The sequence below is a fragment of the Leucoraja erinacea genome, chromosome 26 (genome assembly GCF_028641065.1).
Source record: "Leucoraja erinacea ecotype New England chromosome 26, Leri_hhj_1, whole genome shotgun sequence".
NCBI lineage: Eukaryota > Metazoa > Chordata > Chondrichthyes > Rajiformes > Rajidae > Leucoraja > Leucoraja erinaceus.
The window spans coordinates 3,084,791-4,238,223 of NC_073402.1; the positions used below are offsets into that span (position 1 = coordinate 3,084,791).

The 1,153,433-nt window shown below is 45.2% G+C and overlaps 1 protein-coding gene, 1 non-coding gene and 1 pseudogene across 2 annotated transcripts; 2 read left to right on the plus strand and 1 right to left on the minus strand.

Moving 5' to 3' along the window:
- Positions 1-312,139: 312,139 nt before the first annotated feature.
- LOC129710001 (U6atac minor spliceosomal RNA) lies at positions 312,140-312,266 on the minus strand. Its single transcript, XR_008725628.1, has one exon. It is a non-coding gene; the product is annotated as a U6atac minor spliceosomal RNA (small nuclear RNA).
- Positions 312,267-321,089: 8,823 nt separating this feature from the next.
- LOC129709602 (glutamate receptor ionotropic, kainate 3-like) lies at positions 321,090-914,577 on the plus strand. Its single transcript, XM_055656054.1, has 16 exons — positions 321,090-321,302; positions 549,315-549,482; positions 550,684-550,941; positions 552,128-552,309; positions 560,711-560,764; positions 575,252-575,425; positions 588,434-588,577; positions 593,167-593,274; positions 627,421-627,534; positions 645,588-645,791; positions 731,249-731,472; positions 768,110-768,228; positions 827,798-828,015; positions 892,755-892,980; positions 894,950-895,200; positions 898,660-914,577. Exons 1-16 carry the CDS (start codon positions 321,218-321,220, stop codon positions 898,852-898,854), a joined length of 2,724 nt encoding a protein of 907 aa, XP_055512029.1. The 5' UTR covers positions 321,090-321,217; the 3' UTR covers positions 898,855-914,577.
- LOC129709976 (U2 spliceosomal RNA) lies at positions 479,640-479,746 on the plus strand (annotated as a pseudogene).
- Positions 914,578-1,153,433: the final 238,856 nt, after the last annotated feature.

The following is a 1,153,433-nucleotide window of genomic DNA, read 5'->3' on the forward strand; positions in this document are numbered from 1 at the left end:
TGGCCTGTGGCCGGTGACAGACTGGATGCCTTGCCACAGGCTCTTGGGGTCCTTAGTGTGTGTGAAGTGTGCTTGAATTTTCTGTCCATAGACACGCTTGGCTGTTCTCACACCCCAGTTCAAGTTGGCCCTAGCAGTACTAAGGGTGTCTTTGTCCCCGGACTTGAAAGCAGCATTCCGTGCTCTCAGGAGCTCACGTACCGTCCTGCCGAACCACGGTTTGTTGTTGGCCCACGTGGTGATGTTTTTGATGACGGTCACATCTTCCATGCATTTGAATATATATCCAGTCACAGATTCAGTGTATTCCGTCAAGTTGACATGATGGTTGGTAGTGCCAGCCTCTCTAAAAACGGTCCAATCTGTGCAGTCGAAACAGTCTTTGAGAGCTGAGGTGGCTCCCTCTGGCCAAGCTCTGATCTACTTCACAGACGGCTTGTTCCTGGTCATTAGAGGTCTGCAATCTGGAATTAGCATAACAGAGAGGTGGTCTGAGTTCCCTAGGTGTGGATGGGGAACAGCTCTGAATGCCTGTCTGATGTTGGTGTAGACTTGGTCGAGTATGTTATTTCCCCTGGTTGCAAAGTTCACATGTTTGTAATAATGTGGTAGTACTGTCTTCAGTTTGGCCTGATTGAAATCGCCAGCGATTATGTAGACAGAGTCCGGGTTAGAGTTCTGCATTGAGCTGATAGACTGATACAATGAAGGCAGTGCGTCCTTTGTGTCCGCACTGGGTGGAGTGTACACAGCTGTGAAGTTGATGGCTGTGAATTCCCTTGGCATGTAGAATGGTCGGCGCTTAATTGTCAGAAATTCTATATCCTCAGAACAGTGGCTTGACACAGTTTCGGCGTTTGTACACCAGTTGTTATTGATGAAAATGCATACACCACCCCCCCGAGATTTACCGCTGAGAGCATGACTTTGTACAGCACAGGCACAGGTCTTGCTGTCCACAATGTCTGCGCTGGGCATGATGCCAAATTAAACTAATATTGTCTGCCTGTATGTTGATCCATATACCGCTACATTCCTTGCATATACATGTGGGGTATGATCATTAGTGCAATAGCTAGGGTAAATGCATTTACCTAGACTTTCACATGTAAAAGTCCTTTACCTAGAATAAGGTAATCAATAACCAGGGGATATAGATTTAAGATGTGAAGGGAAAGATTTCATATGAACCTGAGGGGCAACTTTTTCACATTGAGGATGGCAGGTATATGGAATAAGCTGCCAGAGGAGGAAGTTACTATAACCATATTTGTTCAGGTACATGGATAGGAAAGGTTTAGAGGGATATGTGTCAAACGCAGGCAGGTAGGACTAGTGTGGATGGACAAGTTGGGCCTGTTTCCGTGCTATATGACTTGAATATATTTTGCTCCTGTTCAATGTAACGGCTAACTTCCAGCCAACATTACAATGACTATACATTACAGTCTAACCTTCTTCAAAAACATACTAGGTAAATAGCAAAAAACTTCTGTGAAAACATACATTCTATATTTTGGTAAACATATTATCAATCCATTTGACTGTTTATAAAGAAGCAAATCTTCATAAGAATTCTTCTCCACAAGAAACAACACAATATTCTTTACAAATTGATACAATTTCCCAATATCCCAGAATACTGTTAAGTTCACTCCTGAAATTAAAAATAAATCATTTTGGTCTTGATTGATTGAGATGTTGAGATCAAACTCATATTGGCAGATTTGGATTGTTTTATGAAGCTAAATTCCATCTGTTCCTATACAATAACATTTACATAACGTTAGCAACTCCTTTCGGAAGTATCTGACCATGAAGCTGTGTTGATGGGAACCCGTGTGAAAACATACTCATCAGCGGTTCAATTAGACCCATGTGGTGCCAAGTCAGTAAATTCACAAATATGAGGCACTAATGTGGAAGTGTTTCTCATTTCACTTTAATTCCAAGCTAGTATAATGGTAAGTTTAACAAAAACGGTCTTCCTTGTTAGTTGAGTGATTAACAACCTGAAGGATTGTCACAGCACGATTGTAATTGTTCACTTTCTGGGACGGACTGGTCGGTTGACAGTCATTATCAATTATCTATTTATTAATGTCGGGCGACACGGTGGCGCAGAGATAGAGTTGCTGCCTCACAGCGCCAGAGACCCGGGTTCAATCCTGACTACGGGTGCTGTCTGTACGGAGTTTGCACTTTTGTATGTTATAGAAGTGATATTATTCCTCATGACTTCTTGTACAATGGTTTATGATGTATTTCAATAGCACTAGGGAATTTATCTTCATGGCTGCTGTACTCAGGAAGTGCACAGATGCCTGACTGCTGCAGACACTATTATGAATGATTATCAATGCATTCGGTGGATGCAGATAATTAGGCTAGGGAGAGAGAAGCTATTTGTATTGATTGTGGATCTAAGCAAGAGGGAAGATGGCTGAAAATGAAGGTCAGATGTTTAGGGTAGGAAACACTACCCCACGTAACATGTAATATGAAGGCACGGTGGCACAGGGGTAGAGTTGCTGCCTAACAGCACCAGAGACCCGGGTTCAATCCTGACTACAGTGCTGTCTGTATGGAGTTTGTACGTTCTCCCCGTGGCCAACGTAGATTTTCTCCAGGATCTTCGGTATCCTCGGTATCCTCTCACACTCTAAAGACATACAGGTTTGCAGGTTAATAGGCTTGGTAAAATTGTAAATCGTTCTTGGTGAGTGTATAGGATAGTGCTAGTGTGTGGGATCGCTGGTCAGTGCAGCCTCGTTGGGCTGTAGGGCCTGTTTCCACGTGGTATCTCTAAACTAATCTAAACTAAATGTATGTTTATTCTGTTAGTTGTGAGATGAATTTCCTGCATTAATTTCCTGGGTATTTAATGTGCAAAAGTAGAACCTACATAAATATCACAGGGAAGTGATTCAGTGTGAAATGTTATTTTCATGCAACTAATGACAATGTAATGGTTATCCAGCAAATGAAGGCAATTCCCAATTTGTATCCTTTGCTCGCCATATGTTTCTGATGGATTAGTTCTTCTATTATAATCATCAACATTTCCAGCCTTAGATCAGCGTGGTTTGTGCAACTGTGAAACCACTACTGAGTTGAGTTTAGTTTACTGTCATGTGTACAGTGAACATCTTTTGTTGCGTACTGACCAGTCACTATGCTGCCAGAATGGACCCACAGCTTCTCAAGATTCCTCACATTCAATTGATTGATTTGTGGGAAGGTATCGAACAAAAACAGGCCCTTCGGCACATTGAGTCCATGTCGACCACCCGTTCCCACTAGTTCCATGTTATTCCAATTTTGTATCCATTCCCTGCTCCCTCGCGGCAATTTACAGAGACCGATTAATCTACAAAACTGCACGTCTTTGGGATGTGGGAGGAAAGCCGGGCACCCAGAGGAAACCCATGCAGTCACAGGAAGAATATGCAAACTCCACACAGACAGCACCCGAGGTCAGGATCGAACCAGGGTCTCGGGCACCGTGAGGCAGTGGTTCTACCAGCTGCACCACTGTGCTGCCCAATAACAGATTATGATCAGTCCCCTACATCAACAACACTCACAATAAGTAAAATGCAAAGTGCTGGAGGACCTCAACAATCTCTGGAGGGAATGGACAGGCAACGTTTCAGGTTGAGACATTTCTTCAGACCAATTAAATTCATAAGTGATAGGAGCAGAATTAGACCATTCAGCCTATCGTCTAATCTGCCATTTATTCAAGGCTGATCTATCTCTCCCTTCCAACCCCATTCTGCTGCCTTCACCCCCTAAACCCTGACTCCCGCACTAATCAAGAATCTATCTGCGGGGAGAATGTACAAATGAGTGTGGTAGTAGCGAGAAAGCCCCCACTGTACAATCTTATTCCTTTAACTAATTTATCCAGACCTCAGCAATTCAAGACGGATCCTATCCATACTGCACTTTCAACTCTGATATTTAAGCACATTACCTCCTCTTTGTATTCATTCCACTGGGGCTGGTGCCTCTTCCTTTATTGTGACTGTCTCAGGCAGACTGATATGGAGACACCATTTAGTTATTCAATCAGGCTCTTTTCCTTCATAATAAGGCCAGGTCCCTTATCAACTACATCATTCTTTGACTATTTCTTTAAATTGAAAATGTGTTTGAAAGAAAGATTTTTGTGTTCCTTTTTCAGCTGCTTGCTAATCTATATTCTGTGGCATGTTTTATTCCTGTTTTTTCATCTTTAGTCTTTAGTTTGATTCAGGGGGAACCGGCGGTAGGGGGGGTAGGGGGGAGGACAATGGAAGAACCGGCCTGCACTGACTGCCGGAAGGGTGCGAGGGGGGAGGGGTGGGGGTAGTGTCGGGGGAGAGCAATAAAGGAGTCGGCGGGGGTTCTTTGTAACTTTGTCTGCACCGTTTATGTGGCGACTATTTGTATACCTTGGGTAACCAGCAAAGAGTTCCACTGTGACTTGTCACATCATACAATAAAGTCTTCCATTCCATTCAAAATCATGAAGAGCACACTGATATTAAACCTCCTTGTTTCTGTTTTATCCTAATCCTTTCGTTGATGCGTCAGTGGTGGGGAGAGTTAGTAGCTTAGTGGTTAGTATGAGAATAATCCCAGGAATGCTTGGGTTAACATAAGATGAGTGTTTGATGGCATTGGGCCTGTACTCGCTGGAATTTAGAAGGATGAAAGGTACACCTCATTGAAACTTTGAATCGTGAAATGCCTTGATAGACAGGATGTGGAGAGGATGTTTTCACTAGTCTAGGACCAGAGACCATAGCCTCAGAATAAAAGAAAGTACCATTAGAAAGGAGATGAGGAATTTCTTTACTCACAGGGTGGTGAATCAGTGGAACTCATTACCACAGGCGGCTGTGGAGGCCAAGTCAATGGATATTTTTAAGGCGGAAATTGACAGGCTCTTGATTGGTATGTGTGTCAGGGGTTATGGGGAGAAGGCAAGGGGACTAAGGTTGATAGAGAAAGAAAGATCAGACTTGATGGGCTGAATGGAGTAATTTTAATCCAGAATCATATGAACTTCAAATCCCTGAGCATTAACATCTCAGATGCCCTAGCCTGGTCCCAGCATGTAGATGTGATCATGAAGGCATGGCAGTGCCTCTACTTTCTATGAAGTTTAAAAACATTTGGTATGTCCTCAAATACTCCAAGGGTTGTACTGTAGAAAGTATCCTGACTGATTGAATTGTGGCCTGCAATGGCAATTCCAACACTGGAATGCAAGCTGCAGAGAGCGGTAGATTCAGTATGGTCGGGTCTTTCACGGGCGCATCCAATCCCTCCATCAGCTACATGAGGCACTGCCCAAGAAGGTGGCATTAATATTATCAAGGGTTGCCACCTTGCAGACTCTTGCAGGGCTCTTCTCAGTGCTACAAGGTGTAAAAACAGCTACTTCTCAACAAATATCAGGCTCCCAAACCAATATGTGCTTTGCTAAAGATAGACGCAAAATTGATTTTTTTTTAATTTGATTGGAGTCAATTTAATGTAATTGCACTTTTCAGTGCAACGGAATGGTTTAGCCTGCAGTCATAACATAGAATAAATAACAAACACTCAACACAGTTTAAAGTCCCAAAGTCATTGTCTCTTCCCTCCTTGCTCTCCCTCTGCGCTGAGGCAATCCAAGCCTCTGATGTTGTGACCCAGCTGGTAGGTGAATCTGTGCTCCACAAACGGGCCGGTTCAAACTCCGCAGCCCGGGGCGGTCGAAGCTGCCGTCCTCCAGTCCAGCGGACGCAGCTGTAGTTGCGGGAGCTCCGGAAAACAGAACTCGAGCTCCCGATGATGTCGTCCACTGGCCTGCGGCCGAGCATCCGAGGCTCCAAAGTCGGGTCGGAAGTTGGGTCGCACCGCAACCACAGTTGGTAAGTCCTGGCTCTGCCTCCGCAGCCTCGATGTCGGTCGTAGTTGGAGGCCACCAGCTCCGCGATAGGCCTCAGCGCAGACGGACACGGAGACGGGGGATACGGCAAGAAAGGTTGCATTCCCCCCGAAGGAAGAGTCAAGAAACATGTTACACCCACCCCCCCCACACATACACAACTAAATAAACTGAAATAAACTGTAAAAACGGGACAAGAGAAAACAAAAAACAGAAAAGACAAACGGACTGCAGGCGAGCCGCAGCTGCAAGGCAGCGCCGCAACTTCAAAATGCTGCAGTAACTCAACGGGTCTGGCAGCATCTCTGGAGAAAAGGAATAGGTGACCGTTCAGTTCGAGACCCATATCAGACTTTAGCGGGTCAGCTGCTTTTTCCCAGAGATGTTGCCTGACCCGCTGAGATACTCCAGCATTACGTGTCTATCTTCAGTGTAAACCAGCATCTGCAGCTCTTTACTACACATTGTATAACACTAATCCTAATTTGACACCAAACACTGCGGACCACTTCTTGAACTAACACAGTCTTGTTTCAATCAATCAGATTTATTCATCACATACACAATATACAATAAAGTGCAGTGAAATGAATTTGCCAGCAGCGGTACAATAAAAAAGAACACACAATAAACAATAAAAATTTAACACAACCATCCACCACAGCATTCTTCACTGTGGTGGAAGGCACAAAGTACAGTCAGTCCTCCTCCATTTTTCCCCATGGTTGGGGCCATAAATCTCTGCAGTCGCCGCTGTGGGCGGCCAGATGGCAGGCTCTCTCGTCTGGAAGGTAAGTCCTGAATCGGTTCTTTCCAACTGGAGACTGCGGCTTCAGGATGACGTAGGCCAAAGACCGGCGGTCAGAGCTCTTCTCCAGGGATTCCCGGCGAGGGATCCTGCTCCGGAAGGTAAGTAAGTAAGTCCCCGCCGCGCCCGCGGCTAGAACCTCTGCTGTGTGCGGCTTCAAGATGTTGTACGCTGCAGGCCGATGGATCGGAGCTCTTCTTCTTCGGAGGTCCCCAACGAGGGATCCCAGGATCCGGACAATGCGCCCGCAGCTAGAAGCTCTGCAGTCTGCGGCTTCAAGGTGTTGTAGGCTGTGTGGCGGCGGTTGAACCTTCTAGCCGCGGGCTCCAATAGTTTTTTGCACTCATGTCTTATTTTTGCAGTCTTTTTCTTTTCAATGATTTGTAAAATTTATGTGTAAATTGGATAATTTATAAATATTGCCTCAAATGAGGTGAACATCCAGTGGCGCTGTTACTAGCTGCCTCCGACCACAGTCTGATTGTCATTTTTTATTTTTTGTTACGTTTAGAGTATGTTTTTTAAGGTTTTGTCTATTTTATTGTGGGGGAAGCGGGTAGGGTAAGCGGGAAACCGTACTTCAGTCGGTTCCTGGCGAGGATGCGGCTATTATCCGAGTCGCGTCTTCGCCCCCCCTTCCCTCGCAGCATATCAACTGGATTGGCGTGGCCTTTCCTGCCGGGACCGGATCAGAGCTTCAGCAGCTGTGGCGCTGTGATTGATACATCATGGAGCGGGCGAGGCCTTACCATAGGATCACTGCTTGGATTTCCGGAGTGTTGGGTCGCTGCTCCAACATCACGGAGCTATGGATGCTGAGCTCCCAATGCGGGCGGTGCTGACCTCAACATGGCAAAGTCCTGGGACCCTTTGCCGGGTGTCGCCAGCGCGAATCTCCACCCTGCGCGGCCTGTGGACATCTGGAGCCGGGGACCCCGGTGGAGGGTGGCCAATTCAGAGGTGCAGGCCGCTGAGGATGTTCTCCCGTTCGATGTCGGAGTTCCATCATTCCCGGCGAGAGGGCTTGAACATCGGGCTGCCCGTAGCGGCGACTACTGGATGCTCAGGAGGCCCCGACTACGGGTGAACATTGGGGAACATCAGTGACTAGGTTGACTGGACTTTGGTTCATTCCCTCACATTAGGGAACTTTGGTGCCGCTGTGGGGATGTTTGTGTTGTGGACTACTGTGTTCTGTGTTTTTTTTTAATTTTATTTTTTGTATGACTGTAAGGGAGAGAGAGTTGTCTCTTATTTGAAGACAATGACAATAAATTAAATCAAATCAATTCAAAATCAAATCAAATACGTGTTTGTGATGCTGGGATTTGAATAGATCTACTACCGCATTGTACATGCGCATATGAAAATAAACTAAACAAAAAATGCTGGAGTAACTCAGCAGGACAGGCAGCATCTCTGGTGAGAAGGAATGGGTGACGTTTCGAATCGAGACCCTTCTTCAAACTCAAATTGGCTTGATCAATATTATTTTAGTTATGCAGTTGCATAACTTTAAGTTTTGATGCCCTCCTTCATCCCTTATATGATTGCATGTCAACTCTTATGAAAACTATCTACTCTTTGGCCTCCACCTAAATTTCACAGTCAGAATTCAAAGAATAACTCGTACATTTCCAAAGTCACAGTCATCTCTTGGGTGTTCCAAGCATAAAATCATCCAACATTTCTCTCTGACTTGCTCGTTTAATGAAGCAGGTAGCTCTCCTTTCCTTTGGGATGTTCTTAGTTCCATTTGAGGCATGCCATCTTCAACAGTCATGGTATTTGTGTATTCAGTTAACATCCCATTCTTGTGTGACAAATATTAAAGTGCTTTATTTTCTCTTATGTTATGCCAGATTATTTTCTCTCTCCTGATTCATTGCATTATTTATCAAAATACATTTTGAATGTCTGCCTTCATCCAAAAGTCATGACATTCCAAATTAGTCACATTGTGACAGAGTAAAGTCCTGAAAGCTTTAGCAAGGTCGCACAGTGCATCACATAAACACAAGACATGAAGAAGGGTCTCGACCTGAAACATTGCCCATTCCTTCTACCCAGATATGTTGCCTCACCTGCTGAGTTAATGTCCTGTCCCACTTGGCTGTCTTTCTCGTGCCATTTACGCGACCTGCTAGCGTGTGGGTAGCATGTGGGTATCGTGGGAAGGGCGAACGAGTGGTGTGGAGGAGTGTGGAGTGGTGTGGGTTTCATCCTGCACGAAATCTTCGCGCGCCACCAGTCTGTTGCGTAACTGATGGCCAAAGTGGAACAGGCCCAAGACTGTGGCGCGGTGCAAAGTCTCACTTCCAACAGCAGCAGAAGCAGGCAAACGATCGTCGAGCTCGGCCTGGGGATCACGGCCGTTGCGGATCCGGATCCGCCCCCACTACTAGTGCCAGAGCGGGGCCAAGATGATTGGAGATAGACATAAAATACTCGAGTAACTCAGCGGGATCGGCAGCATCTCTGGAGAGAAACAATGGGTGTCGTATCGGGTCAAGACCCTTCTTTCAGGCTGAAAAGGAGTCTCAACCCGAAACGTCACCCATTCCTTCTCTTCAGAGATGCTGCCGGTCCCGCTGAGTTACTCCAACATTTTGTGTCTATCTTCAAATGACGTCACGTGCTCCAGGCGGCTGTGCGGATGCATGATGACGCGCGCGACTCTCGCGGGACCGTCGCGCCTCAACGCGACGACGAGGTCGAGTAATTAGCGTGCCAAGGACACGTAAGTGGGACAGGGGCTTTACTACAGCATTTTGTGTCTAACACAAGACATTCTTTCATTTGGCTCCTAATTACTTCTTGCTTCAGAAACACCAAACTACTTGATCTGTTCCCTTAATTTCAGCACAATGTCCTGAGCCTTCGAACTACTTCTAAGCTTTCCTGAGTTCTTGCATATTGTTTTCTGGACTCCATTAAATTTTAACTTTCTTTAGAAAAGTTTATATTTTTAAAAATGTCATATACTTTCTGAACCTCCTATATTTTCTAAAGATATGCGCTAATTTACAAATTTCAATCGAGTTTAAGCAACCAGAGCAGCCAAATTAGTGACATGCATCTCTTTTAAGGATATTACTCAACTAAACTCAACTTGGACAGCATGGTGGCATACCAGTCGATTTGCTGCCTCACAGCGCCAGAGACCGAGGTTCAAGCCTGACTATGGGTGCTTGTCTGTATGGTGTTAGTACATTCTACCCGTGACCTGCATGAATTTTCTCCGAAATCTTTGATTTCCTCCCACACTCCAAAGATGTGCATGTTTGTAGTTTAATTGGCTTGGTATAAAATGTAAATGATCTCTAGTATGTGTATGATAGTGTTAATCTGTGGAAATCGCTGATCAGTGTGGACTCGGTGGGCCATAAGGCCTGTTTCCGTGCTGCATTTGTAAACTAAACTATACTGCCATTTTTATCAAAGTATAGTTCACAAATCATTGGCAGCCCCGAGGATTTTTCCAATCGATGAAAAATAAAAAAGTTACGAGTGTTTAAAAAATCTTGAGATCAGCTGAATGGTCCTCTCGCCTGTCCATCACTATGATGAAGATAACGCCACTTCGGGGGGGGGGGGCAGGACTATAAAAACCCCGATTTCTGGACGTGAGTCAGTCACTCTGAAAGATCGCGAGGGAGAGGCCACAACTGTGATTCTAAGCCGTGAATCAACTGAACTGTGAGTCTGCAATGTACTTGCAATAAATGATTTGTTAGCCCTTAATGAAAAGGAAATTAATTGTTTAGACTGCCCTGTGCTTGAAACTGCAATGGAAATGGAAATGAAATGAAAATGCAATGAGCTGTTTGTCCTGCCCAGTGCTTGAAACTGCAATGGAAATGGAAATTTCCATCAAAGGGGGCAATGAGGAGGAGTATAGAGATACAATAAACAACTTTGTGGAGTGGAGTGCACACAATAACCTCCATCTCAACACCACAAAAATGAAGGAGATAGTTGTGGATTTCAGGAGGGGGAGGAGGAGGACTCAACCAACACCAATCACCATCAGGGGCACTGAGGTGGAGGTGGTCGCCAACCACAGGTACCTTGGTGTGCAGCTTGACAGTGAGCTGGACTGGAAAAGTCATATGGAGGCGGTGTACAGGAAGGGACAAAGTTGACTGTATTTCTTAAGGAGGCTAATCTGCGAACCCCTACTGTGCAGTGTCTATCATTCAGTGGTGGCCAGTGCTCTGTTTTTTGCTGTGGCCTGTTGGGGAGAAGGCGCTCGCATAGCGGACAAAAACAGACTGGACAAGCTGATCAGGAAGGCCGGCTCAGTGGTCAGGGCTGAGCAACTAACGGTCCAGCAGGTGGCAGAGGCCAGAACTCTGAACAAACTGGGTTCAATAATGACCAACCCCACTCACCCACTCCACGCCCTGAAGGTGATCAATTTCCTGTAAAGGATTATTAAAGGATCTAATCAATCAAAAATGAAAATGCAATGAGCTGCTTGGCCTGCCCTGTGCTTGAAATTGCAATGAACATCGAAATGAAATGAAAATGCAATGAGCTGTTTGGCCTGCCCTGTGCTTGAAACTGCAATGGAGATGGAAATGATATGAAACACCCATATTAGCGTTTCAGAAAGCCCGTACCCCTCACAGGCCACCAATATTGGAATTGGTGGAGAGGTGGAATATTGCGTTGGGGGACCAGCCCTCCCGTGTGAACATGGAGCCCATCGGGTCCCACTTAGTCTAGTCTCTGCCTTAAAAATATCCACTGACGGCCTCCACAGCCCTCTGTGGCAATGAGTTCCACAGATTAACTACCTTCTGACTAAAGAAGTTCTTACTCACCTTCTTTCCAAATTAGCGCCCTTTAATTCTCAGGCTGGGACCTCTGGTCCTAGACTCTCCCAGCAGTGGAAACATCCTTTCCACATCCACTCTATCTATGCCTTTCATTATTCTGTAAGTTTCATTGAGGTCTCCACTCAACCTTCTAAACACCAGCGAGTTGAGGCCCAGTACTGTCAAACCTAAGCCACTCATTCCTGTCTTAGCAATCTTAGCAAATCACCATATTGATACATCAATCACTTCTGTGACTTCCATTTTGAGTTGAGGCATTGGAATACTCAATTAGAAACACATAAGATCCCCGTATAAATCTTGTAAGAAGTAACTCTCTTAAAATAAAAGCAGATCTAACAATGTAACAAATCACCATTATTTTAAACCTTAAAAGATCAAAGTGTGATTCTTGATTCAGGTGTAAGGACATAGATAAATGAGCAGAATGGGAAGATGAGTGGCAGATAAAATTTGGCACAAATTATGATGAAAGAAGACAGATCTGAGGAGTGAGTGGGAACAGAAGAACCTGCATATAAATCTTTAAGTGGCAGAACATGTTAAGAGAGTTGTTAGAAAGGCAGATGGGATTCCAGACTCAATAGATAGAAGCAGAGAGTACAGTACTGTGTTACTGGTTCAAGGGATATGGAACTCAATGCCAAGCCCAGTACTTTAGTTTAGTTTTGAGATACAGTACAGAAACAGGCCCTTCGGCCCACTGAGTCCGCACTGACCATCGATCACCCATTCACACTAGTTCAAGTTCAAGTTTGCATTTATTATCACGTCCACCATTTAAGGTACAGTGATATTTGAGTTACCATGCAGCCATCCAATTAAAAGAACACAATACACGATAAAACTTAATATAAACATCTACCACAGTGATCACTGTGATGGGAGGCAATAAAGTTCTGTCGGTCTTCCTTTTGTTCACCCGTATTTGAGGCCTGGACACTTCGCAGTCGCCGCTACGGACGGCCCGATGTACAGGCCCTCTCGTTGGGATGATCAAAGCTCCGACGTTGGGACGGATGGAACACACTCCGCAGCTTGAAATGCCCGAATCGGCCACTTTCTTATCGGAGACCGCGGCTTCTCGATGTTATAGGCCGCAGGCCGGCCAGCGGTCGGAGCTTTTCTGTGGTGATCCACTGCATGGGATCCCTGGCTCCGGGATGGTAAAGTCCACTCCACGCCCGTGGCTAGAAGCTCCGCAGACCCTGGCTTCATGATTTTAAAGTCAGCGGGCCGGCGGTCGGAGCCTTTCTTCTGGCTCCGCGATGGAAGTCCGCACCGCGCCTGCGGCTGAAGCTCTGGGCCGTCTCCGGGAAAGGCTGCACCAATCCAAGTTGTTAGGCCGTGGGGGAGGCGACAATGCGACTAGGAGAAAAGCCGCATATCCGTCGAGGTAAGTGACTGGGAACGGTTTCCACCTATTCCTCCGTCTCCACCCCCCACATAAAAACATACCGAGAAACATTAGCACATGCATTTAGACATACTAAAAAAAGAAAAAAATGTCAAATGACTGACATGTTCTATGTTATTCCACTTTCTCATCCACTCCCTACACACTAGGGGCAGTTTACAGATCTTACATAGAAGTGATATGATCAAGCATTCTCCTACTGCCTGACATCATTGTAGGAGCACCACTCTTCATAGCTGTACTGCCAGGGAATTTTTTAAGCATCTTCCACACTCCGCCAGCAAATAGGACCGGCGTGGTTGGGCATCTTGGTCAGCAGGGGCAAGTTGGGCCATAGGGTCTGCTTCTGTGCTGTTTAATGACCACATTTGTCGCTTTCTGCTTGACATAGCTTTGTTCCAGTTGCAGGGCATGCTTTCATCTTTTAACATTCATGGTCATATAATTCATCCCCCAATCCCCCAATCACATCTTCTTTCTACTTAAGATAAGCATCTTATGGTCATGCATGCTATGTTAAACTGTGTAATGTCCCCTCATCCCTACACCATTAGGAATACAGTTTTGTAATGTCTTGCTGTATTTTAACCCTGGAGTCCAGGTATTATGATTAACATTGCACCACCTCACAGAGCAATTTTTAAGTTAAATGTGTGGTGCTTCACATTGCTCACAGTGTAGGAGATATGGTCCAATACCCTTTGATGGAGGCACACACACTTTTCCACCTCTCAGAGTTTCTGAATGTGTCTGAAAAACTCAGTGAACAAACAGATCTGATTGGGCCGAATGGTCTAATTCTGCTCTGGTTACTTATGGCCTTAATGATTGAATCTTGCATATTGATTAATTTGCAAGATACAGCATGGAAACAGGCCCTTCGGCTCAGTGTGTTGATACCGACCATTGATCACCCCTTCAAACATTACCTTATACCATTTTTGTATTCACTCCCTACACACCCAAGGCAATTTACAGAGGCCATTTAACCTACAAACGTGCATATCTTTGAAATGTGGGAGTATTTGAAAACCTTATGTGTTACAATAACCCTCAAATAGACAAAACAATTTAGAGTAACTCAGCGGGACAGGCATCATCTCTGGAGAGAAGGAATGGATGACGTTTCAGGTCGAGACCCTTCATCATCCCCGAACACCACACAAAGCTGTCAGGTCCAACCTTATCTGATCACAGCTTTCAGCTCAACCATCGAGGAGTTCTGTCTCCACAACAGAAAATATCCAGGAAGCCACGTGCTTAGGGCAGGAGATTAGTAGAAGCATTAGGTTATCGCATTCAGGTAATGATTGGTGTTAGCATCCACCATTCTCACTCTGCAAAGAAATTATCAAGTCAAGAGTATGTACCGACAACATATGTATCAACAACAGAACCATGAAATTCTTACTTGCAGCAGCTTAACAGGCCCTTAAATGTAATACATGTACTGTGTAAGTTATTGGGGCAAATCCTCCAAAATTATTGAAGAACTCGGGGATGATGACCATGGACATTTTTAAAACAGACTTGCTGGCTGCAAAGGAAAAAAACCCCAATCCACAAAGGAAGAAACAGTTTCAAACCTGTCTGTGGGTCTGGGCATTACATGACTGTGCGAATGGTGTGAACAGGAAAGGCTGAGACGGAGATAACGAGATTATCTTGGAAACACAAAGGAAGGAACCAAGCCTCAGCAGACGGGCGTAAACAGCCCAACAGCAAGACAATCACCATCATGGATGACCCATCCATCGGGACAATGGGAGCCCATCTAGACGATGGGATAACGATCAGGCTGAGGTATCATGACATCAGCAAACCCATTATCATCAGAAGCCTATTGTTCATGCCAGATCGAAACTGGGAATCATCGAAAGACCCTTTTGTCCAGAGGACCACCTGGGGGGTTTCAAGGGAGAAACTTGGGTATAAAAAGCAGGAGTCAAGCCAGAACTCGTTCTCTCTTTCTGCTCTGCTAGACAGCTCCGGACTCTGCATCAATCTAGCTGTAAGTACCCCAGTGACCTGGTGAAGTTCCCGAAATAGGATAGAGGTTGGGTGAGGAAGGGGAAAGGGGGTGTCTACTTGTAAGTAAAATTGTGTAAAGTAAGTTTTACGACATGCCCGATAATTTTCCTTCCATAGGCTTAGTTTAAAGCATAAGTTTAACCACGTATTATGTAGTGTTGGTGAGATTCGATTTCTCATTTTTTAATAAAGCCTGTAAATTTTAGACTTGCTTTCAGTCCGTTTTGGTTTTTGTTTTCTCTCATCAACACGCCCTGGTCGTCAACCTTTTATCACATCCCACCATAATTCCGAGGTCGAGAACCCAGGGGAACCCTTTTTATTGTATTCTCTCTCTTGGGAACCGCTCGAGTGGAGTGGTGGCTGTTTGACCCACCGACAAGGGAGAGAATCACTCGGGCAGTGGGGCCTGACGTGGAGTAAAGGGAAACTAAACCCCTACAATAGTATGCAATAAATCAGGGGCGGAGTCGGGGAAGGGGGTGCCGGGGTGAGTACTTGCAAGTAAAGACATTGTGTAAAGTAAGTTTTACTATGTGCCCGATAATATTCCTTCCATAGGCTTAGCGAGGTGTTGGTCGGAGGCTGTGTAGGGTTGGGTGAGATTCGATTTCTCATTGGAGGAATAAAGCCTGTAAATTTTAGACTTGTTTTGAGCCGTCTGAATTGCTGTTTTTTCTCATCACAAGCAAAAAACCCTCTCGTCAGCCCTGGACACAGGCCTGCAATCATCCGCAGCCAGGATCGAATTCTGAGGTCGAGAACCCAATCGTTGCCGAACAGTATTCTCTCTCTCCTTGGGAACCCGCTCGAGTGGAGTGGTGGCTGTTTGACCCACCGACAAGGGAGAGAATCACTCGGGCAGTGGGGCCTGACGTGGAGTAAAGGGAAACTAAACCCCTACAACTGTATGCAATAAATCAGGGGCAAAATGTCGGGGAGGCCAGGGGACCCCACAGCCCCCCCCTCCCCCGTTTTGAGAGGTGGCCAGGGAACCCATGATCCCCCCCCGCCCGCCCCCCCCCCCCCCATTTTTTGTAAACCGGATTTTAAAAACAGGCGGTGAAATCTCCAATTTCTGAGAGACAGTGGCGGGTGGGACTGATGATCGAGGGTGCCGATTGGATGAGAAAGACATCGGTCAGTGGGCAATGGTGGGTGGACCATGATAATTCAGCACGATGATTGGAGGAGCGAGGTGTTGGTCAGAGGCAGAAGTAGGGGTTGTGACTGAGGATAGAGCACTATGATTGGAGGAGGAAGACGTGCGTGGAGCAAAGATCATAAAGCAGAGCTTCTGAATTGCATGCCCAGGTCATAGGTCAGAAGCAAAAAAAAAACTTCTCGTCAGAGGGACACAGGCCTGCAACTCATCACGCAAAGTCTGGATCGAACCCGGGTCTCTGGCGCCACATTCGCTGCAGAACCGCCACTGGTTGATCCTCGAAGGTCCCGACCCGAAAAGCTCCCCGCCCCCTCCGTAAGATTCCATGACACTGGTGGCCAGAAACATTGGGAGAAACAGAATGGTATGCATATAGCGGTGCAACTTTATAAAAGCTGTACACAGCCAGCGCAGACAAAAGCAGCGCTAAATCCAGCTCAACTCTGCCTGTCCCGCCAGGTTAACCTACAGCCCTGCCTGGACTTATGGGAACGATGGCCCAGGTTTACTGCCAGCACAGAGAAGCAGCGCTAGCTCCACGGCTCTGGACTGGTGTCCCATCAATCCAGGCAGGGCTGTACTTTAACCCTGCGAGACAGGCAGAGTTGAGCTGGATTTAGCGCTGCTTCTCTGAGTTGGCTGTGGGCCTGGGGCCACCGCTCCCATCTGACGTTTGGATTATTTAAAACTATAAACATTAAGATAGACACAAAGTGCTGCAGTAACTCAGATGGTCAGGCAACCTCTCTGGAGTTAAAGGATGGGTGATGTTTCGGGTCGAGACCCTTGTTCGAACAGGAGGAAACTTAAATGATCAGAGGGAGAATGGGCAAACACAACACAGATGGCACCCAAAGTCTGGATTGAACCCCGGTCTCTGGCGCTGTGAGGCAGCAGCTCTAGTGGTTGAAGTCTGAAGAGGGTCCCGACCAGAAAAGTCACCCATGATATTTCTCCGTATGATTCCACGACACTGGTGGCAAACTAACTTTACAGAAACAGAATGGTATGCATATAATAATGTACAATTCAACTTTATAAAAGCTGTTCTCGATTGTTGGTAATCGCATTCAATTTTACAGGTAATTTCTTTCAGCGATCCACAAGACAACAACACACCTGTTCACAACTAAACCAAACAGGTGATGAGTGCTACTGAAAATTATACCAACTATGATGGTTTCTTCATTGGTTTGTTAGCTTTCTTTTATATGTGCCATTTATAATACTTGCCATTACATTTTAACTCTTGAAATGAAATAGCCACCTGGAGTCAATCACGATCAATACAATTTGCTACATTTCAGAAGGAAATCCACCTTAAGAAAAAGCTTCAATGCTTTTATCACAAAGCACCTACATCTTGACTAGTGGGAGCTGAAGACACGATGGGAAATTAAAGGGCCTGTCCCACTTACGCGATTTTTTTCGGCGATTGCCGACTGAAGCCTCTGAAGCCTCACGTGTATGTGTGTGTGAGTGTGCACATGCGCGCGTGGCCGCCAATAAATTGTGTCCTCCCGGTCCCCCCCATGTTTTGATAGCGATTTCCATGCCTGGAATAAATTAATAACCATAATACTTATACAAAAAACCACAAAGACAATCCATAGAAGTTCATGTTTTATGAGGTTAGTGTTGTGAAGTGTTCACTAGCCTTACAGCTGTTGGGAAGAAACTTGAACAAGTTGGACCTGGAGGTCATGGTGTTCAGGCTTATGTACCTTCTTTCCCATGATGGGAATGAATGGTGTGAGTCATTGACAATATTAGCTGCTGTTTTGAGGCAAAGCTTCCTCTACATCCCTTGGATGGTGGCATGGGCAATGTCTACCACTCTGCAATCTCCTTTGTATCTGGATGTTTGAGTTTCCATGATGCAACCATTCAGTGGGGTTTTTATCCTAGACCCATAGAAGTTCAATAGACTATTCATCAACATGAAAAAACCTTCTCCATATTTTAAGGAAGTAGAGGTATTAATGGGTGTGATTGTATCAAAGTGCCATGCCCAGGACATATCTTCAGAGATATGCACACTCAGGAATTGAAGCTGTTACTCTTACAGCATCTGCAGCTATATAACCAAATATTTCAACTTCCTTAGGACACACAAAGTGAAGCAAAGAAAACTTTCTAATGTCACGTGACAAACTTCTTTCTTAGCTACCAGCTAAACTGAAAACAGTAGAGAAATAGAAAAGGGGAATAATAGATTGGATAGTTTAATTTAGAGTTCAGTTTAGAGACAGAGCGTGGAAACAGGCCCTTCGGCCCACCGAGTCCGCACCGACCAGCAATCACCCACACACCAACACTATCGTACACACTAGGGAAAATTTACAAATTTACAGAAGCTAATTGACCTACAAACCTACACATCTTTGGAGTGTGTGAGGAAACTAGAGCACCTGGAGAAAACCCATGTGGTCACGGGGAGAACGTACAAACTCTGTACGGACAGCACCCGTACATGGATCGAGTCCGAGTCCCTGGTGCTGTAAGGTAGCAACTCTAGGGCTGCGCTACTGTGCCGCCCTTTTATAAAGTTGATGTGGATCCCCAGCATAGCTTTATTTATGTGCGCATTTTGAAAATGCATGGGTGAAGAATTGTTCGATGACTAAATTGAGACAACCTTAGACATCACGGTTCTGGAATTGTGTGACCAGATGGATCAGAAAACACATATACCGCAGACAATGGGAATGTGAAGTAAAAAGAGATATTGCTGAAAATACTCAGCAATGTCAGCACCAAGCAAGACAAAGCTTGGAGGCCAGCACACCTACCACCTTAAACACTCAATCCTATCAGCAGAGGCCCTGAGTGGTTGCAGACTGTATCCTGTACAAATGCACAGCAGTTACTTGCCCAGGTTACCCCGACAACACGTTCCAAACCCAGGACTACAAGGAAAGGTAAGTACAGCGGTTGGGAGGAAACGCCATCAGGTGCTGGTTCCATTCCCAGAGTCATGCCAGATTGATTTATTCCTGATCCAGATCCTGGAACTCTTCAGAATGTGAGAAAACCTTCATGGGGAGGACTCTGGCAGTCCAGGGAAGTATTTGGCCTGCAGCTTCTCAAGGGCAACAGGGGATGGGCAATTAATGCTGGCCAGCAAAGAAAACATTGGGGAGAGAAACAGAGTTAAGATTTCCAGCTGTCGATCATGCATCGATTCCTGCATTTTCCTAAGGTTATAAGTTCTGGGAGCAGAAATAAGCTATCCCGTCCATCAAGTCAACTCCGCCATTCATTCATGGCTGATCCATCTTTCCCTCTCAACCCCATTATCCTGCCTTCTCCCCATAACCCCTGACATCCTTACTAATCAAAACCTAAGAACTTCAAAATTTAAGATCTCTGGTTGGTTGGATTAAATTGTAGAGTTGCTGCCTTACAGCGCCGGAGACCTGGGTTCGTTCCAGACTACGGGTGCTGGGGGACTACATACTACGGGTGCTGACTGTGCAGAGTTTACACATCCTCCCTGTGACATGCAAGGGTTTTCTCCAGGTACTCCGGTTTCCTCCCGCACTCCAAAAAAGTACAGGCTTGTAGGTTATTTGGCTTGGTATAATTGTAAAATTATTCCTAGTGTGTAGTATAGTGTGCTGGGATCGCTGGTTGGCATAGAAACGGAGGGCCGAAGGGCATGTTTCTGCGCTGTGTTTTAAAACCAAAAACTAAATTCTATACATTGCTGCGTGTGATTAACAGACTATAACATATTAACATGTACTTCATCACAGAATTACAGTTAGGTTATGTGATAGGAGTAAAAACCTATCACATTCATGGAAGTTCTTCCATATTCCTTGCTGTACATATCCCCCATGCTGTGATGATTGGTTGTCATGGTAAACTGGATCACAAGTTATCCATTCATACCTGAACCTTGCAGACCATATGAATAAAGAAAGAGAATTTCCATGGAGACGCAGATAATAGCATCACAACTTAGGGAGCAGTGAATGGAAGCTCTATTTATACGTGTGACAAATCTTTCATTGTACTTCTAAAGAAGTTATGGCAGTGATACGAGGTCAAAGCAAAAAAAAACCTAACCAAATCCATGTAAACTAATTTTCCATTGTGATATATCAAAACACTTGTGTTGCGGGAAATGCACAGATTTATATTTCCCAGAGTAGGGCAGATTACGGCATCTGTTTATAAAGCCACAGAGATGGAAGGAGGCCATCTGATGACCGAGTGCTACCGAACAGTGCAATTCCTCTCTCTCTCTCCCTCCCTGCCTTGTGCTCTTCTGGTTTATGGGGTTTTTCTATTCGCACAAAAAAGGCACCCCTTACTCACCATTCTCCTGTGCTGCAAGTGCACCAAGTTTCCATCCGATCGATGGTATACGGCAAAACTTATCGAGGTTTATAAACTGCGCATGTGCAGATTGCTAATCGTTGCCAACACACAGATTGGTGTCCTCTCCTGTCACTCATGAAAGGGGGTCGCGGGCCGAGCCCGGAGATAAAGTCGGGGCCTGGACTGGAGCCCAGGCAGCGACCGGGCTGCGGGCTGGAGTCGTGCCCAATCCCGGGACTGGTCAAGGTGTACCAGTGCCTCGGGGTCCGCCTGTGCCGCCACCATCCTCCTGCAGCACAGCCTCAAGTATACCCTTTATATATTGCAGTATTTTGTTTTTGAAACATGCACAAGCACTTGCCACCTAACGTTCAAGCAAATGATTGATTGCTGACATGATTTATTTGGGTATCTCTAAGTTTTCCATAAAATATTGTGCCCTCTACAATATCAGGAGGGCCCAAAGTGCTTTACAGTCGATACTCTTTGTACTCTCATTACTTTGGGCGGCACAGTGATGCAGCAGTAGAGTTGCTTCCTTACCTCGCTTGCAGCGCCAGAGACTCGGGTTCGATCCCGACTACGGGTGCTGTCTTTACAAAGTTCGTACATTCTCCCCGTGACCTGTATGGGGTTTCTCCAAGATCTTCGGTTTCCTCCCACATTCCAAAGAAGTACAGGCATGTATGTTAATTGGCTTGGTATACGTGGAAATTGTCCCTAGTATGTGTAGCGTAGTGTTAATGTGTGGGGTCGTTGGTCGGTGTGGACTCATTGTGCCAAAGGGCCTGTTTCCACACTGTATCTCTCAAGTAAACTAAACCTACAACATCAGAGCCATGGCAGTCAATATGCCAGGCTTCCACAAGCAACATTGTCACCATTTAAGTGGGGATGTTAATTGCAGTAAAAGCACAGCCTAGACAAAACTTTCCATCTCATTGTTCAAAATAGTGGCATGCATTCTTTAACAAATACTTGGCCTCAGGTGAGTTTATGTATTCCTAGAATCATCATCCAATCGAAAGCACGGCCAACAAAATTGCAGCACCTCACTACATATTGAGATGTTAGCCATTTTTGTGCTCAAGATACTTGAGTTAAAGATGTAGGAATGTTACAAAAGTTTGAAATTTTAAAAATCAAGCCTGTAATTTATCCCATCAGATAAAGCATAGACATAACTTTAATTTGATACCTAATTCACTCTCATATCTTCAGTATTAAAAAACTTATGGTCATTTTCATGCTCGGAAATTAGCATCTTGTTCCCTATTGCCTTTCCATTGACTTAACACAAAAGCTGTGATCGAGGACAGTCAATTGGCATAAAAACGCTTCTTTCTTAATGATTAAGAGAACTGAATGAAAATTTCAGTTATTATAGATTGAAGCATTCTGAAACAAATATGATACATCTTACTTGGATGACCTGAAATTAAAGTATATAATTAGTTAATTACCTAAGTAAGTAGCTAATCACAAAATTAACCGCTGTGACGGAAATAGTAATAAACACCCAGACTGCCTTGACAATTAAAAAATGTGATATTCTCAAGATCAGAACTTTAATTATATTGCATTTGTATGCTGTAAATCCGTAACAGATTGGTAAATAATTTACAATTTCTAGCAAAAGACCAAGTCTTCATGGAGAAGATCAGCTGCTATTTGGTACATTGGCATATCATAATCAGTAGCATCATCATAATCTTCAGACTGCAACCAATAAGTAGGTATGTTACAAAACCTACCTGAATCGTCATTGGGAATCTGCCCTCAGCCATGTCGGCGAATTTGGCGCTGTTTGGAGGGGGCGGGTTTAAAACGCGATTTTTACTAGGCTGTACTAATCGCACATGTTCAGCCTAGTAAATCATTAACAAAAAATCGCTGCAAGACCCGGTCGCAAAAGGTATTATTAGTTTTATAGGCCTCGATAATATAGTTATAATAGTTTTAAAATTACTCTCTGATTTCGCAACCTCTCACAGCCCCAGGGTTTTATAAAGCAAACAATTAAAGGTATGTACCTTATTTTTACATTAAATGGGGCATATATATAACCCTATATATCAAGTTATCTATAACGAATAGTTCATTTTGGGCTTTTTATATCCCGCAGTATTTTTCTCGGCATTTGAGGGCACTAATCCAGCGCTATGTCAACGTTCTAAACCAGCGCGTTCCACATGAACCCACTAGAAAGCCGATTTAAATGGGCATTTATTTACAGCAATTGAACACTAAATTCCTTCCATTTGGCCTATAAATTAATGTAAATTAGATATAAAAATCATGTTATATTGTGAATTATTTGTGAATAATCTTTGGACACTTAGGCTATTTAAAAATGTTAATCTTTCCTTAAGAAATGGGCGTTTTGACTATCCAAGATCACAGCTTTTTTGTAATGTCCATTGAAAATCAATAGGGAACAAGATGCTAATTTCCGAGTATGAAAATTGTCATAACTTTTTTAATACTTGAGATATGAAAGTGAATTTGGTGTCAAATTAAACTTATTGTTATGCTTTATCTGATGGGATAAATTGCAGACTTGATTTTTTAAATCTCAAAATTTTGTAACATTGCTACAATAAGCAACTCTGTACACCTTATTTATCCGCAGCTTTACAATTTTGGCAATGTAAACTACAAGTTTTTGCTCTTCAATCCATGCATGACATGCCTTTCTGCCCACTACTTTCCTATTCAGACCGATTTTTTCCAAACGAGGTATACAAGTACAAGATGTGTCCATTTTTAAGATCCCTCTTAGACTTGGGCATGACAGAGAAATTCACTTCAAGGTGAGCTCTAGCTATGCCAGGCTGGACATTTGGATTGACAACTTTGTATTTCTTCTTCAAAGAGATCTGTTTAAAATGTAAAGAAAAAAAAACTGAACAGCATTAAGTAGAAACAAGTTGTTATTTGCAGTTTTATCAAAAAAAAAGTAGAAATGATTTTGTTCAACAAAATGCCGAACACAAGTTAAACGTTAAAACAAATTGGGGATTGAGGATGATCAGCCATGACTCGAAGGGCCAAATGGCCTACTCCTGCTGTCTATTGTCTATTGTCTATTGTCAAATAGTAAATACCCAGCAAAAAAATAATATTCATCAGTGTCATTAAATTCATCTAAATTCAATTACTAGATCTAAACATCTATCCCATTCTTAAGAAAAGGCTAAAAATACATTTTAGTAGCCAAAGTATCCAAATAACAAACTGATCCCATTCACACAAGAATTCACAAATTAACATGATTTTTAAATCTCACTTTGTAATGGATTTCTATGCCAAATGGAAGGAATTAAACGTTTAATTCCCATAAATTTTACTTTGTTGGTTTATAACACTGCAGCAGGCAATAGCCATTTTACACAGACGTGTGTTCAAAATCCACAAACATCCACTCTCCAGATAATCAAAATCATTATTTCTTGTACAATCATAAGAACATGTAAATTATCTATATTTTATGTTGTCTATCTATGAACAATAATTTCATACTAAACATCTGACTAAAAACTATGTACTGTGGAAGTTTTTAGTTAGATATTTAGTATGAAAATATTGATCATGAATGGACAATAACACAAAATATAGATAATTTAGATATTCTTATGACATGATTGTTCGAAAAATGAATTTGATTATCTTGAGAGTGGATGTTTTTGGATTATGATACAGAGATCGGATTGAGGCCGCCGCCATAATTTTGCGCACACTCACAGACGGCAGGCACGACACGGCCGATAACGGGTCCTAAATATCATATTTTGCATCATCAGATTCAAATGAAATTACACCAAAAACTAGATAAGATGTTAAATAAACGTCCAACAGTACATACCTTTTGTTTTGTGCTGAACCTGCGATCCGTGATTTTGAAGGCATTGACATCGGGTCTAACTCTCATCCAGCGATTCAATAGACCAGCAACTTTTTTTTTAAATTGTGAACGGGATCACAGAACAAAATTTATTCATGAGCTTGTCGTACGAGCAAATCCCTCTCCGACAACCAATAAAAACCTGAATTTTAATCACCACAGCCTCTCGAGTCGCAAGCACAGGCTGTGGGCAGATCTGGAGCACCACTGATGGCAGGAATTTGTAACAATGCCACAAGATGGGAGTAACTCAGTGGGTCAGGCAGCATCTCGGGAGAAAATGGATAGGTAATGTTTCGGGTCGGGACCCTTCTTCGGACATATTTAGGGGGGAGGGGGTGGTGAACTGGAAGCAAGAAAAGACCGGGTCTAATCAGGGCCAGCAATATATGACCTCGGGCTGGGAGGTTCCCTGATAGACCGATCGTTTGCTAGGGACGGTATGATCCCGAGAAGGAATTCAATGATGTCGGCTCTGATCTACCCTGTTTCGTTCTTGTCTATTTACACCCCCCCCCCTCCCCCCCCCCGACCTACAACCAGCATCTGCAGTTCCTTTTTTACGACATTCTTAAGTTGAACTTGCACTGGCAACTGCATAGCTTAGAGGCAAGTATGCTGCCCAGGAAGCCACAAGGTCATTAAATCTGAGGCCCAATCCGACTTTCAAGACAATGAGTAATGTTGCTTCAAGGATCAGAGAGAAGTCTAATTTAGTTTAGAGATAGTGAGCAGAAACATGCCCATTAGCCCACTGAGTCCATGCTAACCAGAGATCCCCGCACACCAACACTATCCTACATATGAGAGGAATTAATCTATTTTTTACATACAAACCTATATGTGTTTGGAGTGTGGGAGGAATCTGGAGCAGCTGGAGAAAACCCATGCAGGTCACGGGAAGGACGTACAAAATACGTACAGACCGCACCCAAGGTCAGGATTGAACCCGGGTTTCTGGCGCAGTAAGGCAGCAACTCTACCTCTGCGCAATCTTGCTGGTGTCACGGTGCTTTTGGTGAGTACCCAATTCATCATCTGATATTCTTCTGCCATCTCTAGGTGAGAAGACCCGCAGCTTGGGATAGTTCTCTTTCCAACTCTTGCTCTCGTATCATCCTTCAGCCTTTATGTGCAAGAAAGAACCAGATGCTGTTTTAAACCGAAAATCGACACAAAATGCTGGAGCAACTCAGCGGGACAGGCAGCATCTCTGGCGATGCCTTCTCCATGGAGATGCAGCCTGTCCCGCTGAGTTGCGCCAGCATTTTGTGTCTGTCTTCAGCCTTTATCCCAGGAACTCATGTGTATAATCTTCACTGAAGTTGAGAAAGAATGCAGCACTGCTGGAGCTGACATTTGCCTGGCTGATTAAATGACAAAAAGTCCTAACAAAATTAGCAAATTAGCAAGTATTTTCATGGTAGAATTAAAAAAAAAGAGCAAGAACAATTGGTGGTAATGTCACCATGTATTAAGGACATGATTCATCTTCTCCAGCATCTCACTGGCTGGGATATATTTCAGACCTGAGGCTGATAAACACTGTCATTTTAGTCAAAACACAAAATACTGGAGGGCTTTTCTTGGTTAGTATGGGGAGGTTATGGGGAGATGGCAGGAAAATGACGTCAGGAATGAGAGATAGATCAGCCATGATTGAATGGCGGAGTAAACAATGGGCCGAATGGCCCACTTCTACTATTCCTTATGACCTTATGAATTTAGTTTAGTTTAGTTTAGTGTAGTTTAAAGATATAGTGCGGAAACAGGCCCTTCGGCCCACCGAGACCACACTGTACACCTGAACACCTGTACGTTTTTGGAGTGTGGCTGATGACTGGCGCTCCTGGATAAAACCCACGCGGTCACTGGGAGAACATACAAACTCTGTACAGACAGCACCTGTAGTCATGATCAAGCCCGGGTTTCAGGCCAAGTGAGGCAGCAACTCTACCGCTGCTCCACCGAGCCACCCATTCAGTCAGGCAGCATCTGTGGAGGGAATGGATAAGTGACATTTTGGGCCTGAACCTATCCATTCCCTGTCCATGTCCTCCACAGATGTTGCCTGAGCCGCTGAGTTCCTCCAGCATTTTGTGATTTGCTCAAGATTCTAGAATCTGTAGTTCTTTGTGTCTCTATATCATTTTAGCATCAAAGAAAGACACAGAGTGCTGGAGTAACTCAACGGGTCAGATGGCATCAGGAGAAAAGGAATAGGTGACGTTTTAGGTCGGAATCTTTCTTCAGATTGAAAGTAGAGGGGGAAGTGAACTGTAGGTACGAAAAGGCCAGAATAAATCAGGGCTAGCTAGCAACAGATAACCAAGGAAGGATCGGGCCTATAATGGCCCATTATTTAGCTTGGGGAGCTTACAACCCAGCTGTATGAACTTTGATTGTTCTAATTTCAGGTAACCCCTGCATCCCCCTCCCCACACTAGTTCTGCTGTTCCACTGTTCACATTCCTGTATCTCTTTGTTATCCCTTTTCCCCAGCCACACCCCTCCCCTCCTGCACTCAGTCTGAAGAAGGGTTCTAACCTGAAACGTCACCCATCCTTTATCTACAGAGATGCTGCCTGACCCACTGAGTTACTCTTTGTGATAGCTCTTTGTGATAGCACTTTGTGTCTATCCTTGGTATAAACCAGCATCTGCAGTTCCTTCCTAAACATTTTAGTGCAGCTCACCAATACCATATGAACTGGCCATGCAGAAATGAAAATAGATCACATCTGGAAATTCCTCACAGCAGGATGAGAGATGAAAGGGAAAAAATGGGAATGCCTTTTTTGTGTACTTAATCTTAACACATGGACTTTGTTATTTCTGTCTACATTTTAGATTGCATTAGTAAATATGAGGACATGAGTGTTGTTTAACCTGCTTCAATTCTTCAATAACACTGGGATAGATCTCTCTCTTTTCTGCATATCACCTGCAGTTGGTGTTTTCTCACACTTGCATTCACACATGTAGTTTTGCTGTAACTTCCAAATATTCAGAGAAAAAATGGGAGCCCTAATATTTCTCCAGCTGTTACCTCACTGCACACTGGTCTGATAAAGCTATGCTTAAACCGGCCTGATCTGTAAACTGTGAGGAAGCACGGGCAATGTGTGTGTAAATACAGGTACTGCCATCCTACCTGATCCAATTTCTTCAGCTCCATGCAAAATTAAATAGTTCACAGTCTGTAAAACTTCCTAAATATTCACACCTTAATATACTAGCAGCAGAGTCCTGCTGCAAAGTGTTGTGCTGGTGAAATGTTGAGCTGCCTAAAAATATGTGCGATAATGTAGCAATTTGTGAAAAATAGCAAACGTTTTATAGAGTGCAAAATCTCACAGGTTTACATCCTGTTTGAGCTGTGTTTATCTTCCTGGTATGTAAATCAGCTTGGTATTAAGTTTGTTAGCAATGCAACTTCTTCACTAAGGCTGTTTGGAGGAAGTAATAGGACAGGTGTTGCATCTCCTGCGTTTGCAGGTGAAAGTACCTGGGTCGGGGTAGTTTGGGTGGGAAATGACGAGTTAACCAGGGAGTTGCGGAGGGAACACTCAGCGGAAAGGGATGGAGATGTGGCTAGTGGTGGAATCCCGTTGTCAGAGGATTATGTGCTGAATGCGATGGCTAATTGTGTGAAAAGTGAGCATAAGGGGGACTCTGTCTCAGTTGCGACTAGGGGGAAGAGGAGGGGGAGTAAGGGCAGAGCTGTGGGGTACCGAGGAGGCACGAGTGAGAGCCTCATCTGTAATGGTAGAGGGAAACCCTCATTCCATAAAGAATGAGGCCATCTCAGATGACCTGGTATGGAAGACCTTGTCTTGGGTGCACATGCAGTGTAGACAGAGGAATTGGGAGTAGGGGATACAGTCTTTGCAGGAGGCAGGATGGGAGGATGTAATCTGGATAGCTGTGGGAGTCAGTAGGTTTATAATAGATGTCAGTCGATAGTTTATCTCGTGTGATGGAGATGGTGAGACCAAGAAATGGTAGGGAGGTGTCGGAGATGGTCCAAGTGAATTTGGGAGCAAGATGGAAACTAGTTGTGAAGTTAATGAAATCCGTGCATTCTGCATGGGTGCAGGAGGTAGCCCTGTCAATCCTGGATAACTTCTGTTGAAAGGATTGTGAACTAAAACAAACACACTGCCTCTTAATCCATCCACCCTTTTACCATAATCCCTGATCTATTTCTCATAAAATATATTTAATTGTGTTCTGAACCCACTTACATTTTTTGCTTTCTTTATTTCCCCAGGCAGATTGTACCACCATCTAATTTCCTTTGCATCCAAAAAGTTTCTGGCCTAGCTAACATTTTCTCATCTTCAATCTTAAATCTTAGATTTTGGCAAGATAGAAAATTGTTAATAGATTCCTGGCAAACTCATCTGAAATAAGAAAATAGCTTATCCATGGATTGCCAAAAAAACATGTGAATTTACTGAGCAACAACCTATGTAATAATCATGAAAACTGAGATTGCTTAATTTTGTGCGTTTGTGAAATTCATTTTGTTCTTCTGGAAAAAATGTTCCTTATATTACCGAGGGGGATCACACTCAGGATTGAACCATATTTCCATACGACAATGAGGGAGGACGTTTGCTTCATTGAGTCTATGGTAGTTTATAGAACAAACCTGTTTCCCTGAAGTCAAGTTCAACATGTTTTGCTGAAGTCAATTCTCCCCCACATTCCCATTTAGGGCAGCATGGTGGTGCAGCAGTGGAGTTGCTGCATTACAGCATCAGAAACCCGGTTCGATCCTGACTACAGGTGCTGTCTGTACGGAGTTTGTACGTTCTCCCCGTGACCACGCGGGTTTTCCCCTGGATCTCCCATTTTTTTTCCACGACTATCAACCAGTGGCACTAACATCGGTGGTGATGAAGTGCTTCGAGAGGTTGATCATGGCACAAATCAACTCCTACCTCGACAAAAAACCTGGACCCACTGCAGTTCGCTTACCGCCACAACAGATCAACGGTGGATGCGATCACGCTGGCCCTCCACTCTGCTCTGGACCACTTGGACAACAAAAACTCATATGTCAGGCTGTTATTCATTGACTACAGCTCGGCATTTAATACAATCATCCCCTCCAAGCTGCTTATCAAACTCTTAGAACTGGGTCTCTGCGCATCACTCTGCAATTGGATCCTCAACTTCCTCATTCACAGACCACAGGCTGTTCAAATTGGTGGAAAAGTGTCAGCCTCGATAACAATCAGCACGGGACCACCTCAAGGCTGCGTGCTCAGCCCCCTGCTGTACTCACTCTATACTCATGACTGCGTAGCCAGCCATAGTGTAAACTCCATCAACTAGTTCGCTGACGACACCACTGTTGTGGGACGTATCACTGATGGGGACGAGTCAGAGTATAGAAGTGAGATCAACGGACTGACCAAATGGTGCCAGCACAATAACCTGGCTCTCAACACCAGCAAAACCAAGGAACTGATTGTGGACTTTGGAAGGGGTAGGATGGGGACCCACAGTCCCGTTTATATCAACGGGTCGATGGTGGAAAGGGTCATGTGCTTCAAATTCCTGGGCGTACACATCTCTGACGATCTCTCCTGGTCCAAGAACACTGATGCTATTATAAAGAAAGCACATCAGCGCCTCTACTTCCTGAGAAGATTACAGAGAGTCAGTATGTCGAGGAAGACTCTCTTTAACTTCTACTGATGTACAGTAGAGTGCATGCTGATCGGTTGCATCGTGGCTTGGTTCGGCAACTTGAATGCCCAGGAGTGAAAAAGACTACAAAATGTAGCAAACACTGCCCAGTCCATCATCGGCTCTGACTTCCCTACCATCGAGGGGATCTATCGCAGTCGCTGCCTCAAAAAGGCTGGCTGCATCATCAAGGACCCACATCATCCTGGCCACACACTTATCTGTTTATTTGCACTTTATCTGTTTTATTTATTCATGTGTATATATTTATACAATGGTATATGGACACACTGATCTGTTCTGTATTGATGCCTAATATATTCTGTTATGCTGAAGCAAAGCAAGAATTTCATTGTCCTATCTGGGACACATGACAATAAACTCTCTTGAATCTTACCATTCCGAAGACGTGCAGGTTTGTAGTTTAATAGGCTTTTGTGAATTGTCCATAGAGTGTAGGATAGAACTAGTGTATGGGTGATCGCTGGTCGGTGTGGACTTGGTGGGCCGAAGGGTCAGTTTCCATACTGCATCTCTAAACTAAACTAAACTCAACTAAAGCTTTCTGCTGGACTCTGCCACCTACCTTATTAGAGGCATCTAACTGTGGACCATTAAACTACTAACTCATGTCCTGGATGTGGGAAGGAGCTGGAGAATCCAGGGGAAGAAAACACACACTCACAGTCCCAGGGAGCACAGCGCTGGGGTCAGAACTGAGCCATGGCCGCTGGAGCTATGAGACATCAACTATATCAGCTAAACATAACATGCTGGAGCAACTCAGTAGGTCAGGTAAAGGAAATGGACAGGTGACATTTCAGGTTGGGACCCTTCTTCAGACTGATTGTGGTAGGGGGGGAGAAAGCTGGAAAATGGGGTTGGGGCAGGACAAAGCCTGACAAGTGATAGGTGGATACAAGTGCGGGGCTGCTTAATTGGCAGCTGGGTGGCATAGGTGACAAAGGCTAGAGGAGAAAATGAGAGAAAAGGGCATGAGATAAAGGTAGGAGTGAAATATAAATATAAAGCCAGAGGGATGGATGTAGGTGGAAGAGGGTGGGGGTGCGGGGTAAAGGAGTATGGCGAGAATCCTACCTCCATGAACTGCACCACAGTGCTGCCCGAAATTGAAAAGCAACTGCAATAAATACCTGCCAGTGAAGACAAACAGAATCCAGAGAGCACATTTATGCCTGCTGTGAGGCATACAGAGATGTTAATGTGTAGGAAGGAACTACAGATGCTGGTTTAAACCAAAGATAGATACAAAAAGCTGGAGTAACACAGCAGGACAGGCAGTATCTCTAGAGGGAAGGAATGGGTGTCCAAAAACATCACTCATTCTCTCCAGGGATGCTGCCTGTCCGGCTGAGTTACTCTGGCTTTTTGTGTCTATTTACAGAGGGATTAAGATGGGAAGGTCGGTGAGGGTGTTGTTGGTGAATTTGCATGGTACTAACCCTGTTCCTCACCTTTTCTAGTCCTTCTGAAGTAGGCGGTGGTCTGAAAGGACTGTTGGAACTTTTTACCTTTCAGTAGAAACTGGCCTGGGCAAAAGCATTGTGTTTATGACCATCTCCACTCAGTACATGAAGTTCATAATAGGAGCAGAATTAGGCCGTTTGTTCTACTCCGCCATTCAATTGTGGCTGATCTATCATTCCCTCTCAACCCCATTCTTCTGCCTTCTCCCCATAACACCTGACACCCGTACTAGTCAAGAATCAATATTCTATCAATGTCTGTCTCTGGATCAAGTTCTCTGGATGGCAGATGGTGATATATTGCAGGATGGCTCCATGAGCAATAGAGAGGGGGCACTGGCAGTGATGACAGCAAATGTCCACCAGGGGTGGAACATCTTGCGGACACCTCATTCTCCTTGCATTGCTGCTGTTTCAGGGACAGTTTCTTCCCAGCTGTTTTCAGACAACTGAACCATCCTATCACCAGCTAGAGAACGGTCCTGACCTGCAACCCATTCCATTGGAAACACTCAGACTATATTTAATTTGACTTTAGACACACAATGCTGGAGTAACTCAGTGGGACAGGCAGCATCTCTGGAGGGAAATGATAAATGTGATGTGGCACTTTGGTGGCAAAAACAAGGGGACAGATTATTATCACAATGGGGTTTGGTTAGGTAAGGTGGAGGTACAGCGAGACCTGGGTGTCCTTGTACACCAGTCACTGAAAGTTGGCGTGCAGGTACAACAGACAGTGAAGAAAGCTAGTGGAATGTTGGCCTTGATAACAAGAGGATTTCAGTATATGAGTAAAGAGGTTCTTCTGCAGTTGTATAGGGTTCTGGTGCGACCACATTTGGAGTATTGTATACAGTTTTGGTCTCCTAATTTGGGGAAGGACATCCTTGTGATTGGGGCAGTGCAGTGTAGGTTCACGAGATTGATCCCTGGGATGGCAGGAGTGTCATATGAGGAAAGATTGAAAAGACTAAGCTTGTATTCACTGGAGTTTAGAAGGATGAGGGGGATCTTATAGAAACATATAGAATTATAAAATTAGAATAATTTTTAAAATTATAATGTCTTAGAATAAATGGGAGGCCATTTAAGACTGAGGTGAGAAAAACCTTTTTCTCCCAGAGAGTTGTGAATTTATGGAATTCCCTGCCACAGAGGGCAGTGGAGGCTAAATCACTGGATGGATTTAAGAGAAAGTTAGATAGAGCTCTAGGAGCTAGTGGAATCAAGGGATATAGGGAGAAGGCAGGCACGGATTATTGATTGGGGACGATTAGCCATGATCACAACTAATGGCGGTGCTAGCTCAAAGGGCTGAATGGCCTCTTCCTGCACCTATTTTCTATGTTTCTATGTTTCTATGAGAAGGTTGCGGTAGCGTTTCTGGTCGAGACCCTTCTTCAGACTGATCAGTCTGAAGAAGCGTGTCGACCAGGAACTTTGCCCATTCCTTCACTCCAGAGATGCTGCCAGTCCCGCTGAATTACTCCAACATTTTGTGTCTATCTTCGATTTAAATCAGCATCTGGAGTTACTTCCTACACATTTAATCAGTCTTTACTGGACTTTATTTTGCACCAAATGTTATTTCCTTTATCCTGTATCTGTACACTGTGGACGGCATGATTGTAATCATGTATAGTCTTTCAGTTTAAACCATCATCTGCAGTTCCTTCTTACACATGTTTGGTCTTTCTGCTGACTGGATAGCATGCCACAAAAAAGCTTTTCACAGTACACCAGACAATAAACTAAACTACTAAACTAAACTAAACTTTCACCCACTACTTTGCCCGGAATCATGTCTTCCTATCAATGCTTGATCTGACTGAAGGAAAGAAGTGGAGGTGGTGTCTCCCATCAAGATGCTCGTGTCCATGTACATCCTCACAGAAGATGATGGGTCTCTGGAACTCTCTACCCTGGAAGGCTGTGCGGACTGAATCACTAAAAACATTCAAGGAGATAGTATATAATTTTTTTTTAAATTATGGGCTTGTAGGATGTGTGGAACTGGCACAGAAGATGCAGCCTCGGACCTCGATCTACAATTTTCATGTTGAATGGGGGGGGGGGGGGGGGGGGCAAAGCTCGAGGGTCTGATTGTCTACTCCAGCTCCTCTTTTGTTCTATTCGGAGGCAAGCTTTTAGCTATGGACTCGTATAAGGTTGTATAAAAACTAAGTTAAACTGAACATCATCAACAACCAACCCTCCACAGTCTATGAATGTGACAATTGGGTTCAGTTCCCATTTCCTTCATGAAATTATAAAGCACTTATGGATAATCATTCTGGCTACTCTGACCTCTGCATTTTTCTGTCTCCACACAGTTTGATGTGCAAATTTCCAGCAGTCAGTCCGTTCTCACAGTCAGCTATGCCTTTGAGATGTAGCTGCTATCTTGGCAGTGGTGCCTGTAGAAGTAGCTTTAATACTTGTACATATAGAAAGGGATATAATAATACCAAGAAGTGACAACATCAAAATGTCATGGATAAGGCCTGGTGCACCAAATCAAATTACTTTTATTGGACTTTTTAATTCGGGGAACAGAGATGAAAATGAACTGAAGGCTACATTTTTAAGGGTGCTTCTGGAAATACAGATTCTCTGTAATATTACAAGCAACAACAGTGTGAAATGTAAAAAATTAATTAAAATGACATGAACATTTCCAGACATATTTCTAGCTTTAATAACTGTAAAGTTGTGATACTCCAGACAGCTTAATGTGACACTGCAAGTCCAGAACTTCACTTGCGCACAGCATGTGGGTGAGATTGGTCGGCACTCACTTATTGCCTCTGTTTCCATGTCCCGGAAAATGTAGCAGTGAGCTTTGTGGTAATTGACAGCTGGGTTGCTTGCAACACCGGCTCAGCAGGCATTAAGAGATATGAATGTAGTGTGAGTTGAGTCAGACAGAGTGAGGATGGCAGCTTTCCTAATTTAGACAATGAGACATTTGGGCTTCGATGACAATCTGGCAGCATTCATGCTCAAATCTCCCTGTCAGTTGCGACAGATAAACTGCACTGAGTTCAATTGCGCAACTTTCAATACTGGGATGTAAATGTGCAACCTTTGCTCTGATAAGCCAATCCACTGCTGCTTCCACCAAACGACAATGTTTCTGCTGGGTGGCAGGTTGTTGCAACGGTACAGTTGCTGCCTTACAGCGCCAGAGACCCGGGTTCCATCCTGACTCCTGTCTGTACGTTCTCCCCGTGACCGCGTGGGTTTTTTCCGAGTTCTTTGGTTTCTTCCCATAATACAAAGACGTACAGGTTTGCAGGTTGATTGGCTTGGTATAAATGTAAATTGTCCCTAAGGTGTAGGACAGTACTAACATATGGGGATCGTTGGTCGGCACGGACTCGGTGGGCCGAAGGGCCTGTTTCCACGCTGTTTCTCTAAACTAAACAAAACTACTCTGTATCCATATACAGTACTGGGAGAAAAAGGAAACATTTTAATGACAGCTTGACATTGACATCAGGCTGAAGCATTTGAAGATTTGCAGGTTGTGGAACAAATGACAGGTCCCAATCATTAATGCGCGATGGTTACCTTACAAATAAGATCAAATATAGCGTCAGTGAAATTAAGCCAGAAAGTTGTCAAAATGTTTTCATTAGACATGGAATTGGGAGTAGGAAGACACTTAGTATGAAGCAAAGAGACAGATAATCCACTGCCAAGGGCAACATATGTTGGTACATTTAAGCTTTTTCATCATTGACAAAATCGATATCTCAGATTTGTAAGGGGACTGGGCAGCTAGAGGGGTGGTGGTGAGATGATTAGTGGTAAAGACAGATGTGTGAGGAAGGGTGTGGCTGTGCAGAGGGGAACACACACAAGAGGATGAGGTAGAGTGCAGAAGAAAGAATATATGTTGGATAGAGATTAAATGCCAGAGGGGTGAGGAGCTATTTGGGATAAGGTAACCAAGAGAAGATTGAAGCAGGCTGGAGGGAAGGTCGGAGAGGGTACGGTGTAGAGAACGAGGGTTGGCACGGTGGTGCAGTGGTAGAGTTGCTGCTTTACTACGCCAGGGACCCGTGTTCGATCCCGACTACGATGCTGTCTGCACGGAATTTGTACGTTCTCCCTGTGACCTGCGTGGGTTTTCTCCTTGTGCTCTGGTTTCTTCCCACACTCCAAAGACATGCAGGTTTGTTGGTTAATTGGCTTTGGTAAAATTGTAAATTGCCCTCAGTGTGTAGGATAGTGCTTGCGTATGGGGATCACTGGTCGGCATAGACTCGGTGGGCCGAAGGGCCTGTTTCCACGATGTATCTCTAAACTAAACTAAACTGCACTAGAGCAAGAATGCCGAGGAAATTACTGAAGATATTAAGGAGCAGAATAGTGCTGGAACATGATTGGGAAAGGAATGGAAAACAAGTGGCCGATGGAAAGGATTGAGAGAAAATCAAAAGAATGCAAGAGTCAGAGAAAGTCAAGAACATTAGAAAGTAGATTATTATTTTTTTAAATTTTTTTTTTTATTACAACAAAATTTATTCAATTATTAAAAATAATATTTACACTACAATAAAACAAGCCAGAACCCACCACCATAATACAATACAAACATGTATCCATAATAAACTACTATACAACTATGATACAATCCTTATTGAGGATACATTCAACACCCTGCAGAGCCCAGCGGTCCCGAAACTCCCTCAAGGTGCCCACAGACAGGGCATATTCCCTTTCTAATCCCACCCGGGCATGGACGTAACTCCGGAAAAGGGGCAGGCAGCTGGCTTGGGTAGAGTCCTCCGCCGTCTGGCGCCTTGACTCGCGGATGGCCAGCTTGGCCATAGAAAGTAGATTATTGGAAGGGTAGAGAAGGATCCACTACTCATAACAGGCATCGCAATGAGTGGCATCAGTAGGGAGATGAATAGGTTAAATGACAACCAATTTTACGGATGATTGATGCCTTGGACTTCCTGGCAGTGTAATGACAGATACTTGAATGGAAGAGGCCGCTGTGGTCCATTTAAAGTCTGCTCCAATGTAGGAACAAAGAACTGCAGATGCTGGTTTATACCAAAGATAGACACAAAATGCTGGAGTAACTCAGTGGGTCAGGCAGCAACTCTGGAGAAAAAGGACAGGTGATGTTTCAGGTCAGGGCTCTTCTTCAGAAAAAGAAGGGTCTCGACCCAAAACGTCACCTGTCCTTTTTCACCAGAGATGCTGCCTGACTTGCTGAGTTATTCCAGCACTTTGTATCCACCAAAGTCTGTTCCAATGTTTGGGTCCTTTGCAAACGTGGTGGTTTACTTACTGTTGCTTTCAATGATTGGTGGAGATTTATAGAACTTACGTCGACCAGTACATCAGAGCAGCGGGCTCTTCAGCCCACAATGTCCATGCCATACACAATGCCAACTTACACTAAACTCTGCTGCCTGCACATGATCCATATCCCTCCAATCCCTGCATGTCCACATGCCTATTTAAAAGACACATTTACACCCCAATTGTATCTGCCCCATTTTCTTTCATTTTAGAGCCAAATATTCACAGTGATACAGTGGGCAGGTGATATAGACCTGCATGGGAAGGTAGACGCTCCCGCACCCACGAGTCTCGGGCAGATGGGGCTTGTCAGCCTGGGAAGGCAGTCCATCTAGGAGAGGGAAATCACCCATGGTCAGTCATGACCGGGGGGATCTACTAAAGGGATACAGTATGGAAACAGGCCCTTCGGCCCAACTTGCCCACACTGGCCAACAATATCCCAGCTACACTAGTCCCACCAGCCCGCATCTGGTCCATATCCCTTCAAACCCATTTTAACCATGTACCTACCTAATTGTTTCTTATGTTGCTTCAACTATCTCCTCTGGCAGCTTGTTCCATACACCCACCACCCTTTGTCTGAAAAATTACCCTCCAAATTCCTATTAAATCTTTTCCCCTCACCTTAAACCTATGTCCTCTGTTCTTCGATTCACTTACTCTGGGCATGAGACGCTGTGCATCCACCCGATCTATTCCTCTCATGATTTTATACACTTTTATAAGATCACTCCTCATCTTCCTGTGCTTCAAGGAATAGAGTCGCAGCCTTCTCAACCTCTAGTCCATTAGTCCTGGCAACATCCTCGTAAATCTTACATCTTGACAACATGGCTATAAGACGTGTTTCCTATAACACGTGGGCCCTCTTTGTCCCTATCCATAACTATATAAAACCTAATCGAACATTGGCTACTGGTCCCAAATGACTCCTCCACGGACACTTCATTCATTTGCCTTTCCAAATATCCCGATATCAAATACAGCATTGCCCTCTCATGTATGGGGCCTCTACATATTGCTGAAGAAAACTCTCCTGAACACCTTTGAGAAATTGCACCCCATCTAAACCTTTCACACTGATTTTTCCAGTCAATAATGGGAAAGTTAAAATCCCCGACAACAACAACCTTATTTGACCTGCAGCTGTCTGCAATCTCTCGGCACATTTGTTCTTCTAATTCCCGTTGATGGTGATCATTCCTTTCTTGTTTCTCAGCTCCATCCATAAAGCCTCACTAGCCTCACCATCCGAAATGTCACCTCTGACAAATGCTGTGACATCCTCCTTAACCAATACTGCAACCCCCCACTCTTTTACCATCACCCCTGTCTCTCCTGAAGCAATTGCACCTCGGAACATTGAGCTGCCAGTCCTGCCCCTCTCTTAATGTTGTCCCCATTATCTTGTTTTAATTAGCTCACTCTCAATTTTTGTACCTGATGTTAATCTGCATTCAAAATTCAAACTTCAATGTCCTTACTATTATAGTTTTACATGGAGTTTAACTTCTGTGAGCAGAATGATATTGCGGAAGGCATTGGATGTCCATGCACACAAGGTGTATGTAAGGAACTCATTCCCTTCTGCAGTTAGCCTCAGCATATGAAACTGTATGTAAGTAAAACTCTGGAGAGTTTTATATATTGAATGGCAGGATAAAAACCTAAGAAACAGGAGAAGGAATAAGCCAATTGGCCTCTTGAGCCTCTTCTGTCATCTAATAAGATCATAGCTGATTCAATCTTGAACTCAATATTTTGCTCTCATTCTCTCGCTTTTTCCCTTGACTCCCCTGTAGGTTAAACATCTGTTCATCATCCTCGTAATTAAGTCAATAACTCCATTTCTACGACTCCCTGCAGCAGAGAATTCCAAAGAGAGACTATCCTCTGTGAGGAAATTGCTGTTTATCTCTTATTATGAACCCATGCCTCTCTAGTTTAATTTAGTTTAGCTTAGCTTAGAGATACAGTGCAGACACAGGGCCTTTGCCCACCCTGAGTCTGCGACGACCAGTGATCCCTGCACATTAACACTGTCCCACACACACTAGGGACAATTTACACATGCACCAAGCCAATTAACTTACATACCCAGAGGGTATACATCTTTGGAGTTTGGGAGGAAACCAAAGATCTCGGACAAAACACACGCAGTCACGGGGAGAACGTAAAACTCCGTACAGACAGCACCCGTAGTCAGGATTGAACCTGGGCCGCCGGCGCTGCAAGCGCTGTAAGGCAGCAACTCTACCGCTGTGCCACCGTGCCGCGCTCACCAGTTTTCAATATCCTCACCAGGTGAAATATCCTCTCAGCATCCAGCCTAGCACCCTTCAGGGTTTGAAGAAGGGTCTCGACCCAAAACGTCACCCATTCCTTCTCTCCAGAGATGCTGCATGTCCCGCTGAGTTATGACAGCTTTTTGTGTCTCCCTTCAGAATTTGATGTTTTATGAAATTCACCTCTTCTTTTTTTGAATTCTAATATGTTCAGCTTGAGTTCATATATCAAATCCTTCATCTCAATAATCGACCTTGTAAACCTCGTAAACCTTTTCTGCACTGCCTTAAATGCAGATATATCCTTCCTTAAAATGGAGGCCAAAGTTCAAGTACATAGAAACATAGAAAATAGATGCACGACATTCATCGTCCCCAATCAATAACCTGTGCCTGCATTCTCCCCATATCCCTTGATTCCACCAGCCCCTAGAGCTCTATCTAACTCTCTCTTAAATCCATCCAGTGATTTGGCCTCCACTGCCCTTTGTGGCAGAGAATTCCACAAATTCACAACTCTCTGGGTGAAAAAGTTTTTTCTCACCTCAGTCCTAAATGGCCTTCGCTTCATTCTAAGACTGTGGCCCCTGGTTCTGGACTCACCCAACGTTGGGAACATTATTCCTGCATCTAGCCTGTCCAGTCCTTTTATAATGTTATATGTTTCTATAAGATCCCTTCTCGTACTCATTATGAATCTTCACCATGTCCCTCTAAAGTTAGATCAAAACTTCTCTATGTTTATACCCCAAGGAATCGAGGCCTATATTCCATTAACCTTCTTAAATACTGGTTGCAGCTGCAAACACACGTATTTAGTTTAGTTTAGTTTAGAGAAACAGCGCAGAAACAGGCCCTTCTACCCAGCGAATCCGTGCCCACCAGCTAACGCTATCCTACACACTAGGGACAATTTACCTTTACCAAAACCAATTAACTTGCAAACCTGTACATCTTTGGAATGTGAGAGGAAACTGGCGTACCCGTGGTAAACCCATGCCGTCATGGGGAGAACGTAAAATTCCATATAAACAGTCAGGATGTTCATCTACCCAATCTATTCCTCTCATGATATTGTTTACATCGATAAGATCTCCCCTCATCCTCCTACCCTCCATGGAAAGGTTGGGATCTTTCTTCAAACTGATTGTGATGGGGGTGGGGAGAAAGCTGGAAGAGAGGAGGGGAGGACAAAGCCTGGTGAGCCTAGCCCGACAGGTGAATACAGGTGAGGGTGGTTTTGATAGGGAGATGGCTATACAAATGCCAGAGATGGAAAGATAATAGATGTGAGATTAGGATACAAGAGGCATGAATTGTGAAGCCTGAGGAATGAATATGAATGGAATGGGGAGAAGGTTGAGCCAAATACAAAAGTTAAAGAGAGGAAATTTAGAGGACAGGAGAAATCAGCATCTGCAGTACTTTTTATTATATAATATGCCATCCATCTCTGCCACCACTATTTCTTTAAGACACATAAGTGCAGGTCATTATGTTCAGGGACCGTGTCAGCTCGCAGTCCCATTACTTTAGCAGGTACTTTATCATAGTGCAGGATGTTATTTTAATGTCCTCCATTCCTTTAGTTCCTTGATTATTTATTATTGTTGGGATGCTTTTAGTTTCTTCTCCCATAAAGACTGACATAAATAACTATTTAGAATCAAGGTCAATGTCATTATTAATTCCCCAATCACATACTCTAAGGGAACTAACATTAATTTTAGCTACTCTTTATATACTCTTTTCTTTTTATATGCTGTTAAGAGCTCTTATTTTCTGTTGTTACATTACTGCTTTACTCTCTTACTGTTTTATCATTGTATTAATGTTTTAGTCATCCGTTGCTCGTTTCCAAAAAAATCCTAATTCTTTAACTCGCTGCAAAATCTTGACTGTACTTTTTACTTCAATTTGATGCCAACGTCCTTGGTTAGCCACAAATTGTCAATCTTTTTTGTAGGTGTGTAGGTGATACAACACTCACATCTTTCCAAAGACCTAAACAGGCTTTCCAGGTAAGACAGAGATTCACCTGCACCTCCTCCATCCTCGTACATTGCATTTGGTGCTCTTGATGTGGCCTCTACATCAGTGACATCTAACACAGAGTAGGTGACCGCTTTGCAGAGTATCTGCGCTCTGTACATTGTGAGCATCTAGTTCTTCCAGTTGCCAGTGATTTGATTCCCATCCCCACTCCCACATCTATCTGTACTATTGCTTGCCAGGAACCACCTATAATTTGCGAGCTCCTGGTCCCATCTCCTTATATCAACTACTTCCCCGCTATCTATCAGTTCAGATGAAGGGTCCTGACGCGAAACGTTGACTGTCCATTTCCCACCACAGAAGTTGCCTGACCCATTGAGTTGCTCCAGGTGTTCTCTCAGAGGAGGGGAAATGGTCACTTTGGAAGCCATAGAGAATTATTGAGCAAATGTACCAACAATGCCTCTTTCAACATCTCAATGACATCCCAATTACTTTACTGATCGGGGTTATGCTGGGAAATGGCTCAGAAATGGCTGAAGGCACGGTGGCAAAGTGGTAGATCTGCTGCATTGCAGTACCAGAGACCCAGGTTCCATCCTGACAATGGGTGCTGTCTGTATGTAGTTTGTACATTCTCCCACAGACCACGTGGGTCTCCTCTGGGTGTTCCGGTTTCCTTCCACACTCCAATGATTTATAGGTGTGTAGGTTAATTGGCTTTGGTAAAATTTGTAAATTGTCCCTAGTCTGGGTAGGTTAGTGCTAGTGTTTGGGGATCGCTGGTCGGCGTGGATTACGTAGGTCGAAGGGTCTTTTTCTGCACTGTATCTCTAAACTAAACTAAACTAAACTAAACTAAACTAGTTAAACTAAACTAAACTTGCAGGAAACTTTGTAAAAGTTGGAAGTATGGTTAAAACCACCACAGTTCTGGTACCACACTGAATGTGGCCAATTGCGGGGACATTAACCACATTATCTAGTTCACTGCCTACCTGTGACACATCTCACACAGGGAAGGATTATGTTAAATGTACGCCAATGTGTGAATGATGGTGACACGTTCCATCTGAAATACCTGAGTCGTTTGGGAAAGACGGAATGAGATGCAAAGTCATAAGAATCAGCAGGTCACACCCAGCACACGGTCAGAAGAGGAGCTCCCTCAACATTCAGAAGACTCCGATATTCATACAGTTGTCTGCATTCCACTGCTGCCTTCTAAAATACATTACCTTGATCTTGTGTCCCCCTTTGTCATCATTGTGTGGGAATAGAGAAAGAAGCTTGGGGGTGAAAGGGAATGGGGAACAGATGGATTGTCCCTACGCCTCCCCCTTCCACTCTCCCTCCCCATTATTTTCCCTCTCTCCCCCCACCCTTCTCCCCGTCCCTCCATACTCTTACTCCTCCCCGCCCCTACCCAATTTCTCCCCCCCCACACACCTCTCTCCCGCCCCCCCCCCTTCCCTCTCTCCCCCCTCCCCATCCCTCTCTCCCCCCTCTCCATCTCCCTCTCCATCTCCCTCTCCTCAACCCTCTCCCTCTCCTCCCTTCCTCCCACCCCCCCATCCTCTCTCTCGCCCAACCCCCTTCTTTCACCCCTCCCTTCCCTCCCACTCCCTTTCTTCTCTCCCCCACCCCTGCCCCCAACCCCTTTCCCTCCCCACACCCCTTTCCCTCTCTTCCTCAACCCCTTCCCCCACCCCTCTCCCCCTCCTTCCAACACACTCTTACCCCTCACTCTCCTCCCTCACCTACCGCATCTCGCTCCTCGCCTCCCCCCTCCCCCACACCTCTCACCCTCTACCCTCTCCTCCCCTTCCCATCCCTCTCTCCTCCCCCTCTCCATCTCCCTTCATCTCCCTTTCTTTTTCACACCTCTCCCTCACCTCCCCCACCCTCTTCCTACCACCCCCATCCCTCTCTCCCCCACACCCCCCTTCCCGCTATAAACCACCCCCCTCCCCACTCCTCCCCTTTCCCCCTTCTATTACCCCCTACACCCCTGTTCCTCTTCCACCACTCCCCTACCCCTGCCTCCCCACTCTTCTCCTCTTCCTCCCCCAACCCTTTTCTTCTCCCCCCCTTCCTTCCCTCTCTCCCCCACCTCTTTCGCTACCCTCTGTCCTTCTTGCACCACTCCCCCTGTCCCTCTTCAACCACATCCTCTACCCCCCTCTAAACCCCTCCCTCCCATCCTCCCCACACTTCCACTTCTCTCCAACCCCAACCCCCTCCCCCTCCCCCTCTCCCCCTCCCCACTCTTTCCCCCTCTCTCGCTCCCACCCCACCTCTTCCCCCGACCCTTACCAATCTCCCCCCCCCTCCACATTATTCCCCCCTCTCAATTCCTCCTTCCCTTCCTTACACCCACCCCCCTCCCCCTCCCTCCTCCCTCTCTCCCCCTTCCTCCACCCCTCTCCCCCGCTACCCCCTCTCCCACCCGCCTATCGCTCTTCCCCCCTTCCAGCCCTCTCCCCACTCTCCTCCCACTCCCTACTCTCCTCCACCTTCCCATCCCTCTCTCACTCTCCCTACCCCGCTCTGTTCTCCCTCCCAAATCTCTCCCGTTTCCTCCTGCCCTCTCCCCTCCCTTCCCTCTTCTCACCCTCCCCTCTCCCCACCCCCCGTCTCCCCCTCCCCCCTCCCCCCCTCCGCCCACCTGTGTGTTTGGGGGGTGGTTAGTGTGAGTGTGATGCCGCAGCTCCTCCCTCCCCCAACGGGTCTGCACTTGGTCTAGTTATTATATAACACTCTGTGCCTGCCGGCCGCCTGCCAGCCACCTGGCTGCCAGCCTTTGATTCGTTGCCACGCCAACGTCAGACGCAGAAACGCCCAGATTTTTTCCATTTAGGTAGAGATTTCACTTTTCATTCCAAGTATCCACTCCTGAATAAATTTTGTCGTGTTTATGAACACATTTTTAATAAAATCTTTCTCCCCCACCCCCCCAAATTTCAAAATAAAACAGCTTCTCACCCATAAAATGTCGGTGAACGTTCCATCGTGTGATGTCACAATGCAACGTTCCATCGTGTGCTGTCGCAATGCCCAATGCTCACGGATGTCCAATCGGAATGGATCCATTTACATATGCCTTTGCATCAGACCCAGCCACAGCCCCAGCCCCTCCCCCCCAACCCCCATCCCCCCCACCCACAGCTTGTGTCGAAGCGCATCATCACGTGTGTGGGGAATAGAGAAAGATGATTGGGGGGTGATAGGGACGGGGGAACAGATGGGACTGTCCCTACCCCTCCCTCCCCCAAACCCCTCCCCCCACCTCCCTCCCCCTACCCCATCTCCCTCCTCACCCCCCCACCCCCACACCTCTCTCCCCCTCCCCATCACTCTCTCCTGCCCTTCTCCACCTCCCTCTCCTCACCCCTCTCCCTCTCCTCCCCCTCCTCCCTCCCATCCCCATCCCACCTCTCTCTCCCACCTCCTTCCCTCTCTCTCCCCTCCCCTCCCACACCCCCTTCCTCTCTCTCCCCACCCCACTACCCCCACCCCCCTTCGCTTCCCCACTCCTTTCCCTCTCTCACCCACCCCTTTCCCCCCTCTACACTCTTCCCCACCCCCTTCCGCCCCCCCATCCCCTTCTCTTTCTCCCCACCCCCTTCCCCCTCCCCACCTTTCCCCCTCCATCCACACTCTTCCCACTCTACGCCCACCCCATCTCTCCTCCTCGCCTCCCTCCCCTCTCCCCCCACCTCTCTCCCCATCCCTCTCTCCTCCCCTCCGCTTACCACTCTCCTCCACCCACCCTCCTACTCTCCATCTCCCTCTCCTCCCCCTCCTCCTCCCTCCCCCCATCCCTCTCTCCACCACACCCCCCTTCCCTCTCCCCCCATCCCTCCCCCTCACCCCCTTCCTTCTCTCCCCCCTCACCCCTCCCCCTCCCCCATCCCCTTCCCCTCCTGCTACCCTGCTCTCCTCTCCCTCCCAAATCTCTCACATTTCCTCCTCCCCCTCTCCCCCCTCCCTCCCCTCTTTTCTTTCAACCCTCCTCTCCCCCTACCCCGTCCCCTCCCGCCCCTCCCCCCCACCTGTGTGTTTGGGGGGGTGGTTAGTGTGAGTGTGATGCCACAGCTCCAGCCCCCCCCCCCACCCACAAACGCGCGTTGGGGAAACAGACCCAATGGGTCTGCAATTGGTCTAGTATATATATATATATATTGTGTGTGTGTGCGGGTGTGTGTGTGTGTGTGTGTGGGTATATATATGTGTGTGCGTGTGTGTATATATGGGTGTGTATATTTGTGTGTATGTGTGTGTGTATATGCGTGTATGTATGTGTGTGTGTATCTGTAAGTGTGTGTGTGTGTGTGTATCTATGCGTATGTGAGTAATAATATGTACACACTGAACTTCTTTTCCCCCGTTTATTATATTGTTCACAGTGTACTAAGTTTACATATTCTGTTGTGCTGCTGCTTTCATTATTCTATCTGGGACATATGACAATAAGCAACACTCGACTAGTGATATTCATATTCTGTATACCATTCTATTACCCCTCCACCCACCAATCACCTAACCTAGCCGCTCAGAATGTTAAAATTATTTTAGTTTTACCCTGTTTATCATTTAAAGAATCCTCTGTCTGTTTCTGTTTTGTGTTGTTACAAACTTTAATTTCCGAGCGTTGAACATTGCAGTAGATTCCCAAACACCACAATGTGCCATAAAAGTTTGATGTATAAGCTGTAGGCCACTGATTTGCTGCAGTGTATAGAATCCAGTTAGGCAGCAGGGCTGTGAATAATATATGTTACTAGTCTCCGCATCACACGGGAGGGCTGTTCACCAATGCAATATTCCACCTCCCCACCAATTCCAATATTACTCGCCAATGGGGGGGGGGGGGGGGGGGGGGGGAGGTTCCTGTTGCGCTAGTATGGGTGTTGCGAACCGAAGGTACTGGTTTCCGGAGGGTTAGTATAGACATTGAGGGCCGAATTGATTCTTGGGCTGGCAGCCAACTGTTGCAATGTTTTTAAAAGCCAAGCCAAGGCAAACAATTGGGCTGCAGCCACCCGACAACCTAAATTCATTTTGTGAACACAAACTTTTTAAAAAGGCGAGGCAACCAATTGGGCAGCAGCCACTTTACAGCTGCATCGAGGGGACTCACCGTGTAGACGTGCGTTTGGTGTTATTCGGAGCTCAGAGAGCCCTGACCCTCTCACTTCCTAGGTCTGGCAGAGACTGAGTGAGGGACTACACTTCCGGATTTTATAGTCCCTCCCCCCTGCCGCCAGCAGGGGCAGCAGAAAGAATGGCAAAATGTTTTAAAAATATTAAAATCTCTCTGATTTTTAATCGATGTGAAAAATCCTCCAGTCCCGGAAAACGAAGAGCCGACTCTGAGCGAGGTGGCCAAAAATGACAGCCGTAGGTGGCGGCGTTTTCTCAGAAATCGCAGTACAGTGGGCCAAAAGCAGTCAAGATCAGACTTTTAGTAATACTATACTATGCATCTGTTCTCCCCAATGCGCATTTGCTGGGGGGGGGGGGGGGGGGGGGGAGGGAGCTGTGGCATCACACTCACACTAACCATCCCCAAACACACAGGTGGGGGAAGGGGGGGAGGGGGGAGACGGGGTGGGGAGAGAGGAGGGTGAGAAAGAGAGGGGTGGGAGGAGAGAGGGGGAGAGAACGGGAACGGGAGAGATTTGGGAGGGAGAGGAGAGCGGGGATGGGAGGAAGTGGGGGAGAGTGGGGGGAGAGTGGGTGGGGGGGGGGGGGGAGGAGGGGGGTGGGGATGGAGAGGGGGTGGGCTAAGGGGAAGGGGAGAGAAGTGGAAGAGTGGTGCGGGAGGGGTATGGAGAGTGGTGGAAGAGGGACAAACGGGTAGGGGGAACGGGCGGGGGGAAAGATGAAAGGGGAGGGGTAGCGAGGGAAGGGGTGGGGGAGAGAGAGGCATGGGTGGGAGGAGTAGGGGGAGGAGAGGGAGAGGAGTGAGCAGAGGGAAACATAGAAACATAGAAATTAGGTGCAGGAGTAGGCCATTCGGCCCTTCGAGCCTGCACCGTCATTCAATATGATCAATCAATCAATCAACCTTTATTGTCATCTTGCAAGTAACAGTTGTACAGTGCAAAATGAAAAGACGTTTCCCAGGGAATACCGGTGCATCGCACATGAAATTTAAACCATTTCACAAATAATAACACTAAAAACAATCCAGACCCTGATGGAACAGTATAAATAGTTAAAAGCAGGAAAAACAACAACGTTAAAATACAGTAAAACCAATCATAAAAATGTCCGGGGCAGCTGATTTGTGTGGCCAGTGCAAGTTATTAAAGTGTCCGTGCCAAGCCGCAGAATCGGGTCACTGTGAGTACAGAGTGACTGTTTAGCAGCCTCACAGCCTGTGGCAGGAAGCTGTTTAGCAGTCTTGTAGACTGGGCTTTGATGCTGCGATATCTCTTGCCTGATGGCAGGAGATCCAGGTGTATGTGGAGGGGGTGCAGTTTGTCCTCAGCAATTCTCTGAGCTTTTTTCAGACAGCGGCTCTGGAACAGTTCTTGTACCGAGGGTAGGGAGACGCCAATGATCCTCTCTGCTCCCCTCACTACCCTCTGCAGAGCCTTCCTGTCCGAGCAGTTGCAGGTGGAGTACCACGTATTTATGCAGTACGTGAGTACAGACTCCACGGTGCCCCTGTAGAAAGTCCTGAGGATGTTGGTGGGGAGTGAGAACTGATCATGTTATGATCATGATCACAATATGATCATGGCTGATCATCCAACTCAGTATCCTGTACATGCCTTCTCTCCATACCCCCTGATCTCTTTAGCCACAAGGGCCGCATCTAACTCCCCCTTAAATATAGCCAATGAACTGGCCTCAACTACCTTCTGTGGCAGAGAGTTCCAGAGACTCACCACTATCTGTGTGAAAAATGTTTTCCTCATCTCAGTACTAAAGGATTTCCCCTTTATCCTTAAACTGTGTCCCACTTGTCCTGGACTTCCCCAACATCGGGAACAATCTTCCTGCATCAGAAAAATGCAATTCAGGACTTTTCTCTTCACAAGCAAAGTCAGAATGACGGTTAGTGAAGAATTTGAATAATCGCTGAGCATTCTCTATGGCAACAATGTATTTGAGCATAGGGCATTGTGACATCACATGATGGAACGTTCACCAGGGGCTGGGCTCCTACAAAGGCATATGTAAATGAATCCATTCCGATTGGACATCTGTGAGCATCAGGCATTGTGACATCACACGATGGAACATTCACCAGGGGCTGGGGCTGGTGCTGCTTCTATGTGTGAGAAGCCAGTTTATTTTTGAAATATTGAGGCGGGGGTGAAGGATTTGATTAAAAACGTGTACTTAAACACGACAAAATGTAATGAGGAGTGGATACTTTGAAAGAAAAGCGAAATCTCTACCGAAATGGAAAAGATGTCGGCGATTCTGCGTCCAGTTTCGGAGTTGCAGGGAATCAAAGGAAGAAACGCGGCCGGAAGCCGTACATGCAAATGGATCAATTCCGATTGGACTTCTGTGAGCATCGGGCATCGCGATTGGACGTCCGCGAGCATCGGGCATTGTGACATAGCACATCGGGAACGAATCGAAAGGCAGGAAGAGCTCCGGACGGCAGGCGGTCGGATGGGGTGAGAGTTTTATATATATGTACTAGACCAAGTGCAGACCCGTTGGGTCTGTTTCCCCAACGGCGTTTGCGAGGGGGGGGGGGGGCTGCGGCATCACACTCACATTAGCCACCCCCCAAACACACAGGTGGGGGGAGGGAGGTGAGAAGAGGGGAGGAGGAGGAGGAAACGGGGCAGATTTGGGAGGGAAAGGAGAGTGGGGTAGTGGGTGAGAGAGGGGGATGGGGAGAGAGATGTGGGGGAGGGGGGGATGGGGGGAGGGAGGGGGGAGAGGAGGGGGAGGGGGAGAGAGGGTGGGGGGAGAGAGGGGAAAGAGTGGGGAGGGAGAGTGGAGGGGGAAAAGGGGGAGAGAAGTGGACGAGTGAAGAGGGAGGAGGAGAGGGGTAGAGGGAGTGATGGAAGAGGGGCAGAGGGGTAGGGGGGAAGGGGGCAGAGGAGAGAGGGAAGGGGGTGCGGTAGAGAGGGAAGGGGGTGGGGGAGAGAGGGAGAGGGGTGAGGAGAGGGAAACATAGAAACATAAAAATTAAGTGCAGGAGTAGGCCATTTGTCCATTCGAGCCTACACCACCATTCAATATGATCATGGCTGATCATCCAACTCAGTATCATGTACCTGCCATCTCTCCATACCCCCTGATCCCTTTAGCCACAGGGGCCACATCTAACTCCCTCTTAAATACAGCCAATGAACAGGCCTCAGCTACCTTCTGTGCCAGAGAATTCCCGAGATTCACCACTCTCTGTGTTAAAAATGTTTTTCTCATCTCGGTCCTAAAAGATTTACCCCTTATCCTTAAACTGTGACCCCTTGTTCTGGACTTCTCCAACAACTACGGCGGCAGGCGCGGGCACACCGCGACGCCCTGTGTCTCCCTTTCAAGGGAGATGCTAAAAATGCATTTTGTTGTCTCTGTACTGTACACTGACAATGACAATAAATTGAATCATTTCATTTCATTTCATTTCAACTTGAATAATTTTCCTGCATCTAGCCTGCCCAACCCCTTAAGAATTTTATAAGTTTCTATAAGATACCCCCTCAATCTTCTAAAATCTAGCAAGTGCAAGCCGAGTCTGGGGCTGATTCTATGGGTGAGATGCCGTTTTTTTTTGGATGAGGGAGGGGGGGGGGGGTGTTGGGGGTGAGGGAGGGGGGGGGGGGGGGGGGGGGGGGAGGATTTGATTAAAAATGTGTACATAAACACGACAAAATTTAATCAGGAGTTTCTATAAGAACCCTCCCCCCCCCCCCCAATCTTCTAAAATCTAGCGAGTACAAGCCGAGTGTATCCAATCTTTATTCATATGAAAGTCCTGACATCCTGGGAATCAGTCTGGTGAACCTTCTATGGCAACAATGTATTTGAGCATTGGGCATTGTGACATCACACGATGGAACGTTCACCAAGTGCTTGTGCTCCTACAAAGGCATATGTAAATGAATCCATTCCGTTTGGACATATGTGAGCATCAGGCATTGTGACATCACACGATGGAACGTTCACCAGGGGCTTGGGCTGGTGCTGCTTCTATGGGTGAGAAGCCAGTTTATTTTTGAATATTGGGGGGCGGGGGGGAGAAGGATTTGATTAAATACATGTACTTAAACATGACGAAATGTAATGAGGAGCAGATACTTAGAAAGAAAAGTGAAATCTCGATTTTCCAGCAGCTGTAGTTCCTTCTTAAAGACAGAGACTGTGCACGGTAAGGGTATGAGGAGGGAGAGGGGTAGAGTGTGGAGGGAGGGGGGGAGAGGGAGGGGGAGAGGGGGTAGCAGGAGTGGTGGAAGAGGGACGGGGGAGTGGTGGAAGAGAGAGGGGTAGGGGAAGGGGTAGGGGAGAGAGGGGAAGGGAGGGGGAGACAGGGGTGGAGGAGGGAGAGGGGTGGGGTAAGGGGAGAGAAGTGGGAGAGGGAGAGGTAGGGGGAGTGGTGGAAGAGGGACACAGGGGTAGGGGAAGGGGATGGTGGTAGAGAGGGAAGGGGGTGGGGGAGAGAGAGATGGGTGGCAGAGGGAGAGGGGTGAGGAGAGGGACACATAGAAACAAAGAAATTAAGTGCAGGAGTAGGCCATTCGGCCCTTCGAGCCTGCACCGCTATTCAATATGATCATGGCTGATCATCCAACTCAGTATCCTTTACCTGCCTTCTCTCCATACCCCCGATCCCTTTAGCTACAAGGGCCACATCTAACTCCCTCTTAAATATAGCCAATGAACTGGCCTCAACTACCTTCTGTGGCAGAGAGTTCCAGGGACTCACCACTCTCTGTGTGAAAAATGTTTTCCTCATCTCAGTACTAAAGGATTTCCCCTTTATCCTTAAACTGTGTCCCGCTTGTCCTGGACTTCCCCAACATCGGGAACAATCTTCCTGCATCAGACAAATGCAATTCAGGACTTTTCTCTTCACAAGCAAATTCAGAATGACGGTTAGCGAAGAATTTGAATAATCACTGAGCGTTCTCTATGGCAACAATGTATTTTTGCCATGTAATATTGAGGCGGGGGTGAAGGATTTGATTAAAAACGTGTACTTAAACACGACAAAATGTAATGAGGAGTGGATACTTTGAAAGAAAAGCGAAATCTCTACCGAAATGGAAAAGATGTCGGCGATTCTGCGTCCAGTTTCGGAGTTGCAGGGAATCAAAGGAAGAAACGCGGCCGGAAGCCGTACATGCAAATGGATCAATTCCGATTGGACTTCTGTGAGCATCGGGCATCGCGATTGGACGTCCGCGAGCATCGGGCATTGTGACATAGCACATCGGGAACGAATCGAAAGGCAGGAAGAGCTCCGGACGGCAGGCGGTCGGATGGGGTGAGAGTTTTATATATATGTACTAGACCAAGTGCAGACCCGTTGGGTCTGTTTCCCCCCCAACGGCGTTTGCGAGGGGGGGGGGGGCTGCGGCATCACACTCACATTAGCCACCCCCCAAACACACAGGTGGGGGGAGGGAGGTGAGGAGAGGGGAGGGAGGGGAGAGGAGGGGGTGGAAAGGGGACAGATTTGGGAGGGAAAGGAGAGCGGGGTAGGGAGTGAGAGAGGGGGATGGGGAGAGAGATGTGGGGGAGGGGGGGATGGGGAGGAGAGGGGAAGGAGGGAGGGAGGGGGAGAGGGGTGGGGGGGAGAGAGGGAAAGAGTGGGGAGGGAGAGTGGAGGGGGAAAGGGGGAGAGAAGTGGACGAGTGAAGAGGGAGGAGAGGAGAGGGGTAGAGGGAGTGATGGAAGAGGGGCAGAGGGGTAGGGGGAAGGGGGCAGAGGAGAGAGGGAAGGGGGTGCGGTTTAGAGAGGGAAGGGGGTGGGGGAGAGAGGGAGAGGGGTGAGGAGAGGGAAACGTAGAAATTAAGTGCAGGAGTAGGCCATTTGTCCATTCGAGCCTACACCACCATTCAATATGATCATGGCTGATCATCCAACTCAGTATCATGTACCTGCCATCTCTCCATACCCCCTGATCCCTTTAGCCACAGGGGCCACATCTAACTCCCTCTTAAATACAGCCAATGAACTGGCCTCAACTACCTTCTGTGGCAGAGAATTCCAGAGATTCACCACTCTCTGTGTTAAACAATATTTTCTAATTTCGGTCATAAAAGACTTCCCTCTTATCCTTAGACTATGACCCCTTGTTCTGGACTTCTCCAACAACTTACGGCGGCAGGGTGCGGGCACACCGCGACGCCCTGTGTCTCCCTTTCAAGGGAGATGCTAAAAATGCATTTCGTTGTCTCTGTACTGTACACTGACAATGACAATAAATTGAATCATTTCATTTCATTTTCATTTCATTTTCATTTCACTTCTATGGCAACGGGTATGTATTTGAGCATTGGGCATTGGACATCACACGATGGAAACGTTCACCAAGTGCTTGTGCTCCTACAAAGGCATAGGTAAATGAATCCATTCCCGTTTGGACATATGTGAGATCAGGCATTGTGACATCACACGAGTGGAATGTTCACGCAGGGGCTTGGGCTGGTGCTGGCTTTCTATTGGGTGAGAGGCCAGTTTATTTTTGAATATTTGGGGGCGGGGGGGAGAAGGATTTGGATAAATACAGTACTTAAAACATGACGAAAATGTAATGAGGAGCAGATACTTAGAAGAAAAGTGAAATCTCGATTTTCCAGCAGCTGTAGTTCCTTCTTAAAGACAGAGACTGTGCACGGTAAGGGTATGGGGGGGAGAGGGAGGGTGGTAGGGTAGAGTGTGGGAGGGGAGGGGGAGAGGGAGGGGGGAGAGGGGTAGCAGGAGTGGTGGAAGAGGGACGGGGGAGTGGTGGAAGAGAGAGGGGTAGGGGAAGGGGTAGGGGAGAGAGAGGGGAAGGGAGGGGGAGACAGGGGTGGAGGAGGGAGAGGGGGTGGGGTAAGGGGAGCAGAAGAAGTGGGAGAGGGAGAGGTAGGGGGAGTGGGTGGAAGAGGGACACAGGGTAGGGGGGAAGGGGATGGTGGTAGAGAGGGAAGGGGGTGGGGGAGAGAGAGATGGGTGGCAGATGGAGAGGGGTGAGGAGAGGGAAACAGAGAAACATAGAAATTAAGTGCAGGAGTAGGCCATTTGGCCCTTCGAGCCTGCACCGCTATTCAATATGATCATGGCTGATCATCCAACTCAGTATCCTTACCTGCCTTCTCTCCATACCCCCGATCCCTTTAGCTACAAGGGCCACATCTAACTCCCTCTTAATTATAGCCAATGAACTGTGGCCTCAACTACCTTCTGTGGCAGAGAGTTCCAGGGACTCACCACTCTCTGTGTGTGAAAAATGTTTTCCTCATCTCAGTACTAAAAGGATTTTCCCCTCATCCTTAAACTGTGTGGGTGGCCCCTTGTCTGGGACTTCCCCAACATCGGGAACAATCTTCCGCTGCAGCAGACAAATGCAAATTTTGTACTTTTCTCTTCACAAGCAAATTCAAATGACGGTTTAGCGAAGAATTTAGAATAATCACTGAGTGTTCTCTAGGGCAACCATGTATTTTTTCATTGGGCATTGGGACATCACACGAGGGAACGTTCACCAAGTGGCTTGTGCTTCTGCAAAGGCTATGTAAATGTTATCCATTCCGATTGGACATATGTGAAACATCAGGCATTGTGACATCACACGATGGAACATTCACCAAGGGGCTGGGGCTGGGGCTGGGGCTGGGGCTGGGGCTGTTTCTATGGGAGAGAGCCTGTTATTTTTGAAATATCGAGGTGGGGGGGTGAGGAGGAAGGGATTTGATTAAAACATGTACTTAAACACGATGAAATGTAATGAGGAGGGCTATACTTAGAAAGAAAAGCAAAATTTCTACCGAAATGGAAAAGATGTCCGTTAACGGCGATTCTCCAGTCCGGTTTCGGAGGTTTTGCAGGGAATCAAAGGAAGAAAGGCAGTCGACAGCCGTCCATGTAAATTGATCCATTCCGATTGGACGTCTGCGAGCGTCGGGCATCGTGATTGGGGGTTCGCGAGCATCGGGCATTGTGACATCACACGGCGGGAATGAATCGAAAGGCAGGAAGGGCGCCGTACGGCAGGCGGTTCGGCCTGGGGCGAGAGTTTTATATATATATGCTAGACCAAGTGCAGACCCTTGGGGTCTGTTTCCCCAACAGCGTTTGCGTGGGGGGGGGGGGGCGTGGGGGGGGAGTGAGGTGGGAAAGAAGGACTTGAGGGAGGAGGAGGAAAGACGGGATAGATTTGGGAGGGAAAGGAGAGCGCGGTAGGAGGTGAGAGAATGGGGGGAGAGATGTGGGGGAGGGGGGAGGGGAATGGGGAGGAGGGAGGGATGGGGAGAGTTGTTAGGGGGAAAGAGGGGAAAGAGTCGGGAGGGAGAGTGGAGGGGAAGGGGAGAGAGAAGTGGAAGAGTGGGGAGGGAGGTGGAGAGGGGGGTAGCGGGAGTGATGGAAGAGGGACAGAGGAGGGGGGGGGGAAGGGGGGGGGGGAGGAGGGGAAGGGGGTGGGGTAGACAGGGAGGGGGGTGGGGGGAGAGGGGGATGGGAGAGGGGTGAGGACAGGGGGGAGGAGGAGGAATGTGGGAGAGAAAGGGAAAGAGTGGAGAGAAGTGAAAGAGTGGGGAGGGAGGGAGAGGGGAGGGAGGGGGTTAGGGGAGGGGTTGGTAGAAGAGGGACGGGGAGAGTGGTGGAAGAGGGACAGAGGGGTAGGGGATGGGGTGGGGAAGAGAGGGGGGGAGGGGGAGATAGGGGGGGGGGAGAGGGAGAGGGGGGGTAAGGGGATAGAAGTGGAAGAGTGGGGAGGGAGGGGTAGGGGGAGTGGGTGAAAGAGGGACAGAGGGGTAGGGGGGGGGGGGGCCCGGGGCGGAGCGAGGGAAGGGGGGTGGGGGAGAGAGAGATGGGTGGGAGAGGGAGAGGGGTGGGGAGAGGGAAACATAGAAATTAAGTGCAGGAGTAGGCCATTCGGACCTTTGAGCCTGCACCACCATTCAATATGATCATGGCTGATCATCCAACTCAGTATCCTGTACCTGCCTTCTCTCCATACCCCCTGATCCCTTTAGCCACACGGGCCACATGTAAATATAGCCAATGAACTGGCCTCAACTACCTTCTGTGGTAGAGAGTTCCATGAGACTCACCACTATCTGTGTGAAAAATGTTTTCCTCATCTCAGTACTAAAGGATTTCACCTTTATCCTTAAACTGTGTCCCGCTTGTCCTGGACTTCCCCAACATCGGGAACAATCTTCCTGCATCAGACAAATGCAATTCAGGTCTTTTCTCTTCACAAGCAAAGTCAGAATGACGGTTAGTGAAGAATTCGAACAATCGCTGAACGTTCAGATGCTGCGCGCGCCTCCTGCACCAAAGGGGGGGAGAGCGTGTGTCGTCACGCACAAAGATCTTGTAGCGGTGAGCTCCGCTATAAGATCTTTGGTCACACACTAAGCTCGCGCCTCCACAAACAGATGAGCGTCTTCTTGAATGGAGAGCACGTGGCTGCCTCCACAAACAGTCACACGCTCTGTGGACCCGCCCCCACAAAAAATATTGTGTGAGGAAGGGGAGGGAGGAGGGTGGAGAGGGGGACGGGGAGGGGGGGGGAAGAGGGGGAGGTGGAGGGGAGAGGATGGGGAGAGAGAGGGGGGGGGGGGGGTTGGAGCGGGTGGTGTGCGAGAGTCGAGAGAAGAGGGCAGAGGGCAGAGAGAGAGAGAGAGGGCTGGAACATCAACAAAAAAGCTGGATAAACTCAGCGGGTGGCAGCGGCATCTATGGACCGAAGGAAAAGGGCAACGTTTTTGGCCGAAACCCGGAAGAAGGGTTTCTGCAAAAAACGTTGACCATTCAATTCGCTCCATAGATGCTGCCGCACCCGCTGTGTTTATCCAGCTTTTTTTATGTCGACCATCGATTTTCCAGCATATGTAGTTCCTTCTTAAAGGCAGAGACTGTGCACGGTAAGGGAATGAGGAGGGAGAAAGAGTGTGGAGGGAGGGGGAGGGTGGGATGGTTGGGTGAGAGGGGGAAAGAGTGGGGGGGGGGGGAGAGAGGGGGAAGAGTGTGGGGGGGGGGGGGGGGGGGGGAGAGAAGTGGAAGAGTGGGGAGGAGGGGAGAGGGAGAGGGAGGGGGAGAAGGTTGGCAGGGAAGGGGGTGGAAGAGGGGGACAGGAGGGGGGAGACAGTGGTGCAAGGAGGGACAGAGGGATAGGAGAAGGGGGGGGGGGAGGAGAGGGGGAGGGAGGGGGAGACAGGGGTGGAGGAGGGAGAGGGGTAGGGTAGAGAGGGAAGGGGTGGGGGAGAGGGAGGGATGGGGAGAGGGAGAGGGGAGGGAGAGAAGGAGGAGAGAAGTGGAAGAGTGGGCAGGGAGGGAGAGGGTAGCGGGATTGGTGGAAGGGAGGGATGGGGAGGGACAGGGGTAGGGGAAGGGGTGTGACAGGGAGGGGTAGAAAGAGGGGGAGGAGGGAGGGTGATGGGTGGGGTAAGGGGAGAGAAGTGGGAGAGTGGGGAGGGAGGGGTAGAGGGACCGGTGGAAAGAGGGACAGAGTGGTAGGGGAAGGGGGCGGGGGGCGAGAGGGAAGGGGGTGTGGGGGAGAGAGGGAAGAGGGGTGGGGAGAGAGAGAGAGAGAAACAGAGAAACATGGAAATTAAGAGCAGTAGTAGGCCATTCGGCCCTTCTCGCCTGCAACACCATTCAATATGATCATGGCTGATCATCCAGCTCAGTATCCTGTACCTGCCTTCTCTCCATACCCCCTTATCCCTTTAGCCACAAGGGCCACATCTAACTCCCTCTTAAATATAGCCAATGAACTGGCCTCAACTACCTTCTGTGGCAGAGAATTCCAGAGACTCACCACTATCTGCGTGAAAAATGTTTTCCTCATCTCGGAATGACAGTTAGTGAAGAATTTGAATAATCGCTGAGCATTCTCTATGACAACAATGTATTTGAGCATTGGGCATTGTGACATCACACGATGGAACGTTCACCAGGTTCTGTGGCTCCTGCAAAGGCATATGTAAATGAATCCATTCCGATTGGACATCTGTGAGCATCGGGCATTGTGACATCACACGATGGAACGTTCACCAGGGGGCTGGGGCTGGGGCTGGGGCTGGTGCTGCTTCTATGGGTTAGAAGCCCGTTTCTTTTTGAAATATTGAGGTGGTGGGGGGGGGGTGAAGGATTTGATTAAAAAAGTGTACTTAAACACGACGAAATGTAATGAGGAGCGGATACTTAGAAAGAAAAGCGAAATCTCTACCGAAATGGAAAATACGTCGGCGATTCTGCGTGCGGTTTCGGAGTTGCGGAGAATCAAAGGAAGAAATGCGGCCGGAAGCCGTACATGCAAATGGATCCATTCCGATTGGACGTCCGCGAGCGTCGAGCGTCGCAATTGGACGTCCGCGAGCATCGGGCATTGTGACATCGCACTGCGGGAACGATTCGAAAGGCAGGAAGGGATCCGTACTGCAGGCGGTCGGATGGGGCCAGAGTTTTAAAAGTAGATAGATAGATAGATAGATAGATAGATAGATAGATAGATAGATAGATAGATAGATAGATAGATAGATAGATAGATAGATAGATAGATAGATAGATAGATAGATACCCTTAGAGTCAGAGGTTTGGTGTCGGGAGTTAACCTTGACTTCCAGTCCTGTCTTTTTGGAATTTGCATGTACTTCCTGCAACTGTGCAGGGTTTTCCTGGGTACACTCATTTTATTCCACATCCTAAAGGGGGCGGCATGGTGGCGCAGTGGTAGAGTTCCTGCTTTGCATCGCCAGAGACTCCTACACAATCCTGACTCTGGCTGCTGTCTGTGTGGAGTTTGTATGTTCTCCCCGTTACTGGGTGGCTTTTCAGTTTCTTTCCACACTCTAAAGACGTACAGGGTTGTAGGTTAATTTGGCTTTGGCATAATTGCAAATTGTCCCTAGTGTGTAGGATAATGTTAGTGCACAGGGCTTGTTGGTTGGCACAGTCTCGGTGGGCTGAAGGGTATGTTTCAACGCTGTATCTCTAGACTAAACTAAACATGCTGGATGGTTGATTGGCTAATGTGAATTGTCCCTGGTGTATTGTGAATCTGGGAGAATGGGGTATGGTTGGGTGTCGGATGGGTGTTGAATTGAAATCCAAAAGAATTAAATGCTGGTGGTATGGGATTGGTACAGGGCTTTTGATGGTCAGTAAGGGCTGGATGGGCTGTGGGCCTGTTTCCATGTTGTACTGTACTATGACTCCAGTTCAGTTTAGTTTATGTACCGAGGCACAGTGAAAAGTGTTCTATCCATTCAGCAGAAAGACTAGACATGAATACAATCAAGCCGTCCGCAGTGTACAGATCCAGATAAAGGGAATAATGTTTAATGAACATCGTTAGAGTACAAGATGCTGCTGTTGGAGTAGAGGTTTAGAAGAGTGGAGTTATTGTAATGAGTGATTGTGGATCCGCATTTGGGTCCAGCGTGCTGAGAGTCACCTGGCGTGGGTGCCATCTTTAGGGACTATCTATAACCAACAGTCTAGTTTAGTTTAGTTTAGTTTAGAGATACAGCTCTTCAGTCCATCGAGTCTGCACCGACCAGCGATCCCCGAACATTAACGCTGTCCTATACGCAATAATTCACCTCTGAACCTGTGCATCTTTGGAGTGTGGGAGGAAACCGAAGATCTTGGAGAAAAACCACACTGGTCACGGGAAGAACATACACACTCCATACAGACTGCACCTGTTGACAGGTTCGAACCCGCGTCTCTGGTGCTGTGAGGGAGTAGCTCTACTGCTACGCCACCGTGCCGCCCTTAATACTTGTACCACAGCTTTCCAAAGGGCGACTGAGAGAGCATTTTGCACGTGCTCCCAATCCTCACTACCACTGCAGTAAAATTTGTTAAGGAGGTGATCATAACTTTATAAATGAATGTTTGTTGCATTTTATGTTAATGGATTTTCAAAGGGGATTAGTTGGTGCTCCATAGGAGACTTGTTGGTGAGGTTGTGGTATCGAATAGATTGAAGAAGCATGTGTGCCTGAGGGTGATTAAAGAACAAAATGCAGGCAACAGTGGCTAATCGCTTTTCATCAGCATGAAGATCAATGCTCTTCTCAATGTTTATAGATCACCTAGACTGTGTACAGAGCGGAAAATATCAAAATGTGCAGACAACACAAAAAATTGGAAATATGATTAACCATGAAAAGGATGAAAAGTGAGCAGGGCGAGTGGCTAGTTGATAGGGCAGATCGATTTAAGGTGAAACTAAATGCAAGGTGAAGTGCCTACTACATTTTTGTAGCACGAATAAGGAGAAGAAATATAAATCAAATTACAAAGTTTTAAAAATAATAGAAGATTGTAAGTGCCAATCTTTAAAACTGGATACACCAATTGACAAATCAGTCACAAATATGTTTCCGACTCAGTTTAATAAATTTTAATACAGCGTAGAAAAGGAGAAAGAAATACAAAACAGCATCTAGCTTGCGGTGAAATTGCAGTATTCAGTTTTTGACTTTATAACTGAGAAAGGTATCAAAACCTTCGATATGATACAAAAGAGATTTATAAGGCTGGATCTTGGAGGGAATTTTGTAGATGGTACATGTTGGTCGGTGTGGGCAAGTTTGGCTGAAGGTCCTGTTTCCACGTTGTATGACTATGATTCCAGGGAGGTACAGTGGCATAGCAGTAGAGTTACTGCCTTCACACTACAAAGACATACAGGTTTCGTATAACAGTAAAATAAATTGCCCCTAGTGTGTGTAGGGTAGTGTTAATTTGCGGGGATTGCTGGTCAGCACACAATCGGTGGGCCAAAGGGCCTGTTTCCACACTGTATCTCTAAACTAGACTCCAAGAAGTGTTTGTACCAGCACAAAATAACTAGTGTCTGAACTACGGTACCAAATTGTAGGTGGAGTGGATTAAAAGTGAAGATGTGATGGGTTGTCAGAGGTTAGATTGGAGACTGTTGGTGGAGCTTCTCAGTTGGGGCTGGTGATAAAAGAGGTTGCAGATTGTGGCCTGGAAAATGGATGATGATGGTAGGTCCTGCTGCGGCTCATGTACCTACGGGTGGAGATCAAGGCAGTGTATGGAGGTGATTCTCCTGACAAATTAGGCGTCACTGGTGGACAAGGGCCTGGTCTGTTAAACAATGCTGTGCAAATTCCTTCTCTCCATGGATGCTGCCTCACCCACTGAGATTCTCCATTTTTTGTGACTACCTTTGATTTTACCAACATCTGCAGTTCTTTCTTAAACATGAATATTGATTACTCTAACTTCAAGTAACATTTAGTTCAGTTTAGTTTAGGTTCGATATACAACATGGAAACAGGCCCTTCGGCCCACCGATCCACGCTAACCATCGGTCACCTGTTCACACTAGTTCTCTGTTGTCTCCCCTTCGCATTCACTCCTTACACACAAGGGCCAATTTACAGAGGAAAATTAACCTGCAATCCCGCACATCCTTGGGGCATGGGTGGAAATTAGAAGAAACCCACACAGCCAGAGGGAGAACCCCATAGCAGAATGTCCACGTCGCGAGGCTGGAAACTGGAAGTATGCTGAGCTAATTCTGCTACCATCATGGCCTCCACTGATTGTTGCTGGAAGCTTGCGTCCTTTTCAGAACGGAGGATGAGAGCGAGGCAAGTATTTGTAACAAGATGGACATGAAAAGAAGAAGCCAGGTGGGAGAACATGCAAACTCCACACAGACCATGCCCGACATCAAGATCAAACCTGGGTGTGGGGCGCTGTGAGGCAGCAGCTAGCTCTACCAACTACACCACTATGCCACCAAGAATATAATGACCCTTCTTAAATCTTTGAATCTAGAGGCGTCAGATAAGGAATTGACATCTTTCCCTGTGTGTCCAGCAAAATAATCATTTTATTAATGTAAACAAAATTCAATACCGTAAATATTTATTTCATTTTGACCTGGAAGTGATTGCATTTATCATCCACACTAAATGCCCCATTCAACGTGCACCGGTAAAATAAAGAACACTTTGCAACTGCAACTCCAAAGATGTAGCCTAATTGGCTTGGCATGATGGTAAATTGTCTGTAATATGTGTAGGATAGTGGCCAGCGACCTCCCCACCAGGAGCACGGATGCTGAGCGGGCGGGGTGGACGGCAAACGGTCAGCGGGTGGGCGGCAACAAAAGGACTGCGAGGGGGGTTGGGTGACTCACTCACTGTGCGTGGAACATAGCACAACAGGCCGTGTGGAACAAAGCCATTGTGATATCATCAGCGATACCACATTTGTGAACATTTTCATAAATAACTCGAGAAATAACGCATGAAATTTTCAAGGTGATTTTTGACTAGAGAGGGAGAGGGAGAGAGGGCAGGGGCAGAGAGAGGGCAGGGGCAGAGAGAAGCCAGGGGCTGGGGTAGAGAGTGGCTGGGGCAGGTAGAGAGCAGGGGCAGGAACAGAGAGAGGGCTCCAGCTCTGGGCTACAGCTGCAGGCTCCAGATGCCGGAGCGAGGCCGGGGAAGAGAGTCTTCAGCTATGATCTTTGGTCTTCAGTCCACGGCCAGACTTGCTCGTTCTTTGTTCGTCTCTTTTGACTAACGGGGGAGGAGGGAGAGGTGAGTGGGTGGGAATGTCACTCGCTGCGCGTGGAAGACAGCACAGCTGGTTGCGCAGAGCAGGGCCATTGTGACGTCATCAATGAGACCATCTCGTTTATTTTCAAAGTTATTTCACATTTGTGAACATTTTCATAAATATCTCGAGAAAAAAAATGCATGACATTTTCAGATAAGGTGATTTTTGACTATCAAAATCTCTATCAAAATATGTAAAAATGTCATCATCAGCACGTCGTTTTTTCGAGAAGATGTGAATCGCACACGAACATCAGATACACAAATAAATGCACATCCAAGATCAGAAATTTAATAGTTACTAGACCAAGTGGGACCCATAGGGGTGCGGGGGGGGGGGGGGGGGGGGGGGGGGGGGGGTGCGGCATCTCACACACATTAAGCACCCATCCACCCACACACACATTGGGGGAGAGGGTGCGAGAGGGGGAGCGAGAGGGGAGGGGGGAGATGGAAGAGAGGGGGAAGTGGCGGGGAGGAGAGGGGGGATGGAGGGGTAGGGGGGGGGGGAAGTAAGGGGGCGCGAGAGCAGGTGAGAGGGGGAGGGGCGAGGTGGCTGTGGGGGAGGGTGGGATGAATGGGGGGAGGGAGGGAGAGAGAGGAGGGGGAGAGGGAGGGGAAGGGGGAGGGTGTTTGGGAGAGGGAGAGAAGTGCAGGGGAAGGGGGGTGGGGAGAGGGGGATGGAAGAGGGGGGGGGAGAGAGCAGAGGAGGGAGAGAGGGGGTAGAGGGGGAGAGGGAGGGAGAGGGGGGATGGAGGGGGGAGAGAGATTAGAGGGGAGAGAAAAGGGGGAGAGGAAGGGGTAGAGAGGAGAGGGAAGAGGGGGAGAGGGAGGGAGTTGTAGGGTGAGGTGGACGGGGGGAGGAGGGGAGAGGGGGAAGGGGGGGGGAGGAGAGGAGGGAGAGAGAGGAGGAGGGAGAGAGGAGGGGGAGAGAGGAGAGAGAGGAGAGAGGAGAGAAGGGAGAGGGAGAGAGGGGGGAGGGGAGAGGGGGAGTGGCAGGTGGGATGGAGGAGAGTGAGTAGAGGGAAGAGAGGAGGGTGAGAGTTGAGGGGGTGGGGAGGAAGGGAGGAGGGGAAGAAAGGGAGCGAGGTGGAGGAGAGAGAGGGAGGCGGGGGGGGGGGGGGTGGAGGAGGGGTATGGGGGTGGAGGGGGTAGTGGGGAGGGGTGCAGATTGGGGGAGGGGGAGGGAAAGCAGGAGGGAGAGAAGGGGTAGAAGCCCACCGAGTCCATGCCGATCAGCGATCCCCGTACACTGCACACACACATATATATGCATATGTATATATATCCATCACAAGGCATCTGTGGTTTGCACGGCACCAATTCAGTAGGGTTTCTTTTACATTTCTTGCACGAACAATCGCCTGGGAGGAGGGGAAAGTGGGGGTCTCGGACCAGCTCCAGTTTACCACTGTCCCACCTATTTCCCAACTCATGAAGCTGGAAGTTTATCACCAATCTTCCATCAGTTCTGTAATTCCCTACCTGCCAGCATCATGGGACTGCTTCAAACCTTCAATGAGAAAGCAACGTACCACACACAGCCTGCAAGGTCAATTGAGAATGAATATTAAATGCTGATCTGGCCAGTGGCAATTGGTCATTTCTATGACCAAATTAAGTTCAAGTTCAAGTGAGTTTATTGTCATGTGTCCCTGTATAGCACAATGAAATTCTTGCTTTGCTTAAGCACACAGAAAATGTAGGCATTTACTACAAAACAGATGTATAGATATAAATGATATATCCACACATTATTTTGAAAGAATCGGAGGTTATTGTCAAAGTTTAACAATTAAAGATAACCTGGCTGTGCTCTTTTTTTTAAATCATTATTCACAATACTCTCAACCCCACGCGGGCGGTGACCAGCGCCCACGGAATACCTCCAAAGTCCCCGTGAGCACCGCATGTTCCCTCTCCAGGGACACACGTGCACGGACGTAGGCCCGACAGAGGGGCAAGCAGCCGACTCTTGCCTGACCATCCATCGCCTGCTGCCTGGACCCGCGTATGGCCATCTTGGCCAGGCCCAGGAGTAGACCGACAGGTAGGTCCCACCCTCCCACTTGGCTCTCCCCACACCCTGCCTTGTGTCCAAACACAAGAATCGTAGGACTAAAATGTAACCAGAACTTTAGGAACAACCCCTTCAGATATTGATACAGGGGCAGTAGCCTCTCACACTCCATATAAATGTGGAACACGGTCTCTTCCTCGCCACAAAAAATACAGGCAGCGGACGAGTCCGTGAACCGACTCAAAAGTTTGTTACACGCCACCGCTCTGTGCAGCACTCTCCACCCCAGGTCCCCCACGTATAGGGGGACAACTCCCTTGTAGAGGGACCCCCACTGGGGACCTTCCCCTCCTTCAGGTGGTAACACCGTCCGCCATGGTGTGTCGGGACGGGAGACGAAGGCAAGGAGGTGCAGAATGTGCAGGAACATTCTATACAGTGAGCGTCTCTTCGCGTCACGAAACGGCACGCTAATCATCTCCGAAAGGCGGCTCAGGTTGTGTGGAACCGGTGCCCGAGATATATCCCGGAACCGAGGCCCAATGAGCAGATCTGACGGAGCGGGTAAGGGCTCATTTAAAACCACTCTGGGCGCACGCCTCTCCTCGACACCCCCGCCATGATTTGTTGAGGACCGGCCACTCCCGCAGCCGCAACATCCCCCTCCCCTCGTGGAGCAACACGCTGGCTGAAAACAACCAGATTCCTCACTCTTAACACATCCCGGTAGAAAACAGGCAAGCCCCTTAGGGCGGGTCGACTGATGCCCGCCACCGGGAGCCGCGAGACCCCCCTTAGACAACGACCCCGTCGGAAAAAATACGTGGCCAAAACGTGCCATCTGGGGGGGTTCTCTATATACATATACCTCCTCAGAGTCCTGAGGCGGAGAGCCGCCACCTGGGTACGCACGCATACCAAGGACTGGCCGCCCTCCTCTAACGGGAGGCTCAGGACAGCTGCGGAAACCCAGTGCTTCCTATTTCCCCAAAAGAAGTCCACCAGCTTCTTCTGTAAAGCATTTACAAAAGTGGGAGGTGGGACAAGAGTAGCCAGCCGGTACCATAACATGGAGGCCACCAGCTGGTTTATGACCAACACCCTCCCCTGAAAAGAAAGAACTCCAAGCAGGCCTGACCAGCGCCCCAGCCTGGCAACCACTTTCGTCTCCAACTCCTGCCAATTTGCCGGCCAAGCATCCTCAGTGGGACTCAGGTACACCCCCAGATAGAGGAGGTGCGTGGTGCTCCACGCAAACATTGCCATCTCCTCTGGCAGGGAGTCCACCTGCCACTGACCCACTAAAAGTCCAGAGCACTTGCTCCAATTAATCCTGGCAGAAGATGCATCCGAGAAAATCTTCTGGCAATCACGCATCCTCCGCAGGTCACCAGGATCGGTGAACATAAGGAGTACATCATCGGCATAGGCCGAAAGAACCAACTCCACCCCTGGGCCCGGTAGGGCCAGGCCTGTCAACCTCCTCCGAAGAAGACACAGGAATGGCTCCACACAGACCGAGTACAACTGACCTGACATGGGGCACCCCTGACGGACCCCCCTCCCAAAATGAAAGGGAACCAACAACGCACCATTAACCTTCACAAGGCACTCCGCTGCAGCATACAAGAGGCGGACCCGGGCCACAAAATGCGGTCCAAATCCAAACGCTTGCAACGTTCCGAACAGGTATTCATGCTCTACCCTATCAAAAGCCTTCTCCTGATCAAGAGACAGAAACGCAGCTGACTGACCAGTTCCCTGTGCTAGATGAATCAGGTCCCTAACCAGGTGGATGTTATCCTGAATGGACCGACCAGGGACTGTGTAAGACTGGTCATGGTGAATCAGCTGAGACAGCACAGAGCCCAGGCGATTTGCCATCGCCCGTGCAAATACTTTATACTCTGTGCATAGGAGAGAGACCGGGCGCCAGTTTTTCAGCAGGCGGAGTTCCCCCTTCTTGGGCAGCAGGACAACCACTGCTCGACGCCACGAGAGGGGCATCTCCCCTGTCGCCAGGCTCTCCCCCAGAACCAACATGTAATCACCCCCCAGGATACCCCAGAAGGCTCTTACAAACTCTACCGTCAGCCCATCCAGCCCGGGGGACTTACCCCTCCTGAGCTGATGCAGTGCACGAGTCAACAGCCCGGGGGACTTACCCCTCCTGAGCTGATGCAGTGCACGAGTCAACTCCTCCAAAGATAAAGGGCCATCAAGAAGATCGGCCACCTCCCTATCTATAACCGGTAGACTCTCCCACAGGTCCTGCTGAGCTTCCCCGCTGACTCCACCTGCGGAGAACAGGGAACCATAAAAGGACCTGACCAAGGCACTAATCCTCTCTGGATCTGTGACAGAGGAGCCATCATCTGCGAGCAGCTCCACGAGCTGCTTGCGGGCTCCCCGCCCTTTCTCCAGAGAGAAAAAGAAAGGCGAAGCTCGATCCAGATCGTGCAGCATCTGGACCCGCGCCCTCACGTAAGCGCCTCGGGACCGCTCAAGTTGCAGGTTCCTCAAGGCTTCCTTCTTCTCATGAAACACACCCCATTCGCAAGAGTCACCTCCAACCTGACCCAGGCGAGACTCTGCGTCCATCAGCTCCCTCTCAAGCTTCTCAACCGCTGAGTCCCGCCGCCCGGTCGACCCCCACGTGTATTCCTTACAAAAAATACGGATGTGAGCTTTTCCCACATCCCACCACTGCCTTAGGGAAGAGAAGCATCTCTGCCTCTCTCTCCACCGCACCCAAAACCGAGTGAATGACTCCCGGAAACACCGATCCTCCAGCAGCCGGTTATTAAAGTGCCAGTACGCAGACCCAGCCCGAACGCGCGCTGGATTAAAATCCACACGCACCAGACAGTGGTCCGAGCATGGCACCAGCTGCATTGAGGCCGCTGAGACACGGGAAACAAACGCTCGGGAGATATATATTCGATCAATGCGGGAACCACCGCCCTCAGACCTCCGCGAAAAAGCAGTGGAGTCTGGGTTGAGGTCCCGCCACGCATCAACCAACTCAAAAGAATCAATCAACCCTCTCAGCTTCTTTGCTACAGCAGGAGCACACTGAGTACCAGAACGATCTCGCACCTCAAGTGTGCAGTTAAAGTCCCCCCCCCAAGGAAGACACACTATCTCCCCGATCAATAGTGCTCAACAGAGCATTCACTTCCTGAATTAGGCCGGCCTGCATCGTGCCGGAGCTGGGGGCATACACGTTAATGAAATGCAACGGCATGCCATCCAGGCTCACGGCCAGATGGAGCAAACGTCCTGGCACAACTTCTTGCACTTTTATAATATTGGGCAGGAAATTCTGAGCCAACAGAATGGCCACCCCACTCGAATTTGAGCTAAGATGACTCATATAGACCTCTCCTTCCCACTCCAACCTCCAAGTGGGTTCATCATTGACAACAGTATGCGTCTCCTGCAGAAAACACACTGCAAATTTCCCCTCCCTAAGGACCGATAAAAGCTGGAACCTGCGAAAACTCGCTCTACTCCCGTTTAAGTTTAGGGTAGCTAACGTGAATGCACTGGTACATTAAATTGAAATCCTCACACTTCTCCTCCTGGGCTCTGTAGCCCTCTCTCTTTTTAGGAACTCCAAAAAGTCCCTAAACTGGCACTGCTCAGAGCCAGGAAGATCACTATCCTTGGTAGCAAGGATAGCCTCGAGAGTTTTAACTAAGGCCGACACATCAGCCCACCGTCTCTTAGCAGCGTCAATCTTTTTCTTGTAGCTACGGCTTATCTTTAGAAACTCCCTCACCTCACAGATAACAATTTCATGAGACTCGTCCTTGGTTCCTGGGCTATCGTCCAAGTTACTCGCACCTGACACAACACGCTCAGCATCACCAAGGCCAATTTCAGAAGTCGAAAGACCAGAGCTCTCTGGAATTTCGCCAACCCCTCCACACAAATCGGCCCCATCACTCTCCCTCTCCTCCGGCATGACACCACCCCCAGGATCAATGCCGGGGAAGGGTCCCGAAGCCCCTCTCCGCATCACGCAGCCCACTGACTGGCTGGGCTCCTGCGCTCTGTCCTCACCCTCTATACCTGGGCCTGGGGAAGAGAAAACAAGAGGCACCCCCAGGTCTGTGGTAAACTGGCACCCCCAGAATCTGAAAGAAGGTCGCTGCCTGAAGTAACTCCGACCTCCACAGCACCGAAAGCACCCCCTCCACTGGCAACACCCAGAGGCTCTCCACTAGTATTTTCCTCTGCCCGGCCAATTCAGCCGGCAATACAATACACACCTCAGAACCACCATTGGCTCTAAAATTGAGCACTGATTGGAACACCACTCCCCCCGACCCCCCCCCCCCCTCGGGCTGACTCTGCTCATCCCCCGTCTCAGGGTCCGCACTACCAGGGGAGCTTACCCCACCCTCCTGCGTGCTAACACCCTCAGTAGGCCTCTGAAACGAGGGGACCTCCTCCGACCCAGAAGACACACCCCCAGGGGAGCCAAGATCAACACACGACGAGATCCCCCCCTCGGAGGGCCCCTGAGACAAAAGGACATCCCCCCGCCCAGAGGACACAACTCCAGAGGGGTCTACCCCCTCACCTGACCCTGTGGTACCCTCGAGAGATCCCTGAGGTGGATGCTCAACCTCCAACCCAGACGACGTCATTTCCTGACCTCCAACCACATCGGTGGTGGAAGATCTGGAAAAATCCACCCCCCTAACTTTGGACTCACGTCCCTGCTCTTCCTCACCAGGCCCAATCCTCCTTTTTGTCCCACTAGCATGCGGCGGTGTGGTAACCTCCATAAGGAGAGGGTCTTCCTCCTCCACACTACCCCCCGCCTCCTTACCACCCGCGCGTTTTACCTTCCCTACCCCCTTCAGAGCCACCTCAGCTCCTTGCTGGGCCACGGCAGTTTCACTCTGGACCCCCCTGGAGCTGACAGGCGCCCCTTGGGTGATCTCCGCACTCGGCAGTAGCACACCCGCCTGCTTTTGACTCGCTTGGGTGATCTTTATCTGCTTATTCTTCTTCTTCTTCTTCAGCTCCCATTTCTCTCCCCCCTCACCCTGTGCCTCACCTTCAGCCACCCCCTCAGGTTCAGGATGTAGGGGGCGGGGGGCCCTTGCTGCCCTGGGTCCCCAAGGCTGAAACTGCAGACCCAGAAGGGCTATCCCCGCTGCCCCGGATCACCGAGGCAGAGCCGGCAGCCCCTGCCAGGTCAGCGATTCCACCCCGCCCCTCCGAGACATGACGAGCAACCCCTGATGGGCCAGCAGTGCATTCCTGGGCCGCTGCGCGAGAAGTTCTAGCAGCGACCCCTTGATTAGGACATTCCCTTCGGAGATGTCCATAACCACCGCACGCATGACACCGTGCCTTTCCCCAACTCCAACGCACGGTTCTGGGGAGACCCCTACACTCCACCTCGAAACTCCCCTCATCACCTTCCCCCTCCCCCACCTTCACGAACACCCTCCTTTTGAAACTAAGAATCCCTTTTTCCTCCGGGTCCCCCCCAGGGTGCATGAGCCTAAAGCACTTAGACCGCACCTCCCCAATCTGAGACAGGTGTGGAATGAGTGTCGCATCCGGAATACATGTGGGGCAACTCCGCAGGAGAACCGGTCTCACCCTGGACACCCATGGGTCCACCTGTATATGGACCCCCCCCCACTGAAATCCCCCTCTCCACCACTGTGGCCACATCCTCCCGGTTCTTCAATATCATCTCAACCTTTCCCCTCTCGAGCTCGGAAGAGACAATAGCCCCCCTACCAAGAAGGGCATTCATAGCCTTCGTAATTGTTCCCCTGGACATCTGGGGCCCAGTTTGAACCGAGATACCAAAACTGTCCCAGTCCAAGTCAACATGAGGCTCATGTTCAGATGTCCTCGCTTCCGCTGCTGATGTCACTACTGCGTAGCTCCTCGCCTTCTGCCGCGCCCCCGCCATCGCCATCCGGGCAGAGGCACAAACCAGCTCCCGGCACTCCAGCAGCTCAGCAAATCAATTCCCAGGGACAGTCACAGTCCAAAGCAATCCTCAAAAAGCAAAGTCCTCCAGCTGAAGAAGGAAAGTCTCCAAGATCATCCACCGCCGAGAACACCTTGCCTTGTCCTGCCGAACGCAAAAGCACCTTCTTCACATTAAGCCAGGCAGCCGCACTGTGCAAAATGACTTTAGGGCAGAGAATCAGTGCCAAAACACAGCAAAGGCACCGAAAAAATTCAAACCATCGATATCCAGGCACTCTTGGCAGTCCGCCAATGGCAGCCTCACCCTGCTCCCTCGACAATGTAGAAAATTCGCAGGGGCTTTTCACGCTAAATGGTGACGTTTTTAAAGCATTAGAAAGTTTCAACAGTCCAACAATAAGTCAGACTATGAAGCCCCTCTGCTTCTGTTCCTTTCCCAATGACAGAATCCTTCAAAGGCTGCTTAAAACTTCTCAGCCACTGGAGCTGAGAAAGACACAGCCTCTCTCTCTCTTTTTTTTTCAAAGACTTTATTCAACACATCAAATAATACAACAGATCAAGTCATACACAAAACGAACTTACATTATATCGTGTCATTATAGTACAATGATTACAATCATTATTCACAATACTCTCAACCCCACGCGGTGACCAGCGCCCACGGAATACCTCCAAAGTCCCCGTGAGCACCGCATGTTCCCTCTCCAGGGACACACGTGCACGGACGTAGGCCCGAAAGAGGGGCAAGCAGCCGACTCTTGCCTGACCATCCATCGCCTGCTGCCTGGACCCGCGTATGGCCATCTTGGCCAGGCCCAGGAGTAGACCGACAGGTAGGTCCCACCCTCCCACTTGGCTCTCCCCACACCCTGCCTTGTGTCCAAACACAAGAATCGTAGGACTAAAATGTAACCAGAACTTTAGGAACAACCCCTTCAGATATTGATACAGGGGCAGTAGCCTCTCACACTCCATATAAATGTGGAACACGGTCTCTTCCTCGCCACAAAAAATACAGGCAGCGGACGAGTCCGTGAACCGACTCAAAAGTTTGTTACACGCCACCGCTCTGTGCAGCACTCTCCACCCCAGGTCCCCCACGTATAGGGGGACAACTCCCTTGTAGAGGGACCCCCACTGGGGACCTTCCCCTCCTTCAGGTGGTAACACCGTCCGCCATGGTGTGTCGGGACGGGAGACGAAGGCAAGGAGGTGCAGAATGTGCAGGAACATTCTATACAGTGAGCGTCTCTTCGCGTCACGAAACGGCATGCTGGTCATCTCCGAAAGGCGGCTCAGGTTGTGTGGAACCGGTGCCCGAGATATATCCCGGAACCGAGGCCCAATGAGCAGATCTGACGGAGCGGGTAAGGGCTCATTTAAAACCACTCTGGGCGCACGCCTCTCCTCGACACCCGCCATGATTTGTTGAGGACCGGCCACTCCCGCAGCCGCAACATCCCCCTCCCCTCGTGGAGCAACACGCTGGCTGAAAACAACCAGATTCCTCACTCTTAACACATCCCGGTAGAAAACAGGCAAGCCCCTTAGGGCAGGTCGACTGATGCCCGCCACCGGGAGCCGCGAGACCCCCCTTAGACAACGACCCCGTCGGAAAAAATACGTGGCCAAAACGTGCCATCTGGGGGGGTTCTCTATATACATATACCTCCTCAGAGTCCTGAGGCGGAGAGCCGCCACCTGGGTACGCACGCATACCAAGGACTGGCCGCCCTCCTCTAACGGGAGGCTCAGGACAGCTGCGGAAACCCAGTGCTTCCTATTTCCCCAAAAGAAGTCCACCAGCTTCATCTGTAAAGCATTTACAAAAATGGAAGGTGGGACAAGAGTAGCCAGCCGGTACCATAACATGGAGGCCACCAGCTGGTTTATGACCAACACCCTCCCCTGAAAAGAAAGAACTCCAAGCAGGCCTGACCAGCGCCCCAGCCTGGCAACCACTTTCTTCTCCAACTCCTGCCAATTTGCCGGCCAAGCATCCTCAGTGGGACTCAGGTACACCCCCAGATAGAGGAGGTGCGTGGTGCTCCACGCAAACATTGCCATCTCCTCTGGCAGGGAGTCCACCTGCCACTGACCCACTAAAAGTCCAGAGCACTTGCTCCAATTAATCCTGGCAGAAGATGCATCCGAGAAAATCTTCTGGCAATCACGCATCCTCCGCAGGTCACCAGGATCGGTGAACATAAGTAGTACATCATCGGCATAGGCCGAAAGAACCAACTCCACCCCTGGGCCCGGTAGGGCCAGGCCTGTCAACCTCCTCCGAAGAAGACACAGGAATGGCTCCACACAGACCGAGTACAACTGACCTGACATGGGGCACCCCTGACGGACCCCCCTCCCAAAATGAAAGGGAACCAACAACGCACCATTAACCTTCACAAGGCACTCCGCTGCAGCATACAAGAGGCGGACCCGGGCCACAAAATGCGGTCCAAATCCAAACGCTTGCAACGTTCCGAACAGGTATTCATGCTCTACCCTATCAAAAGCCTTCTCCTGATCAAGAGACAGAAACGCAGCTGACTGACCAGTTCCCTGTGCTAGATGAATCAGGTCCCTAACCAGGTGGATGTTATCCTGAATGGACCGACCAGGGACTGTGTAAGACTGGTCATGGTGAATCAGCTGAGACAGCACAGAGCCCAGGCGATTTGCCATCGCCCGTGCAAATACTTTATACTCTGTGCATAGGAGAGAGACCGGGCGCCAGTTTTTCAGCAGGCGGAGTTCCCCCTTCTTGGGCAGCAGGACAACCACTGCTCGACGCCACGAAAGGGGCATCTCCCCTGTCGCCAGGCTCTCCCCCAGAACCAACATGTAATCACCCCCCAGGATACCCCAGAAGGCTCTAACAAACTCTACCGTCAGCCCATCCAGCCCGGGGGACTTACCCCTCCTGAGCTGATGCAGTGCACAAGTCAACTCCTCCAAAGATAAAGGGCCATCAAGAAGATCGGCCACCTCCCTATCTATAACCGGTAGACTCTCCCACAGGTCCTGCTGAGCTTCCCCGCTGACTCCACCTGCGGAGAACAGGGAACCATAAAAGGACCTGACCAAGGCACTAATCCTCTCCGGATCTGTGACAGAGGAGCCATCATCTGCGAGCAGCTCCACGAGCTGCTTGCGGGCTCCCCGCCCTTTCTCCAGAGAGAAAAAGAAAGGCGAAGCTCGATCCAGATCGTGCAGCATCTGGACCCGCGCCCTCACGTAAGCGCCTCGGGACCGCTCAAGTTGCAGGTTCCTCAAGGCTTCCTTCTTCTCATGAAACACACCCCATTCGCAAGAGTCACCTCCAACCTGACCCAGGCGAGACTCTGCGTCCATCAGCTCCCTCTCAAGCTTCTCAACCGCTGAGTCCCGCCGCCCGGTCGACCCCCACGTGTATTCCTTACAAAAAATACGGATGTGAGCTTTCCCCACATCCCACCACTGCCTTAGGGAAGAGAAGCATCTCTGCCTCTCTCTCCACCGCACCCAAAACCGAGTGAATGACTCCCGGAAACACCGATCCTCCAGCAGCCGGTTATTAAAGTGCCAGTACGCAGACCCAGCCCGAACGCGTGCTGGATTAAAATCCACACGCACCAGACAGTGGTCCGAGCATGGCACCAGCTGCATTGAGGCCGCTGAGACACGGGAAACAAACGCTCGGGAGATATATATTCGATCAATGCGGGAACCACCGCCCTCAGACCTCCGCGAAAAAGCAGTGGAGTCTGGGTTGAGGTCCCGCCACGCATCAACCAACTCAAAAGAATCAATCAACCCTCTCAGCTTCTTTGCTACAGCAGGGGCACACTGAGTACCAGAACGATCTCGCACCTCAAGTGTGCAGTTAAAGTCCCCCCCCAAGGAAGACACACTCTCCCCGATCAATAGTGCTCAACAGAGCATTCACTTCCTGAATTAGGCCGGCCTGCATCGTGCCAGAGCTGGGGGCATACACGTTAATGAAATGCAACGGCATGCCATCCAGGCTCACGGCCAGATGGAGCAAACGTCCTGGCACAACTTCTTGCACTTTTATAATATTAGGCAAGAAATTCTGAGCCAACAGAATGGCCACCCCACTCGAATTTGAGCTAAGATGACTCATATAGACCTCTCCTTCCCACTCCAACCTCCAAGTGGGTTCATCCTTGACAACAGTATGCGTCTCCTGCAGAAAACACACTGCAAATTTCCCCTCCCTAAGGACCGATAAAAGCTGGAACCTGCGAAAACTCGCTCTACTCCCGTTTAAGTTTAGGGTAGCTAGCGTGAATGCACTGATACATTAAATTGAAATCCTCATACTTCTCCTCCTGGGCTCTGTAGCCCCCTCTCTTTTTAGGAACTCCAAAAAGTCCCTAAACTGACACTGCTCAGAGCCAAGAAGATCACTATCTTTGGTCGCAAGGATAGCCTCGAGAGTTTTAACTAAGGACGACAGATCAGCCCACCGTCTCTTAGCGGCCTCTAACCTTGTTCTGTTAGTGCGGCTTGTTTTTAAAAATTCCCTCACTTCGCAGATTACACTACCATGAGAACCAAAAAAAGATTCTGGGCCGTCGTCCAAGTTACTCGCACCTGACACAACATGCTCAGCATCCCCAAGGTCATTTTCAGAAATCGAAAAACCAGAGCTCTCTGGAATTTCGCCAACCCCTCCACACAAAACGGCCCCACCACTCTCCCTCTCCTCCGGCATGATACCACCCCCAGGATCAATGCCGGGGAAGGGTCCCGAAGCCCCTCTCCACGTCACGCAGCCCACTGACTGGCTGGGCTCCTGCGCTCTGTCCTCACCCTCTATATCTGGGCCTGGGGAAGAGAAAATAAGAGGCACCCCCACGGTCTGTGGTAAACTGGCACCCCCAGAAACTGAAAGAAGGTCGCTGCCTGAAGTAACTCCGACCTCCACAGCACCGAAAGCACCCCCTCCACTGGCAACACCCAGAGGCTCTCCACTAGATTTTCCCCCCTCCCCTGCTAAATCAGCCGGCAATACAATACACACCTCAGAACCACCATTGGCTCTCAAATTGAGCACTGATTGGAACACCACTCCCCCCGACCCCCCCGCCTTGGTCTGACTCTGCTCATCCCCCGTCTCAGGGTCCGCACTACCAGGGGAGCTTACCCCACCCTCCTGCGTGCTAACACCCTCAGTAGGCCTCTGAAACGAGGGGACCTCCTCCGACCCAGAAGACACACCCCCAGGGGAACCAAGATCAACACACGACAAGATCCCCCCCTCGGAGGGCCCCTGAGACAAAAGGACATCCCCCCGCCCAGAGGACACAACTCCAGAGGGGTCTACCCCATCACCTGACCCTGTGGTACCCTCGAGAGATCCCTGAGGTGGAGGCTCAACCTCCAACCCAGACGACGTCATTTCCTGACCTCCAACCACATTAGTGGTGGAAGATCTGGAAAACTCCACCCCACTAACTTTGGACTCACGTCCCTGCTCTTCCTCACCAGGCCCAATCCTCCTTTTTGTCCCACTAGCATGCGGCGGTGTGGTAACCTCCATAAGGAGAGGGTCTTCCTCCTCCACACTACCCCCAGCCTCTTTACCACTCACGCGTTTTGTCTTCCCTACCCCCTTCAGAGCCACCTCCGCTCCTTGCTGGGCCACGGCAGTTGCACTCTGGACCCCCCCGGAGCTGACAGGCGCCCCTTGGGTGATCTCCGCACTCGGCAGTAGCACACCCTCCTGCTTTTGACTCGCTTGGGTGGTCTTTATCTGCCTATTCCTCTTCTTCTTCTTCTGCTGCTCCCACTTCCCTCCCCCTCACCCTGTGTCTCACCTTCAGCCACCCCCTCAGGTTCAGGATGTAGGGGGCGGGGGCCCTTGCTGCCCTGGGTCCCCAAGGCTGAAACTGCAGACCCAGAAGGGCTATCCCCGCTGCCCCGGATCACCGAGGCAGAGCCGGCAGCCCCTGCCAGGTCAGCGATTCCACCCCGCCCCTCCGAGACATGACGAGCACCCCCTGATGGGCCAGCAGTGCATTCCTGGGCCGCTGCGCGAGAAGTTCTAGCAGCGACCCCTTGATTAGGACAGTCCTTTCGGAGATGTCCATAACCATCGCACGCATGACACCGTGCCTTTCCCCAACTCCAACGCACGGTTCTGGGGAGACCCCTACACTCCACCTCGAAACTCCCCTCATCACCTTCCCCCTCCCCCACCTTCACGAACACCCTCCTTTTGAAACTATAAATCCCTTTTTCCTCCGGGTCCCCCCCAGGGTGCATGATCCTAAAGCACTTAGACCGCACCTCCCCAATCTGAGACAGGTGTGGAATGAGTGTCGCATCCGGAATACATGTGGGGCAACTCCGCAGGAGAACCGGTCTCACCCTGGACACCCATGGGTCCACCTGCATATGGACCCCCCCCACTGAAATCCCCCTCTCCAACACTTTGGCCACATCCTCCCGGGTCTTCAATATCATCTCAACCTTTCCCCTCTCGAGCTCGGAAGAGACAATAGCCCCCCTACCAAGAAGGGCATTCATAGCCTTCGTAATTACTCCCCTGGACATCTGGGGCCCAGTTTGAACCGAGATACCAAAACTGTCCCAGTCCAAGTCAACATGATGCTCATGTTCAGATGGCCTCGCTTCCGCTGCTGATGTCGCTACTGCGTAGCTCTTCGCCTTCGGCCGAGCCCCCGCCATCGCCATCCGGTATAGAGGCACAAACCAGCTCCCGGCACTCCAGCAGCTCAGCAATTCAAATCCCAGGGACAGTCACAGTCCAAAGCAATCCTCAAAAAGCAAAGTCCTCCAGCCGAACGTAGAAACTCCTCCAAATTCACTCCACTGCCGATAAAAAATCCTCGCCTTTTCTTGCTGACACCAAAAGCACCTTTCGCATTTAGCCAGGCATCCGCACTATGCAAAATGACTTTAGGGCAGAGAATCAGTGCCAAAACCACGACAAAGACACCAAAAAAATCTCCATACCCTCGCTCTCCAGGCACTCTTGGCAGTCCGCCAAAGGCAGCCGCTCCCTCGACAATGTAGAGAAATCTCCAAACCCCAGTATTACCATCAGCACTTATTCCTGGTGACGTTTTTAAGAAAATATCATCAGGGTACTGGAATATTAATCATATTTACTGGAAATTAATTTTCATGATTTAAGATCATTTCATTTAATCACCAGTGTTCATCATTGCCTAGAAACATTCATCAAAATGCTTGTGCTAAATTAACAGTCTGCAACGGTATGCTGGAGGATGTAGAACTGTTATATCAACTTCAGCTACATGTTGTGGAATGCAGGCCCACCACCGAGTTTCCAACAACTGATAGTCCGGCATTTCATTTAATCTGGACAAGATTAAGAGAGTGCACTTGAAATCTCCCCTCAGAAGTGCCCCCCCCCATGCGGCGTAACGCGGCGTGAAGCGGCGTGATGATGTATTGACGTGTCACAACATTTTTTTTGTCACCACTGGATTTTGAAATGTTCAAAATTTTTGGCGACTCCGATATGATGTCGGCAGTGGCCAAATATATCGGCAAGTGGGACAAGCCCTTTAAGTACCACATTGAAACAAACACTTCAGTCATCAAGAGAAACTTCTTTGCAAAGAGTCATATTGGCATCAGGTTCCCAGGAAGAGCTACAACTGGAGAGTTGAAACAATGAACTGCAGATGCTAGGTGATACCAAATTGATATCATATTATCCCAGAAGTGTCCTGACCCAAAATGTCACCTGTTCTTTTTCTGCAGAGGTATTGCCTGACCCACGGAGTTACTTCAGTACTTTGTGTCTATCTCTAGAACTAAAACTAGTACAGGTTCATGTTAAAGATTCCTGACCCGAAATTTAGTCTGTTCATTCCCTTCCCAGCAGCTATCTGACCTAGTGAATTCCTCCAGTACTTTGTGTTGTGCGCTGATTAAAGGAAGGTGCCATTACGCCAAGGACTAGGTTCTTCACCTTATGACTCACCTTCTCTCAAATACATTAGTCAGATGGATAAGCCATTTAGAACTCATTAATGAAATGTGTGAATATGAGAAGCCGACTTGGACCTTCATAACTAAGCCAACAGACACTAAATAATTCATGGTTCAATTTAATCATGAAACAATTTTTAAAATAGGACATTATATAAACCACAAGCAGTTTTATTGAAAACTAAATGTTAATGTATAAATTAATTTCCGCTTTATATTGAAGTAGGATTGAAGTGATTCAGAAGCTGAATTGGGTCTGCTTGGAGATCCCTACACCTACTGTATGTCCCCACATGCGTTATAGTGTTGCTCTCAAACCTGACTATCTCTGTGTCTAGGGAGTTAAATTTGTCTGTCTGTTTAACCGTAGTCAGCTATCCCACAACCAACAGTGGCCTACAGTGTGCCCACATTTCCTTGCTTTTTGGACATTTTGTATATCTTCCATTCATTTCTCGTACGTTCCGTTGATATCTCTCGTTCCCCTGACTCTAAGTCTGCAGAAGGGTCTCGACCTGAAATGTCACCTATTATTTTTCTCCAGAGATGCTGCCTGACCCACTGAGTTAAGTAAGTATGTAAGTTTATTGGCCAAGTATTCACATAAAAGGAATTTGCCTTGGTGCTCCGCCCACAAGTAATAACATGACATACATATGTGTAGTATTAAAATAAAGCTTTTCACTGTTCCTGTATGGTACATGATCATAATAAACCTTAACATCTCCAGAAAATAAAACTCCAGCATTTTGTACCTGTGTTGTTGTGCAGAGGAACCAATGCAGGAATTGTCACTGGCAAGCTTCAATCAGCACCAAGAATAGACACAAAATGCTGGAGTAACTCAGCAGAACAGGCAGTATTTCTGGATGGAAGGAATGGGTGATGTTTTGGGTCGAGACCTGTCTTCAGCACCATGGTATTGGCTGCTTGTGCTTAAAATAATTGCCCACTATAGCTCTGTTGTTTGCAGGGAATGGAGATTTCCTCTGTTACACTACAATGCTGAGAACTAGATTATGCACTCTGTATCATTCTCTTCGCTCTACCTGTTGTACGAATTTGGCTTGACAGCATTCATGTGTAGTATTATCTGCTTTCACTGTAGAGCAGGAAAATAAAAGCTTTCCACTGTTCCTATACTTTACATGACCATAATAAACCTTAACATCTCCAGAAAATAAAACTTCACATCAACAGTGACCAGCTAACTCTGGTGGATGTAATCTATTAACTGCTATATGCATCAAATCTATAACAGGGCAGCATGATGGCACAGAGGTAGAGTTGCTGCCTCACAGCGCCAGTGATCTTGATTCGATCCTGAATACGGGAGCTGTCTGTATGGAGTTTGTACGTTCTCCGGGTGACCATGTGGGTTTTCTCCGTTGCTCCGGTTTCCTCCCACACGCCAAATACATGCAGGTTTGTAGGTTAATCGGCGTTGGTAAAAATCGTACATTGTCTCTATGTGTAGGATAGAAATAGTGCATGGGGATCACTGTGTGGGCTCGGTGGGCCATAGGGCTTGCTTCTGCGCTGTATCTCTAAACTAAATTGGCATACTTGAAAGGATTTCTATGTTGTAAATTAATTCATTCTGGAGAACAACATGTAAAACTTGAAGGATCAAACCATAGTTCACACACAATAGACAAACGTAACCACTGAGAATCAGCGCACAAGGAGAATGCATATCCCCACATGATTTGGAGTGTTGATCTCCAACATGTGTGTCTAATCTGACCATGTGCAGATGAACACATGTGGCAATTGGCAATACCGCTGTGCTGTGTTGAGAACCAGCAGCAGAGGGCAAAGCTCAGTGTTTAACTATGGAGCTTCTCATTGTTAAATAGAACATAATCGCTGGAGGCAATTTGTGGACATGCTGCATTATATCTACATTCATACTCTGGAGCGTCTGGTCTGATTATTGACGTGCGTGTTAATAACTGATTTGTCCTACTGCAACCAAGCAAATGAAGAGTTCAAATGCTGTTGCTTAACTTTGATATCATTATAGACACAAAATGCTGGAGTAACTCAATGGGACAGGTAGCATCTCTGGAGAGAAGGATTAGGTGACGTTTCGGGTCGAGACCCTTCATCAGAATTTAATATCAATACATCCATCTGAGTAAATCAACCAGAAGCAGTTGTAAAAATAATAGGCCTTTCTCATCTTAATTATCTTGATCAGTATCGCTGTCAAGGGTTATGGGGACAAGGCAGGAGAATGGGGTTAAGAGGGAAAGATAGATCGGCCATGATTGAATGGCGGAGTAGACATGATGGGTAAAATGGCCTAATTCTGCACCTATCACATGAACTTATACACTAATCACACTTTAATGAAAAGGGAATTGTCACAATTATTCTTCTCTGAGCTGTGAGAAAAAATAGTTATCTCCATTTGGAACTTCAATAGTTCTACCGCATAGAAGGTGTGTAACATCAACTGAAACATTTATTCAGGAGTAAAATAATTCTAGTAGAATTAAATTTAGTACTAAAGTGTTTTATCCATTTTTTCTTTCTGGTCTAAAATATTCATGCTTGTTTACAGATGTTTTGCGGAATCCCTGCCAAACTTTATCATGATACGTATTTATGAATAGTCATGGATTTTTGTATGTATGAACAGTTATAGATGTGGCTTTTGTTTTAACTTCATAAAATTCTTTGGCTCAAAAATTGATAGCGAATGTGAACTATTTTCCCCAAATTTGACTGACTGCTGAAATTAATTTCCATCCTAAGTCTGTCTTATGATGACATGAATATCAGATTCAGGGATGGTTCCTTCTCAGCTGTTATCAGGCAAATGAACCATCCTATCACCAACTAGAGGGCAGTCCTGAACTACCATCCAGCATATTTGAGACATTCAGACTAGCTTTGCTGGATTTTATCTTTCACTAAACATTATTCCCTTTATCCTGTATCTGTACTCTGTGGACAGCTTGATTGTAATCATGTACAGTCTTTCTGCTGACTGGATAGCTGCAAAAAAAAATATTTTCACTGCACCTCGGTACAATAACCTGAACTAACTAAGCAAGTTTTCTCCGGGTGCTCCGGTTTTCTCCCACATTCCAAAGACGTACAGGTTTGTCAGTTAATTGACTTTGATAGATTGTCTCTAGTGTGTAGGGTAGAACTGGTGTATGGATGAGCATGGTCTGCACGGACTTGGTGGGACAAAGGGCCTGTTTCCATGCTGTATTTCTAAACTAAACTAAACTAAACAAATAGAAGGAGCAGCTGTATGTGAAAGGCAAAAGAAGTATTCTGCCCTGCCTCGCATATCCATGCAAAATTACTTTGAATGCAAATGGTGGCACATCAATCACCATGTCTATTCATGGAAACTCCAATACTATACCTTAATCATTGACCATCACACCTTCCATCTATCCACAATGTGGAAATAAAGAGCAAAACATTCCAAAATAATTGTATACAAGAAACTCCAAAATGCATAAAACACAAACTAATCAACCTCGAACCTCATCTTTGATCATAAGTTCACGTTCATATGTTATAGGAGCAGGATTAGGCTATTCGGCCCATTGAGTCTACTCCTCTATTCAATCATGGCTGATCTATCTCTCCCTCCTATCCCCATCTTCCTATCGTCTCCCCATAACCCCTGACACGTGTACCAATGATGAATCTGTCAATGTCCACTTTAAAAGTATCCATTGGTTTGGCCTCCACAGCCATCTGGTTTTCTACCTGCTTTTCTCTGAGCTCAATACTGTTATTAGTTTTGCAAGTGTAAGGCCACTGATGCACAGCGGAAGAGCATTGGATTGGATCCAAGAAGTAGAGCTAATAGGACTTGATGTTTCAATCCCTGTAATGTCGGCACTCTTGCTATTTGCAGTGGGATTGGAGTGGTGAAAGGTAGGGTAGGTACGTCATCGGAGTCATCAGGTGGGCACCCTCCTTCTTTGACGTTTCATTGATAAGCCCACAACATCTCCAGAGGGCTCAACGGTGATACCTGGCGTCCCAGTTTCACCCCCTTAAATTCCATACCCTCCTGTCTTCATCGTGCAGCCCAAATGTTGTCTCTCCTTTAGATCCAAATCCAATTGCTGCTTTTTTCTGCAGAATTTAATAATGACTTGATTGCTTGTTGGAGGGAGCGACACCTCACCCCCATTTTCTTTAATAGACTGGTCATCGAAGTAGCAACATCCTTGCATCCCACTTCGACAGGGAAAATCTTGGTTTCCAGCCATTCTGGGAAGCTTCAGTTGCCCGTTCAGATAACTTGGTCTTTTTCCTCTCATAAGCTTCTTCAACACCATCTTCCCATGAAACTGTCAATTCCACAACGTATGCCAACTTGGCTGTTGTGGACCACAGGACCATGTCTGGCTGGAGTATTGTAGCCACAATGTCTGGGGGAAACACAAGCTTGTTTTCCAAGTCCACTTCCATTTTCCAATCCTGGGCAGGCTGCAGAATGCTTGCATCCTTTGATGTTATCTGGTGCTCTGAAGGTTGGCCTGCTGGTACAAATGTTGTGAAGTGGACATTTCTTGCTGGTTTTTGTGGGGAAGTATTTGTGATCTTATGCCTCTATTCCAGGATTTATTCCAGCTGTTTGAGAACTTGGTTATGCTGCCAAGTGTAACACCCTTGGCTGAGGCTCATAATGCATCCTGTTAAAATGTGCCTTAGTGATGCAGGTGCTTGGCAAAGGGAGCAAGCTGGGTCTTCTCCAAACCACTGCTTCAGGTTCTGGGGTGATGGTAGAATGTCATAAGTGGCTCTGATGACAAAACTTAGCCGAGTTCCTTCCATTTGCCAGATGTCACGCCAGCTGAGTTTCATCTTTTCCAGGCTCTCCCAGTCAGTCCATTGGCCCTGCTTGGCCATTGAGACAGCCTTGGTGTGTCGCTCTGCCTCCTCCCGTCTTCTCACCTCCTCTGCACTGATGTTGCCTTGTGCCATGGTGGAGCTTTTACGACAAGCCCGAGCTTGGCTCTCCCATGTTGAACTTGGCCAACCACATCCCGGAAATGTAGAGCAGACTTAGCACTCTGAACGGCTTGAGATGGGGTCCACTTCCTCCCGTTGCCACACTGGGGGCCGCTGTTCGAACACTTCAGATTCAGTGAGGGCCATGACCAACCTTGCTTTAGTGCATTTGAACTCTTCCACAAATCCTGCAATGGGTAATTCCAATTTGCCACTCCCATACAGTCCGACAGCACTTAAGCATCGTGGAGGTCCAAGCCACTGTTTTACATGTGTGCTGATCATTCTTTCCAGCTTCATCAATATGAAGTAAAACTCTTCACCATAATCTTGTGTTAATAGAGGGAGGGAAAGGTGGCCTGAATATCATAGGAGTGGACAAACGTTGAGGTGATAAGGGTATGGGTGGTTTCTGTAATCCAATAGCAAGAGACAAAGGAAATATAATGGTCAATGGTCAACAGTGCTTTGATTGTTACATGTGTGAAGTGTTAACACAGTGAAATTATTTTTCACACAAACAGTCCAGTAGAGTATTGCCATACCCCTGATCCTCAGTGAGCGAGTGTACAGAAATAATCTACTGAGGCTGCATGCAAGAGGTGCCATTTTTGAGCCATTTTCAAAGTTGACGCTTTAGTTCTTATGAGCAGTGCCTGTTCCAAGTGAGTCTCAGGTTGTTGTGGGCGTCTAGTCATCTCCTCCCTTGGACACCGATCAAGTATATTTAGAAGCTAAGGTTCTGTGTGAGTGTAACTGCATGGTGATTATACCTAATCTCCTATCTTCTGCTGGAATATTGTAGAAAATTGTGCAACATCGCAGCATTTCAAACATACTTTTCGTCAAGGGCAAGTCCCAATTATGACTTATTCATACCTTCAACAGTCCTGAAGGAGTAGCCACTGCTACTCACATGAAATGCTCTTTGTACTGAAAGAAACAGCAAAATAACTAGTAACACAGTCACGCACAGTTCTAACTCTTCAATGAAAGATTATTACAGAAATCAGAAACTGAGTTAACTCTTGCAATGCACTTTTATATATTTTTCAAATGCAGTCCTTATAGATTTCACAACTAAAATGTTTGTGTTTCTCTGCAAGATTTTGCAATTTAAGCGTCCATTTCAATTTTATTCCCTTCCCTTTTTCTCTTCTGAATAGATTCATCTCATCCTAAGAAGACTCATAGAGACACACAGAGTCTCTTGCTCAGAAGAAGGAGAATCGAGAAACAAAGCACACAGGTTTAAGGTGAGGGGGGTAAGATATAATAGGAACCTGAGGAGCTACCTTTTTACACAAAGGGTGGTAGGTATGCGGAAAGAGATGCTGGGGAAGGTTGTTGAGGCAGGTACTATCGCAATGTTTAGGAAACATTTGGACAGGTACATGGATAGGACAGGTTTAGAAGGATATGGGTCAAACGCAGGTAGGTGGGACTAGTGTAGATGGGGCAAATTTGTCGGTGTGGGCAAGTTGGGCCAAAGGTGTATAGAATCATGAGAGGAATAGATCAGGTAGATGCACAGAGTCTCTTGCCCAGAGTAGGTGAATCGAGGACCAGAGGATATGGGTTTTAAGGTGAAGAGGGGAAAAAATGAATAGGAATCTGAGGAGTAACTTTTTCACACAAATGGCTCTATGGAACAAGCTGCCAGAGGAGGTAGTTGAGGCAGGGACTATCCCAACATTTAAGAAACTGTTAGACAGGTACATGGATAGGACAGGTTTGGAGGGATAGGGACCAAACGCAGGCAGGTGGGACTAGTGTAACTATGACACATTGGCCGGTGTGAGCAAGTTGGGCCAGAGGGCCTGTTTCCATAGAAACATAGAAACATAGAAATTAGGTGCAGGAGTAGGCCATTCGGCCCTTCGAGCCTGCACCGCCATTTAATATGATCATGGCTGATCATCCAACTCAGTATCCCATACCTGCCTTTTCTCCATACCCTCTGATCCCCTTGGCCACAAGGGCCACATCTAACTCCCTCTTAAATATAGCCAACGAACTGGCCTCAACTACCCTCTGTGGCAGAGAGTTCCAGAGATTCACCACTCTCTGTGTGAAAAAAGTTCTCCTCATCTCGGTTTTAAAGGATCTCCCCCTTATCCTTAAGCTGTGACCCCTTGTCCTGGACTCCCCCAACATCGGAAACAATCTTCCTGCATCTAGCCTGTCCAACCCCCTAAGAATTTTGTAAGTTTCTATAAGATCCCCTCTCAATCTCCTAAACTCTAGAGAGTATAAACCAAGTCTATCCAGTCTTTCTTCATAAGACAGTCCTGACATCCCAGGAATCAGTCTGGTGAACCTTCTCTGCACTCCCTCTATGGCAATAATGTCCTTCCTCAGATTTGGAGACCAAAACTGCACGCAATACTCCAGGTGTGGTCTCACCAAGACCCTATACAACTGCAGTAGAACCTCCCTGCTCCTATACTCAAATCCTCTTGCTATGAAAGCCAACATGCCATTCGCTTTCTTTACTGCCTGCTGCACCTGCATGCCTACCTTCAATGACTGGTGTACCATGACACCCAGGTCTCGCTGCATCTCCCCCCCTTTCCCAATCGGCCACCGTTTAGATAATAATCTGCTTTCCCGTTTTTGCCACCAAAATGGATAACCTCACATTTATCCACATTAAACTGCATCTGCCAAACATTTGCCCACTCACCCAGCCTATCCAAGTCACCTTGCAGTCTCCTAGTATCCTCCTCACACCTAACACTGCCCCCCAGCTTAGTGTCATCCGCAAACTTGGAGATATTGCCTTCAATTCCCTCATCCAGATCATTAATATATATTGTAAATAGCTGGGGTCCCAGTACTGAGCCTTGCGGTACCCCACTAGTCACTGCCTGCCATTGTGAAAAGGACCCGTTTACTCCTACTCTTTGCTTCCTGTTTGCCAGCCAGTTCTCTATCCACATCAATACTGAACCCCCAATGCCATGTGCTTTAAGTTTGTATACTAATCTCTTATGTGGGACCTTGTCGAAAGCCTTCTGGAAGTCCAGATACACCACATCCACTGGTTCTCCCCTATCCACGCTACTAGTTACATCCTCGAAAAATTCTATAAGATTCGTCAGACATGATTTACCTTTCGTAAATCCATGCTGACTTTGTCCAATGATTTCACCACTTTCTAAATGTGCTGCTATCCCATCTTTAATAACTGACTCTAGCAGTTTCCCCACTACCGATGTTAGGCTAACTGGTCTGTAATTCCCCGTTTTCTCTCTCCATCCCTTCTTAAAAAGTGGGGTTACGTTTGCTACCCGCCAATCCTCTGGAACTACTCCAGAATCTAAGGAGTTTTGAAAGATTATTGCTAATGCATCCACTATTTCTGGAGCTACTTCCTTAAGTACTCTGGGATGCAGCCTATCTGGCCCTGGGGATTTATCGGCCTTTAATCCATTCAATTTACCCAACACCACTTCCCGACTAACCTGGATTTCACTCAATTCCTCGCGGGCCCCTGCTATTTCCGGCAGATCATTTATGTCTTCCTTAGTGAAGACGGAACCAAAGTAGTTATTCAATTGGTCCGCCATATCCTGGTTCCCCATGATCAACTCACCTGTTTCTGACTGCAAGGGACCTACATTTGTTTTTACTAATCTCTTTCTTTTCACATATCTATAAAAACTTTTGCAGTCAGATTTTATGTTCACTGCCAGTTTTCTTTCATAATCCATTTTTCCTTTTCTAATTAAGCCCTTCGTCCTCCTCTGCTGGTCTCTGAATTTCTCCCAGTCCTCCGGTATGCTGCTTTTTCTGGCTAGTTTGTACGCATCATCCTTTGCTTTGATACTATCCCTGATTTCCCTTGTTATCCATGGATGCACTACCTTCCCTGATTTATTCTTTTGCCAAACTGGGATGAACAATTTTTGTAGTTCATCCATGCAGTCTTTAAATGCCTTCCATTGCATATCCACTGTCAACCCTTTTAGAATTAATTGCCAGTCAATCTTGGCCAATTCACGTCTCATACCCTCAAAGTTACCTTTCTTTAAGTTCAAAACCATTGTTTCTGAATTAACAATGTCACTCTCCATCCTAATGAAGAACTCAACCATATTATGGTCACTCTTGCCCAAGGGGCCACGCACAACAAGACTACTAACTAACCCTTCCTCATTACTCAATACCCAGTCTAAAATAGCCAGCTCTCTCGTTGGTTCCTCTACATGTTGGTTTAGATAACTATCCCGTATACATTCCAAGAAATCCTCTTCCTCAGCACCCCTGCCAGTTTGATTCACCCAATCTATATGTAGATTGAAGTCACCCATTATAACTGCTTTGCCTTTGTCGCAAGCATTTCTAATTTCCTGTTTGATGCCATCCCCAACTTCACTACTACTGTTAGGTGGCCTGTACACAACACCCACCAGCGTTTTCTGCCCCTTATTGTTTCGCAGCTCTACCCATACCAATTCCACATCCTCCAAACTAATGTCCTTCCTTTCCATTGCGTTAATCTCCTCTCTAACCAGCAACACTACCCCACCTCCTTTTTCCTTTCTCTCTATCCCTCCTGAATATTGAATATCCCGGGATGTTCAGCTCCCAGCCTTGGTCACCCTGGAGCCATGTCTCCGTGATCCCAACTATATCATAATCATTAATGGCTATCTGCACGTTCAACTCATCCACCTTATTACGAATACTCCTTGCATTGAGACACAAAGCCTTCAGGCTTGTTTTTACAACGCTCTTACCCCTTATACAATTATGTTGAAAAGTGGCCCTTTTTGATTTTTGCCCTGGTTTTGCCTGCCTGCCACTTTTACTTTTCACCTTGCTACCTATTGCTTCTACCTTCATTTTACACCCCCCTGCCCCTCTGCTCTTGTACCCATCCCCCTGCCACATTAGTTTAAATCCTCCCCGACAGCAGTAGCAAACACCCCCCCAAGGACATTGGTTCCATTCCATTCCAGGTGCAGACCGTCCTGTTTGTACTGGTCCCACCTCCCCCAGAACTGGTTCCAATGCCCTAAAAATTTGAATCCCTCCCCCTTGCACCATTTTTCAAGCCATGTATTCATCTGCAATATCCTCCTATTTCTGCTCTGACTGGCCCGTGGTACTGGTAGTAATCCAGAGATTATTACCTTTGAGGTCCTACTTTTAAGCTTATCTCCTAGCTCCCTAAATTCATCCTTTAGGACCTCATCCCTTTTTTTACCTATATCGTTGGTGCCAATATGCACCACGACAACTGGCTGTTCACCCTCCCCCTCCAGAATGTTCTGCAGCCGTTCAGTGACATCCCTGACCCTTGCACCAGGGAGGCAACATACCATCCTGGAGTCTCTTTTGCGGCCGCAGAAACGCCTATCTATTCCCCTGACAATTGAATCCCCTATTACTATTGCCCTTCCACTCTTTTTCCCCCCCTCATGTGCCGCAGAGCCACCCATGGTGCCACGAACTTGGCTGCTGCTGCATTCCCCTGATGAGCAATCTCCCTCAACAGTTTCCAAAATGGTATACCTGTTTAGGAGGGAGATGACCGCAGGGGACTCCTGCACTACCTGCCTACTGCTTTGCTGACTATTGGCCACCCGTTCCCCTTCCGTCCTCTTACCTTTTACCTGCGGTGTGACCAACTCACTGTACGTGCTGTCCACGACTTTCTCAGCGTCGTGGATGCTGTGTCACTCTATGATTCCATCCAGCACTTTTGGGGGCTGACGTCACAAGTGCTGACGTCACAAGAGGACTGTCACCTCAGAACGGCAACAACATGATTTCAATGCCAACTTCTGTTGCTGTCTGTGTGGAGTTAGCACATTTTCACTGGGACTGTGGACAGTTCATCCCTACCTGGTTCTGTCTTGTTTGATTGTAACACAGACCATCACAGCAGCCAGAGGTCTTTCTACGTGTCTTGGTCATGCCCATGTGGATTGGCATAGTGGTGGTATGGTCAGTTAAAAAGAGAATCTCACTTGATGATCATGTACAAATGTACATGTACATTCTTCCCGTGAGTAGGTATTTCTCATAGTAATCAACATTAGGAACCCTAACATAATTTCCCCTTCCTAATCTGGAGATAACAAAAATAGTAAGATTAAACGAGAATTTACCAGTTTGAAGTTTGATCTTGATTTTATGAGGAGTTACGATGAGCGATTACGTGATGAAGGCCGTCAAACCACTTGGCGCGTCATACTTCAAAGCAGCGGTGTGGAATCACAGAAACAAGTAGTTGACCATGAACCTAGTAAGATTTTGAGAACTGAAATTACCATATGACCTTGATAATATGTGGGTGGGTGCGGTGGGCATGTAATCGCTCATCGTAACTCCTCCTAAAATCAAGATCAAACTTCAAACTGGTAAGTTCTCGTTTAATCTTACTGTTTTTCTTCGGAGTCACGTGAGTGACTGCGTGAAGATTTCAAAGCTTTGTGATTTCACGCCAGAACCAAATCCATGCGTAACACACTGCTTGAAGTGAGCATGGATGAGTGAAAAAATGATTCCTGCATTCAGACACAACTTGGTTTGTTATGCTGATGCTTGATCATCCAATGAAAATAATAGCGACCCCTTTCTTCCAGAGGAAACTATTAACAGAGTCAAAAATGGAGTTGGCAAATACCCCCGATTTGGCATCGGGTTGTATTGAAAGTTGGTAAAGTATGTTCGTTTGACCATCCTGCAGCTGCTAGTATGTGGTCCAAAGCAAACATACATAATCCTATGAGCTGATGTGGTAGCAGCCCCGGTGGAGTTCATGTTAAAATATTAATATTGACTGCTGCATTCACAAAACTCCCATTTTACCACCTGAAGATGGTAGAACTAAACTTGTTATGAAATTTATATATATATATATTTCTTCCATAAACATTGTTTCGTTTGGATCTAAGTGATCTAGACGTATTGTTGTGAATGTGTGACCACACATTCCCAAAGGTCCAACGGGTATGCCTTGAAACTGTATGTACCTGGTTAGCTCTGGTTTATTAAATCAAAACATAATATATTATGTTATTAACATATATTAACACCCTGTCCAGTCGTAATATATTCCATGACTGTACCCGTTGCACTGAGGCCAGTGCCATGAGGATTATTACCTTTTGAGAGCTGGTTGAGATAAGGATGTAGCTGGAGCCCCCTGCCAAAGTAATGTTAACATTATGTCATGTCCCATACTCCCATGTTACTGGGCTTGGGAGAACTTGTGTTAAGATCTATATTACTAAATCTCTGATCTTGACCGCTTTTGGCCCACTGTGCTGCGATTTCTTACAGAACGCCACCACCTACGGATGTCATTTTTGGCCACCTCGCTCAGAGCCCCCCTCTGCCTTACGTGTGTGGAGGATTTTTCCCTTCGGTGGCAAGTCAAAGAGATATTAATGTTTTTAAAAAAGGCAACATTCTCTCTGCTGCCCCTGCTGGAGGGAGGGGGAGGGACTATAAAGCCAGGAAGTGGTGTGCCTCACTCAGTCTCTGCAAGACGGATGAAGCCAAGGGTCACGTCTCTCTGAGCTCTGAATAAGACTGAACAAATGTCTACACAACTGTGAATATCCTTAATGTGGTTTGAAAATGAAAATATGGTTTGTTTGAAGTAAAAAGGTTGTTTGGGTGCTTTGGCTTGAAGTTGAAAGGCACTGACTGCAAATGGTGGCTTGGGAGCTTTGGCTTGAAGTTGAAAGGCACTACTTACTGCAACTGGTGGCTTGGGAGCTTTGGCTTGAAGTTGAAAGGCACTGCTTACTGCAAATGGTGGCGGGTGATTTGTTTGAAGTTGAAAGGCACTACTTACTGTACATGGTGGCTTGGGTGCTTTGGCTTCAAGTTGAAAGGCACTACTTACTGCAAATGGTGGCGGGTGATTTGGCTTGAAGTTGAATTGCACTATTTACTGCAAATGGTGGCTTGGGTGCTTTGGCTTGAAGTTGAAAGGCACTAACTGCAAATGGTGGCTTGGGAGCTTTGGCTTGAAGTTGAAAGGCACTACTTACTGCAAATGGTGGCTTGGGTGCTTTGGTTTGAGGTTGAAAGGCACTACTTACTGCAAATGGTGGCTTGGGAGCTTTGGCTTGACGTTTAAAAAAATCACCATTCTCGCTACTGCACCTGCTGGAGGGAGGGGGAGGGACTATAAAACCAGGAAGTGGTGTGCCTCACTTAGTCTCTTCAAGCTGGATGAAGCCAAGGGTCACGTGTCTGTGAGCTCTGAATAACACGGAACAAATGTCTACACAACTGTGATTACCCTTAATGTGGTTTGAAAATGAAAATATGGTTTGTTTGAGGTAAAAAGGCACTGACTGCAAATGGTGGCTTGGGAGCTTTGGCTTGAAGTTGAAAGGCACTAACTGCAAATGATGGGTGATTTGGCTTGAAGTTGAACGGCACTTCTTACTGCAAATGGTGGCTTGGGTGCTTTGGCTTGAAGTTGAAATGCACTATTGCCTGCAAATGGTGGCTTGTGTGCTTTGGCTTGAAGTTGAAAGGCACTACTTACTGCAAATGGTGGCTTGGGTGACGAAGTTGAAAGGCACTACTAACTTCAAATGATGGCGTGGGTGCTTTGGCTTGAAGTTGAAAGGCACTTCTTACTGCAAATGGTGGCTAGGGTGCTTTGGCTTGAAGTTGAAAGGCATCACTTACTGCAAATGGTGGTATGAAGTTGAAAGGCACTACTTACTGCAAATGGTGGCATGAAGTTGAAAGGCACTACTTACTGCAAATGGTGGCTTGGGTGCTTTGGCTTGAAGTTGAAAGGCACTACTTACTGCAAATGGTGGCTTGGGTGCTTTGGCTTGAAGTTGAAAGGCACTACTTACTGCAAATGGTGGCTTGGGTGCTTTGGCTTGAAGTTGAAATGCACTACTTACTGTAAATGGTGGCTTGGGTGCTTTGGCTTGAAGTTGAAAGGCACCACTTACTGCAAATGGTAGCATGAAGTTGAAAGGCAATACTTACTGAAAATGGTGACATGAATTTGAAAGGCACTACTTACTGCAAATGGTGGCTTGGGTGCTTTGGCTTGAAGTTGAAAGGCACTACTTACTGCAAATGATGGCTTGGGTGCTTTGGCTTGAAGTTGAAAGGCACTATTTACTGCAAATGGTGGCTTGGGTGCTTTGGCTTGTTGAAAGGCACTACTGCAATTGCACTTACTTCCTGTTTGCACTCTATATTGATTTTAGATAAAACACTACCACTTGCGGCTGTGATTTTTGGCCATCTTACTCAGTTGCAGGTGCAGAGAATTCTTCCCATCAATGAAAAATAAATGTGTTATTAGTGTTTAAAAAATGTTGAGAATCTCTCTCCTGTCAATCATGCCCTGATAGCCACACCTTTTCCGGTGGAGGGGGAGGGGTTATAAAACCCGGGAAGTGTGGGTGTGGCTCAGTCACTGCATGATGGGGGAGGGAGAGGTCATGACTCTATCTGAGCTGTGAATCAACTGAACACACTGAATGTCTACTGAAATGTGAGTTTGGTGTTTTGTGTGGTTTTATGGTGGTTTCACCTTGCATGAAATGGTATGAAGCTGCATTTGAATTTGGTGGCCTTGGATCCAGCTTGAAGTGGTATGAAACTGCACTTGAATTCGGTGGGCTTGCACCCTGCTTGAAGTGGTTGGAAACTGCACTTGAATTTGGTGGCCTTGGACCCTGCTAGAAATGGCAGGAACATGGATTTGAATTTCGTGGCCTTGCACCCTGCCTGAAATGGAATTTCAAGGAATAGTCATGAGTCAACTGCCAGCCCACCAGCCGTGAGTGAGCTGCCAGCAGATCAGACTTCATGGACTGAGCTGCCACCCCAAGAATCCATACCAGCACTCCAGAAAGCCCTCCCACTGGCCACCAATATTGGAATTGGTGGAGAGGTGGAATATTGCGTTGGGGGACCAGCCCTCCCATGTGAACATGGGACCCAACGAGTCCCACTTAGTCTAGTATCCTATATAATTCTGGATATCAGAGGGTGAGGCCCGACAGTGGATTCCACTTGCTGCAGCAAATATGATGAGAAGCACGTTTGCACCGTTTAATGGCACTGTAACTGAGTATTGTCAAGGACTCATAAGAAATGAACTCTAGGACATCAGTTATTCGTGCTGTATAGCATGTAACATGTGTATTCAGTTAAAACCGTTCCCATCTGCTGAAGTGGAGATGTCCTGCCTCTTTTTGGTGCTATCCTGCATTCTGCAGTGAGCACTCCACGGATTTGTCTGACAACCCGCGGCGCAGGAAATCGTCTCGGGGTCTTCAAGTTAATGACTTGACGTATCATGGTCTCCCGAGTCACAGGCTGCACCAGCAAGTTTTATACTTTGAATAACCATATAGGTTCTGTATAATTCCCTATAATAGCAGGAACCATGGCTGCATGTGTCAGTCAGGCAGATTGAGGCCTGAAGCAGTGTCTTGCTGGATAAATTGCAAAACCCCACTGATGAGGCAGAATGGAGAAAACACACATGCAATAATTCCTCCACCAAATGGCGATAATGTATCTTTTGCCACTGTATGCCACATATTTTGCAGCTGGTAAATAAGCCTATATGTAAATATATCGATATTCGATGTTCCGAGCCAAAATGACATTAAATACTTTGTAGTCCAACATCCATCCTGTGTTTTATAGATTTCACATGAGATAGTAATTTCAAAATAAGATTAGGTCATTATCATAGGATATTTAAACTTCATAGCACCCATGTGACTAACATATGCCACCCCCATAGTGTATCAACCTGGAGTTGAGAATGCAGATTGTGCACATTCTTACAATAACCTTTAACGTATGGAATGCACCGAGTTATAGGTAGTTGAGACCAATTACTGAAAATTGGTAACTTATGCAACCCAGCTCCGCCTCCGTAACTGGAGATGGCATACCATACTTTGAGCACTAGTATCAATTGTAATACTAAGTATACCCAACCAAAAATACTGGAGCAATGCTGAATACTGCCACCATCATGATTTTGGTAGCTTCAGCTGAGAATAGCATAGGTTTATTTGTAATGACCTATCTGATATTAGAGAGGTTAATTCTTTGCATGTTTTAACTTCAGGTAATGTAAAGCCCAATTTGTACCGCTGATACACAGCTGCTATATTGTCAACTACATCTTGATCAATAAAAAGCTGCTTAATAACCAACAAGCTCCAGGGCGGAATCCCTTGTTAGTTGATAGTTAAATGTTAATCCCAATAATCAGTAGTTCTGATTGGTATCAACTTAAATTTAACTGGATGGGTAGGACCCTGATTCTTCAAATATAGTTTGGGCCTATAACAGCTATTTTTTTTAGCAAAACCCAGCATTTAACATCATTACAGATAAATGATAACTAATGTTCTTGAGCTCTGAGCAGCCCAAGCACCATTTGGAAATTTGGTGAATAAACCTGGGAACTGTAGTTAGCCTATTTTGAAACACTTTAACTGTTATTATAGCCCCATCCAGGTAAACTTCAAATATCCCTGGTGATTCCAGTGAATGGGAACTGCATAGCATGCATCTTTGAGATTGATGCTTGCCATATAGCTCCTATAAAACATTTGTTAGACCGTAACAAAATGTACTATTCTGGAAGTCTGTACTACACATATGAGTTAAACCTGGATGAAGTGACATCCTCCATCTGTCACCAGTCCTGAAAGGCAATCCTGCCCATAATACTGGGCCTGCCTCGAAGACAACTCCGTTCCCAATTCCAAGTTTGCTTGGAACCTATGTATGTTGTGCATTAAATTAATCACATGTTATTATCTGTTTTTTAAAACCAGATCTGAAACTCATGTTGTTTTTCATTGTCATTTTGAACAAAAAACAAGAGTAAAATTACCAACATGTAACTGGTCCACAATCCCTTGTTTCGGTAAACCCAGACCCACCTACCTCCATGGCTACCGGTGGTCTTGTGGTAAGCCCAAAGGCCGCTGATGCGGGTTCCTTTTTCCTCCTTGATTGGGGTAGGACTGGTAGGAAGCGTGGATTCCATGTTTCTCCTGACCGCTGCTTGGGTCTTGGTCAGAAACCTCATCATACAGGTGCACAACCTTTTATCTGAAAGCCTTGAGACCAGACACTTTTCGTAATTCAGAATTTGTCGGTCTTCGGAATGGAAATTTTTTAGCGTAGATTTTAATGGCTGGCTCAGTGGTAGAGTGTTCGGCTCATATCCGCAAGGTCGCGAGTTTGCGCCTTAATCCCGTCAGTTACTCGGTCCCGAGTTTGAGTCTTCAATGTCGTTTTTTCTTGCAGAATAAATGTTTGTATGAAATGCAGTGTAGGAGAGGTGTACTGACTGTGTGGGCAGAACTTTGGAAGTGATTGCCCACCAGTCTAAAAAACCGCTGTGTCTCCCTGTCCCTGGGATAGCAGGGGGCGATCAAACAGCACAATACCCCCCTCCCCCTCCAACTCCAGAGGAATCCGCTCCCCGATGGGCCGCTACGGCGACAAGTGGCAGTTTGCCCACAGCCCGAGCTGCGCCACCCCAAGAACGAGACGTACCTTGCACACCATCCGCTTCTGCCCCTACGTGTTCCTCTGGAGTTGGAGCGGGGCTGGGCTGGAGTTGCTGCTGGCTGTGGGTCTCTGGGATCTCCGTGCTTGCAGTGGGCCTGGGGGTCGCTGTCCCATTGGTCCTGACGTCTCCGGCCACCCCCCTGGACTGGAGCTGAGACTGGGAACTGTACCGCCCTTGCCCCCTCCCTCTGCAACTGCAAACAACCCCACTCTCCTGCAAGGGCGGTACAGTTCCCGGAGGATAGCAGGTGGCCGGAGACGTCAGGACCAACAGGAACCCGCTCCCCGATGGGCCCCTATGACGCCCCGAGCTGCGCCCCGTCATCCGCAACCCAGGTTCCTCTGTAGTTGGAGCGGGGCTGGGCTGCTGCTGGCTGTGGGTCTCTGGGATCTCCGTGCTTGCAGTGGGCCTGGTGGTCGACGTCCAATTGGTCCTGACGTCTCCGGTGACTGCACTGGCCTGCTGCCATCGCCGACGTGAAGACAGTACAAAGCCCCCGCGCCGGTGCAATGAGCGGGGAGCTGGAGAGGGGAGGGATGGGGTCACACACATGGCCGGGGAGCAGAGGGGTGTAGTTGGGGTGAAACTGAAGGGAGCGACAATCTGCTGCTGCCTGCACGCTGAGTTAAAAAGTTCCCACGCAAGACTCACGATACACTGTGTATCGTGTCTACCGTGGGAACTTTTTAACTCAGCGGGCAGGTAGCAGCATATTGTCAATTATTAACCCTCCCACGCAATATACCCTCACCTTCTCTTTTATGGATGGGGATTTAGTTCCCCTTTCTTCGAGGACCGACCGGAGGTTCCGCTGTCACCTCTGCGGGCCGCCCTCGGTGAACGTCCTGTCTCCCTGTCCCTGGAATAGTAGGGGGCGATCAAACAGCACAATACCCCCCTCCCCCTCCAACTCCAGAGGAATCCGCTCCCCGATGGGCCGCTATGCCGACAAGTGGCAGTTCGCCCACAGCCTGAGCTGCACCACCCCAAGAACAAGACGTGTGCCTTGCACACCATCAGCTTCTGCCCCTACGGGGAGCGTGTTCCTCTGGAGTTGGAACGGGGCTGGGCTGGAGTTGCTGATCTGGGATCTCTGTGCTTGCAGTGGGCCTGGGGGTCAGTGTCCCGTTGGTCCTGATGTCTCCGGTGACTGGCACTGTGCTGCTAGCATCGCGACGTGAAGACAGTACAAAGCCCCCACGCCGGTGCAATGAGCGGGGAGCTGGAGAGGGGAGGGAAGGGGTCACACACATGGCCGGGAAGCAGAGGTGTGTAGGTGGGGTGAAACTGAAGGGAGCGACAATCTACTGCTGCCTGCACGCTGAGTTAAAAAGTTCCCACACAAGACTCACGATACACTGTGTATCGTGAGTCTACCGTGGGAACATTTTAACTCAGCTGGCAGGTAGCAGCATAATGTCAATTATTAACCCTCCCGTGCAATATACCCTCACCTTCTCTTTTATGAATGGGGATTTAGTTCCCCTTTCTTCGAGGACCGACCGGAGGTTCCGCTGTCACCTCTGCGGGCCGCCCTCGGTGAACGTCTTCAAGGACCTTTCTTCAAGGACCGAAAAAATGTCGCCATTCGGAGGGTTTCGTTATTTGGATCTTCGGATAAAAAGGTTGTGCACCTGTACTGAGCCTGCCTTATAAGACAATTCTGGCTATAACTCTGAGTCTGCCTTGAAAGACGACTCTGATCATATTTCCGTGCCCAGCTTTCAAACTACCACCGGCTTCAGTGAACCGCTTACCCCCTATGGAGGTGTGGGGTGGGTTGTCACCTACTGATGAAACTTTGCTTGTCGTTGGTACCTTGATTGGTCCGACAGCTTTTGCTTCCTTCTTCTGGTCTTCCCTGAAGAGAGGATTCGGCGGCTGGTTTCTCCAATGTCACCCTGATAGCGCTGTTCCCTTGCCGGCACTTGTAGTGTGAGAACTCTGGCCTCTTCCGGTTATTCTGCCAATGGCTGGAGACCAACTCTTCTGGCAGCAAACCCTTTGTTTGCAAGTACTCTTGAGGCCAAATGCATGTGCTTCAGTATGTTCATACTTTAAATTTGAGATCAGTTATCTACTGATCACTCGCACTCCCCTCCACAGAGAGTGAGATTTGTAGGCAGCCCTAAAAACAGGTGCTGCCGCAGGCCCCTGAGGATACCCGCGCTGACATGGCCCTTCCAGCAGACCTATATCAGGTTCTTGCTTTGGGTCAGACTGAAACTGACACTGGATGCTCCTCTCCTCAGAGCAGGAGACATTTGTGCAGACCTAAAACAGGTGCCGCTCCCTTCTTCATAAGTTGGTTCTCCATAATACCCGGGCTGATAACTCCCTCCTTTGGAGTATATCATTGTGGAGCACCTCTCCACCAGGTGCTCCATGTGGGTTTGAACATTTAAACACGTTACCCATGTAGGAGGTAATCCTCTCCATCCGGGATCCTCCTGGCCCGACTTGTTTGCAGGCTTTCTCCTTGCGCTCCCTTCCTCAGAGCGATAGATCAAATAGTGGCTAACCCTCCAATTGGGTTTGCCTAGGTACTCGTGGCCCATTTTGTTTTAATGATTGGGCCTCTTCCCTGCACTCCCCTCCGCAGAGAAGGAGATACAATTTTTGTTACTAACCTCCAACGGCAGTCTTGGTGCTGTCGGCATCAGTCCGACGCTGCTGGCTCCACTGCCAGCGATTTGAGAGGCAAATTTCTACCGCCACCCGCTACTTGCACTGCCACGGTCTCTGTAGCGGGTTTCGTGGTCCATTTCTGGTATCCCCAAGGTCATGACCAGGATTCCCTCTGTTCCATGACTGGGGTTCCCGCGGTCCATAGTGCTTTACCCGTGGCCCGTCCTGAACTTCGCCCCCAATCCAGCAGGCAAACTCTGTAATGAGTTTCCTGCAAAACAAAAAACAATCCCAGAGATAAGTTTAAAAACTTACCTTGTCGGTTAAAACTTACCGCTGGACAACGCGAATGCTGCCGCCAGTCGGCTCGTTTGCGCAAAGCGAGTCAACGTAATGACGCGCCAAGTGGGATGACGGCCTTCTTCACGTAGTCACTCACGTGACTCCGAAGTACAATCTGTTATTTTGGTTGTGATGACTATGGGAGTTGGGAACCAATTAAGGATTGGTGATCTCAGCCAAAATTAATGTTTGATCACTGCGTTAGTTTAGTTTAGTTTAATTTATTGTCAGGTGTACCGAGCCATCGTCAGTGTACAGATACAGGATAAATGCAATGGTTTAGTGCAAAATAAAGTTCAGTAAAGTCTGATTAAAGATAGAATGAGAGTCTCAAATGAGGTAGATTGTAGCTCAGAATTGCTCTCTAGTTAGTGATAGGTTGGTTCAGTTGCCTGAGAACAGCTGGGAAGAAACTGTCCCTGAATCTGGAGGTTTGTATTTCCAAAGATAGACACAAAAAGCAAGAGTAACTCAGCACGGCAGGCAGCATCTCTGGAGAGAAGATATGGATGGCGTTTTGGGTTAAAACCCTTCGTCAGACAAAGAACAATGAATGAAAGGTTTGCAAAAAGTAGCAATGATCAAGGAAACATGCCATTGGTAGCTGTATGTTGGGTGAAAACTTGAAGCTGATGTGACTTGGGTGGGGAAGGGATAGAGAGAGAGGGAATGCCATGGTTACTTGAAGTGAGAGAAATCAATTATCATACTACTAGGTTGTAGGCTGCCCAAACAAAATATGAGGTGCTGTTCTTCCAGTTTGCATCTAGCCTCACTCTGACAATGGAGGAGACCTAGGACAGAAATGTCAGTGTGGGAATGGGAAGGAGAATTCAAGTGTTTAGCAACCGGGAGTTCAGGTAAGTTCAGATGAATTGAGAGATGTCCAGCGAAATGGTTGCCCAGTCTACATTGGTCTCGCCGATGTATAAGAGTCCACATCTTGAACAACAGATACAATAGATGAGGTTGGAGGAGGTGCAGGTGAATGTCTGCCTAACCTGACAGGACTGTCGGCATCCCAGGACAGAGTAGAGGGAGGAGGTATAGGGACAGGTGTTGCATCTTTTGCAGATACAGAGGAAGGTACCTGGGGAGGGGGTGGTTTGGATGGAAAGGGATGACTTAACCACGGAGATGTGGAGGGAATGTTCTCTGTGGAAGGCGGAAAGGTGTGGAGATGAGAAGATGTGGCTAGTGTTGGGATCCCGTTGGAGGTGCTGGAAATTCCGGAGGATTATGTTTTGTACGCGACAGCTGATGGGGTGAAAGGTGAGAACTAGGGGGACTCTGCCTCTGTTGCGACTTGGGGGAGGGGGAGCAAAGGCAGAGCTGTCGGGTACCGAGGAGACACAAGTGAGCACCTTATCTATGATGGGAAAGAGGAACCGCCGTTCCCTAAATAATGAGGACATCTCTGATGAATTTTTTTTTTTTGTTTTGTTTTTGTTTTTGTTTTTTTTATTATAGGGACAGTGCATGTTAATTAACATTTGCATGTAAATATGCGAGATTGTAGCCAATCAGCAGCTAATTTGAGTCTCTAGTCCCAGGCAAAGGTAGGTGAAGTGTCTTGCCCAAGGACACAACGACAGTACACACTCCAAGCAGGATTCGAACCGGCCACCTTCAGGTTGCCAGCCGAACACTTAGCCCATTGTGCCATCTGTCGTCCTAATTGGTATGGACCACCTCATCTTGGACGTAGATGGAGGAATTGGGAGTAGAGGATAGTCTTTGCAGGAAACAGGGTGGGAAGAAGTGTGGTCGAGTAAGTTGTGGGAGTCAGTGGGTTTGTAATAGATGTCAGTTGATAGTCTATTTCCTATGACCGAATGGTGCCAGTACAACGACCTGGCTCTCAACATCAGTAAGACCAAGGAACTGATTGTGGACTTTGGTAGGGAAAGGATGAGGACCCACAATCCTGTTTATGTGAACGGGACAATGGTGGAGAGTGTCAATAAATTCAAATTCCTGGGCGTTGCATATATCCAGGGAAGATCAGAAGATCTTCCCTGGACCCAGCACACTGATGCAATTGTAAAGAAGGCACATCAGTGACTCTACTTCCTGAGAAGATTACAGAGATTCGGCATGTCGAAGAGGATTCTCCTAAACTTCTACAGGTGCACGGTAGAGAGCATTTTCATAACAATTTCATTATCACGTCCGGGACATATGACAATAAAACATTCTTGACTTGACTCTTGATACAGATTGTGAAATCGAGAACGGGCAGGGAGGTGTCGGTGATGGTCCAAGTAAATTTGAGTGCAGGATGGAAATTGATGGTGAAGTTGATGATGTCCATAAGTTCTGCATGGGTGCTGCAGGTAGCACCAATGCAGTCATCAATGTAACAGAGATTGGGTTCGGGAATAGGGCCGGTGTATGCCTGGAACAGCGATTGTTCAATGTACCCTACAAAAAGGCAGGCATAATTACACCTTGGACTTGGAGGAAGTGGGAGGAGTCGAAGGAGTGTTTTGACACTTCTATATCTCTTGCCAGATGGGAGAGGGGTGAGGAAGTAGTGACCGGGGTGAGACTCATCCTTGATTATGCTGGTGGCCTTGCTGAGGCAGCGTGAGGTCTAGATTGAAGAGAGGTTGGTTTGTGTGATGTTCTGGACTGAGTCCACAATTCTGTGTAATTTCTTGTGGTCTTGGATGGAGCTATTCCCAAACCATGCTGTGATGCATCGCAGTAATATGCTTAGGAAAGTACTGCTGATGCCACATCCCCATCTATATCTCTTGTTTCCCTCTTCCCTGACTCTTAAACCCCCTTTTCACGGGGCGACTTGACGCAAGAGGTAACCAGAGTTTAACATCGTGGGAACCTCGTGCGGTAACAGTACGGCATTCGTGGACCACCGTGGCGCTAACGGCAGGTAATCGTGTACCTTGGGTACTCGGGAGAAAATTCAAACATGTTTGAATTTGTCCAAGAGTGACTTGTACACTTGTGGTTGAGCATTGCAATATTTTATGAACGTAGTGGCCAGTGCGATATCCGTAGTAACTCTTGCGGTCACCGTGGGAACTCCTGCGAACGGTGAACCCGGAAGTTGGATAGAGTGAATCCAGCCAGTTTGCTATTTACATACAAATCTAATAAAACTAGCTAACAAGCATTTCATTAATGTCAGTGTGTCTCTTTTTGTCTGAAAGCAGTTTCTAACTGGAGGAACTCCGCGGGCCAGGCAGCATCTATGGAGGGAAATTGACAGGCGAGCCTTTCCTCAGGCTGCCTTATCTCTCTACCCCCCCAACTCCCACCCACACACACAAATGCTGGAGAAACTCAGCGGGTGCAGCAGCATCTATGGAACGAAGGAAATAGGCAACGTTTCGGCCCGAAAAGTTGATTATTTCTTGTGTATGTGTCGGAAGGAACAGCAGATGCCGGTTTAAAGAGAATGAGTTCGACGGCAGGCAGCATCTTTGGGGAGACGGAATGGGTGACATTTCGGGTTGAGACCCTTCTGATATGCTGCTTGTCCCGCTGAGCTACATGTTGTGTCTATCTTCGTTTTAATCCAGCATCTGCAGTTCCTTCCTGGCCGAACCCGATTGAAAGATGAGAGGCTGGGCGATAGAAATCATTAATTGAATTAAATAACCTGTCTAATCGTATCTACGGGCTAGATGGAGGAAGAATGTTCCCAATGTTGGGGGGAGTCCAGAACCAGGGTCCCAGTTTTACAGTCTACCGTGGGAACTCTTTAATTACAGCGGGAAACCTTCAGTTTCCCAGGGGGTCGGGACGGGACTGGAGTTGGGAGGGAAAGGTGGGGGAGTCGAGGGAGAGGAGGGAGAGACAGATGGGGGTGTCTTCATTTACTGGCGGTGGGTGTCTGTCACTGAAACAGGCAGGTGAAATTTCGCGTCCACCTTGTGTGTGCCTCTCTCTCTCTCTCTCTCTCTCTTCCTCCCCCTCACACAGGCATGAATGGAGGAACTCCGCGGGCCAGGCAGCATTTACGGAGGGAAATGGACAGGCGACCCATTCTTCAGGCTGCATTATGTCTCTCTCCCCCCTCCCCCCCCCAACTCCCGCCTACACACGCGAATGCTGGAGAAACTCAGCGGGTGCAGCAGCATCTATGGAACAAAGGAAATAGACAACGTTTCGGCCCCGCTGCACCCGCTGAGTTTCTCCAGCATTCGTGTGTGTGGGTGAGAGTTGGGGTGAGGGGGGGGGTGGGGGGGGGGGGGGGGGGGGGGGGGGGGGGGGGGGGGGGGGGGTGGGTGGGGGGTCCATTTCCCTCCGTAGATGCTGCCTGGCTCGCGGAGTTCGTCCATTCATGCCTGTGTGAGAGAGAGGGAGGGAGAGAGAGAGAGAGAGAGAGAGAGAGAGAGAGAGAGAGAGAGGCAGTCCTGGTCAGTCCTTTTTGAAGATAGACCAGTTGCTTGGAGCAACTCAGCGGGACAGGCAGCATCTCTGGAGAGAAGGAACGGGTGGCGTTTCGGGTCGAGAGCCTTCTTCAGACTGAAAGTTTCACCTCTCAGTAAATCATAAAATAACACAATCATCAGGTCAATGTGAGATACAGTGTTTATTCATATTTGACAAAATAAAAAGACGACTTCTTGCACATATTGAGAGAAGGTGCATCACACCAAACAACATTTGTCTAAAAAAACACAGATTATTCTTCAGCTCATTAAAGAGCTCGGGTGAAAAAAAACAATATAGTGTGTGACAACAAAGTAACATAATTTGTGCCACGTGATTAACTACACTACAGTCCACGATGTTCATTCACGATTAACGGGAAAGATCGGGAGACGGACAAGTCACTCGCACAAATGACAGAATTGCCGAGTACCGTGGGAACTCTTTACTCTACCCCCGTTATATCATGTGATATCATGCTAGACCACGACCACTCCACTCTGGCTACATCTTGCGTCAAGTCGCCCCGTGAAAACTAGCCATCAGTCTGAAGAAGGATCTTGAGCCGAAACATCATCCATTCCTTCTCTCCAGAGCTGCTGCCTGTCCCGCTCAGTTACTTCAGCATTTTGTGTCAATCTGCGATAAAATGCATTATACGACATATCTATATAAATTGTGAGAGTTGATGGGGACATGCCGAACTTCCTAACCCTTCTTAGGAAGTAGAGGCGTTGGTGTGCTTTCTTGGCCATTGCTTCGATATTACTGGTCCAGAATAAGATGCTGGTGATATTTACTCCTCTGCACTTGAAGCTAACTTAATATGAAAAGCCTGGACCTGAGAACAACAGATAAACTGGTGCCACTATGAAGTGCATGTCTGGAAAGGGGGTTGGGATTTCTTTGACATTAGGCACAATGCTTTTCACTTGCATATGGATGAGGGATTCCCCATGTAGCTTCATTGCAAAGAACAGAGGTGATGGGCAATTTGTCAGCAAAAGTCTCCACCATCAGGATAGAAGGAGGAAAGCAAAATGTTAAACAACAGATCTCTTTCGAGATCCTTGACAGCCCCAACACACTGGCGAGATTTAGATGACTTTGCAATTTACTACGAGTCTTCCTGGATTGGAACATGAGTTATGAACATGTTGGTCAACATGAGTTATGAACATGTTGGTCAACATGAGTTATGAACATGAGTTATGAACATATATATATTGGTCAAGAGATAGTGAGAGCTTCCTTTAATGAAAACATGCTTATGCAAATAGTGGAAGATTTGGAATTACTGTGGACTACAAGGAGAGATGCAGAGACCCTTGCTAGAGAAAATGAAAGAGTGGCAGGGAGAAGGCCAGAGCAAGAGAAAAATAGCGAGTAACATAGGGATTCAAGGTCGGGCACACATCCGTGAGCGCAATAAATAAATAAACACAGAACATAAAGACAGATATATCCAGGCTGTGGAAATTTAGCATTGGAGCCAAGCATGCAGCGAATTACAAATTAAGACTTAAAAATATGCAGTTACCAAAATCAAGATGGGAATATATGGAAGTGTACGTTCACTTAAAAAACAATGCATGTAACTGCATCTATACAGACAGATAACCAAGGTATAATTAAATATTATAAAATACAACAGAATGGAAACATTTAGACTGGATAGCCTGATAATGAAAACAATCAGTATTAAATGCCATCAGGAAATTCTACTAATTTAACAGAACGTCTACTTGTTATCAGTCCGATTATTGGTCCAAACTCCGTTTATAAATTGTTTAAAAATACCATATCTTTAGGCTTCAAGCCAGAAGTCCTGAGAAAAGGAGTGGGCTGTGTGGAAGGCACATCGAAGAGAAAGTGAAGGCTGAAGTATTTGAGAGTAAGATGAATGAGATAATAATGGAGACAAAGAAACATTTCAGATGAGGCAGGAGGACTAAAGAAGACAAAGTGCCAGGACTGTTTCAGAATAGATCTTGGATCCTAAGAAATAATTTGCTGAGGTCCCAGAAATTATATTTCAAGATTTATTGATTGTGGATTTTTGCCACTATGGACAATTTATTGCCCATTTTTAAAAGGAGACAGGGCTAATTCAGGTAATTATAGGTCAATTAGATTAAGATCAGTGGTTGGAACAATTTTAGAATTTCAATTTGAGGAGGAAATTATGATGGATTGGATATAAAAGAAACAGACTAAAGTGGCTTGGTCGTTAAAAACCAAAAGTGCTTGAACATACTCGGAGGTTTTGAGATGCCAACATATGTGATAGACAAAGAAACATCAGTCATCTTCAGACATCAGTCTGAAGTAGGGTCTCGACCCGAAACGTCACCTCTTCCTTCTCTCCATAGCTGCTGCTTCACCCACTGAGTTCCTCCAGCATTTTTGTCTATCTATAGAAACATAGAAAATAGGTGCAGGTGTAGGCCATTCGGCCCTTTGTGCCAGCACCACCATTCAATATGATAATGATTGATCATCCAAAATCAGTACCCTGTTCCTGCTTTCTCCTCATATCCCTTGATTCCATTAACCCAAAGAGCTAAATCTAATACTTGAATACACCCAGTGAATTGGCCTCCACTGCCTTCTGTTGCAGAGAATTCCACTGAATCACAACTCTCCGGCTGAAAACGTTTTTCTTCATCTCAGTCCTAAATGGCCGACCCTTATTCTTAAAATGTATCTGGACTCCCCCACCATTGGGAACATTTTCCTGCATTTTCTAGCCTGGGTCAAGGAAGGTGCAGCAATTGGAATGTGTGCAGCTTCTGGGAAAACCTGTGTCAATATGCCTCATGATGATTACTGGAGACATAGGCAGTGTCCAAAAGATGCTCGCAGCTAGCAGTTTGTTCCAGAGAGGGAATATTCGCTGAAGGTGACAGAGTTTTGCCAAATTTTGCATTAAAGCTTTGAATCAAAGCTAAGTGAGTTGGTAACATTGAGAAGTGATGGCTAAAGCAATTCATGCTGTCCAAAACCTCACTACTGATAGAGATGTTGAGTGGGATGTTGGTGTCCAAGGAAATGTGACAAAAATTTCCTTGGTACTTATGCGATGTTGTATTGGTGCGTATTCTCGACCTGAAACGTCACCCAGTCCTTCTCTCCAGAGATGTTGCCTGTCCCGCTGAGTTATTCCAGCTTTTCAATAATAATAATAATACATTTTATTTTTGGGCGCCTTTCAGAAATCTCTAGGACACCTTACAGAGATTAACAAGAATAATAAAACATATAATCGGAATAAAATAAATAATAAAGACATCACAGAAACACAAATTAAAAACAGAATTCAATCCAAAGACAACAAAAATCAAAAACACAATGTGAAGAGAGAGCAGCGGCAGCAAAATAATAATAATAATAGTAATAATAATAATCTTAATTATATAGCACATTTTTAGTCAACTTGCATTGACCCCAAAGTGCTTCACATAATTACATTACATTTACACACAGGCAAAGGTGGGTGAAATGTCTTGCCCCAAGGACACAACGACAGTACGCACTCCAAGCGGGGTTCCAACCGGCTACCTTCAGGTCGCCAGCCAAACACTTAGCCCATTGCGCCATCTGTCGTCCCAAAAGCGCGCCAGCGTCCACTCTCCCTTCCGATGGCCATCTTGGACACAGACTAACATGTTTACTTACAGACAAAAAATCATCCCCCCACAATGGATACCACTGTGGGGGAAGGCACGATGCCCAGTCCTCATCCACAGATCACCCAAAGTCAGGCCTATTGAGGCCACCGCAATAGCCTCTATGGAGGCCCGATGTTCCTGGCCGTTCTCACCGGGTGGTGTTGCCCCGGCGTCGGGAGAGTCCTCTCAGCGGCTGGGCCACCTGGAACGGCCGCTTCCTAGCTGGGGACCGTGGCTTCCAAAGCCACCAAGACCGCGCCGGTTTGGAGCTCCCAGGCTCCCGATGTTAGAGTCGGCGCCGCCCGCTCCGCAGATCCGCAGCCCGGAGGTGTTGATCTTGGCAGTCACAGCTCACCGGAGCTCCAACGCGTTGATCCAGCGCGGCGACCCAGGCAAGGCATCGCCCGCTCTGCTCCGCGATAGCGCTCCAGTGCTGTGCCGCCACCGAAGCCAAGGTGCTGGGTAGTCCCCGCCAGGAAATGGCGCTCCACGCCCGCTGGTAGGCCACGAGGACGGGTCGACGGGGCAGCCCGGAGAAAAAGCTGCCTCACCGACCAGGTAGGGACCTAGAAGTATAATTACCTCCTTCCCCCCACATTAAAAAGTCCATTCTCCAACAGACAAAGGACAGGACTTACTAAAAGTCGAAAGAAAAGTGAGTTAAAACGGACGGCTGCTGGTTGGCAGCCGTTCCTCAAGATGGCTCCTTCTCCCTGAGCTTTTTGCGTTTATCTTCAAATGTATTAGAGAATTTGGTTCTCTTTATCTGCAATTCCTGAGATGAATTAACATATTCGAGACATCATCAGTAAAGTGCAGATCATGAATAGTGGAATGGGTGATGTGTCTTTCACTTTTAAATCATCTGATGATGTATCCTTGGGTTTTCCTGTAAAGTACAGCAAGATTAAACTGCTAATCCTGTATATTAATTCAACAGCAAAACACAAAGTGCTAGAAGAAATAAGTGGGTCAAGCAGTATCTGGGAGGAAATGGCCAGACAACATTTCAGGGCAGGGTCCCATTCAGACTGATGGTCAGGCCGCATTTGGAGTAATATGAGCAATTGTGGGCCCCATATCTGAGAAAGAATGTGCTGGTGCTGATGCTGGAGAGGGTGCAGAGGAGGTTTACAAGAATGATCCCAGGAATGAGTGTGTTAACATATGATGAGCATTTGATGGCACTGGGCCTCTACTCGCTGGAGTTTAGAAGGATGAGGGGAGACCTCACTGAAACTTACAGAATAGTGAAAGGCCTGGATAGTGTAGATGGGGAGAGGATGTTCCCACTAGTGAGAGAGACTAGGATCCAAGATCATAGCCTCAGAATTAAAGGATGCTCCATTAGGAAGGCTATGTGGAGGAATTTATTTTGTCAGAGGGTGGTGAATCTGTGGAATTCATTGCCACAGAAGGATGTGGAGGCCAATGGATATTTTTATGGCAGAGATAGGTATATTCTTGATTAGTACGGGTGTCAGGGTTAAAGGAAGAAGGCAGGAGAATGAGGTTGAGAGGGAAGGATAGATGAATGAATTGTGAAGTAAACTTGATGGCCCGAATGGCCTAATTCTACTCCAACCGATTATGTAGATTAACTTATGATTGGAGTAGGGGGGAGAAAGTTGGGAAAAGTTTGCAATGATTAGGTAGAATAGATAGCAATAATTTTAAGGCAATACATTCAGTCTTAAAGAAGTATACATCAGTATTTGTGAACAAATTGATTGTCTTGCATTCTAGTTATATGTATCAAATGTCTGTGACTAGAAGGTTTGTACTTTGCTCAATACAACTTGACGTCCGTAGACTTTACACAATACAATTTGTGAAGTTTACATTCAGCGATTGAGAACTTTAGATCTACAAAGTGTTGCTTTAATGTTAAATTACATCAGAACATGTCTGTTACATAGATCAAGCAGGAAACTCCAGAAAGATGCAGTGAAATACTGATTTGGTTCATTGGTGCCATCCCAAAGTTTATGAAACATTTAGGCGAATACATGGATAGGACAGCTTTAGAGGCATATGGGCCAAATGCAGGCAGATGGGACTAGTGCAGATGGGACATGTTGGCCAGTGTGGGCCAAAGGGCCTGTTTCCATGCTGTATGAGTCTATGACACTATGGCTGAAATCGCATTTCTTATTGAGGCATTTAGAGGTGAGTTCCAAGGGAACAACAGTGCATAACTGTGGTTTGATCCGCATTATTGTGCGCCGCTGCTCTTGTAAACTGGCTCACTGGTGATGCAGGAAAAATGTTCCCCATGTTGGGGAGTCCAGAACCAGGGGTCACAGTTTAAGAATAAGGGGTAGGCCATTTAGGACCGAGATGAAGAAAAACCTTTTCACCCAGAGAGTTGTGAATCTGTGGAATTATCTGCCACAGAAGACAGTGGAGGCCAATTGACTGGATGTTTTCAGGAGAGAGTAGGATACAGCTCTTGGTGCTAATGGAATCAAGGGATATAGGGATAAAGCAGGAACGGGGTTCTGATTCTGGATGATTGGCCATGATCATCTTGAATGGCGGTGCTGGCTCGAAGTCTATGTTTCTATGGTAAAAAAAAACATTGAGAAAAACAAGGTTGTTTATTCATCATGAATGCAAGTATCAATATAGAAACAAAGACGCAGATGTTACGGGTCTGAAGAAGGACCTTGACATGAAACATCGCCTATCCATATTCTCTACAGATGCTGCCTGACCTGCTGAGCTACTCCAGCACTCTGTGTCCTTTTATGCTTCAAGAAGGTAAAACTTTACATTCAGTCAACCCTAAGAAAAGCTGAGGATTCATACAGCACTTTTACTAAGTTAGGAAACCAAGAATTATCTTATACGTGTAATAAATGAATCAAATTTTGCAGTGCATTTATGGAAAAATTAGTTTAGCTTGGCATCATATTAGGCGCAGATCTTATGGGCTATTCCTGACCTGTGCTGTTCTATGTTCTAATTGTTAGAAATATTATTGGAAAAAATATAAAGATGATTTTAAAGTTTTTGGTTGAGGAATACATGCTGGAAAGATCTCTTCCACAAACACCATATTTAGGTATTAATGAATTAAAACAAAGTTTTGAATAACCTCAAAATTAAAAAAATGTTATCATACCGGATAGCGGCACAGTGGTGCAGTGGTAGGTTTGCTGCCTTCCAGCTCCAGAGACCCAGGTTCAATCCTGACTACGGGTGCTATCTGTACAGAGTTTGTACGTTCTCCACATGACCACATGAGTTCCCCCCAGATGCTCCGGTTTTCTCTCACACTCCAAAGGCATGCAGGCTTGTAGGTTAACGGCTTTGGTAAAGATTGTAAATTGTCCCTAGTGTGCAGGATAGTGTTAGTGTACAGGGTAAACATTGGTCAGCGCAGGCTCATTGGACTCAAGGGCCTGTTACCATGCTGCATCTCTAAAGTCTAATGTTTTAATCTGTGGAGATTTTTTTTATGGTCTGAGTAACACAGATATCATATAAGTTCACCATTAAATAAATTATAAATTTCCGATTGACTGCAGTTTTAAGGAGAATCTTTCAAACAATGTCAAGGGATCCGGTGGGAGAATAATAATAATAATAATAAATAATTTTATTTATAGAGCACTTTAAAAACAAACATAGCTGCAACAAAGTGCTGTACATCACTAATCATTGACAAAAAAGTTAATACACACCAAAAATAACAATCAAAAGAAATAGTAGGAAAAGACAAGTAAAATAAAGAAACATCAAAAACACCACAAACAGAAGCAAAGCCTCAGGCATGGTCAAAAGCCAGGGAGTACAAATGTGTTTTAACACTGGATTTGAAGATGGACAGTGAGGGGGCCTGTCTGATGTGCAATGGCAGGGTGTTCCAGAGTGCCGGAGCAGCAACAGAGAAGGCTCTATCCCCTCTGAGCCTCTGACTAGACCTCGGTACCTCCAGGAGCAGCTGACCAGCTGACCTGAGGGACCGGGCAGGAGCGTATTGGTGGAGCAGCTCAGAGAGGTAAGGCGGGGCGAGCCCATTCAGGGATTTAAAAACAAATAACAGTATCTTAAAATGAACTCGAAAGAATGAGTGGAGAAGCATGGTACAAGTTAAACAGACAGAATGTTTCAAAGGGCAAAACCTATTTCATTAACCCGAGGATGTTTTTTTCATGCACATGCAATTAATATTTAATTTTTATTTGAAGGCGTTTTAATTAAATGTTTTGGGGATCTTGGCCATCACTGGTCAAGACTACATTTCTTGCCCATCCACCAATAGCACTTGAGAAGAAGAAGAAAACTTCAAATAGCCCTTGCTTTCCATCCCTCTCCATCCCCTCCCCCTTCCTAGTTCTCCCACCAGTCTTATTGTCTCCCACTACATTCTATCTCAGTACCGCACACTCCCCTGTCATCAGTCTGTAGAAGGTTCTCGATCCGAAACGTCACCAGTTCCTTCTCTCCGGAGATGCTGCCTGTCCCACTGAGTTACTCCAGCATTTTGTGTCTACTTTCCCGACCACCCTTTGTCATTGTGCTGAAGGAAGTCCAGTCACACATGCAAGACTTGGATTGGAACCAACTACAGATTCTGGTTTACACCAAAGTTAGACAAAAAATGCTGGAATATCTCAGCGTCTCAGGCAGTATCTCCGGAGAATATGCATAGCTGATGTTTCGGGTCGGGACCCTTCTTCAAACTGAAGAAGGGTTCCGACCCAAAATGTCACCTATTCCTTTTCTCCACAGATGCTGCCTGACCTGCTGAGTTACTCCAGCATTTTGTGACTAACTCCAAGATTTGAACACAGTAATGATTGGAAATTGGTGATATATAATTCTCAGTTACAATTGTGCATTGCCTAAGGAGAGTCTGGTAGCCCATGTTCATTCCTATATAGCTGTTGCCCATGTTCTTTCAGGTGACAGGGGTTGTGGATTTTTGTGGCACTGATAGCTCTGGCATGTAACTGCAGTAAACTTTGTGGGTGGTACACTACATTTTTGGAGTGAATATTCAGGGTGCTGAATGGTATGGCTGTTAAACGCTGCCTTATCCTGGATGGTATCAAGATTCCTCAGTGTTTTTGGAGCTGCATTTACCAGTCTAATTGCAGGATATTCTGCACCACATGATTCTTTATTTAGAAAATAGAACAGTCCAGTACAGGAACTGGCCCTTTCACCCCTACTGCCCATGCCAAACATATCGGCAAGATATGCTAGCCTTGCATGATCAGCCTACACATGATCCATACCCCTCCATTCCCTGCATATCCATGTGCCTATCTAAAAGCATCATAAACACCTTCACCCACCAACACCCCAGGCCCCGTGCTCAAGGCTCCCACCACCCCCTGTATAAGAACTCTGCACCGCACACCTCCTTTAAATGTTGTCTCTCTCTCACCTTAAGCCATAGACATTAGACAATAGACAAAAGACAATAGGTGCAGGAGTAGGCCATTCAGCCCTTCGAGCCAGCACCGTCATTCAATGTGATCACGGCTGATCATCCCCAATCAGTACCCTGTTCCTGCCTTCTCCCCATATCCCCTGACTCCGCTATTTTTAAGAGCCCTATCTAGCTCTCTCTGGAAAGCATCCAGAGAACCTGCCTCCACCGCTCTCTGAGGCAGAGAATTCCACAGACTCACCACTCTCTGTGAGAAAATGTGTTTCCTCATGTCCGTTCTAAATGGCTTACTCCTTATTCTTCAACTTGGTTCTGGACTCCCCTATACTTTCGTGTCTTTGACATTTCCACTGTGGGAAAAGATTCTGATTGTTCATATGTTCATAGGTCATGGGAGCATAAATAGGCTATCAGAGTCTACTCTGCCATTCAATCATGGCTGATCTATCAACCCCATTCTCCTGCCATCTCCCTTTTAACCCTGACACCCGTACTAATCAAGAATCTGTTAATCTCCACCTTCAAAATACCCAATGACTGTCTCCACAGCCGTCTGTGGCAATTAATTCTATAGATTGCCCACCCCCTCACCAAGGAAATTCCTCCTCGCCTCCTTTCTAATAGTGCATACTTTTATTGTGTGGCAATGCCCTCTGGTCCTAGACTCTCCCACTATTGTAAACATTCTTTCTGCATACGATCTATCCCGACCTTTCACTATTTAGTAAGTCTTAATGAGGTTCCCCTCATCCTTCTAAACTCCAGCAAGTACAGGTCCAGTACTTCAAACGTTGATCGTCCATCTAACTTTCCAAACTACCTATGCCAAATGTTTATCCTGGATGGCATTAATCCTCTTAAACGTCCTTGGAGCTGCATTTACCAATGCAAGGGCAGGATATTCTGCTCCACATAATTCTTAGTTTGGAACGTAGAACAATGCAGGACAGGAGATGCTACTCACCTCAAGATACGCTACTTCTGCAGCCATTGTGTTGAGGTGCCTGGTCCAGCTGATGATCCCTGGCCTGATATATGGACGGCAGCAAGGTAATGCCATCCAATGTCAGAGGTGGATGGATGCAGTCTCCAATGTTGAAGATGATTCTTGTCTGGCACTTGTGTGTCTATTCCCTTCATGTGCCTGAATGTACAGATTCCTTCAAACATTTAACAATATAAATGGTGAGCAGCACAGTGGTGCAGCGGTAGAGTTGCTACCTTACAGCGCCAGAGTTTGTATGTTCTCAACATGACCTGTGTGGGTTATTTAGTTTAGTTTTTTGTTTAGAGATGCAACGCGGAAACGCCCTTCTGTCCACCAAGTCCTCGTTGACCAGTGACCCCCGCAAATTAACACTATACCACAGACACTAGGAGATGCTACTCACCTCAAGATATTTATAACAAGCCAATTAACCTACAAACCTGTACATCTTTGGAGTGTGGGAGGTAACCAAAGATCTCGGTCACGAGGAGAATGTACAGTATAAACTCCGTACAGACAGCACCGTTGTCGGGATCGAACCCAGGTCTCTGGCGCTGCATTCGCTGCAAGGCAGCAACTGTACGACTGCACCGCCATCTTTCTCCAAGATCTTCACTTTCCTCCCACACTCCAAAGAGGTACAGATTTGGACGATATCATTTGTGTATAAACATATGCAATTCACATACTGTCGCACAAATACACTCAAGGCTTTTCCTTCCCATCCAATATTTTTTGAAGTTTCTAGGCTTCATTTTCTGCCGGTTTAGTTTAATTTAGTTTAGTTTAGTTTAGTTTAGTTTAGACATTGAGCGTAGAAATATGCCCTTCAGCCCGCAGAGTCCACACCGACCATTGTTAACACTATCCTACACACACTAAGGAGGATTTACAGTTAAACCAAGCCAATTAACCTGCAAACCCAAATGTCTTTTGAGTGTGGGAGGATCTCGGAAAAAACTCACGCAAGTCACGGGGAGAACGTACAAACTCGGTGTAGACCGTACCTGTAGTCAGGATCAAACCCAGGTCTCTAGCGCTGTAAGGGCAGTAGCTCTACTGCTGCACCACCATTCCGCCCTTTGTGAATAGGTTAATATTATTAATTTGTTAATAAATGGAGTAATACAGGGAAGGAGAAGACAATTACTCAGAGGATGAACGTGCCACCTCACAACTGAGTAAAGGCCAAAGCCAGAATTTAATCCATCGTTTACCTGCTGCAGAAAATCCTTCTTTGAGCATTCTCTGACTTATAATTGTAATTGGTTTCACTATCATACATTTCTCAATTTTACTCTGATTTTCTTCTAATTCAGTTTTGAGGTCTGCATCCTACGAGTTAGCCTGATCATATGTACAGTCTATTATAAATAGAGTTTTAAAGTGATACACTTATCATCTTCAATAATTAAGATAGACACAAGGTGCTGGAGTAACTCAGTGGGTCAGGCAACATCCCTGACAAAAAAAATGAGTGACGTTTCAGGTCGAGACTATTCTTCAGGTAGAGAGTCAGGGGAAAGGGAAACAAGAGATATAGACGGTGATATAGAGAGATATAGAACAAATGAATGAAAGATATCCAAAAAAGTAATGATGATAAATGAAAAAGGCCATTAGCTGTGGGCTAGGTGAAAATGTGTTACCGACAATGAAACTCACCAGGCCGACATTGAGACTAATACCACAACTAGGGAGTGGAAGGGATGGAGAGAGAGGGAATGCAAATGTTGCTTGAAGTGATTGAAATCAATCTGTAAGATGCTCAAGTGAATTATGAGGTGCTGTTCCTCCAATTTGTATTTAGCCTCACTCTGTCAATGGAGGAGGCCCAGGACAGAAAGGTCAGTGTGGGAATGGGTAAGGGAATTAAAGTGTTTGGCAACTGGGAGATCAGGTAGGTCCAGGCAGTTGCATTAGGCCTACGTCTTTACCTATAGACAATAGGAGCAGGAATAGGCCACTGCCATTCAATGTAATCATGGCTGATTATCCACAATCAGTACCCCGTTCCTGCCTACTCCCCATATCCCCTGACTCTGCTATCTTTAAGAGCCCTATCTAGCTCTCTCTTGAACGTATCCAGAGGACCGGCCTCCACCGCCCTCTGAGACAGAAAATTCCACAGACTCACATCTCTCTGTGTGAAAACGTGTTTCCTCATCGCCGTTCTAAATGGCTTACCTCTTATTCTTAAACTGTGGCCCCTGGTTCTGAACTCCCCCAACATCAGGAATATGTTACCTGCCTCTAGCATGTCCAAACCCTTAATAATCTTATATGTTTCAATAAGATTCCCTCTTATCCTTCTAAACTCCCGAGTATACAAGCCCAGCCGCTCCATTCTCTCAGCATATGACAGTTCCGCCATCCTGGGAATTAACCTTATGATCCTACGCTGCAGTCCCTCAATTGCAAGCATGTCCTTCCTCAAATTAGGGGACCAAAACTGCACACAATACTCCCGGTGTGGTCTCACTAGGGACCTATACAACTGCAGAAGGACCTCCTTGCTCCTATACTCCACTACTCTTGTTATGAATGCCAACATGCTTTCTTCACTGCCTGCTGTACCTGCATGCTTACTTTCATTGACTGATGAACAAGGACCCCCAGATCCCATTGTACTTCCACTTTTCCCACTTGACACCATTTAGATAATAATCTGCCTTACTCTTTTTGCTACCAAAGTGGATAACCTCACATACCCACATTAAACTGCATCTGCCATGCATCTGCCCAGTCATCCAACCTGTCTAAGTCACCCTGCATTCTCATAGCATCCTCCACACAGTGCACACTGCCACCCAGCTCTGTGTCATCTGCAAATTTGCTAATGTTACTTTGAATCCCTTCAGCTAAATCATTGATGTAATCCTAGATACCGAGACTAGTGGGAATCTGTCTTGTGTGTCTGATAAAATACAATCTAATCATCAGCTGCTTACTGGAAGCAACGTTATTAAGGAAATGATATCACAGTGATTGTTCATTGATCTTCAATCACAAACTAATTCTGCAAGGTCAGTTCTCATTACTTCAACAGTGTCCTGATAGAAGCTCTTGTTAGTTTAGTTCCTGACTCCATTACCATGTTTCCATCACAGATGGTGAACTTTTCACTGAAGAGCGGGGATTGCATCCCTTGGGGCTTGAGTGTTCTATGAAATGCACATATTTATTTGCGCTCTCCAAGGGCTTCCAAAAGCCAAGCATTTATTTCCAATGTTCTGATCTTCTTTTTCTCCTATACACGATGCTATGCTGAATCAAGGGAGTTCATGGATGAAAGAGGTTGCAAGAAGAATGGGGAAAATACTTCAGAAGATAAAGTTAACTACCACTGGAGATTTAATATTGATCTCAATGTATGTGGTAGATAGTGTTACTGCAAATAAGAAAATAAGCAGGTCAGGCAACATCTGCGGAAAGAGAAAGTGTTAATTCTTCAGGTCCATAAACCTATTTTAATGCAGGTTCTTTGACTTAAAATGGCAGGACAATGGTACAATACAATACAATACAATACAATACGGGTTTATTCGTCACATTGCACATAAAGTGCAAGTGAAATGAATACAGTAGGTAGAGTTGCTGCCTCACAGCACCAGTGAGAAAGGCTTGATCATGACCTCTCTGTATGGAGTACCTTCTGTGTGGAGTTTGCAGGTTCTCCCTGTGACCGTGTGGATTTCTGCCGGGTGCTCCAGGTTCCTCCTATATCTCAAGAACGTGGGGTTTGCAGGTTAATTGACCTCTTAAATTGGCTCCGAAGTGCAGGAAGTGGATGAGGAAGTGGAATATCATAAAACTGGTGTTAACTGATGGTCAGTATTGGTTCTTGGGGCCACGTTCTCACCTGCTCCAGAGAAAAAGCCCAATGCAATGGATTATTTTGGAGAATTGGAATATTGCCCTCATTTATGGAAAGATGATTCAGAAACCTAATAACAGATGTGAAGAAGCTGTTTTTTTCTGAGTCTGTGGTGGTGCGCGCTTTCAAGCTCCTTTGCCTCCTGCCTGACAGAACATGAGAAAAAGGAATAACTCAGATGGAAAAGCTCATAGTCATAGACTCTTAGAGTGATACTGTGTGGAAACAGGACCTTCAGCCCAACTTGCCCATATCAGCCAACATGTCCCAACTACACTGGTCCCACCTGCCAGCTTTTGGTCCATATCCCTCCAAATCGATCCTATCCATGTACCTATCTAACTGCTTCTTAACTGTTGGGATAATCCCTGCCTCAATGACCTCCTCTGGCAGTTTGTTCCATACACCCACCACCCTTTGTGTGAAATAGTTACCCCTCAGATTCTTATTAAATATTTTCCCCTTCACCTATTCCGTAGAGTACTATGTCCTCAGAGTAGTTGATTCACCTACTTGGGGCAAGAGACTCTGTGCCTCTGTACAATCTATTCCTCTCATGATTTTACTTCGGAGTCACGTGAGTGATTCCGTGAAGAACCCGTTCAGCACGCATGCGCGGCATTACGTCCAGCAGAGCAACAGCGGCACAGCGGGAGTCAGGCGCTCCCGCTATGGAGGTGAAAGAACGGACCGTCAGGTAAGCTGGCGTCGGGTTTTTCTTTCACTGGGAGCCTTCTGTTGTCCGGCAGAGAAGAAAGGCTCTGCAACAGACTTGTCCCCCGCTCGGCTCCACGGAGGAGCATCCAACGGGGGGGGGGGGGCAGCAACAGAACGACCTGTCCCCCACTCGACTCCACAGAGGAGCATCCAATGGGGGGGGGGGGGGGGGGGGGGCAGCAGCAGAAAGGCGGTAGGATCGCTTACGCGGCGCTCCGCTATCCCGACACCATGCCGAGTCCAGCTCGCTAGCGCCTAAGCAGTGGGCTGGAAGTACCGCCATGGAAGAGGCGGCCGGCTGGTGGTTCCGACGTGTCGGATGGGACGTCTTTCCACCCGCACAGGGGGAAAGACAGCCGCCTGAACAGAGCTGCCCCCGCTCGCAGGGGGGGGGGGGGGGGGGGGGGGGGGGGGGGGGGGGGGGGGGGGGGGGGGGGGGGGGGATGGGTCAGGCACGCCCTCCACAGTGCCTTGTGCACTGTCCATTGCTTCCTCCTTTCCAGAGGATAGCTTTGGTGACCAGGACTGGGCTGGTCAAGAACAGGGGCAATGGCTGAAGATCTCGGGAGTATGCAAGGGGTGCAGGAACAGGAAGAGCTGCTAGGTGTGGTGGACAGCTGCGTGGAAGCCCCACGTGCAGGAGGCCGTTAAAAGCCTGACGACAGCCATAACATCGTTTTTTCCTCGTTCCATGGTCAAATACGGAGAGACCACAACCTTACACGTCATAATGACCTGCCATAAAAATCCTACATTACGGGGTTGTGCATACCCCAGCCACTGAGTCAGACCCACTGCTCTCTGGCAAAAACCTCACAAAGCATATGAAGGACATGCAAGAGGTTTACAAAACTTTCGGCTCATGAGGCAGGGTCGGCACGTGTAACCAAAAACAGAAATTCCTACGCAGCAGCACCCCATCGTATCCATCAGTCAACGTCTACCATATCGGACTGATGAAAGCTCGGGGTCCGCATTCTATCACCGAAAGTCTTCTTTAAAACCAGGGCCCAGAGCAGACCGCATGGAAAATGTGCCACCCCCCAACGTCACCGCCACATCAAACGACGTGCAACACTAGTTGGACCGGCAGGAAACAGAAAAATACCCATAACCATGGAGGTAGGTGGGTCTAGTTCCTACCAGTATATAGAGTAATACTAACACATCGGTGTCTATCGCGAATGATCAGTATATACTCAATGGCATTAATGAATACAAATACAATTCATACTAGGAAAATTGCCACCAGGTCAACTTTCATCCCTGAGGGTATTTTTTCCCCTCTCTTTTAAAGAAACAAGAGGGACAAGCTGAACTGGTGAGAATAATTACAAAGGGTATCATGGGGAAACTTGAACCCTTGAAATTCGTATCAAATATATTCACTAAAACCCAAAAAAGATGGTGGATGTCGCATCATCATTGACTTAACTTCACTAAATATGTTTGTTAAGTATATACATTTCAAAATGGAACCGGTTGTTACTACCAAACAACTAAATTCCAAAAGATACTTCATGGCAAGCATTTATCTTAAAAATGTTTACTATTTAGTACCATACACAAGGATCATCGCAGATATCTGATTTTACCTGGATGGGGCAGCTATAGCAGCTTAAAGCGTTAACCATGGGTTCTCAGCCCAAGAGTGTCACCAACACTAAAACCAGCTCTGGCAATATTCAGAAGACAAAAACATATTGTCATGGCATGTCTTGATGATATCCTAAATGGTAGACAAGACTATGAATTTGACTATGTTAGCTGTTTCAGCTACCAAACAGTTATTCGAAACCCTGGGACTGTCTTACATCCAGATAAATCTAAGTTGAAGCCATCCTCTATCATGGACTACTTGGGCTTCACAATTAATTCAGTTCATGTGACTGTAACATTGCCAAAAGACAACATAGTTGAATTGGCACAATCATGCAACAATTTAATGGTCAACAAACTACCAACTACTCGACAAGTAACAGAGTAATTGGGAAAATGGTAGCAACATTTCCGGCTACATAATTCGAACCTTTGTACCAAAAACGACATACAGGTCATTATGATCGTTTCATGAAGTTACCCACTGAAGTAATATCAGAACTACAGTGGTGGGCAAAAAACGTTTGACATAGTTTCAGCCTATTATCATCACTAACCCTATGTCAGTTATCCAAACAGATGCCAGTGCTCAACACTGGGGAGCAACTAACTCTTTATCCAGCACAAGTAGTAGATGGACTAACCCAGAATCATCATTACCACTTTCACTGGGCATTAATTATCTAGAGATGTTGGGTGACTTTTATGGTTTAAAAGCATATGCATAAATATGCATCACTTGCATGTATGGTTATAAATAGATAATACTACGGTGGTGGCCTACATTAACCATATGGGCGGCATAAAATCGGTATCATGCGACAAGTTGGTCAATACATATTTGGCTATCAGTAACTTACCTACCAGGTAAGCTAAATACAGTGGCAGACACCAGATCACGTAAATTTAATGACAGCATCGAATGGATGTTAAAACCCCAAAAATATATATTTTCACAAAAGTTATCAAGCAATATGGCACGCTAGATATCAATTTATTTGCATCAAGGCTAAATCACCAGGTACCTATGTATGTCGCTTGGGAACCAGACACTGAGGCAGCAGCGGTAGATGTGTTCGCGCTGGATTGGGGAAATTCTTATTCTATGCATTTCCTCCCTTCTGCCTCATCAGTCGGGGACTACGCACAATACAAATGGACTCTGCTTCAGGTATTTTGATAGTACCCGACTGGCCTCCACAGCCATGGTTCCCAATACCCCATGACATGGTTGAAACTACGATGGTATTCCCCAGTGAACGAGAGTTGTTAACACCCATTGTCGGGTACAAACCACCCATGCCATGAAAAAATCAAACTCCTGGGTTGCAGATGCTGCACAAACCACTTCTGGGACTGGGATTATAATAACAAACCGTCAACACCATGTCAGCATCCCTCTGAACATCCACTAAAAAACAACACTTGTCCAGCATCAATAAATGGGAGAAGTACTGCTTGGATACAGGGACCACCTACTCAACCGCTACAGTTACCAACGTACTGGAATTCCTGGCGAACCTTCACCACGATGAAGGACTCAGCTACAGAGCCACCAACACAGCTAGAATTGCTCTGTCTGCCTATTTAAAACCAGCTCCAGGACAACAGGCCATGGGGTCCCACCAGTTGGTGGTCAAACTAATGAAGGGTATTTACAACTCTAACCCCCTAGACCAAGGTACACCCATATATGGGATGTCAGTGTGGTCCTGACATACCTCAGGGGATGGCCACCAGCCAGATCCCTCAACCTGGAACCATCTCTGCTCAAAACACTAATGTTGATGGCACTTGTATCTGCACAGAGGGTCCAGTCACTACACCTATTGCGACTGGACACCATGCTCACAGCGCCAGATCAGATCTCTGTCGTTATCCAGGGAATGATCAAACAGAGCAGACCAGGAACACCTAATCCAGTCGTGGAATTCCGGCCTTACCAGCCAGAAACACGGTTATGTCCCTATTATATAAACATGACCCTATTATCCTACATAGGCACAACCAAAATATTCGAGCGAGATGAAAAGCCTTGGGGGTCATTCATAAAAAACCTTATGGTCGGGTGACGAGCGACTTTGAGATGGCTCAAGCAGGTGCTAAAAGCTTCTGGGATAAACTAACATGTACAAATTTCATCGCACCAGGGCAGCATCCACGTCGACGGCTAAAAGAATGGACGTGCCCATAAACCACATCCTGGCTACAGCAGGATGATGGGGGGAAAGACCGTTCAGAAATTTTATAATAAGCCGTTCGTAAAACCTGTTTTATTTGCAGGAAAGATTTTACAGACTGCAAATATTTAATTTAAGCCCAGGGGAGCAATTTAATTTATTTGTTGTTATTGTTTAAAAAATACCATTGTGTTTTTCTACAAACAGATTCATTGGTTGGTTACGATAACACACTTCCTCCCTCAAAGATTTCGGCAGTGATGTAGTAATAACTGTTACACAGTTTGAAATCACAGAGCTTTGAAATCTTCACGGAATCACTCACGTGACTCCGAAGTAAAATAGTAAGATTAAACGAGAACTTACCAGTTTGAAGGTTGATCTGTATTTTATGAGTAGTTACGATGAGGGATTACGTGCCCTCCACTCCCACCCTCATAATATGGGTCAAATTCATAAACTAATGTCTCCTTGTCTTTACTATGTTTACTTCAATAACTGTGTATATCTGTGATTCCACACCGCTGCTTTGAAGTGTGCCGCGCATGCGTGCTGAACGGGTTCTTCACGTAATCCCTCATCGTAACTCCTCATAAAATACAGATCAAACTTCAAACTGGTAAGATCTCATTTAATCTTACTATTTTATACACCTCTATAAGATCATCCCTCATCCTCCTGCGCTCCAAGGAATAGGGTCCCAGCCTTCTCAACCTCTCCCTAAAGCTCAGACCTCCTTGTCCTGGCAACACCCTTGTGACATCACGGTTGTTGATTGTGTTGGCTGCTTTCCTGAGATGGTGTGAAGTGTAGATGGTGTCAATGGTGGGGAGTCTGGTCTGTGTTATGCTCTGGGTTACATCCACAACTTGTGCTTTGCTGGGTTTAGCAAATAATCGTACCAGAACAAAAGGGGTGTTCAAAGTCTATCCAATCTAAGCCATGACAAAGCTTCACCAGAATATCGCCTCTTGCACAACCAACAATGGACCATTGTGCTCCACCTTTCCTTGATCATCCTTTATGTTCTTGATTTATTCCTTGCATACCTTTCACTCTGTTGTTGTAGGTCATATCTCCTGTTATACCTCATACCTCCAGTTTCCTTCTCCTTTGTCTCTCAGTCTGAATAAGGGTCTCGACCAGAAACATCACCTATTCATTTTCACCAGAGTTGCTGCCTGACCAGTTAGAATAGAATAGTAAGATTAAATGAGAACTTACCAGTTTGAAGTTTGATCTTTATTTTATGAGGAGTTACGATGAGGGATTACGTGAAGACCCCGTCCAGCACGCATGCGCGACATTCTTCAAAGCAGCGGTGTGAAGTCACAGACAACAGTAGATGAAATAAACATAGTAAGATAAGAAGAACTAGAATACCAGTTGACCTTTATGATAGAGGGCGGGAGCGGAGGGCACGTAATCCCTCATCGTAACTCCTCATAAAATAAAGATCAAACTTCAAACTGGTAAGTTCTCGTTTAATCTTATTATTTTACTTCGGAGTCATGTGAGTGACTACGTGAAGATTTTAAAGATCTGTGATTTCATGCCGTGGAACGAGTCCATGCTTCACTCACTGCCTTAGTTGACCAGGGGAGGAAGTATGTTATCATATTCAGACATGAATAATGACAATAGTAACCTCCCTTACCCGGGAGGAACTATGAACAGAACTTAACATAGAGTTTGTGATAATTTAGTACTAACCCATCTGAAAATGGGTTAGTACTAAATGTGTGAAAAATTGCTAGATTGACCACCCAGCAACAGCTAGGATGTGGTCCCGCTAACTTCCATAACCCTGCTGCTGAGGTTGTTACAGCCTTGGTGGAGTGATTTAAAATGTCAGTATTTACTCCTGTATAAGCCAGACCCATAACCACCTGAAGATGGTCTGAAGTGATACCTTCTTTTGACGCTAGATGTAACTAACAATATTGCTAGTTCAGAGTCTCTAGGCTCTAGTGATCTAACATTCTGGTGTAGATGTGTGACCATACACAATCGAAGGTTCATGGGATATGTGAACATCTAGTTTGAGATCTGGTGCCCCTGGTCTATACTGCTTGACTAAGTCATAACATAAGTGTTATTTAGTCTGCAGATATAATCATCCTATCCAGTCAATGTTTATGTAATGACTAGACCCGTAGTGCTGCATGCAGGGCTATCAGCATAACCACTTTTAAGAGAGTTAGTCCAAGGACAGGGATGTAGCTGGAGCCCTTCAGCGAAGCAACGTAGCACAACGTCAACATCCCATATCTCTGCATCCGTAGGCCTGGGAGTTTTCGAGTTGCAGATTTTCTTCATAATCTAGAGCTCAGAGGGTGACCCCCCAGAGTGGATTCTCCTCCTTTCAGCCAGTATGATGAAGCACTTAGGTATGGTAGATGGCACTTAAGACATCATGATTTGTCAAGCCCTCATATGAGCCTGAACTACAAGACGTCAGTCAGCCGTGCCGAATATGTAATATAATTGTAAAATTAATACCTCCCATCTTCTTATGAGGAAATATTGATATTTTTGGTGCTATCCCTGCGATCTGCAGTGAGCACGTTCATGGTTGGTTTAACAACCCCAGATGCAGGAACGGTCTTCTCAGTCTCTGTAAGTCAAAGAATTGATTATATCATTCCTACGTCACGGCTAGACCAATGCTTGTGTCTAGAATAACCATATATGGTTCTATCATTCCCCACATCAGTGGGAACCATGGGCTGGCTAAGCCCGGCAGGCACTATAAAAATGCCTGAGGCGGGAACTTGCTGAATTTTGCAAACCCGTCTGTTGAGGCAGAAACGGAGGAAAACATAAAAAAACATTCCTCCTTAGTGTAGCTAGAATGTAATGAACGCTACCGATATGCCACATATTTTCCACTGGTGATTGAGCCTGGTTGCAAGTTTCTTGATCTTTAATGTTCACAATGTATTTTAATATTTTGTGATCCAACACCCATGTTGTAATGAGTTTTGGGTAAACTATCACCGGATATTTTGACTTGTTTGCACCAATGTAAACAGACATTTGCCACCACTGAAGTGTATCAACTTGGACTAGAGCATGCAAATAGGCATATTTGCATAACCTTTAATCCCGAGAATGCACCCAGTGTCTATAGGTAGTTGATACCATGTAACTGAGGAATTGGTAACTCTACCAATCCACATCTGTAACTAGACGGCATGAGCAAATTCTCATCCTGAACAATAGCATCAGTATGTAATTTAATTAAAGATTTAATGATTTAGTGGAATAGCATAGAGCTGGCAACAATGACCACATGGTACTTGAGTGCTTACTTCTTTTGCATGCTGTATAGTTCTGATTGTGCAGAGGCCTAAATAGCACACCTGTAAGCCAATTATACTTGATGAACTGAAGGTTGCTTGATCAGTTTTGTTATGGGCTTCAATTAATTCCAATCTCTTACCTCAGGGCGGAGTCCAAAACGATTAAATTATTTAGTTAAAGTTAAAGGTAATCCCAATCATCAATAACTTCAGTTGGTATCAATTTAAATGTATCTGGACAGATGAGAACCCAATTTCTGAAGTGGGTTTTGTGGCTGATACAGCTAACTTAGCAAAATACAGCGTTTAATCTCATCCAGATAGTTCTTAACAATATTTTTTTAACTCTGAGCAGCCAAAGCACTAATTTTGTAATTAACCTGGGAACTGAAGTTAGCCTATTTTGCAATCTTTTAACTGTATCATTGCCCCACCCAGTTAAATTTCAGATATTTCCGGTGCCCTGTGAAAGAAGCTGACCCCATGGGAATTAATAGTCATGAAGTTTCAATGTCTATACTGCACTTGCGAGTTGGGCTTGTTGATAATAAACAGGCCTAATTTGTCATAATAGCGAGCCTGCCTAAAGAGGCAACTCCAGCCATATACCTAGCCTGTCTCGCTTGTACTGTGCAGTATAAACTATCTCTTCCAACCTTCGTGTAAATGGTCCACAACCCCACGTTTCGGAAAGAACCAGACCCACCTAGCGTCATGGCTACCAGTGGCTTTATAGTAAGCCCAAAAGGCCCCCGATGTGTGTTCGATTTCCATCCTTTTTCCGTCTTTCCAGGTGCATGGTAACTCCCAGCCAGCACCTGTTCCTCGGACATGCTTCGAATTCAGTTGCCAACTGACTCCTCACACTCACCTTTGCAGAAGGGAGTTTCGTAGGCAACCCTGAAAAAGGGTGCTGCCACGGGCTCTTGAGGAGACCTGCGCTGATATGGCCCTCCCTGGCCAATTAGGATGGGTAAAACGTCCAAGGCTGAACCCATGTCGGAGGGACCCTCCTGGCCTGACATCAGTCTAGGCCTTTCAGTCTCCTGTTTTAGCTCTTACCCTCCTCGGGCAGCCGGAGTCTGAATTTGCCGCCAGCTACCCGCTCTTCTGCGGTCCTAGCCATGTCTTCCACATGGTCCCCATAACTGGGGTGTCCCCCAAGCACAGATCTACCCGCAGCTTTTGCACGGTTCCCGTAGCTGAGGTTTCCCCCAAGCACGGTTCGGCCCTTGGTCTTCCACGGTCCCCGTAGCTGAGGTTTCCCCCAAGCATGGTTCTACCCGTGTTCTTCACAAGGTCCCTGTAGCTTGGTTATCCACAGTCTTCCCATGGCCCCCGAAACTAGGTTATCCGCAGTCCTCCCGCGGTCCCTGAAACTGAGTTATCCGCAGTCTTCCCGTGGTCCCTGGAACTAGGTTATCCGCGGTTTTCCCACAGTCCACGAGGCTGGGTTATCCCCAGTCTTCCCACGGTCCTTGAAGCTGGGTTATTTGTGGACTTCCCACAGTCCCTGAAGCTGGGTTACCCGTGGTTTCCCGTGGTCTCTGGTCGGGTTACCTGTGGTTTTCCCGTGGCCTCCAAAGTCGGGTTTCTGCGGTCTTCCCGTGGTCTCCGAAGCCGGGTACCCGCGGTCTTCCCCGCGGTTTCGGAGACCAGGTTACCCGCGGTCTTCCCCTGGTCCCCGAAGGCTTCTGTGGTTCCGTGCTCCCCGCAGCCAGCCTTCTTCCTGTGGTCGGCATTCCCCACGGCCCTTGTAGTTGGGACCTAAAATGCTGGCGAAACTCAGCGGGTGCAGCAGCATTTATGAAACCTTGTAGCGGGGATCCTTGCGGTGTCGGGAGCCGGGATTTACCCTTTGAATGCTCCCTCGGTTTGGGGCTTCCCCCGAGCTGGCGGGGCTTAGTAAACGTGGTTTCCCCGCGATTCTGTGGTCGGCGTCGGATATCCCCGCGGTCCCTGATAAAGGGCCTCCCCGTGATTCTGTGGTCGGCTTCGGATATCCCCGTGATTCGCAGCAGGGGTTCTCTGCCCCCCCCCCCCACCTCCCCTCGGAGGTCCATGTAGAAGGGAGCCGGGTGGCGCCGGGGTTCCGACCTCGGACCTCCAGCAGGCGCTCTGAACGCTTCCTGCAGTAAAAAAGAGACCTGAGAAAGTTTTTAAAAACTTACCTTCAGGTCCGAGCTGTTGGAATCAACTCTCCAACAGCCTGTCGTTTGTGCAATGGCAGAGACGATATGACACGCATGCATGCTGGACGGGGTCTTCACGTAGTCACTCACGTGACTCCGAAGTAAAATGCCTTTTATTGTCATTCAAACAGCTTGGTTTGAAAGAAATTGCATTTTCTACAGTCTTACATTACAAAAAAAACCAAGACACACACTTGACCCAATTTACCCAAACATCCATCACAGTGAATCTCCAACACCTCCTCACTGTGATGGAAGGCAAAAGTCTTATCTCTTCCCTTTGTTCTTCTCATGCAGTCCAGCAGTCCAACTGCAATATCGAGGTGACCGGGGCTCCCGATGTTAAACCCCCGGCGGGCTATCGTAAGTCCTACGGCCATTAAGCCACGGCAGACGATGTTAGGCCCCGCTCTGAGTCCTCTAAACTCCGTGATTCCAGCGGGAAAAGTTGCCGTTGCGGGAGCTCCGAAAAGCAGTCTCCCACCAGTGACCTGTGAGTACCCGATGTTCCTGTCCACAGGCCAGCGGCCGGAGCCTCCGAAGCTCCAAAGTCAAGTCGCAGCTGCGTGCCACCACAGCTCTTCCCATTCCGAAGACGGCCAGCTCCACGATGGCAGGTCTATAGGAGTTAATAGGTAGGTCCCGGCCGGAGGCTGCCGCCGGCTGCACGACGCTATGCCGGGTCCCCGTACAGGAAGAGTTTAAACGGTTTCCCCCACCCCCCCCCCCCCCCCCGAATCCCCCACATATACACAGCTAAAAAACTAATAAAAACTAGAGTCAAGACATATATTTAACGAGACAAATATTTTTTTAAAGACATACGGACTGTAGTCGAGCCGCTGCCATTAGGCACCGCCAGTTACTCTAGCATTTTGTATCTACTTGTATACAATATTGAGCAGGGAAGTAGAATTGTTTCGCTGAACATCTCCAATCAGTGCATCTTAACCTACCTGATCTCCCGGTGGCTCAGCACTTCAACTCCCCCTCCCATTCCCAATCTGACCTTTCTATCCTGGGTCTCCTCCATTGTCAGAGTGAGGCCTAGCGCAAATTGGAGGAACAGCAACTCATATTTTGCTTGGGTAGTGTACACCCCAGCGGTATGAACATTGACTTCTCTAACTTCAGATAGCTCTTGCTTTCTCTCTCCCTCTCCTTCCCCTTCCCAGTTCCCCAACCAGTGTTACTGTCTCCACCTCCATTCTATCTTTGCCCCACCCCCTCCCCTGACATCAGTCTGAAACATAAAAACATAGAAACGTAGAAAATAGGTGCAGGAGTAGGCCATTCGGCCCTTCGAGCCTGCACCGCCATTCAATATGATCATGGCTGATCATCCAACTCAGTATCCTGTACCTGCCTTCTCTCCATACCTCCTGATCCCTTTAGCCACAAGGGCCACATCTAATTCCCTCTTAAATATAGCCAATTAACTGGCTTCAACTACCTTCTGTGGCAGAGAATTCCAGAGATTCACCACTCTCTGTGTGAAAAATGCTTTCCTCATCTCGGTCCTAAAATATTTCCCCCTTATCCTTAAACTGTGACCCCTTGTTCTGGACTTCCACAACATCGGGAACAATCTTCCTGCATCTAGCCTGTCCAACCCCTTAAGAATTTTGTAAGTTTCTATATGATCCCCCCTCAATCTTCTAAATTGTAGTGAATACAAGCCGAGTCTATCCAGTCTTTCTTCTTATGAAAGTCCTGACATCCCAGAAATCAGTCTGGTGAACCTTATCTGGGAAGGGGAAGGGGAGGGAGAGAGGAAGCAAGAGCTATCTGAAGTTAGAGAAGTCAATGTTCATACCGCTGGGGTGTAAACTACCCAAGCAAAATATGGCAAGAATGTCTTTCCTCAGATTAGGAGGCCAAAACATTATCGCTCCAAATATGTTTCTTTACCTGATAAATATGTGTAATATGTTCTACTTATGTTAAAATAAGTGTTTGGATTCGAAAAGGTTTCTGCATTTTCACAAGGTTTAATTGTGTAAATGCACAATTAAAAAACATTTGGAAAGAGTTTGAATAATTATTACTATACACACAGAAGCTGTAATCTTGAGCAAAACACAAAGTGCTGGAGGAACTCAATAGGTAAAGCAGCATCTGTGGAGAGAATGGATGGTGATGTTTTGGGTTGGGACCCTTTTTTAGTCTGCTGATGCACAACTATAGTACTTGCCTGTCACTTGTCTCTACAGGTGCTTCCAGACCCACTGAGTTCCTCCAGCACTTTGTGGTTTGCTCAATAAATATTGCTATTGGAAATTCAGAAAATTATAGGGAAGATGAATAGTTAGTAATATGTTTAACCCAAGATTTTACATACCGGGGAAGCATGATGTGAAAAAGGCCAACATCATGAAGAGAACTCAAGGATTTTAGGAGAGGCAATAAATAGATTTATCATGGTATTTGGATTCCACAACATAGCTAAGTTGAAATAAACATTAGGGGTTGTAAACTAAACTGAGAGCAACAAAACTGATCATTTCACCCATTTGTTTGACAAATGGAAGTGTGTTTTTTTTTTAAATAACAGGGGACAGAAGGTTATAGATAACTCTGGGGAAAGTCAAACATGAATGACTGCATAGATTGATCAATGATGAATTATTTAAAAGATGTAAATACCTATTGTAACCATTGAGTCATAAGAAAATAAAAAATGCTGTCGGTGTAGTGAAACTTTGAAACACTTTGGGTTCTCTCAGAGTGTTTAACAGTGCGTACATTTCAGGCCTCGGATAAACCGACTTGTTCAAAAAACTTACTACTGTTCTTCGAGATGTTCTTTGTGTCTGTTCCTGTCTGAGGCATATTTAAGGGGGCTACTGGGCCCCACGTCAAAGCAAGATTCAGGGTACACGTTAAAAGCGTACTTCATTCCAACACTATTTTATTCAGGTGATGAAACACAATATGACTTTTTGCAGTGGATAATGGCAGAATGACAAGGCCTCTGCAAAAACAACTCAGCATATGCTTTGGTGAACTTTACAATTCAATTTCAAACAAACTGCAGGTAAATTAAAAGAAGTTATGCAGCTCATCAAGATGTCACCTTGCATAATGTTTCTGTTCAGTAATTGTAACGAGTTAAAAACCGGCAACACTGTATTATTACATTTTTTCATGTTTAATATCTCATTCAATATATCATTATATTCTGCCTCACACAATAACAATGACTGGAGTTGACATTTCATTAGGTAACTCTGATGAGGTCCTGCCTGTTTTGTTCTAGACACTCATTCCATTTCGTTTAAAGTGGAAAATCTTTTGAGTGTAACTGCTTTCCTAAATGAGCATTTTGCAGAGAATGAGAAGGGTTCCACGTACAGAGAGCATCAACTTCACAGAAGCATTCAATTATGAACTGCATGCTTGAATTCCACAGATAGAGTACTATCAAGCAATCTAAAGTACCATTATGTCTGGGAGTTAAGCATTAATTGTATTAGATGTTAAAAAGTTAAAAACATTTAGTTAAGTGAAACAACATTTGAAATAAAATGTTATGCTTCGAACATAATCAGAGATATGCAATTTTACAATTATTGTATTAAAAGTAAACAGCTGCTCTCCAAAGACACTGATGATAAATGCACCAGACAGTGTTACTCTGCTGTACGCCAGGAAGATCCTATCTTCATTCACAGTGGACACAATACATCTAACTCTCAGTCTGAGGAAGGGTCTCGACATGAAATGTCACCTATTCTTTTTCTCCAGAGATGCTACCTGGCCCGCTGAGTTACTCTAGCATTTTGTGTCCATCATCGCTATAAACCAGCATCTGCAGTTTCTTCCTACCCGCCTTATCCACCAATCACTTGCCAGGATAGACACAAACAGTTGGAGTAACTCAGCGGGACAGGTAGCATCTCTGGAGAGAAGGAATGGGTGACATTTCGGGTCGAGACCCTTCTTCAGGCTATCACTTTCCAGGCTATGTCCCGGCCAACCTTCTCTCCCCTACTATAATCTGTCTGAAGGAGGGTCCCGACCTGAAACATCACCTATTCCTTTCCTCTAGAAATGCTGCCTGACTCGCTGAGTTACTCCAGCATATTATGTCCATCTTCATTGTAAACCAGTATCTGCAGTTCCTTCCTACACATACGATATATTATACAATACAATGATACTTTATTAGCCAAGAGTGTTGTAACATATGATGAATTTTATTTGCCAAGTCAGTTATACAAATAAAAAGCACCAGAACACACAAAATACATTTTAACATAAACATCCACCACAGTGACTCCCTCACATTCTTAACTGTGAGGGAGGGCGGAAAAAATGTAAATCTCTTCCCTTCTTTGTCCTCCTGCGGTCGGGGGCCTTGAGCCTTCCATTGATGGGACGATCTTACTCCCGTAGCCGTCAGGAATCGGGCCCGCGTCGGGTTGCTCACACCTGTATCGGGGGGGGGGGGGGGGATCTCACCTCCCCCGCGCCGAGTGATCGGTCCCCGAGTCAGGGCTTGTCGAACCTTCTGCGTCGTTGGAGCTCCCGACATCCATGGTCTCTCCCGAGACTGCGAGCTCTCGATGGTAACGTCCACAGGCCGCGGTTGGAGCATCGATCCCAGGCAAGGGATCGGCTCCGGTGGTAAGTCCACGTTCCGCGGGGGGCTCAAAGTTAGTCCAGAGCGAGGCCTCTAGCTCCAAGATGTTAGGCCGCAGAGCGACCGGAGATACGACCTGGAAAATAATTGCATCTCCGGCAGGTAGACAAAAAGTCTGGAGAAACTCAACGGGTGAGGCAGCATCTATGGTGAGAAGGAATAGGCAACATTTTGGGTCGAGACCCTTCTTCAGACTTACCTCTGGCAGGGTCAGAGATTGAAAAAAAAAGTTTCCCTGACCCCCTCTCCCTCCCCCACATAAAACAAATCAGTGAACATCAAAATAAACTTTCAAAACATACAAAAAATAACAAACAAAGACGAAAAAACAGCCAGATTGTTGGTGAGGCTGCCTATTTTATGGCGCCCCTAGTGGTATATTGTGAACTCTCCACATCTTACAATTAGGTTTAAGTGATGTTTGGACCAATAGTAGGGCTTCTAACCCTTCATTCCTCATTCACAAGGAGCAGAGATAATCTTCTACCTCAGCTCATGCTTCCTGCACCATCTCGAAATGCTTCGAATCTCTTCATAGCTGTATTGAGTTCACTTGATGACCAATTTTCCTTAATCCTCTGGGGTAAAGAATTCTAAAGACTGGCAAGAGAGTTCTCCTTTTCCCTCTCTTACCCCTGGTTCCAGATTCCTCAGGCATGGAATATATAGAATTCATAATATCCAACTTTCTGAATTCCATTAAAAAATGTTGTACTTAATGAGATTGTCAGCTACTTCTCAAATGTTGAGAAAATACAGGTCTACTAATCGACTTACCCTCTCCCCCACACAACAAACCTGGTATCCAAGGAACAAGTCTGGCAAATCTTTCCTTCATAACTTTGTCCTTTATCTAGATTGGATCAGAATTGTGTGGAATACTCCAGGTGTGATCTCACCAAGGAGAACAACAAAATTAATCCAAGAGTTTTATATCCAAAATCCTCATGTAATAAAGTTCCACAGATAAAGGTCTATTGCAACTGCAAATGAATGTTCCGTGACTTGTCTACAAGAACAACTTTGTGCATCCATGTTTTCCAATATGTTAACAGTTGGAATAATTTTACAACGGACGTGAGTGACTTTCAAACTGTAGCTACTTTATTAGCAATAACTTGTCGGACAAGGAGAACAGTCAAGCAAAAGACTGGCCTAAAGGAAATATAAAGCATGCGTTATTTGTATATCATTTTGATAGCATAGTTAGTCATGTATACTTGTTTACAGGGTTAACCATTGTGATCCAGCACTCAGTAACTTCCAACAGGGAAACAGGCTTCCTTACCTATGTGGGAAGATTAGGGATTCTCAGTGTGTTGATTGAACTTTTGACTCCTATGCCATACAGGCAAGGATGAGGTTGCCCATTCTCGATTCCCACAGAGTGAAATGCCGCCCATGTTGAAAGACAAAATGGAAGAAAAGCTCAGTTCTGTACAGTTTGGGTCTCTTAATTTGAGGAAGGACATCCTTGTGATTGAGGCCTTGCAGCGTAGGTTCATAAGATTGATCCCTGGGATGGCTTGACTGAATGAGGAAAGATTGAAAAGACTAGGCTTGTATTCACTGGAGTTTAGAAGGATGAGGAGGGGATCTTATAGAAACATATAAAATAGTAAGATTAAACGAGAACTTACCAGTTTGAAGTTTGATCTTTATTTTATGAGGAGGAACGTTGAGGGAATACGTGAAGAACCCCGCTACGGCGCATGCGTGTCATCCTTCAGAGCAGCGGTGTGAGGTCACAGATACACTATAATGACCTAAGATAGTAAGATTATTAAAGAGATACCAGTTTCAGATATGACCATATGAGGGAGGGAGCGGAGGGCACGTATTCCCTCAACGTTCTTCCTCATAAAATACAGATCAAACTTCAAACTGGTAAGTTCTCGTTTAATCTTACTATTTTACTTCGGAGTCACGTGAGTGACTTCGTGAAGATTTCAAAGCTCTGTGACCTCATGCCGTGGAGCGAGTCCATGCTTCACAACTGCCTTGGTAGTTAGGGAGAAATTGTTAATTATATTCAAAACATTCATACCAATTATTTAATGGAAATGATAAATAATATCTAATTAATTCAAATCATAACCCTGTATTCTTCAGGGATAAATTATCATACAGAACTTAAAATGTTCCCCGAAAACGTTCCCATACTGCTAATTGGTTTGTTATAACATTTCTGAAACGTTTTCTCCGACAACCATCCTGCAATCCTGAGGATTTGGTCCATGGATACATCAAGGCGTCTTGCTGCGGATGTAGCTGCAGCCCTGGTGGAGTGATATTTAAATATGATATTGTCCACTCCCGCCTATCTTAACCCATATTTCAGCCACCCCGAAATGGTCTGAGTTACACTCTACAGTACAGTTTCTTATAGCTGATTAAACGCCATACCTTGCCTCTGATAGCCTTTGTACTTTCACTGTATAACAAAACGTGCTTCACTATACAGAGGCGTTTGTCCTCCGGGTAGTCCATCAATTCTATGACCTGCCCCGCTGATCCTGGCCTATTTTGTTTAATAATACGGTCCTGGATCACAAACCGCAAACTTCCTGCCGCCCTAGTGAAGCCATCCAGTCTTACTTTTAGCAATAACTGGAGCTTATGCGCTGTGACTAGCGCCATCAGCATTACCATTTCTAGTTAGTTATCCAGATTTAATGCTGTAGCCGGCGACAAATTCCTTAGCAAGGTCAAGGCCACACTTACATCCCAGATATAGTAGTATCTTATTTTTGGTGGCTTGGTGTTAACATTTCCTCTTAAAATTTTAACTACCAGAGGATGTGATCCCACAGACTGTCTTACTGTTCCTTGCCACCAATAACTTGACAATGCACTTCTGGCACTATTCACAGTGCTGTAACTCAGTCCTCCATAGTGCAGGCTGGTGAGAAACTCTCGCACCGCCGGAACATCCTTATTTCTGTGGTCCAGAAAGTTATTATGGCAGTAATTAGTCCATTTTTAAAATGACCTAAATACTGTTTTTGTGTAGACCTTCTTTGTGCTGCTGTGATCATGTCCACAGTTCTTTTTGATAGCCCCATGTCCCGTAGCGGTGTTTTAGAGTCTACAACCTACTAAATCAATATTTTCTATGACATGGATAGCTATCCTCAGTTACTGGATGCACCAGCAACTTAGGACTATGTCTTACCATTATACATGGTTCCAGCACCATGTCCTGTACCCCGGAAAACCATAGTTGGGTAAGCCAATCAGGTACTAAGACATCCCCGATGCCGATTCCTGTTGAATTTCCCTTAGTACCCAAATTTATAAAGTAGAAAAAAGGAGGAAATACATAAATGAAATCCCCCCCCCCCCCCCCCCCCTAGTGCAGTGAAACAGCATCTGTAGCTTCTGCCTCAGGATCTGGTACCAATGATACATACCTCGGTAACTGGTGATTTAACCCTGGATGCAATTCTAATATCCGGCCTTACATACTTTACTGATTTCAGCAAATACCGTTCTATCCAACATCCATTCAGTACTTTCAATAAATTTTCGTGACCTGGTGTCTGCCACTGAATTAGTATCCCTGGCAGATACGTAGCCAATAACCAAATATTCCTTTGGACACACCATTGCCAAATTGAATTTGCCAATTCATCACAAGATGTTGATATCTTTCCATCCATATGACTTATATATGCCACCACCGAGGTATTATCTATCTACCATCTAACATGCTGCAGTTTCATTCCTGAGCAATAAGATTTTAGCCCATGAAATGCACTTAACATTTCTAACCCTTAGTGTTATGTAGGTTAGCTTCTTATATATTCCATCTCCCCCATAGCTCGAGATGGTATCAGTTGTACCGTAACCAATTGCACTGGCATCTGTTTGTAATAGCACAGACGGGTTGTGAATAACTATTGGGTTTGGAGCAATACTTAACATTGTGTTCCCAACATTGTAATTCTTTTATAGCTTCTATCATTAGCTCCATTGGCCAAAATAAATGGCCTCTATAATTATGAGCCCATTGAACTCTGTGGCTTTCCATATTAGTAAAGTCATTAACATATTAAATGTGTTAATGGTGTCAATTTTGACTTAAGTGGATGGACAATGAATCCCAGCTGTTCAAACAATTGTTTAGTGGCAACCACTGCCTAACATGCCGATTCATAAGTTATTCCCACAATAAGGATATCATCCAACTATGCCATTACTCTATGATTTTGGTGTTGCAGCAGTCCCAACGCTGGTTTAAAATTTTTTCCCCCTGTTGGATATTGAATAGCAAGGATCTTAAAGATTAATACTTGCCATACAGTAGCCTGCTGAAAACTAACTCTTTAGCACTGCTAAAAGTATCCATTTTTAAAATGAATATATTGCACAACATTGTGAAGCATTGATAATCCATAATAATACGGCAACCCCCATCTTTCTTATTTCTAATAAAGATGTTTGAGACAAATCCTGTTGTTCAGGTTTGGTTTATTCCATTACCAGCATGTATATCTGTCCGGTTTATGTTGTACTGGAGGGTTTTGTTTGTGTAGAAACTCTATCAGATATCCCTTAAAACTGCTAAGGATATATCTGTCCATAGATATATTACACCAAGCTTCAACATGAAATTGCAATGTCCCTCCAACTTCCGTGCTCCCTATTAATGCTGGAGCCCCAAATTCACCTACCTCCATGGTTATCGGTGGTAACCAAGTTATTTTCTTGGTTTCATATGCGGTTGTGGAGGGCCTAAAGGTTAATGTTAGGGTAGATGCTGACGTAGAGACTTTTGCATCTTCCACCATGGTCGTCCCGGGCCAAACCCTAAACAGGACGCTGCTGCTGGGTACCTCTGCCCAATTCTTTGTAGTATAATTACAAACACTACCTCTCTTAGGATGCACATAAGGTTAATGTCTTCCCCAGATATCCTTTGGATGCTCTAATCAGCCCCAAAGTCGAGCCTCCTCGTCCAATTCTTTTACCTGTTTAGACAGGTCTCCCCCCAAATAACGGGGTCTATAGCCCTTTGCTTACATAGTATAGCGAACTTAGGGTCTAGAGCTGGCTGAATGGCCCTCTTTCTAATTTATTTAGTTCAAACTGCACATTGCAAAAAATAGTGCTAATGGCATCCTTGTGGTCACTAATTTTGTCCACCTTTTCTAACGCGGGCCAAAGCTGTTATGCCTGCCATGAGACCTTTCAGAGTATTACGGATTTTAATATCCCGACTCCTAACGGCCTTCCCAACATGTCTGCAAGTGCACCTGTAACAATGGCTACATTAAGAGCACCACAATATCCCGGGGTATAAAAGCCTTGCCAACACTTCAGCAAAAATATTAGCTTGAAGTTGATGGGTGGACTCACAGCCATTCAATACTCACAGCCATCCTTCTCGAGATCATTCTCAGTGTGTTTCTGCTGGCAGTACTGGCTCATCATGTTCAGCAGGTTGTTTTATCCCACCCTTCAATAGGGGAAGGTGGCTCCATCACCTGCTCAGATTTTACCCCGTCAGACCTTCCATACTCCTCAGAGGCGTCTGACATTTCATGCAGCCCTTATGGGAAACTGCTGTGGGACTTATATTTATTTGCCCACTGTGGCTATCCTCCAATCCCAGAGCCTGCCACTGTGGAGAAATTTCCTCCAGCCACCGCTCCAGCCGACTTACATGCTCTCGGGCACTAGTCGTCGCGGGTGCTTTAATATATGGGACCGCTCCTGCCGACCTTGGTGCTCTCTGGCACTAGTCGCACGCGGTATTTCCCGCAGCTGGTCCCCATGCCTACGGGCACTGGTCGCTCCCCATGGTCCCGGTACTCACGGGCACCTCTACCCATTTAGGGTGAAGTTTGGCACTCGCTCCCTTATGGGAGATGCTGGTGCCGACATTCATTGCTGCCTGCTGCTGGTCATTAAGCAGCAGCAATTCTGTGTGGCAGCACTTCAGCTCTATACTGACATCAGTAGCTGGCTGCCTGCTGTTCAGAACACAGCAGTAACGTCTGTGGCTCTGCCCTGACGTCCTTAGCTGGCTGCCTGCTGCTCTTCAGAATACGGCAGCAAGGTCTGGAAAAGAACCAAAGGTAAGGGAAATTTGTTCTTACCTGTACTGGTTTTCAGCCTGCCGTTTGGGAGGAACGTCCTTCCTCCCGCAGCCCCACGGACCCCGTAGCGTAGGTCCTTGGGCTGCTGTCCCAGATGTCGGCTGACGGCTACGGAGTAGTCCTGCTCTCTTCCGGGTCCTGCAGCCGCTTCAATCGGCTCCGGAGCCGTTAGCGACTGCATCCAACATAGACTCGCCTGAGTCTGGAAACCCCCGGGACGTGTTGCTTCGCTTCCCGCCCGGCAGCAGTGAATGTTGCCGGTGCGGGGAGCGACGTTGGGCACAGCTGTTTCCTCTCCGGAGGATTCGCGTGCCATCGGCTGCTGCTGGCTGCTGGCTGCCCGCTGTTTCCGCGGTTCTCCCCTCCAGCTTCCTGCAGCTTCTTGCATTTCCTACCTGCAAGGTAAGTGGGAAAAATTTTGCAGTCTCTTACCTGCTTCTTTGCATTTCCCTCTAGGGAGACGTCCTCTCCCATGTCTGACTCGCACCATGCGTCTAGCGATATGATACGCATGCGCCGTAGCGGGGTTCTTCACGAAGTCACTCACGTGACTCCGAAGTAAAATTATAAAAGGACTGGACAAGCTAGATGCAAGAAAAATGGTCCCAATGTTGGGCGAGTCCACAATCTTAGAATGAAGGGGAGGTCATTCAAGACTGAAGAGCCTGTCCCACTATAAGAGTTTACACAAGAGCTCTCCCGAGTTTAAAAAAAATCAAAATCGTAAGTACATAGAATGTACGTAGTGGGTGCGTCAGAGCTCGGGACACGTCTTAACGGCTCGTAACGCTAACGGCATGTACTCAGGAAACGCGGTAAACTCATGAAGTTTTTTCAACATGTTGAAAAATGTCCACGAGAGCCCCGAGTACCTACGAGCGGCTATTACTGTAATTCTCCGAGTTCGAATCCGGGGAAACTCGGGAGAAATCTTGAATTACCTCGCATGGTGGGACAGGCCCTTCAGGTGAGAAAAAACGTTTTCACCCCAGAGTGTTGTGAATTTTTGGAATTCCCTGCCACAGAGGGTAGTGGAGGCCCTCACTGGATGGATTTAAGAGATAATTAGATAGAGCTCTAGGGGCTGGTGGAATCAAGGGATATGGGGAGAAGGCAGGCACGGGTTATTGATTGTAGATGATCACAATGAATGGCAATGCTGGCTCGAAGGGCCAAATGGCCTCCTGCACCTATTTTCTATGTTTCTATGTTTCCCACAATTTCCACAATCCCCCCTATTGTCATAACAGGGCAATCAAAAATGTCAGTATTATCAGTATCATCATAGAGGGAGATATTCATGAGTTGCATGATAGTGTGATCAGGATCATATTGAAGCATAATGTGCTGCGGTTCAGCACTGAGATGGGAGTGGTGACAAGCAGGGAGCTTGAATGAGGCAGAGTGATTGATGGAACAATATATATATGGTGACAACAGTGGCTAAAATAATAATAGCATATTTAAAATGGTCTTAAAGAGCCTTTCAGCCCAGTTTCCCTGGTCGGGAAGCCATCCCCACCAGTCAAAGGCTTTAATTTCAGAGATCTTATGCAAGGTGTAGATATGGCCGTGAAAAATCCTTACATTAGTTACAATTCATTTGTCTTGATTAGAGAAGAAACAACAGGATTTGTTGAGGGTTGCGCACCCTCCCCCCTTGGGCCAATAGTAGGAAGTCCAGAGCCTTCCAATTTTGAATAACCATCTTGAACAGTGACTCGACATCGGAGTGAAAGGCCAAAGTTGCGTCTACCGTCCTGTTCTCTATTTGTTCCATGGTGACTGAAATGTTGATGATTGCCTTCTCCAGCTCATTTACTCCCAGGCCAGGTAGCAGAGTGCGGAGGAATCTGTGGAACCCTGCATTGCGAACACCAAGTGGCTTTTCAACCTCTCTCCTGCGTCTAGCCTTCCCTGGGGATGGCTGATCAAGTGATGGTTTTAACTCCCCAAGCATTAGTGGCTACGTATCCCATAGTACAAGGTCCCAATCCTATTCGTAGATTAGATTTATAAGCATTGACACCACATATCCAGAATAGCCCACGCTGAACAACCGTAGGGTGGCACTCAGTTCAGTTCCAGCAAATTAAGTTCCAGAGAACAGCCTGTGGGCATGTATGTATGTATGCGTACCATGGTATACTGCATGTGCGCACCAACCTACAGTAAGTGGACTAAAAACTGAAGGTATCCCAATTGCATCTTTCATGATATTTTGCTGCTTAGCAAAAGTATCAGCCGTCCACCAATACATAAGTGATGTTACAAGATCTCTGGCAGTAGCAAGTGGAATTAACACCTAGATGTTTAAAATCATTATCGATGGTAGTGTTTATGCAAGTTTCTAGAGTCCCTCGCTACCATTCCCATGAACTCTGAGGGTTTTCAGAAAAGGGGCTAGTAAACCGAAGCGGGGATGTTTAGCGTCATATTCTACCAGATACTGACATTGTTTTAGATTGACCCTGCCCATCTGGGTGCCTCCTTTTGGATAGTTCTTTCAGACACACATGTGCTCTCTCTCTCTCTCATGAGAATCTGTGTGGGTTGTTGCCTGTATTTACTGAGTTATTGGCCTAAGCTGTTGTGCGTTTTGATTACAATAGTTACCAATATTAGATACAGTCCAGTCGTTAGTCTGGGCCAGTGCAGGCTTGCAATAGGAGGCGTGGATCCATGTTGCTTTTCCTTGTGCTTTCACAGTGCTGTGAGTCGCCATCAGTACATGGAACAGTCCTTCCCAACGTGGTCAAAGGCAATATTTTTGCTTGAAAGTCTTTACGCGCACATAGTTCCTGGTCCGGTACACAAGGCAGCTGTCACTGGTTGTGTCTTCTGTGGTTCAGTCACTTGTGAATGGAAACTTTGCAGAGATTTAGTTAGTGCAATACAATGATTCAGTGTGTTCTCATCCATGCTATGAATGTTCCTTTCCTTTGTTGGCAGTGGAGCATTTACAGGAAATTTCATTGACCTCCGCATTACTATCTCATATGGAGATAACACTGTGCACTGATTAGGGTGAGATCGCATTATGATTGTGGTTATTGGCAAGACTTCAGGCCACTTTAAACCTGTCTCATTACATAATTTCGCCAATTTATTCTTGAGTATCCCGTTTTGTCTTACAACTGTCCCTGATGATTGTGGGTGATATGGGCAGGATAAATGTTGTTTGCACTGAAGTCCCTTCTTTAGTTCCTCTACAACTAAACCAGTAAAGTGGGATTCATTGTCACTTGACTTAACCTCTACAATGACAAATCTCAGTACTACTTCTTTCAGTAGCACCTTGGCTAATGTTGTGGCATCACTTCGGTGAGTGGGAAAGGCTTATACATATCTGGAAAACAAGTCTACGATTACCAACACTTACTTATAACTCATACCTTCAGGCATTTGTATAAAGTCCATTTGCATTTAAACAAAAGGTCTCCATGGTTGGGCTTGTCATACTGTACACTTAGCAGTAACTCTGTCAGCAAAAGCAGCAAAACCCGGTGCATACCTGGTTGCTTGAATAATACCATTCATCCCTCGTTTGGCAGCATGTGTGAAGTGATGCCACACATGCGCCGACAAGGGTAGAAGTTGCTTAGGGGCAACTGTGCGGCCGTTACAGGAGAACTAAAGATCCACAATTGCCACTCAGAAACATCGGCAGTAGCTGCATTTCTTTTATTTCATTAATAGAGGGGCCTAGAGAATCACAATTTTCCAGACATTGGGGGATAACTGTTGTAATTTTGAGGGTGGCTGCTGCTCGGGCTGCAACATCAGCTCGGGCATTGCCTGAAGAGATGTCATCCTGACCCTTAGTGTGTGTGGAACATTTCATTACTGCAACAGCTGCGGGCAATAAATAGCTTTCTAAAGGTTACGGATCATTATCTCGTGTCTTATAGGGGTGCCGGAAGATGCTAAATTCCCATAATTTCCCAAAATCATGAACAACTCCAAAGGCATAGCGGGAATCTGTGTAAATGTTAACGGTGTTAGATTTGGCTAGAATACATGCATGGGTGAGGGCAAGTTGAGCAGAGCAGTCAGAAGGTATTGCTGCTGATTCAAGTGTGAAACTGGAGGTAGATACCACATAGCCCGTTTGAAGGGAGCCAGCAATTAGGAGTCTGGTAGAGGATCTGTCAACGAAAAATTCATGTTCTGGATTTGTGAGTGGATAGTCTACAAGGTCCACTGGAGACTAGTAACAAGATTGCAATCATGTGGTTCACCATCTTGCTCAGCGGGAAGTAGAGTTGAGGGGTTCAGTGTGGCACAGCACACAATGTTGAGTGCTGGGTCTGTAAGGAGGGCTGTCTCATAATGTGATGCTCTGGCTGCTGTGAGATGCTGGGTTGCAGCTCGGATGAGTAATGAAGCCACTGAGTGTGGTACATGAAATACTGGATGTCCAAGTGTTAATGCTTGGGATGTAACAACAGGGTGATATGTGGCGGCAACAGGCTTCAGGCATTGTGGGAGGCCGCACGCCACAGGATCAAGTTGGATGCTGTAATAGGCGGATAGGTCGAAATCTGTTACCATGGTGTTGAGTTAGGACTGATTGCTACTGGTTCTCAGTAACGAAGAGGTGGAATGGCTTTGTGTAATCCAGCAAGCAGAGTGTAGGAGCAGATGCTAACGTGGACTTTAGTGTGTAAAAGGTTGCGTTTGTGCTGTCGGTCCATACAAGGTACTCTGGTGTTTCTGCCAAAACTAAGCTCTGAAGGGGCGGGTAAGTTCTGCATAGCTGGCAATCCACCGCCTACAGTATCCCACCATCCGCAAGAAGTGCACTTCCTTCTTCAATATGGGTTTAGGAATTTTAAGAATGGCTGTGACCCTCTGATGTGAAGATGATCTTGATCCCTCTGAGAGTACATGGCCAAGATATGTTACAGTAGTCTGGCAAACCTCAGAAACTTTGTGACCCTTAGTGGCTAAAAGGGTAAGGCTGTCAGTCTCACATGCTCAGTGACCTTAAACGGTTTGGCTGATGTTTGTCGCCAACTGGGTGGGCTGGTACTTCAACTGTCATATCTTCCCGTCACATCTGTGGAGTCTTTTAAGTTCTTGGGAACCATCATCTCCAAGGACTTGAAATGGGAGGCCACCAGCGACTCCACAGTCAAATAGGCCCAATAGAGGATGTACTTCATACGGCAGCTGAGGAAACACAATCTGTCACAGGCAATGATGGTCCAATTCTATACGGCCATCGTAGTCTGTCCTCACCTTCTCCATCATGGTCTGATTTGGCTTAGCCACCAAGCACGACATCCAGAGGCTGCAGCGAATCATCCAATCAGTTGAGAAGGTTGTTGGCTGCAACCTTCCCTCCATTGACGAATTGTACACTGCAAGGGCCAGGAAGCGAGTGGGTAAGATCATCTCTGATCCCTCTCACCCTGGCCACAAACTCTTTGAATCATTTCCCTCTGGAAGGCGACTCCGGACTGTCAAAGCTGCCGCAGCCAGACATAAAGACTGTTTTTTTCCACGAGTAGATGTTCTACTTAACAGCCAAAAATCTGTAGCCTCCTTTTTCTCTGGTATTTTATTTCATTCACATGTTTAAACTATAATGATTTATTATGAATGTATAATGTTTTATGTGTCATTCTTAATTGTTACTGTATGTCATGTTGTTACTTGCAAGCGGAGCACTAAGGCAAATTCCTTGTATGAGTACATACTTGGCCAATAAACTTATTCATTCATTCATTCATGCATTCAAACATTCATCCTTTCATTCATTCATTCAATGTAATTTGAAGTGAATGTTTTGTTAGAGACTGTGCTCAAACACAGATTCACAATCAATGGATCGAATATTTAATTGGAAAGCGTTTATGTCCAGAGCAGCGAGCATTTCCCCCATTACTTCAGACTCCTTTATAAACAAATTCTTGGAAAGTCGCAACACCATAGGTCCCAAACCTTTGATCTCATATCCTTTGTTAACATAAAGGGTTTAATGGGGTGCAATGTTTCCATTTCCTTTATATAACCACTTTTGATCCAAACGTCATTCTATTGCTGCTGCTACAGCTTCTGTCCCACAGTATATAGAAGTAATTTTAAGCAGTTCACAGTTGCCAAGGCAAGTAGTTGCATTTATGGCACAAATGTCATCTTGTTCCGTAGGTTCGTAATAGGCTGTGCAATGTAAGTTGGTGTGCCAGTATTGTATATCTGAAACTAGAGAGCCCTTCAACCTTATGGAGCAGGTGGCATGAAAGATTACCAGTCAATATTTTCCAACACCAGACTTGGGCTCCTTGCTCTCTTTCTGATTCTAAAAGAGCCATAATGTGACTGTACTGTGATACAGGAATTTGAAGAGTCATTCCAGTAGGAAAACATATAATGGTGCATCCTAGCTTACAATGTAGGTCTCGTCCCAAAAGATTAACTGGTGCATCTTCTGCAATGAGGAACTGGTGGTCACCCTTTCTGCCTTGGATGTCATTTGAGACTTTTTCTGATAGTGGCATGGAGAGACTGTCCGGTGAGGCTGGCAACGTTTAACATTGAATTCGATTTTTGCGATTTCTGTTCATACATATGTTTATAGCTGTTAAAAGGGTGCGGTCTGACATGACAATGTAAGCATTAGAATGTTTAGTGTAGTCCCTGGTTGGTGTAGGAAGTGTCGCAGTACAGACAGAATGGTTTCTCATTCATTCCCTGCTGCCGTTGTTCATTCTGGCGCTGACGATGTTGTAAAATAGACAGAATATCGTGCATTTATTTCCTTTCCCATTCTACGCAAGTTACACAGAACATTTGTTTTAGACGAGGTTGCAACCCTTGAACAATAGTGCTGATGAAAGCAGAACTGCCTGCTTCTGATTGTAATCCAGAATATTTTACAAAGGCAGTATGGACATAATCAATATAATTCCACAAATCCTCATCTGGCTTCTGAACAATATGATAAATCTTTCCCCAGTCTATTACAACTGGATAATATTCAGCTAACACAGATTTCAAAAGTAATAAAACCTGCAATATCTTCCCAATTATATTTTGTTTGAATAGTTTTCCATTTAGTTGAATCAAGCATTGTATCAAGAGCTACATCAACATCACTTTTTGTTGGTTTATACCATTTGTCCAATATATCTAATTGACAAATGAATTCCTCAATATCATCTTTGGGTTTAGGCATGCCTTGAATTAGGGCGTTCAGCTTAAGGGGTGTCCAGGGTCTGTAAACTGTAACCGGATCTCCTTGGGGACTTGGAAAGGCTTGCATGGATGCCTGTGTATCGGGTCGAGCTTGGGCTACCTTACTACTCATAATCTTTTTACTATGTGTAGTTGGCCCCAGTGAGGAGGTGGAGGAATCTGATACTGCAGCTTGTTGTGTGTTCTCTACTACCTCTTGTTCCAATTGAGGAGCAGATGGAGGAGCAACGTCAGGTGGTGGTGGGTATTTGGGAGCCCAATCATCACAGTCACTGTCCTCATCACATGTTTTAGTTTCATTTTTAAAAATTATCACCCGTTCTGTTGATGGAGGAGAATAAGGGGATGGAATGTGACCATGGCCATGATTTGTGATTTTCCTTGAGATTCTGATTTCCGCGATTTCTGTATATACACATGTTTATAGCAGTTAACCTGGGGCCCCTCTATTTCACATAGCTTACACAATGTATTATTACAATTTTCTGCTTCTCATTGGTCCATTATGACCATTTCTCTATATTTTTTACCATATAAACCATATAAACCATATAACAATTACAGCACGGAAACAGGCCATCTCGACCCTTCTGGTCCGTGCCGAACACATAATCTCCCCTAGTCCCATATACCTGCGCTCAGACCATAACCCTACATTCCCTTCCCATCCATATAACTATCCAATTTATTTTAAATGATAAAAACGAACCTGCCTCCACCACCTTCACTGGAAGCTCATTCCACACAGCTACCACTCTCTGAGTAAAGAAGTTCCCCCTCATGTTACCCCTAAACTTCAGTCCCTTAATTCTCATGTCATGTCCCCTTGTTTGAATCTTCCCTACTCTCAGTGGGAAAAGCTTTTCCACGTCAACTCTGTCTATCCCTCTCATCATTTTAAAAACCTCTATCAAGTCTCCCCTTAACCTTCTGCGCTCCAAAGAATAAAGCCCTAACTTGTTCAACCTTATAGAAAAGGAAAGGGATTTCCTTACATTGAGTCTTCTCTGACACTCGTACCTGTTTGAATCCAGGTGAGCAAAGAGCACAGCCAAAGCTGGAATAAACATGAGTAACATTGTGTAAGTTACGTACCTGCCTGTGGGGATTTGTATCTCACACCAGGATTTATTATTTTGCATTGTGTATGTTACATGCCTACCGGCATGGGTTTGATCACCACTAGGATTTGTTGTTCTGCATTGTGCATAATTCAGTCTAAGAGTAACTATGGAACTGAGAGTGTAAAAGTTACAGAGAAAGGTTGTAACGGCCTGTCTGTCTTTTCATCTTTTTTGTTATTTTTAGTGTGTTTTCAAAGTTTGTGTTAATGTTTTCTGGTGTGGTGCGTAGGCCTCAAAACGAAAGAGATGAGTCAGGTATTTCGAGAGGCACCTTTATTTGTGTTCCTCCCAGTTGTAGGGAAGTCCACAGGAAAGAAAGATGGCACCCAAACCCCTGCCTTTAAACCCTCTGGTTAAGGGCCGCCTCCGGACTAAACCACTCCCGTGCTGAGGGGTTCGATAGTTAGGATGGCCCGACCCTTGGGAACCGCCACAGGAACCCCCCCACCCCAGAACCCGAGGCACGAAACGCACCGGCGGGCGCACAACCCGGCCGGCCCGCGTGCCGAAGTCAGCCGATCGTGGGGCTGGCAGAGGCATAGGTGGAAGGACAGGTCGAGGGACCGGCAGGAGGATTGTCGTGCTGCAGCACCCCAGCGCTGATGGTAGTAGCACCAGTGCCTCCTGTTGGTGGTACTTGGAGCTTGCTGGCTCCTGTTGGTGGCACTTGCAGCTTGCTGGTGCTGGACTGCAGGTGCAGTACCCGACACAGCCGCGGGGAGGGCGATCTTACGGGCCATCGGGCTGGAGCTGTAACTCCTTCCTCAACTCCCCCGCCCCACCGGAGGAAATCGGGAGCTGCCAGGGTGACGTCATCAGTGCGCCTGCCGATGGCCAGCGCGTTGACGTCATCAGGGCGCGCCGTCCGCAGCGCGTCCCCGTGTCTGCTGACGGCCAGCGCGTTGACGTCAGCAGGGCGTGCCATCCACAGCGCGTCGGCGTGCCTACCGAGGGCCCTGATGTCGGCGAAGGAGGCATCCGTGAGCTGAAGATGGATGTAGGCCGGCAGCAGATGGAGGAGAGTATACTAAAATAATAGGCACGGCGTGTGCCCATACAGGAGAGCAACCATCCCCTTTAGGAGGCTTGATGGCCGTCGGTCGCCTAGGCCCTCCATATGAAGGAGCGTAGCAGCACGCTCCATCCTGCTGAGTCCATAAATCTGGAGCAGGGGCTCCTTAAGGCTGAGGTATTTATTGGTGTCCGTGGGGTCTGCGAGGAAGTCCGTGACTTCTTCAACCGTGTCCTGGTCGAGGGCCCCCACCAGGTAATAGAAGCGGGTGGCATCGACTGTGATGCCCCGCAGGTTGAATTGGGCCTCCGCCTGCTGGAACCAGATGTGCGGCCGGGTGGTCCTGAAGGTGGGCAATTTTACAGAGACCGCGTCCAGAGACAGGGCTGTGTCAGCCTGTGAGGTGGTAGGGCTTTCTGCTTTCTCCATCATGACAACAATGGAGCGTTTGGGTCACCAATGTGGTGCGTAAGTCTCGAAATGAAAGAGAGGAGTCAGGTATTTCGAGAGGCACCTTTATTTGTATTCTTCCCGGTTGTAGGGAAGTCCACACAAGAGAAAGATGGCACCCAAATCCCTGCCTTTAAACCCTCTGGTTTAGGGCCGCCTCCGGACTAAATCACTCCCGTGCCGAGGGGTTCGACAGTTAGGATGGCCTGACCCTTGGGAGCCGCCACACTGGTTTGTTTTATGTGGGGGGTGGGGGGAGTGGGAAACTTTTCCCAATCTCTTTCCGTGCCGGAGATGCATTTGTTTGCCGGATCATATCTGTGGCCTAACATCATGGAGCTGGCAGCCTTGCTCGAGACTGACTTTGAGCCCCACTGCAGGGCCGTGGACTTACCATTGGAGCCTGCGATCCCTTGTCTGCGATCAAAGCTCCAACCGTGGCCTGCGGATTCCAACATCAAGGAGCTCGCAGTCTCAGGTAGAGACTGAAGTTGGGAAGCTCCAAAGTCGCAGGAAGTTCGACCAGCCCCGACCCGGAGTCAAATCGCCTGGTGCGGGGGAAGCTGAGATCCCCCTGATACGGGAGCTTGATCGCCCCGACGCAGAGGGCCTGACTGCCGGCTACAGTAGCCAAGATTGGCCCGTCAATGGAAGGCTCAAGGCCCCCGACCACAATTGTCAATTGTCAATGGAAGGCTCAAGGCCCCCGACCACAGGAGAACAAAGAAGGGAAGAGATTGAACTTTTTTTTTGCCATCCATCACCATGAGGAATGTGGAGGAGTCACTGTGGTGGATGTTTATGTTAATAGTATTTTGTGTGTCTTGGTGCTTTTTATTGGTATGACTGTATGGCAAATGAAATCCCTTGTATTTTGCAAAACTTACTTGGCTAATAAAGTATAATTATAATTATGATTTTACTTCAGTCACGTGAGTGACTACGTGAAGAACCCGCTCAGCGCGCATGCGCGGCATTACGCCAGCAGTGCAACAAATGGCGGAAGCTGGAGCTAGGCTCTCCAGCTGCAGTTTAAAAAATGGACCATTAGGTAAGTACACTGAGGTGTGGAAAGGAGTCTAATGGAGAAGGAGAGTTGTGTGTGTGTTTTCTGTTAAAGAAATGAGTGCACTCAAGAAAAAGCTCTAGAAGAGAACTGCCCCCTGCTCAACTCCACCAGAGGAGCGTTCAATCTCAGGGGAGCAGCATCTGGCGGCAGGACCGCTCATAAAGCGCTCCACCATCCCCAACACCGAGCCAAGCCCGAATGCCTGAACAGCGGACTGGGAAAAAATCCACCAGCAAAACCAACCGGCCGGTGGTTTCCGATTCGTCGGACGGGAACATGTCTCCACCTAAACGGAGGAGAGACAGCTGCCTGAGCCACATATAAGGGCTCTTGGAGCAGACGCCAGAAAGAGCGCTCTCGCGGAGGGAGATCAGGCACCCCCCTCCACAGTGTCTTGTGCACTGCCCTCTGCTCCCTCATCATTGGAGGCTAGCATTGGTGACCAGGGCTGGGCTGGTCTGGAACAGGGGCTGGCGGACAAGATCGGGAGTATGCAAGGGGTGTAGGAGCAGGAAGAGCTGCTGGGTGTGGTGGACCGCTATGTAGCAACCCCACGTGCTGGAAGACCACTGGAACCGAAATTGGCGGCCAGCATAAATCATCTTTCCAATAGGTTCTTGCTGAGGCGCTAGATCTTTACACAGCACCAGAGAACTGTGAGGCCCTCAGAGTGCTGACTGTGAACAGCCAAATCTGGGGGCACATGGGGTCACACATTCGTAACCATGAACTCAAGCTACAGTGGATCCTAAGGCTCCTGACGTCGGCCATCACAGCCTTTGCTCGTTCTGTGGACAGCACGGAGATGGATACCTCCCAGCAGGATGTACTGGCATTAATGTGCAACACGCAGTTTGAAATTAACAACTTCTGACGGGAAATCATAAGACCTGCCCTCAATCCCAAATTTGCTGGGTTGTGCAAAGCCCCAGCTGCAGAGACGGACGCTCTGTTATTCGGGAAGGACCTCACCAAGAAAGTGAGGGACATGGAAGAAGCATCAAAAACTTTCAGCCTCATGAGGGCAGGCCCCGGGACGAGCAAACCAAACCTACAATACCCAAGCCGCAGCACCCCACGGCATCCACCAGTCGACGTCCTCAATATGGGACTGGTGAAAGCTCGGGGACCGCATTTCATCCCCAAAGATCTTTTTTAGATCAGGGCCCAGAGCGGACCCCATGGAAAATGTGCCACCCCCCAACGTCGCCAGCATGTCAGCCAAGCAAAGCCTTCAAGAACATGAGAAAACAGAAGAGACGCCAATAACCATGGAAGTAGGTGGGTCTGGTTCCTGCCAGCATATAGAGAGTAAGGGTTCTTTACTAACAGGGGGAGATTACCCTTGTTCAAAGAAGCATGGGATTCTGTCACGAGTGACAAGTATATACTCAACAGCATTAGTGGATATAAAATACAATTCATGTCAGAAAAATCGCCGCCAGTTCAACATTGGCCCCAAAGAGTATTTTCTCCCTCCGTCAAAGAGAAACATGAGGGACAAGCTGAACTGGTGAAACTTATCACAAAGGGGGTCATCGAAAAGACCAAACATGAACCTTTGGAATTTGTATCGAATATATTCACTAAGACCAAAAAAGATGGTGGATGTCGCATCATCATTGACTTAACATCACTAAATAAGTTTGTTAAGTATATACATTTCAAAATGGAGACATTTGTTACTGCCAAACAACTGATTTCCAAAGAATACTTCATGGCAAGCATTGATCTTAAAGATGCTTACTATCTAGTACCCATACACAAGGATCATCGCAGATACCAACAAATTATCTGGATGGGGCAGCATTGGCAGTACAAAGCATTGCCCAATGAGCTAACTTCAGACCCAAGATTATTCACCAAAATATTGAAACCAGCCATGGCAATACTAAGAAAACAAAAACATATTGTCATGGCATATCTGGATGATATTCTCATAGTAGGAAAAACGATGAAATTGGCTGTGGCAGCAGTATCAGCTACAAAACCGCTCCTCGAAACTCTGGGGTTCGTCCTACATCCAGATAAATCTAAGTTGAAGCCATCCACTATCATGGACTGCCTGGACTTCACAATTAACTCAGTCCAGATGACTGCTACCTTACCAAAGGCAAAAATCGTTGAATTGGCACAATCATGCAACAATTTAATGGTCAACGAGCGACCAACTATTCGACAAGTAGCAAGAGTAATTGGGAAAATGGTAGCAGCATTTCCGGTTACACAATTCGGACCTTTGCACTATCAAAATTTACAAAGAGCAAAGGTACAGGCACTAAAACGACATACAGGTCACTATGATCATGTCATGAAATTACCCACTGAAGCAATATCAGAGCTACAGTGGTGGGCAGAAAACGTTTGGCATAGTTTCAGCCCTATCATCATCACTAACCCTACTTTAGTTATTCAAACAGATGCCAGTGCTCAAGGCTGGGGAGCGACTAACTCCATATCCAGCACAGGTGGTAGATGGACTAACCTAGAGTCATCATTACTACTGGGCATTAACTATCTAGAGATGTTGGGTGCCTTTTACGGTTTAAAAGCATATGTGTCTAATATGTAGCACTTGCATGTTAGGTTACAAATTGATAATACTATGGTGGTGGCTTATATTAACCATATGGGCGGCATTAAATCATTATCATACAACAAATTAGTCAACATAATTTGGCAATGGTGTGTCGAAAGACATATTTGGCTATCAGCTACTTACCCACCAGGTAAGCTAAACTCAGTGGCAGACACCAGGCCACGCAAATTCAATGACAACATTGAATGGATGTTGTCAAGTCAAGTCAAGTCAAGTCAAGTTTATTTGTCACATACACATACGAGATGTGCAGTGAAATGAAAGTGGCAATGCTCGCGGAACAACAAAACAACCAAACAAATTATAAACACAATCATAACACACATATTATTTTACATAATAAATAATAGAAGGAAAAACATTCTGTACAGTTAGTCCCTGGTGAGAAAGGCGTTTACAGTCCGAATTGCCTCTGGGAAGAAACTCCTTCTCAACCTCTCCGTTCTCACTGCATGGCAACGGAGGCGTTTGCCTGACCGTAGCGGCTGGAACAGTCTGTTGCAGGGGTGGAAGTGGTCTCTCATGATTTTGTTTGCTCTGGAGTTGCACTTCCTGTTGTATAGTTCCTGCAGGGGGGTGAGTGAAGTTCCCATAGTGCGTTCGGCCGAACGCACTACTCTCTGCAGAGCCTTCTTGTCCTTGGCAGAGCAATTCCCGAACCAGATGGTAATGTTCCCGGTCAAGATGCTTTCCACCGCCGCTGCGTAGAAGCACTGGAGGATCCTCGGAGACACTCTGAATTTCCTCAATTGCCTGAGGTGGTAAAGGCGCTGCCTTGCCTTACTCACCAGTGCTGAGGCGTATGATGACCATGTCATATCCTCAGAGATGTGGACTCGCAGATATTTAAAACAGTTCACCCTATCCACAGGATCCCCATTTATACTCAATGGAGTGTACGTCCTCGGATGATGTGCCCTCCTAAAGTCCATGATCAGCTCCTTCGTTTTTTTGATGTTCAAGAGGAGGCTGTTCTCCTGGCACCAGAGTGCTAGATCAGCCACCTCCTCCCGGTAGGCCCTCTCATCATTGTCTGAGATCAGGCCCACCACCACAGTGTCATCAGCAAACTTAATTATTGAATTGGAGCTGAACCTAGCCACACCGTCATGTGTGTACAGGGAGTACAATAGGGGGCTGAGGACGCAACCCTGGGGCGATCCTGTGCTCAGGGGGAGGGACTTCGATGTATTCCCTCCCACCTTGACTACCTGGGGCCTGGCGGTGAGAAAGTCCAGGACCCAGGCACACAGGGAGGTGTTGAGCCCCAATTCCAGTAGCTTCCTGGCCAGTCTGGTGGGGACTATCGTGTTGAAGGCTGAACTGTAGTCTATGCACAGCATCCTCATGTAGCCCCCCTTCTGGCTGTCCAGATGGGAGAGAGCGGTGTGCAAGACCTGGGAGACCGCATCGTCCGTGGACCTGTTCGGACGGTATGCAAACTGCAACGGGTCCATGTTCCGAGGGAGGAAGGCGCAGATGTGATTCTTCACCAGCCTCTCAAAGCATTTCATGACTACCGAGGTAAGGGCCACCGGACGGTAGTCATTCAGGCAGGCTGGGGAGGCATTTTTTGGTACCGGTACAATGATGGATTTTTTGAAGCAGGCAGGGACCACGGACTTGTCCAGGGAGAGGTTGAATAATGTAGTGAGCACTGGAGCTAGCTGCGTAGCACAGGACTTGAGTACTCGCCCCGAGATGCCATCGGGGCCTGCAGCTTTTCTTGTGTTCACCCGTGTCAGTGCCCTCCTCACGTCGTGCTCGGACAGCGAGAATGTGTGCATATTCCTCCCTTCAGCTTCGGTAGCCAGCCCGCTGTCGGTATTGTCGATAGTCGGCAGACCTGGAGTGGTGTTGCCCCTCTCGAAACGAGCGTAGAAGGAGTTCAGGTCGTCAGCTAGGGAGGTGCCGGCACATGCGGATGAGGGAGCGGTGCTTCGGTAGTTGGTTACAATCCGTAGCCCCTGCCACAGGCTTCTGGTGTCCTGCTGCTCCATCTGTAACTCCATCTTGTCCCTGTACCTTCTCTTTGCGTCCTTCACCGCCCTTCGCATTCGGTAGGACTCTGCCTTGTAGACGTGCATGTTTCCTGATGCCAAGCCCGAGTTGTAGGCAGCGGTACGAGCATTCAAGGCCACACAAACAGATCTGTCTACCCAGGGTTTTTGGTTCGGAAAGGTGCTTACCCTTACCATGGGGACGATGTTGTCGGTTATTGTTGCGATGAAGTCCATGACTGCTTCCGCGAACTCACTGACGTCACTGGAACTTGCTTCGTAACCCTAAAGTATTTGCTAAAGTTATTAAGCAATATGGAATGCCAGATATCGATTTATTTGCATCAAGGCTAAATCACCAGGTACCTATGTATGTCGCTTGGGAACCAGACCCAGAGGCAGCAGCGGTAGATGCCTTCACGCTGGATTGGGGAAATTTCTTCTTCTATGCTTTCCCTCCCTTCTGCCTCATCAGTCGGGTACTTCGCAAAATACAGATGGACTCTGCTTCTGGTATTTTGATTGTGCCCGACTGGCCTACACAGCCATGGTTCCCAGTTCTGCATGACATGGTGGTAGAATCACCAATGGTATTTCCCAGTGATCCAGGATTATTAACTCACCCAGTATCAGGCATAAGCCACCCATGCCATGAAGACATTAAACTCCTGGGTGGCAGGTTTTGAACAGACCTTACCTGGAACTGGGATTGCCCGAACAAACCCTCACCACCATGTCGGCATCCCTTCGAACATTAACCAAGAGGCAGTACTTAACCAGCATCAAAAAATGGGAGACGTACTGCCAGAAAACAGGGACAACGTACGCAACAGCCACAGCCAGCAACGTACTGGATTTCCTGGCCTATCTACACCACAATGTAGGGATCAGCTACAGTGCCATCAACACAGCGCAGAGTGCTCTTTCTGCTTATCTCAAACCAGCGCCAGGACAACAGGCGATGGAATCCCATCCACTGGATAAAACTGATGAAGGGCATTTATAATATCAAGCCCCCTTAGCCCAGGTATGCCCATATGTGGGATATCAGTGTGGTCCTAACATGCCTCAGGGAATGGCCACCAGCCAGATCCCTTGGCCTCGAGCAAGCTACACTAAAGACGCTCATGTTGATGGCACTTGTATCCACTCAGAGGGTCCAGTCACTACACAAGTTGAGGCTGGACAACATGGTGACCACCCCAGATCAGATCACATTCATCATACAGGGTCTGGAGAAACAAAGCAGGCCAGGAACAGCTAATCCAGTAGTGGTATTCCGGGCCTACCCACCAGAGCCACGGTTGTGTGTCGTGACCCATCTACAACATTACATAGACACAACCCACAATATCAGAGGGAGTGAAAAAGCCTTATGGGTCAGCCACAAGAAACCTCATGTCCGGGTAACGAGCCAAACCATTTCAAGATGGTTCAAACAGGTACTGAAGGCTGCCGGAGTAGATACTAATACATTTAAATCTCATTCCACTAGGGCAGCATCTACATCAACGGCCGAGAGAATGGACGTACCGGTTGACCATATTCTGAATACAGCAGGATGGTCGAGGGAAATGACATTCAGAACTTTTTATAACAAGCCGTTGATGAAACCTGATTTATTTGCAGAGAAAATATTACAAGCTGCAAATATTTAATTTAAGCCCGGGGTAGCAATTTATTTTGTTATTGTTAATAAATACTTTTTTTGTTCCTCGAAAAACAGATTCATTGGTTGATTACGATAACACTTCCTCCCTCAAGAACTTCGGCAATGAGTGAAATAAAACTGTTACACGGTTTGAAATCACAGAGCTTTGAAGTCTTCACGTAGTCACTCAAGTGACTCCGAAGTAAAATAGTAAGATTAAACGAGAACTTACCAGTTTGAAGTTTGATCTGTATTTTGTGAGGAGTTATGATGAGGGATTACGTGCCCTCCGCTCCCACCCTCATGATGTAGGTCAAACTGATAACTGATGTCTCCTTTTCTTTACTATGTTTATTTCAATAAGTGTCTATCTGTGATTCCACACCGCTGCTTGGAAGTATGCCGCGCATGCGCGCTGAGCGGGTTCTTCACGTAATCCCTCATCGTAACTCCTCATAAAATACAGATCAAACTTCAAACTGGTAAGTTCTCATTTAATCTTACTAATATTATGATTATGATCACAGCATGGTTCGTGAACAGCTCCATTCAAGACTGCAAGACATTGCAGAGAATGGTGTATAACACTCAGTCCATAACACAAACCAACCTCCTTTCCATAGACTCCATTTCACTTCTCGCTGCCAAGGCAAGGCCATCAAGAATGAGTCTCACCCCAGTCACTCCATCTTCTCCCTTCTTCCATTCCAAGAGGTACAGATGTGTGAAAATGCTCACCTCCAGATCCACTGACAGTTTTTTTCCCAACTATCATCACGCAACTGAACAATCCTACCAACACAATATTGTAAATACGGCCTCACCAACGTCTCATACAACTGTAACATGACCTCCCAACTTCTATACTCAATACTGTGGCTGATGAAGGCCAATGAAAGCCATTTTGACCACCCAATCAATCTGCGACTCCACCTTCCTGAAAGTATGCACCTGCAGTCCTAGATCCTGCTGCTCTACAACACTACCCAAAGCCCTACAATTCACTGTGTAAGACCTGCCCATGTTAGTTCCATCGGAAGGGAATTGAACTACAGGGGTGGCATGGTGGCACAGCGGTAGAATTCCTGCTTTACAGTGGTTCAGTTTACAGAGACCTGGGTTGAATCTTGACTATGGGTGCTGTCTGTACGGAATTTCTATGTTCTCCGTGGCCTGCTTTGGTTTTCTCTGGGTGCTCCTGTTTCCTCCTACACTTCAAAAACTTAGAGGTTTGTAGGTTAATTGGCTTTGGTAAAAATTGTAAATTGTCCGAGTGTGTAGGATTGTGTTAATGTACGGGGATCGCTGATCGGTGCAGGCTCGGTGGGCTGAAGGGCCTGTTTCTGCACTGTATCTCTAAAGTCTGAACTCTGAACTAAACTACATGATAAGTTTGCCTACCGCAAGAACAGGAGTACGGAGGATGCCATCTCAACGGCACTTCACTCCGCCCTCTCCCACCTCGACAACAGAGACACTTACGTAAGAATGCTGTTCATCGATTACAGCTCAGCATTCAACACCATTATACCATCAAAAGTGATCACCAAACTCGGTAACCTGGGCATCGACCCCTCCCTCTGCAACTGGATACTGGACTTTCTAACCAACAGACCTCAGTCTGTGAGGTTAGACAAGCACACCATTTCAACCCTCACCCTGAACACCGGCGTTCCACAGGGCTGTGTGCTGAGCCCCCTCCTCTACTCCCTCTTCACCTATGACTGCACACCTGTACATGGTACTAACACCATCATCAAGTATGCAGATGATACAACGGTGATTGGCCTCATCAGCAACAACGATGAGCTGGCCTACAGGGAGGAGGTCCAGCACTTAGCAGCACGGTGCGCTGACAACAATCTGGCCCTTAACTCCAAGAAGAACAAGGAGCTCATTGTAGACTTCAGGAAGTCCAGAAGCGGCACGCACACCCCCATCCACATTAACGGGACGGAGATGGAACGTGTTTCTAGCTTCAGGTTCCTGGGAGTCAACATCTCCGATGACCTCTCTTGGACCCACAATACCTCTACTCTGATCAAGAAGGCTCATCAGCGTCTCTTCTTCCTGAGGAGACTGAAGAAGGTCCATCTGTCTCCTCAGATCCTGGTGAACTTCTACCGCTGCACCATCGAGAGCATCCTTACCAACTGCATCACAGTATGGTATGGCAACTGCTCTGTCTCCGACCGGAAGGCATTGCAGATGGTGGTGAAAATTGCCCAACGCATCACCGGTTCCTCGCGCTCCCCTCCATTGAGTCTGTCCAAAGCAAGCGCTGTCTGCGGAGGGCGCTCAGCATCGCCAAGGACTGCTCTCACCCCAACCATGGACTGTTTACCCTCCTACCATCCGGGAGGCGCTACAGGTCTCTCCGTTGCCGAACCAGCAGGTCGAGGAACAGCTTCTTTCCGGCGGCTGTCACTCTACTCAACAACGTACCTCGGTGACTGCCAATCACCACCCCCCCCCCCCCCCGCCCCCCCCTGACACTTATTATTATTTATTTAAATCGTTTGCTATGTCGCTCTTCCAAGGAGATGCTAAATGCATTTCATTGTCTCTGTACTGTACACTGACAATGACAATTAAAATTGAATCTGAATCTGAATCTGAATCTGAATCTGAATCTGAATCATAACTGATGTCATCAAATCGTGACGGACATCGTTAAATTGTGGGTGATGTCATCAAATTGTGACGGACATTATCACATCATAACTGGGGAGTTAGCAATTGACTGCGATCATTAATTCTTTGACTGGGAAGATTTGAATAGTTCAGAAAATTATCAGGATGTTCTTCTGTCTTTCAAAGTAAAGGGGCTGTCTCACTGCAGCGACCTAATCTGCGAATTGACTCATTGGAGTTTTCAGGACCAAGGAAAACCTACCGGTAGTTTAAATGCCTGCTAAACTTTATTAAAAGTTGTCTAGCTTTTAAAAGTGTCTCCACTCCTTCTCCCCCCCCACCCCTTCTCTCCCCCTTCTCACCTCTTCTCTCCTCTTCCCTCTCCTTCACTCCTCTTCTCTCCCCCTCTCTCTCCCCTTCAAATTAACAAATTAAACCATCTGTGTAAAATTTTAATTCTGTTTTCCTCTCATTATAAAAATGGAGCTCAACAGATATTATTCATAGTTATTTTGTTACTGAAAATGTGAAACTACAATTTGTTTCACTCAACAGAAGGTAATGGAAAAACAATTTAACATCTGTTACAATAGGTTTAATTGGCTACTAAAATAAAGTGGTTTGCTGAAAGGACTGTCATTTATTTTCCTGGAGAATTTTAAATGAAGGTATGTTTGTGGAGAATGAGCTGCACCACCAGGCATTTACATGCTGAGACAAATCTTTAATTATGTCCTTCCACATTTTACATTGCGTTTTTTCTTTGCATTCATCTGCATCCCATCGAATTTGCCGTGTCTGCAGGAAAAAAGACGTGTTTTATCCTCCTTTAAGCTGAGGTAAAATGGAATGAGTCGCTGTGTCTGATGTCAGGCTCCTTGAAGTTTCAAGCTCCAGTCTAAACGAAAAGATTGCATCAATGCCGAGCCCTCTGTGACTTTGAGATGAATATATACTCGACTGAGCTGTGGCAGGATCAATAAAAAATAATAATTTATTTAACATTAAACTTCAAAAGAGAATCAAAATTCAGTACCAATTCTATATTTTCATATATGTCAAACACAAATATCACGAGAACACTGATGGTCACAGAATCAAACAGGACATAAAAAAGGCCATTCAGCCCATCACATCCATGCCAACTTTCTGCGCATCTACACTAAACCTACAGAGAGTGTCACTCTATTCCATGCATATTAAGTGTCTAAAAGTCTCTTAAATGGCGGCACAGTTGCACAGCAGTAGAAACATAGAAACATAGAAAATAGGTGCAGGAGTAGGCCATTCGGCCCTTCGAGCCTGCACCGCCATTCGATATGATCATGGCTGATCATCCAACTCAGTATCCCATCCCTGCCTTCTCTCCATACCCCCTGATCCCTTTAGCCACAAGGGCCACATCTAACTCCCCCTTAAATATAGCCAATGAACTGGCCTCAACTACCTTCTGTGGCAGAGAATTCCATAGAGATTCACCACTCTCTGTGTAAAAAATGATTTTCTCATCTCGGTCCTAAAATACTTCCCTCTTATCCTTAAACTGTGATCCCTAGTTCTGGACTTCCCCAACATCGGGAATAATCTTCCTGCATCTAGCCTGTCCAACCCCTTAAGAATTCTGTAAGTTTCTATAAGATCCCCCCTCAATCTTCTGAATTCCAGCGTGTACAAGCCGAGTCTATCCAGTCTTTCATCATATGAAAGTCCTGCCATCCCTGGAATCAGTCTGGTGAACCTTCTCTGTACTCCCTCTATGGCAAGAATGTCTTTCCTCAGATTAGGAGACCAAAACTGTACGCAATACTCCAGGTGTGGTCTCACAAAGACCCTGTACAACTGCAGTAGAACCTCCCTGCTCTTATACCCAAATCCTTTTGCAACGAATGCTAACATACCATTTGCTTTCTTCACTGCCTGCTGCACCTGCATTCCTACTTTCAATGACTGGTGTACCATGACACCCAGGTCTCGTTGCATCTCCCCTTTTCCTAATCGGCCAACATTCAGATAATAGTCTACTTTCCTGTTTTTGCCACCAAAGTGGATTTATCCACATTATACTGCATCTGCCATGCATTTGCCCACTCACCCAACCTATCCAAGTCACCTTGCAGCCTCCTGGCATCCTCCTCACGGCTAACACTGCCCCCCAACTTCGTGTCATCTGCAAACTTGGAGATGTTGCATTCAATTCCCTCATCCAGATCATTAATATATATTGTAAATAGCTTGGGTCCCAGCACTGAGCCTTGCGGTACCCCACTAGTCACTGCCTGCCATTGTGAAAAGGACCCGTTTACTCCTACTCTTTTCTTCCTGTTTGCCAGCCAGTTCTCTATCCACATCAATACTAGGAGGGAGATGACCGCAGGGGACTCCTGCACTACCTTCTTACTGCTTTGGCCTAGTATTGATCCCTATTGGCCACCCGTTCCCTTTCTGTCCTCTTTCCTTTTACCTGCGGTGTGACCAACTCGCTGTACGTGCTATTCACGACTTTCTCAGCATCGTGGATGCTCCAGTATGGACCCAACCGCAGCTCGAACCGTTCAATGCGGTCTGCCAGGAGGTGCAGCTGGACACACTTCCTGCAAACGTAGTCACCAGGGACACCGACCATATCCCTGATCTCCCACATGTTGCAGGCTGAGTAAACCACAGGGCCAATCTCCACTGACATAGCTTACTCCCAAATTAACTCAACTCCCTCACACTATAAAAATCTTTATCCTTTAAACTGTACCTTTACTAATAAATACTGTACCCTTAACTCACAGATCCCTTAACTCACTGATCCCTTAACTCACAGATTCCTTAACTCACTGATCCCTTAACTCACAGATCCCTTAACTCACAGATCCCTTAACTCACAGATCCCTTAACTCACAGATCCCTTAACTCACAGATCCCTTAACTCACAGATCCCTTAACTCACAGATCCCATAACTCACTGATCCCATAACTCACAGATCCCATAACTCACTGATCCCTTAACTCACAGATCCCTTAACTCACTGATCTCTTAACTCACTGATCCCTTAACTCACATATCCCTTAACTCACAGATCCCTTAACTCACAGATCCCATCTCACTGATCCCATAACTCACAGATCCCATAACTCACTGATCCCTTAACTCACAGATCCCTTAACTCACTGATCCCTTAACTCACAGATCCCTTAACTCACTGATCCCTTAACTCACTGATCCCATAACTCACTGATCCCTTAACTCACAGATCCCTTAACTCACTGATCCCTTAACTCACTGATCCCTTAACTCACTGATCCCTTAACTCACTGATCCCTTAACTCACTGATCCCTTAACTCACTGATCCCTTAACTCACTGATCCCTTAACCTGAAAGCAGAAATGTAATCCTGGGTTACACAGAAAAGCTGGAGAAACTCAGCGGGTGCAGCAGCATCTATGGAGCGAAGGAAAAGTTTCTCCAGCTTTTCTGTGTAACCTTCGATTCTCCAGCATCTGCAGTTCCCTCTTAAACAATGTAATCCTGGGGTTGCACCCAATCAGCTGCTTCCTCTGGTCCTCTTCCACCAATCAGAGGCTTCCACCAGACTCCTTCTCTGGAAGTGAGATGGAACGCTGCAGATTTTGGTAACTCCTCCTCTCACCAACGGCTCCCCGGGCCTCTGTGAAGGTAAGCCCCGCGCTGGATTTTTAAACTCACCGCCCAGGTAACTCCTCCTCTCACCAACAGCTCCCCAGGCCTCTGAGCTGCTACCTTACAACGCCAGAGTCCTGTGTTCAATTCTAACTACATGTGGTAGTTGTACGGAGTTTGTACGTTCTCGCTGAGACCCCGTGGGTTTTCTCTGTGTGCTCTGGTTTCCTCACACACTCCAAAGACGTACAGGTTTGTAGGTAATTGCATTTGGTAAAAAAAGTGTAAATTGTTCCTAGTGTGTAGGATAGTACAAGTGCACAGGGTGATTGCTGGTTAGTGCCGACTTAGTGGGATGAAGGCTCAGTTTCAGTGCTGTATCTCTGAAATCAAAAGTCTAAATGTAGTAACCGTATTTGATTCCACCACCTGGAAATTGTCTTATCAGATTGTGGTACATATGATATTGATTGCAAAGTTTTGTTTTATTATGGCTGTTAGTTCTTTAAGGATAGTGTCATGGGACTGTCTTTCATCTCAGCTGCAACAATATAATTGGAAAACAAGAGAAAACATTCTGAGAGGAACCTTGAGTAAAGAGGACACACCTGTCAGAGCGAGCCCAAATGCAAATTGAAGGAACAGCACCTCATATTTTGCTTGGGCAGCTTACAACCCAGCAGTGTGAATGTTGATTTATTTAACCAAGTAACCCTTGCATTCCCTCTCACTCCATCCCTCCCCCGTCCTAGTTGTCCTGCAAGTTTCACTGCCGTCCTGCTCAGCTTCACTGTGTCACTCATTAGTTTCATTCTGTATCACCTTGTCCACACCACACATCAGACCATTGTGGGCTCCACCTTTTCTTGATCATCATTGCTGGCTTGGATTTGTCCTTTTGCATACTCTTCATTCATTTGTTCTTTGCACCTCTTAATATCCCTAGTTTCCCTTTCCCCCGACTCTCAGTCTGAAGAAGGGTCTCGACCCAAAACATCACCTATTCCTTTTATCCAGAGATGTTGCCTGACCCGCTGAGTTTCACCAGCATTTTGTGTCCACCTTGTTTTAAGTTCCTGGTGTTTCATGTGTATTTGTATGCAGAGTGTGGAAAAGGATTGTGTTGGATTTTTGGAAATCGCCACAGGAAACGACATGCCTGACTGTTAATACCAATTCAAGTCATAATACTGAGATTCCTTCTTCAATATTTCAGAGCATATCCAACTCCTGACTGAAATAGCGTATCAAATAAAGCAGAAATTTCAAACACTCCTTGCCAGTATAGTTTCCAACTCTCCCAAAGGCAATGACCAAACTGGTTTCTCTTCATTAGTGAGCTGATGGATATCATCAAATACGATGTTATTTATTTTTAAAAGGAGAGGCTTCCTGCAGAGTGTATAACTACTGATCTAAGAGATGAATGGAAAGTAAATCATTGCAAGCAGTCACAAACAGAGCCGAGCAGTGGGCAATCAGCGGATATCTTATCTACAAAACAGTGAAGGGCAAATCTATAAATCTATTGAAAAGACTGACAGTGATTCTGTTCCTCTATCTCTCATCTCTAGAACTGGTATCAAGATCTGTTCAGTTACAGTGACACAGTGGCACAGCAGTAGAGTTGCAGCCTTACAGCGCCAGAGATCCAGGTCTCATACTGACTCCAATAGACAATAAACAACAGGTGCAGGAGTAGGCCATTTAGCCCTTCGAGCCATCACCGCCATTCAATGCGATCATGGCTGATCATCCCCAATCAGTACCCCGTTCCTGCCTTCTCCCCATATCCCCTGACTCCGCTATTTTCAAGAGCCCTACCTAGCTCTCTCTTGACAGCATCCAGAGAACCTGCCTCCGCTGCCTTCTGAGGCAGAGAATTCCACACTCACCACTCTCTGTGGGTGTTGTTTGCATGGAATTTACACCTTCTCCCTGTGACAATGTGGGTTTTCTCCAGGTGCACCAGTTTCATCCCACATTCCAAAGATGTGCAGGTTTGTAGGTTAATTGGCTTCTGTAAATTGTCCCTGGGGCGTAGGATAGGCAGGGGAAATTCCTGATCGGTGTGAAGGGCCTGTTTCCACATGGTCTACCTGAACGTTAATATATAAATAAATATAATAATCTATTTGTAATATCATTTATAAACTCGAAATAAAATTCAAACTTCAAAGAGTATAACTGATTTGAGAGAAAATACAAAAATTCTTCAACAATGGCTAATATGAAATATCTCCAAGTACTTACTGCTAGAATGTTTTTTGTAGGTTGGTGGTTTTTAGTTTAGTTTAGATATGCAGTGCAAAAGCAGGCCCTTCGTCCCATTGAGTCCGTGCCAACCAGCGATCCCCGCACATTAATACTATCCGACACACCAGGGACAATTTATAATTTTACCAAGCCAATTCCACCTACAAACCTGCACGTCTTTGTAGTGCAGAAGGAAACCAGAGATCCCGGGGAAACCCACGCAGATCACAGGGAGAACGTACAAACTCTGTACAGACAGCATCCGTAATTAGGATCGAACCCGGGTCTCTGGCACTGTAATGCAACAACTGTACCCCTGCACCACCGTGCCGCCTATTGGTTAACAGGTTATGATAAATGATTTCTTCTGTATTGGGATGATAATAATGTAATTATTGCTCCTAAAGCTTGATCTAGTTCAGTAAAACTGAGTCAAGCACTGGACCACTTAACGGTGCAGGGATTATTTGCACCCACTGCACCGGTCGGATCAAAAGAAGAATTAGGCATTTCCTTGATGGGGAACTGCCTTCAGGTTACTTGTTTTGTGTTTATACTTTCTGCCATATCGAGATCTAGCTTGGTTTCTTCAATTATTGTCTCCCTACCAGATATATCTTCCTCTTCCCTCGGGGGTTCACCTTCTAAATGACCCCCTTTCTTCTCTCTCTCCTCGTCCAACTCGCAAGAATACTCTGGTTTCTGTACCCTTCCTCGACCTCCTTTGTCCCAAACTACTTGAGTTTTCTTTCTCGTTTGGCTTCTGGTACCGTGAACTCTCGGACTATCTATTATTAATGGTGCGGTCGGGGTTAAGGAAGCCTGTGCTGCAGAATCTGATTGTCTATTCCGTTCACAAGCTATACAATGTGTATCTGTAGTGCGGGGAATGCAAGAGGAATAAGGTGATGGCCTCGGGTTTTTAGTTTTAACATTTTCCCAAATTTCTAAGTACTCATCATCGTCCCCCTCAAAACTAACGCCAACCGTCAGGTCCTCAAGTTCGTGACCTACTGATGCCAGTTTCCCTTCGGAAGATTTCTGCTTCCCTGCTCTTTCATACATCCATGCTCCTCTCTCAGGATGCCTGGAGGTCGGTACGCTTCAGTATCCTCCAATTCTATTCCACGCTTCAGAGTTGCTTCCTTCTAACTTGCCAATCGTGCAGACTGTCTACGCCCTCCATTCCTCATAATAATGTTTCCACATTCCAATTAATTGCCTCCTCACTATTGCTACATTGCCAGATAATTTGCTCAATGTACTTCACTCCCTTCAATGTCCCAACGCCTCCATCGGGCCATAATTCATCCCCTAGTTCTTTATTTAATGCCCCAGAAAAGTTTCTCAATCGTTCAACTCTTTGTGGAAATTTGCTGCATATTAATTGCAATGGACTCGGAATCGACAATCAGATCTCATTCCATGTGATTCCCCTTGTTTCTAGAAATGGAACCAACTCCTAAGCCACTCACACCTTCTTAACAAGTCACACCTCCCTCACAATCTCCGAGGCTATCAAGCTCGCTCCCGAACAATGGCGAAAAGTTCCAGAGTGCGTCAGCAGTTTCGCACTTCTCGCACACAATCGCACTATCAATCCTTTCAATCTAGTATCCAAATTCTTCTATCATATCCCACAAATCCACACAATTTCAACTCCTATAATTTTAACAATCCTCAATCATCCAAAGGTTGAGGTGCTCCCGGGAACGATTAAACACAGTCAAACACAATCAGACACATTCCTGCAGCCCGTTTCCTATACCCAGAGCAACCTTAATTCAATCACATGTAAACCAGCTCCAAACACGTGAGCGAAATCGTGCACAGACAAGAAATTATTCCACTTATTATTATCATACAAAACCACACTCCTATATAAACTACAAGCATTCATTTAATATCGCATTCATTACAGTTCCAAAAGCAAATCACAGTATATTTTACTTCGGAGTCCCGTGAGTGACTACGTGAAGACCCAGCCAGCACACATGCGCGACATATCGTCTCACGCAGTGCACCAGCGATGGGCGTGGGAAGAGCTCTCCTGCGGCAAAATTGAAAAAAATGGACAGGTAAGAATTCTTATTCTAAGGTCGTATTTCTTGCCCTTGTTGTGCTTTGTGCTGTAGCACTATGGACAAGGGGAAGAAAAATGGGTCGCATCTCATATGGCTGCAGGGGACCGTGAATGGTTCGACAGCCGGGGGCGACCAGCGGCACCTGGACTGCAGTCTCTGCGGTCCACAGTCACCAACGTCAACCCTTCACAGCTGAGAGAAACAGCGCAGCGGGCTGGAGGCAAAGCCCTGCAGAAGTCGGTCTGGCCGATAGACTTGGACGAGTTCAGACAGGAGGACGCGCTGCCCAAAAGCAGTGGCGGTGCCGCCTCTCCCTCATGGAGCGGTTGATGGAGCAAATGCTCCAACGTGAATTGCTCCGGGAGATGGAGCAAGTTCAGTATGGGAGTCTTCGCACTACAATAACAGTACCTTATCCAGGGCTGTCCAATGCATCTTCCTCGACAGAGGGGAGCATTGCGGGCCAGGGCTGGGCTGGTCCTGAAGAAGGGGACATGGCTGAAGAAAACGGCAGTGTGCTGGGGGTGCAGTATCCTAAGGAGCTACTGGGAGTGGTCACCAAATTTGCGGACCACCGCAATCATTGCAGACCAAGCTGGCGAACAGCATCGACTACCTGTCCTTTCATCCTCTGCAGGAACAGGTAGTTAACAAAACCACGGAGAAGCATATGCCTCCTGCAAACTTTATTTCGTTAAATGTGCGTGCAGTAAACAGTGCGATCTGGGGGTACATTGGGACTGGCATAAGAACCCAGGAAGTCAAACTACAGAAGATTCTAAAACTTCTGATACCGGGCATAACATCGTTTGCTCATTCAGTCGATGGTACTGAGATGACAGACACTCAGCAGGCCACAATGGCATTGCTCCGTAATACCCAGTATGATAAAACCTGCACTAAACCCCAAATTTGCAGGGTTGTGCGAAACAACTGCAACACAACCGCAGATACTGCTGTTTGCGGAGGGAAACTTGTTCAAACAAGTAAAAGAGCTCGATGAAGAGTCTAAAGCTGTTGTGCTCATGAGGGCGTCATCAGCAACGGGCAAGACCACACACCTCAGACGGCAGCACCCCTATGCATCCACCAGCAGGCATCAACACCAGGACGCTGGTGAAAGAATGAGGGCCACGCAGCAACCACAAAGGTCCTTTTTAGGCCAAGGCCCAGAGCGACCCTCATGGAAAATGTGCCAACCCCGCACTCCGGCGCAGAAGAGGCAGAAGCTGAAGAAGTGAACATATCACCGGCAACCATGGAGGTAGGTGGGCCTGGTTCTTTCCAGAACATAAAAGGTGTAGGACCTGTACTAACCTTTTATGGGGAAGGTTACACTTGTTTTGGGGAAGCATGGAGGTTTATTACCACTGATAAATAGATACTACAGAGTATTCAGGGATACAAAATTAAGTTCATCCAAAAGATATGCCACCAGTTCAACATTTGCCTAACTGAAAGTTGTATTCTCACAACAGGAGCAATTGGAAGGACAGGCAGAACTGGAAGGGTTATATACCAAAGGTATATTAGAAAGGTCGGCACATGACTCTCTAGAATTTCTATCCAATATATTTACAAAAACCAAAAGAGATGGTGGATGACCCATCATCATTGACTTAACAAAACTGAATACTTATGTAAAGTATACTCATTTCAAAATAGAAACATTTGTTACTGCCAAACAATTAGTTTCAAAGGGAAACTTCATGGCATGCAATGATCTAAAAAATGCATGCTATTCAGTACCCATACATAGGGATCATTGTCGATTCCTAAATTTTAACTGGATGGGTCAACTATGGCAGTATATAGCGTTGCCTAATGAGTTAACTTCAACCCCAAGACTGTTCACCAAGATATTAAAACCGGCCTTGGTAATACTTAGGAAATATTACTTAGGAAATGGCATATCTTGATACAAGATACAAGATACAAGATAGTTTTAATTGTCACGTGTGCCTAATGGCACAGTGAAATGAATTTCCATACAGCCATACATTAAAAATCAACAGGACACAACACACTATAGAGTTGACATAAAACATCCCCACACAGCAGAATCAAAGTTCCCCACTGTGTGGGAAGGCACCAAAGTCAGTCTCTTCCTCCTCTGTTCCCCGTGGTCAGGGTCTCCCCAAGCCCTCCGCAGTTGCCGCTACGGGCGGCCCGATGTTCAGGACCGCACGCCGGGGTATTAAAAGTCCGACGTCGGGGCTGCGGGACGTCCTCAGCGGCGTGGACACAGGGTCGGCCCCCTCCTACCGGAGTCTGCTGCTTCCGATGTCCGTAGGCCGCGCCGGGTGGAGACTGCTGCTGGAGGCCCTCTACAAGGCGCCCCAGGGCTCCACGATGCCGTTCAGCGCCGCCCGCATTGGAAGCTCTCCGCACCAGAGCTCCACGATGTTGGAGCAACGGCCCAACGCTCCGGAGCTCCAAACAGCGACCCAGGTAGACATCGCCCGCTCCCTGTTGACACCAGCGCTGCGCCGCCGCTGTAGCAGCCCTGGTCCGGTTCCCGGTCCCCGGCAGGAAAGGCCGCTCCGGTCCAGCTGGTAGGCCGCGAGGTGGGGGGCGAGGACGCGACTCGGAGAAATAGTCGCGTCCCCGCCAGGAAGAGACTGGGAGACGGTTTCCCCCTTACCCTGCCCCCCCTCCCCCACATAGAAAAGTTAAAGTTCCCGCTAACACAAAACTTTAGTCTAACTAAAAATAATAAAAAAGACAGAAAAAACAGACAGGCTGTAGGCAGAGGCTGCTGCCAGCGCAGCGCCCCTAGTGGTGATGATATATTAATTGTGGGGAAAACCCTGGAACTAGCTAAATCAGCAGTTTTAGCTACCAAACATGTGTTTGAAACACTGGGGTTTAAGATCCATCCAGATAAATCTCAGTTGACGCCATCCACAACTATGGACTATCTGGGATTCACAATGAACACTAACCACATGTCTGTAACATTGCCAAAGAGTAAAACAGCAGACTTGGTGGAAGCCTGTAACAAATTGATTGTTACAAATAAACCATCTATTTGACAGGTGGCAAGAGTGATTGAAAAACTAGTAGCAGCATTTCCAGCTACTCAGTTTGGACCTTTGCATTATCAAAGTTTAAAAAGGGCAAAGGTGCACGCGCTAAAACACCATGCAGGTCATTTTGATCGACCTATGCAGTTACCAACCAAAGCAATTTCATAGTTACAATGGTGGAAGGGAAATATTTAGCATAGTTCCAGCCCCATCATTATTAGTAACCCATCATTCACATTACAAACGGAGGTCAGCGCTCATAGCTGAGGAACTACTAACACTATATCCAGTACTGGTGGTAGATGGATCAGGAATCATCATTACTAAAAACACTGGGCATAAATTACTTAGAGATATTGGGTGCGTTTCATGGGCTAAAAGCCTACTGTTCACGATGCACCATCTGCATGTCCGCCTACAAATTGATAATACCACAGTGTTAGCATATATTACTCATATGGGTGGAATGAAATCGATATCATGTGTCAATCTGGCTAATACAATCTGGCAATGGTGTGCTAACATACATATTTGGCTATCAGCAGCTTACCTACCAGCTCAATACAGTGGCAGACACCAGGTAACGAACATTTATTGACAGCACCGAATGGATGTTGGACCACAAAATATTTGGTGATATTACTATATGATATGGTACACCAGATATCGATCTATTTGCATCTAGACTCAATCACCAGTTACCAACATATGTCGCTTGGGAACCAGACCTGGGGCAGCAGCGATGGACGCTTTCTCGCTGAATTGGGGAAAATTGTTTTCTAGGCTTTTTCCCCCTCCTGCCTCATCAGTCGGGTCCTACGGAAAATACATATGGACTCAGCATCAGGTATCTTGGTAGTACCCGATGGTACTTGACATGGTCTCTGAACCATATATGTCCATTATGCTGGATCTGGGCTGATGGACAGGACCATGAACATGATCACGGCAGCCTATCGAGAGTCAACAAAAAAGCAGTACCTCTCCAGCATAAGAAAATGGGAGTCGTATTGCTCATGGGATTGTGTAGCGTATAATACAATTACAGTCACCAATGTCCTGGAATTCCTGTCCAGCCTTCATTTTGATGAAGGACTGAGCTGCAGCCCTATCAATTGCGCTAGAAGTGGCCTGTCAGCTTACTGGTGGCAGGCAGCTCTCCATGGGATCCTACCTTCTAGTTGCCAAACTTATGAGGGTTATTTACAACACTAACCCTCCTAGAGTGAGGTACTCCCACATCTGGGACGTCAGTGTTGTACTAACATTGCTAAAGGGTTGGTCACCAACAATGTCCCTGACCCTGGAAAAGCTCACATTAAAAACAGTATGCTAATGGCACTAGTCTCAGCTCAAAGGGCCCAGTCTCCACATAAACTGAGACTGGACAATATGATGGTATCAACAGACATGATAAACATTTGCATCTTGGAGCTGGTTAAACAAAATAGACCAGGAACATCAGGACAGAATTGGAATTCCAGGCATACCCATCTGACACCCGATTGTGTGTAATGACACACCTTCTACTATACCTTAACACTACTAAAACCTTAAGAGGTAGTGAGTGAATTGGCACTATGGGTCAGCTATAACCAGCCTCATGGGCGGGTATCAGCACAGACCATCTCCAAATGGCTCAGACAAGTTTTGGGAGCTGCTGGGGTGGATACTGACATTTTTAAATCTCATTCCACAAGGGCAGCAGCAACATCGGCAGCTAGAGACATGGAAGTGCCTATGGACCATATCCTGGCAACAGCATGATGGTCTAGAGAGAAGACCTTCCAACTCTTTTATAATAAGCCAATAAACCAAACCTGCAGTGCTGCAGAATCAATTTTGAATTCTGTAATATATTTAGCCCAAGGGAGCATTATTTTATGAGGAGTTATGTCAAGGGATTATGTGCCCTCCACGCCCACCCTCTATTATAAAGGTCAATTGGTATCTTAGTTCTTATTATCTTACTATGTTTATTTCACTTACTGTTGTCTGTAATTTTACACCGCTGCTTTGAAGAATGGCGCGCATGCGTGCTGGCGGGGTCTTCACTTAATCCCTCGACGTAACAGCTTCAAACCTGCTTGGCACAGGGTGTCGGCGCTTAATCTCTTCACGCTGACAGTCGATGCAGATTTTTAGAGCGCCTTTCCAATCGGCACCCCCAGCAACAACGCAGTACTTTGCCTCTTAGTACTGTTTAAACCCAATATCCAGCCAATCGGATATCCAACTCTGGGCAGGGCCTCAAACCACTAAGTTATTCTCGATGTCAGGCCAACTCAATGGTACCTAATGATTGGTCTTAACAGCAGCTGTTGACTAAGTTTCAGTTTTACAGGCCTCAAACACAAATCTGAGAAAGGGGGCCTCGAACCCCTAAAGGCAAGGATGCCCAAAGTGCTTGCTAGACGACCTGTTCTCAGATCTCGTTGGGACCACCACCCAAGTTCGCGATTGATCGATCCGCTCCGACTAGCAAAGTGGGGGAAACCGATGTGAAAACCGTACCATGGCGCCGATTTCTCCCCTTGCGATCTGGAACAGCTCAACACGCTCGATTGCAAACTTGTGTCGCAAGGTCCGTTGAGATCCCGGATGAGCCCCCAATGTAATTATGCTCCTAAAACATACCCCCCTTAGTCTAGTTCAATAAAAACAAAACACTGAGTAAAGCACTGGACCACTAAATTTTATTTTTTGAACGAACAACGAATCCCCTATACGATACCTAAACCACCTGGTGCCCTTCCAGAAGATCAACAATGGACCTCGTGGGGGCTACCTTTCATAGGTCTTCAAACCCTGCAGGGTCGAACAACATAGGAGTGGCACCCCTTACAAGCTAATAAAGCATTAATGACAGTTCCCCAACCCAATTACAAAGTCCCAATACAATATTTCTACAGAAGCTTCTGGAAGGAAGTCAATTAATCAAATAACGCAACATTCTCCCGTGTAAATGAAACAATTCAAACAAGGCTTCACACTTCAGCCAACAGCAGTAAATACACTTTGCAACATTATTGACAGTATTTACAATTCCTTTGCAGCTGTTCAATCAAAACAATACTTTCAGTACTATCAGACCTTGGAGTTCTCTGCAGAGTCCTCAAACATTTTAACAATAGCAGAGCTCATCTAGATCTTTCCCCATCATGCATATCAATCTAGGACTAGCTGGCGCCATTCACAGCCTGTAATTTTCCACAGACGAAAGTTAAGCAAGTCTTAGTTATGCAGGGATACTCCATTTTATAGTGTCTTTAATTTGATCAACATTAACAAGAATATTAGTATGGTATTAATGAGTAAGTGAGAATAGTTCACAGAAAAATAAGTTTGTGAAAAGGTTTGATGGAAGTGTTTGGACTCAAGGTCCAAATGGCCTCCTTTTCCGGCAAAGGAAATATAATTTAAAGAGATATCTTTCACTATAAAACTCACCTTGATCTTGATCCAAAATAGATGCAGGTCCCTCTACCTGATGTGAATAGCCGAACATAAGCTGAGAGTTCTCGTAGCCAAAATTATTTGTGGATGCTGCCCAGATCATGACGCAAGGCGACCTCCCTTCCATTGACTCCATCTACACTTCACAGTCCCTCGGCAAGGCCAGCAGCATAATCAAGGACCAGTCTTCTCCCCAGACACTCCCTCTTCTCCCCACCTCTGGACAAGAGGTACAAAAGTGTGAAATCGCACACCTCCAGATTCAGGGACAGTTTCTTCCAAGCTGTTATCAGGAAACTGTACCATCCTATCACCAACTGGAGAGCAATCCTGATCTACCATCTACCTCAATGGAGAACCACGGACTATTTTTAATTGGACCACTACACTTTATCTAGCACTAAATGTTATTCCCTTTACCATGTACACTGTGGACAGCTTGACTGATCTTGTATGGTCTTTCCACTGACTAGACAGCGCACAACAAAAAAGCACTGCACCATAATAAACAAAACTGGAAAAATTGATTATGAGCAAACTTGTTTATATAGATGATAGGAATTTAAAGATCTTTGTCTCAATTGATCTCATTTAAAATATCTGTCTTTTTAGTGGTTTGGGTGGAAACGTTGGTTCATTAATAAACGGGGATCAATTGTTTCAATTAATAGTTTTACATCATCTGTTTGCTCAATTTCTACTTTGCGTTCCTATGTTTTTTTGAATATCAGGATGAACCTATCTTCCATTAATTGGTAATATATATCTATATCACTGCTTCACATATTTCCTGATTACTCTCTGCATGCATTTTTTGAGGTCTTCTATGCTTCTACATGGAAGAATTTATTTTGTAATTCCAGAGATTAATGAGTTAGGTTCATCATCTCATCTTCACATTTTATATGACGATATGCCATCTTGCCCACTGTTCGTTACAATGGAATTGATCAAACAATGCAAGGCTCAGCACTCTTCTCCCATCTTATCTCACAAACTAGCAAATTAATTATCTGAAGAAAGGTCTCGACCCGAAACGTCGCTAATTCCTTGACTCCATAGATGCTGCGTCACCTGCTTAGTTTCTCCAGCTTTTTGTGTCTAAAAATGTTGGTAGCAAAATCAGGAAGGCACATTATTATCTAAATTATGTCAAGTTGTGAAAAGGGCAAGTACAACGGGATCTGATTGTCCTTGTGTTCATCAGTCAATGAAAGTAAGCATGCAGGTACAGCAGGCAGTGAAGGAAAGCAAATGGATGTTGGCCTTCAAAACATGAGAAGTTGAGTATCGGAGCAAAGGGGTCCTTCTGCAGTTGTACAGGACTCCAGTGAGACCACATCTGGAGTATTGTGTGCAGTTTTGGTCTCCAAATTTGAGGAAAAACATTCTTGCTTTTGAGGGAGTGCAGCATAGGTTCACAAGGTTAATTCCCGGGATGGCGGGACTGTCACATGCTGAGAGAATAGAGAGGCTGGGCTTGTATACTCTGGAATTTAGAAGGATGAGAGGAGATCTTATTGAAACATGTAAGATTGTTAAGGGTTTGGACACACTAGAGTCCAGAACCAGTGGCCACAGTTTAAGAATAAGTGATTTAGAACGGGGAAGAGGAAACACTTTTTCACACAGTGAGTTGTGTGTCTGTGGATTCCCTGCCTCAGAGGGCGGTGGAGGCCAGTTCTCTGGATACTTTCAAGAGAGAGCTAGATAGGGCTCTTAAAGATAGCGGAGTCAGGGGATATGGGGAGAAGGCAGGAACGGATCACTGAGTGTGAATGATCATCCATGATCTCATTGAATGGCGGTGCTCGCTCGGGGCCGAATGGCCTACATTTGCTCCTATTGTCTATTGTCTATTGTCTATTGTCCAGCTGGAAGCTCCCACCTTTCTTCAAGAATGTTTAATCTATTTGTCCGTTCATCTATTAATTATGTTTCTGATGTAAATTCAGTCTCAGATTTTTCCATTTAGGCCTGGTGCCAAATAGCTGCTTGTTGGTTTCTAGAGCCGCTGCCAGAGGGAGAGACGAAAAAATATGTCAGGCAAACTGATTCAGTGTGATGCTTGCAGTATGTGGGAGGTCAAGGACACTGCTGGTGCCTCTGGCTGCTACAAATGTGAGAAGTGCCTCCAGGTACAGCTCCTGAAAAACCGTGTTGGGGAACTGGAGAAGCAAGTGGATGACCTCAGGTTCGTCCGAGAAAATGATTCATTCCTCGACAAGTCCTACAGTAAGATTGTTCCACCTAAGGTACTGGAAGAGAGAAGGTGGGAGACAGTGAGAAAGGGAGGGAAGCATGGAATGCCAATGTCCCCGGGTGTTGTACCTCTTGTGAACAGGTTCACCCACTTAGAAGCTGTCGGGACAGAAGACGTTTTAACACTGAGCGGCGGACTGGCTTGCGATGCAAATAGGGCTGTTGAGCCAAAACCAAAAAGGCCAAAGTCAGGCAATGCCATTGTAGTGGGAGACTCCATTGTGAGAGGTACGGACAGGGGTTTCTGCGTCAACAGACGGGATTCGAGGATGGTGTGCTGCCTTCCTGGTGCCAGGATCCAGGATGTCATGGACAGAGTGCAGAAAATCCTCAAGGGCGAAGGTGAACAGCCGGAAGTGGTTGTGCATGTCGGCACAAACGATGTCGGAAAGAAGTTGATGAATATTCTGCAGCGTGACTTTAGAGAGATCGGAAAAATGCTGAAAAGCAGGACCTCCAGGGTTGTTATCTCCGGTTTGCTTCCAGTTCCTCGTGCTGGCGAGAGCAGGAACAGGGAGATACGGGACCTGAATGTGTGGCTGAGGAACTGGTGCACGGGGCAGGGATTTAGATTCTTAGATCACTGGGATCTGTTTTGGAGTAAGGGGGAACTGTACAAAAGGGACGGATTGCATCTTAACAGGTGGGGGACCAGCATTCTGCAGGCAGGTTTGCCACTGCTACACGGGTGGTTTTAAACTGAATAAGAGGGGTGGGGTGTTAAATGGGATAGTTGAGGATGGAGTTAAAGGGAAAGGGTCTCTTAAATATGTGAGCAGAGAGACGGAGGGGTGTAAAATGAGAGTAGAAGCAATAGGTAGCAAGGTGAAAAGTAAAAGTGGCAGGCAGAAAAATCCAGGGCAAAAATCAAAAAGGGCCACTTTTCAACATAATTGTATAAGGGGTAAGAGTGTTGTAAAAACAAGCCTAAAGGCTTTGTGTCTCAATGCAAGGAGCATTTGTAATAAGGTGGATGAGTTGAATGTGCAGATAGCTATTAATGACTTTGATATAGTTGGGATCACGGAGACATGGCTCCAGGGTGACCAAGGCTGGGAGCTGAACATCCAGGGATATTTAATATTCAGGAGGGATAGACAGAAAGGGAAAGGAGGTGGGGTAGCGTTGCTGGTTAGAGAGCAGATTAACGCAATAGAAAGGAAGGACATTAGCTTGGAGGATGTGGAATCGATATGGGTAGAGCTGCGAAACACTAAGAGGCGGAAAACGCAAGTGGGAGTTGTGTACAGGCCACCTAACAGTGGTAGTGGAGTTGGGGATGGCATCAAACAGGAAATTAGAAATGCGTGCAACAAAGGTAAAACAGTTATAATGGGTGACTTCAATCTGTGTATAAATTGGGTGAATCAAATTGGCAAGGGTGCTGAGGAAGAAGATTTCTTGGAATGTATGCGGGATAGTTTTCTAAACCAACATGTAGAGGAACCAACAAGAGAGCAGGCTATTCTAGATTGGGTATTGAGTAAAGAGGAAGGGTTAGTTAGCAGTCTTGTGGTGCGTGGCCCCTTGGGCAAGAATGACCATAATATGGTTGAGTTCTTCATTAGGATGGAGAGTGACATTGTTCATTCAGAAACAAGGGTCCTGTACTTAAAGAAAGGTAACTTTGAGGGTTATGTGACGTGAATTGGCCAAGATAGACTGGCAATTGATTCTTAATGGTTGATGGTGGATATGTAATGGAAGGCATTTAAAGACTGCATGTGTAAACTACAACAATTGTTCATCCCAGTTTGGCAAAAAAATAAATCAGGGAAGGTAATGCATCTGTGGATAACAAGTGAAATCAGGGATAGTATCAAAACAAAAGATGAAGCGTACAAATTAGCCAGAAAAAGCAGCCTACCAGAGGACTGGGAGAAATTCAGATTCCAGCAGAGGAGGACAAAGGGCTTAATTAGGAAAGGGAAAATAGATTATGAAAGAAAACTGGCCAGGAACATAAAAAACAGACTGCAAAAGCTTTTATAGATATGTGAAGAGATAAAGATTAGTTAAAACAAATGTAGGTCCCTTGTAGTCAGAAACAGGTGACTTGATCATGGGGGAAAAAGGACATGGCAGACCAATTGAATAACTACTTTGGTTCTGTCTTCACTAAGGAAAACATAAATAATCTGCTGGAAATAGCAAGGGACCGGGGGTCAAATGAGATGGAGGAACTGAGTGAAATCCAGGTTAGCCGGGAAGTGGTGTTAGTTAAATTGAATGGATTAAAGGCCGATAAATCCCCAGGGCCAGATAGGCTGCATCCCCGAGTACTTAGGAAGTAATCCCAGAAATAGTGGATGTATTAGTGATAATTTTTTTAAACTCTTTAGATTCTGGAGTAGTTCCTGAGAATTGGAGGGTAGCTAATGTAATCCCACTTTTTAATAGCGACGGAGAGAGAACACGAGGAATTACAGCCCAGTTAGTCTAACGTCGGTAGTGGGGAAACTGCTAGAATCAGTTATTAAAGATGGGATAGCAGCACATTTGGAAAGTGATGAAATCATTGAACAGAGTCAGCATGGATTTATGAAAGGTAAATCATGTCTGACGAATCTTATAGAATTTTTCGAGGATGTAACTAGTAGAGTGGATAAGGGAGAATCAGTGGATGTGTTATATCTGGACTTTCAGAAAGCTTTCGACAAGGTCCCTCATAAGAGATTAGTATATAAACTTAAAGCACACGGTATTGGGGGTTCAGTATTGATGTGGATAGAGAACTCGCAGGCAGCCAGGAAGCAAAGAGTAGGAGTAAACGGGTCCTTTTCAGAATGGCAGGCAGTGACTAGTGGGGTACCGCAAGGCTCAGTGCTGGGACCCCCAGCTATTTACGATATATATTAATGATTTGGACGAGGGAATTGAATGCAACATCTCCAAGTTTGCGGATGACACGAAGCTGGGGGGCAGTGTTAGCTGTGAGGAGGATGCTCGGAGGCTGCAAGGTGACTTGGATAGGCTGGGTGAGTGGGAAAATGCATGGCAGATGCAGTATAATGTGGATAAATGTGAGGTTATTCACTTTGGTGGGAACAGGAAAGTAGACTATTATCTGAATGGTGGACGATTAGGAAAAGGGGAGATGCAACGAGACCTGGGTGTCATGGTACACCAGTCATTAAAAGTAGGCATGCAGGTGCAGCAGGCAGTGAAGAAGGCAAATGGTATGTTAGCATTCATAGCAAAAGGATTTGAGTATAGGAGCAGGGAGGTTCTACTGCAGTTGTGCAGGGTCTTGGTGAGACCACACCTGGAGTATTGGAGTACAGTTTTGGTCTCCTAATCTGAGGAAAACATTCTTGCCATAGAGGGAGTACAGGTTCACCAGATTGATTCCTGGGATGTCAGGACTATCATATGAAGAAAGATTGGATAGACTCGGCTTGTACTCGCTAGAATTTAGAAGATTGAGGGGGGATCTTATAGAAACTTACAAAATTCTTAAGGGGTTGGACAGGCTAGATGCAGGGAGATTGTTCCCGATGTTGGGGAAGTCGAGAACAAGGGGTTACAGTTTAAGGATAAGGGGGAAATCTTTTAGGACCGAGATGAGGAAAACATTTTTCACCCAGAGAGTGGTGAATCTCTGGAATTCTCTGCCACAGAAGGTAGTTGAGGCCAGTTCATTGGCTATATTTAAGAAGGAGTTAGATGTGGCCCTTGTGGCTAAAGGGATCATCGGGTATGGAGAGAAGGCAGACACAGGATACTGAGTTGGATGATCAGCCATGATCATATTGAATGGCGGTGCAGGCTGGAAGGGCCGAATGGCCTTCTCCTGCACCTATTTTCTATGTTTCTATGAGTGGTTCAGCGCTCAGCCTCAAGAGTGAAAGCATCAATCAGTGGGCAAATTAAAATGGCATTTCGACTGAGCTGCAGCACGCTAACGATTCTTGGGAACCCTCAACATGGCTTTCCCTCATTATGCTTTCAAACTCATTCTGTTGTACGCAGGTGTTCATTTTACCATGACACAGTCAGCTTCTTCTATCCAGTCATCATCTGCATCAACTATCCTGCTGCTTAGTTTAGTTTAGAGATGCTGCATGGAAACAGGCCCTTCGGCCCACTGGGTCCATGCTGACCAGCGATCCCCGTACATTAACAGTATCTTATACGAACTAGGGACAATTTTTACACTTATACCAAGCCAAGTAACCTACAAATTTGTAATGTCTTTGGAGTGTGGGAGAAAATGAAGATCTCGGAGAAAGCCCACGTGGTCACGGGGAGAACGTACAAACTCCATACAGACAGCACCCATAGTCAGGATTGAACTCGGGTCTCTGGCGCTGCAAGCGCTGTAAGGCAGCAATTCTACCGCTGCACCACCGCGCTGCCCTCACTTTTGAAATGGTTCAAAAGGAGTCGCTTGTGAAGTATCCATTCACATTGATTCAATCTGATTCAGTTACTTTGAAGACATGAGAGGGAAAATTAAATAAGATAGAATGATTGGATTTGTCTGCATGGACTTTAGTTAAGTTTTTTGATGAAGTCCAATATGGCAGATTCATGAGAGCAAAACAATCTATGCAATCTAATGTAAAACAGCAATTTACATTCAAGTTTAGTTAGGTGAGGGAATGTAAAGGACATTCGTAAAAGAGGGTTTGAGTTATTGAAGAACTATATGCAGTGGAGTCCTTACTACACTAAGTTTTATTTTTGCTTTTAGCAATAAATTGAATCTAAATGAAATGCCCATGCCCATAAAAATTAAGTCTTCCAATTATACCAAAACTAACTGGGCAATTAATGATGAGGAAGAACATTGCAGGCTGCAAGAAGGGATTGATGGATGGGTTTGGGTCAGGTGGGCCAAAGAAACGAGCAAATGAAACTCAGTCCAGAATGGTGAGTAGCAGAAATAGCAAAATAAACAAGGAAAAGCATGTATACGCAGCAGGACAGGCAGCATCTCTGGAGAAAAAGAATGGATGGAGACCTGAAGAAAGGTCTTGACCTGAAACGTCACCCATTCCTTCCCTCCAGTGATGCTGCCTCACCCGCTGAGTTACTCCAGCATCATGGTGCAGAGAGAGAGAGAGAGGGGGGAGCAGGGGAGAGAGAGAGGGGGGGTTAGAGGGGGGGGAGGGGGGGGGGAGAGAGGGGGGAAAGATGGGGGAAAGGGGGTAAAAAAGGGGGGAAGAAGGGGGAAAAGAGGGGGGCAAGAGGGCAGAAAGAGGGGGTGGGAATAGGGGTAGAAGGAAGAAGAGTGGGAATAGGAGGGGGAGGAGCAGGGAAGGAGGGGGAGAAAGAGAGGGGGAAAGAGTCGGGGGAAAGAGGGGGGGGAAGAAAGAAGGGAGGTGAGGTCAATAGCAGCACGTGGAACACAGCGAAAAAACCGGGGTGGGGGGTAGAGGGGTCGGAGGGTGACATCACTCGCAGCGCATGGAACACAGCGCAAGCAGAGCCATTGTGTTGTGCCCATCTCATTTATCTTCAAATATTTGTGAACATTTTCATAAATAACTCAAAATTATCAGGTAAGCCAATGTTTTACTTCACTGGATACATCTCTACAGGAATATGTAAAATATTTACCATCAGGGTGTTGTTTTTTCGAGCATACACACACCCACAAACATCCAATATCAGAGTTTTATGTATACTAGACTAAGTGGGACCCGTTGGGTTGCAGCTTTACATGGGGGAGCTGGTCCCCCAACGCAATATTCCACCTCTCCACAAATTCCAATATTCCTGGCCAGTGAGGGGGCGGCTTTCTGGTGCACTAGTATGGGTGTTGTGGGTCGAAGGGACTGTTTTCCAGAGGGCTAGTATGTACATCGTGGGCCAAATGGATTCTTGGACTGGCAGCTCAGTCACTCAGGCTTGGCAGCTCAGTCACTGAGGCCAGGCAACTCAATCACTCAGGCCAGGCTGCTCAGTCACTGAGAATTTAGAATAAAATTTAGAACCGCTGCGAAAGGGCAGCTGACAACCAGGGAAAGTCCTAGTGAAGACCTGGAGAGACTGCTGACTGGAGGAAATAGACCCCACCAGGGATGGCATGGGCTAGCTCCTCATGCCAGCAGGATCCAACTCTAATCAGTGTTTTCGATCCACCCTTACATTGCTACGGAAGGAATTGACTATGAATAAGACTACTAGCACAGCAATTGACAGAGCAGCAGCACCGGCAGGACATAAAGTTACGAAGCTACATCTGTAGCTGGGAAAAGATAACTTCAAAGAAGGGTCTCAAGATCCACCAGGGCAGGAAAAAGTGCCTGAGAGAGCTTGGTGTGGGGCCTCGCATTGACCATTGCTCATAGGGCAAATCATTCAAGTGAAGCCCAGTGGCGGGTTAACCACCACAGTCCACAGGGTATCAGCACCCCTGGCAAAGCTCAACCAAGTACTGTCCCACCAACGGACACGAGTCCAGAGCCCAACCAGCCACAGTCAGCAGTAGAGAGGAAGATGGACGGAAAAAAGCCGAATGGAGCAGTCACTGGCTGTGGCTGAAGAGAAAAGATGCTGTCTGGGCTGCCACGTGACCATCTAGAGGCTAACCATAAGACACACACCCAGGGCTGATCACTGTGCGGCGGACCTGCCTTGTCTGAGGGTTTCTCGTGATAAAATGCCGAAACACCCAGTGACGTTGAGGTAAACAACTGAAATGTGTCTGATTGATAGCAAAATCACCTAGTGGTCATCCCCAAGAATACCAAATGGCAAGTGTAGTGAAAAACCTAGATTGTAACATCCAACCTCAAGTCAAGTTTATTCGTCACATACACATACGAGATGTGCAGTGAAATGAAAAGTGGCAATGCTCGCGGACTTTGTGCAAAAGGACAAACAAACAAACAACCAAACAAACTATAAACACAATCATAAACACACATATTCATTTACATAATTAATATTGGAAGGAAAAACGTTCAGTATCGTTAGTCCCTGGTGAAGAAGGCATTTGCAGTCCGAATGGCCTCTGGGAAGAAACTCCTTCTCAACCTCTCCATTCTCACAACATGGCAATGGAGGCGTTTGCCTGACCCACTAATCAACCTGCATATATATATATATATATATATATATATATATATATATATATATATATTTTATAATATAATTTACATTTTATAATGTGTAATATAAAATATTATGTTCTGAAGTGCAATATTTATCAATTGTGAAGGAGGAAACATTTGAAAAGATACCTGAATAAGAACTTGAAGAATATTTATAGATCAAAAGCTATGCATGTGGAACTAAGTAGGTCCATTTTGGAATGGCATGGACACAAAGTACCAAATCACCTTCTTCTGACTCAACAACTCACCTTACCCTCAGCTCCAACACACTTCTCACCCAGTTGTCTGATGCTTCAATCATTCAATGTTGTCAAGTGTCCAAAATTTAACCTGGATCATGGACCATTTCTCCTCTCCCCCCCACACTTTCATTAACCTCCTGGTTCAGTCTGGAGTTTAATGTATTACTGTGCTGCTACGTGCTTCTCAATGCCAGCAGCTCATGTAAATGGATAAATCTTCCAAGATATCTGTAATGTCATTTTGTCATTATTTGTATTAATTTGTCAGATGGAGGGGAAAAATTGCATTATTGAAGCTCAGCATGACTTATAAAGGTTCCGTGATGAAAGGTCATTGACCTGAAACATTAACTCCATTTCTCTCTCCGCAGATATTGCCGACCATGCTGTGGGTTCCATCACTTGCTGTTTCTAGTACGGGCTATGAAAGAAGACTCAAAGCTGAGACCAATGCATTTTTTGACACTGGGGGAATCGAGCATTATGTGCAGTGGTAAGGAAAACAAAGCTGTTATCCTTTGGAATGGCAGAGCAGATTTGAAGAACTGCTCACCCTATTCCTCCTCCTAATTCGGATGCTAGTCGCAAAATGTTGGAGTAACTCAGGCAGCATTTCTGGACAAAAGGAGTAGGTGACGTTTTAGACAATAGACAATAGACAATAACCATATAACCATATAACAATTACAGCACAGAAACAGGCCATCTCGGCCCTACAAGTCTGTGCCGAACAACTTTTTTTCCCCTTAGTCCCACCTGCCTGCACTCATGCCATAACCCTCCATTCCCTTCTCATCCATATGCCTATCCAATGTATTTTTAAATGATACCAATAAACCTGCCTCCACCACTTCCACTGGAAGCTCATTCCACACCGCTACCACTCTCTGAGTAAAGAAGTTCCCCCTCATATTACCCCTAAACTTCTGTCCCTTAATTCTGAAGGCATGTCCTCTTGTTTGAATAGGTGCACAATAGGTGGAGAAATAGGCCATTTGGCCCTTCGAGCCAGCACTGCAATCCAATGTGATCATGGCTGATCATCCCCAATCAGTACCCCATTCCTGCCTTCTCCACATATCCCCTGGCTCCGCTATTTTTGAGAGCCCTATCTATCTTTCTCTTGAAAGCATCCAGAGAACCTGCTCCACTGCCCTCTGAGGCAGAGAATTCCACAGATTTTTTCACTCTCTGTGAGAAAAAGTGTTTCCTCGTCTCCGTTCTAAATGGCTTACTCCTTATTCTTAAACTGTGGCCCCTGGTTCTGGACTCCCCCAACATCGGGAACATGTTTCCTGCCTCTGGTGTGTCCAACCCCTTAACAATCTTATATGTTTCTATGAGATACCCTCTCATCCTTCTAAACTCCAGAGTGTACAAGCCCAGCTGCTCCATTCACTCAGCATATGACAGTCCCGCCATCCCAGGAATTAACCTTTCAGGTGACAGCTGGTGACTGTCAAGTTATGGAGGCAGGGGACAGGGCAAGCGGGGGAGCGCTGTCTGAGTGAAATTCACACCGTGCAAAGCCAAGACAATTCTGACACACACCACGATGAACAGGAAGGTTGGCGCTATAATTAAGATGGTGAAAGCACAGTGTACCGGAAGGGTCACGTGAGTCCTTTAAAAGAAAGGGGGGGAGAAGGTGGGAGAACGGGAGAGAGGGAGGGAGAAGGCGTGGAGACAACTTTTAAGAATCCAGAGATACACGGCTGTGAAGCTCGGCGGCCATTAACATTACCGGTTGGTTATCCTTGGTTCTGAAAACTACTGCTTACGTGTTTTGTTCCCAATGAGCTGATGAAATTCACTGGTCAGCACCGACTACAACCAACGAGAACCTACGACAACCTTCTACCTTCAGTAGAATTCTTGCTACTCTCAAAAGGCAGCTTCATTTTGGTCGCCACTAATTTGTCAACATGTTGAAAAATTTGCGGTGACCATAATGAGGCTGCGACCAGTTCCCAGAATGCGGGAACTCCTCACGACCATGAAGGCAACGCCCCGGCAACCACCAGCGAACATGTGGCGACCATGTGGTGACCGCATAGTATCTTGCAGTCGCCTAAAAAGTCACCTAAGTGGGATAAGCCCACTATGTCTAAAGTCCTAATACCTGCCAGATGCTGCTGAATATTGGACCAATGGGACAGCATGGTGACACAGCGGTAGGGTTGCTGCCTTACAGTGTTTACAGCGCCAGAGACCCGAGATCGATCCCAACTATGGGTGCTGCTTGTATGGAGTTTGTACGTTCTCCACATGATTGCGTGAGTTCTCTCCGAAATGTTCGTTTTCCTCCCACGCTACACCGGTTTGTAGGTTAATTGGCTTGGTATAAATGTAAATTGTTCCTAGTATGTGTAAGATAGTGTTAATGTGCGGGGATCGCTGGTCAGTGTGCACTTGGTGGGCCGAAGGGCCTGTATCTGTAAACTGAAGTAAAGTAAGCAATGAGTTTGATGGGAATCATGAGCCTTCACAGGTTAATGGGAGCCAACTCCGTATCTGCAAGGTGTTGAGTCGCACATGGTGGGAAAAATCAGAATCAAAACAAGTTCTAAGCTTTTCACCCCTGTCCATTTTCTCTGCACTTTTGAGAATATCTTAATTCTCACCTTTTCCAGTTTAGTTTAGGCCCACTCAGGATCGAACCTGGGTCTCTGGCGCTGTATTCCACCGCCCACTGACTCCACACCCATCAACTATCACCCCATACACCAGCACTATCCTACACTCCAAGGACAATTTACTATTTCTACTGAAGTCAATTAGCCTACAAACCTATACATCTTTGGTTTGGGGAATCCACTTTGGTTACAATGAAACCTCAATGAGTATTTGAGTATAGAAGTTGGGATGTAACGTTAAAATTGTACAAGGCATTGGTGAGGCCAATTCTGGAGTATGGTGTACAATTTTGGTCGCCTAATTATAGGAAGGATGTCAACAAAATAGAGAGAGTACATAGGAGATTTACTAGATTGTTGCCTGGGTTTCAGCAACTAAGTTACAGAGAAAGGTTGAACAAGTTAGGGCTTTATTCTTTGGAGCGCAGAAGGTTAAGGGGGGACTTGATATAGGTTTTTAAAATGATGAGAGGGATAGACAGAGTTGACGTGGATAAGCTTTTCCCACTGAGAGAAGGGAAGATTCAAAAAAGGGAACATGACTTGCGAATTAAGGGACTGAAGTTTAGGGGTAACATGAGGGGGAACTTCTTTACTCAGAGAGTGGTGGCTGTGTGGAATGAGCTTCCAGTGAAGGTGGTGGAGGCAGGTTCGTTTTTATCATTTAAAAATAAATTGGATAGTTATATGGACGAGAAGGGACTGGAAGGTTATGGTCTGAGCGCAGGTAGATGGGACTAGGGGAGAATATGTGTTCGGCACGGACTAGAAGGGTCGAGATGGCCTGTTTCCGTGCTGTAAATTGTTACATGGTTATATGGTTAATGCATGTTAAATCTAAGCCCTGGAGGAACTCAGCAGATCAGGCAGCGTCTGTGGAGGGAATGGACTGACGACCTTCGAGTAACTCAGCGGGACAGGCAGCATACCTCACTCTGAAGAAGGGTCTCGACTCGAACCGTCACCCATTCCTTCACTTCAGAGATGCTGCCTGTCCCGCTGAGTTACACCAGCATTTTGTGTCGATCTTTGGTTTAAACCAGCATCTGCAGTTCCTTCCTATACTTTTAATCTGGGATCTTTCTTCAGACTGATCCATTCATTCTGAAAGGTGCAGAACCAAAACGTTATCTGTCCTTCCCTTCCACAGATGCTGCCTGACCCTTTGAGATCATTTGAATTTATTTTCAGCTTAAAAAAAGAATACTTCTTTAGTTTTTTTTAATTATTTACAGCAAATTTTATAATTGCATTATAATTAAATGTCTGAATATCACAATATCACAGATATTATTTATGGCATTTTTTTAGTTTTAGTGATACAGGCATTTTGGCCCACAGAGTCCGCGCTGACAAGCGATCCCCACACACTAACGCGATTCTACACACCCAAGGGACAATTTACAATTATACCAAGCCAATGATCCTACAAACCTGTACGACTTTGGATTGTGGGAGGAAACCGGAGATCCCGGGGAAAACCCACGCAGGACACGGGGAGAACGTACACACTTCATACAAACAGCACCCGTAGTCAGGATCGAACCTGGGTCTCTGGCACTGTATTCTGCCACCATGACACCGTTATAGTTTTTAAGATGTCTGAATATCATAGATAATTTAAAACTGCTGCAAAACATATCCACGCTATGCCAGGAGACGGCTCTCACCACCAGCATCGCTTCCTCTCAAAAGTGTGGTTGGGAATTGATTTTCTGCAGAATGCTGCCTGGGACTTACACACAGCTAAGGCTTCATTAAACCTCTGTGGACACCTGCTCAGATGCAGTGGATTAGATCCCTTGTTCCCACCCCCTGTCTGGTGTAACTCAGCGCATGCAGCGGGTTAACGTCAGGTCAATATCATCCCTGGTCTACCACCAGCACATTTGGAACATAATTGCCTCTCTTTCTTGTATCGTACAACCTTGTGTCAAGGTACTGCCAATTATCAGTTGTAAGACCACAGTTAATGTTGGCGAGGACTGACTGCAGTTCACACCAATTATCTATTGTGTGTTAGAATTTAGCAAATAATTTGGTGACCTCCTGAATATGATTAGATATTATTTCTGTAATCAGGAAAGCGCTGCCTGAGAGCTTATTGGAAACAGATTCAACTGCAACTTTCAAAGGGAAATGAGACATAGACTTGCATTGGAAAAATATAATTCAGAGATATGGGAAAGGATTTCAAAGGGTTGGAAAAAATAGAAACATCGAAACATAGAAAATAGGTGCAGGATTAGGCCATTCAGCCCTTCAAGCCAACATGGCAGATCATATGGCTGTCCTTGTCTCAATCTGTGTGGCACACTGGCACAGTGGTAGAGTTGCTGCCTTACAGCGCCAGGTACCCGGTTTGATCCTGACTATGGATGCTTGCCTGCAAAGAGTTTGTACGTTCTCCCATGACCGCGTGGGTTTTATCCCAAGATCTTTGGTTTCCTCCCACACTCGAAAGACCGTTATAGGTTTGTAGGTTAATTGGCTTGGTATATTTGTAAAATGTGTCCCTAGTGTGTGTAGAGTGTTAATATGCGGGGATCGCTGGTCGGTGTGGACTTGGTGGGCTGAAAGTCCTGTTTCTGCACTGTGTCTCAAAAACTGAAACCATACAGAGGCTCTTGCCCAGAGTGGAGGAATCGAGAACCAGAGGACATAGGTTTGAGGTGAAGGGGGAAAGATTTTATGGGAATCTGTGGGGTAACCTTTTCTCCCAATGATTTATCGGTGTATGGAGCGAGCTGCCAGATGAGGTAGTTGAGGCAGGAACTATCAGGACATTTAAGAAGCAATTAGACATGTATATGCATAGAACAGGTTTAGAGTGATATGGGCCAATGCAGGCAAGTGGGCTAGTGTAGATGGGACATGTTTGTCGGTGTGGGCAAGTTGGGACGAAGCGCCTGTTTCCACACCGTATCACTCTATGACTCTGACCCTAAAGTACCCAATTACACTGACCCAACCCTGACCCTTCATAGTCTCCTCACATTCTCATGGACACCCCACCCCACTCCAGAATTTAGTTCTCATCGACATACTAGAGGCAATTTACATTTTTGGGGAGCCAGAGCACTTGGAGGAAATCCCTAAGGTCACATAGAGTATGTCCAAACCCCATTGAGACAGCACCTGAAGGTCAAGATCGCATTTTAGGTCACTCAGTGGCTCAAGGGCTGCACCTCTGTCAAATATTGCCTACTCTTAGGAAATAGAGCAGGACAATTGACTGAGGTGGAAGTGCGTGAGCATTTGGGATCAGCGACCACAGTTCTATTAGTTTTTTTTAAATTCTAGAAAAGCACAGGGCTAGTCCATAATTAAAATTCTAAATTGGATAGCATTGGACAGAAGTTTGGAAAAGTTGATTGGTGTAGCTTGTTTGTGTGTAAAAGGACATCTGGGAAGTGGGATGCTTTGAAGATATGAGATAGGGAGAGTTCAAGTGAGTGTTCATGGTATGCATGTCCCTGTTAGAGTGAAGGGAATGAATGGGTGATGTTTCGGGTCAAGACCCTTCTTTGCTCATCCCTTCCCTCCAGAGATGCTGCCTGCCCCGCTGAGTTACTCCTGCATCTTGTGTCTATCTTCGCTGTAAACCAGCATCTGCAGTTCCTTCCTACACAGAGTGAAGGGGAAGGCAGGTAGGACTCGGGAACTTTAAAAAATGAGAAGAATTAAGTTTCTGGTCAGCAAAAAGGAAAAGGCATAGGTTAGGTATAGGTAGTTCCAAGAGTTTAGTGGACTGAAGAGGAAACTCATGAGGGCAAAAAAGGGCATGAAATAGCTCTGGGAAATGATTAATGAAATTCTGAAGAGACTTTATAAGCATCTTTAAAGAAAGAGTTGGATCCCTTGCCACCAAAGTGGAGAACCTCACATTTATCCACATTATACTACATCTGCCATGCCTCTGCCCACTCACCCAACCTATCCAAGTCACCCTTCAGCCTCATAGCATCCTCCTCGCAGCTCGCACTGATACCCAGCTTTATGTCATCCGCAAACCTGGAGATGTTACATTTAATTCCTTCGTCTAAATCATTAACATATATATTGTAAATAACAGGGGTCCCAGCATTGAACCTTGCAGCACCTCACTGGTCACTGCCTGTCACTCTGAAAAGGACTTGTTAATTCCTACTCATTTCTTCCTGTCTGCCAACCAGTTCTCTATCAATGTCAATGCTCTGCGCTCTAAGTTTGTGCACTAATCTCTTGTCTGGGACCTAGTCAAAGGCTTTTTGAAAGTCCAGATACACCACATCAACTGGATCTCCTTTATCCATTCTACTTGTTACGTCCTCAAAATATTCCAGAAGATTAGTCAAGCATGATTTTTCCATTCATAAATCCATAATGACTTTGACCGATCCTGTCACTGCTTTCTAAATGCGCTGCTATTACATCTTTAATAATTGACTCAAGTATGTCCGGCCGACTGGTCTATAATTCCCTGTTTTCTCTTTCCCTCTCTTCTTAAAAAGTGTGGTTACATTGGGTACCCTTCAGTTCACAGGAACTGATCCAGAGACGAGGGAAAACTGGAAAATGATCACCAATGCATCCACGATTTCTAGGGACACCTCCTTGAGTACTCTGGGATGTGGGGCTGAGACTCTCCCGTGAGGGGCTGGGGTGCTCCCGTCAGAGCGGCCCAGCTTGAGGGTGGAACGGCGCTCCCATCGGAGCGGCCCAGCTCAAGGGTGGTATGGCACTCCTGTCGGAGCGGCCCAGCTCGAGGGAGGTACCGCGCTCCCGTCGGAGTAGCCCAGCTCGAGGGAGGAACGGCACTCACGTGAGGGCGATCCGGCAAGGGGCTGGAACGGTGCTCCGGTGGCTGGGACAGCGTTCTTGTGCCGGTGACCTGAGTCCGGGGTTCAGCCACGGGCTAGCGGCTGCATCCGCTGGACTGGAGGGCGGCAGCTTCAACCACCCCGGGCCGCGTTGTTTGAGCCGGCCCGTTTGCGGGGTTCGGTGAGCCGCGGGACTGGTTGTACCATCGCCCGGTGGGGTATCTTCTCAGCGCAGAGGGAGATGAGGAGGGAAGAGACTGCAGCCCTAAGATTTTTGCCTCCACCACAGTGAGGAGGTGTTTGGAGGACTCACTGTGGTGGATGTTAATTGTTTGTTGTTTGTTGTTGTTTATTATTGTATTATTGTATGTATGACTGCAGGCACAAAATTTCGTTCAGACCTTAAGGTCTGAATGACAATAAAGGTAATTCTGTGCAGACTACCAGGCCCTAGGGATTTATATGCCTTTAGTCCCAACAGTTTACCGAACACCATTTCCTGACTAAAGTGGATTCCCTTCAGTTCCTCCCTCTCACTAGATCCTCGGTCCCTTAGTATTTCTGGGAAATTGTTTGTGCCTGCCTTAGTGAAGACAGAACCAAAGTACTTGTTTAACTGGTCAACCATTTCCTTGTTTCACATTATAAATCCACCTGTTTTCAACTGTAGGGGACCTACATTCGTCTTCACTAATCTTTTCCACCACATATCTATAGAAGCTTTTCCAGTCACTTTTTATTTTCCCTGCAATCTTTCTATCATGCTCTATTTCCCCCTTCTTAATAAACCCCTTTGTTCTCCTATGTTGAATTCAAAATTTCTCCAAGTCCTCTGGTTTGCTGCTTCCTCTGGCCAATTTACAGAATATGCTTCTTCCTTGGATTTAACTCAATTGGTAATTTCTCTCGTTCACCACGGTACAATTGAATTGAATTGAATTGAAATTGAATACATTTTATTTGCCAAATATGAATGCATACAAGGAATTTGTCTTGGTGCTTTGCTTGCAAGTGACAACACGATATACAGTAGACAAGTAAAAATAAACCATTACAATTTAAACATGTGAAGAATTAAATAAAATTAAATAAAATATGAGGAAGAAGACCAAAAGGAGGCTACAGACTTTTGGCTGTTGAGTAGAGTTACTGCTGTACACCAGACAGGGATGAACAATTGTTGTAATTCATCCATCCAATCTTTAAATCTTTGCCATTGCAGTCGGGGAGCGGCCTTGTTGAGGGAAGTGCCTTGTGAGAACAGTGTGAGTCTTTGGCTCCAGAGTCTTCGGCGAGGAGACTGAGGAGAGTAGATTATGCCAAGTTGGAGAGGATGGGACGTGGTGAAGACATGATGGGTAAGCTGATTCAGTGTGAGGCGTGCAGGATGTGGGAGGCCAGGGACGCTGATGGTGCCTCTGGCTGCTACAACTGTGGTAAGTGCGTCAAGGTTCAGCTCCTGAAGGACCATGTTGGGGCATTGGAGAAGCAGCTGGATGACCTCAGGGCCATCCGGGATAACGAGAGTTTTGTGGATAAGACTGACAGTGAGGTTGTCACGCCAAGGCTACAGGAAGAGCAAAGGTGGGTGACTGCGAGAATGAGGAGTAGGCATGGAGTGCAGGAGGCCCCGGTGGCTGTACCTAATAAAAACCGGTACACACTTTTGGAAGCTGTCAGGTCAGACAACGCTTCCAGTCCGAAAAGGGGACAGGTCGGTGGCTCCAACCCAAGCGATGAGACTCGACTGGTGAAACCGACGTCAGGCAGAGCTATAGTGGTGGGTGACTCCATTGTCTGAGGTACGAACTGGAGATTCTGTGGTGGCAGGCGAGACGCAAGGATGGTCTGTTGCCTCCTTGGTGCCAGGGTATCACAGACCAACTTCAGAACATCCTCGAGAGGGAAGGTGAACAGCTAGCAGTAGTTGTGCACGTAGGCACAAACAACGTTGGGAAGAAGAGAAAGGAGGTTCTGCAACGCGTTTAGAGAGTTAGGAAGAAGACCGAAAAGCAGGACTTCTACGCTAGTTATCTCTGGATTGCTTCCAGTACCTTGTGCTAGTGTGGGCAGGAACAGGGAGATAGGGGATCTGAATATGTGGCTGAGGGGCTGGTGCTGGGAGCAAGGGCTACACGTGTGGGTTTAAACTAAATAGTGGAGGGGAGGGATTGACAAATTGGGAGTTAAAGGGGAAGTGAGTCCAGGAAAAGTTACAAAAGACTCCCGAAATAATGGGAAGGAGAGCTCGAGAAGGGATAACAGAGTAAGGTCTGGGGCAATAGTGAACGGATTGAGAGGGGAGGTGAATACCGGTCAAAGTGTTGTTTATGAATGTGCAAAGTATAAGAAATAAAGTGGACGAGCTTGAGGCTCAGTTAGATATTGGCAAGTTTGATGTCGTGGGAATTACAGAGTCATGGCTGCAAGAAGACAAGGGCTGGGAACTGAATATTCAAGGGTATACATTCTATCGCAAAGACAGGCAGGTAGGCAGAGACGGTGGGGTAGCTCTGTTGGTGAGGAATGAAATTCAGTCCCTTGAGAGGGGTGACATAGAATCAGGAAATACAGAGTCTATATGGATAGAACTGAGGAATTGTAAGGGTAAAAAGGATTGGGTAACGTTTAAAGAGCAACAGAAGATAACAAAAAAGGGAATACATGGAGAAAAGATGAGGAACGAAGGTAAGCTAGCCAAGAATATAAAGGAGGATAGCAAAAGCTTCTTTAAGTATGTGAAGAGGAAAAAATAGTTAAGACCAAAATTGGACCCTTGAAGACTGAATTTATTTATTATGGGGATCAAGGAAATGGCAGGTGAGTTCAACATGTACTCAGGGATCTGTTGAGTACAGAATCTTTATGTCCCTGTTCGGTTGAAAGGAAATCGTAAAAATTGTAAAGAGCCATGGTTTTCAAGGGAAATTGGACAGTTGGTTCGGAAAAAAGAGGGAGATCTACAATAATTATAGGCAGCATGGAGTAAATGAGGTGCTTGAGGAGTATAAAGAATGTAAAAAGAATCTTAAGAAAGAAATTAGAAAAGCTAAAAGAAGATATGAGGTTGCTTTGGCAAGTAAGGTAAAAGTAAATCCGAAGGGTTTCTACCGCTATATTAATAGCAAAAGGATAACGAGGGATAAAATTGGTCCATTAGAGAGTCAGAGTGGACAACTATCTGCAGAGCCAAAAGAGATGGGGGAGATATTGAACAGTTTATTTTCTTCGGTATTCACCAAGGAGAAGGATATTGAATTATGTGAGGTAAGGGAAACAAGTAGAGTAGCTATGGAAACTATGAGGATCAAAGAAGAGGAAGTACTGACACTTTTGAGAAATATAAAAGTGGATAAGTCTCCAGGTCCGGACAGGATATTCCCTAGGACATTGAGGGAAGTTAGTGTAGAAATAGCAGGGGCTATGGCAGAAATATTTCAAATGTCATTAGAAACGGGAATAGTGCCGGAGGATTGGCGTACTGCGCATGTTGTTCCATTGTTTAAAAAGGGGTCTAAGAGTAAACCTAGCAATTATAGACCTGTTAGTTTGACGTCAGTGGTGGGCAAATTAATGGAAAGAATACTTAGAGATAATATATATAAGCATCTGGATAAACAGGGTCTGATTAGGAACAGTCAACATGGATTTGTGCCTGGAAGGTCTTGTTTAACTAATCTTCTTGAATTTTTTGAAGTTGTTACACGGGAAATTGATGAGGGTAACGCAGTGGATGTTGTGTATATGGACTTCAGTAAGGCCTTTGACAAGGTTCCTCATGGAAGGTTGGTTAAGAAGGTTCAATGGTTGGGTATTAATGGTGGAGTAGCAAGATGGATTCAACAGTGGCTGAATGGGAGATGCCAGAGAGTAATGGTGGATGGTTGTTTGTCAGGTTGGAGGCCAGTGACGAGTGGGGTGCCACAGGGATCTGTGTTGGGTCCACTGTTGTTTGTCATGTACATCAATGATCTGGATGATGGTGTGGTAAATTGGATTAGTAAGTATGCAGATGATACTAAGATAGGTGGGGTTGCGGGTAATGAAGTAGAGTTTCAAAGTCTACAGAGAGATTTATGCCAGTTGGAAGAATGGGCTGAAAGATGGCAGATAGAGTTTAATGCTGATAAGTGTGAGGTGCTACATCTTGGCAGGACAAATCAAAATAGGACGTACATGGTAAATGGTAGGGAATTGATGAATGTAGGTGAACAGAGGGATCTGGGAATAACTGTGCACAGTTCCCTGAAAGTGGAATCTCATGTAGATAGGGTGGTAAAGAAAGCTTTTGGTGTGCTGGCCTTTATAAATCAGAGCATTGAGTATAGAAGTTGGGATGTAATGTTAAAATTGTACAAGGCATTGATGAGGCCAATTCTGGAGTATGGTGTACAATTTTGGTCGCCTAATTATAGGAAGGATGTCAACAAAATAGAGAGAGTACAGAGGAGATTTACTAGAATGTTGCCTGGGTTTCAGCAACTAAGTTACAGAGAAAGGTTGAACAAGTAGGGCTTTATTCTTTGGAGCGCAGAAGGTTAAGGGGGGACTTGATAGAGGTTTTTAAAATGATGAGAGGGATAGACAGAGTTGACGTGGAAAAGCTTTTCCCACTGAGAGTAGGGAAGATTCAAACAAGGGGACATGACATGAGAATTAAGGGACTGAAGTTTAGGGGTAACATGAGGGGGAACTTCTTTACTTAGAGAGTGGTAGCTGTGTGGAATGAGCTTCCAGAGAAGGTGGTGGAGGCAGGTTCGTTTTTATCATTTAAAAATAAATTGGATAGTTATATAGATGGGAAGGGAATGGAGGGTTATGGTCTGAGCGCAGGTATATGGGACTAGGGGAGATTATGTGTTCGGCACGGACTAGAAGGGTCGAGATGGCCTGTTTCCGTGCTGTAAGTGTGTTATATTATATGGTTATATGGTACTTTGGATCCATCTTCACTAAGGAGGACACAAACAATCTTCCTGATATAGTAGTGGCCAGAGGATCTGGGGTGATGGAGGAACTGTAGGCAAGAAATGATGTTGGGTGGACTGGTGGGACTGAAGGCTGATAAATCCCCAGGGCCTGATGGTCTCCATCCCAGGGTACTTAGGGAAGTGACTCTAGAAATTGTGGACACATTGGTGATCATTTTCCAATGTTCTATTGATTCAGGATCGGTTCCTGTGGATTGGAGGGTAGCTAATGTTATCCCACTTTTTAAGAAAGGCTGGAGAGAGAAAACAGGTGATTGATACAAATACATCGATAGATGCTCCTGAACACATCATCAGTGATGTAACCTGGGGTCATTGGGTGTTTCGGTTCTTTCAACATCAGACACCCTCACCCAGGCAACCCAGCCGTGGTTGATCAGACCACGACTTGTGTTCAGGTGGCATTTGCTCCTCCCCATGGACCTCCTCTACTGATCCAGAGCCATCTCGAGGCCTTCTCCGCTGCCTCTGTGGTGTTCTTGATGGCCTTTCTCTTCGCCACTCCGTTAATGCCCAGTGCACTCAAGGCTTTGTAGAGCGATTGCCTTACAAAACCTCTGCAGCCAACCTCGATGGGCATACACCTTGCCTTCCAGCCCTGCTTGCAGCAGTCTATGACCAGTTCTTCATATCTGGCCATCTTCGTCTCGTGGGCCTCCTCCAGACGGTCCTCCCACGGCACTGTCAGTTCCAACAAGACGATGTTTTTGGTCCCCTCTGAGACCAGGAGGATATCTTGCCTCAGGGTGGTCGTGGCAATGTGCTGTGGGAACTTCAGCTGTTTCACCAGGTCTACGGAAAGCTGCGCAGTCCTGCGCAGTCGCCAAGATTCCTGACGGATTCCTGGCCGCTGTGGTTTTTGGCAGCTGCACTCCGGCCTTCACGAAGGTGATCATCTGGGTGGTGGGGCGTTCTCGTCTACAGCTGCAGATTCCCATGCTGATGGCTTCTGCAATGGGTTTAGGAACCTGGTCGTGACGCCATGTGTAGCGGCCCTGCCTAAGAGCCTTTGGGCAACAGCTCAGGATGTGCTCCAACGTCCCCTTCATTGCGGGCAATCTGGAGATTCCGCTTTGCCCCAGATGATTAGGTTTGATGGGCTGGGCAGGACATCATACACTGCCTGGACCAGGAACTTGATGCGCTGTGGTTCAGCCTGCCAGAGCTCAGCCCATGTGACTTTTCGGTCCATGGCCTGCTCCCATCTTGTCCAGGCTCCCTGCTGCCTCAATCCAACTCCTCTGGTACACCTCTCCTCCTCCACCACTGCCCTCACTTCCTCCTGGACCAGCCTGCGCCTCTCCTTCCCCTTGGACTTGTCAAACTGGGGAGATGGGAAGATTCCCAGGCCTGCTCTTCCCCGAGTCACTGCTCCCACCAGGACTCTGTGGCGTATCCGAGACTCTGCTTGCAGCACGGCTTCGCCGGCTCTCCACTTCCTCACAGTTTTCACCTCCACCCCTGCCTGAGCCACCTTGCTGGAGGGTACATCATCACCTCTCTGGCCCGAGTCACCTTAAACTCCTCCTCCAGGGACTACAGAGGCAGCTGGAACTTGGTGTTTTTCCTTAAAGGGCGATGCTGCTAAGGCTCCTGGGCAGTCCCAGCCACCTTCTGAGAAAGCTGCTGACTTTCCTCTCCAATCTCTCTACGATGGATATTGGGACTTCATAGACAAGCAGTGGCCAGAGTATCCTTGGCAGGATACCATGCTAGTAAATTCATGCCTTGAACTTGCCCTGACCGGTCCACTGCTCTCAACCAACTCTCCAGCTCCTGACAGGTTGCCTGGACAGATGCTGTATCCTTCAGGCTGCTATTAAACACCTTGACAAGACTCTTCACTGGCCTTTCGGAGACAGTTGGGATTGGTGTCCCTTCGATGTTGAAGCGGAACTTGTCCATGACTTTGCTCTTCTTCAGCACCAGTCACCTTGATTTTCCTGGCTTAAACCTCATCCTTGCCCATCCAATCAGTTTCTCCAACCCCTGCAGGATCGACCTGCTTCCTGGCACTGACACAGTGGTGACAGTCAGGTCGTCCATGAAGGCTCTGATTGGTGTTTGGCGCATTCCTGACTTGGTCCGAGGGCCCCGGCACTCTGGCTCAGCAGACTTGACGATCATGTTCATCGCCAAGGCAACAAGGATCACAGAGATGGTACAGCCTGTGATGATTCCAACCTCCAGTCTGTGCCACTGATGTTACTGACCCTGATGAGACTCTCATGCTGAACTGGTTGTAATAGTCCAGGATGATATCTGCCACTTGGCCCGGCACATGATGCTTGGCCATGACCGTCTGGATCAGCTTGTGCGGGATGGAGCCGTCGGAGTTAGCCAGGTCAAGCCAGAGCACTGTCAGGTTTCCCTTGTTCTCCCTGGCTTCTCTGATGAGCTGGGTCACCACTCCCGTGTGCTCTAGACACCCCGGCACTCCAGATAAGCCTCCCTTTTGCACTGAGCTGTCGATGTAGCCGTTGCTGGAGACGAAGTTGGTCAGCTGCCTCGCCACTATGCTGAAGAAAATCTTGCCTTCAACGCTTAGCAAGGAGATGATCCTGAACTGATCGATCTTCTTGGAATCTTCCTCCTTTGGGATCTAGACTCCTTCAGCGAATCGCCACTGCTGTGCCACTTTTCCTCTCCTCCAGATGACTTTCAGGATCTTCCACAGCCGTTTCATTAACAAGGGGCAGTTCTTGTAGACCCTGTAGGGGACTCCGCTCGGGCCAGGGGCTGAGCCAGCTCTTGCTCTCTTCACAACGTCCTGGACCTCTTTCAGGAGTGACTCTCTACTATCAAACTCCGTGATGGGTGGAGGTGGTTTTATCAGGATGTTGCACTGGCCCAGCTCCTGCTGCCTGACGGGGTCACTGTAGGTCATCTGGATGTGCCGGTCGATCTCCTCCTTAGAGCAAGCCGAACTCCCACTGCGCTTCTGCCCAAGTAGTTATTTGGTGAAGCCGAAGGGGTTGGCTATGAAGGATGCTCCTCGCTTCCTGGCTCTTTCCTTCTGGCGTCTTCGGTGCCACTCAGCTCTACTGAGGGTCATCAGCTTCTTCCTCAGGATGGTTCGCAGCTCAGCCAAGGGGGGACGTTGCTCTTCCCTGGCCTCTTTATACTGCTTCTTGAGGGACTTCAGCTCCCGCTGGATCTTGTGGATCTTTGTTGCTCGTTGGTTCATGGTGAAAGGTGTTCTGGCCGGCTTCTTCTCCACTGCTCCAAACCTTTCCACAGCTAGGCTGATGATGTCGTCATCATCCGCAGCCTTCGGTCCACGTCTCCCTTCGCAGAATTATAGACTAGTTAGCCTGACATCAGTGATGGGGAAGATGCTGGAGTCAATCATAAAACATGAAATAGCCACACATTCAGATAGTAGTAACAGGATAGGTCTGAGTCAGTATGGATTTACGAGGAGGAAATCATGCTTGACTAATCTTCTCAAATTTTTTGAGGATGTAACTAGGAAAATGGACAAGGTAGAGCCAGTGGATGTAGTGTACATGGACTTTCAGAAAGCACTTGATAAGGCGATTAGTGCGCAAAATTAGGGCACATGGTATGGGGGTAGAGTGCTGACATGGATAGAAAATTGGTTGGCAGACATGAAAACAAAGAATAGGGATTAACGGGTCCCTTTCAGAATGGCAGGCAGTGACTAGTGGGGTACTGCAAGGCTCGATGCTGGGACCACAGCCATTTACAATATATAATAATGATTTAGATGAAGGGATTACAAGTAACATTAGCAAATTTGCAGATGACACAAAACTGGGTGGCAGTGTGAACTGTGAGGAGAATGCTATGAGAATGCAGGGTGACTTGGACAGGTTGGGTGAGTGGGCAGATGCATGGCAAATGCAGTTTAATGTGGATAAATGTGAGGTTATCCACTTGGGTAGCAAATACAGGAAGGCAGATTATTATCTAAATGGTGTCAAGTTGGGAAAAGGGGAAGTACAACGGGATCTGGGGGTCCTTGTTCATCAGTCAATTAAAGTAAGCATGCATGTACAGCAAGCAGTGAAGAAAGTGAATGGCAGGCATGTTGGCCTTCATAACAAGAGGCGTTGTGTACAGGAGCAAAAAAGTCCTTCTGCAGCTCTACAGGGCCCTAGTGAGACCACACCTGGAGTATTGTATGCAGTTTTGGTCTCCAAATTTGAGGAAAATCATTCTTGCTGTTGAGGGAGTGCAGCGTACGTTCACAGGGTCAATTCCCGAGATGGAGGGACTGTCATATGCTGAGAGAATGGAGCGGCTGGGCTTGTATACTCTGGAATTTAGAAGGATGAGAGGCTATCTTATTGAAATCATAAGATTATTAAGTGTTTGGACATGCTAGAGGAAGGAAACATGTTCCCGATGTTGGGGGTGTCCAGAACCAGGGGCCACAGTTTAAGAATAAGGGGTAAGTCATTTAGAACTGAGATGAGGAAACACATTTTCACTCAGAGAGTGGTAAGTCTGTGGCATTTTCTGGAGGCCGGTTCACTGAATACTTTCAAGAGCAAAGTAGATAGGGCTCTTAAAGATAGCAGAGTCCAGGGATATGGGGAGAAGGCAGGAACGGGGTACTGATTGTGGATGATCAGCATTGACCACATTGAATGGCGCTGCTGGCTCGAAGGGCCGAATGGCCTACTCCTGCACCTATTGTCTATTGTCTATTGTCTATCCACCGTTAAACCTTTAAGTATAATTTGCCGGTCGATCCTGGCCAATTCCCGTCTCATGCCATCAAAGTAATCTTTCTTGTCTCTGAATTAACTGTGTCACTCTCCATCTTAATGCAGAAGTCTACAATATTATGGTACTGTTGCCCAAGGGGCCTTGCACAACAGGATTGCTGACTCATCTTTCCTCATTGCACAATACCCAGTCTAGGATGGCCTGCCGTCTAGTTGGTTCCTCTACATATTGGATTAAAAAACTGTATACACTCCAGGAAATTCTCCTGCTCAGTGTTGTTACCAATTTCTTTGGCCCAATCTATATGTAGATTAAAGTCTCCCATGATCCCTAATTTCCTGCTTGATGCTATCCTCAACCTACCTGCTGCTGTTTAGTGGTCTGTATGCAACTCCTACACGTGTTTTGCTGCCCATGGCTATTTCGCAGTTCTACCCATACAGATTCTACAGCATGCAAGCTAATGTCTCTCCTTACCATTGCATTAGTCTCCTCTTTAACAAGCAATGCCACTCCACCTCATCCTTTCTCTCTACCCTTCCTGAATATTGATTACCCCTGCATATTGAGCTCCCAGCCTTGGTCACCCTGGAGCCATGTGACAACATGACATAATGATACATAAAACATTAAACATTAATAATAAAACATTATCAATTAAACATCTGAATTAAATAAAATACCAGAGCAAAATGAGGCTACAGAGTTTTGGTTATTGAGTAGAGCTACTGCTCAAGGAAAAAAGCTTTTTTTATGTCAGGCTGTGGCAGCTTTGACAGTCCGGAGTCGCCTTCCAGAGGGAAGTGATTCAAAGGTTTTACAGCCAGGGTGAGAGAGGTCAGAGATAACCTTACCCGCTTGCTTCCTGGCTATAGAATCCCAACTATATCATATCCATTAACAACTTACGGCAGATTCAATTAATCCATCTCTTTACAAATGCTCATTGCATTGTCACACAAAGCTTTCAGGTTTCTTTTAACATTTTACATCTTCCACTTTTACTATTCTCCCTTCTACCTTTTCTTCTGCCCTCATTTTATGGCCCTCTGTCTTCCGGCATTGGTTTCCATCCCCCTGGCATATTAGTTGAAACTCCTCCCAACAGCACTAGCAAACACTTCCCCAAGGACATCGGTTCCAGTCCATCCCAGGTGAAGGCCGTCCGGTTCATTCTAGTCGCACCTCTCCCAGAACCGGTTCCAATGCCTCAGGAATATGATTCTCTTCCACTTGCACCATCTCTCAAGCCACATATTCATCCAAAATATCCTGTCATTTCTACTCTTACTAGTACGTGGCACTGGTAGTAATCCAGAGATTATTACCTTTGAAAATGTACTTTTTAATTTACCTCCTAACTCCCTTGAATTTCTTTTCTAATATATAGAGGGCTTCCATGCTGGTCAGCCTCAGGCAATGAATACTCTCTTGAAAATCTACAGGTATATGGTAGAGAGCACATGCCCACCTGGTTCACAACTTAAATGCCCAGGAATGAAGGAGATTACAAAAGGTGGCAGACACTGCCTGATCCAACACTGACACTGACCTCCCAACATGATGTACTGTCTCAGAAAGGCAGCCAGCATCATCAGAACCCACACCACACTGGCCACTCTCTCATTTCATTCCTGCCATCAGGAAGAAGATACTGGAGCCTGAAAACTGTAATGGGCAGGTTCAGGAACAGTTTCTTCGCAACACCCATCAGGCTATTGAAAACTAAAAACTCCAATTAAACCAGACGATGAACTGCCTGATTTGCACTCAGGATTTTGGGCTTTGTTTTTCTTTGCACTATATTGGATGTTTCATTTATTATACTTGTTTTGTTTGTTCATTAAATCATCTATTGAGTACTGTGTTTACAAACCTGTTGTGCTGCTGCAAGTAAGAATGTTATTGTTCTCTTTTGGGACATCTATCGGTATACTATTAAAACTCTGTGTGTGTGTGTGTGTGTGTGTGTGTGTGTGTGTGTGTGTGTGTGTGTGTGTGTGTGTGTGTGTGTGTGTGTGTGTGTGTGTGTGTGTGTGTGTGTGTGTGTGTGTGTGTGTGTGTGTGTGTGTGTGTGTGTGTGTGTGCGCGCGTGTGTGTGTGTGCGTGTGCGTGCGTGTGTGTGTGTGTGTGCGCGTGTGTGTGTGTGTGTGTGTGTGTGTGTGTGTGTGCGTGCACGTGTGTGTGTGTGTGTGTGTGTGTGTTCATTAGTGGGTGTCAGATTCGGCCTTGGAATCCTTGGTCCACCAAAACCACACGCTGAAACTGCGTGATTTTTTTCCATTTCGCTAGCTAATTCACTTTTACATTCAATCATGCACTCCTCAAAGCATTTTTTTTTAATAAAACGTTTTTTAATAAAATCCTACCCCCCCCCACTCACTCATTTTGTCGCTGCCTGCTGGCCAGCCACCATAACTCAGTACTCGGGGTCTGAACCATTTTGTCGCCTCCTGCTGGCCAGCGACCATAACGGCTGCTGACGCCAGGCGCTGCTCGAAAAACGGCGACATTTTTCCCAACCGCTGGTGCCCGGCCCGGCTCTGTCACGCTGCTTCAAGCCAAACATCGGAGTCTGCACTTGGTCTAGTATGACAGTAAAACTCTCATGACTCTTGGAAATTAGTTTTGTGTTGGAAGGTTATTTCACAGTTGTCCAAGACATTGATGAGGCCACATTTCGAGTACTGTGTTCAGTTTTGGTTACCCTGTTAGGAAGTAGTTGAAGCTGGTACAATAACAACATTTGAAAGTCATTGGTAGCGTTGCATGGATAGGAAAGGTTCACAGAGATATGGGCCAAACATGAGCCATGGGGCATTTTGATTGGCATGAACAAATTGGGCCAAAGGGTCTCCTGTTTCCATGCTGTAAATTTGTGACTCAACATTTTGCAAAATAAAATCGATGCAGAAATTGCTGTTTTGTATGGATTATGTACTTTCTTCATTTTCAGATCCTCAGGTAAAAATATATTTATCCAGGTGCCTCATACCTAAATTCACAGAATGATGCAAAGCACAAAGTGGACTTGTAATGTTGGGAGAATATATATATTAAAATGGCCACAAAGCCTGAATTATAATAATGGTTTCAGGACATGAGCACCAACATTTGAATGGCTACATGATGTGTTTCAATGGACAAAACATTTTCAAAATATCAGTTGTTCTAAATTAGTTCCCTCTTAAGTTGAGTTATTACTTAAGCTCCCATTAATTTATAAAAGAGCTGAATTATAAAATAAAATTATTTATTAGGCATGGACAGAAATAAAGGCAGCAAAGAGATTGCCTTTATGCAGTGCACTAGGTAGTGTGTCAACAAATATATAATTGATATTATTTATAGACCCAAAGTGCATTGGAGTCAATATCTGAGCTATCCAATTATTCCCAATCCTGTTTTTGCTTCCGTTTCAAGTATATACCTATTTCCCTTTTGAAAGTTATTTTCGAGTCTATCACCATGCTTCTTTCAATTAGTACATTCCAGGTCATTACAAGTAATACCAGTTTTTACTTATTATTTTGCCATGCATCTTTTACAGCTGTGCCCTGTCATTACTGCCTCTTCAGCCAATGCAAACCTTTTGGTCTCACCTGAATCTTTAAAAACTCCTCAAAATTGTGAATTGTATCTTCCTTTTAGCTTTAACTAGGCAATTACTAAATGTTTAAGAAAGAACTGCAGATGCTGGAAAAATTGAAGGGTAGACAAAAATGCTGGAGAAACTCAACGGGTGAAGCAGCATCTATGGAGCAAAGGAATAGGTGACATTTCAGGTCGAGACCCTTCTTCAGACTGATGTCAGGGTGGGGGAGGGCGGGAAGAAGAAAGGAAGAAGCAGAGACAGCAGGCTGTGGGAGAGCTTGGAAGGGGAGGGGAAGGAGGGAGAAAGCAAGGACTACTTAAAATTGGAGAAGTCTATGTGTAAACTACCCAAGCGAAATATGAGGTGCTGCTCCTCCAATTTGCGGTGAGACTCACTCGGACCATGAGTAGGTCCAGGATGAAAGGTCGGATTCCAAATGGGAAGGGGAGTTGAAGTGCTGAGCCTCCAGGAGATCAGGTTGGTTAATGCGAACTGAGCGGAGGTAATTTCAATTGTAAATAATTGTAAATTGTCCCTGGTGTGTGAAGGGAAGGGTAGTGTTAATGTGCAGTGATCGCTGGTCGGAGCGGACGTGGTGGGCTGAAGGTCCTGTTTCCATGCTGTATCTTTAAAACTAAAATGAACTAAAGCAGAACTGGTGAGTCACATGAAAAATGATTAGTTTCACCCTGTCTTTCTTGCAAGTCGTATAACACATTTGGTTATAGCCGTGCCTAACACTCATGGAAAACAATGTGGATGAAGTGAAACAATGAGCAGACTGAAGGACAGGAAATCCAGAGAGTAATTCGGATGCAGAGAATGTCTGTCATGATGGGCATCACATAACCCTTAAATAATAACCTATGATTCAGCCATTATAATATTACAATTTACCTTGCATCATGAAAATAAAATGTAGTATTTTTAGTCTAAATTCTACAGTTTAACCCCATGGGCAGAGAGGTAATTACAGCCAGTTGCTTTGTTCAAAAGAATATGTTTTTTTCTCTTTAACGGAGAAAAGAAAATCAATTTGAAATGTTTAAGCTATTAATTTGCCTTCAGTTCAATTCTTTTGGTGCAATTTTGCTGACAATTTCAGGTGATTGTTCATCTGCAATGCATATCTTATGGCTTTCATTATGACACAGGCACAAACATGTGAGTGTTCTGAAAAGAGGCATTTTTTTCAGACGTTGTCTTCATCGTCACTCGATAGTGATTATTCTGAAATTGCAGGCATTTGCTAAAGGCAATCAATTGAGATAACAGAATGCAGCAGCTATTAATACCTGCTGCTTCAGAGACCTGCAAAAAAGATGCTGAAATATTCTGATTGATTTGCCTTGGATACAAAGCCGGAATTATAATCTGGTGCATCAGCTACCTAACTATCTTAGATGACGAGACCAGTTCACAAAGGCCACAGGTGATAAACAGCCAACAATGGTCAACTCATGGGTGGCACAGTGGTGCAGCAGTTGAGTTGCCGCCTTACAGTGCCGGAGACCCGGGTTTGATCCTGTCTGAACGGAGTTTGTATGTTCTCCCCATGACCGGGTTGTAGGTTTGGCTTGGTACATATGTTAAAAAAAATGGTCCCTAGTGCAGGATAATGTTAAAGTGCGGGGATTGCTGATCAGTGCAGACTCGATGGGCCGAAAGGCCAGTTTCCGTGCTGTAACTCTAAACTAAACTAAACTAAACTAAAAAGTGAAAATAATAACTTAGTTTAACTTGAGAGAGCAGTTTACAAGTAAACATAAACAAAATTAATTATTTGTCAAAGTTTTATAAATAACAATGCATCTTGTAATTTAATAAACTCATTACATTGCCTCCTCAGAAGATTGTTCTTCTAATAACTTGTTCTTCTAATAATTAGATATATTTCATTTAAAGTCTGACTGGTTAAAGCTTCAATGTGATATCTTGCACTAGGTGTTGTCTGCTCTACCTTCTATGTGTACACTGCAGTGGCCGCAGCTTCAAGACAGTCATCAAGGCCACAACTACAACACAACTGAGACAACTACACGGCCACAACTGCAAGACAGTCATTCAAGAAATCCAACAGAAAAATTTAAAATACCCAAAGGAAATGTTGGATTCTCAATTTAGAAGAGTGCTAGTGGTTAATAGTGGGATTATTGGACGAGCATTTGAATGGGAAAACACAGGATTATGTGGATGAGGAAAGATGTGAGGAAGCTTCAGAAGATCGCAAACACGAGCATAGACTGGATAGACTGAATTGCCTGTTTTTCTGCATTCTCCAATGCAACCTCCTGTTGGTTAGCATCTCATTCAGTGCACAAGTTTAATTTTCACCAAGTGTTAGAGCTTCAATATCTTGGGTGACCTGTTCTACACATGGATGCAAACACTAGGAAGGATTGTCAGCCCCTCTATTTTCTTAGACGTTTAAAGAGATTTAGCGTGCTACCTTATACACTAACAAACTGCTGCGGATGCACTGAGGACAAGTATCCATACAGGTTGCATCATGGCCTGCTACAGCTATTCAAACATACCTGTATGCGAGAGGCTGTAGAGAGTGATGGACTCAGCCTGGTCCATCAACAGCACAGTCTTCCCCTCCATTGAAAGCATCTACAGCAGGCGCTGCCTCAAAAAGGGGCCAAACTCTCTTCCTGCTGCTACCATCGGGCAGGAAGTACAGAAACCTGAAGTCCAACACCGTCAAGTTGCAGAACAACTACTTTCCTTCAACCCAAGTCTGGTTAGTTTAATTTACTTTAGAGATACAGCGTGGAAACATGCCCTTCGGCCCATTGGGTCCATGCCAACCAGCAAACCCCGTGCATTAGTTTTATCCTACACATTAGGGACAATTTACACAAGCTAATTAACCTACAGACCTGCATGTCTTTAGAATGTGGGAAGAAACCAAAGCGCCTGGAGAAAAACAACACAGTCACAGGGAGAACATACAAACTCCTTACAGACAAGCACCCATAGTCAGGATTGAACCTGCGTCGCTGGCTTTGTAAGGCAGCAGCTCTACCACTGCGCTACTGTGCCATCGTGAAACAATCTCCACAACCCTATTCCTATCTTAACCACAGAATACCACAGATTATCTCCCGCACAACCATGGACCTTTTTAAATTGTGCTTTCACACCACACTACTTTACCGCAAGTTTGTCAATTAGTGTGCAGAATCTCTGACACTTACAAGGAGGAACAATGACAAACTCAACTTTTTCTACCGATGAAGAAAAAGCGTGCTTAAATTTTAATCGTGAAAATTTTTTATTTAAAGTGAAAATGATTGAAACATACCCTTGGTTCAACCAGGGAATTGAGAAGCACAACAGAAATACTGCAGCATCTCATAATAAGACCAAAGGCAGTAGAACAGTAAAATCACTCGTACTGAAGACTTTCAGATGGATGGTGGCAGCAACAGGAGAACATGATAAGTTGTTTTGCTGTTTAGTTTATCAAAGCCACAAAGTAGCTTGTCGTTTCTCCTCTTGACATGAGACAAGCTTTGAACATAGTTTTAATCAACTGAGGTTTGAAGGCAAAGACAAATCATGCTCGAAGTTCCTCAGTACTGGCTGTGCTCCGTTGCCACAAAAGTAGTCTGTGAGTAACCAGCACTGTTTCACTTTATTTCTAGCGCACAGAAGTGGTTAAAGCCCAGTCCTGACTGAAGCTAATTCTGGCGCACAGATCTTCAGAAAGCAAAACACATTGAGCGATGAGGAAGGTGAGTCAGAGTGTTATGAGAAGCCCCGACAGGACACATGGAGAGTAATGTTCTGTGCAGCAAAGATCATCGACCCAAATAAAACTCACTTTGTCTCAACACCCAATTTAACAAACACGGCAGAATGAACTGTAAGCATGGCAACCGCACTGAAGGCAGAACATCTAGCATTAACCTACAATAGAAGTTTCTGAAAATTAATTTGTACTGGCTGGTGTGCTGGGAGAGAACAGAAGCTACCGATGTACAATAGATTGGCAATTGTAGGTTGCTCAATATCCAGCTGGAGTAATATAGGAAGACTCACAATTGTGTGTGCCCTTTTCAGATTCGAGTGTGTCTTTTCAGACTCAAGTGTATCATTTCTCAGGGTCCCCGTTGCAGACATTAGATTGACTTTCCTGAAGATGAACCCATGGAAAGCAATTGGCCCAGATGGAGTCCCTGGTTGTGTCCTTAGTAACTGCATGGACCAACTAGCAGGTGTGTTCATGGACATCTTCAATCTCTCCCTCCCCTGTTCTGAGTCACACATGCTTCAAGACATTATCACCCCGATGCCAAAGAAAAGTAAGAAACTTTTTCCAATCTCTTACCTTGCTGGAGATGCGATTGATTTCCCGGATCGTATCACTGGTCTCTCTGCGGCCTAACACCATGGAGCTGGAGGCCTTGCTCGGGACTGACTTTGAGCCCCACCGCACTTGCCTGGGATTGACGCTCCAATTGCAGCCTGCAAATTTCACCATCGAGGAGCTTGCCGTCTTGGGTAGAGACTGAAGTCGAGAAGCTCCAAAGTCGCAGAAGGTTTCGACCAGCCCCGACCCGGGATCAGATCACCCGGCACGGTGGAGCTGAGATTCTCCCCCGATGCAGGAGCTTGATCGCCACGATGCGGAGGGCACGACTACCGACTGCGGGCGCCATGATCGCCCCATCAACAGACGGCTCAAGGTCCCCTGACAGCGGGAGAACAAAGAAGGGAAGAGATTGAACTTTATTTTGCCTTCCACCACAGTGAGGAATATGGAGGAGTCACTGTGGTGGATCTTTATGTCAAAATGTATTTTGTGTGTTTTGTTGCTTTTTATTGCTTTGACTGTATGGCAAATGAAATTCCTCGTATATGTTGCAAAACATACTTGGCTAATAAAGTATGATTATGATTATAACCATATAACCATATAACAATTACAGCACGGAAACAGGCCATCTCGGCCCTACAAGTCCGTGCCGAACAACTTTTTTCCCTTTGTCCCATCTGCCTGCACTCATACCATAACCCTCCATTCCCTTCTCATCATATAACCATATAACCATATAACCATATAACAATTACAGCATGGAAACAGGCCATCTCGACCCTTCTAGTCCCCGTGCCGAACACATATTCTCCCCTAGTCCCATATACCTGCGCTCAGACCATAACCTTCCATTCCCTTCCGTCCATATAACTATCCAATTTATTTTTAAATGATAAAAACGAACCTGCCACCACCACCTTCGCTGGAAGCTCATTCCACACAGCCACCACTCTCTCAGTAAAGAAGTTCCCCCTCATGTTACCCCTAAACTTCAGTCCCTTCATTCTCAAGTCATGTCCCCTTGTTTGAATCTTCCCTACTCTCAGTGGGAAAAGCTTTTCCACGTCAACTCTGCCTATCCCTCTCATCATTTTAAAAACCTCTATCAAGTCCCCCCTTAACCTTCTGCGCTCCAAAGAATAAAGCCCTAACTTGTTCAACCTTTCTCTGTAACTTAGTTGCTGAAACCCAGGCAACATTCTAGTAAATCTCCTCTGTACTCTCTCTATTTTGTTGACATCCTTCCTATAATTAGGCGAATAAAATTGTACACCATACTCCAGAATTGGTCTCACCAATGCCTTGTACAATTTTAACATTACATCCCAACTTCTATACTCAATGCTCTGATTTATAAAGGCCAGCACACCAAAAGCTTTCTTTACCACCCTATCTATATGAGATTCCACCTTCAAAGAAATATGCACGATTATACCCAGATCCCTCTGTTCAACTGTATTCTTCAATTCCCTACCATTTACCATGTACGTCCTATTTTGATTTGTCCTGTCAAGATGTAGCACCTCACACTTATCAGCATTAAACTCCATCTGCCATCTTTCAGCCCACTCTTCCAACTGGCATAAATCTCTCTGTAGACTTTGAAACTCTACTTCATTACCCGCAACCCCACCTATCTTAGTATCATCTGCATACTTACTGATCCAATTTACCACACCATCATCCAGATCATTGATGTACATGACAAACAACAGTGGACCCAACACAGATCCCTGTGGCACCCCACTCATCACTGGCCTCCAACCTGACAAACAACCATCCACCATTACTCTCTGGCATCTCCCATTCAGCCACTGTTGAATCCATCTTGCTACTCCACCATTAATACCCAACCATTGAACCTTCTTAACCAACCTTCCATGAGGAACCTTGTCAAAGGCCTTACTGAAGTCCATATACACATCATCCACTGCTTTACCCTCATCAATTTCCCGAGTAACATCTTCAAAAAATTCAAGAAGATTAGTCAAACATGACCTTCCAGGCACAAATCCATGTTGACTGTTCCTAATCAAACCCTGTTTATCCAGATGCTTATATATATTATCTCTAAGTATTCTTTCCATTAATTTGCCCACCACTGACGTCAAACTAACAGGTCTATAATTGCTAGGTTTACTCTTAGACCCCTTTTTAAACAATGGAACAACATGCGCAGTACGCCAATCCCCCGGCACTATTTCCGTTTCTAATGACACTTGAAATATTTCTGCCATAACCCCTGCTATTTCTACACTAACTTCCCTCAATGTCCTAGGGAATATCCTGTCCGGACCTGGACACTTATCCACTTTTATATTTCTCAAAAGTGTCAGTACTTCCTCTTCTTTGAATCTCATAGTTTCCATAGCTACTCTACTTGTTTCCCTTACCTCACATAATTCAATATCCTTCTCCTTGGTGAATACCGAAGAAAAGAAACTGTTCAATATCTCCCCCATCTCTTTTGGCTCTGCAGATAGTTGTCCACTCTGACTCTCTAATGGACCAATTTTATCCCTCGTTATCCTTTTGCTATTAATATAGCGGTAGAAACCCTTCGGATTTACTTTTACCTTACTTGCCAAAGCAACCTCATATCTTCTTTTAGCTTTTCTAATTTCTTTCTTAAGATTCTTTTTACATTGTTTATACTCCTCAAGCACCTCATTTACTCCATTCTGCCTATAATTATTGTAATCTCCCTCTTTTTCCAAACCAAGTGTCCAATTTCCCTTGCAAACCATGGCTTTTTACAATTTTTACGATTTCCTTTCAACCGAACAGGGACATAAAGATTCTATACTCTAAAATTTCACCTTTAAATGTACTCCATTTCTCTTCCACATCTTTCCCATAAAACAAACTGTTCCAATTTAGTCCTTTTAAATCCTTTCGCATCTCCTCAAAGTTAGCCTTTCTCCAATCAAAAATCTCAACCCTAGGTCCAGTTCTAACCCTCTCCATAATTATATTGAAACTAATGGTATTGTGATCACTGGACCCAAACTGTTCCCCAACACATACCTCTGCCACCTGACCCATCTCATTTCCTAACAGGAAACATTTCTAATTTCCATCTCATTCATATGCCTATCCAATTTATTTTCAAATGATACCAATGAACCTACCGACACCACTTCCACTTGAAGCTCATTCCACACCGCTACCACTCTCTGAGTAAAGAAGTTCCCCCTCATGTTACCCCTAAACTTCTGTCCCTTAATTCTGAAGTCATGTCCTCTTGTTTGAATCTTCCCTATTCTCAAAGTTAAAAGCTTGTCCACATCAACTCTGTCTATCCCTCTCATCATTTTAAAGACCTCTATCAAGTCCCCCCTTAACCTTCTGCGCTCCAGAGAATAAAGACCTAACTTATTCAACCTATCTCTGTAACTTAGTTGTTGAAACCCAGGCAATTATGATTATGATGGTGCATTAAGAGGCTGGTTATGGAACACATTAAATCCAGCCTACCAAGCAAACTTGACCCACTGCAGTTTGACTGCCGTTACAACAGGTTCATGGCTGATGCTATCTCCCTGGTCCTACACACATCCCTGGAACAACAATAAGAAGGACACCTACATCAGACTCCTATTCATAGGCTTCAGGTCTGCTTTCCGTACCATTATCCCATCCAAGCAATACTCTACTGGACTGCTTGTAAGGAAAAGTATTTCACAGTGTTAGTACTTCATGAGGCAGTCAAATCACTATTGAACCATTGAAAGCTACGAGTATCGAAAAGGAAATATCACCAGCAACTTGTCCTGCACCAGCCGCAAAAAAAGCAATGGCCAAGAAGCACACCAATGCCTCTACTTTGTTAGAAGGCTTAAGGAGTTCTACATCACCTCACCACCTTCTAAAGATGTGCCATAGTAAGGATTTTATTGGGATGCACCACATCTCCATCCAAGGCTGCAAGAAATTGCAGGGAATTGTAGCTGCAATCCGGACCATCATGCAAACCATCTCTCTCCCATGGACTCCATTTACGCTTCTAACTGCCTTGGTAAGGCCACCAGCATAATCAAGGACCAGTCTCTTCCCTCCCCCATCAGCCAAGAGGTACGGAAGTTTGAAAACACTTACCACCAAATTCAGGGATAGTTTCTTCCCAATTGTTATCAGGCAACTGAAACATCTTCTCACCAGGATAAGTGTGGTTCTGGCCTCCCATCTACCACAACAGAGGCCTTTGAACTATCTTTAATCAGACTTTATCTTGCACTAAACATTATTCCCTGTATCCTGTATCCATACTGGAATGCATCCCGGTAGTTCTGACCAGCCCCACAGGCTTCCCAGGGGACAGCGGTGAAGCCGGGAGGTGAGGCTTGTCTGGGCCAAAGGAGTCTCAGTGGTTACGGTGATGGGAGCCTCGGTGCCAGCGGGAGCTTCGGTGGCGGCAGTGTGACCATCGGCAGCAACATGGGCCTCGGCAGCATGTGTGAGCCTTGGAGGAAATGGGAGCCTCTGTGGCACGTGTGAGCCTCGGTGGTGGTGGGGCCTCGCATTCGATGAGCGTGAGGGGGGAGGGGAAGACAATGGGGACCCAGCGTGGGGCGACTGCCATGAAGGACAGTGAGAGAACAAAGGGGGACCCAGTGTTGGGGAGCGGGGGGGGTACTCCTGTTTAGAATCATCTGCGCAGAGGATAAGTATGTGTTTGTGTGTTCGCTTGTTCGTGTGAAGGCACTGTGCACTCGGCAACCAGACAACAGTCGTATGTTTTTTTCTTTTGTTTTTCACTTTTAATTTCAAGTTTTCGTGTACCTTGTTGTGTGTTGTGACTGTCGGCAGAACAATTTCCCTCCGGGAATGAATAAAGTTTTATCTTATCCTATCGTATTGTATCGTACATTGTGGAAGGCTTGATGGTAATCACGTGTAGACTTCTCATTGACTGGTCACCTCGGTACACATGACAAGAAACAAATCAAACAACAAAGCCGAGCCCCATGAATGAGTTTAGTCCACATCTGGTCTAATGGCTAGCTTGATGTGTAGTGGTGTGCTATTAGAAGTCATTTCCTCTCTTATCTACCCAGTGCTTGGAGCTAAATCTGAAAATTGTCTTATTGACTTCAATGGCCTAATTTCTTCCATTTTACTTTCAGTTAAGTTTAGATTTAGATTAGAGAGTTTTACTTTAGCTCGGAAACAGACCCTTCAGCCCACCAAGTCCACGCCGACCAGCAAAGCCCGCACACTAACACCATCCTGCACAGACTAAGGACAAATTTTGCAATTTTACCAAGCCGATTAACCTCCACACTAGAGCTCCTGGAGAAATCCCATGCAGGTCATGGGGAAAACGTACAAACTCCATACAGACAGCATCCATAGTCAGGATCAAATCCGGGTCTCTGGCGCTGTAAGGAAGCAACTCTACCGCTGCGCCACCGTTCCGCCTAAATCATTGACCTATTCAGCCGATCAGTGAACATTTGAAGCTCGAGTTTGGATTCAGTGGCTGGGAAGTGCTTCAAATACATGTGTTTGAAATATATAGACAATCCACTTTCGCCTGCTTGCGATTGCAATGCATAAAGCCTCATAAAGAGTAAAGTGTCAGACTATATCAGAAATTGACTGCGTTTAAGCAAACACCCTTCATCCAACAATGCTCCTGTGGGAATTTACTCTGCCACACTAGTTCAGTTCAGTTTATAGTCATGTGTACCGGGGTCCAGTGAAAGGCTTTTGTTGCGTGCTATCAAGTCACCAGAAAGACAATATATGATTACAATCGAGCCATTTACAGTGCATAGGTACATGATAAGGGAATAAAGTTTAGTTCTGGAGGAATAAAGATTTAAGAATATGGAGCGATTATAATATGTATTATAGATCTGGATCTGTGGCTAGCAAGCAACTAGTCGCCTGGGTCGGGCACCATCTTGGAAGGAAGCAGTCACACATTCTTCCCCAATTTAAAAAACAATTAGACTAAAAATGAAGATATATTTCAAGGATATACACAGCAACAAATGGAAGGATTGAATAACAAGCACCTGAGGTACTGGCTAATTTTACTTCGGAGTCACGTGAGTGACTACGTGAAAGAAGCCCGCTAGCGGCATCGGAGCCGATTGAAGCGGCTGGAGGACCGGGACGAGAGCAGGAGTACTCCGTAGCCGTCAGCCGACATCTCGGACAGCAGCCCAAGGACCTACACTACGGGGTCCGTGGGGCTGCGGGAGGAAGGACGTTCCTCCCAAACGGCAGGCTGAGAACCAGCACAGGTAAGAACAATTTTTCCTTACCTTTGTTTCTTTACAGACGTTGCTGCCGTATTCTGAAGAGCAGCAGGCAGCCAGCTAAGGACGTCAGGGCAGAGCCACAGACGTTGCTGCTGTGTTCTGAACAGCAGGCAGCCAGCTACGGACGTCAGTACAGAACTGAAGTCGCCGCCACACAGAATCGCTGCTGTTTAATGACCAGCAGCAGGCAGCAATGAATGTCGGCACCAGCATCTCCCATAAGGGAGCAAGTGCCAAACTTCACCCTAAATGGGTAGAGGTGCCCGTGAGTACCGGGACCATGAGGAGCGGCATGAGTATATCGGGAGGCCGGGAGCGACCAGTGCCCGTAGGCATGGGGACCGGCTGCGGGAAAAACCGCGTGCGACTAGTGCCCGAGAGCACCAAGGTCGGCAGGAGCGGTCCGATATATTAAAGCACCCACGACGACTAGTGCCCGAGAGCATGTAAGTCGGCTGGAGCGGTTGCTGGAGTAAATTTCTCCGCAGTGGCAGGCTCCGGGATTGGAGGATAGCCACAGTGGGCAAAAATATAAGTCCCACAGCAGTTTCCCATAAGGGCTGCATGAAATATCAGACGCCTCTGAGGAGGGTATGGAAGGTCTGACGGGGTAAAATCTGAGCAGGTGATGGAGCCATTTTCCCCTATTGAAGGGTGGGATAAAACAACCTGCTGAACATGATGAGCAGTACTGCCAGAAGAAACTCACTGAGAATGATCTCGAGAAGGATGGCTGTGAGTATTGAATATATGTCCACCCATCAAATTCAAGCTAATACTTTTGCTGAAGTGTTGGCAAGGCATTTATACCCCGGGATATTGTGGTGCTCTTAATGTAGCCAGTGTTACAGGTGCACTTGCAGACATGTTGGGAAGGCTGTTAGGAGTCGGGATATTAAAATCCAAAATACTCTGAAAGGTGTAATATATCTATGGACAGATATATCCTTAGCAGTTGGAAGATGCAAAAGCCTCTACGTCAGCATCTACCCTAACCTAAACCTTTAGGCCCTCCACAACCACGAATGAAACCAAGAAAATAACTTGGTTACCACCGATAACCATGGAGGTAGGTGAATTTGGGGCTCCAGCATTAATAGGGAGCACGGAAGTTGGAGGGACATTGCAACTTCATGTGGAAGCATGGTGTAATATATCTATGGACAGATATATCCTTAGCAGTTTTAAGGGATACCTGATAGAGTTGCTACACAAACAAAACCCTCCAGTACAACATAAACTGGACAGATATACATGCTTACTAAAAGGGTAATGGAATAAACCAAACCTGAAAAACAGGATTTTGTCTCAAACATATTTATTAGAAATAAGAAAGATGGGGGTTGCCGTATTATTATGGATTATCAACGCTTCACAATGTTGTGCAATATATTCAGTTTAAAAATGGATACTTTTAGCAGTGCTAAAGAGTTAGTTTTCAGCAGGCTACTTTATGGCAAGTATTAATCTTTAAGATGCTTACTATTCAATATCCAACAGGAGAAACATTTTAAACCAGCTTTGGGATTGCTGCAACACCAAAATCATAGAGTAATGGCATAGTTGGATGATATACTTATTGTGGGAATAACTTATGAATTGGCATGTTAGGCAGTGGTTGCCACTAAACAATTGTTTGAACAGCTGGGATTCATTGTCCATCCACTTAAGTCAAAATTGACACCATTAACACATTTAATATGTTAATGACTTTACTAATAGGGAAAGACAGAGTTCAATGGGCTCAAAATTATAGAGGCCATTTATTTTGGCCAATGGAGCTAACAATAGAAGCTATAAAAGAATTACAATGTTGGGAACACAATGTTAAGTATTGCTCCAACCCAATAGTTATTCACAACCCGTCTGTGCTATTACAAACAGATGCCAGTGCAATTGGTTACGGTACAACTGATACCATCTTGAGCTATGGGGGAGATGGAATATACAAGAAGCTAACCTACTTAACACTAAGGGTATAAGTACTTAGAAATGTTAAGTGCATTTCATGGGCTAAAATCTTATTGCTCAGGAATGAAACTGCAGCATGTTAGATGGTAGATAGATAATACCTCGGTGGTGGCATATATAAGTCATATGGGTGGAAATATATCAACATCTTGTGATGAATTGGCAAATTCAATTTGGCAATGGTGCGTCCAAAGGAATATTTGGTTATCGGCTACGTATCTACCAGGGATACTAATTCAGTGGCAGACACCAGGTCACGAAAATTTATTGAAAGTACTGAATGGATGTTGGATAAAACGGTATTGGCTGAAATCACAGTAAAGTATGTAAGGCCGGATATTAGAATTGCATCCAGGTTTAAATCACTAGTTACCGAGGTATGTATCATTGGTACCAGATCCTGAGGCAGAAGCTACAGATGCTGTTTCACTGCACTAGGGGGGGGTCAAGTTAATCTGTCAAGTTAATGAAAGATTTCATTTATGTATTTCCTCCTTTTCTACTTTATCAATTGGGTACTAAGGGAAATTCAACAGGAATCGGCATCTGGGATGTCTTAGTACCTGATTGGCTTACCCAACTATGGTTGTACCGGGGTACAGGACATGGTGCTGGAACCATGTATAACGGTAGACATAGTCCTAAGTTGCTGGTGCATCCAGTAACTCAGGATAGCTATCCATGCCATAGAAAATATTGATTTAGTAGGTTGTAGACTCTAAAAGACCGCTACGGGACATGGGGCTATCAAAAAGAACTGTGGACATGATCACAGCAGCACAAAGAAGGTCTACACAAATACAGTATTTAGGTCATATTAAAAATGGACCAATTACTGCCATAATAACCTTCTGGACCACAGAATTAAGGATGTTCCGGCAGTGCTAGAGTTTCTCACCAGCCTGCACTATGGAGGACTGAGTTACAGCACTGTGAATAGTGCCAGAAGTGCATTGTCAAGTTATTGGTGGCAAGGAACAGTAAGACAGTCTGTGGGATCACATCCTCTGGTAGTTAAACTTTTAAGAGGCAATGTTAACACCAAGCCACCAAAAATAAGATACAACTATATCTGGGATGTAAGTGTGGTCTTGACCTTGCTAAGGAATTGGTCGCCGGCTACAGCATTAAATCTGCATAAACTAACTAAGAAATGGTAATGCTGATGGCGCTAGTCACAGCGCATAAGGTCCAGTTATTGCAAAAAGTAAGACTGGATGGCTTCACTATGGCGGCAGGAAGTTTGGGGTTTGTGATCCAGGACCGTATTATTAAACAAAATAGGCCAGGATCAGCGGGGCAGGTCATAGAATTGATGGCCTACCCAGAGGACAAACGCCTCTGTATAGTGAAGCACGTTTTGTTATACAGTGAAAGTACAAAGGCTATCAGAGGCAAGGAAATGGCGTTTAATCAGCTATAAGAAACTGTACCGTAGAGTGTAACTCAGACCATTTCGCGGTGGCTGAAATATGGTTTAAGATAGGCAGGAGTGGACAATAACATATTTAAATATCACTCCACCAGGGCTGCAGCTACATCCGCAGCAAAACGCCTTGATGTATCCATGGACCAAATGCTCAGGATTGCAGGATGGTTGTCGGAGAAAACGTTTCAGAAATGTTATAACAAACCAGTTAGCAGCATGGGAACGTTTTCGGGGAACATTTTAAGTTCTGTATGATAATTTATCCCTGAAGAATACAGGGTTATGATTTGAATTAATTAGATATTATTTATCATTTCCATTAAATAATTTGTATGAATGTTTTGAATATAATTAACAATTTCTCCCTAACTACCAAGGCAGTTGTGAAGCATGGACTCGTTTCCACGGCATGAGGTCACAGAGCTTTGAAATCTTTCACGTAGTCACTCACGTGACTCCGAAGTAAAATAGTAAGATTAAACGAGAACTTACCAGTTTGAAGTTTGATCTTTATTTTATGAGGAGGAACGTTGAGGGAATACGTGCCCTCCGCTCCCACCCTCGAATGGTCATATCTTAAACTGGTATCTCTTTAATAATCTTATTATTTTAGGTCATTATAGTGTATCTGTGACCTCACACCGCTGCTTTGAAGGATGACACGCATGCGTCGTAGCGGGCTTCTTTCACGTATTCCCTCAACGTTCCTCCTCATAAAATAAAGATCAAACTTCAAACTGGTAAGTTCTCGTTTAATCTTACTATTCTAATGAAAGGTTACCAATCTGTAATGTCCAACTATTTTTTCTGTCCATACATTTGTTGTCTGACATGTTGGATGTTTCCAACATAAACTTTCATTTTCAATATCTACCACCCCAGGTTTTTACATGCCCCAGTTCCAATAATTGTCTTTGTTTTTCTCTCTGTCCCAGAACATAGAGTGGTACAGCGCAGGAACAGGCCCTATCAGCCCACAATGTTCATGCTGAACATGATGTCAAAATTAAACTAATCTCCTCTGCCTGCACGTGATCCATATCCCTCCATGCCCTGCATATACATGTGCCCATCCAAAAGGCTTTCAAATGCCATTCTCATATCAGTCGAGACAACGCCCACTCAGTGTAAAAAAGCTTGTCCCACATATTTAGTTAAGTTTAGTTTGCTTTAGAAACAGGTCCTTCGGCCCACCGAGTCCGCACCGAACAGTGGGGGTGGGGGCTGTGTTCAGGGGAGTGCGAGTGGAGAGCGTGGACTGGGTTCGCGAGCGAGCGGGGGCTGTGTTCGTGGGCGAGCGGGGGCTGTGTTCCACGGGTGGGGGTGCGGTGGCGACCACCACGATGAGCCAGAAGCCGCTGAGTGAGTCCGGAACCGGGTCCTGGCGCCGATGAGTGCAGTTGGAGCTGGGAGCCGCTGAACCCACACACCCCCATGCCCCCTCCACTACACACACCCCTCCCACATACACCCCCTTCCCTACCCCCACAAACATCCCTCCCCCACACATACCCTGCCCAAAACTCCCCCTCCCCCACATGCCTCCCGCCCACATACACACATACCCTCCCACACACCACCACCTCCCCCACACACCCCCTCCCTCACACACACCCCCACCCCCACAACTCCATCCCCCTCCGCCACAACGCCCCTCCCAACACGCAGACCCCCCCTCCCCACACCCACCCTCCCCTCACACCCCACACTCCCCCCACACTCCCCTGCCCCCACACTACCCCCACCTACACACCTTCAACCCCCACAACCCTCCCACCCCCACGCCTACTTGCCACAATCCTTCCACCCCACACTGCCCCCCGCCACACACGCACCCCACCACACCACACAGCGGTAGGTCACTCAAGGGGCATCAGCAGGGGTAGGCCATATTATTAAGTTATTTACATTTTAAGCTTTAATAAATCCCTTTTCCACTTGCCGTGCCCATCAGCTGCACCTGCGCAGTAATACCTGCGTGTTCTACGTTACAATGGGAACCCAATGGGAGGGAACGGCTGTGTCGCCGGCGCGCTGCTAAGAGTGGATTGAGGGGGATTGAAGTGAAATGGAGTTAGTGCGTGTGGGGGGGGGGGAAGGGCAAGGAGCAGCATGGGGGGGGGGGGGGGGGGGGGGTGAGGGGAGATCAGGATTATCACAATGCAAACCCATCGGATTCGCCTGCACAGTTAGGGGCTATGCGTGAGTGGTGGAATATTGCATTGGGGGACCAGGCCTCCCCTGTGAGAATGTGACCCAACGGGTCCAACTTAGTCTAGTCTCCTTTAAACTTTGCCCCTCGCACATACACCATAGAACAGTACAGCACAAGAACAGGCCCTTTGTCCAACAATGTCTGTGCCAAACATGATGCCAAGACCATCTCCTATCGACTTCGGATAATCCATATCCCTCCATTCCCTACATATAGTATTATCTAATTTGATTAGATAGCATGCAAAACAAAGCTTCTCACGTTACTTCAGTAATAAATTCAAAGTGCCTTCAAAGGGCAACACGCTCACTTCGAGAATTAATTTAATTTTTTTTTAATTGCCAGTCCTCATGGTTTACATGGACCATTATCTTTTGTTCATGATACAGCGTGGAAACAGGCCGGGAAGTGGTGTTGGGTAAATTGAATGGATTAAAGGCCGATAAATCCCCAGGGCCAGATAGGCTGCATCCCAGAGTACTTAAGGAAGTAGCTCCAGAAATAGTGGATGCATTAGTAATAATCTTTCAAAACTCCTTAGATTCTGGAGTAGTTCCTGAAGATTGGCGGGTAGCAAACGTAACCCCACTTTTTAAAAAGGGAGGGAGAGAGAAAATGGGGAATTACAGACCAGTTAGTCTAACATCGGTAGTGGGGAAACTGCTAGAGTCAGTTATTAAAGATGGGATAGCAGCACATTTGGAAAGTGGTGAAATCATTGGACAAAGTCAGCATGGATTTACGAAAGGTAAATCATGTCTGACGAATCTTATAGAATTATTCGAGGATGTAACTAGTAGCGTGGATAGGGGAGAACCAGTGGATGTGGTGTATCTGGACTTCCAGAAGGCTTTCGACAAGGCCCCACATAAGAGATTAGTATACAAACTTAAAGCACAAGGCATTGGGGGTTCAGTATTGATGTGGATAGAGAACTGGCTGGCAAACAGGAAGCAAAGAGTAGGAGTAAACGGGTCCTTTTCACAATGGCAGGCAGTGACTAATGGGGTACCCAAGGCTCAGTACTGGGACCCCAGCTATTTACAATATATATTAATGATCTGGATGAGGGAATTGAAGGCAATATCTCCAAGTTTGCGGATGACACTAAGCTGGGGGGCAGTGTTAACTGTGAGGAGGATGCTAGGAGACTGCAGGGTGACTTGGATAGGCTGGGTGAGTGGGCAAATGTTTGGCAGATGCAGTATAATGTGGATAAATGTGAGGTTATCCATTTTGGTGGCAAAAACAGGAAAGCAGACTATTATCTAAATGGTGGCCGATTGGGAAAGGGGGAGATGCAGCGAGACCTGGGTGTCATGGTACACCAGTCATTGAAGGTAGGCATGCAGGTGCAGCAGGCAGTAAAGAAAGCGAATGGTATGTTAGCTTTCATTGCAAAAGGATTTGAGTATAGGAGCAGAGAGGTTCTACTGCAGTTGTACAGGGTCTTGGTGAGACCCACACCTGGAGTATTGCGTACAGTTTTGGTCTCCAAATCTGAGGAAGGACATTATTGCCATAGAGGGAGTGCAGAGACGGTTCACCAGACTGATTCCTGGGATGTCAGGACTGTCTTATGAAGAAAGACTGGATAGACTTGGTTTATACTCTCTAGAATTTAGAAGATTGAGAGGGGATCTTATAGAAACTTACAAAATTCTTAAGGGGTTGGACAGGCTAGATGCAGGAAGATTGTTCCCGATGTTAGGGAAGTCCAGGACAAGGGGTCACAGCTTAAGGATAAAGGGGAAATCCTTTAAAACCGAGATGAGGAGAACTTTTTTCACACAGCGAGTGGTGAATCTCTGGAACTCTCTGCCACAGAGGGTAGTTGAGGCCAGTTCATTGGCTATATTTAAGAGGGAGTTAGATGTGGCCCTTGTGGCTAAGGGGATCAGGGGGTATGGAGAGAAGGCAGGTACGGGATACTGAGTTGGATGATCAGCCATGATCATATTGAATGGCGGTGCAGGCTCGAAGGGCCGAATGGCCTACTCCTGCACCTAATTTCTATGTTTCTATGTTTCTATGAAACCGGAGCACCCAGGCAAAACCCACGCAGGTCATGGGGAGAACGTACAAACGTACAGACAGCACCCGTAGTCAGGATTAAACCAAGGTCACTGGCGCTGTAAGGCAGTAACTCTACCGCTGCGCCACCATGCCGCCCTATCACATGGACGTCCTGTCGGTGAAACTTTCTGAACTGGATTTCAGAGTCTTCTTATTTCCTTTCCCCCAGCTGGATGTGTCAGCCGACATTTCTCAATCTCAGCAACCTTGGTTACATCAGCAAAGGCTAACCGATTGTGGATTCTGCAACTGAAGTAACTGAAGCAGCAGGTCCCAAACCAATTGCAAATGATTGATCTTGCCTTCAGAGGTCATTGGTCATTTAAACACTATGAATGTGGCACCCGGGAGGACAGATAAAAAAAGCTGGCAATATAGCATTCGGGAATGAAAAGAAAATCTCTTCCAAAGGAGGAAGTTAAATTTCCATCTTCGGTGATTTTGTCACCTATAACTAAACTGGGTGCTTCAAATCTCTGGCGTATCCTTGTCAGGGACCTTGCAGCCAGTATGAGTACATCGATCGGAGGTCCTCAGATTAGAGTTTTGCAATGTCAAGTCAATGGTGTTTAAATGTGTAGGGAGGAACTGCACATGCTGGTTTACACCGAAGATCGACACAAAATGCTGGAGTAACTCAACGGGACAGGCAGCATCTCTACAGAGAAGAAATGGGTGACGTTTCATGTCTGAGGTGGGCCTCGGCCCCAAACATCACCCATTCCTTCTCTCTAGAGATGCCGCCTGTCCCGTTGAGTTACTCCAGCACTTTGTGTCCATCAATGGAGTTTAAATATCATTAGTCCGAAAGTGGAACAATTATATTTTTACTAGCAGCAGCATAACAGATCTGTAAACACAGTACTCATAGCCAATATAATCAACAAAACAAAGTTCAATGAATTAAATTAAAACAATATTGGTGTCAATAAAAGCCCAAAGTCCTTAAAGCAACCAAGGGTTAAAGCAACCAAGAGTAGTGTAACCTATGATGAGCGCTTGTCGGCACTGGGCCTGTACTCGCTGGAGTTTAGAAGAAAGAGGGGGGACCTCATTGAAACATACAGACTAGTGAAATACTTGGATAGAGTGAATGTAGAAAGGATGTTTCCACTAGTGGGAGTGACACAAGGGCTAGAGGTCATAGCCTCAGATTAAAGGACATTATTTTAGGAAGATGAGGAGGAATTTCTTTAGTCAGAAGGTGGTGAATCTGTGGAATTAATTGCCACAAAAGGCTGTGGCGGCTGTCAATGGATATTATTAAGGCAAAGATAGATAGATTTTTGTGATTACAGGTGTAGGAGGTTATAGGGAGAAGGCAAGAAAATGGGGTTAGGAGGGAGAGATAGATCAGCCGTGATTGAATTGTGGAGTAGACTTGGTGGGCCAAATGGCCTAATTCTACTCTACTATCACTTATGACCTTATGACCTTATGATCAAGACTGTTCATAGTTCCTGGTTTAGTTGTTGTTTGTCGTGTTCAAGAGCCTGATGGTTGTTGGGAAGAAACTGGAGATCAATGTTTTCACACTACTATTCCTTCGTCCCCTACCGCGGGTCCGGCATGGACGTACCATCACCCCTGGAGGGGAGCTTCTACCGCCGGCCCTGCGGTCTGCGGTGCTTCTGGCTGCGGCGGAGACTTTAAATCTCGACCGATCGGCCTACACCACCTTAAAGCCGCGGTCTCCGGTGAGGAAGAGCCGATCCTGGACTGACTTTGGACTCTGGTCCTGTCCACGGGGGGGAAATGGAGGAGGACTGGCCAAATGTTGTGCCTTCCACCACAGTGATGAATGCTGTGGTGGATGTTTGTGTTACAGTTTTATTGTGGTTGTGTGTTCTTTATTATTGTACTGCTGCTGACAACCCAAATTTCCTCCGACCCTGGTTGTGTGGCAATAAATGATATCTATCTATCTATCTGATAACATGAGTGAAATGAGATAATGGTCAGGGCGGTGTTGGTCTCTGATGATGCTGGCTGCCTTTTTGAGGCAGCTTCCTTCGTTACTTACTTACTGCCTATTATGCCTCCTGGCATGTAGGGCAACAACGAAGGTTTCAACTCCTGCCTGTTCTGGGCTAGCTTCTGGACACTACCCCAGGTCAGGTCCATTCTTGGCTGAAAGTCCATCACGCCCAGTAGTGTTGATTCCTTCAGTTGCTGTTTCTGTAACATATTTGTTTTACAAGGCAGGGTTGTTAGCCCTGTGCCCAACCTCCAACCTGGAGGACCAGAGGATCGCTCTTCTTCTCGCCTCTACCCTTCGACCTGTCCAGCATGGGAGACCCTAACAGGAGAGGAATCCCCCGCTGGCATAGCTCTAGAGGTCACTGAGACACACAAGCTCCCCGACCACGACAAGGTTGCAATCAAACGGGGAGTTTGTGCCAGCACCTCCTATAGATCTCTTTGATGGCGGGGAGGTCAGTACCTGTGACAGACCAGGCCGTGTCCACCAGTTTCTGGAATCTTCTTCATTCATGGTTGAGGGCACCTGCAGCCTGAAACATTGAGCTAAGAAGGGTGGTAACTTCACTACACATTTCTACTTTGACCTAACTGATTTATATGTGAGCTTTGTTATCAGTTACATCCACCATTCTTCAGCTGTCATTATGCACTCATTAGTATGTCAGTTTGAATCATCCTTTTTTCAACCTGAGCCTCATTAAAAATAGTTATTGCAGGGATTTACTGGCTGTTTGCTGCACCCATGTCATCACAACTGATATAATTTACAGTATATCAACCTTCAGAAAACATTTCTCAGAGCAGTGTACTATCTCACTGTTATTTCTCAGAGGTGCACTATCTCACAGTTATTTATTTCCAAATTAAACACAGTAAATAACTTGCAATTAAATATGTTTCCATTTAGCCACTATGTTTCTACCAATAAAATCCACAAAGGCTTTTAGTGTTCATTTTCTACCCCGATCTCAAGGAATCATAATGGAGGTAACATATTTCCCACCAGTAATTACTTTGGACACTTGCTTTGTCCTTGTTTGGTGTAAGGGCAATAAAACAATGAAGATGATGGTGCCAAACTTATTGCCTAGTTCCTGTTGTTAATATGTCCCTGTTTTTGTGGCTGGCATCCAGAATTGGGAGGTTTCCCTGGATAAGTGCAGTTTCAACAACACTCGGGGGTGGCACAGTAGAGTTGCTGCTTACAGCACCAGAGACAGGGGTTCAATCCTGACCACGGGTGTTGTCTGAACTGAGTTTGTACGTTCTCCCTGTGACTGCGTGGGTTTCCTCCAGGTGCTCCTGTTTCCCCCAACAAGGACGTGCACGTTTGTAGGATAGTGTTGGTGTACGTGAGTGATCGCTGGTGAGCGTGGGCTTGGTGGGCCTGGGGCCTTGTTTTCACACTATATCTCTAAAGGAATAAGTAGCTGGTTGCAATAGAAAACAGTTATTGGCTTGATAGGCGTGCCATCCACAAACATTCACCATTGCCATCACCATTGCACAATAGTATTTGTGCTATCTACAGGATGCACCACAGCAACCGACCAAGATACTTTAGACAGCACCTTCCAATTCCAAAACGTCTACCAGCTACAAGTTCAAGGGCAGCAGAAGGATGGGAACAGAATAGGAACACAATCTTCTGTAAGTTGCCCTCCGATCCTCACACCAAAGCAGAGGTTTCTTAAGCTGCAGCATGACGTCTTAATCATTTACTCGATGCCCTGACCAATGAAGCATGTCTACTTGTATCACCACTTTCTGGGAGCTGCGGGCGTCCTTTTGCAGATCTATGCTGTCAATTACTTGGGAACATATAACTGTTCCTTCACTATTTCTGGGTCAAAATCCTAGAAACCGCTGTCTAACAGCATTGCGGGTGTAATGACACCTTGAGGAGCACAGCAGCCTCATGAAAGCACCTTCTCATTAAATGATGGCTCGGGCTGCAAAACCCACAACTCTTAAATGAATGTGTTTTATTCCACATACCCTATCCTTGCACATACCCTTTCTGTGCCTGTCATCATTTTATCTACTTCTATCTGGTCTCCACTCAACCACTGACATTCCAGAGAAAACAATAAAGTTTGTCCAATCTCTTCCTAAAGCTTGTACCCTCTGATCCAGGCAGCATTCTCGTACACCTCTTGTACATCCTATTCAAAGCCTTCACAATCTTCCTGTAATGGGGCAAAACAGAACTGCACAAATTGCTCGAAATACGGTCTAACTAAAGTCCTATATGGCTGCAACGTGACTTCCTGATCTTATACTCAACGCCCCAACCAATGATGCTTAGCATATGCCTTCATGACCACCTCATCTACTTGTGTTGCCACTTTCAGGGAACTATGGAGCTAGACCCCAAGATCCCTTTGCAGATCAATGCTGGGAAGGGTTTTGCCATGAACTTATATTTTCCCCTGGCATTTGGCCTCCCAAAGTGCAGCACCTCACACTTGTTTAGAGTAAACCACCTTCTATTTCACAGCTCATTTATGTAGCTGATCTAAATCCCACTGTGTCCTTTCACAGCCGTCATCACTATCCACAACTCCATCAATCATGGTGACAATAAAAGGCTATCTATCTATCTATCTATCTATCTATCTATCTATCTATCTATCTATCTATCTATCTATCTATCTATCTATCTATCTATCTATCTATCTATCTATCTATCTATCTATCTATCTGCAAACTTGTTAACAAACTCATCTACATAAATGTCCAAAATGTGGAAACAAAGAACTGCAGATGCTGGTTTATACACAAGATAGTCACAAAGTGCGGGAGTAACTCAACGGGTCAGGTAGTTTCTTTGGAGATAATGGATGGGTGACGTTTTGGGTCAGGATCCTTTTTCAGACTGAAGAAGGGTCCCGACCAAAAACATCACGCATCGTTTTTCAGTTAAATAATTGTAATGCTATCCCTTTATATTTAATGGTCGTTCCTGTTTCTTTGGCAAACCTCAGTTGAGTGTGGAGTGTGGACATAAATTTAATGTAAACTAAATGTTGCCTTCACCCTTTTCTTTTAAATGTTTATATTAAAATGTTGCGCAATTTATAGGCTAATTGGCTTGGTATAAATGTAAAATTGTCCTTAGTATGTGTAAGATAGTGTTAATGTGCGGGGATCGCAGGTCGGCACAGACTCAGTGGGCCGAAGGGCCTGTTTCTCTAAACTGTAAGCTAAGCTAGGCTCCAATCTATCCTTCTAACACATGTACACCACTGGACAAATTGAGCTCATAATCTTCGTTCATATTGCATTATGTTTTACATGATCGTACGTGAATTGTTGCTTGTTACTTTGCAATTATTTTGTGGGTGAGCGTGAATGATGTATAGCCTTGCTGAATGGGACTGAAAAAGTTGTGTGGAATACATTAATCATATGTTTGTTCAGATGCCGACCATTTTTCAAGGCCTGGGATGTTACCATCATTTAATATTGCTTGTGCAACTCTTGCTGTCTATCTACAACACGCAGGAAGCATATATGTTCACATGCGAATAACTATATAATTGATTGATTGAAGCTCCGTAGAAAGCATTTTACTGGGATGCATCACAGCATGGTTTAGGAACAGCTCCATCCGAGACCGCAATGTAATTGCAGAGAATTATGGACGCAGCCCTGCCCATCACACAAACAGACCAACATTCCATTGACTCCATTTATACCTCACGCTACCTCGGTAAAGCCAGCAGCATAATCAATGGGCATCCCCGTCACTCCCTGTTCTCCCCTCTCCCATCCGGCTAAAAGTATAGAACTGTGAAAACGCACACCTCCAGAATAGTTTATTCCCAGCTATTATCAGACAATGGAACCATCCTACCCAGCTAGAGAGCTAAGCTACTAGCTACCTCATTGGACACCCTTGGACTATCTTTGATTGGACTATCTTGCACTAAAGTTTATGCATGTTATTCCCTTTCCTATGTATCTATACACTGTAAATGGTTCGATTGTAATCATGTATTGTCTCTCTGCTGACTGGTTAGCATGCAATAAAAGCTTTTAATCGGTAAATGAGACAATACACTAAACTCATGTCTGAAAGATACAGCATGAAAACAATCCGTTCACCCCGACAAGTTGATGCGGACCATCGATCATCCGCTCATATTATTTCTAGGTTATACCAAATTTGCATCCAGTCCCTACGCACTTGGGGTATTGTACAGAACATTTTACCCTCAAAATTGTATATCTTGAATGTGGGAGGAAACGCACCCAGAGGAAACCCACGCTGTCACAGGAAGAACGTGCAAACTCCACACAGACAGCACCCGGGGAGTCAGGATGGAATGGAGGTTTCTTGCACTGTGAGGCAGCAGAGCCATAATGTACTTCCAAAATCACTGCAATGCTGCCACGAGCAGTAGATATATTTTTCAGTCATTGTTGTCCCAGGGTGATGGTTTCTGTATCAGAGAACTGCTAAGTTATACACTCAATCAATTATACAAGACAGTAGGATCATCTCACACTTACATCATTCCCACAGAATCCCAAAAGGCTCTTGTCTCTCAGAGAGGAGCGGCCACCTGCTTAATATGTTCATCTGCTCAATAGAACATTGAGGGGAAAAATCTCAATCCCCTGACAGTCAATTCTTCAGGAGTGTCATTGTCAGAAATTGTGTCATTTTGAACAACCCTTATGCCAGTAGTTTGTTTCGAATTAAACTTCCTAAGTACAAAATAAGTACAAGTGGAAAGGCACTCTCGATGAGCCTACTCAACTCACTAATGAATGGATTTCCCCAATTTCCTTTGAAGCTGCTAAGTGGCTGATGGTTTTCGCTCTGGTAACTCTAGTAGCACTGATCATAGTCTATTTTGTAATCAATGTGTAAATGTGCCATGTGAATTAACCTCTCTCTTGGAATACATTACAAATTTAGTGGCGTTTTTTGTTGTGCCCCATTTTGCATGAATTTCTTTCCGCCCCTTTCATTAGACTTGAATTATAAACATTGAATGGAGAATTATTCACTTAACAATAGAACTCTTCTTCCAAAATCACAACATAATAATAATAATAATAACTTTATTTGTTAAGCACCTTAAAAACAACCAAAGCTGACCAAAGTGCTGTACAGAAAAAAGAAAACAAGCAAGACATCATAAAACAGGCAGAACAACAGAACATACAACTAACACGAGGCGCATAAATTACATACAAAAATCCAAACAATAAATTAAAAAACATAAAACACAAGTACAAACAACGCAGCAAAACCAAGCAAATAAAGTTAATAAACAATTCGACACCTCACTGGTCTACAAAGGCCATGGAGAATAGATATGTCTTCAGGAGTGATTTAAAAACAGCTAGAGAAGGGGCCTGTTTAACGTGCAGAGGCAATTCATTCCACAATCTCGGAGCCGACACAGCAAAGGCACGGTCCCCTCTGAGCTTCCGCTTAGTCTTTGGCTCAATCAGGAGCAGCTGATCATCTGACCTGAGAGAGCGGGAGGGCGAATAAGGGTGAAGAAGCTCAGATAGGTAGGACGGGGCAAGACCACTTAGGGATTTAAAAGTAAATAAAATAATTTTAAAACGAATCCTATACTGAATAGGCAGCCAGTGGAGAGAGGCCAAAAGGTGAGAAACATGATCATGCTTTCGTGTGCCTGTCAAGAGACGAACAGCTGCATTCTGTACCATCTGGAGACGGGCGATGGAGGACCGACTAACCCCCAGATACAGTGCATTGCAGTAATCCAGCCGGGTGGTAACAAAGGCATGGATTACCGTCTCAAAGTGCTTCCTTGACAAAATCGGCTTTATTTTTGCCAGCTGCCTCAGATGGAAAAAACCAGATTTAACAACAGCCCTTACCTGACAGTCAAATCTAAGCTCAGGGTCCACTTTAATCCCCAGGTTCGTGATGTTAGGTTTGAGATATGCAGACAAAGAGCCTAGATCAACAGGGGGGGCCCCAGAGGTGCCACCAAAGATCATTACCTCTGTCTTGTCATCATTAAATTTTAAAAAGTTCAGTGACATCCAGGCCTTTATGTCACTGAGACACTCAAGCAAGAGGCCGACAGAGTGTACACCCCCCTTTCCCAGAGGCACATAAAGCTGACTGTCATCAGCATAAAAGTGGAATGAAATCCCGTGCTTCCTAAGGATGGAACCGAGTGGGAGCAAATAGAGTGAAAAGAGGAGAGGGCCAAGAACTGAGCCCTGTGGGACCCCACACGAGAGAGGAGCAGAGGAGGATACAGAGTCCCCAAGGCTGACACAGAAAGTTCGATCAGCCAGGTACGACCTGAACCACTCCAGTGCTATGCCCCTGATACCCACCCACTGCTCCAAACGGGAGATCAAAATTTCATGATCCACTGTGTCAAAGGCAGCTGACAAATCTAAAAGCACGAGGACAACACAGTAACCTTGATCAGTAGCCAAATAAATATCATTAAAAACCCTCAAAAGGGCCGATTCTGTGCTGTGCCGGGACTTAAAACCGGACTGGAAAATTTCCAAAACGTCATGTTCCTCCAAAAAGGCCATCAATTGCCTGTGCACGATCCTCTCTAGGACTTTTGATAAAAAAGGCAGTTTGGAGATAGGCCTGAAATTCCCAAGAACTGCAGGGTCAAGAGCAGGTTTCTTAATCAGGGGTTGTACTACTGCATGTTTAAAAAGTGCAGGAACAACACCCGAGGACAAACTGCTATTAACGACAGCGATAACAGATGGTCCTACAGTGGGCAACACCTCCTTAAACAGCCGAGGAGGAACAGCATCATTCGGAGAACCTGAGGGCTTTGAACGACCAACAATCTCATGCAAAAAGGAGAGAGACACCGGCTTAAAATGATCAAATACAGCCGTGCATGGAACAGATACCGAGGGGTCATAAGCAGATGGTGGGATTAGAGCTCTAAGCATAGCGACCTTATCAACAAAAAAGCGGAGGAAGTTCTCACACACAGCAGGGGACGCCTCCATACAGACTGCCTGCGGGGCATTAAGAACTGTGTTAATGGTGTTAAACAAAACACGAGGGCTGCGGCAGTCAGAGAGGATAATACCTGAGAAATGTTTCCTCTTAGCAGCTTTCACAACTTTCTGATAACGACACCAACTGTCCCTCAACATTTGAAATGACACCTGCAGTTTGTGTTTCTTCCACTTCCGCTCAGCTCTACGACACTCGCGCCTGACAGCACGAGTCATGTCATTCATCCAGGGCTCAAATTTAGTTTTAGGCTGCCTGAACTTCAATGGAGCCACAGTGTCCAAAACAGTCTGGCAGGTGGAGTGAAGCCATGAGCTAAGCTCCTCTGTATCACACACAGACTCAGGAACGATGGAGTTCAGAGCAAAAGCAGCCGAGAACTGAACAGCAGTGGAAGGGCTAACAACACGACAGTGCCGAGCAGGGGCGCGAGGTCGAACTGCTGTAGGTGCAATAATAACCTCAAATAACACAGGCATATGGTCGGAAAACACGGCATCACAAATCACTAGATTAGAAACGGGCAAACCATATGATAGGACAAGATCAAGCGTGTGACCATGCTCTTGTGTGGGTCCTGACACAGATTGTACAAGACTATATGAATCAATGAGGTTCAAAAAGTCCTTTGCCATAGGCTTTTCAGGACAACACACGTGAACATTAAAATCCCCTACAATAAGTACACGGTCATATCTAGGCATGATTTCAGCCAGGAAAATAGAAAAGTCATTTAAAAAGTCCTTATTATACTTTGGAGGCCGATAGACCAGAGCACACAACACTGTGTTAGAGCCAACCAGCTCAAACAAACTTAATTCAAAACTTGCTAAAGAGGATGAAAGCAATAGCTGTTTACATTTAAAATGACTCCTAAAGACAGTAGCTAGTCCTCCACCTCTGCCCGACATACCACTAGGGCAGTGTGGGTCAGAGTCTTGAAAGCATAGTCTTAGAGTCGTTAAGTCATACATCCATTTGGCCCAACTTGCCCACCCCAACCAATATGGTGGGACGACAGATGGCACAATGGGCTAAGTGTTCGGCTGGCGACCGGAAGGTAGCCGGTTCGAATCCCGCTTGGAGTGCATACTGTCGTTGTGTCCTTGGGGCAAGACACTTCACCCACCTTTGCCTGTGTGTAAATGTAATGTAATTATGTGAAGCACTTTGGGGTCAATGCAAGTTGACTAAAAATGTGCTATATAAATAAGTTAAAAAAATATATATATATATATCCCATCTGCACCAGTCCTACCTGCCTGCATTTGGCCTTAAACCACCTTTAAACCTATCCTATCCATGTACCTGTCTAACTGTTTCTTAAATGTTGCGATAGTCCCTGCCACAGCATCCTTCTCCGGCAACTTGTTCCATACACCCACAATCCTCTGTGTGAAAAAGTTACCTCTCAGGTTCCCATTTAATCTTACCCTCTCCTCACCTTGAACCTATGTCCTCTGGTTCTCGATTTCCCTTCTCTGGACACGAGACCAATTGTGTTTACCCATTCTATTCCTCTCATAATTTTGTAAACCTCTATAAGATCACCCTTCAACCTCCTGTGCTCCAAGGAATAGATTTCTAGCCTGCTCAATCTCTGCCTGTAGCTCAGGCCCTCAAATCCATCCCATATCCTCTTAAATCTTCTTTGCACCCTTCCCAGCTCGACAATATATTTCCTGTAACAAGGTGGTCAAAACTGAAGACAATACTCTTAATGTGGCCTTAGCAACGTCTTATCCAACCACAACACGATCTCACAACTTCTATACTCAATACATTGACTTATGAAGGCCAAAGTGCCAAAAGCCTTTATGACCACCCTATCTACCTGTGACGCCACTTTCAAGGAATTTTGTGCCTGCACTACTGGATCCTTCAGCTCTACAACACTCCCTAGAGCCCTACAACCATTCACTGGCCATGTTAGACTAAAAGATTGGGTCGCTGAGATTATTTAAGCTTGGCATTGTGTTCAACAGTGCATGACCACATGTTAAGGGACAGACAGAGGCTTGGTGCAGCCAACACGAAAGGCCAATAGGAGAGGACCACACACTAGGATCCTTCCGCTGCCCAACATTGAGGGGCAGTCCAGTAGCGACACACCTCAAACAAGGGAAAGGATATCACCTGGGGGTGGGGTCATGAGTGGCAAGGGTATTTTCTTGAAAGATATGTGCAAACACTACTGAGTGTGCCACTATTGAATGTACAGACACTGATAATGTATGAAGGGGGTCGGCACAGTCTTTGTTTTGTATATTTTTAAAAATTCTGAATAATGTTTATTGCTGAAGTAAAAAACACATTTTGGGCCATATGACCTGTTCCTGTGATATGTTGTATGAATGCATAGGTTTGGAGTGTAAGGAAAGGATGCTTTCTAACTATTACAAATTGTAATCCTTTGTATATATTATTTTTTTTGTTCTCTTTATGAGATAAATCCTCTTTTCCCCATTAGCTTTCCCCAATTATCCGAATATAAACCACCTGTAGCCGTGTCCCCTTTCTACCACATTCCCCCTCAATTATCCAAAGATAAACTATTTTTAGCCAAGTGTTCATTTTTTAAAGGTGGTTTATTTGTCACATGTGCAATTGTGTAGTGAGATTCTTTTTACATATTTACACATGCGATGTTTTGGCACCATTTCCACTTTCTGCGCCATTTCCACCATTTCTGCACTCAGTCAAGTGGAGCGCTTCCCGATCCAAGTAAGCCCCAGGTTCCTGCAGGGCTTTCCTCTGTCACGTTCGACTGGATCGGCCTGCGAACTGACGTCCCTCTCCTCGCCCGCCCATCTTTGTGGCCCGGGGCCCCTCCTTAGATTAGATTAGATTAGATGCATTTATTGTCATTCAGACCTTTTGGTCTGAACGAAATTTAGTTTCCCTGCAGTCATACATATAAAATAAAAATGACAAAAACACACAATCAACACAAATTTAACATCCACCACAGTGAGTTCACCACACACCTCCTCACTGTGGTGGAAGGAAAAATCTTAAAGTCTCTGTCTCTTCCCTCTTTGTTCTCCCTCTGTGCCGAGGCGACGGTTCAAACTCCACGGGTGGTCGCTGCCGCGGCCACAGCTCCGAGGCCGAGCCGGGTCTCCGCTGCCACTGCCATGGTTCCGGGGCCAAGTCGAGGACTCCGTTGCCGCTGCTGCTGCCGCCGCCGCCACAGGGTCTCCGCTGCCATTGCCTCCGCCACAGTTTCGGGGCCAAGTCGGGTCTCCGCTGCCGTTGCCTCCGCCACAGCTTCGGGGCTGAGTCGGGTCTCCGCTGCCGCTAATGCCGCCGCCACAGCTCCGGGGCCGAGTCGGGTCTCCGCTGCCGCAGCTGCTGCCGCCGCCACAGCTTCGGGGCCAAGTCGGGTCTCCACTGCCGTTACAGTTTCAGGGCCGAGTAGGGTCTCCGCTGCCCCTGCTGCCGCCGCTGCAGATCCGGGGCCGAGTTGGGTCTCCGCTGCCGCTGCTGCCGCTGCTGCTGCCGCTGCCCCCGCCACAGATTTGGGTCCAAGTCGGGTCTCTGCTGCTGCTGCCGCTGCCGCTGCCACAGCACCAAGGCCGCCAGCTCCGCCATTAGGCCTCAGTGCAGACGGAGACGGGGAATACGACAGAAAAGAAAGTCGCATCCCCCGAAGGAAGAGACCAAAACATGTTTCTCCCACCCCACCCACACACATACACAACTTAATAAAACAAAATTAACTAAAACATGACAAGGAACAAAAAGAAAGAAAAAAACAGACGGACTGCAGGTGGGCCACAGCTGTTAAGCCAGCGCCACCATCTTGGTGTAGCCGACTTTGCAGGAGCTGGACGTATTACCCCAGTTCACCCTCCTAGCCGCCCTTGCTACACGCATCCGATGTCTCCAGCGGCTTCCTCCTGATACAGAGGTCTGCTGAGACATCAGGTCCCCATTCCCAGAACATCCCCCCGCAATTATCCAAAGATAACACACACAAACCAACCTCTCTTCCATTGGCTCCATTTATACCTTGGCAAGGTCAGCAGCATAATCAAGGACGAGTCTCACCCTGGCCATTCCCTCCTCTCCCCATTCCCATCAGGCAAAAGGTACAGAAGTGTCTAAACACCCAACTCCAGATTCAGAGATAGTTTCTTCCCAGCTGTTATCAGGCAACTGAACCATCCTACCACAACGTGAGCAGTCCTGAGCTACTATCTCCTTCATCGAGCACCCTTGGACTATCTTTGATTGGACTTCACTGGCTTTATCTTGCACTAAAGGTTATTCACGTTATTCTCTTATCATGTATCTGTACACTGTGAATGGATCAATTGTAATCATGTATTGTCTTTCCGCTGACTGGTTAGCATGCGACTGTGCACGTGACAATACACTACACTGTATGAACTGAAGATAAACTATCTATAGCCAAGTAACCAGCTGGTAAAGATATTTCCAGTAGTGACTTGCATTTACTAAGACTGAGAGTCAAGGAGGTTCTGAGAAAGAGGTTCTCCATAGTCCAAAAAAAATGGCATCATTAGCACCAGTATTGATGTCTAAAGTGGCATTAAAAGTGCATTTACATATCTCAGGGTGAATCACATTGCTGGCCGTCCTGTTCAATTTTGTATGTAGTACAGACAAATCATGAGATTCTTCATTCCAATTAATGCTCTTATCAGTTTGCTTGTTAAGAATCCCTCGACCATGCCATTTAAACACAACATCAACTAATTATAGGTAAGTTTCTGATTAATTTTACTGGGCTTTTTCGAGCAGTAAACATTATACCCCTGATCCTGTATCTGTACACTGTGGATAGCTTCATTGTTATCATGTGTAAAGTTTTTGCTGACTGGTTAGCACGCAAGAGAGCTAATAGTCAACAATCAATAGTACATATTTCACACATGCGCCATCCACTGAGCCTTCAGGCGAGGTCCCACTGACTGCGAGCATTGAGGTGAGGTTCAGCCGACAGCGAGTCTTCGGGCGGGTTCCCGATCCTGCCAGAGATCGCGGTGGGTTGCCGGGCCTGCCTGCCATGAGCATCCCGGCTACAGAGGGATCTCCGAGGTCACATCAGAGAGTGGATGAGTTAGTCAAAAGGTGGTGAATCTGTGCAATACATTGCCACAGAAGGCCGTTGAGGCCAAGTCAATGGATATTTTTAAAGCACAGATAGATAGATTCTTGATTCGTACGGGTGTCAGGGGATATGGGGAGAAGGCAGGAGAATGGGGTGAGAGAAAGAAAGATCTGCCATGATTGAATAGCGGAGTAGACTTGATGGGCCGAATGGCCTAATTTTGCTCCAGTCACTTATGAACTTATGAACTTATGAAGTACATAGTTCCTCGAAAGTGGAGTCACAGGTAGATAGATTGATCAAGAAGGCTTTCGGCGCATTGGCCTTCATCAGTCTGAGTACTGAGTATAGAAATTGGGCGGTTATGTCACGGTTGTACAAGACATCGGTGAGACCACATTCACAGTATTGTGTTCAGTTCTGGTCACCGTGTTCCAGGAAAGATATTCTCAAGCTTGACAAGGTGCAGAAAAGATGTATGAGAATGTTGCCATGACTCGCGGGCCAGAGCTTGCGGGAGAGGTTGAGCATGCTAGGACTTTATACCTTGCAAAACAGGAGAATGTGAGATTACCTTATAAAGGTATACAAAATCATGAGAGGAATAGATCGGATAAACGCACCGTCTTTTGCCCAGAGTTGGGGAATTGAGAACCAGTGGATTTAGGTTTAAGGGGGGGGAGGATTTTCTAGGAACCTGAGGGGTACCTGTGAGGTACACATGATGGGTATATGGAATGAGCTGCCAGTGGATTTAGACAGGTACTTGGATAGCATAGGTTTAAAGGGATACGAGACTAAGTGGGAGGCGTTGGGTCCCAGTCACACGGGAGGCCTGGTGCCCAATACAATATTCCACCATGGTGGGGGAGAGGAGTGATGTGGGGATTGGTGGTGTGGGGGGGGGGGGTTGGTGTGGGGGGGGGGAGGTGGTGTGGGGGGAGGGGGTTGTGGGGGAGGGGTTGATGTGGGGGTAGGAGGAGTTGTAGCGTTTGTGGGGGGTGGGGTGGTGTGGGGTGGTTGGTGGTGGGTGGGTTGGGGGTGTGGGAGGTGGGATGGTGTGGGACGTTAGGTGGTGTGTGAGGTGGGGTGGTGGTATGGGGGTGGCAGATGGGGGGGGATGGAGGAGGGGTAAAGGAGGGGGTGTGGGTTTGTGGGGAGAGGGGGTGTGAGGGGAAGTGGGGGTGGGGCAGAAGGGGGAAAGGGGGAGGGGAAGAGGGGGTGAGTGGGAAGGAGAGGAGGGGGGGGCAGTGGGGAAGGGTGAAGGGAATGGGGGGGGTGTGGGGTTGTGATGGGAGGGGGGGGGGGCTGTGGGGGGGGGGGGGGGGGGGGGGACTCCACTCAGCAGCCACCAGCTGCTGTACCACTTAGCATCTCCCGACTCCACATAACGGCCTTCCCGAATTCACTCTTGCGGACTCAATCAGCACTTGTGGACTCAGCACCGCCTCTGGCACTTTATTCTCCAGCGGGTGCAGGAAGGGGCATTACCTTAATGTTGACTGACAGGCTGTGGTCGGGTGGAGGGGAGATGTGGGACAATGTTCATCCCTCCACAGTGATGGACACGGGGGTCTGGACTAATCACTGACGAGTCCCACCTCCCAGCAATGTCATGTCCGTTATTTGACTTTTCTGTTGAGTGGCATTCGGTTCGTTGGCTTGTAGGCGATGCCGCATTTCGAGTAGGTGGCGTTTTGGCAGAGTGACCATTCGGTGACTTTGCTTTTAGACAGTGCAGCCTTTCGGTTAGTTTGCATTTAGGCGTCCCGCCCTTTCGGTTAGTTGGCGTTTCGGCTTCGTTTCCATTCGGTTATTTGGCTTCCACTTTGTTTCGGCTTCTCGTCCGTCGGCACCACGTCTCAGCACACTGAAGTTAACATTGTCAGATTAGATATGGTGGTGTATTGTACTGTACCTTTGCAATGAGATTAACTTTGAACAAAAAAATAGACATCATAAAGGTATAAATGAAAAGAATATTTACCTCAGAAAAAAGTGTGAATGGGTCTGTGACATCTCAGAGAAAATGTTTCTTTTGGACACCCAATTATATCTGACGTGTGCCTCAGTGACTTCAATGGGCAAACCTGCCTCACAAAGTGACACACATTAAATGCATTTGAAAGATTCAGAGGGGGAAGCATTTTACTGTGACTAAATGATTATCACTCCATGTAACAGCAGTGTTTAAAATCAAGTTTCTCTATTTTCAAATTGAAATCGATAAAGAGGGATGTATGTATGATGTAGTGACTAGCACATCACAACCTAGATCAAAGAGATCTTAGCAGCAAAAATAGCTATTGAAACTGTCAGAACAATTATATTTCCTTTTAAACAGCAAGAAAACAGATTATTCATAAACGCTGCATAGATTCAATACTGTCTTTGATTACATCTTTGAGCAAGTCTTATTACAATATCCCAAACCATCGCATGTCAGTTTTTGTATTTAATTAAGGGTTTTATGTGTTGGCTTTTATTTCATTTCCCCGTGCTGGATTTTCAACATAATTGCCATTTTAATGTCACATTCAGCTAACAAGACGTTAACAAGTATATGCAGATATCCACAGCAGAGCAAGGACATCTGAGGATGCCATGATTTTAGGGATTGGGTTATGTGGTTGTTATGATCCTCTGCTATGTTTAATGTCAATGAAGTAATAAGATAAACATCAAAAGCGTGATGTGAAACATAAACACAGAGCATCACTTCAAAACATAGTTGGAACATTAAAAAAAAGATTTAGACATTCTTGCGAGAGCACTTTGCTTTAGTGCTGCTCGTGTGAAAATAGGCTTCGTTTAGAGTGGCATATGATTACAACCCTTTCTCAGTCATACTGTCAGTCATCAGGTGGCTCGGTGGCAGAGCGGAAGAGTTGTTGCCTTACAGCGCCAGAGACCTGGGTTCGATCCTGCCAACAGGTGCTGCCTACACGGAGATTTACGTTCTCCCCGTGACCGCATGGGTTTTCTTTGAAATCTTCCGTTTCCTCCCACCCTCCATAAACATATAGGTTTGTAGGTTAATTGGCTCGGTATAAATGTAAATTGTCCCTGGTGTGTGTAGGATAGTGTTAATGTACGGGGATCGCTGGTGGGCGCAGACTCGGTGGGCCGAAGGACCTATTACCGCGATGTATCTCAAAGCTAAACCTCTTACAGTGATCAATGGCAGGACTTCTTTAAAGGGATCACTGAGGTTGTTCAATAAACACTTTTTTTTTTAAAAAGCTTGGGAAAGGCAGGAAATGCTGCTGGTCATTTCTGGGAAGGAGTTCCCCAACCTTCTCAAACAATGAGCTCCATTTTGTTTCTCTGGCATCTCATTGCATCCATTACATAAGATACAGAGTTCAATGGTCTTGGTTTTCACAATCCCAATAATAGATGAGAAGAGAGCCTGCTTCACTCTTTACAATCAACCATTTTGTGGCGTAGATTAAAATTTGCTCTGGTCTTTTAGATTGTGATATACCCACACCACCAAGATGCTTTAATGTGCAGAATAATAAATTGGAAATTGAATAGTATAAAATATTCTAACAAAAATATATCATAAAGGAAGCATATTGTGACAAATCATACTGTGAATTTGTTGAAATAAGTTGCAATGTAATGCAGTAATTTGTAATGTAATTTATACAACCAATGTTAAGCGGTGAAATAAGCTCAGTGCAATTAATTAAAATGTGCACAGTACATTAAATAACAGCGCAGTTCATGAATATACTAAATAATTAATCAGAGAGTCATGCATATTCCACTCAAATCTACATGTTCTATTTTCCCCTATTCCTTTCCAGCATTTCCTTTGCTCTTTTTCATTACATAACCCCAGTCTATCTCACTCCAGTTAAACTAATCAGTTGACTTCCAGTCCTCAACTTTTCTCCCATGAACTTGGCCTGGATATAGTGGGTGTGGAGAGGATGTTTCTACTTGTGGAAGAGTCTAGGACCAGAGGTCATAGTCTCAGAACAAAAGGAAGTTCCTTTAAGAAGGAGATGAGGAGGAATTTCTTTGGTCAGAGGGTTTAGAATCTGTGGAATTCATTGCCACAGAAGGCTGTGGAGACCAAGTCAGTGGATATTTTTAAGGCAGAGATTGATAGATTATTGAGTAGTATGGGTGTCAGGGGTTATGGGGAGAAAGCAGATGGGAGGTTAGGAGGGGGAGATAGATCAGCCCAGCTCTGAATGGAGGAGTAGACTTAATGGACCGAATGGCCTAATTCTGCTACTATCACATGAACTTATGAACCTGAGGACAACTCCATCCTCTATCAACACATGGCAGCAGAAAAGATGGGACACATGCAAAGGTAATATTTGGAGCAGTAGGAATAAGTGTGGACACATCAAATGGTCGGAGTTGGGGAGAACAGAGAAGAAGGCAGAACAATTGAAGCGAGACATAGAAGCAGTGATAGACAAATAAAGGGATTGGAAGAGATATAACGGGAGGCAGACATTGTTGATGCATATGAAAATAATACATAATGTTGCAAGGAAGAGCAGTCAACATTTTATGACCCCAAGCAACATTGTGGGAATTTAAATATATTTTTCAAATATATTTATAAACAATTTAAATCAAATTGATCAGAGAATGTCGGTTAAAAATGTTAATTTGTTTTGTTCGAGTGGAACATTAATGTGTTTGTATTTCACACCAAGGACAGTGGGCAATACCTCTTTCATCAACAGTGTGTTTTTTTTAAGGGAAATTCAACGATAAAGCTTGCATTCATTTTCTTTGTAATGGCATTCTCCCTTGAGAGTAAGTACCGCTTTAGTAAGTGCTGGAATTATAATGCAATTGACTTTCAACAAGTCATAGCTGTATGACAAACACATATCAGATTTCACTTCATACGGAATCCAGATTGGAGAATACTAGGCAGCACGGTGGTGCAGTGGTACAGTGCTAGATACCTGGGTTCGATCATGACTCTGGGAGCTATCTGTATGGAGTTTGTGCATTTTCCCCATGACCTGCGTGGGTTTTCTCCAGGATCTCCAGTTTCCTCCCATACTGCAAAGATGTACAGATTTGTAAGTTAATTGGCTTGGTAAAATTGTAAATTGTCCTGAGTGTGTGTAGGATAGTGTTAGTGCGCGGGGATCGCTGGCCGGCACAGACTCAGTTGTCCGAAGGGCCTGTTTCCGTGCTGTATCTCTAAAAATCTCTAAATAAAGTGGAGAAGTTTTGTAATGGACAAGTTCGTTCGGTTATCCAGACTAAATCTATGCTCTTATTCCTCCCTCTCTTGGCAGTCTGATTATTGCTGAAATGTTGCTTCAATTGAAATGATGTACTTTATATTTTTTCTTTTTATACTTAAAGGAGAAGTTTGTATTTTTATTGCTGCAGGAAAGATGTCACTAAGGGAGCTGAAAAATATTGTGAGCTTGTTGCCAGGACTTGAGGGCCTGAACTATATGGATAGATTGGACAGGCTAGGATTTTATTCCTTGGAGCACAGGCGGCTGAGGTGTGATCTTGTTGTGATGTATAAAAATGTGAGGGGAATAGATAGGGTGAAAGCACAGTCTTTTACCCAGAGTTGGGGAATTAAACTCCAGAAGGACATTGGTTCAAGCTGAGAGGGAAAAGCTTTTTAAGTGTAATTTAATGATACAGCACAGAAACAGGCCCAGTCCATGCCGACCAGCGATCCCCACATATTAACACTATCCTACGTACACTAGGGACAATTTACTCTTATACCAAGCCAATTAACTTACAAACCTGTATGTCTTTGTAGTATGGGAGGAAACCAAAACCTATTAGGCTGATTACGGAGCATCAAAAATGTGTCTAGAAATCAATTTTCGCGACCCACGTCTCAGAACCACATGAAATTTTGCACAGATCTATATATAGATACTAGACCAAGTGCAGACCCGTTGGGTCTGCTCCCCCAAGTATTTGTGTATATATATATATATATATATATATATATATATATATATATATACACCTCTATATATATACCTCTATGTATATATATCTATCTATATATATATATATATATAGTGTGGGGAGAGAGAGAGAGAGAGAGAGATATAGAGAGAGAGAGAGAGAGAGAGAGAGATAGAGAGAGAGAGAGAGAGAGAGAGAGAGAGAGAGAGAGAGAGAGAGAGAGAGAGGGGAGAGAGAGAGAGAGAGAGAGAGAGAGAGATCCTCCCTCCCGATATGACTGTAATCATATTATATAGCAATAATACATTGAATATAATTGTGAGTGTGTTTTTTTTAATGAGACTGCTGTAGAGTTCCTTTGCAAATGAGGGCTATTACCTATAGCCTAAAAGAACCCCAAAAGTGTTGCATTGTTTGAGTATCTGTAGTTTGTGTGTGTGTGTCAGTGTATACCTGTAATACGTGTATCTGTAGATGTGTGAATGTAAGTGTGTATATATGTGTGGATGTATGTATGTGTGAATGGATGGATGTGTGTATGTTTGTGTGGATGTGTGTGTGGATGTATGTGTGTGTGTGGATGTGTGTGTGTGGATGTGTGTATGTATGTGTGGATGCGTGTGTGTGTGGATGTATGTGTGTGTACGGATGGATGTAAGTGTGTGCGGATGTATGTATGTGTGCGGATATGTGATGGATGTGTGGATGTGTGTGTGTGTGTTGTGTGTGTGTGTATGTATGTATGTGTGGATGGGTGGACTGTCGCATTGTCATTCACCAACACGCCATTATCATAAGTAATTCACTCATTGTTTAAATAAGTTGACCAAATAAACAGTGAAACGATCGACATTAAAATAAAACTTTATATAAAAATTTATTTCACCAATTTATTTGTTTACATTACATCTAATCTTCATCTGAATATTCTTCAACTGAATATTCTTCATCTGAATATTCTTCATCAGATTCCAAGTCTTTTGCTGTAATAGAGTTTCTGCAGTCAACACACTTACATAAATCTGTACATGGCTCACCATGCATATGCTATGAGCATCTTCCTTTCCCTGTACTTGACTTCTCACAGCTTGTTTTCTTGCATGAAAAGTATGTTAGTTCTAGCAAGGTGCTTGGGGCTGGAGGCAGATCACCCCAGTCAATGTCCAATTCACCACCTACAATTTTCCACCCATGTCCCTTTGGACTGGGAATTTGTGGAAACTGTTCCAGACATTTTGAATGTACAGCAGCCTGGTAATTTGCTCTCATGACATGCTTTCTGAGAGAGTCTGCTGTTGGTGGACGACGTGCCTCTGATTTTGTTAACATAAGGGACAGGCTGTATCTAGCTTCCTCTACTGTAGTCAGGGTGCTCGACAGGTGCTGTTTGTTGACCAAGAGAAGCAGTCTCTTTGGGGCCGGCTCATCTGCTTCACCACCAGGAACTGCCTCTTGAGGTGATTCACCTGCTTCAGGCTTTTCAGCTTCTTGAAATCAATTGAAAGAGGAAAAACAAAACAGAAAAGGAATGAAAAGTAAAATAAATCAATATCCTCAAATATATCTTTTCATTGTTCAAAGTAACATCTTATGACCGTAAATACAAAAAATTGTTGTTTGAGTCCTATCATTACTGTTCTTCCTTCTAGACCTTGTTAAAGCTCGATTTATTGTTATGTTGCAGAAGTGATGATAGCACTTGGCATGATAACCCGGGATATACTGCTGCCTCCTAATAACAGAAGATAATATGTCAGGGAGTATTTTACATCTTTTCATGTTTTATATTATGTAAGACAATATCAACATATCAATGGAGAAATTATACATGTACGCATGTCCAGGTAGATGGGATGGCAAGTCAGCAAATGATCAAATTAGTGTTCATTATGGCACAGTGCCTACAGTGCATGTCCACACAAAACACTTTTGTGTGTGAGTTTGCATGGGGCTCTGAAGACTGGAGTGGCAGAGGCTACAGGAACAAAAAAAATTTCATAGTCATTAGGTCTACACGGACTTCAATTCATGAAATGTCAACCTCTTCTTAATGTAATGAGGCTAACACTAAGTTACTACCATAGATAAATTAGTTCAAGTTCAAGTTCACATACACCAATTGATTTCAACATAAACATCAACCATTTCTGACCATTTCTTACTTTGATGGAAGCCTATAAGGTGCAGTCCATATTCCTCCGTTGTTCTCCCGTGGTCGGGGCCAGAAAACGGCCACTATGGATGGCATTATGTAAGCCTCCCGCCCGCGGAGATGATCCAAACACACTCCGCGGCTCCGCATTCGCGAATCGTCCGCTTCTTAACGGAGACCGCGGCTTCACTGTTTTAAGTACATAGGTCCCGCGGTCGGAGCACTTTTTCCCGGTAAAGTCCCTGTCTCACGGTGCGAGTCCACTCACGAGTGATCCCGAGTGAAAGAAAAAATCAAACTCATGGCTGTCTACGAGATTCCAAGTTTATGTTCACAAGTTTAAACGAGTTCCCACGTGTATGTCTAAGTTTGCCGTTTACTTCTCATTTCTGCGATGTACCAAGTTCCTCTCCTGAGTTACTCTTCAGCCAACAACGACTACCGACATGTGGAAAAATCATCACATGGATAAAAATGTCATGCAGTTTTTTTTTACTATAAAAAGCCTACCATGACCATGGACAGAACTGCCCCGATGATCAGCTTCTCCGTGTCTCTTATGTAGCTGCATGCTTCTCTTGTCATGTAATTAACCGCTTTTATCAAATCGTTGCTTATCATTGCTACAATGACATACATGGCATTTAAAGTATTTGGCTGTCAAAAAAAGCGCAAAACGTAAAGGTGTTTAAGAAACGGACAGCAGAGAGAATTTCAAAGCTTTTGTAAATTGATTAAATTCAGGTAGAAGTTGAACTCAAGATTTAAATCCCCTGAAAGTTAGGTTTCTTAACACAGGATAGATGTTCTGCCAGAACAGAGTTGTTGAATAAAATCGTCTCCCGTTTTCCTCCGTTTCTTGCATGACCGCGGCTTGCCAGCTTTATTTCACAATCCGTGATCTATGTGATGTATATAAATGTAAAATAATAAACTGTCTAGTGTTCTCCCCTGTTAGTTTAGTTTAGAGATACAGAAAGGAAACAGGCCCTTCGGAACAGCGATCCCCGCACACCAACACCATCCTACACCCACTATGGACATTTGTACATTCACCAAGCCAATTATCCTACAAACCTGTACGTTTTTGGAGTGTGGGGGGATCTCGGAGAAAACCCACGCAGGTCACGGGGAGAACTTACAAACTCAGTACAGACAGCACCCGTAGTCGGGATCGAACCCGCGTCTCCGACGCTGCATTCATTGTCAGGCAGCTGCACCACCATGAATGAAGGCATGTTTTAAGTATCAAATAGAGGAGCAAGAAGGTGATCAGGGTAGAGAAAGTGTAGAGGCTAATGCCCAGGTAGTCCAACTCGCAGGAGTGCAGGTCTACCATGACGACGCCGTGGCCACGGTGGGCTCTGGAGGAGGTGCAGGTGACATCGGTGACCAGGCGAGGGATGTAGACCGTGGTCTGATTGATCCACCACACAAACCACCTGGGGTCGCAGGTGCAGAGGAAGTGGTTGCCGCTTAGCCGCAGCTCCCGAAGGTGTTTGATGGCGCTGTCCGGGAAACTGGAGGCCTGTATTGTCTTCAGGTTGTTGTAGCTGAGATCCAGGTACTGCTGGGAGGTCACGTCCTGCAGGAAGTCCGTGGTCAGCTTGGAGATCTGGTTGCGGGTGAGGTTGAAAACGCGCAGGGTCTGGGTGCAGTTGGACAGAATGCGAGGCACCGTGGTCAACAGGTTGCTACCGAGGTCCAGCAGCTCCAACCAGCCTAGCAGGTAAAGCCTGTCTCAGTTGAAGCTCCACAGCTGGTTACCGCTCAGCACAAGCACCTTGAGTGGGGGGGCAGGTGGTCAAACACATTGTGCGGCATGAACGCGAGTTTCTTCCCCTAATTAACCGCTGCTGTCTGTTCGAGAGCGAAAACTTGCAAAGGGCACGCACACAATACACAACACAATACACAGTACAATTTATTTGTCACTTGAACCTCATAGAGGCTCAAATGAAATGTTGTTTCGGCAGTCATACACACATGAAAAAAAAGACCCAAGACACAACACAATTTACACAGACATCCATCACAGCGCATCTCCTCCTCGCTGTGATGGAAGGCAAGAAAACTTATCTCTCCCCTGCACTCTCCATTCCCCTTCCGATGTCAGAGTCAAAGCCCCCGGCGGGCGATGGCAATTGTCCCGCGGCCATTAAAGCCATGCCGGGCGATGCAAGGCCACGCTCTGGGTCTTGTTGTTGGAGCCCCCGGCGGGCGCTAGCAAAGTCCCGCAGCCGTTGAAGCCACGCCGGGTGGTGATGTAAGGCCCCGCTCCAGGTACTCAGGCGGGAGAAGTCGCCGTTGCAGAAGCCTCGTAAAGCAGTCTCCCACCAGGGACCCGCGGGCTCCCGATATTACTGTCTGCCAGACCCGCGGTTGGAGCCTCCGAATCTCCGGGGGTCGGGTCGCAGCAGCGCACCACCACCGCTCCACCCACTCCGAACTCGGCCAGCTCCACGATGGTGAGTAGCTCCGCAGCTCCGTGACTGGAGCCCCAGGACGTTCCTGCTGGAGGCCGCTCCACGTTGCAGCCCCAACGACAACGGAGACCCAACAAGGAAAAGGTCGGGTTCTCCGTGCAGGGGAAAGACTTAAAAAGTCCCCCCCCCCCCTCACCCCCCCCCACACACACACAAACCACATCAAAAAAATAATAAAAACTACATTAAAACGGGACAAAAATAACAAAAAGACAAACGGACTGCAGAGGCCGCTGCGACGTGAGTCGCGCTGCCTACAGGTCGCACGGTTCCTCACCAGCGAAGATGGACACAGAATGCTGGAGTAACTCAGCGGGACAGGCAGCATCTCTGGAGAGAAGGAATGAGTGATGTTTCGGGTCGAGACCCATTACTTCCCTCCAGAGATACGGCAACAGCACAGCACAAAACCAGTCTGAAGAAGGGTCTCGACCCGAAACGTCACCAATTCCTTATCTCCAGAGATGCTGTCTGCACTGCTGAGTTACTCCAACATTTTGTGTCTCTCTCCCATGGCTTATAATGTCACCTCACAATGTAAAATCATTATCGGAAAAAATGTCTCCTCGCTGGCTCAAACATAATCTATGTAGAGCTCACATTTCTCTCTGCATCATATACGTGGGAATTCTCTCAGTATGGTCACTTTTCACGTGTCCCGCCCGGTGTTAACCCTTCCCATCAATGCTTGAGCCCGCATCTTCTGTCTGTACCTTCAGCTTCATCGGCGGCTCTCTCCCATCGAAAGTATCCAAGTTTTTCGACCCCTATCCATCCATCCATTCATTCATTTTCCATTAAGATCTGACTAATCTTCAACATTTCACTTCTGGCACTCAGGCCAAACCCACGGTAGACTCAAGAGTCACTACGGTAAACTCACGGGCCACTACGTTCTTACAACGAGTTTAAATGTTTCAAATTTTAACTTCAAGAGTAAATTTGACACGTGGAAATCATTAAACATGTTTAAAAATTTTCAAGAGTTAACAAGGTTTCCGGGTACCTGCCATTAACGCCACGAGTCGCTAAGTTGCGTCCACGAGTTCCGACGTTCCCGCTACGTTAATTGTACGTGATTACCACAAGTTTAATTTGTTTTAAACTCGGGGTCATTTGTGGGTCGACTCGCACCGTGAGACAGGGATTTAAGCGATCGTAGGCAGCTCCGAGATTAGATGTTAAAGATGTTAGACTTCACCAAGCTGGTATTAGTGACATTTTTAATTTACTTTGTTATGGATACACTTAGTTTAGGCCCTCAACTTCATGTATGAATGAATGAATGAAATGAATAATGAATGAATGTATAGCCTCCAAATCTCATTTTTTTCAAATTATAAAAGGGTGCAATTAATTTAATTAAAGTCCATACAGATTAATTTTCATAAATTCAGACTTTAGATCTTACCTTTCAGTTCCAGTTAATTCACAATGTTTCAATCAGTAGAAATACTCTCAGCCATGATGTGTGCTCCCTGCCTAGCTGGCCTGAAACAAAGCATGTGATTGGCCAATTGGCCTCTGACTCAATGTTAAACATGCTTTGATTGGACAAAAGCTACTCGAAAAATTTCAGGTTTTTCTCAAATTTATTAAAAATGTGTAGATTTTGTTCTTGATGAGTTTCAGGGATGATTTATATAATATTTTTATGCAATATGTTAAAATTTCATGTAGTTGCGCGAGTTGGGTCACAAACTTGCAGAAAAAAGCTCCTTGGCCCACAGCCTATATGCGGTCAAGAGGAGACCGTACAAACTCCGTGCAGACAGCACCCACAGTCGGGATCAAACCTGGGTCTCATGCGCTGCAAGCGCTGTAAGGTAGCAAGTCTACTGCTGCACAACCAGGCTGCCCAAAGATTTAATAGGAACCTGAGGGGGTTTCACTCAGAGGGTAGTGGGTATATGGAACAAGTTACCAGAGAAAGTAGTTGAGGCAGGTACTATCACAGCATTGAAAAGACACTATAACATTTGGACAGGTACATGAATAAAAATGTTTAGGGGATGTGGGCCAAACGCAGGGAAATGACACAAGCTTAAATGGAATATCTTGGTCACATGGACGAGTTGGGCCGAAGGGCCTGTTTCCATGCTGTATGACTCTATGACTGTCAATGACACTCTTTGTTTAACAAAAGCAACATGAAGAAAATTTGCACTAAATTATTATGCATAATTGGTCCATGATCATGCATCATCGTATTACTGCATGTGAGAGATGCTGGCTGGAAGGCTGTTGACAGCTATACCATGCTTTGGGATGTTCTTGGTTGTAAAAGGTATTTTATAAATGCAAACTTGAGACACAAAAGACACAAACTCACCGCATCTGTGGATGAAAATAGACAGTTGATGTTTCACGTGGAGATCCTTCCCCTGCACTGAAATAGTGGAGGGAAGATAGCCAGCATGAAGCAGAGTGCTATCTCTCCTCCAGTGTTATAGTCCAGTGGAAGGGTCCAGACCTGATATGTCGACTGTTCATTTCCCTTCACAAGTGCTGCCTGACCCACAGCTCCTCTGGCAAAGATAGATACAAAATATTGGTGTAACTCAACAGGTCGGGCAGCATCTCTGGAGAAAAGGAATAGGTGACGTTTTGGGTGGAGGCCCTTCTTCATACTGAGAGTCAAGGGAGAGGGAAACGAGGGATTATGAAAAGGTACATAGAACAAATTGCTGGCTGTGATTTGTTCTCTTGCATATCTTTCATTCATTGGTTCTGTACCTTGACATACCTCTCATTTCCCTCTCCCCTGACTCGCAGTCTAAAGAAGGGTCTTGACCTGAAACTTCGCCTATTCTTTTTCTCCCGAGGTGCTGCCTAACCCGCTGAGTTACTCCAGCTTTTTGTGTCTACCTTTGGCCTCAACCAGCATCTGCAGTTCCTTCCCACACATAGTTCCTACACCAATTAGTTTATTGTTTTTAAAAGTCCAATAAATTTTCTATTCCACAAATAACATGTGCATTTGCTTCTGCAGTACAATGTAATATCCATATTTTTCAGAAATGCTACTGACAGAAACCAGTTTTACTTTCTCCACTCTCCTTTGGAGCTTGGTTTTAGTGCTATCAGCCTCACAACTTCTCCCAAAATATATTTATTCCATCTTGGCTACTGCAAAACATTATCCCATCTGTTCATGAGTCATCTCTTCTCACTATACCCTCGCTTATTTCATTCTCTAGTTTACCTTTCTAGAAATAAGATGAATGATTGTCCGCACTTTTTCAATAGCTATTGACATAGCTCAGAATAGTTTGCAGCTGGGCGAGTCAGCTTATTAGGTCATCTCATCAAGGGATCAAGAATAGAATGATTAAATGAGAACTTACCAGTTTGAAGTTTGATCTTTATTTTATGAGAAGTTGCGATGAGGGATTACGTGAAGAAGCCCACCAGCCTGCATGCACATCAACCTTTAAAGCAGTGGTGTGAAATTTCAGAAACAATTGCTGAACAGATTATAGGAAGATTCAAGAACTAGAACTACCACATGATCTTTATGAGAAGAGGGTTGGGAGTGGAGGGCACGTAATCCCTCATCGCAACTTCTCAATAAATAAAGATCAAACTTCAAACTGGTAAGTTCTTATTTAATCTTTCTACTTTACTTCGAAGTCACGTGAGTGACTATGTGAAGATTTTAAAGCTCTGTGATTTCATACCGCGAAATCGAGTCTACGCAACACACTGCATTAGTTGACCAGAAATGATTGAAAAGATAATGCATTCAGACATGACATAGATTTAAAACATGCTGATGCTTTTAATAAACAGATGATAATAATAATAGTGATCCCTTACATCCGGGAAAGCAAATTATTGAACAGAATTTAAAATTGAGTTGGCAAACGAACCCGGCCTGGCAATCGGTTTATTATAAAAGGTTTGGAAAGTCCGCTCATTCGACCATCCTGCTGTCGCTAGGATGCGGTCCAACGGAACCTCCATGAACCTCGCTGCTGATGTTGTTGCAGCCTTGGTGGAGTGAGATTTAAAAACATCAGTGTTCACTCCTGCACAAGCCAATACATATCTTAACCATCTGGGGATGGTCTGCACTGAAACTCTCTTGTGTGATTTTTTGTGGCTAACGAACATTGCCAGCTCAGTGCCTCTAAGTTTCTTTGTAGCCTTAAAATATTGATGAATATGTGTGACAACACACAATCTATGATCCATATGATATGCCAGAAATTCCAGTTTTAGACCTAACACCGCCGGTCAGCTTTGTTTAATTAGCTCATTTACATAGAACGTTATTTTGTTGGTAGATATAACCATTCTGGCCAGCCGCAGCTTATGCAACGACTGGACGCATTACGCTGAAACTAGCGCCATGAGCATAACTGCCTTATATGGGGCGCTGCACTGGCGGCAGCCTCTGCCTACAGCCTATTATTCCTGTCTTTTTTTATTATTTTTAGTTAGTCCAAAATTTTGTGTTGGGGGAAACTTTAACTTTTCTATGTGTGGGAGAGGGGCAGGGTAAGGGGGAAACCATTTCTCAGTCTCTTCCTGGCGGGGACGCGACAATTTCTCCGAGTCGCGTCCTCGCCCCCCACCTCGCGGCCTACCAACTGGAGCGGAGCGGTCTTTCCCGCCGGGGACCGGGAACCGGACCAGGGCTACTACAGCGGCGGCGTAGCGCTGGAGTCACCGCGGAGCGGGCGATACCTACCTGGGTCGCCGTTGGAGCTCCGGAGCGTTGGGCCGTTGCTCCAACATCGTGGAGCTCAGGTGCGGAGAGCTTCCAACGCGGGCGGCGCTGAACGGCATCGTGGAGTCCTGGGACACCTTGCAGAGGGTCTCCAGCAGCAGTCTCCACCCGGCGCGGCCTGCGGCCTTTGGGAGCTGCAGACTCCGGTAGGAGGGGGCCGACTCTGCGTACACGCCGCTGAGGACGTCCCACAGCCCCGACGTCGGACTTACAACACCTCGGCGAGCGGTCCTGAACATCGGGCCGCCCGTAGCGGCAACTGCGGAGGGCTTGGGGAGGGCCCTGACCACGGGGAATAGTGGAGGAAGAAGACTGACTTTGGTGCCTTCCCACACAGTGGAGAACTTTGATTCTGCTGTGTGGGGATGTTTTATGTCAAACCCTATAGTGTGTTGTGTCCTGTTGATTTTTATTGTATGGCTGTATGGAAATTCATTTCATTGTGCCATCAGGCACACGTGACAATTAAATCTATCTTGAATCTTGAATCTTATATGTGAGCTGGGCCAAAGATAAGGATGTAGCTGGAGCCCACCGGCGAAGTAGTGTTAACACAATGTTAACATCCCATACTTCCGTGTACCTGGGCCTGGGAGGATTTGTGTTAAAGATACCCTTCATAAATCTGGATGTGAGAGGGTGAGACCCGACAGAGTGGTGTCCCGAACCCAGCAGCAAATAGGATGACAAGGCACTTTTGGCACAATTAATAGCACTATAACTTAATTTTTCGTCAAAGAACAATTTTGAAAGAAACTCCAAGACGTCAGTTATCCGAACCGTATTATATATTATATTAGAATTTAAACAAAACACTTCCCATCTCCTGATGTAGGAAATGTACTGCTTCTTGGTGGTATCCCTCCAAGCTGCAGTGATCACTTCCACGGTTCAGTCTGACAAACCAAACCCCAGGAAAGGTCATCTTAGAGTCTGCAAGTCAATAATTGGATTCTATCATGCAGAGGGTGGGCTTCCCCAGTCACGGGATGAACCAGTAAATTTTTGTGTTGAGAAATAACCATATATGGTTCTATTATCATTCCAAACATCAGCGGGAACTATGGCTGCATAGGCCAGTCAGACACTATCAAAATGCCTGAAGCGAAATCTTGCTGGATTTTTTGCTGGCGAGAGCAGGAACAGGGAGATACGGGACCTGAACGTGTGGCTGAGGAACGGGTGCACGGGGCAGGGATTTAGATTCTTAGATCACTGGGATCTGTTTTGGGGTAAGGGGGAACTGTAGAAAAGGGACGGATTGCATCTTAACAGGTGTGTGACCAGCATTCTGGCAGGCAGGTTTGCCACTGCTACACGGGTGGCTTTAAACTGAATAAGGGGGGTGGGGTGTCGAATGGGATAGTGGAGGATGGAGTTAAAGGGAAAGGGTTTCTTAAATGTGTGAGCGTAGAGACCGAGGGGTGGAAAATGAGGGTAGAAGCAATAGGTAGCAAGGTGAAAAGTAAAAGTGGCAGGCAGACAAAACCAGGGCAAAAATCAAAAAGGGCCACTTTTCAACATAATTGTATAAGGGGTAAGAGTGTTGTAAAAACAAGCCTGAAGGCTTTGTGTCTCAATGCAAGGAGCATTCGTAATAAGGTGGATGAGTTGAATGTGCAGATGGCTATTAATGACTATGATATAGTTGGGATCACGGAGACATGGCTCCAGGGTGACCAAGGCTGGGAGCTGAACATCCAGGGATATTCAATATTCAGGAGGGATAGAGAGAAAGGAAAAGGAGGTGGGGTAGCGTTACTGATTAGAGAGGAGATTAATGCAATGGAAAGGAAGGACATTAGTTTGGAGGATGTGGAATCGGTATGGGTAGAGCTGCGAAACACTAAGGGGCAGAAAACGCTGGTGGGTGTTGTGTACAGGCCACCTAACAGTAGTAGTGAAGTTGGTGATGGTATCAAACAGGAAATTAGAAATGCGTGCGACAAAGGCAAAACAGTTATAATGGGTGACTTCAATCTACATATAGATTGGGTGAATCAAATTGGCAGGGGTGCTGAGGAAGATGATTTCTTGGAATGTATGCGGGATAGTTATCTAAATCAACATGTAGAGGAACCAACAAGAGAGCAGGCTATTTTAGACTGGGTATTGAGTAATGAGGAAGGGTTAGTTAGCAGTCTTGTTGTGCGTGCCCCCTTGGGCAAGAGTGACCATAATATGGTTGAGTTCTTCATTAGGATGGAGAGTGACATTGTTAATTCAGAAACAATGGTTCTGAACTTAAAGAAAGGTAACTTTGAGGGTATGATACGTGAATTGGCCAAGATTGACTGGCAATTAATTCTAAAAGGGTTGACGGTGGATATGCAATGGAAGACATTTAAAGACGGCATGGATGAACTACAAAAATTGTTCATCCCAGTTTGGCAAAAGAATAAATCAGGGAAGGTAGTACATCCGTGGATAAAAAGGGAAATCAGGGATAGTATCAAAGCGAAGGATGATGCATACAAATTAGCCAGAAAAAGCAGCATACCGGAGGACTGGGAGCAATTCAGAGACAAGCAGAGGAGGACAAAGGGCTTAATTAGGAAAGGAAAAATAGATTATGAAAGAAAACTGGCAGGGTACATAAAAACTGACTGCAAAAGTTTTTATAGATATGTGAAAAGAAAGAGATTAGTTAAAACAAATGTAGGTCCCTTGCAGTCAGAAACAGGTGAGTTGATCATGGGGAACAAGGATTTGGCGGACCAATTGAATAGCTACTTTGGTTCCGTCTTCACTAAGGAAGACATAAATAATTTGCCGGAAATAGCAGGGGACCGTGGGTCAAAGGAGTTGGAGGAGTTGAGTGTAATCCAGGTTAGCCGGGAAGTGGTGTTGGGTAAATTGAATGGATTAAAGGCCGATAAATCCCCAGGGCCAGATAGGCTGCATCCCAGAGTACTTAAGGAAGTAGCTCCAGAAATAGTGGATGCATTAGTAATAATCTTTCAAAACTCTTTAGATTCTGGAGTAGTTCCTGAAGATTGGCGGGTAGCAAACGTAACCCCACTTTTTAAGAAGGGAGGGAGGGTGAAAACGGGGAATTACAGACCAGTTAGTCTAACATCGGTAGTGGGGAAACTGCTAGAGTCAGTTATTAAAGATGGGATAGCAGCACATTTGGAAAGTGGTGAAATCATTGGACAAAGACAGCATGGATTTACAAAGGGTAAATCATGTCTGACGAATCTTATAGAATTTTTCGAGGATGTAACTAGTAGTGTGGATAGAGGAGAACCAGTGGATGTGGTGTATCTGGACTTCCAGACGGCTTTCGACAAGGTCCCACATAAGAGATTAGTATACAAACTTAAAGCACACGACATTGGGGGTTCAGTATTGATGTGGATAGAAAACTGGCTGGCAAACAGGAAGCAAGGAGTAGGAGTAAACGGGTCCTTTTCACAATGGCAGGCAGTGACTAGTGGGGTACCGCAAGGCTCAGTGCTAGGACCTCAGCTATTTACAATATACATTAATGATCGGGATGAGTGAATTGAAGGCAATATCTCCAAGTTTGCGGATGACACGAAGCTGGGGGGCAGTGTTAGCTGTGAGGAGGATGCTAGGAGACTGCAAGATGACTTGGATAGGCTGGGTGAGTGGGCAAATGTTTGGCAGATGCAGTATAATGTGGATAAGTGTGAGGTTATGCATTTTGGTGGCAAAAACAGGAAAGCAGACTATTATCTAAATGGTGGCCGACTAGGAAAAGGGGAGATGCAGCGAGACCTGGGTGTCATGGTACACCAGTCATTGAAAGTAGGCATGCAGGTGCAACAGGCAGTGAAGAAAGCGAATGGAATGTTAGCTTTCATAGCAAAAGGATTTGAGTATAGGAACAGGGAGGTTCTACTGCAGTTGTACAGTGTCTTGGTGAGACCACACCTGGAGTATTGCGTACAGTTTTGGTCTCCAAATCTGAGGAAGGACATTCTTGCCATAGAGGGAGTGCAGAGAAGGTTCACCAGACTGATTCCTGGGATGTCAGGACTGACTTATGAAGAAAGACTGGATAGACTTGGTTTATACTCTCTAGAATTTAGGAGACTGAGAGGGGATCTTATAGAAACTTACAAAATTCTTAAGGGGTTGGACAGGCTAGATGCAGGAAGATTGCTCCCGATGTTGTGGAAGTCCAGGACAAGGGGTCACAGCTTAAGGATAAGGGGGAAATCCTTTAAAACTGAGATGAGAAGAACTTTTTTCACACAGAGAGTGGTGAATCTCTGGAACTCTCTGCCACAGAGGGTAGTCGAGGCCAGTTTATTGGCTATATTTAAGAGGGAGTTAGATGTGGCCCTTGTGGCTAAGGGGATCAGAGGGTATGGAGAGAAGGCAGGTACGGGATACTGAGTTGGATGATCAGCCGTGATCATATTGAATGGCGGTGCAGGCTCGAAGGGTCGAATGGCCTACTCCTGCACCTAATTTCTATGTTTCTATGTTTCTATTATGCATATTACCACAATAAGCCTTTAACCCATAGAATTCCCCCAGCAACTCCAGGTACTTTTTACCATATAACTGAAGAATTGACAACTCATGCACATCCCATGTGCCACCGCAACTAGAGATGGTATTAGTAGCTTGGTATTAATAGATGGTATTAGTAACCCATCCTTGAGCACTAGCATCAGTTTGTAATATAACTGAAGGTTTACTGACCAAAATGTTACTGGAACAATGCTGAATATTGGTCGTCCACCATTGTAATTCTGATATGGCTTCAGGTCTGTTAGCATAGGTCTGTTAAAATGACCTAAATGGCACTTGAGTCCTTGTTCCTTGGCACATTGTAAATTCTGATAATGCTAAGGTCTAAATTGTGCAGCTGGAAAAACAGCCACTATTTTGCCAAGTACACTAGCCACCTGTGAATAGAAGGCTGCTCAATGACAACAAGGTTGTTACAGGCTTCTATTAATTCAAATCTCTTGCGCCAGGGCAGAGTCACAGACATATTAATAGAGTTAATGGTAAATTCCAAATAATCAATAACTCTAATTGGTATCAATTTGGATTTAACTGGATGGATGAGAAACCCCAATTACTCAAATATGAGTTTTGTGGCAGAAACAGCTAATTTTGCCAAATACAGCATTTTCCCTATAATTAGAATATCATCCAGATAGGCCATAACAATGTGTTTTTGAGCTCTGAGCAGCCCAAGCACCGGCTTTAGTAATTTGGTAAATAACCTGGGAGCTGAAGTTAGGCCATTAGGCAACGCTTTAAACTGCCATAGTTGCCCCATCCAGCTAAATTTCAAATATCTCCGGTAATCCCTGTGAACGGGAACTGAATAGTATGCATCTTTGAGATCGATGCATGCCATAAAGCATCCTTTGGAAATCAGTTGTTTGGCAGTAACAAAGTTTTCCAATTTAAAATGTCTATACTGCACATGTGAGTTAAGTTGGATTAAATCAAGGATGATCCTCCATCCTCCATCTTTCTTTTGCCTAGAGAATATATTGGAGACGAATTGATGTGTTCATGACTCGACATCTCGATTACCCCTTTTGTGTGTAATTTGTGAATTTCTGCTTGTATATCCAAACCTTCTTGTTTGGAATGAATAAATGCCCGACTTGGTGTATGTTGTATAGGTGGCAATGAGTTAGGAAGAAATTCCAATTTGGAACCCTTGTATACTGTGCAGTATAAATGGATCTGATGTTATCCACCGCCATTCGTGCAAACACAAGTGTAATCTACCACCAACTTGTAACTGGTCCACACACCCCCATGTTCCGGAAGGAATCAGACCCACCTACCTCCATGGTTACTGGTGGTCTTGTGGTGGGCCCAAAGGCCCAGAATATGGGTTCTATTTCTGTCCTCAAGGTTTGGAGGGTAGAACTGCTGGGGTGCGATGATTGCGCAGCTTCCATGAAGGCCGGCCTGGGCCTTGGTCTAAAAAAGACCTCTGCCCAGGCAACTCAACTTTCGAGCTGCCACCAGCTTCAGCGAACCGCTTATTGCTGCTGGAGGCGTAGGGGTGTTGTCGCTGAAATGGTGAAGCTTTGCTCGTCATGGGTGCTTTGATTAACCCAACAGCTTTTGCTTCCTCCTCCAAATCTTTTACTTGTTTGGGTAGGTCTTCCTCAAACAGAAGATTTGGCAGCTGGACATTGCTGGACTTACATAGGCCTGCAAATTTTGGATTTAAGGCAGGTCTGATGGCATTCTTTCGGAAGCAGTTCATTTCGAAGTGTGCATTACACATTAAAGCCAGAGCATCCTGCTGGACGTCTGATAACGGCACGCCATCCATAGATCTGGCAAATGCCGTGATACCCGAAGCCAGCAATTTTAAAATGAGTTGGAGCTTCATTTCCTGGGCTTTGATGCCCACTCCAATGTATCCCCAGATAGAGCTGTTGACTGCCGGCACTTTCAGGGACGCACAATTTACAGGCGTGTGGTATTTTGCAGCCGTTTCAACCATAACCTATTCCTGTAATTGATGTGATGTGAGGTAGTTGATGCTGGAAGCCAGCTCTTCTTGCAGCGGCTCCCCTGTTTGCGAGGGTATCGCAAATCTTGACGCCATGGCAGGCAATTCTTGTTGAGTCTCACTCACGTCATGCATTCCAGTATGTTCCATGGACAAACCTCCGAATTCGGAGTCAGTCATATACTGACCCCTGACACTCTCCTCCTCAGAGTGGGAGACATTATGCGGCTCTGGACCAGACGCTGCAGCAGGCATGAAAGGAGACCTGCGCTGATATGTCTCCGTATCACGGAGCATATTATGATGGACAATCCTCTCCATGAGGTGCTCCATCCAGGATAAACGCCCGAAGACGCTATCCATGGTTGTAGGAGGGGAATCCTCCTGGCCTGACTCATCTGAGTACACAAGCTTCTCAGACTTGCGTTTGGCTTTGCCCCCTTTCGGGGTTGCCAAAGTGCTTTGGGCAAGCACCAAGTCTGAAGTTGCTGACCGCACTGCCAGCGACTCGGACGGTTAAACCGACGGCCGCCGGCTACCCGCACTCCCGCGGTCCTCCGTTGCCGGTTTCCCCGCGGCCCGTCTGGATTTCACCCTGGATTTTTCCATCATCCGTCAGCAAACACTGCAAAGAGAAGATTTTCAACAAAAGACACGACCTGAGAATAAGTTTGAAACTTGCCTGTGAGGTTTTAAACTTACAGTTGGAGGAGCGACGCTCCTCCCAGCCAGTCGTGCGCCATGCGTTAGATGTATTGACGCGCATGCGGGCTGGCGGGCCTCTTCACATAGTCACTCACGTGACTTCGAAATAAAATTATATTGTATAACTCTTCAGTGTTCCCTTGGTGATTTAGTTTAGTTTAGTTTAGAGATACAGCGTGGAAACAGGCCTCCGCCCCACTAAATCAATGCTGACCAGCGATCCCTGCACATTAACAGTGGCCGACTCACAGATTTGGCACTTATACCAAGCCAATTAACCTACAAACCTGTACGTCTATGGAATGTGGGAGAAAATCGAAGATCTCGGACGAAAACATGCAGATCACAGGGAGAATGCACAAACTCTGTGCAGACAACACCTGTAGTCAGGATCGAACCCAGGTCTCTGCTACTGCAAGCACTTTAGGGTAGCAACTCTACCACACCGCCAACATGGCTCCCAAATGATATTTAGCCACATCAGTAGAGTCTGGAATATTTTCAGCATCCCTGTTACTTTACGCTGCAAATCCTGTACCCACTGGAGCCAAGATTGGTTCCATAAGCTGTATTCTAAACATACCTTTCTGTATTAAAGTTTAAAAAGGAAAATGAGAACAAATATGGCAGATGCTGGAAGTCTGAATTATAAAACATTGTAAATACTCAGCAGACCAGGTAGCATTGAAGAAGACAGATAAAGGGTTAACATTTCAGGATGACGACTTTTCATCAGTCAAATCAAATCAAAATTCACACAAAGCGTAGTGGGTGAACGGAACAAAATGCCAGAGGAGGAAGTTTAGGCTGGGACTATCCCATCGTTTAAGAAAGAGTCAGACAGATACATGGATAGGACAGGTTTGGAGAGAAATGGACCAAGCACAGGCACGTGGGACTAGTGTAGATGGGACTTGTTGTTCGGTGTGAGCAAGTTGGGCCAAAGGGTTGTTTCTACACTGTATCACTCTATGACTCCATGAAACTAAACATGTTTTGCATAGTAGAGCAGAGGGATGAAGGTGAAGAGAATAAAGAGACTGTCTATGATAGCATGGAGGCCAAGATAGGTTAAATGGCATGTTGTGATGGTGCTTGGTGAAAGCGAGTTGAAAAGGCTTGTGGTCTATGGTTGCATACACACTCACGTACAATAGACAGAATATAGTTCTCAGCATTGTAGCGCTACGGTACCAGAGGCAAAGCCCAATGTCAACAGTGGGTGTAGAGGTGAATCAAACAGTACACTAGCTTATGGAAGGAACATTTAGAAGCCTGATAACAGATAACTATTGGTAGACACAAAATGTTGGAGTAATTCAGCGGGACAGGCAGCATTTCTGGAGAGAAGGAATGGGTAACGTTTTTTCAGAAGATATTCCTAGTGGTGCACACTTGAAACTTCTATGTCTTTGGCCCATTACAAGCTGGGAGAAGAAAGAATGACCGGGGTGGGAAAGGTTAATTTCGAAGGTGTTTGCAGCTATTCTAGTGGCTTAATGTAATGGTTTATTTGGCAACAAAGAGTGATAAAGAATTAGTAACGTTTGTGTGGGAGATAGTAATATTGCAAGTAAGGTCAATTTGGTGAGTTCGTATTAGAGAACTTGCTTTTTCCTACAATCCATGTATAGGAACTACAAACGCTGGTTTACACCAAAGATAGACATAAAAAGCCGGAGTAACTCAACGGGTTATGCAGCATCTCTGGTGAAAAGGAATAGGTGATGTTTCAGGTTGAGAACCTTCTTCAGACTGAGAATCAAGGAGAGGGATATTGGTGATATAGACGGTGTAAAGCAACTATAATTAAGGAAAGTAGAGGCCACAATGGTCCATTGTTGGCTGTGGGGACCGTGATATTGAGTGATACAGACAGTGAAACTCAATAGGACAACAGCGAAACTAGTGCAACGACTAGGGTGCGGGATGGATGGAGAGAGAGAGAGGATGCAAGAGTTACTTGAAATAAGAAAAAACAATATTTATACAGCTGGGGTGTACACTGCCCAAGACAAATATGAGGAACTGTTCCTCCAATTTGCATTTGGCCTCACTCTGACAATGGAGGAGGCCCGGGACAGAAAGGTCCCACAATCCAGCCACTTTCTACATGCTTATTCCTATTATGAGCTTATATTTTCTGATATTTTTTCCTTAGATTGAATGTTGTAAGATGTAAACCTATATTCTCTGGATGATTACTAATCCAAAACATATTGCATTATTGTATTTTTAGCCCGTTGATTGGCATGCTGTCCTATCAAATAATGGACAATCCACTATACTTTAATAGACTGTATGACGTCTGTCACTGTTAGGCAATAGGTGATCCATCAAGTGTAACTTGCAGCTACAACTGGCCGGTGACTCCAATCAAGGAACACCAGTGATACAAGGTTGATGGATGCATGTAAACAGCATCACCCATCTTTAGTGCCACACTAATTCGCAGCAAAAGCAATGTTATTTTGCAATTGCAAAAGCAATACAAAGTTTTATTCATTCTGTAATAAGATCTCTTCGACTTACATGTCAAGAAAATGGAGCTGACATTTTAGGTATGTTTTAACTGACGTCAAAATGATCTTTTTCAGCTCCCGGTTGAGGCCCATGGGTTGTATGTTTTCAAGATTCAATATTCAAAAGAGTTTATTGTCATGTGTCCCAGATAGGACAATGACATTCTTGCTTTGCTTCAACACAGCAGAATATAGTAGGCATAAATAAATAAATACAAAACAGAACAGAACTGATCAGTGTGACCATATACCAATGCATATATATATATACACACACACATAAATAAAAAGATGAAGTGTAATGGGCTATTAATGATCAGAGTTTTGTTTGAAGGTACACAAAAATCCTAGAGAAACTCAGCGGGTGCAGCAGCATCTATGGAGCTAAGGAAATAGGCAATGTTTCGGGTCGAAACCCTTCTTCAGACTTTTCAAAACTTTTTCAGTTTTGTTTGAGTTGAGTTGAATAGCCTGATGGCTGTGGGGAAGTAGTTGTTCCTGAACCTGGATGTTGCATATTTCAGGCTCCTGTACCTTCTAGCTGAAGGCAGCGGGGAGATGAGTTAGTGGCCAGGATGGTGTGGATCCTTGATGATGCTGGCAGCCTTTTTGAGGTAGTGACTGCGATAGATCCCCTCGATGGTGGGGAGGTCAGAGCTGATGATGGACTGGGCAGTGTTTACAACTTTTTGCAGTCTTTTCCACTCCTGGGTGCTCAAGTTGCCGAACCAAGCAAGTTTTGGCGCTATATGTTAAAATTCAACTTTATATATAACAGATTAATTGACCATATTTTAATTATAGTATTTTCTTTTGATTGTCCTCAGTTAACTTATTCTTTTCCCATTCAATGACCAATGAAGTCAGGAAAAGTTCTAGTAGAAATGTAAACCTTTAGCCTTCCATTCTACAGAAGAGCCCCCCACTTCACAGCCTGTGGTGTAATACTAGTTTCAGGTCACCATGCACAATAGACAAAAGCCAATAGACAGTAGGTGCAGGAGTAGGCTATTTGGCCCTTCGAGCCAGCACCGCCATTCAATGTGATCATGGCTGTACATCCACAATCAGTACCCCGTTCCTGCCTTCTCGCCATATCCCTTGACTCCACTATCTTTAAGAGCTCTATCTAACTCTCTCTTGAAAGCATCCAGAGAACCGGCCTCTACCACCCTCTGAGGCAGAGAATTCCACAGACTCACAACTCTCTGCATGAAAAGGTGTTTCCTCATCTCCATTCTAAATGGCTCATCCCTTATTCTCATTGTTGTCTATATCAATGTAATTAAGCTGCATGTTGTTTGTGCATGTTATACCTTTAACATATCCATTACATCATGGATTAATTACTATCATTCAAATTACCAACGTGTCATCAGGAACAACACCGGGACCACACCAACATTTGCAGTAGGGTAAACTCACGTGATATATTTTATTTACAGTGGTAACAAAATACAGTTGTACACTGATTGAGTGAGAATTACTTCTTATAATGAACAGCATCAGTGGAGGGAACGGACAGACCACGTTTCAGGTTGGGACCGAAATAGGGTCCCAAACCAAAATGTCAACTGTCCATTACATTCACCGATGCTGCCTGATCCACTGTGTTCATCCAGCTCTTTATGTTTTTGTAGAAAGATATAGTGTCCTATTAAAAAGGCTATAGTTATACTTATTTAATATCTCATGCACAAATAAAAACTCAGAACCAAAGCAGGACAGACATGCAATGCATGCAATCATGTGGGTTGAATGTAAGGAGACCATTAAAGAGCAGATCAATTAGTTTAGTTAAGTGTAGTTTATTGTCACGTGAACCGAGGTACAGTGAGATGCTTTTTGTTGCAAGCTCACCAGTCAGCAGAAAGACTCTCTATGATTAAAATCGACCCATCTATAGTGTACAGATAAAGGATAAAGTGAATAGAGTATAGTGCAAAATAAAGTTTAGTAAAGATAGTCCAAGTGTCTCCAATAAGGTAAATAGGAGGTCATGACTGATCTCTAGTTATTGATATCATGATTCAGTTGCCTGATAACACCTGGGAAGAAACAGTTCCTGAATCTGGAGGTGTGTGTTTTTGTACTTCTGTACCTCTTGGCTGATGGGAGAGGGGAGAAGAGGAAGTGACCCGGGTGAGACGTGGCCTTGATTATGCTGCTGGCCTTGGAAATGGAAAGGACATTGATTGGTGTGCTGGACTCGGCTGAGTCCACAACTCTCTGCAATTACTTCCAGTCATGGAGAGAGCTGTTCCCAAACCATGCTGTGATGCATCCCAATGAAATGCTTTCTATGGAACACCTCTAGATGTTGGTGAGAGTTGTTGTGGATGTGCCAAACTTTCTGAGCCTTCTAAGGAAGTAGATGCATTGATGTGGTTGCCTGGTCAATGCTTCAATATGGTTGGTCCAGGATAAGTTGCTTGTGATATTTCCTCCTCAGGGTGTAAGGTTTTCAACCATCTTCTGCGCTGTCAATGTATACTGATGTATGTGTACCACATTGCTTCCTGAAGTCAATCACTATCAGAAGGGTTTCGGCCTGAAACGTTGCCTATTTCCTTCGCTCCATAGATGCGGCTGCATCCGCTGAGTTTCTCCAGCCTTTTTTTGTGTACCCACTATCTCCTTTGTCTTGCTGGCATTGAGAGAAATGTTGTTGTCTTGACACCAGGTTACAAGGTTCTCAATAGTCTTCCTGTACGCCCTCTAGTCCTTATTTGATATCCAGCCCACTATGGTGGCGTCATCTGCAAATTTGTAAATTGAGTTAGATCTGTACTTGCCATGGCTGTATAAGGAGTAAAGAAGGGGGATGAGAATGCAGCCTTGCAGAGCCTCCATGTTCAGGATTATCATAAAGGATGATTTGTCCCCTATCCTCACTGATTGTGGTCTGTTGGAAAGGAAGTTGGGGATCCAGTTGCAGAAATAAATACCACGAGTTACTTGGAAACATTTCCATACCACAACTACTTGAGTGGCACGGTGGCGCAGTGGTAGAGCTACTGCCAAAGGGTTTGTTCCTGACTCCAGGTGCTTGTTTATACGGAGTTTGTACGTTCTCCCTGTGTCCTGCTTAGATTTTCGATGAGATCTTCGATTTCCTCCCATACTCAAAAGATGTACAGATTTGTAGGTTAATTGGCTCGGTATAAATGTAAAAAATGTTAAATTGTCCACACCGATTGGTAGAACATCTGCAGCATCTAACTGCAGGCATTGAAGGAGAGGAGCCTTCTCAAAAAGTACAGCCGGCTCTGTCCCTTCATGTGCAGGTCCTCAGCGTTCCTGGACCAGTACAGTTTACTGGTATTTACCAAGGTATTTGTACTGCCTGGTAAACTGCGCATCCACACCATTGATGGAGACACTGGACAGGGGTGTTCCTTTCCTCCTAGTCCACCACTAATTCCTTAGTCTTGTCAGTGTTGAGCTGCAGGTGATTCAGCCCACACCACTCAACAAAGTCGTTGACTACATGTCTGTATACAGCTTCCCTCCCCTCACTTATGCAGCCCACAATTACAGTCATCTGAAAACTTCTGCAGGTGGCAGGAGACCAAGTTATATCTGAAGTCCAAGGTGCAGATGGTGAACATGAATGGAGAGAGGACCGCCCCCTGTGAGGCCCCTGTGTTGCTCACCACCATGTCCGAGACACTGTTTTGTGGCCTGTCATATTGTGGTCATCTAGTCAGGTAGTTGGAGATCCAGGCCACTAATGGAGCATCCACCCGCATCTTCATCAGTTTGCTCCCTAGCAGTGCAGGCCGGATGGTGTTAAAAGCACAGGAGAAGTAAACAAACATGAATCTCACAGTGTTTTCTGGTTATCCAGGTGAGCATCGGAACGATGGAGCAGGTGGATGGTGGCATCCTCAACCCCCATCTTTGTTTGGTAAGCAAACTGCAGGGGGTCCAGGTCGGGTTTAACCAGGTGTCGCAGGTGAGTGAGCACCAGCCTCTCCAGGGACTTCATGATGTGTGAAGTGAGCGTCACCGGTCTGTAGTCATTGGAGGAGCTGGGACGCTGGATGTTTTCCACATCACAGAAAGCCTCTAACTGACCGCACAACTGGCTGGCACACGCCTTGAGTACCCAAGGGCTGACACCATCGGGACCCGTGGCTTTGCCTGGGCAAGGTCCGCTCAGCTCTTTCCTCACCTGCTCAGCTTTCTGACAATGAAAGGGCAGAGACCCCACCATCAAATCTGTTAAAAATGCCAAGTGGGTAAAGTAGTGTCCAAAATCACATGGTTGAAATCGGTGATTACAATCGAGCCATTTACATACATGATAAGAGAATAACATTTAGTGCAAGAAAAAGAAAAGTCCAATCAATGAATCAAAAAAGGTCCAATCAATCAAGTCCAATCCAATTCATAGGCCATTCAAACCATCAAGTCTACTCCACCATTCAATCATGGCTGAACGACCTTTCCCTCTCAACCCCATTCTTCTGCCTTCTCCCCATAACCCATGACACCCTTACTAATCAATAATCTGTCAATCTCTGCCTTAATAATATCTATTCTTGGCCTCCACGACCTTCTGTGCCAATGAATGCCACGGATTCACCACCCTCTGATTAAAGAAATTCCTTCTCATCTCCTTTGTAAAGGTACATCCTTTTATTCTTAGGCTATGGCCTCTGGTCCTAGATTCTCCCACGTGGGAACATCCTCTCCACATCCATTCTATCCAGGCCTATCCTCTCTTCTCAAAGTGCCCTGCCATTTCCAAAATGTATTCTATATGATTTCTCTCCTAGTCCTCCTACCAAAATAGATCCCTTCATATTTCTTTACACTAAACGTCATCTGCCACGCATCTGCCTGTTCCACTAACTTGTCTATATTCTGCTATAATCTATCACTTTCCTCCTCATTATTTGCAACACTGCCAAGTTTTCTGTAATTTGCAAATATATAAATTGTGCCTTGCAGTCCCAAACATTGGACATTAATATCGAGCAATAAACAGTCACACTGTGGAACATCATTATTCACCTACCTCCAGTATGAAAAATGTTTACTCACTATGACCTTTTCTGGTCTGTTACTTTTCCAGCCTTGTATCCACGTTATCAATGTTTCCTTCATAGCATATAGGATTGGGCGGGATGGTGGCGCGGCAGTAGAGTTGCTGCCTTACAGCACTTTCAGCACCAGAAACACGGGTTCGATCCTGACGACGGGTGGTGGCTGTATGGAGTTTGTACATTCTCCCCGTGACTGCGTGGGTTTTCTCCGAGATCTTCGGCTTCCTCCCAAACTCCAAAGATGTACAGGTTTGTATGTTAATGGGCTTGGTATAATTATGCAAATTGTCCCTAGTGTGTGTAGAATGGTGATCGTGCGCGGGGATAGTTGGTCGGCGTGGACCCGGTGGACCAAAGGGCCTGTTTCTGCACTGTACCTCAAACTAAAATAAACTAAACATATACCTAATCTTTGCTGATAAGTCTGCAATGTGGCACGTTACCAATGCGGCAATTTACTAGAATGTAGCCTGGGTTTCAGCAACTAAGTTACAGAGAAAGGTTGAACAAGTTAGGGCTTTATTCTTTGGAGCGCTGAAGGTTAATGGGGGGACTTGATAGAGGTCCTTAAAATGATGAGAGGGATAGACAGAGTTGACGTGGATGAACTTTTCCCACTGAGAGTAGGGAAGATTCAAACAAGGGGACATGACTTGGGAATTAAGGGACTGAAGTTTAGGGGTAACATGCGGGGGAACTTCTTTACTCAGAGAGTGGTAGCTGTGTGGAATGAGCTTCCAGTGAAGGTGGTGGAGGCAGGTTCGTTTTTATCATTTAAAAATAAATTGGATAGTTATATGGATGGGAAGGGAAGGGAGGGTTATGGTCTGAGCGCAGGTATATGGGACTAGGGGAGATTATGTGTTCGGCACGGACTAGAAGGGTCAAATGGCCTGTTTCCGTGCTGTAATTGTTATATGGTTATATGGTTATATGGACGGGAAAGTGTAAAGACGAGTCAAAACGCACTATGTCTTCACTGCTGTTTTATTACTATTAACAATACACAGATACATTACTGCCCTAGCTGTCCGTGGTCTGTCACCGGAGCTAGAGAGCGATCTAGAGGTGGGGAGGTTACAATTATACTGGTGATATGGGGAGTGGTTAGTAGTGGTGAGCTCACTATGTTAAAGGAACATGCACTAGTCTACATCCTTTCCCTTGGAAACAAAGCAGGATAGCAGTGACAGGGCGACCACGACTCATACGCTACAAGCAGTTAACCGCACACACAGGCAGACAACAGTTAAACAAATTCCCTTTAACGTACGGGCGGCTTGACCAACCGCCCGGAGCGAGTGCGCAACTCGCCATCCCCCTCCTCCACAGGAACATCAGGAACAGGGGCAGGAGCAGTAGCGGGAGAACGGGCCGGAGACCGCGGTGGAGAGGAAGGGAGTTGAGCCCGGGGAGGGGAAATTGGCACAGAGGCGGGCAAATGAATAGGCGATGGCGGACTGGCAGCAGGGGAGCGGGGCACAAAGAGCTGATTGGGCAGAGTTCTGGGCATGCGAGGAGCGGAAGGCAGAGAGACATTGGGGGGGCAAAAGGAGCACAAGGGGGTGGAGTCGGCTCATTGACAAGCCGCAGGTGCTGGCGGGAGCGGCGATAGATGGTACCCTCATGGTCAATGAGGTAAGAGCGCGGCGAGCCGGCAGAGCCGATGACTACTGCCAGTCGGCAGTGTCCGGAGGGGGACTGCATCCGGACGACTTGACCAGGGAACAGGCGGAAAGGGACGGCAGGACCTGTCGTGGGAGCGTTTCTGTATATCTTGCTTTTGGGCAATGCGCTCCTGGACGGCAGCAGGGCGGAGGACAGAAGGCACCAAGGACTGCTGGGATACATGGATAGGTGGGCGCGTGGTGCGGGACAGGAGTCGCTGAGCAGGCGAGCCCAGGGCAGGGTCTCGTGAAATGTTGTGGAGGTTGAGGAGGGCCAGGTGAAAATCCCACCGGGAAAGTCTGCAGTGCTCCAGCAACTCCTTATCACTGCGGACAGCACGCTCCACAAGGCCGTTGCTCTGTGGGTACTCGGGGCTGCTGGTGAAGTGACGAAAGTTCCAGGTGGCAGCGAAATCGCGGAACTCCGCACTTGAAAACTGGCTACCGTTGTCCGACTGCAAACTAGCAGGGGAGCCAAAGGTTGCGAAGTGGCGGCGCAGCTTCCCAATGACAGCAGCAGATGTGAGGGAGGTCAGCTGGTCCACCTCGAACCAGCTGGAGTAGGAATCCACAAGGACCAGGAAGTGCTTGCCACGCCACTCGAAGATGTCAGTGGCGACTGCCATCCACGGCAGATCGGGGCCGGCTGTTGTAGAAGCGGCTGCCGTTGCTGGTGGGGAGAGAGACTATTGCAGGTGGAGCAGGCGGAGACCCTCTCCCGGATGTCCGGGGCCATGCTGGGCCAATAGAACTGGTTCTGTGCCTGGGACAGAGTGGCCTCGGCCCCGGGGTGGCCGCTGTGGGCGGTTTGAAAATAATGGTCCCGCAGCGCGGCAGGCACCCCAACCTTGTGGCCCTTCACCACCACTCCGTCATGCAGCACAAGCTCATCCCGGACCAGGAAGTAGGGCACAGCACCGGCCGGCAAGGATGAGCGACGGTCAGGCCAACCACGCCAGATGACGTCGGTAAGCTGCTGCAAGGCAGGATCTTTGGCAGTGTGCTGGACCAGGGGCCGCATCTGCTGTGAAGGCACAATATTAACGTTTAACACCATCAGGTCAGACGATTCGTACGGGTGACAGGTTGTGGATGTTAGCGGTGCGTGGGACAGTGTGTCGGCCACAAACATGTCCTTGCTCTTGCGGTACACGATTCGAAACGTGAAGCGCTGGAGCTGCAGCATCATGCGCTGCAAGCGGGATGAGGCGGCGTGGATCGGTTTGTTCAGGATCGTGACCAGCGGCTGGTGGTCGGTGTCGATAGTGACGGTGTTGCCCGGGATGTAATCGTTAAACTTCGAGCAGGCAAACACCACGGCGAGGAGCTCCTTCTCGATCTGGGCATAACGCTGCTCAGCGCGGGTCATGGTGTGAGAAGCGTAGGAGACAGGCAGCTGCAGGCCGTCGTAGACCTGCAGGCAGCTGGCACCAAGACTGAACTTCGAGGCGTCGCAGGTGAGGACGATAGGACGCTGCAAGTCGAAGAACTTGAGAGTGGGGGTACTAACCAGCCTGGACTTCAGGACATTGAAAGCCGTCTGGTGCTTCGGGGACCAAGCCCAGGCATTGTCCTTATTGATCAGCTCCCTCAGGGGCGCACTCAGCTCACTGAGGTCTGGAATGAACTTCCCCAGGTAGTTCACCATGCCCAGATAAGCGCTGCAGGCTGGGCACGTCGGCAGGTGCAGACATCCCAGAGACTGCAGCCGTCTTCTGCGGGCCAGGCATCAGCCCCTCAGCCGTGAAGACGTGGCCCACGTATGTGACCTCTGGGACGCAGAAACGGCACTTCTTAGGGTTAAGCTTAAGGTTGATCTCACGTGCCCTGTCCAGGACCTGGCGGAGGTGGAGGTCGTGCTCAGCGACGGCCTTCCCGTATACCAGGATGTCGTCGACTATGATAGCACACGGCAGACCGGCAAACAGCTGCTCCATGGTGCGCTGGAAGACCTCACTGGCAGAATTGATCCCGAATGGCATACGAAGGAAACAGAACCTGCCGAAGGGTGTGCTGAAGGTAGTCAGGTATGAGGAACGTTCATCCAGCGGTATCTGATAGAAAGAGCTCTTGGCATCGAGGACCGAGAAGACAGTGGCCGGGCCAACCTGTGCAGCGACGTCCTCCACCGTCCGCATGGGGTTGTGCGGGCGCTTGATGGCAAGGTTCAGGTCCTTGGCATTAATACAAATGCGAAGCTCACTCTTATCCTCCTTTGCAGCAACAAACATGGTGGAGACCCACCTGGTGGGATCACTCACCTCCTTGAGGATGCCCCCGGCCACCATGTGGCGCAGAGTCGACTCTACCTTGTCCTTCATAGCAAAGGAGACGCGGTGTGGCGGGCGGACCACAGGCTTGACACCTGGGTCGACAACGATCTTGTAATTGCAGGGTAGCCTGCCCAGCTCGTCGTCGAAACGATCAGGGTACTCACGCAGGGGGTCCAGGAGGGTCCGCACCAGGTGGATATCGTGGTGAAAGGAGAACAAACCGAGGTCCTGGCACGCACGGGCGCCCAACAGCGTGGTGTTCTCAGTATCCAGCAGATAAAAAGTGAGGGGCCGAGAGGCCTTCAAAACCTTGCAGATAAGGGTTGCCTTCCCGACTGGTACGAGCACACTGGTAGGCATGTAGATGGGAGTAGTTGGGAGTGACCTTCTCACCAGATCTTATCTTATTAACCGACATAACATTTGTAACCGCCCCCGTGTCAAGTTTCGCTGGGAAGGTCGACCCATTCACAGTAACACGCACCGAGGGATCCGTAATCAGCCCAGGTGCAGGCAATAATGAAAAAATGCTTGATTCATCATGGGAGGAACTGGTATCAGAATCAGGGAGTTCGGCCGAATAGTGCTGTGAACCGAGTGCGCTATCAGCCTCCGCAAGGTTGTTTAGCATTCTCCTGGGGGCAGGAGCTGGATTCCCACGGGACCGACATGCGGCTGAAAAATGGTCCAACTTTTTGCAGAAATTGCAAGTCTTCCCCAGCGCTGGGCAAACATTAAACTGATGGGATGCAAATTTGCAGTTGGGGCAATGACGCGGGCTGCCCCTCGAGGGAGCAGGGGAACCACGCTGGCGCAGCGGGCCATCGATCCGCAGGCGGCCAACAACAACGGCAACGTTAAGGTCCTGAGCTGCAGGCGAAACCACGGAGGTGACAGCCGCCGCCATGCGAGAGGCGTGCAGAGCCTCTGTCAAAGTCAGATCGGGATTCCTTAGAAGTTCAGCCCACAGTTTCTCGTCCTGGAGACTGAACACCAGGACGTCCCGGTTCATTTGATCGGGGGTCAGCGCGTCCAGGCGGCAACGCCGTGTTAGATGCCGTAGCGTGGCAATGTAGGTGTCAATGTGTTCACTGGGGTTCTAGCGCCTGGTGAAAAACTTAAAGCGCTCTAGCATGCAGTTGGTGGGAATGTCGCACAGACCGGTGAACTTAGCCAAAAGACATACCGGGTCCCGAGCATCCTCACCATCACCGTATTCAAACGACTCCGATCGTTCCAGGGCCTCCGGGCCAGCCAAGTTTAGGAGCAGGTGCGACTGCGTTGCAGGGGTGACATTAGGATGGGCAATGGCAATGTAGTGCTCAAAATCGCGTCGGAAGACAGCCCACCGATGGGCAATGTCGGAGTCGAAGACCAACATATCAGGCTTGCGACAAGAGTTGGCCATGGTAGGGGCACGGGAGAGAAACATTCGAGGGTAGGTAACTGGGCGATAAAAAGAACTAAAACCCGTTAAACAGGAGGCGCAAGGTACTACTATGACACTATGTAAAGACGAGTCAAAACGCACTATGTCTTCACTGCTGTTTTATTACTATTAACAATACTCAGATACATTACTGCCCTAGCTGTCCGTGGTCTGTCACCGGAGCTAGAGAGTGATCTAGAGGTGGGGAGGTTACAATTATACTGGTGATATGGGGAGTGGTTAGTAGTGGTGAGGTCACTATGTTAAAGGAACATGCACTAATCTACAGAAAGGAATGGAGGGTTATGGTACTAGGGGAGAACACGTGTTCGGCACGGACTAGAAGGGTCGAGATGGCCTGTTTCCGTGCTGTAATGGTTATATGGTTATCGAAAGTCTACTGGATCTCCATATATACCACAACTATTGCATTATCATTGTCAATTCTATTACTTTATTAAAAATTGGTAAACATAATTTGCTATGCTGCCTTACCTGAATTAATCCATTTTCCTCCAGGAGTTTGCTAATCCTGTCTTGGATTATTGTTTCTGAATGTTTTCCCGACAATGAGGTTGAGACAATAGTCTCTATCTGACATGTCACTCATCCATGTCCTCCAGAGATGCTGCCTGACCAACTGCGTTACTCTAGCATTTTGTGTTCTACCACTAATGAGGTTAAAATGACCAGTCTATGATTGCTGGTCCTATCATTACTCCCTTTTTTGAACAAAAGAGTAACATTAGGTAGCACAGTGGCACCGCATTTACAGCGCAACAGATGTCTGAGTTCGATCCTGACTGTGATGCTGTCTGTACAGAGTTTGTGCATTCTCCCCGTGACCTATGCGGGTTTTCTCTGGGATCTCTGGTTTCCTCCCACAATCCGAAGATGTACAGATTTGTAGGCTATTTGGCTTGGTATAATTATATATTATCCCAAGTGTGTGTAGGGTAGTTCATAAGCGATTGGAGCAGAATTAGGCCATTTGGCGCATCAAGTATACTCCACCATTCAATAATGGCTGATCTAGCTCTCCCTCCTAACCCCATTCTCCTTCCTTCTCCCCATTATCCCTGACACCCGTACTAATCAAGAATCTATCTACCTCTACCTTAAAAATAACCACTGACTTGGCCTCCACAGCCTTCTGTGAGGGTAGATTCACTGCCCTCTGACTAAAGATATTCCTCCTCACCTGCTTTCTAAAGGTACGTCCTTTTATTCTGAGGCTATGGCCGCTGATCCTAGAATCTCCCACTAGTGGAAACATCCTCTCCACATCCACTCTCTGCGGGCCTATCGAGGGTAGTGTTAGTGTGCTGGGATTACTGGTAGGCGTGGACTCGGTGGGCCGAATGGCCTGTTTCCGCGCTCTATCTCTAAATTAAAATTAAAGTAATTTGTTGCTCCAGTCCTCTGGCACAACTTCCTTTGTCCAAAGGGCATTAAAGAGAAGAATGTTTGATCTGGCTGTTGAAAATGTAGAAGTTAATAGTCATGACATACAAGAAATATTTCTTTACAACACCTTTTAATCCTCAGTTCTTATGTGCTCTTCAAATAGGATAATCAAAGGTTAGCAAAAGAAAATTGGATGCCTGTAAAACAATTTGCACAATATTAAACAATGTACATTTACCTTTGTAACTTGTAATTATTGTTGACATATAATTGCTGTTCTAATAGCAGATTTCATTGTGCTGGCATGCAGCTAATGAAATACGTAAAACGTCTATTATAATATATAATCAGTAAGATTCTGTGATTGCACATTGTACAAAACAGTTTTGCAATTTCTGTTCTTTGTAATACGATTACTTTTACAGATAGTGAAATTGCTTTCATGTTTCTGAATTTCTGCCACAAACAGTTGACCAGTTGGGGCAACTTGATCAACTCGGACATATTAGGCTATTTGGTGATGTACGACACTCTGACACTGTAACTCTGAACTGAAACTACGATACTGTTTACCCTTTATGTATGAAAACAAGAAAAACGCTTTTTAAATAAAAAACAGAAGGTTGAATGATAATAGTGTTCAACCTGCCACCTCCAAGCTTATGTTAAAATTAGCTATTCCAAATATCAACCCTATTTCTCGTCACTGATGTTAAAACAAAGTTAGGGCGATCCCAGCATTCATATTTTCATTCAAATCTATATATCACCTCAAAGAGGTGCCCTGGTTTGTTATGGGCGATGCAACGGTGGAGTTGCTGCCTTACAGTGCCAGAGATCCGTGTTCGATCCTGACTGCGGGTGCTGTCTGTACAGAGTTTGTACGTTCACCCTGTGACCTGCGTGGGTTTTTTCTGGGATTTCCGGTTTCCTCCCACACTCCAAAGACTTTCAAATTTGCAGGTTAATCGGCTTGGTATAATGCTAAATTATCGCTAGTGTGTAGGATAGTATTAGTGTAAGGGGATCGCTGATCGGAGCGGATGCGGTGGGACTATGGGCCAGTTTCCGCGCTGTATCTCTAAACTAAACTAAACTAAGATACTGATGAACACAAGCCTGCATAACCTGGCATTCCCTTCAGCTGTCTGACCAAAATACAAACCAAACAGCTGTGGTGAGTGAGGGGAAAGCAAAATAAGGTTGACAGAGCTGAAAAGGAGAAGATGGAAGATAAGATAACACAGTAATGTCATTGATCATCCTTCATAGGTGATGAAACGGATGTAACTTGAGCCTTTCCAGCATGTTTCTGCATTCTACCATGGGACAAAGACACCGAGTCTCTATATTATCCATAGCTCTTATAGTTGTATATACCTCAATCAAATCACCTTATAGTCCTCTTCACTCCAGGGGAAGCAAGTGCAACCTCTTCAATCACTTCCTACACCCACCAATCCTCACAACATCCTGGTGAATTCAATTCAATTCAATTCAATTCAATTTATTTGTCATTTGGACCCCTTGATGTCCAAACAAAATGACGTTTCTGCAGCCACATATAACAAACAAATAGACCCAAGACACAACATAATTTACATAAACATCCATCACATTGCTGATGATGGAAGGCCAACAAAACTTATCTCTCCACTGCCCCCCCCCCCCCCCCCCCGATGTCAGAGTCAAAGTCGAAGCCCCCGGCTGGCGATTTCCGCCTTTTTATTATTTTCTGTCTGTGTTTTAATGTAGTTTTTGTTATTTTTTGTTGGGGTGTGTGTGTGGGGGGGGTGGGGGGGTGGGGTGGGAGGGGGGGGGGGGGACGATTGTCCCGCGGCCATTAAAGCCACGCCGGGTGGTGCAAGGTCGCACACCGGCTTCTTGATGTTGGAGCCCCCGGCGGGCGCTCGCAGAGTCCCGCGGCCATTCCAAGCCGCGCGGGGCGGTGCTGTAAGGCCCCGCTCCAGAAGCTCTTCGACCCCGCAACTCGGGCGGGAGAAGTTGCCGTTGCGGGAGCCCTGAAAAGCGGTCTCCCTCCAGGGACCCGCAGGCTCCCGGTGCCGCCGTCCGCCAGACCCGCAGTTGCAGCCTCCGAATCTCCGGAGGTCGGGCCGCAGCAGCGCTCCACCACCGCTCCACCCGCTCCGGACTCGGCCAGCTCCGCGACGGTGAGGTGAGTCGTCGGCACCAGAGCCCCCGGTCTTCCTGTTGGAGGCCGCTCCTCGTTGCAGCCCCAACGACAATGGAGACCCGACAAAGAAAAGGTCGGGTCTCCCGTGCAGGGAGAGATTAAAAGTTACCCCCTACCTCCCACCTCTGCACTGTCTCTGCTGCCACCACATCCTTCATACACTGTGGCAAGCAGAAATATACACGCTACTCCAAATGCAGTCTAACCAGAGTTCTGCAAAGTTCCAGCATGCCATCCCAACTTTTATATTCTCTGTGTTGAAAGGAACTGCGGATGCTAGTGTAAACCGAAGTTAGACACAAAATGTCGGGGTAACTCGGCAGTTCAGGCAGCATCTCTGGAGAGAAGGAATGGCTGACAGGTTTCGGGTTGATACCCTGCTATAGACTGAGAGTGAGGGGAGAGGGAAACAGGAGGTATGAACAGGTGCAGCTAAAGAGGGTAGAACTCTGTGCGGGAGAGTCCAAGAGGAAGGGGCAGAACACTCGTTGGAGATAGGAGGAGAAATTCTTCAAAGTAGGCGTAACTTGAAGAGAATTCGAGGTGGAGCAGACAAAATGTGTAGGAAGGAACTGCAGTTGCTGGTTTACACTGAAGATAGACACAAAAAGCTGGAGTAACTCAGCGGGTCAGGTCGCATCTCTGGAGAAAGGGAATGGGGATGTATCTACTTCAGGGGGGGGGGGGGGGGGGGGGGGGGGGGGGGGGGAGGGATGTCCTGACCCTAAGCAAACATGCCATAAACCGTCCCCATAACACTCTTTGCATTTTCTACTCACTCCTATTTCTGTGATTAATGTGATCAGCCATTTTATTTGTCTTTTTACCCCTCAGTTATCACTCTGTGCCCTGCCAGATATGCTTGTTATTCTTGTAACATTATTCATCGGTTTTGCAGAAGTGTCACTCACTTTGAGAATTTGTTCATTTTGCATTATCACACTCTTACAAGAGAATCAGTCAAGGTTCAATAAGTTTAAATAGGCTTGAAACCTGTGTCGAGGCAATCAAAAACGGCACTGAAAGCTCTTTCCAAATTGCATCAACTATGTCGATCGACATGCATTGTTAACAGCTGAGAACCCGAGCAAATTAAGCGCTCACATGATTTTCACACTCATGCAACGACTTCCCCTTTTTGCAAAAATGAAGACAAAATACAATTCTTTCATATCATAGTCATATTTTTACACCAAGCACTATTGCACTCATGCGGAGCCCTCCAGTCATAGAGTAATGCAGTGTGGAAACAGGCCCTTCAACCCAACTTCTCCACACCGACCAACATGCCCCATCTACACTAGGCCCACCTGCCTGCAATTGGCCATTATTCCTCTAAACCTGTCCTATCCATGTACCTGTCTCACAGTTTCTTCCCAGCTGCTCTCAGGCAACTGAACTGCCCCTGCACCAACTAGAGAGTGATCCTGGCCTCCCATCTACCCCATTGGATGCATAGAAACATAGAAACATAGAAAATAGGTGCAGGAGTAGGCCATTCGGCCCTTCGAGCCTGCACCGTCATTCAATATGATCATGGCTGATCATCCAACTCGGTATCCAGTACCTGCCTTCTCTCCATACCCCCTGATCCCTTTAGCCACAAGGGCCACATCTAACTCCTTCTTAAATATAGCCAATGAACTGGCTTCAACTACCTTCTGTGGCAGAGAGTTCCAGAGATTCACCACTCTCTGTGTGAAAAATGTTTTTCTCATCTCGGTCCTAAAGGATTTCCCCCTTATTCTTAAACTGTGATCCTTTCTCCTGGACCTCCCCAACATCGGCAACAATCTTCCTGCGTCTAGCCTGTCCAACCCCTTAAGAATTTTGTACGTTTCTATAAGATCCCCCCTCAATCTTCTAATTTGTAGCGAGTACAAGCCAAGTCTATCCAGTCTTTCTTCATATGAAAGTCCTGACATCCCAGGAATCAGTCTGGTGAACCTTCTCTGTACTCCCTCTATGGCAAGAATGTTTTTCCTCAGATTTGGAGACCAAAATTGTACACAATACTCAAGGTGTGGTCTCACCAATACCCTGTACAACTGCAGGAGAACCTCCCTGCTCCTATACTCAAATCCTTTTGCTATGAATGCTAACATACCATTTGCTTTCTTCACTGCCTGCTGCACCTGCATGCCTACTTTCACTCTGCCTACTTTCAATGACTGGTCTTGTTGCATCTCCCCTTTTCCTAATCGGCCATCATTTAGATAATAGTAATCTTTCCTGTTTTTGCCACTAAAGTGGATAACCTCACATGTATCCACATTATACTGCATCTGCCATGCATTTTCCCACTCACCCAGCCTATCCAAGTCACCTTTCAGCCTCCTAGCATCCTCCTCACAGCTAACACTGCCCCCCAGCTCAGTGTCATCCGCAAACTACAATCCTACAAACTATCTTTAAACGGATTTTAATGGACTTTATCTTGCATTAAACGTTATACTGTAGTGGCCTGGATGAGGTCAGGAAAAGGCCAGACACCAGGCATGTCCAGAAGTCATTTAATGAATCATGGCAAACAACAAGAATGCCTGCGAGCAGGACCCGGGAAATCCCGTGGGCAAACAATCGTCCCTGTTCCTCAAGAGCCGAGGGGGATGACCCAAGGACTGGCCTATCCCCCAGGGACTGTCACAGGACCCCCCCCCCCCCAGAACCAGAGGCACAAAACAGACATAAGGGTGCACACGGGGACCAGCCCGGATACGCGCCATGCCCTGGCACAGGAACGGGCAACTGACCAACAGGTGCAGTGGACGGAGTAGCCATTGGAGGAGGTACCCTAGAGGGAGGGCGCCCTCACTTACGGGGCCACGCTACCAGCACCGGCCGATCAATGTCAATATGTGCCGGCTTCAGCCGCGCAACCGGAAACTCTCCTGCAGACCCCCCATGTCCAGGACAAAAGTGGACGAGTCATGTTCGAAGACCCGGAAAAGACCCTCGTACGGCCACTGGAGGGGTGCCCGATGCGCATCCCTACGCAGGAAGACAAACTGGCAGTCCTCCAGAGCAGAGGGAACGTGCGGATGGAAGGACCCATGACGAGACATGGGCACCGGCGCCAACTTGCCCACCATCTGCCGAAGACGTTGCAGAGCATCTGAAGGCTGCTCCACCTGCCCGTGCCAGTGGGTTGAACTCCCCGGGCACCGTCAACATCGACCCATACACCAACTCGGCGGAGGAGGAGGCCAAGTCCTCCTTGGGTACGGTGCAGGTCCCCAGCAAATCCCACGGGAGAGTGTCCACCCAGTCCGGATCATTCAGCCATGCCTTCAGGGCATCCTTGACGGTGAAACTGCTCCACAAGGCTGTTCGCATGCGGATGATGCGCTGTCGTGTGGTGTAGGCGAACCCTCAGGAGGCGTGCCATGGCCGAACACAATTCCAACATGAACTGGGGCCCCAGGTCAGATGTTATGTCCAGTGACACCCCAAACCGGGCGATCCAGTGCACCACCAAGGACCAAGCACAAGTGGCTGTTGAGTAATTTAGCCAGCAGGATTGCTTCAGGCCACCACGTGAAGCGGTCCACCATGGTGATGACGTAGGACATGCCCCGGGACGGCGGCAGCAGCCCCACGATGTCCATGTGAATGTGGTCGAACCACTGCCGAGGGATGCCGAACTCCTGCAATGGCACACGCACGTGTTGCTGCACCTTGGCGGTCCAGCACGGGATGCAAGTGCGCGCCCAATGTCCAACCTCCTTGCGCAGCCCATGCCACGTGAAGCGGGAGACTACACGAGCCATTGTCGTCCAGATGGAGGGATGAGTAAGTCCATGGAGCGCCTCAAACACCATGCAACGGGGACGATGGGTCGGGGAAATCCAGTGGAGACATCGCACAGTAGCGTTGCGCCCCCAGGACCACAGTCAATGTCCTCCAACTGCAGGCCTGAAACTGCCGTACGATAGGCGGCCATCTCCTCGTCGACCAGCTGAGCGGATGCCAGGGCGGTATAATTAATACCCTCAGCGACTTGGAGAATGGCGTGAACCGCAGGTTCTGAAACCTTGGCAAACGCGAAAGTTAGCAGCTTGTGATCCGTGAAGGCAATAAAAGGACTACCCTCCAGGAAGTAGCGAAAGTGGCGCACGGTGAGATACAGGGCAAGGAGCACACGGTTGACAGAGTTGTAACGGCGCTGAGCACCACTGAGATGCCTGCTGAAGTCGAGTGGCCGCCAGCATCTGTCAACGAGCTGCTCCAACACTGGCCCAACCTCCACCTCGGAAGCGTCTACCGTCAGGGCAGTCGGGGCATCCACTCGTGGGTGGACGAGCATCGTGGCCCCAGCCAATGCTTCCTTAGCACTCTCGAACATCGCTACTGCTTTGTGGGACCACTCAACCTCCCTGCGATGACCAGCGATCAGGTAGAAAAGCGGGCGCATGATTGCGGCCGTCGCCGGCAAGAAACGGTGATAAAACGCAACCATCCCCACAAATTCCTGGAGGCCCTTAACTGTGGTCGGATGGGGGAACCGGCGGAAAGTGTCCACCCTGGCCGGCAGAGGCACCACCCCTTGTGGAGTTACGTGGTGGCAGAGGAAGTCAATGGCCATCAACCAAAACGGCTCTTTATCGAGTTGATAGCCAACCCATAGTCACTGAGGTGCTGACACAGCTGATGGAGGTGGATGCAGTGCTCCTGCCTTGAGAGGCTGGCCAAGTAGACGAAGTGTCTGCCAAGTCCAGGCCATGGCACACACAGTCCATAAGCCGCTGGAAAGCCTGCGCGGCGTTCTTCAACTCAAACGGCATCCTCAAAAATTCAAACAGTCCAAATGAAGTAATAATTGTTGACTTAGGTATATCGTCGGGGTGGAGCGGAATATGGTTATACCCTCGCACGAGGGTCACTGTAAAGGAAACTAGACGTTGTCCATAGTCCTTTAACTAGGTCTTTATTTAAACACTAATAACACACGTTCCAGTACTAACCACAACTGGTCTACACACGTACTGGAACCCAACAGGGAGGGAACATGCAGACACTACAGTTATACTATAGAATGTGGGAGGGACGATATGCTAATGAGGTAGTTACATATATGGTTGCATGCATAACCATCTACAGTCACCTTGGAGAACACTGATGCTCCGGCCAGATGGGCATTGAAGTCTTGAATGTGTGGGACCGGGTACCTGTTGGCGACGGTCGCATCATTCAGGCGACGGTAATCCCCACACGGGCGCCAGCCCCCTCCCACTTTAGGGACCATGTGGAGCGGGGACGCCCATGGGCTATCGGAGGGGCGCACGATGCCCATCGCCTCCATCAGGCCGAACTCCTCCCGAACTAGACGGAGCTTGTATGGCGCGAGACGACGCGACTCGGCGTGCATGGGTGGGCCAGTCGTTAGAATATGGTGCTCCACCCCGTGCTTGGTGGCGGAGGAGCAGAAATGGGGTTTGAGGATGTCTGGAAAATAGCAGGTGAATTTGGCTGGGATGAACCACAGCGACCTCTGCTGGCGTCGGATGGAACTGCCGAATGGCCATGCTGGGGCGACGTGCCTGCGCTGGAATGCCCGATGGCGGCCAGATTCTGCCACAGAGGTCATCCAGGAGCAGCTGTGACCCAGTCGATAGCAGCCCCGACCTGCTCCGTGTCTCCTGACGCCGCAGGAAGGATGGCCAGCACATCCAGGTCCCGCTGATGGGAAATCCACAGCTGGTCGGTACACTCAGCCAGTGCCTGCATATCAATAACGGGATCGGTGGCAAGCATCTCCTCCAGGAGGGCGGAAGGTCAGTGGTCACCTAGGCCGTCTATTCGGAGAATCCGAGCTGCCCGCTGCGACTCGCTAAGGCTAAATTTTCTGATAAGCAGGGCCTTGAGGCCCCTATATTTGTTAGTTGCTGGGGGGGGCGCTGAGGTCAGGTTTAACCCCCTCGCAGTCACCTGGTCAGGAGCGCTGACCACGTAAAAGTACTTAGTTTCATCTACCGTCACCCCTCGCAGAGCAAACTGTGCCTCTGCCTGCTGGAACCAGATATCAGGCTCTTCAGTCCACAAAGTCGGGAGCTTCGATGCAACGGCGTTGTTTTCCATCACGATGCATGATGAATGTCGGGGTCACCACTTGCAGTGGCCTGGATGAGGTCAGGAACAGGCCAGACATCAGGCAGGTTCAGAAGTCGTTTAATGGATCATCGCAAACAACCAGAACGCCTGCGAGCAGGACCCGGGAAACCCCATGGGCAGTCCCTGTTCCTCAAGAGCTGAGGGGGATGACCCAAGGAGTGGCTTAACCCCCAAGGACCACCACAATACGCTTTATTCTGTATCAGTACACTGTGGACAGCTTGACTGTAATCAAGTACAGTCTTTTCATTAACTGGATAGCATGCAACAAAAAGCTTTTCACAGTACATCAGCACACGAGACAATACCAAACTAAATAATAAACTAAACTTAGGAGGTAAAAGTCAAACACTTAATCAGTTGCAAGAAGCTAATTATTAACTCATCAATTTTCAGAATTCCCATCTACAAACTGTAAAACATTAATGAAGCACATGGGACATTGATGGTGCTGGTCTGGCAGTTTTTCCAGACTATTGGGCATTACTCCGATAAATACAATAAAGTTTAGTTTGTCCTTTTGTAGATGAAACGCAAAAAACAATGGGTTTTTCCAGGGAACCATAAAACAAACTGCACAGGTTTTGCTTCAGATTCCAGTATCTGCAGTCCCTTGTGGTTCGGGTGAAACGATGCGATTAAAGTGAGTTTAATTTAGTTTAGTTTAGAGATACAGCACGGAAGCTGGCCTTTAGGCCCACTGAGTCCACGCTGACCAGCGATCCCCGCACACACTAACACTATCCTACACACCAGCGACAATTTACAATTATACCAAGCCAATTAACCTGCAAACCTGTACGTCTTTGGAATGTCGGAGGACGCGGAAAACCCACGCAGGTCACGGGGAGAATGTACAAACTCCATACAGACAGCACCTGTAGTCGGGATCGAACCCGGGTCTCCGGTGCTGCATTCGCTGTAAGGCAGCAACTCTACCGCTGCGCCAACGTGACCACAATGTAGAAAGGATTGGAACTCGGTGTGACCGGGTAATGAAAGGATTGGAACCCCACGGTGTGTAAATCGAGCACAGGAACTGGACCATGGTGCCTGACCATCATGATTCTAGAAAAAACATAATAGTGGATTATTGGCGTTCATCTATAATTGCAAAAGAAAAAACATATCTGAAAGTATGAGCAGTAGCTATTACACATCTTAATGGGAATGTGTGGAGAATGAAAATAGGATTGCTTTAAATGGATGCTTAATCCCAATAGTCATGTTTACATTCTCAATGACCATGACAGCTAGAATTTCAGTTGTATTGTTAAACGTTTCTGATTTTCTTTAATATGTTTCTTAATTAATTTAAAGTTTCTGATTAAAAACAAAAAAACAGAAAAATATACAGACACAAACATGCATGTGTGTGCACCACACAAACACAAACAAACATGTGTACACACACACACACAGACACGCACGCACGCACACACACATTCACACAAACACAAACACTCACTCACTCACACACAGACACGAAAACAGACACGAAAACACATTCACACACACACACACACCCACAGACACGCACACAGACACGAAAACACACTCACACACACACACACAGACACGCACACAGACACGGAAACACACACACACACACACTCACACTCACACATACTACTCACTCACATACTCACACCCAGACATGCACACACAGACATGCATACACTTACACACACTCTCACTCACACTCACACTCACACATACTCTCACACACACACACACACAAACACGCACTCACACACACACACACACACAGACTCACACTCACACACAGACACGCACACTCACACACAAGCACACTCACACACATAAGCGCACACACACACTCACATGCAGACACGCACACACACTCACACACACATAGTCACACATAGTCACACACAGCCAGACACACTCACACACTCACACACACACACGCACACACACACACACACACACAATGCACACACACACATACAATGCACACAGACCGTCTACAATACAGCTCTTGCCTTATCGGAGATCAGAGGTCGGAGATTGGTATTCTGGTAAGTTCATTGAATTGAAAAATTCAAATAAACTTTTTCAGACTTTAATTGCTTTTCTATTTTTTAGAACAGTAACAAAATAATATGTATTTTTTCAGGCAGATAAATTCTAACCTTTCAATGTGGTAGAAAGTTCCTATTCACTGGCATATATACTTATCCAAAGTATAATTTGATTTTTGACAGACAAAGTGTGATGCAGAATGCAATGGAGTTAAGATTGATTTTAGGTCCCATAATGCCACAAACCAAATATTTTTAAGACAAAAGATTCTCCAGTTAATTACAGTATTATAATTACATTCTCTCTATTACACATTCTTGCAGACTCTGTGGAATATTCAGCTTCCTGAGGCAAACAACGACTTACTCTGGACTGAAACATGACTAATTATCAAGGATACGCAATGTCCCAAGTGAACTGTAGACCTATTTAGTATTGATATGTACATTGGAATCAGTGAGAGTTATTTAGTGAATTACTTAGTAGCTCCCATTTGATTTGAAAATAATGGTGGAGTTATCACCGATCACACTTGGTTACATACATTTAGAGAGCAGTTCTGCACATTTAAGCACAAATATTTGTAAGGTGTAGCCTGCATTGCCCATCCATGTGTTGTACATGCATGGCACTTTGCCATCTGGCTCCCTGTACAAATACGTCAAATTGCATTAAGTTTTTGTATTGGCATCATAGCTATTATGGACTATATGACAACACAATGCTGGACCTGCCTATTCTTGCTCACCAAAGATAGACACAAAATGCTGGAGTATCTCAGTGCCTCTGGAGAAAAGGAATAGATGAAGTATCAGGTCATAAAGGATCTCAATCCGAAACGTCACTTGTTCCTTTTCTCCAGAGACACTGTCTGACCCGCTGAGTTGCTCCAGCATTTAGTGTCTACTAGACAAAGTGGGACCCATTGGGTCCCATTGTCACACATGAGGCCTGGTCCCCCAACTCAATATTCCACCACACTCACCCAATGAAGATACCTCCACGAAAAACGGAAGTAGGGGAATGGTGGCGAAACCGTTAGGTGCGATAGCACTTCCCGTTTGCCGCGGTGAGGAGGCACAATGGAGGAGGCAGAACACTCCTTCCGCACTGGTCCGAGGACACGTCCCCACCCATGCGGCGATCCCATGCGAAAACGCAATGAATCGTGCCGCGGCCGAAGGAGCTCCCAATTGCATTAACACAGCTGACAGGTTCCTGTTGTAATGCCCCTGATCCTCTCTCCTCCCCTCACCACCCCCAACTCTGTCGCTTGCCCTTCCCCCCCCCCCCCCCCCCCCCCCTTCGTCTCAACCCCCCACCCATCAACCCCCCACCCATCCATTCTTAGAGGCACTCCGGCGGTGCAGCCATTCCGCCTATTGGGTTCCCATTGTCAAGAGACAAGAATGTTTTATTGTCATATGTCCCAGATGGAACAATTAAATTCTTATTTGCAGCAGCACAACAGAATATATAATCATAATAAATAATATAACAAAAACTCAGGAAAAAAAGAACAAACAATAACAGGGCAATTATAATAATAATAATTATTATAATAATAGTCTATTGTATTTCAGAGCTTATGAGGTTGTTGTGTTTAATAGCCTGATGGCTGTAGGGAAGAAGCTGTTCCTGAACCTGGACATTACAGTTCTCAGGCTCCTGTACATTTTTCCCGATGGCAGTGGTGAGATGAGTATGTGTGGACAAGATGGTGTGGGTCTTTGGTGATGTTGACTGCCTTTTTGAGTCAGCAACTACGATAAATCTCTTCGATGGTAGGGAGGTCAGAGCCGGTGATGGCCTGGAATACACGCCCAGGAATTTGAAGTTTTTGACTCGTCCCATTGATGTAAACAGGATTGTGGGTCCTCAACCTTCCTCTTCCAAAGTCCACAATCAGTTCTTTTGTTTTGCTGATATAGTGAGCCAGGTTGTTGTGCTGGCAGCATATGGTCATTGTGACATAGAACACGCAGGTATTACTGCGCCGGCGCAGCTGATGGGCACGGCAGCAGACTGGAGCTCTGGCAACAACAGCTTTGTCTGCTGGACTGGAGGGTGGCAGCTTTGTCCGCCCCGGGCCGCGGAGTTTGAATCGGCCCGTTTGCGGAGCTTGGATTTGGCCGCGGGACTTACCATCACCGGGGGGGGGGCAACATCGAAAGCCTGGATCGCCTCAACGCAGAGGGAGAAAAAGCAAGAAAAGATAAGACTTTAAGACTTTTTGCCTTCCATCACAGTGAGGAGGTGCCTGGAGATTCACTGTGATGGATGTTTGTGTTAAACTGTGTTCATTGTGTGTTCTGTTACTTTATTTTCTGTATGACTGCAAGGTACCCAATTGCGTTAAAACTAAAAGTTTGAATGACAATAATGGAAACTGAAAAGGGATTTATTAAAATGTGAATACCTCTTAAAATACAACAACAATTTAAACGTTAAAGATGAGATTTATTAGGTTCAGTTCTTTCTTGTTGCGTCTCTTGTTGCATTCTGCTGCTCACTGCGTTTCGATGTCTCTTTGCTGTAGATGGAAAAAAAAGACACACAATTTTAATACATTATTGAGTTGTCAAACTTTAACGAAGAAAATCTGAGAATTGACCTCAGAAGTCATCGTTCAACCAAGCACGCGTTTATTGACAACATTCTTGGTTGATGTTCCATCCTTCAGGAAAACTGACATTTTCCTTCACCTTTCCTCGGCTAAGAGCCACATATAGTTGTCCATGCTGAAATACTGGTTTCTCGGGGTATATCAACACTTTCTCAATGGTTTGTCCTTGCGCTTTATGGATCGTCATAGCAAAACTTGACTGAATAGGGAATTGGCTCTGCTGAAGAGGAATGTCTTTGCCTTCTGTCAAATTGAGCATTATACTAGGAATGAGAACAATGTCATCTTTGAAGGCTCCCATGTTGATTCTTGCAACGATCAGATGATTGTGTAGTTCTTCCACAATCATCCTCGTTCCATTGCATACCTTTGGGGGTTCCAAGTTTCTCATTAACATGATCGGAGATCCTTTTTTCAACTCCAATTTGTGTCGTGGTAAACCAGGGAGTTCGAGTGAATCGAGGAATTCTGTTGAGAAGCATTAGTTCCCTCAGTGACAGCATTAAAAGACAAGTTCTCCTTAATGAATCCAGGGAAGCGTCTGATACGTGGAGAATTGATGCTTCTCATCGTATCGTTGTGTGCAACCAAGATACAATTGTCGGAGAATAATTCTACAGGATTGTCAAATGCGAGATAGATGAAATCAATACAATCCTCCAGTGTTTTTGCTGATAGAACCATGTCTTCTGGCATTACAATTTCATCGTCTTCATTCTTTAAAATCTCGTCTTCTCCACTTTCAACAAAAATTGAGAATAGTCGCCTTCTCCCTCTCTCAATCACATATTCGTCTGCAATTGAAACTAGGTGAAGAGTGTCTACAAGTAGGATTTCTTTATGCAGGAATTTTCAAAATCAGCATAAATTTCCCTTTTCACTACAAGAAGGAGTTGTCAAAAATCATCACAACAAATAGTAAGAATGCCGCAAAAAGGCTTAGTGTTGGTGCAGACATCTTGAAGAGTTCTGTCCATCACTTCAAAGCTCTCTCTCCTAATCAATGGATATTCATCCGAAACGACGAGTTTCACTTGCCTCATCAAACGTGCTGTGTTAGAATTCTTCGCAACGTTGCAGAATGTATCCTCGGTCACTTGGATGGGTATCTTGAATCTAGAATATGTAGTTCTTCCACCAGGCATTAATTTAGCATGCTACAGCAATAGCCACATCACCTTGAACTCTAACATTGGAGAGGATCAAATTGGTGATAAATGTTTTTCCCGTTCCTCCTGGTGAAAGAATGAAAAACATTGAAGGAAGCTTCCTTTTCAAGCAGTTGCACACCTGGTCATATACTGCTCTGTACTCAGCATTCAGCAGAGGCTCATTCTCCTGGAATTGGGGCTCAACACCTCCCTGTGTGCCTGGGTCCTGGACTTTCTCACCGCCAGGCCCCAGGTAGTCAAGATGGGAGGGAATACATCGGAGTCCCTCACCCTGAGCACAGGATCGCCCCAGGGTTGCGTCCTCAGCCCCCTATTGTACTCCCTGTACACACATGACTGTGTGGCTAGGTTCAGCTCCAATTCAATAATTACGTTTGCTGATGACACTGTGGTGGTGGGCCTGATCTCAGACAACGATGAGAAGGCCTACCGGGAGGAGGTGGCTGATCTAGCACTCTGGTGCCAGGATAACAGCCTCCTCTTGAATATCAAAAAAACAAAGGAGCTGATCATGGACTTTAGGAGGGCACATCATCCGAGGCCGTACACTCCATTGAGGATAAATGGGGATCCTGTGGATAGGGTGAACTGTTTTAAATATCTGGGAGTCCACATCTCTGAGGATATGACATGGGCATCACACGCCTCAGCACTCGTGAGTAAGGCAAGGCAGCGCCTTTACCACCTCAGGCAATTGAGGAAATTCAGAGTGTCTCCGAGGATCCTCCAGTGCTTCTACGCAGCGGCGGTGGAAAGCATCTTGTCCGGGAACATTACCATCTCGTTTGGGAATTGCTCTGCCAAGGACAAGAAGGCTCTGCAGAGAGTAGTGCGTTCGGCCGAACGCACTATTGGAACTTCACTCACCCCCCTGCAGGAACTATACAACAGGAGGTGCAACTCCAGAGCAAATAAAATCATGGGAGACCCCTTCCACCCCTGCAATGGACTGTTCCAGCTGCTACGGTCAGGCAAACACCTCCGTTATCATGCGGTGAGAACAGAGAGGTTGAGAAGGAGTTTCTTCCCAGAGGCAATTTGGACTGTAAACGCCTATCTCACCAGGGACTAACTCTACTGAACGTTTTTCCTTCCATTATTTATTATGTAAAAGAATATGTGTGTTATGATTGTGTTTATAATTTGTTTGGTTGTTTTGTTGTTTGTCTTTTGCACAAAAGTCCGCGAGCATTGCCACTTTCATTTCACTGCATATCTCGTATGTGTATGTGACAAATAAACTTGACTTGACTTGACTTGACTTGACTCAACTTGACTTGACTTGACTCAACAAATTGCTGTTGTTCGGTTCTATTGTATTGCAATACCGGTGACAATTCTGGATTGTTATCATCAAGGTGCATCCTTCCATTTCTTGGTCGTGGCAAATGAAAGCATTGCATTGTTTTGTTGTCATTCTCAAGCTAGTCTTGAATATACAACAGAGCCTGATCATGATGCTTCTCGTCGATCATGATGTTAGGATCACACATTGTTCTCTGTTCTTTGTACTTGAAGCAGGGGCTGTCGAAGGGGGGGGGAGGGGGGGGGGGGGGGGGGGGGGAGTGTTCCGAGCATCCTGCAGCTGGGGCAGGGGGACGGCTTGAGGTGGGGCCGTCGGGGGGGAGGGGGACATCCTGTAGCCAGGGGAGGAGGGCGATTGTCCTGCAGCTGGGGGATGTAAGCAGGCGGGAGCTGTCGGGGGTGGGGGTGAATGTCCTCCAGGTGGGGGAGAGGGACGGCTTCATGCGGGGGCTGTCAGTGGAGGGGGGGGGGGGGGGGGGTTGACATATACCCGGGGGAGGGGGATGGCTTCAGTTGGGGCTGTCAGGGCCAGTGGCTGTGGTGGGGGTGGGAGCGAGCACTACCATGTCCTACCACTGCTGTGGCCAAATGCTACCGCTGCCGTAGCCTGCTGCTGCCTGTGGCTGGCATGACCTACTGCTGCCATGGCCAACCGCTGTTGCCGTGGCCTGCCAATGCCGCTCCCCACCGGCATCAGGAGGGGGCTGGTGGGGAGTATCCTGCTGTTGGGGACAGGGTTGGCTTCAGGCGGGGGCTGTCGGGAGTGTCCTATAGCAGGAGGAGTGAGTTGACTTCAGGCGGGAGTCGGTGGGGTGAGCATCCTTCAGCCGTGAGTAGGGGAGGGCTTCAGGTGGGAGCCAGAGTGGGGGCTTTCTGGAAGGCTAGTACAGCTGTTGCGGGCGAAAGGGACTGGTTTCCGGAGGGCTAGTATGGACATGGTGAGCCAAATACTTAGGCTAGTCCTGCAGCTGGGGATGGGAGGGAGACTGCTTCAGGTGGGGGCCAGCGGGAGCATTCTGTAGCCAGAGAAGGGGGATGGCTTCAGGAAGGGGCTGGTGGGCGGGGGCCGGAGGGGAGGGGAATGGCCTCAGGCAGCAGCCGGTGGGGGGAGGGGGGGTGAAGTGTTGCCGTGGCCTACCACTGGGGAGATGTGTGAGGGGAGGGGTGGGGGCGTGTGGGAGGGAGGAGGTGTGTGGGTGGGGGTTGTGTGCCCTGCCAAAGCCCGACCCCGCCAGCACACGGCTCCCTCAATCCCCCCACTCACATTCCTCACTTCTCCAGGATCTCAAGGTTGCAGCAGTCGGCCTCGCAGTTGACAGGCTCCAGGCTGCTCCGCACAGCACTCCGGGCTCCCCGACTCCACACCGCATCCGGGTTCCCTTGCTCTGGGTGGCCTCAGGGCTCAATGACTCCGGGCAGCCTCGGGGCTCACTGACTCAGAGCGGCCTCGGGTGGGCGACTTCGGTACAGCTTCTGGCCGATTTTGGATGCTTTCTGGACTCACGGATTCAGACCGGCCTTCGGCACTTTATTCTCCTCGCCCCAGCAACTGACAGGAGAGAAGACCAATCTGCTGATCTTATGATTTTTAAACCATCATAACTTTTGTAATATTCCATCGACTGGAACAAAACCTGGTGCACTTGGAGCACATGAGAACGGTGAGTATGGTGGTGCACAATCGTAGTGCTATCGGGTACCGTTATTGTGCAAATGTATAAAAACTAATCAAACCGGAAGAGGACAAATGAAGTGCAGAATGTATACGTAAACTATGTATAATTTATGTTTTTGAGCATTGGCTGAATCTATGTGTCTGTGCTCCTGCTGCAAGCATAATCAAGGACCAGTCTCCAACCAGACACTCCCTCTTCTCCCCTCTCCCATCAGTCAAGACGTACAGAAATGTGAAAACACACGGTTCTAGATTTAGGGGCAGTTTCTCCTCAGCTGTTATCGGGTAACTAAACTGTCATTGGAGACCTTCAAACTATCTTTGATTGGACTTTATTTTGCACTAAATGTTATACCCTTATCCTGCATCTGTACACTGTGGACGGTGTTGATTGTAATCTATATAACTAAAAGTCTGATCTTGACCACTTCCTGTTGTTCTGTATATTGATTTTAGAAAAAAACGCTGCCACCTACGGCTGTGATTTTTTTCCATCTTAGAGTCCCCCACCGCTGTGCAGGACAAGGGGATTTGTTCCCATTGATGAAAAATAAAAGAGTTATTAGTGTTTAAAAATGTTGAGCTTCTCTCTCCTGAAGGCCACGCCCCTTCCGGAGGGACTATAAAACCCAGAGGTGGTGAGTTCCTCAGTCAGTCTCTGCAAGATGGGGGAGTGAGAGGGTCACGCCTCTCAGTCTGAGTTGTGAATAACATTGAACACATATCTACTAAACTGTGAGTGGTTTTACTGACCTGTCAGTGCCCTTAATGTGGTTTGAAAATATAGTTTGGAAATGCTAAAGCTGTGTTGTCTTTGGTTTGGAAATGCTAAAGCTGTGTTGCGTTTGGTTTGGAAATGCTAAAGCTGTGTTGTCTTTGGTTTGGAAATGCTAAAGCAGTGTTGCCTTTAGTTTGTAAATGCTAAAGCTTGTGTTGCCTTTGGTTTGGAAATGCTAAAGCTGCCTTGCCTAATTAAAGTTGCCTTGCCTAATTAAAGTTGCCTTGCCGAATTAAGGTTGCCTTGCAGAATTAAGGTTGCCTTGCCTAATTAATGTTGCCGTGCCAAATTAAAGTCGCCGTACCTAATTCAAGTTGCCTTACCTAATTAAATTTGACTTGCCTAATTAAAGTTGACTTGCCTTCTATATAATTAAAAGTCTAATCTTGACCATTTCCTGTTTGCGTTGTATATTGATTTTAGAAATAAACGCTACCAGGTACGGCTGTGATTTTTGGCCATCATACTGAGAGCCCCCCTCTGCTCATCAGGTGCCGAGGATTTTTCCCATCGATGAAAAATAAAAGAGTTATTAGTGTTTAATAAATGTTGAAATTCTCTCTCCTGTCATTCATGCCATGAAGGCCACGCCCCTTCTGGTGGGAGGGGGAGGGATTATGAAACCCAGAAGTGTAGGTGTGGCTCAGTCTCTGCAAGATGGAGCAGGAAGAGGTCACGACTCGCTGTCTTTAGTGGCCTTGCACCCTGCTTGAAATGATATGAAACTGCACTTGAATTTGGTGGCCTTGCACCCCGCTTGAAATAGAATTTCAAGGAATAGCCATGAGTCAACTGCCATCCCACCAGCCGTGAGTTGGTGAGCTGCCAGCACAACAACCTTGAGTGACTGAGCCGCCAGCCCAAGAATCCATTCTGCCCACAATGTCCATACTAGCCCTCTGGAAACCAGTCCCTTCAGCCCAAAACACCCATACTAGCGCTCCAGAAAGCCCCCCCACTGGCAACCAATATTGGAATTGGTGGAGAGGTGGAATATTGCATTGGGGAACAAGCCCTCCCGTGTGATGCTAGGACACAATGGGTCGCAATTAGTCTAGTCATATATAGTCTTTCTGCTGACTAGATAGCACAGAACAAAAAGCTTTCACTGTACGTTGGTGTGACAATAATAAACTGAACTAAATTGTTTTCATTGCACCACTACTTCACTGCACTAGTGCATAAAACAATACACTCAACTTTACTGGAATGAACAAGGTAAGTCTTAATAATTCAATGATTCAGTGATATTTTATTGCCACACGTACCTTGGTACAGTGATATTATGTGTTTGTGCATGCTATACATAAAGTACTCAAAAGAGTCGCCATGTTTCTGGTGTCGACAATGTAATAAAAGTACTCACTTGAATCATGTTGGTTTGTCTTCGTTCTTGGCATTCTATTCTCCCCCCCCCCCCTCCTCCCCCCCCCCCCCCCCACTGCCCCCCCCCCCACTGCACTTCCTCCTTGTTCATCAATGATCTGGATGATGGTATGGTAAATTGGATTAGTAAGTATGCAGATGATACTAAGATAGGTGGTGTTGTAGATAATGAAGTAGATTTTCAAAGTCTACAGAGAGATTTAGGCCAGTTGGAAAAGTGGGCTGAAAGATGGCAGATGGAGTTTAATGCTGATAATTGTGAGGTGCTACATCTTGGCAGGACAAAACAAAATAGGACGTACATGGTAAATGGTAGGGAATTGAAGAATGCAGTTCAACAGAGGGATCTAGGAATAACTGTGCACAGTTCCCTGAAGGTGGAATCTCATGTAGATAGGGTGGTAAAGAAAGCTTTTGGTGTGCTGGCCTTTATAAATCAGAGCATTGAGTATAGAAGTTGGGATGTAATGTTAAAATTGTACAAGGCATTGGTGAGGCCAATTCTGGACTATGGTGTACAATTTTGGTTGCCTTATTATAGGAAGGATGTCAACAAAATAGAGAGTACAGAGGAGATTTACTAGAATGTTGCCTGGGTTTCAGCAACTAAGTTACAGAGAAAGGTTGAACAAGTTAGGTCTTTATTCTTTGGAGCGCAGAAGGTAAGGGGGGACTTGATAAAGGTTTTTAAAATGATGAGAGGGATAGACAGAGTTGACGTGGATAAGCTTTGCCCACTGAGAGTAGGGAAGATTCAAACAGGAGAACATGACTTGAGAATGAAGGGACAGAAGTTTAGGGGTAACATGAGGGGGAACGTCTTTTTTACTCAGAGAGTGGTGTGGAGGAGTCTGAGAACTGCAGTACACTAGATTAGCTTCAAGTGCAGCAAATTGTTGCCTCACCTGAAAGACTGTTTGGGTGCCAGGAGGGTGGGAATCAGGAGTTTTCGCCACAGAAGGTTTTATTGGCTATTTAAAGGGATTAATGTGGCCCTTGTGGCTAAAGGGATCGGGGGGTATGGAGAGAAGGCAGGTACAGGATACTGATATGATCACGGGAAAGGGCCGAATGGTGGTAGGGTTATGGTTCTATGAGTGCAGGAGTGGTATGGGACTAGGGGGTGGAGGCAGGTTCGATACATTTAAAAATAAATTGTGTTATATGGACGGGAAAGGAATGGAGGGTTATGGTCTGAGTACATGTAGATGGGACTAGGGGAGAATAAGTGTTCGGCACGGACTAGAAGGGCCGAGATGGCCTGGTTCCGTGCTGTAATTGTTATATGGTTATATGGTTATATGGTTATATAGACGGGAAAGGAATGGAGGGTTATGGTTTGAGTGCAGGTAGATGGGACTAGGGGACAATACGTGTTCGGCACGGTCTAGAAGGGCCGAGATGGCCTGGTTCCGTGCTGTAATTGTTATATGGTTATATGGTTATATGGTTCGGTGTGTGTGTGTGTCCACAAGCCACCAATGTCGCATTGAGAATTAAATTTCATAAATATAGAAAGGCATTTCTCCAACGTAGTTATTATTGAAGTTTTTTCTTCAAATATCTAAGAGCAAATGATTGTTTTGTTTAGTTTAGAGATACAGCGCGGAAACAGGCCCTCCAGCGCACCGTATCCACACCGACCAGTGATCCACGCACAGTAACACTATCCTGCACGCACTAGGGATAATTTACATTTATACCAATCTAATCCACCTGTAAACCTGTACGTCTTTTGAGTATGAGAGGAAACCAGAGCACCTGGAGAAAACTCATGTAAATCGTGTGGGGAATGTACAAACACTGCACAGACAGCACCTGTAGTCAGGATCAAACCCGGATCTCTAGTGCTGCTAGGCAGCAACTCTACCACTGCGTCACCATGCCGCCCCATTTGTGCTTTTGTGTTTCTTATGTCTATTAATCCAATTGTTATTTTTTTCTGTATTTTCCTTTCTGTGCCCTAGTTAACACTAAATCCTGGATAGAATCTTTTACGCTATTTATTGGCCACTCCTAATAGCCCTTGAGAAGGTGATGATGAGCCACCTTCCTGAACGATGCAATGTCTCTGTAGACATTTATACTCCTGCCACACAGGTCCAGCAAATTAAGGTTTGATCCTTACTTTGCGTGTCCTCTGTGTAGAGATTGCAGGTTCTCCCTGTGGCCATCTTAAAGTCATAGAGTCATACGGTGTGGAAACAGGCCCTTCGGCCCAACTTGCCCACACCAATTAAATGCCCTATCTACATTAGTCCTCTCCTGCCTGCGTTGAGCCCACATCTCTCTAGTCATGGAGTCATAGAAAATAGGTGCAGGAGGAGGCCATTTGGCCCTTCAAGCCAGCACCACCATTCATTGTGATCATGGTTGATCATCCACAATCAGTAACCCGTGCCTGCTTTCTCCCCATATCCCTTGAGCTCCTAGAGCTCTATCTCTCTCTTTTAAATTCATCCAGTGAATTGGCCTCCACTGCCTTCTGTGGCAGAGAATTCTACAAATTCACAACTCTCTGGATGAAAATGTTTTTTTCTCATCTCAGTTTTAATTGAGTGTGTGAGTGTGTGTTCCCTTTTTTCTTAGACTATGGCTCCTGGTTCTGGACTCCCCCAACATTGGGGAACATTTTTCCTGCATCTAGCTTGTCCAGTTCTTTTATAATTTCATACGTTTCTATAAGATCACCTTTCATCATTCTAAATTCCAGTGAATACAAGCCCAGTCTTTCCAATCTTTCCTCATATGATAGTCCCGCCATCCCGGGGATTAACATTGTGAACCTACGCTGCACTGGCTCAATAGCAAGGATGTCCTTCCTCCTTAGGAGACGAAAACTGCACACAACATGCCAGATGTGGTCTCACCAGGGCCCTGTACAACTGCAGAAGGACCTATTTACTTCTATACTCAAATCCTCTCGTAATGAAGGCCAACTTTATTAGCTGACTTCACTGCCTGCTGCACCTGCACGTTTACTTTCAGTGACTGTTGTACAAGGACACCCAGGTCACGTTGCATGTCCCGTTTTCCTAATCTGACACCATTGAGATAATAATCTCAAATCCTGATCTATCCAGGGACCTGTCTAAAAGTTTCTTAAACGTTGCGATAACACCTGGCTCAACGACCTCCTCTGGCAGATCCTTCCATACACTTACCTGCCTTTGCATGAAAAGTTACCCGTCAGATTCCTACCAAATTTTCCCCCCTCACCTTAAACTTATGTCCTCTGGTTCTTGATTCACCTACTATGGTAAGAGACTCTGTACGTTTACCCAATCTATTCCTCTCATAATTTGACACTTGCAAGGATCTTGGTTTCCCTCGGGTGCTCACATCCCACACGCATGCCAGTGGGCTGATGGCTTTGAGAATATGTATAGTATATATACACCTGCGCAGGTGGGAAAGAAGAGAATCAATGGGAGATGACAGTCATGCAAGAGAAAATACAGAGAAGCGGGGAAGAGGGAAAACAGGACTGATGGAAATGCTCCAAAGGGCTGCTCTGTAATGGCCTTCTTCTGCATCATAAGGAAACATTAGAAATATGGAATATTCTTCTATTCAACAGCTTGTAGCAAAAAGCTGATGCAGAGATGCCAATATATTTTTTTAAAAGTATAGTCTGCATCTCACGGATGCTTGTGTGTTCCCATCTATGTATTTCCTTGTCCTTCTCGGTGGTACAGTTAACCAGCCTGGGCAAGGCCTGTCCCAGGTCACCAGTAGATGGTGCACACTGTGGTGGGCCCGATCATCAACAATGATGAGAGAGTGCGCAAGGCGCCAGGACAACTACCTCTCCCTCCATGTTAATTAGGATGAAGGAGCTCACTATCGACTTCAGGAACTGCGGTGGAACATATGCCCCAATCAGCGACAATGGTGCCGAAGTGGAAATGGTTGACCGTTCCAAGTTCATTGGTGTTAATTCAATCAATTCAAACGGTAGGCGGCGCGACTCTCGTCAGCAGCGGCCTCTGCAGCCCGTCGGCGTTTTTATTACTTTTTGGCTATGTTTTTATGTAGATTTTGTTATTTTTTGTTGGGGTGTGTGTGTGGGGGGTGGGGGGGGGGGGGGGGAGGGGGGGGTAACTTTTAAATCTCTCCCTGCATGGGAGACACGACCTTTTCTTTGTCGGGTCTCCGTTGTCGCTGGGGCTGCAACGGTGAGCGGCCTCCAACAGGAAGACCGGGGGCTCTGGTGCCGACTACTCACCTCACCATCGCGGAGCTGGGCGAGTCCGGAGCGGGTGGAGCGGTGGTGGAGCGCTGCTGGCTTGCAATAGCCGCCCGACCTCCGGAGATTCGGAGGGGGGGGGGAGTGCAGTGGAGAGATTTTTTTATGTACATTATGGATGTTTATGTCTTGGGTGTCTTGGGTTTTTGTTTGTAATGTATGGCTGCAGAAACGGCATTTCGTTTGGACCGCAAGGAGTCCAAATGAGAAATAAATTGAATCCTGAATCTTGATCTTGAATCTTGAATCTTGACTCTTAATATTAACCAACGATCTGTCATAAACCAACAACATTGAAGCGGCAGCCAGGAAGGCACACCAATGCCTCCCCTTCCTTAGGAGAATAAAGAAATTTAACGTGTATCCAATGACTCTCATAAATTCTACCGATGCGCCATAAAAAGCATACTTTTGGGTGCATCACTACTTGGCTTGGGAACAGCGCTGCCCAAGACTGCAAGAAATGAACTAAAAAATGTCTACATGGTTTGGATTTTTACATCTTTGACATCAAATTCCAGCATTGTCAAAGATTTATGAACCAGGATGCAGAAATGTATTCAGGAACAACACCCCATATTCTGCCTGCATAGTCCACAATCCAATGGCATAAACGCTAAATGTTTTACTTTCAGGTAACATTTACCTCCTGTGTTCCTCTTCCTCTATCTTCTGATCCACCTGTGGTCCTCTTTGTCTCCTCTCCCATACGAACCCTCTCCAGAACCTCATCACCTATTTTACTCCCCATCCGCCGACCATCCACATATTTCCCCTACTTTATCCCCTCCCCATCTGCCCTGCACCTCCCCTACTGGTTCCCATTACCACCTTCCTTACACATTAGATACCAACACGGACAACCTCCGTATGCCGGCTCATCGCCCTCCAGCCATTATCTCCACTTTCAACCTCCCATCCCCTCATCTGCCTCTTTATTTTCCCTCCTTCCTTAGACCCCCCCCCTGTCCCTCTCCTCACCCTGTCCACCATTGTTCCCCGGGGGTTGCCTTCTGCAGCCGACCTCGAAGGCACGGTAGACCAGACCCCGGTTCCCTCTCCACTCCTATTGTCCTTGCTCCTCACCTGTTATACAGTACTGCTTAAATACAGTACAGTTTCTTCTCTCCAGAGAAGCTGCCTATCCCGCAGAGTTACTCCAGCATTTTGTGTCTATCTTCGATGTAAACCAACATCTGCAGTTCCTTCCTACACATGCTGTACTGCGTATCTCCTCTCTCCACCCTCAATCTTGAAATGTGGACAATTCCTCCTTCCTTCCACCTCAACCCACTACCCATCTCCCCCAACAGATGCTGCTTGACCTTCCAGCAACTTGTTTTTTGCTCCAGATTCCAGCATCTGCAACTGCAGTCATTAAGTATTTACTTGACTAAAACAAGAGAAAGATCCACAGCATTTAAAATGCTTATATGTTTTGCCATATGCATATATATCAGCTGCTTGTCTTATCTGTCCGAACCACCATTATATCACTCTCACACTTCAATAATCTAGATTTATTATTATTATTGGATATATTGGATGCTGTGTTAAATCATCCAAATATTGTCAAGGATTCAATGATACTTCATTGTCACTCGTGCCTCGTGAAATGCTTTGTTTTGCATACAACCTGGTAAAAGCAAATCCCACCTTGGCAGTACCCGAATGTCACTACGTTTTTTGCCGCCGACAAAGTTATAATAAAGTTCACCAAACGGTCTTATCTATTGTCTGTTGCCGCATGTGGCAACAGACAGGTCCCTGCTGGGTCCCCCCCCACTATTCTCTCTGATGGCCCCCCTCACTCACTGACGGCCCCCCCTCATTCTCGCGATGGGGGGGTCCTATCAACGTCCACTGTGGGCGAGCCAAGCTTACCTACTAGAGGGTCCTGCTCACCTCTGTATATAAAACCAGCAAATATTTAATAGCTGCACTTATCACAAGGTTTCCTGTACAAAACTTCCTGCATCTATTTAAGGAGTGTTACTGACCACTGATGCAAAATATTACAGTGGATTTACAATGATGACTTGCTTGATCAGTGTCTCCATGTAATCACAGCAACAGCATACTAATCACACTGACCTTGAAAGAGATGATGAAATTCATCGATATCCATCCCTCTCTGCTCTTCCATTGGGACATGCTGTGGAAAACAGAAAATCATACCACAGAATCAGCTGCAGTTCTCTTGCGCATTAACAACACAAGTTTGATTCAATGCAGGATCCACCTCATTGTCAATTCAGTCAAAACTATGTTTTGAAAAGTCACTTTTAAGCTGGAAAGTTTTCTTTTTTCAAGTTGGAGTTTAGTTACAGTGTGGAAATAGGCCATTCGGCCCACCTAACAGCGATGACCCATAGACTAGTTCTACCGTACACATTAGGGACGATTTACAGTGGCCAATTAACTTACAGATCTGCACATATTTGGAGTGTGGGAGGAAACCGGAGCACCCAGAGAAAACTCACGCGGTCACAGGGAGAACGTACAAACTCCATACAGACAGCATCAGTAGTTATGATCAAACCCAGGTCTTTGTCTCTGTAAGGCAGCAACTCAACTGCTGCGCCACTGTGCCACCTGTAATTGAGGATAGTACTAGACTTTTGAAGTCACAAAGAACATTGGCTTCAATAAACAAAGCCTTCAGCATCTCTCTCCTTACATTCCTGGCCTTACAATAATTCTTCAGAAGGAAATACAATGCGTCTCATTTTCAAATAAAAACCAAAATAATCACACTGAACAATTAAAAACTCACATTAAAGTTAGTCATGGCACTATGAATGAGCGTGTGTGCAGAAGAAGTAGGTAGTTTAAGGGCAGCACGGTGGCGCAGTGGTAGAGTTGCTGCCATACAGTGCCAGGGACCCGGATTCGATCTAGACTACGCGTGCTGTCTGTACAGTTTGTACGTTCTCCCCGTGATCGCATGGGTTTCCTCTGGGTGCTCCAGTTTCCTCCTTCACCATAAAGACAGACAGGTTTGTAGGTTAATTGAATTGGTATTGTTGTAAATTGTCCCTGATCGGCGCGGACACGGTGGGCCAATGGGCTGTCTTCAAAAAAAGGTATTAACTCAAACCACACACAAAATGACTTTCCAAATCAATTTGGCCACTGTTGGTATTGTTAAGGAGCTGCAGACATATGAACAAATGAAAATGAACAATCAGGAAAATTGATCGTTGAAGCATTCATCACCTCATAATATTAAAAAAGCATAATGAGGACTGCAAAATTACTTTTTGGTCTGTATAAAAAAAGAATTAAAATGTATGTAAGATATCAGAACAGATATTTGAAGTCCTCATTCTGAATATACTTCTAAAATTGTTTGGTAATGATTTATAGATCTCAAATACTAATCAAGGCTTTTCAAGTGGTCACAGAATGGCGTTCAAAATTACTCACAAGATTGGGAATTGAAATAGGTGAAGGTGTCAACACATTCTAAAATTGATTTCAGAGGTAGAATTTAACTTTAATTCGTAGTTCACAAACAGATTATTTTAGAATATTAGTGAACAATAGCAACTGGAAAAAGCAGCATCTATGACGTGAGAGGGAAAGTGAGACTGAGGTTAGGTAGGTGATGTGTGGAATCGGATATTGGGAGTGGACGTTGTTTGAATGTAGTCAGATGAGGGAGAGGAAGGTAGAGATGGCTAGGCATAGGCTGGTTGTGTTTAGTTTAGTTTAGAGAGATACAGCAAGGAAACAGGCCACTCAGCCCACTGAGTCTGCACTGACCAGTAACTGAATAACACTATCCTACACAATAGGGACAATTACCAATTTTACCAAAGCCAATTAACCTACAAACCGTTAAGTCTTGTGGGAGTGTGGGAGGAACCAGGAGCACCCAAATAAAATCCACGCGGTCACAGGGAGAATGTGCAAACTCCGTACAAACAGCATCCGTAGTCAGGATCGAACCCAGGTCTCTGGCGCTGTAAGGCAGCAACTCTACCACTGCTCTACTGTGCCATCCCTGGGTGAAACCAAATGTATCAGGGATGATGAGCCGATGGCACCAGATGGGGGAAGAGATAGTAAAGGTGAACCAAGGGAGGAGAAATCCATGATAGACACAATATGCTGGAGTAACGCAATGGGTCAGGCAGCATCTCTGCAGAACGTATAGGTGACGTTTCAGGTCGGGACCTTCTTCAGACTGATTGTAGTGGAGAAGGGGGCGAGGGAACTGGGAGCAAGAAAATTAGATAATTCAATGTTCATACCGCTGGGTTTTTAAGCTACCCAAACAAAACATGAGGTGCTGTTTCTCCAATTTGCACGTGGCCTTACACTGGCAATGGAGGTGGCCCAGGACAGAGGCCCCTTCCCCATCTGGTGCATCTGCTCATACTCCCACATTTAAACGGGAGCCGGGAAATCCAGTGGGCCTTAGCGGATCGAACGTAGGTATTGAGGGAAACGATCGGCGAGTCTATGCTTTGTCTTCCTGTTGGATAGGTATGTAAATGATAACCAGATGGAACCAGGTGGGCAATGGTTATGCATCTATGTAACAAAGAGGAAGGATCCACAAACCTTGGGTGAACTGGTGGGAGTGGGAAGGGGTCATAGGGGGCATGGATTGAATAAAATTGAAAGAATTACTGTCTTACTATTGGGTTGTAGAGGTCTGATGCGGAATATAATTGTTCACCCTCTCCCCAGACTGAAGAAAGTGTTTGGGTTCGAACTGGCTGCTCCTCCGTGGAGTCTGCCGTGGGTCTATATTGACGGTAGGTGAACTGCAGTGGACAAAGGCCAATCTAGAAGGCTGGAGTTAATGTGGGCCATAATAAGCCTCACAAAGCACTTTATGAAGGTGGATGTTAGGGCCACTGGACTGTAGTCATTAGGGCACATTACCTTGCTTTTCGTTGGCACCAGAAAGAGGACAGATACATCACCATGGAAGAGGAAAGGAGGATGAAAATGACTTGCAACAGGAATGCATGAATGGCCATGAAGTCCATTCCAGGTGGACTTGATCGCTGCAAGTCCAAGCCTGCAGCGATCAAGTCAAATGATTCCAAGTGTATAATAATAATAATAATAATTTTATTTATAGAGCACTATAAAAACAATCATAGCTGCAACAAAGTGCTGTACATCACTAATCATTGACAAAAAAGTTAATACACACCAAAAATAACAATCAAAAGAAATAGTAGGAAAAGACATGTAAAATAAAGAAACATCAAAAACACCACAAACAGAAGCAAAGCCTCAGGCATGGTCAAAAGCCAGGGAGTCATACGTTTTAAGGAAAGATGGACAGTGAGGGGCTGTCTGATGTGCAATGGCAGGGTGTTCCAGAGTGCCGGAGCAGCAACAGAGAAGGCTCTATCCCCTCTGAGCCTCCGACTAGACCTCGGTACCTCCAGGAGCAGCTGACCAGCTGACCTGAGGGACCGGGCAGTTAAAAAAAAACATTTATTTATGACCTTCGCTAAGTCATCAAGGAATTCTGGACTAAGATAGTGTCTTGGTTTAGCCAGAAGGACATCCAACTATTGCAGCTATAACGGGCTACAAAGTGAAGGAGGACAATGTAGGTGGCAACAATCTCAATTCATTGTATGCTCACCTTGCTTAGAATCCCGTTGGAATGACGTCACCCACCCTGGGAGCCCAGGGAGCAGCTGTACGGATGGCTCTGTCGCAGACATCAGATCAGTCTTCCCGCGAGGGATCCCACGGAAAGCTGCCCCAGATGGAGTGTTCTCAGTACCTGCGTACACCACCCGATACCTTTAGGGATATTTTAAACCACTCCCTACTCAATTCTATGGTTTCCAACTGCTTTAAGAAGAGCACAATCATTCTGGTGCTAGAGAAATGCAAGGTGGCGGCCTTAAAGACTACCGTCCAGTGGCTCTCATGTCCACCATCATAAAGGACTTCGACAGGCTTGTCATGGAACATTAACTCCAGCCTAATAGATGGCCTCGATCCATGCAGTTCACCTACAGTCACAATGGACTCACGGCAGATGCCATGGAGGGGGAGCACCTCTGCCTCATCTGGATGGTCGGGTTAGGTCCCTGGATACTGGTGAAGGAGGACACGAAGGAGCAAATGTTGCACCTCCAATGGTTGCAAGTGGAAAGTATCGGGGACGGGCAAGGGATGGGAAAGGATGACCTAGAAGCCACAGAGAGAGTGGTGTGGTCCCCATGTAAAGCAGGAAGGAAAAAGGTGTGTGTGGGGAGGGGGGGGAGGGGTAGAGGGAAGGATGTGGCTGGTTGAGTGGAGTTTGAGTTTAGTTTATTATCACATGTACCCAGGTACAGTGAAACGTTTTTGTTGCGTGCTATCCAGTCAGCAGGAAGACAATAAATGATTACATCGAGCCATTCACAATGTATAGATACACGATGAAGGGGATAATGTGAATAACATTTAATGCAAGACAAGGCCAGTAAAATCCAATCAACGATAGTTCAAGGATCTCCAATGAGTTGATAGTAGTTTAGGACTGCTGTTTTGTTGTTTGTAGGATTGTCCAGTTGCCTGATAACAGCAACTGAACCATCATACCAATAGCTAGAGAGCAGTCCTGAACTATTGAGCTGTTGAGTTGGAATTGTTGGAAATGACTCACAATTATAATCTGAATGATGTGAAACGGTATAGTTATAGGAGACGGAAAATGGTAGATTCAGGGGCAGTTTCATTGCAGCTGTTATCAGACAACAATCATCCTACCACAAACAGAGAGCAGACCTGAACTACTATCTACCTCATCTACCCTTAGATTATCTTTGATCGGATATTACTGGCTTTATCTTGCACTCAACATTATTCCCTTATCATGCATCTTTGCACTGCGAATGATCGATTGTAATCGTGTATTGTCTTTCCGTTGACTGGTTAGCACGCAACAAATGCTTTCACTGTACTTTGTTACACATGACAATAAGCTGAACTGAAACTGAATGCAGAGACAGGTGGGCTGGAAGGTGAGGCCCAAGGAAACATGCAAATAACATGTGCACGAGATCGCTGCCTTAAACATAACCACTGACTTGGCCTCCACAGCCTTCTGTGGGACTGAATTCCACAGGTTCACTACCTTCTGACTAAGGAAATGCCTTCTCATTTACTTTCTAAAGGCATGTCCTTTTAAGCAATGGCCTTTGGTCCTAGACTGTCCCACTAGTGAAACATCCTCACCATATTCACTCCATCTAGATGTCTCTTTCTCTTTCAACAAATATTGTACAACCTGGCTTGAATACTGTTTACAATACTTCTAAACGTATTTGAGTATCCTGGCATCCAGAATATTTTTCTCCGATTTACTAGATTGGACGTTTCCAACAGTGAATGGACACAAAATTGCACTGTTTTATCTTGAGCAATCCAGACCCCTTTTCGTTCCGATTCCAAGCTTACTTCAGATCGAGAACTACAACCAGACACTAGCAAATCAGGTACACTGCAATCTTATGAAGTTAAATAGTTGGCAAAATGCTTTAAGTCCTATCTGATCAGTATTAGGACAGGTTAACTGGTCTGGCAGAAAGGTATAATTGTTGTTTGATTAAGGAACTTTGCAATTGAAACTGTTTTTGAATGCCAAGCTTCATTTTAATTAGTAAATTCACACAGATGCTGTGTATAGAATTGTACAGATGATATGTTTGTATACTTTTATATAATGTAGTATTACGATATAATATGATAGAACTTTATTTATCACAAAAGGGAGATTGATCTGTCAACATTCATAAAACACAAGATACATGAAACATGAAATTAAATGTGAATGGAAGGAATTGGGGATGTGTAAAGATTGGGGAGGGAGAGGGAGGGGAGTCAGTCTACCCCACGACAGAAGGGGAAGGAGTTTAATAGCCACAGGGAAAATGGATCTCCTGTGACGTTCTGTGCTGCACCTTGGTGGAACCAGTCTGTTGCTGAAGGTGCTCCTCAGGTTGACCAGTGTGTCATGGAAGGGGTGAGCTGTATTTTCCAGGATGCTCCACAGTTTGAGGAGAATCCTCCCTACCAAGCCCACCTCCCATGAATCCAACTGCGCTCCAGCACGGAGCCAGCTTTCCTGATGAACTTGTTAATTTTGTTGGCGTCCGTGGCCTTCGCCCTGCTGCCCCGGCACACGAGAGAGAAGAAGATGGTTCTGATTAGACGGAATGGTAGAACATCAGCAACATCTTACTGCAGACATTGAAAGAACAGAAACTTCTCACAAATGTACAGCCGGCTCCGTCCTTTCTTGTACAGGCTCTTATTCCTGTACCAGTCCTCGTATAGTCCAAGCTATTTGTATTCCAAGGTATTTAGGTATATATTATTTAGATTATGTAGTGCATAATATCCATGTCATATATTAATACATATACAACAGCTGTAAAAAAAAATGATATATAGATCTATGATCCTCATCAATTAAAAGGCGCACAAGAATATTAAGAAAAAATTACATTAAAATTATTTTCATGCCAGTTTGGGTCTGTGTTGATTTATTACAAAATATAATAGCATTTCAATCAATAACAGTGCAATTATCCTGTACTAGAATGATACTGGGTAAGGTCAACCTGAATTCATTTGTTCTTCTGAGTGGGAATGAGACATGGGATGAAACAACTCGCTTTTTTAAGTATGATTAAAAGGTTTTCTTTATATAATTCATAGCCTACATATCTTAAAACAGGTCTCTGTTTTATTAATAAGCTGTGTTGTATCTAAGAAGAAATTCCACATACATTCTGTTACTTTTTAAAAGATAGATAATGTTGGAAAAGTACAAGAAAGTTACCTTGAATAAAATGTCCCATAACATTATGCCCCTGTCCCACTTAGGAAACCTGAACGGAAACCTCTGGAGAATTTCAGGAGTTCCAGGAGGTTTTTGTCAGTCTCCCTACCTGCTTCCACTACCTGCAACCTCCGGCAACCACCTGCAACCTCTGGGAACCGCACGGAAACCTTGGGTGGGGCGCAAAGTCTCCAGAGGTTTCCGTTGAGATTTCCTATGTGGGACAGGGGCATTAGGATGGCACGGTAGCACAGCGGTAGAGTTGCTGTGTACAGCGACAGAGACCCGGGTCCGATCCTGGCTACAGGTGCTGTCTGTATGGAGATTATACATTCTCCCCATAACCAGCGTGAGTTTGCTCCAAGATCTTTGATTTCCTCCCTCATTCCAAAGACGGACAGGCTTGTAGGTTAATTGGCTTGGTATATAAGTAAATTGTCGCTAATGTGCAGGATAGTGTTAGCGTGCGGGGATCGCTGGTCGGCGAAGACTCGGTGGGCCGAAGGGCCTGTTTCCTCACTGAATCTCTAAACTAAACTAAACATGACAGTGTGTTTAATAAATTGGGAGATGGTGATACAAAGAGGGAATTGGATTTTTCTTTTTTTTTTTTTTTTTTTGTTTATTTATTTTATTAGAAGTTAATACATCACAAAACAGTACAGTGGCACCTAATTTTAGGTGCCAACTATGTAATAACGCAATCCATTCTATGTACAACCTCTAGTTTTATGTTATAAGAAAGAAGTAAGCAGAACAAGAAAAAGAAAGCAATAGAAAGGGGAAAAAGTGGAGAAATAGATGGTAGAGAGTAGAAAAACGTGAAGTGTGTATATAAAAAATAAAAAAAAAAGGAAGAGAGAAAGAGGAAAGTAGAAATAGAAGAGAAGGCCCCTTAAAAGAGAATTTTTCAAATCTGTATTCGGAGATGTAGCTCTATCCGCGTCATGAACTGAAATCAGCAATCCTTACGGCACCGCTGCATCACATGATTCCAAAAAGTCGATGAAAGGAGACCAACTCTTTAAGAATTGGTCATATTTATCTATTAGTCGGAGTCTCATTTCTTCAAGGCGTGCTATGTCCATCATATTCCTAATCCACATTTTAACAGTTGGTGTGGTTGTATTTTTCCAAAATTTAAGTATCAATTTCTTTCCAATTATTAACCCATAATTAAAAAAAACATTTTGATCTTTATTTAAATTGGTATCTTCTCCTATTATTCCAAATATAATCCATTCCGTTTTGGGTTCTATTCTTGACTTGAAAATCTTTGTAAATATATCAAATATATCACTCCAAAATTTATTCAACTTTGTACATCCAACAATTGAGTGTGTTATATTAGCGTTTTGAAACAAACATTTATCGCATCTGGGAGAGACGTTTGGATAAAATTTATTCAACCTCGTTTTTGAATAATATAGTCTATGTAATAATTTGAATTGAATTAAATTATGTCTTGCATTAATAGAACAATTATGTGTATTCATCAAATATTTTTCCCATCTATCCTTAGAGATCTTTGTCATTAGCTCTTGTTCCCAATCTTCCCTTAATGCTTCTGTTGAGGGTGATTCTCTATTTAATATATTATTATAAAAGTATGATATTAATTTTTGTGAATCAGCCTTGATATTCATTGCTTCTTCTAAAGGATCTAAAAATATAGTTTGAAATCTATGTGTATGTTTCTTCATAAAGTCACATACCTGTATATATTTAAAATATTGATTATCCTTCAATTTAAATTTTAATTTTAATTGTTGAAATGATAACAGTTTGCCCACTTCATACATGTCCCCTACTTTCCTAATCCCCAGTCTATCCCATTGTTGATATGTGTTGTCGATGAGAGAAGGTTTGAATGCGGGGTTGTTCAATAGTGGGGTTAATACTGATAAATTATTTAATTTCAAGGATGCTTTTATTTGTTTCCAAATTCTTATTATATTGTGAATAATTGGGTTCTTCTTATATATTATACTATTCAATTTTATCGGTGAGAGCAGAATCGTTCCTATATCGTACGGATAGCACTCCTCTTTCTCCATTCTTATCCACTCCAACTGCTGTGGAACTATCTAGCCAGTATATTATGTTCTTAGGAATTGGATTTTCTACATTCTTTTTTGGAGATTTGATTGTGAAGAAATTAATTAATTAACATGTAAATTACACTCAATTAATTAATTTAATCTTTAAAATTGTTTTATAACATGCTCACAGATATGATTTTAATTTGAAACAACTGCAAAATAACTATTGTTAGAGATATTGAGAGGGTGTTGTTTGATGACAGCTTGCATTGCTGGCAAGTTGCTTACTTCAGTTAATATATTAACTCCATGCTTATAATTCTTTATATTCCTACAGATCTCATAGATCAAAGACTCTCAATATTGGTTAAAATTAATTGGCTCAGTGGTCATTATTTTCCTAGTTATTCTGTGCTATACTACCTACAATTACTCACACTATCTTAATTACAAATGTGTCAAAGCTGCCACAGCCAGACATAAAAACAGCTTTTTTTCCCACGTATAGTACAGGTGCACAACCTTTTATCCGGAGTTCCGGAAACCAAAAAGCTCCGAAAACCGGACATTTTTTCCAGGATGTCGTCTGCACACCAAAGCTCATGTTTGGCGCCAAACTTGACCCGAAACGACCCACGGTCAACCCAGGTCTGTACTACTGTAAAGGCTGCCTCCTCCCCGAGACACTTAAACATCTGTAAATCATTGCTTAAATGTTAGTCAGTTTGTTTGGAGGGCTTTTATGTGAAAAGGGCGGGGGGTGAAGGGGGAAACTTTAATTCTTAGTCCCATACCTGGTCGGAGAGGCGGGGAGCGGGCAATGCCTTACCGGGTCGCCGTGCAGTAAGCTCCGGAGCGCTGTGGCCGCCGACTCCCAACATCGCGGAGCTGGGGCTGTGGGTGGTGCCAGTTGTAGCTCCGACCCGGCAACTCTACCCCTGGCTGCGCGGCGCTCCAAATCCAGCGCGGCCCGCGGCCGGACGCCCGCAGCCCCAGCTCCGCGATGTTGTGTGTCGGCGGCCACAGCGCTCCGGAGCTTACCGCACGGCGACCCGGTAAGGCATTGCCCGCTCCCCGCTGGTATCCCAGCGCTGCGACGCCGCCGACTCCCAACATCGCGGAGCTGGGGCTGCGGGCATCCAGCCGCGGGCGGCGCTGGATTTGGAGCACCACGCAGCCAGGGGTAGAGTTGCCGGGGTCGGAGCTCCAACCGGCGCCACCCGCAGCCGGACACCCGCAGCCCCAGCTCTGCGATGTTGGGAGTCGGCCGCCACAGAGCTCTGGAGCTTACTGCACGGCGATCCGGTAAGGCATTGCCCACTCTCCGCCTCTCCGACCAGGTAGGGGACTAAGAATTAAAGTTTCCCCCTTCACCCCCCCCCCCACCACATAAAATCCCTCCAAACTAACTGACTAACATTTAAGCAATGATTTACAATAATTCCCCGGTCTCCGGGGAGGAGGCAGCCGCTCCAGACTTTTCAAGCCGCCCGCGCTACCTACCTAATCTACGCTAAAAATCTTCCATTCGGAAATCCGAAAAATTCCGAAATCCGAGAAGTGTCTTGTCCCAAGGCTTTCGGATAAAAGGTTGTGCACCTGTATCTCTACTCAATAACCAAAAATCTGTAGCCCCCATTTGCTCTGGCATTATATTTAATTCACATGTTTAATCAATAATGAGGGTATAGTTTGTTGTGGGTTTTTGACTGTGTATGTGTGGGGGGTGTGGTGGGCGGGGGAAACTTTTAAATCTCTTCCCTGTACAGGGACCCGACCTTTTCCCTGTTGGGTCTCTGTTGTCGTTGGGGCCTGGCAACGAGGAGCAGCCTCCAGCCGGAGCGAGCTGGGGGCTCAAGTCGCGGAGCTGGCGGAGCTGCGGACCTACCATCGTGGAGCTGGCCGGCTTTGGAGCATGGAGAGCTGCGGTGGCGCGCTGCTGCGACCCGACTCCGGTGGATGGTGACACCGGGAGCTCGCGGGTCCCCGGTGGGAGACCGCTTTGCGGGGCACCGGCAACGGCAACTTCGCCCGCCCGAATTGCGGGATTAAAGGTGACCTGGAGCGGGGCCTTACATCGCCCGGCGCGGTTTAAACAGCCACGGGACTTCCTAGCGCACTCCGGGGGCTCCAGCGTTGGGATCCGGAGCAGGGCCTTGCATCGCCCGGCATGGCTTTAAGTGGCCGCGGGACTTTCTAGCGCCCACCGGAGTCTTTGATTTTGACATCAGGAGAAGAATGGAGAGCAGGGGAGAGACAAGACTTTGCCTTCCATCACAGTGAGGAGGAGATTCGCTATGATGGATGTTTGTGTGGATTGTGTTGGTGTGTGTCTTGGTTCTTTTCTTGTATGGCTGCAGAAACCAAATTTCGTTTGAACTTCATATGAGGTTCAAATGACAAATAAACGGTATTGTATTGTATTGTAATGTATTATTGTATTGTATAATAATGTTTTATTATTAATGTTTAATGTTTTATGTGTCATTCCTAACTGTCACTGTATGTCAGGTTGTCACTTGCAGGTGGAGCACCAAGGCAAATTCCTTGCCTGTGAATACTTGGCCAATAAACTTAATCATTTATTCATTCACCATCCTAATTACAATTAATACAACCCATTCACAGGTTCACAGGTTATTGGAGAAGAATAGTAAGATTTAATGAGAACTTACCAGTTTGTAGTTTAATCTTTATTTTATGAGGAGTTACAATAAGCGATTACGTGAAGAAGCCCGCCAGTCCGCAAGCGCATCAATCTTCAAAGCAGCGGTGTGAAATCACAGATAACAGTAGTTGAAGTGACATAGTAAGATTAGAGAAGACTAGAACTACCAGATGACCTTTATGATACGAGGGTGGGAGCAGAGGGCACGTAATCGCTCATCGTAACTCCTCAGAAAATAAAGATCAAAATTCAAACTGGTAAGTTCTCGTTTAATGTTACTATTTTACTTCGGAGTCACGTGAGTGATTCCATGAAGATTTCAAAGCTCTGTGATTTCATGCCGTGAGACCGAGTCCACACAACCACTGCTTCTTTGACAGATAAGGGAAACATTCATAATGAATAAGTAATAATAATAATAATAACCCCTCTCGTCCGGAGGAAACTATACAACCAAATCTAAAATAGAGTCTGGCAATGAGTTATTATAAAATATTTGGAAAGTTTGTTCATTTGACCATCCTGCAGCCGCTAGAATATGGTCCAGTGGAACGTACATAACCCTTGCTGCCGATGTTGTAGCAGCCCTGGTGGAGTGAGCTTTGAAAATATCAGAATCTACTCCTGTATAAGCCAAACCCCGTTTTAACTACCTGGAGATGGTCTGAACTGATACCTTCTTATAAAGATTTTTTTTTCTTTTGTAACTAACAAACATTGCTAGTTCAGAGCCTCTAAGGCTCTTGGTGTCCTTGACATATTGTTGTATATGCGTGAGCTCTCATAACCGAAGGCTCATGGGGTATGCCATGAAAACTAGTTTCAGACCTGACGCCCCTGGTCTGCTTAACTAAATCATAAACATAAAATATTATATTATTTGCAGATGTAACCATCCTGTCCAGTCGCAATTGTGTAGTGACTGAACCCGTTGCACTGAGACCAGCGCCATGAGGATAACTACTTTATGAGAACCGTGCCAAAGCTAAGGATGTAGCTGGAGCCCACTATGATGTAGTGTTAACACAACATCAATATCCCATACTGTCCTGTACTTGTCCTGGGAGAACTTGTGTTAAAGATATCCTTTATAAACTCGATATTAGAGAGTGAAACCTGACAGAGCGGGTCCCGTTCGCAGCAGCAAATATGATGGGAAGGCACGTTGGGCACAGTTAATGGCCCTATAACTCAATTTATTGTCAAAGACACATTTGAAAATAAACTCCAAGACGTCAGTAATATGTACCATATTAAATGTAACATTAGCATTTAAACAAAACATTTCCCATCTCCTGAAGAGGAAATGTACTGCTTTTTTGGTGTTATCCCTGCACTCTGCAGTGAGCACAAACATGGATCGGTCTGACAACCCGAGCCGTAGGAGTAGTCTACTCAGAATCTGCAAGTCAATAATTTGGTTTTATCATGCAGAGGCTGGTTTCCTGAGCCACAGGCTGAACCAGCAATGCTTTACGTTCAGAATTACCGGATACGGTTGTATTATAATTCCCGCCAAAAGCGAGAACCATGGCTGCATAGGTCAGTCAGACAGAACGAAAACCTAAAACGGGACATTGCTGACTTTATTGCAAGACCCAAAATGGAGGAAGACATAAATTCATAAAATACTTTGTGATCCAACAGCCATTCTGTGTTGTCATTGATTGTACGTGATGATACACGTGCCAAACGAGATTAGGTAAATTATTACAGGATACTTTGACTTGATTGCACCCATGTGACTAACATATGCCACTACTACTGTGAGGTTATCCATTTTGGTGGCAAAAACAGGAAAGCATACTATTATCTAAATGGTGGCCGATTGGGAAAATGGGGGAGATGCAGCGAGACCTGGGTGTCATGGTACACCAGTCATTGAAGGTAGGCATGCAGGTGCAGCAGGCAGTAAAGAAAGCGAATGGTATGTTAGCTTTCATTGCAAAAGGATTTGAGTATAGGAGCAGAGAGGTTCTACTGCAGTTGTACAGGGTCTTGGTGAGACCACACCTGGAGTATTGCGTACAGTTTTGGTCTCCAAATCTGAGGAAGGACATTATTGCCATAGAGGGAGTGCAGAGACGGTTCACCAGACTGATTCCTGGGATGTCAGGACTGTCTTATGAAGAAAGACTGGATAGACTTGGTTTATACTCTCTAGAATTTAGGAGATTGAGAGGGGATCTTATAGAAACTTACAAAATTCTTAAGGGGTTGACAGGCTAGATGCAGGAAGATTGTTCCCGATGTTAGGGAAGTCCAGGACAAGGGGTCACAGCTTAAGGATAAATGGGAAATCCTTTAAAACCGAGATAAGAATAACTTTTTTCACGCAGAGAGTGGTGAATCTCTGGAACTCTCTGCCACAGAGGGTAGTTGAGGCCAGTTCATTGGCTATATTTAAGAGGGAGTTAGATGTGGCCCTTGTGGCTAAGGGGATCAGGGGGTTTGGAGAGAAGGCAGGTACGGGATACTGAGTTGGATGATCAGCCATGATCATATTGAATGGCGGTGCAGGCTCGAAGGGCCGAATGGCCTACTCCTGCACCTAATTTCTATGTTTCTATGTTTCTATGTTACCATAGTGTATCAACTTGAAGTTGAGCATGCAGATTATGCATATTCGCTCAATAACACTTTAACCCATAGAATGCACCTAGTGTCTATAGATAGTTGATACCAATAACTGAAGAATTGGCAACTCATGCAAGTCTCCTCCACCTCCGAACTAAAGATGGCATTCATAATTTTCCACCTTAGAGCACTTAGCACCAGTTTGTAATAACTGAAATTTTACTACTGGAGCAATGCTGAATACTGTTTGTCCATCATTGTGATGTTGGTAGCTTCAGCTGATAATAGCATAGGTCTGTCATAATGACCTACATGCCACTTGAGAGGTTGCTACTTTGCACGATGTAAGTTCCCCCACTTGCACAGCTGAATCACAGCTACTATATTGCCCATTACACTTGATGCATAGAAGGCTGCTTTATAACAACAAGGTTGTTACAGGTTTCTATTAACTCCAATCTCTTGCCCCAGGGCGGAGTCACGGACTAATTAATAGTTAAAGGTAAATCCCAATGACCAACAAGTCTATTTGGTATCAACTTAAATTTAACTGGATGGATGAGGAACCCCAATTTCTCAAATATAGTTTGAGGCTGATATAGTTGATTTTTAGCAAAATACAGTGTTAGAATATCATCCAGACAAGACCTAACAAGTGTTTTTTGAACTCTGAGCAGTCCAAGCACTGATTTTAGTAATTTGGTAAATAACCTGGGAGCTGAAGTTAGCCCATTGTGCAATGCTTTAACTGTTATCATTGCCCCATCCAGATAAATTTCAAATATCTCTGGTGATCCCTGTGAATGGGAACTGAATAGAATCTATCTTAGAGGTCGATGCATGCCATAAAGATCCTATGAAAATCAGTTCTTAGTCAGTAACAAAGTTTCCTAATTAGAACAGTTTATACTGCACATGCGAGTTAAACGACATTTTCTTTCTTTCACAATGAACAGGCCATGCCTGCCATCATTCCGTGCCTGCCTCGAACGACAACTTTAGCCCGATTTACGAGCATGTCATGAAAGACAATCCAGGCCATAATGCTGTGCCTGCCTCAAAAGACAACTCTGGCCAGAATTCTGAGCTTGTCTCGAAAGACAGCTCTAACCAGAATTCTGAGCTTGCCTCAAAAGGCAATCCTGGTCAAAATACTGAGTCTGCCTCATAAGACAATTCTGGCCCCAATTCCAAGCCTGCTTGGAATCCTAGAATTGTGCAGTTTTACCTGGATAGATGCCGCTAAGTAGATGGCAATGCCTTAACAATTTGTGTGTAGTAAGGCCACTAGAGCCCCTTCCATCCTTATCAAGGGGAGTGCGAACCTTCTCTCCTTTCATACAACACATAAACTAATCACATATTATCATTATCATTTGTACAAAAACAAGTGTAAATATTACCAACTTGTAAGTGGTCCACTTACCCCATGTTTCGGAAGTGCCAGTCCCACCTACCTGTATGGTTACCTTGGTTGTAGGGTAGGACTGGTAGGGTGCGTGGGACCTCTGCTCAGCTTTCATGCTTCAGTGAACCGCTTACTGCCGATGGAGGCGTGCGGTGTATTGTCGCCGAAACGATGAAGCTTTTGCTCGTCGTTGGTACCTTAATTGGTCCGACAGCTTTTCTTCCTCATCCAGGTTTTACCTGTTGAATAGGTCTTACCTGAAGAGAAGAATCGGCGGCGGGCATCTAATATCCCCCTGATAGCGCTGTTCACTGCCGGCACTTATAGCGTGAAGGGAACTCTGGCCCCATCCGGGTATTTTGCCAACGCCTGATACTCTTCTGGCAGCAACACGTTTGTTTGTGAGGATTTCCTTGAAGCCATACGCATGTGCTCAGTATGTTCCACGGACACTTTTGAATTTAAAGTCAGTTACACACTGACCACTCGCACTTCCCTCCACAGAGAGTGAGATTCGTACGCAGCCCTGAAACATGTGGTGCCGCAGACCCCTGAGGATACCTGCGCTGATATGCTCCTCCTACGGACCTATACCAGGATGGAACATCACATTTGTGTGATAAACACCCGAGGCGCTATCCATGCTCCATGTTTTCCTTGTGGGCACTTTCGTGCCTTGTGGTATGCTCTCCGCAATACCTTCGAACTCATGAGTCAGAAATGACCCCAAATGCTGCCCTCCTCAGAGAGGGAGACATTGTTCAGCCCTACAGGTGCCACTGCCGTGGGCTCCCGAGGAGACCCGGGTTGATAGCTCCCTCCTTTGGAGCGTATCATTGTGAGCAACCTCTCCATCAGGTGCTCCATGTGGGTTTGGACGTCCAAAGACGCTACCCATTGAAGGAGGAGAACCCTCCTGGCCTGACTACCCGAGTCCATAGGCCTGACCGACTTATTGTTGGTTTTACCCCCTTTCCTGGGGCCCACAGCGATCTGGGAGCCGCTGACTGCACTGTCAGCGACTCTGGTAGTGATACCGCCTTCCTTCTGGATTTACTCCCTCCATGGGAACCACAGCGGTCTGGGAGCCGCTGACCACATTGTCAGCGACTGGGGTAACGAACCCGACGGCCGCCAGTTACCCGAATTTCCGCGGTCCGGACCGGAGTGTCCCCATAACCAGTTTCCCCGCGGCCCGTCCAGACTTCGTCCAGCAGGAAACCTCTATAAGAAGAGGTTCCTGCAATAAAAAAAAAACCTGGTAAGAAATACAAAACTTACCTGCAGGTTTAAACTTACCGCTGGCAGGAGGGACGCGCATGAGGACTGGCAGGCTTCTTCACGGAATCACTCACGTGACTCCGGAGTAAAAATAAGCCATTTGGCCCATCTAGTTCACTGCCATTCAATCATGGCTGATCTCTAACCTATTTTCCTGCAGGACGCTCCCCCACCCCCAGCTGTAGGCTTCAGGTGGGGACCAGTGGGGAGCGGTAGCGACAGGCCAGGGCAGCGACAGGCCACGGGGAGCTGTAGGCCATGATAGCAATGGACCATGTTAGACCCCAGCGGAAGCCATTCCATTCCCCCAGCCGCAGGACATTCCCCACCCCCCCCACCCCAGCGGCCTCCGACAGCCCCCGTCTGAAGCCATCCCCTTCCCCCAGCTGCGGAATGCTACAAGAGATGTAACAAGAAAGAATGGACTGAATAAATCTCATCTTTAACGTTTAAATTGTTGTTATATTTTAAGATTTATTCACATTTGAAGCTTTAATAAATCCCTCTTCAGCTGCGCCTGTGCAGTAATACCTGCGTGTTCTACATCACAATGGGAACCCAATGGGTTGGAATGGCTGCACCACCAGAGAGCCGCTAAGAGTGGATGAGGGGCGTTGAGGGGGGATGGAGTGAGTGCAGGACGCTTCCCCCCAACCGGCCCCCGTCAGCCTCTGCATGAAGCTGCTCCCATCTCCCAGCTCTAGGACACCCCCCCCCCCCCCCCCACCCCCACCACCAGTCCCCACCAGCTCCCGCCTGAAGCCGTCCCCAGCTGTAAGATGCTCCACACCGGTCCCAATCTGAAGCCGGTGGGGAGCGCCAGCGATAGGCCACTGGAGCCCCTGACTGAAGCTGTCCCCTGCCCCGGCTGCAGGATGCTCTCCACCCCTCCCCCACCGGCCCCTGACAGCCCCCTCCTGAAGGCGACCCCCTCACCCGCTGCAGGATGCTTCCACCCCATCGGTCCCCGCAAGGAAGGACATCCTTGTGATTGAGGCAGTGCTGCGTAGGTTCACGAGATTGATCCCTTGGATGGCGGGACTGTCATATGAGGAAAGATTGAAAAGACTAGAAACATAGAAACATAGAAAATAGGTGCAGGAGTAGGCCATTCGGCTCTTCGAGCCTGCACCACTATTCAATATGATCATGGCTGATCATCCAACTCAGTATCCCGTACCTGCCTTCTCTCCATACCCCCTGATCCCTTTAGCCACAAGGGCCACATCTAACTCCCTCTTAAATATAGCCAATGAACTGGCCTCAACTCCCTGCAGTAGGCAGCGGCAGCAGCAGCGATAGGCCACGGCAGTGCTCCCGCCCCCTCCCCATCAGCCCCCGATGGCCCCACTTAAAACCATCCCCACCTCCCAGCTACAGGACACATAAACCACTGAAGCTGTCGCCGTCCCCCCCCCCCCCCCCCCCCCCCACCCACCGTCCCCGCCTAAAAAGCCGTCCCCATCCCCAGCTGCAGGATGCTTCCCACCCCATCTCCCCCACGGGCCCCCGCCTGAACCGGTCCACATCCCTCGGCTACAGGACACTCCTGCCAGCCCCTGTTTGAAGCCGTCTCCATCCTCAACTGCAGGGCGCTTCCGACCCCCCCCCCCCCCCCTCCATCGGCCCCCCACCTGTAGCTGTTCCATACCCAGCTGCAGGATGCTGTCCACCAGTGAGGAACAGCAGCGGTAGACCACGGAAGTGGCAGCGGTAGGCCATGGCAGCAGAAGGCCACAGCAATGCTCCCCCCCCAAAGATAGACACAAAATGATGGAGTAACTCAACGGGGCAGGCAGCATCTCTGGAGAGAAGGAATGGGTGACGTTTGGGTGAATGGGAATAGGCACCAATTATTTCTCTCCAGAGATGCAGCCGATTTAAACCAGCATCTGCAGTTCTTTCCTACACTCATCATGTGTAAGAAGGAACTGCAGATGCTGGTTTACACAGAAGATAGACACAAAATGCTCCAGAGATGTTACCTGACCCGCTAACTAACTTCCGCATTTTTGTCTATATTTAATGATCTGACTCTCGCTGTCAAGGGCCGAAGGAGCCGAAGACAGATGTCGGTATTGAAGAAGGAACCTCCGGACTCGCCCGGGCCTTCTGCAACTACAGGGATGATGGATTGTTCTGCCGCTTTCCACATGGCGTTCGATGAAGAAAGCCATTCTCATGACTCAGGGGAAACGCAATGAATATACTCCGGGTCATATCTGGTGTCAAATGTGATTCATTTCAATCAGAGTTCGACCTGTGGAATAGGGCGGGTGATATTTAAAGTTGGATTTTACTTTATAATGTTTTATTGAGTTTTAAATGTCTTCAAGTCTGAAGAAGGCTCTTGACCTGAAACATCACCTATTCCTTTTCTCCAGAGTTACTCCAGCATTTTGTGTCCATCTTCAGTGTAAACCAGCATCTGCTGTCACTTCCTACACATTCAAGTATAATTGTTGGATTTTTAAAATTATTTCCATCCAATATATTTGTATTTTTGCAAGAAACCTTTAAGTTAAGAGGACCATCGAGATCGGCCCGGGTGTGTGTGGGCGAGCAGCGAACCACATTCGGGAAGAAATTACCCGATTTGTATTGCAGGACGAAGATAGACACAAATGCTGGAGTAACTCAGCGGGTCAGGCACCATCTCTGGAGAGAAGGAATGGGTGACATTTCGGGTCGAGACCCTGCTCAGTGAGAGTCAGAGGAAAGGGGAACGAGAGAGATATAGACGGTACTGAGGCCAAATGAATGCAAAATATGCAGAGTGACCATAATCAAGGAAATGTGGAGCCCACAATTGTCCATTGTTGGCCGTGGGCACGGTGACAATGAGTCACACAGACAGTGGAACTCAACAGGACGACAGTAAAACTAGTACGACGAGTAGGGTGGGGGAGGGATGGAGAGAGGGGGGGGGGTTGAAAGGGTTACTTGAAGTTAGAGAAATCAATATTCATGCCAATGGGCAGTAAGCTGCCTAAGCGAATCATGATAGACACAAATGCTGGAGTAACTCAGCGGGACAGGCAGCATCTCTGGGGAGAAGGAATTGGTAAGTTTCGGGTTGAGACCCTTCTTCAGTAAAATATGAGGCGCTGTTCCTCCAATTTGTGTTTGGCCTCACTCTGATAGTGGAGGAGGTCCAGGACAGAAACACCTTTCTTCACAGGTGGGGGGGGGGGGGGCTGTTGGGATGGGGTATATTTGAAAAATGGAAAACAAAATATATATATTTATTGGGGTGAGGGATTATGTGATTAAAAACCTGTGTTGAAGGTGCAAGCTGAAAAAACATGACAAACATTCAGGGTTAAACATAGAAACGTAGAGAAATAGGTGCAAGAGTAGACCATTCATCCCTTCGAGCCAGCACCGCCATTCAATGTGATCATGGCTGATCATCCGAAATCAGTACCCCGTTCCTGCTTTCTCCCCCATATTCCGTTAGTCCTACGAGCTATATCTAACCCTCTCTTGAAAACTTCAAGTGAATTGGCCTCCACTGCCTTCTGTGGCAGAGAATTCCACAGATTCACAACTCTCTGGCTGAATTATTTTTTCCTCATCTCATGCCTAAATGGTCTTCCCCTAATTCTTAAACTGTGAACGGTTCTCAACTCCACCAACATTGGGAATATTTTTCCTGCATCTAGATTGTCCAATCCTATAAGAATTTTATATGTTTCTATAAGATGCCCTCTCATCCTTCTAAATGCCAGTGAATACAAGCCCAGTCGATCCATTATTTCTTCATAAGTCAGTCCCGCCAGCCCGGGAATTAAGTTGGTGAACCTGTGCTGCACTCCCTCAATAGCAAGAATATCCTTCCTCAAATTAGACCAAATCTTTGCGTCTGAAAGTATTAATGCAAAATAATTCTTATACAACTGGGGATAGGGCGATTGCTGGAAGCCTTGTCCGCCCAGAAGGAGATAATTAGATATCTCTTGTTACTTGAGCTGCTGGTGTACTGAGCACATGATTTACCCACACTCACGCCAATCACTCACTCACTGTATTTCCTCATGTAATTGTGTTACTTTTACAGGAAGCAGTTGCCTATTAATCATCAAGACCCACATCACCCTGGACACACTCTCAGTTCACTCATGTTCATAAGTGATAGGAGCAGAATTCCAATCAAGTTTACTGCGACATTCAATCGTGGCTGATCTTATTCCCCTCTACACCATTCTCCTGCCTCTTCCCCATAACCCCTAACACCCGTACTGATACAACATCTATCCATCGTTGCCTTAAAAAAATATCCATTGACTTGGCTTCCACAGCCTTCTGTGGCAATGAATTCCACAGACTCACCACCCTCTGACTAAACACATTATTTCTCATCTCCTTCTTATAACGTCCTTTTATTCTGAGGCTATGACCTCTCGTCCTGGACTCTTCCACTGGTGGAAACACCCCTGTCATCGGGGAAGAGCCTGCGAACTGTAACCTCCAGGTTCAGGAGCAAATTCTTCCCAACAATCGTCAGGTTATTAAACACAAAATTCCGACGTAACTCAGATGGTCGGTCGGGCAGCAACTCTGGAGAAAAGGAATAGGTGACGTTTTGGGTCGAGACCCTTCTTTAGGGTCTCCACGCGAAATGTCTCCTAATGCTATCCCTCCAGAGATGCTGCCTGCCCCACTGAGTTACTCCAGCATTGTTGGTCTAGCTTCGGGGTAAACCAACACCTGCGGTTCCTACCTAGACATCAGGCCGTTAAACTCCAAACCACAAAGCCTTGGGGGCATTGTTTTGGTCGTTGCATTATTATTATTTGCATGAAGCGTTTTGTTGTTGTTCATTGTGATGTTTACAGAGCGTTGGGTTTACATATTATGCTTTGCTGCTGCAAGTTTCGGGACATATGTCGATAAAACACTCTTGTCTCTTAATTTATCATTGCCAGTTTTTAAACAGACAACGTAAATCGAAGAGCTGTAAATGCTGGTTTAGACATAAAACGCTGGAGTAACAGCGGTTCAGGCAGCATCTCTGTAGTAAAAGGATAGGTTTCGGGTCGGGTCCGAGGAAGTCTGAGGAAAGGTCTCGACCCGAAACATCGCCCATCATTTTTCTTCAGAGATGCTGCCTGACCTACTGAGTTACTCCAGCGTTTTGTGCCGATCAAAGTAACACGACGGAGTGTATTATACGATAGAATGTTTGCTGCTTCATCTTAACCCCAATAGTTTGACGGAGTGTCGACAACAAAGGCTCTAAAATAAAACGACTGACAATGTAAAAACTCTGAGTTGACTTGGGAAATCTGCAACATTGTCTGGTTATTAGGAACTCTGCGATTTTCCGGGAGTTAATTGTGTAGGAAGCAACTGCAGAGAGGCACGTGTCTTTCTATACCCCTCTACATCACCATCTATATCCCTCGTTTCCCTTTCCCCTCACCCCCAATCTGAAGAAGGGTCTCGACCCAAAACGTCACCTATTTCTTTTCTCCAGAGATGTTGTCTGACCCGCTGAGTTACTCCAGCACTTTGTGCCTATCTCTGGTGTTAATTCACGACTTTGGATTGTTCTCATGAGGTGTGATTGACCTGGTGTTGACCAAAGATCCTCCGCTATAGGATCTTTGGTGTTGACGAGGGGCGTCTGCCTCTCAGTGTGACCTGACCTTGTTTTATGCACATCGCCAGGTGCGGGCAATGACACAGTGGAGATGATTCTCACTGACTTTCACGGTAATGTTTTTCGCGTTGCTCTGCTCTGCAGTTTATTCAAAAGAGGGCGCTCTGAAACAAGAATACGTGCTATGGAGATTGACTCCTGAGCTCCCATCCATGGATCTCTGTAATATGTGCACTGGGACTTCATATTTCACACAGATTCTCTTTATATTGCGCAGTGGGTCTATAAATCTGAACACATGGCATGAATATGGAGCAGACATAAATGAAACGAATCTCTTAGTTTAGAAAATGTAGACATTGTGTTTCTTCGCCGCGTCAATAGTTGGAGAGTTATTGGGGGGGAGGGGAGAATGACTGTGGCGCTGAAGGTTATTTCAACCCAGCGCGACAGGCAGGCGGGAGCAGTGATAGTGATAAAACTATTGGTCATTGTGTACGGCGGGACAAGAAAAGGCTTGGAGTTTGGAATCAGCGGGGAACGAAAACAGAATTAAAACGGGGGGCGGGGGAATGAGGTCAGGGCGACACAGTTGCCAGATTGTGCTGCTGGTGCGAGCCCGGACCCTATCCTGTGAAGGTCGCCTGTGTCCTGCACGGCCGGCCGCCTTATCACCGCGCCTGCTTTTACCCCTATTTAACAGGCAGAGCCCAGTTCAGAAGTTGCCAATGTATAGGACGTCCGCATCCCAACACCAGACAAACAAACTTCAACAATAAAAGGCGTTTGTTTCAGTCACCGTGTTATGTAAATTCCACCGCAATGGGACCCCGCGGGTGAGTTCATTCACTTCCAGTCACCGAAGTGGACTCACGAGTATCCTGTGCGGGGATTCAAAGCATCCCGTTGTATTCTGACCCAGTCACCTCGCGTCTCATTAAACGCCCACTTCGAATCGTGTCCTTGTTGTTAGATGGGGTGAGGGCCCGTTTGGTCGAAGTGGGGGGGGGGGGGGGGGGGGGGGCAATAGACTATTACCACTTGGACTATTTCGGTATTTTTTTTTCTTTAAGGTGTGTGTGTGTGTGTGTGTCTGTGTGTGTGTGTTTCTCTGTGTGTGTGTGTGTGTGTGTGTGTGTGTGTGTGTGTGTGTGTGTCTGTGTGTGTGTGTGTGTGTGTGTCTGTGTGTGTGTGTGGGGGGGGGGGGGGGGGGGGGGTGTGCGAGCGGTCAAAACAATCCAGGTAAAACGCCACGACTTCACTGAGACGAAGGGGTTATTCCGATTGGGCTGGGGCTCGAGAGTTGGAAGTTTGGGGAAAGCTAACTGAATGAAACTCAAGGAGCTGTTGGGAGGAAGAAAGCTGCCGATGGGATTTGGAATCGCGGCATTAAATGCACAGCGAGGAGTGGAAGAAGGAATAGTCAATAATGCACATACTTAACCCACTTGTCCATCGGTCAATGTTACAGTCCCCAGTCGCGTTCCCCAGCAGATGGTTTTTATCATCGCTGCATCTCCTCACCGTTTGCTCTTTAATTTGGGATTGCGATCATTCCCACCCCCACCTCCCCGCCTGTCTGCGTGCCCGCTGTTCATTTTGAATTCGGTTGGTTGTGTGGATTGGTTTGAAGCGAGATACTTTCAGTCTGAGGCTGAGCGTTCAGCTCCCACCATCCCTTGCAGAGTTGTCGCTCTCCTCTCCTCTCCTCTCCTCTGCTCTCCGCTTTATTGGAATAAGTGGATGTGAAACGTGAAGATCATGTTCAGATTTCTGCGCTGCTCCGGGAAGCCTCCGGTCACTCCAGACACGAAAGAGTTTTAAGCCCCCCGCCCCCCCATCCCTGCCCCCCCCCCCCCCCCCCCCCCCCCCCCAACCCGACTTGCGCCGTACAGCTGGACTGTGGAGCGGCGGAACGGAAACACTGTCTGCTGGAATCTTGCATTGAATACTCTTCATCATACTTGTGACCACGAGAAATCGCCGGCTGCCTCGTTTTTGAGCATGATTTTGGAATACAGGACGGGACTTATTTTTTACTTGTGTTGGATACGATATTCTCATGGGATGCCTCATGTTATTCGAATTGGTAAGGATGTTCTGATTTTGAGATTATTCTGCTGGGGGTCTGGTGTGTGTGTGTGTGTGTGAATTCAAGAGGGGTCGTCCTGAGGGTTTTTTGTTTGTTTCGCTGCTAACATTGTAACCAGGGGGACACTGAAAGAAATAGGGTGATTGGGGAGGGGAGGAGGAGGGTGGCAATGTGATGGGGATGGGGGTTAACAAGTTAATGCTTGCGACAACTTAGCTAAATTGCCAACTATTAGCGGTGCACCGAATCTGTCCGCGTTCCTAACACATTGGTCTAGCTGCCGCACGGACTTTAAAAATACACAGAGTTAAAGGGAAATATTTGAAGATGGATTATCGTCTGTGTAATTGTGTTTAGCAAGGGCAAATGGAGCAGAAACGAGTCATTTTGCTGCGGAGAAGTTTAGTCATCGCGGAGTTACCCGACGGAGGAAGCCGGTCGCTTCTGAGCAAAACTCTGGGTCCAGTTTACAGTGGAGACGGCGAGCTCGGTTACAGTGTGTTTTATGTGCATTTAATTGTTGCTGTCAATAGAAGTGACAGGGTGATTACCGTTGTACATTATGTTTTATCGCTGAAATAATTAGATTATTGTGTGGCGCGTATATAAGAATAACGACCCATTGAACGAGAACATTTTCTTTTAAAGTCTCTAATTCAAGCAGCGTGTAAACAACATCCTCCCAGGTACAGGGCCGTCATTGTAAATTGTACACATGCAGGTTAATAGCTGGGTCCGAGACCGATTTATAAGAGAGTGGCTGATTCGACTTGCAATTCTAATGATTCAATATATTATACACACAACGGTGCCGGCATTATAAATCCGAGTTGGGAAGATAGTATAAAGATGATCAAGGTGATCGATGGACAGGGAGCAATGGAGCGGGAGAGGCAATCTGTCATGGTCTTGTGTATCTAGTTCGGACAGACACTTACAGCGAGAGCGTGGCATGGTAGTAAATATGCCAGTGTCTACTCGCCTTTTCTCTCGGCGTGTCCGCGCACAATGTAGCGCTCGGGGTGACTTGTTGGCTAGTGTTTCTTCCATGCGCGCCGCGTCCGAAAGGAAGGAAACTGGTGATGAGAGAACGGTCTTGGTGTGAGTGAGCAGAGCGCCTCGAACTTGGTCCGGCTGTAATCAGTCTACCGAGTGCAGATCAATCCGGCGGCAAACCGCATCGGACAAGTGGTTTGCCACTACCTGAACCGCAAAACACAAAGCCACTCAACATTAACCCTGGAATTGTCCAGGCGTTCAGCAATGCGAGCAGTCAGCTGCAATGCCTTCGCACTTCAGTTCAGACTTTATTCCTTTCAGAACCCACATTTAAATCATGCGTACTTTGTGACAAAATAGACAATAGGTGCAGGAGTAGGCCATTCGGCCCTTCGAACCAGCAGACACGGTATACCTGGAAGAGTATTGACCTTCTTCTGGCCAACAATGATCCATTCTATATATTCATTGAACAACATCTCTTTTTATCTCGTTTTCACACCTTACACTTCCTTATATCTGTGTCTCCCTCTCCCCCGACTCTCAGTCTGAAGAAGGGTCTCGATCCCAAACGTCACCCATTCCTTGCATCCAGAGATGCTGCCTGCCTGTCCCGCTGAATAGCTCCAGCATTTTGCGTCTCTCTTCGGTGTAAACCTTCCCGCACGCTGAGCATTTTCAGTGTTCATTCTGAGTAGTCATCTGCAATCAACCAGGCTGCGAGACCGAGATGTGAAAGGGAGCTGTTGGGGGCGAGCGGCGCAAGGAGGGGAACGGCTCGAAATACAGGAACCCTCGGAAATAAATACAAAGACTCTCAGATTATTTTTCATTCTTCCCCCTATTTCAAGATATTGGTAGTAAGATGTAGGGAATGGGGATACAGGCGCAAAATCCACCCATTCTCGAGTAAGGAAAGACTGAAGGTGCAGTTTGAAAGTTGCGAATCACCGCAAGGTTAACAGATACGCGGAAATGTCCCTCTCCTCCCAAAACAAACAATGCATTTTTAACAAATGTGATCTTTGCTACAATTTTCTATTGGCACATTTGTACACGAAAGTCGAATGTGGGTGAATTGGGGGTGTACGAGAAGCTTCAGGGTTAATGGACTTGATCCATAACCCACACTGTAAAGCAAGCCCTGTACACCGGTCAGCATACAACTATGGGGTTAAGCTGTAAATTGTATATTGAAAATAACAACTCCAATGTTTCGCGCTTCGGTGTCATTCTGCGATGTTTACTCCATTTCGACGCAAAATTTCTCCTGCGCACATCGAGGGAGGCTGGGCTACTAAATGCTGAACGTGGCGACAATAAGTTTATAGCCAGCGGCACACATGGAAGTGTAAGCCCAGGGTTACATGTTGTCACACTAGCATTAACTACTCCGTGCCTTAGTTTATTAAAGAAAGCATTTAACAGTGCAAATCACGCCGCTGTTAATAAGGCCGAGGGTACACTGAAGTAAAGATAGACACAAAATGGTGCAGTAACTCCGTGGGGCATGCAGCATCTCTGGAGAGAAGGTATGTGATGTTTTGGATCTTCCATTCGTTCTATCCAGAGATTCCGCCTGTCCCGTTGATTTGCTCCAGCATCTACAGCTCCTTCCTACACATCCTGTACACTAAAGTAATGCCTCCAGCCACCACGCCGCCCTCCCTTGCATTGCTCCCCTCCTTCCTCCTCGCGCGCCACATATAGCGTTGCCTTAGGAAGAAACTTCAGAAGCTGTTTCACAATGAAGATGGACAAAACATGCTGGGGTAACTCAGCGGGACAGGCAGCCGAGTCGAGACCCTTCTTCAGACTGAGAGTCAGTATAGAGGGAAACTGGAGGTATGAGAGAGTACAGAACAAATCACAGCCGGCACCGATGAATCAAGAAAGGTGGAGCCCAGAACAGTCCATTGTTGGGCGTGGAGGAGGAGACAATGAAGGGATACAGACAGTTAACTAGCAAGGCGACGAGGGTGAGAGAGGGACGGAGCGAGAGGGAATGCAATGGCCATTTGAATATAGTTTTGGGTGGTTGTGGGAGCGGTGGAACAATGCAGAGTGGGGAAGGAGGGGCCGCGTTGGTCAGGAGGAGATGAGCCTTGTGTAGCCAAGTCAAAATAAAACATACTACTGGTTATTTTCTATTTTGAAGTGTTTCCAATTATAACCTACTTCAGTTGACATAAGAGTGTTATATAGCAGGAAAACAGGTCTTTGGCCCACCTGGGCCCTGCGAGATGTCAGGCGCATTTCTGTACGTGTCCCATTTTCTACCCATCGGCCTCAAGTGCATTGTGTTTCAAGCGCTCATCTGTTGGTCGTATACCCGCCCTCGTCCGCCCGCAGATAGCGAGTTGCAAATTTCATCCGCTCTGAATGAACCACGTTTTTTTTTCTTAAATTCCCCTTAGTAAATGTTCTGCCTCTGGTTATGGGCGCCTTTGGAGAGGAGAAAGAATTTCCCACCGAACAGTCTACCCGCGCCCCTCATAACGTTATTTTTTTTTAAAAAGTGGTCATGTCGGGATATTGAGTTGTTGGAACAACTGCACACAAATGCGCCACATCATGCAGAAACACAACAAGTTGTCAGCTTCATATGCCCGCAGACGGAATACATTCACTATGCAACCTGCAGATACAGCTAAAGTGGCTCTATTTTTCCGGCTCACTTAAAGAGGAGGGGAATACTGCTCTATGATGCTGGACCCAAAGCATTGCGCGACGGTTCAGATGCGTAAACATTCCTAATATCTCAAAAGTAGACCATGTAGCAGATAGCTACGGGCCGAATCCTTAAAGATGGCAATATTCTGGCAATAACTGCAATCGCCTGTCTCAGTTTGACACCAGCATTCACGGGCTGGGTAGCGTCACACAAAAGACTGCAAATCGCTGGAGGAACTCAGCGGGCCAGGCAACATCTGTGGAGCGGATCCTTCTCGCTGCCGGTCCAGCTGAGTTACTCCTGATGTTTGTGTCGGTCTTCGGTTTAAACCAGCATCTACAGTTCCTTCCTACACAAAGGCGTCACTCATCTCGCCATTTCGCCGTCCGATGGCATGTTCTATCCATCACATAACACGGGCGGAGATCCCTCTCCACAGCGGGAACTTTGTCAGAACGATCTCACTTTCGCTTAAGGCCCAGCAGCAAATGCCATTATGTGAGCGTTCTTGTCCAGGCTTATAGAAGATTTACCATGTTTAACTTATTTCAATTGAGCAAATCAAGGTTGGACAATTATTTATTGAGCAATCAATCAGCGCCGCTTGCACCTGACTCTAATCGATCGGTTAGTTCAGTAATAAGCCTCTCTCTCTCTAAAAAAAAGTCACCGCTCCGCTCACTGCGCGCAGACGGGCTAAGCTTCCCAATGTCCCCATTGTCACCTTGGACAGTCGCCAAGTGCAACCCTTCAACACTTCAGAGGCAGAGTCTCAGGTGGATGAGAGGCGGTTCATATCGATTTGGTCTAAATAAAGCCATCGGCTCCGCCCCGTTCTACATAATGGACGCTCATCCACCCAATCCATCCTTACAATTTGATGTAGCGTCAAGAGTCGAAACCTCGTCTCCACTCGCTCCACGGATGTTGCCTGACCCGCTGAGTTCCTCCAGCGACATGTGCAGGAAGGAACTGCAGATGCTGGTTTGCACGGAAGATAGGCGCAACATGCCGGAGTAACTCAGCGGGACTGGCAACATCTCTGAATAGAAGGAACGTGAGAGGGTCTCGGCCCGAATCGTCACCATTCCTTCTCTCCAGAGATGCTGCCTGTCCCGCTGAGTTACTCCGGCATTTTATGTCTATCCTCCAGCGAGTTGCCGTCACCATTATCCAGCTGCTGGTGTCAAACTGAGGCAGGCGACTGAAATTATCGCCAGAACAACACCAGCGGCATCTCCTGACCCCGAACGAATAGCAGTTCGGTTCTGTCGCCGACTTTAACACCATTGATATTATACAAAAAGTCCGCTTCTCAAAATCACATCACACGTTCCTATGTATTAAACATTTTTTTTTTTTAATGTTCTAAAGGGGGGGGGGGGGGGGGGATAAACTCCGGTCCCCATTAAGGCAAATAGGTGATTCAAAATCTATGGCTACATTCCCTTTGGTTTATTTTAATCCCATTTCGAATTCTCGCGTTCCCTATGCTTGTCCGATGGTCCCTGCTCTGTTCTGTTCTTCCCCCGGCGTCTTCGGCTTGATTTATCCCTTCATATGTTTGGTCAATCTGCCACCCGTCCATTTATTACATTTCTGACCCCCCACTTTCCCACCGAGTTTACAGTTGTAAGCGGCTGTAAGCGGCAGCAACTTCCCAACCAGCGTAGGACCACAGGTCATGGAGACCTCATCTGTGGGGTGGGGTGGGCGATATAGCCGGAATCCTGTTATTGATGGTATTTAGGGTAGTCAATGTTTGGGGCAGCAGGGGAGCGGGGATGAGGATGGGAGTCCATCAGTGTCTGATAGGCCACAGAAGGGACCACAGATCGAAGTCAATGCCAAGGATGGTAAATGAATGCAGACCAGTTGGGTTGGACAGGCCGAGGCATCACATGCGCCCATTCTACGCTCATCTTTCGCCGGTGCAAAGGAAAATCGTGAACAAAACGAAAATCGTAACTTTAGAAAGGAGATGAGGATGGCTTTCTTTAGTCATAGGGCGATGAATCTGTGGAATCCATTACCACAGACGTCTGTGGAGGCCAATATATATATATATTTTAAGGCAGCAATTTGACATATTTCTGATTAGTACAGGTGTGAGGGATTATGGGGCGAAGGCAGGAGAATGGGGATGAGAGGAAATGATAGATCAGCCATGATTGAATGGCGGAATAGACTTGATGGGCCGAGTGGCCTTATTCTAAGGCTAGAACCTATGAACATTAGACGAGGTGTAACTACTCGGTCGTTCAAAATATTCATACATTGTAGTCCAACGTTTCTAAACCAAGAATGTTCAGTTTTTAATACAGGTGGTTCTTAACACGAGAGAAAAGACTTGTTTGGCTGCACCAAAGAAAGACTACAAATATTCAGTTGACCAAGAAATTAATTGGCGCCGTCCTATTTATAGCCACACTTGTTTTGGAGGAATGCAGATGAATCCTCCATCCCCAACCAGTCCATTCATACGCACTGGAAGGTGATTACCGAAGCACAGCACGTTCTAACACTCACGTTTTCAAACAAGGGATTTTGTTTTAAGGCTCCGGTGCCTCATTAAGTTGTAAGTCTCCACGCTTTTGATGGCAATTAAAACTCACGCGAGGAAACACTTGGGCCGCAATTTAATATCCCCGTTAGTGCGTCCAGTCAGTTATTAGCACCGTGTCAAGTTTCAACGTGTGCCTGGTGCTTCCCAGCCATTCTGTGCAAGATTAACCCGTGCGGATACTGGTTAATTTCGAAGGCTGAAAACCTGGCTGGAAATTGTTGAGATCGGGGTCGTTTAATAAGACTCACTGTTCAAAAACAGGCGGGGAGCGCTTCCTAGGTCGACATATAAAAAGGCCCCAGACAACTGGGCAAAAATATTGATTAAAAAAAAACAAAGAAACTGGTCCACAATTACGGAAAGCAGTGATGTTAGTGTTTTGAATCTTTATCCTTTGTTAAACATGTGCTAAATGGTTCTCTCTGCCGCCGTACCTCAAAAAAGGTCTGAAGGAGGGTATCGACCCAAGACGTCACCCATTCCTTCTCACCAGAGATGCCGTCTGGCACGCTGAGCTACTCCAGCATTTTGTGTCTACAATTGTCTTTAATAGAGACGCACAAATCTGGAGTAACTCAGCGGGTCAGGCGGCATATCTAGAGAAACAGAGTCGAGACCCTTCTTCAGACACTGAACGAGTCAGAATACCTTTTCTCCAGAGATGCTGCTTGAGTTACTCCAGTTGTTTGTGTCTATCTTCGGTATAATTTATCAGCATCTGTAGTTTCTTCCTACACCTCGCACCATGCCCTGTACACGCGTCAATTCCTCTGTTGTAGACCCAGTAAACTGCAGATTGTGGAATCTTAGGCAAGAAACAAAATGCTGGACAGGCGTCGTTTAGGGTCGTGATCCTTATTCAGACTGAAGAAGTTCTGAAGAAGGGTCCCCACCTAAAATGTGTAGGAAGGGACTGCAACAGTGGAGCAGACGAAAGGTATAGGAAGGAACTCGGAAGAAGGGTCTCGACCCGAAACGTCACCGATTATTTTCCTCCACAGCTGTTTTTTTTGTGCTCGGTTCGACCATTGTACTTGGCTGGGATTGTCCTCGTTTTAACCTCAGTTTCAGCCGTTAACCTAACAACGAGAATGGTCAGAAGCGAGTCAGAGGCGAGTCATTGAGTTGAGGACAGTTGTTGGCCCACCGTAAACTGGCAGGCGGGAAGTGGAGGGGGCGGGGAATGTGGAGGTGAAGTGGGACCACAGGGTAGGGCAGAAGGCAGGGTGATGGATGACCACCGGGGGAAGGAAGGGAGAGGGAAGGAGGGCTGGAGGATGGGGAAGAGCATTGGTTGCAGCGGGACATCTCCACGCTAAAGTTGGAGGAACCCGTAGTGAATTATTGGATACATATCGACAAGATCAGTTTAGTTTATTGTCACGTGTACAGGTGCAGTGAAAAGCTTTGTTACACGATCAATAGACAAATAGGTGCAGGAGTAGGCCATTCGGCCCTTCCAGCCAGCACCGCCATTCAATGTGATCATGGCTGATCATCCCCAATCAGTACCCCGTTCATGCCTTCTCCCCATATCCCCTGACTCCGCTATTTTTTAAGTCCTATCTAGCTCTCTCTTGAAAGCATCCAGAGAACCTGCCTCCACCGCCCTCTGAGGCAGATCATTCCACAGACTCACCACTCTCTGTGAGAAAAAGTGTTTCCTCGTCTCCGTTCTAAATGGCTTACTCCTTATTCTTAAACTGTGGCCCCTGGTTCTGGACTCCCCCAACATCGCGAACACGTTTCCTGCCTCTAATGTGTCCAAACCCTTAACAATCTTTAACAATCACAATCGAGCCATTCAATAGACAATAGGTGCAGGGGTAGGCCATTCGGCCCTTCGCGCCAGCACCTCCATTCAATGTGATCATGGTTGATCATCCCCAATCATTCACAGTGTACAGATACAAAAGATACATGACGTTCGCGTCAAATCCTTGCAATAAAGCTCACAATCTGAAATTATGCTGTTAGGTCAAGGCTGCGTTTAAACATAAAAGATAGCACCAGTGGAATGCGTTACATCCCACTATTTCTGGAACGAGCAGGATGCCTTCTTATCAATTGCCCTGCGTTACTTTAGTTTGGAGATACCGCGCGGAAACAGGCCCTTCGGCCCACCGAATCCGCGCCCACCAGCGATCCCTACACATTAACACTATCCTGCGCACACTGGGGACAATTTACAATTATATCAACCCAATTGGCATACGTCTTGTACGTCTTTGGAGTGTGGGGGGAAAACGGCGACACCGGAAAAATGGCTGATAGATAGACAAATAAATGAATGATAAATGGTTTCTCCAGCACTCTCATTGTAAACTTCCACATGGCATGTTTCCATAGAATGTTAATTTGTGTCCTTCCGTTGATTCTGTCATGGTCGGACATGTGCGACTGCTCTCGGAATCCACTGCCCCGTCGTTTCTTCCTACTGAGGGATGTGCAAATCTAAGAACATAAACTTTGCAAAACCTTTATGTGCGTTATCTCCACATCTGATTGTTGATCATCAGATTAATGAAGGGTACCTCTTAATTATCAATTGCACGTGACATTCCTACCGATTTTATTCTGGAGTCAATGTAAACATAACCACGTACCTCCAGTCGGTATCTTCCAACGTAGTTAACTTTAGACTTTTTAGATACAGCGTGGAAACAGGCCCTTCGGTCCACCGAGTCCAAGCTAACTAGTGTCCAACACTAGCACTATCCTACACGCTAGGGACATTGTACACTTTACAGAAGCCAATTATTCCACAAGCCTGCAAGTCTTTGGAGTATGCGAGCAAACCGGAGCACCCGCAGAAACCCCATACAGACAGCATCCATAGTCATGATCGAACCCGGGTCTCCTGCGCTGTGGCAGCAACTCTACCGCCGGGCCGCCCTAACCCCTTATCCTATCAGCCTCTTTACCTTTGCAGGCGTACCAAGAGCAGCTGTGCTGTCGCGCTGAGAGGAAGAGGGAGTGATATCTACTTTTCATATCTACCCCACAATTCTTCTTGTTCTGCAACTTAGTTTAGAGATACAGCGCGGAAACCGGCCTCTCGGGCCACCGAGTCCGCGCCGACCGACCACCCGGACACGAGCACCATCCTAGACAGGAGGGACAATTTTCAGAATCCAATTAATCAAGAAATCTTGGGAATGTGGGAGGAAAACCAGAGCACCCGGAGAAAACCCACGCGGTCACAGGGCGAAATTACAGACGTAGTCAGGATGGAACCGAGGTCCCTGTCGCTGTAAGACGACTGCGCCATTGTGTCACCATTTCCTGTTTCTAAATGTAATTTCCTTGATGTGTCAAGCAGATCATTTTACACGGTGGCGCCGGCCTGGTCCTCTGGATGTCCAACCCGAGTGAATGTTTCCGAGTTTTCCCGCAATATCGCTCATTCCAAAGGCTGGCGTTGTTACATTGAAACGTGCAGTCACCGCGAAGTTTATGTCGAGAGGACCCAGGGCAGAAATAAATCGTGTAGGAAGGAACTGCTCATGCAGGTTTACAATAGAGATAGACTCAATATGCTGTCTCAGCGGGTCTGGAGATGCTATCAGTTCGGAACTTATTATTTTTCTCCACAGATGCTGTCTTGATCCGCTGAGTTTCTCAAGCATTTGCTGTTTTCAAGAGAGAGTTAGATTTAGTTCTTAGGGCTAAAAATCAAGGAAATGGGGGGGGGGGGGGGGGGGGGGGGGGGGGAGGGGGGGGGGGGGGGGGGGAAGGGGGGTACTGATTTTATTGACTCGAAGGGCCGAATGGCCTATTTTCTATGTTTCTATGTGTCTACAGCTAAGAAATGGGCACGTCTCCAGAGAGGCGCAAACAATGGAATGAATTTGTGTTGCTGCAATGATCAGCTAGGAGCTGATACAAACAGTGGGCAGTGGATGCAGTGTGTTTGGCTTCAGTAAGACTACTATTCATATTGTCAGGTATAATTGTTTTAAGTACAAGAACAAGGGCAAATATGAATATTTATCCGCGAACAGTGCAGGGCACAGCAGTGATGTTAAAACAAAAATCAGAGTCTGTGCTTGAGAGTCTGAGGAAGTGTCTCGACCCGAAACGTCACCTATCCCATTTCTCCAGAGATACTGCCTGACCCGCTGAGTCAGTGTAGGGTGGAAAGGTTACGGGAGAGAATAATGGCAAGAGAGTTGTGTCACTATATGGGATATCGACAAGAAATACTGGAGTAACTGAACGGGTCAGTCAGCATTTCTAGAGAAAATGGAAAGGTGACGTTTCAGTCAGGGGCCCTTCTTCAGTCTTATCAGGCACCCGAGCCATACCATCAACAACTGGAGAGCAGTCCTGACCTACCATCTAACTCATTGGAGCCCCTCGGACTATCTTTAACTGGACTTTATCTTGCAATTCTAGTTTTTCCCTTTATCCTGCATCTGTACACAGCGAACGGCTTGATTGTAATTGATTTCCTCTGACTGTTTAGCACGCAACAAAAAGCCTTATTTCGCACTACCTCGGTACACGTGATTATAAAACAAACAAAACAAAAGAGTGGGAAACAAACTCTGAGTCTGAAGAAGGGTCCTGACCCGAAACGTTATCTGTATATTTTCTCCAGAGATGCTGCCTGACCCGTTGAGTATACTCTGGCATGTTGTGTCTATCTTTGGTTTAAACCACGTTGGTTTACACAAACTAGACATTTACCCTTTGAATGCAAGCACAAAGTCACCACCCGAAGTGCATCAATGCACACTTACCTTTGTTTTCAGTTTAGTGATGCAGCGCGGAAACAGGCACCTCGGCCCACCGAGTCCGCACCGACCATCGATCCTCGCACTATCCTACCCAGACGAGGGACAATTTACATGTTTTACCAAAGGCCAATTAACCCGCAAACATGCACGTCTTTGGAATGTGTGAAGAAACCGGAGCAACCGGCCAAAACCCTCGCAGGTCACCGGGAGAACGTACAAACTCCGTACAGACAGCACCCGAGGTCCGGATCGAACCCGGAGATCTGGCGCTGTCAACTCTACCGCTACTCCACCGTGCCACTTGAAATGGTACAGAATACTTCCTAAATGAGGAAAGGGGGAAGTGCTGAAGAGACCTTCCGTTCACATCCCACACAATGTGCAATTCAATCTGATAAAACTCCCGAGCGAGTTCTTGTTCAGCCCAGTAGGTTGAGACCGACTTACCACCTTATAAAATGTGAATAGGCGCAATTAGAAGCACCCATTACGAGTCATAGAGATATTGTGATATATATTATTCTGCCATTGACGGAGGAATCATATCATCTGCATTGGATGATCGTTTAGGTACTTCCAAAACCAGTCGACATAAATGCACGGTGGACACAAAAAGCTGGAGTAACTTAGCGGGACAGGCAGCTTCCCTGGAGAGAAGGAATGGGTGACGTTTCGGGTCGGGACCTTTCTTCACACACTGACACGATTTATCCTACACGATATAAACACATTTATGATTTCACTTGAGAAAGGTCTCGACCCGAAACGTCACCTATTCATTCTCTCCAGAGATGCTGCCTGACCCGCTGAATGTTCGTGTCTAGCTAATAATTTAATTCTCAAGATGGCCAGAGCTAAGTCATGAAGTTTACTTGTGGCTGTGACGGCTTCACGTGTTATTCAATCAGACCCACTTCACTACCCCCACCTTATGCTATTAATGGCACTTCAATTAGAAGCATCTTTTTCCCCTGGCCCATCCAATGCGTTGTAGTTGATTACAATTGGCTGCACATTGTCCCCTTATGCCTTGGCTCGTGTTTTGTTAAGGGCCTGTCCTACTTGGGCGACATTTTCTGAGACAGCCTGAAAAGAGGTTGTCGTGGAATAACACCTGGTGACGCATGTAATGACGTGCGGTGTCTCCTTGACCCCGCTGGATTTTGGAATGTTCCAAATATTTCCGCATACCTGGTAGCAATGTTACAACATTTTCAGATTTTAAAAATCAAGTCTGCAATTTATCCCATCAGATAAAGCATAAAAATAAGTTTAATTTGACACCTAATTTACTTTCATATCTCAAGTATTTAAAAAAGTTATGGCCATTTTCATACTCGGAAATTAGCATCTTGTTCCCTATTGATTTTCTATGGACATAACAAAAAAAGCTGTGATCGTGGACAGTCAAAAGCCCATAACTTTCTTAAAAATTAACAGAACTGAATGACATTTTCAGTTATCATAGATTGAAGCATTCTGAAACAAATATAAATCAATCTTACTTGGATGACCTGAAATTAAAGCATATAATTAGTTAGTTACCCAATTGGAGCTAATTTCAAACTTCAATTACTAGATCTAAACATCTATCTATTTCTTAATAAATGATTAACATTTTTAAATAGCCTAAGTGTCTAAATAATATTCACAAATAATTCACAATAAAACATGATTTTAAAATCTCATTTACATTAATTTATAGGCCAAATGGAAGGAATTTAGTGTTCAATTGCTGTAAATTAAAGTCAATTTAAATCAGCTTACTAGTGGGTTCCTGTGAACGCGCTGGTTTAGAACGTTCACATTGCGCTAGATTTGTACCCTCAAATGCCCAGAAAAATACTGCGGGATATAATGGGCCCAAAATGAGCTACTCGCAACATTAAACTTTGTATAAAGGGATCTTAAGAAGCCCTTTTTAATGTAAAAATAAACAGCCTACCTTCTGTTGTCTGCTGTATGAGACCCTGCCGGTTGCCGGTGGTCGGGGGTTTAGAGGTTAATTTTTAACCTACTATAACAATTATATAAAGCCTTTAAAACTAAAAATAGCTAAAGCGACAGAATCTTCCAGCGATTTTCCGTTAATAATTAACTAGGCTGAACATCCTCGATTTGAACAGCCTAGTGAAAAATCGCGTTTTAAACCCGCCCCCCTCTAAACGGTGCCAAAATCGCGCACAGGGGCTGGGAAAGATTTTCAGCGACGCTTCTGGTAGGCTTTGCAACATACCTACACCTGGTGCCTTATCATGTCGTGCGCCCTGTCGCAGGCTGACGTAGGCTGTCCTGCAGGTGTCGCCCGGTGATGCATGGTGACGCAAGGCCACGACCTTGGCTAATTCATTTTGCGGCAGCCTGCGTCATCATACATCATCATGTGTCATCATTGTCCTGTTGTCCTCAGATGTTGTAGTCAGTGACGCAGCCTGTCGTATCTTGCTGTATCGTGTCACGGGTGGACGTATGTTAACTGCGGCTGTTGCTGTTTGATGACTGCAGTCGCAGGATGTCGTAGGCTGTCTTATGTGTCGTATGTTGTCGCTGTTGAGGTCCTGGAAATTGTGATGTCGGCTGACGCAGACTGTCACAGTTTGACGTCAACTGTGTCGTGGCCTGTCGTAGATTGTCGTACAATTTGCTGGTTTCTGACATCCACCGTCACCAAAAAAATCGCAAAGTGGGACAGGCCCTTTAATATCCTTAACCCCGTGACCTCTTATTCCCGACGCTTCTTCAGTGGAAAACAACCTTTGATTTTGAAGAAGAGCCCTGACCCGAAACATTACCTAACCATGTTGACTTGCTGAGTTATTCCAGCGCTTTCTGTTTTTATTTTTTCCCTATTCACTCCAGAATGAAAACTTATGACCTTGAGTATTTCTGTCGAATTCCTTGACCATTGTGGGTGTTCGAATGACAACAATGCCATGCAGAGTTATGCCGCTGTCCCACTTAGGAAACCTGAACGGAAACTTCTGGAGACTTTGCGCCCCACCCAAGGTTTCCGTGCGGTTCCCGGAGGTTTTTGTCAGTCTCCCTACCTGCTTCCACTACCTGTAACCTCCGGGAACCGCACGGAAACCTTGGGTGGGGTGCAAAGTCTCCAGAGGTTTCCGTTCAGGTTTCCTAAGTGGGACAGGGGCATAAGTACAGAGTAGAGAGAGTACAGAGGAGATTTACTAGAATGTTGCCTGGGTTTCAGCAACTAAGTTACAGAGAAAGTTTGAACAAGTTAGGGCTTTATTCTTTGGAGCGCAGAAGGTTAAGGGGGGACTTGATAGAGGTTTTTTAAATGATGAGAGGGATAGACAGAGTTGACGTGGAAAAGCTTTTCCCACTGAGAGTAGGGAAGATTCAAACAAGGGGACACGACATGAGAATTAAGGGACTGAAGTTTAGGGGTAACATGAGGGGGAACTTCTTTACTCAGAGAGTGGTAGCTGTGTGGAATGAGCTTCCAGTGAAGGTGGTGGAGGCAGGTTCGTTTTTATCATTTAAAATTAAATTGGATAGTTATATGGATGGGAAGGGAATGGAGGGTTATGGTCTGAGCGCAGGTATATGGGACTAGGGGAGATTATGTGTTCGGCACGGACTAGAAGGGTCGAGATGGCCTGTTTCCATGCTGTAATTGTTATATGGTTATATGGTTATAAGTCTTTAAGCAGTTCTGCTAAAATCTTTGTAGATTGCATAAATTCTTGAATGTTTTCTGTAGATTGTAAGGTATCATTGTTTATTAAAAAAACAAAACAGATAAAGAAACAGGGAATTATGCAGTTCAATTTACATAACATTAGCAATGGAGACAAATAAAACATCAAATTATATTATTAAGAATTTGTAAGAGAAAACGTGGGAGTGTGTGGGAAGTAATGGGACTAGGCAACAGCAACATGTATGTAAGAAAAATGTGTGGGGGTGGTGGTGGTTGGGGGGGCGTGGGGTCGAGAAGCAGGTGGATGTTATGTATTAAATATTCTAAAGGCCTTCAATAAGACTTATTCTGGTTATTAAATGTAATTATATCACCTGGGATTGGGAATAATATATTGGTGTGGATGACAGATTAATAGGCAGAAATAGAGAATAGGAATAAAAGGCTAATTCTGTGGGAAGTGAAGTGGGGTTGGGAGATTTTGATTGGTGGGGTACCACAGCGGTCAGTGTTGGGGCCCTAGCGGTTCACAATCTGTAATGATAATATGATTGAGGAAATTCCATTCAAATATATTTGTTTGATCTTTTAAGCATAGTGATAGAGTGACGTGAGGAAGATCTTGAGAGAGAAAGTCAGGCAAGGCGAGCTGTGTGGATAGAAACTGCTTTATACTGAAGATAGACACATAGTCCTGGAGTACAGACTGGGTCAGGCAGCATCTCTGTAGAAATAGGATGGGCGAAATCTCGGGTTGGAACCCTGCTGAAGTCTGAAGAAATTCAGACTCTCTGAAATCTGAAGAAGGATCCCTGCCTGAAACATCACTCATCCTATTTAGGCTGGTAGAGCTGTCACTCACAGTGCCAGAGACCTGGGTTTGATAACGATCTCCGGTACTGTCTGTGTGGATGTTGTACAATCCCCCCTGTGACTGCATGGGTACTCCCGTTTCCTCCCACATCACAAAGACCTGCGGGTTTGTAGGTTAATTGGCCTCTGTAAACTTTCCTTAGTGTGGAGGGAGTGGATGTGAAAGTGGGATAACATAGACTAGAGAGATTGATGGTTGGTGTGGACTCAATAGGTCGATTGGCTGGTTTATATGCTGGATCTCTAAACAATGTGAATCACAAAGGCTTGTCGGATGGAAGATAATTTGCTTGGTAATATGTGCTGTAATATTTAGAGGATGTCACATTGAATGGTGTTGGTGCTGAGGGTGATTCAAATATCCTTGCACATGAATTACCAAAAGTCAATGTGCAAGGGCACCAAGGAAAGAGGAAGGCACATTGTGTACAAGAACCATGTGGTCTTACTACCATTGTTATTTCTCAGAGACTTGTTTGCTTCTGTTCTAGTTTGTGGGTTCTACTGGATGGGGAGCCAATTACTCTTCCACAGATGGGGCAAGTGCCTGGGTTATTTGTGCATTTGTGCACCTTCCGCTCATTGCACATAACACATGTGTTCTCCTGATGCACGGATCCATGCTTCTTGATAACATTTTAGAATGTTTTTTCTTCACTTTGAGCAGTTGTGAGCCATAAAGTCCCAGGTATCAGTGGGATTATTTTTCAAGCAGGATTTGTGAACTTTCTTGAATCTTTTCCTCTGTTCATTTGGTAATCTCTTCCTGTGACGGAGCTGAGAATGGATTATATTTGATTAGAGAGTCTGGTGCCATGCACTCAAACAATCTAGTCCTCGCAATAGACTAACGTCAACTCGGTCAAATCTAGTGTCACGAATACTGAGGTACAGTGAAAAGCTTTTGTTGCGTGCTATCCAGTCGGCAGAAAGACAATGCATGATTACAATCGAGCCATCCACAGTACATAGATACATGATAAAGGGAATAACATGAATAATGTTCAGTGCAAGATAAAGTCTGATCAAAGATAGTCCAAGTGTTTGAACCAGAACTGCAGCTCCATAGATGCTGCCTCACCTGCTGAATTACTCCAGCATTTTTGTCTACCTAAAGATAGTCCAAGGGTCACTAATGAGGAAGAAATTAGACATTGAGGGTCTTGACACTGGAGATGTGACCTGGGCGAGTACACTGATGTTGGTTTGCTTATGCATATGATGATATTGTGGAGATCACATTGATAGCATTTTTTACAGTGTCTTGAGAAGTCACTGTAAGTAACACAGATCTTGGAAGCAAACATGAAAACAGTCTGAAGAAGGGTTTCGGCCCGAAACGTCACCTATTTCCTTCGCTCCATAGATGCTGCTGCACCCGCTGAGTTTCTCCAGCTTTTTTGTGTAACCTAGCCTACAAACCTGTTTGGAGTGTGGGAAGAAACAAGAGATCGGTGAGAAAAACCATGCAGGTCACAGGGAGAACGTACAAACTAGGTTCAGAAAGAACCAATAGTCAGCTGTAAGGCAGCAACTCTACTTCTGTGCCACCAATGTATTTGATTGATGATTGATATGTTCTTTTTTCATCAATGATGATTGACTTCAAGCTTTATCCTACCCACACCCATCACCCACTGTCACATGTGCAAACATCCTAGATATGGAGCATATCATTGAGGGTGTTTTTGTTCTCTCTGTGACCGCATGAGTTTCATTCGGTTAGAGCATGCCAATTGCTGGCAATTGAAATTGCATAGACACAGTCTGTAGGCGGGTCTCGCCACGAAACATCACCCATTCCTTCTCTCCAGAGATGTTTCCTGTCCTGCTGAGTTACTCCAGCATTTTGTGTCTATCTTCGCTTTAAACCAGATTCTGCAGTTCCTTCCTACAAAACAGAAATTGTATGTTTTGCTTTCAGATTGTGAATGGAAGTGAAAAATGGATATTTGTGTGTCATATCTACCCATCTCACAGAGTTGCCAAATTCTACTCCTAACGTGATGCTGATTTCATTACGAAGTATTCTGGCAGTCCGTGAGGAATTAACTACTTTCTAATGGGTTCGCTCCGAACTTTGCCAGCATCAGGTTTTGGGATCAGGAACTCACTTCTCATTGACTCCAGCAAGAGAGATAAATCATAGTGCAAGAAACTATTTGCCCTACCATGTCCATGCTTGCTCTTCCAAATAGCAATCGTATCCATGACAATCCTTCATTATTTCCTCCACTTGCCATTAACATTCTTTTTCAATGCCCTTATGTAGTCTTTTATTATATTAGCACCAGCAAAATTATGTGGTCCATTCCAAATCTAAACCATAACTTTTCAAAACATTTTTTTCCAGATTTCCCAAATTCTTGTATTGGTCACCAAATACCTGGGCTCTACAGAGGTTCATAAATTGTAGGAGCCAAATTAGGCCAATTGGTCCATCAAGTCAACTCCACCATTCAATTATGGCTGATCTATATTTCCCTCTCTACTCCATTCTCCTGTCTTTTTCGCATAATCCCTGATACCCGTAGTAATCAAGAATCTATCTCTACCTTGAAAATATCCTTTGACTTGGCCTCCACAACCATCTGTGGCAAAGAATTCCACAGATTTGCCACCATCTGACAAAATAAATTCCTCGTCATCACCTCTCTAAAGGTATGTCCTTTTGTTCTGAGGCTATGGCCTCTGATCTTAGACTCTCCCACTAGTGGAAACATCCTCTCCACATCCACATTTAAATTTCAGTTTTTCAACCAATGGAGTTAATTAATTTGTATTTACGCTGGCATTTTCATCAAATCTCCTTCATTCTCTCCTCCTGATGTGAACAAACACACCCTTTCCATGTGCGCATTGATTTAAGCTTCTCTTCCTGTCATTGTTTGAGTAAAACTTTGGTATGAAGTCATATTTGCACAATATCTTTACAACTTTTCATCTACAGAAGGTGTCTCTTTTGTGGTAGTAATAAACTATGGGGTCCAATTTACAAGCAACAATATTTCATGTAATTCAGCCCACAACCTGAAACTACCATCGTCCTACACATCTCTTGTGATGGAGTGAACTGCAGATGCTGGTTTACACTGAAGATAGACACAAAATGCTGGAGTAACTCAGCGGGACAGGCAGCATCTCAGGATAGAAGGAATAGATGATGTTTCGGATCGAGATCATTCTTCTGAAGAAGGAAACCCGTGTGAAATTCTTTGCTTGCATACCTAAGGTATGCAAATAGTTGTATATGAAGGGCGCTGACAAAGGTCTGAAAAAGGGTCTCAATCCGAAATTCACTAATTCCTTCTATCCAGAGATGCTACCTGTTCTGAAGAGTTACTCCAGCATTTTGTGTCTATCTTCAGTGTAAACCGGCATCTGCAGTTCCTTCCTACAAATCTCTTGTGACTGAGTATGGTAGTTTCAGGTTGTGGGTTTAATTACATGAAACATTGTTGCTTGCAAGTTGGACCCCATAATCTGGTATTACCAACAACATAACTTCTAGTGTTATAGATGAGTAGTTGTTGATTCATGTCAATGGATCATGGAGTCAAGAGTCATAGTCATTCAGTGTAGAACCAGATCTTCAGCCCACCTTTCCCACACTGACCAACATGTCCCAACTGCAGGAGTCCCATTTTCCTGCATTTGGCTAATATCTGTTTAAACCTGTCCTACCCCATGTTGCCTCAACTACCTCCTGGCTTGTAATACACTTATGTTAAACCCTGTCCCCCCCCCCCCCCCCCCCCACCCCCCCCCCCCCCCCCCCCCCCCCCCCCCCCCCCCCACCCCCCCCCCCCCCCCCCCCCCCCCCCCCCCCCCCCCCCCCCCCCCCCCCCCCCCCCCCCCCCCCCCCCCCCCCCCCCCCCCCCCCCCCACCCCCCCCACCCCCCCCCCCCCCCCCCCCCCCCCCCCCCCCCCCCCCCCCCCCCCCCCCCCCCCCCCCCCCCCCCCCCACCCCCCCCCCCCCCCCCCCCCCCCCCCCCCCCCCCCCCCCCCCCCCCCCCCCCCCCCCCCCCCCCCCCCCCCCCCCCACCCCCCCCCCCCCCCCCCACCCCCCCCCAGCCCCCTTGTTCCATACACCCCCCACTTTATGTGAAAAAAGTAACCCCTCCCCTATTAAATCTTCCCCCCCCCCCCCCCCCCCCCCCTCACCTAAACCTATGTCCTCTGGTTCTTGATTTCCCCTACTCTGAGCAAGAGACATCTACCCAATCTTCTCTGCTCTCTGTGTTTAAGAAGGAACTGCAGATGCTGGAAAATCAAAGGTGCTCAAAAATGCTGGAGAAACTCAGCGGATGCAGCAGCATCTATGGAGAGAAGGAAATAGGCAACGTTTCGGCCCGAAACATTGCCTATTTCCTTTGCTCCATGGATGCAGCTGCACCTGCTGAGTTTCACCAGCATTTTTGTGTACCTTCTCTGCACCCTTCCAGTTAGACAACATAGCGTGTTTAATTGTTATCTGAGTCGACAACAGAAGAATAACATTCTTATCTGCAGTAGCACAACTGGCCTCTTAATGTGATATACTCAGAATAGATAATAAATAAAAGTAAATTAACAACAAGTGCACAAACCCAAAGTCATTAGTGCAACCAAGGACAGTCCATGGAAGTTCATTGTTGAGGTTATTGTTGAGTAGTGTTCAAAAGTCTTTAGGTTGTTGGGAAGAAGCTATCTTGAATCTGGTGGTTATGGTTTTCAGACATCTATCCATCCTTCCCAATGGTAGGATTGAAATGAGAGTGTGGCCAGGGTGGTGTGGCTATGTAATGATTATGGCTGACTATTTGAGCCAGCGCCTCCTGTAGATTTCTTCAATAGTGGGGACTACGTCAGTTCCTGTGATGGACTGGACAGCGTCTACCATGCTCTCGAACCATAGAAATGTCTCCATTGAGAGAGTAGTGAATCTTTAAACTTTTTACACAAAGGAACATTGGAGTTTAAGTTTAGTTTGAGATCCAGCGCGGAAACAGACCCGATGGGTCCGCACCGACCAATGACCCCTGCACACTATCTTGCACTAGGGACATTTTTTTACATTCATACCAAGCCAATTAATCTACAAACCTGTACAGCTTTGGAGTGTGGGAGGAAACCGAAGTTCTTTGATAAAACCCACGCGGGTCACAGGGAGATTGTACAAACTCCGTACAGACAGCACCCGTAGCCGGGATCGAACCCGGGTCTCTGACGCTGTAAGGCAGCAACTCTACCGTTGAGCCGCACATGTGAATTGAAGAAAAGATAAATAGGTTTTCAGGCATTAATATGTTTCAGGAAACAAGGAATTTAGGCATTGCGGGCAAGTGCAGGAAAGTGGTGAGATAAACAGATCAGACATTATCACATTGAACGGAAGAACAGCGGAAGGATCCAAATGGCTAACTCCTGATCCTATTTTGCATGTTCACTGGGTCTCACTGCCCACAAATGCATGGCTAATTGCAGAAACATTGCAGGTCTCTTCTCACCCCGCTGGTTGAGAGGCATGTACTCCCTCCGTCTCCGCAAGATAATTGGAAGGGTTTGAAGTGACTACATTTTTGCTTCACTGAGCAAGCTGTAGCATGGACTAAATTACACAGCAGCACAAAAACGTAAGTGTCTAATTTGCTTCTTGCACCCAACACTCTTCATCTTAGTTCCATCGTGTCAACCTGATGGAAGATCCATCAATCTTCCCAGCAAGTACTAATGGTCCCACAGCATTCTCCACATTGCAAATACAGAGAACTGCAGGAACGGAATTAAATACTTTATTGTCACATGTGGCAAGACACAGTGAAATTGTTTGCTTGCATACCTAAGGGATGCAAATAGTTGCACATAAAGGGTGCTGACAAAGGTCTGAAGAAGGGTCTCGACCCGAAACATCACCGCCTGTCCCGCTGAGTTACTCCAGCATTTTGTCTATTTACAAAGTACCCCTGATGGCTCCTCCTTTGTTCTTCCCCACCTCCCCTCATGGCGGTTGCCCCACGGCCTCATCGACCGCTGCTCCGCAGACTGTGCTTGACCCGGGAGGCCCCGTAGGCCGCTGAGGCCTCACAGCGGCCGCGATGCTCCACCGACCCAGGCAAGATCTACCGCCTGATGCCGCGGCCTCCTGGGAGTGCTGCAAATCTGAACTCAAAATAATAACAAAATGGGATGAAAACGCTCAGCAGGTCAGGCAATGTCTGTAGAAAACGGAACCTTTAATGTTTCAGGTTGATGGGGGTAAAGGTTTTCAATCTGAAACCGTAACTGTTTCCCCACCAAAGACACCGTCTGACCTGCTGAATGTTTCCAACATCTTCTGTCGCCATAGTATGCTCTTCTCCGTGTCTTATCTGACTTCCTGACCTTGGTTTGGAATAGTAAAGTATGGTTATTGTGAAACCTCCGATACTGTGGTAGCTGTTCAGAACTGGGTTGCTATGGCAACTTCTGACCTCGCTGTGTAAAAAAGTGCTTTATTTTTCTCTCAGTCGACTGAATACCTCCAAGCATGGAACAGTCTGCCAGAGGTACTTAAAACAATGAAGGCATCGGACAGGACAGATAAGCTACCCCTTTGGCTGTGTGGTCAGGGTCTGGGAGATTTGGAATGGAAGGGATTTTAGTTTTTACAGACACCAGCCCTTCGGCCCACCAAGTCCATGCCGACCAGCGTTCCCCATACACTAGAACTAACATAGAAACATAGAAACATAGAAAATAGGTGCAGGAGTAGGCCATTCGGCCCTTCGAGCCTGCACCGCCATTTAATATGATCATGGCTGATCATCCAACTCAGTATCCTGTACCTGCCTTCTCTCCATACCCCTTGATCCCTTTAGCCACAAGGGCCACATCTAACTCCCTCTTAAATATAGCCAATGAACTGGCCTCAACTACTTTATGTGGCAGAGAATTCCACAGATTCACCACTCTCTGTGTGAATTTGTTTTTTCTCATCTCGGTCCTAAAAGCCTTATCCTTAAACTGTGACCCCTTGTTCTGGACTTCCCCAACATCGGAAACAATCTTCCTGCATCTAGCCTGTCCAACCACTTAAGAATTTTGTTAATTTCTATAAGATTCCCCCCCCCCCCCCCCCCCCCCAACCTACACACGAGGGACAATTTACAGAAGCCAATTAACCCACAAACCTGTACGCCTTTGGAATGTGAATGGAAACTGGAGCACCTGGACAAAACCCATGCGGTCACGGGGTAACGTACAGACAGCACCCGTGGTCAGGATTGAGCCTGGGTCCCTGGCGCTGTGAGGCAGCAACTCTGCCGATGCACCACTGTGCCACCCCAAATTGCCATTGGCAACATGGAAAGTAAACTATGGATGCCTTACAAGTGACAAGGATCTGTAATATCTAGAGAGGCATAGATATGAAGACGGATTAAATTGCTGCAGTCAAAAGACACTGAATATATACAAAATAAGTCATTTGCATGGCCATGAGAAAGAGGAGAAGTGTTGTTCACTGAGCCACACTGACAGTATGGGCTGGATAGGCCGAATGGTTCTTGTAGCCATTCTAAGATGTTGGTCGTGCGTGATGGGAGCAGATTTAGCCCATCAAGTCTACTCCGCCATTCAATCATGGCTGATCCATCTTTCCCTCTCAACCCCATTATCCTGCCTTCTCCCCATAATACCTGACACCTGTAATAATCAAGAATCTATCCATCCAGAACCAGGGGCTCACCGTTTAAGAGTAAGGGGTGGGCCATTTAGGACTGAGATGAGGAAAAACAGTTTCACACAGAGAGTTGTGAATCTTTGGAGTTCTCTGCCACAGAAGGCAGTGGAGGCCAATTCACTGGAGGTTTTTAAAAGAGATTGTTAGATTTAGCTGTTATGGCTAAAGGAATCAAGGGATATGGGGAAAAAGCAAGAAGGGGGTACTGATTTTGGATGATCTGCCACGATCATATTGAATGGCGGTGCAAGCTCGAAGGGCCGAATGGCCTACTCCTGCACCTATTTGTCTATGTTTCTATATGTCTATCTACAGCTAAGAAATGGACAGGTCTCCAGAGATGCGCAGTCTGAAAAGATACATTGATAAATTATGGTCAATATTTATTTGTAAAGTTCTGACAAAGGCAGTGGTGTGAAGTAATTTGGGAGAGGAAGGATATTTACACTTTAGTTACAAATATCGAATGCCTTGTGCAAACTGAGGCTGACACCGCCAGCTGCAGTTTCTTTGGCAACTTTAACGGACTGTTTTAGACAGCAAGGCTATTGATAATCATTAGCATGATAATTGCTCTGTCTTTGAATCCCAGCGTTTTACTGATTGAGTTTGCACTTGGCTCCGTAAAGGTTAAAGGCAGATAAAAGCCATTTCGTTGTGGTGGTGAAAAGACGATTTCATTGAGGCGATGTGGGTGAGTTTGGAGCTTGGAAGGATTAGCATGAGAAAAGAACCACGCCGTTAGCGTTAAGGGACCAACGTTTACAAATGGAGACACGGGAGATTGCAGGGTTCTGGAATCTGGAGCAAAAAAAGTGCCAAAATTACTGGAGTAATTGAGCAGGAAGGAACTGCAGATGCTGGCTTGAACTGAAGATAGACACAAAATGCTGGAGTAACTCAATGGGCCAGGCAATATCTCTGGAGAGAAGGAATAGGTGACATTTCGGGTCGGGTCCCTACAGATATTTCTCATTTCCCTCTCAGCGACACTCATTCTGAAGAAGGGTCTCGACACAAAACGTCACCTATTCAAGAAAGCAGCTTTTTAAAAACAAAGGTTCCCCAAAACATACCGAATGTGTAGCTGAAATTGGAATAGAAATTGAGAATTTGCTCTGTAAACAGTATTTTCTTCATAAATATAAAATTTTGCTTTAAGTTGAGTACATGATGCTAACGTTATGTCTTACACTGGGTGTTTGTATATTGGCCATTGATTCATACAGTCATACAGCATGGAAATAGGCCCTTTGGCCCAACCTGCCCACACCGACCAACATGTCCCATCTACACTAGTCCCACCTGCCTTCTTTTGGCCCACATCCCTCTTAGCCAGTCCTATCCATGTATCTGCCCAAATGTTTATTAAATGTGCAATAGTCCCTGCCTCAACTACCTCCTCTGGCAGCTCGTTCCACCCACCACCCTTTGTGTGAAAAAGTTACCCTGCAGATTCCTATTAAATCTTTCCCCCATCACCTTAAATCTCTGCCCTCTGGTTCTCGATTTCCCGTAATCTATCAGCTCAAACCTCAGTGCTGCCAAAGTCTTGTTGCATCTGAAGAATGAATGTTTCATTATTGAAGGTGCTTGAAATGAAACTAAAGACTACAGTCATTCCCATACCTGACCTCACAGTGAACAAACCGCATTGATGAAGCAGTGAAAATTGAAAGGAACAAAACACAAATCTTGTGTGAAGTGTTTTTCAGGGCCCCTCTCACCCCTGCGTGGAACTCGGTGATTTTGGTCATTGTTGAACAGGTGAAATATATATTGGAGTGTTGGTGATGAACACAAAGTGCTGGAGTAACTTTACTCTAATGCTTTGTGACGTGTGCATTAGCCAGCATTTGCAGTTATTTAGTTTCTACATCGTGGTTGGACTGGTTCATGGTTTGTGGGATGAGTTAGCCATGCCTGCAAAAAGCTTTGTTGTTTAACATGCATGTAGTAGAGAACTCTAACATGTCTCTAGGATTGGAAATATGCACTTAATTTATGTGCAGCTTGTACAACATGGATAACTAATTCTGCTTGACTGGGCGTACATCTAGTCAGCAGATTGGGAAGCTGTATCATTCTACTGTGCAGGTGAACTGTGTGCTGCACCTGTGAATTGTAAAGACAGTAGTTTTTGCTTTCGAAAAGTAGTATTAAGGGCCTGTCCCACTGTACGAGGTAATTCAAGTTATCCTGAGTTTTCCCCGGATTCGAACTCGGAGAATGTCCGTAGCGGGTCCGTAGGAGTTCGTAGATGTCCCGTAGCGGCTCGTACGAGTAAAAAGTAACAATTTTTTTCATCACAAGTATTTTTTTACTTGTGGACATTTTTCACAGTGTTGAAAAAATGTCACGAGTTTACCAGATTTCCAGAGTACCTACCGTTACTCGTACGAGCCGTTACTGATCCTACGGATCCGACTGATCAATGCTAGCACTCTCATTCTAACTCTGGAACACTGTGATGATTAAGTGTATCATTGTTGCCAGATCTTCATCTCCAGCTGCCACAATGTTCTCTGTGGATCGGATCCTCAGTAGCAACAGCCTGCTCACTGAGCTGGGTTCTCAATTATAACCTTATGACCATGGAGTCAAGGTTTCAAGGTCAGTTTATTGTCACATGTACCAATTATGAGTTACCATACAGCCATACTAAGTGAAAAGCAACAAGCCACACAGCCACATAAAAGTTAAAATAAATATCCACCACAGTGGATTCCACATTCCTCACTGTGATGGAAGGCAATAAAGTTCAATCTTTTTCCTCGTTGCTGAGGTAGACCAACGGGTTGTGCAGTGGTGGAGTTGCTGCCTTACAGCGCTTACAGTGCCGGAGACCCGGGTTTGATCCTGACCTCGGGCGCTGTTTGTACAGAGTTTGTACATTCTCCCTGTGACTGGGTAGGTTTTCTCCAGGTGCTCTGGTTTCCTCCCACACGCCAAAGACGCACAGATTTGTAGGTTATTTGGCTTCAGTAAAAATGATAAATTGTCCCTATCGTGTGTAGGATAGTGTTAATGTGCGCTGATCGCTGGTCAGTGCAGTCTGATTCCATGCCGTATCACTAAACTAAACTAAAATTAGCAGTGCTCAATTAAATTAAATTCTCAATGGGTCGGCCATAAGCAGGTAGAATGTGTTGATATATGGAATTTTCATTGTTATTAGAAAAGCTGGGGATTTATTCTTTGCTGCGTTGGTAAGAAGCAGCCTAAACCATTATTGACTGTCGGTAATTGTCGAGAGTTGTGGATGTAGGCAAGCCCATTACACAGACCATCCTTCCCAATACTGACTCCAACTGCTCTTTATGCTGCCTTTATGCCCTTTGTGCTCTTTATACTCTTTATGCTGTCTTGCGAAAGCAGCCAACATAAAGACTTTTCCCACCCCGGTCATTCCTTCTTCTTCCCGCATCTATCAGGCAGAAGATATAAAAACCTTGAAAGCACGCACCATCAGACTCTGGAACAGTTCCCCACTGTGATCAGACATCTGATCAGTACTTCCATAAGCTAAGGTACTGTCTGGTACACCTCTATCTCCTTGCGCGTATTGGATGTTGTATCTGGATCTGATGGGCTGCAATGAGAACTATATTCTACCCTCTGTACCTTTCCCTTTGCTCTACCTATTGTATTTGGGTTTGGCGTGGTATTATCTAATTTGATTAAATAACAAAGCTTTTCCGCTCTACCTCGCTGCACTAAACCTTGCACTAGATTAGATTAGATTAGATTAGATTCGTTTATTGTCATTCAGACCATTCGGTCTGAACGAAATTCTGTTTCCCTGCAGTCATACAAATAATTTTAAAAAAATGACAAAACACATAGTCAACACAAATTTAACATCCACCACAGTGAGTTCACCAAACACCTCCTCACTGTGGTGGAAGGCAAAAACTTAAAGTCTCTGGCTCTTCCCTCTATGTTCTCCCTCTGCGCCGAGGCGACGGTTCGAACTCCGCGGGTGGTCGCTGCCTCGCCACAGCTCAGAGGCCGAGCCAGGTCTCCGCTGCCGCCGGCGCCGCCAAAGCCTCGGTGCTGAGCTAAAGTAATAACCAGTTTCTCACCAAAGGTAGAGTGCACTTTGTCGTTAATGTTGTTCATCTCCATGTTTTCTGCATCTGGCATCTCTTCCACACGGATGTTTAGTTGGGTCTCACTGCACAAAGTGGCCACGACGTTGGAGGATTGATTAGGTTTTAATGAAATGTAGGAAAGCCAGTGCTGAATAAATACAACGCTGTATTCCAGGAATTCTAATGAGTTGATTTTGGTATTAAGTGCAAAGAATGAAGTAAATATAGACTTGATTTTTTTTTAAAAGTATGAGATGAAGTGTCACATAATTGTTAGAAAGCAAATTTTAATTTGATTTGCTTCTGATTTGAAGAGTTTACTGCAGCAGGAATAACAAGTCTGCCTGATGTCCTTCATTGGCTATGATAGCTCTGAGATGGATGATTTAAGTGGAGGTGTTATTGTTCCCCTCTGCACTTAATGATAAATAGTAGGTGTACTCCTGGGTCTAGAAGATTTGAAGGAGGTTCCTACATATTATCTGGGGAGAGAAAATAAGTTGCTTCTGTGATCTCAAGTGGATGTGAAATAATATTTGTCACTATCCAAGAGTATATTGTAACATTGCAGCTTTAAATCTAACAATCTCCTAGCTGTCCCCTGCTGCTAATTGCAAGGACAGAAACAACTTAATTTCTCTCTCCAAAAGACTCCAGGATGTTCTCTGCACTAAGTGGCAGTGGTTGATTATTATGATCAGTCAACAACTGCATCTAATAGCATCTTGCAACTATAAAGGGCCTGTCCCACGAGCATGCGACCTGCATGCGGCAAGCGCGACCTAAAGGTCCGGTCCCACCAGCAGTCTAGCTTTGCCCCCTCTACTGCAGTTAGTCTGAAGAAACGTCTTGACCCGAAACTTTGCTTATCCATGTACTCTGGAGATGCCTGACCTGCTGAGTTAATGAATTTTGATCAATTTTCATTAAATTGCATTGGTGTAAAGAGTTATCCTGATCAACTGACCATCTTTCATTGTAGAACATCTAGACTACGTGCAGTGGCATTGAAATCATGTTGGCAGACTGGGCTCATCCCGATTGCCTGCATTATTTCAACCTGAGGATGTTCGGAGTGATTCAGAACTTCAAACATCTTCTCAAAGCCAGCTTCCTGCAAATATCAGACCTTGTACTACAAATCTGACCTGTCTGACAGTCACATTTGTCCAGCCCTTCAGTCCACAATGCTCATGCCAGCCTTTCTGCACACTTACAAATCCCATCTGGTACCATTAGCTCTTTTCCATGGTGCTTCTAAATGGTTCTTAACTGTAGTAATTGCATCTGATTCCACCACCTCTGGCAGCATGTTTCAGATGTCAACCACTTCTTGTGTGGAGAAAAGTCATCTTTGATCACCGTTAAACCTCCTTCCTATCACTTTAAGCCCATGAGCTCTTGCCCCTGATACCCCTAGTAATGGGAGAACAACTTGATTATTCCTCCCTATCTTTGCCTCAGGTACTGTTATGTTCCTCTCTCACGTCACCCTTCAACCAGGGAAAACAAACCCAGTCTATCTAATCTCTCCACACGACTGTGTGGCACAGCAGTAGAGCTGCCACCTTAAGGGCCTGTCCCACCAGCATGCGATAGCATACGTCTAGCGCGACCAAACGTGGTCGCTTTAGGCGTTCGGCCTCGTGGGGCCGGTCCCACTTTGATCGCCGGAGGTGTATGGAGTTGTGCTGGGCTGGTCCCAACATCGCACGGTGCTCCAAAAATCTTGCACTGTCCGAACATCCCGTGCGACAATGGCCCGTTGGCCCGCAGCCGCATTGAGGCTGTACGCAGCGCCTTCATGGGCGTATGCAGCATCTTGACGTCGTACGCAGCATCTTCACGGTGTACACCTAGCGCGTGGTGTTGTGCGATTATGTCACCGCCCGGCGTGCCGTTGCGTGATGACATCACCGCCCGATGCTGTGCGACGTCCAAATTCAGTCGGTCCACCTCCTGCCCAGCTGATTGGTGAGTATGATGTCGGGACCAGCCCCGCACAACTCCATACGCCTCCGCGGTTCGAATTGGGACCAGCCCCACGTGGCCGTACGCCTCAAGCGACCACATCTGGTCGCGCTAGACGCATGCAATCGCATGCTGGTGGGACAGGCCCTTTACAGCGCCAGAGACCCGGGTTCAATCCTGATTACGGGTGGTGTCTGTACGGAGTTTGTACGTTCACCCTGTGATCTGCGTGGGTTTTCTCCGGGAAGTGGCGGTTTCCTCACAGACTCCAAATACATACAGGTTTGTAGGCTAATTGGCTTGGTAAAATTGTAAATTGTCCCTAGTGTGTGTCGGATAATGTTAGTGTGCACGGATTGCTGGTCAGCGTGGACTCGATGGGCTGAAGGGCCTGTTTTTGCGCTGTATCTCTAAACTAAACGACTAATGCTCTCCAATCGTGGCAACATCTGGTGAATCTCTTCCATATTTTCACTGAACACGACATGTAGAAATTGGTGGTGACATGCACCTTGTATAAGTGATGCACAGCAGCTGGAGAGCTCACAGTGTGCTTCTGGTTCCCAAGCATGAAGTGCAGAGATTAACAAAGGTTTTGGTGTGCAAGGCAGCATGATTCATTTAATGAACATCATACATGAGAAGGCTGTGAAAACAGAGGAGTGAATGATTCTGACAGTGTGCCAAGCTATGTTAAAGTTCAACAAATACAGGATGACTGGCTTCTCACCATGAGATTGGAGGCAGTAATTGAACTTCGAGTCCAAAGATCCTCCAGATCAGTGGTAGAGTTGTTGCCTTACAGCGAATGCAGCGCCGCAGAGCCGGGTTGGATCCTGACTACAGATGCTGTACAGTACGGTGTTTGTACGTTCACCCCGTGACCTGCATGGGTTTTCTCCGAGATCTTCGGTTTCCTCCCACACTTTAAAGACGTAGGTTAATTGGCTTGGTAAATGTAAAAAATCATCCCTGGTGAGTGTAGGATGGAGTTAATGTGCGGGGATCGCTGGTCGGTCGGACTCGGTGGGCCGAAAAGTCCTGTTTACTCGCTAAACTAAAATAAACTAAAATTTAGTTATTGCCAAGTTTTTTTTATTCATTGTAAGTGAATATAATGAATGGTGATGTTTATTATTATAATTGCTTACGGCACATTATATAACATCTGTAATAATTACATACCAGCCAGCCAACTTGGGGAAAATCCCCTAAAATCCACAAGGAAGGCATTATCTAAGGCCTGAATATCAGTGAAGTTGACTAACTGTGTGAAATCCACCAAATTTTCAATGTTGTACATATATGATCAGAAATCCATGGAAATTAGTGGAAGTTAATTCGTAATATGATTTAGTTTAGAGATACAACGTGGAAACAGGCCTCTCGGCCCACCGAGTCCACACCAACCAGTGAACCCCACACATTAACAATATCCTACACACAAGGAACACTTTACACTTATACCAAGCCAATTAACCTACAAACCTGCACGCCTTTGGAATATGGGAGGAAACCGAAGATCTTGGAGAAAACCCAAACGGCCACAGGGAGAACGTACAAACTCTGTAAAGACAGCGCCCGTAGTCTGGATCGAACATGGGTCTTTTGAACTGCAAGTGCTGTAAGGCAGCAACTCTACAGTTGTGCCACTATGCCGCACTGATGATGGCCACCGGGTGGCGCCGTCAGCAATGGCAGCCTCGCCTACGGCCTGCCTGTCTTTTCGTCTTTTTTAAAATTTTTAGTGTGTTTTAAAAGTTTGTGTTAATGTTCTCTGGTTTGTTTTATGTGGGGGGTTGGTTAGGAGGTCAGGGGAATTTTTCTTTCAATCTCTTATGTTGCCGGAGATGCGATTATTTTCCTGTTCGTATCTCCACTCGCTCTGTGGCCTAACATCATGGAGCTGGAAGCCTTGCTCGGGCCTGACTATGAACCCCACCGTGGGCATGTGGACTTGCCATCGGAGCCTGCGATCCCTTGCCTGGGATCGACGCTCCAACCGCGGCCTGCGGATTTCACCATTGAGGAGTTCGCAGTCTCGGGTTGAGACCAATGTTGAGAAGCTCCAAATGATGCAGGGGGTTGACCAGCCCTGACCCGGGGGTCAGAGCACCCGACGCGGGGGAGCTGAGATTCCCCCCGCTGCAGGAGCTTAATCGCCCTGACGCGGAGGGCCCACCCACCGGCTACGGGAGCCAAGATCGTCCCGTCAACGGAAGGCTCGAGGCCCCCGACCATGGGAGAACAAAGAAGGGAAGCGATTTAACTTTTTTTTTGCCTTCCATCACAGTGAGGAATGTGGAGGAGTCACTATGGTGGATGTTTATGTTAAAATATATTTTGTGTGTTTTGTTGCTTTTTATTGGTAAGACTGTATGGCAAAACAAATTCCCCGTGTGTTGCAAAACATACTTGGCTAATAAAGTATGATTATGGTTATGTTTCTGATTATGATCTTCAAGGGACGTGGCATAAATTTGCTCTTAAAATGGCCTCACAGAACATGTCTGTTCCTGTTTCTGTACATGCCTTACTGTGTTTGGATGTCATTTCTATTCAGCATAGCAGTCATCCATGCAAGTGCTCCTTGTGAAAATACAAGTGTACAGCACTTAATGAACAATATATGACATTTGGAATGGAGTTGAAACTTCCCTCTTAATTGGATAGATTTGAAACCATAACCCTCATGGGTGAAATAAATGTGTAATGAATTGCCACAGCCTCCCATCACTCTCAATAGGATCTAAAATACTGTCATTTATCTACATTTTGCTGCCTCAATAAAATAAAACCTAACTAATGAATGTTGAAAGTACAGCCTGTTGCATTGGCTGTGGCTCGAGAGTTATTGTATTGTGGTTTTTCATAATGTTCATGGGAAATTCATTTACACATCCAAAGGAAAGTCTTTGATATTACAGAATTGTGCCATTGTACAATGCAATACTTATTACACTTATGGAACCTGTAGAAACTCAGCGGGGGAGGCAGCATCTATGGAGTGAAGGAATCGGCGACAGAATAGAAGGGTCTTGACCCGAAACGTTGCCTATTTCCTTCACTCCATAGATGCTGCCTCACCCGCTGAATTTCTCCCACATTTTTGTCTAAACTTCAATTTTTCCAGCATCTGCAGTTCCTTCTTTAACATTTATGGAACCGATGCTCTACAATGCTGAGAACTATATCCTGCATGCTTTCTTCCCCTTTGCTCTACCTATTGTACTTGATTGTATTTCTGCATAGTGTTATATTTTAGTTTACTTTTGAGATACAGTGCAGAAATAGGCCCTTCTGTCCACCGAGTCCAAGCTGACCCCACACTAGGGATAATTTACAATTATACCAAGCCAATTAACTTAGAAATCTGTACGTTTTTGGTGTATGGGAGGAAACCCGATATCCCAGAAAAACCAATGCAGGTCGGGGAGAACATTCATACTCCGTACAGAAGGGTCTGAAGAAGGGTTTCAACCAGAAACGTCACCCATTCCCTATCTCCAGAGATGCCGCCTGTCTCGCTGAGTTACTCCAGCATTCTGTGTTTATCTTCCGCACTAGATCTTTGTCTTTGCTTTACCATTGTTCTTGAGTTCGACTTGATTGTATTTGTGCCTTGTGTTATATGATTTGTGTAGCCCTTGATTTCTCTCTCCATCCCCTTCCCAGTTCTCCCACTAGTCTTGCTCTCTCCGCCTACATTCTATCGTTGTCCCGCCCCCTGACATGTCTGAAGAAGGGTCTCAACCCGAAATGTTGCCCATTCCTTCTCTCCAGAGATGTTGCCTCACCCGCTGAGTTACTCCAGCATTTTGTGTCTATCTTCATGTCATATGATTTGTTTGGATAGCATGCAAAACAAAGCTTTTCACTGTACCTCATATACCATCTATACATATGTATATTATATACCTATTATATGTATATATATATATATATATATATATATATATATATATATATATATTATACCTTATTACACACATAATAATATACCTAAACTTTTGATTTCCTTTGGAACTATTTGAGCAGCTGCATAATACCTTTTTTAATCTCGATAAGCAGATCTCCTTATCCTAAAGTTATGAATTTAATTTCAGGTTCTCTAGCAGTGAAGCAGAATTTTCAAATTTCCACAGTGAGAGTGAACATTTATTAAATCTTGGTATTGAGGGAAGTAAAAGGGCGAGTTCCATCCTGATGGTGTATAATTTGTGATTTGAGTGGCTAAAATCCGTTTACCCAGGCCAGTGATCTGGGACGGGCTAAATTAAAAGCTGTTGGCCCTCAACGCCAGCATCACTGGAGTATATAATCGATGAATAAAAAAAAAATCTGTCATTAAGATGATAGATTGAGGGAGGTGAATGGTTGGGAAGCAAAGCAAAAATGGAATATCCATGTGCATGACTGCCAGATCTCTTTTTTTCTCTTTCCCCTGACTCTCAGTCTGGAGATGGGTCTCGACCCAAAATGTCACCTATTCCTTTTCTCCAGACACTGTCCGACCCACTGAATTACACCAGCTTTTTGTGTCTATCTTTGCATTATTTAGTGTATGTATTTAGTGTTAAAAGCAAATATTGCAAAAGGTATGTTTTATATTTTTTGAAAGATGTTTAGTTTATTGTCTCATGTACAGTGAAAAGCTTTCTGTTGCATGCTAACCAATGGAAAGACAATACATGATTACAATCGAGCCATCCACAGTTTACAGATACATGATAAAGGGATAATGTTTACTGCAAGGTAAAGTTCGATTAAAGATGGTCCGAAAGTCTCAAATAAGGTAGATGATAGCTCAGGACCGCCGCTCTCTAGTTGTTGATAGGATCGTTCAGTTGCCTGTTGACAGCTGGGAAGAAACTGTTCCTGAATCTGGAGTTGTGTGTTTTCACACTACTGTACCTCTTGCCTGATGGGAGAGGGGAAAAGAGGGAGTGACTGGGGTAAGATTGGTCTTTGATTATGCTGGTGGCCTTGCATTGTTGAGGCAGAGTGAAGTGTAGATGAAGTCAATGGAAGGGAGATTGGTTAGTGTGACGGGATGCAGGTTAATAATCCAAATTCCGCAGAAAGGATTAATTCTGCCTGTAATCTTTCTCAATTTCAACATTTGCAACCTTTATTATGCACCTTTTCAAGAGGGGACAAATGGGCCACAGCAGGTTTTTTTTTATTTGCAATGGGGGTGAAGAGATCAATTGCTTGTGTGAATGGAATGGATGTAACAAAAGGGGTGACATAGAACTAGTGTGAATGGGTGATTGATTGTCATCATAGTGGGGGGAAGGGCTTGTTTCCTTGCTATATTTTTCAATCTATGAACTTTTGAACATTACCCATACTTACTTACTTACTTTATTAATTTATTAAAATGTTAAAAAATACAAGCACAAATAAACTTGTAAGCAATAAAAAAAAGAAAATAAAACACAAAGGAAAACAAACAAATAAGTAACTCAAATAATACAAATAATATCGTTCATGTTCAAAAGGGGTAAGAAGAAGTTCGAAAACGTTTCTGGTCCTACCCCCTCTTATTTTCTATACATTTTCATGGAAAAACAGAATAATGGGAACAAATGGATCCAAAATCCGTTGAACAGTCCACAAACAAGAAATAACCAAACAGAAAAGAAAGTCACTGGTCCAGCTCATAACCATTCAATCTTTTGTTTCTGAAGAGTGTTTTTAGTTTGAATAGAGTCTTACATTTTTTCAGTTCATCATGGCAGTTATTCCAGTTTGAATAGAGTCTTACATTTTTTCAGCTCATCATGGCAGTTATTCCAAAGACTAACACCCTTTGCTGTAACACAATGGAGTTTTGCATTAGTTCTTATTGCCGTTTTTTCTAATATATAGGTTCCTCTCAGGTTGTGTTTGCTTTCTCTCCGTTGGAACATACTCTTTCCTTGTTGCCACTGAGCAGAGCTAGATGCTGCAGACTTGTGACCTGAACATTGATTTGCCTCACTGGTCATCTCCTCATCTCCCATCCCATGCCAAGTCTGACTGCCAGGACAATGTGGCCCCTCATCATAAAACCTCCGGAAAACAAAATGACCTTAAAGATGTGATAAGTTGTTAGTGATGCATGCAGCAAGCACTGAGTAATAGAAGTGCTAAAGCCTCCCTGGAAAACTACTTTTGAACTGTGAAGAAGCAAGTCTTCTTATCGAGTCCACGTCACAAGATGAGAAATTGTTCAGGTAGAGCTGAACACACTTCTCGGCATCTGCATACAATGTGCTTCTTGTGTGTGGTGGTGGAAAGATTGGTGGAAACAGGGCCGCGATGTGAACGCTCTTTCCTTAACATCAAGAGGCAAGTGATAATTGACTTCGCTAACTTCAAGTAACTCCTCCTTTCCCTCTCTCTCCGTCCCAGTTCTGCGACCAGTCTGACTGTCTCCGACCACATTTTATCTTTGTTTGCTTTGTTGTTAATTTCTCTTAGCTAACAATGATCTATTCCACATTTTCCTTGATCTCCATTCTTCTTGTCCTGTTTTCACGCCTTACACTTCCTTATCTATGTACCTCCTTCTCCCCTGACATCAGTCTGAGGAAGGGTCCCCACTCAAAACATCACCCATTCCTTCTTTCCAGAGATGGTGCCTGTTACTCCAGCATAAGTTACTCCTTTCAGCTTCACATGCATTCTTCACTTTTCTCTTTTTTTGCCCTTCACTTTACCTGTTGTATAAGTGTTTGGCTTGGTAGTGTATATTTGCAGTATTATTATCTGATTAGAGTGGATATTTGGATTGAGTGAATGTGGAGTGGGTGTGCGGTGTATTTTGGAAATGGCAAGGCACATTAATAAATCAGTTAACAAGGCCTGGATATAGTGGATGTGGGGAAATTGGGCGAATCTAGGACCTGAGGTCGTAGCCTCAGGGGAAAAAATGAAGTACCTTTAGAAAGATGAGGAGGGAATTTCTTTAGTCAGAGGGTGAATCTGTGGAATTCATTGCCACAGACGGCTGTGGAGGATGTCAATGGGGTACAGAGGAAAGCAGCATGCTTTTGCATCGGGAACTTCAATAGAGGTAGCAGTGTCACCCAGATGCTGTCTGACCTGCAGTGGGAAACACTGGAAACAAGAAGGGCAGGGAACAGACTAGCCATGTTGTACAAGATTCAAAAGGGGATGGTGGGCATCACTGCAGATAGATACATAACATACTCAACAGAAAGGGGAACAAGAAAGAGAAATGATATGCAAATTGAAACCCCAGTCGCCAGGACAGATATTTATAAGAACTCATTCTTTGTAAGAACCTTAAGGGGATGGAATAAACTGGACAACAATATAGTCAAATCACCTTCAATAGACAGTTTTAAGGGGGCACTAACAGCATGTTAGTATGCACAACACATCCAAGTTGGCGATATGCAGAGTACTGACCTGCCGACTACAAATTCAGAAGGTTCAGAGGTTCAATGGATATTTTCATGGCAGAGATTGCCAGATTCTTGATTAGTATGGATGTCTGGGATTATGGGAAGATGGCAGAAGAATGGGTTTGAGATGGAAAGATAGATATCCATGATAGAGTAGATTCGATGGGCCGAATGGCCTAATTCTGCTCCTTGAACATAAACTTATGATTTGATATGATAGCACGTAAACAGAAGCCTTTAACTGTATCTTGGTACAGGTGAATAACAAATCTAAACTTAAACCAATGGGTCAATATTTCTTGGGTTACACAGAAAAGCTGGAGAAACTCAGTGGGTGCAGCAGCATCTATGGAGCGAAGGAAATAGGCAACGTTTCAGGCCGAAACCCTTCGATTCTCCAGCATCTGCAGTTCCCTCTTAAACACGGTCAATATTTCTTTATTGTCAAGTATGTACTGCACCATGAAATCCTGTTTCTTTTTGGTGGTTTCACAAAACCACCGTTTTAGCAGGTAAATCTTCCTCTTATCGAGTCCACACTCAAGATTTGAAGTTGAGAGCTGAACAACTTCTCCGCATCTGCATACAATGGCGACTGTCTTGCGCTCCTTGTGCTTCTTGTGCATGGTGGTGGAAAGATTGGTGGAAACAGGGCCGTGACGTGAACGCTCTTTCCTTGAGCCCAGTGGGTAAATACTGGATAGTGATCATTGGAATGAACATTGGTTCTGTTTTGCTCACTTGCCACAGCTAATTGATACTGCTTTGGAAAGGCATCATATCAATATCACAGAGAGGGATTGCTTGGGATGGTTTAATGGTCTTTGAGTTGTCACATATGCAATGCCACAGTGAGATTCTTTTTACAAATACTACACATGCAGACACTGTTATGGCTCCATTGTTCAAAGTTCGGTTGGCCGGCTCGTTCGATGTTCTGGAGCAGTTCCCGCAAACCGACATCCCTCTCCTCTCATTGCCTGTCCACCTTTGTGTCCCGGGGGTGCCTCCTGCAGGTGACCTTGAAGGCGCTGGAGGCATTACCACGGTTCCCCCTCCTACTGGCCCCTGCTCCTCGTTTCCGACTTCTCCAGCTCCCTCCTCAGAGTCAGAGTCAGAGTCAGAGTCAATTTAATTGTCATTTGGACCCCTGGAGGTCCAAACGAAATGCCGTTTCTGCAGCCATACATTACATACAAATAGACCCCAAACACAACAATAATTACATTTAACATAAACATCCATCACATAGCTGTGATGGAAGGCCAAATAAACTTCTCTCTCCACTGCACTCACCCCCCCCCCCCCCCCCCGATGTCAGAGTCAAAGTCATAGCCCCCGGCTGGCGATGGCGATTGTCCCGCGGCCATTAAAGCCACGCCGGGTGGTGCGAGGTCGCACACCGGGTCTTGGTGTTGGAGCCCCCGGTGTGCGCTCGCAAAGTCCGCGGCCATTCCAGCCGCGCGGGGCAGTGGTGTCAGGCCCCGCTCCAGGAGCTCTTCAACCCCGCAACTCGGGCGGGGGAAGTCGCCGCCGCAGAAGCCCCGAAAAGCGGTCTCCCCCCAGGGAGCCGTGGGCTCCCGGCGCCGTCGTCCACAGACCTGTAGAGAGCCTCCGACTCTCCGGCAGCAGCAGCAGCAGCAGCAGCAGCAGCAGCAGCAACAGCAGCGCTCCTCCACCGCTCCGGACTCGGCCAGCTCCGCGACAGCAACGGTGAGTCGGCACCTGAGTCCCCGGCTTCTTCCTGTTGGAGGCCGCTCCTCGTTGCGGCCTCAACGACGACTGAGACCCGACGAGAAAAGGTCGGGTCTCCAGTGCAGGGAGAGATTCAAAAAGTTCCCCCCCCCACCACACCCCCCCCACCCAAAAAAAACATAAAATAACAAACACAACATAAAAACACAGACAAAAATAATAAAAAACGCGGACAGGCTGCAGAGGCCGCAGCTGGCCAGAGCCGCGCCGCCTACCGGAATTGACTCTGACTCTCTCTGACTCTGACTCTGACTCTGACTCTGACTCTCTGACTCTCTGACTCTGACTCTGACTCTGACTCAATGGGAGAAAAAATAAAGTTCAGTGTGTATATATCTACACATTCAAACATACTCAATAAATAACAAATATAGTGCAATAATAATAATAGTCTGTTATACAGTAGTTCAGAGCTTATTTGCTGTTGTGTTTAATAGCCTGATGGCTGAATGAAAGAAGCTGTTCTTGAATCAGGTCATTACAGGTTTCAGACTCCTTTACCTTCTTCCCGATGGCAATAGTGAAATGAGTGTGTGACCATGATGGTGTGGGTCTTTGATGATGTTAGCTACCTTTTTGAGGCAGCGACTTCGATAGATCCCATCGATGGTGGGAAGGTCAGAGCTGGTGATGGACTGGGCAGTGATCACAACTTCACACATTATAGAAGTAGAATTAGGTCATTTGGCCCATCGAGTCCACTCCGCCATTCAATCATGGCTGATCTCTGCCTCCTAATCCCATTTTCCCACCTACTCCCCAGACCCTTGACACCCGTTCTAATGAACAATTTGTCTAACTCTGCCTTAAAAATATCCACTGACTTGGCCTCCACAGCAATGAGTTCCACAGATTAACTCCCCTCTACCCTCTCACCTCCTTTCTAAAAGAGCACCCTTTAATTCTGAGACTATGGCCTCTGGTCCTAGACTCTCCCACCTGTGGAAACATCCTTTCCACATCCACTCTACCTATGCCTTTCATTACCTTTTTAGCGGTCCCTTCGGGTGAGGTTCAGCTGTGCAGTTGGGCGGGCGTTGTGGCCGCAGCCACGGGGCATAGAATCAGATCAACACAGCAATGTTAGCACTTCCCCACCACCAATTCCTCATATCTTATTTTACATCAGAATATATTTAAACTCTTTCCCTCTTCTGCATTTGCTTAGACTTTGGCCAACTCCAATATTATTGGTAAGATCTGTCATTTTTATTTTGATGGGGCTGAGCGGTTTCACAGCATGCATGTGTGAGGAGAATGCTGGAGGCTTTCTGATAAAAGTTTTATTTTAATTATACAATTAGTTTTTAAAAGCTATTTGCAGCAAAAGACTGCCGATATTTCATTTCCAATTCAAACACAGTGCCCAATAAGTTTCAGTGATTGATCATTAATTTGTTCGAACTCCACCGTTTAGTTTATAGAGCTACCCTGTGATTAAAAAGGAAATGTTTCTAATCAACCACTAAGGAGATGAGTTAAAAAAATTAATTAATTTACCAATGTTCAATTAAGCTGATCCTGTGGAAGGAAAGAACAATAAACAACGTTTTGCAGCATCTTCAATGCTGTAAAACAGTTATTTGGCTTCAGATAGCAACATGAAACAAAAGATTGATGCCAATCAATGTGCCGGGACATCAGGAAAGCTGTACGTCGTTGGAATATCCACTGACTTGGCCTCCACAGTAATGAGTTCCACAGATTAACTACCCTCTGACTAAAGAAGTATCTTTTTAAAAATATATATTTTTATTAGTAGTGATGTACAATAATATAAGACATGAATAACATATTACATTTCATGTACAACTTCTTATTTTAAATTTAATAGTAAAGAAGAAAAGCAAGCAAGAGAGAGAAAGAGAATATTATATAGCTCGAAAAAGAAGACAAGAAGGTGATGTGAAATAAGAAAAAAAAGAATAGAGAAGAGAAAAAGAGAAAAAAAAGAGAAATTGAAAGGGATATACCTACTTTGTATCTTTACCCAGCCCTCACCTGATTCTGAAACAATTAATTTCCAAGGTTGTGTTGCACCACATGCTTGTAATAAGTCGATAAATGGAGACCAAATCTTTAAGAATTGGTCTGATTTGCCTGATAGGACGAATCTCATATCTTCAAGATGTAACATTTCTGACATGTTTGAAATCCACATTTTGAGCGTCGGTGTGGGTGCATTTTTCCAGAATTTAAGTATAAGTTCTTTTGCCGTTATTAAACTATAATTAAGTAGACATTTTTTAAATGAAGTCAGCTTACATCCGTCTTTCATTGATCTGAAGATAATCAGTTCTCTATTGGGGTTCAATTTTATTTTAAATAATTTTGTGAAAATTCCAAAAATGTCATTCCAAAATTTATGAAGTTTTATGCAAGAGACAAAAGAGTGTACTATTCCAGTTTTCTGTTCATTCCTTCATCTAATAGATCTGAGGTTAAGGTTGGATATTCTTGCGTGTGTTTTTTCAAGTAATCTCGGATTTGAAGGTATTTGAAATATCGATTACTTTTCAGGTTGTATTTAATTGTAGTTGTTGAAATGATAAAAGGTTTCCCATTTCATACATGTATCCAAGCGTTTTAATTCCTATTCTTTCCCAATGGGTCTTAATTTGAGAGTTAAATTTATTTGTTTCCAAATTCGTATTGTACTATGAATAATTGGATTCTTGTTGTAAATTGTATTATTCAGATTTATCGGGGGGAAAAGGATCGCTCCTATGTTAAAAGGAGAACAATCCTCTTTCTCCATTATTATCCAGTCTACTTGTTGAGCAGAGTTGTCCAACCAATGAATTAAATTTTTGATGTTCACTGCCCAATAGTAGTACAAAAAATTGGGGAGTGTCAGTCCGTCAAATTCTTTAGGTCTACACTGGTGTTTTCTTTGAAATCTATGTGATTTATAGTCCCATATGAAATTTATGATATCAGAGTCAAGTTTTTTAAAGAATTTTTTAGGTAAGTATATTAGTATTGATTGAAATAAATTCAAAATTTGTGGTAGAAAAATAATTTTTATAGCATTTATTCTACCTATTAAAGACATTGGAAATGTTTTCCAAAATTTAATCAACGCATTTAATTTAGTTAGTAATTTGCATTAAATAAAGATTTATATTTTCTGGTAATTTGAATACCCAAATATTTAAATTTTTCTGTTGCAATTCTAAAGGGGGAATTTTAAAAGGCTCTTGAGGTTTTATCATCATAATTTCGCTTTTATTCCAATTTATTCTATATCCTGAAAAGGAAGGCACATTCCACACTCTTTTAAGTAATCCTCATTTTTGCATGGTGCATTATTCCTTATCTTACAGATTGGATTCCTTTCAGAATCTGTCTTGTCTTTGTGAACATGTCCCTTTTTTTGGCAATTTCTGCTGGATAGTCTCGGAAAAATCTTAAATTGTCCTCTTCAAACATCAAATTCGTTCTGAATGGAATTTGTTTCATAATATCTTCCAAAGCAGAAATGTCGTGAAATTTCACTATGATCTGTCTTGGAGGGGCTCCTAGCCTTGGTTGAACATGTCGAACCCAATGAGCCACATCTATTCTCGGATTGTCAGACAGCTTAAATACTTGTTTCTGTAAGTTGGCAGCGAACTCTCGAGGGTTCTTTCTAGATTCCCTTCCCTCTCTGACTACAACTATTCTTAAATTCTGTCTTCTTGATCTTGCTTCCAAATCCAGGCATTTGTCAGATGTTTTGGCCAGTTGCCCCGAATCACATTCCAGCTCCTTCCCCAGCCTCTTGATCTCTTTTGACATATCATTCATCGCAGCTTCCATATCTTCCATAACCGTGTTATATGCTTTAGTGGTCTTGAGAACAGCATTAAGCTTCTCGTTGGAATCCTTTTCAACCCGTTTGATTTCTGTGCTTAAACCATCCTCAGTTTCTTCAAAACGTTTCATTAGAGTAGCGATTTCCTGAATGACCTCCTCGTTACCATGCTTACTTTTTTTAGACAAACTTTTCTCCAGTTCAATATTCCCATCTTGTATCATTTTAGCAAAGTCACTCATTACTGAGGCTCTTAACGATTGTTCCAATTGCTCTATCTTTTTCTCCTTTGAAGCCATTTCAGTTGCTGTTCTTTGAGATTCAGATTCCTCTTCTGAACATTCTGCTGCTGTATGCAGAGATATACCCAATACTTTCAGATGGAGTCTTGTAGCAGGTCTTGTAGATCTCTGGGGCTGATTCTGGGGCTGATTCCTATTTCTCATTTAAAACTGCCGTTATTTTCAGTTATTTCGCGGCAATTTCTGATGACGTCACTTACGCGATGTCAAGCAGCTCCAGTGAGTATTTTTAAATCGGTCCCGTCTCCAAAACTTCTTTTTCAGTGATTTAACGGGAGCGAAGCTTAATGCTGCGCCTCTCACTGCTCCATGGCGCCACCGGAAGTCAACTAAAGAAGTTTCTCCTCACCTCCTTTCTAAAAAAGCACCCTTTAATTTTGAGGAAACCGGAGATCCCAGAGAAAATCAATGCAAGTCATGTGAAGATCATACAAACTCCGTCCAGACAGCAACCATAGTCGGGATCTAAGGGTTGAGTAGGGGGGAAAAGGAATGGAGACAACTTTTAAGAAGCCAGAGATACACAGCTGTGAAGTTCGGCGGACATTTAACATTACCGGTCGGTTATCCTTGGTTCTGAAAACTACTGCTTACCCTTTTTCCCCCAATGAGCCAATGAATTTCACCGGTCAGCACCGGCTAAAACCTACGAGAACCTCCGAGAACCTTCAACCTCCTGGCAACCCACTAGGACCACCTGGCAACCAACCTATGGCTCAATAATTCTCACTGCGCTCCATGGCTTCATTCTAATCGCCGCCTCTCTTCTGCGGGCGGGGGGGGCGGGGCTTGGGCTCGACATCAACATCAGTGCGAGTGCACCCCTCCCTTCCCACCGGCTCTCTTGGGCAATGCGCCTGCGCTGCTCTCCACGCTTGGCCCTGCCCCCCCGGTTGGAGCCACTCCGCTCACGTAGCCGGGGGGAGCTATAAATAGCGGGAGCAAACTGGCAATTAGTCGAGGCGCGGATTTGGTGTGAGGTGAAGTTTAGTCGTGCGGTTTAGTTAAATTGAGGTGGGATTAAGGTGTGAGGTTTATTTGAGGGGCGAGGTGTAGTAAGGTACAGTTTAGTCAAAGCAAGCTTTAGGTGTGAGGAGAAGTTTGGTAGTGAGGTAATGTCGAGGCGAAGGGTTTAGTCGAGGTGTTGGTGTGTAGGTGAGAGGAATTGACCATAGTGAGGCGAAGTGCGTGTCTGAGCTCAGGAAGGGAGACCAAGGTGCTGCTGAAGGGCACAAGCCCACTGCCTTCTGTTGGCAGAGAATTCCACAAATTCACAACTCCAGGTGAAAAAGTTTGTTCTCATCTCAGTGCTAGGCAAAGAGACATTTATGGTAACATATTTTTTGTAAAGATTTTTTTAGATGTATGAAGCCATTTATTGAAACATATAAGATTATTAAGGGTTTGGGTACTCTAGAGGCATGAAACATGTTTACAATGCTGGGGGAGTCCAGAACCAGGGGCCACAGTTTAAGGATAAGAGGTAAGTCATTTAGAACGGAGACGAGGAAATACTTTTTCACCCAGAGAGTTGTGAATTTGTGGCATTCTCTATATATTAATAATATAGTGCAATTCAATACAAAATAATAGTTACCAGTAAACCAAATAGCTAGCCGTAAACCAAAAAAATGTTCAATTAAGGATGTTTCATTCTAAATATATTTAATATAAAATAATAATAAATAATTTAAAACACTATTAATATTTTAGACAGAAATTAAAATTTGTGGTGACCTGTCGTGGAACAACCCCATTGAAGAGCAGTTCAAGCTTTAGGGCCCCGAAAATGTAGGTCCGCCACTGGCTCTGACATGGACTCAATGTGCCAAATGGATATCCTGGTCTTAAGCAAATATAATATATTATTGTGTATGAAGTGCTGTCATATGCTGAGAGAATGGAACAGCTGGGTTTGTACACTCTTGAGTTTAGAAGGATGCGAGGGTATCTCATTGAAAAATATAAGATTGTTACGGGCTTGGACACGCTAGAGGCAGGAAACATGTTCTTGATGTTGGGGGAGTCCAGAACCAGGGGCCACAGTTTAAGAATAAGGAGTAAGCCATTTAGAACGGAGACGAGGAAACACTTTTTCTCACAGAGAGTGGTGAGTCTGTGGAATTCTCTGCCTCGGAGTGGAGGCAGGTTCTCTGAATGCTTTCAAAAGAGAGCAAGATAAGGTTCTTAAAATAGCGGAGGTAGGGGATATGGGAAGAAGGCAGGAATGGGGTACTGATTGGGGATGATCAGCCATGATCACATTGAATGGCGGTGCTGGCTTGAAGGGCCAAATGGCCTACTCCTGCACCTATTGTCTATTGTCTATTGTCTATTTGAGAATGAATTTCTAGACACGCACACTGTCTGAAATACAAGATTCATGCTTAAAGGGAAAATGGATCAAAATATCTTCTACATTATTTATTTATGATGCTAAGGTAATTTTATCTTAATGGATAATAATAAATTGTTCTTCTATAAAATAACATTTACTCCAATGTTACCTAGGGTATTGTAGTACTTGAACTTCTGATTGGAAGTAATGGTGTCCAATGCCCTTGTTCATTTTACACTTGGTTCCATCCTCAATCATTTTGAAGTCGTAAAAATAATGTTTTTTATACTGGATGATGTTCGCTCCTAGTGTGAATAGCTGGCTTTTCACTGGACATATTCTGAGAAATGTGGTGCAATATGTTTGAAAATTAAATATTTGCTTTTAAATTGTCAATGACAGTAAAAATAAAGCTGTCAGTCCCTTTTCCTACATATTGAAATTATAGTCTAATCTTGCTGTAAACACCTGGTTTGTTTTATGATAGGAATATAATCTGCCTCTTGCAATGTCCAAATATAGGTGGTGTTTATCCAAATGGACGTGTGTGCAATGACAAACTAAATACAACCTAGATATAAGAACAGTTTATTGTACGGTAGTGCTTAGTAAACCTCTTCCAACATGAGCAACACTGACCATCTTTACTCGTCCACTCCACAAATCTGCTCCAATCTCACCCCTGAAACCGAAGCATCTCGAGGAAACCCATGCGGTCTCGGAGAGAAAACGTGCAAACGCAAAACAGACAGCAACCATAGTCCGGATTGAACCAGGGTCTCCGGCGCTGTAAGGCAGCAACTCTACTGCTGTGCCATCATGCCACCCTCCAGTTACTTCAGCATTTTCTAACTCAAGCAATCTATTTACCTGAGCTGTTTGGACAGGCTGTTAGTGTTTGACAATAGACACTAGACAATAGACAATAGGTGCAGGAGAAGGCCTTTTGGCACTTCAAGTTAGCACCGCCATTTACTGTGATCATGGCTGATCATCCACAATCAGTACCCCATTCCTGCCTTCTCCCCATATCCCCTGACTCCGCTATTTTTAAGAACCCTATCTAGCTTTCTCTTGAAAGCATCCAGAGAACCTGCCTCCACCGCCTTCTGAGGCTGAGAATTCCACACTCACCACTCTCTGTGAGAAAAAGTGTTTCCTCGTCTCCGTTCTAAATGGCTTACTCCTTATTCTTAAACCGTGGCCCCTGGTTCTGACTCCCCCAACATCGGGAACATGTTTCCTGCCTCTAATGTGTCAAAGCCCTTAACAATCTTACATGTTTCAATGAGATTCCCTCTCATCCTTTTGAACTCCATAGTGTACAAGCCCAGCTGCTCCATTCTCTCAGCATATGACAGTCCCACCATCCCAGGAATTAACCTTGTAAACCTACGCTGCACTCCCTCAATAGCAAGAATGTCCTTCCTCAAATTAGGGGAGCAAAACTCCACACAATACTCCAGGTGTGGTCTCACTAGGGCTCTGTACAACTGCAGAAGGACCTTTTTGCTCCTATATTTGATTCCTCTTATAATAAAGGCCAACATGCCATTCGCTTTCTTCACTGCCTGCTGTACCTGCATGCTTACTTTCATAGACTGATGTACAAGGACCTCCAGATCCCGTTGTACTTCCTCTTTTCCCAACTTGACGCAATTTAGATAGTAATCTGCCTTCCTGTTTTTGCTACCAAATTGGATAACCTAACATTTATCCGTGTTAAACTTCATCAGCCATGCATCTGTCCACTCCCCCAACCCGTCCAAGTCACCCTGCATTCTCATAGCATCCTCCTCACAGTTCACACAGCCACCCAGCTTTATGTCATAGGCAAATTTGCTAATGTTACTTTGAATCCCTTCATCCAAATCATCAATGTATATTGTAAATAGCTGCGGCCCCAGCACCGAGCCTTGCGGTACCCCACGTGTCACTGCTTGCTATTCTGAAAGGGGCCCGTTAATCCCTACTCTTTGTTTCCAGTCTGCCAACCACTTCTCTATCCATGTCAGCACTCTACCCCCAATACCATGTGCCCTAATTTTTCCCACTAATCTCCTATGTGGGACCTTATCAAATGCTTTCTGAAAGTCCAGGTACACTACATCCACTGGCTCTCCCTTGTCCATTTTCCTAGTTACACCTTCAACAGGTTTGGCTTTACTGTTGCTGAGGCTTTGAGGAAGACCTTCCTGTGACCTGCCAGGTGTTACTCCCATGACTACTGAAACCTACTCCCCCTTAACTCAATCCCTACCAATCCCACCACGATCTTCAAATCAACATCAAGGGGCAGCATGGTGGCGCAGCGGTAGAGTTGCTGCCTTACAACGCCAAAGACCTGGATCGATCCTGGCTACACGTGCTGTCATTACAAGTTTGTACCTTCACCGAGATCTTCGGTTCCATCCCCCAAACCAAAGACGTAAAGGTTTGTAGGTTAATTGGCTTTGTATAAATGTAAAAATTGACCCTAGTGTAGGATGGTGTTAATGTGCGGGATCGCTGATCAGTGTGGACTCGGTTGGCGATGGGCCTGTTTCCGTGCTGTATCTCTAAACTAAACTAAACTAAACTATAGACAAAGGCAATGCTATTATAGTCTGGCACATTGACTTTAACTTACGAGGCTGGGTAACAACTGTTGGACACCTCCTCATGCATACTCCTTGACAACTAATTCACCACACCTCTCCCTCTTCTCCCATCAACAGATTGATTATAATCATGTATAATCTTTCTGCTGACTAGATAACACACAGCAACAACAAAACAGCTTTACACTGAACCTGGGTATATGTGACAATAAACTAAACGGCAAGCCCCCGTAGTTAGGATCGAACCTGGGTGTCTGGCACTGTAAGGCAGTCACTCTACTGCTATGCCACAGTGCCGCCCAACATACCAAGAAAGATCTCGGATCTCGATATATCAAGAGCAGAAAGTACATGGCATTGCAGAAGATAGTTATGTGTTTTTCATCAGCTTTATGGTTCCAATGGGTTGAATCTTGCAATAAGCCGTCAACAACTCAACATTTTCACTTAGAAGGAATGGGTGACATGTGAAGAAGGATCTCGACCTGAAATGTCTTCCATTCTTTCTATCACAAGATGCTGCCTGGCCCGTTGAGTTACTCCAGCGTTTTGTATCTATCTTCGGTTTAAACCAGCATGTGCAGTTCCTTCACTACACTGAACATTTCCACTCATGTGCAAATGGGCACAGGTTGGTCCTGGGCACAGTCTCCTGAGGGCTGGTCCCAGCTGGTGGGCAAGGCTTAGTGAAGCCCAAAGTAGCCAGTTCCACCCCTGCATGGCCTTGAGAGTGGGTAGGAACTGTGCAGGTACCGGTGACTGTTTGGTAAAGTGGTCCCTTGGGTCGCCGCTGGGGTACAGTGCAACTCCCAAAAGAGAAATGGAGGGAGGATAGTACAGCTCTAATCCTGACAATGAAACTTTCTCACATGCTCATGTTGACAAGAGTCTTGTGTAGGAAAGAACTGCACATGGCTGTGTCTACCTTTGACAAGAGTACTTATGGTTTCAACACAATTGAAGTTAAATTGATTGGGTAGTATGGAGGTAACTTGACCTTGGAGAGTATCCAGAGAATCATTGTGTGAGGTTCCTTTTTGGCATAAAACAATGTAAGATAAAGAAACTTCAGGGCACTTGGCACAATACACAAAACTGCTTTTGCTTTCCTTGTAGTAAAATGAAACTAATCATTGTTCTGATTTTCACTAATGCGACATAATGACTTGACTTGCTTTTCTAGTTGGATGAGCTAACTTCAACTGCAATCAGTACTGCACTTGAAATGGTTTGAGTTTGCACAACGATAGATTTGAGGCTTGTGATTAATCTGTTGCTTAGACATTAATGAGAGCTGTGACTGAGGTGAACACTCTCTAGTTCACTGTGTAGTCAACCATCTACTAAAACATAGGCAAGAGCTTCTACAGTGTGAGACTGGGCTGCACTATGGGCTCAGTGTAGAATGAGGCTCCTACCAAACTGATCGACTGGTCATTGGTAGAAAGGCAAGAAGGTGTGTTATGTTTTATGCTGCCTCGAAGTCTATCTTCAAGATAAAGAACGGAGATCGCACTGTGTCGTCGTTCTCTTTCAATATTAAAATGGCTTCTACAGACCTCATTCTGCCCACTCTATAGATCCCATAATTTTGCTACATCATGCACCTAATTTTCATGTCCCAGCCCAGTTTTAAATGTAACAATATAACAGGGTGCTGTCATCCTTTCTTTGTTTTCCAATGTAATAGGTGTCAGCAGTCATGGGAGTAACACCTGGCTGGTCACTGGAAGGTATGCCTCAATGCCTCGACAACAGAAGTACCAAACCACTCACAGCCTGTTCCTGTCCATGCAGCTCAGGTACACAGCTGCTTGAGTTAAACAGATAGTACTGAAATAATTGGAGGGCGGCTTGGTAGCGCAGCGGTAGAGTTGTTTCCTTACAGCGCCAGAGACCTGGATTCGATCCTGACTACGGGTGCTGTCTGTACGGAGTTTGACTGTTCTCCCCGTGACCTGGATGAGTTTTCTCCGGGTGCTCCTGTTTCCTGCCACACTACAATTATATCAAGGCAATTATCCTACAAACCCGTACAAGGCGACAGATAGCACAATGGGCTAAGAGTTCGGCTGGCGACCGGAAGGTAGCCGGTTCAAATCCCGCTTGGAGTGCATACTGTCGTTGTGTCCTTGGGCAAGACACTTCACCCACCTTTGCCTGTAATGGAATGTAATTACGGCGGCAGGCGCGGGCACACCGCGACGCCCTGTGTCTCCCTTTCAAGGGAGATGCTAAAAATGCATTTCGTTGTCTCTGTACTGTACACTGACAATGACAATAAATTGAATCATTTCATTTCATCATTTCATTTCATTTCATTTCATTTCATTTCATTTCATCTTTGCAAATTGGCCCCAATGCCTGTAAGATACTGTTAGTGTAGGGGGATCGCTGTTCGGCACTGACTCGGAGGGCTAAAGGGCCTGTTTCCTGGCTACATCTCTGCACTAAACTAAATTAAGCTTAGCAGATCAGGATGATATGGACAGGTGACATTTTGTGTCAGGATCATTCCCCCCGCTTAGTCGTCGTGCTGGTTCCATTGTTTGCATCCATAAATTCATCCATAATTCATTCATTATCATCTCTTCCACAGCCAACAAGGGACCATTGTTCATCCGTGCTGGCTCTGATTTGTTTTGAACCTTTCCCTCTCCCCTGACTCTGTCTGAAGAAGGGTCTCGACCCTAAACATCATCTATTCCTTTTCTCCAGAGATGCTGCCTGATCTGTTGTTACTCCTGCTTTTTGTGTATCTCAACCTTCTTCAGACTGACTACAGTAGGGGGGGGTAAAGCTGGAAGTGACGTGGAGGTGGGGCTGAGCCTGGCAAGTGATAGGTGGATATTGGGTGAGGGAGGGTTTAGATTGGAAGGGAACCAAGGTTGACATAAAAAGGAGACAGATGGGTGTCAGATAAGGAGGAAAGAGGAGTGAAATGTAAAGCAACAACAAATTGTATAGATGGAAGAGGGGGAGGAGACAGGGTGGTGGGAGAAATTGGTACACACTGGGGTGAGGGAGGGAAAGAGATTGGGGGAGGGAAAAGGAATTATTATCTAAAATTGGAGAATTCAGTGTTCATGGTTCATGATAGAATATTAACTGAATATGGGGTACTGTTCCTCTTTAAATTCATTGGCATTGCTTGGCTTCCCTCTTAGTTTAGTTTAGTTTAGAGATACAGAGCGGAAACGGGCCCTTCGGCCCACTGAGTCCACACCGACCAGCGATCCCCACACGCTAACACTATCCTACACGCACTAGGGACAATTTACAATTTTATCAAAGCAATTAACCTACAAACCTGTACGTCTTTGGAGTGTGTGAGGAAACCGGCGCACTCGTTGAAAACCCACGCAAGTCAAAGGGAGAATGTACAAACTCCGTAGTCAGGATCGAATCAGTGTCTCTGGCGCTGTAAGGCAGCAACTCTACCGCTGCGCCACTGTGCCACCTCTTTTGATGTGGAAGCCTGAAGTATCACTGAGGCAGCCACACCTCTCGTATTTGATAGTGATCATTCTGTGAATCACTTCACGGATCACAGTGTGAAATATTACAATAGGGGCCAGCACATTGTTGCAATCATAGAGAACGCTCATTAATGACCCCAGTTCCTCAGAAATGTGAAGAGATTCAACATGTCACCAAATACGCTATCAAACTTCTAAAGGTGTACAGTAAAAAGCATGCTGACTGGTTGCATCATGGTCACGATCTAGTTCGGTAAATGAAATGACTTTAGAATTTTAGAGATGCAGCCCTTCGGCCCACTGAATACATGCTGACTGACGTACACGAGCACTATCCTACACGCTAGGGATAATTTACAATTTACTGAAGCTAATTAAACTACAAACCTGTAGGTCTTTAGAACGTTGGAGGAAACTCTGCTGCTGCACCAATCTGCTGGCCCATGCCTGAAAACAAAGGAGGCTGAAGAAAGTGTTGGCAGTGGGTGGCACAGTGGCGCAGCAGTAGAGTTGCTGCCTTACAGTGCCAGAGACCCTGGTTCGATCCTGACTAGTGAGTTTGCATGTTCTCTCTGTGACCACATGGGTTTTCTCCGGATGCTCCAGTTTCCCAAAGGCTTGCAGATTTGTAGGTTTGTTGGCTGCTGCAAATTGTCCCTATTGTAGGATAGAATGAGTGGACGGGTGATCGCTGGTCGACATGGATTCGGAGGGGCCAAAGGGTCAGTTTCCACGCTGTACCTCGAAACATTGCCTGGGCCATCATAGGTAGTGACCTCCCTACTGTCGAATGGATATACAGGAAACATTGCCTGAAGAAGGCAGGTAATATCATCAAAGACTCTGCACATTCAACTTACTGCTACCATTGGGAAGAACATATAGGAGTCTGCAAACTGTTATGCCTAGGGTCAAGAATGGCTTCTTCCCATCAATCATCAGGTTCTTGAACCATGGTGCACAATACTAATCCCAACCTGGAAAAAATTATAAAATTGATAAATTATTGTATTAATTGTATATTTATGTTGCAGTATTGCAGCAATAAAACTGTAGCAATAAAGTATTTAGTTTAGATTGGAGATATAGCGTGGAAACAGGCCGTTCGACCCACCGAGTCCTTGCCGACCAGCGATCCCCGTACACACTAGAGACAATTTACAATTTTACTGCACCCAATTAACCTACAAACTTGTACGTCTTTTTTTGGTGAGTGTAAAGAAACCGGAGCACCCAGAGAAAACCCACACAGTCACGAGAAGAACGTATAAACTTCATACATGGTCAGGATCGAAGCCGTGTCTCTGGCGCTGTAAGGCAGCAACTCTACCACTGCGCCACTGTGCAGCAGTTTGCGTATGTGATATGATGTGCCGGGCCTTGTACTGCATCGCTGCTGGAACTCTGCATTAAAGAAAGCTTCTTAGGGCAGCAACTGTCCATTAAACAAAGCTTGTACTGCTTTTAAACAAATATATAAATAGCAACACATTAAAAAGATGTAACTGCAAACATTAACAAGCTTCACATTTCACAGCATTGTTCCCTTAACCACCCTGACTTTATGAAACCTATCCAGGTGCTGATGACTCACAGGCAAAGATGTCAAGTTATTATCAGAATTAAAGGAAGATGCGTTTCTAACTCCAGTGGGAATGTTTGTTTGTAGAAGTTCAAGACGGACTTGGAATGTAAAGCAGGTAACTGCACAGATAACAGCAGAAGATGTAAGCTCCATGATGAAGGCTTCCATCTTTCTTGATCCTGATTAGGAGTGAAGTGAACATCGGCCCCACAGATGGTTTTATTTAAAATGGTCTATCTAACATTAGTGAATTCTGTAAAGAGAAGTTTAGTTAAATTTCAGCTTGATCCGTCCCCCGACAAACTCTTGGTGAAAGTATGGCAACTGATTAGTCGCAACAGCCATAGGTACTATGTGTAGAAAGGAACTGAAGCTGCTGGTTTATGCCGAAGATAGACACAAAGTGCTTTAGTATCTCAGCGGGCCAGGCAGCATCTCTGCAGAAAAAGGATGGGTGGTGTTTCGTGTCGGGACCCTTCTTCAGACAGAATGTAGTGGCGAATCAAGTGGAGGTAGGAAAAGGCAAGTCGGCAACAGATGACCAAGGAAGGGTGGAGGCCATAATGGCCCATTGTTGGCTGGGGAAGAGGTGATAATGAAGGAATATAATGATGCGAACAGTGGACCTAGTAGGATGACTAGTGTGGGGAGGGAGGGAGGGAGAGAGGGGGAATGCGGGGGTCACTTAAAATGAGAGAAATCATCATTTTGTTCTCATACTACGTAGAATTCTGCAGTCAAAGAAAATGGAAAAAACCCTTTGACCCACTGAGTACAAAACAACCATCATGCACCCTTTTGCAATAATCCTACACTAATCCCAATCTGTTCCCAAGTGGCCTTAGTCCCATTGAGTCCAAGGCAACCAGTAAGGCACCCCATACACTAGCACTATCCTACACACTACGGACAATTTACAATCTTTACTGAAGCCAATTTAGCTGCAAACCTGTACGCCTTTGGAGTGTGGGAGGAAACTATAGCACCCGGGGAAATTCACGTGGTCACGGGGAAAATGTACAAACTCTGTACAGACAGCATCTATAGTCTGGATCGAACCTAAGTCTCTGGTGCTGTAAGGTGTCAACTCTACCACTGCGCCAACATATACTAGAATAAGGAGACCCTGTTCAGGGATTTATGCTTAAAGGAAATTCAGGTGCGTAAACTTTGGTAAATTCCAAAATTTTAATTCCATGAGTATTATGGCAATTAATCCAATCTCAAATGAATATTTATACTTGTTCATTTAAAACTATTTAATCATTGTTGGAAAATAAAATGAATAGAGGGGAAGTTGAAATTAAAAGTGCGTTAAGTGAAAACGCTGGCTAGATAATACTTTATGAGGAGGCAACTGCAGATTGAATTCTGCTGATGTGGGACTACACTTTTCCTTGATTAAAAGATGCTGCAATGAAACAGGCCGTTCGGCCCACCAAGTCCACCCGTTCACACTGGTTTTATGTTATCCCACTTTTACATCCACTTCCTACACACTGGGGACAATTTACACAGGCTAATTAATCTACATAACCTGCACGCCTGGGATTATGTCTGGGTGGAAAGCAGAGCACCTGGAGGAAACCCAGGCAGTCACATGAGAACGTGCAAACTTCACACAAGCGGCACCCGAGGTCAGGATCGAACCCTTGTCTCTGGTGCTGTGTGGCAACAGCTCTACCAGCTGCCCCACTGTGCTGTCCATTTCACTGATTGCAGCCTGCTTAAATAAAGCACAGCAAAGCCTTATACTTGATACACTAGATGGACTATTCAGCTTTCAGAAATTTTTTGTTTGCTCCTAAAACTGATCCCATAAAAGACTTGGATTATTTTAAATTCTTCAAGCTGGTGTCTGTGTACGTTAATTATGAATGCTGTTTTGGGGATTCTTCCATTTATTAATCACGATGCATTTGTGTTTAGATTGAACAGCAAGATGGAATTTGCGTGATTATTGATTATTTTAAAAATGTAATTGCGTCTACCTTGAATGCGTCATTAAGATTCTCTTTGCAACTTTTCCTTCCACCTCCTTCATATTTTCTCTCTTTTTATTGTGCATTTATCTTTATGCCCTTTGTTTGCGAAGTACCTGAGCTTTCCCTCCTGCATTTAAGACCTGATTTAAATGGAAGTTTATTGTAGCCGTGCGATGAGGCGATGTGAGAATGAACTGAACTATGAGTGCAGGACTGAAGATTTATCATTAAGAACACACTTTGCCAAAGCCAGAGTTCTATTGGAGAGATTGCAATGGGTCGAGTACCTGCAATTTATCAAGGCTGATTTATTTGCACTGGGGTGTAACAACCTACTGGAGACTTGGCTTTGATTAAACGAAGCAGAACTAATTATCCTACCTTTGTGCATGTACTATCTTCTTCTGAAAATGGTGTAAAGTCCTTGAAAATATCCATTGTCTTTTGAACCATTTCAATTACTTAAATAGCCCTTTTGTACATTGCACCTTTGTATGGTCTTAAGGTCATGTGAGGAGGAAATGGAAATTTGTCTTAAAAGTACAATAGAAAGCAACATTGCGGACATGGGGTTTTTTTTGTACCATCATTGTTCATCTCAGCACTATTATTGAGATACTGCGCAAAATGACAGATTTCTTCCCAACATTTTACTGTGCTGCAGCTCAAAATGCCTGGATAGAGTGGATGTTGAGAGGATGTTTCCACTCGTGAGAGAGTCCAGGGCCAGAAGCAGGGCCGTCTTAAAGCATGGGCACACTGGGCATAGGGGCCCCATGCTAATCTATGTATTGTAGAATGTTATGTAGAACATGAAAACGGAGAAGAACATCGCAAATGCATGAGTGCATATTTGATTCGGCATAAAGAAACTGGAAGTGTAGGGGCACAGTGCACTACTTTGCCCGGGGGCCTATAATGCTGGTAAGACGGCCCTGGCCAGAGGGCATAACCTCAGAGTAAAAGGATGTACATTTAAAAAAGAGATGAGGAAGAATTTCTTTAGTCAGAGGGAGGTGAATCTGGGGAAATCATTGCCACAGACGGCTGTAGAGGCAGTCAATGAAAGGGCCTGTCCCACTTGGCCGCCATTTGCGCGTAATTTACGCAACATCATTTACGAGTCACGACGCACGATGTGCGCGTTATAACACGCACGTGAGTCACGCATGGTGCGCATTAAGTGCGCATGATGCGCATTACGCGCGCATGGTGCATGGTGACATAGGCAGTGACACGCGGTCGAGCGCGGCGTCCCAGGATTTTGTGATGTATAAAATCTTTGCGCACCATCTGCGTGACACGCAAATGAAGGCCAAGTGGAATGATTTTAAGGCAGAGATTGAAAGATTCTTAATTAGTATGGGAGTCAGAGGTTATGGGGAGAAGGCAGGAGAATGGGGTTCAGAGATAGAGATAGATCAGTGATGATTGAATGGTGGGCTAGACTTGATGGGCTGAACAGCCTAATTCTGTGGGCTAGACTTGATGGGCTGAACAGCCTAATTCTGCTCCTAGAACGTATGAACATGAATCACCAATGAAGTTCCAAATTATTTTATAATTATTCTCTCAATGTATTTTCTAATATTGAGTGTGAACAATCAGTGCGATTGGACATAGGTGAAAAAAAAAAAGTTTTATAATTCAAGTCAAGTCAAGTTTATTCGTCACATACACATACAAGATGTGCAGTGAAATGAAAAGTGGCAATGCTCGCGGACTTTGTGCAAAAAGACAAACAAACAAAAAACCAAACAAACTATAAACAGAATGGAACAGAATCACATATTCTTTTACATATTGCGGGCAGAAGGAAAAAGGGGGAAAAAAGAGCATTTAAAAAAAAGCAGTAGAGTAGTACAGTAAAGTTAGTCCCTGGTCAGATAGGAGTTTACAGTCCGAATGACCTCTGGGAAGAAACTCCTTCTCAACCTCTTCGTTCTCACAGCATGGCAATGGAGGGGTTTGCCTGAACTTAGCAGCTGGAACAGTCCGTTGCAAGGGTGGAAGGGGTCTCCCATGATTTTAATGGCTCTGGAGTTGCACCTCCTGATGTATTGTTCCTACAGAGGGGCGAGTGAAGTTCCCATAGTGCGTTTGGCCGAATGCACTACTCTCTGCAGAGCCTTTTTGTCCTGGGCAGAGCAATTCCCAAACCAGATTGTAATATTTCCGGACAAGATGCTTTCCACAGCCACTGAGTAGAAGCACTGGAGGATCCTCGGAGACACTCTGAATTTCTTCAATTGCCTGAGGTGGTAAAGGCGCTGCCTTGCCTTACTCACGAGTGCTGTGGCGTGTGATGTCCATGTCATATCCTCAGATATGTGGACTCCCAGGTATTTAAAACAGTTCACCCTATCCCCAGTATCCCCATTTATCCTCAATGGAGTGTACGTCCTCGGATGATGTGCCCTCCTAAAGTCCTCGATCAGCTCCTTAGTTTTTTTGATGTTCAAGAGGAGGCTGTTGTCCTGTCACCAGAGTGCCAGATCAGCCACCTCCTCCCGGTAGGCCTTCTCATCGTTGTCTGTGATCAGGCCCACCACCACAGTGTCATCAGCAAACTTGATTGTTTAGCTGGAGCTGAACCTAGCCACATATCACGAACCCATAAATAAATCTAAACATGAATATGAAAAAAACACTTCACTATCAGATGTAGTGTTTTCCTTCATGTTATGGACTTTAAGCCTTAGGTTCTGCTTGACTGCTTTTCAGCTTGGAGAGTTGAATGGAGACATGAACCACTCGTGTACTGATATTTTAAGGTAGATACATCACTTACCAAAGCTTCTGCAGCCAGTTTAGACAAACAGCACTGAATCAGGCCATTCAGTCTACCGAGTCTGTGCCGACCAGCAATCACCCTGTACACTAACCTACATACACTTGGGACAATTCTACACCTTACGAGAGCCAATTAACTTACAAACCTGTTCGTCATTGGAGTGTCGGCGAAACCGGAGCACCGGGAGAAAACACATGCGGTCACAGGGAGAAAGTACAAACTCCTTACTAACAGCACCCGTAGTCAGGATCGAACCTGGGTTTCTGGTGTTGTAAGGCAGCAATTCTACTGCTGTACCACCCTGCCGCCCTGACTGATGTGCCTATCTGAGAGTGCAAGAATGGAGAACTGTGTGATGTAATGGGCCTGTCCCACTTAGGCAATTTTTACCGGCGACTACAGGCGACTAGGCTGTCGCCACGTGGTCGTGGGGGTGTCGCCTGTATGGTCGTGAGTCGTCTCCTCAGCCGCCCAAAGAATCGTAGCATTTATCTGGTCGCTGCTGGATTTTGAAATGTTCAAAACATTTCGGCGACAGTTGGCTTGACGTCAATGAGCATAGCATGACTTCTCCTGAAGTAGGTGCTGTCTTAGGTTGTTGCCAGGATAACGTAGGTTGTCGCTGGTGCTGACTTCGGTGAATTCCATTGGCGACTACCTACGCCAACCTACGTCAACCGGCGACAGGTACCGGCAACTGAATTGTCTTACCTTGTCGTAACTTGTAGCGGGTGGACGTAGGTTGTCGCAGATTGTCGTAGGTGTGGTCGTAGGTGGACGTCCAAATGGGTCACTGGTTGTCGGTAGCTTGCCATAGCTTGACGTCAACTAGGTGGTAGGTTGTTGTAGATATTGTCGTAGACATTGTCGTTGGGGGATCCAGTCACCGTTTTTTTGGCGACCTGCTATGACTGTGACGGTCTCCGGCAGTTGCCGAAAAATCGCCTAAGTGGGACAGGCCATAACTCTAAGACTTTGGCTAGGCTATATTTGGAGTGTTGCATTTTTGGGCATCCCATTAATGGAAGGATGTGGAGACTATTGAGAAGGTGCAGAATAGGTTTTCCGGAATGCTGCCAGGATTAGAGGATCTAAACTCCAAGAAGAGGTTGGGCAGACTTGGATTGTTTTCTCTGGCACGCCGGAGGATGCGGGGAGATGCGAAATAAGTTTACAATTATATGATAGGCTTACATAGGGGTAATTAGCTTGAACCGTTTTCCCAGGAGGGTGGAAATGTCAAAGACTTGACAACATAGCTTTAAGGTGAGAGGGGAAAAGTTTAGTTTAGGTTCGAGATACAGCATGGAAACAGTCCCTTCGGCCCATCGAGTCCACACTAAACAAAGATCCCCACATGCTAATTACTATCTTACCTACACTTGGGAAAATTTACAATTATACCAAGCCAATTAACCTACAAACCTGTACGTCTTTGGAGTGTGGGAAGAAACCAAAGATCTCAAAGAAAACCCACACAGGTCACGGGGAGAACGAACATGCACTCTGCAGACAGCACCCATAGTCAGGTTCGAACTTGGGTCTCTGATGCTGTAAGGAGATGTATGGGGACAATTTTTTACAGAGGGCATTGGTGCCTAGAATGAGCTACCAGGAGTGGTGGTGAAACAGATACGATAATGGTGTTTAAAAGGCTTTTAGATCGACAAGTGGATATACAAAACATGGAGGGATATGGATATGTGCCGACAGATGAGATTAGTTCATCTTAGTATCATTTTTTGGCACAGACATTGTGTTCTGAAGGGCCTGTTCCTGTCCTGTATGTTCTATGTTGAATATAAATTGAATATAAATGATAAAATTATGTCTGCATTTGCATGATCAAATTGGATATATTTGTGATGGAGGTGTGTTGATTTAACTCTGGTCACAAGAGGCACTGGTTATAAATGAAAAGTCTAGGTTAAGGATCTTGTTTTTTCTCATCTTTGGGATTGAGAAAACCAGTATGAAGGAGAACCTTAAGCACAAAATATTGGCCAATACCAATCAAATCCTGATGGAATGCCACACAGTTGGAAGAGTTGTTCTTCAGATAAAGCCCTGTCCATTCTCTGAAGTTTTTGTGCAACATTTTGTGACATTACTGTCGTTGTGTCCTTGGGGCAAGACACTTCACCCACCTTTGCCTGTGTGTAAATGTAATGTAATTATGTGAAGCACTTTGGGGTCAATGCAAGTTGACTAAAAATGTGCTATATAAATAAGATTATTATATTATTATTAGCAAGGGAAGATTAGCAGCCCAGCCAATGGTCAGTCTGTTTTTTTGACATTTTGTTGTTATTTTCAGTGAATTTAAAAAGTTTGTGTAAATGTTCTCCGGTTTGTTTTATGTGGGGGATGGGGGAGGAGGGAGGGAGAAACTTTTTTTTTCAGTCTCTTACCCTGCCGGAGATGCGATTGTTTTCCGGATCGTATCTCTGGTCGCTCTGCAGCCTACCACGCTGGAGCTGGAGGCCTCTTCGGGCTGACATTGAGCCCCACCGTGGGGTGTGGACTTAACATTGGAGTCGATCCCTTGCCTGGGATCGCTCTAACTGTGGCCTGAGGACTGCGGACTTGACATTCTCGGGAGAGGCCGAGTCGGGAGCTCCAGCGGAGCAGAGGTTCGACAAGCCCCGACCCGGGGTCCGATCGCCTGACATGAGGGAGCTGACATCCCCCCGATGTGGGAGCTTAATCGCCCCGACACAGAGGGCCCAAACGCCGCCGGTTGCTACAGTCAAGTTCGTCAATGGAGGGATCGATGCCCCCGACATCGAGGACAAAGAAGAGAAGAGATTGAACTTTTTTTCATCTTCCATCATAGTGAGTAATTTGGAGGAGTCACTTTGATGGATGTTTATGTTAAAATGTATTTTGTGTGTCCTGTTGCTTTTTATTTTAATGACTGACTTGACAAATGAAATTCCTCGTATGTTGCAAAACATACTTGGCTAATGAAGTAATGAACAATTGTATTATTGTATTGTATTATCATTCCCCAGTTTCCAACTTTAAACTGGGATTTTAAACTGCCATTCCCAAAGTTCCAAGGTCTGGCCCATGCGCTCGGTCTCCTGGAGCGGTGACCAATCCAGGCGAGCCCCAGGCTGCTGCCGGGCCTCCAGTGGTTGCCTTCATCTGGACCGATCAGCGAACCCACGTCCCTTTCCTCGCCCAGCCACCTTTGTGCCTCTTTTATTTATTAATCCAAAATGCTTTCATTCAAAGAAAAACAAGAACAGAGTAGTAACAAAACTAAGACTGCCATTGGCAGTTTACTATCAAACAATTATCAAATTAAAATATTGTCAACTTTATCTACAATACTCTTGACCCCCCATGGTGACTGACATTCACGAAAGGCCTCCAGAGTCCCCATGGACAGCGTATGCTTCCTCTCCAGGAACACGCGGGCATGAACGTAAGCCCGGAAGAGGGGCACGCAGTGACCATCAACTACCTGCGGCTTGGAACTGTGAATGTTTGGTCCTCGGCCAGGCCCAGGACCAAACGGACTGGGAGATCCCTCCCCTCCTTCCCTCCCCTCCCACCTTAGTACCACCTGCAGCCGACCTTAAGGGCGCGGAAGTTATGACCTCGATTCACTTTCCTCCCTGTCCTTGGTCCTTGTGACTGTCGTTGCCTGCTCCCTCCTCTTTGGTTATCCGGTCTTTGGGGGACGAGTAGGGTCCGGGCTAAATGACAACCCTCCCCCCCCCCCCCCCCCCCCCCCCCCCGACACTGCTCCGGCCCACTGGATCTTTCTGTGTCCCCTTTCTCCTCTCCTCCCTCCTGCTCTCTTCCACCTAGAACCTATCGCTTAATGATACGCTTATATCATTTTTCACCTCTAGCCTTTGTCACCTACTCATCCATCTGCCACTCAAGCCTCTTTCATCTATATCCATTTATCAGTTGCTGAGTTTTACCCCCCCCCCCCCCCCCCCCCCCCCCCCCCCCCCACCTCTCTCCTCCCTGCCCCACCAATATGAAGATGGGTCCCGAACTGAAACATCATTTGTGCATTCCTTCCACAGATGCTGCCTGGCCCATTTGTTACTCGATAGAGCACTGATTTTGGCTCTAAAATTATGATATTTAAAAATAAAATGATGAGGATAGATTAAACCAATGTTTAAGAGTTACATTCCATAAGCCACTAAATTGGTCAGAGTTTAGGTGACTAACACAGCTGTTCTTCCATGAAGAGTCTTGGCAAACTGTAAAAAATGCACAAACTGGTGCAGAATATAGTTATCCAACAGTGCTCCCAAATACAGGTTCAGTAGCAGAGGAGGTAGGGGTTTGTTGGCATTGGCAGTCCCAGGTTGCCCATAGCTGGCTTTGAAATGCATCCTGTTTGGGAAATGAGAAGTTGTTCACTTTCAGCACTCTTTGGCACTCTTTAGTCAAACTGCATGGGACCATCAGTGCAATGTAAATAGGTGTGATGGCATTTAGTTTTAGACATACAACGTGGAACAAGGCCCTTCGGCCCACTGATTCCGCACCGACCAGCGATCACCCCGTATGCTAACACTATCCTATACACTGGCGACAATTTATAGAAGCCAGTTAACCTACAAACCTGTATGTCTTTGGAATGTGGGAGGAAACCAGAGAATCTGGAGAAACCCCACGTGGTCACAGGGAAAACGTGCAAACTCCGTATGGACAGCACCCATAGTCAGGATTGAACCCGGGTCTCTGGCTCTGTAAGGCAGCAAATCTACCGCTTCATTACTGAGTATAGAGTTTGGATTCATCGTGAACTGTAGTGCGGGCTTTGGCTGCAAAGACTGACTACATCAAACTGCAGTGGTTCAGAGCAGTCTGACGCATCCTTGCCTTAACTAACTGGTCAGCGCCGTCTGAGATATTACAGGCTGTCGGGGCATTAAATATGAAAGCAAGCCTCTCTTGTTTTCCTGCCAGTCCCACCTCCTCAATTTAAACAAGCTATGACCAGCATTTAGGTTTATTATGCTATGTGGAGATTATTCATTGGAAAGTTGGAGAAAACCAGAGCACCCAGAGGAAACCCATGCCTTTTCCCCTGTCGGCTTGCTCCTGGGCCTGGCCAAGATGGCCATTCATGGGTCCAGGCAGTGGGCAGTCATAGGTCCTGCCCGAGTCGACTGCCTGTCCCTTTTCTGGGTCTAATTCCACGCCTGCCGGTCCCTGGAGATGGAACACGCGGTGCCCACCCTCCTTGAACGGTAGTCACTGCGGGGGGTCCAATGTGTCGTGCTTATGGATCATACCATTGTAATTTGATAATTGATTGATTAATGTTTGTAAACTACTATTCAGCAGTATTGATCTTTCCAGTGCTTGTACTGTGATCCTGAAGTCAAGTGGGATAAAATCCGTATAAAAACAACAAAATGTGGAAACCCACCTGGTCACGGGGAAACTCCACACAGACAGCACCCGTAGTCAGGATGGATCCGGGGTAATTGGTGCTGTGAGGCAACAACTCTACCGCTGTGCCACTGCACCACACTAATATATTTATTTCAAATTTACCAACAAATTGTACCTTTAAGAAGTTAATAGCAATTTGGAGATGCTGAGTAATAACTTTTAAAATTATAAAGAAAGAAGTAAAAATGAATAAATCCTCAGATTATCAGCCTGATTACAGCACAGCTCCATGTTTAAGGCAAAGAATATTTTCAAAGGATTTATGGATACAAAATAGAATTCAGCTGTAAAAACATTGCACTTGGCTTTAAACCATCTTCCTCAGTGCTATGATATGTGGTTGATTAATGATGATTAAGGTCAATTCAGTTAAACCCGCTGCGCTTCCCATCATTTTCTGACTGCTTTTGCTGCCTCCACTGTGTGTGTCACTGATTCACCGAGACACAGTGCAGTTCTCAGGCAATGGCTGCATCAATCAGTGGCAAATGAGATTCACATCACACACACGCCTGCAGTGAAATGCTCCAGCAAGAGTTGAAGCACCTCCCCTTCATGTTCCACAGCATCACCCGGACAGATTTCATTCCCTGCCTCCTCACCACCCAATTGCCTCTATGCCCTTGATCTCACTGTTGACCTTTAAGACTTAACCGGGCGATACATGCAAATCTTGTTACTGCTGGAGAGAGAGAGGGAGAGAGAGAGTCAGATGAGTCAGTGCTGACCAGCGATCCCCGGGCATTAACACTATCCTACAAAACTAGGGAAAGTTTACCGAAAATTCTCAATTTTCAATTTTTACCGAAGCTAATTAATCTACAAACCTGTACGTCTTCAGAGTGTGGGAGGAAACCAGAGCACCTGGGGAAAACCCAAGTGGTCATGGGGAGAACGTACAAAATCCTTACAGGCAGCACCTGTAGTCAGGATTGAATCCGGGTCTCTGGCGTTTTAACTTAAAAGAAGCAAAGAACAGAGATTTTCAGTGGGAATGTTCAGACCTTGAAGTCCAAGTAGTTGAAGGCAAGACCATTGATGAAATGATGAAAGAAGAGATCAATGTACAAGTGGGCAACATTAGGTATATCCAGAATTCACAGGCATCAGTAGGTCTGGAGGAAATGCCAGGTTAAGTAGCACAGGAGGATGAAGGTTGATCTTATGGAGGTGTATAAAATCTTGAGAGGAATAGATCGCATAGATTCACAGAGTCTCTTGCCCAGAGTAGGGGAATCGAGATATATGCCATTTATTGTCACTATACATGTACAGTGAAACTGAAAGCTGCTCGTACTCAGTGCATACATACAATTTAACACAAAAAACAAGAAACAGAAAAAACAAAAAACAGAAGGGAGATGGGGGGGGGGGGAATAGGTGCACAAATTCTGCGGCGCTACATACATATATACAGATGGAAGTCCGTGTTGGGCGGTGTAGTCAGTGCATGTGTGAATTTGAATTTATAGTAGATATAATTCTCGGAAAGCAACTATTCCTGAGTCTGTTCGTCCTGGATTTGATGCACCTATAGCGCCTTCCAGAGGGCAGCAGGTCGAACAGTCCAAACGCAGGATGGGAGCTGTCTTTGATGATCTTCTTTGCCCTGCTAAGGCAGCGGGAGGTGTAGATGTCCATCAGGGAGGGGAGAGGGCAGCCAATGATCCTCTGCGCTGTCCTGGTTACCCTCTGAAGCCTCTCCCTGTCTGCCATGGTGCAGCTGCCATACCATGCTGTAATGCAGTATGTCAGCAGGCTCTCGATGGACGAGCGGTAGAAGGTCAGTAGCAGGTTAGAGTCCAGGTTGTGCTTCCTGAGGACCCTCAGGAAGTGCAGCCGCTGCTGAGCCTTCTTGATGACCGTTGTCGTGTTGTCCATCCAGGAGATGTCAGCAGCGATATGGACGCCGAGAAACCGGAAGGTGTTGACCCTCTCCATACACTCGCCGTTGATGTGTAGGGGGGCTAAGTTGGTGCTGTGCCTCCTGAAGTCGACAATGAGCTCTTTTGTTTTCCTGGTGTTCAGAGCCAGATTGTTTTCTGAGCACCAGGTTGTCAACTTCAGGACTTCCTCTCTGTAGGCTGCCTCGTCTCCCTTCGAAATAAGTCCGACCACAGTAGTGTCATCAGCAAATTTGACGATGCGGTTGTTGTTGTGGGCCGGACTACAGTCGTAGGTGTAGAGACAGTATAAGAGGGGGCTTAGCACACAGCCCTGTGGGGAACCGGTACTCAACCTGCGAGTGGAGGAGAGGTGGGGGCCGAGTCTCACAGTCTGGGGCCGGTTGGTGAGGAAATCCTTTATCCAGGCACATGTGACAGTGGGGAGCCCGAGAGTGACCAGTTTACCAATGAGAATGTCCGGAATGATTGTATTAAAGGCTGAACTAAAATCCACAAAGAGCATCCGGACGTAGCTCTGCCCCTGCTCCAGATGGCTCAGCACAGAGTGGAGAGCTACGGTGATGGCGTCTTCTGTGGATCTGTTTTGGCGATAGGCGAATTGGTGGGGGTCGAGGTCTGGTGGTAGATAGACCTTGATGTGCTGGAGGACCAATCTCTCGAAGCACTTCGTGATTACCGGAGTGAGGGCCACAGGACGATAGTCATTAAGGCTGGTGATGGTAGACTTCTTCGGCACAGGGACGATTGTGGCTGATTTTAGGCAGGATGGAATAACTGCCTGGGCCAGGGAGAGGTTGAAATTTCTGGTGAAGATGACAATGAGCTGGTGGGCACACGCTTTGAGCACCTTACCAGGTACTCCATCTGGGCCGGTAGCCTTCTTGGGGTTCACTGCCAGGAGCACCCGTCTGACATCGTGTTCCCTGACAGTGAGTGGAGTAGTACAGGAGCTAGGTGAGGGTGGAAACAGGGCTGTAGCAGGTGAGTGCTGCTGTTGTGATGTTTCAAAGCGGGAGAAGAAGCAATTTAGCTTTTCTGCCAGCGGCACACTCAGGTCTTCTGACTTTGTGGCACAGCCTCTGTAGTTGGTAATGTCTTGTATGCCCCGCCATACCTCCCGTGTATTATTGCTGGACAAGTGGGACTCTATGCTCCTCTTATGGTCCGCCTTGGCTTTTTTAATACCACTTTTCAGATCGGCTCGAGCAGCCCTGTACAGAGCTCTGTCACCTGACCTGAAGGCAGCATCGCGGGCTCTGAGGAGTGTGCGGACCTGGCTGGACATCCAGGGTTTCTGGTTTGGGAAAACCCGTATGTTTTTGTCTACAGTCACGTTTCCGATGCAGAACTTGATATAGTCCAGCACCGATTCTGTGAGAGTTTCCAGATCCTGGTGTTCGAATATGTCCCAGTTTGTCTGTGTAAAGCAGTCCTGTAGATTGGAGAGTGCATTTTCAGGCCAGGTTGTAACAGATCTTATGGTGGGCCTGGCACTGCGTCTGAGGGGGGTGTAGGCTGGAGAGAGCAGGAGGGAGAGATGATCTGACTGGCCGAGTTGGGGGAGGGGGATGGCTCTATACGCGTGCTTGATATTGGTGTAGACATGATCCAGCGTGTTCACCCCTCTAGTAGAACACTTGACATGTTGGTAGAATTTCGGCAGTACAGTCTTCAAGTTGGCCTTATTAAAGTCCCCTGCGATTATGTGAACACCTTCGGGGTGATCCCGCTGCTGTTCGTTAATGGTGTTCAGCAGGAGAGAGAGCGCCTTGTTTACATTGGCGTCAGGTGGAATATACACAGCCGTGACAATCACGACTGTTAGTTCTCTCGGTAGAAAAAAAGGCTGGCATCTTACAGACATGTACTCGAGGTCAGGGGAACAATGGACACAGGTTTAAGGTGAAAGGGAAATGATTTAATAGGAATCTGAGGGGTAACCTTTCCACACAAAGGATGGTGGGTGTATGGAACAAGCTGCCAGAGGAGGTAGTTGAGGAAAGGACTATCCTAACATTTAAGAAACAGTTAGAGAGGTACATGGACAGGACAAGATGGAGGGATATGGACCAAACGCAGGCAGGTGGGACTAGTGAAGTTGGGACATGTTGGCCGGTATGGGCAAATTGGGCCGAAGGATCTGGTTCCACACACTATCACTCTATGACTCTATGACAAGAACATGAAGGTGATTCTCTCGACCATGCTTACATGGTGCTGGAAAGTGGAGCGAGTCTGTCGATTTGTGCAGAAACGGCATCACCTCTTTTGAATGAGCTTTGGATTTCTATAATTTGTTATGTATTTACAGCCATTTATTTGAATGCTAGCAGTAGAATAGCTGCCTTTCAGCAAAATGCAGTGCCAGAGACCCGGGTTCGATCCCGACTACGGGTGCTGTCTCTGTATGGAGTTTGTACGTTCTCCCCTTAACCGGGTGGGTTTTCTCCGAGATCTTCGGGTTTCCTCAAACACTCCAAAGACGTACAGGTTTGTAGATTAATTGGCTTTTTTTTGCACAAAGTCCGCGAGCATTGCCAATTTTCATTTTACTGCACATCTCGTATGTGTATGTGACGAATACACTTCACTTGACTTGACTTGACAAGAGTGTGAAGCTCCCACTCATAAGTGCTGCAAACCGTATAGATCTGAGCATGAAAAACCCCCATCTAAGGTTGTGCATTCATGTTATTAAAGACATGCTGATGTATTTTCATGTGGATTGCACAGGGGGATACAATTTAACCCTGAGATGTTTGCTAAGTGATTTCTGCATGTAATGTCACAGTATCCCTTGTATGTGGAAGTGAAAGGCTTGAGTGGGATGATCACTTTGCTGTATTGAATAGTCGGCAATCAATCTTCAGATTTTAAATTTAGAGCAAGTAGTTTTTCTGAATGATTTATTTAGGTGGGAGATTACCAGGTGGAAGTCAAATGGACTTCTGGTAATGCCACTTTAGAAGAGAAGTTCCCAAAAAGTTGATTTATGCATGAATAAAACCCCTCAAATATTACACTTTGATGTGTCAAAGGTCATGCACAACAGTAAAAAGAGTCATTCTCTGCTGTATTTTCTTGCCTTGTTGGCTTTAGCCTAAGACCGAGTTCAATGGTTTTATAAGCTACTAGTCTTTGTAGTGAAGCCAAGAAGAATTTGGTTCTATCGTAACACACAAACAACAATTTGACTTGCGCTTGAAGATATAACATAGAACAGTGCAGGGCGGGACCAGGCACTTTAGCCCACAATGTCGGTACTGCTCACAATGCCCAGGCACATGCTTATCTATCTGCACATAATCCATAGCCCTTCATTCCCTGCATATCCATGTACCGATACAAAAGACTCTTAAACGCCACTATCATATCTGCCTCCACCACCATCCCAGTGGTGCATTCCAGGCACCCACCACCCTCCTTGCAAATTAAACCTACCCCACACATTTTAGATTGACCCTCTCACCCTGAAACTATGTCCTCTAGTATTTTATTTTCCATTCTAGGACAGTCTGTCCACATACTGTATCACGCCTCTGATATCTTGTATATATTTTTATTAGGCACTCTGTCAGAAGCATCAACCTCTGATGTTCCAGAGAAAACAATCCAAGTCTGTCCACCCAGTCCTTGTTGCAAATCCTCTCTAATCCAGGCATCATTCTGCTAAACCTCCTCGGCACCCTTTCAAAACCTCCACATCCTTACAGTATTGGGGCGATCAGAATGCTCACAATACACCAAATTCTGCCTATTCAAAGTCTTAGTTTACAGATACAGCGAGGAAACAGGACCTTCGGCCCATCCAGTCAGACTCGACCAGTGATCTCCGTACACTAACACTATTCTACACACTAGGGGCAATTTACAGTTTTACCAGTAATTGGCATCACAAAGCCAATTAACCTGCAAACCTGTTTGTCTTAGGAGTGTGGAATGAAACTGGAGCTCCCAGAGAAAACCCACGCGGTTACATGGAGAACGTACAAACTCCACACAGACAGCACCCGTCATCAGGATTGAACCAGGTCTCTGGCGCTGTAAGGCAGCAACTCTACCCCTGCGCCACCATGCCTCTGCTGTCACACAGTTTACTAAAATGTTAGAAAAGTCTGTGATTAAAATACAAACATGACAAATTAATCACCACATAATGTTACAATATTACCTACAATTACTGAAAGTAATAAATGTTAACAAATGCAAAATTTTATTATCTCAGTGATTCCTCTTTAAAAAATTCAGCACTGGTAACACATTTTCCAAAATGCCTTGAGGTGGAAATTGCAGTTGGTTAGTGTTTTTGTGCACCATGAGTCATATATACAAAGAAACATTGGAGACGTGACATTTTATGTGTTGCTTCTCTTAAACCAATGTTGCATGATTGCTTTTCTTTAAAGTGTAACCGTTCCAACATTAAGGAGGTCATTAGATCGTGCGCAAGATGTGCCTTATCAATCATTGCCGACACAAAGCAACTCAGAACTATGATCTTTATTGGAACCAAAGCACTGGCATAGCTGTGAGTACAAGCACATGCACAGAAGCGTGAGTGGGGATGAGGTCATAAGATCATAAGTGAGAGGAGCAGAATTAGGCCATTTGGCCCATCAAGTCTACTCTGCCATTCATTCGTAGCAGATCCATCTCTTCCTCCTAACACCCTTCTTCTGCCATTTCCCCATAACCCCTGACACCCGATTTGCACATATTAATGTAAAACCCAGAGGCCAGGCTGCCAGTGGGGTATTTTATTTTGCAACAAGGAAAGAATTGCAGGCGGTTTGTGCACAGCAAGATCTCACAAACAGCTGCGATCAGACGAAACAGTATTCTTGCAACAAATATTATCTGACAGATAATATAGTGAGCAGACGGAGCCTTGTTTAAGGGGATGGATAGCTTGCTTGTGTGCGGATGTTTTCTTGATAGCTGCGGAGATTGAAACTCGATATGTTGGGCCGATAACATTTCCTGCTTAAAGGCAAAACTCTGCGTCCTGTCACCCTGGGGGCCAGGGGTGATGTCAACTGAGTTTAAGAGTGCGATGTCTGGTACCACTGTTGACGTTGCTTGCTGGCTTATCTCTCTGCTAAACCAGCCCTCTCCCTTGAGGGTATCTATGCCCGTGGGTGAAGGGGGGGGTGCCAGTGTCGCTGAAACAATGGGGATTTCAGTCCCCACTCCTGAGTGTACGTATCACCAATATCCAATCACCGACGAACAAACTTGAAGAGCTTCGAGCAATGCTGTTGTTTCAAAGGGCCTGGCCCTATTGTAAAATAGACATGGCCAGTTAGGTCCGTTTCCTCAAGAAAGTAACACAGTGACATTGAATAGATAGGTTCACAAAAAAGCTGGAGAAACTCAGCGGGTGCAGCAGCATCTATGGAGCGAAGGAAATAGGCAACGTTTCGGGCCGAAACCCTTCTTCAGACCCGAAACGTTGCCTATTTCCTTCGCTCCATAGATGCTGCTGCACCCACTGAGTTTCTCCAGCTTGTTTGTGTACCTTCGATTCTCCAGCATCTGCAGTTCCTTCTTAAACATTGAATAGATAGGTTGTTTGACAACTGATTGATCAAAGCTCTGCACTCTGACTCTGTAAACTATGCCATGTGTTATAGTTTCTATATATAAACTTGTCCCATTGCAGGCCAGCGTACTGGGTGATTGCTCGGCACAGACTCAGTGGGCCGAAGGGCCTGTTTCTGCGCTGTATCTCTAAAGTCTAAAATGCACAACAGCAGAATTATGCAACCTTGTAGTGCCCTCTGAAATAGCACAAAAAAACTGCAGATGGTGCGGCACGGTGGCGCAGCAGTATAGCTACTGCCTCACAGCGCCAGAGAGCCGGGTTCGATCCTGACGAGGGCTGCTGTCTATATATTCTCCCTCGATTTTCCCCAAGATCTTTGGTTTCCTCCCACACTACAAGCACGGTTAATAAGTTTTGTATAAATGTAAATTATCCCTAGTGTGTGTTAGCGTGCAGGGATCGTGGGTCGGTGCGGACTCAGTGGGCCGAAGGGCCTGTTTCCATGCTGTATCTCTAAACTAAACTAAACTAAACTAAACGTGGAAGAATATACAAGACAATTTTCAAGGTAAAATGAAAGTCAGGAACAATGCAGAAGGCAAAAGTATTAAACTTTTAAAGAGAATTTTGTCAATCTCTCTTCACTTTCACTTCCCGAAACAGCATGTTCAGTAAAATTAACAACAGTGAAATGTCCTCATCCCTGGTAGCAAGGTTGTTGAACACAAATAATTACGTTCCCATCTCCTCACAATGGGGAAGAGTCAAAAGTGAATCCTGAGTGACACTGGATCACCAATTACATGGCCAACATTGTATGCTCCTATCTAATTATTCCTGTGGCATTTTGATGCTTGAATGTACATTCCCATTACAAAATAATTAAGATTTACATTTGTATTCATTCTGACTTATGAGACTTATTAAAATTAAATGAACTGTAAAAGTTATTTAACAATTTTTTCTATGTGTATAGGATACATTTGGTTTTCACATATTCTAAAATATTTTCTGAAATATATTATGCAGATCAGTTGACTGAAGTAGATTGGATGTCCTTTTATGCCAACATCCTTTAATAACCTTTCTTGCAAGTCTGTAGGGTAAAATCTAAAACATCAGTGATCAGTATTTTAATACTATTAAGTATCTATTGGAGTACAAATGGTTAGCAAAATATAGTGGAAACCCAATCATCATTATTGGTGGCCACTCAAACTCGGATATGATTGTCCTCTTGGTAACGGAGATGCCCAGGTACTTTGACCCTCCAGGTCAACCTCTGTGTGTGACATTTTGAAACATGGGGAGACTGGTGCATGGAAAACCACCACATGGTCCATGACAGAGATAGATCCGGGTCCAACAGCATGGACTGCACCTCGGTTGGGATTCTCTCCCTGCTGCAGTCTTCCTCCTCCTCCTCAGCTGATGTGGTCTCCACCCACCATCCAGACACCATCCTCCACCTGTTCCACCATTGAGGTCTTCTTCTGGGGCAGCGCTTTGTCAGAGAGTGATGAAGAGTGATGAAGAATAATCTTTTTTACTTTTTCCCCCCAAAGGGTGATGGGTGTATGAAACAGGGCTGACAGAGGAGGTAGTTGAGGCAAGGACTATCCCAACATTTAAGAAACAGTTGGACAGGTACATCTATCTATGTTTTGGAGGGATATGGACCAAACGCGGGCACGTGGGATAAATGTAGCTGGGACATGTTGGCCGGTGTGGGCAAGTTGGGCCAAAGGGCCTGTTTCAATGCTGTATCATTCTGACTCTATGTCTATGACTTTGAGACTGTCATGAGCATGTAAAAATACAAATGTATGAACTAGGTTCTGGAGTAGCCACTTGAGCACTCTAGCCTGCTCTGCCCTTCAATAAAATCATGGTTAATCTGACTGTAAATGTCTTCCTGGAGAATTGCTATAATCTTTCTACATCCTATCTACATTTACCCATGTCTGTCTTCAAAATCTTCACTCTACTTCCATTACACTTTGAGGAAGAGTTCCAAGACCTCTCCACCCTGGGAGGGAAGTAAAACAAAACCTTCATCTCTGTCTTAACCTGTTCAGTGCCACTGCCAAGTATATTCGGGTCATGGCCATTAGTGAAAAAAAAACCTGGCAGTGAACAGGTTAAATGTTCCACGTCACATTGTCTATTGTCTACACACACACACACAGCCAAACACACACACACAGACACACAGACAGACACACAGACAGACACACACACAGACACACACACACACACACACACACACACAGACACACACACAGACACACACACACACACACACAGCATACACACACACAGACAGACACACACACACACACACACACACACACACACACACACACAGGCACTCACACATACACACACACACAGACACAAATCAATGGAGGATTCTGAGGAAAGTCACACTCAGTTCTTAGTCAGCACTATTTTGATTTAGTACTGATTTAATTTATTGTTTTTTTTACATTGTGTTGTTTAGTTCAAATAGTCAAGTGAGGAATCTGTAGGATCAGACCTCGGGCATTCAAGTCAAGTGCTGTAGGATCATGTCACCAACTATGATCTCCCATTGACTGTGTCTTTAGTTGCACTACAAAGTTTTTGTTTTGGCATTATTTTGATTACATAGTATCATGGATATTAATTTATTGCTTATTATACATTGTCTGTGTGTTATTGTGTTTACGGGCCTGTTAAGCTGGAGCAAGTATGAATTTCATTGTTCCGTTGTTGGTGCGTATGATGATCCAACACTCTTGACTTGTTTACTCAGTGGCCTCTAATCCTGGGGTCTGCCACGAGTGGAAACATGCTCTCTGCATCATGGCCCCTCAGCTTGTTATTATTTAAATCGGCACGATGGTGGAGCTGCTGCCCCACAGTGTCAGAGACCCAGATTCTATCCTGACCTTGGGTGCTGTCTCTGTGGTGTTTGCACGTTCTCCTTGTGACCGCGTGGGTTTCCTCTGGATGCTCTGGCTTCTCCCCACATCCCAAAGACGTGGGGTTTGGAGGTTAATTGGCCTCTGTGAATTGCCCCTAAGATGTAGACGCGAAAGTGAGATAACATAGAACTAGTTTGAACAGGTGACACGGTTGGTGTTGGCTCAGTGAGACAAAGAGCCTATTTCCACGCAGTGTCTCTCAACTGAACTGTAACTATCTCCCTCTTCTCACAGAGTCAGAGTCATACAGTGTGGAAACAGTTCCTTTGGCCTAACTTGCCCACACCACATGTCTCAGCTACACTAGTCTCATTTGCCTGCATTTGGGCCATATCACTCTAAACGTATTCTATCCATGTGCCTGTCTTATTGAAGATAGACACAAAATCCTGGAGTAACTCAGCGGGCAACATCTCTGGAGAGAAGGAATGGGTGACGTTTTGGCTTGCTTCAGAAGAAGGGTTCTGGACCCAAAACGTCACCCATTCCCTCTATCCAGAGATAACCATATAACCATATAACAATTACTGCACGGAAACAGGCCATCTCGGCCCTACAGGTCCGTGCCGAACAATTATTTTCCCCTAGTCCCATCTACCTGCACTCAGACCATAACCTTCCATTCCTTTCCCATCCATATACCTATCCAATTTATTTTTAAATGATAAAATCGAACCTGCCTCCACCACTTCCACTGGAAGCTCATTCCACACAGCTACCACGCTTTGAGTAAAGAAGTTCCCCCTCATGTTACCCCTAAACTTCTGTCCCTTAATTCTGAAGTCATGTCCGCTTGTTTGAATCTTCCCTACTCTCAATGGGAAAAGCTCAGATGCTGCCTGTCCCACTGAGTTACTCCAGGATTTTGTGTCTATCTCCAATAGTCCCTGCCCCAACCATCTCCTCGGGCAGTCTGTTCTCCTCCTCTTCTACACTTGGAGTCTCGTCAAAGTTTCCTCCGAAGACCTTCTGCCCATACCTTGAGGAGATGGATATAGTTATAAACTAGGGAAGAATCATGGGGAACAGGTAGGCATGTGGAGGTGAGGCCAATGACCAGACCACCTACAATCTTCTCACATGGCAGGAACAACTCTAGGAACCAAAAGGCCCCCTCCTTCCTCTACATCTTGTGTTGACTGAGAAAGGAAAAACATCAGAAGGCAGCCCATTCCCAACCCTACTACGAATCTTGAAATGTGGATAATTGTGGTGATGGTGCTAGAGTCCGTTTACTGTATTGGAGTCATTATCATTCATTGCCGGGCTATAATCAATCAAATTACGTGATGGTTATGAAGAATATTCACTTAAACAGGAAATGCCGCAGGTTTTCAATTAATTCCCAGTGTTTTAAAATCGAAATTGATGGATATACCCATTGTAATCATTTTATTTCCGCCATGTTCACTTTCATAAACAACAATTAACCCATTCATAATTTATGTGTGGAATTGGAGCGTTAATCTAAAAGATGATCAAGAAGCAGATAATATATGAGAGCCTTGAAGAACATTCATCATCATCGGCGGTCACTCGAAACGAGTATGACTGTCTTCTCCTCTCCATAAAGTTGTCTACTTGTGGGTCTGCCGATGTCTGTAGAGGCCGATCCGTGATGCACACACCTTGGTACAACGTGGGCAGTGGAGACTGGTGGTGGTTGGAGTAGTTGGGTCCCCTTCATTCTCTGCTTACGGTGCTGTCACTTTGTCTCTACGACACGGCGTAGCTGTTTCATGATGTGCAGCTCCTTCCTGCACGGACTTCCCCCAGGAGCGCCTGTCCAGTAAATTTTGCTCGATGGAATTCCTTCAAACCGTTCTTGACATTGTCCTTGAAGAACATTATGTTCTTTAACTCAGAGGGACAGACAACTTCTCTGGATAGAAGGAATGGGTGACGTTTCAGGTCAAGACCCTTCTTTCAGTCTGAAGAAGGTCTCGACCGGAAACATCACCCATTCCTTCTATCCAGAGATGCTGCCTGTCTCGCTGAGTTATTCCAGCATTGTGTGTCTATCTTTGGTGTAAACCATCATCTTCAGTTCCTTCCTACACATTATGTTTCTTTCAATTAAGGTGAATTTCTAAACTCTGCAGATCCTTAAACTCATCTAAATTTGCCAACTTAACACTTCTTTCACTTTTGCCTCCAAGGATGTGGAATTTCTTCCAAATCCGCATTCTAAATGCTGCCGCCGGTTTCTATACTTCCATGAATTGCTGGGTATCACTATCAGGCACTGAATAATTACATTAATTTCTTTTAACTGCAGTCAATTTTCAAGCTCAGCTCTTGGGCAAAATGTCCAACAATAAACAGAAATCAAAATAATAGACAGAAGCTATAATCTGTAATGTAATGTGAGCTCTAATTAATTTTAGTTTAATTTAGTTTAGTTTTAGAGATACGAGGCGGAAAAGAGGCCCTTCGGCCCACCGACCTTGTACTGACCAGCGATCCCTGCACATTAACACTATCCTACACATACACACGGGACAACTTACATTTATACCATTCATACAATTGACCCACAAACCGATACGTCTTTGGAGTGTGGGAGGAAACCGAAGAATTCAGAGAAAACCCACGCAGGTCACGAGGAGAAAGCACAGCCAAGCACCTATAGTCAGGATCGAACCAGGCATTGTAAGGCAGTAGCTCTCACTATGCCACCGTGCAGCCATAAATGGTAAGTAAGCAAATTATTTTTTAAGATATTTGCTGAGAGATTTAATTACATCATGTCAGTTTTTCATTGTTCTTTGGTGGAATAACAATTTTTCCTGAGTGAAATGTGGTACCGTAGAGGTGTGAAAAATCATGTGAGGAATAGATTGGGTGGATGCTCAAAGAGTCTCTTGCCCAGAAAGATTTTATAGGTATCTGAAGAGTCATTTTTATAAGCCAAGGGTGGTGGGTATTTGGAATGAACAGCCGGAGGAGGTAGTTGAGGGGCTATTGTGATGTTTAAGAAGCAATTAGACATGTACATGGATGGGACAGGTGTAGAGGGATATTGGCTAAATGCAGGCATGGGACTAGTGTTGATGGGACATGTTGGCAGTATGGGCAAGTTGGGCTGAAGGACCTATTTCCACGCTGTATGACTATGACTATGACTCTATAGCTCTGACTCCATGACTCATTCCATGTTGTCCGGAAATCCACCTGGGTACTAACAGAGAACGTCACCAATGCTGCCCTTCATCCTTTTAGCATACTCCTTCATCTGCACGACACTGACTCACTCCCACCCGACTCCTAACTGCCCCGACCTCCCAACCAATGTGAATCCTCTAACCAATTCCAACTCCCAACTTCATTCTGCAAACACATCACCAGCACCGACTCAGCCTGAGATCCAACCGGACCCATCCCCCCAGAACTAACCCCCACTCCATCTTCCCCTTTCAACTTCCCACCACAACACGGGGCTTTAACACCCACCTCCCACTGCCACCCCCACTAAACGCTGCAGCCCTGATCAAGCTTACAGTTCATATTCCCCCCCACACCCCAAGCCTGATCTTTGACAAGACTCAATCTGAAGAAGGGTCTCATCCCGAAACGTCACCCATTCCTTCTCTCCAGTGACGTTAACTGTCCCACCGAGTTACTCCAGCATTTTGTGTCTATCTTTTTGACTGGATTATTGGTTGAAGACAATGAACAATGTTTTTTTTTTGCATGTGTCTTAGCTGATCATTGTATTCCTGTTGCAACTTCCATCCTTTTGTATGTTAGGAAATCTCCAGTCGCCCTTGAGAATCTGATCTTTATATGACCATTAATGAGGTTTATTAAAACTCCGTTCTGGCGTGCTCACGACATTGGTGGCAGTCTGACAGGTTTTCCAGACTATTGGATGTTTTTCTCTTGAGATGTAAACGGCAGTATAATAAACTTTACAGTGAACTCAGTGAGTTTAAAGGGAGCAGGAGAGAAACAGGACCCCATGAGGAGTTCCAAGAGAACACAGCAAACACGGTGTGGAAAGGAAGAACTAGATGCTGGTTTATAACAAAATTGGCTTTGCTAAAGATTGTAAATTTTCCAGAGTATATAGAATTGTGCTAGTTTGCAGGTGCTCGCTGGTCGGTGGGCCGAAGGGCATGTTTCCGCGTTGTATCTCTAAACTAAACTAAACTTTCTTCAATGCCATAATTTGAGACACGTGTACCACTACTAAACTAAACCAAACTATTTCAGGGCCATGATCCTATTGTGGTCAGGTGTACACTACCATACAGTTTACAGGATAAGTTTGTGTAAGCAGCATGCCGTCTCATACAAAGCCCAGAGACAGGATTCTCAACTCCGCAGGAAGGAGTTTGGTGAACAGAGAGCACGACTTCTCTTTCACACATACTGTATGCATCCCTTCAAACTACAGCATCTCTGGGTACTGCTGGGCTGACATTGGCTGAAAGATCAGTTCCAGTTCAAAGTGATTAAGTGTTGTTTCGACACAAAATTATGTGGCAGGAAATTGTTTTAAAGCAATTTCGGTGGGATTATAACTGGTAATCAGAAGATCCATCAGACTCATGTTCGTGCAATTGTGGTACTCTGTATTCTGTCGACTCAGCATTCATCAGTTGGAATTTAAAACAATGTTTTGTTGTGCATGGAAAGCTGGACACCTTGATTTACTCTATAGTTTAAAGATACAGCACGGAAATAGACCCTTCGGCCTACCGAGTCCGTGCCATCCAGCAATCCCTGCAAACTAATACTATCCTGCACTAGGGATATTTTAAAATTTTACTGATGCCAATTAACCTATAATGACTCGATTTCAACCATGTATTGTCTTTACGCTGACTAGTTAGCATGCAGCAAAGTATTTTCATTGTACCTCAATAGGTGACAATAAACTAGAACTAAACTAAACTACAAACCTGCACGTCTTTGGAGCGTAGGAGAAAACCCATGTGGTCACGGGGAGAACGCACAAAATCTGTACAGACAGCACCAGTAGTCAGGATCGAACCCGGATCTCTGGTGCTTAGGGCAGCAACTCTACCGTTGTGCCGCTGTGCCACCGTGCTGCCTCTTGATGTGATCTTTGATGTTAATTATCGATTTTCATTGTACAATCACATTCCTTTACATTAACGTTGTACCTGGATCTGCACACTTCTGCGATGAGCTGGGCCTGCAGTCAATAACTTGCTCCAAGGACATAAAGTACAGGAGAACCTCAGCAGGTCGGGCAACATCCGTGGAGAACATGGCTTGGTGATGTTTCAAGCTGAGAGCCTTCTTCTGAAGAAGGATCTCAACCTGAAGCATCACCTATCCATGTTCTCCATTGATGCTGCGTGACCTACTGAGTTAAAAACTGAATGGTTCTTTATTGCCACGTATACACACCACTGTGAAATTCTGATGTATGCCAATTGGAACCGGTCTGTCACTGTGTGTAATGTGGGACTATAATAGAGATGACCTTAGATCTGACATTGTACTCACTCTTTTACCATGCTGATGGATACTGTGATCTCTTCTTGGCTCCAACTGCTGTTTCAAACATAAAATGAAATTAAAAGGAACTGCAGATGCTGGTTTATACCAAAGATAGGCACAGAATGCTGGAGTAACTCAGCGAGTAAATACAGGACAAATAGGGATCGGCAACAGATGCCCTTGAGCAAGGAGGTTCTCTGATAGGCTGGTTGTTGGCTAGGGATGGTGTGAGGCCAAGAGGGAAACGCCATTGTGAATTGTGGGATGTTTAACTGAGGAGGGCTGAAGGGGGTGGAAAAAGGGAGGGGGGGGGGGGGGGGGGGGGGGGGGGGGGGGGGGGGGGGGGGGGTTTGGGTGGGGGTTGGATGTAGAAGATTCCTAAAATTGGAGAGTTCAACATTCATACCATTGGGTTGTAAGCTACCCAGCGAAACACGAGGTGCTGTTCCTCCAATTTGTGCATGGCCTCGCTCTGGCAATGAAGGAGGCTCAAGACAGTGTGGAAATGGCAAGGGGAGTTAAAGTGGTATAAGCAACCCAAGCAAAATATTTATGAGACCAAGTGTCTGCCTGCAGTTTCAAAGAGCTGTTTTCAGTCGCTGTTACAGGCACAGTGGACTTTGAAAACCGCACCTTCCACAGACTCCAGAATATATACTTGGATGGATGTGGTCCGTCTGATAAAGGTGATGATGCAAAGTGTGGTGTTTTATTGAAGTCCATATTCTTGTCAGGGAAAATGGGAAATGTTTTGCCCAGTGTTTAGTTTAGTTTAGAGATACAGCCCAGAAGCAGGTCCCCCCGAGTCTGCGCCAACCAGCGATCCCCGTACACTAACATAATTGGGACAATTTACAATTTTTACCAAAGCAAATTAAACCACAAACCTGTACGTCCTTGGAGCGTGGGGAGGAAACCAGAGCACCCGGAGTAAACCCACGTGGTCACGGACAGAACGTACAAACTCCATACAGACCGCACCCGTAGTCAGGATTGAACCTGAGTCTCTGGCGCCGTAAGGCAGCAACTCTACCGCTGCGCCACAGTGTCAGAGGAGGAAAGTGTGAACAGCTAATTCAGTGCTTCCTTTATGTACTCTTCTCCATGGCCTGATGTGTTCTGTAGAATTTACTCCTGAACTTGAACTTTTCCCTGTCTCAGACACTCTTGGCAGCTGAGTGATAATTGATATTTGAACAGACTATACTCTCCTGACTAAACACAGGGAGGTCAAGTGCTTTAAAACGATTGAGAGATGTTGCAATGTAAAGTATGGCAGGAAATCTTTAATATGATGGGAACATTTTTGAATTATTTCACAGGTCTGACATCTTCAACAGCGAGCAGAGTTGACGGCTCCTTTAGACTCTAGAGATACATGCCCTTTGGCCCATCGAGTCCGCACTGACCAGCAATCACCCCGTACACTAACATTATCCCACACACACTATGGATAATTAACAATTGTACCAAGCCAATTAACCTACAAACCTGTACGTCTTTGGAGTGTGGGAGGAAACTGGGGCAACTGGTGAAAACCCACGCGATCACGGGGAGAATGTGCAAACTCCGTGCAGACAGCACCCGTATTCAGGATCAAACCCAGATCCCTGGCGCTGTAAGGCGCCAACTCTACCACTGCACCTCTACCGTGTCTCCCTATCCTGATTGATGACCTTTGACCTGAATGGTGAGATTAACTCTGAACCTCTCCTAATAAATGTAGCCTGACCTGCTGAGAATTTCTAAATGTTTCTGGCTGATGGGGACGTTGAGGTCTTTGTCAAGGTGGAGAGAAGAGCAGTGAGTGGGGGACTGAGAGAGGAATGAATAGGGGGTTAATGAGGGGGAGTGAATGAGAGGAGTGAGAGAGGAATGAATAGGGGGTGAGTGAAGGGGGGGGTGTGAGGGAGGAGTGAGGGTGGAATGAGTAGGGGGTTAGTGAAGGGGGAATGAGGGTGGTTTGAGTGGGGAATGAATGCTGGGAGTGAGGGAGGAGTGAGTGGGAGAGTGATGGAATAATGTGGGGATGTGAGGGAGGCAGTGAGTGAAGGATGGAATAAGAGGGGTGTCAGTGAAGGAGGAATGGGAGGGGGGAGTGAATGTGGATGAGTTGGGGGAGTGAGCGGGCAGTGACGAAAATGGGGGGGGAGGGGGGGGGGACGCAGGGGGACGGCGTTCCCCTATTTTTCAGTTTCCAGTTTCTGTCCAATTTCTGTACAAGAAGGGAGTCAGAGTTGTTAACTACGGATTTAAAAAAAAAACGACCATGGATAATTGTTACAACGAGTCACGCTGCACCGGCCATGAGACGGAAACGATTTGTTAACTACCGCTGTTAGCACTTGTTAACAGCCAGTAGTTAACACATAGATATACAATGTGTCATCAATACATCGATCCACATTCCTCAGTAAATGTAATTGTGTTTTGACCATGGATTAATGACGCCAAAATTCCTTTGAATAAAATTCATTGGGGAATTTCTTAAAACTCACTGTCATTGCTTCGGACCGCTGCTTCTTAAGGTGTGCAGGTTGTCAAGTTATTTTATTATTCTCTCGCTTTCTCTCCCTCTCTCCCTCTCTCCCTGTGTCTCTCTGTCTTTCGCAGTCTCCTTCCCTCCCTCTCTACCTTACGCACTCTTTCCTGCTCCCCATCTCGTCTCTCTCGCTCTCTCATTCCCTGTTTCTCACACTCTCACCTTGGCATTCCCGGAATCATTTGCCGTTTTGTGGGGATGGCTGCATCTGCAGTTCCTTCCCGTTTTGGGGGGGAGCCCTGGCCCATGGCGGCTCCTGGTCCGTTCCCTCTGTGGGTGCCGCCTGGCCCGCTGAACTGCAAATGCTGGAACAATCATAGGTAGACCAAAATGTTAGAAAAACTGAGTGGGTGAGGCAGCATTTTACCCGTTGAGTTTCTCCAGCATTTTAGTCCACCCACGTTATTTATTAATTTGTACCCGTAATTTAGGTCTTCTGACATTGAACTGCAAGAAAGAAACGGCATCGACTTAGGGTACATTCTACACTCTCGTAAGTCATGTGCAGATGTTTCTCACCACATTTGGAACTAGATGCGAAAGACAGTGGTGGAAAATATAATTTCAAAACAATGTAAAATGTCTATTATGATTGATGAATCTACTACTATTAATGGGAAAACTGTTCTAGTAGTCTGCTTGAGAGTAGCAGTTGGTGAATCTTCCCAACCTATATCATTCTATTTTGACTTAGAACATATGAAACTTGGTGCAAATGCAAAATCTATATATGATGGGCTTCTAAGTTGCTTACAAAGAGGTGTTTTTTCAATACGGTACCTAAAAGAAAATGTGATATCACTTGTAACTGATGATGCATCAGTAATGTTAGGACACATTACAGGGGTTGATAACTATTTCTTGATGATTTCCCTAATGCAACTGTTTGGCACTGTGCCAGTCACAGGCTTGAACTCAGTGGAGGTGATGCTCAAAGTGAAGTTGCAGGTTTGAATCATTTTCAGATATTTTGTGATAAATTGTATTTCTTATATCATAGGTCTCCGAAGAATCATGATGAGTTAACTGCATGCGCTGAGGTTCTTAGAAACATAGAAACATACAAAATATGTGCAGGAGGCCATTCGGCCCTTCGAGCCAGTTCAGTGTGATCATGGCTGATTGTCCCCAATCAATAACCCGTGCCTGCCTTCTCCCCACATCTCTTGATTCCACTAGCCCCTAGAGCTCTATCTAACTCTCTCTTAAATCCATCCATTGACTTGGCCTCCACTGCCCTCTGTGGCAGGGAATTTCACAAATTCACAACTCTCTGGGTGAAAAAGTATTTTCTCACCTCAGTCTTAAATGGCTTCCCCTTTATTCTAAGACTGTGGCCCCTGGTTCTGGACTGGCCCAACGTTGGGAACATTTTTCCTGCATCTAGCTTGTCCAGTCCTTTCAGTTCCTCTACCCCCTTAGATCCTCTGTCCTCCAGTACATCTGGGACATTGTTTGTGCCTTCCTCAGTGAAGACAGATCCGAAGTACCTGTTCAACTCTTCTGCCATTTCCTTGTTACCCATAATAATTTCACCCGTGTCTGCCTTCAAGAGACTCACATTTGACTTTGCTACTCTTTTTCCTTTAACAAATCTAAAGAAGCTTTTACTGTCCTTTATATTCCTGGCCAGCTTCCCTTGTACTTCATCTTTTCAGCCCATATTGACCGTTTTGTTTCTTTCTATTGTCCTATGAAAGTTTCCCAATCCTCTGGCTTACGGCTACTCTTTGCTTTGTTATATATCTTTTCTTTTGGTTTTATTCTATCCCTAACTTCTCTTGTCAGCCACGGTTGCCACCTACTCCCCTTAGAATCTTTCTTCCTTTTTGGAATTAAATTATCCTGCGTCTTCCGGATTATGCCCAGAAATACCTGCCATTGCTGTTCCACCGTCATTCCTGCTAGGATCCCTTTCCAGTCTACCTTTACCAGCTCGACTCTCATTCCTTCAGAGTCCCCTTTGTTCAACTGCATTACGGACACTTCCGATTTAACCTTCTCCTTCTCAAATTGCAGATTAAACCTAATCCTATTATGGTCACTACCTCCAAGCGGTTCCTTTACCTCAAGTCTCTTATCAAATCTGGTTCATTGGACAACACTAAATCCAGAATTGCCTTTTTTCTGGTCGGCTCCACTCTTCATGGCCAACTGTTGAAAATTGGTCGTGTTTTCAGTGTGAGATGGGTTGCTTCGTCTCACCGAACTGTAAAGGCAATGTGGCATCTTATAAAGCTATTTGGGAGCATTTCTGAAAAGTAAGTGGTGATGCTTGAAGATCTAGTGCAGAGTGAGCAAAGTCCTAGGGGCTGGAAAAAGTATTAGAATCATCAGCTTTCATAAATAATTTGGGCTTGTTGATGGACAGTTTGCTAGAGTTGTCTGAACTGTCACTTGAACTGCAGAACCGAAATTGTAGACTTAGTAAAGCACATGAGGAAATTAAACGAACTATCAAGGTTCTTGAAAGTCAAATAGAGAAGCCAGGAAAATGTTATACTCACCTTGGAATATCATGGAGCTCAGAGCTCGGAGGTCCGTGTATCAGTGCTCTTGTGGAAATCACACAAATTTGGTGTTTCAAAACATCTTTGGGATGTTGGAGGAGGTACAGCAATACTTGTAAACATCTTGTGTATCGCTGCAACTCTGCAGAAATTTATTTGAAGATGTTTCTGCGTGTTTTTGGGCTGTGTGCGATGTTATCACCACACTGCGTAACTCCCACTACTATCGCTGGCAGCCTGCCTAAACTCTATCGACCCAAAAATTAGGAGAGAACAACGTTTCTGGACTTTACACCTGTGTCCAGAACAACCCTCCTTACTGCCTCATCATTACTGGTCTGGTTTTGTGTGGTATGGGAGGATTTCTACACTGTCTCGACTTTCTGCGGCCTTGAAAGCGCGAGCCGAGGAAGCCTCCTTTTTCTCTGCAAGAACAACGGAGATAAGGGAATTCCAGCAACACAGGTAGCAGAAATCTCTTTTGTTGCTGCAGGAACAGCTGATATCAGCTGGGGTTATCTGAGAGAATTTGCAGCTCGCCGAGGAACGCTGGAGAGTCGGGATAGCCATGCCGCCAAAAAAAAATCCCGCATTTGCTGAGGAGGTTGACGATATTAAGAGATCACTCGACATGCTGATGGAGGAGGTTTCTGTTCTTAGACAACAGCAGGAAACCATCATGAATTTGGTGTAGGAAGTTAAAGCCCTGAGGCTACAAAACTCCGAGAAGAACAAGCAGATTATGTTGCTGGAGAACCGGGTGGCTGATCTGGAGCAGTACACCAGAATGAACGATATCATTGTCATTGGTCTGGAGACAAAACCCCGCTCATATGCACGGGCGGTGACAACGCAGAACGAAGGGGAGATGTCGCTCTTCAAGGGAGATGCTAAATGCATTTCGTTGTCTCTGTACTGTACACTGACAATGACAATTAAAATTGAATCTGAATCTGAATCTGAATCTGAATCTGAGCAGGACGCTGCATCTGTGGAGCAACAGGTGATGGCGTTCCTCCACTCAAAAGGGATTGAGTTGGACAGGTACAACATCGAGGCTTGTCACCCGCTCACACGGAGAAATAAGATGGACAAACCAGCCATAATAATTCGGTTTGCTAACAGGAAGCACAAAACTGAACTGCTGAAACAGGGAAGACGGCTAAAGGGCTCGGATGTATATTTGAATGAACACCTGACAAAGAAAAATGCTGACATCGCCAGAAAAGCCCGACTCTTGAGAAAACAGAAGACAATTCAATCTACATGGACCGCAAACTGCAAAATATTCATCAAGCTGAACGGACCACCTGAACAAGCCAAAGTATTAGTCATTAGGGACCAGGATGAACAGGATAAATACCAAGGTGACAAACCTGAACAAGGTAATGGAATACACTTAGTAGCAAATAAAGAATATATAAAATAAAAACCACAACCATGATAATTCCTGACGAAAAATATATATCTCTATCAGGACTAGAAACCTTTGCCTATACAGAGCATAACACACATGACGTAGAAAATGATATTGATCCAGAAAATAATTTACTTAACACTATCAACAACAGCTGCAGTTATTACACAGATGAGCAATTCAATATAGCTTTGCAATCAGAACATAATATATCAATTATCCACTTTAATAGCAGAAGTCTATATGCCAACTTACGCACCATAAAAGAATATTTAAGACAGTTCAAGAACCCATTTAACCTTATAGCAATATCAGAGACCTGGATCAGCCCTGAGAAAGGTGTGGAATTTGACATGGATGGCTATGAACTGAATTATATAAACAGAAGGAAATAAAATGGAGGAGGTGTGGAGATCTATGTGGATAAAAGACTGAAATATAAGGTGGTGGAGAACATGACAACTGCTGTTGACGACTTGTTGGAATGTATTACAGTAGAAATTTGTATGGAAAAGACCAAAAATGTTATTGTGAGCTGTATATACAGAGCTCCTGGATCCAGTATTGAAATATTTAAAGATTGGATGGAAACCATGTTTACAAAATCATTACTAAAGATTATGTTCATCTGTGGGGATTACAATATTGACCTGTTGAATCCAAAAAAGCAAAAAATGACAGATTTTCATCAATACTATGTACAGTATGGGTTTATATCCTAGAATAACCAGACCAAGTCGAATTACTTCTCATTGTGCGACATTAATAGACAACATATTCACAAACATTATGGAAAATAATACAGTAAGCGGACTATTATACAGTGACATCAGTGACCATTTACCTGTTTTTATTGTTTATCACTGTAGTTATAGGAAACCTAGGAACTCCAGTAATTTCAAATACAAAAGGGTGAGAACCAAAGAAAACATAAATGCATTTAAGAATGAATTACTGAAACAGAATTGGAGGGTAGTATATGAGGGTGAAGATGTCGACAAAGCATACAATGGATTTCTAAATATTTTTAAATCACTTTATGACAAAAACTGTCCTGTGAAACAATATAGTGATAGACAAAAACAAACAAATAGTCCATGGATCACTAAGGATTTAAAAAATGCCTGCAAAAAGAAAAACACACTATATGGACAATTCATAAAATATCGAACTTCAGAAGCAGAAAATAAATATAAAAAGTATAAGAATAAATTAACCAATATTATGAGGATATGTAAGAAAGAATACTATAATAAAATGTTAGAGAATAATAAAAACAATATGAAAGGTTTATGGAACGTGCTAAATAGTATTATTAGAAATGGATCAAAAAATACAGGCTACCCTGAGTATTTTATTGCGAATGAAAAGACAATAAATAATATGGATGATGCGGTTAATGGTTTTAACAAATTCTTTGCAAATGTGGGACCAGATTTGGCAGAAAAAATTAATGAACCAGAAACAAAAGAAGGGGCAGATACTGATCTTTGGGATAGAAATAATAGCTCTATCTTCCTTAGAGCAGTCGAAGGAAAATAAATCATAGACACTGTAAGAAAATGTAAAAGCAAATCCTCTACTGATTGGAATGATATTGACATGATTATAATAAAAAACATTATTGAAGAAATTGCCGAACCATTAACTCATATCTGTAACTTGTCTTTTCAATACGGTAAATTTCCCGAACAAAATGAAAATAGCTAAAGTAATACCATTATATAAAACTGGGGATAGACACCATTTCACAAGTTACAGGCCTGTTTCTTTACTCTCCAAATTCTCCAAGATCCTTGAAAAACATTTTACAGAAAGACTTGACAATTTCATTGAAAAACATAAGCTTTTGGTCGACAGTCAATATGGATTCCGGACAGACAGATCAACATCTATGGCACTAATGGAACTAATTGAGGAAATCACAAATTGCATAGATAATAAAAAACTTGCAGTGGGAATATTTATAGATTAAAAAAAAGCATTTGATATCGTAAATCATGTAATTTTACTCATGAAACTGGATAAGTATGGCATCAGAGGGGTTGGACTGGATTGGGTGAGAAGCTATTTAAGAAACAGGCAACAATTTGTAGAAATAGGTGAACATAAATCAACTTACATGAACATAACTTGTGGAATACCTCAAGGGTCTCTGTTGGGTCCAAAGCTTTTCATAATGTACATTAATGACATATGTAAAGTATCAAATATACTGAAATTGATTATATTTGCCGATGATACGAATATTTTTTGTTCCGATGACAATTTGAAGCAGCTTTTGGAAGTCATCACATCAGAAATTAATAAATTAAAACAGTGGTTTGATGTCAACAAATTGTCTCTAAATTTAAGCAAAACAAAGATTATGCTATTTGGAAAACATAAATAAACCCTCAAGTACAATTGAAAATAGATAACATAAGTATAGAAAGAGTATATGAAAATACATTTCTTGGTGTGATCTTAGACCACAAAATCTGCTGGAAACCACATATAAACCATGTCAAAGCAAAACTGGCAAAGTCTATAGCAATATTGGGAAAATCAATACACATTCTGGACCACAAATCATTACATACATTGTATAATACACTCATATTGCCATATCTGAGTTACTGTGTGGAGATATGGGGTAACACCTACAAAACCAACCAACAGCCGTTATGCACATTACAAAAAAGAGCAATAAGAATTATCAATAACGTTGGATATCTTGAACATACCAATTTATTATTCTTCAAGTCACATACACTAAAGTTCATTGATCTGGTTAAATATAAGACTGTGCAAATCATGTACAAAGCAAGAAATAATTTATTTCCAAGAAATATACAAAAACTGTTTATGGAAAGACAGGGTGGGTATAATTTGAGAGGGGAACATAATTTTATAAAACTCAATGTCAGAACAACTCTTAAAAGTATGTGCATAGCAAACTGTGGTGTGAATTTGTGGAATGGTCTGAAACAGGAGATAAAACTTAGCACAAGCATAATTCATTTAAAAAAGATGTACAAAAACACTTGTTTAAAAGGATATTGGGATGAGGATAGGTGATTGTGATATTTGTTATACTGATTGTATTGGGAAGGGTGATTATAGAGTGATGGGTTGTAAATTAAGATACTGTATAGTATTTGCGGGGTTTTTCTTTTCTTTTTCTTTTTTTCTTTTTTGTATGGTTTTATAAATATTTGATTAGTGTTCAAATGTAAATAATTTGGTGTACATATAGTGGCTGGTGTACATATGGTGTACATATAGCTGCTAAATTTGTATGAGACAATTACAAGCAGTTGAATAAGGGGTGGGAATTAATAAGCTTTGGCTTCTTCCTGCTCCTTTACGGACACATATGATTTGATTTATTTATAGATATTGTTTATGACACTTTATAAATATTTGCGTTTTGCTTTTTGTATGCTGTTTCACATTTGCTTTTTATTATTTTATTCTGTCCGAAATAAATAACTAATAAATAAATAAATAAAAAGGTGGAGAAAACAACGCCAGATGATATTTAATGGAATACATTTGAGGGCTGGTGAAGTACCTACTATACATACACAACAGTTTTTGAGGAGTTTGGTCAATAATATGAAATCCAGGCTGCTTGAATCTGCAACATGATAAATGTAAAAATTAATTAACAAGTCGAAATATTTAGATATTAACAATATTGCAGAAGATTCACTTTTTACCTTTGGGGATAATAATGTAGAAGAAATGGCAGAACAATTTGGCTTAAATGGTCGGCTTTGTGTTGGATCCTTCAGAGAATTCAAGCAATCTAAAGGGAAGGTAGTTTCTGCAGATTTTCAGCAGCTGCTAACGGCAGTAAAGACAATTCCGGTATCAACAGCAGAATGTGAAAGAAGCTTCAGTGGCATGAATGTCTGCATGTCACCACAACGTGCAAGACTTCAAACTGATCATCTCTCAACTCTTCTATTTATTAAGTTGGTGGGACCTCCTCTATCAAATTTCAACCACTAAGAATATGTGAGGACATGGCTTCTTAGTGGCAGAAGGCGTGCTGAAGAAACGGCAAGCAGAAAGGAAGTGGAGGTGACGGAAAAAAATGGAGATTATATACCATTATGGAACATTTTGCAATGTAAACAGAGAGAGAGAGATGTAAGAAAGCAGCTATGACATATAATACACAATAAACTGTATTATTAATACACAATAAACAAGTTATGCATTCTTGTACTCTAAAAGCCCTGTCCCACGGTACAAGTTCATTCCAAGAGTGCTCCCGAGTTTGCCCTGAGTCAAACTTGGAGATTTACGGTAATGGCCACTCGTCGGTACTCAGGGCTCTCATGGACATTTTTCAACATGTTGAAAAATCTTCACGAGTCTTCCCGTGCTTACCTGCCATTAGCGATTCTTCCCAAGTACCTGCCGTTAGCGTTACGAGCCGCTAAGAGATGTACCCGAGCTCTGACGTACTCGCTACGTACATTTTCCGTGCTTACCACGAGTTTGATTTTTTTAAACTCGGGAGAGCTCTTGGAATGAACTAGTACCATGGGACAGGTCTATAACATGGGTATGACCGCACATCAAAAAATCCCCCCCCCCTTCCTTCCCAACCTCAGCCTCATGGACCTTGGTGTACCCCTAGTTCCCAAAACCCATTTCCATCTCTGTGAGTGGGGGTAGGGTAGTGAGGGGAGTGAGTGGGAGGAGTATGGGAGGAATGAGTGCAGATAGTAATGGAGGGATGAGTGGGGTGAGGGGACAGCGAGTGGGAGTGGTAGTAGTGAGGGAGAAATGAATGACAGAATGAGGTCCAAGTGATGAACAATGATTGGAGGGGAGCACTGAGATGGGAGTGGGGGAGAAGTGAGTGGACAGTGAATCGCGAGTGAGGGCTAAGCAAGAGGGCGGTGAGTGGGGATTGAGGGGCAGTAGTTGGGGCAGTGATTCACTGAGAAATCTGCAGAGCAGTCCCCTGAACTTCTTTGGATTGTGAATCTGACCTTTGCTGTAAAAAAGTTACGTGCCGCATAATTAATTTAATATTCCTTTCAACTGTTATTCAGTAACCATCTAATTTTTAGCATACGGTTTGGAGATTGAATGGCATTAGGTGTTTAACTGGGGCATAATTATAATAATGTACCACTTTTGTTTTGCTTGCTTCTGTGCATTTTGTATAGAAAGGTATATTAAAGTGAGTGGATTTTCTTGTAATTAATATAATTACCCAAATTATAGAATTTTTGCCATTCACTTTCTTCCAAGAGAATGAAGATTAAATATACCCTACTGAGACTTGCAAAGCAAATGCTTGATGTTAGAATTGCAGAAGAAAGCCTTTTCTGTAATTGATATAATTTATGTTAAAATGTTTTGCACATTTAACAGACTGCATTCAATATTTTAGCAAAGTTGTGTGCATTAATGTGCAAATAAAGTCAAATAATTATTGCAATGTAAGCTGAACAATTACTTGGCTGGTTCACTCCGGTTTAGATTTGTTTTAGAGATACAGCACGGAAACAGGCCCTTCGGCACATCAACACTATTCTACACACACTAGGGACAATTTTACATTTATACCAAGCCAATTAACCTGCAGACCTGTACGCCTTTTGGAATGTGGGAGGAAACCGGAGATCTCAGAGAAAACCCACGCAGGTCACCGGGGAGAACGTGCCAACTCCGTACAGACAGCACCAGTGGTCAGGATCGAACCCAGTGTAAGGCAGTAGCTCTACCGCTGCGCCACCGTGTCGCCCTATTAGACTGCCCTATGCCCTACTCCTCCCTAACCTGACAGGTCTCTGGCAAGTGAAAAACATTTAAAAGCCACACAAGAGATCTAATAATCTGAAAAGGTGTTTCTTTAAAGGTTTGCTGTAAAGCAGTAGTTAGTGCTGTAGTTCCAGGAACCTGGGTTCAGTCTTAACCTTCACTGTGATCTGTGTGGATTTTCTACGAATCATTTGACTGTGTATTTTTCCTCCCACATTCAAAGCTCTGCTGCTAGATTACTTTCCTGCTGTAAACTATGCTCCAGCACACAGTGGTGATACGCTGGTGCAGCGGCAGAGATACAGTACGGTAGAAAATAAACTTTGTCATCCTGAGTGTATCCAAGACAGTTTGTAGTACAGAGTTTGGTTGGAGTCTGTAGTGTTCAATAGCCTGATAGTTGTTGGGAAGAGCCTTTACCTAAACCTAGAAATCATAGCTTTCAGGCTCCTATACCGTCATCCTGATGGCAGGAATGAAATGAAAGTGTGGCCATGCTGGTGTGGCCCCTTGGCGATGCTGGCTGCCTTTCTGAGAAGACTCTTCTTATCTTGAAGTTGTTGAATACCCGTTGCTGAGCAGGGGGCTTTGAGGAACCCCTGTGTTGATGTTATTGCGGAGGAAGTGTATCGATTGTGTTCTGTTGATGCGCAGTCACCCGCAGCCACAGATTTGTGAACAGTAGCGGAATCAAGGGGATTTGTTGGTCAGTGTGGAAAAGTGATACAAGGTCCATATTGTCTGGCAGAGTAACATGAGGCACTGAATGCTTTACTCCTGCTTCTATTTCTGATATTCAACCAGATTGCATGTTACCCGAAGAAGCACTTGGACCTGATGGTGTACCTGGTCATGTACTAAAAACCTGTGTAGACCAACTGGCTGGAGTTTCTGTGAATATCTTCAAATTCTCAGCGCCAAGGTCGAGACTCCCACCTGTTTTAAAAGGCCAGCAATAATACCAGCACAGTGGCGCAGTGGTAGAGTTGATGCCTTACACAGTCAGAGACCGGGGTTCAACCCTGACAATGGGTGCATGTCTATGCGTAGTTTGTACGTTCTCACTGTGAACGTGTGGCTTCCCACAGTTCAATGGAGCAATTGTTTTTTTACTAGCATGCGTACCAGGGTACAGTAAAGTACTTGTTTTGCATACAGATCAGCAAGAGTATCACCATACATATCTGAGCACAATCCCCCGATCAATACAGAATGCACAGAACAGCCCACCTAGTCTATATGCAAATTGTGCCATTCTGGCACCATTTTATAGTGCGAGCTGCAGCTGGCCACATCTCCACACTGGTCGCCCTGTGGTCCGATGCCCCTCTCCTTGCACAATCCCCATTCAGCTCTGAGACCGCCTCCCGCAGCCGACTTTGAGTGCACAGTTTTTCTCACTTTGTCCAGTGTCCGCCACCGTCTTCCTCCTTCCTCCTCTCCATGACTTCTCTCTCCGGGCAGGTTGTGGGTTCCATGGTGGGCAAGCCGGGCCGTCATTGGAACATGGCCATGGCTCGGTGGACTAATAAAAAGATTTTAAAAGAAAGAAAGATGTTAAGTTCGCCGGCCTATAGTTCCCTGCATTTTCCATGCAGCCCATGTTGAAAAGAGTCACAACATTTGCCACCCTCCAGTCTTTCGGCACCTCTCCTGTTTTTAAGGATGACTCATAAATGTCCTCTCTAGTTTCCCACAAGGCCCTCGGATATATCTGATCAGGCCCTGGAGATGTGTCTACCATCATACTCAACAATACCTTCAGTACTTCTTCGACAGTAACACTGACTGCTCTCAAGACACTTCCATTGACTCCCCCAAGTTCCTCCATCCTACTGTCTTTCTCCTCGTTAAATACAGAACAGAAATACTCATTGTGGACCTTGCCCATCTCCTGTGGCTCCACACAGAGGTGACTGTTTTGATTCCTGAGAGGTCCCTCTAGTTACTCTTTTCCCCCTAATGTATTTATAAAATCTTTTGGAATTGTCTTTAATGCTACCCACCAGAGCTGTCTCATGGCCCCTTTTTGCCCTTCCAATTTCCTTTTTCAGTTTACTCCTTAATTCCCGAAACTCCTCCTGGGATGCACTTGATCCCAGCTGCCTATACCTGTCCCATGCAACCTTCTTGTTTTTGATCAACGCCTCAATTTCCCTCGTCAGCCAAGCTTCCTTACGTTTGCCTGCTTTGCCCTTCACTCTAACGGGAATGTACACATCTTGAGCTTTCGTCAGCACACTTAAAAACATCCCACTTGGCCGATGTTCCTTTCCCCTCAAATAACCTGCTCCAGTCATCTTGAGCGAGACCTTCTCTCATGCCCTTAAAGTTGGCCTTACCCCAGTTGAACATTTTAACACGTGGACCCTCTCCGTCCCTATCCATAACTATCTTAAACCTAATCGAACTGTGGTCACTGATCCAAAAAGGCTCCTCCGCAAACACTTCATTAACTTGCCTTTCCCAATTTCCCAATATTAGACCAGGTGTTGCCCTCTCACATGTGGGGGCCTCCACATACTGTTTAAGAAAACTCTCCTGAACATTTTTGAGGAATTGCACCCCATCTAAACCCTTCAAACTGTGATTTTCCCAGTCGATATTGAGAAAGTTGAAATTCCCTACTACAACAACCTTATTTGACCTGCAGCTGTCTGCAATCTCCTGGTGTATTTGTTCTGCTAATTCCCGTTGACTATTTGGGGGTCTATAGTACACCCCCAACAAGGTGATCATCCCTTTCTTGTTCCTCAGCTCCACCCATATAGCCTCACTAGAAGAACTGTCTGTGATGTCACCTCTGAACACAGCCATGACATCCTCCTTAACCAACAATGCAACTCCCCCTCCTCTTTTCCTTCACCCCTGTCTCTCCTGAAGCTCCTGTACCCCGGAACATTGAGCTGCCAGTCCCGCCCCTCCCTTAACCAGGTTTCAGTCATGGCTGTAACGTCCCCGTCGCTCGTACCTATCCATGCCCTAAGCTCATCTGCCTTACACGTCAAGCCCCTTGCATTAAAATACGTGCAGTTTAAACCAACCTCCTTCCTCGCTGTCCGCCTTTCACTGGCCTATTCTGTCCACTAACCTTTTCCACACCACCCTCCATACCAACTTCTAGTATCTCATGTGCCTCTATCCTGTACGAGATCCCGCCCCCCTGCCAATCTAGTTTAAACCCTCCCGTGTAGCATTTGCAAACCTGCCCACTAGGATGTTGGTCTCATCCAGTTTAGGTGCAACCTGTCCCTCTTATCTCCTAGCATTCAACTTCATTCCACCTGCTGGGGTCTATCAGCCTTGTAGCCATCTATTCATTCTCCAGAACCAGCTTATAAATGAAAAATCATTGACCTGAAGTGTTGATGCTGTTTCCAACTTCACTGGTGTCACCTAAGCTGCTGAGAATTTAGAGTGTTTTCTGTTTTATTCAGATTTACAGCACAATGATGGTGTTTCACTTATCAGGGTAATTTTACTCTGTCCTTTGCTCCGAATATCAGTCATTTGTAAATTCATTTATAGGGGGCCATTGACAACGCCCAGAGGATTGTCGGCTGCCCACTCCTTACCTTGGAGGACTTACACAGTTCCCGCTGCATTAAAAAATCCCAGAGTATCATAAAGGACATTTCCCACCCCGGACACTCCCTGTTTGAACTGTTGCCGTCAGGCAGATGGTACAGATCTACAAGGACAAGGACAAACAGACTAAAAAACAGTTTTTACCCCACTGCTATAAAAGCACTAAATGTAGCCGCCAAGGAACGCAGGGGCAATACAGACTAAGGGACTGTGGTACACTGTGAAATCGACAGAAGGATGGAGGGTTGGGTGTTTATGCGTGCTATTTTCATGATATTTATTTTAGTTGTTTATCTTTTAATATTTTATCTTGTATGTATCGTTAGCTTTTAGAAATGTTTGAATGGTGCACTGACAGGCTGACATTTTTAAATTTTGTTGTACATGGTTCATGTTACAATGACAATAAAGAAACTATTCTATTCTAGATGCATTGTTCGTACCATACCTGATTCTGTTCGCTCGTTAGTTAAGCATAACTTGCATCCCTTTTTAATCTTTAGTACCCTTTACCATCTGCTTTCTGACGGAGTTTGTACTTTGCAGTTAGGTAAGATAAGAGACTTTCGTTTACTTTAGTTTATGGTATAGCGCGGAAACAGGCCCTTCGGCCCATCGAGTCTGCACCGACCAGCAATTCCCACACACCACACAATCCTACACACTTTGGTAACAATTTACAATTTTACCAGGCCAATTAACCAACAAACCTGTAAGTCTTTGGAGTGTGTGAGAAACAGGCTATCCTGGATAAAAGGGTGGCACAGTGGCGCAGTGGTGGAGTTACTGCCTTACAGCACTAGAGACTCGGGTTCGATCCTGAATGCTTGTGTTGTTTGCATGGAGTTTGTACGTTCTCCCCATGACCACGTGGGTTTACTCTGAGATCTTTGGTTTCCACCCACACTCCAAGGACGTACAGGTTTGTAGGTTATTTAGCTTGATGTAAATTGTCGCTAGTGTGTTTAGGATAGTATTAATGTGCGGGTATCATTGGTCAGTGTGGACTCGGTGGCCCAAAGACCCTGTTTCTGCGCTGTATCACTAAACAAAACTGAACTAAAACCCAAGCAGGTCACGGGGAGAACGTACAAACTCTGTACAGACATGCACCCATAGTCATGATCGAACCCGGGTCTCTGGCGCTGTAAGGACAGCAACTCTACCGCTGCGCCACCGTGCCACCATTGAAATGCACCATACTATGTGAATCTGTTGCTAAATTATATTACTGTTACACATGAACTAACTCCTTTCTGGGAACATATTAGCGAAAACTCTATTTATGTATAGAAAAAGATAGTGAGATAGGTTAATCAAATCGCAAATAGCTTGTTCAATGTAGCAATAAGCTCTCATTTCATTCAAATCCATTTGTTATCTGCAGTCTCTAGGTGCCTCGTCTGTTCACTGTGATATCATAAACTTCAAGTGCCCTACTCTTTATGAGCATTTTCATTCAGCATATATTTTCACCAATCAGAGCACTGACCTACTTTGACACAAGACCATGGCCATCTCCATCTTTTGTTTTAGTTTAGAGATGCAGCGTAGAAGCAGGCCCTATGGTCCACCAAGTCTGCAACCACCAGCGATCCCCGCACATTAACACTATCCTACACTCACTATAGACAATTTACATTTACATCAAGCCAATTAACCTACAAGCCTGCACATCTTTGGGTCGTGAGAGGAAACCAAAGATCTCGGAGTCAAACTCCATACAGATAACATCCGTAGTCAGGATCGAACCTGGGTCTCAGGCACTGTAAGTGCTGTAAGGCAGCAACTCTACCACTGCACCACCGTGCCACCCACCATCTGACCATTGTTAACTTGATTTTCCTACTCTTGATCACTCCAATCACTGGTGAATTATTAATCGAGCTAATTTTGCTTTTATTACTCCAATGCCGCTGGTACTTCAAGGTTTTAAGATCAGTTTATTGTCACATGTACTAATTAAGGTACAGTGAAAATCGAATTACCATTCAGCCATACTAAAAAAAAACAGCAAGACACACAACTACATAAAAGTTAACATAAACATCCACCACAGCGGATTCCTCACATTCCTCCCTGTGATGGAAGGCAATAAAGTCCAATCTTCTTCCTCTTTTTATTCTCCCGCGGTCGGGGCAGTCGAACCATACGCAGTCAGGGCGATCGAAGCTCCCGCAGCCGGCGGTTGAATCCTCCGCTTAGGGGGCGATCCAAACTCCTGTGTTGGGGCGATCCAAGCTCCCACGTCTGGGTGATCAAAGCTTCTGCGACTTGGAGATCCCAAAGTCATCTCTCTGTCCAGAGACCGTGAGCTCCTTGATGGTAAGTCTGCAGGCTCCCGCGGTGGAGCTCTCAAAGTCGGTCTCCAGCAAAGAGTTAGAGTGTGTTGGAGGCTGCTAGAGGGTGTTGGAGGATGTTGTAGGGCGTTAGATTGTTTTGGAGGGGGTTCGATGGCGTTGGAGGGCGTTGTAGGATGCTAGTGGGCGTGTTAGGGCATTGGTGGCCATTGGATGGCCATTGGATGGCGTTGGAGGGAATTGTACTTCGAGGGTGTTGGAGGCCAACTCCAACTCCCCGATATTAGGCTGCAGTGCGGACGGAGATACGATACGGTAAAAAATCGCATCTCCGTCGAGGTAAGAGATTAGAAATTTTTTCCCCCAACCCCCAACATAAAACAAACTAAAGAACACTAAAAACATACATTTAACACATCCAAACAAACAACAAAAGAAGGAAGGGAGAGACAGACTGTGGGCCATTGCTGTCGCCACCCATTTTATGACACTGACTGGCAGCATTTTTTCACCAATTTTTTACCCAGAGTATCAAGGAGCTATTGGTTATTCTTTTTAAATTGTGGTTTCCTGGTTATTAATTACCCAAGTGGTAATTACTTTCCTGAGCATTCCGCTCTGTATGCACCTTAATAGTGCTTCAAAAACACTTCACAGAAGCATCAAACCTTTAGTTCATCATTTAAAATTCCACAAAGACAATTCAATAGGTGCAGGAGTAGGCCATTCGGCACTTCGAGCCAGCACTGCCATTCACTGTGATCATGGCTGATCATCCACAATCAGTACCCCGTTCCTGCCTTCCCCCCATATTCCCAGACTCCGCTATCTTTAAGAAGTCTATCTAACTCTCTCTTCAAGAGAGAGTTCTGCTGAAAGAAATTCACAAGTTCACGGTGAAGGAACCATTGTGCACTATTAAGTCCCCTCCTCTCTTGACCCTTGCTTCACCATTACAATCTTTAAACTACATCCAGCTTCATGCATTCTCTCAACATATTCCTAATCCTTAATGACATGCTAACACTCGGTGGCACGGTGACGTAGCAGTAGAGCTACTGCCTCATAGCGCCTGAGACTTGGGTTTGATCCTGACTACAGGTGCTGTCTGTACGGAGTTTGTATGTTCTCCCCGTGAGATTGTATGTTCTCCCCGTCGGTTTTCTCTGAGATTTTTGGTTTCCTCCAACACTCCAAAGACGTACAGGTTTGTAGGTTAATTGGCTTGGCATGAATGTAAATTGCCCAGAGTGTGTGTGGCTTAGTGTTCGTGTGTGGGGCTCGCTGGTCGGTGCGGTGGACCGAAGGGCCAGTTTCTGCGCTGTATCTCACCCCTAACCCCACTTTTTAAAAAGAGAGGGAGAGAGAAAACAGGGAATTACAGACCAGTTAGTCTAACATCGGTAGTGGGGAAACTGCTAGAGTCAGTTATTAACGATGGGATAGCAGCACATTTGGAAAGTGGTGAAATCATTGGACAAAGTCAGCATGGATTTATGAAAGGTAGATCATGTCTGACGAATCTCATAGAATTTTTCGAGGATGTAACTAGTGGAGTGGATAAGGGAGAACCAGTGGATGTGTTATATCTGGACTTTCAGAAGGCTTTCGACAAGGTCCCACATAAGAGATTAGTATACAAACTTAAAGCACACGGTATTAGGGGTTCAGTATTGATGTGGAAAGAGAACTGGCTGGCAGACAGGAAGCAGAGAGTAGGAGTAAACGGGTCCTTTTCACAATGGCAGGCAGTGACTAGTGGGGTACCGCAAGGGTCAGTACTGGGACCCCAGCTATTTACAATATATATTAATGATTTGGACGAGGGAATTGAAGGCAATATCTCCAAGTTTGCAGATGACACGAAGCTGGGGGGCAGTGTTAGCTGTGAGGATGATGCTAGGAGGCTGCAAGGTGACTTGGATAGGCTGGGTGAGTGGGAAAATGCATGGCAGATGCAGTATAATGTGGATAAATGTGAAGTTATCCACTTTGGTGGCAAAAACAGGAAAGTAGACTATTATCTAAATGGTGGCCGATTAGGAAAAGGGGAGATGCAACGAGACCTGGTTGTCATGGTACACCAGTCATTGAAGGTAGGCATGCAGGTGCAGCAGGCAGTGAAGAAAGCGAATAGTATGTTAGCATTCATAGCAAAAGGATTTGAGTATAGGAGCAGGGAGGTTCTACTGCAGTTGTACAGGATCTTGGTGAGACCACACCTGGAGTATTGCGTACAGTTTTGGTCTCCTAATCTGAGGAAAGACATTCTTGCCATAGAGGGAGTACAGAGGAGGTTCACCAGACTGATTCCTCGGATGTCAGCACTTTCATATGAAGAAAGACTGGATAGACTCGGCTTGTACTCACTAAAATTTAGAAGATTGAGGGGGGATCTTATAGAAACGTTCTTAAGGGGTTGGACAGGCTAAATGCAGGAAGATTGGTCCCGATGTTATGCAAGTCCAGATCAAGGGCTCACAGTTTAAGGATAAGGGGGAAATCTTTTAGGACTGAGATGAGAAAAATATTTTTCACACAGAGATTGGTGAATCTCTGGAATTCTCTGCCACAGAAGGTAGTTGAGGCCAGTTCATTGGCTATATTTAAGAGGGAGTTAGATGTGATCCTTCTGGCTAAAGGGATCAGGGGGTATGGAGAGAAAGTAGGTAGAGGATACTGAGTTGGATGATCAGCCATGATCATATTGAATGGCGGTGCAGGCTCGAAGGTCTGAATGGCCTACTCCTGCAGCTATTTTCTATGTTTCTATGTTTCTATGTAAACTGAACACTCACCCCAACCCATGCACTTCCCCCTCCCTATGTATCCCGCTGCCTTCCCATTCACGCTCCAGTCGACAACCCACCATTCATCCTCTCCCTCTCCCCACCTCCTTGTAGCCACCACCCACACTCCAACCCCACCCATTCTCAAATCCCAACCTACATTTCACATCCCTCTTCTCATCCACTCGCAATCCCCATCTAGGCGCAAATTCCACCCAAAACCTCCCCATACAATCCCACTCCCCTTCCTCTTGTGACCCCCATCCACATGCGAAACATCACCTGCACCCCACTCCCCATCAAACACCACACAATGCAGGCCTGGGTAGAGTGGATGTGGAGAGGATATTTCCACCAGTGGAAGAGTCTAGGATCATAGGTAGATAGCCTCAGAATTAAAGGACATTCCTTTAGGAAGGAGATGTGGTGGGATTTATTAAGTCAGAGTGTGGGTAATCTGCGGAATTCATTGCCACGGAGGCTGTGGAGGCCAAGTCAGTGGATATATTGTTATAAGGCAGAGATGGATAGATTCATGATTAGTATGGGTGTCAGGGGTTATGGGGAGAAGGCAGGAGAATGGGGTTGAGAGGAAGAGATAGATCAGCCATGATTGAATAGTGTAGACTTGATGGGCCAAATGGCCTAATTTTGCTCCTAGCATTGATGGACATGAACTTATCTCCATTTAACCTGCCTCTACTCCTCTCCAAAAAACGGAGCATAAGTTCCCTAAAATAGGAGAATCCAATGTTGATACTCTAGTGTTGTAAGCTGTCCAAGCAGACTATAAGGTGAGCTTTCTTCAGTTTGAGCGTGACCTGGCAATGGAGGAGGCCTATAGAGATCAGTATGGGAACGGGAAGAGGAGTTAAAATAGCCAGTGATCCAGCAGGCTCAGGCAGACTGAGCGCAAGTTGTGGGTGAAATGGATGTTTAAAGTTTTCTGTGATTTTGAAATTCGTTATTTTCAATCATTTACTGAACATCTTTGGAGTTTTGGAGGAAACCGGAGATCCCGGAGAAAACCCATGCATGTCAAGGGGAGAAGGTCCAAACTCCGTACAGACAGCACCTGGTATCAAACCCGGGTCTCTAGCGTGCAAGGCAGCAACTCTGCCGCTGCGCCACCGTGTTGCTCTGTGGAGGGAAGTCTGTGCAGAGAAATGGGCCAACCTTGAGATTGGAGTAGAGGAGAGATGGTTTCCCATCTGATACTTTCAGTCTGAAGTAGGGTAACAACCTGAAACGTCACCCATCCTTTTTCTCCAGAGATCCTGCCTGACCCGTTGAGTTACTCCAGCACTGTGTGTCTATCTTTGATTTGTATCCCAGTTGTGTCAAACAATGTCACAATTTCTGTGCATTGGGAAGAGTTTGGTGGTACTGGCTTCCTCCAGCATGTGCTCGATGCAAATTCAATACTTCTGTAATATATTTAATAGGGTAATGTGTTAAAATGTAATGAAGGCTGTCAATTTATATACAACTGGCTCTGCATTGAGCAGGGGGAAAGGTTTATCTGTTAAAAGTTACTTCAGTTGAAGAATAAACATCTGCCACATTAGGCACATTACTCTCTTTCTCATTTTATTAATGTAGGAAAAATCTTCACTTTAGACATTTAGAATTTAGAGATACAGCGCGGAAACAGGCCCTTCGGCCCACTGAGTCTCTGCAGACCAGCGATCACCCTGTATACTATCCTACACACACTAGGGACAATTTATAGTTTTACTGAGGACAGTTAACTTACAAACCTATACTTCGTTGGAGTGTGGGAGGAAAGCAGAGCACCTGGAGAAAACCTATGCGGTCATAGGGAGAACGTCATGGCTGGCTGGCACAGTGGGAGAGCTACTGCCTTACAGCGCCAGAGACCCGGGCTCCATCCTGACTATGGGTGCTGTCTGTACGGAGTTTGTGCGTTCTCCCCACGACCTACATGGGTTTTCTCCAAGATCTGCGGTTTTATCGCACACTACAAAGACTTCCAGGTTTGGTGATTAATTGGCATGGTATAAATGTAAAATAAATTGTCCCTTAGGTGGCATTACTGTGTGGGGGTCGCTGGTCGGAGCGGACTCGATGGGCTAAAGGGTCTGTTTCAGCGCTGTATTTCTAAACTAAACTAAACTGTACAGGCAGGACCCACATTCAGGATCGAATCGGGCTGTCTGGCGCTGTCAGGCAGCAGCTCGACCGCTTGAGCAGTTGTACTTTCAGAAAGTGAAAACACTTCACCTTCTCCCTTGACCTGAAACCATTCTCCCGGTGGTGCACTGAAGCGTCAAAGTAGCTTACATTCATGGCTTGAAACCACAACCTTTCCCCTTGAGGCAAAGCTGTTAATACTTCAACTACCCTACAACACCATGCATTTCCACAACCCACAGCTCACTAGTCACACGCTAACATACACCCTTTCTATGTACCTCACACCCCATCCACACCACCCCCACCCACACTTTAATCTACAAACCACCCTCCATTTTTCTTATGAATTGGTAAATAGTTTCATGGGCAAAAAGTAACTAGTATAGAGTAGAAATAATGAGCTGCAGATGCTGGTTTACAGGAAAGACACAAAATGCTGGAGTAACTCAGTGGATCAGGTAGCATCCCTGGAGAATATGGAAAGGAATGGATTCTTCAGATGGAGTGTGAAGAAGGGTCCTGACCCGAATCGTCACCTCTCCATGCCCTCCAGAGATGTTGTCTGACCCGCTGAGTTACTCCAGCATTTTGTGTCTTAACATGTACACAGATGTTTTTATGAGAGAAAACTGTAGACTGCATAGGTAACCAATATTGTTTTGTGGAAGGCTCTTAATATTATTGTACAGGTGTCTTGTTTAGTTACAAGATACAATATACAAGATATAATATACAATTTATTTGTCATTTGGACCCCTTGAGGTCCAAACGAAATGACGTTTCTGCAGCCATGCATTACAAACAAATAGACCCAAGACACAACATAATTTACATAAACATCCATCACATCGCTGTGATGGAAGGCCAAAAAACTTATCTCTCCACTGCACTCCCCCCCCCCCCCCCCCCCCCCCCCCCCCCCCCCCCCCCCCCCCCCCCCCCCCCCCCCCCCCCCCCCCCCCCCCCCCCCCCCCCCCCCCCCCCCCCCCCCCCCCCCCCCCCCCCCCCCCCCCCCCCCCCCCCCCCCCCCCCTCCCCCCCGATGTCAGTCATCTCTGACATTGTAAGAGATGCAATGTGCAAACAGGCCCTTTGGCCCACCAAGTCCATGCTGACCAAGGATTACCCATACACTAGTTCTATCCTACACACCGGGGACAATTTACAGAAGTCAATTAACCTACAAACCTGTACATCTTTGCAATGTGGGAAGAAACCTGAGCACCTGGAGAAAACCCACATGTTCACGGAGAGAATATGCAAACTCTGAACAGACCGCACCTGTAGTCAGAACCAAATCCATTTCACTGGCACTATAAGGCCCCAACTCTGCTGCTGTGCCAATGTGGCATCCAAAGCCATTACAGTTGTAAACCATACATTTCAACCTGTGGTCCAGGTTTATGCTGCTAATGGTGACCTTCTCCAAATGGTGACCTTCCACAAACAGTGACCTCCAAATGACCTTTCCAAATAGTGAGCTTGCCCAAATGGAGACCTTCCTCAAATGATGACCTTCCACAAATGATATGGAATTCAACCTTAAAATAAAATCAAGATTATTTGAAGAATAATTGAAAATCCAAAAAGATATGTATTGAAACATTTGGATTCAATAACTCGTCAAAACTTCTGTCTGAAAACTGAATCTATCCTAAAGGCAGATGAGGAAAGTCCATTTATTTTATCTTTGCACTTTGTATATAACAAGTTCTCATTCAGTTCTCAGAGGCTAAAACCCTTGGCATTTCCTAATTTTTAAATACAAGTGGTAAGTGACTTTAATGTGCTCATATATGAGAGACAATAGTGAACAGGATGCTCTTCGGTTTCATACCAATGGAAGTAAACATGGGTAGGAAGTAACTGCAGATGCTGGTTGAAACCAAAGACAGACAAAAAAGGGTGGAGTGTCGCAGTGGGTCTGACCTCACCTCGGAGAAAAAGAATAGGTGACGATCTGCGTCGAGAACCTTCTTCAGACTAACTCAGAGAAAGGAAAGATATCTTTAATTCATTTGTTCTATATATCTCTATATCACTCTATATCATGGTCTATACATATCTCTCGTTTCCCTCTCCACTTCTTCTTCTTCATGCATATTGCGTGCACAGCCTAAAGTTGTAGGACAACTGTTTCTATTTGGTCTTACTTGATTGTGCACACCAGGTTGATTGCATTCGTCGAAACAGGGTGGACCACATGAAGGTTGCAATCTCCCACCCCTCCCACTCCTCTGACTCTCAGTCTGAAGAAGGGTCTCGACCTCTTCCTCTCCCTTTTCTCCAGACATGCTGTGTTATTCCAGCAATTTGTGTCTATCTTCAAAGTGAACCAGGGGGTTGTTGAAGCGCAGAATGTGTCTAGATTTACCCCGAAGTATAAAGTCATGGAAGCAAACGCATTTCCTACATATTTGGATCTTGCTCCTCATCGGCATCAAATGTTGCCTGTCACAGTTTTGAAATATTCACTTCCTGAGAGTTTGGTTTGGTTACCAAGCGCAAGAAAAAGGAGCCAACTTGCAATCCATCTGTTATAATAATCATTCTAAAGCAGCTAATGAGCCAGCTAACCAGTATACGTGTTGAAAAATGTGCTCATCTCTTCTGCTGTGGATTTATGAATCAAATGGCTCAATATAAGATTGGGAATCCTAATTTAATGCTGGACTATCAAGGTCGACGACAAACTAATCTGATGGTTCACAGTTCCCTCTCCGTGAACAATGGATTCCATCTAATTCCAAATGCATGAGTGATGTCTTCATAGTGCAAAATATATTGATGTAGAACGGGCTGATATTATTTTGGCAATAGAAAAAGGTTTTATCATGCTATTATGGTGCATTCAAAAAAAAAGTGTCAGTGAATGTATACTCCTTTACTTCCATTTGCTCAAGAACGCAGATGAAGCTCATTCAATCTCTACACAGAAACAAGGTGACATTGAAGTATGTCATTTAGTGCAATGTTTTTGTCCACTGCAAGGTCAAAGTTCAATGAAAAATGTCGGTAAAGAAAATTGCCAACTTACCGACGTGGGGCGGCACAGTGGCTCATCTGGTCGAGCTGTTGCTTCACAGCACTGTGAATCCAGAGAGCCAGGTTCGATTCTGACCCCGGGTGCTGTCAGCGCAGAGCAGGCATGTTCTACCTGTGACAGCGTAAGTTTCCTTTGGGTGGACAGAAGACAGACACAAAACGCTGGAGTAACTCAGTGGATCAAGCAGCATCTCTGGGGAAAAGGACATAGTTGGTTAGTTTACTTTAGTGTAGAGATATGGCCCACTGAGTCCACACCAACCAGCGAACCCTGCTCACTAACACTATCCTACACACACTAGGTACAACTGACTATTTTACCGAAGCCAATCAACTGTTCGTCTTTGTGGGAGCGTGCAAGGAAACCGGAAAACCCGGAGAAAACCCACGCGGGTCATGGGGAGAACTTTAAAAACTCCATACCCAAATAGCACCTGTAGTCAAGATCGAACCTGGTGGATCTCTGGCGCTGTAAGGCAGCAATTCTACCACTGTGCCACCATATCACTCTTGTGATGTTTTGGGACGAGACCTTTTGGACATTTTTTGGGTCGTCTGCATTCTCCAAAAACGTGGCGGTTGGAGGTTACTTGGCCTATGCAACTAGCCCCGATTGAGTGGATGTAGAAGTGGAATAGCATAGAACTTCTGTGAGCAGGTAGACACAAAGAGCCGGAGTAACTCAGTGGGGCAGGCGTCATCTCTGGAGAGAAGGAATGGGTGACGTTTTGGGTCGAGGCCCTACTTCAGAATGGTAGCAGGTGATTGATGGTCGTTGTGGACTTGGTTGACCGAATCTTGGTGTGTGGCTAGTAATCAAATCTGTAAGAATGGCTGAGGGCTTTGGTTTGTTTCCATGCTGTATCTTTCAATCAATCCGATATATAGATTGTAAAGTTCATGAATGGCCCTTCGGGACCTCTGTGAATCTGACAAGCAACCCATGGAGATGTCCCTAGAGTGCCATTCAATACACTGCAACTTATTCTTGTCCACAAACTCTGTTCAGTACATGTGAGGTCAGCTTTTGGCTCTACTTAAAAGTCCCATGCCACTGAGTGTGCTGATGGGTACACTCTTTATATCGGTGGCAATAAATGGTGAAAACTGCCCAGTCCATCACGGGTTCTGACCTTCTCCACCATCAGAGGGTTTTTATTGGAGTTGCAGCCTCAAAAAGGCAGCCAGCATCATCAGAGACCGAAACCACCCTGGCCACACACTCATTTCACCCCTGCCATTGGGAAGAAGGTACAGGAGCCTGAAAGCTGTAATGTCCAGGTAGGAGCAGCCACTTCCCTGGAGCCATCAAGCTATTTTACTTCGGAGTCACATGAGTGACTACGTGAAGAAGGCCGTCAGCACGCATGCACGTCATTATGTCTGACGCATTGCACAACGGCTGGCTGGCAGGCGCGTTGCTCCTCCAGTGGTAAGTTTAAACCTGCAAGTAAGTTTTGAACTTATTTCCAGTTTCTGTTTTTTCTTGCAGGAATCTCTTCTTGTAGAGTTTTCCTGCTGGATGATTTTGGGGCGAATTCCGGACGGGCTGCGGGGAAACCGGTTATGTAATGTGGGGAGATCCTGGTCAGGACCGCGGAAGCGCGGGTAGCCGGCGGCCATCGGGTTCGCTACCCAAATCGCTGACCCAAATCGTCAGCGGCTCCCAGACCAGGTGGTTCCCATGAAAGGGGGGTAAATCCAAGTATAAGTCGGTCAGGCCTATGGACTCGGACAGGCCAGGAGGGTTCCCCTCCTTCAATAGGTAGTGTCTTCGGAAGTCTAACCCACATGAAGCACCTGATGGAGAGGTTGCTCCACAATGATATGCTCCAAAGGAGGGAGTTATATCACCCGGGTGACCTCAGGAGCCCGCTGCAGCGGCACCTGCTTCAGGACTGCACAATGTCTTCCTCTCAGAGGAGGGGAGCATTCGGGGTCAGTTTTTCTCTGACTCAGAGTTCGGAGGTATAGCCGGAGAGCATGGACGAGGCATGAAGGGCATGAATCAGAAGTGCCCGCAATGGAAAAAATGGAGCATGGATAGCGCCCTCGGGCGTTTATCCCACAAATGTGATGCTCCATCCTGATATAGGTCCGTAGGAGGGGCCATATCAGCGCAGGTATTCTCAGGGGCCTGCGGCAGCACCTGTTTCGGGGCTGCCTACGAGCCTCCCTCTCTGTGGAGCGGAGTGCGAGTGGTCAGTGTGTAACTGACTTCAAATTCGAAAGTATGTCCGTGGAACATACTGGAGCACATGCGTTTGGCTTCAAGGGAATCCTTGCAAACAAAGGTGTTGCTGCCAGAAGAGTTGGTTTCCAGCCGTTGGCAGAAAACCCAGAAGGGGCCAGAGTTCCCCGCATGCTACAAGTGCCGGCAGTGAACAGCGCTATCAGGGGTGACATTGGAGGGGGCATGAAATCCAGGAAATGAAACCAGCCGCCGAATCTTCTCTTCAGGTAAGACCTATCCAACAGGTAAGACCTGGGTGAGGAAGCAAAAGCTGTCGGACCAATCAAGGTACCAACGACGAGCAAAGCTTCATCGTTTCGGCAACGACACACACCAGCCTCCATCGGCAGAAAGCGGTTCACTGAAGCTGGTGGAAGCTTGAAAGCTGGGCAGAGGTCTTTCAAGCCAAGGCCCAAGCCGGTCTCAGGAAAAATATGGAATTCACGCACCCTACCAGTCCTACTCTCCAACCAAGGACGGAAATAGAACCTGCATCAGGGGCCTTTGGGCTTACCATAAGACCACCGGTAACCATGGAGGTAGGTGGGTCTGGTTCTTCCGAAACATGGGGTATGTGGACCATTTACAAGTTGGTAATTTGGTAAATAACAAGCTCCCAGGTTATTAAAAAAAATGACTAAAACCGGTGCTTGGACTGCTCAGAGCTCAAACACACTTGTTATGGCTTATCTGGATGATATTCAAAATGCTGTATTTTGCTAAAATCAACTGTTTCAGCCACAAACTATATTTGAGAAATTGGGGTTCCTCATCCATCAGATTAAATTTAAGTTGATACCAGCTAGAATTATTGATTATTGGGATTTACCTTTAACTCTTAATTTGCCTGTGACTCCGCCCTCGGCAAGAGATTGGAATTAATAGAAGCCTGTAACAACCTTGCAGTTATGAAGCAGCCTTCTATTCATCAAGTGTAATTGGCAATATAGTAGCTGTGATTCAGCTGTGCAAGTTGGGCCTTTGCATTATCAGAACTTACATCGTGCAAAGTAGTAACCTCTCAAGTGCCATGTAGATCATTGTTTACAGACCTATGCTATTACCAGCTGAAGCTACCAAAGTCACAATGGTGGATGAACAGTATTCAGCAATGCTCCAGTAGTTTTTGGTCAGTAAATCTTCAGTTATATTACAAACTGATGCTAGTGCTCAAAGATGGTAAATTACGAATGCCATCTCTAGTTACGGAGGCGGATGGGATTTTCATGAGTTACCAATTCTTCAGTTATTGGTATCAACTACCTATAGACACTAGGTGCATTCTATGGGTTAAAGGGTTATTGTGGGAATATGCATAATCTGCATGCTCAATTCAAAGTTGATACACTGTGGTGGTGGCATATGTTAGTCACATGGGTGCAATCAAGTCAAAGTATCCTGTGATAATTTACCTAACCTCATTTGGCGCTGGGGTATCATCACGTAAAATCAATGACACCACAGAATGGATGTTGGATCACAAAGTATTTAATAACATTATGGCTCGATGGAACACCGAATATCGATATGTTTGTATCCAGGCTCATTCACCGATTGCAAAAATATGTGGCATAACAGTGGCGAGAGATACATTCTCGCTACACGGGGAAGGAATGTTCTTTTATGTCTTTCCTCCATTTTGCCTCATCAGTTGGGTCTTGCAATAAATCCAGCAAGATCCTGCTTCGGGTTTTCGTCTGACTGGTCTATGACTGGGGAATAATATGCAGCCATGGTTCCCGCTTATGTTGGGAATAATAATAGAACTGTATATGGTTATTCTAAACATAAAACTTTTCTGGTTCAGCCTGTGACTCAGGAAACCAGCCTCTGCATGATAAAATCAATTCATTGACTTGCAGACTCTGAGAAGACTATTACTGCGGCTCGGGTTGTCAGATGATCCATGTATGTGCTCACTGCAAAGTGCAGAGATAAAACCAAAAAAGCAGTACATTTCCTCTTCAGAAGCGTTTTGTTTAAATGCAAATGTTACATAGAATACGGCACAGATAACTGATGTCTAGGAGTTCATTTTCAAATGGGTCTTTGACAATAAATTAAGTTATAGTGCCATTAACGGTGCCAAATGTGCCTTCTTGTCATATTTGCTGCAGTGAGCGGGGCCCACTCTGTCGGGTCTCACCCTCTGATATCCAGTGTATAAAGGATATCTTTAACACAAATTCTCCCAGGCCCAGGTACACGGATGTGTGGGATATTGACATTGTGTTAACACTGCCACACCAGGGGGCTCCAGCTACATCCTTATCTTTGGCCCGGCTCTCATAAGGTAGTTATCTTCATGGCGCTGGTCGCAGCGCAACGGGTCCAGTCACTACATCAATTGCGACTGGACAGGATGGTTACATCTGCAAATAATATAATATTTTATGTTTATGATTTAGTTAAGCAGAGCAGCCCAGAGGCGTCAGGTCTCAAACTAGTTTTCATGGCAAACCCCATGGACCTTTGGTTATGTGTGGTCACACATTTACAACAATAGGTCAAGGTTACCTAGAGCCTGATACTAGCAATGTTAGTAACAAAAAGCCTCACAAGAAGGTATCAGTTCAGACCATATCCAGGTGGTTAAAACAGGGTTTTGGCTTATGCAGGAGTAGATACTAATACTATTATTGTTACTATTATTGTTATTTGTTCATTAAAAGCATCAGCATGTTTTAAATCTATGTCATGTCTATATGCATTATGAATGTTTCACTTATCTGTGGTCAACTGATGCAGTTGTGCTTGTGTGGGCTCGTTTTCACGGCATGAAATCAGAGCTTTGAAATCTTCACGTAGTCACTCATGAGACTCTGAAGTAAAATAGTAAGTTTAAACGAGAACTTACCAGTTTGAAGTTTGATCTTTATTTTATGAGGAGTTACGATGAGCGATTACGTGCCCTCCGCTCCCAACCCTCGTATCGTAAAGATCACTCGGTTGTTCTAGTTTCTCTCAAATCTTACTATATTCAGTTCAACAACTGTTATCTGCGATTTCACACCGCTGCTTTGAAAGTTGACGCGCATGCGTGCTGACAGCCTTCTTCACATAATCGCTCAAGGTAACTCCTCATAAAATAAAGATCAAACTTCAAACTGGTAAGTTCTCGTTTATTCTTACTATTAAACACTACAATCTCCAAATATACTTCCAATATATGTTTTTGGACATTAGTTTTGTCTTTTTGCCCTATTATTATTTCTTTGTTTTATGTGAATGTGTGTGATTATGTGAATATATATATTATACTATTACTAAAACTCTTATCTTGACCACATCAGGATCACTTTTTTTCTTAATTTGCGCAAAAATGGTATCCTATATCGCTAGGATTTTATCGCCACCTTAATCAGTTTTCCTCTGTTCCAAGTTTTGTTCCGAATGGTGGAGTATTACAAAAGTTATGAAGGTTTATAAAATTATGAGATCAGCAGATTGGTCTTCTCACCTGTCAGTCACCATGAAGGTAACGACCCTTCCAGGCAAGGAGAGTAAAGCCCTGGAGGCGGGGCTGAGTCCGTAAGCCATGTGTAGTCGGGGGAAGTCGCTGTGTGGAGTCAGGATGTGCTGTGTGGTGCCACGGCCAGTGGCCGCTGAGTGGAGTCCCTACCACCCCACACCCAAACACTCCACCTTCCCCCCCTCCCCCCCCCCCCCCCCCCCCCTCCTCCCACACCCCCCTCCCACCCCCACACACACCCCCACACCCCCACAACCCCACCCCCACACACCCCCACCCCCCCACCACCCCACCCCCCCCACACCACCCAACCACCACACACACCACCCTCACCCACACCATCCATCCTCCCCCTCTTCCCCATCAAACCCCTGCAATCACTCTCCCGAATATGTTCTCTATCACACTCTAACCCCCAATGTTATAGAAGGGTCTAGACCCAAAACGTCACCCACTCATCCTCTCCAGAGATGATGCCTGTCCAGCTGAGTTACTCTCCCAACCCAATCTCAAGCACAATCGTTCCCAGCCAAAGGTGTTCTGTCCACTGGTTGCTTCGAATCTACTCGGGAAGGCAGTGAATTAACATAATTCTTATGTATGTACATAGTCTCATTGTAAAATTCCTTTAAACAATTATGTTTTGTCGTAGCATGTTGAGTGTGTTTTTAGTACCATAGCAGACTCTTAGCAGTGAGTGTTATGGATCTGAACAGATACAGGAATGAAGGAGATTACAAAATATGTGACCACTGCTGGTACAGACCTCACCACCATTGAAGGGATCTATAAAATAACCTGTCTCAAAAGGCAGCCAGCATTATTGAGGTCCCACACCATCCTGGCCATGCTCTCATTTCATTCCTGAATCAGTAAGAGGTGTCCAAATCTGAAATGTCACCTATTCATGACCTCCAGAGATGCTGCCTGACCTGCTGAATTACTCCAACACTTTGTGCTCTTCACAACGTTCCAGCATCTGTACTTCCTTGTGTCTCCATCTTGGCTTCTTCGTCATTCAACCCAGACCTCACTCTTTCAAGTCAACATGGAAGCTCATGTGGAGCATCCACATCACAGGAAAAAATAATTTAGATTAGATTAGATTCCTTTATTGTCATTCAGACCTTTCAGTCTGAACGAAATTATGTTGCCTGCAGTCATACACAGAACCAATAAAAACAAAAACATACAATAAACACAAATTAAACATCCACCACAGTGAGTTCACCAAGCACATCCTCACTGTGATGGAGGCAAAGTCTTAGTCTCCGCCTCTTCCCTCCTTGTTCTCCCTCTGCGCTGAGGCGATCGATCCAGGCCGGAGATGCCGCCCTCCAGTCCAGCGGACCTCCGTGGTGATGTTGCCGCCGCCGAAAGCTGGAACGCCGTCTCTGCTCCGAGACGGCCCGCCACAGCATCAGCTCCAGGCCGCCGCCCCAGCTCCGGGTCCAGCAGTCTCCGCTCCAGGCCGCCACCCCCAGCTCCGGGCAGCCGCCCCAGCTCCGGGCAGCTGCCCCAGCTCCGGGCAGCCGCCCCAGCTCCAGGTCCCGCAGTCTCTGCTCCGGGCCGCCACCCCAACTCCGGGCAGCCGCCCCAGCTCCGAGCAGCTGCCCCAGCTCCGGGTCCCGCAGTCTCCGCTCCAGGCCGCCACCCCAGCTCCGGGCAGCCGCCCCAGCTCCGGGCAGCTGCCCCAGCTCCGGGCAGCCGCCCCAGCTCCAGGTCCCGCAGTCTCTGCTCCAGGCCGCCACCCCAACTCCGGGCAGCCGCCCCAGCTCCGAGCAGCTGCCCCAGCTCCGGGCAGCCGCCCCAGCTCCGGGTCCCGCAGTCTCCGCTCCAGGCCGCCACCCCAGCTCCGGGCAGCCGCCCCAGCTCCGGGCAGCTGCCCCAGCTCCGGGCAGCCGCCCCGGCTCCGGGTCCCGCAGTCTCCGCTCCAGGCCACCGCCGAAATCCGGAACGCAGTCTCCGCTCCGGGCCGCCGCCCCAGCTCCAGGCCACTGCCCCAGCTCCGGGTCCCGCAGTCTCAGCTCCGAGCCCCACTGCATCAGCTGCAGGCCGCCGCCGAAAGCCAGAACGCCGCACTAGCAAGTCGGGCCACCGCTGCCTTAGTCCCGAAGATAGCCAGCCTCTCATGAGTCCTGGCTGGCTCTGCCTCCGGAGCCTCGGGGTCAGTCGCAGGTTGGAGGCCGCCAGCTCCGCCATTGGGCCTCAGCGCAGACGGAGGCAGAGAAGGGGGATACAACACAAAAAAGTCGCATTTCCCCGAAGGTAGAGACAGAGAACATGTTTCACCCCCTCTAACACAACCCAACAAACTAAAACTTAACCAAAACAAGACAAAAAAATCTACAGAAAAAAGTAAGGACAGACAGACTGCAGGCGAGCCGCAGCTGTTAACAGCGCGGCCACTTCCGGAGGGGGAAGATATCTTACAGTCCTCGGACTGTCATCCTTTGATGTGAGGGAATGACTAGGAACAACTGTGTAGGTTACAATTTCCTGTGCAGTTGTTCTGACTGCCTACTCTCAGTGGCAGTCCCTCGTTAAACTAGATAGCTTCCCTCTCCATCGATAGTCTTGATGTTGGGTTTCCGTGCTGTATGCCTCTATGACTCTATGAGAACCCTTGTTGTGAGGGGCACCAGAAGAGGTCGTTTCTTTTATGCTACTACCTCTTCCAAATAGGGAATAGATTGGGTTGATGCACAGAGTCTCTTGCCAGTAGCGGAATCGAGAACCAGAGGGCATAGGTTTAAGGTGAAGGGGGAAAGATTTTATTGGAATCTGAGGACTAACTTTCTCACACAAAGGCTGGTGGGTGTATGGAACGAGCTACTGGAGGAGTTATTTGAGGCAGATACTATTGTAAAGTTTAAGAAGCAATTAGACAGGTTCATGGATCGGACGGGTTTAGAGGGATATGGATCAAAAGCAGACAAGTGGGACTAGTGCAGAAGGGGCATGTTGGTTGGTGTGGGCAAGTTGGGCCGAAGGGCCTGTTTCCACTCTGTGACTCAATGAAAGATTTTTGTGATGGTGATTTGGAAGAAAATGATCGATTGAGAATTCACATTTTAGAAGTCACAGGGCTTTCAAGAATAAACCCTTAATTAACTTCTGCCTTTATTTAAGTTTGAAAGGCATCTCTTTTCACTGGCTGCCTACTTTCTGACACTTTGTCACCTGCAAATGGACCATTATAATCATTAATGTTCTCTGTGGGAGATCCATTAGTACTTTTTTTCCTCCCAGAAAGTAGCTTGAACAGTTCATTTTGAAACTCTCCTTTTTGGCAAAACAATTACAAATACGTATTTTTTCTGCTTCATAAGTCATTATAGCAGCTGCAATTTTATCCCCATGGAGAATAAGTACAATAGGCATAATCGCTCACAGGCAGCAGAAAACGTTTTCGATGGAGGTAACTGGCAGGTTTCTGAAAGGAACGGGTCCAAGTCAACATGCATGTTATGAAGCATGCATCACTTTGCTCTTCAATCGCGGTGCATCACGGTGGCGCAGTGGTATACGGATGCTTGTCTGTATGGAGTTTGTACATTCTCCCAGTGACCTGCGTGGGTTTTCCCTGAGATGTTCGGTTTCCTCCCAAGCTCCAAAGACGTTTAGGTTTGTGGGGTTAATAGCTTCATGTAAATGAATAAATATAAAAATTGTCCCTCATGCGTGTATGGTAGTGTTAATGTGCGGGGATCACTTGTTGACGCGGACTCGGTGGGCCGAAGGGCCTGTTTACACGCTTTATCTCTAAACTAAACTAAAAACTAAACATTGGTCCATGTTCCTATGTAATCATTTCACCTGCAGAGATAAGCTCTTTTCATCTGGTCAGTCAGCCGTAACATATTGCAAGGTCACACTGAATTACAATAGGATACCTGTTTCCTGCTAATGTATCTCATGGTCTGATCCCTATCCCTAACTCTTAGGGCACAAGTTGCAAGTGTGGTCGTTTGTAAAGGGGAATTCATGGAAAAGGTGATACAAATTCTGAAAGGCCAATTTCATGAGGATCTTCATCAAGTTAAGGCATAAAGTAATGGAGTAACTCAGTGGGTCAGGCTGCATCTCCCAAGGACATGGATTGGTGATTGTTTGGGTCAAGAGTGATTGTAGTATTAGTTTAGTTTAGAAATACAGCATGGAAACAGGCCCTTCGGGCCACCGAGTCCCCGTACATTGACACTTTCCTACACACACTAGGAGCAATTTACAATTTTACCAAGCCAATTAGCCTACAAGCCTGTACATCTTTAGAATGTGGGATTTTCCTGGAGAAAACCCACGCAGGTCACGGGAAGAAGGTACAAATTCCATATACACAGCACCCGTGGTCGGGATCGAACCCAGGTCTCTGGCGCTGTAAGGCAGCAACTCTACCGCGGCGCCACCAGAAAAGGGGAGAGAGAACTGCGTGCGGCACAAAGCTAAGCAAATGATAGACACCTGTGAGAAGAGTGTGAATGGCAGATAGTTCTTCTTCAACAAATTGTTTGAAATTGACCTTTCTTGGAGAATAATATCGAGCACTGCTTTGAAAGTTTAATCAGGGATGTACCTTCTTCTCTTAGTACTCTCTTAGTAACTGTTTTAAACAACTGGAATTATTTTTATCACAACAGACGGTCATGTTGCAGTTGTACAAGACGTTGGTGAGACCTCATTTTGAACATTGTGTTCAGTTCTGGGCATCATGTTATAGGAAAGATATTGTCAAGCTTGAAAGGGTTCAGAAAAGATTTACGAGGATGTTGCCAGGATTCTATGTTTGAAGACGTGTTCTGAAGATGAGACCCAGCCTACTCAACCTCTCCCGAAAGCTCAGGGAGATATGGGAGATATAGGGAGAGTTTGAGTAGGTTAGATCTCTATTCCATGGAGTGCAGGAGGATGAGGGGTGATCTTATAGAGCTATACAAAATCATGAGAAGAATAGATCGGGTAGATGCACAGAGTCTCTTGCCCAGAGTAGCGGAGTCGAGGACCAAAGGATATAGGTTCAAGGTGAAGGGAAAAAGATTTAATAGGAATTTGAGAGGTAGCTTTTTCACACAAAGGATAGTAGGTGTATGGAACTAGCTGTCAGAGAAGGTAGTTGAGGCTGGGACTATCCCAACGTTTAAGAAACAGTCAGAAAGGTACATGGATAGGACAGATTTGGAGGGATATGGACCAACTTCAACTTCAATCAAACCAGTTGCACGTAAAATAATTTTAAATCACTGAATTACATTTTTCATTGCCATGTGTCCAAAAACAAAGTAGGTTAATTCTAAAGTCTATCACGGATGGCATTGGTAGAAACTCCGACCGATTAATTAATTAATTCATCTGGAAGAGTGTTTGGAAAATCCCATTAAATTAAATTATTATTTTAAATTGTTGATGCACCAAGAAAGCACATGGAATTAAGGTGACATTTCAGATTGTACAATTTTGTCAGAAAATAAAACTGATTATTGTAACTTTGATAACAGGTGCAATAGCTGGTCCAACTGGTCCAATATTCTCTGAATTGGCTAGATATTGTCTTGAATTTTAATAAACAATTGTTTAATTGATAGCACAAGCTGGGCAACATGGAATTGGAACAGTGTCAGAATAACCCCAAAAGCTGACTGAGCTTCTGATAACTATTTAAAGTAGTTACCAAATGCTCATCCAAATAGATATATCCTGTTCCATACAAGTTTGTGTAACTGCGAAGAGCTCAAGGGAGAAACAAACAACACATGATAAAGACAGATACAAAATGCTGGAGTAACTCAGCAGGTCATGCAGCAGCTCTGTAGAGAAGGAATAGGTGACACTTTGGGTTAGAACCCATCTTCAGACATAGAATTGGAGAGAGTCTCTCTGCATCTCTTCATATCTCATGTTCCTCTCTCTCCTGACTCTCAGTCTGAAGAAAGGTCTCACCTATTCCTTTTCCCCAGAGATGCTGCCTGACCCATTGAGTTACTTCAGCATATTGGGTCTATCTTTGGTTTAAACCAGCACCTGCAGTTCCTTCCTACAAATTTCTATGTTGATGGTTGCAACCATTGTTTAATACCAAAATTCTGTCTACCCTTTTTTACTTACTGATTTGGGAACAGATTTCAATATGTTTTGGGCCTACTCAAGCCTCTGTCAACATTCATTATTACATACATTCTCTAAAGGGTTTGGATAAAGAGAGAGCATGCTTAGCATGTGTACCTAACATTTTATGTATGCAACGTTGTGAGGTGGATGGCTGGGGGGGGGGGGGGGGGGGGGGGGGGGGGGGGGGGGGGGGGGGGGGGGAGGAGTAGACGGAGAGAAATTTTTCCCCATTGTCTAAAAAAAACTACAAGGTTTATGATGAGAGGATAAAGGAGGGGATTTAAGGGAGATTTTGTTTCATACAGAGGGTGGTGTAATCTGAAATTCACTGCTTGGGGAGGTGGTGGGGAGGGGGGGCAGGGGGGGGGGGGGGGTTGGAGGGGCGGGGGGAGACTCAGAGTATTTAAGAAGCAGCTGGACAAGGAATTGTATCCAAGGCTTAGAAGGCCTTGGTATACTATTGGATAGTATATACGATTATTAAAGGTTTGGACACGATAGACGCAGGTAACATGTTCTCGATGTTGGGAGAATCCAGAACCAGGGGCCACAGTTTACGAATAAGGGATAAGCAATTTAGAGATAAAGCATTTTCACACATAGGATTGTGAAACTGTGGAATTCTCTGCCTTAGAGGGCAGTGGAGGCCAATTCTCTGTATGTTTTCAAGAGAGAGTTATATAGAGCTCTTAAAGATAGCGCAACCAGGGAATATGGGGAATAGGCAGGAATATAGACTGATTGTGGATGACCAGTCATGATCACAATGAATTGCAGTTCTGGCTCGAAGGGCCGAATGGCCCACTCCTGCACCTATTGTCTATTGTATACCAAGATAGAAGATCAAATCCAAGCGATGAGACAAATATGGATAGGTACAATGGTCGGCCGAAGGGCCTGTTTGTGTGCCGTCATTGCATGATATATTTTGGGGTTTACCGGAAGAAAGCAAATGCTTTGATTTTGAGATATAGTTTGTGATGTCTTATCAGTCCACAGGAGGAAGGAAATTAAGAGATAAGACTTGGTAGAGCAGCATACTCTGCAGGAGAAGTATAGAACATTAGAATTTAGAGATGCAGCGTGGAAACAGGCCCTTCGGCCCATTGAGTCCATGGTGACCAGCGATCACCCCGTACACTTGCACTATCCTACATACTATGGACAATGTACAATTTTACCTAAGCCAATTTACCTACAAACATGCATGTCTTTGGAGTTTGGGTGGAAACCAGAGCTCTCAGAGAAAAACCACGCGGTCACAGAGAGAATGTACAAACTCCACACAGATGGCAATGGTAGTCAGGATCGAACCTCGGTCTCCGGCACTGCGCACTGTGCCACCCTCAGTCTCGATCTTTGCTTTTGGTTTTCTAAAACACCTCAGTATCTCTATTGTCTTAAAACATCTCAGTATCTCTTGTTATTATTCATCTATTTGGGGTTGGTGCCGTTTAGTTTGGGTGGCACATGTCTATAACTGGTTGGTTTGAGAGAGATAAGTTGTGTCTTTGCTACCCAGTGTTAACCATGCGATAATTTTAAATCAAGCTTGTAAACTTAAATAAGTTGCGACAACATTCTCCCAATGATATGGTCACAAAGATTGTCCACACTCTAACTTTGTACTTGTCTACCAATGTACTTGGTCTCTTAAGTTCAACCAATCCATGTGGGTACTTATTTTACAGGAGTAGCTAAGATAAACTCTTGGGTCTTCTTCTGTACCTGAGTTCTGTAATCTTTCCTCATATCCAAGAAATTCATAGTTATTGGCCTCAAACACGGACTATATTCAGGCATTATACAACCTCCTTGCCCCAGGATAAATGATGGAAGTTCTGTGTTAAAACCCACAGCAAAGTGAATTATTTTATAAAGAGCTTAGTGAAGGAAAAACATACTACAGGCAATGAAAGTCAACAGTAATCCATCCCAAATAACAAGCATCTGTACTGACTGGGGAAACCATATGTAAATATGTAAATCGCCTTGTTTTTTTCACTCGAATGCACAGGGGAAATAATTCACATTTCGGACATTACTTTATATTTGGAAGCACGAGGAACTGCAGATGCTGGAATCTTGAGCAAAATACAAAGTGCTGGAGGAACTCAGCGGGTCAGGCAACATATGTAAAGAATAAAAACATTAAAAAACATATGGGCAGGCGATGTTTCAGGTCGAGAAGTGTCCCAACCTGAAACGTTGTCTGTCCTTTCCCTTTACAGATATTGCCTGACCCCCCTGAGTTCCTCCAGTATTTTATATTTGACCTTTTATTTACTCATGTTTCTAAAGGGCCTGTCCCACTTACGCAACTTTTTCGGCGACTGCCGGCACCCTTCATAGGTCATGGCAGGTCGGCAAAATTTTCAACATGTTGAAAATTCAGCGGCGACCAGAAAGACACTACGACTGTTTGGGCGACTGAGGAATCTACTCACGACCATACAGGCGACACCCTGGCGACCTGTTCCGGGGTGAAACCTGTATGGTCGTGAGTAGTCGACCAAAGTGTCGTACCTTGTTCTGGTCCCCGCTGGATTTTCAACATGTTGAAAATTTTCGGCAACCTGTAACGGCCTATGACGGGTGCCGGCAGTCGCCAGAAAAGTTGCGTAAGTGGGACAGGCCCCTGAAGATATGATATGATATCTTTCTTTATGATATCTTTCTTTACTTCGAACGATTAAAAAAAAAAAAAGAAGAAAAGAAAAGATGAAAATGAATAAATAAAAGGAAAATTATATATATACATATATATATATATATACATAAATACATACACACATACATACATATACATGTACATATATACATACATACATATACACATATACACACATACACATATACATAACATATATGTACATACATAAATTAAAAAATCAAAAGCCAATTTCAACATAATACACATTAGACTCGTTCGAAAAGGGATAGGAAGCAGCCTATGCTTGTCAAGTCCTACCCCCATTCTTCACCATTAACAAATGCAAAATTCAATAAAATAAACTAAACAGACAATTCAAATAAAACTACTCCAATCAAGCTATTAAGAAAAAAAGATCAAAAAAAGAAAAGAACAAAAAGAACAAGCACCATTAACATTTGTGAGATTTACATTCTCCTTCCTAATTACTGTACTTTTCAAAGATGTATCTTTTGTACAATTTTTTAAATTGCATTATATTCATACTTTGTTTAATCATTTTGTCAAGACCATTCCACAAAACCACCCCACAAATGGAAATACACATACTTTTTAAATTGGTCCGAGCATAATGCTGTTTCAAGTTTAGTTTCCCTCTAAAGTTATAACCCCCCTCTCTGTCTTTGATAAACTTTGCAGACATAGCCAGATCCTACTGCCATTTCCAGATTGCCTTTGAGAAGGTGGTTGTGAGCACCTTATTGAAGTGCTACAGTCCTGACGATGGTTTAGTTTAGTTTAGTTTGAAGATACAGTGCCGAAACAGGCCCCCCCGGCCCACCGAGACCTCGAAGAACAACGACCCAGAACAATAACACTACCCTACACACACTAGGGACAATTTAGAATTTCACCAAACCAATTAACCTTAAAGACCTTGGAATGTGGGAGGAAACCGAAGATCTTGGAGAAAATCCTCGCAGGTCACAAGGAGAACATACAAACTCTGTATAGACAGCACCCATAGTCAGGATCGAACCTGGATCTCTGGCGCTGTAAGGCAGTATTACGGACCCGTGTCTCCCTGTACCCAACAGTGCTGGGTTCTGGAGGAAAGTCACTTGCGGCAGGTTGCCAAATGTCTGAGTCGTGAAAAACACAAACCTTAGTCACAGGACCCAGTCCATCAGCCCACAATGTCCATGGCAAACATGATGCCAAGTTAAACTTGTCTCATCTGACTGCATTTCATCCATATCCCTCCATTCTCAGCACCTCCTATGGCTTCTTGCAGTCACAATAGTTATGTGTCAGAGCCAATTGAGATTTTGGTTATTTGTGAAATACAGATAAATGATAGTGGAATATTCAACAGAGGGGTGGCGCAGTGTACAGTTGCTGCCTTACTGCGTCAGAGACCAGGGTTCGATCCTGACAACAGGTGCTGTCTGTACGGAGTTGGCATTGCACGTTCTCCCATAACCGCGTGAGTTTTCTCCGGGTGCTCCAGGTTTCCTCCCACATTCTAAAGACGTGCAGATTATTGGGCTAATTGGCTTCTGAAAATTGTGCCTAGTGTGCGGGATAGAACTAGTGTTAACGGTTGATCGTTGTTGAGTGCCCACTCGGTAGGCTGAAGTAACTGTTTCCACGCTGTATTTTAGACTTACTTTAGACTGTATAGCGTGGAGCAGGTCCTTCGGCCCACCGAGTCCGTGCCCACCAGCGCTCACCCTAGCACTATCATACACACTAGGGACAATTTACAGAGCCAATTAACATACAAATCTGCACGTCTTTGGTGTGTGGGAGGAAACCAGAGCACCCGGAGAAAACCCGCGTGGTCTTCAGGGAGAATGCACATTCTACGTATAACCATATAACCATATAACAATTACAGCACGGAAGCAGGCCATCTCGGCCCTTCTAGTCCGTGCTGAACGCTTATTCTCCCCTAGTCCCATCTACCTGCACACAGACCATAACCCTCCATTCCTTTCCCGTCCACATACCTATCCAAATTATTTTAAATTATAAAATCTAACCTGCCTCCACCACTTCCACTGGAAGCTCATTGCACACAGCTACCACTCTCTGAGTAAAGAAGTTCCCCCTCATGTTACCCCTAAACCTCTGTCCCTTAGACAGCACCGGTAGTCAGGATTGAACCTGGGTCTCTGGAGCTGTAAGGCAGCAGCTCTACCCCTGCGCCACCGTACCGCCATCAAACAAACTAAAATTAAAGTGTAATAATATTGACAGTTGACGATAGGTTCTGCTACAATCATCGCTGGGCTCTTGTGTGGCATGAATATTGTCAATTAACAACTCATACTTCTCTGTTTTCCAGGTCCAGCTATTAATAAGGTACGCTTCTTCATATGCTGATCATGTAGTTGTCAGCAAACATGCCCACTTCTGACCCTATTATGGAAGTAAGGTCATTGATGAAGCTACGGAGAAATGCTCTCCGAAAGAACTCCTGCTGGCATCTCCCATAGCTGGAGTAATTGTTCTCTAGCAATATTCTAACGTTGTGCATGGTTTGACTCCAACCATTTTCCACTTTTTCTTTTGATGCCCATTGCTCCAAAGATGTACAGGTTTGTAGGTTAATTGCATCCAGTAAATTGTAAATTGTCCATAGTGTGTAGGATAATGCTATTATATGGAGGTGGTCACTGGTACACATGGCCTCGGTGTTGAAGGACCTGTTTCCACGCTGTATCTCTAAAGTCTAAAGTCTATATTGTTCCTATACCATTTAAATGGTGAATAAAGATTCATTTTTGAATGAATAAATGAATTAATTAATAGCATTTACTCATACAAGGAATTTGCCTTGGTGCTCCGCTCGCAAATAATAATACGAAATACAGTAACAATTAAGAATAAAACATACAACTTTAAAACATTAAGAATAAAACATTATAGTTTAAACATGTGAATTAAATAAAATACCAGACCAGAGCAAAGCTACAGGCTTTTGGTTATTGAGTAGAGTTACTGCTCATGACAAAATGCTGTTTTTATGTCTGGCTGTGGCGGCTTTGACAGTCCAGAGTCGCCTTCCAGAGGGAAGTGATTCAAAGAGTTTGCGGCCAGGGTGAGAGGGGTCAGAGATGATCTTGCCCGCTCGCTTCCTGGCCCTTGCAGTGTACAGTTCGTCAATGGAGGAAAGGTTGCAGCCAACAACCTTCTTAGCTGATAGGACGATTCACTGCGGCCTCCAGATGTCGTCCTTGGTGGCTGAGCCAAACCAAGCCATGATGGAGAAGGTGAAGACAGACTCTACGATGGCCATATAGAATTGGACCATCATTGCCTGTGGCAGATTGTGTTTCCTCAGCTGCCGCAGGAAGTACATCCTCTGGTGTGCCTTTTTGACTGTGGAGTCGATGGCGGGCCCCAGTTAAGGTCCTTGGAGATGATGGTTCCCAGGAACTTAAAAGACTCCACGGATGTGACTGTTGTGTTGTTGATGGTGAGTGGGGGGGAGGGGAGGGGGAGCTCTCCTAAAGTCTACAATCAATTCCACCGTCTTAAGAGCATTGAGCTCTAGGTTGTTGCAATGACACCAGGACGCCAGCTGTGTCACTTCCTGTCTGTAGGCAGATTCCTCCCCGTCCTGGATCAGTCCAATCAGGGTTGTGTCGTCCGCAAACTTGAGAAGCTTGACAGAGGTGTCTGTGGTGGTGCAGTCATTAGTGTAGAGAGAGTAGAGGAGAGGGGAGAGTGTGCAGCCTTGTGGTGGTCCCATGCTGAGGGTCTGTGGGTCCGAGATGTGCTTTCCCAGCCTCACATGTTGCTTCCTGTCTGTCAGGAAGCTGGTGATCCACCGACAGAGCAGTTCAGGCACAGTCAACTAGGAGAGTTTGGAGTGTAGTAGCTCTGGCACAATGGTGTTGAATGCAGAGCTAAAATCAACAAACAGGATCCTCGCATAGGTCCCCTGGTGGTCTAGGTGCTGGAGGATGAAGTGCAGGCCCAGGTTGACTGCGTCATCCGTAGATCTATTGGCCCGATATACAAACTGCAGAGGGTCCAGCAGGGGGATTGTGATATTTTTCAGCTTGGCCAGCACAAGCCTTTCAAGGGCCTTCATGACTATAGAGGTCAGTGCGACAGGCCTGTAGTCAATTAAGACCAGTAATCCCTGTCTTTTTGGGTACAGGGACAATAGTGGAGACTTTGAAGCAGGCAGGGACAGTACAGATTTGCAGGGACTGGTTGAAAATGTCTGTGTAGACCGTGCCAGTTGTCCGGCACAGAGCTTGAGGGTAGAGGGGGAAACATTGTCCGGTCCTGGAGATTTCTGGCTTTTCTGTCTCATGAACAGCTTCTCCACCTCCTCAATTTCTATTGTTGGTGATGGAGAAGTGGCCAGACTGATGTTGGGCAGTAAGGAAGGGGTGAGTAGTGGACAAGGAGCCAGTCTTTGCAGACTGGAGTTAGGCTGTGAATAGGTTTTGATTGGTGGGGGGGTTCTGTCTATCGAACCTGCAGTAGAACTCGTTCATGTCGTTGGTCAGCTGACGATTGTCCAAGGAGCGGGGGTCTTGCAGCTGGTGTTTTCTTGCAAACTTTTCCAAACTGATGAAGAGTCATTAGCTGAGAACTTGCTCCTCAACTTCTCAGAGTACCTTGGCAGCTCAGATTCCTGTTTTCAGCTTGTACTTGTCCTGCCTGTACAGGTCTGCATCCCCACTTCTGTAGGCCTCATCTTTAGACTGTCGGAGCTGTCTGAGTTCTGCTGTAAACCAGGGCTTGTTGTTATTGAACCAGATCCAGGTCCTAGTGAGAAGGCAAATGCCCTCACAAAAGCTAACATATGATGTGTACTCAAAAGTGTCTGTATATTCATCGAGGCTTGCGTTCGTTTCCCTGAACACATTCCAATCAGTGCAGTCAAAGCAGGACTGTAGGTTTTCAATGCCCTCACTTGTCCACCTTTTCATTGTTCTGACCACAGGCTTAGCAGATTTTAGCTTCTAAACAAATAATTTGTTGCCCTAATACGCTCTTACAATAAACAGAACCACAATGTGCTAAATTTAATAAATACAATCGATATAGTGGCAGATTATATTGAAATCGGTTATGGAACATATAATGAGTGTGCTAATCCATGCCATTGAACAAAATTCCCTTCCAGAAACATTTTAGATAATTTTGTTGAACAAAGTATTTTTATAAAAACCTTTTGACAACAGAGGCTACTAGAACACTGCTCAATTCAAAATTACTCTCATCAGAAAGGACATTAATTAACTGAAACTTACTATTCATGATTTTAAAAAAAAATTAAATTAGTTTTATGGGAAGAAAATTGAAAATTGAATAAATAAGATTTGGTCTGTGGTGATTTAGTTATCGATGGCACAATAGCATTGGGGACACCTGTGTACTTAAAAGGACCGAGATAAAATCACTTGGATGGTGGCCATGTCTTTCCTTGCCAATCTCCATGGAGCCAGGTCAGGCAGTGAGACTGATATTGGCTGCAGAACATGTCATAAAATATTTTTGCATTGTATCGGTTCATCTGAAACCATAACTAGACAAATATACTGAACGGTTTCTGTGTGTGTGTGTGTGTGATGGTTCTGATAATGATGCTTTCTGGCATTGTAAAGGCTAAATCACCTGAGAGAGGACAACAAATAGAAAGGGCGGCGTGGTGACACAGGGGTAGAGTCGCTGCCTAACAGCGGCAGTGACCCGGGTTTGATTATGACTGTGGGTACTATCTGTACGGCGTTTGTACGTTCTCCCCTTGACCTGCGTGGGTTTTCTCTGGGATATCCGGTTTCCTCTCACACTCCAAAGATGTACAGGTTTGTACATTAATTGGCTTAGTGTAATTGTAAATTGCCCCGAGTGTGTGTAGGACAGTGTTAGTGTGCTCGTCGGCGTGGACCGAGTGAGCCGAAGGGCCTATTTCTGCGCGCTAAACCAAACTAAACTAAGCTAAATGTTGAAGAACCTTTCGTAGTTATTTTATTGTATAGTCAGCGGATAGAAACAACGGTTTACATTTTTCTGATATTAAACACAAACTCGAGGAAAACACAAAGTGCTGGAGATTCTCAGTGGAGATGCAGACAGCATCTGTAGAGGGAATAGACATATCAATGATTTAGATGACAATGTACATGAGCATGATTAGTAAGTTTGCAGATTACACTAATGTTTTGTAGATAGCAAAGATGGTTGTCAAAAATTGCAGCAGGATCGTGAATGGTTGTGCAGGTGGGCCAAGGAACAATTAATAGAGTTTATACAGAGGAAAGTGAGGTGTTGCATTTTGGGGAGTCAAACCACGGCAGGACCAACACAGTGAAAGGCCGAGCTGTTGGGAAGTATTGTAGTGCAGAAGGATCTAGGGATGCAGGTTGGAAGGAACTGCAGATGCTGGTTTACACCAGAGATAGGCAGAAAATGCTGAAGTAATCAGCATTCAGTAACTCATGAATTTGGGTACATAGTTCCTTGAAAGTGGCATCACAGGTAAGTGGGGTGGTGAAGAAGGCTTTGGGCCCAATGGCCTTCATCAGTCAGAGTAATGAGTAAAGAAGATTGGACGTCATGTTATAGTTATACAAGACATTTAGATTATCATGTTGAGATCTGGGCACCATGTTGTAGAAAAGATGTTGTTAAGCTAGAAAGGGTACGGAGAAGATTTACAAGGATGTTGCTAGGACTCGGGGGCTGATCCATGGGGAGAGGTTGAGCTGGCTAGGACTTCATTCCTTGGAGAGCAGGATGATGACAGGTGATCTTATGGAGGTGTACAAAATCTTGGCAGTGATTGATAGGGTAAATCACTGAGTCTTTTCCCCAGAGTAGAATCTAGAACCAGAGGACATCAGTTTAAGGTAGTAGGGGAAAGATTTAATGCAAACTTGAAGGGCAAATTCTTTATGCAAAGGGTGGTGGATGTATGGAACAAACTGCCAGATGAGGTAGTTGAGGCATGTACCTACACCACATTTGAGAATCTCTCAGACAGGCACATGGATGGGATAGGTTTAGCGGGGACAAATGTGGGCAGGTGGGACCAGTGTATTTGACGCATGTTGGTCGGTGTGGGGAAGTTTCAAGCTGTATCACTAGCCTATCTATGCCACTAGTTCTATCCTACTCTGAAGACACTTTACAGAAGCTAATTAACCCATAACCTGCACGTCTTTGGAATGTGGGAGGAAACCTGAGCACCCAGAAAAAACCCACGCGGTCACAGGGAGAACGTACAAACTCCATACAAACAGCTCCTGTAGTCAGGATCCAAAAGTGGCTGATTCCGGAAGTGGCGGCGCTGGGAACGGCTGCGGCTCGCCTGCAGTCCGTTTGTCTTTTACTTTTTTGTGTTGTTTTTTTCGTTTTGTGTAGTTATGTTTTTGGTTTTTAGGCTGTGTTTATGTGGGGAGGGGGGTGGGGGGTGAAACGGGGGCTGCTGTCACTCCCTTCGGGGGAATACGACCTTTTGTCGTATCCCCCTTCTTTGCCTCCGTCTACGCTGAGGCCTAGCGGAGCCGGCGACCTCGGGACTCTGGAGGCAGCTGACAGGACTCGTCCTGGGCTCGCTCCCGGCCCAGCCCGGGATGGAACAGTGCTCCCGTGAGAGCGGCATGGTGAGGGGCTGGAGTGGCCCAGCCCGAGGGAGGAACGGCACTCCCGTCGGAGTGGCCCAGCCCGAGGGAGGAACGGCACTCCACTCCCGCTGGAGTGGCCCAGCCCGAGGGAGGAACGGCACTCCCGCTGGAGTGGCCCAGCCCGAGGGTGGAACGGTACTCACGTGAGGGCGATCCGGTCCGGGGGCTGGGACGGTCCGGTGGCTGGGACGACGTTCTGGCGGCGGTGTCCAGAGTCCTGGGTTCAGCCGCGGGCCGGCGGCTGCGTGTGCTGGACTGGAGATGCGGCGGCTTCGACCACCCCGGGCCTCAGTGTTTGAACCGGCCCGTTCCCGGGGTTCGGTGAGCTGCGGGACTGTTTATACCATCGCCCGGTGGGGAATCGCCTCAGCGCAGAGGGAGCAGAGGGAGAGACTGCAACCCTAAGATTTTTGCCTCCACCACAGTGAGGAGGTGTTTGGAGGACTCACTGTGGTGGAAGTTAATTTGTGTTTATTGTTGTTATTATTGTATCATTGTATGTATGACTGCAGGCACAAAATTTCGTTCAGACCGTAAGGTCTGAATGACAATAAAGGAAATTCAATTAAAAAAAAGGGGTCTCTGGCGCTGTAAAGCAGCAACTCTACCACCGCGCCAGTCCCCATTCCCTCCACTGATGCTGCCTGACCCGCTGAGTTCCTCCAGCACCTTTTTGCTTAGTTCGTGATCGCACCATCTGCGGTTCGTTGCGCCTCCAATAAACACAAACAGTTCACACAGCATGAAGGAAATAGAGCTGTTCCATGTGCCTATTTACCTTCTCTCTTGAGCTGTCATTATCTGACAGGACTGAAATTAATGAGTGGCTGGTTGTGGGTGAGTTTGTGGAGTGATTAGGGAAGTGTGGGGGAGGGATGTGGGAGTGAAGAGAAATACTTCCCAATAAACCCAGCCTTTATTTCAAGTAGTCGGCAGAAAGTTAAGAATTACCAATAAAAAAAATACTTGCCCTGACTTCTTGAGCCCACTCAGCAAACATATTTTCATGTAGCAATTACATTCACCTAATATTCATTTAAAGAACTACTCACAAAAAATCCGAATGATTTATATTTTCTTCAGCAACATAGCTCAAAATACTTCTGGAGATTGTAATTATTGTGCTGGTTATTTCTGACGGCATGCTTCTGGATGAATTTATTGCTCCTGTAATAAATGTGAATTTGGAGCTTTAGCCTCGACTATTAATCTGTCAGCCTGGGATGTTGTGTTGCTTTGGCCATGAATTAAGATTGCAGGATAGAGCAGGAATTGCAATAAGCAGAGTGGAGCATGTTGGGCAGGATAAGGGATGGCCAGGCAGTAATGGGATCAGCTTTTGATCAATCCCTCCACACCAGGAAAGAAAGATTTAGTGGGGGAAAAAAAAACCTTTTGCAATCTTGTTAGGAAGAATAAATGAAGTAGAAAAAAGCGTAAGCCATTTAGCCCCTTGTCCCATTTCTACATTCAAATAGATTTTGGCTAATCTTTTCATAAATTCATAAGTGATAGGAGAAGAATTAGGCCATTCAGCCTATCAAGTTATCTTAAGATAATCTGCCCAAACTTGTTATTAGTCTCATAAACATTCTCTGAATGGTTTCCATCAAATTATCATCCTTAAATGTGATGAGAAGCATCCCCCTTCCCATCAAAACTGCTCCCTCCATCGACTCCTTTAAGTCAAGACTAACATCTTATCTATACTCCCAAGCCTTTCCTGATGTCCACTGAGTGAGGGTTATATGTATATATGTATATAGTTTGTCTGTTTACACTATTCTTATAACAAATGTAAAGCACTTTGGCCAACGAGCGTTGTTTTTTAAATGTGCTATATGAATAAATGTGACGACTTGACGATTTAAATGAAGAGATCCATAAGCTCCCCTTTATTTCTGATACAGTCCGATAAATTGGTCAAATATGATTTCTATTGTTCACAAAAGCATGTTGATTTTGCCTGATCACCTAGAATTCTGATTGCCCTGGTTTTTAGCTTCTGATATTTCCCTTATGATGTATAAACGGTTGCAGAGTGTTATTATGGTGAGAGTCACATTTACGACCACATTATGGAGGGTGACAGGTCACACAGGTTAACATCCGGCAGATGGTCCCATCACTCACGATGCACTGAGTGCTCTGCAAACTGAATCCTAATGCTCTGTCACCTCCTTCTGACAACCTTGTACCACTTGACATGCACTGCACAGCAGGCACCTCACCACAACTGTTTCAAGGCAGCATCAGTTTAACTGGAGGCTGGTCTCTGATCAATATCTACTGGGAGTTTCTACAATACTACAAGGTTATATATGGTGTCTATGTGGAATGAACCAACAGGGGCAACTATGTTTTTGTTCAGTTTACAGATACAGAACGGAAACAGGCCCTTCAGCCCACCGAGTCCATGCCGACCAGCGGTCCCTGTACATTAGCACTATCCTACACACTAGGACCAAAATGCTGGATTAACCAGCAGGACAGGCAGCATCTCTGGATAGAAGGAATGGGTAACATTTCGGGTCGAGACCCTTCTTCAGATTGAGAGTCAGGGGAGAGACACAGAGATATGGAAGGGTAAGGGGTGAAAAGAGAGATGAAAGGGGATGAAGTTGAAGGAAAATGTAGAATAGATCATTGTAAGCTAGGTGAAGGTGACATTTACTCAGGACATCAGTCAGACTGGTCGGAGAACCAGGATGGGGAGGGATGGAGAGAGAAGGGTTACTTGGTTAGAGAAGATTTTCCATTAATTACCTTTAGCCCAGCAAATGTCGACTCACCAGTCCCTCCTGTATGTTATAGACAATAGACAATAGGGTGCAGGAGTAGGCCGTTCGGCCCTTTGAGCCAGCACCGCCATTCAATCTGATCATGGCTGATCATCCCCAATCAGTACCCCGTTTCTGCCTTCTCCCCATATCCCCTAACTCTGCTATCTTTAAGATCCCTATCTAGCTCTCTCATGAAAGTATGCAGAGAAATGGCCTCCACCTACCTCTGAGGCAGAGAATTCCACAGACTCACACCCCTCTGTGTGAAAAAGTATTTCCTCATCACCGTTCTTAATGGCTTACCCCTTCTTCTTAAACTGTGGCCCCTGGTTCTGGACTCCCCCAACATCGGGAAAATGTTTTCTGCCTCTATCCTGTCCAAACCCTTAATAATCTTATGTTTTAATAAGAGACCCTCTCATCCTTCTAAATTAGTTATATCTGTTTTTTTTTTACCTCTCTTAAATCTCCCTTCAGCCTCCTGTTCCAGACGAACCAATCATTCCGTGAAGGTGCAATATTCTGTTCCAGGCACCATTGTTCTCAGTTTCCTCTGTACTCTCTCCACAATAAAATCCACACTGTCCCTTCAATGTGATGACTAAAACTGTACACAATATTCATGTTCTGCCCAAGCTATTACTGTGTATGGCTCGATCATAAACCCTTTGCTTCAGGTCATAAATTAAGCTGGCCCCAGTGGCTTTTTAACCTCTTTACTAACATTCCACACACCATTAAATCTCTGTTCGACCACACAAGTCAGTGTCACCCTATTCATTGTTTTATTTTCCCCTTTGCTTTGCTGCAGAGGCCCATATGCATCATTCCACGTTTCTATTGAGTAAATTCTATTTGCCGTTTCATCTGTATCTTCCTACATTTTACGTCTCAGCCACTGAATGGGTACCAGACAAGAGTGGAAGGACAATTGTGTGGAAGTGTGGGCGCTAACAATTCTTAAGATTCTCAATATCGGCACGGGTGGCACAGCGGTAGAGTTGCTGCCTTACAGCGCCAGAGACCCGGGTTCCATCTTGACTAAGTGTGCTGTCTGTGCGGAGTTTGTACCGTGACCTGCGTAGGTTTTCGCCGGGTACTCCAGTTTACTGCCGCTCTGCAAAGGCGTGCAGATTGGTAGGTCAATTGGCTTTGGTAAAATTGTAAATTGTCCCTAGCATATGTGGAATAATGTTAGTGTATGGGGATCATTGGTCAGCGCACACTCGGTGGGCTGAAGGGCCTGTTTTCATGGTGCATCTCCAAATTTAAAAAAGCAAAGCTAAAATAAGTAGGAAGATCAGGAATGCTATTATCCTGAGAGAGGATAGTGGACCCCTGTATCATTGAAATATTGCTGGTTGGGCAGGTCTTGGCCTTACCAAGCCAAATAGTCTGTTGAGGTAGAAAGAGACAGAGATAAAGAGAGATAGAGAGAGATATAGAGATAGAGATAAATATATATAGAGAGATATAGATATAGATAGATAGACAGACAGACAGACAGACAGACAGACAGACAGACAGACAGACAGATAGATAGATAGATAGATAGATAGATAGATAGATAGATAGATAGATAGATAGATAGATAGATAGATAGATAGATAGATAGATAGATAGATAATAGTCAGATAGAGTTAGAGATGTAAAGATGTACAGTGCATTCAAAAATTATTCAGACCCCTTCACTATTTCCACATGTTTGTTATGTTACAGCCTTATTTTAAAATGGATAAAAACAATTTTAATCATTAATCTACATATAATACCCCCGAATGAAGAAGCAAAAACACGTGTTTATAAATGTTTGCAAAGTAATTAAAAAGAAATAACTGAAATATCACATTTACATAAATATTCAGATCCTTTGCAATGACACTCAAAATTGAGCAAAATTGTCCGTAGACCTTCGAGACGAGATTGTATCGAGACACAGATCTGGGGCAGGGTATAAAACAATTTCTGCAGCATTGCAGGTCCCGAAGAGCACACTGGCCTCCGTCATTCTTAAATGGAAGAACTTTAGAACCACCAGGACTCTTCATAGAGCTGGCCGCCCGACCAAACTGAGCAATCGAGGGAGAAGGACCTTGGTCGGGGAGGTGACCAAAAACCGGATGGTTACTCTGACAGAGCTCCAGAGTTCCTCTGTGGAGATGGGAGAACCTTCCAGAAGGATGACTATATCTGCAGAACTCCACCAATCAGGCCTTTATGTTAGATAGGCCAGACGGAAGCCACTCCTCAGTAAAAGGCACATGACAGCCAGCTCAGTTTGCCAAAAGGCACCTAAAGGACTCTCAGTCCATGAAAAATAAGATTTTCTAGTTTGATGAAACCATGATTGAACTCTTTGACCTGAATGCCAAGTGTCACGTCTGGAGGAAACCAGGCACCGCACATCACCTGGCCAATACCATACCTACGGTGAAGCATGGTGGTGGCGGCATCATGCTGTGGGGATATTTTTCAGCGATAGGACCTGGGAGACTAGTCAGGATCGAGGGAAAGATGAACGGAGCAAAGTACAGAGAGATCCTTGATAAAAACCTGCTCCAGAGTGTTCAGGACCTCAGACTGGGGCGGAGGTTCACCTTCCAACAGGACAACTACCCTACGAACACAGCCAAGACAAAGCAGGAGTGGCTTTGTGACAAGTCTGTGAATGTCCTTGAGTGGCCCAGCCAGAGCCCAGACGAACCACATAGAACATCCCTGGAGGGACCTGAAAACAGCTATGCATCGACGCTCCCCATCCAACCTGACAGATCTTGAGAGGATCTGCAGAGAAGAATGGGAGAAATTACCCAAATACAGGTGTGCCAAGCTTGTAGCATCATACCCAAGAAGACTTGAGGCTGTAATCGCTGCCAAAGGGTCCTCAATAAAGTACTGTATAATGGGTCTGAATACTTACGTAAATGTGATATTTCAGTATTTCTATTTAATGACTTTGCAAAAATTTCTAAACACCTGATTTTGCTTTTTTATTATGGGGTATTGTGTGTAGATTGATGATACAAAAAATGAATTTAATCCATGTTCGAATAAGGCTGTAACATAACAAAATGTGGAAAAAGTGAATGGGTCTGAATACTTTCTGAATGCACTGCAGTGCAAAGATATAGAGATAATGTGAGAGCGAGGGACAGCGGTGTAGAGATCATTCATATGGCCACTGTAATCTGACATGGAAACTTAAATTGAGAAAGACATGGTATGAAAACATCCTGTTTGATGAAGAGAGATAATCTGGACAATGTGTTGCTTACATTGCACCTACTATAGAAACTCTCACATTTAGAAATACAACATGCAAACAGGCCCTTCACCCGCCGAGACTACGCAGACCAGTTCACACGAGTTCTAGATTATCCCACTTTCTCATCCACTCCCGACGCACTCTGGGCAGTTTACAGAAAGCCAACTAAACAACAAATCTGCACGTCTTTGTAACGTGGGATAAACCGGAGCACCCAGAGGAAACCCACGCGGTCACAGGGAGAGCAGGCAGGATCTGAGAACAGGATCAAACCCATGTCTCTGGTGCTGAGAGGCAGCAGATCTACCAGCTGTGCCACTGGGGTTGATTCTAGACCTCTTTATCACTGCACATTGTCTGGTCCAGCAAAGTACCAACCATTTAATTGTAAATATCTTTTGCGTTTCATTTGTAAACTGCCTCATCATAAGTTCTAGGAGAAGAATTAGGCCATTCGGCCCATCAAGTCTACTCTGCCATTCAATCATGGCTGATCTATCTCTCCCATTCAACCACATTCTGCTGCATTCTCCCCATAGCCCATGACACCCGTACTAATCAAGAATTTATCTAGCTTTGCCTTAAAAATACCCATTGGCAGCCTCCACAGCCTTCTGTGATAATAATTTCTACTGATTCACCACCTTCTGACTAAAGAAATCCCTCCTCACCTCCTTCCTAAAGGAAAGTTCCTTTTATTCTGTGACCTCTGGACCTGAACTCCCCCACTAGTGGAATCCTCCTCTCCACATCCACTCTATCCTAGCCTTTCACTTCGATGACTTCAATGGCACCCATCATGTATGGCTCTGCCAGCAGTAATCTTATCCCGACTCTAGTCCTCATCCCAACTCTGACTTTAGCCATTCCCGCCCTGTAACTCTCTTCCCACCTCAAAACCAATGTCTCAATTGCACAGTGTCCATGCCTGAGTGGGCACTGGACTGCGTTAAATCAAGTGAAGTGCAACTCACTCATGTTCTACTCATCCTTTGTTATCGGGCCTTGTATCTTTTGGCATCCTGAAAGGACACAGGAATAAGGGTATGTTGTGGTGAGCTGAAGGGAAGATACTGTATGATGATGATGTACACAGTTTCATCCTGCAACACAGAAGATATTGTGGAAGAGGGTCTTTATGATGTATGAAGGAGAAATATGTTTCAGGATGCTATAACTTTCTGTAATATTGGTGTAGGACGACACGGTGTTGCAGCGGTAGAGTTACGGTCTTTCAGTGCCCAAGGCCCAGGTTCGATCCTGACTACGGGTGCTGTGTGGAGTATGTATGTTCTCCCTGTGACTGCATGGGTTTTCTCTGGATGCTCTGGTTTCCTCCCAAATTGAAAAGATGCAGAGGTTTGTAGGTTAATTGGCTTCTGTAAATTGCCCCTTGTGTGTAGGATAGAACTAGTGTACAGTGATTGCTAGTTGGCATGGATCGGTGAGCTGAAGGCCATCTTTCCACACTGTATCTCTAAACTAAACTAAAGTAAACTAAACTAAAGCCACTTTCTTGACCATTATCATAAATGATGAACACTCTCTTCCAGGAGATAATGTGATGTTACCAATCCATCCCCCACATTTAGCTGCCATTATCCTCCATTGTTCAGCTACTGGAGGTAGATACAAAATGCTGGTGTAACTCAGCGGGTGAGGCAGCATCCCTGGAGAGAAGGAATTGGCGAATGTCACCCATTCCTTCTCTCCAGAGATGCTGCCTCACCCACTGAGTTACTCCAGCATTTTGTGTCTACCTTTGATTTAAACCAGCATCTACAGTTCCTTGTCACACATTGTTCAGCGACTCCCGCCTGCATTTACATGCCACCTTGGAAAGTATAGAAACCTTTAAGCATAGACCTGCTGTCCTCGGTCTAACTATGTGGTGGGCTGGCTCTGTAATAATGTCACAGACAGAGTGTGTGAGGAAGAGCTTCAAGTCTCAACATGGTAAAGGATAAAGTCAAATACTTAACGGAGTGCTTGTGTAATATGTATGAGTGTTGGCATTGTGCAGGGTGTGAGATGGACTTGCGAAGCAGTGATAAGTGAGTGAGAATGTGGTGGAGCGTATGAACGTCCGCTAAGACTTTGATTAATAATGATTGCTTGTTGGAAAGTAATTAGGATGCAGGGCATTGATCAGTGTCTGTGGGGTGGTGGTGTGGCTGGTGGGGCAGTAATATTTCACATGGACTTGCATTCATGAGCCCATTCCAACTGCATGAGGTCATTTATCTTCATGTGGCACCACATCCAGGTTTAGTTTAGTTTAGTTTAGAGATACAGCACGGAAACAGGTCCTTCGGCCCACCGAGTCCGCGCAGACCAGCGATCCCCGCACACTAACACTGCCCTAGGTTCTGGGGCTTGGCTCCTGGCATTCTGGCTTCACAGCCATCTCCTCCCTTCTGTATTCAGAGGGGGAATTCCTGACGCCACGTAGGTTCAATGATTCAATTCAATGATAATTTATCATCACATGTACCTAAGTACAGTGAAATTATTTTGTTTTGTTTAGAGATACAGTGCGGAAAAAGGCCCTTTGGCCCATCAGGTCCACACCGACCAGCGACCCCCACACACTAACACTACCCTGCACACACTAGGGACAATTTTACCTTTATACCAAGCCAATTGACCTACAAACTTGTATAATAATAATAATAATATGCATTTCATTTGCTTGCGCCTTTCTGGACACCCAAGGACACCTTACAGGACATAAAATCACAATACATTTATCAATATTAAAATCAAGTTGATTAAAAACAAAAAACAAAAAACAAAAACAAAAAAAATACTCAATACATTTTAAGTCATTAAAATCAGGGTGGAAATGGTTAAAGTTATGTCGGGTATGCTAATCTAAACAGGTGTGTTTTGAGTTGTGATTTGAATTGATCGATAGTGGCCAGGTGACGGATGGGAGGTGGGAGAGTGTTCCAGAGATGTGGGGCAGAGCACCTCTGGCACCCATGGTGCTGAGTCTAAATGTGGGGACAGTTAAAATTGCAGCTGAGGAGGAACGAAGTGACCGGGAAGGAGTGTATGGTAGCAGCAGGTCAGAGAGGTATTGGGCAGCAAGGTGGTGTAGGGCTTTGAAGGTCAGTAGTAAAATCTTGTAGTTAATCCGGTGGTGCACAGGGAGCCAGTGGAGCTGAGTGAGGATGGGTGTGATGTGGTCCGATGATCTGGTGCGGGTGATGATTCGGGCTGCAGAGCTCTGAATGCATTGGAGGCGATGAAGAAGTTTATTGGAGGTGCAAGTGAGGAGGGCGTTGCAGTAATCGATGCGGGATGTGACCAGAGCATGGATGAGGACTTTTGTATTGTCTTTGGAGAGGGAGGGGCGGAGTCTGGAGATGTTGCGGAGATGAAAGTATGCAGAGTGTGTGATATTGCTGATGTGGGGGCCAAAGGAAAGTGTACTGTCCAGAATGACGCCGAGACTTTTGACATGGGAGGAGGTGTATGAGTTCGGAATGTGGGAGGAAAGTGAAGAAAGCCCACGCAGGTCATGGGGAGAATGTACAAACTACATGCAGACAAGCACACACAGTCAGGATCAAACCCGGGTTTCTGTCGCTGTGAGGTAGCAGCTCTACCGCTGCTCAACCGTGCCGACCTGTTTTTGCGTACAATCTGGTAAAGTCGTACAGCAGACTTCACCAAGGCAGTACACAAAGATTCACTACATTTCTGGCACCGTAAAGTTTCAAAGGTTCTTTGTATAATCTATTCTCCTCGCAGCGGTGAACTGGGGCCACAGCCGCAGGTAGCCCCCCGGGTCCAGTAATGTTCTCAGTGGCCCCACACTTGGTCCCTCCTGGTTCTCGGTGACCCCTCACCAAGTCCCTATTAGTTCTCCCACCAAGCCCCTGCCCCCCCGCCAGGTCCCTATATGTTCTCAGCAGTACATTGTTTTTGACGGCCTGCTGGGTTATGGGCCAAGCTCCGCAGCGCATCCCGCATCCTGCTGCAGTATCATTCTAATTTCTGCAGAAGCAACACAAATCTGAGTTTATGACCATTGTTCTGACATTTTAATTTATATAAACCAGAAAAAGTCTTGCCAAATTAATTTGAAGTGGCGGGGCTGCATTTGGAGCCGTGTTCGGTTCTGATCACCCTGCTATAGGAGGGATGAAGGATAAGCTGGAAAGAATGCAGGGATGATTTTTAAGTATATCGGTCAGTCAGTCAGTCAGAGTAAAAAGTATAGACGTATTGGGAGGTCATGTATAAGACATTCGCGTGGCCACATTTAGAGTATTGTTTAAGAAGGAACTGCAGATGCTGGAAAATCGAAGGTAGACAAAAATGCTGGAGGAACTCAGCGAGTGAGGCAGCATCCAAGGAGCGAAGGAAATAGGTGACGTTTCGGGTCGAGACCCTTGTTCAGACTCAGAGAGTATTGTGTTCAGTTTTGGTCACCATGTTACAGGAAATTTGTTGTCAGGCAGGAAAGGGTGCAGGGAAGATTTATGAGGACAGTCTCTCACTCAGTACTACTTTGAGATACCCATAGCAAAAAGTTGGGGATGAGACCATTATTTGACAGCCTGAGCTATAAAGAGAGGTTGAGCAGGCTAAGACTTTATTCCTTGGATCGCAGGAGGATGAGGGGTGATCTTACAGAGGTGTGCAGAGTTATGAGAGGAAAATATCAGGTAAATGCATAGAGTGCTTTGCCCAGTTAGGGGAATCGAGAACCAAAGGACATACTGTAGGTTTAAGGTGAGGGGGGGAAAGATTTAATGGGAAGATGAGGGGTAACTTTTTTACACAAAGGGTGGTGGTTATATGGAACAAGCTGCTGGAAGAGGTAGTTGAGGCATAGCATTTAAGAGACAATTGGACAGATATTTGGATAGGACAGGTTTAGAAGGTTATGGGTCAAGCGCGGGGCAGGTGGGCCTCATGTAGATGTTAATCAGCGTGGGCAAGTTGGGCCGAAGGGGTCCTTTTCCACATTGTGTGACTATGACTCTATGACTATTTGGTATTGCCAGGACTCAGGTACATGAGCAACATAGGAAATTTGGACAGGCTTTATTCCTTGGAGTGCAGAGGGCTTTGTGGTGATCTCATAGAGGTGTTTAAAATCATGAGGGGAATAGGAATCAGAGGATCACTCAGAGGGTGCAGGCTATGTTGGTCAAGCAGCCAGAGAAGGTAGTTGAGGCAGGTATAATAACTACACAAAAAAAGCATTTGGACAGCTACATGAATAGGAAAAGTTTATAGCAATATAACTTAAATACAGACTAGCTTAGATGGGGTATTTTGGTCAGCATGGCTGTTGGGCCAAAGGGCCTGCTTGCATGTTGTATGACTCTATGACTAAACAATTCACTTTTATACAATATACCAAAGTCTTGCAGAACAGTCTCTCACTCAGTACCACTTTGAGATACCCGTGGCAAAGAGATGGGGTCAAGACCATTATTTGACAGCCAGAGGTTTTTAACATTTTTGTTAGCTACCAATACTGGTCTGGCAAGGTGGCACAGCGGTTGAGTTGCTGTCTTACGGCACCAGAGACCCACGTTCGATCCTGTCTACGGGTGCTGTCTGTACAAAGTTTGTACGATCTCCACATGACCTGCGTTGGTTTTGTCCGGGTGCTCCGGTTTCCTCCCACACTCCAAGGACGTACAGGTTTGTAGGTAAATTGACTTTGGTAAAATTATAAATTGTCTCTAGTGCATGTAGGATAGATGGTATTAATGTGCGGGGTGATTGCCTGATTCAGTGCTGTATCTCTAAACTGAAACAAAACTAAACCAAACTGAAATGAAATCTTTGCAACATCAAAGCTACTGTAAGCAGTTTATTTTGGCAATCTCGCTGTGTATCATTGTACTGGCTGAGCCACTTTGAGGCATAGATGATCATATTTTTCCACAAATGAAAGATTAATGTCAGGCAATGTCTATATTTCTATTAAACTGAGGAAATTCTCAATCCATTTAATAGTGTGTGAGAATTTATATGTGGAAAATCGAAATCCACATTCTACACGACATATACTGTAGCAGATTGTTTATTGAGTAAAGGCTATCATATGGGAATAATGGAAACACGACTGATTCTAAACTTAATACAAAGATCGAAGCTGTATTTCTTTTTGAAAGGAGCATGGTTGTATTAAGTTTTAAAAAATTGCATTAGGGAGTGTGTGCTTGTAGTTGTTTTGTGTCTTTGAGTATTAAGGGATCCCATTACAAAACATTATGCATAGAGGTGCAGCATTCTAATGTTGTAACGTGACTCGGGTGCAGAGTGACTTCATAGATTACACCTGTAATACAATGTTTATTTTCATGAAGTTTTTCACCGATTAATTTACAGAGCTAGTCTGTCATTTTTTATATATACCATGTTTTTTTTAAAGCATCAACTCAAAATCAATCAATTGCTTCAGATTCACTGGGAGCATCTCAGGTCTTTTTGTAGAAAGAAGCTGAGTTAAGCACGTTCATAGTCCAGTCTGACCAAGGGTTCCGACCTGTAACGTCACATCCTCCTTTTCTCCAGTTAGTCCAACGAATATTATCAGATGCATTTTGACACTAATGCATAGATTCCAAAACAGAAATCACAGAAAAGTATGTTAATATAATTATTGCCATATTTATCAATCATCACTTTATAAAATAGGGCAGCACAGTGGTGCAGCGGTAGAGTTGCTGCCTTACAGCACCATAGATCCAGGCTCAATTCTACGATGCTCTCTGTATGGAGTTTGTACGTTCTGCCCGTGACCTGCGTGGGTTTTCTCTGGGTGTTCCGGTTTCCTCCCGCACTCCAAAGACGTACAGGTTTGTGGCTTAATTGGCTTCAGTAAAATAGGAAATTGTCCCAAGTGTGTAGGGTATTGCTAGTGTGCGGGATGATAGCTGGTCGGCGTGGACTTGGTGGTACAAAGGGCCTGTTTCTTCACTGTATTTCTAAATGTATCACTGTATGCTCTTACCAAATGGTGAAGTTGAGATAGGCTAATCGATCTACAAATGGAACTGAAATTAATGTAGATTAAATGCTTTTGAATATCGCAAACATGTCCAATATTTCCCTGAGCTACCATCTACCTCATTGGAGACCCTCTGACTATCCTTAATCGGACCTTACTGGACTGTATCTTGCATTAAACGTTTCCCTTTATCATGTATTTGTACACTGCGGATGGCTCGATGTCATAGTAATGGAGTCATAGAATGATAGAGTGCAGAAACAGGCCTTTTGGCCCAAGTTGCCCACATCGGCCAACATGCCCTAGTTACACTAGTCCACCTGCTTGCGTTTGGCCCAACCTGTCCTATCCATGTACCTGTCCAACTGTTTATTAAATGTTGGGAAAGTCCCTGCCTCAACTATCTCCTCTGGCAGCTTGTTCTACTGTATGTCCTCTGGTCCTTGACTCCCCTACTGGGCAAGAGACTCTGTGCATCTACCCAATCTATTCCTCTCATGATTTTGTACACCTCTATAAGATCACCACTCATCCTCCTGCGCCCCAAGGAATAGAGTCCCAGCCTACTCAACCTCACCCAATAGCTCAGACTGTCTGGTCCTGGCAACATCCTCGTAAACATGGTGATGTTGGGACAGGCTAATCCATCTGCTAATGGAACTGAAATTAATGTAGATGACATGTATTGGCTTTCTCATGACTGGTTAGCACACAACAAAAGCTTTCCGCTGTGCCTCGGTACAAGGAACAATAAACTAAACTCAAACTCAGATAAACAAAACTAAAACATATATGTTTACACATTCCTTTTATTTTTCTCTTAGTGATAATCCACATACCCATCCAGGAAGGTTGTCTGCCGAGATTTGCCCTTGTGTTCACGCTACATGGGGAAGATGAGGGACTCAAAGAATGTGGGAATAGTGTAGGAAAATTGCAGTGGGCAGATGAGCAGAAATGTCTTTAGTCAGACGGAAGTGAATCTGGGAAAATCCAGACGGCTGTGGAGGCCAAGTCAATGAATATTTTTAATGCGGAGGTTGACAGATTTATGGGGAGAAGGCGGGAAAATGGCATTCGGAGGGAGAGATAGATTAGCCATGATTGAACGGTGGAGTAGACATTGGTGGGTTGAATGGCCTAATTCTGCTCTGAGAATTTATGAACTCTTTATTCCTATCTTATGAACATGAAGTTCAAAGATTAGTTATGAGGACATTATTGCCATAGAGGGAGTGCAGAGAGACGGTTCACCAGACTGATTCCTGGGATGTCAGGACTGTCTTATGAAGAAAGACTGGATAGACTTGGTTTATACTCTCTAGAATTTAGGAGATTGAGAGGGGATCTAATAGAAACGTACAAAATTCTTTAGGGGTTGGACAGGCTAGATGCAGGAAGATTGTTCCCGATGTTAGGGAAGTCCAGGACAAGGGGTCACAGCTTAAGGATAAGTGGGAAATCCTTTAAAACCGAGATGAGAAGAACTTTTTTTCACACAGAGAGTGGTGAATCTCTGGAACTCTCTGCCACAGAGGGTAGTTGAGGCCACAGTTCATTGGCTATATTTAAGAGGGAGTTAGATGTGGCCCTTGTGGCCAAGGGGATCAGGGGGTATGGAGAGAAGGCAGGTACGGGATACTGAGTTGGATGATCAGCCATGATCATATTGAATGGCGGTGCAGGCTCGAAGGGCCGAATGGCCTACTCCTGCACCTAATTTCTATGTTTCTATGTTTCTATGAATTTTCAAGATTAGTAATGATCTATTGAAAGATGGTGTAAGGCTTCCTGCTTGTATTCCTCTAGTTTATATTTTCTTATGTCTGCAGAGTGCAAACAGCAAATAAGTTTCCTGTGTTTGGTGGGGTTTTTTTTAAATTTCAACTCCTTTCATGTTGTTACTTATCACTTGAGGTTCATTGATATATCAACAGTGGAAGATTTGTGTAACTGCAAAGCTCTTGAGACCGACAGCAGAAACATGAATGGAGACTAATCTCACGGTTTTCAAAGAAGAATCAACATAGATTGGGGAAAGACCCAATCTCTGTTGGTGGTGGGAAATAACCAAATCTTTCCGAGCAAGTCAATTAGCTGCGGCTGCCAGTCATATACAAATTCCCTTCTGAGATCAGTAAATTAATTATCGTGTTCACAGCGTCAGAAAGCAGGGAGTGTGTGGAGTTGTGCTGAGGAGATAACTGGGCATTTGGCCCAGAGCAATGTAGTAACTGCTCCAGATGTTGTACAGCTGCCTGCTGTTACCCTGGGCATTTCCACCATTGTAATATGCCGGTACTTGTATGTACTAATCCTTACTCCTCAGTGTGACATCGATAATACTAATCCCGCACTAAATATAGCAGATTAACAGGTTATAGGAATAGAATTAGGCCATTCGACCCATCGAATCTGCTCTGCTATTTAATCATGCCTGATCTCTGCCACCTAATCCCATTTGATAACCCTTGACACCCATTGTAATCAAGGATTTGTTTATCTCTAGCTTAAAAATGTCCAATGACTTGGCCTCCATTGCCCTTTGTGGCAATTGGTTCCATAGATTCACTACCCTCTGACTAAAGAAGTTCCTCCTCACCTCTTTTCTAAAAGAGCGCCCTTTAATTCTGAGGCTGTGACCTCTGGTCCTTGACTCTCCCGCCAATGGAAACATCCTTTCCACATCAATTCTATCTATGCCTTAGATTATTCGGTAAGTTTCAATGAGGTTTCCCCACAACAATCGAAACTCCAACGAGTAGAGGCCCAGTGCTGTCAAGCATAGGGGTGTGAACTGAATGCATGAGAAGATAAGAGTAAGAGCCTTCATTGAGAATAAACCTTATTTTAACATCTTTAAACATTTTTGGTGGCGGACATTTCAAGTAAAGTATTCTCTGTTCTTGAAGTGAGGATTTTCCTTGCATGCATTAGACTTGCTGCAGACATCAATCCTGCACTGTGTAACTCGTGGAGCATGTGAGGCTATATCTACTGGTCGGACAGAGAGTGTTGGTGTGACCACGTACTAACAGCAAACCCAGCCCGCACAAAATACAGAGCAATTTTCATCTATTTACCACCCTGACCACGCACTCATATCATTCCTGCCATCGGGAAGAAGATAAATAGGAGCCTGAAAACTGTAACGTCCAGATACAGCCATCAGACTATTAAACACTACAACCTCCAAATGAGCTACGAACTATATAGACTTGGGGACATTGGCTTTGCCTTTTTGCACTATTAATGTTCGTTTTTATGTATATGTGTATAAATGTACACACACACTATACGTATATATACTGAGCTTTTTTTCATTTATTAGTTTGTTAACAGAGTACTATTTATACATAATCTGTTGTGCTGCTACAAGTAAGAATTTCATTGTTCTGTCTGGGACACAAGACAATGAACAACTCTTAACTTGGCTATTATAGTTCAATTTCACTTTTTTTGTATCAATACATAACATTGACAACTTGCAGCACATATTACTGGAGTAAGGCAGTGGGTCGGGCAGCATCTGTGGAGGGCATAATTCATGTTCATAAGTCATGGGAGTAGATTTAGACCATTCGGCCCATCAAGTCTACTTTGCCATTCAATCATGGCTGATCTATCTTTCCCTCTTCATCCCATTCTCCTGCCTTCTCCCCATGACGTTCCGGGTCGGGACCCTTCTTCAGGCAGATTGTAATCAGGGGCACAAAGCCGGAATATATACGGGGGTGGGACAAAGCTTGGCAAGTGACAGATAGTTCCTTTCATGAAATGTTGCCTATCCATGTGCTGCACAGAAGCTATCTGACCTACTGAGTTACTCCAGCAATTTATGTTCTACACAAGATTCAACAATATGCAGTTCCTTGTGTCTCCATTGATTACATTTAAGTCATTTTGAGTTGCATTTTCAAACTTCTGAAGAAGGGTTTTGATCCGAAAAGTCACCTATTCCCTTTCTCAGAGATGCTGCCTGACCCGCAGAGTAACTCCAGTATTTAGTGTTCACCTTACTGTGCAGCGGTTGGGGCGCTCAATGGAACCAATCTACTAATCTGCATGGACATTGAAGCCTCCATTTCAATTCCCTTTTGTGTGAGGAGGTTCAAACGTGACAGAGGCTTAAAATATTAACACTAGTTGCCTGATGTTCTCACCCCCACCATTGACTCCTAGTATGATGGGAGCAGGGCTTACGGCCTGGAGTTAAGATGTCCATCTCTCCATACTTGGAGAAATGTTTGTCCTGCTGGCTTCGAATTCTAAGTGGCCAGACGTTCATGAGTAATAGGAGCAAAATTAGGTTATTCGGCCCATAAAGTCTACTCCACCTTCAATCATGGTGGATCTATCTCTCGCTCCTAACCCCATCTTCTTCTTTCTCCCCATAACCCCTGACACCTGTACTAATCCCATACTCAGTTACGTGCAGCTTGAAATCCCCATTACTATCAAATTCTGCATGTTTAGTTTAGAGATGTAGCATGGAAATCAGCAATACAGGCAGCATCTATGGAGAGAAGGAATTGGTGACGTTCTGGGCCTGAAGAAGGGTCTCAACCTGAAATGTCACCCAATCCTTCTCTCCAGAGATGCTGACCATCCCGCTGAGTTACTCCAGCATTTTGTGTGTATCTTTGGTTTAAACCAGCATCCGCAGTTCCTTTGTACACGACACCGACCATCCATCACCCATACACACAAGTTCAATGTGATGCCACTTTCTCACCAACTCCCTACACATTATAGAAGCCAATTAACCTACAACCCATGTGGCTTTGGGATGTGGGAAGAAATCGGAGCAACCATGTAAACACCACACAGACAGCACCTAAGGTCAGGATTGAACCCGGGTCTCTGGCACCATGAAGCAGCAGGTCTACCAGGTGCGTTACTGTGTCTAATCAGTAGTCTTCGTTTAGTTTAGTTTAAAGATGTGGTCAGATGCTCAGGAGTGTAATTAGAATGTTAGAGAAGTGATGCAAAGCTTAGTTTATTTTACAGATACAACATGGAAAAAGGCCCTTTGGCTCACTGAGTCCGTGCTGACCAGTGATCACCTGTGCACTAGTTCAATCCTACATACTGGGGACAAGTTACAGAAGCCAATTAACTTACAAACCTGCCCGCCTTTGGAGTGTGGGAGGAAATCGGAACACCCGTAAAAACCCACGTGGTCACAGGGAGAACATGCAAACTCTGAACAGGCAGCACCCATAGTCAGGATTGAACCCAGAACACCAACACTGTAATTGGCCTGTCCCCACACAGGCGACTGCAGGAGACTATGCGGTCGCCACATGTTGAAAAATTAGCGGTGACCAGAATGAAGCCGCTATGGACAGTAGCGAGCATTCTCGTGGCGTAGGTGCATTGGTAGAGGGTTGCCAGGAGGTCGTCGTAGGTTCTCGTAGGTTGTTGCCATTGGTGACCGGTGAATTTCATTGGCTTATTGGGAAAAAAAACGTAAACAGTAGTTTTCAGAACCAAGGATAACTGACTGGTAATGTTAATGTCCGCCGAGCTTCACGGCCGTGTATCTTTGGCTTCTTAAAAGTTGTCTCCACTCCTTCTCCCCACCCCATCTCCCCCTTTCTACACCTTCTCCCCCCTCTTTTAAAGGACTTAAGTGACCCTTCCCGTACACTGTGCTTTCACCGTCTTAATTACATCGCCAACCTTCCTGTACATCGTGGTGTGTATCTGTAACACATTGGCTTTGCACCGTGTGAATTTCACTCAGACAGCGCTCCCTGCGCTTGCTCTGTCCCCTGCCTGCATAACTGGCTGGTGAAGGAAGTGATGTGTGTGTGTATGTTCCACTCTGACAGTCGCCGTTTCAGTCGCCGTTTTTTCAGGAACCTGCTACGACTTGACAGTTGCCGGCAGTCGCCTGAAAAATCGCCTTAGTGGAACAGGCCCATAAGGCTGCAACTCTATGGCACTATGCTGCCCGAACTGAAATTTGTTCACAACTCTTTTTATCACATTAAAATAAATCCAAAAGTTCCAGCCTGTGTTGCAACTCTTTCCTTCCCATTCCCTCCATCCTCCACAATTCCAGTTCAGAGCCATACTTTCCCACTCAAGCTAGCTGGACAAATCAATCATATGAAATATATGCAAAATCATAAGCACAAATTCGCTTTTAGTTTTATGTGGAAATAATTAATCTATTGAATTCAGCCAATTTTATTTGCACTTTTTCTTCCATTCTGTTGTGTTCTGAAAATAAATCTGCCTCGCAGGTTAATTGGACTTCAACCAAACTCCGATAAAAGAGGAAAAGCAATTGTGATAATGAAGCTTAAAAACAAAATCAATACTCTAACAAAGATTGATGTAAAATATTATGTGAACGTCTATTAGAGTACTCATGCTGATTATCTGTAAATCTCACAATGTTTGTTTATGTAATGCTGCACCAGCTTCTTGCAGTTCTGCCCAAGGACTTCTGGCATATTTTCAAGTGTGACAGAAACCATAGAAGCAACTTCTCAACAGAAGGACGCAAACATCTCCCTGATCCAAAATCCAAATGTTTATTTTAGCTTCGAGATGCAGCGCGGAAACAGGCCTTTCAGCCCACCAAGTCCGCACCAACCAACGATCCCCGCACACCAGCCCCATCCTGCAAACTCGAGACAATTTACAATCTTTACGGAAACCTATTAACCTATGAACCTGTTTAAGAAGGAACTGCAGATACGGGAAAATCGAAGGTAGACAAAAATGCTGGAGAAACTCAGCGGGTGAGGCAGAATCTATGGAGCGAAGGAACAGGTGACGTTTCGGGCCGAAACTCGGGTTTCTCCGGCATTTTTGTCAACCTATAAACCTGTACGTCTTTGGAGTGTGGGAGGAAACCGGAACACCTGGGGAAAGCCCATGCAGGTCTCGGGGAGAACGTACAAACTCCGTACAGACAAGCACTTGTAGTCAGGATTGAACCTGGTTCTCTGGCGCTGTGAGGTAGCAACTCTACCGCTGCACTACAGTACCGCCACAATATCTTGTGTTCAATTACCTGATCTTCATTATTGTTGATTGTACCTGTGGTGATGTTTGTCTCCCAAATTTAATATTTAAAGGGAATGATAGTTTGAATTTTATAAAATGGATAGTTTGGTAGTAAGTAATGTTTATTGCATTTTGCAGGTCTGGATCAATATTAATCACTCTCTAAACAAAATGATTATTCCGATATTCATCCAAGACCTGAGGCTACAGATACACAAACAATGTAGCAGAGAGTGTTCTGGTGGAGAATTCTACACATAACTTGAAGGCTGGAACCCAATGTATTTCTGGAGCCCAGGCTTTTCACTGTACCTCGGTGACATTAATAAACATAAACCATTTAGATACACACAAAAAGCTGGAGTACCTCAGCGGGACTGGCAGCATCTCTGGAGAGAGGGAATGGGTGATGTTTCGGGTCGAGACCCTTTGAAGAGGAAGAAACGTCACCCATTCCTCTCTAGGGATGATGCATGTCCCAGTGAGTTACTCCAGCTTTTTGTGTCTACCTTTGGTTTAAACCAGCATCTGCAGTTCCTACCTACACATAAACCATTAAGAAGCTGCTCATTTGCAAAGTTGCAATCCTGTACATTTCCAGCTTACTGTTTGGAATGGCTTATGGTCGCAAAGGAGTTTAAAAAAAGCTAAATAATTAGAGTAATGGATGATGCATGTATACATTAAAGAGAAGATACTGGGCTGCATATTGACAGAATATGGTGGAAGAAAAACGAGACTGATTAGTCAGGTAAAACAATGCCGTGTATGAAGGTAGACTTATCTCCAGGGCCAGATCAGATATATCCGAGGACATTGCGGGAAACTGGAGAGGAAATTGCCGGAGCCCCGGTTGAAATTTACCAGCCGTCTTTAAATACAAGAGAGGTGCCGGAAGACTGGAGGGTGGCAAATGTTGTACCTCTTTTCAAGAAGGGCTGCAGGGAAAATGCTGGGAACTATAGGCCGGTGAGTTTAACATCTGTAGTTGGTAAGTTACTGGAGAGTATTCTGAGGGATAGGTTTTACAGGCATTTGGATGGGCAAGATCTGAATAGGGATAGTAAGCATGGTTTTGTATGTGGGAGGTTGTTGTAGATCAAACAGTATTGCTGATTTGATTCGTGTCTTGTTTTGCTGCTGGTGACCTGATCCATAACCCATGTCAGGTTTTCCACACCACCACCTTGTGGCATGTGGGCAACTATGCTGTTTGGCAGTTCAACGTGATTCGGAGCCTACAGTACTCATTTTGATGGTCTCTGTATGTATTCAAATTAAAGTACTTGTTATGATGTATAATGACTCTGTATGATAAGTATGCACATGGTGTCAGAAGTGGGATTTCGGTTAGACTTTTGCTGTTATTTACAAGACTTTTCATAGTCTCAGACATGGCTGAAGCTTTCAGAAAACCTGACCCACTCGTTTTTGATAGCAGAATCAGTTAGAGGTGGGGTACTTTTGACGAACGGTACGATTTGTTCATTGCTACAATAATCCGGCAATGGTCCATGCAAGCATGCTCCTTCTCCTCGCAGGAGATGAAGCTTATGAACAAGCACAACAGCTTGTATATGCTGAGGCAATAGATCATCAACCTGCCGAAGGTGGGGCGCCGATCGCCGATCACCGGACGACCCGGAGTGTCTCAAGAAAAAGCTTTGACAGTTGTGTTGTAAATACGCTCTTCTCACGCTTACACCCCAGTCTAGCTCTGTCAAAAACCACTGCGTCAAGCATATTATTTTTGGATGGCATAACACATTACCCTATACGATACCTAAACCACCGCGGGTTCGATCCTTGCCTCTGCCTGGCCAAGCCCTTCAGCCTCTTACAAGCAGAAACACTCCAAAAGGTCACGCAGTCCCAAGTGCACTTCCAGAAGATCGACACCGATTTAAGATGGAGACACTTTTTATATGTCCATGAACCTTGAGGGGCCGAACTACATAGTGGTGGTCTCTTTACAATCCAATCAAACATATTAATTACATCAGCACATTATAGACAGCTCCCCAAACCAATAACATAGTCTCCCATACATTGTTTCAGGAGAAGATTCTGGAAGAAGCTAACTTAACTTGAACAATGTAACATTTACCCTGGAATTCAAACAAACCTGCCAGGGCTTAACACTTTAGCCAATCAACAAACAGCAGGGTAACAGTCTAGCAACATTATTTACCATATTTACAATCAACTTCATGCATTTTACACTTCTTTGGAGGTCCTCTGCAGAAATCTCATTCATTCTGTCAATTGAAGAGATACTCATACATTTCATATCTGCAACACTGATCTGGGACCTAGACTTACTGGCACCATTCAGCAGCATGTCTTATATCTGCAGAAACACAGACTTGACCAAAATGGCCTAACAATGCATGAATCCTTACCTAAATTTTGGAGTTATTTCTGCTCTGTTTTAGCCAGGATTTATATTGTGACCTTCAACTGAGAAATGGGAAAGGGGTAGCAACACTTGTAGGGGTGTATTATAGACCGCGGACAGTTATATGAGCGAGAATTGGAAGAGCAAATATGTAAGGAGATTGCAGATATTAGTAGGTAAGCACAAGGTAGTGATTGTGGGAGATTTCAATTTTCCACAAATAGACTGGGAAACACATTCTGTAAATGGGCTGGATGGGTTGGAGTTTGTAAAATGTGTGCAGGATAGTTTTTTTGCAGCAATACATAGAAGTACCTACTAGAGAAGGGGCAGTGCTGGACCTCCTGTTAGGAAATGAGATGGGTCAGGTGGCAGAGGTATGCGTTGGGGAACAGTTCGGGACCAGTGATCACAATACCATTAGTTTCAATATAATTATGGAGAGGGTCAGAACTGGACTTAGGGTTGAGTTTTTGATTGGAGAAAGGCTAACTTTGAGGAGATGCGAAAGGATTTAAAAGGAGTAAATTGGGACAGTTTGTCTTATGGGAAAGATGTGGAAGAGAAATGGAAGTCATTTAAAGGTGACATTTGAAGAGTACAGAATCTTTATGTCCCTGTTCAGTTGAAAGGAAATAGTAAAAATGGGAAAGAGCCATGGTTTTCAAGGGAAATTGGACACTTGGTTTGGAAAAAGAGAGAGATCTACAATAATTATAGGTAGCATGGAGTAAATGAGGTGCTTGAGGAGTATAAATAATGTAAAAAGAATCTTAAGAAATAAATTAGAAAAGCTAAAAGAAGATATGAGGTTGCTTTGGCAAGTAAGGTGAAAGTAAATCCAAAGGGTTTCTACAGCTATATTAATAGCAAAAGGATAACGAGGGATACAATTGGTCCATTAGAGAGTCAGAGTGGACAGCTATCTGCAGAGCCAAAAGAGATGGGGGAGATATTGAACAATTTATTTTCTTCGGTATTCACCAAGGAGAAGGATATTGAATTATGTGAGGTAAAGGAAACAAGTAGAGTAGCTATGGAAACTATGAGATTCAAAGAAGAGGAAGTACTGACACTTTTGAGAAATATAAAAGTGGATAAGTTTCCAGGTCCGGACAGGATATTCCCTAGGACATTGAGGGCAGTTAGTGTAGAAATAGCAGGGGCTATGACAGAAATATTTCAAATGTCATTAAAAACAGGAATAGTCCCGGAGGATTGGTGTACTGCGCTTGTTGTTCCATTGTTTAAAAAGGGGTCTAAGAGTAAGCCTAGCAATTGTAGACCTGTTAGTTCGACGTCAGTGGTGGGAAAATTAATGGAAAGGATACTTAGAGATAAATATATTTAAGCATCTGGATAAACAGGGTCTGATTAGGAACAGTCAACATGGATTTGTGCCTGGAAGGTCATGTTTGACTAAACTTCTTGAATTTTTTGAAGAGGTTACTCGGGAAATTGATGAGGGTAAAGCAGTGGATGTTGTATATATGGACTTCAGTAAGGCCTTTGACAAGGTTCCTCATGGAAGGTTTCTTAAGAAAGTTCAATTGTTGGGTATTAATGGTGGAGTAGCAAGATGGATTCAACAGAGGCTGAATGGGAGATGCCAGAGAGTAATGGTGGACGGTTGTTTGTCAGGTTGGAGGCCAGTGACTGGTGGGGTGCCACAGGGATCTGTGTTGGGTCCACTGTTGTTTGTCATGTATATCAATGATCTGGATGATAGTGTGATAAATTGGATTAGTAAGTATGCAGATGATACTAAGATAGGTGGGGTTGTGGATAATGAAGTAGATTTTCAAAGTCTACATAGAGATTTATGCAACTTGGAAGAGTGGGCTGAAAGATGGCAGATGGAGTTTAATGCTGATAAGTGTGAGGTGCTACATCTTGGCAGGACAAATCAAAATAGGACGTACATGGTAAATGGTAGGGAATTGAAGAATGCAGGTGAACAGGAAAGTGGAATCTCATGTAGATAGGGTGGTAAAGAAAGCTTTTGGTGTGCTGGCCTTTATAAATCAGAGCATTGAGTATAGAAGTTGTGATGTAATGTTAAAATTGTACAAGGCATTGGTGAGACCAATTCTGGAGTATGGTGTACAATTTTGGTCGCCTAATTATAGGAAGGATGTCAACAAAATAGAGAGAGTACAGTGGAGATTTACTAGAATGTTGCCTGGGTTTCAGCAACTAAGTTACAGAGAAAGGTTGAACAAGTTAGGGTTTTATTCTTCGGAGCGCAGAAGGTTAAGGGGGGACTTGATAGAGGTTTTTAAAATGATGAGAGGGATAGACAGAGTTGACGTGGATAAGCTTTTCCCACTGAGAGTAGGGAAGATTCAAACAAGGGGACATGACTTGAGAATTAAGGGACTGAAGTTTAGGGGTAACATGAGGGGGAACTTCTTTACTCAGAGAGTAGGCTGTGTGGAATGAGCTTCCAGTGAAGGTGGTGGAGGCAGGTTCATTTTTATCATTTAAAAATAAATTGGATGGTTATATGGACGGGAAAGGAATGGAGGGTTATGGTCTGAGCACAGGTATATGTGACTAGGGGAGAATACGTGTTCGGTACGGACTAGAAGGGTCGAGATGGCCTGTTTCCGTGCTATAATTGTTATATGGTTATATGGTTATATGGTTATACTTTGTAGATTAAGAGACTATAAATTGAGGAGACTATAAGTACTTTGCACAGTAATGTCTCACAAATCTGATTGATTTTTTTGAAAACATGACCAAAAAGAATTATATGGGCAGAGCTGTAGATGTTGTGTACATGGACTTCAATAAGGCGTTCGGCAAGGTTCTGCATGGTAGACTGCTCTGGAAGGTTAGAACATATGGGTACCAAGGGGAGATAGCAAATTGGCTCCATGGAAGGAAGTACAGAGTGATTGTGGAAGGTAGCTTCTCAGACTGAAGGCCTGTGACTAGTGGTGGGCCTCAGGGTTCGGTGCTGGGCCCGTTATTGTTTGACATCTAAATCAATGATTTGGTTGAGAAAATACAGGACAAGATTAGCAAGTTTGCTGATGATACAAACGTTAGTGGTTTTGCAGACAGTGAAGATGGTTGTGAAAGATTGCAGCAGGATCTGGATCGATTGGCGGAGGAATGGTTGATGGAATTTAATACAGAGAAATGTGAGGTGATGCATTTTGGAACGTCGAACAAGGGCACAACCTACACAGTGAATGGTAAACCTCTGGGTAGTGTCGTAGAGCAGAGGGATCTAGGAGTACAGGTGCATGGTTCCTTGAAAGTCAAATCACAGATAGATAACGTGGTCAAAAAGGTTTTTGGCACTTTGACCTTCATCAGTCAGAGTATTGAGTATAGAAGTTGGGATGTCATGTTGCAGTTGTATATGACGTTGGTGAGACTATGTTTAGAATATTGTGTTCAGTTCTGGGCACCATGTTATAGGAAAGATATTGTCAAACTTGCAAGGGTACAGAAAAGATTTACGAGGATGTTGCCAGGACTAGAGGGTCTGAGCTACAGGGAGAGGTTGAATAAGCAGGGTCTCTATTCCATGTAGCGCAGGAGGATGAGCAGTGATCTTATAGAGGTATACAAATAATGAGAGGAATAGATTGGGTAGATGCACAGAGTCTCTTCCCCAGAGTAGCGGAATCGTGGACCAGAGGACATAGGTTCAAGGTGAAGGGGAAAAGATTTAATAGTAACTTTTTCACACAAATGGTGGTGGGCGCATGGAACAAGCTGCCAGAGGAGGTAGTTGAGGCAGGGACTATCCCATAGTTTAAGAAAAAGGTACAGGATAGGAGGAATACATGGATAGGACTGGATTGGTGGGATAGGGACCAAACGCAGGCATCTCAGACTAGTGTTGGCTTGTGTGGGCGAGTTGGGCCGAAGGGCCTGTTTCCACACTGTATCACGGTATAACTCTATGACTCTCCAAATAAAACTATTTTTGTGGAGAGGAAATTAATGACATCGATGTTAGAAATAGAATGGTTTGATCAAATTGGACTTGCGCTCCCTTGAAAACTCCATGAATAATTATCCAGAAGCACAGATATTGGGATAGGAGGGAATTCTTGATTGTCACATGTGACTAGGCATGTTGAGATTCTTTGCTTGCATACACAATGTATACTAATAGCAGGCACCTACCCCACGCCGGGTCCTCATTGTTCTTCCCCTCCCACCTCATGGCAGTCCGCCATGATCTCATCGACTGTTGACCACGGGTTAACCAGCGAGGTATCGCTGCTGACACAAGGCTTCACCACCGCTAAGGACTCACCGCTGTCGACGCCTCACTTGACGCCTTTATGGTGCCGACCCAGGCCCCAGCCGTGGGTCCCGTCAGTGGCCTCCGTCCCACCCAGGTTTCAACTGTGAGGCCCCGGTCAGACCCCGACCTGGGCTTCTACGCAGCAATCCGGGAGGAATGGAGACAGTGGCGCCTCGATAAAGGCCTCCGCCCGCATTCCCAGCCCACAGTCGCGGCCCGTCGGGAAGCCTTCTGGCCGCGCGGCCCGTGGATCATGGGCTATCAGGAATATCAACAGCAATGGTGTCACAAGCATGGGTGCTGGTGAAGGATGGCTAAGAACAGCAAGGTGGCACAGTGTTAGAGTTGCTGCCTTCCAGCGACAGAAACCCGGCTTCAATCCTGTCTGTATGGAGTTTGTATGTTCACCCCATGACCGCGTGGGTTTACTCCGAGGTCTTCGGTTTCCTCCCACACTCCAAGGACGTGCAGGTTTGTAGGTTAATTGGCTTGGTATAAATGTGAATTGTCCCTAGTGTGGGTAGGGTAATGTTAATGTGCGGGGATTGCTGGTCGGTGTGGATCGGTGGGCCGAAGGGCCTGTTTGCGCACTGTATCTCTAAACTGGCACTGAGGTGGATGACGGTTCTGGCAAGGGTAGAGCTATGATAAACAATAAATGATTTGCAATTATTATAATATATCGTTCTGATGAAACAGAAAAAAGAGTAGTGAAAAAGATAGCAAATGATTAAATGCAGGGTAAGAAGGCAGATCCTGTGAAAAAGGAGATATAAAATTGCTCAGAGCCAGTCATAAGTTTTATTGTATCCATAGTTTAGAGATACAACATGGAAACAAGCCCTTCAGCCCTACAAGTCAATGCCGACTTTGATCACTTTCGCATCTGTTTTGCATCCACTCCTTACATACTCATGACAATTCACACAGGGCAATTAACCTACACAAACCTGCACATCTTTAGGATGTGGGAGGAAACTGGAGTACCTGGAGAAAACCTATGTGACCACAAGGAGTATGTATAAACTCCACACACGCAGTGCCAGAGGTCAGGATCAAACCCGGGTCTATGGCGCTCTGAGGCAGCAAGTCTGCCAGCTGCACCATTGTGCCATGCTAATGCAATGCACAAGACATTCTCATCATATCCTCTCTTTCAGCTTTCGCCCCCCTATAACAATCAGTCTGAAGAAGGATCTCAACCCGAAACATCACCTATCCATGTCATAGAGTATTACAGTGAATAAGTGTGGAAACAGGCCCCTTGGCCCAACTTGCCCACACCAGCCAACATGCCCCACCTGCCAGCGCTTGGTCCATATCCCTCCAAACCTGTCCTATCCATGTACCTGTCTAACTGTTTCTTAAACGTTGATATAGTCCCAGCCTCAACTACCTCCTCTGGCAGCTTGTTCCATACAACCGCCACCCTTTATGTGAAAATGTTACCCCTCGGATTCCTATTAAATCTTTTCCCTTTCACCTTGAACCTATGTCTGGTCATCAAATCACCTACTCTGGGCAAGAGACTGTGCATCTACCCGATCTATTCCTCTCATGATTTTGTACACCTCTATAAGATCCTCCATAAGATATCCCCCACAGATCCCACCTTACCTGCTCAACACTTTGTGTATTTCATTACTAGCCAACAGGATTTAGCTCAACAAAAATTTTAATTGTAAAACCTTATGGAGGACAATCTTTTTCAGGAACTAGCATTTCAAATATGACACAAACACAGATGGAGCGAGTGGCTGTTGCTCAGATGAGGAAGGATATTGAAGCATGTAGGTGGGTACAGCTAGTATCAAGCAACTGAATCATCTTCTCTTTGTTTCTGGTGATGCTATTGGGGGAAACCAAATTTACACGGCCAGCAGCATAATCAAGGACCAGTCTCACCGGTTACTCCCTCTTCTCCCCTCCCCCATCACGCAAGAGGTGGCGCAGCAGTAGAGTTGCTGCCTTACAGCGAATGCAGCGCCGAAGACCAGGGTTCGATCCCTGCGCTGGTCAAGAAGGCACAGCAACGACTGTTCGTCCTGAGAACATTAAAAAAGACTGGTCTGCCCCAACAGCTGCTGACAACCTTCCACCGCTGCACCACAGAGAGCATATGGCATCTCTGTGTGGTATCTCAGCTGCACGGAGGCGGAGAGGAGAGCTCTTCAGCGCGTCGTCCACAGAGCGCAGAAGATTATTGGGAGACTACCAGCCTTGGAGGGCATCTACCACACACGGTGCCTCAGGAAGGCCGTCAGCATACATAAAGACTCCTCACATCATGAAAATGGACTGTTCGAACTACTTCCCTCCGGCAGACGTTACAAGGCCTTCTACGCCCGCACCTCCAGACTCAGGAACAGCTTCATTCCCAGAGCTATAGTGGCTCTGAACTGGCCCTGCTGAATGCCCCCCATCCCCATGGACTGTCTCCCTCGGATGGTCACGTCGCACAGACACATCTGCATTTTAGTCTGTGTTGACTTTTTTGACTATTTTACTCTTGTAATGTTCTTTTACAACCATGTTCTCAGGGTATCTAAATCTAAATTTTATTCGTTATTTAAGTTATGACATCGGATGGAAGCTGCATACCAAATCTCGTTGCACTTATGTGCAATGACAATAAAATATATTTTTATTATTATTATTGTCCCGACTACGGGTGCTGCCGGTACGGAGTTTGTACGTTCTCCCCGTGGCATGCGTGGGTTTTCTCCGAGATCTTTGGTTTCCTCCCACACTCCAAAGACGTGCAGGTTTGTAGGTTAATTGGCTTGGTAAATGTAAGAATTGGCCATAGTGGGTGTAGGATAAATGTGCGGGGATCGCCAGTTGGCGCGGACCCGGTGGGCCGAAGGGCCTGTTTCTGCACTGTATCTCTAAAACTAAAACTAAAGAGGAATATAAGTGTGAAAACGCCCACCTCCAGATTCAGGGACAGTTTCTTCACAACTGTTTTCAGACAACTGAACCTTACTATCACCAACTAGAGAACAGTCCTGAGATACCATCTACATCATTGGAGACCCTCGGGCTCGCCTTAATATGACTTACTGTAGCTTGCACTAAATATTACACACTTTATCCAGTAACTGTACCCTGTGGACTGCTCAATTGTAATCATCTGGTCTTTCTGCTGACTGGATAGCATGTAAAAAAAAGTTTTTAATTTTACCTCAGTACGCATGACAATAATAAACTAAACTAATCTAGTTATGTGACAAGAATTAGGCCATTCGGCTCATCAAGTCTACTCTGCCATTCAATCATGGCTGATCTACCTTACCTTCTGAACCTCATTCTCCTGCCTTCTTCCCATAACCCCTAATGCCTGTACTAATCGTCAGTTTCTTCCCCTCAGCAATAAGAACACTCAATACCCTCCAATAACAGACAATACTAAGGACTTTTGATGTATACAGTGTCTTGTCTATGGTCTTTGTCTGTTCTTTTGCACTACGTATTGTTGGTGAGATTTGTGATTTGTGATGTGGTATGGATGCACTTTATTACTGTGATCTGTGTTGTTATTAGTGTTAATGTAACTAAAGCAGTGTACCATCATGTACCGAACCAAAATACCACCAACCCTGGTCGCATGGCAAATAAAGATTCTATTTTACTTCGGAGTCACGTGAGTGACTACGTGAAGAAGCCCGCTTCCACGCATGCGTGTCATATCGCTACACGCATTGCAACGAGTCACACAGGGGGAACGGCGTTCCCCAAGCGGGAGATTTGAAAGTCGGGAACAGCAGGTAAGAGACTCTGCGTTCCTTTTTACTACTTACTTTTAGGAGGCTGCGGAAAGCTGGTGGGGAGACCCGTGGAGGGCGAGCAGCCAGCAGCAGCAACAGCACGAGTTTCCCTGGAGGGGGACAACCTGAGCCCGACTTTGCTCCCGCACCGGCAAAATTCACCTCTCGGCCGGGCGGGAAGCAAAGTAAAAAAGGTCCCTATGCCAGTCTCAAACGAGACTGGCTTGGGACCAGTCGCTAGCAGCCAGCACAGAGGCTGCGGGACAGACAGCACGGACCAGCGGTACCGGGGCTCGAAACGCTCAGCGAGTGCAGCGGCACTTATGGAGTCGGAACGGGACGTTCGGGCTGAAAACCTTGTTCACAAGGTAAGCACCAGGGTCCAGGGGATCTATAGGAACAGCCGGGGTTACCGGCTGCGGAACTGCCGCGAAGGACCAGGCCCGTGAACACCGGGGTCGGTCCAAGCGGCTCGAACCCGACACAGGGAACGACGGTCACCGGCGGGAGAAGGAAAGTCGGGAACAGCAGGTAAGAGACCCTGCGTTTCCTTCAACTTACCTTTCTAGGTGCAGACATGGACCAGGTCCATGTAAGGTGCAGAAGGCCGGCGGGAGAACCGCGGAGGAGCGGCAGTAGCAGCAGCAGCGGCAGCGGCAGCAGCAGTGGCAGCCGGCAGTTGCAGTAGCACAGACAGCAGCAGTGGCAGCTGGCACTTCGTGAGGAGCTGGCAACGGCAGGAGCAGCATGGGCACATCGATTCCCGGAGGGGGAAAAACACCTGTGCCCAACTTCGCTCCAGCATGGTGAGAAAGTGCATTTCTCGGCAGCAAAGGACTTTGCAGTTGACTGGCTGCAATCTACTACAAGGGACCAGTATGTGAGTACCAGGATCGGTCCCAGCGGGGTTTTAGTTACAATAATCGCTTCTCGGCTTTTTGGCTAAGATCAAGTGTAGTATCTGTTCTTATCAGTTTAATATCTGATACACCCCTTATCTAGGGACTATATATATATATAAAAACTATAGTAGCTGTTATCATCAGTTTTAATGTCTTGTATGTCCCTTATCTAAGGACCATATAAGTAGGAGTGCCCAGAATTGAGGGCATTAGAGTGGGGTTGACCGGCTGCAACGACCATAAGGGACCAGTACCGTCAGTACGGGGGTGGGTCCCAGGGGTCTAAGATAAAGGAGCAGCCAGGAGTGCTGAGAGCGTTGAAGTCAGGTTAAAGGAATAGATGGAAGCAGCTGTGCCAGTTATCCTCCACACCGGCCATATCCACTTCACGGAAGGAAGGACAAAACTGGAGAAGGAGGACCGTGGAACAGCGGGCAGCCAGCAGCAGCCAGCGGCACTTGGATCAACCGTAGTGGGATCAGCTGTGCCCGATGTCGGCCCCGCACCGGCCAGATCCATGTGACCGAGCGGTAGGCTAGACACAAATCAAACAAGGTAGTGGACTCGGAAGGGTCCGACTTTGCATAAAACCGCCGGCAACCAGTGCCCGAGAGGGCTGGAGCGGGAAGAAGCGGTGTATGGAGCCTTGCTCCAACGTGATAAAACCACAGCAGTACCTCTTTGAGGGCTGCACAATGCTTTTACCCCATCAGAGGGGAGCACTGTGGGTCAGTTCTGGGCTGACCTGCAAGAGGGGTCCGCAGAACAAAAGACAAGTGGGCAGCAGTTTAGCCCCACATGGGTACCCCGTGCGGGACCCTAGAGATCTCTAACTCTATAAAAAAGAGTAGGCAGGACCCTGATGGGCCAGAGCCTGGTAATACAGCGTCCCATGATCCTAACACAGCAGGGACTCTGCTGGACATGGTGGCCGATTACTTTAGCCAAGTCAAACATGGGTAGACTTGGATCCAGGATGGCAATAGTATTACTATATGTCTGGCCACAAACGCCAACAAGAAAAATTTACAAACACTGGCCAGACATCTGCCACCTGGCAACGGTGAGGCATTACAGGTGCCCAGTGTAAACCAATGCATTTGGCAGCATATGGACGAACATCAGGAACCAGGACCTCAAGATCCAGAGAACCTTCAAGGGATTGACGGAAGGCATCATAGCACACACCAGCACCCTGGACTAAACGTAGGTAACCAAAGACCATCAAGACGCACTAGATCTGTTTAATAATATGCAATATAACCTGAACTACACGTGGAAGGCGGCCATTCAGCCAGCACTAGGACCCCAAAAATGCTACCATTTGCAAATAAAAACCGTGTGTGGACTAAGCCAAGACACTGGGGCTCATCAAGGCCAGCGCAAGGGCCTATTTTGGAGCATGATACCAGCCACAGGCAAGGCCATAAAAAATGTGGCTCATACCAGTAGCAGGGTCAGAAATCAATATAACCTGCAGGATCCGTTTTAGGGTATGGCCAGGGCGGCCACCCTGGAAGATGCGGAAGCCTCAACCTCCCACACAACCCCGAACAAGAAATATTAAACCAGAACCTTATTTTCAAAAAACCAAGGAAATAACAAAACCACCGGTAACCAGGGAGGTAGGTGGGTGGGGTTTTCTTCTGTTAAAATAGGGACCTACGAGGGTAGGGGAGGTTGCAACACTACAGTTATGTATGGTATATAATCACTACAGATTCATATAATCTCAGCAGTATTCAGGGTTATCTGATAGGGTTTTTCTCATCCCATTAACCACAGTACATCATACACCAGAAGGGCATTTTGTCCTTACATAAACCAAACAATCTAAAACCCACATGGTGCTACAAGAATTGTACACAATAGATGGGATTGAACATATTTATTAAATATAAGATAGAGTAGGGTTGCAGGATTATCATTGATTTTAACCCTAAACACATTTGTTTTAGATATTCATTTTAAGATGGATGCTCTTATTATTGATATAGACTTGGTGTCAGTTGTGGGTTTCTATATGGCAGGCATTGACTCAATAGAGGAACTTTGGCAATATAGAGCTTACATAAGGGGCAATCATTAGCCCCATTATTATGTACTAAAATTCGTAAACCAGCTTGGCATTGTTATGTAAATAAGCCATAGGGTGAGGTTTTCCCCCGTTCGGACCCATCATTGGGGTACTAGGGATAATTCAACCACACTCGGCATCTGGAATTTTCAGAGTACCCGACTGACCTTCTCAATCATGGTATTTCAGTCTTACAGGGGATGGTGTTAGAACCATGTTCCCTATGAACATTGCCAAAAAAATTATTGATTTATCCAGTGACTGGAGGCAGTCATCCATGCCATAACACTATGGATTTATTGATTTGTAGAGTCTAACAGACCCACTACACTGTCAGACAGGACGATGAATCTCATCTCATCTGCACTAAGACTGTCAACACGGAAGCAGTACCTTGGACACATCAAGAAATGGGGCATATACTGCTTGGACAACAATCTCGACCAAAAGGCCAAGAACATTCTGGCCGTATTGGAATTTTTACAAGCCTCCATTAGGATAATCGATGGAGCTACAGTGCCTTCAATAGTGCCACAAGTGCACTCTCCAATTACCTATCACAAGGAACGGAGCGGCACGCGGTGGAAACGCACCCCTGGTAAGAAAACCAGGTACTCCGAAATCTGGGACGTGGGTGTCGTTTCTCAACATGCTGAGGAGCCTGTAGCTCATAACAGCGTTGTCACTTCAGTAACAGTCCAGGAAGATGGTTATGCTCATGGTGTTATTTTACCGCACAACAAGTCCAGCCATTAAGCAAACTGAGCCTGGACTCCCTGATCATCTCACCGAGAAACTGGTGTTGTCATACAGGATTTAATAAAAGGAAACAGATCGGGTTCCTCGGGTCAAGTGTTTGAATTTATGGTACACCCATATGGCAAACGACTGTATAGCAAGACACATCTAACAATACATAGCATTCGAGGTCAGAGAATGGAGTTGTTTATCTCTTACAAGAAACCGCATGAAAGGGTCATGACTCAAACTATATCAAGGTGGCTCAAATAGGTCCTAAAAATGGCAGAAATAGACACTAATGTTTTAACTCTCATTCCACCAGGGCTGCAGCAACATCCGCAGCAAAAATTGTACAGGTACCCACAGACCAAATCCTCAGAATGGCAGGATGGTCATTAAAAAAGGGTTTTCCACAGGTTTTATAATAAACCAGTTATTTTTTGGAGCCATCATTGTATTAAGAAAACATTTTATGTTCAACAAAATAATTTGCCCGAAAGGTTACAGGGCTATGATTCTCAAATTTTTAAAAAATGTTATATATTTTTTCGTTATACCACACAACTCTTTGTATAATTGTGTTTAAAATTACTAATGATGCTCTCTCCCAATACCCAAGGCAGTTTGTGAAGCATGGACTCGTTCCACGGCATGAGGTCACAGAGCTTTGAAATCTTCACGTAGTCACTCACGTGACTCCGAAGTAAAATAGTAAGATTAAACGAGAACTTACCAGTTTGAAGTTTGATCTGTATTTTGTGAGGAGTTACGATGAGGGATTACGTGCCCTCCGCTCCCACCCTCTTATGATCATATCAAAAACTGGTATCTCTTTGGTAATCTTACTATGTTAGATCATTATAGGTTCCTGTGACCTCACACCGCTGCTTTGAAGTATGACACGCATGCGTGGAAGCGGGCTTCTTCACGTAATCCCTCATCGTAACTCCTCATAAAATACAGATCAAACTTCAAACTGGTAAGTTCTCGTTTAATCTTACTATTCTATTCTATTCTATTCTATGCTATTATTCTATTCTATTCTAATCCACTAAATTCACAGAGGCAGACTGGCAGAAGCTCATACAAGAACAAAGTTGTATGTTTTAAGTTAATATTTCAGGCCAATAACTTTTCTCATAAAAAAGGCCAATTGCCAGAATAAATAACTCTGTTAATCACTTCACAGATGCTGCCCCATTAGTTTACTTTAGAGATACTGCACAGAAACAGATCTTTCAGCCCACTAAGTCCACGCCGACCAGCAATCCCTGCATTCTAACACTATTCCACACACACTAGGCACAATTTACAATTATACATCAATTAGCCTACTGCTTTCTCCTGATTCTCAGTCTGAAGAAGGGACTCGACCCGAAATGTTGCCTATTCCTTTTCTCCAGAGATGCTGTCTGACCCGCTGAGTTACTCAAGCTTTTTGTGCCTATCTTTAGCCTACAGACCTGTACGTATTTTGAATGTGGGATGAAACCGGAGATCCCGGAGAAAACCCACGCAGGTCACGGGGAGAACGTAGAAACTCCATACAGACAGCACCTGTAATCAGGATCAAACGGGGGTCTATAAGGCAGCAACTCTACCTCTGAACAACTGATCTGTGCATTTTCAACATTTATAATATCTATTTTTGATTTTGTATATGGAAACCCATTCCTTCCAAGAACTAGCAATGTGGGGCGGCTTAACAAAGCTAACATGGAACAAAGCGCTGGTCGCATCCACAAGGTCATAAATGATAGGAGCAGGATTTGGCCATTTAGCCCATCAAGTCTACTCCACCATTCAATCATGGCATAGCTCTCCCTCCGGACCCCATTCTCCTATTTTCTCCCCATAATCCCCGCCACCCATACTAATCAAGAATCTATCTATCTCTGCCTTAAAAATATCCATTGACTTGTTCTCCACAGCCTTCTGTGGCAACAATTTCACAAATTCACCACCCTCTGACTAAATAAATTCCTCCTCACCTCCTTCTTCAAGGAACATCCTTTAATTCTGAGCCTATGTCCTCTAGTCCTAGACTCTCCCACAAACATCAGAATCAGAATCAGAATCAGAATTAGAATCACACTTTATTTGTCAAGTATGTTTTGCAACATACGAGGAGTTTCATTGGCCAGGTCAGTCATACAATAAAAAGCAACAAATCACTCAAAAACACATATTAACATGAACATCCACCACGGTGACTCGTACACATTCCTCACTGTGATGGAAGGTGAAATGAAGTTTGTCTCTTCTGTTCTTCCTCGGTCGTGGGCCTTGAGCCCCCGTTGACAGGACGATCTTGACTCCCGTAGTCGGTGGTGTTCAGATCCTCCGCGTCGAGGCGATCAAGCTCCCGCATCGGGGTGATGTCAGCTCCCCTGCGCCGAGGTCCCGACTCAGCCTCACCCGAGACTGCGAGCCCTTGGTGTTGATTCCGTGGTGGTTGCAGTGGGAGCGATCCCAGGCAAGGGATCCGCTCCGATGTTAAGTTTACGCCCCACGGTGGGGCTCACGACAGTCTGAGGAGGCTTCCAGCACCAGCGATGGTAGGCCGCAGAGCCTGGAGAATGTGATCCGAAATATTGATCACATTACCGGGAAAGTAAGAGCTTTCCCCCGATCCCCTCCCCCTTCCCCCCACATAAAACAAACCGAAGTACATTAAAACAAACTTTTAACGCACTAAAAAATAACAAAAATAAATAAAATACGAACAGACTGCCGACGGCACCCCTGGTGGGCTTTTTTTGGATAAACATCCTTTCCACATCCACTCGATCGAGGCATCCATTTTACCAGTGGTGTCTCCGATTTCTAAATTCAGTAATTAGCATGACATTATGTTTGTTTAATTGGAATATTCCTAATCCATGACAGCAATGAGATTTGTAATTATATCGTGGTCTCAGACAATGGTATCTTATTTTAGGGCACATTTGTAATTCAGTTTTGAAATTATTTTCATGAACCTGTGTCACAGAATGGATTATGCAAAAGAATCACTGCAGAGGCAAATAATTAAATAATACATATGTTTTGAATGTCTTGGACTGACCCGGAAATAGATTTAATAATTTTTGAATGGCTGCAAAAAATAAAAGGCAATAAAGATATTGACTGCATTAATAAAAGAATATTAAAATATCAGAAAGGGTTACCTTCTGTGAGGTATTGACTGGGTGTCAGTCACTGTCGTAGTATTGATTATTATTCTGGAAAAAGACTATTAAGGTCTTGAGAGACTGCAGTGTAACAAACAATGATCTATCACATTGTTTTAATAAAATGGCAAAAACTTGCAGTTTATTCTGCATCTGAGGCAAGCTAATGCGAGTTTTAATAGTCATGAAGGTGACTGATGTCAGCTAACCAACAAACTGTAATCAGTGATAAAGGCTTGAATTTGGAAGAATTTCAAGGAAGGTTTTGAGTGGAAACACTACGGTATATATAAGCCTCATTGACTGAATGTGGGAGGCTTATTGACCTAATATCCATCATTAGAAGGGTCTTGCGAGAAAGAGATTCAGAATTGATCAATAGCTTATGTGCAAGGATGAACTGCAGATGCTGGTTTAAACTGAAGGTAGACAAAAAGCTGGAGTAACTCAATGGGACAGGCAGCATCTCTGGAGGGAAGAAATGGGTAACGTTTCGGGTCGAGACTGAATTTACACGTCGGAAGAAGGGTTTCGACCCAAAACGTCACCCATTCCTTCCCTCCATAGATGCTGCCTGGTCCGCTGAGTTATTCCAGCGTTTTTGTCTATCTTTGTTAAATAACTTTTACTCTCATTAATCAAATCACTGAGGATTGAGTGTAATCACTCCAAAGCAGAACAAACCAGCAGTAACCAATAAATGCAGTAAGACTTGGATATATATAGTGGTGATCATAGCCCTCCCTTTGAGTGGTTGTTACTATTCAAGTGTGGGAAGGTTAGCAGTTTGGTCCAAGCAACAATGAAGGTCAATAGATTATCTGCTTGTATGATATTGACTGAAGGATAAGTAACCCTTGTTGGTGCTCCTATATCTCTGTTGGCCGTTCTCCTGGGCCAGGGCTGGCGTGTATCCATTCCTGTTCTGCATTTTTTTGGTGAGAATGTGAGCAACATGCTACAGATTTTTAGTTTCATTTAGAGATACAGCACGGAAACAAATGCTTCGGCCCACCGAGTCCACGCCAGCCAGTGATTCCTGCACACCAACACTATCTGACGCACTAGGGACAATTTACAATTAAACCTCGGCCAATTAGTCTACAAACCGGTACGTCTGCAGAGTGCGGGAGGAAACCGGAGTACCCGGAGAAAACCCACGCAGGTTACGGGGAGAACATACAAACTCCGTACAGTCAGCAGCCATAGTTAGGATCGAACCGGAAATTTCTGGCGTTGTGAGGCAGCAAGTCTGCCTCTTTGCCACCGTGCCACCCAACTGGTGCAGATAGCGCCCACGTTGGTGTAGATAAAGCCTGATGGGTGGTTGGGTAGGTTGTTAGGGATGTTGTACACCTCTCCTACTGTGTGTGGCTCTGACGGCACAGTGGTGCAGGTGATGAAGATGCTGCCTCACAGTGCCAGAGACCCTGGTTCGATACGGACCTTGGGAGCTGTCCGTGAGGAGTTTGCACATTTTACTTCGGAGTCACGTGAGTGACTACATGAAGAACCCCGCCAGGATGCATGCGTGTCATATCGCTACACGCATTGCGAAACAGTCAGGCGGGGTGGAACGATGTTCCCCCGCAGCGGCAGTTTTAAAAGCCGGAACCTGCAGGTAAGAGATACTCTGCGGTCTTTTGTGTTGTTCCCATACTGATTTACAGGTGGGGAGTCAATGGACAAGTCGAAGAAAACAACGAGGGCTGCGACAAAGCTGGTGGGGGAGGACCGCGGAGTAGCGGGCAGCCAGCAGCGGCCAGCGGCACATGAATCACCCGTAATGGGAACAGCTGTGCCCGATGTCGCCTCCGCACCGGCCAGATCCACTCCGCGGCCGGGCGGTAAGGCAAAACAAAAAACCAACAAAGTCGTGGACTCAGATGAGTCCGACTTTGAGCAGCCGCGGGCGGCCAGCGACCGTGAGCGCTGGAGCCGGATGGAGCGGTGTGTGGAGCACTTGCTCCAACGTGACAGGCTCCGGGAGATGGAGTCGAGTCACTGTGGGCTCTATGTTAAACCCACAGCAGCACCTCTTGTAGGGCTGCACAGTGCATCTCCCTCGTCAGAGGGGAGTACTGGGGGTCAGTTCTGGGCTGATCCTGAAGAGGGGTTTGCAGAAGAGAAATCAAGTGTGCAGGGGGTGCAGGAACGTGAAAATCTACTGGACATGGTGTCCAACTTCATACAGCCAGACCAGACTGGCCAAAACCTGGAACAAAAACTAGCTGCCAGTATAGATTATATGTTCTTTAACCAGCTACAGGAACAGGCTGTATTGGACACCACGGCAAGACACTTGGCACCGGGTAACTGTATATCCCTGAATGTTCCTGTTGTAAATAATTGCATACGGAAACATATCGGAGCAGGAGTTAGAGGCATGGATGCCAAACTCCAAAAGGTACTAAAGCTCCTAACAGCGGGAATAACAGCTTTCACCCGCACAGTAGATGAGAAGGACATGTCGCAGGACCAACAGGATGCACTGGCACTGCTTTGCAACACACAATATGAAATAAACAGCATCAGGAAGAGTGCCATCCGACCTGCTCTAATCCCAAAATTCGCAGGTCTGTGTAAACCTGGAAACGTAAAACCACCAATTCTACTATTGGAGGTAACCTATCAAAGCAAGTCAAGGAACTCAATGAGGGCAAAAACCCTGGGGCTCATAAAAGCGACTTCATCAAAAACCTACTACGGCCATAAACAGCACCCTTACACACCCACCAGTAGAACAAGACAAACTGGTGAAAGCTTAAATGTCCAGTACACCGAACATGAGTCTTTTTTAGGCCATGGCCCAGGCCGGCCTTTTTGGAAGATACGCAAACCCCCAACACCAACCTAACCACAAACCCAGACACCGGCGCCTCAACATCAACGAAGGATTTACAAAAAGAAGTAAACCTGCCACTGGTAACTATGGAGGTAGGTGGGTATGGAGGTACGTGGGTCTGGAAACAAAAACACATGGTCATGGCATATCTAGATGACATACTTATTGTGGGGAAAACTTTGGAATCGGCCAAACAAACTGTAACAGCCACAAAACAGTTATTTGAAAAACTGGGGTTTGTTATCCATCCAGTTAAATCTAAATTAATGCCTTCCACTACTATGGACTATTTGGGGTTCACCATTGACTCAGTTCACATGTCAGTGACTTTGCCAAAGGGAAAGGCTATAGACTTAATAGAGGCTTGCAATAACCTCATTGACATCAGTAAACCGTCCATCAGATTGGTAGCAAAAGTAATTGACAAAATGGTGGCTGCTTTTCCAGCCACACAATTCGGACCTTTACATCACCAATATTTACAGAGAGCAAAAATATGAGCACTCAAAATTAATGCTGGTCATTTTGACAGACCAATGAAGCAACCAATCAAAGCTATAATGGAACTAAAATGGTGGATAGATAACATCCGGCTTTGTTTCAATCCAATCATTATCAGCAACCCTTCTATGGTGCTGCAAACTGATGCCAGTGCACTTGGTTGGGGTGCCACCAACTGCATCTCCAGCTGTGGATGTAGATGGACAGCACAGGAGGCATCATTATTACAAACACTGGGCATAAACTACCTGGAAATGTTGGGTGCATTCCATGGCCTAAAGTCATACTGTTCTGGAATATATCACCAGCATGTTAGACTACAGATAGACAATACCACCGTGGTAACATACATCAACCACATGGGTGGAAACAAATCGACATCATGTGACAATCTGGCTAAACAATTTGGCAATGGTGTATCCAGAGACATATTTAGATATCATCTACTTACCTACCAGGTAAACTAAATTTTTTCCCCTTGGCAGGGATCAGTGGCAGACACCAGGTCACGCAAATTTAATGAAAACACCGAATGGATGTTGAATAAAAAAGTATTTGCTGATATTACAGCATGGTATGGAACACCAGATATCGATCTATTCGCATCCAGACTTAATCACCAGTTATCAAACTATGTTTCGTGGGAACCAGACCCTGGGGCAGCGGCGACAGATGCATTTTCGCTGCATTGGGGGAAATTGTTTATTTATGCATTCCCTCCTTTCTGCCTCATCAGTCGGGTATTAAGGAAAATACAGCAAGACTCTGCGTCTGGTATTTTGGTAGTACCCGATTGGCCTACTCAACCATGGTTCCCTGTGATACTCAACATGGTATTAGGAACCATGTATCACCATCCCGAATAGACCAGATTTATTGGTTCATCCCGTAACAAGGGATAGCCACCCATGCCATAACTATATGAATTTATTAATTTGTAGAGTCTAAAAATACCTCTACTACAGCTGGGACTGACGGACCGAACAGTGAACATGATTTTGGCGGTCCACCAAAAAACAGTATCTGGTCTATATCAGGAAATGGAAGATGTATTGTCACAGAATGCGGCCCATCACCTGAAATCAACTGGCCCGCAGGCAGATTTTTTTTCCGTAATTATCCGGCCCGCCGACCGCCGAGCTCTGGCTGTACCGCATCCCGCGCAAAGCCACCAGCACGGCCGCACCTTGCACCTTCTGTGAACATGTTTAAGAAAGAGCTGCAGATGCTGGAAAAATCGAAAGTAGACAAAAATGTTGGAGAAACTCAGCGGGTGTGACATGCAAGGATTGCATGAGGCTGCCTCACCCACTGAGTTTCTCCAGCATTTTTGTCTGCCGTCTGTGATGCCTGCCATCTGGGGCGGGGTGGGGACGGGATCCATGTGTGCACGTGATGGATGAGACCCACCTTCCGCTCACAGACATGCGTCCCAGCCCCTGCACAGAACAATGTTGCCGACCCCTGCTCCAGACTAAACTAAACTCTGTGCACTTCCATGGTAGATCCTCAAGGTGCTCGCTACCTTCCTGATGAACCCTCTCTATTTTGAGCAGTCATGGTACAGTGATTCCATTGAGTCAGTGAGGGTGTAACATTTTCTCAATGACACTTTGAAAATATCTTTGAAGTTGTTTCTGTTCCACTGGAAATCTGGCACCATAATAAAGCAGCATAATCAAGGACGAGTCGCACCCTGGCCACTCCCTCTTCTCCCCTCTCCCATCAGGCAAAAGGTATAGAAGTGTAAAAACACACAGCTCCAGATTCAAGGACAGTTTCTTCCCAGTTGTTATCAGGCAACTGAGTCTCTGACCAGAACCAGAGAGCAGTGTGCCGAACGACTATCTACCTCTTTCATGTTGCTTGCTTTATGTTGCACTAAACGTTATTCCCTTATCATGTATCGATACACTGTAAATGGATCGTTGGAATCATTTTTAAGAAAGAACTGCAGATGCTGGAAAAATCAAAGGTAGACAAAAATGCTGGAGAAACTCAGCGGGTGAGGCAGCATCTATGGAGAGAAGGAATAGGCAACGTTTTGGGTTGAGACCCACCCTCCAATATCAAGACTGATATCGGAGGGTGGGGGGTGGGAAAAAGAAAGGAGGAGGCAGAGACAGTAGGTTTGTGGGACAGTAACATTGGGAGCAGACCTGGTTGGTGACTGACTCCGAACTCCAGCAACAGCAGCTTCGTCCGCCCCAAATCGTGGGACTTCAATTGGCTTAAAATTGGCCAGCGGGATCTTCCATCACCCGGTGGGGGATTCAACATCGGGATCCTCAATGCAACAATTTGACCCCGGGGTGATGGAAGATCACGAGGCCAATTTTAAACCGCGCAGGGCCGGGTGATGAAAGGCCCCGCGAAGGGGCCGGTTCAAGCTCCACTCTATGATCTTTGCTCCACCAAGACGTCTTCCTCCTCCAATCACTGCACTCTATCCTCAGTCTCACCCCCCCCCCTACTTCCGCCTCTGACCAAAACCTCCTTCCTCCAATCATCGCACTGAATCATCATGTCCCCCATTGCCTGCTGACCGCTGTCTGTCTCGTCCAATCGGCGCCCTCAATTATCAATCCCACTCCCGCTGTCTCGAGAAAAGCGGAGATTTTTACTAGATTATTTTTCACCGAATTTAGAAATCCGGATAACAATATATGGGGGGGGGGGGGATTGTCCCCCACTTCTTAAAACATGAGGGGGATGTGCCCCCCTGCTCCCCCTCACTCCCCCGGAATTTCCGCCCATGTCCACAAGTAACCATTGAGTCATGAGGATATAAAAATGTTGTAGTTGCTACAGCTTTTTGAAGTAGTTTGGGCTTGCTCACAATGTTTCCCAATGTGCATTGCTAAGGCATTTATTAACCCGACATTATGATAGACACATCACTGATCCGTAAGCTGTTCTATTTTGTGTCTGTGCCTATCTGAGTAAAGTCAGATATATGGTACGGATAAAGTACACAATTCCCTCCTACAATTGGCGTAGTCAGCAGGATTTTAACCTGTGTGGGGGGTCCTCCTCCAGATAGGAAAGATTTAGAGGGATATGAGCAAAATGCAGGCAAATGGGACTAGCTTAGATGGGGCATATTGGCCAGCAGGGATGGGTAGGGACGAAGGGCCTATTTAAGTGCCATATGTCTTTGTGACTCTATGTAGAGCTTTCATCTCCACCAAACATATCTATGTGTACAAATGACAGATTGAACCAGGGAATTAATACATTGCGATAAACAAGCATTTCCTACTTTCATCTATCTTGTTTAGTTTATTATTGTCACGTGTACTGAGGTACATTGAAAAGCATTTTTTGTTGCATGCTATCCAGTCAGCGGAAAGACTATACATGATTAAAATCAAGTCATCCACAGTGAAAAGATATACGATACAGGGAATGACTTGAGATGAAACAATAACTTAACAAAATGGCCAATGATTCAAATTCCACTATATTCTCTCAAAGATGGTGGTGGCTTGTCGTCGAGGATGAAAGCATGGCTGTGCATACTTGCACAGAAACCTGTGCATGAGAGAGATGGTGGAGGAGAGGCTGGTGCACACGAGCCTTCTTCAGTCAGAGGGTGGTGAATCTGTAGAATTCTTTGCCACAGACGGCCATAGAAGGCTGTGGAGGCCAAGTCAATGGACATTTTAAAAGCAGAGATAAATAGATTCTTGTTTAAGAAGGAACTGCGGATGCTGGAAAAATTAAAGGTAGATAAAAATGCTGGAGAAACTCAGCGGGTGAGTCAGCTTCTATAGAGTGAAGGAATAGGTGACGTTTCGGGTCGAGACCCTTCTTCAGACCCTTCTTAATTAGATAGATTCTTAATTAGTAAAGGGGTTCAGGAGTTAAGGCAGGAGAATTGGGTTGGGAGGGAAAGACAGATCAGCCTTGATTGTATGGCACTGTAGACTTGATGGGCCAAATGGCCTAATTCTGCTCCTATCGCTTAATACCTTATGACCTGATGAGCAACCCACCCTCACGGCCGCAGAAGCTGGATTCCAGTGACATTGTTAGACGTTACGGCTGGAAACTCCCTTGGCTGCAGTGGATGGCCATGTCTTCTTTCGTGCTTTGACATGCCCTTAAGATTCTCAAAGATATAACCTGATGATCGGACACAGACATCATTCTGTGACTGTCCAGATCCTCATATTTCAATGGCAGTGCCTTTGTAGCTGAGACCTATTTTTAAAAAAAAGCTAGCCTAGATCAGGCATTGCCATTTGCCTCTCTAGCTTCTCTTTCTTACCATTCACTGTGACCTTCCACGCAGGCTGCATGTCTTCCTTGATGATTTCAGATTCTTCATTCTACACGGCCTTGAGTGAACAAGAATTCACCTTGAACTATGTTATCCATGTGTCCACCTCACAGTTAACTTCGTACAATTCAGTAGAACATAGGCCGACAATTAGTTTACACTTCATGTAGTGAAGACATTGGGTAAACTCCCACCATTTATCTTGCAATGCTCCCATATCCCCTCCCCTCCATTTACTATGATTGATCGCTTGTTTATTGTTTGCCCATGAATCTGTTGATGCGAGATAACCAATCCCTCGTGATAAGGAAATATTTGATGTACAACCATTATCTCCAGAAAATTATTTGATCAGAAATGTTGAGATTTAACAGGAGGTCAAAATACTGATGAATTGGTTTCACTCCGACAGCAGTCTGAGTGTTATCTTTTGCAAATGCTTTGGGGAGGGGGGGGGGGGGGGGGGGGGGGGGGGGGGGGAGACTGTGTGGAGGTGAGTCCTGACTTGCTACATTCCTGTGGATTTACTAGTATTGTGGTTGGGATTTGAAGTAAAACACAGATAATTAAACTTTAACTCCAGCCTGTTTCTGTCTCTGTGCAAGATGGTGCCAGATAAAGGTGACTCCTTGCGTTCTGGTCCCGGAGGAGGATCTACTATCTTCCAAAACAAACCTCCACTCTTCTAAATCACGTTTCTCCTTTTGCTCTACCTATTGTACTTGAGTTCAGCATGATTGTGGTATTATCTGATTTGTGTGTGGGAAGGAAATGGAGATGCTGGTTTGCATTGAAGATAGACACAAAATGCTGGAGTAACTCCACGGGTCAGGCAGCATCTCGAAACGTCACCTATTCCCTTTAGATTTAGTTTAGTTTAGTTTAGTTTAGTTTAGTTTAGTTTAGTTTAGTTTAGTTTAGAGATACAGGGCAGAAACAGGCCCTTCGGCCCACCAAGTCCGGGCCGACCAGCGATCCCCGCACACTAATGCTATCCTACACCCACTAGGGACAATTTACATTTATACCAAGTCAATGAACCTACATACCTGTACGTCTTTGGAGTGTGGGAGGAAACCGAAAATCTTGCAGAAAATCCACACGATCCATGGGCAGAACATACAAACTCCGTACAGACAGCACGCGTAGTCAGAATCAAACCCAGGTCTCCGGCGCCGCAAGCACTGTAAGGCAGCAACTCTACCGCTGCGCCTCCCTGCTGACACCATTTTCTCCAGAGATGCTGCCTGACCCGCTGAGTTACATTGTGTCATTGTGTCTATCTCTGGTATTATCTGATTTGATTGGATAGTTTGTAAAACAAAGCTTTTCACTGCATTTTGTGAATGTGTCACGTCCATCTGACAACATCCTATCAATAACTAGAGTGTGGCCCTGAGCTACTATCTACCTCATTGAAGACCTTCAGACAATTTTTATTCAAACTTTACTGGACTTTATCTTGCACTAAACATTATTCCCTTCATCATGTATCTGTACGCTGTTGACGACTTGATTGTAATCTTGTATGGTTTTTCTGCTGACTGGTTAGCGCACAACAAAAGCTTTTAACTTACATTACATTAAACTAAACTAATAAACCTAAACCTATGTGCACGGTTGTCGACATTTCCTTTGCTGCACAGCCTAAAGTTGCTTGTGAAACCCTTTGGTTAGTTCTGGCATACCGGGTTCTGAGCCCTGGTCTATTTATGTGTTATCATCACAACTGACTTTTTGGTAGAGATAACTGATGCATTTTATACTGTTTCATAGTGAGTTAACTGCAGAGTTGGTTCAGGTTTGCTACTACAAGGGGACCCATAATTGGGAAACACAAGCGAATTGTGGACGAAACCCAGACCACCACACAAACCAACCTCCCTTCCATTGAATCCATTTACACCTCGCACTACCTCGGCAAGGCCAGCAGCATAATCAAGGATGAGTCGCACCCCCTCTTCTCCCCTCTCCCATCGGGCAAACGTTATAGAAGTGTGAATTCTCACACCTCCAAATTCAGGGATAGTTTTTTCCCAGCTATTATCAGGCAACTGAATCATCCTATCACAACCAGAGAGCAGTCCTGAACTGCTATCCACCTCATTGGTGACCCTAGACTACATTTGATCAGACTTTACTGGCTTTACCTTGAACTACACGTTATCCTCTTATCATGTATCTGTACACTGTAAATAGCTTGATTGTTATCATGTATTGTCTTTACGCAGTCTGGTTAGCACACAACATAAGCTTTTCACTGTAGCTCGGTACACGTGACAATAAACTAAACTGAACTAAACTTAACAGGGACATGAAAATATGGTTGATTTCTCACTGATAGACCCGAGTAGCTGAATAATCAAGATCATGTTATTTATCCAAAAGCTGGAGTCAAAATGTAACAATTCATTGACCTTTAACTGTGTTAATTACAGTGGCGATTGATTGACGTACAATTAAAAATACCTTGTCAAGATTTGTAATGCCAGCCCAGCACCTTTCAGATTTACACGACATGACTGTGCTGGTCCATGAGGAGGATAACAAATGGATCTATGAGAAATCTATTGGGAAATAAAACATTCATAGACCAAGCAAATGAACATTCATAGACACAGGCACCAATGAACCGCAAACATCAAGGAACAGATTTAACAACAACAAACAGAAAAGTTAATTGCAGTAGTTACTTTCTAATTAATTATACACTCCTCTAGTTATCAGTGAATAAAGGGAATAAACAAGTTGCCAAATAGGACATTTTTTGGAATAATGGAAAGGAGTTTAAAAAATACACAACAACTTATGCTGTGATCTTGAGCCAAAAGCAATGTGCTATAACCATATAACCATATAACAATTACAGCACGGAAACAGGCCATCTCGGCCCTACAAGTCCGTGCCGAACAAATTTTTTTTCCCCTTAGTCCCACCTGCCTGCACTCATACCATAACCCTCCATTCCCTTCTCATCCATATGCCTATCCAATTTATTTTTAAATGATACCAATGAACCTGCCTCCACCACTTCCACTGGAAGCTCATTCCACACTGCTACCACTCTCCGAGTAAAGAAGTTCCCCCTCATATTACCCCTAAACTTCTGTCCCTTAATTCTGAAGTCATGTCCTCTTGTTTGAATCTTCCCTATTCTCAAAGGGAAAAGCTTGTCCACATCAACCCTGTCTATCCCTCTCATCATTTTAAAGACCTCTATCAGGTCTCCCCTTAACCTTCTGCGCTCCAGAGAATAAAGACCTAACTTATTCAACCTATCTCTGTAACTTAGTTGTTGAAACCCAGGCAACATTCTAGTAAATCTCCTCTGTACTCTCTCTATTTTGTTGACATCCTTCCTATAATTTGGCGACCAAAATTGTACACCATACTCCAGATTTGGTCTCACCAATGCCTTGTACAATTTTAACATTACATCCCAGCTTCTATACTCAATGCTCTGATTTATAAAGGCTAGCATACCAAAAGCTTTCTTTACCACCCTATCTATATGAGATTCCACCTTCAAGGAACTATGCACGGTTATACCCAGATCCCTCTGTTCAACTGTATTCTTCAATTCCCTACCATTTACCATGTACGTCCTATTTTGATTTGTCCAGCCAAGGTGTAGCACCTCACATTTATCAGCATTAAACTCCATCTGCCATCTTTCAGCCCATTTTTCCAAATGGCCTAAATCACTCTGTAGACTTTGGAAATCCTCTTCATTATCCACAACACCCCATATCTTGGTATCATCTGCATACTTACTAATCCAATTTACCACACCTTCATCCAGATCATTGATGTACATGACAAACAACAAAGGACCCAACACAGATCCCTGAGGCACCCCACTAGTCACCTGCCTCCAACCCGATAAACAGCCATCCACCATTACCCTCTGGCTTCTCCCATTCAGCCACCGTTGAATCCATCTTGCTATTCCTTCATTTATACCCAACAGTTGAACCTTCTTAACCAACCTTCCATGAGGAACCTTGTCAAAGGCCTTACTAAAGTCCATATAGACAACATCCACTGCTTTACCCTCGTCAATTTCCCTAGTAACCTCTTCAAAAAATTCAATAAGATTAGTCAAACATGACCTTCCAGGCACAAATCCATGTTGACTGTTCCTAATCAGACCCTGTTTATCTAGATGCTGGAGGAACTCTGTGGGTGCTGTTTTAAGAAACAGTTAGGCAGGTACATGGATAGGACAGGTTTGGAGGGATATAGGCCAAACGCAGGCAGGTGGGACCAGTGTAGCTGGGACATGTTGGCCGGTGCAGACAAGTTGGGTTGAAGGGCGTCTTTGACTCTATGACTCTATGAACTCATGGGTCAGGCAGATTGTGTGGAGCAAATGGGCTGACCATATTTCAGGCAGGGACTCTTCTTCGGACTGGAGGTGAAGTTGGAAGGGGAAGTAGGCAGAAAGAGGGTGCACGCGCACAAACCTTTAAAGGTAACAGGTTGGCTAGAAGGAGTCACAAGGAAATGCAGGTGCTGGAATCTTGTAGAGAACACAAAGTGCTGGAGTAACTCAGCATGTCAGGCAACATTTCTGGAGGACCAAATTAGAATCCGCGTGTAAATAGGCCATTCGGCCCAACTTGCCCCCACCGGCCAACATGCTCCAGCTACACTAGCCCCACCTGCCTGGACAAGGGCTATATATGTGTGTGTGTGTGTGTGTGTGTGTGTGTGTGTGTGTGTGTGTGTGTGTGTGTGTGTGTGTGTGTGTGTGTGTGTGTGTGTGTGTGTGTGTGTGTGTGTGGTGGACATATGGGATATATATATACTGTATTTATTATTGGCACAGTCTTAGGAAGGGGTCTTGTGGTCTTAAAAAGGCTGCATATATATATATACATACATATATATACACGTGTGTGTGTGTGTGACCATTGGCTTTATAAAGTAATGTAAAAGTACAGTTACAGCAAAGATACACAAAATGTTATTTATTTATTTTTAAATGATTGATTGGGTCTTTAGCGCAATAGTGTGTCTAATCATTGACACAGTCTTAGGAAGGGGTTTTGTGGTCTTAAACTGGCTGCCTGGAGAATTTACTGGAGTTATACCAGGGAACCAGTCACATGGACAGAGGAGATACAAGTAAGGAATGTTCCGAGCCGGTTAAAAGGAGAATGAATAGAGATGGTCAGGATGATGACAGATTTATATGGTTTGGAATGACAAAAAAAAGGCAGCGATAATTTAGGCTTTTATTTTTGCTGAGCTATGAACTGGAGTGCATTGCTTGGAAAAGTAATGGAAACTTGTAAAATAAATGGATTCTATGATATACATGTGAATAATATTTGTTGAGAGGTTGTAGAATACATCAATGATTGGAGAAGGGTTGTTCCCATCTTGTTTCCAGCTACTTTATTCTTGGTACAGCAACCCTGATTGATGCAGGAAATATTACCTTACCGGATGAGGGGGGGAGTCACGGGAAATACAAATAGAGTCATAGAGAGAGTCTTAAAGTCATACAGCGTGGAAACAGGTCCTTCGGCCAACTTGCCCACACCGGCTAACGTGTCCCAGCTACACTAGTCTCAACTGCTTGCATTTGGCCCGTATCTCTCCAAACCTCTTATCCTTTATTAAAGTGCACAACCGAACTTACGGGTACTATCACAATGTTTATGAAACATTTAGATAGGTACATGGATAGGACAGGTTTGGTTATGGGCCAACCACAGGCAGATGGGACTAGTGCAGATAGGCATGTTGGTCAGCATGAGCAAGTTGGGCTGAAGCACCCGTTTCTGCATTGTATGACGCTATGACTCTATGAACTTTACACCAACCCGGTTAGTCAACAGTACTTTCTCATGAGCTTTGGAGGCTCACTCTCAAGGTTATCTGTTGGAAGGGGGAAGCAGTAGGACCTGAATGACCTATCATTGCAATGGGAGGATGGCAAAGACTTAACTGCCATAAAAGTATCGCCCGGGCTCACTGCTCTTCCAGTTACAGGTCAAATGCAGGCAAATGGGATTACACTGTATCAGCATCTTGGTCGGCATGATAACGTTTGCTGAAGGGCCTGTTTCTGTTCTGTATGGCAGTATGACCATAGGGGATATTCCATGTAGGAGCAGCAAGAGTAAATAACCTCGGCTCATAGAAACAGTTAAGAATGTTGCAACTGATGAGCTTCCAAATGCTGAGTCAGTTGTTCACAATCTCAGTGCTCGGAAACCTTTATAATGTGCTCTTTTTGTGTATTATTTTGCTGACCCACTGCCTTGAATAGATGCAAGCGCTGTGGCTTCCAAGTGCGGGAAAAAAAATACATTCAATGGGAAGCGGAGAGCGGATGATGCATTCTGTTCTCCATTAGGGGAGGGGGTGGAATTTGCAGGCCAACTTCTTGCTTCAGATTCACTCCTGCGTGACCAGTCCTCCGAAGCAGACAACAAACTGTGCAATTCCCACCGGCACTAGAATTACTTCCTGCAGAGATTGCCTTTGCTGTTTTTTTTGTTTCGTTTTTGCAATACACAAAAAATGCTATTTTACGAAACACCAGGGGTTTAGACAAATGAAAAACCCACAAGGACATAATACTGCAGAGGCTGGAATCTGGAACAAAAGTCAAGCTGCTGTGGTTGTTCATCAGGAACAAGCAGCAACCCGAAGAGGCTGGTTGATGCATCCCGTCAAGGCCCTGCAGCTTCACCTCCACAGATGCTATTTGACCCTGATTCAGAGACAGTTTCTTCCCAGCTGTTATAAAGCAACTGAACCATCCTACCACAACCAGAGAGCAGTCCAGCTTTTTTATCTACCTCTGATCCCGACAGTGAAGCCCAGACACAGAAGGTGCGCGGCCATGCTGGCGGCTCTGTGCAGGATGCGGTATATCCAGAGCTTGTCACTCCTCTGCAGCTCAGCGCTCAACGGCTGCTCGGCGCTGCTTGGCCGATTGTGGCCGCCAGTGCAGGCCTCCTTGCGTCCTTGCGTCGCCGAGCCTGGGCGCCGCGGCCTTGTGCCCGGGAGGTACTGGAGATGCAGGAAATCTGCGGGTTGGATAAATACGGGAAAAAAAATACATCTGCAGGCCGGACTATTTCGGTTTACGGGTCCTAGGTTGCTAACCCCTGAATTAAAAGACAATGCTACTTTCCTCCTTCGAAACTGTCACCCCGTTGTGTTGTGTTGAACAGTGGATTCATGATGCAGGAAACTCAAGGCTAACCTCACCCTGAATAGCATCTTCTGTCACCACCCAGGTTCAGTGGCTAGTTTCTGTTCCTTAACCACCCATGGAAGATGCCCATTCTCTTGGCTTTCATTTATGAAAGCCTCTGGAATGTTCATTTGGGTGAAGGAAATATATTGTGTTCAATCAGAATGGGTTTTTATGATCCTTCCCTCAAAAGAGCAGGTCAAGATAATTGTTATCTGTGTGGTGCTCTTGTGCATCCCCTAATGGTTACATTGGACATGGGGTGGCAATGGCCTGGCAGTAAGCTCAACCTCAAGCCAAACACAAAAGTGCTGGAGGACCTCAGTGGGTCAGGCAGCAATTTTCTCAAGATTCAATCGTCTGCAGTTCCTTGTGTGTCCAGTCCATCCTCAAAATGGCATCTGGAACAGACTTAAGTTTATTAGCATGTAATCCAATGTCTGAAACATAGAAACAAAGAACTGAAGATGCTGGTTTATACCGAAGATAGACACAAAATGTTGGAGTAACTCAATGGGTCGTGGAGAAAAGGAGTAGGTGATATTTTGGAAGCCTCTCCAGGTTCAGGTTGAAGACATGTTGGAGTACTCCGCACAACTGGCTGGCACACACCTTGAATACTCTAGGACCCGTGGCTTTGCCTGGATGGAGTCTGCTCAGCTCCTTCCTCACCTGCTTGGTCTTGATGGTCAGGTGCGACAAAGAAAGGGCAGAGGAAGTGGACCAGGAGGATTGAGGGGGAGAGTCTATTGGGGAGCATGGGGGAGCATGGACAGGGGGCCCACCATCAAATCTATTAAAAAACTGGTTTAGCTTGTTGGCCCAGTCCTGATTGCTTTCCCTCCCCAGGCCACTGGTCTTCTTGTAGCCTGTAATGCTCTTCATCACGCTCCACACAACCCTCTGTTGTTCTGCTAAAATGTCAGCTCCAGCTTCTTCCTGTTGCCGACCTTGCCCTGTCTCAGTCTCACCTTCAGGTCTTTGGATTATACCTGGGTAGGAGATGAACCAGGTTGTGGTCGAATCTTCCCAGTGGCGGAAGGGCTGTGGAGCTGTACGCCTCTTTAACATTGGTGTACAGCAGGTACAATGTTTTCATATCCCTGGTGGGACAGCCAACAAACTGAGTGAAAGTGCACAGGGTAGCTTCCAGAGTCACGTGGTTGAAGTCCCCCGAGATACCGATGAAAGCACTCGGGTGTTGTGTCTGGAGCCTCGAAGGTAGACAAAAATGCTGGAGAAACTCAGCGGGTGCAGCAGCATCTATGGAGTGAAGGAAATAGGCAACATTTCGGGCTGAAACACTTCTTATGTCTGGAGTCTCGCTGTGACTATGTGGATGATATCACTCGTGCACAGAGGGTTGGCAGACAGAGGAATGTAAACAGCCATCACAATGGTGTGTGTGAATTCCCTGAGCATATAGTGTGGACGTAGACCCACAGCCATCAGTTCACTGTCAGGGCTACACACATTTATACCAAGCCAATGAACCTACAAAGCTGTACATCTTCGAAATGTGTGAGGTAAACCGAAGTTCGCAGAGAAAACCCACGCGGTCACGGGAAGAACGTACAAAATATGTACAGACAGCACCCGTAGTCGGGTTATGTCCCTGTCCCACTTAGAAAACCTGAACGGAAACGTCTGGAGACTTTGCGCCCCACCCAAGGTTTCCATGCGGTTCCCGGAGGTTTCCGGAGGTTTTTGTCAGTCTCCCTACCTGCTTCCACTACCTGCAACCTCCAGCAACCACCTGCAACCTTCGGGAATCGCACGGAAACCTTGGGTGGGGCGCAAAGTCTCCAGAGGTTTCCGTTCAGGTTTCCTAAGTGGGACAGGGGCATTAGAACCCAGGTCTCTGCCGCTGTAAGGCAGCAACTCTACCGCTGTGCCACCATGCTGCCCAAATAGTTTTCTTGAACTATTTACCTTAACTTCACTTCAAACATAATCAATACTCCAAACATGATTGAATAGCATTTGCTGGACATTACCTATCAGGTAGAAACAGCTGCTAGTGTCCATCATCTTTAACATTTACTCTTAATTGAATAGATTCAGCTGTACATTTTTAGACTCATACACTGGTTTTTGAGAGCAGCTCCTAAATGCAAATCCACCCAATATTTTACTCAAGACTTAATTATATGCTTTGACATAACAATTTAGCCCAAATCCTGTTTGATAGTATGTGATTCTCAATTTGAACACTTTGAAATAATTTAGTTCCCTAGCTAAAGGCCAGAGCCATTTTTAATAGTTCAATTAGAAATACTAATGGATTTTTTTCTTGCACACCTGTGAATATGAGATAAGATCTCATGGCAACAAGAAGGAAGTCATGAGCATATCGACACTGCACCAGGCAGCAATTGGATTAGCATTTGGATTGTCTCGTGGAACTGCACTCACCAGAATAGCCGCCTCCCTGATATCATTCGGTTAGATTAGAGCACAGGTTCTCAAACTTTTTTTTGCTGCATCACACTTCTGAGAAATTCTAAACTGAAGACAGACACAAAAAGCTGGAGTAACTCAGCGGGTCAGGCAGCATCTCTGAAGAAAAGGGATAGGTGACGTTTCAGGTCTGAAGAAGGGTCTCGACCCAAAACCCAGGGGATATGGGGAGAAGGCAGGAACGGGGTACTGATTGGGAATGGTCAGCCATGATCACATTGAATGGCGGTGCTGGCTCGAAGGGCCAAATGGCCTGCTCCTGCACCTATTGTCTATTGTCTAAAACATCACCTATTCCGGTTCCCCAGAGATGCTGCCTGACCCGCTGAATACTCTAGCATTTTGTGTCTATCATCTGAGATCTCATTATATTACTTTGTATTGGTGGTCATCTGGAGAGGAGGCAGGAATGGGATATGGGGAGAAGGGAGGAACGGGGTACTGATTGTGGATGATCAGCCATGATCACATTGAAAGGCTCGAAGGGCCAAATGGCCTACTCCTGCACCCATTGTCTATTGTCTGTTGACATCTGGTGCTTCCTGAGGTATTCGAGGAACAGCATCTCATATTTCACTTGGGCAATTTACAACCCAGCGGTTTGAACGTTGATTTCTCTAACTTCAAGTAACCCTTGCACCCCTCCCCCACCCGAGTCATTGTACTAGTTTCCCTGTCATCCTGGTGAGTTTAATTGTCTGTATGTAGACACAACTGCTGGAGGAACTCAGCGGGTGAGGCAGCATCTATGGAGAGAAGGAATAGGCGACGTTTTGGCTCGAGACCCTTCTTCAGACTTTTTCCAGTATCTGCAGTTCTTTCTTAAACATTAATTGTCTGCATAATTCGTTAACAACTAGTGCACTGCCAACTATTGTTCGATTCCTTGATCTTCGTTACATTTTTGCATATCTTTCATTCATTTGTTCTATATCTCTCTACATTCATGTCTATATCTCTCGTTTCCCTCTCCCCTGATGCTCAGTCTGAAGAACGGTCTCGACCTGAAATGTCACCTATTCCTTTTCTTCAGAGATGCTGCCTGACCCGCTGAGTTACTGCAGCTTCTTGTGTCTTACTTCTAAACATTTGCGTTTCCTTTGCCCTTATTCTCATTCGAAGCTAAATATTTTAAAATTTCAAAAATAGTCTTTATTCAGAATAAAAAATATTATTAAACACAAACTGTGCAAAAACTCATAATGCATAGAGTCTATACATTCAATATTGCTACTTTCACACTCAGGAGTATTAGCCCCTAGTTTTACAACAAGCGCCATTGCCACTCATGTAGGGTGAAATAGTCATAGAGACATACCGTGAGGAAACAGGCCCTTCGGCCCAACTTGTCCACACTGACCAACATGCCCCATCTGCACTGGTTCAACCTGCCTGCGTTTGGCTCTAAACCTGTCCTATCCAAGTACATGTCAAAATGTTTCTTAAACATTGCATTCGTACCTGTCTCAACTACCTCCACTGGCAGCTCGTTTCATACACTGACCATTCTTTGTGTGAATCAGTTCCCCTCAGGTTCCTATTAAATCTTTCCCCCCTCACCTGAAACCTATGCCCTCTGGTTCTCGATTCCCCTCCTCTGGGTAAGAGATTCTATGCATCTACCCAATCTACTCCTCTCGTGATTTTGTACACCTCTATAAGTTCATCCCTCATCCTCTTGCACTGCAAGGAATAGTGTCCTAGCCTCTCTCTATAGTTCAGGCCCTCGAGGCCTGGCAACATCCTCGTAAATCTTCTTTGCACTCTTTCCAGCTTGACAATATCTTTCCTATAACAAGAAAATTTTTCTTATAACAACAGAATCTTTCCTATAACAACATCCCTTCCCTTATTTGAGGGGAGCATCCATCTGACTCTGCCCTTCAATGTCCAGCAGCAGAAGGACCCTAAACCGTGGTCCTCCCCCACAGAGCCTTGGCGTTGGCTGCATTGAACCAAAGAAGTTGGACTAGGAGCAGGTAATACACGCCCTCCAGCTTGCTCCATCATTCAAAGCTACGGCTGAACTCTGTGGCCTCAGTTTCACCTTTCCGCTTGACCTCCCACATGATTTCCCTGCAGTCTCACAAAGTCTTTCTGACACATTACATGCATAAAATAACACAGAGTAACACAAATGCATTGAGTAAAAGTTTTATAACCGTGGCACTCTTCTAACTTTACACAATACCATTAGTACAGCTGTAGGATTGACCTTCCATTTGCATAGCCGGGGGACAACGCATTGTCTAACTTAAAGATGAATCCCAAAGGGTGGGCCACCCTGCCTTAGGTCATTTGTGTCTGGCCCTAATTGGTCCTATTCTTTTCTCGCCTCCAGCTACTTCCCCCCCACACCCTACTTTCAGTCTGAACAAGGATCCCAACCTGAAATGTCACCCATCCCATTTTCTCCAGAGATCTTTCTTCTCCCGCGTGAAATGTGAAAACATGGGATGATATTTGTATTTGTTTGGCTGAAGCTTCCCCTTGGATGCTGAAGTTGGGACAGGCGCATTCCTGAACAAGAGTAGTGACAGCTCTGGAACAGCTTTTTGCCTGCAGCCGTCAGGCTATTAATCAATACAACCTCCAAATAAGCTCTGAACTACATACTTGGGGGATTGGTTTTGTCTCTAAGCACTATAATTGTTTGCCTGGTTGTTTTCATGTGTATGTATGTGTGTCCATGTGTGTGTGTGTACATACATATATATATATATATATATACTAGACCAAGTGCAAACCCGTTGGGTCTGTTCCCCCAACGTGCGGTTGTGAGGAGGGAGGCGACATGCAGCGTCACACACACTAACTACCCCTCCCCCCCCCCCGCACTCACGCTAATTATCCCCCTTGATATTATATTAATATTATTAATTTGCTCCTTTTACCCCATAACCACCCTATCTACTGATGCATAGCCCCCTACTTGCAGTCACATCTAGAGAGGGGGGGGTGAGGGGAGGTTAGAGAGTGAGGGCAGAGAGAGAAGGGGCAGAGACACAGAGAGAGGGGCAAGAGGGAGAGGAGGGGGCGAGGAGGAGAAGAGGGACGGTGGGTGAGAGGGGAAATGTGGGGGTGGAGGGGAGGAGAGAGAGAAGGTTAGAGTGAGGGGGAGAGAGGAGAGGGGGAGAGGAGAGGGGGAGAGGAGGGGGGGAGAGGGGGGGAGAGAAAGAGGGGGGGAGGAGATGGGGGGGGGGGGGGGAGAGGAGAGGATTGGGGGAAAGGGGGGGGGGAGGAGGAGGGGGGGGGGGGGGGGGGGAGAGAGAGTGCCTTTTTATTTCAATCCAAACCACCCAAAAAACCATTTGCAGGCAGTGCTTTTTTTACTTTAACCATATTTTCATTTTCAAACCACATTAAGGGTACTTACAATTGTGTGTACATGTGTTCAGTATTATTCACAGCTCAGAGAAAAGTGACCCTCTGCCTTCCTCCAGCTTGCAGACTAATTGAGGCACACCACTTCCTTGTTTTATAGTCCATCCTCCCTGCCGCCAGCAGAGGCAGCAGAGAGAATGGGGAATTTTGTAACATCATTAATATCTCTGTCAGTTTTCATCGACTGGAAAAATCCTCAGAACACGTGCGGCGGAGGGGGGCTCTGAGCGAGGCTCTGAGCGAGGTGGCCAAAAATGACGGCGGTAGGTGGCGGCGTTCTCTCGGAAATCGCAGCACAGATGGCCAAAGCCGGTCAAGAACAGACTTTTGGTAATATAGATATATGTGGGTGCATGCATATATATTTATACACATGCACACATGCATATATAGGTAGGATGTGTAGGAAAGAACTGCAGATGCCGGTTTAACTCGAAGGAAGACACAAAATGCTGGAGCAATTTAGCGGGACAGACCACATCTCTGGAGAGAAAGAATGGGTGACGTTTCGGGTCGGAAGGGTCGGGGCTGAAGAAGGGTCTTAACTAGAAATGTTCTCTCCAGTGATGCTGTCTGCCCCGCTGAGTTAATCCAGCAATTTGTGTCCACGTATATATATACTAGACCAAGTGGGACCAATTGGGTCCCATCCCCTCAACGTGTAGTTGCAGGGGGGGGGGGGGTCGACCTGCAGCGTCACACACACACAGTAACCACCACCCCCGCACATATACACTAACTACCCCCCTTGATATTATATTAATATTATTCATTTGCTCCTTTTCCCCACATCCCCCACCCTATCCACTCATGCATAACCCCCAAACTGCCCAGGCATGGTGGGGAGAGGGAGGGAATGAGGGAGAGGGAGGGAGGGGGGAGGGGGAGGGGGAGGTGGGTAGAGATTGAGGGGTGGGGGGCTCACGGCATCACAAGGGAGGGTTGGTCCCCGAACACAATAATCCACCACTCACCCATAGGTCCAAATACTCGCCATTCCTTAGAGAGGGAGAGTGGGGTAGAGAGGGAGGGGGGTGGTAGAGAGGGAGGGCATGGCAGGGAGGAGAGGGAGGGGGCAGAGAGGGAGGGAGGAGAGAGGAAGGGGGAGGACAACTAGTTCTATTTGATCTTATTTGATTGTGCACGCCAGGTTGATTGCATTCGTCGAAGCAGGGGCGGACCACCGCTGTCCCATTGTGATGTCATATGTAAATGAGATCCATTGTGATTGGAAGTTTGTGAGATGGCACTGTGACATCATCAATGAAAACAGTTAATTTTTTGAAATAAACGATTCAAACTTTAAAACATTTCGGAAATATAGGTTGGAATGCGACGGGAAGATGTTTATCCCATTGAGGGGGAAAATGTGAGTAGCATGTGTGAAAATAGGAAGGCTGCGGCCAAGCATTTTGGAAGAAGATACAAATTAAGGAGATGAAAAGAAACCCAACACAACCCTGCAAACACACGAAAATTTAGAATGCTGAGAATAAAGGGAAGAGTTTTAGTATAATCTCTATACTTATAAAACTCTGATCTTGGATGTGTGTGTGTGTGTGTTTATTTGTTAGAGTATAATCACATGTTCGCAAAAAAACAGTAATAGTAAAAGTAATAACCGCTTATATTCCGGTAGAAATTTTCCCCATGGAGTCCAAAATTGCCTTGTCTGAAAATGTCATGCTTTATTTCTCATGTTATTAATGAAAATGTTCAGAAATCAGACAAATCTTTGAAGTAAAAATGACGGTCATTCGCTGATAATGTCACAATGCGTGCCTACTGTCTTGCTCGCCCCCCCCCACCCAACTGCGACGTTGCCCCCCACACCCCTCTCCCCCACCCCCACCCCCCCCCCCCCCCCCCCCCCCCCCCCCCCCCCCCCCCCCCCCCCCCAGGCTTTGGATTGAAGCTGCCAAAACTCACAGCCCTTTGGTTGACGCCCGCTGCCCAACCGTCCGCCCGCCCCGCTCCCCTCCTCCTCTTGCGCCTCTCTCCTCTCCCCGTCATCGTCTCCCCCCTCTTCCTTTCTCACTCTTCCTCTCCCCCCCCCCTCCTCTCCCCCCTCTCTCCCCCCCCCTCTCTCCCCCTCTCCTCCAACCCTCCCTCCCCCCCCCCCCCCCCCCCTCCCCTCCCCCCCCTCCCACCCCTCTTTGGCCCATCTTGTCCTTGCAGACAAAACAAAAATAGCCAGTGCTCATACAAATAGAAAGAAAGATTGACTTATCTAAAGCTGGAGCATTCAGTATTGAGTCCTGTGAACTGCAACTTGTCCAGACAGAAGATGAGATGATGAAGTTCACAATTTCATAAGTTATGAGAGTAGAATTAGGCCATTTGGTCCATCGAGTCTACTTCAATCATGGCTGATCTCTGACTCCTAATCCCATTTTGCTGTTTTCTCCCCATAACCCTTGATACCCGTTCTAATCAAGGACTTGTCTATCTCTGCCTTAAAAGTATCCACTGTCATGGCCTCCACAGCCTTCTGTGGCAATGAGTTCCACAGATTAACTACCCTCTGACCAAAGAAGTTCCTCCTCACCTTTTTAAAAGAGTGCACTTTATTTCTGTGGCTATGACCTCTGGTCCTAGACTCTCTCACCAGTGGAAACATCCTTTCACAAGTCACTGTACACCTTTCATTATTCTATGTTTCAAGTAGGTCCCTTCTCAAATGTCTAAACTCCAGCGAGTCGAGGCCCAGTGCTGTCAAACACTCATCATATGCTAACCCACTCATTCCTGGAATCATTCTTGCAAACCTCCTCTGGACCCTCTCCCGAGCCAGCACATCCTTCCTCAGATATAGTGCCCAAATTTGCTCACGGTACTCCAAATGTGGCCTGACCAGCACCTTATGGAGCCTCAGCATTACATCTCTGTTTTTGTATTCCAGTCCTCTTGATATATGATACGGTACAATACGATATGATACAATAGAATTTTATTCATCCTAGGAGGGAAATTAATCTGCCAACAGTCATAAAAAACACAAAATACATGGAACATGAAATTAAATTAACGAGTGGAAAAGCTTTGGGGATGTGCAAAGATTGAGGTGAGGGGAGGTTAGTCAGTCTCAGTCGACCCCACGACAGAAGGGGGAGGAGTTATAACGTTTGAGTTGTAAAGAAGAATCTCAAGATATAAATGCGAACATTGGATTTGCCTTACTTACTACAAATTTGACTTGCAATTTAACATTTTGGGGTCTTGCACCAGCACTCCCAAGACCCATTGCACCTCCGATTTCTGGATTCTCTCTCCATTTAGAAAATAATCAACACCTTTATTCTTACTTCCAAAATGCATGACTCCGCACTTTGCTACACTGAATGTCATCTGCCACTTCACTGCCCACTATACTAACCTGTCCAAGTACTTCTGCAGAGTCCTTGCTTCCTCTCCACTGCCTGCCCCTCCACCCATCTTAGCAGCATCTGCAAACTTGGCCACAAAGAGGATAATCCCCTTATCCAAATCATTAATATACAATGTGAAGAGAAGCGGCCCCAGCAGCGACCCTTGCGGAACTCCACTGGTCACTGGCAGCCACCCTGAAAAAGCGCCTTTTATTTCAACTTTTTTCCTTCTGCCAACCAGCCAAATCATTATCCATGCTAGTATCTTCCATTCCATACCATGGGCTCTCATCTTCCCCAGCAGCCCGACGTGGGGCACCTTATCGAAGGCTGTGGCATCTTATCAAATGCACTTATGAAAATTTACAAAAAAATTAATGAAGGATCTGAAAAGACCAAACTAAAGACAGAAACAATGGTTAGTTTCACTCTCTATCACTCACTAATTAGTGATAGGAGCAGAATTGTGCCATTCGACCCATCAAGTCTACTCTGCGATTCAATAATGGCTGATCTATCTCTCCCTCCTAAGCACCTTCTTCCCATAACCCCTGATATCCATATTAATCAAGAATCTATCAATCTCTGCCTTCAAAATATCCATTGACTTGGTCTCCACAGCCTCCAGTTCCTGACTGTCAGTCTGAAAAAGGGCCTTGACCCTAAACGTCAACTATTCCTTTTCTCTGGAGATGCTGCCAGACCCGCTGAGTTACTCCAGCATTTTGTGTCTATCTTCAATGTAAAGCAGCATCTGCAGTTCCTTCTCTCACAACTAAAGCCAAGGCTTGCTGTAACATTACGGGGGACACCGACAGAGATAGCGGAGTGGGATGGTGAATTTAGAATGCCAGGACATGAGATCTTTTCAACAACATTGTCCTCCAGCTCTGACAGGATCAATGTTCCCCCATTTACACTCAAAAGACATCTCAGAACCTAAAGTGCTGCAGTGGAAACAAGCCATCCTCAACCACAACACATTTCCTAGGAAGTCGTTTACTTCGCCCATGCTATTCAACGTATCAAACGTGTTTTTATATCTTTCATAGAAGTCTGACTATAGAGGTTATTCGTTTTAATGCTGCCAGACTATAAGGATAACTGTTGATGCCTACGATGTATAAACTAATGATGTTGAATTCATAGCGCAGAAGCAAATCATTTGGATTTACTAGTCTGAGCCTTTGAACTTAATATGTGTCCACGCACTCTCTATCCTTAACCTACCCAAAGAAAAGGCAGTGGATTTTCATAACCTCTGATTGCTGTTATCATTCTTATAAATAGCTTAAATAACTTCTTCAGTGTCTCAGTATCTCTTTTGTAATGGAACCCGATCTACACACTCTCCTCGATGTCCAGATGGACCAAATATATAACTAACTATAAATTACTAATCACATTGGAAGTGAGCCTGGGAATTCAAAATAATGCATTAAACATGGATTAATTCTACTTTTCAGGTGGTTTAACAAAGGTGAAATAACATTGTAATTCTTCAACTAATCTCCTCTGGTAATGTTTTCCAAATACCCACCAGCATCTGATTGAAAATATGCCCCAAATAAGTGTTTTCCCTCTCATCATTAACCTATTCCCTCTGGTTTTTGATACATCCACTCTTGGTAAAAGACTGTTCATTCACCCTATATAATCCTCTCATGATTTTCTGCACCTTTATAAGATCACCCCTCAGCCTTCAACACTCCAAGGAATAAAATCCTGTAACTCAGGCCCTCGGATCCTGACAACATCCTTGTAAACCTTCTTTGCGCTCTGTCCAACACAGTGATATACTTGCTGTAGCAAGGTGACCAACACTAAACACAATACTCTAAATGCAGTCTCACAATATTTTGCACAACTGTAACATGACTTTCCAATCTCTACACTCTGCTGATCTTAATAAGAAGCACCACGAAGTACCAAGTAAGATGTAGCCCAAACCATTGCCACATCCATGCAATGCAAAGTGCTGGAAAGAAACAAAGACATGTTAATACATTCACAACATTTATATTAATTAAAGATTTTAAGTATATTTTTGAGTGCAAGTTAAATAACTGCAAATGAGGATGTGTTGATGGAAGGTTATGTCCTCGTCATCGACAAGCTTCTCATTTGGATTCATTGACAAATTGTTTGGCTTGTTTCACTTTCATGTACCATGCATCAATCAAACAGTTTCTATTCATGTCGGGGAGAAATCACCAGAAGTGAGAATCATTGATTCTTATGTGAACTATTTCAACGTTATGTGTTTATAACTGAACATAAAGCAGTACACTGATTCAAATGAAGCAGATTACGTCTCCTGTCTCTATGTACTGGGAAGCCTTGCCAATGTGGAATGATATTAGTGGCTGAATTACAAGCATTGTTTTTATGAGATGTCTCATTTTATCTTCATTGGTATTTGTCATTCCTTGTTACTAAATCTACTTGCTTCCATATTTTGAGGGAAACCTTTTACTGCATTTGGTTTTCTACCATGTACAAATAAATGTAATGCAATACATTTATTGGGCAGTCACAGTGGTGCAGCAGTAGAGTTGCTGCCTTACAGCGAATGCAGTGCTGGAGACCTGGGTTCAATCCCGGCTACGGGTGCTGTCTGCGTGGAGTTTGTACGTTCTCCCCGTGACCTGCGTGGGATTTCTCCGAGATCTTCGGTCTCCTCCCACACTCCAAAGATGTACAAGTTTGTAGGTTAATTGGCTTGGTAAATGTATCTCCAAACTAAAATCTAAACATGTGGGCTAGTTATGGGTCCTTTGGTAGTTATGTATGCAGGTTGAAGAGATGGAGGCAAGATAAGACTAGGGCCAATCAAGGCTGGTCATCAACTACCTCAGGCAGGGCAGTGCCTGGTTGGTCCATTGCTGGCAGGGGAAGGAGTCAACACAAGAACAAAACAATGTGGTAAAACAACTAGGGTGGGGGAGGGAGGGGGGGGGGGGGGGGGAAAGGGAGGTGGGTGGAAGGGAAGAGGGTGTAAGTAGAAGTTATTTGAAATTAGAGGATTCAATGTCCATACCGCCGGGTTGTAAACTACCTAGGTTGTACAGACTGGGTACAACTTTGCACGCAAACTGTGCGCAGTGTACACAGCACACTGTGTAGGAAGGAACTGCAGATGCTATTTAATACTGAAGATGGATACAAAATGTAGGAGTAACTCGGTGCGTCTGACAGCATCTCCATAGAAAAGGAATAGAATCGGTGACGTTTCAGATCGGAATCCTTTTTCAGTGTGAAAGTAGAGGTGGAGGAGGGGCGGGGGGAGGGGGGGGGGGGGGGTGGTTAGGGGAGTGTGACTATCTGTACAAAGTCTCTGTTGACCTATCTATTAAGTAAAATCAGATAAAATTATGAGACAAGTCTATGCCACGCAGCAGTCTGGTTAACTTTTAAATGCCCGATAAATGAAGAAGGGTCTCGACCCGAAACGTCGCCTATTCCTTCTCCATAGATGCTGCCTCACCCGCTGAGTTTCTCCAGCATGTTTTAACTACCTTCGATTTTTCCAGCATCTGCAGTACTTTCTCAAACACAAAGTACTGGTGTAACTCAGTGGGTCAGGCAGCATCTGTGGAGAAAATGGGTAGGTGAACATTTGGGTTGGGAATGTTCTTCAGACTGAAATAATAGAATGTTTATGCATAACAAAAAACAATGTGTAGTTGTGTTTGTGCATGTGGACAATGGCATAAGCATTTTGTATATGTGTTGGCAAGGTGTGGGTAAGTTGTGCAGAAGCACTTGTTTCCCCACTGTATCACACTATGTAGGATTGAACTGTGGATGATGGTTTACACCGAAGATAGACAAAAAACACTGGAGTAACTCAGTGGTGGGCCAGGCAGCATCTCAGGATAGAAGGAATGGGTGACGTTTCGGGTCTCGGCCCATCTTCAGACAGGCCAAAGAAGTGTCTGAAGAAGGGTCTTGGCCCAAAACATCACCCATTCCTTCTATCCAGAGATGCTACCTGTCCAGCCACATTTTTTATGTCAGTTGGTCAATTTATGGTTAAAGCTTTCTTCCATGTCTTCAGATAAGTGTTAGAGAGGTTTTCTTTCATGGTTAAGGACAGGATGGTACAGGCCTACAAACATATAGCCATTAATAATGGATAAAATAATTAATTTAGCATGAAAAGCCTAGCCTGCTTTTATTGTAGTTGCATTAATCTATTGATTAAGACTTTGCATTCAAAAGAGGTAAAGTACATTGAAGATCATTGAATCTTACTTAATTAAAGAGAAGCCCCCTCATCATTCACCAACTTCCATCTTCCACTGAGAAACAATCACTTCATGTAAAACATAGAACACAGAAAAATACAGCACAGGAATAGGTACTCCAGCTCTCAATGTCTGTGTCGAACACGATGCCAAGATGAAGTGGGCATATGGTATGCTTGGTAGACAAAAATGCTGGAGAAAATCAGCGGGTGAGGCAGCATCTATGGAGTGAAGGAAATAGGCAATGTTTCGGGTCGAAACCCTTCTTCAGACTTTGTCTACCTTCGATTTTCTAGCATGTGCAGTTCCTTCTTAAACATATGGTATGCTTGCCTTCATTAGTCGGGGCATTGAGTACAAGGGTCAGGAAGTCACGATGCAGATTTGAAGGACTATAGTTAGGCCGCATTTCTTTTAGGCCGCATACAGTTCTGGTCGCCCCATTACAGGAAGAATGTGGACAGGGTGCAGGGGAGGTTTACGAGGTTTAAACCGAAGATAGACACAAAAAGCTGGAGTGACTCTGCGGGTCAGACAGTATCTCTGGAGAAAGGGTGACGTTTCGGGTTGAGACCAAACGATGCCAGGATTAGAGGGGATTAGCTATAAGGAGAGATTGGACAGATTTGGTTTGCTTTCTGTGGAACGCCAGAGATTGAGGAGAGATCTGACAAAAGTGTATACAATTTTAAAAGCATTGATATGGTAGACAGCCAGAACCATATTCCCAGGGCTTTTTCAAAGACTACAGGGCACGGCTTTAAAGTGAGAGAGGAGAAGTTCGAAGGAGGCATAAATGTTCATTTGATGAATATTTGATATTCAATTTATCAGTTTTATTTTCTATTCAGGACTGGTGTGAATTCTAAGCACTGATAGCAACACGGGGCATATTCCCTTTTTTGAATCTGGAGCAGAATGGAAGAAAAACAAACTGACTTCAAGCACACAAGTTTCTTTTCAACGATTCAATTCAGTGATACTTTATTGTCACATGTACCAGGGTATAGCAAAATTCTTTGTTTTTTGGAAACAAAACACAAACTACACAAAAGAGTCACCACATTTCTGGTGCCGTCAAAGGTATAAAATGTAGACATTAGAGTCACGTTTGCCCCACTTCGTTCTCGGCATTATCTATCTTTCCCTCTCAACCCCATTCTCCTGCTGTCTCCCCATAATCCCTGACACCCGTACTAATCAATCACCGATTTAAAAATATCACTTGATTTGTTGAATTCCACAGATTCACCATCCTCTGACTAAAGAAATTCCTCCTCATTCCCTTTCCAAAGATACATCCTTTTAGTCTGAGGCTCTTAGGTCAAGTCCTAAACTCTTCCACTCTAAACTCTTTACACTCTAAACTCTTTACTCAGAGAGTGGTAGCTGTGTGGAATGAGCTTCCAGTGAAGGTGGTGGAGGCAGGTTCATTTTTATCATTTAAAAATAAATTGGATAGTTATATGGATGGGAAGGGAATGGAGGGTTATGGTCTGAGCGCAGGTATATGGGACTAGGGGAGATTATGTGTTCGGCACGGACTAGAAGGGTCGAGATGGCCTGTTTCCGTGCTGTAATTGTTATATGGTTATATGGTTATTATATGGTTATAGTGGAAGCTTAAAATACTCTTGGGACAGGCACATGGATATGTAGGAAATGGAGGGTTATGGGTTATATGGAGTCACAGAGTGAAACAGTGTGGAAACAGGGCCTTCAGCCCAACTTGCCCACACAGGCCAACCATGTCCCAGCAACACTAGTCCCACTTGCCTGTGCTTGGTCCATATCCCTCTAAAACTGTCCTTTCCTGTACTTGTCTCACTGTTTCTTGAACAATGGGATAGTCCCAGCCTCAGCTACCTCCTCTGGCATCTTGTTTCATGCACCCACCATCCGCTGTGTGAAAAAGATACCCCTCGGATTCCTATTAAATCTTTTCCCCTTCACCTTGAACCTATGTCCTCTGGTCCTCGATTCCCCTACTCTGGGAAAGAAACTCAGTGCATCTACCGGATCAATTCCTCTCATGATTTTTTACAGATTATGTATGGATAGGTGTGATGGCTCGCACATACATAGTGGGCAGAATGGCCTTCTCTTGTGCTGTACTGTTCTATGTTCTATGTTTTGTGTTCTAATAACTCACTCAGGACAGTCAAACCTTTGTCTCTCTTGGCAGGAGAAGAAAAATGTTGGTGATATAAAATATTGCAGACAGTATGAGATAATATTGCAGACAGTATTATGGGGGATACCGGAAAGATGGCCTTGCACAACGGCAATGGAACAGAGGAGCAGTGTAAACAGCATGGCACTCTATCAGGAATATAGAATGAGGGATGTCACAGCTGAATAAAAGAGAATATTTTACACATCAAGGCTCCGTGTGTAAGGAGCAATTGGATGTGCGGGTGGACATGAAAGATAAAGATTGTTTTTGAACTTGTTTTAAGTATAGAGTATGGGAGACTACATACTTCACTAACATACTAAAGTCTTACCATTCCATGTCTTCCTGAGATGCTGCCTGACAGGTTACGTTACTCCTGCACCTAGTTTTGACTAATATAACAGATGTGTTTTAAGTTTGTGATGTGAACTTTGGTAATATTAACTTTGCATTAGCCTTTAGTCCATTTTGGTTTCGATCCAATCCATTTCTCTTGGTAGGAATAGACAGAGCTTAATAGCTGGCACAGGAGACATGTTAATATACTGGAATAAGTGTGAGGAAGAAAATTAATTTGTTTTTAATTACCTCATACATTTTATATTAAAATAACGATGCTCCTTGATTAAATATGGATTGAGTGCTCTCTAAATATAGATGGAGTGCTCTCTCACAGTGACATTCCACCAAATGAAAGGCTGGGGGTTTGCATGTTGTTGGCTAATTTGTAAATAATTAAAAGCCATTCCAAAAAAAATGAGGTCTAATACAAAAATAAAATGGGACTAGTACAGTAGTCTCAATATTCATCGCACTGATTCATCCCAGATTGATAATAAGCACGTTTTTCAGTCAATTGAATAGCATCATTTCACAATTGGAAACTTGTCATAACATGGGGCAGCACAGTGGCACAGCGGTAGAGTTGCTGCCTAATGCCCCTGTCCCACTTAGTAAACCTGAACGGAAACCACTGGAGACCTTACGCCCCACCCAAGGTTTACGTGTTGTTCCCGGAGGTTTTTGTCAGTCTCCCTACAAGCTTCCACTACCTGCAACCTCCGGCAACCACCTGCAACCTACAGGAACTGCACGGAAACCTTGGGTGAGGCGCAAAGTCTCCAGAGGTTTCCGTTCAGGTTTCCTAAGTGGGACAGGGGCATTACCGCGCCAGAGACCTGGGTTCGATCTCTGCCACAGAGAGCGGTGAACGCAGGTTCTCTGGATACTTTCAAGAGAGAGCTAGATGGGGCTCTTAAAAATAGCGGAGTCAGGGGATATGGGGAGAAGGCAGGAACGGGGTATTGATTGGAGATGATCAGCCATAATCACTGAATGGTGGTGCTAGCTCGAAGAGCCGAATGGCCTACTCCTGCACCTGTTGTCTATTGTCTATTGATCCTGTCTACAGGTGCTTATCTGTACGCAGCTTGTACAATCTCCCCGTGACCAGGTGGGTTTTCCCCGGGTGCTCCAGTTTCCTTCCACAATCCAAAGATCTACAGGTTACATGGAGGTTAATTAGCTTTCGGTAAAATTGTAAATTGTCCCTAGTGTGTACGATAGTGTTGGTGTTCGCGGTGATCGCTGGTTATTGTGGACTTGGTGGGTCGAGGTGCCTGTTATTGCTAAACTAAGCTAAACATAGTAATGACATAAAGTTCACTGAACATCACAGAGGAGTTATAATGCAACACATTTAGACCATACAGACCTATTGCAGTTGTTTTGTGGGGAAATAGTCACACACAGAACGAAACAGCATTTTCATGCAAATAAAGTATTTTTCACAATTCCCACACAAACTTCGAATTTCTGAAAAAGACCATGTGTTGAAGTAACTCAGCGAATCAGGCCACATCTCTGGAGTCCTTAACTCTCAGTCTGAAGAAGAGTCTCGACCTGAAACATCACGCATTCCTTCTCGTCAGAGTTGCGGCCTGTCCCGCTGAGTTACTCCAGCATTTTGCATTTATCAGTGGAGAACATGGACAGGTGATGCTTCAGGTCACGACCCTTCTTCAGACTTGCTCAGAATTTCTGAACTTGATGGATGATTTCTGCCTGCCTTTTCTGACTGTGTTCAAACACAGCTGTCCTGCAGTGGAGTGCAGCATTATTCTAATTCCCCACCTCTTATGCTGGGCTTTGTGACCACAGAATCCAAGCGATAAATGGTACTTCCAAACACGTGAATGAGGAGGAATGGATGGGAGTGAACAAGCTGTATTAGCAAATATACATTACATGAATTAATTATGCTTTGTTTGCTTTTCTGTAAGGGTTCTTAAGCGTTTCAGGTTTTGTTTATCTTAACAAATATTTAATGATTTTTATACTTTTGCATTATTTAAAAAAATAGATCATAAATGGTTTTTCTAATATCAGAGACAATTAAAACTTACATGGATTTGAGTTTAGCGGTAATTGGGAATGGGGAGAAACATAGAAAAATAGTTGCAGGAGTAGGCCATTCAGCCCTTCGAGCCAACACCACCATTCAATATGATCATGGCTGATCATCTAAAATCAGTACCCTGTTCCTGCTTTTTCCCCATATCCCTGGATTCCTTTAGCCCTAAGAGCTAAATCTAACTCTTTCATGAAAACTTGTAAATTGTCGGGTAACAGTTCTATTTCATCAACTTCCAGAGCAGGTATTATAGATCAAACTTGTACTACAAATACATACATAACAGTATTTCTGTGCATCGCCTACAACCATGGATATTAGGCGTAATATCATTTTATCAACATCAGACATAAATCAAGTCGTCAAGTCAAGTCACATTTATTTATATAGCACATTTAAAAACCAACTCTCGTTGGCCAAAGTGCTTTACATTTATTATAAGAATAGTATAAACAAACAAACTACATATATATATACATATAGCCCTCGCTCAGTGGACGTCAGGAAAGGCTTGGGAGTATAGATACGTTTTTAGTCTTGACTTAAAAGAGTCGATGGAGGGGGCAGTTCTGATGGGAAGGGGGACGCTGTTCCACAGTCCAGGAGCTGCAACCGCAAAGGCTCGGTCGCCCCTAAGCTTATGCCTAGATCGCAGGATATTCAGCAGCCCCAAGTCGGCCGATCTGAGGGACCTGGAGGTGGAGTGGTGGGTGAGAAGACTTTTAATGTAGGAGGGGGCAAGCCCATTGAGGGCTTTGCATACATAGAGGAGGGTCTTGAAATGTATACGGAACCGCACAGGGAGCCAGTGGAGAGAGGCCAGGATTGGGGTGATGTGGTCCCTTTTCCGGGTGCCCCTCAGGAGTTTCGCTGCGGCGTTTTGGACCAGTTACAGGTGGGACAGGGAATATTGGCTGATGCCAGTGTAAAGAGAGTTGCAATAATCTAGGCGGGAGGAGATAAATGTGTGGATGATCTTTTTGAGGTCATCAAAGTGGAGGAATTGTTTTATTTTAGCTATCGTCCGAAGCTGAGAGAAGCTAGCTTTTACCACGACATTGACTTGTTTGTCAAATTTCAGTGCTGAGTCAAATATCACGCCAAGGTTTTTGACGTGAGGTTTGAGTAGTGGGGTAAGGCTTCCAAGGCTGCCTGCTATCAGTTTGATTGAGTCCGAGGGGCCGAGAAGGATTGACCTCAGACTTACTCTCATTTAGTTGGAGGAAGTTCTGGGCTATCCAGCACTTTATATCCTCGAGGCAGCGGGTAAGGTTAAGCAGATTTGATTGGTTTTTGTGCTTCAGGGGGAGATAGAGTTGTGTATCGTCTGCGTAGCAATGGAAGGAAATGCCATGCCGTTCAATGACTAGGGGAGCATATACAGGGAGAAGAGAATGGGGCCAAGGATGGAACCTTGTGGTACCCCACAGCAGAGATTAGCTGGGGAGGAGAAAGAGTTGCCTATGTTAGTCGAGAAACTCCTACCCTTGAGGTAGGAGACGAACCAGCTCAGAGCAGTGCCCTAAGCTGGTTCATAGAGCATAAATGCTACTCTATGCATTCCTTCATTATTGAGTAAACAGATTATTTTTTAAAACATGGTGGATGATTCAAAGACCTAAAATGTCCTAGCAGTGGTAGGTTTGCACTCAGCTTGTGGGTCATTAATGAATTAAATAGCGGTGCAGGCTCGAAGGTCCGAATGGCCTACTCCTGCACCAATTTTCTATGTTTCTGTATGTTTCTATGAATAGTGAAAGGCTGGTATAGAGTGGATGTGGAGAGGGAGATTATGGGAGATTCTAGGACCAGAGGTGATAGCCTCAGAATTAAAGGACGTTCCTTTGGGAAGGAGATGAGGAGCATTTTCTTTAGTCAGAGACAATAGACAATAGACAATAGATAATAGGTGGAGGAGTAGGCCATACGGCCCTTCGAGCCTGCACCACCATTCAATGTGATCATGTTGAATCTGTGGAATTCATGCCACAGAAGGCTATGGAGGCCGTTAATGGCTATTTTTAAGATGAGGATTAATAGATTCTTGATTAGTACGGGTTTCAGAGGTTATGGGGGGAAGGCAGGAGAATGGAGTTAAGAGGGAAAGATAGATCAGCCATGATTGAATTGCAGAGTAGATTTGATGGGCCAAATGGCCTAATTTGTGCCCTATCATTAATGAACATGAGCAGACTGACCATGTATCAAGCAATAACAGAGAGACCACAATTTTACTTCGGAGTCACGTGAGTGACTACGTGAAGAACCCACCCAGCGCGCAGGCGCGGCATTACGTCAGCAGTGCAACAGCGGCAGCAGCTGGAGCCAGGCTCTCCAGCTGCAGCATAAAGACGAGACCTCAGGTAAGTGCCTTTTTTCTTACAGAGTCGCGCTAGAGAGAATAATGGCCTCTCGCAAGCGACCAGCCAGGAGGACTGCCTGCCCTACTCCACCCGAGGACGGGTCCATAGCGGGACGGCAGCCTCTCGCAGCGGAGGAGCTTTTTCAACGCTCCCGCTCACCCGACACCGAGCCGCCCCCAGTGCTGCAGATTTCAACGCCCCGCACAGGGAGGAAGGCGACTCATAAAACCGACCGGCCGGTGTCCTCCGATGAATCGGAGGAACGGGAACACTCTCCCCCACCGAAAAGGGGAGACGCTCGGATCAGCTGCATGAGGCAGCTCCTCGAGCGTATGATAAATGAGGAGATGCGGCATCTCCCAGGAGGACGGGCTTTGGCCTCCTCCTCTCCACACCCTTCTGTACCCTCTATGTTCGAGGGCAGTAAGGGAGGCCAGGACTGGGCTGGCCTATCCCAAGGGCAGGCGGAGGATATCGTCAGCATGCCGGGCGTGCCGGAAGAAGAGCTACTGGGTGTAGTGGGCCGATATGCGGCACCACCAACAACTGGGATGGTGTAAACAGGCTGTCCAACAACCCGCTGCAGGACAAGGCTGTCCAGCAGGCCCTTGACAACTACATCGCGCCAGAAAATTGCGAGGCGCTGAGGGTCAAGACGGTCAATGGGCAGATCTGGAACCAGCTGGGGCAGCAAATAAGGGCTCAGGAGGTCAAAATGCAGCGAGTCCTGAAGCTCCACTCAGCAGCCGTCACCGCCTTTGCTCGGTCCGTTGGGGATGAAGACCTGACCATACCCCAGCAGGATGCCCTCGCACTGATGTGCAGCACCACGTATGAGCTAAACAACCTACGGCGGGACAACATCAGGCCTGCCCTCAACCCAACATATGCCGGCCTCTGTAAAGCTCCAGCGCCCGAACGACAGGCGCTGCTATTTGGTGCGGATCTGGCCAAAAGGCTCAAGGAGTTGGAAGAGGCGGCAAAACCAGTAGGCCTCATGAGGGCAGGGCCAGGACCGAGCAGGGTGAAGACACCCAGTTGGCCGCACGCCTCGGCAGCCACCAGCAGATACCGAGCTGGTGAAAGCCTGGTGACCGCCTCCCACTACCCCCAGTGCTCTTTTTTAGAGCGGGGCCCAGGGCGGAGCCGTGGGAAGATGCGCCGCCCCACCGCAGCACCAACACGGACAACCTTGGGCCAGACCCACCGAAAACGACCCCACAAGTGAACATGGAGGTAGGTGGGTCTGGTTCCTGTCAACATACACAGACAAAGGGTGTAGTATTAACAGGGGGACGTTTGAGGTTCTTCAAGCATGTTTGGTGCTCCCTTACTAAAAATCAGTTTATACTCAACAGTATTAGTGGATACAAAATTGAGTTCAAACCAGGCGTAGAACCGCCAGTTCAGCACATGCCCCAAAGGGTGTTCCTTCCCTCGGCAGTTGAGAAGGTCGAAGGACAAGCTGAACTTGATCGGCTCGTGGCTAAAGGCATCATAGAAATGACCACACAAGCCGCAAGAATTTGTATCAAATATTTTTCTCAAAACCAAAAAAGATGGTGGATGTCGCATTATTATTGATCTGACATCACTCAATCAGTCTGTTGAGTATCAACATTTCAAAATGGAGATATTTGTCACTGCCAGACAACTGATCTCCAAGGGATACTACATGGCAAGCATAGATATCAAAGATGCTTACTATTTGGTACCCATTCATAAAGATTACTTTAAATATCTGAAATTTATCTGGAGGGGCCAGCTATGGCAGTACCGAGCTTTGCCCAATGGTTTAACGACAGCTCCCAGACTATTTACGAAAATTCTTAAAGTGGCCATGAAGAAATTGAGAGAACTAAAACATTTAGTAGTGGCCTATCTGGACGATGTTCTCATATTAGGAAGAACACGGGAACAAGCTGTCGCAGGAGTGTTAGCCACTAAACAACTCCTTGAAACTTTGGGTTTTATCCTTCACCCAGATAAATCAATATTGGAGCCTACTACTAACATGGATTACTTAGGCTTCACTATTGACACGATTCACATGACTGTCACTCTGCCCAGAAACAAAACAGTTTCACTCATTGAAGCTTGTAGCCATTTAATTGCTACACCACAACCTAGAATACGGCATGTAGCCAGAGTTATTGGCTCTATAGTAGCAGCATTTCCGGCTGCCCAACATGGGCCCTTGCATTATCAAAATCTACAAAGAGCAAGGACTCATGCATTACGCCTTCATAGGGGGCATTATGATCGCAAAATGGATTTACCCGCTGAAGCCAAATCAGAACTTCAGTGGTGGGTTGACAATATTTGGCACAGTCACAGTCCTATCGCCGTAACCAATCCTAACATAACCATTGCAACGGATGCCAGTGCTTTAGGCTGGGGAGCTACTAACTCCATAGACAGCACAGGTGGCAGATGGACTAACTCAGAGGCATCGCTACTACAATCACTGGGCATTAACTTTTTGGAAATGCTCGCCGCCTTTTATGGGCTAAAAGCATATGCATCTGATATGCGGCACGTGCATGTTAGAATTATGATCGACAACACTACGGCAGTATCTTATATCCAGCACATGGGTGGCATTAAATCAGTATCATGCGACAAATTAACTGCTATAATCTGGCAATGGTGTGTCGAGAGACATATTTGGCTATCAGCTGCCTATTTACCAGGCAAGCTAAATTTAGTGGCGGACTCCAGGTCACGAAAATTCAACGACAACATCGAATGGATGTTGGACCCAAAATTATTTGCTAAAATTGTCAAGCAATATGGTACGCCAGATATAGATTTGTTTGCGTCTAGGTTAAATCACCAACTACCCATGTATGTGGCTTGGGAACCAGACCCAGAGGCAGCAGCGGTAGATGCCTTCACGCTGGATTGGGGAAATTTCTTTTTCTATGCTTTCCCTCCCTTCTGCCTCATCAGTCGGGTACTCCAGAAAATTCAGGCAGACTCAGCCTCTGGCATTCTGGTCGTGCCCGACTGGCCTACCCAACCATGGTTCCCAATGTTCCACGACATGGTGGTAGAGACACCAATGGTCCTTCAACACCACCCCCAATTATTGACTCACCCGGTAACTGGCATTAGCCATCCATGCCACCAAAAATTGAAACTCCTGGTTTCCAGATTTTGAACAGGCCTTACCGGGGATTGGGGTTATCAGACAGAACAATCACCACCATGTCGGCATCCCTGCGAGTTTCCACCAAGAAACAGTACCTGACCTTCATCAGGAAATGGGAACAGTACTGTCTGGACGCAGGGACATCCTACAAGACGGCTTCGATCTCGGATGTGCTGGAGTTCCTGGCCCACCTGCACCATGATCTCAAGATGAGCTACAGTGCCATCAATACGGCTCGGAGCGCACTGTCCGCATACCTCATGCCGATAGAACAGCATTGGGTGGGGACCCACCCTCTAGTCCACAGCCCCCTTAAGGGGATTTTTTAATACCAAACCCCCTACACCTAGATAACCTCCCATGTGGGATGTGAGTGTAGTTCTGACACACCTTCGAGGTTGGCCTCCGGTGGGATCCCTGAGCCTGGAACAGGCCACTTACAAAACCCTCATGCTCATGGCGCTTGTCTCAGCTCAAAGGGTTCAGTCGCTCCATCAGCTAAATCTGAACTACATGGTGACCACCCCAGATACCATTACTTTCACCATGCCGGGGTTGGTAAAACAAAGTAGACCAGGTACATCAAACTCCCCGTTGATCTTCCGGGCTTACCCTCCAGAACCTAGGCTGTGTTTGGTGACCCACCTTCATCATTATCTAGACACAACCCAAACGCTTAGAGGGAGAGAGAAAGCCTTATGGGTTAGCCACAGAAAGCCTTTTGGACGGGTAACCAGCCAAACATTATCCAGATGGTTGAAACAGGTCCTCAGCATGGCAGGGATTAACACAAATGTTTTTAAATCCCATTCAACCAGGGCAGCGTCCACCTCAGCGGCGGATAGGATGCAGGTTCCCCTAGACCACATCCTCAGAGCAGCGGGATGGTCAAGGGAATCGACATTCCAACGATTTTACAAGAAACCGCTGATGGAACAGGACGTCTTTGCGGATACCATTTTAAAAAACCGCAAAGTTATGATTTAAAGCCCATGGGAGCTATTTTTTGTTATAGTTAATAAACATTTCTTTTATAACTAAACAAACTTGTTGGTCTCTAGCTACCACTTCCTCCCTCGATGATCTTTCGGCAGTGAGTGATATAACTGTTACACGGTTTGAAATCACAGACCTTTGAAGTCTTCACGTAGTCACTCACGTGACTCCGAAGTAAAATAGTAAGATTAAACGAGTACTTACCAGTACGAAGTTTGATCTGTATTTTATGAGGAGTTACGATGAGGGATTACGTGCCCTCCGCTCCCACCCTCATTATATAGATCAAATTCGGACTAATGTCTCGTTGGTCTTTACTATCTTTACTTCAACTAGTGTCTATCTGTGATTCCACACCGCTGCTTGGAAGTATGCCGCGCCTGCGCGCTGGGTGGGTTCTTCACGTAATCCCTCATCGTAACTCCTCATAAAATACAGATCAAACTTCGTACTGGTAAGTACTCGTTTAATCTTACTATTAAACATTACCAAAGAAAGAGAGACAGATGGAGAGGGGGAGGAAGGGGGTGTTTTTAAAAGAAAAATTATGGTGGCACAGTAGCTCAGAGATAGAGTTGCTCCTTACAGCGCCAGAGACCCAAGTTCGATCCTGGTTATGGGTGCTTGTCTGTACGAAGTTTGTACATTCTCCCCATGACACTCGTGGGTTTTCTCTGAGAACTTTGGTTCTCCAAAGACGTACAGGTTTGTACGTTAATTGGCTTAGCAAAAATGTAAAAGAAAAATTGCCCCTGATATGGGATAGTGTTAATGTGCGGGGATCATTGGTCGGTGAGGAGTCGGTGGGCCAAAGGGCCTGTTTCTGTGCTGTATCTCTAAACTAAACTAAACTAAACTAGAATACAGTAAACACTCACTGTAACGGACCACATAGGGGGAGATGGTATCCGTTATTATCGATTGTCCGCTATCACCGAATAGGGGGTTAATATGTACAGTGTTATTGAAAAAACAGCTAATAAACATTCACTGCACAATAAACAGCAAAGGACACAAAATGTGGGTTGGCAGAGTGTCACCGTGCAGTGTCAGAGGAAGCCAATGCTTCCACAATCTCTTTAAGATATGGAGGAAAGATAGAACCAGTACAGCAGTTGTGTGGCAGGAAAGGAATGACCCACTGCAGTAGTTCTATTCTACACATTGAATTGTCAGTGGGAGAAAACTAGTGTAAGGGTGATCACTGCTCAGCATGGACTCAGTGCTTGTACGCTACATCTCTAAACTAAATTAATGGTTCAAACACACTTCAAATGTACAGCTCCCCAAAGTATTCACAATGTTTTTATTAGTACAAAGGTAAGGACAGTAGAAGTTACAGAGCAACATCAATGTACAGTGTCTGTAGGAAGGATGCTGGCTTTAAACCAGAGATAGAGACAAAAAGTTGGTGTAACTCAGCGGGACAGGCAGCATCTCTGGAGAGAAGGAATAGGTAACGTTTCGGTTCGAGACCTCTTCAGACTGAGAGTCATGAAAAATGGAAATGAGAGATATAGATATCCATAGAACAAATGGATGAAAGATAAACAGTACCTGTACCTCTAAACTAAATGAAAGAATCGCTCTATGTACCTGGTGGTCACTCTGTGAAACAATAAACTCAGTCTTGAACAGACTTGTGAGGGTTTACTGTATTTGTAGGTATGTTACAAAACTTACCTTCAACGGCGCTACAGTTCTGTCACTGGCCGTGTGCGTGACTTTGGCGCCTTTGAGGGGGGGGCGGGGATAAAATATGGTTTTTCTCTTGCCTTGTCCTGGATATAATTTCTTGGGGTACTAGCTAATGCTGAAGAATTGTTCCGACGGCCGTTCTGTGAAATTTTTTAAAATTAATCGATGAACAATTTCAGCGCTGGAGTAAAGTAAAAATCTGCTTCTAATGACGGATTTCAGGTATGGGACAGCTAAAGGAAAGTTGTATATTTTACATATAAACGTGCTTCTTAGGATTACCTTAATCCAAATGTCACATTACGAAAAGGTGATTTAGGCCCCATACGAACCGGCAATGTTTTTCCTTTCGATATGGGGTTTAAATTCACCGCAACCACAACGTTCCAATCGATCGCCTTCCACAAAATCCGACTCGCAAGATGACTAAAATGCCCATTAATCTACCGGAATTAAACACTAAATTCCTTCCATTTGGCCTATAAATTCATGACAATGAGATTTAAAAATCATGTAATATTGTAAATTCGTGTGTGAATGTTATTTGGACACTTAGGCTATTTAAAAATGTTAATCTTTTCTTAAGAAATGGATAGATGTTTAGAACTAGTAATTGAATTTTGTAATTAGCTACAATACGTAACTAGCAAATTATATGCTTTAATTTCAGGTTATCCAAGTAAGATTGTTTCATATTTGTTTCAGAATGCTTCAATCTATGATAACTGAAAATGTATTTCATTTCTCTTAATTTTTAAGAAAGTTATGGGCTTTTGACTGTCCTTGATCACAGCCTTTGTGTTAAGTCAATGGAAAAGCAATAGGGAAGAAGATGCTAATTTCCGAGTATGAAAATAGCCATATCTTTTTTAATACTGAAGATATGAAAGTGAATTAGGTGTCTAATTAAACTTCTTTTTTATGCTTTATCTGATGGTATAAATTGCAGACTTGATTTTTTAAATCTCAAAATTTTGTAACATTGCTACAGATTCCTATTAAATCTATTCCGCTTCACCTTGAACCTATTTCCTCTGGTCCACGATTCCCCTACTCTAGGCAGGAGACTGTGCATCTACCTGATCTATTCTCCTTGTGATTTTATACAGCTCTATAAGACCCCCCTCATCCTCCTGCGTTCCTGTGGGATGCAAGCATTTCACAATACGTTTGGGTCATGTCCCTGAGCGAGAGATAAACGAGGCCTCAGTTGCACCTTCACTGGCAAAATATCAAGCTGTCAAGAATAATCAATTCACACTAATCCCTGACAGCCCTCTAGTAAATTTGCCAATTTACTATATGGCTATTAACGCTAGCATTATGTTCAAAGGAGCAACGTTGCATTCATATGTTATGATGACAGTGATATCCAGGCCTAAACTAATGACAATTGACATGCAATTCAATCATCCTCAGCCCTGCCCCACTGGGACGGTTTGTAGGAATAATGACAAGGTTTGGAATCACAGTTGACGTAACCAATAATCTTGCTCAATGGCGATGTTTGGGAAATGTTGTCATCTGCGAATGAAACTGTACATTGAACTGCAGGGCTGAATGCAGCATTGAGATATTTGTGTTCTATGGCTCTTGGCAAAAAGCCTAAGAAACAATTTATCAATATTGTAGGTGTCTGAGACAACTTGTCATAAAATGTGCCGTTTCTGATCTGATTGAGAAGTCATAACGTCAATCCTTGAAGGGTGGAAATCAAAGCAGCTTCGGGGGGGAAAGCCCTGGAACTGAATATAAAAATGTTCTATAATCTGAGACTATTTGAGCTGGCAAGATCTTGAGCTGGCAAGATCATTCTTGCTTTCAGATCAGAGAGCAGTTAGTGTGGGAAGATCAAAAGATACGGTTGTGAACCGATTCAGAGGTGTCAGTAGACACCCGGGTAGAACCACTCATCTGAAACTACTGACAGAGAACAATTGTCAGCATTGGCGAGATAAGCAGAGATGAAAGCCAAGCTATCATTGTGCTGGCAGCCTCCCACACAAGGCAGAAAGAACTGCTCAGGTGCGCTGATGCTCAGCAAATCATAGTGTCAGAACTCATCAAACCTGCAGCAATTGTTGAAACTGAAGTGAGATGAGCAACAAATCGCAGCATGTGTTGAAAATTGATTAAATGATTCAGTTCAGTTCAGTTTAGTTTATTGTCACGTGTACCGAGGTACAGGCAAAATCTCCTGCCGTGCGCTAACCAGTCAGTGTAAAGACAATACATGATTATAATTGAGCCATTCATAGTGTAGAGATACATGATAAGGGAATAATGTTTAGTGCAAGATAAAGCCAGTAAAGTCCGAACAAAGATAGTCCGAGGTCACCAATGAGGTAGATAGTAGTGCAGGACTGCTCTCTAGTTGTGAGTGGATGGTTCAGTTGCCTGAAAACAGCAGGGAAGAAACTGTCCCTGAATCTGATTGAAAATTACAGCATGGAAACAGGCCCTTCTGCCAAGGTAGTCCATGCCGACCATCGATCGCCCGTTCACACTAGTTCTACGTTATTCCACTTTCACATCAATTAACCTACAAACCCGCACATCTTTGGGATGTCGTAGGAGACCAGAGTACCCGGAGGAAACTCACTCAGTCACAGGGAAACTGCACACTGAGAGTACCTGGGGCTTGCGCCACTGAGAGCCATCCTTTGCCCTAAACTTCAGAACATTTGTAACCCTATATCAGAGTACTCTGTTTGGTACTGTTTGGTCCACCCATCGATGTTATGGATCATTTTTAACACACCATTGTTGTCCTTTTCAACTCAATACAGGAAGGCCAAGGTAGAGTGTCAGCTCCTCATAATGTATTCATCACATTCAGTGACTACCATTGTGAGAAGGTTGAGAAACAGCTCCCTTGTGGTGTAACATGAACACGGTGCAAAAAAGCAATGAAGTAAGATATTGCTGCAGCAGAATTACAGCAATACCATTGGAAAGGTGGAAACCACATTCTCTCCTGATATTATAATAAGTTCTAGGCCATTTGACCCATGAAGTCTACTCTGCCATTCAATCATGGCTGAACCCTCTCAACCCCATTCACCTGCCTTCTCCCCATAACCTCTGACACACTTACAAATGAAGAATTTGTTAAACTCCACCTTAAAAAAATTCCACAGATTCACCACCTTCTGACTAAAGGAATTCCTCCTCATCTTGTTCCTAAAGGAACATCCTTTCATTCTGAGGCTATGGCCTCTGGTCCTACATTCTCCCACTAGTGGAAACATTCTCTTCACGTTTGCATTATCCAGGCCTTTCACTATTCACTAAGTTTCAATGAGGACCCCCTCATCCTTCTAAACTCCAGTGAGTACAGGTCCAGTGCTGTCAAATGCTCATCCCCATGCAAACAAGCTAGATCTGCCCACCATTCAGAATGAATTTGCAATTGCAACTTTTGCTTTGTTTATTTAATCCCGGTTTGTGGACCTCACTGTTTAGAGATACAGCGTGGAAACAGGCCCTTCAGCCCACCGAGTCCATGCTTACCAGCCCTTTCCCCATACACTAGTCTTAAGAAGGGTCTCAACCTGAAATATCACTCATTCCTTCTCTCCTGTCCTGCTGAGTTACTCCAGCATTCTGCGTCTATCCCTATACACTATCCCTATACACTATCCCTATACACTATCCCTATACACTATCCCTATACACTATCCCTATACACTATCCCTATACATTATCCCTATACACTATCCCTATACACTATCCCTATACACTATCCCTATCTTGCACACTGGGGACAATCTACAATTTTTCATCAAAGCCACGTAATCGACAAACCCTCACGTCGTTGGAGTGTGGGAGGAAACTGGAGCATCCAGAGAAAACCCACTTAATCACAGGGAAAATGTATAAACACCATCCAGACAGCACCCGTACTCAGGATCGAACCCGGGTCTGTGGCGTTGTAAGGCAGCAACTCTATTGCTGTCGTGCCACTGGGCAATGACAACATTATAGTGTTGCAGAGGAGGTAGTTAAGAATTAATCTGAATGTTGCATCTGGAATCAAGAGTGCCGAGAGCGGAAATGATAAGTATCATGGACATCGTTCCCAGAATAAACATTTAGAACCCGGCAGCTTTTACATAAACCCAGTTGCTGCTGTCACTGTGCCTGCATCTACTTTTTAACTCCAGATACTTATTGACTTTGCTAAAGCCAGGATCAGCTGGCAAGTCGTCTTCTCAATCGATGGCCCAGAACTGTCTGTCAGTCCAGTTGCTCAGCCGTTACAATACAGTATCCCACAAGTACCCACCTCACCTCCCGTGCTGTGAAGAAATCACAAACTAATTCCCAAAACACTAACAGGTCACCGTATAGACATTGATATTGAATGCTGCTAAGTGATACTAACAACTAAATAGTCTTACAGGGAAAAGGTTGATTGATTGGGCACAAACACAAAATCAGCATGTGCCCAATCACAATGTCTATACAACATACAATTAATATAAAGATCAGGATTAGGATTATCCAAAGGTCCATGAGTTCCGGTTAATGTTCTAGATCTACATTCTGGTGAGTGTTAGACAATCAGAGAAATATGAGTCAAATATGAGCAAATCTGACGCTTAGATTGGGCATCGTGGTGATTTGGGATATGTTGGGACAAAGGACAACTAACAACTTTAATGACTCCATGACTCTATGTGTAAACTAAAATATATGCCTAGGTCCAACAGCATGATGGTAGAACAGTGTAGCACAGGAACAGGTTCTCCAGCTAACAATGCCTATGGAAACAAGGATGCCAAATAAACTAATCCCACCACCCTGCTCATGATCCATATCGCCCCATTCCCTGCATGTTAACACGCCTGTCTAATGCCTCTTAAATATGGTGATAGGATCTGCTTCAACCCGCTGCCCACCACCCACCTCTCCCACCGCGTCCCCGTCCCCCCACCATCAATCAGGTAGGTGACATTTTAGCTTCCAACTTTTATGCAACTATTTTAATTTCTGCATATTTAAAATATCGATTTAAAATTAAATGCTTAGCTCCCAGATTGGCTTCTTGTGACCTCCCACCTTGATAATACAACACCAACAATCAACTGGCAGAACCAGGCATCAGAAAAGAACAAACCCCTGACAAAGGTCGACTATAATTAGCAATGTTACAAAATTTTGAGATTTTAAAAATCAAGTCTGCAATTTATCCCATCAGATAAAGCCTAACAAGAAGTTTATTTTGACACCTAATTCACTTTCATATCTTCAGTATTAAAAAGGTTATGGCCATTTTCCTACTCAGAAATTATCATCCTGTTCCTTATTGCTTTTCCATTGACTGAACACAAAAGCTGTGATCGAGGACAATCAAAAGCCCATAACTTTCTTAAAATTTAAGAGAACTGAAATAAATGTTCAGTTATTATAGATTGAAGCATTGTGAAACAAATATGAAACAATCTTACTTGGATGACCTGAAATTAAAGCATATAATTAGTTAATTACCTAATTGTAGCTAATTACAAAATTCAATTACTAGATCTAAACATCTATCCATTTCTTAAGAAAAGATTAACATTTTTAAATAGCCTAAGTGTCCAAATAACATTCATACAAGAATTCACAATATAACATGATTTTTAAATCTCATTGTCATGAATTTATAGGCCAAATGGAAGGAATTTAGTGATTAATTCCCGTAAATTAATGGCCATTTTAATCATCTTGCGAGTGAGATTTTGTGGAACGCGATCGATTGGAACGTTGCATTTGCGGTGAATTTAAACCCCATATCGGCAGGAAAAACACTGCCGGTTCGTATGGGGCCTAAATCACCTTTTCGCAACGTAAAATGTGGATTAAGGTAATCTTAAGAAGCACGTTTATATGTAAAATATACGACTTTCCTTTAGCTGTCCTGTACGTGAAGTCCGTCCCGGTTATCGGCGTTTACGGCATTAGAAGCTGATTTTTATTTTACTCCAGCACTGAAATTGTCCCGCGGTTTAAAAAAAAAAATAATTCACAGACCGGCAGTCGGAACAATTCTTCAGCATAAGCTAGTAGCCCGAGAAAATAAAACTCCGGCAGGCAGATGAAATCCGCATTTTAACCCGGCCCCCCCCTCAAAGACGCCAAAGTCGTGCACATGGCCAGTGACAGAATTGCAGCGCCGCTGAAGGTAAGTTTTGTAACATACCTAGAATCTGAGGTGTAACATTTTCAAACAAAGGGTGGTGGATGTATGGCACGAGCTGGCAGAGGAGATCGTTGAGGCTGGGACTCTCCCAACATTTAAGAAACAGTTAGAAGTGTGCATGGATAGGACAGGTTTGAAGGGATATGGGCCAAACACAGGCAGGTGGGACTAGTGGAGCTGGGACATATTGGCTGGTGAGGGCAGTGGGGCCGAAGGTCCCGTTTCCACACTGTATCACTCTATGACTCCATGAATTTTCCCTCTTGTTACTGATGGGGTATTTGTGACTCATGAACTTCCATAATTAATCTGTTGATTTTCTGACGATGCCTCAACATGGGCACCTGGCAACATCGTATTATGCTGGCATTAATCCACTCTGGATCAGTGACAAGTTAGACTTGGCACAGGCTCAGCAGTCCCAGTTAGTCCAAAGGAGAGGAATGACTATGGGAGAGAAAAGTATAGTTAGGAGTAATCTGTATTTTATTTTGCTAATAAGTTAACTTAAATTAATTAATTGCTTGTAAGGATTTTCCACTGCTTTAAATGTCTTAAGATGAATTACTTTAAAAATCCTTTACTATATCCATAGAGTCATAGAGTCACATAGCATGGAACAAGCCCCTCGGCCCAATTTGTCAATGCTGACCAAAATGCCCCCATCTGAAGAAGGATCCCAACCCAAAATGTCACCCATCATTTTTCTCCAGACATTCTGCCTGGCCCACTGAGTTACTCCAGCACTTTGTGGCTATCTTGCCCATCTAAGCTCATATAATTTGCCCACATTTGGCTCATATCCATCTAAACCTTCCCTGTCCACCAATCTGTCCAAGTGTTTTTACATATTTTTACAGTACCTTAATTACCTCTTCTGGCATTTTATAACATGAATTTTGTATCAGTATGAATAAGGTGGATAATTATTGAATGTTGAAAATGTTGGGCGCTTTGGTGGTGCAGCGGTAGAGTTGCTGCCTCACAGAGCCAGAGGCCCGGGTTCGATCCTGACTACGGGTGCAGTCTGTATGGACTTTGTACATTCTCCCCTATACTCTGCGTGGATTTTCTCCGAGATCTTCGGTTCCCTCCAGCACTCCAAAGACGTATAGGTTTGTAGGTTAATTGGCTTGGTATAATTGTAAATTGTCCCCAGTGTGTGTAAGATAGTGTTGATGTGCAGGGATCGCTGGTCGGTGTGGACTTGGTGGGTTGAAGGGCCTGTTTCCGCACTTTATCACCAGACTAAATCGAAACTAAACATTCACAAAGAAAACTATTTGCTGGGCAATAAATGGGAAAGTGGTGCATCTGGGTGTCCAGTCAAATACCCACTGTCAAAATACTTCTGTGGGTGGTAATTACAATTTATCATGAGCTAGACTTCACAAGGTTGGAGTTAGCTTCAGAGACTAAAGTTGTCAAGAAAGTTCCAGTCTAGGTAAAAGTACATCTTGCAGGAGGAGAGCAGTGAAATTGGTGGTTTGCTCTCCCAGAATTTTCAAGCAAATATATTTAATATATTTCCAAATGTTATGCATCCGATTCAGATAGTGAAGGCTGTAAATTGATAGTCTAACCATCAGATATCAAGGCAGCTTTTCTCTGGAGAGTTGGAGGTTGCGGGGTTTGGTTCAGTTTAGTTTAGTTTAGAGATACAGCAAGGAAACAGGCCCTTCGGCCCACCGAGTCAACGTCAGTCAGCGATCCCCATACACTTGCACTATCCTACACACTAGGGACAATTTACAATTTACGGAGGCCAATTAAATTACAAATCCACATGTCTTTGGGATGTGGGGAGAAATCGGAGCACCCGGATAAAACCTACGCAGTCATGGGGAGAAGTGCAAACTCCATACAAACAGCATCCAAAGCCAGGATCGAACCAGGGTCTCTGGCGCTGTGAGGCAGCAACTCTACCTCTGCGCCACTCTGGTGATTCTGGGATCTGTTCTGATCTCTAATAGCCAGTGGTCCCAGCTGCTGACCTTCCCCTCCCTTTCTCCTGGTCTTCACTGAGCACCCCCTTCCTAAGACCTACCCTCCTCTTTCCGAGGCAATGGGCAATTACACAAAGGACATGACGGTTCAGATGCAACCCAACAAAATGCTGCTGTACCGGGACCTGAATGTGCACTCCTTCTTCACCGCCTACGTCTAAACCTCATGGAGATTGATATTACTAAAAGTCTGATCTTGACCACTTCCTGTTGTTCTGTATATTGATTTTAGAAAAAATGTTGCCACTTACGGCTGTGATTTTTAGCCATCTTATTCAGAGTCCCCCTCCGCTGTGCAGGACAAGAGGATTTTTCCCATTGATGAAAAATAAAAGAGTTATTAGTGTTTAAAAAATGTTGAGATTCTCTCTCCTCCAGGCCACGCCCCTTCCAGAGGGACTATAACACCTGGAATTGTTGAGTGCCTCAGTCAGTCTCTGCAAGATGGGGGAGCGATAGGGTCACGTCTCTCAATCTGAGCTGTGAATAACACTGAACACATGTCTACTAAACTGTGAGTGGTTTACTGACCTGTCAGTGCCCATAATGTGGTTTGAAAATATTGTTTGGAAATTCTAAAGCTGTGTTGCCTTTGGTTTGGATATGCTGAAGCTGTGTTGCATTTGGTTTGGAAATGCTAAAGCTGTGTTACCTAATTAAAGTTGCCTTGCCTAATTAAAGTTGCCTTGCCTTCCATTTAATTAAAAGTCTAATCTTGACCACTTCCTGTTTGCGCTTTATATTGATTTTAGAAAAAAAAACGCTACCACGTACAGCTGTGATTTTGGATCTTCTTACTCAGTCCCCCTCCGTTCATCGGGTGCCGAGGATTTTTCCCATTGATGAAAAATAAAAGAATTATTAGTGTTTAAAAAATGTTAAGATTCAATCTTAACTCTCCTGACAATCACGCCATTACAAGGCCACACCCCTTCTGGTGGGAGGGGGGAGGGACTATAAAACCCAGAAGTGTGGGCGTGGCTCAGTCTCTGCAAGATGGAAGAGGGAGCGGTCACGACTTGCTGTCTTTAGTGGCCTTGCACCCTGCTTGAAATGGAATTTCAAGGAATAGCCGTGAGTCAACAGCCAGCCCACCAGCCATGAGTAACTGAGCTGCCAGCACAACAGACTTGAGTGACTGAACCACCAGCCCAAGAATCCATTCGACCCACAATGTCCATACTAGCCCTCTGGAAACCAGCCCCTTCAGCCCACAGTACTCATACTAACGTTCCAGACTTATCTGAAGGAGTCTGAAGAAGAGTCTCACTCTGGGGCATTGTCTGCCGATTTCCCTCCATCGATTCTACCTAATCCACTGAATGCCGCCATCTTGTTTCATGCTCAAGATTCCAGTATCTGCAGAATCTTGTGTCTCCCACTTTTGCCATTCTTCTGCAAAGCAGAGATAGATAGATTCTTGATTAATAAGGATGCCAGCAGTTATGGGCAGAAGGCAGGGGAATGGGGTTAGGAGGGAGAGATAGATCAGCCATGATTGAATGACGGAGTAGGCTTGATGAGCTGAATGGCCTAATTCTGCTCCTATGACTTATCAACTTTTGAACTTATGAATGTATTCTATTGCACCACATCTAGGACATGCTGTTCATTCCACATGTTCCCAGATGTGGCCAAATTGAGGCAAGACAATGTCCTCAATGTTTATTATGTCACTCTCTGTGTGGATTAATCTTCAACTGACTCTGGATCGCATCAAACACCTATTACGTCACAGCAATAGACACCAGAAATATGGTGTTAGGACAAACAGCCTCTCCCTCAACATCAGCAAGATCATAAGATCATAAGATCATAATTGAAAGGAGCAAAGTTAGGTCATTCGGCCCATCAATTCTTCTCCGCCATTCAATCAGAGCTGATGTATCTCTCCCTCCTAACACCATTCTCCTGCCTTCTCCCCATAACCTCTGGCATCTGTACTAACCAAGAATCTATATTTCTCTGCCTTAAATATAGTATATCCACTGACTTGGCCTCCACCGCCTTCTGTGGCAAAGAAATCCACAGATTCACCTTCCTCTGACGAAAGAAATTCCAAATTATCTAAAATATGACACTCAAGAAAGCACATGGTCTACTGGGAAATTCATCATGTCTCCAATGACTCAAACAAACGTCTGCAGATGTGTCATGGAAAGCATGCTGTCGGGTTACATCACAGCTTGGTTTGGGAACAGCTCAACACAGGACTGCATGAAATCCCAGAGAGTTGTAGATGTAGCCCAGTCCATTACACAGACCAGACTCCCCACCATTCACTCAATCAACCCTTCACGCTGCCTCAGAAAAGCAGCCAACATATTCAAGGACCTCGGTCACTCCTTCTTCTCCCTGCCCCCGTGCGAAAGACACAGAAACTTGAATGTGTGCACCACCAGAATTTGGAACGGCTTCTTCCACTTTGTTATCCGGCTTTGAACGGTCCTTCCAATTCACCTCGACTTCATTGATAACATTTGTCTATGGAAAATTGCACTACAATGCTGAGATCTACGTGTACTCTGCTTTCTGTATCTCCCCCTTTAATCTATCTATTGTACAACATTCAACATGTTATATTTATGTGTAGTATTATCTGATTTGATGGCATAGCATGCATGCAAAACAGGGCTTTTAGTTTAGTTTAGTTATGTTTATTGTCATGTGCACTGAAGTACAGTGAAAAGCTTTTGTTGCGTGCTAACCAGTCAGCGTAAAGACAATACGTGATTAAAATTGAGACATTATAGTGTATAGTACATGTAACCTTGATACACGACAACAATAAACCAAAACCTAAACCCATTAACAAATGCCTGCAGGAGAATGATGTTTTTTTTATGATAGCATTCATAGGGTGGGGCCCGAACTGGTTGACAATTTTTTTCAGTTGTGTTATGTTAAGAGAGATTGTTGGCTGGAGTCACAGATTAGCAGCACTGTTACATTAATAATGTTCACTGACCGACGTCTTGTTCTGCCTGCGCTGCATATTTCTGGATGGTATTCTTGGCACAGGCACCATTGCATGTGCAAACAGAGTGACCATAATGGTTTACATCACAAATATTTGTCAACATATTGAATTCAGTTCAATGCCCGCAATGTTCAAGCAGGTGGCACTACAAGGTTGAAATATGCAGCCGTAATGAAACAAAGGGGTTTTGAATGATTCTAGCAGCCAACTGCTGCAGTGACTGCTGAATAGTTGAATGCCAAGAAGCCCATTGTGATGATATCTATGACAAACAGAGCAGAAGGGAATGATAATTAATGCATCTTCATCCATTGAACGTCACTCCCGTGAGATTAATTATTGCGGTTTGTAACTTTGAAGAGAGTGATGAAGTATTTAGGTTTATGACTTGATTATATTCTCAGCTAAACCTGAGGAATTTGTTAATAATAGATACTAAATATAGAGCTCCATCTGATGAAAACTAATTTAAAAATGTGTAATACCAATGTATCATACTGACTGAAATATAGCAAAAAACAAATAAGCAAGGCATTAAAAATCTAATTATCAATGCACTTATTCTTCACGTCATTTTAAGATGTTCCATTGGATTAATGGCTGGCAGTGAATTTCTTGGTTCATGGACCAAAATGGTGGCACTAGGAGAATCCCTTAAGAGCTGGTAGAGCTGCTGCCTCACAGCGCCAGAGACCCGAGTTCAAACTTAACCTCGGCTGCTGCATATGTCGAGTTTGCACGTTCTCCCTGTGACCTACATGGCTTTCCTTTGGGTGCTCCAGTATCCTCAATAATCCCAAAGATATGTGGGTTTAGAGGTTAATTGGCCTTTCTAAATTGCCCCCAATGTTTAGAGACTGGATGAATGGAGAAAGTGGGATAACACGGAACTAGTGTGGATGGGTGATCGATGGTTGGCATGGACCTGGTGGGCTGAAGGGCCTGTTTCCATAAGGTATTTCTAAATTAAACTATTGGTCCTGACTTTAAAAGGGTGTTGGGTAACATACACTTTCACCCAAATCTGGCAATTATTATACCTTGGAGGCTAGTCTAGTTTAGTTTGGTTTAGTGTAGAGATACAGTGCAGAAACAGGCCCTTCAGCCCACCAAGTCTGTTCAGACCAATGATCACCCTGTACACTAGCATTATCCTACACACTAGGGACAATTTACAATTTTACAGAAGCCAATTATCCTGCAGACCTGCACATCTTTGGAGTGTGGGAGGAAACTGGAGCACCCAGAGAAGACCCACGCAATCACAAGGAGAAGGTACAGACAGACTCGTAGTCAGGATCGCACCTGGGTCCCTGGCGCTGCAAGGCAGCAACTCTGCTGCTCTGTGTATGGGGGTCGCTGGTCGGCACGGACTCGGTGGGCTGCAGGGCCTGTTTCCACGCTGCATCTCTTAAATAAGTTAAATTAAATCTCCCCTCAAAAGGAAACAGCCCCAGCCTCCCTCATCTGTCCTTAGGTAGTCTCACATTCCAGGAACCTTTCTTGGAATAGTTTTCTGGATGGTCTCCAATACTTTCAGATCCTTTCTATAATGTGGCATTAGGATTGAACTCAATGCTCCACTTGAAGTCAGGTCTGCCCCATAAAGGTTCAGCATGACTTTCCCACTTTTGGACTCTGTACATCAGTTACTTATGTCCAGAATTACCAACAAATCTCTCAATTTCCTTTGCACTCTAAGGGGTCAAAGACATAGTCCTGGTTCATTGTCAACACAATTCCACAATAGTCCTGCGCATCCGGTGCTTACAGTCTCTACAGTTATGAACAGGTTCTAGATCGCATTACCAAGTTTACTTGGTATGAGGAAGACAGAATCTGTAAGGAAGATAAACAGTTGTGTTCTATCTTGTCCAATCATTTTCTACCCTGTTTAAAATTGTGTAAGATAGTCTTACAGATACTGTAAACATTTGTATTCCAACCTGTCTAATGTAGTTGTAAAATATTACATCAAACCCCATTTATGAGATATTTTTCCTTTAATCACCCTTAAATCTGCAATAGAATCATAAAAATTTGAGAACATTTGAGAAATACTTACAGGCCAGACTGTGCCCAAGGGGAGAAATCGAGAATGAATAATTCTCATCAATGTTCATTCGTCTGAACTGAAACATGGACTCACTATCTTCTTTTTAGTTTAGTGTAGTTTACAGCTCTGAAACAGGCCCTTCGGCCCACCGAGTCCACACTGACCAGTGATCCCTGTACATTAACATTACCCTACACACACTAGGGACAATTTTTTTACATTCATACATTTATACCAAGCCAATTAACCTGCAAACCTGTATGTCTTTGGAGTGTGGGAGGAAACCGAAGATCTCGGAGAAAACCCACGCAGGTCACAGGGAGAATGGACAAACTTCGTACAGACAAGCACCCATAGTCAGGATCTGGCGCTGTAAGGCAGTAACTCCACCATTACTCCACCATGCCACGCTAGTGAGTTAAAACATAGAAATAAAAACGGAGCAAAAAGTACAGCACAGGAACAGGCCCTTTGGCCCGCTATGTCTGTGCCAAACCTGATGCCAAGATAAACTAATCTCCACTGCCTACATGTGATCCAGTTTATTCCGGTCCCTGCATATCCATGTGCATATCTGAAAGCCTCTTCAATGTCAGTATAGTACCTGTGTTCAATATTTATAATATTTATAATATTTCATTATTTTGATCATTTATTGCCTACATTACAAATGTAACCAGAGTGCAACTTTTTTGAGTTCTTTTCCAAATATTAAAACCTCACTCTAGGAAAGTTGCACTATGGTTACTTTCATAATGTAGACAATAAATTATGAAAATAATGAAATATTATAATAATTCTATATTGTTCATGAGGACAGTTCTGCCACTGAATAGGTGTGCATCTAAATGTGTGTATTACATAGTTGCGGTCTTAATTTTACCACATCCGCTTTGCTAAAATTGCACCCATCCCTTGGGCAGTGGTAGTGTTGCTGCCTTACAGCACCAGAGACTTTGGTTCGATCCTGACTACGGGTGCTGTCTGTGCGGAGTTTGTACGTTCTCCCTGTGATCGTGTGAAATTTATCCAGGTTACTCCAGTTTCCTCCCACACTCCAAAGACGTGCAGGTTTGTGGGTTGATTGGCTTTGGTAAAATTGTAAAAATGTTCCCTCATCTGTAGGATAGTATTAGCGTCTGAGGATCACTGGTCAGCGTGGACTTGGTGGGCTGAAGGGCCTGTTTCTGCACTGTATCTTTAAAGTCTAAAGTCTAAGTAAATGAAGAACCATTGAGTCTTCACATTTATCAAGCCATTGTTATGCTCGCTCAATAACAGAGCATTCTCTTCAAGAAAAATAAACCCAATCCTTCTCTCTCAAGGTGTTGCCTGTCCCATTGATTTACTCCAGCATTTTGTGTATATCCTTGCCATTAAAACTCTGAGCACGAGTTTATTGATAAGGACTATCAAACAACCCCTCTGGTGTCAAAAGCTAACTCTTTCAAGTTGGGACTTAGATTGCTGAAGGTTTTCATATTTTGTGACGTTTTTAAAATACATAAAAATCTTGCAGTTTTTATCTTTTGGTTCTTTTTTCGCTTAACCCAGTTTTAACCTTTTACTTTTAAAAATCCTTCTGCACGTAATTTGACTCTGAAATAATTTCCTTCAATTCATTTCTTCTCATTGCATCGCTTGCTGTTTCCCACTTCCTGCAACTCAAAGTCTACAGGGATGTTGCATTAGATTCTCTGTTTGTTCAGGTCCAGAATCTCTCATTGTCAACTTCCATTTACAAGAAGGTTTGCACACAGAAGCCTGGGCAGTATGCTCTAAGTGAAATTTCTAGCTAACTGGGTATTAGTACACACAGATTGTAAGAATGGCACCTCATATTTTGCTTGGGCAGCTTACAACCCAACGGTATGAATATCGATTTCTCTAATTTCAAGTAACCCTTGCATCCTCTCTCTCTCCATCCCTCCCCCATCCTAGTCATCCTGCTAGCTTCACTGTCATCCTGCTAGCTTCAGTCTTCGTATTCCTTCGCTATCACCTCTTCCACAGCCACCAATGGGCCATTGTGGGCTCCACCTTCCCTTGGACATTGGTGCTGGCTTTAATTTGTTCTGTATCTTTTCTTACTAGTTTCCCTCTCCCATGACTTTCACTCTGAAGAAGGATCTCAACCCGAAACGTCACCTATTTCCTTTTTCCAGAGATGCTGCCTGTCCCGCTGAGTTACTCCAGCATTTTGAGTCTATCTTCGGTGTAAACCAGCATCTGCAGTTCCCTCCTACTCAGCATAGGTATCAGTATCATTAAGTACGCCAATATTTCACCCATTGTAACACATGGAACAAAACTACCATTTTTTTTGAATATTTGGATGTCAGCCATGCAAAAATATAGAAAATTGTTTGGAGGACCACTGAGAATTCCAGCATGGAGCCTAATTTAAAAGCTTGTGCATTATAGTTAGACATCTCTGCTTTCCTAAGATCCTGTACTGCTTCCCACTAATAAGCTTCAGTGAACTGATAGCTGCAATTTACGAGAAAGGCAACAAAGAACAGCTCTTTGATTATGCCTATTGAGCTATTCCCACCAGAAGATAATTATAACATCAACCATGTTAATCTACGCAGTCAAATATGTTAAAAGAAAATGATGAAAAAGAATGCTCATGAAAAATAATTGCTCAGGCACTAAAAGTAAAATACGACGTATCTAAATTACTTTTATTAGCTCTACGGTCCCACCACAGCAAAGAACCAACAATCACTGCTGAGAATTTAACTTCACCTGGCTACTCGTTTAGATCCCTTTAAAGTTTGATTTCTCCGGGTCAATTATGCTGTCAAAGAGATTGTGCTCCTTCTCCAAACAAACATAATTGGACTCCTTCTGTGTTTTTGATCAATACCAGCCTTTAACTATATTTGGCTGGCACAGTGGAGCAGCAGTAGAGTTGCTGCCTGACAGCACCAAAAACCTGGGTTGGATTGTGACTACGGGTGCTGTCTGTACGGAGTCTGTATGTTCTTCCCATGACCGTGTGGGTTTTCTCCGGGTGTTCGTTACCTCCCACACTACAAAGATTTGCAGGTTAATTGGCTTCGGTAAAAATTGTAAATTCTCCCTAGCATGTGGGATAGTGTAAGTATGCGGGGATCGCTGGTTGGCACGGACACGTTGGTCTGAAGGGCCTGTTTCTGTGGTGTATCCCTGAATTGAGCTAAAACCAACAATTACTGCTGAGAATTTACCATCACCTGGCTACTTGTTTTGATGCATTTTAAGTTTGATTTCTCTGGGTCATTTATGTTGTCAAAGAGATAGCGCTCCTTCTCCAAGCTATCCTAATGGGAGACCTTCTGTGTTTGATAATTACCAGCCTCTAATTTAATCAGTGTTCGTGAGCATGATATGGGGAGGTGGGACTTTGGGACGATAGCTGACCCATTGTAATAATTGCATTCAATTTTCTCATAGCCACTCCTGCTGTGATTAAGATCCGAACGTTGCCTTAATGCACTCCCAGAAGGATCGGAGTTTACCTCAATGCTATAGTTTGATAGCAGCATTTATATTTAATTATAGTTTCATCAGCTAAATGGTTGGTATGAATACAGCAATACGCTGCTACATCTGCAAAGCATGGCGTGCAACTTACTGACATCCCTAAATGAATTGTGCCTTATCTACAATCCCATTCCTCTATCACCTCCTCTGCTCTCACTCCACTCGCCTGAGTCGTAGAGTCGCATAACACGGAAACAGGCCCTTCAGCCCAATTGTGGATAGACACAAAATGCTGGAGTAACTCAGTGGGACAGGCAGCATCCCCGGAGAGAAGGAATGGGTGACATTTCGGGGTCGAGACCCTTCTTTCTCCAGAGATGCTGCCTGTCCCTCTGAGTTACTCCATCACTTTGTATCTATCTTCGGTTTAAACCTGCATCTGCAGTTCCTTCCTGCACCTTCAGCCCAACTGCCCATCAAAGCTAATCTTGTTTTCACAAATTTGACCCATTTCCTTCAAAACCATTTCCCAGTCCAAATGTAATTATTGTATTAAAGGAAATCCAGATGCTGCTTTATACCAAAGATAGACACAAAATTTACAGCCTGGTGGCACAACAGTAAAGTTGCTGCCTTGCAGCGCCAGAGACCCGGGTTCGACCCTGACAACAGGTGCTGTCTGTATGGAGATTGTACGTTCTCCCAGTGACTTGCGTATGTTTTCCCAGCTGCTCCGGTTTCCTCCCACACTCCACAGACGTGCAGGGTTGTAGGTTAATTGGCTTTGGTAAAGATTGTAAATTGTCCCCAGTGTGTAGGATAGTACTAGTGTACAGGGTTCACTGATCGGTGGGCCAAAGGGCCTGTTACCTTACTGTATCTCTAAACTAAATTAAACTAAACTAAACAAAATGCTGGAGTAACACAGAGGGTCGGGCAGCAGTTCTGGAGACCCTGAAGAAGGTTCCTGACCCAAAACGTTACCTGTCTGTTTTCTCCTGCCTGACCTGCTGCGTTACTCCAGCATTTTGTTTCTATCTGTCATTATTGCCTGTTCTTATTGTATCTGTACCAACCATGACCAACTCGTTCTATATACCTACCTGTGTGAAAATGTTTGCTGTTAAATCTGTCTCTTCTTACCATAAACCTATACCCTCTGTTTAGATTCACTAACCCTGAGAAATAGACAGTGCGTTCTCCCTGAGACCACTAGGGCTTCCTCTGAGTGCATCTGATTCCAACCGCATTCCAAAGACCTTGGGGTTGTTAGGTTAATTGGCCATTGTAAATTGCCCTCATATACCAGTGGCTGGAGTAATCTGGTGGGAGTGGATGAGAATGCGGTGCAAATTAAAAGTGTGATGAATGCAGGACTGGTGTAAATGGGTACATGATGGGTGACATAGTGTGAGCAAAGAGACCTGTTTTAATACTTTCTCTCTGACACCCGATGACTCTAATCTTGAGCTGATGCATATTTCATCTTAATGTAGCGTACAACCCAGCAGTATGAATATTGATTTCTCTAACTTCAGGTGACCCTCTCTCTCTGTCCCAACCCCCACCCTAGTCATCCTACATGATTCAAGGGCCTGTCCCACTTATGCAACTTTTTCGGCGACTGCCGGCACCCGTCATAGGTCGTTACAGGTCGCCGAAATTTTTCAACATGTTGAAAATCCAGCGGCGACCAGTTGAAAATCCAGTGGCGACCAGTTGAAAATCCAGCGGTCACCTATTCGTTTTCTCCAGAGATGCTGGCCGACCCGCTAAGTTACTCCAACATTTAGTGTCTACCTTAATGCATCTAGATCTCTTCTAAAAGGTTTCAACTCTTGAAGGCCAGTAATCTGCACCATCTTTAACCTTCCCTTCCTCCGCATTGGAGCAGATACTCTCGTCTACCCTCACTGCTCCATTTACAACTCCCCAGGAAAGTTGACAGAGACCCGAGCCCACAGATTGGTGCAAAACCACAATGGTCCACTTTAAAAATTGTGATCAATAAAATAGCTTAATTTCAGATTACAAAGACAAATCCAATTAAAAATGTGCTCAGTTCCCCAGGGACACAATTCTGCCTATTCTATTATTCATTGTGTTCATCTCTGCGTTTTGTGCAGTTTTCCATTCTTAATAAGAAATTGCTTGTTATGATGAGTTATGATATTTTTAATTGGTGATAGCAGTTTGATTGATTACCACACAACAATATTAAAAATATCATTTCCGTGCAGAAAGTGTAGACATTTTTAGCACGGCCAGTTCCTAAAAGGCTTTATGTAACTCCCTCAAATCCCATTGACCTCAAATCAAGTAATAATCTCTCAAAGTTTGAATGAAGTGTTTAATTGTGTTTATTTTTTAATTGTCACACTTTGTCACCCATTTCTCGATTAAACTATGGTAACATATGCAGAAAACCGTCACATCATACTATTGTCATGGAGTGGATGGGGAATCAGGTTTGGGAAAGGATAATTGGCTTTGAGCGCAAGATAGACACAAAAAATCTGGAGTAACAGCAGGTCAGACAGCATCTCTGAAGAAAAGGGATAGGTGATGTTTCGGTTCGAGACCCTTCTTCAGACTGAAGTCAGGGGAAAGGGAGATGAAAGATGTAGAGTGTGGTTTTGCACAGCTATGAGTTCAGTGCCTTCTGGCTTAACATATAAAGGCTTTGTGTTTTTTTACAAGGACAGAGATTCCTAGAAGCCTTTCTCATGCAACATATGAATGCCAAGGGAATTAATGTTATAGTGTGTAAAATTATTGGCAATAGCTTTCAAAAGAAAATTGACTACATACCTCTATATCTAAAACAGAAATATTGCATAGATCTGGAGAATGAGTGAGTCTTTGATTGATTGATTGATTAATTAATTGAAACACAGAATGGGAACAGGACATTTGAGCCACCGACTCCACGCTACCCATCGATCACCCATTTCAACTAGTTCTATGTTTTCCTACTTTCCCATCCATTCCTGCATGTAAGGGGCAATTTACAGAAACCAATTAACCCACAAACCCGCATGTCTTTGAGGTGTGGGAGGAAACTGGAGCACCATGAGGAAAACCACATGATCACAGGGAGAATGTGTAAACTCTACGCAGACAACACCTGAGGTCAGGATTGAACCTGGGTCTCTGGCGCTGTGAGACAGCAGGTGCTCTGTAATGCTATGATTTGTCCCAAAGACTGACTGTATGAATCAATGAGAGAGGAACTGATGATGAAATCCAGTTTCCCAAAGGCCAGACCGAACATAAAAGCCCTTTTCCACTGTACGAGTTCATTCAAGAGCTCTCCCAAGTTTAAAAAAATATCAAACCCATGGTAAGTACGTAGAATGTACGTAGCGGGTACGTCAGAGCTCGGGGACGTCTCTTAGCAGCTCGTAACGCTAACGGCAGGTACTAGGGAAACGGGGTCAGCTCGGGAAGACTCGTGAAGATTTTTCAACATGTTGAAAAATGTCCATGAGAGCCCCGAGTGGCTATTACCAAATTGTCTGAGGCATCTTAATTAACTGTGAATGGAAAAGGCATGTAGTAGGTTGTACCTTCTACAATGGACAACAGGAAGTGACTGTGAGAATCTCATAACGGTTGCCAATTGGCTCAAAGATCAATGCACAAAATTGGTTTTATGAATTGCATGTAAAGAACAATGTGCTAGAATAGGTACAATTAATAGTGCAAATCAACCAGAGATAGACACCAGAAAGAGTGCAGATAAAATGTGTGCAAAGGAACTGCAGATGCTGGTTTAAACCAAAGATAGAAACAAAATTGCGGAGTAACTCAACGGGACAGGCAGCATCTCTGGAGAGAAGGAATGAGTGACATTTTAGGTCGAGACCCTTCTTCAGACTGACATCAGGGGTGAGGGAAATAGATAGATAAGGAAGTGTGAAGGTGTGAAAACGGGGCAAAGGGGATGGAGATCAAGGAAAATGTAGAATAGATCATTGTTAGCTGGGAGAAAGTAACAACAAAGCAAACAGAGATAATATGTAGTCGGAGACAGTATACGACAGGTCGGAGAACTGGGATGGGGAGAGTGGAGAGAGAGAGAGAAAGCAAGTGTTACTTGAAGTTAGAAAGGTGCGGATAAGATTTACGAGGATCTTGCCAAGACTTGAGGGTCTGAGTTATGGGGGGGGAGGTTGGGCAGGCTAGGACTTAATTTGTTGCAGCACAAGAGGAATGAGGGGTGAACTTATAAAGGTGTATAATCTTGAGAGGAATGGAGAGAGTAAATGCACAGAGACATTTACCCAGAGTAGGGGATCAAGAACCAAAGAACATAGGTTTAAGGTGAGGGGGGAAAGATTTAATAGGAACCAGAGGAGCATCTTTTTTTCACAAAAAGTAGTAGGTGTATGGAACGAGCTGCTGGAGGAGGTAGTTGAGGCAAGTACTATGTCAACATTTAAGAACCATTTAGACAGGTTCATGGATTGAATAGGTTTAGGAGGTTGAGGGCCAAATGCAGACAGGTGGGACTTGCGTAGATGGGGCATGTTGGTAGGAGTGGGAAGGTTGGGCCAAAGGGCCTGTTTCCACAATGTGACTCTATACTCTGCTCCCACCCCCACCTTTTTTCCCAACTCGCATCCCCATGATTTGTGAGTGAGAAAATGATGAGATTATAACCACTGTTCAGAGATGCTTTGAGATAATGATCAGAAGAAATCCGCCTGCAGCAGGTATCGTATTCCCATAGCTTTTGATCAAGGATTATCTAACACCCTCTCTCCTCTCCACTCCGCCATCACTCATCATGTCTTTAGTTTAGGTTAGTTTAGTTTAATTTATAGATTTGTAAATAGCTCATTCTAAGCTCCCCCCAGTCTAGTTTCAGTCAATAAAACACTGAATCAAGCACTTGAGCAACTAAACTTCATTTTGGATAACACAACACAAATTCCCCTATCTGCTTGGCCAAGCCCTTCGAGCCTTGTGCAAGCAGAGATACTACAAACGGTCATGCAGTCCCAAGCGCTCTTCCAGAAGATCGACACTGGACCTCGTGGGGGCTGCCTTTTTTAGGTCCCTGAACCTTGAGGGGCCTACATGGAGGTGGTCTCTTTATAAACCAATCAATCATTTTGATAATAACGGTACACAATTGACAGCTCCCTAACCCAATAATATAATCTTATATACATTGTATTCGAAAGAAGCTTCTAGAAGAAAGCCAACACATATGAATAGTGCAACATGTGCCCTGGGATTCAAATGATTCCTCCAAGGTTCCACATTTCAACCAATCGGCAATTAACAGGATAACCATCTCGCAACATTATATATACTACATACACTCAGCTTGCATTGACCCAATCAGTTCTATGCATTTTCCAACTTATTGTAAGAACTCTGCAGATGTCCCATTCTTCCTCTGCAGCGCTTATCTAGGCCACAGACATGCTGGCACCATTCAGCAACTTGTTTCAGATCTGCAAAGGCACATTTAGCTTGACCAAAATGGCCTAGCAGTACATAAGCCCTTTTTCAATTTTAATTCCATGGCTGCGCCAATTTAGCCATGATTAACAGAAAAAGGTCCTTCAGCCCAATGAGTCCATGCAGACACTAGCACTAGCACTATCCTACACACACACACACAAGGAATAATTTATAATTTTACTGAAGAAAAATGATTCTACAATACTGTACATCTTTGGAATGTGGGAGGAAACCAGAGCACCCGGAGAAAATTCATGCGGCCACAGGGAGAATGTACAAACTCTGTACAGACAGCACCCGTAGTCAGGATCAAACCTGGGTCTCTGGTGCTGTAAGGCAGCAAATCGTCTACTACGCCACTGTGCTGTGGAACTGTTTCCTTGTGTTTAGTGACCTTCTGCCTTCCTGTTACAGGTGGAATCTTCGAACTAGTGGAAAGTGGCACTGTGGGAGCAGAAGAGTTGGCCTTCAAATTTGCCGTCAATAACATCAACAGGAACAGGACACTGCTTCCCAACACAACTCTGACCTACGACATTCAAAGAATAAACATCTACGACAGTTTTGAAGCATCCCGAAAAGGTATGTCTATGTTCAAAATGCTTTGTTATGGCAGATTTTCGATGTAAATATATTTCAATATTCTGATTCATTTCACTTTGGCTGCGTGTTTGTGTTGACATCGTTTGCTTTATCCAGTTTTGCTCCTTTTAAGAATATTTTTCAGCATAAGAATGACCTCTATGAACAATGACTTGTTTTGAAGACCTATTCCATGGGCAGTGGTCTCTTGTCATGTGTACATCTGAATATGGAACAATATTCAATTGTTGGCTTTGGCTTAGAATCATAGAAGCATACAGTGTGGAAACAGGCACTTCGGCCCAACTTGCCCCCACCGACTAACATGTCCCATCTACATGTGTCCCACTTGCCTGCATTTGGCCCATATTAACCTAAACCTGTCCTATCCAATTGTTTCATAAACATTGCAATAGTCCCAGCCTCAACTACCTCCTCTGGCAGCTTGTTCCATAAACCCACCACCCTTTGTGTGGAAAAATTACCCCTCGGATTCCTATTAAATCTTTCCCAATTCACCAAATCCTAGGAATTTGGTTTACAATGTTTTTTTTGTACGGGTAGCGGGTAATCTTGGAAGTTGCGTGCACTGTAATAATTGACCCCAGAGGACACAAAGTGCTGGAGTAACTCAACGAGTCAGACAGTATCTGTGGAGCATGCCCCGCTGTGTAACTCCAGCAATTGTGTCCTTTTGTGTAGACCAGCATCCGCAGTTCCTTGTTTCTAATAATTGACCCCATCCTTTCTGCCATTATGTCTAGGCTCCAGTCCCTGTACTGAAGTCAATGGGATAGCATGAGATGCACAGATTGGAAGAGTGGAGAGTTATCTGCACACATCCCATTTCTCCACTGGTAACTTTGACATTGGGGAGGCAGAGGAGATACTACAAACTGCAGGGAATCCTCCCAGTTCATTTACAGAGGCAGATAAACCCAGGGCCAAGCTCGCCCTCACTGTCGATATGCAGTCATAGAGAATGTTTGTTTAGGGAATGAGTCAGCGAGAGAATATTAAATTATTTTAATATACATAAACAAATGCACCTTAAATTATCTTCCCTCTCATGGTTGTGACCTCCTGCAAGGTAATTCTCTTGATGATAAAGTCAAACATGGTCTGATATAATGAGATTTCTTTGCAAATGGCAGTGTCACAATATTAACATACAGTTGACGGTTCTGATTTTTTGATTCAGCCTGTGATCAGCTGTCCTTGGGAGTGGTGGCGATATTCGGGCCGTCTCATAGCTCCTCATCCAATGCCGTTCAATCCATCTGCAATGCGCTGGAAGTTCCTCATATCCAGATCCGTTGGAAGCACCATCCCATAGACAACAGGGACTCCTTCTACACCAACTTTTATCCCGACTATTCCTCGCTGAGCTATGCCATTCTGGACCTGGTGCAGTTCCTGAAGTGGAGGACGGCAACCGTGGTCTATGATGATAGCACTGGTACGTCAAGATCTGTGCTTATGACCAAGTGGAGGGACATGTGTATGCAGCAGAGACGGGGTGTAACTCAGATAATGCAATCCTGAACCAATATTAGCACTGAGGGAGGCCTTTTGGCCTCTTAACAGCAAATTATTTCCACAGCTCTGGGTTCTCTCCACAGTTCTCTATGTCTTTCCTTTTCAGGTATTTATTACCATCAGATAGTTTACATGGAGCAGTGCAGCACAAGAACCAGCCCAGTCTGAGAAAGGGTCTCGACCCAAAACATCACCTCATCCTTTACTCCAGACAACATGGCTGGAGGCCAGGCAGCAGTCCTGACCTGTTGAGTTACTTCAGCTTCTTATATGTACCTTCATCTGTGCTGCACATAATGCTAAGACCAATTCATATCTGGCTAATACATATCCCTCCATTCCCTCCATATCCAAATATGCCAATCCAAAAGTTGTTTAAATGCCACTATCGTAGCTACGTTAGCCATCACGCCAGCAACACATTCCAGACATTCACCAGCCCTGTGTACAACATTCTTGTCCTGTACATTTCCTTTAAACTTTGCCCATCTTATCTTAATGTCATAAAGTCATGAGCGATAGTAGTAGTATTAGGCCATTCGGCCCATGAAAATGGTGCCCTGCATTCCCAAAATCATCTCAATGACACATAGTATGAAGACCAGTGGTGCCAGCATTGAACGCCAGTTCCAATTTCTGTTCACAGGGGGGGGGATAAAAATGGGGAGGTAGGGGCAGGATAAAGCCTGGCAAGCAATAGAATTAATGTGTAGGAAGGAACAGCATTCCTTGTCTCCAGTGATGCTGTCTGACCCGCTGAGTTACTCCATCTTATTGTGTCTATCTAATTGATAGAATGAATTGGGTGGAGTAAGTGACAAAGGTTAGAAAAGTAAAGAACGCAAATGGTTTTGGTTAAGAAGAGATTTAAATATAGATCAATACTTGATCGACTGCATTGAATTTAATGGGCCAAATGTCCCTTTTTCTTTGCTCTATGCAATTTAACCTGTGTTACAGTGATTTGAGATGTGTGTGAATTAGATAACTGGTACTGATCTGTGGAAAAAAAAGATGAGGAAGTGGGGAGGACTTGGCAATTTGTGAACTCAATTTGATGGGACTTACTGCACATCAGAAATAGCTTCTCTGCTTTATCATTGAAGGTCTCATACGTTTGCAAGAGTTGATAACAGCTCCCTCCAGGTACAATATCCGGCTGAAAATTCGCCAGCTTCCCATCGACTCGAGCGACACCAGGCCCCTCTTGAAGGAGATGAAGCGAGGACGGGAATTCCGCATTATATTCGACTGCAGCTTCACAATGGCGGCTCAGATCCTGAAACAAGTGAGTCCCATTCACTGTAGCTGTGGCTTTGTGGCCTTGCTTGTATTAACCCACTGATATTGAATGCTGAGGAATATGTCAACAAAGCCAGCAGCGGAATCTTGTTTTTGGGTTGTGTAGTCCTGGGTTTGCTTTGTTAATTCTGTTTACTTTCACCATGTTTTAGCTAGGATTTGTAACCTAGAATCATGTATTTGTTTGGCACTGGTAGATTATACATAGGAGCCATTTAGTGCCTATTTCAATGTGTTGGCCACCATTTCTGGCAGAAGACCTGTCCATTGACTGGGCACTTCCAGTTTAGTTTATTATTATAGTCATATTTACTGAGATAGAGTGAAAAGCTTTTTGGTTGCGTACTATCTGGTCAGTGAAAATACTATACATGATTACAATAAAGCCTCCCTCAGTATGTAGATACAGGATAAAGGAAATAACATTGATTGCAAGATAAAGTTCTGTAAAGTCCGAGTAAAGATAGTTCAAAGTCTCCAATGAGGTAGGTGGTAGATCAGGACCTCTCTCTAGTTGTTGATAGGATGGTTCAGTTGCCTGATAACAGCTCGGAAGAAACTTTCCCTGAATCTGGTGGTGTGTGTTTTCACACTTCTGTACCTCTTGGCTGATGGGAGGGGGGAGAAGAGGAAGTGGCCAAGGTGAGATTGGTCTTTGATTATGTTGGTGGCTTTTGTGAGGCCACGTGAAGTGTAGATTGGGTCAATGGAACGGAGGTTGGTTAGCGTGATGATCTGTTTCTATTCACCCTAGCAGCTTTAATTTCTCTGGCATTGTTAATGCACAAGCCATTATTAAACACCAAGTGCTGGAGTAACTCAACGGGTCAGTCAGCAACTGTGGAAGACATGGATTGGTGACGTTTCCAGTTGGAAACCTGTTTCAGACTCGGAGGGATAAAGCTGGAAAAGCTGGAAAAGAGATGGGGGGGGGTGGACAAAACCTGGCAACCAGGTGGATACAGGTGACGGGGATTTTAATTGGCAGATGGGTGGGCAAAGTCTAGAGATAAAAAGGAGGCACAAGGATGTAAGGACAGGAGAGAAGAGGAGTGAAATGTGAAGCTAGAGGAAGGAATATAGGTGGAAGGGGAAAGAGGAGGAAGGATAGTGGGAGAAATGGCTGTACACACGGGTGGGGCAGAGGGAAGAGAAGGGTTAAACCTCATTTTGTCTCCTTTTTGGCTCTATCCTACTTGATAGAAATTGGAGCAAGACTGTGTGATCTATGACCTTTGCATTTTGAGCATCAAACCACCTTTGTAAGTTGGCTGGGAATCTTGAATGAAAGGGACCCAAGTGTGCACTGGAATTAAGATTGTAGAACTGTGCGTGTGCCTGCGTTTTCAGTGCTGTATCTCTCAGCACTGGAAGATATGCAGAGCTCTTAGATACACTGTGATCTCCACAGGAATAATGGGCCTCTGTTTAGCAGAAGGTTCATGGAACTGCACTCAAATTTTGACAATATTTGCAGACTTTCATATATTGAAATGTACCTGTCACCCTCCCCTCATATTCCCCCCCCCCCCCCCCCCCCCATCCCCATGTGATACCAATAAGTCACTACACTGTGGATGCCATGGAGAGGTGTTCTTGTAGAGGTGTACAAAATCATGAGAGGAATAGATCGGGTAGATGCACCGAGTCTTTTGCCCAGAGTAGGGGAATCGAGGACCAGAGGACATAGGTTCAAGGTGAAGGGGAAAAGATTTAATAGGAATCTGAGGGGTAACATTTTCACACAAAGGGTGTTGGTTGTATGGAACAAGCTGCCAGAGGTGGTAGTTGAGGCTGGGGCTGTCCCAACGTTTAAGAAACAGACAGGTACATGGATAGGACAGGTTTGAAGGGATATGGACCAAGCGCAGGCAGGTGGGACTAGTGTAGCTGGGTCATTGTTGGTCGGTGTGGGTAAGTTGGGCCAAAGGGCCCTGTTCCACTGTATCACTCTATGACTATGACTGTATGAGAGCTTTGAAGGCTGTGAATTTGTTTCCCCAAAGCCTAGCAACAAATATGTGTTACACAGTAACCTCGGCAGGCAATTGTCATTGGAAACCACTCTCATCCTGTTTTATGCACGAAAGGTTGGTGTGAAAACCACCAAACAATGTTTTAAATGTAAATGCTACCATACATGTGAGATGTTGGGGGTTCTTATGATTAGTACTAAATGCAGCAGCTGTTTAGCCTACTAAATTAGAGAGAAATTCAGTTTTTATGCATAAGTAGTAATTGAGTGTTAAATCATTAAAAAACAAAATCATACAATCCTTCTAAAGGCTAATGAACAGAGATATCTGCAACGACTGTCTCATGCCAATTACTCAGAATCAACGGATGTACCTTCAGAAAGAAGATGAGGAGGAATTTATTTAGTCAGATGGTGGTGAATCAGTGGAATTCATTGCCACAGACGACTGTGGACGCCAAGTAATTTGGTATTTTTAAAATCAGAAATTGATAAGATTCTTGATTTATAAGGGTATCAAAGGTTACACAGATAAGGCAGGAGAATGGCATTGAGTGGCAAAGATAGATCAGCCATTATTGAATGGAGGAGTAGACTCGATGGGCCGAATAGCTTAATTCTGCTCCTATGACATGAACATGAATTTTAAATAATGAAATATATGTATTCCAACTGATTATTCAATAACTTTAATCTTTCTTGATTTAAAACTATAAAGCTCTGGGAAATCGGAGCAATACCGATATGGGTGTTTCCGTAAATAAGGGTACCAACCTATGACATGGGTGGACAAATTTGAAAGTTATTAAATCATAATGAAATATCACAGGATAAAAATGGGCCTACCTATGATCCTTTTTCAGCTAATTTGTGATCAAAATCGATAAAAATGTGACCAAAATTCCAAAATTTGAAAAAAAAGATCATTTTTAAAAATATAAAACAAATAAGACATATGGGACACTTACTGATTTTGAAGCTCCCTTGTAAAATGTCAGCATCTAACCCACACGAGGCCCTTAGTTCACACCAAAGTTCATAGAGCAGTTCAAGATAGACCACTCGACGAAAAAGCCGTAGTAGTGCATGGGTAAATTTTAGCGCCATCTTTTTTAGCGCCATCTTGGTAAGCAGATTCACAAGAATCGTCATGGAGTCTACATGTACTTCTACAAGCACAGCTCACTGTTCTGCTATAAATTACTCAAATCGCCAAAGTAAACAACCCGACCTGTCTTTCTTCAGGTTTCCCAAGAACAAAGAATGTTGAGAAAATATTATTACTTTCTGTTCAAATTATTATGTTAATAATATGTTCTCCCTTCAACAGTCATGGGGAAACTAAGTTTGTCAGTACATTAGAAAGTTACGGAAACCATTATTTTTTACCACTCCGGCAAATGTATTAGGGCATTTAAGCGAATAGTCGAATACATTTTGTGGGTCTTTTTTTTTTCTCTCAAGCACTGCTCTATGATATTTAGTTCACACCAGGGTCATTTTAATTTTTAAATGTTTGAGTTCCTTTATAAATTGCGACCAGTGCCAAAAAAATCCCATGATAGCGCGATTAATAGCATTCGCGACGTTACTCAATGGGGGGGGGGGGGGGGGAAAGAGAATGAGACACTGCTAAAATAGGTGAGCAAGCTAGATTCATGATTTTAAGTTCTACTCATTATTAGCTATTTCAATGGAAAGCTTAAAAGCAAAATATAAACAATAAAACAAGAAATATAAAAACTGTAACTCTTTTTAATTCACATATTTCCCACGTGACCAAATTGATACCACTACTCACCTGCTGCTGCAGAAACTTGGGGCATCAAAAACCCTCATTGGATGATGAATTAGAAAAAATCATAAGCATAATCAGAATTTGGTTTATATAGTTATTTAATTGCAAAATGAATGTAATCTTTCTGGTATAAATTAGCCTAAGGATTTGATGAAATCCTGCTTGAAAAATGTAAGGCAAGAAAACACAGGGACATCTCAGATTTTTTTCTTTGTATAAACCGATTTATTTATTTTGGCTGTACACCGTGAGCTATACTACTTAAAATAGGATATGAAACAATGGGAATATTACATAAAAAATTGGAAAATAACCTGGAATTTGGGAGACCTTCAGTTTCACTACTGAGTGCTGTTTTTACAGAAACATCCATGTCTCGATTAAGGCTCTGATGCTTTTCTCTCCATAGTTACTACCTGTCCGATTGAACACATCCTGATTTTATTTGCATTACTTTTATTTCAATTAATTTAATTCAATTCAAATTAAATTAGTTTCTTTATTTCTGTAAATCAATGGGATGCCAATTGTATAATTAGGACAATCACCAAAAATTCTAAATTTCTCCTGAAGTATAATTATTGGTGGATTTCTTTTCTCCTGACGATCCAAACATGAAGAGGTAAAGTGTGTAATATGAACATCATTTTCTTCTTTGCACATGACTTTGGATTATTTTGCCATTTGCCACTTAAGAGGGAATTAGAGCCAGAGTCATACTGCACGGAACCAGGCCCTTCGGCTCAACGTGTCCATGCTGACCAAGAGGTCCCACCTACACTGGTCCCACCTGCCCACATTTGGCCCATATCCTTTTAAACCTTAAAGGGAAAAGATTTAATAGGAACCTGAGGGGCAAGGGTGGTGGGTTTATGGAATGAGCTTCCAGAAGAGGTCGTGAAGGCAGGTCCAATAACGACATTTAAAAGACATTTAAAAGACACTTTAAACCTTCAAGTACAGACCACGCATTCCGATTCAGATTCAGATTCAGATTCAATTTTAATTGTCATTGTCAGTGTACAGTACAGAGACAACGAAATGCATTTAGCATCTCCTTTGAAGAGCGACATAGCAAACGATTTTGAATTAAAAAAAATAAATTCCCCCAATAAGTGGGGGGGGGGGGGGGAAACCCAGTCACCGAGGTACCATTGTTTCTAGAGTGACAGCGGCCGGAAGAAATGCTGTTCTGTTTTGCTGGTTCGGCAACGGAGAGACCTGTATATTCCCGGATGGTAGGAGGGTAAAAGCAGTCCATGGTTGGGGGAGAGCAGAATTGGCGATGCTGAGCGCCCTCCGCAGACAGCGCTTGCTTTGGACAGACTCAATGGAGGGGAGCGTGGAACCGGTGGTGCGTTGGGCAATTTTCACCACCCTCTGCAATGCCTTCCGGTCGGAGACAGAGCAGTTGCCATACCATACTGTGATGCAGTTGGTAAGGATGCTCTCGATGGTGCAGCGGTAGAAGTTCACCAGGATCTGAGGAGACAGATGGACCTTCTTCAGTCTTCTCAGGAAGAAGAGACGCTGATGAGCCTTCTTGATCAGAGTAGAGGTATTGTGGGTCCAAGAGAGGTCATCGGAGATGTTGACTCCCAGGAACCTGAAGCTAGAAACACGTTCCACCCCCGTCCCGTTAATGTGGATGGAGGTGTGCGAGCCGCCTCTGGACTTCCTGAAGTCTACAATGAGCTCCTTGGTCTCCTTGGTCCAAGTACCACGCATTTAAAACCTAGCATAGCAACGGTAGTATCAAAAACCTATTTACAGGATGGCATATTTTCGTCTTTTGCGGAGCTCTCGTCCAACTATAGCCCCCCAAACTCCCACCTTTTTCGTTTTTTCCAGATTAGGGATTTTGTGAAGAAGACATTCCCCCATTTCCCAAATCGCCCCCCTGAAACCCTGACCGATACCATCTTAGCTCTAGATTCCAACCGGAAGAAATGCATCTCTGTTTTGTATAAATTGTTAGGGTCGGTTATATTGAAACCTCGTACCTCATTAAAAGCTGCGTGGGAGGGTGAGCTGAATACGAAACTAACAGACCAGCAATGGGACTCTGCCTTGGATTTGATCCATTCTTCCTCCATATGTGCCCGTCATGGCCTAGTCCAATGCAAAGCCCTTCACAAAGTCCACTACACAAACACAAGATTATCTAGAATTTACCCCGCTGTTAGGGACACCTGCAACAGATGTAATCAATCCCCTGCCAACCATAGCCATATGTTTTGGTCTTGCCCTAAGCTAGCAGCCTTTTGGAGGAGTGCTTTCGACTTGATAAGCAGAGCCTACGGCCAGACTATTCCTCCAAACCCACTGTCAGCCATTTTCGGTACCCCTCCCATCACCAACCTCTCTGTTGCGGTGAAACGGGTCCTAGCTTTTACAACCTTGTTAGCCCGGAGACTGATGTTGCTTAACTGGAGGCTCACCTGTCCCCCGACACACACCCGCTGGATTAAGGGAGGTGCTTTACAATTTAAAGCTTGAAAAACTTAGGTTCTCTCTCAAAGGCTCTACCAAGACATTCCTAGATACATGGAACCCTTTCTTGGAACTTGTTAACTCTCTCAACTTGTCCCCGGACTCGGAAGAGAACTTAGTGCTCTCCACCATTGTTCTGCTCTACTGCAGCTGCTCTCCCCTTAACCCCCCCCCCCTCCCCACACTTATCCCACACTTATTTATTTAATTACTTATTTATTTACTGTTATTAGTGACCCCCTTTTTTTTCTTTTTTTTTTTAAATTCTTTTTTTTAGTACTTTTTGTTTTGTTTATCTTACCATATTTGTGTGGATGTGTATGTAAGTGAGTGTTGTTTGTCCCCGTTTGGTTCCGACCTGATTCGGGTGGGTTGAAGGTGGGTAAGGGTAAGAGCTTTGAGGGTCGCTTACATACTGTTGCACAATTATGCCTTGACTGTCACTGTCTGTTATCATTGTATGTATGCAAATTGCTGTGAAATTCAAATAAAAAGATTTAAATAAAAGACATTTGGACAGTTCCACAAATCGGGGAAGATTGAGAGGGATATGAGCCAAATGTGGGCAAATGGGACTAGCTTAGATGGGGCATCTTTGTTGGCATGGATGTGTTGACCTGAAGGGCCTGTTTCTGTGCCGCTTGACTAACTCTATGACCCAAAGTGACTGTTATGATCCTTAACAGAAAAGGAAATATTTGAAAGGGAAGAGAGTCAGGCAAATAGCACAGAGTGAAGAGCTGGCATGCGTCAATCAAATGGGTTGCGTTGCAATTTAAAAGGATTGACATAAAACAATGACCATTGAGTTAGTTGATTGCATCTGCGGCAGTGAGAATGCTGCGACTGTTCCTTGTGTCTTTGTGCTTGGGAGAAGTAGAGTAAAGCCCCTGTCCCATTTTCACCACCTAATTGGCGAACTCTGCCGTGTTTGCCCTTGACTCGTACTCACAGCCTGGTCGCCACGAGGTCGTAGGTAGTCGTGGATAGTCGTTGATCAGTAACTGGCCAGAGGAAAAAATGCAAACATGACATCATTTTATCATGTGATAATTTCTACTCATAGTAGGTCTTAGGTGTGGAAGTCTGAGGTTGAGGGGGGTCGTAGGAGGTCGTAGACATAGTTGTACATAGTTGTAGGAGGTCGTAGACATAGTTGTAGGAGGTCGTAGACATAGTTGTAGGAGGTCGTAGACATAGTTGTAGGAGGGCGTAGACATAGTTGTAGGAGGGCGTAGACATAGTTGTAGGAGGGTGTAGACATAGTTGTAGGAGGGTGTAGACATAGTTGTAGGAGGGCGTAGACATAGTTGTAGGAGGGTGTAGACATAGTTGTAGGAGGGCGTAGACATAGTTGTAGGAGGGCGTAGACATAGTTGTAGGAGGTCGTAGACACAGTTGTAGGAGGGTGTAGACATAGTTGTAGGAGGTCGTAGACACAGTTGTAGGAGGGCGTAGACATAGTTGTAGGAGGGCGTAGACATAGTTGTAGGAGGGTGTAGACATAGTTGTAGGAGGTTGTAGACATAGTTGTAGGAGGGCGTAGACATAGTTGTAGGAGGGTGTAGACATAGTTGTAGGAGGTTGTAGACACAGTTGTAGGAGGGCGTAGACATAGTTGTAGAGATCGTAGACATAGTCGTAGGAGGGCGTAGACATAGTCGTAGAGGGCATAGACATAGTTGTAGAAGGCGTAGACATAGTTGTAGGAGGGCGTAGACATAGTTGTAGAGGGCGTAGACATAGTTGTAGGAGGGCGTAGACATAGTTGTAGGAGGGCGTAGGAGTTATTTTACCTCGACGAGTCAACACAACATCTTTTTCAACTCGTCTAGGGTTTTCTAAACTCGTGGATTAGGTTGTCCAAGTGGGACAGGCCCTTAATCGAGACTTCAACATCCTGACCTGTGATTTGTGTGCAGATATAGCTGAATATCTTTCCACATTTCATGTCTGATTTCACACATGTCTGAGTTCAGGTAGAATTGCATGTAGAATAGAAACCGAACACGAGTGAGCAGAAGAAATTGAGAAGAATGGGGAACCTTCGGCATGGGGTGCACTGCTGCATTGAAAGAATTTCTTAAAGTGTAACACACTTTTCTTTTCTGTTTTTTTTAGGCGATGGCAATGGGTATGATGACCGAATACTACCACTACATTTTTACAACTTTGGTAATATATTTTATTGTTTTATTTGAATGGCAGTGATGGTTGAGAAGATTGTATTCCATCTTTTTCTCCATTGGGCAAATGTTTAATATTTAACACATACAGCATGTTCAATTATACCTTCCAGCTGCCTGGCACTACTGAAAGATTTTGAGCATCCAGGAGAGTTATTTGAAACGGTATGTAGATAGTTCAACCAGGAGTTGGGCCATAGTTGTGGTGGAGGCTTTGTGTTGGAGAATGAGCTTGGGCAGGTGAATGAAGATTTCGTGGGAACATATTTTGGGAACAGTGACCATTATTGCAGATGTTTTAAGATAGTTATAGATAAAGGTAAGGATTAGACTGGACCTTGAGGAAAAGTGATAAATTGAGGGAAGGCTAATTACAACAGCATTAGGTAGGAGCCAGGGATAGTGGATTGGGTGCAACAGTTGTTGGGTAAGTCTGCAACTACATGCGGAAGTGATTTAAAGACTAGCTGGTCACAGTTCAAGATGTGGAGTCTTTGGAAGTCTACAAAATAGTTTCTCTAGGAAGTGGTCTGGATTTGAGAGACAAAGGAGAGATGGGACAAACTTGGAAAACAAACAAACAAATACTATAAGGTGTCATGCAAAGGCAAAAATAATGCCCCCCATTCTATATAGTTTGGAGCTCATTTGGAGGTTGTAGTATTCAATTGTCTGATGGCTGTGGAGAAGATGCTGTTCCTGAACCTCGATGTTACAGTTTTCAGGCTCCTATACTTTCTGCCCGATGGCAGGAATGAAATGAGAGCGTGGCCAGGGTGGTCTGGGTCTCTGATGATGCCGGCTGCCTTTTTGAGGCATTAACTCATGTAGATCCCTTTGATGGTTGTGAGGTCAGTACCCGTGATGGACTAGGCAGTGCTCACCCCTTTTTGCAATCTTCTTCATTCCTGGGCATTCGAGTTGTCGAACCAGGCCGTGATGCAACCAGTCAATATGCTCTCTGCTGTACACCTGCAAAAGTTCAAGTAAGTTTAATGTTGACAAACCAAATCTCCTCAATCGTTTCAGGAAGTAGAGGCATTCCTTTGTTTATGATTGCATCAGTGTGTTGGGTCCAGGATAGATCTTCCAAGCTATGCACACCCAGGAATATGAAGCTTTAGATTTTCAGCACCACCATCCCGTCAATATAGACAGGTTTGTGGATCCTCATCCTTCTACCAAAGTCCACGATCAGTTAATTGGTCTTACTGACATTGACAGCAAGGTTGTTGTGCTGGCATCATTTGCCCACACCAGCCAAATGTCCCAGCTACACTAGTCCCACCTGCCTGTGCTTGGTCCATATCCCTCCAAACTTGTCCTATCCATGTACCTGTATAACTGTTTCCTAAACATTGGGATAGTCCCAGCCTCGACTACCTCCACTGGCAACTCGTTCCATACACCCACCACCCTTTGTGTGAAAATAATTTCATAACCAAACCAAAGCATTTGATTGCCACATACATCAGTGATAACACACAACAAGGTACACACAAACTTGAAATTAAATTTAACTTAAAATTGAAAAAATAAATAAAAAGACAAGCGACTGTTGGCTGGCTGTCACGTGAACAGCGCCTTCACCGCAAAGAATAAACAAACAAACAAACAAACAAATGCTGGCTTACCCCCTGGGCAGAGGATTCTAAAGCAACATCATTCCTACAACAGAGTGACCAAAACTGAACACAATTCTGTAAATGTGGCCACAATATCTTATTCAACTGTAACATGACCTCCCAACTTCTCGATTCATGTGGCGTGTACCCAACAACAACACTGCGGGAGCTCAGACTGTTACTTCAACCTTCATATACTAGGCCACTGTGACAATATTGGTGAAGCAGAATCACGGGCTACAATTCTTCAATCTAGACAGCTAAACACGTGCTAAATTATGTTTCCATTGGCAGAGAGTCCACTCTTTAACATCATACCTTTAGATATCATAATACAGATTGAGCGATAAACACACGGTGCTGGGGAGACTCAGCAGGTCAGGCATCATCAGTGGAGGGAATCGACAGGTGACAGTTTGTGTGGATGCATCTTACAGATGGTGCCTAATCTGCTGAGTTTCGCCATCATTTTGTGTGCTTTGCTCAACATTTAAGCCTCTGCCATCTCGTGTTTCCTTAATACTGACTGACTTTATTCATCTTTCCCATTTATTGTTCTTGCTCCAGTTTAGAGTTCTCAATTTCTTATTTTCATTTGTGTTGTCGAATATATGCAAGTGTGTGTATGTGTGTGTGTTTATGAGTGCGTGTAGGTTGCACTTGTGTGTGTATGCATGCATGTGTGTGTGTGCACATGTGTGTGAGTGTGCACATGTGCGTGAGTGTGTGCGTGTATACATGTGTGTGCGTTTGTGTGTATGCACACATGTGCATGTGTGTTGTGTGCATGTGTGCGCGTGCATGCGTGTGTGTGCACCCTGCATGATAATTCCACCTAGTTAATTTCCTTTGATAAAGTTATCACAAGTTGTTCGCATTCTACAATGCATTAAGATAAATGTACTTGGTTAAAAAAACAGTTGTAAACCACTAACAATAATCCCCTGTGAGGGATGTGAGGGAATGATGCTTTCTTCGTGGTGGAAAGATCCTCTCCTTAGCTGAATGTGCGGAATATTTTAAGTTTGTCTGAATAAGATTTGTTTGGCTGTAAGCGAATTACCTCATGTTCTGTGTCAGCTCAGCAACAATATATCTATGGTACCAAGATTGTCACTTTACATGTTTGCTGCAAGGCTGGTGAAGTTTCCCTCCTTACTTGTCTGCTTTAGTTAATGTTGCTCCACAGAACCAGACTCACGGGTCTGAATCAATTGGACTTTTATGTTAAGCTGAGCGTTTTAGAATGGTCCCACGCTGATAGTCAAAGCTTTGTGTTCAGGAGCCTGGTCGTGGCAGCTCCAGCCAGCTGGCAGCATTCAATGGTCCCCTTTCAATAGGCAGCGTGGCAGGTGGAGTTTGCATGACACATTAACCCTTCAAGCGCTTGTTCTGTCAGATGTCTGTGTGGTTGTGGAACTGCACACCATGGATTTCCATCTTTCTTATATGAACGAACAATGCAATTCCATGTATGTCTTAATTTGCAATTTTAGACGTTTGTTTAATAGGGAAGATAAAATAGTGAATGTGAAAGATAGGGAATAGTTGCTTGGTGAAGTGTAGTTTACAAAGGAGAATATTAGCACAGTGTAAAGGAAGGTTTCGACCCGAAACGTCACCCATTCCTTTTCTCCAGAGATGCTGACGGTCCCGCTGAGTTACTACTGCATTTTGTGTCTGTCTTTTAGACCAGAATATTGGATCAAGACAATGAATAATAACTTTTTTAGTTTGTGTCTATCTTTGTTATGTGTGCCCAGAATGCTACTCTGTATGTTTTAGGTAAGGAACTCAATTAGCTTGTGAATCTGTGGAATTCTCTGCCTCAGAAGGCAGGGGAGGCCAATTCTCTGGATGCTTTCAAGAGAGAGAGTTAAATACAGCTCAAAGATAGTGGAGTCAAGGGATAGGGGGAGAAAGCAGGAATGGGGTACTGATTGTGGATGATCAGCCATGATCACAGTGAATGGCGGTGCTGGCTAGAAGGTTGAAATGCCTACTCCTGCACCTAACGTCTTTTTGGCTTTCATTATTCTTCTATCTACTTTCTGTCCTTTGAATAAAACTTCCCGCGATTATGCAGAAGCTCAAACAGATATAATCTTCAACCTCATTCAACAGTGGTGGCACAGTGCCGCAGCTGTCGAGTTGCTGCCTCACAGCGCCAGAGACCCGGGTTCGATCCTGAATATGAGCGCGGAGTTTGCACGCTCCACCTGTGATTGTACCCGCTCTCTACGGCTGCTCCGGTTTCCTCCCACATTCCAAAGGTGTGCAGATTTGTATGTTAATTGTCCCCAGTTGGTGGCATAGAACTAGTATATGGGTGATCGCTGGTCCTTGTGGACTCGGTGGGCCGACAGGTTTGTTTCCATGCTGCATCTCTGGCAATCATTGATGTCAAAATTATTCAGTGTTGCCCCTTGGCCTTAAAGCTTTGCATTCTAGTATTTGATTTTTCCATCCTGGGGAAAAATGGTTCTGATGGTCGAGCCCATCTGTGCCTCTCATAATTGTATCTACTTCTATCAGGTCTTCCTGAAACCTCCAGCATTCCAGTCTGTCCAAACTCTCCCAGTAGCCAATACCCTCTAATCCAGACATCAATGTGGTAAACCTTCTTTGCACCCTTTCCATAGCCTCCACATCCTTCCTGTAATGGGCTGACCAGAACTGCACACATTACTTGGCGGGGTGCAACGGTAGAGTTGCTGCCTTACAGCACCAGAGACCCGGGTTCAATCCTGACCATGGGTGCTGTCTGTACGTTATATTCACCCCGTGTCCTTCATGGGTTTTCTCCGAGATCTTCAGTTTCATCCCACGCTCCAAAAACGCACAGGTTTATAGGTTAATTAGCCTAGTATAAATGTAAATTGTTCCTAGTGTGTGCGGACTCAGTGTGCCGAATGGCCTGTTTCCGCGCTGTATCTCTAAACTAACTTAAAATATTTAGAGGCACTTTGCAAAATGTAGGCAGCATTATTTCGTTTTCCGGCACATGACACGTGTGCTGATTAAAAGTGCGTACTGGCATATTTTTGTCTAAAAAAAAGCACTGATTATGTATGACTGTCCAGATCCCTTTCTTGCTTCAACTCATCTGAATTTTAATGCTTCATTGAGCAGCCCAAAATACTTTAATAATATTTCTGCAGAGATACCAACGTCACACGAAAGCATTTTGTACTTTCAGCAAAAACATGTGGTCCAATTGGTTGTCTTTGTGTAAAATTATCCCAGTGAACAATCCAATTGGGGATTTGTTCCGTAGCACAGCAAAAAGCCACACATCTGTTCCTATATATAACAGCTGTAAAAATGCTCCGTTGGTTGGCAATTAGACCATAAGAACATAAAAAAGGAATGCTGTACATCGTAAAAGGCAAAGGTATACTTGATTCTCTAATATTTCATTATCTATTTAGCTATTAGAATGAAGCACGCAAGTTTGTAGCGGAAAACATGGCATCCTTGCAGGGGACTTTTAGTTTAATTTAGAAATATAGCATGGAAATAGGTATTTTGGCCCAGCAGTCCACGTTGACGATTGATCACCCGTTCACACTAGTTCTACCTTATCCCTACTCTAACATACACTTGGGGCAATTTACAGCCAATTTACAGAGGGTGGATGTGGTATCTGTGGGTGGATGTGCTGGCTCTGGAGAGGATCCTGAGGAGGTTTACAAGAATGATTCCAGGAATGAGTGGGTTAGCATATGATGAGTGTTTGACTGCACTGGGCCTCTACTTGCTTGAGATTAGAAGGTTCATTGTAACTTACAAAATAATGAAAGGCATCGATAGAGTGGATGTGGAAAGGTCATAGCCGCAGAACTAAAGGGTGCTCTTATAGAAAGGAGGTGAGGAGGAACGTCTTTAGTTGGTAGTTAATCTATGGAACTCATTGCCACAGAGGGCTGTGGAGGTCAAGTCTGTGGATATTTTTCAGGCAGAGATGGACAAATTCTTAATTAGAATGGATGGCAAGAATTATGGGAAGGAGGCAGGAAAATTGGATTGGGAGACAGAGATCAGCCATGATTGAATGGTTTAGTAGGCTCGATGGGCTGAATGGCATAATTCTACTCCTATAATGTGAGCTTGTGAATTAACCTACAAGCCCACATGTGTTTGGGATGTGGGAGGAAGTGAGCAGAAGAAGAACAGGCAAGCTCCACAAAGATCAGGATTGATCCCCGGTCCCTGGTGCTGTGAGGCAGTGGTTACGCCACTGTGCCACCCTAACACACTGCTCTTTGCTTCATCAAAGCTGATTTGTTCTGGCATTTGGTGATGTTTCCTGCATCAGATGAATCGTTCGTTAAATCATTCATGTTAAATTATGAGAGGCATACATAGATGGGTAGAGAGTCAGAACCTTTTCATCAGGTGAAAATGTTAACAATTAGAGGGTATAACTGTGGGAGGGGCAAAGCTTAAAGGAGATGTGGGGGGTTAGTTTTTGCACAGCAGGGGGATGGGGGCCTGAAATACTCTACCAAGTTAGTGGTGCTGGCAGATACCACAGTAGTGTTTAAGAGGCTGTTAGATAGGCATATGGATATGCAGGGAATGGAAGGATGTGGATCACGTGCAGCTAGCTGAGACTAGCTTTTCTTGTCATCATGTTTGGCATTGATATTGTGAGCCAAAGGGCCGGAGACCATTTCCTCCCACATCCCAAATAGATAAATTGTGGATTAATTGGCCTCTGTAAACTGTCCCTCGTGTGTAGGGAGTGGATGAGAAAGTGGAATAACATAGAACTGTTGTGGATGGGTGTTCAATGGTCAGCTTGGTCTGGTGGGCCAAAGGGCCAATTTCTATGCTCTATTTCTAAATTAAACTGAAAGTGTTTGTAATTAAATCCCATCCAAGGCTGGCATGTAATGAGCTAGAAACCGGTGTTGTATGGTTCTATATTCTAAACCATGATCATATGGAATCATATGGTGAGGCTTTAAACAAGCATATTGGGTGAGCTTTGTGGTCCATACAACTCCTCCCTTTAACACAAGATGACCCATAGCACACATTCCAATGACTTGCCTGACATATCACTCAAAAGCAAGGAAGCATTAAGTTATATAAGTACAGGGAGACGGACAACAGGAGTACAAAGGCAGCACGGTGGCACAGTGTTAGAGTTACGCCTTACAGCACTTGCAGCACGAGAGACCGGGTTCGATCCCAACAACAGGTCCTGTCTGTACAGAGTTTGTACCTTCTCCCCGTGACCTGCTTGGGTTTTCTCCGAGATTTTTGGTTTCCTCACACACTCCAAAGCTGTACAGGTAAATTGTCCCTAGTAGGATAGTCTTAATATGTGGGGATCGCGAGTCAGCGTGGACCTGGTGGGCCGAAGGGGCTGTTTCCACGCTGTATCTCTAAACTAAACTAAACTAAACTAAAATAATATGTTTATTGGTGATGAGCGTAGGGGATAAAAATGAACAAAAACAATTAAATTGGTGGCAGCAGTTTCCTTTAAACTGTTTTGTATGTACAATTACACTTTGACTGTTATTGTAAGACCAGTATAATATTAAAATAGACACAAAACACTGGAGGGTAAGGCAGCATCTCTGGAGAAAAGGAGTAGGTGATGTATTGGGTCAGAACCCGTCTTCAGACATCATTTAGATGGTTTTAACAGTCTGTAGAACGGTTCCGATTCACCCATTCATTCTCTCATAAGATCCTGACTAACCCACTGAGTTACTCTAGTATTTTGTGTCTATCTTCAGTGTAAATCAGCATCTGCAGTTCCTTCCTACCCAGTTGAATATTATTTCTAGTAATAGATTGATACATAATATTACCGTTTTGTATAATTGTTGACTTAAAACAAAAAATGTAGCCCAGTGATTTACAAGTTATTCTTTACATGAAGGATCGCAGCAATCTTGCCCTTCACCGGATAAGTTTCAATTGTTCACTGAGAAGCAAGCTTGGTTTATTAATGTGGCAACTTACACACCAATGGTGGTATTACACCGTGACACATACTGTTGGTAAATAATCCATCTATCTCACAGTCGTGTATTAATGACAACAATTTAATCAGTTCATTTTCGTCCTCGAGATGGGGTTTTTTTTTCAGGGTGTGTGAGATAGAAGGAGTGAACATTGGATGAAAATGAACAACAATAAACAATGATTTTCGCAAATTTAGCAAAACGTGGTAATTTCAGTTCTGCTAATTTTCCTTCCTCTGCAAATTAACATAGGTTTTGATAAGTGAGGCAAACAAATTTAGCTTCAACAAAACTGCTCGAAATGTAAATTTAGAGCAATAAGCGAGCACACATATAATGTGGCAGCAAATGGATTTCCAGTCAAGCAGAAAGATTTATGAGGATGTTGATGTTGCCAGGATTCAAGGATCTGAGCTGTCGGGAGAGGTTGAGTAGGATGGGACTCTATTCCCTGGAGAGCAAGAGGATGAGGGGTGATCTTATAGAGGTGTATAAAATCATGAGAGGAATAGATCGGGTAGATGCACAGTCTCTTGACCAGAGTAAGTGAATCAAGGACCAGAAGACATAGGTTGAAGGTGAAGGGGAAAAGATTTCATAGGAATCTGAGGGGTCAATTTTTCACACAAAGGGTGGTGGGTGTATGGAACAAGCTGCTAGAGGAGGTAGTTGAGGCGGAAACTATACCAACATTTCAGAAACTGTTGGACAGGTACATATATAGGACAGGTTAGGAGGGATATGGGCCAAACGTGGGCAGATGGGACTAGTGTAGCTGGGACATGTTGGCCGGTGTGGGCAAGTTGGGCTGATGGGTCTGTTTCCGCGCTGTGACTATGACTTTAAGATTAAGACTCCAAGCTTGTCAGGTCTCAACCTCAGGGGTAAGTTGGCAGAAATAGTGTTGACATGCTGCGGACAGGTAGGATCTAGATTTAGTTCTACTCATTTAGTCATTGTATGTCGGCATCATTTTGTAGGTCAAGGAGACACAGGGAACTGCAGATGCTGAAGATTTGAACAAAACACAAAGTGCTGGAGTAATTCAAGGGGTCAGGCAGCATCTCTGGAGGACATGGATGGGCGATGTTTTGGGTCTGAAGAAGGGTTCCGACCTAAAATATTGCCCAATCCATGTCCTCCAGAGATTCTGCCTGACCTGTGAAGATCCCCCATTGACATCATTGATCACCTCAGAAATCCAAAAAACAAAGTGGAGTCAAGTCCTCCTTGATTCTCAGAGACTATCTGAAAAAAGGAAGAAACAGGGTTGTGACAACTCATTGTTGCATACTTAGAGTGACAAACTAGCCAGAACAATCAGATAATGACACAAAGTGCTGCAGTAACTCAGCGGCACAGGCAGCATCTCTGGACTGAAGCAATGGGTGACCTTATGGGCTGACACCCTTCTTCAGATCCGAAACATCACCCATTCCTTCTCTCCGTAGATGCCGCCTGTCCCACTCAGTTGCTCCAGCATTTGACGTCTATCTTCGGTGTAAGTCAGCATCTTCAGTTCCTTCCTACTACATAATTAGATAATGACCACAGATATCCTATTCTGCAGGAAGAAAGAGCACAGTAGCTGTGCAGATGGTGTCATGAAGAAAGGAAGAGGAGGAGCCAGAGGGCTGACGGAGAGCTGAGAAGGGGAGGAGACAGTAAGGGTTACCTGAAATTAGAGAAGTCAATGTCCATACCGCTGGGGTACAAACTGCCCAAGCGAAATAGGAGGTGCTGCTCCTCCGATTTCCGATGGTCCTCACTCTGGCCATGGAGGAGGCCCAGGACAGAAAGGTCGGATTCGGAATGGGAGGGGGAGTTGAAGTGCTGAGCGGAGGTGTTCGGTGAAGCCTACGCTTGGTCTCACCGATGTAGATCAGCTGACATCTAGAGCAGTAGAGGTTGGAGGAGGTGCAGGTGAACCTCTGTCGCACCTGGAACGACTGCTTGGATCCTTGAATGGAGTCAAGGGGGGAGGTAAAGCGACAAGTATAGCATTTCTTATTACTTGGGATTTATTATTACTTGGCTGCTGTAAATTACCTCTAGTATGGGTAGGTGAATAAGATGGTGTTAATATGCACATTTAATTTGGATTAGTTTAGAGATTCAGCGTGGAAACAGGCCCTTCAGCCCATCGAGTCTGCGCCGTTTGATGATCGCCCATATACTGGTTCTACCCTACACAATAGGGAAATTTACAGAGACCTATTAACCACCAAACCTGCAAGTCTTTTAAACATGGGAGGAAACCAGAGCACCTGGAGAAGACCCACGCAAGCAGAACGTACAAACTCTGTACAAATAGTACCCGTAGTCAGGATTGAACCCAGGTTTCTAGCGCTGTAAGGCAGTGACTCTACTGCTGGGATGCTGTACTCTATGTGGAGTATAGGCTACAGGGAAATAAGGGGACGAATAGGGTTGATAATAGTTGTTGCTGATTTGATGGGGCACATGGCATAAGACAATATTGATAGGCATTGCCTTAATTAACTGAAATTTAATTTTGTTTCACGTCCCATCATTTTTATTTAGTTGTTTATCTTTAATATTTTACCTTGTATGTATCGTTAGCTTTTAGAAATGTTTGAATGTTGCACTGACTGGCTGACATTTTAAATTTCGTTGTACATGGTTCATGTTACAATGACAATAAAGAAACTATTCTATTCTATTCTATTCTGGATTTGAACGCATGCTCTATGTAGCTTGGTCCTCATGATGAATCTGCCAGAAACATTCTATGACCACAATCCCAAATTCTATTTCATGTCTGACAACGTGGCCTTGTTCAAAAGGAACATGCATGTAATCCAAGACAGTGACATATGTTTACAAGGCTGCAACATGTCAAGCGAGCTCATATTCAGGCCAAAAACATGAAAGGAGATAAATTGGAGGGTGAAAGAAACAGAAAGATAGATACTAGAACTCTAAACAGCCCATCAGTTATAGATTTATGTTATCCAACTTTCTCAACGGTCCCAATAGTTTTCCCTTCGTTCTTTACCTTATTTTGTTTTGCATACTCATGCATTCAGAGACATTTAGCTTTAATTTCAAATTCTCAGTCTTTTAAATCCCTCAGAAATTGTCACAGACCTCCTAAAATCCCCGTTGTGGGAACTCAAACCTCAAATTGGTTAATCAGCTGAACTCTGGATTCAACTTGTGTGTTGAAACAGGAACCAGCCAAGTGACCAGTCTCTGTGGTTACAGAGAGTGTCATTTAGTTCAGTTTATTGTCATGTGCACCGAGGTACAGTGAAAAGGTTTTTTATTGTGTGCCAAGCAGGCACCGGCAAGGCCACACATGATTACAATCGTGCTGTCCACAGTGTACAGATACAGAAGGAAGGGAATTTTAGTTAGTGCAAGGCCATTAAAGTCCGATTAAAGATAGTTGATATCTCTAGTTGGTGATAGGATGGTTCAGTTGCCTGATAACAGCTGGGAAGAATCTGGAGGTGTGCGTTTTCACACTTCTGTACCTCTTGCCCAATGGGAGTGGGGAGAAGAAGGAGTGGCCAGGGGGCAATGCGTCCTTGATTATGCAGCTGGCCTTGCCGAAGCAGCAGGAAGTGTAGATGGAGTCAATGGAAGGGAGGCTGGTTTGTGTGATGGTCTTGGATGGGGCTTTTTCTTGGATGGGGCTGTTCCCAAACTATGTTGTGATGCATTCCAATAAAATGCTTTCTACGGCGCATCTGTAGAAGTTGATGAGAGTTGTCTAGTTTAGTTTAGTTTAGAGATACAGCATGGAAATAGGCCCTAGTTTAGCCTGTACAGAGTTTGTATGTTCTCCCCATGACCACGTGGGTTTTCTTTGAGATCTTCGGTTTCCTCCCACACTCCAAAGGCATATGGGTTTGTAGCTAAATTGGCTTGGTAGAAATGTAAATATATGCATATAGTGTGGGGATCTATGGTCGACGTGAATTCGGTGGGTCGAAGGGCCTGTTCCTGCACTGTATCTGTAAACTAATCTAAACTAAAGAGGGGAAAAATAACATTTTTGGCCAGCTCCTGTTGTAACAGACCAGCAGAAACCAGAGCTGCTAAGAATTTAGTTGAATAGCCAAAATTGTGGTTTCATCTTCAGGATGGGGATTTGTGGTGATTTCTGAAGGATTAGAATGGAGAGAAGCAGACAAGTGTTCATGTCAATCATGGAAGTATTTAAATGGATAAATGTTATGTAGGTAATTAGGATCTTGACTACAAAATGTAAAGAGATCTAATTGTAGGGCCCTGGTGAGACCACAATGGGAATTCTATGTATGATGGTGGTCTCACTACCTAACAGAGGATACATTTACAGTTAAGGTAGAGTACAAGGATATCTCATCAAACTGATATGAAACAGAGGATGATGGAGGCACTCAGCAGGTCCAGCGGTCTGTTTTCTGTTATCTGAATGTTGTCCGCGGAGAGATAACATTTCTATTTGAGGATAGATACAAAAAGCTGGAGTAGCTCAGCAGGTTAGATGGCATCTCTGAAGGAAAACGATAGGTAAAGCTTTGGGTCGAGACCCTTCTTCAGACTTGCTTCTTATAACCATATAATATAGCCATATAACAATTACAGCACGGAAACAGGCCATCTCGACCCTTCTAGCCCGTGCCGAACACATAATCTCCCCTAGTCCCATATACCTGCGCTCAGACCATAACCCTCCATTCCCTTGGAATATCCATATAACTATCCAATTTATTTTTTCAAATGATAAAAATTTATGGAACCTGCCTCCACCACCTTCACTGGAAGCTCATTCCACAGAGCTACCACCCTCTGAGTAAAGAAGTTCCCCCTCATGTTACCCCTAAACTTCTGTCCCTTAATTCTCATGTCATGTCCCCTTGTTTGAATCTTCCCTACTCTCAGTGGGAAAAGCTTTTCCACGTCAACTCTGTCTATCCTTCTCATCATTTTAAAAACCTCTATCAAGTCCCCCCTTAACCTTCTACGCTCCAAAGAATAAAGCCCTCACTTGTTCAACCTTTCCCTGTAACTTAGTTGCTGAAACCCAGGCAACATTCTAGTAAATCTCCTCTGTAATCTCTCTATTTTGTTGACATCCTACCTATAATTAGGTGACCAAAATTGTACACCATACTCCAGAATTGGCCTCACCAATGCCTTATACAATTTTAACATTACATCCCAACTTCTATACTCAATCTTCTTTTTCAAAGATGCTGCCTGACCAATGTAGATGAGATTGAAAAGACGAGGCTTGTATTCACTGGAGTATAGAAGGATGAGGGGGTTCTTATAGAAACATATAAAATTATAAAAGGACTGGACAAGCTAGATGCAGGAAAAATGTTCCCAATGTTGGGTGAGTCCAGAACCAGGAGCCACAGTCTTGGAATAAAGGGGAGGTCATTTAAGACTGAGGTGAGAAAAAACTTTTTTCACCCAGAGAGTTTTGAATTTATGGAATTCCCTGCCACAGAGGGCTGTGGAGGCCAAGTCACTGGATGGATTTAAGAGATAGTTAGATAGAGCTCTAGGGGCTAGTGGAATCAAGGGATACGGGGAGAAGGCAAGCACGGGTTATTGATAGGGGATGATCAGCCGTGATCACAATGAATGGCGGTGCTGGCTCGAAGGGCCGAATGGCCTCATCCTGCACCTATTTTCTATGTTTCTATGTCTTTATGACCCACTGAGCTCCTCCAGCTTTTTTGTGTCTAACATTTCCATTTTATGACCTTTCATTAGGAAGATATTAGGTCATCGAACTGACACATTTACCCTTACGTAATATAAAGCCTAGCTGTTTGAGGAAGGACAAAGCAGATTGTGATTGTGATCTGGAGTTGAGAAGAATGAGATATAATTACATTACAATTCATTGTTATGGGTATTCATTCTGCCTGAAATCTGTACGTTTTTTTAATATTACACTTTAGACTTTACAGATACAGGGCAAAAACATGCCCTTTAGCCCACCGAATCCGTGCCGACCAGTGCTCACCCCGTACACTAGCACTGTTCTACACACAAGGGACAATGTACAATTTTACTGATGCCAATTAACCCCACAAACCTGTACATCTTTGGAGTGCGGGAGAAAACCGGAGCACCCGGAGAAAACCCACGCGGTCTCACAGAGAACGTACAAACTCCGTACAGACAGCACCCGTAGTCAGGATCGAACCCAGGTCTCTGGCTCTGTAAGGCAGCAACTCTACTGCTGCGCCACCGTGCCGCCCCAATTATTTGAACAAATTAACGAACAATACAGGAAAGTGGTGCCGAATTAAAAGATTAATTATGAATTGATTCCATGACGAAGCAGTCATGAAGGGCTGAATGGCCTGCTGCTACTGTGTGTTTCTAGGCTCTTGTGTTCTGGTGGAGTTCTCAGTCAAACTCCAACCTAACTTTTTTGTGTTCAATGGAGTTCACTTCAAATGCAAAAGCAATTGAAAGAAAATTAAGCAACTTTTGAAAGAAACTTCTCAGTTCTTGGCATGGTATTTCCAGTACTTTGACTATGCAAATGTCAAGTCCTCTGTTGCCATGGCAGTTGCATTGTTCGGTACGATTGATGTTCAGAATTCTTGTAATTAATTATAATCCAATTCAAACCTATTTGTTTCCACAACTGAGATGAGACAGTGCGGAGCAGATTCTGACAGTGGTGAGGTTTGAGCTCTGGAGGGTCCTACACATCACACAATATTGATGATTGCAGCTGAAAGAACACTGAGCAGCAAAACACTTGAGCCTGCCTTTGATTGAAGACGGCTGCACTCGGAATCAAAGAGACAGTGTGGCTATTCATAATGTTCAGCGTGTGAATTGTCTCAACACGGGACTCTCTCTCTCTCTCTTTCACAGGATCTCTTTGCCCTCGACTTGGACTCCTACCGCTACTGTGGAGTGAACATGACAGGATTCCGAATTTTAAACACTGAAAACTTGCATGTCACATCAATCATTGAAAAGTGGTCCATGGAGCGGCTCCAAGCACCGCCCAGCGCAGATTCCGGACTGCTCGATGGCATAATGACGGTACGATAGACTTCCAAATCACGCAGATTTCACTTTCAGCTCCGTCTATTGTCACGTGTACCGTGGTGCAGTGAAAAGCTTTTGTGGAAGTGTTTTGAATGATTTGAAAGATGGGTGTCAGAGGTTATGGGGAGAAAGCAGTAGAATTGTGTTAGGAGGGAGAGATAGATCAGCCATGATTGATTGGCAGAGTAGACTTGATAGGCCGAATGGCCTGATTCTGCTCCTATCACATGATCTTATGATCTATTCACGGGCTGGAATACATTTTGCGGTTTCATTATTATAATAAAATCTAATTATTTATCTCCTTAATTTAGGTTTGATAATAAATGAGACGTGATGCCTGGGAACAGGCAACTTGGTCCACCAAGCACAAACCAACCATCGATCACCTATTCAAGTTATTTGTAGAAAGGAGCTGCAGATGATGGTTTACCCCAGATGATAGGAATGGGTGACATTTCAGGTTGTCCTTGAAAGGATCTCGACATGAAATGTCATCCATTCCTTCTCTCCGGAGATGCTTTCTCCTCCACTCCCTTCACTCCGAGGGTAATTTACGGAGGGCCAATTAACCTTCTTACGCACACGTCTTTGAGATGTGGGAGGGAAACTGGAGCACGCAGAGGAACCCCATGTGGTTACATCGAGAACATGCACGCTTCACACAGACAGTGCCAGAGGTTGTGACTGAACCCACATCTCTATCTCTGTGAGGCAGCGGATCTACCAGCTGCACCACTCCGATCTTGTTCCCTCTTTGTGTTCGCTGCTATATAACCACTCCTCAGAGCAAATAATTAGCATCATTGAAAATAACTAAAGCTCCATCTATGCAGTTGAAAGTCTTCCATCGGAAGTGGTGTCAATGTGCATTCAAATTATGGAGAATAGCAATCGGAGTGAAGCTAAAGAAACACCGTTAACAAATAGGTACCAACATTTGAATATTGCAAAAGAAACAAAATTACTTAAGAAATAATTGCTCCAAGTCCTTTGATCCGACATTCATTTCCATCTGTTTCCATCAAGATAAAATCCACAAATGAATGTAAATAAATTAGAATAGCTTTTCATTCCATCTCCAGCTGAACAAAGCCACCTCCTTGCTTTTGTTGGTTCGATGAGGGGAGAGTGACTGAGGGAGGCTCCTGGTTGGTTTGCTGTAGCTGTGGTTTGGCTGCAGTCACTTCCATAGCTCCCCCGAGAGGGTCCTACTTCATTATCCACAATGTCACTTGTGTGATTGCAATAATTTCCCCGTTTTAGCTTTCCCCAATGGCTCAGTGGAAGCAGGTGATGGGAAAATAATGAAGCAGAGAGAAAAAGTCACAGCAACAAATGAAACTGCAAAGAGAAGCGATGATGGACCAAGACTGTTTACTTTAGTATAGTTATAGTAGTTTAGTTTAATTTATTTTAGTTATACAGTGTAGAAACTGGCCCTTCAGCCCACTGAGTCCATGCCGACCAAGACCACCTGTACACTAGTTCTGCGCTATCCCGTTATCGCATCCTGCTCACCAGGTGCAAAGTGGTGAAGCCAATTAACCTACAAACACGCTCGTCTTTGGAATGGGGGAGGAAACCGGAGCACCTGGAGAAAACCCATGGGGCTACAGGGAGAACATACAAACTCCGTACAGACAGCACCTGTAGTCAGGACCGAACCCGGGTCTCTGGTGCTGCAAGGCAGTAGCTCTACCGCTGCGCCACTGTGTCGCCCCGGAGTGGGGTGATGGAATGATGCAGGAGTAAAATACAAAACTGTCACTGGCACAATGATACAGTTATAAGTGCAGATACCTGACTGTTCCAACAATCTGGGTTCGATCCTGACCTGTGGTGCTGTTTGCATGGAGTTTAGACATTCCCTTTGCTTGCTTTCTTTCCCAGGTTTGCCAGAATATATGGATAGGAAAAGTTTAGAGGGCTATCCCAATATACAAATTGGTCAGCATGGACAAGGTGGGCTGAAGGGCCTGTTTCTGACTGTATTCCTTCCAGATCCCATAGGCATGCTCAATCTATTGGCCACTGTAAATTGTCCCCAGGATGGGAGGCAGGATAATTGAGGGGTGGGTGGGAGTTGATGGCTATCTGCAAGAGAATAGGTTACAGGGGAATAAACGGGGATGGGATTGATCTGATAACTGCTATAAACGTGATGTGCAAAAGGCCTCCTTCTGTGTCATAAAATAAGAAGTCATAACATTGGGAGAATGTAGAAAACAAGGAACTACAGATGCTGGTTTACACAAAATGACAGTAATTCAACGGGTCAGGCAGCATCTCTGGAGAACATGGACAGGCAACATTTCAGGTCAGAACCCTTCCTCGAAAATCAACAGTGGAGCATGAAAAAGGGTCCTGATCCAAAAAGTCACCTATCCATGTTCTCCAGAGATGCTGCCTGACCTGCTGAGTTACTCCAGCACTTTGCGTCCCATTGTATGGAACTGGCTGATTTAGAATCATTTAGAGATACAGCATTAAACAGGCCACTCGGCCCTCCGCCCCAGGTGTCAACCACTCTCTTACATTAATCCAACATCCCATTTTTAATTTCTGCCCCCCACACCTATCATCTCCCTCGGATGTTATCATCCACCTACACACTGGAGGCAATTAACACTGTCCAATTAACCTGTATGTCTTTGGGATGTCAGGGGAAACCAGAGCACTCAAAGGAAACCCATGAAGTCTCAGGCAGAACATGCAAACTCCACACAGGCAGTATCCAAGATCAGGATTGAACCTGGGTCCCTGATGCTGTGAGGCAGCAGCTGTATTAATGTTGTCGCTGTCTATATACCAAATATACCAAGCTAGTCCACCCATCTCTTTGAATTCTTACTTGGTCTTTCCCTCCTCAGCCTGCTTTTATACTATTGATATTACTATTGATATTAACAAAGCATTCACACAAACTGGGACAAGTTGGGAAGAGATCGGAACCAATGATTCAATGGTCATTTATCAATGGTACAGTACTTTATTGTTACATGTACCAAGGTACAGTGATATACATTGTTTGCATACAGTTCAGTAACGTATTACATCTAGACGCATATGCACATCTTAGATACAATATTAGTATGTAGAAATAGTACACTGAAATAGTCTACAAGAGTCGCTAGGTTTGACTCCATTTGTGTAGGTGTAGAGTGACCATGAAGGCCCAAGGTCCTGGCAATGTTGCAGGGTTGGCCTGGCCAAGCACAGCCATTGGTGTCCTCCACTGCTGCTCCACCACTCCGTGCAGCTGCAGGTCGCGTCCAGTGTGTAGGATAGAACTAGTGTAGGTGGTCGATGGTCAGTGTGGACCCGTTTCCACGCTGTATCTCTAAATCTGTGCCTCTGATATTCCCCGACCAAGGCTGCAGCCATCTCCTCCACACTGCTGTTGGCCATCTGTGCTGTCCTGAGCTGCAATCTTCATCCCTTCATTCAAATTGTCAGCACCAAAACTCCTTCAGGTTTATTAAATCTGGTAGCTTAACATTTCTGAAATAGTCAGGTTTTACTTACACTCTGCATCATGTACTAATGGGGATGAATATTCTTCAGGCTAATTTTATCCTTTCGCTCTTTGTGTTGCTGTTTTATTTATGAGTTTGCGATTATTCTTCAGCCATGGAGTGAAGCTTGAAAGGCCAGCAACGTCCTAACGGGCATGTCCCACTGTACGAGGTAATTCAAGAGTTCTCCCGAGTTCTCCCCTGATTCAAGCTCGTGTAATGTACGTAGCGGGTACGTAGGGGCTCGTACGAGTTAAAAGCAACCATTTTTTTCATCATGAGTATTTTTTTACTCGTGGACATGTTTCACAGTGTTGAAAAAATGTCACGAGTTTACTGGATTTCCCGAGTACCTCCCGTTACTCGTACGAGCCGCTATGAGACATCCACAAACTCCTACGTACCCGCTACGTACATTACGCAAGTTCGAATCAGGGGAGAACTCGGGAGAACTCTTGAATTACCTCGTACAATGGGACAGGCCCTCTACTGCTTCTATTTACTAGGAACATGAATCTTCCAAGCCAGTAGATACGTTTTTGCAAACCTACCTCCACACACAGGACACTAATCCTTGCATTCATGCTGAAAGCTCAAATGATGGATACAATTGGTTATGCATTTTATGGAAGTTAACAATGCCATGGAAAATGATCCATTGATTGTTTGGATACATAAAAATTCAGGATGCTGCAATATTAACAACACATTTTACAAAGCTGCACATAGTGACTGTGTTGGAAAGAACTGCAGATACTGGTTTAAACTGAAGATAGACACTAAAAGATAGAGTAACTCAGTGGGCCAGTCAGCTTCTCTGGAGAAAAGGAATCCGTAACATTTTTGGTTGAGACCCTTCTTCAGACTGAGAGTCAGGGAAAAGGGAACCAAGTGATTTGTACGCGGCATGGTGGAACAGCAGTAAGGTTACTGCACGCAGCGCCAGAGACCCGGGCTCGATCCCGACTACGGATTCTGTCTATACGGAGTTTGTACATTCTCCCCGTGACCGCGTGTGTTTTCTCCAAGAACTTCGGTTCCCTCCTACACTCCAAAGACGTACAGGTTTGTAGGTTAATTGGCTTGGTGTATAAATTGTCCCTAGTGTGTGTAGGATAGTGTTAATGTGCGGGCATTGCTGGCCAGTGTGAACTCACGAAGGGCCTGTTTCTGCGCTGTATCTCTAAACTAAAAAAACTAAAATAAACTAAAGATATAGAAAGTAATATAGAGAGATGTAGACAGTGCAGTGGCTGGACAGGGGTACCAGCTAGACTATAAATGGCAAGCTGCCATTTACCGAAGATGCCACAACCGCATGCTGCCGCCACCCTTCACTGCCTCCCAGGATCACCAACCTTCACCGCCTCACCGATGATGACAACCCTCGCCACTCCATCGCTCACCAGCGGGCCGCAGCCGTCGCCTTACCAGAGTCCCAGCCTCAGCATCGGGCCCACAGACTCCACATTACCAGAGTCTCAGGCTCAGCACCGGGCCCACCGTCTCCACGATGCAGACTCCCACACCACGGGGCCTGACTCTGCTGGGGCCTACTGCTCCCCCCTCCTACAGGGAACCTCAGTAGGTGTTCCACTGAGTCTTCCCCTTTTAGCCAGTTGGCCCCAGCTACTCCCCTCCCATACAATAGTTCCCTTCCCCCCCCACCCCCACCCCCCCCCCCCCCCCCCCCCCCCTCTGAACACCCACCATCCCCCCCATCAGACATCGTCTTGGCCTCCATCTACTCACATGCCTTCCTCCGCCCCCTGTGTTCACCATCCCTTCTGACTTCTCCCTTTTTGATACAGAATGTTCTGTCCTCAGCAGAAGTCTCACATTTGCAGGGCTGCCAACTTTGGGTGAGAGCTGAGAGTGAGAAATTGTGTGGGAGTGTAGCGACCAAGCCCAAGGGAGTGTAGCGACCGAGGAGAGGGGAGGGGGGGGAGGGGATTGAGGGTCACCCCTCCTACGGTTGGAAGCTTTTGCATTTTTCAGCTTGAAATTGTGCAATCTGGTGCATACTGTAGCGAGTCTTTTAACTTACACTTGAATGCAACATTTATGCTTTAAATCGGATTAGGTATGAATAAGGTTTGGCTAAATTACATTCCTAATTACATTCCCCAGTAGAGCCAGGCTCTGATCAACAGGTACAGCACATGAATGACCTTAGTATATTCATGTGAGGAAATCAGATTATAATTCATGCTGTTATGCATATATAGAGAAAAAAAGAGAAACAAGGCAAGAGGAGTTGGACTTCCATCACTGTTCTGCACAAGTAAATTAATCATCCTTACCCTTTGACTATAGAAACATGGCAAAAATAATGCCACGTATTCAACCAAGTTTATGGTTCAATTAAATTAAGATATATATGTAAAACATATATATGGAAACAGGGCCTTCGGCCCACAAAGTCCACACTGACCAGCAATCTAGTTCCAGTTCCATCTTACACGTCAGGGACAATTTACAGAAGCCAATTAACCTACAAACCTGCACTTCTTTCGGATGAGGGAGAAAACGGAATAACCGGAGAAGCCCATGTGGTCATAGGGAGAATGTACAAATTCTGTACAGACAGCACCCGTAGTCAGGATCAAATCTGGGTCTGTGGTGCTCTAAGGCAGCAACTCTACCACCGTGCCACCCCATTAAACTTTTTTTTCCTGTAATATATTTATTATGGTGTCACGTCAACAAAGATGAACACATGATTCTGATTTCTGCCCTTAGTTGGATAACACACATTCTCCAGTCATTGTATTTTACATCTATATGGCTGGTTTTCAACCTCTTCAGTTGAAGGTCTCGACCCGAAACATCACCCATTCTTTCTCTCCAAAGATGCTGCCTGTCCCGCTGAGTTATTCCAGCTTTTTGTGTCTATCTTCAGTTTAAATCAGCACCTATAGTTCCTCCTACACTCCTTGTTAAGCAAAACAGGTCCTATTCTCATAATATTATTCACCTCAACTAAATCTTTTCTTCACCTCCATTGCTGCAGAGAATACAATCCCGGTTATCGGATCTTCCTTCAAAGTGAAAAAAAAATTAAAGCCCAGCCAACATCTTCATAAATGACCCCTTGATCCACTCCAGAGCAATTGCACCCTTTCTACAATGTGTCATAGTCTTCCAGCATTGAAACAGGCCCTTCATCCCAACTTGTTCATGCAGATCAAGATGCCTCATCTAAACTAGTTCCATTTATCCACATTTGGCCCATATCGCTTTAAACCTTTCCTGTCCACATACCTGTCCAAATGTCTTTTAAATACTGTGATTTTACCTGGCAGCTCGTTCCACATACCCACCATCCTCTGCTTGAAAATGTTGTCTGAGGGATTCCTATCAAATTGTTCCTCTCTCACTTTAAACCAGGGGTGTCAAACTTATTTTAGTTCACGGGCCGGATTAAGCAAAATGTGACTTCATGCGGGCCGGATCAGTTGTGCACGCACGAACGCACCCTTTCCATTAATAAACCATTTGAAATCGAACATTAGCAGCCACAAATGTCGACCTATCGAAACAAATTGTAAATGTAGGCTACACAACTGCACCTAATTTTTATTAGCCTGCTTCCAGCAATCAAACTCAGACCATGAAAACAGTTAGCCTCTAATTTTTATTGAAGTGATAGAAGTGAGGGTGTGTGTGAGTGTGTGAAAGTGTGTGTGAGAGTGTGTTAGGTTGTTAGGTTGTAAGGGTGTGTGTCAGTGAAGCAGTGACAAAACCCGGAGGAAGCGGACATTCGGAGACTTGGCGACGTCCGAGGAGCGTTTCCATTTCCCTTCCCCCCCCCCTCCCCCCCCACCAGGAATACGGGCTGGCCCAGGTGCTCTGTCCAAATCCATTGCATTTTCTGGAGTTTTCCTGGTTTTATTAGCTGGCTGTAGTCGCTGTTTCTATCCATCATTTTGAAAAGGCGAAGTTATAGAAACTGTCGCCAGCTAGCCTTCATTCTCCATACATTAGTTTAGAAGATTAACTCAGAGAAGCTGCATGAAAACAGGACCTTCAGCCACCGAGTCCACACCGACCACTGATCAGTTATTCACACTAGTTCTATGTAATCCCACGTTTACATCCGCTTCCTACGTACTGTTACAGAGGAGAATTTTACAAGAAGCCAATTAACCTACAAACCCACATGTCTTTGGGATGTGGTAGAAAACAGGACAGCACCCGGTCACAAAGGGAACGTGCAAGCTCCACACTGACAGCACCTGAATTCAGGATCAAACCTGGCGGAGTGTGGCAGCAGCCCTACCATCTACACAACTGTACTACCCAAACATATCAGGGATTTGCTGCCTTTTTATTTGCTATATATTAGTTTAGTTAAGAGATGCTGCATGAAAACAGTCCTACCCACAGGTCCACACCGACCATCGATCATTCTTTCACACTGGTTCTATGTTATCTCACTTATCAATTAACCTACAAACCCACATGCCTTTGGGATGTGGCAGAAAACCAGAGTACCCGGAGGAAACCCACATGATCACAAGGAGAACGTGTGGACTCGATGGGTCTAATGCCCTAATTCTGCTCCTACAGCCTATGAACTACCAGCTGTGCCACACTGCTGCCAATTATAGGAGGGGCCTTGTGTTTTGAGTTAGGACACTTTTTAAACTACTTGTAAACTTGGTAAAGCAATGGGCATCCTAAATGTGTGACTCAGAATGTGGAGGCATGCCATCAGCATAACATGTAGGTCAGCGCTCTCACATTCTGTTTCTCGCCAGCAACAAATGAACAAAAACATCCTTAACACACCAGAAAAGCCCATAAAGCCCAATATTTGATTAGTTCAGTTAAAATAAATCAGTGAATTATTTTGCTGTTCACAAAGTGTCCACAAGGAAAAGTAAAGCTTTGCTTGTATTGAGCTTTTCACAAACTCAATTTCAGCAAAATAATTTTACGGTACTTGACGTGTTGTCCTGTGATGATGGTTAACATCCAGTATCTATATAGATCCCACATCTGCAAGATGATAGCTGCGAGACTAGCATCTATGCGACTACCTGATGATGATGTTATGTAGGTTATGAATGAGATCCAGCATGGTTAATGGAAGCAACAGTGTAAATCATCAGAAATGTTGTGGAAATCTGTTTCGAATGGTGACGATAAAGGCTTCTTAATCTTCACCCCAGTCCCAGTGATATTTGAACGCTTCAGAAGGATTATAGCTCAGATATTGTCAATGGCAGTCAATATTTGCAGTGGGTGCGGTGTTGTGTGATGGAAGGTAAGTCTCAAACTTCTCCTTTGGGATGGAGAAGGAGCGTGGATAACAAGGGAAATCAGGGATAGTATCAAAGCGAAGGATGATGCGTACAAATTAGCCAGAAAAAGCAGCATACTGGGAGAAATTCAAAGACCAGCAGAGGAGGACAAAGGGCTTAATTAGGAAAGGGGAAATAGATTATGAAAGAAAACTGGCAGGGAACATAAAAACTGACTGCAAAAGTTTTTATAGATATGTGAAAAGAAAGAGATTAGTTAAAACAAATGTAGGTCCCTTGCAGTCAGAAACAGGTGAGTTGATCATGGGGAACAAGGATATGGCGGACCAATTGAATAACTACTGTGGTTCCGTCTTCACTAAGGAAGACATAAATAATTTGCCGGAAATAGCAGGGGACCGCGGGTCAAAGGAGTTGGAGGAATTGAGTGAAATCCAGGTTAGCCGGAGAGTGGTGTGGGGTAAATTGAATGGATTAAAGGCCGATAAATCCCCAGGGCCAGATAGGCTGCATCCCAGAGTACTTAAGGAAGTAGCTCCAGAAATAGTGGATGCATTAGTAATAATCTTTCAAAACTCTTTAGATTCTGGAGTAGTTCCTGAAGATTGGCGGGTAGCAAACGTAACCCCACTTTTTAAGAAGGGAGGGAGAGAGAAAATGGGGAATTACAGACCAGTTAGTCTAACATCGGTAGTGGGGAAACTGCTAGAGTCAGTTATTAAAGATGGGATAGCAGCACATTTGGAAAGTGGTGAAATCATTGGACAAAGTCAGCATGGATTTACGAAAGGTAAATCATGTCTGACGAATCTTATAGAATTTTTCGAGGATGTAACTAGTAGCGTGGATAGGGGAGAACCAGTGGATGTGGTGTATCTGGACTTCCAGAAGGCTTTCGACAAGGTCCCACATAAGAGATTAGTATACAAACTTAAAGCACAAGGCATTGGGGGTTCAGTATTGATGTGGATAGAGAACTGGCTGGCAAACAGGAAACAAAGAGTAGGAGTAAACGGGTCCTTTTTCACAATGGCAGGCAGTGACTAGTGGGGTACCGCAAGGCTCAGTGCTGGGACCCCAGCTATTTACAATATATATTAATGATCTGGATGAGGGAATTGAAGGCAATATCTCCAAGTTTGCGGATGACACTAAGCTGGGGGGCAGTGTTAGCTGTGAGGAGGATGCTGCTAGGAGAGACTGCAAGGTGACTTGAATAGGCTGGGTGAGTGGGCAAATGTTTGGCAGATGCAGTATAATGTGGATAAATGTGAGGTTATCCATTTTGGTGGCAAAAACGGGAAAGCAGACTATTATCTAAATGGTGGCAGATTGGGAAAGGGGGAGATGCAGCGAGACCTGGGTGTCATGGTACACCAGTCATTGAAGGTAGGCATGCAGGTGCAGCAGGCAGTAAAGAAAGCGAATGGTATGTTAGCTTTCATTGCAAAAGGATTTGAGTATAGGAGCAGGGAGGTTCTACTGCAGTTGTGCAGGGTCTTGGTGAGACCACACCTGGAGTATTGCGTACAGTTTTGGTCTCCAAATCTGAGGAAGGACATTATTGCCATAGAGGGAGTGCAGAGACGGTTCACCAGACTGATTCCTGGGATGTCAGGACTGTCTTATGAAGAAAGACTGGATAGACTTGGTTTATACTCTCTAGAATTTAGGAGATTGAGAGGGGATCTTATAGGAACTTACAAAATTCTTAAGGGGTTGGACAGGCTAGATGCAGGAAGATTGTTCCCGATGTTAGGGAAGTCCAGGACAAGGGGTCACAGCTTAAGGATAAGGGGGAAATCCTTTAAAACCGAGATGAGAAGAACCTTTTTCATACAGAGAGTGGTGAATCTCTGGAACTCTCTGCCACAGAGGGTAGTTGAGGCCAGTTCATTGGCTATATTTAAGAGGGAGTTAGATGTGGCCCTTGTGGCTAAGGGGATCAGGGGGTATGGAGAGAAGGCAGGTACGGGATACTGAGTTGGATGATCAGCCATGATCATATTGAATGGCGGTGCAGGCACAAAGGGCCGAATGGCCTACTCCTGCACTTAATTTCTATGTTTCTATGTTTCTATGACCAATGTTCTCATTTCCAATCCTTGCCAAAAACTATGTTTCTGCCGCTCTGTAAATGTCCTTTCAGGTTGAAGCAGACCATATGTAAACTCAGCATCGACTTGAGTCCAAGCTGACTCTCTCCTCCATCCTGAAACCCATCAACTTTGACCCCTGGAGTATAGCCTGCTCTCGCTACTCATTTAAATCAGTTTAAATCATTTAAAGCAGGGTCAGAGACTCGGGTTCAATCCTGACAACGGGTGCTGTCTGTACGGAGTGTGTACGTTCTCCCTGTGATCGCATGAGGTTTCTCCAGGTGCTCCGGTTTCCTCCGACACTCCAAAGACGTACAAGTTTATAGGTTAATTGGCTTCAGTAAAAATTGTAAATTGTCCCTAGCGTACAAGATAGTGTTAGTGTATGGGATAATTGCTGTACGGCATGGACTCGTTGGGCCGAAGGGCCTGTTTCTGCACGGTTTCGCTAAAGTCTAAAGTCTAAATACATTCCTCTTACAAAGTCTGCCCAGCCTCTCTAAACTCCCGGTGGATCCGTTCATTCCACCCGCCATGTCCAGAGTAAGTACATTTGGCTGAGGAACAATTATTGATGAGGAACCCAAGCAGCCCCCTGGGTGTCGAGCACAATAGTTCTTTCTCTGCCTCGGCAGACAACTTTGTTTGACATTTAAGGTTGTATGTAAATACATGGCCAATATTGACTCTGGATAGGAACCAGTTTGAAGGAGTCAGTTTGCTCTCTCTTACTTTGGAAGAGTGAGTCAATTTTAAACTGTGGTTGAGTACAGTCAGCTGACCTCTAAGAATAACAAACCTTGTTCAAATTCTAATATTTCATAAAGACGATAATCTCTATAAAATCAACGTGAAAAACAGGTCGATATTAGTCAATTGGTTTGCAATACATAATCTCAGGGAAGGTACAGTATCCCTCAAGGTATGTCCTTATGAACGGCTAAAATAGCTCTGGAGCTGGAAGTGTTGATTGTTAAATATTTCCCCAGGTACCATTATCAGAGATAGAGAAATAGCACGGAGCAGGTCCACCGAGTCCGCGCCGACCAGCAACCCCTGCACACTGTCTTTATGCTACACAATACGGATAATTTATAATCTTCACCAGAGCCAATTAACCCACAAACCTGCACGTCTTTGGAGGTACGGGAGGAAACTGGAGCACTCGGGGAAAACCAACATGGGGAAAACGTACAAACTCGAGACAGACAGCACCTGTAGTCAGGATTGAACCTGGGTCTCTGGCACTGTAAAGCGTCTGTCCCACTTTCACAACTTAATTCACAACCTAGTTTACTCGTGGACATTTTTCATCCGGCTAGAAAAACGCCCCGAACTACTTGATGCCATGAGTACCTACGACTAGCATCACGGCCTGCCACGACCTACCTATGACCTCCTACGACCTCCTATGACCTCGTGACGACCATGCTGCGAGTATGAGTCAAGGGCAAACTCGACAGAGGTCGTGAATTAGGTCGTAAAAGTGGGACAGGCCCTTAAGGCAGAAACTCTACCGCTGCGCCACCATGCTATCCTAAAGAATTTGAAATGGCGTTTCCATCTAGCACAGTGTAACTAAATAACTAAAGCAAATTTCGATTTCTAAAATTAATATAACCTCTTTTGTCCATCTCACTCCTATCTGAGGGTGCAACCAAGTTAGATGTCGGTCTTAGAACCATAATAGATCCCACCAAATACAACCATCTTACAGCCAGTATAAAAACCTAAATCTTAAGTAAGCTGTGATTGGGAAAAAAATATCAGAACAAGTCTTTTACTGTCAAGAATAGATTTACAGATTAGTAGAGTTATCTATATAACTTAGATTTAGATGACAGACAAACAATAGATGACAGCTAGCCACCTTGATTTCTGATAACCATTATGAAAGCAACCTTTATGAGATATAATATTTTGAAAGGGGCTGCTCAGAATTAATATAGCAGTGTTGACAGAATAATTTATAGTGTAAGTAATGTTACAATGCACTGTAATATCTATGCTATAAAGCTTACTTGTCAAAAGCCTGCCGGCTCAGAGCTAACGTGTGCTGTCGTAAGCAAAGACATTTTGAGAAATCAACTTAAACAGTTTTCACATTTATTTCAGACAGATGCTGCTCTGACATACGATGCAGTTCATATTGTATCAATGTCCTACCAACGAGCTCCTCAGATGACGGTTAACTCGTTGCAGTGCCATCGGCACAAACCTTGGCGATTCGGGAGCCGTTTCATGAACTTCATAAAAGAGGTAATAACCGGTTGTGAGAATACATCCGTAAGGTCAATTAGCTCATCCTTTATAGCAGCAGAAATAGGCCATTCGGCCCCATCAAGTCTGCTACACCATTTCATCATGGCTGATTTATCTTTCCCTCAATTCAATAATGATCATATTTATACCTTGTATCATACTTCTCCTTTGACCATCTTCCCCTTTGATATCTCTTTTTCACGCCTCACCGTCTGAAGAAGGGATTCGACCCAAAACGTCACCCATTCCTTCTATCTGGAGATGCTGCCTGTCCTGCTGAGTTACTCCAGCACTTTTTGTCTATTTCGGTGTAAACCTGCATCTGCAGTTCCTTCTGACTCACTTGTACCTTTAAAGCATTGCCAGTGTTTCCAGTGTTTCCGACAATGCCATTGTCATAAACCAGTCCTTGATTTAGTTTCATGTTATATGGTTTAAACGAGATGTGTGGGGCATGTTTTTACATAGAGAGTGGAATGCATTGCCAGGGTGTTGAAGATAGATACGATAGTGGTATTTAAGAGGCTTGGGGATGGGCATAAGGATATGTGGGGAATGGAGGGATGTGGATCATGTGCAGGAAGAGATTCATTCATAAGTTCTAGGAGCAGAATAAGGCCATTCGGTCCATCAATTCTACTCCTCCATTCAATCATGGCTGATTTATCTTTCCCTCTCAGCCCCATTCTCCTGCCTTCTCCCCATAACCGCTGACACCCGCACTAATCAATGTGAGTGGCTGTGTCCATTAATGTGTTGTGCTCATTTCAAGTCTATTGGCATTAAGTGGAATCAGATCTGCAAATGAGAAACAGTAGGTTGTAGATGCTGGACACGTGAGCAAACAAATAAACTGCTGGAGGAACTCAAGGGAGCAGGTAGTATCTGTAGAGAGAAATGGACAATGTTTTGGGAGTTGAAGGCAGTTTCTTCTGGCATTTTCATGATTGAATGCTGGGGTGATTATGGACAGGAAACTATAGACATACAATGCTGATAATACCTCTTTTTTCTCCTTGAATTTCCCTTTACCACATTTTTCATGGTTCTTTCAGAATTGCAATCAGTTGAACAGCAAACTAAAACCCAATTTAAGGCTATCAATTTCCTTGGAAGTAGCCCCACTAACATTTAAACTGCAACTCAGATCTAAACTGCAGAATTGATATTATTGGAGATATATTGTAATTGCATCAGGTATGGGCATTTACATGAAGAACTGTTCTTATTGGAGTGGAGGCAAATAAGAGATGACTTGAAAGGAGTGTTCAAAATCATGATGGCTTTGATGAAGTTAATAAGAAAAACACATCCCAGTGCACCAGTGACTAGATATACTTCAAAAGGTCTGTTTTTACTTGCCAGGCTTTGTTCTGACCCTCCTCCCACACACACACACACACACACACACACACACACACACACACACACACACACACACACACACACACACACACACACACACACACACACACACACACACACACACACACACACACACACACACACACACACACACACACACACACTTGATTAAAAGACTCAATTATAATTTTGAAAGTGGAATTACATAGAGGAGTAACATTTGCAGGGTGTTGATGGTTACGTTGGTGAATGACATTAATTTTTTGAAGTATAAGCATATTATTTCATTTTCATTGTTCCGTTTTTGGTACATATGACAAGTAAACACACTTGACTCTTGACAAGTATGATGGACTGAATGGCTACCTTCAGTACTCATATTCATCTTCAGGCAGCATGGAAACAGGCCCTTTGGCCCTACTCGGCCATGCTGACCAAGACTATGGCTTCATTAAGGTTCATAATCCAAGGTTTCCCAGAGCATGGTCATCTTCAATGTACATGTCTGATGCTATGTATGGTAGATCTTGTGCGGGTATAAAGATCAGATACATGGTGAGTGTGTAGCCAGGACTTGAGGGTCTGAGCTATAGGGAGAGGTTGGGCAGGCTAGGACTGTATTCCTTTGAGCTTAGAAGGATGAGAGGTGATCTTATAGAAGTGTATAAGATCATGAGGGGAATAGATAAGCTAAGTTCAGGTTCACAAGCAAGTATTTCCTTACGGCCATCAGACTATTAAATACCACAACCTCCAAATAGGCTCCAAACTACATAGACTTGGGGGCATTGTTTTTGTTGTTTGCTGACAGACATTACAATTGGACAAGAAACTGTTTGAATTGTCTTGATCAACAGCACTGACTTGGTACAATATTATAACAGAGAAACGTTCCATTAATCAACATTTCTAATATTATGGGAATAATAAAAATAATGTTCTGTGATGTTTATAGCAGGCTCTTCCTTTTACATTGCCTTCTGGAGCCCATAAAGGTTATAATGTGTAAAGTATGTTCTGTATCGTCACATAGCAACAGAGGCAGCTGCTTCTAACACTTACTCTGCAAAGAGTTTAATGGTTCAGAGACTGATGCATTTTATTGCAGTTGTGTGCTGGCCTTATTATTGCAACTGTAACACACATGGATCAGAAGTCCACCTCTAGCTCAACCTCAAGTTCCATCGGGTAGCGCTTCGATGACAGCCTCGGCTACAGTCTGTCTGTCCTTTTCGTCTTTTTTTGTTATTTTTAATGTGTTTAAAAAGTTTGAGTCAATGTTCTCTGGTTTGTTTTATGTTGGGGGTTGGGGGAAACGTTTTTTCAATCTCTTACCTTGTGGGAGATGCAATGGTTTTCCGGATCGTATCTCCGGTCACTCTGCGGCTTAACATCACTGAGCTGGAGGCCTTGCTCGGGACTGACTTTGAGCCCCACTGCGGGGCGTTGACTTACCATCGGAGCCGATTCCTTGGCTGGGATCGTCGCTTCCACATAAATTTCAACATCAACTGTGGATTTCAACATCAAGGGCTCGCAGTCTCTGGGAGAGACCGAGTCGGGAAGCTCCAAAACCGCACAACGATTTGACCAGCCCCGACCCGGGGTAGATCGGCCGGTGCGGGGGAGCTGAGAATCCCCTCCCGGTGCAGGAGCTTGATCGCCCCGATGAAGCGGGCCCGCTGCGGGCTACAGGAGTAAGATCGTCCCATCAACAGAAGGTTAGAGGCCCCCGACCGCTGGAGGACAAAGAAGGGAAGAGATTTAACTTTTTTTCACCTTCCATCACAGTGAGGAATGTGGAGGAGTCACTGTGGTGGATGATTATGTTAAAATATATTTTGTGTGTTCTGTTGCTTTTTATTAGTACTGTATGGCAAATCAAATTCATTGTATGTTGCAAAATATACTTAGCTAATAAAGTATAACGTATGATTCTGATTCTGGACAGCGACGCATGACCAGATCCCAGCCTTGATGCCTTGTTGCTCCCCCTGTGTGGTAACTCAGTTTTACTTCGTGTTGGAAGGAACTGCTGATGCTGGTTTACACCGAATATAGACACAAAATGCTGGAGTAACTCAGCGGGACAGGCCACATCTCTGGGTGACAATTCAGGTCGAGACCTGTCTTCAGGCTGAGTTTTAAGTTTATTGGCCTAATGTTATTAGATTCATAATCAAAGAGTCATGCGGTGTGGAAGCAGGCCCTTCATCCCAACTTGCCTACACCGAACAAAATGTCACATGTACACTCGTACACCTGCGTTTGGCCCATATCACTAAAACTATTGCTATCCACCTGTTCAAATATCTTTTGATAGATGTGATAGTATCTGCCTCGGCCTCAGCTACTGCCTCCGGCAGCTCATTCCATACACCCACTACCCTTTGTGGGAAATAGTTACCTCTCAGACTCCTCTTAAATCTTTCCCCCTTCACCGCAAACCTACATCCTCTGTTTCTCTTATTGTTCAATACAAACCATCCCAGGTTTTCCACAAGAGAATATCACTTCAAACATTTGTGATCACAGGCCATTTGTTACCAAGCTGCTCCCAGGCATTACAAACAAGGCGGATTGCGAAGAGCGACACTAATTCTACAGCTCGGCATCAGATTTGTTCCAGTGCAGTTCCAGGGAGGTTCTCCTGCGGATTCATTCATCATTCCCCTACAGCTCCTGTCACAAGTCAGCAGGTGCACCCACCGATACAGACCAGGGTGAACCCAAGTTTCTAATTCATTAGGTAGCAGCACATTTGCAGTCACCGTGGGTTATGAAGGTTAATGAGAGAGCTAATAAGACGTTCCACCACTTTCCAGTTAGTACTCCACTCACTCCACTCCTGACAGATACACGCACCGTTACAAAAGGCTGGGAGATAAGAAGCTTGCAATAGGAACTGGCGAGATGAAAGCAGCACCCTTTCTTCTTTCCAAATGACATCTGAGCCACTGATGAGACACATAATCTTATTAACGTCTGAAACAAGATACATGACTTTCACAATGGCTGTGCCTATAAATCAGTGCGTTGAGCCGAATGGGATTCACAGAGCGAGCTGCAGCCAGTGAATGAAGAAAGGCAATGATTAATTAACCATATTCCACAAGGAGGGGGAATTAGGATAATTTCATTGTGAGATTGTAATTAAAGTTTACTGTTGTAGTAATGATTTGTATTGCTGTGTAATCACCATGCTCTATTTTCCCTTTGAGGCTCAATGGGAAGGATTAACAGGCCGAATCATATTTAACAAAACCACTGGACTACGCACCGATTTTGATCTGGACGTCGTCAGCCTGAAGGAAGATGGACTGGAAAAGGTTTGCATGTTTTCCTACTTTTCATAATTATTTTGGCCGTTGTATGTGTAAATGTAAATGTAATATTTTGTAACAGTCCACATGGAGCATTGTCTCTCTCATAGCTGAGGCTTAAATGCACACTTACATTTAGTGAGATCTGCAGCTGAAAATACAGGCATACACAGGCACACACACAGCACACACACAGTCACACACAGGCATGGAAATTGTTATCAAAATATGGAGGGGACCGGGGGACAGGGGGGACACAATTTATTGGCGGCGGCGCACGCATGCGCACCCGCACACACACACACGATGCTTCGGAGGCTCAATCCAGCGCTAAATGCAGCTCAACTCACTTCTCCGCGCTGGCTGTAAACCTGGGCCATATTTCCCGCAGGTCCAGGCAGGGCTGTAGGTTAACCTGGCAGGAGAGGCAGAGAGGCTGGGTTTAGCGCTGCTTCTCTGCGCTGGCTGTGGGCCTGAGAGTACAGCTCCAGTCTGACACCCGACCTCTCTGGCCACACGTGTGGGGGGGGGGGGGGGCAATCGGGTGTGGGGGCACTCGGGTAGGGGGCGGCCGGCGCCGGAACCGGGATCGATCCTGGCTGCGGATGAGAAGCAGGTCTGTGCCACGTCTCCCTTCTCCAATCACCGGGCTCTATCCTCAGTCCCACCCCACTACTTCTGCCTCTGACCGACACTTCCCTCCTCCAATGATCGTGCTGAATCATCATGTCCCGCCCACATTGCCTGCAGATGTCTCTCTCGTCCAATCGGCACCCTCGATCAGCAGTCCCACCCCCACTGTCTCACGGAAAGCGGAGATTTCACCGGCTTTTAAAATCCGGATTACAAAAAATGGGGGGGGGGGGAGTACCCCCCTTCTCAAAACAGGGGGGGATGTTTCCCACTTGCCCATCCCCCCCGGGATTTCAGCCCCTGGTCACACACAAACACACACACAGTCACGCACAGGCACACACAGACACACACATGAACACACATGCACACACTCACATACAGACACACACATGCACACACAGCCACACAGTCTCACACACATAGTCACACACAGACACACAGCCACACACTCAAACACAGACACACACATGAACACACATGCACACACTCACATACAGGCACACACAGACACACAGTCTCACACACACAGTCACACACAGACACACATTCAAACACAGTCACACACATGCACATACAGACACACAGTCACACACAGACATACACATGCACACGCAGCCAAGCACATACATACATTCACACACACACAGAGACACATACATACACATACAGACAGAGACAAGCACAGATACGGACAAACACAGATACACTCAGGCAGAGACAGAGCTCTGATCCAAGAAAATAGGATCAAAATCTTATGGAAACATAGCAGATCAAGCAGTATCTGTGGAAGGAGAAACAGAGTTAATGTTTCAGGTGGAGAACTTTTCATATAATTTAATGAGTTGAATTAGATTTATAATGAGCAATTACCAGCCCATCAGCCAGTACCTGATGGTATCCTTCAGAAAAATGATTAATAACACCTTTACACTGGATGAAAAAATGAAAAACGATTTTTTACGGTTTTAACTGTTTTAAAATTATTTACTTTAAAAATTATTTACTATTTTCAGTCTATTTACATTTCTATCTACATATTATTTACTACATATTATTTTGTGCTATCAAGGGTGTACGCTACAATGAATGTAATTTACCACACACACGCTCAGAACGATGGCGTTTGCACGAGCCATCCATTACCATATTTTTGAAACCTAATTGGGGAAGCCACTGATGCTTTTATGATGTTTCTTGAATAAGTGAACAGAATGGGTGGCACGGCTGCACAGCGGCAAAGTTGCTGCCTTATAGCACCAGGGACCTGGGTTCGATCCTGACTACGGGTGCTTGTCTGTATGTAGTTTGCACGTTCTCCCCGTGACCTGCGTGGGTATTCCCCAGGATTTCCTGTTAACTCCCACACTACAAAGACATACAAGTTTGTAGGTTAATTGGCTTTGATAAAATAGTGAATTGTCCCCGGTGTGCGTAGGATAGTGCTAATGTACGGGGATCACTGGTCGGCGCGGGCTTGGTGGGCTGAAGGGCCTGTTTCCATGCTGTATCTCTAAAAACTAAACTAAATTGTGCAACAAAAAAAAATCTGGATGAGATTAAAGGGTGTCTAAGATAAATACATCAGTATGGTTCCAAGTTGATTTTGAGTCTCTGTGAGTTAACTATCTCAGTTAGGACACCACATTTTGTTAAAGTGGAAAGCGAAAGGGAATACAAATCATTTATTATTCTTTCTCCAGCTCACTTCTTTGCAGCCCTTCTAAGCAACTCACATGCATGATGATAATAACTGTGTATAACAAAAATATTCCACCAGTTAAACGGGGTGGTATGACTTGGCACATGGCATGTAAATAACGCATAAGTACAGCACAGGAGCAGGCCTTTCGGCCCTCAATGTCTGTGTCATACATTATGTCAGGTTATGGTGAGAGAATGGAGCAGCTGGGCGTGGCATGGTGGCGTAGCGGTAGAGTTGCTGCCTTACAGCGAATGCTGCAACGGAGACCAAGGTTAGATCCTGAGTGAGATTTTTCCGTGATCTTCGGTTTCTTTCCACGCTCCAAAGACGTACAGGTATGTAGGTTAATTGACTAATTGGCTTGGTAAATATAAAAATTGTCTCTTGTGGGTATACGACAGTGTTAATGTGCGGGGATCACAGGTCGGCGCAGACCCGGTGGGCTGAAAAGGCCTGTTTCTGCATTATATCTCTAAACTAAATCAAAATGACAAACAAAATGCTGCCTTACAGCGCCAGAGACCCAGGTTCGATCCTGACTATGGGTGCTGCCTGCACACAGTTTGTACATTCTCCCTGTGACCACATGGGGTTTCTCCTGGATCTTCGGTTTGTAGGCTAACTGGCTTAATGTAATTGTGAATTGTCACCAGTGTGTAGAATAATGTTAACCTCCAGGGATCTCTGGTCGGCATGGAATCGGTGGGCCGAAGGGCCTGTTTCTGCACTGTATCTCTAAACTAAAGAGGATGTTGGCATTTAGTTTTACATATGATATGATATTTTGTTACATTCAAGATAGTCATAAATGAGATGAGGAAAAACGTTTTCACCCAGAGCGTTCTGAATCTGTGGAATTCTCTGCCACAGGAGGCAGTAGAGGCCAATTCACTGGATGTTTTCAAGAGAGAGTTAGATTTAGCTCTCGGGGCTAAAGGGATCAAGGGATATGGGGAAAAAGCAGGAACGAGGTACTGATTTTAAATGATCAGCCATGGCCATATTGAATGGCAGTGCAGTCTCGAAGGGCCGAATGGCCTACTCCTGCACCTATTTTTCTATGTTTCTCTGTTCTATGTTTCTAAAAACAGGGGAGAAATGGTGGAGTAAGAACAGAGTACGTGTGGATTGACCTGATGAGTGACTGATTACTATCAGAATGACAATTGCTCGTTTCTCAGCTTCCCCCAGTCTAGTTTCAGTAAGAGCACTGAATGTAGCACTTCAGATTCAGATTCAGATTCAGATTCAGATTCAATTTTAATTGTCATTGTCAGTGTACAGTACAGAGACAACGAAATGCATTTAGCATCTCCCTTGAAGAGCGACATAGCAAACAATTTGAATAAATGATATTCACTTGAAACAACTAGATTTTATTTTACCAAAAGCGCATCACGGATCACACACTGTACCTATCCCACCGTGGGTTCGGTCCTTGTGCCTGCGTGTTCTAGCCCTCTAGGTCTCGCTCAGACAGACACTCCAGAAGGGTACGTGGTCCTGAGAGCTCTTCCAGAAGACTGACGCTGAGCCTCGTGGTCGCGGACTTTTATATGTCCCGGGACGTCGAGGGCCGAATCACATGGGGGTGGTCTCTCAATCACGCAATTACAGATATCGATTAACCTCATACATAACAGGCATTTCCCTAACCCAATGATACAGCAGCTCAATACATTATATTCGCAATGGACTTCGAGATGAAGTCAACTTGGAAACATTTACCCTGATTTACAGAAAACTCAGACAAGCCTCAACATCTCCAATCAACACTTGGCAAAGTCAAACTCTGCAACCTTATTTACAACTATTTACAAGGTGTATGTCTGGTTTGCAGCCATCCAGTCCATTCTATGCAATTTGCATCAGATTGGTAGGGTTAGCAGGGCTTCCCATTCTTTGCTTGCAAATTGTATCTAAGCTCCTGATACTCTGGCTCCTCTTTGCAGCCTGTACGAGCTGTGCTGAGAGTAATTCCAATTTGACCAAGTCTCCCAGCAACCCTGAAACTTAACCCCATTTTGAGGTCCCAGCTGCTCCAATTTAGCCAGGATTAATATTCCTTCCTTTTATCATAATGATAACCCATCATTAATGATAGCGAAAGTGGCTCAATAATCAGCTAACCAGATATACATCAGTGTGCTTTACATTTCCCATCTATCAGTAACACAAAATGATGATGTTTCTTCTCAGAAACTTGTCAAGCACCCCTAGATTTCAAGGGCATGACTTCACAAGTTCTGTCTGAGGAACTTCCCGAGTTTCCGTGGGCGCAAATTCCCTCCATCCGTGTTACTGTCCATCACCTTCCACAGTCGAATCTAAACCCTAGAAAATCCTAAGAAGCTTGGGACAAAGCGAGTTACCATCATGCACTCATACATCCCCACACATTCACTATTTATATTTCATTTGAACCTATCCTTATTCTATTATCTATTTGAACCTATTATATTGTAATCTATCCCTATTCATATCTGTTCCCTAACATACTCTTTATTATTCTAGGATCAACACTAAATATCCTTCTTCATCCACACACGTCGTTACTATGTATATCTGGTGACAGGTAATCATATAATTTTCCACTGGGTTCGGTCCAGATTCCCCTACAGGCGTGACTTTAATTTGAGGCAAACCATGATAAAAGTTCCAATTTAACCAGATTCAGTCTCAGCCTTCAATTACTATTCAAATTTCAATGCCCATTTCCTCTTCTCACTCCACTGCATTGTAGCCAATAATACAATTCCCTTCCAATTCCTATGGCATTCCCAGCTGTTCAAATTTAAACAATCAATTTTTTTTACTATTAATTTCATCCTAAGTCCAATCACAAATGCCAAATCCAGGGACAATTTCTTTCCACCTTGACAACATACGCCTTTTTACCATCAAGAGTTAAACAATTTAAGTCCATTGGGCAAATACACATCAGCTCTACTATTCCCAATACAATCCAAGTTTCCCCCTACAGTTAACCAAGTCTGTCCTCTATTTTCTCTTATTTATGTATGCACTCTTCACTATGGTAACTAATTACTATGTTAATTCCCCATGATGTTAATTCTCTACTCTATTAGCTATTACTATATTAGCTGTTTACTGTATTGGCTTCATTCTATATCTAGGGGTTTTTTCCCTTTTATTCTATTGGCTTCATTCGTTGTCTAGGGGTTCTCACTTTTACAGTTCTCAACTACTGAATAATTCCTTAATCCGGTCTCACAAAGGGAAGTCCTGTTGCTCACAGTTCCTCCTTTGACCATTCCCAATTATATTCCAATTGCAATTACCATTTTAAGTTCCAAGTTTAATTCCAATTTTAATCCCAATTTTAATTCAACTCTCATATTCCCCAAGTGATTCCATATGACCAGATCTTCCCAAGTTCCATCCTTCTTCCGAACAATCCTTTGCATCTTTTCCCGCCTTTCTGAGGATGAGATAATAGCAATGTTAGTTAATACTCAAACTCCAAAATAGTCCTGTGTCAGATTCCACAAGTCTATCCCAATTCATCACCGCACAATTTCGAGACCGAATCCACAATTTATAAATTTATTTCTAAAACCCATAATTTAGACGCAATTCAGGTATTCTACTCCAAACCGCAGAGAAATATTTTATTTGAAATCAGTCCTTTTTAGTGAGGTTTGTCCCAGAAGTCATTATAAGTCATCGGTGTTATTTCTTTCACAGATGTTTAGAGTGTCCTTTTTTCTCCTTCCTTTTATTCCTCCAGTAGCTAGGTGAAATTAAAGTTGGGCACTAGGGTAGGTCCTTTTCTTCCTCCTTTCTACTGATGGGGTCAGTTACTAGGGAGTGGAGATACAGAGGAGCATGTCGCTCTGCCTGCTGGTCTTCCCAAAGGTCTTAATGGGGCAGGACTGTATCAATTATTCTTGCTGGTCACCTTTTTCCGGGGAGCTACATTACCTTTTGCTGTCTCCTTCCCGATCTTAGGGGTCTGTGCATTATTTTACCTCACTCCCCAGATAGTGTCTTGTTGACATACTGTCCTGCAGGCACAAAACTCAGCAATACATTGGTTCAATATCTTCTTTCCCCACTCCCATTCTTCCTGCACAGTAAGCTTCTTTCTTCTCTCCCTCGTGCCATTTCCATTCCTCAGTTGTTATCTCTTCCCACGCTAGCTACTATGTTTCCTTGTCGTATTTCTTCCTTTACTGGGGTTTCTCTGAGAGTCAGATTCGGTGTATCTTCCCCTATTTGGAAGGGGTGATGTTCCTATTCAATGTACAGTAGTGTTTCTCAGGCCATGTGAGGATGTCTTTTAATTTTATCAGATGGTATTTATCAGATGGTATTTATCAGATGCAGCTAACTGGCAGGTCAGAGCTACCGAAATGGGCTGGACTGTTGGAATGTCCCTTCCCCCTGATCCCCTGCCAGTGTCCCCTTCCTCTACTTCCAGGGTCGCAGGAGCCTCGGTGCCCTCTTGGAATCCATTGGTTTCCGTGACCCCGTGGCCTCCTCCTCTGCCCCCTTCCTTCCTGATGATATTCTCTCATGGGACACGACTGAGTCCAGTGCCCTAGTCCCCCACAACTAAAACACTGATCGGGCTGGATTGCTCTACAACCTCACCAGGCAAACCTAGGAAAGGTTGGTTCTGTAAATGGTCTATCCTGGCCTTGAGGACTTCTTCCTCCTTATCCCCATTTGTTCTAATCTCTTTTATTCGGACCTCTAATCTCCGTGCTGCCATTGAACCAAGCTGCCTTTATGTCTGATTGTCCGTAGTCTGGGAAACATTTATACCTGTTGCGGACATCTCCCTTCAAACACATTGTCTACGGAGAGTTCTTACTAAATTCTCTTCTGTGGTGACTTGTTCCGACACCATAATATTATTTATGTCTGGACCAATCCATCCATATTCTCCCCTTATCTCATCCCCAAAAAGGCTATTTGTTTTATCCCAGTATTTTATTCTTTCACTACTGGAATCCCTAATTAATTTTGGCACCCATGTCGATGAAGTCTTCTTTCTAGCTCCTGGGTTTCCCTTATTAATCTCCACCAGTGGGGCAATCCCAGGAGATAGAAGATCTCTTCCCGATGTTTCTATGTCAGATTCAAATTTAGGGGGAGGAGACCAAGTTAGCGTTGACTCCTGTGTGCCTGCTCGCCAGCTGCGCACGGTTCCTCTGAATTGGGAACATGAGAGTTCTGTGAGGGACACTGTGGCTCTATATCTACTCCAAAGGACTCTGCCCAGTTTGGCATCTAATTCCCTTCAAGGTGTGCAGACCCTTTCTCATTCTTACCCAATTTACCTGATTTAATTTCCATTGGCACCTTCCCTTTAAGAGCCGTTTCAGCAGTCTCCTTTTTGATAGATGACACTCTCTCCTGTTCTTGCTCCTGCTGTTGGCGTATTAATTTTCCATGTCCCCGCTCTGAAATGTCCTGAGAAGGATCAGTTCTATTATCTTCTCCTATTCCCAATTTACAAGCCGCCATTCTGAGGGTGGATAGGAAAACACATTCCTTCTTTATTTTTCTTTTAATGAAGAATGCCTTCCACATCTGAATTAACTCGTTTGCTTCTTCACTATTCCCATAATTTCTAACGATTGTCTCTATATAGTTGATCCCGATTAAAGACTTTATTCCCCCCAATGGCCAAAGTTGATCTTTCAAAAGTGTGTTTAATTTTTCTGATAATTCCCTCAGTCTACGTGCTTCATTTGGAAGCTCCCCGCAAATTATCCTTATCGGGCTTTCCAATCTGTTTGATCAATCCTTCTCAGAGACATTCCCCAGCTCAGAACAATGGACAAAACACAAAGTGTAAAATAAAGGTTCCAGCCACTAACACCTCTTTCTCTCACAACTTCTCCCAGATGCCAAGGTCAATGGAATCTCTCCCACACAATGGTCAATGATCTTTCCGATTCGCACTTACTCCAGCAATCGCCTCCTTTCAACTATCTCCCAATCACTCCTGTTTAATTATTCAAACCACTCGCTCCTATTCAGTCTCTCCCAACTCTCTTATCAGCTAAATCACAATCGCTGCATTCAATTCAAAATTTTCAAACAAAGGGTCTAACTCCCACTCGCAGTCTCTCATGCAGCAGTCTCTCTCTCTCTTAATTAACTTTAAGTTGGCACAAACAAATAAAACAAAACCATGCCAACAAGACTATAACTAAGAATGAAAATATTCCCCCGATTATCAATAACCCAAATCACACCCCAATATAAACTATAATCATACAGTAAACCCCACTTTAATCAATCCTCCTCGTAGCACAATCAATCAGCAGGATGACTCCTCCCCCGACGCAGCGATCGAAGGATTACAACCCCTGATCAAACCACCCCGATTCAGATTCTTACAAAACAATCTTAAACAAATAGAATATCTAAGTTAAACACTACGAATATCTAACTTAAACACACTCTCGCTTCAAGTTTTAAATCTGTAAACACTCGCACAAGCAGCAACACAATGATGGTCCGCGGACTTAAAATGATCTAAATCTTAACTTTTAATTACTCTAAATATATTTACATACAGAAAATTTTCACTAAATCCTGATCCTACACCAATACAAAAAAACTATTCTTTACAATTTACAAAATGATTTAAAGCACTAGCGCACAATTCACGGACACTTGATCTCGACGTCGAGTCACGCGGGTATCACACAGTGAACCTGTCCCTCTGATACCGGAGATTTTCCCTTCCTAGTTAACTCTTTGCTGAGGGGTACTATTCCATAAATGATTACATTTCCTCCCAAATGTTACTAACCCTCTGCTAAGACTGGACTTCTGTAGGGGGACCTCTACCCCTCCTCTTTAAGTTCGACAGAATTAGGGGTACCCTTCGCTATTCGAAGTACTTTGCGTCAAGTAGGGAGGCTCCTGTCTCTCAGCTACTCTTCGCTATCGGGTACTAATCAACAATCGACAGAGGGTTACAACTCACTGTTGATCAGCCGCTATTCCGAATCAATCACGGACATGCACCAACTTCGAAGTTCTATATACAGGAATTTGAATCCCACCTTACGCAGAACATCAGTATATTTGGAAATTTTGCTGCAAATTTAGACGAACTCGAACTCCTAATTTTTAGTGCGTATCGTTTTTACTACGTGGGCTCTCGAATCAGCTAAAATTGCCCAATTAAATTCTTGAACAAACTAGAGTATTCTAGCCAATCTATACCCAGTTTATCCAAGGCTCGGTACCTTCTCGAGGCTTCTCGTCCCAAACTTCAGGGAGAGACTCAGATACCTACACACAGACACACCATCTGCTAAGTACTGAGGAAGCAGCACCTAGCCGCTTCTCGCTGTGAATTATCAATGCTGTTTTTCGAAGTGTACCTCCTCAATTCATGCTCCTGGCAGCGATTCGGTCGAAGGCGAGACCTGTCTTTTAATACCCCACCATTTGTTTACCAGGTCAAACCCTGGGCCACTCCTAGTCCGATGAAACAAGTTTGGCTCTCGTTAAAGCAGCTGCAGTCTGCCCAACTACAACCAGTTTTAGGCCTCTAACCAAGGACTGGGCCTCTAACCCAACCCCAGCAGGGCCACTAACTCTAACCTGGTTTTATGGGCCTCCAACCCAAAGGCATGCTAACCACTCTCCCATGCTTGTTGGACTGTTCTAATGATCTCGATTAGACCCTTTCCCAAGCACGCAAATGATCGATCCGCTCCGACTCACAAAGTGCCGAAATTCAATGGGAAAACTGCACAGTGGGCCAGATTTCTGCACACGCGATCGCAACAGCTCAACACCCTTGATTGCAAGGGTGTGTATGGGGGTCTTTTGAGATCCCAGATGAGCCCCCATTGATAATTGCTCATTTCTAAGCTTCCCCCCCCGTCTAGTTTCAGTAAAAACACTGAATCAAGCACTTGAAACAACAACATTTTTTAAAACCCAAAGCGCGTCACAGGTCACACACTGTACCTATCGCACCGCGGGTTCGATCCTTGCGTCTACCTGTTCAAGCCCTCTAGGCTTGGCCCAGACAGAGACACTCCAGAAGGGTATGCGGTCCTAAGCGCTCTTCCAGAAGATTGAGGCTGAGCCTCGTCGTCGCGGACTTTTATAGGTCCCCGGACCTCGAGGAGCCGAACCACATGTGGGTGGTCTCTCAATAACCCAATTACAGATATCGATTAACCCCATACATAAAAGGCATTTCCCTAGCCCAATTATACAACAGTTCAATACATTGTATTCACAACGGGCTTCGAGAGGAAACCAACTTGGAAACATTTACCCTGATTAACAGAAAACCCAGACAAGGCTCAATACCTCATCCAATCAACACTTGGCAAAGTCAGACTCTGCAACATTATTTACAACTATTTACAAGGTGTATGTCTGGTTTGCAGCGATCCAATCCATTCTATGCATTTTGCACCAGATTGACAGGGGTTGCAGATCTTCCCATTCTTTGCTTGCAAATTGTATCTCAGCTCCAGACATTCTGACGCCTCTTCACAACGTGTCCCAGCTCTGCAGAGAGTAATTCCAATTTGACCAAATATTCCAGCAACCTTGAAACTTAGCCCCATTTTGAAGTCCTAGCTGGTCCAATTTAGCCAGGATTAACAAGCATAGTGGCGTCCTTCCCGGGCATCATTATAGATTGATAACTTGCGTGACAAAGAGCTGTCCATGATGAAAAAAGAGCGAATAAAAATATATTTTATCACAATCCTTTCTTCCTGTCCTTGTGATAGAAAATACTTGCATAGGAATAAATGAGACTATTATTGCCAATGGCAAAGCAAAAGAGATCAATCAGTGAGAATGCGATACAAAATGCAAATTAACTTGAACACATGACAAATATGATAGCACTAGGAATGAGAAATATTTCACTAATAAATCTTTTATTGTTAATTAAGGAATAATTCTTATTATAATGGAAGTGTATCCATCTATCTTGGTGCTCTAAATGTGATTAGGTGTATAGCAAAGATCATTAGCAATATTGACTATTGGATAAGAAGCAGCTAATTCTTTCAGTAACATGACAACTGCGAGGTGATGTGGTAGAAATGTGTGCAGTCATGTGTAACAACACATTCAGTTCCCTACATTACTCCACGAGTCTCATTAAGCTGCAAAGATTGCAGAGAAGATTTACGAGGATGCTGTCAGAACTCGGGGGGGGGCCTAAATTAGACTTTAGACTTTAGAGATACAGCGCGGAAACACAGAGTCCGTTGTCAACAAGCGATCACACTGTACCCTAACACTACCTTCAACACTAGGGACAATTTTACAGAAGCCAATTCACCTACAAACCTGTGGGTCCTTGGAGTCTGGGAGGAAACCGGAGCACCTGGAGAAAACCCATGCAGTCACAGATAGAACATACAAACTCTGCGCAGACAGCACCTGTAGTCAGGATTGAACCCGGCTCTCTGGTCCTGTTAGGCAGCCACTCTACTGCAGCACCACTGTGCCACCCTTATAATGTAATGTTATAGTTTTACAGGACATTGCTGATGCTGCACTTATGTTCAGTTTTGAGCACGCTGCTGTAGGAAAGATGACAAGCTGGAAGGAGTGGAGAGAAGATTTACAAAGTTGATGTCAGGACCTGAGGGCCTGGTCTCCAGGGAGAAGTTGGACAGGCTGGGACATTATTCTTTGGGGCGCAGGAGGCTAAGGGATGATCTTATAGAGATGTATAAAATCAAGAGGGGAATTGATAGGGTGAATGCAGAGCCTTTTACCCAGGGTGGGGGAATCAAGAAACAGAGGACATAGTTTTAAGGCAGTATGGGAAAGATTTAATAGGAACCTGAGGGATAATATTTTCACTCAAGATGGTGGTGGTACATGGATCGAGCTGCCAAAGGAGGTAGTTGTGACAGATGATATAACAGCATTTGAAAGACACTTGGGTAGGTACATGGATAGAAAAAGTTGTGAAGGACATGGGCCAAACGTAGGTAAACGGGACTAGCTTAGATGGGGTATCTAAGGGGTAACAGAGTTGACGTGGAAAAGCTTTTCCCACTGAGAGTAGGGAAGATTCAAACAAGGGGACATGACATGAGAATTTAGGGACTGAAGTTTAGGGGTAACATGAGGGGGAACTTCTTTACTCAGAGAGTGGTAGCTGTGTGGAATGATTCCAGTGAAGTGGTGGAGGCAGGTTCGTTTTTATCCAAATTGGAGTTATATGATGGGAAGGTATGAGCGCAGGTGTATCACTAGGGGAGATACCCGGACTAGAAGGGTAATGGGTTTCCGTGCTGTAATTGTTATGATATTAGAAGTTATGGTCTCATGAGCCCCAAACCTTCATCTGTATGAATGTTCTCTACCAAATAGATGCTGCCTGCCTGAATCAAAACCTCCCATTCCTTCTCTCCAGAGATGCTGCCTGCCTGAATTATCCCACATTTCGTGTCCATCTTTCATGGGGTTCATTGAGTCTGATTTAATTGCCAAGAGGATAAACTAACACAAAGACAGGCTGTGCACGAGCACATTGTGAATGAATCAAAGAACTGAGCTTTCACAGTAAGTCCACCATTCTGCCTGATAAAGGTCGTAGGAACTTGTTACACAAATGTACAACTGGCTTCATTAGTCAAGTGTTCTTTATACTGTCAAAGCACTGCAGAAGTTGATTTACTGTCTAAAATTCATCCCAGTGTTGTTACTGTCACAAGCTTTAAAAATTCCTCGTGACTTGTGATTAGGTCTCCAGCTGTCAAGATGTTTTTTTTTACCTAGTTGCTGTTTTACATATAGTTTTAATGAATTGTCATTCTCATTTACCGCAGTAATTACTGGGCCTTTTATGGTGACTCCAATCATCATTCTGGCTAATACGGAATCTTTGCAAGTGATGTTTATGCCAAAGGAAGACTTTCTGATCATCACAACTTGCGTTTATAATCATGTTTCTCCCTTCAGTTAATGGAGCCAAAACCAATTAGTGAAGCGCCAGGCCAAGGGTGGCACAGTGGTGCAGCGGTAGAGATGCTGCCTTACAGCGCCAGAGACACGGGTCCTGGGTTCGATCCTGACTCCAGATGCTGGGCTGTACGGAGTTTGTCTGTTCTCACCATGACCTGGGTGGGCTTTCTCCTAGATCTATGGTTTCCTCCCACACTTTAAAGCCATACAGGTTTGCAGGTTAATTGACTTGGTATAAATGTAACTTGTCCCTTGTGTTCATAGAATAATGTTAGTGTGCGGGGATCGCTGGTCAGCGTGGTCTCGATCGTCCAGAAGGCCTGTTTCCACTCTGAAACTCTAAACTACACTAAAACTAAACTTAAGGTAGATGGAGGCAGTTACGCTAAATGACAATGTTCAATACTTCATATCATGTCCATCCTATGGTATTTACATATGATTTCTTAATGCATATTATCTAAATTCCACCGTGTGCCTTTTCCGATTATTTGTTTTTCCAAAGTTAATGTCGACTATTTAATGACTTAATTAAAAAAAATCTTTAGAGGAACTTATGAGCAGACCAAGCGGCTGGACATAAAATGCTGGAGTACCTCAGCAGGACAGGCAGCATCTCTGGAGAGAAGGAATGAGTGACTTTCGGGTCGAGACCCTTCTTCACAAGTCTGAAGAAGGATCTCGACGCGAACGTCACACATTCCTTCTCTCCAGATATGCTGATAGTCCCGCTGAGTTACTCCAGCATTTTGTGTCTATCTTCAGTTTAAACCAGCATCTGCAGATCCTTCCAAAGCGTTCATGCTATTTGAGTCAACAAGCAACGATATTTAACGTTGAACATCCTATTAAAATTTCCTCAAATTCACATTCATTGTTCCAATCAATGTTCTTGTTAACCACATGACAGTTTTAATAAGATGATTCCACTATTAATGACATGGTAAAGCGAGGGAAAACATTTAAAATAGTTAAACTGAGAACTAGTTAACTATTAGTTTAGTTACAGAGGTACAGCATGGATACAGGCCCTTTGGCCCACTAAGTCTGTGCCGACCAGTGATCCCCATACACTAACACTATCCCACACACTAGGAACAATTTATAATTTTACCAAATCCAGTTAACCTACAAACCTGTGTATCTTTGGAGTGTGGGAGGAAACCGGAGAAAATCCATGTGATCACGATGAGAATGTACAAGCTCCGTACAGACAGGACCCGTAGTCAGGATTGAACCCGGGTGTCTGGCGCTATAAGGCTGCAGCTCTATCGTTGTTCCATTGTGCCATCCCATGTGATGGAGAAAGCGTGAAAAGTAGGGTAACATAGGATTAGTGTGAACAGGTGATCGATGGTCAGCATGGACTCAGTGGGCTGAAGGGCCTGTTTCCATGCCGTGTCTTTCAATTCATCAATCAATTCGTGGAATCAGTCAGGCCTGAATCCTGCAATGGATAAACATTTGTAAAGATAGGAATATTGAAGGCAAGAGTGAGTAAAAAGAAAAGTAGAATTAGAGTAGACATTACAGGAAGATTAAAAGACAGTGGCTTAGCTAAATCTGTTCTTGTGTTCTAGCAGGCTTTGATTTTATGGTGCATAAAGATGTCAGTGAGGCTGCATTTAGAGTAGTGTGTTCAGTTCTGAGCACCATGTTATAGGAAAGATGTTGTCAAGCTGGAAAGGATGCAGAGAGGATTTATGAGGATGCTGCCTCGACTTGAGGGTGTGAGCTATAGGGAGAGGTGATGATCATTGCACCCTTCCCTGTTACGACAAATGAAAACCTAGTAAGCTGCTTCTTCACAACTGTTTGTTTCCCTCAATACTTTTGTTATAGTTTTCAGAAGAGTGAGTTAATTGACTGTAACAGCGAATATGGCTTTCTCAATACATCACAGAATATCAATATATGTGCTTTCACTGAAAAACATAATTCATACCCTGACAATTGCTATTGCATTTGCTATACTGCTATTTATTTGCTATATAATTTCCCTACAATACTTTGCATATTCTTTGCAATATAGTCACTATAGTTGCAATCTTTCCACAACAACATATATATTATCTCAGTATCAACGTTTAGCACAGGCCATAGAGTGATACAGTGTGGAAACAAACCCTTCTGCCTAACTTGCCCACACCAACCAACATATCCCACCTGCCTGTGTCATATCCCTTCAAACCTGTCCTATCCATGTACCTGCCTAACCGTTTCATAGATGTTGGCATCGTTCCTGCCTCAACCATCTCCTCTGGCAGCTCGTCCCATGTACCACCACCCTTTGTGTGAAAAAGTTACCCCTCAGTTTTCTATCGAATCATTTCTCCTTCACCTTAAATGTCCTCTGGTCCTCAATTCATCTACTCTGGATAAAAGACTGTGCATCTACCCGATCTATTCCTCTCATGATATTATACACCTCTATTAGATCACCCCTCATCCTCCTGTGCTTCAAGGAATAGTCCCAGCCTACTTAACCACTCCCTATAGCTTAGACCCTCTCATTCTGGCAACATCCTCGTAAATCTTCTCTTTACCCTTCCAAGCTCGGCAACATCTTTCCTATAACATGGTGTTTCGAACTGAAGCCAACTTTCTATCCATTCAGTTGTCTCTCCTTGGATCCCATGCAATTTAACCTTCCAGAGCAGCCAACTATGCGGAACCTTGTCAAATGCGTTGCTGAAGTCCATATATACAACATCTACCGCTCTGTCCTCATCAACCTTTTTGGTCACGTCAGGGATGGAGAGGAAAGGAATGCAAGGGCTACTTGAAGTTAGAGAAATTAATATTCATGCTGCTGGGTTGTAAGCTACCCAAGTGAAATATGAGATGATGTTCTTCCAATTTGCACTCGGCCTCACTCTGACAATGGAGGAGGCATGGGACAGAAAAATCAGTATGGGAGTGGGAAGGGGAGTTAAAATATTTGGCAACTGGGAGATTGTATGGGCCAAGGCAGACTGAGCAGAGGTTTTCAGTGAAATGACCCCAAGCCTGCTTTTAGTCTTGCTGATATATAGGAGCCCACTTCTAGAACAGTGAATATAGTAGATGAGGTTGGAAGAGGTACAAGTCAACTTCTGCCTCACCTGGAAGGATTATCGGGATCCCAGGACGGAGTTGAGGGAGGAGGTATAGGGACAGGTGTTGCATATAGAAATATAGAAAATAGGTGCAGGAGTAGCAGGCCATTTGGCCCTTCGAGCCAGCACCGCCATTTAATATGATCATGGCTGATCATTCCGTTCCTGCTTTTTCCCCATATTCCTTAATTCCCTAAGCCCAATGATCAAAATCTAACTGTCTTGAAAACACCCAGTGAATTGGCCTCCACTGCCTTCTGTGGCAGAGAATTCCACAGATTCACAAATATCTGGGTGAAAAAGCTTTTCCTCATCTCAATCCTAAATGGCCTACCCCTTATTCTTATACTGTGACCCCCTGGTTCTGGACTCCCCCAACATCGGGAATGTTTTTCCTGTATCTAGCCTGTCCAGTCCTGAAAGAATTATATCTTTTTCTATGATACCCTCTCAGCCTTCTAAATTCCAGTGCATACAATCCCATTCTTTCATCATATGTTAGTCCCGCCTCCTGGGAGTTAACCTGGTGAACCCACACTGCATTCCCTCAATCGCAAGAATGCCCTTCCTTATCCTATGGGTGCAGAGGACATTTCCTGGGGAGTTCAGGAGGTGGGACAGCAAAATGGATTTGAGAAAGTAAATGTTTCTCATTTTGATAAAAACAAAATGCAGTTCCTGGTCAATCCCCATCCAATCAGAATTAGACCCGGCACTTTCTGCTGTGACTCAGTGCAGTGATAACAGCACCATTTATGCTACATGCTTTATGACCTCCAGCCTTCATTATTCACTCATTTAAACAAAGGTGAATCCACCTGCAAGTCAGAAACTGGAAGTGATTTAAAGAATATCCTGCTGGGGCAACGATTTCGATGATTTTAATGTTTCAATGGTACATATTGTCACATGTACTGAGGTACAGTGGAATTTATTTCTGCCGACTGTTCAGTACAAGATTTACTATACATATACTCATCTTAGATACAGTACACATGTGCAGAAATAGTATACTCAGACAGTACACATGAAATCGCCATTTTCAAGTCCAAGTTGTTATATGTACAGAGTTCTTAACCTGACCATGAAGGCCCATTGTCCTGTCGGTGTTGCAGGGTCGGCCTGGTCAAGTGCAGCCATTGGTATCCTCCACTGCTCCGTGCAGCTGCAGGTCACGTCCGGTCTAGCCAAGCTCCGGTCTGCTGCAGGGCCACCAGCGGCCCATTCCCTCGCGGGATGCTGTCTCTCGTGGCCACTCTGCTTACAGGCCCTCCATTGTGACTCCCTCCTCTCTGGTCTACGGGGTAAGCAGGGGTTGGGCTTGGCAGCTTCCTCATCCAGGCAAGTTCCGTGGCAGGCAAGGCAGGTTTGATGTCGAGCGGCACAGCGGCACGGCGGTGCAACGATAGAGTTGCTGCCTTACAGCACCAGAGAATCGGGTTCGATTCTGACTACAGGTGCTGTCTGTATGGAGGTTTTAGGTTCTCCTCGAGACCTGTATGTTTTTACTCCAAGATCTTCGGTTTCGTCCCACACTCCAAAGACGTACAGATTTGTAGGTTAATTGGCTTGGTATAAATGTAAAATTGTCCCCAATGTGTTTAAAGTGTGTGGGATCACTGGTCAAAGGGCCTGTTTCTGTGCTGTATTTCGAAACAAAACAAAAATTATTTTTTGGTTTACTTCAGAGAAAAATGTCCCTTTAATCCAACCAAATAGTTCTTACTCTGCTGCAGCTACAACACATACAGTTATTTGATTTTACCTGACAGGATTACTACAGTCCTGTCATGAGATCAAAGTATTCACTTACCAAAGTCACAATTTGTCTTAGAACATCCTCGGAGAATTTGGTGTTTTTTTTTAATGCAATCTTACTTTCATGAAATGGTTCAAATGTCTAAAATAGATAAAGCTGCAGAGCAAATTGATTTATAAGCAGATGACTAGCATTAATGAAGGGTCACAGCAGGATATTGTATACATAAAGCATTTGGTTCCGTCACAGAGGCAACATTTCTTCCAGCGTACAGCACTTTTAATGTTGAGCTCGGAAGACCAACCCTGGGAAAACACTGTTGAAAAATCTCCAGGTCCCTGACACCATATGAAAATGCAGTTCCATGTTTCCTGAATGAGTTGAATTGAACTGAATTGTAAGATACAGCACGGACACAGGTCATCACTCCCACAAGAGACCATGCTGACCATTGATCATCCGTTCACACCAGTTCTCTGATATTCCACATTCTCATCCATGCCCTTACGCACTAGGCACAATTTACAGGGAGCCAATTAAACTACAAACCCACACGTCTTTAGAACGTGGGATGAAACCGGAGCACCCGAAGGAAACCCACGTGGTCAGAGGGAGAACGTGCAAACTCCACTTGGACAGTGGCCGAGCTCAGAATCAAAGCCGGATCTCTCCCGCTGTGAGGCAGCAGCTCTACCAGCTGTGCCACTGTGCTGCCCTCATATAGTGCAAATCACATATAGTGCAGCAAATGTCGGAGGGAGAGCTTTTGCAGTATAAATTAAGTAGTTTAACTTATGCCCTTCAAGTGAATCAAATCCCAGACCTTGGCTGCGTTCACCAACATAGATATAGCAACTGGAAGGTTGTATGGTTATTATAATGGGATGTACTGCTGCCTCACAGCTCCAGAGACCTGGCTTCAGTCTTGACCTCTTGTCCCATCTGTGTGATGTTTTACAGTACTTCCAGTGACTGCACGGGTTTGCCCCAGTGGTTTCCTCCCAAAGCTGGGCGGCACGGTGGCGCAGCGGTAGAGTTGCTTCCTTACAGCGCCAGAGATCCCGGTTCGATCCTGACTACGGGTCCTGTCTGTATGGAGTTTGTATGTTATCCCCATGACCTCATGGTGCTCCGGTTTCCTCTCACACTCCAAAGACGTGCAGGTTTATCGGTTAATTGGCTTCAGTAAAATTGTAAGTTGTGTACGGGGTGATCCCTTGTCAATGCCAGCGGTGGGCTGAAGGGACTGCTTCCGTATTTTATCTCTAAATTGTAAAATCTAAAGACATGCTGGTTGGTCGGTGAATTGGCCACTGTAGATTAATCTTTGTGTGTAAGTGGGTGGTGGGAGATAATGGGCATGGTCAGGCAGAATAGGTCATAGTGAAATAAGTGCTTCAAAAGCTTGCAGAAGATTGCTGGGCCGAATGGCTTCCTTCCATATAGAGTCATAGTCATAGAGTCATACGTCATGGAAACAGGCCCTTCGGCCGAACCTGCCCACGCCGACCAACATGCCCCATCCACACTTGTCCCACCCAAGAGCGGAGCTCGCTATCAAAACATGGAGGGGACGGGCGACACAATTTTTTGGCGGCCAGGCACGCATACACACACACACACACGCACACACACACATGCGAGAGGCTTCGGAGCCTCAATCCAGCGCTAAATGCAACTCAACTCTGCCTGTCTCACCGGGTTAACTACAGCCGTGTCTAGGCTGACGGGATACCAGTGCTGCTTCTCCGTGCTGGCCATATTTCCCGCAAGTCCAGGAAGGCTGTAGGCTCACCTGGCGGAACAGGCAGAGTTAGCTGTGCTTAGCGCTGTTTCTCTGCGCTGGCTGTGGGCCTGTGGGCAACGCTCCCGTCTGACTCCCGACCAAAGATCCTACAGCGGAGGATCTTTACTACCGACCTCTCTGGTCACACCGTGAGGGGGGGGGGGTGGTACTCGGGTGGGGACAGGACAGCGCCGGAGAGCCGGCCGGGATCGATCCTGGCTGCGGATGAAACGCAGGTCTGTGCCATGTCTCCCTCCTCCAATCACCGCACTCTATCCTCAGTCCCACCCTCCCCCAGTCCTCCCTCCTCCAATCATCATGCTGAATCATGTCCCGCCCCCATTGCCTGCTGACCGACGTCTCTCTCGTCCAATCGATGCCCTCAATCATCAGTCCCACCCCCACTGTCTCGCGGAAAGCGGAGATTTCACCGGGTTTTAAAATCCGGATTACAAAAACTTGGGGGGATGTCCCCCACCTCTCAAAACATGGAGGGGACGAATCCCCTCTGGCCCCCGCCCCTGGTCCCACCTGGGCCAGTGTTTGGCCCGTATCCCACTAAACCTATCCTATACAGGTACATGTCCAAATGTTTTTTAAACACGATGGTACATACCTCAACTACTTCCTCCGGCGGCTCGTTTTATATATCTACCACCCTTTGTGTAAAAAAGTTACCCTGCAGGTTCCTATTGAATACTTTTCCCCCTCATCTGAAAGCTATGTTCCCTGGTTCTCGATTCCCATACTCTGGGTAAAAGACTGCGCGTTTACCCGACCTATTCCTCTCATGACCTTGTACACCTCTATAAGATCACTCCTCATCGTCCTGCCCTCCAAGAAATATAGTCCTAGCCTGCTCAACCTCTCCCTGTGGCTCCGGCACTCGAGAGCTGGGTTTCATAACATGAGGGAAAAAGATAAATATTTCTTATGTTGTTCATAAGCCTTTTGATAGTTACCCTTGCTTATATAATGGATTTAGACAGGAAGTGCTGGAAACACTCAGAAGGTTAGATTGACGCTGTGGAAAAGTAGCAAATTTAATGTCCCACCCCATCAAAATATGTTCCTATAGCATAAGGAAATGATTGAACTTTTTTTCTCGAAAAGTGTTCTTTGTACCGTTCCAGACCCTTATTTTGTTGCTTGGCAACAACGCCACAACATCACTTCCTGAATCACTTTGAGACATAAATTATATGTGTAGGGATGAACTGTAGATGCTGGTTTAAACCGACGACAGACTCAAAAAGCTGGAGTAAGTCAGTGGATCAGGCAGCATCTCTGGAGAAAAGGCATAGGTGATGTTTCGGGTTGACCAGACTGTGTCAGGGGAAAGGGAAACGAGAGATATAGTCAGTGATATAGAGAGATATAGAACAAATGAATGAAAGAGTGTGTAGGAAAGAACTGCAGTTGCTGGTTTAAATCAAAGGTAGACACAAAATGCTGGAGTAACTCAGCGGGTCAAGCAGCATCTCTGGAGAAAAGGAATGGGTGAATTTTCAGTTTGAGACCCTTCTTTAGACCTGAAGAAAGATCTCGACCCGAAAAGTCACCTAGGCCTTTTCTCCAGAGATGCTGTCTGGCCCGCTGAGTTACTACTGATTTTTGTGTCTACATTCATTATAAGTGCCAGTTTAAGATTGCTTTTACACTGAGCCAAGATCCAGGAACATTTGTGTGCTAACGTTTAAAGCCCAGGAGATGGAAACACGGGCAATGTGGTGTGCGAGTAATTTAAATATAATTTGTAACAAGATAAATGTAACATCTCCAAGTTTGCAGCTGACACAAAGCTGGGTGACAGGGTGAGAGCTGTGATGAGGATACTACGAGGCTGCAGTGACTAGGATAGGTTGGGTGAGTGGGCAGATGCATGGCAGATGCAGTATAATGTGGATAAATGTGAGGTTATTCACTTTGGTGGCAAGAACAAGAAGGCAGATTATTATCTGAGTGGTCAGATTAGGAAAAGGGAAGGTGCAACGAGACCTGGGTGCCCTTGTATATCAGTCACTGAAAGTATGCAGGCAGGTACAACTGGCAGTGAAAAAGCTAGTTGGCCCTCATTGTGAGAGAATTTGAGTATTGGAGCAAGGAGGTCTTACTGCAGTTGTACACTGCCCTGGTGAGACTGCACCTGGAGTATTGTGTGCAGTTTTGGTCTCCTTATTTGAGGAAGGCCATTATTACTATTGAGGGAGTGCAGCATAGGTTCACCGGGTTAATTCCCGGGATGGCGGGACTGACATGTGAAGAAAGAATGGGTCGACTGGGCTTGTATTCGCTGGAATTTAGAAGGATGAGAAGGGATAAAATTATTAAAGGATTGGACAGGCTACTTGCAGGAAAAATGTTCCCAATGTGTTGGGGAGTCCTGAACCAGGCGTCACAGGTTAAGAATAAGGGGTAGGCCATTTAGGGCTGAGATGAGGAAAAACTTCTTCACTCAGAGAGTTGTGAATCTGTGGAATTCTCTGCCACAGAAGGCAGTGGAGACCAATTCACTGGATGTTTTTAAGAGAGAGTTAGATTTAGCTTTTAGGGCTAAAGCAATCAAGGGTTATGGGGGAAAAGCAGGAATGGGGTATTGATTTTAGATGATCATACATGATTATATTGAATGGCGGCGCTGGATCGATGGGCCGAATAGCCTACTCTTGCATCTATTTTTCTATGTTCTATGTTTCTATGTAATTACTACGTTTGTTAGATTATCTTAGGAAAGAGCATGATATGGGTTTTCATTTCAATGAAAGATTCCATTGTCTGGATTCTGGAGGTGGATTGCTATTTGATTATATGTAAGCCTGTAGTACCTCTTCAAGCGGAACTCAAGCGGGCTAGAAATTGGCCCTTGGTGGCAAGGTTTAAATGTGCCATAGAGCGGAGGATGTGAACTTTATCCTTCACTTCAACATTCAATGTCATTTAATTTGCATCCCCAAACCATCGATGCTGCACACTCAACTTGTGTGAATAAAGAAAAATGTCTCCCAGAGGATGTAGAGATACAGGGCCAACATGACAAAACAACCTGTAGGCAGAAACATGCAGATGCTTGTTTACACCGAAGATAGACACAAAATGCTGGAGTAACTCGGCGGGGCAGGCAGCATCTCTGCAGAGAAGGAATGGGTGACATTTCGCATCGAGACAGGGTTGATTAGCACAGGTGTCAGAGGTTACGGGGAGAAAGCAGGAGAATGGGGTTAGAAGGGAGAGATCGATCAGCCATGATTGAATCGCGGAGTAGACTTGATGGGCCGGATGGCCTAATGGATGATGACCTTATGTCCTTATGAGACCCTTCTTCTGACACAACCGGAAATGTCAGCCATTCCTTCTCTCCAGAGATGCTGTCTGTCCCACTGAGTTACTTCAGCATTTTGTGACAAAATAACCTGTCTATTTTTATACATCAACCTACTGAGCCATAAACATAGAAATACCCACAACAGATGGAATTAGAAGAGACTGGGAACAAGAATTAGCTATAAAAATTTCAAAAGAGAGCTGGGATAATCATTTACTACAGGTGCATAAATGTTCGATCAACGTACGACATACGCTCATCCAATTCAAAACATTACATAGATTATATTATTGAAAAACTAAACTAAATAAAATCTTCCCTAATGTTTCACCAATCTGTGATAAATGCCTGTGTCAAGAAGCTACCATAGCGCACTCTTTTGTTTTTTGTACAAAAATCCAAAAATTCTGGTATGAAATATTTGATATTTTTTCAAAATTAATCAAAATAAAACTGGTACCAAAACCAGAATGGATTATTTTTGGAATATCGGAAGGTAACCCTGAACTAAACGTGTTTCAGAAGAATTTATTTAATTACGGGCTAATAATGGGAAAAAAGCTTATACTTAATTCTGGAAAAATGCGCCCACACCAACAATAAAAATGTGGATATCAAATATGTTTGAAACATTACATCTGGAAGAGATGAGATTCCTCTTAGCAGGTAAAGCAGACCAATTCCAAAAGACGTGGTCTATGTTTCTGGACCTATTACAAGTATGAGGTGCAATAGTAATTTTAAAAATAAATAAATAAATAAATGGTATCAGGACCTGGTAACGGGATGTAAAACAACAAAAACAGACTTGGTTGGTAGTCCCCTTTCTGCGGAGTTTAATGTTATAATAGAGCGATTGTTCCTATTTTCTTTTTCTTTCTTTTCTAGGGTCTACTTTCTCACTTTACTTCCTTCTCTAACTTCTTTTCTAAGGGGCTTTCTTTTCCCAACACTCTTGCACTTCACGACTCTTGCGCACTTTCTTTACTTTCTTTACTTCTATCTTTTTCTTAAAGCTCAAAAAAAAAAAAAATGAAGCGGTACAAAAAATGTATTAAGATATATGTGTTGTGTAGTATTGTAATTTACCGTACTTCTAATAAAAATAAAATAATAAAAAAAAAACTACTGAGCCATAGAACTATAGGATTACCATAGCTCCCATCTAGTTCATCAATGACGTAGTGGGAAGGACATTTGCTCCCCATATCTGGTCAGGACTATGTGTGTGTGTGTGTGTGACTCCAGACCGGGGTCAAGGAAAGAGCGTTCACGTCGCAGTCCTGTTTCCACCAATCTTTCCACCACCTCACACAAGAAGCACAAGAAGCGCCAGACAGATACCATTGTGTGCAGATGCCGAGAAGTGTGCGCAGCTCTGGCTGAACAACTTCTAATCTTGTGTGTGGACTCGATAAGAAGAAGTCTCCAGACTCAGCAATGTGAAATGGCTTACGGAACACTAATTGAAGGGAACAGTTAAGGAAGGATGATAATTGCCTGAAGTGCCTGTTTCCACACTGTAAGTCTAAAGTAAATGAAAGTATTACTTATTACTTTCTGAGATGGGATTTTCATTAGTAAGGTATTACTAAGATAACCTAGCAAATGTAGTAATTATATTTAAATTACTAATGAACATCCCATCTCAGAAAGGAATAAATAATCCTTTAATTTACTTTAGAGTAGCATGCAAACAGGCCACGGAGTCGACGCCGACCAGCGATCGCCCCCGACACTATATTGCCCTATTGGAGACACAAGATACTGCAGATACTGGAAACCTGAGCAAAACGCAAAGTGCTGAAGGAACTCAACAGGTCAGGCAGCATCTGCTGAGGGAATGCAGAGGTGACATTTTAGGTTGGGACCCTACGTCAGACTGATTGAAGAACACTTTGAAGACTGATCAGTTTGAAGAAGAGTTCCAACCTGAAACATCGCCTGTGTATTCCCTCCACAGATGCTGGCTGACACTCTGAGTTCCACCTGCACTTTGTATTTTGTAATTGCAATCAATTACACATGCATTATTTTTTCTGAGAAAGTATTTCACCTGATTTCCCTTCTTATTCCTACTTCATAACCTCTTGGATGAAACTCCTTCACTAGAATGGGCTTTTTCTCACCACCCCACCTCCATATCAGTCTGAAGAAGTGTCTCAACCCAAAACGTCACCTATTCCTTCGCTCCATAGGTGCTGCCTCACCCGCTGAGTTTCTCCAGCATTTTTGTCTACCTCACTAGAATGGGCAATTAATTTGGATCAATGTTTTCAATTCTCTTCATACATTCCCAACAAATTTAATACAATCAAAGTAAAGTCTTTGAATTCCAGTATAATGAAAACTTCTACAATCTTTCTTCAATATTACATTCTTTTCACTCAGAATCATCCTTGAGACTTGCATTTAAAGCAATTTTTCCTTTCCTCTTATTAGATGAACTGAACTACCCATTTTTGTTTGCTGAAACATGCAACTGCAGATGCTGGTTTACACACAAGGACATAAACTGCTGGAGTAACCCAATGGGTCAGGCAGCATCTCTGAAGACCAGGGGTAGGTGACATTTCAGTCTGAGGAAGGGTCCCAACCCAAAATGTCACCTAGCCATGTTCTCCAGACATGCTGCTTGATCCATTGAGTTATCCAGCACTTTGTGTCCTCATGAGCACTTTTTCTTTTCAACACCAATGCCTTAAACTTTTGAATTGTACTTGGAAATTTTCTATTTAATTTTTTTTTTTATAAAGAAAGAAAGAAAGAAAGAAATTAAAAAAAATAGAACTATCAATAATACAACTTGAGAGTTAATACAAATTGTACTTGGAAATTGGCTGATTGCAAACAGTTCAGAACAGAAACGATGTGCTGGCATTTAATGCCTATACTTAAGTGCAACATAAAGCGCTCCTTACAGATGAGAGACCACACCTGGGCTTCTGTGTCTCAACCTATGGATGGGTAAACTTATGATAGCGGGAGTAAATGAGGAAGGATGTGCTGGCCCTGGAGAGGGTCCAGAGGAGGTTTACAAGAATGATTCCAGGAATTAGTGGGTTAACTCATGATAAGCATTGGACGGCACTGGGCCTGTACTCGCTAGAGTTTAGAAGAATGAGGGGAACCTCATTGAAACATACAGAATAATGAAAGGCTTGGATAGAGTGGATGTTGAGAGGATGTTTCCTCTAGTGGGAGAGTCTAGGGCTAGAGGTCATAGCCTCAGAATTAAAGATGGGAAGGAATTTATATAGTCAGGGGGTAGTGAATGTGGAATTCTTTGCCACAGAAGGCTGTGGAGACCAAGTCAATGGTTATTTGTAAAGCAGCGTTAGATAGATACCGCTCCCTCTGTATCTCCCTGGGAATTCGTCCCTTCCCACCCAAACTATCCCCTCTCCTGGCACTTTCCCTTGCAACCGCAGGAAATGCTACACTTGTCACTTTACCTCCCACCTTGACTCCATCCAAGGACCCAAACGGTCTTTCCAGATGCGGCAGAGGTTCACCTGCACCTCCTCCAACCTCCTCCATTGCATCCGCTGCTCGAGGTGTCAGCTGCTCTACATTGGTGAGACCAAGCATAGGCTTGGCGATCGCTTCGCCCAACATCTCTGCTCGGTTCGCAATAACCAACCTGATCTCCCAGTGGCTGAGCACTTCAACCCACTCCCATTCCAAATCCGACCTTTCTGCCCTGGGCCTCCTCCATGGCCAGAGTGAGGCCCATCGTAAATTGGAGGAGCAGCACCTCATATTTTGCTTGGGTAGTTTACACCCCAGTGGTATGAACATTGATTTCTCCAATTTCAGATAGTCTCTGCTTTCTCATTCTTTCCCCTCCACTTCCCACCTCACAGCCCACTGTCTCTGCCTCTTCCTTTCCTCCTCCCCTTCCTTTAAAGGATACATTTACTTTACTTTTTTTATCAGTCATGATTGAATGGTGGAGTAGACGATGGGCCGAATGGCCTAATTCTGCTCTTATTACGTATGACCTCATGACCTTACAATTGTGCTTGGGGAAAGGGCTTCTTCTGGTTAGGAAAGAGCAAACCAGGGCTGTATTTCTTAGTTCAGAGAGAGATGATGTCATGAAAATATAATCCTTACATGGCATGACGGTGTAAATGCAAAGATGATGCGTCCACTGATGTTTAGTTTGGTTTAGAGGTACAGCTTGGAAACAGTCCCTTCTGCCCACCGAGTCCATGTTGACAATTGATCACCCATTTACACCAAGTAGACACTGAACTCAATGATTTAATATAGCACAAATCAACTTCCTCATATTTACATTTGTTCAAATGATGGCAATGTAATAATTCCCAATCTGACCTCCCTGCCCTGACTCAACAGACTCCCAGCCCCGCTGCTGTCTCCATTGTCAGAGTGAGGCCCAGTGCAAACTGGAGGAACAGCACCTCATATTTTGCTTGGGTAGTTTACACCCCAGTGGTATGAACATTGACTTCTCCAACTTCAAGTAGCCCTTGTTTTCCCTTTCTCTCCATCCCCACCCCCTTCCCAGTTCTCCCACCAGTCTTACTGTCTCCTACTACATTCAATCTCCGTCCCACCCACTCCCCTGCCATCAGCCTGAAGAAGTCCAATTAAGTCAGCTGATGATGAAGATGCTCTCCAAAAGGATCTCGATACTATGGTTGAGTGGTCACAACAATGGGGCATGCAGTTCAACCCTTCCAAATGTTAAACTATGCGTGTCACCAGAAAGAGGAGTCCAGGCGAAACATCTTACAATATACTTGGTGCCACCCTTGAAGAATCCAAACAAACCAAGTATCTTGGCATCAAATTGCAGAATGATCTGTGTTGGAATGGTCAGACTCATCATGCAACAGTGAAAGCAACAGGTGTCCTAAACTTCCTGAGGCGCAACTTTCATCATTGTTCAACTTCTGTCAAGGAGAAGCTATATTTCACCCTCGTTAGACCTCATTTGGACTACGCAGTTGCAGCATGGGACCCATACACAAAAAAAAACATTTCTTCCATCGAACGTGTCCAAAGACAGGCAGCTCGATTTGTTACTAACACCTATGAGAGAGAAGCGAGTGTCACCAAACTTCGGAATTCTCTGGGGTGGAACCCTCTCCAAGACAGACGTGAAGCTCACCGTTTGACCTGTTTTTACAAAATGTTAAATGGTCAGCTCGACATAGGTTACAAGACCTACACCAAACCCAAACCAATTAGGAGCAGACGAGGACATTCGATCCAATTTGTGATCCCAGCTACAAAGACAGATGTATACAGCAATTCGTTCTTCCCCCGCACAATTAAAGCATGGAATAATCTCCACCCAACTATTGTTACCCAACCAGACGCAACTAAATTTAAAGTAGCTCTTTCTTCCCAATAACCCTTTCTGGCTTAAGCCCTCCCTTCACCACCTCCAGTTTAAATTCAATTTGGAATATTTTGGAGGACCAAGAACCAAGGACCAAGAACCAAGGGTCTCGACCCGAAACGTCACCCATTCCTTCTCTCCAGAGATGCTGCTGAGTTACTCCAGCATTTTGTGTCTACTATTATAGGCCAAAATGTGTCGGCATTTGTAATTCAATGTTCCATTATCACATATGTGGAGCTGTTTTGGATTTGGTTTGTTTAGTTATTACCTCTCCCGTGGGGGAAAAACAGTTTTGTTTTGAGCTGCACAAAATATCAGGAGAATATCAAACGTGTCTACTTTTCAACATCTCTTTAAATATTGACACACTCCCAGTGACCTCCTGCAAACAATAACAGACTCCCAACCCCGCTGCTGTCTTCATGGTTTAGTGACATTGACAGCCACTGAAAGGATAATAAACGTGTAGATACACAACTGATACAGCAGAGAACAGAATGATTATATTTATCATTTCTCAGTGACCAACGTGATAGAACAATTCAACACAATGGCACTGGCACAAAATCTCCACGTAACAATGCATTTGAAAGATAGACACAAAATGCTGGAGTATCTCAGTGGAGTAGGCAACATCCCTGGATAGAAGAAATGAGTGACATTTTGGGTCAAGACCTAAATGGGTCAGCTGGGCTTGTATTCACTGGAATTTAGAAGGATGAGAGACAATCTGATAGAAACATGTTAAGATTTTTAAGGGATTGGACAAGCTAGATGCAGGAAAAATGTTCCCAATGTTGGGGGAGGCCAAAACCAGGGGTCACAGAGAGTTGTGAATGTAGAATTCTCTGCCACAGAAGGTAATGGAGGCCAATTCACTGGATGTTTTCAATAGAAAATTAGATTTAGAGTTAACGGAATCAAGGGATATGGAGAAAAAGCAGGAACGGGGTAATGATTTTGAATGATCATATTGAATGGCGGTGCTGGCTCGAAGGGCCGAATGGCTTACTCCTGCACCTATTTTCTATGTTTCTATGACCCTTTTTCTGACTTGAAACATCACCCATTCCTTATATCCGGAGATGCTGCCTGTCCCGCTGAGTTACTCCAGCATTTTATGTCTATCTTTAGCGTAAACCAGCATATTCAGTTCCTTTGTACACAATACATTCTAAAGTCTTTTTAATCTTCATCAATTCACTTCCGATTTCATCTTTCTTGGTGCTAATTTTAAATCGAAAATCCCTCATCTCCAGTTTCCTACTGAAAGAGCTTTATCGGATTTCTTCATTATTTAAAATACATCTAACCTTATCATTTCAAGCTTTTGAACATTGTTGCTATCACTCTGATAAACCTCTGCTGTAAACTTTACAGACAACTATACAGGTAGACAAAACTGCTGGAGAAACTCAGCGGGTGGGGCAGCATCTATGGAGCGAAGGAAGTAGGCAAAGTTTCGGGTCAAAACCCTTCTTCTGAAAAAGGGATTTGACCCGAAACGTTGCCTATTTCCTTCGCTCCATAGATGCTGCCTCACCCGCAGAGTTTCTCCAGCATTTTTGTCCACCTTCGATTTTCCAGCATCTGCAGTTCTTTCGTAGACAACAGAGAGAGAGAGGGGGTAGGAGAGGGGGGGGGTAGGAGAGAGAGAGAGGAGGGAGGGGGGGGGGGGGGGGGGAGGGAGAGAGGGGGAGAGAGAGGAGGGAGAGAGGGGAGAGAGAGGGGGGGGAGAGAGAGGGAGAGAGAGGGGGAGAGAGAGGGAGGGAGGGAGAGAGGGAGAGAGGGGAGAGAGAGAGAGAGAGGGGGGGAGAGAGAGAGGGAGGAGAGAGGGGGGGAGAGAGAGGAGAGAGGGGAGAGAGAGAGAGAGAAGGGGAGAGAGAGAGGGGGAGAGGGGGAGAGGGAGAGGGAGAGAGAGAGAGAGAGAGAGAGGGGAGAGAGAGGGGAGAGAGAGAGAGAGAGAGAGAGAGAGAGAGAGAGAGAGAGAGAGGGGGGGAGAGAGAGAGAGAAGGGAGGGAGAGAGGGGGAGGGGGAGAGAGAGAGAGAGAGGGGGAGAGAGGGGGAGAGAGAGAGGCGGGAGAGAGAGAGAGAGAGAGAGAAGGGGAAGACAGGAGCATGGGGGTCATTTTCCCACACAAGCCATAGGTGACCGGGCAATCTGAACCCAAGCACCAAGTTGTAAGTGGCCGAAGGTGCGCATCCCTCGGGACAGCCCGCACTCTCCCACGGCCATCCTCCGCGGACTGTGGGTCGTGTGGAGCGGAGGTGTGGGACAATGTCCATCCCTCCACAGTGATGTGATGGACGCGGGGGTCTGGACCAATCGCTGACAAGTCCCGCGCCCCGGCAACGTCATGTCCGTTATTGACTTTTCTGTTGAGCGGCAGTCGGTTCGTTGGCCTGTAGGAGACACCGCCTTTTGGGTAGGTGGCATTTCAACAGAGCGGCCATTCGGTGAGTTTGCTTTTAGGCGTCCCATCCTTTCGGTTAGTTGGCGCTTCATCTTCGTACTCTTTCGGTTTTGTGGCGTTTCGGCCTCGTTTCCATTCGGTTCTTTGGCTTCGACTTCTTTGCTTCGGCTTCTTGTCCGTCGGCGCCGCACACGTATGAATCTAAGGCTGTATCACAGAACCAGGATAGTTAGCTGTTCGAGCTCATGTCTCTGATCCGATTTCCAGTCCTCCTCCAGCTCTTTCAGAATAAGCCCCAGTTCTTCTCCTCTTCTGTCAATCCGGCCATGGGGAACAACAGATGCTCGAATCTTACATCGGGCACAAAGTGCTGAAGTAACCCAATGGGTCAGGCAGCATCCCTGGAGGACATAGTCTCCAATCTGAAGCAGGGTTCCAACCTAAAACGTCATCTATCCATGCCCTCCAGAGATGCTGCCAGACCGTCTGGGTTACTCCAGCACATTGTCTGGTACATCCTCTGGGCCTTCTCCAGAGCCAGCACATCCTTCCTGAGATATGGTACCAATAGTTGCTCAAAATACCCCAAATGCAGCCTGACCAGCACCTTATAGAGCCTCAGCATTACATCCCTGTTGTGTCTTTGCTGGTCTCTTCTTGGTTCAATTTGCACCATTCGACTGGATCACTCGGTGTGGGAGCAGACTCCACAATCCCACCACACCGGGGAAATAATGTTTCTTGTAAGTTCATATGTCTTGGTGAGTACCTAATATTGATTGCTCCTTTTAGTTTGGTTTAGTTTAGTTTAGAGATTTAGTGCGGAAACAGGACCTTCGTCCCACCGATCCCCGCACACTAACACTATCCCACACACTATGCACACATCAATTTTACCAAGCCAATTAGCCTACAAACCTTTGTGTGGGAGGAAACCGGAGCTCCCGGAGAAAGCCCATGCAGGTTACGGGAATAACATACAAACTCTGTACAGACAGCACTTGTAGTCAAGATCAAACCTGGGTCTCTGGCGCTCTAAGGCAGCAACTTTACTGCTGCGCCGCTGTGATCCTATTTGCATTTTCATGACATATTCTTCCCTGTGTTTACTAGTTTCCCTGGATCTAATGTCCTTTCCGTAATAAGGTACGCATTGGTTTTACTTGGTCTGGCAGCTGGGTTAAATGTACTATTGACTCAATTTTTATTTGTTCCTCCTTGCACTTTCTTACTTGTTTTTTCTCTGTGTTTATTGATTTTTATGTATCTAATGTCCTTTCTACAATAAGGTGTACATTAGTTTAACTGTTGTCTCGGAGCAACAGATATAATGTACAAAAAACAGAGGGAATAAAATCACACAAAAGGTGGAATTCTTAATACATGTTCAGCTCAGAGCCCGAAGGAACAAATCAGGCTGTGAGACCTCTAATCAACAGATAGATGTAACTTCCTAACAAAGGATTAATTGGATTTCTGTAGACATAAGGAACTGGAGATGCTGGGATTTTGCATTGAACACAAAGTGCTAGAAAGTCAGCGGACAGGCAGCATCTCCGGAGGACATGGATAGGTGATATTTTGGGTTGGGAACCTTCTTCAAACTGATGATAGTGGTGAAAGAAAGCAAGAGGAACATGGAGATGGGACTAACACCGGGAATGATGGTCACATGAGGAGAGGTTTGCTTGGCAAGTGTGGGTGGAGCATGGTCAGGGATGGAAAGATAAAATGATGCGAGATAAAGAGATAAGGAGAGGTGTGAAATATGAAGCTAGAGGAAAGGGGAGACAGAGAAAAAGGAAAAGAGGGTGGGGGGAGGAGAGGAGGAGGGGGGGGGGGGGGGGGGGGGGGGGGGTTGTTTGTAGGTTTGTTTTGTTACCTAAAATTGGGGAATTCAATTTCCATGTCATTGGGCTGAAGCTACTCAAGCAGAAGAACTGAACTTGCAAGTTATCTGTAGAAAAATGTTTTAGTTTAGTTCAGTTTAGCTTATTGTTGTTACGTACCAGGGTATAATGAAAAGCTTTTGTTTGCATGCTATCCACTCAAGGAAACTACTATAGATGAGTACCACCAACCCATCCACAGTGCACAGGTAAAGGATAACGTGTACAACATTCAGTGCAAGCTAAAGTCTAACAAAGTCCGATTAAAGGTCTCCAATAAGGTAGATGGGAGGTTAAGAACATACTCTAGCTGGTGAGAGGACAGTTCAGTTGCCTGATAACAGCTGAGAAGAAACTGACCCTGAATCTAGAAGTATGCTTTTTCAAACATCGTGTTGGGGGAAGGGAGAAGAGGGAATGGCCAGGCTGAGACTGGTCCTTGATTATGCTGGTGGAGAACGTACAAACTCCGTACAGACAGCACCCATAGTCTGGATCGAACCTGGGTCTCTAGTGCTTTAAGGCAGCAACTCTATGACTGCACCACTGCGCCGCCCTGCTCACAGCACTCGTTCCCAGTCAGGCTGTGTCTCACACTCCCATCCTTGGAGGCAATGGCATTAACCCAATGGAAACACACCTTCATGTTGTAGACCGGACCTGCTTTGTCCCGTTGCATCTTCTGGGATGTTTTTTGCCTGATTAGGAGACAAACATGACTCCTGGACTGAAATATGGGGGTGTAGGGAAGGGAGATCTTCAGTCTGACAAAGATCTCAGTCTGAAGAAGACTTTCAGTCTGAAGAATTGTCTCAACCCGAAACGTTACCTGTTCGTTTTCACCTAATGCTGCTTAACCTGCTGAGTTACTCCAGCACATTATGTCTATCTTCGGTAATTTTCACTGGTTTTATTTAGTTTATTGTCACGTGTACTGAGGTAGGGCGAAAAGTTATTTTTTGCATGCTACCCAGTCAGCAAATAGACATTACATGTATGTACTATAGATTATACTATATACTATATATTATATATTATAGTATTTACTATAGATCACCATCAAGCCATCCACTGTGTACAGATAGATCCAGATCCAGATTTCAAATTTCAGTTTACAAATATTACTTGCCAAATTCTCTCCATTACTCCACCCGAAACCCCTTCCATAGCTCATCTCAGTAAATTCCTGTTGTGGTCTTTTCTCTTGCAGGTTGGAACCTGGGATCCAATCAATGGCTTAAATATCACCGAGATGTCCAGAAGCAGAAGATCGAACATAACCGATTCGCTGACAAATCGCTCACTGATTGTGACCACAGTCCTGGTAGGTGACCCGGCTGCATAGTTCCTCTTCTCACCTTGAAAACATGAAGCAGAATTTAATGTAGTTTACAGATAAAGCGCGGAAACAGGCCCTTCGGCCCACCGATCTCGGAAAAAAACCCAGGCAGTCACAGTGAGATTGTACATAGACTGTACGGACAGCACCCGTAGTCGGGATCGAACCCGGGTCTCTGGCGCTGCAAGCGCTGTAAGGCAGCAACTCTACCACTGCGCCACCGTGCCGCTGTGCTTTAATTCTATATTAAAGTCAAATTCATAGAATCATATAGTGTGGGAACAGGCCCTTCGGCCCAACTTTCCCACTTTAGCCAACGTGTCCCATCCACAGTAGTCCCACCTGCCTAAGCTAAACCCATATCCCGCCAAATATGTCCTATCCAAATGTCCCAATCTAAATGTTTCTTAATCGTTGCGATAATACCTGCCGCGATGATCTACTCCGGCAACTCGTTCCATATACCCACCATCCTTTGTGTAAAAAAGTTACTCCTCAGGTTCCTACTAAAACTTTACAACCACCCCCACCTCACCTTAAACCTATGTCCTCCTGATCTCGATTCCTCTACTCTGGGCAAGAGACTTGTGTGTCTATGCATCTATTCCACTCATGATTTTGTACACCACTATAAGCCTATATTCCAAGGAATTCATTTCCAATCCTAAAATTAACAAACTCTTACTAATCCAAAAGTCAAATACAAATCTTTAACCGATTTCAAGCTTTTTAATCTATAACACTTGGAGAAAGAAAATCCATATTTTCTTCAATTAACTTCAAGTTATGATCAATTTAAGTCCATTGTTCAAAGAATCTGGCCAATTTCATTGAAATTCTAAAATTATTATTCATACTATTACACAGTAAAAACATTCCCATTTTGACAAATGAATCAATATCTATCAAAATACTTTAGACTGTAGGCTTTAGACTTTAGAGAGACGGCATGGAAGCAGGCCCTTCGGCCCACACCGAGTCTGCGCTGACGAGTGATGACCCCACACACTAGCACGATCCTATGCACTATGGACAATTTACAATTTACAATTGCAGAAGCAATTAATCTGCAAACCTGTACGTCTTTAGAATGTGGAAACCGGAGCACCCGGAGAAAAACCCACGTGGTCACAGGGTGAACATAAATCTCCGTACAGATGGCACCCGTAGTCTGGTTCGAACCCGGGTCTCTGGCGCTGTGAGGCAGCGACTCTACTGCTACGCATTGTGCCGCACTACAAAGCTTTACAATGTTATTTATTACATTTCTACCTTTGGAACAAATGGAAATAGGACAAACCTGATTGGTTCCATAATACATTATTTAATTCAATGTTAATTTTGCAGACTACCAGAGAATAATTTTGCTTATTTGTAACCCTTAGTACAACAGAGGCCAGAGGGTGGGAACTTTCACCTTGCTGAAGGTGAAGGTTGAAGACAGAAAGGACAAATCACAACTGAAATGTTATGGTGTTTTGTGATCCCTTCCCTACTCAAGAATCAAAAGTATTTAATATGCACTTGAACAATGAAATTGTTGCTTACTGCAGCTTTAATAGGCATATTAACACATCAACACAACAAATAAACAATAATACAATAAATTATAAGTTATTGTAGGTCACCATGCCATAATAATGTGAGCCAAAGTCCATAGACCACACAATAGTACACTACAGGAACAGGCCCTTCAGCCCATAATGTTTGTGCCGATAATGATGCCCATTTAAATTGATCTCATCAATCTGTACATGATCTGTATTCCTCTACTCCTTGCGCTTCCATGTGCCAGCCTGAAAGCTTCCTAAATACCAGCATGTCTCCACCACCACCCCTGGCAGTGCATTCCAAGCCTCCAAAAAACTTGCTCCGCACATCTCTATTAAACTTTCCCCTTCTCAACTTATAGCTGTGTCGTCTAGTGTTGGACATTTCCGCCGTGCGGGAATGGTTCTGACTGTCTACCCTATCTATACCTATCATCATTTTATATAGTTCTATCAAGTCTCCACTCAACCTCTGGACATTCCAGAGAAAACAACCCAAGTCTATCCAACCTCTCCCTGTAGCTGAAATCATCTAATCCAGGCAACACTCTGGTAAACCTCATCTGCACCATCTCCGAAGCCTCCTGATGCAATGCAGTGCAACCACTACACAAAGTTCGTCGTGTTTGATGCTGAGGTGGTGTTGTGGTTCGTGTTGTGCTGCCTGATGGTTGATGGAAACATAGAAACATAGACCTTAGGTGCAGGAGTAGGCCATTCGGCCCTTCGAGCCTGCACTGCCATTCAATATGATCATGGCTGATCATCCAACTCAGTATCCTGTACCTGCCTTCTCTCCATGATCCCTTTAGCCACAAGGGCCACATCTAACTCCCTCGTAAATATAGCCAATGAACTGGCCTCAACTACCTTCTGTGGCAGAGAATTCCAGAGATTCACCACTCTCTGTGTGAAATTTTTTAATCTCATCTCAAGAACATATAACAATCTTAAGGGATTGGGCAGGCCCGATGTAGGAAAAATGTTCCCTATGTTGGGGGAATCCAGGACCAGGGGTCACAGTTTAAGAATAACGGGGAGGCCATTTAGGACTAGATGAGGAAAAAAAAAATCCCCAAGTGATTTTTGAATGGCTCGAAGGGCAAATGGCCTACTCCTGAACCTATTTTCTATGTTTCTATGACCCAAAACATCACCCATTCTTTTGCTCCAGAGATGCTGCCTGTCCTGCTGTTACTCCAGCATAGTGTGTCTATCATCAACTTAAAAGTAAGATGCACACATTTTTTCCAATACTCTATCTGCTGCTGCTATGGAACCCTTTCCCTCTCTTTCACTTAGTTTTGCAGAGTATATCGACGTGCGCACTTTTACATCCTTTCAAGGTCTATTTAATCTATCTACGTTGAACGACAATCTCCCAACTTGTCTGTTTTGCAGAAGCCTTTCGTAGTTCATTTTCCCCAAACATAAATATTTGGTACCGTTTCTTTACTCCAGCTCCACATCTAATAACTGCAGGCATTTTTCAATAATGAGGTTCTGTTTGAAATTCCTGTATATATAACAGGACCAATGCTGACAATGAACCTAGAACAGTACAACACAGGAGCAGGCCGCGTGGCCCACAATGTCCATGTTGAATATGATGACTAGTTAACCTGCACGTGATTCACATCCTTCAATTCCCTGCATATCTATGTGTTATTTTAAAGTCTCTTAATTATGTCTGCCTCCTCCACCATCCCTGGCAGTGCATTCCAAGCACTCATCACCGTCTGTGTAAAACAATGTGTCTAGCACATCTCCTTCATATTTCGCCCCCTCATGTAATAAGCTGTGCCCTCTCATCTTCGACGTTTGGTCGGCACAGTGGCGCAGCAGTAGAGTTGCTACTTAAAGCGACAGAGACCCAGATTCGAACCTGACTACGGGTGCTGCCCATACGGAGTTTGTACGTTCTCCCCGTGACCACGTGAGTTTTCCCAGGGTGCTCTGGTTTCTTCCCACATTCCAAAGAGATTAATTTAGTTTTTTAAATTGTCCCTAGTGTGTAGGATAGAACTAATGTATGGGTGATCGCAGGTTCAGTGGGCCAAAGGCCCCATTTTCCAGCTGTAGCTGTAAACTAAACTAAACATTTTGAAAAAGATTCTGTCTGATTACTCTTCCGACACTTGTACTGTCACCAGGCACACAATGTGTGGCAATTGTTAAGGGGCAAGGGAGGGAGGAAGTGGATTCAAGATTCCCATCTCTAAGCCCTTTGTCTGGAACAGATCAGTGGCTTTGTGTTGGAAGGAACTGTAGATGCTGGTTTAAACCAAAGATAGACACAAAAAGCTGGAGTGACTCAGCGGGTCAGGCAGCATCTCTGGGGAAAAGGAATAGATGATGTTTTGGGTTGGAACCCTTCTTCAGACTAATGTTCCATCTTTCCTATCATAGAAACATAGAAACATAAAAAATATGTGCAGGAGTAAGCCATTCAGCCCTTCAAACCAGCACCATTCAATATGATTATGGCTGATCATCCAAAATCAGTACCCCGTTCTTGCTTTTTCCCATATCCCTTGATTCTTTTAGCTCTAAGAGCTATTTCTAACTCTCTTGAAAACTCCACTGCCTTCTGTGGCAGAAATTTCCACAGATTCACAACTCTCTGGGTGAAAAGGCTTTTCCTCTTTAACAATCCATTTAGTTATATTGTCTAGGGAAGAACTGTGGATGCTGATTTAAATTGAAGATAGACACAAAATGCTGGAGTAACTCAGCGGGACAGGATAGTGGGACTATGGATAGAAGGATTGGCTGACGTTTCAGGTCGAGTCTGAAGAAGGGTCTCGACTCAAAATGTCACCCATTCCTTCTCGCCAGAGATGCTGCCTGTCCCGCTGAGTTACTCCAGGATTTTATGTCTGCCTTCTAGTTTCCAGTGAAGAGAATTTTGAACACAATATCTGCCTCAGAGAATGAAACATCCAGGGGTGTCTGCAAGAAGTGAGAATATTCATAAAGGGATGATAACTGATAATTAATATTCTGCTATATGAGTGTGGCATTTGGAAAATTACAATATGATATTCAGCAGCATAGTATAACCATCTTTAAATCAAACAACATCTTCTTCTTTACTTTTACTTTTTATCTTTTTTTACACAAAGGGTGGTGGGTGTGTATAGAATGAGCTGTCGGAGGAGGTCGTTGAGGCAGTTATAGTCACAACATTTTTACGAAATATTTTGACAGATACCTGGATATGATAGGTGTAGATGAATACGGGCCAAACACAGGAAGGTGGGACTAGTGTAGTTGGGTCATGTTGGCTGGCGTGCTCAAGTTGGGCCAAATGGCCTGTTTCTACACTGTATGACACTGTCACATCATTAGCATGCTGAAATGAATGAGGTTATAGGCTGGCTCATCTATCCACAAAGCTTCTCCATCAATTACAAAGTGCTGGTTGGTGGACTATGATGAACATCTCAACACATGCCCCCTTGAGTGCAGTGCTAACAATTCATAAGAATCTCAATACCATCCTGGATAGTAGGCAACCCCAACCTCCAATGTCCTAAACATCCTGGGGGCAGCACAGTGGTGCAGCGGTAGATTTCCTAACTTTCAGCACCAGTGACACAGGCTCGATCCTGACTGCGTATGCTGTCTGCAGGGAGTTTGTACATTCTTCCCGTGCCTGCGTGGGTTTTCTCCGTTTGCTCCAGTTTCCTGCCACACTCCAATGACGTACATGTTTGTAGGTTAATGAGCTTGGTAAAATTATGAAATGGCCCTAGTGCGTGTGGGAATGTGCGGGGATCATTAGTCGAAGTGGACTAGGTTGGCCGAAGGGCCTGTTTGCGCTCTGTATCTTGAAACTAAACTAAACTAAATCTGCACCCTCTACAACACTGGTGTATTGTTCCTTCAGTGTGCACCATCTAGCAATATATGGCCGTATCTTAGACATACCATGTGGAATCAGGCCCTTCGGCCCAACTCCCTCAGGCCAATCAAGAAGTCCCATCTAAGCCAGCCCCATTTGCCAGCATTTGGCCCAAATTATTTTAAAAGTGTCCCATCCATGCACCTAGCATTTTTTAAATGTTATGCTATCAGGCAGCTCATTCGATATACCTACCACCCTCTGAGTGAAAAAGCTAGCCCTGAGGTTCCGATCAAATCTTCCCCACTTTCATCTTAAACCTGTGTCCTCTGGGACATGATTCCCCTTCTCTGGGTGAAAGACTCTGGGAATTCACCCTATTTATTCCCCTCATGATGTTATACATGTTTATAAGATCACCCTATAGCTTCCTGTGCTCCATGGAATAAAGCCCAAGTCTTACTGATGCAATAATTAAGAATTGCAATGATTAATTAGGAAATATTTGTGAAGGTAACATATTGAATTGGTTGCTACAAGAATGTAGATAAAGACATGACTACATTTTATTTACCGTATATGTCATAAATATAAACATGTTTTGGGGGGAAAGACACTACCATCTAGGGTGGCATGGTGGCACTGCGGTAGAGTTGCGGCCTTGCAGCGCCAGAGACCAATTTAGATCCTGACCTCGGGTGCTGACTGTACGGAGTTTGTACGTTCTCCCTGTGACTACGTGGGTTTTCTCCAGGTGCTGCAGTTTCCTCCCACACTCCTCAATGTACAGCTTTGTAGGTTCATTGGCATCGGTAAAACTGCAAATTGTCCCTAGTGTGTAGGATAGTGGGCGGGGTGATCGCTGGTTGGTGTGGGCTCGGTGTACCGAAGGGCCTGTTTCCGTGCTGTATCTCTAAACTAAACTAGTGTGTGATCGGGCGATCACTGGTCGGCACGGACTCGGTGGGCCGAAGGGCTTGTTTCCGTGTATCTCTAAAGTCTAAAGACATGCTGGTATACTGAGCCAGATTTGAAGTGGCCAAATTCAACATTGTCACTTAAAAATATAATAATGGAAACTCAAACATTTGTTTTCCAGTGAAAATTGCAATGTTGGAAAGGCACTGCCTCATACACCTTGCATGCATGTGTACGCAGTAGAAAATAACTGAGATTTGTCAAGATTGTCCAAAAAAATACACTTCAGAAGATATTGTAAATGCAGTTTATTTTTCGTGAAAATAACGCTTCTAAGATGTATGATGTAGATTATTAAGCCTCTGCCAGGATGAAAATGTAGTTTTAACAGAGAGTGAGAAAAATATTTCACATTTCCCTGAAGTAATCTACACGCCATAAACCTTTGAAATTGAGAGCGCCCTCAGTGGAAAATGCTGGCCGAGAATCTATTATTGTTCTGAAGAGTTGCCTGAATGGGATGCCCTGTTTATTTTCAGTATCAATTTTTCTGTTACAATGTGAATCTGCAGTTAGCAGTTCTCATCAAATAATCCAGGTACGACTTCAGAGAAAAGTGTATTGATTGTAGTCATCATGCTGAGAATGGTAGAGGTTACGGAGAGAAACATCCATTCCAGTAATTCAGTAAAACCCAATTCTGCTGCAGAGAGCCACAATTAATCTTTGTCTTAGCGAAATGTAACACAGCAAAAGGAAGGCAGGGTAATAATAAGCAGGTTAGCAACCTCAGTAGGGTTTGACATGAATACAATTTGTGCACTAATTCATCGGATAGAATGAGAGATCTTCTCCCAGTCGGTGTTTTCCTTTATCGACAAACTTAATGCTTTCTTGCGGGGATGACTGAGTCCGGTATTGCTTTAATAAATGCTCTGAATTCAAATTTCAGCAGTGACAATCTCTTCCAGCACAGGGTAGTTTCACCAACATGATTGTTGACAGATAGGGTGGCACAGTGGCGCAGCGGTAGAGTTGCTGCCTCGAGGCACCAGAGACCTGGGTTCAATCCTGACTATGGGTGCTGTCTGTACGGAGTTTGTACGCTCTCCCCGTGACCGCGTGAGTTTCCTATAGGTGCTCCGGTTTCCTCCAACATTCCAAAGACGTGCAGATGTGTAGGTTAACTGGGTTGTGTAAATGTTCCCTAGTGCGTAGGATAGAACTAGGGGTGTACGGGGTAAACACTGGTTGTCGTGGACTGATTGGGCCGAGGGGCCCGTTTCCATGCTGTATATTTAAACAAAACCAGACTAAAATGTTAAATAACTATTACACAAGAGCAAGTCATGAAACCAAAGCACCCTCAGAACTTTGTGTGCACATAAAGTAATACATTTGCTATTAATATTTCAGTGGACACAAGTTCATTTGCAACTGTTCTGGATATAAATGAGAAACTTTCATCCAACATGCAATTTCACAGCTTCTGAGAGAAACCTTAGTTGTGATAATGCAATTGTTCACATTTGGAGTTTCTGGTCTTTTAAATTGGGCTTGATGTTAATGGTCCTGACTTTTACGTTATCTCAAATACCAGGGGCTACAATGCCGTCAAGGTCAACGCTCCTTCAAGTCCAAAGGCAGGAAGGAAGTACAGAATTAGCATTTGAAGAGTTATCCTTAGGGGACATTGTCAAGCAGCAAACATTATCAAGAGCAGCAAAAATAGACTCCAGTATGTATTGAGCAAAAAACATAGTGCTGGGGGGACTCAATGGGTCAAACGGCATCTGTGGAATTGAAATGGGCAGGCGACGTTTTGGATGAAGTCTGAAGAAAGATACCAACCCGAATCATTGTCTGCCCATTTCACTCCACGGATGCTGCCTGACCAGTTGAGTTTCTCCAGCACTTGGTTTTTAATCAGGATTTAAGCATCTACAGATTCTCTCTTGAGTCCTCAACCATGCATTGATAGCTTTTACTTCTTTCGTGCCCATCATCTATGTTTCCAACGTCCGCACAGGCTCTTGCACAGTGGACAGTCTTTTTGTTTGCCACGCTAGATCTTCCAGGCAGCATTGTTCACCAATAAGTAGGCATCTTAGTAGGTGTGGCATGGATTGTACAGATGTTCCACATTCACATTCTGTGTCTGCCACATCTGCATAGTGCTCATATTGGTCTTGCTTCGGCCCATCCCTGTATGAAGCTTATAGAGGGACTTCCAGGTCTTCCAGTCACACCCGTGACCAGGTGGGAGCTGTTCCTTGGTGGGGATTGGCATCTTTACGTGGTGGTGGTGGTTTTCACTGCGTTTCTTTTCCCACAAGGCTAGTCTGGTTGCTTGAGGTGACTGTGACAGTGGCTGGACTGTATGGAGGAAGCTCTTCCTCGACCTCAGCCGTTTCGGGGATGGGTGATGGGAGTGACGGGAATGGCGGGCTTCCCCTACTTGCCCGCTACCTTCAGTTCTACCGGCGACTGATCTGCGGATTCCTGGTGGAGCAATACCGGCCAAGACATGCAAGCTATCCCCATCCATTGGTTTTAGGCAGCCAGTGCATCTGCAGCTGTTATTAAGGGCGGCATCAACTTTCTTCGCATGAGATGATCTCTCCCAAACATGACAAGCATACTCTGCAGCAGAGTAGCACAGCGCAGGAGCAGTTGACCGCAATGTGGATGCATTGGTACACCACGATGAGTTTGCCAGCTTGCGAAGGAGGCTGTTCCTCATCCTCACTTTCCCCTTCACCCTTTCGATGTGTTGCTTGAAGGAGAGATTTCGGTCCAGAGTGACCCCAAGATAGACAAGGTACTCACAGTGTCCCAAGGGGACACCATTCCATGTTAAGGACAGCTTCCTCCCAGCTTTATGATTACAAAGGTGGAACAGGCAAACTTGGGTCTTAGCAGGGTTTGTCATCAGTTGGTTGTCCTTGTAGTATTTCTACTGCTTTCACTGAACCTTTCATCTGCTAAAGTATTTTTAAGAAAAATAACCATAAAGTCACCAAAGATATATCATAATCATAATCATACTTTATTAGCGAAGTATGTTTTGCACCATATATGAGGAATTTGATGTGCCATACAGTCATACCAATAAAAAGCAACTGAACACACAAAATACATTTTAAAATAAACATCCACCACAGTGACTCCTCCACATTCCTCATGGTGATGGAAGGCGAAAAAAAAGTGAAATTCCTTCCCTTCTTCATTCTCCCGCAGTCGGGGGCCTCGAGCCTTCCGTTAACATGACAATCTTGGCTCCCGTGGCCATCGGTCGGGCCATCCGCGTCTGGGCGATCAACCTCCCGCATCGGGGGGATCTCATCTCCCCCCGTGCTGGGCAATTGGACCCTGGGTTGGGGCTGGTTAAACCTCCTGCGACCCTTGATGTCCTCCCGACAACAGTCTCTATCCGAGACTGCGAGCTCCTCGACGTTGGAATGGCAGGCCACGGTTGGAGCATTGATCCCAGGCAAGGGATCGCAGGCTCCAATGGTAAGTCCTTGGCCCCACGGTGGGGTTCATAGTCATTCTCGAGCAAGGCCTCCAGCTCCTTGATGTTAGGCTGCAGAGCGACTGGAGATACGATCCGGAAAACAATCGCATCTCCGGTAAGGTAAGAGATTGAAAAAAGTTTTCTCCGACCCCCCCCTTCCCCCCCTTCCCCCCCCCCCACATAAAACAAACCAGAGAACATTGACACATACTTTTTAAAACACACAAAAGATAACAATAAGATGAAAAGATAGACAGACCATTGGCGAGGCTGCCATCGCTGACAGCGCCACCAGTAAGGCAAGGCAAGGCAAGTTTATTTGTATAGCACCATTCGTGCAAACAGCAATTCAATTCATTTACAGGAAAGAAAAAATAAAATAGTCAATAATTAAAAATTGCAAAATAAGCAATATGACAAATGTATGAATAATAAAACAACGTCAATTAAACAATAAAACGATTTTAAAGAGCACATAAAAGGGTTAAAATTAGACGGTTAAGATTACTTGCATGTCGGGTTATGGACAGGCTATAGTAAACAACAGTGTTTTTAGGCCTGATTTAAATGCGCTTACAGTCTGTATAGACGCCATGGGTCCCTACTCTTCGACCCATGAATCCACACAGACCATCAGCCACCCATTTACACTCATTCTGCATAAATTATTTTAAAATGGTGTCCCACCCACATTCTCACCACTCTCCCCAGATTCTATCACTCACCTCCACACCAGGGGCAATTTACAGAGGGCCAATTAACCTATAACCCCATGCGTCTTTGGACTGTGGAAGGAAACCGGAGCACCTGAAGGAAACCCACACGGTCACAGGGAGAGCATGCAAACACCACACAGGTTGCACCTGAGGTCAGGATTGAAACTGGGTCTCTTGTGCTGTGAGGTAGTGGCTTTACTAGCTGTGCCAGACATAGTTTTGTGAAAGTATATCTAGTTCTGATGAGATTGAAGATAGAATTAAGGAGTTATGCTGACTCCAGAGAAGTTATTCAAACCGTTGTATCCATGCCTAGTCTTTGAGGGGCAATCTCTTGCTCTCGAGACAACATTTTCCCAACTCTGTCAAAACAGTTGCAAATTAATTTGTGTTCACTATTATAGTCATTCCCACAATCACACTGCTGGTAGAGCTGCTGCCTCACAGTGCCAGAGACACAGATTCAATCCTTACCTAAGGTCCTGTCTACGTGGAGTCTGCAGGTTCTCCCTGCGGCCACATGGGTTTCCTCCCAATGCTCGGGTTTCCTCCCACATTCAAAGATGTGTTGGTTTTATGGGTGAATTGGTCTCTGTAAGTTGCCCCTAGTGTGTGAGATGAGAAAGTAGGAGAACATAGAACTAGTGTGAATGGGTGATAGATGGAGGGCCTGGACTTGGTGGGCTGAAAGACCTGTTTCCACACTGTATCTCTGAAATAAGAAGGATTGGGTGTGATCTTTCAAGCCCATTTGATCTACCCCATTCTCACTGTGCTTGTAAATAGGGAGTTCCAGATTACTAGCAATCACTGTAGAAGTAATCTTCCTTACAAAACCCTGCATCTTTAGGTCTTTATTTTAATTTGCGTCTCCTCGTCCTTGAAATTAATCACTAAATTTAAATTCATACAAGAGTAAGATGAAGGGTCTTGACCCGAAACGCCACCTATTCCTTTACTCCAGAGATGCTGCCCGACCCACTGAGTCTGTGGAATTCTCTGCCTCGGAGGGCGGTGGAGGCAGGTTCTCTGGATGCTTTCAAGAGAGAGCTTGATAGGGCTCTTAAGAATAGCGGAGTCAGGGGATATGGGGAGAAGGCAGGAATGGGGTACTGATTGGGGATGATCAGCCATGATCACATTGAATGGCGGTGCTGGCTCGAAGGGCCAAATGGCCTCCTTCTGCACCTATTGTCTATTGTCTATTGAGTTGCTGCAGCATTTTTGTGACTATCTTCACAGAATTCAAATGCTGCATATAAGACATGCAGCTGGATGTTTATTGGTTACTCAGTAAGATAAATTATAGACTGTAATAAAGGTAAGCTTTAATATATTTCTGAGTAATATTGAAGGATAAAGTCCATCATGTTACCCTCTTCCTGATATTTTTGAGCATGTTCATAACTGATGAGGGGGCACAGCAGTAGAGTTGCTGCCTTACAGCGCTTACAGCGTCAGAGACCCGGGTTCGATGCTAGCTATGTGTATTGTCTGTCTGGAGTTTGTACGTTCTCCCCGTGACCACATGGGTTTTTCTCCGAGAACTTTGGTTTCTCCCACATTCCAAAGACGTACAGGTTAACCATATAACCATATAACCATATAACAATTATAGCACGGAAACAGGCCATCTCGACCCTTCTAGTCCGTGCCGAACACATAATCTCCCCTAGTCCCATATACCTGCGCTCAGATCATAACCCTCCATTCCCTTCCCATCCATATAACTATCCAATTTATTTTTAAATGATAAAAACGAACCTGCCTCCACCACCTTCACTGGAAGCTCATTCCACACAGCTACCACTCTCTGAGTAAAGCAGTTCCCCCTCATGTTACCCCTAAACTTCAGTCCCTTAATTCTCATGTCATGTCCCCTTGCAGCCGGGGGGGGTGGGCGGGGGGGGGGGGGGGGGGCCCCCTCTCCCGCTCCCCAGTCCCTGCCTTGTCTCTCCTGCCAACTATCCCTTTGACCGCCGCTCCTTTGCGGGAATCGCAGGTTTGTAGGTTAATTGGCTTGAAAATTTAAACATTGTCGCTAGTGCAGGATAGTGTTAATGTGTGGGAATTGCTGGTCGTTGTGGACTCAGTGGGCTGGAGGGTCTGATGCCTGTAAACTAAATTTGCAGTAAACCTCTGTCTCTGCACTTCCTTTCCCTCTGACTATGAAGGTAATAAGATACCATTCTCACCAAACCAGAGGACAGCACACCACACCATCCTTACAGTCTCAAATGAAAGTCATTCATCAGAAAATGACAGATGGCCTGTTTGCAATTTACCACCCATTGATATTACAGGCTGGCAATTAAGAATGTGCCCTTGATTTTCCAATTGGTGGCTGAGATCCCTAAGCAAATGGTTCCTCTTCAATAAATTGTCAAATCCTGCATGAATTCTTGCTTAAAGGAACTGTCACCACTCGCCATTCTTTCTCAGAGTATCTCATCCTTCTGCCAACCATCCACTACCAGTGCCCACATAACTAACGTTCTAAGTCATTGTGTCCACAAACACCATGGCATCACTGGCTGATGATGAAGCTGCTCCTGGCATTTACAGTTCTTCTCCTTTCCAAACTAAAGTAAATAAGCAAGTTCGGTATTCCGACTGCACATGCCCAGGTCATAGGTCACTGTAGATAAACATTGGATCAAACCAGGTCTCCCGCACTGTGAGCGCTGTTGAATTGCTACTGAAGTTAGCGACACTAGTTCTCCCTTTTCCACTGGTCCATGCAGAAGGGCGGCCAGACGTGCCCATCCCTGTGGCCCTGGACTTGCAGCCGGGGCGGTGGGGGGGAGAAAGCCCCTCTCCCGCTCCCCAGTCCCTGCCTCCTCTCTCCTGCCAACTATCCCTTTGACCGCCGCTCCTTTGCGGGAATCGCAGCTCAACGATTCCCATCGCTGCACCGACTGTGGCCGGAGCTCCAGGTCCAGGGAGAATCGTACCTACCCTCCCCCGCTGCTGCTCCGGTGCCGGGGGGACCAATCGACAGCCACTGGAAAAGGCGAGAGGCAGAGCCGACAGTCACCTCCCTCACCTCCCCCCCCCCGAGGTCACTCTGTGACCTGTGACGATGCCGAGGGATTCGGGTCCCATTCACTGTGGGGGAGGGCAGGTGCCATTCTCCCCAGATCCGGAGCTCCGGCCTCAGTCGGTGCAGCGATTGGGATCGTTGAGCAGTGGTTCCCGCAAAGGAGCGGCGATCAACGGGATAGATGGCAGGAGAGAGGAGACAGGGACTGGGAAATGGGACAGGGGCTTTTATTGGGCTGGTGTCTGCAGGATAGTTCCGCTGTCCGGTCGGTCCAAGGCTGTCGGTCGGGCGGCGCTTCTCCTCTGCGCTGGCTGTGGGCCGCCGCTACTCCAGTCTCTCCCCCTGTCTCCCACTCACATCTGCCCCCACTCTCCTGCTACCTGGCACCCTCCCCCCCCCACTTCCTCAGATTAAATATATTTTTACATATGAATACATTTTACACTTATTTTTACACATAAATCATGAATAAAGATAAGAAGTTACATACAGTTTATACAGCCAGCGCTTCGTTGACTTTTTCTTTATAGCCAGTGACCTTTGACAAATCCCATGATTCCTTGTGTTTTTCGTAATACCGAATTCGCTTATTGTCAAATCTTTCATCAAATTATCATTTCTTCAAGGGCGGCACGGTGGCACAGCGGTAGAGTTGCTGCCTTACAGCAGCAACAGAGTAGTTCTAGTTTCCACCCACACTCCAAAGATGTGCCGGTTTGTTGGATAATTGGCTTTGGAAAAAATTATAAATTGTCCCCAGTGTGTGCAGGACAGTGCGAGTGTAAGGGGTGATCACTGGTCGGCACGTACTCGGTGGGCCAAAGGGTCTCTTCCCACGCTGTATCTCTAAGCTAAACTAAACTAAACCAAACCAGCTTATTACATTAATAGCTGTAAAATCTTTAGAACCTTCAAGGTAGGCACTCAAAAATACAATACTTTATTGTCTCACACAACACAAGCCATTGATTTGGTTAAGAGCGTGAAGTAATTCTTGGAATCTTGCATGAAGTTTATTTGAACTGATGGAACCTGATCAGAACAAATGCTCCAAATGTTAACTCCACTGTGGTAGACAGAAGCTTAACAATCTGCATCAAAAGCTTTGTATCTAATCACCTTTACTCATGCTATTCCCACAGTCATATAGTTCCCCAGGTCTTTCATCTGCCTACACAACATTTAGCTATCATAGTTTGATTTTAAATCGTCAAATCTCAATGTCTCATAATGTTGTGTTTAGGTTAATTTTATTTAGTTTGGAGATACTGCATAGAAACAGGCCCTTCAGCCCACTGAGTCCATGCCGGCCAGCAATCACCCCGTACACAAGCCCTATCCGACACACACGAGCGCTAATTTACAATTTTACAGAAGCTAATTAACCTACAAACCTGTACGTCTGTGGAGTGCGGGAGGAAACCAAAGCACCCGGTGAAAACCCACGCGATCTCAGAGAGAACGCACAAACTCTGCAGTACAGACAGCATCCATAATCAGGATCAAACACAGGTCTCTGGTGCTGTGAGGCAGCAACATTCGCAGGACCGTCGCACCTCAAGGCGACCACGAGGTCGCTTAATTAGCGTGCCAAGGACACGTAAGTGGGACAGGGGCTTACCACTGCACCACCGCGCCTCCCTGCACCACTGTGCTTCCCCTGAGTGAGTGAGTGTGTGTGTGTGTGTGTGTGCGTGCGTGCGTGCATAGACCTTTCTGCTCCTCTTTGCACCAAGCGTGAAATGCTACCTAATCTCCTTGATAATTGACCCCCTCAATGGAAAATAATCAACTTCTGTCCTTACCATCTCATTATGATGAAACACTTTTACCATATTGTCCATAACTAGAGTTGTTTGCATAAAAATGATGAACAGGCAGAACTTAGTGAATTAACAAAGGACGTTGTACAAGTAAATTGTTGAACTGGGATTAGAAAATGAAAAAAAATGATGAAACGCATAATTATCTGTTAACTCCAGCAGTGCTGTAGCCATTGGCGTGGGTTACAGCTGTCAGGAATAAAATAAATAGCTCGGACATAAATGGTTATGGTTTTGCTTGATAACTTTTATCAACAACTTAGTAGCAGTCTAAGTAGCTTAGATGGGACGTCTTGGATGGCCTGGACAAGTCTTGCTGTGGGACTCTATGATGAAATGCATTCTATTACATTAACGCCTGGTGAGTGTCTGACCAAATGATATGAAGACTGGATAATCCAATTTTAAGCAACTGACTCACCAACACCCAAACAATCACCACTTATGTTTCCCCCTCTTTCCAGTGACTCACTTGGATGCGCACCCATTTATACTGTGCCCCCCCCCCCCCCCGTCCCCTCCCCTTTCACCTTTATCCCTTTCTCTGGCCCCACATTTCTCACCTCTCCTCTCCTCATCTCACACCTTTTTGTCTCTTCCTCCCTGACTTTTGTCCACTGCCCCTTCACCTGCATCTACTTCGCACTGGCCTGGTTTTGTCCCACCGCTACCTCTCTTCCAGCTTTCTCCCTCCTACTTTTGTTAGTCTGAAGAAGGGTCCGGATCAGAAACGTCACAGATCCAGGTTCTCCAGAGATGTTGCCTGATCCATTGTGTTATTCCAGCGCTTTGTGCCTTGTTTTGTTACTGTCATTCCATGGTGCTCCCTCACCTTCCTCATTCATTGGTTTATTTTAAACTGCCCGGTCCATCATGGGAACTGACCTCCCCACCATCAAAGGGATCTTCAAGAGTCGCTGCCTCAAAAAGGCAGCCAGCATCATCAGAGACCCACACCACTCTGCCCACAATGACGCATTCAAGAGAGAGTTTGATAGAGGTATTCAAGAGAGTTAGATAGAGCTACTAGAATCAAGGGATATGGGGAGAAATTCAGGAACGGGGAACTGATTTTGGATGATCAGCCATGATCATATTTAATGGCGGTGCTGGCTTGAAGGGCCGAATGGCCTACGCCTGCACCTATTTTTCTATGTTTCTATGTTTCTATATTTCATTCCAGCCATCGGGAAGAAGGTAGAGGAGCCTGAAAATATTAATGTCCCGGTTCAAGGGCAGCTTCTTCCTGACAACCATCAGGCTGTTAAACACGCCAACCTCCAAATAAGCTAGTGCGCTATTAATGCTTGTTAGAAGATATAGATATATGTACAGAATATTTAGCGGGTGAGGCAGCTATGGAGCGAAGGAAATAGGCAACGTTTTGGGCCGAAACCTTTCTTCAAACTGAAGAAGGGTTTAGCCCCGAAAAGTTGCCTATTTCCTTCGCTCCATAGACACTGCCTCATCTGCTGAGTTTCTCCAGCATTTTTGTCTACCTTCAATTTCCCAGCATCTGCAGTTCCTTCTTAAACATACAGAATATTAGTTGTAGATTATTATGGTGTTCACAGAGTACTATGCTCACATATCTGCTATGCTGCCACAAGTAAGACTTCCATTGTTCGATTTCGGGACGTATGACAATAAAACTCTTGACTCTCTCTCGACTCTTGAGGAGACGATCATCCACACCATCCGCTAAAATTTTGTTTTGCAAGCATTGCCCGCCGAACAGTGCCATGCTCCAGCTACTGTGGCACTAACGTTAACAATGTCTAATTTGTTCATCCCAAAAGGTAATGAACTGATTGTTTGAATGTCTAGAAAGAGTGGTGTGCAAATTTGTTTCTCTCTTGATGCCATTGAAGGAAACCAAATTTATGTTGTAATGTCTTTCTGCTGACTGGTTAGCATGCAGCAAAGGATTTTCACTGTACCTCGATACACGTGACAATAAACTGAACTGAACTGAAAATTAATTTCAAATTGAAGGTTGCTTCTCCTTTCTTACAAATTGTACTTAAATAATGTCATTAGAAAATGGCTAAACTGTGAAAAGGCTACTGGTGTTGAGGGAATGCTTCTGTTCAGGTACAGTAGCATGTTGGAAGGAACTGCAGATGCTGGTTTAAACTGAACATAGACACCTAAAGCTGGAGTAACTCAGTGGGCCAGGCAGCATCTCTGGAGAGAGGAATGGGTGAAGCTCCCGGTCGAGACCCTTCTAAGAGTCTCCACCCAAACATCACCCATTCCTCTCTCCAGGGATGCTGCCTGTCTCGCTGAGTTACTCCAACTTTCTGTGTCTATCTTAGATACAGAAGCCTGATTCTGTCCGTGTGGCCATTTTGAAGGGCGATATCATACAGCAATATTTGAACTTCACCCGGAGAGTTTATAAATCTGAATAAATGAGGCTTGACGTGCATAATGTGTGCGAGTCACTTAAATAAGAGGAAACTACTATCTAATTGGCTTCAAGCTAATTTTAGAACTTAATAAAGCTCTCACACTCAGTCTTGGTAATACATTATTGTCACTCACATAGGTAGTCTGTATCCAGACTAAATGTTTTCAGCATTGAGAATGACCTTGACAATTAACTGTTGCTAATCTGACAGGAGGAACCATATGTCATGTTCAAGAAGTCTGACAAGCCACTCTCTGGCAACGACCGCTTTGAAGGGTACTGCATTGATCTGCTGAAGGAACTGTCCAGTATCCTGGGATTCGTTTACGAAATTCGACTGACACAAGATGGAAAATATGGAACTCCTGATGAGAGAGGCCAGTGGAACGGCATGGTGAAGGATCTCATTGACCATGTAAGTAGAACGGGGATAAGGTTACACATCTGTGGTCTCTCCTGTTGTAAATGTGGATACATTACTGAAGCTTTGTTGCACTCATTCACCCTTATGCTAACATGCTCAATGGCTCAATGGTACATCCTTGGCATAGTGACGCAGAGGTGGCATGGTGGTGCAAGTGATAGATCTGCTGCCTCACAGCGCCAGAGACCCGAGTTCGATCCTGATTACAAGTACTGTCTGTACGGAGTTTGTGTGTTCTCCCTGCGACTGTGTGGGTTTTCTCTGGGTGCTCCGGTTTCCTTCCACACGCCAAGGTTTGTAGGTTACTGCCTTTGGTAAATTGTCCCTAGTGTGTGTAGGACAGTGCTCGTGCACGGGGTAGGTGGAGGCAAGAAAATGCCAGAACAAATCAGGGCCGGCAACTTATGACCTCAGGAAGGGTTCAGCTCATAATGGCACATTGTTGGCTGGGGAAGGTGTGACAACAAGAGGGGTACAAGGATGCGAACAGTGGAACTGGTAGGATGACTAGGCTGGAGGGAGAGGAGGGGTGGGAGAGGGGGGAGAGGAGAGAGGGTGGGGATGCAGGAGCAACTTGAAATGAGATAAATTAATATTTACATCAAAATTCGTTAGACATTCTGTTACACTTGTACCAGACATGGCATTTAGAGTTGTTCAATTTAGATCACCCTGTTCTAGGAAGAACTGTAAAGAACGCAGAGACGATTTACGAGAATGTTGCCAGGACTTGAGGATGAAGCTATTGGGAAAACTGGGCAAGCTAGGATTTTAATCCTAAGAGCGCAGGAGGCTGAGGAGTGATTTTATAGAGGTGTATAAAATCACAAGGGCAACAGATAGGGTGAATGCACAGTTCGTGATGCTTCAACACTGCTCGATGGCCTTTGTCAGCAGTGTTCTGTCAGGGTGGTCCAAGTTAATCTGCCTCAGGATCAGCCACCTGGGGCCTGGTAACTTCACGCCATCTTGAGGTTGATTAAACCTGCGCTCGGGGGAAGGGTTTGTGGTGAGCATGGGCAGCAAGCCAGATCAAACACAAATCCAGATATACCCCAATAAAGAGTTGAATTAGTTCTATGTAAGTTTGTGTAAGTGCTTATTCCCTTCTAAAAAGTGTAGGAAGGAACTCCAGATGCTGGTTTAAACCGACGATAGACAAAAAATGCTGGAGTAACTCAGCGGGACAGGCAGCATCTCTGGAGAGAAGGAATGGATGATGTTTCGGGTCGAGAAACGGTCTGAAGAAATGTTCCAGAGATGCTGCCTGTCCCGCTGAGTTACTCCAGCATTATGTGTCTACCATTCTAAAAATACAGGAAGAAATTTATACAATTTACAACAAAGGTAAGATATAAGCTTAGGTATAGAACAGTAGAGCACAGAAATAGGTTCTTCAGCCCACAATGCCCATGCTGAACATTGGGCCAAGTTAAACCACTTTTTTCCAGCACATGATCCTAATCCCTCCATTCCCTACATATCCATATGTCCACCTCAAAACCTCGTCAATGCCGCTTTCATAGTGCCTTAACCACCCTGGCAGTTTGTTCCTGGCAACAGCCACTCTGTGTAAACATGTGACCCACACATCTCCTTTAAACTTTGTAACATTGAACAAAATCAAAGACTGGCTCATGAAAAAGCTGTCATCATACCTTCTTCACTGGAAACATTGGCTATGCATTAAAAATACAAGTATTCATTCATTATTGTTGAAAACATTAGCGACGCAGTGGTGCTGGTTTCCGACGGGAACGGTGACGGACGCACCACACATCTCTGTCCTCCAGTTCCTGCGGACCTCCGCCGCTGGAAGTATAGGATTTTGGTGTGTGTGTGCTTTATCATCATTCCTTACAATGCTGTGTACGACAGAGATCGCAACTTCTACTGAAGTGTGGATGGCCATTGGCTCGCTAGAAGCTCATCCGCCTTTGACAGGTCTTGTTTTTGGACCTGCTGGGGGTCCACAGCCCCCTCCTCACCTGGCAAACCAGGCGGGGGAGACGGTTTAGTTGCCAAATATCCGACCATGGAGCAGGTAGCATGGGATTACATGGTACCCGTGGCAGGGAGAGCTCCCCCCCGCCCCTCCCCCCGACCTGACAACAAGTATGATAACTATTTAAATATTGTTTACATCATCCTGAATTAAGATACTACTTTGAAGTTATTTTTGAAATTTTGGTGAATGGGTTTTCTCTGTTTTGGTTTGAATGTAATTAATTGCTTTGTCAAACAGTTTAATATATATTGCAATTAATTTAAATTAGTTTAATTTAGTTTAGGTTTGAGATACAGCGAGGAGCCAGGCCCTTCAGCCCACCGAGTCCACGCCCACCAGCTATCCCCACACATTAACACTATCCCACACACACTAGGGACAATTTACTATATTTACCAAAGCCAATTAAGCTACAAACCTTTGCATCTTTGGAGTGTGGGAGGAAACCGGAGCACCCGGAGAAAACCCACTTGGCCACAGGAAGAACATACAGAATAAAATAAAAAGAAACGGCAGATGTTGAAAATCAGAAATATGAACAGAAAATGCAGGAATCACACAACAGTTCAGGTGACAGATGTGGAAAAGGAAAGAGACTAAATGTATCAGGATAGAGACCCACCAGCAAAACAGCTCTGTATCTCTTTCCACAGATGCTGCATGGATTGTTGATTGTGTCAACATTGGACGTTTTTATTTTATTGTCACACAAGGACTAGTTATTGTTTTGCACCAGCTGTTTTGTTCATCTTTCTTTTTGGTGGAAAGTACGGTGGCAAGTGTTAATTTCCTTTGGTTATGGAGAATCAGAATAAAAGAACAACGCACAAAGACCCAGCCCGAAATGTTCCAGAGATGCTGCCTGGCCCGCTGAGTTACTCCAGCATTTTGTGTCTGTATTTGGTACAAACCAGCATCTGTAATTCTTTATGTTCATTTAGTTTAGAGATATAGCACAGAAACATACCCTTCAGCCCACCAGGGCCGCACCAACCAGCGATCCCCGCGCATTAACTCCATCCAACACACACTATGAACAATTTATATTTATACTAAACCAATTAACCTACAAACCTGTACGTCTTTGGAGTGTGGGAGGAAACCGATGCTCTCGGAGAGTTTCCACGTGGTCACGTGGAGAACATATAAATGCCATACAGACGGCACCCGTAGTCAGGATCAAACCCAGTTCGCTGGTACTGCAAGCGCTGTAAGGCAGCAACTCTACCGCTGTGCCCCTGTGGTGCCCTGTTTCTATGTCTAAATGAAATAGTACTTTTGGTTGTATGTCTAATTGCATCTCATTGCTAACATATATATTAGTTTTATTTCTTGCTAATTATTTAACTACCTTTAAATCTTCCTATGTTAAAAATCCACAATTATTTCATGAACAGTTGATAGCTCACCAAGGTCCCATCATTTGCTGTTGTTTTAGCACGTGTAATCTTTACAGCCCTCTCACAACTAAGAGGGACACATTGATAGGAAAGATCAGAGCACACTGACACCTATGGGATTCTCAGAGGTTCAAATGAAACATTAAATGGTGTTAACAATCGTACCTTGGAGGTACTTGAGGAAGAGCCAGCTGCTCTGCCAGATTGTTATCTTTTTATGAATACTACACCAGCTATCAATGCGACAAACCGTGGAGGTGATGCTACAGTGAATATTAAAGTGGACGTGTTGATTGGTCCATCATTTGACTAATTACTGCATGCAATGGCCTGGCTAGTGATGGTGGGAGGATTCAGATTCAGATTCAACTTTATTGTCATTGTGCAGTTTACAGTACAGAGACAACGAAATGCAGTTTGCATCTCCCTAGAAAACCGCCATAAATATGAGCAATAAATAAATCTATTTACGTGCATACAGTCATAGTATTTTTGTATGGTTGAAGAGGTGTGCTTGTCTAACCTAACAGACAGGGGTCTGTTGGTTAGTAAGTCCAGTATCTAGTTGCAGAGGGAGTGGTCAATGCCCAGGTCACCGAGTTTGGTGATCAGTTTAGAGGGTATGATGGTGTTGAATGCTGAGCTGTAATCGATGAACAGCATTCTTACGTAAATGTCTCTGTTGTCGAGGTGGGAGAGGGCGGAGTGAGGTGCCGTTGAGATGGCATCCTCCGTACTCCTGTTCTTGCAGTAGGCAAACTGATAGGGATCCAGTGTGGGGGGTAGGCAGCTTTTGAGGTGTGCCAGGACCAGCCTCTCGAAGCACATGGTGATGATGGGAGTAAGTGCAACTGGGCGGAAATCGTTGAGGCTTGCCGCAGTGGAGTGTTTTGGCCCCGGCACGATGGAGGTGGTTTTAAGGCAAGTGGGGACAACTGCTTGGGCAAGTGACAGGTTGAAGATGTCAGTCCAGACGTCTGTCAGCTGCGCAGCACAGGCCCTGAGGACGCGCCCAGGGATGCCGTCAGGGCCAGCAGCCTTATGTGCATTAGTCGTACTCAGTGCCACGTACACGTCGTAGGGGGTGAGTGTGAGGGGTTGGTGATCGGCAGGTAGCACAGCCTTGATGGCCATCTCTAGATTGTCCCTGTCGAAGCGGCCATAGAAGTGGTTAAGCTCCTCAAGGAAGGAGGCGTCGCTGGATGTGGGGGTGATGTTGGAGGGCCTGTAGTCCGTGATAGGTGGATGCCTTGCCACATGCGTCGGGGGTCGGAGTTGTTGTTGAAGTGCTCCTCAATCCTGAGCTTATGGCAGTGCTTGGCCTTCTTGATGACCCTCTTCAGGTTAGCCCTGGATGAACTGTAGGCTCGAGCGTCGCCTGACCTGAAAGCGGTGTCCCGTGCTTTCAGCAGTAGCCTGACCTCGCTGTTCATCCATGGCTTCTGATTCGGGTATATGGTCACCTGTTTGAGGGAGGTGACACTGTTGATGGTGGAGTTTATAAAGTCCAGAACAGAGGATGTATAGGAATCAATGTCTCTGTGGGAGTCAAGGGTGGCCTGGGCTGCAAACGCCTTCCAGTCAGTGTTTCCAAAACACTGCTGAAGTGTGGAGTCCACCTCCTCTGACCAGACTTTAATTATCCTTCCCTTGCACCTAGACCATTTCCCTACATTTTGGTTTAGTTTAGTTTAGTTTAGAGAGAGCATGGAAACAGGCCCTTCATCCCGCCGTGTCTGCTCTGACCAGCGATCCACTCACATTAACACCATCCTACACACATTAGGGACAATTTACAATTATACCAAGCCAATGAACCTACAAACCTGTACGTCTTTCGAGTGTGGGAGGAAACCGGAGCCGACCCACGCAGATCACGGGGAAAACGTACAAACTTTGTACAGGCAGCACCTGTAGCCAGAATCAAACCCGGGTCTCTGGCGCTGTGAGGCAGCTACTCTGCCGCTGCACCACCTTGCTGCCAAAACCCCCAAAATTACATGTTAATAATTTCTATTTTTAAAAAAACACAGATGCTGCAACTCTGAGATATAAACAGAAAGTGCCAGGGATTAGCAGCTCATGTAGCATCTATGGACGTAAATAAAATTCATGGATCAGGTCGCTGACCATTCATTTGAATTGGAAAAGTGAGGAATCAAAAATGTTTTAAGTTGCAGTAAAGGGGGATGAGGAATATTTGTGATAGGATAGAGAATCCACATTACGTCTTTAATGATCAGATTGTTCTATAGAACTTGACAAAAGTGTGTTAATCATGGGATCTATATGGAGATGTGCGAACAGAAGGAGATGAATAAGGTAGAAACATCAACCAGTGCAAGACATGTGAGATGCACAAGACAGCAGCTGTTGGAAACCTGAAATAAAAGGGAATGATGGAAATACGCAGCAGGTCAGGCAACATGAGTGAAGGGAGGAAACGTGTAATATTGGTGATTTTACATCAAATCGGCCAGAAAACACAGATTCACTGAAACTGTAGAACCTATCAAGTTCCAAGAGGAGACAAACGTGCTGGTGAAACTCAGCGGGTGAAGCAGCATCTATGGAGTGAAGGAAATAGACAACGTTTCGGGCGGAAGCCCTTCTTCAGACCAAGTTCCAAGGAGAGTCTAGCAGCAAACAGCCAGCAGGTAAGTTGCTGATCCTCATCACATTCCCAGTGCTTTCCTTTACTTTAACTTGCTGGTGAAAGTTCTGATGAAAGGGCATTGACCTCGGCTATTGTTGCTGGTGCTCCAGAGGGTGGTGGAGGCTGGCTCCTCTGGATGTGGGAAGAAACCGGAGCTCCCAGAGAAAACTCATGCGGTCACAGGGAGAATGTACAAACTCCGTACAGACAGCACCCCTGGTCAGGATGGAACCCGGGTCTTTGCCGCTGTAAAGCAACAACTCTACCGCCTCATTCAGATGCTGACCACTGAGAAAAAAGCTCGGCTGGATTAAAGTAATCATGTCCTGGCACTGGTACAGGTTGCCATGGAGACAAGGAGGAGGAAGGGTGGAAATGGATGGAGAGAGGGCGAGAGAGAAATTGGGGGGAAGGAGAGGTCAGGGGCAGGACTAAACCACGCCTTCAAACACAGGTGTTTAAAACTTTATCAGTGCTGCGTTTTCCGAGAATGCATATGGAATTAATTCTGAGAAAGACACAAAGTGCCGGAGTAACTCAGTGGATCAGGCAATATCGCTGGAGAACATGGAAATGGAGATGTTTCTGGACAGGAACCTTCTTTGTACTGACTGGAAGGGGGAGGGGGGGGGGGGGAATAGAGGGGGGGCAGGACTGATGCATTCTGTGGGACCTAGTGATGAAAAAAGCAATCTCTCAGCAGAAACTATATTAATCATAAAAGGTTGATGACTTGAGGCTGGTTTTGATCCATGTTCGATCCTGAGTGAAAAATGAAGATCGTGGATCTGACCTTTCAATTCCGGGGGTCGAAAATATGCCTTTTATGATTTGATTCCTTGCACTAATTAAGAAGAAGAAATTACATCCACAAAAAGGTCAAAGGTCAACAGGAAGTGGCTGATCCAAATCCTGATGGGCGGCAATTTCATTGCAACTAAAAACTAAACTAAAGTAAAAACAAAAAAGGACTGCAAAACGTAAGCAACATGTTTTCTTAATTTGAATTTCATTTATAAAGCAGGCACACATTTGTTTATGCTTCTAATAAAGTTTCTATGCTGTTGAAATGGATTTAAATATTTTTAAAAAAAAATCTGCATGTCTTTTTTCCTGCCCGCCAATATCTACCAGTTATTGGGACGGGCATCGCAGTGCTTGTGGCTATCTACTGACTTGGCAAGCAAGCTTATCTGTGTGACAGAACATAAAGTAGAATCAAGAGTGGGTCAATTGACCATCGGTGCCTGCTGTAGCATTCAGTAAGATTCCGGCTCACTGTTTACTGTTAGGTTCCATTCCTGAACTAACCCCACGATGACCTTGTTTATTTACAAGCTTGCATCTTGTTAAAGGCAGACCAGGATCGCTTCAGACTGAGATTCTTTTCTCAGACATGCGTTGAATTTTCTGGAATGCCAGGTGGTCACGGTGGCGCAGCGGTAGAGTTGCTGCCTTACAGCAAATGCAGCGCCGGATACCCGGGTTCGATCCTGACTACGGAAGCTGTCTGTACGGAGTTTGTACGTTCTCCCTGTGACCTGCGTGGGGTTTCTCCGAGATCTTCCGTTTCCTCACACATTCCAAAGACATACAGGTTTGTAGGTTAATTGGCTTGACGTAAATGTAAAATTTGTCCCTAGTGTGTATAGGATAGTGTCGGTGCGGACCCGGTGGGCCGAAATGCCTGTTTCCGTGCTGTATCTACAAACTAAACTAAATTAAGCCAGAGGTTGAGGGGAGACTTAATTGAAGTACAGGCACAGTGTTGACTTTCCAGCACGGTGGCACAGTGGTAGTGTTGCGGCCTTACAGCACCAGAGACCCGGGTTCGATCCTGACCACTGGTTACTAGTCCGTACACAGCTTGTATGTTCTCCCTCTGACCTGTATGGTGTGGGAGGTGCTTCGGTTACCTCCCACACTCCAAACATGTGCAGGTATGTAGGTTACTTGGCTTGATAACATTGTAAATTGTTCCTAGGGTCTATAGGATAATGTTAGTGTGCGGACTCAACCCACCGAGTCCGCGCCAATCAGTAATCCCCGCACATTAACACTATCCCACTCACACTAGGAACAATACACAATTTTACCAAGTCAATTAATCTAAAAATGTCTGCATCTTTGGAGCATGGAGGGAAACCAAAGATCTAGAAGAAAACCCACGCAGGTCACGGCGAGAACGTACAAACTTTGTACAGACAAGCAGCCGTAGTCTGGATTGAACCCTGGTATCTGGTGCTCTAATGCCCCTGTCTCACTTAGGAAACCTGAATGGAAACCTCTGGAGACTTTACGCCCCACCCATGGTTTCCGTGTGGTTCCCGGAGGTTTTTTGTCAGTCTCCCTACTTGCTTCCACTACCTGCAACCTCTGGCAACCACCTGCAACCTCCGGGAACCGCACGGAAACCTTGGGTGGGGCGCAAAGTCTCCAGAGGTTTCCGTTCAGGTTCCCTAAGTGAGACAGGGGCATAAGGCAGCAATTCTACTGCTGTGCCACCGTGGCACCCTGGCACTGCTGTAGGAAAGATCTAGAGGTATCTGGGCCAAACATAGGCTCTGATTGGCAAAATGTGTAGGAAGGGACTGCAAATGTTGGTTTAAAACCAAAGATAGACACAGGAAGCTGGATTAACTCAACAGGTCAGGCAGCATCTCTAGAGAAAAGTAACAGGTGACGTTTCAGGTCGAGAACTTTCTGCAGATCTAAACTCAGGTAGGCACCTTAGATGGCATGGATGAGTTGAGTTGAATGGACTGTTTCCATGCTGTATGATTCTATAACAATGACTAAGCCTAACATGTGAAGGTGAGTACAAGAGGAGACAGACTCGTACAAGTATTTATGGCGGCCTATCATCATTTTCTCCCTCATTATTGCATGTTAAGAGTTCCATTTATTTAGGGCAGAAACATCTGTGCTTGTTCACCGGTTTACACCGAACTAATGTGAACTGAATACAGCAAAATGAAAACTAACTACATAGTGGCAAATTCACCATGTAATTTTTGATATGGCTTTTATATAACTGTGCTCTTCCAACTTCCATTTAGCAGTGGGGAGTTAAATTACACACTGAGCATTGGTCGAGGGTAAAATGTCTTTACGGCTCTGTGAAGCTGGAACAACTCTGTAAAAAGTCTCAACATAATTGAGATATTGGGATAAATCTTCCACCCCACAACCAGTTTTTGAGCCAGCTTCCAGCAGCTGTTCTGTCAGTAAATCTTGTTCGCTGCTTCCAAACAGCACAGTGGCACGGCAGTAGAGTTGCTGTCTCACAGCACCAGAGGCCCAGGTTTGATCCTGACTACGGGTGCCGTCTGTTGGAAGTTTGTACATTCTCCCTGTGATCGTGTGGGTTTTCCACGGGTGCTCCGGTTTCCTCACACATTCCAAAGACATGCAGGTTTGTAGGTTGATTGTCCTCTGAAAAAAATGTTCATTGCCCCTAGTGTGTGATAGTGCTGGTGTAATCGCTGGTCAGCGTTGACTCGGTCAAAGGGCCTGTTTCCATGCTGATCTGTACACAGCTTGTATATTCTCCTTGTGACCTGCATGGTGTGGGTGATATCATGATCGACACGTGAAGTAGTGGTCGTGAGTAGTCGCCCAAAGGGTCGTACCTTTTTCTGGTCGCCGCTGGATTTTCAACATGTTGAACATTTTCGCCGACCTGCTGCGACTAGGACGGGTGCCGGCAAGTCGCCGAACAAAAATCGGGTAAGTGGGACAGGCCCTTTAATCTCCATGGAGTTTGCAGCACCTTGCGAGTGAGGGTGGCGTAAATATGTTTCAATGAAACAGGCGGCAGATGAGGCACTACCTTAAGGTTTCCAAGGTAATTGGAGACTTTGCATCTTGTTGCTAGGTGAAACTGCGGCTGACAAAATCACCTATTATTGGATCAGACTAGTTGCTGTTCGGCGTGTCTCGGTAATTGATCCGATAGCGATCTGAAATTTGAGAAAGGAAATTATTCCTTTGAAAAGGTTAGAAAACATAATGATTTTGCATGTTGTGTGAAGATTGTCTGCATGTAGCATTTTGCAGCAAGTGAGTTCGATCTGAGCCTTGTCTATATTTGCACGGACAACTCACTGAAATACCACATAAAACTGTACAGTACAGCAACAGGCCCCTTCGGCCCACAATGTCCATGCTGAGCATGATGCCAAGTTAAACTATTCTCAAGCTATGTTCTTCCCCATCGTTCCATCAATTCCCCTCAGATTCTCCATCCACCTATATCTAAGGGGCAATTAATTTACTGTGGCCAATCCACCTACCAACCTATACACCGTTAGGATATAGAATATTGAACATAGAAAGGTATAGCAACTGAGGTGGCCCTTTGGCCCACAACATTTATGCTGAACTTGATGCCGAGTTAAGTATCTGCCTGCACTTGATACATATCTCTCTATATTTACAGAGTTGACGTGGAAAAGCTTTTCTCACTGAGAGTAGGGAAGATTCAAACAAGGGGGCATACATAGAATTAAGGGACTCTTTATATGAGGGGGAACTTCTTTACTCAGAGTGGTAGCTGTGTGGAATGAGCTGCAGATGCTGGTTTTTTATCATTTAAAAATAAATTGGATAGTTAAAACGAGATAGGAATGGAGGGGTATGGTCTGAGCGCAGGTATATGGGACGGGGAGAATACGTGTACGGCACGGACTAGAAGGGTCGAGATGGCATGCTCATATGGTTATATGGGGAAGGAGCTGCAGACGCTGGTTTAAACTGAAATTAGACATAAAAAGCTGGAGTCAGCGGGACAGGCAGCATCTCTCGAGAGAAGGAATGAGTGATGTTTTGGTTCGAGATCCTGATCGAGATCGAGATTCCCTGCATATCCACATGCCTATCCAAAAGCCTCTTAAATGCCACTATCATATCTGCCTCCACCAGTATCTTTAGCAGCGTGTTCCAGGCACCCACCACTTTCTGTATTAAAAAAAACTTTCTCTTCACATCTCCTTTAAACTATGCCCCCCTTCACCTTCATATCCATCTTAGAAGAGAGATCCTGTCCCATCACACATCCCATTACACCCTGACCAAACAATCTAAGCCTCGTTCCATTACGATTCAAAAGAAGAATTTGATTTTTGAATGCACAATCTCAGTCATCCCAATTGCTTTCACCTCACTAAGCAGCTTCACAGTTACAATGCAGCCAAATTGTGTACAGCAAATTGCTAATTGTGTACAGCAAAGAGTTCCACAAATGATAATGGGATTGTCTTTTTCATTGACGTAGTTGAGGAATGAACATACTTGGGAAGCACGGTGGTGCAGTGGTAATGTCAGTTCCAGAGACCCGGGTTTGATGCTGACTATGGGTGCTGTCTGGTCAGAGTTTGTACGTTCTCCCTGTGACCGCATGGGTTTCCTGCGGTTTCCTCAGGTTTCTCCCACACGCTGGTACTCTGGTTACCTCCCACACTCCAAAGACGTACAGTTTTGCAGGTTAATTGGCTTTGGTTAAAAATTTAAATTGTTCCTAATGGTTAGGCTAGTGCTAGTGTTTGGGGTGATCACTGATCAGCTCAGACTCAGCGGGCTGAAGGGCCTGTTTCGATGCTGTATCTCTAAACTAAACAAAACTAAACTTGGGACGTGTTGCACTGACCATAAGGTGTTTCAGGATGAGAGCTGTAACTGGGTTTACCAAGGATAGTAAGTATGCATGCACGGGTCTTGATGGGGGGATGGGGGGAGGGGGATGGGAGTAACCATTTTGACCAACCACAATCCAGAGTACACTTTGAAGTCCATAGAGTCCTGATGATATATGCAAATTACAAGGTCAAATCAAAAGGCTTTCTTGTGGTGTTAATCAATAATCTCCAAACCCATCCCCTTTACGACTGGGATAGTGATTGTGAGTTACCAGAAAAAACCTGTACCTCCTCTAACCTCATTGACGGCATCTGGTGATCCACATGTGTGCTCCAGTATATCAGCTAAACGTAGACTTAGCGACCATTCCGCTGAACACTAATGCTCGGTCCATAGAACAAAATGCTGCAGACACAAGAAATCTAAAATAACACCGAAAATGATGGAAATACTCAGTGGGTAAACTGAGTATTATGGCAATACTGCAGAGGTTATAAACAAAGTTAACATTTCGGGTTTAAAGCCATAGGGATGGAACATTCCAAGAGAAGTCTTGACCCAAAGCATTATCCATGCCTCTAAAGTGATGCTGCCTGACCCGTTGAATTATACCAGCATGTTGTGACTATCTTCAGGCTGGGTCATTCACTCTATAACTCTTGCTACAGATGCTACCTGGCCTGTTGGGTGTTCCCAGCCAGTTTTGTTTTATTTCTGGCAAACACAAACATCAGACAAATTGTCAGACAGCTTTAACCTCCCTGTGTGCGGAGGTGCCTGTCCTCTGCTTATCTCCTACCCCTGGCTGTCTAGCTAAGTTTGAGTATGTGTGCTCAGCGATTGTGCAGTGTGTTTGTGGCTCATTGTGTAAAACGCTACTGAGCTGTTAGCATCTTACTACAGTAAGCTATGTATAAGCTCCGCACGTTCTCAGACTCAGAGATCTGACCCGTCATTATTCAAACTTAACCTCATGCATATTCTATCTTCTATCTTCTATATGCAAGTAATTGGATTTCGGCCATGCTCTGCATATCCCTCCTCCCCCTTATGTTGGCCATGTAGTTTAGTTTAGTTTAGAGATACACCACGGAAAGAGGTCCTTCGGCCCACCAGAGTCCGCAACAATCATCGATTGTCCATTCACACGAGTTCTATGTTATCCCACTTTTTCAGGGATATATAGAGATATATATTAGGGGCATTTTTTTTAACAGAGGCCAATTAACCTTTAAATCGTCTCTAGTTTGTAGTTTGAGCGAGTGTATGGGTGATCACTGGGCGTCGCAGACTCGGTGGGTCGAAGGATCTGTATCTCTAAAGTGAACTAAAGCTGAATCAAGTCACCCCTTTACCACAGGCGGTCACGGTGGCGCAGCGGTACAGTTGCTGCCTTACAGCGAATGCAGCGCCGGAGACCCGGTTCGATCCCGACTACGAGTGCTGTCTGTACGGAGTTTGCACGTTCTCCCCGTGACATGCGTGGATTTTCTCCGAGATCGTTGGTTTCTTCCCACACTCCAAAGACGTACAGGTTTGCAGTATAGTTGGCTTGGTAAATGTAAAGATTTTCCCTAGTGGGTGTAGGATGGTGTTAATGTGCGGGGATCACTGGTCAGGCACGAACCCTGTGGGCCGAAGGGCCTGTTTCCGTGTTGTGTCTCTTAACAATATTGCGTCCATTGCATGACTTGTCCTTGCAGTTTCCACACTTATTCTTGCTGGTATTGCAGCCCTGAACATTACCACAGTAACTGTGCTGTTCCTGCAAGGCCATTGTCTCCCTTCACAGTGCTGTTCCCAAAGCTGTAGACAGGACTGCAAATGTGATCTAAAACCATAAACAGAAAATGCTCCAGATACTTAGCGAGCACTCGAAGAGAAACAGAATGATCCTTTCAGTTTGCAGACTCTTCCTCTGAACTGGGAGAGAGAGAGAGAACACAAGACCAGTTTGCAGAGAAGGTGAAGGGGAGACTTGGAAAGGGCAGAGGGAGTATTTTTATTAGCGTGCTGCATTTGGCGTTTGCTACCTGAGCTCCTCTGCATTACAGAATCCAAACACAGACTGGGTGACCATTATGGAGCACCTGTGTTCAATCTGCAGGATCAACTCTGAGCTTCTGGCTGTCTGCCACTTTAATTCTCTATCCCACTATCACTATGAACTGCCAGTGTGTAGCCTCCTGTAGTTTAGTTTCGTTTTTTTAGTTTAGAGATACAGTGTGGAAACAAACCCTTCGCCCCACTGAGTCCGTACAGACCAGCGATCCTCACACATTAACACTCTCCTACACACACTAGGGACAATTTGCATATTCACCAAGCCAATGAACCTACAAACCTGCACGTCTTTGGAGTGTGGGAGGAAACCGAAGACCTCAGAGAAAACCCAGGGAAGAACGACAAACTCCATATAGACAGCACCTGTAGTAGGGATCGAACTCGGGTCTCCGGCGCTGCAAGCACTGTAAGGCAACAACTTTACCGCTGCGCCATGGTGACTGTAGTGTTATGATGATGCCCAAAACAAGCATGAGAGACAGCACCTCACCATTCATCTAGTCCCATAACGACCTTGTTGACTCAACCACAGAATTACTTCTGTCATTTTGGATTGTAGTTACTTTTTATAGATTAATATTAATCCTAAGAAGCAGCTACCCTAATGACATTTTTCACAAGCATGGCATATATGGAATGAAGAAATATCAGCCTGTACAGTGAAAGTTCCCATACGCAGGAACAAGGTAAACAATCTGTAACTGGGTTACAGGGGGATTGCTTCAAAGAAGAACAGAGATCTTCCTGTGGGATCATGTTTACATGTTTGTGAAAGGGCTCATGGGATTTAGATTTGATGCCTAAGCTAACATCATATATTTGCAAACTCTCCTGGCATGGTCTTGGTTTAAATGATGCCCGACCTAGAGGCAAAAAAATCACTGTGCCACAATAGATGAATGAATTACACAGCATTGTTTAACAGCATTGCATGTTGTTGCCGTGCAAACTGTACATCTCTTCATGCAGTGGCAATGCTTTTATCATTTATACTCCCAACGAGGGGCGGCACAATGACACAGCTGCTAGAGCTGCTGGACATGGTTCGTGTTCAGGGACTGTCTGTGCGGAGTTTGCACGTTTCTCCCTGTGACCACGTGTGTTTCTTCTGGCTGCTCCGGTTTCCTCCCACATTCCAAAGACGTGCAGGTCTGTAGGTCAATTAGGCCATCTGTAAATCACCGCTTGTGTGTAGGGAGTGGATGAGAAAGTGGGATACATAGAACGGGTGATCGATGGTTGGTATGGTCCAAAGGGCATTTTTCCCTGCTGTATCACACCCCATTCACCCACTCCACTCCACTCCACTCCACTCCACTCCACTCCACTCCACTTCACTCCACTCCACACCACCACTCTACACCACTCCACTCCACTCCACTCCACTCCACACCACCACTCTACACCACTCCACTCCACACACTCCACACTCTCCACACACTCCATTCCATTCCACTCAACCCACCAAGTAAAGTGAAATTCTGCTACCGAGGAAGTAGAATAAATACAGCTGGCTCATGGTTTTACTTCCTGAGCCACATGCAAATGTCTCAACCAAGGAGACTTCAATGTGTAGGAAAGAAATGCAGATACCAGTTTAAATTGAAGACAGACACAAAATGCTGGAGTAACTCAGTGGGACAGGTAGCATCTCTAGAGGGAAGGTATGGATGATGTTTCAGGCCGAGACCCTTCTTCAGACTTGCTCCAGCATTTTGTGTCTATCTTCGAAGGAGACTTCAATGTTGGATGGAAACATATTCATGCGATCTTAGTCGAATGGGAACATCAATCAGTGCAGAATAATTTTCTCTCCTGAAAATAACTTCCAGAACCCATATCAGCAACACCAGCAAACCTAGCTTCATGAATACATGCCAACTAACCTGAGAGGTTCTGTTAACTAATAATTCTAATATTGTGTCTTGTAATCTGAAAATTCATCACTGCGAAACACCATGAAAAAATATGGCCCAGGAGTTTGCTGACCATCCTAACTAAAGTGAGATGACCTTTTGTGGAACATTCTTTACATCTTAACAATAATGAATATATAGATCTCAATGGGCTAAAGAGGATATGAACTCTAATCCAGTCACTCAAGCTACTGTAATTTGTAAAATACGGCATGGTGGCACAGTGGTAGAGTTGCTGCCTTACACCTCCAGAGTCCTGGGTTCGATCCTGACTATGGGTGTTGTCTGAATGGAGTTTGTACATTCTCCCTATCATTGCATGCCTTTTCCCCAGATCCAATTTCCCCCACACACTCCAAAGACGTGAAGGTTTGTCGGTTAATTGGTTTTGGTAAAAATTGTAAAGTGTCCCTAGTGTGTAGTATGCGCTAGTGTAATGTGCATGTGCCTGTGCTGGCCGGTGCGGACTCAGTGGGCCGAAGGGCCTGTTTCCACTCTGTATCTTTAAACTAAACTGAACTTCATAGTATTGAAGCAGTAGATAGGCATGGTATTGACCCCATTACTATTGTCTTGTCCAAGAACCGCGCACCCTATTTCACCAATCCTTTATGTGACATCTTCAATATTGGTCCCAAAAACACCCAGTTCCATCGTCTCTCCTGAAGCATTGAAATGTTTGTGCCCATTAATGGTGGGTTCTATATTGACACCTGTGAACTTGGAAGAGAGCATGGAATTTGACCCATCGTTGCATGCATCTCCCCTGCAAATTAATAATAATAATAATGATAATAATAATAATACATTTTATTTAATGGTGCCTTTCAAGACACTCAAGGTCACCTTACATCATGTAATATCAGTAATAAACATACAATAAGCAACAAAGCACCAGTAATTTAAAAAATCAACAATAACACATACAAGCAGCAAAAAAGCACAGCACATCGAGTTAAGATTGATATAAATTAAGATGCAGTTGTTGTAAAAAAGTGACAAAAGTGAAAAAAGTTTTATTTACACAGAGAGTATCTGGAATCTGTAACTGAACTGCTTGTGGTAGAGGCAGATTCCATTGTGGGTTGCAAGGAGGAGTTGCATAGAATTATATGGAGCAGAAAACTGCAAGGCTATCTCCAGAGAAAGGGCAGGTGGATGGAACTAGTGAGTTATGGTGGAATGTGGCAAGGACATGATGGGCTGAATGGCCTCACATGTTGTTCTCATCTCTTCAACTAATAAGAAATCCATTATAGAATTTAGAAAGGTCTGTATAAAGAATGGTGAATATGTGGAACTCCCTACCAAAGGGAGACACAAAATACTGGATAAACTCAGCGGGTGAGGCAGCATCTATGGAGAGAAGGAATAGGCGACGTTTCGGGAAGAGACCGTTTCTTCAGACTGATGTCGTGGGGGGGGGGGGGGGGAAAAAGAAAGGAAGAGGCGGAGACAGTAGGGTTGTGGAAGAGCTGGGAAGGGGAGGGGAAGGAGGGAGAAAGCAAGGACTACCTGAAATTGGTCAATGTTCATACTGCTGGGGTGTAAACTACCCAAGTGAAATATGAGGTTCTGTTCCTCCAATTTGCACTGGGCCTCACTCTGGCAATGGCGGAGGTCCAGGAAAGAAAGGTCGGATTCGGAATGGGAGGGGGAGTTGAAGTGCTGAGCCACCGGGAGATCAGGTTGGTTATTGCGAACCGAGCGGAGGTGTTCAGCGAAACCATCACCGAGCCTGTGCTTGGTCTCACCGATGTAGAGAAGTTGACACCTGGAACAGCGGATGTAGTAGATGTGGTTGAAGTAGGTGCAGGTGAACCACTGCCTCACCTGGAAAGACTGCTTGGGTCCTTGGATGGAATCAAGGGGAGAGGTAAAGCGACAAGTGTAGCATTTCCTGCGGTGGCAGGGGAAGGTACCAGCGGAGGGGGTGGTTTGGATGGGAAGGGACGAACAGGTCAGGCAGCATCTTTGGAAAGAGGAATAGATGACGTTTTGTGTCAAGACACTTCTTCAGACTGATGAAGGGTCTCGACTCGAAATGTCACCTATTCATTTTCTCCAGAGATGCTGCCTGACCCGCTGAGTTACTCCAACAATTTGTGTCTATCTTCGGTATAAACCAGCAGTTCCTTCCTACACATTTTCCTTACCAAAGAAAGTGGTTAAAGTGAATGGTATGGATATAGTCAGGGGGAGAAAGAGTTAGAGGGTCACACTAACGATTTGGGAAAAAAAAGAGGGGAAGGGGCTCATGGAGTTTAAATGCTGGCATGAACTTGCTGAGCTCAACAGTCTGTTTTCAGCCTTATATCATTTGCAGTTTCTTGGAGGATTACTTTAAGACAGTGGGGATAAGAATGTGGGCGGCATAGTAGTGCAGCGGTAGATTTGCTGCTTTGCATCACCAGAGACCCAAGTTTGATCCTTACTACGGGTGCTGTCAGTACGGTGTTTGTACATTCGCCCCGCGACCTGCATGGGTTTTCCCCGGGTGCTCTGGTTACCTCCCAAACTGAAAAGACACACAGGTTTGTAGGTTAATTTGGCTTTGGTAATAATTGTACATTTTCCCTAATCTACGTGGACAATGCTGGTGTACAGGGTGATCGCGTGTCACGGTGGCTAAAGGGCCTGTTTCCGTGCTGTATCTCCAAACTAAACGTGTCGCAGCACATCTTAACTTTCCTTTCACAATGTTCAAAACAGCTTCAGAAATGTATTTTGCACTACATAGTGATTTGGATTAATAGTCTGTAACATGCAATTGGTGTTACACCTTTGCAATGTCTGTTTCAACTGGTCATTTAACTGCAAAATCCAGTTGCGAGATTATTACAATTTGAATAACTGTTGATTACTCCGGGACATGGAGTTTGTGAAAGATGAGATCTAGTCTTGAAAAATATTGGGAACATCAGCAGAGTTTACTGGATCATGATGCAGGGCACACCGCTGATCGTCTTTTCATTAACTGGTGAAACAGATACTAATGGGGACAGACCTCGTTCACCACAGACCACTAATAAACTGTTGGATATGCTTACTTGTATGAATCCGTCAATATTGGACATGCTGAAACAAGGAACTGCAGAGTCTGGTTAATGCACAAAAGGACACAAAGTGCTGGAGTAACTCAACAGGTCAGGCAGCATTTCTGGAGAACATGGATAGTTGAAGATTCGGGTCAAGACCCTTCTTCAGATTGATTGTGGGGGGGACAAGAAAGCATTGAATGGGGAGAGGCATGACAAAGCACAGCAGATAATTGGTGGATATACACCAAATGCCGGAGTAACTCAGCAGGACAGGCAGCATCTCTGGATAGAAGGAATGGGTGATGTTTCGGGTCGAGAGACCTCCCATTCCTTCTATCCAGAGATGTTGCCTGTCCTGCTGAGTTACTCTGGCATTTTGTGTCTATCTTCGGTGTAAACGAGCATCTGCAGTTCCTACACAAGATAATAGGCGGACATCGGTGAGGAGGCGTTTTAATAATTGGAACGAAGGCCAGAAATAAAGACAGATGGTTTGAGACAGATTTGAAGAGTTGCAGAATGTGAAGCAAGAGGGAGGAAAATAGCATGAGGGGTGGAGGGGAGAAGTAGGTGGTAGCCCTGGTGGGGCATAGGGGAGGGAAGGGGTGATGCTGAGGAAAGGGATGTGTGGGGAAAAGTGGTTGGGGGGGTTTAGTAATGGGCCTGTCCCACTTTGGCAACTTTTTAGGCAACTACAGGCGACTAGTTTGTTGCCACATGTTCGCTGGTGGTCGCCGGGTGTAGTCTCCTCGGTCGTGCAAAAAGTCGTAGTGTCTTTCTGGTTGCCGCTAAATTTTCGACATGTTGAAAATTTTTCAGCGACCATGTGTTTGATGCCAATGAGCGTAGCTTGCCTGCTCCTGAAGTAGTTGTTGTCGTAGGTTGTCGCCAGGATGACGTAGGTTGTTGCCAGTTATTCGGCGACCTGTTACGACTATGACAGTTGCCGGCAGTTGCCTAAAAAATTGGCAAGTGGATCCGGCCCATTAGTTACCTAAAGTTGGAGAATTTAATGTTCATACCGTGGGGTTGTAAACTAGCCAAGCGGAACATGAGGTGCTGTTCCTGGCAAAGGAGGAGAGATGGTCAGTGTGGAAATGGAGGGGCAATTAAAATGCCCATCAACTGGGAGATCCTGTAGGTCTTGGCACACCAAACGTAAAGGGCCTGTCCCACTTACGTGTCCTTGGCACGAAAGTGGGACAGGCCCTTAAGTGTTCAGCGGGTCTATGCTTGGTCTGACCGATATAAAGGAGGCCACATCAGATGCAGTAGATGAGGTTGGAGGATGTGCCTGTGAGCCTATGTCAAACCTGGCGGAATTGCTGGGGTCCCTGGATGGAGCTGAGGGTGGAGGTATAGGAACAGGTGTTGCATCTCCTGCGGTTGCAGGCAAAAGTACCTGGGCAGGGGCAGGTTTGGGTGGGAAGGGACGAGTGAACCAAGGAGATGTGGAAGGAGCAGTCTCCGTGGAGGGCGGAAAAGGAAGGTGTGGCGAGTGATGGGATCACATTGGAGTGATGGAAATATCGGAGGATGATGTGCTGGATGCAGAGGCTGGGGGGGGGGGTGAAAGTTGAGGATCAGTGGAACTCTACCGTTGTTCCATCTGGGGGGTGGGGGAACAAAACCAGAACTATGGGACACTGAGGAGATTCAACTGAAGGATCCATTTATGACAGCCAGGGGAAACTATATTTACTAAAGAAAGGACATCCGAGATGCCGTGAAATAGCCAATCTCATCTTGGGAGCAGAAGCGGCAGAGATGGAGGAATTGAGAATAGCGTCTTCACACAAGGCAGGGTGGGAGGAGGTATAGTTCAGATAACTGTGGGAGCTGGTATGTTTATAGTAGACGCCTGTCACTGACGATGGAGACAGAGATCAAGAAAGGGGAGAGAAGGATCAGAGATCGTCCTGGCGTTCATAAGGTCATAATTGATAGGAGCAGAATTAGGCCATTTGGCCCATCAAGTCTACTCTGCCATTCAATCATGACTGATCTATCTCTCCCTCCTAACCTCATTCTTCTGCCTTCTTCTCATTACCCCTGACACCCATACTAATCAAGAATCTATCTATCTCTGCCTTAAACATTGAACATTGACCTCCAATTTCAAGTAATCCTTGCTTTCTCCCTCCTTCCCCTTCCCTTCCCAGCCCTCCCACAGCCTACTGTCTCCGACTCTTCCTTTCTTGTTCCTGCCCCCCCCCCCCCCCACCTCCACATCAGTCTAAAGAAGGGTCCAACCCGAAACGTCACCTATTCCATCGCTCCATAGATGTTGCCTCACCCGCTGAGTTTCTCCAGCATTTTTATCCACGTTCAATTTTTCCAGCATCTGCTGTTCTTTCTTAAAGATCTCTGCCTTAAAAATATCCATTGACTTGGCCTTCCGTGGCAATGAATTCCACAGATTCACCAACCTCTGACTATTGAAATTCCTCCTCATCTCCTTCCTAAATGAACGTCCTTTGAATTTGAGGGCAAGTTAGAAGTTGGAGGTGAAGTTAATAAAATCCATGAGTTCTGCAGCGGTGTAGGAGGCAGCCTCAATGCAGACATGCAATTAGTTAGTTATGTATTGGTGAAATTTCCCTTAATGGAATTTTGAAGTTTTCATGTCTCTAGTTTAATGCTATAAAAGCATTTCTGCAGTAGATTGTCACTCAATCTTTAATGTGCTCATAAACAGATTATCGAAGAAGGAATAAGTATTAGACGTGCCATTGCCATCTGTATTAGTTTAGAGATACAGCATGGTCACGGGGAGAACGCACAAACTCCATACAGACAGCACCCATAGTCGGGATGGAATCCGGGTCTGGCGCTGTAAGTACTGTACGGCCACAACTCTACCGCTGCGCCAGCGTGCCGCACCAAGTTTTTCTCAAACTGTTCATAGTATCTTTAAGTTGGAAAGAGAGCAGAGAAGATTTATATGGATGTTGCGTTGATTTGAGGGCCTGAGCTATAGGGAGAGGTTGGGCAGGCTAGGACTTTATTCCTTGGAGTGCAGGAGGCTGAGGGGTGATCTTATAGAGTTGGATAAATTCATGAAGATAATAGATAGGAAGAAAGCACAGTTTTTTTTCCCCAGAGTTGAGGAATCAAGAAACAGAGGACATAGGTTTAAGGTGAGAGGGGAAATTTTTAATAGGAACCGGTGGGGCAACCTTTATTCACTCAGAGGATGGTGGGTATATGGAGCGAGTTGTTGGAGGAAGTAGATTGAGCAGGTACTAATACATTAACATATGATGAGCGTTTGACGGCACTGGGCCTGTTCTTGCTGGAGTTTAGAAGAATGAGGGGGGACCTCATTGAAAGGCTTGGATAGAGTGGACGTGGAGAGGATGTTTCCACTAGTGGGAGAGTCTAGGACTAGAGGACATAGCGAGAGAATTAAAGGACATTCTTTTAGCAAAGAGATGAGGAGGAATTTATTTAGTCAGAGGGTGGAGAATCTGGGGAATTCTTTGCCACAGAAGGCTGTGCAGGCAAAGTCAGTGGATATTGTTAAGGCAGAGATTGATAGATTCTTGATTAATACGGGTGTCAGGGATGATGGGAAGAAGGCATGAGAATGGGATTAGGAGGGTGAGATAGATAAACCATGATTGAATTTGAATGGCGGAGTAGACTTGATGGGCCGAATGGCCTAATTCTGCTGCTATCACTTATGAGTGTGATAATCAATGTTTCAATGGATGAATAGTACTTTATTTCACGTGTATACAGTTCAGTACAACTCCCACTATATATAAGCACCTAAATACCTCTCAGATAAGCATCTCAGCCACAGTGCACCACAAATGGTTAAGTTATAACAGAGATGGCGTCTTTGGAACAGGTGCCCCCAGAGTTTAGCATCTTCAGGGCAATGAAAGAGCAACCTAAATTGAATGTCAATGCCATATATTATGCACCGCATAGACTATCTTCACATAAAATAGGCTGAATGCACTTCATTTTTATTTTTGTCAGTCCCTTGATGCCAGCGTGATGGAGCTGCAGAGCTGGTACTCTCCAAACCCCCTCAGCACTTACAAAATCCGTGCAATCTATCCACAGCATGTAAATATATAGTCAATGCAGGCACACCTCACACACACACCATTTTGCCAATCTGAAGACGGTGTACTCCAGATCACACCTTTTAGAGACCTGCCTTGGTTTTAAAGACTCAACACTTGATTTTCAAGATGTCCGGTTTAAATTCCCCCACTACCTATAGACTCCAGCACTTTGCAACATACATATATATATGTATGTATGCTACAAAGTGCTGGAGTAACTCAGCAGGCAGGCAACATGGCAGCATCTCTGGAGAAAAAGGTTGGGTGACGTTTTAGGTCGGGTTAGGACAGGTCAGGACTTTTCAAACTGAAACATCGCCCAACTTTTTTCATCACAGCTGGTTCCTGACCCACTAATTTACCCCAGCACTTTGTGTCTATCTTTGGTATCAACTAGCATCTGCAGTTCTTTGTTTCTGAAAAAAATATATATACGTATAATAGAGAGGAAGAGAGAGAGTGAGAGAGAGAGAGAGAGAGAGAGAGAGAGAGAGAGAGAGAGAGAGAGAGAGAGAAAGAGAGAGAGAGAGAGAAATGTATCTTCTATACTATTACTAAAACTGTCATCTTGACCACTTCCCGTCTGTGTTGTTTTTAAATTAGCACAAAAATGGTACCTTATATAGCTAGGATTTTTTGCTACCTCACTCACAGTTCTCCTCTGCTCCAAGCGCACCAAGTTTTTTTCTGATTGATGGAATATTACAAAAGTTATGAAGGTTTCCAAATCATGAGATCAGCAGATTGGTCCTCTCACCTTGAGTCCACAAGCTGTGGCTGAATGAACTGTGAGTCAATAAGCCGTGGCTGAGTGAACTGTGTCCACAAGCCGTGAGTGAGTGAACTGTGAGTCCACAAGCCGTGGCTGAGTGAACTGTGTCCACAAGCCGTGGCTGAGTGAACTGTGAGTCCATCAGCCGTGAGTGAGTGAAATGTGAGACCAGAAGACTCACCAACCCCGCCCACACACCCCCATCCCCCTCCCCTCGCACACACCCCCCACCCCCAGCAGCGGGCCAAGGCGGTGGTTGGCCATGGCAGCAGTAGGCCACGTCAGTGCTTCTCCTCCCCGCCTACTGGCCCCTGCCTGAAGCCATCACCCTCCCCTGGCTACAGAATGCTCCAGCCGACCCCCACCTGAAGCCTTCCCATCCCCATCTGCAGGACTATCCCAATAATCCATTTGGCCCACAATGTACTTACTAGCTCTCTGGAAACCAGTCCCTTCAGCCACAACACACATACTAGCCCTCCAGAAAGCCCCCCACTTACTGGCCATCGCCTGAAGCCGTCCCCCTCCCCAGCAGCAGAACTCGACAAGAGACACAACAAGAAAGAATGGACTGAATTCATCTCCTCTTTAACATTTAAATTGTTGTTATATTTTAAGTTATTCACATTTTAAGCTATAATAAATCCCTTTTCCACTTGCCGTGCCCGTCAACTGCACCTGCGCAGTAATACCTGCGTGTTCTACGTCACAATGGGAACCCAATGGGAGGGAATGGCTACACCGCTGGAGAGCCGCTAAGCGTGGATGGGGGGGGGGGGGGGGGGGGGGGGGGGGGTTGAGGGGGGGATGGAGTGAGTCTGTGGCAATGGGGGGGAGGGCAAGGGACGGAGTTGGGGGGATGAGGGGAGGAGGGGGGGATCAGGGGCTTCAAGACGGAAACCCATTAGCCCCACCTGTGCAGTTGGGGGCTATGTGTGAGAGGTGGAATATTGTGTTGTGGGACCAGGCCTCCCGTGCGAGAATGGGACCCATTGGGTCCTACTCAGTCTACATTTATATAGATATACATCCAAGCAAAATGTTCATTGGGAATGTACTTTCTTGCTGTCAAACACCTTGCCTTATGAGTGGCACAGTAGTGCAGCTGGTCGATCAGCTACCACAGCACCAGAAACCTGGGTTTAATCCTCACCAAGGGTTCTGGCTGTGTAGAGTTTACACATTTTCACGGTGCCTGCGTGAGTTTCCACTGGCTGCTCCAGTTTCCACTCACATCCCAAAGACAAGTGGGTTTGTAGGTTAATTAGCATCTGTAAATTGCCCCAAGTGTTTAGGGAGTTGATACAAAAGAGTGATAACTTGAACAGTTGATCGATGGGCGGCATGGACTCTGTGGGCAGGTGGATCTGTTTCCATGCTGCATTTTACAATTAGTCAATCAATCAAAAATTTGAATTCAACTTTTTTTTGTACAGATTTCCATGCAAATACCATCCCGCAAGAACATTAGTACAAAACTTAATATTCATAGAGTCCCTTTGCACCTAAACCATCCCCTCCCCAGCTACTTTCCCCTGCAACCGCAGGAGATGCCACACGTGTCCCTTTACCTCCCCGCTCGACTCCGTAAAAGGGCTCCAAAAGTCTTTTCAGGTGAGGCAGAGGTTCACCTTCAACCTCATCTACTGTATCCGCTGTTTCAGGTGTGGGCACATGTTTATCGGCAAGATCAAGTGCTTGCTCGTCGATCGTTTCACTGAACACCTCAAATCAGTCTGCATAATCTTATCTGATCTCCTGGTTGGTCAACACTTTAACTCCCCCTCCCATTCCCACACTGTCTTTTCTGTCCTGGGCCTCCTCCATTATCAGAGTGAGTCCAAGCACAAATTGGAGGAACAGCACCCCATATTTCACTCGGCAGCTGACACCCAAGCGGTATGAACATTGACTTCTCTGACTTCAAGTAACCCTTGCTTTCCCTCTCTCTCCATCCCTCTCCCTTCCCAGTTCTCCGACCTGTCTTACTGTCTCAGACTACATTTTATCTCTGTTTGTTTTGTTGGTACCTTCTCCCAACCAACAATGATCTATTCTGCATTATCCTTGATCACCATTCCCTTTGCCATGTTTTCACACCTTACACTTCCTAATCTATTTATCTCCCTCACCCCTGGCATCAGTCTGAAGAAGGGGCTCGATTCAAAATGTCACCCATTCCTTCCCTCCAGAGATGCTGCCTGTCCCGCTGAGTTTCTCCAGCATTTAAACATATTCCAATTGTAAATGTTCACAACTAATTCATTTTATTCTAAAAGTCACCTGTTCACAACTAAGTGGTTTTATTTAGACAAAAGTGCTGGAGAAACTCCACGGGTGCAGCAGCATCTATGGAGTGAAGGAAATAGGCAATGTTTCGGGCCGAAACCCATAGGGCACCATAGAGCCTGAAATGTAGCCTATTTCCTTCGCTCCATAGATGCTGCTGCACCCGCTGAGTTTCACTAGCACTTTTGTCTACCTTCGATTTTCCAGCATCTGCAATTCCTTCTTAAACACATAAGTGGTTTTATTTATCAATTCAAACACAATTCATTGATTTCATTTGAAGAATGTATATTATAACTTTGGGCAGAACAGTAGTGTAGCTGGTAGAGCTGCTGTTTCACAGCATCAGAGACCGGGTTTGACCCTGACTTCAGTTGCTGTCTGCGTGGAACTTGTAGCTGTCTGCGTGGAGTTTGCAAGTCTCCCCTGTGGCTACGTGAGTTTTGTCCCACATCCCAAAGACGTGCGGGTTTGTATGTTAACTGGATTTGTAAAATTGTGTGGGGACTGGATGCAAAAGTGGGAAAACATAGTATTAGTGTGAATTTGTGATCAACGGTCTGAGTGAACTGGGCCTGGACTGTGTTGAAGGTCTTGTTTCCATGCAGTACTTTAAATAAAAATGTCACCCTTCCCAAAAGCTGGACGAGAAGTTAAACCCCAGTTGGAAAATGTTGTCCTCAATATGTTTGACAGCAACAAGCACAGAAGTCACTGTATCGGCATTGTGTTATCAAGCAGTGGATAACCTAGATCTCTTTTACCAGATGCACAAGGTTTATGAACAGTAAATGCCTGCAATAACAGAACATTAGTTCTGAGGCCTATCTAAGCCTGACCTAATGTCTTTGAGCTGCCTTGGGTAGCAATACCTTTCAGCGGGGGTGAATGCATCTCAGAACGTAGATACTTTGAGGATGTGATGGTTTAGGAGAGCGCTGACTCATTAAAGTGTATGCATGCTTCATGATAGGACAGAAGAGGTTTGCAGTAATGCTGCCTGAATTAGCTTTAAAACGCTTTAAGGAGAGGTAGGACAAATTTGGATTGCTTTCTCTGCGAATTTTGAGGCTGAAGGGAGTTAGCAATTAGCAGTGTATAGAATTATGAGTGGCATTGAGAAGGTAGACTGGCAGAACCTTATTACCAGGGTGAAATTGTCAAAGACGAGGGGGCATAACTTTAACATGAGAGGAGCAAAGTTGCATGGAGATGTGAAGGGGAAGTTTTTTACCCAGAGAGTGGTGGGTACTTGGATCATGCTGCCAGACGTGGTGGTGAAGGCAGCTACCATAGTGGCATTTAATAGTCATTTGGAGAGACACATGCAGAGAATGAAGGGATATGGATCACGTGCAGTCTTAGTTTAGTTTAGTTTAGTTTAGAGATACAGCGTAGAAACAGGCCCTTCTGTCTACCGAGTCCATGCCCACCAGCGATGACTCTGTAAACACGCACTACCCTACACACTAGGGACAATTTACAATTTTGAAGAAGCCAAATAACCTGCAAACCGGTACGTCTTTGGAGTGTGAGAGGAAACCAGAGAACCTGGAGAAAATCCACGCGGTCACAGGGAGAACGGACAAACTCTGTACAGACAGCACCCACAGTCAGGATCGAACCCAGGTCTCTGGTGCTGTAAGTCAGCAACTTTACCGCCCAGTCAGAGGAGATTAATTTAACCCAGCATCATGTTTGGCCTGGTATTATGAGTCACAGGGCCTGTTCTTGTGATCTCCTGTTCTATGTAGGGTCCATTTAAGGCAGTCCCACTTGAGATGGCCTGATCACTGGACATCCTGGCACAGTGTCTTCCTCTGATGGGACAACACTGGCTGTTCTTTGGAGGCACAAAAAATGGCCAGACTACTACTTCCCAAAAACAAACTGCATGACTAATTTTATTGGCTAGCGCGTTTGGGAAATACTGTACCTCTCTAAGCCATGACAGAAGATCGAGTATCAGAATTTGAGATTTGTATACTTTCTTAGAAGGCTTAGGAAGTTTGGCATGTCCCCAACAACTCTCACCAACTTCTACAGATGTGCCGTAGAAAGCATTTTATCGGGATGCATCACAGCCTAATTTAGGAACAGCTCCATTCAAGACCGCAAGAAATTGCAGAGAATTGTGGACCCAGCCCAGACCATCACACAAACCAACCTTCCTTCTATTGACTCCATTTCCACTTCACGCTGCCTCGGCAAAGCCAGCAGCGTAATCAAGGAAGAGTCGCTCCCTGGTCACTCCCTCATCTCCTCTCTCCCATCAGGTACAGAATTGTAAAAATGCACACCTCCACCTGCCTTCCCAGTTGTTTTCGAGCAACGGAACCATCCTATCTACAACTAGAGAGTGGTCAATAGACAATAGGTGCAGGAGTAGGCCATTCGGCCCTTCGAGTCAGCATCGCCATTCAATGTGATCATGGCTGATCATCCACAACCAATACCCCGTTCTTGTCTTCTACCCATATCCCCCGACTCCGCTATTTTTAAGAGCCCTATGTAGCTCTCTCTTGAAAGCATCCGGAGAACCTGCCTCCACCACTCTCTGAGGCAGAGAATTCCACAGACTCACCACTCTCTGTGAGAAAAAGTGTGTCCTCGTCTCTGTTCGAAATGGCTTGCTCCTTATTCTTAAACTGTGGCCCCTGGTTCTGGAGAGGTCCTGACCTCTTATCTACCTCAGTGGAGACCTCAGACTATATTGAATCAGACTTTACTGGACTTTACGTTGCACTAAATGTTATTCCCTTTATCACATATCTGGACACTTTGGATGGCTCAATTGTAATCATACAGGACATTCAGAAAGTATTCAGACCCCTTCACTTTTTCCACATTTTGTTACGTTGCAGCCTTATTCTAAAATGGATTAAATTATTTTTTTTTTATCATCAATCTACACACAATACCTCATAATAAAAAAGCAAAAACAGGTGTTTGGAAATTTTTGCAAAGTAATTAAAAATAAATAACTGAAATATCACATTTACATAAATATTCAGACCCTTTGCTGTAACACTCAAAATTGAGCTTAGGTTCATCCTGTTTCCATTGATTATCTTTGAGATGCTTCTACAACTTGATTGTAGTCCACCAGTGGTACATTAAATTGATTGTACATGATTTGGAAAGGCACACACCTGTCTATATAAGGTCCCACAGTTGACAGTGCATGTCAGAACAAAAACCAAGCCATGAAGACGAAGGAATTGTCCGTAGACCACTGAGACGGGATTGTGTCGAGACACAGATCTGGGGAAGGGAATAAAATAATTTCTGCAGCATTGCAGGTCCCAAAGAGCACTTCGTCACATGGCCTCCGTCATTCTTAAATGGAAGAAGTTTGAAACCACCAAGACTCATCGAGCTTACCGCCCGGCCAAACTGAGCATTCGGGGGAGAAGGGCCTTGGTCAGGGTGGTGACCAAGAGCCCAATGGTCACTCTGACAGAGCTCCAGAGTTCCTCTGTGGAGATGGGAGAACCTTTCAGAAGGACAACTATATCTGCAGCATTCTTACCAATCAGGCCTTTTTAGCAGAGTGTCCAGACGGAAGCCACTCCCCAGTAAAATGCGCATGACAGCCCGTTTGGGAGTTTGCCAAAGGGCACCTAAACAAGATTCTCCGGTCTGATGAAACCAAGATTGAACTCTTTGGCCTGAATGCCAAGTGTCACTTCTGGAGGAAACCAGGCACCGCTCATCACCTGGCCAATACCATACCTACGGTGAAGCATGCTGTGGGGATGTTTTCAGTGACAGGAACTGGGAGACTAGTTCGAGGGAAAGATGAATGGAGCAAAATACAGAGAGATCCTTGATGAAAATCTGCTCCAGAGCGTTCAAGACCTCAGACTGGGGCGGAGGTTCACCTTCCAACAGGACAACGACCCCAAGCACACAGCCAAGACAACACAGGAGTAACTTCATCACAAGTCTGTGAATGTCCTTGAGTGGCCCAGCCAGAGACCGGACTTGAGCCCGATCGAACATCTCTGGAGGGACATGAAAATAGCTGTGCATCGACGCTCCCCATCCAACCTGACAGAGCTTGAGTGGATCTGCAGAGAAAATGGGAGAAACTACCCAAATACAGGTGTAGCTTGTAGCATCATACCCAAGAAGACTTGAGGCTGTAATCGCTGCCAAAGGTACCTCAACAAAGTACTGAGTAAAGGGTCTGAATACTTTCAATGTGATATTTCAGTTTTTTTTAATTACTTTGCAAAAATTTCTAAACACTGTTTTCACTTTTTTATTATGGGGTATTGTGTGTAGATTGATGATGAAAACAATTAATGTAATCAATTTTAGAATAAGGCTGTAACATAACAAAATGTGGAAAAAGTGAAGGGGTCTGAATACTTTCTGAATGCATTGCTTTCGTCTTTCCACTGACTGGTTAGCACGCAATAAAAGCTTTTCACTGTACCTTGGTACACGTGACAATAAACTAAACTAAACTTTAAACATTTGCTTCCAATGCCTACTTCATGCATGGTTAGCACCCAAGGTTCTCAAATGTCCCAATCTACTACATGCAAAACATTTGTGCTTACAAGCATTCTTACTGTAATTGGTACAGCTCCCTGTTTAATGCCAGCTTACACATGCAAAAACATTCTACCCAATTGGTTTTATGTTTCGTTTAGTTTCGAGATACAGCGCGGAAACAGGCCCAATGGCACAACGAGTCTGCACCGACCAGCGATCCCTGGAGATTAACACTATCCTACACACACTAGGGACAATTTACATTTAGACCAAGCCAATTAACCTACAAACCGGTACGTCTTTGGAGTGTGGGAGGAAACCCGAAGATCTCAGAGAAATCCCATGTGGTCGTGGGGAGAACGTACAAACTGAACAGACAGCACCCATAGTTGGGATCAATCCTGGGTATCTGATGCTGTAAGCCGCTGTGAGGCAGAAACTCTACCGCTGCACCTCATTCTTTGTTTGTACTTTGTTTGGGTCTTTTCCTCGCTTCCTCTGAGGTGGCTCTGACTGATTGCCTTTCTACATTGACAATAATCTGATATATGAAGATGTGTCTGATTGGTAGCAAATCTCCTAGTGGTCACCCCCAAGAATACCGGGTGTCAGTTGTGGTGAAAAACCTTAGGGATTGTAACATCCAGTCCTACTAATCAATATGATATAATCTCAAAAATGAGTGCATCCGGAAAGCAGGAGCTTCCTTGAACTTGATAGCCATTTAATTTATTAATGATTAATACCATGATGTTTAATGTCTGATGCACGGTACTCAAACATTACATGACAGTGTGCCTCTCACTTTGCACTGGACTGTAATTGTTCATTAAACTTTGAGTCTGATTTCTGACAGAGTGTAATTGCGTTCTACAGTGATGGACAAACTGGGTGCTGCCTCTTTAAACAAGCCAGCAGTAGCAACAAAGCTTCTAATGGCATCATTCATAATGACAAAGTACTTTTTTCTCCTTTGTATACCATCAGACAAAGGCATAAAAATAAAGGCGGTTAATCCTACGTAAGCCTCAATTATTATCGACGCCTCTTAGTTACAGCAGAATGTGAGTGGTGCAGATATTATGTGATGTCCAGTGCAATCAGCGTTGCCTTATCCTTGATTGTACCTTCTAAGCTTTGTGAAATGTCCCTGTCGATCACAATAGTGTGCTTGTCCACTGTGAAGCAGGGCTTCTAATTAGAACCTCTCAGGAGATCAGTACTTCTGAAGAGAGATTTGTCGCATATGTTTACAACAGCTTTCTACAATCATCCATCTTCATACAGATAGAAATTCTTCGTGCTGTTATCAAGGTGCCAGGGAGAGTGCAATCAAAGACTTGCTGGATTTGATCGATATGTTCCATCATGTCACAAATGCCCAGCAGCAGTCGTTAAAAAGGTCAGACAAAAGTAAATGCTTTGATTAATAGACGATTTGTTTTGTAGATTTGTGGGAAAGGATATTTCGAGACATATTGTTCAGTGAAGTTCAATAGCTGTTTGATTCGAGCTGGTTTGTGTTTAGCTACAATAACAATTGCTCCATTCAATATCTGCTGGATATTACCATCAGAAAGCAGTAAAGGCACCTAGTCTTTTTGTGGAGACTCCATCAGTCAGTGACATACTAGTTCCAACCAGTCTCTTCTTGAAACATTCAGCAGACTGTTATTATAATTTATTAAATGTTTTACAAGGAACTTATCATTTTGGTGTAAAGAGAATGCTGACACGATACTGATATTGTCACCACATTGCTTGGAGAATCATTGTTTTTAAGTTTCAGTTTAGAGATGTAGTATGGATACAGGCCCTTCGGCACACCAAGCCCGTGCCAAGTAGCGATTTCCCCCATACAATAATTCTATCCTATAGCGTAAGGAAAATTTGCAGAGGCCAATTAACCTACAAACCTGCACTTTGGAGTGTGGGAGGAAACCGGAGCACCCGAAGAAAACCCACGCAGTCACAGGAAAAATGTACAAACTCCGTACGGCCAGTGCCCGCAGTCAGGATCAAAGCTGGGTCTCTGGCACTGTAAGGCAGCAACTCCACCGCTGCACCACTGTGTCCCTCAGTTTATCTTTGTGTTTAACTATTGATCTATTTCCCAAATATAAGATTTATATTGAGAGACTTAAGTTAATAACAATAGCTCATATTTATCATCAGAGGTTGAGGGGGGGCCTAATAGAGGTTTGTAAAATGATAACATAGATAGGGTAGACATTCAAAACCTTTATCTCAGGGTGGAAAGGAAGCATTTGAGAGGATGAAGCATTTCAAAGAGCTGTGTGGCACGGCGGCCAAAGAACTGCGTTCGGTCCTAACTACGGGAGCTGTCGGTGCAGAGTTTGTACATTCTCGCCATCACCTGCATGGGTTTTCTCCAGGGCTCCGGTTTCCTACCACACTCCAAAAAGACAAACAGTTTTGTAGGTTAATTAGCTTGGTATAATTGTAAATTGTCCCTAATGTGTGTAGGATAGTGTTAGTGTGCAGGGATTGCTGATCAGCGTGGACTCGGTGGGCCGAAGGGCCTATTTTCGCACTGCACCTCTAAAAGAAACTAAAGCTGGCTATTTAGGAATGGTCCTTGAACAAGGGACAAAGTTAGAGAATTTTTTAAAGGTTCTTCAGAAAACAGCACTGTCTTCTTGGAAACTGAGCTCAGTTATGCCAATTGGAGCTGTGTTTCACAGAAAGTCCGAATAAGCAAAATGCAAAGGTTTTCTTGCAGAGTCAACAATAGTCAAAAACACGAGTAAAAGCATACATTTTAGATTGGAGCTTTCGGTAATCAGGAGGCAATTTTGCTCAATGTTCAAAAAAATAAAGACGATATGATTCGAAATAAAAATCAGAAGAGATGGTATAGGCTGTCAAAAGTCCAGTAAAGTCCATTTAAAGATAGTCCGATGGTCTCAAATGAGGTAGATGGTAGCTCAGTGGAATTCATTGCCACAGAGCTGTGGAGGCCAAGACAAAGGATGTTTTTAAGGTGGAGATTGATAGATTCTTGATTAGTAAGGGTGTTTGGGGTTGTGGGGAGAAGGCAGGAGAATGGGGTTAGGAGGGTGAGATAGATCAGCCATGATTGAATGCAGAGAAGACGATGGGCCGAATGACCTAATTCTGTTCCTATAACTTATGAACTTAGGCCCACTCTCTAGTTGGTGATAGGATGGTTCAGTTGCCCGATAACAGCCTGGAATCTGGAGGTGTGCGTTTTCACACTTCTGTACCCCCCTTGCCTATGAATATCGCTCATATGCAGTATTTTTTATTCAGAAAGTTTAAGAAGTTCCCAAGATGTTCGAATTAGTGACAAACCTAGAGCTGGAACATGGTTGTTTGGACGTAGATCTGATTTACCCATATGTATCATTCCTAACTGTCACTGTATGTCATGTCATTACTTGCGGGTGGAGCACCAAGGCAAATTCCTTGTCTGTGAATACTTGGCCAATAAGCTGATTCATTCACTCATTCATATAGGACAGAGGGTAGTGGTGGAAGGGTGTTATTCTGGCTGGATGTCTGTGGTCAGTGGAGTTCTTCAAGGATCTGTGGTGTGAGCTCTGTGTTTGTGATATTTATAAATGACTTTGACATAAATGGAGATGGACCGGTTAATACATTTGGAGACAACAGCAAAATTGGAGGAGTTGTTCCCCGGCTGTAGGACGCTCCCCCCCCACAGGCCCCCGACAGACCCCTCGTGAAGCCGTCCCGGTCCCCCGCTGCAGGACGTTCTCTCCAAACGGTGGGGGGAGAGCAACCTGCAGAGGGGAGAGGGACAGCTTCAGGAGGGGGCTGTCGGGGGCCATGGAGGGAAGAGCGCCCCATAGTGGTAGGCCATGGCAGTGCTCCTCCCCCTCCCCACCAGCCCTCGACCAGGCCCCGCCTGAAGCCGTTCCCTCCCCCGGCTGTAGGACGCTCCCCCCTCCCCCACCGGCCTCTGACAGCCCCCGCTTGAAGCTGTCCCTCTTCCTCGTCTACAGGATGCTCCCGCCGTTCCCAGCCTGAAGCCATCCCCGTCCCCAGCTGCAGGATGATCTCCCCACCGGCCCCTGTCAGACCTGCTGCCCGAATTCCCCCCCGACCCCCGACAGCCGCCTGCCTGAATCCGTTCCCTTCCCCCGTCTGTAGGACACTTTCCCCCCGACCCCCGACAGCCGCCTCCTGAAGCCTGCGCAGTAATACCAGCGTGTTCTACGTCACAATGGGAACCCAATGGGTGGGAATGGCTGCGCCACCGGAGGGCTGTGAAGAATGGATGGGGAGTAGTTGAGGAGGGGATGGAGTGAGTACAGGACAGAGAGAGAGAGAAGGCACTGCAAAGGGTTGCTTGGGGGTTTTGGATTGAAGTGAAAAGGCACTGCAGATGGTTGTTTGTCTAAACTTGACAACTTCCTGTTTGCACTATATTGATTTTAGATAAAACGCTACCACTTACGGCTGTGATTTTTGGCCATCTTACTCAGTCCCCCTCTGCTCATCAGGTGCAGAAGGTTCTTCCCATCAATGAAAAACAAACGTGTTATTAGTGTTTAAAAAATGTTGAGAATCTCTCTCCTGTCAATCACGCCATGAAGGCCACACCTTTTATGGTGGGAGGGGGAGGGATTATAAAACCCGGAAGTGTGGGTGTGGGTCAATCTCTGCATGATGGGAAAGGGAGAGGTCACGACTCTGTCTGAGCTATGAATCAACTGAACACACTGAATGTCTACTGTACTGTGAGTGTGGTGTTTTGTGTGGTTTTATGGTAGTTTTTATGGTGGTTCCTCCCTGCTAAAAATAGTATGAAACTGCATTTGAATGTGGTATTATTGCACCCTGCATGAAATGGTATGAAACTGCATTTGAATTTACCTCCTTGAAATGGTATGAAACTGCACTTGAATTTGGTGACCTTGCACCCTGCTTGAAATGGTAGGAAAATGGATTTGAATTTGGTGGCTTTGCACTATGCTTGAAATGTCCACAATGTCCATACTAGCAATCTGGAGACCAGTAGTCCCTGCAGCCAACAACACCCATACGAGCGCTCCAGAAAGAAAGCCCCCCCCCCCCCCCCCCCCCCCCCCCCCCCCCCCCCCCCCCCCCCCCCCCCACCCCCCCCCCCCACTGCCACCAATATTGAAATTGGTGAAGAGGTGGAATATTGCATCGGGGGACCAGCCCTCCCATGTAAACATGGGACACAACGGGTCCCACTTGGTCTAGTAATCTATTATTTTGTAATTCTATTTTCTTTTATTTTTCATATCAATTATAAATTGCAGAAACTGCCAGTTTAAAGCTGCATAAACCATGTGTTGTCATATTTGAATGAAGGCCTCCCTAAAACTCAACTAAATGTTATCTCGGTGCTCCTCTGATAAAATTCTGCGTCATTAATCAGTCAACAATGCCTTAGAAATGCAAACATTGACGATAGACTCATTTTCTCTGTTTCTGGGTTTTCCTGGTCAGTGTTGACTTGGTAGGTTCTGGTCAATTTTATCAATTAGTCAATGATATGACTAAGTATTATTGTGCATGCATGTTTTTTTTTTTGTTAGTTAATTTTGAGTTATTATAGAATTTGAGTTTAGTTTATAGTCAAGTGAAAAGCTTTTCATGCCTACTAACCAGTCAGCGGAAATACAAGATTATAATCGAACCATTCACAGTGTACAGATACATGATAAAGGGAATAACGTGAATAATGTTTAGTGCAAGATAATGTTCAGTGTTGCCCGATCAAACATGGTCCGAGGGTCTCCAATGAGGTAGATAGTAGCTCAGGACTGCAATCTAGTTGTTGGAAGGATGCTTCAGTTGGCTGATAACATCAGCTGGGAAGAAACTGTCCATGAATCTGGTGGTGTGCGTTTTCATACTTCATCTCATTTTTCATTCGTATTCATTTTGCCCAAAGGAAGTGGGGAGAAAAGGGAGTCCATAATTAGACATCCCTAATTTTGCTACTGGCCTTGCAGAGGCAATGAGAGGTATAAATGGAATCAAAGGAAGGGAGGTTGGTTTGTCTGATGGTCTGGGCTACGTCCACAATTTGCTGTCTTGGGTGGAGCAGTTTGTAAAACATGCTGTGATGCATCCTGATGAGCTGCTTCCTACGACCAATCTATAGAAGTTGGTGAGAGTTATGGCAAACTTCATAAGATTTCTAAGGAAGTAAAGGTGTTGGCGTGCTATGACTATCATGTCATTTGAGATTAAGAGAAAAACAGTGCAAATCGTACCATGCATGGTTAAATTTAAACCATTCATGAGAACTGTAGGATGTGCAAAACGAGAAATGAAACAGTGTGGATTATACTCATCAGGTGCTTCTTCCACTCTGTTATCAGGCTCCTGAACGGTCCTTCCATAAGCAGGGTACCATCCAATTCACCTCTACCCCATTGTTAACATTGGACTCTGTCTATGCAACTGATACACTACATTGCTGAGAATGATTCCAAGGAGGCGCCCAAGACAGGCAACTCTGTGTGTGCCGGTCCCAGAAGCGAATCTATAATCACTTGTTACAATCTCTCCACTCATTCAAACCTTCCTCGATAAAAATAATCAAGCCCTACTTATTTTTTAAGACAGTACATTGTGGGTAGCTTGATTGTAATCATATATGGCTTTCCCACAGACTGGTTAGCATGCAACAAAAAGCTTTTCACTGTGCCTCAGTAATGTGATCATAAATTAAACTAAACTAAAGTAAACTAAATCCAGCTAAATTAAACTATTCTGCAACCTGTACCTTCCAATTTGTGCTACCTATTGTACTTGAGTTTGACATAATTATGTTTATGTATCTGATCTGATTGGATAGCATGCAGGAATAATTCCTCCAGCACTTTGTCCTGTGTTCTGTTATTAAATACAATTGCACTGAAGCACCAGCTCTGCCACGTTCAAGCTTGTTTGGTTATCTGAGACATTGCCAAACATTGTAAACAATGAAATAAAAGTAGCCCAGATCTAAACTACATCATGAAACCAAAAAATAATCAAGTCCTACTTATTTTTTAAGACAGGGAACCAAAAATATCTATCTACATTTAGGCATGCAGTGAAAAGCAAAGGCCTCTGCATTTATATTGATTCAATTTTGATCTTCAATTATCTCAAAGTGGCTGGATACAACATTACATCGAGTTGATGTTTCCCCTTATCTAAAAACAGCAAAAAAAGATAAATATTTCAGTTTACAATCTTTTGCAGCATATGATCATCTCCAAGCAAGCTCTCACCTTCAAAGTACTCTTGAAAGATCATGAGTTGAATAGATCTGGTAAATGCACATAGCCTTTTACCCAGGGTAGCGGAATCAAGAACCAGAGGACATAAGTATAAGGAGAGGTGGGTAAGATTTAATAGGAAACTGAGGGGCAACAGTTTACATAGTAGTAAATATATGGAACAAGTTGCCGGAGGAAGTAGTTGAGGAAGGTACTCTGCAACGTTTAAGAAACGTTTAGACAAGTACATGGATAGGACAGGTTTAGGGGGATATGGGCCAAATGCAGGCAGGCGGGACTAGTGTGGATGGGGCATGTTGGCCGGTATGAGAAAGTTGGATCAAAGGGCCTGTTTCCACATTGTATCTCTCAACTAATCTAAGCATATATTGTGAGTAGACCAGCATTTCAAGGTTTCAAGGTCAGTTTATTGTCACACGTACCAATTAAGGTACGGTGAAATTTGAGTTACCATACAGCCATACTAAGTGAAAAGCAACAAGAAACACCAACCACATAAAAGTTAACATAAACATCCACCACAGTGGATTCCACATTCCTCACTGTGATGGAAGACAATAAAGTTCAATCTTCTTCCTCTTTGTTCTCCCGTGGTCGGGGCCGTCAAACCATCCACAGTCGGGGCGATCAAAGCCCCCGCAGCCGAAGACCGAAGCCCCCATCGGGGTAATTGAAACTCCCGCGTTGGGGCAGTTAAAACTCTCTCCGCGGCATGGAGCTCCCGAGTCGGCCTCTTCTTACCAGACACCGCGGGCTTCATGATGTTAAAGTCCACAGGCCCCATGGTTGGAGCTTTGATCCCCGGCAAAGGGATCGTACGCTCCGCGATGTCAAAGTCCCGCAGACTCCTGCGGCTTGGAACTCCATGATGTTAGGCAGAAAACAAATCCAAGGAACACGAAAAGGTAGACAAAAATGCTGGAGAAACTCAGCGGGTGAGGCAGCATCTATGGAGCGAAGGAATAGGCAGAATAGGGCAGACAGACTGTTGGCGAGGTAGCCACTACTGATGGTACCTCCCAGCATTTATTGTCTACCCCTAATTCCCACAGAGAAAGTATTGAGGAGCTGATCTCTTGAACTGCTGCTGTCATTCCAATGTAGATATGAAGAGGTTCCAGGATTTAGATCTAATAACTCTGAATGTAAGATGTTGCCATTCCAAGTCCCAATGTTGTGTGACATGGAGGGGGATTTTGTGGTCTCCCCATGCTTGCTCTTTTGAGTTTGAGTTTTGTCTATTGTCACATGTACCAAGATACAGTGAAAAGAGTTTGTTGCGTGCTAACCATTCAGCAGAAACACTATACATGACTACGATTGAGCCTTCCAAAGTGTACAAAAACATGATAAAGGGAATAATATGTATATGTTTAGTGTAGAATAAGTAAAGTCCGATCAAAGATAGTCCGAGAGTCTCCAATGAGGTAGATAGTTGCTGAGGACCGCTCACTAGTTGTTGGTAGGATGGTTCCGTTTCTGATAACAGCTGGGACAACATCCAGTTGATCTCTGTGGAGGCACAAAATATCCAGCCACACATTTTCCAAAAACTAATCGAATGACCAGTTTTATTAACTCTTTCCATTGGGAAATATGTCTTTAAGCCACGATTGAAGATCGAGTATCAGAATTTGTGCTTTGTATTTTGAAGACTTAGGAAATTGGGCATGTCCCCAACAACTCTCACCAACTTCTACAGATGTGCCGTAGAAAGCATTTAATCGGGATGCATCACAGCCTGGTTTGGGAACAGCTCCATCCATAGTTGTTGGTGGATGGTTCAGTTACCTGATAATAGCTGGGAAATAATCTGTGTGGCGCTGATCACAGTGCTGTTGGAGTAGCCGAGCTGAGTTACTATTTGTGGAAGGCAAACGCTACAGCTATAGTGGTAGTAGAAGGAGTCATGTTTAGCATGACTGAACATAGATGTGGACTCGCATGTTTAGCATAGATGAGGACTGGAATATACAAACAGGGATGTAATGCTGAGGTTCTATAAGGCGCTGGTCAGGCAGCATTTGAAGTATTGTAAGCAGTTTTGGGCCTGATATCTAAGGAAGGATGTGCTGGCGTTCAAGAGGGCCCAGAGGAGGTTTACAAGAATTATCCCAGGAATTATTGGGTTAACATACGATGAGCGTTTGAATGCACTGGGCCTGTACTCGCTGGAGTTTAGAAGGTTGAGGGGTTTTCTCATTGAAACTTACTGAATAGTGAAAGGCCTGGATAGAGTGGATATGGCGATGGAGTGCTAATCAGGGGCCGCCTTATCTTAGCTGGTGTCTGCTCTCTTCTTGCCTGTTGCTGGAGCTGCGTTATCCGAGCAAGTGAAAAGGTATTCCATCACACCCATTACTTCCAGATGGCAGGGAGACCTTGAGCGCTCAGGAGGTCAGTTATTCAGTACAGAACGCCCAGCCCCTGACCTGTTCTTGCAGCCAGAATATTAACATGGTTCCATCATTTATATTTGCAAGCAGGTCACATTTAATCTCTAGGAAAGGTCTCTAATTTAAAAATGAAATGGCCTCAATGCCCTGTGGTTATACTCATTTTTTCTCTGGATGCTGGGTTGTTGGTTGTATATTGCCTTGTATTTCTGATGATTCACAGTAATTGTATTGCGTTAATAATGCCAATTTGTTTTTGTTTGGGATCGGCTGCTTTCATACAGAGCTGTCATCACTTTGGAACATTCTGTTTTCCTGCTTCAGTAAGATTAGTTTAGTTTGGTTTAGTTTAGTTTAGAGATGATGCATGGAAACAGGAGATTCAAATTCAGGCAAGAATCTGAGGAAGGGTCTCGACCCAAAACGTTACCCATTCCTTCTCTCTTGAGATGCTGGCTGGCGCACTGAGTTATTTTGTGTCTATCTTTCACTTAGATTTAGTTTTGATTTAGAGAAAAGTAAGCAAGTAAGTAAGTAAGTTTATTGGCCAAGTATTCACATACAAGGAATTTGCCTTGGTGCTCCACCCACAAGTAACAACATGACATACAGTGACAGTTACGAATGACTCCGAAAACACTAAACATTAATAATAATAAGACATTAATGATAAAACACCATTGATCAAGCATGTGAACCAACAAAATACAACATGGAAACAGGTTATTTGGGTCACATAGTCCACACCAACCACCGATCACCTGTCCACACTAGTCCCATATCATCCCACTTTCTCTTCCACCCCCTATACTCGTGGGCAATGCACATATTGTAGGCCAATTAACCTACTACCTTTAATCTATAGCCTGCTCATTCAGATGCAAAATAGTTTTCATTGAATCAAAATTGCAAACTACATGGACAATACTAGATCTACAATAATATTACTGAATGATAAATCTGTAATCAATGCTATTTGTTCTCAATACTTGTTTTACATTGACATCAAAAGTTCTAGGAGAAGTATAAGACCATTTGGCACTTCAAGTCTATTCCACCATTCAATCATGGCTGATCTATCTTTCCCCCTCAACCCCATTCTCCTGCTTTTGCCCCATAATCCCTGACACCTGTACTAATCAAGAATCTATCAATCTCAGATATCCATTTACTTGGCCTCCACAGCCTTGTGGCAAGGAATTCCACAGATTCTCCACCCTCTGACTAAAGAAATTCTTCCTCATCTCCGTTCTATAGGTACGTCCTTTTATTGTGAGGCTGTGACCTCTGGTCCTAGACTCTCCTACTTGTGGAAACATCTCTATCCAAGCCTTTCACTATTTGGTAGGTTTCAATGAGGTGAAGTGAGTAGTTTAGAAGGTTGAGAGGAAACCTCATTGAAACTTACCGTTAGCTTGGGCAATTACATCTAATAAAGTTCAAGCCACCTGGCTTTTGAGAGCAAATATCAACTGAAGATACTGCCTTTGCAAATTGGTAGAAATGGCGATCTTGTAAACATTGAGTAAAACCAAGATTCGGCTGGGCTTCAACATCCATAGTTAGAACATTGTTAGGACAGCACTGTGGCACAGCAGCAGACCCACACCCCCCTGGCCACTCATTTCACTCCAGCCATCGGGAAGAGGATATAGGAGTCTGAAAACTGTAACGTCCAGGTTCAGAAACAGATTTTTCCCAACAGGATGTTTCCTTTCAAATAAGCTCTGAACTATTACAGACTTGAGGCATTGGTTTTGTTATTTTGCACTATCATTGCTTCTTTTATATGGGTGTGTGTGGGTGTGTGTGTGGGTGTGTGTGTGGGTGTGTGTGTGTGTGTGTGTGGGTGTGTGGGTGTGGGTGGGTGGGTGTGGGTGTGTGTGTGTGGGTGTGGGTGCGTGTTTGTGGAGGAGGAGGGTCAGAACACACACAGGTAGAGCCATTGCCTTAGTGCCAGAGACCTGGGTTCGATCCCGATTATGGGTGCTGTCTGTACGGAGTTTGTACGTTCTACCCATGGCCTGCGTGGGTTTTCTCCGAAATCATTTTTTCTCCTATACTCCAAGAACGTACAGGTTTGTAGGGTAATTGGCTTGGTATAAATGTAAAATTGTCCCAAGTGTGTGTAGGGTGGTGTTAATGTGCGGGGTTCGCTGGTCGGTGTGGACTCGGTGGGCCCGAAGGCCTGTTTACACGCTGTATCTCAAAACTAAACTAAACTAAACACAACCATTTGATACTAGCATGCCACCATATTCTTGACATGTTATTACAGGATTAAACTGTGCCTAGCGCTGATTTCTGCACCAAATGACAAATTGGATGTTTTCACAGTTAAAGTGACTGTGAAACTGCAAAAGCAATCATTCAAAAGAAGATGGACTGCCATGATGTCACTTCCATCTACAGTATCAATTATATTTACAGTGTTTGTGGAAATGCTTTGATACCATTTTAAGCTGTGTCTTTCCTCCCACCAATGATGTGTCTAACAGTAGTTCCAACGACCTCATAGTGCCTCATGTTGATTATGCAATGAACAGAAAATGACAGGTGTAATGTAATTGCTGCGGGTTAATGGAATTCTCCCGTCCATTTGTATCATTGGGAAATAATATAAGCATTGCATATACTGTAGGTAGACACAAAATGCTGCAGTAACTCAGCGGGATAGGCAGCAGGCATCTCTGGAGAGAAGGGATGGATGACGTTTTGGGTCGAGACCCTTCTTCAGACTGATTGCACATAATGGGTTATTAAGAAGTAGTAATCTAATGAAGCGAATGAGTTTGTAATATCTATTTATACGTTGAAAATATGGAGTTCATAAACAAAAATTTTAAGGACATTGTGGATGTCCTGTGGCATTACAAAAGGCGTATTTATCTCTGGAAAGCTATTGCCTAATTGAAAGAAAGGACCGTGTTTAGACAAAAGCTGCTGTTAAAGTGGAGCTATTAAATTAAATTGGCCAATAAAACTGAGAGCAGGAGAAATGATTAATGTGAAAGTCTGTTATAATCTAGAAAATATTGTTTTCTAATGTCAGTGGTAATTTTTTTAAAGGGAATTGGTTGTATAATTGAAAAATGAAAAATGTTCAGATGAGACTGTTCTTTCACGATCCAAATGACCTTATCGTTGGTGTAGAAAGGAAATGCAGATGCTAGTTTATGCCGAAGATAGACACAAAGTGCTGGAGTGGGTGATCATTTCACTGAACACTTATGCTCAGTCTGCCTTGGCCGATGAGAATTCCCAGTTGCCAAACATTTTAACTCCCCTTCCCATTCCCACACTGACCTTTCCATCCTGAGCCATCTCCACTGTCAGAGTGAGGCCACATGCAAATTGGAGGAACAGCACCTCATATTTCGCTTGGGCAGCTTACAACATACGACCAGCTTGAATGTTGATTTACTCCATCACCTTATGTCCATAATTTGCAGTTCCTTTCTAATCATCAGTCAGGTAGTCTAACAAGACCTCCACAGCATAGATTACACTGGGGTGCACTGAGCACTAACTGGCCAAACTTCACAGTCGCTCAAACTGTAATTTTCAATGGTTATGCTGGGGAACGTGTAACGGGCCTGTCCCACCAGCATGTGTTTGCATGCGTCTAGCACGACCAAACGTGATGGCTTGGGGCATATGACCTCACGGGGCTTGTCCCACTTCCAACCGCGGAGGCGTATGGAGTTGTGCGGGGCTGGTCCCAACATCATACTCACCAATCAGCTGGGCAGGAGGCGGACAGACTGAATTTGGACGTCGCACGGCGTCGGACAGTGACGTCATCGCGCAACGCCACGCACCAGGCGAACGCCGTCAAGACGCTGTGTACGGTGTCAAGATGCTGCGTACGCCCATCCAGGCGCTGCGTACAGCCTCAATGCGGTTGCGGGCCGACAGGCCGTTGTCGCGCGGGATTTTTGGACAGTGCAAGATTTTTGGAGCCCCGCGTGATGTCGGGACCAGCACCGCACTATTCCATACACCTCCGCCGATCGAAGTGGGACCGGCCCCGCGAGGCCATACGCCTCAAGCGACCACGTCTGGTCGCGCTAGACGCATGCTATCGCATGCTGGTGGGACATGCCCTTAAAAGTTGATAAATAACACAGAACATAGAATAGTGTAGTATAGCAACAGGTTGGGGAGGGGGAGAGGGAGAGGGAATGCAGGGGTTACTAGAAATTAGAGAAATTCACTTCTGATTTGACCTTCACTTTACATATAAGTTCTTGCACTGAAACAGAGAGCAGGGTTGACTCCCAATTAGGAAAACTCTGCATTTTAAGTGCAGGATTCACAAAAAGCATAACTTAAAAATAATTGAGGATACTAACAAGGGAAAGTTAATGTACAATGTCGCCACATATTCTTATGCTGACATGAATATGAGCGATAATGGAAACAATGATCTTTCCTAGGCATTTATTGAATGGTAAAATACTATCTTTCTGTCATTGCAAATTAAGGTTGTATGGGAATGCATAAGAACATGTGAATTTTAAGTTTCAGCAGTTATTCTACATTAGAGGTTCATTATGCCATGATTTATAATTCATTGCCTCTCGATCATATTTTTAATATCTCGAATCAATAGTCCTCTTACCTTTGCTTTACACGAAGCCTATGCTGATAATTGTTTGTTAGGAAGGAACTGCAGATGCTGGTTTATACCGATGATATAGTCACGGGGCAGTCACGGTGGCACAGCATTAGAGCTGCTGCCTTACAGCAAAATACAGCGCCAGAGACCCGGGTTCGATCCCGACAACGGGTGCTGTCTGTATGGAGTTTGTACGTTCTCCCCGTGATCTGCTTGGGTTTCCTCCGAGATCTTCGGTTTCCTCCCACACTCCAAGATGTACAGGTTTGTAGGTTAATTGGCTTGATAAAAAATGTAAAATTGTCCAAGTTGGCGATATGCAGAGTACTGCCCTGCCGGCTAAAACATTCAGAAGGTTCAGAAGGATAAACACTAAGTGCTGGAGTAACTCAGCGGGGTCAGGCAGCATCTCTGGAAAAAAAGGATGAGTGACGTTTTGGATCGGAATCCTTCTTCAGAATGAAAGTAGAGGCGGTGAAAAAAGGATGTGACGTTTTGGATCGGGGGGAGGGGGGGGGGGGGGGGGGGGGGGGGGTAGGGGATGCTAGAGGTAGGAAAAGGCCAGAACAAATTAAGGCCACCAATAGATGACCAAGGAAGGGTGGGGTTGTTGGATGGGGAAGAGGTGATAACGAAAGGATACTGGCATGAACAGTGGAACTAGCAGGATGACTAGTGTGAGGGATGGATGGAAAGAGAGGGAACGCAGGGGGTTTGTTGAAGTTAGAGGAGTCAATGTTCCCAAGCAGAATATGAGGCACTGCTCCGCCATTTTGCATGTGTCCTCACTGTGATAATGGAGGAGGCCCAGGATAGAAAGGTCAGTGTGGGAATGGGAAGGATAGTTAAAATGTTTGGCAACCAGGAGGTCGTTTAGGCCTAGGCAGACTGAGCATAGCTGTGATAATTGATTTCTGCTTGTCTTAGGGTTGTAAATGGTAGAAACTAGTGTTTCTTGAATCAAGTTTTTATCTTATGATGTTGGCATGATGGCGAGAGAACTGAAACTCCAAGACACGGAGATTCTAACATGCCCCTTTGCCATTATTAACGGATTGTGTCCTTGTAATAATGTTTCTGGAGTCATTTCCAGATAGCATTGCAGATATTTTTGTTACTACACGATTAACCACGCATACATTTTTTCCATACTGTAATACTAAATTGCACTTCAATGTGATATAATTTATTATGCTATTTGAATGTTCGCTGGAACATAAGAAATGCAATGTTGGTCGACTGATTTGCAATAGTATATTGAAATTCAATTGTTCTCTTATAATGTGAGAACCAGCAAAGATTATTTTTGGCTTCCATCAGTGAGGGTTGTGATTAGATTTTTCATCACTTTGATTATAACCAGTGCCCTTTGCTGTTTCCAACGTAGGAATAAATGGAATATACTGGGAATTGAAGGCAATATTGGAGGTTTCACCTCGATTCTGAAAATGTATCTATTGTTAGAAATGGCATTTCAAAGCACTCAGTCATAAACCCACTCGCATGGGATGTTCTATCCACCTGCCTAATGTGCTGCAAACTGATTCAGAGACTTTTCCCTGGGTTTTACTCAGCCAGACGTCTTCCACTTTTCAATAGCCCAGGTGTGCCAAGAAATCTTGTACTCGCGATAATTTAGAAGATTGAGGGGGGATCTAATAGAAACTTACAAAATTCTTAAGGTGTTGGACAGGCTAGATGCAGGATGATTGGTCCCGATGTTGGGGAAGTCCAAAACAAGGGGTCACAGTTTAAGGATAAGGGAGAAGTCTTTTAGGACCGAGATCAGAAAAAAAAAATTCACACAGAGAGTGGTGAATCTGTGAAATTCTCTGCCACAGAAAGTAGTTGAGGCCAGTTCATTGGCTATATTTAAGAGGAAATTAGATGTGGCCCTTGTGGCTAAAGGGATCAGGGGGTATGGAGAGAAGACAGGTACAGGACACTGGGTTGGATGATCAGCCATGATCATATTGAATGGTGGTGCAGGCTCGAAGGGCCAAATGGACTATTCCTGCACCTATTTTCTATGTTTCTATGTTTCTTTGTAAATGATGGCTGGCCTTCCTCACCGGTAGTAGAGAGGCATGGTGGCGCAGCGGTAGAGTTGCTGCCTCACAGCGCCACAGACCCGGGATCGATCCTGATCACGGGCGCTGTCTGGACGGAATTTGTACGTTCTCCCTGTGACCGCGTGGGTTTCCTCCGGGTGCCACGGTTTCCTCCCATACTCCAAAGACGCGCAGGTTTGTACGTTAATTGGCTTCTGTAAATTGTAAAGTGTCCGTGGTGTGTAGGATGATGCTAGTGTAAGAGGTGACCACTGGTCGGCATGGAATCGGTGGGCCGATGGGCCTGTTTCCGCACTGTATCTCTAAAGTAAAAAGATAAGAAGGTGTCTTCTGACAAAGCTCCTAATGGTGGAATGAGGACCAGTAGGCACAAGCATCTGGAGTAACCTAGCGGGACAGGCAGCAACCCTGGAGAGAAGGAATGGGTGATACTTCGGGTCGAGACCCTTCCTCAGGCCCAGAATCAGAGTGGGGATCAGGTCTGATTTTCGAAAAATGTGGTCAGAAGTATTGTTTCAGATCTTACAGTGCATCACTTAATGTAGGAATGAGTATAAAATAGTAAGATTAAACGAGAACTTACCAGTTTGAAGTTTGATCTGTATTTTATGAGGAGTTACGATGAGGGATTACGTGAAGAACCCGCTCAGCACGCATGCGCGGCATACTTCAAAGCAGCGGTGTGGAATCACAGACAGACACAGTTATTGAGGTAAACATAGTAAAGACAAGGAGACATCAGTTTGTGAATTTGACCCATATTATTGAGGGTGGGAGCGGAGGGCACGTAATCCCTCATCGTAACTCCTCATAAAATACAGATCAAACTTCAAACTGGTAAGTTCTCGTTTAATCTTACTATTTTACTTCGGAGTCACGTGAGTGATTCCGTGAAGATTTCAAAGCTCTGTGATTTCAAACCGTGTAACAGTTATTACTACATCACTGCCGAAGTCTTTGAGGGAGGAAGTGTGTTATCGTAATCAACCAATGAACCTGTTTGTAGAAAAACACAATGGTCTTTTTTTAACAATAACAACAAAGAAATTAAATTGTTCCCCTGGGCTTAAATTAAATATTTGCAGTCTGTAAAATATTTCTTGCAAATAAAACAGGTTTTGCCAATGGCTTATTATAAATTTTCTGAACGGTCTTACTTCCCACCATCCTGCTGTAGCCAGAATGTGGTTTATAGGCTCGTCCATTCTTTTAGCCGTCGACGTGGATGCTGCCCTGGTGGAATGAAATTTGTACATGTTAGTGTTTATCCCAGCAGCTTTTAGCACCTGCTTGAGCCATCTCGAAATGGCTCGTCACCCGACCATAAGATATTTTATGATTGACCCACAAGGCTTTTCATCTCCCTCGAATATTTTAGTTGTGTCTATGTAGGATAATAGGGTCATGGCACATAACCGTGTTTCTGGCGGGTAAGCCCGGAATTCCACAACTGGATTAGGTGTTCCTGTACTGCTCTGTTTGATCATTCCCTGGATAATGACAGAGATCTGGTCTGGAGCTGTGAGCATGGTGTCCAGTCGCAATAGGTGTAGTGACTGGACCCTCTGTGCAGCTACAAGTGCCATCAACATGAGTGTTTTGAGCATAGATTGTTCCAGGTTGAGGGATCTGGCTGGTGGCCATCCCCTGAGGTATGTCAGGACCACACTGACATCCCATATATGGGTGTACCTTGGTCTAGGGGGTTAGAGTTGTAAATACCCTGCATTAGTTTGACCACCAGCTGGTGGGACCTCATGGCCTGTTGTCCTGGAGCTGGTTTTAAATAGACAGGCAGGGCACTTCTAGCTGTGTTGATGGCTCTGTAGCTGAAGTCCTTCGTCGTGGTGAAGGTTCGCTAGGAATTCCAGTACGTTGGTAACTGTAGCGGTTGAGTAGGTGGTCCCTGTATCCAAGCAGTACTTCTCCCATTTTTTGATGCTGGAAAAGTGTTGTTTTTTAGTGGATGTTCGGAGGGATGCTGACATGGTGTCGACGGTTTGTTATGATAATCCCAGTCCCAGAAGTGGTTTGTGCAGAATCTGCAACCCAGGAGTTTGATTTTCTCATGGCACGGGTGGCTTGTGCCCAACACTGGGTGTTAATAACTCTGGGTCACTGGGGAATACCATCGGAGTTCCAACAACCATGTCATGGAGTATTGGGAACCATGGCTGTGTAGGCCAGTCGGGTACTATCAAAATACCTGAAGCAGTGTCCATTTGTACTGTGCGTAGCCCCCGACTGATGAGGCAGAAGGGAGGAAATGAATAGAGAAAAAAAAAATCCCCAATCCAGCACGAACGCATCTACCGCTGCTGTCTCAGGGTCTGGTTCCCAAGCGACATACGTAGGTACCTGGTGATTTAGTCTAGATGCAAATAAATCGATACCTAGCGTGCCATATTGCTTGATACCTTTTGTGAAAAATATATATTTTTGGGGTTTTAACATCCATTCGATGCTGTCATTAAATTTACGTGATCTGGTGTCTGCCACTGTATTTAGCTTACCTGGTAGGTAAGTTACTGATAGCCAAATATGTCTTTGGACACACCATTGCCAAATTGTATTGACCAACTTGTCGCATGATACCGATTTTATGCCGCCCATATTGTTAATGTAGGCCACCACCGTAGTATTATCTATTTATAACTGTACATGCAAGTGATGCATATTTATGCATATGCTTTTAAACCATAAAAAGTCACCCAAACATCTCTAGATAATTAATGCCCAGTGTAAGTGGTAACGATGATTCTGGGTTAGTCCATCTAATACTTTTGCTGGATATAGAGTTAGGTGCTCCCCAGTCTTGAGCACTGGCATCTGTTTGGATAACTGACGTAGGGTTAGTGATGATAATAGGCCGAAACTATGTCAAACATTTTTTGCCCACCACTGTAGTTCTGATATTACTTCAGTGGGTAACTTCATGAAACGACCATAATGACCTGTATGTCGTTTTTGGTACAAAGGTCCGAATTATCTAGCTGGAAATACTGCTACCATTATCCCAATTACGCTGTTACTTGTCGAGTAGTTGGTAGTTTGTTGACCATTAAATTGTTGTACGATTGAGCCAATTCAACTATGTGTCTCTTGGCAATGTTACAGTCACGTAGACTGAATTAATTGTGAAGCCCAAGCAGTCCATGATAGAGGATGGCTTCAACTTAGATTTATCTGGATGTAAGACAACCCCAGGGTTTCAAATAACTGTTTGATAGCTGAACAGCTAACATTCATGGTCTTGCCTACCATTTAGGGTATCATCAAGATATGCCATGACAATATGTTTTTGTCTTCTGAATATTGCCAGAGCTGGTTTTAGTGTCTGGGGACACTCTTGGGCTGATGTGAGCCCATTGGGTAATGCTTTAAACTGCTATAGCTGCCCCATCCAGTTAAATTTCAGGTATCTGCGATGATCCTTGTGAATGGTACTAAATAGTAAACATCTTTAAGATGAATGCTTGCCATGAAGTATCCTTTGGAATTTAGTTGTTTGGCAGTAACAACTGGTTCCATTTTGAAATGTAAATACTTAACAAACATATTTAGTGAAGTTAAGCCAATGATGATGGGACATCCGCCATCTTTTTAGGGTTTAGTGAATATATTTGATACGAATTGCAAGGGTTCAGGTTTCCCCATGACACCCTTTGTAATTATTCTCACCAGTTCAGCTTGTCCCTCTTGTTTCTTTAACGGAGAGGGGAAAAATACCCTCTGGGGTGAATGTTGACCTGGTAGCAATTTTTCTGGTATGAATTGTATTCACTAATGCCATTGAGTACATACTGATCACTCGTGATGGACTCCCATGTGTTGGTATGCTCTATATACTGGTAGGAACCAGACCCGCCTACCTCCATAGTTATGGGTATTCTTCTGTTTCCTGCTGGTCCAACGAGTGTTGCACGTCGTCTGACGTGGCGGTGACGTTGGGGGGTGGCACATTTTCCATGGGGTCCGCTCTGGGCCCTGGTCTAAATAAGACTTTCGGTGATAGATGCGGACCCCGAGCTTTCATCAGTCCGATATGATAGACGTTGACTGATGGATGCGATGGGTTGCTGCTGCGTAGGAATTACTGTTTTCGGTTTCTCGTCCCGGCCCGCCCTCAGGAGCCGAAAGTTTTGTAAAACCTCTCTCCACAGCGGGAGAGCCCGACTCCTGCCTGCCGCTGTTGCTCTGCTGGACGTAATGTCGCGCATGCGTGCTGAGCGGGTTCTTCACGGAATCACTCACGTGACTCCGAAGTAAAATTGTACACAAATTGCACACAAATTGTACCCCCCCACATCTACCTACTAACCTCCTCCCCCTCCTATGTGACTCCCATTTCATTCTTTCTCTAGCTCTATTTTATTTCTTTTTCTGGATCCTCTGCTTTTTCCTTGTCTCAGTGCCCCCTCTTGCCGTAGAATGTCCACTGCCTCAACTCCCTCCCTATAGTTCCTTCCTCCGTTGCCCAGACTATCTGCACCTTCATACACATCTGTAAAGCCACTCAACAGGTCAGACCGCATCTTAGTTTAAGGTACACAAAAAAGCTGGAGAAACTCAGGGGGTGCAGCAGCATCTATGGAGCGAAGGAAATAGGCAACGTTTCGGGCCGAAACCCTTCTTCAGACTGATCGGGGGGGGGGGGGGTGGGGACAAGAAAGGAGAAAGGAGGTGGAGCCCGAAGGCTGGGGGATGGGAGGAGACAGCAGGGGGACTGAGGAAGGGGAGGAGATAGCAAGGACTATCAAACCGAGTCCGCACCGACCAGCAATCCCCGCACATTAACACTCTCCCACACACACTAGGGGCAATTTACACTTATACCAAGCGAATGAACCGTCAAACCTGCCGCCACTGTGCCGCCCAAACATCTGATGGAAGAAAAAACAGAAGGTGAGAGGGGCGAGATTTAAAGGAAATGATGTACACAGTGAGGAATGGGTGCCTGGAAAATGCTGCTGGGAGTACTGGTTGGAGCAGATACGTTAGTGGCATTTAAAGGACTTTGTATAAGCATATGGATATGCAAGGAATGGAGGGATATCAATGATATGCAGGTAGATAAGTGAAGGTTTTGGCATCATCTCTGGCACAGCCTTTGTGGACCGAAGGGCTTGTTCTTGTTCTATGTTCTAAGTTCAATGTTCAGTAGCACTGTTTCAGGTTGATAACCATTAAGCAGCTAATTTATAGTTGCTTCTTATGGACCTCGATAACTCCAAAATCCCCATTATGTTCCAAGTAGTTGTCCAGCCTTGTGGGAATATCCTTAATCTTGGCACCGGACACATACAATCTCCAGGACCAGACACAAAAAAGCTGGAGTAACTCAGCGGGACAGGCAGCATCGCTGGAGAAAAGGAATAGGTGATGTTTCAGGTCGAGACCCTTCTTCAGACTGAGAGTCAAGGGAGAGGGAAACTTGCTGCCCTTGCCTCCTCCACTCTCAGAGTGCGTTTGGCCTAACTCTCACATTGGCAGAGGCCCAGGACAGAAAGTATACTTTTCCCCGACTCAGTCCTAGTTCAGTTTGGGTCTTGACCTAAAACATTACCTATTCCTTTACTCTAAAGAGGCTGCCTGACCCGCTGAGTTACTCCAGATTTGTGTGTCTTTCTTTGGTGTAAACTAACATCTGCCGTTCCTTCCTACACAGTCTCCAGGACTCCTAGTTTTGTCTACAGAGAACAATATCTGCCCTTCCCACTGTCTTTTACCACTATCCCTGACTGCAACCACAGAGCTTTATATTCCCAATGGTATTCTGTTACACAAAGCTATGACCACATATTGCATCCACACTCCAATCTTCCTTCTCATCCATAGAAGCAGGTAACACATTGAAGTGATTGTCGAGGTTGAAAGACTCTGGTATTCATCACTTTGCATTACCTGTTGTACTTGTGAATGAATGGATTGTACTTGTACTTGTGAATGAATGGATTGTACTCGTTCATAGCAAGACCTGGCTGGATCGCATGCAAACAAAACGTTTCATTGTATCTCTGTACACACGACAACAATAAACCGAGAACACAAACAAGAACAAGGAACATATAATTGGCATAACGAATTGTGGCAACATTTTATCCAGCCATACTTAAAGTCACAGTCATAGACTGATAGAGTGTGGAAACAGGCCCGTCAGCCTAACTTACCTACACAGACCAACATGTCCCATCTACACTTGTGCCACCTGCCCACATTTGGCCAATATCCCTGCAAACCTGCCTTATTCATGTTTCTGTCTAACTGCTTCTTAAATGTTGGGATAGTCCCAGCCTCAACTACCCCTCTGGCAGTTAGAGAGTCTGAAAAAGGGTTTCGGCCCGAAACGTTGCCTATTTCCTTCGCTCCATAGATGCTGCTGCACCCGCTGAGTTTCGCCAGCATTTTTGTGCACCTACCTCCTCTGGCAGCTTGTTCCATACACCCACACCCATTGTGTGAAAAAGTTACCCCTGCGAATCCTATTAAATCTGTTCCCCTTCACCTTAAACCAATGTCCTCTGGTTCTCTTTACCCCTACTCTAGTCAAAAGACTGTGCACCTACACGAACTATTCCTCTCATGATTTTGTACACCTCTGTAAGACCACCCCTCATCCTCCTGTGCTCCAAGGAATAGAGTCCTAACCTTTCCCTATAGGTCAAACCCTTGAGTCCTGGCAACATCCTCGTAAACCTTCTCTGCACCCTTTCCAACTTGACAACATGTTTCCTATAACATGGTGCTCAGAACTGAACACAATATTCTAAATGCAGCCTCACCAACGTCTCATACAACTGCAACATGACCTCCCAACTTCTACACTCAATTTTGGATCAGTACCCTGTTGCAGGTCAGTTGGACCCCACAAACACTTTAAATGAGCCTGTAGAAACATCCCAACTGAAATATTGCCTGCCCATTCCCTTCCCAGATGCTGCCTGACCCATTGAGTATATCTATCAATTTCTATTTTGGATTAAATCAATGCCTGAATCTTCATAACTTTCCAGTGCAGAGAATTCTCCTCAGCTCAGACCCAAATGGTCTATCCTTTATTCTGTAGCTGTGACCCTTAGTTCTAAACTCACAAACACCATTCTCTCGGACTGTCCTAAAAGGATGAAGGTAAGGTCAGTGTGGAAACCAGGGTTACTGTTTTACACACAGACTTTGTACTTCACCCCAGAGAGATGCCTGTGTTGCCTCCCAGCTTTCTTCCCCTCTTTCCTTGGCTTCAATGAGCTCTTCCCCCTATGGAGAGCTCTTTTCCCTCTCTTCATTTACTTTGATCTTTCAGCAGCCTGTTCCGCGCCTCCTATTGCTTCCCATCGGGTTTTCTGCGGGTGCTCCAGTTTCCTCCTACACTCCAAAAATGTACAGGTTTGTAGGTTAATTGGCTTTAATAAAATTGTAAATGTTCCCTAGTGTGTAGGATAGAGCTAGTGTGTGGGATGAGAGCTGGCCAGCGCAGCCTCAGTTGGACAAAGTGACTGTTTCTGTAGCTATATCTCTAAAGTTTAAAGTCCAAAGTCTATCTTAACTAGTCTTTATTGCCCTGTATCCATCTGAGTTGTTTTGGCTCCTCTTATATCAATGGACCTGTGGTAAAAAGGCATCATATTGTCATAGAAACAGGCTCCTTGGCCCAATTCATCCATGCCACCCAGATGCCCCATTTAAACATCTTATTTGCCCATGTTTAGCCCATTTTCCTCCAAATGTTTCCTATCCATATATCTGTTCAATTGTCTTTTAAATACCATTATTGTCCCTACCTATAAGTACCTTATTTTTTGGCTTAATTTAGTATAGAAAGGCAGCACAGAAACAGGCCCTTCAGTCCATCGGGTCCGCCCTGACTAGTAATCCTCGTACACGGGCATTATCCTACACAAACTAGGGCCAATTTTACGATATTACCAAAGCTAATTAACTGACAAATCTGAACGTCTTCGGAATGTGGGAGGAAACGCAGTCACGAGGAGAACGTACAAACTCTATACAGACAGCACCTGTAGCCAGGATGGAACCCGGGTCTCTGGCGTTGTAAGTCATAAACTCTACCACTGTGCCACCGTGCCATCTATCTGGTGGCTTGTTCTATTAATCTACCACCTTCTGAGTCATTGTGACATTTTCCATAATGCAGGAACGTATACGAGTCGAGCATTGCATGTAAGAATAGGAAGGTCTTAGCACAAGACGTCTATGGACCTGGTGCATCAGAGGCTGAGTGGAGACCTGATAGAAGCGTATAAGATTATGAGAGGCATAAAAACGAGAGACAGTCGGAACTTTTCTCTAGGGTGGAAATTCAAAGACTAGAGGGCATAGGTTAGAGGCTGGAGCTGCCAAGATGCAAGATGGATGTGCGGGGCATGTTTATTTAGACTGAGGGTGGTGAATGCATGGAATGTGTTGCCAGGGGTGGTGATGGAATCAGAAACATTCTAGAGGCTTTTGGATAGGTACGTGCAGGCAGATAAGAGTTCATCTTGGCATCATGTTCGCAGGGTTTATCACATTTGAGATGCATTTGGATGAGTCCTTGGATTGCCACTGCATGGAAGGCTGCAGACCAAATGTCAGTAAACGGAATTAACATGGATAGGTCCTTGATGGTGAGCATAGACATGATGGGCAGAAGGGCCTGGGTTTTTGCTGTATAGATCCATGATATCAGTCAGGAACTGTGTTTAGTGTTTACTCTTTTGTCTAGAGATACAGTGTAGAAACAAGCCCTTCAGCCCAATGCTGACCAGCAGTCCCCATACACTAGCACTACCCTACACACTAGGGACAAGTTACAATCTTTATCGAAGCCAATGAATCTACAAAGTTGTACATCTTTGGTGTGGGAGGAAATCGGAGAATCCGGAGAAAATTCACGCAGGTCATGGGTAGAACGTATAAACTCATACAGACAGCACCCGTAGTCAGGATCGAACCTGGGTCTGGTGCTGTAAGGCAGCAACTCTACCGCTGCGACACCGTGCCGCCCCTTATGATTGTATTCACTGCAGTCAAGAGTTCCCTTTTTCCTCCCCTTTTGACTGAAACATTGGGAAATGACTGCAGCACCTACAGAGCAATGTCCATACAGCCAGAGGCAGCATAACTCCACGTATCATCAACTAGCACAGTCTCTGTGTTTCTGGTCTCCAGCAAGAGTGCATGATATGTGGTTGCCTTGCAGTAAGGAAGCTCAGTAAAAAATATGGATGGCAAAAGTCAGTGTTACAAATATCCACAGATGCATACAACCCATGATCATGGCCATCTTCACTGAGACTGGTGTTGTGAGGTATCACCAGCTGTGAGGCTGCATTAGCTGGAGCAGGTTCAGAAGTCAGTCCTCCTGTAGTGCAGATATTTCACGCATTGTTCCACTCTGAGATTCACCGCGTGGAAACGCTTCCCAAACAGCATGGACAAATGTGAACCCTGTGGAGAGCTCTTTGCCCTGTCTTCATTTACTTTGTTTTCTCAGCAGCCTGTTTCGCACTTCCCATCGCAAATGCAATGCTTCTAATTGACTCATGCTGCGAGCAGCTGATACGTGCAGAGCCTTGAACCCAGCGAGGAGTCCTTCAGCGCTTATCGCACCTTCTCCCCGCAGGCTTTAGTGATGCTGAGGAATTGTACAAAGCACCAAACTATTATCAAATCACAGCAAAAGATGAATAAATTAATCAACAACCACAGCTGCAGGTAGTTTAGTGTTGGTCGGCAGTTTAGCTTGTTGGTCAGCATGGGTAAGTTGGGCCGAAGGGCCTTGTTCCATGCTCTATGACTCTATGATCCATTGGCTAACATTGGTGTGTGATAACTTGTGTGAAGATAAGAGGTGTTACTTGGGAGTACCAACATTTAATACTGGCTATTCGGAGCATAGTCATTAACGTCATGATCCTACAACTTATCATAGATCCGTCAAATATTGATTTTGTTTAGTTTAGAGATACAGCACGGAAACAGACCCTTCGGCCCACCGAGTCCACACAGACCAGCGATACCTGCACACTAATACTATCCTACACACACCAGGGCCAATTTACACTTTTACCAAGCCAATTGGCCTATAAACCTGTACGTCTTTGGACGGTGGAACAACTGGAGAAAATCCACGCAGGTCATGGGGAAAAGGTACAAACTCTGTACGGACTGGACCTGTAGTCAGGATTGAACCCGGGTCTCTGGTGCCGTGAGGTAGCAACTCTACGAATGTGCCACCGATTTAGTTTGGTTTATTAGGGTCACGCGAATGAAATTATTTGTTTGAAATGAAATGACAGTGAAATGATTTGTTTCCATGGTATCTAGTCAAATCAAACTGTACATGAGTACAATCAAGCCATACTCGGGTACAACATGTAGTGCAAGTAGATCAATACCAGAATATAGTGTGACAGTAATGTAGCATTATCATTACAGAGACCATGTCCAAGACCCACAATGAGTCATGTTAGAAGATGGGGACTACACTTTAGCTCATGGAGGACCATTCAGTAATCTGACAACAACTGGGAAGGAGCTGCTCCTTAATTTAGTGGTGCATGTTTTCTAGCTCTTCAGCCTCACACTAATACCTTCATCAACTAGAAATATGTACATTATTTGCAACAAACGTTTACAAATCTGACATCTAAGAGTTGTGTTTTACAACAATAATTTTCTTCATGCTTCCCTCTGTCCACTGTCCATCTTTCTGTGGGGTTTTTAACCAACACTCTATTTCAAAAATGTTTACGACCATTTTGGCTCCATCACTGAACCCTGGTATTTAGGAGTATTTCCTCCCCTGCTTTACTTATTTTCTTGGGTTTAAAGCCCATATGAATGATTAGGCATTAGACATTAGGTCTTTGTGTGTGGAAGGGACAACATTATGTAGCGAGCATAGAGCTACCATCTCACAACCCCAGCTTCCCAGGTTTAATCTTGGCCTTCGGTGCTTGTCTGTGTGGAGTTTGCATGTTCTTCCTTCGACCACATGCGTTTTCTATAGGTGCTCCAGTTTCTTCCCACATAAAAAATGTTGTGGACACTGTATCTCACTTATAAAGTGTATGTGAGGGTTAGAATTTGTGTGGGAGTTGATATAAGTACATGGAACATAGAACATAGTACAGCAATGAGCTCTTCAGCCCACAATGTTTTGTGATGAATATGATGCCAAGTTTAGTTTAGTTTAGAGATGTAGTGCAGAAACAGGTCCCTCAGCCGACGAGTCCACTCCAACCAGTGATCCCCGCACACTAACACTATCCTACACACACTAGGGACAATTTACATTTATACCAAGCCAATTAACCTACAAACCGGTATGTCTTTGGAGTGTGGGAGGAAACTGAAGATCTCTGGAGAAAACCCACGCAGGTCACTGGGTGAATGTACAAACTCCATACAGACAGCGCCCGTAGTCAGGATAGAACACGCGCCACCGTGCCTCCATGTTAAACTGATCTCACCTGCCTATACATGATCCATGTCCATCTATTCCTTGCACTTCCACGTGCCTATCTAAAAGCCTCTATTGTATCTGCATCCCATATAACTTTGGGGAGAATGAAATGGGATCAGTGAAGCGTGAGTATAAATGGCTGCTTGGTGTTTGGTGCCATTTCGGTGTTCCACAAGGATTATTTTCATGCTGTATGTCTCGACACTCTGTGACTTATTGCCTGCCTGTACTTTCTCTGTACAGCCAACAATATAACTAGGTACCTCCCATGCCTGCTGCACTCAGAACTGCTGATGTTTTCACTGCAGTGATATCTTCACTCGACTTCAAAAGATCACAGGAAAGATTCCAGTTTCAGGTCTCGGTGTTGAGACTAGATTGAGTTAATCAGGCACAAGTCTCGGGCCAGAGTTACACGCGTTTGTTCTGCTGGAACAAATCATGAGTTTTCTGCCGTCTGACTGACACCAGTCCCCGTCACATGAAACACATCAAAGTAGTTTTTCTCCCCATATACGTTTCAAAGGATTCTTAACAGAGACACCCTGGGCATTTGATCCTGTAACAGGCTGTTCTGTACTTCTGCTCGCTCTTCCTGCCTTCAGAACTGTGGATGAGGAATCAGCATGCGGTGTAATAGAACAGGGTTTATCTGAAGTACCCATCCTGAGCAACCAACATCCCTTCATCTCAACAATAACTTCCAGCACAAGCCTTTACTGTGTATGGCTTCCAGTGTATCAGTGAATCAAACACTTATTTCTCCTGCAGCCCATTGCTGAGACTGGCTAAGTGAATTTCATGTAACTTTTGCACAAAAGAGAAAAAGATCGGGTGAGAGGAGAAGGAATCTGATAGCAGGATAGACAGAGGAGAGAGAGTCAGTGGATGTTGGATATTCAGACGGCCTTTGATAAGGTGCCGCGTGTGAGGCTGCTAAACAAGATGAGAGTTTGTGGTTTCAGAGGGAAGATATTACCTTAGTTAGAAGATAGACACAAAATACCGGAGCATCTCTGGAGAAGGGTCTTGATCCAAATGATCACCCATTCCACTCTAGAGATGCTGCCAGTCCTGCTGAGTTGCTCCAGCATTTTGTATCCATCTTCTATACCAAGCCAATTAACCTACAAACCGGTATGTCTTTGGAGTGTGGGAGGAAACTGAAGATCTCTGGAGAAAACCCACGCAGGTCTACCTTCTGTGTAAAGCATCATCTGTAGTTCCTTCCTAAACATAGAAGGTTGGCTGAATGGCAGAAGTCAAAGAGTGGGAATAAAGGGGGCTTTTTCAGGTTGGTTGCCAGTGACTAGTGGTGTTCCACGGAGGTTGGTGCTGGGGCCGCTACTCCATGATGTGTGGCAATGATTTGGATGATGTAATTGAAGGCATTGTGGCCAAACACAAGAGATGTACCACCTGTCCCTGAACCTGAATTGTGTGCAGTTTTGGTCCCCTAATTTGAGGAAAGACATTGTTGCTATTGAGGGAGTGCAGCGTAGGTTTACAAGGTTAATTCCCGGGATGGCGAGACGTTAATATGCTGAGAGAATGGAGCAGCTGGGATTGTACACTCCGGAGTGTAGAAGGATGAGAGGGAATCTTATTGAAATGTATAAGATTTTTAAGGGTTTGGACATGCTAGAGACAGGAAACATGTTCCCAATGTTGGGGGGAGTCCAGTATCAGGGGTCACAACTTAAGAATAAGGGGTAAACCATTTAGAATGGAGAAGAGGAATGTAGTCAAAGGTAGTCATAGATAGTCTTCATCATAATCGAAGGGAGGTTGAAGGGAGGTTGATGGAGATCGAAGGAGGTCGTCTTCACTCTCCACTATTCGGTGTCCAATTTTCCCGAAGTTAGTCATAGCTAGTCGAAGCTGGTCTTCAACCTAGTCGAAGGAGGTCTTCAAGATGTAATTTTTTCAAACTCTCCTAAACTCTTCTAAACTCGCCAATTAGATCACCGCAGTGGGACAGCCCGTTAAGGCCGGAGGGAAGGATTTAGCTGGAAGGGATGGGGGGAGGGGGAAGGGGGAAATGGAGCGGGATAATGGGAGAAATGGGTGCACACCAGTTGAGGAACTCAAAAGAGAGCGTGAGAAAAAAAAAAGGGGAGGGTGTGTTACCTAAAATTGGAGAAAGAATGATGTGAGAAAGGCAAGTGATGCCCTGAAGATAGATTTGGAGGCAGCAGGAGTTCCAACAAGCTCCAACACTGTGGGCCGATGCCTCATTGAAGTCAGTTGTTTAGCTAGCGGGCATTAAAACATAAAGGTTTGACATGCAAGAACCAGAGGACATACTGTAGCTTTAAGGTGAGGGGAAAAGTTTTAATTGGAACCTGAAGGGTAACTTTTTCACACAAAGTGTGGTGGGTGTATGGAACAAGCTGCCAGAGGGAGATAGATGAGGCAGGTACCATGGCAATGTTTAATAAACAATTAGGCAGGTACATGGACAGGACAGGTTTGGAGGGATATGGGCCAAATGCAGGCAAGTGGGACTAGTGTAGGTGGAACATGTTGGGCGGTGTGGGCAAATTGGAATTAACTGCCTGTTTCCGTGCTGTAAGACTCTATGACTCTATGACGAGACAGAAGCACATAGTGGCCATAATGCGTCTGTGATATCGAGATGAAAACATCATAGGAAACGGTCATAATCTGGCCGATTCCGTACCAAGTTGTGTCAAAGACTTGGTCGGCATATAATGTGCTAAAAATGTAAAGATACAGCGGTAATGAATAAAAGATAAGCCTGCAAAATGCATATGACATGTTATATCCGTGTGTATGCAAGATTCAATTAATTTGCACAATGTTGTACAATTATACCCAGATTCCAAATAGCTTTCCACCAGCTGGTTTCCGCAGGTTCTTTAATATCCTTCTCAACCTCTCCAATGTTTTGAATGACCTTAATGAACACACTGAGAGCCTTAATTAGCTGTTTCTTAATCCTTTGCAGATCCCCAGGCAGGAGCCTAATTTAATGATATATTTTTGAAAGTGTTTGCTCAAATCTTCCTTTATTCTCTCAGTTACATCCTTGGTGATATTGTTCTTAGTCAGCGTACACTGCAGTCTCAATGAGCAGTTCTGTATTCAAGGGACACATGCACCTTATTTCATTTTCCTTTAAATTCATCTACCTTGATCCCACAGTCGGCTGATCCAAGTAGCCGATGACTTGTCAGGGACCCTTCTTCAGACTGATTCAGTCTCGAACCGAAACGTCACTCATTCCTTCTCTCCCGAGGGCTTGTCGTAACTTGTCCTCTGGCAAGGTGCTATCGTAGGTTGTCGCCGGTGCTGACTTCGGTGAATTCAATTGGCGTAGTTGCCGGCAGTCGCCTGAAAAATCATCTAGTGGGACAGGCCCTTTACAGCACCAGAGACCGGGGATTCAGGCCTGAGTAAGGGTGCCGTCTGTATGGCGTTTCTACGTTCTCCCCGTGACTCATGATCATGATCAGGATCAGTTCCTGTGGATTGGAGGGTAGCTAATGTTCTCCCATTTTTTAAGAAAGGCGAGAGAGAGAAAACGGGAATTATAGACCAGGTAGCCTGACATCGGTGGTGGGGAAGATGCTGGTCAATTATAAAAGATGAAATAGTAGCACATTTGGATAGCAGCAACGGGATCTGTCCGAGTCAGCATGGATTTACGAAGGGGAAATCATGCTTGACTAATCTTCTGGAGTTTTTTGAGGATGTAACTAGGAAAATGGACAAGGGAGAGCCAGTGGATGAAGTTTACCTGGACTTTCAGAAAGCATTTGACAAGGTCCCACATAGGAGAATAGTGGGTAAAATTAGGGCACATGGTATCGGGGGCAAAATGCTGACATGGATAGAAATTGGTTGGCAGACAGGAAACAAAGATTAGGGATTAACGGGTCCCTTTCAGAATGGCAGGCAGCGACTAATGGGTACCGCAAGGCTCGGTGCTGGGACCACAGCAATTTACAATATACATCAATCATTTAGATAAAGGGATTCAAAGTAACATTAGTAAATTTGCAGATGACCCAAAGCTGGGTGGGAGTCTGAACTGTGAGGAGGATGCTATGAGAATGCAGGGTGACTTGGACAGGTTGGGTGAGCGGGCAGGTGCGTGGCAGATGCAGTTTAATGTGGATAGATGTGAGGTTATCCACTTTGGTAGCAAAAACAGAAAGACAGATTACTATCTAAATGGAGTCAAGTTGGGAAAAGGAGAAGTACAATGGGATCTGGGGGGTCCTTGTTCATCAGTCAATGAAAGTAAGTATGCAGGTACAGCAGGCAGTGAAGAAAGCGAATGGCATGTTGGCCTTCATAACAAGAGGAGTTGAGTATTGGAGCAAAGAGGTCCTTTTGCAGTTGTATAGAGCCCTAGTGAGACCACACTTGCAGTATTGTGTACAGTTTTGGTCCCCTAATTAGAGGAGGGACTTGCTATTGCGTTATGTAGGTTTAAAAGGTTAATTCCTGGGATGGCGGGACTGTCATATGCTGAGAGAATGGAGTGGCTGGGCTAAACTCCTTATGGAGTTTAGAAGGATGAGAGGGATTCTTATTGAAACATATAAGATTATTAAGGGTTTGGACATGTTCCCGATGTTGGGGGAGTCCAAAACCAGGGACCACAGTTTAAGAATAATGGGTAAGCCATTTAAAAAGGAGACGAGGAAACACTTTTTCTCACAGAGAGTTGTGAGTGTGAAATTCTCTGCCTCAGAGGGCGGTGGAGGCCGGTTCTCTGGATACTTTCAAGAGAGAGCTAGATAGGGCTCTTAAAGATACCAGAGTCAGGGGATATGGGGAAAAGGCAGGAACGGGGTTCTGATTGGGGATGATCAGCCATGATCACATTGAATGGCGGTGCTGGCTCGAAGAGCCGAATGGCCTACTTCTGCACCCATTGTCTATTGGTGATAGACAAGAGTGCTGGAGAAACTCAGGGGGTGTGGCAGTATCTATGTAGCGAAGGAAACTGGAAACGTTTCGGGCCGAACCCCTTCTTCAGACTGATGTAGTGTGGGGGGGGCATGGAGAAGAAAGGAGAAAGAAAGAGGAGAAGCCCAAGGGCTGAGGGAGAGCTGAGAAGGGGAGGAGACAGCAAGGGCTACCGGAAATTGGAGAAGTCGATGTTCATGCCACTAGGATGTAGATTGCCCAAGATGCATATGAGGTGCTGCTCCTCCAATTTCCGGTAGCCTATTGTGCTATTGTCTATTGAGATACAGTGCGGAAACAGGCCCTTCAACCCACCGGGTCCACACTGGCCAGCAATCCCCGCACACTAACACTATCCTACACACACTAGGGACAATTTACCAAACCAATGACCCTACAAAACTTGTACATCTTTGGAGTGTGGGAGGATATTGAAGATCTCGGAGAAAACCCACGCATGTCATGGGGGGTGGGGGGGGGGGGAGTACAAACTCCGTACAGACAGCGCCCGTAGTCGAGATCGCACCCGGGTCACCGGCGCTGCAGTCGCTGCAAGGCTGCAACTCTACCGCTGCGTCACCGTGTAGAAGTGGCTTCTCCACCATTTATATACATGGATCTTCTTCTCAACTCAAGATGTTTTCAGAACATAGAAACATGGAAAATAGGTGCAGGAGTATGCCAGTCGCCCCTTTGAGCCAGCACCGCCATTCAAAATGATCATGGCTGATCATCCAACTCAGTATCCTGTACCTGCCTTCTCTCCATACCCCCTGATCCCTTTAGCCACAAGGGCCACGTCTAACTCCCTCTTAAATATAGCCAATGAACTGGCCTCAACTACCTTCTGTGGCAGAGAGTTCCAGAGATTTACCACTCTCTGTGTGAAAAATGTTTTTCTCATCTCGGTCCTAAAGGATTTCTCCTTTATCCTTAAACTGTGACCCCTTGTCCTGGACTTCCCCAACATCAGGAACAATCTTCCTGCATCTAGCCTGTCCAACCCCTTAAGAATTTTGTAAGTTTCTATAAGATCCCCTCTCAATCTTCTAAATTCTAGCAAGTACAAACCGAGTCTATCCAGTCTTTTTTCATATGAAAATCCTGACATCCCAGCAATCAGTCTAGTGAACCGTCTCTGTACTCCCTCTATGGCAAGAATGTCTTTCCTCAGATTTGGAGACCAAAACTGTACACAATACTCCATGTGTGGTCTCACCAAGATCCTGTACAACTGCAGTAGAACCTCTCTGCTCCTATACTCAAATCCTTTTGCTATGAATGCTAACATACCATTCGCTTTATGTCACCTCCGGTCACCTCCGGACCGACGAACAAAAACATTGAAGTCATGGTCTTCTTCGACTACGAAGGACGAATGACATCAACACACTCGGGTACAACTATTCCACTAAGTGCCTTTTTAAATGTTGTATTTGTTCCATGCCTCTACCACTTAGTCTGGCAACTTATTCCATGTACGCCCCATCATCGGTGTGAAGTACTGACTGCAACCCAGAACAGTTCATAGTTGTTAGCTGATGTTAGTGCTGTGTCGTGTTCAAGAGCCTGGAAGAAGCTGTTCTTGAAACTGATGGTCGCAGTTTTCACAATTGAAAGCCGTAAACGATGATTACGGTTACAGTAACAGATTATTAAGCAGATCCCCGTTAAAAATTTCTCCTCTCGCCTTAACCCTTCGCCCTTTAGTTTTAGACTCCCCAATCCTGGGATAGAAACTGTGGCTAGTCGCATTACACGATATGATACGATAAAACTTAATTAATCCCCGGAGGGAAATTGGTCTGTCAACAGTCACAACACACAACAAGGTACACAAAAAATTGAAATTGAAATTGAAAATAAAAATAAAAAGACGAGCGACCGTTATCTGGCTGCCACGTGCACCAGAACAAATGAACAAACAAACACAGACTTATCCCCTGGGCAGAGGATTGTCAACTAGAGTTCCCCCTCACCCCCTCGCACACCGGGTCCCCATTGTTCTGCACGGCAGTCCCCCCACAATGGGTCCCCATTGCCTACCCCTCCCCCCCTCACGTTCATCGACCATTGATCGCAGGTTGATCACGAGCCCGCCGTCGAGATTCCCGCCGCCACTGGGGCGCCCGTTGCCATCGAGGCTCACGCTGCCACTGCTCTTTTATTATCTATGCCGCTCATGATTTTATGCATCTCCATAAGGTCACTCTTCAGACTCCAATAGCCCAGAGATAAAAGACCCAGTCTATCCAGCCTCTCCATAAAACTGAAACCCTCCAGACCCAGTAATATCTCTTAATCATTATTGCACCCTGTTGTGAGATAAATGAAACTTTCACTACTCGTAATTAACTTAACTTTATTTAAGCTTTAAGCAACTTATTTCTGCAATACACAAACTCAGAAACGTCTGGCAAACATGGCTGATTCTGCAGGCTTTTCCCGCCCGAAATACTTCGCACATGCGCACACTCCGGAAATGTCCTGCGCATGCGCACACTCTAGAAATGTCCTGCGCATGCGCACACACTAGAAGAGCTCCGCACATGCGCACATGCGCCCACTTCATTCTCCCCTCCTATTTATAAGTTGAGACGGTCAGGAGGTTTAATACGTCTTGATGACCGTCGCAGCACTGGAGCCTCAGGAGATACCGGTGTTTCAATAGCTGGGGGTAGATATATTGCTTGGTCATCAACTTCACTCGTATTGTTATTTAGATTTTCAATTTTAGAATTTCTTGTAGAAGTTTCCATAGAGGATGCTGGAAGTGTTGGAGGAAATTCCCGATTAGTGTTATCAAGAAGTGACGGAGCTGACGGAGGAAGTTCTCGATTAGTGTTATCAAGAAGTGACGGAGCTGATGGAGAAGATGGACATGGTGCAAGGTCACGAAGTGAGACAGTTGACTGACGTACATCCCGATACTTGATAGTTGCATAAGAAGGGTTGACATCAGTCAGTTCAACTTCATCAACAAAAGGTTCATTCTTATTTAATCGGACATACCGACGAAGCAACACAGGTCCAGGGCTCTTCAACCATGATGGCTGAGAAGTACCACTAGAAGAACGCCGTTTGAAGTTAAGGAACCGTTCGTGTGGAGTAGTATTGGTAGCAGTTGACAGTAGAGATCTGATGGAGTGTAATGCATCTGGTAGAACACATTCCCACTGCTGATCTGGTATATCATTCGACTTTAAAGCCAGTTTCACTGCTTTCCAAATGATTCCATTATACCTCTCAACCTGACCATTTCCAATAGGATGATATGGTGTTGTTTTACTTGTTGCAATTCCTCTCTTAGAAAGGTAGTCCTTTAAATCTTTTGACATGAATGAGGTGCCCCTATCAGAATGTATGTAACTTGGAAATCCACAGAATGAAAACAGTTGATCTAAACATTTGATAACCATAGCAGCTGAAATATTTGGACAAGGAAAGGCAAATGGAAACCTCGAATATTCGTCAACTAAGGTAAGTATACAAAAATTTTGAGAGGAGGATGGTAAAGGCCCTTTGAAGTCAATACTCAAACGTTCCATAGGTTGAGTAGCTTTGATCAATCTTCCTTCTTCAGGATGGAAGAACCTTGGTTTTAATTCAGCACAGATTCTACATGAAGCACACGTCATCTTCACATCATCTGCAGAGAAAGGTAAGTTTTTGGAACGAACATAGTGTAACAAACGAGTGACTCCAGGATGACACAACCCATTGTGAAGATCAGTGAGTGCAGAAGAATGAACAGAGGCACAAAATGCTCGAGTTAATGTGTCCGGAGCAACATTATCCTTACCAGGGCGGTACTCAATTGAATAACTATATGCGGATAATTCAATCCTCCATTCATGAATTTTACTATTTTTAATCTTCGTTCGTTTCCGATTATCCAGCATAAAAGCCACTGAACGCTGATCTGTTATCAAAGTGAAGTGCTGGCGAGCAAGGAAATGACTCAATTTCCTCACTGCTTCAATAATTGCTGTAGCTTCCTTTTCGACGGATGGGTAGTGCAATTCACTACCTTGGAGAGTACGAGACATGAAAGCCACTGGTCGTCCTCCTTGATTTAATGTAGCTGATACTGCTAAATCAGAGGCATCACATTCAACAACAAAGGGGAGATCCTCATCGATGGCGTGCAATGTCGCAGATTCCAATTGTTTCTTTAAAGAAGTAAAGGCACCAATTGCTGTGGAGTCAAGGGGGAAAGATTTCGCTCTAATCAAAGGTTGAATTTTGTCAGAAAAATTTGGTGACCATTTAGCATAATATGCAAACATCCCAAGAACCCTTCGTAGAGAGTTTAATGTTGCTGGAACAGGTATCTCTTGGAGTGGGTGGAGTCTTTCTGGAACAGGCTTGATTATATCATTTCCAACCCAATAACCAAGAATATTAATTGATGATACTGATGTTATTGACTTAGCCTCATTTAATGTTAGATTTTTAGAATGTACAACATCTAAAAACCGTTGTACATTTTCATCATGTTCAGTTTGGTCTTTTCCTGCAATAGTTATATTATCAAGATAAGGGAAAGTATCTTTAAGGTTTTCCTATTCAACAAGTTTGTCCATCTCTCTCTGAAAAACAGCCACGCCATTAGTTACCCCAAAAGGAACTCTGCAGTAGTGATATAATTTCCCATTTGCTTCAAACGCAGTGTATTTCTTCTCTGATTCCTTCAGAGGAATTTGATAGTAAGCGCTTTTTAAGTCAAGAGTAGATAATATCTTATACTTAGTTAATGTATTGATAATCTCTTCTATTCGAGGTAATGGATATGCATCAAGCTCCGTGAACTGGTTTATAGTTTGAGAGTAATCAATGCAGAGTCTGTTTCTATGTCTCTCCAAGGGGTCCTTAACCACGACAACTTGTGCCCTCCAAGGGGAAGAACTGCGTTCTATAATCCCCTCTTGTAAAAGATTAGTTACTTCTGTGTTGATAAAGTTCCTATCATCTTTGCTAAAATGTCTTGATTTTGTAGCAATTGGCTTGCACTTGGAGGATAAAATAGTGAATAATGAAGGACATTCAACAGATGCAGCAGAAAAACCACACAATACTGGTGGCTTTGACAATACAAGATCAGGCATAGTACCTTCATACATTATTTGAAGTGATCTGTGCAGTTTCTGGAAATCCTGACCTAGAATTATATCGCTACACAAATTTTTCAAAATACCAAGACATACAGATTTATAGCTAGTTTTGTTCAGAATAAAGTCTACAATACAAGATCCTATAATTTGAGTATTGAGAGTTGTCAGAGCCATCGAGATTTCTCTATTTGAAGGAATTATAGTTAGATTTAGTCGGGACACAACTTGTTCACTTATAAAACTTTCTGAACTGCCAGAATCAAGTAATACATTAAGTGTATGGCCATTAATGGATACCGTTGTAGCTGCATGAGACAAGCTCTGAGGAAATGCAGCTGTAATTGCACATAAAGAAGGTGTGTATATGGCAGCAGTCACACTTTTAGTCGTTGCTTTGGACTTGCATACTCTAGAATAATGTCCCTTCTTGCCACAACTATTACAAGTTGCCTCTCGAGCAGGACATGTCTCTCTCTTATGAATATTACCCCCGCAAAAGTAACAGTTCCTTTTTGAATAATTATATGCTGCAGCAAGGGCACCTTTATCAGTAGAAATTGTTTCCGTTTGCTCCATATTAGTACGTGGGTGAAATTCTTTTGTAGTAGTTGCAGCAGAATACACATTAGATGAGCCATAAGCATCTGAATTTTTCTGAGCCAAGTCCAAAGAGTAAGCTTGATTGTAAGCTGACTGTAAATCCAAGTTTTTGTGTTCTAATAGTCTCTGTCGTATTAAAGGCGATGCCAAACCATTGATAAAAGACTCGAATAACTTCCTGTCGATATTGATCAGCCGTAACTGCTTTGAAGGCACAGTCTTTACTAAGTCTTTGAAGTTCTTGTAAAAATTCATCAAGTGACTCACCAGGTTTTTGTTTCCGAGTAGCAAGGAGGTGTCGAGAGAATATCATGTTGGGTGTCTTAACGAAGAGCTTGCTTAGTACATCAATAGCAGAATCATAAGTTGTACATTCCTCTATGTAATCATATACATCAGAAGAGACAAAGCTTATTAATGTTTTGAGTCTGTCTGGTGCATCATTGCCACACTCATCAAAGAAGTTATTTAGTATGCGAAGCCAGTGCTTCCAATTCTTTGCAGCAGCAGGTGAGTTGGGATCCAGACCCAAGCGTTGTGGTTTCAGTACCTTCTCCATCCCAAGTCGGACTGTTTGACTTCTGAAGATAAGTTGCTTAAATTGTTGTGAGATAAATGAAACTTTCACTACTCGTAATTAACTTAACTTTATTTAAGCTTTAAGCAACTTATTTCTGCAATACGCAAACTCAGAAACGCCTGGCAAACATGGCTGATTCTGCAGGCTTTTCCCGCCCGAAATACTTCGCACATGCGCACACTCCGGAAATATCCTGTGCATGCGCACACACTAGAAGAGCTCCGCACATGCGCACATGCGCCCACTTCACACCCCTTCATGTTTAACGACATCCATCCTCCAGCAGGACGACCAGAACTCTACACAGCACACCTAATGTGGCCTTACCAATGTCAGAGAATGACGTCCCAACTTCTTAACTATACATGTAGGAAGGAACTGCAGCTGCTGGCTTACATCGAAGATAAACACAAAATGTTAGAATAACTCAGCGGATAGCAGGATTTCCAGAGATGCTCTTTTATTATCTGTGCCAGAGATGCTGTCTGGTCCACTGAGTTACTCCAGCATGTTCTGTCTATCTTCTGAACTCAATAACCTGTATGAACCATGGGAATTTTTGGATGGTTTAACAACATAGTTGTTTTCAGTAAAGCCTTGATACATATTTTAACAAGGGCCTCATCATAAAGATACATGAGTAGGAATGGACTGTGGATATCAAAGATTGAGGGATATGGGCCAAATTTGTACAAATGGGACTAGCCCAGATGGGGTATCTTGATCGACATTGATGATTTGGGCTGAAGGGCCTGTTTCAGTGCTGTATTGCTCTATTTGTTCTTCCTGAAGTTCTGCAGAAGCCTTCTGCTCTCCAAAGTGTTGCAATTAAGGGAAATTACTGGTTGCCTAACTAATTACTTGCAATGCCTGTATCATATCATCCACAATGCTGAGGCATGGACAACGTACATTGCCCTTTTGTACAGACAAGGAACAGCAGATGAATGTTTACAAAAAATGACACAAAGACACATCCCTGAGAATACGGATAGGCGGGGGTTCGGTTTAGGATCCTTCCTGAGCCAGTGATCTGTATCCTCCTGTCACTTGCAAGACTTTGTCCCGCCAATACCTCCCCTCCAGCTTTCTCCCCCCACCCCTGCCACAATCAGTCTGAAGAGGGTCCCGACCTGAAACATCACCTCTCCATGTTCTCCAGAGAAGCTGCCTGACCTGCTGAGTTACTCTCGCACTTTGGGTCTTGCATTGTCATTTACAGTTGTACAGTTGTACAGGGTCTTGGTGAGACCACACCTGGAGTATTGCGTACAGTTTTGGTCTCCAAATCTGAGGAAGGACATTATTGCCATAGAGGGAGTGCAGAGACGGTTCACCAGACTGATTCCTGGGATGTCAGGACTGTCTTATGAAGAAAGACTGGATAGACTTGGTTTATACTCTCTAGAATTTAGAAGATTGAGAGGGGATCTTATAGAAACTTACAAAATTCTTAAGGGGTTGGACAGGCTAGATGCAGGAAGATTGTTCCCGATGTTGGGGAAGTCCAGGGCAAGGGGTCACAGCTTAAGGATAAAGGGGAAATCCTTTAAAACCGAGATGAGAAGAACTTTTTTCACGCAGAGAGTGATGAATCTCTGGAACTCTCTGCCACAGAGGGTAGTTGAGGCCAGTTCATTGGCTATATTTAAGAGGGAGTTAGATGTGGCCCTTGTGGCTAAGGGGATCAGGGGGGTATGGAGAGAAGGCAGGTACGGGATACTGAGTTGGATGATCAGCCATGATCATATTGAATGGCGGTGCAGGCTCGAAGGGCCGAATGGCCTACTCCTGCACCTAATTTCTATGTTTCTATGTTTCTATTTACGATTTGTTTAATTAATTCCTTCACAGCATGTTAAAGATCATACCGCACCACCAACCTCAATCGGACTGAAGAAGGTTTGCCAGGACGAGAGGGGTTGAGCTATAGGGGGAGGTTGAGTAGGCTGGGACTATTTCTTGGAACGCAGGAGGATGAGGAGTGATCTTATAGAGGTATAAAATCATGAGAGGAATAGATCAGATTGATGCCCAGGGTCTCTTGCCCAGAGTAGGTAATTCAAGGACCAGAGGATATAGGTTTAACGTGAAGGGGAAATGATTTGATAGGAATTTGAGGGGTAACCTTTTCACAGATGGGTGTATGGACCAAGCTGCCAGAGGAGGTAGTTGAAGCAGGGAATCGCAACATTTAAGAAACAGTTAGACAGGTACTTGGTTAGGACAGGTTTGGAGGGATATGGACCAAACAAGGGTAGGTGGGACTAGTGTAGCTGGGACATGTTGGCCAGTATGGGCAAATTGTGCCGAAGAGCCTGTTTCCACACTGTATCACACTATGATTCTAAATGTCACCTATAAAGAACAACAGAAGGTAACTAAAAAGGCAATATGGGGAGAAAAGACTTAATATGAAGGTAAGCTAGCTAATAATATAAAAGAGGATAGCACAAATTTCTTCAGTTAAATAAAGAGTAAGAAAGAGGCAAGAGTGGACGTTAGACCACTGGAAAATAATGCAGGAGATGTGATAATGGGGAATAAAGAAATGGCAGAGCAGTTGAATAACTTTTTTGCATCAGTTTTCACAGTGGCAGACATCAGCAACGTTCCAGAAATTCAAGAGAGTCAGGGGGTGGAAGTTAGTGGAGGGGCTATTACTAGGGAGAAGGTGCTTGGGAAGCTGAAAGGGCTGAAGGTGGATAAGTCACCTGGACCAGATGGACTGCACCCTCGGGTTCTGAAAGCGATGGCTTTAGAGATTGTGGAAGCATTGACAGTGATATTTGAAGAATTACTGTAGTCAGGAGTGGTTCCAGATGATTGAAAAATTGCCAATATTACCCTGCTGCACAAGAAGGGAGCAAAGCAGAATAGTGGGAACTATAGGCCGGTTAGTCTGACTTCGGTGGTTGGTAAGACCTTTCTAAATGGAGAGAAAAACCAGAAATTGTAGGTGCAAAAGGACTTGAGAGTGCTAGTGCAGAATTCCCAAAAAAGCTAATCTGCGAGTCGAATCAGTAGTAAAGAAAGCAAACTCAATGCTATTGCATTTATTTCGAGAGGGCTTGTATATAAAAATATGGATGTAATGCTGAGTCTCTATAATGCGCTGGTCAGGCTGTATTTTGAGTATTGTGAGCAATTTTGGGCACCATATCTGAAGATGGATGTGCTGGCTCTGGAGAGGGTCCAGAGGAGGTTTACAAGAATGATCCCAGAAATTAGTAGGTTGACATATGATGAGCGTTTGACGACACTCAGCCTGTTCTCGGACTTTAGAAGAACGAAGGAGGACCTCATTGAAACATACAGAATTGTGAAAGGCCTGGATAGAGTGTACATGGAGAGGATGCTTATACTAGTTGGAGAGTCTAGGACCTAAGGTCACAGCCTCAGAATTAAGGGAGATTCTTTCAGGAAGAAGATGAGGAGGAATTTCTTTAGTCAGAGGGTGGTGAATCTATGGAATTCTTTGCCACAGAAGGCCGTGGAGGCCTAGTCAGTGGATATATTTAAGGCAGGGATACATAGATTCTTGGTTAGTATGGGTGTCAGAAGTTATGGGGAGAAGGTGGGATAATGGGGTTGGGAGGGTGAGATAGATCAGCCAAGATTGAATGGTGGAGTAGACTTGATGGGCCAAATGGCCTAATTCTGCTCCTATCACATGATCTTATGATCTGATCCTTTTCTCCAGAGATGCTGCCTGAACTGCTGAGTTACTCCTGAACTGTGTCTATCTATAGTAAAGATCAACTCTGCAACGAGAGCAGCTGTAGTGGAACAAATGGAGTACAGAATTCCAAATCTACAAAATGCTTTTTAAAAAATAAGTTCCATGCTATAAAACCCCCATTAAATCTGATATGGACAAATCGATGAGCAGGGATCAGCGGACAGACACATTATTTTATTCAGAATCAGCCCTCATTTCTGTGTGTGCAGCAGTTATAAGTCTAGCCAAATAAAATCAATTTTCATTTCTGGCTTGCCTTTAACTACTGCAGACACGGAATTGATAACAGATTCAAGATAACAAGAGAGGCAAGCGCAGAGACTGTTGGTGAGACCAGACTATGTAGCAGTATTGGCTGTGAATTTATCCATTCTTGGAAGATGTTAAGTAACACAGAAAGCGACTAAATGGTGGCAAATTCTGCCTCGAGGATCTTTTCACTAAATCAACCAGTGCAAACAAAAAGGGCGGCACGGTGGCACAGCAGTAGAGTTGCTGCCTTACAGCACTTTTGCAGCACCAGAGACCCGGGTTCAATCCCGACTACGGGTGCTGTCTGTACATTCTCCCTGTGACCTGCGTGGAGATCTTCAGTTTCCTTCCACACTCCAAAGATGTACAGGTTTGTTGGTTACTTGGCCACGGTATAAGTGCAAATTGTTGCTAGTGTGCGTAGGTTAGTGTTAATGTGCAGTGTAAATGTTGGTGCGGACTCGCTGGGCCGAAGGGCACGTTTGCATGCTGTATCTCTAAACTACACTAAACTAAACTGAAGAAGGGTTTCGGCCCGAAACATTGCCTATTTCCTTCGCTTCATAGATGCTGCCTCACTCGCTGAGTTTCTCCAACACTTTTGTCTACCTAAAATAACCCATTTTTTTCAGAAATACTGAATGTCAATGCATTTTCTTAATATATTATTTAGTTTAGAGATATAGCGCGGAAACAGTCCTTTCAGCCCACCGAGTCCGCTACGACCAGTGATCCCCGCACATTAACACTGTCCTACACACAGTGGAGACAAAGTGCACTCATACCAAAGCCAATTTGCCTGAAAACCTGTTTGTCTTTGGGGTGTGGGAGGAAACCGGAACACCAGAAGAAAATCCACACTGGTCATGGGGACAATGTACAAACTCCTTACAGACAGCCCCGTATTCAGGATCTAACCCAGGTCTCTGGCGCTGTAAGGCAGCAACTCCACCACTGCACCACTGTGTTGTCATAGGTACCAAGGTATACCTTTAGTGAGATTTTATGTTTTGCAGACAATTCAGTATAATCTTATTATACGTAATCGTACCTCAGTATAAGTGTGTAAGAATAGTAGATTACACTAAGGCACTAAACAATTTGCCATTTCCGGTGCCATCTTGTATCCTTCAAGTTTCAAAGTTCTTAAAAATATAGAGTCATTAAAATGAACTGCAGGTGCTGGTTAATACCAAAGATAGACGTAAAGTGCTGGAGTAACTCTGTGGGTCAGGCAGCATCTCTTGAGAAAATGGATAGGTGGCGTTTCGTATCGGGACCCTTTTTCAGACTGATTGTAGGGGGAGGAACTAGAAACAACAATAGACCAGGACTTATCATGGCTGGCAAGAGATGACCTCAGGCACGATGGTTCCCCAATAGTTCAAGTGTTTAGTGGGCACAGTGTGATCCCAAGAGAGTAAATCATTGCCAATTGTGCAACTGATTAATCAAAGATAGCCACAACATGCTGGAGTAACTCAGCGGCTCAGGCAGCATCTGTGGTGAAAATGGATTGGTGATGTTTTGGGTTTAGACCCTTCTTTAGACTAAATTTAGTGGTGGTGGGAGGGAACTAGAAGCAAAACAATATACAGTATAGTCTTATCTTCGCCTTAAAGACCTACTCTGTGCCACTACAGGCCTTGGCGGACCCAGGCGCTCGTCTGATCACAGGGAGGCCTCTAGTGGTGTCCAATCCATGTGATCCACTGGGTGCTGCAGGGCCTTCAGTAGCCCTCTCCATCGACACATCGACCCTTTCACAGGCCGCCACTCAGTCAAGGCGCCTCCCATGGCCGATCTTGGAACATCCAGTGTCCCCTCAAGTCCATGGGAATCAAGTCCGCAGCCCGCTCACCAAAGCCAATCTTCACTTCCATCTGTCACCACCACTATCAGAAGATCAGTTCAGTTTAGTTTATTTTAGAGATACAGCACGGAAATAAGAGCTTTGACCCACCGAGTCTGTGCCGACCAGCCTACCACGCACACACTTGAAACAATTTGCAATTTGTATCAAAGCCAATTAACCTACAACCCTGTACGTCTTCAGAATGTGGGAGGAAACCGAAGCACCCGGAAAAAAAAAACATGCATCAACGTGAAGAACATACAAATTCCATATAGACAGCATGCACCCATAGTCAGGATCGAACCCAGGTCTCTGGAGCTGTAAGGCAGCAGCTCTACCGCTGCGCCACCATGCCGCTGAAAACTTGGGAATTAATTTGGTGAATCATCCTTGCCCAGTGTGATCCTTGCCTCAGTGAGAATATTTTGCTGAATATAAATATCTTCTGAAAAGGTAGGATTCAAAATTATTATTTGTAGATGCTGGTTTAAACCGAAGATAAGATAGATACGAAAAGCTGGAGTAACTCAGCAGGACTGGAAGCACCTCTGGAGAAAAGGAATGGGAGACGTTTTGGGTTGAGACCCTTCTTCAGACTTCTTCCCAGTCTGAAGAAGGGCCTCGACCCAAAACTTCAACCATTCCTTCTTTTCAGAGATTACAAAATTATTATAACCTGAGTACAAATGAAGCAGAACCTGTTCAATACTCCAGCTCGTTGCATTAAGACCCACCCACAATCTGCCTTCCTTATTACTGTGATGGATCATTCGGAAATCCATAACAATATGGCATTATATCACAGTATGTAACAACCACGCAATGACATGTGACTCCCTGGCTTATACAGCAACTTACACAGGGTGAAAGCTCAAGGATGTTAATACTATTGACTACACTGAGGTACATCAGAATCCTTTATTTCCTCTTGGCCATGACACCCAAGGAACATTAGCCAGACAATTCTCGGAACAAAATAACTCCCCTTCAAATGAAACTGGAAAGGATTTCAGTCCATCCTATTTGGCATGTCTCCAATTACTTTTACAAACTTCTACTGATGCGCCGCAGAAAGCTCAAGAATGGTCTTTACCCAAAACCTCACCCATTCCTTCTCTCCAGAGATGCTGCTTGTCCCGCTGAGTTACTCCAGAAATTTGTGCCTATGTTAAGCATAATGTCGGGTTGCATCACAACTTGGTTTTGGAACAGCCATGCTCAAGACTGCAAGAGAGTGCAGAGAGTTGTGGATGTAGCTCAGTCCATAACTGATACCTAGATCCCCACCATTGACTCCATCTACACTTCATGCTCGCTCAGGAAAGCAGCCGACATAATAGTAAGATTAAATGAAAACTTACCAGTTTGAAGTTTGATCTGTATTTTATGAGGAGTTACGATGAGGGATTACGTGAAGAGCCCGCTCAGCACGCATGCGCGGCATACTTCAAAGCAGCGGTGTGGAATCACAGATAGACACAGTTATTGAAGTAAACATAGTAAAGAAAAGGAGACATCAGTTTATCAGTTTGACCCATATTATTGAGGGTGGGAGCGGAGGGCACGTAATCCCTCATCGTAACTCCTCATAAAATACAGATCAAACTTCAAACTGGTAAGTTCTCGTTTAATCTTACTATTTTACTTCAGAGTCACGTGAGTGACTACGTGAAGACTTCAAAGCTCTGTGATTTCAACCCGTGTAACAGTTATTACTTCACTCACTGCCGAAGTCCTTGAGGGAGGAAGTGTGTTATCGTAATCAACCAATGAATCTGTTTGTAGAAAACACAATGGTATTTTTTAACAATAACAACAAAGAAATTAAATTGCTCCCCTGGGCTTAAATTAAATTATTGCAGTCTGTAAAAAAAAATTCTGCAAATAAAGCAGGTTTTGCCAACGGCTTATTATAAAATTTCTGAATGATCATTCCCCCGACCATCCTGCTGTAGCCAGGGTATGGTCTATAGGCACATCCATTCTTTTAGCCGTCGACGTGGATGCTGCCCTAGTGGAATGAGATTTGTACATGTTAGTGTTTATCCCAGCAGCTTTTAGCACCAGTTTGAGCCATCTTGCAATGATTTGGCTCATCACCCGACCATAAGGGTTTTTATGACTGACCCACAAGGCTTTTCATCTCCCTCGAATATTTTTGGTTGTGTCTATGTAGGATAGTAAGTGGGTCATGGCACATAACTGTGGTTCTGGCGGGTAAGCCCGGAATTCCACGACTGGATTAGGTGTTCCTGGCCTGCTCTGTTTGATCAGTCCCTGGATAACGAAAGAGATCTGGTCTGGAGCTGTGAGCATGCTGTCCAGTCGCAATAGGTGTAGTGACTGGTCCCTCTGTGCAGATACAAGTGCCATCAACATGAGTGTTTTGGGCATAGATTGTTCCAGGTTGAGGGATCTGGCTGGTGGCCATCCCCTGAGGCATGTCAGGACCACACTGACATCCCATATATGGGTGTACCTTGGTCTAAGGGGTTAGAGTTGTAAATACCCTTCATTAGTTTGACCACCAGTGGGTGGGGCCCCATGGCCTGTTGTCCTGGAGCTGGTTTTAAATAGACAGGCAGGGAACTTCTAGCTGTGTTGGTGGCTCTGTAGCTGAGTCCTTCATCGTGGTGAAGGTTCGCCAGGAATTCCAGTACGTTGGTAACTGTAGCGGTTGAGTAGGTGGTCCCTGTATCCAAACAGTACTTCTCCCATTTTTTGATGCTGGACAAGTGCTGTTTTTTAGTGGATGTTCGGAGGGATGCTGACATGGTGTCGACGGTTTGTTCTGATAATCTCAGTCCCAGAAGTGGTTTGTGCAGAATCTGCAACCCAGGTGTTTGATTTTTTCATGGCACGGGTGGCTTGTGCCCGACACTGGGTGTTAATAACTCTGGGTCACTGGGGAATACCATCGGAGTTTCAACAACCATGTCATGGAGTATTGGGAACCATGGCTGTGTAGGCCAGTCGGATGCTATCAAAATACCTGAAGCAGAGTCAATTTGTATTGTGCGTAGTCCCCGACTGATGAGGCAGAAGGGAGGAAATGCGTAGATGAAGAATTTCCCCAATCCAGCGCGAACACATCTACCGCTGCTGCCTCAGGGTCTGGTTCCCAAGCGACATACATAGGTACCTGGTGATTTAGCCTTGATGCAAATAAATTGATATCTGGTGTGCCATATTGCTTGATAACATTTGCAAAATCTTTTGGGGTTTTAACATCCATTCGATGTTGTCATTAAATTTACGTGACCTGGTGTCTGCCACTGTATTTAGCTTACCTGGCAGGTAAGTTGCTGATAGCCAAATATGACTTTCGACACACCATTGCCAAATTGTGTTGACCAACTTGTCGCATGATACCGATTTTATGCCGCCCATTATGCCGGTTAATGTAGGCCACCACCGTAGTATTATCTATTTGTAACTGTACATGCAAGTGAAGCATATTTTGTGCATATGCTTTTAAACCATAAAAGTCACCCAACATCTCTAGATAATTAATGCCCAGTGTAAGTGGTAATGATGACTCTGGGTTAGTCCACCTACTACCTGTGCTGGATATAGAGTTAGTTGCTCCCCAGCCTTGAGCACTGGCATCTGTTTGGATAACTAACGTAGGGTTAGTGATGATAATAGGGCTGAAACTATGCCAAACGTTTTTTGCCCACCACTGTAGTTATGATATTGCTTCAGTGGGTAACTTCATGACATGATCATAATGACCTGTATGTCATTTTGGTGCCTGTACCTTTGCTCTTTGTAAGTTTTGACAGTGCAAAGGTCCAAATTATGTAGCCGGAAATGCTGCTACCATTTTTCCAATTACTCTGTTACTTGTCGAATAGTTGGTAGTTCGTTGACCATTAAATTGTTGCATGATTGTGCCAATTCAACTGTTTTGTCTCTTCGCAATGTTACAGTCACGTAGACTGAATTAATTGTGAAGCCCAAGCAGTCCATGATTGTGGATGGCTTCAACTTAGATTTATCTGGATGTAAGACAATCCCAGGGTTTTGAATAACTGTTTGGTAGCTGATACAGCTAACATAGTCAATTCCATGGTCTTGCCTACCATTTAAGATATCATCAAGATATGCCATGACAATATGTTTTTGTCTTCTGAATGTTGCCAGAGCAGGTTTTAGTATGTTGGTGAACAATCTTGGGCTGATGTGAACCCATTGAGTAACGCTTTAAACTGCTATAGCTGCCCCATCCAGGTAAATTTCAGGTATCTACGATGATCCTTGTGAATGGTACTAAATAGTAAACATCTTTAAGATCAATGCTTGCCATGAAGTATCTTTTGGAAATTAGTTGTTTGGCCGTAACAACCGTTTCCATTTTGAAATGTATATACTTAACAAACATATTTAGTGAAGTTAAGTCAATGATGATGCGACATCCACCATCTTTTTTGGGTTTAGTGAATATATTTGATACGAATTCCAATGGTTCATGTTTCCCCATGATACCCTTTGTAATTAGTCTCACCAGTTCAGCTTGTCCCTCTCGTTTCTTTAACGGAGAGGGGGAAAAATACCCTCTGGGGTGAATGTTGAACTGGTGGCAATTTTTCTAGTATGAATTGTATTTGTATCCACTAATGCCATTGAGTATATACTGATCACTCGTGATAGACTCCCATGCTTCTTTAAACAGGTGTAATCTCCCCCCTGTTAGTATTACTCTATACACTGGTAGGAACCAGACCCACCTACCTCCATGGTTATGGGTATTCTTCTGTTTCCTGCTGGTCCAACGAGTCTTGCACGTTGTCTGACGTGGCGGTGACGTTGGGGGGTGGCGCATTTTCCATGGGGTCCGCTCTGGGCCCTGGTCTAAAGAAGACTTCCGGGGATAGAATGCGGACCCCGAGCTTTCACCAGTCCCATAAGGTAGACGTCGACTGATGGACGCGATGGGGTGCTGCTGCTTGGGAATTATTGTTTTTGGTTTGCTCGTCCCGGGCCTGCCCTCATGAGACCGAATGTTTTTTAAAGCCTCTTCCATATCCTTCATATGCTTTGTGAGGTTTTGCCAAAGAGCAGTGGGTCTGGCTCAGTGGCTGGGGTTTAGCACAACCCTGCAAATTTAGGATTTTATGGCAGGTTTTATGATTTGTTTACGAAGGTTGTGGTCATCTCCGTATTCGTCCACGGAACGAGCAAAAGATGAGATGGCTGACGTCTGGCTTTTAACGGCCTCCTGCACATGGGGCTGCCACATAGCGGTCCACCACACCCAGCAGCTCTTCCTGTTCCTGCACCCCTTGCATACTCCCGAGATCTTCAGCCATCGTCCCCTGTTCTTGACCAGCCCAGTTCTGGTCACCAAAGCTACCCTCGGGTAAGGAGGAAGCAATGGACAGTGCACAAGACACTGTGGAGGGAGTGCCTGAACTCCCCCTGTGAGAGCGCCCCTCACGAAGCGCGTCTCGCTGGAGCACCTGCTCCAGGAGCCGCTCCAAGCGGCTCAAGCGGCTGTCTCTCCCCCATGCGGGTGGTGAGACGTCCCCGTCCGACAAGTCGGAAGCCACTGGCCGGACGCCTCTTCCATGGCTTTACTTCCAGCCCGCTGCTCAGGCGCTAGTGGGACTGGGCTCGGCACGGTGTCGGGATAGCGGAGCGCTGGGTAAGCGGTCCTACCGCCTTGTTGCTGCCCCTCCCCAGATGGAACGCTCCTCCGTGGAGTCGAGCGGGGGACAGGTTTGTCCAAGAGCCTTTCTTCTCTGCCTGAAAGCAGAAGGCTCCCTGTGAAAGAAAAGCCGACCTCAGAGCTTACCTGACGGTCCGTTCTTTCACCTGTAGCAGGAGTGCCTGGCTCCCGATGCGGCCAATGTTGCACAGCTGAACGTAAAATGTCGCGCATGCGTGCTGAGCAGGCTCTTCACGCGTAGTCACTCACGTGACTCCGAAGTAAATCAAGGACCGTTCTCATCTTGGCCTTTCCTTCATCATCCTGCTCCAGCAGAAGATAGAGAGACTTGAAAGTGCATACCACCAGATACAAGAACAGCTTCTTCCCGTCTGTTATCAGACTCTTCATAAGCTAGCGTATAGTCCCAATTCTCCAGCCTAATTCTTTGCGTGTATGAGTCCTATCTCTGGAACAGTAATGCTACATGCTGAGAACTATATTCTACACTCATGCTTCTTTCTTTCCACGTTATCTTTTGTACCTGTGTTGGGCTTGAGTGTACTCATGTTCCAGAGATGCTGCCTGACCCGCTGAGTTACTCCAGCTTTTAGTGAGTATCTCCAGGGTAAACCAGCATCTGCAGTTCCTTCCTACACATTTTGTCCACACCACTGTGCAATCTCCTCAAGGAGATTTTGAAGGCTTCTAATTTGAAGAAGTTCTCCTCCTCTCCAATGATAGTTCTGCAACACTCTCTCTTACTGCTCTGACCTTTTCTTGCCCCCAGTCACACCCCTACCCTCCCACACCCATCTTACTTATACTTCCAGTCTAAAGAGGGGTTCCAAGCACCAATTCCTTTTCTCTAGAGATGGTGCCTGACCCGTTGAGTTGCTCCAGCATTTTATGTCTATCTCTGGCATAAACCAGCATCCGCAGTCCCTTCCTACATATAGTATCATCTAACTTGACTGGCTAGCATGGAGACAAAAGCTTTTCACAGTACCTCGGTACACGTGACAATAATAAACCTAATCCTAAACCTTACCTTCTGAAGATATAAGTCTGTGGACTGGAACCACGCACTGTGCCACTTGATAGGGAAATCACCTCGCAATCTGTACACAGGCTAGTTCAAAGTTGGAATCATAAGTTCATAAATTCATGTGATAGGAGCAGAATTAGGCCATTCGACCCATCAAGTTTACTGTACCATTCAATCATGGCTGATCTATCTCTCCCTCTTAACCCTATTCTCCTGCCTTCTCCCCATAAACCCATAACACCCATACTAAGACCTAAGACTTTTGCCTCCATCACAGTGAGGAGATGCTGGGTGGACTCACTGTGGTGGATGTTAATGTGTGTTTATTGTTGTTTTATTGTATGGTATTATATGTATGGCTGCTGCAATTTCGTTCAGACTTCGGTCTGAATGACAATAAAAGTCGATCTATCTATCTATCTATCTATCTATCTATCTATCTAATCAAGAATCTATCCCTGCTTAAAAAATATTAATTGACGGCCTCCACAACCTTCTGTGTCAATGAATCCCACAGATTCACCACCCTCTAACGAAATAAATTCCTCCTCACCTCCTTCCAGAATCTGCTTCTGGTTACCTGTTGTGATAAGCATGTTGAAGTCTGAGTCTCTTAAGAGCTCATCAGAACTCCGATTTTATTCCAGAAAAGTGGTCCTGTCTTCAGTTGAGAAGCACAAATTAGTTTTAATTGACCTCAATTTAATATGAAACAAAAACATGCACAGGGATTAATGCTGTAATTATCTAAATGTCTTTGAAGCGAGAGATATTTTGTACATATATTGGTCAAATTCATTCATCATCAAGGAAGACACGAGACAAATTACTGTATATCTTGCCTCTTACAGTTAAATAAGTTGTCCTTCAACCAGACTGGTCAACGTGACCTACTCTAAGTGGACGGTTGAGCTGATAATGAAAGTGGTTTCTTCTCACACTGCCAGTGCGTGCCATGAGGAAAAGACTGAATACAGGTGTAATGCCTGAATATGTTATCTTGATTAGTAAGTATGTCAATGTGGTGGTGAATCTGTGGAATTCATTGCCTAAAGGCTGTGAAAGTCAAGTCAATGGATATATTTAAGGCTGCGATAGATAGATTATTGATTAGTACAGGTATCAGGGGTTATGGGGAGAAAGCAGGAGAATGGGGTTGAGGGGGAAAGATAGATCAGCCATGACTGAATGGCAGAGTAGACTTGATGGGCTGAATGGCCTAATTCTCCTCATAGAAGTTATGAACTTATGAATCAACTTATTGATCACCTTCAGTTGTAAACAGTGCGAGTAATCATCACTTGCCCAATACTGCAGAGTAGGAACATTGGGTCTAATCTTTGTTCCACCTTCCATCACAGTGAGGAATGCGGAGGAGTCACTGTGGTGGATGTTTATGTGAAAATGTATTTTATGTGTTCTGTTGCTTTTTATTGGCATGGCTGTACGGCAAATGAAATTCCTCATATGTTGCAAAACATACTTGGCTAATAAAATATGATTATGATTATGATGGTTATGAAACATGTGCCAATATGATTGACCATGCTTCAGAATCAGAATCACACTTTATTCGCTAAGTATATATAGAAGAATAGTGAAATAAAATATTCAATTTCACCAAAGGCATAAAAAAAGGCATGAGGAGGGAATACTCAGTAGTTCAGCCACAGGAAGAGACAAGCACAATTGTTGAATACTGCTATGAGAAACTGACTGATCATTTCATAATCACCGATAGTCTAACAGTTCTGAACCTGGACCAGAAGTGAAAACTAAGCACAAGGAACTGCAGACGCGGCTTTACAAAAAAGACACAGTGCTGGGAGGAATCACAGAAGGGGAGAAGAGGGAGAGAGTCTCACAGAACTCCCATTGGAGAAAGGAGGAGGACGTCTTCAAAGTAGAATTACGTTGAGGAGGTTTTGCAGCGAAATAGCAAATTGTAGACCAGGAATCACAGAGGGAAAAGGTACATGAATTGTGATAATGGGTTTAGGTGTATTCTTCTTCTTCTTGCGTATGACGTGCACAGCCTAAATGTTGTAGATCAAGGGTGGACATCCAGGCCAGGACAGCATCACTTACTGGCTTTAATGCCACCAGGGAAAAGCCTCAGTTGGCAGTCATTCACGATGTGTGGGGTCAGGATGTCCCAAGCAGGGCTGTCTGTCACCCCCCACTTATGCAGGTGACGGGTTGTTCTAGCGTGGAGGGTGTGGATTCTGTTCAAGGTTAGCCATTGCTTGTGATGGAGGTCAAAACCTGGTGGTTTCACTGTGGGGTCTATGGTGACCTCTCCGTTGTTGGTGTTGGCATCTTTCCAGGCTCTGCACCACTCAGTCTTGGAGTCAAAGACTTCCAGGGGTATAACGGACGACCAGATGGGTTTGCGGGACTTCAGGTGCATGTTGCGCAGGTTGTTCAATTCAGCATGGATGGGAAGATCAGTGATAGCTTCGATGGTGCACCAATATTTCAACATCCTCTCCCTTCTGTGTCTGCTGGGAGGGGCTATATGAGAGGGGAAAGGGACCCTCGACAAAGGTGTTGTCTTAAGCATCCATGTGATGACCCACATTGCAGAGTTAAGGACAGTGTCAACTCGTTTGGTCTGGCAGCTAATAATAATCGATAATAAAAAATAAGAATCAAGTATTCTTGATTAGTACAGGTGTCAGAGGTTATGGGAAGAAGGCAGGAGTATGGGGTTAGCAGGAGGTGATAGATCAGCCATGATTGAATGGCGGAGTAGATTTGACGGGCCGAATGGCCTAATTCTACTCCTATTCCTTATGACATGTACCAAGGTGACACAGCTTTGTATTGTGTGCTAACCAATCAAAACAGATAAAGCTACTATTCAGGTCCACCACCGCGGGGAAATTTACCAGCTTGTATCCTTAGTTCCAGAGCAAGAGTTTCTGGATTACCCAATTTTGCTGGGGACCAACAGAGGACTCATTCAGGACATCTTCCAAAGTTTAGGAATTGAAACTTCTTTACTCAGGAGTACCGGTACAAAGTACAGAAGGTATGGAAGTTGGGAGGGGACCAGATGGTGAGTGCATCTGGGGAAAAAAAAATTGTTCGGCAGGACAGGGCCGAGATGGCCTCTGATCGAATTCAAACATCCACCAGTTCCACCACCCTTTGCTGACTGCATTGTACAGGACCTTTCTGATTTATTGTGCATCTGCACATTCATCCCTGCTGTTATTCTGTTGTCCCTGTATTCTGTTGTCGGTGTTACAGGTATATATCACTGCCATCAATCTGACAAATAAAAGTGTTTAATTGCAGGAAACAGAGAGGGCTTCTGACACACATATAATATGTGTGATTTGTGCTTATTTAATGATGCTGCTCCACATTGCAATTCATCGGCGCGCTTTCAATGAAATGCAATTTAAAAATAAGATTGATAAAAGTTTTCTTTAATGAGCATCTTTCCCTCCACAGAAAGCTGACCTTGCCGTCGCTCCGCTCACCATCACCTACGCCCGGGAGAAGGTCATTGATTTCTCTAAGCCCTTCATGACGTTGGGGATCAGTATTTTGTACCGAAAATCGAATGGAACAAACGCTGGTGTCTTCTCCTTCCTCAACCCTCTCTCTCCAGATATATGGATGTACATCTTATTGGCCTACTTTGGAGTCAGTTGTGTGCTCTTTGTCATAGCCAGGTAAGATGGAGTTGACATTAAACTCATAGCTTTGGGACTATAGATCGAATTGCCATGATTGAATGACTGAGTAGACATCACGTATCACATATGTGATACGTGATGTCACTTCAGTTTTTTTAATAAATTTAGTTTAGTGCGGAAACAGACTATTTGGCCCGCTGAGTCCGCACCAAACAGCGATCCCCGCACATTAACACTGTCCTCTACACACTAGGGACAATTTACAATATTACCAAAGCCAATTAACCTACAAAACTGTACATCTTTGGAGTGTGGTAGGAAACCGGGATACCCGGAAAAAACCCCACGCACGTCACGGTGGGAATGTACAAACTCTGTACAGACAGCACCCATAGTTAGGATCAAACCCAGGTCTCTGGCTTTGTCAGGCACTAGCTCTACTGCTGCACCATTGTGCCATTCTGAAAGGTGGAGTAGACTTGTTGGACCAAATGTCCTATTTCTGCTCCTATCACTTATGAATTTATTCAGTCATCTCTCCATCTTTTATACATTTTTGCCAAAATATTTAATATGTATACTTTGCTCCTCAATTTCACCTCAAATGAAAATATTAATGAACTGGGTGTATGATTATGCAGCACTATTACAATGTCCAAGGACATACCTTTGAAAACAGGACACAACGTTTGGTTTCTCTATCAATTGCTTGGAGACCAAGATATTCCTCAGGGAGGATGGGGCATTTGGTCACTGGCATTTAATCATTTTACATGGTGGCGCAGTGGTAGAGTTGCTGCCTTACAGTGCCAGAGACCTGGGTTCGATCCTGACTATGGGTGCTGTCTGTACGGACTATGTAAGTTCTCCCGGGGACTTTCGTGGGTTTTCTCCGGGTGCTCCAGCTTCCTCCAATACTACAAATATTTACAAGTTTGTAGGCTGATTGGCTTGGTCTTGTGTGTGTAGGATAATGTTAGTGTGCGGGGATCGCTGGTTGGCGTGGACTCGGTGTGCAGAAAGGCTTGTTTCTGTGCTGCATCTCTAAACTAAACTAAACTAAAAGCAAGATTGTTTGGTTTGTATATCTATACTGGCATTTATTTTCCATCAAGGTTCCACTGAATTATGGTTTTCAATATTTGTACAGCATACCAATGGGCCAGTGGTCTGCCGGGATTGAGGAGAATCACTCACCTCTTCTCATTGCAACCTCTTGACCAGAGCTATCTGACGTTACTTGTGTCTGGCAGGGCCACTCTCTTAAAATATTGTTCATTCTTTGGTACATTCCTCGAGGAGTGAGATGGGCTATTGGAGAGTGAGATGGGCCATCGGGGAATGAGGAGGACCTTTGAGGTGCGAGGAGGGACGTTGGGAGCTCCCGGTGAAAGCTGCGGGGCTGACCAAGAGAGGAGCAAGTGGCGGGCGGCCAGCCGGCATCTCACTCATAATAATAAAGTATCATTCAGCACTGAAATTAGGAGAAACCTCATCAGTTTGAATCTGCGGAACTTTCCAATAGAAAGGGCTGTAGACAATTTTCTTGATGCGAAAGATGTCAAGAGCTGTAGGAAGAGCACTTGAACTCGGAGTAGATGATCGAGCAGGTTTGTAAAGTATAATCCAGCATCGAGATTAAATATGGAGAAAGGTTGATGATGAAGGTATCGCTTTCACACCCACTGATCTTGCAGAGGCCTGCCACCCCTGGCTTGACAACTCTGGATGCTCTGCATTGTCCCCACTGTGTAGGATAGTGTTAGTCTGCGAGGATCGCTGGTCAGTGCGGACTCGGTGGCCCGGAAGGCCTGTTTCTGCGCTGTATCTCTAAACTAAATTAAAAACACATGGCAGAGATAGATAGATTTATAATTAGTACGGGTGTCAGGGGTTACGGGAAGAGGTAGGAGAATGGGGTTAGTAGGGAGAGGTTGATCAGCCGTGATTGAATGGCGGAGAAGATGTGATGGGCCGAATGGCCTAATGCTGCTCCTATCACATGACCTTATGAAAGTTGATGCCTTTGTTCCAAACAACCATGACACCCTGAGCTTTGCAACTTGGCGGTTATGGGGGCAGGAGTAGGTGCAGTGGTAGAGTTGCTGTCTTACTGTGCCATGTTCAATCCTGACTATGGGTTTTGTCATCACTGGTCGGAGTGGACTCGATAGGCCGAAGGTCTTGCTTCCGTGCTGTATCTCTTTAAAGTCTAAAGTCTTAAGTAAAATCAGTACAGGCCAACAGGCATGCATAATATACCAGATTTCAAGTTTAGCATTGGAAAGAGACTGTTCTTACTACAAGGTTATCTGATTATCTCTTGATTTAATTGTAAATACAGTAATGTATATAAAGCCATGTAATGTTGCTTTGTGCAATCCGCTGCTTCCTCATCCACACCAGGGGATTTAGGGTCAGCACCATTTAGTCTCCATTGACTGACCCCGGATTGCAACCAAAGATAGACACAAAATGCTGGAGTAACTCAGCATGCCAGGCAGCATCTCTGGAGAGAAGGAATGGGTGACGTTTCGGGTGGAGACCCTTTCTCAGTCCCAACCTGAAACATCACCCATTCCTTCTCTCCAGAGATGCTGCCTAGTCCTGCTGAGTTACTCCAGAATTTTGTGTCTATCGTTGGTTTAAAACAGCAACTGCAGTTCCCAGATTTCAACCATCCTGCTATCAACGTTAACACAGGTATATCAGAGGCATCCGTGCAGAATGCGCAGATAGCGAGTCATTGCTCGTAAACAGTTCATCGTAAATACATCATTCCAGTTTTATGCAGATCGAAATATCAGAGTCAAAAGAAGTCTCAGGCTGGTATTTGTTGCCTTTGTGTGCTATCATCATGTACTGTCTCTGTTGTGGTATGACAGAGGCTTATCTGACTGCAATTTAATACCTAAACATCGATAGGTGTAATAAGGCAGATGACAATCCTGATGCATGGCTTTCAATGTAATTGGATTGTGGCAGTGCCTTTCCTACAATCAAAGATAAGAGCACAAAAATAAAGAGCAGATAAGAAAAATATCTAGCTTAAAATTAATTAGAAGTATAGGTTCATGTTGATAATCTGTGTTCCAACAGTCTGTTTTTGTAGATTTGGTTCAGTGGCTTTTAAGTTGAAATCTTTGATGAGGTGACAGTGTGTATTACAACCCATCAACTCTGGTAACGACCAGAATGTGTATTAGAATCCATCAACTCTAGGAACGTCTAGAAGAATGATTTTTTTCTCTCGCTGGTTGGGTTTAAGATAATAAGCTGCGAATTACATCTAGATGTTAACATTGTCTGCCGTTTGATTCTTAATCACGAGTAAAAATCAGCAAGCAGAGAGGAACTTCAGCTCGACGGACTGAAGGAAATGAGAATGTCAGAAGAACAAGCACATTTCTGAAATTGAACAAAGGCTGTGATGTAAAGGCTGCAAAGTTCAGTTGCATTGCACGCTTTGGCAGGGGGAGGATGGGGAGACATATGTCGAACTGTGCCCAATTCAGAATCCAATGCGTGGGAGATTTATAGACTTAGGCTCTCACATAATTGAGAAGGATGTAAACGGCCTGTATGTCCCACTTACGCGATATTTTCGGCGACCGCCAGCACCCGTCACAGTCGCAACAGGTCGCCGAAAATTTCCGAAATGGTGAAAATCCAGTGGCGACCAGAAAAAGGTACGACTCTTTGGGCGACGAATCACGACCATACAGGCGTCACGTGGCGACATGTCGCGGGGTGCCGCCTGTATGGCCGTGAGCAGTTGCGGCAAGTTGCGGGTGCCGGCAAGTCGCCGAAAAAAATCGTGTAAGTGGGACAGGCCCTTAAATTGCTCATTATGCCCTTGATATATTTTGCATCGAGAAGTTTGTAACGTTCTGCGAGGCATTGACAAGGTAGACCTATTTCCCTGGGTGAAAATGTCAAAAATGAATGGGCATAGCTTTAAGGTGAGAGGAGCAGTCTTTGGAGACGGGTAGGAGCCAAGCCTCGGACAAAGCTCCCACTCCAGGCAGATTCCCAGGTCCATGGCGGGTGAGCCATGCCTGTTGCCGAGCTATGGTCACTTTTAAGAGGCTTATTTTAGGTAGGCACATGGCTATGCAGGGAATGGGGCGCTATGGATCAGAGGAGTTTAGTTTGACTTGGCATCATATACGGCATGAACATTACGGGGCAAAGAGCCTGTCGCTGGGCTGGACTGTGCTATGTTCTATTATTGCTGATATCCATCAGTCTGGAGAATTACTAAGGGATACTAATGCCAAATTAAACTTCGAACAAACTTCACACCACTTGGTCACTGCCCAGGGAAGATTGGTGGCAAAAAGGATACCTAAAGGGATGACGATTTAAAGGGATCATTACTTTCTTGCAGGTTATTGATAAAAGCAAAATTGTGATTTGTACTTCCATACCTTTCTTCAAAGTACATGTGCTGCCGTATGGAGGATGCCGAGGAGTTTGCATTGTCTTCTCTCAAAAACCCAGTAATTCCAAGTCTTACCTGTCATGAAGAAGGGCCCAAATGCTAAACATTGCCTGTCCATTCCCTCCACAAGTGGTGCCTGACCCCCTGTGTTCCTCCAACACTTTGCATTTAACTCAAAATGTCAGCATGTGCAGTTCCTTGTTTAGTTTAGCTTGGCACGGTTTTAATTTATTACCACGTGTACCAAGCTACAGTGTAGTGTGTTAACCATTATGTCTCTAGAGTTTTATCAGTTTTGTTAACATAATTTGAAAAATTTACTCGGCTCACTCTATATGTCAAAGACAAGCTTTGATTTAAAGTGACTCAATCTCTGAGATTAGACAAAAGAGCTGGAGTAACTCAGCGGGACGTGCAGCATTTCTGGAGAGAAGAAATGGGTGACGTTTTGGGTCGAGACCATTCTTCAGACTACGGGTGCTGTCTGTAGGGAGTTTGCACGTTCTCCCTGTGACTGCCGGGGTTCTCTCCAGGTGCTCCAGTTTTCTCCCACATTCCAAAGAATCTCAGAAGCTTTGGCTGATCCATCTGCACAGAAAGGGAATTGGGATAGAGAAGGAAAGGCCAGCTACCACCATGTTTCTATAAGAGCTGTCGTGGCTGATGAGGGCCATTGGGGAACAGCCCATTCTTCCACAGGTGGAGTAGAGGTACTTGAAGGGGTAAGAGGTGGATATTTTCCTTTTGCTTTGACAACCAAATTCTATGGTGGTGCATTGGAAGCAATGGTGAAAATCATCATTCAAAGTCATTGCTATCTAGCTTTCAATGTACAGTGAGTAATTCACAGTCAACAGGGTCATGAAGTGGACCTTTATAGTTGAGGGGTGGTGTAATACAGCAGAGCTTGGTTGATGTGGCACCTTATTTAATGGATGCTTAGTGTAAATACCTTTCCATCAAAGTCAATGATGAGTGAGAGTGAAGGGTCTGAACAAACCAGCGGCACAGCGGTAGAGTTGCTGCCTCATGGCGCCGGTTCGATCCTGACTATGGGGTGCTGTCTGTAAGGAGTTTGCACGTTCTCCCTGTGACTGCCCGGGTTTTCTCCGGATGCTCCAGTTTTCTCCCACATTCCAAAGACATGCAGGTTTGTAGGTTAATTGGCTTCTGTAAATTGTCCCCAAAGTGTAGGATAGGACTAATACAAGTAACTATTGGTCAACGTGGACTTGATGGGCCACGCTGTATTTCTAAAGTAAAGTATGCTAAAAACTTAACACACTGGCAAGTATACAGAGATGTAGCGATACCATGAATATAAATTATACTATTTTATCTGGAAGAGTGAGACTTCTAGTGCATAATGTTGCTTCGAAAAACAGTTTTTGTCAAATACTAAATTAGAGGATTATTACCAGAGTTTGGCTTATACACCTTTGCACAAATCTATATCCATAGGCCACTTAATATGTTTTTATATTTGACATTGGTATTGGTGACATCTTAACTGATGGAGTTGATGCTGAGAAAACATCCTTCCGGTACCCATGAAGCACAAAATAATCTTCATTGGACTGTGATTGTTGCTATTTGCCTCACAATGTTTCATCTTCACCAATAGGAAAATGATTAAATTATCATTTTCTGCAGACATAATTAATCATTTTTTGTTTATGCAGTTTAGCATTCAGGGTGTCCTCAAAGTCATTGAATAACCCCCCTGCAGTGTTAAACCACTTTCTTTCACATCTTTGAAAGTAATTTTGCTTTGAATGAGATAGAGTGATACAGCGTGGAAATCACAATCAAAATCACAATAACATTTTATTAGCCAAGTATGTTTTAAAAAATATATGAGGAGTTTCATTTGCCAAGTCAGTCATACAAATAAAAAGTGATGGAACACACAAAATACATTGTACCATAAAGATCCACCACAGAGGCTCCTCCACATTCCTCACTGTGATGGATAGTGAACAAAAGTTCAATCTCCACCCTTCAGCACAACTAGCTAACACCGACCACCAATGTCCCAGCTACACTAGTCCCACCTGCCCGCGTTTGGCCCATATCCCTCCAAACCTGTCCTATCAATTACCGGTCTAACTGTTTCTTAATCCAACTGTTTCTCTTAAAATGTTTCTGGGCAAAGGTGTTGATGGGGACAATATTCAAAGTACACTTACTAAGGTATTCTGATGGGATTCCTCATTGTTTGGCCATTGGCTTGTCCCTTCACAGATATAATATTAAATGATGAACTTTGTCATCATAATAAATAGCCAGAAAACAGACAGGGTGGATGTTTAATATGTTCAAAGTAACATTAGCAAATTTGCATATGACACAAAGCTGGGTGGCAGTGTGAACTGTGAGGAGGATGCTATGAGAATGCAGAATGACTTGGACAGGTTGGGTGAGTAGTCAGATGCATGTCAGGTGCAGTTTAATGTGGATGAATGTGAGGTTATCCATTTTGGTAGCAAAAACAGGAAGGCAGATTATTATCTAAATGATGTCAAGTTGGGAAAAGGGGAAGTACAAAGGGATTTGGGGGGTCCTTGTTCATCAGACAATGATAGTAAGCATGTAGGTACAGCAAGCAGTGAAGAAAGCGAATGGCATGTTGGCCTTCATAACGACAGGAGTTGAGTACAGGAGCAAGGAAGTCCTTCTGCAGTTGTATAGGGCCCTAGTGAGACCACACCTGGAGTATTGTGTGCAGTTTTAGTCCCCTAATTTGAGGAAGGACATTCTTGCTATGGAGGGAGTGCAGTGTAGGTTTACAATGTTAATTCCCGGGATGGCGGGACTGTTATTCGTTGAGAGAATGGAACGGCTGGGCTTATACTTTCTAAAATTTAGAAAGATGAGAGGGGGTCTTATTGAAACATAATAGAATATTAAGTGTTTGGACAAGCTAGAGGCAGGAAACATGTTCCTGATTTTGGGGGAGTCCAGAACCAGGGGCCAGAGTTCAAGAATAAGGGGTAAGCCATTTAGAACGGAGATGAGGAAACACTTTTTCACACAGAGAATTGTGAGTCTGTGGAATTCTCTGCCACAGAGGGCGGTGGAGGCCAGTTCTCTGGATACTTTCAAGAGAGAGCTAGATAGGGCTCTTAAAGATAGCAGTCAGGCGATATGGGGAGAAGACAGGAGCGAGGTATTGATTGGGGATGATCAGCATGATCACATTGAATGGCAGTGCTGGCTCGAAGGGCCGTATGGCCTACTCCTGCACCCATTGTCTATTGTCTATTAATATGAGACGGTACATTTGACAGTACAGTAATCCTTTAAATGACAAGTGTGATTTCAGGAGATTGCCTTCAGAGTATCCTCTGTTCCTGACATTTTAATTACACCAGAATAACTAAAGCAGAAGGGGATTAGTAATAGGATTACATTTGAATGGAATACAGATGACATTTGTGGTACCAGGATTTATTAGGAAACTGTTAATCAATCCCTGCAGCAATTAATAGCATATTTAATATATATTAGGCTCAGCCAGACATGGCGTTTTATTTATGACTATATTACAAAGTGTATGCTCGTAGACTGTTAATACCATAGGAGTCTGGGGAAAATGGGTCTCAACCCGAAATGTCACCTACTTCTTTTCTCCAGAGATGCTTTCTGACCCGCTGAGTTTCTCCAGGTTTTTGTGTCCATCTTCGATTCAAGATAGTCTTCAGTTGGTAAGAAAGTGGGTGAGGAATGAGTACTTCAGAGTTCTTTAGAATGTAGACACTTCAGTGTCTGATTTGTTTAACACTGTAGATTTAGTTTAGTTTAGAGACACAGTGTGGAAACAGACCCTTCGGCCCACCGAGTCCGCACCGACCAGCGATACCCACACCCTAATGCTATCCTACACACACTAGGGCCAATTTATGAGCCAATTAACCTACAAACTTGTACGTCTTTGGAGTGTGTGCTCCTGGCGAAAGTCCACCAGGTCACGGGGAGAACGTACACATTCTGTACAGACAAGCACCAGTAAGTCAAGATTGATCCTGGGTCTCTGGCACAGTAAGGTAGCAACTCTACTGCTGTACCACGATGCCACCCGTTATGTAGAAATGAGGAGAAGCCCTTCGGCCAATGGAGTCCGCGCCGACCAATGATCACCCTGTACACTAACTCTATCCCATGCACTAGGGAAAATCCATATTTTTTTTACCAAAGCTAATTAACCTTCAAACCTTTGGAATGTGAGAGGAAACCAGAGCACCCGGAGAAAACCCACGTGGTCACAGGGAGAAGGTACAAACTTCATACAGACAGCACCCGTAGTCTGGATAGAATTTGGGTCTTTAAAAATTCTCCCGCTACACCACTGTGTCGCCTGCATAAACAAAAGTGTAAAATGAAGGGAATGTCTGTTCAAGGATGAGTTGAAATGGGTGAATGGTGGCAGTTATCACCACATTGTGTTTCATGATGTGTGTTATAGTTGTCAATGACACAGTGGTACGACCATGTTATCATATTGCTGTTGGCCCCAGAGACCTGGCTGAACAGGGCTGACACTCAGCTGAGGAATCCCTCTGAACTGGGCAAAACACAAAATGCTGGAGTAACTCAGCAGGTCAGGCAGCATCTAGGGAGGGAACGGACAGGTGATGTTTTGGGTCGGGACGCCTCTTTAGACTAATTGGAGTAGGAGGGAAAAAGCTGGAAAAGCCCACCACTCTTTTCCAGCTTTGTCCTCTTGGTGTCTGTGACTCTCCAGTTTACAAGTCAAGTGTCAAGTCGAGAATTTATTGTCACGTGTCCCAGATAGGACAATGAAATTCTTGCTTGCTGAAGCACAACTGAGTATTATAAACAAAAATACATAACAGTTTAGTTCAATACACACATAAATAAGCAGATAAAGTGCAACTGTTACAGTTCAGAGTCTGTTTGTTGGCAAGTTTAATAACCTGATGGATGTGGGTTAATGAAGCCAATAACATTGAGGTAATATTATCTCAAAGGAAAAATAAATAAAAATATAAGATGCAAGCTACCTGGAGTTTGATGTTTAAGAAGGAACTGCAGATGTTGGGAAATCAAATGTAGACAAAAGTGCTGGAGAAACTCAACGGGTGCGGCAGCATCTATGGAGCAATGGAAATAGGCAATGTTTCGGACCAAAACCCTTCTTCAGACTTTTGTCTACCTGGACTTTGATGTTTAGTTTAGTTTATTATCCAGAGTACCAAGGTACAGGGAAAAGCTTTTGTTGCACGCTAACCAATCAGTGGAAAGACAATACAACCGAGCCAACAACAGCGTACAGATACATGATAAAATGAATAACGTTTAGTGCTAGATATGGTCAGCTGTAATTCTCGTCTCAGGCCCAGCATCTTACATACGAGAGTCGTTTAATGTCATTTAGTGATGGGGCAGCACTGATTGCAAGCAATTGGGGCTTTCATTCAGAAATATTTGGAACAACTGTTCTAGTCGGACCCAAGTCTGATCTTTGGCTTAATATGCTCTATTTCACTAAAGTGTTAAAATTCCTTATAGAAGTTTCTTTGTGATTTTTAAAAACAAGATATATGTCAAATTTGTATCAGTAAATATTAAATTGATCCAGCTGATCCTTCAACAATATTTTTTGTTGATGACCCTCAATGGATGTCAAGTCAAACTGTAATGAAAGGTATTACCTGCCTCCAAGTTAAAGGGGGAGGAGTATTATGTATGTAATATATATGATGTTACCGGCCTCCAAGTTAAAGGGGGAGGAGTGTTAGGTATGGGATAATTAGGATAAGTAATTGGTGTCTTGTGATGTCTGGGGCAAGTACGTAGGAGCAAAAAAGACAAGGTGGCGTCCTGCAGTAAAGAAACGTGTATGAATCCTCCCGTGTCCAAGCCTTTATTCAAGACTGTTCAAAGCATCCAAATACACAACAATTGGCGACGAGGATAAAAGAACGAAGATAAGAACAAGGCCAGCAAGAAGAATCGAAACCAAAAGTTAAAAATAGAAGTAGTATTTGGAAACAAGTGGAACAGCACCAAGCCAAATGGTTTTGAATTGGCGCCAAAAAGAAAAAGGTAGGAACGGGAAGCAATAGCTCAGGGAAGAGCTAGGAAAACAAGCCGGGGCAGTAAGGGTCACCAAGCACAGTGTCAGCTTACCTGGAATGTATCCAGGGCTGTGCAGCCCACAGCCAAGCCCAAGCAGCAGCCACAGACGTCGGGTGGGGGCCTAGTACCGTGAAGGCCATGGACAGGTCCAGAAAAGCCACTGACAAGAGGCTGAGTCTTCAGCCCAACTGGGAACAGTCAACCCGGTGGGGGGAGAAAGCAGAGAAAGCCCGGTCGGGAGCAGAGTCAGCCCGACCGTGAACAGAGAAGCGGAGATAAGCCGAGTTCCGCCCGGGGCTTGAAGCGAGGAAAAAGACGGAAGTTGACTTGCGGCTAAAAACTTGAACAGTATAATCTAAGAGACTGTCCTTAAAACTGCCGCGATCGCCAGCGAAGGCATGCAGGACTGATTATCTACAGCACCCGATTGGCAGCCAGTTTTTCAGCTGCTAAAAGACTAAACTGTTAAATACCTTAAGACCTACAACATCCAAATGCCTTCAAAGTAATGGCTGAAGCAATAAATCAAGTGAAACTGTCAATTAATTGCTGAATCTGCCAAAATAAAAGGAGAAAAAAAAATGGAAAAGAAGTGGTTTGGTCATTGAGTGAAATCCAGTTCATCATTTCGGGGTGGATGAATCAGATCCCTTTCAAGCGGGGAATCTGCACAAAAACATTAGAAGACTTGACTTTTTTTCGTCGGTATTCACCAAGGAGAGGGATATTGAATTATGTGAGGTAAGGGAAACTAGTAGAGTAGCTATGGATACTATGAGGTTCAAAGTAAAAGAAGTACTGACACTTTTGAAAAATATAAAAGTGGATAAGTCTCCAGGTCCTGACAGGATATTCCCTAGGACATTGAGGGAAGTTAGTGTAGAAATAGCCGGGGCTATGACAGAAATATTTCAAATGTCATTAGAAACGGGAATAGTCCCCGAGGATTGGCGTACTGCGCATGTTGTTCCATTGTTTAAAAAAGGGATCTAAGAGTAAACATAGCAATTATAGACCTGTTAGTTTGACTTCAGTGGTGGGCAAATTAATGGAAAAGATACTTAGAGATAATATATATAAGCATCTAGATAAACAGGGTCTGATTAGGAACAGTCAACATGGATTTGTGCCTGGAAGATCATGTTTGACTAATCTTCTTGAATTTTTTGAAGAGGTTACTAGGGAAATTGACGAGGGTAAAGCAGTGGATGTTGTCTATATGGACTTTAGTAAGGCCTTTGACAAGGTTCCTCATGGAAGGTTGGTTAAGAAGGTTCAACTGTTGGGTATAAATGCAGGAATAGCAAGATGGATTCAACAGTGGCTGAATGGGAGAAGCCAGAGGGTAATGGTGGATGGCTGTTTATCGGGTTGGAGGCAGGTGACTAGTGGGGTGCCTCAGGGATCTGTGTTGGGTCCTTTGTTGTTTGTCATGTACATCAATGATCTGGATGAAGGTGCGGTAAATTGGATTAGTAAGTATGCAGATGATACCAAGATAGGGGGTGTTGTGGATAATGAAGTGGATTTCCAAAGTCTACAGAGTGATTTCGGCCATTTGGAAAAAATGGGCTGAAAGATGGCAGATGGAGTTTAATGCTGATAAATGTGAGGTGCTACACCTTGGCAGGACAAATCAAAATAGGACGTACATGGTAAATGGTAGGGAATTGAAGAATACAGTTGAACAGAGGGATCTGGGTATAACCGTGCATAGTTCCTTGAAGGTGGAATCTCATATAGATAGGGTGGTAAAGAAAGATTTTGGTATGTTAGCCTTTATAAATCAGAGCATTGAGTATAGAAGCTGGGATGTAATGTTAAAATTGTACAAGGCATTGGTGAGACCAAATCTGGAGTATGGTGTACAATTTTGGTCGCCCAATTATAGGAAGGATGTCAACAAAAAATAGAGAGAGTACAGAGGAGATTTACTAGAATGTTGCCTGGGTTTCAACAACTAAGTTACAGAGATAGGTTGAATAAGTTAGGTCGTTATTCTCTGGAGCGCAGAAGGTTAAGGGGGGACCTGATAGAGGTCTTTAAAATGATGAGAGGGATAGACAGAGTTGATTGACAGAGATTTTCCCTTTGAGAATAGGGAAGATTCAAACAAGAGGACATGACTTCAGAATTAAGGGACAGAAGTTTAGGGGTAATATGAGGGGGAACTTCTTTACTCGGAGAGTGGTAGCGGTGTGGAATGAGCTTCCAGTGGAAGTGGTGGAGGCAGGTTCATTGGTATCATTTAAAAATAAATTGGATAGGCATATGGATGAGAAGGGAATGGAGGGTTATGGTATGAGTGCAGGCAGGTGGGACTAAGGGGAAAAAAAATTTGTTCGGCACGGACTTGTAGGGCCGAGATGGCCTGTTTCCGTTCTGTAATTGTTATATGGTTATATGGTTGACAATGGAATTAAAATAATAAAATGATAGCCATTCAACTGTTCTGCCGACAGTTTCAGTTTAGTTTAGTTTAGAGATACAGTGCAGAAGCAGGCCCTTTGGCCCATCGAGTCGGCGCCGGCCAGCAATCTATGCACAATAACAGCATCCTACACACACACTAGGCACAATTTACAATTTTACCTAAGCCAATTATCTTACAAATCTGTACATCTTTGGAATCTGGGAGGAAACCAGAGCACCCGGAGAAAACCCACGCAGTCACGGGGAGAACGTACAAATTACATTCAGGCAGCAACGGTAGTCAGGATCAAACCTGGATCTTTGGCGCTCTAAGGCAGCAACTCTACCGCTGCGCCACCTTGCTGCCCTAAATTGTTTTTAAGGACCTAAATTAATCTGAACTGTTTTCTCTCTCCACACACACATACCAGTCTGCTTAGTATTTCCAACACTTGATGCTTTTATTTCAGATTTCTTGCATCCACGGTATTATACTTTGGTGCAGCAATTATGTGGTTGGAATCAGACAGACTCCAGAAATAAATGGCCAGTGATTTCCCATATAGGCGGCATTCCCCCGACACCAATAATACTTAGTCAATGCAAGGATGGAATGGTTTGTGTGTGCGAGCATTCCCTTGCCTCCTGTAATTACGGATTAAATGCTGCAATTAGGTAACGCATTAGTGCTTGATTGGAAATGCCAGCCTCCAAAATAGAACCTGCCAAAGAGTTGTTGAATGTGAGGACAACAACAACAACTTACTTCTGCAACGCATCTTAAAAAGAACAAAATGCCCAAAGGCATTTATCACATTGTTGCGTTATTGCCATTGCACCAGGGACTGGGAGGAAAAACAAAACTGTAGATGCTCAAATTCTGAGAAACTTGCTACATTTGGGAAATACTCTGCATCTACGGAGAGAAAAAGATAGCAACTAATTCAATTTAAAATACTTTCCCTCTAAAATGTACAGGCTGTGGCGCAGCGGTAGAGTTGCTGCCTCACAGCGCCAGGGACCCGGGTTCGATCCTGACTATGGGTGCTTGTCTGTACGCAGCCTGTACGTTCTCCCGTGACCCGTGTAGGTTTTCTCCGGGTGCTCCGTTTTCACCCACACTCCAAAGGATTGTAGGTTATTTGGCTTCAGTAAAACTGTAAATTGTACTCAGTGAGTGTAGGATAGTGTTAGTGTACGGGGTGGTTGCTGGTCGGCATCGGCAAGGTGGGCTGATGGGCCTGCTTCCATGTTGTATCTCTAAACTAAACTAAATCAACATCTTGGTCATACAAGATAGAACATTGTAAAGGAGGTAAAGAGCCAGTAAGTTTTAAGTTTCAAGTTTTGATCCCAGCATGGGATCTGCAACATGACCTCTGATGATGGACAGATTGAGGAATATTGAAAAGGTCAGAATAGGAACAGTGGAGTGTAAGGAGAGGAAGGATGATGGCAGGTGTGGCACAATGGTGCAACTAGTAGAGCCACTGCCTCAAAGCTCAATCTTGACGTGCAGTGCTATCTTTGTGGAGTTTGCACAATCTGCCTTTCCTTCCGTATCCCAAAGACATGCAGGTTCATAGGTCAATTGACCACTGCACCGTGTCCCCACACAGAAGGCCGGTAGAAGGTTGGTAAAGAAGATTGGCACAAAATGTTGGAGTAACTGAGCGGGTCAGGCAGCATCTCTGGAGAAATCAAAGAGGTGACGTTTTGGGTCGAGACCCTTCCTCAGACTGGTAATGCGGAAGAGTAGGAAAATGGATGGGGCAATGTGTTTGCTTTGTGATCTGTCATAGACCAATGGATGGATGAGAGAGTGATGTATCTCCAAACTAAAGGAGGGGCCAGAGAGTTTATGAACAAGCCCCTCTGCTATATATTCATTCCGAGTTAACTTCTCTATTTCTGAAGTGGAACAATGTAATGATTGCGTGGTGGTTTAACAGGAATGACCTTTAGTTCAGAAGATAATATATTTAATGGTAAGTGGAGTACTTCAATGTGTTTAAAAAAATTGATGTATTATGATCACTTCCACACCCATCCACTCGCTCTTTAGCTGGTGAATAGTGATTACATTAGCCATAAAATTGGCCTGGAGAAAATAAAACCCAGTAATGAGGTGGTTCTGAATTTAGCAACTGTTGAAATGCCTTGGTTACTGAATTGCCTTTAGGGTAATCACTGTCTACCAATGTTCATTTAGCCGTTTCACACTCCATGCTTATTATTTTCCTCTGGCTTGCTCTTCTGATTATGCTATCAGGATTTCACTACATTTAAAAGATGTACTGTAAATGGTGGACAGTAACAACCTTTTTCCTCAACATAAGCTTTTAGGATAAGCTTTTCCCACTGAGAGGAGGGAAGATGCAAACAAGGGGACATGACTTGAGAATTAAGGGACAGAAGTTTAGGGGTAACATGAGGGGGAACTTCTTTACTCAGAGAGTGGTGGCTGTGTGGAATGAGCTTCCAGTGAAGGTGGTTGAGGCAGGTTCGTTTTTATCATTTAAAAATAAATTGGATAGTTATATGGACGAGAAGGGAATGGAGGGTTATGGTCTGAGCGCAGGTATATGGGACTAGGGGAGAATACGTGTTCGGCACGGAATAGAAGGGTCGAGATGGCCTGTTTCCGTGCTGTAATGGTTATATGGTTATATGGTTATTTGGGCATTCATATCAGGATAGGTCGAACACACACAGGCCTCTACTCGCTGGTGTTTAGAAGGATGAGGGGACACCTCATTAAAACTTACCAAACAGTGAAAGGCCTGGATAGAGTGAAGGTGGAGAGGATGTTTCCACTAGTGGGAGAGTCTTGGACTAGAGGTCGTACCCTTAGAATTAAAGGGCGTTCCTTTAAGAAGGAGATGAGAATGAATTTATTTATTCAGAAGGTGGTGAATCTGTGGAATTCATTGCCACGGAAGGCTGTGGAGGCAAAATCAATGGATATTTTTAAGGTAGATTCTTGATTAAAATGGGTGTTATGGGTTATAGGGAGAAAACAGGTGAATGGGTTTAGGACGGAAAGATAGATAAGCCATGATTGAATGGCGGAGTAGACACAATACTTATGAAGATGACACAATGTTCTTGATACAAAAAGGATCCTGAACATTTACATACTCAAAAGGCTTAAAGCCCTGTCCCATGGTACGAGTTCATTCCGAGAGCTCTCCCAAGGTAAAAAAAATCAAACTCATGGTAAGCACGGAGAATGAACATAGCGGGTTCGTCGGAGCTCGGAGACGTCTCTTAGCGGCTCGTAACGCTAACGGCAGGTACTCGGGAAGGCTCGCTAATGGCAGGTATGCACGGGAGACTCGTGAAGATTTTTCAACATGTTGAAAAATGTCCACAAGAGCCCCGAGTACCGATGAGTGGCCATTACCGTAAATGTCAGTTTGAATCGGGGCAAGCTCGGGAGAGCTCTTGGAATGAACTCGTACCGTGGAACAAGGCTTTTATAGATTTGTCGGTTAATTGGCATGGTATAATTGTAAAAATAAATTGTCCCTAGTGTGTGTAGGGTACTGTTAATGTGTGGGGATCGCACTCGGTGGGTCGAAGGGCCTGAATCCATGCAATACCTCTAACCTAAACTAAAATTTATATTGACAATCCAAATTAAATAGCACAGACATGTTATATTAGAAGGTTTGTGGTAAAGACATAGCAATTCGGAGAAATTAAAGGATATTATTATTGAATGATAATTATTTGCTCCAGTTTGATTCTGCTAAACTGACTCATGAATGTTTAATAGGCTAGAATTGGAGGATAAAATAAAACCAAATGACAAGAAGAATGTTTTAAATTGATTTTTTTTTTTGTAGAGTAAAATGTTTGAATATCAATCCACAAATACCATGTATAAATAAATAATGTACTTCTCAAAACAAACTACCTTAAATCGTTATAAGGTCCTGGACTGTAATTCTGAGCCAGAGACTGATCCAAACAATGTGTGTTGGAAAATCCAGTCGATGTATTGACCTTGGGCGCAAACATTGTGCTCTGCCTGTCCTGGCAAGTCCACTGAACTGAACCTGTGAAATTTTAATCTTGCTGAGAATATATTATAAATCAGAATGCAGTAACTGATAATTGAGATACCTGGCTGAGGCACGTTGGAGGGAATGAAATGATATAATGGTGAGTCACATAAAAATAAAATTGCTTCTGGATTGCCATTGACTTTGCAACATGGAAATAAGAAGGTCATGAAATAATGGCCAGTAATTGAGAATGTATCGGACCACAAGCAATCGGCATTCACTAGTGACAAATATATACATCGGGGACTAATTATAGGCTACTGTCAGACAGGACAGTTTGTTTGCAGGGTAATTAAGATCCAGGAATGATTATAAATCTAATCAAGACTGAAGTCCTTTTGTATCATCATTAACACCCAAGAGTCGCTTTGCATTGTAATCTAATCAAGGGGATCAGGTAGGTTTTATAATATTGGATTGTCTAATTCAGTCAGCTGGAATGATAGATCATATACGATGTAACATGTACAAGTGCTCCCCATCTTGCGAACAAATCATTTATGCAATAATGGGTGTCTGGGAGACCTGCGGTATAGATTTGAAGAATCTGCTGAGATTTTTTAAAGCTTGCCATAAACCACTTTGGATTATGATCCTTCAGTTCATTTTAATTTAGTTTAGTTTAGAGATACAGTATAGAAACAGGCCCTTTGGCCCATCGAGTCCAGCGCACCGACCAGCGATCACCCATTCACGCTATTTCTGTGCCATCCATTTGGGGCAATTTACAGAGGCTATTTAAACAACAGACCGGCACATCTCTGGGATGTGGGAGAAAACTGGAGCAACCAGAGAAAACCCACATGGTTGATGTTTCTGGTCAAGTCTGTAGAAGGGTGATCAACCTAAAACGACCCCCATTCCTTCTCTCCAGAGATGCTGCCTGTCCCGCTGAGTTACCCCAGTTTTTTGTGTCTATCCCATGGTCACGGAGTGGATGTGCAAACACCGCTCAGGTAACACACAAGGTAAGGATTGGAGCTGTGAGGCAGCAGAACTACCAGCTGCGCAAATTTGCTGCCTACTATTTCACCTGGTTTGCTATTGTTTATAGGGGATTGAGGGCTGCCTGCTCTGTCTTTGCCAACGAGCATTGGAGGGAGATACATGGACGAGCAGTATAAAAATGGTGTTGTGTTCCTTTAAGCTGTCTCCAGGCATGAAAGTGAAAGGTTCAATTCATGGCTCCACTGTGGTAGTTCAAGAAATGGAATCCAGTTACAAACATTGTATTATTGAATAATTGGCATCAATGAAGGAGACCATATATTTTCTTATGGTACAAAAGAAGGCCATGTGACATATTGGGTCTATGCTGGCTCCCAGAGCAATCTACAGTATCAGTCCTATTCATAAAACAGAAAGCATAGAAAGCAACACAAAAACATACCCTTGAGCCTACAATGTCTGTGCCGAAGATGAACGTTTTAAATGAGGGATGTTTTGGGTGCAATTCACATCGATCTCTGACTACAGTCAAAGTGGACTCACAGACCCACAGTTTACAACCATTATTGAAACCTTAAGTCAATAAAGCACCCCTTAATATATTGTAATTCAAAAACAATGCAGTGCAAATGCTGGAAACCTGCTATAAATCCAGGAATAACTGTGCATCAGGAAGCATCATTGGAAGGAGAAAGAGCCATAATTTCAGGTCAAAGATCTTAATCCAGTTCCCATGAACGGTCGGTGATTTGAAATGTTAACTCTGCTCTCTACACTGGCACGGCCTAATCCGGTTAATATTTCCAGCACTTTCTGATTTTTTAAAAAAATTCATGAAATATTTTGATGACTCAGGTTTGCGTTTATTTTCTCGTTTGTATACAAATTCTGCAAATTTGTGTCAATCTGTCAAAAAATTGTGCATACGTTTAATTTCATATCTCACATTTCTTATTTGTCGGACCAGTGATTGAAACAAACAGCCCAGGACATCTCACACAGGGGAGACACAAATGTTTCATAAAATCAAGACGATTCTCTCTTCAGTGCTTTTAGAACATGTCGTTAAAATTAAAATTAAGCACCTTAATCAGCTGCAATGTTCAAAATATCCATTAACTAATTTAAATGTTTTCTTTTAAAATTAGTTTCATTAGATTTCTCATAAGTTATGTTGCTGGAGAATTAGTGCCATCTCCCTCATGATAGATAAAAGCAAATTAACTGGTAACCTATTAAATAATTAAGCTTGGAAGTTTAACAGTTTATTGGAACCATTGCACTTTGCAAACAAAAGACAACATTGCATTTATCAGTTTTAATACTTGGAGATAAAGAGATTTAGATATTTAGATATTTATTTGACTTAACTAGTATCTCCAGGTGAAAAGTCCCAATCTTTCATATTAATGCAATCTAGTACATGAAATATATTTCTCATGATTCAGTGTTTTGTTTTTAGTTTAGTTTATTTTAGAGGTACAGCACTGTAACAAGCTCTTCAGCCCACCGAGTCCACGCTGACCAGCGATCCCCATACACAAGTACTGTCCTACACACACTAGGGACAATTTACAATTTTTACCAATGCCAATTGACCTACAAACCTATACATCTGCATTCAATACGGTCATCCCCACCAAGCTCACCACCAAACTCCACCAGCTAGGCCTCAGCTCGCCGATATGCGACTGGATCCTGAACTTCCTGACGGAGCGACCGCAGGCAGTGAGACTGGGCCCGCACCTGTCCTCCACTATCACCCTGAGCACCGGCAAACCACAGGGCTGTGTACTAAGCCCCATGCTCTACTCCCTCTTCACTCACGACTGTGTTCCTGCATTCGACACCAACACTATCGTGAAGTTTGCAGACAGTGATTGGACTGATCACCAACGGTGATGAAACAAAATACAGAGCGGAGGTGCAGAACCTGGCGGACTGGTGCACACATAACAACTTGTCACTAAACACTTCCAAGACCAAGGAGCTGATTATTGACTTCAGGATGTCCCATAATGGAGAATACGCCTCAATCTCCATTTACGGGGAAAGTGTGGAGAGAGTGTCCAGCTTTAAGTATCTGGGCACTCACATTTCAGAGGACCTCACATGGTCCACCAACACCGCTGCACTGGTCAAGAGGGCACAGCAACGACTGTTCTTCCTGAGGACATTAAAAAAGACTGGTCTGCCCCAACAGCTGCTGACAACGTTCTACCACTGCACCACAGAGAGCATATTAGCGTATGGCATCTCTGTGTGGTATCTCAGCTGCACGGAGGCGGAGAGGAGAGCTCTTCAGCACGTTGTCCACAGATCATTGGGACAGAGCTACCACCCTTGGAGGGCCTCTACCACACACGGTGCCTCAGGAAGGCCGTCAGCATCCATAAAGACTCATCACACCCCTGTAACGGTCTGTTCCAACTACTTCCCTCCGGCAGACGTTACAAGGCCTTCTATGCCCGAACCTCCAGACTCAGAAACAGCTTTATTCCAAGAGCTATAGCGGCTCTGAACTGGCCCTGCTGAATGCCCCCCACCCCCCCCTGGACTGTCTCCCTCGGATGGTCATGACACACAGCTTATTTATTTATTTGACTTTTCTTTTTCATCGGTTGGAGCTGCATACTAAATCTCGTTGCACTAACGTGCAATGACAATAAAAGATATTATTTTTATTATTATTATTATTATCTTTGGAATGTGGGAGGAAACCAGAAGCTCCTGCAGAAAACCTACGCCGTCACAGGGAGAACGCACACAAACTCCAGACATGCAGTCAGGATCGGACCCGGATCTCTTGCGATGTAAGGCAGCAACTCTACCGCTGCACCATTTTTGCAATGTTGTCTGAGAATGAGGACCAATTGTCCCAACTAGGCCTAAAGAGACTGACTCATTGATGTTGAATACACCAGAGGATTGTAATATGTGCAACTAAGTTGGATTACATGCTCATTAACGGAGCACCAGAATTTTACATGTTTCTATAAGATCCCCTCTCACCCTTCTAAATTCCATTGCATAGATGCTGAGTCGATCCATTCTTTCAAAATATGTCAGTCCGGCCATCCCAGGAATTAACGTGGTGAACCTACGCTGCTGTAGCAAGAATGTCTGTCCTTCCTCAAACTAGGAGACCAAAACTGCACACAATATTCTGGGTGCGGTCTCACCAGGGCCCTTCACAACTGCAGTGGGACCTCCATACTCCTGTACTCAAATCCTCTCGCCATGAAAGCCAACATGTCATTTGCTTTCTTCACTGTCTGCTGTAGTCAATGATTTATTTTAGATTTAGAGCCCACAGGGGCAGATGTATCACATTGGCGATGACGATGAGAGGGAATCCTATAGAAACATATAAAATTCTTAAAGGATTGGACAGACTAGATGCAGGAAAAATGTTGCCAAAGTTCAGGGAGTCCAGAACCAGGGGTTTAAGAATAAGGGGCAGGCCATTTAGGAATGAGATGTGGAAAAACCTTTTCAGCCAGAGAATTGTGAATCTGTGGAATTCTCTGCCACAGAAGGCAGTGGAGGCCAATTCACTGGGTGGTTCCAAGAGAGATAGAGCTCTTAGGGTTAACAGAATCAAGGGATACGAGGGAAAAAGCAGGAACGGGGTACTGATTTTGGATGATCAGCCACGATCATATTGAATGGCGGAGCTGGCTCGAAGGGCTGAATGGCCTACTCCTGCACCTATTCAATTCAATTCAATTCAATTCAACTTTAATGTCATTGCACAGATACAAGTATGGGTACAACAAAATGCAGTTTAGCGTCAGTCCGTAGTAATAGTGCAATATAGAAATAAAAATACAGAATAATCAAACAATGTGGACGGAGAGACTGGAGAAATCTATCGGCGGGACTCCGAGTTCAGCAATGTGATGATATTATTGTAGAAGCTGTTCCTCATCCTACTAGTACGAGACCTGAGGCTCCTGTACCGCCTCCCTGATGGGAGGAGGGCAAACAGTCCATGGTTGGGGTGGGAGGGGTCTTTAATGATCTCCCCGGCCCATCTCAGACACCGTTTTCGGTGTAGGGCATCCATGGTAGGGAGCTGGGCACCGATGATGTACTTCGCGTTTTTCACCACTTGTTGTAGTGCCTTCCTGTCCGCTACAGTGCAACTGCTGTACCATACCGTGAAACTGCTGTACCATACTGTTTTCTATGTTTCTATGATTCTATGTAAATGGACTGACTCATTGAAGTTGAGTAGACCAGAGAATTATAATGTGTAACCAAGTTAGATTCCAAGCTCATGAACTGAACACCCCTTCATGAGCACTCAGTATTAACTGTATAATAGGCTGCACTATCTACTCAGATTTATTTTAGATTTGAAGCCTACAGAGGCAGATGTATCACATTCGTGATGACGATATTGATTGAAAGAATTTCAAGGAACAAAGTCATTAGATAAATCAGGTTGCCGCACACCTATGATACTGATATCTGAAAATTTGCGATCAATCGATTTGCGATACATTCAAGAGAGAGCTAGATAGGGCTCTTAAAGATAGCGGAATCAGGGGATATGGGGAGAAGGCAGGAACGGGGTACTGATTGGGGATGATCAGCCATGATCACATTGAATGGCAGTGCTGGTTCGAAGAGCCGAATGACCTACTCCTGCACCTATTGTCTAATCTCAATAACATCAACACATAAAATTGAAATGGTGCGACCCAATAGAGACTTGAGCATGAGTGAAATGGAGTGGTGTACGTGGACCATTGGATATGTAGCTGTTAAAGGGACTCCGTCCCAATTTAACTGTGCCGGGAACTGTGGTGTTTATGATAAAGCACTAGAGCCCTTCAGGAAGTGAAGTAAACTAATGGAGATCCACCTCAGATCAAAGAATAACATTCAGAAACAAAGAACTGCAGATGCCGGTTAATACCAAAGGTAGACACAAAGTGCTGGAGTAACTCAGCGGGTCAGGTAGCGTGTAGAAACAGTTAGACAGTTCACTACATTGTATCCCTCTTGAGTTCAAACCTTCCCTGGCCAACAATGAGCTTGCCAGGGCACCACCCTGCTTGAGGTCACTTGTTGCCAACCCCAGTTGGACCTGGTCTCTACTCGCCTCTTGCTCTTCACCCCCAGCCCCCTACTTTCAGTGAAGAAGGGTCCCGACCCAAAACATCACCTATCCTTTTTCTCCAGAGATGCTGCCTAACCTGTTGAAATACTCCAGTGTTTTGTGTCTACCTTTAATAGAAATTCAAGGTGTAGACATAGTTGTGCCTGCTCGAGTTGAACCACATGAGGTGATACAAAATAATTGTAGCCAATGCCAATAGGCCTGGCTACATATGCAACTTTGACAAGGCTTATTCATGACTAAAAAAGTTTAATTCTGTGAAGTGGCAGAGATTGACTTTTACCCAGAGTCTTCAGTGGTTGTACAAGCTACAAATACGGAACTAGAAATCCAAGATCAAGAGAGAACATTAATGACCACATAGCGATCCTTATTTCGCATAGTTGTATAGGAGAATCTACTTACACTGTAACTTTGGCGTCTTGAAGACTTCCTGACAAGTTCATGTGTGATTTCAATGTACCAGGTTAAGTGTTTGATCCTGTATGTCAAAATGCTGTATGGAGAAAGGCATCCAAAAGTTAAAAAAGGTTTCAGCTGGGATGTGGCATTGGTGTTAAATGCAGTGAATAGGCAAATAACAATAGCAAATAGCAAAGGAAAGAGTTCTGATAAAGGACACAAAAGTGCTGGAGTAACTCAGTGGGTCAGGCAGCATCTATGGAGAACATCGATCGGTGACATTTCGGATCGGGACCCTTCTTCAGACTCCGTTCTGATGCTCAGGTGAGCTAGTTTGGCATAGTTTGAGACTGGTGGAAAAAATCTGCTAACGAAGTAATGACAATCACCCTTCACAACTATGCTCATTTAAAGCTCAGAATTGCTAAAATATTTCCATCTAAGTAATTAAAACTGAAGCTATGTTCAGTGTCGGCACGGCAACCAACTCATCAAGATTTCATAAACGGCAAATGACCAGAAAAATAATGGGTAGGCAGCCTCATTATATGTGATTAGAGCCTCTACTGGCAAACCAGCGTAATGACAACCATCTTCACTCTCAATGTGAAGGCCACACTTAAAACAGGAAGCCATGACGTTGAATAATGTACAGAATTGTGGCTAATGAGCAGTGGGAGAATCAAAATGTAAACACCATGGATGGCACTGGTGACAATAATGTCGATATAATACGGCATCATGTAATGTCATGTAACATAATGTAAATATAACAGGGCGGCATGGTGGCACAGTGGTAGAGTTGCTGCCTGACAGTGCTACAGAGACCCGGGTTCAATCCTGACAATGGGTGCTGCCTGTATGGAGTTTGTACGTTTCCCCGTGACCTGCATGGGGTTTTTTTCTGGCAGCTCTGGTTTCCTCCCACACTCCAAAGATGTACAGGTTTGTAGGTTAATTGGCTTCAGTAAAATTGTAAAATTGCCCCTAGTGTGAGTAGGATAGTGTTAGTGTACAGGATCGCTGGTTGGCACAGGCTCGGTGGGTCGAAGGGCCTTGTTCGGCACTGTATCTCTAAACAAAACAAAACAAGTCTAAAATTAAAGTTAGTGATTAGTATTTGTTCATATTTTCTTATTACATTAGAGACCATTTCGACATCAAGTCTATGCTCTCTTACAATGTCACATCTTTCAATCCCACTCCTCCACATTCTTCCCATTCTGCCAGACATGTCTACTCCACCATTCAATCATGGCTGATCTCTGCCTCCTAATCCAATTTTCTGCCTTTTCCCCACAACCCTGACACCCATTATAATTAAGAATGTGTCTATCTGTGCCTTACAAATATCCACTGACGGCCTCCACAGCCCTCTGTGGCAATGGGTTCCACAGATTAATTACCCTCTGACTAAAGAAGTTCCTCCGCACCCCCTTTCTAAAAGAGCGCCCTTTAATTCTGAGGCTATGACCTCTGATCCTAGCTCTCCCAGCAGTGGAAACATCCTTTCCACATCCACATTATCTATGCCTTTCATTATTCTGTAAGTTACAATGAAGTTCCCTCTCAGCCTTCTAAACTCCAGAGAGTAGAGGCCCAGTGCTGTCAAACGCTCATCATATGCAAACCCACTCATTCCTGGAATGAGTTTCAAGGTCAGTTTTTTCACAGCTGTTATCGGGCAATTGAACCATCCTATCACAAACTGGAGAGCAGTCCTGAGCTACTATCTACCTCACGAGAGACTCTCAGACTAGCATTGATTGGACTTTACTGGACTTTATCATGCACTAAATGTTATCCCCTTTATCATGCATCTGTACACCGTGAACAGCTCGATTGTAACATAGTCTTTCTGCTGTCTGGTTAGTATGCAACAAAAGTTTTATTTGTACCTTGGTACATGTGTTAATAAACTAAACTGAACTAAACACTAAAATGAGTCATACCTGACTCTCGTCTGGAGATACACTTGAAGCTTAGGTCTAAAGGGATGTGTAGTTTCTCATAATGGCAGAGAGAGGAGGTCATTACTATTGAAAAAGTTTGGCCAAAAGAGTTAAGAGTGGATTTGATCAATTTCCGTCCATTATTAGTTAGGCTCCTATAGATATTTTGCAGACCTGTTCAAGCATCAAGTGGCAAAATGTTTATCGTTCATTGATTTATAATTAGATTCACAATTATGTCTTAAAATTCAAGTGAAGGCCTGATTTTATCTCTTCCACACCCGTTAATCTTTGATGTGATCTTGCGTGACTGGCAGTGCTTGGGTTTAACTTTGTTAATGTTTGGTGTGCATATGGGCTACATACTGAAAGCACATGCACACGCACACGCACACGCACACGCACATGAACATGTACACGCACATGCCCATGCACACACACACGCACACACACATATGCACACGCACACGCACACGCACATGCACACGCGCACACGCTCATGCACACGCACATGCACACACGCACACGTACAATAACTGGTCCTTTGCCATTCATGGGAATTTAATGGATTAGTTGCCAACATCAGTTTTAAGTATTTGGATGGAAATAGAGTCATCGAGTCATTCAGCATGGAAACAGGTTCTTCGGACCAACTTGCCCATGCCAACCAACGTTCCCCATCTGCACTAGACATGTCCCATCTATATTATATTTTAGATAAGCTGAAAATGCAGTTAAACATGATTCATGACTTTAAAATTTTTTTAATGTTCATTCGTTTCATTAAAAGGGCAACGATAAATATGCAAGAGAGGTTCCGTCTATTACTTCTATTCACAGCCTTCCTCCCTGAAGGCACAGCGATGCAGTGAAAATTGTTGCCAGCTCTCTGTTTCCAAGAGGCCATTTAATTTGATTCATTAAGTGGATTAAGATACAGTATTCCTGGCTACATTTAGTACCCATTGCCTTCAAAAGTTGATTGCTGGATAGGGAAGACTGAGTACCTTCCATGAAGGGCATTGGGGAAACAGGTTGGATTGCATCTACTGAAATTAGCTTTTGCTTTAGAGGCAATGTTATTAGTTTAGAGAAACAGCATGGAAACAGACTCTTTGACCCACCAAGTCCGTGCAGACCAGTGATCACCGTACACTAGCACTATCCTACACACACTAGGGACAATTTACAATCTCTACCAAAGCCAATTAACAACAAATGTGTAAATCTTTGGAATGTGGGAAGAAACCGGAGCACCCATGGAAAACCCACGCAGTCATAGGGAGAACGTACAAACTCCATACAGACAGCACCCGTAGTCAGGATCAAACCTGGGTATCTGGCGCTGTAAGGCAGCAACTCTACCGCTGCGACACCGTGCCACTCAAACTCTGCAGTGGGGTTATGAAGATTCTTCCCTGGATTACGAATTCATTTAATATACCAAATGTGTAAACTGAGGCCAGCACTGAATGAGTAGATCTTCAACCAAATCTTAACCTGAACCAGTCTTTTCCACACGAACATGCACATGAATGCATTTACTGAAATAATTTGCATTTATATATATCTTTCCTAAACTCAGGAGATACTTCACAGCCAGTTAAGTCATGTAAAAATGGTAGTGTAGGTGTTTGATTGTCATGCGTACTTGGTACAATGAAAAGCTTTTGTTGCGTGCTAACCAGACAGCGGAAAAACAATACATGATTACAATCGAGCCGTCCAAGGTATACAGGTACACGATCAAGGCAATAATGTGAATAGTGTTTAATGCAAGATAAAACCAGTAAAATTCAATCAAAGATAGTCTGAGGGTCGCCAGTGAGGTAGATAGTAGTTCAGGACTGCTCTCTAGTTGTTAATAGTATCGTTTAGTTGCCTGATAACAACTGGGGAAGAAACTGTCCCTGAAGCTGGAGGTTTGCGATTTCACACTTCTGTATCTTTTGCTCAATGGGAGAGGGGAGAAGAGGGAGTGGCTGGAGTGTGACTCATCCCAAACTTTGGCTTTCATATCCAATCACTCTCCTCTGACTAAGACGGCACGCTGAAGCCAACATACAGCTGACTTGATATTCTGAGGCAAGACGGGTTCTTTTGGTCTTGCCTATGGTGTACACTGAGAACCACTTGAAATGAGAGCTCAAAGATGAATCATTGACCACAAAATCTTCCCGTACTTTATAGTATTTGCATTACACTAGCTGCATGTGGATTCTATAGTTTCAAAATAAAGCACCACAATCCTGTCTTTCTCATTACAGTACAACATAGGAATGGGTCCTTTGGCCCATAATGTGTGTGCCAGACATGATGCCAATATAAACTAATCTCCTCTGCCTGCACGTGATCCATATCCCTCTATTCCCTGAATGTCCATGTGCCTGCCCGAAAAGATGCTTAAATGCCACTATTGTATCTGCCTCCACCACCAGTGCCGGCAGTATCAGGCACCCACCATGTGCCGGCAGTATCAGGCCTCTACCACCTACTATGTCAAAACAAAGTATCTTGCCCCAAACATGCCCTCTCACCTTCTTGCCCCCTCTCATCTACAAATTAATGCAATGTATTCTTGTTGTTTCCATTGTGATGGACTCACGGTATAACAGCAGAGACTGAACTGCTTGTTAATTATTGGTTTAATCTGGGACTTGCCTGACAGTGGTTCCTCCATTCTTCATGTAGATAACCACTCCTCATTTGCCATCTGTGTCGACAGAAAGATTTGTAGGCCTACTCTTCTGTCCTTAGTACATCTTTGCTTATCCTGTAACCTTGCTTTTTTGTGCATCATCCCACATTCTAACTCCCACACATAGCTAATGGTTCTAATTAACTTTTCCTTGCAGTTTACCCTAATTAATCTCTAATTACTCTAACACGACCTTTCAGCTACCTTGGCTTAATTGGCTTAATTTTCCATAATCCATTTCCAAAATATAAAGTGCTTAAGTTACAATCGCACAAGACATTGGTGAGGCTGCATTTGAGGTATTGTGCACAGGGCCGGATTTACGTATAAGCTTCACAAGCTTAAGTTTAGGGCCTCGAGATCTAAGGGGGCCTCAGCAGGGCCAGATTTACCTGTAGCCTTCATAGGCTGATTGGGAGGGGCCTTAAGGGGATTCTGAGGGCTCGCAAGTGGAATAGCCTAGGGCCTCTCTTCAACTAAATCCGGCCCTGATTGTGCACAGTTTTGGTCACCCTGCTCTAGGAAGCATTTCATTAAGGGGAAAGAGTACAGAGAAGATTTATGAGGATGTTGCCAGGATTCAACAATACAGAATGTTTGGTTAATCTAGGACTGGTGGGAATGAATCGGGTCAAATCTTGTAGTCAAGGTAATCAGGGTAAATGTATCAAGACCCAGAGGATGTAGGTCTAAGGTGAGAGGAGCAGGATTTAATAGAACCTGAGGAGGAAAATTTTCACCCAGAGGGTGTTGGGTTATGGAACACACTGCCAGAAAAGATAATTGAGGCTGGTACTATAAACATACTTGGACAGATACATGGATAAGAAAAGTTTGGAGGGATATGGGCCGAATGCAGGCCAATGGGCCTAGATTAGATGGAGCATCGTGGTTGGCATGGAGGAGATAGGCCGAATGATATGTTTCCATGGCTCTGTGACCATATTAAATACTTTCCCCCATTTCCTTATGATTCCTGGAGATTTCTTCTTCAGTCAGAAACTCAGTGGAGCTTGAACACATCCCAATTCCTCAAGATGATATGTTCATAGTTTGACTGAAGCAGAATTATTGGTCAGACCACAAGGGAGATATTCTTTGCTGTTCTTGTCAGCTTGACTGAGTAGGTAGCAATGTGACCTCCGATTTAAGATGCTGTAGGTTTGTTCAAGTCCAAAAACGTAATCACAAACATATAGCTGGAAAGGGGGAGAGGGAGGGAGAGAGGGAGAGGGAGAGAGAGGGAGAGGAGAGGGAGAGGGAGAAAGAGGGAGAGGAGAGAGAGAGAGGGAGAGGGAGAGAGGGGGAGGGAGAGAGAGAGAGAGAGAGGGAGAGGGAGAAGAGAGAGAGGGAGAGGGAGAGGGAGAGGGAGAGGGGGAGAGAGGGAGGTAGAGATGGAGAGGGAGAGGGGGAGAAGGTGGAAGATTTGCAACAATGCAACAACTCAGTTTCAACTAGTAAACTATGAGCCCATCCCAATAGACCCCACAGAAGGTTTCACTGTATTATTTTGAAGCATAGGTAAGTTATCCTTGGCTCCTAACCAAAACTGATTTCCCTACCAACATTTCTGAAACAAATACTTTACACACCATTCTTTGTGTGAACAGTCTCCAATATGCATCACGTATGTCCTGTTTTCTGTGCTGTAATTGTTATATGGTTATATACTTACATGGTTATAATATGATGTCTCCACTTCAGGATTAGTTTAGTGCCTACAAAGGCGTTTGGAACTTTGTAAAGAGATGCACCGGACACCATATACACGTGTTTTTCTTTCACCTTTAACTTAAAATATTACTCACAGCCTAAGATTTGGCACAGTAGTCTAGTTTAGTTTAGTTTTGAGATACAGTGTGGAAACAGGCCCTTCGACCCACCGGGTCCATGCCAACGGTTGATCTACACACACTAGGAACAATTTACAATCTTATCAAGCCAATTAACCTTCAAACCTGTCTGTCTTTGGAGTGTGGGAGGAAACGGGAGCACCCGGGGAAAACCCACACGGTCATGGGGAGAATGTACAAACTCTGCACAGCCAGCATCTGTAATCAGGATTGCACCCGGTTCCCTGAAGCTGTGAGGCAGCAACTCTACCGCTGCGCCACTATGCCGCCCCTTTCGCAAATATCAGGAGACATTTGGAAGAGTCTCGTGCTTTCAGCCCAGGATGGATCACAGCTTTAAAGTGGTGATTGAGTGAAGAAACCTTCAATAAATAGTATTATTCTTTATCCTGAAACAGCAACTTTGTAAGTGTTTGTGACAAAATAATAAAGTCGTCTCGATAGAACTTTTCAACAAAGAGCCATTCCAATTTTTCAGCAACATATTTAATGCCAAAGAAAACCCCATTTAACAAGATTGATTCGGTCCTTTCAGCGTTTGGTTGTATTGTGAAGCTGAAACTCGGTTCGACAAGTATACTGTATAAGACGTATCACATCAACGTTCATCGTACAACTGTGAATTAATGAGGCTACACTTGTTGTGTTAGAGGACATTCATTAGCCACCAAGTTCAGTCATTTTTATTTTTTCTATGAAGGTGCCACTTCTGATTTTGATGTTGACTTCAAAGTTAAAATTAGTTCAAAGTCTGGTCTCCATGAATGGAAATGGTTTAATATGTGAGGCTTGCAATCTAATCAAGTTTGCTGCTAATTACCATGATTGGACATGTTTTATTGGACTTTTGGAGATGCAGCGTGGAAACAGGCTCTTTGGCCCACTGAGTCCGCGCCGCCCATTCATCACCCGTACACTAGTTTCATCCTACACACCAGGGGCAATTTACACAAGCCGATACACCTGCAAACATGCACATTTTTGGAGAGTTAGAGGAAACTGGAACACCCGGAGAAAACCCATGTGGGTCACAGGGAGAACATACAAGCACCGTGCAGACAGCACCCGTAGCCAGGATCGAACCCGGGTCTCTGGTGCTGTAAGCCAGCAACTCTACTGCTGCACCACTGTGTCACCATGAACATGCATACTGGGATTTTATATTTGTTGGGCAATCTCCACGTTGAAACCCCAGGCAAAAATGAGCAGAATGCATCTTAGTTACTTATTCTTCTTGGTTCCAAATATAGTGATGATGAGAGTCGAGGAGATGTAACCTATGTGTAACCTTTGGTGTGTGTGACCAACTATTGTTTGTTCCTGATACTAAGTGGGCAAAAAAATCATTCCTCAGCTCTCAGCTACTCAGGTGCCCCAGATTGAGAACACAACTTCTCATTTAAGTAGTTTGGTTTGAGATGCAGCGTGGAAACAGACCCTTCGGCAATTCATTAAAATGTCTTCGAGAGCTAGGGCAAGAACAGTAAGGGAATAAATAACATTTAATAAGTGTAGAATCCTTAAGAAAACAGTTTGTATCTCACTGCGCTGATACACCTGGGAACTATAGAGCATATCCGAACATGTGGTCGGAAGTGGATTCTGAGGGATAAGAGATATGTTATTGGATGGCCAAGGGTTTATTTGTGATTTTCAGCATGGTTTGGCATAGGAGGTCATGTCTCAGGAATTTGATGGAATTTTTTGAAGGAGCAATCAAGAAGATTTGGGATGGAGGCACTTGTGACAAGGGGTAGAGCTGCTGTGTTGCAGCACCAGCGACCCGGGTTCAATCCTGATCTCCGGTGATGTCCATGCCGCGTTTTTATGTTCTCCCTGTGACCGCACAAGTTTCCTCCAGGAGCCCCAGTTTCCTGCCACTTCCCAAAGATGTGCAGGTTTATAGGTTAATTGGCTTCTGTAAATTGCCCCTACTGTATAGGATGTGAAAGTGGGATAACAAAGCACTAGTGTACTGGTAATCGATGGTCAGAGTGGACTCAGTGGGCTGGAGACCTGTTTCCACATCATATCTCTCTAAATCTAAATCTCCAAAGATGAAGGATGGCAGAGCCATAGATAAAGTAATAGATGGACATAGAACAGCACAGGAATGGGCCCTTCAGCCCACAATGTTTGTGCCGTACATGATGCTTAGCTGAATTGATCTCATCTCCCTGCACATGATCCATATCCCTCTATTCCCTGCACTCTTCAAAAGCCTCTTCAAATGCCACTATCCTATTTGCCTCCACCACCACCACTGCTAGCAATGTATTCCAAACCCCACCAATCTCTGCCCCGCCCCGTCCCATATCTTGGCGGACTTGCTGGGCCTTACTGTACATGAAGAACTGCACTGATCTGTCTGGTCTGGAAATGATCGCAATAAAAATCTAATCTGAGTTAAATCATATTCTTTTTGCTTGATTAACGCATAAAACATAACTTCTAATCAATTACATTTCCAGATAATTTGGCAGAAGTAAAGAGGCAAACAAAATAAAAATGTTGAGTTGCTGCCTTACAGTGTATGCAGCACCAGAGACCCGGGTTCGATCCCAACTACGGATGCTGTCTGTACGGAGTTTGTACATTCTCCCTGTGAACCCGTGGGTTTTCTCCGAGATCTTCGGTTTACTCCCACTTTCCAAAGATGTACCGGTTTGTAGGTTATTTGGCTCAGTATTATTGTAAATTATCCCTGGTGTGTGGTCGCTGGTCTGCACCGACTCTGTGGGTTGAAGGGCCTGTTTCCGTGCTGAATCTCTCAACTAAACTAAGACCAAACTAAGAGTTGAAGTGAATGCAACTGAAATCAAAATGTTACAATGCAGAAAAGCCAGAATGATGATTGAGCTGATGGGGTTGATGGAATCTCCAACATGTATGTGTATGTTGGTACATCTCCAACTGTACACACCTTGTCCTGACTCATTAACTGTAGCCTACATTTTACATAGAACATAGAACAGAACAGCACAGGAACAGGCCCTTCAGCCCACAATGTCTGTGCCAAACAAGATGCTTGTTTCCACGCTGTATCTCTAAACTAAACTAAACTAAACTAAACTAAACTATTATCATAGGTACACAAAAATGCTGGAGAAACTCAGAGGGTAAGGCAGCATCTATAGAGCGAAGGAATAGGTGACGTTTCAGGTCGAGATCCTTCTTCAGACTGATGTGTGGGGGGGGTGGGAAAAAGAAAGGAAGAGGCAGAGACAATAGGCTGTGGGAGAGCTGGGAAAACATGTCTCGTGGTGACGTCTGTATGGTCATGAGTGGATGCCCAAAGAGTCGTACCTTTTTCTGTTCGCCACTGGATTATCAACATGTTGAACATTTTCAGCAACCTGCTGCGACTATGACGGGTGCTGGCAAGTCGCTGAAAAAATTGCGTTAGTGGGACAGGCCCTTTAGTGCACACTGACTGTAGTGAAAGATCTTATATGGTTCCTAGGTCACTCCTCCATCATGTATTAGACACGGGAGTCAATTTATCATTTTTTTAAACTCCAAATCAGACCAAAAAAAAAGATAAATAATTCACCAATTTGATACGGTTCCAAGTTGTGCCTGCATTCAGACGCTGTCATGCAAATAACTGAGACACAAAGTTCTTTGAATGTACCAGCCGTTATTTTCCTTTACTGTTTCAGTTTAAAGTTGTGATCTACAGAAAAGATATCAGAGCTGAGCATTCATTAACCGTGAGAGTTGGTGTGAAGGTACTGTTGCAGGAACGTTAGAGGCAGCTGCATTTGGAATGCACTGGGGTGTGAAAATCGGTGTCATTGAGAGATTGTGGCAAATAAGTATTGATGGACTTAAAAGGGAAGGTCGATAAGGAGATGAGTGAGGAAAGATCAGTAGGTACACTGAAGAATATAACATCAGCACTGTGCCATGGGGTCAAGCAGCTCTCTGTGGTAAATTATGTCGAATAAATGTGGTGTACTGTACAAAATAGCTTTTTTTCTGTCTTTGCATCTTTGTGGTCTCTTGTCCTCATCTTTTCAGACCAACATTCTCTAAATTTCATGGCTGATGCAGTTTCTCCATAACCCACTGTGTTTTGCCCTGCTGAATTCACTATTTTTGATCAGTTTAGTTTAAGTTAGAGATACAGCATGGAAACGGGGTCCAAGCGATCCCCTCACAGTAACACTATCCTACACACTCTAGGGACAATTTATAATTTTACCAAAGTCAATTAACCTACTAACGTGTATGCCTTTTGAGTGTGGGAGGAAACCGGAGCACCCGGAAAAAAGCCCACCCGGGTCTGTGGCGCTGTGAGGCAGCTTTACCGCTGCGCCACCGTGAACCTTGTCAGGAATAATTTGTAGCCCTCTATATGTAAAGAAAATTCAGTTCAAATGAATAGTTTTCATTCCCTTTGATAATGTTATCCTTGTCATCGTTCATTGACTGTAAAGGGCCTGTCCCATTTGGGCGTCATTTGTGCGTCACACAAATGGCGCACGAAGATTTTGTACATCCCAAAATCCTGGGGCGCTGTGCACGACCGTGCGTCACTGCCTACGTCACCACGCACCATGCGTGCGTAATGCGCATCATGTGCGCATAATGCACACCGTGCGCGCACCACATGTACGGCATGACGCACGCCTGCATCGTGACGCGCAAATGATGTTGCGTTAATTACTCAAATGGGACAGGCCCTCTTTACTAGTTTTTTACAAGTGACATGGTCACAGTGAAATTCTTCATTCTGCCGCCTACACACAAACCATGCAAAGAGTCGCCACGTATTGGGCGACGACAAAGTCACAAAGTATAGAAATCTTTGAAGAAATCTCTACTGACCCGTGGAAAATTGTTTTGTCTACATGTTGGCTGCAAGATTATGTATCTGGGGCGTTTAAGAAAGAAACAGTAAGGATTATCACACAGCATTTTGAAGATGAAGTGCAAAATATGCTTCACATTTTCTTTCAAATAACAAGTCAAAGCCTCTTTTGGAGCTGTCAAGTGTGGTTAAAATGAAATAATTTATTTTTAATGTTGGGCACACTGTAAACCTCAGTACATCCAAACTCAACAAAGTTTCACCATCCTCCTGATTAAACTTTATTGACCCCATGCCTCGTTGTCACCCTCCCCTCAGCTAACAATGACCCATTCTAAATATTCCTTGAACTTCATCCCCTTTGACCTCTCGTTTTCACACCTTACCCCACCATATCTCTGTGTCTCCCTTTCCCCTGAAGAAGGATATCGACCTGAAACAACACCCATTCCTTCTGTCCAGAGATGCTGTCTGTCCCACTGAGTCACCGCAGCACTTTGTGTCTACCTTCGGTGTAAACCAGCATCTGCAGTTCCTTAAAAGACAAGTTTTTCTGTATCCCAAAGTAAATTCCAGACCAAATATACCCGATAATTACTTGTTGAAAACTAAAATGTTCGCAGCAATATGAACTTAGCTTGTGAAAAAACAAGGGGATGACAGGTTGTTACAATGCAATTTCATTTATTTGTTCATTGCAAAACTGAGGTTTTGATATTCATTCTGCATTACTTTGCTCTTCACATAAAGCAACGCACCGCCCACTCACAAAGGGCAAAACTATAGGGAATCTTTTAATAATACAAAGCCCAACAAGTCATGTCCTTTCTGTCACGCAAGAAAGTGATTAGAATGTACAAAATTACCACTGGAAATAAATGGTGAGTCATCAAGAAAAATCTCTCGACCACATAATAGACACGAGAGCAAGGATAGAGCGATATCCACAGGATGGAAGGAGACCTGCGTGTAGAATAAATACCAGCGTAGAATCACTAAGGTCAGCAATTATAAGGTTTTTTGAACTGGAATTTAATTTAAGACACAGACGAACATTATTGAGTTTTGGTATAATTTAGAGTTACAGCACGGAAACAGGCCCTTCAGCCCACCAGGTCCGCGCCGACCAGTGAACCCTGCCTTCACCCATTAGGGAAAATGTTTACATTTACCAAGCTAATTAACGTACAAACCTGTATGTCTTTGGAGTGTGGGAGGAAACCGACGATCTCGGAGAAAACCCACGCAGGTCACGGAGAGAGCGTACAAACGCCGTACAGACGGCACATGTAGTTGGGATCGAACCCAGGTCTCCAGTGCTGCATTCACTGTAAGGCAGCAACTCTATCACTGCACCACCGTGCTGTCCTGTGGGGACATTATATCTAAAATATCAACTAAAAGAAATTAGGCTGAATGTGCAGGAAGTTTGATGTGCAAAAATGTCAGTTTCTCTCAATGGCTCATTTGATGGTAAACAAATATTTTTTGCTGCACTCAACATTAATCTATCTTTTCTTTCACGTGGTGAATAGACCTGGATGGAACAACCAGCAATGTCTGCTGTGTAGGAAGGAACTGCAGATGCTGGTTTACTCCGATGGCAGACACAAAGTGCTGGAGTAACTCAGCAGGTCAGGCAGCATCTGTGGGGACAAGGAATAGGTGACCTGATGAAGTGTCTCGACCCAAAACATCACCAATTCCTTTTCTCTAGAGATGCTGCCTGCCCCGCTGAGTTCCTCCAGCATTTTGTGCCGATCTTCAACTATGTCTACTTTTGAAATGTTGATGCTTCAGCCTTTCCATTCAATGGTGTCTTTGTTCTCCTTCCCGTTGCAGGTTCAGTCCATATGAATGGTATGATGCTCATCCTTGCAACCCTGGGTCTGATATAGTGGAGAACAACTTCACCCTGTTGAACAGCTTCTGGTTTGGAGTTGGAGCTCTTATGCAGCAAGGTGAGATGTGTTTCATCTGGTGTTCTCCTCTCAATCTTACTCCATGTCATTGAAAGATGCAATGATTCTATGATACTGTATCGTCATATGTGCCTCGTGAAATGCTTTGTTTTGCATTCAACCTGGTAATATCATGTAGCAGACTTCACCTGGGCAGTGCACGTTTTGGTGCCGGCAACATTACAGAAGTTCACCGAGAGTATGCCTGCCACCGTACGTGGCAACAGCCACCCTCCCTGCCGGGTCTCCCCTTTATTGGGCCTTTCCCATTGTTTCTAAAGCTGCGATGTGCTCCATCAGAACCAGAATGTGCAGCAGAGCTGCCCGTGGACAAGTAGAAAATGCTGCATAATGTTGGAGTGCTCAGTGTCTGCTGTTTTTCCACTGATGGATCAAACTAACAAGCATGAAAACTGCTGCTGTTGTAAAGCAGGTATCCGGGAATGGTGCAATGGGTCCTGAATATTCACACCATCATATCTTGACATTAAAGTCAATTTCTACACCACACAAGGAAATAGGTGACTGTGGAAAAATAAATGTCCCCTGAAATTGGATTGTGTTTTTTTTTTGTTCACTACACAATCCCATTTCAATGAACAGAAATGTGATGGAAAATGAGGAACCAAATGACTGGATCCCCAAGTATATGGTTTTAGTTTAGTTTAGTTTAGAGATACAACACGGAAACAGGTCCTTCGGCACACCGAGTCCACACTGACCAGCGATCCCCACACATTAACACTATCCTACACACACTAGGGACAATTTATATAATTTTATACCAAGACAATTAACCTACAACCCTGTACGTCTTTGGAGTGTGGGAGGAAACTAGAGCACCCAGAGAATACCCGTGTGGTCACAGGGAGAATGTACAAACTCCATGGGGACGGCACCCATAGTCAGGATCGAACCCGGGCCCCTGAGCATCTCTACTGCAGCCCACCGTGCCACTGTGTCGCAAAGCGATCAAATGCCAGTGAACAGTTGCCCCATCCTCCCTTAAATGAGGAATATCCTGGTCTCCAAACAATTGACAGAGAAACCAAACTTTGTGTCTTGTTTCCAAAGGTACGTCCTTAGACGCCCATAGATTGTAATACTGCCGCATAATCTACCGCTGCACCCCCATGCCGTCCAAAAGGTGGATAGGCAGATGGTTGGATAAAGTCCAGAGATGAAAAGAGAAAAGGTGTGAGACAAAAGAATTGCAGAGTTCCGAATTGTGAAGCCAGAGGTGGAGATGTAGGTAGAAGGGGGAGGTGGAGGGGAGAAATATGTGCAAGTCCAGGTGGGGCACGGTGGGGGGGGGGGGGGGGGGGGGTGAGAAAGGGGTAGAGGAGGGGGACGGGTGGGAGGAAGGGGAAGGTGGAGGGATGATGTTACCTTAAATTGGAGAATTCACCGTTGTTGTAAACTACCCCAGCAGAATATGAGGTGCTGCTCCACTGGCAATGGAGGAAGCCCAGGACAGAAAGGTCAGTATGGGACTGGGAACAGGAGTTAAAATAGTCAGCAACTGGGAGATCCAGAAAAGAAGTTTAAAGTAGGAAAGTGTGTGGTCATGCACTTTGTTAAGAGGTCTGGCCAATATGTGTTCCAGGATTCAAGCAATGGAGTGGTTTGCTCTTCATTGTCCTCTGATGTAGCCCAGCTACATTTTAAGTTATGAAAAAGTTAGCTTTTTAGACTTTAGAGATATATCACAGAGACAGGCCCTTCGGCCATTGAGTCCACGCTGACCAGTGATTACCCCGTATACTAGCACTATTCTACCCACAAGGGACAATTTTACAACTTACTGAAGCCAATTAACCTACAAACCTGTTCGTCTTTAGAATGTGGGAGGAAACCGGAGCTCCCAGTGAAAACCCATGTGGTCACAGGGAGAACGTACAAACTCCATACAGACACCTCCCTTAGTCAGGATCGAACCTGGGTCTCTGGCACTATAAGGCGGCAGCTCTATTGCTGCGCCACTGTGTCACCCTACTTGTCAGCAAAGGTAATCACAGCAATTCAAGGGGGCAGTGTGTCACCTTGTTGTGAAGGTTAATAGTAAGATTAAATGAGAACTTACCAGTTTGAAGTTTGATCTTGCTTTTATGAGGAGTTACGATGAGCGATTACGTGAAGACGGGCCGTCCGTCTGCGTGCGCATCAATTTTCAAAGCAGCGGTGTTAAATCACAGATAAAAAGAAGACCTGAGATTAGTAAGATTGTGCAGAAACTAGATCTTCCATATGACCTTCATAGTATGAGGGTGGGAGCGGTGGGCACGTAATCGCTCATCGTAACTCTTCATAAAATCAAGATCAAACTTCAAACTGGTAAGTTCTCGTTTAATCGTACTATTTTACTTCGAAGTTACGTGAGTGACTACGTGAAGATTTTAAAGCTCTGTGATTTTACGCTGGTTACGAATCCAGGCGTCACAAACTGAATGGATTGACCATGTATGCGTGTAATCATTAAAGCATTCAGACATTACGTAGTTAAGTAAAGAAACTGCTGCTTTAAATGAAAGAAAAGGTTTTTTTTTAAAAGTTACCCTTCCCAACCTTGGGGGGGGGAAACTAAGGGACAGAACTTAAAATGGTACGTGCAAACACCCCCAGTCCTGTTATGGGTTTGTTATAAAACTGGTGGACCGTTATTTCATTCATCCATCCTGCAGCCACTAGGATGTCGTCAAGGGGCATGTCCATAGCTCTTGCTGCCGACGTAGATGCAGCCCTGGTGGAGTGAGATTTAACCATATAAATGTTTACTCCTGCTACCACCATTACCTCTTTTGACCATCTGGAGATGGTTTGGTGTGTTTTTTATGGCTGATGAAGACCGATTGTTCTGAGCCTCTGAGGTTCTCCGTAACTCTCAGATAGTGGTGTTAGTATGTTACTACCCCCACAACCGTTGGTCCTCTGGATATGCCAATAACTGGATCTCCATCCCTGGCATTCCTGGCCTGCTCTGTTTTATCAGGTTCCTGATTACGAATGTTATGTTGTTCATATTGGTGGTCATGTGGTCCAACCGTAGCTTTTGCTGTGTCTGGACTCTTTGTCAGCATACCACCTTCAGGGTTAGTTATAAGTGGTCCCCACTGTAAAAGTAGGGTTTGTACCATGCTCACATCCCATGTGTCAGTGTACCTTGGCCTTGGAGGTCTTAAATTGTAAATTCCCTTTATGAATTTTGTTGTAAAGGGCTGCGTTCCTATCAAACTGTGCCCTGCTTCCGGCATCAGATTGGAGGAGAGGGCACTATAGATGCACTATAACTTAGTTTATAGTTATAGTACAGTTGATAGGAACTCCAAGACATTCGTTATCCGAACTGTGTTGTATTTGTTCGGACAGTCCTATGCCTTGAAATGGCCACCTCAGAATCTGCAGACCAACTAGTTATACGTTCATGTAGTGGATGATTGCTCCCTGTAACTGGGTTCACTAGGAGGTCCCTGCTCTTGGGTACAGCCACTACTGGCAGGACTATAATTCCCAAACTTTTATGGGACCAGGCTTGAGTAGGCCAAACTGGCACTACCAATATGCATGTGGCTTAGTCTTGCTTGATTTTTGTCAAGCATCGGTTTGTGAGACAAATTGGCGGAAAGCATACATAAACATTCCTCCCCAATTGAGGGAGAAAGCATCCACTGCCTTGCTCCTGGATCCAGCTCGCAGGACACATATCTGGGTAACTAATGGTTAGTCTAGATGCAAACGGATCAACATCTGGTATGCCAAATCGTGTAGTTATTTTGTTAAATACTGTCTGATTCAACATCCATTCTGTGTTGTTATTAAACAATCGTGATCCAACATCTGTCACCGTGTTATATCTACCAGGTAGATTTCCCAAATATTCCTCTCGATACACCAGTGCCAAATGAGGTTTGACAATCTGTCGTAAGATACAGATTTTACACCACCCTCGTTAATGGATATATGCCACCGCAGTGGTGTTATCAATCTGAATTTGAACAAGCACCGGTTGCATATCGCTACAGAGAACCTTGAGTCCATATTGTGCCCCCAACAATTCTGGGTAATTGATTCCATGTGTTTGGGGAATTACAGACACCTGCTCATTCCATCTGCCCCCACAGCTTTAGACTGTGTTGGTGTCTCCCCATCCTTAGCCACTTGCATAGGTCTGAAGAACCCTCGATGGCTTTCGAGCAAAATTTCCCTGAGCTGTCTCCCATTCGTTATCCACCATAGTTATTCAATAATGGCCTCTGCTGGCAATCCATAGTTTGCCAATTCGGCCTGCATGTAATCTGAGTGTTCGTTCCTTTGCTCGCTGTAAGTTCTGGTAATGCAAAGGCCCGTACTGCTGGGAATGCAGCTACTATTTGCCAATTACACTCGCTGTTTGCCTGATAGATGGCTAGAATTTGACTATCAGGTCATTGCAGGCTTAATTAATATTGTCGTTTGCCCCTAGGCAAAGTCACCAACATATTTACTGTTTTTGATAGTAAATTCTAGGTAATCAATTACCCTTGTAGGTGTCAATTTTGATTTAACTGGATGGATGAGGTAACCAATTCTTTCAAACAGGGTTTTGGTTTGCTTGACTAATGCTTCTGCCAATTCTTGGCGACTTCAAAATGAAAATGTCCTCCAAATATGCCATTACTATGTGGTTTTGAGACCTTTGTAGTCCCAGAATTGGTTTCCGTAGTTTAGTTAATAGTCTAGGAACTGATGTCAACCCATTTGGCAGAGCCATGCCATCCAGTTAAACTTCAAATATCTCCTGTTCTTAATGAATAGACACCGAATAGTATGCATCTTTGAGGTCGATGCATGCCATGTGACCATTTTATAGGAAGCTCCGATAAAACAGTAGTTAGACCGTAACAAAAAATTGCTGTTTCTAAAAGTCTGTACTGCACAAATGAGTTAAACTTGGATGAAGTGACATCCTCCATCTGTCACCTGTCCTGGAAGGCTATCCTGCCCAAAATACTGGGCCTGCCTTGAAGACAATTCCGGTCAGAGTTCCAAGTCTGCTTGGAACCTATGTATGTTGTGCAGTAAAAAATAATCACATGTTGTTATCTGTTTTTATTTAAAACCAGATCTGAAATTCATGTTAATGTCATTTTGAACAAAAACACAAGAGTAAAATTACCAACATGTAACTGGTCCACAATCCCTTGTTTCAGTAAACCCAGACCCACCTACCTCCATGGCTACCGGTGGTCTTGTGGTAAGCCCAAAGGCCCCTGATGCGGGTTCCTTTTCTCTCCTTGATTGGGAGTTGGACTGGTAGGAAGTGTGGATTCCATGTTTCTCCTGACCTCTGCTTGGGTCTTGGTCTGAAAACCTTATCATACTGAGCCTGCCTTGTCGGACAATACTGGCCATAATTCTGAGTCTGCCTTGAAAGATGACTCTGATCATATTTCCGTGCCCAGCTTTCAAGCTACCACCGGCTTCAGTGAACTGCTTACCCCCTATGGAGGTGTGGGGTGCGTTGTCGCCTACTGATAAAGTTTGCTTGTCGTTGGTACCTTGATTGGTCCGACAGAATTTGCTTCCTTCTTCTGGTCTTACCTGAAGAGAGGATTCGGCGGCTGGTTTCCCCAAAGTCACCCTGATAGCGCTGTTCCCTTGCCGGCATTTGTAGCGTGCGGATATTCTGCCAACTGCTGTCTCTTGAGGCCATATGCATGTGCTTCAGTATGTTCACACTTTAATTCGAGGCCAGTTACCTACTGATCTCGAAACCAAATTTCGTTTGAACGTTAAGTGAGGTTCAAATGACAAATAAATGGTATTGTATAGTATTGTAATTCGAAATCAGTTACATACTGATCACTCACACTCCCCTCCATTGAGAGTGAGATTTGTAGGTAGCCCTGAAAACAGGTGCTGCCGCAGGCCCCTGAGGATACCTGCGCTGACATGGCCCCTCTAGCGGGCCTAAATGAGACTCTTGCTTTGGGTCAGACTGAAACTGACCGTGAATGCTCCTCTACTCAGAGCAGGAGACATTTTCTTGATCTCTATCCAGGGAAGCACCCAGTGGAACCTGGATGATTGCAGAAGTATTTCTTTTCTTTTGTGCTTATTATTTATTTTATGTAAAGCTCTTTGGTGCAAGTTAACTTAAACAGTGCTATATAAGTAAAAGTTACTTACTTCCTTCCTTTATTCTGCTTGTCCCTGAGAAGGTTTCCCCCCCCCCTGCTTTTGTACTCTGATTCAGAGTGGTTTCTTCCATATGTACTTCCCCCTCCAATGGGCAAGACGTTGGGTTGCCCAATTATGCGAGGCTCCCGGTACTGCCTGCTGCTGTAGGCTCCGGGCTAACACAGCTCTCTCCTTAGAGCAGGTCATAGTTGGAGCAACTTCTCCAAAAGGTTGCTCCTATGTGGGAGAGTCGTCCTCAGATGCTCTCTGTTGAGGGAGGGTATCCCTTTCCCTCCCTGGACTCTTCTGAGTCAACGGGTTGTTTGACTCGCGGGTGGATTTTCCCGTACTGCAGGACCAGCAACGGAGCTCTCCTCCTGCAACAAGTCTCCTGCCGGTTCAGCTGCCGGCGCTCATTGTTGGGAAATACCGTTGCCCGCTACTGGGAAAGGCTGCGGTCTTCGGCAGCCAACTTCCCCGCGGACCGTATCCTCGACATCTGGGCCCTGAAACTACAAAAAGTTTCAAGCCCGAAAGAAAACAGGCAAGTGATTCAACTTTCCTTACCTGCCCATCCTTACATAGAAACATAGAAACATAGAAAACGTAGAGCCAGGCAACATCTCTGGAGGAAAAGGGTAAGTGATGTTTCGGGTCAGGTCTGAAGAAACATAGAAACATAGAAAATAGGTGCAGGAGTAGGCCATTCGGCCCTTCGAGCTTGCACCACCATTCAAGATGATCATGGCTGATCATCCAACTCAGTATCCCGTACCTGCCTTCTCTCCATACCCTCTGATACATTTAGCCACAAGGGCCACATCTAACTCCCTCTTAAATATAACCAATGAACTGGCCTCGACTACCCTCTGTGGCAGAGAGTTCCAGAGATTCACCACTCTCTGTGAAAAAAAGTTCTTCTCATCTCTGTTTTAAAGGATTTCCCCCTTATCCTTAAGCTGTGACCCCTTGTCCTGGACTTCCCCAACATCGGGAGCAATCTTCCTGCATCTACCCTGTCCAACCCCTTAAGAATTTTGTTAGCTTCTATAAGATCCCCTCTCAATCTCCTAAATTCTAGAGAGTATAAACCAAGTCTATCCAGTCTTTCTTCATAAGACAGTCCTGACATCCCAGGAATCAGTCTAGTGAACCTTCTCTGCACTCCCTCTATGGCAATAATGTCCTTCCTCAGATTTGGAGACCAAAACTGTACGCAATACTCCAGGTGTGGTCTCACCAAGACCCTGTACAACTGCAGTAGAATCTCCCTACTCCTATAATCAAATCCCTAGAGTGCCTCTGCCAGTCCATCGCGCGTTGCGTTCAGACGTAATGACGCGCACGCAGACGGACGGCCCTTCTTCACGTAGTCACTCACGTGACTCCGAAGTAAAATTGTAATGAGTAATCAGTGTTGGATTTGCAAGTGATGCCTTCATCTTGTATGAAAAATATGCAAAGCAATATTTTCTGATCCGATACAAGAGGCTTCTAGTGTCATTTAATGTTGCCTTCTCTTGAATAATATTGGTTTATTTGGTTGGGCAAGCCTCCGGGGGTATTGGTCACTTTGGGCCCCGTAGAGAAATAGCATCAGAAGTACGTACTGTGTAGGTAGGAACTGCAGATGCTGGTTTAAACTGAGAGATAGACATAAAACGCTGAAATAACTCAGCGTCAGACAGCATCTCTGGAGAAAAGGAATGGGTGAAGTATCGAGTCGAGATCCTTTATTTCAGCCTGAAGAAGAAGTGCGACAGAATAGATGGCCTGTGGGAGAGCCAATTATTCTGGTGGCTTGTTTTCCAGATGACTACCTGTGGCTGTGCTGAAATTATCCTCTTTATTCAGGGCGGCAGTGTTTAGTTTAGAGATACAATTGTACAATTTTATAGAATTATTATCCAATTTATTTACTGTCATTTGAACATCAAGTATGAAGTTCAAACAAAATTTAGTTTCTGCTGTCATACAACAAGAAAAGAACCAAGACACACAGCCAACACAATTTACACAAACATCCATCACAGTGAATCTCCTCCTCACTGTGATGGAAGGCAAAGCCTTGTCTCTCCCTTGTGTTCCATTCTTCTCCCGATGTCACCGTCCACCGGACCTGCGGCTGGTGCCTCCGAGCTCCGGAGTCAGGTCGAAGCCGCGCACCGCCACAGCTCTCCATGCTCCGAAGCTGGCCAGCTCCACAATGGTAAATCCGCAGGCTCCGCGACTGAAGCCCCCAGGTCGTTCCGGTTGGAGGCCGCTCCATGGTGCTAGGCCCCAACGACAACGGAGACCCGACATGGAAAAGGTCGGGTCCAGCATGGAAACAGGCTCTACAGCGCACCGAGTCCACACCGAACTGTTCTCACTAGTAATTTGATACCTCACGTTCTCATCCACTCCCCATATGTTATGGGCAATTTACAGAGGCCAATTAACCTGCAAAGCGGTGTAGTGGGACATTTGGCCGACAGTGAATGGGGTGAGCTGTGTATGGGCAAGGTGGAGAAAGGGGGATGAACACATCACATAGAGAGAGGAAGGTGAACCGATGATAAACCAAACAACCACAACATCATCCTGCTGTGATACAGAGCAGCAGTCAATATGGGTTTTATAGCACAGTCACTTCACAACACAACAACATTTAGCACCACATTAAAACCTAGATTTTTTCCAGATATAAATCAGAAGTGACTAAGAAAGGTTTAAAAATTTGGAAATCATTTTTTTTGTTCTTAATGGGTAGTAGAGTTAGAATCTTTGAATATTTTTAATGGGGCAACGTATCGAGTCGAGATCCCGAGTTGCGGGGTTGAAGATTACCTTTTTTTGTGAGCGCCCGCCGGGGGCCAACACCAAGATATAAATGGCTTTAATGGCTGCGGGACATTTAAACATCGCCCGCTGTTTGACTCGGTCTTTGACTACATGAAAGGTTTAAAGGAGAAGATGCTTGAAGGATGTTTGGAAATTGTTTTTTTGTTCTTTTTCGTGGGTAGTATGACTGCAGAAACGTTTCATTTGGACCTCATCTTTGAATATATTATTATAAAGCAGAGGTTGGCAGATTCTTGTTATGCAAGGCGTGAAAGATCCTTTTTCTCCAGAGATGCTGCCTGACCCACTGAGTTACTCCAGCACTTTGTGTCTATCTTTGGTGTAAACCGGCATCTGCTGTTCCTTGTTTCTACACTATCATCAATTGTGAGTTGAGTTGAAAAGCTTGGGTTGGGATTGATTTTGTTTGGTTTTGTAAACAGAGAGAGTTTGAATGGTTTTTTAATTCAAGTCTGAAGAATTGTTAATCTGTTGTGAATGTCATTACTTCAACTTAGAAAAACACGTCTAGGCGGCACGGTGGCACAGCGGTAGAGTGGTTGTATTACAGTGCCACAGACCTGGGTTCGATCCTGACTACGGGTGCTGTCTGTTTGGAGTTTGCACGTTCTCCCCGTGACCTGCATGGATTTTCTCCTGGAATCTCTGGTTTCCTTCCTCACTCCAAAGACATACGGGTTTATAGGCTAATTGGCTTGGTATAAATGTCAATTGTCCCTGGTGTGTGTAGGATAGTGTTAATGTGCGAGGATCGCTGGTCGGTGCTGGCTCAGTGGACAAAGGGCCTGTTTCGTCACTGAATCTCTAATCTAAACTAAAACTAAACAAAGAGTTGAAATGAATGCAACTAAAAACAAAATGCTGCAATACAGAAAATCCAGAATACACCATGATGATTGAGCTGAAAGGGTTGATGGAATCTCCAACATGTATGTGTATGTTGGTGCATCTGCAACTGTACACGACACCTTGTCCTGACTCCTTAACTGCAGCCTACATTTTACATAGAACATAGAACAGCACAGCACAGGAACAGGCCCTTCAGCTCACAATGTCTTTGCCAAACTCAATGCTAAGTTAAACTAATCTCATTTGCCTCTACATAATCCATATGCTTTAATTCCCTGCATATCAACCAGTTTTTAAATGTTGCTTAAATGCTGCAATCATATATTATTAAATCTGTGGCAGGTTTGATCTCAGACACATGAGGCAGAATACCACAATAGCCCATGTTCATATCTTCACATGTTCAGAGAAATATAATCACCCTCTAAATACCCAATTATCCCATTTGACTAACCATATCACAGACATTGCCTCAATCCTATTCACCTCCGATCACCATCTCTGTAGCTTAAAACTACCTTTCTTTCCATTTCCCAATCTCTGCCCTGAAATACTGCATTTATTTCCACAGATGCTTCCTGATCTCTGATTGTTTCCAGCATTTTCTGTTTTTATTACAGATTTCAAGCATTTACAGTGTTTGTTTTGTATTTTGTTTGATTAGCTTAGTTTAGTGATACATCATGGAAACAAGTTCCTTGGCCCACTGGGTCCACGCCAACCATTGATCACCAGTTCATGTAAATTGCTCATTCTAAGTTTCGCCCCAGTCTAGTTTCAGTCCAAAAACACTGAATCAAGCACTTGAGCAACTAATCTTTATTTTAACAAAGTGAAATTACAGTTCAACTACTGTACCTATCCCACCGCGGGTTTGATCCTTGTATCTGCCTGATCAAGTCCTCTAGGCCTTGCTAAAACAGAGACACTCCAGAAGGTCACGCAGTCCCAAGCGCTATCCCAGAAGATCGACACTGGACCTCATGGCAGCAGACTTTTATATGTCCCGGGACCTCGAGGGGGCGAACCACATGGGGGTAGTCTCTCAATAATCCAATTACAGATGTCGATTAACCCCATGCATAACAGACATTTCCCTTACCCAATAATACATCAGCTCAGTATAACCATATAACCATATAACAATTACAGCACGCAAACAGGCCATCTCGACCCTTCTAGTCCGCGCCGAACACGTATTCTCCCCTAGTCCCAAATACCTGCGCTCAGACCATAACCCTCCATTCCTTTCCCATCTATATAACTATCCAATTTATTTTTAAATGATAAAAACGAACCTGCCTTCACCACCTTCACTGGAAGCTCATTCCACGCAGCCACCACTCTCCGAGTAAAGAAATTCCCCCTCATGTTACCCCTAAACTTCTGTCCCTTAATTCTCAAGTCATGTCCCCTTGTTTGAATCTTCCCTACTCTCAGTGGGAAAAGCTTATCCACGTCAACTCTGTCTATCCCTCTCATCATTTTAAAGACCTCTATCAAGCCCCCCCTTAACCTTCTGCGCTCCAAAGAATAAAGCCCTAACTTGTTCAACCTTTCTCTGTAACTTAGTTGCTGAAACCCAGGCAACATTCTAGTAAATCTCCTCTGTACTCTCTCTATTTTGTTGACATCCTTCCTATAATTAGGCGATCAAAATTGTGCACCATACTCCAGAATTGGCCTCACCAATGCCTTGTACAATTTTAACATTACATCCCAACTTCTATACTCAATGCTCTAATTTATAAAAGCCAGCACACCAAAAGCTTTCTTTACCACCCTATCTACATGAGATTCCACTTTCAGGGAACTGTGCACAGTTATTCCCAGATCCCTCTGTTCACCTGCATTCTTCAATTCCCTACCATTTACCATGTACGTCCTATTTTGATTTGTCCTGCCAAGATGTAGCACCTCACACTTATCAGCATTAAACTCCATCTGCCATATTTCAGCCCACTCTTCCAACTGGCATAAATCTCTCTGTAGACTTTGAAAATCTACTTCATCATCCACAACCCCACCTATCTTAGTATCATCTGCATACTTACTAATCCAATTTACCACACCATCATCCAGATCATTGATGTACATGACAAACAACAGTGGACCCAACACAGATCCCTGTGGCACCCCACTAGTTATTGGCCTCCAACCTGACAAACAACCATCCACCATTACTCTCTGGCATCTCCTATTCAGCCACTGTTGAATCCATCTTGCTACTCCACCATTAATACCCAACAATTGAACCTTCTTAACCAACCTTCCGTGAGGAACCTTGTCAAAGGCCTTACTGAAGTCCATATATACAACATCCACTGCTTTACCCTCATCAATTTCCCGAGTAACCTCTTCAAAAAATTCAAGAAGATTAGTCAAACATGACCTTCCAGGCACAAATCCATGTTGACTGTTCCTAATCAGACCCTGTTTATCCAGATGCTTATATATATTATCTCTAAGTATCCTTTCCATTAATTTGCCCACCACTGAAGTCAAACTAACAGGTCTATAATTGCTAGGTTTACTTTTAGACCCCTTTTTAAACAATGGAACAACATGCGCAGTACGCCAATCCTCCGGCACTATTCCCGTTTCTAATGACATTTGAAATATTTCTGTCATAGCCCCTGCTATTTCTACACTAAATTCCCTCAATGTCCTAGGGAATATCCTGTCCGGACCTGGAGACTTATCCACTTTTATATTTCTCAAAAGTGTCAGTACTTCCTCTTCTTTGAATCTCATAGTTTCCATAGCCACTCTACTTGTTTCCCTTACCTCATATCATTCAATATCCTTCTCCTTGGTGAATACCGAAGAAAATAAATTGTTCAATATCTCCCCCATCTCTTTTGGCTCTGCAGATAGCTGTCCACTCTGCCCCTCTAATGGACCAATTTTATTCCTCGCTATCCTTTTGCTATTAATATAGCTGTAGAAACCCTTTGGATTTACTTTCACTTTACTTGCCAAAGCAATCTCATATCTTCTTTTAGCTTTTCTAATTTCTTTCTTAAGATTCTTTTTTACATTCTTTATACTCCTCAAGCACCTCATTTACTCCATGCTGCCTATAATTATTGTAGATCTCGCTCTTTTTCCAAACCAAGTGTCCAATTTCCCTTGATAACCATGGCTCTTTCCAATTTTTACTATTTCCTTGCAACCGAACAGGGACATAATATTCTGTACTCTTAAAATTTCATCTTTAAATGTCTTCCATTTCTCTTCCACATCTTTCCCATAAAACAAACTGTCCCAATTTACTCCTTTTAAATCCTTTCGCATCTCCTCAATGTTAGCCTTTCTCCAATCAAAAATCTCAACCCTAGGTCCAGTTCTGACCCTCTCCATAATTATATTGAAACTAATGGTATTGTGATTACTGGTCCCAAACTGTTCCCCAACGCATACCTCTGCCACCTGACTGGTCTTATTTCCTAACAGGAGGTCCAGCACCGCCCCTTCTCTAGTAGGTACTTCTATGTATTGCTGCAAAAAACTATCCTGCACACATTTTACAAACTCAAACCCATCCAACCCATTTACAGAATGTGTTTCCCAGTCTATGTGTGGAAAATTGAAATCTCCCACAATCACTACCTTGTGCTTGCTACTAATATCTGCATTTCCTTACATATTTGCTCAATACATTGTATTCAAACCGGACTTCTTGAGGAAACATAGAAATTAGGTGCAGGAGTAGGCCATTCGGCCCTTCGAGCCTGCACCGCCATTCAATAAGCCAACTTAGAAACATTTACCCTGATCTGCAATAAACCCAGACAAGGCTCAATACCTCATCCAATCAACACTCGGCAAAGTAGAACTCTGCAACATTATTTATGATTATTTACAAGGTGTATGTCTGGTTTGCAGCCAACCAATCCATTCTATGCATTTTGCACCTAATCGACAGGGTCTGCAGATGTTCTTATTTTTTCTTGCTACTTGTATCTAGGCTCTAGACACACTGGCACCACTCCGTAGCTTGTCCCAGCTCTGAAGGGAGCAATTCCAAATTGACCAAGCCTCCCAGCAGCCCTGAAGCTTTTACCCCTTTTTAAAGTCTTAGCCTCTCCAATTTGGCCAGGATTAACATTCACACAGGCTCTATGTTAACCCACTTTCTCGTCCTTTCCCTACATGTTTGGGGCAAGTTTGTAGATGCCAATTAACCTACAAAAACACACATGTCTTTAGGATGTGAGATGAAACCAGAGCACCCAGAGGAAACCCACTCAGACATAGAGTCAGTCATACAATGGAAACAGGCCCTTCTGTCCAATATGCTCATGCCAACCAAGTGGCAGGTCCCACCTGCCCGCATTTGGTACCTATATACCTATAACCTTCCTAATCCATGTACCTGTCCAAATGCCTTTTAAATGTTGTTATAGTACCTGTCTCAACTACCTCCTCTAGAGCTCATTCCATATACCCTCTGTATTAAAGGATTGCCCCTCAGGTTCCTATTAAATCTTGCTCCTCTCACTTGAAACCTATGTCCTCTGGTTCATGATTCCCCTACTCTGGGGAAAAGGCTCTATGCATTTACCTCTCTTCTCCTTCATGATTTTATACACCTTTATAAGATCACCCCTCACCCTCCTGCGCTCCAAGATATAAAACCCTAGCTTGTTCAACCTCTCTCTATAGCTCAAGTCCTGTCAACATCCTCATAAATCTTCTCTGCAGTCTTTCCAGCTTGTCTGTATTATTTTTGACTTAAGGGAGAAAGTGAAAAACTCCACACAGACTGTACTCGAAGGTCAGGATTAAAGTGGGTTCTTGGCGCTGTGAGGGAGCAACTCTACCAGCTGTGCCATTGTGCCACCATAGTGCTTGTTGATGAACTGAAAATACGGCTCTAATGTTGACCTCCAAAATGCTCTTTTAATCAGGCTTTACTGTTCTTATGATGTATAAACATGTTTGAGGAGTAGAATTAGGTCACCAAGTCATATCCATTGATTTGGCCTCCACAGCCGTCTGTGGCAATGAATTCCACAGATTCACCATCCTCTGACGAAAGAAATTCCTCCTCATCTATCTAATGGTATGTTATTTTATACTGAGGCTATGGCCTCTGGTCCTAGACTCTCCCACTAGTGGTAACATCATCTCCCCATTCACTCAATCCAAGCTATTCGATAAGCGATCCCTCCCTCATCCTCTTAAACTCCAGCGAGTACAGGCCCAGTGCCGTCAAACGCTCATCATATGTTAACCCACTCATTAATGGGATCATTCTCGTAAACCCTCATTCCAGGGATCGTTCTCGTAAACCTCGTACACAGCATGAGTTTTGTTCGAAATATACAGCCCCAAAAGGGTTAAAAGTATTACTTTGTTTTTGAAGAGAGGGGAAAAAAACCTAATCTGGTGAAACAAAATCAATTATCATATGTTGTACACCAAGCAATAATTTTCCTGTTAACATTCAATATTTCAATTTTTCAATCTATTTTGCAAAGGTATTAAAAAATATCTCAGTGATGAAAACTGCAATAAAAATCCTGCACTTAAAATGTCATTGTACTGTTGAGATATATTGGAAGCAGCTCCAGATTGCTTCTTAGAATAGTAATTTGATGTGATGTACTTTCATGTGGTAAAAAAAAGCATTTCAAAGCAGCTGTCAATTCTTATTGATTTTTTCGCAAGGCAAATTAAAATGTTTTCACACAGACACATCCAGCTTTGTGATCAGTCAGTGTGTTTAATACACTTCCCTATTAATTCTATGAGAATAGACACTGGAGACAGACCAAAAATGCTGGAGTAACTCAGTAGGGCCGGCAGCATCTCTGGAGAGAAGATATGGATGAAATTTCAGGTTGAGACCTTTCTTCAGACCAGAGTCAGGGGAAAGGGAAATGAGAGATATTGACCTTGTAGTGAAGGGATATAGAACAAATGAATGAAAGATATACAAAAATGTAACAACAATAAAGGAAACATGCCATTGTTAGCTGTTTGCTAGGTGAGAACAAGAAGCTGGTGCTACTTGGGTGGTGGAGGGATAGAGAGAGAGGGGATGCAGGAATTACTTGAAGTTAGTGAAATCAAAATTCATACCACTGGGTTGGAAGCTGCCCAAACAAAATATGAGATGTTCCTCCAATTTGTGTTTAACCTCACTCTGACAATGGAGGAGACCTAGGACATAAAGGTCAGTGTGGGAATGGGAAGGAGAATTAAAGTGTTTAGCAGCCGGGAGATCAGGTAGGTCCAGGTGGACTGGGTGTCTGGTAGGTCCAGGTGGACTGGGTGTCTGGACCTGGGATCTCACCAAGCTTGAATTAAAGACATTTAATGGATGCAAAATGATATCCAGAGGTTAGCCATTGCTTTGTGCTAATTAGGTAGCAAGACGTTTGCAGGGCAGTCTCAAAGACTTGCCACCTTAATTCCTAATAAAGTACTAATTAGAAAATCATTTGCAAACATCAGTCTGCTTATCAGGAGCACAGGTAAATGCACCAGAGCTCATTGCTCATTCAGTGTTCCACATTGTGCAAATAGATGATGTATCATAGTCGGCTGCCCGGTATGATAAATACATCTCCACAAGTGAGGAAGCGTTGTGTGTTTAAGCTAGGAAAATAAGATCATTTTAGTCTGCATGTTACGAATTATAGTCCATATATTATAGGAAAATTAGGCCATTCGGCCCATCAAGTCTACTCCATCATTCAATGGATGGCCAAGTCAATGTTTTTTTTTTAAGGCAAAGATAGACAGACAGAGAGACAGAGAGACAGACCGTCAGACAGACAGACAGACAGACAGACACAGGCAGACAGACAGACACAGGCAGACCAACAGACAGACACAGACCGACAGACCGACAGACCGACAGACAGACAGACAGACACAGACAGACAGACAGACAGACAGACAGACAGACAGACAGACAAGACAGACAGACAGACAGACAGACAGACAGACAGACAGACAGACAGACAGACAGACAGACAGACAGGACAATGTGATTAAGTGGAGAAGATAGATCAGCCACGATGGAATGGCACAGAAGACTTGATGGGCCGAATGGCTTAATTCTGCTCCTCCAATTTATGAGCCATTCAATCATGGCTGATCTATCTTTGATAGTAGAGCCGCTGCCTCCTCGCGCCAGAGATCCGTGTTCGATCCTGACCTCGGGTGCTGTCTGCGTGAAATGTTCATGTTCTCTCTGAGACCCTGTACAATTTCTCCAAGTTCTCCGGTTTCCTCCCAAATCACAACGAAGTGCTTGTTTGTGGGTTGATTGAAGCTCTGTAAAATTGTCCCTAGTGTGTTGGGAGTGGATGCGAAAGTGGGATAAGATAGAACTAGTGTCAATGGGGAATGGGGTGTCCTGAACTCAGTGAGCTGAAGGGCCTGTTTTAATGCCGCATCTTTCAATCAATCAATCCATAAGAGTAAATGTGTCAGCTTAGATTTGCAGGGCCACACAACATGTTCCTGTGCTGTTTGACTCAATAACAATTAATTGATAAAATATAATGAAAATAAAAGAGGACACCTCAAACTTTAGAGATGCAGTGTGGAAACAGGCCCTTTGGCCCACCAAGTCCGTGCTGACCAGTGATCACCCTGTACACTAGCACTATCCTACATAGAGTCATAGAGCCATGGAGTGCTACAGTGTGGGAACAGGCCCTTAGGCCCAACTTGCCCACACCGGTCAACATGTCCCAGCTGCACAAGTCACATGCCCTCAAGACGTACAGGAGACAATTTACAGAAGCCAATTAACCTACAAATCTGTTCATCTTTGGAGTGTGAGAAGGCAGATTACTATCTAAATGGTGTCAAATTGGGAAAAGGGGAAGTACTTTGGGATCTGGAGATCCTTGATCATCAGTCAATGAAAGTAAGCATGCAGGTACAGCAGGCAAGTGAAGAAAGTGAATGGCATGTTGGCCTTCATAACAAGAGGAGTTGAGTATAGGAGCAAAGAGGTCCTTCTGCAGTTGTACAGGGCCCTAGTGAGACCACACCTGGAGTATTGTGTGCAGTTTTGGTCTCCAAATTTGAGGAAGGACATTCTTGCTGTTAAGGGAGTGCAGCGTAGGTTCACAAGGTTAATTCCAGGGATGGCGGGACTGTCATATGCTGAGAAAAAGGAGCAGCTGTACTTGTATACTCTGGAATTTAGAAGGACGAGAGGGCATCTTTTTGAAACATAAAGATTATGAAGGGTTTGGACATGCTAGAGGTAGGAAACATGTCCCCAATGTTGGGGGATTCCAGAACCAGGGGTCACAGTTTAAGAATAAGGGGTAAGCCATTTAGAACTGGGATGAAGAAACACTTTTTCACACAGTGAGTTGTGAGTCTGTGGAATTCTCTGCCTCGGAGGGCGGTGGAGGCCGGTCCTCTGGAAACTTTCAAGAGTGATCTAGATAGGGCTCTTGAAGATAGCAGAATCAGGGGATATGGGGAGCGGGGTACTGATTGTGGATGATCAGCCATGATCACATTAAATGGCTGTGCTGGCTTGAAGGGCCGTATGGCCTACTCCTGCACCTATTATCTATTGTCGATTGGTTTGTATTACCTGCTAAAATTTAACAACCAAACACATATTAGGTTGTTCCAATGATTCAGAATCTTTCCTGTTTACTTTCTGTTGCTGAACATTATCAGAACAAAGACAAAAATAACCTAGAGAGGAGTGAAAATCTGTGTGAACCTGCCCACTGCTACTTCTGAGTAGTTCTCCAGAGATGCTGCCTGACCCGCTGAGTTACTCCAGCATTTTGTGTCTATGTTTGAATTATCCGCAGTTCCCGCCTGGACACTTCTGTTTACCCTCTGTCCTGTCACACATCTGATCCCAGGAATTTTGGAATAATACGAAACCCCAGGAGATCTTGGAATTTCCTGAGGTTCTCAAGATATGGTCAGGACTCTGTCATGTTTAAGGCATCTTGAATAAATGTTGTCAAATACTTACAACCCAACAGTATGAACATTGAATTCTGAAATTTTAGGTAACTAACCAACAACAACCCCTTCCCCTTTCCCACGTCCTTCCTATATCCCTTCCTCTGACTTCACATTTCATTCCTCTTCCCCCCTCTTCTCATAGCCTTTTGGCTTCTTCCCATTTCCTGCCTTTGTCCACACATCTGCCAACCTCCCCCCCCCCCCCCCCCCCCCCCCCCCCCCTATATCCACCTATCACTTGCCAGGCATTGTCCTGGCCCCACCTCTATTACAGCCTTCTCCTCTCTGCTACAATCAGTCTGAAGAAGGGTCTTGACCCAAAACATTGCGTATCGATGTTTTACACAGATGCTGCCTGTGCAGTTGAGTTACTCCAGCGCTTCGAGTCTTCTTTGTGTAAATATTGAGTTGCTTATCTTTTCTACTACAGGAGTTATTTAATGTAAAATGTCGCTCGATTGAACTTGCCCGACACTGATATGTTTGTTGTCGGCTGGTTCGTGAGAACAATGTCCTCGTGCTTGGAATGATAAAATGTCAGACGCTATTGTACTTGCATCTGGACTTTGCAATTCAACGGCAGATGTAGTACCGATCTTCAGCAGCATTGTCCTTGTGTACAAGAGTTCAGAAAATTGCTGGGAAATTATCATCTTTGCATCAATGTATAACAATTTCAGCTCTAGTGCTCCAGTCTATCCACGGGGTGAAGACGCTGTGGTCGGGCAAGCAAGGAAGAGCTAAGGATCAGGTTCTGGTGTTGAGTTGGTGAGCAAGGTCAAAGGCTGGTTGAAGGAGAGGTTATTGAGCAGAATGATCCTAGACTAACAGAGGTTGAATGCAGACACCAAGAGCTAGAGTAACTCATTGGGTCAGGCAGCATCTCTGCAGAAAAGGAATAGGTGGCGTTTCGGGTCGATATCCTTCCTCAGACTGAAGAAGTTTCTCTTTTTGTTTCTCCAGAGATGCTGCTGACCCGTTGAGTTACTTCAGCTTTTTTGTCTATCTTCGGTGCAAACCAGCATCTGCAGTTTCTTCCTCCAGAGGATGAATGTAGCTCTGCAAGCGAGATCACTGCCAGGGTGCAGATGGGGAGATCAAAGAATGGGATGAGATTAGGTTACTGGGTAAGGGTCGTGGGGTTGTAGCTACGGTTAGGAATTGGGGAAAAGACCCAGCAGAGTTGCCGATGATGATTGGAAATGATCGAACGTTGGGTCCAGGGACACACTGCCAGAAAGCTGGGCCATCAGGGTCTTAGGGGTCAGCGGGAAGAAAATGATTGAAAATGATGGTTGGGGGAGTTGGTGCTGTGGGGCAAAAGCATTTGGTATTGGTTTATTCTTGTCACGTGCCACAGAGATGTAGTGAAATGCTTTGTTTGTGTCATAGAGTCAAAGACTGATACAGCGTGGAAACAGGCCCTTTAGCCCAACTTGCCCACACTGGCCAACATGTCCCATCTACACTAGTCCCACCTGCGTGCATTTGGTCCATACCCCTCCAAACCTGTCCTATCCATGTATTCATGCACATGTCTAATTAAATCAGATAATCTGTATTCACGTGGGTGACAGATATCCAACAGCCCCCCACTCTCACCCACCCCCCCCACTCACTCTCACCCACCCCCCACTCTCCCACACCCACCCCCCAACTATCACCTCTCCCCCACAATCACCCACCCCCCCCCCACTCTCACCCACCCCCCACTCTCACCCACCCCCCACCTATCACCCCCCCACAATCCCACCCACCCCCCCCCACTCTCACCCACCCTCCCCACTCACCTCACCCCCCCACCCACTACCCCCCCCCCCACACACCCACCCCCCCCCACTCTCCCCCCACCCCCACCACTCTCACCCACCCCCCCACTCTCACCCCCCCCCACCCACCCACCCCCCACTCTCACCCCCCCCCACACTCACCACCCACCCCCCCCCTCTCACCCCCCCCCCACTCTCTCCCACCCCCCCCTCTCCCACCCCCCCACTCTCCCACCCACCCCCCCCCCCACCTCCCCACCCCCACCCACACCCACTCTCCCCCCCCCCCCTCCCCCCCCCACTCTCCCCCCCCCCCCCCCACTCTCTCCCCCCCCCCCACTCTCCCCACCCCACCCACCCTCCCCCCCCCCCCCCCCCTCCCCCCCCCCCCCCCCCCCCCCCCACCCCCCCCCCCCCCCCACTCCCACTCTCCCCCCCACTCTCTCACCCACCCCACCCCCCACTCCCCCCCCCCCCACAATCATCCACCCCCCCCACTCTCACCCACCCCCCCACACTCACCCACACCCACACACACCCACACACCCACCCACCCCCCCACACACCCCCACACACACACACCCACCCCCTCCCACCCCCACCCACCCCCCCCCCACCCCACCCCCCCCACTCTCACCCACACCCCCCCACTCTCACCCCTCCTCACCCCCCCCCCCTCTCCCACCCCCCCCCCCCCCACTCTCACCCACCCCCCCACTCTCACCCACCCCCTCCCCACTCCCACCCACCCCCCCCCCCACCCACACACCACACACCCCCCCACTCTCACCCACCCCCCCCCCACTCCCCCCCCCCACCACCCACCCCCCCACTCTCTAACCCACCCCCACCCACACCCCCACTCTCACACACCCACCCCCTCTCACCCCACCCCCCCCCCCCCACCCTTACTGTCCCACCCTTACTCTCCCCCACCCCCCCACTCTCCCCCCCCCCCCCCTTCTCTCACCCACTCTCACCCCCCCCCCACTCTCACCCCCCCCCCCCCACACTCTCACAGGACTAGACCCCACCCACCTTCCCCCCCCTTCGACTACCCACCCACCCCCTCACTACCAAGTCAATTTTCATTGACCCCACTCTCACCCCACCCCCCACTCTCCAAAGCACTCTCACCCCCACCCCCCAGGACACAACCACTCTCACATCCACCAGCATTCATCACTATCAACACACCCCCCCCACTCTCACCCACCCCCCCCACTCTCCAGTCCAGGACTCTCCTCACCGGAGACCCCGGCTCACTATCAACCACCCCCCCCACTCTCAAAGACCCCCCCGCAGCCACTCCACCGTACTCTCACCCACCCCCCACTCTCACCCACTCTCACCCCCCGCGGTAGAAGTTATCCCCCGGCCACTCTCATCCACCTCCCCCACTCTCACCCACCCCCCACTCTCACCCACTCTCACCCACCCCCCACTCTCAGGCCCACTCTCACCCACGGACCTCCCCCTCTCACACCAGCGAGCCACCCGCTCTCACCACACCCCCCCCCCCCCCCCCGGGACTCTTAAGGGGCTGTCCCACTGTGGGCAACCTTATTGTCGAGTTTAGAAGAGTTTAGGCCAACTTGAAAAAGTGTCATGTTGAAGACCACCTTCGAATAAGTAGAAGACCAGCTTTGAGAAAATTGGACACTAAACAGTGGAGAGTGAAGACGACCTCCTTCGATCTCCTTCAACCTCCCTTCGACTATGTTGAAGACTATCTCCGACTGCCTTTGACTACCCTCGATTACCTACGAATAACATGCCGGCCTATTACGACCTACTTCGACTAAACCTACGAGTAAAAGAAATATTGATTTTTCCATGGTGACCTGTTTACAAGTGATGACTGACCTTCCAGTGATTCCAGTATTTTCTGCTTTTACTTGCAATTTCCAACATCAGCACGTTTTATTTTTGGTTTTGAATTTAGAACTTGGCTTTGATGTAAGAGAATCTCTTGAAGACACATGAGAAAATAGTCGCAAAAGTAATGGAGGATCTTTCCCTTCTCCCCATTACCGAAGCAGCTGTGGCTACGTGAGTGGCTAAAACCAACACACAAAGTGCTGGAGGAGCACAACAGGTCAGGCAGCATATGGGGATGAGATGTCTAGTGACATTTTGGGTCAAGACCCATCTTCAGATTGCCTAGAACATGTGGTGTGTGTTGCTAAATATCAGATACTTACACACATTATCTTCGTTAGACTGGGTTAGAGTGGACGGATGGAGCCTCCTGCAAATAGATCTTCCAGACTTTCCTTCACCCAACTCTTATAATAGGTTGAATATTGATTTCTCTAACTTCAAGTAACCCATGCATCCCCTTTCTCTCCGTCCCACCCCCACCCCCCACTTTCAAGGGCCTGTTCCACGGGCGTAATTTGCAACAATTTACGCTACATCATTTATGCGTCACAACGCACGATGTGCGCATCATGCCGCATACGTGATGCACGCATGGTGCGCATTATGCGCGCATGGTGCTTGGTGGCGTAGGCAGTGACGTGCGGTCATGCGAGGAGCCCCAGGATTTTGGGATGTACAAAATCTTTGCGCGCCATCTAGTTGATGTGCAAATGATGCACAAGTGGGACAGGCCCTTCAGTCTGAAGAAGGGTTTCGACCCAAAACATCACCTATTCCCCTTTTTACAGAGATGGTGGCTTTTTGTGTCTATCTTCTCTTAAATTGGCATAGGTTGTTTAAAGTGCTTTATAAATAGTTATTATTATTATTATTATTATTATTATTATTATAATTATAAAATAGGTTGTACTACTTGGGGCGGAAGCAAATTGTTGGAGGAGCTCAATGGGTCAGGCAGCATTTGTGGATGGAAATAGACAGTAGTGCCAGTGGCACAGCGGTAGAGATGTTGCTTTACAGCACCAGAGACCTGAAGTTGATCCAGACTATGGGTGCTGTCTGTACGGGGTTTGTATGTTCTCCCCGTGACCACGTGGGATTTTTCTGTATGCTGCGGTTTCCTCCTATACTCCAAAGACATACAGGTTTGTCGACTACATGGCTTTGGTTACATTTTAAAGTGTGTATGATAGCACTAGTGTATGGGGTTATCACTGGTTGTTGCAGGCTCGGTGGCCTGAAGGGCCTGTTACAGTAATATATCTCCAATCTTTCAGACTGTCCCAATTCAAATTATTGTGCATTTCCCTCAATAGATAGAGGCATAGTGGAATTTAAAAGACTTTTAGATAGGCACATGGGTATGCAGGGAAGGGAGGATTATTGGTTATATGCAGGTAGATAAGAGTTGGTGTCAGCAGCATGTTTGAGATGGACATTGTGGGCTGAAGGGCCTGTTCTTGTGCTGTTCTGTTCTCTGTGCTATGTTCCTTCATTTTGATGTTCCTGTTACCTTGGTTGTTTTGATGATTGTGAATTCTTGCTGCATGTCAGCACCAATATTGTTCGCTTATTAATCGTTGGAGACTTGGGGTTATCATGTGACCTGGTGCATTGCAGGCTTGTGAGTAATCTGCCATTAGAGACTTGCAGGCAAGTTATAAGTATCCACCTAAATGTGGTAATTGCCGGCTATTAGAAAGCGGAGGTGTCACATTAAGTGCAGAAATAGAGAGTGAATCCTGCCTGTTTGCTCTCAGGCTAGTACTGTCAGCTTTTTAGTTTAGTCTAGAGATACAGTGCAGAAACAGGCCTTACAGGGTCACTGAGCCCGCACCGACCAGCAATCCCCGCACATTAACACAAGCCTACACACACTAGGGACACTTTACACTTATACAAAGTATACAAACCCAAGCCAATTAATCTGCAAACCTGTAAAGAGCCTGTCCCACTGGGCGATTTTTTAGGCGACTGCCGGTGACAACGATAATGGAATTGACCAAAGTCAGCACCGGCGACAACCTACGTCACCTGGTGACAACCTATGCCATCCTGGCAACAACCTACGACAACCTATGTCAGGAGAAGACAAGCTACAGCAAGCCCATGGTCGCTGACTGTCGCCGAAAAGTTTTGAACATTCCAATATCCAGCGGTGACCAGAATGACTCTACAATTCTTTGGGCGACTGAGGAGACGACTCACGACCATACAACCCGGCAACCGTGTGCCGACAGCCCAGTCGCCAGCAGTCACCTAAGAAATCGCCTAAGTGAGACAGGGCTTTGGAGTGTGGGAGGAAACTGACGATCTCGGAGAAAACCCACGCGGTCATGGGGAGAACGTACAAACTCCATACAGACAGCACCCATAGTCGGGATCGAACCTGGGTCTTCGGCGCTGCAAGCACGGTAAGGCAGCAACTTTACCGCTGCGTCACCGTGCCTGGCAGGAGGAGATCTATCCTACTTATGATTTCCTGCAGAATCCTGAGCAACTTAAAAAGTGAAAATCAATTGTGCATGCAGATCCAATAAACAAACCACTGATAGCCCGGTTGGGGGAACCATTATGCAAACCTGGGGGGGGAGGGGGGGAAAACAAAGGAGGGGTATGGGGGTACTTTCTGTCAGCGCCCATTTCGTGGCGACTCTATGCATACCTTGGGTATGCAAAACAAAGAATATCACGGTGGTTAAGATGCGTATTAGCAGATGCGGGAGTGGATACTGGTATTTTCAAATCTCACTCTACCAGGGCTGCAGCTACTTCGGCAGCGAGTAATATGGAAGTTCCGCTGGATCACATTCTTGTGACAGCAGGATGGGCCGATGAGCGAACCTTTCAGACATTTTACAATAAACCAATTAACAGGCCCGGTTTATTTGCTGGTAGAATTTTAAGTTGCGTTGATTGAATCAAGTGGTTATCCCTGATGTAAAGGGACTGTTTCCATTAAAGCATGGACATGTTTGCGAATTAACATCATGTTTTAATGAAGTATGTTTCTTTCAACCATGTTTGGTCAATTGAGGCAGTGTGTCTACATCGAGACTGGTTCACTGCATGAAACCACAGAGCTTTAAAGTCTATTTCTGCTTGAATATGCAAGGTTTCCTTTTCGGAACGAATATACGCCCGACTCGGCATATCTTGTCTCGGTGAAAATGAGTTAGCCAAGAACTCAATTTTGTAACCCATTATACTATGCAGTATAAACGGGTCAGAGGTTATCTGTCACCATTCGTGCAAAAATAGGCTTAACCTGCCACCGACTTGTAATTTCTCTGCACACCCCATGTGACTGATGGATGCACATCCACCTACCTCAAAGGTCATAGGCGGTTTAACACCAGGGCCAGCAGACCTTAATTTCTGTTCGGTCTCCTTCCCTTCACCCTGAAAGCTTGACCCGCTAGGAACTGAGGCTGCTGCATCTTCCAAGACGGACGAGATGTGCCTTGGCCTAAAAAAAACCTGTGACTGCGTCGAAATTGAGCAGATCTGAAATTCCCAACTAGCTTCAGAGAACTGATTCCTGCTGGTTGTGACATAGGGGTGATATCGCCAGAATAGAGGAGTCTTACCCACATAGGATGCCTTGACCATGCCAGCAGCCTTTAATTCCTCTTGCAAGTCCTTGACTTGCTTACCCAAATCTTCTCCAAAGAGGAATGTAGGAGGCTGAACATTGCTGGCCCTGCATAAATGTGCAAATTTGGGGTTTAATTCTGGCTTAATGCCTTCTTTACGGAAGCAGTTAATCTCGAAATAAGCATTGCACAACATTGCCATCATATCCTGCTGTGCTTCCGACAGCTGAACCTCATCCACTGACCTAGCAAAGGCCATAGTACCTGCTGACAATAGACTCAGGGTCTGCTGTAATTTTATCTCTTTGGACCTTGTTCCGCTCCCGATGTTTTCCCAAATGGTACCATTGACTATGGGAACATCTAAGGTTTTGCAATTTCCCGGACTGGGATATCTTCCAGCCGTTTGCAGCACATCTTCCTTCAGCTGGTGTGATGTTAGATAGCTGATGCTGCTGGCCAACTCCTCTTGTAGTGGTTTGCCCGTCCCCGAGGGAACAGCAAATTTAGAGGCAAGAGCAGGCAGCTCTTCCTTATGCGACTCTCGCACATCATGCATTAAAGCATGGGATTCAGGCACATCCTCATATTCGGAGTCAGCTCCATACTGATCTCCGACACTCCCCTCATCCGAGTGGGAGGAATATTGCAACCCTGAACCAGGTGTTGCCACAGGCATATGACTGCCTGAGCATGCCTCCATAGCACAGAGCATATTTTGTGCCACCATCAGATGTTCCAATTGAAACAAACAGCCAATCTCATTTTTTTTTTTTCATAGAAATTAGGTGCAGGAGTAGGCCATTCGGCCCTTCGAGCCTGCACCACCATTCAATATGATCATGGCTGATCATCCAACTCAGTATCCCGTACCTGCCTTCTCTCCATACCCTCTGATCCCTTAGCCACAAGGGCAACATCTAACTGCCATAGATGTGGGGACAGACTCCTCTTGTCCCGAATCGTCCAACAGGACATGTCTTACAGACTTGGCTTTGGCTTTTCCCCAGCGCTGCCAGCGACTATGAAGCGGAAATGGATGGCCGTCGCTTTTCGTACTGCTGCGGTCCTCTGCTGCCGGTTTCACAGCAGCCCGTTTTGCTTTCGCCCTAGGCATTTCCATGATAGAAAACCTAGGTAAACGTTGGAATTAGTTCACACCAAATACTCCCTGTGGACATTTGTACTCACCTGTATGGTTTTTAAATTCGCTACTGGGGAGACCAACTTTCCCCCCAGCCAAACCTTGCACCATGCGTCGACGTATAGACGCACATGTGGGCTGGCAGGCTCTTCAAGTAGTCACTCACGTGACTTTGATATAAAATTGCATTTGAGCTGACAAAGTGTATTGTGATACCTGCTTCAAAAAGCCATAGTCATAGAGCATAAATGCAGGCTCTTCGACCCAACCTGCCCATGCTAACATATGCCCCATTTACACTCGTCCCACCTGCAAGCGTTTGGCCCATATCCCTCTAAACGTTTCCTATCCACGTACCTATCTATATGTCTTTTATATATTGTTATAGTACCTGCCTCAACTACCTCCTCTGCCTACTCATTCCACATACCCATCACCCACTGTGTGAAAAAGTTGCACCTCAGGTTCATATTAAATCTTTCCCCTTCACCTTAAACCTATGTCCTCTGGTTCTTGACTCCCACTCCATGTACCCTATCTATTCCTCTCATGACCTTATACACCTCTATAAGTTCACTCCTCATCTACGCTCCAATGAATAAAATCTTCGCCTGCCCAACCTGATTCTCTTGCAGAGGCCCTCAAGTGCTGGCACCTGTTTCATTTTATGGACTGCATATTGTGTTGCCTTGTGTTCCATCTCGGCTTCATGCAGACCAACGTTTTCTTGATTTAATCAAAGCCATAGGCACTCATACCACAAACTGGAAACACAATTAGAGCAGGTTTCTGGTGATTTTATTGAAAAGCATGAAAAAAGTAACACACAAAACATTAAGAACAAGAGTTGAAGAATTTAGTCCACAAGTAAACACAAAGCAGAAAATAAAGAAAGCTTCAAGAATATGTGCAGGCCAAGTCATTGATTCTTGACTAGTAAGGGTGTTTCTTGATTAGGAAGGTTGTCAATGGTTACGGGGAGACGGCAGGAGAATGGAGTTGAGAGGGAGAGATTGATCAGCCATGATTGAATGGCGGAGTAGGCTTGATGGGCCGAATGGCCTAATTCTGCTCTTGTTTCTTATGAACATATGAAGTTGTTTACACAGAGAGTGGTGGGTTCCTGGGACGTGGTGCCAGGGGTGATAGTGAATGTCGATAGGATGCTGGTATTTATGAGGCTTTCAGATAGGCACGCGGATATGTAGAGAATGCTGAGATTTGGATCACGTGCAGGTACAGGAGATTGTTGGATGCTGGTGATGCAGATGCAGATACTGCCTGACCCGCTGAGTTACTCTAGCTCTTTGTATCTTTTTCTTCATAGATGCATACACCAATTTATTCTGCAAAGAGATGAAATGTGCCTTGAACAAGTAGTAACATCATATGGTGCGCATCTGATACTGGAGAAAGGTCAGGTGCTCAAAAATAAATTGACTGGGCAATTTCCTAATTGGCAGTTCCACACAGAAATTATCACTGACTCAATCTAACCCAGGTTAGAGTTTTGTGATGACTGATATCCACGTTCAAAAAAGGCTGTTAATTCCTAGTCACCAATCTTTTAAGGCATTCTTTCTTCATTTCTCGTTCTGCACCTGATTCGAATTTGATGTCCAATGCTACTTTCCCCACTGTATCTAATATTGGACCATTCATTGTTCATTCAATTGGGTTGTAAACTGTCCAAGTAGAATTACAAGCTGAAGATAAGTATAACCAGGAGCTATTGCAAAGCATTAAGGGCCTGTTGTGATGCACGATGCACGCATCTTAACACGCATGTGATGTGCACATGGCGTGCATTACGCACGCATGGCGCGTGGTGAGGTGTGGTGGTGCAGTGATGCGCGGTCGTGCGCGGCACCCCAGGATTTTGGGATTCACAAAATCTTTGCGCGCCACTATGTGATGCGCAAACGACGCCCAAGTGGGACAGGCCCTTTAGAAGCCAAAAATACTGGAGAAACTCAACTGGTCAGGCTGCATCTGTGAAAAGCAAAACAGTTCAATGTTAGGACAGAGCAGGGACTGTTTTATTTCTAAACTCTCTCACGCATAAGATGCCGCTCTGAGCCATCATGCCATTCCTGATGTAAAAAGTCATACAATCACACGTTTTTACCCTTGGCTTTAGCCCGATCACTTCTTTGAATCAACTGTTTTTTCTGGTTTGTAATTGCCATGTTTGTTGCTGTTATGAATTGCTAACATTACAGAATTGCAGCTTTTAGTTCTAGATGTATTCAAGATTACAAACAGATGAAGGCCCTTCAGCCCACTGAGCCCACACTGACCAACAATCACGCCATACACTAGCACCATCCTACACACTAGGGACAATATACTATTTTTTTTACCAAAGCCGATTAACCTACAAACCTGAACATCTGTTGAGTGTGGGAGGAAACCGGAGCAGTCGGAGAAAACCCACACGGTCACAGAGAGAACGTACAAATTACTTGGAGACAGCACCCATAGTTAGGATGGAACCCGGGTCTCTGGTGCTGTAAGGCATCAATGCCGCTATGTCACTGTGCCATGCAAGTCTCTTAAAAGTTTTGACTACATCCTCAAATATCTGTACTTCATGACACTCAGAATTTGCCCACATCTCTGAGTAACTGGTCAAGCAGCATCTGTGGTAAGAGAAAGCAAGTTAATGTTTCAGGTGTCTGGCACCATTCATCAGATCTAGGTAATCAACAGATAAACAAGTTTCCAGATAGCTGAGAAGCTGAGGGAAAGGTGGGTAGAACACAGAGAATATATTGCATAGAGTGAGACCAAATGTGTTAAAATGTGGCAAATTGGAATCACTGTGTCTCCATGGTAGCCATATGCGTTACTAGTAGAAAGCTTTGGGATTTGCCGAGCAGGTCTAGCTGTGTAAATGGAGAGAGTAAAACTGAAGCAACATCACTAATTGGTGACTGGTAAAACTGGCCAGTTCCGACACAAAGAGAAAGAAAGAGCAAGTTACTAAAGATGGACAAATTGCCATTGAGCTCACAAGGATGTGGCATGCCCAGAGTGAAAATGAGATGTTGTTACTCAAGCTTGTGTTAGCCTCCAAGGAAACAATGTAGGAGGCTGTGGACGCTTAGTGAGTGAGTGAGATAGCGGATCTTAGTTTAGTTTAGAGATACAACGCAGAAACAGGCCCATCGGCCCACCGAGTCTACATTGACCAGCAATCCGAGCACTTAAACACTAAGCACACTAGGGACAATTTACACGTATACCAAGCCAATTAACCTACAAACCCGTACGTCTTTGGAGTGTGGGAGGAAACTGAAGATCTTGGAGAAAACCAACGTGGTTACGGGGAGAACGTGCAAACTCTGTGCAGACAGTACCTGTAGTCGGATTCGAACCCGGCTCTCTGGCGCTGCAAGCACTGGAAGGTAGCAACTCTACCGCTGCACCACCATGCTGCACTATGTGCCAGATCCATGTGGCATTCCACATCCTACTGTTGGTCTAACCTGCCAGAGGAAAACTGTGCACAAACAAATCCGGTAGTCAGGAATGAGCCTAGTTTACGAGCACTGTAATTTGGAGCTACAGCATGGAAACAGGACCTTTGGTTTATCAGGTCCACATCAGCCATTGATCACCTGTCCACATTAGACTTAAGACTTTAGAGATATGGTGCAAAAACAGGCCCTCTGACCAGCGATCACCCGTGCACTATTCTACACACTAGGGACTATTTACAATTTTTTTTACCAAAGCCAGTTAACCTACAAACCTGTATGTCTTTGGCGTGTGGAAGGAAACCAGAGCACCGGGAGAAAACACAAGTGGTGACAATAAGAACGTACATACTCCGTAAAGACAGCACTTGTAGTACTTGTAGGATCGAACCCGTGTCTCTGGCACTGTGAGCAGCAACTCTATCACAGTATCACAGTGTTCTATGTTATCACGCTTTCTCATCCGCTCCTTCCACATGAGGGTTAATTTACAACAAGGTAGTGAGACTATAGTTCCACTGTGGTACCCATGTGGGAAATTAAATCAACTTACAATAAAAGTAGATGTGTGGTCTATGTCTTATGAAAGCAAATATGATGCAAGTTAAAAATCATTTTTAAATATATGTGTAGGAAGGAACTGCAGATGCTGGTTTACCCCTGGTAACATTTTGGGTCAAAACCCTTCATCAGACTGAGAGTCGAGGGAGAAGGAAACTAGAGGTATGAACATGACCTGAAGAAAACATAGTCGGCACAGATGACCAAGGAAAGGTGGAGCCCACAATGGTCCATTGTTAGCTGTGGAAGAGGTGATAACAAAGGAGTATATGGATGCGAACAGTGGAACTGCCAGGAATGGTTTGAGGGAATGGCAGAATGCTGGAGTTACTTGAAATTAGAGAAATCAATGTTCATACGGCGGTGTTGTAAGCTGCCCAAGCAGAGTATGAGGTGTTATTCCTCCAAGTTGCCTGTGGTCTCTCTCTGACAATGGATGAGGCTGAGGACAGAAGGATCAGGGGGGGAATGGAAACGGGAGAAAAATGTTTGCAAACTGGGAGATCACGTGGGCCAAGGTGAACTGAGTGCTGGATAAAGCTGGATTGAAACTGTAGATGCAGTTGAAACAACGATTGGTTGGGTTCTGCATGACATTTCAGGGGTAGATACATTTAAAGGCTTGTGCAGGTAAAAGCAAAGATGCTATAGGATCTTTGGGTAAAAGGGTCATCCCGATAGATGATCCAAGATCTAGGGAAATGATCGGTGAGAAGAGGTATGTAGTTACTAGAAAGATTAAAGAGGATGCATGATACAGTGTACAATTAATGGCAAATGGATATGAGTACCTGTGAAATCAGGAATAAACACTCACAAGTTTGAGAACCCACAGACAAAATATGAATTATAAATCATGAAATTATGAAAAATATGATTGAAGTTCTGTTGCGAACTCTGATTTGTTCTGACATTTTCCAACCTCCAGTCCCATCACCGCCACTTTCAGTCGGACGAAGGGTCCCGACCCGAAACATCACCCATCCTTTTTCTCCAGAGATGTTGCCTGACCTGCTGAGATACTGCAGCATCTTGTGTCCATCTCTGGTGTAAACCAGTTCCTTCCAGCACATATGAATTAAGACATCTCATTTACTCAAAGCCTGACATAACATTGTTCAATTTTAGCATAATGCTTGAGCATATTTGAATGAAAAGCCTTTCTTAAGACTAGGAATTAAAATGTGTGCAGATGTCAAGCTTAGATACAAGGGGATTTGATACAAATGGTCATTACTATCATGTACAATCTGGTTTTTGAATTATCTGAGTTATCTTTGGATAGTATTTATCATTGAAAATTCAGGAGCTGCTGTTTCCCTTCAGAAGAAAAAGATTATCATGATTTAAAACCGCAGTAAATAATCCCTCTGGATCACAGAATGAAAGAGTATTTCAGTGTAAATACATTGGGGACTTTATTGTTCATTTTTTAAAAACACAAGTAAAGTAGTATAAAATAGATTGTTCCGACATAAATGATGTATTCACCATTTTCAAACGGCATGGCTGGTCTTGTTAGTTAAAGTAATTCACCAGGGAGAGGTGTCTTGCCTGACATGTGTTTTAAAGGTTCATGAGCTGCTCAGCAACAGTGGGTGTTAATTAATTATACAGTAAGCATTATCGATGCAGAACCTACCTTTGTTGCCACTTTGTCTCCATCCTGCTTGAGCACTTTAAATTCAGGAAATGTAACCGGGGATTAAGTTCAACACGTATTGCTTTGTGCATGAATGATGGAAATGACTGTTATGGCAACTAAATTGTTGCTTCGAGCCAGGACTGCAAGGAATGGAGGCTGCAGAGAACAATGAACAGAAAAAGTAGAAACCAAGATCGACATGGTGGCACAGCGGTAGAGTTGTTGTCTCACAGAGCCAGAGATCCGGGTTCATTTCTGACTACGGGTGCTGTCTGTATGGAGTTTGTACGTTCTCCCCATGACCGCGTGGGTTTTCTCTGGGTGCTCCAGTTTACTCCCGCTCTCCAAAGACGTACAGGTTCTTAGGTTAATTGGCTTTGGTAAAAATTGTAAATCATCCCTGGCGTGTGGGATAGTGCTGGTGTACAGGGATCACTGGTCAGCGTGGACTTGTTGAGCCGAGGGGCCTGTTTCCGCTCTGTGTCTCTAAACTAAATTAAACTAAACTGCGGATGCTGGTTTATACCAAAGTTAGACAGAAAGTGCTGGAGTCAGGCAACATCTCTGGAGGAAAAGGGTAAGTGATGTTTCGGGTCAGGTCTGAAGAAACATAGAAACATAAAAAATAGGTGCAGGAGTAGGCCATTCGGCCCTTCGAGCCTGCACCACCATTCAATATGATCATGGCTGATCATCCAACTCAGTATCCCGTACCTGCCTTCTCTCCATACCCCCTGATACATTTAGCCACAAGGGCCACATCTAACTCCCTCTTAAATATAGCCAATGAACTGGCCTCAACTATCTTCTGGGGCAGAGAGTTGCAGAGATTCACCACTCTCTGTGTGAAAAAGGTTTTTCTCATCTCGGTCCAAAAGGATTTCCCCTCTATCCTTAAGCTGTGACCCCTTGTCCTGGACTTCCCCAACATCGGGAACAATCGTCCTGCATCTAGCCTGTCCAACCCCTTAAGAATTTTATAAGTTTCTATAAGCTCCCCCCTCAATCTCCTAACTTCTAGCGAGTACAAGCCAAGTCTATCCAGTCTTTCTTCATATGAAAGTCCTGACATCCCAGGAATCAGTCTGGTGAACCTTCTCTGCACTCCCTCTATGGCAATAATGTCCTTCCTCAGATTTGGAGACCAAAACTGTACGCAATACTCCAGGTGTGGTCTCACCAAGACCCTGTACAACTGCAGTAGAACCTCCCTCCTTCTATACTCAAATCATTTTGCTATGAACGCTAACATACCATTCGATTTCTTCACTGCCTGCTGCAACTGCATGCCTACTTTCAATGACTGGTGTACCATTACACCCAGGTCTCGTTGCATCTCCCCTTTTACTAATCGGCCACCATTCAGATAATAGTCTACTTTCCTGTTTTTGCCACCAAAATCCACATTATACTGCATCTGCCATGCACTCACCCAGCCTATCCAAGTCACCGTGTAGCCTCCTAGCATCCGCCTCACAGCCAACGCTGCCCCCCAGCTTCGTGTCATCTGCAAATTTGGAGATGTTGCATTCAATTCCCTCGTCCATATCATTAATATATATTGTAAATAGCTGGGGTCCCAGCACTGAGCCTTGCGGTACCCCACTAGTCACTGCCTGCCATTGTGAGAAGGACCCGTTTACTTCTACTCCTTTACTCCTACTCTTTGCTACCTGTCAGCCAGCTAGTTCTCTATCCACATCAATACTGAACTTAGTTCTATGTTATTCTGCTTTCCCATCCATTCCCTGTGCACTTGGGGCAATTAACAGCTGGGAGAACCTTTGATTCACATCACCAGAGATTTGGGCTAAATCTTGCAGACCCATACATCTTCGGGACGTGGGATGAAACCGAAGCACTCGGAGGAAACCCACCTGGTCTCAGGGGGGAAGATGGAAACTCCACATAGACAGCACCCCAGGTCAGGATTTAGCCCAAATATCTGGTGATGTGAATCAAAGGTTCTCCCAGCTGTGCCGCTGTGCTGTTTGAAGCAGTGAGTGGGTCATAATCATACATGTGGAAACTGGTTCTTTGGCTTAACTTGCCCACTCTGACCAACAAGCCCCATCTACACTAGCCCATCTACGGTAGCACAGTGGTAGAGTTGCCGCTTTACTGTGCCAGAGACCTGGATTCGATCCTGGCTGTGGGTGCTGTCTGTACAGAGTTTGTACACTCTTTCAGTGAGCGCGTGGCTTTTTTCTCGGTGCTCTGGTTTCCACCCACACTCCAAAGACGTGCAGGTTTGTAGGTCAAATGGCTTCTGTAAATTATAAATTGTCTCTAGTGTGTATGATAGTGCTAATGTGCAGGGTGATGGTTGGTCGGCTTGGACTCGGTGGGCCGAAGATCCAGTTTCTGCGCTATATCTCTAAAGTCTAAAGTGAAGTAGTAAGATTAAACGAGAATTTACCAGTTTGAAGTTTGATCTGTATTTTATGAGGAGTTATTATGAGGGATTACGTGAAGAAGCCCGTAGGACGCATGCGTGTCATTCTTCAAAGCAGCGGTGTGAGATCACAGATAACTGTAATGACTAAACATAGTAAGATTAGAGAAGAGGTACCAGTTAAGTATATATGATCTGGGTGGGAGCGGAGGGCACGTAATCCCTCATCGTAACTCCTCATAAAATACAGATCAAACTTCAAACTGGTAAGTTCTCGTTTAATCTTAATATTTTACTCCGGAGTCACGTGAGTGACTAGGTGAAGACTTCAAAGCTCTGTGATTTCATGCCGTAGAAACGTCCATGCACACGTCTGCCTTGACTGTGGGAGGAATAGTGTTAACATAATTGCACATGATTCGTTATTGAAATCATAAAATGTATTAACACAAATATAACCCTATTTATGGGTTTTAATTAATTTACAGAATTTAAAATTCTTTCTGCAAATGTTCCAGTCTCTCTCATTGGTTTGTTATAAAATAACTGGAAAGTTCTTTCCCCTGACCATTCTGCTGCTTCGCGGACTTGGTCCATGGGCACATCCAGTCGTACTGCTGCCGATGTAGCTGCAGCCCTGGTGGAATGAGATTTAAACACGTTAGTATCCACCTCAGCCTATGTCAGTACCTGTTTCAGCCATCTCGAGATCGTCTGGACCGTCACTTTTTTGTGAGGTTTCTTATGGCTGATCAGCAGTCCCTTCTCATTGCCTCTTAGGTTTTTAGTTTTCACCATGTATAGTGATAGATGTTTAACTATACAGAGGCCGTCATCTGCAGGGTATGACCTAAATTGGATATTGTGGCCTGCTGATCCCTGTCTGTTCTGTTTTACTAGTTCGTAAATATGGAACGTAATATCGTCAGGTGAGGAGGTCATGTTGTCCAGTCTGTGCAGTGACTGAACCCTCCGTGCCGTGACCAGTGCCATTACCATGACTGTTTTTAAAACGTTAGTCTGTATAGGGACAGGGTAGATGCTGGTGACCAGTTCCTGAGTGCTTTCAGGACAATGCTTACATCCCATATATGGGAGTACCTGGTTTTTTGGGGGGTTTGTGTTAAATATTCCCCTCATGAGCTTGGTTACCAGAGGGTGAGTCCCTACCGTGTAACGCTCTGTCCCTTGCCATAGGTATGTCGACAGGGCACTTCTGGCGCTGTTGATGGCACTGTAGCTGAGCCCCTCATCATAGTGGAGGCCTGCCAGATATTCCAGAACAGATGAGATGTTGATATTTCTGTTGGTGGTTTGTTCTTATAGTAGTACGTTTCCCACTTTCTGATGTAGACCAGATATTGCTTCTTGGTTGACTCTCTTTGGGCCGCCGAGATGATGTTTGCTGTTCGGTCCGTGAGTCCCAGTTGTAGAAGTGATGTCTTTAAACTCTACAAATTAGCAGGTTCCAGCTTTATGGCTTGGATGGCTATCTCCTGTCACGGGATGTAGTAGTAGATCTGGTCTGTGTGGGATTGTAATACATGGTTCTAATACCATGTTTTGCACCACTGGGAACCATGGTTGAATAGGCCTATCGGGTACTCCCAAAATACCAGTCTTGTTGTATTTTCCTTCATACCCGACTGATGAGGCAGGAGGGAGGGAATGTGTAAATAAACCATTTCCCCCAATGCATGGAAAATGCATCTGTTGCCGTTGCCCCAGGGTCTGGTTCCCATGAAACATAGTTAGATATCTTCTGAATGCGACAAGATCGATATCCGGTTTCCCGTATTTTGCTGTGATTTCAGCAAACACTGTTTTGTTTAACGTCCATTTGGTGTTTTCATTAAATTTGCGTGACCTGGTGTCTGCCACTAAACTTAGCCTCCGTGTTAGGTCAGTGGCTGATATCCAAATATTTCTCTGGATGCACCATTGCCAAATTGAATTAGAGAGATTGTCACATGATATCGATTTGTTGCCGCCCATGTGGTTGATGTATGCTACCACAGTGGTATTGTCTATTTGTAATCTAACATGCTGGTGGTGTGTTTCTGTACAATATGACTTAAGTCCATGAAATGCACCCAACATTTCCAAGTAATTTATACCCAGTGTCAGTAAGAAGGATGCCTCCTGCACTGTCCATCTACCTCCACAGCTGGTGATGGTATTGGTGGCTCCCCACCCTAGTGCACTGGCATCCGTTTGTAGTACCATCGAAGGGTTACTGACAATGATAGGGTTGGAACAAAGCCAGATATTATCGATCCACCATTTTAGCTCCGTTTTGGCTTGAATTGGTAGTCTCATAGGTCTGTCAAAGTGACCTGCATTGATTTTTAGAGCTTGAATTTTAGTTCTCTGTAAGTTTTGGTAATGTAAAGGTCCAAATTGTGTGGCTGGGAAAGCAGCCAGCATTTTACCAATTACTTTAGCTACCAATCTGATGGATGGATTTGTGATGTCAATGAGGTTGCTACAAACCTCTATTATTTCTCTGGCCTTTCCCTTGGGTAGTGTCACCGTTGTGAACTGAATCAATGGTGAATCCCAAGCAGTCCATAGTAGTGGACGGTGTTAGTTTAGATTTAATTGGATGGATGATAAATCCCAGTTTTTCCCAAACAACTGTTTTGTGGCTGTTACAGTTAGTATGGCCAATTCCAAAGTTATGCCCACAATGAGTATGTCATCCAAATATGCCATAACCATATGTTTACGTTTGCGTAGAAACGCTGGGCCTGGTTTTTAAAATTTTTGTGAACAGCCTGGGCTGATGTTAGCCCATTTGGCAGCGCTTTATATTGCCACTCTTGTCCCATCCAGTTAAATTTTAAGTAACGTCTGTGGCCACCTCGTATGGGTACTGAATAGTATGCATCTTTTAAATCGATGCTAGCCATGAAGTACCCTTTGGAAATTAGTTGTTTAGCAGTAACAAAGGTTTCCATTTTGAAGTGAATATATTGTACAAATGTATTCAATTTGTCAGATCTATGATGATGCGACAACCACGATCTTTTTTGGTTTTAGTAAATATATTGGACACGAATTCTAATGGTTCGTGTTGTGTTGTCTGAATTACACCTTTTATGTAAAGTCGCTCCAGTTCAACTTGTGCTTCTGTTTTTTACCTATCAGAGAGCACAAATTCTCGGTTTGGTTTGTGTTGAACTGGAGGGCTGTTTTGGTGTACAAATTCTATGGCATATCCCTGGATACTGCTTAAGACGTAAGTATCGGATGTTAGCATGCTCCATGCATTTAAAAACCAATGCAGTCTTCCCCCAACCTCCATGCTTCCCATATTATTTGGGGAACCAGACCCACCTACCTCCATGTTTTTAAGAGGGAACTGCAGATGCTGGAGAATCGAAGGTTACACAAAAAAAGCTGGAGAAACTCAGCGGGTGCAGCAGCATCTATGGAGCGAAGGAAATAGGCAACGTTTCGGGCCGAAACCCTTCTTCAGACTGATCGGGGGCGGGGGGGGTGGGTGGGGACAAGAAAGGGAAAAAGCAGGAGGAGCCCGAAGGCTGGGGGATGGGAGGAGACAGCAGGGGGGTTGAGGAAGGGGAGGAGACAGCAAGGACTAACAAAATTGGGAGAATTCGATGTTCTATATCGGTGAGACCAAGCGGAGGTTGGGCGATCGTTTCGCCGAACACCTCCGCTCGGTCCGCAATAACCAAGCTGACCTCCCGGTGGCTCAGCACTTCAACTCCCCCTCCCACTCCGTCTCCGACCTCTCTGTCCTGGGTCTCCTCCATGGCCACAGCGAGCAGCACCGGAAATTGGAGGAACAGCACCTCATATTCCGTTTGGGGAGTCTGCATCCCGGGGGCATGAACATCGAATTCTCCCAATTTTGTTAGTCCTTGCTGTCTCCTCCCCTTCCTCAACCCCCCTGCTGTCTCCTCCCATCCCCCAGCCTTCGGGCTCCTCCTCCTTTTTCCTTTCTTGTCCCCGCCCACCCCCGCCCCCGATCAGTCTGAAGATGGGTTTCGGCCCGAAACGTTGCCTATTTCCTTCGCTCCATAGATGCTGCTGCACCCGCTGAGTTTCTCCAGCTTTTTTGTGTAACCACCTACCTCCATTGTTACCAGTGGCAGGACTACTTCTTCCTGAAGTTCTTCCATTGCTGTGCCGGCGGTTGGCTCTTCGGGTTGGTGGCTGGTGTTATTGGGGTTTCCCGCATCTTCCAGGAGGGTCGGCCTGGGCCATGGCCTAAAAGACTCATGTTTAGAGTGCCGAGCCCTCGAAATTTCACCAGTTCTGCCAGTGGGTGCGTAGGGGTGATGTCGTAGGCTGTGGTGGGTTTTAGCAGGGTGGGTTGATCCTTTAATTAACCCCAAAGTTCTGGCCTCTTTGTCCAGCTCCTTTACCTGCTTTGACAAGTTGCCTCCGAACAGGAGAATGGGCGGTTTTGTGGCTCCAGACTTACACAGCCCCGCGAATTTTGGATTTAGCGTTGGCTGTATGGCACTTTTTCTAATGCTATTTAATTCGTGCTGTGTGTTGCATAGCAGTGCCTGCGCGTCCTGTTGGTCTTGGGACATGGCCGTGGTGTCCACCGTACGGGCAAAAGCGGTTATTCCTGAAGTTAGTAACTTCAGGACTTTTTGAAGCTTCACATCGATGCTTCTGCCCGTGGCCCGATGTGCTTCCAGATGCAGCTGTTTACAATTGGCACATTCAGGGAAATGCAGTTTCCTGGTGTTAAATGTCTCTGTTGTATCCAGCACAGCCTGTTCCTGTAGCTGGTTCAGTGACATGTAGTCAATGCTTGCTGCAAGCTTAGGCTCCAGGTTTGCCCCTGTTTGGTCTGGCTGCATGAAGCTTGCCACCATATCCAGCAAATTTTCTTTCCCCTGCACCCCATGCACACTGGTGTTTTCTTCCGCGGTCCCCTCTTCCAAGTCAGCCCAGAACTGACTCGAGGTGCTCCCCTCTGATAAGGTGGAGACATTGTGCAGCCCTTGGAAAGGTACTACTGTGGGTTTGATATAGGGCCCACAGTGGCCTGACTCCAAATCCCGGAGCCGGTCACGCTGGAGCAGATGCTCCAAACACCATTCCATACGGGTCCAGCGCTCTCGATCGCTGGCCTCCCGTGGTGTATCAGAGTCGGACTCCTCCGAGTCCACGACTCTGTTTGTCTTGTGTTTTGCCTGCCGCCCGGCCGCGTTGATTTGGCCGGCGTGGCGGCTACACAGGGCACAGCTGATCCCACTGCGGGTGATCTAGTGCCGACAGCTGCTTTGCTGGCTGTCCGCTGTTTCGCGGTCCTCCCTGACCAGCTTCGTCGCAGCCCTCGTTTGCTTTTTGCCTTTCTCCCTGTAGTGGGCAAAAAGACGGCAGAGTAAGAAACCTTACCTGCAATAGCGGCTTTTCAAATTGCCGCCGCGGGGGAACGTCCTTCCACCGCGTCTGACGTTTCGCATTGCGTGTAGCGTAATGACACGCATGCGTCCTAGCGGGCTTCTTCACATAGTCACTCACGTGACTCTGAAGTAAAATCTAAAAGTCTACTCCCACCTGCCTGCGTTGGGCCCTTATCCCTTTAAACCTATTCTATCCATGTACCTGTCTAAATGTATCTTAAACATTACAATAGTACTTGCCTCAGCGACCTACTCTGGCAGCTCATTCCATATACCCACCACCCTTTGTGTAAAAATGTTACCCATCCTATTCCTATTAAATCTTTCCCCCCTCACCTTATACCTATGTCCTCTGGTTCTCGATTACCCCACTCTGAGCAAAATATTCTATGCACTTACCCAATCTATTCCTCTCGTGATTGTGTACACTTCTATAAAATCACTCCTCCTCCTCCTGCGCTCTAAGGAAGAAAGTCCAAGCCTGCTCAACCTCTCCCTATAGCACGGGCCCATGAGTCCTGGCAACATCCTCGTAAATCTTCTCTGCGCCCTTTCAAGCTTGACAGCATCTTTCCAACAACATGATGCCCAATATGTTAATATATTTTTCTCCCTGAAGGATATGAGTGAAATAGGTGTGTCTTTAATGCCAATTCAGTAATTCCATGACTGCCAATCTTGTTTTCCATGTACTCATCATCGTCTCCAGACATTCAATCCTAAATTTAGAATTGTTATGGTGCAACAAGATGATCTTTGGCCCATCGTCAACTCCAGCCCTTTGTAGAGTGATCACATCCACTACATTCCTGTACACTTGTCCCAGAGGCAGGGGTCATTTATCTTTCAAGTGTCTGTCCAATTCCCCTTTCAAAACACTGATTTATTCTGTTTCCAACATCATTACAGGCAGCGATTTTCAGATCAGAACTGATCTGAGTAAATGAGTATTCGGTCCTCACAGCCAGGCCCACAATCAGCAGAAGGCAGCAAGTGTGAAAAGAAAAACAAAATGAACATTTCAGGATAAGGGCCTCATTGTATCTTCTCCTCACCTTGCTTGAAGCACAAAAAACAATCCGGGTTTTAGTTTTTAGAGATTACAATGTGGAAACAGGCCCTTCGGCTCACCGAGTCCATGCCGAACACCGATTACCTGCACGCTAGTTCAATCCTACACGCTAGTTACAATTTACAGAAGCCAATTAACCTACAAACTTACATGTCTTTGGAATGTGGGAGGAAAGCAGAGCACCCGGGAAAATCCACGCAGTCATAGGGAATAAGTACGAACTCCGTATAGACATCACCCGAGGTCAGGATGAAACCCGGGTCTATGGCGCTGAAAGGCAGCAACTCTACCGCTGCACCACCGTGCCACCATCAGTTACTTTGGTCTGTCCTCGTATCCAAAATCCCTCATCGCCTCGCACCCTGGTAGCAAATCTTTTCCATGCTATCTCCATGGCAACAAAAGATTTTCACTGCATCTCGGTAAATGTTATAATAAACAAAACTCAAAGGGACTGTGGTGCACACAATGTTCCATTTACTGCCTGACCAGTACAGGTTCAACATACTTTCCTTGCTTTTGTAGTCAGTTTGTGAATGTCTGGATCCCTGATACATTACTCATTACTTTCTCTACACAACCTGGCAAGTATTCCAGTACTCTAGAAGGAGCCAGGTTCTTCTTCTTCTGCCTGCCACTCCTCTGGATTCTCTGTAATCCTTTGGGGATGGCAGTAGTTTCAACTTGAATGAAAACATTTCACTGCACCATCCAGAAGCTAGATGAAGACCCAAGAGACTGCATGGGCGGCATAGTGGCACAGCAGGAGAGTTGCTGCCTTGCAGCGCCAGAGGCCTGGGTTCGATCCTAACTTCAGGTGCTGTCTGTATAGAGTTTGTGATCCATTCGTTCTCTCCAGAGATCCAGCTTTTTATGTCTATCTAGAGTTTGTACGTTCTCCCCGTGAACATGGGGGTTTTCCCTGGGTGCTCCGATTTCCTCCCACACTCCAAAGATGTACAGGTTTATAGGATAATTGGCTTATGTATAGATTGTAAATTGTCCCTGGCGTGGAAGATAGTGTATGCAGTTCACTGGTCAGCATGGACACGGAGGGCCGAAGGGCCTGTTTCTCTAAACTTAACTAAACTACAGATGCTGGAGTCGTGAGCAAAAATCAAAGTGTTGGTTGGAGAATATCTGTTGATTAAGCAGCATCTGTGAAGGTGAATGCACTGACGACCTTTTGGGTCAGGATCATTCTTCAGTCTGAAGGAGAGTCCCAATCCGAAATGTCTGTGTATTTCCACACCCAGATGCTGCCTGATCCGTTCTTCTGACCGTGTTCTTCCAGCAGATGTTGAATAGCTTCTATTTGTGCCTTAGTGGAAGTTGAGACATCAGCCATTGTGATCTCTCTGCATTATTGGTGGGACCACAGATAAACACACAAAGTGCTGGAGTGGCTCAGTGGGTCAGGCAGCATTTGTGGGAAAAACAGGATGGGTGACGTTTCAGATCGGAACCCTTGCTCCAGTGTGTGAATGGAATGGCCCTCCGTTTGTGTGCTGGATCTCATGATATTGCAACCTGGGTTTCTGTCAGGTCTGAAAACCCATTGAATGTTTGCAATTCATATCCAGCAGCCACTGTTGAAGGTTGTGACCTGAAGCCTTTCAGCTGAGTCTCCTGCAACAAGGCTCAACATTGAGCTCAGACTTCAAAGAAGTAGAACCTGTGCCATCCTCTCCCCCTGCTCTGGTACGCGTGACAATTATCTTAGCCGTACAGATCCTACTGCTGCTGACGGCTATGTTTTACACTGAGTCTGTACCTGAGGTGGTTGATGCAGCATTAAATAGAGTGGAGGTCACCCTCCTCCCTCCCTTGGCCAGGTGAGAAGAGAAAGGCACAAAGGGAGGAGGGAAAGTAAGAGAAGCCTTACCTGGAATGGTGGTGCAGCGCTAGAGTTGCTGCCTTAGGACCCTGTCCCACTTAGGAAACCTGAACGGAAACCTCTGCTGACCTTGCGCTCCACCCAGGTTTCCATGAGTCGCCAGAGGTTTGGGTAACTCGCCTGGAAAGCCTCCGCAGAAGCGTGAGCTGCATCTACTCACCAAAGATCCTACAGGATCTTTGCTACCAACCACACACACACACACACACACACACACACACACACACACACACACACACACACACACACACACACACACACACACACACACACACACACACACACACACACACACACACACACACACACACACACACACACACACATCGCGAAGGTGGGGGCCAGGGACAGCAGAGGAGCGCTGTCTGCACGATGAAGAGGAAGGTAAACGGCTGCCACGGAGCACGGTAAGTCCTTTAGAGAGCACGGGAGGGAGGGAGAAAAGGGGAAAGAAGGACAGAGAAGGGGAGAGAGAAGGGGAACAGAAGGGGAGAGGGGGAGAGAAGGGGGGTGGGGAGGGGGGAGAGAAGGAGTGACGACAGTTTTAAGAAGTTTAATAAAGTTAGCGGGTATTTTACCTTCCGGCGGATTTTCTAGGTCCTAATAACCAAAAAACTTTGCTGAAAACTCCCAACGAGCCAATCAAAATGGCCGGTCAGCGAAGGAGATGGCCTTCGACTGCCTGTAAGTAAATAGTAACCCCAATCCACTGGCTTCGACCAAACGGCAACCTATTTTTAGTCGAGGCCGGTTTTGAATTTGTTGAAATAATCGCAGGAACATAGAAGAAGCCTCGACTACGTGGAAACCACTTTCGACCATTAGGGAGAGTGACCAAAGCCTCCAGGAACCTCACGGAAACCTTGGGTGGGGCGCAAGGTCACCAGAGTTTTCCATTCAAGTCAAGTCAAGTTTATTTGTCACATACACATACGAGATGTGCAGTGAAAAGAAAGTGGCAATGCTCGCGGACTTTTGTGCAAAAAACAAACAACAAAACAACCAAACAAATTATAAACACAATCATAACACACATATTCTTTTACATAATAAATATTAGAAGGAAAAACGTTCTGTATAGTTAGTCCCTGGTGAGAAAGGCGTTTAATAGTCCGAATTGCCTCTGGGAAGAAACTCCTTCTCAACCTCTCCGTTCTCACTGCATGGCAACGGAGGCGTTTGCCTGACCGTAGCGGCTGGAACAGTCCGTTGCAGGGGTGGAAGAGGTCTCTCATGATTTTGTTTGCTCTGGAGTTGCATCTCCTGTGGTATAGTTCCTGCAGGGGGGTGAGTGGAGTTCCCATAGTGCGTTTGGCCGAACGAACTACTCTCTGCATAGCCTTCTTGTCCTTGGCAGAGCAATTCCCGAACCAGATGGTAATGTTCCCGGACAAGATGCTTTCCACCGCCGCTGCGTAGAAGCACTGTAGGATCCTCGGAGACACTCTGAATTTCCTCAATTGCCTGAGGTGGTAAAGACGCTGCCTTGCCTTACTCACCAGTGCTGAGGCGTGTGATGACCATGTCATATCCTCAGAGATGTGGACTTCCAGATATTTAAAACAGTTCACCCTATCCACAGGATCCCCATTTATACTCAATGGAGTGTACGGTTTCCTAAGTGGGACAGGGGCTTTATCGGTGACCCCGGTTCAATTCCGCCTACAGGTTCTGTTCGTAAGGAGTTTGTACGTACTCCCTGTGACCTGCGTGGGTTTTCTCCGAGATCTTCGGCTTCCTCCCACACTCCAAATAGGTACAGGTTTGTTGGTTCATAGGCTTGATATAAGTGTAAATTGTCCCTAGAGTGTGTAGGATGGTGTTAATGTGCGGGGATCGCTGGTTGGCTCGGACTCAGTAGGCTGAAGGGCCTGTTTCCGTGCTGTATCTCCAAACTAAACTAAACTAAATTTCACTGTGTGGTTGCATATGTGACAAAAAACCCCACTATTGAACCATTGATGAGACACAAGGAACTGCAGATGCCAGAATCTTGTGTAGAATGCAAAGTGATGGAGTAATTCAGTAGAACACCCAAAGGATCACCAGATGAGCGTGTGTGTTATTAAAGGTAAGAAATTTGTTAATGGGTGGAAAAGAGTGAGTGGTGAAAAAAATGGGAGGCTGTGTTAGGAAGGGTCCCGACCTGAAACATTACCTATCCATAGGCGCCCGAGATGCTGCCTGATCCACTGAGCTACTCCAGCACTTTGTATTGAAGAGGTTTTTGTTTCCACTCTGTACAGTGTCAGAGAGTGAATCAGAAGAGGCCACGTACCAAGGGTGAGAAAGGACTTGGGACAAATGAATACAAAGATAGCAACATTCTCAAGGTTCCTGGCTCTTTGCTGACTGAGGTTTAAGGGGCTGTGCTCAGTGTGGTTCAGTACATCCATGCCCACTCTCCCCCACTAACTCCACAGAACCTAATCTGCTTTTATTCTGTTTACATAGAGTCACAGAGTCATACAACGTGGAAACAGACCACGTCCACATTGGCCAACATGTCCAATCTACACTAGTCCCACCTGCCTGTGTATGGCCCTTATCCCTATAAACCTGTCCTATCCATGTACCTGTCTAATTGCATCTTAAACATTGTGATGGTCCCTGCCTCATCTACCTCCCCAGGCAAATCTCACCTCACGGGAAAGGGAAATGAATGAAAGAGATGTGTGAAAAATGGAAATTGGCCATTGTTAGCTGTAGCGAGGTGACAACAAGAAACCGGGGCGGGGGCAGGGACGCAGGGGTTAGTTGAAGTTCGAGAAATCAATATTCATACCCCTGGGTTAGTCTTAGTTTAGTTTCTTGTCACATGTACCGAGGTACAGTGAAATGCTTTTGTTGCATGCTAACCAGACAGCAGCCAGGCTTGTAAGCTGCCCAAGCAAAATGAGAGATGCTGTTCCTCCAATTTGCGTTTAGCCTCACTCTGAAAATGGAGGAGGCCTAGGACAGAAAGGTCAGTGTGGGAATGGGGAAGAGGAATTAAAGTGTTTAACAACACAGAATAGTTTTAGTTTGTGTCATCTCTCCTCATACGACAGATTGACCATCCCAGAGGTCAACTCGGTGAATCTTTGCTACATTACCTCAATCATAAATATCCTTTATCACCTTCTTCCTCTAATATTTCAAATACTTTCATTTTTACCTGCCTTATTTTATAATTGGAATTTTCTTTCAGCTCCTCATTCATTCTAAACCTCTAGTTCTCCATTTTTTTGTCCTGGGAGGTTTCCTGTGCATTCTTCTATGAAGATAGACAACATGAGATGTGTTAAATTTCTCTGCCATTTCCTTATTCTCTCTTAAAACCATTTATTTGTCTGGATCTGTAAATAACTCTCATTAACTGAACTGAACTGAACTTTATTTATAGAGCACTTTAAAAACAACCGCTGTTGCAACAAAGTGCTGTACATGACTAATCATAAACATAAAACAAAACAATAAAAACATTAAAATACAGTAAAAACAATAAAAAACAATAATAGAAACACTAAAACAAGAGCAAAGTCTCATGCAGGGGCGAAAGCCAAGGAATAGAAAAGGGTTTTAAGACTAGTTTTGAAAATGGACAGTGAAGGGGCCTGTCTAATGTGCAAAGGTAGAGTGTTCCATAATGTCAGAGCAGCAACAGAGAAGGCTCTATCCCCTCTGAGCTTCCGCTTAGACCTCGGTACCTCCAGGAGCAGCTGATCAGCTGACCTGAGGCACCGAGCAGGAGCGTAGGGATGAAGCAGCTCAGAGAGGTAAGGTGGGGCATGACCATTTAAAGATTTAAAAACAAATAAAATAATCTTAAAATGAACTCTAAAGTACACAGGCAGCCAGTGGAGGGAGGCCAGAATAGGCGTTATGTGCTCCCTCTTACGTGTTCCAGTTAAAAGGCGAGCAGCAGCATTCTGAACCAACTGGAGACGTGCAAGGGAAGACTGGCTAACTCCAAAATAAAGTGTGTTACAGCAATCCAGCCGAGACGTAATGAAGGCAGGGATTACTGTTTCAAAATGCTGTCGCTCAAGAATGGGCTTCACCTTTGCCAGCTGCCTTAAATGAAAGAAGCTTGACTTAACTACCGCGCCTATTTGACGATCTAATTTAAAATCACTGTCTATCTTAAAACCCAAGTTTAAAACTATTGGCTTTACATATAGTGCCAAGGGACCCAAGTCAACAGGGGGATGTTCATGGGAGCCATTGGGACCAAACACTATCACTTCTGTTTTCTTTTCATTAAAATTTTATAAGTTTAGGGCCATCCAGGATTTAATGTCATCAAGACATAACAGAAGTGGTTTGACTGAGAAAGCATCTTTCTTCTTCAGCGGCACATATATCTGACTATCATCAGTATAACAATGAAAAGAGATGCCATGCTTTCTAAGAATGGAACCCAGAGGAAGTAAGTACAGTGAGAAAAGCAGGGGCCCTAAAATTGAACCCTGTGGAACCCCATATGACAGAGGAGCGGAGGAGGATTCAGAACCAGCAAGGCTTACACACATAGTTCTGTCTGCCAGATAAGATCTGAACCATTCCAGGGCACTACCACAAATGCCCACTAGGTGCTGTAACCGAGATACTAAAATATCATGATCCACTGTATCAAAGGCAGCAGATAGGTCCAGCAGGACAAGGATCATATAATCACCAGAATCATTAGCTAGGAGGATGTCATTAAAGACCCTTAGCAATGCTGACCCTGTGCTATGCATAGTTTTAAACCCAGACTGGAAAACCTCCCGAATATTATGCTCGTCCAGGAAAAGTTTTAACTGAGCATAAACAACTTTCTCCAAGATTTTAGAGATAAAAGGCAACTTGGAGATGGGTCTAAAATTGGCCAATACAGTTTGATCCAGACCAGGCTTCTTAAGCAGGGGTTGCACTACTGCATGTTTAAAACTTACAGGGACAACTCCAGAACACAGACTGCTGTTAATAATGGCAAGAACCAACTGCCCTATACTGGGGAAAACCTCTTTAAAAAGATGAGGAGGGACAGCATCACAAGGGGAACCTGATGGCTTAATATGGCTAACCACATCCTCTAAAAGCGACAATGTCACAGGCACAAACTTATCAAATACCACCAGGCATGGGACAGAATCAGAGGGGTCAGAGGCAGGAGCTGAAATGAGAGCCCTTATGGTAACAACCTTATCAATGAAAAAGTGCAGGAAGTCATTGCACATATCAGAGGATGCTTCCAAACAGACAGGCTGTGGGGCATTAAGAACAGAGTCAATGGTTTTATTAACACACGTGGGTTGTGACAATTAGACACAATAATGTTTGACAGGTATTCTCTTTTGGCCTCTTTGCCGTGTCGATGCTTGATTTAAACAGCATCTGTAGTTCCTTCCTACACCTCATTAACGTTTGCTGGATGGGATCAGGAATCATGTCCCCGATGTTGGGGGAGTCTAGAACCAGGGGCCACAGTTTAAGAATAAGGAGTAAGCCATTTAGAACGGAGATGAGGAAGAACATTTTCACACAGAGGGTTGTGAATCTGTGGAATTCTCTGCCTCAGAAGGCAGTGGAGGCCAATTCTCTGTATGCTTTCAAGAGAGAGTTAGATAGGGTTCTTAAGGATAGCGGAGTCAGGGGATATGGGGAGAAGGCAGGAACGGGGTACTGATTGTGGATGATCAGCGATGATCACAGTGAATGGCGATGCTGGCTCGAAGGGCCAAATGGCCTACTCCTGCACCTATTGTCTATTGTCTATAGTTATTCCTCTTTGCACTTCCATAGAAGCACTTCATTTAGTTCTGTTGACTGCTGAATGACTCATGTCCACCACATTTTAGTTTAGAGATACAGCCCAGAAACAGGCCCATCGGCCCACCGAGTCCACACTGACCACGATCCCTGCACACTAACACTATCCTATTCATTAGGGACAATTTTACAATTTTACCAAGCCAATTAGCCTTCAAACCTGTACGTCTTTGGAGTGTGAGAGTTAAACCGGAACTTCCAGAGAAAACCCAAGCTGGTCATGGGGAGAATGTACAAACTACGGAAAGACATCACCCGTAGTCAGGATCGAACCCGGGTCTCTAACTCTGTAAGGCAGAAACTCTACCGCTGTGCCACAGTGCCACCCATATAACCATATAACCATATAACAATTACAGCACGGAAACAGGCCATCTCGACCCTTCTAGTCCGTGCCGAACACATATTCTCCCCTAGTCCCATATACCTGCGCTCAGACCATAACCCTCCATTCCCTTCCCGTCCATATAACTATCCAATTTATTTTTAAATGATAAAAACGAACGTGCCTCCACCACCTTCACTGGAAGCTCATTCCACACAGCCACCACTCTCTGAGTAAAGAAGTTCCCCCTCATGTTACCCCTAAACTTCAGTCCCTTAATTCTCAAGTCATGTCCCCTTGTTTGAATCTTCCCTACTCTCAGTGGGAAAAGCTTTTCCACGTCAACTCTGTCTATCCCTCTCACCATTTTAAAAACCTCTATCAAGTCCCCCCTTAACCTTCTGCGCTCCAAAGAATAAAGCCCTAACTTGTTCAACCTTTCTCTGTAACCACCCACACAAACTTCCCCACTGCTTTCATTCTCCTTTGCCAAATTCTATCAATTCCCAATCCTCCGGAACCTTGTTTTAATTCGCAACTTATTCCACTCTTTCTTTAATCTCACTTTCTCTTTAATTTTTCTTGATATTTACTGTGGGATCAGATGGAGCACAGAACAGCACTGCAAGGCATCAGGCCCATCAGCCCACAAGGTCTATGCTGAATATCATGCCAAGACTAACTATTATCTGCCTGCTCACAATCAATACGCCTGCATTCCCTGCATATCCATGCACCTACCTGAAAGCTGCTGGAATGCCACCATTGCATTTGCATCCACCATCACCCTTGGCAGCACAAGCCAGACACCCATCTGTACAGAAAAACTTGCCCCTCTCACTTAAAACCTTGCCTTTTGGTTTCTGATATTTCTACCCTGGGAAAAAGGTTCTGAATGTCTACCGTATCAATGCCTCTTGTAATGTTTATATATTTCAATCTTATCTCTCCTCAAACTCCGGCGTTCCAGAGAAAAAAACACGTCTGCCCAATCTCTCTTTGTAAACTTGCAACTTGTAAACTTGCTTCCCTTGCAACCGTAAGAGATGCAACACTTGTCCCTTTACCTCCCCCCTCGACTCCGTTCAAGGACCCAAGCAATCGTTCCAGGTGCGACAGAGGTTTACCTGCATCTCTTCCAACCTCATCTATTGCGTCCGCTGCTCTAGATGTCAGCAGATCTATATCGGTGAGACCAAGCGGAGGTTGGGCGATCGTTTCGCCGAACACCTCCGCTCGGTCCGCAATAACCAAGCTGACCTCCCGGTGGCTCAGCACTTCAACTCCCCCTCCCACTCCATCTCCGACCTCTCTGTCCTGGGTCTCCTCCATGGCCACAGCGAGCAGCACCGGAAATTGGAGGAACAGCACCTCATATTCCGTTTGGGGAGTCTGCACCCCGGGGGCATGAACATCGAATTCTCCCAATTTTGTTAGTCCTTGCTGTCTCCTCCCCTTCCTCAGCCCCCCTGCTGTCTCCTCCCATCCCCCAGCCTTCGGGCTCCTCCTCCTTTTCCCTTTCTTGTCCCCACCCACCCCCGCCCCCGATCAGTCTGAAGGAGGGTTTCGGCCCGAAACGTTGCCTATTTCCTTCACTCCATAGATGCTGCTGCACCCGCTGAGTTTCTCCAGCTTTTTTGTGTAACCCTCTCTTTGTAAACATGTTCCTTTCCCAGTGAAGGAATATGTAGTTTTGTATGCCATATATACGTTTTTAAATGTTATTCTTCAATTAATCCTGTCTGGATTGGAAAGTATTAGCTTGAAGGAGAGTTTGGCAAGCGTAACTTGTTTCTCTGAAGAGGGGAGACCATATAGAAATAAATAAATTATGAGAAGCATAGATCAGGGAGAGTCGAAACCTTTCTCCTGCTGTAAAAACATGAAAGGCTTAATAATATAGGTTTAGATGAAAGGTCTAAAGGAGATGAACGGGACAACTTTTTACACAGAGGATATAGGGGGGCCTGGAATGTGTTGCCAGGGGCGAAGGTGGAGGCAGATATAATTGAGGCATTTGAGAGGCTTTTGGATATGCACATGGATGGAGGGATTTGGATCATTTGCAGGAGATTAGTTCAAACTTCCATCACATTGCACACGGACATTGTGGATTGAACGGCCTGTTCCTGTGCTGTTTGTTCCATGTGCCGGCATGAACAGCAGATGCTGGTTTATACCAAAGCTAGACACAAAATGCTAAACGGATCAGGCAGCATCTCTGGAGAAAAGGAATAGGTGACATTTCGGGGGGGGGGGGGGGGATCCCTTCTTCAGATTGAAAGATTGATGTGGAGGTGAGAAAAGGCCAGAATTAGGGCTGGCAACAGATGAGCTCAGGAAGGGTGGAGTCCATAATGGCCCATTGATGGCTGGGAAAGGTGTGATAACAAGAGGGATACAAGGATAATGTACTGATCCATGTTCTAATGCTTTAAATATATTTTATTTTAGCTTCCCTGTGTAATATAGCCAAGTGACACTTAATGCATTTGTACCTTGATTTATTCACATTTAACAACCCTGAATGTTTCAGAATGAAATAAGACACTGGCAATCTTTTATATAAAATTGTATCTTATTATCTATACTATTACTAAAATTCTCATTTTGACCACTTCTGGTCTGCATTGTTTTTAAACTTGCACAAAAACGGTACGCTATTTTACTAGGATTTTTTCGCCACCTTACTCACCGTTCTCCTCTGCTCCAAGTGCATGAAGCTTTGTTCCGATCGGTAGAATATTACAAAAGGCATGAAGGTTTAGAAAATCGTGAGATCAGCAGATTGGTCTTCACGCCTGTCAGTCACCATGAAGGTAACGCCCCTTCCGGGGGCGAGGGGAATAAAGCCCCGGAGGCCGGGCATGAGTCCACAAGTCGGGCGTGAGTCAGCAAGCCCGGAATTCCAGAAGCCGTGAGTGAAAGTCGGCGCCAGAAGCCGCGAGTGAGTGAACTGTGGGTCCAGAAGCTGTGAGTGAGTGAACTGTGAGTCCACAAGCCATGGCTGAGTGAACTGTGGCTCCCGCCAGCTCCCACCTGAAGCCTCTCCATCCCCAGTTGCAGGACTAGCCCAAGAATCCATTCGGCCCACAATGTCTATACTTGCCCTCTGGAAACCTGTCCCTTTGGTCCACAACACCCATACTAGCCCTCCTGAAAGCCCCCTCCCACTAGCCACTGCCTGAAGCCATCCCCCTCCCCCAGCTGCAGGACGCTCCACCGGCCCATGATAGCCCCGCCTGAAACCGTGCCCCTCCCCAGGCTGCAGGACACTTCCCCACCAGCCCCGACAGCCCCGACAGCCCCCACCTGAAGTCGACCACCTCCACTGGCTGCAGAACGCAACAAGAGAAGAACAAGAAAGAACAGACTGAATAAATCTCCTCTTTAACGTTTAAATTGTTGTTATATTTTAGGAGTTATTCACATTTTAAACTTTAATAAATCCCTTTTCCACTTGTCGTGCCCATCAGCTGCACCTGCGCTGTAATACATGTGTGTTCTACATCACAATGGGAACCCAATGGGAGGGAATGGCTGCACCGCCAGAGAGCGGATGGGGGGGGGGGGGGGGGGGGGGGGTGAGGGGGGGGGGGGGGGGTGCTTGGGGAGGGGGGACGGGGAGGTCAAGGGGCAGAGTGGAGGGTTGAGGGGAGGAGGGAGGATCAGGGGCATCACAACGGGAACCCATCAGCCCCGCCTGCGCAGTTGGGGGCTATGCATGAGTGGTGGAATATTGGAATTGGTGGAGAGGTAGAATATGGCGTTGGGGGACCAGGCCTCCCGTGTGAGAATGGGTCACTTAGTCTAGTGATCACTATTTCCTTCAGGCCCGCAGGCTATTTGATCATCAGTTAATGTTTTTTTCATTAGACAACAATTGATCCCTTGCAGCCTGCACCTTCATTTGATCCTTGACATACTAAATTAGAAAGCCATCTACATTGCACTCATATGGTTATAAGTGATAGGAACAGAATTAGGCCCTTCAGCCCATCAAGTCTATTCTGCCATTCAATCATGGCTGATCTATCTCCCTCCCAACCCCATTGTCCTGCTTTCTTCCCATAACCACTGACACCCGTACTAATCAAGAATAAATATATATCTGCCTTAAACATATCCACCGACTTAGCTTCCACAACTTTCTGTGGCAAAGACGTTCACAGATTCACCATCCCCTGACTAAAGAAATTCCTACTCATCTCCTTCCGAAAGGAACGTCCTTTGATTCTGAGGCTATAGTCCTAGACTCTCCCACTAGTGGAATCATGCTCTCCATATCCAATCTATCCAAGCCTTTCACTATTCGATATGTTTCAATGAGGAAATTCACTCCATGAATTTACCTTCTAAATTATAAATAATAACCTGGTTTGCCAATCTATATATATATATATTAATATCCCCATGAATATTAACTTATCCTTGTTGCATGCACCTCTAATTTTAGGATTTATGTTGTCTGCACATACTGTTTACGGGCCATTGTAGAACTCCCAGCAATGTGTTCTACTCCCTGCAATTTTTTAAATCTTCATGCAGACTAATCGTCATGAAATCAGAGTGAGATATAGCAATGAAACAGGCCCTTCTGCCCGCCATGTCCGCTCCAACCATCACACACACAGTTTTACACAAATCTCACCCTAATATTCAATCTCACTTTCCCAACAACGCCTCCTTCCACAAATTCTAACAATCAACTACAAATTAGGGAAGTTTACCATAGTCAATTAATCAACTAACCCACAGGTCTTTGGGTTATGGGAGGAAACTAGAGCACGCAGGGGAAACCCACGTGGTCACAGTTCAAAAGTTCACAAGTGATAGGAGCAGAATTAGGCCATTCGGCCCATCAAGTCGACTCCGCCATTCGATCATGGACGATCTATCTCTCCCTCCTAACCCCATTCTACTGCCTTTTCCCTATGACCTCTGACATGGGACAGGAGAACGTGCAGACTCCACACAAGGTCAGGATCAAACCCAAGTTACTGGAAGTGTGAGACAAGATTCCCACATGCTGTGGCAACCGTGCCATTCTTAGTGATGTTCAGAGTGAAGGTCTTTCCTCTTTAGCACCTTTATCCCATTCTTTTTTTTAATTTTATTTATGTATTTATTTATTTATTTATTTATCTATTTATCTATTTATTTATTTATTTATATTAGAAGTACAGTAAATTACAGTAATACACATCACATATATCTCATAACATTTGATGTACCACTTCGTTTTTTGAGCTTTAAAAAAGGTAGAAATAAAAGAAGTAAGGAAAGTGAGCAAGAGTCGTGAAGGTGCAGGAAAGTGTTGGGAAAAGAAAGCCCCTTAGGGAAGAAGTTAGAGAAGGAAGTAAAGAAAGGAAATAGACCATAGAAGGAAAAGAAAAAAAAGGAGAGACGATCGCTCTATTATAACACAAAACTCCGTAAAAAAGGATATACCAACCGTGTTTTTTTTTTACCCCCCCGTTACCAGATCCTGTTACCATTTATTTTTTAAATTACTATTGCACCTTATGCTTGTAATAGTTCCATAAATGCAGACCACGTCTTTTGGAAGGTCTTTTTTACCTTTATCCCATTCTTTAACATCAAGGACACTCTGGCCCTTTCGCCTAACTCTTCCAAAAGGTATTTTCCGTCTCTCCTCTATTTGCAGTGCATTTTACAAACAGAAAAGGTCACCTACATGAATGGTGCATTTGCCTTCAGTATCTTTCCTACATTATTTTACACACTTACGGAATACTGCAGAGAGTCTCACAGCTTGGCTTGTGAATCACTCAGTCGTCCAAATCAATTAAAATACTTGAGATGGATATGCCAGTAAGCAAAAAAAAAAACGGAAGATTGATGTGTAGGAAGAAACTGCGGATGCTGGTTTACACAACATTCTGGAGTAACTCAGCGGGACAGGCAGCATTTCTGGAGAAAAGGAATAGGTGATGTTTCGGGTCGAGACCCTTCTTCAGACTGAGATTCAGGGGAGAGGGAAATTAAAGGTGTTCAGAACAATCAGAGCAGGTAATGATGAATCAAGAAAGATGGACCCCACTATAGACCATTGTTGATAGATGCAGAAAGCTGGGGTCAGGAAGAAAAGGAATAGCTGAAGATTCATGTGGAGACCCTTCTTCGGACTGGCAGTGAGGGGAGAGGGAAACATGATATTAAAAGATGCAATGAACAAAGGAATGAAAGGTATGGATAAGGACACATCGAAGGCAGCAACAATCATTACGGACTATGGAGAGGGGGATAACGAGTGGATACAAATACTGCGGAATAGTTGATAATGAAGAGAATCAAACAGTGAAACTAGCAGAACATTTAGGGTGGGGGAGGGACGGTGAGATAGGGAAGACAATTGCTACTTGAAATTAGAGAAATCAAAATCATACTGCTGAATTGTCAGCTGCCCAAGCGAAATATGAATCTTTGTATTGTAAGGGTTAAGCTGCTGGCCCACTTTCACTACCTAATTGCCGACCTCTGCTGACTTTGCCCTTGACTCATATTCGCAGCATGGTCGCCACGAGGTCGTGGCCTCAAGTAGGACGCGGCATTTTTTCCAGCCTGATAAAAAATGTCCACGAGTAAAAAAAAGGTGGGCATGGAAAAAATTGATACTTTTTACTCGAAGGTAGGTCGTAGGTAGGTCGTAGTAGGTCATGATGATAGTCGTAGGTAGTTGTAGGTAGTCGTAGGTCGGTAACTGGCCTGAGAATAAAAAAGGACATCATTTTACCATGTGATCATTTTCCACTCGTAGGTAGTCGTAGTTGGTCTTAGGTGTGGAAGACTGAGGTCGAGGGGGTTTGTAGGAGAGGTCTTTTACTTCGGCGAGTCAACACCACCGGGACATTTTTTTCAACTCGTCTAGGGTATTCTAAACTCGTGGATTAAGTGGTCCAAGTGGGACAGCCCCTTTAAACATACAATAGTGAGCATAGCTGCCTTCGAAGCGGTTGACCCGGTGATTTATCGAAATCAACAATCATCCTAGCACTACCAGAGAGCAGAGCTGAACTGTTAGCTACTTCTTTGGTGACCTTCGGACTTTCCTTGATCAGACATTGCTGGCTTTACCTTGCACTAAACTTGTTCTGTAAATGTAATTTGATACACTGTAAATACGCTGCACACTTTATGGCTCGATTGTAATCATGCATTGTCTTTCTGCTGACCTTGGTACACGTGACAATATACAAAACTGAAACTGGACTGATCTGGAAGATAATCATCAATGATCTGGATAAAGGTGTGGTAAATTGGATTAGTAAGTATGCAGATGATACCAAGATAGGGGGTGTTGTGGATAATGAAGAGGATTTCCAAAGTCTACAGAGTGATTTAGGCCATTTGGAAAAATGGGCTGAAAGATGGCAGATGGAGTTTAATGCTGATAAATGTGAGGTGCTACACCTTGGCAGGACAAATCAAAATAGGATGTACATGGTAAATGGTAGGGAATTGAAGAATACAGTTGAACAGAGGGATCTGGGTATAACCGTGCATAGTTCCTTGAAGGTGGAATCTCATATAGATAGGGTGGTAAAGAAAGCTTTTGGTATGCTAGCCTTTATAAATCAGAGCATTGAGTATAGAAGCTGGGATGTAATGTTAAAATTGTACAAGGCATTGGTGAGACCAAATCTGGAGTATGGTGTACAATTTTGGTCGCCCAATTATAGGAAGGATGTCAACAAAATAGAGAGAGTACAGAGGAGATTTACTAGAATGTTGCCTGGGTTTCAACAACTAAGTTACAGAGATAGGTTGAATAAGTTAGGTCTTTATTCTCTGGAGTGCTGAAGGTTGAGGGGGGACTTGATAGAGGTCTTTAAAATAATGAGAGGGATAAACAGAGTTGATGTGGACAAGCTTTTCCCTTTGAGAATAGGGAGGATTCAAACAAGAGGACATGACTTCAGAATTAAGGGACAGAAGTTTAGGGGTAATATGAGGGGGAACTTCTTTACTCAGAGAGTGGTAGCGGCGTGGAATGAGCTTCCAGTGGAAGTGGTGGAGGCAGGTTCATTGGTATCATTTAAAAATAAATTGGATAGGCATATGGATGAGAAGAGAATGGAGGGTTATGGTATGAGTGCAGGCAGGTGGGACTAAGGGGGAAAAAAAATTTGTTCGGCACGGACTTGTAGGGCCGAGATGGCCTGTTTCCGTGCTGTAATTGTTATATGGTTATATGTTATATGATTATAAAAAATGCGGAGTTGTTCCTCCAGATATTGATGATATGTGCAGTGTTCCTGATTCACCCCTTCTGCTCCTGATCCTTAAAATGGAACATTCATATCACCGTATCTCACTGAACCGAACATTATTTGTAAGGATTATAATTGGAAATAGACTTTCAATAGTTTGTTTTTACTCCCTCATCTCCCCTCTCCCATCGGGCAAAAGGTATACTGTAGAAGTGTGAAAACACTCATCTCCAGTTTCAGGTCGACAAAAAATGCTGGAGAAACTAAGCAGGTGAGGCAGCATTTATGGAGAGAAGGAATAGGCGTAGTTTCGGGTCGAGATCCTTCTTCAGACTGAAACCTCCAGTTTCAGCTGTTATCAGACAACTGAACCATCCTACCACAACCAGAGTGCAGTCCTGAACTGCTATCTATCTCATTGGTGACCATTGGACTATCATTGATCGGACTTTGCTGGCTTTACCTTGCACTGAACGTTATTCACTTATCGCGTACCTGCACACTGCGAATGTCTCGATTGTAATCATGTATTCTCTTTCCACTGGCTGGTTAGCACACAGCAAAAGCTTTTCTCTGTACCTCGGTACATGTGACACTAAATTAAACTAAACTAAACTAAATTGTCTGTTCCAGGTGTGTGTATATCGGCGAGGCATACACCGCCGGCTCGACGATCATTTCACTGAACACCTCTGCTTAGTCCAACTTAACCTACCTGCTCTCCCTGTTGCTCAACACTTTAACTCCCCCTCCCATTCCCAATCTAACCTTTCTGTCCTGGGCCTTCTCCAGTGTCAGAGTGAGGCCCAACGCAAATAGGAGGAAGAACACCTTATCTTTAGTTTGGGAAGCTTACACCCCAGTGGTATTAACTTCTCTAACTTCAAGTAGCCCTTGCTTTGCCTCTCTCTCCATCTCTCCCCCTTCCCACTTCTCCCACTAGTCTTACTGTCTCAGAGTACATTTTATCTGTGTCCCACCACTCTCCTGATATCAATCTGAAGAAGGGTCTCGACCCGAAACATCACCCATTCCTTCTCTCCAGAGATGCTGCCTGTCCCGCTGAGTTACTCCAGCATTTTGAGTCTATCTTCGACTTAAACCAGCATCTGAACTTCCTTCCTGAGCCAAAGCCTCTGTCATGTTGTTGTATATTGTGGAATGAATTGCCTCTGCACGTTAAACAGGCCCCTTCTCTAGCTGTTTTTAAATCACTCCTGAAGACACATCTATTCTCCATGGCCTTTGTAGACCAGTGAGGTGTTGAATTGTTTATTAACTTTATTTGCTTGGTTTTGCTGCGTTGTTCGTACTTGTGTTTTATGTTTTTTAATTTATTGTTTGGATTTTTGTATGTAATTTATGCGTTAGTTGTATGTTCTGTTGTTCTGCCTGTTTTATGATGTCTTGCTTGTTTTCTTTTTTCTGTACAGCACTTTGGTCAGCTTTGGTTGTTTTTAAGGTGCTTAACAAATAAAGTTATTATTATTATTATTATTATATTTGTTGTTAACCAAGAGCATCATTGTTTGGCTTTTGCTGTGCTTGAACCAGGGTCGGAGCTGATGCCTAAAGCCCTTTCGACCCGGATCATCGGTGGGATCTGGTGGTTTTTCACTCTCATTATCATCTCGTCCTACACGGCAAACATGGCAGCTTTCCTCACCGTCGAGCGAATGGAATCCCCCATCGAGTCCGCTGATGACCTGGCTAAACAAACAAAAATAGAATACGGAGCAGTCAGAGATGGAGCCACCATGATCTTCTTCCAGGTAAATAAAACTCGGCCTTTATAATAGAATCACATTTGCAAACCACTTTTCCCAGTGTGCCTGATCTTCCTTTCAGCCAGTTTCAATATCATGTCGGCAAGTGCTTAAGTATGCATAATGGATTATTTAAATCTGTCATTCTTGTTTGAATTAAAATTTGGTGAGATTCATGTGGTAAATATGGATGATTTATCAGTAGTTTCAAGAGGATTATCTTTAAGTTCTTCAGTATGTTGCACTGTTAAAGCTGCAGGGTCATGCTGTTATGCTTTCAAATATTAATCTCTAAATGTCTATTACCAGAAACCACATTCTGAACAGAATTTGTTTCCCATTTTCACATCCCCATCTCCGGGAAACATTATTTATCCCTGGATCGTGCCTGCAGAACAGCAGGATCTGAGCAATATAACCCATTAGCAAGAGATTAGAAGATTGTCTCTTCACCCCCACAGAGTAGTCAAATAGATAGAGTTGACTTCCATCAATGGTTCTTGATGGATTGAAATACTAACTTTGAAATGATGACTATCTGGGTTGAAGAAAGGCGAAAGGTTAGAAGTTTGCGGAGAAATAAGTGAATGCACTTGTTGTGATCTTGTGAAGCTGAGACATGAAAATGTAAACTGTGGAATGTAAATGGTTGAGCAATGAATAATACAGATTACTTTTTATAATAACAAATACATTAAAGTCACGATCCTAGCACCAAGGACCCAGCTTCCAGTGTGTATATATACACGTATATGCTAAATCCATTAGATTGGATTATGAATTTAATTCTGCAAGGTAAAATTTGGAAAATTAGCTCCTGAAATATTACATTTAAATCTGATGATTTAAATTTAAATATGACATTTAAATCTAAGGGGATGAAACAGAAAATGTTGGAAATTCTCAGCAGGTCAGGTAGTATATGTGGAGAGAGAAGCAGAGTCAATTCTGACCTCAAATATGCAGTAGACCAAATATTTCCAGCTTTTGTTACTTCTCCGGCACTTCGTGAAAATGTGACCTTAATTAAATGGGTTATTTGAGATGCCTTGAATGCTTTACAGATTTTGGAGTAAAAATCTCCCAGACACTTAACTACAGGTTCACCACCGATTGTATGGCCCTCTTGGTTCCCGAACCTTGCCGTATTATCCGTTTTGCCAGTCAGCCAGAGGTCACGGACTTGGAGGGGCCGAGATACTGGCCTGCAAAATCGGCCTTGGAATGTGAAGTCAGCTATGGGAACGGATCTGCCGGCTCTGGCCGGGCCGGAGTTCCAGAGCCCCGGCTGCAGGGGGCAAATCCGACCCGCCGATCGGCCGCAGAAGTCCCAATGCGATCGAGGTCGGCCGCCTCACCCAGCCCAGGCGCCACATTTTTGGGTGGACTTCCTGCGGGGGATTTCAAGTGCACTCTTGTCATTTTGTCCGGATTAAAGGAGTTGCAGGACCATCAGTTGCTGGAAAATGAATGGTTGACCTGTACCTGCAGTTTCTGAAAGGAAGTTAAATGCATTGATGGAGTGAACAGAAAGAAAGTGGGCACAATGGTGAGGCACTCACTGAAGTGATAAGTAATATGGTATAAGTATTGGCAATTAGTTATTTTTGCCACCTGCATAGAGATACAGTGAAAGACTTTTGCTTGTGTGCTGTTCAATCTCATCAGACAATAGTGTACATGGATACAATGAAGCAACACCGTACAGCAGGTAAAACAAAGAGAAAAATACCAGAGTGCAGAATATAGTTTTTCAGTATCAAAGCGTTACAGTTCCAGAGAAAATGTTAAATGTCTGCAATGAGGTTGGTTAGAAGATTGGGACTAGATTGTTTCTTGCTCCAGATTCCAGCACCTGCAGTCTTTTGTGTTTCCAGTCACTGAAGGATGTTATTTAGTTTAGTTTAATTTAGTTTAGAGTGCCGAGTCCGCACTGACCAGCGATCCCCGCTCATTAACACAATCTTAGGGACAATTTACATTTATACCAAGCCAATTAATCTACAAACCTGGATGTCTTTTGAGTGTGGGAGGAAATTGAAGATCTTGGAGAAAAACCACGTGGTCACGGGGAGAACGTACAAACTCCGTACAGACAGCACCAGTAGTCGGGATCAAACCCAGATATCTGGCGCTGTAAGGCAGCAACTCTACCGCTGTGCCACCGTGCGGCCCTCCGAATGATTCACTTTGATAGTTAGTTAAGGATTAGTTAGGACAGCACAGTAGTGCAGTGGTAGAGTTGTTGCCTTATAGCGCCATAGATCCGGGTCCTATCCCAACACTGTGCTGTCTGTATGTTCTCCCTGTGACTCTGTGGGTTTTCTCCTGGTGCTCTGGTTTCCTCCCACACTCCAAAGGTTTGTAGGTTAATTGGCTTTGGTAAAAATTGTAAAGTGTTACTAGCGTGCAGGATAGTGCTAGTGTACGGGATGATCGCTGGTCGGCGTGGACTCGGTGGGCTGAAGGGCCGTTTCCACCCTGTATCTCTAAAGTCTAAAAGTCCAAAGAAAGCTCGAATGTTAATAGGAAGCAAGAGAGATGGGGATCGTTCTTGAAGATGGTGTTGAGTGGATCAGCCGTGATCTTGATAAATGCGGTCGTGGGTTTAAAGGCCAATATGGATGACTGTTGTTCCTTCTTGGTCCTTCTCGTTACATGCTCATGTTATTGGCATCCCGTGAATCCCGAGGCATACTTCATTCGCCCAACAAGGTAAAACTAACTGTTTAAGAAGGAATTGCAGACGCTGGAGAATCGAAGGTACACAAAAATGCTGGAGAAACTCAGCGGGTGCAACAGCATCTATGGAACGAAGGAGATAGGCAACGTTTTGGGCCGAAACCCTTCTTCAGACTGATAGGGTGTGGGGGGAGGCAGGGAGGCGGGGAGAAGAAAGGAAAAAGGAGGAGGAGGAGCCCGAGGGCTGAGGGAGAGGTAGAAAGAGGAGGAGACAGCAAGCGCTAACAGAATTTTGAGAAATCAATGCTCATGCCACCAAGATGCAGGCTCCCCAAGCGCAATATGAGGTGCTATACCTCCAATTTCCTGTGTTGCTCACTCTAGCCATGGAGGAGGCCCAGGACAGAGAGGTCGGGTACGGATTGGGAGGGGGAGTTCAAGTGCTGAGCCACCGGGAGGTCAGGTTGGTTAGAGCGGACCGAGCGGAGGTGTTCGGCGAAACGATCGCCAAACCTACGCTTGGTCTCACCGATGTAGATCAGCTGACATCTAGAGCAGCGGATGTAATAGATGAGGTTGGAGGCTGGTCGCATCAGCTGGTCCGGTTTAACTCTATTCTGGGTTCAGTGCATTTCTTTCTGATCCACAATATTTGTATCTCTTGCGTGGTGATCTGTATGTGGCTCGGCCAACGGACGACGTGTTTCATTCCGAGCACAATTCCAGCTCGGAATCTCCGGAGAGTGATCAGGAGCTGCTTGATATTCCCAGGTGTGTTATGGCCAATTTAGGCGCATTTAGACATATGTGCTGAGATCTAGTGAGCTCAGCATAAAGCAGTAATAAAACTCCTGGCCTTCCAGGATTGTAACACACAGCCATAAGACTCATGCATCAGCAGATCCCATTCCTCATTGTGTCTCCACACAAATACTTGATGTGGATGTAGTGAACAAATGCTGAGCACCAGCATAATTAGAAAACTCTGAAACGTCACTGGTTATTTCTGTTAGCGAGAATCGACGGGTTAAATAGGGAGTCTGCAAGGACAGCAAACTGGGATTTTGAAATCACTTCATCCTTTAAATACCCATCAGAGTTGATGTCCTGGTTATCCCTATTAAGACCTTGTTTATGGGCTCAATGTCGAGCCGTTTATTGCTCCGCTGATTTCAGGGATTTGTGCAATCACTCAGTGTATGATTTTATATAACCTCAAATCACAATGACAGAAGATTGCCAGAATTCACTTTAAAGCTGAGAGACTATAATTCACTGTCACAATTGAAGTGAAGTGGCTATTTATGATTACCGAATAATAAAAAAAGATTAGCATTTCTGCATTTTTTTTTTCCAATGCAATGTGTGCTTGCTATGAAAGGAGCCAATCTTTATTCCTTAACAAGGATAGTAAAGTGGATTGAGAGCTTGTTTTGGCAAAAGGTGTTAAATGTACAGTAATGAAGATTTAATTTTTAGTTTCTGGCCTAAATTATCAACAAATCAATGAAGTTCCCTTTTCCAGAAATCACAGGAATAAATAGACGCCCGTTAGCCCATTGTATTATCTGTGACGTACTCTCCAATTTTGGTTCAGTTTAGTTTAGTTTAGAGATACAGTGTTGAAACGGGCTCTTTGGTCCAGCGAGTCTGTGCCAATCAGTGATCACCCCGTACACTAGTTCTGTCCTATACACCAGGGGCAATTTACAATTTAACCAAAGCCTACAGAATCTACAAACCGCTACGTCTCCATACAGACAGCACCCCGGGTCAGGATTGAACCCTAGTTTCTGGCGCTGTAAGGCTGCAATTCTACCGCTGTGTTATCATGCTGCCTCACATGTTACCACTTCCAGGGTGCTAAGGACTTGGACTGCAAGATCACTTTCTCCATCAATGCTGTTAAGGGTCTTGCCAATAATTGTATAGTTTCCCCTTACATTTGACTGAAAGTGCAACACTGTACACTTGTCTGACTAAACTCCATCTTCCATTTCCCTGCATCAGTTTCTTCGGACTTCCAGTGCTGTCTGTGTGGAGTTTGCATGTTCTCCCTGTGACCACGTGGGCTTTCCCTGGTCGTCCAGTTTCCTCCCACATCCCGAAAGTCGTGCATGTTTAGAAGTTAGTGAGGGGGTGGATGCGAAGGTGTAATAATATAGAGCTGGTTTGTAAATGGGTGATTAAAGGTCAACGTGGACTCGGTGGGCCAAAGGGCCTGTTTCCATCTGATTTAAGCTGTATCTTTCCATCAATCAATCCATGGACTCAACCTTTCCATCAATCCATGGCCCCACCAATCATTCACAGATAAAGAAATAACATGCATCAATCAATCAATCAATCAATCAATCAATCAATCAATCAATCAATTCATCAGGCTATTTGAATATTTGAAAAAATATTTTAAAATTTTGAAGGAAATAGAAAACACTGGAAACCTAAAGAAACATAAGAATAAAGTCAATGATTAAAATATCAACCTACAATGACTGACATTTAATCCTTTATAAATGGTCCCCGACATTAATTTCAGTGGAAAATAGAGGAGTTTAAAACAAGAGGCGATAGGTTTAAGACAAAAGGTGATCTGAAGGGCAAGTTTTTCATGCAGAGTGTGGTGGGGGTATGGAATGAACCGCCAGAGCAGGTGAATTATAATGTTATAATGTTGAACAGATGTTTGATCAGGTACATGGATTGGAAAGGTTTTGGAGAGCTATGGACCAATTGCTGGCACATTGAATTAACATGGACAGGCATTTTGGTTGAAAATGGATGAGTTTCCAATGTGGTCACAGGTAGAACGTGCAAACTCCACACTGACAGCAACCAAGGGCAGGATCGAACCGGTGTCTCTGGCGCTGTGAGGCAGCAGCTCTACCAGCTAAAGCACTGTGGCGACAGTGAGAGAGAGAGAGAGAAGTGCTGCTGTTGTCTGTTGGGGAGAGAGTGCCATGAATGACCACCAGTGAGTAATGCGATTTCCTGCACAATCTGAGCTATTTCAGGATGAATAATCCAGTGAGGTGCGATGGATTATTTGCTGAATCGTCAACGTACAAACTACTGCTTTGCCGGAAATATTGAAATATAGTTTAGTTTAGTTTAGAGGTACAGCATGGAAACAGACCCTTCGGCCTGTTTGCTGGAAGTGTGGAATTTGCATGTTCTACCTGTGACCGCATTGGAAACTCATCCATTTCAACCAAAATACCCGTCTAAGCTAATTAAATTTGCCTGCAATTAGTCCATATCTGCAATTGGTCCATATCCTACACACACAAGGGTCAAGTTACAATTATACCAAGTTAAATAACGTACAAACCTGTACATCTTTGGAGTGTGGGAGGAAACCAGCAATGCCGGAGAAAACCCACAGGGTTGCGGGGAGAACGTACAAACCCACACAGACAGCCCCTGTAGTCAGGATCAAACCCGGGTCCCTGGCGCTGTAAAGGCAGCAGCACTACTGCTGCACCACTGTGCTGCAAAAATGTTACATCTTTGGAAGCAAAGTTTCCCATTAATTCTGTGCAATCCCTTTGATAAAGATCCCGCTATGTTGACATGTGGATACCTAGACATTGAATTGTTTCTATTCAGGTAGAGTGATGGCACGGGCAAGAGTGGCCCAATTAATGTTTTGTTCAGGGTCTTAACCATATGAAGATTCAACTCAAGCTCCTCCTTTATGTATACAAAACCCTTAACGGGCTTGCCCCCACCTACACCAAATATCTGCTAACCCACCATACCACCTCCAGGTCCTTCAGATCGGCCAACTTGGGGTTACTGACCATCCCGCGGTCTAGGCATAAGCTCAGGGGCGACCGCGCTTTTGCGGTTGCAGCACCTAGACTGACGAACAGCATCCCTCTTCCCATCGCAACTGCCCCCTCCATCAACTCTTTCAAGTCTAGACTTAAAACTTATTCTACTCACAAGCGTTTTTTGAGGTCCTCTGAGGGAGTGCTGTATGTATGTATTTATGTATGTATTGTTGATCTATGTACCACTGTATGTAGCACTTTAGTACCTGCATTAATGTAAAGCACTTTGGTCAACAAGAGTTGTTTTTAAATGTGCTATAGAAATAAAATTGTCTCGACTTGACTTGACTAACTATGCAGAAGGCACGTGAATTGCTTGTAGTTTGGAAGAGGAACGGTGATCTTGTTGAAATGTACCAAATCTTCGAGGTCTCAAAAATATTCATAAATAAGAATGTTTTTTCTGTCTAAGTGTTCTAGAAATAGGGGTTAACTGTCTCAAATTAGTGGTTAGCCCATTTAAGACTCAGATGAGAAGAAACATCTTTACAACCCAATGGTATGAACATGAATTCTCCAAATTCCCTCCTTCCACCCCCTTCCTCCTTTCCCCGCACGCCTCTCTTCCCTATGCCCTACCTGGACTTGCAACTATTTCTCCCCTCCCCTTCCCCTTCCACCTACATTCCTTCCTCTGGCTTCACAATTTGCAAGCCTTCTATCCTTATATCATAGCGTTTTTCCTGTTACCCATTCACCTCTGGCTTTTGTCCATCAATCTGCCAATACACCCCCCCCCCCCCCACCCCCCCATACTTATTTTTGCCGCACCAGTCCACCAGTTGTTCTACTTCCTCCCTGTACCTTGTTTCGTCATCTCCACTGATGAGTCCCACCACTGTAGTGTCGTCCGCGAACTTTATGATTTTATTGTCCCTGAATCTGGCAGCACAGTCATGTGTGAGCAGTGTGAACAACAGCGGGCTGAGTACACAGCCTTGAGGGGAGCCGGTGCTCAGCGTGATCGAGCCTGAAGTGTTCTTGCCAACACGGACTGACTGCGGTCTCTCTGTCAGAAAGTCCAAGATCCAGTGACACAGGGTGGTGTTGAGGCCCAGCAGGGTTAGTTTCACCACAAGTCTCTGTGGGATGATGGTATTAAACGCTGAGCTGAAGTCAATGTACAGGATTCTGGCGTATGTGTTCTTGTGTTCCAGATGCGCGATTACTGTGTGCAGCGTGGTGGAGATGGCATCCTCTGTAGAGCGGTTGGGGCTATAGGCAAACTGGAGGGGGTCTAACGATGAGGGGAGGCTGGCAGTAATGTGGGGTTTAACCAGGCGTTCAAAACACTTCATTATTATTGGGGTCAGGGCGACAGGGCGGTAGTCATTTAGGCAGGCAACCACTGGTTTCTTTGCTATGGGGATTATCGTGGAAGTTTTGAGGCATCTGGGGACAATGGCCTGACTAAGGGAGATGTTAAAGATGTCTGTTAACACATCTGCTAACTCCTCAGCACATTCCTTTAGCACACGTCCTGGGATGTTGTCGGGTCCGACTGCTTTCCACGGGTTGACCTTAGACAGGATTCTCCGTGTGTCCATTTTGTCTATGGTCAGGACTGGCTGGTCGGTTTGTAGGCAGGGGCTGGCTCTCCTCTTGGGTGTGGTGTTTGCTGCATCAAAACGTGCAAAGAAGTTGTTTAATTTATCTGGGAGAGAAGTGTCCGTGTCGGTTACCTGCTGCCTTGCCTTGTACCCCGTCAATGTTTCGATTCCCTTCCACATCCTCCTGGTGTCTCCTGTGTCGCAGAGGTGTCCCTGGATTTTCCCCGCGAAGGCACGTTTCGCTGCCCTGATTCCTTTTCCCAGTGCAGTCCTGGTGGATCGGAGAGCGGCTGTGTTACCGGCTCTGTAGGCTGCATCACGAGCCCTCAGCAGCGAGCGCACCTCTGCTGTCATCCATGGCTTTTCGTTACCACGTGCAGTGAAAGTTTTCATGATGGTGACATCCTCAGTGCACTTGGCAATGTAGCTGGTTACAGTCTCTGCTTACTCCTCGATGTTGATGAGGTCATCATAGGATGCTGCTGTCCTGAACACATCCCAGTCAGTGTGCAGGAAGCAATCCTGCAGTGCCGATGCTGCTCCCTCTGGCCAGACCCTGGTGTGTTTTCTCTCCGCTCTGACTTGTTTTTGCAGAGGTCTGTAGGCTGGTGTTAAAAACACTGTAATGTGGTCCGAGTGGCCCAGGTGAGGGCGTGGGGCTGCCTTGTAAGCCTCTGGGGTGTTGGTGTAAACCAAGTCCAAGATGTTCTCTCCCCTGGTCTCAAAATCCACATATTGCTTGAATTTTGGGAGCACAGTCTTAAGGCTGGTGTGATTAAAATCACCGGCCACCACAATGAAGCTATCAGGATGTTTGGTCTGGAACTCACTGACGGCGTCATGCAGGGCTCCCAGTGCTTCGTTGGCCTTAGAATTTACATTTGCACTTGGTGCAACATATACAGCCACAACAAAAACAACGGAGAATTCCCTCGGCAGATAGAAAGGCCGACATTTCACGATGAGGAATTCTATCAGAGGAATTGACCAAGAGCTCAATTTGTCTTTATTACCTGAGGAGATGCCTCTCCAGCCCATCCCCAGAGCTTGAACCTTCTTCCATTTTGCAACTGTGCATTAAAATGTGAGAACAGACTGACATGTAGGCAAGATACTCCAGTTGTCAGTTTTCCTTCCTGGTTAGATGTTATTAAACCACCAACATTTTTATGACAGCCCCACAATTTTCAACCATTTTATCTTGCACCAGCTCACAGCTGATTTATTAACTTGTCCTGGTTTGATCTATAACTTCAGGTTGATAGTTCAGCACAAGCAAAGCACGGAATGAAAAACAACGAAGCATTCACACCCATGCATTCACCCCCAGCAGAGGGGCAGCATGGTGGCGCAGCGGTAGAGTTGCTGCCTTACAGCGCCTACAGCACCAGAGACAAGGGTTCGATCCTGACTACGGATGCTGTCTATACGGAGTTTGTACGTTCTCCCCGTGACTGCTCACCCTCCCATTCCCACACTAACCTTTCTGTCCTGGGACTCCCCCATTGCTAGAGTGAGGCCCAGCACCAATTGGAGGAACAGCACCTGATATTTTTCTTGGGTAGCTTGCACCCCAGCAGTATGAACAGTGACTTCTCTAACTTCAAGTAGCCCTTAATTCCCTCTCTCTTCATCACCTCCACCTTTCCAGTTCTCCTACCAGTCTGACCGTCTCTGACTAGATTCTATCTCTGTACCGCCCACTCCCCTGACATCAGTCTGAAGAAGGGTTTCAACCAGAAACGGCACCCATTCCTTCTCTCCAGAGACACTGTCTGTCCCGCAGAGTTACTTCAGCAGTTTGTGTCTACCTCCACGTGACCGCTTTGGTTTTCTCTGAGAACTTCAATATCGTCCCACACTCCAAAGACGTAAAGTGTACGATAGTGTGAGGATTTGTTGGGCCAAAGAACCTGCACTGTATCTATAAACTAAACTAAATGAGCTAAACTAATTGAAAGATAGACACAAAATGCTGGAGTTTCGGGTCGAGACCTTTCTTCAGACTAGAGTCAGGGGAAAGGGAAACAAGAGATATAGACGGTAATGTAGAGAGATATAGAACAAATGAATTAAAGATATGCAAAATAGTAACTTTGATAAAGGAAACAAGCCATTGTTAGGTGTTTGCTAGGTGAGAACGAGAAGCTGGTGTGATTTGGATGGTGGAGGGGTGGAGGGAGAGGGAATGCAGAGTTATCTGAAGTTAGAGAAATCAAGAGTCATAACACTGGGTTGAAAGCTGCTCAAGCTTAATGAGAACTAAACTAAAGATCAGTTGCTCTCCTGAACCTGTGAAAAAGGTTCTGAAGAAGGGTCTCGATACAAAACGTCACCTATTCCTTTTCTCCAGAGATGCTGCCTGACCCGCTGAGTTACTCCACCATTTTGTGTCTATCTTCAGCTCAAACCAGAAGTAGCAAGTTTCGGCCATTTTCTAATGGCTCCCCCCGTCATGATTCACTGAAACAAAACCTCAAAATATGCATGCGTTATTTGTGAAAACATTGGTTTCTTTTATTGCTTAGAATGCTAAAATCTTCCTGATATCCCACCAGGACCGCCGACTGCTGCCTCAGCAGGTACTTGTGACGTTAGTTCATTCTGTCCCTGTTTTGTATATGAACAAAGTACAAATTAATCTCTCTGGATTTAGAATAATATATGTGTGAATTGCAGTGTCTGACAGTATAATTTATGTTTTCTTCCTTTTTTATTTATTTTCATAAAAAATCGGCATATAAACATTGCCTAACTAATGTGTAGTTCAGTTCTACCTCCCTTCATTTGTAGAATTGCCTTGTCCATTTATCTAGGTTTTTTTAGTTCAGTAGTTTATTGTTGTGTGTCCCACTTAGACGATTTTTCAGCAGACTACCGGCGACTGTAAAGTTGCCAGCAGTCGCCTGAAAAACCTGGAACGGGAACAGCGACTGTCAGAGTTGAACACACACAGACACAGACACAGACACAGACACAGACACACACACACAGACACAGACACACACACACACACACACACACACACACACACACACACACACACACACACACACACACACACACACACACACACACACACACACACACACACACACAGCGCTGTCTGAAATTCACAAGGTGCAAAGCCAAGGTGATATCGACACACACCATGATGAACAGGAAGGTTGGCACTGTAATTAAGACAGCTAGCACAGTCTAGAAAAGGGTACGGTAAGTCCTTAAAAAGAGCGGGACGGGGAGGGGAGATGGGTGGGGGGGGGGAGAAGGAGTGGAGACAACTTTTAAGAAGCCAGACAACTTTTAATAGGCCAGAGATACACAGCTGTGAAGTTCGGCGGACATTTAACATTACCGGTCGGTTATCCTTGGTTCTGAAAACTCCTGCTTCCGGTTTTTTCCCCCAATGAGTCAATGAAAATGACCGGTCAGCAAAGGCGATTAACTAAAACTACTTATGACTACCTCGACTACCCATAATTACATGGCGACCCCACTACAACTGCACCAACGACTACAGGATAATCGATTTTATCCATGGTGACCAATTTTTGGTCGCAGAAAAATTTTCAACATGTTGAAAAATTTGCAGCAACCAATACTGAGGTCACGACTAGTTCCCAGAATGAGGGAACTCCTCGTGTCCATGAAGGAGACTCACCAGAGACCATCAGCGAACATGTGACGAACATCTGCCAAGCACAGAGTCCCCTACACTCACCTAAAAGGTTGCCTATGTGGGACAGGCCCATTAGAAAGACAATACATGATTACAATCGAGCTATTGACAGTGTATAGATATATGATCAGGGAACAACATTTAGTGCAAGGTATAGCCAGCAAAGTCTGACCAACGATAGTCCGAGGGTCGCTAATGAGGCAGATAGTAGTTCAGGACTGCTCTCTGGTTATGGTAGGATGGTTCAGTTGCCAGAAATACAATCTGTTGATGACAATATGTTCATGAACAGCTTTATGAATTGTTCACAAGATATTACAAGTGTGTTCATCAAGGGATAAACTGCTTTCCTTTTTAAAATGATAATCTAATTATTATATTTCGTGGTGGTGCTAACTGAGGGAAGGAAACAGATTAGTTTACACATTCTATGTTTAAGGAGATTGACTGCTTTCCTTGCCTGGCTGCTTTTTTTACGCGGATTTCATATAAAATTCTTAAGCAGCAGATTTACATTACAGGGCTTTTGAAAGATACTTAGTTCGTGAATCAAATTGCTGAATAAAGCAGTTCACAATGCAGTGGGTTTATGAAGCTTGAAATGTTGTGCTGGCAAGGGTAGGAATGTTGGTGAAAACCTGTCCTGATATGGGATTGTACTCTTTGTATCTTTATAGGGTAATGCACTGTTCCTCAATTGACAAGAAAAAGGGCAGCCCACACCTTAAGTATGCTGAATGGAGTTGCCTTTATTGTTGCTTTCAGAAATGGCAATGCCATGAGGAATTCTAATGGGCGAGCTCGTTCACCACCACAGCAGGGCAGCATTGATCTCTCCCGCTGAAAAGTTCATTTGGAGTCCGATTTCTTGATTAGTATAGGCCTCGGAGGTTATGGGGAGAAGGCAGGAGAATGGGGTTAGGAGGAAGAAATAGATCAGCCATGATGGGCTGAATGGCCTAATTCGACTCCTATTCCTTTTGACCTTATGAGTTCCTATTGTCTATTTCTGTCGTTGAGAATGTGCTGCATTTGACAAAATCGGGGTCCAGGGTTTCTGGAGCAAGAGAAGCGAGGTGACGTTTGACTGAGGGGCTAATTAGGTTAATCTATGTCTGGAAACCCAGCACAAATAATGAAGATGCTGTGATGAGTTTGTGAAGGAGGATGGGAGCTTGAGAACCTGGTGGCCATCAAGTATGTGGGTGATTGAGTAGGTTTAGAGTGGTGGGGTGGGGGAGAAACAGGACCTCTATCAGGTCTTGGAGGATCGGTAGATGATTTAAGGGAGAATGGTTGATCAAACAGGAGTTGTGACCTTGGACTAGAGAATCAGCCTGGAGCTTGCGGTTGGGTTGGTTGGTGGTATTGGGACCATTGGGGAGCAGCAAGTTGTTGGGGACTTGGAATGCTAGGGCAAGGGTTGATGGAGGTTGGGGCGGGATAGAAAGATGGCGTTGCGAGGGACAGCATATGCCGGAGAGACCAGGCGGTAATAAACCAATTAGTCCTAATATGACCGTGCTCCCCATCCTATGTTGAAAATATAATATGCAGAAACAAAGAACTGCAGATGCTGTTTGTATCAAAGATAGACACAAAATGCTGGAGTAATTCAATGGGTCAGGCAGTGTCTCTGGAGAAAAAAGGAAAAGGTGATGTTTCAGGTTGAGATCCTTCTTCAGACCACTCAGACAACTCAAATGAATGAATAAATGTTATTAGTTATTAGCCAAGTATGTATACATACAAGGAATTTGCCTTGGTGCTTTGCTCGCAAGTAACAAAATATTTGTGATGGTTGCAGTCAGAACAACCTTGTCTAGTTTTACCTGCACAGTGAGTGATGGTATCCCATAAATGACTTGTAATAGGTATGTTACAATACATACCTTCAGCTGTGCTGCAATTCTGCCACTGGCCGTGTGCGCGATTTTGGCGAGTTTGATGGGGGGGGGGTTAAAACGGGTTTTTTTTCTGACCTGGTCCTGAATTATATTTTGTTGGAGTGCAAGATGTTGCTAAACAATCGTTCCGACGGCCGTTCTGTGTGTTTTTAAAAAAAATTTGCCCGACAAGTTAATCGCTGTAGTGATTTTAAAATCAGCTTCTGAAGCCGTCAATGCCGACAACAGGCCGGATTTTATGTAGGGGACAGGTAAATGAAAGTAGTTTATTTTTATGTATAAAAGTATTTCTTAAGATGTATTTAATTCACATTTTAAGTTGCGAAACGGTGATTTTTTCCCCCGAAGAACCGGCAGTGTATTTGCTGCCGATATGGGGACTAAATTCACTGCACCCTCAAAGTTCCAAATGGTCCCGTTCCAGAAAATCCCACTCGCAAGCTGATTTAAATGGCCATTAATTTACAGGTATTAAACATTAAATTCTTTCCATTTGGCCTATAAACCCATGACAATGAGATTTAAAAATTATGTTATATTCTGAATTCTTGTGTGAATGTTATTTGGACACTTAGGCTATTTAAAAATGTTAATCTATTCTTATGAAATGGATAGATGTTTAGATCTAGTAATTGCATTTTGTAATTAGCTACAATTAGGTAACTAACTAATTATATGCTTTAATTTCAAGTCATCTAAGTAAGATTGTTTCATATTTGTTTCAGAATGCTTCAATCTATAATAACTGAAAATTTATTTAATTTCTCTTAAATTTTAAGAAAGTTATCGGCTTTTAAATGTTCTCGATCACAGCTTTTGTGTTAAGTCAATGAAAAAGCAATAGGAAACAAGATGCTAATTTCCGAGTATGAAAATGGCCATAACTTTTTTAATACTGACGATATGAAAGTGAATTAGGTGTCAACTTAAACTTATTTTTATGCTTTATCTGATGGGATAAATTAAAGACTTGATTTTTTAAATCTCAAAATTTTGGAACATTGCTACTTGTATCAATATCACATCAGGTGTGCAATTGACTGACGGAGGAACTGGAGTGGTGTAAAAACGTCAGGGCATGGTTATAATTACATGTCACTTCAGATAAATTCTAACACTGCAAGAAAAACGTGTTACCCTGTTGAAATTCAGGGCAAGTGATTTAACGTTGCCAAATATACCGTTCATATTCCACGCAGGAGGAAAGCCCGGAAAGGAACAAAACCTCACCAAATCTGTTTCTCTTTGTGCAGGCTGACAAATATATCAGTTCAACTATTTATTAAAATATTCAAGTAAAATGTAACGTTTGCTTTAGCCACCAAAACATTCAAAAGGATGGGTTTTTGTTTGAACATGGTGCAAAACAGAATGTTGAATGTTGAAGACATTCAAAAATCAGTGCATTACCACTTATCACCAGGCTCTGCTTTGCTTTGCACCTTTCCATACGTCTAGTTTCCCCCTCCCTAACTCTCAGTCTGATGAAGGGTCTTGACCCAAAACGTCACCTATTCCTTTTCTCCAGAGATGTTGCCTGACTCGTTGAGTTACCCCAGCATTTTGTGTCTATCTTTGGGTTAAACCAACATTTCAGCTCCATCCCCACAAGAATGTGTAAGAGCTGGCCTGATTGGATATGGAGTGTCATGTTCTGAGATCTTTATTGGAATAGTTTCCATTGGCATGTTTGTTAGATGTCATATTTTTCACAGTAATCGGATATGGCTAACATTAGGCAGATATCTCCAATTGTAAATGCACAACATGGGCAACAATTGATATTGTTTTCTGGAGATCAGTATCGGGGAATGTGCCACAACGTGTAATATTGTGGAAGTGCCTTTTAGTTTGCTTTTCGCAAAGTTTTCAATCTCATTTGTTCTGTTAGTGATTGCATTACACAGAAAGAGATAGTTGACCGATGGAAAAAAAATAAAGAGTTAAGCCAGTCAAAGAATGAGAACGGGAGAAGGATCATGGACATTTGGATTATGTGAGGGAGTTGTAAAGGAAAGAATACCAAGAAAGTAATAAAAAATGCTTCACAAAAAATAGCTAATCGGCTTTCGGAAGGATCTTTAGTCTCGGACAAAGAGTCATCGAGTCATGCGGCACAAAAACTGGCCCTTTGGCCCTACTCGTCCATGCTGGCCAAGATGTCACGTCTAAGTTAGACCCAATTGGCCCATGTCCCTCTGAACCTTTCTTAAGCATGTATCAGTTGTTTGAATGTTGTTATTGTATTTGCTTCAACTACCGACTTGTTCCACATACCTACCAACCTCAATGTGAAAAAAATGCCACTCATGTTCTTATTCAATCTTTCTCCTCTCACCGTAAACCTATGCCTTCTAGTTCTTGATTCCCCTGCCCTGTGCAAAAGCATTCTGTGCATTCATCCTATCTATTCCCCTCATGATATTATGCACCTCTACAAGATCACCCTTCAGCCTTCCGTGTTCCAAAGAATGAAAACCTAGGCTGCCCAACTTCTCGCAACAGAACAGTCTCTTGAGGTCCTGGCCACATCTTCATAAATGTTCTCTGCACTCGTTCCAGCTTAATGGCATTGTTCCTATAGCAGGGTGAGCAAAACTGACCAAATTACTCAAAGTGTGGCCTTACCAATGTCTTGTGTAACTGTAACACAATTTCCCATCTTCAGTTCAAGAACCAAAGTGTTGGTGGAACTCAACGGGTCAGGCAGCATCTGTGGAGGGAATGCCCAGACCATCTCATCATCCCACTTTTTAAACACTGAGTGCCATTAATATTTAGCAGGTCAGGCAGCATCTGTGGAAAAAAGTCACGGGACAAGAGTGTTTCATTGTCATATGTACTGTCAACTGAATATTGAAATTCTTACTGGCTGCAGCTTTACAGGTCCTTTAATGCTGTAACACAGAAATAAATGCACACCAAATAAGAATCAAATAAATTAATAATCAGTAATACTGGTAACAGATCATAATAGAACAAAACTGGTCCATTGTGCATCCTCACGATGGCGCAACGGTAGAGTTGCTGCCTTACAGCGACAGAAACCCGAGCGTTGCTGCCTTACAGCGACAGCGAGTTAATAAACCAGTTCCAATGTAACTAGAAAAGAGAGCAGAGATATTTTTGCTTGGAAATTTGATGAAAAGTTCCCATAGGTGACACGGTGGCACAGTGGTGCAGCGGTAGAGTTGCTGCCTTACAGCGCCAGAGACCTGGATTCGATCCTGACTGTGGGTGCTGTCTGTATGGAGTTTGTACGTTCTCCCCGTGACTGCATGAGGGAACGTTTTCACAGAGATCTTTGATTTCCTCCCACACTCCAAAGACGTACAGGTTTTTAGGTTCATTAGCTTGGTATAAGTGTAAATTGTCTCTATTGTGGGAAGGATGGTGTTGTTGTTCGGGGATTACAGGGTGGTGCAGACTCGGTGGGCCAAAGCGCCTGTGTCCGCGTTGTATCTCTAAACTAAACTAAACTGAAAAGATGCTGCTGAGTATTTCCAGCACTTTCTGTTCTTGTTTTGGTTCCCAGATTCAGAGATTTTTATATTTTAATTTCCTCTCAGCCAGATTATTTCACTGGTATTGCTTCCCTTTCTAAACTAGGCCTAATGGCCCTGTCCCACGGTACGAGTACATTCCAAAAACTCTCCCGAGTTTACCTTGATTCAAACGCGGAGATTTATGGTAATGGCCACTCGTCGGTACTCGGGGCTCTCGTGGACATTTTTCAACATGTTGAAAAATCTTCACGAGTCTTCCCGAGCTTGCTTGCCGTTAGTGAGTCTTCCCGAGTACCTGCTGTTAGCGGTACGAGCCACTAAGAGACTCCAACGTACCCGCTACATTAATTCTCCGTGCTTACCACGAGTTTGATTTTTTTTAAACTGGAGAGCTCTTGGAATGAACTCATACAATGGAACAGGGACACTAGGTTTGTGGATGTAAGCAGGTCAGGCGATTTTCCCAACCTCATTTATAGGGAGGTATTTATGCTGACTGAACAGATTAAGCTTTTATTTCAATAGGAGTATTCCTAATTTCTGATCTATTTATGTCAGTGCAAGCTGAGCATTATCGCAATGCAGCAATAGACTTCACGGCCCATTTTATCTAACTGCCGGTGAATACAATTTTCCATTCTCAAAATTATTTTTTCTCTTTAACCATATAACCATATAACAATTACAGCACGGAAAAACAGGCCATCTCGACCCTTCTAGTCCGTGCCGTTCCACTGATTAATAATTGAAGTTACTTGCGGTTCAAAATTTAGCCAATTAAAATACCAATAGTGTTGGACTTTCTTTTTCTGTTTGCATCTCTATTTATTTCGGTGCAGCGAGGTGAGATTGTAAATGCTTGTGATTTCAGCGTGTGGCAAGTGTTGTAGGAATCATGCGCCTGTCCCACTTAGGCAACTTTTTAGGCGATGGCAGGAGACTGTGCAGTCGCCACATGGTCACTACATGTTCGCGGGTGGTTGCCGGGGAGTCGCCTTCGTGGTCGTGAGGAGTTCCCACATTCTGGGAACTAGTCGTGGCCTCATTATGGTTGCCGCAGATTTTTCAACATGTTGAAATATTAGCGGCAACCAGAATGAAGCCGCCATGGAGTGTAGCGAGAATTCCCGTGCCGTAAGTGGGTCGCCAGGAGGTTGAACGTTCTTGTAGGTTGTAGCCAGTGCTGACCGGTGAATTTCATTGGCCCATTGGGGAAAAAAACATGAAGCAGTAGTTTTCAGAAACAAGGGTAACCGACTGGTAATGTTAATGTCCACTGAGCTTCACAGCGGTGTATCTCTGGCTTCTTAAAAGTTGTCTGGTTTCTTAAATGTTGTCTCCTTTCTCCCCCTTTCTCTCCCCTTTTCCCCCACCCCCCCCCCCCCCCCCCCCCCCCCCCCCCCCCACCGCCCCCCTCCCGCCCCCCCCACCCTCACACTTTTAAAGGACTTACCGTACACTGTGCATTAGCCGTTTTAATTACAGCACCAACCTTCCTGTTCACCTTGGATTTGCACCGTGTGAATTTCAGATAGTGCTCCCCCCGCTTGCCCTGGCCCCCGCCTTTGCGATGTGTGTGTGTGTGTGTGTGTGTGTTCCACTCTGACAGTTGCCGTTCCAGTTGCCAGGTTTTTCATGCGATCGCCGGCAACTTGACAGTTGCCAGCAGTCCGCTGAAAACTCGCCTAAGTGGGACAGGCTCATTGTGCTCTAGTGTTAGACTTGGCAATTCAGCATCTGCAGTGACCTGGAATGTCAGAAGACACAGTGGCGCAGCAGTAAAGTTGCTGCCTTACAGCGCCAGAGACCCGGGTTCAATCAGGACTATGGGTGTTGTCTGTACGGAGGTTGGATGTTCTCCTCGTGACCCATGTGGGTTTTCTCCGAGATTTCAGTTTCCACCCACACTCCAAAGACGTACAGGTTTGTAGGTCAATTGGTTAATGCAAGTCAATTGCGTTAATGTGCGGGGATTACAGGTCAGCTTAGACTCATGGGGCCAAAGGGCCTGTTTACGCGCTGTATCTCTAAACCAAACTAAACCAATGCTGGTCATGTGTACACATTTACAGCTCTTTTGAAGATTGCAACCATTAAATGGCACTCTAAAAATCATAGTTCAAAATGCAATGACACAGAAATTAAACTGGTTCAAACTGAATGGCAGAATCAATTTAGATTTTCTTCTTGAAGCCTGCATTAGAAGTATTAGACTTTAGTATTCATGCTCTTACACTTTAGTGTTGATCCTCTCACAAGTCAGAGTGATGAAGAGGACCTAGATGTGTTGGTGTAATGCCGTAGATTTCACCCTGTGTCAGCCTACACACACAGTTATGGGACTGCTTGGGCTTGGATCAGAAGCTATTGATGCTGTTTCCTGGGCTAACTCAATGAAAAATTGTCGTGGTTTATGAAGGGAATCTATTTAATTCTGTATCCACGGGTAATATAACTGCATTTAATCTTTAATGGACCAAGCAGAAAGGTTTAGAAATAGATTGCAGTCTGCCATAAGTCATTGTACGTGGCACTCCTGCAACATTGCCACATATTTTCCCTCCATGGTATCAATTTCACTTATAATGACAACTTTTATTTATCCATTTATCGATTGACTGCAGCTGTAAATCTGATCTGCTCAATGTGGAACTGCTTGGCATGGGCGGCCAACACAGACAAGTAAACAAACCTCACAATCTCCCCTTGAGAGCAGATTAGCACTTTCCAGCGTATTACACTTTATTGAATGCGCGGCAGGGGAAGGTTCATGTAATGTAATGTGGTGACCCTTGATTGTTGCAAGTTGGCTGTTCAAACTAATTCTTCAAATTTGCAGCAGAATCTGACTGCTTCTGATCTTATCCCTGGATTGGTGCAAGGAAATGTATACTCTCGTATCCCGAAGCAAAGCTCACTGGTCTCGGAAAATGGTAAATGCATAACATTTGAGAGGCAAGAATTTTTCAATAGCGAGAAAGATAACGTGGTCCACTTACCTTGAAATGGCGTTGAAAGAGCTGGTCCAAATAGACCCGACTTTTGTTTTTTATCCATAGATCTGCAATTTAGTTATCTTCAGGTCAGACGGCATGGTGGCTTAGCAGTATAGTTGCTGCCTTGCAGCGCCAGAGACCCGGGTTCATTACTAACAACGGGTGCTGCCTGAACAGAGTTTGTACGTTCTCCCCGTGAACGCATGGGCTTTCTCCGGATGCTCCGATTTCCTCCCACATTCCAAGGACGTATAGGTTTGTTGGTTAATTGGCTTCAGTAAAAAAAAATGTAAATTGCCCCTAGTGTGTAGAATACTGTTAGTGTGGAGGGTAATCGCTGATCGGCAGGGACTCGGTGGGCCGAAGGGCCTGTTTGCGCCAGTTACTCTGAAGTCTAAAAAGGTAATATCCAATTCTTTGTTAATATCACATATTGAATCTGCCGCCCTGACCTTTCAAGGTAGGAAGACGGCCTCTTCTGCAGGATATCACTGCCTATAATTACCTTTCTGTCCTGGGCCTCCTCCATTGCCAGAGTGAGGCCACACGTTAACACTGGAGCAACAGTCCGTCGTATCCACTTGGGGATGTGTGGGAAGGAACTGCAGGTGCTGGTTTAAACCGAAGGTAGACACAAAAAGCTGGAGTAACTCAGCGGGTCAGGCAGCATCACTGGAGAGAAGGAACGGGTGACGTTTCAGTTTGAAGAAAGGTCTTGGCCCTTCTTCTCAACCGGAAACATCACCCGTGCCTTCTCCCAGAGATGCTGCCTGTCCCACTGAGTTACTCCAGCTTTTTGTGTCTATCTTGGGAATCTTACTAAACAACAGTCTGGAGGTTGTTCTCCATTTTTACGTAAAACCCCTTTCACCCCATTTCTCATTCCTGTAAACGTCCCTCCCCACTCTGACTCCTCCCCATTTATCCTACCAACCCGCCTCTCTCCCACACCCCCTGTAACTCTTCTACCTAGATTCTTCCCTCTGGCTTTACAATTCTCTCCCTATCTGACACCCTTTTGTCCCCGTTTTTTCCTCTTGCCATTGTCACTTACTCCACCCATCTGCCAGTCAACCCCCCTCACCTGTAACCACCTATCACTTGCCAGGCTTTGCCCCACCCTCACCTCTCTTTTCCAGCTTTCTCTCCCCTATTACAATCAGTCTGAAGAAGGGTCCCCACCTGAAACGTCACCTATCCATTCCCTGCATAGGTACTGCCCAACCCATTGTTAACTGCAACACATTCTGTATTGCTGAAGGACCCAGCATCTGCTGTCTCATATCCCCCACCTCCTTGTGTTCATTGAAGTCTTCTGCATTGTTTATTCTTGTTGTCCAGTGGTGTTCATGTATAGTGGTCCCTCACTCCATGTCCCCTCATCAACACCTCTTAAACAACCTGTAATGAATTGTAACTAAATATTAAAAGTAATATTAAAAGTTAGCCCCACAGTGTCAGAGACCCAGGTTCTAACCTGCCGATGGGTTCTTGTCTGTGCGGAGTTTGCACCTTCCCCCTGTGACCTGTTTTCTCCGGGATCTCCAGTTTCCTCCCACAATCCAAAGATGTACAGGTTTGTAGGCTAATTGGCTTGGTATAAATGTACATTGTCTCTAGTGTGTGTAAGATAGTGTTAGTGTGCAGGGATCGCTGGTCGGTGTGGACAGTGAGCTGAAGGGCCTGTTTCTGTACTGTATCTCTAAACTAAACTACACTAATAGAATGTTGCCCAGTGATTAGTAAGCATTGTACTTTTTATTCCATGTCAAGAATATGAATGGTGGTTATTTCTGGAGAAGAAAGCAGTGGTAATGATGTCTGGGTTGATTCATGTCCCTTGGGCAAATCACACGAGGCACTCCCTATCTGAAATCACTTTGAGTCCATGATGACAAGTCATCCCTTCATGGAATGACGTCGTGCAACAATGTACTGTGTTCCTCAAGAAATTGGACACCTTGTTATGCAATGTGCTCCAGGAACAGGAGTTCAAGAGACATTTATTATCACATGCACCAATTGGGACAGTGAGATTTGAATTACCATACAGCCATGTGGTAGTAGATCCTCCATCACCTGAGCTGGGAAACCCAGTCAATAATGTTTCCTTGCTTGTCTCCTTTCCTTTATATCACCTCCCACCTCCCAATTAACTCATCAATTACTTGCTACTCACGGCCTAACTGCCGAGCACCCAAATACTCAGTGGCCTGACATCCCCGATCACTTCCCACCCCTCCCTCTCCCCTTTTCCCTCCCTGACCTTTCCAACTCCCAACTCCCACCTCTGGTTGGAGAGCCCTCCTCACCAAACTCCTGCATCTGGAGTTACTTGATACTCTTCTGTCGTGTAGAGAAATCCTGTTTAGGAATAGGTGACGTATTGGGTCGAGACCTTTCTTCAGACAGAGTCAAGGGAAAGGGAACTGAGCCGAAGAGAGGAGAAATCACACAGTGGGTGCAGCACGATGAGTTACTCCAGCTTTTTGTGTCACCCATTCCTTTTCTCCAGAGATGCTGCCTGATCCGCTGAGTTAGATGGTGTTAGTGTGCGGGGACCGCTGGTCAGTGTGGACTCAGAGGGCCAAAGGGCCTGTTTCCACGCTGTATCTCTAAACTAAAGGAATGTGGCCTAGTGATTGACAAGCATTGCAACTTTTATTACATGTCAAAAATATGAATGGTATACATTCTTCAGGAATGGGTGATGTTTTGGGTCGAGACCCTTCTACAGACTCACTTATTTGTGTCGTCTGAACTCTGTATGTTTATTCAAGAGCATACCTGCCCAATGTCCTCTGGATGACGTGCTTGAGATAACTTTTTTGCTTTGCTCTCACATGAAGAGCGTTGCATATAAATGTCCAGATCTCCGTGTCTTTTGTAATGCCGAGGACACATGGTAAAGCCCGCTGGATATTAATCTCAGCGTAATCCCATGTGACACTGTTTGCTGGAAAAAAACCTAAATGGCAAAAAGTGGAAATTTCTATTTTTAGAAAAAAAATTGCACGATGTAACTTAAAATAAAATTCATTACTTGTCAATTTCCAGCAAGGATATAAAGAGTGGGGCAGAATAGACAATCAGATGTTAACATGCCCCACTATATAAATTATGCCTTTGGTTTTCTCTCTATTTTATCAGTAGGGCATTATGTGTTGTCCAAGATTGAATGGTTTTCACAAGTATATTTCAGGACCAGTTTATATCAGATTTTTTTTCTTAATTTGTATCTGATCAGTTTTCAGTTGATGTAGTAACAAGGAACTGCAGCTGCCTCTTTACAAATAGAAGACACAAAGTGCTGGAGTAATGCAGCAGGTCAGGAGAACATGGATAGGTGATGTGTCGGGTTGGGTCCCTACTTTAGTAGGTTCTCAACCAAAAAAGGTTATCTATCCAGAGATGCTGCCTGACCTAATGTGTTGCTCCAGCACTTTGTGTCTTTTTTCAGTTCTGGGATGATGTTAATTTTAAACAAACCAGTTAAGAATGTTAACATTGAATTCCAAAACATGAGGAAATTTATGACGTTTTTATTAAAATAAATGATTATATATTAACAAATCCCAAGACTATCAACAGTAATTTCTTGCTTGGATCATATATTGTGGAAAACCTTTAAGGTAATAGCTGTCAGGCACAAAGACGTTGATATTTTGGATTGAGTTACTGTGACTGTTACAACATCTCTGGGTTGACAGTGGAGAGAGGTTCACGTGGAAAAAGATGACATATCAGTCACATTTACTTTTCACTATCGTTTTTCGCTAAGCTTTGCTGGAAGTAAGTGGTTCATGGAAACTGGGAAACACATCACATTCAGATGGGTTTATTAGACTTACCGTTCAACTCCATTAACAGAGAGTAGTCATTTTGGGTGATGTCCCTGAAGGGCAAAGTTATTGCCCTTTAGGTTAGTTCAGAGAAAATGTTAGTTCACTCCACTCGGATAGTAGAATAACAAAACAGCATGGAAACAGGTCCTTCAACCCACCGTAGAAGCATAGAAAATAGATGCAGGAGGAGGCCATTCAGCCCTTCGAGCCAGCACCGCCATTCATTGTGATCATGGCTGATCATCCCCAATCAATAACCCAACCTGCCTTCTCCACATATCCCTTGATGCCACTAGCCCCTATTATAGAGACAATCATTGATCATTCTTTCACAGTAGTCTAAGTTATCCCACTTGGGGCGGCACAGTGACACTGCGGTAGAGTTGGTGCATTACAGTGCCAGAGACCCAGGTTCAATCTTGACTATGGGTGCTGCCTGTTTGGAGTTTGTACATTCTCCCCGTGACTTGTGGGTTTTCTCCGGGTGCTCCAGTTTCCTCCCACACTTCAAAGACGTGCAGGTTTGTAGGTTAATTGGCTGTGGTAAAAAAATGTAAATTGTCCCTAGTGTGTAGGATAGTGCTAGTGCACGGGCATCGCTGGTTGGCGGGGACTCGGTGGGCCGAAGGGCCTGTTTCCACGTTGTATCTCTAAACTCTAAACTCTTCTCCTCCTCTCCCTACACACTAGAGGGCAAATTTACAGAGGGACAATTAACCAACAAACACGCACATGTTTGCGATAAGGGCGGAAGCCGGAGCACTCGGAGGAAACCCACGTGATCACAGGGATATCGTGCAAACTCCACATAGACAGCCTCCGAGGTCAGGATTGAACCTGGGTCTCTGGTGCTGTGAGGCAGCAGCTCCACCAAATAAAATGTGACTCATGCAAATATGACAACTTTTTTGCTTTCAACACCGTATTCGTAGTTATTGGCTAAACATGTTCTGACTTTCAAGGAAGAGTTGGAAGCTCTCCCGGTCAATAGTCGACCATTAGCTGACAACAATTAAAGAAAATGCCACATGCTACCCTTTTTGTTGATGGTTGAATGGTCCATGTCCACCTTCAGCAAGGAATGCACTTCAGGATAGTCGAAAATTTAACAAATTACATCCTTTCGCCTTTTAAGACATACCAATCTGCTCACATGTTGCCAGTTTATTTGAAAGAGAGAGTTGGATATAGCTCTAAGGGCTATCAAAATTAAGGGATATTGGGAGAAAGCAGGAACAGGGTACGGATTTTAGATGATCAGCCATGATCCCATTGAATGGTGGTGCTGGCTCGAAGGGCTGAATGGCCTATTCCTGCACCTACTTTCTATGTTTCTATGAAATCCAGAAGCTTGTCCTGACTTCCTCATGTTTCCGAGTAGCTGAAGTTTCATTTTGAACTGATCAACAGCAGAAAAAGCAAGGTCCTAGTATCCAATCTGAATAGCAATAACATCATAATAACAAGCATTTACCGATATCAAACAATCCAATGAAAGGTGGGACATGTTGTCTCATTGCGGAGACATAATGTCGGGGTCTGGTCTGGGTCTGGTCTGGGTCAGGGTTGAACCCAGGTCTCTGGCGCTGTAAGGCAGCAACACAGCTGCTGTGACGCTGTGCCTGTGTAATTATACAGTCACTTGCTTAGATTTACTGAAACTGGTTGATAACCCCATACAACTGACGGACGTATACCATGCACAGGTCACTGTGCCATAAGATATACGAGTCCCACACAACAGAGGGGATAAATGGGGCCTGCACCAAGGGATATTATTACCCATCTAGTTTATCCATTCCATACATCTGGGCATTAATGCAAAACTAAACCAAAAATATCCAACCAAAAATCTGTGGCACCTTGAAGTGTTGAGCCCTGTGATTCCATAAAGCATTCTGCATCATGCATAAGTAGAACAAATCATTACATTATCATTCACTAGTCTTTTGCCCGTAAGAACCATTCCACTGTAAGAAGTGCCAAAACCCAGTATCATATAAATAATTCAATGAATATTCAATGCTATACAGGACGTTCTTGATTCATTGACTACTACCAACATTTTACAGCGACCTTCACCATGCCAAGAAGGTGCAAAAAAACAGCAATTTGTTCGATATAATTGTGATTTTTTTTTTAAGTTTCAGCTCATAAAAGGCAAACACAATGCCATAATGAAATTACAACCATGTACATTTCAACAGACATTTAATATCTCAGGACTGGGTGGTGGATCTAGGTTCTGCAGAGCATAATTATCCCCTGGTGCCGACTAATTGTCCTATTGTGCACATTAATCGTTTGAGATTGAGTATTGTGGGTGGAGGGAGCGGAAGAATGAAGATGTTATCCGTTTTTTTTCCTGTGTTAGATGAATGAAAAAGAATGAATAAGGAGTTGATGTTCAAAGATAATCACCAATGAGTCATCATTACAAGCGTTTGGAGCTCCTGTGAGCTTATTTGATGGATTGATTGAAAGTTACAGCATGGAATATCTTCATTCTTCCTCTCCCTCCACCCACAATACTCAATCTCCATGAAGATTAATGTGCACCATAGGCCAATTAGCGAGCACCCGGGAATGAGAATGTGGAAACGAGATGCACCTTCAGTCGACCGAGTCTATGCCGACTATCAATCACCCTTTTACATTAGTTCTATTTTTTTTTATATATATATATTTTTTTAGAGATACACCGCGGAAACAGGCCCTTCGGCTCCACCGAATCCACGCCGAACAGCTATCCCCACACATTAACACTACACTAGGGATAACTTACATTTATACCAAGTTAATTAACCTACAAACCTGTCATCTTGAGTGTGGGAGGAAACTGAAGATCACGGAGAAAACCACGCGGTCATGGGAAGAATGTACACACTCTGTACAGACAGCACACGTGGTCGGGATCGAAGCCAGGTCTCCAACGCTGCAAGGCAGCAACTTCACCGCTGCCCATATTTTCCCACTTTCGCCCATATGCACCAGGACCAATTTACAGAGAGCATTTACCTTACATACCCACACATCTTTCAGATGAGGGAGGAAACCAGAGCAGCTGGAGGAAACCCATGCAGTCATGCTGTGAAATAAATTAATTTAGAGGGAAATTAATGGAAAATGAAAAGCAGAGATTTCGCAGGTTTGCTTCGAGATGTTTTTGCATGATAACATGGAGAGATGGTGGCAGTAAAACTGCTCACCAGTTCTGTGACCTCACAGCAGAATTAGCTGACAGTTTTACTGTGCAGGACATTACTTTTGTTTACTTTTGTTCACTAAAAGATTCTATTAACTACATGGGTATCAATTAATTCATTAGTCATAACAGACTTTTCGCTTATGTTAATCTAATTCAACAACAGATGGTTAATACAAGTCAACACACAATACAGGGCCATTTTGACATTATTCTCTCTCACCTTTCAGGCGGCCCGCGCCACCATTCCTTCTCTGAGCCAATCATGAGCCCCCCATTTACAGTAACATTTCTACGCTACTAGCAGGAGGGGGTGCGGGTGATCTACTGTAACTTCTCACAAAGGAAAAACAAGCTTCATTATCTCCTCTACTATTTCATGTTTACATTTATTCTACTCTGCCATTCAATTATGGCTGATCTATATTTCCATCTCAATCCCTACCTTCTCCCCAAAAATATCCACTGACTTGTCCTCCCCAGCCATCTATGCCATTGAATTCCACAGATTCACCACCCTCTAACTAAACAATTTCCTCCTCATCTCCTTCCTAAAGGAACGTCCTTTAATTCTGAGGCTATGACCTCTGATCCTAGACTCTCGCACTAGTGGCAACATCCTCTCCATTATCCAATCTATCTGAGCCTTTCACTATTCGGTATGTTTCAATGCGGTCCCCCCTCATTCTTCTAAACTCCAGCGAGTGGAGGTCCAGTGCCATCCAATGCTCATCTTATGTTAACCCACTCATTCCTGGGATAAATTGTGTAAACCTCTTCTTGGACACTCTCCATCGCCAGCACAAGCTACCAGTGCAGCCTATTCACCGAAACATAGACAATCGTCCTGGATCTTAACAAGGCGTTGCCATGTGACCGCCATACTGTTTCCATCAACTCATTGGGACGTCACACAGTGACCTTTGTGTACGTTGATCATCGCACAAACTGCAACACAGCTCCACATCACAAAACTGCCTTTAAAACCTCACAGGTGGCAACCTAATGGGGAAATGGCAAGAAAGAAATATCTTGGATGAAGCCCAATTGGATGCTTTATTTTAGTTTAGACCAGAGGTTCCCAAACTTTTTCAGTCTGTTTACCCCTGGCAACTTTAATAGCACATAACAACGTTATTTCACTTATTTATGAACAACTAATGAACCAAATACAGTCAGTCAATGAGAAAAAATATGTACAAATCCAGAATCAACAAATTTACCCCCTGGGTAGGTGAAATTTACCCTCTGGAGGGGTAAATTTACCCCTGGTTGGGAACCCTTGGTTTAGAAATGCAGAGTGAAAACGGGTCCTTCAGCCCACGAGTCCACACCGACCTGTGATCCCCGCACATTAACACTATACCATACACACTAGGGACCATTTACAATTTTACCAAGCCAATTATCGTACAAACCTGTACGTCTTTGGATTGTGGGAGGAAACAGGCGAAAACCCACACAGGTCACGGGGAGTACGTACAAACTGCAATTGAACGCAGTGTACTCTTGCAGCAAACCAGCTCAGCATAAATTTAGTAACAGACAAAGATTAAAAATGAAATTAAGCAAGTTATGAAAGAAACAATACACGGGCCTTTTATCACAGATTGTATATAATTGCAAAACCAGAATTAATAGCAATTCTACACAATGCTTTCTAATATACGACTATCAGTTTTATATTAACCATCCATAATTGAAAGATAAAAAGAAAAGCAAATAATTTAGTCTTAAAACACAAAGTCTAACCTCAGTGGAATTAGTTTATTAAGGCAAATTAAAGCATCGTAACCCATTGCAGACAAACATCACAGAATAAATGGAACCTTTCAGTATTTCTTTTAACCATAACCAGTGTGAATGCTTATGGCAATAGATGTAATTTATATTTAAATATATGCTGCAGTTCTCCAGAAAAATGCTAACTTCTATGAGCGTACCAATTTGCCCCTGCAAAATTCAACTTAATATAAAGATTCCATTAAAGATCAAACTCTACAAATGGACGTTGCAAAATGTCCATAATGTAAGCTTGTTTGTTGAATATTTCAGAAAAAATCTTTGGTGAAGTATTATAAGGATTGTCAAAGCGGTTGGAAAATAATCCTAATGAGCTGGGATGTTTAGTTTAGCTTAGTTTAGGTTAGAGATACAGCGCGGAAACAAGGCCTTCAGCCCAACAAATCTGCACCGACCAGCGATCCCCGCACGTTAACACTATCCTGCACACACTGAAAACAATTTATAAATATACTAAGCCAATTAACCTACAAACCTGTACGTCTTTGAAGTGTGGGAGGAAACCGGAAATCCCGGAGAAAACCTACTCAGTCACAGGGAGAACTGAGAGACAGCACCCGTAGTCAGGAATGAACCCGGGTCTCTGGCGATGTAAGGCAGCAACTCTACCGCTGCACCACAGTGTAGTCCCCCTGTGCTAGCGGACCTGCTGAATATTTCCAGCTTTATCTGTTTTCTGAATCAAAGAGAAATCCAGCATGGGAACAGGCCCTTCAACCCACACTCCTGTGCTAACCAGCTATTACTCATCTAACATTAATGCATGTTTTTCTTTGGATTTCCATCACTAGTTAAAAAAAAAAAATGGAAAGATTTTGGTTCAAAGCAGAAAATGCAAACAGTATCCAGAGAGAGAGAACATTTCATATTCGAGCCCTTAAATAATAACACTCCAGACAAAGTATCATTAAACTGAAACATCTTTGAGTATTATTAATATCTGTTATCAAGACAGTCTATGCCCTCCCTCCACCCGAGAACAGTATCCATGCCCCATTCAAGTCCCTGACAGACCAAAGGGTTGTTTGTCCTCATGAGACCACTCGCAGTCTAAGGCCTTCAACCACTCAATGGTTTAGATGCATAGATTCTCAATCACTGGAAGGGTGACCACCAAACCTGTGGGTTTTCTTCAGGTGCTCCGGTTTCCTTCCACACTCCAAAGCTGTTCAGGTTTCCAGAGTAAGTTGTAAAATAGTTCCTAATATATGTAGGTTAGTGTACGTAATGATCGCTGGTCAGCACGGACTCAGTGGGCCGAAGGGCCTGTTTCCGCACTGTATCTCTAAAGTCTGAAGGAGCTGAAACACAGAGACCAACAATCAACAATAAAAAATTGGCTGAAATATTTAAATAAATATTTTGCAACTTTCTTCATAATTTAACGCAATGAAAGCAAGCTTTTTTTTAATAGGAGATTTGCCAAATAGACAAGTAAGACTAAAACACCCTGGACAAGATGGTTGCAACCCAGGGCACGGAAAGACATTGCTGCAGAGTTAGTGAATGCTTTAGCTGTGATCTACCAAAACTTCTGAAACACTGGGAAGACAAAACCAAAGGAAAAATGATGCTGCTCCTGAAGATAGTGAGGATAGGCACAGTGGCGCAGCGGTAGAACTGCTACCTTACAGAGACAGAATCACAGGTTCGATCCTGACTACAATAGAAACAAAGAAACATAGAATATAGACGCAGGGGTAGGCCATTTGGCCTTTCGTGCCAGCATCATCATTCAATATAATCATGGCTGATCATCTAAAATCAGTACCCCGTTCCTGCTTTCTCACCATATCCCTTGATTCCCTTTGCCCTAAGAGTTATATCTCAAGGGCCTGTCCCACTTAGGTGACTTTTTAGGCGAGTGCAGGAGACTCTGCGCCCGCCACATGGTCGCACATGTTCGTGGTCTCTGGTGAATCTCCTTCATGGTCGCGAGGAGTTCTCGCATTCTGGGAACTAGTCACGTCCTCAGTATGGTCACTGCAAAATTTTCAACACGGTCGCCATGGAGAATTATGGGTTGCCTGTAGTCATAGGTGCAGTTGTCGTAGGGTCACCATGTAGTTATGGGTAGTCGGGGTAGTCATAGGTTGTTTTGGTTAATCACGTTTGCTGACAGGTCATTTTCATTGGCTCATTGGGGGAAAAAAACGTACGCAAGAGTTTTCAGAACGAAGGATAACCGACCGGTAATGTTAAATGTCTGCCGAACTTCACAGCCGTGTATCTCTAGCATATTAAAAGTTGTCTGGCTTCTTAAAAATGTCTCCACTCCTTCTCCCTCCTTCTCTCTCCCCCCTTCTCCCCCCCCTCTCCCCTCTTCTCCCCCGTTCTCCTCTCCACCCCCACCCCCCCCCCCCCCCCCATTCATTTAAAGGACTTACACTTACACTGTGCTAGCAGTCTTAATCTTCCTGTTCATCGCGGTGTGTGTCTATATCACCTTGCATTTGCACCATGTGAATTTTAGACAGCGCTCCCCCGCTTTCCATTGCCCCCACCTTTGCGATGTGTGTGTGTGTGTGTATGTGTGTGTGTGTGTGTCTGTGTGTGTCTGTGTGTGTCTGTGTGTGTGTGTGTGTGTGTGTGTGTGTGTGTGTGTGTTTGCGTGTCTGTCTTTGTGTGAGTGTGTGTGTGTGTTTCTGTGTGTGTGTGTGTGTGTTTGTGTGCGTGTGTGTGTGTTCCCCTCTGACACTCGCCATTCCAGTTCCTGGTTTTTCAGGCGAGTGCCGCGAACTTGACAGTCGCCGGCAGTCCGCTGAAAAGTCGCCTAAGTGGGACAGGCCTTTAACTCTCTCCTGAAAACATCCAGTGAATTGGCCTCCATTGCCTTCTGTGGCAGAGAATTCCACAGATTCACAACTCTCTGGGTGGAGACATTCTCCTCATCTCAGTCCTTAATAGCCTACACCTTATTCTTAAATCATGATCCCCTGCTTCTGGACTCCCCCAACGTGGGGAACATTTTTCCTGAATCTAACCTGTCCAATCCCTTAACATTTTTAAAGTTTCTATAAGATACCCTCTCATCCTTCTAAATTCCAGTAAATATAAGCCCAGTCGATCCATTCTTTCATCATATGTCAGTCCCACCATCCCGGAAATTAACCTGATGACGCTGCACTCACTCAATAGCAAGAATGTCCTTCCTCAAATTAGGAGACCAAAACTGCACACAATATCCCAGGCGTGGTCTCACCAGGGCTTAATCAATATTACTAAATGTCAAATCTTGACCACTTCCTGTTTTTCACTTTCATGATTTTAGAAAAAACGCTGCCACTTACGGCTGTGATTTTTGACCACCTTACTCAAAGTCCCCCTCCGCTGCGCAGGACAAGAGGATTTCTCCCATTGAAGAAAAATAAAAGAGTTATTAGCATTTTTAAAAATGTTGATATTCTCTCTGCTGCCTCTGCTGGTTGGAGGGGGAGGGAATATAAAACCCGGAAGTGTTGTGCCTCATGCAGTCTCTGCAAGATGGAGGAAGCGAGAGGGTCATGTCCCTCTGAACTGTGAATAACACTGAACACTCAACTGTGAGTGCCCTTAATGTGGCTAGAAAATGAAAATGTTGTAGTGCGTGGGTCTCAAATGAGACAAGTAGTCCGCAGTTTGAGAAGCACTATACTTTATTTCCTCCCGGTTCAGGGGAAGACGAAACCAGGTCAAGATGGCACCCAAACCCTGCCCTTTATACCCTCCGGCTAAGGACCGCCTCCGGACTGCACCACTCCTGTGCCGAGGGGTTCGGCAGTATAATGGGACGACCCTTAGGAGCCGCCACAGGACCCCCCCCCAGAACCAGAGGCACAAAACGCACCGGCGGGCGCACGACCCGGCCGGCCCGCGTGCGGAAGACAGCAGATCCCGGGGCTTGCGGGGGCGTAGGTGGAGGGACAGGTCGAGGGGCCGGCGGGAGGACAGGTGGAGTGACAGGTGGAGGGAGTCGTGAGGGGGGACGCCCTCGGGGCCGAGGTTGAGCAACCAGCACCGGCTGGTCAATGTCCAGGTGCGCCGGCTTTAAACGGGCAATCGACACGGCCTCCGGCCGGCCCCCCATGTCCAGGACAAAAGTCGACTGCCCGTGTTCCAGCACCCGGAACGGGCCCTCGTACGGCCTCTGAAGTGGCGTCCGGTGGGCATCACGGCGCAGGAAGACGTATGGGCAGTCCGTGAGGGCCATTGGCACGTGTGGGCGAAATGACCCATGGCGGGATGTCGGGACGGGTGCGAGCCTGCCAACTCGCTCGCGAAGGCGTTGAAGGGTGGAGGAGGGCGTTTCCTGCTGCTCCGGCGCCGACGGCACGAACTCCCCGGGCACTGTGAGTGTCGACCCGTAAACCAGCTCCGCCGATGATGAGGCCAAGTCCTCTTTGGGAGCGGTCCGGATGCCCAGCATGACCCACGGCAACTCGTCCATCCAGTCCAGGCCGGTGAGCCGTGCCTTCAATGCCGCCTTCAGCTGCCGGTGGAACCTCTCCACCAGACCGTTAGCCTGCGGGTGGTAAGCCGTGGTGTGGTGCAGCTGCACCCCCAGCAAGCGAGCCATGGCTGACCACAGCTCGGAGGTGAACTGTGGCCCCCGGTCGGAGGAGATGTGCGCCGGCACCCCGAAGCGAGCAATCCAGTGCGCGGACAACGCACGAGCACACGTAGCCGATGAGGTGTCAGCCAACGGAATGGCCTCCGGCCACCGCGTGAAGCGGTCCACCATGGTCAAAAGGTGGGTGATGCCCCGGGACGGTGGAAGGGGCCCCACAATGTCCACGTGGAGATGGTCGAACCGCCAGTGAGGTAGACCGAACTCCTGGAGAGGTGCGCGGACATGGCGCTGGATCTTTGCTGTCTGGCACGGGATGCAGGTGCGAGCCCAATGGGCAACTTGCTTGCGCAGACCGTGCCACATGAAGCGAGCTGCCACCAGTGCCGTTGTCGCCCGGATTGATGGGTGAGCCAGTCCGTGGATGACCTCGAACACTCTCCGGCGCCAGGTGGCAGGGACGATGGGGCGCGGCTGACCGGACGACACATCGCACAGGATTGTCATACCCCCAGGACCGAGAGGGACATCCTCAAGACGGAGTCCGGAGATGGCAGTCCGGTAGGTGGGCACCTCGTCGTCCATGAGCTGTGCCGCCGCCAGAGCAGAATAGTCCAATCCGGGCGCCACCTCGAACACGGCATTTATAGCAGGGCGGGACAATGCGTCGGCCACCCGGTTCTCTTTCCCCTTGACGTAGCGGATGGCTGTGGTGTACTCGGAGATGTAAGCCAACTGCCGCTGCTGCCGTGCGGACCAGGGGTCGGAAAACTTCTGCAGGGCGAAAGTGAGCGGCTTATGGTCGGTGTAGGCGGTGAACGGGCGGCCCTCCAGGAAGTAACGAAAATGGCGCACAGCCAGGTACAGAGCCAGGAGCTCACGATCGAACGCACTGTACTTGGTCTGCGCGCGGTTGAGGTGCCGACTGAAGAAGGCCAGAGGCCGCCAAACTCCGCCCGTCAGCTGCTCCAGTACAGCACCAACTGCCGACTCCGAGGCATCCACAGTGAGAGCAGTCGGGGCATCTTCCCGCGGGTGCACCAGCAGCACGGCCCGAGCAAGGGCCTCCTTCGCGCCGTCGAAAGCTGCCTCCGCCTCGTGGGTCCACTCAACGCTCTTCTGCTGCCCACCCGCCAGAAGTTGATACAGGGGCCGCATGATGTGGGCCGCGGATGGCACGAAACGATGGTAGAATGCCACCATGCCGACAAATTCCTGCAGGCCACGCACCGTGCGTGGGCGGGGAAACCGACGGACGGCGTCAACCCTGTCAGGTAGGGGAACCGCGCCCTGCGCAGTCACGCGGTGGCCGAGAAAGTCAATTTCGTTGACCCCAAAACGGCACTTGTCCAGGTTGATGGCCAAACCATGCTCGCTGAGCCGCTGACAGAGCTGTCGAAGGTGAGCGCAGTGTTCCTGCTGCGAGCGGCTGGCCACCAGGATGTCGTCCAGGTACACGAACACGAATTCGAGGTCACGACAAACCCCGTCCATGAGGCGCTGAAAGGCCTGTGCAGCGTTCTTGAGGCCGAACGGCATCCGAGTAAACTCGTAAAGCCCGAATGGCGTGATGATAGCCGTCTTGGGTACGTCATCCGGGTGAACCGGGATCTGGTTATAACCCCGCACCAGATCCACTTTCGAAAAAAATGTGGCCCCAGCCAAATGGGCCGTGAAGTCCTGGATGTGGGGTACGGGGTATCGATCCGCTGTTGTTGCAGCGTTCAGCCGTCGGTAATCCCCACAAGGTCGCCAGCCCCCACTTGACTTAGGGACCATGTGGAGTGGGGACGCCCAAGGGCTGCTCGAAGGGCGGACGATCCCCAAGGCCTCCATCGTGCGGAATTCCCGCCGTGCCAGACGCAGTTTATCTGGTGGCAGTCGTCGTGCTCGTGCATGGAGGGGTGGGCCGGTAGTCGGGATATAATGTACAACTCCGTGGCTGGGGGTTGCCGAATGAAACTGCGGAGTGAGAATGTCCGGGAACGCGGCCAAGATTTGTGCGTATCGGGAGTCCACGGACGCCAGTGGCCGTCCCACCGGTTGACCCAAGCGCAACGTGATCGGCTCCATTGTAGTGGCGTTGACCAAACGCTGACGCCCGACGTCCACCATGAGGGAATGCGTCCGGAGAAAATCGGCCCCGAGCAATGGTTGGGAGACGTCGGCAACGGTAAAGTTCCATGAAAAATGGCAGGAGCCGAGCACGATGGGAACCATGCGCAGTCCATATGTGCGGATGGGGCTGCCGTTCGCCGCGGTGAGGACGGGCCCCCGTTTACCGGAACGAATGTCGGCCAGCGAAGGGGGCAGGACGCTGAGCTCCGCACCTGTATCCACGAGGAAGCGAGTCCCGGAGCGCCGATCCCAAGCGAAAAGGCGGTGAATTTGGCCGGCCACCGCGGGGACTATTGGCAGCCGGCCCAGGCGTTTCCCGGGAACGTGCATGGCTGGCGGCATTGTCGTGCTGCAGCACCCCAGCGCTGATGGAAATAGCACCAGCTCCTTCTGTTTGTGTTATTTGGAGCTTGCCTGCTCCTGCTGGTGGTGCCTGCAGCTTGCTGGCGCTGGACTGCAGGTGTAGTACCCCTCACTGCCGCTGGGGGTAGTCGAACGGGCCGTCGGGCTGGAGCTGTCACTCCTTCCACAGCTCCCCCGCCCCACCGGAGGAAATCGGGAGCTGCTGGGCTGACGTCATCGGGGTTCCTGCCGACGGCCAGCGCGTTGACGTCACCGGCGTGCCTGCCGACGTCCAGCGCGTTGACGTCATCCGGGCGCGTCGACCTGAGCGCGACCTCGACTCTGCTGACGCCCAGCGCGCTGACGTCATCAGGGCGCGCCAACCACATGGCGTCGGCGCGCCTCCCGAGGGCCCGAAGATCAGCAAACGAGGCGTCGGTGAGTTGCAACCGAATGTAGGCCGGCAGCAGATGCAGGTAAGTGTATTCAAACAACAGGCACGGCGTGTGCCCGTCTAATAACGCCACCATTTCCTTTAGGAGGGTAGATGGCCGCCGGTCGCCCAGGCCCCCCATATGCAGGATCCTACCTGCCCGCTCCATCCTACTTAGTCCGTAAATTTGGAGCAGGAGCTGTTTCAGGCCGAGATATTTATCATTGTCCGGGGGGGCTGCGAGGAAGTCCGATACTTCTTCCACCGCATCCTGGTCGAGGGCTCCCACCAGGTAATAGAAGCGGGTGGCATCGACCGTGATGCCCCGCAGGTTGAACTGGGCCTCCGCCTGCTGGAACCAGATGAGCGGCCGTGTGGTCCAGAAGCTGGGCAGTTTCACGGAGACCGCGTCCAGAGATAGGGTCGGGCTGGCGTGTGAGGAGGTAGGGCTTTGTTCGGTCTCCATCATGATGCCAATGGAGCGTCGGGGGTCACCAATGTAGTGCGTGGGTCTCAAATGAGACAAGTAGTCCGCAGTTTGAGAAGCACTATACTTTATTTCCTCCCGGTTCAGGGGAAGACGAAACCAGGTCAAGATGGCACCCAAACCCTGCCCTTTATACCCTCCGGCTAAGGACCGCCTCCGGACTGCACCACTCCTGTGCCGAGGGGTTCGGCAGTATAATGGGACGACCCTTAGGAGCCGCCACAATGTGGTTGTTTTAAAATGCTGCACTGCAAATGGTTGTTGTTGGTGGTGGTTGCTTTGAAATGCTGCACTGCAAATGGTTGTTGTTGGTGGTTGCTTTGAAATGCTGCACTGCAAATGGTTGTTGGTGTAAACTTGACGACTTGGCACTGTATATAGATTTTAGATAAAACGCTACCACTTACGGCTGTGATTTTTGGCCATCTTACTCAGTCCCCCTCCGCTCATCTGGTGCAGAGGATTCTTCCCATCAATGAAAAATAAAAGCGTTACTAGTGTTTACAAAAATATTGAGAAATGTTCTCCTGTCAATCACGCCATGAAGGCCACGCCCCTTCTGGTGGGAGGGGAGGGATTATAAAACCCAGAAGTGTGGGTGTGACTCAGTCTCTGCAAGATGGGGGGAGGGAGAGGTCACGACTCTATCTGAACTGTGAATCAACTGAACGTCTACTGAATTGTGAGTGTGGTGTTTATGTGGTGTTTTGTGTGATTTTATGATGGTTTTATGGTGGTTTCACCCTACTTGAAGTGGTATGAAATTGCATTTGAATGTTGTGGCCTTGCACCCTGCATGAAATGGTATGAAACTGCATTTGAATTTGGTGGCCTTGTACCCTGCATGAAACTGCACTTGAATTTGGTGGCCTTGCACCCTGCTTGAAGTGGTATGAAACTGCATTTGAATTTGGTGGCCTTGCACCCTGCTTGAAATGGAATTTCAAGGAATAACCGTGAGTCAACTGCTAGCCCACCAGCCGTGAGTGAGCTGCCAGCACATCAGGCTTAAGTGACTGAGCTGTCACCCCAAGAATCCATTGGCCCACAATGTCCATACTAGCCAGCTGGAAAATATTCCCTTCAGCCCACAATACCCATACCAACGCTCCAGAGAGCCCCCTGGCCACCAATATTGGAATAGGTGGAGAGGTGGAATATTGCATTTGGGGACCAGCCCTCCCGTGTGTACATGGGACCCAAAGGGTCCCACTTAGTCTAGTATTCATTGCAAATACCATGGGTCCTAACACTGAGTCTAGCGACACTCCACTAGTCACTGCCTGCCATTCTGAGGACCGTTAATTCCTACTCTTTGCTTCCTGTCTGACAACAAGTTCTCTATTCATGTCAATACCCTACCCCCAATACCATGTGTTCTAATTTTGCACACTAATCTCTTGTGTGGGACCTTGTCAAAGGCTTTTTGAAAGTCCACTTACACCACATCCACTGGCTCTCCCTTATCCATTCTACTTGTTACATCCTCAAAAAATTCCAGAAGATTTTTCAAGCTTGATTTCCCCTTCATAAATCCATGCTGACTTTGACCGATACTGTCACTGCTTTCCAAATGCGCTGCTATTACGGGTGTTGTGTGTACAGGGTTTGTATGTTCTGCCCATGACCTGCGTGGTTTTTCTCCGGGTGCTCCGGTTTTCTCCCACTTTCCAAAGACGTGCAGATTTGTAGGTCAATTGGCTTCAGTAAAATTGTAAATTGGCCCCAATCTGTTAGTGTATGGGGTGATTGTGTTAGTGTATGGGGTGATTACTAGTCGGTGCAGACTCGGCGGGCCAAAGGGCCTGTTTCTGCACTGCATCTGCAAAAGAAAGAAAGAATTGAACAATGGAACAGTTAACCTGAGATACAGTTTTGGTAAAATGGCAAAATCTATTACTCAGGAAGCCGTAATTGGATATTTAAAATATCATAATACATAGGATTTATTTGAAATGAGCTTTAAGACCTTTGTTAGACTTCTTTCAGGATGGGGCTAAAATGTTGGATGAAAGGCAACCCATCCATGTGACTCATTTTGATTTCCAACCCGTTTTCAATACCAAGTCACACAGAAAGGTTTATTCGCGAGAAACGGGATTGTGGTATTGAGAATAATAGACAAACACGATTTGCAGATTGGGTGAGTGACAGAAAATCAAGAGTGGATGTAAGTGGATGGTTTTAAGTGTGTCAAGCTTTATTTAGTAGGATACCTTGGAGATCAATAATGGGGCTTGGATAATTACAATTTATATTGATTAATTAGGCGAATGGACCAAGTGAGTTGCGTTCACATTTCCGGATATTAAGTGGATGAGTGAACGTACTACAAGTTTTGAGAAGAGAAAAGGAATCCGCAAAGGAATATAATCAGATGGAGTGGTAAAACAGTTGTGTAGTAAGATGCTGGTTTAAACCGAAGATACTGTAGAAAGAAAATGCTGGAGTAACTCAGCGGAACAGGCAGCATCTCTTGAAAAATGTTTAAGAAGGAACTGCAGATGCTGGTTTAAACTGAAGATAGACACAAACTGCTGGAGTAAATCAGCAGGACAGGCAGCATCTCTGGAGAGAAGGAATGGGAACGTCAAATGTCTGAAACAGGGTCTCGACCCTAAAACATCACCTATTCCTTTTCTCCGGAGATGCTGTCTGACCCACTGAGTTACTCGAGCTCTTTGTGTCTATCTTCGGGTAAAACAAAATGGCTTTTGTAATCTAACATGAGGTTAGAGAACCTGGGAGAAAGAATAGATAAGCAGAATGATATTTAAATGGCATGTGGCTAATGAATGCTGGATGCAGAATGATCTGAGGTTCCTCATAAATTTGGCATGTAGATCCAACAAATAATTTGGAAGTCAAATCAATATTTGCCTTTATCACGTGGGGTTGTATTTTAAATGGAAGAAAGCATCACACAATAAGGCTTTTTGTGACCGCATCCTTAGGGTGGCACAGTGGTGCAGTGGTAGAGTTGCTGCCTTACTGCACCAGAGTCTCGGATTCAATCCTGACTACAGGGAGCTGTCTGTATGGAGTTTGCACGTGAGGGGGAATGGGGGTGTAAGGGAGGTTGTAGGATGGGGGGGGGGGTGTAGGGGGAGGGGTTGATGTGTGGGGGGGGGGGGGTTTGGGGAGGGAGGGGTGTGGCAGAGGAGGGGTGTGGGGGGTGTAGGGGATGGAGGGTGTGGGGGTAGAGGAGGGGGTGTATGTGGGAGGGGGTGATGTGGGATCCCGTTCGCAGAACACAGAGCACAGCCCCCGCTCGCAGAACACAGCCCCCGCTCACAGTGAGGGGAGTGGGTGGGCTCGCACTCTGCTCACCCCACACCGTCAGCTTTCGGCCTCATGCAGCAGATCCCGGTCCCACTCCGGCTTCATTCAGAGGCTTCCGGTTCAACACATCAGCTTCCGGCTGGTCGAGCCCACGAGCTGCTCAACACACCTTCAGCTTTTTATTCTCCTCGCCGTGTTATTGACAGCGGGTTCCGGAAGGGGCAGTTTTTACGATTTTTAAACCTTCATAACTTTTGTATTATTTCATTGATCAGAACAAAACTTGTTTGACTTGTAGCAGAGGAGAACGGTGAGTAAGGTGATGAAAAATCGTAGCGCTATGGGGGATTGTTTTTGCGCAAATGTAACTACAACGCAGACCGGAAGTGGTCAAGATGAGAGTTTTAGTAATAGTATAGATAGATAGAAGATGGGGGGGACCGTTTTTTTACACAGAGAGTGGTGGGTACCTGGAACACTGCCAGGCATGGTAATAGAGGTAGTCATAATAGTGGCGTTTTGAGAGGGTTCGGATAGGCACGTAGATATGCAGGGAATGGAGGGTTATGGATCATGTGCAGGCAGAGGGGATTAGTTGAACTTGACATCATGTTCAGCACAGACATTGTGGGCTGAAAGGCCTGTTTTTATACTGTACTGTTCTATGTTCTAATTAACCTTTAAATATCTCCAGATAACGAATCAATGTAATGTTTTTTTTTTAATTTGGTAAGTGAACCACACGGTCTTATTACATTTTTTTTTTTAATTTACTTTTTTTTTTTCCCTATTAATTTTTTTTATTTTGATTGTCATTTTTCTTATTTTGTTTTATTTATGGTGATGGTGTTGCATTTTGTATATATCTCTGTGAAAAATCAATAAAAATGTAAGTGACAAAAAAAAATCTTTAAATCTTAATGGTTCAAATAAAATCACCTAATTTTTGTATTAAAAATTTCAGTAATTTTATTTAAACCTTTAAGTTTCTGCTGGACTTTGCAAGGTCAATACTGAAAGAATGTTCCCTTGTTGAGGAATGCTGTAACTGGATGGTATTTCATCAGAATTTAATTGGTATTTAAGATGGAATTACTGGAATTTCTTCCCTCGGATTCTCTACACCAGAACGCTGTGGATGGAAGCTATTTGGTATACATAAGACTGAGATAAACAGATTTTTTTATACTGTAGACAAACCTAGGGATATGGGGAATAGGCAGGAAAGTAACATTGAGGTTAATAGCTATCAGCCATGACTATGTTAAAAGGCAGAGCAAACTACATTTGCTCCTCTTTCTTATGCTTTTATTATGTTCATATCCATTTGAGTCTAAGTGAATTCTTAATGGAAATAAAATATTGCCAGGCAACTTCCCTGTCACTGAAAATCAACTTCCACAGGAGCACTCGTATTCTTTCAGACTTTCATGTGGAAGTCATTTTAAACAGGTACATTTAAAGTCTAACTTTTCAAACTATTTTTCATACTTCCTTTTTTCTGCTTCTTTCCCTTTATTTCAGACTCTATCCTTGATTCAATATTTTGATTTACACCTCCTGGTTTAAACTCAGAATACGTCCAAGAGGATTCTTCTGGCTGGAGGAATCTTGGCTTTACTAACTCAATGTTGTACTAGATATGAACAAGGAACTACAGATGCTGGTTTATACCAAAGATAGACACAAAATGCTGGAGTAACTCAGCGGGTCAGGCAGCATCACTGGGGGAAAAGAAGGGTGACATTTTGGGTTGGGTTCATCCTTTTTCACCAGAGATGCTGCCTGATCTGCTGAGTTACTCCAGTATTTTGTGTCTATCTTTGGTATAAACCAGCATCTGTAGTTCCTTGCTCATATCTAGTACAACATTGAGTTAGTAATGCCAAGATTCCTCCAGCCAGAAGAATCCTCTTGGACATATTCTGAGTTTAAACCAGGAGGTGTAAATCAAGTACTAGATTTCATCAAGTACTAGATTTGTTGAGGTTTCTACTCTGTAGGTGACACAGTTGTACAATTAATCAAGCTTCTACATCCATTGAAGTGAGTTCAATCCTGACCTCAGGTGCTGTCTGTGTAGAGTTTGCATGTTCTCCAAATGACCTTGTGTGTTTTTCCTGAATGCTCCATTTTCCTCTTAACATCTCAAAAACGTGCCAGTTGGCACTTCCCCTTGGAATGATAGAATCTGTGCTGGGGAAAAAAGGTCACAAAGATAATTAGTGGGGAATTCAAAAGCTCTGTGAGCTAGGATGAAGTTAATGGGCTGAAGGTTCTCCTCCTGGCTCCATCTGTCATTTTTCCACCCACTTCGAGGCTGAGCTACATCTATTGAATGAATGAATGAATATTTAGTTGTCACGTGTGACGCGTCACAGTGAGATTCCTTGTTTTTCATCCCCAAGGTATGTAAAGAGTCGCTACGTAAAGGGCACCAAAAAAGTTGTAAAGTACCCTGCACCAGGTTCTCCTTTGTTCCGTCCACCTGCCCGTCCCCCACACCAGCTCCACCATTGTTTATCCCCCCCCATGGCTGCCCCCCCATGCCGGGTCCTCCTTTGTTCCGTCCCCCTCCACCAGTGTTCCCCCCCCACCTCCCAGGTCCTCGTTTGTTCCCTGCAGCACGTCCTCAGACTCCCGCATGGCCCGTCATCGACCGCCGGCCCGCTCATGATCACTGCATTGATCTCCTCCACTATCGCCACCCCGGCCCCTCCAGATGCCTCAGCGGATAAATGTGCCACAGTGGCGCGGCAGAAGAGTTTGTGCCTTACAGTGCCAGAGACCTGGGTTCGATCCTGACTCCAGGACCTGTGTACTTTGACAGCCTTCCTCACTGCCTGCAACTCTACCAATTTTATGCATTCAAAATCTTGATGTTTGATCCAGAAAAGACTGATATTTTTGTTGAATTTTATTGAATGAAAAGATGACGAATCTATTGTGAGCATTACTGAGTTGCTACATTACATGGTTTGTGTCAGCAAAGCAAGTATTTTCAATATACGTAACATTTACAAAAATACCACAGCCAAGTGATCTATTTCAAAATGCACTCTAACTATATTGATCTGTTTAAAAAAAAAAGTAAAAGCTTTGTAGGAAACAGACAGGAAGTTGTAGAGAGGCACAAAAGACTACAAATCAGGAATGTAGGGGAAAAGGATCATTCCCAAAAATGTGGCACGGTGGCGCAGCAGAAGAGTTGCTGCCTGATAGCGCCTGAGATCCGGGTTCGATCCTGATTAGAGGTGCTGTGTCTGTACGTTCTCCCTACAACCTGCGTGGGTTTTTTCCAGTAGCTCTGGTTTCCTCCCACACTCCAAAGACGTACAGGTTTGTGCGTTAATCGGCTTGGTAAAATTGTAAATTGTAGGATAGTGTTAGTGTACAGGGTGATTGCTGGCCGGCGCAGACTCAGTGGGCCGAAGAGCCTATTTCCGCACTGTATTTCTGAACTAAACTAGACTGTCGGGTTTTGGTGATAATTGTTACAAAGGAACTGCAGAAAGTAAAGGACATTTATAATTAAAATCATTAGAAAAAGCCTAGGATGAGAAATGGCTGTTTGGGCTCTTAAAGCTTGTGCCGTAGTAATCCAACGAAGATATCTGGCATAATGCAAATCTAGTGCTGTCTAATGGAAACTAGAGGCATCTAAATAATCTTGGAAATGCCTTTGATTATGATATTCCATTTGGCTTTTATCTTTTAGTTGAGAGAGTTGCCTGACTACTTGGTTTTCAAAATTTAATGCAATTGGTTTTAAAAAACACTCAATTATTCTACATTCATAACTAATCTTTTCACTTTATTGAAAAAAACAATTATTAATGTGACTCATCTTAACTGTAGAAAATGATGCCCAATCTGAGAAAGATGGATCCTTTCCTGTCTTATTGTATTAGAAATTAAATTCCTGAGTGTGCTAATCCAATTGACTCTTCCTGCAGAAGATTTAAAAGATTTCAAGTTCAAATTCAAGTTCACATTTATTGCCACATGCACCAGTTAGGGTACAGTGGAATTTGATTTACCATGCAGCCATACAAACAAAAGAGCACAATACACAATAGAATACAACATGAACATCCGCCACAGTGGAATCAACATTCTTCACTGTGGTGGAAGGCAATTACTTTGTCAGTCCTCCTCCTTTGTTCATCCTTGGTCGGGGCCATGAACCCTCCGCAGTCGCCGCTACGGATTGCCCGATGTACAGGCCCTCTCGTCGGGATGCTCGAAACTCCAACGTCATGACGGACGGACATCCCGCGGCTTGGAGGCCCAGAATCGGACGCTTCCCACCGGAGATCAGGGCTTCACGATGTTATAGGTCTCAGGTTGGTGGTCGGAGCTCTTAAAGTCCACACCGCGCCCACGGCTAGAAGCTCCACTGACTGCGGCTGCAGGATGTCATCGTCCGTTGGTCAGCGATCGGAGCATTACTTCTAGCGACCCTCGGCAGGGGATCGCCCGGCTCCGCGATGTAAAGTCCGCGCTGCGCCCCCTGCTGATGCTCTGGACCCGACTCGGGGAAAGGCCGCACCAATCCAAATTCTTAGGCCCCGAGGGAGGACGAAATGCAACTAGAAGAAAAGTTACATTCCACCGAGGTAAGTGACTAAAAAGCAGTTTACCCCAATTCCTGCCCCACCCCCCACACTAAAACACACTTTTAGACATACTAAAAACAAAAAAAACTTTGAAAGGCCGAACAGCTGCTAGCGAGGCTGCCGCAGCAGTAGTGTTGCTGCCTCACAGCGTCAGAGACCCGGGTTCGATCCCGGCTAGAGGTGCTGTCTAGACGGAGTTAGTACGTTCTCCCCGTGACCTGCGTGGGTTTTCTCCAAGATCTTCGGTTTCCTCCCATACTCCAAAGACATGCAGATTTGTAAGTTAATTGGCTTGGTATAAGTGCAAGTCTTTTTATTTATTTATTTATTTATTTTTAAATTAGAAGTACAGTAAATTACAGTAATACACATCACACATATCTTCATTACATTTTGTTGTACCACTTCGTTTTTCGAGCTTTAAAAAAGGTAGAAATAAAAGAAGTAAGGAAAGTGAGCAAGAATTGTGAAGGTGCAGGAAAGTGTTGGGAGAAGAAAGCCCCTTGGAGAAGAAATTAGAGAAGGAAGTAAAGAAAGGAAATAAGACTCTAGAAAGAAACGAAAAAAAAAGGAAAAACAATCGCTCTATTGTAACACAAAACTCCACAAAAAAGGATATACCAACCGTGATTTTTTTAATTTATTTTATACCCCCTGTTACCAGATCCTGGTACCATTTATATTTTAAATTACTATTGCACCTTATGCTTGTAATAGTTCTGTAAATGCAGACCACGTCTTTTGGAAGTGGTCTGCTTTGCCTGCTAGGAGGAGTCTCATCTCTTCCAAGTGTAGTGTTTCGAACATGTTTGAAATCCACATTTTTATTGTTGGTATTGGAGCATTTTTCCAGAATTTGAGTATAAGCTTTTTTCCCCATTATTAGCCCGTAATTAAGTAAGTTCTTTTGAAACACATTTAATTCGGGGTTACCTTCCGATATTCCAAAAATGATCCATTCTGCTTTTGGTACAAGTTTTATTTTAAATAATTTTGTGAAGATTTCAAATATTTCATTCCAGAATTTTTTAATTTTTATACAGAAAACAAAAGAGTGCGCTAAGTTAGCTTCTTGTGACTGACATTTATCACAAATGGGTGAGACATTGGGAAAAAATGTATTTATTTTAGTTTTTGAATAATATAGTCTATGTAAGGTTTTATATTGAATTAGAGTATGTCGTACGTTGATCGAGCATTTATGCACATATAGTAAGTGTTTATCCCAGCTCTCTTTTGAAATTTTTATAGCTAGTTATATGTTTCATATAACCATATAACCATATAACAATTACAGCACGGAAAACAACCATCTCGACCCTTCTAGTCCGTTAAAACACATAATCTCCCCTAGTCCCATATACCTGCGCTCAGACCATAACCCTCCATTCCCTTCCCATCCATATAATATCCAATTTATTTTTAAATGATAAAAAATACGAACCTGCCTCCACCACCTTGTGTGGAAGCTCATTCCACACAGCTACCACTCTCTGAGTAAAGAAGTTCCCCCTCATGTTACCCCTAAACTTCTAGGATGCAAACCTAATTCTCATGTCATGTCCGCTTGTTTGCATCGTCCCTCCTCTCAGTGGGAAAAGGTGAGGAAAGTGAGATTTTTGGGATTTTAATTTAGTCCCAGTCAGGAAATGCATTGTTTTCGTTAAGCAGGATCTGTGTGTTGAGAGTAAGCGGGAATAATTGAGCAAACAGAATAGTCCATCAGATTACGCTTTTTAAATAAATTAGAGATAATGAGGGAGGAACCGTTTCACAGCAGGAATAGTAGAGATCGGAGCAAATATTTAGTCCCTAATCTTTTGCAGTAGGGCTCAATGGGACAAGGAATTTTCGGGGATGGACTTCTTCACATTTCAGGTAATGTCATCTGATATGCTAATCAGGAGGGATATGGGCAGGTGGGACTAGTGTAGATGGGACATATACAGCTGGATTAACTCAGCAGGACAGCCAGCATCTCTGGAGAGAAGAGATGGGTGACGTTTCGGGTGGAGACCCTTCTTCAGATGTTGGTCGGTGTGGGCAAGTTGGGCGGAATTCACACTGGATGAATATGACTCTTTGACTCTATGACATAGGTAAATACAGAATTAAATATATTCAAATTTCCTCTGAATCTCAGATAAGAATACAGATGTTTACCATTGTGCAAGCTAGCTATGTTGTTCATGCCAGGTCAGGCAGCATCTTTTGAGAAAAGAAAGAAGTGACATTTCAGGCCATAACCCTTCTGCAGACTAGAGAATTGTAAGTAATCCCTGGATCCCCTCTCTTTGCTCCTCCCCCACCCTAGTTTGCCTAATACTTCCATTGTTTACATCTAAATATCCTTTCGTTATCACCTCCACAGCCAATAATGGGCCATTGTGGGATCCACCTTTCCTTAGTCATTGGTTCCGGCTGATTTGTGTTCAACCTTTTCCCACCTCTAGTTTCTATCTCCCTTGAGTCTCAGTCTGAAGAAGGGTTCTGACCTAAAACATCACCTATTCCTTTTCTTCAGAGATGCTGCCTGTCCCGCTGAGTTACTCCGGCATTTTGTGTCTGTCTTCAGTGTAAGCCAGCATCTGCAGTTCCTTCCTACATATCTTGTTCATGTGATGGCTTTGCCAATTCAGTGCTAAATTATGATCAGTTTTGTACTGAGAACCAATTCCTTCAATCCCCCCCCCAGTAGTTTAAAGGCCCTGTCCCACTTTCCTGAGTTACTCGCGAACTCTCCTGAGTTTTCCCCTTGATTCGAACTCGGGGAATGTCGGGTTATGTCAGTAGCGAGTCTGTAGGAGCCCGTAGGAGTCCGTAGATGTTTTGTAGCGGCTCATAATGCCAGCCGTAGGAACTCAGGGCATCAGGAAAGTCGGGACGTTTTTTCAACATTTTGAAAAATGCCCCCGAGTACCTACGAACGGCTATTACCCCGTAATTCTCCAAGTTCGATTCAAGAGGAAAACTCGGGAGAGATCGTGAGTAACTCGGGAAAGTGGGACAAGGGCCTTTAAAATTGTCCATCATCATGCCTTGAACTACAACTTACCACAATGACTGATTATAGTTGATGAAAATGATTCACAGAATAACCATGTGGTTCATTAACTTGAAGAGGGTTGAACAGCAGAAAAAAAGTTGGCGGCATGCTTGAAAAAAACAGTTAATTAACGATTCCCTAAGTAAACAAAAGCTTGGAACGCAAATATCCCACAGCAGAATGATCTTTCATATCATCCAAAATTGCCCCGTGAGGATTAGAGTATGAATATTTTAATTATAATTAGCATTTAAAGTCAGGAATAGCTAACTTAATTCTGTTTATTTGAGTTAACCTGATTCATCATCCCTCAATCAGTATCTTGTGGCTAACATCAGAAACATAATTTAAAAAAATGAACAGACTGAACAATTACTTCAGTCAATAACAGTCTAATTAAAATTCAATTTTCCTTGGCCCTGTCCCAATTGGTAGCACCCTCCAAACATTTTCCTATTGTGGAAGTTTAGTAAAACAGATTTGATGCCAACCCATGGATGGATGTTCAGCAGTAATGATTGCTGAATTAGTTGATTTCTTTGCACCTTATTTAAGATTCACCAATCCATTTTAGGACAACCCAACTTGATGGTTCAAGTGAGTAGATGAATCATAGACAATATGATTCGATAGAACTTTTTTCATCTCAGGAAGGAAATTCATCTGCCAACAGTCATAACACACAACAATATAACCATATAACAATTACAGCACGAAAACAGGCCATCTCGGCCCTACAAGTCCGTGCCGAACAATTATTTTCCCTTAGTCCCACCTGCCTGCACTCATACCATAACCTCCCATTCCCTTCTCATCCATATGCCTATCCAATTTATTTTTAAATGATACCATCGAACCTGCCTCCACCACTTCCACTGGAAGCTCATTCCACATCGCTACCACTCTCTGAGTAAAGAAGTTTCTCCTCATGTTACCCCTAAACTTCTGTCCCTTAATTCTGAAGTCATGTCCTCTTGTTTGAATCTTCCCTATTCTCAAAGGGAAAAGCTTGTCCACATCAACTCTGTCTATCCCTCTCATCATTTTAAAGACGTCCCCCCTTAACCTTCTGCGCTCCAGAGAATAAAGACCTAACTTATTCAACCTTTCTCTGTAACTTAGTTGTTGAAACCCAGGCAACATTCTAGTAAATCTCCTCTGTACTCTCTCTATTTTGTTGGCATCCTTCCTATAATTGGGCGACCAAAATTGTACACCATACTCCAGATTTGGTCTCAGCAATGCCTTGTACAATTTTAACATTACATCCCAGCTTCTATACTCAATGCTCTGATTTATAAAGGCTAGCATACCAAAAGCTTTCTTTACCACCCTATCTATACGAGATTCCACCTTCCAGGAGCTATGCACGGTTATTCCCAGATCCCTCTGTTCAACTGGATTCTTCAATTCCCTACAATTTACCATGTAAGTCCTATTTTGATTTGTCCTGCCAAGGTGTAGCACCTCACATTTATCAGCATTAAACTCCATCTGCCATCTTTCAGCCCATTTTTCCAAATGGCCTAAATCACTCTGTAGACTTTGGAAATCCTCTTCATTATCCACAACACCCCCTATATTGGTATCATCTGCATACTTACTAATCCAATTTACACACACACACAAGGTGAAGCAATGGTACACAAAAATGCTGGAGAAACTCAGCGGGTGCAGCAGCATCTATGGAGCGAAGGAAATAGGTAACGTTTCGGCCGCACCACAGCCAGGTGAAGCAATGCGCCTGTTTCCAGCCTGTAACTCTAAACAAAGATAAAATAACTAGTCCTTCTGGTGATGGTGCTCCCACATTTCTGTCGGGGAGAGTGTTCCAGGACCACAAGTCAGTGATGATATTAGAGTCTAAATCAAGATGGTGTCAGTTGGAGAGAAACCTGTGGATCCTGGTGATCACATGCACCAGATAACTTTGTCCTCCCTGCTGGTGGGGATTATTAGCTTGGGGCACGGTGACCCAGCGGTAGAGTTGTTGCCTTACAGCTCCGGAGACCCGGGTTCAATCCTGACTAAGGGTGCTGTCTGTGCGGAGTTTGTACCTTCTCCCCGTGACCTGCATGGGTTTTCTCCAGGAGCTCTGGTATCCTCCCACAGTTCAGAGATGTACAGGTTAGGTTAATTGGCTTGGGGAAATTGTCCCTAGTGTGTGTGTGTAGGGATAGCGTGAGTGTGGATGTGGACACGGTGGGCCGAAGGGTCTGTTTCCGCGCTGTATCCCTAAACTAATAAAAGCTGAAACAGAGTAGATCAGGTAGAAACTGCAGTGTTTTGGTTAGAATGTACACACTATTTAGTTTTGTTTGGGTTCAGTCACAGGTTTCTGTGTGAATAATGCATACGCACATGAAGCAGACGGTGTGACATGAACTCTCATGCAAAGTCTAACTGACAACTCCACTGTGAGACTGACTCACTTTAATGCAGGCCACACGCATTGTGGGTCATCCATGGTGGAGGGGGGGTGGGGGGGGGGGGAGCAAGTGAGAGCTTCAGGCATCTCCATCACTGAAAAGAAAGGCAATGTGGAATAGATAAAGGTAGCTGGTAAGGCATAATAAAGAAAGGCAATCTCTGGTGGACTTCTGATTTAATGAATTCATTCATTCATTCATTGCTACTTTATTGTCACATGTGCCAAGTCACAGTGTTTTGCACAGCCCAGGTATGTAAACAGTGACCACATAAAGGGCACAGACCAAGTTACAAATTATCCCATGCCGGGTCCTCCTTTGTTCTCACCAGCCACTGTCTGGGTGCACAAACATGGCCTGCGTACAACAGCATCACTGCTCCACCAACAGCACCACTGTGCCGCCAACTGTGCTCTCCCTGTTACTGGCGGGGGTTTCCTTCAGGGGCACTGGTTTCTTCCCACATCCCAAAGATATGCGGGTTTGCAGGTTCATCGGTCTCTGTATGTCTCCCCCTAGTGTGCAGGGAGTGGATGCGAAAGTGGAATAACATGGAACTACTGGGAACCAGAGGTCAATGGTCACGTGATGGGAAAACCACCTGATCTCTGGATTTTCAACCGATAGTTACTCGCGGAAGAAGGTGATCCAAATTTCCCTGTGAACTTGTGCGGCACGGTGGTGCAGCGGTAGGGTTGCTGCCTTACAGCATCAGACACTCGGGTTGAATCCTGACCACGGGTGCTGCTGTCTGTACTGACTTTGTATTTTCTCCCTGTGACCATGAGGGTTTTCTCCAGGTGCTCCGGTTTCCAACCACACTCCAAAGACGTGCATGTTTGAAGGTTTATTGGCTCCGGTAAAAATTGTAATTTGTCCCTAGGGCGTGTAGGATAGTTTTAGTGCACGGGGTGATCGCTGGTTGGTGCAGAGTCAGTGGGCCGAAGGGCCTGTTTCCATGCTGCATCTCTAAACTAAACTGAAGGTAGAGCAAAGGTGAAGATGCAGGGTGCAAAAAAACAGTTCACAGCTTTGTAACACATCAGTTCCAAATTGCTTGCCATTATGAGAAAAATAATTAGGAAAAGCACAAAAACAATTGATGCAGATAATAGAATTGTTGTATATAGCAATTTGAAGGAGGTTCTAAACCGAAACACTGCTTATCCATGTTCTCCAGAGACTTGTTGAGTTAGTCCAGCACTTTGTGTTTTTTGCTGAAGATTCCAGTATCTAGGTCCTTGTGTGTAGAATTGTTATATTGCAGTGCAGTGTGTTTCAGCAACAATCTCAGTGTCTTTGCTTTGGATCCGATTGCAAATTGGACAGAAGATTGTTTCTTCAGTTGCAAAATGTACTGTCGCCACTGAACCCTAAAGATAAATCCTATAACTACGCAGGGCTACAAGCATCAAACTAAAACAAATAGTTGAAGCATCTTATGCTTGGTATCTGTCAGCTTGCCTCTGCATTTACAGATGAGTTTTCAACGTTTTTTTAAAAACTGATTTGTTGCAAAGTCACGAATAAAGAAACCAAACTTCACTTTGATTCGTGCAAATTCCGCTATTACCCTCATTATCCGCCTGGTCCAGGAACATGTATTCCCTAAAAATTCCTGATTAAGATATTGGGCGGCACGGTGACGCAGCGGAAGAGTTGCTTTCTTACAGCGCCAGAGACCTGAGTTCGATCCTGACTACGGTTGCTGGCTGTACGGAGTTTGTACGTTCTCCGTGTGACCTGCATAGATTTTTTTCTGGGATCTCTGGTTTCCTCCCACACACCAAAGGCGTACAGGTTTGTAGGCTAATCGGCTTCGATAAAATTGTAAATTGTTCCTAGAGTGTGGAGGATAGTGTAAGTGTGCAGGGATCGCTGGTCGGCTTGGACTCGGTGGGCCGAAAGGCTTGTTTCCACAATGTATCTCTAAACTATACTAAGCTCGGGCTAGATTAACAAGAGTTGTAAATGTTTAATTGGCATATGTACTGGCAATGGAACAATGAAATTATTGCATGCGGTCGTGTAAGCGACCTGTAATCGCAACACACATAGATAATACATAATAATATATAAATAATTCAATAAATGAACAACCACAATACTCATGCATTATTGTACTTTAAGGACAAGGAGATGAGCATTCTTACCACGGCCATCTCGGCTGTGATTCTATGTGAAGGGAATATGTAACTGAAATATGCAGCTATTTGAAGATTACGAAGAACTGATTTAAATCAAAAACATCAACCACATTGAGGTGCCAGGTTCACATTTTAAACTGAGAAAGCCCATGGTTAATTCACAGCTAGCATCAGTTTTCAGGTCAGAGCTGCTCATAACACAGTGCTAATTGGAAAGCTAGGTTATAGTCGCGATAGCAAGCCATTGACTTGATCCTGACCCACTCCCGTTTCAGTTCTTCAATGTCACCAGCTCTCCTGCCCTCAAGCCTGGCTCAGAATATATCTCCCTGCCTATTTCTCTTCTCTCTTGGCCCCAAATCTCATTTTATTCCATGAATAAATTTACTGAAAAGTTATTATCCTCGATCGTGATTCTGTAGGAAGGGTGAAGTTAAGAGAGACACCAGCAGAAATAGACATTGTGGATGTTTAACATCCAATTTGAAAAAAAACACTTTTCACATTTAGAGTCAAGAGTGTTTAATTATCATATAACAGAACAATGAAATTCTTACCGGACCGTACACACATAGATAATGTATAATAAATGGTAATTTAATAAACTAATAACACCAACACTAAATGTTCCTGGACCAGGGGAAGAAATGTGTAGGAAGGAACTGCAGATGCTGGTTTACACCGAAGATAGACACTAAATGCTGCAGTAACTCAGCGGCTCAGGCGTTGTCTCTGGAGAAAAGGAATAAGTGATGTTTTGGGACAGGACCCTCCTTTAGACTAGTGTAAAAAATACATCTCTAGTGCAACTAAAGACAGTCCATAGTTTTTAGTTGAGGTTGGTGTGGGTGTAACGTTCAAGAGCGAGATAGTCATTGGGAAGAAACTATCCTTCAACCCGATGGTCATAAATTTCAGCATTGAATCAACTACATTATAAAAGACTATTCAATCTTTCGGGTCTGTGCTGTCCTGTCCTTCTTTCCCCGAAGACACTTTTTTTTTTTCCTTTTCAAGTATTTAACCAATTTCCTTTGGGAAATTGTTATTGAACTTCCTTCCTTCCTCGTGTCCGGCCATCTTCTATATCACGTGTTTCCAGTGATTGGTGAGGATTCAAGCCTTTTTTTTTCATCGGTTGTTGCGACAATAATCGACCAGACCACTGGTTCCCAAAAACGTACGTTTTTATTGAGCAGAGTCTTTACATCAGTTCACCCGGCCGTAGACCAGGTAACCCGGCAAAGAGTCGCTACTCCTCTTCTTCAGGCATTACCTTATATACCTTTTTAAACAAAGCTTTCCTTCCCCCTTCTTATCCAATTACATTTCTTCCACATAATCCTTTACAACAGTCATCGATTAGCATGATGTCATCGGTCTTCAAATATGGGGTTGTTTTTCACCCTTTGTTTGAGGTTGGATATCAGCAAAATTGCTTAAAGTTGATCACCTCCAATTATGAAGTTGTTTGTTTTCCATTCTGTGCTAAAATCAGTTCTCTGTGGTTAGTCATTCTGCATGTCTGCAAGTTGTACAAGGGAAGTGGTTCTGCTATAGGCTTTTTGCACATGCAACCTCAAATCTTAAGGTTAGTCTTTTAATAGAATTAGTGACATTGGCTGTCTCACATTTTTCCGTAGCAGGATTTAACGCAACTCCTCATTGGCGCAGGTGAGCACAGCGGCATTTGGCTCGGCCAGGTCATCTTCGGTACATTGCGGAGTTTGGCTACATGTCATGATGTGTTCCATGGTTTGGGATTTGCCACACACACACACATGCATTGGAAGTTGTTATTTTCCAAATCTTCATGGACACCTTGCAGCGTCCTTCACCGACCCGCGGGCGGTTCAGTGTTTTCCAGACAGCCCAAGGTATATCGTGGCCGGTAGAGAGGCATTCGTCTGGGGTGATGCCTCTCTCCATCCATTGGGTTGTCTGGATGCCAAGGCTATTCCACTGGTTCTGCCATTCAGTGATCCTGGCATCAGTTGGGGAGGTCTCCAGTACTTCAGTGGTGTCCAGGAACTTGCTTCTGCTTTTATTCCAGCCTGCGCATTTCAGATCATTTCTTGTCTATCTCCATAATATTAGTCATAGATAGAGCCACAGTCATACAGTGTGGAAACTGCCCCTTCGACCCAACTAGTCAGGAGTGGTTCCTGAAGATTGGAAACATGTGAATACAAGAAGGGAGCCAAGCAGAAGGGCAGAAACTATAGGCCGGTTAGCCTGACTGGTGGCTGGTAAATTTTAGAATCAATTTTATAAAGAATGAGATTACACAGTACTTAGAAGTTCACGATAAAATAGGCTGAAGTGAGTATGGTTTTATTAAGGGAAGATCTTGCCTGCCGAATCTGCTGGATTTCTTTGAGGAAGTTAATCGCAGGCAGACAGTGGGGAGGCTGTAGATGTTGATTTTCAAAAGGCCTTCGATAACGTGCCGCACATCAGGCTGCTTGGGAGGTTGAGAGCCCATGGCATCGAAGGGAAGATACTAGTATGTATAGCAGGTTGGCTGGATCGCAGAAAGCAAAGAGTTGCACTAAAAGGTAGAAAAAAATACTGGAGAAACTCAGCGGGTGAGGCAGCATCTATGGAGCGAAGGAAATTTCATTCGCACCATAGATGCTGCCTCACCCGCTGAGTTTCTCCAGCATTTTTGTCTATCTTAGATTTTCCAGCATCTGCAGTTCCGTCTTAAACGAGTTCCAATAAAAGGCGCTTTTTTAGGTTGGCTGCCAGTGACTAGTGGAGTTCCGCAAGGATCGTTGCTGGGGCCGCTTCTCTTCACGTTGTATATCAATGATTTGGATAAGGGGATTGAAGACATTGTTGCCAAGTTTGCAGATGCTGCTATGATAGGTGGAGGGGGCAGGCAGTGTAGAGGAAGCAGAGAACCTGCAGAAGGACTTGGTCAGGTTAGGACAATGGGCAGAGAAGTGGCAGATGAATTTCAGTGTGCAAAGTGTGGAGTCATGCATTTTGGTAATAAGGATAAAGATGTAGATTATATTCTAAATGGAGAGAATCCAGAAATTGGAGGTGCAAAAGGGACTTGGGAGTGCTGGTTCAGGACTCCCAAAAAGTTAATTTCACAGTCGAATCGGTAGTAAGGAAGGCACATTCAATGCCAGCATTTATATCAAGAGGACTGGAATACAAAAACAGAGATGTAATGCTGAGGCTCTATAAGGCACTGGTCAGGCCGCATTTGGAGTACTGTGAGCAAATTTAGGTCCCATATCTAAGGAAGGATGTGCTGGCTCTGGAGAGGGTCTAGAGGAGGTTTACAAGAATGATTCCAGGAATGAGTGGGTTAGTGGAGTCCCGGCCTGCTCAACCTCTCCCTATAGCTCAAATCCTCTAGTCCAGGCAACATCCTTGTATATCTTCTCTGCACCCTTTCCTACTTAACAACATCTTTCCTATAATATTATGTGAAATGATGCAGATCAAAACAGATTATGTTGAAATTTGTCTCAGTGGAGTAAACAGATGAAAATGCTGATTTATTAAAATGTTGCTGTGCCTGGCTACCTTCCTTTCCAACACAGCCACTGAGAAATAAAAATCATGTTAGTTATTGGAGCAGACTCATCGTACAAGTCATTTTGCAATTAAATAGTTCCTGTGGGAATGATGGATTGACATGAAAAATAAATTATTGTTTGTCTCTATCCTTTAATCATGAAAGGCATAAATAGTACTCTCTGTGGGATATCCTCTGACCAATTTATTCTGCTTCAAGATGTCTGTAATTTCACTATGATTTGGTGCTCATGAATAATCAATAGTTGTTCAGCCCTTAAGTACACGTCACCACAGATTGATTATTAGTGCAACATGATCCCGTTGTTTAAAAGGCATCAACTGTTCTGGAAATAAAGAAAGAATGGTTGAAATATTTTCACCCTTCAATCGTAGTCGGATTAAACAGGAGCATGATGATGCAACATCAAAAGCAGGTAGAATGATTATGCCATCTGATTACATGTTGGAGCTTGTATTGCTAATTTACTATACATTTGCTGCTGAGTTTCTCAACTATCATTTGACAAAGGGAGAGATAGGAAGAGGGAGTACTTTTAATCCAATTATTCTTCAAAGTTGGGATAAATGGAAGCGTTCAAAAGCAAAATACTGCAGATGACTGAAATCATGGACCAATTAGCCCATAGTTACAGTCATGGAATCATAGAGCTATAGTGCAGGGAAACAGGCTCTTTGGCCCAACTTGCCCATGCAGACCAAATTGCCCAATCTGCCTCCACTCCCTCCAAACCTTTCCTTTCCATGTCACGTACACTCGGTGGATTGTTACCTTGTCGTGGTGGAGAAGCTTGTGTGGTCCTGAGTTCCTGAGAGCGATGCCGTCTGGAGCCACGCTGCTGATAGGGCCACCCTTGGCGGTAAGGTCGAGGGGGAGGTCTCAGACAAAGAGCAATGCAACCAAGTCCTCAACGGTAGAACAGGCGGAGGACGATGGCTGACCTTAGTGGAGCATCACAACAGCTGGGAAGGCGGATGAAGGCTGCAGCAGAAAAGGGTCTCCGGTCGTCTTGGACTCCATACCTCCGGATCCTGACCTAGATCTGTCAAAGACCGTGGGGTGGCTGTCTGTGCACCAGTCTCCCCACGTTAAACAAAGTCACACACAGGCATCCTCCATTTTGCACCTTGGAGGGATGAAGGAAAACACCAAACGCAAACCTCCACTGCCTTGTGGCTATTACCTTATTCAGCAAAGACGAAGACTGGATCCATCGGAATACGCGGAGGAGACCACTATTTGGCGTAGGAAGGTGGACCCAGCAAAGCGTTGCGGAGTGGAATTAGGGCACAATGTCCATGAACAACACTGGTGCCATCTACTGCATCCCGACCTATCGCCAGCCGTCTTGACTATGTCTTGCCACTGGATCCACATAGGCCGGGACGAGAGAATGAAGCTGACGATTTGCGCAACTCTCCCTCACTTTAATCCAAGTCAAGCACAAGTCATGACTTCAGCACCCATACCATCCAACTGGGTGAAGCAAGATCACCACAGGAGCGCGTGCAGCTGAGAAGAAGCGCACCACAGAAGCTCAGAGGAAACGCACGAGTAAGGTTCGAGCCACTTCGGCTTCTGCTGCTGCGCCCTCACAACCGTGTCCCATATGCGGGCGAGCCTTCCGGGCCCAGATTGGTCTCATCTGTCACATAGAAACATAGAAAATAGGTGCAGGAGTACGCCATTCGGCCCTTCGAGCCTGCACCGCCATTCAATATGATCATGGCTGATCATCCAACTCAGTATACTGTACCTGCCTTCTCTCCATACCCCCTGATCCCTATAGCCACAAGGGCCACATCTAATTCACTCTTAAATATAACCAATGAACTGGCCTCAACTACCTTCTGTGGCAAAGAGTTCCAGAGATTCACCACTCTCTGTGTGAAAAATGTTTTTCTCATCTCGGTCCTAAAGGATTTCTCCTTTATCCTTAAACTGTGACCACTTGTCCTGGACTTCCCCAACATCAGGAACAATCTTCCTGCATCTAGCCTGTCCAACCCCTTAAGAATTTTGTAAGTTTCTATAAGATCCCCCCTCAATCTTCTAAATTCTAGCGAGTACAAGCCGAGTCTATCAGTCTTTCTTCATATGAAAATCCTGACATCCCAGCAATCAGTCTAGTGAACCGTCTCTGTACTCCCTCTATGGCAAGAATGTCTTTCCTCAGATTTGGAGACCAAAACTGTACACAATACTCCAGGTGTGGTCTCACCAAGATCCTGTACAACTGCAGTAGAACCTCTCTGCTCCTATACTCAAATCCTTTTGCTATGAATGCTAACATACCATTCGCTTTATGTCACCTCCGGTCACCTCCGGACCCACGAACAAAAACATTGAAGTCATGGTCTTCTTCGACTACGAAGGACGAATGACATCAACACACTCGGGTACAACTATTCCACTAAGTGCCTTTTTAAATGTTGTATTTGTTCCATGCCTCTACCACTTAGTCTGGCAGCTTATTCCATGTACGCCCCATCATCAGTGTGAAGTACTGACTGCAACCCAGAACAGTTCATAGTTGTTAGCTGATGTTAGTGCTGTGTCGTGTTCAAGAGCCTGGAAGAAGCTGTTCTTGAAACTGATGGTTGCAGTTTTCACAATTGAAAGCCGTAAACGATGATTACGGTTACAGTAACAGATTATTAAGCAGATCCCCGTTAAAAATTTCTCCTCTCGCCTTAACCCTTTGCCCTTTAGTTTTAGACTCCCCAATCCTGGGATAGAAACTGTGGCTAGTCGCATTACACAATATGATACGATAAAACTTAATTAATCCCCAGAGGGAAATTGGTCTGTCAACAGTCACAACACACAACAAGGTACACAAAAAATTGAAATTGAAATTGAAAATAAAAATAAAAATGCGAGCGACCGTTATCTGGCTGCCACGTGCACCAGAACAAATGAACAAACAAACACAGACTTATCCCCTGGGCAGAGGATTGTCAACTAGAGTGCCCCCTCACCCCCTCGCACACCGGGTCCCCATTATTCTGCACGGCAGTCCCCACACAATGGGTCCCCATTGTCTACTCCTCCCCCCCTCACGCTCATCGACCATTGATCGCGGGTTGATCACGAGCCCGCCGTCGAGATTCCCGCCGCCACTGGGGCGCCTGTTGCCATCGAGGCTCACGTTGCCACTGCTCTTTTATTATCTATGCCGCTCATGATTTTATGCATCTCCATAAGGTCACTCTTCAGACTCCAATAGCCCAGAGATAAAAGACCCAGTCTATCCAGCCTCTCCTTAAAACTGAAACCCTCCAGACCCAGTAATATCTCTAAATCATTATTGCACCCCTTCATGTTTAACGACATCCATCCTCCAGCAGGACGACCAGAACTCTACACAGTACACCTAATGTGGCCTTACCAATGTCAGAGAATGACGTCCCAACTTCTTAACTATACATGTAGGAAGGAACTGCAGCTGCTGGCTTACACCGAAGATAAACACAAAATGTTGGAATAACTCAGCGGATAGCAGGATTACCAGAGATGCTCTTTTATTATCTATGCCAGAGATGCTGCCTGGTCCATTGAGTTACTCCAGTATTTTCTGTCTATCTTCGGAACTCAATAACCTGACTGCTGAAGGCAAGCATGCCAAACACTATCTTCCTCATAGTTCAGGCCACATCTGTGGAGAGACAGAGAGAGTTAACATTTCTTTCTTCAGCTTTCTATCTGTTTCATCAAAAAATTATGATTACAAAAATGTATTGTAATTGAAATATCACTGTGATTTTTAAAAACTATGGTTTGAGAGATCATTAATAGACACAAAATGCTGGAGTCACTCAGCAGGACAGGCTGCATCTCGGGAGAAAAGGAATGGGTGACGTTTCCTTGTCGAGGCCCTTCTTCAGACTGAGAGTCAGGGAAGAGGGAAACTAGAGATATGAAAAGGTTCAGTACATATCAGAGCCGGCTTGTCCAATATGACTCGACATATCACCCATTCCATCTATCCTGAGATACTGACTGCCCCACTGAGTTACTCCAGCATTTTGTGTCTACCTCAAAATGTGTAATATTTTTGAATCTTGATCATATCTTCATAATCTTCAAATTAGCTCCATATTTCAGCAAATGGCTCCACAACACCAATAGTCCACGGTCCCATAGACTGCACTGAAGGCTGAACAACCATCAATTATTAATCAGTGTCAAATCACAAAGGCAACAAATCCATGAACTCAATTGAAATGATTTGATTAATATTTAAGATGAAACACCAACCAAGGGAATGTCCAATTAATGAATGATCGCACGTTAAGATTTCCATAGTAACTCCTGAAAATCATACAACAAACTTCAGATGGTGGACAACTGAAACAAAAGCTGAAGATATTAGAAGCATTCAGCTGGTCAGGCAGCATCTGAAGACTCTCAGTCAATTCACTGGATGTTTTCAGGAGAGGACTAGTTTTAACTCTTAGGGCTAAAGGAATCAAGGAATATGGGGAGAAGGCAGGAATGGGGTACTGATTTTAGATGATCAGGCTCGAAGGGCTGAAAGGCCTACTCCTGCACATATAATTCTATGTTTCCGTGTTCCTAAAACAGGGCAAGAGAGAAAAAATATTAATTTTCAATCACAGAGAATCCATATCAATCAATCATTTGGATCAGAACGCACAAGGCATGATTAGAAAGTTTTCAGATGACTCTAAAGGGGCTGGCATTGTAAGTAGTGAGGATGATTATCACAAATTTCAGCAGGATCTTGATCGGTTTAGCAGGTGGACTGAGGGATTGTTGATGGAAGTTAATACAGAGAAAAGAGAGGTGTTGCATTTTGGTTTTCCTTTCAAGGGAAGGATGTACATGGCGACTGGGAATGTTGTTGAGCAGAGGGATCTAGAAGTGGCAGCACATAGTTTCTTGACAGTGGCATCACAGGTAGATAGGGTGGTCAAAAAGGCTTTTGGCACATTGGCCTTCATCAGTTTTGAGTATAGAAGTCGGGAAATCATGTTACAGTTTCATAAGACATTACTGAGGCTATATTTAGAATATTGTGTTTAGTGTTGGTCACCATGATAGCAAAGAACTAGAGTGAATGGGTGTTTGATGGTCTGCATGGTCTCTGTGGGCCTGTTCCCATGCTGTATCTTTCAGGTAAACCAGCTCAATCTTAGAACTAACAAAAAAAGTATCCTGTCAACATCTATCATTACTTAGATCACAATGCTGGGGTAACTGTGGTCAGGCAGCATCTCTGGAAGAAATGGATAGATGGAGTTTTGAGGTGGGACCCTTCAAAATATTGCCTATCCATGCCCTCCCGAGATACAGCCTGACCCACTGAGTTAATCCAGGACTTTGTGTTCTACGGAAGATTCCAACATATCTGGTTTCTTGTGTCTCTATGTTTCGTTGCTGGAAGTGTTGTCTAGCTAGAAAGGGTGCAGAGAAGATTGATGAGGATGTTGCCAGGACTCAAGGGCCTGAGCTATAGGGCGAGATTGAGCAGGCTAGGACTTACAGAGTTGTACAAAATCATGAGAGGGATAGATTGGATAAATGTATTTTGCCCTTTTGCAGATTAGGGGCATCAATAACCAGAGAACAGAAGTTTATGGTGAGGGGAGAATGATTTAATAAAGTTGATCTCTTCTACATTTTCCTTGAACTTTGTCCGCTTTAATGTCTTTTTTTTCACACTTTACCTTTCCATATCTCTGTGTCTCTCTCTCCCCTAACTCTCATTCTGAAGAAGGGTCTTGACCTGAAAAATCACCCATTCCTTCTACCCCGAGATGCTGCCTGAAACGTTGAGTTACTCCAGATTTTTGTGTCTATCTTCAACACAAAATGCTGGCATAACTCAGCGGGACAGGCAGCCTCTCTGGAGAGAAGGAATGAGTAGCTTTTCAGTTGGAAAGAAGGTTCTCAACCCGAAACGTCACTCATTCCTTCTCTCCAGAGATACTGCCTGTCCTGCTGAGTTACGCCAGCATTTTCTGTGCATCATTCAATCAATCTTGCCCCTCATCATACCTGTTACGGCAATAGTTAATGACTCGGGCTTCCACACTATCGAAGCAGGCTTTGTTCTCTGATCTGACTAATAGAGGTCACCAGATCACTGGGTGGTTAAAGATTCTGAAATGAGTTTTGTGGTTCTCCGCAGATTCTCCAGTGAATATCTATGATTTGTCTTCATAAAAATGCTCAGGTTGTTAGTTATTTAAAAAATTCTGTAAATCCATTTGCTTGCTGGCCTTGGGGGATGTGTAAGCATTGGCAGATACGTGTTGTTGGTTGCGGCTTTTTGCCACGTTACGGGTGGGAATTGAGCAAGGGGTCCTTCTGTGCTGCGCCTAATGTGATACATTCCAACTACACAGACTCATTATAAAACCTACGGAGAAAGCCATGCACACAAGTGGCAAAAGAGTTTTTATTTTCTAGGATCGTTGATTGAGTGAGTAACAAGCAATGCATTTTATATGTGTGATGTGACGGACGAGATTGTTTTCTCTGTATGGTAATTGATTGAAGTTCTCCGAAGTGGAGGCAGATCACTTACAGTCTCGGTGGTGCTTTTGACCCTGAGAGAAGCTTTCAAATTTCATCTCCGTTCTTTAAAAAAAAAGGGCGACCTACTTCCATCTCCACCGATGGCTCTGACTCTCCATCAGTGCATCTGTTGCTGGATGCTTATCAGCACCAAATCGCTTCTTCTAATCCTGGCTTATCTTGCAGAGCAGCTGCCTCACAGCGCCAGAGAACCGGGTGCGATCCTGACCACGGGTGCCAGTCCGTGTGGAGTTTGCACGTTCTCCCTTTGACCGCGTTGGTTTCCTCCGGGTGCCTCCAGTTTCCTCCCACACTCCAAAGTGGCACGGCTTTCTCGGTTAGCTGACTGGGGTAAAATTTACCCCAAATGTGGAAGGAGTGGATACGTAAATGGGATAACATAGAACAAGTGTGAACGGCTGGTCGATGGTCAGCATGGAGTATGGTGGGCCGAAGGGCCTGTTTCCACGCTGTAACTTTCAATCAAACAGTCTAATGTTATCTGATGTTACCCATAGCTTTAGACTTTATAGATGCAACGTGGAAACAGGCCCTTCGGCCGAACAGAAATCCCCCATACACTAGCACTATCCAACACACTAGGGACAATTTCCAATTTACAGAAGCCAATTAACCTACAAACCTACACATCTGTGGAATGTGGGAGGAAACCGAAGCACCCGGAGAAAGCCCACACTGCCACAGGGACAACATGCAAACTTCAGGATACATATTAGGTGCTTATCCAAATCTCTGCTTGCCTCATTTAGTTTGCCATTCATCTGTCCCATTCATCCAACACCTGGTTATTATCTGAAAACATCCCAATTTAAAAAATGTTCATTTTTAATTTTAAATCTCTCTCTACCTTTAACCACCTTGCACCACCTCAGGGCACTCTACTCTTCCATTTCTGGTATTCTGAAATTCTTGCGACTTGATAATAACACAGCGAGTGCAAAGAAGTAGAAAAGAAAGAAACAAAGTGGACGGAAATAACACCAATAAAGTGAGAAAAAGGATAGGTGACATTTCGGGTCGTGACCGTTCTTCAGACCAGTCTTGATCTGAAATGTGACCCATCCTTGTTCTCCAGAGATGCTGCCTGACTCACTGAGATACTCAAGAATTTTGCGCCTCCCTATGGTATAAACCAGCATGGGCAGTTCCTTTCTACACATCAACATACTTTGATAGTTAGATTGATTTAAATATGGAAACAGGCCCTTCGTCTCACCGAGTCTACACAGACCTTTGATCACCCATTGACACTAATTATCCCACTTCCACTTTTATTCCCTGCACATTATTGGCAATCTACCGAGGTCGATTATTTACAAACCTGCCTGTCTTTGGGATGTGGGAGGAAACCGGAGCACCCGGAGTAAACCAACAGGGCGAGTATGCAAACGCCACACACATAGCACAGGTGGAACCTGGGTCTCGAGCATTGTGAGGCAGCAGTTCTACAAGCTGCATCAGATCTGAATGACGAACAGAGCCAGGGGAATGATAGGGCCAACTTTCAGTAAATGGAGACACAAGGCACTGCAGTTGCCAGTAACCTGAGTGAAACGCAAATTGCAAGAGTAAGTCAGTAGCTCAGGCAGCATCTGCGGAAGGAATGGGCCTCATTGCCTCTACAAAAGCTGCCTGACCAGTGAAGTTCTTCCAGCACTTTGTGTTGTGCTTTAGTAATTGGAGCACAGCATCTAATCCTGAATCCTGTGGAACCATTTCCTACATTTATGTAGTACCATTCTGATGCCCAGAGCTGAACCCATGCCTGTACGTCCTGCAGAACTACAAGAACTACAAGATTTAATAATTCAGTATAAAACGCTAACAAAATTGGAGTGGCACAATGGATCAGTAGAATAACTACCTTACAGTGCCTGAAACCCTGGTTCAATCTTGACTCCGGGTGCTGTCTGTAAGGAGTTTGTACATTCTCCCCATGACCCATGTGAGTTTTCTCCAGGAGCTCCGGTTTCCTCCCACACTCCAAAGACATACAGGCTAATTACCTTGGTAAAATTGTAAATTTTCCCTAGTGTGTGTGTCGGATAGTGCTAGTGTGCGGTCAGCCCAGACTTGGTGGGCTGAAGGGCCTAGTTCTGTGCTGTATCGCTAAACCAAATCCCTATACTAAACTAAACTAATTTTGTTTTCTTTGCAACAGAGATCTAAGATTTCCACTTTCGATAAGATGTGGGCTTTCATGAGCAGTCGGCAGCAAACAACCCTCGTTAAGTCCAATGAGGAGGGAATCCAGCGAGTTCTCGCCGCCAATTATGCTTTTCTAATGGAATCCACCACCATCGAATATGTCACGCAGAGGAACTGCAACCTGACCCAGATTGGAGGGCACATTGACTCGAAAGGCTATGGTATCGGAACTCCCCTTGGTATGCAACAATCAGCTCTTCACAATATATTATTATTTCAGCAGCTTTTAGTGCAAAGTTAAGCAGAATTTATCTGTCATCCAGCTGATTTTAAAATCCATTTCATGCTATTTATTTTTATTTGTTGAAAGCTTTTTAAATTAAAGTTCAGGTAAATAATGTTTCCTGACATAATTAACAAGTTTGCCAAACAGATTGGTATGAATCAATGCATCTCCGTTTTGAGAGTTTCTTTGAGCTGCTGGTGTAAAGTGATTGTCCAAACTTGGTTCAGCAACATGCGACAAGGACATAACTTCATAAGTTACAGTATTGGAGCAGAATTAGTCCATTCAGCCCATCAAGTGTAGTGTTAGTGTGCGGGGAACGCTGGTCGACATGGACTAGGTGGGCTGAAGGACCTGTTTCCGCACTGTACCTCTAAACTAAAGTGTACTCCGCCATTCAATCATGGCTGATCTGTCTTTCCTTCTCAATCCCGCTCTCCTGTCGTCTTCCCATAACTTTCTAATGCCATTCTGTCCATTTTCACCTTAAAAATCCATTGGCGGCCTCCACAGCTGTCTGTGGCCATGAATTCTCCACCCTCTGACTAAAGAAATTCCACCTCATCTCTCCCACTTCTTTCAGTGGTATAATAACAGCTCATGTAAACCCAACTTAAATGGCTCCCAAGTGATTAGCTGTCGACAAACTGACAAACTTTATATGCAACCACTTCAGTCTGGGCTGTCAGCCAGATGTCCCATCAAATCATCATTTATTTAATGTATAAAACTGAAAGGGATAGAGAGCTGGTACAAGCCAACACTGTGCTCTGGGAGGCAACCAAGGGAGCAAATGACAGGTGAAGAGAGGAATGTAGAGGCACTGGAGACACACAACAACCTGGGCCGACCTGATCTCCCGGTTTCCAAACACTTTAACTCCCCCTCCCAGAGCAGCTTATGACCCAGCGGTATTAATATTGATTTCTCTAACACAAATAACCCTTGCATCCATCTCTCTCCGTTGATCCAACACCCTAGTCAAAGTACTAGTTTCACTGTCATCCTGTTGAGTTTCATTGTCTGTATAACTCGTTATCCCCTAGCCCACAGCCAACAATGGACCATTGTGGGCTCCATCTTTCCTTGATGATCGTTACTTTTTTTTTGCATATCATTCATACATTTGCTCTATATCTCTCTATATCACCGTCTACACCTCTCGTTTCCCTTTCCCCTGACTGTTAGTCTGAAGAAGTCTTGACACGAAACGTCACCTATTCCTTTTCTACAGAGATGTCGCCTGACCCACTGAGTCACTGCAGCTTTTTGTGTCTTTCTTCATCCTGGGACTTGTCTTGTACAGGCAACACTCTTAAGAACTACAGCATGGACTTTGAAAATTGGTGCCAAATTAGATTATCCTGAGTACACTTGCTAATCGGGGTATTGGTATTACTCTACTGGACTGTTTGTAAGGCACATAATTTCTCTGTGTTAACATTTAACATATTAGCATTAGGATGGCATGGTGGTGCAGTGGTAGAGTTGCTGCCTTACAGTGCCAGAGACCCGATACTGACTACTCCTTCTGCCTGTACAGAGTTTGTCCATTCTCCCTGTGACTGTACGGGTTTGCTCCAGTTTCCTCCCACACTCCAAATGCATACAACTTTGTAGGTTAATTGGCTTGGAATAAAAAAATGTGAATTATCCCTGGTGTGTGTAGGATAGTGTTAATGTGCAGGGATCGCTGGTTGGTGCGGACTCGGTGGGCCGAAGGGCCTGTTTCCACGCTGTATCTCTAAAACAAATATGTAACAGCGTAATGTGACATGTTGACTAGTGATGATGGTATCAATGTGAATGGTATAACCACGCTACGTTTACATAATTGAAGATCAACCACAAGGGTGTCACGTAACATTGTTTTTAATTTATCTTGTCATTATCCACGTACTTTCTCTTTCTTCCCACTGCAGGTTCGCCGTATAAAGAAAAGATAACAATCGCAGTGCTGCAGCTTCAGGAGGATGGCAAGTTGCACATGATAAAAGAGAAGTGGTGGCGAGGCAGTGGGTGCCCTGAGGAAGAGAACAAGGAGGCTAGTGCCCTGGGGATTCAGAACATCGGAGGCATCTTCATTGTGCTGGCAGCAGGCCTGGTGCTGTCTGTGTTTGTGGCGATAGGGGAGTTCATTTACAAACTACGCAAAACCGCAGAACGTGAACAGGTAAAGAAAAGTAAAAATTAATAGGCCTCACCTATTTACAGCAATGGGCGGTGGATGGATTTTTATTCTCCGTAATCGATTTACGGGCGGCACGGTGGCGCAGCGGTAGAGTTTCCACCACACAGCGCCAGGGCCCCAGGTTCGATCCCGACTACGGGTGCTGTCTGTACCGGGTTTGCACGTTCTCCTTGTGACCCGCGTGGGTTTTCCCCGGGCGCTCCGGTTTCCTCCCACACTCCAAAGGCGTACAGGTTTGGAGGTTAATTTGTGTGGTATAATTGTAAAATGTCCCTAGTGTGTGTAGAATAGTGTTAATATGCGGGGATCGCTGGTCGGCATAGACGCGGTGGGCCGAAGAGTCTGTTTCCACACTGTATCTCTAAACTAAACTAAATGGGTTTCCCTGGAAACAGGAAAGTTTTGAAGTTATGTTTTCTTTGTGCCTTATCTTCAGCTTGCCCTTGGCAACATAACTGATTTATTAGCTCCGCAGGCTGGTATCTGGAATTCTCAGCCGTAGTTAAGTTTGAAAGGAAGAGTAGTGTAGATGTAGCTGAGATCTGGCCAGACAGACACAAAATTCATAACCGTGCTTCTGTGCGGCAGCGTTCTCCATTGAGGCTTCCACGAGACTTCAGTCTGTTTGAATAATGAATGAAGGTGGACATTAGCTATAAACCAACAGCAGAAGCGTACCCCATTCAAAGATAGACACAAGATGCTGGAGTAAGTCAATGGGTCAGACAGCATCTCTGGAGAAAAGCAATAGGTGACGGTTCGGGTCGAGACGTCACCTATGCCTTTTCCCCAGAGATACTGTCTGCCCCGCTGAGTTACTCCAGGTTTTTGTGTCTTATCTTCGGTTTAAACCAGTATCTGCAGTTCCATCCTACACACAAGCGCCATATTCAATCTACGTTGATGTAGGGTGGCACGGTGGCAAGGCTGGTAGAGATGCTGCCTCAAAACACCAGTCAGCCATGTTTGATCGTGACCTCGAATGCTGTCTGTGTGGAGTTTGTACCTCCTCCCTGTGACTGTGTGGGTTTCCTCTGGGTGCCCTGGTTTCCTCCCACATCCAAAAGACCTGGCGGTTTGAAGGTCAATTGGCTTCTGCAAATTGTTCCTAATGTTCAATCCCACATTTTGAAAAGGGTGCGGAAGCTGGAAATCTGAAGACAGAAAGCCATGGAAACTCTTGGCAGGTTAGGCAGGAAGAGTGGAGCAAGAGACAGAGTTAACATTACTGTTTGGAGCTGCTTCATCACAGCAGTCTTTGACCTGAAACATTAGCTCTGCTTCTCTTCCCACATAGGGTCATCAGGTCATAAATGATAGGAGCAGAATTAGGCCATTCGGCCCATCACGTCCACTCTGCAATTCAATCATGGCTGATCTATCTCTCCCTCCTAACCCCATTCTCCTGCCTTCTCCCCATAACCCTTGACACTCTTAACACATTGCAGGTGTTCTTTGAGTGTTTGCTACATTTTTTCACCATTTTAGTACTAATGCCTCCCTCACTCAATATAGATTGCTATTTCAGTCTAAGTTGAATGTGTTGAATAAGTTGAATAAGTTGCCTTCAAATGAAAACAAACCAAATTGGTTGAGATCTCCATTCCTGATCATTATATTGTAACAAGTATCAAAATTGTACAATTTACTAGCACTTGTACTAAATAGTCTGCCCATTAAGTCTGAAGAAGGATCTCGACCTGAAATGTCACCCATTCCTTCTCTCCAGAGATGCTGCCTGTCCTGCTGAGTTACTCCAGCTTTTTGTGTCTATGTTCTGTTTAAACCAGCATCTGCAGTTAGACAATATACAATAGGTGCAGGAGTAGGTCATTCAGCCCTTTGTGGCAGCAGGAGTAGCCCATTCCGCCCTTTGAGCCAGTTCCTTCTTCCACATTTAGTCTACCCTATACTCTGGATGAAATGCCAGAACATAAAGGAAATTCGGATCTATCCTTCAAACGAAATCCAATAATTTGGCTGATTTGTTATCAAACCTTTGTAGCCAGCACGGCAGCATTCAGATAGATAATGATACTTGAATGATGTTTGGAGAAATATTGGAAAAGGCGTTCTTATAGAAACTTACCAAATTCTTAAGGGGTTGGATAGGCTAAATGAAGGAAGATTGTTCCCGATGGCGGGGAAGTCCAGAACAAGGGGTCACAGTTTAAGGATAAGGGGGAAATCTTTTAGGACCGAGATGAGAAAAACATTTTTCACATAGAGAGTGGTGAATCTCTGGAATTCTCTGCCACAGAAGGTAGTTGAGGCCAGTTCATTGGCTATATTTAAGAGGGAGTTAGATGTGGCCCGTGTGGCTAAAGGTATCGGGGGTATGGAGAGAAGGCAGGTACAGGATACTGAGTTGGATGATCAGCCATGATCATATTGAATGGCGGTGCAGGCTCGAAGGGCCGAATGGCCTACTCCTGCACCTATTTTCTATGTTTCTATGTTTCTATGTAAGGGTTGTTAAGACAGTTAGCTTCTGTAATCTGCCCCTGTGTGTGGTAGGCTGGTAGAATCCAAGAGGGGTTGCTGGAAATGTGAGAAGAGTAAAATGAGTGCTGTCTGTGTGGAGTTTGCAGGAGCACTTAGCGACCATATCAATTTCCCTCAGTTACTCCAGAAGATGCGGGGCTGAGAGTCATAGACTTGTACACTTACACAGTCCTTCAGCCCAACTGATCAATGCCAACCATGTTGTCCCATCTAAGCTCATCCCATTTACCTGTGTTGGACCCATATCCCTTTAAATATTTCCTATCTTTCCATGTAACTGTCCAACTGTCTTCTATGTGACCATTTCAATGGCGCATTTCACATTGTCCCATAGATTTTATTCAGTAATTTCTTTGTGCACTGTCTAAATGGAGAAGAATTCCAGATGAGCAAAGTACAGCAGGCATTTGTTCCGGTGAATTGTGAAATATTAGCAGAGATGTGAAGCAAGTGGTTGGGAAGGCATATGGTTTATTAGTCTTTATTGCAAAACAATTGATATTTAGAAAGAGGGGAACATTTTTAAATCAGTACACACAGGGCAGCACGGTGGCGCAGCGGTGGAGTTGCTGCCTTACTGCGCCAGAGACTCGGGTTCAATCCTGGCCACTGGTGCTGTCTGTACTTAATTTGTACGTTCTCCGTGAGACCGCGTGGGTTTTCTCCGGGTGCTCCGATTTCCTCCCACACTCCAAACATGTACTGACCGGTTTGTAGGTTGATTGCAGTTTGTAGGTTAAGTATGTAGGATAGTGATAGTGTTCAGGGATGATTGCAGGTCAGCGCGGACTCATTGGGTAAGCATGCAGATGTCTAAAAATGATCTGTGCACAGAGATCCATTTGCTCAAAATGGCTCTGCCTTATTCTGGTGGGAAAGATATTACAAGATGCGATAAAACTGGTATCACCAATGATGTGACCGTTATCTTTGCAGAGATCCTTGTGCAGCACCATGGTACAGGAGCTCCAGCTGTCTATGACGTGCCAGCGGAGGGTGAAACACAAACCTCAGGCACCAGTCATGGTAAAGACCGAAGCAGTGATCAACATGCACACATTCAACGACCGACGGCTGCCAGGCAAGGACAGTCTGGGCTGCAACACTGGGCTGTCTCCAGTGTTCCCCTAGGGAGGCGTGCATGCGAGACCTGTGTGCCGGGAGCAGTATCGGCGCGCTCTGGCACCGGATGAGGAGAACGGCTGAGGAGCTTGGTTTCAGAGACAGGGCCTGTCGGACATTGGCGGTGTGTGTTTGGAAAATGGCGCCAAAACCACAGAGCATGGACAATGCGATATGCAATGCATGGATAAACAAAAAAAACAAAAAAATAACATCACAAGGCTGCAGGTAGTGTTTCTGAAACTTGAAGCAGGGACGTAAAAATGCAAAGAGTAAACGCGTGGGGAAATTCATTGCTGACCCATCGGAAGAAATGGAACCAGGGATTGCAACAATGCAATTAAACCTTGGTGGAACCTCCAGCATGGCAATAAGAGTTTGGTGTTGGTTTTGACTCCGACAAGAGGCATCTGTGGATATTGATTTCAGATACGCTGCTCACAATCTGCTCATTCAAGGGTGCAATTGACCATTTTACACAGCATGGGAAGTTGCTGTCATGCCTTGGCAGCTGTTTCTCCCTTATCTGTTACCTCAGTGCTGTGTGTGCTTCCGTCTTTGCTGTCGAGCGAGAACTAATAGACAGAGCTGGAGGTGAACACTGCCTCCAGAGAAACTGAGAACGGGGGGAGGGAGGGGGAAACAAACATCTAAACGGAATGGACTAAACAGATATCACCACGACAAGCAGCGTATAAAAAAATGTAGTTGTTTTCATATTTTGTGTCCAGTTTTTTATCTAATTGTTTAATTTGTGCTTGATTAACAGAAAGAACACGTAGATGTCTTTTTATCAAATGAAAGGTTCGGGAGGGATTTACAGTGTGAACAAAACTTTGATTCAGTAAAAGTTACCAAAGAACTATCTGCTTACTGGAGGTAGTCCGTGGCGCATCTGTTGATTTTATTTTAAATAGCCTTCAGGTTTGTTTCTGAAATCTGTACTCTGAAGTTTCTGATCACTGAGCCACAGACTGCTTCTGGTCTTTTGCAGGCATCGATATCTGTAAGCATCCCAATAGTTGGTTGGTTGGAGATTGATCCATGCAAAGCATATGTCCTTAGGCTAGAGGTGGTAGACTTGCAACAAATGACCGATTCTCCTGCCCGATGCCACGTTGAGCAATTGCAAGGATATCTGCTGTAATTTGGTACGGGCTCTCTGAGGCCCAGATTTAGTTTAGTTTAGAAATAGTGTGGAAACAGGCCCTTCAGCCCACCGAGTCCTCGCTGACCAACGATCCCCACACACTTACACTATCCTACACACACTAGGGACAATTTACATTTATACAAAGCCAATTAACCAGCAAACCAGTACGTCTTTGGAGTGTGGGAGGAAACCGGAGCACCCGGAGAAAACCCACGCAGTCACAGGTAGAACAAGGAAAAACGCCGTTCAGACAGCACCCGGAGGCAGGATTGAACATAGGTCTCTGGCGCAGTAAGGCAGCAACTCTACTGCTGCATCACTGTGCCGCCCATAACATCCTCACGTATACATCCAGCCCACTACAGCTTCATAAGTTCATAGGTTATAGGAGCAGAATTAGGCCATTTGGCCCATCAAGTCTAGTCCATCATACAATCATGACTGATCTATCTTTCCCTCTCAATCCCATTATCCTACATTCGCCCCATAACCCCTGACATCTGTACTAATCAAGAATTTGTCAATCTCCGCCTTCCATTCACTTGGCCTCCACAGCCGTCTGTGGCAACGAACTCCGCCACCCTCTGACTAAAGAAATTCCTCCTCTTCTCCTTTATTATGAGGCTGCAGCCTCTAGTCCTGGACCCTCCCACTAGTGAAAATATTCTCCACATCCACTCTATCCAGGCCTTTCACTTTCAATGAGGTCCACCCTCTAACTAAAGCTGAGCAAATATCTATTTAAAAGATGCAGTTTTCTCTTTCTTTTTATTCCCAATTATTTATTTTCAATGTAGAAAAAAAGAACTGCAGATGCTCTTTGATACGAAAGGTAGACACAAAATGCTGGAGCAACTCAGTGGGTCAGGCAGCATCTCTGGAGAAATGGATGGGTGAAGTTTTGGATCGGGACTTCTTATTCAAACTGAAGGATTGTCAGGAAGTCTTAAAATAAAATCGTAAGACTTAAAATCTAGTTTTAAATACAATAATATTCCACAATATTTTAAAAAAAGGGAAGAATTCAGCCCGAAGAAGGGTCCAGCCTGAAATGTCACCCATCCTTTTTATCCCGAGATGTTGCCTGACCCACTGAGTTACTCCGGCACTTTGTGTCTATCTTTGGCACGAAATCTTTCATATTTATTCTTGCTCATGCTGTAACACCCCTCATGGTTGGTATTGTAAATGTGGTCATTTGTAAATCATGCCACTCTTTGAACTAAATATTTTCGTTTAGTTTAGAGATACAATGCGGAAACAGACCCTTCGGCCCACCGAGTCCATGCCGACCAGCGATCCCCGTATGCTTACACAATCCTGCACAATTTACAATTTCACCGAGACAATTAACCTACAAACCTGTACGTCTTTGGAGTGTGGGAGGAAACCGGAGCTCCTGGAGAAAACCAATACAGGTCACAGGGAGAATGTACAAACTCTGTACAGACAGCACCCATAATCAGGAACAAACCCAGGTGTCTGGTGCTGTAAGGAAGCAACTCTATCGCTGTTCCACCGTGCCAGCCATAATCCCAGATCTCACCCACCTCACATTAACATCCAGACCACAACAACTCCATAAATTCATATGCTCATAAGTTATAGGAGCAGAATTAGGCTAATCTGTTCATCAAGAATCTGAAGAATCTACTCTGCCATTCAATCTATCCCCATCAGAAACACACACACACAGAGTGCACAAACATAGCTGGTCGCTTCCTTCTTCTTTGAAGCAGTGGGAGTAAGAGTGAGGCAGACAAACTGAGGTAGAATTTTGAAATAAGACGCCTCCCTAAAAAGCTTTTGATTTGAGACGTTGAGTTAGTTGCCATGAGAGTGGATGTTATCATTAAAATTTTAATCACCTTGACCCCTGTTCTGATTCATTATTAATGACATTTATCCTTCAAAATCTAACACACTTATACAAATTGAGTCTATTTTTTAAGTTTTATTTTAATGCTTGCTGACAGTTCTTTGGCATTTGCTATCGTGTGTCACATATTGTAAAACTAATAGTATGAAGACTGAGGAATTGAGTCTGAGGAAGGGTCCCGACCCGAAACTATCCATGTTCGAAGGTAGACACAAAATGCTGGAGTAACTCCGTTGGACAGGCAGACATGTCAAGACCCTTCTTCAGTCTGAAAACCAGGAAAAACCCAAAACTTCACCCATTCCTTCTCTCCAGAGATGCTGTGTCTATCTCTGATTTAAACCAGCATCTGCAGTTCCCTCCTACATACCTATCCATGTTCTCCAGTGATGCTGTCTGACCTGCTGAGTCGCTCCAGCACAGTATCTCTTTTTTTTGGTGTAAACCAGCATCTGCAGTTCCTTGTGTCATAGAAACATAGAAAATAGGTGCAGGAGGGGGCCATTCGGCCCTCCGAGCCAGCACCGCCATTCATTGTCTGATCGTCCCCAATCAATAACCCGTGCCTGCCTTCTCCCCATATCCCTTGATTCCACTAGCCCCTAGAGCTCCATCTAACTCTCTCTTAAATCCATCCAGTGATTTGGTCTCCATAGCCCTCTGTGGAAGGGAATTCCACAAATGCACAACTCCCATTACCCTACCCAATATTATTTCTCACCTAATGAACATTTCTTTCAGTTCCTCTACCCCCTTATATCCTCTGTCCTCCAGTACTTCTGGGAGATTGTTTGTGTCTTCCTTAGTGAAAACAGATCCGAAGTACCTGTTCAACTCTTCTGCCATTTCCTTGTTACCCATAATAATTTCACCCGTGTCTGCATTCAAGGGACCCACATTTGACTTTGCTATTATTTTTTCCTTAACATATCTAAAGAAGCTTTTACTGTCCTTCTTTACATTCCAGGTCAGCTTCCCCTCGTACTTCATCTTTTCAGCCCGTATTACCCGTTTTGTTTCCTTCTGTTGTCCCATGAAAGTTTCCCAATCCGAGCAGAGATTCCCCACTGTGTATTGGAGCTGGTCCAATGTGCTTTGGTAACTGGTGAGAATTCAACAACTTATGGTATACATTAACCATGTTATGTTGCAGCCAATAATTAAACTTTATTTCAATATTACTTCGGTCACAAAACGTTAAGATGGTAAACAAAATACAAAGTGTTGTGAAAACTCAGTGAGTCAGTCAACATCTGTGGAGGGAATGGGTAACTTGTATCATTACATATGGTAACACGTCTGCTGCAATATAGGAAACCAGGCTTCACAACCTAGCCTCCAAAATAAGAACCTAAGCACTACCCCTCTCCACTCCCCTTGCTCTTTCCCTCCCCCCAATGCCCCCTTTCCTTCACTAAACGTTGGCTAGCCAATTCCACACTGTCCTAGGATCACACCATCCCTAACCAAGAATCAGCCTATCAAGGAACCTCCCTGCCTATCTGTTGCAGGCCATGGTTTGTCCTGGTCTATTCTTCCTTCCATCTCCCCCCCCTTCATCACCACTCTCTACAATCAGACTGAGAAAGGGTCCCGACCCAATACATTACCAATCCATTTTCTCCAGAGATGCTGCATGACCCGTTGAGTTACTACAACAGTTTGTGTCTATCTTTGGTATAAACCGACATCTGCAGTTCATTTTTGTTATATTATAAGAAGCTAAATGTAAGAAATGGAAGCAGAAGGAAGCCTCTCTTCTTTCTCCATCATTCAATGAAGCCATGGCTGATCGTTTAACTCAGTGCCAGTCTCCTACACCAAACTGGTGAGATTCCCTTAAAGTCTAGATATATGTTGGTCTCTGCCTTGAATGTTCATTCCTCGATGCCTCAGGAGAGCATGAAACCAGGATTCCCATGCTGGCTGGGACTTGTTACCTGTGATACATTGGACGTTTGGCCCTCTACATAAGGCCAAGGCATTTCAGTGTCCCATAACAGTTTAGTGACCATCTGTTGACGTCAGAGCATTGCAGAGTGGACAATGGAAAGTTGAGGTAGAGAGGTGGAGGTGGAGGGGGAAGGAGAGGGGCAGAAGAATAAGAACCACATCCTTTACTGCATCATTCAAATACATAATGATTGAAACCCAAAGTAACACAACAGTGCTAGGCATGTTCATTCTAGATTAGATCCTTATCTTGCCTTTAGTTTAGTTTAGTTTAGTTTAGAAATACAGCGCGGAAACAGGCCATTCGGCTCACCGAGTCAGCGTCGATCAGTGATCCCTGCACATTAACACTATCCTACACATAGTAGGGATGATTTATAATTATACCAAGCCAATTAACCGACAAATCTGCACATCTTTGGAGTGTGGGAGGATCCCGGAGGAAACCCACGCAGGTCACGGGGAGAACGTACAAACTCCATGCAGACAGCATCCATATTCAGGATCAAACCCAGGTCTCTGGCACTTAAGGCAGCTACTGCAACTTAAAATAGGAAAGCTTGTTTAGTCCTCTTTATAGGGTGTGGGAAGCAGTAGCTCTTCAGTTTTATCAGATGTTGATATACCACACAGGAATACCATGTTACTTCTCTGCAGTTGAGACAAAGTCCAAATTGAGCTGTAACGGGCATGCATGAACTATTAGATTCGATGACGAAAGGATGGGACCACTAATGTCTGGAAGTGTTTTTACTGTGGCAGGACAGTGCACATGTAGTTGATCATTAGCATTCACTTATAGCTTAAAGGTTGTTGAAGTTACAATGTAATACATCTTTTGTAAGTATCTTGAAATGGTTCGGCTGATTGATGTGCAGTTCATACATGTTCCCGCTCCATTCATCATAAATGTTCCCACTCATGAACCTACATACCACATCCACACACTCTCTAAATCATCCATTGAACTCCAATATGAAGCAATTGACACATCAGTAGATCTTTCAGCCATTCGTATCAATCAATTGTTTCTGAGTAAATGGTAAAAAACTAAATAAATCAGTTCATTTTTCTTGTTCCCATTTTCTGCAAATCATATATGAATTGTGCTCATATGGGCTATTGCATGAAGCACTTGGTCTCTTCAAGCTTCCCAGACCCTTGATCCACTAAAACATCTCCAATGACCACAATGGCAGCACAATGGTGCGGCTGGTGGAGTTGCTGCCTCACAGTGCCTGAGACGCGGGTTCGATCCTGACCTCGGGTGCAGTCTGTGTGGAGTTTGCACGTTCTCCCTCTGACCGTGTGGGTTTCGTTCAGGTTCTCCTGGTTTCCTCCCACATCCCAAAGGCATGCAGGTTTGTAGGTTATTTGGCCCTCTATAAATTGCCCTGAAATTGAAGAGAGCAGATGTGAAAGTGGGATAACATAGAACTATTGCGAAGAGTTGATTGATGGTTGGCGTGGACTCAATGGGCCGAATGTCCTGTTTCTATGCCGTATCTTTCAATCAATCAATTCATGGTATTATGGTGCTGCTTGTCCTGCCGAGTAACTTTGTGTTCAGCCCACTAATATGTTTGATTTTTGCTTGCAAGCAAAAACAATGCATGTTCATTACCAGCCTCAGGTAGTCTGAAGAAGGGTCTTGACCCAAAACATCACCTATCCATGTTCCCCAGCATGGTCCATGCTGCCTGACCTGCTGAATTACTCCAGCATTTTGTGTCCTTTTTTATAAACCAGCCTCAAGGTCTGCATGGGTTCAACCTTCACGCCTTTAGGGACAGTGCTGGCTTATAGTGGACCAGCTGCCATGAAGCCCGAGGAGCAATGCTGCTGCTGCGATCACCGAAGCTGACAGTACATGCTCGCGTTCCATCTCCTCATTATCGCACAATCTCTTCACAATGTAAACAAACACCTCAAGTCCTCTTCCCCTTACAAAGTCGCCATGCTTGTGCCTTTCTTCTTTCAAATAGCCAAGACTCCTATCTGATCATATGGCAACCAAGTACCAAGATAGTGATGAAGGGACAACAGTCACACAAACTAGCAATCCCAGTCAAAGCTCAGATGTCGGCACTGAAGGTACTGTAGAGAGAAGTTTAGAGGTGAAGTCCGCACATGCTGAGTAACAGAGGGCGGTAGCCTGTGGTTAGGGCAGGGTGGCACAGCAGTAGAGTTGCTGCCTTACAGCGTCAGGGACCCAGGTTCAATCCTGACTACTGTTGTTGTCTGCAGGGAGTTTGTATGTTTTCCCTGTGACCGAATGGGTTTTCTCCAGGTGCTCAGGTTTCCTCCCACACTTCAACGATATGCAGGTTTGTAGGTCAATTGGCTTCTGTAAATTGTAAATTGGATCTTCTGTCGAGGATAGTGCTAGTGTACGGGGTGATCGCTGGTCAGCATGGACTCGCTGGGCCGAAGGGCCTGTTTCCACATTGTATGCCTAAAGTCTAAAGTTGAAACTAAAGGTTATTGGTAGTTCAGGTGCCAGCACACCAAATGTTACATGTGATTTCTGTTCTCAAATATTCCCATGATGATTGGGTTTGTAGCCTGCTGGCAAAAGCTGCCAGGGGATGAATAGTGTATTGTTTGCTTGCCCCTTAATGCAATGTTTCATGTGGGTTTGAGATGTCAACTCATTCACATTGATTAGCACGGGTGTTAGTGGTTATGGGTAGAAAGGAAAGATAGATCAGCCATGATTGAATGGTGGAGTTGACTTGATGGGCCGAATGGCCTAATTCTACTCCTAGAACTTATATGAACTTATGAGCTCGCAGCTTGTTCTGTTCACACTAAGGAAAATGTTACAGCCCATTTGTTAACTCCAAGCTCCTGGTTGTCTGTACATCCTCTTTGGTCTGCATGCAGTATTGCAAGGGACAAGTGATCCAAACCCAACATGGGTGCACTGTGTAGGAGGAAACTACAGATACTGGTTTAAATTGCAGATAGATATCTTCCATGTCTACACTTATCTGAAGATCAATATCTCAGCTCTGTGGCAGTGCTGGCAAAAACCAGGGGCTGAACGAGAAGCTCAGATGCCCTTTATGCAAGGTCAGTCTGCAACATCTTCCACTGCAGGTTGACAACATCCAGCAGCAATGCTGCAGCCACTGAGGAAACACTGAGGCTGTCCTGAAACAGGGCAGGGCACAGAGAGAGCAGAGAGATGTTATGATTGAAAACTTTGCTGTATCGAAGCTGAGGTGATTAAACACAGGGATAATGATGAATGGCCCCGGTGAATGAATGGCACACTAATGTGGAAGTGCCTCCTGCACACGCACACTGCCGTTCTTCCACTCCTCCCTCATCCTGCTCTGAGACCCTGCTCCTCTTTCTTCTCATGTCGAATGCTGCAATGTTCAGGCCCAATACTTGAGTGGCTTGAATTTAAGTTCCACCTTAATATCCCCATGCTCCCTAATGACTTGAGACCACAGAGATGCAGCATGGAAACAGGCCCTCCAGCTCGGGTCCGCACCGACCAGCCATCATTCATACACCTGCACTATCCTACACACTCGGGGCAATGTACTAGTTTACCGAAGCCAATTAACCGACAAACCCTCTACTTCTTTGGAGTGTGGGAAGAAACCGGAGCACCCGGATAAAACCCATGTGGACACGGGGCGAATGTATAGACTCCATACTGACAGCACCCATAATCAGGATCAAAGCCAGTCTCTGGCACTGTAAGGCAGAAACTCTACCACTGTGCCGCCGTGCCACCCCAAATTTAACTCTAACCAGCAAGAAAGGCCAGCAGATGTGTCCATAATGTGCATCTCATCAATGGCCACGTTGATGGAACGGGGAGGTTCTTGTCGCTAGACACCATGTTCTCCAGGAGAGGACACATGGCTTCAGCTGGATCACTGTGTTTGGGGTTGAATCTACATTGTAAGGGAATTGCAGCAACAGCCTGTTACTCAACATGCTTCCAGTGTGTGGGATTGAGGCACACACACTACTGTGCCAATCAACGTGCCTGGTTACATGGGCCATGCTATGGATGTGCTTGCGATTCTCATGCAAGACTGGAAGCAAGGCGGCATTTGAGGGTTCAAAACAACCAATGTTATGAGAGCAATTTTGCAACTCGTATATTTGGAAGCAGGATCTGTGTGGTAAATCAACATCTATACCTGCAACTTTCTTCTGCCTTGTTTTAGACAGGTGGACAAGCAGATTTTACATTTTCTGAAGTGATTAGTCAGGGTCTCACACAGAGTGGTGAGTCTGTGGAATTCTCTGCCTCAGTGGGCGGTGGAGGCAGGTTCTCTGGATGCTTTGAAGAGAGAGCTAGATTGGGCTCTTAAAATTAGCGGAATCAGTAGATATGGGGAGAAGGCAGGAACTGGGTACTGATTGGGGATGATCAGCATGATCACATTGAATGGCAGTGCTGCCTCGAAGGGCTAAATGGCCTACTCCTGCACCTATCATCTATTGTCTATTGGTATCAATCGAGCAGTTTATTTTCCCTTCAGTAAACTGTTCAAACAACACAAATTTTGGTCATGGGTAGAAATCTCTCCTTGGCAATTCCCTGCTAGAACCTGGAGTTTAGTGCACACTGGGACAATGCCACCTGGTGTCTTGCATCACGCTCGTGATACAAGGAACTGCAGATGTCAGAATCTTGAGCAATACACAAAATGTCAGAGCAACTTATTGGGTCAGGTACCATCTGTGAAGGAATGGATTGGCGATGTATCCGATCAAGACCCTTCATCAGACAAGCGTCTCGACTCGAAACATCACCTGTTCATGTCCTCCACAGACGCTGCTTGACCAATTGAGTTCCTCCAGCACTTTATATTTTGTTGGTGCTTTGTAAAATGTGCTTGGCGTATGTACCCCAGAGCAAAACCTCATTTTAAATTCCAGAATATAACAAAATGACCATTTCTCCTCATGGAAACTGGGTGGAGGATTCTTTGGGATAGAGAGAGTCAGCTTTTTTTACACAAGTATTAAGGCATTTGGTTACAGTAGTTTCAAACCAAACCTTCCTCAGATCAAGAATGTTTGATGCTGACATCTTGAGTTCATGCCTGGTGTCAGAATGGGCTGTCAGTCGAAGGTCTCCATTTCTATTAAAAACTGATCAAAGTATGGATGATATATACTTAGAATTTTATTTTTCACTGAACACAATCATCCAAAAGTGAGAAGTTTTATGTTACAGTTGCAAGTTAAATAATCTATCAGTTCAATGTCAGTTTAGTTTATTGTCACATGTACCAAGGCACAGTGAAAAGCTTTTGTTGCATGCTAACCAGTCAGCAGAAAGAAAAAAACATGATTACAATCAACCCATTGTATAGATACGTGATAAGGGAATAACGTTTAGTGCAAGGTAAAGACAGCAAGGTCCGATCAAGGATAGTCCGAGGGTCACCAATGAGGTAGATATTAGTTCAGCACTGCTCTGGTTGTGGTAGGAAGATCTAGTTGCCTGATAACAGCTCTATCTGTGTCACCCAAATATAAAGACCTTGAATATTCCCTGAACTTGAACTCTATTTAGAATTATAATTTAATTTACAGCTTTACCAATTTCACTGAAATCAATCAAAAGACTACAGATGTGTCAAATGATAAGATTTTGTCCCTGAGCAACTGAGAGAAATTTCTTATTGTGTCTGCCTTCAGTCATTGTTCAAAGTGGTTGGATTAGACTATACTTGTACCTTGCCTACAGTGATTGTAATAGTTTTATGATAGGTATTCGTCCATTGAAATGAAGAGCTGAATACTTGATTTTTCAGTTAGTAAATGTAGCAGGTTTATTTATCTATACTAAGGAGAGAATGTGTGCATGTGTGTAATTTGGTGTTGACATGGTTAGTCTAAGCTCTAACTCGACAGTGTACTCATTCTTAGTAAAGGAACACACTTAGCTCCCTGTACATTTTTTTCATTTAACCTTTGCGCTCATCAAGGTGGTGAGGGGTGTATATGTTAACAATTGGGACATTTTTCAATACTTGGATGCTAAGAGGTCTTCCCTCAACTATGTCACAATATCTCCCCTGCCCCAAACCCAACCAGGCTTCTATGACAATACTTTCTCACAAGAACAAATTTGTTGCATCTTTGGTGGAAAGATTTAATAGGAAACTGATGGGTCAATTTTTCACGCAAAGGGTGGTGGATGTACGGAACGAGCTGCCTGAGGAGGTAGTTGAAGCAGGGGCTATCGCAATGTTTAGGAAACATTTGGACAAGTATGTGGATAGGGCATGTTTGGAGGGATATGGGCCAAACTCAGGCAGGTGGGACGAGTGTGGATGGGACATGTTTGCCATTGTGGGCAAGTTGGGCCTGTTTCCACGCTATAAGACCATGACTCTGTGACTGAAATTGTGGAAACCTTGAGCTTTTCAACTAAATTAAATTTTGATGAAGATGACCTGATTATTGCACTTGAAGCCGTCAAGAGTAAAATCAATGTGTTGCGAAACTCTGAAAATAACTCCGGCTTTTGTGATGTTTGCGGGCAGATCTCTGCGACGATTGAATAAAACACTTTCTTTGAGCGTTGTTTTGCCTGAGTAGAGCAAGCTCACTTAACACAGTATCTGGATTACAGCCGCAGCCTGGATCATATCCGCATGGATGATCTGACATCAGGCAGCGGCACTCAATAGTCAGATTGGAACGTACATGTTTTGTTTGGATCAATCTGACAAAATGAATCATAAAACAGTGGTGCAACTTCCAGGCTGGATTTTAATGTTACAGTCAGCATTGTTGAAAAATAATCATAAAGCACCCACAACACTTTGAGAAAGGATTGATTTGAAGGCAGTGGGATGTATCTGTCAGCCACGAACAATTGCAGTTTCAAGTCAGAGCAAACCAAATGTAACCAATCATTTTTCTGACATCATAAATACTTTTCAGTCTTTCCAGGTGCGACAGAGGTTCACCTGCACCTCCTCCAACCTCATCTATTGCATCGGCTGCTCTAGATGTCAGCTGCTCTACATCGGTGAGACCAAGCGTAGGCTTGGCGATCGCTTCGCCGAAAACCTCCGCTCGGTTCGCAATAACCAACCTGACCTCCCGATGGCTCAGCACTTCAACTCCCCCTCACATCCTGAATCCGACCTTTCTGTCCTGGGCATCCTCCATGGCCACAGTGAGGGCCACCGTAAATTGGAGGAGCAGCATCTCATATTTCGCTTGGGGATGTTTGCACCCCAGTGGTATGAACATTGACTTCTCTAATATCAGCCCACTGGCTCCTCCTCTTCCTTCCTTCTTCTCCCCCCCACCCTCGCATAAGTCTGAAGGAGGGTTTTGGCCTGAAACATTGCCTATTTCCTTCGCTCCATAGATGCTGCCTCACCCGCTGAGTTTCTCCAGCACTTTTGTCCACCTTCGATTTTCCAGCATCTGCAGTTCCTTCTTAAACATAAATTATTTTCTGTTTCTTTTCACCTATTTTATTCTTTCCATTTATTCTGAGGTGCATACAATACTTAAAAAAAAATCTTTGAGTGCATTAAATGCACTGAATCACCCATGGCCATATCCTAAAATTCAATGTTCGAACTGAATGCCACATATTCTACAATTGCAGTCTGCAATATAATGTGGATTAAAAATCATTATTGATACAAAGCCCTTTCCATTTACTGCAGTGTAGCAGTAAGATGTTTGTGCTAACATCAAATCTCATTTATGATCACCTTTCAAGGCCTGAGTTTAAATCTTTGTTCCCTTCAGATTAATTTCGTACCAGACCCGTAACAACAAATCATCTTTCTGCATGTACTTATTCATAAAAAGTTTAGTTTAGTTTAGAGGTACAGCGCGGAAAATGGACCTTCGACCCACCTTTCCGCAATGACCAGAGACCCCCATACACCACCAGAATCCTAACAACACGGGGGACAATTTACAATTTTACCAAGCCAATGAAGCTACAAACCTGTATGTCTGGAGTGTGGGAGGAAACTGCAGCTCCCATGGAAAACCTACTCGGGTCATGGGGAGAACGTACAAACTCCATACAGACAGCATCCATAGTCAGGATTGAACTTGGGTCTCTGGCGCTGTAAGACAGCAACTCCACCGCTGCGCCACCGTGCCGCCCGTTGTACATGATCTTCACAAATGCCATGGTGATCGGTATTGGTGCAGGAAAAGTATCCATCCCAGGCCACCTCACCAACAACCCACGCTCTCTCTATCCCAGTATTAGTATAATGTTCACCAGTTACAAGTCATGGATTATATGGCAGGGCTCAGCAAAGCTTTCATCCCACTGGTTTAATCTCACGCTCAGGGGAGATCCATATTCTCATGCTGTGGACTGACTGCATCCAGGAGTCTGCAGTACTTCTAATGAGTTAATATTACTGAAGCAAAACTCACATATGACTTTTCTCACTCTGCTAGTAATACTCAGACGGAGCTCAGCCTCCCTTTGATTCTTTTTCTGGCACCATACGTAATACGGGTGTCAGGGGTTATGGGGAGAAGGCAGGAGAATAGGGTCAGGAGGGAGAGATAGATCAGCCATGATTGAATGGCTGAGTAGACTTGACGGGCCGAATGGTCTAATTCTACTATCACTAATAATACACATCAGTACCACCATACTGCTCATCATAGCTTATCATGGATACTTTAATATGCAGCACCTATGCGGCAAACGTCCTAAATTGTTCATCATTGTCTACTTTAATTATAATCTGCCATGGGAAAATCCTATTTATCTGTTTTACACAAAGAATACAAAAAAACGGATTTAAAGAAAAGCCACATATATTGCAGAGAGAAAAACACAAAATCAAATATGAAATGCAAGAAATGGCATAGGCTTACCTTTGACTCCTTTTAATACCATGCAATGCTCTCTAAGGATCTTAATATTTAATTTTGCACGTAATGAACAGTCAAGCTCATTTATAATGAAAGGGGTCTTGTGATTGGGGATAGGGTTGAGTGAGATTTAGCAGAATCAGTGGTTTCAGCATTGAATGAACATCTGGCCAGATTACAGCCAGTGAGCTGTGCTGTATTGATATTTAACATGGGTTTCACACAAAGAGTGGAGGGTGTATGGAACAAGCTGCCAGTGGAGGTAGTTGAGACAGGTACATGATATGACAGGTTTGGAGGGATATGGGGCCAAACCTGGGCAGGTGGGACTAGTGCAGCTGGGACATGTTGGCCGGTGTGGGAGGGTTGGGCCGAAGGTCCTGTTTCCATGCAGTATCACTCTATCACTCTATGACACTGTGGGTGTCATTTTTACTCAGCAGCTTAATCCCACCGCATTCACGAAGAACCCAAAAGGATATGATTGCTTGTGTTGCCACCTGCTGCTCTATGTATAAAAATGACCTAGAGTGTAGGGAGTGGATGAGAATGTGACATGCTATAGAAGTAGTGAGAACTGGTCGGCATGGACTTGGTGGGCCGAACGACCTGTTTCCATGCCGTATCTCTGAAGAACACAGAACTTCCCTGAAGAGATCAGATGTGGTGTACATCTGTGACTCTCCTCACCGCGCTGAGTGTAACAGTTGCTATGAGGGTTAAACCCCGTAGTTACAGTGGAGGTCATGCGTCTAGAACATCAATGGTGGCAGATTGATGCCCCTCCTTAACATGTTCTGATGGTCAGTAATCAAAACAGAAATGGCAGTAGCCAGCGAGAAATCTCCAACCAGCCTCTTGAATAAAGTGCAGTGTAAAGTGTGGACAAAGGCAGGTGAGAACTGTTACAAAGCACACAATATTAAAATCATTTGCAAATGAATGTAGTGAATAAAGAAATAAAAATGTTGATGTGTAATTCTTTTGGAATGAACGAGTGAGACTCTTGTAAAAGTGACCCAAACCTGAGCAACTGAAGTCTTCGAGCGCTATTTTAAGTTAAAGCTAAGTAAAAGGACAACGCAACCTTGGAACAAGATGATAAAAAAAAAGGCAAGTTGGCAGGAAACAAATCTTCAGGCAAAATATCACGGATTTATTCAAGAGGTGGAGACTGTGAATTTGTGTTTGAATTTATGATCCTTGTTTCATTTATTGGATCTGTAGAAAGTATTTTGTTTTAATGAAAGTTCTTTCTGACAATCACAGCGTGAGGTTTTTTTTGTTGTAAAATATCCTTTTGTTTTGCATATTTGCTGACCACGTTACTCTGTGACAGTCTATGTGCCGGTCAGGTTACTTTCTGTGGGCATAGAGACAAGCTGTTGTATAAGTTTTGTACAATATTTACTCCATAGTTAACTTGGGTGCACAGTATTAGCTGCTGTTTACTACTAAAGGAGACGTGTAGGTTCCAGTGTTGAAAATCACACTTTTAGTATGTTTGCCATCGGAAGATCTAATTTTAAAAGTCTTTTTTAAAAATAAAAAAAAATCTCTTTTCTGGCAAATATTTTTGTTGTGTGCTTGTTGTGGTTAAATCAAACCCTTTTTGATGAAGTGATGGAATTCCTCCATTTGGCGTCTGTCTCAGGCAAGCCTGAGCCGACCATAATATTCAGAGTCTGTTGTGAGAGCAAATGTGGTGATCATTCTTAAAATATTTCCTCTGCTCTAAGAGATAATATGAGCCAGACTCTTATCATTGCCCTGCAGTAGCTGGCAAATGTTTAGAGTTTAGAGTTTAGGCTTTCAAGATGCAGCACAGAACCAGGCCTTGCTGCCCACCAAGTCCACGTCCATCAGCAATCACCCCATACTCTGGCACCATCCTGCACACTAGGAATCATTTACAATTTTACCAAAGCCAATTAAATTACAAACCTGCATGTCTTTGGAGTGTGGGAGGAAACCGAAGCACGCAGAAGACACACAGTCGCAGGGAGAATGTACAAACTCCGTACAGACAGCACCTGTAGTTCGGATCGAACTTGCATCTCCGGCACTGTAAGGCAGCAACTCTACTGCTGCGCCACCATCCCAACTTGAAAAGTCACCCATCCTTTTTCTCCAGAGATGCGGCCTGACCCACTGAGCTACTCCAGCACTTAGTGTCTGTCTTTATCCAAAATCAATTCCTCTGTATCCTAGGGAGTAGGAATACCATGTTAGAGGTCAAGGGCAAGTCTGAACCAGGATCAAGTCTGAAGGAGGGTCCCAACCCAAAACTTCACCTATCCATGTTTTCCAGAGATGCTGCCAAACCTGCTGAATTACTCCAACACTTTATGTCATCTTGTACATTAATCAGCATTTGCAGTTCTTTGTTTTTTTTTTTCAAATCTGCTCACTTAGATGAACATTAACACAAAGGGTGGTGCGAGTATGGAATGAGCTGACGGAGGAGGTAGTTAAGGCAGGGACCATCCCAACATTTAAAAAGTAAATAGATAGGTTTATAGATAGGACAGATTTAGAGGGATATATGGGCCAAATGCAGGCATGTGGGACTAGTGTAGATGGGACATGTTGGGCGGAGTGGGCAAGTTAGACCGAAGGGCCTGTTTCCACAATGTATGACTCTATGACTATGACTGTTAAAGTTTCCTATCCGGTCATTTCAAGAGAAGAAATATCATTATCCCCATTGTCCTAACCAGTATCTAACATCACTAAAAGACACTGATCAATGCCATTTAGCTGTTGAATTGAATTGAATTGAATTGAATATTTTACTGTCACAAGTGATAAGCCACAGTGAAATTCTTTGCTTGCATACTTGCCATGTAAAGGGCGACGACAAAGTTACAAAGTATCTCTATGCCGGGTCCTCCTTTGCTCACCCCCCCCCCCCCCCCCCCCCCCCCCCCCCTCATGGTCCCCCCACGCTGGGTCCACTTTTGTTCCCGATGGTGCAACCTCCAACCAGGCACGGGCTCCATTTTTGTCAGCTTGCTCTGTATAAGTTAACAGGCGCTAACTCCAGCGACATGACTCAAGGGTCGGCGTGGAGCTGCAATGCATGGCTGCATTATCTTGCCAATTTAATTGGAGAATCAAAGGCAGGTTTCACTGTGCCTTTAACTATCTTGGAGCACCTTTCCACTTATTGCACCAACCAGATTAAAAAAAGCTCAGTCCGCAACTGCAGTAACAACAATTCCCTTAAGATAAAAAAGTCACACGTAGCCATGTTGTACATTGAGGTTGGAGTGTAAATCATGGCAGTGCAGTATTTCATAAACCAAAATGCAAATTGCCTCTTTTGTATGCTAATCATTGCCAAAACACTAAAATGAAATGAAAAGCAATGAAGAAACCATCCCACACAAACCATTAAAACAGATACCTCCTTCCATGGTGATATAACATGATTTTCTAAAATATGTGCACATTCCTTCGCAATAAAAATAATCACTTTTTTATATTTTCATCTCAGAACTGCAGCAGATCTGATGCTTTGCAGCAAAATAATAACACAAAGTATGCTTGCCAACTAGTTTTCATTATGTTGCTGAATGGGGAAACCTTATCCTAATGTAACTTTCTCAGCCAGCGAATTGTGCGCAATTCAGAACTATCATGGCCATATTGCAGTTGTATTACATATACGTTTGATAGCCATGCATAAATGTAAAGTATAATCGAATTAGCTCAAAAATGCCCTGTCTGAAAATAGAATACATTGCCTGATACCGTTCATCTGTTGCAAAGATCTTCAGCAATGATATTATCATAAGCAACCTAGAAATCCAATATGATTATTTCCCAAGCATATGATGGGAGTTGCACAGTCTATTTTGATTTAGGTTAGAGATACGGCATGGAAATAGGCCCATCAGCCCATCGAGTCTGCACCGATTGGCGATCAAACGTTCACTAGTTCTGTCCTACACACCAGTGTCAAGTTACAGAAGCCAAGTAACCTACAAAACCTGCACATCTTTGGGATGTGGGAGGAAAGCAGAGCACCTGGAGAAAACCCACATGGTCACAGTAAGAACGTACAAACTCCTTACAGACAGCATCCTTAGTCAGGATCGAAAACCCGGGTCTCTGCCGCTGTCAGGCAGCAACTCGACAGCGGTGCCACTATGTCACCTTTCAAGAAAATTACTGTCATCTTTAATGAGAAAGGCGAATTATTGAAGTTAAATCTTATAAGAAATAGTTCGAGAGACCAAGGTTCGATCCTGACCTCAGGTGCTTTCTATGTGGAGTTTACATGTTCTCCCTCTACCCATGTGGGTTTCCTCCAGGTGCTCTAGTTTCCTCCCAAATCACAAAGATGTGTGGGTTTCTTGGTTAATTGGTCTTTCTAAAATGTCCCAAGTGTGTGGGGAGTGGATGCGAAAGTGGGATAACATAGAACGTGTGTCAATGGATGATCAATGGTCAGTGTGATTTCAGTGGGCTGACGGGTCTGTTCCATTTTGTATCTCAAAACTAAACTGAAACTAAATTTCCCTGAGAGTCTGAAGACAAACACAACAGCAATACCAAACAATAAATGCCAAGGTCAGTACTGTGTAGGATGGAACTGCAGACGCTGAAGATAGACACAAAAAGCTGGAGTAACTCAGCGGGACAGGCAGTATCTCTGGAGAGAAGGAATGGATGATGTTTCAGGTCAAGCTCCTTCTACAAACTGACTGTCAGGGGAAAGGGAAACAAAAGATATAGATGGTGATATAAAAAGATATGGAAAAAATGAATTAAAGATATGCAAAGAAGTAATGATGATAAAGGATACAGGCCATTGTTAGCTGTGAGCTAGGTGAAAATGCGTTAGAGACAATGAGACTCAACAGGATGCCTGAAGCTAGTATGCCTTGGGTGGGGGAGTGATAGAGAGAGGTTACTTGAAGTTAGAGAAATCAGTGTTCATACCACTGGGCTGTAAGCTGCCCAAGCGAAATATGAGATGCTGTTCCTCTAATTTGTGCTTGGCCTCACTCTGACAATGGAGGAGGCCCAGGGCAGAAAGGTTAGTGTGGGAATAGGAAGGAGAATTCAAGTGTTTGGCAACCAGGAGATCAGGTAGGTCCAGGTATATCACTGTCTATATCTAATTTCACTTCCCCCTGACTCTCAGTCTGGTCTTGACCCGAAACATCACAATTCAATTCAATTCAACTTTAATGTCATTGCACAGATACAAGTATGGGTACAACGGAATGCAGTTTAGCATCAGTCCGTAGTAATAGTGCAATATAGAAATAAAAATACAGAATAAGCAAACAATGTGGACGGAGAGTTTGGAGAAATCTATCGGCGGGACTCCGAGTTCAGCAATGTGATAGTGTTGTTGAAGAAGCTGTTCCTCATCCTACTAGTACGAGATCTGAGGCTCCTGCACCGTCTCCCTGATGGGAGGAGGGCAAACAGTCCATGGTTGGAGTGGGAGGGGTCTTTGATGAGCTTCCCGGCCCGTCTCAGACACCGTTTTCGGTGGAGAGCATCCATGGCAGGGAGCGGGGCACCGATAATGTGCTGCGCGGTTTTCACCACCCGTTGTAGTGCCTTACTGTCCGCTGCAGTGCAACTGCTGTACCATACCGTGAAGCAGGTGGTCAGGATGCTTTCGATGGTACAGCTATAAAAGTTGGTCAGGATCTGGGGGGACAGGTGAGCTTTCTTGAGCCTCCTCAGGAAGTAAAGGTGTTGCTGCGCCTTTTTGATCAGATTAGAGGTGTTGAGGGACCAGGACAGATCCTCCGAGATGTGTACCCCGAGGAATTTGTAGATGGAGACGCGCTCCACCTCAGTCCCGTTTATATGGATGGGGGTATGTCTGCCCCCTCTGTTCTTCCTGAAGTCAACAATAATTTCCTTCGTCTTCTTGGAGTTGAGGACGAGGTTATTGTTGGCACACCAGGTTGTCTGGTGCTGGACCTCCTCCCTGTAGGCTGACTCATCGTTGTCACTGATCAGTCCTACCACTGTGGTGTCGTCGGCAAATTTAATGATGGCGTTGGAGCCATTCTTAGGGATGCAGTCATGGGTAAAGAGGGAGTAGAGGAGAGGGCTGAGCACACAGTGCTATAGTTATATATAGTATAGTTCAGTGTTATAGTGGAGGAGGTGAGGTTGTTGACCCTAACAGACACCTATTCCTTCTCTCCAGAGATGCTGTCTGACCCGCTGAGTTACTCCAGATTTTTGGGTCTATCTAAGGTCAGTACTGACAGTCGCTTCATATTTATTGTCAACCGTTTCCCTGTTGTAACAATGCTGCCTGATCCACTCTTTCCAGCACCTTCTGTTTTTGTCTCAGATTTGCAGCATCTGCATATTTTTGATTTCCAGCAGCAATATTAATGTTGCATCACCATTAAAATATAATTCAATATTTTAACAAATTTTACATGCTGTTTATATACTCCCACTTAAACTCAAACTAATATATTTGATTGTCTGCATACAGATATTGTCTCCCTACTATTTTTTTCTCTATTTTTGCATATACTTCACTCCTGCTAATCATTAACTGGGTGAGTTTACTGCAAATCTGATATTACTGCAAATCCATCCTTCATAGAGTCAGTTTTTGTGTACCTTGCGTGTTGCAGACCAATTTCCCTTTGGGGATGAATAAAGTTTTATCGTATCGTTTCGTATTGTTTTGTATCGTATCGTAGGTTTCTGGAAACTCTGCCATAACTTCCAAGCATCTCTCTCCTCCAACCAGTTTCTGCAGAGGCACCAGATAAATCATTGAGATGCATCACAGCTTGGAATGGAGGCTGCCCTGCCCAAGATGGCAAGTAACTGCAGAGAGTCATTGACGCAGCCCAGTCCATCACTTTATCTACACTTTCTGCTGCCTCAGGAAATCAGCCAACAAGGACTGGTCATTCTCTCTTCTCCCCTCTCCCAACAGGTAGAAGGTAAAAACGAGAAAGCATGTACAACCAGATTCAAGAACACCTTTGTGCCTGCTGTCATCAGACTCTTGAATGGACCTCCCATGTGCAGGCAGGTTCCTGATCATCCAATCAACCTTGTTGCAGGCTCTGCACTTCTTTTATTTGCACATACTCTGTAGCTGTAAAACTATATTCCACTGTCTGCGTATCTTCTCTGCTGTACGTCCTGTTGTATCTGCATGGTATCATCTGGCTGGATAGCGCACAAAACACGTTCTTTCACTATATCTCGTTGACCATCGTTTTGCCTCCACCGATGCTGCCTGATCTGTTGAGTTTTTCCAGTGGTTTATTTTGCCTCTTGTGTCTCCATGCTGCTAACTCTCTCCTGTGCTATCGCTGAACCTGTCACGGCAGGTGCCTGCTGCCATGCAGTGAGATGTTCTGTCTTCCTCTTCTGATGTGCTATCATTGCAAGGAACTTTCCCCATCAATTTGAAATCCTCTGGAGGTTGCAGTGAGCTGTGTTCACTAAAATAATCCCTGTCAAACATTTGCCAGAGGAAACAAAAGCACCAGCAACAATTTGTGATGTTATACCGATGGGACAATGCCAAGTTTAAATCCCCAGCCAGACTCCTGCTCAGATTTTACTTCGGAGTCACGTGAGTGACTACGTGAAGAACCCCACCACGATGCATGCATGTCATATCGCTTTCACGCTTGCGAAACGACAGGCGGGGTGGAGCGTTCCCCCGCAGCGGTAAGTTTGAAACCGCGACCTGCAGGTAATTGATTTACTCTGCGGTAGTGTTTGTCCCCGCGCTGTTTTACACAGGGGGGGAAGCTGGACAAAATAGTGTCCACAAGTGCTGCGAGTGAAGCTGGCTGGGGAGGACCACAAAGTTGCGGGAGCCAGCAGCAGCTGAAGGCACAAGCCCCGTAAGTGGGATCAGCTGTGCCGACTTTTGGTCCCGCGCCGGCCAGAACACCACGGCCGGGCGGGAGACGATTCAGAATGGGGCCGTCGACTTTGACAAATCGAAAATGGCAGGAGGCGGGGTGGAACGACGTTCCCCCGTAGCGACAATTTAAACCAGGGCCTGCAGGTAAGAACTGCGGTCTTTTTATGTTTTCCCATGTTGATTACAGGTGGAGAAACAAAGAAGAGAAGGTCTGCGACAAAGCTGGTGAGGGAGGACCGCGGAGCAGCGGGCAGCCAGTAGCAGCCAGTGGCACTCGGATCACCGATAGTGGGATCAGCTGTGCCCGATGTCGCCTCCGCACCGGCTAGATCCACACGGCTGGGCGGTAAGGCTAGACACAAAAACAAACAAGGTCATGGACTCAGAGAAGTCCGACATTGAACAACCGCGGGCGGCCAGCGACCGAGAGCGCTAGACCCGAATAAAGCGGTGTGTGGAGCATTTGCTCCAACGTGACAGACTCCGGGAGATGGAGTCGGGTCACTGTGGGCCCTATGATAAACCCACAGCAGTACCTCCTGAAGGGCTGCACAGTGCTTCTACCTCATCAGAGGGGAGCCCTGCGGGTCAGTTCTGGGCTGACCTGGAAGAGGGGCCCACAGAAGGAAAGACAAGTGTGCAAGGGGTGCAGGAACGAGTGAACCTACTGGACTAATAAAAGGGACTCCAACAAAAACCCACTACAGCCAAAGACAGCACCCCTACGCACCCACCAGCAGAACTGGTGAAAGCTCGAAGGCCCGGTACTCAAAACATTAGTCTTTTTTTAGGCCATGGCCCAGGCCGGTCTTCTTGGAAGATGCGGGGACCTCCAACGCCAACCAAACTGAAAATCCAGACACCAGCGCAACAACAGCAGCAAAGAACTTACAAAAAGAAGTAAACCTGCCACTGGTAACTATGGAGGTAGGTGGGTCTGGTTCCCTACAAAATACAGGGAACATGGAGTTTGGGGGGAGAATACACTTTTTTCTGAATGCATGGAGCATGTTAACAACTGATACTTACATCTTAAGCAGCATCCAGGGATATACAATAGAGTTTATACACAAGTACAGCCCTCCAGTTCAACATATACCGAACCGAATGTTCGTGCTTTCTGGTAAAGAAAAATCAAAAGCGCAAGCTGAACTGGAGCGGCTTTACGTAAAAGGTGTAATTGAGAAAACTCAACATGAACCATTAGAATTCGTGTCCAATATATTTACCAAAAACAAAAAAGATGGTGGTTGTCGCATCATCATAGATCTGACAAAATTGAATACATTTGTACAATATATTCACTTCAAAATGGAAACCTTTGTTACTGCTAAACAATTAATTTACAAAGGTTACTTCATGGCCAGCATTGATTTAAAAGATGCTTACTATTCAGTGCATATACGAGGTGACCACAGATGTTACTTAATCTTCAACTGGATAGGCCAACATGGCAGTATAAAGCACTGCCAAATGGGTTATCATCAGCCCCAGGCTGTTCACAAAAATTTTGAAACCAGCCCTAGCATTTCTACGGAAATGTAAACACATGGTCATGGCATATTTAGATGACATACTCATTGTGGGCAACACTTTGGAATTGGCCAAACAAACTGTAACAGCCACAAAAGAGTAATTTGAAAAACTGGGATTTATTATCCATCCAGTTAAATCTAAACTAACGTCTTCCAGTACTATGGACTATTTGGGGTTCACCATTGACTCAGTTCACATGTCGGTGACTCTGCCTAAGGGAAACGCTAGAGATTTAATAGAGGGTTGCAATAACCTCATTGACATCAACAAACCATCCATCAGATTGGTAGCAAAGTAATTGGCAAAATGGTGGATGCCTTTCCAGCCACACAATTTGGACCTCTACATTACCAAAACCTACAGAGAGCTAAAATACAAGCAATCTAAATTAATGCAGGTCACTTTGACAGACCTATGAAACTACCAATCAAAGCTAAAATGGAACTAAAATGGTGAAAAGATAACATCTGGCTTTGATCCAATCCAATCATTGTCAGTAACCCTTCCATGGTACTACAAATTGATGCCAGTGCACGGGTGGGGAGCCACCAATACCATCACCAGCTGTGGAGGTAGATGGACTGCTCAGGAGGCATCATTATTACTCACACTGGGCATAAACTACCTAGAAATGTTGGGTGCATTCCATGGCCTAAAGTCATATTGTACTAGGTCATATCACCAGCATGTTAGACTACAGATAGACAATACCACCGTGGTAGCATAAAGCAACCACATGGGTGGAAACAAATCGACATCATGTGACAAACTGGCTAATACAATTTGGCAATGGTGTATCCAGAGAGATATTTGGATATCAGCCACTTACCTACCAGGTAAACTAAATTTAGTGGCAGACACCAGGTCACGCAAATTGAATGAAAACCCCGAATGGATGTTGAATAAAAAAGTATTTGCTGATATTACAGCAAAGTATGGAACACCAGATATCGATCTATTCACATCCAGACTTAACCACCAGTTATTAAATTATGTTTCATGGGAACCAGACCCTGGGGCAGCGGCGACAGATGCATTTTCGCTGCATTGGGGGAAATTGTTTATTTATGCATTCCCTCCTTTCTGCCTCATCAGTCGGGTATTAAGGAAAATACAGCAAGACTCTGCATCTGGTATTTTGGTAGTACCCGATTGGCCTACTCAACCATGGTTCCCAGTGGTATTAAACATGGTATTAGAACCATGTATCACCATCCCACATAGACCAGATTTATTGCTACATCCCGTAACAAGGGTTAGCCACCCATGCCATAAATATTTGAACTAATTAATTTGTAGAGTTTAAAAACATCTCTACTACAACTGGGACTGATGGACCGAACAGTGAACATGATCTCGGCGGCCCAAAGACAGTCAATCAAAAAACAGTATCTGGTCTATATCAGGAAGTGGAAGATGTACTGCCATAAAAACAACATCACCTACAGAGACATGAACATCCGGTCTGTTCTGGAATATCTGGCAGGCCTCCAATATGATGAAGGGCTCAGTTACAGTGCCATCAACTGTGCCAGAAGTACCCTATCGACTTACCTATGGCAGGGGACAGAGCGTTACTCTGTTGGGACTCACCCACTGGTAACAAAACTTATGAGGGGAATTTTTAATACTATTCCCCCAAGAACCAGGTACTCCCAAATATGGGATGTAAGTATTGTCCTGAAGATGCTCAGGAATTGGTCTCCAGCAACAGCTCTGTCCCTACACAGACTGACATTAAAAACAGTCATGCTAATGGCATTGGTCACGGCACAGAGGGTGCAGTCACTGCATAAACTAAGACTGGCCAACATGACTTCCTCAACAGAAAATATTACGTTTCATATCTATGAGTTAGTAAAGCAGAACAGACAGGGATCAGCAGGCCTCAATATACAATTTAGATCATACCCAACAGATGACCGTCTGTGTATAGTAAGACATCTGTCGTTATACATGGAGAAAATGAAAATCCTAAGAGGCAATGAGAAGGCACTTTTTGGTCAGCCACAAGCAACCACACAAAAGAGTGAAGGTCCAGACCATCTCAAGATGGCTGTAACAGGTGCTAACACAGGCTGGGGTGGATACTAATATTTAAAAATCTCATTCCACCAGGGCTGCAGCTACATCGGCAGCGATACAGTTGGATGTACCAATGGACCAAATCCTCAAGGCAGTAGGATGGTCTGGGGGAAAAAACATTCCAATTATTTTACAACAAACCAGTAATGAAACCTGGAACGTTTGCAGAAACAATTTTAAGTTCTGTAAATTAATTTAAACCCATAAAAAGGGGTTATAATTTTGTGTTAATAAATTTTATGATTTCAATGTCGAGTTCATGTCCAAATTATGTTAACACAATTCCTCCTACAGTCATCAAGGCAGACGTGATGCATGGACTCGTTTGCACGGCATGAAATCACAGAGCTTTAAAATCTTCACGTAGTCACTCACGTGACTCCGAGGTAAAATAGTAAGATTAAACGAGAACTTACCAGTTTGAAGTTTGATCTGTATTTTATGAGGAGTTACGATGAGGGATTACGTGCCCTGCGCTCCCACCCTTGATCATATACTTAACTGGTATATCTTCTCTAATCTTACTATGTTTAGTCAATACAGTTATCTGTGATTTCACACCGCTGCTTTGAAGAATGACACGCATGGTTCGTGGCGGGCTTCTTCACGTAATCCCACATCGTAACTCCTCATAAAATACAGATCAAACTTCAAACCGGTCGTTCACGTTTAATCTTACTATTCATCTCCATTTGCCATGTCGGATTTTTTGAGCCCTGGAAATCCTCTGTTGCTGGTTGTATTTGGCACCAAGTTAAAAGCATTTGTAGAAGTCCTCATTGACATCGACTTGCATTTGAGCTAGCAGGTATTTTCTCACATGCAACAATCACTTTCCTGATCATTTGCATCAGTCATAAAGTCATACAGCATGGAAACAGGCCCGTCAGTCTAACATGCCCATACTGACCAACATGCCTCATCGCCACTAGTCCCACCTGCCAGCGCATGGCCCATATTCCTCTAAACCTATTCTATCCATGTACCTGTCTAAATACTTCTTAAAAATTGCAACAGTACCTGCCTCAACTACCTCCAGCAGCTCATTCCATACACCCACCACTCATTTTGTAAAATACCCCTCAGGTTCCTATTAAATCTTTCCGCCCCCTCACCTTAAACTTATGCCCTCTAATTCTCGAGTCGGCTACTCTAGGCAAAAGATTCTGTGCATTTTCCTGGTCTATTCCTCACATGATTTTGTGCACCTCTATAAGATCACCCCGCATCCTCTTGCCTCCAAGAAATAAGAGAGCCAGCCTGCTCAACCTCTCCCTGTAGCTCAGGCTCTCTGTTTTTTTGTCTGAACTGAGACAAACATAAATCATTTTTCTACTTCAAATTCTTGCGCTATTAAAAACAACTTAATTTGCAGTTTTTCCACTTTTGAGGAAGATTTCAAATTCTAAACAAGTCTCAACTACTTGCTCTGCATTTCCATGGATCTTGCTTAATATAGACAGCCTTCCATTTTTACATCATCGTACTCAGTCAAAGCGTTAAGTTTAAATTATCTGAGTCTTTTAGATGGATCTCTGCTTGATTACATTCAAGAAAGGCTGCATACAAAGTATGACCTTCATAACAGATAGTTCCCAGCAAGAAAATCGTCTGAATGATAAAAATCATTCATCCTTTATCACCCTTTGTATTGAAATTAATTCCACTAATTGCCGTTAAATGATCCTTGTTCTGTATAAAATATAATCATTCAATGAGTTCATCGACTTGATCTTTACTGGTTTAAATATAAATGCTCTTTTCTTGATGAAAATTAAATTTGAGAGGTATAGAAAGGAACTGTAGATGCTGGTTTAAACCAAAGATAGACACAAAAAACTGGAGTAACTGAGCGGGACAGGCAGCATCTCTGGAGAGAAGGAATGGGTGATGTTTCAGGACAAGACTGAAGAAGGGTCTCGATCCAAAACATTGTGCATGATATTTGAGAGACTTGTAAATCTCACTTGATAAGCTCTGCATCTGGTTTAGGATTCAATAATATTGATTTCTTTATCAAATGCCTTATGAGAGATTTTACATTCTGAGCAGTGATCAAATATTATTTCCAGGGAGAAGTAAGGAATTGGAAATGCCGGAATCTTAAGCAAAACACAAAGTGCAAAGGTAAATCTCGGGGCGGCCCAGTGGCGCGGTGGTAGAGTTGCTACCTTACAGCGCTAGAGAATCGGGTTCGATCCTGACTACGGGTGCTGTCTGCACGGAGTTTGTACGTTCTCCCTGTGACCGCGTAGGTTTTCCCCAAGTGCTCTAGTTTCCTTTCACATTCCAAAGATATGCAGGTTTGTAGGCTAATTAACCTTGGTAAGTTGCAAATTGCCTCATGTGTGTAGGATAGTGTCAGTGTATGGGGTGATCACTGTTTGGCGCGTATTCGGTGAGTCAAAGGGCCTGTTTACACTCTGCATCTCCACAATCTGAAGTCTAAAGTAAAGCCAGATGTTAAGGTAGCATCTGTGGGAGGAATGAATAAGCAATGTTTTGGTTTGTGACCCTTATTCAGACTGATTCCGCTTGTGGCATTATTCAGACTGATCATTCTAAAGACCTCGTGATTCATATTATTGATGATTGAAGATGAGTAAATGACAGCCTCTTCCCATTTCCACACTGACCATTCTGACCAGGGCCTCCTCCATTGCCAGAGTGAGGCTGCACGTAAACTGAAGGAACAGCACCTCAAATTCTGCCTGGCCAGCCTATAACCCAATGGTATAAACATTGCACTCTCGTAATACCCTCACACCACCTCTCTCTCTGTCTGCCCACCATCCCACTCCCATCACCAAACCCAGTTGCTTTCCTCTGCTTCATACAATTATCTCCCATCACTGGGCGTCGCATTTCCCTCTTATCTCCTCCTCCCCCCTCCTTTCCCTTCCCTTTCAACTCTATCCCTCCCTATGGCTTTACACTTCACTCACCCTCTTCTCTCCTTACCTGACTGTCACCTTTTGTCTCCTTTTAATTCTTTCCTTGAAGAAGGGTCTCGACCCGTTACGTCAACTATCCATGTTCTCCGCAAATGCCGCGTGGCCCGCAGAGTTACGTCAAAACAACGTGTCCTTTTGCGTATTAACCAGCATCTGAAATTCCTCGTTTTTACCTCTAGCCTTTGTCAGTTACTTCATCCATCTGACAATCTAAACCCTCCTTACCTAGGAAAGAACTGCAGATGCCGGTTTAACTCAAAGGTAGACACAAAATGCTGGAGTCATTCACTTGGACCATCTCCGACATTTACCTACCGTTTCTAGATCTCACTGTCTCCATTACAGCAGACAGACTATCGACTGATATCTATTACAAACCCATTGACTACCACAGCTATGTAGACTACACTTCTTCCCACCCTACTTCCTGTAAGGACGCTATCCCCCTACTCCCAATTCCTCCGTCTACCCTGCATCTGCGCCCAGGATGAGGTGTTCCATACCAAGTCATCGGAGATGTCCTCATTCTTTAGGGTATGTGGATTCCTCTCTTCCATTATAGATGATGCTCACACTAGGGTCTCTTTGATGTCCCGCAGCATCGCTCTTGTTCCACGTCCCCCCATTCGTAGCAAAGACAGAGCCCCCCTTGTCCTCACCTTCCACCCCATCAGCCATCACAAACAGCACATAATCCTCTGACATTTTCGCCATCTCCAATGGGTTCCCACTACTGGCCATATCTTGCCAACAACACCCCTTTCCACATTCCGCAGACCATTCCCTCCGCAACTCCCTGGTCAACTCGTCCCTTCCCACCCAAACCACCCCCTCCCCGGATACTTTCCGCAACCGCAGGAGATGCAACACCTGGCCCTTTACCTCCCCCCTCGACTCCGTCCAAGAACCCCAACAGCCTTTTCAGGTGAGGCAGAGGTTCACTTGCACCGCCTCCAACCTCATCTACTGTATCCGCTGTTCCAGGTGTGGGCTCCTGTACATCGGCGAGACCAAGCTCAGGCTTGGCGATCGTTTCGCTGAACACCTCCGCTCAGTCTGCCTTAACCTACCTGATCTCATGGTTGCTCAGCACTTCAACTCCCCTCCCATTCCCAATCTGACCTATCTGTCCTGGGCCTCCTCCATTGTCAGAGTGAGGCCCAGCGCAAATTGGAGGAACAGCACCTCATATTTTGCTTGGGCAGCTTACACCTCAGCCGTATAAACATTGACTTCTCTAACTTCAAATAATCTTTGCTTTCCCTCTCTCTCTATCCCCTCCCCCTTCCCAGTTCACCTACCAGTCTTACTGTCTCCAGCTACATTTTACCTCTGTACTGCCCACTCCCCTGATATCAGTCTGAAAAAGGGCCTTGACTTGAAACATCACCCATTCCTTTACTCCAGAGATGCTGCCTGTCCCTCCTTATCTGTACCCACATATCACTCGCCATGCTTTGACCGGCGCCCGCCTATTTTTTCCAGCTGTCTATCTCCTATTTCCATCAGCCTGACATGCTGTATTCCTCCAGCACTCAGCATTTTACTCAGGGACCTCTGTAGGTATGCTTCACACAAATAAAGGAAAAGGGTAATGAAATATGGTCACTTTGAAATGACCATGGAGGTGTTTTTCCTGAGTGCACTGTTCAGTCTAGATTAGTTTAGTTGAGTTTAGATTTGTTTAGTTCAGAAATACAGTGCGAGAACAGGCCCTATGTCCCACCGAGCCATGCCGACCAGCAATCCCCGCACCCTAACACTATCCTATACACTTGGGACAATTTACAATTAGCCTCCTACCCTGGACCCACATAGGTCACAGGGAGATCGTACCAACTCCATGCAGACGAGTACCCATAGTCAGGATTGAACCCGGGTCTCTGCCGCTGTAAAGGGCCTGTCCCACGAGCATGTGACCTGCATGCGGCAAGCGCGACCAAACCGGAAGTGGGGGCCACGGGGAGGTTGAGTAAGTGACGTGAAGTTCGAGCGAACTCCGCGGGGTGTTCGCGCGTGATGTACGCTGTCATGACGTGCGTACGGCGTCGAGACAATGCGCACCCATGTCGAGGTGGTGCGTACGGCCTCAATGCGGCTGTGCAGGCCGTTGCCGAGCGGAACTTTTGAACACGGTCAGTTTTTCAGAGCCCCGCGCGATGTCGGGACCAGCTCCGCACAACTCCATATGGCTCCGGCATTCGAAGTGGGACCGGCCCCGCGAGGCCGTATGGCTCAAGTGACCACGTTAGTTCGCGCTTGCTGCATGGAGTCGCATGGGACAGGCCCTTAATGCAGTAACTCTACCACTGTGCCACCGAGCCACCCTATCTCCTATTCACATCAGCCTGACACGTTAAGATCATCCTGCACTCAGCTTTCTACTCCGGAACCTATGTAGCTATGTATCACACAAATAAAAGATCAGGATTTATGGATACATATATCAGCATATATGAACTATGGTCACATTGATTGATTGATTGATTGATACTTTATTATCACATATGACATATCACAGTGTTTTGCATGCCACATACGGTAAATGCAAAGAGTCGCTACATAGAGGCGCTGACAAGGTTACAAAGTGTGCATATTCACCTATGGTGCTTCTTTGTTCTCCAACCCCCCCCCACCCCACGCCGGGTCCCTCTTTGTCCTCTCAGCGGCCCCTCCCACACCAGGTTCCCCTTTGACCATAGTGGCCAATGACCCATTACGGTTTTTTTCATTCAGCGCACCATTGGACCCTTAACTTGATTCATAGACACAAAATGCTGGAGTAACTCAGCGGGTCAGACAGCATCCCTGGAGAAAAGGAATAGGTGACGTTGAAGAAGGGTCTCGCCCCGAAACGTCCCCCTGAGATACTCCAGCTACTCGTGCCTATCTTCGGTGTAAATCAGCATCTGCAGTTGCTTCCCACATCTAACTTGATTCATGTTGTCCAAACTGTGGCAAGGGATGACTGATTTAAATTGCACTACCATCTGTGTTGCGCACGTATTTATGGGACCCGTAACTGTTCAGTCAGGACACTGACGTAGGTTCTGCAGGCAAAGGGTTTTACATCAACCAGAAAATAACACCCTTGTTTGGAATCCAATTGCAAGGCGTTTAGCTTCTCATTTCTGGGTTGCTTTATATTTACAAATTCTAGTCACCATTAAAGAGAAGAGACATGTACCGTCTTTGCACTGACTACATGCATCAAAAAGGTTTTTACTGTTGCTCGGTACATAATGAATTAAACATTATTGCTCTTAAGCTGATTTCCCTATTAGTCATTCACAGGATGGTATCACTACCCTTTGCTCTTTCTGGATCAGCTCAGAGGAACTTTGGTTATTTTGTAAAAGAGACTGGGAACACCTGATGCAAGTAGCCATCGGCTCCATGTTGTCAGAAAAGGATGTCTGCCAGGTAATTTCATTATGTTTTGTTTAGTTTTTCTTTAATTTAGTATAGTTTAGTTTAGTTTTGTATAGAGATACTGTGTGGAAACAGGCTTGTTTGTCCCACCAAGTCTGTGCCAACCAGCAAACTCCACACACTTACACTACCCTACACACAATAGGGGCAATTTACAATTTTACTTCGGAGTCACGTGAGTGACTACGTGAAGAACCCGCTCAGCGTGCATGCGCGGCATTGCGTGCAGCAGTGCAACAGCAGCCGCATCGGGAGTCAGGCGCTCCCGCTACAGATTGAAAGACGGACCGTCAGGTAGGTACCCTGAGGTCGGGTTTCTTTCACAGGAGAGCCTTCTGCTTTGTTTTACAGGCAGAGAACAAAAAGGCTCTTGAACAAACCTGAGGAGAGTTCCATCTGGGGGTCACAGCAACAGGCGGTAGGACCGCTTATCGGGCGCTCTGCCATCCCCGACACCGTGCCGAGCCCAGTCCCGCTAGCGCCTGAGCAGCAGGCTGGATGTAAAGCCACCTGAAAAAGCGTCCGGCCGGTGGTTTCCGACTCGTCGGACGGGGACGTCTCTCCACACGCACGGGGGAGAGACAACCGCCTGAGCCGCATTGAGCGGCTCCTGGAGCAGGTGCTCCAGCGAGATGTGCTGCGTGAGGGGCGCTCTCGCAGGGGGAGTTCAGGCACTCCCTCCACAGTGCCTTGTGCACTGCCCATCGATTCCCCCTCATCCGAGGGCAGCTTTGGTGACCAGGACTGGGCTGGTCAGGAAGAGGGGACGCTGGCTGAAGAAGTCAGGAGTATGCAAGGGGTGCAGGACCAGGAAGAGCTGCTGGGTGTGGTGGACCGCTACGTGGCAGCCCCACGTGCAGGAAGGCCATTAGAGCCTAAACTAGCGGCCAGCATCAACCACCTCTCCAACAGGCCCCCCCTACAGGAGCAGGTGGTTAATGAGGCCTTAAAAATGTACACAGCTCCAGAAAATTGTGAGTCCCTCAAAGTGCCAGCTGTCAACAGCCAAATCTGGGGGCACGTCGGGACAAATATTCGGAACCAGGAGCTGATACTGCAGCGGATCCTCAGGCTCCTGACGTCAGCCATCACATCATTGCTCGTTCTGTGGACAATACGGAGATGACCACAAACCAACAAAACACTCTTGCACTGTTGTACAACACGCAGTTCGAGATAAATAACCTCCGTAAAGAAATTATAAGACCTGCCCTAAATCCAAAATTCGCGGGGTTGTGCAAAACCCCAGCCACTGAGCCAGACACACTGCTCTTTGGCAAAGACCTCACGAAAAAAGTAAAGAATATGGAAGAGGCCTCTAAAAAACTTTTGGTCTCATGAGGGCAGGCCCCGGGACGAGCAAACCCAAATCAACAATACCCAAGCGGCAGCACCCTATCGCATCCACCAGTCGACGTCTACCATATGGGACTGGTGAAAGCTCGGGGTCCGCATTTATCACCAGAAGTCTTTTTTAGACCAAGGCCCAGAGCAGACCCCATGGGAAATGCGCCACTCCCCAACATCACCGCCACGTCAGACAATGCGCAAGACTCGCTGGTCTGGGAAGAGACAGAAGAAATACCCATAACCATGGAGGTAGGTGGGTCTGGTTCCTACCAGCATATAGAAAGCAGGGGCTCAATACTAACAGGGAGGAGATTACACCTGTTTCAGGGAGCATGGGAGTCTATCACGAGTGACAAGTATATACTCAATAGCATTAGTGTATACAAAATACAATTTATACTAGAAAAATTGCCACCAACATTCACCCCAGAGTGTTTTTTCCCTCTCAGTTAAATAAAACGAGAGGGACAAGTTAAACTGGTGACATTAATCACAAAAGGTATCATCGAAAAAACAAAACATGAACCCTTGGAATTTGTATCAAATATATTCACAAAAACCAAAAGAGATGGTGGAAGTCACATCATCATTGACTTAACTTCACTAAATATGTTGTTAAGTATGTACATTTCAAAATGGAAATGCTTGTTACTGCCAAACAACTAATTTCCAAAGGATACTTCATGGCAAGCATTGACCTGAAAGATGCTTACTATTCAGTACCCATTCACAAGGATTATCACAGATACCTGAAATTTACCTCATGGGGCAACAATGGCAGTTTAAAGCGTTACACAATAAGTTAACATCAGCACAAGATTATTCACCAAGATACTAAAACCAGCCCTGGCAATTTTAAGAAGACAAAAACATATTGTCACGGCATATCTTGATGATATATTAATAGTAGACAAGACCATGGAATTGGCTATATCAGCTGTATCAGCTACCAAACAGTTGTTCGAAACCCTGGGGTTTGTCTTACATCCAGATAAATCTAAGTTGAAGCCATCCGCAACCATGGACTTCTTGGGTTTCACAATTAACTCAGTCCACATGTCTGTAACTTTGCCAAAAGACAAAACAACTGAATTGGCTCAATCATGCAACAATTTAATGGTCAACGAGCGACCAACTATTCGACAAGTAGCACGAGTAATTGGGGAAATGGTAGCAGCATTTCCGGCTACACAATTTGGACCTTTGCACTATCAAACTTACAAAGAGCAAAGGTACAGGCACTAAAACGACATGCAGGTCATTATGATCGTATCATGAAATTACCCACTGAAGCAATATCAGAACTACAGTGGTGGGCAGAAAACGTTCGGCATTGTTTCAGCCCTATCATCATCATTAACCCTACTTTAGTTATCCAAACAGATGCCAGTACTCAAGGCTGGGGAGCGACTAACTCCATATCCAGCACAGGTGGTAGATGGACTAACCTAGAGTAATCATCACTACTTACACAGGGCATTTTACTTCGGAGTCACGTGAATGATTCCGTGAAGACCCCAGCCCAGTGCGCGGGTGCGGCATAATCGCACAGCTGTGCAAACGCGGCCAGCGGGAGTCGGGCGCTCCCGCAACCAAGGAACGTGAGGTAAGTACTTACCTTAATCGGGCCTTGTGGTTTTTTGCTCCAGGGGGAGCAAAGCAGCAGAGGAAGCGGCCCCCGTTCGACTCCAGCGAAGGAGCCGACAGTGGAGGGGGATAGGCGCAAACGGGACCGCACACGCTGCGGACCGCTGACAGAAAGCTGCGCTGATGCCGGTCCGCTGAACAGCTGTTTGGTTAACAGCAGCGGACCGGAGGGAAATTTAAAAATCCGACCGGCAGCCCTGCAGACTCCTGACAAGGAGAATCGCCGCCCGGGAACCGCTACAATGCCGCCTGAAAAACGGCAGGCAGCCTCTAACTACAGGTAAGACAAAAACCTTACCAAAACTACAGATTTTACTTCGGAGTCACGTGAGTGACTACGTGAAAGAAGCCCGCTACGACGCATGCGTGTCATATCGCATACACGCATTGAACGAGTCAGACATGGGAGACGAACGTCTCCCTAGAGGTAAGTGGAAAGAAGCAGGTAAGAGACTGCAAAATGTTTCCCACTTACCTTGCAGGTAGGAAATGTAAGAAGCTGCGGGAAAGCTGGAGGGGAGACCCGCGGAGACAGCGGGCAGCCAGCAGCAGCCGACGGCACGCGAATCCTCCGGAGAGGAAACAGCTGTGCCCGACGTCGCTTCCCGCACCGGCAAGATTCACTGCTGCCGGGCGGGAAGCGAAGCAACACGTCCCGGGGGTTTTCCAGACTCAGGCGATTCTGGGTTGGATGCAGTCGCTAGCGGCACCGGAGCCGATTGAAGCGGCTGAAGGACAGGGATGAGCGGCCAGTACCGTGAGTACTCCGTAGCCGTCAGCCGACAGCTCGGACAGCAGCCCAAGGACCTACGCTACGGGGTCCGTGGGGCTGCGGGAGGAAGGACGTTCCTCCCAAACGGCAGGCTGAGAACCAGCACAGGTAAGAACAATTTTTCCTTACCTTTGTTTCTTTACAGACGTCGCTGCCGTATGCTGAAGAGCAGCAGGCAGCCAGCAAAGGACGTCAGGGCAGAGCCACAGACGTTGCTGCTGTGTTCTGAACAGCAGGCAGCCAGCTAGGGACGTCAGTACAGAACACAGATATCGCCGCCAACACAGATATCGCTGCTGTTTAATGACCAGCAGCAGGCAGCAATGAATGTCGGCACCAGCATCTCCCATAAGGGAGCAAGTGCCAAACTTCACCCTAAATGGGTAGAGGTGCCCGTGAGTACCGGGGCCATGAGGAGCGGCATGAGTATATCGGGAGGCCGGGAGCGACCAGTGCCCGTAGGCATGGGGACCGGCTGCGGGAAAACCGCGTGCGACTAGTGCCCGAGAGCACCAAAGTCGGCAGGAGCGGTCCGATATATTAAAGCACCCGCGACGACTAGTGCCCGAGAGCATGTAAGTCGGCTGGAGCGGTTGCTGGAGTAAATTTCTCCACAGTGGCAGGCTCCGGGATTGGAGGATAGCCACAGTGGGCAAAAAATATAAGTCCCACAGCAGTTTCCCATAAGGGCTGCATGAAATATCAGACGCCTCTGAGGAGGGTATGGAAGGTCTGACGGGGTAAAATCTGAGCAGGTGATGGAGCCACTTTCCCCTATTGAAGGGTGGGATAAAACAACCTGCTGAACATGATGAGCCAGTACTGCCAGCAGGAACACACTGAGAATGATCTCGAGAAGGATGGCTGTGAGTATTGAATATATGTCCACCCATCAACTTCAAGCTAATACTTTTGCTGAAGTGTTGGCAAGGCATTTATACCCCGGGAAATTGTGGTGCTCTTAATGTAGCCAGTGTTACAGGTGCACTTGCAGACATGTTGGGCAGGCCGTTAGGAGTCGGGATATTAAAATCCAAAATACTCTGAAAGGTCTTATGGCGGGCATAACAGCTTTGGGCTGCATGTTAGAAAAGGTGGACATAATTAGTGACCACAAGGATGCTATTGCACTATTTTTGCAATGTGCACTTTGAACTAAATATATTAGAAAGAGGGCCATTCAGCCAGCTCTAGACCCTAAGTTCGCTATACTATGTAAGCAAACGGCTATAGACCCTGTTAATTGGGGGAGAACTGTCCAAACAGGTTAAAGAATTGGATGAGGAGGCTCGACTTTGGGCCTGATTAGAGCATCCAAAGGATATCTGGGGAAGACATTAACCTTATGTGCATCCTAAGAGAGGTAGTTTTTTGTAATTATACTATAAAGAATTGGGCAGAGGTACCCAGCAGCAGCGTCCTGTTTAGGGTTTGGCCCGGGACGACCACTGTGGAAGATGCAAAGCCTCTACGTCAGCATCTACCCTAACCTAAACCTTTAGGCCTCCACAACCACGAATGAAACCAAGGAAATAACTTGGTTACCACCGATAACCATGGAGGTAGGTGAATCTGGGGCTCCAGCATTAATAGGGAGCACGGAAGTTGGAGGGACATTGCAACTTCATGTGGAAGCATGGTGTAATATATCTATGGACAGATATATCCTTAGCAGTATTAAGGGATATCTGATAGAGTTTCTACACAAACAAAACCCTCCAGTACAACATAAACCGGGCAGATATATATGCTTACTAAAAGGGTAATGGAATAAACCAAACCTGAACAACAGGATTTTGTCTCAAACATATTTATTAGAAATAAGAAAGATGGGGGTTGCCGTATTATTATGGCTTATCAACGCTTCACAATGTTGTGCAATATATTCATTTTAAAAATGGATACTTTTAGCAGTGCTAAAGAGTTAGTTTTCAGCAGGCTACTTTATGGCAAGTATTAATCTTTAAGATGCTTACTATTCAATATCTAACAGGAGAAAAATTTTAAACCAGCTTTGGGATTGCCGCAACACCAAAATCATAGAGTAATGGCATAGTTGGATGATATACTTATTGTGGGAATAACTTATGAATTGGCATGTTAGGCAGTGGTTGCCACTAAACAATTGTTTTGAACAGCTGGGATTCATTGTCCATCCACTTAAGTCAAATTGACACCATTAACACATTTAATATGTTAATGACTTTGCTAATAGGAAAAGCCACAGAGTTTAAATGGGCTCAAAATTATAGAGGCCATTTATTTTTTGGCCAATGGAGCTAACAATAGAAGCTATAAAAGAATTACAATGGTGGGAACACAATGTTAGTATTGCTCCAACCCAATAGTTATTCACAACCCGTCTGTGCTATTACAAACAGATGCCAGTGCAATTGGTTAGGGTACAACTGATACCATCTCGAGCTATGGGGGAGATGGAATATACAAGAAGCTAACCTACTTAACACTAAGGGTATAAGTACTTAGAAATGTTAAGTGCATTTCATGGGCAAAAATCTTATTGCTCAGGAATGAAACTGCAGCATGTTAGATGGTAGATAGATAATACCTCGGTGGTGGCATATATAAGTCATATGGGTGGAAATATATCAACATCTTGTGATGAATTGGCAAATTCAATTTGGCAATGGTGTGTCCAAAGGAATATTTGGTTATCGGCTACGTATCTACCAGGGATACTAATTCAGTGGCAGACACCAGGTCACAAATATTTATTGAAAGTACTGAATGGATGTTGGATAGAATGGTATTTGCTGAAATCACAGTAAAGTATGTAAGGCCAAATATTAGATTTGCATCCATCTGGGATGTCTTAGTACCTGATTGGCTTACCCAACTATGGGTTTCCGGGGTACAGGACATGGTGCTGGAACCATGTATAACTGTAAGACATAGTCCTAAGTTACTGGTGCATCCAGTAACTCAGGATAGCTATCCATGCCATAGAAAATATTGATTTAGTAGGTTGTACACTCTAAAAGACCGCTACGGGACATGGGGCTATCAAAAAGAACTGTGGACATGATCACAGCAGCACAAAGAAGGTCTACACAAATACAGTATTTAGGTCATATTAAAAATGGACTAATTACTGCCATAATAACCTTCTGGACCACAGAAATAAGGATGTTCTGGCGGTGCTAGAGTTTTCTCACCAGCCTGCACTATGGAGGACTGAGTTACAGCACTGTGAATAGTGCCAGAAGTGCATTGTCAAGTTATTGGTGGCAAGGAACAGAAAGACAGTCTGTGGGATCACATCCTCTGGTAGTTAAAATTTTAAGAGGCAATGTTAACACCAAGCCACCAAAAATAAGATAAAACTATATCTGGGATGTAGTGTGGTCTTGACCTTGCTAAGGAATTGGTCGCCGGCTACAGCATTAAATCTGGATAAACTAACTAAGAAATGGTAATGCTGATGGCGTTAGTCACAGCGCAAAGGGTCCAGTTATTGCAAAAAGTAAGACTGGATGGCTTCACTATGGCGGCAGGAAGTTGGGGGTTTGAGATCCAGGACCGTATTATTAAACAAAATAGACCAGGATCAGCGGGGCAGGTCATAGAATTGATGGCCTACCCGGAGGACAAACGCCTCTGTATAGTGAAGCACGTTTTGTTATACAGTAAAAGGACAGAGGCTATCAGAGGCAAGGAAATGGCGTTTAATCAGCTATAAGAAACTGTACCGTAGAGTGTAACTCAGACCATTTCGCGGTGGCTAAAATATGGGTTAAGATAGGCGGGAGTGGACACTAACACATTTAAATATCACTCCACCAGGGCTGCAGCTACATCCGCAGCAAAACGCCTTGATGTATCCATGGACCAAATCCTCAGGATTGCAGGATGGTTGTCGGAGAAAACGTTTCAGAAATGTTATAACAAACCAGTTAGCAGTATGGGAACGTTTTCGGGGAACATTTTAAGTTCTGTATGATAATTTATCCCTGAAGAATACAGGGTTATGATTTGAATTAATTAGATATTATTTATCATTTCCATTAAATAATTGGTATGAATGTTTTGAATATCATTAACAATTTCTCCCTAACTACCAAGGCAGTTGTGAAGCATGGACTTGTTTCCATGGCATGAGGTCACAGAGCTTTGAAATCTTTCACGTAGTCACTCACGTGACTCCGAAGTAAAATAGTAAGATTAAACGAGAACTTACCAGTTTGAAGTTTGATCTTTATTTTATGAGTAGGAACGTTGAGGGAATACGTGCCCTCCGCTCCCACCCTCGAATGCTCATATTCCGGAAGTGGCGGCGCTGTTAACAGCTGCGGCTCGCCTGCAGTCCGTCTGTCTTTACTTTTTTCTGTTGTTTTTTTTGTCTTGTTTTGGTTAAGTTTTAGTTTGTTGGGTTGTGTTAGAGGGGGTGGAACATGTTCTCTGTCTCTTCCTTCGGGGGAATGCGACTTTTTCATGTCGTATCCCCCTTCTCTGCCTCCGTCTGCGCTGAGGCCTAATGGCGGAGCTGGCGGCCTCCAGCCTGCGACCGACCCCGAGGCTCCGGAGGCAGAGCCAGCCAGGACTTACCAACGAGAGGCTGGCCGTCTTCGGGGCTGAGCAGCGGTGGCCCGACTTGCTGGTGCGGCGTTCTGGCTTTCGGCGGCGGCCTGGGGCTGATGCAGCGGGGCCCGGAGCTGGGGCAGCGGCCTGGAGCTGGGGCAGCGGCCCAGAGCGGAGACTGCAGGATCTGGAGCTGGGGCAGCGGCCCGGAGCGGAGACGGCGGGACCTGGAGCAGCGACTGCGGGACCAGAAGCTGGCGCGGCGGCCTGGAGCTGGGGCAGCGACCTGGAGCTGGGGCATCGGCCTGGAGCTGGGGCAGCGGCCCGGTGCGGAGACTGCAGGATCTGGAGCTGGGGCGGCGACCTGGAGCTGGGGCATCGACCTGGAGCTGGGGCGGCGGCCCAGAGCTGACACTGTGGCGGGCCGTCTCGGAGCGGGGATGGCGTTCCGGCTATCGGCAGCGGCGACATCACCACGGAGGTCCGCTGGACTGGAGAGCGGCATCTCCGGCCTGGATCGACCGCCTCAGCGCAGAGGGAGAACAAGGAGGGAAGAGATGGAAACTAAGACTTTGCCTCCATCACAGTGAGGATGTGCTTGGTGAACTCACTGTGGTGGATGTTTAATTGGTGTTTATTGTATGTTTTGTTATTATTGATTCTGTGTATGACTGCAGGCAACATAGTTTCGTTCAGACCGTAAGGTCTGAATGACAATAAAGGATCTATCTATCTATCATATCTTAAACTGGTATCTCTTTAATAATCTTACTATTTTCGGTCATTATAGTGTATCTGTGACCTCACACCGCTGCTTTGAAGGATGACATGCATGCGTCGTAGCGGGCTTCTTCACGTATTCCCTCAACGTTCCTCCTCATAAAATAAAGATCAAACTTCAAACTGGTAAGTTCTCGTTTAATCTTACTATTCTACAGGTATCAACTTCCTCCAACACTGGAACAGGCTGGAGACAGCAAAAATAAGTATGTCTGTCTCCCCAAGCCAGAGGAGGTCATGGAGTTCAAAACCTCCAGGGAAAACGAGGGGTCACAGGCTGAATGCCAAGGGAGCTGACACTCCTACCCCAGTGCTATTGCACTAGCCATCTCCCTTTTCGAGGGATTGATGCAACAACGGAGTTTGAGCTATGCCTCCTCCAATTTATAGCACACCCTTTTGCTCCCTCTTTTGAGGCTAGCTAAGGAGGCCAGGGCTGGGCTGGCTTAAACGCTGGGCAGGCGGACGAGAACAGCAGTATGCCAGGGGAGCAGGATCAGGAAGAGCTACTGGGTGTCGTGGGCCACTACATGGCTCCTCCACGCGACCATCTTCCCAAACAAAGCCCTGCAGGAGTAGGCCTTTCTAGAGGCAAATCCGCAGGCAGCTGGGTCAGCAGACTCGCAGACAAGAGCTAAAAGCAGCGAACTTTGAAGCTCTTAACAGAGGGTCAAGATGTCACCGCCTTTGCTCGTTTTTTCCACGGATCATACTCACCTGGCAGGCGAGACGCCATGATCACCAAGGTAGTTCTCCCAGGATGAGACTATCCCGTTGCACTACGAGTGTGCTGACGCCTAAGATGTTCCCAAATTTGGGATACTCGACTGGCATTTGTGCATATCAGACCTGCCCGCAACCCCAAATATACGGGGCTATGCAAACCGCTGCTGCGGGAAGAGAGGCAGCTAAACCTGTGCGCCTCATGAGGGCAGGCCATGGAACGAGCAGGACATTGTATCCAACACCCAGCTGGCAGCACCCCTCGGCATCCACCAGCAAATATCGAACAAGGACTGGTGAAAGCCTGGCGACCGCTTCACATTACCCCCAAAGTTCTTTTTAGACAGGGGCCCAGAGCGGACACGTGGGAAAATGCGCCGCCCCACCGACAGCACCAGCATACCAGCAAAACTAAGCCTTCATGAAAAAACAATAAACATGGAGGTAGGTAGTCTGGTTCCTCCCAGTTACACTAAATAAGGATGTTCTACTAACTGCGGGGGGGGGGGGGGGGGGGGGGGGGGGTTTTACACTTGTTGATAAAGCATGGGGTGCTGTCACAAATAACTAATATATACTCAACAGTATTAGTGGATAAAAACTTGAATTCAAATTGGGCATATTACCGCCAGTTCAGCAATGCGCCCAAAGGGCATTTTCTCCCTCTAAGAAAGAGAAGTGAGAAGGTCAAGCTGAACTAGAAAGGCTCATTACTAAACGGATCATGGGAGTAAACATGAACCATTGGAATTTGTATCGAATATATTCACTAAAACTACAAAAGATGGTGAATGTAGCATCATCATTGATCTAATATCACTAAATAAATCTGTTGAGTATATACACTTTAAGATGGAGACGGGGTTTTTGTCACTGCCAGACATCTGCTCTCCAAAGGATACCTTATGGCGAGCATTGATATGGAAGATGCAAACTATCTCATACCGATACACTAGGGTCATTGTAGATACCTAAAAAAATTTACCTGGATAATGGATATCCCGGTTAGGGCAACAATGGGAGTATAGAGCATTCCCAATGGTCTAACCTCAGCCCTAAACTATTATAAATATTAAAAATAGCCATGAAAATGTTAAGAAAACAAGCATAATCATGGCATATATTGGATGATATCCTCATATTAGGGGAAACAAAGGAATTAGCTGTGGCAGCAGTTCTAGCTACGAAACAGCTCCCTAAAGCACTGACGTTCATCCCACGCCCAGATAAACCAGAATTGAAGCCGTTAACTACCATGGATTATCTGGGCTTCAATAACAATTCCATTCATATGACTGTTACTTTGCCAAGGTACTTGGGTCACTATAATCAAATCATGAATGTACCCACTGAAGCTATATCACAATTACAGTGGTGGGCAGACATATGTTTGGCATAGTTTTCTGCCCTATTATCATCACCAATCCCAACTTGGTTATTAAAAACCAATGCCAGTATTTTAGGCTGGGAAGCAACTAAACTCCATATCCAGCACAGGTAACAGATGGACCAATTCAGAATCATCGTTACTACACACACCGGGCATCAACTACTTGGGATTGGTGATCGCCTATTGGGCTAAAAAGCATATGCATTTCAAATGCAGCACGTACATATGCGGTTACGGATTGATAATACTATGGTGGTGGCTTATATCAACCATATGGGGAGCATAAAATCATTATTGTGCAACAAATTGGTCAAACAGATCTGGCAATGGTGTGTCAAAAGACATTTTAACTATCAGCTGCCTATTTCCTAGGAAGCTAGAACACAGTGGGAGACACCACGTCACGGGTAAAAATTTATGACAACATTGAATAGATGTCAAACCCAAAATATCTGCAAAAGGTATTAAGCAGTTTGAAAGCCAGATATCAATTTGGTTGCACAAGACGGAATCACCAGTGACCTATGTATGTGACTTAGGAACCAGATCAGAGGCAGCAGCGATAGATGCCAACACGCTGGAAGGGGGAATTTCTGCTTTGCCTTCCTCCCTTCTGCCTCATCAGTCGGGCACTTCACAATACAGATGGAATCTGTCTCCGAGATATTGAATGTGCCCGACCGGCCTACACAGCCATGGTTCCCAGTTCATCACGACATGGTGGGCGAGTCACCTATGGATTTCCCTAGTGGACCATGGTTGCTGACTCAACCCAGTATCAGGCATAAGCCACCCATGCCATAAAAACATCAAACCCCTGGGTGCAGGTTTTGAATAGACCTTACCAGCGACTGGGATTATCCAAAGGAACCATTACCACCATGTCGGCATCCCTGCGAACAGTCACCAAGAGCATGGGAAAATACTGCCACGATGCAGGGACAACATACCAAACTATTCAACCACTGACGTATTGGAGTTCCTGGAACATCTACACCATGATTAAAAGGTGAGTTACAGTGCCGTAAATACAGCATGGAGCGCCTTGTCTGCTTATCTAAAAACAGCAGGACAGCAGAGCATGGGATCCCATCCACTGAAGATAAACTTATGAAGGGCAATTATAATAATAAGCCCCAAAACCCAGGTATACCCATGTATGGGATATCGGTGTGATATTGACATATCTCAGGGAATGGCACCAGCCAGATCCCTCAGTCTTGCTCAAACTATGTTAAAAACGCTCATGCTTATGGCTCTCGTCTACGCTCACAGACTCCAGTCACTCCATAAAACTAGACTGGATAACATGGTGATTACCCCAGACGCATCACGTTCATCGTTCTAGGTCTGGTAAAACCTAACTCGCAGGTATATGGGACTAGGCGAGATTATGTGTGCGGCACGGACTAGTAGGGTCGAGATGGCCTGTTTTTTCCGTGCTGTAATTGTTATATGGTTATATGGTTATATGGACCAGGAACGCCCAATTCACTGGTGGGATTCCGGGCCTACCCACCAGAGTCCAGGTTGAGTGTGGTAACCCATCTACTACAATATATAGACACAACCCACAATCTTAGAGGGAGAGGAAAGCCTATGGGTCAACCACAGAAACCCCAAGACGGGGTATGAGCCAAACCACTCCAAGGTGGCTCAAACAGGTACTGAAAGCTGCCGGAATAGATAATAATACATTTTAATCCCATTCCACTAGGGCAGCATTGATATCAGCGGCTGAACGAATGGACATCCCGGTTGACCACATTCTCAATACGGCAGAATGGTCAAGGGAACGACGTTCAGAACATTTTTATTGTAAACCGTTGATAAGCCTGATGTAATTGCAGAAAGAATATTACAAACTGCAATATTAATTTAAGCTCAGGTGAGCTCTTTATGTTGTTATTGTTAACAAATACCTTTCTGTTTCTTGTGAAAGCAGATCCATTGGTTGATTACGGTAACACTTCCTCCCTCAAAAACTTTGGCAGTGAGTGAAATAAAAACTGTTACACGGTTTGAAATCACAGACCTTTGAAGTCTTCACGGAATCACTCACGTGACTCCGAAGTAAAATAGTAAGATTAAACGAGTACTTACCAGTATGAAGTTTGATCTGTATTTTATGAGGAGTTACGATGAGGGATTACGTGCCCTCCGCTCCCACCCTCAATATATAGATCAAACTAATAAACTGATGTCTCATGATCTTTACTATCTTACTTCAAATATTGTGTCTATCCTGTGATTTCACACCGTTGCTTCGAAGTATGCCGCACCTGCGCACTGGGCTGGGGTCTTCACGTAATCCCTCATCGTAACTCCTCATAAAATACAGATCAAACTTCATACTGGTAAGTACTCGTTTAATCTTACTATTAACTATCTAGAGATGTTGGGTGCCTTTTATGGTTTAAAAGCATATGCATCCAATATGTATCACAAATAGACAATACTACGATGGTGGCCTACATTAACCATATGGGCGGCATAAAATCGATATCATGCAACAAATTGGTCAACACAATTTGGCAATGGTGTGTCGAAAGACATATTTGGCTATCAGCAACTTACCTGCTAGGTAAGCTAAATACAGTGGCAGACACCAGGTCACGCAAATTTAATGACAACACCAAATGGATGTTAAATCCCAAAGTGTTTGCAAAGATTATTAAGCAATATGGCACGCCAGATATTGACTTATTTGCATCAAGGCTAAATTACCGTGTACCTATGTATGTCGCTTGGGAACCAGATCCTGAGGCAGCAGTGGTAGATGCGTTCGCGCTGGATTGGGTAAATTTCTTCTTCTATGCATTTCCTCCCTTCTGCCTCATCAACCGTGTACTACGCAAAATACAAATAGACTCTGCTTCAGGTATTTTGATAGTAACCGACTGGCCTACACAGCCATGGTTCCCATTACTCCACGACATCCCTCCGAACATCCACAAGAAAACAGTACTTGTCCAGCATCAAAAAGTGGGAGAAGTACTGCTTGGATACAGGGACCACCTACTCAACCGCTACAGTTACCAACGTACTGGAATTCCTGGCGAACCTTCACCACGATGAAGGACTCAGCTACAGAGCCATCAACACAGCTAGAAGTGCCCTGTCTGTCTATTTAAAACAAGCTCCAGGCCAACAAGCCATGGGGTCCCACCCGCTGATGGTCAAACTAATGAAGGGTATTTACAACTCTAACTCCCCTAGACCAAGGCACACCCATATATGGGATGTCAGTGTGGTCCTGACATACCTCAGGGGATGGCCACCAGCCAGATCCCTCAACCTGGAACACTCTACGCTCAAAACACAGCACATCTGCACAGAGGGTCCAGTCACTACACCTATTGCGACTGGACAACATGATCACAGCTCCAGATCTCTTTCATTATCCAGGGATTGATCAAACAGAGCAGACCAGGAACACCTAATCCAGTCATGGAATTCCGGGCTTACCCGCCAGAACCACGGTTATGTGCCATGACCCACCTACTGTCCTACATAGACACAACCAAAAATATTCGAGGGAGTGAAAAAGCCTTATGGGTCAGTCATAAAAAACCTTATGGTCGGGTGACGAGCCAAACCATTTCGAGATGGCTCAAGCAGGTGCTAAAAGCTGCTGGGATAAACACTAACATGTACAAATCTCACTCCACCAGGGCAGCATCCACGTCGACGGCCAAAATAATGGACGTGCCTATAGACCACATCCTGCTACAGCAGGATGGTTGAGGGAAAGAATGTTCAGAACTTTTTATAACAAGCCGTTGGCAAATCCTGTTTTATTTGCGTAAAAGATTTTACAGACTGCAAATATTTAATTTAAGCCCAGGGGAGCAGTTTAATTCTTGTTGTTATTGTTAACAAATACCATTGTGTTTTTCTACAAACAGATTCATTGGTTGATTACGATAACAACCGATCACTTCCTCCCTCAAAGACTTCGGCGGTGAGTGAAGTAATAACTGTTACACGGGTTGAAATCACAGAGCTTTAAAATCTTCACGTAGTCACTCACGTGACTCCGAAGTAAAATAGTAAGATTAAACGAGAACTTACCAGTTTGTAGTTTGATCTGTATTTTATGAGGAGTTACGATGAGGGATTACGTGCCCTCCGCTCCCACCCTCAATAATATGGGTCAAACTGATAACTGATGTCTCCTTTTCTTTACTATGTTTATTTCAATAACTGTGTCTATCTGTGATTCCACACCGCTGCTTTGAAGTATGCCGCGCATGCGCGCTGAGCGGGTTCTTCACGTAATCCCTCATCGTAACTCCTCATAAATTACAGATCATACTTCAAACTGGTAAGTTCTCATTTAATCTTACTATTATACATTCAATTAACCTTCTAACCAGTAGTTTGTAGTGTGACATGTGGGAGGAAACCGGAGATCCCAGAGAAAAGCCACGCAGGTCACGGGGAGAACGTACAAACTCTGTACAGACAGCACCCGCAGTCGGTTGAACCCCGGTCTCTTGTGCTGTAAGGCAGTAACTCTACCGCTGTTCCACCGTGCCTGACCCATGTTTTTCTGTCCCAGATCCCTGCTCTTACCACTCTCTCCCATTGATTCTGTCAGTTCCCACTGCCCTGGTTCCAGCCTCCTGCCCTCACCACTGCAACATGCCTACTCCCAGTCCCCAAACCAATCCTTGCCCACCCAGCGCACCACACATTGTCTCAGCACCACACACAAGCACCTTCCCCTCTGGCATAGCATAGACCCTAACACCATCTCACCTTCCCCCAAAACATCTGGCTCGGAGACCCTTCCCCACACTACCCACTCCCCACACACCCCACCCTCACAACTAAGCGACAGGATGGCAGTGCAGCGGTAGAGTTGCTGCCTTACAGCGGCAGAGACCAGGGTTCGATCCTGTCTGTACGGAGTTTGTATGTTCTCCCTGTAACCGCCTGGGTTTTCTCCGAAATATTCAGTTTCCTCCCACACTCCAAAGACGCCCAGGTTTGTCAGTTAATTGGCTTGCTACAACTGTAAAATGTCCCTTGTGTGTGTAGGATAGTGTTAATGTGCAGGGGCTGCTGTTTGGCACGGACTCGGTGGGCTGAAAGGCCTGTTGCTGCACTGAATCTCTAAACTAAAAAAAATGGCCCACCAAGTCCACAATGACTCTCGCACCTTTCACCCTAGTTCCATGTTATCCCGTTTCCACAATTTACAGAGGGCAATTAACCAACAAATCCGCACATCTTTGGAATGTGGGAGGAAACCAGAGGAAGAGGAAGAAACCCAAGCGGTCAGAGGGAGAACATGGAAACTCCACATGGACAACACACAAGCTGTACCCAGTTCTCTGGCATTGTGAGACAGTAGCTCTACCAGCTACACTACTATGCTGCCCTATAATTGACACTTATAGTATAACACTTTAAATTCTAATAATCGTTCATGAAAATGATTTTTCCTATATCATATTTATATATCTTGTTATGCTAATCTTAAAACGATGTCCTCATTCTTCATCAGTCAAAACTGTTGATAGTCCTAAAGCTATTTAAGGCTTTATTGGTACCATTTTGTATTTGTAATGTTGCCCTTGGCAAAATCATTGCTTTGTCTCATTCATGCAATACATTGCCTTTGTAATTATTTCACTTTAAACAAAATGGCCAGGAAATGAGGCGACGCAGTGTGAATATTTAGTTTTGTTTAATTTAGAGATACAGCGCGGAAACGGGCCCTTCAGCCCACTGAGTCCACTCCAACCAGCGACCCTGCACACTAACACTATCTTACACACACCTGGGATAATTTACAATTATATCAAGCCAATTAACCTACAAACCTGTGCGTCTTTGGAGTGTGGGAGGAAACCGGAGTTGCTGGAGAAAACCCATGCAATCATGGGGTGAGCGGACAAACACGATACAGACAAAGCACAGTCAGGATCAAACCAGGGTCTCTGGTGCTGTAAGGCAGCAACTCCACCGCTGCACAACCATGCCACCCTTGCTTGGTACTTCCTGGCATACAACTTGTGCAAAGTGATGGACGGCAGATAACAAAAGCATCAAGCGTGTAAAGGTGGTCCGAAAGCGAGGCAGCTATTGCTGGCAACAACAGTAGTGCACCCTCTGATAGGATGGTCATTGTCTTCAGTAGAGCTCAGGCACGTTGTAAGGAGTGTTGTTGTGGCAGAGTGTTGTTGTTGTGTTGTTGTGGCAGCTCTGACGTTTATCCTGTTGGTTCTCTGGACTCTGGATTTCAAAGTCGATGGGTGTTCTGAAGTTGTAGGGACTCGCCAGAACCCAGACCTTCACAGGCTGCTTGGGAAGGTGATGTCCTGAACCTGTCCTATGCCTGTCCTAGAGCAGATTGAAACGCCCAACGCAACTACAGGATTAATGCCATGATACTTTATTGAGACATGAACCTAGGGACAGTGACATTCTTTGTGTCACTTACAACACACAAGTAACACAATAAGTCACCCTATTTCTGGCACCACCAAAGTTACCAAAGTACTCGTTAGAGTCATGCTGGTCCCTCTTTGTTCTCAACAGCCACCCCTGCACCAGGTCCATGCATTTCCTTGGCGTCTCCCCTCACTCTACCCTTGCAGAGTCACACTAATGCCCCTGTCCCACTTAGGAAACCTGAACGGAAACCTCTGGAGACTTTGCGCCCCACCCAAGGTTTCCGTGCGGTTCCCGGAGGTTGCAGGTGGTTGCCGGAGGTTGCAGGTAGTGGAAGCCGGTAGGGAACCTCCGGGAACTGCACGGAAACCTTGGGTGGGGCGCAAAGTCTCCAGAGCTTTCCGTTCAGGTTTCCTAAGTGGGACAGGGGCATTAGTTTTCACTGTCCCCCTCCCTCCTCCCACTGGGTCCCTCGTTGATCTCGGCAGCACGGCACCGCACGTCCACCTCAGCCGACCGCCGGGTCCGCTCTTGGAGGACACCGCTGCGCTCACTGGGAGCTTCCCGTCTACACCAGCACAGCGATCGCCAGGAGATATCTATTGGTGTAGCCAACCTCATAATATAGCGTCATACAGCAAGGAAACAGGCCCTTCAGCCCAACTTGTCCATGCCAACCAAGATGCCTCATGGAATCTAATCCCATTTGCCCCTGCTCGGTCCATATCCTTCAAAACCTTTCCTACCCATTGGGTGGCACCACCGCAGCGGCTGCTTCACCAGCAGCGCATCAGTCCTTTCACCTTTTTAGTTATTTTTAGTGCGTTTAAATGTATGTTTCAATGTTTCTCAGTATGTCTTATGTGGGGGGTGGTGGGGGGGAAAGGGGGAATCTGTTTATCAGTCACTTACCTGGACATAGATGCGTCTTTTCTCCGTGTCACTTTTTTGCGCCCATCGCGGCCTGCCAACTGGATTGGCGTGGCCTTATCTACCAGAGACCGGCCCAGAGCTTCAGCAGCAGCGCAGCGTGGAATTACCATCGCGGAGCCAATGATCGTGTCGAAGATCGCCAGTGATGGAGCTCCGTTCAGCGCGACCTGCTGACTTTAACACCGTAGAGCTGTGGTCTGCGGAGCTTCTAGTCGCAGACCTGCTGACTTTAACATCGAAGAGTCTGGGATCTTTTGCCGAGGATCGCCAGATTTGGAGCCCTGTCCAGCTCGACCTGTGAACTTCGGAAGCCGCGGTCTCCGGTAACGAGCGGCCGATTCGGAAACTCCTAGTCGCAGAGTTTGTTCCGATCCATTCAGGCTCCAGAGTTTTGATCATCCTGGCGAGATGGCTTGTACATCAGGCCGTCCGTAGCGGCGACTGCGAAGGGTTCATGGCCCCGACCACGGGTGAACAAAGAGGAAGATGACTGAACTTTATTGCCTTCCATCACAGTGGGAAACGTTGATTCCGCTGTGGTGGATGTTTATGTTAAACGCTATTGTGCATTGTGTTATTTTTATTCTTATGGTAACTTAAATTTCACTGCACCAATTGGTGCACGTGACAATAAATGTGAACTTGAACTTGAACTTATTCATGTTCCAAACCTAGGAAGCACTTCCATCCATAACCAAGGTTACAATCCATAATGACCAACAGTGATCTGGATTGGAAGTGGACCATGATATGGACTAGATCTGGTTGCAACAAAAGTCCGGTTCATATATTCCTGCTCGACGTTTATTTCCATAAGAATTATCCAGTGATCATTAATTGTGAAAGGAAGTCTTTTTTTGTTTTATAATCATATTTGGGGTGCACAGTGTCACAACAGTAGAGTTGCTGCCATACAGTGCCAGAGACCTGGGTTCAATCCTGACTAATGGTGCTGTCTGTATGGAGTTTGCACATTCTCCCTGTGATCATTTGGGTTTTTTCCTACTGCTTCAGCTTCCTCACACACTTCAAAGACCTGGTTTGTAGATAAAAAATTGTCCCTAATGTGTAGGATAATGCTAGTGTACGAGGTGATCGCTGGCTGGCACGGACTCAGTAGGTCAAAGGGCCTGTTCCCGTGCTGAATCTCAAAAAGTCTAAAGCCTAAACCGCGATGGTTTCCTGAATGATTGTCCATTTGAACGTTGCCTGTGTCTGCTTCATCTGCAGAGCCTGGAGTCCTTGTGTTGGTTTTACTTACAACACATAGCTCAGAAAGAATGTCATTAAAATCTCACTGGATGGATTTTGTAATTAATTCTGAAAGGGGAAAGTGCTTTACGTCTGACTGCTTCAAGTTTAATCCTTAACTCGATTCAGAAGATGTACTTGGCCAATTGGTGGCAATTAGGAGGGAGAGTTTTCATTACATGGGGCATTTCCGGAGAGCTGCAAAGAATGGCTGATTATAATCAAATCGGACAGCAGGACCTTCCCATACATCCCTTCACTAGTTACAGTGAAACTGGCACAATGAGACGTTCCAGAGAAACTATCGGCAAATTATGGATAGGTATCGGCGAATTATTACTTTGTACACTCTGCCCAAGAATTGCATTACACCGTTTGTTTAAATCACTCTGATAGTGTTTAAAAGAAAAAGATGCATAGTGTCAATCTTGTGAGAGATTCCCAAGTACAAAATTCCCTGTGTAACATCATGTGTAATCTGACATAGTCAAGAGAGTTATGTATAGCTCTTAAGACTAATGGAAGCAGGGGATATGGGGAAAAAGTAGGTACAGGGCACTGATTCTGGATGTAGACCCAAAATGGGGGAGTAACTCAGTGTAGCATAATGTCCTAATTTCTGAGCTCAATTTCCTGACTGACAAAGGACAATGTGCCAAAGGCCTTCTTCACCAATCTATCAACCTGAGACATGGCTGATTTTAGTGTGGAGTTCACTCTTGCAGTGTTGCAGGTAACATTGCAGGGAGAGCAGGAAAATAGTAATGTACACACAGAGGGGAGATAGGTGGCCACAAAGAACGGGAAGTAGGAACGAGCAGATGAATCATTGTGGCCACTCTCCCCAAATCAAATATACCATTTTGGAGAGTCTGAAGAAGGGTCTCGACCCGAAACGTCACCTATTCCTTGTCTGCAGAGATGCTGCCTGACCCACTGACCCAATTTGTGTCTATGCCATTTTGGATACTGGTGAGAGGAGTGACAGGGTTGAGCAGCAGCAGAGATTAGGTCTGTGGCATCAGGCCCAGCTCTGAGGCACAGCTGAAATGATGAAGGCAGGCAGAGCAATAGCAATAGGAGATGCAGTAGTTAAGGAAACAGACAGGAGTTTGTGTGGTTGCAAGTGAGATGGTGTGTTACCATACTGGTTCATAAGTGATAGCAGCAGGCCATTCGGCCCATCAAGTTTACTCTGCCATTCAATCATGGCTGATCTATCTCTCGCACCTAACCCCATTCTCCTGCCTTCTCCCTGACACCCGTACTAATCAAGAATCTATTCAATCCTTGCCTTAAAAATATCCATTGATTTTACCTCCACAGCCTTCCGTGGCAATGAATACCATCGATTCAAGACCCTCTGATCAAATAAATTCCTCCTCATCTCCTTGCTAAGGGTACAATCCTTTTAATACTAGTCTCTCCTACTAGTGGAAACACCCTCTCCACATCCACTCTATCCAGGCCTTTCACTATTCTGTAAGATTCAATGAAGTCCCCCCCCCCCCCATCCTTCTAAACTCTAGTGACTGGGCTTATATTAATTGGAATTTAGAAGGACGAGAGGGGATCTTAGAGAAACATATAAAATTCTTAAGGGATTGGACAGGCTAGATGAGGGAAAATGTTCCGGATGTTGGTGGAGTCCAGAACCAGTGGTCACAGTTTAAGAGTAAGGGGTAGGACTGAGATGAGGAAAATCTTTTTTGCCCAGAGTTGTGAATCTGTGGAATTCCGTGCCACACAAGGCAGTGGAGGACAATTCACTGGATGTTTTCAAGAGAGAGTTGGATTTAGCTTTGGGCTAATGGAATCAAGGGATATGGGGAGAAAGCAGGAACGATTTTGGATGATCAGCCACGATCATCTTGAATGGCGGTGTGGGCTCAAAGGACGGAATTACCTACTCCTGCACCTATTAGATGTTTTCTATGTTTCTATGAGTACAGGCCCAGTCAAATGCTCTCATATGTTAACACACTCACCCTGGTGCCAGGGTACAGGTTGTCTCTAGAGGGCGAGCAGTCGCATCTTGCTGTGTACATTAGCACAAACGTCATAGGTAGGAACAGGGATGAGATCCTGCACAGTCATTAAAAAGGAGTAAAGCCCCTGTCCCACTTAGGCGATTTTTTTTGGCGACTACAGGTGACTAGGCTGTCGTCACACGGTCGCGGGGTGATACCTGTATGGTCGTGAGTAGTCTCCTCAAGACGCCAAAATAGTCGTGATGTTTTTCTGGTCGCCGTTGGACTTTGAAATGTTCAAAACATTTTAGCGACTGTGGGCTTGACGTAGCTTGTCTCCTCCTGTCATAGGTGCTGTCGTAGGTTGTCGCCAGGTGATGTACAGTGGCTTGCAAAAGTATTCATACCCCTTGAACTTTTCCACATTTTGTCACGTTACAACCACAAACGGAAATGTATTTTATTGCGATTTTATGTGATAAACCGACACAAAGTGCCGCATAATTGTGAAGTGGAAGGAGAATGATACATGGTTTTCAAATTTTTTTACAAATAAAAAAACTGAAAAGTGTGGCGTGCAAAAGTATTCAGCTCCCTTTACTCTGATACCCCTAAATAAAATCCAGTGCAACCAAATGCCTTCAGAAGTCACCTAATTAGAAAATAGAGTCCACTTGTGTGTGATCTAATCTCAGTATAAATACAGCTGTTCTGTGAAGGCCTCAGAGGTTTGTTAGAGAACATTAGTGACAAACAGCATCATGAAGCCCAAGGAACACACCAGACAGGTCAGGGATAAAGTTGTGGAGAAGTTTAAAGTAGGGTTAGGTTATAAAAAAATATCCCAAGCTTTGAACATCTCACGGAGCACTGTTCAATCCATCATCCGAAAATGGAAAGAGTATGGCCCAACTGCAAACCTACCAAGACATGGCCGTCCACCTAAACTGACAGGCCGGGCAAGGAGAGCATTGATCAGAGAAGCAGCCAAGAGGCCCATGGTAACTCTGGAGGAGCTGCAGAGGTTCACAGCTCAGGTAGGGGAATCTGTCTACAGGACAACTATTAGTTGTGCACCCCACAAATTGGACCTTTATGGAATAGTGGCAAGAAGAAAGCCATTGTTGAAAAAAAGCCATAAGAAGTCACGTTTTCAGTTTGCCACAAGCCATGTGGGGGGCACGGCAAACATGTGGAGGAAGGTGCTCTGGTCAGATGAGACCAAAATTGAAGTTCTTGGCCTAAATGCAAAACGCTATGTGTGGTGGAAAACTAACACTGCACATCAACCTGAACACACCATCCCCACTGTGAAACATGGTGGTGGCAGCATCATGCTGTGGGGATGCTTTTCTTCAGCAAGGGCAGGGAAGCTGGTCAGAGTTGATGGGAAGATGGATGGAGCCAAATACAGGGCAAATACAGGGCAATCTTGGAAGAAAACCTGTTAGAGTCTGCAAAAGACTTGAGACTGGGGCGGAGGTTCACCTTCCAGCAGGACAACGACCCTAAACATACAGCCAGAGCTACAATGGAATGGTTTAGATCAAAGCATATTCGTGTGTTAAAATGGCCCAGTCAAAGTCCAGACCTAAATCCAATTGAGAATCTCTGGCAAGACTTGAAAATTGCTGTTCACAGACACTCTCCATCCAATCTGACTGAGCTTGAGCTGTTTTGCAAAGAAGAATGGGCAAAAAATTCAGTCTCTAGATGTGCAAAGCTGGTAGAGACATACCCTAAAAGACTTGCAGCTGTAATTGCAGCGAAAGGTGTTTCTACAAAGTATTGACTCAGGGGGGCTGAATACTTTTGCACGCCACACTTTTCAGGTTTTTATTTGTAAAAAAATGTGAAAACCATGTATCATTTTCCTTCCACTTCACAATTATGCTCCACTTTGTGTTGGTCTATCACATGAAATCCCAATAAAATACATTTACGTTTGTGGTTGTAACGTGACAAAATGTGGAAAAGTTCAAGAGGTATGAATACTTTTGCAAGCCACTGTAGGTTGCCACCAGGTGCTGACTTCGATGAATTCCAACCTATGTCAACCGGTGACAGGTACCGGCGACTGATTGTCTTCAGTTGTCGCCGACAGGGTCGTTGCTTGTCATAGCTTGTCGCGGGTGGACGTATGTTGACTTTGGTTGTTGTAGGTTGTCACCTGTGTGGACGTTGGTTGTTGTCGGTTTGGTCATAGGTGGATGTCCTAATGGGTCGCCGGTTGTCGGTAACTTGCCGTAGCTTGACGTCGACTAGGTGGTAGATTGTCGTAGACTTTGTTGTGGGGGGGGGGGGGGGGGGGGGGGGGGGGTCGCCGGCAGTCATCAAAAACATTGCCTATGTAGGACAGGCCCTTTAGGCACAAGGTTAAAAAGCAGGATCTTGATGGTAGTTATCTCCGGATTACTCTCACTGCCACGTGCTAGTGCGGTAGGAGCAGGAAGACAGGCCAGGTGAATGTGTGGCTCAGGAGCTGTGGATGGGGCAGGGTTTCAGACTTTTTAAACCATTGGAATTACTTCTGAGTCACAGGTGACCTGCACAAGGGGTTGGGTTGCACTGGAATTGTATTGGGGCTCTTAAAGAGCATAAATGTGGATAAATCTGTCGGGCCTGATGGGATCCATCCCATGTTAATGAGAGAGGCAGGAGAGGAGATTGCAGAGTCCTTGACAAAGACCTTTCTAACGTCTCTAGCTTTGGACGAGGTCCCGGAGGACCCAATGTTATTCCTTTGTTTAAGAAGGGAAGTAGAAATAGCCCAGGAAATTATAAGCTGGTGAGCCCCATGTCAGTGGTTGGGTAGCAATTGGAAAGGACTCTTCAACAGAGGATTTACTCTTATTTGGAAAGGTTAATTAGGGTCAGACTGCAAGGCATTCTCTGTGACATGTCGTGTTTTATGAACTTGATTGAACTCTTCGAGGAGTGACAAAGGTGAGTCATAAGGGTTTAGTTTAGTTTAGTCAAGTCTAGCCAAGTTTAGTTTGGTGTATTGTCACGTGTACAATGAAAAGGTGTTGTTGCGTGCTAACCAGTCAGCAGAAAGACTATACATGATTACAATCTAGCCGTCCACAGTGTACAGATATATGATAAAGGCAATTAACATATAGTGCATGGTAAAGTCTGATTAATGATAGTCCAAGGCTCCCCAATGAGGTAGATAGTATTTCAGAATCTCTCCCTAGTTGTTGATAGGGTGGTTCAGTTGCCTGATAACGGCAGGGAATAAATTGTTCCTGAATCTGGAGGTGTGCGTTTACACACTTCTGTGCCTCTTGCCCGACTGGAGATGGGAGAAGAGGAAGTGGTCGGGGTGAGACTCGTCCTTGATTATGCTGCTGACCTTGCTCAGACAGCGTGAGGTGTAGATGGAGACAATGGAAGGGAGGATGGTTTATGTAATGGTCTGGGTAAGGTGTGGATGTTGCCTAGCTGAATTTTGTTAAGGCATTTGTAAAGGTTCCTCAACACGGTCTGATCCAGAGATTAAGATGCATGGGATCCATTGTGACTTGGTCATTTGGATTCAGGACTAGCTTACTCATGGAAGACAGAAGGTTGTGGTACACAAGAGGGTGCTCAGGAAGAACAACATCACTCAGAGGCTGCTGCTGTCCTTCTATCGGTGCTCCATTGAGAGCATACTAACATACTGTGTATGCGTGTGGTACACCAGCTGCACAGCGGCTCAGAGGAAAGCGCTCCAGAGGGCCATTGACAACGCCCAGAGGATTGTCGGCTGCCCTCTCCTTACCTTGGAGGACCTACACAGTTCCCGCTGCACCAAAAAAACCCAGAATATAATAAAGGACATCTCCCACCCCGGACACTCCCTGTTTGAACTGTTGCCGTCAGGCAGACGGTACAGATCCACAAGGACAAGGACAAATAGACTAAAAAACAGTTTTTACCCCACTGCTATAAAAGCACTAAATGTGGCCGCCAAGGAACGCAGGGGCGATACAGACTAAGGGACTGTGGTAACGGTGAAATCGACAGAAGGATGGAGGGTTGGGTGTGTATGCGTGCTTTGTCTGTGATTTTTATTTATTTGCTTATCTTTATTATTTTACCGTGGATGTTTCGTTAGCTTTAGAAATGTTTGAATGCTGCACTGACTGGCTGACATTTTAAATTTCGTTGTACATGGCCCATGTTACAATGACAATAAAGAAACTATTCTATTCTATTCTATTCTACAAGGATGTTACTCTGGCGGGAGGTCTGGGACCAGTGGAGTTCTGCAAGAATCTGTGCAGGGACCACTGTTGTTTGTTATATATTTAAATGAAATATATTTATATATTTACATAAACGTAAACAGATGGGCTGTTAAATAAGGTCATCAGGTCATAAAGGATAGGGATAGAATTAGGCTACTCGGCCTATCAAGTCTACTCCGCCATTCAATCATGGCCGATCTATCTCTCCAACTCCATTCTCCTGTCTTCTTCCCATAACCTCTGACACCTGCTCTAATCAAGAATCTATCTATGCCTTAAAAATATCCACTGACTTTGGCCTCCACAGACGTCTGTGGCAAAGAATTCCACTAATTATGGCAGATGACGCCAAAATTGGTGGAGTTGCAGACAGTGTCGTAGGGGGCGCTGTCCTGTGCACGGCTGCCCTGCCCGCAGTTATCTGTCTTTTCACCGTTTTATTTTTATTCTTAGTTAGTTAGAAACATAGAAACATAGAAATTAGGTGCAGGAGTAGGCCATTTGGCCCTTCGAGCCTGCACCGCCATTCAATATGATCATGGCTGATCATCCAACTCAGTATCCCGTACCTGCCTTTTCTCCATACCCTCCGATCCCCTTAGCCACAAGGGCCACATCTAACTCCCTCTTAAATATAGCCAATGAACTGGCCTCAACTACCCTCTGTGGCAGAGAGTTCCAGAGATTCACCCCTCTCTGTGTGAAAAAAGTTCTTCTCATCTCGGTTTTAAAGGATTTCCCCCTTATCCTTAAGCTGTGAACCCTTGTCCTGGACTTCCCCAACATCGGGAGCAATCTTCCTGCATCTAGCCTGTCCAACCCCTTAAAGTTAAAGTGTTTTGTTTGGAGGTCTAGACTTTTTTGTGTGGGGATGGGGGGGGGGGGGGGGGGGGGGGGGGAAACTGCCTTTCAGGGTCCCTATCTGGTCGGAGAGGCAGCTTTTCTCCGGGCTGCAGCTTCGACCCGTCCTCGCGGCCTACCAGCGGGCCTGGAGCAGCGTTTCCTGTCGGGGACCGCCCAGAACCTCGGCTTCGGCGTCGGCACAGCGCTGGAGCGCTATCGTGGAGCGGGCGATGCCTTGCCTGGGTCGCCGCGCTGGAGCTCCGGTGAGCTGGACCGCCGGGTAAAACATCGCGGAGCTGCGGGACTGTGGAGCGGCCAGCTGCGGGCGGTGGCGCTGAACTTTACACCGGGAGCCAAGGGATCTCCCGACGAGATGGGCAGTTGTGGAGCTCCAACCGGCGCGGCCTTGTCGGCTTCGGAAGCCGCGGCCTCCAGTACGGAGGCGGCCGTTCCAGGGTTCCCAAGCCGCTGTGAGGAGTCTCCCGACGCCGGAGCACCACCACCCGGCAAGAACGGCCAGGAACATCGGGCCTCCGTAGAGGCAACTGTGGAGGCCTCAATAGGCCCGACTATGGGTGAACTGCGGTTGGGGACTGAACTTTGTGCCTTCCCTCATGGTGGGAGCCATTGTGGGGGGATGTTCTTTGTGCTTAAGACTCTCATTGGTGTTATGTCTGTATTCTTTCTTTACGTGCTGCAAAATGGCAAAAAGCATTTCACTTCATTACACCTCGGTGTATGTGAATGTGACCAATAGAATACCATTGATACTTTGACCTTTGATACAGTGAGGAAGGTTGTCCAAGTAAACAAATCATATGAATATGCTTCATGCAGGCAACCAAATGGTAATGAATAAAATGTGCTTCTTGTTGTCGGGGGGGGGGGGGGGGGGGGGGGAAATAAAAAAGTTTGTTGTCATGCAAACTTGTCATCGGCCCGCCAGGGAATTTGTGTGCCCCCCATGTTTTAAAAGCTATTTACTATGGCTGCCAATGCCCCGAGCCATCTGTCCCAACGGCCCAGTGTGGATGTTGGGATCCAGGGGTCAGGGGGTGAATCACCCTGGTGTGCAGGTTGGGGTCCGATGGCAGTGCATCGTAGTCAGTGACTCTGGGTGGGTGGAGGGACCAGCCTGTCCCACACTTCTGCTCCACCTGGCATTGCCGACACATAGCAGTGCGGCAGCACGGGGGAGATGAGACGGAGGGCAGCCATGGCCGTGGGAGAGTGGGGGCTGTCCCGAGGGATGCGCCCCTTCGGCCGCTTCCAACTTGGTGCTCGGGTTCAGAGTGCCCAGTCACCTATAACTTGTGTGGGAAAATGACCCCCACCCACCCGTCTCCACCGGCCAGTGATGTGATGGACACGGGGTCTGGACCAATCGCTGACAAGCCCCCCCCCCCCCCCCCACCCGCACCCACTTCATGTCTGTTATTTTTCTTTTCGGCAGAGTGGCCATTCGGTGAGTTGCCGTTTTGGCAGAGTGGCCTTTCGATAAATTTGCTTTTAGACGTCCCACCCTTTCGGTTAGTTGGCATTTTGGCTTCTTACACTTTCGGTTATTTAGCGTTTCTGCTTTGTTTCCATTCGATTATTTGGCTTCCACTTCTTTGCTTCGGCTTTTCGTCCTTTGACGCCATGTCTGCACACAAAATGGCTATGTGGGGCCTACTCAGCAGCGGCTGCAGCGGCACCGGCTCAGCGATGGAGGTGGCGGCACCGGCTCAGCAGCGGCGGCGGCATCAGCTTAGCAGCGGCGGCGGCACCGGCGGCAGCGGTACCGGCTCGGCAATGGCGGCGGCGGAGTTGCGGGTCGGAGGACGGCGGTGCAGCGCTGGAACGCCATTGCGGGGCTGGTGGTGACTTCCCTGAAACTCCGGTAACTGGAGCTGGGTCCGTTGTGGAGCTGCGGGTCTGTGGAGCGACTGCGGGCGGCGGGACTTTCCATCGGGAGCCAGGGATCTCCTGATGAGATCGCCAGTTGAGCTCCATTCGGCGCGGCCCTGTCAGCTCCGGAAGCCACGGTCTCGAGTAAGGAGGCCCGACTATGGGTGGACATGGGGATGGGACTGGACTTTGTGCCTTTCCCCACAATGGTTCCCATTGTGGGGGGATGTTTTGATGTTGAAACTATCTATTACTGTCATGTTGTATTCTTTTTTAATGTGCTGCACGGCAAAAATAATTTCACTACACCTAGGTGTATGTGACAAAATAAATTTGAAATTTGAATTTGAATTTGAGTTTATTGTCACGTGTACAATGAAAAGCTTTTGTTGCATGCTATCCGGCAGCAGAAAGACGATACATGATTACAACCAAGCCGTTTACACTGTACAGTTACATGAAAAGGGAATAACGTTTAGTGCAAGGTAAAGCCAGCAAAGTCTGATCAAGGATAGTGCGAGGGTCACCAAAGAGGTAGATCTCTGGTTGTGGTAAGATGCATTGGGAGCCAGGCATATGAGTTTCAAAAAAAAATAATAATCTCTTAAATTCAGTTTGTGTTAGCATTTCATACTCTGGACTAATAGCGGATGTAAAATGTATTTGAATTAAAATGCAAATTCGAAAGAGAAGGTATGATGCATTTTTTTCTGGAATACAGGTAATGAAGATATGCGATCTGATCGAGCTATACCTTTGAAGACCAGACTGACATTTATTTTCCTTGTGCAGTATCATTGAAAAAGACATAGTTACTAACTTGCTGTTCCAGAAGGATTCAATGTGGGTTGAGATGTTGATGTAAAACTCTATATGACATTTCTTAAAATCCCATTAAATTCAGCCCACAGCCATGTTAGAGGCAGTGAAACTGCCTTCCTTCAATAATTCATCCAGTGACTGCCATTGTGTTGATCTGCGGAGGGTACAGTGAAACACTTCGCAAATGCTCAGATTATTGAGTCAAAAAACCTATTACCTCACGTAATGCAATTTAATTCTTTTTGGTTAAGGGATTTCATCTTGAATTTCTTTTCAGGCTGTTTTGACTCATTTTATGTGCATTATCACCAGCATATTCCAATATCTGAATAAACCAATTTCAAAATAGGTTTATGTTAACAATCAGTGTTATAAATTGGATTTTGACCGATTCTAAGCTAATCCAACCTGCATTTTTCACAGAAGTAAAAATGATTTGTTTTTATTACATCAACAATAAAATTTTCCAATGTACACAAGTTTTCAATTCAAAAATCGTTTGGAGCCTCATTAAATATTTGTAGCCTCCATGTTTTAACAGATGACCCGAACAAAATGAGCTCTGATCTGTTCATTCAAAGGCCTCTTTGATTTGAAAAGATGAGAATTAATCTAAGGTTTTCTATTAAGGTTAGGTTTCAGACTCATGTTTGAATGGGCTCATTCGTTTCTGAAGTCTTATTGTAAACGTGGATTGCTTGTAAGTGTCTTTCTTTTTGTATGTACTGCATATGTTTGTAATATCTGATCCAAACTATAGTGAGTTCCTTCTTCTCTTCTTATATCCACCCATTAGTGCCACAAATCTTTCCATTGACAGTCATAATGCTGCTAGATTAGTCAATGCATGGTGGCAGCAATTTGGGAATCAGAAAGACTCCGTCAATAGAAACAAATAACATAGAAAAATAGGTGCAGGAGCAGGCCATTCGGCCCTTCCAGCCAGCACCGCCCTTCAGTTTGATCATGATTTATCATCTAAAATCAATACCCCATTCCTGCATTTTCCCCAAATCCCTTGTTTCCTTTAGCCCCTAAGAGCTATATCTAACCCTCTCTTGAAAACACCCCGTGAATTGGCCTCCACTGCTTTCCTTGGCAGATAATTCCAAAGGTTCACAACTCTTTGGGTGAAGAGGTTTTTCCTCATCTCATGCCTGCCCCTTATTCTTAAACTGTGACCTCTGATTCCCCCCCCCCCCCAACATCGGGAAGATTTTCTTGCATCTAGCCTGTCCAATCCTTTAAGAATGTAATATGGTTCCATAAGATCTCCTCTCTTTCTTCTAAATTCCAGCGAATACAAGACCAGTCGACCCATTCTTCAATCATATCTCATGAATACTCCCGTTGTGAACCAGTAACTTACTGAGAATATAATCAGTGGAATCTCTTTCGACTTTTACTTTTAGACTTTGGACTTTAGCGATGCAGTGAGGAAACAGGCCCTTCGGCCCACCAAGTTCACACCGACCAGCGATTACCCTATACCCTAACATGATCCTGCATACTGGGAACAATTTACACTTATACCAAAGCTAATTAACCTACAAATCTGTATGTCTTTGGAGTGTGGGAGAAAATCGTAGTCCCCGGAGAAAACCCACGCGGTCACGGTGAGAATGGACATACTGTACAGACAGCACCCGTATTCAGAATCAAACCCATGTAAGGCAGCAACTCGACCGCTGCCCCACCGTGCTGTCTTTTTGAACAGTGGACATGATCTTCACAGCTAGACATCTCCAGTAGAAGTGACACCAACAAAGCCGCAGATTGCTCACCACCTTTGTCGATCTCACTAAAGCCTTCGATACTCTTTGCTGTGAAGGCAATTGGAAAATCGTGCCACAGCATGGTCGGCGCAAAGTTTTCATCAAAAATGTCCTGATGATATGATGGCCAGACTACTGGATGATGGAAGGTCTTTAGTCCCAATTCCAGTCACCACTGGTGTGCTCAGCATGATGCTGTCTACAATGCTGTCTGATGGGGCAGTGGTAGAGTTGCTGACTTATGGGCCTGTCTCTCTTAGGTGAATTTTCAGCGGACTGCCGCCGACTGTCAAGTTGCCGGCATTCGCCTGAAAAAATGGGAACTGAAACACACACACACGCACACGCACACGCACACGCACGCACACGCACGCACACACACACACACATCGCAAACGTGGGGGTCAGGGCAAGCGGGGGAGCGCTGTCAGAAATTCACATGGTACAAAGCCAAGGTGATACAGACACACACCGTGATGAATAGGAAGGTTGGTGCTGTAATTAAGAGAGCTAGCACAGTGTACGGAAAGTCCTTTAGAAGGGGGATAAGGGGGGAGAGGGGGGAGAATGGGTGAGAGGTAGGGAGAAAGGGGGAGAAGGGGTGGAGACATCTTTTAAGAAGGCAAACAACTTTTAATAAGCCAGAGATACACAGCTGTGAAGTTCGGCAGACATTTAACATTACTACCATCCCCTACTCCCAACTCCTCCGTCTACGCCGCATCTGCTCCACGGATGAGGCGTTCCACACCAGGACATCTGAAATGTCCTCATTATTCAGGGAACGGGGGTTCCCCTCCTCCACCATAAATGAGGCTCGCACCAGGGTCTCTTCCATACCCCGCAACACTGCTCTCTCTCCCCATCCCCGCACTCGCAACAAGGGCCGAGTCCCCCTAGTCCTCACCTTTCACCCCACCAGCCGTCACATACAAAAAGTAATCCTCCGTCAGTTTCGCCACCTCCAACGTGACCCCACCACTCGCCACATCTTCCCATCTCCCCCCATATCTGCCTTCCGCAAAGACCGCTCCCTCCATAACTCCCTTGTCAATTCTTCCCTTCCCTCTCGGTCCCACCCCCTCCCCGGGCACTTTCCCTGCAACCCGAAGAGGTGCAACACTTGTCCCTTTACCCCCCCCCTCGACTCCGTTCAAGGACCCAAGCAATCATTCCAGGTGCGACAGAGGTTTACCTGCATCTCTTCCAACCTCATCTATTGCGTCCGCTGCTCTAGATGTCAGCAGATCTATATCGGTGAGACCAAGCGGAGGTTGGGCGATCGTTTCGTCGAACACCTCCGCTCGGTCTGCAATAACCAAGCTGACCTCCCGGCGGCTCAGCACTTCAACTCCCCCTCCCACTCCGTCTCCGACCTCTCTGTCCTGGGTCTCCTCCATGGCCACAGCGAGCAGCACCGGAAATTGGAGGAACAGCACCTCATATTCCGCTTGGGGAGTCTGCATCCTGGGGGCATGAACATCGAATTCTCCCAATTTTGTTAGTCCTTGTTGTCTCCTCCCCTTCCTCAGCCCCCCTGCTGTCTCCTTCCATCCCCCCAGCCTTCGGGCTCCTCCTCCTTTTTCCTTTCTTGTTTCCACCCACCCCCGCCCCCGATCAGTCTGAAGAAGGGTTTCGGCCCGAAACGTTGCCTATTTCCTTCGCTCCATAGATGCTGCTGCACCCGCTGAGTTTCTCCAGCTTTTTTTGTGTAACCTTGAACATTACTAGTCGGTTATCCTTGGTTCTGAAAACTCCTGCTTACGTTTTTTTCCCCCAATGAGTCAATGAAAATGACCGGTCACAGCAAAGGCGATTAATGTTCTCCCCATGACCAGTTGGGTTTTCTCCGGGTGCTTCGGTTTTCTCTCAAACTAGAAGGATATGCAGGTTTGTAGGCTTATTGGATTCTATACAGTTGCAAATTGTTCCTCGTGTGTAGGATAGTGCTGATGTACGGGGTGGTCACTGGTGGGCACGGACTAAGTGGGCCGAAGAGACTATTTCTGCACTGTGTCCCTATATAGAGTTATATGGAACTCTTAAAGATAGCAGAGTCAATGGATATGGTAAGAAGGCAGGAATGGGGTATTGTGGATGATCAGCCATGATCACATTGAATAGAAGGGCCGAATGGCCTACTCCTACACCTATTGTCTATAAAGTATAAATCAATGATTTAATGATACTTTATTGTCAATAATACCTAGATTAATTGAAATGCTTTGTTTTGCAAACCACATGGTAAAATCCTACAGCAGACCACACCTACGCAAGTGTCGCCAGGTTTCTGACATTGATAATATTACAAAAGTCACCCAACAGTCCTATCTTCTACCTGTCGCCGCATGTGGCAGAAGATATGCTGGGTCGTCCCTTCCCCTGCCAGGTGCACCTTGGATCTCAGTGACCATCCGTCGGGTCACTCCCCCCCCCCTCCCCCCCCCCGCTCTCGGTGGTCCAAAATCTAAAGAATCTACCGTAGAATTATATTGCTATTTTTAACCTAAGGAGACTGTCAGCCAAAGCCAACGTGTGAGAAACCACCTCCAGGGACTGCTTTGCTGATGGCAATTTACTCAGTGCAAGCTCAGGAACTGATGTGCAGGGAAACTGGGACAAATTTCCCAGTGCCCTTGGCAACCTTGGCTTCAGCATCACCACATAGAAATTAGAAATCGTGCACCAACCCTCACCAAACACAGAATCAACCAGCCCTGGGCGGCACGGTGGCGCTGTGGCAGAATTGCTGCTTCACAACTCCAGAGACTCGGCTTCCATCCTGACTGCAGGTGCTGTCTGTATGGAGTTTGTACGTTCTCTTCGTGACCGTAGGACTTTTCTCCAGGTGTTCAGGTACCTCCCACTTTCCAAAAACACACAGGTTTGTAGGTTAATTGGCTTTAGTAAATCACCCGTCATGTGTCTGATAGAGCTGGTGTATGGGTGATGGGTGGTCGGCACAGACTCGGTGGGCCAAAGGGTCTATTACCAAGCTGTATCTCTAAATTAAACTAAAGTAAACTAAAATAAAGTAGTCAGTGGCTTGCAGTAGTGGACTAGTTCACATTCATGCAACACTCACTCAAGATCAGTCGACAAAGTCAACTCCAGGAGTGCAACTTCCAGTCCTGTTAATTGAGAAGTAAAGTGTGGCAATGAAGAAGGATCAGACTAACGTCCTGGCTGAAGGTTATTAATAGTGTTGCCGTACCCACCTGACTCTTTGCGAGTGTGAGATGTAACTCAGTGCTCACAATCACGATGCCAGAGTCAAAGTCGTGGAGACAAGAAATTATTTTATTTACGAGTCTGCAGAGCCGGGTGTCTCCCAATCCGAGACACACCGAGACACAGAAAATCCTTCTCCTTATACCACACAATTCCGTTGAATCCCCTCCCCTTCTGGCTCCTTCCAATTAGAGCTCTGAGCTGCACATTCTGCCCGGAACGCCCCTGTACCTCCCAGATCATACATCGCATGTGCATGGTAATTAGCAGTTTCACGATCCTGGTCGTTTCTGTAATATTCATTTCTTCATTAAGCAGGCGCAGTAAGCTATCTACATGACTCATAGAAACACTTTCTGGCCGTGTAGGCAGCCCCCTCGCAATTACCGCAGTTTGTAGAACTTATCTCTGTTTTAGTACACTGTTATCAGTGCCTTAACGAGAGCTGTGGTGGTTTAATCATCCTGTTCCTCACAATTCAATCATCCTGTCTCTCACACGAGCGAGACATAAACAGTGTACAGCAGACTCAGCAAGAGCATTGTGTTTGGCACAAACATTTTGGGCCGAAGGGCCTGTTCCTGTGCTGTACTCTTCGACATTCTATATTCCATGTAACACGTTCTATGTTTTATGTTCCATGTTATATTGGCTGTGTTCCATGTTCCATGACCAATGTTCTATGTTCTTTATTCTATGATCTATGTTCTATGTTCTTTGTTCTATGATCTATGTTCTATGACATCATACAGCCTAACTGCTTCCACATGATCTCCCCCCCCCCCCCCCCCCCCCCACCCCCCCACAAACCAACCCCCCCATTGCTATTATATTAATATAATTAATTCACTCCTTTTACACCATCCCCAGCCCCATCCCCTCCCGCATAGCCCCCAAATTGCAGGCGTGGCTTGGGAGGGGGGGGGGGGGGCAGAGAGGGACACAGAAGCACGGAGAGGGACACAGAGGGACACAGAGGGACACACACAGGGGACACAGAGGGGGACAGAGAGGGGGACAGAGAGGGGGACAGAGAGGGGGACAGAGAGGGGGACAGAGGGGGACAGAGGGGGACAGAGGGGGACACAGAGGGACAGAGAGATGGACAGAGAGATGGACAGAGAGATGGACAGAGGGACAGGGAGGGGCAGAGAGGGACACAGAGGCAGAGGGAGGGACACAGGTAGAGAAGGGGACAGAGGAACAGAGGGGTAGGTGGGTAAGAGAGGGGGGACGAGAGGGGGGACAAGAGGGAGCATGAGGGGGGCGGAAAGGGAGTGGGGGAGAGTTTGAGGGGATGGGGGGTGGCGCGCGTCGTCAGAAGTGAGTGCAATAATCACTCGCTCTCACATTGCAGTGTCAGCAAGTAGACAGGGTGGGTATTTTCAAAGGCCTTGCGAGCGACACGACTGGTAGTGCGTGCGGTTAACAGCGAGAGGGTGGGGGCGGTGGAGGGGCGTGACATCACAAAATCAAGCCGGCGAGCGCCGGTGACCTCTGGTGACATCTGGTGAACTCAGGTGACCTTGGGATCTGCAGAACTTGCTTGTTCTTTCTGCGCCTTTTGAAGAACAGGGGTGCGGGGGGGGGGGGGGGGGTGACGTAACTCGTGGAAAACAGTGCGCCTGTGTGTTGACAGCAACTTCTTTAATACAGAGCCGGGGGGGAGGGGGGCACTGGCAAAGGCATTGTGACGTCAGCTGGCCAGCGGTTATTTGGGGGAAAAAAGTCAGATTGGTGAATAATTTTAGTAAAAACTCAGGAAATAATGAACCAAATATACAGAGAAGTTGATTTTTTAAATCATAAAGTAAATCTCCAAATATGTAAAAATGTCTCTGTTTCGGCGTCTGGTTTTTGCGAAAATGTGATTCAAAGCCGAAATGATTTCTAATATTATAAGGAAAAACGCTACAAAAATATGTAAAAATATCCCCATTTCAGCGTCTGGTTTTCGAGGAGATACGTTTCAAAGGCGAAATGACACACACACACAGAGTTTTAATAGTTACATGATATGATGTTCAGCATCTGCCCCTTGATGATTTTATTCTAGTAATCTAAAACAATTTCTAAAGCTGAACAAATCTAAATGAAGATAGAGACAAAATGCTGGAGTAACTCAGCACGACAGGCAGCATCTCAGGAGAGAAGTAATGGATGACATTTTGGGTTAAGACCCTTCTTCAGACTGAGAGTCAGGAGAGGGGGGAACTAGAGACATCGAAGGGTACAAGGAACATGTAAGGTGTGCAAAGGACAGATCAAAGCAGACGATGATCAAGGCAATGTAGAATGGTTCATTGTTAGCTGAAGGGAAGGTGACAACAGGGCATACAAACAATAACATTTATCAGGAGGTCAGTAAAACTAGTAGGAGCACTAGGGTGGGGGAGGGATGGAGAGAGATGTGATTCAAGGACTACTTCAAGTTAGAGAAATCAATATTCATACCGCTGGGGTGTAAGTTGCCCAAGCAAAATATGAGCTGTTGTTCCTGCAATTTGTGTATGGCCTCACTCTGACAGTGGAGCCTGCTCTCTCGTCGATTCCTCTACATGTTGGTTTAGAAAACTATCCTGCATACATTCCAAGAAATCCTCTTCCTCAGCACCCTTGCCAATTTGATTCACCCAATCTATATGTAGATTGAAGTCACCCATTATAACTGTTTTACCTTTGTTGCACGCATGTCTAATTTCCTGTTTGATGCCATCCCCAACTCTGCTATTACTGTTAGGTGGACTGTACACAACTCCCACTAGCGTTTTCTGCCCCTTAGTGTTTCGCAGCTCTACCCATATCGATTCCACATCCTCCAAGCTGATGTCCTTCCTTTCTATTGCGTTAATCTGCTCTCTAACCAGCAATGCTATCCCACCTTCTTTCCTTTTCTGTCTATTCCTCCTGAATATTGAATATCCCTGGATGTTCAGCTCCCAGCCTTGGTCACCCTGGAGCCATGTCTCCGTGATCCCAATACATCATTGTCATTAATAGCTATCTGCACATTCAACTCATCCACCTTATTACGAATGCTCCTTGCATTGAGACACAAAGCCTTCAGGCTTGTTCTTACAACACTCTTACCCCTTATACAATTATGTTGACAAGTGGCCCTTTTTGATTTTTGCCCGGGTTTTGTCTGCCTGCCACTTTTACTTTTCACCTTGCTACCTATTGCTTCTATCCTCATTTTACACCCCTCTGTCTCTCCGCTCACACATTTAAGAAACCCTTTCCCTGTAACACCATCCTCAACTATCCCATTTGACAACCCACCCCCCTTATTCAGTTTAAAACCACACGTGTAGCAGTGGCAAACCTGCCTGCCAGAATGCTGGTCCCCCACCTGTTAAGATGCAATCCGTCCCTTTTGTAGAGTTCCCCCTTACTCCAAAACAGATCCCAGTGATCTAAGAATCTAAATCCCTGCCCTGTGCACCAGTTCCTCAGCCACACAATCAGGTCCCGTATCTCCCTGTTCCTGCTTTCGCCAGCACGAGGAACTGGAAGCAAACCGGAGATAACAACCCTGGAGGTCGTGCTTTTCAGCATTTTTCCGAGCTCTCTAAAGTCACGCTGCAGAATATTCATCCCCTTCTATCCGACATCGTTTGTGCCGACATGCACTACCACTTCCGGCTGTTCACCTTCGCCCTTGAGGATTTTCTGCACTCTGTCCGTGACATCCTGGATCCTGGCACCAGGAAGGCAGCACAACATCCTTGAATCCTGTCTGTTGCCGCAGAAACCCCTGTCCGTACCTCCCACTACAATGGCGTTGCCCGACTTTGGCCTTTTTGGCTTTGGCTCAACAGCCCTATTCGCATCGCAAGCCAGTCCGCCGCTCAGTGCTAAAACGTCTTCTGTTCCGACAGCTTCTAAGTGGGTGAACCTGTTCACAAGAGGTACAACACCCGGGGACGTTGGCATTCCATGCTTCCCTCCCTTTCTCACTGTCTCCCACCTTCTCTCTTCCAGTACCTTAGGTGTAACAATTTTACTGTAGGACCTGTCAAGGAACGACTCTGTTTCTCGGACGAACCTGAGGCCATCCACTTGTTTCTCCAGTTCCCCAACACGGTCCTTCAGGAGCTCTACCTGGATGCACTTGCCACATTTGTAGCAGCCAGAGGCACCAGCAGTGTCCTTGACCTCCCACATACTGCAAGCATTCACACTGAATCAGCTTGCCTGACATCTCCTTCTATCGTATCTCAGCGTTTTGCGTAGCCTCCTCTCCTGAGACTCTCGAGCCAAAGACTCACACTTTACTCACAGGGCACTTCCCTCACAAGACCGCTCACTCACTGCCGCCCCCTAAGAGCAGTCTTGCTTATATTGACTGATAAATTGCCTAAATTAGCAATTTACAAACCAAATTCCTCAGTTTTCAACTGTTTTCACCCCTCTGACTTCTCTCCTCCCACATAGGAGTCCACGCCTACAGGCAGAGAGAGGGACTGACTACAGATGCTGTAGATGATATTGGAAGAAGTGCAAGTGAACCTCTGCCTCACCTATAAGGACTATCGTGGTTCTTGGACAGAGTCAAGGGACTCATTCCTATTCTCCAGAGATGCTACCTGTACTGCTGAGTTACTCCAGCATTTTGTGTCTATCTTCAGTGTAAACCTGCATCTACATTTCTAAAGAAGGGTCTCGACCTCAAGCATCACCCGTTCCTTTTCTCCAGAGATGCTGTCTGACCCGCTGAGTTGCTCCAGCGTTTTGTATCTACCTGCAGTTCCTTCCTATACAAATCTAAGTGAAACCATATTGAAAGCTGAATAAATTGTTTCTATCAGCCTTGTCAAACACCAAGCTTTGATTTCACTTCCTTCTGTATCAGCCCAACTTAAATAGATATTTGATCCTCTGTAAATCCAAATGAAATATTTGGCTTGTTCAAAGAACACTATTCATTAGATCTTCTTTACATTGTTGCTCAGAAATTCCATTCTTCATATCGCAATTCTTTTTCCTGCGTTATCTCAGGAAAGCGTCTCACGCTCTTCACTTTCCTGTCATTTCCATATCGTGCTGTTTTATTGTATGACCAGTATAATTTCACCCTATCCACCCTCAATCATTTCCCAGGGAGGATGAGTTTGACAGCTCCTCTTTGCTGTATCATGTGGTAATGGAGATAACTGACTGGAACATCATGGTGATGTTCCTTCCTATCTAATGGCAATAGTCAGTTCAGCTTCACAAGTATTGCTTCTCAAGTCAAGCTAATATTGCTGCTGTATTGGCTTTTGCAATTTCACAGCAATGAGTAACACCAGGAAATGTAAAGGAAAGTTGATATGACAGATAATAAAGGAAGAGATGAGGTGATAATTGGAGAACTTGCTGGAGATTATTTAGTTGAGTTTAGTTTAGTTTAGTTTAGTTTAAAGATACAGCGCGGAAACAGGCCCTTCGGCCCACCGAGTCCCCCGTACACTAACACTATCATCCTACACACACTAAGCATAATTTACCAGGCCAATTAACCTACAAACCTGTACATTTTTGGAGTGTGGGGAGAAACCGGAGCACCCAGAGAAAACCCATGCAAGTGATGGGGAGAACGTACTAACTCCATACAGACACAACATGTAGTCAGGATCAAACCCGGGTCTCTGGGTTTTCAGAGTATCCCTGAATTTCTAATGGGATGGACAGCAATTGACAACCTCCATCAGGTCTGAATTCCCACATTGTCAATCAGAAATCTATGTGTATATGGTGAGTACAATGTACACCGTGGTGGCACGGTGGTGCAGTGGTAGAGTTGTTGCCTCATAGCGCCAGAGTCCCGAGTTCGATCCTGACTACGGGTACAGTCTGTACAGAGTTTGTACATTTTCCCTGTGAGCTGCATGGTTTTCTCCGGGATCTCCAGTTTCCTCCCACACTTCAAAGGCGCACAATTTTGGAGGGAAATTGACGTGGTATAATTGTATATTGCCCCTAGTGTGTGTAGGATAGTGTTAGTGTGCGGGGAACGCTGGTTGGCGTAGACTCAATGGGCCGAAAGGCCTGATTCCGCACTGTATCTCTAAACTAAATGTTGTAAAATGTTTTTTTTTCAGCAACAGCTGACTTTGATGCTCCTCGACAAGCCATTAACTTTCCTCAGTTGGCTATTTAGTTGAGATTCCTTCTTGTTATGGTTACAATTTCTGTGAGAAAGAAATGCTTGTTATTCCACAAATCACTCTGGCTGAAGATGGGGGTCAACCAAAAACTACACCTATCCATGTTCTCCAGAGATGCTGCCTGGCCCACTGAGTTACTCCAGCATTTGGTGTATTTTTTAGTAAACCAGTATCTGCAGCTCCTTGTGTCTCCACTGTGTTATTGCTCGGACCCATTTGAATCCACTGATCATCACAACCTATAATTTGTTCATTTGTGGCTCCATTGTGATGGGTCTAGTGATTGCCCTGAAAGTAAAAATGATTGTCATGCCTGTGTACATATTCACCACATTGTGCATTCCTTTAGTGCAGTTATTCCTGTGATATAGCCATCACTAGCTAATACATTTATTGTCTGTGGGCAATTGCTCTGAAACAAAATGCATTTCTGAGAAATGTAGCTGTATCTTAAGTCCTCCAAAGCAGAGGTGCCTAAGATCAAAGGGAATAGATTTAAGGTAAATGTTAGGAGGTTTAGAGGGAATCTAAGAGAGATTATTTTCACCCTGATAATGGTTGGAATCTGAACTCTCTATGATGTAGTGGAGGAGGCATATAATGGTGATGATGAATTATTGTCACATGTACCCATGTAATTGGGTACTGGAAAATTATTTGTTTTTCATATAATCCATTAATATCATACTATAGATAAGCACAGTCATAGATAAGTACAAAAGTGCATTGATTGTAGTGCCATACTACAGGGGTGGCATGGTGGCACAGCGGTAGAGTTGCTGCCTTACAGAGCAGGAGACCGGGTTCGATCCTGACTACAGGTACTGTCTGTACAGAGATTGTACGTTCTCCCCGTGAGCAGTGTGGGTTTTTGCAGAGATTTTCAGTTTCCCCCCACATTCTTAAGACGTACAGGTTTGTAGGTTAATTGGCTTGGTAGAGATGTAAGTTGTCTGTAATGTGTGCAGGATAGTGTAAGTGTGCGGGGATCGCTGCCCAGAGGAGACTCGGTGGGCCGAAGGGCCCGTTTCCACGTTGTATCTCTAAACTAAACTGAACTAAACTAAAGAGTAGGCTTCACTGAGAGTAAACAGAGATTACGCTGATTTAGATCGTTGCTTACGATGCAATGTTTGTTTGATCTCTTTAAGTATCTCAAATTGATTTCAATATGTTTATTGCAGAGTTTCCATTCATTTGAGCCACTGGTTGATATCAGAAGCACTCAAAATTCTTAATGCTGCCTTCTAAGAAACAGCCTTTAAATGTTCTAATCTCATGAACTCCAACACCAATTAACAGCCATCCCACCAGGGAGGTTGACCATCCCACCTCCCTGTCAATGACCAATGGTTCAATGATGCTCTATGGGTGAAATGTGCGACTGCACTGGGAAATTCTTTTTGCATATTTACACATGCGGGCGCCGCCATGTTTTGGTGCTATGTCCAAAGTCCAAAGTCTGGTCCGCCCACGCTCTCGGTCTACTGGAGGGGCTTCCAATCCAGTTAAGCCCCAGGCTCTGGGCTGGGTAGTCCTCCAGTTTTCCTATAGTGTTCCTGCTTCACCGTCACTTTTCAATTGGTAATCCAGCATCAACTGTGGACTACAACAATACAAAACAATACATTGTACATGCATGTTGCCTGTTGCACTTTGCACCTATCAAGCTTGGCCTGAAATGCCAGCTTCAAATACGATTCTACATTTATCTTTACCCATAGAAAATGACCGATTCTTCTGCAAAATTAATTATAAAAAGGCAAAATAAATATCCAAGAATGCATTGTCTGCTGCTTACCAAGAAGATGAGATAATCTATATTGGGCCAACACTTGGGTATTAAATGATAGAATATATAATTACACTGAACTCATGTCATGAAGTAAAGGTTTAGCATATTAATATCTAATGTAAGATGACTGCAGCAACAATGCGGACTTGTTGATTTAGCAAGAGCCAGATGGGAATGTTTGCACTCTGTACTCTGTCGGGATGTTCACCAATTAGTTTGTGAAAGTGGTTTCTGTGATATTTCCTCTTCTGCAGATATACCATGCATTTACATCCACTCACAACTTTCTGCCTTTCAGTAAACTGCCCTTGAAACTTTTTTTTCAGAGAATATTAAGTGCTTATTAGTATTGTCTCGGACAACACACCCATCTCCTGTCGTTTCACAATGACAAAGCAACTTAGAGCCTCGGAACTGAGGTCAAAATGGAAACACCGAAGTTTAGTTTAGTTTTTGTTTAGAGATAGAGCACAGAAACAGGCCCTTAGGCCCACCGAGTCCAGGCCGACCAGCAATCCCCACAAACTAACACCATCCTACTCAAACTAGGGACAATTTGCAATCTTACCAAGCAAATTAGTCTACAAACCTGAATGTCTTTGGAGTGTGGGAGGAAACCCGAGCACCCTGAGAAAACCCACGCAGGCCCCGGGGAGAACGTACAAATTCCACACAGGCAACACCCATAGTCAAAATTGAACCCAGGTCTCTGGCACTGTGAGGCAGCAACTCTACCTCTAAGCCACTGTGCCGCCGCGCCTAAGTTAGACACAAAATGCTGGAGTAACTCAGCAAGACAGGCTGCATCTCTGGAGAAAAGGAATACGTAAAGTTTTGGGTCAGAACCCTTCTTCAGACTTTTCTTCAGATGTCTGAGTTTAGTTTAGACAATAGTCAATAAACAATAGTCAATAGGTACAGGAGTAGGTCATTCGGCCCTTCGAGCCAGCACCGCCATTCAATGTGATGATGGCTGATCACCCCCAATCACTGCCCCGTTCCTGCCTTCTCCCCATATCCCCTGACTTCACTATCTTTAAGAAACCTATCTAGCTCTTTCATGACAGTATCCAGAGAACCGGCCTCCACCGCCCTCTGAGGCAGATAATTCCACAGACACACAACTCTCTGGGTGAAAAAGTGTTTCCTCATCTCCGTTCTAAATGGCTTATCCCTTATTCTTAAACTGTGGCCGCTGGTTCTGGACTCCCTGAACAGCAGGAACATGTTTCCTGCCTCTAGAATGTTCAAACCCCTTATAATCTTGTATGTTTCAATAAGATCCCCTCATCTTTCTAAATTCCAGAGTATTCAAGCCCAGCCGCTCCATTCTCTCAGCGTATGTCAGTCCCGCCATCCTGCGAATTAACCTTGTAAACCTACGCTGCACTCCCTCATTAGCAAAAATGTCCTTCCTCAAGTTAGGGGAACAAATACTCCACACAATACTCCAGGTGTGGTCTCACTAGGGCCCTGTACAACTGCAGAAGAACCTCTTTGCTCCAATACTCAACTCCTCTTGTTCATTCACTTTCTTCACTGCCTGCTGTACCTGCATGCTTACTTTCATTGACTGATGAACAAGGACCCCCCAGATCCTGATGTACTATTCATCACATACACATACGAGGTGTGCAGTGAAATGAAAGTGGTAATGCTAGCGGACTTTGTGCAAAAATCAAACAAACAAACAAACAAACTACAAACAGAACTTTACTCAGAGAGTGGTAGCTGTGTGGAATGAGCTTCCAGTGAAGGTGGTGGAGGCAGGTTCGTTTTTATCATTTAAAAATAAATTGGATAGTTATATGGATGGGAAGGGAATGGAGGGTTATGGTCTGAGCGCAGGTATATGGGACTAGGGGAGATTATGTGTTCGGCACGGACTAGAAGGGTCGAGATGGCCTGTTTCCATGCTGTAATTGTTATATGGTTATATGGTTATAATGGAACAGAATAACATATTCTTTTACATATTACATATTGTGGGAGGAAGGAAAAATGAAAAAAAAACAGTAGAATGGCGCAGTAACGTTAGTTGGAGGTCGGAGTTTGCAGTCCTACTTAAAATGGAGTCATGCTTTGTAGTTATGCCCACAGAAAGCTCCTCTGCCTTTTCTCCCTCACTTTGCAGTTACGTATTAAGATGAAGTTAGCTATGCTGTAACGCTAATAAAGTATTTGGATCTTAATCACTGTGCGTGACCTAAGTTATTCCAACAACAGAAGCTCAACATGGTGTCAGAGTGTATGGACTCATTCCTTGCTTAATGATATTGCTTTTATTTTACTTTGTTGTTTTCTCCAGTATATATTACTATGGCTTCTGCTCTCAGAAAACAAGAGATCCTGGTGTTTGACGAGGACCTCGCAGAACAGTAGCGCATATTTGAAGATTTCTCAATTGAAGCCGCTCGCCTTTCTGCTGCTCCCGGTGTTCGAGCATCAATTCTTCTTAATCTAGCAGGCACAGAAGCTGCTCGATGTGCCAGAAGATTTCATTATGAACTGGCTAGATTTGGCCCGGCTGGTATCCAGATTGCTCCCGCTGAGCCTAGCCGAGACCCTGACTGCCTACTACACAAATTCTGACAATTATGTGAGTTACGTACTAAGTTGGTCATGGAGAGGCATTTGTTCTTTTTCCGAAGCCAGAGACTGTGCACCCTATCGGGCAAGTCGAGTTACGCTGCTGTCTTAACTCACGTGTCCACAACCTGAGTTTCTATGTCATTCGGGAGGATGTGCCATCTCTGCTGGGTGCCGACGCATGTCACGACCTGGAACTTGTCTCTTTCAGCCCTTCTTTTTGTCATCTGACTACAACCTGTAATTTTAGCCAACCAATCCTGTCACAATAAAAAAAACTTTGTTTGACGACAAGCTGGGCAGGTTGCCTGTCAAGTATACAATTACGATTAACCCTGAGGGAATTCCAGTTGTCCGTCCAGCTCACAAGATTCCCCATGTTATGCGGGACTGTGTTCAAAGATAACTCAACAGAATGGTGTTTCCAGGTGTGATTGCTCCCGTTGCTGATCCCTCGGATTGGGTTTCCACCATGGTTGTGGCAACAAAGAATAAAGACGAAATACGGATTTGTATCACTCCTAAGAAGTTAAACACAGCCATTAAACAACCTCACTATCCCATGCGCACTGTGGACGAGATTGCAGCGCAGACGGTTGAGGCAACTATATTCACTGTTCTAGATGCCAAGAGTTCATTCTGGCAGATTTCGCTGGAACACAACTCCTCCAGGTTAACCACCTTCAGCACACCGTTTGAGCGTTACAGATTTCTTTGCATGCCTTTTGGCATAAGCTCTGCTAGTGAATTATTTCAACGAGCTATGGAGCAGTTGTTTGCAGGTTACCCATGCTACAGTGTAGTGGATAACATCCTCGTTGCTAGACGAACTGTCGAAGAACACAATGCTAATCTGACATAGGTCCTGGATCACGCCAAGGCCATTAACCTCAAGCTAAACCCTCAAAAATGCAAATTCAGAGTAAGTGAGGTGAAATACATAGGCCATGTGTTCAATAAGGATGGCCTAAAAATGGATCAGGCGAAAACCAGTGCCATCAAGGAGCTCCCAGCACCCACAGATGTGCTCGGTCTGCAGAGATTCCTTGGCATGGTTAAATACTTGAGCAAATTTATTCCGGACTTCAGTGAAATATCAGCCCCGTTGAGCCAGCTTACTCACAATGGACACTGATGGACCTGGCATGAGCAACAGCAGAGAGTGTTTGACACTCTTAAGCAGCAGTTGTCTTGTGCACCTACTCTCGCCTATTTTGATCTTAAACGACCGGTCACACTGACTTGTGATGCTTCACAACACAGACTAGGCGCAGCATGTCTTCAAAATGACGGTAGCGGCAATAAGCCTGTTGCCTATGCCTCACGCACTATGACTGACACAGAACAACGATATGCACAAATTGAGAAAGAGCTGTTGGCGGTTGTTTTTGTCTGCAAGAAATTTCACGACTTTATCTTCGGACAGTGGATGCTGCTGCAACTTCAAAAATATGACATTGTTCTGACCTACAAACGTGGTAAGGATATGCACCTGGCTGACACTCTCTTGCGTGCACCCTGGAAGACTAATGAGGGTCGGTCCTCACCTGATAATGACTTTATCATATTCCCTCGTCTTGTGTGGAGGACTTGGTTGCCCACACTACTGCTGACAGTACTTTACGGTCGCTCGCCGCCGTCATTAGGTGCGGCTGGCCAGACAAACACTCCAACGTTCCGCTGCCAGTTCGTCCTTTCTTTGCCGTCTGCGATGAGCTAGTGCTGCAGGATGGCATTATTATAAAAGGACGTAAGGCTGTGGTCCCTGCTTTGCTGCACAGCAAGTATTTTAACGCTGTCCATGCAGGACACCCAGGCGCTGAAGCCACCATTCCTACGGGTAAGAAACATGTTTTACTGGCCTGGCATGGCCGAATACAACACCGAGAATGTGTCATCCTGGGCAGTGTGTAACAGCTTGGCACCTCATCAACAAAAGCAACCACTTCCTTCACATCCAGCTCATGCCCTCCCCTGGTCTTCAGTGGCAACTAACATATGAATGGCATGGCAAGCAGTACCTGGTACTTGTCGATTCGTATTCTGGATGGTTTGACATTGATTTTCTTCGCAGTCATGGGGTAGTCTCGAAGCTTGCTCGCCATTTTGCAGATCTCGGAATTCCGTGCATACTGTTATCTGATATCGGCAATCAATTTACCAGCCAACATTTCAAGGTGTTTGCTGCATGCTGGGGTTTTCGCCACATCACCAGCAGCCCTGAATATCCACAGTCAAATGGGCTAGCAGAACGAGCTGTCAAGAGTGCCAAACAGCTCATGGAATGATCATACAGAGCTAATTCCGACGTGTTCCCGGATCTACTCAACTTATGCAACATGTCCTGCGACCCCATTTTGGGTTCACCTGCTCAACGTTTATTGTCGAGGCAGACCCGAGCTATGGTGCCTCTGGTGGATCAGGCATTGATCCCACAGTTGGCTCCACCATCAGAAGTCCAGTCCAGGTTGCAACAAAAGCATGACATTCAAAAACTGTGGTATGACAAAACAAGTAGGCCGCTGCCGCCATTAACCAAGGGGCAGGTGGTTCGTTTGCAAACTGACAAAGGCCATGACCGTATTGGTGTAATTTATGAAACTACTTCTGAGCTACGCTCATATCTGGTCAGTGCTGATAACAGACAACATATCCTGCCTGTGAATGAGCCAGCTCCACCTCCCTATTATCCCGATTGTACTAGTGTACTCCATCTGTGTCCAGCGGCATTGATCCGCCTACACCAGCACAACAACCCGCTACTGGAGCGGCTGCTTTGCCAGTGGCGACGTCCCTCCGCCCGTGCCACAGTCCCCTGTTTCATCACCGGGAATCTCCGCTGGTTCAATCTCCGTCACCTGTGAAACCACCAGTCAGGAAAAACGGAGATGGTTTTTATCACACATGTGTTGGTCGTGTTTGCAAGCCCACGGTGAAGTACCCGGGCTATGTTCGACTTCCCTCCTGCTTATTATCAACTGCTATGCATGCCTTATTTAGTCAATGGTTTTGTACTGACATTTAATTCTTTACGAGGAAGGATGTATATCAGTGTCACTCATGTTATGAGTCATACTTTGTACCCATTAGTTTAACAGAAAGCTCCTCTGCCCTTTCTCTCTCACTTTGGAGTTATGACCTAAGATGAAGTTACCTGTGCTGTAACGTTAATAAAGTCTTTGGATCTTAATCACTGTGCGTGACTTAAGTTATTCCAACAGCTGAAGCTCAACACTATGTTAACCTGGCAACAACCATGACTGCACATATGTCAGGAGACGTCAAGCTACGCTCATTAGCGTCAAACCCACTGTCTCCGACTGTCTCCGACTGTCTCCGACTGTCTCCGACTGCCTCCGAAAATCTCTTGAAAATCCAGTGGCGACCAGAAAGACGCTCTGACTCTTTGGTGATTGAGGAGACTACTCACGACCATACAGGCGACACCCCGGCGACCATGTGGCAACAGCCTAGTCGCCTGCAGTCGCCTAAAAAATAGCCTAAGTGGAACAGGCCCTTTAGAATGAAAAGGCACAATGAAAGGTTTGTTTGCATCAGCATTGCAGGCACAACGGCTCAGACAATGCACAAAACATGAATTAGACATAAATTACACTGAGTATAGTTTAGAGTTAGATTTAGCTCTTACGGCGGAAGGAATCAAGGGATATGGGGATAAAGCAGGAACAGTACTGATTTTGGATGATCAGCCATGATCATAGTGAATGGTGGTGCTGGATGGAAGGGCGGAGTGGCCTATTTCTGCAGCTATTTTCTGTTTCTATGTTTATATGTTTCTAGTGTAGTTTAGTTTATTGGCATATATTCTGTGATACAGTGAAAAGCTTTTTTGTTGCATGCTAACCAGTCAGCGGAAGGACTATACATGACTGATTACAATCAAGCTGTCCACAGTGTTCAGATACAGGATGAAGAAACCAGAGAGTAAGAAATGCTGCTGTTGGAGGAGAGGTTTTAAAGTGGAGCAATTATAATGCGTGTTTGCAAATCCACTTCTGGGATCAGCAGACAGAGAGTCGCACGGCGTGGGCACCATCTTACACCTCACATAAATCTTACAAAAATGTGAGAAGAAATTGACTGCCAATAAACAAGAAACGAGTGCAAAAATACACAATTAGAGTACAATTTCACAGCAGTGCAAGAGGTGCTTAGTAGTGTGTCTGTGCCGAGGTATGATTGGGATCGAGCATGATGTCTCAAGTATCTGAACCTGGTGGTGTGCAACCAACCTCAGGCTTTCTGTACCTCATGTCTGACACAGTTGTGAGCAGAGGGCCTGACCCAAATAGTGGGGATCCTTGAAGATAGATGGCACCTCCTTGAGCCAGTAGCGCATGTAGATGCTTTAGATGGTGGGATGGGATGTGACAGTGATGTGCCTGGCTGTGTCCACTACTGCCCTCCTAGGCATTGGGTTGGTTTTACCAGGCATGATGCAGCAGTCCTTAGCCAACAATTGACCGACCAGGGATCCCTGCCTGAAGTCATTTATTGGCAGCCCTGATTTGTCCTGACTTTTTCTCACCTCTAGTTCTTCACCCGCTCCACCCAAAACATCAACTATCTATCATCATCATCTACTCCAGCACTTTGGGTCTATATTTGGTATAATCCAGCATCTCCAGTTCTTTGTTCTACTTTTTACAGTTGATATGCAGACGTTTGTTGGAATATTGAGTGGCATGCAAAATCTCGTAGGTTCTTTAGTTCTAGGAGCAGGATTAGGCCATTCAGCAGAGTGGCATAGCTGGGAGAGTTGCTGTCTCACTGCACCAGTCACTGACCTTGGGTGCTGTCTGCGTGGAGTTTGCACGTTCTCCCTGTGACCACTTGAGTTTCTTCTGGGTGCTCCGGTTACTTCCCGCATCCCAAAGACGTGCGTGTTTGTAGCTTAATTGGCACTCTAGTAAATTGCTTTGAGTGTGTTGCAGTCGATGAAAATGTGGGATAACTAATGTGAAGGTGTGATCAATGGTCAGTGTGGACTTGGTGGGCTGAAGGGTCTGTTTCCATGTCATATCTCTAAACAAAACTGTAAACTAAACTTCTTATCAAGTCCACATACAAGAATAGAAGTTGTTCAACCAAAGCTAAACACACTTCTCAGCATCTGCACAACGGTGTCTGTCTTGCGCCTCTTGTGCTTCTTGTGTGTGGTGCTGGAAAGATTGGTGGAAACAGGGCCGCAACGTGAACCCTTTCCTTGACCCCTAAACTAAACTAAATTACATTAAACATTTAAAACATATTTTTATAACCTTTCAATCTCTTTCTGCAGGCCGATTTCTTATTTTAACTTATTCCATTTGCTTATTGTCAAATAAAATCAAAAGCATAATGATTAAATGCTGAGGAAGGAACTGCAGATGCTGGTTTAAACTGAAGATAGATGCAAACTCAGCGGGACAGGCATGATCTCTGAGCATCTCCAGAGATGTTGTCTGCCCCGCTGAGTTACTCAAGCCCTTTGTGTCTATCTAAGGTTTAAATGCTGTCAGTTTTTGCCATAACAAGATGGTTGCCTTTGCACTTAATAATATTAACTAATTCATTTAGGTAGCATGAAGGTTGCTGAACAAAATGTATCGAAAACCAAAATGGGAGAGGGTTAGTTTTGTTTTCAGTCGTGGGTTTTTGATAATGTAACGGAGATAGTCCCTCAGGGTAAATCAGACAAGCAGCTTGAAGCTGCTTGGTGACGATTGATGACTGCCTCATGGTTTTCAGTCTTTGTGCATAGTCGTGACACCACCGGCTGTTGTCGGATGTTAAAGACTGAGGAAATAAAACATGTACGTGCATAGAGAATTAATCACATCAGATGGCAGGACAGGACTCATAGAGAGCTCCCAGTCGACTGACAATCATTTATAAAACCAATGCATGATTGTGTTTGCCTTCAGGCTCAGAGCTTGCACTGTTCAGGTCAAGAGTGATGCTGGGAATGTGCAAGGAAACTGGGAATGAAGAGGGAAACTGGGAATGTGCAAGGAAATGGGAATGCTCAATGAAATTGAGAATACACTGGGAACCTGGGAGTGCACTAGGAATCTGGGAATGCTCATGGAAACGGAATGTGCAGTAGGAATCTGGGAATGCATAAGAAGATTAACATAGATTTATGCCAATTACAAATACAAATGTCATTTTTAAGCATTGATTGTCAAGCTGGATTGCAGAGCCATGAGTTTCCAAGCAAAGTGATTCAATGTCAATGAAAAATAAACCATTGTAGAAATGCAGGGGCTTACTCAGGCAGCATCTGAGGAGCGAATGGACAGAAAGTATCTCATATCGGCACCCTTCTTCACTCAATAAGTCTCATAAAGGGCCCGGACACAAACGGGTGTTTGTCCATTCCCTCCACAGATGCTGCCTGACCCACCGAGTTCTTCCAGCACTTTATTTAGTGCTCGAAAATCCAGCATCTTCCATCGTCCACATAGAAAATAAATAACGTAAAACAAAATAATTTACTGTAAACGAGTCAGACAATACTGGCTGAAAAAGAGTTCTTCATTCTTATCTCACCTGCCAGCTTTAGCCCTACGACCCTGCAGGTCATGTCTCATCAAAAGCATAACCAAGGTCATTTTAAATGTGGCTTGGTTTATTACCTTAATCACCCCCTAAGGCAATGAGTCTCAGAACCCTCTCATCCTCAAGATCAAATGTTTATTCTTTATTCCCCCTGCCAGTGCTTCTACCAATTACTTCAATCTGTGCTTGTAGGAGGGAATTTTGTGTTTTGCTTGTACCCTGAGTCTGGCTTTACTTGGGACCCAGCTCAGATAGGGGCAGACACAACATGAATGATCTCACAGAACTGTGATGAGTTTCTTGAAAGTCAGTTTACAGAAGGAGTGAAGAGCTTTGCCCCACCCCTTCCTCTCACCCCTCTACTCCATCAGAAGAAGGGTCTCAACACAATGTATCACCTGTCCATTTCCCTCCACATATGCAGCATGAGCCATTGAGTACCTCTGTGTTTAACTGGTGTGAAAACTTGTTACCCTTCAGTGCTCTAATGTGCACCTGTGGTGATCATTATTTCCCCACTCTTCACATCATGGCCCTTGCCTCATTCTGTCGCTGATCTGCTAACCTAACCATCTGCCCAGACTAGCGACCAAAACGCCTAGCATTTCCCACTAGCCAATGGTCAAATGTCCCTCTTCGATGAATCCAGCTGCCTGCCTTTACAAAGAACCTCTCACAACCAACCACTGATATATTTTTCTCTCAGATACCAACTAAACATTTGGGCGGCACAGTATTGCAGTGGTAGAGTTGTTAACTTACATAGCCAGAACCCGGGTTCGATCCTAACTGCAGGTGCTGTCTGTACGGAGTTTGTACGTTCTCCCCATGACCAGCGTGGGTTTTCTCCAGGAACTCCGGTTTCCTCCCACACTCCAAGCATGTAAACATTCATAGGTTAATTGGCTGCGGTAAAATTATAAATTGTTCCTAGCGTGTGCTGGATAGTGTAATGGCCCCTGTCCCACTGAGGAAACCTGAACGGAAACCTCTGGAGACTTTGCGCCCCACCCAAGGTTTCCGTGCGACCCCTAGCTACACTACCTTAATCCTGGAATATTGACTCTCCTTCCCCTGTGTCCTTCAATCCTAACTCCTTAAAGGGCCTGTCCCACTTGGCGATTTTATTCGGCGACTGTCGGCATCGACTGACGTATCAGGTCACCGAAAAAGTTGCGGCGTGCCACGGCGTGATGGCGTTTTGACGCGCGATGTTTCCTCAAGTGTCGCAACATTTTATTTGTCGCTGCTGGATTTTGAAATGTTCAAAATCTTTTGGCGACCCTGATATGTCAGTCGATGACGCTAAGTGGAACAGGCCTTTAACACTCCTGTACATCACACCATCCTATTCCTACCAAGTGGACAATAATACTGTGGGCATCGAGAACTACTGTCATCTTAACAACAATCATTTACACAAAACATATGATAGCTTCCTACAAACACACCTTTCAATTTTGAAACAAATGACCATCAAGGACAATCTGAAGTCTGCCCATTGTTTTGCAATGTACCTTTGTTTCTCCCTTTCTCTTGTGCTGGCAATCCAATAATAATTTTTCAGATTTCTGCCATCTGCCATAATTCATTTTTATTATTGTTTTGGAAACTCATAAAACAAGGAATGACGATTTTGGGGAAAATGAAATCAATTCATTTTGAACAGCCCTTCATATTACTGGATAAAAATTGGATTGTTTTCTATGGAACGTCAGAGGTTGAGGGGAATGTTGATAGAAGTATATATATTTATGAAGGCATAGATAGGGTAGACAGTCAGAACCCATGTCCAAGGGTGCAAACGTCAAGGACAAGAGGTCATAGCTTAAAGTTGAGAGGGGCAAAGTTGAGAGGAAAAGTGCATGTCAGGATTTTTACTGAGAGAATGGTGGGTGCCTGGAATGCGCTGCCAGGGGTGGTCGTGGAGGCACATACGATAGTGTTGTTTAAGGGACTTTTAGATAGGCACATTGATCTGCAGGGTATGGGGGTATATGGACCACAGGTAGCCAGTAGAGATTAGTTTAGCATTATGTTCGTCACAGATATTGGGGGTTGCAGGCCCCTTCCCTGTGTTCTAGGAAACACATAGATATCTCATTTGTATTTTAAGTAAGTGCTGTGGGGCCATGTGAAAGAAATGAGAAAAGCAGATGACATTAACAAAGTCCTGTCATCAGAGGACTTGTGTGAAAGAGGAGAGATATGTTGCTCCAATTATATATTGTCCTGTTGAGATTGTATGGTATACTATCCATTTAGCTTAATTTAGTTTAGAGACACCTGCAGGAACATTCCCTTCGGCCCACCAAGTCAGCACCAACCAGCGTTCCCCATACACTAGCGCAATCCTACTCACGAGCGACAATTTACAATTTTTACCGAAGCCAATTAACTTACAAACACGCGCATCTTTGGGGTGTAGGAATTGTTAGTGCATGGGCTGATCGCTGGTCAGTGCATACTCAGTGGGCTGAAGGGCCTGTTTCCGTGCTGTACCTCTAAAGTCTAAAGTCCAAATGGAAGAGTATGATGGGAGAGTATCCCAACCTACTGAGACAGAGCCACAGTTTAACAGCACATCCAAAACCCCTTCTCTCTGAGGTCAGCTTGGACTCGGTGGGCCGAAGGGCCTGTTTCCACGCTGTATCTCTAAAGCCTTAAAATCTAAGGAGAAGCAAAAGATGTGGAGGTGGATAGGTTATTGTAGAAAAATAGCACTGAAGTTACCAGCATGAAGTTATTGACTGGCAAAAGGAGACTGGATTGTCTAATCCTGCTACTTCTTACATTCTTATGCGTTTGATTTCAGATTGAAATTCCAACTGGTAATGAGTAGGCACTTCCTCAGTACCGCACTAAATTATCAGGACAGCAGCTTGCAACCCTTCAGTGTGACAGTGCCACTTGATCACACTTGGTATAAGAATGCTTCAAACCTGTATGTCTTTGGAGTGTGGGAGGAAACCACAATTCTCGTAGAAAATCCACGCGGTCATGGGGAGAACGTACAAACTCCATTCAGACAGCACCCATAGTCGAGAACGAACCTGAGATCCGAATCTCTGGAGCTGTAAGGCAGAAGCTCTACTGCTGCACCAATGTGGATAGCAAAGGTTTAGATGGATATGGGTCATAAATAGGCAAATTGGACCAGCTTAGATGGGGCATCTTGGTCAGCATGGACGAGTTGGGCTGAAGGGCCTGTTCCTATTCTGTATGAATCTATGAGACAAACTAGTGCTGGGGACCATTGCCTGTTAAAAATAGATCTGGTTTCCATTACAGCAGAAATTGTGTCAGGCAGGTTCAGATAGCAACCAGCAATTTGTTATGGCAAGTTAGTGCTCATGATGACAAATGGATAATGTGTTTCTTTATGATCAGTGGTGTATTGGGCACATTTCTCAATGGGAAAGTCATAATATAAACCTTTACAGTCGATGGAAAGAGAAGAACTGTCTGATTGGCATTTCTCAGTTTGGAGGCTGTTTCATGTCTCACATGTGAAACATTAAGAGGCAAGCTCAACTCACATCCATTTCTATGTTGGTGCAATCTCCCAGTGGTATCATTCTCTGTAAGTACTTTAACAAGTTGTCAGACATTTCATGCTTCAAGCCTGTCCTGTGGTTCTGTACCTTAATTGAGGCAAATAGGTTGGAGTCAGGAACTAATAGTTGTGGTAATGTTAGCTCAGGATTAGTTTTGGTGGCACAGTGGCACTGCGGTAGTCAAGCTGCTGCCTGAGGGTGCTGTTTGTATGGAGTTTATACATTTATACATTCCCCTTCTGTGACCATGTGGGTTTTCTCCGGATGATCCGGTTTCCTCCCATACCTGAAAGATGTGCAGGTTTGTAGGTTAATTATCTTCTGAAAATTGTAAATTGTCCTTATGGGACTAAGGGGGTCTCGGCTTGGGAAAGGGCCGCCAAGAACTAGGGGGGAGCCAGCTGGGGGAGGGGAGGGAGGAGAGGCGAAAAGGAGGGAGCACTTTGCCGGTTCCTTTGAGGCAAAAGCAAAGGATTTCACTGTACCTAGGTACAGGTGAGAATAAAGTATCAACATTATCTAGTGTGTAGGATAGTGCTAGTGTACGGGGTGATCGCTGGCTGGTGTGGGCTCGTTGGGCTGTAGGGCCTGTTTCTGTGCTGTATCTCTAAAGGTCTAAAGGATAAGCATTTGTCTGATTAGTAATAACACCCTTTCCCTTTTTTTAATTGTATTGCAGGACATTGTGCAGCCTGCCGGAACTTCTGACAGAGAAGTGCTCCCTCAGTACTTTCCCGGAGTGCAACATAACCTGACGATCGTCTGACTCAGAGACCAGAAACCTGGCAGACTTCTAATGGAAAACAGAATACTGACCTCCCTATAGCAGAGGGAACATTTGCAAGCACTTGAAACCAAAGATGATATCATCTTTGCTTGAAATTACTGCGGACATTGGAAATCCGTGGCAACGGCAAAACATTTCGTGGATTCTCGACAAGTTGGGCAGTGTTTTTTTTCGGGGGGGGGGGGGGGAGGCATAGAGAACGATGGGCCGGGGAAGACCCAACAAGGTGGGGAGGGGTGGAGGGCGAGGGGGAGGGTGTGGTGGGCCTGCTGCTACGTGCGATGACAGGCAGTAGATAGGAACGTTCGGTGAAGTTTTATGCAATTTTGTCGACACTGCCTGTGTCATCTGGGCAGTACACAACACACGGCAACACTTGTGTACTGCCTACGTGAGGTCCGCGACATGATTTCAACGGCGCTCTTTGCAAAACCAAGCGTTTACCTCTACCTGTGACAATAAAGTATCACTGACTTGTCGAATCATCAATTCATTGAAGTCTCGAGCTATAGACGGATGAACTGTCCACGTTTGGCTCTGCAGCCCTCCATCAGAGCACAAGGGTTTTATTAACGGAGTCCTGAGTTCGAGAAAGGCACTGGAGAAACACTCAACTTTTGGCTTCATAACTATAATAACGTTGCTGAACGGAAATGCATCAATCTCCATTTAAAATTCTTCAGCTGACCCAGTTAACTTCCACACGTCAATTAATGTGCTGGGAACTAAAGATCATCGAGCTGAGCTGTGAACAGAGGCCTTTGGGCTGAATGGGACTGAATGATGAGTCGGGAACCAAGAGTTTCTTTTACTTGACAGAAATTACAATGTCTTTTCTAATGTTCCAGTGGAAATATAAATGGTAAAAAAAATATTGATGTAGGTTGCATGCTCTCAAAGTGTGAAGTGTAGCCAGTGTGTGTGAAACGCCACATCAGAGATTTGGTTCCATTAACTTTAATGGAAGCAAGTTCCAGGTGCATTGTGCCTGTGTGCAGGCATCATTGCAACCACAATTTCATCCCTACCACATACTGTTACGTTTTTCCTTGCAAACTCTCCAACAAAATATATGTAAAAATAGACGTTGCGTTAGCAGGAGCCTTGCAGCTCTCCAGAGAAATTATTGAAATGGTTGAAGGGTTCTTTATCATCACATGCGCAATAGCACAGGAACAAGACTTTCTGCCCACATTGTGTCGAGCATGATGCCAAGATTAACTAATCTCTAATTAGTCTGCACGTGATCTGTACCCCTCCATTCTCTGCATGTCCACCCGCCTATCTAAAAGCCTCTTAAATGCACTATTGAATCTGCCTCCACCCGCATCCCCGGCAACATGTTCCAGACACCCATAAAACATTTGCCCCACACATCTCTTTACCCCTTAACTGTCTCGCTTACCTTTGGATGCTTGGTCCTTCTACCAGTAAGCTGGACCATTGTTGAATTAATCAACAAAAGGACTGAACTTTATCTTGCAATACACGTTAATCACATTATTCCCTTTCTCTCAGAGGGTGGCGAGTGCCTGGAATGCAATGCTGGGGCGGTGGTGATTAAGGCAAATGCAATAGTGGTGTTGAAGAGACTTTTGGATAGGCATACAGATATAGAGGGGATGAAGGGATATGGATTATGTGCAGGCAGACAAGAGTTGCGCTTGGCATTTATGTTTAGCAATGACATTGTATGCTGCAGGACCTGTTATGGTCTGAACTCTTCCATGTTCTATGTTTTATCAGTATATTCTCTCTCTGAGTGCTCCAGTTTCCTCCCATATCTCAAAGGCGCGTGGGCTTGTAGGTTAATTGGCCTCTGAAATTAATTTCCGGTCATGTGTAGGGGGTGGATGAGAAAGTGGGGTAACAAGTAACTAGTGTGAACAGGGATTGGTGGTTGCAGTGAACTAGGTGGGTCAAAGGGCCTGTTTTCATGCTGTGTCTTTTAATCAATTCAGTCAATACCTTTTGTTCTGCAAAATCCACACAGTTTACAAGTGCCATGTGTATAGAATGACGAATGTCACAGTGTGCAGTATAGCTCATTTGATGTTCAATGGTTCATTATTGTCACGTGTACCAAGGTGCAGTGAGAATTTTTTTGTCCTTACAGATCAGTAAGATTATTGCTATACAAACGTACAATCCCCAGTTAAGTACAGAATGCATAGAAACAGCCCACTGAGTCTATAGATAGACACAAAATACAGGAGTAACTCAGCGGGACACGCAGCATCTCTGGAGAGAAGGAATGGGTGATGTATCGGGTCGAGACCCTTCTTCAGAGTCTATGCACCACTTCACAGTCCCAACTATAGCTGCACCTCAATGACCTGTTGCATCCATCGCCTCCATCTGATTGTCCCGTGAACCATCCTTGCTCTCCTTGCTGGACCATCGTAAAGCTTTGTGCTCCAGGAGCGCCTCTCGCAGTCGACTTTGAGGAAATGGAAGGTAAGACCCTGCCCCTCCCGGTTCTTCATACAGGTCCTTGTCCAGCATCTTCCACCGTGGCCGATTCCCTCCACCTCCTTACCAGTTAGGGGACCAGGGTAATTCTACAGCAAAATAGTGGAGGTGGGTATAGGAGCAGAGACAAAGGAAACTTTATTAGGAGGAATGTAACTTGGTGATAATGGATATCTTTGACTTCACAGCATTGGATTAAATATGGTGATATAAACCCTTGTCAATGAATGTTAGTACAACCTATGACACTCATATTAAGAGAACACCAGATGGCATAGCTTTAAGATGAGAGGGCCGGATTTGGGGCTGGTTACGACCCAGCTTTGTGGTGAGCAGGGTCCGGGCACGGTGATTTCTCTCTCCCTGTACCACGACGGGTGAGCCAAGCCTGCCGCAGGGGTACAGCCATGGCTCGCCGAACCCTTCTGCCACGCGCTGCTCGCTGGGATGTCGATGCATGAATCAACGTCCCATTCAGCCTTCAATTCTATTGCACTTCTATGAACAAATGAGTGAATTGAATACTTTATTGTTACATGTGACAAGTCACAGTGAAATTCTTTGCTTGCCTACCCAAGGCATGTAAAATAGCCACCACATGAAGGGCACTTACAAAGTTACAAAGTACCCCCGTGCCAGATTCCCCTTTGATCTCCCCCCCTCCCCCTCCCTCATGGTTGTCCCCCTATGCCGGTTCCTCCATTGTTCCTTCCCCGGGCAGCCGTGTTCTCACTCCGACCCGCAAGGCTCTAGCCTCAGCCCCTCTGCAGCCTGCCGGGACTGAAGGACATAAGAATAAAAGCAGTATGCTCCTCCTTATACCACACATATCATTCACCCTGATAGGACTTCTAGTTCCTTTTTACTTGAGCATTTTAATGACATATTGTGCACCGTGGGAGGATTGTAGAATGCCTGAAACTGACACAACACCAGTGGTATTGAAGGCAGTTCGCCTAAAGACATGTTCTTGTTCTTTGAATGCCCGGCTGTTAAAGGCAGTTGATACCAGGCCCTGGTTTAGTTTTCCCATCTGTCACTGACAGCTTACAGGCAAGAATATGTTTGGTACCAGCGCTGTTCAAGAAGTAGCAGAAACTATGATCTTTTTTATCTGTAAGAGTTTAAGTTTAGAGTCAGCGTTAAATATGAGGGAAGTTTAATTGAGAGCCATCTTTAAACCAAAATTACTTACTGTTTTAATATTCATCAAAGGGAAGAAATACTTATTATCAGTAATGATTAATGATTATTAAATTTTACTTCGGAGTCACGTGAGTGGCTACGTGAAGAGCCCGCTCAGCATGCATGTGCGGCATTGCGTTCAGCAGTGCAACAGCGGCCGCAGCAGGAGTCAGGCGCTCCCGCTGCAGTTTAAAATACGGACTGTCAGGTAAGTTACTCTGAGGTCGGCTTTTCTTTTGCAAGGAGAGCCTTCTGATTTGTTTTTCAGACATAAAGAAAAGGCTCTCTAAGAAACCTGTCCCGCGCTCGACTCCGACGGAGGAGCGTTCCATCTGGGGAGGGGCAGCAGGCGGTAGGACCGCTTACCCGGCGCTCCGCCATCCCCGACACCGGGCCGAACCCAGTCCCGCTAGCGCCTGAGCAGCGGACTGGTTGGAAAGCCACCAGGAAGAGCATCCGGCCGGTGGTTTCCGACTCGCCGGGCGGGGATGTCTCAACACCCGTTCGGGGGAGAGACAGCTGCCTGAGTTGCCTGGAGCGGCTCCTGGAGCAGATGCTCCAGCGAAACTCGCTGCGTGAGGGGCAGTCTCGCAGGGGGAGTTCAGGCACTCCCTCCACAGTGCCTTGTGCGCTGGCCATCGCTTCCTCCTCACCCGAGGGCAGCTTTGGCGACCAGGACTGGGCTGGTTAGGAAGAGGGGACACTGGCTGAAGAAGTCGGGTGTATGCCAGGGCTGCAGGACCAGGAAGAGCTGCTGGGTGTGGTGGACCGCTACGTGGCAGCCCCACGTGCAGGAAGGCCATTAGAGCCTAAACTAGCGGCCAGCATTAACCACCACTCCAACAGGCCCCTACAAGAGCAGGTGGTTAATGAGGCCTTAGAATTGTACACAGCTCCAGAAAATTGTGAAACTCTCAAAGTGTCGGCTGTCAAAAGCCAAATCTGGGGGCACGTCGGGACAAATATTTGGAACCAGGAGCTGAAACTGCAGTGGATCCTCAGGCTCCTGACGTCAGCCATCACATCTTTGCTCGTTCTGTGGACAATACGGAGATGACCACAAACCAACTCTCGCACTGTTGTGCAACACGCAGTTCGAGATAAATAACCTCCGTAAAGAAATTATAAGACCTGCCCTAAATCCAAAATTTCGGGGTTGTGCAAAACCCCAGCCACTGAGCCAGACACACTGCTCTTTGGCAAAGACCTCACGAAAAAAGTAAAGAATATGGAAGAGGCCTCTAAAAAACTTTTGGTCTCATAAGGGCAGGCCCCGGGACGAGCAAACCCAAAACCCAAAACAACAATAGCCAAGCGGCAGCACCCCATCGCGTCCACCAGTCGACATCTACCTTATGGGACTGGTGAAAGCTCGGGGTACGCATATCACCATCTGAAGTCTTTTTTAGACCAAGGCGCAGACCATGGAAAATGCGCCACCCCCAAACATCACCCCCACATCAGACAACACGCAAGACTCGCTGGTCTGGGAAGAGACAGAAGAAATACCCATAACCATGGAGGTAGGTGGGTCTGGTTCCTACCAGCATATAGAAAGTAGGTGCGCAATACTAACAGGGGGGAGATTACACCTGTTTAAGGGAGGATGAGAGTTTATAACGAGTGACAAGTATATACTCAATAGCATTAGTGGATACAAAATACAATTTATACTAGAAAAATTGCCACCAGTTCAACATTCACCCCAGAGGGTCTTTTCCCTCTCAGTTAAAGAGAAACGAGAGGGACAAGCTGAACTGGTGAGACTAATCACTAAGGGTATCATGGGAAAAAACAAAACATGAACCCTTGGAATTTGTGTCAAATATATTCACTAAAACTAAAAAAGATGGTGGGTGTCGCATCATCATTGACTTAACTTCACTAAATATGTTTGTTAAGTATGTACATTTCAAAATGGAAATGTTTGTTACTGCCAAACAACTGATTTCCAAAGGATACTTCATGGCAAGCATTGACCTCAAAGATGCTTACTATTCAGTACCCATTCACAAGGATCATCGCAGATACCTGAAATTTACTTGGATGGGGTAGCAATGGCAGTTTAAAGCATTACCCAATGGTTTAACATCAGTTGAAGCCATCCACAACCATGGACTGCTTGGGCTTCACAATTAACTCAGCCCACATGTCTGTAACTTTGCCAAAAGACAAAACAACTGAATTGGCACAATCATGCAACAATTAATGGTCAACGAGCGACCAACTATTCAACAAGTAGCCGAGTAATTGGGAAAATGGTAGCAGCATTTCCGGCTACACAATTTGGACCTTTGCACTATCAAAACTTACAAAGAGCAAAGGTACAGGCACTAAAACGACATACAGGTCATTATGATCGTATCATGAAATTACCCACTGCAGCAATATCAGAACAGCAGTGGTGGGCAGAAAACGTTTGGCATAGTTTCAGCCCTATCATCATCATTAACCCTACTTTAGTTATCCAAACAGGTGCCAGTGCTCAAGGCTGGGGAGCGACTAACTCCATATCCAGCACAGGTGGTAGATGGGCTAACCTAGAGTCATCATTACTACTTACACTGGGCATTAACTACCTAGAGATGTTGGGTACCTTTTATGGTTTAAAAGCATATGCATCACTTGCATGTACGGTTACAAATAGCCAATACTACGGTGGTGGCCTACATTAACCATATGGGCGGCATAAAATCGATATCATGCAACAAATTGGTCAACACAATTTGGCAATCGTGTGTCGAAAGACATATTTGGCTATCAGCAACGTACCTGCTAGGTAAGCTAAATACAGTGGCAGACACCAGGACACGCAAATTTAATGACAACACCGAATGGATGTTAAACCCCAAAGTGTTTGCAAAGATTATTAAGCGATATGGCACGCCAGATATCGACTTATTTGCATCAAGGCTATATCACCAGGTACCTATGTATGTCGCTTGGGAACCAGATCCTGAGGCAGCAGCGGTAGATGCGTTCGCGCTGGATTGGGGAAATTTCTTCTTCTATGCATTTCCTCCCTTCTGCCTCATCAGCCGTGTACTACGCAAAATACAAATGGACTCAGTTATTTTGATAGTACCCGACTGGCCTACACAGCCATTGTTCCCATTACACCATGACATCCCTCCGAACATCCACAAGAAAACAGTACTTGTCCAGCATCAAAAAGTGGGAGAAGTACTGCTTGGATACAGGGACCACCTACTCAACCGCTACAGTTACCAACGTACTGGAATTCCTGGCGAACCTTCACCACGATGAAGGACTCAGCTACAGTGCCATCAACACAGCTAGAAGTGCCCTGTCTGTGTATTTAAAACAAGCTCCAGGACAACAGGCCATGGGGCTGGTGGTCAAACTAATGAAGGGTATTTACAACTCTAACCCCCCTAGACCAAGGTACACCCATATATGGGATATCAGTGTGGTCCTGACATACCTCAGGGGACGGCCACCAGCCAGATCCCTCAACCTGGAACAATCTACGCTCAAAACACGCATATTGATGGCACTTGTATCTGCACAGAGGGTTCAGTCACTACACCTATTGCGACTGGACAACATGATCACAGCTCCAGACCAGATCTCTTTCATTATCCAGGGATTGCTCAAACAGAGCAGACCAGGAACACCTAATCCAGTTGTGGAATTCCGGGCTTACCCGCAAGAACCACGGTTATGTGCCATGACCCACCTACTGCCCTACATAGACACAACCAAAAATATTCGAGGGAGTGAAAAAGCCTTATGGGTCAGTCATAAAAAACCTTATGGTCGGGTGACGAGCCAAACCATTTCGAGATGGCTGAAGCAGGTGCTAAAAGCTGCTGGGATAAACACTAACATGTACAAATCTCATTCCACTAGGGCAGCATCCACGTCGATGGCCAAAATAATGGACGTGCCAATAGACCACACCCTGGCTACAGCAGGATGGTCGGGGGAAAGAACGTTCAGAACTTATTATAATAAGCCATTGGCAAAACCTACTTTATTTGCAGAAATTATTTTACAGACTGCAAATATTTAATTTAAGCCCAGGGGAGCAATTTATTTATTTGTTGTTATTGTTAAAAAATACCGTTGTGTTTTTCTACAAACAGATTCATTGGTTGATTACGATAACACACTTCCTCCCTCAAGGACTTCGGCAGTGAGTGAAGTAATAACTGTTACACGGTTTGAAATCACAGAGCTTTAAAATCTTCACGTAGTCACTCACGTGACTCCGAAGTAAAATAGTAAGATTAAACGAGAACTTGCCAGTTTGAAGTTTGATCTGTATTTTATGAGGAGTTACGATGAGGGATTACGTGCCCTCCGCTCCCACCCTCAATAATATGGGTCAAACTGATAACTGATGTCTCCTTTTCTTTACTATGTTTATTTCAATAACTGTGTCTAGCTGTGATTCCACACCGCTGCTTTGAAGTATGCCGTGCATGCGTGCTGAGCGGGCTCTTCACGTAATCCCTCATCGTAACTCATAAAACACAGATCAAACTTCAAACTGGTAAGTTCTCGTTTAATCTTACTATTATAATTATGAATTCTGCTTGACAAAGGAAAGCAATATGTTAAATGCAACAAATCTGCAGCAGACAAAATGTGTATGAAGGAATTGTGGTTGCTGGTTTCAACCAAAGATGGACATAAAATGCTGGAGTAACTCAATGGGTCAGACGGCATCTCTGGGGAAAAGGAATAGGTGATGTTTTGGCTTCAGACTGCACCATATTGATTCCAGCTTATTAGAAGAGCAACTCTTTCTGGCATGCATTTCATTCCCACTTCCCACATTAGTCGCCCTATTTCCTCTCAGAGTGAGACTGTTAATTTAACGCCAATTGGTGATGAATTATGATACTTAGATGCTGAGGGACTAAAACCCACCAGACAAACATTCTGCTTGTTGCTATAACAGGCAAGAGAGCAAAGAGACGTGTTTATCCATGACTGTGTTCAAGAAGGAACAGCAGATGCTGGAAGATCGAAGGTACACAAAAATGCTGGAGAAACTCAACGGGTGCAGCAGCATCTATGGAGCGAAGGAAATAGGTGACGTTTCGGGCCAAAACCCTTCTTCAGATTGATGGGGGGTGGGGGGGGGAGAAGGAAGGAAAAGGGAGGAGGAGGAGTCCAAGGGCTGGAGGATGGGAGGAGACAGCTTGCGGGTTAAGGAAGGGGAGGAGTCAGCAAGGGCTTGCAAAATTGGGAGAATTCAACGTTCATGTCATCCGGACGCAAGCAACCCAGGCCGAATATGAGGTGCTGTTTCTCCAATTTCCAGTGTAGCTCAGTCTGGCAATGGAGGAGACCCAATCCGACCTCTCTGTCCTGAGTCTCCTCCATTCCCAGAGTGAGCAACACCAGAAATTGGAGGAACAGCACCTCATATTCCGCCTGGGTTGCTTGCGTCTGGATGGCATGAACGTTGAATTCTCCCAATTTTGCTAGCCCTTGCTGACTCCTCCCCTTCCTTAATCCTCGAGCTGTCTCCTCCCACCCCCCTGCCCTCGGGCTCCTCCTCCTCCCTTTTTCCTTCCTTCTTCCCCCCCCCCCCACCCCCCATCAGTCTGAAGAAGGATTTTGGCCCGAAACGTCGCCTATTTCCTTCACTCCATAGATGCTGCTGCACCCGCTGAGTTTCTCCAGCATTTTTGTGTAACTGTTTATCCATGACTGTCTGCACTAAATGTGAGATATGTTACCATATGTACACTCAACTCTCCTTCCAAAGTTACAATCAGCTGTCCACAACAGAACCAGATTTGGGACACAGATTTCAATGAGTTCAATTACTATGTTGTCTGATTCCTTCATTATATTTGGGTTGGATCCAGGCCTTGGCCATTTTGCCAAGTGAGAGCTTCATAACCCAGCGCAGTGCTATGCAGTTATCTTTCTGTGATGAATCATTAAGATTGTGGTGAAATTGGAATGGTCAGCTCATTTAGACTCATCAAAAAGTCGCATTATTTCATCATGTGGAAAGCTATGAATAGGAGTGGCCCAGTTATCACATGGACCTGTTCCACCACACAAATTGACCCTAACACATCTGCCAAGTTACGACTCTAACATTTTTCAAAATCTTTGGACTTGAAGGGTACCAGATGACGCCTAATACATTGCGACTCTAGTGCACCGACTCAGAGTGGTCTATTGACTTACGCTCATACCTAGTATGATTGTGCTTAATGTATAGTAGGGTTGTCACTGAAATGTATGCAAAAAAATGTATTTGTGGCAATAAAGCATTGAACAGTTCAGGCAGCATCTCTGGTCTACATGGATCCCTTCCCACGACCCAAAACGGTACCTATCCATGTTCGCCCAAGATGCTATCTGACCTCCTGTGTTACTCCAGCATTTTGTGTCTTTTATTATAAACTAATATCCAAAGTTTCTTGTGTCCTGTAATCTAGCTGCACCTACTTGTTTTCACATATCTTAATAAACTCAATTAATAAAAAGGTAGAAATAAGGAACTGCAGATGCTAGTTTACCAAGGAAAGACACAACATGCTGGAGTAACTAAGCTGGCCAGGCAGCAGTCCTGGAGAACATGGATAGATAACATTGTGGGTCAGGATACTTCTTCAGACTTTAGACTTCATCAAAATCTACTGAACGTAAATTACAATTTAGTAAACACTCGGTAACTGTTTTTTTTTCAAGATAGAAATAATTTCAAATTTCATTCTTGAAAGAATTTTATTTTAATTTTACGGCTATGTATCTCAGGCTTTTCAACCAATGGAATCAGCTACCATCTAGTCTATCAGTCCATCTTGATATCTTCAAGAAAACCATGCATTAACCTTCAAAATTCCAGCTTGCAAGCTGCATCACTAAGCATTACGTTTCTCAGCCATGACAACTTAGTTCTTGAGGGTGTTGCTAACAGATGGGCTGACCATATGGGAAATGTGCAACAACGTTTTTTAGTTTGTTGTAGTGTTGTGAAATTAAGCTGGCATTAACAGAGGTCTCTCAATAAATGCTGAAGGCACATTCAGGTCTCTGTCTCCACTGTACTGATTGCTGCTTCAAAGCTTTGGGATTTATTTTAATTCAGTCAAAAGGAAAATCAGACCAGCTCAGCTCTGTTCAGTTCTGTTTATTGTCACGTGTAGAGTGAAATGCTTTTGCTGTGTGCCAAACAGTCAGTGGAAAGACAATATATTGCATTACAATCGAGTCATTTACAGTGTGTAGATACATAATAAGTGATCCTAGTTAAAGTAAGAAATGGTGCTGTAGGAGTAGGGATTTAAAAGTGTGGGGCGATTGTAATATGTGATTGCAGATCTGCTTCTGTAGCTAACATGCAAATAGTTGCCTGGGTTGGGCACCGTCTTGGCTCTGCAACACAGTACCACGATGGAATGATTCTAATGTTCACAAGTTATAGGAGTAGACTTATGGGCCTGTCCCACTTAGGCGATTCTTCAGGCGATTGCCAGTGACTGTCAAGTTGCCGGCAGTCGCCTGAAAAACCAGCAACTGGAATGGCAACTGGTTTTCAGTATGGGACACACACAAACGAACACATCGCTTCCTTCACCAGCCCGTTATGCAGGAGGGGGAAGGGGCAAGCGGGGCGGGGGTGTGCACTGTCTGAGTGAAATTCGCATGGTGCAAAGTCAATGTGATACAGCCACACACCGCGATAAACAGGAAGGTTGGCGCTGTAATTAAGAAAGTAAAAAGCACAGTGTACGGTGAGTCCTTTAGAAGAGGGGGGAGAGGGGGGAGAAGGGGGAGAAGGGAGAGAGAGTGGGGAGAAGGGGGTAGGAGGAGTGGAGACAACTTTTAAGAAGCCAGAAATACACGGCTGTGAAGCACGGCGGACATTTAACATTCCCGGTCGGTTATCCTTGGTTCTGAAACTGCTGATTACGTTTTTTTCCCCAATGAGCCAATGAAATTCACCGGTCAGTACCGGCTACAACCTACGAGAACCTAAGAGAACCTTCGACCTCCTGGCAACCCACCTACGGCTCGAGAATCTTCGCTACTCTCTATGGCGGCTTCATTCTAGTCGCCGCTAGTTTTCAACATGTTCAAAAATTTGTGGCGACCATAATGAGGCCGTGACTAGTTCCCAGATTGCAGGAACTGCTCACGACAATGAAAGCGACTCCCCGGCAACCACCCATGAACATGTGGCGACCATGTGGCGACTGCACAGTCTCCTGCAGTCGCCTAAAAAGTCACCTAACTGGGACAGTCCCATTGGGCCATTCAGCCCAATTGAGTCTACACCGCCATTCAATTATGGCTGATCTCTGCCTCCTAATCCCATTTATTCTGCCTTCTCCCCATAACCCCTTGATACCCTTTCTAATCAAAAATATGTCTATAAAAATGACGTGGCCTCCACAGCCCTCTGCAGCAATGAGTTCCACAGATTAACTACCCTCTGACTAAAGAAGTTCCACCTCACCTCCTTTCTAAACGAGCATAGCTTAATTCTAAAGCTATGACCTCTGGTCCTAAACTCTCCCATCATCAGAAACATCCTTTCCGCAGCCACTCTATCTATGCATTTTATTATTCTGTAAATTTCAATGAGTTTGCCCCTCAACCTTCTAAACTCCAGCGAGTAGAGGCCCAGTGCCGTCAAATGGTCATCATATGCTTACCCACTCATATCTGGAATCATTCTTGTAGACCTACTCTGGGCCCTCTGCAGAACCAGCACATCCTTCCTCAGATATGTTAAATTCTTAAACCGTGGTTTACTAATGATCTATTTTCTTCTTTGTTCTCCTCACACTTAAAAACCTCAAGATATGAAGTCTGTAGGATGCTTCAAGAACAAACGTTGTTTTAATTGACAATTCTTGTAATAGATTCTAAATTATATTGCTAATGAGCAATTACTAGTGTGCAGGAGAAATGGAAATCAAAAGAGAAGCTGAAACTGCACAGTTTATCTAACAATATTCTTTCAACTTCTGGGCCTAAGAGATGTTAATCAACTGAGAAAATAAATAAATGGATACGTTTAGAATGCTAATGTGCATAGACTGGGATACCATCCACATGGTGAGAAGCTGGGAGATCCATGCAGAATGTAAACACATGGAACAGTCCAGCACAGGAAGTGGCCCTTCGGCCCACAATGTCTGTGCTGAACATGTTGCCAAGACCAACTCTCATCTACCTGCACATGAGCCACATCCATTTGTGTTGGAAGGATCAGCAGATGCTGGTTTACAGCGAGTGCCGACACAAAATGCTGGATTACCCATGGGTCTGTCCACTCAGGGAATTGTAACAGATCCCACAGCACAATTTTGAATAAGATTACAGGAAAAATCCCTGATTAGTTTGGAGATACAACACAGAAACAGGCCCTTCAGCCCACCAATTCTGCGCAAACCAACAATCCCCATACACTAATACTATCCTTCACACACTAGGGACAATTTACAATTATACCAAGCCAATTAACCTACAAACCTGTGCATCTTTGGCGAGCGGGAGTAATCCATAGATACCGGAGAAAACCCACGCAGGTCATGGGGAGTACGTACAAACTCTGTACAGACAAGAACCTGTTGTCAGGATCTAACCCTGGTCTCTGGCACTGAGGCACCAACTCTGCCTTGGCCAATATTTATGCCACAATCAACGTTATGAAAAGTTATCTCCCCGTCACATTTCTGATGCTGGGAGCTGGTTTGCAAAATGGCAAATTATACTTCTGCTTTAAAGCACTGACCATACTTCCAAAACTAATTCACAGGCTGCAAAGCAGGTTGTGATTTCCTGTGATTCATAAAATGATCAAAAATGCAGATCATTTCTGATTTTTAACGGCATCAACAATGCTGTTTCTGCAAAGTCCTCCAAATTCACCAGAGGAATGTTAGTTAGTCCCCCAGGTTCAGATCCCCTGCCACTGAGTGGACTTACGGAACTCTAGATGCTGGTTTTATCCCCCAAAAAAACATTGATGGTCAAAAGCATGAGCAAATGTATACATTTTACATAGGTGTTTTTGGTAATCAGGAGGCAAGTTAGCTCAATGGTCAACAAATTAAAGGCAATATGAATAGAAATACGAATCAGAAGAGACAAAGTATAGGCTGTTGACAAAAAAGTTTCAAAATGCTGGAGTAACTCAGCGGGTTACGCAGCATCTTGTGAGGACATGGACATGCGATGTTTCGGTTCGGGAACTTTCTTCAGACTCTATCCCAACCCAAAATGTCACCTATCCATATGCTCCAGAGATGCAGAGTTATTCCAGCACTTTGTGTGTTATTTGTTTTCATTATCTCCGAGGTCCTCATGATATTGGATTATATGCCTCCATTAGTCACATGCCTGGCACTAACCCATGAAAGAACCATTTAGACGGGTACATGGATAGGACAGGTTTGGAGGGATATGGGCCAAACAGAGCCAGGTAAAACAAATGTAGATTGGTTATGTTGGTCAGTGTGGGCAAGTGGGTCGATGGGCCTGTTTCCACACTGTTTGATTCTATGACTATGACTAAGATTCTTATAAGCAGTCTCTTGGTTCTAATGTCTGAAGTGCCACTGAATATATATAATGCAGGACTGTTCTTTCCTCTGACTGTGAAGAATAGAAAGAGATGGTATTATATGAGAAACCCAATTGTAATCTAGAAATCTAATTGATATGTATAAATTTGATCAGGTCACATTTCTGCTATATTTCAATACATACAAAGATACTGCAATGGTATTTAGAGAAAATAATTTGAATGCTATTGCAGGCAACATAATGAAGAAATCTGAATAAATATGCCTCTATGCAAATCAGATTAATTATATTGAGAAATACTTCAAACCATGTAAAACTTTCAATGTTAAATTATGTTGCAGTAGCTAATCTTGTGAGAAACATTAAGCAATTTCAGTTGTTTTTTAATTAAAATTTATGTTTATTAAATGCTTTCTGTAATTCTGAGCGTAATGAGATTCAGCTAATGTAACGGCTAGACACAATATTTTATTTAATTATGGTAATGCGATATAACTTCCTCAATATGTTTTTCTAATATAAAAATATTCTTCTGCTTTCTCCCTCTGAAAACATAATCCTGCATTTATTCATCTTGAATGAGCTGAAATAAAGGCAACATTATTCCATCTTCGGGGAATAATAGAACTTAGTGTAGCAGCAAGAACAGTCATTCAGCCCACAATGTCTGTGCTGAAGATGATGCCAGACAACTCTCAGCTGCCTGCACATAATCCATATTCCTCTATTCCCACTGTGTCCTAATCCCTATACAAAAGTCTCTTAAATGGCACTGCCATACCTGCCTGAATAATGTGTTGAAATTGCAATTAAAACATTTTTTTTTAGGTCTGAAAGGGACAGGGCTTTGTTGAGCTCATGCGATTTGCACAGCAATTTAAAAATTCGTGCAAGATAGACACAAAATGCTGGAGTAACTCAGCAGGACAGGCAGCATCTCAGGAGAGAAAGAATGGGTGATATTTTAGGTCGAGACTGTTCAAGACCCTTCTTCAGTCTGAATTTCCAACACTTTGTGTCCTTCTTCGGTGTAAACCTGTATCTGCTGTTCCTTCCCACACAATATTTAGTGTAACTGATTCACCACTCACCCATCCAGGTCATTTAGTCTTTTCCCCGCTCCCATCAGGCAGCAGATACAGAAGATTAAAAGCACATACCACTTGTTCCCCTCTGTTACTAGATGACAGAATGATCCACAAACTAGGATGTTGTTCCAATCTTCCAATCTACTTTATTACAGAAGGTACACAAAAATGCTGGAGAAACTCAGCGGGTGCAGCAGCATCTATGGAGCGAAGGAAATAGTCAAAGTTTCCGGCCGAAACCCTTAGAAACATAGAAACATAGAAATTAGGTGCAGGAGTAGGCCATTCGGCCCTTCGAGCCTGCACCGCCATTTAATATGATCATGGCTGATCATCCAACTCAGTATCCCATACCTGCCTTTTCTCCATACCCTCTGATCCCCTTGGCCACAAGGGCCACATCTAACTCCCTCTTAAATATAGCCAATGAACTGGCCTCAACTACCCTCTGTGGCAGAGAGTTCCAGAGATTCACCACTCTCTGTGTGAAAAAAGTTCTCCTCATCTCGGTTTTAAAGGATTTCCCCCTTATCCTTAAGCTGTGACCCCTTGTCCTGGACTTCCCCAACATCGGAAACAATCTTCCTGCATCTAGCCTGTCCAACCCCTTAAGAATTTTGTAAGTTTCTATAAGATCCCCTCTCAATCTCCTAAACTCTAGAGAGTATAAACCAAGTCTATCCAGTCTTTCTTCATAAGACAGTCCTGACATCCCAGGAATCAGTCTGGTGAACCTTCTCTGCACTCCCTCTATGGCAATAATGTCCTTCCTCAGATTTGGAGACCAAAACTGCACGCAATACTCCAGGTGTGGTCTCACCAAGACCCTATGCAACTGCAGTAGAACCTCCCTGCTCCTATACTCAAATCCTCTTGCTGTGACTGATGGGGGGTGGGGGGGGGGGGAGAAGGAAGGAAAATGGAGGAGGAGGAGCCCGAGGGTAGGAGGATGGGAGGAGAGCTCGAGGGTTAAGGAAGGGGAGGAGTCAGCAAGGGCTTGCAAAATTGGGAGAATTCAACGTTCATGTCATCCGGACGCAAGCAACCCAGGCGGAATATGAGGTGCTGAGCACCCCCCATCAGTCTGAAGAAGGATTTCGGCCCGAAACGTCGCCTATTTCCTTCGCTCCATAGATGCTGCTGCACCCCCTGAGTTTCTCCAGCATTTTTCTGTACTTTCGATTTTCCAGCATCTGCAGTTCCTTCTTAAATACTTTATTAGAGACATTAGACCTCCTCCGCACCCTCCCCAAAGTTTCACATCTTTCCTGTAATTGGACAACCAGAACTGCACTCAAGACTCCAAATGCACGTTAACCAAGGGCCACTAGAGCTGCATCATGACTTCCTGACTCGATGCCCCCAGCAATGGTAAAGAAGGCATATCATATGCCTTCTTAACCACCCTATCCACTTGTGCTGCCACCTTCAATGAGCTATGAACTTTGACTCTGCACATTAATGCTATTTAGGTTCTTGCGATCAACTTACATTCAATCTCCCAAAGTGTACCACCTCAAACTTGCTTGGTTTAAACACCATCTGGAATTTCTCCTCCCATTGTTACAGCTAACCTATATCTTGCTGTATCTTCTGACAACCTTCCTCACTGCCATATGATCATAAGATCATAAGAGATAGGAACAGAATTAAGCCATTCTGCAAATCAAGTCTACTCCAACATTCAATCATGGCTGATCTATCCTTCCCACCTAATCTCATTCTTCTGACAAAACTGCAAAGGTCCCAGCACAGATCCCTGTGGAACTCCACCGGTCACTGACCTCTAGTCAGAATATTTACATTCCATCATATCCCTTTGCCTTCTATGGATAACCCAGTTACATAGAAACATAGAAAATAGGTTCAGGAGTAGGCCATTCGGCCCTTCGAGCCTGCACCCCCATTCAATATGATCATGGCTGATCATGCAACTCAGTATCCTGTACTTGCCTTCTCTCCATACCCCCTGATACCTTTAGCCACAAGGGCCACATCTAACTCCCTCTTAAATATAGCCAATTAACTGGCCTCAACTACCTTCTGTGGCAGAGAATTCCAGAAATCCACCACTCTCTGTGTGAAAAATGATTTTCCCATCTCGGTCCTAAAAGATTTCCCCCTTATCCATAAACTGTGACCCCTTGTTCTGGACTTCCCCAACATCGGGAACAATCTTCCTGCATCTAGCCTGTCCAACCCCTTAACAATTTTGTAAGTTTCTATGAGATCCCCCCTCAATCTTCTAAATTCTAGCGAGTACAAGCCGAATCTATCCAGTGAAAGAGGATATGAAAGTCCTGACAACCCAGGAATCAGTCTGGTGAGCCTTCTCTGTACTCCCTCTATGGCAAGAATGTCTTTCCTCAGATTAGGAGACCAAATCTGTATGCAATACTACAGGTGTGGTCTCACCAAGACCCTGTACAACTGCAGTAGAGCCTCCCTGCTCCTATACTCAAATCCTTTTGCAATGAATGCTAACATACCATTCATTTTCTTCACTGCCTGCTGCACCTGCATGCCTATTTTCAATGACTGGTGTCCCATGACACTCAGGTCTCGTTGCATCTCCCCTTTTCCTAATCGGCCACCATTCAGATAATAGTCTACTTTCCTGTTTTTGCCACCAAAGTGGATAACCTCACATGTATCCACATTATACTGCATTTGTCATGCATTTGCCCACTCACCCAGCCTATCCTAGTCACCTTGCAGCCTCCTAGCATCCTCCTCACAGCTAACACTGCCCTCCAGCTTCGTGCCATCCACAAACTTGGAGATGTTGTATTCAATTCCCTTGTCTAAATCATTAATATATATTGTTAATAGCTGGGGTACCCCACTAGTCACTGCCAGCCATTCTGAAAAGGACCCGTTTACTCATACACTTTACTTCCTGTCTGCAAGACAGTTCTCTATCCACATCAATATTGAACCTCCAATACCGTGTGCTTTAAGTTTGTATACTAATCTCTTATGTGGTGCCTTGTCGAAAGCCTTCTGAAAGTCCAGATACAGCACATCCACTGGTTCTCCCTTATCCACTCTACTAGTTACATCCTCGAAAAATTCTATAAGATTCGTCAGACATGATTTACCTTTCATAAATCCATGCTGACTTTGTTCAATGATTTCACCATAGAACCCTTGTTTCTGAATTAATTAGCAGGATTAGCAGGATTATTGGTGCTCCACTCCCCTTCCTGCTGGACATATACAGGAAGAGATGTATCAGCCAAGCCATCTCCATCATCAAAGACCCTTACCACCCATCGCATGACATTTTCTCCATCCTGCCATCTGGGAAGAGGTACAGGAGCATTAGCTGCAAAACCAGCAGGATGCTCCTCAGCTTCTTCCCACAGGCTATAAGACTGCTAAATGGACTTTGCCCCCTGCCAAGTATCGCGCACAAACCCCCACACTGCAGCAGAGCCACTGTTGTGCCGCTGCCGGTCGGAACGCCTGTTGAATGTTTAGTAGAGTTTTAAATTTGTTCATGATACATGTATTTTTTTTATTTCTATTTATTTTTCATGCACACTGAATGGACACTGGTTGAGCAACGTTTTTTTTTTCCTCTGGGTATGCGAATACTCAGGAAACGACAATAAAGATATACAATACAATACAATACAATACAATTATGTCACTCTCCATCCTAGTGAAGAACTCAACCATATTATGGTCACTCTTGCCCAAGGAGCCACGCACAACAAGACTGCTAACTAACCCTTCCTCATTACTCAATACCCAGTCTAGAATAGCCTGCTCTCTCGTTGGTTCTTCTAAATGTTGGTTTAGAAAACTATCCCGCATACATTCCAAGAAATCCTCTTCCTGCCAATTCACCCATCTATATGTAGATTGATGTCACCCATTATAACTGTTTTTCCTATGTTACACACATTTCTAATTTCCTGTTTGATGCCATCCCCAACTCCACTACTACTGTTAGGTGCCAGTACACAACCCCCACTTTGACTTTCCAAATTGCATAACCTCACACTTTTTTTGTTTAGTTTGGTTTAGAGGTACAGCATGGAAACAGGCCCTTTGGCCTACCAAGTCCGCGCCGACCAGCGATCCACACATATTAACACTAGCTTTATCAATCTCCTTCATCACCTCCTTAAAATAACTCAGTCAAGTTAGTGAGACACGGCCTGCAGCATACAAAGTCGTGCTTGCTATCCCAAATTAGCCCATTCTCTTCCAAATGGGAGTAAATTCTATCTCAAAGAATTGTTTCCAAACGTTTCCCCACCACCACCGATGTGAGTCTCGCCGCCCTATAATTCCTTGGACTATCTCTTTCTTTTTTCTTAAAGAAAGGAACAACATTGGCCACTCTCCAATCCTCCGGGACCTCGCCTGTGGCTCGAGTAGAAAGAAAGATCCTCCTCAGACTACTGCAATCTCCCCTCTTGTCTCTGGGGCCTGGAGACATCCATCTTAACAGGTCCTTATAGATGTCAGAGGTTATGGGGAGAAGGCAGAGTGGCTAGAGTGCGACTCATCCTTGATTATGCTGCTGGCCTTTCGGAGGTAGTGTGAAGTGTAAATGGAGTCAATGGAAGGGAGGTTGGTTTGTGTGATGGTCTGGGCTGCGTCCACAATTCTCTGCAATTTTATGTGATCTTGGATGGAGCTGTTCCCAAAGCACTGCAAGTTATGTATCCTGAGAAAGTGCTTTCGACAGCGTATCTGTAGAAGTTGGCGAAAGTTGTTGGGGAACTTCCTGAGCCTTCTACGGAAGTAGAGGAGCTGGTGCTCTATATCTATATTACTAAAACTCTGTTCTTGACCAGTTTCGACTTTCTGTGCTGCGGCTTCCGAGAGTACACCGCCACCTACGGCCGCCATTTTTGGCCACCTCACTCAAAGCCCACCTCCGCCACGTGTGTGCCGAGGATTTTTCCCGTCGATGAAAATTGACAGAGATATTAATGTTTTTACAACATTCCCCATTCTCTCTGCTGCCCCTGCTGGAGGGAGGGGAGTGACTATAAAACCAGGAAGTGGTGTGCCTCAATCAGTCTCTGCAAGTGGTATGCCTCAATCAGAGCTTTGAATGACACCGACAAATGTCTACAGCACTGTGAGTACCCTTAATTTGGTTTGAAAATAAAAATATGGTTAGAGGTAAAAAAGCATTGCCTGCAAATAGTCGTTTGGGTTTGGGTTGAAGTAAAAAGGCACTCTCTCTGCCCCCCCCCCCCCCCCCCCCCCCCCCCCACCCCCTCTCCTCCCCCCCCCCCCTCCCTCTCCTCCCTCTCCTCTCCTCTCCCCCTCTCCCCCCCTCTCCGCCCCCCCTCCTCTCCTCTCCCCCTCCTCTTTCTCCCCCCCTCTCCTCTCCCCCCCATCTCCCCTCTCCGCCCCCTCTCTCCTCCCCTCTCCTCCTCCCCCCTATCCTCTCCTCCCCTCTCCCCCCTCTCCTCTCCCCCTCTCCTCTCCCCCCCTCCTCCTCCCCCCCCTCTCTCCTCTCCCCCCCTCTCCTCTCCTCTCCCCCCTCCCCCCCTCTCCTCTCCCCCCCTCTCCCCCTTCCCCCCCTCCCTCCCCCCCCCCCCCCACCCCCTCTCCCCCTCTCCCCCCTCTCCTCTCCTCTCCCCCCCTCCCCTCCCTCTCTCTCCCCTTCTCCTCCTCCCCCCTCTCCCTCTCCCCCCCCCCCCCCCCCCCCCCCCACCCCCCCCCCCCCCCCCCCCCCCCCCCCTCCCCCTCCACCCCCCCCCCCCCCCCCCCCCCCCCCCCTCCCCCCCCCCTCCCCCCCCCCCCCCCCCCCTCCCCTCCCCCTCCCCCCCTCTCCCCCCCTCCCCCCTCTCCCCCCTCTCTCCCCCCCTCTCCCCCTCTCTCCCCCCCCTCTCCTCTCTCCCCCTCTCTCTCCCCCTGTCTCTCCTTCTCTCTCTCCCCCCCCCTCCCCCCCCCTCTCTCCCCCTCCTCCCCCTTCTCTCCTCTCTCTCTCTCTTCCCCCTCCTCCCCTCCATTAGCATGAGTGCAGAGGGGGGTAGTTAGTGTGTGATGCTGCATGCCACCTCCCCCCCACAACCACACGTTGGGGGAACAGACCCAACGGGTCTGCACTTGGTCTAGTCTGAAATAAAAACAAGAAATGTTACACTTTAGCGGCAATCATGAGGTAAGAAACAGAAATAACATCAGGTTATTTTCATTCACCTAGGTGTGAGAACAATAAGGCATCCAAAAATGTAACAAAAGGTCAACAACTGAAAATAAATTCACTCTCTTCTCCCTTCCGCAGATGCTGCCTGATCTGCTGAATGTTTCCAGCATTTTTTTTTTTGCCTCATATTTCCAGCATCTGCAGTTTAACAAAAAAATATTTACTGTTTTAAGATCTTTCCCCCTTTTAAAAATGATTAAATAAACACCCTCACAAAAGTATTGTGATTAAAGTGACAACTTCTGAAAAGTAGAAATGTATAATCATTTCTTGTTTCCAGTTCACCCCCACCCCCACAATTAGTCTGAAATAGTGTATTTTTTCTTTTTTTTTCATTTTAGTTTAGAGACACAGCGCAGAAACTGGCATTTCAGCCCTGTGAGTCCATGCTGACCAGCGACCCCCGCACACTAATGCTATCCAACACACACTAGGAACAATTTACAATTTTATCAAGCCAATTGACCTGCAAACATTCATGTATTTGGAGTGTGGGAGGAAACACGGAGAAACACGGAAACACGGAGAAAACCCACGCAGGTCGCGGGGAGAACGTGCAAACTCCGAGGTGTAATGGCCTGAAACGTCACCTATCCATATTCTCCAGAGATGCTGCTTGGCCCATTGCGTTACTCCAGCACTGTCTCTATCGAATGTAAAATATGACGGTTTAATGATGAGAAAAACACATGTTATATATTAATAGGATGACTAATTGAGGAACTGCAGCCAACAGCATATTGTAAATGTAATTAATTCTAATTGTAATACATTTATTAGCCAAGTATGTAAAAACATACAAGGAATTTGATTTGCCATAAACATCCACCACAGCGCACTGTGATGGAAGGCAATAAGGTATTATCTTCTTTCCTCCATTTCTCCCGTGGTCGGGGCAGTCGAATCATCCACAGTCGGGCCGATCGAAGCTCCCGCAGCAGGTGATCGGAGCTTCTGCGTCAGGGCGATCGAAGCTCCCGTGTCGGGGCGATCAAGGCTCCCGCATCGGGGCGATCGAATCTCCCTCAGTCGGGTCGGTCGAAGCTCCCACGGCTTGTAGCTCCCAAAGTCCATCCCTAACCAAGGGACAAGGAGCTCCGCGATGTTAAGTCCGCAGGCTCCCGCAGTTGGTGCTCCTGAGGTCGATCCCCAGCAAAGGGACCGCCAACTACACAATGTTAGGCTGCAGTGCGTGTGGAGATACGATACGAAAAAAACAATCTCCATCAAGGAAAGAGATAAAAAATGGTTCCCCACCCCATATCATATAAAACTAAAGATACACTAAAACATGCATTTAATAACAGACTAAAGACAACAAAAGAACAAATGGCAGAGGTCATGGCAAAAACCTCTTGAACAAATGTATTAAACATTAAATGTCCAATTTATAAGTGGTAGAAAAGAATTAAACGAAAAGTTCAGAGTTAAGGTTTAAATGTGCCAAAGCTTCCTTAATTTAATTGTGGAAAAGTAATGGCAACCTATTTGGCTAATTTAAAAATATGAATACTTCTTGCCTCATTTTAGTTTAGTTTCGAGATGCAACGCGGAAACAGGACCGTCGGGCAGGTGGTCCGTTTTGCAGCACCAACTTGCTGACTATGAAGCAGAAGAGGCTATTTGGTTCCCATCTGACTAAACCCATCATTCCCATTGCCCCTCTTGTTTCTATTTAACCCTGCACTTCCTTCTCCATGCTGTTTGGCTGCCAGCTTTCATTCTCTTTGTCACTTTCATACACTGAAGGAAATTTGCAGTGGTCAATTAACCTACCGGTCTTCAGTATGTGGGATGGAACCAGAGCACCTGGGGAAAGACTATATTATTCCAGGGAGAACATGCAAACTCCATGGAATGGCACTGGAGGACAGGATTGAACCCAGGTCGGCAGAACCATGGGCAAAGCAGTAAATTGCGACACCACCATGCTGCTCCTAATGAAGTCAGTTTATCGGCTGTGGGGAAGAAATCTATCTCTGTGGTAGTGTTAAATATCAGGTGTGCATTGTGCCAATGCCCTGACATTGGTTTGTCTTGAGGTCAACAATCAATCTAAAATCACTGGACTTTCTAAAGTGATATCTACTCCAAGTGTGTTCAAGCAGAAAGTGTTGAGATTCAAATTTGTGAAAATGATACCAAAGTCAATTAACCTATAAATCTGTACTTCTTTGGAGTGTGGGAGGAAACCGGAGCACCCAGGAAAACTCACTCGGTCACAGGGAGAATGTGCAAACTCCGTATGGACAGCACCCATAGTTAGGATGGAACCCGGGTCTCTGGCGCTGTAAGGCAGCAACTCTACCATTGTGACACTGTGTGGCACGGTGTCAAATACCAGTTGACAGAAGTTTAAGGTGAGAAGAAGCGTAATTAAAGGAAATGGGTGAGGCAAGTTTTTTTTTAGACTGAGAGTGATAATTGGCTGGAACACGTTGCCAGTGGTAGTGTGGAAGCAACAGAGAAGGTCCATTAAGATAAATTGTGAATCGGGAGATATGCTCCACATCCCGACAGATGGGATTAGTTAGATTGGCATCATGGCTAGCATGTAAATGATGGCCCCAAGGGCCCGTTCCTGTGCTGTAGTCTTCTATGTTATGGCCTCCTTCTTGCAGATGGGTGTAAAGTTGTCGAGCTAGTCCAGAAACATGCCTGAAAAACGGCAGGGCTGACATTCAAATATCAGTAAATTGTTATCAAATGTGCTAAATGGCACCATTCGTTTGCTACTTATGCCTGCCAATGTTCCAAAGCAATAGAGCTTTGATTCTATTGCAATACATGGAGATTGTTTTAGAAGCATCTTTAGACTTTAGGCATTAGGGATACAACGTGGAATCAGGCCTTTTGACCCTCCTATTTAACTTAACTTGAGGTTAATGAGCCATTAGGACGTAGTGACCATAATATGGTAAGGTTTAATCTACAATTGAAGAGGGAGAAGGGTAAAGCAGAGGTGTCAGTGTTACAGTTGAATAAAGGGGACTATGGAGCCATGAGGGAGGAGCTGGCCAAAGTTGACTGGAAAGATAGCCTAGCAGGGATGACAGTGGAACACCAATGACAGGTATTTCTGGGAATAATGCAGAAGGTGCAGGATCAGTTCATTCCAAGAGGAAGAAAGATCCAAGGAGCAACTGTGGCTGACAAGGGATGTCAGGTTCACTTTAAAAATTAAAAGGAAGAAGTACAACATAGCAAAGATGAGCAGGAAGCAAGAGGATTGGGTAATGTTTGAAGAGCAAAAGAAGATAACTAAAAAGATAATACAGGGAGAAAAGACGCGGCATACTTCAAAGCAGCGGTGTGGAATCACAGATAGACACAGTTATTGAAATAAACATAGTAAAGAAAAGGAAACATCAGTTATCAGTTTGACCCATATTATTGAGGGTGGGAGCGGAGGGCACGTAATTCCTCATCGTAACTCCTCATAAAATACAGATCAAACATCAAACTGGTAAGTTCTCGTTTAATCATACTATTTTACTTCGGAGTCACGTGAGTGACTACGTGAAGATTGTAAAGCTCTGTGATTTCAAACCGTGTAACAGTTATTACTTCACTCACTGCCGAAGCCCTTGAGGGAGGAAGTGTGTTATCGTAATCAACCAATTAATCTGTTTGTAGAAAAACACAACGGTATTTTTTAACAATAACAACAAAGAAATTAAATTGCTCCCCTGGGCTTAAATTAAATATTTGCAGTCTGTAAAAAAATGTCTGCAAGTGAAGCAGGTTTTGCCAACGGCTTATTATAAAAAGATCTGAACGTTCTTTCCCCCAGACCATCCTGCTGTAGCCAGGATGTGGTCTATAGACACATCCATTGTTTTGGCCGTCGACGTGGATACTGCCCTGGTGGAGTGAGATTTGTACATGTTATTGTGTATCCAAGCAGCTTTTAACACCTGCTTGAGCCATCTCGAAATGGTTTGGCTCGTCACCCGACGATAAGGTTTTTTATGACTGACCCATAAGGCTTTTTCACTCCCTTGAATATTTTTGGTTGTGTCTATGTAGGACAGTAGGTGGGTCATGGCACATAACCGTGGTTCTGGCGGGTCAGCCCGGAATTCCACGACTGGATTAGCTGTTCCTGGTCTGCTCTGTTTGATCAGTCCCTGGATAATGAAAGAGATCTGGTCTGGAGCTGTAATCATGTTGTCCAGTCGCAATAGGTGTAATGACTGGACCCTCTGTGCGGATACAAGTGCCATCAACATGAGCGTTTTGAGTGTTGATTGTTCCAGGTTGAGGGATCTGGTTGGTGGCCATCCCCTGAGGTATATCAGGACCACACTGACATCCCATATATGGGTGTACCTTGGTTGTAAATACCCTTCATTAGTTTGACCACTAGTGGGTCGGACCACATGGCCTGTTGTCCTGGAGCTTGTTTTAAATAGACAGGCAGGGCACTTCTAGCTGTGTTGATGGCACTGTAGCTGAGTCCTTCATCGTGGTGAAGGTTCGCCAGGAATTCCAGTACGTTGGTAACTGTAGCGGTTGAGTAGGTGGTCCCTGTATCCAAGCAAAACGTCTCCCACTTTTTGATGCAGGACAAGTACTGTTTTCTTGTGGATGTTCGGAGGTATGTCGTGGAGTAATGGGAACCATGGCTGTGTAGGCCAGTCGGGTACTATCAAGATATTTGAAGCAGAGTTCATTTGTATTTTGCGCAGTACCCGGCTGATGAGGCAGAAGGGAGGAAATGCATGGAAGAAGAAATTTCCCCAATCCAGCGCGAACGCATCTACCGCTGCTGCCTCAGGGTCTGGTTCCCAAGCGAAATACATTGGTACCCAGTAATTTAGCCTTGATACAAATAGGTTGATATCTGGCGTGCCATATTGCTTAATAATTTTTGCAAACACTTTGGGGTTTAACATCCATTCGGTGTTGTCATTAAATTTGCATGACCTGGTGTCTGCCACTGTATTTAGCTTACCTGGCAGGTAAGTTGCTGATAGCCAAATATGTCTTTCGACACACCATTGCCAAATTGTGTTGACCAATTTGTCGCATGATATCGATTTTATGCCGCCCATATGGTTAATGTAGGCCACCACCGTAGTATTGTCTATTTGTAACCGAACATGCAAGTGATACATATTGGATGCATATGCTTTTAAACCATAAAAGGCACCCAACATCTCTAGATAGTTAATGCCCAGTGTAAGCAGTAATGATGACTCTAGGTTAGCCCATCTACCACCTGTGCTGGATATGGAGTTAGTCGCTCCCCAGCCTTGAGCACTGGCATCTGTTTGGATAACTGAAGTAGGGTTAATGATGATGATAGGGCTGAAACAATGCCGAACGTTTTCTGCCCACCACTGTAGTTCTGATATTGCTTCAGTGGGTAATTTCATGATACGATCATAATGGCCTGCATGTCGTTTTAGTGCCTGTACCTTTGCTCTTTGTAAGTTTTGATAGTGCAAAGGTCCAAATTGTGTAGCCGGAAATGCTGCTACCATTTCCCCAATTACTCTTGCTACTTGTCGAATAATTGGCCGCTCGTTGACCATTAAATCGTTGCATGATTGTGCCAATTGAGTTGTTTTTTCTTTTGGCAAAGTTACAGTCATGTGGGCTGAGTTAATTGTGAAACCCAAGTATTCCATGGTTGCGGATGGCTTCAACTTAGATTTATCTGGATGTAAGACAAATCCCAAGGTTTCGAACAACCGTTTGGTAGCTGACACAGCTGTTATAGCCAATTCCATGGTCTTGCCTACCATTAAGATATCATCAAGATATGCCATGACAATATGTTTTTGTCTTCTTATTATTGCCAGGGCTGGTTTTAGTATCTTGGTGAATAAGCTTGGGGCTGATGTTAAACCATTGGGTAATGCTTTAAACTGCCATTGCTGCCGCATCCAGGTAAATTTCAGGTATCTGTGATGATCCTTGTGAATAGGTACTGAATAGTAAGCATCTTTGAGATCAATGCTTGCCATGAAGTATCCTTTGGAAATCAGTTGTTTGGCAGTAACAAACGTTTCCATTTTGAAATGTACATACTTAACGAACATATTTAGTGAAGTTAAGTCAATGATGATGCGACACCCACCATCTTGTTTAAGTGAACATATTTGACACAAATTCCAAGGGTTCATGTTTTGTTTTTTCAATGATACCCTTAGTGATTAGTCTCACCAATTCAGCTTGTCCCTCTCGTTTCTCTTTAACTGAGAGGGAAAAGACCCTCTGGGGTGAATGTTGAACTGGTGGCAATTTTTCTAGTATAAATTGTATTTTGTATCCACTAATGCTATTGAGTATATACTTGTCACTCGTGATAGACTCCCATGCTTCATTAAATAAGTGTAATCTCCCCCCTGTTTGTATTGCGCCCCTACTTTCTATATGCTGGTAGGAACCAGACCCACCTACCTCCATGGTTATGGGTGTTCTTCTGTCTCTTCCCAGAACAGCGAGTCTTGCGCGTTGTCTGACGTGGCGGTGATGTTGGGGGGTGGCCCATTTTCCATGGGGTCCGCTCTGGGCCTTGGTCTAAAAATGACTCCCGGTGATAAAATGCGGACCCCGAGCTTTCACCAGTCCCATTTGGTAGACGTCGCCTGGTGGACGCGATGGGGTGCTACCGCTTGGGTATTGTTGTGTTGGGTTTGCTCGTCCCGGGGCCTGCCCTCATGAGACCGAAAGTTTTAGAGGCCTCTTCCATATCTTTTACTTTTTTCGTGAGGTCTTTGCCAAAGAGCAGTGTGTCTGGCTCAGTGGCTGGGGTTTTGCACACCTGCGCAAATTTTGGATTTAGGGCAGGTCTTATGATTTTTTTACGGAGGTTATTTATCTCGAACTGCGTGTTGCACAACAGCGCGAGAGTTGGTTTGTGGTCATCTCCGTATTGTCCACAGAACGAGCAAATGATGTGATGGCTGACGCCAGGAGCCTGAGGATCCGCTGCAGTTTAAGCTCCTGGTTCCGAATATTTGTCGCGAAGTGCCCCCAGATTTGGCTATTGACAGCCGGCACTTTGAGGGAGCCGCTCCATGCAACTCAGGCGGCTGTCTCTCCCCCGTGCGGGTGGTGAGACGTCCCCGTCCGACGAGTCGGATACCACCGGCCGGATGCTTTTTTGGTGGCGTTACAACCGATCCGTTGCTCAGGCGTAACCGGCTCGGGGATGGCTGAGAGCCCAGTGAATGGTCCTACCGCCTGCTGCTGCCCCCCACAGGTGGAACGCTCCTCCGTTGCAGTCGAGCGGGGGACAGATTTCTTCGAGAGCCTCTTCCTGATTGAACTCATGTCTGAAACACAAATCAGAAGGCTCTCCTTGCAAAAGAAAAGCCGACCACAGTTTAACTTACCTGATAGTCCGTCTTTTAAACTGCAGCGGGAGCGCCTGACTCCCGCTGCGGCCGCTGTTGCACTGCTGAACGTAATGCCGCACATGCGTGCTGAGTGGGCACTTCACGTAGTCACTCACGTGACTGCGAAGTAAAATCCACATTAGGCAGGAAAAGGTGTTAGGTAGACTGATGGAACTGAAGGCTGATAAATCCCCAGGGCCTGATGGTCTGCATCCCAGGGTACTTAAGGAAGTGGCTCTAGAAATTGTGGACACATTGGTGATAATTTTCCAATGTTCTATAGATTCAGGATCGGTTCCTGTGGATTGGAGGGTAGCTAATGTCATCCCACTTTTTAAGAAAGGCGGAAGAGAGAAAACAGGGAATTATAGACCAGTTAGCCTGACTTCGGTGGTGGGGAAGATGCTGGAGTCAATCATAAAAGATGAAATAACGGCATATTTTAATAGCATTAACAGGATCAGTCTGAGTCAGCATGGATTTACGAAGGGGATATCATGCTCGACTAATCTTCTGGAATTTTTTGAGGAAGTAACTAGGAAAATGGACAAGGGAGAGCCAGTGGATGTAGTGTACTTAGACTTCCAGAGAGCATTTGAGATGGCCCCACATAGATTAGTGGGCAAAATTAGGGCACATGGTATTGGGGGTAGAGTTCTGACATGGAGAGAGAAGTGGTTGACAGACAGGAAACAAAGAGTAGGGATTAACGGGTCCCTTTCAGAATGGCAGGCAGTGACTAGTGGGGTACCGCAAGGCTCAGTGCTGGGACCGCAGCTATTTACAATATACATCAACGATTCAGATGAGGGAATTCAAAGTAACATTAGCAAATTTGCAGGCCCTCTGGGTACTTTCAAGGGAGAGCTAGACAGGGCTCTTAAAGATAGCGGAGTCAGGGGATATGGGGCGAAGGCAGGAATGGGGTACTGATTGGGGATGATCAGCCATAATCACATTGAATTGTGGTGCTGGCTCAAAGGGCCGAATAACCTACTTAATGTCTATTATATTATAATATACTTATTATATACCTACCTATTATATATCTATTATATACCTACCTATTGTCTATTGTCTATTGATTCAACGCCCACCAGCAATCATGCCTACACTAGAACTATCCTACACACTAGGAACGATTTACTATTTACAGAAGTCAATTAACCAACAAACCTGTATATCTGGAGTGTGGGAAGAAATAAAAGCACCTGGAGAAACATAGAAACATAGAAAATAGGTGCAGGAGTAGTCATTTGGGCCTTTATAAAATAAAACAATTCCTTCAGTTTGATGACCTGGAAAAGATCATCCGCACATTCATCTCCTCCCACCTAGATTACTGCAACTCCCTTTACACTGGCATCAGCCAATCTTCCCTGTCCCGCCTGCAACTGGTCCAAAACGCCGCAGCGAGACTCCTGACGGGCACCCGAAAAAGGGATCACATCACCCCGATCCTGGCCTCTCTCCACTGGCTCCCTGTGTGGTTCCGTATAAACTTCAAAATCCTCCTCCGTCTACAAAGCCCTCAATGGGCTTGCCTTCACCTACATAAAAAGTCTTCTCAACCACCACTTCACCTCCAGGCCCCTCAGATCGGCCGACTTGGGTGAATATCCCACGGTCTAGGCATAAGCTCAGGGGCAACCGAGCCTTTTCGGTTGCAGCCCCTAGACTGTGGAACAGCATCCCCTTTCCCATCAGAACTGCCCCTCCATCGAGGGCAGAGGACCGCGGGTCAAAGGAGATGGAGGAACTGAGTGAAATCCAGGTTAGTCGGGCAGTGGTGTTGGGTAAATTGAATGGATTAAAGGCCGATAAATCCCTAGGGCCAGATAGGCTGCATCCCAGAGTACTTAAGGAAGTAGCTCCAGAAATAGTGGATGCATTAGTGATAATTTTTCAAAACTTTTTAGATTCTGGAGTAGTTCCTGAGGATTGGCGGGTAGCTAATGTAACCCCACTTTTTAAAAAGGGAGGGAGAGAGAAAATGGAGAATTACAGACCAGTTAGTCTAACTTCAGTAGTGGGGAAACTGCTAGAGTCAGTTATTAAAGATGGGATAGCAGCACATTTGGAAAGTGGTGAAATCATTGGACAAAGTCAGCATGGATTTGCGAAAGGTAAATCATGTCTGACGAATCTTATAGAATTTTTCGAGGATGTAACTAGTAGAGTGGATAGGGGAGAACCAGTGGATGTGTTGTATCTGGACTTTCAGAAGGCTTTCGACAAGGTCCCACATAAGAGATTAGTATACAAACTTAAAGCACACGGTATTGGGGGTTCAGTATTGATGTGGATAGAGAACTGGCTGGCAAACAGGAAGCAAAGAGTAGGAGTAAACGGGTCCTTTTCAGAATTGCGGGCAGTGACTAGTGGGGTACCGCAAGGCTCAGTACTGGGACCCCAGCTATTTACAATATATATTAATGATTTGGATGAGGGAATTGAATGCAACATCTCCAAGTTTGCGGATGACACTAAGCTGAGGGACAGTATTAGCTATGAGGAGGATGCTAGGAGGCTGCAAGGTGACTTGGATAGACTGGGTGAGTGGGCAAATATATGGCAGATGCAGTATAATGTGGATAAATGTGAGGTTATCCACTTTGGTGGCAAAAACAGGAAAGTATGTTCACATTCATAGCAAAATGATTTGAGTATATGAGCAGGGAGGTTCTCAGTTGTACAGGGTATTGGTGAGACCAAACCTGGAGTATTGCGTACAGTTTTGGTCTCCAAATCTGAGGAAGGACATTATTGCCATAGAGGGAGTGCAGAGAAGGTTCACCAGACTGATTCCTGGGATGTCAGGACTGTCTTATGAAGAAAGACTGGATAGACTTGGTTTATACTCTCTAGAATTTAGGAGATTGAGAGGGGATCTTATAGAAACTTACAAAATTCTTAAGGGGTTAAAAGGACAGGCTAGATGCAGGAAGTAGTTATTCAATTGGTCCGCCATATCCTTGTTCGCCATGATCAACTCACCTGTTTCTGACTGCAAGGGACCTACATTTGTTTTAACTAATCTCTTTCTTTTCACATATCTATAAAAACTTTTGCAGTCAGTTTTTATGTTCCCTGCCAGTTTTCTTTCATAATCTATTTTTCCTTTCCTAATTAAGCCCTTTGTCCTCCTCTGCTGGTCTCTGAAGTTCTTCCAGTCCTCTGGTATGCTGCTTTTTCTGGCTAATTTGTACGCTTCATCCTTCGCTTTGATACTATCCCTGATTTCCCTTGTTATCCACGGATGTACTACCTTCCCTGATTTATTATTTTGCCAAACTGGGATGAACAATTGTTGTAGTTCATCCATGCAGTCTTTAAATGTCTTCCATTGCATATCCACCGTCAACCCTTTTAGAATTAATTGCCAGTCAATCTTGACCAATTATCATACCCTCAAAGTTACCTTTCTTTAAGTTCAGAACCATTGTTTCTGAATTAACAATGTCACTCTCCATCCTAATGAAGAACTCAACCATATTATGGTCACTCATGCCCAAGGGGGCACGTACAACAAGATTGCTAACTAACCCTTCCTCATTACTCAATACCCAGTCAAAAATAGCCTGCTCTCTCGTTGGTTCCTCTATGAAGAAAAACTGGATAGACTTGGTTTATACTCTCTAGAATTTAGGAGATTGAGAGGGGATCTTATAGAAACTTACAAAATTCTTAAGGGGTTAGACAGGCTAGATGCAGGAAGATGTTCCCGATGTTGGGGAAGTCCAGGACAAGGGGTCACAGCTTAAGGATAAGGGGGAAATCCTTTAAAACCGAGATGAGGAGAACGTTTTTCACACAGAGAGTGGTGAATCTCTGGAACTCTCTGCCACAGAGGGTAGTTGAGGCCAGTTCATTGGCTATATTTAAGAGGGAGTTAGATGTGGCCCTTGTGGCTAAGGGGATCAGGGGGTATGGAGAGAAGGCAGGTACGGGATACTGAGTTGGATGATCAGCCATGATCATATTGAATGGCAGTGCAGGCTCGAAGGGCCAAATGGCCTACTCCTGCACGTAATTTCTATGTTTCTATGTTTCTATGTTTCTACATGTTGATTTAGATAACTATCCCGCATACATTCCAAGAAATCCTCTTCCTCAGCACCCCTGCCAATTTGATTCACCCAATCTATATGTAGATTGAAGTTACCTATTATAACTGTTTTGCCTTTGTCGCACGCATTTCTAATTTCCTGTTTGATACCATCTCCAACTCTGCTACTACTGTTAGGTGGCCTGTACACAACACCCACCAGCGTTTTCTGCCACTTAGTGTTTCGCAGCTCTACCCATACCGATTCCACATCCTCCAAACTCCTCTCCCCCCTCCCTCTCCTCTCCCCCTCCCTCTCCTCTCCTCTCCCCCTCCCTCCCCCCGCCCCACCCCCTCCCCCCCCCTCTGTCTCTCTCTCCCCCTCCCCTCCTCGCCCTCTCTCCTCCATCCTCATTCGCTCCCCTTCTCTCTCTCTCTCTCTCCCTCCCTATCCCCTCCTCTCACCCCCATCCTCTCCTCTCCTCCCTCTCTCCCTCCTTCCTCTCCCCTCCCCTCTCCTCTCTTCCCTCCCTCACCCCCTCCTTCATCCCTCCACCCCAACCTTCCCTCTCCTCTCCCCCTCCCTCTCCCCCCCTCCCTCTCCCCCCTCCTCTCCTCTCCCCCCCTCTCAGTCTTCACCTCTCCTCCTCTCGTCTCTCTCTCCCCCCCTTCTCCCCTCTCTCCTCCTCCCCCTCTCGCCCCCCTACTCCCTCCCCCCCCCCTCCTATTCCCCACCCTCTCCTCCACCCCCTCCCTCTCCCCCTCCTCCCCCTCTCCCCTTCCTCTCCTCTCCTCTCCTCCCCCTCTCCTCACCACCCTCTCCTCTCCCCCTCACCTCTCCCCCCCCTCCTCTCTCCCCTCCTCTCCTCTCACCTCCTCTCCTCTCCCCCTCTCCCTCCCTCCCCTCTCCTCTCCCCCCCCCCCCCTCCCCTCCCTCCCTCGCTCGCCCCCTCTCTCCCCCCCCTCTCCCCCTCCCCCTCTCTCCTCCCCCTTCTCTCTCTCTCTCTCTCCCCCCTCCTCCCCTCCATTAGCATGAGTGCGGGAGGGGGGAGGGGGGGGTGGTAGTTAGTGTGTGATGCTGCATGCCGCATCCACCCCCCGCCTTCCCCCACAACCGCACGTTAGAGGAACAGACCCAACGGGTCTGCACTTGGTCCAGATAAAAATAAAGATCAAACTTCAAACTGGTAAGTTCTCGTTTAATCTTACTATTAAATAGTATTGGAGATCGTCTGCTCATGATCAATATTTAACATTTAATCTGTAGGCACTACCAAACTTCCTGGCACTAATCAAGGCAAACAGTCTCTGCAGATATCACAACTCTTCAGAACTGAGTCAGCTGTTGGAAGAAGTAGCATTGTTTTTTTGCAGTCAAGGTCATTTTCTCTCTCAAAGCTCCTATCTCTTACTGCTGCTAATCCAGAGATTACTTCCAGCACCAGCCAATTTGCTGGCCAAAAATGTCCAAACAAATGACTAATACATTGTTGACCAGTGTCACCGCTTTTATCTTTTCTGCCAGAGTGCTTTTCTCGTTGGTGTAATAGGGCAATACACTCCGGGTATTCAGTTTTGATGAATTGTGCTTTAGCTCTCTTGCATCTAAAGTTTCTTCATTGAGGTTAAATCCTGCCCAGTCCTGTTAATGTATATAGAAAATTGCAGCTGATAAACGACAAATCACTTCTGTCTCTCCGTCTCTCCGTCTCTCCGTCTCTCCGTCTCTCCGTCTCTCCGTCTCTCCCTCTCTCCGTCTCTCCGTCTCTCTCTCTCTCTGTCTCCCTCTCTGTCACTCTCTCTCTCTCTCTCTCTCTCTCTCTCTGTCTCTCTCTCTCTCTCTCTCTCTCTGTCTCTCTGTCTCTCTCTCTCTCTCTCTCTCTCTCTCTCTCTCTCTCTCTCTCTCTCTCTCTCTCTGTCTGTCTGTCTGTCTGTCTGTCTCTCTCTCTCTCTCTCTCTCTCTCTCTCTCTCTGTCTCTCTCTCTCTCTCTCTCTCTGTCTGTCTGTCTCTCTCTCTGTCTCTCTCTTTGTCTGTCTGTCTCTCTCTCTCTCTCTCTCTCTCTCTTCTCTTTCTCTCTCACACACACAATCTCTCTCACTCTCTCTCCCTCTATCCCACAAACAGATTTTGTTAAAAACATGAAGTGCTGGGATCAATCAGTGGGTCAGTCAGCATCTATGGAGGGAATAGATAAACAACATTTCTGGTCGGGACAACTTCTTTAGACCTGAAACATTGTCTGTCCATTTCCCTCTCCAGAAGCTGCCTGGCCTGCTGAGTTCCTTTGTGTTTTGCTCAAGTCTCCAGCATCAGTGGTTTCTTGTGTCTGAACAGAATTTATTAATTGCTTATTCTAGAAGCCAGTTCTCAACCTGAATCCTACGATAGGGAAGGACTGCTCAGAACGTTAAAAGGAATACTATGCTGAGGTCCCGTAAATATTTCATGCAGTAATAGTTCCAGCTTGGAGCATATTAAATTAGAGATGCATTAAGAGAGCTTATCGTAAAAATAAAATGAAAAGGCTGAGCAGTAACAAGTTTCAGATTTGAAAATATTGAATCAAAGATTGTCCAACTAAAGAAAATTAAACATTGCTTCACTTGGATCTCATCCTGTAGCATCGTATAGACCATTGGCTAGCTAAATAATTAATAATTCTTCAGTGGCCCCTACATTATAGCCGTGAATTGTCACCATACGTTAAATACCCACATCCCTGGAACATGGCTTAGAATCATTGACTTTGACTTACAGATGAGAGATCCATTGATTGAGCCAAAGCTGGCATGTGATGCTAACTAAAAATTGTGAAATGCTTGGCTGCTTATTATCACTTCAGTTGCTGGATGGGTGAGTCTGACAATTCACAGCCTCAGAGTATAACCTAGAATTGAGACAACAACAATGCCCCCAAGTCTATGTAGTTCAGAGCTTATTTGGAGACTGCAGAGTTTAATAGCCTGATGTGTAGGAAGGAACTGCAGATGCTGGTTTACACCAAAGATAGGCACAACTTGCAGGAGTAACTCAGCGGGTAAGGCAGCATCTCTGGAGAAAAGAAATTAGTAACATTTCGGGTTGAGACCCTTCGATCTCTCTCTCTAACCCATAAACAGATTTTGTTGGGGGTACTTAGCAGGTCAGGCAGAATCAGAGGAGGGAATAGACAGACAAATAAGGGTCTTTTAAGCAAGTTGGCAGTTTCTCTTTCTAGAGATTTTGTCTGACTTGCACAGAGTTATCAGCATTTTCAGTATTAACACTGTTATCTTGGATTACTTTAGTTTAGTTTTGTTTAGTTTAGTTTAGTTTAGCTTAGCTTAGAGATACAGGATGGAAACAGGTCCTTCTTCCAACTGAGTCCACACCAACCATCAATCACCAATTCACACTATTTCTATGTTATCCCACTTTCACATCCCTTCCCTACATACTAGAGGCATTTTACAGAGGGCAATTAATCTACAAGTGCACTTGTCTTTGGGCTGTGGGAGGAAACTGGAGCACTTGCAAGAAACCCAGGTGATCAAAGGGAGAACGTACAAACTCCATGTAGACAGCACCAGAGGTCAGGATCAAACCTGGGTCTCAGGTGCTGTGAGACAGCAGCACTACCAGCTGTACCATTGTGCCGTCTGTCTTGATAGCTCTGACACATTCTATAGTTATGTTATTGTCACATGCACCAAGCTTTTAGTTGTGTGCTAACCAGTCAGCGGAAAGACTACACATGATTTCAATTGTGCCAACCACAGTGTACAGATACATGACAAAAGGAATAACGTTTAGTGCAAGATAAAGACCAGTAAAATCTGATTAAAGATAGTCCGTGGGTCACCAATGAGTTACATAGCAACTCAGGACCGCTCTCTAGTTGTTGGTTCAGTTGCCTGGTGACAATTAGGAAGAAACTAGATCTCTGAATCTGGAGATCTGCATTTTCACACTTCTGTATCATTTGTCTGATGGGTGAGGGGGAAGATGGAGTGTTCATTGTGAGACTCATCTTTGATTATGCTGGCAGCGTGAGGTGGAGATGGAGTCAATGGAAGGGAGGTTGGTTTGTGTGATGGTCTGGGCTTACATCAAGCATCTGCTTAGGCAGCTCCATGTTCGCTGGCATTAGTTGTCTGCACTCAGAACTGTGCTTAATAATTATATAGCATTACTAGAATATGTGGGACCCGTTGGGTCTCATTCCACCTCTCCACCAATTCCAATATTCCACCACTCACCCATGGCCCCCAATTGCGCAGGGGCGGCTGACAGATTCTCATTGTGATGCCCTGATCCCCCCTCATCCCCTCACCCCCCCCCCCCAGTCTTCCCCTTGTCCTTCTCCCCACCCCCCCCCACACGCACTCACTCCATCACCCCCTCAAACCCCCCCCCCCCATCCCCCGTCCACTCTTAGCGGTTCCCGGCGCATTCCCTCCCATTGTGTTCCCACTGTGACGTAGAACACGCAGGTATTACTGCGCAGGTGCAGCTGTCGGGCACGGCAAGTGGAAAAGGAATTTATTAAAGCTTAAAATGGGAATAAGTCTTAAAATATAACAACAATTTAAATGTAAATTAAATATAACAACAATTTAAATGTTAAAGATTTATTCAGCCCATCCTTTCTTGTTGTGTCTCTTGTTGCGTTATGCAGCCAGGGAGGGGGTCGGCTTCAGGCGGGTGCTGTCAGGGGCAGAAGGGGCTGCGTCTTGCAGCCTGGGGAGGGGCATGGCTTCAGGTGGGGCTGTCGGGGGCTGGTGGGTGAGCGTCCTGCAACAGGGGTGGGGGACAGCTTCAGGCGGTGGACAGTGGGGGGAGGTTTTCTAGAGGGCTAGTATGGGTGATGTGGGCCAAAAGGACTGGTTTCCAGAGGGCTAGTATGGACAGTATGGGCCGAATGGATTATTAGACTAGTCCTGCAGCTGGAGGCTTCAGGTGGGGGCCGGTGGGGGGGAAGTGCAGCCCTGGACTACCGTTGCCATGGCCTGCCACTGAGGGGAGTGTGTGAGGGGAGGGGATAGGGGGTGTGTGATTGTGGGTGGTGAGCCTTCTGGACTCACAGTTCACTCCCTCACAGCTTGTGAGCTTCTGGACTCACAGTTCACTCCCTCACAGCTTGTGGACTTACAGTTCACTTACTCATGACTTGTGGACACAGTTCACTCACCCACGGCTTGTGTACTCACAGTTCACTCAGCCACGACTTATGGACTCACAGTTCAGTCAGTCATGGTTTGTGGACTCACAGTTCTCTCAGCCATGGCACTCATGCCTCACGCTTGTGGACTCACAGTTCAGTCAGTCATGGACTCACAGTTCAGTCAGTCATGGTTTGTGGACTCATAGTTCAGTCACTCATGGCTTGTGGACACACAGTTCTGTCACTCACGGCTTGTGGACACAGTTCAGTTACTCATGGCTTGTGGACTCACAGTTCAGTCACTCACGGCTTATGGACTCACAGTTCAGTCACACACAACTTGTGGACCTCTGGACTTCAGCTCGACTTCTGGATTCAGCGCGACATCTGGACTCAGCACGGCTTGTGGACTGACAGTTCACTCACTCTCGGCATGTGGACTCACAGTTCACTCACTGACGACTTGTTGACGCCCAGTTCTAGACTCAACTCTCACACGACTTCCAGGCTGACTGACTCATGCCCGGCCTTCAGGGCTTTATTCTCCTTGCCTCCTGAAGGGGCGTTACCGTAATGGTGACTGACAGGCGAGAATACCAATCTGCTCATCTCATGATTTTTTAAACCTTCATAACTTTTGTAATATTCCACCGATCGGAACAAAACTAGGTGCACTTGGAGCAGAGGAAAACGGTGTGTCAGGTGGCGAAACATCCTAGTGATATAAGGTGCCGTTTTTGTGCAAATTTAAAAACAACACAGACCAGAACTGGTTAATATAAGAGTTTTAGTAATAATATAGATTCCATGTAAATTCTAATTTGTTTTGCACACAGAAAAAAACCCAGGGAGCCTATCTGTATGCAATGAGAGAAAATAAAAAAAAACTTTCGGGCGGCATGATAGCGTAGTGGTAGAGCTACTAACTTACAGCGCCAGAGAACCGGGTCTGATCCCAACAACAGGTGCTTGTATGTTCTTCCCGTGACTTGTGAGGGATCAGAGAACTTTGGTTTCCTCCCACACTCCAAAGACACACCGGTTTGTCGGTTAATCATCTTCGGTAAGAATATTGTCAATAGTTTGCATAGGGTAGCGGTAGTATGTGGGGATTATGGTCGGCGCTGACTTGGTGGGCCAAAGGGCCTATTTCCATGCTGTATCTGTAAACTAAACTAATGTTCCAAGTTGAATTACGCCAACCAAACCTAACAGCAATATTCAAGGGGCAGGTATCCGAGGACTGTATAAATTGACTATCAGCTTCCGAAATTGGCTTGCTGAGTTGGAGAGGAAAGAAAGAAATCCTTTAGGGGATGCAACCTTTGTGTGCTTGAGAGGCATTTCATCTTCATGCTGCAGCAAACATCGTACGATCAAATCTCTGGGAAATAGGTCAGGCGGAGTTGGCAGCTCTACCTCAAGGTGCAATCGGACTGATTAGCTAAATGTGATTCAGGCATCTTCATGCCTGAGCTGTGCAACATGGCGAGTGGGCTCGAGAAACAGAAAACCCTTCGCAATAAAGGAAATATTATTTTCTTGTGCTGCAAAACAGCAGATGACTGGGAAGAATTTACTAAATTCTAAGATGAATACAAAATGCTGGAGTAACTCGGCGTCTCAGGCAGCATCCCTGGAGGAAAGGAATAGGTGACGTTTCACGTCGAGACCCTTCTTCAGATAGCTTAGTTTTTTTAGTTTAGACTTCCTCAGACTGAGAGTCGGAGGCTCTTACACGGTCTAACATGGCTGTAAGACAGCACCAAGGACAGCACAGCACTGCACCCCACTGTTGGACTAAGTGTCTGGTTAAAAAGCTTCAAGCAGGAGTGACTTCAAATGTTGATACTTCCAAAATGGAGTACAATGCAATCATGTTTCAATATACATATACAGGACTTTTTTGTTGTTGTCATTAACTAGCTTAGACGTTATCAATATTGAATGCCGAGAGTTAACATTCATTTAAATTCAAATATATTCAAAGGTAAATCATTTTGCAAAATATTCGTGTCAATTTAGAAAATAATGCATTGTGTTTCTTTATCTCTCTTGCTTGCTGTTTTTTGTGTGTTTTTGATACAGCTACTCTTCATTATGATAGTCCCTCGCTGTTTGCCTATGTGTAGGAGAAATAATTGCCTTTCTGTAATGCCTTGTATCTCACAGGGTGATTTTATGCTGTAATTGAAGGCTGCGATTACAAACGGATTTTCCTGTGGGCTTCTTTCTTTTGTGTTGCAAGACTTTGTAAGAATTATTGAATCCTTCCGAGGGCATGTTTTTAAATGAGTCAATTTGCTTTCAATGAAATTTTGAAGAAAAGCATCTCAAAATTGTTAGATATGAAATAACAATTAGTAAATTTGCAAGAGATTAACTAAAATGAATTGATGGGAGATACTGTGATAGCAAGGGATCAAACTGTTTTGGATAATCTTGGACTGTTCTATTGCTTATTAATAACCATGATTTGGTATTGACATGCCAATGGGTTCTCACACTAAGATTGCTGAGAGCTAATTTTGCCAGCCATGGAATCCTCAATTGGAACTTGGATATATAATTGCCATAGAATCATACAGCGTGGAAACAGGGCATTCGGACCAACTTGCCTACGCCGTAAACATGCCTCATCTATACAAGTCGCACGTGCCTGTGTTTGGCTGATATCTCTCTAAACCTGTCCTATCCAGTTACCTGTCTTAATAAACATTGCTATAGTTCCTGCCTCAGCTACCTCCTCTGGCAGCTCATTCCACACTCCCACCACCATTTGTATAAAAACATTACCCCTCAGGTTCCTATTAAATCTTTTTCCCCCTCACATTAAATCCTTTTCCTCTGGTTCTCGATTACCCTACTTTGGGCAAAATAATCTCTGCGTTTACTGTCCCATGATTATGTACACCTCTACAAGATCACCCCACATCTTTCTGCCCCCCTAAGGAATAAAGTCCTAGCCTGTTCAACCTCTCTCTGTAGCTCAGGCTTCCAGTCCTGGCAACATCCACATAAATCTTCTCTGTGTATTCTCCTGATCCTGGGTGTTTGAGTTGCTGAACCAGACCATGATTTAACCAATCAGTATGTCCTCTACCGCACATCCTTCCAGATTGGCTAGATTATTAGTTAACGTATCAAATCTCCTGTTTGCGAAAGAACTGCAGATGCTGGAAAAATCTAAGGTAGACAAAAATGCTGGAGGAACTCAGCGGGTGAGGCAGCATCTAAGGAGAGAAGGAATTTGTGACGTTTTGGGTCAAGACCCTTCTTCAGACTTATCAAATCTCCTCAATCTTTTCAGGAGCTAATCCACTCTGACTTGTAATCTTCAAAACATACTTTGTTCACAGGATGTGGTGACTGGTGGCAGATGTGACATTGATGTTCATCCATAATTACCCCTGAAGGCATTAAGAGTCTGTGGTTTGGTGTCATACAAGGGCCAAACAAGCCAGCGAGTGAAATGCTAACATGGCCAGGGAGGTATGGGTCAATGATGATGCTGGCTGCCTTTTTGAGGCAGCGCCTCCTATGGATAATAAATAATAATAATAATTTTATTTATAGAGCACTTTAAAAACAAACATAGCTGCAACAAAGTGCTGTACATCACTAATCATTGACAAAAAAGTTAATACACACCAAAAATAACAATCAAAAGAAATAGTAGGAAAAGACATGTAAAATAAAGAAACATTAAAAACACCAAAAACAGAAGCAAAGTCTCAGGCATGGTCAAAAGCCAGGGAGTACAAATGTGTTTTAACACTGGATTTGAAGATGGACAGTGAGGGGGCCTGTCTGATGTGCAACGGCAGGGTGTTCCAGAGTGCCGGAGCAACAACAGAGAAGGCTCTATCCCCTCTGAGCCTCCGACTAGATCCCTTCACTGGGGGCACAGTGGTGCAGCGGTAGAGTTGCTGCCTAACAGCACCAGGGATCCGAGTTCAATCCTGACTCCGCGTGCTGCCTGTACAGAGTTTGTACATTCTCCCCGTGACCTGAGTGGGTTTTCTCTGAGATCTTTGGTTTCCTCCCATCCATTTGGCTTGGTATAAATGTAAGATTGTCCCTAATGTGTGTAGGATAGTGTTAATGTGCGGGAATCGCTGGTCGGCGCGGACTCAGTGGCCGAAGGGCCTGTTTCCGGTGGGGAGGCCAGTACCCATGATGGAGTGGTAGGTGTCTTGTCCATTCTTCTAATTTTTCAGTTATCTTTCATTGTTCATCCTTTCATATCATTTTACTTTCCAATGTTTAATTCTTGTTCCTCTCAACATCTTGGTTGTGTTCACCATGACCAGGAGCTATATTTGATCACAGCTTGAAATTTATCACTTTCGTGTTCGATCATGCCTTTCACTGGGACCATATTAAGTAACATCACTTTGTTCTGCTTTGTCACACAGTTGAAGAAACTATGTGTCAGTCTTCAGAGAAGCTTTCTGTATCAAATAAACAAAACTCTTCATCTGGTGCTTATAAGGGAAATACATTTTAAGAAAATAGGAGATAAGATATAAAATTTTCCAACAGTTTCAGAATATTAAATGTTCCAAGAACTGTGCACTCCTTCATTAAATTCAAAAGCTCAAATCAGTCTATCGATAACATTGTCCATCTATGGCACTATAATCTATGGCAGCACGGTTATACCGTGGTAGAGTTGCTGCCTTACAACGCCAGAGACCCGGGTTTGATCCTGACTCCGGGTGCTGTCTGTACAGATGTATATTCTCCCGTGACCACGTGGGTTTTCTCCAGGTGCTCTGGTTTCCTCCCACATCCAAAGACGTGCAGGTTAATTTGCTTTGGTATGAATTGTAAATTGTCCCTTTCTGCGACTAGGATAGTATTAGTGTGTGGGAATTGCTGGTCAGCGTGGAATCGGTGGGCCAAAGGGCCTGTTTCTGCATTGTACCTCTAAACTAAAGTAAACTTAACAAAACCAAACTAATGTTCCTGCATATATATTCGCAACATGAATGTTCTATAACTTAGTATCTCCACCTGCCACTAAAATGATTTGATCTGCATTTGTCACTTCCAGATATATAAATCCAAAATGCTCTTTGCTGGTCTCCCATTTTCCATCCTCTATAAATTACCAACTACTCTGAGTTTACCAGCTTGTGCTATTAATCCAACTGTTCAGTCTCAACCTTACACGTTTGCAACAATTTCTAATCCATAGTCATATTTCACAAACATCTGCAACTGCTTCCACGATCCCACAATGGCATTTTGAAGTGGAGGAGACAATAATCAGAGCATCTGAGTAAAAGATGTTAGATAGTCATAGAGTGATACATTGTGAAAACAGGCCCTTTGGCCCAACTTGCCCACACCGGCCAACATGTCCCAGCTACACTAGACCCAGCTGCCTGGGCTTGGACCATATTCCTTCAATCCCTCCAAGTCAATTTACCTGTCTAACTGTTTCTTAAACATTGCGATAGTCTCAGCCTCAACTACCTCCTCTGACAGCTTGGTCCATACACCCACCACCCTTTGTGTGAAAAGGTTACCCCTTAGATTCCTATTCAATCTTTCCCCCTTCACCTTGAACCTATATCCTCTGGTCCTTGATTCCCCTACTCTGGGCAAGAGACTCTGTGCATCTACCCAATCTATTCCTCTCATGATTTTATATACCTCCATAAGATTACCCCTCATCCTCCTGTGCTCCAAGGAATAGAGACACAGCCTACTCAACCTTTCCCTATAACTCACACCCGCTAGACCTGGCAAGATCCTCGTAAATCGTCTCTGAACTCTTTCCAGCGACAATATCTTTCCTATAACATGGTGCCCAAAATTGAACACAATATTCTTAATGCGGTCTCACCAACGTCTTATACAACTGCAACGTGATCTCCTAACTTCTATACTCAATACTCTGACTGATGAAGACCAAAGTGCCAAAAGCCTTTTTGACCACCTTATTTATCTGCGACGCGACCTTCAAGGAACCATGCACCTGTATTCCTAGATCCCTCTGCTCTACAACACTACCCAGAGTCCCATCATTCACTGTGTAGGTCCTGCCTAGGTTAGACATCCCAAAATGCAACACCTCACACTTCTCTGTATTAAATTCCATCAACCATTCCTCAGCCCATCTGGCCAATCGATCCAGATCCTGCTGCAATCTTTCACAACCATCTTCACTATCTGCAAAACCACTAACTTTTGTATCATCAGCAAACTTGCTAATCTTGCCCTGTATGTTCTCATCCAAATCATTGATGTAGATGACAAACAGTAACGGGCCCAGCACCAAACCCCGAGGCACACTATTAGTCACAGGCCTTCAGTTTGAGAAGCTACCTTCCACCATCACCCTCTGCTTCCTTCCATGGAGCTAATTTGCTATCCATTCAGCTATCTCTCCTTGGATCCCATGTGATCTAACCTTCCAGAGCAGCCTACCATGCAGAACCTTTGTCGAATGTTGTGTATCCACTCTAACTATTCCCCTCATGATCCTACTCACCTCTATAAGAGCTCTCCTCTTCATCCTGCTCTCTAAGGTTGCTCCCCACTTTTATTTACTTTCCATTGACATACCCACCTGTCTATCCTCAGCCTCTTCTGATGCCAGAGTGAGGCCACCTTCCTTTCTTATCCGATTCCACCATTTAATCCTTTATTCTTCTCCATCTTTAGTATCTCCAACCTTCCCTCCCTCACCTCTTTCAATCAACTATCCCTCCTCTACTCCATCTTCTGTGAAGAAAGGTCTCAACCCTCCACAGACACTACCTGTCCCATTGACTTTCGCCTAGCAGTCTGTTTTTGCTCAAGATTCCAACATCTGTATTTTCCTGTATCTCAATAGTCAACAGTCTTTCAAAAACCAATGCAATCATATGACATTTCACCTTTTGCGAAGATCAGGTTGGCTTTAAACAGCAACTAAGCGACTAAAATCATAAGCTAAGATGTATTGTAATAAATGTGTAGGAAGGACAGGCAGCATCTCAGGATGGAAGGAATTTGTGGAATTCCCTGCCACAGAGGGCAATGGAGGCCAAATCACTGGATGGATTTAAGAGAGTTAGATAGAGCTCTAGGGGCTAGTGGAATCAAGGGATATGGGGAGAAGGCAGGCACGGGTTATAGATTGGGGACGATCACCCATGATCACAATGAATGGCGGTGCTGGCTCGAAGGGCCGAATGGTCTCCTCCTGCACCTATTTTCTATGTTTCTACGTTTCCATGAATGGGCGACGTTTTGGGTCAAGACCCTTCTTCAGACTGAGATTCGGGGGAGAGGGAAACGAGAGATATGGAAAGGTAAGGTGTGAAAAGGAGGGATCAAAGGGGACAAAGTTCAAGGAAAATGTAGAAGAGATCATTTTTAGCTTGGGGAAGGTAACAGCGGGGCATACAAAGTAAAATTAGCTTGTCTCATGATGGTTTGACTTTGTATGTTAAATTGTGGTTAAGGCTGATTAATACAAGTTGCTGGAGCAGGCATACAATTGGACAGACGACAAAAACATTGTACGTGGCTTGCATCACAGAAATTAATATAATTTAATAAGAACTGCATTCTCTGCAACGTTCTGAAGGACTTTTCATTTTAGTTGCCCTTGTTTACTATTATTCATCCTGATTCTCTTTGGATTAACTGACTGCAGGTAATGTAAAATAGACACAAAAAGCTGGAATAACTCAGCGGGTCAGGCAGCAGCTCCAGAGAAAAGGACCTTCTTGCGTCCGAAGAAGTGTTCCGATCTGAAATGGCACCTAATCTCTTTCTCCAGATATGTTGCCTGACACACTGAGTTACTCCAGTATTGTGTGTCTATCTTTGGTGTAAACCAGCATCTGTAGTTCCTTCCAATGCAGATAATGTAAGCCTGGCACTCTCTATATCACCCTCTGCTCATCCCAAACCCCAAGACTTCACCTCAAGGTAACACCTTGGTCAGCTTTAAGACTACCAGTAACCAGTTTACTTCCTGACTGCATGCCATTTTGTGGGTCAACTGAACTGGTGGGGCAAGTGACTGCAAGGGAATGCCCAAGCAGAGCAGGGGGTAAAGACCCTTTACTTGTTAAATCAAAAATATTTATTCAAATATTAAAATAGTATTTACAATACAATAAAGCAAAACAGAACCCACCACCACAGTACAAGACAAACCAATATACCAAGTAAACTACCAAACAACTATATTGCAATCCTTGACCAGGATGCATTCAACCTCCCTCGGTGCCCAGCAGTCCTGGAAATCCCCCAGGGTGCCCGTGGATAGTGCGTAGTCCTTCTCTAGTGCCACACGGGCATGGAAGAAACCACGGAAAAGGGACAAGCAGCTGGCTCGGGCAATCAATCAATCAATCAATCAGTTTTATTCATCACACACACATATAAGTGAATTGGCCAGCAGCGGTACAATTATAAAAGCCACACAATACGCAATAACATTTAACACAAACATCCACCACAGTATTCTTCTCTGTGGTGGAAGGCACAAAGTTCAGTCAGTCCTCCTCCATTGTTCACCCGTGGTCTGGGCCATAAACCTCCATAGTCGCCACTACAGAAGGCCCGATGTACAGGCTCTCTCGTCGGGATGGTTGAAACTCCGACATCAGGACGGTCGAACACACTCCGCGGCTTGGAGATCCCGAATCGTCGCTTTCCTACTGGAGGCCACGGCTTCACGATGTTGTATGCTGCAGCCCGGTGGTTGGAGCTCTTCTCTGGCTATTCCCGGTGAGGGAACCCAGACCCCAGATGGTAGGTCGATGCCGCGCCCATGGCTAGAAGCTCCGCAGACTGCGTCTGCAGGTTGTTATCGGCCTTGGGCCGGCGGTGGGAGCTCTTCTCCGGTGATCCCTAGCGAGGGGTCCCAGGCTCCGGACACCACGCCCGCGGCTCCAAGCTCTGCAGACCGTGGCTTCAGGCTGTAACAGCCAACGGGCCAGAGATCTGAGCGCTCCCTTCTGGTGACCCCGGCAAGGGCTCGCTCGCTCTGTGATGAAAAGTCCACGCTGCGCACGCTGCTGAAACTCTGGGCCGGACTCTGCGAAAGGCTGCACCAATCCGTGGTGTTAGGCCGCGAGGGAGGCAACATGTCTGCTAACCGGAGATCCCATCAGAATGACATGGACAAGATTTCGGTTTGTAGACTTTAACAACGTGGAATTCGCGGTCCCTGGTTAGAGACCGACTTCGGGAGCTCCAGGCTGCAGGAGCTTCAACCGACCCGACGCAGGACGTTTGATCGCCCCGACGCGGGAGCTTCGATCACCGGCTGTGGGAGCTTCAATCTCCCCGACTGCGGTGGTTCGACTCCCCCGACCATGGGAGAAAAGGAGGAAAGAAGATAAGAATTTATTGCCTTTCATCACAGTGGGGAATGTGGTGAAGCTGCTGTGGTGGATGTTTATATACATTTTTAATGTAGTTGTGTGTCTTGGTGCATTTTTGGTATGACTGTATGGCAAACCAAATTCCTCGTATGTTGCAAAACATATTTGGCTAATAAATTACGATTATGATTATGATAATTATGATTTTTTTAAGTTGCTCCAGTAACTGGAAACTCATTTCATAGAACTGGCAAATTGTATGCACTTCAGATACCAGTTAGCCTGCAATTCGTGGAGGGAAAGAATTTCTGGAATTTGCTCAACAGGAGAAGAAATAACATTATGTTTTGGTTTAATCTGAGTTTCATACTCAGCATTATTTTACTGATTCAGATGTTTTACACGCAAATGTGTACAATTATGGATTTTACAATGGTGAATCAATTTTATATTCGAACAATGTTGCTGCAAATCGGTGCTGTGTTATCGTCCGAACTTTGCTAACAAGAATTATCAAAATAATCTTACTTGATCCTAGATGCGGCAATTAATTTTGATTTATGCATTTTGCTGAATATTAGCTGAAGTAAAGACAAATAAAACATGCAGGGACAATGAGGGTTTAAGTATTTGAGGATCTTCACAACAAAAGAATGCATCGAATCGCAGGTTCTGACCTCCCCACCATCGAAGGGATTTACTGGAGTCGCTGCCTCAAAAAGGCACGCATTATCAGAGGCCCGCACCACCCCAGCCAAGCTTTCATTTAACCCCTGCCTTCGAGAAGAAGCTACAGGAGCCTGAAAACTGTAACGCAGGAACACCTTCTTCCCTACAGGAATCAGGCTATTTTACTTCGTAGTCACGTGAGTGACTACGTGAAGACCCCGTCCAGTATGCATGCGTGTCATATCGTCTATCGCATTGCGTGACGACTGGCAGGGTGAACGTGATTCTCCTGTCAGCAACAGACCTGAGGTAAGTTTTTAAAAATACTTTCAGGTTTTAAAATCTTCTTGCAGGAACCTCTACTTAGAGGTCCTGCTAAAAGTCCGGGGCTAAGTCGGGATGGAGGGGAAACCCCAGTCTCAGACTTCAAGGAACCCCGGTCATGGGGAATCCCACCCACTGACCTAGGCGCTCGGATCCGCGGAATGCGGTGTAGCGAGCGGCAGCAAATTCATCTTTGAGCCGCTGGCAGTAAAACCAGCGGCTTCATATTGGTGGTGAATCCGCTCGGGAGACCGCGGGAAGCGGGGAGCGGATGGCGGCGGATTCGCCTTTGAGCCGCAAGCAGTGGAGCCAGCGGCTTCACATTGGTGGAGAACCCACTCGAGAGGCCGTGGGAAGCGGGGAGCGGACGGCGGCAGATTCACCTTCGAGCCGCTGGCTGTGGAGCCAGCGGCTTCATATTGGTGCCGGGGGCACCTGGACAGCCGCTCCGGAGACCGTGGGAAACAGGGAGCGGACGGCGGTGGATTCACCTTCGAGCCGCTGGCAGTTGTGCCAGCGGCTTCATATTGGTGACGTGGCAGGGGGACAGCCGCTCCGGAGACCATGGAATACGGGGAGTGACCTGAGAGCCTGTTCCGTAGACTGCGGGATGCGAGGAGCGGACGGCAGTTAGTACTGTGCCACTGGCAGTTAAACCAGCGGCTTCATATACCCCCCCCCCCGAAGCAGGGTACCCCCCCAACTTTGTAAATCGCGGCTATCCCTTTGATGGGGACCGCGGGGATATCCCGGCTGCTGTTACTGCGGCGATACCCAGATCGGGGGGGAGAGAAAGCCCCAACTGGAGAACACCGTGGAGAAGCCCTGTTATAAGGGACCCCGGAGAAAAAGCTGGGGGGAGAAATAACCCGCAATGCAGTGTTTCTACAAGGACCAGAGAGGAACCCCAGCTTTAACAAACCACGACCACGAGACCAGGCTTGGGAGGAGCGTTGCCCGCAGCAGAAGGTTTAAAAAGGACATGCAGGTAAATTCCTTACTCGAAGGTCGTTTTGTGCTATTTTGTGAGAATATGTTATAGGAATGGACGCCGGCGGGAGCAACTGTGATCGCATATCCCGCATGGAGCGGTTGATGGATCAGAAGCTCCAATAGTGACATGCTCCGGTATATGGAGCCTAGTCATCAGGGGTTACTGGGACGCCCATGGCATCACCTTATTGAGGGCTGCATATTGGAACTCCCTCGACAGAGGGGAGCATTAGGAGTCACTTCTGGGCTGACTGTGAAGACAGGGGTTTGGCTGAAGAAACCACAAGTGTGCAGGGTGTGCAGGAACAACACTACCAGCAGCAGGATCTCGATGAGTGGCCGTTGGGTTCAGGAAGGCCACATCATCACGCAAGACCTCACATCTTCGACGGCAGCACCCATACGCACCCACCAGCAAACAACAATGAACTGAAGCTGGTGAAAGCTTGAAGGCCGTACAACCAGGACAAAGGTATTTTTTAGGCCACAGCCCAGAACGGCCTTCCTGGAAGATGCGCCAACCCCGTACTCGAGCTTCTCTACCTCCAGGAGCAGATGTAAAATCATGCACACATGTTTGAGGCAGCTCCTGGTCGGGTTGCATAAGTCCTCCCATTCGGATAAAGTTATGGAACCTCATCGATGATGTCTCCTGTCACGGATACAAGTTGGTAATATTAAACTGGCTTGAATATTTACACTGGTTTGGGATAACACTAGATTAGTTTATACTGCACACATGTATGGTTGGAGTTGCCTTTCAAGACAAGGCTCACAAGAATGGGATGTGGACTGATCATTGTCAACAGCCTCAACCCAGTATAGACTTTTCTGAATAACTTCCATGTGATCATTTCCACTCACAGGGTTGAAGATATTTGAAATTTAACTGGATAAGGCAACGATACACTCAGTAGCGTTACAATGGGCTAACTCCAGTTTCCAGATTATTTACCAAATCACTACTATCGGTGCTTCGGCTGCACAGAGCTAACAAATAAGTAGCATGGCCAATCTGGATGATATTGAACATACTGTATTTTATTAAATTAGCCTTATCTGCCACATAGCTATATTTGAGGAATTGGTTCTCACCCGTCCAGTTAAATTTAAATTAAGTTGATACCAACTGAAACTAATGATTGTTGGGATACAATCATCCATTTATTGGTCTGGGATCAGCTCTGAGACAAAAAATTAGACCTCTGCTAATTTTAGCTGAAACAATCAAAGTCACAATGATGGACAGCTTTGCTCCACTAAAACCTCTGATCCGTAAATCTTCAGTCATTTCCAAACTGATGCTATTGCCCAAATATGGGTAATTTACTAATACCATCTCTAGTTATGGAGGCAGATGGGATTAGCATGAGTTATCAAGTGTTCAGTCATAGTATCAACTGCCAATGGACACCAGGTGCATTCTGTGCCTTAAAGGGTGTGTGGATATGTATATACGGCATGCACAAGTCCACAGTGATACACTTTGGTGGTGGTATATGTTAATCACAAGGGTACAATCAAATCAAAGTATTCAGTGATAGTTTTACCAAACCACATTTAGCACTGGTGTATTATTATGCAAAGTCAATGACAACACAGAATGAATGTGTGATTAAAAAGTATTTACTGACAATGTGGATTGATAGAATACTAACTATTGAGTTGCTTGCATCCAGTTTCAATCAACAGTGAACGAGGCATACAGTGGCGAAGGGTGCATTCTCGCTACACTAGGGAGGAATGTTCTTTAATGTATTCCTCCATTTGGCCTCAATGGATGGGTCTTGCAAAATTCAGCAAGATTCCCGTTTCCGGGTTTTCATAGTGCCTGCCTGGGTTATACACCTATGGCTCCTGCTGAGGCGAAGAATGAACATAAAACCTCGCGTGGCTAATCCCGGATAAAACGATGCTGGCTCAGTTGTGATGTTGAAACCATCCTCTGCATGATATAATCAATCATAGACTTACAGACTCTGAGAGATCATTTCTGTGGCTTGGGTTGTCAAACCATAAGCGTTAAGTGTGCTCAATACAGATTGCAGGGATAGCACCAAATAGCAGCAATCTGCATAGGAGATGGGAAGCATTGTTTATGCATCCTTACGTTTAACTCGGCACGGATGACTGACACATTAAAATTCCATTTTATGGGATTATAACATTAAGTTACTATTCCATTACCGTGCCTTAAATACCTCCTAATCGTTTGGTTGATGAGTACATACACCACTCTGTCCGGTCACCCTCTGATATCCAGAGAATGAAGGTATCGTCAGCTTAAAACCTCCCAGGCTTAGGAACACAGAGATATGGGTTGTTAACAATGTACTACATCACTTCACCAATGGGCACCAGCAACATCCCTGCCCATGGTCATACTCACGTACTAGTGATTACGCCATGGCACTGAGTACAGCGCTATGGGTCCAGTCATTGCAACACTGGATAGGATGATCATATCTGCGGACTATAATAACATGTTTTGTTTATGATTTTACTTCGGAGTCACGTGAGTGATTCCGTGAAGACCCCAGCCCAGTGCGCAGGTGCGGCATAATCGCACAGCTGTGCAAACGCGGCCAGCGGGAGTCGGGCGCTCCCGCAACCAAGGAACGTGAGGTAAGTACTTACCTTAATCGAGCCTTGTGGTTTTTTGCTCCAGGGGGAGCAAAGCAGCAGAGGAAGCGGCCCCCGTTCGACTCCAGCGAAGGAGCCGACAGTGGAGGGGGATAGGCGCAAACGGGACCGCACACGCTGCGGACCGCTGACAGAGAGCTGCGCTGATGCCGGTCCGCTGAACAGCTGTTTGGTTAACAGCAGCGGACCGGAGGGAAATTTAAAAACCCGACCGGCAGCCCTGCAGACTCCTGACAAGGAGAATCGCCGCCCGGGAACCGCTACAATGCCGCCTGAAAAACGGCAGGCAGCCTCTAACTACAGGTAAGACAAAAACCTTACCAAAATTACAGGTTCTACAGGAATCAACTTCCTCCAACACTGGAACAGGCTGGAGACAGCAAAAATAAGTATGTCTGTCTCCCCAAGCCAGAGGAGGTCACTGGCTGAATGCCAAGGGAGCTGACACTCCTACCCCAGTGCTATTGCACTAGCGATCTCCCTTGTCGAGGGATTGATGCAACAACGGAGTTTGAGCTATGCCTCCTCCAATTTATAGCACACCCTTTTGCTCCCTCTTTTGAGGCTAGCTAAGGAGGCCAGGGCTGGGCTGGCTTAAACGCTGGGCATGCGGACGAGAACAGCAGTATGCCAGGGGAGCAGGATCAGGAAGAGCTACTGGGTGTCGTGGGCCACTACATGGCTCCTCCACGCGACCATCTTCCCAAACAAAGCCCTGCAGGAGTAGGCCTTTCTAGAGGCAAATCCGCAGGCAGCTGGGTCAGCAGACTCGCAGACAAGAGCTAAAAGCAGCGAACTTTGAAGCTCCTAACAGAGGGTCAAGATGTCACCGCCTTTGCTCGTTCTTTCCACGGATCATACTCACCTGGCAGGCGAGACGCCATGATCACCAAGGTGGTTCTCCCAGGATGAGACTATCCCGTTGCACTACGAGTGTGCTGACACCTAAGATGTTCCCAAATTTGGGATACTCGACTGACATTTGTGCATATAAGACCTGCCCGCAACCCCAAATATGCGGGGCTATGCAAACCGCTGCTGCGGGAAGAGAGGCAGCTAAACCTGTGCGCCTCATGAGGGCAGGCCATGGAACGAGCAGGACATCGCATCCAACACCCAGCTGGCAGCACCCCTCGGCATCCACCAGCAAATATCGAACAAGGACTGGTGAAAGCCTGGCGACCGCTTCACATTACCCCCAAAGTTCTTTTTAGACAGGGGCCCAGAGCGGAGCCGTGGGAAAATGCGCCGCCCCACCGACAGCACCAGCATACCAGCAAAACTAAGCCTTCATGAAAAAACAATAAACATGGAGGTAGGTAGTCTGGTTCCTCCCAGTTTACACTAAATAAGGGTGTTCTACTAACTGCGGGGGGGGGGGGGGGGGGGGGGGGCATTTACACTTGTTGATAAAGCATGGGGTGCTGTCACAAATAACTAATATATACTCAACAGTATTAGTGGATAAAAACTTGAATTCAAATTGGGCATATTACCGCCAGTTCAGCAATGCGCCCAAAGGGCATTTTCTCCCTCTAAGAAAGAGAAGTGAGAAGGTCAAGCTGAACTAGAAAGGCTCATTACTAAACGGATCATGGGAGTAAACATGAACCATTGGAATTTGTATCGAATATATTCACCAAAACTACAAAAGATGGTGAATGTAGCATCATCATTGATCTAATATCACTAAATAATCTGTTGAGTATATACACTTTAAGATGGAGACGGGTTTTGTCACTGCCAGACATCTGATCTCCAAAGGATACCTATGGGGAGCATTGATATGGAAGATGCTAACTATCTTATACCCATACACTAGGATCATTATAGATACCTAAAAAAATTTTACCTGGATAATGGATATCCCGGTTAGGGCAACTATGGGAGCATAGAGCATTCCCTATGGTCTAACCTCAGGCCTAAACTATTATAAATATTACCAAAAAATGGCCATGAAAAAATTAAGAAACAAGCATAATCATGGCATATAGTGGATGATATCCTCATATTAGGGGAAACAAAGGAATTAGCTGTGGCAGCAGTTCTAGCTACGAAACAGCTCCCTAAAGCTCTGAGGTTTATCCCACGCCCAGATAAACCAGAATTGAAGCGTTAACTACCATGGATTATCTGGGTTTCAATAATAATTCCGTCCATATGACTGTTACTTTGCCAAGGTACTTGGGTCACTATAATCAAATCACCAATGTACCCACTGAAGCTATATCACAATTACGGTGGTGGGCAGACATATATTTGGCATAGTTTTCAGCCCTACTATCATCACCAATCCCAACTTGGTTATTAAAAACCGATGCCAGTACTTTAGGCTGGGGAGCAACTAAACTCCATATCCAGCACAGGTAACAGATGGACCAATTCACAAACATCGTTACTACACATACCGGGCATCAACTACTTGGGATTGGTGATCGCCTATTGGGCTAAAAAGCATATGCATTTCAAATGCAGCACGTACATATGTGGTTACGGATTGATAATACTATGGTGGTGGCTTATATCAACCATATGGGGAGCATAATAATCATTATTGTGCAACAAATTGGTCAAACAAATCTGGCAATGGTGTGTCAAAAGACATTTTAACTATCAGCTGCCTATGTCCTAGGAAGCTAGAACAAAGTGGGAGACACCATGTCACGGGGTAAAATTTATGATAACATTGAATAGATGTCAAACCCAAGATATCTGCTAAAGGTATTAAGCAGTTTGAAAGCCAGATATCAATTTGGTTGCACAAGACGGAATCACCAGTAACCTATGTATGTGACTTAGGAACCAGATTAGAGGCAGCAGCGATAGATGCCTACACGCTGGAAGGGGGAATTTCTGCTTTGCCTTCCTCCCTTCTGCCTCATCAGACGGGCACTTCGCAATACAGATGGGATCTGTCTCCGAGATATTGAACGTGCCCGACCGGCCTACACAGCCATGGTTCCCAGTTCATCACGACACGGTGGGCGAGTCACCTATGGATTTCCCTAGTGGACCATGGTTGCTGACTCAACCCAGTATCAGGCACAAGCCACCCATGCCAGAAAAACATCAAACTCCTGGGTGCAGGGTTAGAATAGACCTTACCAGGGACTGGGATTATCCAAAGGAACCATTACCACCATGTCGGCATCCCTGCGAACAGTCACCAAGAGCTAACATGGGTAAAATACTGCTACAACGCAGGGACAACATACCAAACTATTCAACCACTGACGTATTGGAGTTCCTGGAACATCTACACCATGACTAAAAGGTGAGTTACAGTGCCGTAAATACAGCATGGAGCACCTTGTCTGCTTATCTAAAACAGCAGGACAGCAGAGCATGGAGGTATACCTATGTATGGGATATCGGTGTGATATTGACATATCTCAGAGAATGGCACCAGCCAGATCCCTCAGCTTGCTCAATCTATATTAAAAACGCTCATGCTTATGGCTCTCGTATACGCTCACAGAGTCCAGTCACTCCATAAAACTAGATTGGATAACATGGTGATTACCCCAGACGCATCACGTTCATATTCTAGGTCTGGTAAAAACCTAACTCGCAGGTATATGGGACTAGGCGAGATTATGAGTTCGGCACGGACTAGTAGGGTCGAGATGGCCTGTGTTTTCCGTGCTGTAATCGTTATATGGTTATATGGACCAGGAACGCCCAATTCACTGGTGGGATTCCGGGCCTACCCACCAGAGTCCAGGTTGAGTGTGGTGACCCATCTACTACAATATATAGACACAACCCACAATCTTAGAGGGAGAGGAAAGCCTATGGGTCAACCACAGAAACCCCAAGACGGGGTACGAGCCAAACCACTCCAAGGTGGCTCAAACAGGTACTGAAAGCTGCCGGAATAGATAATAATACATTTTAATCCCATTCCACTAGGGCAGCATTGATATCAGCGGCTGAACGAATGGACATCCCGGTTGACCACATTCTCAATACGGCAGAATGGTCAAGGGAACGACGTTCAGAACATTTTTTATTATAAACCGTTGATAAACCTGATTTAATTGCAGAAAGAATATTACAAACTGCAATATTAATTTAAGCTCAGAGGGGAGCTCTTTATGTTGTTATTGTTAACAAATACCTTTCTGTTTCTTGTGAAAGCAGATCCACTGGTTGATTACGATAACACTTCCTCCCTCAAAAACTTCGGCAGTGAGTGAAATAAAAACTGTTACACGGTTTGAAATCACAGACCTTTGAAGTCTTCACGGAATCACTCACGTGACTCCGAAGTAAAATAGTAAGATTAAACGAGTACTTACCAGTATGAAGTTTGATCTGTATTTTATGAGGAGTTACGGTGAGGTATTACGTGCCCTCCGCTCCCACCCTCAATATATAGATCAAACTAATAAACTGATGTCTCATGATCTTTACTATCTTACTTCAAATATTGTGTCTATCCTGTGATTTCACACCGCTGCTTCGAAGTATGCCGCACATGCGCACTGGGCTGGGATCTTCACGTAATACCTCACCGTAACTCCTCATAAAATACTGATCAAACTTCATACTGGTAAGTACTCGTTTAATCTTACTATTAAACACCACAACCTCCATTATGCTCTGAACTCATAGACTATTATTGTTATTGCACTACTATTGTTTTTGTGTGTGTGTGTGTGTGTGACTCAAATCTTCGAGACATTTAAAGAAAACTTTGTTATAAAAACACTGATACATGTTTTATGACACTGATAGACACTGACCAGCGGTCACCTCAAACACTAGCACTATCCTGCACATGTGCGACTATTTACAATTTACAAAACCCACGCAGTCTCAGGGAGAACGTACAAAAATCTCAGGGAGAACGTACAAACAGATAGCGGCCATAGTTAGGAGAGTATGAAGCTCTACCGCTGTGCCACCGTGTTGCCCCAGGTGAAATGCCAACTGACAAAGCATTTAATGGAGTTTCAAATGCACACCCTAAGCATGCACTTCCAGAGGCAGTAGTGCCCATTGAAATCATCCTCTGGAGAACTGGATGCTTTTGGCCACTCACTGGGCCAGGTCATCTTGGGCTGTCAAGGTGGCCACAGGTGGTGTTTGCAGCGGTCATGGGGGGAGGAATGCTGGATTGGGTTCGGTGGAGGACAAACAAAGTATGAGCTACTATCTTGAAAGCATCGCAATGGTTTCCTCATCCATGTTTTGGTCATCTCTTCATAATACGATACCTCATTCATCACGACACTGCCTGTCACTGTATGATTGCTAACTCAACCCTGACCCATATCATCGCTTGATCTTGCACCTGGCACCTGCCTCATCCCAGCAACTTCATCACTTCTCACCTTTATGCCTCGAATGGAATCAGAATTTAAGCCTGGCAAATAATATCAAAGATAATGCAAGGAATCGCAGAAATAGATTGGGTGAATGCAGGCCTTCTTCCCAGGCTAGAGTAATTAAGAACTAAAGGGCATAGGTTAAAGGTGAGAGGGGGAAGATTGAATAGGAACTCGAGGGGCAACATTTTCACACAGGTGATGTTGGGTATATGAAACGAGCTGCCAGGTGAGGTCGTTGACACAGGTACAAGACTAACATTTAAAAAAAGATTTGGACCAGTACTTGGATAGGAAAGGTTTAGAAGGATATTGAGCCAACCTAGGTAAGTGGTAAACCTAGCTTAGATGGAGCATCTTGGTCTGCATGGATGACTTGGGCTGAAGGGCTGTTCCTGCACTGGAAGACTGTAATTCTATGAGGTAAAATGTTTAAAAAGGTTGTTAACTCTGTACAACCTGAATCTGTATGACCTGAAGGTAGACACAAAATGGTGGAGTAACTCAATGGGACAGGCAGCATCTCTGGGGAGAAGGAATGGGTGACGTTTCTGGTCTGAAGACCCTTCTTCAGAATGATGTCGGGGGAGGGGGCGGGACAAAGATAGAATGTAGTCAGAGGCAGTAAGACTAATGGAAGAACCGGGAAGGGGCAGGGGGTGAAGAGAGAGAGAAGCAAGGGCTATCTGAATTTAGAATAGTCAATGTTCATACCACAAGGGTGTAAGCTTCCCAGGCCAAATATGAGGTGCTGTTCCTCCAATTTGCGCTGGGCCTCACTCTGATAATGGAGGAGGCCCAGGACAGAAAGGTCAGATTGGGAATGAGAGGGGGAGATGAAGTGCTGAGCCACTGGGAGATCAGGTAGTTTAAGACAGACTGAGTGGAGGTGTTCAGCGAAACGATCGCCGAGCCTGCACTTGGGCTCGCCGATGTTGAGAAGTTGACACCTGGAACAGCGGATACATTAGATTAGGTTGGAGGACGTGCGTGTGAATCTCTGCCTTACCTGGAAAGATTGTTTGGGTCCTTGGATGGAGTCGAGGGGGTGGGGGGGGGGTAAAGGGACAGGCGTTGCATCTCTTGCAGTTGCAGGGGAAAATGCCCGGGGAGGGGGTGGGAAGGGTCGAGTTGACATAGTTTTAACCTTTAACTGCTAAGTGCTTTATCTCCATTTGTGCAGAGATCAGCCCAGAGTTATCTTACAATCTGCAATTTAAATGTAAAAATAACTCACTCTGCAGTTCCAAATGGAATCACCCATGACTTACCGAAGCATGTCTACATATGCACATGGATCATTGCTGACTGAAGCTTTCTGCATTGCAAACTTTGCTCTGAATATTCCATTTTATAATGCAAAATATGACACCCATGATGAATTGCTTGATTCCCCATTTCCATCACACCTTTGATCATATAATCCCCATCCTGTTAGTGGTAAATCCATGGCTAGATTGATTTAAAAGTGTTGTATTCTGTCCATTGTACAACTATTAGACAGTAAAATGTTGTGATGGAGAAATATTTGAGCTTATCAGTATTCAGATCAGAGGTTGTTCCCATATTTGAGGTAGATACATCTAGAAGACATAACATTAGGGCAAGGGGGACCTTTTTTCAGATAGGGTGCTGATTACCTGGACTGTACTGTCTGAGGGGTGGTCAAGTCAAGTCAAGTCAAGTCAAGTTTATTTGTCACATACACATACGAGATGTGCAGTGAAATGAAAGTGGCAATGCTCGCGGAACAACAAAACAACCAAACAAATTATAAACACAATCATAACACACATATTATTTTACATAATAAATAATAGATGGAAAAACGTTCTGTACAGTTAGTCCCTGGTGAGAAAGGCGTTTACAGTCCGAATTGCCTCTGGGAAGAAACTCCTTCTCAACCTCTCCGTTCTCACTGCATGGCAACGGAGGCGTTTGCCTGACCGTAGCGGCTGGAACAGTCCGTTGCAGGGGTGGAAGAGGTCTCTCATGATTTTGTTTGCTCTGGAGTTGCACCTCCTGTTGTATAGTTCCTGCAGGGGGGTGAGTGAAGTTCCCATAGTGCGTTCGGCCGAACGCACTACTCTCTGCAGAGCCTTCTTGTCCTTGGCAGAGCAATTCCCGAACCAGATGGTAATGTTCTAGACTGACTACAGTGTTTCACAAGTGTCTAGATGCCTGGGTTTTATATCGCCCCGACAAAGATGGCTGTTAGCCAAGTATTGGAAGCTTGGGTCAATACAGATGGGTGCCTATTGATCAGGGTGGATGTGATGGGCTGTCTCTATGCTCTATGAATCTATGATGTTCATAAGTTCAAAGGTTCATCAGGCACAGGACCAGAATTAGCCAATTTGGCCCAGCGAGTCTACTGCCATTTAATCATGGCTGATCTTTCTTTCCCTCTCAACCACATTTTCCTGTCTTCTCCCCAAAATCCATGACATCCATACGAATCAAGAATCGGTCAATCTCCACCTGATAAATATCCATTGACTTGCCTTCTACCGCCGCCTGTGACAATGAGTTCCACGGACCCACCACCCTCTGACTAAAGAAATTCCTCTTCATCTCCTTTCTCACAGTATGCCCTTTTATTCTGAGGTTTTGCCTCCAGACCTAAACTCTTCCACTAGTGGAAATATTCTCTCCTCATCAACTCTATCCAGGCCTTTCACTATTCCAAGCCCCGAGTATCTATCACCGAGGACAATTTAAGAGTCTGATAACAGACGGGAAGAAGCTGTTCTTTTGTTAGTTAATTTAATTCATTGTCAGGTGTACGAACAACATTTCTGATATTTACTACTTACAAAGACTGTTGAGGAGGAAGAGTCAAGAGTCAATAGCATTTTATTGTCAAGTCTACCAAAGCGGAACAATGAAATTACTTGCAAAAGCACAACATGTACAGTATGTAAACACAGAACCTAATAAACAAACAAACAAAAAAATAAGTTTAATAAATAAAAAAACAATACAGTTCAGAACAAAACCAAATACCGAAGCCCCAAGCGTAACCTAGACAGTTTGTAGTTCAAAGTTCAGTTGGCGTTTGCGGCGTTCAATGGCCTGATGGTTGTTGGGAAGAAGCTGTTCCTGAACCTGAAGGTCACGGTTTGCAGACTCGTATACTTTCAAAGTAATCCAGACTTGCCAGAACAATCTAAAATGTCAGCTTATAAATCATTGTTGTTTGCCACTCCACGGGAGTTCAGAGAAGAACACTAAGTTCCACTTGCATGCTGTGTATGAACAACTTCTTCGGCATTTCTTTTTACAGCTGACAGCCGTTTTCAAAAGATGTTCTCCAAGCCTCTTGGTTCCTCCAAGCAATGTCTAAAGATTGTGAACTCCAAATAAAACTCGTAACTACGATTGCTTGGGTTGCACTAAAGGGCTTGTCCCACTTACGTGAATTTTTCGGCGACTTGCTGACACCCGTCATAGTCGCAGCAGGTCGCCGAAAATGTTCAAAAAGTTTAAAAACCAGCGGCGACCAGAAAAAGAAACGACTCTGTGGGTGACTAGTCACGACCATAAAAACCCCACGACATGTCCCAGGCAAGGGATCGGCTCCCATGTTAAGTTCACGCCCCACGGTGGGGCCTAAAGTCAGTCCGAGGATGCCTCCAGCTCCATCGATGGTACGCCGGAGAATGCATCCGGCAAATTAATCCCAACTCCGGTAAGGTAAGAAACTGAAAAACAGTTTCCCCCGATCCCCACCCCTTCCCCCTACGCCTTCCCCCTACCCCTTCCCCATACCCCCTCCCCATACCCCCTCCCCCGTCCGCCCACATAAAACAAACCGGAGAACATTTACATAAACTTTTTGCACATTCTAAAACATTTTTAAAATACGAAACAACAGACAGACTGTTGGCAGGGCTGCCAATCGTGTGGCGCCCCTGGTGGACCCAGGTTCAATCCTGGCTAGAGATGCTGTCAGCACGGAGGTCGTACATGGCATTGGGGGTTCAGTATTGATGTGGATAGAGAACTGGCTGGCAAACAGGAAGCAAAGAGTAGGAGTAAACGGGTCCTTTTCACAATGGCAGGCAGTGACTAGTGGGGTACCGCAAGGCTCAGTACTGGAACCCCAGCTATTTACAATATATATTAATGATCTGGATGAGGGAATTGAAGGCAATATCTCCAAGTTTGCGGATGACACTAAGCTGGGGGGCAGTGTGTAGGTGTGAGGAGGATGCTAGGAGACTGCAAGGTGACTTGGATAGGCTGGGTGAGTGGGCAAATGTTTGGCAGATGCAGTTTAATGTGGATAAATGTGAGGTTATCCATTTTGGTGGCAAAAACGGGAAAGCAGATTATTATCTAAACGGTGGTCGATTGGGAAAGGGGGAGATGCAGCGAGACCTGGGTGTCATGGTACACCAGTCATTGAAGGTAGGCATGCAGGTGCAGCAGGCAGTAAAGAAAGCGAATGGCATGTTGGCTTTCATAGCAAGAGGATTTGAGTATAGGAGCAGGGAGGTTCTACTGCAGTTGTATAGGGTCTTGGTGAGACCACACCTGGAGTATTGCGTGCAGTTTTGGTCTCCAAATCTGAGGAAGGACATTGTTGCCATAGAGGGAGCGCAGAGAAGGTTCACCAGACTGATTCCTGGGATGCCAGGACTGTCTTATGAAGAAAGACTGGATAGACTTGGTTTATACTCTCTAGAATTTAGGAAATTGAGAGGGGATCTTATAGAAACTTACAAAATTCTTAAGGGGTTGGACAGGCTAGATGCAGGAAGATTGTTCCCGATGTTGGGGAAGTCCAGGACAAGGGGTCACAGCTTAAGGATAAGGGGGAAATCCTTTAAAACTGAGATGAGGAGAACTTTTTTTCACACAGAGAGTGGTGAATCTCTGGAACTCTCTGCCACAGAGGGTAGTTGAGGCCAGTTCATTGGCTATATTTAAGAGGGAGTTAGATGTGGCCCTTGTGGCCAAGGGGATCAGAGGGTATGGAGAGAAGGCAGGTACGGGATACTGAGTTGGATGATCAGCCATGATCATATTAAATGGCGGTGCAGGCTCGAAGGGCCGAATGGCCTACTCCTGCACCTAATTTCTATGTTTCTATGTTTCTATGTACGTTCCCCCGGTGACCACCTGGGTTTTCTCCGGGTGCTCCGGTTTCCTCCCACACTCCAAAGCCGTACAGGTTTGTAGGTTAATTGACTTCTCGTAAAATTGTAAATTGTCACTAGTGTGTAGGATTGTGCTAATTTCGCTGGTCGGTGCGGACCCGGTGGGCCGAATAACCTGTTTCCGTGCTGTATCTTTAAAGTCTAAAGATACAAGAATTAACAGCAAGAGTAAGCCATTCGGCCCTTCCAATTTACTCTATCACTCAGCAAACACATAGCCCACCTCTAGCTCAGCACCATTCCCTTGCACTTTCTCCACATTCCTCAATTGCAGCAATATGTGGAAGCCCATCAATTTCTGTTTTAAATGTAAAATAATAAGTTGCTTTCTGACTGAAGACATTCCTGAAGTTACTGTTGTGTCTGCAACAGATGGCAAGCTCCTGCATCGTCACCAAAGGGGAAATGTTTCCCATATACTGAGATTCAGTGCAGAAAAAATTGCTTCCTGAGCACCCTGAGATGAAAACAGACTGTCGGGTTGAATCACAGCTTAGTTTGGGAACAGATCTGCCCAAGATCGCAAGAAATTGGAGAGAGAGTGGGTGGATGGAACAAGCTGCCAGATGAGATAGTTGAGGCTGGGACTATCCCAACATTTAAGAAGCATTTAGACAGGTACGTGGATAGGACAGGTTTGGAGGGATATGGACCAAGCGCAGGCAGATGGGACATGTGTAGTTGGGATATGTTGGCCGGTGTGGGCAAGTTGGGCCGATTATAACCACATAACCATATAACAATTACAGCACGGAAACAGGCCATCTCGACCCTTCTAGTCCGTGCCAAACACGTAATCTCCCCTAGTCCCATACACCTGCATTCAGACCATAATCCTCCATACCTTTCCCGCCCATATAACTATCCAATTTATTTTTAAATGATAAAAATGAACTTGCCTCCACCACCTTCACTGGAAGCTCATTCCACACAGCTACCACTCTCTGAGTAAAGAAGTTCCCCCTCATGTTACCCCTAAATTTCCCTCATGTTACCCCTAAATTTCTGTCCCTTAATTCTCAAGTCATGTCCCCTTGTTTGAATCTTCCCTACTCTCATTGGGAAAAGCTTATCCACGTCAACTCTGTCTATCCCTCTCATCATTTTAAAAACCTCTATCAAGTCCCCCCTTAACCTTCTGCGCTCCAAAGAATAAAGCCCTAACTTGTTCAACCTTTCTCTGTAACTTAGTTGCCGAAACCCAGGCAACATCTAGTAAATCTTCTCTGTACTCTCTCTATTTTGTTGACATCCTTCCTATAATTAGGCGACCAAAATTGTACACCATACTCCAGAATTGGCGTCACCAATGCCAATTGGCCTGTTTCTTTACATCGGTTGGAAGCTGCATACTAAATCTCGTTGCACTGATGTGCAATGACAATAAAAGATACATATTATTATTCTTATTATTCTTATTATTCTTATTATTATTATTATTATTATTATTATTATTATTATTCCCCACTGCATCACTCTATGACTGTAAAAAAATGTTGCACAGACCAGACTACCCACCATTGAATCCTTCTGCACCACCGTGCCTTGGAAAAGCAGCCTGCATAATGAAAGATTTGTCTCACCCTAGTCATACCCTCACCTCCTTGCTCCCATCTGGCAGAAGGTACAGAGCTTGTAAGTGCACACCACCAACCAGACTCAGGAACAGCATTTCCCCTCTGTTATCAGATTTCTGAACAGTCCGTCCATTGGATACAATCTGGTTCTCCGATACCAGATTGTGGATTTTACTCTTTGTCTTTGGAACTGATGCGCACCAATGCTGAGAACTACATTCTACACTCTGTATATTTCCCTTTGCTCTACCTGTTGTACTTATGTTTGGTAAGATTGTATTCAGGCATGGTATTAATATCGGATTGAATAGAGTACAAAAAAAAAAGCTTTTCGTTGTAACTTGGTTCACATGACAATATTAAATGCACACCTAAACCTAACCTTAACTGGCAACCTTCTGGCAGCTTGCCTTCACTGTCTTTCCCTATCACCGAGCAGTCTGCTTTGCTCTGCATTACCACTGCTTATTCTCCCATGCTAAATCACAAGCATTTAGCTAGTGCACCCATCCCTGGCAGTGTCCGGCTTGTGAAGAAGCAGTGAATCCTGCAAACACATTCCTCTAGCACCTGCGCTCCACTTCTTGCCGACATCTGCACCTTAAAGCAACTGGAAGAAGCCCCGCACACCTGCACAACTGGATCAATTAGTGGACTATGGGTGGCACAGTGGCACAGCTGGTTATGCTGCTGCCTCCCAGCGCCAGAGACCCAGGCTCCATCCTGACCTTGTTTAAGAGGGAACTGCAGATGCTGGAGAATCGAAGGTTACACAAAAAAGCTGGAGAAACTCAGCGGGTGCAGCAGCATCTATGGAGCGAAGGAAATAGGCAATGTTTCGGGCCGAAACTCTTCTTCAGACGGATAGAAACCAGTCTGAAGAAGGGTTTCGGCCCGAAACGTTGCCTATTTCCTTCGCTCCATAGATGCTGCTGCACCCGCTGAGTTTCTCCAGCTTTTTTGTGTAACCTTCCATCCTGACCTTGACTGCTCCTGTGTGCAGCTTGCACCTTCTCCCTGTGACCTGGTGGGTTGTCCCCGAGTGCTCCACTTTCCTCACACATCCCAAACACGCATGGTGTAGAAACAAAGAACTGCAGATGCTGGATTATACCAAAGATAGACACAAAGTACAGGAGTAACTCAACGGGCTAGGCAGCATTTCTGGAGAAAAAGGATAGATAACACTTTGGGTGGGTATCGTTCATCAGACTGAGTTACTCCAGCATTTTGTGTCTACCAAAGATGTGTGGGTTGTTTGTTCATTTGCCACTGGTGTGTAATGAATGGTTGGACAAGTGGGATAACATAGAACCGGTGTGAATGTGTGATTGATGGTCGGTGTGGACTCAGTGGGCCAAAGGACCTGTTTCTAGGCTGTCTTTCAATCAATCAATCAATCAATCAATCAATCAATCAATCAATCAATCAATTAATTGGGAATTAATCTAATCAATGACTCCGTAAACAGCATCATCTACAGTTCTCCCTGCTGATTAAAGTGCGTTCTAACAGTATGATTACGTGAGGTCTAAAGAAGGGTCTCAACCCAAAACGTCACCCATTCCTTCTCTCCAGAGATGTTGCCTGTCCCACTGAGTTACTCCAGCATTTTATGTCTATCGAGGGCATCACTTCGTTAGTTGAGACTTATTGTGTTGGTGGTTTTATCAAATCATCATTTCACACTCAAGAACATCATATTCAGTGACGAATGCGCGTACACCAAGTACCCACACCAACATGATATCTACCATGACCAGCATGCATATGCACATGCGTGATTGTATTTAAGTGCATGTGCGTGCTCATTCATTATGGAAACAAATATCACCACACAGTAGGTGCTATTGATGTCTCTATATGGAAGGCACAGTGGTGCAGCTCGTAGTGCTACTGACTCACAGTGACAGAGCCCAGGGGTCGAACTTGACCTTATGTGCTATCTGTTTGCACGTTCAGATTCAGATTCAGATTCAGATTTAGATTCAATTTTAATTGTCATTGTCAGTGTACAGTACAGAGACAACGAAATGCATTTAGCATCTCCCTGGAAGAGCGACATAGCAAATGATTTGAATAAATAATAATAAGTGTCCCGGGGGGGGGGGGGGTGGTGATTGGCAGTCACCGAGGTACGTTGTTGAGTAGAGTGTCAGCCGCCGGGAAGAAGCTGTTCATCGACCTGCTGGTTCGGCAACGGAGAGACCTGTAGCGCCTCCCAGATGGTAGGAGGGTAAACAGTCCATGGTTGGGGTGAGAGCAGTCCTTGGCGATGCTGAGCGCCCTCCGCAGACAACGCTTGCTTTGGACAGATTCAATGGAGGGGAGCGAGGAACCGGTGATGCATTGGGCAATTTTCACCACCCTCTGCAATGCCTTCCGGTCGGAGACAGAGCAGTTGCCATAACATACTGTGATGCAGTTGGTAAGGATGCTCTCGATGGTGCAGCGGTAGAAGTTCACCAGGATCTGAGGAGACAGATGGACCTTCTTCAGTCTCCTCAGGAAGAAGAAACGCTGGTGAGCCTTCTTGATCAGAGTTGAGGTATTGTGGGTCCAAGAGAGGTCATCGGAGATGTTGACTCCCAGGAACCTGAAGCTAGAAACACGTTCCACCTCCGTCCCGTTAATATGGATGGGGGTGTGCGTGCCGCCTCTGGACTTCCTGAAGTCTACAATGAGCTCCTTGGTCTTCTTGGAGTTGAGGGCCAGGTTGTTGCCAGCGCACCATGCTGCTAAGTGCTGGACCTCCTCCCTGTAGGCCAACTCATCGTTGTTGCTGATGAGGCCAATCACCGTTGTATCATCTGCATACTTGATGATGGTGTTAGTACCATGTACAGGTGTGCAGTCATAGGTGAAGAGGGAGTAGAGGAGGGGGCTCAGCACACAGCCCTGTGGAATGCCGGTGTTCAGGGTGAGAGTTGAAGAGGTGTGCTTGTCTAACCTAACAGACTGGGGTCTGTTGGTTAGAAAGTCCAGTATCCAGTTGCAGAGGGATGGGTCGATGCCCAGGTTACCGAGTTTGGTGATCAGTTTTGATGGAATAATGGTGTTGAATGCTGAGCTGTAATCGATGAACAGCATTCTTACATAAGTGTCTCTGTTGTCGAGGTGGGAGAGGGCGGAGTGAAGTGCCGTTGAGATGGCATCCTCCGTACTCCTGTTCTTGCCGTAGGCAAACTGATAGGGATCCAGTGTGGGGGGTAGGCAGCTTTTGAGGTGTGCCAGGACCAGCCTCTCGAAGCACTTGGTGATGATGGGGGTAAGTGCAACTGGGCGGAAGTCGTTGAGGCTTGCCGCAGTGGAGTGTTTTGGCACTGGCACGATGGAGGTGGTTTTAAGGCAAGTGGGGACAACTGCTTGGGCAAGTGACAGGTTGTAGATGTCAGTCCAGACGGCTGTCAGCTGCGCAGCACAGGCCCTGAGCACGCGCCCGGGGATGCCGTCAGGGCCAGCAGCTTTACGTGCATTAGTCCTACTCAGTGCCATGTATACGTCGTAGGGGGTGAGTGTGAGGGGTTGGTGATCGGCAGGTAGCACAGCCTTGATGGCTGTCTCTAGATTGTCCCTGTCGAAGCGGCCATAGAAGTGATTAAGCTCCTCAAGGAAGGAGGCATCGCTGGATGTGGGGGTGATGTTGGAGGGTCTGTAGTCCGTGATGGCCTGGATGCCTTGCCAATTACGTTCTACCTGTAATGGTGTACATTTCCTCCAAGTGTTCCCACATCCCAAAGACATGCAGTTTTGGAGGTTAATTGGCTTCTAAAGGTGTCTCTAATTGGCGGGAATGGATGCCGAGCACTAGTATGAACGGGTGATCAATAGTCAGCATGGATTCAATGGGCCTAATGGCCTGTGTCCAAGCTGTATCGTTAACTCAATCAATCACTCAATCTATTAATTTGAATAAATTAAAGGTAATTGATTTGGTCCAAAAACATGAACTTTTAAAGAAGCTTTGATACATTCCTATACATGGTGGCGTGTAGGGCTATTGCCTTGCAGCGCCAGAGACCTGGGTTCGATCCTGACTACAGGTGCTTGTCTGTACGGGGTATGTACTATGTGGATTTTATCTGAGATCTTCGGTTTCCTCCCACACACCAAAGGCGTACAGGTTTTATAGATTCATTGGCTTGGTATAAATTGTAAATTGCCCCTATTGTGTGTAGTATAGTGTTAGTATGCGGGAATCGCTGGTCATTGCAGACTCGGTGGGCTGAAGGGCCTGGTACCGCGCTGTATTTCTAATCTACAAAAATGTGAAATTATGATTTGAAGAAATTGTAAGAAGCACCTGTGAAATATCTCAGACACTGGGATCAATCATAAAAATGTAAGCATTTGACACACAGTCTCGCTGTAAGAAATGTGATGATTACTGCAAGCTTCCAACATTAAGTTTCCATGATAATTTCAACAATACAAAGAATGTATTCTGCAGCTTGAGTTTCGTCAGGTGCATTACTCCCTTTCACTGATTATTTTTCCTTCCTTTGTACATGTCTATTGCATATCTTTCATTCAGATGTACACTTGCCCTCTACCTAAGATAGCTATCTGCATAGTTTACAGCTTTTAACTCCATGTTCTGATAGATTAAATCTAATCCAAGCTATTAAACACATCAGCTATGAACTTGTCACATGAACATATAATTTTAAGGCAGAGATGGATAGATTCTAAATCAGTACGGATGTCAGAGGTTATGGGAAGAAGGCAGGAGAATGGGGTTGAGAGGGAGAGATAGATCAGCCATGATTGAATGGTGGACTAGACTGGTCGAATGGCCTAATTCTGCTCCTATCACTAATGAACTGAGATACTCTTTTTATGAAAGCAGTAAGTTAATTGATATCTGCCATTGCTCTTTTCTTCATTGACTGTATCATGGCAGAGATCAATTGACTTACTGCTCTCATAAAAAGAGTATCTCAGTAGTCCGTAAGAAGTATGTCTACAGCAGAACAACCCTGACCTGATGAATGGTAGATTCTGAAATGTCTTCGCCCCTGTTGATCTTCCTTGGGTCTGCTCTTTTTATTCGAGGGTTCGATAGCTCTTAACTCTTCAGTTCCACTTTAGATTATTCCTTTTTTGCAAGTTCGTCCTTTTACATTGATTAAAAAAAAAACAAATGGAGGTAATTCATTAAGTATTTGGTTATTATGTTTGCTTGCAGCAGACTGTCAGAAGAAAAAGCCTGTCAGTTAAATGTGCTTGCCTTGGTGAACTTAGGAAATTAAGTAGCTGCTTTTGCTGTCGCTCAGCGGGTTTGACTGGTTAAGTTTATGAGATCAGGTCCCAAGATAGCACGTCAATAGCAACTGGTGATACACATGGACTTGACATTGCAATCCAGTGCTGCTTGTCTGTCAAGCTCAATTGACCTAAGTAGCCTCTGAACTTGAGTCAGATCTTGATGTCCCTCAAACTCATTTCCTTTGCTTGGCTTGCTTCAAGATTCAAGAGCGTTTTATTGTCAAAATGTTCCAGATAGAACAGTAACATTCTTACTTGCAGTAGCACAACAGAATATGTAAACTTAGTAGACAGTAAACTGTATACATATTCAGAAAATAAAGTTCAGTGTGTACATATACACATACTCACATATACAGAGATATATATGTCTGAAGAAAGGTCTCGACCCAAAACGTCACCCATTCCATCTCTCCAATGATGCTGCCTGTCCTGCTGAGTTACTCCAGCTTTTTGTATCCATCTTTGGTTTAAACCAGCATCTGCAGTTCCTTCCAATACATTAATAAATATATACTGTACATCCACAAACAGAACTGTACTGGCAGATTCATTGTTTCTGATTGTTCATGTCTCACATACCTCATCTCCATCCTATCCCCCCTGGTCCAATCCCTCCGGTTCAAAACACCTCACACTCTCTTTGTCTCCTCAATGTCTTCCGTTTTCCAGGCCACCACTACCTCATCTTTACTATGAATGTCCGGTCACTCTACACCTCCATCCCCCACCAGGAGGCTCTTAAAGCCCTCTGTTTCTTCCTCGACCGCAGAACCAGCCAATTTCCGTCTACCAATACTCTCCTCCACCCAGCAGAGCTGGTCCTTACCCTCAACAATTTATCCTTCGACACCTCCCACTTCCTCCAAATCCAAGGCATAGCTATGGGCACACACATGGGCCCTAGCTATGCCTGCCTCTTTGTAGGGTACGTCGCACAATCCCTGTTACAGGCATGCACTGGGCCTATCCCCGAACTCTACCTCCGCTACATTAACGACTGCAGCGGTGCTACCTCCTGCACCCATGCAGAACTCACTGACTTCATCAACTTTACCACTAATTTCCATCCTGCACTCAAATTCACCTGGACCATCTCCGACTTCTCCCTCCCATTTCTAGATCTCACCATCTCCATCACAGGAGACAGGCTATCACCCAAAATAGTAAGATTAAACGAGAACTTACCAGTTTGAAGTTTGATCTTTATTTTATGAGGAGGAACGTTGAGGGAATACGTGAAAGAAGCCCGCTACGACGCATGCGTGTCATCCTTCAAAGCAGCGGTGTGAGGTCACAGATACACTATAATGACCTAAAATAGTAAGATTATTAAAGAGATACCAGTTTAAGATATGACCATTCGAGGGTGGGAGCGGAGGGCACGTATTCCCTCAACGTTCCTCCTCATAAAATAAAGATCAAACTTCAAACTGGTAAGTTCTCGTTTAATCTTACTATTTTACTTCGGAGTCACGTGAGTGACTACGTGAAAGATTTCAAAGCTCTGTGACCTCATGCCGTGGAAACGAGTCCATGCTTCACAACTGCCTTGGTAGTTAGGGAGAAATTGTTAATTATATTCAAAACATTCATACCAATTATTTAATGGAAATTATAAATAATATCGAATTAATTCAAATCATAACCCTGTATTCTTCAGGGATAAATTATCATACAGAACTTAAAATGTTCCCCGAAAAACGTTCCCATACTGCTAACTGGTTTGTTATAACATTTCTGAAAACGTTTTCTCCGACAACCATCCTGCAATCCTGAGGGTTTGGTCCATGGATACATCAAGGCGTTTTGCTGCGGATGTAGCTGCAGCCCTGGTGGAGTGATAATTAAATATGTTATTGTCCACTCCCGCCTATCTTAACCCATATTTCAGCCACCGCAAAATGGTCTGAGTTACACTCTATGGTACAGTTTCTTATAGCTGATTAAAACGCCAATTCCTTGCCTCTGGTAGCCTTTGTACTTTCACTGTATAACAAAACGTGCTTCACTATACAGAGGCGTTTGTCCTCCGGGTAGGCCATCAATTCTATGACCTGCCCCGCTGATCCTGGCCTATATTGTTTAATAATACGGTCCTGGATCACAAACCCCAAACTTCCTGCCGCCATAGTGAAGCCATCCAGTCTTACTTTTTGCAATAACTGGAGCTTATGCGCTGTGACTAGCGCCATCAGCATTACCATTTCTAGTTTGTTTATCCAGATTTAATGCTGTAGCCGGCGACCAATTCCTTAGCAAGGTCAAGACCACACTTACATCCCAGATATAGTTGTATCTTATTTTTGGTGGCTTGGTGTTAACATTGCCTCTTAAAATTTTAACTACCAGAGGATGTGATCCCACAGACTGTCTTACTGTTCCTTGCCACCAATAAGTTGACAATGCACTTCGGGCACTATTCACAGTGCTGTAACTCAGTCCTCCATAGTGCAGGCTGGTGAGAAACTCTAGCACCGCTGGAACATCCTTATTTCTGTGGTCCAGAAAGTTATTATGGCAGTAATTAGTCCATTTTTAATATGACCTAAATACTGTTATTGTGTAGACCTTCTTTGTGCTGCTGTGATCATGTCCACAGTTCTTTTTGATAGCCCCATGTCCCGTAGCAGTGTATTAGAGTCTACAACCTACTAAATCAATATTTTCTATGACATGGATAGCTATCCTCAGTTACTGGATGCACCAGCAACTTAGGACTATGTCTTACCGTTATACATTGTTCCAGCACCATGTCCTGTACCCCGGAAAACCCATAGTTGGGTAAGCCAATCAGGTACTAAGACATCCCTGATGCAGATTCCTGTTGAATTTCCCTTAGTACCCCAAATTTATAAAGTAGAAAAAGGAGGTAATACATAAATGAAACCCCCCCCCCCCTAGTGCAGTGAAACAGCATCTGTAGCTTCTGCCTCAGGATCTGGTACCAATGATACATACCTCGGTAACTGGTGATTTAACCCTGGATGCAATTCTAATATCCGGCCTTACATACTTTACTGATTTCAGCAAATACCGTTCTATCCAACATCCATTCAGTACTTTCAATAAATTTTCGTGACCTGGTGTCTGCCACTGAATTAGTATCCCTGGTAGATACGTAGCCGATAACCAAATATTCCTTTGGACACACCATTGCCAAATTGAATTTGCCAATTCATCACAAGATTTTGATATCTTTCCACCCATATGACTTATATATGCCATCACCGAGGTATTATCTATCTACCATCTAACATGCTGCAGTTTCATTCCTGAGCAATAAGATTTTAGCCCATGAAATGCACTTAACATTTCTAACCCTTAGTGTTATGTAGGTTAGCTTCTTATATATTCCATCTCCCCATAGCTCGAGATGGTATCAGTTGTACCGTAACCAAATGCACTGGCATCTGTTTGTAATAGCACAGACGGGTTGTGAATAACTATTGGGTTTGGAGCAATACTTAACATTGTATTCCCAACATTGTAATTCTTTTATAGCTTCTATCATTAGCTCCATTGGCCAAAATAAATGACCTCTATAATTATGAGCCCATTGAACTCTGTGGCTTTCCATATTAGTAAAGTCATTAACATATTAAATGTGTTAATGGTGTCAATTTTGACTTAAGTGGATGGACAATGAATCCCAGCTGTTCAAACAATTGTTTAGTGGCAACCACTGCCTAACATGCCGATTCATAAGTTTTTCCCACAATAAGGATATCATCCAACTATACCATTACTCTATGATTTTTGGTGTTGCAGCAGTCCCAACGCTGGTTTAAAATTCTTCCCCCTGTTGGATATTGAATAGCAAGGATCTTAAAGATTTTACTTCGGAGTCACGTGAGTGATTCCGTGAAGAACCCAGCAGGTACTGCGCATGCGGCATTACGCAGCTGTGTAGAACGCGGCCAGCGGGAGTCGGGCTAGCTCCCGCATCCAAGGACGAGAGGTAAGTACTTACCTTAATCGGGCCTTGTGGTTTTTGCTCCAGGGGGAGCAAAGTAGAGAGGCATGGTGAGCGGCCCCGTTTCGACTCCAGCGTGGAGCCGACAGTGGACGGGGGAAAAAGCGCTACCCGGACCGTAAACGCTGCGGACCGCTGCAGGGTGCTGCGCTATACCGGTCCGCTGAACAGCTGTTTGGTAAACAGCAGCGGACCAGCGCAAAGTTTTAAAAACCCGACCGGCAGCCCTGCAGACTCCTGACTAGGAGAATCTCCGCCCGGGAACCGCCACAATGCCGCCTGGAATACGGCAGGCAGCCTCTACATGCAGGTAAGGGGAAAATCTTACCAATTTACAGGTTCTACAGGAACCAACTTCCTCCAAAACTGGAACAGGTTGAAGACAGCAAGAATAAGAGTATCTGTCTCCCCAAGCCAGAGGAGGTCATGGAGTTTACCTCCAGGAGAAAAGGGGCACTGGCTGAATGCCAAGGGAGCTGACTCCTACCCCAGTGCTATTGCACTAGCCATCTCCCTTGTCGAGGGATTGATGCAACAGCGGAGTTTGAGCTATGCCTCCTCCAATTTAGCGCACCCCTTTTGCTCCCTTTTTAGAGGCTAGCTAAGGAGGCCAGGGCTGGGCTGGCTTAAGCGCTGGGCAGGCGGACGAGAACAGCAGTATGCCAGGGGAGCAGGATCAGGAAGAGCTACTGGGTGTCGTGGGCCACTACATGGCTCCTCCACGCGACCATCTTCCCAACAAAAGCCCTGCAGGAGCAGGCCTTTCCAGAGGCAAATCCGCAGGCAGCTGGGTCTAGTAGACTCGCAGACAAGCAGCGAATTCTACAGAAGGTCAAGAACCCAGCAGGTACTGCGCATGCGGCATACTTCGAAGCAGCGGCGTGAAATCACAGAATAGACACAATATTTGAAGTAAGATAGTAAAGATCACGAGACATCAGTTTACTAGTTCGATCTGTATAATGAGGGTGGGAGCGGCGGGCACTTAATCCCTCACCGTAACTCCTCATAAAATACAGATCAAACTTCGTACTGGTAAGTACTCGTTTAATCTTACTATTAATACTTGCCATACAGTAGCCTGCTGAAAACTAAGTCTTTAGCACTGCTAAAAGTATCCATCTTTAAAATGAATATATTGCACAACATTGTGAAGCATTGATAATCCATAATAATACGGCAACCCCCATCTTTCTTATTTTTAATAAAGATGTTTGAGACAAATCCTGTTGTTCAGGTTTAGTTTATTCCATTACCAGCATGTATATCTGTCTGGTTTATGTTGTACTGGAGGGTTTTGTTTGAGTAGAAACTCTATCAGATATCCCTTAAAACTGCTAAGGATGTATCTGTCCATAGATATATTACACCCAGCTTCAACATGAAGTTGCAATGTCCCTCCAACTTCCGTGCTCCCTATTAATGCTGGAGCCCCAAATTCACCTACCTCCATGGTTATTGGTGGTAACCAAGTTATTTTTCTTGGTTTCATACGCGGTTGTGGAGAGCCTAAAGGTTAATGTTAGGGTAGATGCTGACGTAGAGACTTTTGCATCTTCCACAGTGGTCGTCCCGGGCCAAACCCTAAACAGGACGCTGCTGCTGGGTACCTCTGCCCAATTCTTTGTAGTATAATTACAAAAAACACTACCTCTCTTAGGATGCACATAAGGTTAATGTCTTCCCCAGATATCCTTTGGATGCTTTAATCAGCCCCAAAGTCAAGCCTCCTCGCCAATTCTTTTACCTGTTTAGACAGGTCTCCCCCCCCCCCCCAAATAACGGGGTCTATAGCCCTTTGCTTACATAGTATAGCGAACTAGGGTCTAGAGCTGGCTGAATGGCCCTTCAAACTGCACATTGCAAAAAATAGTGCTAATGGCATCCTTGTGGTCACTAATTTTGTCCACCTTTTTTAACATGCCGGCCAAAGCTGTTATGCCCGCCATGAGACCTTTCAGAGTATTACGGATTTTCCCAACTCCTAACGGCCTTCCCAACATGTCTGCAAATGCACCTGTAACAATGGCTACATTAAGAGCACCACAATATTCCGGGGTATAGAAGCCTTGCCAACACTTCAGCAAAAATATTAGCTTGAAGTTGATGGGTGGACTCACAGTCCTTCAATACTCACAGCCATCCTTCTCGAGATCATTCTCAGTGTGTTTCTGCTGGCAGTACTGCTCATCATGTTCAGCAGGTTGTTTTTTCCCACCCTTCAATAGGGGACAGTGGCTCCATCACCTGCTCAGATTTTACCCCGTCAGACCTTCCATACCCTCCTCAGAGGCGTCTGACATTTCATGCAGCCCTTATGGGAAACTGCTGTGGGACTTATATTTATTTGCCCACTGTGGCTATCCTCCAATCCCGGAGCCTGCCACTGTGGAGAAATTTCCTCCAGCCACCGCTCCAGCCGACTTACATGCTCTCGGGCACTAGTCGTCGCGGGTGCTTTAATATATGGGACCGCTCCTGCCGACCTTGGTGCTCTCTGGCACTAGTCGCACGCGGTATTTCCTGCAGGCGGTCCCCATGCCTACGGGCACTGGTCGTTCCCCATGGTCCTGGTACTCACAGGCACCTCTACCCATTTAGGGTGAAGTTTGGCACTCGCTCCCTTATGGGAGATGCTGGTGCCGACATTCATTGCTGCCTGCTGCTGGTCATTAAACAGCAGCAAACTCTGTGTGGCAGCACTTCAGCTCTATACTGACATCAGTAGCTGGCTGCCTGCTGTTCAGAACACAGCAGTAACGACCTGTGGCTCTGCCCTGACGTCCTTAGCTGGCTGCCTGCTGTTCAGCAACACAGCAGTAACGTCTGTGGCTCTGCCCTGACGTCCTTAGCTGGCTGCCTGCTGCTCTTCAGAAATACAGCAGCCACGTCTGGAAAAAAGAACCAAAGGTAAGGGAAGTTTGTTCTTACCTGTACTGGTTTTCAGCCTGCCGTTTTGGGAGGAACGTCCTTCCTCCCGCAGCCCCACGGACCCCGTAGCGTAGGTCCTTGGGCTGCTGTCCCCGATGTCGGCTCTCTCTCTTCCGGGTGGTCCAGCCTGCTTCGGGACGTGTTGCTTCGCTTCCCGCCCGGCAGCAGTCAATCTTGCCGGTGCGGGGAGCGGCGTCGGGCACAGCTGTTCTGCTGCTAAAAATAGCTTTTAGGAATCCTCTCCGGAGGATTCGCGTGCTATCGGCTGCTGCTGGCTGCTGGCTGCGCTGTATCTGCAGTCTCCCCTCCGCAGCTTCTTGTATTTCCTACCTGCAAGGTAAGTGGGAAAAATTTTGCAGTCTCTTACCTGCTTCTTTGCATTTCCCTCTAGGGAGACGTCGTCTCCCACGTCTGACTCGTTCAATGCTCGTTCAATGCGTGTATGCGATATGACACGCATGCGTCGTAGCGGGCTTCTTTCACGTAGTCACTCACGTGACTCCGAAGTAAAATCTACTACAAACCTACTGACTCCCATTGCTATCTTGACTACACTTCTTCCCACCTTGCTTCCTGTAAAGACTTTATCTCCTACTCTCAATTCCTCCGTCTATGCTGCATCTGTGCCCAGAATGAGGTTTTCCATATCAGGTCATCGGAGATTACCTCATCCTTTCGGGAACAGGGGTTCCCCTCTTCCGTTATAGATGAGCCTCTCACTAGGGTCTCCTCGCTATCTCGCAGCTCCGTTCTTGCTCTCCCTCCCCCCATTCGTAACATGGACAGAGTCCCTCTTGTCCTCACCTTCTACCCCATCAGCCGTCGCACACAGCATTAATCCTCCAACATTTTCGCCACCTCCAACGGGATCCCACTACTGGCCACATCTTCACATCTCATCCCTTTCTGCTTTCTGCAGAGACAGTTAGACTTAGAACATTGACATAAACAGAAACATGGAAAATAGGTGCAGGTGTAGGCCATTCGACCCTTCGAGCCATCATCGCCATTCATTATTATCATGGCTGATTATCCAAAATCTGTACCCCGTTCCGGCTGCTTCCTCATATATCTTGATTCCCTTGATTCCCTTAGCCCTGAGAGCTAAATCTAACTCTCTCTTGAAAACTTCTCTATAACTTAAATACTGTAGCCTTAGCTTTCCCTCTCTCTCTCCATCCCCTCCTCCTTACCAGTTCTCCCACCAGTCTTTCTGCCTCCGAGTACATTTTATCTATGTCCCACCCACTCCCCTGACATCTCGACCCAAAACATCATCCATTCCTTCTCTCCAGATGCTACCTGTCCCGCTGAGTTACTTCAGAGTGCTGTGTCTATCTTTTATATATACACACATATAAATACACGCGTACATGCGCATACATATGTACACGTTAAAAAAAGCAATGTGCAATAATAACTATAATAGGCTACGTAGTTCAGAGTTTATTTGAGGTTGTAGTGTTTAATAACCTGATGGCTACAGGGAAGAAGCAGTTCCTGAACCTGGACATTGTAGTTTTCAGGGTCCTGTACCTTCTGTGTGTGGCTGGGGTGGAATGAGTGTGTGGCCAGGGTGTGTGTGTTTTATATGCTGATGCATGCTACAGCACACAGAGGTGATGTGTTGTATGGGGGAGAGGGAGGGGATGGGGAAGGAAGAGAGAAAAATGGGTTATCCACACTCCGTTGACATTTGCAGCGGTGAAAAGGATATTTTGCTTACTCTTCCAATACCTGCCTGAGTGATAGATCCCCTGACAATTCATTAAAAAGCGGAAGGAACTTTAATTTGCTTAAAAGTTATTTCAATATCCCAATCAATTAAATTCAGGCTTCAGAAAAATGTCATTTGCAGAATCTAATTAATATTTTAAAAATATATAAAAAGTGATCTTTCAAGAAACTAAAATGTAAAGCCACCTATTTATGTTAACCAGCTTACGTTTTTAGATAGCTGTGATATCCATATGTAGATCATTTGAAGAAAATCCTCACCGTTTAGTCTGAGGAAGGGCAAACCCGAAATGTCACCTATGCATTCCCTCCACGGATGCTGCCTGACCTGTTGAGTTACTCCAGCACTTTGTGTTTCACTCAAGGTTCCACACCTGCAGTTCCTTGCGCCTCACCATTTAGTGCAGCAGTCCCCTGTAAACAACAGTTCTTTAGTTTGAATGTAGATTGTAATAGGCATCTCAAACATTTTATGTTTGCAGTAATCTAATAGCATGGCACGTATGGTTTCTTAATTCTAACTGTTAAGCTAATCTCTGGAAATATGGGCTTATTGCAGATGTAGTGTTTCATTCAGTTTGAGTTTCAATGCTTTTTCTCATAATTAAAGGAAATGCTTGTTACGATTTCAAGCTCTTTGCTAACCGATGGAATTTCCACCATGTCACGAGCAGCCCTGAGTACCCACAGATTAACGGACTCGCCGAACGGGCTGTCAGAAGCGCTAAACAACTGATGGAGCAATCGCGCCTGACAAATTCAGACTTTTACCTTGATCTCCTGAACCTCAGAAACATTGCCAGAGACGGGATCCTGGGATCACCAGCCCAGCGACTGATATCCAGGACAGCAGACCTCCGATTCCGATTGCTCAGCAGAAGCTGATACCTCAAGTGCTGAAGCCTGCTTTAATCCAAAAGCGTATTCAGGGGAAACACGATGTTCAGAAACGGTCGCACGACAAATCATGCAAACCCCTCCTGCCTCTACTGCCGGGCCAGGTTGTTCGCTTACAAACTACCAAGGGACATTCCCGTCTGGCTACAGTTGTCGGCACAGCTGACGAACCTCGGTCTTACCTTGTGAACTATGAGGGAACAGTCTACCGCAGAAGTCATCAACATCTGCTTGCTGTACGAGAACCTCCGTCCGCCACCAGCTGGACCCTATGCTCCACCGCTTCAATTCCAGCCATTCGCTGCTGAACTTTCTACCGATCCCAACATATCCCATACTCCTCGCATGTCCCATACTCCTCCACGAGCAGCGGTCATGACTAACCACGGGGTCACCCCTGCTGCATACTCCCCCTTTCGGCCACCACTAGCCTCTCCCGCGGCTTCCTCGCTTCCGGATTCACCCCCTCCCTCTAATCTTTCTGGTGAAGGAGGAGGGGGCTTGGTCCGTATGCGTTCGGGCCGCATTAGTAGACCGCCTGATAGATATGGCAAATTTGTTTAACTTTAATGGCACGGATGCTCACTATACTCACTCTTTAAGGGGGAAGGATGTAGATTGGTTTATGCATGCAACCAATCATATGTAGGTTAGCATCACTAACCCCGCCTTACTGTATCATATATATTAACACTTACATCCTATGCTACGCAGTTCGAAAGCAGACAAGATGCAGTGACTACTAACATGCTGTTAAGTCTGTATGTGGATTAAAGATGATCTTAAACTACGTGTTGTGTAATTGTCATATTTACAGGGCGTATATACAAACTCCGTACAGACAGCACCCGTAGACATGATCGAAACTGGGTCTCTGGTGCTGTAAGGCAGCAACTCTACCGCTGTGCCACCATGCTGCACAAAGTTGTCTGCTGTCCTCTTCGAATCTAAGAGAACAAAAGATCTGGAGCACTGCATGATTATCTTCTGGCTTGTTGACTTCCTTTTCACATTGTTGCAAACGTTGAACCCTATCCCAGTATATTCCGAAGTAACTATCTATTATTTTTTTCAATAAATTGATCAGTTAGATCGTCATCCAAGAAATGGGTGGTTACACATTTTCACTGCTGTCATTTGAACTGCTCATTCATCAGTTTTAATCAACTTTTTTTGAAGGAATGGCTTTAATCTGTACAAACAGATAACTAGTAGCCTATTCAGTTTACTTGCTCTGGCAGCTCATTGATCAGTGTTTTGTTCAACATGAAATCTTGAAGACCTATTAATATTCAGACTGCTCAGCATTACTAAAATACTGGGATGTTTTACTTGATTAGGGAATCCTGTCCATTAACTAGTTTCACATGAAGCCAAAATAGGATATAGCTTGAGAGAGTTCAACAGGAATCTGGTTAATTAATTAGACTAGACTTGTGTAGTTTGTTCAGCAATTTTTCTATTGCTGACATGTTGCTATTTTGTTAACCACAGGGGGAAAAGCCTTGGTCACTGTTTGTTCAGTAGGTCAGTATGTTACACAGTCCTTATTCAGAATAGACAATAGACAATAGGTGCAGGAGTAGGCAATTCGGCCCTTCGAGCCAGCACCGCCATTCAATGCGATCATGGCTGATCATCCCCAATCAGTACCCCGTTCCTGCCTTCTCCCCATATCCCCTGACTCCGCTATTTTTAAGAGCCCTATCTAGCTCTCTCTTGAAAACATCCAGAGAACCTGCCCCCACCGCCCCCTGAGGCAGAGAATTCCGCAGACTCACCATACTCTGTGAGAAAAAGTGTTTCCTCGTCTCCGTTCTAAATGGCTTAAAAGAAAGAACAGAAGAAAGAAAAAAAGAAAGGCTTAAAAGAAAGAACAGTTTCATGAATAGAATTACATTCTTAGGAGCATGCTGAACGATGGTCTTGGTGATTTTATGATGGTTTCACTGGCGGTTCTTAAAATGGCACCAAAAGTCTTAGGCTGATTAAATGCCATATTATTACAGATACAGTTACAAGACTAGACACATAGACACATAAACAGGAGTATAGGTGCAGGAGTACGCTATTCGACCCTTCGAACCAACACCTGCCTTCTCCCCATACCCCTTGATTCCGCTAGCCCTAAGAGCTCTATCTAACTCTCTTTTGAATGCACAAATTCACAACTCTCTCTGTGAAAAGGTTTTTCCTCATCTCAGTACTAAATGGCCTACCCCTTATTCTTAAACTGTGGCCCCTGGTTCTGGACCCCCAACATTGGGAACATGTTTCCTGCATCTAACATGTCCAATCCCTTAATAATTTTATATGTTTCTATAAAATTCCCTCTCATCCTTCTAAATTCCAGTGAATACAAGCCCAGTCGCTCCATTCTTCCATCATATGTCAGTCCAGCCATCCCGGGAATTAACCTATGCTGCTCTCCCTCAATAGCAAGGATGTCCTTCCTCAAATTAGGAGGCCAAAACTACACACAATGCTCCAGGTGTGGCCTCACTTGTCTCTGCAACTGCAGAAGGACCTCTTTGCTCCTATACTCAGCTCCTCTCTTTATGAAGGCCAACATGCCTTTAACTTACTTCACTGCCAGTTGTACCTATATGCTTACTTTCAGTGACTGATGTGACCGAGGTCTCGTTGTACTTCCCCTTTTCTTAACCTGACACCATTCAGATAATAATCTGCCTTCGCTTTCTTGCCTCCAAAGTGGATAACTTCACATTTATCCACATTATACTGCATCTGCCATGCATCTGCCCCCTCACCCAACCTGTCCAAGTCACTCTGTATCCTCATAGCATCCTCTTCACAGTTCACACTGCCACCCAGCTTTGTGTCATCTGCAAAATTGCTAATGTTACTTTTAATTCCTTTAATTCTGGAGCACCCGAAGAAAACCCATGCACTCACGAGGGAGAATGTATAAACTCTACCAGACAGCACCCTTAGTCAGGATCGAACCTGGGTCTCTGGCACTGTGAGGCAGTAACTCTACCGCTGCACCATCGTGCCACCATTGTATCCTTTGTGGAAGGATAGAAACCAGAAGCAGATTAACAAGAAGTGATTAACAATAGGCATCTGGGATTGAATTGAAATACCTTTTTTTTTAAATTTTCTATAAACATACATTACGTGAAAACATTGAAATATAAAGGAAGCTGGACAATTGACCAATCACCACTCGGCTGACATTTTGCTTGAGCCATCTCTAACGGACTTCATCTCTCAACATAAATCTCTCTATATTCCATCTAATGATTTTCTTTTTTTGTTTGAAAAGTTACAATGGTCTTTGCTTCAAAAAACTCCAACTTCCAAATATTCTGCACAAATAACTCTTTAATTTTTCTCCTTGTTCTTACTGATTAATCTTTAATAGATTCCTTCACTCCTCAATTCTAAGCTAGGTATATTGTGTTACTATATTTATTGCATTGAAGCATTTATTAGTTTGTGTTAATGCATGGGGATTGCAGGTCGGCACGGACTCAGTGGATCTCCACGCTGTATCTCGAAGCTAGAGTACACTAACCTTATTTTTTGCATGTTTCCAATTTTGATGAAAGGCATATCACTTTTACTTTCATTACATGCTGCCTGGCCTGCTGAATGTATTTTTGAAGAGTAAATCAGAAAAACACTCAGCAAGTCAAGCAGCATTTGTGGAAAGTAATAGTCAAAGACCATCAGAATTAGAAACATGCAAAAAAATGAGGTTAGTCCTCCTTTCGGCCACCACCAGCCTCTCCCGCAGCTTCCTCGCTTCCGGATTCACCCCCTCCCTCTAATCTTTCCGGTGAAGGAGGAGAGGGCTTGGTCCGTATGCGTTCGGGCCGCATTAGTAGACCGCCTGATAGATATGGCAAATTTGTTTAACTCTAATGGCGCGGATGCTCACTATACTCACTCTTTAAGGGGGAAGGATGTAGATTAGTTTATGCATGCAACCAATCATATGTAGGTTAGCATCACTAACCCCGACTTACTGTACCATATACAATACAATACAATACACTTTATTTGTCACTTGAACCTCATAGAGGCTCAAGTGAAATGTTGTTTCTGCAATCATACATACAAGAAAAAAAAGACCCAAGACACAACACAATTTACACAGACATCCATCACAGCGCATCTCCACCTCGCTGTGATGGAAGGCAAAAAAACGTATCTCTCCCTTGCACTTCCCTCTCCCCCTGATGTCAGAGTCAAAGTCAGAGCCCCCGGCGGGCGATAACAATTGTCCCGCGGCCATTAACGCTGTGCCGGGTGATGTAAGGCCGCGCTCCGGGTCTTGTTGTTGGAGCCCCGGCGGGAGCTAGCAAAGTCCCGCAGCCGTTGAAGCCACGCCGGGTGATGATATAAGGCCCCGCTCCAGGCACTCCTCGACCCCGCTACTCGGGCGGGAGAAGTCGCCGTTGCGGAAGCCCCGAAAAGCGGTCTCCCAGCAGGGACCCGCGGGCTCCCGATATCACTGTCCACCAGACCTGCGGTAAGCCTCTGAATCTCCGAAGGTCGGGTAGCAGCAGCGCGCCACCACCGCTCCTCCCGCTCCGGACTCGGCCAGCTCCGCGATGGTGAGTAGCTCCGCAGCTCCGTGACTGGAGCCCCAGGTCGTTCCTGCTGGAGGCCGCTCCACGGAGCAGCCCCAACGACAACGGAGACCTGACAGGGAAAGGTCGGGTTCTCCGTGCAGGGGAAAAATTTTAAAAGTTTCCCCCCCCCCACACACACACATACACACATACATCAAAAAAAATAAAAACTACATTAAAACGGGACAAAAAATAACAAAAAGACAGACGGACTGCAGAGGCCACTGCGACGTGAGTCGCGCCGCCCACCGGCATCCTATGCTACGCAGTTCGAAAGCAGACAAGATGCAGTGACTACTAACATGCTGTTAAGTCTGTATGTGGATTAAAGATGATCTTAAACTACGTGTTGTGTAATTGTCATATTTACAGGGCGTATATACAAACTCCGTACAGACAGCACCCGTAGACATGATCGAAACTGGGTCTCTGGTGCTGTAAGGCAGCAACTCTACCGCTGTGCCACCATGCTGCACAAAGTTGTCTGCTGTACTCTTTGAATCTAAGAGAACAAAAGATCTGGAGCACTGCATGATTATCTTCTGGCTTGTTGACTTCCTTTTCACATTGTTGCAAACGTTGAACCCTATCCCAGTATATTCCGAAGTAACTATCTATTATTTTTTTCAATAAATTGATCAGTTAGATCGTCATCCAAGAAATGGGTGGTTACACATTTTCACTGCAGTCATTTGAACTGCTCATTCATCAGTTTTAATCAACTTTTTTTGAAGGAATGGCTTTAATCTGTACAAACAGATAACTAGTAGCCTATTCAGTTTACTTGCTCTGGCAGCTCATTGATCAGTGTTTTGTTCAACATGAAATCTTGAAGACCTATTAATATTCAGACTGCTCAGCATTACTAAAATACTGGGACGTTTTACTTGATTAGGGGATCCTGTCCAGTTAACTAGTTTCACGTGAAGGCAAAATAGGATATAGCTTGAGAGAGTTCAACAGGAATCTGGTTAATTAATTAGACTAGACTTGTGTAGTTTGTTCAGCAGTTTTTCTATTGCTGACATGTTGCTATTTTGTTAACCACAGGGGGAAAAGCCTTGGTCACTGGTTGTTCAGTAGGTCAGTATATTACACAGTCCTTATTCAGAATAGACAATAGACAATAGGTTCAGGAGTAGGCAATTTGGCCCTTCGAGCCAGCACCGCCATTCAATGCGATCATGGCTGATCATCCCCAATCAGTACCCCATTCCTGCCTTCTCCCCATATCCCCTGACTCCGCTATTTTAAGAGCCCTACCTAGCTCTCTCTTGAAAGCATCCAGAGAACCTGCCTCCACCGCCCTCTGAGGCAGAGAATTCCGCAGACTCACCACTCTCTGTGAGAAAAAGTGTTTTCTCGTCTCCGTTCTAAATGGCTTAAAAGAAAGAACAGAATAAAGAAAAAAAGAAAGGCTTAAAAGAAAGAACAGTTTCATGAAAAGAATTACATTCTTAGGAGCATGCTGAACAATGGTCTTGGTGATTTTATGATGGTTTCACTGGCGGTTCTTAAAATGGCACCAAAAGTCTTAGGCTGATTAAATGCCATATTATTACAGATACAGTTACAAGACTAGACACATAAACATAAACAATAGGTGCAGGAGTACGCTATTTGACCCTTCGAACCAACACCGCCATTCAATGTGATCATGGCTGATCATCCACAATCAGTACCCCGTTCCTGCCTTCTCCCCATACCCCTTGATTCCGCTAGCCCTAAGAGCTCTATCTAACTCTCTTTTGAATGCACAAATTCACAACTCTCTCTGTGAAAAAGTTTTTCCTCATCTCAGTTCTAAATGGCCTACCCCTTATTCTTAAACTGTGGCCCCTGGTTCTGGACCCCCAACATTGGGAACATGTTTCCTGCATCTAACATGTCCAATCCCTTAATAATTTTATATGTTTCTATAAGAATCCCTCTCATCCTTCTAAATTCCAGTGAATACAAGCCCAGTCGCTCCATTCTTCCATCATATGTCAGTCCAGCCATCCCGGGAATTAACCTATGCTGCTCTCCCTCAATAGCAAGGATGTCCTTCCTCAAATTAGGAGGCCAAAACTACACACAATGCTCCAGGTGTGGCCTCACTAGTCTCTGGAACTGCAGAAAGACCTCTTTGCTCCTATACTCAGCTCCTCTCTTTATGAAGGCCAACATGCCTTTAACTTACTTCACTGCCAGTTGTACCTATATGCTTACTTTCAGTGACTGATGTGACCGAGGTCTCGTTGTACTTCCCCTTTTCTTAACCTGACACCATTCAGATAATAATCTGCCTTCGCTTTCTTGCCTCCAAAGTGGATAACTTCACATTTATCCACATTATACTGCATCTGCCATGCATCTGCCCCCTCACCCAGCCTGTCCAAGTCACTCTGTATCCTCATAGCATCCTCTTCACAGTTCACACTGCCACCCAGCTTTGTGTCATCTGCAAAATTGCTAATGTTACTTTTAATTCCTTTAATTCTGGAGCACCCAAAGAAAACCCACGCACTCACGGGGGAGAATGTATAAACTCTACCAGACAGCACCCTTAGTCAGGATCGAACCTGGGTCTCTGGCACTGTGAGGCAGTAACTCTACCGCTTCACCATCGTGCCACCATTGTATCCTTTGTGGAAGGATAGAAACCAGAAGCAGATTAACAAGAAGTGATTAACAATAGGCATCTGGGATTGAATTGAAATACCTTTTTTTTTAAATTTTCTATAAACATACATTACGTGAAAACATTGAAATATAAAGGAAGCTGGACAATTGACCAATCACCACTCGGCTGACATTTTGCTTGAGCCATCTCTAACGGACTTCATCTCTCAACATAAATCTCTCTATATTCCATCTAATGATTTTATTTTTTTGTTTGAAAAGTTACAATGGTCTTTGCTTCAAAAAAAACTCCAACTTCCAAATATTCTGCACAAATAACTCTTTAATTTTTCTCCTTGTTCTTACTGATTAATCTTTAATAGATTCCTTCACTCCTCAATTCTAAGCTAGGTATATTGTGTTACTATATTTATTGCATTGAAGCATTTATTAGTTTGTGTTAATGCATGGGGATTGCAGGTCGGCACGGACTCAGTGGATCTCCGCGCTGTATCTCGAAGCTAGAGTACACTAACCTTATTTTTTGCATGTTTCCAATTTTGATGAAAGGCATATCACTTTTACTTTCATTACATGCTGCCTGGCCTGCTGAATGTATTTTTGAAGAGTAAATCAGAAAAACACTCAGCAAGTCAAGCAGCATTTGTGGAAAGTAATAGTCAAAGACCATCAGAATTAGAAACATGCAAAAAATGAGGTTACTTTACTTTAGTTTTGAGATACAGCAAGGAAACAGGCCCTTTGATGCACCGAGTCCATGCCAACCAGCAATCCCCACACACTGACACAATCCTACACTTACAGGGGACAATTCACAATTTTTACCAAGCCAATTAGTTCCAAACCTGCACATTTTTGGATTGTGGGAGGAAACCAGAGCACCTGGAGAAATCCCACACAGGTCATGGGAAGAATGAACATAGTCCAGACACACAGCACCCATTGTCAGGATCGAACCCGGGTCTCTGGCACAAAAAGGAAGCAACTCCACTCCTACGCCACCCAAAGCTAGTATCAAACTGCAGAGTGGTTGGCAGAAAGAGAGATTGGACAAGGGGAATATCTTTGATCAGGTGTGTCCAGGGTTGCTGGGATGCTATGTTATTTTACTAAGCCAGCTAGTTGATAGATTAATGAGAGCAATTTTGGAGATATTAGATTCATAAGGGCAGGGTCTTCAACCTGAAGCATTGATTTTGTATCTCTCAATTACATAACAGCCAAACCTGCTGTTTGTTTAATAAAGACATGGGTGGGTGTCAATTGTGTGAAGTTAGGTGGAGGGAGGCAGCTAAAACAAAGAACTAAAAAAAAATTAGATTGTCCATTTAAGACGGAAATAAGACAATTTTTATTTTTGGTGGACCAAAGAGTCTATTTCCATGTTGTAACAATAAATTAAGTCAATTAAGTCAAGTCAATTCAATCAATTATCCACTTTGGTGGCAAAAACAAGGGGGCAGATTATTATCTCAATGGGGTTAGGTTAGGTAAGGGGGAGGTGCAGCGAGACCTGGATGTAGTTGTACACCGATCACTGAAAATTGGTGTGCAGGTACAGCAGGCAGTGAAGAAAGCTAATGGAATATCGGCCTTCTTAACAAGAGGATTTCAGTATAGGAGTAGAGAGGTTCTTCTGCAGTTGTATAGGGCTCTGGTGAGACCACATCTGGAGTATTGTGTACAGTTTTGGTCTCCTAATTTGAAGAAGGACATCCTTGTGATTGAGGCAGTGCAGCATAGGTTCACGAGATTGATCCCTGGGATGGTGGGACTGTCATATAATGGATGGGATTTATATAGCGCCCTTCTAGATACTCAAGGCGCTTTACATCGCATTATTCATTCACTCCTCTGTCACACTCGGTGGTGGTGATCTACTTCTGTAGCCACAGCTGCCCTGGGGCAGACGGACGGAAGCGTGGCTGCTAATCTGTGCCTACGGCCCCTCCGACCACCACCAATCACTCACACACATTCACACGCAGGCAAAGGTGGGTGAAGTGTGAAGTGAAGTGTCTTGCCCAAGGACACAACGACAGTATGCACTCCAAGCGGGATTCGAAACCAGCTACCTTCCGGTTGCCAGCCGAACACTTAGCCCATTGCGCCATCTGTCACCATCTGTCACCATATGTGGAAAGATTGAAAAGGCTAGGCTTGTATTCACTGGAGTTTAGAAGGATGAGGGGGAATCTTATAGAAACATTTAAAATTATAAAAGCTAGATGCAGGAAAAATGTTCCCAATGTTGGGCGAGTCCAGAACCAGGGGCCACAGTATTAGAATAAAGGGGAGGTCATTTAAGACTGAGGTGAGAAGAACATTTTCATCCAGAGAGTCGTGAATTTGTGGAATTCCCTGCCACAGAGGGCAGTGGAGGCCAAATCACTGAATGGATTTAGTTATTGGATCACTGGATGGAGAGAGTTAGATAGAGCTCTAGGGGCTAGTGGAATCAAGGGATATGGGGAGAAGCCAGGCACGGGTTATTGATTGGGAACGATCAGCCATGATCACAATGAATAGTGGTGCTGGCTCGAAGGGCCGAATAGCCTCCTCCTGCACCTATTTTCTATGTCTATGTCTATGTCTATGTCTAATTGTAAATGGGCACAAAGACAGGTAAATGTATATGTGTGGTTAGTTACACTCTATATCACAAGGAGCTACAATCCTCAAGGACCATGTTCTCTCTCTCGTTCAGGTATCTAGCATGGCAAATAAATGTAAATGTTTCTTTGAGTAGACTTTTTGTTAACAGCTTGTTCTTGTCTGCATGCCGTGTGCTTATTAACCCAGTTACATTGTGATGCACAAGATTGAACATGCCATAAAAAATAAATGCGCATAGATCATTTCATATCTCCTGCCTGCTTTACCATTCAGTAAGGTCATGACTGATTTTTTATCTTTGAGCCACTTTCTTGCACTAACGATCTATACCTTTAATCCCTTAATATTAAAAAATCCATCAACTCGTTCACAATTGATTGATTGAATTGACAATTTATTTACAGCACGAAAGTAGACCCTTCAGCCCACTGAGTCCATGTCGACCATTTTCAGTCTTCATACTGTAAGGTTGTAAAACACCCCCTCACCTGTATCCACCTATCACCTATTAATTGCACTGATAGAAATAGATAATACTAAACTAAGTGACTGAGCTGTCACCCCAAGAATCCATTGTGATGCTGGGTCCCATGTTCACACGGGAGGGTTGGTCCCCGAATGCAATAACCATATAACCATATAACAATTACAGCACGGAAACAGGCCATCTCGACCCTTCTAGTCCGAATCGAACACATAATCTCCCCTAGTCCCATATACCTGCGATCAGACCATAACCCTCCATTCCCTTCCCATCCATATAACTATCCAATTTATTTTTAAATGATAAAAACAAACCTGCCTCCACCACCTTCACTGGAAGCTCATTCCACACAGCTACCACTCTCTGAGTAAAGAAGTTCCCCCTCATGTTACCCCTAAACTTCAGTCCCTTAATTCTCAAGTCATGTCCCCTTGTTTGAATCTTCCCTACTCTCAGTGGGAAAAGCTTTTCCACATCAACTCTGTCTATCCCTCTCATCATTTAAAAAACCTCTATCAAGTCCCCCCTTAACCTTCTGCGCTCCAAAGAATAAAGCCCTAACTTGTTCAACCTTTCTCTAACTTAGTTACTGAAACCCAGGCAACATTCTAGTAAATCTCCTCTGTACTCTCTCTATTTTGTTGACATCCTTCCTATAATTAGGCGACCAAAATTGTACACCATACTCCAGAATTGGCCTCACCAATGCCTTGTACAATTTTAACATTACATCCCAACTTCTATACTCAATGCTCTGATTTATAAAGGCCAGCACACCAAAAGATTTCTTTACCACCCTATCTACATGAGATTCCACTTTCAGGGAACTGTGCACAGTTATTCCCAGATCCCTCTGTTCACCTACATTCTTCAATTCCCTACCATTTACCATGTACGTCCTATTTTGATTTGTCCTGCCAAGATGTAGCACCTCACACTTATCAGCATTAAACTCCATCTGCCATCTTTCAGACCATTCTTCCAACTGGCATAAATCTCTCTGTAGACTTTGAAACTCTACTTCATTACCCGCAACCCCACCTATCTTAGTATCATCTGCATACTTACTAATCCAATTTACCACACCATCATCCAGATCATTGATGTACATGACAAACAACAGTGGACCCAACACAGATCCCTGTGGCACCCCACTCATCACTGGCCTCCAACCTGACAAACAAACATCCACCATTACCCTCTGGCATCTCCCATTCAGCCACTGTTGAATCCATCTTGCTACTCCACCATTAATACCCAACCATTGAACCTTCTTAACCAACCTTCCATGAGGAACCTTGTCAAAGGCCTTACTGAAGTCCATATACACAACATCCACTGCTTTACCCTCATCAATTTCCCGAGTAACATCTTCAAAAAATTCAAGAAGATTAGTTAAACATGACCTTCCAGGCACAAATCCATGTTGACTGTTCCTAATCAGACCCTGTTTATCCAGATGCTTATATATATTATCTCTAAGTATTCTTTCCATTAATTTGCCCACCACTGACGTCAAACTAACAGGTCTATAATTGCTAGGATTACTCTTAGACCCCTTTTTAAACAATGGAACAACATGCGCAGTACGCCAATCCTCCGGCACTATTCCCGTTTCTAATGACATTTGAAATATTTCTGCCATAGCCCCTGCTATTTCTACACTAACTTCCCTCAATGTCCTAGGGAATATCCTGTCTGGACCTGGAGACTTATCCACTTTTATATTTCTCAAAAGTGTCAGTACTTCCTCTTCTTTGATCCTCATAGTTTCCATAGCTACTCTACTTGTTTCCCTTACCTCACATAATTCAATATCCTTCTCCTTGGTGAATACCGAAGAAAAGAAACTGTTCAATATCTCCCCGATCTCTTTTGGCTCTGCAGATAGTTGGCCACTCTGACTCTCTAATGGACCAATTTTATCCCTCGTTATTCTTTTGCTATTAATATAGCGGTAGAAACCCTTCGGATTTACTTTTACCTTACTTGGCAAAGCAACCTCATATCTTCTTTTAGCTTTTCTAATTTCTTTCTTAAGATTCTTTTTACATTCTTTATACTCCTCAAGCACCTCATTTACTCCATGCTGCCTATAATTATTGTAGATCTCCCTCTTTTTTCCGAACCAAGTGTCCAATTTCCCTTGAAAACCATGGCTCTTTACAATTTTTACGATTTCCTTTCAACCGAACAGGGACATAAAGATTCTGTACTCTTAAAATTTCACCTTTAAATGTACTCCATTTCTCCTCCACATCTTTCCCATAAAACAAACTGTCCTAATTTACTCCTTTTAAATCCTTTCGCATCTCCTCAAAGTTAGCCTTTCTCCAATCAAAAATCTCAACCCTAGGTCCAGTTTTGTCCCTCTCCATAATTATATTGAAACTAATGGTATTGTGATCACTGGACCCGAACTGTTCCCCAACGCATACCTCTGCCACCTGACCCATCTCATTTCCTAACAGGAGGTCCAGTACCGCCCCTTCTCTAGTAGGTACTTCTATGTATTGTTGCAAAAAACTATCCTGCACACATTTTACAAACTCCAACCCATCCAGCCCATTTACAGAATGTGTTTCCCAGTCTATGTGTGGAAAATTGAAATCTCCCGCAATCACTACCTTGTGCTTACTACTAATATCTGCAATCTCCCTACATATTTGCTCTTCCAATTCTCGCTCCCCATTTGGCGGTCTATAATACACCCCTATAAGTGTTGCTACCCCTTTCCCATTTCTCAGTTCCACCCAAATATCAGAACTGAACAAGGAGGAGGACACAAATGCAGGCTCAGACACAGGGCAGATCAGTCTTCAGAGTTTAATCGGTCCAAGTCGGTACACAGGTAAGCAAAACAGTACAATCTAGGGGCAGGCAAAAAACAGAGGTCGAAAAACAGGCAATGGTCGAGGTCACAAGATTTCTAGAGCTGGAACGAGGTGATACCAAGCAGAATACACAACAAACTGGCAATGAGAACTAAAACACAAAGGGCTTAAATACAGACTAGCAGGGGATAACGAGACACAGGTGAAACACATCAGGGCTGGGCCAATAATCACATGAGGGTAAACGACCTGACAGGAAATGGGACCTGAAACAAGAGGAGATGCGAGACACCAAAATAAAACAAGAATGCACACTCTAATACTAAAAAACAATAAGAAACAAAAACTAGATCAAACCCGAGACCTGACACAAATAGCCTCCCTAGACGAGCCCTCTAATCTATCCTGCCAAAGCACTGCTGTAATTTCTTCCCTGATAAGCAATGCAACATTCTTATCAATAGCAATATTCCTTATCTTATCAGCAATATTCCACCTCTTCACCAATTCCAATATTGGTGGCCACTGGGGGGGGGAGGGGCTTTCTGGAGCACTAGTATGGGTATTGTGGGCTGAAGGGACTGGTTTTCAGAGGGCTAGTATGGACATTGTGGGCCAAATGGATTCTTGGGGTGACAGCTCAGTCACTCAAGCCTGATGTGCTGGCAGTTCACTCACGACTGGATGGATAGCAGTTGACACGGCTATTCCTGGAAATTCCATTTCAAGCAGGGTGCAAGGCCACCAAATTCAAATGCAGTTTCCTACCATTTCATGCAAGGTGCCAGGCCACCGAATTCTAGTGCAGTTTCTGACTACTTCAAGTAGGGTGCAAGTCTACCGAATTCAAGTTCAGTTTCATACCACTTCAAGCTGGGTGCAGGGCCACCGAACTCATGTGCAGTTTCCTACCACTTCAAGCAGGGTGCAGAGCCATCAAACCCAAGTCAGCTTCATGCCACTTAAAGCAGGGTGCTAGGCCACAAAATGATAGTGCTGTTTCATGCCATTTCAAGCAGAGTGCAAGACCACCAAATTCGTGCCATTTCATACCATTTCATGCAGGGTGCAAGGCCACCACATTCAAATGCAGTTTCATACAATTTCAAGCAGGGTGAAACCAACATAAAACCACACAAAACACCACATTCACAGCTCAGACAGAGTTGTGAACTCTCCCTCCCCCCTCCCACCACAAGGGGCATGGCCTTCATGGCGTGATTGACAGGAGAGCGATTCTCAACACTTTTTTAAACACTAATAACACTTTTATTTTTCATTGATGGGAAGAACCCTCTGCACGTGATGAGCGGAGGGGGACTGAATAAAAATGGTCAAAAATCACAGCCGTAAGCGTTTTATCTAAAATCAATATACAGTGCAAACAGGAAGATGTCAAGTTTAGACCAACAACCATTTGCAGTGCAGCATTTCAAAGTAACCACCACCAACAACCATTGGCAGTGCAGCATTTCAGAGCAACCACATTTTCATTTTCAAAACCACATTAAGGGCACTCACAGTTAAGTAGACATTTGTTCAGTGTTATTCACAGCTCAGAGAGATGTGACCCTCTCGCTTCCACCATCTTGCAGAAACTGAATGAGGCACAACACTTCTGGGTTTTATAGTCCCTCCCCCTCCCACCAGCAGGGGCAGCAGAGAGAATGTCAACATTTTTTTAACATTAATAATCATTTTATTTTTCATCAATGGGAAAAATCCTCTTGTCCTGCCCAGCGGAGGGGGACTATGAATAAGATGGCCAAAAATCACAGCTGTAAGTGGCAGCGTTTTCTCTAAAATCATGAAACAGAAAAGAAAAGTGGTCAAGATTTGACTTTTAGTAATATAGATAGATTATGAGAGGCATAGATCGGGTAGCAGGTTTGATCCTTCTTCTCAGGATTTTCAAAAAGCCTTTGACAAGGTCCCACACAAGAGATTAGAGTGCAAAATTAGAGCACATGTTGTTGGGGGCAGGGTACTGTCATGTATAGAGAACTGGTTGGCAGACAGGAAGCAAAGAGTAGGAATTAACAGGTCCTTTTTAGGATGGCAGGCAGTGACTAGTGGAGTGCCGCAAGGCTCGGTGCTGGGACCCTAGTTATTTACAATATATATTAATGATTTAGATGAGGGGATTAAATGTAACATCTCCAAGTTTGTGCATAACACAAAGCTGGGAGGCAGTGTTAGCTGCGATGAGGATGCTATGAGGCTGCAGGGTGACTTGGATAGGCTGGGTGAGTGGTCATACGCATCGCAGATGCAGTATAATGTGGATAAATGTGAGGTTATCCACTTTGTGTCACAGTCTGCCCTCTCCTCATTCTCATCCACTTCACCTCCCGGTACTTTTCCACCGGTCCGTCCTTCTCCTCACCTGCCTGCCTGCCACTCCCCTCTCATCAGCCCAACTCTCCTCACCTGTTGCACTCAGTTGCCTCTGATCACCTATTAACCCGGTATATAGACCCTCCCCACCGTTCACACAGTGCCAGATTGTTCTCAGCTTTCATGCAAGACTCTCCAGCGATTTCCCGACTGCCTACACGGATTCGAACCTGCCTGCCCCTGACCATTCCATCCTGTCGTCTTCCCGGATATCACCTCAGCCTTCTGTCCCCGACCACGGCCTTTGTCCCGTACCTCCTGGTTTCGGTCTGCCTCTCTCCTGGGCTGTTTGGTGTATCTCTGCAACGGCTCCTCGACTTCCTGCCTGGCTTCGACTCTCCTTTCGTCTGTCCCTCGCTGGTTTGTTTGCATCATGTGTTGGATCTCCTGGTTACCGGACCTTCCGCTACCCTGACTACGTCTCCTGCCTGCCCCTCTTCGGAACCCTCGCTCAATCCTGAGCCTCTGTGTGAGTACGGTGTACCCATTCCTGTGTTTCTACTCTGTGCTGCTATTGGGTCCAAGCTATACCCGTTACACTTTAGTGGCAAGAATTGAAAGGCAGATTATTATCTGAATGGTGTCAGATTAGGAAAAGGGGAGGTGCATCGAGATCTGGGCGAACTTGTACATCAGTCACTGAAAGTAAGTATGCAGGTGCAGCAGGCAGTGAAGAAAGCTAATGGCATGTTGGCCTTCATTGCGAGAGTATTTGAGATCAGGAGCAAGGAGGTCCTACTGCAGTTGTACAGGGCCATGGTGAGACCGCACCTGGAGTATTGTGTGCAGCTTTGGCCTAATTTGAGGAACAGCATTATTGCTATTGAGGAAGTGCAGCGTAGGTTCACTAGTTTAATTCCCGGGATGGCGGGACTGACAAATATAATGAAAGAATGGGTTGACTGGGCTTGTATTCATTGGAATTTAGGATGAGAGGATATCTTATAGGAACATATAACATTCTTAAAGGATTAGACAAGCTAGATGCAGGAAAATCCTCCCAATGTTGGGGGAGTCCAGAACCAGGGATCACGGTTTCTGCCCAAAACGTTGCCTCTTTCCTTTGCTTCATAGATGCTGCCGCAACCGCAGAATTTCTCCCGCAATTTTGTCTACCGTCACAGTTTAAGAATAAGGTGTAGGCCATTTAGGGACTGAGATGAGGAAAAATGTCTTCACCCAGAGAGTTGTGAATCTGTGGAATTCTCTGCCACAGAAAGCAGTGAAGGCCAATCCACTGGATCTTTTCAAGAGCTAGATTTAGCTCTTAGGGCTAACGGAATCAAGGGATATGGGGAGAAAGCAGGAACGGGGTATGAATTTTGGATGATCAGCCATGATCATAGTGAATGGAGGTGCTGGCTCGAAGGACCAAATGGCCTACTCCTGTACCTATTTTCTATGTTTCTATGAGCACAGGCCCAGTGTCGTCAAATGCTCTCATATGCTAACCCAATCACACTGGTGCCAGGGCACAGGTTGACTCTAGAGGAGAGCGAGCAGTCGGATATTGCTGTGTATGTTGGCACATACGACATAGGTAAGAACAGGGTTAAGATCCTGCACAGTCATTACAGGGAGTCAGGCACAAGGTGTAAAAGCAGGATCTTGATGGTATCCACATGCTAGTGAGGATAGAAGCAGGACGATGGGCCAGATGAATGTGTGGTTCAGGAGTTGTGGATGGGTCAGGGTTTCAGACTTTTAAAACATTGGAATTACTTTGAGTCACAGGTGACCTGTACAAGGGGTTGGGTTGCACTGGGTCAGTGTTGGGCTCTTAAAGAACATAAGTGTGGATAAATCTGTCAGGCCTGCTGGGATCCAACCCATGTTAATGATAGAGGCAGGAGAGGAGATTGCAGAATTCTTGACAAAGACTTTTGTAACTTCTCTAGCCTTGGATGAGGTCCCGGAGGACCCAATGTTATTCCTTTGTTTAACAAGGGAAATAGGTATAGCCCAGGAAATTATAAGCTGGTGAGCCCCATGTCAGTGGTTGGGAAGCAATTGGAAAGGACTCTTCAACAGAGGATTTACTCTTATTTGGAAGGGTTAATTAGGGTCAGACTGGATATTTTCAAGAGAGAGTTAGATTTAGCTGTATGGGCTAAAGGAATCAAGGGATATGGAGAAAATGCAGGAAAGGGATATCGATTTTAGATGATCATCAATGATCATATTAAATGGCGGTGTTGGCTCGAAGGGCCGAATGTGTTGTTCCTGCTCCTATATTTCTATGTTTCTAGGATGTGAATGCCATAGACCAGAAGATATCGCTATGAGAGAGGAGGCGCAAAGATTAAAGGTGATGTGCGGGGCACGTTTTGTACACAGAGAGTGGTGGGTGCTTTGAAACTGCTGCCACAGGTGGTCGTGGAGGCAGACATGGCAGTGACATGGGGCTTCTGGATAGGCACATGGATATGCATGGAATGGGGAACAACATGCAGGCAGAGGAGACTAGTTTAACGGCATCATCTTCAGCACAGACATTGTGTGGCAAAGGGCCTGTTCCTGTTCTATGTTGTACTATGTCCTCTGTGCATGAAAACCCATGAAACTGCAAATGTTGGCCATCTGAAACAAAAACAGAAAATGCTGTACTGTGCAGATCAGACTGCACCTAAATTAAAAGAAATAGAGTTAACATTTCAGGTATAGGAAGGAACTGCAGATGCTGGTTTACACCGAAGATGGACACACAATGCTGGAGTAACACATCGGGACAGGCAGCATCTCTGGAGAAAAGGAATGGGTGACGTTTCGGGTCGAGACCCTTCTTCAGCCTGAGAGTCAGGGAAGAATGAAATATTAAGATTAAACGAGAACTTACCAGTTTGAAGTTTGATCGTTATTTTATGAGGAGTAACGTTGAGGGAATATGTGAAGAACCCCGCCAGGACGCATGCGTGTCATTCTTCAAAGCAGCGGTGTGAAATCACAGATAACTGTAATGACTAAACATAGTAAGATTAGAGAAGAGATACCAGTTGAGTATATGATCAAGGGTGGGAGCGGAGGGCACGTATTCCCTCAACGTTACTCCTCATAAAATAACGATCAAACTTCAAACTGGTAAGTTCTCGTTTAATCTTACTATTTTACTTCGGAGTCACGTGAGTGACTACGTGAAGATTTTAAAGCTCTGTGATTTCATGCCGTGGAAACGAGTCCATGCATCACATCTGCCTTGATTATGGGGAGAATAGAGTTAACATCATTAGACATCAATACGATATTGAAACCCAACAATAAATATATTAACACCAATTATTGCCCCTATTTATGGGGTAAATTATATTAAAGAACTTAAATTTGTTTCTGCAAATGTTCCAGGTTCAATGACTGGTTTGTTATAAAGTCGTTGGAAAGTTTCCTCCGTTGACCATCCTGCTGTCTTGAGGATTTGGTCCTTAGGAACGTCCAACTTCATAGCTGCTGATGTAGCTGCAGCCCTGGTGGAGTGAGATTTAAATGCTAGTGTCTACTCCAGCCTTTATTAGGACCTGTTTTAGCCATCTAGAGATGGTCTGGACTGTCACTGTTTTGAGTGGCTGTTTGTAGCTGATTAAAGTGACATTTCTTTCCCTCTGATGATCTTAGTATACTCCATATATAATGGTAAGTGTGTTACAATACAGAGACGACCATCTGTCGGGTAGGCCCTGAATTCTGTTTTTAGGCCTGCTGACCCCTGTCTGTTCTGTTTGACTGTTTCATTGATGTGAAAAGTTAAATTTCCAGATGAAATAGTCATGTTGTCCAGCCTTAGTATCTGTAGTGACTGGACCCTTTGTACCGTGACCAAGGCCATCAGCATGACTGTTTTCATAGTCAGTTTCTGTAGGGACAGAGCTGTAGCTGGAGACCAGTTTCTGAACATGGTCAGTACAATGCTCACATCCCATATTTGGGAGTACCTGGTTCTTGGGGGATTAACATTAAAATGCCCCTCATGAGTTTGGTTACCAGAGTGTGTCCCAACAGAATGCCGCTCTGTTTCTTGCCACAGGTATGTTGACAGAGCACGTCTGGCGCAGTTTATGGCACTATGACTGAGCCTCTCATCGTAATGAAGGCTTGCCAGGAATTCCAGAACAGACGGGATGTTCATAGATCTGTGGGTGATGTTTATTGTTGTGACAGTACTTTTCCCATTTCTTGAAGACACCAAGTACTGTTTTTTGGTGGACTGTCTGTGGGCCGCTGAAATAATATCCACTGTTCGGTCCGTCAGTCCCACGTGTAGTAGAGGTGCTTTCAAACTCTACAAATTAATAGGTTTATATAATTATGACATGGGTAACTACCCCTTGTTGCGGGAAGAACCAATAAATTAGGTCTATGATGGATGGTGATGCATGGTTCTAATACCCTGTAGAGTATCACCGGGACCCATGGTTGAGTAAGCCAATCGGGTACTATCAAAATGTCAGACGCGGAATCTACTGTATATTGCTAAATACCCGACTAATGAGGCAGAAGGAGGGAATGCATAAATAAACAATTTCCCCCAATGCAGCGAAAATGCATCTGTAGCCACTGCCCCAGGCTCTTGTTCCCATGAACATAATTCGATAACTGGTGAGAGCATGGATGCGAATAGGTCGATATCTGGTGTTCCATACCATGCTGTAATTTCAGCAATACATTTTTTATCCAACATCCGTTCAGTGTTTTTCATAGATTAGCGTGACCTGTTGTCTGCCACTAGATTCCGTTTACCTGGTAAGTAGGTAGCTGATATCCAAATATCTCTCTGGATACACTATTGCCAAATTGTGTTGGCCAGATTGTCACATGATGTCGATTTGTTTCCACCCATATGGTTGATATATGCTACCATGGTGGTATTGTCTATCTGTAGTCTAACATGCTGGTGATATAACCCAGAACAATATGACTTAAGGCCATGGAATTCACTTAACATCTCCAGGTAATTTATGCCCAGTGTTTGTAATAATGATGCCTCCTGTGCATTCCATCTCCACCACAGCTGGAGATGGAATTGGTAGCATCCCATCCAAGTGCACTGGCATCAGTATGTAGTTCCATAGACGGGTAGCTGATAATGTTTGGATCGGAGAAATGCCTAATATTATGTTTCCACCATTTTAGTTCCATTGTGGCCTCTGTTGATAGCTTCATTGGTCTGTCAGAATGACCCCATAATTTTTGAGTGCACAAATGTTTGCCCTCTGTAATTTTTGATAATGTAAAGGTCCGATTTGTGTGGGTGGAAACACAGCAACTATAATGCCAATTATTCTTGCTACCAGTCTGATGGATGGTTTTGTTTTGCTGCAAGCCTCCATTAAGGCTGTAACCTTTTATTTCGGCAAAGTCACTGACATGTGATCCGTGTTAATGGTGAACCGCAGATGATCCATTGTGTTAAACAACATCTGTGGTCACCTCTAATGGGTACTGTATAGTAAGCATTTTTTAATACGATGCTTGCCATGGAATAACCTAGGAATCAATTGTTTAGCAGTAACAAAGGTTCCCATCTAGTAATTAAAATAAAGTACAAAAGTATTCAAATGAGTCAAATCTATGATGATGTGGCAACCACCATCTATTTTATGATAAAGATTTTGGACACGAATTCCTGTGATTCGTGTTGGATATCCTCCATTACTCCTTTTGATTTTTTCTTTGCCTGTAAGCACGAACATTCGGTTCGGTACATGCTGAACTGGAGGATTATGTTTTGTATAAATTCTATGGTATAACCCTATACTTCTGAAAATATAAGTGTCGGTAGTTAATTTATTCCATGCATCCAGAGAGAATTGTAATCTCCCACCAACCTCGTAAGGAACCAGACCCACCTACCTCCATGGTTACTGTTAGTAGGTTTGTTACTTTTTCGGCATCCTCCGTGGACGTTGAGGTGCCGGTGTCTGGATCTGTAGTTGGGTCGGTGTTGAGGGTTAGCGCATTCTCCAGGAAGTAGTTTTTAGACGTTGCTTTAATGAGCCCCAGGGTTTTACCCTCTTTGTCAAGTTCTTTTACCTGTTTTAATAAGTTGCCTCCAAATAGTAATATTGGTGGTTTGGAGGTTCCAGGTTTGCATAGGCCTGCAAATTAGGGTCTAAAGCCGGTTGGATGGCACTTCTTCCTAATGCTGTTTACTCGTATTGGTAGTTGCAAAATAAAGCCAGTGCATCCTGGTGATCTTGTGTCATGTCTTTTTTGTTTATTGTGCGGGCGAAACCCGTAAATCCCGCTGTTAGGACTTTCAGAACTTTCTGTTGTTTCAAGTCCCTGGCCCTGCCATGTTTTCAAATACACTGGTTAATACTGGGAACATTCAGTGTTTTGCAGTTCCCTGATGGTAAGTGTCTTCCAATAGGTTTTCTTGCACCCCATGTGCACTAGGGGTATGTTCTGCACCCCTCTTCAGGTTCAGCCCAGAATTGACCCCCTATACTCCCCTCTGATGAGGGAGAAACACTGTGCAGCCCTACAAGAGATACTGCTGTAGGACTTACTAGCTGCCCCCTGTGACTAGTCTCCATCTCCCGGAGCCTGCCACTTACCTGCTCCAACAGCCGCTCCAGCTGGCTCCGATGCTCTCGGGCACTGGCCACCTCATGGTCACTGGCCGTTACAGCTGCTCCTGAAGCCGCTACTCCTGAAGCCGCTCCTGCTCCAGTTCCTGCAGCCGCTCCAACCGGCTCCAATGCTCACGGGCACTGGCCGTCGCGGCTGTTCCTGAAGCCGCTCCTGCTCCAGCTCCTGCAGTCAGCCCAGGATTGACCCTCCATGCTCCCATCTGATGAGGGGGAACACTGTGCAGCACCACAAGACGTACTGCTGTGGGGCTTACTGACTGCCCACTATGGCTAGTCTCCATCTCCCGGAGCCTGCCACTTTGGAGTATTTCCTCCAGCAGCCGCTCCAACCGGCTCCAATGCTCTCAGGCACTGGCCGTCGCGGCTGCTTGAAGCTGCTCCTCCTGCAGCCGCTCCAACCGGCTCCAATGCTCACGGGCACTGGCCGTCGCGGCTGCTTTGAACCTCGCTCCCAGCCGCTCCAACCGGCTCCAATGCGCATGGGCACTGGCCGCTCGTGGCTGCTCTTAAAGCCGCTCCAACCGGCCCCAATGCGCACGGGCACTGGCCGCTCGCGGCTATTCAGAGTCGGACTCATCGGAGTCAACGACTCTGTTCGTTTTTTGCTTCGCTCTACCGCCCAGCCGTGCCCGGTGCGGGAGCGAAGTCTGGCACAGCTGTTCCCATTACGGGAGATTGGCGTGCCGTTGGCTGCTGCTGCCGGCTGCCCGCAACTCCGCGGTTCTCCCCCGCCAGCTTTTCCGCAGCCTTCGTGGATCTGGTCCATGTCTCCACCTGTAAGGTAAGTGGAAGGAACGCAGAGTCTCCTTACCTGCTGTTCCCGACTTTCAAATTCTGGAATGCAGAGTCTCCTTACCTGCTGTTCCCGGCTTTCAATTTTTGCCGCTAAGGGGAACGTCGTTCCCCCTGCTGTGACTCGTTGCAATGCGTGTAGCGATATGACACGCATGCATCCTGGCGGGGTTCTTCACGTAGTCACTCACGTGACTCCGAAGTAAAATGAGAGATATGGAAGGGTAAGGTGTGAAACTGAGAGATCAAAGGGGATAAGAGGACAAGGAAAATGTAGAATAGATCATTATTAGCTCGAGGAAGGTGACAACGAGGCATACAAAGATAAAATTCAATCAGGAGGACAGTCAAACTAGTCGGAGAACTAGGATAGGGGAGGGATGGAGAAAGGGGGAAAACAAGGGTTAATTGAAATTAGAGAAGTCAATACTCATACTGCAGGGTTGTAAGTTGCCCAAGCAAAATATGAGGTGCTGTTCCTCCAATTTGCATTGGGCCTAACATTTCAGGTGTTTAATGTGATTCATCATGTATCTCTTCACTGTGGATTGCTCGATTGTAATCATGTATTGTCTTTCTGCAGACTGGATAGCACGCAACAAAAGCTTTTCACTGTACCTTGGTCAGTACACGCCACAATAAACTAAACTGAACTCATTCGACTCTTCTTCTTCTTGTGTGTGGCGTGCACAGCCTAAAGTTGTAGGACAACTTAATATATTTGATCTTACTTGATTGTGCATGCCAGGTTGATTGCATTCGTCGAAACAGGGCGGACCACGAGAAGGTTGCAATCTCCCACCCCAACTCATTCTACAAAGTGGATGTACACAGTACATATTAGTGTGGAGTTCCATGATCTTTCTGTGCGCTGCCAATGTTGGGCATTGATAGCACCAGAAGCTGTCCGTCCTTCCTTACACTCTGCCTTGCCAGCTCACCGAGGCGGCTCTGCTGCAGTTCCCTCTTGGTTTTCAACCTCCACACGAACGTCATTAGACTTGTTGGGAGCAGATGGTGCCCCTTTGCTTCTGATGTCCTTACAATCAGCACCATCTGCTTTGATGTGCCAGTCATTGATATGCCATCCCAAGGTAACTACATCCCAACATGATTGTAGTTTGAAATGAAAGGTTAACATTTTGAATGACAATTAAAACATTACCGCACAAATGTCGCACAAACAACTCTCTTTGGAGCATCAGGCAAGCCTATTACAATTACCCATATGATATATTTCAGCTTAATTCATCTGAATATGATCTCTCCATAAACAAGTGAGAACATCTACAGTATATCTTAGTTTGCTAAGCATGTGTTATCTCAATCCCATCTGATACCAACAGGTTCTGAATTTAGTATTACTGAATTATCTTTTTTTGTTTTCTTTATTGTTCTGGATTTTTCTGATCTGACAGAGGACACAAACAGACTGGAAGGACAGCATCTTGTATTTCTCTTGGGAAGATATGATATGAACATTGAATTTTCCCCTTATACGTAATCTCTAACAACAGGCCCCCAATCTTCCCATCCACCCCCCACTTTCATCCACCCCTCCCCCTACACCGTTCCCCACCTATTTCTCCCCTGCCCTTCCTTCTCCTTCTACATTCCCTCTTAATGAGTTTATGTGATAGGAGCAGAATTAGGCCATTTGGCCCATCAAGTCTACTCTGCCATTCAATCATGGCCGATCTATGTTTCCCTCTCAATCCCATTCTCCTGTCCTCTCCCCATAACCCTTAATGATCACCAATCTGTCAATCTGCGCGTAACAATTACCCAGTGGGTGGCGAATCAGTGGCATTCATAGCCACAGACGACTGTGGAGTCATTGGATATTTTTAAGGCACAAATTGTCATAAGAAATTCCTTCTCATCTCCTTTCTAAGGATACATCCTTTTATTCTGAAGCTATGGCCTCTGGTCATCGAGTCTCCCACTAGTGGAAACATCCTCTCCACATCCCCTCTATCCAGGCCTTTCACTGTTCTGGCTTCACAATTCACAACTCTTCAATCCTGTCTGACACTTCCTGCTTTAATATCTGGCCTTTGTTACAATCATCAAACTATCAACCTCCCCCTCACCTATGTTCACATTACCTGCCTTGCTTAATGTAACGTCTCATCTCTTCCTGCTTTCTTCACTGCCCCCCCACAATCAGACTGAAGAAGGGTCTCAGCACCAAACATCATCTTCCAATCTTCTCCAGAGATGTTGCCAAGATACACAAATAGTTGTATCTGAATATTGAAGACAGATACAAAATGCTGGAGAATATCTGGATAGAGGGAATGGGTGGCGTTACGGGTCGAGACCCTTCTTCAGACAGAGAGTCAGGGGAGAGAGAGACAGAGATATGGACGGGTAAGGTGTGACAATGAGAGATTAAAGTGGAGAAAGTTCAAGGGAAATGTAGAATAGATCATTACTGGCTAGGTGAAGGTGACAACGAGGCATACAAAGATAAAATGTAACCATTACATTTAATGTAAGTCTCTAAATATTGTTGCCTAATGTTTCACATATATTTTGTTTAGCAATCTCAGTTAAATAGTTTTACCAATTGGAACTATAATTGCAGTATAATTGCACAGCTTTTTACAATATTAGAAATCTTATCCCGTTAAGAATGTACAATTTACTCAAAATGAAAAATGCATGCATATCAATGGAATCAAATGTATGGATGTGCCGACAAGTGGTGGCTGAGATTCCAGTGCAGACTATCAAAGTTGAGCTTGTTCCCTGTTGTATCTTGGTTGTGAAGTTTCCAACATGTAGGATTATCAGAGATCAGCTAAGCTTGGCGAGAGTGAATTCATACCCACAGGGAATAAAACAAATGTTTCATGTGTCTGACAGTTTCGTAGGATGCCACTTGTGAAGTGTTGTTCACATTCTACATTCCTGGGGGATTGCCAGGGTTGTATAACATGCTGCATTTAGACATGAAGTCAGACGAGATACAGCTTGGGAACAGGCTCCTCAACCCACCAAGTCCACGCTGACCATCAACCATTACATTAATTCAACAATAGTTTAGTTTGGAGTTTAGAGATTCAGCGCGGAAACAGGCTCTTCAGCCCACCGAGTCCGCACCGACAAGCAATCCCCGCACATTAACATTACCCCTGCACACATTAGGGATAATTGGACATTTATACTTTGATACCAAGCCAATTAATTGAAAGTTCTCAGACAAAGTCCACGCTGGTCACGGGGAGAATGTACAAAGTCCATTAACAAATTACTCGTAGTCAGAATCAAACCCGGGTCTCTGGCGCTATTAGGCGGTAGCTCAACCGTTATATAATTCTACATTTTTTTTAAACTCCCCAATTTCACGTCAAGTCAGGTTGATTTTATTGTCGTATGCACACGTATGGTGAGGTGCAGGTACAATGAAAATTTTGCTGGCAGCAGCAGCATCTCAGGTATATACGTAGACTCAGACAAACAGACAAAAACAAATTATATTTAAATTACTCATGAATGTCCTAAAAGAAGGAGGAGTGCAAAAAAACTAGATATGAGTGCAAAACACTACAGGTCCGCCACCGATTTTGCAGCACTATTGGTTCTAGAGCCATGCCGTGTTATCCGTTTTGCTGGACCAACACGTCACGACCTTGGGTGGTCCGAGATGCCGGCCAGCAAAGTTGGCCTCAAATGTTCGCAATTGGAACGGATCCGCCGGCTCTAGCCGGGCTAGAGTTCTAGAACCCCAGCCGTGGGGAGAATATTCCACCCGCCGATCGGCCATGGAAGTCAGAGCTGGGAAGGGATCCGCTGGCTCCAGCAGGGTCGGAGGTCTAGAGCCCCGGGCGCAGGATGCAAATTTGACCCGGCGATCGGCTGTTGAAGTCTCGATGAGGTCGAGATCGGCGGCCTCATCCGGCCACATTTATGGGGGAACTTCTAGGTTGTGGGTTTGATGTGTGCTCTTGTAATTTTGTCCAGATTAAAGGAGGTGCAGTACCACCAGAAAATCAGTGATAGACCTGTAATATAGTGAAAAACAAGTCCATAGTAGTGCAAGAGGAGGACAATAGTGTTCTGCTGATAGTTGTAGGAATGTAGCTGTTCCTGAACATTGGTGGCCTGGGCCTTCAGGCTTCTGTACCACCTGCTTGATTTATAACAGTGAGCACGGCCTGGCGATGGTGGGGTTTGATTATAAATCCCATCACCTTGAGGCAACACCTCAAATAGATGCTCTCGATGGAGGGGGAGGGCTTTGCCCATGATGGAGCTGGCTGTGACCATCACACTCTGTATCTATCGCATGGCCTGCTGCGGCATTTCTTACAATCGGGGTGGCACAATAGAACAGTGGTAGAGTTGCTGACTCACAACGCCAGAGACCCTGGTTTGATTCTGACTATGGGCTCTGTCTGTATGGAGTTTGTATGTTCAATATGTGACCTTGTGGGCTTTCTCCGGATGCTCTGGTTTCCCCACACACTCCAAAGATGTGCAGGTTTGTAAGTTAATTGGCTTTGGTAAAATTGAAAATTGTCCCTAGTGTGTAGAATAGTGCGATCATACGGGTTGATTGCTGATCGGCGCAGGCTCGGTGGGCCAAAGGGCCTGTTTCGGCGCTGTATCTCTAAAGTCTACAGCACCCTATGATGCTACCAGTGAGGATACATTCTACGGTACATCTCTATAGGTTTAGTGGAGCAGTTGGAGACATGCCAAATCGCTATAAACCTCTAGGGAAGTAGAGACACAAGCGTTCCCTGGTCTTCCCACTTACCCACATGGGAGGGAGAATTCACAGTGGCCAATCCACCTACTGACGCACCAGTCCTCGGGATGTGGAAGGAAAACAGAGCACTTGGAGGAAGCCTGCACAATCACAATGAGAGTGTGCAAACTCAGCACAAACAGCACCGAAGATCAGGACTGAACCTGGTTCAACCAGGTTTGCTGCCTCAGGTCTACTGAGCCCAAGATATTCCAGGCAGGAAGATGTGTGTAGCAAGGAACTGCATATACTGGTTTACACCAAAGATAGATACAAAATGCTGGAGTAACGCAGCGGGACAGGCCACATATGAAGAAGTGTCTTTATCCAAAACGTCACCCAATACTTCTATCCAGAGATGCTGCTTGCCCCGCTGAGTTACACCAGAATTGTGGAAGATATTTGTTTTGACAGAGATGCCATTGATAGTATCCTCCTCACTAGAAGACATGATCTCACTCCGAGCCGATGGGCCTAGTCAAGCTGGATGCAGCCTGTGGCCTGCCCTCACTTACCCAGGCCCATTGTGGACACCACTTCACTGACCTGTTCCTCACCAATGGCCCCGCAGAGAGGAGACCCGAGGTTTAGTTTAGTTTAGAGACACAGCATGGAAACCGGCCCTTCAGCTAATCGAGTCCGCGCCGACCAATGCTCCCCACACGCTAACATTATCCTACACACACTAGGGACAATTTTCCTTTTTACCGAACCCAATTAAACTACAAACCTGTATGTCTTCGGAGTGTTGGAAGAAACTGGAGATCCTGGAAAAAAACCCGCACAGGTCACTGGGAGAACCTACAAAATCTGTACAGACAAGACCCATAGTCGGGAGAGAACTCTGGCACTGTAAGGCAGCAGCTCTACTGCTGCGCCATTGTGTCGCCCTGTGTTATTCTGATTGCCACAGGACAGCCATACACTTTGACAGTAGAGGGAGCTTTCCCTTCTACAAACTCTGTCAAAGAAATGTCAAAATTATGAAAATTGTTTAATATAACTTTAAAAACATTTATTAAGGAATTGTTTATCCCATTTCCTCCATTATCGACTGTTGTGTCAAATAAAAGACTAAACCAACATTTAGTACGTCATAATCTTTATTAGCATTAAGCACGCATGTGAGCCACTGACCTCCAATAACTTCTCTTTGGATTTACTGTTCCAGCTTAACATTTCTTACACTAAAGGGCCTGTCCCACGAGCATGCGACTGCATGTGGCGAGCGCGACCAAACCGGAAGCGGGGGCCGCGCGGAGGTCGAGCGATCCCGTACCAGTTGACGTGAAGTTCGAGCGAAGGCATACGCCGTCAAGATGCTGCGTACGGCATCAAGACACTGCGTATGGCGTCGAGACGGTGCATACGCCCATCGAGGCGGTGCATACGGACCAAATGCGGCTGCTGGTGACTGGTGCGTCGGTAGGTGGATTGGCCACTGTGACTTCTCCCTCCCATGTGAGTAAGTGGGAAGACCAGGGAACGCTTGTGTCTCTACTTCCCTAGAAGTTTAAAGAGATTTGGCATGTCTCCAACTGCTCCACTAAACCTCTAGAGATGTACCGTAGAATGTATCCTCACTGCTAGCATCATGGGGTGCTGTAGACTTTAGACTTTAGAGATACAGTGCCGAAACAGGCCCTTTGGCCCACCGAGTCTGCACTGATCAGTAATCAACCCGTATGCTCGCACTATTCTACACACTGGGCTCAGTAGACCCGTTGCCGCGCGGAATTTTAGGACAGTGTCAGTTTTTCTGAGCCCCGCGCGATGTCGGGACCAGCTCCACACAACTCCATACGGCTCCGGCGATAGAAGTGGGACCGGCCCCGCGAAGCTGTACGGCTCAAGCGACCACGTTAGGTCGCGCTTGCCGCATGCAGTCGCATGCTCGTGGGGCAGACCCTTAAGGCATAAGGCTCATGACGTGGACAGATATTACCCATATGAATGCCTGGGCCAGATTCACTCTGTTGATGGGAGTGTAGTCATCTCTGAGCTTCATACTCAGGGACTTCTTCTTGCGATGCTTGTTCCTGGATCATGACTGACGATGTTTTGTTTAGTTTAGAAATACAGTGTGGAAACAGACCCTTGTGCCCAACAAGTCAATGCCAACCAATGATGACCCATACACTATTCTATCTTATCCCACTTTCACATACACAACCTACACACCAGGGGCAATTTACAGAAGCCAACTCACCTACAAACTGTACATGTTTGGAATGTAGAAAGAAACTGGAACACCTGGAGGAAACCCACACGGTCACAGGGAGAATGTATAAACTCCATACAGACAGCACCCATAGTCAGGATCAAACTCGAGTCTCCAGCGCTGTGAGGCAGTAGCTCTCCCGCTGTGCCACCGTGCCACCCTCCTGATGTCTTGGACTATGATAGGATTTATATGATTTTTTTTTTCTTCAGATTTACAAAATAAACTTTTGTTCTAACCCAAGGCACTCACGACTCTGAAGTCAATCATTTTGAGTTGTTACTCATCCTGAATAAACAAAACACATCATCGTTCCAACTTGTCAGGCTGGAGAGACCTTATTGCCTATTTTATTTTCTTTCTCATCATGTAGTCTCTTTGCAAAACATGACTGCTTCCAGACACCTTATCTTCTCAAGTCCTCACTACATAATCGTGAAGTTATCTTTAGTTCTGCTCTCACCAGATGGCAATCACATGGCAGTTTTCACAGTGCCTCTTTGTTTAATTGTCCCAGCTGTTCCCTGACTCACTCCAACCAGCAGTATCCTACTAAATTAGGCCATGATACCTTGTCTATCCTCCCAACATCTCTGGCTATAACATAACTAAGGTGCAAGAGTAGGACTCAATTCAGATCAGATAGTTATGCCCCTGTCCCACTTAGGAAACCTGAACGGAAACCTCTGGAGACTTTGCGCCCCACCCAAGATTTCCGTGCAGTTCCCGGAGGTTGCAGGTGGTTGCCGGAGGTTGCACATAGTGAAAGCAGGTAGGGAGACTGACAAAAACCTCCGGGAACCTCACGGAAACCTTGGGTTGGACGCAAAGTCTCCAGAGGTTTCCATTCAGGTTTCCTAAGTGGGACAGGGGCATTAGTTTAGTTGAGTTTAGAGATACAATCTGGAAACAGTCCCTTCGGCCCACTGAGTCCATGCCGACCAGCAATCACCACACACTAACAGGGACAATTTACATTTATACCAAGCCAATTAACCTACAAACCTGTTTGTCTTTGGAATGTGGGAGGACATTCTGGTACGGTAGGCGGCGCGACTCTCGTCAGCAGCGGCCTCTGCAGCCCGTCTGCGTTTTTATTATTTTTTGTCTATGTTTTTATGTAGTTTTTGTTATTTTTTTGTTGGGGTGTGTGTGTGGGGGGGGGTGGAGGGAGGGGGTAACTTTTAATCTCTCCCTGCACGGGAGACCCGAACTTTTCTTTGTCGGGTCTCCGTTGTCGTTGGGGCTGCAACGAAGTGCGGCCTCCAACAGGAAGACCGGGGGCTCTGGAGCCGACTACTCACCGAGCGGGTGGAGCGGTGGTGAAGCGCTGCTGCGGCCCGACCTCCGGAGATTCGGAGGCTGCAACTGTGGGTCTAGTGGACGGCGGCACCGGGAGTCCGCGGGTCCCTGGAGGGAGACCGCTTTTTAGGGCTCCCGCAACGGCGACTCTCCCGCCCGAGTTACAGGATTGAAGAGCTCCTGGAGCAGGGCCTTACATCACCGCCCCGCACGGCTTGGAATGGCCACGGGACTCTGCGAGCGCACGCCGGGGGCTCCAACATCAAGAACCCGGTGTGCGACCTCGCACCACCCGGCGTGGCTTTAATGGCCGCGGGACAATCGCCATCGCCAGCCGGCGGCTTTGACTTTGACTCTGACATCGGGGGTGGGGGAGGGGGGGAGTGCAGTGAGGAGATGTTTTTTTGGCCTTCCATCACAGCGATGTGATGGATGTTTATGTAAATTATGTTGTGTCTTGGGTCTATTTGTTTGTAATGTATGGCTGCAGAAACGGCATTTCGTTTGGACCTCAAGGGGTCCAAATGACAAATAAATTGAATTGAATTGAATTGAATTGAAACTGAACATCTCGGAGAAAACCCATGCAGGTCACTGGGTGAATGTACAAAATGCATACAGACAGCGCCCATAGTCAGGATAGAACATGGGTCACTGGAGCTGTTAGACAGTAGCTCTACAACTGCGCCATCGTGCCTCCAAGTTAAACTGATCTCAGCTGCCTGTACATGATCCATAACCCTCTATTCCTTACACTTCCATGTGCCCATCTAAAAGCCTCTATTGTATCTGTGTGAATTGTCACCTTGTCATGGTGGAGAAGCTTGTGTGGACCTGAGATCCTAAAAGCGATGCTGTCTGGAGCTATGCTCCTGGTAGGGCCACCCATGGTGGTAAGGTCGAGGGGGAGGTCTCCGACAAAGAGCAATCCAATCCAAGACCAGGTGGAGGATGATGGCTGACTTTAGTGGAGCGTCACAACGGCTGAGGAGGCGGATGAAGGCTGCAGCAGAAAAGGGTCTCTGGTCATCTTGGACTCCATACCACTGGATCTGTCAAGGACCATAGGGTGGCTGCCTGTGCACCAGAGAATGGAATGGGCTTGGTGAAGGGTGAGTATAAATGGCTGCTTGATGTATGGTGCAGTCTCGGTGTTCCAAAGGATTATTTTCATGCTGTATGACTCAACGCTCTGTGACTTTATGACTGGAATGACTGCAACATATTGCCTGCCTGTACTCTCTCTGTACAGCCAACAATAAAACTGTGCCTCCTATGCCTACTGCACCCAGACCTGCTGATGTTTTTGCTGCAGTGATGTCTTCACTCGACATCAAAGATCGCAGGAAATATTCCAGTTTCAGTTCACGGCGTTGAGACTAGGTTGAGTTAATCAGGCACAAGTCTCTGGCCAGAGTTACACGCGTCTGTTCTGCTGGAACAAATCATGAGTTTTCTGCCGTCTGACTGACAACAGTCCCTGTTACATGAAACACATCAAAGTAGTTTTTCTCCCCACATTCGTTTCAAAGGATTCTTAACAGAGACACCCTGGGCATTTGATCCTGTAACAGGCTGTTCTGTACTTCTGCTCTCTCGTCCTGCCTTCAGAACTGTGGATGAGGAATCAGCATGCGGTGTAATAGAACACGGCTTATCTGAAGTACCCATCCTGAGCAACCAACATCCCTTCATCTATCAATCCATACTTTTAGTAAAAATCTCATCTTGACCACTTCCGGTCTGCATTGTTTTTAAATTTGCGCTAAAACTGTACCATATATCACTAGATATATTATCTTACTCTCCGTTCTCCTCTGCTCCAAGCGCACCAGGTTTTGTTTCGATCGGTGGATTATTACAAATGTTATGAAGGTTTAAAAAATCATGAGATGAGCATATTGGTCCTCTCGCCTGTCAGTCACCATGAAGATAACGCCCCTTCTGGGGGCGAGGAGAATAAAGCCCCGGAGGCCGGGCGTAAGTCCACAAGTCAAGCGTGAGTCAGTCAGCAAGACCGGAAGCCCGGAATCCGGAAGCCATGAGTGCGAGTCGCTTCCAGAAGCCGTAAGTGAGAGTCGAATGAGAGTCAGTTCCAGTAGCCATGAGTGAGTGAACAGTGGCTCCAGAAGCTGTGAGTGAGTGAACAGTGGCTCCAGAGGCCGTGAGTGAGTGTCCAGAAGCTGCCCGGAGCGCAGAGCCTGCCCCGATTGCAGCACACTCGAGATCCTGGTGAAGTGAGGAGTGAGAGTGGGGGTGATTGAGGGAGCCGGGCGCTGGCAGGGCTCACCATCCCCGCCCACACACCCCCATCCCCCTCCCATCACACATACCCCCCCAGCAGTAGGCCATGGCTGCGCATGCCCCCCCCCCCCCCCACTGGCCCCTGCCTGAAGCCGTCCCCCTCCCAGGGCTACAGACCACTCCCTCCGGCCCCCACCTGAAGCCTCCCCGTCCACAGCTGCAGGACTAGCCCAAGAATCCATTCAGCCAACAATGTCCATAATAGCCCTCTGCAAACCAGTCCCTTCAGCCCACAACGCCCATACTAGTCCAGAGAAGCCCCCCCACCTCTCCACTGGCCACCGCCTGAAGCCAACCCCCTCCCCCCCGGCTGCAGGACGCAACAAGAGACGCAATAAAATAATGGACAATAAATCTCCTCTTTAACATTTGAATTGTGGTTATATATTAAGAGTTATTCAGATTTTAAAGCTTTAATAAACCCCCTTTTCCACTTGCCATGCCCATCAGCTGCACCTGCGCAGTAATACCTGTGTGTTCTACGTCACAATGGGAACCAGCCACCTGAAAGTCGCTAAGAGGGGATGGTGGGGAGGGGGGGGGTGGAGTAAGTGCTTCAGGGCGGGGAGGGCAAGGGGTGGTGGGGGCGTTGAGGGGAGGAGGGGGGATCAGGGCGTCACAACAGGAACCCGGCAGCCACACTGGCGCAGTTGTGGGCTATGCGTGAGAGGTGGAATATTGCGTTGGGGGACCAGACCTCCCGTGTGAGAATGGGACCCAACGGGTCCCACTTAGTCTAGTTTATTTTAAAATTAGAGCTTTGTTTGGCTGGACCAGGAAGAAAAATGAAAATGAATCTGTTACTCCCCAAAATAATCATCAAATTTGGGGCAGGGAATAGTGAAAATTCCAGATAGAGTGGATGTGGAGAAGATGTTTCCACCAATGGGGAAGTCTAGGACCAGAGGTCATAGCCTCAGAATTAAAGGAAATAGATAAGGTTTAGATATGGAACAAGCAGAAAAATTGAAATTAATCTTTTTATGCCCCAAATAATCATCATATTTGGGGGCAGCTGAAGAACAAGCAGTGAGCTTATGTTGAACATTTTGGAATATTGTCATGAATTAACATCAGGTATCATTACCTATGATTGTGAGCTTTGGTTGGTTTACCACAAGGGTGGAGCATCGGTGTTAAAATAAGAACTACTGCAGTTCAGTTCAGTTTAGTTTATTGTTACGTGTACCGAGGTACAGTGAAAAGCTTTTGTTGCGTGTGACCAGTCCGCAGAAAGACAAAGCTAACAATGATCTATTCTGCCTTTTTACTTCACCTCTATTCCCATTGTCCTATTTTCACACCTCACAATTCGATATCTATGTATATCCCTCTCCCCTGACATCAGTTTAAAGAAGGGTCTCAACCCGAAACGTCGCCGATTCCTTCTCTCCAGCGATGCTGCCTGTCCCGCTGAGTTACTCCAGCATTTAGTGTCTATCTTCAGCAGAAAGCTAATACGTGATTACAATTGTGCCATTTACAGTGGATAGATACATGATAAGGTAATAACGTTTAGTGTAAGGTAATGCCGACAATGTCTAATCAAAGATAGATCGAGGGTCACCAATGAGGTAGATAGTAGTTCAGGACTGCTCTCCGGTTGTGGTGGGATGATCCAGTTGCCAGGTAACAGCAGAGATGAAACTGTCCCGACAATATTATTAATGTATGATCGTAAATCTGTGGCACAAAATTGCCTGCACGTAATATATTTTTGTTTTTCTCCTGAATTTACATTTTACGGCCCCATTATGTGTGCCAGTAAGAAAGGAAACAGATGTGGTTACAAGGTAAAACACGGCTTAATTAAGCCCTACCTAATGACAGTTTTGAGAGGAACTTTGGAAGTGGTAGGAAGTTCCTGAAACATCTTCAACTTCAATTAGGGCGGCATGGTGGCGCAGCGGTAGAGTTGCTGCCTTACAGTGCCAGAGACCCGGGTTTAATCCTGACTACGGGTGCTGTCTGTACGGAGTTTGTATGTTCTCCCCGTGACCGTGTTGGTTTTCTCTGAGATTTCTTCCCACCCTCCAAAGAGTAATTGTAGGTTATTTTTCCAGCATCTGCAGTTCCTTCTTAAACGCAGTAATTGTAGGTTAATTGGTTTGGTATAAATGTATAATTGTAAAATAAAATGTCCCTATTGTGTGTACGGTAGTGTTAATATTCGGGGATCGCTGGCTGGTGTGGACCCGGTGGGCTGAAGGGCCTGCTTCCGTGCTATCCCTAAACTAAATGACAGATTCTTTATCATAGAGAATATATGGATCAATGCCCTGTAGAGAAGGTTGTTGAGGTGTGAAATCTGCTTTACTGTCTGGTTTAGGTCTAGCCTGCACTTGCGGTGTCTGCAGCAGGGAAAGCAAATTGCTAATGACATGTAAACTGTATATAGAAGTGACTTGGCTTCAGTTCTGCTGAGCCTCGTGGGGCCGGGTATTACACATACGGTTTGTAATATGAATCATTTATTACCATCACAGAAGGAGATGACAGCTTGCGTCCCTGACACCAGTCACAGCCCCAAAGGGAAGCAGCATCTCAGCTGTTTGAAGCTGTGGCAGGATTTCATGTGGAGCATCCCACAGATATTAGCAGCAATGAAATCAATGCAAGAGGTCGGTATGTAAGCACAATGTTTCATAAATTCTGAAGGCACAACTCATCTGAAATGCAAATAACACACATTACAAGTTCCCTGATAGCTCACATAAAGACTGGTATGTTAATGAAGTGTGGTGTAGGCATGCATGTTGTAACTTCATTGTCATAACAGCTGAATAAATCACACCCGTTCTTTATTCTGGCGGCGCGGGTCCTCTTGATCAGGTTACACCGCAGATGGCTCCAAATATTGAAGACAGACACAAAATGCTGGAGTAAACCAGCGGGACAGGCAGTATCTCTGGAAGGGTGACGTTTCGGGTCGGGACCCTTCTTCAGACTGAGAATCAGGGGAGAGGGAGGCACAAAGTTATGGAAGGATGAAAACGAGAGATCAAAGTGGGATGAAGGTCAAGGAAAATGTAGAATGGATCATTGTTAGCTCGGGGAAGTTGACAACGAGGCATACAAAGACAAAATGTAATCAGGAGGGCAGTCTGACTGGTCGGAGAACAAGGATGGGGGAGGGGTGGAGAGAGAGGCAAAGCAAATGTTACATGAAGTTAGAGAAGTCAATATTTTAGTCAATAATAGGTCAATAGTTTAGACTATTAGTGCCCTCTCTGAGCTGAAGTGAAGGGGTATTAGCCTGTCTGGAAACGGTGAAGCATTGTCAAGTCATTCTGAATGTGCCCTGGCACAGGATATTGGGTGGCCTGAGATTTTGAAGGTGAGTCATAGAAGGAACAAGTGCAGTCATGGAGTCATATAGCATGGAAACAGGCCCTTCAGCCCAACTTGTCCATGCAGACCAAGGTATTCTACCCAAGTCAGACACATTTGCCCACGTTTGGCCTATATCCTCAAAACCTCAATGTAATATAAAGGAACTGCAGATGCTGGTGTATTCCAAAGATAAACGCAATGTGCTGGAGTAACTCAGAGGGTCGGACAAAATTTCTAGAGAAAATGGATTGGTGATTTTTCAGGTCGTGACCATTCATCAGAAGTTGAGGCAGGTACTATAACACCATTTAAAAGACAAATGGTCAGGTGCATGGATAGGAAAGATTTAGAGGATACCAGACCAAGTGCAGACCCATTAGGTCTGCTCCCCCCACGCACCCGCTCCCTACCCGTAGCCCCCACGGGAGACGTGGTCCTCCAACTCAAGCCGTTCCTGAACATAAGATTCCAGCACTCAGCAGTGCGGCTGTTTTTAAATGGCGTCTTTGAGGCGAGAGGCAGGCGCCAGCAGCCGTTATGGTCGCTGGCCAGCAGGAGGCGACAAAATGGGTGAGTGGGGGGGGGGGGAGAAGGATTTAATTAAAAATGTGTACATAAACACGACAACATTTAATCAGGAGTGGATACTTGGAATGGAAAGTGAAATCTCTTCCGAAATGGAAAAAAATCTCAGCGTTTCTGCGTCTGGTGTTGGCGTAGCAATGAATCAAAGGCTGGCACCCACAGGCTGGTAACCACAAGACAGGCAGAAACACACACACACACACACACTGGAGCTGGAGTGATTCCGAATGGTCCCGACCCAAAACATCACTTATCCATTTTCTCCAGAAATTCTGCCTGACACATTGAGTTACTCCAGCATTTTGTGTCTATCCTCTGAACTGTTCCGATCCTTGTACATGTCCATGTACATGACAATGATAAACTGACACCAATACCAATATGTAAGGCTGCCTCAGCAGCTTCTAAAACAGCAATCCCCGTACACTAGCATTATCCCACGCATTAGCGTCAATTTTAGAATTTTAAGCGAAACCAATGAGCCTACAAAGCCTCACAGAGAGAACATACAATCTTCATACAGACAGCACCCATAGTCAGGATCGAACCTGGGTCTCTGCAAGACGGCAACCGCACCAAGGCGCCATTGTGCCGCAGTGTTTTATTAGTGTATTAATAAACTTAATTTCCAACAAAAAAACACATTAAATGGGATTCTGGGGGCAAGGGCAAAAAAATAGTTGGGAGATTGGAAATTAGTAAAGGGCCTGTCCCACGAGCATGTGACCTGCATGCGGCAGGCGCAACCAAACCGGAAGTGGGGGCCGTGCGGAGATCGAGTGATCCCTGTACAGGGCCGGTCCCACCAGCATGCGACGAGTGCGACCAAACCAGAAGCGGGGGCCGCACGGAGGTCGAGTGAGTGGCATGAAGTTTGAGCGAAGTCCGCGGAATGTTCGTGCGTGACGTACGGCGTCAAGACGTGCGTACGGCATTGAAACGCTGCGTATGTCCGTTGAGGCGGTGGGTACGGCGTCGAGGTGGCTGCGGGCCAGCAGGCTGCTGCCGCGTGGAATTTTCGAACACGGTCAGTTTTTCGGAGCCCCATGCGATGTCGGGACCAGCTCCGCACAACTCCATACGGTTCCGGCGATCGAAGTGGGACCGGCCCCGCGAGCCCGTACGGCTCAAGCGACCACGTTAGATAACGCTTGCCGCATGGAGTCGCATGCAAGTGGGACAGCCCCTTAACACTTGAATCTAAAGTATATTAAAACAAAACTCCATTAATATCAAATTGATTTATGATCACTCCAAACCCTTGTTGATAAGACTGCAAGGTTTTGTTATGGGCAGCACTGTGGTGCAGTGGTAGAGTTGCTGCTTTACAGCACAAGAAACATGGGATTGATCCTCACTGTGGGTGCTGTCTGTACAGAGTTAAATGATCCAATGGTAATTTAGTCACAAGTACCAAGGTACTGTGAAATCCGCTTTTGCTTATAGTTCAGTCATTCTCCCCGTGACGTTGTGGGTTTCTCCGGATGCTCCGGTTTCCTCCCACACCACAAAGACGTATAGGTTTGTAGGTTAATTGGCGTCAGTAAAAATTGGTAATTGTCCCTAGTGTGTGTTAATTAGTGTTAGTGTACCGACCGGGTGGTCGCTGGTCGGAGTGGAATCAGTGGGCCAAAGGGCCTGTTTCCACGTTGTGTCTCCAAAGTTTAAAGTCTAACAAGCCAAGGTGAGGTTGAATTGAGAAACTGGGTGCAGACGGCCCAGTGGGGATACACACGGTCCCTGCATATATCACCACTACAGTTGATTAACAACGTCACCACTAATCCTCTGGGGCCTCTAACAGAAATTCTCTCTGTGGGATCCGTACTGTGACAAACCTCCGGCGGGGATTCTACCCTCGAGCTAAGACACTTTGTATGATTAACTGTAAACTGGGAGGGGAGTAGCTTTGACTGAGTGAGGTCCCCCTCTCAGTAGCAGGTATCACTCCCTGTGGGCATTCCCCAGACATCCTCCAGGCATGGTCCCTGCAGCCATGATTGATGCTGGCAGAGTGGCCAGTTCATCACCAGTGCAAGGGTTTGTACTGGAGCTCTGCGTTCTACAGACCTCCGTAGTTTAGTTTAGAGATACAGCGTGGAAACAAGTGTTTGACAGCTTTGTAGGATGCCACTTGTGAAGTTTTTGTTCACATTATGCACTCCTGTCGGGATTGCCAGTGTTGTATAACATTCTGCATTTAAACATGAGGTCAGAGGAGATACAGCATGGGAATAGGCTCCTCAACCCACCAAGACCATCAACCATCCATTACATTAATCCAACAATAGTTTAGTCTAGTTTAGAGTTTGGAGATATAGCATGGAATCAGGCCGTTTTGGCCCACCGAGTCTGCACTGACCAGCGATCCCTGCACATTAACACTATCCTACACACACCAGGAATAATTTTACATTTATACACTTATACCAAGCCACTGCAAATATTTACGTCTTGGGACTGTGGCAGGAAATTGAAGATCTCGGAGAAAACCCACCTGCTCATGGGGAGAACGTAGAAACTCCTTACAGCCAGCACCCGTAGTCAGGATCGAACCCAGGTCTCTGTCGCTGTGAGGCAGTGGCTCTACCGCTGACTGGTATCCCTGGATTTCTCTGGTGGTGAACGCTGGACAAAGGGAAGATTTAAAGATGCAGCCAGGACAGGGATGTGCTGTTAAGAACTTTGAAGCTTTGTTGGCAACAGAAACGTGGCGACTCTTTGTTTTCTGTCTCGGTTAAGGCCGCCACTGCACCACAATGGTTACACTGTTGTATTTGTGTATAATTGCGCTTATCTTTAGTATTATTGTACTGGATTGAATGCAAAACAAAGAATTTAACTGTACATAGGCACATAAGTGGCCTAGCATAGAAACAGGCCCTTCGGCCCATCTTGCCCACACCAACCAACATTCCTCAGCTACACTAGTGCAACTTGCCCGCATTTGGCCCATAACCCTCCAAACTGGTCCTATCCATGTAGCTATGTAACTGTTCCTTAAACATTGGGATAGTTCCTGCCTCAACTACTTCCACAGGTAGCTCGCTCCATACACCTACCACCCTTTGTGTGAAGAAATGACTCCTCAGATTCCAATTAACTCTTTTCTCCTTCACCTTAAATTTTGGTCATTTAATGTAGTATACTTTTATATTATCATTTTTAACCATGTTTTGGTGATGGAAATGCATGGCTTGTTATGCCTTTTTTTGTCAATAAATGCGTATTTTTTCTAATTTTACTATGCCTTTTTGCCTGCCTACTTCAGTTTTTAGTGCCTAAACATCCTGGCTCTAATGATTACTATCGAGCCATTTACAGTGTATAGATATATGATATAGATACATGATAAGGGAATAACCTTTAGTGCACAGTAAATCCAGCAAAGGCCAATCGCGGATAGTCCGATGGTCACCAAAGAGGTAGGTACTAGTTCAGGGCTGCATTCTGGTTGTGGTAGGACAATTCAGTTGCCTGATGACAGCTGGGAAGAAATTGTTCCTAAATCTGGAGGTGTGCACTTTCACATTTCACAGTATTGACAATTCTGCCGAGCTGGGAACATGGTAAGGTCATCCATCGGGTGGCGCCACCGAGGCGGCTGCCTCGCCAACAGTCTGTCAGTCCCCTCTCTTTTTTTATTATTTTAAGTACGTTTTTAAAGTGTGATTTAGTTTTTCTTGTTTTTTTTATGTGGGGGGTGGGAGGGGAGGGGGAATCGGGGGAGACCTTTTTCAGTCACTTACCTCAATGAAGATTCAAATTATCTCCGGGTTGCATCTCCGTCCCCCCCTGCAGCCTACAACATGGAGTGGTGTGGCCTTTCCTGGAGACCGGCCTGGAGCTTCAAGCCGCAGGTGCGGTGCAGACTTTAACACCGGGAGCTGCGATCCTTTGCCGAGAGTCGCCAGCGGAGCTCCAACCGCGGGGCCTGTGGACTTTAACATCGTGAAGCCGCGGTCTCCAGTAAGAAGAAACCGACTCGGGAGCTCCATGCTTGAGTGTTCCAATCCATCCCGACGTCGGAGTTTCGATCATCCCGACGAAAGGGCTTGAAGATTTGACCGTCGGTAGCGGCAAGTGCAGAGTGTTCAAAGGCCCCGACCGTGGGTGAACAAAGGAGGAAGATGACTGAACTTAGTATGGCTGTATGATAACTCGAACGTTACTGTACCTTACTTGGTTAAGTGACAATAAATGTGAACAAACTTGAACTTGAAGTCATAAGGAATAGGAGGAGAATTACGCCATCGGCCCATCAAGTCTACTCCGCCACTCAATCACGGCTGATCTATCTCTCTCTCCTAACCCCATTCTCCCCATAACCCCCGACACCTGTACTAGTCAAGAATATGCCTTAAAAAATATTCACTGATTTGGCCTCCACAGCCTTCTGTGGCAAAGAATTTCACAGATTCACCACCCTCTGACTAAATAAATTTCTCTTCATCTCCTTCCTAAAAGTACATCCTTTAATTCCGAGGCTATTACCTCTAGTCCTAGACTCTCCCACTAGTGGAAACATTATTTGTAAATGGAAGCTCCTGAAGTCTGAGCAGTGAGTTGAGGAGTAATTTGCAGAGATGGGTTTGATCAATAAACTATACTGATGGCTGTGGGTGCATTTTCATTGCCGTATGAGTAGCCTTTGTCCGGCTTTGCGAATACAATTCAGTGACTGCTGATGGAAATTTACGCACTATGGCTAAATACAGAATTAGTCTCCTTGGTGTGGAATGATTTTCTGACACATACTATTGAGCTCACAAATGAGTTAAGGGACACCTAGACAAGGCATCGGAAGCAATTGGCAATTATGGACCTGGTCTCGGGCCAGAATAATGTTGGAAATGAGGATAAAATGAGGAAAGGAAGAGCATTTATTTGTGATGAAGCTTCTGATTCCTGAGTGGGTTCACATATGATGAGAATTTGATGACACGGGGCCTGTACTCGCTGCCGTTTAGAAGTATGAGGGAGTCCTTATTGTAATTTACGGAATAGTAAAAGGTTTGGATAGAGTGGATGTGGAGATGATGTTTCCACTTTTGGGAGAGTCTAGGACCAGAGGCCACAGCCTCAGAAATAAAAGATGTTTATATACGATGAGGAGGAATGTCTTTAGTCAGAGGGTGGTGAATCTGTGGAATTCATTGCCATGAAAGGCTGTGGAGGTCAACTCAATGGATATTTTTGAGGCAGGGATAGATTCTTGATTAGTGTGGGTGTCAGGGATTATGGGGAGTAGGCGGGAGAGTCGGGTTAGGAGAGAAAGATAGATCAGCCAGGTCTGAAGAAGGGTCTCGATCAGAAAAGTCACCCATTTGAGGCTGAAGAGGGTGTCGACCCGAAATGTTGCCCATTCCTTCTCCCCAGAGATGCTGCCTGTCCCGCTGAGTTACTCCAGATTTTTGTGTCTATCTTCGGTTGAACCAGCATCTGCAGTTCCTTCCTACATAGATCAGCCATGATTGAATGACGGAGGATGGGCTAATTCTGCTCCTGTCACTTATGAAGTCATTGGCAACTCCGAATTGTTTGATGCTGTTTGCAGTCAGCAACATTCTGCAGTTCCAGGGATATTGAAGCAGTTTGTTGCCACTCACAGCAAAATCCAGCCAAGAACAAAGGGTGAAGCTGATCATTTGACAAAGAAAAACGCAAGGCAAATCTAATGAGAGGGAATTGAACGACTTTCCCTTGATCGTGAACTATCGTCATTGAAAGGCTGAACTAGGGTCACTGTGTGGGTTTCTTACCTGTTAGTTCAATTGGACCAGGCACCTGCCGTTTCTGCAAATGTGACTTAGAAATTCAGCAGCGAATTACTGATTCATTGACTCCTTTATGAATGAAGGATACTTTTGTAGCGGCGCCTGCTAGCGCACGCAGATGTCGAACCCGGCGTTATGAAGCCGCGGTCACGTGACTCGGGGGGGGCTGTTGTTTTCACGCGGTTTTCCCTTTGCGCGCGTTAGTTCAGCGCTGACCACCATTGTGGGCAGACGTGTCTGAAAAGCCTGTATACTGGATATCGAACTTTTGAATAAAGATCTGTTGGAAATCCCAGTAGTCGTTTCTCAGACCACTAAACTTTATTGTTACATTTATTCCTTTGGTTTAATTTACTTGAGTTTAATTTAGTTGAATTTAATTTAATTCAGCTTACTTAGTTTAATTTAGCTTATTATTGTCACGAGTACCAAGGTTCAGTTAAAAGTATTTTGCTGCTTGCTATCTAATCAGTGAAAAGACTATTCAAGATTACAATCAAGTCGCCCACAGTGTATAGTATAGTTTAGAGATACAGCACGGAAAGTGGCCCTTCAGCCCATGCTGACCAGCACTAGCACTAACCTCCACACACTAGGGGTGATTTACAATTTTACCAAGCCAATTACCCTCCAAACCTGTACACCTTTGGAGTGACGGAATACAGATAGATACAAAATAAAAGCACAACATAAAGTGCAAGATAAAGTCCAGTGAAGTCAGATTAAAGATAGCTTGGAGGTCTCCAAGTGTACTAAGTTCCAGTGAAGAGCTTTATACTGAGTGCTAGTCAGCAAAAAGACTATACATGGTTACCATCAAGCTGTCCGCAGTGTACAGATAAAGGATAAAGGGGATAACATTTAGTGCAAGATAAAGCCCAGCGAAGTCCGATTAGAGACTGCTCAGAGTTCACCAATGGGGTAGATGGGAGGGCAGGACCGCTTTCTTTTTGGTGAGAGGATGATTCAGTTGCCTGATGACAGCTGGAAAGAAACTGTCCCTGAAATAAGAGGTGTGCATTCTCACATTTCTGCAGCTTTCCCACCACCCTGAGATATGCCACGAGTGCAGTGCGTGTAGGTGTTGAGCTCCAATATCACAGAGCAAGCTCAACACAACGCAGGGTAAAGTCATCGGCTTAAATGGCATTGCATGCTCCACCTCAGGGGAAGCAACTGCTAAAGCCTCGGGTGCTATCTGTGTGGAGTTTGCACGTTCTCCCCGTAACCAAGCGACCTTCCACCGGGCACTCCAGTTTCCTCCTTCATCCCAAACATGTGTGGGTTGTAGAGTAATTGCCTCTGCAAATTGCCGCTAGTCTGTAGGGAGTGGATGTGAAAATGGGACATCATAGAACCAGTTTGAATGGGGAATCAATAGTCAACATGGACTGGTGGGCCGAAGGGCCTGTGTCCATGCTGCATCTCTAAACAAAATTAAACTCAACTTAACTTTAGATTTTAGAGACACAGTGCAGAAACAGGCCCTTTATCCCACCGAGTGCGCGCAGACTAGTGATCACCTCGTACACTAGCGCTATCCTACACGCCAGGGACAATTCACCATTTTTTTACCGAGGCCAATTAACCGACAAACCTGCACACTGTGGAGTGTAGGAGGAAATCGGAGCACCTGGAGAAAACCCACGCAGGTCACGGGGAGAACGTACATACTCCATAGAGACAGCACGTGCAGATGGGATTGAACCCGGGTCCCTGGCGCTGTAAAGCAGCAACTCTACTGCTGCACCACTGTGTCTCCCTGGAAGTCATAGAGTCAAACAGGACAGAAACAGTGTCCTCAATCCAGTTCAACCAAGCTGACCAAGATGCACCATCTACATTAAAAAAGGAGAGGGGATAGAAATGATGTCTGCAGGAAATATTTACCTCAAACTCTGCATAACTTTCCAACTGTATTGATCAGAAAATAGTAAATAATAGTGTACACCTGAATGGAGGCAGAGGTGAACTGTTCCGTTCAGTTTAGTTTATTGTCACATGAACTGAGATACAGTGAAAAGCAGAGAAAGACAACCCACTGGTTAGTCAAACTTGGTAAAATTGCCCTCATTAAGTTCTGTTTTATTTCCTACTGTGGCAGGTAATATCTAGTTGCAATGGAAAGTGGGCTGAAACAGCAGCAATGCTCATCCCTGGTGTAATGTGACTGAGCTACAAGGAAGTAACAAGCAAGCTTCATCTCAACAATTGAGCAAAAGGCAGCCCTCAGTGTGTACAATTATATAGACACCGTTAACCCAGTTTACTAAAGGAATTAGGATCAAGGGACTTAAAGTATAACAAATGAAACATTGATTTGCACAAATGCTAAAGATCTTTATATACTGAGGGCAGCCCAGTAACACAGCGCGTAGAGCTGCTGCCTCACAGCACAGGCTCAATCCTGACCTCGGCTGCTGTCTGTGTGGAGTTTGCATGTTCCCCCTGTGACCGTGGGTTTCCTCCCAAATCCCAAAGACGTGCGGGTTTATAAGTTGATGGGGCTCTGTAAATTGCTCCTGGTGCGTAGGGAGTGGATGCGAAAGTGGGATAGCATGGAACAATTGCGAAGGGGTGATCAGTGGTCGGCATGGACTCAATGGGCTGAAGGGCCTGTTACCATGCACCATCAATCAGAGAGAGTGAATCACTTGAAATATCAAACAAAACCAGGTATAAATGTAACAATGTAGGAAGGAACTTGCAGCTGCTGGTTTAAACTGAAGATAGGCACAAAATGCTGGAGTAACTCAGTGGGATTGGCAGCATCTCCGGAGAGAAGGAATGGGCGATGATTCGGGTCGAGACCCTTCTTCACATGTAATGTAATGCTGGTTTACACTGAAAATAGACACAAAATGCTGGAGTAACTGTGTCCCGCTGAGTTACTCCAGCATTTTATGACTATCTATAAATGCAACAGCATTGGGAGAGTTAAGGACTAGCAGAGGAACCTTAAAAAGCCCAGCCAGGGACAGGTCTGAGCACTTGAATTGGAGATCAGAGCAGGAGCGGCAGCTAGGAGCAGCAAGACTGTTGAATGGTTGCAGCAAGGCAATCCTAGGTTAGTTACTATTCTTTGGAGCGCAAGAGGATGAGGGGCGTTTTTAATTTCAGTTTCAGTTGTTTTGGAGTTACAGCATAGAAACAGGCCCACGAGTCCACATTAATTGATTACATCTAGGCTGGATTACTGTAACGCGCTCTATTTTGGAGTTGCTTGTTCTTCGCTGGCTTGTCTCCAGTTGGTTCAGAATGCTGCTGCTCACCTTTTAACAGGGACTCGAAAGAGGGAGCACATATCGCCAATTCTGGCCTCCCTACACTGGCTCCCGGTGCACTTTCGAGTTCATTTTAAGATACTGTTATTTGTTTTTAAATCTCTGAATGGGCTCGCCCCGCCTTACCTCTCTGAGCTGCTCCACCCATACGCTCCTGCCCGGTCCCTCAGGTCAGTTGGTCAGCTGCTCCTGGAGGTACCGAGGTCTAATCGGAAGCTCAGAGGGGATAGAGCATTCTCTGTTGCTGCTCCAGCACTCTGGAACACCCTGCTGTTGCACATCAGACAGGCCCCCTCACTGTCCATCTTCAAATCCAGTGTTAAAACACATTTGTACTCCTTGGGCTTTTGACCATGCCTGAGACTTTGCTTCTGTTTTTATTGTTTTTAATGTTTCTTTATTTTACATATCTTTTCCTACAATTTTTTTGATTGTTATTATTGGTGTGTATTAACTTTTTTGTCAATGATTAGTGATGTACAGCACTTTGTTGCAACTAAGATTGTTTTTAAAGTGCTCTATAAATAAAATTATTATTATTATTATTATTATTATTATTATTATTATTATTATTATTATTATTAACACTGCCCTACTCACACAAGAGACAATTTACATTTATACCAATGCAATTAACTTACACACCTGTATGACTTTGGAGTGTGGGAGGGAACCAGAGCGCCCAGGGAAAACCCATGCAGGTCACGGGGAGAACGTACAAACTCCATATAGACAGCACCCATAGTCAGGATTGAACCCAGATCTGTGGCGCTGTGAGGCAGCAACTCTACCACTATTCCACCGTGCGGCTCTCATTAAATGAAGAGATTGCAAGAGGAAGCGGAGAAGTTGGTTTCAATCCGACCTGTTAAAGATAATTGGGTGACTTTCCCAGGTACCACCTTTTTAAACAAAATTCCTAAACAGATGGTGAAGTCACTGATATGAAGATAGCAGCAACCATCTGTAAATATGCTGCTCACAATCCAATAATCTCACTGGAGTCTCAGGCAATCTTACCTCTGACCTGAGCCGCTTTTCTAGCTTGGGGAAGTCAATTGAAGGGAGGATTAGAAGCACATTTCATTTCAGAGTTCCCCTTCCTGTCCTTGATAAGATATTTACAGAAGGGGCGACACGGCTATTCAGCAACTGAATAATGGGCGGCATAGTGACATAGCGATAGAGTTGCTGCCTCACAGCGCCAGAGACCCAGGCTCAATCTTGACTGGCTTGTCTGTTCAGAGTTTCTACGTTCTCCCCGTGATCTGCGTGGGTTTTCCCCAGGTGCTCCGGTTTCCTCCCACACTCCAAAGACGTACAGGTTTGCATGTCAATTGGCTTCTGTAAATTGTCCCTAGAATATAGTTGGTCGGAGCTGACCCATTGGGCCATAGGGCCTGCTTCCACGCTGTGTCTCTAAACTAAAGGACACAAGCAATATGGGGCAGGGATATGCCAGCAGGCCCTTTGGGCTTATCCCACAGATTCAACTTGGTCATGACTGATTTATGCCAGCCACCATTCATCCTCTGGCCTCCTTGGGAGCAGAGAATTCCGGAGAATCACCATCCTACTTGAGAAAGAAATCCATCACATCGCCAGAGAACCGGGTTTGGAGATTGTACATTCTCCCTGTGATGCCTGGGTTTCCTCTGGGTGCTCCTGGATTCTCCCATATCCCAATGGCATGCTGGTTTGTAGGTTGATTGGCCTTGGTAAAAATTGCCACTGATGCGTTAGAATGCAAAGGTGAGATAATGTAGATCTGTTGTGAACAGGCATGGACTCAGTGGGCTGAAGGGCCGATTTCTTTGCCGTGATCCCTGAATCCCTATGCTCCTCGGTTTTAGCGAGGATTAGCAAGGGTGCCGAGGGTTACGGGGAGAAGGCAGGAGAATGGGGTTGAGAAGAAAAGTTAGATCAGCCACGATTGAATGGCGGAGTAGATTTGATGGGCTGAATTGCCTAATTCTGGACCTATAATGATAAGTTATGAACTTTATAGATCAAATGAGGTCCACATCGTCTCAAAGTTGACATCAGCCCTGAAAAAACATCTTCTCAAGGTCGGCACCCTCTTACTGACATGTTCTTTGTTTCTTTGTTTCTTCCATCCTTTCCCATTTCGACAAGCTGAAACGGGACTATTGGTTTCCAAATTTCTTTCTTAGGTTTCAATTTTCTCAAATATCTGAAACTGTTTACCCTGTTCCTCTCTCCCTGGGCCTGCGAAGTGGCTTCCATCAATTCTGATTTTTATTTCAGGTTACATTTCTGTCTCTTTCCATTCTGCACCAGAAGATGGGCAGTCGGAGAGCCTTCGCCCCATGTGAGAGCTGGCAATCGGCTGAGGATGAGCCCACGTGAGTCCTGGCGGCCAGTCATGAATGCGCCGCTGAGAGCAAAGAGGGACCCAACTTGGGGGGGAAGTGAAGATAAGGAAGATGAAACTATATTGAATACTTCTGTAACTTTATTGGTCCCCTATACGTGGCGACTCGTATACTCGTGTACTGTATGCAAAACAAAGAATTTCACTCTACCAAGTACATGTGACAATATAGAGTCTGAAGAAGGGTCTCAACCAGAAAAGTCACCAATTCCTTCTCTCCAGAGATGCTGCCTGGCCCGCTGAGTTACTCCTAGTATCAATCTGTCAATCAATCAATTCACCTAGAAGTCATTCCATAAATCATGACTCTTGCCTCTTGATGTCGTATCCATAATGCCAGTGGCATCAGCACATTCCGTCGTTAAATTTACCCTCTCTTTTTCATAGATTAAACAAGCTGTAATCCAAATAAAGTCAGTTTCCATGTTTGGAGACCTGCTGGCACCTACATGTGCTCCTGCAGCAAAGTGTGTGCTTTCCTGTTGCCTTAGTATGAGGTTAATCAAGGGCTGGCTTGCAATGCAAGGATTAATTTGAATTTCCTGCACCAGTTCCCTTTGTCTCCCTAAGTAAATTAGACACTTTAATACTCATTAGTGTTAAATTATGGAGGATGCCGTTGTGGGTTTGAGCACACGAGGAACTGATTTGACATTATTTCAAAATTTATGCTCACGCTGACAAGAGAGAGAGAGAAAGAGAGGGGACCTTCACTTCATCAGTCTGACCTCAGGAAGGGGATATGTTTATTCATTGTGTTACGAGCTCCCCACCTACAGTTCTACTACCATGGAGCTTTGATAGAAGACTTTGCTGTGTTGGCAGAACTGTGTGGAAATGATTTTGCTGCAAGGTTAAAATAGTTTCAAAGTTTCAGAATCACAAAAGACTAGAGGCCATTCGATCCACTGGCTGGTGATCAAATCTGTTCATTTTTCTCCTGCCTTCTCCAAACCCCTATCATGATTTAGTTTAGTTTAGTTTAGTTTAGTTTAGTTCAGAGATACAGCACAGGAACAGGCCCTTCACCCGCACATTAACACTATCCTACACACAATTTAAATTTATACCAAGCCAATGAACCTACAAACCTGTACGTCTTTGGAGTGTGGAAGGAAACCGAAGATCCAGGAGAATACCCACGCAGGTTACGGTGAGATCGTACAAACTCCATACAGACCGCACCCGTACTCAGGATTGAACCTGGGTCTCTAGCGCTATCAGACAGCAACTCTATCACTGCGCCACCGTGCCACACATTGTTAGAGACCATTTTCATTTTTTTCTTGTACATTATTGTCCACTCCATAAACTGTTCCACGCTGAGGCGGGATGACCAGAATGGAGGAGGAGACGGCTGCAATGGGCCTTTGTGCTCACTGTAGCTGGGATGGTCAAATGGTGCCAAAAATGGCCACACTTACATATGGCTTCAGTGGGCTGTTCTGTACATTCTGTGCTAACCTGGGATGGGATTTTACTCATGTACGAGGATAGTCTTGCTGACATGAATGCAAAACAAAATGTATTTCACTACACCTGGTACACGTGATGATAAAGAAACCATTGAATCATTCAACCATAGGTCCACGTTCGTTGTTCCTCAATAACAGCGGCAAGGTTGCGCAGCAGTCATTCAGCAACTGAATTATCAGTGACAGAATGGCGTAACGGTAGAGTTGCTGCCTAAAGGGCCTGCCCCACGATGTGAGTTTACCCAAGAGCTCTCTCGAGTTAAAAAAAAAATCGAACTCGTGGTACTTCATCATGAGTATTTTTTTACTCTTGGAAAATGTTCACACTATTGAAAAATCTTCACGAGTTTCACGAGTTACTGCATTTCCCGAGTACCTGCCAGTAGCGTTATGAGCCGCTACGAGACATCCATGAGCTCCGACGTACCCGCTATGTACATCCTACGTACTTACCACGAGTTTGCTTTTTTTTTAAACGCGGGAGAGCTCTTGGGTAAACTCGCATCATGGGGCAGGGCCTTTACAGTGCCAGAGACCCAAGGTTTGATCCTGACCACGAGTGTTGCCTGTACGGAGTTTGTACTTTCGCCCCATGACTTGCATGGGTTTTCTCCGGGAGCTCCAGTTTCCTGCTACACTCCAAAGACGTACAGGTTTGTAGGTTAATTGGGTTAGTCAAATTGTAAATTGTTCCCAGTGTGTGTAGGATAGTGTTAATATGTGGGGATCGCTGGTCAGTGCGGACTCGGTGTGCCATAGTGCCTGTTTCTGTGCTGTGCCTCTAAACTAAACTAATCTAAGCCAGGAAAAGCAGAGGACCTTTCAGTTCTCCGATATTTCACATGAAACACTCTGGCCTTCGTTTTCTCCGCTAGATCATCATTGAGATATTAAAACAAGAAGTAGTGAGAAAGAAGATTGTTCTTCGAACATAGAGCATTGAATATAGAACATACAGGTGAGGAGCAGGCCCTTCAGCCCACAATATATTTGCTGAACATGATGCCATGTTGAACTAATCTCTTCTGCCTGCGTGCAATCCTTTCCCGCTATTCCTAGCATACCCATGTGCATATCTAAAAGCATCTTAAATGCCTGTATCATATCTGCTTTTGCTCAAGAATCATTCCGACGGCCGTTCTGTGATTTTTTTTTTTTAAATGGCCCGACTCGTTCAGCGCTGGAGTCATTTTAAAATCAGTTTCTAAAGCCATCAACGCCAACAACGGGTAGGTGACAGGTAAAAAAAAGTTGTTTATTTTTATGTATAAAATTGGTCCTTAAGATGCCTTCATTCACATTTTAAGTTGCGAAATGGTGATTTAGTCCCCATGCGATCTGGCATGCCGATATGGGGGGTCTAAATCACCGCAAACAGCAACGTTCCAAATGATCGCGTTCCAGAGAAACCCACTCGCAATTTGATTTCAATGGCCATTAATTTACAGGTATTGAACATTAAATTCCTTCCATTTGGCCTATAAATCCATGACAATGAGATTAAAAAATTATATTATATTGTGAATTCTTGTGTGAATGTTATTTGGACACTTAAGCTATTAAAAAATGGTAATCTATTCTTAAGAAATTGATAGATGTTTAGATCTAGTAATTGAATTTTGTAATTAGCTACAATAAGGTAACTAACTAATTATATGCTTTAAGTTCAAGTCATCTAAGTAAGGTTGTTTTATATTTGTTTTAGAATGCTTCAATCTATCTACATTAATAAAACTCTGTTCTTGACCAGATTTGGCGATCTGTGCTGCGGTTTCCGAGAGAACGCCGCCACCTACGACCGTCATTTTTGGTCACCTCGCTCAGAGCCCCCCTCCGCCATATGTGTGCCGAGGATCTTTCCCGTCAATTAAATATGACAGAGATATTAATGCTTTTACACAATTCCCCATTTTTTTTATTTTTTTTATTTTCCAAAGACTTTATTCAACACATCAAATCATACAACAGATCAAGCCATACACATAAAGGACTTACATTATATCGTGTCATTATAGTACAACATTACAATCATTATTCACAATACTCTCAACCCCACGCGGTGACCAGCGCCCACGGAATACCTCCAAATTCCCCGTGAGCACCGCATGTTCCCTCTCCAGGGACACACGTGCACGGACGTAGGCCCGAAAGAGGGGCAAGCAGCCAACTCTTGCCTGACCATCCATCGCCTGCTGCCTGGACCCACGTATGGCCATCTTGGCCAGGCCCAGGAGTAGACCGACAGGTAGGTCCCACCCTCCCACTTGGCTCTCCCCACACCCTGCCTTGTGTCCAAACACAAGAATCGTAGGACTAAAATGTAACCAGAACTTTAGGAACAACCCCTTCAGATATTGATACAGGGGCAGTAGCCTCTCACACTCCATATAAATGTGGAACACGGTCTCTTCCTCGCCACAAAAAATACAGGCAGCGGACGAGTCCGTGAACCGACTCAAAAGTTTGTTACAAGCCACCGCTCTGTGCAGCACTCTCCACCCCAGGTCCCCCACGTATAGGGGGACAACTCCCTTGTAGAGGGACCCCCACTGGGGACCTTCCCCTCCTTCAGGTGGTAACACCGTCCGCCATGGTGTGTCGGGACGGGAGACGAAGGCAAGGAGGTGCAGAATGTGCAGGAACATTCTATACAGTGAGCGTCTCTTCGCGTCACGAAACGGCATGCTGGTCATCTCCGAAAGGCGGCTCATGTTGTGTGGAGCCGGTGCCCGAGATATATCCCGGAACCGAGGCCCACAGAGCAGATCTGACGGAGCGGGTAAGGGCTCATTTAAAACCACTCTGGGCGCACACCTCTCCTCGACACCCACCATGATTTGTTGAGGACCGGCCACTCCCGCAGCCGCAACATCCCCCTCCCCTCGTGGAGCAACACGCTGGCTGAAAACAACCAGATTCCTCACTCTTAACACATCCCGGTAGAAAACAGGCAAGCCCCTTAGGGCAGGTCGACTGATGCCCGCCACCGGGAGCCGCGAGACCCCCCTTAGACAACGACCCCGTCGGAAAAAATACGTGGCCAAAACGTGCCATCTGGGGGGGTTCTCTATATACATATACCTCCTCAGAGTCCTGAGGCGGAGAGCCGCCACCTGGGTACGCACGCATACCAAGGACTGGCCGCCCTCCTCTAACGGGAGACTCAGGACAGCTGCGGAAACCCAGTGCTTCCTATTTCCCCAAAAGAAATCCACCAGCTTCATCTGTAAAGCATTTACAAAAATTGGAGGTGGGACAAGAGTAGCCAGCCGGTACCATAACATGGAGGCCACCAGCTGGTTTATGACCAACACCCTCCCCTGAAAAGAAAGAACTCCAAGCAGGCCTGACCAGCGCCCCAGCCTGGCAACCACTTTCGTCTCCAACTCCTGCCAATTTGCCGGCCAAGCATCCTCAGTGGGACTCAGGTACACCCCCAGATAGAGGAGGTGCGTGGTGCTCCACGCAAACATTGCCATCTCCTCTGGCAGGGAGTCCACCTGCCACTGACCCACTAAAAGTCCAGAGCACTTGCTCCAATTAATCCTGGCAGAAGATGCATCCGAGAAAATCTTCTGGCAATCACGCATCCTCCGCAGGTCACCAGGATCGGTGAACATAAGTAGTACATCATCGGCATAGGCCGAAAGAACCAACTCCACCCCTGGGCCCGGTAGGGCCAGGCCTGTCAACCTCCTCCGAAGAAGACACAGGAATGGCTCCACACAGACCGAGTACAACTGACCTGACATGGGGCACCCCTGACGGACCCCCCTCCCAAAATGAAAGGGAACCAACAACGCACCATTAACCTTCACAAGGCACTCCGCTGCAGCATACAAGAGGCGGACCCGGGCCACAAAATGCGGTCCAAATCCAAACGCTTGCAACGTTCCGAACAGGTATTCATGCTCTACCCTATCAAAAGCCTTCTCCTGATCAAGAGACAGAAACGCAGCTGACTGACCAGTTCCCTGTGCTAGATGAATCAGGTCCCTAACCAGGTGGATGTTATCCTGAATGGACCGACCAGGGACTGTGTAAGACTGGTCATGGTGAATCAGCTGAGACAGCACAGAGCCCAGGCGATTTGCCATCGCCCGTGCAAATACTTTATACTCTGTGCATAGGAGAGAGACCGGGCGCCAGTTTTTCAGCAGGCGGAGTTCCCCCTTCTTGGGCAGCAGGACAACCACTGCTCGACGCCACGAAAGGGGCATCTCCCCTGTCGCCAGGCTCTCCCCCAGAACCAACATGTAATCACCCCCCAGGATACCCCAGAAGGCTCTAACAAACTCTACCGTCAGCCCATCCAGCCCGGGGGACTTACCCCTCCTGAGCTGATGCAGTGCACAAGTCAACTCCTCCAAAGATAAAGGGCCATCAAGAAGATCGGCCACCTCCCTATCTATAACCGGTAGACTCTCCCACAGGTCCTGCTGAGCTTCCCCGCTGACTCCACCTGCGGAGAACAGGGAACCATAAAAGGACCTGACCAAGGCACTAATCCTCTCCGGATCTGTGACAGAGGAGCCATCATCTGCGAGCAGCTCCACGAGCTGCTTGCGGGCTCCCCGCCCTTTCTCCAGAGAGAAAAAGAAAGGCGAAGCTCGATCCAGATCGTGCAGCATCTGGACCCGCGCCCTCACGTAAGCGCCTCGGGACCGCTCAAGTTGCAGGTTCCTCAAGGCTTCCTTCTTCTCATGAAACACACCCCATTCGCAAGAGTCACCTCCAACCTGACCCAGGCGAGACTCTGCGTCCATCAGCTCCCTCTCAAGCTTCTCAACCGCTGAGTCCCGCCGCCCGGTCGACCCCCACGTGTATTCCTTACAAAAAATACGGATGTGAGCTTTTCCCACATCCCACCACTGCCTTAGGGAAGAGAAGCATCTCTGCCTCTCTCTCCACCGCACCCAAAACCGAGTGAATGACTCCCGGAAACACCGATCCTCCAGCAGCCGGTTATTAAAGTGCCAGTACGCAGACCCAGCCCGAACGCGTGCTGGATTAAAATCCACACGCACCAGACAGTGGTCCGAGCATGGCACCAGCTGCATTGAGGCCGCTGAGACACGGGAAACAAACGCTCGGGAGATATATATTCGATCAATGCGGGAACCACCGCCCTCAGACCTCCGCGAAAAAGCAGTGGAGTCTGGGTTGAGGTCCCGCCACGCATCAACCAACTCAAAAGAATCAATCAACCCTCTCAGCTTCTTTGCTACAGCAGGAGCACACTGAGTACCAGAACGATCTCGCACCTCAAGTGTGCAGTTAAAGTCCCCCCCAAGGAAGACACACTCTCCCCGATCAATAGTGCTCAACAGAGCATTCACTTCCTGAATTAGGCCGGCCTGCATCGTGCCGGAGCTGGGGGCATACACGTTAATGAAATGCAACGGCATGCCATCCAGGCTCACGGCCAGATGGAGCAAACGTCCTGGCACAACTTCTTGCACTTTTATAATATTGGGCAAGAAATTCTGAGCCAACAGAATGGCCACCCCACTCGAATTTGAGCTAAGATGACTCATATAGACCTCTCCTTCCCACTCCAACCTCCAAGTGGGTTCATCCTTGACAACAGTATGCGTCTCCTGCAGAAAACACACTGCAAATTTCCCCTCCCTAAGGACCGATAAAAGCTGGAACCTGCGAAAACTCGCTCTACTCCCGTTTAAGTTTAGGGTAGCTAACGTGAATGCACTGGTACATTAAATTGAAATCCTCATACTTCTCCTCCTGGGCTCTGTAGCCCCCTCTCTTTTTAGGAACTCCAAAAAGTCCCTAAACTGACACTGCTCAGAGCCAAGAAGATCACTATCCTTGGTCGCAAGGATAGCCTCGAGAGTTTTAACTAAGGACAACAGATCAGCCCACCGTCTCTTAGCAGCCTCTAACCTTGTTCTATTAGTGCGGCTTGTTTTTAAAAATTCCCTCACTTCACAGATAACACTTTCATGAGACTCGTCCTTGGATCCTGGGCTGTCGTCCAAGTTACTCGCACCTGACACAACACGCTCAGCATCACCAAGGTCATTTTCAGAATTCGAAAAACCAGAGCTCTCTGGAATTTCGCCAACCCCTCCACACAAATCGTCCCCATCACTCTCCCTCTCCTCCGGCATGATACCACCCCCAGGATCAATGCCGGGGAAGGGTCCCGAAGCCCCTCTCCACATCACGCAGCCCACTGACTGGCTGGGCTCCTGCGCTCTGTCCTCACCCTCTATATCTGGGCCTGGGGAAGAGAAAATAAGAGGCACCCCCAGGGTCTGTGGTAAACTGGCACCCCCAGAATCTGAAAGAAGGTCGCTGCCTGAAGTAACTCCGACCTCCACAGCACCGAAAGCACCCCCTCCACTGGCAACACCCAGAGGCTCTCCACTAGATTTTTTCCCCTCCCCTGCTAAATCAGCCGGCAAATACAATACACACCTCAGAACCACCATTGGCTCTCAAATTGAGCACTGATTGGAACACCACTCCCCCCGACCCCCCCCCCCCCCCCTTGGTCTGACTCTGCTCATCCCCCGTCTCAGGGTCCGCACTACCAGGGGAGCTTACCCCACCCTCCTGCGTGCTAACACCCTCAGTAGGCCTCTGAAACGAGGGGACCTCCTCCGACCCAGAAGACACACCCCCAGGGGAGCCAAGATCAACACACGATGAGATCCCCCCCTCGGAGGGCCCCTGAGACAAAAGGACATCCCCCCGCCCAGAGGACACAACTCCAGAGGGGTCTACCCCATCACCTGACCCTGTGGTACCCTCGAGAGATCCCTGAGGTGGATGCTCAACCTCCAACCCAGACGACGTCATTTCCTGACCTCCAACCACATCGGTGGTGGAAGATCTGGAAAAATCCACCCCCCTAACTTTGGACTCACGTCCCTGCTCTTCCTCACCAGGCCCAATCCTCCTTTTTTTGTCCCACTAGCATGCGGCGGTGTGGTAACCTCCATAAGGAGAGGGTCTTCCTCCTCCACACTACCCCCCGCCTCCTTACCACCCGCGCGTTTTGCCTTCCCTACCCCCTTCAGAGCCACCTCAGCTCCTTGCTGGGCCACGGCAGTTTCACTCTGGACCCCCCTGGAGCTGACAGGCGCCCCTTGGGTGATCTCCGCACTCGGCAGTAGCACACCCGCCTGCTTTTGACTCGCTTGGGTGGTCTTTATCTGCTTATTCTTCTTCTTCTTCTTCTGCTCCCATTTCTCTCCCCCCTCACCCTGTGTCTCACCTTCAGCCACCCCCTCAGGTTCAGGATGTGGGGGGCGGGGGCCCTTGCTGCCCTGGGTCCCCAAGGCTGAAACTGCAGACCCAGAAGGGCTATCCCCGCTGCCCCGGATCACCGAGGCAGAGCCGGCAGCCCCTGCCAGGTCAGCGATTCCACCCCGCCCCTCCGAGACATGACGAGCACCCCCTGATGGGCCAGCAGTGCATTCCTGGGCCGCTGCGCGAGAAGTTCTAGCAGCGACCCCTTGATTAGGACATTCCTTTCGGAGATGTCCATAACCACCGCACGCATGACACCGTGCCTTTCCCCAACTCCAACGCACGGTTCTGGGGAGACCCCTACACTCCACCTCGAAACTCCCCTCATCACCTTCCCCCTCCCCCACCTTCACGAACACCCTCCTTTTGAAACTATAAATCCCTTTTTCCTCCGGGTCCCCCCCAGGGTGCATGAGCCTAAAGCACTTAGACCGCACCTCCCCAATCTGAGACAGGTGTGGAATGAGTGTCGCATCCGGAATACATGTGGGGCAACTCCGCAGGAGAACCGGTCTCACCCTGGACACCCATGGGTCCACCTGTATATGGACCCCCCCCCCCACTGAAATCCCCCTCTCCAACACTTTGACCACATCCTCCCGGGTCTTCAATATCATCTCAACCTTTCCCCTCTCGAGCTCGGAAGAGACAATAGCCCCCCTACCAAGAAGGGCATTCATAGCCTTCGTAATTGATCCCCTGGACATCTGGGGCCCAGTTTGAACCGAGATACCAAAACTGTCCCAGTCCAAGTCAACATGATGCTCATGTTCAGATGGCCTCGCTTCCGCTGCTGATGTCGCTACTGCGTAGCTCTTCGCCCTCGGCCGAGCCCCCGCCATCGCCATCCGGTATAGAGGCACAAACCAGCTCCCGGCACTCCAGCAGCTCAGCAATTCAATTCCCAGGGACAGTCACAGTCCAAAGCAATCCTCAAAAAGCAAAGTCCTCCAGCTGAAAGTAGAAACTCCTCCAAATTCACTCCACTGCCGATAAAAATCCTCGCCTTTTCTTGCTGACACCAAAAGCACCTTTTCACATTTAGCCAGGCATCCGCACTGTGCAAAATGACTTTAGGGCAGAGAATCAGTGCCAAAACCACGACAAAGACACCAAAAAAATCTCCATACCCTCGCTCTCCAGGCACTCTTGGCAGTCCGCCAAAGGCAGCCGCTCCCTCGACAATGTAGAGAAATCTCAGAGCTTTTCACACTCGTGGAGGCATTTTTGCAGCACAGAAAAGTTTCAACAGTTCAACCATAAATCAAACTATGAAGCCTCTCCGCCTTCGTCCGTTTTCCTTTTCCAAAAAACCTTGAAAGGCCACTTATAACCTCTCAGCTTCGGGAGCTGAGAAATACACAGCAGCCTCTCTCTCTCTCTCTCTCTCTCTTTCTCTCTCTCTCTCTCTCTCTCCCCCTCTCTCTGTCTCTCTCTCTCTGATCACCCTCTTGCTCGCTCCACTCGTCTTTTCATCTCTCTCTCTCCCTCTCCTCTCTCTATTTTCAATGTGCGCATATCTATTCTTCACTCTCCCCCTCTCTCTCTACTCTCTCCTCTCTCTGAGTCATCCTCTCTCTCTCTCTCTCGGGTTATTGATTGGGGACGATCAGCCATGATCACAATGAACGGTGCTGGCTCGAAGGGTCGAATGGCCTCCTCCTGCACCTATTGTCTATGTTTCTATGATTAGTACGGGCATCAGGGGCAACATATGAGGAATTTCATTTGCCATACAGTCTAAACTAAACTAGACTAAATGAACAAAGTCAAGCTGATGTAACATAACTAAGAGGAACAAACAGGCTAACCAAAGGCCAAAGGCCATCAGCTGTGGGCTCCCTGCAAGTATAGCATTGTGATCCTAAAATATATACCAACCTAATGTAGGTTTAGGGCTAAGTGTAGAAAGATATCACTAATGCCATGAATATTGCGTGCCAAAAGGGCCTTTTTCTCTGCTGTAATGTCCATGACTGTATTACTCCTGCCTCCAGGACCATGTTAAAATCATGAAACTTCCTTCTCGAAGGCACTGTTGTTGTACTTAAATTAGTGGTTGACGTAAACAAATTATCAATGTTTTAGGGCAATTAGAATGAGCAATAATAGTCTGGACTGGCCACCCAGTAAATATAATAGTCATGAGGGGGTGGGGCAGTGCCACCGCGGTAGAGTTGCTGCCTCACAGCGCCAGGGACACAGGTTCAATCCTGACTCTGGGTGCTGTCTGTACAGAGTTTGTACATGCCCCCTGTGACCACTGTGGGATTTCTCCGGGTACTCCGGTTTCCTCCCACACTCCAAAGACGTACAGGTTTGTAGCTTAATTGGCTTCATTAAATATTGTAAATTGTACCTAGTGTACAAGTGACCGCTGGTCACAGTAAAATTGGCTTTTGTATAATTGTAAATTGTCCCTATTGTGCAGGAATGTGCTGGTGTGCTGGGATCGCTGGTCAGCAAGCTCCGTGGGCTGAAGGGCCTGTTTCCATACTGTATCTCTAAAGTCTAAAAGTCAAGTCAAGAGTGTTTTATTGTCATGTGCCAGTAAACAGAACTATGAAATTCTTACTTGCGGCAGCACCGCAGATTTGTAAATTGGAAAACACGTGATGAACAACAACAAAAAAAAACACAGTATATATAAAACAGATACATAAATAATATTAATACCTGCGATAGCCATGCTCAAGAAACCATAAAATGGAGCGATTAAATATTTGAGATAGGAACCTCAATATTGGGAAATTTTAGCTTAAATGGGCTGTGTGGAAAATGGTGCGATTTGGTGCGGCAATGGTGTTACACTCAGTTTTTTATACTCACGACTGAAGAGAACAACAAAGTCATAATAAGTTCATTATAAAAATTTAAGTGCTTGCATCCCTCAATTTCAAGAGTGCATCGTTTTCCCAATTAGGTGAAAATGATCGGCAACTATTGCTTTCCAGCAGCTGAATTATGTAACTCACTAAAAACCAGATCCAAATCAATGAGTTGCAGCCTCGCTAGCATAGACACATTCTGCTTTGCAGCTGACAAATCAGCTGAATCTGGCTCAGTCTTTGGGAACAATTCAAATGAAGAGGGATATCTGCTAGACAACTTGTATTCAGGCTCTCACTTGTGAAATGTGTAAATGTTATTATAAAATACCATGTTTCACAGATATTGCTGGGTCTTTCAATTTAATGAAATTGAACAGGTAAGTGACAGAGTACAAAATCTTTGCAGGAATATAATGGAACAGCAGATTGTGGGAGCATTTGCTGCATGTGATTAGATTTCACAGTTCAATTTTTAACTGCAAAATAAGCAAACAAGCCCTATTTTGCTCACATTGAAATTATAATCTCTGACGAGGCATGTTATGGCTGACTTGATGGGAAGCGACAATTTGAAATAAAATGTTTGCAGAATTTTAGTTGCTTTAGGTTGCGACTCTACCGCGAACACCAAGACATACTTAAATTCTCCAGGTTTCTGCCACTCAGCCGCAGGGCAACATCCTAATTAGGTCATTAATAACAAGGACCAGCTGCTCCGAGAGGAAGGTAGTTGCTCAGAGATGGGGCAGCCCATTAATTCATCTGTGAGATAAATCAAAAGCAAGCTCACAAGCCGAGATAAATGTCAAAAACAACTGGAAAATCTGTGGAGAGGGAAACCAGCACGACGTTTCAGGTCGGGGATCTATCTTCGGGTCTGGAAACGTAAGACATAGAAACATAGAAACATAGAAAACAGGTGCAGGAGTAGACTCTTTTTTCACACAGAGTGGTGAATCTCTGGAACTCTCTGCCACAGAGGGTAGTTGAGGCCAGTTCATTCGCTATATTTAAGAGGGAGTTAGATGTGGCCCTTGTGGCTAAAGGGATCAGGGGGTATGGAGAGAATGCAGGTACGGGATACTGAGTTGGATGATCAGCCATGATCATATTGAATGGCGGTGCAGGCTCGAAGGGCCGAATGGCCTACTCCTGCACCTAATTTCTATGTTTCTATGTTTCTAAAATAGGTGTAGGAATAGGCCATCGGCCCTTCGAGCCAGCACTGCCATTCAATATGATCATGGCTGATCATCAAAAATGAGGTCATTTGTTACTGGCCCTGATTTACTTCAAGTCTCACCCCCCCCCCCTCCACCACTTACAATCAGTCTAATGAAGGTTCCCACACAAAAATGTCACATATCTTTTTTCTCTAGAAATTCCGCCTGACCCGCTGAATTACTCTAGTGTCTACCATTGGTATAAATGAATGTCTGCAGTTCATTTCTATTGCATTATAGTCTTTGGTCTACCCTGCTGTACAACAGAGCCAGGCTTGGTGACAATAATTTGGCTGCTGCTGCTTTCCTCTGAAAGACCAGAATGGGGTTGAGAGGGAGAGATAGATCAGCCATGATTGAATAACGTAGACCTGATTAGCCACATGGCCTAATTCTGCTTTTAGAACTTATGATCTTAACCAGTTTTTAATTCCCTCACCCTTGGTGACAAACTCTGTGCATTTATCCTATCTATTCCTCTCTTTGAGATATGGTCCAGTATTTGGCCTCGAATCCAAGGTCCGAAGAAGGGGGGCAACTACAAAAGTTGTGGTTTTGTCTTTCAATTGACCATTAGCTTTGTTTAACTACCGGTTATATGGTTTTCATTAACAATCTGGATGCCTTAGATGTCAGGCATTATGGGGAAAAGGCAGGAGAATGGGGTTGAGAGGGAAAGTTTCATCAGCTATGATTGAATAGTGGAGTAGACTTGATGCGCCACCTGGCTTAAGTTTGCTCCTAGAACCTATGAACATGAACTTATCTGGCTGAACCGGTGGTGTGTAATCTTTACACATCAATACGGTGGCGCAGCGGTAGAATTGCTGCCTTACTCAAGATTCTACTTTGATCCTGACTACGGCTGCTATCTGTGCGGAGTTTGTACATTCTCTCCGTGTCCTGCGTGGGTTTTCTCTGAGATCTTCCTCCCACACTCCAAAGACGTACAAGTTTGTAGATTAATTGACTTGGTATAATAGTGAAATTGGCACGACTATGTGTAGGGTAGTGTTAAAGCCCTGTCCCACGGTACTAGTTCATTGCAAGAGCTCTCCCGAGTTTAAAAAAAATCAAATTTGTGGTAAGCACGAAAAATGAACGCAGTGGGTATGTCGGGGCTCGGGGACGTCTCGTAACACTAACGGCAGGTAGACAGGAAGACTTGGTAATGGCAGGTAAGCACGGGAAGACTCGTGAACATTTTTCAACAATGTCCACGAGAGCCCCGAGAGCCGACGAGTGCCCATTACCATAAATCTCCGAGTTCGAATCAGGGCAAACTCGGGAGAACTCTTGGAATGAACTCGTACCGTGGGACAGGGGTTTAAGTGTGTGTGGGGATCGATGGTCGGTGTGATCTCGGTGGGCCGAAGGGTCTGTTTCCTCACTGTATCTCTGTTTCAAACTAAATCGAACTAAACTTATCCATGTCTATTTTTTCTGTATCTGCCGGAGGCACTTTGTCTGTGTCTGCCAACACAACACAAGGCAATGGCACCTAAAACAAAATTGCTACTTAAATGGAACATGCCCGTGTTATTATGTAACACATTTTGTAGGAGTTTTGCGTTTCCCTTTACTCCACTTCGGGCCCAACTGCCCGAGTTATTCTCTCCCTTGTCGGAGGGTCAAACAGCCACCACTCCACTCGAGCGGTTTCCAAGAGAGAGAATACAACAAAAGGGATTCCCCTAGGTTCTAGACCTCGGAATTATGGTGGGATATGATAAAAGGTTGAATTGACCAGAGTGTGCTGATGAGAGAAAACAGAGACCAAGATGGACTCAAAGCAAGTTTACAGGCTTTATTAAACAATGAGAAATCGAATCTCACCAACACTACATAATACGTGGCTAAACTTATGCTTTAAACTAAGACTATGGACGGAAAACTATCGGGCACATCGTAAAACTTACTTTACACAATTTTACCCCCCTTTCCTTTTATCTTCTCAACCTCTATCCTATTTCGGAAATTTCACCAGGTCACCGGGATACTCACAGCTAGGTTGATGCAGGCTCACGAGCCGTCCAGCAGAGCAGAAAGAGAAAGAGTTCTGGCTTGACTCCGGCTTTTATACCTGAGCTTCCTTTGAAACCCCCAGGTGGTCCTCTGGATAAAAGGGTTATTTTGATGATTCCCAGTTTCGATCTGGGATGAACAATAGTTTTCCGATGATAAGGGGTTTGCTGATGTCATGATCCCTCAGCCTGATCGTTATCCCATCGTCTGGATGGGCTCCCATTGTCCCGATGGATGGGTCATCCACGATGGTGATTGTGCTTGCTGCTGGCCTGTTTACCACCGTCTGCTGAGGCTTGGTTCCTTCCTTTGTGTATCCAAGATAATCTCATTATCTCCGTCTCAGCCTTTCCTGTCCCCACCATTCGCATAGTTGTTTGATGCCCAAGTCCACAGGCCAGACAGGTTTGAAACTTGAAACTGCTTCTTTCTGTGGATTGGGGTTTTTTCCGTTGCAGCCAGCAAATCTGTCTTTTTAAAATATCCATGTTCTTATATGAGTTCTTCCATAATTTTGGAGGATTTGCCCCAATAACTTACAATTTATATCACTTGAAAGCGAGTGTTGCAAGTAAATTGGAGAATTCGTTGGAATAGTACAATAGTACAATGCTTTTAAAAATTAATTTTAAGAAAAAATGTTACTCTGTGCAAATGTTTAGTTCATTTAACGTCTTAAATTAGAATTACATTTGTGTCGATTGTTACACCCATAACAACCCTATGAGTATTACAAGTAATGTTTAAGGAAACAAAAAAGTTGCCAATATGGTACCAGCACCACAAAAACATCTATTTGTTGCAGTCCAGGGAGCATTTTCATGCAAAATGTATGCATTAAAACAGAGCTCGCACGTCATTTTTTTATATGCTACTAAAAATATATTATAGCCCCAGAAGGCATTGGCTTTAAAGAGGAAGCTATAACGACATGGAATATAGAGCTGTTTTTTAAATCAGAGGATGCTGAGAAAAAAAAAACATAAGAGAAAGGAGTTGGGGTAAACTGCGGAGTGAATTGAATTGTCTGAAGACTGACATCTCCGATGGTTTGGAGCTGAGGACAAGGACAAGTGGGTCATCCAATCGGCATTCAGCAAAGTCACGACAGGTCAAACTTGCCTACTAAAACTTCCTCATAAGGGTGGCACGGTGGTGTAGTGTTAGAACTACTGTCTTACAGTGCCAGAGACCCGGGTTTGATCCTGACTACGGGTGCTGTCTGTACGGAGTTTGTATGTTCTCCCCATGGGTTTTCTCCGGGATCTTCGGTTTCCTCCCACATTCCAAAGAAGTACAGGCTCATATGTTAATTGGCTTGGTGTTATTGTATAAATGTAAAATTGGCCCCAGTGGGTACACGGCAGTGTTAGTTTGTGGGGATCGCTGGTCGGTGTGGACTTGGTGAGCCGAAGGGCCTGTTTCTGTGCTGTATCTCTAAAGTAAACTAAACCAATGATCAGCTTCCTCAACTGATGAATCAATCGGAAAAGCATTGTGAGTGGCAAAGTTGCAGAATGTACCCTGGGCAGATTTAATTTTAGATTAGTTTAGAAATAAAGTGTGGAAACAGGTACTTCTGTCCAACGAGTCCACAGTAACTAACAATCACCTTTACATACCAGTTCTATGTTTCCCACTTTCTCATCCACTCCTTTCACATCACAACACAATAATTCATTGCCTCAGAAGGCTGTGGAGGCCAAGTCAATGTATATTTTTAAGGCGGAGATTGAAAGATTCTTGATTAGTATGGCTGTCAGCGGTTATGGAGAGAAGGGCAGGAGAATAGGGTTGAGAGTGAAAGATAGATCAGTCATGATTGAATGGCGGAGTAGACTTGATGGGCCGAGTGGCCTAATTCCGCTCCTATAACTTATGAACATCCAGGGGCAATTTACAGAGGCCAATTAACCTACAAATTTGCACATCATTGGGACAGGGGAGGAAACTGGAGCACAGGTGCTCACAGGGAGAACGTGCAAACTCCACACTGACAGCACGTAATGTCAGGATCAAACTCGAGTCTCTGGTTCTGTGAGGCAGTAGCACTACACTACACAGTGACTTCATTAGTTCATCAACAATAGCTTGGCAGCATCAGCATGGAACATGTTGTCCATCCTGAAGGTCTATGAGATAGTAAGGTAATCTAACTAGCCTTATCCTCACCAATGTATCTGTGGCAGGCGTACGGCAGGAATAGATCAGGAAAATGCACAGTCTTTTGTCCAGAGTAGGGGGATCGAGATCCAGAGGACAGAGGTGAGGGGGGGGGGGGGGGGGGGGGGGGGGGGGGGGGAGGAAGATTTAATAGGAATCTGAGGGGTAACATTTTTTCACACAAAGGGTGGTGGGTGTATGGAACAAGCTGCTGGCGGAGGTAGTTGCGGCAGGGACTATCACAATGTTTAAGAAACAATTAGACAGGTACATATATAGGACAGGTTCAGAGGGATATTGGTCAAAGCTGGCAGGTGGGACTACTGTAGATGGGACATCTTGGTTGGTGTGGGCAAGTTGGGTCGAAGGGTCTGTTTCCACACTGTATTACTCTATGACAACAACATGCATATCTCTAAAGATCTCTCCTGGTCCCAGAACACTGATGTAATTATAAAGAAAGCACATCAGCGCATCTACTTCCTGAGAAGATTACGGAGAGTCAAGGAGGACTCTCTCTAACTTCTACAGGTGCACAGTAGAGAGCATGCTGGCTGGTTGCATCGTGGCTTGGTTCGGAAACTTGAGCGCCCAAGAGCGTAAAAGACTGCAAAAAGCTGTAAACACTGCCCAGACCATCATCGGCTCTGACCTCTCTACCATCGAGGGGATCTATTGCAGTCGCTGCCTCAAAAAGGCTGGCAGTTTCATCAAGGACCCACACCATCCTGGCCACACACTCATCACTCCGCTGCCTTCAGGTAGAAGGTACAGAAGCCTGAAATCTGCAACATCCAGGTTCAGGAACAGCCACTTCCCCACAGCCATCAGACTATTAAACTCAACTCAAACAAAAATCTGAACTTTAATAGCCTATTGCACTTTATCTGGTTATATATGTGTGTATATCTATATATTCAATGGTATATGGACACACTGATCTGTACTGTATTTATTTATGCCTACAATATTCTGTTGTGTTGAAGCAAAGCAAGAATGTCATTGTCCTATCTGGGACACATGACAATAAACTCTCTTGAATCTTGAATCTTGTTGATAGGTGTAACCACCTCACAGCCCTTGCGGGGATAAACTCCTGTCTTAATACTAGTTAAGTGGGTCTACGGAAGAATGAGATGACCTAATGAATCTACTACACAGGACTTTATGCAGGTCATATAGTAGAAACAGTATGCGATCGGCAAAGCTAAGAATTGGCACAATGTTAGAGCTGCTGCCTCACAGTGCCTGAGACCTGGCTTTGATCCTGACCTTGGGTGCTGCCTGTCTGCTCTGCACATTCTCCCTCTGAAGAGGTCCCTGATCTCCAGATGCTCCCCGATTCCTCCCACACCCCATAGATGTGCTAGTTTGTAGGTTAATAGGCCTCTGTAAAATAGCCCCTAGTGTGTAAGGTGCATGAGAAAGTAGGGTAAGAAATGGAAAATCAATAGTGAACAAGATGCTAATTTCCGAGTAGGAAAATGGCCATAACTTTTTTAATAATGAAGATATGAAAGTGAATTAGGCGTGAAATTAAACTTATTTTTGTGCTTTATCTAATGGGATAAATTGCAGACTTCATTTTTAAAATCTCAAAATTTTGTAACATTGCTACAAAACCATCTCCAACAAGAGTGACTAACCACCTGCCCTTGACATCATTATGGCTGAGTCACCTACCATCCACAATTGGTGACTCACAATTAAATAAATCAACTCATTCAGCCGCATAAGTATTGTGTTCCACAGAACAGTTCAGGAGCTTGGTATTCACTGCTGAAAGAATAATTTCCTCACAACCCACTGTCTACGGTAGGCGGCGCGACTCTCGGTAGGCGGCGCGACTCTCGTCAGCAGCGGCCTCTGCAGCCCGTCTGCGTTTTTATTATTTTTTTGTCTATGTTTCTATGAAGTTTTTGTTATTTTTTGTTGGGGTGTGTGTGTGGGTGGGTGGGGGTGGTGGTGGGAGGGAGGGGGTAATTTTTAAAACTCTCCCTGCACGGGAGACCCGACCTTTTCTTTGTCGGGTGTCCGTTGTCGTTGGGGCTGCAACGAGGAACGGCCTCCAACAGGAGAAGACCGGGGGCTCTGGTGCCGATGACTCACCTCACCGTCGTGGAGCTGGCCGAGTCCGGAGCGGGTGGAGTGGTGGTGGAGCGCTGCTGCGGCCCGACCTCCGGAGATTCGGAGGCTGCAACTGCAGGTCTGGCGGACGGCGGCACCGGGAGCCCGCGGGTCGCTGGAGGGAGACCGCTTTTCAGGGCTCCCGCAACGGCGACTTCTCCTGCCCGAATTGCGGGGTTGAAGAGCTCCTGGAGCGGGGCCTTACAGCACCACCCCGCGCGGCTTGGAATGGCCGCGGGACTCTGCGAGCGCACGCCGGGGGCTCTAACATCAAAAACCCGGTGTGCGACCTTGCATCACCCGGTGTGGCTTTAATGGCCGCGGGACAATCGCCATCGCCATCGCAGCCGGGGGCTTTGACTTTGACTCTGACATCGGGGGGGGGGGGGGGGGGGGGGGGGGAAGTGCAGTGGAGAGATAAGTTTTTATGGCCTTCCATTACAGCGATGTGATGGATGTTTATGTAAATTATGTTGTGTCTTGGATCTATTTGTTTGTAATGTATGGCTGCAGAAACGGCATTTTGTTTGGACCTCAAGGGGTCCAAATAACAAATAATTTGAATGTAATCTGAATCTAATCTACAACACACATGTCATGAGGATGTTGGAATATCAACAGTGAAATGCCAAGTCAAGAGCAAAGAGTCAAGTTTTAATGTCCTATGTCCCGAAATGGGACAATGAAATTCTTACTTGCTGCAGCACAACAGATAGGTAAACATAGTGCTCTGTAAAACCCATAATTAACAACAAAAAAGTTAAGTATGTGTATATATATATATATATATATATATATATATACATATACACACAAATATATATATATACACACACACACACACACACACGTATATATACTTAACTTTTTTGTTGTTAATTATGTGTGTGTGTGTGTGTGTGTGTGTGTGTGTGTGTATATATATTTATAGATATAGATATAGATATAGATATAGATATAGGTATAGATATAGATATAGATATAGATATATAGATATATATCTATATCTATAATATATACTAGTCGAAGTGCAGACCCGTTGGGTCTGTTCCCCCAACGTGCGGTTGTGGGGGGGGAAGCGGCACGCAGCGTCACACACGCTAACCATCCCCCCAGCCCCCCGCACTCACGTTAATTACCCCCTTGATATTATATTCATATTATTAATTTGCCCCTTTTATCCCATAACCACCCTATCTACTGACGCATAGCCCCCAACTTGCAGTCACATCTAGAGAGGGGGGGGGGGGAGGGGGGGGGGAGCAGGGGTAGAGAGTGAGGGCAAAGAGAGAAGGGGCAGAGGCAGAGAGAGACAGAGACACAGATAGAGGAGCAAGAGGGATAGGGGGTGGAGAGGAGGATAAGAGGGAGGGTGGGTGAGGGGGGAAAGGTGGGGAAGGAGGGGAGGAGAGAGAGAGGGTGAGAGTGAGGGGGAGAGAGAGGGGGGTGATGAGAGGGTGGTGAGGTGGGGTGCAGGGAGGGGGGGGGAGGGGGAGGGGGGGGGGGGGGGGGGGGGCGGGGGGGGGGGCTGGGGGGATGGAGGGGGGGGGGGGGGGGGGAGGGGGGGGGAGGGGAGGGGGGGGGAGGGGGGAAGAGGGAAGGGGGTAGGGGTGTGGGAGGGGAAATGGATTTAGGGGAGGAATGGTTGGGGAGGGGATGGAGGGGGGAGGGGGTGAGAGAGAGGGGGGAGGGGGGGGGGGGAGGGAGGGGGAGAGGGGGGAGAGGAGAGAGGGGGAGGAGGAGAGGAGAGGGGGGAGAGCAGAGGAGGGGGGGGGGGGGAGTGCAGCGGGGGGAGGAGAGGGGGGAGAGGAAAGGGGGGAGGGGGGAGGAGGAGGGGTAGAGGAGAGGGGGGAGAGGAGAGGGGAGGAGAGGGGGAGAGAGGAGAGGAGAGGGGGGGGGAGAGGGGGGGGGAGGGAGAGGGGGGGGGGAGAGGAGGGGGAGGGGGGGAGTGGAGAGGAGGGGGGAGAGGAGAGGGGGGAGAGGAGATGGGGGAGAGGAGAGGGGGGGGGGAGAGGAGAGGGGGGCGAAGGGGAGGGGGGGGGGGGGGGAGAACCTAAAAAAACATTTTAGAACCAAAAAATATATATTCTGCAAGCATTGTAGAACCAAAAGAGACACATTTTGCAAACATTTTAGAAACCAATAAACATTTTTTGCAAACATTTTAGAACCAATAAACATTTTTTGCAAACATTTTAGAACCAATAGACACATTCCGCAAGCGTTTTAGAACCACTAAGGATTTAGGGGAGGAATGGTGGGGAGGGGGTGGAGGGGAGAGGGGGAGAAAAAAAAGAGGGGGAGAGAGAGGGGGGGAGGGGGAGAGGTTGGAGAGGAGAGGGGGGGGTGAGGAGAGGGTGAGAGGAGAGAGGGGGGGGAGGAGAGGAGAGGAGAGGAGAGGGGGGGAGAGCAGAGGGGGGAGGAGAGGGGGAGAGGGGGGAAGGGGGGGGAGGGAGAGGGGGAGGAGGGGGGGAGGGGGAGAGGAAAGGGGGGAGAGGAGAGAGGGGGAGAGGAGGGGGTAGAGGAGAGGGGGGAGAGGAGAGGGGAGGAGAGGGGAGGAGAGGGGAGGAAGGGAGGGGAGGGGGGGGGGGAGGAAGAAGGGGGGGAGGGGGGGAGAGGAATTAAGAGGGGAGGAGGGGAGAGGAGAGGGGGAGAGGAGAGGGGGAGGAGAGAGGGGGAGGAGTAGAGGGGGGAGAGGAGTGGGGGTGGGGAGAGGAGAGGGGGGGGGGGAGAGGAAGGGGGGGGGGGGGGGGAGAACCCTAAAAAAAAATTTAGAACCAAAAATATATATTCTGCAAGCATTGTAGAACCAAAAGAGACACATTTTGGATACATTTTAGAACCAATAAACATTTTTTGCAAACATTTTAGAACCTATAGACACATTCCGCAAGCGTTTTAGAACCACTAAGGACACTGACATGTGTTCAGTGTTATTCACAGCTCAGAGAAACGTGACCCTCTGCCTTCCTCCAGCTTGCAGACACTGATTGAGGCACACAACACTTCCTGGTTTTATAGTCCCTCCCCCCTGCCGCCAGCAGGTGCAGCAGAGAGAATGGGGAATTTTGTAAAATCATTAATATCTCTGTCATTTTTCATCGACGGGAAAAATCCTCGGCACACATATGGCGGAGGGGGGCTCTGAGAAAAGGTTGCCAAAAATGACGGCCGTAGATGGCGGCGTTCTCTCAGAAATCGCAGCACAGATGTCCAAAACCGGTCAAGAACAGACTTTTAGTAATATAGATATGTGGGTGTTTCCGTAAACACTGCACTCAGTAGTGGGACTAAAGGTCTCCAAATGTCCAGGTTATTTTCCTGTTTTTATGTAATCTTACCATTGTTTCATATCCTGTATTTTAAGTAGTATAGATCACGGTGCATAGCCAAAATAATGAGATGAAGCAAAAATAAATAAATCGGTTTATACAAAGGAAAAAAATCAGATATGTCCCTGTGTTTTCTTGCCTTTTTTTGTGACATTTTTCAAGCAGGATTTCATCGTCCTTAGGCTAATTTATATCATAAAGACTGCATGAACTTTGCAATTATATAACTCTATATAAGCCACATTCTGTTTTTTTTTTGTGATTTCTGATGCCCCATGTTTTTGCAGCACAACAATATCCCATTGAAATGTGTGAGTTAAAAGCAGAGGATTTAATATTTGGTGTTTCTTTTTTATTGTTTATAATTTTTGGTTAAGCTTTCCATTGAAATACTTAATAATGAGTAGAACTTAAAATCATGAAATAAAAATCTAGTCTGCCCACCTATTTTATCGTTCTCATTCTGTTGTCTGACCGCATCAATGCTATTACAATTTTTTTTGCACTTTAAAAAAATTCAAACAACATGACTATTATGACCCTGACGTGAACTACAGGGCTCATGGTGGGCTACATGCCGACATTTTGTAAAGGAGTTTAAAAATCAGTTTAAGAGATAGTGTCCCATGTGGCTTACCATATAATCATATAACCATATAACAATTACAGCACGGAAACAGGCCATCTCGGCCCTACAAGTCCGTACCGAACAAATGTTTTTTCCCCTTAGTCCCACCTGCCTGCACTCATACCATGACCCTCCATTCCCTTCTCATCCATATGCATATCCAATTTATTTTTAAATGATACCAATGAACCTGCCTCCACCACTTCCACTGGAAGCTCATTCCACACCGCTACCACTCTCTGAGTAAAGAAAATTATTATTATTATTATTATTTATGGACCTGTCTAAATGATTCTGAAACGGTACGATAGTACCGGCCTCAACTACCTCCTCCAGCAGCTCATTCCATACACCCACCATCCATTGTGTGAACAAAGTTACCCCTCATGTTCCTATTAAACCTTTCCACCCTCACCTTAAACCTATGTCCTCTGGTACTTGATTCCTCTCCACGTGTCTTATATATCAACGAATATTCTCTTTTTTTTTCAAATTTAAAAAATATTAGATTTTGGTCAACCTTTAGTCGATTTTGATTACAGATTAGCTCAAAAGGACTATAGGTAGGCCCATTTCTAATGCTGTGGTATGTCATTATGATTTAATAACCTTCAAATTTGGCCATCCATGTCACAGGTTAGTACCCTTATTACGGAAACACCCATATGTATGTGTGTTGTGAATACACACTGAACTTATGTATATATAATATAAATATATATATATTATATAAATATATAAAAATAAGTATCATATAAATTATATAATATATAATATAGTTGTGAACACTGGGCAGTGTTCACCACTTTTTGCAATTTTTGCAATCTTCTTTCTTCCCGGGCCTACAAGTTGCCAAAGTAGACCGTGATGTGATGCAACCGGTCAATATGCTCTCTATCTTACACCTGCAGAAGTTCAAGAGAGCATTTCTTGACGCTCTGAATCTCCTCAATCTTCTCAAGAAGTAGAGACGTTGATGGACTTTGTTTATGATTGCATCAATGTGCTGGGTTCAGGACAGATCTTCAGAGACATGCACAACCAGGAATTTGAAGCTTTTGACTACCTTCACTGCCGTCCCATTGATGAAGACTGGGTTTGTGGATCCTCGACCTTCCTCTTCCAAAATCCACAATCAGTTTCTTGGTCTCAGGGACTTTGAGAGCTAAGTTGTTGTTCTGGCATCATTTGGAATATTCCCCTGCTGAATGAGTGTAGCCTGAACTTTATTCAGGACCAAGCAGCCCCCTTGATTACATCACCCCTCACCTTACATATTCAATGCCTCCACTAACACTGCACAGTGGCTGCTGTGTGTACCATTAAAAACACACTGTAATTATCATTACATCTCCTCTCGTAGCAAGGGCCAAACCTGCAACAGCAACCAACAAGAAGGGCAAAAAATGTCACAGCCTGAGTGTTCCCTTCCAAGTTACATACCATTCTGACCTGGAAATATAAAGAGCCTCTCAGCATTTTCCCTTTGGAGTCCTTTCTGAATTTTAACCATTTTCATGGAATCATATAAAAACAAGGAACTGCAGATGCTGGTTTATACCAAAGATGGACACAAAGTGCAGGAGTAGCTCAGTGGGTGGGGCAGCATCTCTGGAAAAAAGAGGATGTGTGATGTTATAGGTTTGGGGCTGTTCTTCAAACTCGAATGAAGAATGGTCCCAACGTGAAATATCACCTGTCCTTTTGCTCCAGAAATGCAGCCCGACCCACTGAGTTACTCCAGCACTTTGTGTCTATCTTTTACATGTTTACTTGTTCTGTTGCATCCACCATCCGAGCAAGCTCTCAGCACACCAGAGTTCATATAGAGCTTCTCTGAGTTTTAGAAGAACACTTTTCAATTTTAACCGATTAAAGTGGATGTTGCACATTTCTCCACAGCATACTCCATCAGTCACTTACATGCTCACTCATTGTTCATGTTTGTATCCGTTGTCAATCTCATGGCATTCTCCGCACGGTTTATTTTTACACCTCGGTTTATTTCACCATGTTTTCTATTCAGTTCTTCCTCCGAAGTAATCAGCATAGTTTGTAAGCAGCCAAACTCGAAGGACTGAGGCACACATCACTGGGGGAACACTGGTGCAGTGGTAGAGTTGCTGCCTTACAGCGCCAGGGATCCGAGTTCAATCCTGACCACTGCTGCTACCTGTATGGAATTTGTACTCCCTGTGACAGTGGGTTTTCTCCAGGAGCTCCAGTTTCCACCCACATTCCAAAGACGTACAGGTTTGTAGGCTAATTGGCTTGTTAAAATTGTAAATTATCCAGAGTGTGTTGGGTAGTGTTCGTGAACGGGGATCACTGGTCGGAATGGATTTGGTGGGCCAAAGGACTTGTTTCTGCGCTATATCTCTAAACAACTAAACTAAACTAAACTAAACTAAAACTATTCTACCATTCATAACTTCCCAACCCATATATATGGTTTCTGAGACAAGGTTTCTGTGCATTAACTAATTCTCAAAATGCTGACAAATTCCTGCTCATCTTTGTTCATCGGACATAGAATAGTACAGTCAGGAAACAGGCCCTTCAGCCCATAATGACTGTACCAAACATTTTGCCAAGTTAAGCAACTCTATTCTGCCTACACTTGATCCACACCTCTTCATTCTCTTCTATCCGTGTGCCTATCTCATAACCTGTTGCACACCACTGTGGTATCTGTCTTCACCACCTTCTAGGCACCCACCTAGAAAATTGCCCTGCACATCAATTTTAAACATTGCCCCTTGCACCTTAAAGTCATGCCTGTCCCACTTGTCGATTTTTTCAGTGACTGCCGGCGTCATTGACTGACCTATTAGGTCACCGGAAAATTTGCGGTGGCGGCGCGGCGTGATGACGTACTGAGGAGCGGTGTTTTTTCAAGTGTCGCCGCTGGATTTTTTTTTTGTAGCCGCTGGATTTTGAAATGTTCAAAATATTTTGGCGACACTGATATGATGCTGTCAGTCGCTGAAAAAAAATCGCCAAGTGGGACAGGCCGTTTTGTTTTTGACGTTTCCACCCGGGGAAAAGCAGGTTCTGCCTGTGTACCCTGATTTAGCCTCTCATGAATCTGTTTGTTTGTTTTGTGTGTACGTATGTGTGCGTATATATCTATGATCTATATATACATGTGCATATATGAGTATGTGTAGATACACACACTGAACTTTTGATTTCTCTCTCGTTTATTATATTGTTTATATTGTGTACTATATTTACAGTGTCGGTGGGCGGCGCGACTCACCCGTTGCAGCGGCCCCTACAGCCTGTCTGTCTTTTTTTTATTTTTGTCTAGTTAAATGTAGTTTTGGTGTTTTTTGATAGTATTTTTAAATGTGTAAATGTGGGGGGCGGGGGGGGGGGGGGGGAAACTTTTAAATCTCTTCCATGTCCGGGAGACCCGACTTTTTCCCTGTCGGGTCTCGGCTGTCGTTGGGGCCTAGCACCGTGGAGCGGCCTCCAGCCTGAACGACCCGGGGGCTCGGGAGACTGCGGAGCTGCGGAGCTGCGGATCTGCGGACTCACCATCGTCGGGGGTGGCCGGCCTCGGAGCGTGGGGAGCGGCGGTGACTCGCTGCTGCGACTCGACTCCTGGGGCTCGGAGGCTCCAGCAACGCAGCCGCAGGTCCGGTGGACTGTGACATCGGGAGCTCGCGGGTCTGGGAGGAGAGAGAGAGACCGCTTCCCGGAGCTCCCGCAACGCGACTTCTCCAGCCGGTGTCACGGGGTTGGAACAACCCGGACCGGGACAGTACATCACCCGGCACGGCTTCATGGCCGTGGGACTCACCATCGCCCGTGGGGGTTCCAACCTTGGACTTTCAGACCGGGAGCGGGGCCGTAAATCGCCCCGCGCGGCCTAAAATGGCCGTGGGACTCATCATCGCCCGCCTGGGGCTTGGACATCGGGAGAGACACGGAGAACAGGGGAGAGAAAAGACTTGCCTTCCATCACAGTGGCTTCACTGTGATGGATGTTTGTGTGAATTTAATTATGTGTATGTCTGTAAGACAGTGTCTTTGTTTGTATGGCTGTGGAAACAACATTTCGTTTGAGTCTCACTGGGGCTCAAATGATAATAAATTTGTATTGTATTGTTGTACATATTCTATTGTGCTGTTGCATGTAAGAATTTCAATGCTCTATCCGGGACATATGATTCAAGATTTCAAGATTCAAGATTCAAGATTCAATTTAATTGTCATTTGGACCCCTTGAGGTCCAAACGAAATGCCGTTTCTGCAGCCATACATTACAAACAAATAGACCCAAGACACAACATAATTTACATAAACATCCATCACATCGCCGATGTCAGAGTCAAAGTCAAAGCCCCCAGCTGGCGATGGCGATTGTCCCGTGGCCATTAAAGCCACGCCGGGTGGTGCGAGGTCGCACACCGGGTCTTGATGTTAGAGCCCCCGGCGTGCGCTCGCAGAGTCCAGTGGCCATTCCAAGCCGCGCGGGGCGGTGATGTCAGGCCCCGCTCCAGGAGCTCTTCGACCCCGCAACTCGGGCGGGAGAAGTCGCCGTTGCGAGAGCCCTGAAAAGCGGTCTCCCTCCAGGAACCCGTGGGCTCCCGGTGCCGCCGTCCGCCAGACCCGCAGTTGCAGCCTCCGAATCTCCGGAGGTCGGGCCGCAGCAGCAGCAGCGCTCCACCACCGCTCCACCCGCTCTGGACTCGGCCAGCTCCGCGACGGTGAGGTGAGTCGTCGGCACCAGAGTCCCCGGTCTTCTCCTGTTGGAGGCCGCTCCTCGTTGCAGCCCCAACGACAATGGAGACCCGACAAAGAAAAGGTCGGGTCTCCCGTGCAGGGAGAGATTTAAAAGTTACCCCCTCCCTCCCACACACACACACACACTCCAACAAAAAATAACAAAAACTACATAGAAACATAGACAAAAAATAATAAAAACGCAGACGGGCTGCAGAGGCCGCTGCTGACGAGAGTCGCGCCGCCTACCGCCGACAATGAAACACTCTTGTCTCTTGACTTGATAATTTTACATAATTGTATATTTTATGATCTGAATCTATTGTAGCATCATCTAGTATGGCACCTAATCAAAACTTCATGATGGATTCACAGTTATAATAGATTAGATTTGAAATAATTTGTTAACTAAACATTATGCTGAAGAAGCTGATCAACTTCTGCCAAATGTACTTCGTGACTGATATTTCTGAAATATTTACATCCATTAATTAGCACATGGTTCTCACCTAATTCTCACATGCATTTTCAGTTTTAGTTTTGTTTAGTTTTGAGATACAGCACGGATATAGGCCATTCGGCCCACTGTTCCAACCAAGAATCTGCATACACTAGCACTATCCTACACACTAGGGACAATTTACAATCTTTACTGATGCCAATTAACCTACAAACTTGCACATCTTTAGAATATAAGAGGAAACTAGAGCACCCAGGGAAAACCCAGGCAGGTCACGGGGAGCCAACACCCGTAGCCAGAATAAAACCTGGGTCTCTGGCGCTGTAAGGCAGCCACTGTGCCACCCCAAATTTCTTTATTCGAATGTCAAAATGAATTATATGTGAGGCTGGATGCCTGCGTGCTGATGAACCATTAGGAGCTATAGGAGCCATTCATGCCATTACAGCAATAATGTAACATGAGCCATCGTTGATTCATTTTTCTGCAGGTTTGAATATTGTCTGGATTCAGCAGGGAATACTTGAAACAGTTCATCAGCATGCAGGCATCCAGCCTCACATATAATTCATTTTGACGTAACACCACACATGGCCAAACCAGATACCAGTGAGTGTACCTCTGTGCCAAGGGTCATGCCCAGAGCACACGTTCCCAGACCTCCTTTACCTTCTGTTCATTCTGTTCATTTCCTCTGCAGATGTTCACAACAAGGCAATGAAAGGATCGGCATCATCAACAATTCACCCTTGGCACGGTGGTGCAGCGGTTGAGTTACTGTCTTACAGCACCAGAGACGCAGGTTCGATCCTGGCTATGGGCGCTATCTGTATTGAGTTTGTACGTTCTTCCCGTGACCTGCATTATTTTTTTCTCCGAGATCTTTGTTTTCCTTCCACACTCCAAAGATGTACAGGTTTGTAGGTTAATTGGCTTGGTATACATGTGAATTGTCCCTGGTGTGTGTAGGATAGTGCCAACATACAATTATCGCTGGTCAGAGCGGACTCGATGGGCTGAAGGATCTGTTTCCACGCTGTATCTCTAAACTAAACTAAAACTCAATTCTATCTTGAATAGCACAAAAACGTAGACATCGTAAGAAATAACGAAGGCCAACTTTTCTATTCCCTCATTATCTGTTTTCCTCATTTGCACTAAATGTAAAAGAGAAATCTGTGTTCTTTAGCATCTTTCACCATCTCAGGAAGTTGCAAAGCATTTTACAAAGCGTAATAAAAGCAAAAAATGCTGAAAATATTCTGTTGGTCAGGCAGCATCCGTGGAGATAGAAATAAAGTTAATATTTTTGGTCAATGACTTTTCAAGTTGTTAGTTGTCATCAACTTGAAATGTTAACTGTTCCTCTCTCCATAGATGTTACGTAACTTGCTGAGTATTTCCAGCACTCTTTACTTTTATTTGCCTTCCAATGTGTGCAGTTATTTCTGCTCTTCATTAATTTTATGGATAGAGTCTTGTTATGTATTGCCAAGAACAATAACACCAGCAGAGTAAGTAATTAAACAGTAATTTACCATCTTCGAACATGCTACATCACCCTAACTTACATAAAATGGCTGCAGCCATACAAACGGCGTCCTGGCCGATTACTGCACAAGCTCCATGTCACCGTTCTCTGGTCAGATGATGTTCCCAATCTATTGCACATGCGGAGAAAGTAATAGCAAAGCAAACAGAGATAAAATGTATACGAGGGCAGTGAGACTAGTCGGTGAACTGGGAAGAGGGGAGGGATGGAGAGACAGGAAGCCAAAGGTTTTTCTCCCCTGATTCAGTCTGAAGAAGGGTCTGGATCCGAAATGTCACCCATACCCTTTATCCAGAGATGTGCCTGTCCCGCTGAGTTACTCCAGCATGCTGTGTCTATTTTTGGTCTATCAGCATCTGCAGTTCCTTCCTACAATATTATGAGGGAAGACTGGCACTCCTTGCACAGTTTATGTAGAATAGACACACATTAAATGCTGGAGCATCTCTGGATAGAAGGAATGGGTGACGTTTTGGGTCAAGACCTTTCTTCAGATTGAGAGTCAGGGGAGATGGAGCCATAGATATATGGAAGAGTAAGCAGTGAAAACGAGAGATTAAAGGGCCCAAAATTCATGGAAAATGAAAGTAGAATAGAATATTTTTGAAGAATCGTTCGATAGTTCAAAGTGAATGTGGACTGTTCCACAAAACAAAAATATGCTCTTTGATATGATGGAAATGTAAGGTGATAGCATTGGAAATTGATTAGTTTTTTTTCAATCAACCAGTCTTAGCATGAGATAACCTCAGCTCACGTATATCAATACTCGACGAATAACAAATCTCCTTTATTTTGCCCTGCTGGTGTGCCAGACCTTAACCTCAACTCTATTTAGTACTCATCACCATGTGAAGTCTTGAAGCATTAAAATGTGTAAATCGTAATTTACATTTTAATGGAAATATTTGTAACCAAGCCACAATGGAGAATGAAAAGTGGGACTAAAATTTAGATTGCCGTTTGATGCATTACGAGCTAGAATTTTGAATTGGCAGAATCCTGAGTTTTAGCTTTCTACCTAACCCTTGCACTCACATGTTATCCTGAACTTCCCAAAGAATTATGTTGGGCGGATGCGCCAAGGACAAGATGTCTGAATGTAATTCCTCTCTTTGAAAGGAGATTGAGTTTCAGAGGGAACTCATGAAGAAAGAAAATGGCAATCAATGTTTGTTTTTCCATCCTGATCTAATGGAGCATTAGTGGATGAAAGCTGGGAACCAAAAGAATATGCAAGGGATAAACATTCCTGCTTCCAAGAGGAAACAGTCCACTAGATATGGGCTGTAAGGGCAAATTCAGTATTTTCCACCCTTACGCATCGCATCTAATTTGGAAATGACTAAACAAGGAACAGCAGATGCTGGTTTACCAAGGAAAGGCACAAAATTCTGGAGTAACTTAATGATCAGGTAGTATCTGTGGAGAACATCGATAGATGATGATTCAGGTCTTCCATGGGTCCTAATCTGAAATATTACCCAAGGTGGGACCTGACTTGAAATATCACCAATCATGTTCTCCAGAGAAACTGCCTGACCTGCTGACTAAGGGTGTTCTAATATGGGGTTTGTATGTTCTCCCTGTGACCACATGGGTTTTCTCCGGGTGCTCCGGTTTCCACCCACACTCCAAAGGCATACAGGTTTGTAGGTTAATTGGCTTCGGTAAAAATTGTAAAATTTTTCCTAGTGTGTGTGGGATAGTGTTAGTGTGTGGGGATCGCTAGTCGGCATGGACTCGGTTGGGCCCAGAAGACCTGTTTCTGGGCTGCATGTCCAAAGTCTAAAGTCTAAGAAAGTAGATACGTTGATGCGCTGTCGATCACCATATCGGCGTAACATCTGAGAAGTTGAAAATGTGCCCGTTTTTTCAAAATATGATTCAGCAAATTTAAAATGTACCTAGCTATTACTCTTCCAGGGATGCCGCTAGATGCAAAAACAAGACCTTGCATTATTTACAAAGGAGGAGTGTTCCGTCACCCCATGCACAGTTATTAATGGCCTTCATTAACAGTTTTGTCAAGGATTGCAGAACCAGCTAAAGTCTTGATGGAGTACCATTGGTAACACTGCATCAACATGTTACATCTCCCAGAGAGCTGTGAGAAATGGGCATCCTGTGAATTTATGGTCTCAGTCACGTCTCCTAGTAAGTTGACACACTCTGCACTAGTTTGGAAAAGTAACAAGAATGTGCCTCCTTAGCTCTAGCTATTTCTCTGGAATGAAGCCCCAACAGTCATCTTTCATGATATTTTATATTTAATTGAGAGATACAGCACGGAAAAGGACCCTTCGGCCTACCGAATCCATGCTGACCATCGATCATCCGTTCACACTAGTTCTGTGTTATCCTACTGTTGCATCTGCTCCCTGACGCCCATTGACCTACAAATCCACGGGAGGAGACTGGAGCAACCGGCGGAAACCTACATGGTAACAGGGAGAATGTGCAAATTCCACGCAGACAGCGCCGAAGGTTAAGGTCAAACCTGGGGCTCTGGTGTCGTGAAGCACCAGCTCCACCATCTGCGCAACTGTGCCGCCTGTCTCTCCCGAAACACTGTGGTTTATGAAATTATATGCTGCGGAAAAGAAAAACTTACATAACGTGGGAAGGAAGGAGTTTTCAATGGTTCTTTTTAGTGAATATTGTACTTTGTGTCAGAATATTGAGTGTGGACGTTAGAACATAGAACTGTCCATAGTACAGGAACATAGACGGTCATGCGTAGATAGAGAATAACACGTAAACAGGCCCTTCAGCCCAAAATGTTTGCAACAAACGTGATGCCAAGCTGAACTGATCTCATTTGGCTGCAAATGTTCCATATTCCTCCATTCCCTGCTAATCCATGTGCCTTTCCAAAAGCCCCCTAAACACCACTATGGTATCTGCCTCCACCATCATCCTAGCAGTGCATCCAGGCTGTGTACATCTACATTAAAGTTTCCATCTCTCTCCTTATAGCTGTGCACTCGAATGTTGGACATTCTCACCCTGGGAAAAAGGTTCTCTCCTATCTATGCCGCTCATAATTTTATATACTTCTATCAAGTCTTCTCTCAGCCTCTGACGTTCCAGAGAAAACAATCCAAGTCTATCCATCCTCATCCTGCAGCTGAAACCCTCTAATACAGGCAGCAATTTGATAAACCTCCTCTGCACCCTCTCGAAGCATCCTTATCTTTCTTGTAATGGGACAACCAGACCTCCACACAATAATCCAACTGTGTCCTAACCAAAGTCCTAGAGAGCTGCATCTGGACTTCCTGACTTTTATATTCAATGCCCCTAGCAATGAAGGCAAGCATACCATATGCTTTCTTTACCACCCTAACTACTCAAACTTAGTGAACTATGAACTTGGACTCAAAGATCCCTCTGCACATCAATCCTGTTGAAGGGTGAGTTTAGTTTAGTGATACAGTGCAGAAACAGAGCCCTTGGCCCACCGAGTCCGTACCGACAACACTAAATGAGTATATATTGATGTATGTAAAGCCACGGATGGCAATTGGATTAACAAACTCATCGGGAAGGTTGGTTGCGTCTGGGGGGTTGAGTAGGATTCATGGAAGGTGGTCTTGGAGGGGAGGATGCTCTTCAACTGCACAATTCCTCCCCCTTCTGTCATGGGGTAGACTGAGACTGACATATCGACCCCCCCCCCCAATCTTTGCACATCCTCAATACTTTGCACTCATCACTTTAATGTCATATCAATGAAATTCCTCGTATGTTGCAAAACATACTTGGCGAATAAAGTGTGATTCTGATTCTGATAGTTTGTGTTTCATGACTGTTGGCAGATCAATCTCCCTCCTGGGATAAATAACGTTCTGTCGCATCGCACTGTATATGGACCACTTATGGCATTAAATGCAAGTTGTTTGAGACAAACAGATTGAACCAAAGTTAATAAGTGCCCTGATTATTACTTCAGTTGAAGGTTGTTTACCTGCATTGATCATCTCTCACCAAAATCTGCACACAGGGTGTTTCATGAGCTTAAAATAAAGCAGCAAAAGTGAAAATTAAAGGATCGACTCCAAATGTTAGATTTACAAAATGAACCAAAATGCTGACAATGCTCAAAAAAAAGATTAATCTTTCATCAAACAAAAGGCAGGTTAAATTTTTGGTGAATATCTTAATTGGGTGAAAGGAATGAATTTTTAATGGATGAATATTAATGTTCTCAGTAATTCTGCATTTCCCAGGCAATGTGACAGTTATTGAATGGGTAGAGATTAAAGATTAAGGGGAACAGAGCGCGATAAAGGGAAATTGTATGGTGGTGTTCATACAATCTCCAAAGCCATTAACTCCCTGACATAAATGTCAGCCTTTCGGGGCAGTAATAGGAAGGTCTAAAGTCTCCACGTACAGTGCTGAAGAAAATTGAAGCCCCTTGCTCTTCCTAAAGAATCAATTTAAGTATGAATGATCGTGCCAATTGCTCTCTTCATCATATTAAGTTCCATGCCATATTTAGTTTAATTCCATGCCATGAGGATATTATAGAAACATATAAAATTCTTAAGGGGTTGGACATACTAGTTGCAGGGAAAAGGATCCCAATGTTGGAGGAGTCCAGAACCAGGGGTCACAGTTTAAGAATAAGGGGAAGGCCATTTAGGACTGATATGAGGAAAAACGTTTTGAACCAGAGAGTTGTGAATCTGTGGAATTCTCTAACACATAAGGCAGTGGAGGCCGATTCACTGGATGTTTTCAAGAGACAGTTGTAGTTCTTAGGGCTAACGGAATGAGTAGAAAGCAGAGTTTTCTTCAGTCTTTAGAGATACAGCGTGAAAACAGGTCTTTGAGTCCACGCCGACCAGCAATCACCACGTACACTAACACTATCCTACACACTAGCGACAATTTATAATTTTACTGAAGCCAATTGCAGGTGCTCTTACAATGTTTAAGAAACATCCAGGCAGATACATGGATTGGTTTAGAGGGATATGGGGCAAACTTCAGGCAGGTGGGACTGGTGTGGATGGGACATGTTGGTCAGTGTGTGGAAGTTAGGCCGAAGGGTCTGTTCCTCGCTATATGAATATGACTCTAATATTAACAATATCAATCTTCTTTTTTCTTTGAATAAAAAATATGGAATTGTACAGCACAAGAAGCTTGGTTAGGAGTTTAGCAGGATGAGAGGACACCAATGAAACTTACCAAATAGTGAAAAGCCTGGATAGAGTGGATGTGGAGAGGATGTTTCCACTAGTGGGAGAATCTAGGACCAAAGGACATGGCCTCAGAGTAAAAGGTTGAAAGGAGATGAGGAGAAATTAATTTTGTCAATTCTGGAACTCATTGCCACAGATAGCCGTGGAGACCAAGTCAATTCACATTTTCAAGGCGGACATTGATAGATTCTTGATTGGTATGGGTGTCAGGGGTTATGGGGAGAAGGCAGGAGAATTGTGTTGAGAGGAAAAGATAGATCAGCTATGATGGAATGGAAGCGTAGGCGCGATTTGCCGAATGGCCTAATTCTGCTCCGATAAACATGAAGAGATTAATGGGCTCTTTGAATTCACGCTGGTTCTCTGCAAGAGGATTGCAACAAGTGTCGTAGTCCCACCCTTTCCTGATGGACCCGGCAACATTTTCTTTACATGCACTGGTTCAATATTTTAACTGAGTCATGTTTGAAGCTCCCTCCCCCACCCTGCAAGGCAATGCATCCATGATACTTGGTGTAAATCTGAAAAAACACTGTTACTGCAGATTTGTATGCCAGTACACCTTAAACATTTAGTGACAAGGAACTGCAGATGTGGTTAACAAAAGGACACCAAGTACTGGGGTAACTCAACATGTCAGCTACATCTCTGTAGAACTTGGATAGATGATGGGTTGAACTGGTTCTGAAGAAGTGTCCCGACCCGAAACGTCACCAATCCATGTTCTCTAGAGATGTTGCATTACCCACTGAGTCATTCCAGCCCCTTTTTTTCACCTTCAAAATTTGTTTTCTGTTCCTTTCTTCAGATTTTCTCTATCCAACCTGTCTCGACTATTCATTATTTTGAACACCTCTTTCACAGATTCTTAACCTTTGTTTCAAAGAAAACAATTCAAATTTCCTGATTCATCCCAGGAGAATTATAGAAAATTGTTTCTGCATCCTCTTGAGGTTCTCTTGATCTATGTAATTAAAAGCCTCATCTTGACCACCTCCTGTTTGTGCTGTATATTGATTTTAGAAAAATCGCTACCACTTACAGCTGTGATTTATGGCCATCTTACGTCCCCCTACGCACATCAGGTGCCGAGGATTTTTGCCATAGATGAAAAATAAAGGAGTTATTAGTGTTTTAAAAATGTTGAGATTCTCTCTCCTGTCAATCACCGCCTTGAAGGCCACGCCTTGAGGGGCTATAAAACCCAGAAGTATGGACGTTGCTCAGTCGCTGCAAGATGGCGAGGGAGAGGTCACGACTCAGAATGAGCTGGAAATCTACAGAACACTTAGTGTCTACTGACCTGTGAGTGCTATAGATGTGGTTTTTAATGTGTTTTTAAAAAGTGTTATTAAAAACTGTTTTTAAAATGTGTTTTAAAGTGTGCCTTTTACAATATGCCTTTTACAATGTGCCTTTTACATTGTGGCTTTTATAATGTGACTATTACAATGTGGCTATTGCCATGTGGCTATTGCAATGCGGTTAATTAAAAGCCTGATGTTGACCACTTCCTGTTTGTGTTGTGGTTTGATTTTAGAAATAAACGCTACCACTTACGGCTGTGATTTTTGGCCATCACTCAGATTCTCCCTCTGCTCATCAGGTGCTGGGGATTTTTCCCATCGATGAAAAATAAAATTATTAATGTTTAAAAAATGTTGAGATACTCTCTCCTGTCAATCACTGTCATGAAGGCCACGCCCCTTCGGGGGGTGGGGGTGGGGCTATAAAACCCGGAAGTCTAGATGTGGCAAAGTCACTGCAAGATGGCAAGGGAGAGGCCATGACTCTCAGTTTAAGCTGGGAATCTACAGAACCCTGAGTGTCTACTGATCTGTGAGTGACCTTTATGTGTTTTTAAACTGTGGCTTTTTAAATGTGGCTTTTGCAACTGTGGCTGTTGCAACTGTGGCTGTTGCAACTGTGGCTGTTGCAACTGTGGCTGTTGCAAACTGTGGCTGTTGCAACTAGTGGACTTCTGCAAAAGTGGATTTTGTTTTCCGCGTACTGTGGTCACGCTGATTGCGTCACAACTGTGTGCTGAGGAGAGTGTTGCTGATAAGATGCTTTAATAGGACAACGTGCTCAGCCTTTTACTATTCAAAAGCCCCGCCATCATTTTGTTTTCCGCGTAGTGGTGTGTCTTTGGTCACGAGTGATTGCGTCATGTTCCGGTAAGTGTCAGAGCATGTCGTGCTGAGAGCAGAAGTGTGTGTGTCTGACTGCAGATGGGCTATAATGGTGATGTGCCTGCTCAGCCTTTTGAGTGTGTGTAGAAAGTGTTGTGTGTGCTTTATATTGTGTGTATGTGTGGGAATGTGTGTGTCTTGTGTGTTTGTGCATGTGTGTGAGTGTGGGTGTTTGTCTGTGTGAATGTGTGTGTGTGTGTGTGTGTGTGTGGGTGCAGGGAAGGCAAGGAGCAGAGTGTTGCTGACTGCGGATGGGCTATTATGGAGACGCCGCGCTCAGCCTTTTGAGTATTCGAAAAGGTTTACTGCCATATATACGGTGTGTGTGTGTGTCTTTGTGTTTTTGTGTGTGTGTGTGTGTGTGTGTGTGTGTGTGTGTGTGTGTGTGTGTCTGTGTGTGTGTGTCTGTGTGTCTGTGTGTGTGTGTGTGTGTGTGTGTGTGTGTGTGTGTGTGTGTGTGTGTGTGTGTGTGTGTGTGTGTGTGTGTGTGTGTGTGTGTGTGTGTGTGTGTGTGTGTGTGTGTGTGTGTGTGTGTCTGTGTGTGTGTGTGTGTGTGTCTGTGTATGTGTGTGTCTGTGTATGTGTGTGTCAGTGTGGGTGAGTGTGTGTGTATGCGTGTCTGTGTGAGTGTGTGTACGTGTTTGTGAGTGTGTGTACGTGTTTGTGAGTGTGTCTTGCTGCCTGCACTCTGCTTGGAGTGCTGTGAGGTTGGACTTGCTGCTTGCACTCTGCTTGGAGTGCTGTGAGATTGGATTTGCAGGCCTGCACAGAATGATGACTTTTGAGGTAAATTATCAGATGCTCTTTGTTACAATTTGACCGCGCTCTCTATATTAAAATTGTCTTCATTTTATATCAACAGCAAAGAGTCAAGAGGCAGTGAGCAGCAGAACACAACAAGACACAAGAAATAACTTAATAATCTCATCTTTAACATTTAAATTGTTGTTATATTGTAGGTAATTCGTATTTTAAACTGTAATAAATCCTTTTTCCACTTGCCATGCCTGCCTGTTCTTCATCACAATGGGAACCTAATAGGCACTGCACTGCACTGTCGGAGAGCCACTAAGAGTGCATGGGGGGAGGTTGAGGGGAAATGGACTGAATGCGTGGGGGGATGGGAATGGCAAGGAGCAGAGTGGGGGGGGCAGGAGGAGGGGGGGGGGAGGAGGAGGGGGGGGGGAGGAGGGGGAGAGGGGGGGGGGGGGGGGGGGGGGGGGGGGGGGGAAAGGGGGGAGGGGGGGTTGAAGGGAGGAGCGGTGGCTAAGTGAACTGCCACCACACCAGCCATGAGTGACTGGACTGCCAATCCACCAGCCATGACTCACTGAATTGCAAGCCCAAGAATCCATTCAGTCCACAATGTCCATACTAGCCCTCTGGAAACCAATCCCTTCAGCACACAACACCCATACTGGCGCTCCAGAGATTCACGCAAGGGCAGACTTTCCTCATTCATTACTGTGTTCTGTAAAAAAAGATGAAAATGTGTAAAATCGATTGCCCATCCTCTCCCCACTTCTCTCTCACAGAGTCTGCCCATTGTTTTCTGCACAATTTCTGGCAATTTCTCAGCTGCCAGCCCACCAGGCCTGGGTGACTGAACTGCCAGCCCAAGAATCCATTCGGCTCACAATGTCCATACTGGCCCGCTGGAAAACAGTCCCTTCGCCCCACCACACCCATACTAGCACTCCAGAAAGACCCCCCCCCCCCCCCCCCCCCCCCCCCTTCCCAGCAATATTGGAATTGGTGGAGAGGTGCAATATTACATTGGGGGACCAGCCCTCCCGTGTGAAGCTGGGACTCAATGGGTCCCACTTAGTCTAGTCCTTC

Excerpts from the sequence above, each read along its gene's own strand:
- LOC129709602 (XM_055656054.1), top strand. The coding sequence starts at position 321,218 with ATGATTTTGGAATACAGGACGGGACTTATTTTTTACTTGTGTTGGATA. Across the intron at positions 588,578-593,166 it reads TCATGAACTTCATAAAAGAG|GCTCAATGGGAAGGATTAAC; the intron begins GTAATAACCGGT and ends TTTCCCTTTGAG. Across the intron at positions 627,535-645,587 it reads TGATTGTGACCACAGTCCTG|GAGGAACCATATGTCATGTT; the intron begins GTAGGTGACCCG and ends CTAATCTGACAG.